Source organism: Schistocerca serialis, chromosome 4, assembly GCF_023864345.2.
Source record: "Schistocerca serialis cubense isolate TAMUIC-IGC-003099 chromosome 4, iqSchSeri2.2, whole genome shotgun sequence".
Lineage (NCBI taxonomy): Eukaryota > Metazoa > Arthropoda > Insecta > Orthoptera > Acrididae > Schistocerca > Schistocerca serialis.
In genome coordinates, this window is record NC_064641.1 from 225,206,087 (window position 1) to 226,308,646 (window position 1,102,560).

At 41.4% G+C, this 1,102,560-nt stretch overlaps 6 protein-coding genes and 1 pseudogene across 7 annotated transcripts; 3 read left to right on the forward strand and 4 right to left on the reverse strand.

Moving 5' to 3' along the window:
• Positions 1-8,809: 8,809 nt before the first annotated feature.
• LOC126474048 (titin homolog) lies at positions 8,810-27,596 on the reverse strand. The gene is made up of 4 exons (XM_050101459.1): positions 27,371-27,596; positions 22,269-22,411; positions 21,970-22,174; positions 8,810-11,939 (listed from the first exon to the last, which is right to left on the reverse strand). The coding sequence occupies exons 1-4, from the start codon at positions 27,553-27,555 to the stop codon at positions 9,167-9,169; spliced, it is 3,306 nt and encodes a 1,101-aa protein (XP_049957416.1). The 5' UTR covers positions 27,556-27,596; the 3' UTR covers positions 8,810-9,166.
• A 36,524-nt stretch (positions 27,597-64,120) lies between these two features.
• Positions 64,121-86,615, reverse strand: LOC126474905 (ADP-ribosylation factor-like protein 1). Its single transcript, XM_050102403.1, has 5 exons — positions 86,452-86,615; positions 86,151-86,250; positions 85,941-86,057; positions 82,276-82,387; positions 64,121-64,920 (listed from the first exon to the last, which is right to left on the reverse strand). The coding sequence occupies exons 1-5, from the start codon at positions 86,453-86,455 to the stop codon at positions 64,711-64,713; spliced, it is 543 nt and encodes a 180-aa protein (XP_049958360.1). The 5' UTR covers positions 86,456-86,615; the 3' UTR covers positions 64,121-64,710.
• A 96,885-nt stretch (positions 86,616-183,500) lies between these two features.
• Positions 183,501-844,867, forward strand: LOC126473368 (ankyrin repeat and BTB/POZ domain-containing protein 2). Of its 2 annotated transcripts, XM_050100375.1 has the most exons (23): positions 183,501-183,869; positions 371,153-371,237; positions 567,964-568,162; positions 591,149-591,260; positions 614,597-614,873; positions 628,308-628,606; positions 670,502-670,653; positions 673,891-673,978; positions 674,066-674,295; positions 701,331-701,589; positions 709,446-709,591; positions 723,423-723,610; positions 745,406-745,620; positions 745,980-746,182; positions 787,749-787,893; positions 794,820-795,116; positions 797,072-797,199; positions 801,400-801,562; positions 807,211-807,346; positions 816,357-816,562; positions 825,907-826,200; positions 826,359-826,541; positions 844,087-844,867. In XM_050100375.1, exons 3-23 carry the CDS (start codon positions 567,978-567,980, stop codon positions 844,297-844,299), a joined length of 4,119 nt encoding a protein of 1,372 aa, XP_049956332.1. In that variant the 5' UTR covers positions 183,501-183,869; positions 371,153-371,237; positions 567,964-567,977; the 3' UTR covers positions 844,300-844,867. The 2 variants fall into 2 exon arrangements, with proteins under 2 accessions (XP_049956332.1, XP_049956333.1); XM_050100376.1 differs by lacking the exon at positions 371,153-371,237.
• On the reverse strand, positions 424,699-445,989 carry LOC126473369 (uncharacterized). Its single transcript, XM_050100377.1, has 2 exons — positions 445,668-445,989; positions 424,699-425,574 (listed from the first exon to the last, which is right to left on the reverse strand). The coding sequence occupies exons 1-2, from the start codon at positions 445,858-445,860 to the stop codon at positions 424,787-424,789; spliced, it is 981 nt and encodes a 326-aa protein (XP_049956334.1). The 5' UTR covers positions 445,861-445,989; the 3' UTR covers positions 424,699-424,786.
• LOC126475801 (5S ribosomal RNA) lies at positions 785,578-785,695 on the forward strand (annotated as a pseudogene).
• Positions 844,868-887,774: 42,907 nt separating the features above from the next.
• On the reverse strand, positions 887,775-976,315 carry LOC126473370 (syntaxin-7). Its single transcript, XM_050100378.1, has 6 exons — positions 976,148-976,315; positions 931,110-931,347; positions 930,823-930,988; positions 930,480-930,741; positions 888,399-888,481; positions 887,775-888,302 (listed from the first exon to the last, which is right to left on the reverse strand). The coding sequence occupies exons 2-6, from the start codon at positions 931,331-931,333 to the stop codon at positions 888,204-888,206; spliced, it is 834 nt and encodes a 277-aa protein (XP_049956335.1). The 5' UTR covers positions 931,334-931,347; positions 976,148-976,315; the 3' UTR covers positions 887,775-888,203.
• Positions 976,316-976,392: 77 nt separating this feature from the next.
• LOC126473372 (uridine diphosphate glucose pyrophosphatase NUDT14-like) lies at positions 976,393-1,067,090 on the forward strand. The gene is made up of 6 exons (XM_050100379.1): positions 976,393-976,577; positions 992,786-992,829; positions 992,907-992,971; positions 1,051,917-1,052,124; positions 1,056,039-1,056,115; positions 1,066,455-1,067,090. The coding sequence occupies exons 1-6, from the start codon at positions 976,497-976,499 to the stop codon at positions 1,066,625-1,066,627; spliced, it is 648 nt and encodes a 215-aa protein (XP_049956336.1). The 5' UTR covers positions 976,393-976,496; the 3' UTR covers positions 1,066,628-1,067,090.
• The last annotated feature ends 35,470 nt before the right edge of the window (positions 1,067,091-1,102,560 follow it).

Here is a 1,102,560-nt window from a genome sequence, read left to right on the forward strand (position 1 = left end):
ACAGAATCCCCTTCACATACCAGAACACTGATGCCATGACCTTTCCCACTGAAGGAATTGTCTTTGCTTCCTTAGGTGGTGAAGAATCAGCATGTTTCCAATGCTTTGACTGTTGTTTTGTCTCTGTGGTGTAGTAGTGCACACAAGTTTCATCTGTGGTCACAAACTGGCGTAAAAAATCTTGTTCGTTTCTCCTGAAATGGGCCAAACATTGTTCTGATATGTCCATTCTCATGCATTTTTGATCCAGCATCAAGAGTCGTAGCACCCATCTTGCAGATAATTTTTTCATTTCTAATTCTTCAGTTACAATGTGATATACCCTTTCAGATGACATCTGGCAAGCATGAGAAATTTCATGTACTTTCAATCAGCGATCCTCCATGACCACTTTTTGCACTTTTGCAATGATTTCTTGATAAGTGACACATCTTGGCCGACCACTGTGCGGATCATCATCTAAGCTCTCCTGACCAAATTTAAATTCATTTGTCCACTTGGCAACAGTTGAATATGAAGGAGCAGAGTCTCCAAGTGTATTCTGGAAATCGGCACTTAATCACTGCTCGAATCTCGATTATTTGCCATCTTCGCAAATCACAAATCACTATGTGAGAACAAGCACAGCTCTCTTTCACCTCTCTCTTTACAAAGTACTTAAACACTGCTCGAATCTCGATTATTTTCCATCTTCGCAAATCACAAATCACTATGTGAGAACAACCACAGCTCTCTTCCAAGAGCACTGATGTGACATGTGTTTATAGGCAACAGTCCAATGAATATCACGTGAACAACTCGTTGCGCTAGCGCTGACCTCTCATGGTAATTACAAGGATTTTTCAAAGCATCCTTGTAAAAGGTCTGATGCACAGAGGGAGTCATCACCTAGAGAGAGAGAGAGAGAGAGAGAGAGAGAAGAGAGAGAGAGAGAGATATGTGAGCCTCAGTATAGGATAAACGATAAAGGTTTTATACTCCTGTATCTTCTTCTCCTTCCTATAAACTGGACAATCTGGTGAGCGTGGAGAGTGATCGTCTTGACAATTAACACACGTGGGCAGCGAACACAGGGGCTTCTGTCATGGAGTGGGTATCCATGTTCACCATGCGGGTTGTCCGTTGTATTGTGGGGAGACATCCCTGAAACGCAAACAACAAAAACACCTCATGGGTGGTGGATGTACGATTTCACATTACACTGATACCACATAACCTTGCCCTTCTCCAGGAGGGTATCCCCCTCCAATGTCAGAATAAAGCCAAGATGGTATCAATCCTATTGTCCTTACAGCCTTTCTGAACACACTGAAAAAAGTGAATTGCCTGCCATTTCAGACTGGCCTTTGGACCCTCATCAGTTTGAAGTCCCTATGAAAAATGACAATCTGAACCATATTCAAAAACTGGTGATGAGTAATAGTCACTGGGAGATCACCAAGATGGTCACAGGCACAAAGGCCCGCAGGCTAGGCAGCAGAGGAAATTCTTATCAAAAGCCACCCTGACCGCACCTTACACAGAGAGTCCACTTTGCCAAATTTGTCTTCAATAATTTCCAAGAAAAATAGCGGCTTGGTGCTAGTGAAAGTGTCTGTCAGCACTGGTGCAGACCAGGTAGCAGGGAAAGGGTTTCACCCCAAGCTGTTGAGCTTTGCACTCCTCCCAGGGTGTAGCCAGGAAGGGAAGGGTTATAGGAAGCAGCATTAATAGGTCCATTGCCAACTAAAGAGATGACAGTAGAGAAACAGCCAGCTTGAAACTTAATGCTTTTCATTTGCAAAATGTCTGCCCGCATGGTGGCCTTTGCCGGGAGTTTTGATGCTCCAGAATGACAAACAACCAGTCTAGGCATGCACAGAGAGGTATCAACTAAGGCAGGGGCGGGCAAACGTTGCACGCGGCTCATGAGTGCATAGCGCTGCACGTGTGCTGCTTGCGTGCAAACGTCGACTGGGGCAGTGGCAACAGCCGGCAGGTTGTGGCAGTGTAGCACCATGCTAAGCTGTGGACGTTGATGTGAAGCGACCACTACGTAATGAACGTTGTATTTCAAGAACTGGAAAATGCAGAGTGAATCAAGGAAACAGAGAAGTGGAGATTTGTTATCATTTAGAAAGGAATGGGAGAATCCTTTTTTCTTTGTGCAAAAACATGAAAATTCGAAACATTTAATATGTAGCAGTATTCTCGCTGGTCAGCAGAAGTTTAATATTGAACGCCATTATAATAAATTTCACAAGGACGGGTACAATTTATTGTCAGATTCTGAACGGATGGGGCAATTGACTGAGCTTAAGAAGAGCGATCTGATGATACTAGATGAATCTGATGTAAGTTGCCGTTGCCATGAGAGATCTGCGACTGTTTCGTCATGTCTCTCATCTAACTGATTTAACATTACATGGAGCACTGTTTTCAATTTTTCAGGATGACAACAATGATAGCCCAGCGGTACGTGCAAGTTATAAGATTGCTCTTAATATAGTGAGAGCTGGAAAACTATTAGCCGAAGGTTAGTTTATAAAGTAGTGCATCAATGATGCTGCTGAGTTACTTTGCCCACTGAATGCAAATCAGTTTCAAGCTATTAGTCATTCTCGACGGACTGTAAGTCGTTGTATAATTGCCATGGCAGGTGACGTTTACCGTCAGTTAAGGAGTGCAGTGCAGGAGTTTTTGCATTTTCCAATGCACTCGATGAGTCCACAGATATTTCAGACACCACGAAATTAGTGGTTTATGTCCACAGCATGGACACTGCTCTGCACATAACAGAGGATTTTTTAGATATGATATCTTTAAAAAGCACAACCACTGGCGAGGACATCCTAAAAGCCGTTGAAAAAGCTGTCGATTCAGCTGGCTTAAACTGGGAACTTTTGGTGTCAGTGACAACAGACGGAGCACCTGCAATGATAGGGGAACAGATGGGATTTGTTGGATTACTAAGAAAAAAGCTACAGTGTGCAGAAGAATCATTGTACAGCATCCACTGCATTTTGCACCAAGAAGTACTCTGTGCAAAAGCAGCAAAACTGGGGAACGTCATGCAAGTGGTTATTCGGGCAGTTAATTATTTGAGATCCCACAGGCTTACACATAGACAGTTTCACACAAATTTATCTGAAACTGGGGAAGAGTACAACAACATACCATACCACAGTGAAGTCCGCTGGCTTAGCCGCGGTAATGTACTCAAAAGATTTTTTGAGCTGAGAATACCAATAAATCAGTTTTTAAAGGACAAAGGAAGGTACGACCCCAAGTTAGAAGAACCAGAGTGGGTTGCCGATCTCGCATTTTTAGTGGACATTACCGGACACATGAATGGATTGAACACAAGTTTGCAAGGAGAAAATGAGCTAATTTGTGAAATGGCTGAAAAGTTGCACGCTTTCACTAGCAAGCTTGAGCTGTGGGAATGACAGCTCTCATTAGGGAACGCAGTGCATTTCCCTATTCTGTCTACTGTGCGAAAACAGAATTGCAAAGAATATGTTTTCATACTTAGTGCAATAAAAGAGGAATTTCTCAAGCGATTTGAGGATATATCATATTTATCCCAAGCTTTTGAATGGTTCTCGAGACCATTCGCTGTTTCTGTAGATGATATTCATCCCAATTTGCAAATGGAATTAATAGATCTACAGTGTAATTCTTGTCTGAGAAACAAATTCCTTTTGGCAAGATGTAAAAAGGACTTTTATCACAACTTTCCACAGCAAGAGTTTCCTCATTTCCATCATGAAGCCGCGAAGATAATGTCAATGTTTGGCTAGACATATGTATGTGAGAGATTTTTTTCTGTTATGAAAATTAATAAGTCTCGGTTAAGAGCAAACATCAGTGATGAAAATTTACGTAACTGTTTGCGTTTGTCTGTATGTAGAAACTTTGTTCCAGACATTAAATGTATTGTAAACTCCACCTGTGATAATGAAATAAAACATATTGTAGGTAACAGGTACTCTTTCAAACCATGATTTATTTCAAACACTCCTACTAACCTTATTCCTTCATTCAATAAAGCAAGCTAGGAAACAAAACGCATTACAGAGGAAGGAGCGGAGGGGCAACATGGGGGGGGAGCGGGTGGCCAGCTTGCCCCTGTGTGCACACAGAACACATTAACTGCACACGTGCAGACATAACAACTCCACCACACGGACTAGCTACTGTGCTGGCTGTAGTGTTAAAAGGGGAACAAAAACCGCAAAAGAATACCAGAAACCAGTAGGATAGCCAAGCTGATGTAAGCAAGTACAATGAGAAAGGGTGCTGCACTAGTATTAGTCTTAGTCGTAGAAAAGAGGATTTTGTTAAAAATTCTGTAAAGGCGATGAAGTCTGGGGCCACTGACAGTGTGTGGTAATAGTCGGCAGCCAGTAGGCCAGGTAGGGTAAACATGGCGTGGAGCTGCAGTGGCGTATTGCACATACGATTTGTTTGGAGTAGAGCAACAGCGAGGCAGGGAACTGCAGCGTTGCTTTAAGTTATTGCGATGTATGAAGAGAGGCAGTAGGCCAGAACCGGGAGTGGCGATGTGTAAGTGGCTGACGTATGGGAATTTATCCCTGCCATAGTTTCCTGGCAACACTTCTGATGCTTAAACTTGGATTTTCATTCTCTTTCAGAAAGAAGAATACAACTGGCAAAAATTCAGATTTCTGTGAAAGTAGTGATGCTGTTAATTACAGAAAACTTTACCTGTCTGAAAATTAGCCCATATTATCTTACCTACTTCAGTGTAATTATTGCTCAGTGTCTCCCTTCCTTCAATCACAAGAATATCATTATTTGTTGTGTCTGAATTTAGTGACTTCTTTGTCCAAGCATTTCCACTTGGAGAAATTTGGCTACGCCTTGAAACAGAATCAACCTATGCATTCGTAAGTCACCAAGAAGGCTGCAGTTCAACAAAATATCCATTTGTTTGTAATGAGACAACCTTTAAGCCCCCTCCCCCACTCAAGTGCCTCAGGTCCTGAGACAGCTTGGCAGTGGGTCTCAGCTGTGTCAGCCTTCGAGCATGACACCACTTTCAGAATGAAGCACATTTGTAAACTACGTATGCATATTGTGTGGCTTGGTTTGGACTGTAGAGACATTGTAACTGTGATTTCAAAGCGACAGTTGTAGTATGTGCATGCGTGTGACTTCGCTTGAAGAAAGCATATATCTTGCAAATTAAGTCCCTCACTTCCTTATGCGGAATGTATCACTTACCACCAACATCAATGATGACAGCTTGCAACAGATGGAACAAAAATTCACTAAACAACTCATTGTGATAACATTTAATGCTTGCATTAGCTACGACATTCACAGTAGAGAGCACAGAATACTACAGAATGCTCACTGGCTGTCGGAGAATGCATGACGTAGGTGTGCAGAACAAGCCTAAGCTCGACCATCATCGTTCGTGACTCCAACTATAGTTTGGTAGAGGTTAAGGGATTTCTAGAGATAGGAGCCAAGTGAGGAGGGGCTGAGTACTACAGAGTGAGGAACAAGAAGTTGTAAAAGGGTGGAGGCTGTTTAAGGTGGGGAGTGGAACTGTCAAATTTAAAAATAGGTAAACACATATCCTAAGACAGTATTATAGGGCTGGAACTGTTAATGGTGCAAATAAATGATTTGGTGGATCTTGGCTGTTTGCGGGTGATAATACACATAGGAAACTACAGCATAATGCAGGAAGACCTGCAGAGGATTAATATCTGGTACAGGAACCAGCTGCTGGTGCCCAGTAAAAATAAATATGAGATTTTGCACATTAATAGTTCAAAAAACCCAGTGTGATTTGAAGATACAATAAACGATCAAACACTGGAAACAGCAACAACCATTATAAAGGAGTATATATCTGGAGTGAAATGTAACAGATGAACTGCATAAACATAGTTGAAGGAAAAGCAGTTATAAGACAGAAATTAAATGGAAGAAGGCTGGCCCCTACTTCCCCTTGTTGCGTACTATCGATGGTCGAACCTGGGACTCCAGTTGGCAGAGCTGAAGCCTGGGACCACCGTGCTGATTCTCGCCAGGAGGCCAAGCACGTTCAATAGCATCAAGGGGCAGTGCAGAGTGATACAGTGGTATTCAGAAGTATTCCTTTATTCAACTAATTTACAGAAGCGTAATGTCAGCATGTCGTCTGCATGCTGTTCTGCGAGTCCGGCCGTTTCAGCACTCCTGGACTGCCGACACCGTTGCTGCGGTCATCAAGGTCGCCCGACGATGAAAGTCAGCTGCGCTCGCCCAGTCGCTGCCCACTGAGGTGTAGTGACAGGTGCCGCTCTACTGCTCACGATTCCGGAGACTGTACAGTCCCTGGTCCCCCCCCCCTCCACCCCGTTTGGCCTACTCTGTCCAAGCATGGGACGAAGTTCGTTGTACTGGTTGACTGTGGCCCTCGGCCGCTGCTGCTCCCAGGACAGGACCAGACTCGAACCTGCGCCCTCCTGGACGCCGTGCCACAACTTGCCGCTAGTGGTGCTTGCCGGTTGGCAACACCCGCCACTGTCCCTAACGCTGTTTCAGTGCTGCTGCGCCTCCTGCAGCGTACGCTTCACCCGGACCCCAGTACACCAGGTGGGAAGCGAACTTGGTCCATCCTGGACACACTGCAGACCGCTGTCACTGCCCTCCTTCAGGCAGACCGTGCAATCTCCAAGTACCCGGCTGCCATTTCGTTCCACCCCGGTGTTGCGTTACTGGAGGCGGAATACAGCCCAAACAAGTACATAGAAATGAAGTACAAGTTTACACAGAATATTTAACACATTGCTGCCAGACTGGCCCCTATAAGCATAGACCAGCACAGGTCCCACCCGAGTCTCGACTGACCTGGCACACTCCTCAAGCTAAAAGTGCCTGACTGTTTATACTGCTTTTCCCCTCGCTTCTGACGTAGTGTCTACCTATTTTTAAATCCCAGTTTAAGCATCAGAAGTGTTGCCAGGAAATACAGACTAAAAAAGGACTTGTTAGTTCCTCTTCTCAAAGATCAAGAAGATGACGAAGCTTTTATGATTTGGTTAAAGACAAAATGGAGTGACTTGCTATAAACGGCACTGCAAAATGTATTTACAATCTTGATGAGACCAGTTCCACCTAGATCCTACTGCAACAACAGAAACATTTGATGACAGCTGAAATGAGGTTTTTAAAGTGGTTATGTTGGGATATGTTTTGGTGACCACTGAAAGAACAAGATTATGATGTTGCAAAATCCTTCTTGTTTTTTGGGCTAATCAAGACAGAGTTAATTGACCTGTTTAATATTAAAGCCATTTATGATGTGAACACAATTCTAATGTCAAAAAGTATCTCAAAGAACTCTTCGGAGTGTGGAAACATTAAATTGTGGTTCTGAAATACTATTTTTCTGTTTTATACTCATTTTATCTTTTTATACTCATTGTTTCACAAGTGCCTGATAAATACCTCAATCTAGTGTTTTGGCTGTACATATTTTGTCTTGCAGTTACTGCAATTGATACTCGAAACGATCCTTTAAAAAATGCAGGAAGTAGCTGTCTGAAAATTACTCCACGAATGGTGTTATTTTCAGACACTTTTTTTTTAGTATCTTGTGTGTTTTAATAGTGTCAAATTTTCTCCTGATAATCATTAAGTCATGTGAGGACATCACACAAAGTATTAGAAAAAAACGATTGGTATCAGAGTTACATTTCAGTCTAAAAATAACCCAAGGCTACCCTACATGAATGAGATCATCTCCTGATTTACTGTTGCTAGGGTTGTTTCACTTGCTAATCAAAACACTATTGTCAGCTAGGGGAGAGAGGGTGAGTGTGGAGTGGCAGAAAGTACACGAGTTTCAATGCTACTCTTTTCAGTACAGCTCCTATTAATCTACTGACATGAACTTGATGGGAGTCATTGCTTTTCTTCCCTTTTATTTTTCACACAACACACTTCCTTTACACACAGAGCTTCACTTTGATGATAATCATTTTGGTGCTTGGTAGAGCACCAATGTGATAATACAGGAAAAAGTAGTGTTTGTACTTACCAGGAACAGTAAAAATGTTTGATATCTATTTCCAATGATATATCAATCTCTATACTGATCTGTATCAAAATATGTAGATACTCAAAACTTTGACAAATTCTCGACTCTGTCCACAGACCCTCATGGACCCATCTGTACTGTCTTGTCTGTCATGTTATCCTCCACCAATGGCATCATTGGATGTGGTATGGAGCAGTGTGGGCAGTTCAGCACACAGCTCTCTCAGCCATTGTCAGTTTTTGTGGCCTCGAGCCACTGTTACTCAGTCAAGTAGGTTCTCAATTGGCATCACGAGGCTTAAATGCATCCCATTTGAGTCCTCCCATGGAAAAATCCCTGGCACTACTGGGAGTAGTGAGAATGAGGGTAGACAAGGATCTATGTCTTATCAGCAGGACTAAACATTTTGCCTCCTGAAGATAAATAAAGGCCAGTAATCTTGTCTCACAATTCATTAGCTTTGTCAACTGAGTTTTCAATAATGGAAATTCTGGGATGCGCGCGCGCGCGCGCGCGCGCGCGCGCGCGCACACACACACACACACACACACACACACACACACACACACACACACACACACACACACAATAAATTCCCATGGCCACGCTAGAGCATATTTGGGTGGGTGGGTGTGCCTCATGTGTGTACTTTTGCTAGGAAAAGAGCAAGAGCTCAAAAGCTACTGTGAAAACTGTTTTCTGCTCCACGTCTCTGTGCTCCACACATTAGTCTGATATATGTGAGTGACTGCCTTTCAACTGAAATACTACAAAAAATACTTTTATTACACAGATCTTCACAGTTACCGAAGTACATAATAATATACATATGTACAAAATGCTGTGTTTCACCAAAACTGATACAAAATAAAATATTGTGTTGGATCTGGCAATCATGAGCACACTACAGCATAGTGCAAGTGGAAGTTAAGTAGAATCTGAACAAATTTTGCCACTTTGAATCACATTACTCTCCACCTCTCATTCTACACAGCAATTATTTGTGTGATTACAGTAAAGGATGCACAATCTGCTATGAGATATACATTCACTACAAATCAGAATTAGTGATGGTTCTCTCATTACATACACAGTCTCACATAATAACAAAGCTTTTATTCATCACAGTGATCTCCTCTTCACAAATTCTTCCAAAAGCCTCTCTGCCATTGCTCCGGGTGATTCTTCTCTTTGGGAATTTCCCCCACTGTTGTCACTTTCAGGAAACGACATAACATTCCTTTTCTTTGGACTGTCCTTTTTCTTGATTTTAACTGGGGTTTTAGTCACTGGTCTGGAGTTGCTTGCTTCAGTCTCTGTAGTACTCTTTCTTCTAGGTGTCTTTCCTGAAATTTTAGCTTGCACTGTAACAGGACTTCCTTCTCCCAAATTATTTCTATTCCTATCAAGTACTTGCTCTCCAGCTTGGGCTGTGGAAATACTAGAGAGTTTTTCAGCAGAAGGTTTGAAGTAAGCTGTAGCATCCAGCTGCTGCATATTATCTACTTCTCTAACAGCACTTTTCATTCCTTTAAGTTTGTTGCTCTCCTTTCTTTTGTGACTCTTCTTGGATTTTGAGCTGTCTAGCTCACTATCTGACACAGTATCCTCCTGTTTACTTTTTCGCCTTGCCTTGACTACTGAAGAACCTAATGGTTTATGACTTTCATCTTTCATGGAAAGATCTTCTTTATTCCCATATTCTAACTTTTTGATCATATCAGCAAGAATTTTCATCCTTTCAGCTTCCAATGAGCCATCTTCTCTTAAAGGTCCTATACTGTCAGTTTCATGTCCCAAAGGTTGAGAAACAGGACTTTCTTTTTCCTTCTTGATCCTATGTTTGACAGTCAGATGACTACCACCTTCCTCAGTATCCACCATTTTCTTTCTTTTAGGTGTCTTTGGTAGGATTTTGGCCTGCTCTTTTACATGTCCTCTATCTTTGGGAAATTCTGCACTGTACATGCGATGAGCATCTCTTTTGCTGTCTCTAATTGTTAAATTAACTGAATCTTTTTCAGCAGATGTTGCTGACAAACTCAAACCACTGTCAGGGCTACATGTTCGATCAGAATTTTTTATAGTCTGGCTGGAGAACTGATTAATTGCAGCTACTCGCTTGTGTTTGGGAGATCTTTCTGATGATGGAGTTCTATTTAATTTGAGAATATTTTTTAACACATTATCCTCATCTGAATTGTTCCCTTCCTCTGATGTATTTTCACTCCGTACCGAGCTAGATGTTAAACTTTTCCTGGTAATGGAAGATTTAATATTTGTCATGTATTCAAATAGTCTATTGGACATTTGTGTTTTTCCAGATTCTCCACACTGAGCAACCATCTGATTATAGCTATTATTTCCATAATCTTGATTATCACAACTGTCATTAATGTTACTATCTGTTTTCATTGTTCTCTTAGGTTCATTTCCAATACTATTTTTCTTCTTTGCAGATAAATGACTCTCCTTCTTGTTGATTTTCACTTTACTTTCTACAGGTGACTCCAAAACACTTTTTGACAGTTGTTTACTAGACTTACCAGCACTCTCTCTCATCTTATTTTTGTGTTCTGTTTCTTGCATATCAGTTACTGATTTGTTACTTGAGTTTAGATGTGTAGTTGCACCTTTCGTCTGATTTTCTATGTCTGAGCAAGGTAAGTTGCTTTCTTGGTGATACGAAACACAATGGCTTCCAGAAAATTGACAATCCTCTGAAATTCTTTTACCTGGACTCTGCTGAGTCGAACTAAGCCTCTTCTCTTTCTTTAATTTTTTTACTTTTACAGGGACATCATCACTTTGAACAGCAGGACTACTTTCTTTCTCCTTCTTTGCGTGTTTTGCTTTCAAAATAGGAGAATGCATGAGTGAAAAAGGGGCCATTGACTCTGATAAATTTGTTGGTTTGAAACCTGAGTGACTTTCTGTGCTACTAGTAAAAGAAAACTTGTTCTCTTTGTTGGTTTTGTGTTCAACAGGAGTTGATGTTATAAGTTCAGTTGTCACAAGTGGTTTCACTTTCTTACATAATTTTTTTAAATGTTCTTGGCTGAATTGCATTTTCGATATCAGATCTTCAGGAGTGTTATTAACATATGGACTAGTAGTTTCTTCACTCAACTCTGCAGATAATTCTCCCGTAACGTCCCTTTTATTTTTCTTCTTTCTCTTCTTGCCCTGATTTGTAATTTCTTTTGATGTATCTATGCTAAAATCATCTTCAACAGGTTCATCAGCATTAGCTATTTCAATGACATGTTTTTCTTTCTTGCTCTTCTTCTTTTTATGTTTTACACCTTCATTTTGTGTACTGACAGTATGATTTTCATCATCATCATCATCATCATGAAATGCTTCACCATATTTTCTCTTTTTCTTCTCCAAATTAACAGTACTATTTAAATGATCAAATTCTGATAAATGACAAGAGCTATCAATTTGTTTTTTACTGAGTAAGATCTTTTCCTCATATTGTTGTTGCTCTTCCTCTTGTTGATTTTGGTACAAAGTGCCCCTATCATTGTCTAGCCTATATGTCTGCTCTTCCTGTTTTATTGGATCAATCTGGTCAGCATTTTTCCTTTTCTTCTTCTTGGGTGTTTTCAGGAGACTGCCAGATTCGTTATGCCCCTCATCATCCTTCTCATGAATACTATCGTATTTTTCATGCTTCACAAATACTGAGTCTTGGACATTTCCTCCACTTTCTAAATCTTCATACTTCTTATGTTTCTTTTTCTTTTTGTGTTCTGTTGTGGGTACAGATGCATGAGTGTCTTCATGCTGCTCCAGAAATCCATTACATTTACTAAAGGGAGCAAAAATTTCTTCCTTTTCTGTGGTCTTTTGCTCATCAAATATCTCACTGGGAGGGCCGGACAATGACCTGTAGTGAGAGAGAGAAGGATCACTATGGAGAGACGACATAAAAATTTTAGACTGCACAAGAGCCAATAACAAATAATGATGTTCCCACTTTCTGACATATGCAATTATAAAATACCAAATTAATGCTATGAAATATTTCATACTGTTAATCTTTGTCTGCTACACCTTGACAAAAATAATTATTGGCCAAATAATAATCTATCATGCGTCAGTAACTACATTGTTCATTAGTTTTTCTGGGCAAAGGAAAAGAAACAAGCAATGTTCTGGTTTTATCAGGCAAAGCATGTGTGCAGAATGCTACACGTACTGTCTGATGTAACCACATGTTTTTCCATAACGGGTATGAATGAAGTCATCTTACAAATTGCACTACTATTTACTTATAACAAGAAAAGAAACACAATCCTACTCCTACTTACAATTTCTAAATTGAATATAGCTGCAAGATAAATAGTAATTACAAAATTTGTGAAACATACATCCATTCTGCCATATAAACGGCCCATACAGAAATAAATCAAGATAAACCTGTAATGGGGGGGGGGGGGGGGGGGGAGGAAGGATTTGGGGAGAGAGAAAAATACTTCACTCTGCTTGACAGTTATATGGGTATGTTAGCATCCATACTGTGTTTAAAGTCTATGTACAACAAGCATATTCATCCAAAGTGACTTGCATGAAAACACAAATGGCAATCACAGACATATATTAACAATAGTCGATAAAGAAGGTGAACGTACAAGCCAAGAACAATATGAGAAAAATAGTTCTGGGAAATGGAAATATAAAAATAAAATACAAGAGTAGCTGTCGCCACAGCGAAAGAAACTACATGTTGACGAAATAGTTCACAGGTGAAGGTCTGCACGGGCACATTGCTTTGGTAAGCGACCACATTACTGTCCACAGCTGCACTGATGAACTGACTGTTTAGGGGTCAGCTTGCTGCTTTTATCTCTTCTCCCCTCCCCCCCCCCCCCCCCCCTCTCCCTCCAACCTGCCGCTCTATCCATTACCTGCTCCCAGTGTCTCCCTCCACCTTCCTCCTGCCAACACATTGTTCTGCCCTTGGCTTGTGCCCAGGGACACATGCTGGTGGCATATATGCTGTTACTCCACCCATGCCCAAACTTAGTTCATTGAGGAATATCTCCTTCCGCTTCTTAATCAGACTAAGTGTGTGTTCCTAGGCCACTATCAAGATTGATCAGAGGTTCCCTTCCTCAAATTTTGACAGATTCTTTAACGAAACAGTCCCAAAAGTTAAATGTCTGTGTCAGAATCTTAGTGTGTTCGTAATCCATTTTGTGTACTTCCGATAAACAATGTTCCATCACTACTGACTTGCTAGGCTGCTGCAGTATGGCATACTGTCAGTGTTCTTGGCAACAATCTTCAGCAGTACATACCATTTGACTGTCACATTACAAGGGTATCTTATAGATCTCAGGTTTTCATAATCAATAATGTCTTTGATACTACGAAGGAGTTTTCATGTTTTAGCTGGTGGGTGGAAGACTATCTTCACTTGATGTTTGCAGAGAATTTGTCCTGTCTTTCCAGATAATGCACCACAAAATGGAATAAACACAATGGCCACATCCTCATGAGTTTCTCTTCTGTTCCTGCCAGTTGTACAGTTTGTGTAGGACGCAGTGCTCTCTGAATTTGCCACTCTGTGTGGCTGCACTTATGGACAATCATCCTCAGATGTTCAAGTTCTTGTTTGAGACTTCTACTGTCATTTTTTGAGCACTGCATTCTTCTGCATTGTACGGTGGCAGCTGTCTGCATTTGGATATATGAAGTGTGGGAGGAAAGTAATACAACTTATTTTTTTATCTATCTAAATTTTTATTTTCTTCAAACAGCAACATCACTCCCTTCAAAGTAGTTCCATTTGGCAGCTATATACTGGTGGAATTGTTTTTCCCCATCTTGGTAGGCTTCTATTGGTAGGACCTTTAACATGTTGGTCACATTCTTTAGAATGTTCTCCTGAGTCCCAAAATGACATCCTTTTAAGGAGTTTTCCAATTTTGGAAAAGAAAAAAGTCACAAGGACTCACATCAGGTGAACAGGGGGAGGGGGGGGGGGGGGGCAGTGGGTCAACAGGAACGCCTTTTGAGGTAAAAAATTCCGTGATGGAACTGACTGTGTGACATGAGGCGTTGTCATGATGCAGCATCAACTTGTCTGCAATATATATCCAGGCTCACGTAATTCATCCTTTTACTGAGCCTTTCAAGGATATCTTTGTAAAACACTTGGTTGATAGTTTGTCTTTGAGGAACAGATTCTTTATGCACAATACCCCTTACTGTCAAAAAAAGAAAATCAGCATTGTTTTGATCTTCGATTTGCTGATCGAGCGTTTTTCGGTTGAGATGTCTCAGTGTGCCACTCCTCACTTGGCCAATCTGTCTTAGGATCATATTAAAAAAATCCAAGATTCATCAACTACAATGCACAAGTTTCTTCAATCATCATTTTGCTCAGCATTTTTGCACAAAACTTTCACATATGCATATCTTTGGTCAAAATTTGAGGTATGGTGAAAGTGTTTAAGTGGTCACCCATCATCCTTACTGTTAAATGTTGGTCTGATCTTACAAGAGCAAAAACACGTTTGGATCTTTTCAAAGTTGAAGGTCTCCCTGAGAGAAGTTCATCTTCAATGTGTTCTCAGCTTTCCAAAAATGAGCTGTTCCAGCAAAAAACACATGCTCTTGATAGGAAATGTTAGTGGAAACTAGGATGAGGAACACACCGGTCTCCACAAGTAGAGCAAAACAGCATTGCCAGATCGCTCACAGTGTTCTCAGGCTCGTTACTTTTCTCACATATCTTATATGTCACTGTATGTTTTCTTCTGGCATATGTTGTGGCGCAATGTGCCATCTGCTCGTCTCTTCACCACAACATCCAGAAAGGGGAGCATCCAATCACTTTGACTTCCATGGCAAAATTGATGTTCTGGTATATAAAACTGAAATTTATGAGAAAGTCATTCAACTTGTCTCTTCCATTTGGACATAAGTTGAAAGTGTTGTCTACATACTGGAAAAACAGGTAGATTTCCATTGGGCCGATTCCAAAACTTATTCCTCAAAATGTTCCATGTACACATTGGCAACAACTAGTGAAAGTGTACTCTCCATGGTTACTCCTTCCATATGCTCAATATAACCACCATCAAAATGAAAGTATGTCAATGTCAAGACAAGCCTAAAAAGGTTGGTCATCTGTATGTTAATTCTGGACAATAAGTTCCAAGGATTCTCGTAAAGGCATTCTGGTGAAAAGAGAAACAATGTTGAAGCTCACCAGGATGTCAACATCTTACGCTTAAGATAAATTTCACACAGTTGCGAATACGATGTGAAAACTTTCCGATGTAAGCTATTTAGTGAGAGAGTATGTTGGGGCATCAATGTTGTGAACAGTAGGACATAAAGGCACCCCACCTTTGTGAACCTTCAGATGCCCAGGAAGTCTTGGCAGAACTGGTACTCTCTGTCACAGTTTCTTAATACTTAGTCTGGCAAGCCAGTTTCTTTGGGATGCGCCATAGTCTTCCTCTACACCCTCTTCTTTGGTTCAGAGTCTTCTAGTAGACTCCACATCTTCACAATGTAATCTTGGTGTGATAGGACAACAGTTGCTTTGCCTTTGTCAGTTGGTGAGAACTCATCATCTGGATCTTCTCTTAGTTTCCATATAGTTGCCATCTACCTGTTAGAGATTTTTTTAAATTTCTTTTTTTTTTTTTTTTGTGTGTCTGAGCATAACAGGTTTCAGAACATACTTCTTCACCTGCTTCAGATGAAAGATGATGATGATGATGATGATCATCATGGTAGATACGGATTTAGGAGTGAAATCAAAATTGAGGCCTTTCTTAAGAATGGAAACCATGTGTCATCCAGCTGCTTGGCCGTAAGATTGATGGCAGTCTTGCTGGGAGCACCAGAAGGTTGTCTCTCTGATATACATTCAAATTTTGCTATTTGACATGCAGAGTTCAGTGTGGGCTATTGGACGCTATCAGTCTATTCCCACAACCAGAGAATGAACTGGCTGGCCTGTTGTAGATGTAATTTGAATAGTTCTCCAATAGTTGAGTCCAGCAACCTATGACTTCAGCATACTGTTTCCCATACCATGGCTAGGCTGGCAGGTTTCTTGATTTTACTGGCAGCTACTGATGAGTGAATGTGATGCATTATCTCTCAACAAAGTTCAGCACCACACGTTCTTCATGGAATCTCATAGGGAATGCAAGGCAATCAGCAAACAACTTCTCAGGTGTTTCAGCTTGTCAAGTTTTATTGTGCTGCGAAACATTTGCCACCTTAGCTGAGTGGTCAGCTTGACTGTATGCCAGCAAGGAGAATGGGTTTGATTACTGGCCGAAGGAGAATGGGTTTGATTCCTCGCCGGATCAGATATTTTCTCTGCCACAGTGGCATAAAATAAGAAGACTTGCACCAGATGGCCAAATTCTCTGAAAGGAGACTCCCAGCAAAATATGCCTTACCCACATTTCATTTTCCCCCCATATAGGTATATTATGTGATTCTGCCACCCACCAGTTACAACACATGTACTGCTTGGTTGTGAGAAAGACAATCACACGCTATGGAAATCTGGGGTCTATCTGATACCCTGTCAATGTGGCAAGACATACGTAAGACAGACGGTGTGCTCTGCTGAAGTTCGTTTCTGAAAACACCAAGAGTGCACCAAACTGCAAAAGCCTAACAAGGCAGCAGTCGTGGAACATTGCCTATTGGAAATATGCAGAATGGATTGCAATCTTACCAAGGTTGACACAGATGTCTAACTTCTGGGCCTGTCTCATTCAAGAATCTATCAAGATTCAAGTAAAGGAACTGCTGATCAATTGTGATAGTGGCTACATCCTTAGTAAGGCCTGAGAACTGCATTTTGTCCGATTAAGAAAGGAAGGAGATTGCCATAATGAATTGACTTCAGAAGCAGGCAGAGCAACAGCAGAGGTGCCACCAGCATACTTCCCTGGCTGCAAATGGAGAATGTGTCAGCGGGAGGAGGGGGAAAGGAGACGTTGGCTGACAGGTCAGAGGTCGGGAGGGAAAGAGATAAAACTTGCCAACTGCTAAGTCATCTGTTCATCAGTGCACCTGATGATGGCAACATGGTCAGTTACTAAACTATTGTGCCCATTAGACCCTGCTATCGGGCTGCTCATTATGAACTATTTTGTTGTGAATTACACTGGAAGGTGGTGATGAATTACAGCTGTCATGCTGATTGCCCATTAAGCTATCAAGTGCATCCAGACAAGGATTAAAGATTAGGGTTTAATGTTCCATTAGCAAATAGATCATCACAGATGAACTGAAGCTCTGATAAAACAGGGAATCAACTGTAGCGTTTGCAATGGAATCATTCCAGCATTTGACAGAGCAGTTTAGCAAAAACACTGAAACCCTAAATCTGGACAGTAGTACAGAGATAGACTGATTTAATTTTTGTTCAATCATCTATTTCTATCATGAAAGTCACGAACACATTTTATCGAAATATGAAACCCTATAATGAAAAGGGCAATGTACTTGAGGACAATATTATGGAAATGGAAGAGGATGTAGATGAAGATGAAATGCGAGATATGATATTGCGTGAAGAGTTCGACAGAGCACTGAAAGGCCTGAGTCGAAACAAGGACCTGGGAGTAGACAACATTCCATTAGAACTACTGACAGCCTTGGGAGAGCCAGTCCTGACAAAACTCTACCATCTGGTGAGCAAAATGTATGAGACAGGCTAAATACCCTCAGACTTCAAGAAGAATATAATAATTCTGATCCCAAAGAACGCAGGTGCTGACAGATGTGAAAATTTCCGAACAATCAGTTTAATAAGTCAAAGATGCAAAATACTAACGCGAATTCTTTACAGATGAATGGAAAAACTGGCAGAAGCTGACCTCGGCGAAGATCAGTTTGGATTCCGTAGAAATATTGGAACATGTGAGGCAATACTGACCCTACGACTTATCTTAGAAGCTAGATTAAGGAAAGGCAAAACTACGTTTCTAGCATTTGTAGACTTAGAGAAAGCTTTTGACAATGTTGACTGGAATACTCTCTTTCAAATTCTGAAGGTGGCAGGGGTAAAATACAGGGAGCAAAAGGCTATTTACAATTTGTGCAGAAACCAGATGGCAGTTATAAGAGTCGAGGGGCATGAAAGGGAAGCAGTGGTTGGGAAGGGAGTGAGACAGGGTTGTAGCCTATCCCCGATGTTATTCAATCTGTATATTGAGCAAGCAGTGAAGGAAACGAAAGAAAAATTCGGAGTAGGTATTAAAATCCATGGAGAAGAAATAAAAACTTCGAGGTTTGCCGATGACATTGTAATTCTGTCAGAGACATCAAAGGACTTGGAAGAGCAGTTGAACGGAATGGACAGTGTCTTGAATGGAGGGTAATAGATGAACATCAACAAAAACAAAACAAGGATAATGGAATGTAGTCAAATTAAGTTGGGTGATGCTGAGGGAATTAGATTAGGAAATGAGACACTTAAAGTAGTAAAGGAGTTTTGCTATTTGGGGAGCAAAATAACTGATGATGGTCGAAGTAGAGAGGATATAAAATGTAGACTGGCAATGGCAAGGAAAGCGTTTCTGAAGAAGAGAAATTTGTTAACAACGAGTATATATTTGAGTGTCGGGAAGTCGTTTCTGAAAGTATTTGTATGGAGCGTAGCCATGTATGGAAGTGAAACATGGACGATAACTAGTTTGGACAAGAAGAGAATAGAAGCTTTCGGAATGTGGTGTTACAGAAGAATGCTGAAGATTAGATGGGTACATCATATATCTAATGAGGAGGTATTGAATAGGATTGGGGAGAAGAGAAGTTTGTGGCACAACTTGACTAGAAGAAGGGATTGGTTGGTAGGACATGTTCTGAGGCATCAAGGGATCACCAATTTAGTATTGGAGGCCAGAGTTCAGGGTAAAAATCATAGAGGGAGACCAAGAGATGAATACACTGAACAGATTCAGAAGGATGTAGGTTGCAGTAGGTACTGGGAGATGATGAAGCTTGCACAGGATAGAGTAGCATGGAGAGCTGCATCAAACCAGTCTCAGGACTGAAGACCACAACAACAACAACATCTGTGAGTACCGGGCGTGAGTCGTGCTTCGGTAGCTCAGATGGTAGAGCACTTGCCCGCGAAAGGCAAAGGTCCCGAGTTTGAGTCTCAGTCGGGCACACAGTTTTAATCTGCCAGGAAGTTTCATATCAGCGCAAACTCCGCTGCAGACTGAAAATCTCATTCTGGAAACATCCCCCCAGGCTGTGGCTAAGCCATGTCTCCGCAATATCCTTTCTTTCAGGAGTGCTAGTTCTGCAAGGTTCGCAGGAGAGCTTCTGTAAAGTTTGGAAGGTAGGAGACGAGGTACTGGCACAAGTAAATCTGTGAGTACCGGGCGTGAGTCGTGCTTCGGTAAATCAGATGGTAGAGCACATGCCCGCGAAAGGCAAAGGTCCCGAGTTCGAGTCAAAAGTCGGGCACACAGTTTTAATCTGCCAGGAAGTTTCATATCAGCGCACACTCCGCTGCAGAGTGAAAATCTCATTCTGGAAACATCCCCCAGGCTGTGGCTAAGCCATGTCTCCGCAATATCCTTTCTTTCAGGAGTGCTAGTTCTGCAAGGTTCGCAGGAGAGCTTCTGTAAAGTTTGGAAGGTAGGAGACGAGGTACTGGCACAAGTAAATCTGTGAGTACCGGGCGTGAGTCATGCTTCGGTAGCTCAGATGGTAGAGCGCATGCCCGCGAAAGGCAAAGGTCCCGAGTTCGAATCTCAGTCGGGCACACAGTTTTAATCTGCCAGGAAGTTTCATATCAGCGCACACTCCGCTGCAGAGTGAAAATCTCATTCTGGAAACATCCCCCAGGCTGTGGCTAAGCCATGTCTCCGCAATATCCTTTCTTTCAGGAGTGCTAGTTCTGCAAGGTTCGCAGGAGAGCTTCTGTAAAGTTTGGAAGGTAGGAGACGAGGTACTGGCACAAGTAAATCTGTGAGTACCGGGCGTGAGTCGTGCTTCGGTAGCTCAGATGGTAGAGCACTTGCCCGCGAAAGGCAAAGGTCCCGAGTTCGAGTCTCAGTCGGGCACACAGTTTTAATCTGCCAGGAAGTTTCATATCAGTGCACACTCCGCTACAGACTGAAAATCTCATTCTGGAAACATCCCCCAGGCTGTGGCTAAGCCATGTCTCCGCAATATCCTTTCTTTCAGGAGTGCTAGTTCTGCAAGGTTCGCAGGGGAGCTTCTGTAAAGTTTGGAAGGTAGGAGACGAGGTACTGGCACAAGTAAATCTGTGAGTACCGGGCGTGAGTCGTGCTTCGGTAGCTCAGATGGTAGAGCACTTGCCCGCGAAAGGCAAAGGTCCCGAGTTCGAGTCTCAGTCGGGCACACAGTTTTAATCTGCCAGGAAGTTTCATATCAGCGCACACTCCGCTGCAGAGTGAAAATCTCATTCTGGAAACATCCCCCAGGCTGTGGCTAAGCCATGTCTCCGCAATATCCTTTCTTTCAGGAGTGCTAGTTCTGCAAGGTTCGCAGGAGAGCTTCTGTAAAGTTTGGAAGGTAGGAGACGAGGTACTGGCAGAAGTAAATCTGTGAGTACTGGGCGTGAGTCGTGCTTCGGTAGCTCAGATGGTAGAGCACTTGCCCGCGAAAGGCAAAGGTCCCGAGTTCGAGTCTCGGTCGGGCACACAGTTTTAATCTGCCAGGAAGTTTCATATCAGCGCACACTCCGCTGCAGAGTGAAAATCTCATTCTGGTTCCTGCCACTTAAATCTATACTCTATGTTAACAAATTTCTCTTCTTCAGAAACGCTTTCCTTGCCATTGCCAGTCTACATTTGATATCCTCTCTACTTCGACCATCATCAGTTATTTTGCTCCCCAAATAGCAAATCTCCTTTACTACTTTAAGTGTCTCATTTCCTAATCTAATTCCCTCAGCATCACCCAACTTAATTTGACTACATTCCATTATCCTTGTTTTGCTTTATCCAGACTGTTATATGAAGCAAAATACAGGATATTGGACAACAATAAAATGGAAATGAAGTAATTGGAAATATCCCATGGGGCAGAAGATGTAAATTGTGATAAAAAAACTACTACATACTATAGATGTTCAGTTGTACTGGAAGGAAAGAGCGAGTGAGGGAGTTGGAGAAGCATACAGTATGATCTCTCTCTCTCTTTCTCTCTTTGCTTTTCTTGGCATGACTGAATACTGGTGTGATTTCAGGTGCTCAGCCGACTTCTTGCCTCCATATTCCAGGAGAAAATGGACTCAGCAGCTCAACTGACCAATCGAAAACACATCATTAATTACACATATGGTAATTACTGTGAGCTGAATATACAACTAACTAGGGTTTATCCTGAAAATGCTCAACACAGATCTCATGTATTGCAGAAATCCTCAAAGTCTTTTCTAAATGTTTACAAATAAATGCTAATACAAAATTAATCATATGACAGCAGGAAAGTCCAATAAACTTGTTTCACAGAATACATACTGAGTTGATGTGCCAAGCTATCATGTCCTATATGAGTACTATATCTGTAAGCTTTTAAATATTTTGGAAAAGTACTGATTTTTACAATGGCTGTATGCCACTTTCTTAAAACTAGCAATTTTCCTCAAACAACAGACCATCGTCACTTACAAAAATTACAGGATGACCTTGTTAAAATAATGTTAAAAATATTTTTACAAATAAGTGTTAATAAAGTGTAGCAGTCGTATCAATTAGGTTACAATGCGTAAAAAATAAAAATAAATATATAAAAACTTTATCAAAAACAAACAGAGAGCGAGTGGGGTGAGAGAGAGAGAGAATAAAACACTACAGCTATGGAACCCACTACCTCTACACCTGAAATAGCATGTTACATGAGCATTCATTTTGTTTGTTTCCTTAATATTTGCAATTACTTACCCCACATCAAGCAAACAGCCTAACATATATGGAAGGCTACCAGTAAGGTCCAACGATTCTACTCTAAAAGTGACTTCCTGTCCAATTTCAACATAATATCCTTGCCAGTCTCCATCTGTTTCACATTCTGGTCTAGGTATAGACACGTTGAATGCCTTGTGCACAAGACATCCAACATGATCTGCACTTCTTTTATTCACAATACCTGCATACAACAAATAATGTAATATTATTCAGCAACAAATAATTTAATAAGCAATATAATAAGCAGCAGGATTACATGAAAACAAAATAATTACCACGTAGAACACATCCTACTTCAGGCCTAAACAGATAAAAATCAGCTTGGATAGTAAGGTAAAGTCGAGAATCATCGTATAACACATTTGCAATATTCTTCACAATTTTTATGTTCTTGTAGCTCAAAAGTATTCCTTTCAACCTGAAAATAAGTACTAATGAGAGCACACATTTCAGTATTTCATAAAGTATCAACACAAATATATTATTTACACCAATCTGCAGTGTGAATGTCAGTAAGTGCTCCTGTACAGAATCAGTAAGGAGACGTGAGGTAACTGGGCGATAATTTCACAACATGAACTTAATTAATCCTTTTTATTTTAAAGACAGACATTTCTTATGTTTTATTTAAAATAGTCTTTAACATAGTGTTTTATTTTAGAACAATTTGTTCACACTGAAATTTTCTCTGAGTGTCTGAGTTAAAGAAAAAATCAAACAAAAAATTTTTTTCAAGTGGGCCTAGTTATTTCAAGATACTCCATATAAGTAGTGTTATTCTGATTTGGGATATCTTTGCCTACTGATGAACATAATTAACTTACACAGAAAGATCACACTTACTTCAATAATTGTGTTATTACCAGTATCAAAGAAATTGCAGACAGACAGTTGTTTATAGCAACATGATGTCGGGGTGGTATAAGACATGTGATGTGATGCAGCAGGTTCAAGATGGTTGCAAATTGGAAATTTGTGGTAAGTACTATGGGACCAAACTGCTGAGGTCATCAGTCACTATGCTTACACACTACTTAAACTAACTAACACTAAGGACAACACACACACCCATGCCCAAGTGTGGACTCGAATCTCCGACACGGTGAGCCCCACGAACCGTGGCAAGGCGTCTCAGAACGCATGGCTACTCCGCGCGGCCGAGATGGTTGCATTGTGTTCCTGAGCTACACAGATCAATTTATTTTATTATCGATTTACTTGAAACGTAGGTTGTGTATCCACCATACATCAATTATGCTGGCTTCTATGAGCCAATATTCTTTGAAAATACAAATTCTTGAAAATCCCAGTTGAAAATCTTCATCCAACTATGTTCATTTTCTGACATTGCAGTCTGTGCAGGTACTCTGTTGATCCAGTTTTCCATTAGCTACATTTCCCTTAGCCAAACAAAACATTTGGCATCATTTCATTATCTGCTGATGAACACAATAAGACTAGTGTTTCCTCATCCAGAAGAACCCATCTTATGTTTGCGCTACGTGCCAAATGCTCCAAAAACTCTGGTTTAAAGGAGTCATGAAAAAAATGAGGTTTAATCGCAGTTATATATGTGTTCTAGCTTTCCCGGCATATTTAGTTCCATCACAGTGGCAGCAAGCTTTTAAAAAGTCATAAATTACCGATAAGTTGGTCTGATCAAAATGAAGATGTTCAATACTGCGAGGTGTCTTTATAAAAAGCAAGTGCCTATTCCTGATGAAAAAAGCATTCCATGCCTAGTCATTGATGTTCGAATTGTGACTGAAGTTTGTTTAGTTTAATATAACACTCAATGGTATTCAATCTTCTGATTCTCAGCCCAAATCCAGTTTTGTCTATTGTTTGATTACATCTGCCAGTTGTCCTTCACCTTTTGAAGATAGATATGATAACATGACCACCGCCATTGCCTCCTTGTGGTGTGTGCCCCTTCCCTTGTTTATCATTAAAGTAATGTTTTAAGGTGGGGTGAGGGATGTTGCAGAAATGTCTTATTTCCATTTTTCACAATATCTAGTGCATGCATCAGGTCTCCAGCACTGTTAGTAAGTTCAGCTCACTTTGAGTTTTTCTCCCGTATATCAACACAATGACCTATGCTGGATAAAAGTTGTGTTAATTTTATTACTAAGGTTATCCTTAAATTAATTTTAATCCACATTTACTAACTGCAGTAGAGCTAAATAAATTACTTTTTTAAATGTGGTAACTAGGCTATGAGGGTCAACTGGTCCCACATAGCCCAGGTGCCCCATTTCATAAATCTATAGATGACAAGTCAGCCATGCATGCTAGCAATATAAAATTATCTGAAGAGTCAGAAACAAACATTCATGTGAAAACTATTCTGTCTAGCCTGTATTGGGGGGATGTGGAGGGGGAAACCTGGGGAAATGTGAATGTGACACACACTACAAGGGTCTCATACAAACTTAATTATTTATAATATAGATAGTTCATCCATCCTACGAATCGAGAATCTTCCCATCCTAGGAATAAAGAATCTTGATGATTTTTGCCATTACTGATATCAGTAGTGGTAAGATATCAGCCTTAGGAATTCCAAGACTTTCCCGAATGTTTTAATTTTAAGTTTTCAGTTTGAAAGTTTGTCTACTTTTACATTCACTATTGTAAATTTTCATTTATTTTATTAATTTTGGTTTTATATTAACACACTATGCTAAATGGCTATCTCAGGCATTAAGTTTGTCTGCTCTTGCCCCTACTGTGGTTACCGGTAAGACCTGACAAAAGTCTCCAGAAACAAAAATGGTACAGTCGGACTATTGGGCTATTGTTACACAAATGTCAAATTGTTCTGTGGAATACTTCAATGGAGTTTTACAGGACGTAAGAACCTCATACCAAACAAGGGAAGTGCAATGCTGCATCAATTACCAGTGTTAGTTTGCTTTGAAACATTGCAGATGCTGCATGTATCATAGGCACAGACTGTCACAGAATGTTTCGGAAGCAGAATGAGTGGTTCATCAAGGTCCTGCAATGCTAGTGCCGGAGATACATAATAGGGCAGCATTATGCCTATCACGACTACATGGCAAAGGCATCGTTTTCACAGCAGCAGGTGACTTCACTTAATTGTAATTCAGCCAATTAGAATGAAATATTTGTAAATCATACACACAAATCTTCCTTATTAACCCTTTAACTTCTCTGAACGTGTTAACGTGCGTGCCTTTGTACTTGTCCGTGTGTGTTCTGAATGTGTTTACACGGGCCATGTGTCTGTTCAGAGTACCAGGTAGAAGGACTGGTTGCACGTGAAAACACGTTCAGAGCACACAGGGACAGGTACAAAGGTGTGCGCATTAACACGTCCAGAGCAGTTAAAGGGTTAATCACCCCATCAATTACTGAAAACCAGATCAATATCTCTCAGTATTTCCCAAGATTTTTAATGGATTACAAACACAATGTAAGTTTGTTATGGCAAAAAAATATGTTTATGTGGTTTAGTTCATATAACGACCATATCTTTTGACTGCACCAAGTTCGAAGCTTAAATTTTTTACGCAGCCAAGGGACCATACACCTTATAAATTTCAACAAGCCTCGACTCGTTCCTGAGAAAACTAGGTCTTCACAGGCAGTCAGACAGACAATGAAGTGATTCTTAGGTTTTATTTTGACCAACTGAGTAATGTAACCCTAAAAATAAAAACAGAGTTAAAATCTTGCACAGAACCATGTTGTTATGGAGTAAAACAATTGAAAACTTTACAGTCTAGATATGCCTGGCAAATGCTTTTGGATGAGATCCTGTGTATTGTTTTAAAGACAAAACACTTAATTCTGCTCTGGCAACACCATCAGAATTAAATATCCATCTCCTCCTTGGGGAAGATACTGTGATCCAGGTACCTTAAACTTCCTATATCTTTCAGACTTCAGAATAACTTTTTGCATGGGTTCACTAACATAAATTGTAACACAGTTTGTAAGGTTCTCTTTCTCTCAATTCTTCTATTCTTTTACTTACAATAGTGTTACCAAATGAAGAATACTAATTTCTTTCCATTTTTCAAATTCTTCCTGATCCAAAACAGATGAATTTCTTCTCCCTTTTTTGCAGTGTTCTCTCACAGTAAATCTTGACTGTAAACCTTCAGTTTCTCAGCTCCAGTTATGTTTTAGCACTTTCTACCCCTCACCATCTAAGTGTTTTTGCAGTGCAAAAAAGACCACCCTGCCCTTATTTCCTAATTACCCATTTATACCACAAAAAATTTGTAATGGCGTCTCCAATGTCCTCAAAATAAAAATCATTATGGTCCTAATTAATTTTCTTCCCACAAATCACCCCTTTAAAAGTACTTTACATAAACAGACTACTGAGAGAAACTATATCTTTCACAAAAAAGCATGCTTAGCTATACAAAATCTCCATCATTAACTAGACAGAAAATGTAATTTTAATAACATAATGCTAGACTTGGTTCTGCAGCATTAGCACTAGTGATAATTTTATCAGTGAATTGTTCACAAACTTGTTAAGTGGTCTTAAGAAGCTGAAATGCAGTCTAAATAACATAAAACGACCCATAACTAATTATTATGAGACTGGTCATAACGTGCCTAAGAGTTGCAAGAGAGAAATATCAGTGTTCAACTTTACATGACCCTACATACCAACAAGGTCTTTTACCAGAAAACTATGCAGTACCAATCTTCTATGAAATAGAACCTAGACAGGTAAAGCAACATTTGCTCCAAGTAGCTGTAATTTCTGATTTTGGAGCAGAAAGTTCCAGTTCTAGCTACACTTATTCCAGTCATTGATGACATAGGAGAGAATATTTTGAGGCACGTCTACTGTTATACAAGATGCTGTTGTGACAAATAAAGACTGTAGACTAATCTGTTACTAAAACCTATATTAGCATTCACCTTCGTGGTTAGCCAATCCATAAAAAATTATCACATTTCAACCTAAACTAACACATCAGCCTGTAATTAAAAACAAGATTTCAGGGAAAGGGGGAGGAAGGGGAAGCGTCCTAATACCACACACTGTCGAAATTTTTATGGGACATGCACACACTGCAACACTAAAAAAGTGGATAGTAACTTGAATACCACATATCAGTTAACAGATAAATAAATACATTAACGTTCGTTCCACATCAGTGATTAACGTAACTACAATATAATAACGGCAGTAATATTTATAACAACGTCAAAAGTCTAGAGAAAAATCATTTCCATTACACACTTCTTAACCTTCCTGGGTACGTACAGGTACGCTTTTATATCGAGGTAAAAGGGCTGAGGAACAATAGCAATATTTTTATAATGAAACTAAAATCTTCCTTCAATTCTACAGCGAAATAATTTCCAAAACAGTACTTACTCGTGGTCAAACTTGGCTAAGTTTGCATCCAAAACCTCGTGTATAGAACCTTGCAAATCACTTAAGCTGTAAGGTTGGAGAGGTAGTTTTCGGATACTCCTTTGCAGCACAACACGGGCCTTTTCATCCTGTATCAAAGCATTCAACTCCTTCAGCGTAAAGCGTAAAACAGATTTTTTCGACATTATGTTGACCACCAAAAACAATAACAAACAACGGTGTTTCCCGATGCAAACATCTCGAATACGAAGAAACGTCACTAACCTTAAATTATATTCCTTGAAATTTCACAGTGGATCAAAGTTTTATTTCCTAAATTATATTGCCACAATACTCAAAAATCGTAGTAAAACTCAAATAAATACAATTGTGTCATTAATAGGATGAGAGAGATGCTGCAACACTCAAGGCGCTAAAATCTTATTTGGGAGGAGCACAGTTCAGCCACCAGGAACTCTATTAAAAAAGAATAATAATACAACCATTATGAAGAGCATAGCAGAGGGTTCTTCCAAATGAACTCAATAGTAGGGTTTTTTCCTGTGGCTGCTTAAATGCCTCTGTGGGCACTGGAACTGATCTGGTCTCTTCTCCACTGTCCCTACAGAAGCGAACCGATTATATTTTTTGATTTCTCACTTAATGCCTGTTCCCGAATCTTTGAAAGCAGGTTTGCACGGGATTGTTGAAAACTTCGTAACAGATTGGTGTGTTCAGCATTTTCGTGACGCTCTTCTTTTTGTCGAACAAGCAAACCAATGACCATGTGTCCTGCTCTTCTGTCTATACCTTCAAATATACCCTGACAGGCATACTTCCTACTGAGCCCACATACTAGAGCTATGTTCTTGGAGGGAATGGACAAGTGTTTTGTAAGCAATCTCTGCTGCAGGCTGAATGCATTTTCTTTACAGTAGAATTGAATTGATGTATTCACCTTTGAGCATTATACCGGCGTTGTCAAAGTTTACATGCAACTATGATTACAGAAATACTTGATGTTTATACATTAGACTTCACACATTTGTAGGTGACGATACTCATTTTACAGTTGAGTATCTCATGAAAAATGAATCGGTAGGACTGGAATATATTGAACAGTGTGAACCATTGGCAACTGCTCATTTCAGTTTGAGGATCACTAGCTTTCACTGTGATACCGGAGGTGAATATTTGTCAAATGAGATGGAAAACTTCTTTAACTCAGGATCGCTCGCACCTATTGTCGCTCACACTCCTGTGTTACATTTTTTTCTAACAAAGATATTTCTTTACGCTTTTGGCTGTAGGTGCCATACAGAGATAAAATTAGCAAGTAAATTACTTCTTTATTATTACCAAAAATTATAATAACATATGAACATTAGATGAAACATATATTTTGCTGTAGTTTTAAAAATTCAGTATGTAGTGGCTACACACAATTTATCATTACATCACAGCACTTCTCCTAACAGCACTTCGAAACAATGACTGAAATTGAACATCCAGTGTCACCATGAGACCCGTTACACTGAACTGAGTCAATTCCAGCTTCATGTGACGAACAAACATGCCAAGTAAAATCACTCGTTTCTGTATGTTCCTTACGAATGGAAGTGGAACAAAAATGGCAGCGATGCCGTGTGTATCTGTTTTTTTTTCTTTTAGAGCAGTAGTGACATCTTGTTTTTTCTCTTGATTCACTTGCTTCTTCTGCTTTTATTTTCTCCTTCAAGTGTTGTGATTTGCTAGGAATTTGCATACGTTTGATCACATGTGCTTTCGTAAGCACCATACTCAGTTCTGTTAGGACTCTTCTCTTGGCATTAAGTCATTCATATTCATTTTGTATATTATTTGAGCATTTATCGCCCCGATGTTCAGCAAGGTGAAAACAGCCTAAGGAGCTAACAATTTGCTTATTCTTGTAACAGAATATTACGATTTCAGACGGTCGGCAACATCAGCGCCTCCTTTTCTAAGATTGTAAAATGTAATCACTTCAGGTTTATTTGATTCGCCACTCTACACATCTATACTATCGTCTCTCTGCATGGTAGATATCATTAGCACAATCTTTTTCTGTTTCTTGTTCGAAACATATGAGCAAAGAAGACAATTGTTACCTGGCTTCTCTCCAAACGCGAAAATGATGCTTTTTATTGACCTATCCTTTAAAGACAGTAGTTCTGGTGAAATTTCTCTCTTATTAGTCCGGAAAGTACCTACTACTGTGAGTCGATGATTGGTGTATAGTTCGTTAGCGACTGGCATAGATGTAACATAACTGTCCAACGCCACATTCCTGTCTGTGTTTTAAATGGGTCGAATTAATTGTAACATCACATTCCTAGCATCATTAAGCACTTGATACGAACCAGCAGGTTGTTTGCCTGCATATATTTCCTTATTCAGCGTGAAAAAAGATCAAGCACCACATAGGGCATATACTTTTATTCCATATTTTGCTGGGTTATTGGGAATATACCGCCTGAATTTGCAGCGTCCACGGAAAGCTCCCAGGATTTCGTCTATTGTTTCAGTGCTCCTACATCGTAATTATCCTTGCAGACGTCAGCAAACGCGTCGAATATTTCCTTAATCGGTGCCAGATTATCTGCTGCCATCGTCCGCACCCTCGTAGACTTGTCACCAAATCGTACAGCTTGTAGAACAGTATAAGATCTTCGTCTGCTCATCTATTCAATAAAAAAAAAAATCTGGGCAGTTCCATCAGCGGCCCATAGTTCATAGGTATTGAGGCGCTGTGACCTTTTAACTCCAGCGAGATATAAAACACCTAGCAAAGCAGATAATTCTTCAAAATCTGTCAGTGGGCAGTTTCTAGCACCCTGCGAATAACATGCTGCCATTCTGTCCAGTTCTTGGTTTGTGTACTTTACAATGCGATCAATTACACACTGCCTGAAAAAAATACTTTCCAGCAGTTGAGAGCAGTTTCCGAATTTTTTGCTTCCCCCTTTATACCTCGAAGTTGTGCCACAATATTCTGACGATCAGTTTTTGATGGAGGGGCTTTATGTTTGAATAATTTTGTTTTCCTATCCCTACTATGATAAATATCACGATAAGCAGATGTTGCGGCCAGTGTAGACGCAGTTCCAGAATTGCTGTCAGACTGCTCTGTTGTTGTTTCTTATCTCTTCATGTTCAGACTGTTCATTGGTATCTGTAGACAGGCCTTCCAAATGGATAGTCTCATCCAGCAGATCCTCTACCCACATCAATATCGTTTCGTCTGATGTGACACCTATCCAGGGATATTTTATGTACACAAATCAAAAAAACTTTTGCATCACCTTGGTTCTGAGACTTCCAGAGCCCGTACAGAAAATAGAAATCAACATAAACATGATTTCTGCCCTTTTTATTGGTCATGAAAACCACACATTGCATGTTGTATCACCATGCAGCGAGACCTTCAGAGGTGGTGGTCCAGACTGAAGTAGAAACTGCTACCTCTATACCCAGTAGCACGTCCTCTTTCATGGATGCATGCCTGTATTCGTCGTGGAATACTATCATCGAGTCAGTGTTGGTCCAGATTGTTCACTCCTCAACAACGGTTCGGCGTAGATCCCTCAGAGTGGTTGGTGGGTCACGTCGTCCATAAACAGCCCTTTTCAACCTATCCCAGGCATGTTCGATAGGGTTTATGTCTGGAGAACATGCTGGCCCCTCTAGTCGGGTATGTCGTTATCCTGGAGGAAGTCATTCACAAGATGTGCACGATGGGGGCGCGAATTGTCGTCCATGAAGACGAATGCCTCGCCAGTATGCTGCCGATATGGTTGCGCTATCGGTCGCAGGATGGCATTCACGTATCGTACAGCCATTACGGCACCTTCTACGACTACCAGCGGCGTACGTCGGCCCCACATAATACCACCCCAAAACAGCAGGGAACCTCCACCTTGCTGCCCTCGCTGGACAGTATGTCTAAGGCGTTTAGCCTGACCAGGTTGCTCCCAAACATGTCTCCAATAATTGTCTGGTTGAAGGCATATGCGACACTCATCGATGAAGAGAACGTGATGCCAATCATGAGCAGTCCATTCGGCATATTGTTGGGCCCATCTGTACTGCGCTGCATGGTGTCATGGACCTCGCCATGGACGTCGACTTGACCATGGACGTCGGGAGTGAAGTTGGGCCTCATGCAGCCTATTGCACACAGTATGAATCGTAACACGACGTCCTGTGGCTGAACGACATGCATTATTCATCATAGTGGCGTTACTGTCAGTGTTCCTCTGAGCCATAATCCGTGGGTAGCGGTCGTGCACTGCAGTAGGAGCCCTTGGGCGGCCTGAGTGGGGCATGTCATCGACAGTTCGTGTCTTTCTGTATCTCCTCCATGTCTGAACAACATTGCTTTGGTTCCCTCTGAGATGCCTTGACACTTCCCTTGTTCAGAGCCCTTCCTTACACACAGCAATAAATGCGAACGCAATCGAACCGCGGTATTGACCGTCTAGGCATGGTTGAACTATAGACAACACAAGCCGTGTACCGCCTTCCTGGTGGAATGACTGGATCTGATCAGCTGTCGCACACCCTCCGTCTAATAGGCGCTGCTCATGCATGGTTGTTTACATCTTTGGTGGGTTTAATGACATTTATGAACAGTCAAAGGGACTGTGTCTGTGATACAGTATCCACAGTCAACATCTACCTTCAGGAGCTCTGGGAGCTGGGGTGATGCAAAATTTTTTGATGTGTGTATTTTCACATCTGACAGAACATGTCATACTCTGTGTACAAAGCTGCTTCATTCAATATACAAAACCAAATAAGCATACTTACCTTTTTTATAAAATATGTAATATCTGCAGAATACGTCCAGGACCAAAAATTAACCCAAGCTCACGTCACTAGCACAGGCAAACAGACTAAAAGAGGAGCGAGAAGATGTTTCACGAATGTACAGGCATTGTTACACGAGAACTTCGATGTGAGAAGTAATCAAACAATGCACACTGCTTCAAACAAAGCTGCTAATAGCAGGCTTTATTTGTAATTAAACAGACAAAAGCCATGTGGACTGAAAGTAGAGATATCAAAGAAAGCATTCCTAGATCAACACTTCAACATCTTTAAAATATATTGTAATATTTCAGTAAAATCATGAATGTTAGATTTTTTCTCACTCGTGAGTAATCCTGGATTAACAAGAAGGGAATTCAATACAAATTGACGATGAGATACACACTGTCTAGGCATGGTTCAACTACAGACAACACGAGCCATGTACCTCCTTCCTGGTGGAATGACTGGAACTGATGGGCTGTCGGACCCCCTCCGTCTAATAAGCGCAGCTCATGCATGGTTGCTTACATCTATGGGTAGGTTTAGTGACATCTCTGAACAGTCAAAGGGACTGTATCTGTGAGACAATATCCACAGTCAAGAGCTGTCTACAGGAGTTCAAGGACCATTATGGAATATGGGGAGTAACTCACAATTGGTTCACCACTTACTTTAGCAACAGACAACAAAAGGTCATTATTCATTATGTTGAGAAAGGCTGAGATGTGGGGTCTGAGTGGGATATGGTCAAGTGGGGGTGCCCCAGGGATCAGTGTTAGGGCCACTTCTGTTCCTTATGTATATAAATGATATGTGCTCTAGTATTACTGGGAACACTAAAATATTTCTGTTTGTAGATGATGCTAGCTTGGTAGTAAAGGATGTTGTGTGCAACATTGGCTCAGTTTCAAATAGTGCACTTCATGACTAGTTCATAGCTAGTAGAAAATAAATTAATGCTAAATCACAGGAAGACTCGGTTTTTACAGTTTCTAACATACACTTCAACAAAACCTGACATTTTAATTTCACAGAATGGGCATATGATTAGTGAAACTGAACAGTTTAAATTTGTAGTTGTTCAGATAGATAGTAAACTGTCGTGGAAAGTCCATGTTCAGGAACTTGTTCAAAGACTTAATGCTCCCATTTTTACTATTCAATCAGTATCTGAAGTGAGTGATTGTTCGACACAAAAATTAGTGTGCTTTGCTTATTTCCATTCGCTTATGTCATTTGGTATTATATTTTGGGGTAACTTCCATTCTAAAAGGATATTTTTGGCTCAAAATGGGCTGTTCTGGCAATAAGTGGTGTAATTCATGAACCTCTTGTCGACCCCTGTTCACGAGTACGGGTACTTTGACATTGGCCCCTCAATATATATATGCCGTACAGTCATTTCTTGTTAACAATGCTAGCTTATTCCGAAGAATAAGCAGCTTTCACTCGGTTAATACTTGTCAGAAACAAAACCTGCATTTGGATCGGACTTCCTTAATTGTTGTGCAGAAAGGTAAGCAGTATACTGCTGCATCCATTTTCAATAATCTACCACTCGAATTCAGAAATCTCAACAGTAATCCACATGCTCTCAAATCGAAGCTGAAGAGTTTCCTCATGGGTCACTCCCATTCTGTCAAGGAGTTTCTTGGAGAAGTAAGATGATTGTTGTTGTATTGTTGATTGTGTTTATTTAAACTTATGAATTGAGTTTTTTTGGATACATAAACATTTTATTTTTATCTGTTTTTAACTTGATGTTTTAATTTCATGTACTGACACATTCCATGACCTTGGAGATTTGCTCCACAATTTGGTCCTACGGAACTTATCGTGTACATAAAAATAAAATAAAACTAAGTGAGTGAACGTATGAATAGGAACACTATAAGCAAGGATCGTTGCATGATGTTGAACAGTAAACTTGAAAAATATTTTTGGTAAGAAGTAGTGAAGACTGCTGTTTACTTGATGAACAGAACACTGACATGTGCATTAAGAATTACAGGTCGTGGTACTTTGCAGTATGGTGAAATGCAAAAGTTGCAGAAACGTAGAGTGTTTGGCTGTGCAGCATATTTACGACTTTACAGCAGATGGGATGGAGAAAAATGGCTTCACGCTGTAAGAGACGAGATGGAAGTAATAAACGAAAACAAGACCTGGACAGCATGTGAAGTACTCGAAAACAGGAGGGCGATTGATACTAACTCGGTCTTTAAAGTGAAACGTGATTATGTAGGCAACATTAGTAGTAATAAAACTGGACTAGTTGGCCGAGGTTGTTCTCAAAGAAGAGAGTGTGACTATAATGAAACGTATACTCCAGTAGCAAGGTTGATAACTCTGAGAACAATATATTGTTGATAAATGGCAGCATCGGTCATAAAGATTTATGTCATTTACTTTACAGATCAATTTCTGTAAATTAAAGGATTTTAATCTTCATGACCAATGCTGCCATTAATCCAAATTATACTGACAACAATACAGCCATGGTGCACGCAGTTCCCAGTGGAATTAGACATCAACTCTGAGAACATTACTTGCTGTTATGAATCAAGAATAATTGGCTGCACATCACTTGGATGTAAAAAGTGCCTTTCTTCATGGAAATGTAGATTAAGAAATTTATCTAAAGATACTAGTGGAATTTAATGTAGAACAAAGTACTGTAAGTAACCTCAACGAAGGAAGTTATGGATTAAATAAGTCTTCAAGATTTAAGAATTTAACATTTGAAAAATTTGGTAAAGATTCAGGTCTTTTTTTCCAAAGCAACACTTATGGGTGTCTGTATACTTGCAGAAACTTAAACACTGACGTATGTTTTGTCATATGAAGGTGACATTATCATTTTAGGTAATGATAACATGAAAACTGAAGAATCCAAATTAGCTTTAAGAAGTAAATTTAGACTGAAAAAAATCGAGTGATTTGAAACTGTTGTTGGGAAGTGAGATAGATAAGAGGGAAAATGGAATAATTTTGGTCCAGAAAACTTATTTGCAAAATCTGTTGAAGAAGTTTGGTATAAATGAATGTAATGCAGTCAACACACCTATGAAACTGAATTACGGAGATGTAGAAGTTAGCAAGAGATTCCCTGAAAAAATGCCATACAGAGAATTAATAATATGTTTGCTGTATGTAACTCAAACAAGACGACCTGGTTTAAGTTATGGTGTTATTTATTTCAGATGTTATTAAAGTGATCCAAAGAAATCATATTGGAACATTTTAAAGAGAATACTGCATTATATATACCGCTCAATTGATTATTGGATGCATTATAAAACTGAAGAGAATAATGAAACTGTAGTAGCTTATGCTGATTGAACCAAATGTTCAAAAATAAAATCAAAATTAAGATATGCTATCAAGTTCCTTGGTAACATTAGAAATTCGAGACCTAAACGACAGATTGTTGTAGCTTTGTCTTCCACAGAAGCAAAATTCGTATCACTTGCAACTTGTATAGTATTTGCAGATAGGGAAGCTGTTCCAAGACTTAAAATTTTTGAAAATTGAAAAACTTATAATTGATGAAGACATTCGGTGTTGTATTGCCTTTTTTTAAAAAACGTAAATATAGAAGACTAAGACACATACATGTTATGTGTGAGTTTGTTAGGCAATGAAACCAGTTGTCAAGTAGGTTCATATTGCTACAGAAAATCAGTTAGCTGATATTATTACAAAATTCTTATGTACACAGAAACTTGATAAATGATCACAATGATTGGAAATATGTAAAGCTGTAAATTAGCGTTATACAGAATTGAGGCAGAATGAAGGAATAATAATTCTAAATCACGTTCCTTGTGAGCTCTTTGATATCTTAAATCTCTGGTCATCAAGAGTCTTTGCTTTTTGCCTTCTTTGTTACAAAGCATACTTGTAAGTATATTGTTGTTATGTATGTCAAGGGCTGCCAACTCTCCCATATTACATGGGAACTCCCATATTCTTCCGAATTTTTATGCCCACTCCTGTCTCCCCTTTTTATTTTATATGGGAGATTAATCCATGTTGTTGTTGTGGTCTTGAGTCCAGAGACTAGTTTGATGCAACTCTCCATGCTACTCTATCCTGTGCAAGCTTCTTCATCCCCAAGGAACTGCTGCAACCTACATCCTTCTGAACCTGATTAGTGTATTCATCTCTTGGTCTTCCTCTACGATTTTTACCCTTCACACTGCCCTCCTATACTAAATTGGTGGTACCTTGACGCCTCAGATATGTCATACCAACCAATCCCTTCTTCGAGTCAAGTTGAGCCATAAATTTCTCTTCTCCCCAATTCTATTCAGTGTTTCCTCATTAGTTATGTGATCTACCCATCTAATCTTCAGCATTCTTCTGTAGCACCACAGTTAGAAAGCTTCTGTTCTCTTCTTGTCTACGCTATTTATCGTCCATGTTTAACATCCGTACATGGCTACACTCCATACAAATACTTTCAGAAACGACTTCCTGACACTTAAATCTATATTCGATGTTAACAAATTTCTCTTATTCAGAAACGCTTTCCTTGCCATTGCCAGTCTACATTTTATATCCTCTCTACTTCGACCATCATCAGTTATTTTACTCCCCAAATAGCAAAACTCCTTTACTACTTTAAATGTCTCATTTCCTAATCTAATTCCCTCAGCATCACCCGACTTAATTCGACTACATTTCATTATCCTCGTTTTGCTTCTGTTGATGTTCATCTTATATCCTCCTTTCAAGACACTATCCATTCCGTTCAACTGCTCTTCCAAGTCCTTTGCTGTCTCTGACAGAATTACAATGTCATCGGCAAACCTCAAAGTTTTTATTACTTCTCCATGGATTTTAATACCTACACCGAATTTTTCTTTTGTTTCTTTCACTGCTTGCTCAATATAAAGATTAAATAACATTGGGGATAGGCTACAACCCTGTCTCACTCCCTTCCCAACCATTGCTTCCCTTTCATGCACCTCGACTCTTATAACTGCCATCTGGTTTCTGTACAAATTGTAAATAGCCTTTCGCTCCCTGTACTTTACCCCTGCCACCTTCAGAAAGAGAGTATTCCACTCAACATTGTCAAACACTTTCTCTAAGTCTACAAATTCTAGAAACGTAGGTTTGCCTTTCCTTAATCTAGCTTCTAAGATAAGTCGTAGGGTCAGTATTGCCTCACGTGTTCCAGTATTTCTACGGAATCCAAACTGATCTTCCCCGAGATCGGCTTCTACTAGTTTTTCCATTCATCTGTAAAGAATTCGCGTTAGCATTTTGCAGCTGTGGCTCATTAAACTGATAGTTCGGTAATTTTCACATCTGTCAACACCTGCTTACTTTGGGATCGGAATTATTATATTCTTCTTGAAGTCTGAAGTTATTTCGCCTGTCTTATACATCGTGCTCACCAGATGGTAGAGTTTCGTCAGGACTGGCTCTCCCAAGGCCGTCAGTATATTAAACTGATAGTTCGGTAATTTTCACATCTGTGAGCACCTGCCTTCTTTTGGATTGGAATTATATTCTTCTTGAAGTTTGAGGGGTTTTTCGACTGTCTCATATGTCTTGCTCATCAGATGGTAGAGTTTTGTCAGGGCTGGCTCTGCCAAGGCTATCACAGTTCTAATGGAATGTTGTCTACTCCCGGGGCCTTATTTCGACTCAGGCCTTTCAGTGCTCTGTCAAACTCTTCACGCGGTATCATATCTGCCATATCCTCTTCATCTACATCCTCTTCCATTTCCATAATATTGTCCTCAAGTACGTCGTCCTTGAATGGACCATCTATATACTCTTTCCACCTTTTTGGTTTCCCTTCTTTGCTTAGGTCTGGGTTTTCATCTGAGCTCTTGATATTCATACATGTGGCTCTCTTTTCTCCAAAAGTCTCTTTAATTTTCCTGTCGGTAGTATCTATCTTAAGCCTAGTGATATGTGCCTCTACATCCTTGTTCTCTAGCCATCCCTGCTTAGCCATTTTGTACTTCCTGTCGATCTCATTTTTGAGATGTTTGTATTCCTTTTTGCCTGCTTCATTTTTATATTTTATTCTTTCATTAGTTAAATTCAATATTTCTTCTGTTACCTACGAATTTCTACTAGCTCTCGTTTTTTTTTACATACTTGATCCTCTGCTGCCTTCACTATTTCATCTCTCAAAGCTACCTATTGTTCTTCTGTATTTCTTTCCCCTGTTCTTGTCAATTGTTCTCTAATGCTGTCTCTGAAACTCTCTACAACCTCTGGTTCTTTCAGTTTATCCAGATTCCATGTCCATAAATTCCCACATTTTCGCAGTTTCTTCAGGTTTACTCTACAGTTCATAACCAATAAATTGTGGTCAGACTCCACATCTGTCCCTGGAAATGTCTTACAATTTAAAACCCTGTTCATAAATCTCTGTCTTACCATTATATAATTTATCTGAAACCATCCAGTGTCTCCACACCTCTTCCATGTATACAACCTCCTTTCATGATTCTTGAACCTAAAGTGTTAGCTATGATTGACTTATGCTGTGTGCAAAATTCTACCAGGCAGCTTCCCCTTTCATTCCTTACCCCCATTCCGTATTCACCTACTACTTTTTCTTCTCTTGCTTTTCCTAATATCGAATTCCACTCACCTATGACTATTACATTTTCGTCTGCCTTCACTATCTGAATAAACTCTTATCTCTTCTTACATTTCATCAAATTAATCGATACGGCATAGTATTATCGATAGTTACTACATCGATATGTAGGAAACAAAACACAACAGGGTGTCGCGAGTCACATTGTGTCTTGTGATTATGTCTTTTGTTTGTCGTTCCCCGTAATCCGAGTTACGCGAAATGGAAGTATCCAAAACTCTACCTAAAAAGAGAGGAAGGTACTGCTGTACGTATCAGCAGAAATGGGAAGAAACTCATTTATGGATTAATCCTGTATTATACTTGACAATCGGACTAAACTATTAATTGGGTCGTTTTACCGACTCCCCGACTCACAAGATATAGTTTCTGAAAAGTTCAAAGAAAACTTGAGTCTCATTTCGAATAGGTACCCCACTCATACAATTATAGTCGGTGGTGACTTTAATCTAACCTCGATATGCTGGAAAACTTATACGTTTAAAGCTGGCGACAGGCATAAAACGTCATCCGAAATTGTACTGAATGCTTCGTCAGAAAATTATTTTGAACAATTAGTTCATGAGCCCACTCAAAGCGTAAATGGTTGCGAAAGCATACTTGAACTCTTAGCAACAAATAATCCTGGACAAACAATGAGTATCGTGACGAATACAGGGATTAGCGACCACAACGCAGTAGCTGCTAGGCTGAATGCCGTAACTCCTACAACCATCAAAAAGAAACGCAAAGTATATCTACTTAAAAAAGCTGATAAAAAAGCTCTTAACGCTCTAAGAGACAGTCTGCACTTCTTCTGATCTGGTCATGTAAGCGTAGAAAAGTTGTGGAATGATTTCAAAGAGATAGTATCGACAGCAATTGAAAGATATATACCACATATATTAATAAGTGCTGGTACTGATCTCACATGGTACACAAAACGTGTCAGATCGCTCTTGCAGAAGCAGCGAAAAAAGCATGCCAAATTAAAACAACGCAAAATCCCCAAGACTGGCAAAGTTTTGCAGAAGTTTGAAATACAGCGCGTACTTCAATGCGAGATACTTTCAATAATTTCCACAACGAAACTCTGTCTCGAAATCTGGCAGAAAACCCAAAGAGATTCTGGTCATACATAAAGCACACCAGTGGCAAGACGCAATCAATACCTTCACTGTGTGATAACAACGTTGAAGTCAGTGATGACAGTGCCACTAAAGCAGAGTTATTAAACACGATTTTCCGAAACTCCTTCACACAAGCAGACGAAGTAAATATTCCTGAATTCAAATCAAGAACGACTGCCACGATGAGAAACATAGAAATAGATATCCTTGGTGTGGCAATTATATTCAACCGCTCGCTCAGAGAAAGATCCGTACCTAAAGACTGGAAAATTGCTCAAGTCACACCAATACTCGAAAATGGAAGTAGGAATAATCCGTTGAATTATGGCCGATATCACTAACGTCGATTTGTAGTAGTGTTTTGGAACATGTACTGCATTCGAACATTATTAAGTACCTCGAAGAAAACAATTTATTGACATGTAGCGAGCACGGATTCAGAAAATATCGTTCTTGTGAAACACAACTAGCTCTTTACACTCGTGAAGTAATGAGTGCTATCGACAGGGGATGTCAAATTGATTCCATGTTTTTAGGTTTCCAGAAGGGTTTCGACACCGGTCCTCACAAGCGTCTTCTAACCAAACTGCGTGGCTTTGGAATATCGCCTCAGTTGTGCGACTGAATTCGTGATTTCCTGTCAGAAAGGTCACAGTTCGTAGTAGTAGTAGTAGTAGTTGTTGTTGTTGTTGTTGTGGTGGTCTTCAGTCCAGAGACTGGTTTGATGCAGCTCTCCATGCTACCTCATGGACTGAAAAACAGAAATAATATCCGGCGTTCCCCAAGTAAGTCCTTTAGGCCTTCTATTGTTCCTGATCTACATTAACGACATAGGAGACAATATCAGTAGCCGTCTTAGATTGTTTGCAGATATGCTGTCATTTACCGTCTTGTAAAGTCACAGATGATGAAAACGACTTGCAAAATGATTTAGATAAGATATCTGTATGGTGCGAACAGTGGCATTTGGCCCTGAATAAAGAAAAGTGTGAAGTTATTCACATAAGTACTAAAAGAAATCCGATACATTTCGATTACGCGATATGTCGCACAAATCTGAAGGCTGTAAATTCAGCTAAATACGCCGGGATTACAATTAAAAATACCCTAAATTGGAACGATCACATAGATAATGTTGTGGGTAGAGCCAACCAAAGACTGCGACTCATTGGCAGAACACTTAGAAGGGCAACAGGTCTGCTAAAGATACCACGCTTGTCCGCCCTATTCTGGAGTACTGCTGCGCGGTGCTGGATCCGCATCAGATGGGACTCACGGATGACATCGAAAAAGTACAAAGAAGGCCAGCTCGTTTTGTATTATCGCGAAGTAGGGGAGATAGTGCGACAGACATGATATGTGAATTGGAGTGGCAATCATTAAAACAAAGACGTTTTTCGTTGCGACGGGATCTTCTCACGAAATTTCAATCACCAATTTTCTCCTCCGATTGCGAAAACATTCCGTTGGCACCCACCTATATAGGGAGAAACGATAAAATAAGCGAAATCAGGGCCCGCACAGAAAAATTTAAGTGCTCGTTTTTCCCGCGCGCCGCTCGAGAGTGGAATGGTCGAGAGACAGCTTGAAGGTGGTTCATTGAACACTCTGCCAGGCACTTTATTGTGAGTAGCAGAGTAATCACGTAGACGTAGACGTATTGCACCCTTTGTAAGCGTGAATTCAGCTTAGCACATGGTGGTAATACAGACTGTCAGCAGCACGCCAACACCGAAGGACACAAAAACAGAGCTAGGGATAGTAACACATCTACAGGGTGTTTCAAAAATGACCGGTATATTTGAAACGGCAATAACAACTAAACGAGCAGCGATAGAAATACACCGTTTCTTGCAATATGCTTGGGACAACAGTATATTTTCAGGCAGACAAACTTTCGAAATTACAGTAGTTACAATTTTCAACAACAGATGGCGCTGCGGTCAGGGAAACTCTATAGTACGATATTTTCCACATATCCACCATGCGTAGCAATAATATGGCGTAGTCTCTGAATGAAATTACCCGAAACCTTTGACAACGTGTCTGGCGGAATGGCTTCACATGCAGATGAGATGTACTGCTTCAGGTGTTCAATTGTTTCTGGATTCTGGCGGTACACCTGGTCTTTCAAGTGTCCCCACAGAAAGAAGTCACAGGGGTTCATGTCTGGCGAATAGGGAGGCCAATCCCCGCCGCCTCCTGTACGTTTCGGATAGCCCAAAGCAATCACACGATCATCGAAATATTCATTCAGGAAATTAAAAACGTTGGCCGTGCGATGTGGCCGGGCACCATCTTGCATAAACCACGAGGTGTTTGCAGTGTCGTCTAAGGCAGTTTGTACCGCCACAAATTCACGAAGAATGTCCAGATAGCGTGATGCAGTAATCGTTTCGGATCTGAAAAATGGGCCAATGATTCCTCTGGAAGAAATGGCGGCCCAGACCAGTACTTTTTGAGGATGCAGGGACGATGGGACTGCAACATGGGGCTTTTCGGTTCCCCATATGCGCCAATTCTGTTTATTGACGAAGCCGTCCAGGTAAAAATAAGCTTCGTCAGTAAACCAAATGCTGCCCACATGCATATCGCCGTCATCAATCCTGTGCACTATATCGTTAGCGAATGTCTCTCGTGCAGCAATGGTAGCGGCGCTGAGGGGTTGCCGCGTTTGAATTTTGTATGGATAGAGGTGTAAACTCTGGCGCATGAGACGATACGTGGACGTTGGCGTCATTTGGACCGCAGCTGCAACACGGCGAACGGAAACCCGAGGCCGCTGTTGGATCACCTGCTGCACTAGCTGCGCGTTGCCCTCTGTGGTTGCCATACGCGGTCGTCCTACCTTTCCAGCACGTTCATCCGTCACGTTCCCAGTCCGTTGAAATTTTTCAAACAGATCCTTTATTGTATCGCTTTTCGGTCCTTTGGTTACATTAAACCTCCGTAGAAAACTTCGTCTTGTTGCAACAACAATGTGTTCTAGGCGGTGGAATTCCAACACCAGAAAAATCCTCTGTTCTAAGGAATAAACCATGTTGTCTACAGCACACTTGCACGTTGTGAACAGCACACGCTTACAGCAGAAAGACGACGTACAGAATGGCGCACCCACAGACTGCGTTGTCTTCTATATCTTTCACATCACTTGCAGCGCCATCTGTTGTTGAAAATTGTAACTACTGTAATTTAGAAAGTTGGTCCGCCTCAAAATGCACTGTTGTCCCAAGCATATTGCAACAAATGGTGTATTTCTATCGCTGCTCGTTTAGTTTTTATTGCCGTTTCAAATATACCGGTCATTTTTGAAACACCCTGTAAGATAACCAGCTATTTTCAGTGCCTAATTGATAGTCCCACTAGTGGTGAATCCGACAAAGTTGCAGTGGGTGAGTTATTGGGTGAGTTATCGTTTGTGTTTCATACAGTGAAACACAACCTATGTTATATAAACGTGGACTGTGCAAATAAACTTGTAAATATCATATTTATGGATTCGGATGTGACCAAAAAAATATATTGTGGTCGGACGAAAGCAGAGTCTATTGTAAGAAACGTATTAGCGCCTAGAAGTGCAAGTGATTTCTTAGATGTGTTTAATGATGCAGAGAAGTGTAGCACCATTTTTTCTGTGGGTTCAGATGCGTCGAATTTCAAAAATATGAAAATGTTTCCTGTAGTAATCAGGTACTTTGAACCTTATGTTGGCATCAGAAATAAACTTAGGTTCTGTGGAACAAGCAGATGAGAGAGGAGGGGAGGCTCACCACCTAGAATAAATTTGAAAAAAATGCAGACTGCACTCATAAGAACATTACCCCCAATGCTATACAATGCTTGCGCTTTATTGTACACATCTGTAAGGGTTAAACTGCCACTGACTAATTAATGTCAGTGTTTCATATTCCACTTTAAAGACATATCTGCAGCTGACAATGTGAGCAAGAGTGAATGAGATTCTTTTGGCCGTAATCCACCCCCACTGCCTCCAAACTACCCCCTGTTAACTTTCCAGAATTTCTTAACCTCGCACCTTGCCTCCGCATCATTCCCCAAATCCCTAAACATGCAAACTAACCTTACATCCACAGAAAGAACCGCAGTCCACCATCTAAAATGTGATCCCCACCTTATAATCCTACCTGTTGACAAAGGCTCCACTACTGTTGTTTTGAACTGCAAGGATTACGTGGCATTAGGACTCTGTGTGCTGTCAGATACTTCCACCTACAAATCATGCCACAGTGATCCCATTCCAGTAGACCAGCAGGATCTCCAGTCACTACTCAAATCCTTAGGCCCATCCCAGAACCTCTCCCCAGAGTCCATCTCTCTACATACCCCTACCACTCCCCGCACTCCCACCTTCTACATTCTTCCTAAAGTCCATAAACCCAACCACCCAGGACGCCCCATTGTGGCCGGTTACTGTGCCCCCACTGAGAGAATCTCTGCTCGCGTAGACCAACACCCTCAACCTATTACCCGGAACCTATCCTCCTACATAAAAGATACCAACCATTTTCTCAACTGACTCTCCACAGTTCCTGTCCCTTTACCATATGGTGCCCTGCTCGTCACTGTTGAAGCCACCTCCCTGTACACTAACATTCCTAATGCCCACGGCCTTACAGCTGTCGAACACTACCTTTCCAGACGCCCTATGGATTCCAAACCAACAACCTCCTCCCTAGTCTCCATGACCAACTATATCCTCACCCACAATTACTTCTCCTTTGAAGGCATTACCTATAAATAAATCCGTGGTATGGCTATTGGCACCCGCATGGCACCATCCTATGCTAACCTATTCATGGGCCATCTAGAGGAATCCTTCCTAAAAACCCAGAATCCTAAACCCCTCACCTGGTTCAGATTCATTGATGACATCTTTGCTATCTGGATTGAAGGTGAGGACACCTTGTTCACATTCTTCCAGAACCTCAACAACTTCTCCCCCATTTGCTACACCTGGTCCTACTCAACCCAAAAAGCCACCTTCTTAGATGTTGATCTTCACCTCAGAAATGGCTACATCAGTACCTCCATCCATTTCAAACTTACTACCCACAAGCAGTACCTCCACTTCGACAGTTGCCACCCATTCCATAATAGGAAGTCCCTTCCGTACAGCCTAGCCACCCGTGCTCGTCGCATCTAGAGTGATGAGCAATCCCTCTCAAAATATACCGAGGGTCTCACTGAAGCCTTCACTGACCGTAATTATCCTCCCATCCTTGTGCAAAAACAAATCTCCTGTGCCTTATCTTTCTGGTCTCCCACTACCTCCTAAAGTCCCACAGTCCGGCCACAGAGGAGCATTCCCCTCGTAACTCAGTACCATCTGGGACTGGAGCATTTGAATTACATTCTCCGCCAGGATTTCAATTACCTCTCATCATGCCCTGAAATGAGAAATGTCCTGCTCACTATCCTTCCCACTTCTCCTACCGTGGTATTCTGCCGTCCACCAAACCTACACAATATACTCATCCATCCTTGGACAACCCCTGCTCCAAATCCCTTACCCCATGGCTCATAGCCCTGTAATAGACCTAGATGCAAGACCTGGCCCATACATCCTCCTTCCGCCACCTACTCCAGTCCGGTCACTAACATCACCTTTCCCATCAAAGTCAAGGCTACCTGTGAAACCAGTCGTGATTTACAAGCTAAGCTGCAACCTCTGTGCTGCATTCTATGTAGGCATGACAAGCAACAAGCTGTCTGTCTGCATGAACGGCCACCGACAAACTGTGGCCAGGAAACAAGTGGACCACCCTGTCGCTGAACACGGTGCCAAACATGATATCTCTCATCTTAATGAGTGCTTCACAGCCTGTGCCATATGGATTCTTCCCACCAACACCAGCTTTTCTGAATTTCACAGGTGGGAACTTTCCCTGCAATACATCCTACGTTCCCGTAACCCTCCTGGCCTCAACCTTTGTTAGTAACTGTCCTCACTCATCCAGCCCCCACCCTGTTCCCATTCCAGCACTACACAGCCATCGTTTCACTGCCACACCCAGTCTTTTCTTTTATTTCTCTCCTTCACTCCCATCATGCACTGGTACTGGTGTTCGCAGTGTGGTCTCAGCTCTCCGAGACTGCAGACGTGTGTGCAAGTTGCTTTGTGTGTGTGTGTGTACTGTTGACAAAGGCCTTAATGGTCAAAAGCTTTAATTGTGTGAATCTTTTTATTGTGCCTATTCCGAGTCAGCATCTCCATCTCCGCTATATAGTGAGTAGCAACTTTCCTTCGTTGGTATTGAAACAGCTATTTAGTTAGGTAAAAAATGTACACCATACTTGATAGTTCCATTCCATTGCAGCTCCATCTACTATTGTGGAAATGATGTGTGCTCATCACTAACTATGCTTTTTCCCTGTAGATGGCCTCAGTGGTTTGATCTAGTTCGATGAAGGGGTAGATTAACTGACTATGTCATTACTGTTTTTCCATTTTCTAATGGTTGACATGTTATCATTATCACCTTACTTGATAGTCTATGGGGGCCTTTATATTTTTCGGTCAAACTTACGTAGCTAATCAATGTTCAAAGAATATTTTGGGCCATTAGAATGTAAGTTTGCTGCATTGAGCAGATGATCTGTGATCACAAGATTGTTTCATATTTGTTCACATTAGAACGATATAATACAGGATGTTGTGTACTTTTCTAGATGATTATTTATGTCACATTACATCGAGTGACGTCTCTTTATTCTACAATTTTAACTGTTGGTTTTATAAATAGTTTTGTATCTCCTTATATGTATTAACTTTTAAAGAAAATATGTATTTTCTAAAATCTGATGCAATTGTCAATTTTCACACCTCAACTGAGCCATTCTTATTCAAAAACGTGGTTGTCAGATGGTAAATGGTTTTCGGAGTTTAGAGTTGGTTTTACATATTTTGAGCGTGCTGCTCTTGTTGTTTAGTGTTTGACTTTTCAGCACCTATTTTATCGCTATGAGGCTATAATTTGCATAGTAGATATAATGTCGTTATCCACATATATGGTTCTTCATATGCGCAACACATTGTTAATAGAATTATTTAAGTAATATGATTGTACAGTAATTATTATCTGAACTCTGTCAACTTTGGATTTGTGCATTCAGTAACATAGCATCATCTATTTATTGGAAGTAACATAAATGTGCCTTTTGATGCACTTGTAGTTCTTATGTAGAACAGCAGAATGGCCATTGATACCACCATTCGGTTTCGTCATTATGACAAATAAGTTTCATTTCCTAAATTTGTGTGAATGTAATCATTTTTAGCACATTTATCTCTCCTTACAATTTTGATGATTGTAGTTTTGACGTATATATTTAATTTGTTATCATCATCTGACAAATAATGTTCAGGCATTTTCATTTGTTGTAATTATTTAAATTGGTATTATCAATTACAATCACTGTATAATTGTTTGTAGTGTGATATATTCCTAATTGCTTGCATTATACATTACTTTTGTATTTTACGTAGAGGGTGCTTATTGCAACGTGGCGCCACTTCATATCTTATTGTGTCACTTCATGATAGAAATTTGTCGAGGACAGTATTTCTACTTACGGCATGTATCAGTTAGAAAAATGGTATGACTTTGAATTTTAATTTCAGACATCTGTATATGTTGTAAGTCACAGAACTACGTTTTATTGTCAGTTTTTTCATTCGTTAAAGCAGTTGTTGTTTATGCCCTGTCTCTTGTATTTGTTTTAGCACCGATGATGACTGATATCAGTCAAAATCTTCTAACCACTTCGGGAAAACTTTTAATAACAATCTAATTTCTCTCTGCTGAACGGAATAAATTCAATAATTATTCTGGTACTCACAACACTTATCTGTTCAGAATATCCGCTCCTTGGCTCTCACCAATCTCACCTCCTTGTCTCTCACCAATCATTAATTTTGGAGAGTTATTACAAGAAAAAAAAACTAAAGATTTATATAATCATACACGAGGAAACAGCTCACACTCAAATTAGTTGTATAGCAGGGTTGGTTGGTTGGTTTAAAAGAGAGGGGAAGAGACCAGACTGCTAGGTCATTGGTCCCTTCTTCCGAATAAAACAATGCCACAAGGGTGAGAGTAAAACAAGCGAGACTGACAACACAAAACGGAGATAAAGGAAAAACCACAAGAACGACAGAAGGGCAACAAACATTTAAATGGACAAAAGGAGAAAAGAAAACCACAGAAAAGCAAGAAACAGGTAGAGGAGATTAAAACGAAAAAACAGATTACCAGGGCTGGCTGACAATGAGAATAAAAGGGAGAAGCCAGCCACTCTGCAACACATTAAAACCTCCACCCTAAAAGCACTAGGGTGGAAGACACAGAGGGACAAAGGACACATGCTAAAACTCTGATCAAATGATAAAACCCACCCTCATGAATAAAATGTAAAACTAAATCAGCCCATGAAGCTTTGTCAGATGAAATTAGTGGCAACGAGTTCGGTAACTGAAGATTTCATCGCAGGGCTGTCAAAGTGGGACAGTGCGTCAGAATATGGGCCACTGTCAACCGGTTACTGCATCGACACTGAGGCGGGTCTTCAGGGTGCAGAAGGTAGCTGTGGGTCACCAAAGCATGGCCAATGTGGAGCCGGTAGAGAACCACAGAGTCCCTGTGAGAGGCCTGCATGAAGGACAGCCACACATTTGTAGTCTCCTTAATGGTGAACAGTTCGTTGTTTGTGCTGAGACTATGCCATTCCACCTCCCAAAGCCGAAAAACCTGGTGGCGTAAAAACGAATGCAGGTCAGTTATTGGAATGCCGATCTCCATAAGTGATTTCCGTGTATCCTGTTTGTCCAGCCTTTCACCAAGTTCATTGCCTGGGATTCCGATGTGTTCTGGGGTCCATACAAACACCACTGAACGACCGGACCGTTCCAGGTCATAGATGGACAGATGTGCTCAAGAGCATGAGATACAGCCACAAGCTCTGCAGTGAAAACACTGCAACCATCGGGTAAGGAATGCTGTTCACTATGTTCTCCATGGACATACGCAAAGCTGACCTGACCCTCGGCCATCAAGCTGTCAGTGTAAACCACTTCATGGCCTCGGTATGTGTGAAGAATCGAGAGGAAGTGACAGCGGAGAGCCATGGGGTGAACCGAGTCCTTTGGGTCATGTGAAAGGTCCAGGCGAAGCCGCGGCCTAGGTGTACACAATGGAGGTGTACGCGAATGGACCTCAAGTATAGGTGGTAAAGGCAAGTACTCCAGTTCAGATAGAAGGGATCTGACACAAACTGCAATTTTAAGCCCCGACCTGGGCCGCCAATGTGGGAGATGAACCGCTGTGGGTGGGAAAAGAGTTCGGATCTCAGGAGAACTACGAACGTGTGCAACATAACTGGCGAGCAATTGCCCACGCCTGACTTGCAATGGAGGGACTCCAGCCTCCGCCAGGACGTTGGTCAACGGACTCATCCTAAAAGCTCCCGTCGCTAGTTGAATGCCACACTGGTGCAGCGGATCAAGTAAATGCAACGCTCAGGATTCCACCGAACCTTAAAGCAGACTCCCATAGTCAAGACGGGATTGAACAAGGGCTCTGTAGAGCTGAAGCTGCATAGAGCAATCTGCACCTCAGTTGGTGTTGCTCAGGCAGCAGAGGGCGTTGAGGTGCTGCCAGCACTTCCACTTAAGCTGACGAAGATGAGGAAGCCAATTCAGTCGGGTATCGAAAACCAGTCGTAAAAATCGATATGTCTCTACTACAGAGAGGAGATCATCAGTAAGGTAAAGTTCTTGTTCTGGATGAATGGTACAATGCCGACAGAAGTGTGTAACACACGATGTTGTAGCTGAAAACTGGAAGCTGTGGGCTACAGCCCATGACTGCACATTGTGGATGGCTCCCTGTAGGCGCCGCTCAGCAACACCAGTACCGGTGGAGCAGTACAAAATGCAGACCGTTAATGGCCACTAAAAGAATAGACACACACTCAATACAGAGCTCTGCAGGACCCCATTGTCCTGGATATGGGGGGAACTATGGGAGGCACCAGCTTGGACATGGAAAGTACGAAGCAACAGGAAATTCTGGATAAAATTCGGGATATGGCAAGGATAATGTATAATGTGGCAAGGATATGATGTCGCCAGGTGATGTCACACGCTTTTCATAAATCAGAAAAGACAGCAACAAAGTGTTGGCATCTGATAAAGGCTGTTCGGATGGCTGACTCAAGGGACACAAGATTATGAGTGGTAGAGTGACCCAAGCAGAAACCGCCCTGGCACGGAGCCAGTAGGCCACATGACTCCAGGACCCACCCCAACTGCCGATACACCATACGTTCCAGCAGCTTACAAAGAACGTTGGTGAGGCTAATGGACTGATAGCTATCCACATCAAGCAGGTTTTTTTCAGGTTTGAGCACTGGTATGATGGTGCTCTCCCGCTAGTGAAAGACACGATCACACCAGATCCAGTAGAAGATCATGCAGAGATGTCGTTTGTAGTCAGACAAGAGATGTTTAATCATCTGACTGTGGATCCGATCTGGCCCAGGAGCTGCATCAGGGAAAATTGCAAGGGCACTGAGGAGCTCCCAGGGGCGTTATAGGGTCCACTGTGACACGTGGTGAACAAGAGGAATTCCCCTTCCATCCGCCGTTTGAGAGTGCAAAAGGCTGGGTGGTAATTCTCCGATCCAGAGGTGTGAGCATAGTGCTTGGCAATTGTGTTTGCGTCGATAGATAACACACCATTTATATTAACACTGGGAACACCTGTTGTGGTCTGGTACCCAAAAACTTGTTTGATCTTTGGCCAGACTTGGGAAGGTGATGTATGGCACACAATGGTCGAGACGTATCTCTCCCAACACTCCTGTTTCCATCTTGTGATAAGCTGGTGAGCGCGGGCACAGAGCCTTTTAAAGGCTATGAGGTGCTCCAGGGAAGGGTGCCGCTTATGCCATTGTAGAGCTAGCCGACGCTCCTTAATTGCCTCAGCGACTTCCGGCAACCACCAAGGGACTGTTTTTCGCTGGGGCACCCTAAAGAATGAGGGATCGCAGAAACGATTGTTGTAGTTACCTGCTCAACCACTACATTGATGTTACCATGTGGGGGAGATTCAATGGTGACAGCACAGGTGAAAGCATCCCAGTCTGCCTTGTTTAAAGCTCATCTGGGCAGGTGTCCGTGGGCCTGACGCCTGGGCAGTGACAGGAAGATGGGGAAGTGGTCACTACCACACAAGTCGTTATGTGCTCTCCAGTGGATAGATGGGAGACAGCTGGAACTGCAAACCAAGAAATAATGGCCGATTATGTGCCATGTGCCACACTAAAATGTGTTGGGGCACCTGTATTAAGAGGCAGAGGTCGAGTTGTGACAGTAAAGTTTCGACATCTCTGCCTCGGCCAGTAAGCAAGGTGCCACCCGAAAAGCGTTATGGGCATTAAAATCTCCCAAAAGTAGAAAAGGTTTAGGGAGTTGATCAATCAGTGAAGCCAGTGTGTTCAGGGGTACTGCACCATCTGGAGGAAGGTATATGTACCAGACAGTTATTTCCTGTGTTGTCCTTATCCTGACAGCCATAGCTTTAAGAGGGGTTTGAAGAGGCACCGGTTCACTGCATACTGAGTTCAGGACATAGACACAAACTCCTCCTGACACTTTATTATAGTCACTATGGTTCTTGTAATATCCCCTATAGCTGCGGAGGACAGGGGTCCATATTTCCAGGAACCAGGTTTCCTGAAGGGCAATGCAGAAAACAGGTGTAAAGCTTACCAGGTGCCGTAGCTCAGCCTGGTGGTGGAAAAAACTGCAGCAATTCCACTGGAGGATGACGTTATTGATAGGCTGGGAAGGCATGAAACATGCAAGGAGGCAGGTTACGCCTCAGGGTCACCTGCTGCCATCAATTGCGTATTTGTAGCCATTTCTATGGTGGATAAGGCATGAGTGAGATCCAGGTCTACAGGGGACACTAAGATCTCCATCACACCCTCAGATGAGGAATTGATAGGGAGTGGTGGTGTTGGGGTCACCAGAGGGTCCTGTTTTTATAGTAGACTACTTCTTAGTTTGCTTGCTCTCTCACTTCTCTTTAGGGTCTTGCTGAAGATTTCTCCGAAGCAGCTTCAGGCCACGGAGGAAGACCGTGAAGCTCTTCGTCCAGCAGCTTTAGGCTCCTTGAGCCACTGGCAAGTGTCCACCAAGGAACCCCTGCCGCACAAGAGGAACCGGAGGAGGCTGTTGCTTCTCCGGCAGGGAGGAGGGGACTGATGTCCCCTGCATTTGGGAGGGGGGGGGGGCACCTCCTCCCGAAGTAGGTGCTTAGGGAGCAATGGAGGAAGATTGTCCCCCCACCACCAAGGGGGCAGATGTATTCTGGTGGCCTGAAGTGTCCACTGTTTGTGGCACAGGGTGAGGAACCGCTGGCTCTTGGGATGGCTATGGTGATGTAAGTGGTGCTGTAAGTGCAGCAGGAAGACATGTTCCCAAACTTCCAGCACTTAAAGCACTGCATAGGGGGGAGGGACATATGGTATAATGTCACAGTGGTAAACCATCACCTTGACCTTTTCAGGCAAGGAATCATTGTCTTTGGGTCCCCTGTAAATGTGCTGCATGAAATGAACACCCCGCCCTTCTAAATTGGCACATAGCTCGTCAGACTGCAAAAGGAGATTGCAATGGAAAATTCCAGCTTGCCACAGACGAGTAACCCTTGGGATTGGGCTGGGGATGCTGTCTGAATCAAGACTGTGTTGTTTAGCATCTTGGACAACGCTGACACTTTTCCAAACTTATCCTCAAGGTGTTCAACGAAAAATTGAGGCTTCATAGGTAGAAAGGAGTCCCCATCAGTTCCGCTACAGACTAAAAACCGAGGCGAATATGGCTCTCTCCATTCTGTAGCCCTACGTTCCTCCCATGGTGTAGCGAGCAAGATAAATGATTTAGGGTCATACCTGTCGGCATTATATTCGATCTTGCCCTTTTTAGAGACTGCTGGTGCTGTATGGTCACCAGCAAGAGATGACTTAGAATAGTTCATTGTAGGTCACCTGCGCTGATGCCATCCACTCCGATCAGGAGCTCTCCCCACGGGCGCTATCCAGCCACACCAAAGGCCACCTGGCTTGATGGCCATTGCCAGGAATCCTGATGCCCCAGGAAGACAGGCATCTACTCCTTGGCATACGTGGGGAGTTTACAGCTCAGACATCAGCAGTGCGATCCCTGTGTTGTCAAGGGGCTACCACCAAATAGGTACACAGTGGCCCCACCACAACCGACTGGCTACCATGCTGGATGTTGTGCACAAATAAATCCAAGAGGACAGGAGACAACGGAAGAAGATGACATACCCTGGAAAGTGTCCTCGCCTAAATAGGTGATTGCAGGTGGAGATTTAAGCAATGACAAGAGGTTCAGGATATCGAATCTAAGGGCACTATGGATGACTCGTGCACCACGTGAGGCGTCCTTCCCCAGATGGCCTGCACTTCTGTAGAAATGGAAAGTGGCAGGTCAAACCATAAAATGGGACCTGAACTTAAAGGGCCGAAAAGTGAAACATTCGTTTTAATCACCTCTTACGACAGGCAGGGATGCCTCAGGCCTATTCTAATGCCTGGACCCGCAGGGGTGTGTATAGCAGAGTGAACATAGTAATGTCAGATAGTGTGTTGTGCAATTAAATATGCTCCTCTCTTGGGTTAATTCTTTGAATTTCAAATGTAAATTGTAACTTTCTTGTGACGACTCTGTGGCCATTTTCCAAAGTCTTTAACTATGTACTCGATTTAGATTACTAAAATGTGGTATCTAGTCTTAAGGGAGAGCAAACAATTACAGTCAATGGAAAAACTATTTGTCCATAATGTCTGATGAAGAGGGGGCTATGTCACCTTTAACAGGTTGACTGCCATGTGGTTGTTGCCAGCCAAAGCAGAACCTCATATCTTAAGCTGTGTGCCTGGGATAGCCTGGTGGTGAAAAATCCCTCATCATCTCCTATTCCCAGTACCAGAAGGTGCATAGATGTTTACAAAAATGCATAATATGCATGGTGCCCGCTATGCATCTGGCGTTGGTTCGTTTCTCTAAATTCTTTACCACGATACCTTCTTTAGTAAGTATCCGTTCCGAGTTCACTACCGTTTCTTGGTTTTATAACTTAGTTATATTCTTTTATAGTGTCCAGTATAGTATGTTATTTTCAAAACAAGCAAACTGTTCAGGTTTAGTAGGCTGTGGATTAATCACGTGATTCTGAAGCTTGCACTGAAGTCGTGATGAGTTATTTAAGTTCATTCTTGCAGTTTGTCATCAATGACCACTCATATTATTAATTTATTATATTTGAACATCTCCTCTTCTCCCAAGGCAATAACATGCCCTTTTTCAGATTTGTGGCGAGACCTGCATATCTGATGAGTCAGTGTGAGGAGTGGCATTCATTCAGCTGGGAGGACGTGTTGCGTGTCCACAGTGATTTCAGTACTCCTCTGTGTTTGGTGTGTGGCGATTTTACGATGGATCCGCCAACAGAACAGTGCATGTGTATCAAACTCTGTGCGAATCTCGGGAAAAGTGCTACAGAGACCCTCGCAATGATTCAACAAGTGTTTGGGGGACAGAGCATGAGCCGTACGCCTGTGTGAGTGGCACGCTAGGCTCAGGGCTGGCCGTACAGACACCAGAGATGATGCTCACACTAGAAGGCCTATTAGCCACACAATACCAGACATTGTTGCCAAAGTGAAGAGCATGATCATCGTTTTCTTTGATACCAAGGGAATTGTGCACAAAGAACTTGTCCCACCCCTCATTACTTATATGATATACCCATCTAATCTTCAGCATTCTTCTGTAGCACCACATTTCAAAAGCTTCTATTCTCTTCCTGTCCAAACTATTTATTGTCCATGTTTCACTTCCATACATGGCTACACTCCACACAAATACTTTCAGAAACGACTTCCTGATACTTAAATCTATATTCGATGTTAACAAATTTCTCTTCTTCAGAAACGCTTTCCTTGCCATTGCCAGTCTACATTCTATATCCTCTCTACTTCGACTATCATCAGTTATTTTGCTCCCCAAATAGCAAAACTCCTTTACTGCTTTAAGTGTCTCATTTCCTAATCTAATTCCCTCAGCATCACCCTACTTATTTCGACTACATTCCATTATCCTCTTTTTGCTTTTGATGATGTTCATCTTATATCCTCCTTTCAAGACACTGTCCATTCCGTTCCACTGTTCTTCTAAGTCCTTTGATGTCTCTGACAGAATTACAATGTCATCGGCAAACCTCAAAGTTTTTATTTCTTCTCCACGGATTTTAATACCTACTCCGAATTTTTCTTTTGTTTCCTTCACTGCTTGCTCAATATACAGATTGAACAACATCGGGGATAGGCTGCAACCCTGTCTCACTCCCTTCCCAACCACTGCTTCCCTTTCATGCCCCTCGACCCTTATTACTGCCATCTGGTTTCTGTACAAATTGTAAATAGCCTTTCGCTCCCTGTATTTTATCCCTGCTCCCTTCAGAATTGGAAAGAGTATTCCAGTCAACATTGTCAAAAGCTTTCTCCAAGTCTACAAATGCTAGAAATGTAGGTTTGCCCTTTCGTAATCTAGCTTCTAAAATAAGTCGTAGGGTCAGTATTGCCTCACGTGTTCCCATATTTCTACGGAATCCAAACTGATCTTCCCTGAGGTCGGCTTCTACCAGTTTTTCCATTCGTCCGTAAAGAATTCGCGTTAGTATTTTGCAGCTGTGACTTATTAAACTGATAGTTCGGTAATTTTCACATCTGTCAACGCCTGCTTTCTTTGGGATTGGAATTATCATATTCTTCTTGAAGTCTGAGGGTATTTCGCCTGTCTCATACATTTTGCTCACCAGATGGTAGAGTTCTGTCAAGACTGGCTCTCCCAAGGCTGTCAGTAGTTCTAATGGAATGTTGTCTACTCCCGGGGCCTCGTTTCGACTCAGGTCTTTCAGTGCTCTGTCAAACTCTTCACGCAGTATCGTATCTCCCATTTCATCATCTATATCTACATCCTCTTCAATTTCCATAATATTGTCCTCAAGTACATCGCCCTTGTACAGACCCTCTATATATTCCTTCCACCTTTCTGCTTTCCCTTCTTTGCTTAGAACTGGGTTTCCATCTGAGCTCTTGATATTCATACAAGTGGTTCTCTTTTCTCCAAAGGTCTCCTTGATTTTCCTGTAGGCAGTATCTATCTTACCCCTAGTGAGATAAGCCTCTACATCCTTACATTTGTCCTCTAGCCATGCCTGCTTAGCCATTTTGCACTTCCTGTCGATTTCATTTTTGAGACGTTTGTATTCCTTTTTGCCTGCTTCATTTACTGCAATTTTGTATTTTCTCCTTTCATCAATTAAATTCAATATTTCTTCTGTCACCCAAGGATTTCTACTAGCCCTCGTCTTTTTACCTACTTGATCATCTGCTGCCATCACTACTTTATCTCTCAAAGCTACCCATTCTTCTTCTACTGCATTTCTTTCCCCCATTCTTGTCAATTGTTCCCTTATGCTCTCCCTGAAACTCTCTACAACCTCTGGTTCTTTCAGTTTATCCAGGTCCCATCTCCTTAAATTCCCACCTTTTTGCAGTGTCTTCAGTTTTAATCTAAAGTTCATAACCAATAGATTGTGGTCAGAGTCCACATCTGCCCTGTGTTATCAAACAACAAAATTGCTGACTTTTGCATGAAAAAAGGATATATTACAAAAGGCATAATTCTACAATTGTGAAGAAATATGGGTATATTTGCAATTTTGCTTTCAAATCTGAAGTATCTTAAAATCTAAATGAAGAAACAGCTACAGCACAAATGAAAATTGACTTTCTATTGTCACTTCATCGATTTTTGATATGACCAGAGGAAAAATTTATGTTGGTATCAAAAAGTGTAGAAGTATGGGCAGGTTTGTGATAACATGATCCACAGCAGGTTCATAATATAGGTAAAAAAAGTTTTGGAATGATATCTGTTACTGCAAATGATACTAGGTTATATTAATACCAATCGGTGATAAAAGGCATTTTCAAAAAGTTAGACTGAGATTTCTATAATGTACAAAGATTGAGTATATTTTAACACTTCACAAAATATTTAGTTACACTATGAAAGTAATAGATGTGAAGACAGGAATGGTACATATAAGAAGTTTATCACCAAAACTTTTATTTGCACTTCAAAAAAGCTTCGGTATTGTCTACTGCCTTTGACTTTTATTATTGTGGAATGTGCTTTTTTCATTCGAAGAGGTTGTGTTTCCTCATGCAAGTTATAGGCAATCCCCTGATCCCTAGGTGAAGATGTTTAGGCAATAAACAAACTAGAAACTATACACACAAAAATCAGAATAAACAACTCTGCACCAAGTACCATCTCTGTTTAGTCCCTGCAATTCTGTTTAAGTTTAGGGGGAAATCCCGAGTGGACTGAGATGAGAATGGGAATTTGGACCAAGGAAGGAGGCATGCTAGGGTAGTCTCTGCAGTTGTGCAAAGTCACTGTGCCTGGGTGTGTAGTGGTTAGCGTATCTGCCTAGTGAGCAGGAGATGCAAATTCGAATCTTGGCCTTGGTACAAATTTTCATAGACCTGACAAGGTCTTTGGAGCCATATAGTTTCATTTGGTCAAATCATTTTAAGTTGGTAATAACAAGGCAAATATTTGACTAATGATGTGCAATATCTATATGGGCAACATGAAAGATGAATAATTACATATATGAGGTGTGATTGGAAAGTTTTGAGAATGGATCCGCTACTGCTTACCGGTTTGATGGGCAGGTACATGGAGGGTGGGGAGTGAGTCATTGCCTTGTCCTTGAATGCCCACTGATGGGAAACTGCATTTTCTTTATTCAGTTTGTTGTGGCAGCTGGTTGAGTGTGGGTCTGTTAGGGCTTGTTGCCAGATTCTCTCCGCGTGAAAATGGACGTGAAAACAGAGCAACGAGTTTGTGTGAAATTTTGTTTTAAAACCGGGAAATCAGCTTCTGAGACTTACGAACTACTAAAAACAGGTTTTGGAGATAATTATATGAGCCGATCAAATGTTTTCGTCTGGTTCAACAGATTTAAAAACTGTTGTGAATTATTTGAAGATGAACCACAGTTCGGCCGTCCTTCCACCTCAAAAATGAATGAAAATGTCATGAAAGTTCGTGACAGTGTGCTCTGAGCATAGACTTACAACTGGGGAGATAGCTGATAAACTAAATTTAAGTTTCTATGTAGTTCAATAAATTTTAACTGAAGAGCTGAACATGTGTCAAGTGTCTGGAAAAAATTCATTTCAAAAGTGTTAAGTGACCAGAGACAATACCAACTTGAAGTGTGCCAAGAACTGATTAATCGACTGAAAATGATCCAGATTTGTTAAATTGGGTAATTAGAAGTGACAAATCGTGTGTACGTGGATACGATTCTGAAACCAAAGTGCAGTCTTCGCAGTGGAAGACTCCAAGTTCACCACGAACGAAAAAAGCAGGGCAAAGTTGGTCGAAGGTGAAGATAATGTTAGTGACTTTTCGATTCTACCGGTATTGTGCATCATGAATTTACCCCTGGAGGACAGACAATTAACCAGGAATACTACAAATGTGCCCTTGAGCATTTGCGCGAAAAGGTGTGGAAGAAAAGACCTGCATTGTGGAAAGACAGGAGTTGTGTGCTACACCATGACAATTCTCCGGTTCATCGTGCCTTCTCTATCGTTGAATTTTTGACCAAATTCAAAATTCCTGTTCTTCCACAACCACCATATTCGACTGATTTGGCCCCTGTGAACTTCTGTTTCCTAAACTGAAATTTGCACTGAAAGGGAAGCGATTTGACTCTAAGACAACCAGGCAATTACAGAAAACGTCCTTAACACACTTCAGGAAAAAAAAATTTCAGTTATGTTTCCAAAAGTAGAAACACTGTTAGAGTCTGTGTGTTCAGTCAGAAGGGGACTATTTTGAAGGAGATGAATCACAATAGCTTGTAAGTACCACCACTGTACAATTACAAGCCACTCTTAAAACTTTCCAATCACATCTCGTACATGTAAAAGGTAGGAATCATAGGCAAAAGTGCCTCATGACATGTATGCGCCTTAGTGATGAGACAATTTATTTGTGGGTCTGGGTCCTTGTGGTTAGTCCATGAAAATAAATTAACTAGCTGAGCAGCAATTTTCGAGTTCTTGTTTATAAGCCTACTCACTTCAATACTTCTGCTGTAAGATCAGTAAAGGTGTTTCCTCATGTTGCATTATATTATTTTAACCATTACTACAGACACATCTTGAGGTCCACAGAATTTTTTGTGCTGTAATAACAACATGAAAAGTCTACATTCATATGCTGTCTGCCAGTTCTCTTACCTTTGTATAATGTAATCTTAAACAAGCACTAAGAAATGCAACTCTACTGTTTTCCAACAAAGTTTATGAATAAATTTATTTTTTTAGCACATTGTCTATCAAATATGTAATCTACATATGAAACATATTTGCTGGACATTCCAGATAATGACTTTATTAGATTTGATTAGATTAGATTACTTGTTCCATACGACACTTCTTAATGATGTGGAACGTGTCAGATTAATAAAAGATGTCTGTACAAGAAATTACATTACACAAAATATTGCATGACACTAACATTTAAGTTGTTGTTTCCCCCCCCCTTCCCCTCCCCCCCTTAATTTATATCTAAAAATTCAGCCAAGGAGTAGAAGGAGTTGTCATTTAGAAATTCTTTTAATTTATTTTTAAATGTTAGTTGGCTATCTGTCAGGCTATTGACGGTGTTTGATAGGTGACCAAAGACTTTTGTGGCAGCGTAATTTACCCCTTTCTGTGCCAAAGTCAGATTTAACCCTGCATAGTGAAGATCATCCTTTCTCCTGTTGTTATAGCTATGCACGCTGCTATTACTTTTGAACTGGGTTGGATTATTAACTACAAATTTCATAAGTGAATATATATACTGTGAGGATCCCTAGATCCTTAAATAGATGTCTGTAGGATGACCGTGGGTGGGCTCCAGCAATTATTATGATTACACGTTTTTGAGCACTGAATACTCTTCTACTCAACTATGAATTACCCCAGAATATGATGCCATACGAAAGCAGTGAATGAAAGTAGGCATAGTAAGCTAATTTACTGAGATTCTTATCACCAAAATTTGCAATAACCCTAATAGCATACGTAGCTGAACTCTGATGTTTCAGCAGACCATCAATGTGTTGCTTCCAGTTTAACCTCTCATCAATGGACACACCTAAAACTTTTGAAAATTCTACCTTAGCTACAGACTTCTGTTTAAATTCTATATTTATCACTGGAGTTGTGCCGTTTACTGTACGGAACTGTATATACTGTGTTTTATCAAAATTGCTGAGAACCACTTAATAATTTTGTGAAAAACATCATTTCCAATTACATAACTTAGTTCTTGATTTTTGGATGTTATTACTATACTTGTATCATCAGCAAAAAGAACTAACTTTGCATCTTCATCAATGTGGAATGCTACGTCATTAATATATATCAAGAACAGTAAAGGACCTAAGACCGAACCCTGTGGGACCCCGTACTTGATAGCCCCTGAGTTTGAGGAATCAGCTGTTGTTTTAACATTACATGAACCATTTATTTCAACTTTCTGCCATCATCCAGTTAAGTATGAAATAAACCATTTGTGCACTGTCCCACTCAAACCATAATGATTTAGCTTATCTAAAAGAATTCCATGATTTACACACTCAAAGGCCTTTGAGAGATCACAAAAAACACCCATGGGTGAAGTCCGGTTATTCAGAGCACTTAATATTTGATCAGTGAAAGCATAAATAGCATTTTCTGTTGAAAAGCCTTTCTGAAAACCAAACTGACATTTTGTTAGTACTTTATTTTTACAAATATGGGAGGCTACTCTTGAATACATTACTTTCTCAAAAATTTTTGATAGAGCTGTCAGAAGAGAGATTGGGTGGTAGTTCTTGACATCCGACATATCCCCCTTTTTATGCAATGGTTTTACAATGGCATATTTCAGTCTATCGGGGAAAACACCTTCTCCAAAGAGCTATTACATATGTGGCTGAGAATCCTTATCTGTGGGAACAAGCTTTAAGTACCTTGCTGGAAATACCATCAATTACGTAAGAGCTTTTACTTTTCAGTGAGTTTATTATTTTACTGATTTCAGAGGGAGAGGTTGGTGGAATTACAGTTGTTTCAAACTGCACATGTATGGCCTCTTCTATTAGTAGTCTTGCCTCTTCTAGTGAAGATCTAGATCCTATTTTCTCCACAACATTTAAAAAATGATTATTGAAAATATTTTCAATTTCTGATTGTTTGTTAGTAGACTTGTCATTCAGTTTTATGGCACTAAAGTCTTCCTGTGCTCTTGGTTGCCCTGTTTCCCTTTCAATAATATTCCAAATTGCTTTAATTTTATTATCAGAGTTACTAATCTCAGACATGATACCCATGCTTCTGGACTTTAATAACTTTTCTTAGTACCGCACAATAGTTTTTATAATATTGAACAATTTCGGGGTCAGTACTCCCTCTTGCTGTTAGATACAGTTCTCTTTTACGGTTGCAAGATATTCTTATTCCTTTAGTTAGCCAAGGTTTTTTATATGTTTTCTTGGAATTATGTTTAACTATTTTCTTGGGAAAACAATTTTCAAATACCCTTAAAAATATATCGTGAAATAAGTTATATTTCAAGTTTGCATCGGGTTCCTTATACACTTCATCCCAGTCTAGCTGCTGTAGGCTTTCCCTAAAGTTTGCAATATTTATATTGTTAACTGAACGCACTGCTTTGAAAGTCTGATTTGATATACTGCATGGAGCTATGTCATGTACTGTAACTAGCTGTGCACCATGATCTGAAAGACCATTCTCAACAGGACAAGCATTTATGTCCTTAAGCTTATCTTGGTCGATAAAAAAGTTGTCTATCAATGTACTGCTGTTCTTTGCTATCCGAGTAGGAAAATCAATGACGGAGCTCAAATTGAAAGAACTGAGTAATATTACAAGGTCATTCTTCCTATTACACTCTTTCAGGGAATCAACATTGAAATCCCCACAAATGTCTGTCTGACAGATAGCACAACAAACCATCCAAGTTTTCTACAAATAGCTGGAAATTCCCTGAGGGGGGCCTATACACTGTTACAATTATGAAAGTGCCATCATTTAGTTTAAGTTCAGTGGCACATGCTTCCATATGTTTATCTACACAAAATTTTTTAGTTTCTAAATTTTTTACACTGTGGAAGCTTTTGACATATATGGCAACTCCTCTTCTCATCGTATTATCTCTACTTACAGGTGCAGCTAATTTATACCCATTGATGCTAACCTTTTGCATATCAGTGACAATGTGATGCTCAGACAGGCATAGTACATCTATTACATTCTCAGTTTCTATATCTTCTAAACAAAGCAGAAGCTTATTAATTTTATTCTTCAATCCCCCAATATTTTGATGAAATATATTAACATTACTTTTCACTTTACTTTTGCAGGTATCTTAACTTTTTTAAGATCATTAGTACTTGCCTGGCTGAGTTTCCCACTGGACACTGATCTTACACTAAAAAAGAGTTTCCACCATGAGATGTAGTTCCTCCCCCCCTTTAAATTTCCTGCTATCAGCCCAGCCAGTTTACCCTTCCCTTTCTTGTTGAGGTGTAGGCCATGTATAGTATAGTCCCACCTACAGAGTGAATCAACAGGAGCCACACCAATGTGTGATCCTGCACCAGATCCAAGTAGTCGTTCCAACTCCAAATTAACTCTCCTGACAGAAGAGCTCAAATGAGGTCGGTCGTGGTGCTCCAGAACCGACACAAACCAAACACTGGTATGACTCGATGTTGATGCAATCTTTGCCAGGTCACACTCTATACTGTACCCCGGATCTCTGTCAATACTGTTGCCCGGCCCACCCACAATAACCACGGTATCTTCCTTAGTGAAGCCTCTACATAGTGAACCTAAATCCTCTGTAACCTGCCCCAGTCCAGCACTAGGTTTGAAAAAAACTTGTGACCTGGTATTCTGACCCTAATTCATCCTGCAGAAGTTGGCCCACGCCCCTAGCATGCGAACTACCTAGCAACAAGCCTTTCTTTCTGTTTGCAGGCTTCCCTACATTCTTATTCAATTTGCTGCTGAAAGCTTGTTGAGCCCTGTCTACATGTACTTTTGTGAGAGGTTATCAGTTTCTGACTGAGGCAACAGGTCAAACCTATTTTGTACATTAATAACAAAGCTGTCAGAAGAATTTCTTGGCCTGTTCCTTATGCCTGTTGCCACTTCCCACCCGTTTACCCTTCTCCCCCCTTAACCTGCCCAGTTCTTGCCTAGCCTCATCTAACTCAGCCTGAAGGGCAGCAATTTTCCCCTCCTATGCCACAATCTTTCTATCTCTACTGCATAGCCTACAGAACCACTGATGCGTCTCGCTCATTTTCCCAATTCCCACGCCACTACAATCGCCCCAATGAAAAAAGTTACTACATCCATCACACCAGACCCCAGAGCTAACGATTCTACGGCACGTCAGGCACTTTACACTCATGGTACAAATCGATTTTAGTGACAGAAAGACAATTAAGTTACCGGAAAACAATGAAAATATGTGTACGAAAAATTAGGCCTACTCGCGAATATGTAAACAGTGGTTCAGAAGTTTTTTTACTGGAAATTACTTGAGAGATGACGATACTCTACAGATATAAAGGGGCAGCAAATGTATTTAGCACACTAAACTATCAGTAAATGCACTTAAAATTGCGGTATGAAGTTTAATCTGAAAGCTCAAAAGTTCGGCCTGGCCGCAATATGTAAACAAAACGAGCTTTACGCGATTACTGTGAAAATACGCTTGAAGAGCACTATAATTAACGTAATAAATTAATTTAAAGTGTTAAAAACAGTTTATTACTACTTAAATTACTTATCTTGTACGAGAGCTGTGACTCAGACATCCGTATAGCAGGCGCAGGGCTACCAACTACTCAACTTTCGAAACAACAGATGTCAAGGTTCTTACTATTTACAAAGGTTATAGCCTGCACCAGAGTTAAGTGGACATGATTTTACATCATGAATATTTATTTCAATACAGAAATTCATTTCTTTACAGGTTTGCCGTTTTACACAGCAATAATGCTATAATTAAAAATACAATCTTGCCAATCACATTGAAGATTTGTGGTAAGTTGTTCTCAAAGTTAACAACTAATGATGCCACAGTACAATCCAACTGATTGTTTTACATGCTTTTAAGCCCATCCATTTCAGTCAGATACCACAGAAAGAGGTACAATAGTATATTTTGTTAAGTGTTTCATAACATTTTGTACAGTAAAAATAATACATAGGCTTGACTCACTGTTGTTGCACTCATACCAGCACACAATGACATGAAAAATGGAAATAAAATATATAATTAATAATAAGTGACTTTGTGATGGATATTAAAAATAAAACGAAGTGGAACTCTTCACTCACCCAATTTCATGAGCTGCTATCATCACAGACATTGTTCACATTCTTACACTTAATTTCACTGTTGTTTCACAAGTTCACTTCATCACAGTCTTTGCTACTCTATCATAGACACACTTTACATCTGATGTGCACATTGACCCATGAGGCAAGAGGAAATTGTCCAAAAGGAACCTTTATTTGCGATTTTGAAGGGCATTTGACAACCAGTCCATCGCCGCATCAAGCCCTTCACCTTTTGTTGCTGAGGTTTTAAATATCTGGAAAGTTCTGTTCTTCAGAGCATCGAGCCCAAGTGCCTGATGGACTTCTGCTACACTCAGTGCTCCTTCAATATCCTGCTTATTAGCAAGAACTACTAAAATTGCTCCCTGTAGTTCATCTTCCTGCATAATAATGCAACATCATCATTTATGGGTATTAAGATACTTAATAAATGAAAAATTTAAAAAGGAAAAGTTTGAGAAGTGTCACAGTGGAATCTACCAATCATAAGTAAAGATTAAGATAATGTACATTAGGAAAATATTAATATAATGAACTGTCTGATGATAGCCTTTTAATCCAAAAACTAGCATTAAAAGCACAGTATTACACACTCAACATCATTCCTAGGGGAAAAAACTGTTAATCTGAAAAATTAATATTTTCTGGAGAGATGGTAATGTGAGTGATATAATTACTGTATATTTTTACAGCAGGCAGCCTTTAGATGTAATATGAAAGCGAAGTACCTTGTACTTTGTTCTCACAAATACAGGTTCATTTCTGCTAGCAACATAAAATTAGTCAAAAACTATTACCAAGCGAGACATAACTGACAACATAGCTGTTATGTTGCTAAGCAAATATTTACAACTAGTTTTAAGAATGGGAACATGTTATTTCATGTAACAGTTACACACACATTTCATAATGAGTTTATGTAACAACTAGCTATTCCTGGCCATGTGTTGTGGATCAGTATGGTTAAATGAAAAAGACGGAAGAGAAAGCACACATTTCTAATATGTATGGGAATTAAATATGTCCTAATCTTCTCCCCCTGTCTCTTTCCATCTCCTCACACTCTCTTTGTCCACCCCCTCCTCCTCCCTCCTCTCTGTCCACCTCCTCTTTTCCACTCTGTGTCCATTTCCTCCCATGCCTTCTCAACTTCAGCTTTGTTTGTTGTTATTGCCAATTCAGATTATGTTGTGGTATTCAAATCACAGGCTGATAAAGCAGAAATACAACTTCCTTGTTTTCTGTGAAAACCATCTGTTAGGAAGAAAAAACAGCTCATTGTTGTAGGTACAAATCATGTTCAAAAATATATATAATGATAAAGAATATATATGGGAGAAACAATTTGTCTAACAGTTTAAATGCCCCATGATCTTGCTTTAAACTGCCTGTGATAAAGGAAACAAAACTGCACATTCCTAAAGCAGAGCATTTTCTTTCTTGAAGCTGGTTTTAGCAGAAAACCTGGACACTGTTGTTGAAAAAATGCATGTACACGGATACTATTCAAATCACATTTAAGTGCCTGACAGGGGGGTTCATGGAACCTGCCTCACAATTCTCTATTATTCCAATCTATTACAGCGTGCAGAAAGAGCAAACACTTATATCTTTCCGGTAGAGCTCCAATTTCCCTTATTTTATCATGGTGATCGTTTCTCCCTATGTACGTCTGTGTCTTCAAAATATTTTCGCATTTGGAGGAAACGTTGGTGATTGGAATTTCGTGAGAAGATTCCATTGCAAAGAAAAATGCCTTTGTTTTAATGGTGTCCACCCCAAATCTTATATCATTTCAGTGACACTTTCCCCCTATTTCGTGATAATACAAAATGTGCTGCCCTTCTTTGAACTTTTTCAATGTACTCCGTCAATCCTATCTGGTAAGGATCCCACACTGCACAGCAGTATTCTAAATGGCCAGACAAGTGTAGTGTAGGCAGTCTCCTTTGCAGATCTGTTACATTTTCAAAGTGTCCTGCCAATAAAAAACAATCTGTGGTTAGCCTTCCCACACCATTTTCTGTGTGTTCCTTCCAATTTAAGTTGTTTGTAATTGTAATTCTGAGGTATTTAGTTGAATTTACGGCCTTTAGATTCGACCGATTTATCGTGTAACCGGGTTTAACGGATTCCTTTTAGCACTGATGTGCATGACGTCACACTTTTTGTTATTTAGGGCACAGCCAATTTTTGCACCATACAGATGTCTTTTCTGAATTGCTATGCAATTTGTTTTGATCTTCTGATGACTTTACTAGTCAATAAATGACAGTATCATCTGCAAAAAACCTAAGATGACTGCTCAGATTGTCTCCTAAATCGTTTATATAGATAACGAACAGCAAAGGGCCTATAACGCTACCTTGGGGAGTACCAGAAATCACTTCTGTTTTACTCCATTTTCTGCCAATTACTAGCAACTGTGACACCTCTGACAGGAAATCATGAATCCAGTCACATAACTGAGACGATATTCCATAAGCACGAAGCCATTTGTATGGTGCGGTGTCGAAAGCCTTCTGGAAACCTAGAAATATGGAATCAATTGCAAATCCCTTCTCAACAGCACTAAACACTTCGTGTAGGTAAAGAGCTAGTTGTGTTTCACAGAACAATATTGTCGAAAATCCATGTCGATTATTTGTCAACAGTTAATGTCTCTTCAAGGTAATTCATAATGTTCAAATACAATATATGTTACAAAATCCTGTTGCATATTAATGTTAATGATTTGGGCCTGTAATTTATTGGATTACTCCTATTAGCTTTCTTGAATATTACTGTGGCCTGTGCAAACTCTCGAGCCTTTGAAATAAATAGGTCAACAACTTTGAGATGTTTGCCAACAACATATTTAAATATGTCTGCTTGTGGATGGATATGTGTGTGTGTGTGTGTGTGTGTGTGTGTGTGTGTGTGTGTGTGTGTGTGTGTGTGTGTGGGCGCGCGCGCGCGAGAGAGAGAGAGTGTATACCCGTCCTTTTTTCCCCCCCTAAGGTAAGTCTTTCCGCTCCCGGGATTGGAATGACTCCTTACCTTCTCCCCTAAAACCCACTTCCTTTCGTCTTTCCCTCTCCTTCCCTCTTTCCTGACGAGGCAACCGCTAGAATTTTGTGTGTATGTTTGTGTGTCTATCGACCTGCTAGCGCTTTCGTTTGGTAAGTCACATCATCTTTGTTTTTAGATATATTTTTCCCCACGTGGAATGTTTCCCTCTAATATATATATATATATATATATATATATAGACACACACACACACACACACACACACACACACACACACACACACACAGTGTGTATCAAAAAGAATCATCCGATTTGGCACGTCTATATTTCTGAAACAAACATATACAATGAATTTGTTTTTTGGTGAATGGGAAACTCAAGAAGTTATTTTTTCATATCTTTTCATAGGTGTCAATGCGGTATTAAAATTGTTCCCACACTGCAGCAAACATGTCTTGAGTTACAACTTCCACAGCTACTGTTCTGCAATGTGTGTGTTGATTCATTGTTGCTGGTAATGGAGGCACATAAATAGTCTTTATAATCCCCCACAAGAAATAATCACATACAGTCAGGTCCAGTGACCTTGGAGGCCAATAATGTGTTGGCTGAATCATTTGGTCCACTGTGACCGATCCATCGTTCAGTAATCCTTTGATTTAAAAATTCCCACACTTCCAAATGTCGGTGTGACGGTACCCCATACTGCTGATTAATGAAGTCATTCAAATCAGTCTCTAACTGTGGGAAAAGAAAGTTCAAGCATATCAAGATATGTGCTTCCTGTAACAGTGTTCTCAGCAAAGAAAAATGGACCATACACCTTTTCCTGTGAAGCTGCACAAAACACATTACATTTTGCAGAGTCCCTCTCAAGTTGTAGAACTTAATGTGGTGGTTCTGTACACCAATTCACACATTAAGACAGTTCACCTTTCCATTTAAATGGAATGTTGCCTCATCACTAAACATGAAAGTAAACTGTCATCCTCAATCCTGCCAAGAACGAAATTACAGAACTTCACACGTTGTTGTTTGTCACCTTCACAAAGAGTTTTCAGCAGGTGAATTTTGTATGGTTTCATGTGTAAACGTTGATGCAACACACGACAGATGGACACTGGGGGCATGTTACCCTACTGAGCTGCACGGCGAACAGATTTCTGCGGATTCCTTGTGAACCTATGGCGGATGTGTTTGAAGTCTATGTCAGACACTTGGGGACAGCCTGGCAATTTGCCTTTACACAAACCACCTCTTTCTCAGAATTGTTCATGCCATAGTCTAATGCTCTGTGCTGTAGGAGGATCCACACCATACATAGTATGAAAGTCACGGTAAATGGTTATTACTGACCTGCACTGCGCAAAACATGGAACATAAAATGCTTTTTACTTATAATCTGTCTTGATTGCAAAGATGTTTAGTCACATGACGGGTTTCGGTTCCTCTACAACCATCTTCAGATCTGAAATGACAATGATACTAATTTACTACTTCACAAATGCAAGCCTATTTCGTCCAACCTGATCAACATCAGATGTATCAGAATGTACCTGCAATTTTGCTTACAGGAGTAACCCGCCCACACTCAGCAACCTTCACATGCTACGCCACATTAAATTGGTTGGCAGAATGCACGTCATTTATATTAATTATAAAACTCTTACCGACAGGTACCCCCCCATGAACCATGGACCTTGCCGTTGGTGGGGAGGCTTGCGTGCCTCAGCGATACAGATAGCCGTACCGTAGGTACAACCACAACGGAGGGGTATCTGTTGAGAGGCCAGACAAACGTGTGGTTCCTGAAGAGGGGCAGCAGCCTTTTCAGTAGTTGCAAGGGCAACAGTCTGGATGATTGACTGATCTGGCCTTGTAACAATAACCAAAACGGCCTTGCTGTGCTGGTACTGCAAACGGCTGAAAGCAAGGGGAAACTACGGCCGTAATTTTTCCCGAGGGCATGCAGCTTTACTGTATGATTAAATGATGATGGCGTCATCTTGGCTAAAATATTCCGGAGGTAAAATAGTCCCCCATTCGGATCTCCGGGCGGGGACTACTCAAGAGGATGTCGTTATCAGGAGAAAGAAAACTGGCGTTCTACGGATCGGAGCGTGGAATGTCAGATCCCTTAATCGGGCAGGTAGGTTAGAAAATTTAAAAAGGGAAATGGATAGGTTAAAGTTAGATATAGTGGGAATTAGTGAAGTTCGGTGGCAGGAGGAACAAGACTTCTGGTCAGGTGACTACAGGGTTATAAACACAAAGTCAAATAGGGGTAATGCAGGAGTAGGTTTAATAATGAATAGGAAAATAGGAATGCGGGTAAGCTACTACAAACAGCATAGTGAACGCATTATTGTGGCCAAGATAGATACGAAGCCCACACCTACTACAGTAGTACAAGTTTATATGCCAACTAGCTCTGCAGATGACGAAGAAATTGAAGAAATGTATGATGAAATAAAAGAAATTATTCAGATAGTGAAGGGAGACGAAAATTTAATAGTCATGGGTGACTGGAATTCGAGTGTAGGAAAAGGGAGAGAAGGAAACGTAGTAGGTGAATATGGATTGGGGCTAAGAAATGAAAGAGGAAGCCGCCTGATAGAATTTTGCACAGAGCACAACTTAATCATAGCTAATACTTGGTTTAAGAATCATGATAGAAGGTTGTATACATGGAAGAACCCTGGAGATACTAAAAGGTATCAGATAGATTATATAATGGTAAGACAGAGATTTAGGAACCAGGTTTTAAATTGTAAGACATTTCCAGGGGCAGATGTGGACTCTGACCACAATCTGTTGGTTATGACCTGTAGATTAAAACTGAAGAAACTGCAAAAAGGTGGGAATTTAAGGAGATGGGACCTGGATAAACTGAAAGAACCAGAGGTTGTACAGAGTTTCAGGGAGAGCATAAGGGAACGGAATGGGGGAAAGAAATTCAGTAGAAGAAGAATGGGTTGCTCTGAGGGATGAAGTAGTGAAGGCAGCAGACAATCAAGTAGGTAAAAAGAAGAGGGTTAGTAGAAATCCTTGGGTAACAGAAGAAATATTGAATTTAATTGATGAAAGGAGAAAATATAAAAATGCAGTAAATGAAGCAGGCAAAAAGGAATACAAACGTCTCAAAAATGAGATCGACAGGAAGTGCAAAATGGCTAAGCAGGGATGGCTAGAGGACAAATGTAAGGATGTAGAGGCTTATCTCACTAGGGGTAAGATAGATACTGCCTACAGGAAAATTAAAGAGACCTTTGGAGATAAGAGAACCACATGTATGAACATCAAGAGCTCAGATGGAAACCCAGTTCTAAGCAAAGAAGGGAAAGCAGAAAGGTGGAAGGAGTATATAGAGGGTCTATACAAGGGCGATGCACTTGAGGACAATATTATGGAAATGGAAGAGGAGGTAGATGAAGATGAAATGGGAGATACAATACTGCGTGAAGAGTTTGACAGAGCACTGAAGGACCTGAGTCGAAACAAGGCCCCCGGAGTAGACAAAATTCCATTGGAACTACTGACGGCCTTGGGAGAGCCAGTCCTGACAAAACTCTACCATCTGGTGAGCAAGATGTACGAAACAGGCGAAATACCCTCAGACTTCAAGAAGAATATAATAATTCCAATCCCAAAGAAAGCAGGTGTTGACAGATGTGAAAATTACCGAACCATCAGTTTAATAAGTCACAGCTGCAAAGTACTAACACGAATTCTTTACAGACGAATGGAAAAACTAGTAGAAGCCGACCTCGGGGAAGATCAGTTTGGATTCCGTAGAAATACTGGAACATGTGAGGCAATACTGACCTTACGACTTATCTTAGAAGAAAGATTAAGGAAAGGCAAACCTACGTTTCTAGCATTTGTAGACTTAGAGAAAGCTTTTGACAATGTTGACTGGAATACTCTCTTTCAAATTCTAAAGGTGGCAGGGGTAAAATACAGGGAGCGAAAGGCTATTTACAACTTGTACAGAAACCAGATGGCAGTTATAAGAGTTGAGGGACATGAAAGGGAAGCAGTGGTTGGGAAGGGAGTAAGACAGGGTTGTAGCCTCTCCCCGATGTTATTCAATCTCTATATTGAGGAAGCAGTAAAGGAAACAAAAGAAAAATTTGGAGTAGGTATTAAAATCCATGGAGAAGAAATAAAAACTTTGAGGTTCGCCGATGACATTGTAATTCTGTCAGAGACAGCAAAGGACTTGGAAGAGCAGTTGAACGGAATGGATGGTGTCTTGAAGGGAGGATATAAGATGAACATCAACAAAAGCAAAACGAGGATAATGGAATGTAGTCGAGTTAAGTCGGGTGATGCTGAGGGTATTAGATTAGGAAATGAGACACTTAAAGTAGTAAAGGAGTTTTGATATTTGGGGAGCAAAATAACTGATGATGGACGAAGTAGAGAGGATATAAAATGTAGACTGGCAATGGCAAGGAAAGCGTTTCTGAAGAAGAGAAATTTTTTAACATCGAGTATAGATTTAAGTGTCAGGAAGTTATTTCTGAAAGTATTTGTATGGAGTGTAGCCATGTATGGAAGTGAAACATGGACGGTAAATAGTTTGGACAAGAAGAGAATAGAAGCTTTTGAAATGTGGTGCTACAGAAGAATGCTGAAGATTAGATGGGTAGATCACATAACTAATGATGAAGTATTGAATAGGATTGGGGAGAAGAGAAGTTTGTGGCACAACTTGACCAGAAGAAGGGATCGGTTGGTAGGACATGTTCTGAGGCATCAAGGGATCACCAATTTAGTATTGGAGGGCAGCGTGGAGGGTAAAAATCATAGGGGGAGACCAAGAGATGAATACACTAAGCAGATTCAGAAGGATGTAGGTTGCAGTAGGTACTGGGAGATGAAGAAGCTTGCACAGGATAGAGTAGCATGGAGAGCTGCATCAAACCAGTCTCAGGACTGAAGACCACAACAACAACAACAACAACAACAACAACAACAACCGACAGGTGGCGTCTGGTACATTTGTTATATTACATATGCACATACTGTATTAAGTAGATTTTTCTAATTTGCTTATATCTCTAAAAATACTTAGTTGAGATCTATAGTTGTCTAGGTTAAAATCTGTACTTGTTAAAATTAAAATACACAATAAAATTATCGTTTTTGTACGATCGCTCGCTGCACAACGCCAAAATAGCGAGAATCACGGAAGCAGACCATGGAGCGAAACAAGTCTGCACCAGTGCCACGGATATAGAAATCGCCCTCTGTTTTCAATCGTTGTTTTCATTTGTGAAATAGTAAATTAGTATCATTGTCATTTCAGACCTGAAGATGGTTCTAGAGGAACCGAAACCAGTCATGTGAATAAACATTTTTGCAATCAAGACGGATTATATGTAACAGGTATAAAAAGTGATTGCGGTATCCCTGCAGACATTATGCCTGTTTTTGCAAACAAAATGCTTTGTTGACCCGACACCATTTTTACTACAACTGGAGTGGGCGTACACTGCTGCTACTTAGCAGGAATCATGGAAAACTCTAGAGCTTGCTCTTTCCAACAGTATGTTGTTTATGCATGTATCTCTAATAACATAAAAGTTACCAAACGAAAGTGCTGGCAGGTCGATAGACACACAAACAAACACAAACATACACACAAAATTCAAGCTTTCGCAACAAACGGTTGCTTCATCAGGAAAGAGGGAAGGAGAGGGAAAGACGAAAGGATGTGGGTTTTAAGGACGAGGGTAAGGAGTCATTCCAATCCCAGGAGAGGAAATGATTTTTTAAAATCTGATGGCACACCCTGTACTTAAAAAATAGGTATATAAAAACGTGCGTATTCACATGCACATTCACACTGTGTCAAAATTTCAAAGCAACTGAGTGACAACTTTTCGAGTTTTGTGAGCACGAACATATGCAAGCTGAATTTTATATTACAAAATCGTACTGATGAACCCATTTCTACGAGTACTTTTGGAAAAGAATTTTATACTTCATTTCTTTCTGAACAATTTTGGATTCACTAAAGCATAGTTCAGATCATTTCTGCTCTTAGTAACTTATCTGTGAACATTACTCAGACTCAAATGAGTTTTCTAAACAAATTAGTATGGGTGATAATTTTTTTCCCGAGATGGTTAATTATCTTTCTTGGATTCTGACTGAAAAATCGAAACATCCATTTATCAAGATACACTTCAAAGGTTGCAGCCAATACAACTAGGTGTATCTGTTACATACAGTTCTAAATATGTTCTCTTGTGTAATGTCCAAAGTTAGAATTTACTGCATAATATAATTTATTCTATATGAGATAACTGAATGAAAATTAGTTAATTTACTAATTTCTACTGTCCCAATCTTGACAGTATAAAAAGTAGATGAAACTAAACCTTTCAGCGAGCTTAATCCATGGTTTCATCAATAAGCATGAAAATGTACCTGCAATTTCTACGTTTATAATTTCTTGTTAAAATGTTACACTAAAGATATCTGATAGAAAACAGCTGAATGAAATGTATTTTTCACATTTTAAAGCAAGTTGATTTCTGCAAAATCTGATTTCCAAAAAAAACTTTTTCCTATTTTTCTTTATTGAGTATTCTTTGCTCAGCTTAATAATAATACTTTTATTGCTTGTAAAATAACTACTCTATACTCCAATTCTAGCAAAGTGATAACACATTGAGAACAAATGATGAAATTATGACAGATTAGTGTCCACCTGTGATTAATAGGGTACAATACACAAAATCAACAGTTGTTGCTCAGTGTGTGCATGCTAAAGAATTACATAAAAAATTGAGTTGATACAATTTACCTAAAAACAAGAGAATTACACCAACAACTCCAAAAATCACTTATATCGATATGATATCGGCCCTCAACTGATCAAAATAAGGTACTCCACTTAATAGTTTGATTGGAGTACAGACAACATATAATTTCTGCGTGTACTTAGTATACGACAACCTTCTGCAAATAACCATCTGAACTACTTAACCCAACTCCTTGTATTATTTTATTTAAAAAAGAACGAAGTAGCCACATGCTCAATCATAACCAACATATTTAACAACCAATGGCATTATGAGGGTTTGACCAAGTACTCTTTTCTGTCAATGCAATTGATACAATGTTTTTGTGTGGAATAATTCATGACTCAAGTTTTATTAACTTAAGGTGTCATGACTGTCAAATGCTATTAATGTAAAAAGTTCCATGGACCTATGAAAATAAACTTTGTTAACTAACAAGTTGGCACAGAGCTGGGAAGGCATGATGCGAGTGATGTTGGGTCAGTGAGAGCGGAGCAAAAATAACAGTGTTCCCACACAGAGCCAAAAGTGAATAGTTCACAGCCATGGTTACTGACAGACTAACATGCTTGGCATGCAATAGCTGTAGCAGCAGTCACAACGCTGAGGCAAACACTGAAATCTTAACAAGACTCACGTTTGACACTCATTTCAACTGAGGACGGAAGTCTCCAGAAATTAGGAAGACCTTCAGTAGCATTAGGTAAAACCAACAGTGCTAGAGTAACTTGGCCAGAAGTCCCTGAAAACAGCATATCAGCAGCTAGCACACAAGACCATGTCAGTTAGTCACAGGCTGCATCAGTACCAGGAAGCAAAAGAAGCAGTATTACAGGACAGCCTCGGAGTCACTACAGCAACACTTCAATGCTGCTGCAGTAAAAACTATGATTAAGTCCATAGATATTTGAGAGCATGTACAGGAACACAATTTCTCTGCAATTCACAGTTGAATGCCTGGCAGAGGGCTCAACAAACCATCTTCAAGTATTCTCTACTGTTCTACTCTCTAAAAGTGTGCGAGAAAGACGAGCACTTAAATCTTTCTGTGCAAGCTCCGATTTCTTCTATTCTATCATCATGATCATTTCCCCCTATGTAGGTGGGTACCAACAGAATATTTTCACAATCGGAGGAGAAAGTTGGCAATTGAAATTTCATACGAAAATCCTGATGCAACGAAAAATGCCTTTGTTTTAATGACTGCCACCCCAATTCATGTATCTTTTCCATGACACACACTCCCTTAGTTCCTGGCAATACAAAACGAGCTGCTCTTATTTGAACTTTTTTGATGTCGTCTATCAGTCCCTTCTGATGTGGATCTCCCACTGCACAGCAATAATCCAGAAGAGGGCAAACAAGTGTTATGTAAGCAGTCTAGTAGACCTGTTACACCTTCTAAGTGTTCAACCAATAAATCACAGTCTTCGGCTTCCTCTACCCGTAACATTACGTGATTATTCCAATTTAAATTATTTGTGATTATAAACATTAAGTATGATGAACTGGATGACTTTGCACTTTTCATTATTTAGAGTTAACTGCCACTTTTTGCACCATAAAGATAGCTTGTCAATCATTTTGAAATTTGTTTTGATGACTTTATGAGATGGTAGATGTATGCATCATCTACAACAACAACAAAAAATAAATAAAAATAAATAATAATAATAATAATAATAATAATCATCATCATCATCATCAAAGAAACACTCAGATTGTCTCCTATGTCATTTATGTATATCAGGAACAGCAAAAGGCCTATAACACTTCCTTGGGGAATGTCCGATATTAATTGTGTTTTACTCAATAACTTTCCATCAATTACTATGAACTGTGTCCTTCCTGCTGGAGAAGCACAAATCCCGTCATGCAACCGAGGCAATACTCGGTAAAAGAAATTTGTGTAGAAGATGCTTGTGAGGAAGAGTATCAAAAGCTTTCTGGAAATCTGAAAATATGGAATCAATTTGGCACATCTGCTGACAGCACTCATTACATCACGACAATAAAGAGCTGTTGTGCTTCACAGGAATGGCATTTTCTGGATCCATGCTGATTATTTGTCAATAAATCATTTTCGAGCTAATTCATAATGTCTGAACATAGTATATGTTCAAAAATCCTACAGCAAAATGACGTTACTGATAGGGGTATGTAATTCCACGGCGACTTGTGTGACTTTCCGGTCTTTAGGTACGGATATTTCGAAGAGTGAGCAGTTGTATATGATTGCTAAATATGGAGTTATTATGTCAGCATATCTGAAAGAAACCTGACTAGTATACAATTTAGACCAGAGAGGCCTTGCCTTTATTAAGTGATTTAAGCTGTTTTGCTGCACCGAGGATATCTACTTCTAAGTTACTCATGTTGGCAACTGTTATAGATTGGAATTCTGAAATACAAACTTCATTTTCTTTGGTGAACCCTATCATCAGTATCACCACACTGTTATCATGCAGAGAAGGTATTGATTGTGTTTTGCCACTGCTGTACTTTAAATATGACCAGAATCTCTGTGTTTTCTGCCAGATTTTGAGATGGAGTTTCACTGTGGAAACTATTAAAAACATCTCACACTGAAGTTCATACTAAATTTTGAGCTTCTGTAAGACTTTGCCAACCTTGGTGATTTTGAATTCTTTTAAATTTGGCATGTTTTTTCGTTGCTTCTGTGAGTTTTCTCACCCTTTTTGTGTATAATGGGGGTCATATAAGAAGAAAACAATAACTACGGTAGTAGGGAAGACAAAAGAAAATGGTAAAGTTAATATTAAACTAGAAGATGATGTTCTAGAGCAGGTTGAGAACTTCTGTTATTTGGAGAGCACAATCACTGACGACAATAAATGTATCACAGATATAAAGAGAAGAATAGCCTTGGCAAAGCAAGCTTTCCAAAATAAAAGGAATTTACTAACAGACAATCATAAGCCTAGAAAGTAGGAAAAGTTTGCCAAAACTTTTGTCTGGAGTGTCTTAACATACGGATGTGAAGCGTGAACTCTGGGAAAAGCAGAGAAAAAGAGATTGGAAGCAATGGAAATGTGGATATGGAGGAGAATGTCGAAAACAAGCTGGGTAGATAGAAAAAGTAATGAACAGGTCTTAAGAGAAGTGAAGGAGAACAGAACACTGCTAAATTATATAGGAAGAAGAAAATCAAAAATGATAGGGCACATATTGAGACAACCAGTTCCTAAAGAATGTATTTGAAGGTAAAGTTTTAGGTAAAAAACCAAGAGACAGGCCATGAGCAATGTATTTTAATAACATCACAGAAGATATGGGGATAAAATCGTATGAAGAATTGAAGAGGATGACACTGGAGAGAGGGACGTGGCTAAATCGACAAGGAATAGCCTTTAGGTTATGATGATGATGGGGATCAGAACCATCTCTTAATAATTTGTACGGTATACATATCTCAACTGCTGTCAATACTATTTCTTTGCATTCAAACCAAAGCTGGCCTATGCTTATGCAGTTAGGCAACTGAGTTTCCAATAAGTATCCAATAACAATTATTATTTTCAATTTTCTAATTGTTAGTAAACAACGAGCTCTGCAGAGTTTGTCCTTAAAAGGGCAACTCCCCATTGCACCACCATTTGTCTGTTTATATTTCACATGAACAAGCTGAAAATCAATGTTTATTGATCCAGACACACAAACATTCCAGTTGTCTGCTAAACGATGTCGAGAGACCACTTTCTGTTAATTGTGGCAATGCTTCACTTTGGTGACCTGTGGCCGTTATGAAGACAGGTTGTTTAAAATTAGAAACACTGTGATAAAGTTTATACAACATTTCACATTGCATTCCATCTATATCAAAAGCCCTCTGTGTAGAAAAACCTACTGTTCAAAGGGCAATTGTGTTTCAAACTATATTGTCCAAACTAAGTGGGTTTGGAATTAAAATGTGCTGTTTGACTGGTTATGGTCTCATTTTATTGTGCACTCAGGCACAACAAAGGAAATTAACTTACACAATTTGCAAGAATAGTGGTTACACAGTGGCAACTCACATAAAGCTGTTTTTGGAATGAGGACAATTTATGTCGACAATTTGTATGGAGCCCGGACCTGGCACTGGCTTCCAATAAATGGAACAACTGCATGCGGCATTAATGTGGCAGTTTTAAGTGGGGAGTGTTTTGAACTATGGTTGCGTAAGATACCGGTACAGGTCGGGCCTGAACTACCACTGCCAACCGCAGCAAACAATTGCACTGTAGCCACTACCAAATGCTTTGTTATTCCAATTTTCCTTGATATGCAGATTGCTTTTTTTTCTTATTCTGAAATGAGTGAAAAAACTAAGCGTGGTGCATAAAGGGATTCGAATAGGACTCACAACAAAATGAATCTGCGATCCTTATGACCATTATGTCAATTGTGTTTTCGTGGAAGCACAGCATGTGGGCCTAGAATGGCAGCCCTTCGAGAGGGAGGTGTAGCTTATTTGCTCACACCACTGCTCCCCCCTTGGGGAGTAAGTTCTCATTTGTTTACGGTCGTGATCAACAGCCACTTAAGCACAAACACTCAAAAGAAAAGTACGCAAATGCATAGATGCACCATTTGTTTGAAACAAAGAAACCAGATATGAATGCGAGGTGTTTTATGTCTTTTTTTAGGCTTATAATAATAAAAACCATTGACCATAGGTCATGTTGGAAGGCATCCACACTGGACACCTCTATTACCCGCAGCAGTAGTAAGTAAACAGTGCACTTGATAACTGGTGGTAAGTTCCTGTGGGATCAAACTGCTGAGGTCCCTAGGCTTACACACTACTTAATCCAACTTCAACTAACTTACACTAAGGACAACACACACACACACACACACACACACACACACACACACACACACACACACACACGAGTGCAGTCTCATGCAACTGAGAAATACCAATATATGAAAAGACAAATAGTCAAATGACATAATATGTTTTGTTCTGAAAACACCCAAAAGTAAACTGTGGATTTTCAAAAAAATTATGTTTTGTATTGTGGGTTGGTAAAGTGGGGAACACAACATCGTTTTTGCCACAGACTACTATAGTCCCTTCACAAAGTACTGGAAATATAATTCTTCGGGGGAAAAATTTTTAAAGGCAGAGTATGTACAAAACGTTATCTCAAGAGAATCACCCTACTCAGAAACTACATGTCTGAATAACTTAAATACATTCTTATTGTTACATACAATCTGTTCTATCAGTGCGAACCATATACTGAGTGATTAACGGAAAGAATCTCCACTTTGCGCTCCAAAAAAATGTTTAGTGCAGGGCCTGGCAGGCCGTGCAGGTAACTCGGCCTGTCTAGGCACTTAGCAAGCAGGTAGCCAGATTAATGATAATGATGCAGCATTCAGTACGGTTAGTAGGAAGTGTATCTGCAACCACCAAAGGTTAAGTCTGGAAAACAAATCTGTGTTCCTGCAATCTGAACTACTCAAATCCCTCATCTTTCCCATTATCTTAGTTCCTGGATAGCTGCATTTCCCTGAAGAAAATATTCTCATGCCACTGGTTTAGCTTTTCCATAGTAACAAGCAAGAGGAATCTCTTTTGGAAAACATTGGTGAAAGCCAGTCTAGCCCATTAAACAGGCTGGCTTCACTACTAAGGACTCCAGCTTCCACCCATTACTTTGACTGTTCCATCTATAATGAGAAGTCCTCAACCCACACCCCATTCACAGTAAAAATTAATGCACCAAATCAGTTTGATTAATTTAAAATGGGCCAAACACTAATGAGCATTTCATTTTCATCACTATTCAATGTATGTGGCACCCATACCTCACAAAAGTTTTTCACAGTTCATCTAAGAGTGCCATATCTGTTGATCTGGCTCATGAGTATGCTACTCACTGTGTCATTCACATTTTGGCAACCACTGCAAATGAAGTGTATTTCTTACAAACTACAACCAAACTTGGACGAATTTCATCACACAGTAAAGTCAAACCACTGCATAGGAGAACAGCAGCTGTTAAGTACATCACTGCTTCAGAAATATTTTGAAATAATATGAGGGGAAATTGTGATAAGATGACTACTTTGGTACAAATATCTCAGACTGTATTATACATGCCATATTTTAACTCTAGAAGATTGCCCTGAATTAACTGTGTATTAAAATTTTGACTACGAATGTACGAAGGCAAAGCATCATGGCAATAACATCCAACATAATGTACTCAGGCTTTCAGCTGTATCAGGTGGCTAAAATGCCAAAAGTTTTCAATCAAGTACTCTTTAGCCATCAGCATGCAGAACAGCCGCTGATACACTGCTGGTACACCATATAAGGGGCTATGCAACTACACATTTGAGTCACTAGACTCAGTCTCTCAACAACTAGATCCCACACCACACTGAGCTGTAAGCTGCTGCTATCGCGAGTTATCTGTGGTTTTTTTTTAATTTTTTTTTTAATTTCAATGGTTTCTTTAATTACACTGTTCCAGAAACCATTAGCATGAGCATGAACTACAACTAATGTCTTAAAATTTGATCTGGTGACCATTTACTACAGCATGTTTAGCTAAAGCAGAGACTTCGGTGTAGTGTAGGTGATAAATCTCTCATGTTCCTTCCTGCGTTGTTCTAGAGAGTGCACTGTACGTATTACTTAAGGTTGGCTGCACTCTCAAGGCATCTGTACACCCCAAGTTTTTTAAGGTCTGCTGGATCTTTAACATGTCTAATTAATTGCCAGAGTTTCGACAGGACGTTTATCTTACTCAACATTGAACTACAGAGTGGCTGATTCTCGTCAGTAATCATACTGTGATCCTTACTTGAGGTCTTAATTTATTTTGTTATTGTTGTAACTACTGTTCCTGAAGACCTTGAATAGACAGCTCAGCTATGGGACAGGTTATCAGTGTGTAATATCATTCTGGCACTGCACTATGTACCAATGTTTGTATCACCGCCACTTTCAAAGAACTTCAATGAGAATCTTTTACAAACAGTGCCTCTACATAAAAAATGACCACATTATCACTATCAGCAAGTCAAAGACTTAATTCAACTGATAAATTTGACCAGATTCTTTATGTGGTGTGCATAGTCACACACATGCAGACAAATATTAGCCAAGCAGTACACCAGTTAGTTCATCAGTGAACCAACAATGGATACAATGAGACTGGCTAGACGGAGACTAGACATAAAATTGGCATTCTTTATATAAATGAATTGGTCATTTTAAAGACATGTCATGCCACAAGAAATATTTTGCAGGAGACAGACAAAATATTTTATCCTAGAGAACTGATGATTATCCACAAACTTCTAGAAGTGTAAGAGTTCTGTAACAAAGATACTGTAGTCCTCATTCCTAGTGGACAGGGGAAAAGTTCCCTCTCAACCCACACACATCACCAAGTGGGTGCCTATGCCAAAAACGTTTAACATTTAATGGTGTCCAAGTCCGAGACTGTTTCTGACTTTGGAAGGAGCAGTGCGAGAAGCAACAAAATTCATGGAATTTGCCATGTATAGATTTACATTTTTCCGACTATTCTAACCAATTACCTCGCCCATTTTTAAAATATAACCATTATAATTGCCACCAGAGAAGAACTGTTGTTCACAATGTTCTCACTTTCTTTAACAGAAATAATTCCTTTCCAGTAACATACCTTAGCTGGATTTCATGTAACACTAATTATCTGTGTTGTCTATTTTGAAAAAAGTTACATACTACTCCTTGACTTTTTTCAGCTATTTGCGGTATGGCTCAACACTAAAAATTTATACAAATTCACCTAATATGCATAAGCCTTTAAACAGAAGTCCATTTAAACCTCACATAAAATTCAGATAATTTTTGTGCAACACTATAAAGATTTTAGTAAAAAAATCTCTTACCCTTAACATATAAAGTAGCTCGTCCTTAGAAATTCCTATTCTGTCTCTATCTGCTGAATCAACTACATAAATAATTGCATCAGTATTGGAGTAGTAGCAACGCCAGTAGGGCCTGAAATAGTCAAAATTAGATTAAAATTAATGCTGGAAATAAGTTTTTAATATCAATGCTTAAACAATGTAGTGCAATATTTTTACTCTATGGAAGGAACATAAGATTTTATTCCAAGATGTGCCTATGGGACACCCACACTTCAACAGTAAGTAAATGCTTGTCTGCCTTTTTTAAGTTATTTCTATTTTTTCATAGAGAGCACCAGGACAAGAGGAATGTTTGATACAAGTCATTGGCTTTTGCCAGTGACGTAATATTAATGGCTGCTGTCATGTCACCTTACAGTGCACATATTCACAGTTTTGTTGTTAGCTGTTGAAGCCAATGTGATACTAAGAAAAACCTGGTTGGGGTGACAGACTGACCTGTAGTTTAGCCCATTGGGAGGGGGGGGGGGGCACGATCAAGTTATAGTCACCATACTGTTTACAGCATTTGTTGCATGTTTCCGATGTCACTGGTCAAAACCTACAACTAGTATCTAACATTCCTCTACATCAGTGTGCATCAAATTCATTAAAACTGAAGAAAAGCTGTGACCCAAAAATACAGCAAATGTCAAATCTTTGTCAAACTACCCTGCCAAATGCTGTAACTGACAACAAAATTTAAATATTTTCAGAAAAACTTATACTAACAGGACATTTCAAGAACAACATTTAGGACTGGAGATGTTCATCACATGATGAAGGCAGTTATTAATCAACACAAACTCACAAATGGAATATCAACAACATAAGGTAAATATTACGAAAAATATAGTTGCTACTCACTATATAGCAAAGACGCTGAGTCACAGACAGGCACAATGAAAAGACTGTCAAAGCTTTCGCCCAAACAGGCATTCATCAGAATTACACACCACACACAGTGAACATTATTAAAGTCAACAAACTGCAGGGACGAATTACTGACTGTACAAGGGAGGAAAAAACAAAAATGACCTATGAACATGAATCTGGAAATGTATCGTTGCCATGGAGGGTGGTGCTGATGGATGAAAGTTCCTCTTAGCATGTACCATGTGTTCCTAGTGTGCTGCAGACTGTGATTGATGCAGCGTACTGAAAGCAGCAGAATGATCTGGTATTCATGTCAGGAACAAGCCAAGATGATGATTATGTATGCCCAAGCAGATGGAAATGGTCAAGAGGAAGCATGGCTATACCAGAACAAGTACTCTCACAGACACCAACAACATCACACAACATTTCAAGCCCTTTCTGGGCTTTTGTATAATGGATGAATGTCCGGGAAGTGACGGACTGTGCATACACCAGATTTAGATGACTGGGTTCTGCCTCTCGTCCATTTCCAGCTGCTTGGCCATACACACACCAGGTCAACGGAAGCGTCCGATTCCATCCATCGGCTTTGAGCCGTGACGTACGGCGGTGGTGGTGTGTGACGTCACGACGGTGCGGAATTTAGTTTGTGAGAGTGGCGTGTTTGGATTCACTTGCGCGGTAGCATTGCACGTGTGTGGTATCGGTAGTGACTGTGCTTTCAGTGGAATATTTTTCAGTGAGTTAACAATTTTGGTTTTGTTACGTCGACATTATTGTAGTTTTTTCTGTACGTTGTGTGTGAATTTTGGTAAATTGCTTTGTTTATGTCTTTGGTAGGTATGGATATGACTGACAAGGTCAACAGTTTTCGGTTGTCGGCGATGATGGGGGACAGTGTGTTGTTTCTAATAAAATTTTTTTCAACTATCCAGATTGTTGGATGAAGTCGTTCAGTGTGTCAGGAAGAAATTGGGCTTTCTAAAGTTTCGTTGCCTCAGATCAGGGACAGCTATATGTGTGGAGATGTCGTAAGCATAGCAGGCCAAGGGAAGTGTTCGATTCCAATTTTGATTTTCTAGGTTTTTTTTTTTGTGGTAGGATTAAGCATGGTGGTGGTGAAATTTTGAGATTTATAGTGTGGTATCGGTTGTTTCTGTTGACCTATATAGGTCAAGGTAAGTGATCGATTCCAGTGCATTTTGTATGTAGTGGAATTTGGGAAGGTTGTGGGGTCTTGTTACTTTAGTGTTTTTTTGTCATTTGGTGTAGTGGCGTGTGTTTATATTTAGTTTGCCCCCACCCAAAAAAACCCCAATTTCCCCCGCTTGTCCCATTAGTTTCATTATATATTTGGATGAATATCTGTTTGGTGGTTTTTCGATCTATTTTCATGTTTCTTGCCAAGTTTACGTGATTATGTCATAGGAACGGTATGGGAGTAGTTGTGAATGGTCGTTTCCGCTATATTGGTGAGATCATTGGTCAAAGCAGAGGGGTGGAATCTGACACTTCCATGAATATCGGACCATTCTGCTGCTTACAGTACGCCGTGTCACTCACACAACCTGCAACACACAAGAAACACTCAGCACATAGTCAGAGGAACTTTAATTTGTCAGTGCTTTCTACTGTGGTACTGACTGATTTCTGGATACATGCTCAGAAGACCTTTTATCTTTCATTTACAGTCAGGAATACTTCCCTGCAGTTTGTAGGTTTTATTAACGTTCACCCTATATTTATTCACACAAGAAAGCACATCTTATGCACACTGGCTGAAAGCTAAATGTGTAGCTGTCTTTTTTTGTGCCTGTCAGCAACTCAACATGTCATCTTTATAGTGAGTAGCACTATCTTTTTCTTATACTACTGAAGGGAGTTGGTAGTAACTGATGAACTGTAAACATATTTAGGCCTATACAATTTAAATATGGTCCTGAAACGAGAAAGCACTGCTATGTAAGCATGACAGAGAGAATATGTGCGATTTGCAAAAGTTGTCATGGCGTTATTTACAGTTCCAGTGATACGTAAGTAATTTCTCATACGGGAGCCCACAAGAATGTCACTATGATCTGAATACTTTTTATAAAAAGCCTTTGCATCTTAATACTGTAAAAGGACTTTCCATAACAAAGACTTCTTCAAATCTAATTTTGATAAATGTAGTTCACATATTCTTTCAAAGCAACCACTGCACGATTTCTGGCATGTAATTATTACCACGTGAAGTGTTTTTTAACTGGAAAGAAAAAAATGTTGCATGATGTAACACAGCAAGCAGAAAAATGCAATGTCCAGCTGTTGAAGTAATGCATCAGATACCAGTATTATAGATATATGAAAACAGTGATTAAGTACATTTAACTCTGAGCATCAGTTTTGAAACGCTTTAGTTACAATGCGGCAACAAAATTTTATTTATGTACAAAGCATCTATACTGTACCCAAATAAAGATAGCCACTCTGATTTGACATCCTCTGAAGTAATAACTTCAAAACAAAAACAAAGGCATGCAAATAAACTGCTTTAATAAATAAACACTCTTGCATGAGAATTGATCATAGTCATTTAAAACTAGTGACCAAATAACAGAGTGTATAGGCCTAAGCAGTTTCTGCTGTCTAGATCACTATGAATCTCTTCTTATTGCCTTTCGAATAGCAGGACACTAATAAGTCGGAGGCAAACATTAAGTCTATCAGAAACCAATCTGCTCAAAGTTCAATCCAATTCTTGAGGAACTTGACATTCTTCTCACCTTATACTCGTCTGTCCACCAAGATCCCACACTTGGAATTTCAAATTCTTGTATGTAACCTGCTCTACATTGAATCCAATGGTAGGAATAGTTGTCACAACTTCGCCTACCTGTAATCTAAAAGGAACATCCTAAATACAAGATGCAGAACATAGTAACCATCAGTTGCTAAATAGAAAGCGTGCAGAAATATTTCAAGCATGTGCTAACCTGTACAGAATGGTGGTTTTGCCGGCACCATCAAGTCCTAATATGAGGATTCTCATTTCACGACTGCCTAACAGGTTTCGAAAGTAGCTAAACAATCCACCTAAACAAAAGGAGAAAACAATTATCAATTTCAGATGCCGGCAAATTCAAAAATTTACTACAGAAATGTGTGTCCACACAATAACACCGCCGCGCTAGTAGTAGACCATATACTTCTTTAACTTTACGGGCTGTACAACACAGATAACATGTAACTATCTTAATCCACAACGCACGCTTAAAATAGTGAAGAAAGACTTACCCATGGCGCAGAAAACTTGTTGCGCCCTTTAATTAGTAGTTTCTTGGGCTAACTCCTTGCTTCACCAACAAAACTGCGGCTCACACCTCCTAGGCGTCAATATATTTATCAAAACCAACACATGCGATTTGACGTGTCTGCAACACTATAACCAACTGTGAACTATGACAGCATGCTTGTCTCAAAGAACTTCCACTTATAAGACATGTATAGTTGGCTACACTGTCTCCGCACAATCTCATTTCTGTCAAGACACACGAAATGTGTCTCCAGAGCAGTGTAGCCGTTCTAGCGACAAAGTCGCTAGAACTAAGAGGATTTTATGAACTTTTAGCGGGCAAAATTGTGGCTTTAGCGGAAAAAAATTATAGCGACTTTTTAGGCAGTCAAGACTAAGTTAACTTTTAAATCTTCTGCATATGAGTCGGTCTTAAAACTCAGTCAATTTCGGCTATGGACCACCGCTACATCCTCAGTGTTGTGCTAATTTTCTCTTCCTAACAAATATCAACATTCCTTTACTTCCTTAATTCCCCTTGTGGGGAGGGAAAATAAAAGATTAATCTATGGAGAAAAACTCAACGCATGCATATTGTACCCCAAAATACTTTTACACCACCAGTATCCGCTAGAGACTTTAATTAACTCTTCGTTTATACTCGCATAATGTAGTCAATTTCGATTCAAAAAGCTTCCTTGTTATCATGAACTTTCTTACAACCTGCTAATTCTAACAATTTTCTTGGAAACTTATACACGGATATCTTAATTATGTACAAAAAGATCCACATATTTCCTTAATCTAGTACCAAAATGCACAGTAGTGTTTACTTTTCTTTTTTAATGAAACTGAAGTATGAAACCAAATACTAGTATATTAATAGGTACAGATCGGAAAAGTTGTCAACTGACAAGCTTATTTGTATCCTCACAGCATTCTTTGGAAATCGAAAAAGTGATAGTTTTGAAAGCTGCTGCAGTTTATAGTGCCATACGAAATACGACCGCATTTTTATTTTGAATGTGCTTTTGCACTTCATTTACAAAACGCACAGTCGTTTCGCAGCGTTTATACAGAACAGCCGCTTGGCGGAACTGCAGTAGCGAACCTGCAGGAAAACTGTCGGAGCTTCGTGACCGAACAATGAGTTAGAACAAGAATACTGCACTGGAACTGGACTGTTTGGAATGACATATTCATTTTAGTTGTATCGGTGTGTTGCGGTGTCGTTAGTTCTTGCAGTTGTTTACAAATTATCGGTTTTTTATTGTGTAACCATAGAAGTTGTGTGGAATTAACGCAGTTATAAAAAAATCATGGAAGTGCCGCCTAAAAGAAAGGTCTACAGCCAGAGTTATAGAAAAGAGTGGGAAAACTGCATGGAGTTCAAACATTGCTTGAAGCCTGTGCCAGGTAACTCAACCAAAGACTATTGTAGCTATTGTCAGTCCGAAATGTATTCAAAATTAACGATTTAAAAAAGCATTTGGAAACGAAAAAGTATAGAGCAAAATATGAACTAATTACTCAAAATAAGCAGCTGACATATTCTGCAGTACCAGTGAAAACATGTAATTCATGTGCAAGAGCTAAGTGTACGTTAGCGTTGTACATTGCTGAACATTGCTCAATTTCCAACATTGATCACTTGACTGAGTGTGTAAAAAATGCTTTAAGGATTCGAAATCAACAAACGACATGAAATTACATAGAACCAAATGTACAGAGCTAATAAATTATATTCTAGCACCTCATTTCAAAAAGGAACTTTTAAGTGACATAGGTGACCAAAAATACAGTTTATTATTAGATGAATCAACAGATGTAAGCATCAGGAAATATCTCGGGATCGTCGTAAGATATTTCAGTTTAAATAAAAAAAAGTAGTGTCTGCGTTTTTAGCTTTGCAGCCGCTGGAGAGTTCTGATGCCATTGAAATGGTATCGGCACTTTTACAGTGTTAAAAAGCTGAGGGCCTCAAACTACAAAATTTAATTGCAATAGGAACCAATAATGCAGCTGTTATGACTGGTTCCAGCCACAGCGTGTTTACAATTCTGAAAACGCAACACAATCTTCCACATCTCATTTTGATACCTTGTGTATGTCACTCATTACAGTTGGCAGTAACGCACGCATCAGAAATCACTTTGCCACGAAACATAGAGTTTCTGGTCTGTGAAACCTACATCTGGTTCTCACACTCATCAAAGCGCCAAACTGAGTATAAAAATATTTTTCAGCTAATTAATTGCGGTGATGCACCGTTAAAAATACTGAAAGCGTGTGACACTCAATGGCTATCTATCGATCCGGCTATAGCAAGAATTTTATCCCAGTGGGATGAATTAAAATTGCATTTTAAGACTACTCAAGATCGATGTTACAAAGTGGAGATGCTTTATAATATGTACTCAGATGAACAGAATCGACTCCATATGTACTTTTTGAAAACAATTCTTGGTGAGGTGCAACAGACAATCAAAATCTTTGAGAGTGAAAAAGCAAACCCCGTAAAACTGTTAAGTTTTCTGATGGCTTTGCTACGTTCAGTCTGCCAAAGAATTCTGTTGCCGACGGCAGCAACAACCAACCAAGACTACATAGATCTCAAAATAAGAGATTACCTTAATCCCATCCCCTACCTTGGATATCTTTTTGAGACACATGTGCAGAAGCTTCCAGTAAATCATAATGTTAGTATTGCAGGAATAAAAAAACGGTGTACTGATTTTAACGAAAAGTTAGGAGAAGAAATCCGAAAAAGACTTCCAGCCAACTACAAAACTTTAGAAAAAATGACACTCTTGAGTGCGGAAGAAACTTTGAAACAATCAAAAGACATGTCATTAACTAATCTTGTAAAGGAAATTGGATAACCTGACGAAAAAATTGACAAAATCTTGCAGGAGTGGCAAACCATTCACTTTGTTGATTGGAATCCGCTAAACGGGGACACTATTAGCTTTTGGGCTAATGTAGCCGAATATAAAAATGCGATTGGAATAAGCACCTTCAAGGATTTAAGTGATTTCGCTATTGCTGTTCTATCTTTACCACATTCAAACGCCGAAGTAGAAAGGGTGTTTAGCTCCATGCATGTTGTGAAAAATAAGCTTTGGAACAGACTTTCTGAACAAACTGTAAATTCTCTTCTTCTCATCAGAAACCAACTCAAGATTAAAAACATGAGTTGCTCGACTTATGATTTCCTAGAAGATATTATTAACCAAGTAAGCAAAGGAAGACCAAGAGAAACTGGAGAGGCTTCAACTTCTTCTTCAGTTAACGCAATTGATGATCCTGGAGACTTCTCACATGATTTTGAAATTTAGGTAAAAGCATTCAGCTAATAATTATATTTTATTTCATGAAAGTGCAGCGTAATACATACATCGTGACATGTTGCATCAAAAGTCGAAACAAAGTTACTCATCATTGCGAACAACTTCTGCTATGGGACCAGCCATGACATCGCAAAAAAATTGGCTATTCCATATATTTTTTGAGTGGCATTGGTCTTTTTATGTGAATCAGCCGATTTTTTTCGCGATTGCAGGGTTTGTCTCATAATAAAAGTTAGAGTTATGAGTAGCTACATTATTTGGGCATTCAATGTAACACGTTTAAAATTTCACAGTGTAAGTATTTTATTTTATTAATAATCTCATGTACATAGTTACAACTACAGAATTTTAATAGCTAAAAACATATTTTTCATTTTGTCTTTTCAGATCGGAAGCTTGAGACACAAATAATTTCGATTGAGTGGAAAATTTAATGGCGTTGCTTACAAATTTAATTTTTTTAAGATTTTTCTAACTGTGGATATGTCAGACTAATTTTGTTGTTGAAAATAATAAACTTTCAGTACCATTTATCAATAAATTAATGTGATTTATAGTGTTTCATACCAAGTTTCTAAAATATCGCTGGAATAAAAACAAAAAGGACCATTAAAAATATGTTGTAGGCGTTGTAGTACATTATTGTCTGGCAATACCCAAAAGCTGAAAATAGATATAATAATCCGCCCGCCGACATTTGTGTGCACTTAAGAAAGTTTAGCGACATCTAGCGGATTTTTAGTGACCGTTATTTTACATATCTAGCGGATTTTTTAACGCCGGCTAGCGACTTTACATATTATGCAATGGCAACACTGCTCCAGAGTGCAGACTGTGTCTCTGAAGTATATCCAAGATGACTTTTTGTAGGAATCAAATTGGTACTACCTCTCTCTTTATTAAGGGTCCCACACACGTTCAAAATATATTGACAATACTAGTTTGTCAAACCATCAATATATTGAAGTTACCTCACACCATCAATAACATTGACAAAAACTGTCAGTTGGAATCACGATTTCAAAAGTTAAGATGTCGAATGCCCAGAAGAAACCGTATTCTGCATTTATCCCTATAGCTTGCAAGCAACACAAGACAACGAAAAAGAGGAAATGGATCCGAAATTGGTTGAAAAAAGGAGCCACTGGTCGCATGTTAATTTACTGACAGAAATCAGATTTACAGACCCCAAAAGATTTTATATATTATTTTCCGATGAGTTCTGTATTGTATGACAAGTTATTAGTGTTGATACAAGATAAACAAAATACGTTAATGAAAGAGGCAATCACATTCTACAAGGAGTAACTTAGAGATATCTGGCGACAGACAGATTCTAATACTCGAAGTTTAGTTGTATAATATCAGCAAGCACAATTAGTGAAACTCTATGGAAACCTATGAAGCAATTCTATCTGCCTGGCAATAACCTGTTCAGGAAACCAACATCAAACTTTTTGCACTTTCTGATAACTCGGTTAAACTGACACGCATTTCCCAGACATCTTACTAGTCGCCGCAGATATAAGGCATATATTTTGAAATGGGTGAGTTATTCAAAACTGCTATGTAACAAAACAATCTATACTATATTTTCAAATTAATGATGTAAGTAATATTATAGAGAATCCTCTGTTTACCATCTGAAAGTGGCTTATACAATAATTACCCCAGCATTATCTATTAAATTTCTATTGTGTTAAAAGACTCCTTAAAAATTGACCCTACAATACGATATACACCAGAGCTATTTGAAAAAATAAACAATGATATACACAACGCCGAGTTGAAAAAATAAACAGTGCACACCAACGCCACGTGGCTGGTTCATGAAGCTCTGGCAACATCTGAATTCAAAATACTGTTAAACAGTCAATATTTGACCTCAGACGTTCAATGTGTATTGACAGTATTGAGAATATTTTGAGGTCCATCAACACTGCTCATCAATATTTCTAGGATTGACAATATGTCAATACACGCCCTCAGGCGGTCAATATATTGACAGTTTGACTATATTATTGAACATGTGAGGGTCCCTATAGGAACTCATTCTGCAGATTTCCGCGGTGAAAGATTTTCCTAAAACCAGCGAATTCCTTTAAAGTGCAGCCCTCAGTATTTCTTCAGATAGAAAGAAACCACAGACATACATTACTTGTCTGTCTGTAAAAGAAACAAACTCGTCTAGAGTAATTTGTCGTTCAAGATATTGTTGGACTATAGAAATTGATGTCGACAGTGATTTGTTACTTATGTTACTCTGTGGTTGTGTGTTCGTGAATATGTATAGACATTGAGGTGTACGCACTGATTTTTCATTTAAGGAAACGTTCCTTCACAAAGCTTTCACTTTAATTAACTAAAAAGTCGTCACAAAATGCTATGGCCCAGGTGTGAAAACAATGTTTTGTAAGTGTTACATATATGTAGAAACAATGGAGCCATGGGCGGAAATCCGGGTTCAGGTTATAACTAAGGAACGTGTGTGCCACCAACTGGTACACACACCCGACTGATCATTCACGATAGCAAGACTGCCTGGTATTTCGCACACACAGACCGAAAAGGGATTGGCACAGTTCATCTGAATTTATGATGGCTGACTGGACGTGAAAATATTCGACGTGGCAATTTGCCATGAAGGATAATCTGTGATGGATGTGAAATGTTATGGAAAATTCTCCTTTAGATTCGACAAGACTCGACGATTCTTGGAAAAAAAGAGACAAGATAATTAATCCCTTATGATAGACACGAATACGACAGTAGAAGCTTGAATGATCCTATAAAAGCATTTGAATACCCTGGACTCTTATGTAGAATGGGCTTGCTTAGAACAATTTTCACAATGAAGTTAAGGCCAATCCACACTGGCCATCATGTTATGTCAAAACATTCCAAAATACGTTTCGAATGGTGGCATTGGTCAGACCTTCAACGTCACGCCAGGGTATCTCAGGGAAAAAGTTTTAACGATTGTGTCGCCTGGTAATATTTGCAGTTAACCCTTTTTCGCCGTGCTCACTCATGTAATAGAGATAGCTTCTGTACTTTTGTGTCTTGTTAATCTATATTTTATTACTGTGCTTTATTTTCGCGACAAATTGTAAATGTTCCATGACGACTTATCTATTTTTTCCACTGAATGACGCCATGTATCTCAAAACGAAAAATTATTTAGGTTTTATATCAACAGAATAGAGCAAACACCCACACTCTATATAAATAAGAACATAAGTTGATGAAGCAACTGTCATTAAATAACATTTTACATGAAAAAGGTCAGCTCTAGTGGAGGATAAAAGTACAGTTGTTTATAACATTATCAGTTATGTGAGAGAAAAAATGCAATGGATAAAACAAACAGGTTATATTTATTTCATTATAAATATTGTTTGATATATTGTGGCAGAAGAAGCTGGTTATGGTACTAAACTGTTGCATGGAGGGTCGTGAGTTCAAAACTCACCTGGACTGAACAATTTTAATTTCTAAATTCGGTTCGAGTACATTCTAGAAGTAACCACAAATGTCAAGAATCATTGTACTGGAATGTTCTGTAGCTGTATACAGGGTGGCCCACTGATCGTGACCTAGCCAAATATCTCACGAAATAAGTATCAAGCAAAAAAACCATAAAGAACGAAACTTGTGTAGCTTGAAAGGGGAAACCAAATGGCGCTATGGTTGGCCCGCTAGATGGCGCTGCCATAAGTCAAACCAATATCAACTGCGTTTTTTAAAATAGGAACCCCTATTTTTTAGCAAATCGTGACCAAAACAGACACCACCCATACGACAACTGTTGGCAGAATAATAGTTACAGAGAAAGATCACATTTCTGTAGTAATGAATATCACAGAGGTAACCATAGAAACAGACAATATGGGAACCAAAACAATTATTATCAAGGGAGACATAATAACTACAGTCACAATGGTCCACCGTGCAGTTACGACTCAGGGAGAAATTCTCCACCACGTGACCGACACGAAAGAAACTATGGAATCTACTGACATGACGACAGACGATATAATCGTAACGATAGACCTGAATTTCATAAGAACTGGCGGGTTTCAAACAAGGCAGAGCCAAGGTGAATTTGTAGAAGTTAGATCTCCAAATCCCAGTAATGACGTGCGACAACAAATATAACAGACAATGACTCGCACTGCAGGCAGCCACGTTCACCGGCCGGGCTTGAGAAAAAAACATAATCTAACCTTGAGAAAAATTCCAGTATTCCTTACCGATGTATACCGCATGATAAATGCGTTCAAGTTCAAACTCTGAGTACTAGGAAGAGTAAAGGATTGCACCACATTTGACATGTAAAACCATTTATTGAAAGATAATCTGCTTTTTAACTTAGTCACGTTACAAGTACTCTTTGTCACACTTAGAAACTGTTAACATGCAACTATGTTTTAAAATTAACTATCCAGTCGAGAACCTAGAGAACTTATTTAGACAAGTAATTACAAATGCATTATTATAGTGAACAGAGGACACAGTGTTATTGTGTGTGTACATTCTTGCTTGTTAGTTGCACTATTATGTAACGACTATAAGGCTTACATACTTAGAACATATACCGGTACTACTAATGAGATTTTAATGCAACATTTTAGTTTACTTGAAAAGATATTCTTTATTTGAAGTACTGACACAATTTACATTGTTTCTTTTGCGGTGTATCTGTTTTATATCTGCACAGTTTTTCTGAATTAGTCTGGAAAGTAAAACATGTTTTATTAGTAACTTTGTGGTATAGCTACAATGAGACAGCCTTTTCCGTAGCACAACAATACGTTACAGTACAGTACTTACTTCATCACGGCAATAAGCGTAATAGCTACGATATCTATACGCAAAGCATTTCACTTTTGTCTATTATGACGTAAGTACATTGACTTCTACATAACTTTGCTTACGGACGACGATAATTACGACACTTGGCACTTTTTTTACCCTTACGTAATGACAGAGATTATCTTACAACAAGACGCACAGTTTAGCTCTACAGTACCCGCATTTGAGTGATTAATTTTGTACTTAAAACATTTATTTTTAAAGATTTTTGAATTACAAAGATACAAAGGTTTTCTGTGATACATTTCATTCCATTGCTGTAATCGGTAACACCTGAGGGTATAATTACATTAATCCTCACGGGGTACTTGCTACTTTGTGTGCTAAGCGTGTTGCGAGCGCTAGGAGCCCTAGCTAATATGGTATTTGCTTATACAACTTTACACATCGGTACCATATTTCTCTAACACCGAATTACACAGCTATCTGTTTATTTAACAGAGAAACAAACATTTTTTTACTACGTCAGTGACACATGTTTACGCAATTACAAAAAAGTGGTTCAAATGGCTCTGAGCACTATGGGACTTAACATCTTAGGTCATCAGTTCAGAACTTTGAACTACTTAAACCTAACTAACCTAAGGACATCGCACACATCCATGCCCGAGGCAGGATTCGAACCTGCTACCGTAGCAGTCCCACATTTCCGGACTGAAGCGCCTAGAACCGCACGGCCACCATGGCTGGCTTACACAATTACACAGTTGGGTAACTTCATACTTATGAAATTGTATTTTGTCTGTACTTTGTGAACTGCTCATATTTTTTTGGAACCATTGTGATACTATGAGAGCTTTGAATGACGTATTTGGTATGGGATCATGATTTTTAAAGTACGTTTGAGGTAGATAACACTATTAAAATGAGCAGAGAATTTTTTTAGGTTTTGAAATTATTGCAGAAAGCTACGACGTTTTTGAGATTTGGCTGAGGCATTATGATGTTATTATTACAACAACGATGTGTATTATGCTGTTGAGGCATGTTTATGGTTCAAATGGCTCTGAGCACTATGGGACTTAGCATCTTAGGTCATCAGTCCCCTAGAACTCAGAACTACTTAAACCTAACTTACCTAAGAACATCACACACATCCATGCCCGAGGCAGGATTCGAACCTGTGACTGTAGCGGTCACACGATTCCAGACTGAAGCACCTAGAACCTCACGGCCACACCGGCCGGCCGTATGTTTATGATCAATAAGCTGATGCTATATGAGGAATTTGATTATACTACGTATTTATAATGATGAAATATTGAAGAAGTGTTGAAGAATATGTATATGTGTAATAAGGTAAGGGATAATGAGTAGTGGTTAGGAACTCTGATTTGTAAAAACGGTTATTGGAAACCAAGAATCGTACTTTAAGAGATATGAGATGTGTATACATGCATGAATGTTTCACAATGCCATGAAAATTTTTTTTACACTTTTATATTTATAGGATTTTGTTTCTACACATTTGTAACGGAAATTCTCAACCTGTGAAATTTTTTTATATCAGACTGTCACTGCTGTCGTAAATATTTCGTCAAGGAAACTAAGTGACCTTGATGTCATGCGTTATGGGCGCACCGAGCGAGGTGGCGCAGTGGTTAGCACACTGGACTCGCATTCGGGAGAATGACAGTTCAATCCCGTCACCGGCCATCCTGATTTAGGTTTTCCGTGATTTCCCTAAATCGCTTCAGGCAAATGCCGGGATTGTTCCTTTGAAAGGGCATGGCCGATTTCCTTACCCATCCTTCCCTCACCCGAGCTTGTGCTCCGTCTCTAATGACCTCGTTGTCGACGGGACGTTAAACACTAATCTCCTCCTCCTCCGTTATGGGCGCCCAGCTGTGCCAGTCGCCTGGAGGAAAAGCCATTAGGTGAAAAAAAGAGGCCATTAACCTCACTATTGACATTTCTTTGTAGAAAGCATTTCAAATAAGACACACTCATACTTGAGACATATGATTACAGTTTTGAGCTCATACTTTCTGATATTTACTGAAATGCCTAATGAAATGATGAGAAATATTTTATGTCTATACACCTGATTATGACTACTGTCTTTCTAGCTGAGAGATTTTTTTACTGCCTTATGAAATGCCATATGGATAGTGAATGATGTTTCATACTTTGCTTTGTATATATATTTGCCTATTTTGTTTAATATCTAATTTCTAGCTGCACTGCAGCACTGGTTAAAATAAAATTTAATAGATGTACTAATGTAAATATTTTCTGTCTACAGATCCATTAAACAATAATTTTATGATCTACTTTCTTAAAAAAGAGCAACACAAATAGACATTTCTCTTCACAGGAATTGCATAAATAATTTTTTAACGATTTGGTAACTTGTCTGCTAGAGTAAGTTATTGTGATGCATCACTCTAGTGTTATGATGTGACATAGGTATTAGACATGGCCATGTTACTGTAATATTTTTTCTGCTTGAGCTCTGTCATGTTTAGGTATAAGTTAGAGCATTTGCTGCTGCTGTTTGCCAGGCATAGTGCTACTGAATTTTACTTTGTATTACTCTGTTAAGCCAGTTTTACTACTGATTTATATTTCTTGTTTCTCCACATTGGCTCATATTAGTTCTAATGATTCATTTGCTCTGCTAATTTAGATTTACTGCTGCTAGCTTTGCCAATTTGCATTTTTTTGTCATTGCTGTGTGTGTTAATTGTTTTGTGCTGCTGCATTGCCTCATCCCTTAGTATATATATCTGAGCTCAGTAGATTTAAGTTAGCTTAAGAGGGGGTAGACTATATAAGAAACTAACTATGAAGAATAGGGATAGAATGCAGTGAGAAGTTATGTGATAAAGATTTGGACAAAACTGAGTATTGTACAATGAGAAATATTTATTTTGAAAGAGGATATGAACCAAACAGTAGGGTTTAGGGATGACAGGTTCAGGTAGGATTTTCTTGGAAATAAATGATGAGGTAAGATAATGGAAAATAAATAATGAGGTAAGAAATAAGCGAACATATAAATACAGAAAGCATGTTTGGATAGGATTTTTTTGGTGGAAACAAATGTTGAAATAAGAGGAAAGATCTATGGAATGAAGTTTTGGATTGGACTGCAGTACTAGATGTCTCACTGAAAACAAACCCTGTCCTTTCCTTTTGTGTTATTCCGCTATGTGTTTGTGTACCCTTGTGTATTTGTGTTCTTCCTGTCTTTATATGTTTAGTGATAAGACTTATGTTGTAGAATTTTTTTAATAATACGTTATTTTCTTTGTAAAGATGTTTAGACACTATTTAACTGCTTTGTTTCAATGCTCATGTGTGAAATTAATGTTTCGAAAACTATTCTCATTATTTTATTTATTTACTTATGTCATAATTCTTGTAACACTGATGTACATGTTTATTTCTATTCTTTTGTAAAGCCTGTATTACTACAAATGTTATCTGAATTATTATGTTTTTAATGATGTTTTCTGTACCTTTGTGATTGTATTCTCATGTTATAAAATTGTAATTGACACCAATTCATCAGATTAAGTAACTTGTAAGCATTCATTTCAGTGGACACATTTCTGTTGGTCATATATATGCACAATATGTGAGAAGTTCGGACTGTTAGTGTTTGCACATGTGTTAATAATTCAGCAAGGGCCTGGTTAACAGCATTGCTGGTTCTAAGGACAATTCCAAAAACTTTGTGAGTGCACAAGTGGTGGTTTATGGACTTGCTATATTGTCTGCAAGACTTGTTAATGGTGATTGTGCACCTGCACAGTCGCAACAGATGGCTGCTGGCCACCTCTACAAGGACTACAGTGGGTCTACACCTTTGATGGCCCACCAATACCATAATTTCTACAAGGACTACAGTGGGTCTACACCTTTGATGACTCACCAGTACCATTATTTCTACAAGGACTGCAATGGGTCTGCACCTCTGGTGGCCCACCATTACCATACTCTCTACCAGGACTACAATGGGTCTGCTCTGTGATGACCTACCTACTAATATTCTTCAAAACTTCCACTGACACTGTTGTGGGTTGCTCTGTTGTGGCCCATTACCTGTCTGCATGTCAAGAGTCAGCATTATCTTTCAGTTGGAAGGACAACACTACTTCTGCAAGACTGCATGGAAATCCACTACTTCCGTTTGAATTTTCTTTTACTGCTCAGATTTTGTGCATAAAATTGTAATTAATACTGTGATGAATGATCAGGACTGTCTTTATGGACTGTGAGAAAATCTTTGCTTTTGACCAACAGTATATCAATCAGTGTGTGTGCATTTGATATCTTTGTTATTGTAATTATGAAAAATTTTATCAAATCATTATTGGCCACTGCCCAAAACAATTTGTAAAATTTTTTGTGGGGAGCATGGGCGCTATGTAAGTAGGCTGTTCAGTTTTTTATGTTGGTAACACCACGTAGCACTCTGTATGAAAATCACTGACTGTGCTGTGTGCAGTCTGTGGCTGGTTGGCATTGTTGAAATATTCGCTATTGTAGTGTTGGGCAGCTGGATGTGAACAGCATGTAGCGTTGTGCAGTTGGAGGTGAGCCGCCAGCAGTGGTGGATGTGGGGAGAGAGATGGCAGAGTTTTGAGAGCGGATGATCTGGACGTGTGTCTATCAGAGAGAGTAAATTTGTAAGACTGGATGCTATGAACTGATATATATATATATATATATATATATATATATATATATATATATATGAACACTATTAAGGTAAATACATTATTTGTTCTCTATCAAAATCTCATTTGCTGACTATGCCTATCAGTAGTTAGTGCCTTCAGTAGCTAGAATCTTTTATTTAGCTGGCAGTAGTGTCGCTCGCTGTATTGCAGTAGTTCGAGTAACGAAGATTTTTGTGAGGTAAGTGATTCATGAAAGGTATAGGTTATTGTCAGTCAGGGCCATTCTTTTGTAGGGATTTTTGAAAGTCAGATTGCGTTGCGCTAAAAATGTTGTGTGTCAGTTTAGTGTTGATCAGAATGAGCAAAGAGAGAGATGTCTGAGTACGTTCAGTTCTGCTCAGCTGTTTGAAAATCAAATAATGTAAGAGCACAGTCATTCTTAAATTTTTCTAAGGGGACGTTTCAAAAGTATTAGAGAAGTGAGAAGCTTCCTCAGATTACGTTCCTATTACTATCGTTTTATCAAAGACTTTGTGTCAAAGCTAGACCACTCCAAGAGTTGTTAAAAGCTGATGCTAAATTTATCTGGGTGGTGCTCAACAAGATTCTATCTACATTTGCATGTACATCTATGTGATTACTTTGCTATTCACAATAAAGTGCCTGGCAGAGGGTTCAATGAACCACCTCCAAGCTATCTCTCTACCGTTCCATTCTCGAACGGCACGCGGGAAAAACGAGCACTTAAATTTTTCTGTGCGAGCCCTGATTTCTCTTATTTTATCGTGATGATCATTTCTCCCTATGTAGCTGGGTGCCAATAGAATGTTTTCGCAATCGGAGGAGAAAACTGGTGATTAAAATTTCGTGAGAAGATCCCGTCGCAACGAAAAACGCCTTTGTTTTAATGATTGCCACTCCAATTCACATATCATGTTTGTAACACTATCTCCCCTATTTCGCGATAATACAAAACGAACTGCCCTTCTTTGTACTTTTTCGATGTCATCCGTCTGTCCTACCTGATGTAAATCCCACACTGCGCAGCAATACTCCAGAATAGAGCGGACAAGCGTGGTATAATCAGTCTTTTTATTAGACCTGTTGCACCTTCTAAGTTTTCTGCCAATGAATCGCGGTCTTTGGTTTGCTCTACCCACAATATTATCTATGTGATCGTTCCAATTTAGGTTATTTGTAATTGTAATCCCTAAGTATTTAGCTGAATTTACAGCCTTCAGATTTGTGTGACTTATCGCGTAATCGAAATTTAGCTGATTTCTTTTAGTACTCATGGGAATAACTTCACACTGTTCCTTATTCAGGGTCAATTGACACTTTTTGCACCATACAGATATCTAAATCATTTTGCAAGTCGTTTTGATCATCTGATGACTTTACAAGACGGTAAATGACAGTATCATCTGCATATAATCTAAGACGGCTACTCAGATTGTCTCATATGTCGTTAACATAGATCAGGAACAATAGAGAGCCTATAACACTTCCTTGGGGAACGCCGGATATTACTTCTGTTTTACTCGATGACTTTCCGTCTATTACTACGAACTGTGACCTTTCTGACAGGAAATCACCGATCCAGTGGCTCAACTGAGGCATTACTCCATAGGCACGCAGTTTGGTGTGAAGACGCTTGTGAGGAACGGTGTCGAAAGCCTTCTGGAAATCTAAAAATATGGAATCAATTTGACATGCCCTGTCAATAGCACTTATTACTTCACGAGTATAAAGAGCCAGTAGTGTTTCACAAGAACAATATTTTCTGGAACCGTGCTGACTACATGTCAATAAATCGTTTTCTTTGAGGTGAATGATGTCTGGAATGATGTCAGCCTGCGAAAAGCTCTGACAGCTGACCCTGTACTTGGTCTGTATGATGAGAGAGCACCTACAGAACTACACACAGATGCCAGTGGGCGTGGGATCGGTGTTGTTCTGGTGCAAATTTCGGATGGAAAAGAGAATGTTATAGCCTATGCTTATAGGACACTTAGAAAATCCGAGAGAAACTACTCAGATACAGAAAAAGAATGTCTTGCTGTGATCTGGGCCATGTGCAAATTTCGACAGTATCTCTATGGAAGGCCATTCATAGTTGTTACAGACCATCATTCACTTTGTTGGTTGACAGGTCTTAACGATCCAACAGGACGACTCGCCATGTGGGCACTACGTCTTCAAGAGTATGACATTACCATAGTGTACAAAAGTGGAAGAAAGCACCAAGATGCCGACTGTCTCTCAAGAAACTCTGTGCAAGATCATCAAGACTTTGATGAAGATAGTGACTGTCTCGCTGCACTCTAGGATCTCTCTGCTGAGCAGAAGAAGGACGCCAAGATATCTCAAATTACGCTTGCCTTAAATCGATCAGAGGATGTGAAAGGACAATTTGAGGTAGTTAATGGATTACTTTGCAAGAAAAAGTTTGATCCGTTTGGAAAGAGGTGGCTACTAATGATTCCTAAACACATGCGCTTAGATGTTCTACAGAAATTCCATGACACACCTGAGGCCGGACATTTAGGATTTACTAAGACCTACAATAGAATCCACAAGAGATTTTTCTGGCCAGGTTTATTTAGGAGCGTCCGTCACTATATGTCGCACTGTAGAGAGTGCCAGAGGAGAAAGGCAGTTCCTCAGAAACCAGCTGGCCGACTCATACCAATTTCACCGGCCGAAACGCCTTTCCAGCATGTTGGGATTGACCTCCTCGGACGATGTCCAACGTCTGCTAGTGGCAATAGATGAATTATTGTCTGCACTGATTATCTGACACGCTACGCCATTACAAAAGCCGTGAAAACAGCCGAAGCATCCGAGGTAGCCAAATTCATCTTGGAAAACATTGTATTAAAACACGGTGCTCCAAGGTCGTTAATTACGGATCGAGGGAAAGTTTTTCAATCGAATCTTGTGACAGAGATAAACCGTTGGTGTAACATTACTCATTACATGACGACTGCCTACGATCCTCAAACTAACGGGCTTATTGAACGCTTTAATAAGACCTTGGCCGACATGCTATCAATGTTGAGCAGAGCAACTGGGATGAGGTGCTACTTTTCGTGACCTTTGCCTACAACACCCTCAAACAAGACACCACAGGATTTATGCCATTTTTCCTGGTGCATGGGCGTGAGGTGACTACGACGATGGACACTGTGTTTCCGTTACACCCTGATGACGCGGACGACGACTACATCGGCCAGGTGTTAACCAGAGCTGAGGAAGCTCGGCAGTTAGCTCGACTCCGCACGTTGCAGGCTCAAGTAAACGATCGGCAAAGGTATGACGCGAGCCACCGCCCCGTTTACCAGCCTGGTGACCTCGTCTGGATCTTCACTCCTGTTCGGAAGGTTGGTCTCTCTGAGAAGCTCTTCAGGCGCTACTTCGGACCTTATAAGGTTATAAGACAGTTGTCTGATGTTACTTATGAAGTTGAAGATTTCGACCCCGACGTAAGACGACGAAAGATCAGAGATACGGTCCATGTCTTTCTAATGAAGCCCTACAAGGATCCTGCAATCCAGGGTAAATTCGTAGCTCCAGCGACAGGCAACAAGCGGAAAGGTGACGAAGAGCGTAGTGTCAAAAGAAGTTATAAGAAGATCACCTCCAGAGCGAGCATCAGCCATCAGGAGTCAAGAGTATGCAGGACCAATGACTCGTTCCCGGACTAGGACGACGTAACACCGAGACGCTGTTCTCTGAAGGAGGGAGCAAGTTCGCAGAAGAAGCTGAGCAACACCGTAGTGTAGTCGTTATGATTCTAAACTGTTGCATGGAGGGTCGTAAGTTCAAAACTGACCTGGACTGTACAATTTCAATTCTATATTCGGTTCGAGTACATTCTAGAAGTAAGAATCATTGTTCAGGAATGTTCTGTAGCTGTATATATACCGTATGTGTTCTGGCCGGAAGCAGTTCGCTCCGCGCTCTTGTATGTGCAAGTGCTGAATAAACCCTCGTTAAGTGAAGTTACTGTTCGTCATTCATCTAATTACACCTTCTTCTATGGGACATTATTTCTATGCATATATTTGCTTATGTAATTATACACATATAAATATAGGCCTATTTTGCTAATGTTTTTATGTAGTATGAACTAATAAAGGTTATATAACAAACAGTTCAAAACAATTCCATTATACTGATTATTGGCTTCTTATCTGGGCCCCACAAGCGAAAATGTGCACTAGCTGCCACTGCGCGATGAAAAAAGTTGGTGTATAGTATCGGAATAGATGTACTAAAAACGACAAAATTTATTAATGGCCAAAACGAACTTCACAGTGTATGTTCTTGATCAGTTTTGTGTAGTAAAGTGCTAGAAATAAAATAACATATCAAAACATCTACATTGATGCAGAAGAGAACTCAACAATTTTTTGTTTCTTTTCGTGTAGTGTATGTAATGTAGTGTATGTAATGTAGTGTATGTGAAACTCAGCTCGCCCTATTTGCCCAAGAAATTCACAGTGCCGTAGACACTGGCGAGCAGATTGATGCCGTATTCCTGGACTTCAGGAAGGCATTTGATACGGTTCCGCACTTACGTTTAGTGAAAAAAATACGAGCTTACGGAATATCGGACCAGGTTTGTGATTGGATTCAGGATTTCCTAGAAGAAAGAACACAACATGTCATTCTTAACGGTTCAAAATCTGCAGATGTAGAGGTAATTTCGGGAGTACCGCAGGGAAGCGTGATAGGACCTTTATTGTTTACAATATACATAAATGACTTAGTTGACAACATCGGTAGCTCCGTGAGGCTATTTGCAGATGACACGGTTGTCTACAAGAAAGTAGCAACATCAGAAGACTCGTACGCACTCCAGGAGGACCTGCAGAGGATTAATGCATGGTGCGACAGCTGGCAGCTTTCCCTAAACGTAGATAAATGTAATATAATGCGCATACATAGGGGCAGAAATCCATTCCAGTACGATTATGCCATAGGTGGTAAATCATTGGAAGCGGTAACGACCGTAAAATACTTAGGAGTTACTATCCGGAGCGATCTGAAGTGGAATGATCACATAAAACAAATAGTGGGAAAAGCAGGCGCCAGGTTGAGATTCATAGGAAGAATTCTAAGAAAATGTGACTCATCGACGAAAGAAGTAGCTTACAAAACGCTTGTTCGTCCGATTCTTGAGTATTGCTCATCAGTATGGGACCCTTACCAGGTTGGATTAATAGAAGAGATAGACATGATCCAGCGAAAAGCAGCGCGATTCGTCATGGGGACATTTAGTCAGCGCGAGAGCGTTACGGAGATGCTGAACAAGCTCCAGTGGCGGACACTTCAAGAAAGGCGTTACGCAATACGGAGAGGTTTATTATCGAAATTACGAGAGAGCACATTCCGGGAAGAGATGGGCAACATATTACTACCGCCCACATATATCTCGCGTAATGATCACAACGAAAAGATCCGAGAAATTAGAGCAAATACGGAGACTTACAAGCAGTCGTTCTTCCCACGCACAATTCGTGAATGGAACAGGGAAGGGGGGATCAGATAGTGGTACAATAAGTACCCTCCGCCACACACCGTAAGGTGGCTCGCGGAGTATAGATGTAGATGTAGATGTAGATGTAATATTATATCTGGTTGATATGCAACTATCTGCTTGGTTTATAGCTTCTCTTCCATATTTAGTAAATAAAAAGGCATTTTTAGCAAACAATCTACTTTATTCATTTTAAAATCAGTGTAAGAATACTTGAGTTTCAACCAAACAGCGCCAAAATATGGAAAGTGATGTGAGTGAAAATTAGGTCTACAGGCGGGGATGTACCAGGGCCATGGCGAGATATGCCCTCCCCCCTCCCCCAGGGGCGCTAACACAGTGAGGACAAAAAAAACTGACAAGTTAAAAAAAAATGAGGACAAGGATTTTAGAATTAACTGGTAAAGGCATGTGAGTTTTCCTACCTCTCATGTTCCTATCTGGGGCTCTAGAGAAGAACTCTTTCCTTAGCAGGTGAATGGAAATGTACACAATGTACACTGTTGTCACTATGTCTTTTCTCGTCCAACAGCACGTAAAGCTCACGCATCACTTGGGTCGTGTGTCAACAGTATGCTTGGTTCATACGGCTGTTGTCCAAGGGTGCCCATACCTGGGGCAAAGGGGTGCTGGCCCTGCCCCCCCCCCCTCCGCCCCCCTCCCAGCTCTCAGCAAAAAAAATAAAAATAATAAAAAAAAAAATGTAATTATTTGCTTTTCGTTCAAGAAAATGATTTAAATGTCGGCAGTTGGTATCAGGTAGGTTTATGACAGTGGTGGAACTAGAACCCAACAAACTACCTTACAGTCACTTTTTCTGTTGGCATCACGTTCAATAATGGAATTTTTGCTGTTACTTTACTACATTATTGTAGGATATCAAAGATTGGCCACTGGGTCTTCAAGCAAATGAAACGTTGTGTAACTGAAGGCTTCCAAGAGTTGCTGATTCCTGCGAGCTGAGGACTGGAGTAAAACTTTTTAAGTTAGATTGCTCAAAAATACTTGATAAAATAATAAGTGAAATGAGAAACAGATATCACATACAACACACCATTTCATCTCATATTAATTTCCTACCAGGAAAGTGTTAAACGAAAGGTCAGTATCTTATTTTTAAAAATATGCAGCAGACTTTGCTGTCAATATAACAGAAATATCAAAACAGCAGATGTAGTTAACGAAATAGCTGCTTTCAGTTTCCAGCAGAAAGAGCTGGTGAAGAACACTACACAGACTTCCATTTGGGTATTTCGAATTTTTTTTCTTTCAAGGTACGGCTTAAGAGGTGTCTATCCAAACATCGAAATAGCTTTCAGGATATTTATGACAATTTCAGTGCAGTTTCAGCAAATTAAAGATGATGTAAAACTAGTTAAGGTCGAGTATAGGTAAAACGAACAGTCAAATTTAGCTATATTGTCGGTAGAATATGATACAGTTGCTAAATTTTACTTCAATAACGTTATCAATGAGTCTGCTGCCCTCAAAGCAAGGAAACTGAAAGAAAAATTATAATAAGAACATATTTCTTGGAAAGGAATGTGTTCTCAACATTTAATAACAGCTTTTTTTCTTTTATTTCTTGTTAATGATTCTTACTTCGTTAATACACTACTGGCCATTAAAATTGGTACACCAAGAAGATATGTAGGTGATAAACGGGTATTCATAGGACTGACATGTGATTACATTTTCATCCAATTTGGGTGCATAGATCCTGAGAAATCAGTACACAGAACAACCACCTCTGGCGGTAATAACGACCTTGATACGCCTGGGCATTGGGTCAAAGAGAGCTTGGATGGCGTGTACAAGTACAGTTGCCCATGCAGCTTCAACACGATACAACAGTTAACCAAGAGTAGTGACTGGCGTATTTCTGACGAGCCAGTTGCTCGGCCACCATTGACCAGACGTTTTCAGTTGGTGAGAGATCTGGAGAATGTGCTGGCCAGGGTAGCAGTCTAACATTTTCTGTATCCAGAAAGGCCCGTACAGGACCTGCAACATGCGGTCGTGCATTATCCTGCTGAAATCGATCGAATGAAGGGTAGAGCCACGGGTCGTAACACATCTGAAGTGTAACGTCGACTGTTAAAAGAGCTGTCAATGCGAACAAGAGGTGACCGAGACGTGTAACCAATGGCACCCCATACCATCACGCTGGGTGATACACCAATATGGATATGACGAATACACGCTTCCAATGTGCGTTCACCGCGATGTCGCCAAACACGGATGCGACCATCATGATGCTGTAAACGGAACATGGATTCATCAGAAAAAATGACGTTTTGCCATTCGTGCGCCCAGGTTCGTCGTTGAGTATACCATCGCAGGCGCTGCTGTCTGTGATGCAGTGTCAAGGGTAACCGCAGCCATGGTCTCCAAGCTGATAGTTCATGCTGCTGCAAACGTCGTCGAACCGTTTGTGCAGATGGTTGTTGTCTTGCAAACGTCCCCATCTGTTGACTCAGGGATCGAGACGTGGCTACAAGATCCGTTACAGCCATGCGGATAAGATGCCTGTCATCTCGACTGCTAATGATACGAGGCCGTTGGGATCCAGCACGGCGTTCCGTATTACCCTCCTGAACCCATCGATTCCATATTCTGCTAACAGTCATTGGATCTCGACCAACGCGAGCAGCAATGTCGCGATACGATAAACCGCAATCGAGATAGACTACAATCCGACCTTTATCAAAGTCGGAAACGTGATGGTTCGCATTTCTCCTCCTAACACGAGGTATTACAACAACGTTTCACCAGGCAACGCCGGTCAACTGCTGTTTGTGTATGAGAAATCGGTTGGAAACTTTGGTTCAAAAATGGTTCAAATGGTTCTGAGCACTATGGGACTCAACTGCTGAGGTCATTAGTCCCCTAGAACTTAGAACTAGTTAAACCTAACTAACCTAAGGACATCACAAACATCCATGCCCGAGGCAGGATTCGAACCTGCGACCGTAGCGGTCTTGCGGTTCCAGACTGCAGCGCCTTTAACCGCACGGCCACTTCGGCCGGCTCGGTTGGAAACTTTCCTCATGTCAGCACTTTCTAGGTGTCGCCACCGGTGCCAGCCTTGTGTGAATGCTCTGAAAAGCTAATCATTTGCATATCACAGCATCTTCTTCCTGTCGGTTAAATTTCACGCCTGTAGCACGTCATCTTCGTGGTGTAGCAATTTTAATGGCCAGTAGTGTAATTTGTTGTGTGCACCTGCCTGGCTGCACTGACGGAACAGGCCAAGCCAAACAGGAAAGTATCCGGTTTTTATACCGTGTAGTAGCCGATCAGTGGGGTTATGTTCGACAATCCCCCCCCCCCCCCCCCGTCCTAGATCGACTCAGTTAGTGCCATATGGTGACAATTTCAACAATATTTCCACCGTCCAGCACGTTACCAAAACAACCTCAGTTCCTGCCAAAACAACCACAAACTTTGTTCGCCATTGTTGAATCTGTGTTTTCCATTCACAACAACAGTGACAACACTGCAAAATATTTTTCAGTACTGTGCCTTATAGGTGAGCGTGCATCCATTATCAGCAATTTAATCCTATAATCACCTGTCTTTTGCAAATTTGAGATAGCTAAGGCACCATTATTACAATGATTATGCAGGTCATTTTAGTAACAAATCTACCAAGTAATTTTCTCATAGTATTTGAACAGACAGACACCTTTGCTATTTTGGCACCATGTATGTACTAGTGAATCATAAACCAATATCAGACAGAACACTGCAGCCATAATGGTATGGAAACTGCTTCACAGAACCCAGTTTCCTTACTAGCTAATGAAGGGCTCATGCAACGGGTGACCACGTTTTCGCACTACAAGATGAACGTCCTTGTTACCCTGCAGCCACTAGTGAACATGCACCTGGCAGCCGCACTGTGCTACGGCATGACAAGCAGCAACCAAGCAGATCCAAATGCTCCAGGTGTTTCATGAAAAACTGACTACAGAGCCACGGCAGCTATCTTGGCCTACACCACGGCTGGTGGTAACCGAGCAGGACCAAACCTGTCCGAAGATTCATGACGCTCCCACCACATAACAACAATTGCTGGCTACCGAGTTGAACCACGATCAGCTGACAATAACGAACTAGCCAGCACCACACACTGCTAGGGGGAATGCTAGCGGCAACTGAGAGATTGCGCGATGATGCTTATTCCATGCCTGTTTCAGTGCATCCACCCCCAAGTTCACATCTCCATGCGAGCACGCAAATGCTACTGGTGATCTTCATTAGGCGTCAGAGGTCACGAAATTATTAAAGTACGCTAAGCCTCCAGACATGTGAATCACGCTAGTTTGCTTCTCGCACCTTAGCATTCTGGCCACCTCTGCGTATTTGACATTAGTACCAACCATTATTTTCTGATCGAGTCGGGTTCGAGATAAGCACGATCCCAAACAACATTGTCTGTCCCCACACTTCAGAATCTTTGCCTCATGTCAAGGTAGCAAATGGTCTAATTATTACGTCGTATGGCTATACTACCTGCACCATTGACTTCGGCCTTGGAAATACATTTACGTGGGCTGTTTGCTGGTAGAAGATAAGGAAACCATTTAGGGACTGACTTTCTGCTCTGTAGTCATCGGCGCCCTGATTTGAAAGATGGAGTCCTTTTCAAGAGGCCTGTGGCTATAGCATTCGGCACCAGTTGTTCTGTGGCACACAGAAGCATTCAAACCTCTTGTTCGAAAACTTCAACTGTTACAGTGCTCAGTGAACAGTCAGGTGATGGCAACAAGTCAGTTGTACACAGACACCAAAAAAGAACGTTTAGCATTGCAAGAGGAGAATTCCTTTTTACGCGAGACCCTTCTAAACGTAAGCTATCATTGTCGAAAAACTCCTCAGTTACCAACACTAATCGTCAACCATCACCTCACTTCCACCACAGGCACTCTGGAAAGTGTAGAGAACTTATAACTGCACAAAAAAACATCTATGAACTTCAGTGGGTCCAAAATGAATACCAGACAAAACACTGCGGGCCTTAAGGATGAGCAAGAAGCTCACAGAATTCAAGTGTCCTTACTAAGTGAACCGAAAGTACTCTACAGTTTTCGATGAGTGAGTTTTCGAGTATCAAAGTATATGACTTAAAGGGTGTTATCTTAAGATTGCGTTGACTTAGAAGTGTCAGTTTTATACACCGCCAAAGGACGATAGACTTTAGTATGTGACCAAAATTTTAAACCTGATACCTCTTCCTATTCCTGAAGGCGTGTTAACTGATAGACGGACAGGCTGACAGTCAGACAACAATGACAAAAGAGATATTTTTTCGTATGACATCATTGTAAATTAGCATTTTTCGTATTTTCTGGCGTATTTTTGCTGTTGAACCATGTTTCTTTCCAAATTTGACAATCCTTGGTAACTGACAGTACCCTATAGGTTTCGATGAGTGAGGAATCGACGATCAAAATATGTGACATAAAAGGCCGTATATTTTGATTGTATCGACTTCGAAGCTTCAGTTTTGTACACCATCAAGGGACCGTAGACTTTAGTATGCGACAACAGTTTCAATTTGATACCTTTTCCGGTTCCAGAGAAGGAGGCGTGTTAAATGATGGACGGACAGACAGACAGGTGAACAACAAATGACAAAAGACTTGCTTTTTTGTTTGATATTTTTGCAAATTAACACTGATCGGATTTTCTCACGTATTTTCTTTGTTACCAAATTTGAAGATCGTAGCTCATCTAACAGTACCCAATAGGTTTCGAAGAGTGAGTTTTAAAGTATCAAAATATGTTACTTAAATGACCGTATCTTTTGATTGCATTGACTTAGAAGATTCAATTTTGTACACCACCTTAGTACGTGCCATAAATTTCAACTCGACACCTCTATCCATTCCTGAGAAGAAACGGTGTTTTTAGTTCACGGGCGGACAGAACGGCAGTCGCGCAATTGACGAAAGAGATATTTTTTCCTGTGATATAATCAAAAATATGCACTTTTCGGATTTTCTCGTGTAGTTTTGCTACCAAATCTTACTTCTTGTCAAATTTGACGATCCTAGGTCAACTGAAGTACACTGCAGTTTTCGATGAGTGAGTTTTCGAGTATGAAATACGAGACGTAAATAGAGGTAACTTTAGATTGCATTGACTTGGAAGCTTCAACTCTGTACACCACCAAGGGACTGTAGATCTCATTATGTGATATAAATTTCAACTGAATATCTCTATTCATTCCTGCGAGCAAGCCGTGTTACCTCATGGACAGTCAGATCGACAGTCGGAGAATAAATGACAAAACAGATTTTTTTCGTATGATGGACCTAGTTGTAGGTGGTGTGGCTTGCGTGCCTCAGCAATACAGATAGCCGTACTGTTGATACAGCCACTATGAAGCGATATCTTTCAACTACATCTACATCTACATTTATACTCCGCAAGCCACCCAACGGTGTGTGGCGGAGGGCACTTTACGTGCCACTGTCATTATCTCCCTTTCCTGTTCCAGTCGCGTATGGTTTGCGGGGAGAAAGACTGCCGGAAAGCCTCCGTGCGCGCTCGAATCTCTCTAATTTTAAATTCGTGATCTCGGGAGATATAAGTAGGAGGGAAGCAATATATTCGATACCTCATCCAGAAACGCACCCTCTCGAGACCTGGACAGCAAGCTACACCGCGATGCAGAGCGACTCTCTAGCAGAGTCTGCCACCTGAGTTAGCTAAACATCTCCGTAACGCTATCACGCTTACCAAATAACCCTGCGACGAAACGCGCCGCTCTTCTTTGGATCTTTTGAAAGGCCAGAGAAACGTATGGTTCCTGAAGAGGATCAGCAGCTTTTTCAATAGTTACATGGGCATCAGTCTGTATGATCGACTGCTCTGGACTGGTAACATAAATCAAAACGGCCTTGCTGTGCTGGTACTGCGAACGGCTGACAGCAGGCGGAAACTACAGCTGTAACTTCCCCAAGGACATGTAACTCTAATCTTTGGTTAAACGATGACGGCTTCTCTTGGGTGAAATATTCTGGAGGTAAAATAGTTCCCCATTCGGATTTCCGGGTGGTGACTACTCAGGAGGATGTCGTCAACAGGAGAAACAAAACTGGCATTCTATGGATCGAAAGTGAAATGTTAGATCCTTTAACAGCGAAAGTAGTTTAAAAATTTAAAAAAGGAAATGGATAGGTTGAAGGTAGATGTAGTAGGAATTAGTGAAGTTCGGTGACAAAGAGGAAGACTTCCGGTCAGATGAATACAGATTCACAAATACAAAATCAGATAGGGGTATTGCTGGAGTACATTTGATAATGAATAAGAAAATAGGAATGCGTATAACCTACTATGAACAGCATAGTGAATACACTATCATAGCCAAGATAGACACAAAGCCCACACCGACCACAGTAGTACAAGTTTACATGCCAACTAGCTCCGCAGATGATGAAGAGGTTGAAGAAATGTTTGATGAGATAAAAGAAATTATTCATATAGTTAAAGGAGGAGAAAATATAATCATGATGGCCGGCCGGTGTGGCCGTGCGGTTCTAGGCGCTTCAGTCTGAACCGCGTGACCGCTATAGTCGCAGATTCGAATCCTGCTTCGGGCATGGATGTTTGTGATGTCCATAGGTTAGTTAGGTTTAAGTAGTTCTAAGTTCTAGGGGACTGATGACCACAGATGTTAAGTCCCATAGTGCTCAGAGCCATTTGAACGATTTTTTAATCATGATGGGGGACTGGAATTCGATAGTACGATAAGGAAGAGAAGGAAGAATAGTAGATGAATATGGAATGGGGAAAAGGAATGAAAGAGGAAGCCATCTGGTATAATTTTGCACAAAGCATAATTTAATCATTGCTAACACTTGGTTTAAGACTCATAAAAGAAGTTTGTTTACGTGGAAGAGACCTGGAGACACCGGAAGGTTTCAGATTAATTATATAATGGTTAGACAGAGATTTAGGAACCAGATTTTAAACAAGAAATTGGAAAAAAGGTAGGAAATTAAGGAGTTGGGATCTGGATTGTGGTGTCACCGCCCGACACCACACTTGCTAGGTGGTAGCCTTTAAATCGGCCGCGGTCCGTTAGTATACGTCGGACCCGCGTGTCGCCACTATCAGTGATTGCAGACCGAGCGCCGCCACACGGCAGGTCTAGTCTAGAGAGACTCCCTAGCACTCGCCCCAGTTGTACAGCCGACTTCGCTAGCGATGGTTCACTGTCTACATACGCTCTCATTTGCAGAGACGACAGTTTAGCGTAGCCTTCAGCTACGTCATTTGCTACGACCTAGCAAGGCGCCATATTCAGTTACTATGAATGTATTCTGAACAGATAATATTGTGAATCATGTACCGTCAAGAGCGACGTTCATCATTAAGGGATTAAAGTTAAGTATGAAACTAATTACGTCCGCTTTCTGAATTCTGATTCCTTGTCATGTTCCAGACCTCATGTCAGTGTAGTTCTTCCTTCCTCACGCCAGCCTGCGTGAGCTAAAACGCGTGCATTTCGGCCTCCACTCGTAACACGGTGTTGGCTCTTCTGCTAACACAAAATGGATAAGCCGAAAGAACCAGAGATTGTTGAGAGCTTCTTGTGGTATCGATAGCTACGATGCCACGGCATAGGTGCAAGTTCGTAGGTTGGCACTACGACACCGACACAGACGACAGCGCCCTCTAGCCGGCGCGGTGCAGCTCTACGAGCGCCGCTCCAGATTCTGCCCATTTGATTCCGAGTAGACGACCAAGCAACATTGTTTCTATTTCATAGTGGGCGAGCCACTACAGATTTTGCCTGTGTAACTTTTGTTAGCGTTGACACCTGTACGGTTTCGAACCTACGTGCTCATCTTAAGTGCCAAGTTACATATGCCATTGACTATATTCTCTATTAAATGTTCTGTTAAGTTAAATGCAGTACCGAAGCATTTCACCTTTTCCAGCTCCTACTCACCTCCCACATTCGGCCTACCCTTCAGTTTACAGCAGCAGACCCGCGCGCCGCCTTCCAGGCGGGATACAAAACTTCTGAAGAGAAATTATACAACACTTGATTAGAACAGGGGACCGGAATACAGTGGGTTGTTTTAAGATATGAAATAGTAAAGGCAGCAGAGGACCAAATAGACAGGAAGACAAGGCCTAGTTGGAATTGAAACTTTCTGGCAGATTAAAACTGTGTGTCGGACCGAGACTCGAACTCGGGACCTTCGCCTTTCGCGGGCAAGTGCTCTACCATTTGAGCTACCCAAGCACGACTCATGCCCCGTCCTCAAAGCTTTACTTCTGCCAGTACCTCGTCTCCTACCTTCCAAACTTTACAGAAGCTCTCCTGCGAATCTTGCAGAACTAGCACTCTTGAAAGAAAGGATATTGCGGGGACAAGGCTTAGCCACAGCCTGGGGGATGTTTTCAGAATGTTTAATCTACCAGGAAGTTTCATATCAGCGCACAATCTCATTTTGTTTTCGTTTATTAGATCATTATGTTGCAGGTGATGTAGGGGATCTGGATAGATGGGTATTCCCCAATTCAGGCGAGAATGAAATGCCACTATGGGTGGAGGAAATGGAGGAAAAACTTGGTTGGCGAGAGAAGATGAGGGAGATGCCAAGGAACCAGAGCGAAAAGGACAATACATACTCACTCTGTTTACAAATAATCATTGTGATTAGCGGCGGAACGAGAGGTCCTTGGTGGGCCTTCCCTCGAGTGAAAAGTTTACTTTATTTATTTTCGCAAAGTTATGATCTGTCCGTTCGTTAATTGACGTCTTCGTTCACTGTAATAAGTTTAGTGTCTGTGTTTCGCGACCGCACCGCGAAACCGTGCGATTAGTAGACGAAAGGACGTGCCTCTCCAATGGGAACCGAAAACATTTGATCGCAAGGTCATAGGTCAACCGATTCCTCCACAGGAAAACGCGTCTGATATATTCTATACGACACTGGTGACGGCATGTGCGTCACATGACAGGAATATGTTGTCGACCCACCAACTTGTGCACTTGGTGAATGGGTAAAAAGATTCTTCTACCTTGCCCGATTTAGGTTTTCTTGTGGATGTGATAATCACTCCCAAAAAAGTGATGAAAACATAAGAGTTTGTCACATAAACTAAAACAAATGAATGCAACAGTTTCACAGTCGCACAGTTTTCCCCGTGCTCTGTAAAAACATATGTTTTTAACGTTTTCAAATTTTTCCGTGTGTAGACCGCCAAATCGTGCATATGTCCAAGCAAATCTGAACATGTCCTGGAATTTTGGAGAGCGAAGTTGATTATGTGTGAGTGCCTGAAGTTTGATGATTGTCTGAAAATAAAAAATTGGATTTTTTCACTCGAGGGAAGACTTGAACCAAGGACCTCTCGCTCCGCAGCTGCTCACGCTAACCACAGGACCACGGCGCTCCTGAGCTCACACTCTCCTTGCTATGGCCTATCTTGCGCATGGACTACTCAGTTTGCATATTTTGCTTATTTTTTTCATAGTTCCACACAACTTCTTCCTGTTTTCTCGATTGATCTGTGTTCAGTTTTTCAAAGCCTATCCACTGTGCCAACTTATAACTAAATCTGAGGGGGGTGCGATGGGGAGGTTCCCTTGTTAGTTTTCTTTCGTTATTCTTTCTCTCTTCTACAGTAACCATGGCAAGGGAACAGTTCACGCAATACACCATGGCTCGGGTACCGTAGGCTAGCGAAGCCTATAACATCGAGGTGGGGCCCAGTGAGACATTCCTTGCTGACAAGGGCACCTCTAGTCTCGGCGCCATTGGTGCCGCCCCGGCACCGCTCTGGCGTCCATGGACCACCCTCCCTCAGGCAAGCAGGTCAGGACTGCAGCAACCAGGCTGCTTGCACTGACCTGATACTGCAGCATCTCCTCCTCGTCCTTAAGCATCTCATCCTCGCGAATCTCGCAAGGTATGATACATACCCCTCAGCACGTCACCGTGACCACCTTCGCCAATGGGTGGATGGAGTCATCGTGTAGAAGTAATATTAGTGATAGTAACGATCCTGTGGCTAGCTGCAGTCCTTTCTCCCGTCCTTATAGTGAAGGACATCAGGTCAGTGGCACCATACTGCAGTTGGAATACTTACTGATTGCAGACACCTTTGAGGAGCGAATCTCGTTCCCAAGGATTGACAATCAGGCAGGAGTGTAATGTGACCCTGTCGGGTTTCTAAGGCATGCCTTCCTGTCTTGCCGTGGTATCCCGCCACTAAATCCCGTGAGGTACTGTGCATCAAACTGTCGCAACCCCCTCCCCCCCCCCCCCCAAAGTTGCCTTGAAGAGACAAAGCTGCATGAAAGAGACAAGTCTTCATTATCTTTGGAGGGGAAAATGGCGTGATAACGCAGAACACGTCAATCGGCGAGTGGTTTCGTGAAGCCCTCTTGAGTGCTAATCTGACTCTGTTTTCCGAGATGGAAGTGAGAGGATCATATAAAGCACTCGGCTGAATACTGCAGCTGGACATATACATGTATATGGATACATGTATATGACCCAGTAAGCGAAGGGTCCAGCTTTATCAAGCTCCCTAAAGATAACAGCTAATAAGATGACATGCATTAATGTCAAAAATGAAAAGTATCAGGCTTGTTTTGCATACGCAATTCTGGCTTGCGAAAGAAATATTGAAGAGAATACAAAGTGCATATATCGATGAGTAGATACCTTGACATTCATACCCCGTCAAGATCCAGAACTTACCTAAATTTGAGGTGCGGAAAATCGGAATAGTTTATGGCCCGGAGAAGAAAAGCAAACCAGATGAGCAGGACAAGTCAGGACAAGTCAGCCCCCTTCATTTCTCAAAAGTTTCTAGTGAGCTTAAGATTTATGTAAACATGATACTCTTCTGTGGAGGTGATAATTATCATTATGTTTGATTAAAAGACATGTCCTGGCTCCTACTATCTCAATTAAATAACGACAGGTGTAAACAATATATTTGCTTAAGGTGCCTGAATTATTTTTCCTCAGACAAGTTATTAGCAGCACATGTATTAGATTGCGCTTCCAAGGACGCGTTACATGTTATTAAACCTACTGAGGGAGACAAATTCATGAAGTTTAAAAATGCTCACCATCAGGAGCGATGTCCGTTTGTAGCGTACGCCTACTTTGAATGCCTCCTCACTCCTGTGATTCGCTGTGAAGGTGACCCTGTGATATAACGTACTACATTTACAGAAAAAGACGAACCCTATGCAGCAGCATGCCAAATTGTATCATCTTATAATTCAAGTCTTAGCTGCTACAAGTCTTATATTGGGGATAATCCTGTGGTTTGGCTGCTCACTGAGCGCGAAAAACTTTCATGGTAGGTTGATAAGCTTTACAATGACAACGTTCCCATGACCAAATCGAAGAAGAATTAACATTTGTACAGTAACGCAGGTGACTGTTATATTTGTGGGCTGCCGTTAGATATAAAAGCGGAAACTCCTTGTAGGGACCGCTGTTGTCTTATGGGGAAGTTCTGTACCGCGGCTCACAACACATGAAATTTGGAGTACCAGCTACCAAGGCACTTACCATTTTCTTCCCTAATTTAAGCGGGTATGACGCTCATTTTCTAGTTGAGGATTTGGCTGATTTCGATTGGGGAGAAAAATCAGGTCAGTGTCCTACCTAATAGCGTTGAGAAATATATTACACTCTCCAAACGAATGACGCCGAGAATTACACTCCACCTCCGTGACACACTATGTTCTATGCAGGCCCCACTCCAGAAACTCATTGAAACTCTACCTCTGGAGGATATGCATATCACTCGAACTGCATTTCCTGACGAGGAAAAATTTCAAATTCTGACTAGGAAGGGGTTTTCCCCATACGAGTATGTGGATAGTATCGCAAAACTCAATGGAATTAGGCTTCTTGACATAACTGCATTCTCCAGCAACCTCACGGATGCAGATAAGGATGCCGGAATGCCTGGCGGGAATTCAAGATCTCCACTTTAGGAGAGTATGCACAGCTTTACATTGACACAGACGTGTTCTTACTTGCAGACATTTTCGAGAAATTCTGGAGTCTATGCATGACCACATAGTCTCTGGTCTCGCCCTTTAGTACACGGCAGCTGGGTTGTCTTGGGTTGCAATGCTCAAGAAAACGATGTGCAGCATTGAATTATTGACCAATGCTGGCATCCTTCTTTTCTTTGAGCAAGCGATCTGTGGGGGACTTTGCTAATGTGTCCATAGGCATGCCAAGGCAAATAATCCATGGATGGGTGAAAGGTTCAACGCATACCTTGATTCGAGTTACATCATTTACCTGGATGTAAATAACTTATACAGGCTCGTCATGCAGTAATCACTGCCGGCCGATGAGTTTCGATGGGTGCCCGAAAATGAATGCAAGGGATTAGGTGGAAAAATCATGCGGGGGTATGATGGCTAATTCTGATGTATGATATGCAGTGGATGCAGAACCCACATATCCTATTATTTTGCATGATGCGCACGCCGATTTGCCACTGCGCGCAGAGCAACTATTTCCTCGAGATGGCTCCAACCAAAAACTGATGACAACACTCGGAAATAAGTGGAGATACATTATTCATTATCATAACCTTCAGTAGTGTCGCAGCTTAAGGATGGAGCTGATTAGAATCACCTGGGCTATCTCCTTGAAGCACTCCCCACAGTTGAAGAAATATATTGATTTGAATACAAGACAGAGAGCTTTTGCGATGTATGACTTTGAGAAAGATTTTTATTGGTTAATTAATAATTCAATTTTCGGCAAACTGACGGAAAATCTGCGGGAACAACGTGAAATATGGATTAGAACCAAATGGGAAAGCGGATCACCTTATTCAACATAATTTTTGTTACTGTGGATACGACGAAAACTGCAGTAGAGATTACGAAGCCTGAAACTTCCTGGAAGATTAAAACTGTGTGCCGGACCGAGACTCGAACTCGGGATCTTTGCCTTTTGTGGGCAAGTGCTCTACCATCTGAGCTACCAAAGCACGACTCGCGACCCACCCTCACAGCTTCAATTCTGCCAGCACCTCGTCTCCTACCTTCCAGAAGTTCTTCTGCGCACCTAGCAGAACTAGCACTCCTGGAAGACAGGATATTGTGGAGACATGGCTTAGCCACAGCCTGGGGAATGTTTCCAGAATGAGAGTTTCACTCTGCAGCGGAATGTGCCCTGATATGAAACGTCCTCGAAAATGAAAACTGGCCCTGAGTTCGAGTCTCCGTCCGGTACTCTCAGCTGCAGAGTGAAAATCTCATTCTGATTACGAAACCTATTTATGTGGGGATGTGCACACGAGACACTATCAAATTTCACATGTACTTCTTTCTTTATGAGTTTGCAAAAACTCATTTTATAGATCCAAAATTACTGTATGTGGATACAGATAGCTTCATGTATTGGGTGAAGAACTGCGATCCATATGAAGTTATGAGGTACCATGGTAATGAATTCGTCACGTCTTCATACACGGCCAATAATCCTCACATTATTGGTTCACAGAACAGAGCCGCTTAGAATGGCCACGCAGTTTGAGGACAGTGCGGCCCCTCCCGCAGAAGGTTGGAGTCCTCCCTCGGGCATGGATGTGTGTGTTGTTCTTAGAATAAGTTAGTTTAAGTAGTGTGTAAGTCTAGGAACCGATGACCTAAGCAGTTTGGCCCCTTAGGACTTCACACACATTTGAACATGTTTTGAACACAGAACAGAAATGTTGTTGGACTTATGATAGACAAGGCAAATGGAGTTTGTAAGTCTGCAATCAAAAATGTACGCATATCGCACATTGGAAGGTGCCACCCAGAGGCGGGCTAAGGGTGAACTCTCTCTGTCGAAGACTATTTGTAGTGCCTGTGCAGCGGTGTTCGCAGTGCTGCACCGCAGCCACCGGATATTGTATGGCAAACTAGTATTCCATGAAGGGGACATGAGGTGTACATTGTGCTGCAGTCTAAAATCAGCCTGTTGCCTCATGATGATAAAAGAGTTATTTGTGATCATGGGATTGGAGTTCTTCCGTTCTCACACTACTCACTTGTAGCAAGAGAAGGTGCAGGGGACTCTGAGCGAGAGGGAGAGAATGGGTGTGAGAGAGAGAGTTCTGCAGAGTAGTACTATGAGCCTTTTATCATAGTGTAAGTAATTTTGTGTGTGTGAAAAAATGTAAAAAAGAGTTAAAAAATTAAAACAACATAAACAAAAAATATATTTATACTTAATTATTCATACAAAACCTGTGTGTATATATACATCACGTGTGTCTTATAAATAAAATGGTTTTTTTAAGTTTTTGACCTGCCATATATATATATATATATATATATATATATATATATATATATATATATATATATACTTAAAAACTAATCTGACATGGATGGCTACTGGCAGGTCAACAACTTAAAAAAACTATTTTATTTACAAGATGCACATGGTATATATATATATATATATATATATATATATATATATATATATATATATATGGGGGCTGTGGAAATTACTTTTAGTGGTAAAAAAAGTGTCTCTGCATTAGTTTTTAATGTAAATTTGTTAAAAAATGCAAAAAACATTCTCATCCAGTGCTATTGGAAAAAAACTGTAAAAACTATTCTCAACCAGTGTTACTGCTGTAGCAGATTCCAGGTCTTGAATAGCAGCAAACTTGAAGATTCGATACATCCATGAGATCTTCTCCTTCACCTTCACGTAAATGATGGTATCCATGTGCTCGAATAATCGAAGCGAGGTCGCCATATCTTTATAAAGAATGCCATTATCCCCGTGAACTCCATGGTAGAAACGTATTAACTACTTTGCAGTCTTCTGTGTGCTGAGGGATCTCAGTGATGCAATGTTTGCTGAGAATGTCTGTATTATTCCATCGTCTTCTGTGTAGGCTACGAATACAACATCTTTACATGTGAACTGTCTACGCTCATTGTTATAGAACCCCTGAGCGTCAACTATGATGTTCACAACCTCGAGATACCACTGTGGAATTCTCCGGGTATGGCACAGCACCTGTTCCTTTATACATCTCGTTGCACAACACAGGTGAGTGGGCAGTAGTTCATCACATGGCCACGTAGAACAAGAACATACGCTGCAGTGTGTTCCGAGAAATTTGCTGAAGATTCATATTCAGTTCTTACTTCTATAGGTCCAGACGTAATTTTTTATGGTGTGAAACCTTATGGGACTAAACTGCTAAGGTCATCAGTCCCTAAGCTTACACATTACTTAACCTAAATTATCCTAAGTACAAACACTCACACCCATGCTCGAGGGAGGACTCGAACCTCCGCCGGGACCAGCCGCACAGTTCCCAGACCGCTCGGTTAATCCCGCGCGGCTCCAGACGTAATTACCTCGTTCTGTTATGAGAAATCTATCACGATGATTGGCGCCAGCTCCTTCCATTTCTGTGGACTAAATAGACATCCCTTCTCTTGATAGTATGAAGCACAGAACCTGAGATACATGTCATATGCTAGATTGTATATAGTTTCATTCTACAGCACGTTTAAATTATCATATAGGTAGAATGCAGAATTCAGGTAGACTTTGGCGTTAGTTAATTTGTAATTATCAAATTTGGTGGAATCATTTGCCATATTCCGTCTCCGATTGGTCTGAAACGCAAGTATGATTACCCTGGGCGTGTCTAGCTGAGAGGAGGTTTCAATAGACCACGTTTGTGTGCTTGCAGCCAGTAGTACCGGGTACTGGCAAGTCTCCCATGAACAGAAAGATAGCAGTAGAAATACATCTGCATTCATAACTTTTAAAAGCTTCAGACGCTGCTCATCTGATACTGTGATGTGTGGCATTTTCCTTTATTGGTGGTGTTCTCGTTCTTCTCTTGAGCTCCTTGAACGTATGAGTTGTTATCCATTGCACTCCATGCTGAATAAGTTCCTGTCAAGCATTCAGAACAATTCGCTGCATTTCTTCATAGTATCCCCATAAAGGTATACACTCAGGAAATCTCTTGTACCCTTCCACTGTTCTATCCGCTAGCTCATCTATGAATCATCCAGCATTTTATAAATTGTTCAGATCTGAAGGAGAAGCAGACACGTACGTTTTAAGAGTTGATGTCATGCTTACATTGAATGTACGGTCCAAATCGTATCTCATGAAACAGGACCGCTAAAACATTACGCTTGAGATTCGATGCTACTTGTAATATTAGTAATTTTCGCCTAACAAATATTAATATACGCTCAATAGTAAACACCTGATGGCCTAAAGTAATCGAACAATTGTAAAGTAAAAGAAATGAACTATCGCACAGCAGCGACAGAATCTATTATTTCTTATCTTTGCCGTTCTTGCGCGGTGCCTGTAAATCTCTATGTACATGTATCGATTAATGATACAAAAAAGAATTCTGTTGTTTCAAGACAAATGAGGCAATTGGCGCCTCACCTTTTACTGTTTGTATTCCATGAAAGGCGGACGCGGACTTGCTGCATTCCGCAACTGTATTTTATATTTTATGTGAAAATATTGAGTGAATATGCTAATTGTTATTTTTTCCAATCAGAAAACATGTAGTTTCTTGTAACTGATTACGAACAGACAGTATCAAGAGGACATTTTGACTGTTATGTATAAAGGATTTAACCACAATGGTCATTTATTGTAATTTAATATGAAATGGTACGTAGCATTAAAAAAACGTGTGTTAAAGATAAGTGTGCTTATTTTAGTAAATTAACCTTGATGATTTCCATCTCCTTGTTTACCTGAAAGATAATTATTTTGTGTTACTTCATCACCAGAAATTACGATCACGCTGATGGGCCGAACGCAGCATGAGGCAGAAGGAACATTATCGTTTTCCTATTATTTCTGAACCAACTCTTTTTTCATTGTGTAGTGTTGCATTCCTTTTAAAGTCTATAAATCTTCTGGTCCCCTACTGTTGATCCGGGTATGACTACATCGCGACTATAAAAATGCACAGAAATGGTAATGTTTCTTCCGAACGATCTCAAATATATCAATATGCTGCTCTTATTCAGGTATTTAATGCTCAACGTATGTTATTATAATAGTGTAATCAATCCCTTATTCTGTTGCCAAGTGGCCCGCCAAAATATTCACTTTTTCGACATTAAAAAAAACATATATATATATATATATATATATATATATATATATATATATATAATAACAATTCTTTTTATCTTCGCCCCCCAAGAGCAACGCTACATACTGTAGCAGTACCATCCCTTTTCATAAATGATCCATCAATATATGGTTCAAATGGCTCTGAGCACTATGGGACTTAACATCTGAGGTCATCAGTCCCCTAGAACTTAGAACTACTTAAACCTAACTAACCTAAGGACATCACACACATCCATGCCCGAGGCAGGATTCGAACCTGCGACCGTAGCAGTCGCGCGGTTCCGGACTGCGCGCCTAGAACCGCTAGACCACCGCGGCCGGCGTGATCCATCAATATACATGTAACTCTTGCGTGGGAGGATTGAAGCGTCCTGGTGCTGTATGACTATCTTAATTTCATCGTTCTTGTTAAATGTGGTTGATGCATAAGGTTTACGCGAGAAGTATTCCTGACGTTTAATACTCTCGTCATATTCCACCGGCTAGTTATATTGAACGAAGTCAATGCGCGGCTTCAGACCGAAACTCGTAGTTTGCTCGTGTTATCAGCTTGCTGTTCTATTGTGAAGTGCCGCGCTACACGTTGTGCAGGTACCTTGGTTTTATACCTTACGCACGTCCTGTCTTCGTTGACAGTACGGGGCTGCTGCGATCCCCTGACTGGTTGAAGCTGGCCGCCCCCGCTTCTGGGTCTCTTCACGTTCAAGGTCACTGCTGGTTACGCTTTAGATGTAGCATTACAATGATTTCCTCGCCGCGAAAATCTATAAGTTGATTATCCCGGTCCACAACTCTTGATCTCATTGACAGGTTAGGCGCCGGTCGCTACTTTTCAAAAATTGATTTGCGCGATGCATATCTTCAAATACCGCTGGATGGAGAATCTCAAACCGTGTGTGTTGTTAACAGTCATCTGGGCTTGTTTAAATATTTGCGTTTGCCTTTTGGCAGTGCTTCTGCTCCCTGCATTTTCCAACGGTATTTGGAACAGCTGACAGCTCAAGTACCAAACTGTTCAAATTATTTGGACGATATTATCGTAGCAGGCCATACCCCCTTAAGAATACATTGCAAATTTGCATGCTTTGTTTCTTGTGTTATCTGATGCAGAACTGAAGTGTAGATTGGACAAGTGTGATTTTTTCAAGCCTGAGGTGCAGTATCTTGGTCTTGTCATAAACAGCCAAGATGTACATTCTCTTCAGTCACATTTGTTAGCCACTCGTGAGCTGCCAGTTCCTCGCAGTGTCTCAGAACTGCAGCCAGTCTTAGAAAAATGAACTGTTATATTCGGGTCATACCGAATGCTGCACAAACCACAGCTCCTTGCATCTCTTGCGTCGCAAGAACGTCCACTTTGTTTGGGAAGATGAGTGCCAAGAAGCTTTTCAAAAAATTAAAAAAGCATTGCTCAGTGATCAATGCTTGGTTAACTTTGATCCTGACAAACCAGTTGTGTTGCAAGTTGACGCTGCTGCTTACGGAATGGATGCAGTGTTTTCGCACAGATTTGGTGATGCAAAACTAGAGTGTAGATTGGATAAGTGCGATCTTTTTAAACCTGAGCTTGTTCTTGTCATAAACAGCCAAGATGTACATCCTCTTCGGTCACAGACCTATTGCTTTCACATCAAAAGAGTTGTCCAAAGCGCAACGTAACTATTCGCAAAGAGAGAAAGAGGCATTCGCTATTGTGTAAGGTGTCACCAAATTTCACCACTATTTGTATGGCAGAAAATTCTGCTTAGTAACGGATCACAAGTCACTGCAGCCCTTGTTTCATCCGATGAAGCCGTTCCTGTACGAACTGCCCAGAAATTGTAAAGCTGGGTTTTGTTGTTGTCTCAACACCAGTACGAGATTCTGTATCGTCCGATAGCTCAACATGGTATTGCGGACGCACTTTCACGTCTTCCGATTTGCCCTGATGCAGATTTTGACGCTTCTGCTGCATCTTGTTACCACACTGATGCTCACGATTCTGAATGGCTTCAGTCCTTTTCTCTGAACTATAGGAAAATTGCTCAGGCAACGGAAGCTGATTCAGATTTGAACATTTTGCTAAAATACATTCGCACATCTTGGCATCGTTCATTGCATGGCATAAGGAACTCTGTAGCGCGCTGATACTTTGCATGTCAGCATAGCCTCGCTGTATGGCAAGGTGTGATTCTTGTTCAAAAATGACAGTGGACAGTCACATGTGTTGATCCCCAAAGCTTTGCAAAAAGAAGTGTTGCAGTTACTTCACCAAGGACACTGGGGAAAACTATACGAAACAGTTAGTGCGTCGATATTGTACTTGGCAAGGTGTGAACACCCAAATAGAACAGATTACGTCACAGTGTCACCCATGCGCGGAAAATCAGTCCGCTCCGTCACTAAAATTCTATGCTTGGCCTAAGTCGCAACCACTATGGCAACATGTGCACACAAACTTTGCGAGTCCTTTTTGAAACATTCGTTGGTTGTTGTGGTAGACTCTTAATAGCAAGTTTGCTGTGCAAGCGAACACGACAACGTCACGTAGCACAGTTCAGGCGTTGTCCTCTACTTTTTGCCTCGAAGGTTTACCTGAAGTCCTAGTGTCGGACAACGGCCTGTAACCTCCCCCTCACTTATCGACCTTAATGACAGTGAAAAATTAAACCGCGTGTACCTAATGGAAATTTGGGAAAAAGCAATCGTCACCGAAGTTAATCTGTCGGTAAAGAGGGAGGAAAGGGTTACATCTAAATGAAAGGAAAAATGCAAATGAAACTGGTGGAAATTAATTTTGAAAAGGGGTAAAGATAATGAAGAAAGTAAATGTGCGGCCGTTACGTTAACAATTAACTAGCGGTAATTAGATATTTGAGATTTGGGGGAAATTACGGTCGCCAGTCCTAAGGGCAATTACTATAATAACTGAAAAAGAAAGGTAATTACACATATAATTAGCACTAGAAGCGTGGCAACTGAAGGTTGACACGTGTAGTGTGAAAACTGAAAGTTGGTCAGAAGTAATAACTTTCGCTGCACTCTGACTTAATTTAGCAAAAGAATTAATAAAACCGGAAAACTGAAAGTTAATTTAGTGACTGAAATTAATATGAAGCTTCCTTTCTTAAGCACATCGAAATTCAGTAAAATACAGTTAGTCTTGGACTACCTCAACAATCATTTCAAAAGCTACTTGAATCTACGCAATTTAGAAATAAGAGATTTAGCTTTGAACTTGAATTAAATGATTCTGAACAATTAACAATAGTAAGATTTAGTACGTACCAAGCTGAGCTGCAGTCACAGGTAAGCTAAAATATGGTAACAAAACTAGCACTCTTAATTTGTGCTTGTGTACTCTAAGTATTGTAGCCAGCTATGAATACTTTGACTGAACTTTGAAATTAAAGCAGTGAAATGGAATTATGCTGGCGTTTGAATTTCAACGACACTCGGGTTCATTTCGGAAAAGGAAGGGACCCTGCTTGGTAATGCAATTGGGACAATGAGCAACAAAGGTTCATGCTAAGTAGCTGTAATTTTGTGATGCAACAATTTTAAAAGTTTGAAAAGCTGAGGTCTGCCATACAGTTCTAAAACTTTACGTGCTTCCAGTCTTCCTTGTTGGTTGATTGAAGGTTTGAAGCCGTCGATCGAGGATGTGGCGACAGTCACTCATTGTCGGCCGTCGCTGTTGCAGAAGCTGGATGTTGGCGCGCCTTCTTCTCAACACGGTCACCAGTCGAAACGGGCTCTTGATGTGCGCCAGCTAATGCTTCCCGTCCGCGACACCATGTCAGAAACTATTATCGCAAGTCGACCGCAATTACATGCTGCCAAACCCCGAAAGCGCGGCAACTCGCGGGAGCTACACACAACACACCTGCTCCACTCGCTACTCCAGCCAGACTCCCTCTGCCCGCGCTCCACGTGGCAGAGTTAACACTACCAAAGATCCTACACACTTTGATTCTTCACACGACCCATCGATGTAATCGTTCGATAGCAGTTTTCCCTAGGCAAGACCCAGCGTAAAAATACAAATAATATTTACGAAACAAACCAATTATACATCGACATAAGTGCATAAATATATATATATATACAAACAGTAAAACAATTACAATATATAAAGAGACAGAAATGTCATATCTTGAGGTAACAAAACAAGGAAAAAAAATAATAGTACAATAGATGGAAATAGGAGGATATGCATTTCCGGCGTTACAGGCCCTCAGTTCACATCAAATGAATTTGTAACATTCTGTGAACGCAATGGCATAGAGCATCTAACCAGTGCACTGTCCCATCCACAGTCAAATGGCGAAGTGGAACGTTTTGTCAGAACCTTCAAGGAGCAGATGGGCAAACTTCGCACTGCGCACACCAGAGATCAAGCACTGCAACTGTTTCCCGCCTCCTATCGTTGGTATCCATGAGATGGGCCATCGCGAGCGGAATTGCTTCACGGCCATCGCCATCGGACACTGCTACATGTGCTCCACCCTCCTCAGCACCCGGCGCCGAAGGAAGGCTGCAAGTATCGTTTTGTGCCGCATGATACTGTGTTTTTCAGGGTTTTTAGCGGCAGCAGACGGTGACTGCGAGGCGAGGTTCTTCGTCGACTTGGCGCACGCATGTATCTCATTTGAGGCGTAGACGGATTGCAGTGCGGACATCAGAATGAAATACTCCACTGTCATGTGCATGCTGATCCTTCTGTATCTCTTCCCTCAGATTCATGGATCCCGAGGACAGTGCGACTGCTGCAGCTGCCAGAGGGTGTCATCACGACATCACAGGATGATCCCATGGACACAGAGCCTTCGCCTCCTCCACCTCCTCTCATCCTACCAATGGACCTGGACCCGCCCATGCCACAGCAGCCGACGCCTTCTACATCTTGGTATGAGCCCCAGGTGGTGGACGCGTACCCTCCTGGGTGTTTTCGAGGGGACGTTTCCACCAGAGCAAATGCTGGATGGCGGGGTACGACCGGAAGTCTGACGTCCTCTGCAGCCACACTTTCCAGTCCCTCACAGCGTCCACGCTCCTGCCTACCCCTCCCCCCCCCCCACATCGTACTCCATACACGATGACGGTCTGTCGCTTTGGGGGGAGGGAGGAATGTTATGGCATGAAGTCAGCGCTGGCATGTCAGTCGGGAATGACAGAGAAGAGAATGCTGTGAGAAAAGGCCAGCCAATTGCACAGTGACCGATCTCCCTCCAGGACGACAACGCGACAGTAGTGGCCTCTAGGTGAAGACGACATAAGCGCTGCGGCCGACTGGTAGCAGCCGATTTCGATAGCAACATCAACAATTGCCATTTCATTAGCTGACGCATCGTTATCTCTTCATTAGTAGTCTCTATGTAGCTCAATCAGAGATCAGCAGTCACTGCAGTTCAGTTGACAGACTGCTGTAGGTATAGTGGGCAGGGGCACTAAAAATGTAGTGTGTGGACAGTAAGTTGGAAATGTGGGTCTCACAGGGAGCGTGCCAGAGATAAGTCCCTGCAGTCGGACTAACCTCTATGTCCTCAATGGCACCTGCCTTGTAAGCAGGAGATACCAGGTTCCAGTCCCAGTTGGAACACACATTTTCAACTGTCCCTGTTGATATTTATCAACGCCTGTAAGCAGCTAATGTTCTGGATTTCGTTGTAATTTCATGTTATTAGTAGCGGTCGCCTGTATTTGTGTATTCTGAAGTTGAGTATTTGTACATGTCTTTTTGTAATAAAACTCATTAATACGAGTTGTTTGCGGACTGAGTATGAAGGATTCCTTTATACTGAGCAATTATTTGCGGGAGGATATCTGTCCATTTGTATGAGCCACAAAGATTAACACTCATCCCCATTTGACCTTTTATTGTCCTGTTCAGAATTTGCACGATATTCAGCTTCAGGTGGGTGAATGTTGAGTAGTTATGTATCCCATACCGATGCGTCACAGTCTTTAAATACGTATTAAAAACTTCCCAGTGTGATCAATTTGGAGGTTGTGTGGGCATCGATTCGTCACTGTCTGCAACAAACACACAAACGCATTAGTAACATTTCTCCCCGTTTTTGTTTTAACAGTAATGCCCAGGCAATAACCATTAACATATATTTGAATCCATTATTCTCATATGAATCTTCTGTGATATCTACGAGATCAGCCTGCAATAAGTTATCCAAACCTTTAATCATAATATGTCAAATAGGATATGTTGTGCGTGCTGGTTTGCGCAGCTCCCCAACTACAGTCTCCATACTTATTCGATGATATCTCTTCTCTAAGCTCTGAGACTATTGAGACAACCTCATTCGCATGAGCCTTATTGCCCACAGCAGCTGATGCCATGAGCAGTCATAGTCTATCTGTTATCTCAATGGGATCGTTGTAGTATATATTTGAGGAGACTGAATGCTGACTCTTTTATGCTGAATATCAATACCATCACCACTGCTATATCGCCCCTCTAATAATAATGGTTTTACAACGTCTCTGTATTTCGCACTGCAATGGTTTCCTGCTATCCGGTGTACACCGCTCGATTGTAGTATTTAACCGTACATCTCCAGATCTTTGGGTGAAAATTTTACAGTTTTTGAGGGTTTGAGGAAAATGAGTTTCAGTAGACCTGGTGTTCTTCGAAATTCCCTTTCCCCTAACTTTATCATCTTTTTATTTAAAGTTATAGGCTTTGTGTCCAACACATATGGTTTTTCGCCAGTGAAACGGAATGTTTTTTCTACCCTAGCACTGCTGTGATGGTTAATGAAACTGGCAATAGCATCATCGTCGTCGATGAGTAATTTCGCAGAAAGTTCATCGAGAGATTCAGTAACTTATTTAAACGTTTCTCGCAGTGTCTGCTCTTGATCGTAATGCCCTGACTTAAGCAACTGTAATGTCTCTCGAATGGCATTCCATGCAGTGATGACCTTATGCTTAGTTGACATCTTGCTATATACTAAGCGGGGTGCTTCACAGGCTGCACCTTATATACATTTTGCTCAACCTTTGCTGTTAAGTCATATACTTTCTTTTCAGTTCCACCAACTTTTACAGCTAAGTCGTCTGCTTTTGTTCTCAGCATGATGCAGGTGCATGTCTCCAGTTCCCTAACCCTAGAATCTAATTCGTTGATCAGTATCAGAAGGGTCTGGGCATATGTCTCTAGGTCCTTAACTTTACGTTTGACAGACTGAAACTTTCTGTCTATGTACAGATGCATTCTCTGTCTATGCACACCTATCCTCTCAGGCTGAGCGCCTGACATACGTGCGAACTTGTCCATCGTGTGATGTATACTGACATGCTTATCACTTCTTTCTTAGCTGTATATACAGAAACGCCTGGAAGTTCCGTCTATACCTACAGTCATTCAGTTTTCTTGACGTATCTATAACAAAAAAATCTATCGGTGTATGATTCCAGCAATCTGCACATATCTTTACAAAATCATTGAATGATATGTCGGTTCCTACATGTACCTGGTAAATGTGTTTTAGATTCAAATTGTTTGTCTGAAAGCTATAATGAAATTTGCACTATCACCAGAACTAACTGTTTTGGGATTCTGAAATATGTCTCACTCAAATAAAGTACGTCAATACCAATATGACGACCAAAACAGAAACATCGTAGAATTTGATCTTGGTTTTTCAAACAACATCATCAAATACAAACACTGTGTTTGGCTTTACTTTTTCTGGTGGGGGTATTTGACTGCTTTGACTGAATGTCGTTTATGTAACACCATCAATACCCTGCAGTAACTGGTAACTGGATTGAAACAGCGTTTTTGAAAATACATACACTCAAAGTGGATTCCATCTGGGTGTGTTTGTAGTGACATGAGAACATTGTCTTGCCACTGTTGGATGGACCTACAATTATTGCTCTTATGTAGGTAGGGGTAGGAGTACCCATTCTTCTTCTTCTTCTGGTCTTCTTCTGCACCATCACAGAACCAGTCGCTTACAACAAAGTCCTGATGCTAGACCCATCCAGCCATGATATGAACTACGTCATGTTTTTGTGTGCAATGTGCTTTTAAAGAAAAAAAAGAATGCTTGTAATAGTAATAATATATTTAGCCACTACAGTGCAGTCATCATGGCTACATCTCACATTATATAATTATGGGGTAGTTAAATAAGAAAAACAACAAAGATTTGATATTATATTTATTTTATTTTCATTTCAGCAATGATATATAGACTGTATTATATCAACAACAACAAAAACAATTGATTCATTTCTTATAGTATTTACTGTATAACTGTTTGTTGTGTACGGTATTCAGCATGTATTTCTCTCAAGCTGATGGGAGTTTCTTTAGCTTCTTCTTTTGACACCGTATTAAAGCACTGTTATAAATCATCTGTATGCACATTATATGTATGGAGATAGTTCACAATGTCTTTATTCACAGTTTGTATACACATCAGCCCACAGTTCAGGCATAGCACAAGACAAGTTTGTAATGGTGGAGTGTTGCAGATAAATGGATCGACCTCCAAATCTCACCTTGAGTGTCATGTCGTCATACAATGATGTTCTAGAAAGCATCAGACCAGCACAGTAAATGTCCAGAAATGAAGAAAACTCGGAGGTCATCTGTTGATTGACATAGTGTTCTGCATGACTCAGTTCATCCCATTCCAGCTCTGTAAACCGTAAAGTGGAGTTTCAATCTCTGAAACAACACGCTAATCACTGTCCACTGGTGCATCTATACCAATATTTAAGCGTTTTGAACCACTAGCTGTTAAATTATCAGTTGAAGCGAAAAGCAATAAAGACGGTGAGGAATCGGCAGCTTCTCATCCACCACATCAACACTCTGTCCTTGCAGCAACACTGGAATGTTCTGGGATGGTGCATATGTCAGAGATCAGTACTGACCAGCATCATACAGTGTGGGACCACCAGCATAGTTCTTCTGAGAGTCAGGGACTTGCTGGGGGTCTAAATCAATGAGTGGGATGGAGAATAGCAGCTCATTGTCCTGCTCCAACATGTTGGTCTGGCGTGCTACAGGATCCCACAGTGCAGCTACTGCTGCTGATCCTGGCAGGTCAGAGTTCACTGCAAGTCCCAAGAAACCGATAGTGGCTGCTGCTAGTCCAGATACCAAAGAGGCTGCCGAACAAAGAAGAAGAAACAATAAGAACCCACAGACAATGGCATGGAGTTGAACAAAGAAAGGGAAATTGACAAATAATGGGAGGAAGAAGAGTAACTGCTACACGCAGTGACAGCAGCAATGGCATGTAATGAGTACTTGCTTTTACCCTTCTTTTGTGATGGAGAGGCAGATGAGAATCTCAACTGCTGGTGACACTTCATGGTTCTTCTTCTTCCAGAGACTGACTGCGACTGGGACTGGTGAGCTACCACACGCACCTTATAACCCCTACATCATGATCATGTAACTGGAAATTAATTACTCAGTCAGTTTATTGACCTCAGAAGTATTTCTGGATTGATTCTCTGTCAGACATTTGCCTTGGCAGGAGTTCTCATGAGCGTCGATATTGTGCAGGGTAAGGCTTGGGAGTTTACCAGATTAATGGTACTTTGTTAGTGGTTTGGTCCAACCGCTATTGACGGCGCGTGCAGGGCCGGGAGTACCACATCCACATGACAGGACGAGACTGCTTCAGAGAGAGACAGAGAGAGAGAGAGAGAGAGAGAGAGAGAGAGAGAGAGAGAGAGAGAGGATGTGTTTCGACAGGAATTTCTTGGTTATCAAGTATCAAAGGGGTCCAGCCACCTGACACATTTGTTCAGGGATTAGCGCAACATCCAATCTGTATGCTGCACGAGGCTGCTGGCAGTGTGATGATAGCAGTCGCAGGGCCCCGAATGGACATAGTGCAGTCTCTTGGACACTCGCACATGGCACGAGCCAGTGCTGTGTGGGCCAGTGGACATTGACAGTGGACGGTGCGTGCTTCACGATCAAAAGCTTTTTAACAGTGTAATTACATGTGATGATTGCTTCATGACTGTATTCCTTGGTGATCAGAAAAAAAAGAGATTACTTCTTTTCAATGTATTTTACAAGGCCTGCATCTTTCCAAACAGCAGAGAGTAATGAGCAATAGAGATTCAAACCCCTGCAAATTGAATTTTTTTTATAAATAAACAATTTGCCCTCTGCTATGTAACTGAATTTCCTGTCATGAGATCCTTCCTTTGCAGCACAGATCCGCCAGTTTCCAGATGTGGGGTGGGAGATGAGGGTCGGATGATTTACCAGAGGGGGAGGGGTTAATTAATTGATCAGATTAATTAATTAGTCAAGCAAGTTGATAGAATAGTAGGAGGCAATTCTAATAAGCCTGAAAATGTACCTGTATCAGGGAGGGTTTGGGGAGAGGCTTGGAGGTTTACAGAGGGTTGGGAGGAGAAGAGGGAGGGAGGAAGGGGTGGGAGGATTTTTCTCAGAAAAACAGATTATCACCAGGGGGTCATAATCCACTTAACAGAACAATAGGTTAAGGACCTGTCAGTCAAAGGAGAACACTAGGTCTGACCCTGAATTGTACACTTGCCTCCGATGTAGTCAAACCACACTAACAAAATGATGTCGTTGTTGCCCTGCTACTCAGGCTGTCACTGGAAGGTGCTGCTCCCACCAAGACTCTCTCTCCATCTCAGACAAGTGATGTCAGTCAATCATTATATGGTAATCAACAGTGTGACAGTGAACAGATGGGATGAAAAAGACACTGTCGATATGGGGTGATGTACTGTAATAAGCACCACAGTTGATAGTGCGATCAGTTTTAGCAATTTTGCCGGTTTTTCCGTAATTTCAGCGCCGACCAATGACACGATAGCATGCTTCCCAATTTCTGTATCATCGCTAAACCAACCGTCTACGACTTTGCGAATACCATATACTATATTGCGAATGTTGATAAATGACTGTACAGCACGTTCATTCATGGTTAATTCTCGATCATGTACATATATTTATAGTTTCACCAGCTGCGACATTGTCGCGAATAAAACAGTGACCCTTACATACAATAAGTTTCCTTTAATTTACGTCTATGGTAACAAACGTTTTGTTAACAGATTACCGGTTCCGATCTATAATGACCATCATCAGATCTGTCTTATAAAAACAAAGTCCTAATGTACTGCAGCCATAGTGGCATCATCAAATGTTAAATGCAAAATCAGCACCAGCATCGTCAAATATATATAAACAACATCATATGCACTAGTCATGTTGCATGTTGTCAGTAACACTACTGTTAAAAAAAAAAAAAAAAAGAGAACAGTAGTGGTACTGACAAAATGTCTCGTGCATATGATGTTATTTATATATATTTGACGACGCTGGTGCTGATTTTGCATTTAACATTTGACGATGCCACTATGGTTGCAGTTTTTATAAAGCAGCTCTGATGATGATCATTATAGACCGAAACCGATAATCTGTTAACATAACGTTTGTGACCATAGACGCAAATTAAAGGAACCTAGAAATCTAGCACTTCGATCATATTGTGTAATCTTCCCTAAGCGGATGGGAGTCACAGAGCATTGTTGCATTCTTAGGATAAAGCTGGAGATTGGAAGATTCCCTCCATTGTCTTTGACCAACCACCCCTACAACACTGTCTTCGATTTAATTTGCAGTTGATCAGAAGTAGGAGGGTACTATATCAGTACCAATCTTACTCACGGCGTCCATCCAGGTGCACAAGATCTCTGCAGATGTACACATGTCGAGGAGATTAGCACCCCTTATCGGCGCATAATATATATGAGAGTGTTGTGATGGTTATGAAGAAGAAACGTGTGGTTTATGCATGATGGAGCTCCAGACAGATGTAGTTTGAAACATTTTATGTAAATCAACTGTGCTGTCAATTCTGAACTATTGTCATAGCGCGTGTGGTCAGTGCCAAGAAGGTATTGGTAAGACAGAAATGATCATGGAACATAAACACATGCAGTCCTAAGACTACACGGTTCTGCACTTACACACGGTATAATGCTAGAGCAGTGCGGTGTCTGATGTTTCAGTCTTGTGGAATACAACGCTTTTAATATTCCAGCGTACGAAATATATTTCCAGCACATGACATACGTTCTCCCTGCTAGTTTCTCTACGTTAAACTACGCTGACAAACTGTAAACTGATAAAACTGCTACCTTGCACGCCAAAGAAAACATCGATTCTTTGTAACACAAACACTACATATGTTTCCAGAGGTATACGACGCCTGCTGTTTACGAAGTTCAAGCCCAATTACGGTTCGGAAACTATGATATGTTCATAACAATCCTATAAAATTATGATCGGCAGCCGAAAATGCATACGAAGAAACAATGACATCATACGAGGAAATAAACACCACGATCAGTAGCCGGAGAAGATGCAACGGTCTTATCGCAGTTTGCCACTGCCCCTAGTAATCTTACTCTCGCACACTGAATTCACGGCCCGATATTAGGGGATAGTATTACCGTTTCACTTTGACGCCACGTCTCTAGAATGTGTCCTCTCTCCGCTATTAAGGTATGTATATGTAGTTTCAGTCTGCTTTCCTCCTCCAGAACACCTAATTTTCTTCATTTTGGTCAGTACTCATTTCATGGTATTTCTCTCTAATTTTATGTATTCTCAGACGATTTCCGTAATTTTGTTATGTTTTCGCGATTTTACATATTTCCTCTGTCTCCCTTAATTTTTACGTATCTCACATCAATTTTTCGTGATTATATCATGTTTTCCTCAAATTTTACCGATTTTGTATCTTTTTCCATATTTTTCCACAGTTTTCCATATGTATATGGTCATATTGCTAACATACCCATGGGATGTTTGATTTTTTACGAGAATATTTGCGCATCTTATACACCAACCTACTAAAAAATCCACTGGGATACATTTTGGATCGGACGAACGTGGAAAGTATAGTAACAGTCTCTTGTACCTGTATGACTCTGAAGACTCGATTTATGTACAAGATGTGACAGAGAAATGCATTACCTCGAATGCATCTTCGTTCGTCTAGAAGAGGGTACTGAAACATGTTTTCCATCGATGGACATGTTTCATCACACATGAGTTAGAAGTCCTCTGATGACTGTGGCATGGAGAGGTTTGCTGTTAACCATCGCAAGTAGATAGTGCTCTAAGTCACACACAGAACACGCAATTGTATACTAGTCGATCGCAAGTTATACCACACAAATGATACACCCCGAGAGAACAACGGCAAAAATGGTTAAATACGTGACCAATGATCGGCAGCAACATCTCCCTCTCTGTAGAATGCATCATCACTCTACCATTAAACCACACCTCGTTACAGTTCCTCTCAACTGATCACTCCACCTACTTTCTATCATCGTTTAACTCAGATTCATGTCAGTTTCGAGACAGATGGTTCTCTTTTTCCAGGAAAGCATCAAAGACAGCAGTCAACTTACATGTATAACTACTACTTCAATAGACATACAGTAGAATGTTGTTGGAAAACTATACAGCAACTGTTTGTAAGGTATTTGTTAGCTGACACCGCATTGTTGTGATTGGTGGAGAGTACAGAGAAGTTCATTGTAAATACTGATCGTTAGAGTTTAAAACACCTAAACATGCCTGCAAACGATCAAACAAGCGGTCCTTACTGTAGTTGTATATTGCAGTCACCCTGGCTGGTAATACAACTCTTTTTAGCTAACGACACTTTATAAAAATTTATAAGGTGTTTGCCGATAGCTTTGGGGTCGCACCTGGGCTTGTGATCCGACACATATAAATTTATTACTCTACATTTGGTGGTCACCCACGTTAAACATTCTATTCCAACAGTCTTATAGCTGTCGACAAAAAAGACTGTTTCCCTGGTACCCGGTGTGTCCATTTCAACTTTTTCTCGTCGCATACACCTCTCTATGTTCAAGAATTTTCCTGCACCAATCAGAAGATATGCAAGTATTTCCTCAGTTGCCCCCGCATTTTGGCAATTTTCCCTCAATTTGTACGTAATTTTCGGCATTTTTCGTAATTTTATAGATTTTATGTCACTTCTCATCCTTGCAGCAAGTGACATCACTTCTCGTGCAAATGTAGTACACTTGTCAACACCTAAAGCAAACGCACTATTTTTCTGGACGGATTGTACAGTACTCGAATGCATCAAGTCACCTCTAACCACATATTCTACAGTTGCAGTTAGTTTGCTCTGTTTTCTGTATGTCTCTGTCTATACATAGGATTTCTTTAGTGCTTCAGAAATCCAATCACGTCGTCATGTCCCCGACTAATAGCGATCTCCGATATCTGGTCACAACTACTACTACCACAAATTGGACCGTGGTTTAAGTGAGTCATTTAGTGCTTCTCAATACATTCCAGTGGACTCCGTCTTGCTGTTGTTGTCTCTATCCCATCACGCAGTAGGCCCTTCCTCCTTCTGAATGTAGCAGACAGAACCAATTTAGGGGATATTTAGTGCTTAAAAAATTCAATCGCAACATGAAATTCCTGACTGATCAATTTATTGTTTCCAGTAGTGGTATTATGAGCACAGAAACGTACAACCCCTCTACTGATTGTTTGACATAGCAAGCAACTAGGCTGAAATTTGAAATTTTTAGCTATCTCCAACATATGGACTTCGTACCAAATGACCTGACTGTGCCACTATCCTCCGGCAGGCTGCAGGGGAAAACAAATCCGGTAGGGTTTGGAAACCAGGTAGCTGCAGGATCGAATCCCGCCAAATACGAGGGTTGTTTTTTAAGTAAGGGCCGTTCGCGCGTATAGTCCCGTAGTTCGCACGGACGCCGCAACAAGCCACCGCGCCACTTGCCGGCATCCTTCCCGTTCACACTGACGGAAGTTGCAGCTCTGTAGCTGACGTGTACGCATCGCTGCGCTACTTTATAATGTTTTCGATTATTGAATCGCCCGCCGCTTGTGAGATACGGTCAGTGATACGTTTTTTGACCGCGAGAAGCCTATCAGCTGCAGAAATTCATCGTCAGTTAACGGAAGTTTATGGCTTGAATGCAATGGGTGAAGGTAAAGTGCGTCAATGGGTTAGAGAGTTTAAAAATGGCCGTCGAAACGTCCATGACGAAGAACGCTCAGGGCGGCCCTCTGTGATCACTGATGATTTGGTGGCTGCAGTCGAAACAAAGATTCGTGAGGACAGAAGATTCACAACTTCCACTCTTTCTTTGGAATTTCCACAAGTTTCAAGATCGGTTTTGTACAAAATTGTGAATGAAAACCTAAACTTTAAGAAACTGTGTTCTCGGTGGGTACCCAGACTCCTCACAGAGAACCACAAAGGGAAGAGATTTGCCACTTCACTGGACTTTTTGATTCGTTACGAGGAAGAAGGGGATGACATGTTGAGTCAAATTGTCAGTGGAGATGAAACATGGGTATCCCATATCCCATATCACTCCCATATCACTCCCGCAAGCGACAATCGATGGAATGGCGACACACAACCTCACCCATCAAGGTCAAAGCCAAACAGATGCTATCAAAGCGCAAGATTATGGCAACTGTGTTTTGGGACCAGCGCGGTGTTTTGCTAGTGGATTTATGCCACAAGAAACGACAATCAACTCAGATGCCTACTGTGCAACTCTAAAGAAGCTCCGCAGAGCAATTCAAAACAAAAGGAGCGGCATGCTGACAAAAGGAGTTTTGCTCCTGCACGATAACGCTAGGCCTCACACCTCTCAAAAGACTCGGGATTTGATTGATTCTTTTGGCTGGGAAGCTTTGGACCATGCACCATACAGCCCCAACCTTGCTCCTAGCGATTTTCACCTTTTCTGGTACCTGAAACACCATCTTGGCGGGCAGCGCTTCAATGATGACGATGAAGTGCAAGCGGCCGTGAACTCTTGGCTGTCAGAGCAGGCGGCCGAATTCTTGAAGAGGGAATTAAAAACTTAGTTGTACGGTATGACAAGTGCTTAAATAAACAAGGCAACTATGTAGAAAAATAGGTAAAAGTGTGTAGAATCAGAAAATAAAAGTTTTTTTTACAAAAGTATTTGTGTCTTTTTTTAAAAATAAAAACGGCCCTTACTTTAAAAAAACAACCCTCGTAGTATTCGATCGCGAGGTCACAAGATGTACACTGTGCTGCAGTCTAAAGTCAGATTGTCACCTGACGACGATAAAAGAGCTATTTGTGATGAAGGGCTCGAAACCCTCCCGTACTCAGACTATTTACTTGAAGCGCGAAAGTGGATGAGGGACTCTGACAATGTGAATGAGAGAGAGAGAGAGAGAGAGAGAGCGAGTTACTGGTTGAGTAAGAGCTTGTGCCAAATAGTATGGTTCTTTTATCATTGTGTAAATATTGTATTTGTGTGATGTGTGGTATGCCTGCATGTGTGATTGCTTATGTGTCTGTATGAATGCTTGTGAGTGCGTTTGAATGTGAGTTCCTATGTATGGCTGTGTGTAAATACATTCTGTTTATTTTTTCTGAATAAGTACCTTACTATGTATGCATGAATATATAAGTACCATGTGCTGGAAAAATTATAAAAAGCTGAAATGTGCAATATACAGGGTGTCCCAGCTATCTTGTCCACCCAAAATATCTCTGGAACAATAACAGCTATTGGAAAACGACTTTCACCTGTATCAATGTAGGGCTGGGGCCCATGAATGTACATATTTGGAAACATTCTAAAACGAAAGCATATGTGTTTTTTAACACAAACTTATGTTTTTTTTAAATGTACTTCCTATATTTTTTCTTCAGCAATCCATAGCATGACAAAGCAGATACACAATGGCGTTGACTGCATCGCAATATTCCCATTACATCCCGAGATATTAAGACGCGAATTTGACTTCTTGGAACACCCGACATGTGCTGCTAGCGCACGTCCTGAGGCTCAGGCGTGAACCCCATGCTGCCCGTAATCGCAGCAGGATGGCAGCAGATCATATTATTCGTTTCAGACCTCTTGATAAGTATGGAAGTGTGATTACGCATGTCAATCACATCGCAGCCTATCAGCTGCAGAAATTCATCGTCAGTTAACAGAAGTTTATGGCTTGAATGCAATGAGTGAAGGTAAAGTGCGTCAATGGGTTAGAGAGTTTAAAAATGGCCGTCAAAACGTCCATGACGAAGAACGCTCAGGCCGGCCCTCTGTGATCACTGATGATTTGGTGGCTGCAGTCGAAACAAAGATTCGTGAGGACAGAAGATTCACAATTTCCACTCTTTCTTTGGAATTTCCACAAGTTTCAAGATCGGGTTTGTACAAAATTGTGTCTGAAAACCTTAACTTTAAGAAACTGCGTTCTCGGTGGGTACCCAGACTCCTCACAGAGGACTACAAAGGGAAGAGATTTGCCACTCCATTGGACTTTTTGATTCGTTACGAGGAAGAAGGGGATGACATGTTGAGTCAAATTGTCAGTGGAGATGAAACATGGGTATCCCATATCACTCCCGAAAGCAAGCGACAATCGATGGAATGGCGACACACAACCTCACCCGTCAAGGTCAAAGCCAAACAGACGCTGTCAAAGCGCAAGATTATGGCAACTGTGTTCTAGGACCGGAGCGGTGTTTTGCTAGTGGACTTCATGCCACGAGGAATGACAATCAGATGCCTACTGCGCAACTCTAAAGAAGCTCCGCAGAGCAATTCAAAACAAAAGGAGTTTTGCTCCTGCACGATAAAGCTAGGCCTCACACCTCTCAAAAGTGTCGGGATTGATTGATTCATGTCACGAGGAATGACAATCAACTTAGATGCCTACTGTGCAACTCTAAAGAAGCTCCGCAGAGCAAATCAAAACAAAAGGAGTTTTGCTCCTGCACGATAACGCTAGGCCTCACACCTCTCAAAGGTGTCGGGATTTGATTGATTCTTTTGGCTGGGAAGATTTGGACCATGCACCATACATCCCCGACCTTGCTCCTAGCGATTTTCACCTTTTCCGGTACCTGAAACACCATCTTGGCGGGCAGCGCTTCAATGACGACGATGAAGTGAAAGCGGCCGTGAACTTTTGGCTGTCGGAACAGGCGGCCGAATTCTTTGAAGAGGGAATTAAAAAGTTAGCTGTACGTTATGACAAGTGCTTAAATAAACAAGGCAAGTATGTAGAAAAATAGGTAAAAGTGTGTAGAATCAGAAAATAAAAGTTTTTTTACGAAAGTATTTTTATCTTTTTTTAAAAATAAAAACGGGCCTTACTTAAAAAACAACCCTCATATTCCAAACCTAGAATGCACCAATAGGAAGCAAGGAGGAACTGTCCCGCACAAATGATATCGATTTAATTAATTAGCCAATCAATCTGATAGAGTGAGGGAATATTTTCAAGACATCCACAGATGGTGGTTTACCAGGTAAACACTGGTTTGTTTGCAGTTCGGTTGGAATGCGACCGACAGCGCATGCAGGCCCTGCAGCGGCACGTGAGACGGCTTGGCCACTTGAGAGGGAAAGCATGTGATTCGACAGGAACTGCTCAGTAACAGTATCAAAGGACTGACACTATCTGATGCTTTTGCTTAGGGATTAGCACGAAATCCGGTCTATCAGTCGAGCTGGCGTAGTGAAGTCTCTTCGACATTGACACATGGTGTGGATGGACGAAGTGGTCGGGCTGGTGCGCAGTGTAGTCGGTGTGAAAGATTTTTTACAGAGGAATTATGTGCGGTGAGTTATGTTGACGATATTGCTTGTGCGATTAGGACAGAAAAAGCGCCGCAATTGTTTAAATATTCCATACTGCCTTGTCGCCCTCAAAATGTTTAAGTAAACAGTATTCCATTCACTGTAATAGATTTCCGCCAAATTGGCAATAAAGTGAGTCTATTTCCCGCCACATTCCAGCTGGGGAGGGGGAGAGGGATGGTTGGTGGTTTCCAAAAGGGCGAGGGTTAATTAACTGATCAATTTAATTACATAGACAATCAATTTGATACCAAATGTGTGCTTGTATCGGTGAAGGGAGTTCCCAGAGTGGTGGGGGAGGAGGAGGGGGAGGGGAGAGGGTTTCTCTGAAGGATCGATTATCCTCAGGGGGTCATAATCCTCTTAGCAGAACGATAGGTTAAGGACCTGTCAGTCAGAAGAGAACAACAGGTTTGCCACTGAATGTATACTTACCCCTCATGTAAGCATCTCACCCTAACAAATTGTCCTGATGTCCTCTTTGCCCTATTACTTACTAGCCTGGTCTTCTGAGATGGAAGTAATAGGGTCAGCTAAAACTCTCAGCCAAATACCACACCTCGACATCCACATTCATGTTATGATCCATTAAATGGAGGGTCTAGTTATACAGGGTGTTACAAAAAGGTACGGCCAAACTTTCAGGAAACATTCCTCACACACAAATAAAGAAAAGATGTTATGTGGACATGTGTCCGGAAACGCTTAATTTTCATGTTAGAGCTCGTTTTAGTTTCGTCCACTTACGCTCAATGGAGCACGTTATCATGATTTCATACGGGATACTCTACCTGTGCTGCTAGAACATGTGCCTTTACAAGTACGACACAACATGTGGTTCATGCGCGGTGGAGCTCCTGCTCATTTCAGTCGAAGTGTTCGTACGCTTCTCAACAACAGATTCGGTGACTGATGGATTGGTAGAGGCGGACCAATTCCATGGCCTCCACGCTCTCCTGACCTCAACCTTTCTTGACTTTTATTTATGGGGGCATTTGAAAGCTCTTGTCTACGGAACCCCGGTACCAAATGTAGAGAACCTTCGTGCTCGTATTGTGGACAGCTGTGATACAATACGCCATTCTCCAGGGCTGCAACAGCGCATCAGGGATTCCATGCGACGGAGGGTGGATGCATGTATCCTCGCTTGAACATTTCCTGTAACAAAGTGTTTGAAGTCACGCTGGTACGTTCTGTTGCTGTGTGTTTCCATTCCATGATTAATGTGATTTGAAGAGAAGTAATAAAATGAGCTGTAACATGGAAAGTAAGCGTTTCCAGACACATGCCCACATAACATATTTTCTTTCTTTGTGTGTGAGGAATGTTTCCTGAAACTTTAGCCGTACCTTTTTGTAACACCCTGTGTAGTTGACAAGAAGGCATGTATTAATGTCCCAAACGAAACGGATAACACATGTTTTGCATGGTCAAAAATTGTTTCAGATGGCTCTGAGCACCATGGGACTTAAAATCTGAGGTCATCAGTCCCCTAGAACTTTGAACTACTTAAATCTAACTAACCTAATGACATCACACACATCCATGCCCGAGGCAGGACTCGAACCTGCGACCGTAGCGGTCCCGAGGTTCCAGACTGAAGCGCCTAGAACCGCTCTGATTTTGCATCGTCAATCCTGGCTTGCGAAAGAAATTACACAAAAGAGCCGCAGCATCTCGATACGGAGTAGGCCTTAACATTTGTGGATGTTATAACTTTGACGGTATCGAATTCCCTGTAAAGATTCAGGACGTACCAAAATTTGAGGCACAAAATTCTGGAATACTGGTTCACGTTTAAGGCCTGAAGAAGAAACAGAAAAGCGTGCCATATGAGCAGGACAAGCATTCTGTAGCTGTACCACTCCATTTTTCGAAATTTGCAGGTGAGCGTGATCTTCATGTAAACATGATGCTCTTCTCTCATAGTGATAATCAGCATTACATATGGACGAAAGTCATGTCCCACCAATTGTCGAAACATGAACATAAAAAGACACATTTGCTTCGGGTGTCTAAATACCTTTTCATAAGAAAGTATTTAAAAAGGTATCTGAAGGGCTGTGAATTCAAGGAACCAGTACGTGTTGCTATGCCTACAGAAGAAAACAGGTTGATTAAATTCGGGACGATGTCCGTTTGTTACATATGCAGACTTCGAGTGTCTCCTTGCCCCTGTCATCAGCTGTGATGGGAACCACTTAGCCTCACATGTAAACTTCACGAAAAAACACGTAGCGTATGCGGCAGTGTGCCAAATTACATGCTCATACGAGTCATGTCTTAACCGCTATGAATCTTATGTCGGACACAATACTGCGGTTTGGTTGTTCACTGAGTTTGAAAAACAGTCGTGGGATGTCCATAGGCCTTACAGCACCAACATCCCCATGACTGAATCGGAGGAGGATAAAAAATTATACAATGATGCGGTTAACTGACATATTTGTGGGCTTCCCTCAGATAGAAAAGCTGAAATTTCTGTAGAGAGCACTGTCATCTTATGGGGAAGTTCCGACTTGTAGCACACAATGCACGCAACATGAAGTATCAGTTACCACGACACATACTCGTCTTCTTCCATAATTTAAGCGGGTGTGACGCTCACCTTCTTGTTGAGCAACTGGCTAATTTCGGTATGAAGAAAGATCAGGTCAGTGTCCTGCCTAAGAGTGTAGAGAAGTATATTTCTTCCTCGGAACCAATGACGCTAAAAATTACACCCCGCTTCCTTGACTGTTTGCGTTTCATTCAGACTTCATTCCAGAAACTTATTGACAGTAAGATATGCACATCATCCGATCTGCATAGCCCAATGAGGAAAAGTTTCAGCTTGTGACCAGGAAAGGAGTTTTCCATTATTAGTATGTGGATAGTAAGGTAAAACTCTACGAAACCAGGCTACCCATCATATCTGCATTGACAGATGATGCCACAATGGATGCAGAGTATGAGCATGCTGTGCATATCTGGCGGAAGTTCGATATTCCCAATTTGGGTGAATACACAAGACTAAACATGTACAACGACGTGCACTTGCTTGTGGATGTTTTTGAAAAGTTGCTGGGGATATGCATGGCCAAATACTCTCTGGACCTTGCCTTTGTTACACGGCGCCTGGGTTGTATTGGGACGCGATGTTCAAGAAAATGAGATGCAGCATCGAACTTTTGACTAATACTGATATGCTTCTTTTCTTTGAGCGCAGGATCCATAGAGCATTTTGCCACTGTGTCAACAGACACACCAACGCAAATAATCCAATCCGTAGAGCATTTTGCCAGTGTGTCAACAGACACGCCAATGCAAATAATCCACATATGGGTGTGGGATTTAATACATTCCTTGATTCAAGTTACATTCTATATTTCGATGTGAATAACTTATACGGGCACGCCATGATACAGTCACAGCACGTTGGTGGGTTTCAATGGGCGCCTGAAAACGAATTAGAAGAATTAGGTGGATAAATAATGGGTCTGGAGGCTGATTGTGATGCAGGGTATGTGGTGGAGGCAACCTCGTATTCCCTGCTACTATTCTTGAAATGACAAGCAACTTGCCGTTATGTCTAGAGCAAAATGTTCCACGAGGAAGCACTATCCCTAAACTGATGACCACAGTTGCATACTAGCAGAGGTACATAATTCACTATCGTAATCTCCAGCAGTGTCTCAGCTTAGGGATGGTGTGGGTAGAATCACCTGGGCTATCTCCTTCAGTCAGTCCTCCTGGTTGAAGGAGTATATTGAATTAAATACCGAAGAAAGGATGGACGCGACTAACAACTTCGAAAAAGATTTTTATAAATTAATGAATAACTCCATTTTAGGTAAAACCATACGCAATGTAAGAAATGAACGTGATACTTTGCTTAGGACTAAACGGGAGAGTTCCCGGGGGCATAAGAAAATGCATCGCTTAAGTGAGTCACTATTTTCAATGACAACTTTGTTGCTGTGGACATGTCGAAGGTTTCAGTAGAGTTTACGAAACCTCTCTATTTTGGTATGTCTATACTGGATATCTCCAAACCCCACATGTACCGCTTACAGTATGAGTTTGGAACCACAGTTACTTTATAGGGATACAGATAGCTTCATCTGTTGGGTAGAGAACTGCGATATATATGAAGTAATTAGGTGTCACAATAATGACTTCGACACATTGCGATACGCAGCCGATAATTCTTACAGTACTGTTCCTCAGAACAAGAAGTTATCGGCTTAATGAAAGATGAGGCAGATGAATTGCCGTTTGTGGCAATCCAAAATGTGTGCATTTCGTAGCATAGATGGAGCCACCCAGAGGTGGGCTACGGGTGTGCGACGTGCGGCATCACTTGTCCTCACGGTCGAAGACTACTTGCAGCGCCCAGTACGTTGGTGTTCGTGGCGCTCTGTCGTAACCTCTGCATATGGTACAGCAAACTACGAGGGTTGTTTTTTTAAGTAAGGGCCGTTCGCGCGTATAGTCCCGTAGTTCGCGCGGACGCCGCAACAAGCCACCGCGCCACTTGCCAGCATCCTTCCCGTTCACACTGAAGCAAGTTGCAGTTCTGTAGCTGACGTGTACGCATCGCTGCGCTACTTTATAATGTTTACGATTATTGAATCGCCCGCCGCGTGTGAGATACGGTCAGTGATACGTTTTTCGACCGCGAGAAGCCTATCAGCTGCAGAAATTCATCGTCAGTTAACAGAAGTTTATGGCTTGAATGCAATGAGTGAAGGTAAAGTGCGTCAATGGGTTAGAGAGTTTAAAAATGGCCGTCAAAACGTCCATGACGAAGAACGCTTAGGCCAGCCCTCTGTGATCACTGATGATTTGGTGGCTGCAGTCGAAACAAAGATTCGTGAGGACAGAAGATTCACAATTTCCACTGTTTCTTTGGAATTTCCACAAGTTTCAAGATCGGTTTTGTACAAAATTGTGTCTGAAAACCTAAACTTTAAGAAACTGTGTTCTCGGTGGGTACCCAGACTCCTCACAGAGGACCACAAAGGGAAGAGATTTGCCACTTCATTGGACTTTTTGATTCGTTACGAGGAAGAAGGGGATGACATGTTGAGTCAAATTGTCACTGGAGATGAAACATGGGTATCCCATATCACTCCCGAAAGCAAGCGACAATCGATGGAATGGCGACACACAACCTCACCCATCAAGGTCAAAGCCAAACAGATGCTGTCAAAGCGCAAGATTATAGCAACTGTGTTCTGGGACCGGCGTGGTGTTTTGCTAGTGGACTTAATGCCACGAGGAACGACAATCAACTCAGATGCCTACTGTGCAACTCTAAAGAAGCTCCGCAGAGCAATTCAAAACAAAAGGCGCGGCATGCTGACAAAAGGATTTTTGCTCCTGCACGATAACGCTAGGCCTCACACCTCTCAAAAGACTCGGGATTTGATTGATTCTTTTGGCTGGGAAGTTTTGGACCATGCACCATACAGCCCCGACCTTGCTCCTAGCGATTTTCACCTTTTCCGGTACCTGAAACACCATCTTGGCGGGCAGCGCTTCAATGATGACGATGAAGTGAAAGCGGCTGTGAACTCTTGGCTGTCGGAGCAGGCGGCCGAATTCTTTGAAGAGGGAATTAAAAACTTAGTTGTACGGTATGACAAGTGCTTAAATAAACAAGGCAACTATGTAGAAAAATAGGTAAAAGTGTGTAGAATCAGAAAATAAAAGTTTTTTTACAAAAGTATTCGTGCCTTTTTTTAAAAATAAAAACTGCCCTTACTTAAAAAACAACCCTCGTAGTATTCGATCGCGAGGTCACAAGATGTACACTGTGCTGCAGTCTAAAGTCGGATTGTCACCTGACGACGATAAAAAAACTATTTGTGATGAAGGGATCGAAACCCTCCCGTACCCACACTATTTACTTGAAGCGCGAAAGTGGATGAGGGACTCTGACAATGTGAATGAGAGATAGAGAGAGAGAGAGAGTTACTGGTTGAGTAAGAGCTTGTGCCAAATAGTATGGTACTTTTATCATTGTGTAAATATCGTATGTGTGTGATGTGTGGTATGCCTGCATGTGTGATTGCTTATGTGTCTGTATGAATGCTTGTCTGGGTGCCTATGTATGGCTGTGTGTAAATACATTCTGTTTATTTTTTCTGAATAAGTAGCATACCATGTATGCATGAATATATAAGTACCACGTGCTGGAAAAATTATAAAAAGCTGAAATGTGCAATATACAGGGTGTCCCAGCTATCTTGTCCACCCAAAATATCTCTGGAACAATAACAGCTATTGGAAAACGACTTTCACCGGTATCAATGTAGGGCTGGGGCCCATGAATGTACATATTTGGAAAATTCTAAAACGAAAGCATATGTGTTTTTTAACACAAACTTATGTTTTTTTAAATGGACCTCCTATATTTTTTCTTCAGCAATCCATAGCATGACAAAGCAGATACTCAATGGCGTTGATTGCATCGAAATATTCCCATTACATCCCGAGATATTGAGACGCGAAGTTGACGCTTGAAACACCCGACATGCGCTGCTAGCGCACGTCCTGAGGCTCAGGCGTGAACCCCATGCTGCACGTAATCGCAGCAGGATGGCAGCAGACCGTATTATTCGTTTCGGACCTCTTGATAAGTATGGAAGTGTGATCACGCATGTCAATCACATCGCGATTATGGGCAGCATGGGGTTCACGCCTGAGCCTCAGGACGTGCGCTAGCAGCGCATGTCGGGTGTTCCAAGCGTCAACTTCACGTCTCAATATCTCGGGATATAATGGGAATATTGCGATGCAATCAACGTCATTGTGTCATGCTATGAATTGCTGAAGAAAAAATATAGGAGGTCCATTTAAAAAAACATAAGTTTGTGTTAAAAAACACATATGCTTTCGTTTTAGAATGTTTCCAAATATGTACATTCATGGGCCCCAGCCCTACATTGATACCGGTGAAAGTCGTTTTCCAATAGCTGTTATTGTTCCAGAGATATTTTGGTGGACAAGATAGCTGGGACACCCTGTATATAAAAAAAGATTAAAAATTGGATTAAATAATCAAAAAAGTTAAAAGATTGTAAATGGAGAAAAAAATAGTTTTACTGCATTTTCTCTCTTTCGCACCTCACGTCCGTCTGAGATTGTGTGAATGCATGTGTAAATAGAATACTTTTTTAAGCTTCACTTACCGCTAGCTGTCCAAGTCATACTAGTTTTAAGTGTGAGTTCCACCCAGTTCATTTTAGTGCTGCTGTTTGGGATGCATATTATAGGGCCATCCACTTCATTATATTATTAACTTATTTCAGCTGCTTGAGGTGGAAAATGTTTTAGAGCCACGCAGTTCAACTCATAAATTAAGTCTCCTGTTTGGATAGCATTTATTTACTAAGTAAGGTGTTATTAGTGTTAAAGAAACTATACCTCTGCAATAGCTGTAATCAGAATTGCAGTGTAAAATAAAATTTTTTTCGACTAGTACTATTATTTGCGAAATCAAGAACAGCGAATAAAAAATTTCAAACAGTAACAAGAACTGTGGATTTAAAAGCAGCATTACTTCGTGTACTGTAAAAACTGTAACAACAACAAGATTTGTGGACGTAAAGCTGTATTACTACTCTGAATATTTATGACTGAATAAAAAAAGTTATTCGCTAGTATACGTCTTTGTTGTTGTTTCACGAATCCCTACTCTTGCTATTGTATATAAAGGTTGTGTAAGATGCACAAGGTATTAGTTTGAAACATGAGGAAGTTGACGTTTAAGATGGAGGAAAACAAAACATATTTAATGATTTCATGTGATTTCGCCTATCGTGGAGCACCCATAGGTTTTTGGGAACAGGTGGTGCGTGATCGTGTCTGCTTCCAAAGACATAAACATGTCTGAAAGTATATCCCCAGTGCTGGAACAAAGCCACAGACGTAGGATCTGCGCAAAGCTACAGATTATCTAAGATGGAGCTAGGTATAAAGAAAGAAAAATATAGAAAGTGAGATAAAAAATTCATTTGAAACTTCCTGGCAGATTAAAACTGTGTGCCCGACCGAGACTCGAACTCGGGACCTTTGCCTTTCGCGGGCTTCCAAAGGAAGGTAGGAGACGAGGTACTGGCAGAAGTAAAGCTGTGAGTACCGGGCGTGAGTCGTGCTTCGGTAGCTCAGTTGGTAGAGCACTTGCCCGCGAAAGGCAAAGGTCCCGAGTTCGAGTCTCGGTCGGGCACACAGTTTTAATCTGCCAGGAAGTTTCATATCAGCGCACACTCCGCTGCAGAGTGAAAATCTCATTCTGGAAACATCCCCCAGGCTGTGGCTAAGCCATGTCTCCGCAATATCCTTTCTTTCAGGAGTGCTAGTTCTGCAAGGTTCGCAGGAGAGCTTCTGTAAGGTTTGGAAGGTAGGAGACGAGGTACTGGCAGAAGTAAAGCTGTGAGTACCGGGCGTGAGTCGTGCTTCGGTAGCTCAGTTGGTAGAGCACTTGCCCGCGAAAGGCAAAGGTCCCGAGTTCGAGTCTCGGTCGGGCACACAGTTTTAATCTGCCAGGAAGTTTCATATCAGCGCACACTCCGCTGCACAGTGAAAATCTCATTCTGAAAAAATTCATTTATTTTCATTATCCCAACTTAAAAGTAAATTTACGTTTTCAGAGGCAGACACAACACTGTTTTCACACATCTTTTTCTTGAACTGATGAAAAGCAGGGCACCTGTTGAATTCCAGGTCTCGAATAGATGCAAGCTTGAAGATTCGCTGCATCCATGTGATCTTCTCCTTGCCCTTGACGTAGATGATGGTATCAGGATGATCGAATATTCTAAATGACGTCATCATATCTTTAAAAGGTATACCAGGATCGTTCCAATGGAGTCCATGGAAGAACCTGTTAATTGCTTTGCACTCCTCCACATCTTAGCACAATTCACATCCTTGAACGGTCTCGGTAATGCAATTCTTGCTGAGAATGTCTCTATTATACCGGCGTCTTCTGTGTATGCTATGAATGCAACATCTTTAAATATGAATTGTCTGCACTCATCGTCATAGAAACCTTGAGTGTCAGCAATGACGTTCACAATCCAAATTATTGTGAAATGCTCTGAGTAAGACAAACCACTAGGTCATTTACACAGCAAGCTGCACAACACCAGTAAATGGGCAATAGTTAATTACACAGTCATGTAGAACTAAAGGTTCAAATGGCTCTGAGCACTATGGGACTCAACTGCTGAGGTCATTAGTCCCCTAGAACTTAGAACTAGTTAAACCTAACTAACCTAATGACATCACAAACATCCATGCCCGAGGCAGGATAGAACTAAAGCATATGCTGTGGTGTGGTCTGGGAAATTTGCCAAAGAATCAAATTAGATTATTGCATCTATTGGTGCTGATTTAATTATCTCGATCTGCTTAGAACAATCTATTATGATGATTGGTGCCAGCCGGCCGGGGTGGCCGTGAAGTTCTAGGCACTACAGTCTGGAACCGCGCAACTGCTACCGTCGCAGATTCGAATCCTGCCTTGGGCATGGATGCGTGTAATGTCCTTAGGTTAGTTAGGTTTAAGTAGTTCTAAGTTCTAGGGGACTGATGACCTCAGAAGTTAAGTGCCATAGTGCTCAGAGCCATTTGAACCATTTTTGAACTGGTGCCCACTCCTTCAATTTCTGTGGACTGAGTAGGCATCCTTCCTCTTGAACATATTCACAGAAGAAGCACGGAACCTTGCATACATGTCAAATGCTAGACTGTATACATTCTGGCCCCACTATCACAGTAAATTTTCATGCGGATAGCATCCTGAATTCAAGTAGACTCTGGCATTAGTTAAATTATAGCTGTCAAATGTGGTGGAATCGTTTGCTAAATTCCCCCTTTGGCAAGTCTGAAATGCAAGTGTGATGAATCACAGTGTTTTCAGCTGCACAGAGATTTAATAGCCCATACTTGTCTCCTCACTGTCGGTAGCACTGGATACTCAGAAACCTCCCACGAGTGGAAAGCTAGTGGTAGGTACGTACTGGTATTCAGAATTTTCAAAAGCTTCAAACATTCCTCGTTGGCCACAGTGATGTGCGACATTTTCCATATAATTTTACTGATCACGATCCGATTCTCCTCTTGAGCTCGGTACTATCCCTTGCACTCTATGCCAGAATAAGTTTCTGCTTAGCATTCATAACACTTCTTTGCATGTCCTCAAAGTACCCCATAAGCATTTTTAGATGCATTTGTGCTGCAAAGCCGGCCGAAGTGGCCGTGCGGTTCTAGGCGTTGCAGTCTGGAACCGCAAGACCGCTACGGTCGCAGGTTCGAATCCTGCCTCGGGCATGGATGTGTGTAATGTCCTTAGGTTAGTTAGGTTTAGGTAATTCTAAGTTATAGGGGACTGATGACCTCAGAAGTTAAGTCCCATAGTGCTCAGAGCCATTTGAACCATTGTTTTGTGCTGCAAATCGGCGGTACTCTTCTGCTGATCTGCCCACAGGCTCGTCTATGAAACATCCTGCATTTTCCAAACCATTCAAATGATGATGAGACATATGTATTTAGAGTTGATACTATTATTGGAGCAAAGGTGATTCTCAGCCGCTCTGCATTGTTGTCAAATGTATCCAAGATGGCAGCGATGACGTCATCCAAAATGGTGGTGCATAGACTTGGCAACAGTGCATGACATAATCCAAGATGGCAGCCATGACGTCATTCAAGATGGCTGATTTTGGGGAGATGTTTGAATTTTGGCGGGAAAATACGTCAATTGGGCTACCTCCACTAACCTAACCCTCTCCCACAGAAAATGGCAGGAAGTTCAAATTCCATCAGGACAATGCAGCCTCTACTAACATAAGAAAAATGGTTGGAAAGAAAGGGCAATTGGGTTTACTCCATTAACCTAAGTCACCTGACCACCACCTCATCCTAGGGATTGGTGGGAAGTCTGTATTTTGGTGGTAAAGAAAGGTCACTCGGCCTATCTGTACTAACCTAAGAAAATGGCAGGAAAATAGGTCACCTCCACTAACCTAAGACACCTGACCACCACCACCTTCTCGTAGGGATTTGCGGTGAAAGGACTCGACCTGTGCTGGACATAAGTCTTTATTATTTTGCATGCACCAGTCTTTATTTAAACAATTTGATGCAGTACAGCCATCCAGTGTGTTCACCACGAGGTCCGGACTCCAGCGGACCTAGTCTTCAGTACAGCCACCTAAGGGCACTGTTGTCCATTCCGTGATATAATCCAAGATGGTGGGGAGAAATGGCAGGAAACAGTGTAGTTGCCATGGGGTCCAGAGTCCAACTAATCTAGTACACAGTACTGCCACCAGAGGGTGCTGTCATTCCTCCTGTGACATAATCTGGAAGGGTGGTCTAGAGTGGCAAAATGGCGTGAAATGACTCAGTCTGTGCCAGGTTGCTGGAGAGAGGAAGGAAGTAGTGTACTTTATTTATTTTGGAACAATTTATTTAGGGATGGAGTATATTTATCACACTGATACAAAACACATGCTTGAGGTCACGCCACACAACCCACAGTCCTGAAAACTACTCCTAAATAACGCTTGCAGATACGCAAACAACTCCTAATTTACCGAAATAATTTCAGTACAGACATGCAGATTCCTCCTAAATAATGCAGTACACTGATGTGTAGACATGCTCAGTGGTCGTAACCTGGCCAAATAACGCAGAGCACAGCCTACAGACCTGCTCACAAAATAATGCAATAGACATGTAATCAACATACGTAGACACTGCCTGATACCCCTTGTCCATTGGACCGCATAGGAGGCTACCGCACATGCTCCCAGAAGTCAGGATGCACCGACACTCCCTGTGAAGTGACACATAGATGCCCATTCACACATGAGATGGCGACATCCCTTTCATATTGCTACCTGAGAAATTCCTCTCGAAATACGTGTTCACCTAGGCAACATTGCTGGTGCGATCAAACGGGAGCGAAGACCCATTTACTGAGTGGAGACTGTCTAAGGTGGGCTGCACACGCGCATGTTCACCACTACTGGTGTTAACCCTGCCTCTACCTGTGGTCTGGCGAAGAGCTAATTACCAAGTGACGCTGCAGAAATACATTCCAGAATAGCACAAGCAGCTTTCTCCCTAGCGATTCTAATGGACCACACATGACTTGTGGCTGACACATTGCCACGCATTGCTACATACCATCGCAAGTGCATCTAGCAACATTCTCAATGTTATACCAAAGGCACATGGCTATCTGAAATAATAACCAAGTCGAACTCTAGTAAATTGCATAGTGCCCCAGAAATACTTAACATGCACGTTTGTAGGAGTTTTCGTGATGTCTCAGCTTGTATGTACAGAAATTCTTGCCCTTACTGAACTGTTAACGAAAATAGCGCATAATAATTTCGAATGCAGTCTTCCTAGGGGTCCTAACATGGCACCCCATCCATCATGTATAAACCCCCCTGCTTTCAACATACACAATCGTTCTCATTGCTACATGGAGACTCTTATATCCCTGACCAAAGGACGTCTTGGGAATGAATGACTGGCTCTTATCAAATTTACCCACTGAATTACTAATGCTGTCAGTGTGGAAGCACCGTTCGCCTTTTCTTTTTCTTTCTGCAGACGAGATTTTCAGCGGCAAAAGACTATTTTACACTGATCGCCATATTGCGCCGACAACTGAACCTCGCAATGTGCCCTAGATATCGTCAAATACAGAAAGACTCTTATTCAGTTATACTGCCCTCCCACTGATGACAGGAGATTGAATATTAGAGCATGAAACCGATCTCCAACCCAGCAATATATCACTGCATACCATGTCGATGTAGTAAACATACAATTCGTATTCTACACCATACAAAAAACGCCGCCTTTACATCATTCATACATATATCGCAAAGACAGGCAGCACTGTAGATATACTCACAGCAATAGATAATTCCCTGTGAGGTTGGCAGTCATCCACTCCCGACATGTGACCAGAGTGCCCTCAGTGGGCTGAAATCACTCTCAGAACTATTCTACAAATTCAGGCTTATTCCCCCTCGACACAAACGCGTCACTGTTTCTGGTCTGGACCTGCTTCCCTGCTTGCTTTTTTCTTCACCCATCATCAGACTCTGAGATTACAAGAACAAATATATTTTTACATGGTTTGCACACAGCAGTATCCTACTGATTGCTCACGCAACATAATTCTGAAGATGCAACTGGGAATTATTTCTCAACAAACCCGAAACTTTAGCTAGGTGGAGCGTCCTGTAGACCACTGAGTAACTAGAAACTTATCCCGTCTGTGAAATCCTTTACATGAGAACTGGAAGCAAATAGAGGAAATAGGAGTAGAAATTTCCACTTGCGAATACTGATGTCGGAGATGTAACAGACTACAAATCATCCCTATAATTTACAAGGTCAACTAAGGTGGTTGTCATGTCTAGAGAACCGGCAAACGTGTCTTCCACATGCTAGACACACACACCACAATCGATATTCTCTCAATTAAATAAAGACGGAAAATATGAGAAGAGAATGAACTGAACAATTTACATGGGAGAACGGTCCAATGGAAAAGCACCTCTGTATTCAATCTTCTCAAATTTCCGTTTGATTACCAAAGCCGTCCAACACATACTAAATAATAGTTTGCTATTTGGTCGTCTAGAGGGCAACACGGTTATGTAATCTACATTCCTTATCGATGTATAGTAACAGATTTCGAAGTGTCGTCATGTAATAGCAGACAATTAAGAAGAACAAGAAATGGATGATTTTTATGCATGATGGAGCTCCAGATGGATGGAGTTCGACGCATCAACCGAGCTATCAATTTTAAAGTATTATTCCGGAGTCTAGAATCAGGACCTGTAAGGTATTGGTAGGAGAGAACATAAACATATGCACCCTAAGGTTACAATGCTCTGCACTTGTAACGGGCTATAATGTTGCATCGCTTGCGTTTTCGACCTGTCAGTCGTATGTTATGTTGCACTGTTAATATTCCAATGTAAGAAATATATTTCAAGCACATGACATACATCCTTCTTCCCGGTTTCTCTACAATAAACTTTGTTATCGAACCGTAAAACGAAAAAACTACTTCCGTAAAACATTTGCTCTGCGTGATACGAGCACAATATAGCTTTCCAGAGACGTATAGTGGCCACTGTTCACATCCGAACAGGGTTCAGAAATTATATGATGCCTGCATCAGGCCTATATAAAATGATCGTTAGTAACGGGGGATACCTCTTACAAAGAAACAGATAAACGCATAGCAGCAGCGTCCAACATGTGAGAATTACAAGTCATTCCGCCACTAACCCTGTAAATAATTTCTGTACCGTGATCGTATGTGAACAGTGGACACTATACGTCTCTGGAAAGCTATATTGTGCTCGTATCACGCAGAGCAAATGTTTTACGGAAGTAGTTTTTTCGTTTTACGTTTCAATAACAAAGTTTATCGTAGAGAAACCGTGAAGAATGATGTATGTCATGTGCTTGAAATATATTTCTTACATTGGAATATTAACAGCGCAATATTCCATACGACTGACAGGTCGAAAACGCAAGCGATGCAACATTGTAGCCCGTTACAAGTGCAGAGCATTGTAGCCTTAGGGTGCATGTGTTTATGTTCTCTCTTGCCAATACCTTACAGGTCCTGATCCTAGACTCCGGAATAATACTTTAAAATTGATAGCTCGGTTGATGCGTCGAACTCCATCCGTCTGGAGCTCCGTCATGCATAAAAATCATCCATTTCTTGTTCTTCTTAATTGTCTGCTATTACATGACGACACTTCGAAATCTGTTACTACACATCGATAAGGAGTGCTAACCTCCTCGACTTGGGTGCATCTAGAGAAATCTTGTGCACTTGGATGGATGAGGACTTAGCAAGCTCCATTCATTCACGAGACGTGGAATGTAGTGGTCTTCTTTTGGTCGGTTAGAGATTAAATTGGTAACGGTGCTGCAGCGCAGGTTGGTAAATTCTGCCCTAAGACAGCAAGAATGCTCTGTGACTCCCAAACACAGAGAGATAGATCGTAAATTAAGCACTATGCTCGAGGTGTTAGAAATATGTAGAGCACTGTCTGATATACTTTGATGTTGTATGTGTTCGAGAATCAGCAATGAATGGATGTACTGCACAGTCATCTATCCATGTTTGCAATGATATTCGCAAAGTGGAGAAGGGGTGGTTTAGCTGTGATACTGAAATTGGGAAACATGGTGTCACATCATTGGTCCGTGTTGAAATTACTCTAAAATTTCTAAAATTCTTCCCATTATCGACTGTGATGCTTATAATTAGAGTACATCGATGGCGTCTTTTCCACCCCACCCATCCATTGGCATGCTGTTGGTTACCACATAATGACTGACTGACATCGCTTGTTTGAGTTGGAGAATGAGTTTTGGTGGATGGACAACACCTTCTGGGGTGGATAGCACCAAAACACTGGTCACGTACATGACTGCAGTATGATGAATCACTCGAAATGGAATGTAGAATCATCAGCTATTCCTTGCCAATGACAGATGAGTTTAAATGTAGAGCTCGTGAATCACTTTCGAACTATATTTTGGAAACCATCCACAACGCTGCAAAACTGCCCCAAATCGCTTATGTTGTAACTCTCTTTTATTTAAAATCACCCAGTGTTTGTGGCATGTTGTGGTAACCACAGTAACAATATGATTTACATTTTGCGATGTCTAGTTTTCTGCGAGAGGCCATGGATCATAGCGTTTTAATGTCAGCTTAGGACCTGACATAAACATCGATGTCTTGGCAGAAAAACAAAATGTATGACAGTGTACAAAGAGTGTTAGAAAACAACGTTTCAAACAATGACACAGGGTCACAGGGACCAGCTCTTGCTACTTACAGTATAGTCTGTGGGATACAGCCGTCCTCCTACAGTATGGCTGATGGAACCTTAAACTGCCCTTGGCAATGGATCAAAAGCTGTATATTCAATAGGATCGTCCTCTATCGGCAGCTGCAGCAGATTGACAGGTAAATTCGATGATGGACGGGGTGTCCCGTTAGGAATGCCATTCTGGGAAGCATCGCAACAACTCCCTCTCTGCACCTGACCCATATCGCAGCTATATGTCATCGCGCTAGCAACCGCGCCTAGGTGACTTCTATTTCAGTTGAAGTTAGTGGAGCTTTTATTGTTCGTAATTTTTCTCTGTTGGATGGTACAGAATAACGATGATAGCATGTTGAGGAGATAGATGTAAATGGACGCAACTCTGCTTCGGATTGTAGTATCTGTATCTTCTTTGGAGACACACCACAATGCGCTCATTTCCACCGAATGGTCAAAACACTGCCTTGTTGCTCTAGCTCAGGTCGTCCTGTTTCTACACGGGTTGCAGAAGGTGCTGGATATGGCTTTCTATGACTTCTGATCAGTTCCGACTTAAATTGGAACGATCACATGCGCAAAGCTGCAGAAATGGGTGTAGTTGCTGGATGCATAGGGACTGACTAAAACCACGATGAAAATTTACTGTAGCAGAGAGGTTCGAAAAAGGTGACTCGTTTCGAGATATGAGAGTGCCAGAAACATGATTCACTTGTCGCTGTGATCCAATGCAGGTATGTGGTTGGATGGAAGGACTTGATTCCAAATCATAAACATCATTTCTAGCTGATAGCGTAACACTAGAGATCTGAAAAGCTAGCGTACATTTCTTACGACCTCAATCAACACATCATCTATTACTACTGTTTGTGAACCTTCTCAATCAGTCATCGCCTATAACTCAGTGGATATATTGCAGAACCTCTGACAAGGTATCGAGACAGGATACGTTAAAAGTACTATAGAAATATCTAGCTGGGGTCGTGAGAGGGAGTCACAAATACTGCTTACATACCACGTTCCTTAGTCGAATCACCCTCAAAATTCAGCGATTTTATCACAAGGTTGCATCGTGGTCTACGTGTAACTGGAGTGCTGGTCTGATAATACACATTCCTATGATCACTGTCTAGGTATTTGTCCGGAATAACCACCTCATTCAGATGTAATGTCATACCTCGATTTATAAACACTGTATAGCTTTTAAAATGGATACTTGTGTGCACCTGTAGAACCAAAACCGCTTGTGAGTAACATACAGTAGTTGTTGCGATCGGGCTTTTTAACATCTGGCCGATTGCGTCTCTCTTTCTATGACATAGTGGTGGCACTCGAAAGAAAAACTTATGAGACATGTCCACCCATGGTTGATTTTCTCTCAGTATTATTTCGTATCTCCAGCGATCAGTTATTGACGAAGTATTATACTTAGTAGTAGTAGGGGATGCGTGATAGGTTCACCCTGAGCATCACGATTATAAAGTATGTGTTTGTGTTCTGATATGTGCAAAGGAGATGACTGTGAAATACTGCGATAGCAAAGGTAAGAGTATGTCAAGTCTAAAGAATGGTACTAATATTTCTATTTCCAGAGCCACAGCCATCAACAGGGTTTATTTCCGATTCTTTGCTCATTGTCGAATGTCGTTCAACTGAGACCGCATAACATTTAGTTGTAAGTACAGAGATAAAATATATATGAAACCGATTTCTTAGGGTGATGATTCTGTGTATGTGTGGCCTGTGGTGGGAGTGATTCACGTCTCCAGATAACAAAAGGAGCCATCCGAATGCAAAGGCCTGTTGGAGTGTAGGAATGTAGATGACTTAACCGTGTTGCTGTCTAGACAACTGAATAGCAAACTATTACTTAAAATGTGTTGGACGGCTTTCGTGGTCAAGTGGAAATTTGAGAAACGATGAGAACGATTGTGTACGTTGAAAGCTGGAGAGGTAATACGTGATGGATGGGGTGCCACGTTAGGACCCCTAGGAAGACTGCATTCGAAGTTATTCTGGGCTATTTTCTAAACAGGTTCTGTTAGGGCAAGAATTTCCGTGCATACAAGCTGAGACATCATGAAAACTCCTACAAAAGTGCACGGTAAGTATTTCCGGGACACTATGCAGTTTACTAGAGTTCGACTTGGTTATTATCTTAGACAGCCATGTGGCTTCAGTATAACATTGAGAGTGTTGCTAGATGCGCTGCGATGGTATGTAGCTGTGCGCGGCGATGCGGCAGCCTCACTTCATGCATGGTCCATTAGAATTGCTAGGGAGAAAGCTGCTTGTGCTATTCTGGAACGGATTTCTGCAGCGGCGCTTGGCAATTAGCTCTTCGCTGGACTGCAAGTAGAGAAAGGTTTTGCACCAGCAGCAGTGAACACACACCCTCTCGGCCTACCTTGGAGCATCTGCGCTCTGTAAATAAGTCTTCGCTCCTGTCCGGTCGTGACAGCAACGGTGCCTGGGTGAACATGAATGCTAGAGGAATTTCTCAGGTAGCAAGTATGAAAGGGATGTCACTGTCTCATGCGCACGGGATGTGAATGGGTATCTGTGCGTCACTTCACGTGGAGTGTGTGTGGCAGCCTCCTATGCGGTCCAATGGACAAGGGGCAGCAGGCAGTGTCTACATACGTTGTTTGTGTGTCTGTTGCATTATTTTGTGAGCAGATCTGTAGGCTACACTATGCATTATTTGGACAGGTTACGAGTACTGAGCATGTCTACACATCAGTGTACGGCATTATTTAGGAGGAGTCTGCATGTCTGCACTGAAATTATTTAGGGAAATTAGGAGTTGTTTGCATGTCTGCAGAGCGTCATTTAGGAGTACTTTACAGGTCTGTGGGCTGTGTGGCATGACCCCAAGTTTGTATTTTGTATCAGCGTGATAAATATACTTGATCCCTAAATAAATTGTTCCAAAATAGATAAAGTACACTCCTTCCTCTCTCCAGCAACCCAGGGCAGGCTGAGTCATTTTCGCGCCATTTTGCCCCTCTAGACCACCCTCTTGGGTTACATCACAGGATGGATGACAGCACCCTCTGGTGGCAGTACTGTGTACTAGGTCAGTTGGAGTCTAGATCTCATGGTGGAGACACTCCCTGCAAAAAAAAGACTTATGTCCAGCCTAGGCATAGTCGTTTTCCCACAAATTTCCTCTACCCCAGACCACCATCTTGGGTTACATCACAGAATGGATGACTGCACCCTCTGGTGGCAGTACTGTATACTAGTTTAGCTGGACTCTGGATCCTATGGCAACCACACTGTTTCCCGCCATTTCTCCCCACCACCATTTATTACATCACAGAATGGACGATAGTGTTCTCTGATGACAGTACTGTGTACTAGGTCCAGACCTTGTAGTGAACACACTGTTTGCAAACATCTTGGATAACAGTACAGCATCACCAGCTGATGTCATGGCTGCCTCTTGGATTATGTGCCACTGGTGGTGGTATTGTGTACTAGGCCAGTTGGTGTCCAGGCCTCGTGGTGAACACACTGGATGGCTGTAATGCATCAAATTTTTTAAATAAAGACGCAAAATGATAAAGACTTATCTCCAGCACTGGTCGAGTCCTTTTACTGTGAATCCCTACCAGGAGGTGGTGGCGGTTGGGTGACTTAGGTTAGTGGAGGTGATCTATTTTCCTGCCATTTTCTTAGGCTAGTGCAGATAGGCTGAGTGACCTTTCTTTACCACCAAAATACAGATTTCCTGCCAATCCCTAGGATGAGGTGGCAGTCAGGTGACAGGTTAGTGGAGTAAACCCATCTGCCCTTTCTTTCCAACCATTTTTCTTGTTAGTAGAGGCTGCATTGTCCTAATGGAATTTGAACTTCCCGCCATTTTCTGGGGGAGGGTGTTTGGTTAGCCCAATTGACCTATTTTCCTGCCAAAATTCAAACTTCTCTTCAAAATCAGCCATCTTGAATGACGTCATGGTCGCCATCTTGGTTGATGTCATGCGCCGTTACCTCGTATATGAAACTCTTGCATGGAAGAGTTAAAGCGTCTTGATGCTGCATCACAATTATAATTTCATCGCTCTTGTTCAATGTCATTGAAGCATAAGTTTTATGGAAGACGTATTCCTGGCGTATGATTCGCTCATCATATTCCACTGTGTGAGATATATTGAGCGATGACGTCATTGCGAGGTTTCAAGCCTACTGGTTTAAAAAACCCATAGTTCGCACGTGTTATCACCTTGCGGTTCTGCAGCGAAGTGCTGCTGTGCTGTGCTGTGTGCTGGTTTTACACTTTACGCCCATCCTATCTTAGATGTAGTCGGAGAATAATTTCCTCATCACGGAAGTCCACAAAGTCGCTGCTCTGGTCCATAATACGCTGCTCCAGGTAGTCCAATGTCTGACTGTCATTGAAAGGTATATAGGGTGGTCCATTGATAGTGACCGGGCCAAATATCTCACGAAATAAGCATCAAACGAAAAACCTATAAAGAACGAAACTCGTTTAGCTTGAAGGGGGAAACAGGATGGGGCTATGGTTGGCCCGCTAGATGGTGCTGCCATAGGTCAAACGGATATCAACTGCATTTTTAAAAAATAGGAACCCCCATTTTTTATTACATATTCGTGTAGTACATAAAGAAATATGAATGTTTTAGTTGGACCATTTTTTTCGCTTTGTGGAAGATGGCGCTGTAATAGTCACAAATGTATAAGTATGTGGTACCACATAACATTCCGCCAGTGCGGACGGTATTTGCTTAGTGACACATTACCTGTGTCAAAATGGACCGTTTACCAATTGCGGAAAAGGTCGATATCGTGTTGATGTATGGCTATTGTGATCAAAATGCCCAATGGGCGTGTGCTACGTATGCTGCTCGTATTCCTGGACAACATCCAAGTGTCCAGACCGTTCGCCGGATAGTTACGTTATTTAAGGAAATAGGAAGTGTTCAGCCACATGTGAAACATCAACCACGACGTGCAACAAATGATGATGCCCAAGTAGGTGTTTTAGCTGCTGTCATGGCTAATCCGCACATCAGTAGCAGACAAATTGCGCGAGAATCGGGAATCTCAAAAACGTCGGTGTTGAGAATGCTACGTCAACATCGATTACACCCGTAAGATATTTCTATGCACCAGGATGCATGGCGACGACTTTGAACGTAGTGTATAGTTCTGCCACTGGGCACAAGAGAAATTACAGGACGATGACAGATTTTTTGCACGCGTTCTATTTAGCGACGAAGCGTCATTCGCCAACATCAGAAAGGTAAACCGGAAAAATATTCACTATTGGGCAACGGAAAATCCACGATGGCTGCGACAAGTGGAACATCAGCGACCTTGTCAGGTTAATGTATGGTGCAGCATTATGGTAGGAAGGATAATTGGCCCTCTTTTTATCGATGGCAGTCTAAATGGTGCAATGTATGCTGATTTCCTACGTAATGTTCTAGCGATGTTACTACAAGATGTTTCACTGCATGACAGAATGGCGATGTACTTCCAACATGATGGATGTCCGGCACATAGCTCGTGTGTGGTTGAAGCGGTATTGAATAGCATATTTCATGACAGGTGGATTGGTCGTCGAAGCACCATACCATGGCCCGCACGTTCACCGGATCTGACGTCTCCGGATTTCTTTCTGTGGGGAAAGTTGAAGGATATTTGCTATCGTGATCCACCGACAATGCGTCAGGGCATTGTAAGTGCATGTGCGAACATTACGGAAATCAAATTACTCGCTGTTGAGAGGAATGTCATTACACGTATTGCCAAATGCATTGAGGTTGACGGACATCATTTTGAGCATTTATTGCAATAATGTGGTATTTACAGGTAATCACGCTATAACAGCATGCGTTCTCAGAAATGATAAGCTCACAATGGTACATGTATCACATTGGAAAAACCGAAATAAAATGTTCAAACGTACCTACGTTCTGTATTTTAATTTAAAAAACCTACCTGTTACCATCTGTTCGTCAAAAATTGCGAGCCATATGTTTGTGACTATTACAGCGCCATCTATCACAAAGCAAAAAAAGTGGTCCAACTAAAACGTACTACACGAATATGTAATAAAAATGGGGGTTCTTATTTTAAAAAACGCAGTTGATATCCGTTTGACCTATGGCAGCGCCATCTAGCGGACCATAGCGCCATCTGGTTTTCCCCTTCAAGCTAGACAAGCTTCGTTCTTTGTAGTTTTTTTGTTTGACGTTTAATCTTGTGAGATATTTGGCCCGGTCACGATCAGTGGACCACACTATATAGTGTTGGTAAGAGTCTCAACAGTCTTTTACCCTGCTCCAGCTGATGGGAAGAATCCGTAAACCGAATGAATCAATATCGTTGGGATATGAGTTTGTTGCAATGTTACATTCGACACGGATTGTACTGAAAGTGAGAATATTACTTGTCGGATTAGATTTGTAAAATTTACTGGGTTCCATCTTCAAAACCTGTCCCTTTGAGGGACGCAGTAGTGGGCCTATTGAACCTTTTTGCTTAAAGTCAGTCCTTATTTCAGATTTAAGTGTACTGATTTTTGCACTGAGCTCATCCGTTTTCCAGGTCATTTTAAAATTTCGTTTAAATTGTCAATATCGTATGTATAAGGTTCTATTTCTATACAATTTCGCTTTTACCGTTAATTTCGATATGTAGTTTATTGTTAGCTCTGTGATATTTGGGATGGTGCTGTATGTCTCCAGTCCGATGAGTCCAACAATCAGCTTCAATCAGTTGGTGGGAAGTAATTCGCACGTAATACAGACGATCGTTCTTTTAAAGTAAGAGTGTACGACATTGCATCTAAGCATCAACTGGTGAATTCATTCTTTATGTTCGCCCTTATATATCATTCACAAAAGTCAGGAGGAACATGATGCATAAATGACCACACAGGAATATATTAAAGTCTTGGTAGCGTCGAAAATTGTAGTCCATGTCTTCTGCCTATGCAGTATCGTCGTAATTCTTCTGGGAGTTGCAGGTCGCCGAATGAGTCGAAATAGTAGACTTTTTTGTATTTCTTTTTTTAACGTGTGCTACCCAGTGAGTTTCATGTTCTCCTGCTACATCTAAAGTCACAATTCCGCGTTCTCCTTATTTCCACATAGTCTTCGGCAATGTATTCCGCATAAACACACATCGAAATCTCGGAATGTTAAATTCCTTCTTAACGAACTTAAGCCGATTTTTATTTGTTAGCGTCCAGTCTGTTAGGGGCCCTTTTTTTTGTTTTTGAAGAGACCTAGTCCCTTCTTCTAAGCCTCAGGTTTCAGTAATAGCCCTTTTCCGATGGCTACTGCTTCCATTATGCGGTTATGTCTTCGTGCCTCCTGCAGTTCATCGTGAGATTTTTGTACATTCTTGACTGTCCTGGCAATAGCCGCAGCATCCCGAGCCATGAACCCACAGCTGAGAGACTGGCTAAGGCAGGAATGAGGAATGGAATAATTCCACCCGACATCTTGGGTAGTGGTAGAACCCTGGGTGGTTTAACCGATCTTCCTTTTCTCGCTCCTTTCTGCTACAGGGCGCTTTTAGCTGCATGTATTGGTGTCAGGATGCAGTTTTTCATGCACCATTTGGTTGTCTTCTTCTTCCTTACCGCCCTATGTGCAGTGCTCATAACTTGGATGAACTTTTTCACACCCAAGCCCAGCTTAGCTTTACCACGCATAATTTTTTCAAAAACAAATGTTGCAATGCGACGGTGTGACCATCTTTATTTGCTGTGCATGCGATGTCCTGTTCCATGCACGCTTCGTCGAGCAGATTTATCCCCTTATCATCGCCTACCGATCGTGTCAGAAGTTTTGTTCCAGGTCCACAGTAGTTATATCCCGGATGTGTAATTCGACTGGTAGCTTGCCGGGAGCACCGCCTCCTCCTCTAATGCGTCTCCTATCACGCATGTTATGCTACTGAGGTAATTATCTTGTTTTTTAAGTAAGGGCCGTTTTTATTTTTAAAAGAAGTTACAAATACTTTTGTAAAAAAACTTTTATTTTCTGATTCTACACACTTTTACCTATTTTTCTACATAGTTGCCTTGTTTATTTAAGCACTTGTCATACCGTACAACTAAGTTTTTAATTCCCTCTTCAAAGAATTCGGCCGCCTGCTCTGACAGCCAAGAGTTCACGGCCGCTTTCACTTCATCGTCGTCATTGAAGCGCTGCCTGCCAAGATGGTGTTTCAGGTAACGGAAAAGGTGAAAATCGCTAGGAGCAAGGTCAGGGCTGTATGGTGCATGGTCCAAAACTTCCCAGCCAAAAAAATCAATCAAATCCCCAGTCTTTTGAGAGGTGTGAGGCCTAGCGTTATCGTGCAGGAGCAAAACTCCTTCTGTCAGCATGCCGCGCCTTTTGTTTTGAATTGCTCTGCGGAGCTTCTTTAGAGTTTCACAGTAGGCATCTGAGTTGATTGTTGTTCCTCGTGGCATGAAGTCCACTAGCAAAACACCGCGCCAGTCCCAGAACACAGTTGCTATAATCTTGCGCTTTGACAGCATCTGTTTGGCTTTGACCCTGATGGGTGAGGTTGTGTGTCGCCATTCCATCGATTGTCGCTTGCTTTCGGGAGTGATATGGGATACCCATGTTTCATCTCCAGTGACAATTTGACTCAACATGTCATCCCCTTCTTCCTCGTAATGAATCAAAAAATCCAATGAAGTGGCAAATCTCTTCCCTCTGTGGTCCCCTGTTGAGGAGTCTGGGTACCCACCGAGAACACAGTTTCTTAAAGTTTAGGTTTTCAGACACAATTTTGTACAAAACCGATCTTGAAACTTGTGGAAATTCCAAAGAAAGAGTGGAAATTGTGAATCTTCTGTCCTCTCGAATCTTTGTTTTGACTGCAGCCACCAAATCATCAGTGATCACAGAGGGCCGGCCTGAGTGTTCTTCGTCATGGACGTTTTGACGGCCATTTTTAAACTCTCTAACCCACTGACGCACTTTACCTTCACTCATTGCATTCAAGCCATAAACTTCTGTTAACTGACGATGCATTTCTGCTGCTGATAGGCTTCTCGCGGTCAAAAAACGTATCACTGGCCGTATGTCACACGTGGTGGGCGATTCAATAATCGTAAACATTATGAAGTAGCACAGCGATGCGTACACGTCAGCTACAGAACTGCAACTTGCATCAGTGTGAACGGGAAGCAGTGTTGCCAATTTAGCGACTCTGTCGCTAGAAATGGCGACTTTTGCTTTCGTCTTAGTGACAAAAAAAACTTTTTAGCGACAAAAATTATTTAGCGACTTATCTGGCGACTTTTGGAGTACTGACGACTTTTGAAGTACAAATCAAAACTATTTTGGGCCGGGTTTTTTAATTAACAAAACTAAGATTTTAACTATAGAATGGGTACTACACTTAACTTTGTTCTAGATTTACTAAGTTAAATTAAGTTCTTAGCAGATCATGTAGCATTGTTCAGCATTTAGCAAACCTGAATGTGGGAATTGCCTACAGAGTAAGAAAACCTTGACTATAGAACAATTCATTATTTATTACCCACTAGCCTGTTATCGTCGATAGCGTATCGATCTATAATTCTTCAACTTTTGAACTTCCTTTATTTTTCGAATTGACAAAAAACATACGTAATATGAAGTATAATAAAATACATTTCTGTCCAGCAACCTCTAATTTTTCGAAATGTTAACTTGCAGTCAAATTATTATCAGATGCACAGTGGTAATGCAAGAACAGTTCGGTGGGGTATCTCAGACATTATTACGTTTTAAACAATGAACAATAGGACTGATATCGAGTTACCAAGTGAGTAGATTGTTTCATGACCTCTAGTTCGCCTGAGTTTTAATGTATTTTCAGTGATTATAAATTGGTGAAACTTATGTTGTGGTGGTGTACATAATCGATTTACCGTAGAAGAAGAAGCAGTACGCTCAAAAATATCGGGATGCGTGAGAAGCAGAACTTGAATTCAATGGGTGGCTGAAACCAGTCGTTGGAGACTTATCCAAGGCAAGATGCCAAGTATGTGCAACAGAATTTTATGCTAAGTTGTGTGATATTAGAAAGTATTCGTAAACTATTAAGCATAAACAAAAAATTGATTAAAAAAACACAAACCACCTTACCTGTGAAAATTGTTCCGAAAACTACAGTTAGAATAGCAAGCAGAGCTGAAGGTGCCCTTTCTTTATTTATAGCTGAACATTGTTCTATTTTAGCTGTAGATCATTTAGGAATACTGTGTAAGAAGGTGTTTTCAGGTGATGAGGGCGCTAAAAACATGCAATTACATCATACGAAGTGCACTAACATTATGACTGAAGTTTTGGCTCCACATTTTACACAATCATTGGTTGAAGATATAGGTAACCAAAAATACAGTGTACTAATAGATGAATCCACAGATCAATACCTAAATCAATATCAATATCTAAAATGCTAGGTATTGTTATACGGTACTATAGTGTAGACAACCAAACCATTAGATCAGCATTTCTCAAACTCGCTGTAGTAGAAACTACAGATGCAAGAAATCTGGCTGCTGTTCTTGTGAATTCTTTGAAAGATCTCAAACTTCCATTCGCTAATATGGTAGGAATTGGCACAGATAATGCTTCTGCAATGGTTGGAATAAACAATGGACTTTTCGAACAACTCAAGAGAGAATATGGTTTGAAGCATTTGGTATTGATCCGTTGCATTTGTCACTCTCTTCAGCTTGCAGTTTTGCACACCTCAGTGAATACCATACCTAGAAACATAGAGTTTCTTGTACGCGAAACCTACAATTGGTTCTCCATTTCACCCAAAAGACAAGGGGGATACAAAAAGGTTTATGAGACAAATTGTGGAAAACAGCCACTAAAAATTTTGAAGGTCTGTGCAACGCGTTGGCTTTCAATTGAACCAGCAATTCTGGAGCAGTGGGAAGAACTAAATCTACATTTTTCACTTGCCATGGTTCAAGACAATTGTTACACTGCCGATCTTTTGTACAAGATGTATTTTGACGACTCAAATCATCTTTACATTTTTTACTTTAAACATGCTATAAAAGACGTACAAATAGCAGTAAAAGCTTTTGAAGGAGAAGACAATGACCCCACTAGATTACTAGATACACTTGTATTTCTCATGCAGTCACTGGGACAAAACATAGTTTTTCCAACTGTTGATTTGTTGACAACACCAGTTCCAAGCGAATGTATGTACGCAAATCCGAACCTTGGCTTTATGTTTGAACAGAAATTGCCTTAGTCAAGTTTGTCTGAGGAAATTAAAGTTTATCTGAAGAAGAGATCCATTCAGTTTAATCTGAAACTCATAAAAGAAATTCAACAAAGGCTGCCAAGTAACGTTACGATCCTGAAAAAAATGTCAATACTGAATGTTGAAAGAACACTTAAAGTGAATAAAAATAATGCTGTAGCGGATGTAGCTAAAGAATTGGATTTTAGTGTCAATTTCATTGACGATATGCTGCAAGAATGGCATAATATCAACTTCATTAGGTGGAACAACACTACTAACACTGTTCGATTTTGGAGTGAGGTTTCGCAGTATAAAAATGCCGCAGGGGCGAATCCTTTTTCTTTGATTTCACAGCTACCAATGACTGTTCTACGCCTACTGCATTCAAATGCAGAAGTGGAAAGAATATTCAGTTCTACGAACATTATAAAAACTAAACAACGTAACAGATTATCGTTAAAGACAATTAATGCTTTGATCATATTGAGAGACCAGCTGAAGAAACAAAATAAAGATTGTGCATCTTTTGACATACTGTCAGACATATTGGAGCTTATTGGAATGAACAAAAGTTACTCTTTTGCGACAAAACCAGTCGAATTGCAACATCATCTTTTGAGCGACATTCAACCCTCTACATTAACTATAGTTCTGTCAGAGCATGAAACAGAAGAGTTATTCGATCTTCTGAGTGACGACGATGAATAGCTCATATACTGGTATGTATATATTTTGGAACCTAATTTGAGTTCTTGCTTTCTTTTGTTACAAATATAGTTGTATATTTCTAGTATATTTGACAACTGTGATTGAAACAACAATTTATGTATTGTGTCAATTATGATAACATGTTTAATTAAACTTTAGCGTATTTTATATGTATGTTGTTGCAAGCGATGCGTCATTTAACTAAGACAATATAGCAATTACATATGAGACAATTTTTATTAATATTTTATTACCCCCCACTGGCTTATTGCACCATTCACAGCACGAAATTTTCAGTATACCCCTAGTAAAATCAGTTTTAGCGACTTTTGATATTGAATCTAGCGAGTCGGGTTTTTTAAAGTTGGCAACACTGACGGGAAGGATGCCGGCAAGTGGCGCGGTGGCTTGTTGCGGCGTCCGAGCGAACTACGGGACTATACGCGCGAACGGCCCTTACTTAAAAAACAACCCTCGTAGTTGCGGTCTGCACATCCTGTTATATAGCAAATCGTCATCTTTGATTCAGCTGCTTTGTGATGTGGGAAAACCAAGTCATTTAACAAATGCCCTATTCCTTCGATGCCGTACGGCCCTCTCTACGAGATACACATATGGTTCCGAGCTCATCTGTAACTCTTCTGTGTAATAGCATCCTGCAATTTCAGCACCTCTGCTGTCCTTGAAACGTCCCCTTAGAAAAATTAATGAATTACTGTGCTGATAAACCTCTTACATTATATGATTTTCAAACAGCTGAGCAAAACTGAACGTACTCAGACATTACTTTCTTTACTTATTCTGATCAACACTAAACTGACACACAATATTTTTAGCGCAACGCAATCTGACTAACAAAAATCCCTACAAAAGAATGGCCCTGACTGACAATAACCTATAGCTTTCATGAATCACTTACCTCACAAAAATCTTCGTTAGTCTAACTATTGCAATAAAGCGAGCGGCACTACTGCCAGCTAAATAAAAGATTCTAACTACTGAAGGCACTTACTACTGATAGGCATAGTCAGCAAATGAAAGATTTTGATAGAGAACAAACAATGTATTTACCTTAATAGTGTTCAAAAGTCATAAATATGTAGCAGTTCATGACATCCAGTCTTACAAATTTCAAAACTCCGCCATTTCTCTCCCCACATCCACCACTGCTGGCGGCTCACCTCCAACTGCGCAACGCTACGCGCTGTTAACATCCAGCTGCCCAACTCTACAATGGCAGACAACAATGCAAACTAGCCAGAGACTGCACACAGCACAGCCAGTGATTTTCATACAGAGCGCTACGTGGCGTTACCAATAAGAAAACCTAAACAGCCTACTTACATCCTTTAAGAGGTGGGTTCTAGGATTCGTTCTCTGCACTTTGGAAACCGTGAATATCTCGGTTAACCAGTTTGGCATGTATGACTTCTCAAATGCTGTCTTGTGTTTCACCTACATTAACCTGCTGTTTTTGTGGATCTAACATTTTAATACGATTGTATACTGTTTCTAGAAGTCTATTATCACGAATGTCGTTTGGTCTCATTTTTATTGTGCGATGTTTGGTTTGATTACACTGTGCGATTATTTGCGACAGGATATCGTTCCATTTGTGGCGAGCCACAGAGATTGTATCGCATCCACGTTTGGGCTTTCATTTTATGTTGAGACGTTCCGCGATACTCGCCTTCAGGTGGGCGAATGTCGAGTAGTGATGCATTCCTTACAGCTCCATCACACTGTTGAAATATCTGTAGTAAAACTCGTCGGCGTGATCTGTTTGAAAGTTGTCTGGGATTCGATTCGTCGTTGTGTGCAGCGATCGCTCAAACACATGCGCGGCACTCTCCCTTGCTTCTGTTTTCATGGGTAATGCCCAGGCAAATTTAGAAAAGTATCAATGACCATTAAAATATATTTGAATCTATTATTCACATGTGAATATTCCCTCAAGTCGACAAGGTCCGCCTGTACAGTACCTCCAAACCTTTAATCATAACATATATTCGACGGTATCTCCGCCGCGATATCTGAATGGTCAGCGTGACAGATTGCCGTTCTAAGGGGCCCGGGTTCGATTCCCGGCTGGGTCGGGGATTTTTCTCCGTTCAGGGACTGGGTGTTGTGTTATCAGGTGCGCAGGTCGCCCAATGTGTCGTCGAATGTAGTAAGACCTGCACCAAGGCGGCCGGACCTGCCCCGTAAGAGGCCTTCCGGCCAATGACACCAAACGCTCATTTCCATTTTCGAGGGTATGCTTTGCGTGCTGGTTTCTGCAGTTCTCGAACTACAGTCTCCATACTTCTTCGACGATACCTCTCTCTGTAAGCTCAAAATTAACTGTATCAGTTTCATTCGAATGAACTGTATTACCAACGGCAGCCGATGCCATGAGCAGTCGTAGCCAATCTACACTCCTGGAAATGGAAAAAAGAACACATTGACACCGGTGTGTCAGACCCACCATACTTGCTCCGGACACTGCAAGAGGGCTGTACAAGCAATGATCACACGCACGGCACAGCGGACACACCAGGAACCGCGGTGTTGGCCGTCGAATGGCGCTAGCTGCGCAGCATTTGTGCACCGCCGCCGTCAGTGTCAGCCAGTTTGCCGTGGCATACGGAGCTCCATCGCAGTCTTTAACACTGGTAGCATGCCGCGACAGCGTGGACGTGAACCGTATGTGCAGTTGACGGACTTTGAGCGAGGGCGTATAGTGGGCATGCGGGAGGCCGGGTGGACGTACCGCCGAATTGCTCAACACGTGGGGCGTGAGGTCTCCACAGTACATCGATGTTGTCGCCAGTGGTCGGCGGAAGGTGCACGTGCCCGTCGACCTGGGACCGGACCGCAGCGACGCACGGATGCACGCCAAGACCGTAGGATCCTACGCAGTGCCGTAGGGGACCGCACCGCCACTTCCCAACAAATTAGGGACACTGTTGCTCCTGGGGTATCGGCGAGGACCATTCGCAACCGTCTCCATGAAGCTGGGCTACGGTCCCGCACACCGTTAGGCCGTCTTCCGCTCACCCCCCAACATCGTGCAGCCCGCCTCCAGTGGTGTCGCGACAGGCGTGAATGGAGGGACGAATGGAGACGTGTCGTCTTCAGCGATGAGAGTCGCTTCTGCCTTGGTGCCAATGATGGTCGTATGCGTGTTTGGCGCCGTGCAGGTGAGCGCCACAATCAGGACTGCATACGACCGAGGCGCACAGGGCCAACACCCGGCATCATGGTGTGGGGAGCGATCTCCTACACTGGCCGTACACCACTGGTGATCGTCGAGGGGACACTGAATAGTGCACGGTACATCCAAACCGTCATGGAACCCATCGTTCTACCATTCCTAGACCGGCAAGGGAACTTGCTGTTCCAACAGGACAATGCACGTCCGCATGTATCCCGTGCCACCCAACGTGCTCTAGAAGGTGTACGTCAACTACCCTGGCCAGCAAGATCTCCGGATCTGTCCCCCATTGAGCATGTTTGTGACTGGATGAAGCGTCGTCTCACGCGGTCTGCACGTCCAGTACGAACGCTGGTCCAACTGAGGCGCCAGGTGGAAATGGCATGGCAAGCCGTTCCACAGGACTACATCCAGCATCTCTACGATCGTCTCCATGGGAGAATAGCAGCCTGCATTGCTGCGAAAGGTGGATATACACTGTACTAGTGGCGACATTGTGCATGCTCTGTTGCCTGTGTCTATGTGCCTGTGGTTCTGTCAGTGTGATCATGTGATGTATCTGACCCCAGGAATGTGTCAATAAAGTTTCCCCTTCCTGGGACAATGAATTCACGGTGTTCTTATTTCAATTTCCAGAAGTGTATTAGCTCATTGCAGTACATACTGCAGGAGTCGATTGCTTTCTCTTTTATGCTGAATGTTAATACCATCACTGCTGCTATTTTTTTCACTATCCAATACAGGTTTTATAATGGATTCGTATTTCCATTGCTTTTGCTTTTTGCATTCTTATGCAGATCAGTCAAAAGCAATATTTCACAATACATTTCCAGATCTTTAGGCGATTAATTTACAGTTTTTGTGGGTCTTAGGAAAATAAAGACAGGGTGTTCTTTGAAACTGTCTATCGCCAATCTTTATTGAGCTCTCAGCTAAAGCTATAGGCTGCATGCCAACATGTATGGTTTTCCACCACTGACACCGAATGTTTTGTCTAGCCTAGCGTCGCTGTGACGGTTTATGAAATCGGTAATAGCGTCATCGTCGTCGTTGTGGAATTTCGCTGAGAGTTCATGGAGAGATTGAGTAGCTGGTTTAAAGGTTTCTTGCAGTGTCTGCTCGAACTTCAAATGCTCTAACCTCAGCAACCGTAACATGTCCCTAACGGCCTTTCGTACCTCGATAACTTTATTCTTAGTTGTCATCTGGTTGTATACTAATCGGACTTCTATGCAGCTTCTTATGCTGCTCCCCCTTCTCGGTAACAGCTATTTCCCCTTCAGTTAAGTCGCGTACTTTGTTTTCAATTGCGATAACCCTTTCTTATAATGTCTCCTTCTCAATAACAACTGTTTTCCACTTCAGTTAAGTCGCTTACTTTATTTTCGATTGTATTAACCCCAACATTCAGTGAATTGTTCAGTCTCAGAAGGTTATGATAACACGTCTCTAGTTCCTTGCGTACGCCTCCAACTTTCCATTCGAGAGCCAGCAAATTTGAATGCCAAAATAGAGATTGTGGTAACCAACTGACCAGTAGCTTAACATAATGTTCACTGTACAAGAGAACGTTTTGTCTATGCACACCCATCCTCTCAGACTGAGCTCCCAGCATTGCATGTGAATTTATCCATGGTGATGCGTATACTGATGTACTCACCTCTTCCCATGGCTATTACATATAGGAACTCCTGAAAGTTCCGCCTTTACCTGCCCTCATACAATTTTCTTGTTTTATCAATAACGAGAAACCCATACTGTGAGTGATTCCAGCAATTTGCACATATCTTTATAAAATCATTGAACAACATTAGGTTCCTACATGAGCCTGGTAAATGTGTTTTAAATTCAGATTTTCCTGGTTAGAGGTATAATTAGATTTGAATTATTCCTCACCAGATGTTTCGCGATTCCGGAATATGTCTGTCTCAGATAAAATGTATCAACAGCAGTATGGCGACCAAAACAGAAATATCGTTGAATTTGATCTTGGTTTTCCACAGCAACATTGTCAAATATGAACACGGTGTTTGGCTTTACTTTTTCTGGTGGAGGGATGTCACTGCTCTAACTGAACGTCGTGTATGTCACACCATCTACACCTCGCAATATCTCCTGTAATAGTTGGCATTTAGACTGAAACAGTGTTTTGAAAGTTTACATACATGCTCAAAGCGGACTCCACTCGCATGTGTTAGCAGCGACATGAGAATATTTGTCTTGCAGTATTTGGATGGACCTACAATTATTGCACGTATGCTGTCACAAAGGAGTACGCCATTCTTCTTCTGGTATTCTTGCACAACATCACAGCTCCAGTCACAACAAAGTCTTGATGCTTCACCCACCCTGCCATGATCCTGCTACGTCAGGTATTAGCGTGTAATGGGTTTTTATCGAAAATAATGAACACTGTAGCCTGTCATGAAACCGTCTATTTCAAATACTGGTGTGCAATGGGCATTTACGGAGGGTTTCAGTTGAATGACATATTTTTCTACTGTTGCCTATTTGCAGTGAAAATTCTGGTAGCTAATGCTTCAGTACTTGAAATATAATGAAAGGTAAGAAATAAAACATATATACACAGTTTTATTCAGTACTTATACACAGAGTCTACTACATCAACAGGTTCTTTCCTTACTACCAGTACAGAATATAGAAAATGAAGCCTTCTTGTAATCACAGAATTCAGCATGTATTACTCTCAAACTTATTGGCAGTATATTGGTTTCCGATGGTACCATATTGACCTACTGTTCGAAGTCGTCCACATGGACACTGTTCATTTGGAGACACTCTGCAATGTCCCTATACACAGCTTTAACACAAGGCAGCCATGTGTTCAGTCTTTCCGACACAATGGCTAGCACCATTGTAGGCCGGGCAACGTTGTAACAGCGGAGTGCTGTAGATGAATGGATATGTCACCTGATTTCACATAGAGTGCAGAATCACCATACACTGTTGTAATGGATAGAGTTAGAGCAGCACAATAAATGTCCAAAGGAGGACGGCCCAGATGATAATCGACGAGCAACTGCTGCTCGATGTAGGCTTTTGCATCTCCGTAAACCACGCTTTAACACTTTCAGCTGCTCTCTGGATCTCTGTCACTACACACCAGTCTCTGTTTGCGAATGCTTCTGTACTAATATGTTTATTTATTTATTTATTTACATTTTCTTTGCGTGGAGCCATCGTAATGAAAGCTTTGAACCACTAGCGGTTAAATTATACACTGAAGTGAACAGTAGTGGTACATAAGGCTTAATTGGTATCTTCTCACCCACTGCATCCTCACTTTGTCTATGCAGTATCACTGGAATATTCTGCGAAGGCGCGTACGATGGGCTAAGACGTGTCATGCTGGTTAGGATCCCCGGTGCACTGCTACACGTCAGGGGGCGGCTGGGTGTCTTCAGCTGACAACAGCAACTCAGTGTCCTGCTCCAACAAGCTGATCAGTTGTGGGACAGGATCCCAGGGTGCTGCCGCTGGTGTGGGCCCCGACAGGTTGGGACACGTCGCAACTGCAGACCCCGACAGGCTGCAGGGCAAAGCATCCACTGATGAGCACAGAAGAAAAACCGCTACAAGCGATAACAGCGGCACAAAGACTTCATCTTTCTCATGTGAGAAGCAAGGGCTACTTACTCTTCTGCAGCTTCTATCTATTCTGCTACTGCTGTGGCTGGGCAGCTTTGGACAATCTCGGCTGGCCCTTCATGCTAACTGACTGACTGACTGCAACTGATGGTGCAGAGCTACTGGGTCCACCTTATATCCCGAATGCGATCGGATGCTGCATTCCTATTGGCTAAAGCCAATTTCAAGCGCCTCTGGTGGTGTAATTGTGCTGGGGTGTGCACTTGGTATTTCCGTCCAGAAAGACCGGGGTTCGCGTCGTGGAAAGGATACCGCCATTTTGAATTCCCTGCCGATTCTCGGATGGAGGTGGTGTGGGAGCTCAGCACAGCCTTGGGACAAAGAAATTCCCACCAATATTCGAAATTCCCTCCAAAATTCGAAATGCACGCCAAAGTTCGACTTTCCTGCCAAAATTCGAAATTCACATCAAAAGGTTAGGTGATGGAGGGGAAGAGGGAGGAGTTGGGAGCGATGAGGGGTGAGTACCCACGTGCCGGGGGTGTGGCAGGGGTGGGGGGAAGTTAATTGATCAATTTAATTAATTTGCATATAAATTTGATATCAAAAGTTCCTCTGGAGTCCTATTATCCCACTACTCGCGTGTCCTTGGGTGGAAGGCGGAAGAGGGAGCAGGTCGCACCTTAGCAACAGGTACGAGGTGCTACCCAGTGTTGATGACAGCTCTGAGCCAGCGCGGGATGCCGCTCCCGTTCGGCCAGCGGCCGATTTTCCTGCTGGGTCCGGACAAGAGCAGAGGGTGGGTGTGATTGTCAATGGGAGCGCCAATGTTAGGCAGGTTGATGCAACCCCTTAGGAAAATAGCAGGTAAGGCGGGAAAGAATGCCAGTGTGCACTCGGTACGTTTGCTGGGGGTCCCGTCCGTGACGTGTATGAGGCCCAGCCGGCGGCTACCGAGCGCACTGGGAGCAACCGACTGCATGTATTTTAGTGGCACATGTCGGCACGAATGACGCCTGCCGCTTGGGGTCTGATGGCATCCACGGTTCGTTTCGGTGGATGGCTCATTTGGTGAAGGCAACTAGCATTGTACGCGGGGTGCAGGCTAAGCTGTCTATTTGTACCATCGTACCCAGGGTTGATCGCGTTCCTCTGGTTTGGAGCAGAATAGAAGGTCTAAATCAGAGGCTCAGACGACTCTGCGACGGAACTGGACGCGAATTTCTTGACCTCCGCTATAGGTTCCCCTTAATAGGCCAGGCGTGCAGTACACACAGGAAGCGTTTACTAGGGTGCGGAGTACGTGTGGCTTACATATGGGGCTTTTTTCAGATAAGAGGAACCCTCCATTGGGGTCAAAGACGATTTGCTTGATGAATTAGCTGTAATGTCCTCAGAGAGTGTTCGTCGTCGCAGATCAGAGATAGAAAAGGTTAATATATTAGTAAACTGCAGGAGCCTCCAAGGGACGGTTTCAGATTTAGTACCCCTTTTGTGTGGCGTCCCCGCACTCCAACCGCGTGCTGATATTGTCGAGGCCGTAGAGCTGCTACTGCCACAGCTCTCGCAGTGGAGTTGAGACACGATGTGCGATGACGTAGGTCCCGGTTGGTGACCGGGATACAGAAATGTGAACTCGTACGATGGATGCTTCTTCTGATTTAAGATTGAATGATTCATTGCCCGCATATGCAGTAGTTGTTAAATCTTATCTCATCCGCATTGTACACACCACCAACTGCGAGGAAACATTGTAATTATCAGTCTTCTCGTACGTTGTTGGCTCGTTGCTATGGAGTTGTTGAACCTGTATGAAGCGAGATCCACAGATACTCTTTGATCACGTCTGAGTGAACCTATGCCGTAATGTTAAAAAAAAAAAAAGTTCAAAAGTTCTCTTTTCAATTAATGAAGTAGGTATTTTGATATTCAGACTAAATTGTCGCTGCTGAGCAGTCGTTGGTTAACTATCATTGATTAAATCACTTAATAATGTAGTCCGCGCTTGATATTGCACTTGGAAGGAACAGTTTATTGTTCCTTGGCCACTAAATACTTTATAACTTTCGCACCACACGCACACGCAGTTGGTTGGTAAAGTCAGTTCTATTAAAATTAAGTTTCTTGACAATTACGACAACTTGACTCTTCAACGTAGTTGTATAATCTTCGTGAAGTCGTGTAATTGTGTCCTACTCGAGACTAATTGAGTGTAGTCCTTTGATATACTATCCACTCTTCTTTTAGTTCCAACTATTTGAAAGTCAAGTCCAATATTCACTAGTTTCGTCAATAAAGTTCAATTAACCCGTTATGCACGGTTAAACGCGTTTATCAGTTCCTGTCTCTGCTTAGAAAATCAGTTTCCGAAGTTCGTGAATCACGTCACGCAGGAAACACTTCTGAACGCAAAACAATCTCGTCGCGTTCCGTACTCTCAATAACTAAGACAAGAATTGTTCTCGCACGTATTTACAGGACGAGAGCTAGCAAGCGAATTCTTCTGTGGAAGAGTATTGTAGGCTCATTGAATTTCTTCGTTGCGCTTACAACTCTCTTCCTCATAAAAGTTATCTCTGACTAACATCACCTTGGACTTAGCTTTCAAGATATTAATTGCAATTATCACTTGGATATTTGTCCATTAATTAAATCTGATGTTTCTTCCTCCTCTTTTCATAACAAAAACTCTCAGTGATGTATAATGTTGTTGTTATCAAAACTTCTTGGTGTTAGCTTAACGGAAAAGATGTTGTATTTGCCAAGATAACTCTCCCCTACTTCATATTATGATATTCTGTCTTAATTGACTTTAAGGGGGTCGTTGGGGTGTTATACTTTGTAACCTCCCAACAGTTTATATCCATAACCTTCCAATAAAAATGGTGATTAACCTCTCAATAAAACTGTGACTCACATATAATCTTTCTATAATTAACTGACTGGATTAAATAAAAGGTTGCGAACGTTAGGTGTTTTCTTTGATTTAACGAAGGCTTTTGACTGTGTTGACCACAAAATATTACTGCAGAAGTTGGAACATTATGGAGTAAGGGGAGTAGCTTACAATTGGTTCGCCTCCTACTTTAAGAACAGAAAGCAGAAGGTAATCCTCCGCAATATTGAGAGTGGTAATGATGTTCATTCCGAATGGGGCACTGTTAAATGGGGCGTTCCCCAAGGGTCGGTGCTGGGGCCACTGCTGTTCCTTATTTATGTAAATGATATGCCTTCTAGTATTACAGGTGATTCAAAAATATTTCTGTTTGCTGATGACACCACCTTGGTAGTGAAGGATCTTGTGTGTAATATTGAAACATTATCAAATAATGTAGTTCATGATATAAGTTCGTGGCTTGTGGAAAATAATTTGATGCTAAATCACAGTAAGACTCAGTTTTTACAGTTTCTAACCCACAATTCAACAAGAACTGACATTTTAATCAGACAGAATGGGCATGTTATAAGCGAGACGGAACAGTTCAAGTTCCTAGGCGTACGGATAGATAGTAAGCTGTTGTGGAAAGCCCATGTTCAGGATCTTGTTCAGAAACTAAATGCCGCTTTATTTACCATTAGAACAGTATCTGAAATAAGTGACATTTCAACACGAAAAGTAGTATACTTCGCATATTTTCATACGCTTATGTCATATGGTATTATTTTTTGGGGTAATTCTTCTGATTCAAAAAGGGTATTTTTGGCTCAAAAACGGGCTGTTCGAGCTATGTATGGTGTAAGTTCGAAAACCTCTTGTCGACCCCTATTCAATAGTCTGGGAATTTTGACATTGCCCTCACAGTATGTATTTTCTTTAATGTCGTTTGTTGTTAGCAATTTAGCTTATTCCCAAGAGTTAGCAGATTTCACTCAGTTAATACTAGGCAGAAATCAAATCTGCATGTGCAATGCACTTCCTTGACTCTTGTGCAGAAAGGAGTGCAGTATTCTGCTGCATCCATTTTCAATAAGCTACCACAAGAACTCAAAAATCTTAGCAGTAGCCCAAACACTTTTAAGTCTAAACTGAAGAGTTTCCTCATGGCTCACTCCTATTCTGTCGAGGAGCTCCTGGAAGAGATAAAAAATTAAGCAAATTCCAGTGTTACATTCTTGATTTTCTTTATTTAAACTAACGACTTGTTTCATTTTATCTGTTTCTACAATCGTGTTATAATTTCATGTATTGACTCGTTCCATGACCATGGAGACTTCTCCTAAATGTGGTCCCACGGAACAATAAATAAATAAATAAATAAATAAATCTAAACTGGTAAATCTGGACGTCATCAGTGCTGCGTCATGGCCCTGAAAAGTCATTCTGAATAAACTGAAAATTCTTACCTCAGTTATGTCGCCGGATAACACGTATATACCTGCTCTTATAAGAAATTTTTCTGGCACATCCCAGTGCAATGCTGGCCACTAGATTTTTCTTTATGATAAGCGGGATGACCACGGATAGGAGAAATTAGTAAAATCTACAAATTCAGATGAATAATTGTCAAAAGTTATCTTTATAACAAAGATGATTATTAAAAGATTTTTAAAAACATTTACATGGGACTTGATATAACAATAGTACAAAATCAGTTGTTACGAATTACATATGCGCACGGCTATAAATAACAATAATTTTTGCTTTTACCTTATACTAGTCTACATCGCTCAGGCATCGCCATCGTTCTCCACGACCGCCCTTGGTAATCCCATACAGGACACAAGTGCTCTCTGTGAGCTATACAACTCGACAACTGCTCTCTAAGAGCGACCTGACCCAACCGCCCGACTGCGAGCTGCTACTACTGCTGCCAACACTTATCTCTGGTATGCGATTCTATTATAGCATACATATCGCAGGCAGCGCGTGAGCAATCCATCGAAGTTACATCTGATCGAGTGCGCTAGCAATAAATTCCCTACTCATGGACCTCTTACAACTTACTGAAGGATATAATGCACAGATAGCATTAGGAACAGAAAGTTGGTTGAAACCGGACGTTAATGACAACGAAATCCTAAGTTCAGATTGAAATATTTATCGTAAGGGTAGGGAAGTCGCCAGTGGTGGCGGCGGCGTGTTTATTGCTGTAAAAAATTCGATAAAATCTACCGACATTATCAGAGTTGTGAATTAATTTGGGTGAAGTTAAGTATCAAAGAATGTAATCGGATGCTTTATAGACCGCGTGGGTCAGGAGATCTAGTGGTAGAGCGCTTCAGACAGAACATGCAGAATATCGGTAATAATTTTCTGATCATGCCGTTGTAATAGAGTGTGACTTCAACTTGCCAGGTATAGAGTGGGGGTGTCATGCTATCAAAACTGGTGCCAGCGACAGGGATTCGTGTGACATCGTTGTGGATGTCTTCACCGCGGAAGATCGTAACACGGTTCCCTCCTTTCAATTGTCGTACGAACATCGAAATGGCAGATACTGAGTAAACCGATCGCCGAATAGAGTAACAACTACAATCGCCTAGTAGTAGAAAGATGAGATACCAATAAGGATCTACAAAAATTATGCGAAAGAACTCACTCCCCTGCTAGCAGCAATTTATCGTTGATCGCTTGAGCAACGAAGGGTAACTAGCGTCATTCCCGTTTTCATGAAGGGCCGTAGGACAGCACACAACTACAGACCTATATCGTTGACGTCAAACTGTTGTAGAATTATGGAACACGTTTTATTGCTCAAGAATTATGACTTTTTGGAGAATAAAAATCTCCTCTATAAAAATCAACATGAATTATGCAAACAGAGATCCTGCGAAACTCAGTTCGCTCCGTTCCTTCATTAGAACCACATCGCCGTAGACTATGGCGCTCAGATTGATGCCGTGTTGCTTGACTACTTTTGCTGTTAAACCTTGGTAACTGCCAAATTTGATGATCCTAGATCAAAAGAGAGTACCCTACACGTTACGGTGAGACAGTTTTCGAGTATCAAGTGCGTAACGAAAGTGGCCGTACCTTTTGATCGCATTGACATGGGAAGTTTCAGTTTTGTATACCACCTAGGGAGCGTAGATCTTAGTACGTGACAATAGTCTCAATTTAATACCTCTACCTGTTGATGAGAAAACGGCGTATTAAGTGATAGACGAAAGGACCGACAGTCGGACAACAAATGACATAGAGATTTTTTTCGTGTGATACAATTACAAATTAACACTTCTCGGATTTTCTCGTGTGTTTTTGTTATTAAATCTTGCTCCTTGCCAAATTGACACTCCTAGAAGAACAGATAGTACCCTGTAGGTTACGGTAAGGGTGTTTTCGAGTATCTAAGTTATGTGACATAAATGGCCGCATGTTTTCATTCCATAGACTTAGAAGCTTCAATTTTGTACACCACCAAGGGATCCTATACATTAGAACATGACATAAATTTCAACTTGATAACTCTAGGCGCGAGAAGAATGCGTTTTAAGTGAAGAATCCATAGTGCGAGCTTATTTATGAACTTGAGTTACAAATTTCGTGATCTTCTGTGGAGAGCTAGAATTTCATAGCCACCTTCGGACTAGTTTTTATTTTGATGATCGATAGACTTGCTTCACAGGTCAAATCCAAACATTCAGATTAAGGCCTACAGTAATTAGAAGGCTTATCCGATGCTAAATGCCGCCAGTTAAGATGGATGTTATTGTCGTTCTGAATACTAACAGTCGGAAACAAAGAATAGTTATCGGTAATTTCGTAGTAATCGTAATTTTATAATAGTGCCTGGTAACGTTTTCCACAGAATACTTTAACACTTAATAAAATAAGTGGGTGATAAGGACAGACAAGCAAGCAGTTGTTCCCATGTACTTCAAATTATATATTGCTGAGTCTGTTAGCCGTCTTTGTCAGATATTTTCAAATTTTCGAAAGTTGTAGGCTTGTATCAGTTTATCAGTTCTGAAATTTGCGTTACATTACAGGTTTTCATAAATATGACATAGTGGCGCACCTATAAAATATGTAGGGAGCAAAAAAAAAAAAAAAATTCGCGCCTTGCCCACTTCGTCCTATCTCGACCAACCGCCTGCTCTCGACACTCGGGAGTTACCGACTAGTGCTGCCATCAGGTGGACGAGGTGGAAACAGTGCTGCCGCCCACCGCGCGAACTAGCAGTGCGTTTGCCGCCTGCTGTCACGAGGACTGTTCAATCGCTTTAGTTGTTTTCATAAATAATTACGTGTTATAGGTGTGGATGAACATTTTGAAAAAAGGAAAACGGTTTTTAGTAGGATACACTTTGATTTCCGTGTTTCGAAGAAGTGTCCGCTGGCTGCTCTTGCAAGAGCACATTGTTTACATCCATCGTTGTCAGTGCCTCCGCAACTGCATAGGGTGACAACCCGACATGGTTGCATGCGATGTATCGCGAAACAAGGTGCCCGTAGTTTCTTCTCACACCAGCGAGCCAGGCAATACGTGTGATACGAAATTGCAGGAAACACCGACGATGGCTTTAGCAGGACGCAGAATATAGACGGTAAGTAATTGTGAAATAATAATTCACTGCGCAAATGGTGTTTGCGGTGCTGCGTTTACTTAACGCACGGTAGTCGTTAACACAAGATAATGTGATTGCATTAGCGTAAGTTGTTCCTCGTAGCAAATAATTACTGCTCGTGCCTTTGGACACCCCTGTGGAATGTCTTGCCTCGGGGCACAATCAACCCAACGGAGGCAGGCTGTCTTGGGGCACGCACACGGAAAATTCCTGTTTCGATTAAAACATATTTCGAGACTGCACTTGGTGTATGCACTGTGTATTGTTATTGCACTGTGTTTTGTATTGTTATTGAGGAGAGCGATGATCTTCCTAAGTGGCATCGCATACTGCAGTTGCTGTGGTGATTATTTAACTTTATTTTCCGTACTCAACAGTCTTCATACGTCGAGTTATTAGGTTGCGTTAAATACTTTGTACAGTGCCTGTGAGCAACATCAGATTTCTGAGAAGAGACAGAGTCGACTCCAATTCGTATAGTCAACCTACAGTGCACACTACGCAAAGGTAGTTTTTAAATATGAGACATGAATATACGTTCGTGGATTATTTGAAAGCGGGAGTTCTGATGTTAAGGAAGATTTCTGTACTACCCTCTCTCGTTACTGCCATTCAGATAACCAGACGCACAAACGTGTACACACGCCTCTCAACAATTTTTATGACAACAGTGTGTATTTTTTCCCGGTAACAGTTTTGTAGCCCTGTGATAATAGATTGTGCAATAGACAGTATGCAGTATGTGAAGTAATTGTTGCAACAAAGAAAATTAAGTTGTGTCAGTCTCAGTACAGAATAGCGCACCCTGATGTCGTGCTCGTTGCTAATAACACTGATTCTAATCGTCATCCAAAACATGGAGCAGACGAGACTGTAGATCATGTATAGCGGTGGATGCAATTTTTCTTAACCTTCGAAGAGCATTAAACTCAGTAATACATGAAATCGCACTTGAAGATTTGCACCAATATGGGACCCCTAGTCAGCTATGAGACTGTCGAAGAATTTGATTAGCAGAACAAAACGCATTATCCCGAGGCAGATTTATTACCAACAGGCACCGACGTAACTATCGGTGCGTTTCAGGAAAGCGTATTTGGACTGTTCCTCCTCATAAATTACATTTATCGTTTAGACAGTAAAATTATTTTTATGTTTAAATAATGAAAAACTGCATCAGTTGCTTATTTTTTCATGTTTAGCATACATAACACGTTTCGAGAGTTAATTCTCATTTTCATGTACATTTGTTTACATGAATATTCTGCTGATGTTTGCAATATTCATGTAAACAAATGCAAATGAGAATAAATTTTCGAAACGTGTTATGTATGCTAAGCATGAAAAACTTAGTATCTGGTGCAGTTTCTCATTATTTAAATCGTGAATGACACAGTTGCAGACTTCCCTAAAATATCGTTTATGATGAACGAAATTAAGAAATTGGATTATTTTAATTGTATATTGGCCACAGTAGAAGTGTAACTCAGAAACATAGGGTATGGTAACATAAAAATATAACAGCATTACAGGATTAGAGAATCACAACTGGATACAGTCCATTTCACCCGTAACTACTTCAGGATATAAAATATGGTGAACAAACAGATTCATTTGTGGGCTGAGCAAATGATGTCATGAATATAGCATTCTGTACGAAGAGGATTGGGGAAAACAAAAGAGAAATCTCCAGTGCAATGTATAACAGAGTCCATAGGTTTGATACTTACAACGTATCTACAGTGGGTGTCGTGTTCATACAAAAAACGGCAATACGGTTGATAACTAGTTTGAGACTCGAGACAGTTTCAAAGATATTTAGAAAAGTTTGAACTGGGGGGGGGGGGGGGGGTTCTAACAGAAGTGTGCTAAATTACACGCAAACGTAATTACAAAATTTCAAGAACCAGTGTCGAACATTTTGCAACCACATCCACATTATACTGATCGTAAAAAAAAGGGATAACTACTGCTCACATCCAAACATTTTCTTGTTATTCTTCAACCTTGAATGCCGAAATAACTGTTAAGAAAACAAGAAATTCTTTGTGGCATGGAAACTCCACATCGTTGGCTCATAGTTGCCAAGTACTGAGCACCTATTGCCCACGTACATTTAGTGGAGATTGGAAGTTGGTGATTTGTAACCTGTCATGCTGGAAAATGCCATGTCCAGTGAGGAAAGGATTAGCTGCGACGCGTCGCAGTTGAGAAGCTAGAGTATAGATGCCAGTAATTTTTTATATATCTTCTGTAATACTGGTACGCTAAGGTCCCAGAAAAACCTAATGCAAAGTTGTGTCCCCTGGCATGTATATGCTCATGGCGCACGCCTCCCAGAAGACAGTGTTGAATTGTAGATACTCTGACACTTCGACTGATGACCATAGATGTTAAGTCCCATAGCGCTCAGAGCCATTTGAACTTCTGACACTTCCATCGAAGTGACTTGACACTAAAAGAGATTCACCTAACAGGGCAACTCGTCTTTGTTGCTCAATAGCCCAATCACAATATTTTTTTCAGTACCGCAGTGGTAACACCGTTCCGCATCAGATCACCCAAGTTAAGCGCTGTCGGGCTTGGCTAGCACGTGGATAGGTCACCATCCAGGTGTGCCGAATGCTGTCGGCAAACGGAGTGCACTCATCCCTTGTGAGGCCAATTGAAGAGCAACGTGAGTGAGAAGTAGTGGCGCCGGTCACGAAAACTGACAACAGTCGGGAGAGCGGTGTGCTGATCACAAGCCCCTCTGTATCTGCATCCAGTGACGCCGAGGATGACATGGCAACCGTCGCTACCATTGGACATTCAAGGCCTGTTCGGGTGGTGTTTGTTTGTTTTTGTCCATTGAACTGACAATTGCCGGTGATGTTTGCTCAACATAAACTAGCTCCATTTGCCCATGGACGCTGAAGCGCCCAAGAAACTGGCATAGGCATGAGTATTCAAATACACAGGTATGCAAACAGGCAGAATACGGCGCTGCATCGGCAATGCCTGTACAAGACAAGTGTCTGGCGCATTTGTTAGATCGGCTACTGCTGCTGCAACGGCAGGTCATCAAGATTTAAGTGAGTTACAACGTGGTGTTATAGTCGGCACAGGAGCGATGGAACACAGCAACTCCGAGGAGCCGGCACGGTAGCTCAGCATGTTCGGTCAGAGGGTTGCTAGCCCTCTGTAATAAAAAACGGATTAAAGGAATCAACTTGAACGGATGTCATCTGACGTCCGCCCAGACCAAACGCAACGATCAGTAACGAAAAAAAAAGAGGTAGTGTCCGCAGCTTGTGGTCTCGCGGTCGCTTTCTCGCTTCTCGAGCACAGGGTCCTGGGTTCGATTCCTAGCGGGGTCAGGGATTTTAACCTGCCTCAAGGTGACTGGATGTTTGCGTTGTCCTCATCATTTCATCATCATTCACGAAAGTGGCGAGATTGGGCTGAGCATAGGCTGGGAATTTGTACGGGCGCTGATAACCGCGCAGTTGAGCGCCCCACAAACCAATCATCATCATCCGAGGTAGCGATCAAGTGGGGATTTTCTCGTACGACTATTTCAGTAGTGTACTGTGAATATCAGGCATCCGGTAAAACATCAGCCCTCCGATATCGCTGCGGCCAGAAAAAGGTCCTGCAAGAACGGGACCAATGACGACTGAAGGCAATCGTTCAACGTGACAGAAGTGCAAACCTTCCGCAAATTACTGCAGATTTCAATGCTGGGCAATCAACAAGTGTCAGCGTGCGAACCATTCAATAAAACATAATTGATATGGGCTTTCGGAGCCGAAGGCCCACTCGTGTACCCTTGATGACTGCACAACAAAAAGCTTTATGCCTCGCCTGGGCCTGTCAACACCGACATTAGACTGTCGATGACTGGAAACATGTTGCCTGGTCGTACGAGTCTCGTTTCAAATTGTATCGAGCAGATGGGCGTGTATGAATATGGAGACAACTTAGTGAATCTATGGACCCTGCATGTCAGCAGGGGACTGTTCAAGCTGGTGGAGGCTCTGTAATGGTGACTGTGACTGTGACAGGTGACACATACGTAAGTATCCTGTCTGATCACCTGTATCCATTCCATGTCCATTGTGCATTCCAATGCACTTGGGCAGTTCCAGCAGTACAATGCGACACCCCACACATCCAGAATTGTTACAGTGTGGCTCAAGGAATACTCTTCTGATTTTAAATACTTCCGATGGCCAGCAAACTCCCCAGATGTGAACATTGTTCGACATATCTGGGATGCCTAGCAACGTACTGTTCAGAAGAGATTTACGGACAACTTGCAGGATTCATGGTGTCAATTCCCTACAGCACTACTTCAGACATTAGTCAGGTCCAGGCCCTGTCGTGTTGCGGCATTTCTGCGTGCTCGCGGGGTCCTACACGATTTTAGTTAGGTGTGCCAGTTTCTTTGGCTCTTCAGTGTAGAAGGTAGCGGTTCAGGCTGTAATCTTTGACGTCTGCAAGGTATTTCATGCAATTCCAGGCTGATGCCAAGTGAACCAAATGCTAGATTACAGAATATCGGAGCAGCATTATTATTTTATTCAGAACTCTCTAGAAGATAGAACTCATCGCGTCATTTGAAAGTTGCGAACATTACTGTTGTAAAAGTAACTTCGGTAATACCCCAAAGGCTGATACATTTCACGAAATATTTAAATGACCTAGTGGATAATAGCGAAAGCTCTATGAGGCTCATAGCTGGTGAATCTGTTGTGGGTAGGAACTATGCCCAATACAGGAAGATTTGCAGACAGTCGAGGCTTTTTGCAGGGACTGACAACTATTGAGCTTCAACACAATTATACAGTACTGTACAAACAGTAAGAATAATAAGTAAGACTCCTTATTGTTATATACACTATTTGCGAGAGGCTCTGCATATAGCAACAATAGTTACTTACTCAGTTGCATGAAAAGTGAATGCCAAACTGAGATTCATTAGCAGATTGTTAAGGGGGTGTAATTCATCCATGAAATTACATAATCGATCGAGTCTTGTTCGTCCGTCTGGGATGTTTACCAAATTGAATTAATTGGGAAGACGCAGAGTGCCCAAAGAAGAGTAACGCTTTTCCTAATGTGTTTGTCTGATAAACGCGAGAACGTCACGGGGAAGAGAAGCATTGTGCATCTTGAAGAAGAAATTTGCATTTAAAATTCAGAGAGCTTATATCCCGAGATTAATCAGGAATCATGTTTCACCCTCCCACGATTATCTAGCGAAATGACCATGACCAGAAAACACCAACTACTTACCGGCCATAAGGTGGCTCCTGGAGTATAGACGTAAATATACATTGCCGCCGGCCGCTGTGCTCGAGCGGTTCTAGGTGCTTCAATCCGGAACCGCGCTGCTGCTACGGTCGCAGGTTCGAATCCTGCCTCGACCAGGGATGTGTGTGATGTCCTTAGGTTAGTTAGGTTTAAGTAGTTCTAAGTTTAGGGGACAGATGACCTCAGATGTTGAGTCCCATAGTGCTTAGAGCCATTTGAACACTGCCTGAAAAGAATTAGTACACACTTTCAGAGGTTTCCTGTTCACTCAGAATTTATTGTTGCAAAAGCGCATATGAAGTCCATGAAATGATTACATTTACAGATCAATAGCAGGAGCGGTTCTGAGGTACCAGGTATCAACCCATGCTGATATACCAGTATTAGTACGGGTGGCAATGCAGGTGCTGGCTCTGATATCCAGTCGATTGTACAAATGGCGAATACTGTCCTGGGATACGTTATGCCTCGCCTGCTCGACTTGTTCACGTAGTTCAGTAACACTTGTTGGTTGACGAGTCGCACAAGTCATTCTCGTCCCATCATATCCCACACGTGCTTGAGTGGGGGCAAGTCCAGAGACCATGCTGGCCAAGGAAGTTGCTGCACGTCATGCAGAAAAAGTTGAGTGTCATGGACAGGGTGTGGGTGAGCATTATCCTGTTGGAACAACACATCGCCTTCCTGGGGCAAAAATGGCAAAAGAACAGGTCTAAGAACATTCTGCATGTACCCGGCGCTGGCTAGCGCTCCCTCCAGAAACATCGAAGGTGAACGAGAGTTGTAGCTCATCGCACTCTAGACCATACAGCCTGGGGCGGGGGCCAGTGTGTCTTGGAAGACGAGACGGCGCGCACCAGGTCCATGTCGTACACGCAAACGACCATCACTTGCGTGCAGGCAGAATATGCGTTCATTGCTGAAAACCAGGGCGTGCCATTCCATCTTCCAAGTGATCCTCCGACAGCGCCAATCGAGCTGTCCAAGTCAATGCCGCGGCGTAAGGGAAGACAGGCTATAATCCGTTCACCATAAGAATAAACCTGATGTAAACGTTGCATTATGTATTCTTGCGCCTTTTCTGGAACCTCATTGGATTTCCGTTTCACGTGGGCTGCAGCCAAGCTGTCTCGAGTACTGTCAAGTACGATAATAAGGGTACGTGTTGTACTCTGCTTTAGTCGCACAGCGATAATACGTGACAACAGCTTTACCGGCGCATCTAACTTGGACAGCTCTGGCCGTTCAGCTGATACAGCTAACCTGCAGCGAGGTGGCCAACTGCAATTCACACGCAAAAAGAGACAAGCAGAGGTGGATGTCATTTAATTTTTAAGCAGAATGAAATAATACACTGCAAATCTCCCACAATGCGCTCCTTAGACGACTAGACCGAAACCGCAACACGTTATCGTTTTAAGCTAACGTACTATTGTAATTAAAAACAAGAATATTTCTGACGTAACCATAGGGTAATTTTTCTACATAAGCTGTGTGTAACGTAGGAGAGTACTGAAGCATTTCACCGTATAGTTAAATATTGAAGCCACTGAAGGTATTACTTACAGTCAGTCGTCTGGTAATCTCTTACCTCCTTCCTTATCCGAAACAGAGAAATACATTTCAGTTCTGGAAGTGTCACCTGCTACGTTGTTAACGAGCCTATCAACAACAGAAACCACGAAGCCAACCAGGCGCAGCTTTTTCTCTTCTTTTATGACGAGCCGTTCTATATCCCGCCAGATTTGGCAGTGACGTGTGAAAAAGCTGCGTGCGTTAGTTCCAGTACGTCTGGCAGCTTAACAGTGTTGTTACTTCTCGGGCCAAATCCCGCAGCTTGGCTCCAGATCATTTCTGTTGGGTTCATATTGTAATGGTACTGCAGCAAATGTAAAAATGCAGCGTTAGTACAATGTGTTCGATGCTGTGAAAATCATTGTCGCTCATGTTTCTACGATACGTATCTACCTCTGTTGTATCAAACGCCGGCCGGTGTGGCTGTGCGGTTCTAGGCGCTTCAGTCTGGACCCGCGTGACCGCTACGGTCGCAGGTTCGAATCCTGCTTCGGGCATGGATGTGTGTGATGTCATTAGGTTAGTTAGATTTAAGTAGTTCTAAGTTCTAGGGGACTGATGACCACAGATGTTAAATCCCATAGTGCTCAGAGCCATTTGAACTTTTTTTTTATCAAACGATGGGCACAGTCCAAATAAAGAGAATTTGGTTTTTCATTTTTGCTTTAAAAATTAAATTGTTATGTTTTCTTAATTTCAACAACTTTTACGAACAGTCTTTCATAAAACATCGATAATTAAGAATTCGTATTGGAAATGGAAACGTGAATTTCGCGTCCAATATGTAATTAGTGGTGCTACAGAAGAATGCTGAAGATAAGGTGGGTAGATCACGTAACTAATGAGGAGCTATTGAATAGGATTGGGGAGAAGAGAAGTTTGTGGCACAACTTGACTAGAAGAAGGGATCGGTTGGTAGGACATGTTTTGAGGCATCAAGGGATCACAAATTTAGCATTGGAGGGCAGCGTGGAGGGTAAAAATCGTAGAGGGAGACCAAGAGATGAATACACTAAGCAGATTCAGAAGGATGTAGGTTGCAGTAGGTACTGGGAGATGAAGAAGCTTGCACAGGATAGAGTAGCATGGAGAGCTGCATCAAACCAGTCTCAGGACTGAAGACCACAACAACAACAACATGTAATTAGAAACAAGAAGTCGTGCATTATTCATAAAAAAGATGACGAGTTTTATAATTACGAGATGTAGGTATTACAAATTGAACGAGGAAAAAAAATGATACCTTGAGGTTTTAAACCACAGTAAGAACATATGTAATTGGATCACGTTCCATAACGCTACCGACTGAGCTAAGTTTCAACAAAAAGCTGTATATTAACTGCCTTATATACAACTGGGGAAACTTCAGAGCCGATTATCTCCGTAAGTTGATGAAAAACTTTAAGAACAGCCTATTTCTCGGCACTTTTTAACCGTGTTCCACGCTCGTGTTCCACTACGGAACAGAAAAGCAGCCTCAGCCATTTTCATACTGCACATTATCAGCACGACAATCAGAGCATAACGCGGCAGAGGCTGTGACTACACGATTTTTGAAGTAAAAACTACGTATCTAAAGCGTGATTAAGAAAAATGTTGATTGCTATTAATACATTTGAATATCTTAAAGTTTCATTTAACGTAACTTAGTAACAAGATACCTAATACAATAGTAGGACCTACTTCCAAGAGCGTAACAACACCAGTGTACGTGTGCTACGGCTTCTGACCAATCCTCGCGATTGTGTTACGGCTTCTGACCAATCATCGCGATTGTGTTTGTTTACATCAGGTTTATTCTTACGTTGAACGGATTATAGAGGTGTGTGTGTCCGTAGTCCCACTCAGTTGGCTGTAGGAAGCCCGAGCACATATGCGTGGTACGGTCGCCTACTTGCTTCACACGTTTGCACGACACTGACAAGGGAACCTCCCCATCGCACCCCCCTCAGATTTAGTTATAAGTTGCAACAGTTGATAGGCCTTGAAAAGCTGAACACAGATCAATCGAGAAAACAGGAAGAAGCTGTGTGGAACTATGAAAAAATAAGCAAACTATACAAACTGAGTAGTCAATGGGCAAAATAGGCCAGATCAAGGATGATGTGATCTCAGGAGCGCCGTGGTCCCGTGGTTAGCGTGAGCAGCTGCGGAATGAGAGGTCCTTGGTTCAAGTCTTCCCTCGAGTGAGAAGTTTAAATTTTTATTTTCAGACAATTGTCAGAGGCACTCACACATAATCAATTTCGCTCTCCAAAATTCCAGGACATGTTCAGATTTGCTTGGACATATGCAGGATTTGACGGTCTACACACGGAAAAAATTGAAAAGTGTGCAAGTTAGGTGGGGCGACAACATATTCCTGTCATGTGACGCACATGCCATCACCAGTGTTGTATAGAATATATCAGACGTGTTTTCCTGGATCAAATGTTTTCGGTTCCCATTGGAGAGGCACGTCCTTCCGTCTAGTAATCGCACGGTTTTGCAGTGCGGTCGCAAAACACAGACACTAAACTTATTACAGTGAACAGAGATGTCAATGAACGAACGGACAGATCATAACTTTGCAAAAATAAAGTAAGAAAACGTTTCGCTCGAGGGAAGACTTGAACCAAGGACCTCTCGTTCCGCAGCTGCTCACGCTAACCACGGGACCACGGCGCTCCTGTGCGCACATCGTCCTTGATGTTGCTTATGTTGCCCATGAACTACTAGGTTTGTATATATTGCTTATTTTTTCATAGTTCCCCACAACTTCTTCCTGTTATCTCGATTGATCTGTGTTCAGTTTTTCAAGACCTATCCACTGTGCCAAATTATAACTAAATCTGAGGGGGGTGCGATGTGGAGGTTCCCTTGTGAGCATTATGGCCGTGAGCATTCCGTATTAAAGGATAGACACAGATGGCGCTCTACGCTATCTGTTGGGGGACGACGCTGAAACAGTTGTCAGTACATCTACTGTCCCTCAGGTGGCATATGCCGTCATCGGATCGAAATATACAGTTTTCCAGGTGTACACAATTTTTTTCCGGCATTGTAGATGCGCACACATTCTGGCAATAAGATGTGGAGATAATACAGTCAAAATTTGCTCTGAGCACTATGGGACGTAACATCTGTGGACATAAGTCCCCTAGAACTCAGAACTACTTAAACCCAACCAACCTAAGGACATCACACACATCCATGCCCGAGGCAGGATTCGAACCTGCGACCGTAGCGGTCAGGCGGTTCCTGACTGAAGCGCCTAGAAACGCATGGCTACACCGGCCGGCTATAGTAAAAAAAGAAAAAAAAGCAGAAGATTCGCATGTATAAAATCGATAGCTGCTGTCTGAAAATGATCGAGATGGGTCGTTTTTGGGCTCCTAGTCGCTGCATCTGTCTGCCGAGATTGGAGGATTCAAGAGGGGCCACCACCAATCTCTGGGTCGACCCGTACCGTTACCTGAGCTCGTCACGTAGAGGTCCCATTTCTTTTACTCTTTACTTTTTTCTGTTTTTTGTTGCAACAAATTTTTGCTTACTTAAAAGAAAATAACCGTTCGTGAAATGGTAGTATAATTAAATTGTGTGATAATTTAGAAGGAGAAAGAGAAGGTAGGCTAGATGACAGATGTTAGAATTGCCAACTTGGTATCTTTGATATCTGAGGGTGAATACCTCGTATTTGTCATCGAGCCGTTGATCCGCAGACACCACACCTGATTGTGTGTTAGTGGAACATAACTTGATTAAGGTCATCTAATTTGCTGGGTGTAATATACTTAGAACTAAGGTTATGTCGTTGTTCTTGTTGTTGCTGTTGTTGTCTTCAGTCCAAAGACTGGTTTAATGCAGCTCTCCATGCTACACTACCCTGTACAAGCCTCTCCATATCCGAGTAACTGCTGCAAGCTACATCCTTCTGAATCTGCTTCGTGTATTCATCTCTTAGCCTCCCTCTACGATTTTTACCCTCAAGCTTCCCTCCAATATTAAGTTGGTGATCCCTTGATGCCTCAGAACGTGTCCTACAAACTGATCATTTCATCTAGTCAAGTTTTGCAACAAATTCCTCTTCTTCTCAGTTCTATTTAGTACCTCCTCATTAGTCACGTGATCTACCCATCTGATCTTCAGCATTTTCTGTAACATCACATTTCAAAAACTTCTATTCTTACGTAACAATGCGCGGGCACTGTTTAAAGTACTACCTTATACTTATGTACTGTTTAAAAGTGACCTTTCAGTAACAATGACCGATCTCTGTTTAGCCTAATATGTAAATATGTAACATATCTGTCGTCCAGAGTTCATAGTCGGTTAATTTTTCGGTGGGTTTTCCTCCTCCTTCTTGTTCTTCTTCTTCCACCCTATGAAGTCCCTCATTTTGTTGCATATTGACGTGCTCTCTGTGTGGCCAATTCCGCAGGTATTCTTTGTAAGTTGTTTTAGAAATTATATCTGCTCGTTTTTTAGATGCTTCCACTGATCAACATTCCTAATGGCTTCATGTATTTCGCGTTCAGTGGTTGTGTTGTGTACCTGTGATGTTCCCCTGGTGTTTTTGTAATACCCGCTGAATAGGACTGTATGTTCTGGGTTCTTAATCCCCCAAAGTGCAATTTTGTGTCTGACCTTGTGGACCTACACGGCTGAGATAAGGTCCGTTTCTAGTTAATAAGTGCAACACGCCGCTGTTAGGGTCGACATGATTCATTCTCAACCGCTCCGAGATGCCGGGGAAAATTGCATCGGCTCTTCGTCCCTTATCGCTGACCTCTCATTCACCTTGCTAGGTCTTCCTGCGCCAGAGTTTAAGTTGGTGCCTGATGTTAAGAGGTACACTGGTTACTGGTCTAACCTGGTCCAGACGACCCATCTTTAACCTGTACGTTGCAGCCCGATATCTGATAGTAATATCAATCGAGTATCTTTCAAGTAGTATCACTGAGTGGTTCCTAATGCCCCTGATAGTCCAAGCAAGTCACTCCTAATTCCTTTGTCTCCTCTAAATGGCCGTTTACACACTCAGGTTTGTCTGAGCAGGCCATGTTCTCAACGACCATCCTCACATCTGGTCTGCAGAACAGTATTCAATTCATAAATACAACTGCAAATCACAATGTAGCTTTCGCACAGTCCTTAATCAGTAGCCCGAGAGTGCAGAGTATTTTCTGACCTTGACCAAATTAATTAAATTTGCTTGTAAGATAATTATTCTGTCGAGGCCTATTATTTCGGAGGTTATGACAAGAAACATATGAGCAAGGAGGATAAGGACAAAAAGTGGCTTCTAAAACGTGTACCACTTTCGCATGTTAATCTTTTGAAGGAATTAAAAAAGAGAACTGCTTTAACTACCTAGGACGTAGAGAGAATCTTTGTTTTGTTGCGGTATGTTACACCATGACATAAGCAGAAATGACACAGAAATGAGAAAATCGATAACTTCTTTTGAAAGAGTTTCAGTAACATTGAGGCAATAACGCTGAGATACTTGGCAGCTGACTGAAGTAACGATTTGTCTCTACAAACACTGTCAGTGCTAATATCTGAACGTGTCAAGGGCCCGTTTAACAACTGTTCTATTCGTGATGAGAGTTAATCGGAGTGTCCATGTACTGGCTGCAAAAGCAAAGTACTGATACGGAGATTGCATAGTTAAACATTCTTGTAACTGATAAAGGTGGTGTTCAGGTATGCTACATACCACTGAAGACACTCGTTGTTAATTCGATCCCACAGAGCTGCCACATTGCGGGGATGTTCATGGCTACATTTCGATATTAAAAAGGAAAACACTTCCTAATGTTCTCCAAAATTACAGGTATTTGGTCACGATCCAGCCTTCGACTTCTCAGGCCATCTTCATGTGACAACTGAAAGTCGGAAACACAGGTAAACATGATGTGTGACTTACACAGATATTATGTGTATAGAAGATACAAAAATGAGAAAGTGCGTACCTAGTAAAATATTACAATATACATTAACTACAAAGGAAAGTAAACAAAGTTTTCATGTGGAGATAGGTATAACAAATGATCAGAAATAAAGTGAATTTACTGTTTGAATCTAGTATTTGTAACGAAAACATAATTTAACAAGGAGGAAAACGGAAATTGGGTCTGCTCATTTAATACTAGACTGGCAGTCTTCATTCTGTTTGTGTCATCTGTTTGTGGATTTCCAATGCACTTTTTCAAACTGCTTGCAAATGATTTTATATACAGCACTCTGCGCCAAGGGCTGCATTTTTCTTTAATATTCAATAAAAAATTTGATATGTTATTGATATTCTAAAATGCAGGTCTGTAGCTAAGAGACTTTAACTTTTTTGCAAAATTGTCTAAAATGTTGCCAAAGTATGGAATTTTGCCCCAGGCTTTGAAACTATCGAGTGATTGTTGTTGGCCAGCGTACAGAAGTGGTGAAATTTTCTTTTTCTGTAGAATATTATCAATCAAGGTAAAGCTATATCCATTGCTGGAAGTGATTTGTTTGATGGTTGGTAGTTCTGTTTGAAAGGCTGATTTGGATAATGGAACAGATGTGAAGCGATACACCATTGAATGGAAAGCTGCCTGTTTGTGGCTGTGTGGACGCTGTGAGCTTGCAGGGATTACTGTTATCATGAGCTTTACAGAAGCTCTCCTGCGAACCTTGCAGAAAGTTTGGAAGGTAGGAGACGAGATACTGGCAGAAGTAAAGCTGTGGGTACCGGCCGTGAGTCGTGCTTCGGTGGCTCAGATGGTAGAGCACTTGCCCGCGAAAGGCAAAGGTCCCGAGTTCGAGTCTCGGTCGGGCACACAGTTTTAATCTGCCAGGAAGTTTCATATCAGCGCACACTCCGCTGCAGAGTGAAAATCTCATTCTGGAAACTTGCCGCGTAATGCCAGCCTAGTTTTAAATGATCAGACTCAATTTCCGTTTTCCCATTTGTTAAATTAAGTTTTCGTTACAAATACTAGATTCAAACTGTGAATTAATTTTATTTCATGTTATTTGTTATATATATCTCCACATAAAAACTTTGTTTACCCCCATTTTAGTTAATGGAATTAATGTAATATTTTCCCTATTTCATGTGGAGATAGGTATAACAAATGATCAGAAATAAAATGAATTTACTGTTTGAATCTAGTAGCAGTAGAAGTCGACTCTTCCTTCTTTAATGGCCAGCGTCCCTCTTGTTTACGTAGCCTTATTGCCACAGCTCTGCCTGACCTACAAATATGCACTTTTTCAAACTGCTTGATTATTGTATCTTCTGTACAAATGATATCTGTGTAAGTAGCACATCATGTTTATCTGTGTTTGTAACATTCAGTTGTCATATGAAGATGGTCTGAGAAGCCAAAAGACGGTTCGTGACCAAATAAATATAATTTTGTTTTTTTTTTTTTTAATATTCTTAACATGTTCTGCCAAGGATCGACGGAAAAAAAATCAGTTAATGTTACGTTTCACCTTCTGTTTCGAATAGTTACAGACATTTTCTATGGTATTAAGATTGCATCATTATTTAGCGAGTCAGTCGAGGTGCAGTAGGATTTCTCAGCGTTCGTCAAACTAGGAACGTATGCGTACAACCCTGTGAACAAGGCTGCTGCTGAAGTGTTCACCGCGGAATCATCAGGTAGGTGTAGAAGAAAGAGCAAAACTCGATCAACCGAGAATGCTGAAATAAATGTCCTTCATGTTCTCGATAACCTGAATAAGTGGACACAAGTCATGGTGACTGCAACCTACATCCCTCTGAATCTGCTTATTGTATTCATCCCTTGGTCTCCCTCTACGATTTTTACCCCCCCCCCCCCTTTTCCCTCCACACTTCCCTCCAGTACTAAACTGTTGATCCCTTGAAGCCTCAGAATGTGTCCTGCCAACCGATCCTTTCTTTTAGTCAGGTTGCACCACGAATTTCTCTTCTCTCCAGTTCTACTCAGTACCTCCTCAGTTACGTGATCTACCCATCTAATCTTCAACATTCTTCTGTAGCACCACATTTCGAGAGCTTCTATTCTCTTCTTGTCTAAACTGTTTATCGTCCATGTTTCACTTCCATACATGGCTACACTCCATACAAATAGTTTCAGATAGGGCTTCCTGACACTTAAATCTATACTCGATGTTAACAAATTTCTCTTCTTCAGAAACGCTTTTCTTGCCATTGTCAGTCTACATTTCATATCCTCCCTACTTCAACCATCATCCGTTATTTTGCATCACAAATATCAAAATTCATGTATTACTTTAAGTGTCTCATTTCCTTATCTAACCCCCCAGTAGCAACTGATTTAATTCGATTACATTCTATTATCCTCGTTTTGCTTCTGTTAATGTTCATCTTATATCGTCCTACGTTAGATGGCAGTGAAACGTCATGGGAAAGTTACTGTCGTCTTTAAGTTTTTCTCACAAGTAGTCAAACATTAGGACCTATTTGCAACAAAATAATATTCTCCACGGAAATCAACTTGGTTTGTGTAAACACTGACCACGCAAAAATCATCTCGCCCTCTTCTAACATAATGTTCTGCAGACAGAGCAAACTAGGTTGATTCGATGTTTCAGAACTTTTGAAAAGCTTTTGATTCAGGACCATATCGATGCATTTTGAAGAAAATACGTAGGTGTGGTAAGTCTAACCTGATTTACGACGGAATCGAAAATTTTCTGACAAGCAAGACGCTGCACGTTATCAAGGACAGACATTATAGTAATACCTGGTGTGCCCCAGCGGATTGTAACAGGACTGTTGTTTTTATACATGACTGATTTAATGCATGGTATTAGTTGCAGTCTCAGCCTTTTCGCAGACGATGGAGCTATTTATGAGAGAATTCTATCCTGCAAAATTTCGTGTAGTATTCCGTTAGACAATATCCTGGTACAAGGACTGGCAACCTACTTTTAATGCAGAGAAACACAAAGTTGAGTTCTTAACGAAACTTAAAAATGTAGTATCAGTTAACTGCTGAATTAGCCCTGTCGATGCCATCGCTTTTCAGGAACGCGTACCACAATGGCTGCGGATATTTTATGACCACCACAAGAATAAATTTAAAACAGTACAAATTTCCACAAAGCATATTTCGCTTTTACTAACAACGAACTGTTTAAAGCAGGCTGTTCCAGCTCGTCGGCTCCGTTGTGAGCCGCGGAGCGCTCCCTGCTCCAGGGAGCCGTGTCGCTCGCTGTGAACATTCAAGTGGGCCGGCACGCGGCACGGCTGGCTGAGGCAGGCGGCAAGGCAAGCGTTTTGATGTGCCAGCTGCGTCTTACAAAATCGACAACCTCATACTCTTAGCCGCTAAGACGTGGAGACATGCTACACCAGAAAATACGATGTTCAGGAAATAAATGAGAAACAACTGTTTCACAAGAAATTGCATACTAAATTTATTGGACCTCTGTAGCTTGACATTTTCTTTTCATCCCAAGATCGGAAATATCAGGCGTCAAAGTGTTCGCAGCTTTAGTGCGGAGGATAGCCTTCATTGTTGCATCCTGAAGAAACGATCGACCCTTACTTTTTACTCTTTTTATTGCTGAGAAAAGCTTCTCACAACAATACGTAGATCCAAACATGCACGTGATCTGAGCGGCATTGCTGTGAAGCTTTGGAAACGTTTTTTGCTGTAATGAACGATACCATCGTGATAAATCCAACGTGTTGTAGTACCTCTCTTTCAACAAAGTTGAATTTTGCAAATCAATAATTTCCAATTGAAGTGACGATGACAAGTCATCATGGGAAACTGAAAAAGGAGTGCTGAACACATTGTCTGCTTCGACAGGCAAACCCCTTCAATTGCCTGCACCTCCCTTGGAAACAAACATTCTGCAACTGCTACCACGCACGATTTTACGAGTGGTCCCACCGAAAACGGCTTGCCACTCGTCGCAATGATGTGAGCGACCCTGTAGCTTGCCTGCATTGCAGATTCTGTAGTGTTTTCTCCGCTCTCATTCCCTTAAAATAATAAACGCATTACAGAACACGAACTATGTTGCATGTTTTGATACCCTCCGTATTACGAAACCGTTTTTAAACTTAAGTCTCCTAGTATGTCGTTCTTAAGCCTGACTACCAGTTCTCTGCGTGCAACACCTTCCACCTGATAGTATTGCGCTGCGAGAAGACGTGTATAAAGTCGTTGTATATTGTACCTCTTCGCAGAATTATATACTTTATGATATACAAGACACTGCGGACGACCATCCCTCTCAATGAATAGAAAGATATCCTCCAATAGAGGTACAGGGCTCCCGCGGCTAGTCATAGCTGTCATTGAACACGGATTATGGCGTCAGTTGCGGCTGCATGCGGCCAGGGGGCAGTGAGTTCGCTTTCCCCCTCCACGCGGGCTCCGAGCTGCAGCAGTGAGCGCTCCGGAGCGGAGCGGTTGGAACAGCCTGGTTTAAAGGGTTTCTGATGTATTATGTACGGTCCAGAATATAAAAATATTTTTCAGCGCTGTCTTAACAATACCAAAGCGTTTTCAACAACGTACCAATGAACAACCCCCTGCCACCTTCCCCCCCCCCCCCCCCCTTTCTACGAACGAACTTCCATTTGTAAAACAGCTTCAAATGCCTGAAGCATGTAAGCAGAAGTAGTTTAGAAAATGTTTGAAATTATGTTCAAGGTTTGTTGGAAGTGTGTAAGTGCTTTCATTATAAAACACTTGATAAGTAGGTAAAGGTAAATTATGAGGGGCGTTCAATAAGTAATGCAATACCTTTCTTTCTCAGCCAGTTTCGGTTGAAAAGACGCTGATTTTGTGGGACATCCTGTAGTATTTCCGCTCCAGCCCCTATAGTTTCGTGAAGTTCCGATAAGTGGCGGCGCTGTACGTAGCCTTCAAAATGGCTTTTGTAACGAAGGTGTGTTCCAAGCAGAGAGCTGTCTGAGTTTCTTTTGGCGGAAAACCAGAGCATCACAGGTCTAACTGGGCGCTTGCAGGATGTATACGGAGACCTGTCAGTCAACAAAAGCACGGTGAGTCGTGGGGTGCGGCTTCTGTCATCATCGCAACAAGGTCGTGCAAAGCTGTTCGATCTCCCGCGTGCCGACCGGCCGCCTACAGCTGTGTTGGAACGTGCGGACACTCTCATTCGATGTGATCGATGGATCACTATCCTACACCTCACAGCAAAACTTGATGTGTCTCTTCGTAGTGCTAACACACTCATCCACCAGTTGGAATACTCAAAGATCTGTGTTGTTTGTCATCCACCCTAAAACCTGGATCTCGCATCTTCCGACTTCCATGTGTTTGGCCCAATGAAGGATGAAAACGGGAAGCAGTATGTGGATGATGGGGAGGTTATAGATGCATCAAGACGTTGGATCCGACGTCGACCAGTAGAGTGGTACCATGCGGGCATACCGACCTTCACAGTAACAAGGCGTAAGGTCGTCGCATTGAACGGACATTATATTGAAAAACAAGGTCTCATAGGTCAAAATTGTGGGGAATAGTGAGATGTATTGGAATCGGAATAAAACCAACCTCCTTTCAGAAAAATATTGTATTGCATTTCTTATTCTGCGCCCCTCTCTGGCGCTAGACGAATCGGTCGGACTGGACCGACCACCGTGCTGTCTTCTGCCAAAGGCGCCGCTGGACGCAGTATGAAGGGACATGTGGTTATTGCGCCGCTTTCCCAGTCGTTGTCAGGTTTCTTGACTTTTGAGCCGCTACCAATCGCTCAGGTAGCTCCTAAGTTGGCCTCCCAACGCTAAGTGCTCCCCCGAACCATTCCTCCCATCAGTTGCAATACCGGGAATTGAACCTGGCTTCCCCGCATGGCAGTCAGCCGCGCTGAACGCTCAGCTACGGAGGCGCATGCTGGCTGAGTGCAGTCTGGGTAATTTGCGATAAACAAAAGTTACATTTCATGCATGTCAATGTTTATTACGTAATATCTCCTAAACTGTGAGGGAGGATCGGAAGGTACACACAGTTATTTTTTTCGTGTGGTTAAAGGCGCTGCAGTCTGGAACCGCCAGACCGCTACGGTCGCAGGTTCGAATCCTGCCTCGGGCATGGATGTATGTGATGTCCTTAGGTTAGTTAGGTTTAACTAGTTCTAAGTTCTATGTGACTAATGACCTCAGAAGTTGAGCCCCATAGTGCTCAGAGCCATTTGAACCATTTTTGAATTATTTTTTCCTCCCCTAGTACTGCAGCTAGAATATTGAAATTTCACGACGATATACACACTGACCATCAAAATTGCTACACCAACAAGAAATGCAGATAATAAACGGGTATTCATTGGACAAATATATTATACTAGAACTGACATGTGATAACATTTTCACGCAATTTGGGTGCATAGATCCTGAGAAATCAGTACCCAGAACAACCACCTCAAGCCGTAATAATGGCCTTGATACGCCTGGGCCATGAGTCAAACAGAGCTTGGATGGCATTGACAGGTACAGCTGCCCATGCAGCTTCAACACGATACTACAGTTCATCAAGAGTAATGACTGGCGCATTGTGACGAGCCAGTTGTTAGACCATCATTGACCAGACGTTTTCAATTGGTGAGAATGTGCTGGCCAGGGCAGCAGTCGAACATTTTCTGTTTCCGGAAAGGTCCGTACAAGACCTGCAACATGCGGTCGTGCATTATCCTGCTGAAATGTAGGGTTTCGCAGGGATCGAATGAAGGGTAGAGCCACGGGTCGTAACACATCTGAAGTGTAACGTCCACTGTTTAAAGTGCCGTCAATGCGACCAAGAGGTGACCGAGACATGTAACCAATGGCACCCCATACCATCACGCCGGTTGATACGCCAGTATGGCGATGCCGAATACACGCTTCCAATGTGCGTTCACCGCGATGTCGCCAGACACGGATTTGACCATCGTGATGCTGTAAACAGAACCTGGATTCATCCGAAAAAATGACGTTTAGCCACTCGTACACCCAGGTTCGTCGTTGAGTACACCATCGCAGGCGTTTCTGTATGATGCAGCGTCAAGGGTAGCCGCAGCCATGGTTTCCGAGCTGATAGTTCATGCTGCTGCAAACGTCGTCGAACTGTTCGTGCAGATGGTTGCTGTCTTGCAAACGTCCCCATCCGTTGACTCAGGGATCGAGACGTGGCTGCACGATCCGTTACAGCCATTCGGATAAGATGCCTGTCATCTCGACAGCTAGTGATACGAGGCCGTTGGGATCCAGCACGGCGCTTCTTATTACCCTCCTGAACCCACCGATCCCATATTCTGCTAACAGTCATTGGATCTCGACCAACGCGAACAACAGTGTCGCGATACGATAAACCGCAATCGCGATAGGCTAGAGTCCGACACTCATCAAAGTCGGAAACGTGATGGTACGCATTTCTCCTCCATACACGAGGCATCACAACAACGTTTCACTAGGCAACGCTGGTCAGCTGCTGTTTGTGTATGAGAAATCGGTTGGAAACTTTCCTCATGTCAGCACGTTGTAGGTGTCGCCAACGGCGCCAACTTTGTGTGAATGCTCTGAAAAGCTAATCATTTGCATATCACAGCATCTTCTTCCTGTCGGTTAAATTTCGCGTCTGCAGCACGTCATCTTCGTGGTGTAGCAATTTTAATGGCCAGTAGTGTAGTTTGATGTTTGCACTACAGAACGTATTTCTTTTTTTTATGTGCGGCTCTAGCGAGAGGATTCTGAACTATGGAACGAAAATGGTGCGCATGTTCCTGTGGTCAGTTTGCGAAGAGCACCGAAATGTATTTCGATACCTAACTCAGTGAAATTTACAAGGACATGCGTGGCGTGTATGAGAACAACTGTATGAACCGTAGCACGGTCTCTAGATGATGTGCATTCTTCCAAGATGGCCGTGTGGACGTTAGTGATTCGCCACGCTCCAGGCGGCCGGTAACACTTGCACCCCCGCATTCTGTCGGTGCTATTGGCGCAGCAATTTTGAACGATCGGCGTGTGCAATTTGCGAACCTTGTCGCAGCAGTTCAACATTTCGTATGGTGCGGCGTACGATTTGTTGTCGGCACGTTGAAATTTCGTAAAGATAATGCTCGCTTGGTGCCTCATAACCTGACAAGACAATCACAAGAGCCAGCAAATGATGACAAGCTTCGATCACTTAGTGCGTTACGCCGCAGAAGGACATGACTTTTTCAAAGGAATCGTCACTGTTGATGAGTTGTGGACGTACCATTACACGCCCGAAACGAAGCAGGCCCCTCTGGAGTGGAAACATGCTGGTTTCCCGGTACGAAAAAAATTCAAAGTGACAGTCTGCTAGGAAAGTGGTTGTGACAGTGTTGTGGGATATGCAGGGTGTGTTATTGGTGGACACTGCTGAACACGGAACCACTGTGAATGCTGCAGTCTACATTAAAACTTTGATTAAATTTCTCTGAGTTATAAACGCCACAACACTGATGCTGACGGTGTCAAACTTTATCACAACAGTACTCGTCCCCATGCAGCTGCTCCTATTCTTGAGAAAATCGCCAAATTTGGGTGGGATGTGCTCCAGTATCCACCACGCAGTCGGATCATGCACCGTCGGACTTTCACCTTTTTAGTCCCAGGAAGAAATTCCTGTCCTGCAACCGCTTTGCGACAAATGCGGAAATGAAGTCAGCAATCCACAGATGACTACACTCCAACCATAGAGACTTCTACGAACAGGTCATATTGAAACTTTTACCACAATGGGAGAATTGTGCTGAGAACGTTGGTGACCATGTACAAAAGGAGGTAAAAGATGTAAGTTAGTTTGTGATTTTTTTTGTTTTGTTACCTATGTAACTTTTTGGTGATAAAATTATCGTGCGTTACTTTCCGACCTTGCATCGAAATGTTATACTGTTGCAAGTATGTTCAGTGGTATACATAGATAGTGTCTGCAAAATGTGTTGCGAATAGAGTTAGAAATAAAGAAGCAATGAACTGACACGTTATGCCTGATGCGGCGTCTTACTGCATTAAAAGTGGAAATGTATTGAGCGATAAACTTTTCTCCTGTCATCACTTTGTGGGGGGCAGGGGGAAAGTTGTCAGCGACAAAATGTTTCGTAAAGGTTTGAAATTATAAGGGCAAACAAGATGAAAAGCGCGAAGAAAAAAGTTCGGAACACAAAAAACATGCTTATATTTCGTAAATAGAGCTGCAATGCGACCTCCAGCATGTGACCAGACGAGAGGAAACGCAGATGCCAACCAAAACCGAGAAGAACTGTAAGTAATCATTTGTTTACATAAAAAACGAAGCATGAACTGTTTTATAATCTGCAAATAACACATATCAAAATAAAATTGTATCATTATAGGTACCGCTGACGATGCCTTAAAGTGAAAAAGGCGAATCGCGTCTGGGAGAAATAAAATACAGTGCAGCAAGGAAAGGCTGTTTTTATTTACAAAACAAATACATTTCTGTGTTTGCTGCACGGCCACGGCAAATAAACTCATTAGGACACGACTAGATTGCGATATTTACAAAACATGGTCATAAGGTTTTCCCACAATCCGTCATCCATTTCCGTAAAATGCAATGCCCTAAAGGTACATTTTCAGGAATGTCCTCCTCAAATTAAGGCTAATGTTTGATACTAATAGACTTTGCCTGTGCCAGTCTGCTTTTTATGTCCTGTTTGCTCCTTCCATCATGGGTTATTTTGGTTCAAATGGCTCTGAGCACTATGGGACTTAACTTCTAAGGTCATCAGTCCCCTAGAACTTAGAGCTACTTAAACCTAACTAACTTAAGGACATCACACACATCCATGCCCGAGGCAGGATTCGAACCTGCGAACGTAGCGGTCGCGCGGGTCCAGACTGTAGCGCCTAGAACCGCTCGGCCACCCCGGCCGGCTGGGTTATTTTGCTGCCTAGGTGGTAGAATTCCTTGACTTCGTCTACTTCTTGGTTCCCAATTTCGACGTTAAGTTGATCGCTGTTCTCATTTGTGCTGCTCCTCATTGCATTTTTCTCTCTTTGTTGTACTCCTAGTCCCTAGGTGTGTGTTCATTAGCCTGTTCATTCCATTCAATAGATCTTCCTCACTTTCACCGAGGATGGCAACGTCATCAGCGGATGTTATCATTGATATTCTTTGACCTTGAGTTTTAATCCCAGTCCTGAACTTTTATTTATTTCTGTCATGGCTTCTTTGACGTATGTAGGGGCGCAAAACTGCCTCACTGTGTCCGGCCATACTGATTTAGGTTTTCCGTGATTTCCCTAAATCGCTTCAGCAAATACCGGGACGGTTCCTTTGAAAGGGCACGGCGGACTTCCTTCCCCATCCTTCCCTAATCCGATGGGACCGATGACCTCGCTGTTTGGTCCCCTCCCACTAATCAACCAATCTGCCTCACTGTCTTACGCACTTTCTAGTCTGAGCATTTCATTCCTGGATTTCAATTCTTATTTTTCCCCATCTTACTTCTTACACATATTGTATATTACGCGCCTCTCCCTACAGTTTACTCCTATTTCCTGACAGTTTCAAGCATCTTGCACCAGCCTTTTTACATTGTCGAACACATTATTTACGATGATAAATCCTATGAACTTTTCTTGATTTTTCTTCAATCTTGCTTTCATTATCAAGCGTGTCGTCAGAACTGCCTGTCTACCTTTCCCTAAGCCAAAAGGATCGTTGTCAGATCCTCACTTTCCTTTTCCGTTCTTCTAAATATTATTCTTGCCAGCAACTTGGATGCATAAGCAGTTAAGCTGGGAATTGCTATCTTCGGGATTGTCTGAACAATGTTTTTTTTTCCGGAAGTCTGATCGAATGTCTCCAGAAAAGAGCAACTTGAATAAATGTGACGGTAAAAATTCCCTAAGGCTATTTTTCGACGCGTGTACTTGTTAGGTTATCAACGTTCCCCCAACATTTTATCCAGATATAAGATCATGAAAGACTGTAAAACATTCACGTACAGCTGTCGTAACATCTTCACTGGACTCAGATTGTTTCCCGACCATACATTTCCTCATGTAGGAGTACGTGGAAGTCAAGAACGCCAAATTTGGTTACGAAAGCCGGTGGGAGGGGGAGGGGGGGGGGTGGAGAGTTTCTGATTGGACTGAGCGAAATTCAGATGCCATTCTTACCACTCCACTTCTTCGGGATCCGTTTAGGCTAATTTCTAGATGTGTCCAGTGGGAAGACAACAGTAGTTCCTTTCAGCCTCCTTGAATGAGCCAACGCTATCTTCTCCATGACACAAACGTTCAATGTCTGTTTAACTCTTCACTTTCCCACTGAAGTAGCAGAGCATTTGGGGCCGACCTCCTAATCGGAATCTTCTATATTGCAGTCCGTGCAGGCTCGGGTATTTTCTTCTGGCTGACGGTGCGACTAAGTTCGGTGTCCCACTCCGTTTTAAGACCGACCTGGATATACTCTATGTTACACTATTCTCTGACAAGTTTTGGGGTCATTAGATTAGGAGCATTGTTCATTATGTAGACGTTGGTGCAATGATCATCGAGGAAGTGAAACAACTCAGGAAAAGACTAATACATAACACGTATTTACAAAACAGCTGGTATGGTCATTTTGCTTCCACAGATCCTAAGTGAAAAAGGAAAGAACAAATATTAGAGCTCAACGTTTCGTTGCTGGCGAGGTCATTAACGACGAAGTGAGATTAGGAGCATTGTTCATTATGTAGACGCTGGTGCAATGATCATCGAGGAAGTGAAACAACTCAGGAAAAGACCAATACATAACACGTATTTACAAAACAGCTAGTATGGTCATTTTGCTTCCACAGATCCTAAGTGAAAAAGGAAAGAACAAATATTAGGGCTCAACGTTTCGTTGCTGGCGAGGTCATTAACGACGAAGTGAGATTAGGAGCATTGTTCATTATGTAGACGCTGGTGCAATGATCATCGAGGAAGTGAAACAACTCAGGAAAAGAACAATACATAACACGTATTTACAAAACAGCTAGTATGGTCATTTTGCTTCCACAGATCCTAAGTGAAAAGGGAAAGAACAGATATTAGGGCTCAACGTTTCGTTGCTGACGAGGTCATTAACGACGAAGTGAAAGTTCGGAGAGGCTGAGAATGGGGAAGAGGACTGTGTCCTTCTCAAAGGAACCGTCCCGGAATTCGCCTTAACCGGTGTAGAGAAACAAAGGAGAACCCAGAACTGACAACATTTCCGAGGTAGTTCTTGGTATTTTCGGATTATTTTGGCACAAGGGACCCATGGTCTGTCTGCGATAGCTCGCTACAGAATAATCAATTTTTGTTTGGTTTGTTGTCCCCATTTATCTTTGTATCTGCATCAACAGAAAATATCTACACAACAGGATAAATGTCGAAGGCATGCCCTATGTATTTTATTTGAAAAGAAAAAGCTTGTCCCATTCACTTGCGGCACTTGCTGTTGACAGCAACAATGACCACTTTACTCTTCGCCCTCAAGCTTGCATTAAGGACTGTGCAGGTCTGTCCCACGTTTGTGTCTCCGGCAGTGTTTTACGTCAACAGTGATACACAATAGTATACATATAGCGGTCAAAATGGATGTTACACATTGCTAAAACTTCAATATGGAACGTTGTGATCCAGAAATACGTTATGATATCAATACATTGATTTGTTTGTAATGTAATTCTAGCAGAAACAGTCCATGTTTCTACTTTTAGGGGGGTAGTATGTGCAGTCTATGGCAACCATGTCACCTGTAAACATTCCAGTACTTGTGCCGTGTTCCATTACTTAAGGATTGTTCGGACAACAATAAAGCTCTGTCAGAGGCTCCATATAGTCATTCTATTGGAGCAGGGAATGAGACATGTGGACGTCCCAGCGAATGGCGCTGTGAGTCAAAGCGTTGTCTCTAGAATGTGGAACGAGTTTCTGGCAACAGGATCAGTTGAGGATCGTCAAAGAAGTGGCCGCGCAAGAAAAACAGGTGTGTTGGAACGATATCTGCTTATAACAGCAAGCAGAAACCGTCAACACATTGGTACACGTCTACGGTGCCAGTTCCAAAACAGCTACAGGAATGCAGGTGTCAACACAAACGATACGAAATAGGCTCCTGTAAACAGGGATTTCGTGCCGGAAGATCTCTCAGGGCTCCTCCCCTAAACCTGGCTCGGAGAAGGGCTCAAGTCGCATGGCCACGAAACGATTCTTTGTGGACTAGGCAATAGAGGGACACAGCCCTGTTTGCTGATGAGATCCGCATCAATCTCCACAGTAACAATATGAATACCCTAACTGTATCGTAGATGGCCACTCTTATCAAGGCAGTTGAGTCATGTTTTGGAGTGAAATCAGGTGTGATCCGGGGACACCACACGTGCCAATACACGGGAAGATGACTGGTGTGTAGTACCGGGACGACATTCTTGCACGTATTGTGGCCCCATTTTGTGAACATACTGGAGCAGGATCCACGCTGATAGACGACAATGCACGCCACCATCGTCACAATATGGTGAACATCTTCCTAGTGAATCGTAGAATCAGTTGGATAGCATGGATATCGTATTCTCCACATCTCAACTGCATCAGGAATGCATGGGTTTGCTATCGTTCTGTGCCACTAGAGACCATACAGGCCATCATAGACACCGCTGTCGAGGAACGGGACAGGCTAATCTGTACAATTTGGTAAGAAGTGCCTAACTGTAGTCAAAAAGGGTCTCCAATGACGAGGAGGACCAATTGTTGAGTAAACTGTGTGTTACGCAAGATTGCGCCGAGGAGAAACTGTAGTGTTTGTAGTGGAATCTTGTGAAAGGTATTGTTTTTGTCTTTTTGGTTGTGTTTATAAAGTGGAAATGGGGTTATCTTCTCTATTTTTGTTTTCTTATGATTGTGTGTGTTACAGAGCAAAACCAGTTTTGTTTCCTGTTATACCCAGTACTGACATTAAAACACTGTGCAACACTTGTTTTGACTACTGCTGAAGGGCTGACCGATATGCATCTCGTGTGAGGGTCGACTGAATCCAGTGGAAGTGAGCCACAACGACGTATCCCGAATTGTCCTCAGAGTAGTGACAACGACATTACAGTAGAGATTTCTCATCCCCATTTTTACTGCCATTGTACATTTTAGAGACTGAATGTTAGAGGGTCCTTCATTGTGATAAAGGTATTTTCACAGAAACATAGGTAACTCAGATAACAAACAGAATAAATCATAATTACATCATTACTCTACAACGATCCATCGGAGACTTGGCGTCAAGTATACGAAAATTCTCGGAAAATATCCCTGAACGATCTCCAAAATTTTGCCAAAGGCGTTCGTCTTCACCCTGTAAACGAATACAAACTGAATTTTTTAAACTAATTCCTGTGATTTCATTCATATTCACATGTCGAGTGTCCTCAGTTTCTTATTTTTGTCCTCAATTTTTGAAAATTCCAAAAATAATTGAATAGGAATGATGTGCTGAACATTTTAAACTAGAGCTCAACTAAATATACCAGTGCAACCAAATTTGGCATCAATAACTTATTTTATTAAATTGCAAGAAAATGGACTAATAAAGTTGTGACACAATATTCTGGTATGAATGACTTTAGAAGATGTGCCATACTGATGCTAGGCATGCCGAAGCATCAAACTTAGGTCATTTGGATAATCGTGGTGTTATTTCATTTAAATGAAATATTTTTAGAACGAGAAGAGAATTACATCTTTTTCAACATCCACTTTCTTGCGATTAAATAAATAAATGACGCCTTGTTTGCATTTTCTATTATGAGTTCTATAACTTTTATTAGCCGCCGCGGTGGAGCAGTGGTCTATTTGATTTTCGTTCCGTACTCAGTAACGGCTGTTTTAGTTTTCAGGTTGGTAGAAGCAATGTGTTTACTTTTGTCAAACTAAATAAAGACTTATTAGGTAACTGTTCCGTATGGTTTTGAAAAAATTCCATGTTTTAATTTTTTCTCTTTGCCATTTCTCTCCTCTTTTGCTAAATTTTATCGATGTATGATTTTAAATTAATTTTTTCCGCCCTTTGCCGCCCCTAAAATTTTACCGTCCTATGCGCCGCCTAATCTTGCCTAATGGCAGAAACGCCCCCGCCATTCTGTGTATGTGTCCATAGAACATCAATCTTCTCTTTCTTATTGATGATGTTATTGTTTCTACGCTTGTGTATAATTCCTCATTAGATGAATCGCAGCTGTCGGTCTACCCACCCCTTTTATCAACCGAGTGACTGCTAGCTTTCTGCTGATACTCGAGGTCTCTTCGTGATCCTTCTGGTTTGACAACCGTATTGTGGCGTCTTGACTTGGTTCCATTGTGATAATTACCTCCTGTTATAGCCAAGGACGAAAAGTTTCCAATGCTTATTTACTCATTACTTACTTGCATATTACTGCATGATTGCGTGCAGGAGCCCAAAACTAGGAAACACAGTATGTGATATAGTTAGTTACATATTTGTCAATTGGTTCTCTTAAGAAGTTCATCAGTGGTGTAGGAGTCGGCTACCAATAAATCAATAAATATTTCAAGTGTTCCTTAACTATGTTATTACCGAGCGAGGTGGCGCAGTGGTTAGCACACTGGACTCGCATTCGGGAGGACGACGGTTCAATCCCGTCTCCAGCCATCCTGATTTAGGTTTTCCGTGATTTCCCTAAATCGTTTCAGGCAAATGCCGGGATGGTTCCTTTGAAAGGGCACGGCCGATTTCCTTCCCCATCCTTCCCTAACCCGAGCTTGCGCTCCGTCTCTAATGACCTCGTTGTCGACGGGACGTTAAACAACACTAACCTAACCTATGTTATTAGTTAAATTTTTAATGGTTTCTGGAGGTTACTTAAAATGTGCATTCCTGAATAATGGGCACCTTTCTAGAGCAAACTGCGTTACTTTGTCTTTATGCAGACTCTTCTTTTTACTGGTATGGATTTCGTGATAGGTACTGTTGATTTGAAAGAGAGACTTGCGACAAATTTCATTACTTAATAAACCAAATGGTTCAAATGGCTCTGAGCACTATGGGACTTAACTGCTGAGGTCATCAGTCTCCTAGAACTTAGAACTATTTAAATCTAAGTAACTGAAGGGCATCACACACATCTATGCCCGAGGCAGGATTCGAACCTGCGACAATTAATAAACAGAGTGATAATCAGTAGCAAGTAGGCCCAGTTATTTAAATAGGTTTCTGGAGGATGTTCTTGAATTCACAACACAGGTAATTAGTGTTACACGCTTTTGGATTCGGGAGACTTTAGTGTGGCGTGATGAGCCACATACCTCGGTCTTCCAACAAACGTTCCAGATAGCCGTGCAGAGATCAGGACACTGCCTCGAATTAGAGAGGAATGAGGTTCAAACACCGCTCAAAAGCCTTTATTATAGACGTTCCGTGACTTCTCTGAATAACTCCGGAACGTATCCTGCAACAAGATCAAGGCTAACTCCTCCTTGAATCCTTAGATCATTCAAGTTCGTGCTTAGTGCTACGTCTCAACTGACTACAGTGTCGACGGCAAGATCGTACCAAGGATATGAACTAGAGGATGGAGGGGGAGGTGGGGGTGGGGGGAAGGACACGACAAGTCATCTAGTTTTACGGTGCGCGACGAAATGGTTGTGGGATTTCACAATAAAGGGCTCTTCGTATATTTAGTGCTATGTAGTCTGTATCCGTTAAGTATTCTGGCTTTCTGGCGGGGCAGGATACGAGTTCAGTTTGAAAGGGGGGGAGGGGAGGGTAGTGACCTCCTCTGCCTCTCGTTGTGTACTGTACGCCCGTGGTCTGCAGATTTCCTTCCTTCGCTTTCCGTATCATTTTATTCTGTTTCCACACCGGCAGCCTGGTACCGAGAGACGCCGGTTCCACAGACGTGTGTGTCTGCTGCGTGTCCCACCGCAGCTGTGGAGCGCGGAACTGGCCGCAGCCTTGAGTCTGCGTCGCGGGGCATTCACCCCTGCCTGGTGCCGCCTCTCCAGTTGCCGGGCCCAAATTTCGCTTCAGAAACAACCGCCTCTTGTAGACCGAGCTCGCAGCTGTGTCTAAACAGTACGGATGTCCTCGTATAAAAACCTCGTTCCGGGAGCTAGCTCCTCTAGGGTAACACTCGTTTCACAACACTCCCCGTACACGTGACGTCATTCAAAAGATACTATGCTGACCAAGACAGGAGACTAGTTTCATGTGATAAAGTATTACCTTCATGGATAACGTCGTGGCTCCTGGAGTTGGAAGATATAGGTTCGCAACATGTAATTATTATTATCACTACTGGCCATTAAAATTGCTGCACCTCGAAGATGACGTGCTACAGACGCGAAATTTAACCGACAGGAAGAAGATGCTGTCATATGCAAATGATAAGCTTTTCAGAGCATTCACACAAGGTTGGCCCCGGTGGCGACACCCACAACGTGCTGACAACAGGAAAGTTTCCAACCGATTTCTGATACACAAACAGCAGCTGACCGGCGTTGCCTGGTGAAACGTTGTTGTGATGCCTCGTGTAAGAAAGAGAAATGCGTATCATCACGTTTCCGACTTTGATAAAGGTCGGATTGTAGCCTATTGCGATTGCGGTTTATCGTAACGCGACATTGCTGCTCGCGTTGGTCGAGATCCAATGCCTGTTAGCAGAATATGGAATCGGTGGGTTCAGGAGGGTAATACGGAACGCCGTGCTGGATCCCAACGGCCTCGTATCACTAGCAGTCAAGGTGACAGGCATCTTATCCGCATGGCTGTAGCGGATCGTGCAGCCACGTCTCGACCCTGAGTCAACAGATGGGGACGTTTGCAAGGCAACAACCATCTGCACGAACAGATCGACGACGTTTGCAGCAGCATGGACTATCAGCTCGGAGACCGTGGCTGCGGTTATCCTTGACGCTGCATCACGGACAGGAGCGCCTGCGATAGTGTACTCAACGACGAACCTGGGTGCACGAATGGCTAAACGTCATTTTTTCGGATTAATCCAGGTTCTGTTTACAGCAACATGATGGTCGCATCCGTGTTTGGAGCCATCGCGGTAAACGCACATTGGAAGCGCATATTCTTCATCGCCATACTGGGGTATCACCCGGCGTGATGGTATGGGGGTGCTATTGGTTACACATCTCGGTCACCTCTTGTTCGCATTGACGGAACTTTGAACAGTGGACTTTACATTTCAGATGTGTTACGACCCGTGGCTCTACCCTTCATTCGATCCCTGCGAAACCCTACATTTCAGCAGGATAATGCACGACCGCATGTTGCAGGTCCTGTGCGGTCCTTTCTGCATACAGAAAATGTTCGACTGCTGCCCTGGCCAGCACATTCTCCAGATCTATCACCAACTGAAAACGTCTTGTCAATGGTGGTCGAACAACTGGCTCGTCACAATACGCCAGTCACTACTCTTGATGAACTGTGATATCGTGTTGATGCTGCATGTGCAGTTGTACCCTTACACGCCATCCAAGCTCTGTTTGACTCAATGCCCAGGCGTATCAAGGGCGTTATTACAGCCAGAGGTGGTTGTTTTGCGTACTGATTTCTCAGGATCTATGCACCCAAATTGCGTGAAAATGTAATCACATGTTAGTTCTAGTATAATATATTTGTCCAATGAATACCCGTTTATCATCTGCATTTCTTGTTGGTGTAGAAATTTTAATGGCGAGTAGTGTATTATTATTATTATTATTTTCATGTTAGCCTTGTTAACACGTGCTGGGACTTTCTTATGAATGTAATACAAGTATGTTCTGCAATATTCGATATTATTTAAATTTCTGTCTGACTAGAGAACAAAAGATAAAATAAATATTTAACGATTTCCAAGTACTGTCTTAGGTCAGGCAGGAACCTAAGAGGAGAGATATGAATTGCTGCGACAGAAACGTGCAGCAATAAAATTCGTATTCTTCCTTCTCACAAACATTTAGCTCTTTATTTCCGAATATGTGGTGACTTCCTAATATGGGGTTAGGGAGGAACGTAAGAGGACTCCTTAAAACGCTGCGAGTGAAACGAATGTGATACGATTTCAGAGTGTGTAGTTAGGCAGGGACATAAGAGGACAGCTTAAATTGCTGCGAGTCAAACGAGGAACAATAATATTCATATTCTTCCTTGTCACAAATATTTCGCTGTTTTTTTTCTGAATTTGCGGCGATTTCCGAGTGTGTGGTTAGGCAGGAAACTAAGAGGACAACTTAAATTGCTGCGAGTAAATCTAAACATTTTTATTCGTGTTATGAAGTTGATATTTTGCATGATGTCAAAATGACGTCACGTTTGCGGGAGGTGTTTTGAAAAAAGTGTAGCCTAACTCTTCTGACTTTACTATAATTCATTAAGCGTTTCTATTGTTTTCCCCTTTCTACTATCTCTGGAAATGTCCGTTGACTAGCAATGTTTATGCAGTCAACGTAGCGTACTGCATATACCACCAGCGTCAAATCGACACTATCATTTGATGTATGTATAACCACAGTCTAACATAAATCACGACACTCCGTGTCGTTTTTGTTTTGTTACTGACAGCAACAGCAGCGCCCCAGACGGCCACCAAGCAACACTTCTGAATACGGTATCGGATGAGTGCGAATACTAACGTTTGTATTGATTTGTAACAATGTTTACGATAGGGAGTATGTAGAGTGTCATAAAAATCAACAATAACAACAAAAAGACACCACATTTGTCGTTATCTAGTTTCCTAAAGACCGTTGGACGTACGAAACGGTACATTACAGGTCAGTGTATTTACGATTCCTTGTAACGTACAAACATTTGCTGAATAATGTCGTTTTCCTTTAATAACAAAAAATTGCTTGTAAATTCCAGAAGACCCGACCTTTTGCAGAAAAATGTCTTATATCTATCTGTCAAACCACGGTTTTGTGCAATGCACTTTCAGCCATATTATTGAATGTGGAATGAAGGAAACCTATATGGAATGTACGATCTACATTATTTAACGCACGAAGTAAGCCACTACTGTCGCTTAAGGACAGACCACACACACGTGATAATAAATCCCCAAAAGCAATAAAGCTGTTCCCCAGCGTAGAAGAAACCAATTCCACAATTGTTGCTAAATCTGAGGCACAAACGGCAAGAATGTTCAACACATTCCTCCAAAGTCACAGTTGCAGATCCTTGTTGTGCGTCTCTAGTTGCATAGTATCCATGACGTCAAAGACGAGATCTATCCTCGTCCACCTGTTGCACAAGAAGGTGGACACGTCATACCTTAACTGCTGTAGAGGATTCTCTTTCCTTTCAGTGACCTGCATTATCTTCCTAAAGGTAACACTCACAACAGTGGAGGGTCAAATATACTCTGGCGTAGGACGGTACGAAAAAAAAAAAAAGTAAATGCAGACCAGCCACTGAACCTCAAAACCATCCTCACATGCAAGAAGAGCCTCTCTTTACGTAGGAATCTTCGTCGACTTCCAAAGGCCTTAAGAATCGTTAGACAGCCATTCCTTCTTTCAGACATTATTCGAACTGGGCCATGGTAACAAGACCTCCAACCTTATAAAAGCAACGCTTGCTAATACGATGTCCAAAGGAAAATTCAGAACAAAGTTGCCAAGCAATTTCGAGTCTAAGAAACGGTCTGCTTCCAGTTCTCTTCCACTGCCTGCTGGAGAAAGTTTTTTTGCGAATCGACAGAGACACAGATAACAAAGGACTGAAAATCGGTTTCTGAAAGGACAAATTATTAGTCAGTTACCTAGCCTTCGTAGATGACCTCACACTTTTATCATTCAGTGTAGAAACAACTAGTTATCAACTCTTCTCCATCAACAAGACAGAGTTAATCACAGCCGGCCGCTGTGGCCGAGCGGTTCTAGGCGCTTCAGTCCGGTCGCAGGTTCGAATCCTGCCTCGGGCGTGAATGTGTGTGGTGCCCTTAGGTTAGTTAGGTTTAAGTAAATCTAAGTCTAGGGGACTGATGGTCTCAGATGTTAAGTCCCATAGTGCTTAGAGCCATTTGAATCATTTGAATTAATCACAAACATCACAGATACATCTGACACGATCCAAACGGATAACACGTTAATACAGAACACTAACTCGGAATGACATTTTCACTCTGCAGCGAAGTGTGCGCTGATATGAAACTTCCTGGCAGATTAAAACTGTGTGCCCGACCGAGACTTGAACTCGGGACCTTTGCCTTTCGCGGGCAAGTGCTCTACCAACTGAGCTACCGAAGCACGACTCACGGCAGGTACTCACAGCTGTACTTCTGCCAGTATCTCGTCTCCTAGCTTCCAAACTTTACAGAAGCTCTCCTGCGAACCTTGCAGAACTAGCACTCCTGAAAGAAAGGATATAGCGGAGACATGGCTTAGCCACAGCCTGGGGGATGTTTCCAGAATGAGATTTTCACTCTGCAGCGGAGTGTGCGCTGATATGAAACTTCCTGGCAGATTAAAACTGTGTGCCCGACCGAGACTCGATCTCGGGACCTTTGCCTTTCGCGGACAAGTGCTCTACCAACTGAGCTACCGAAGCACGGCTCACGCCGGGTACTCACAGCTGTACTTCTGCCAGTATCTCGTCTCCTACCTTCCAAACTTTACAGAAGCTCTCCTGCGAACCTTGCAGAACTAGCACTCCTGAAAGAAAGGATATAGCGGAGACATGGCTTAGCCACAGCCTGGGGGATGCTTCTGTAAAGTTTGGAAGGTAGGAGACGAGATACTGGCAGAAGTAAAGCTGTGAGTACCGGGCGTGAGTCGTGCTTCGGTAGTTCAGTTGGTAGAGCACTTGCCCGCGACAGTCAAAGGTCCCGAGTTCGAGTCTCGGTCGGGCACATAGTTTTAATCTGCCAGGAAGTTTCAGAAGACTAACTCCTTCGACGTTTCAGAGCGTGGTTAACCTCTAAAATCATTAAAGCTCTGGCCATCAACAGCAGGGCACCAAATTGGAGAAAGCCTACCATTTCTATAAAAAATTTACCGATACAATCCCTTTGCTAAACCTAAAATTCTTGCACGTCTGTCAGTCTGCCTAAGGATTTCGTCTTGACCCAGAAGGACTTTGGGCCTCCTGTGGCATGTGTCCAAAACCGAACGCTCCAATGAACCTAAAGTGGCTTGAATCTTAGACAGATGTGGCATTGTCCAGTAGAAATCCCGCGATGCAGCCTCGACGGTCAACAAGTTTGCTGTCCCCTGGAAAGCGCCCGCACGTCCTCGGGAAGTTAGCTCTGCCGCTGCTGATAAAAGTAATTACTTGCACGTTTGCCCTTCGCAGTGCCGGTGGAGACTCTATATCTTCCTCGGCTGCAGACGTCAGAGCCAGGTATTTCAAGGGCATTTACTACACCAGAAGAAGGAAGACGGCCCATACAGATTCGATGTAACCTAATAAATTCCCAGGTTCTTAATTTTTCAGAATGTCTCCATTGAACGCTGAACTAGTACATTCCAATGCTATGTGCGTAGTCAGTAGTGTATAACCTGAACGCTGTTACTAATATTCTACGGATGTACCTTATGTTATGTTTCAAGTGTGCATACGGGAGCAGATTAGTATTTAGCTTGTTTTGTTATGTGTGATTATGGAATTAAGAAAAATTTGATTTAAATTGATTTAGACACGTTTGGTTTGAATACATCAACAACACGATAGCGAAAATATGTTCTGTTAAAAAATTATAATTAGTTGTTGTAACTGTCTGGAAAACAACTAAATAAACTATGGTCATAACTCGGCACGGAAAGATACGTTTCTTGCATTTACTTGTTCCAATAAGTATTTCTTTTTACTATTCAGTAAGTTCACAAAAAAAACACCTTATCTAAAACACCGTTTATACTCCGTAAACCTCTTTAGAATTTCAGTTGCAGTTCCCTAGTATATGTTACTTGCGTAAAGAGCGAGAGAAAAATTACTGTTGGTATGGCTCGGTATGTGTTCTAAACTCTCTCATCTGTGCTGATCCCCGGCGAGATAAACGATGAACGCCGTAGAATTGTTGCAAAATCTTACCTCGACCACTAGTTAACTTTCAGCAGCAAATTGAAAACTAAGAATGTAGGGAAATCAGTAAAGAGAAAGAAAGTGTTGTTGTTAGGTAGTTCCCTTGGAAGAGGTGTTGGCCAACTTTTGCACGATGAACTAGGATCAGAATACCAGGTCACCAATTTTTTTAAACCTATTGCTGGTCTGGAGCAGCTGACAGAGGATTTAGGATCACTTTGCAAGGATTTCACTAAGGAAGACACCGTGGTTTTGGTGGGTGGGGCAGGTAATAGTATTGACAGAGATCCTGGGTACAGTATAGAGTGTGACCTGGCAAAGATTGCATCAGCATCGAAGGATACTAGTGTTGAGTTTGTATCTGTTCTTGGGTGCCATGACCGACCTCATTTCAACTCTTCTGTCAAGAGCCTTAATTTGGAGCTGGAACGGCTGCTTATGTCGGGTGCAGGGTCACACATAGGTGTGGTTCCTTTTGATTCTCTCGATAGGTGGTATTATACTAGGCATGGCCTTCACCTCAACAGGAAAGGAAAGGTTAAAAAAAATGGTTCAAATGGCTCTGAGCACTTGGGACTTAACATCTGAGGTCATCAGTCCCCTAGAACTTAGAACTACTTAAACCTAACTTACCTAAGGACATCACACACATCCATGCCCAAGGCAGGATTCGAACATGCGACCGTAGCAGTCGCGCGGTTCCGGACTGAAGTGCCTAGAACCGCTCGGCTACCGCGGCCGGCAAAGGAAAGGGTAAAATGGCTGGGTAATAGCAGGAAAGTTAAAGGGGGGAGGCACTGTCATGAGTGATAAAATACCAGTGGTTATAGGGTTCAGAAAAGACCTAGTGGGTATGATGAAATATCAACCAAGTTAATTAAAGAACGTGATTCTGAGTTAAGTAACATATTAAGCTCTCTGTGTAACCAGTCGTTTATCAGTGGAATATTTCCTGAGTGGTTGAAATATGCTGAAGTTAAGCCACCGTGTAAGAAGGGAGATAAAGAAATAGCATCTAATTTCCGTCCAATTTCGCTTTTGCCAGCATTCTCAAAAATTTTAGAAAAAGCAATGTACAATCGGCTTTATAACCATCTTATCTCAAATAACATACTGTCAAAGTCACAGTTCGCATTTCTAAATGGTTCTGATATTGAGAAGGCTATCTGCACTTACAGTGAAAATGTGCTTAATTCGTTATACAAAAAATTGCAGGCAACTGGCATATTTTGTGATATGTCAAAGGCATTTGACTGTGTAAATCACAATATCCATTTAAGTAAATTAGAATATTATGGTGTAACAGGAAATGCTGCAAAATGGTTCAAATCTTATATCTCTGGCAGGAAACAAAGGGTGTTATTAGGAAAGAGACATGTATTAAACTATCAGGCATCGTCCAACTGGGAACTAATTACATGTGGGGTCCCACAAGGTTTCATTTTAGGGCCCTTACTTTTTCTTGTGTATATCAATGACGTTTCATCAGTAACATTACCAGATGGCCAATTTCGTCCTGTTTGACGATGATACAAACATTGCAATAAATAGCAAATCAAGTGTAGTCTTAGAAAGATCAGCTAATAAAATATTTGTGGACATTAATCCCTGGTTCCTAGCCAATTCTTTGTCACTAAACTTTAAAAAAAAACACTGCATGCAGTTCAGAACTTGTAAGGGGTGTCCCACGAGTATATGCCTAACATACGATGACAAGCAGATAGAAAAAGTGGACAGTGTTAAATTCTTGGGATTACAGCTTGATAATAAATTCAACTGGGAGGAGCACACCACAGAACTGCTGAAGCGTCTTAACAAATCTCTATTTGCTATGCGAATTGGGTCAGAGATAGGGGATATAAAAATGAAAAAGCTGGCATGCTATGCTTACTTTCATTCAATAATGTCATATGGGATTATTTTTTGGGGTAATTCATCAAGCCAAGCTAAAGTTTTCCGGGCACAGAAACGTGCAGTAAGAATTATATGTGGTGTGAACTAAAGAACATCCTGCAGAAGCCTGTTTAGGAAACTAGTGATACTAACTACTTCTTCCCAATATATTTATTCCTTAATGAACTTTGTCACTAAAAATACACTCCTGGAAATGGAAAAAGAACACATTGACACCGGTGTGTCAGACCCACCATACTTGCTCCGGACACTGCGAGAGGGCTGTACAAGCAATGATCACACTCACGGCACAGCGGACACACCAGGAACCGCGGTGTTGGCCGTCGAATGGCGCTAGCTGCGAAGCATTTGTGCACCGCCGCCGTCAGTGTCAGCCAGTTTGCCGTGGCATACGGAGCTCCATCGCAGTCTTTAACACTGGTAGCATGCTGCGACAGCGTGGACGTGAACCGTATGTGCAGTTGACGGACTTTGAGCGAGGGCGTATAGTGGGCATGCGGGAGGCCGGGTGGACGTACCGCCGAATTGCTCAACACGTGGGGCGTGAGGTCTCCACAGTACATCGATGTTGTCGCCAGTGGTCGACGGAAGGTGCACGTGCCCGTCGACCTGGGACCGAACCGCAGCGACGCACGGATGCACGCCAAGACCGTAGGATCCTACGCAGTGCCGTAGGGGACCGCACCGCCACTTCCCAGCAAATTAGGGACACTGTTGCTCCTGGGGTATCGGCGAGGACCATTCGCAACCGTCTCCATGAAGCTGGGCTACGGTCCCGCACACCGTTAGGCCGTCTTCCGCTCACGCCCCAACATCGTGCAGCCCGCCTCCAGTGGTGTCGCGACAGGCGTGAATGGAGGGACGAATGGAGACGTGTCGTCTTCAGCGATGAGGGTCGCTTCTGCCTTGGTGCCAATGATGGTCGTATGCGTGTTTGGCGCCGTGCAGGTGAGCGCCACAATCAGGACTGCATACGACCGAGGCACACAGGGCCAACACCCGGCATCATGGTGTGGGGAGCGATCTCCTACATTGGCCGTACACCACTGGTGATCGTCGAGGGGACACTGAATAGTGCACGGTACATCCAAACCGTCATCGAACCCATCGTTCTACCATTGCTAGACCGGCAAGGGAACTTGCTGTTCCAACAGGACAATGCACGTCCGCATTTATCCCGTGCCACCCAACGTGCTCTAGAAGGTGTAAGTCAACTACCCTGGCCAGCAAGATCTCCGGATCTGTCCCCCATTGAGCATGTTTGGGACTGGATGAAGCGTCGTCTCACGCGGTCTGCACGTCCAGCACGAACGCTGGTCCAACTGAGGCGCCAGGTGGAAATGGCATGGCAAGCCGTTACACAGGACTACATCCAGCATCTCTACGATCGTCTCCATGGGTGAATAGCAGCCTGCATTGCTGCGAAAGGTGGATATACACTGTACTAGTGCCGACATTGTGCATGCTCTGTTGCCTGTGTCTATGTGCCTGTGGTTCTGTCAGTGTGATCATGTGATGTATCTGACCCCAGGAATGTGTCAATAAAGTTTCCCCTTCCTGGGACAATGAATTCACGGTGTTCTTATTTCAATTTCCAGGAGTGTATATCACTTTTTCAGACCAACAGCTCAATTCATGGAATCAGTACTATAAATAAGAATAATCTTCACAAGGATTTAAAGTTACTTACTCTTGTACAAAAGCGTGTGCATTATTCAGGAACACACATTTTCAATAACTTGCCAGCAGCCATAAGAAACTTAACAACCAATGAAATTCATTTTAAGAGAAGCCTAAAGGATTTATTGGTGGCCAACTCCTTCCACTCCATTGATGAATTTCTCAGTAGAACCAACTGATTTGTGTGTGTGTGTGTGTGTGTGTGTGTGTGTGTGTGTGTGTGTGTGTGTGTATGTGTGTGTGTGTGTGTGTGTGTGTGTGTGTAAGTACAATCAAACTTCTGCACCCTTTCAGTGTAGTAATGTGTTCATTGTAAATAAGTATTTTAGTAGTTCTATTGCTTGTTTATTACCTTATAAATAAAAAACTTTTTTATTTTAAATTCAGTCTATTAGTGTTTGTAAAATGATTCTTTCATATAGTGTACATTCAAAAACTGACGAACATCCCATTTGGGACCTGTGGAATGGTACATTAGCTTATTTGTTTGAGTTGTAAATATTTGTGACGTATTATTGTTTTTCTGAAATGTTCTTCATCCTGGAGGACCTCCTCACTACGGATCAATTGGAATGAAAGTAAATCTAATCTAATCTTATCTACCTTTGGCCGACAGATATCCACGTGAGTGTCGTCTTTCACCTCACTATTCCCACTTAGATTCCCCTACAGTTTCGTACAATTTCGAATGGACTATACCAACCTGTTTGATCCTGACAGCGCCCCTATGAGGACGTTTAACTTCTCCCTTTAAGTTGACAGCGATTTTGAACACAAGTTGATGACATTGCTGTTACAGAATATTGCAAACAAATCAAAGTCTGCCATGCGCCTTCCCTTTCTTCGTCATCTGTTTGCCTTCCCTACAACTGAACTCTCTTCTTTTGATCAGATGGATGTCGGATAGCTGATGGTGGTTGTGGTGGTGATGGCGCTGCTGACATCATTTTTCATTGATCCATTCCCATGTCCGAAGTAAGATGAGAAACTACGACCTCCACTTTTCAAGACTGGGATGCTACATTGAGAATACGTAGGAAACTTACTTTTATAGTCGGCTGCCATCAACACCAACGAGCGTCTCTTCACCAGCGAGTGTCACAGTTTGGGATAAGTTACGTAAATTATCACTGGTTTCATAGACATAAATTGCAGAAGGATGGGATAAACACAACCATATCTCACAAACTGGAAAGAAAGCATCTCAGGAATCGAACCTAACTCGCTATTTCAAGCGAAAAAGTGTTCAGCACATTCTGGGCTTGGCTAATGTCTCGTCCTAGGGAAATCAACACGGCCCTAACAGTCGTAAGAAAGGAATTTTCCACTGTTGGACCAAACGTAATGTCACTCAGGTTCTTGTTCGTCGCCAAAAAACGTGAAGTAACACTTACAGGTGACTCTGTGAAAGAATAAAGTTACGTTGCTTTCTGTGCCTGTTGCATTTTTCGCGTAAATAAATGTGTGCAACGACGCTTGCATTATACCGGCTATCAGGTCAGAGGGGCGTATGGCCAGGCCCTCATTATTCGTCGTCCTCTGAGGCAGTTTTATTACTAGTTACAAAGTGGCACCATGGCATGTATTAACAGTTATCGTGGATAAGCTATGCTGTTGAGAGTCGCGCGGGGTAGCGGCGCTTTCTGAGGCGCTTTGTCACGGTCCGTGCGGCTCACCCCGTCAGAGGTTCGAGTGCTCCCTCGGTCATGTTGTCCATAGCGTAAGTTAGTTAAAGTTAGATTAAGTAGTGTGTAGGCTTAGGGACCGATTACCTCAGTAGTTTGGTCCCATAAGATCTTACCACAAATTTCCTACGCGGTTGGGAATCAGCATAATCAGTGACCCGGCGGCAACCGCCTCTGCCACGGCTATTACGCCTGACAGCAAGTCACCTTCACGGTAGCTTAAAGCAAGTCTCGAAGTCTTCAGCCCAGTCCTGTTTACCATCCCTCTTCTGTTTTCGAAAATGACATTGAGAGACAGTGTATAACACATCGTCAGTTAAGTCCTCAATTGAGATGACGCTGCAACTCTAAAACATATTCCACAGTGTTTCGTGTGATTAGGTATTTACCCATGGCGTAGGGTTGCCAACTTCTGTTACACCACAATACGGGACATCAATGATAACTTTGACAATTTTTACGCCGATCAGCACCTATTTTATTAAGGGGCGGACATACTCGATTTAGTAACTAGAAAACATACGTTAACAACTTTGGTGTAAAATATTATGCAGTGTGAGTCAAAAAGGACTTTGCAACTTTGGAGGATACAGAAATTTATTGAGATAACTTACGGAATCGGTAGATGTGTCAGTTTGTAGCAAACAACTTTAAGTTTCACATGAAAGTCTCAAGTGTCGGTTTGGTTCGGTGTGACTACCATTTGTGATGCGGTAAAATCCCATCGGTAATCAATTTCTTCCCGCACTCGTCTCAGCAAATCGGGCGTAACTTGTGCAACGGCAGCGTAGATTCGATTTTTCAAGTAAATTGTTTGGTAGGGGAGGAACATACACACGGCCTATAATCAAACCCCACAGAAAGAAATCCAACGGTGTCAAGTCTGGGGAACAAGGTGGCCTTGCGATTGCCCCTTCACGGCCAATCCACCGACCTGGGAATCGATTATCGAGAAAACCTCGAACTCTCGTGAGAAAATCAGGTGGAACACAATTTTGCTGGTAGTAAACCATCCCATTTCAGTCTTCTTCATCGATCTATTGAATTAAAAAGTTTTCAGGCATATCCAGGTACACACTACATTGATAGTTTTCTCCATGAAGAAGAAAGGGCTGTACACTTTCAATTTGATAAGAGCACAAGACGCATTAACTTTGGGGCTGTTCGCTTCATGAAATCAAAACACAGCGAGCACGCTCCGCACTAGCGATAGTAGCCATTTTAACTGTGCACTACAGTAGCGCTCATAGTGGGGAATGAGGTACTGATGCACTATGTGAATCTTACTTGAAGTTATTTGCTACAAAATGACGATCCAACAATACTGTAAGTTGTCTCAACAGATTTCAATATCATTTCAATGTTGTAAAGCCCTTTTCGACTCACCATGTATCAACAACTTTGATTGTAAATACCACAGAGCATTTTTAAACACTTGTTCGCCTCCTTAGCTAAGTGGTTAGCGCATGTAACGGCTATGCCAGTTCGATTTCTGTTGCTGCCAGAAATCTTTCTTGATGGGAGGATTGAAATGGGATACAGTCAAGTAAGGGCTCTAACGTAAGGAAAGCCTACAACGGCCAGCAGAGCAGTGTGCTGACCCTCCCAAGCCGCTGTATATCGCATCTGAATTGTGACGTTGGGAGAGGATGACACGGCGGTCGGTCGGTTCCCGCCGCGCGGGTTTAGCCGAGTGGTCTTGGGCGCTGCAGTCATGGACTGTGCGGCTGGTCCCGGCGGAGGCTCGAGTCCTCCCTCGGGCATGGGTGTGTGTGTGTTTATCCTAAGGATAATTTAGGTTAAGTAGTGTGTAAGCTTAGGGACTGATGACCTTAGCAGTTAAATCCCATAAGATTCCACACACATTTGAACATTTTTTGGTCGGTTCCGAGTTGTCCATCAGGGTCAGAACGTGGAACTTTTCTTTGGTTCTAACACTTAACATGACATTCCACATGAGACTAACTGTAACCATATCTTACAACTAACGCATTCCATTAGTTTCTGTGGAAATTTGAGTTTGGTGTTTTTGTGAGCTTATTTTTCATTGTCCTGAAAAGGTTATCTTGTTTTGTTCTTGTGGATATTATCGGCGGAAGGAGGTGGGAGCCAGTTGGAGGCGGTGTCTGAACTGTCAGCGGTGTATCTTTCCAGTCCTGTACTTGGACCTCGGTAGTTTTACCTAAAATAGTTAGATAGTTTCAGGGCTTTAGTTATTGAGTAATTATTAAACTTAACGGATTCTCGCGTGTCAAAGAGAGGCTAGTGACCGTTTCATAATCTGATGTAGCAGAATAGCAACTCAGAAAATTAAAGCGGGTCCGCCAGTAAACATTGCCGAGTATGTAACAGTACATCACGTAATTCGACTCGCGCGCCGCACGCTTCTGACAACGGCCGTGATCGGGACTTCGCGCCACGCCACGTACTGAAGGACGGACGAAAGGGAGGGAGACCTTGAAACTTCCTGGCAGATTAAAGCTGGTGCCGAACCGAGACTCGAACTCGGGATCTTTGCCTCTCGCGGGCAAAGTGCTCTACCGTTGGGTAGCTCAGTCAGTGGAGCACTTGCCCGCGAAAGCAAAGGCCACGAGTTCGAGTCTCGTCCAGCATACAGTTTTAATCTGCATGGAAGTTTCATATCAGCGCGCATTCCGCTGCATAGTGGAAGTCCCATTCATGGGAGACTTGTTTTCAGCCGAATTGCAAGTGGCAGCGACGTCACGCTGGTGTCGAACGTTCTCGATGTGCTACATGAAATGTATTCGCAGTTGCGAATGTGGACAACCATTAGCTGTAGAACGGAATGACGACAAGGAAAATTGTGCCGGATTTCCCGGTTATCGCGAGCGGTCGCCTTACCATTTAGCTATCCGAACACGACTCACGGCCACACCCGAACTTACGTCCGTCGTCAACCATGTGTCTTCAACCTTTACTTGTACACCCATTATGTATATTCCCGTACAGGGGAGATATTTTCTTGAAAGTCGTTTGCCCGGTGTCGACGAATAAATATGATATTGCAGTGCCTGTGTTATTCCGAATTACGATGCATGTCCTAAGGAACATTGTATCGAAATTCGGAATAATACAGGCACTGCAATATAGTACCTGTCGTATTGTTCTCGACGTGTGTTGCCGCGCGGGGTAGCTGCGCGGTCTGGGTGGGCCTTGCCACGGTTCGCGCGGCACCCCCTGTCGCAAGTTCGGGTCCTCCCTCGGGCATGGTTGTGTATGTTGTCCATAGCGTAAGTTAGTTTAAGTTAGATTAAGTACTGTGTAAGCCTATGGACCTTAGCGTTTTGGTTCCATAGGAACTTCCCACAAATTTCCAAACTTGTTGTCGAAAGGCGTCGACGTGTGCCGACTGGCGAATGCAAGTCGAGATAATGTGAAAGTCGCATAGGCGGGCTCCGGACTGTCTGTTGACCAGGCAGTATTAGTTTTCCGTATGTGATAAAGTGCTTAGTCATTATTACATTTACTGTGTTACCATTCACAAATAAAACGAGTGGTTAACACGTGGGCAAATCATAATGCCTCCTCTCGTCGTATTCGTATTAATTAGACTGTGTCTGTTGATTGATCCGTGGTACAATACCCATTCTACATATGTCTTCCAGTTGTAATTACAAAATTCTGCGTGCTCTCCATGCCTGAATAATGAAAATGCTCGTACTCGAGAAACAGTACATATAGAATCCATAAACGTATGCAACTGCTTTGGCACAATGTGACACAAGGCAATTTGTTGCAAAGTATACACTTCAGTCAGATTAAAAAACGAGAGTTGTCACACAATTCAAGTACTTTATATAAAACTGCTCGTGAACATATGAAACTACCTACGTCAGCATGTGATTTATAAGATTTATTGTCACTCTGTCTTCGCAACTTTCGCAGTTAATGTTGGCATGGTTGAGATGACCATTCTTGCATCTTCACAAAATCGAAACCACTCACAGCTGAGGCAGGACGCTCTGATCGTACATCACACCGAATATTACAGAATATATTTCTATTAATAAGATAGTCCCACAATCTGTTAGAAACGCAAAGGTGCATACAATAATATTTGGAAATAGGAGAACGTGAACCATATGCTGATCAGCCAGAGCATTATTACCACCTACCAAATAGCGGGTATGTCCACCTTTGGCCTGGATGACAACGGCGATGCGTCGTGGCATGGAAGCAGTGACGCTCTGCTAAGTCGATGGAGGGAGTTGGCACCACTTGTGCGCACACAAGTCACCTAATTCCCATAAATTTCTTGGAGGGGGCTTTGAGCTCTGACGCCACGTTCAGTCACATCCTAGACTTGTTCGATCAGATTCAGATCTGAACAGTATGGGAGCCAGCACATCAACTGGAACTCGCCACTCTTCGAACCACTCCATCGCGCTCCTAGCGTTGTGACACGGTGCATTATCTTGTTGAAAAATGTCACTGCTTCAGGGAATATCGTGATGAAGGGGTGTATGTGGTCTGCAACCAGTGTACAATACTCCATGGCAGCCATGGTGCCTTGCACGAGCTCTGCTGGACCCATGGATGCCCATGTGAATGTTGCCTAGTGCATAATGGAACTGCCGCCAACTTGTCTCTGTGACACTGTACAGGTGTCGTGGAGCTGTTCTCCTGGAAAACGACAGATTCGCACTCTCCAATTGGCATGATGAAGATATTGGGTTTCATCAGGCCATGCAACACTCTGCCACTGCGCCAACGTCCAGTGCCGATGATCATATGCCCATTTCAGTTGTAGTTGCCGATGTCGTGTCGTTAACATTGGCACATGCACGGGTCGTCGACTGTGGAGGGCCATCGGTAGGAGTGTTCGGCGCTTTGCGTGTTCACACACACTTTTACTCCGCCCAGCATTAAAGTCTGATGTTAGTTTCGCCACAGTTCGCCATCTGCCCTCTTTTACCAGTCTGCCCAGCCTACGGCGTCCGACGTCTATAATGAGGGGTGGCCGCCCAACCCCACGACGTCTGGACGTGGTTTCACCTTGGTTTCGCCACCAGTTGAAGACACTCGCCATAGCACTCCTCGAACACCCGACAAGTCGCGCAGTTTCCGAAATACTCGTGCCGAGCCTTCGGGCCATCGCAATCTGTCCTCGGTCAAACTCTAGAGAGATCGCGCGCCTTCCCCGTTCTACACACGGACAGCATGCTTACTGATACTACATGCACCACGCGTGTTCCTCATTAGTAGTCGTTCCTCGCCAGGTGACGCTGCTATCGCCTGGACGGCTGTATATCGATAGTAGGTCAGTGTTCGTAAATGTTCTGGCTAATCAGTGTAGTCCACGATTATAAGCACTACACTGATGAATTTGAGACCATGTCTTTCATCTTAGGCTAACCTGAAGGCTTTAACTGCAAACATGTCGTCAACTGGTATTTAATTGCAATAAATCGTAACAAGAATGATGTGTTTTTGATAAATCTTCAATGTACCATTGCTATGAAACGGCATACGTTCATACTGCTCAGATTATAATACGAAAACAACCAAATACGAAAATTCTGTAACCACCGACATGGTGTGAAATGCCTGCGCTCGCAGGCCAGAGCGGATTAGGTCGTGGAAAGGGGCCAAAATATGTTGCTGTCAGTCTCACTCAACATAAAAATTTTATTCATCAACACACAATATTACAACAAGGATGCAAAACACTCAAAACTTTAATCGACCTCCTTTGATTAACGTTAGATCGGCTGAAGGCCACACTCAAAATCCAAGGCACAAGGGTCTTCTGGAGGTTTCATCCAAGAATATTTTCTAAATATTCAATCTAAACAGGCTGAAGGCCTTAGCAATTTAATTTTAATGGAATTTGGCTAGAGGCCGCATATTAGGCAATAAGAAGAGTTTCAATCAAAAGGCAAAATGCCTTATCTTAAAACAAAAGCGTAACAATCTTATGCCTTAAGGGCAAGACAAGGACATTAATTTAAGAGACATTAAAACTGGGCTGAAGGCCACACATTAACCAAATAACCAAAATCCAAACAGGGAAATTACTACATAACACACAAGGAACGGCGCTCATAAATTTCCAAGGGTCGGCCTGGGATTGTAACACTAACGCCCGTGTAGGTGAGACAGGCAGCCTGTCCAATGACTTCTTAATCTGAAGGCAACCCAACCGACAGACAGCCGACCGACCAATCAACAAATCAGTTCTGCTCCACGCAACCAGCAAAACGACCACAAGATTTCAATACAACGACACACAGAATACTGGCGCCCACAACGACCAACAACACCTCAGCTGTCGAACTACACGCCTAGGTGGACAGCAACAACACGACGAGGAAAATACACTACCGAAAATTACGTCAACGACCAGGGCAGGTAACCGGAACATCAACGGCCACAAGGCAGAAGATACCGCTGGTCAACTTCAATAACAGGGAATAAATTAAGTTAAACTCCACAGGAAGACGGCTGGAATCTTAGCCGGCTTAAATACACACACGTTGTTGCTGGCGGGAATGTCCCAAAGCGACAAGCAGGATCAAACGAAGAAATGTAAACAGTTGAGACTCGATAGTAGAGACTTTAATGCCCAAGATCAGTGGGCGACGCACTTCGTAGCACTCGCAAGCAGCACCTCACACTCCAACCGCGTGTGCACGCCGCCAGTGGCTCCGGCCCGACTCCGCACGACGGGGACTTCCGTGTTGCTCCACGCCAACTGACCAACTGACCAGCCGCGGAAACGGTGGAAGGACCAAATATACGTCGGCCGATGAGACGACCAACCAACGGGCGTCCCGCTCCAATCTCCCTCCGTCGGGCAGTTCATGCGTGTCGCCGGCGTGGGGCGAGCACTGGCTACCAGTGCCTCACTGGCGCTCTGTCCCCGACTTCACTGCTGCTGCATCCCGACTGCGCTGCTGGTCCGTCTCCAACTTCCAACTCCAACCGCTCCAGGTCCGATCTCCAACGGACGAACGACGTCCCGGAGACACTGGCTCGGACCCATCCATGCAGAGGGAACATAACTGACATTTCTGCACAGGAAGGAAACGACCCAAAAACACGTCGTCGATGAGGCGACCGACCGAACAACCAACCAACGGTCGTCCCCGCTGGTACTAGCCGTGCGGACTTCCCTGGGGCTCCGTCCCCGACTTCACTGTTGCTGCGTCCCAACTGCACTGCTGGTCCGTCTCCAACTGACTGCCAGACACACAACGACCGGGAAATACCATCGGTCGCTCCAGAGATGGTACGACACTGCACCTATTGATACGTGCTGCTGCTGCTGCTGCTCACGGGCAAGTGAGGCAGGAAGTTAGTGACGCCAGTAAACAGAGTAAGAAAACGAGGCGCCAGTGCCGTAATAGAACATGTCAAACAATAAATAGCATGAACACGAGCCGTGCATGGCTCAGCCTCCCCCTCCCCACCCCACCCCCCTCAAACATCAACCCGGGGGTGACATAGCAAAATGAAATTGACTGGCAGCTCCTTAACGAAAGCAAAAGACAATGGGCATGAGAAAACCGCTAGCGAGACGCTCGCTCGGACCCGTCCATACACAGGGAACACGCCCACTGGCTAACGACATCCCTGCACCAGGAACGGCAAAGAAGCTCGTGTTTGATTCACGTAGTGCATCAGTACCCCATTCCACCACCAGGAGTGGTCACATAGTGCACAATTAGAATGGATTCTTTCACTGGTGCAAAGCGTGGTCACTGTGTGGTTTGCCGGCCGGAGTGGCCGAGCGGTTCTAGGCGATACAGTCTGGAACCGGGTGACCGCTACGGTCGCAGGTTCGAATCCTGCCTCGGGCATCGATGTGTGTGATGTCCTTAGGTTAGTTAGGTTTAAGTAGTTCTAAGTTCTAGGAGACTGATGACCTCAGCAGTTGAGTCCCATAGTGCTCACAAGGGAACCTCCCCATCGCACCCCCCTCAGATTTAGTTATAAGTTGGCACAGTGGATAGGCCTTGAAAAACTGAACACAGATCAATTGAGAAAACAGGAAGAAGTTGTGTGGAATTGTGAAAAAATAAGCAAAATATACAAACTGAGTAGTTCAAGGGAAGATAAGCAATAATAAGGACGGTCAGAACGCAGGAGCGCCTTGTTCTCGTGGTAACGTGAGCAGCTGCGGAACGAAAGGTCCTAGGTTCAAATCTTCCATCAAGTGTAAATTTTAATTTTTTATTTTCAGTTTATGTGACAAACTCTTATGTTTTCATCACTTTTTGGGAGTGATTATCACATCCACAAGGAAACCTAAATCGGGCAAGGTAGAAGAATCTTTTTACCCATTCGCCAAGTGTACAAGTTAGGTGGGTCGACAACATATTCCTGTCATGTGACGCACATGCCGTCACCAGTGTCGTTTAGAATATATTAGATGTGTTTTCCTGTGGAGGAATCGGTTGACCTATGACCTTACGATCAAATGTTTTCTGTTCCCATTGGAGAGGCACGTCCTTTCGTCTACTAATCGCACGGTTTTGCAGTGCGGTCGCAAAACACAGACACTAAACTTATTACAGTGAACAGAGATGTCAATGAACGAACGGACAGATAATAACTATGCAAAAATAAAGAAAGTAAAATTTTCAGTCGAGGGAAGACTTGAACCAAGGATCTCTCGTTCAGCACCTGCTCACGCTACCACGGGACCACGGCGCTTCTAAGCACACTTTTTCCATGATGTTGCTTATGTGGCCCATGGACTACTCAGTTTGTATATTTTGCTTATTTTTTCACAGTTCCACACAACTTCTTCCTGTTTTCTCAATTGATCTGCGTTCAGTTTATCAAGGCCTATCCACTGTGCCAACTTATAACTAAATCTGAGGGGGGTGCGATGGGGAGGTTCCCTTGTCAGAGCCATTTGAACCATTTTTTGAACTGTGTGTTTTGGAACGAACTCTGCAACAACTGTTCAATGTTAATGTCGCATCGAATACATTAAAGAATCTCCAGACACCACCTAATTTCCTCTCGGAAGTTCGAGGTTTGCTCGATAATCGCTCCTCAAACTCGACACCGCTGGGTTTCTTTCTCTGGGGTTCCATTAAAGACAATGCGTATGTTCCTCCCCTACCAAACAATTATCCGACCTGACAAATCGAATGCAGGCTGCCGTTGCGCAAAATACGCCCGGTTTGCTGCAACGAGTGTGAGGAGATATTGATTACCGGTTGTATGTTTGCCGCACGCAGATGGTATTCAAAAATGACACATCTACCTAGTCTGTAAGTAGTCTCAATAAATTTCTAAAGCGTTTCAAAATTGTGAAGTCCTTTTTGACGCACCTTGTATAAACATCACCAACTATGAACTTCAGTTATAAACGAAGAAATCCAATATGGCGTCTCCGAACTTCTACAGAGTAATAGATACAATCGTAGTAAAAGTCGAACGTAAAGTGCTACCTTAAATGGCTGTTTTCCGGAGTGCAGGATATGACGCAGGAAATGAGTATTACGTGTGGTTTGGTAGTTGCCGTTTGCTGTGAAGGGAGCGAGGCGTGGCCGTCGGCTGCGTGCGCCGGTGAGCACGTTACGTCAGCGCCTCGCCACGGGCGCGGCGCACCACTTAGCCGGGGCAGCACTCCGCTCGCTGTGTTTCCGGCCCAGAGCGCCGGAAAGTGAATCACTGCTCAGCAGTCATGCTTCCCTTCTCTCAGCAGGCGTGTTTACTGACGCGGTTGTCTGTGAAACCTCCGACACGTAAGCGGAGGAGGGATGCCGTCTTATCATTTTCACAAACTTCTATCGTACGTACCTCATAGTTTCGGAACAAAGTCGCTGGAGTAGACGACATTCCCTCAGAACTGCAACTCTAATCATTTACGTACCCGCCGATGGTCTGTAGATGTAGGAAGTTACATTTTTTTTATATATTTACTCTTTCGGCATTTCCAAAAGCATTCATCTCGTAATAAATTAACTAAAATGGCCTTGCCGCAGTGGATACATCGGTTTCCGTGAGATCACCGGTTAAGCGCTGTCGGGCGTGGTCGGCACTTGGATGGGTGACCATCCAGGCCGCCAGGCGCTGTTGCCATTTTTCTGGGTGCACTCAGCCTCGTGATGTCAATTGAGGAGCTACTCGACCGAATAGTGGCGGCTTCGGTCAAGAATACCATCTTACGACCGGGAGAGCGGTGTGCTGACCACACGCCCCTCCTATCCGCATCCTCCACTGAGAATGAGACGGCGGTCGGATGGTCCCGGTAGGCCATTCCAGGCCTGAAGACGGAGTGCTTTATTGTAGTAGCTCTATACTGACAATATTCTTTACAGATGTTCTTACAATCTATACAATATTACAAATATTCTTGAATCACTGTATGGCTGAGTCAGATAGTCTGTGTATGTCCTTCAGATCACCCTCAGCTACCCACTACACACACAAGTAAATGGTCCATTGCTCGGATTTCCCCGTACTCGCATCCAGTAATGTCGGATAGGACACATTTGATTATTATGTGCTTACGCCTATCAACACTCATCCTGACACGGTTCAAAGTTGTCCACATTTGCCTCGGGAGGTTGAATCCATGTATCTTCTTGCTGGTGTCGTCCACCAAGTTTAGGTTCTTATGACAACTTACTCCAAAGTTCTTTTCAAGCTGTCTTCGAGTTGAAGTCTTAAAGTTCTTCTGCGATTTACCATAACGGTGACCTGGACTTAATTCTGTTTGGAAGTGCTATATCTTGATGTGTAGTAGAGAGTTCTGAGATGTCTAGGATTTTACTGTATGATATTGTGGCTAATTATGATCGCCTAATTTGAGTTTGGCTCTGAGCACTATGGGACTTAACATCTGAGGTCATCAGTCCCCTAGAACTTAGAACTACTTAAACCTAACTAACCTAAGGACACCACACACATCCATGCCCGAGGCAGCATTCGAACCTGGACCGTAGCGGTCGCGCGGTTCCAGACTGTAGCGCCTAGAACCGCTCGGCCACTTTAGCCGGCTTAATTTGAGGGGGCTCTGTGTTTTCTAGGACGGGGAGCCAGGCACATGGGGTGGTCCGGAGTGTTCCAGAGATTATCCGCATTGTCTCCTTCAGTTGGACGCCCACTTTAGCTACATGTGCATCCAGACTGGCGAACAGTATTCAGCCACGCTGTAGACAAGGACTAGTGCTCAAATCCTCAATGTACACGCTCCACAACCTCATGTCTTTCCATATAGTTTCTGTTTTGTGTCTTCTAGATCTGAGCTATACATTAGAGTGCGGTTTAATTTCACTCCCAAGTATATAGGTTTACCCTCATCACTGATGCTTTGGCCATTCATAGAAAGTTGTAGTTTTCCATTTCAGTCTCTTCTGTTAAGGCGCTGTTAAGGTACTGGTCATTTTGTTGGGGTTTGAATGTAGTTGCCACTTGGAGTTGTTCAGTACTTCCAGGTCTTCACTCAATATTTTGTCGAGGTCTTTAAAATTTTTACTTTGGTATGCGACGGCCACGTCATCCGCATACGCAGTTTTACATGATTTTGTGTCTGGCATGCCAGGAGTATATAGAGGGAAAACTGAAAAGAAGGGTGCTAGTGCCGAACTCTGTGGCGGGCCATTATTCAGAACAATGCTCTTGCTGTTCACGACATGAAGTGAAACCTTGATTTTCCTTTGTGTTAGCATGCTTTTGAGTAAGGCGTAAGTCTGTCTACATTTAATTACTCTAGTTAGCTTAAGCAGTAGCCCCTCAATCCATATTGTATCCCACATTGATGTAAGATCCATGAGAAGGAACAGCACTTGATCGCAACAATTTCTACCTGCTCGAAAACCCGCTTACGAGGGGCGTTCGAAAAGTCCGTGCAAAAATAAAAACTGTTTGGAGTAAACATTTTTTATTTTTCGACATAGTCTCCTTTTAGACTTATACACTTCGTCTAATTTGTTGATCCCTTCCGAATAATAGGAAATGCCCAAGTCTGCAAAGTAGCTATTAGTTGCTGCAATCACCTCCCCGTTTGAATAAAATCTATGTCCCCCCATCCATTTCTTCAAATTGGGGAACAAATAGTAGTCCGAGGGAGCCAAGTCTGGAGAATAGGGGAGATGTGAAACGAGTTGGAATCCTATTTCGATTAATTTTGCGACCACAACTGCTGAGGTGTGTGTTGGTGCATTGTCGTGATGGAAAACGACTGTTTTGCGGTCCAATCGCCGACGTTTTTCTTGCAGCTCGGTTTTCAAACGGTCCAATAACGATGAATAATATTCACCTGTAATAGTTTTACCCTTTCCCAGATAGTTGATCGCAGTGGTTAGCACACTGGACTCGCATTCGGGAGGACGACGGTTCAATCCCGTCTCCGGCCATCCTGATTTAGGTTTTCCGTGATTTCCCTAAATCGTTTCAGGCAAATGCCGGGATGGTTCCTTTGAAAGGGCACGGCCGAGTTCCTTCCCAATCCTTCCCTAACCCGAGCTTGCGCTCCGTCTCTAATGACCTCGTTGTCGACGGGACGTTAAACACTAAACACCACCACCACCAGATAGTTGATGAGGATTATCCCTTGCGAATTCCAAAAGACAGTCGTCATAACCTTTCCGGCCTAAGGAATGGTCTTCGCCTTTTTTGGTGAAGATTCTCCCTTGGTAACCCATTGTTTAGATTATTTTTTGGTCTCAGGAGCGCTACGGTCGCAGGTTCGAATCCTGCCTCGGGCATGGATATGTGTGATGTTCTTAGGTTAGTTAGGTTTAAGTAGTTCTAAGTCTAGGGGACTGATGTCCTCAGATGTTAAGACCCACAGTGCTCAGAGCCATTTTTTTGTTCAAACGGTTCAAATGGCTCTGAGAACTATGCGACTCAACTTGTGAGGTCATCAGTCGCCTACAACTTAGAACTAATTAAGCCTAAGTAACCGAAGGACATCACACACATCCATGCCCGAGGCAGGATTCGAACCTGCGACCGTAGCGGTCGCTCGGCTCCAGATTGTAGCGCCTAGCACCGCACGGTCCCTCCGGCCGGACTTTTTTTTCCCTCAGGAGTATGGTAATGTATCCATGTTTCATCCACAGTGAGGAAATGACGCTTAAAGTCCTGCGGATTCTTCCTGAACAGCTGCAAACCATCCTTGCAACACGTCACATGATTCCGTTTTTCGTCAAGCGTGAACAATCGCAGAACCCATCTTGCGGATAGCTTTCTCATGTCCAAATATTTATGCAAAATATCATGTACCCGTTCATTCGAGATGCCCCCAGCACTAGCATTCTCACGCACCTTCTGTCTTCCATCACCATATCATAGATTTTATCAATGATTTCTGGAGTCGTAACCTCCACAGGGCGTCCAGAACGTTCAGCATCACTTGTGCCCATATGGCCACTCCGAAAATTTTGAAACCGCTTATAAAGTGTTCTAATCGAAGGTGCAGAGTCACCGTAATATTTATCAAACTTCTCTTTAGCTCCTGAGACATTTTGCCTTTCCTAAAGTAATGTTCAATCACCACACGAAATTCTTTTTCGTCCTATTTTTGACAATCACTCTACTTCCTTGATTCACACGAATGCCAAACACAAAAAAATAGGCCAATATAGCTGACACTTGGTGTGCGTTCTTTCCAATGATGCTACTAACGAAACATGACCTCGATACGCGATAGTGGTGCCACATCTCGGACTTAGCACGGAATTTTCAAACGCCCCCCGTACATTGACAACCAACGATGTCTTCTGGATGGTGCACTTTTGCGATTCCTACAAAAGAGACTCTTTGTCTCCAAAAGGTCATAATATATGAGCATAAAGCGTGTTCGAAAATTCTATGACAGTTTGACGTCAACGGTATAGACTTACAGTTGTGTGTGTCAGTTAAACAACCGATCTTCGAAACAGGAATGACCTGTACACTTTCCTATTACTTGCACGCTTTGTTCTTCCAACAACCTACGACAAGAAGAGGAGAAAGTTCTTTCTCGTAGTCTGTGTAGAATAGAATAAGTAGCTCACCATGCCACGTTCTTTTTGTTGAGCGTTATATAGACATATATACATGGCCTTTGTTTTAATTTGAGACAGCTAAATGTTTCGAAAACGACGCATCGCACGAAAAATATGTTCTAGGCGAACAGCTAATATTACTAAAGGAGACATCTGTCTATGTTACAACTGGCCACCGGGACCCCCCCCCCCCCCCCAGTTTTTATTACATGTTCGGATCCTACGCCAAACCATTGCTTTCCATTCATGGTAAATGGCGCTGTGGGAGAAGGATATTAAGTGTGGCTGTTTATGCAGTGAAGAATCGCCACATTTCATTCTACATTTCATTTACGATGTAATTGTAAACCTTGTATTCTAACGTTTGATATCTATGTTCGAAATTTACTTCTGTGTCGCATATTTGAATGTACAGTACAATATGGTTAGCCGTTTCAGTGTCTGGTTAGAAACTACGTTTAGCGTGATCCAGGAACAACAACGTGGATGTAATAGTTTTCTGTTGCCGTCGGAATGCTTGATTTCAGTGAGTTCCCTTGCCTCTCACCATTGAGGTGCTTGATTTCAGTGAGTATCCATGGTAGGATCATCATGGACAGTTTAACTCATTACAGAGGTTGTGTTTTGTACTAGGGGCGTTCAGAAAGTAAGCTCCGATCGGTCGCGAAATGGAAACGACTATGAAAATCCGATAAAGCTTTGCACAGATGTGTTGGGTAGTGTCTCTAGTATAACCCCAGTTAGCATCACGTCGCTCTTCTCATTTCTGAGCTCGCAGTGAGTGCGTAAAGATGTCTAGAAAATAGTGTCTGCCGCCAAGTACGAGGGCCTGGTGAGAAATTTCGCCTGAAGCTATGCAGCTAACATTACATAACTGTCGTGCTGTTTCGTCTTCACGACAATTCTCAGCCGCATTCTGCAGGGGCAATGAAGATGCTCCTGCATCGTTTTCAAATGGAAATGTTAGATTACCCACAATACAGTCCGCAATTGTCTCCCCCTGAGTTTCATCTCTGGTCACATGAACCGCTGTCTTTGAAGACAACATTTTGACACAGACAACGAGGTGTAGGCCAGCGTGGAGAATTGGCGGAAAGCACTGGCGGCTGCCTTCTATGATGAGGCTATTGAAAAGTTGGTACAACGCTATGACAAAAGTCTAAGTCAGAACGGCGACTACGTAGAGAAGTAGCTGAAAGGTGTAGCTAATTGTTACAAGTAAAACATTTCTGATGTTCACTGTGGTTTCAATTTGGCAATCAATCGGAGCTTACTTTCTGAACAGGCCTCGTATTCCGCCGGTAGCCACGTAGCGGCTAGCGCGAGAATTACGGCGGCTGGATGGAAACACACACCGAAATCAGTCACGATGATGGCGGGCTTCGAGGGCGGACACCGAAAACAAGCATCCCGATGGCTTAGGGTCTCACCACAATCAGCCCCGTAGGGAAGAGAAAACTACATTACCATACAAGTTGCTTATTTGCCACAAATGTCAATGTCTAGCATATTATCTGTACTGTACATCACATTTGTTACACTAAACTGACGTTTGAATATCAATATCAATCATTAAAACATAAAGGTTTACATTTATGTCGTAAATGAAATGTAGGATCAAATGCGTCGGTTGATAATTGCAAAAACATGCACACTTGATATTTCTCGATTACATCGCCAACTGCCACGAATGGGAAACAATGGTTTGAGCAAACCGTACTTGTTTTTTGGAGTAGAAACCGAATATGCAGTAAAATGGGGGCTTCCCACTTGAAAATTCGAAGTTGACACCGCCCACGAAGAAGAGGTGGTTAGGATGTGGCCAGTTGTAACACAGACAGACGTCCACTTTACTGGCATTAACTTTTCATTTTTTTCGTACGATGTTTTGTTTTCGAGTAGTTTAGTTGGTCAAATTAAAACAGATTTCTTGTGTAGACCTATATACACTACTGGCCATTAAAATTGCTACACCAAGAAATGCAGATGATGGCGTGTACAGGTACAGCTGCCCATACAGCTTCAACACGATACCACAGCTCATCAAGAGTAGTGACCTGCGTATTGTGACGAGCTAGTTGCTCGGCCACTATTGACAAGACGTTTTCAGTTGGTGAGAGATCTGGAGAATGTGCTGGCCAGGGCAACAGTCGAACATTTTCTGTATCCATAAAGGCCCGTGCAGGACCTGCAACATGCGGTCGTGCATTATTCTGCTGAAATACAGGGTTTCGCAGGGATAGAATGAAGGGTAGAGCCACGGGACGTAACATATCTGAAATGTAACGTCCACTGTTCAAAATGCCGCCAATGCCAACAAGAGGTGACCGAGACGTGTAACCAATGGCACCCCATACTATCACGCCAGTTGGTACGCCAGTATGGCGATGACGAATACACGCTTCCAATGTGCATTCACCGCGATGTCGACAAACACGGATGCGACCATCATGATGCTGTAAACGGAACCTGGATTCATCCGAAAAAATGACGTTTTGCCATTCATGCACCCAGGTTCGTCGTCGAGTACACCACCGCAAGCGCTCCTGTCTATGATGCAGCGGAAAGGGTAACCGCAGCCACGGTCTCCGAGCTGATAGTCCATGCTGCTGCAAACGTCGTCCAACTGTTCATGTAGATGGTTGTTGTCTTGCAAACATCCCCATCTGTTGACTCAGGGATCGAGACGTGGCTGCACGATCTGTTACAGCCATGCAGATAAGATGCCCGTCATCTCGACTGCTAGTGATACGAGGCCGTTGGGATCCAGCACGGCGTTCCGTATTACCCTCCTGAACACACCGATTCCATATTCTGATAACAGTCACTGGATCTCGACCAACGCGAGCAGCAATGTCGCGATACGATAAACCGCAATCGCGATAGGCTACAATCCGACTTTTATCAAAGTCGGAAACGTGATGGTACGCACTTCTCCTCCATACACGAGGCATGACAATAACGTTTCACCAGGCAATGCCGGTCAACTGCTGTTTGTGTATGAGAAACCGGTTGGAAACTTTCCTCATGTCAGCACGTTGTAGGTGTCGCCACCGGCGCCAACCCTGTGTGAATGCTGTGAAAAGCTAATCATTTGCATATCACAGCACCTTCTTCCTGTCGGTTAAATTTCGCGTCTGTAGCACGTCATCTTCGTGGTGTAGCAATTTTAATGGACAGTAGTGTAGACAAGTGGATGACTCTTTTACATAAATGTATATCAGACATCCTACACGCCATCGTTTCTGTTACGGTTATAGATTGTGCAGCATCGTGCTAGAGCCGGCGTGGAGGTTGGAAATGGAAACTTCATGCAGTAGACACAGCCGTACTGGGAAAACTTTGCTTGTAGAGAGTGTTCACGACAAGGTCAGTGACAGAATGCAGTCTGGTGCGTAATCTTAATCGAAACAGAGCATAGGGCCCCGGGGTCTAAACCCGCACTCTGCGAGGTCGGGAGCTGGTGCCAGCTGATCGCCCGCGGCATCCTGTCAGCCGGCAGAAAGGATGTGTGCGTGTGTGTGTGTGTGTGTGTGTGTGTGTGAGAGAGAGAGAGAGAGAGAGAGAGAGAGAGAGAGAGAGAGCGCGTGTGTGAGAATTCGTTAGGGAGCAAACTGCTGAGGTGATCGGTCCCTAGACTTACACACTACTTATACTAACTTAAGAACAACACAAACACCCATGCCCGAGGTAGGACCTGAACCTCCGGCGGGAGGGGCCGCGCAGTCCGTGACATGGCGCCTCAAACAGCGCGGCCACTCCACGCGGCCGGCAGAAAGGCGCTGAGTCGTCTCCGGTGTCTTAGCAATTCGACCATAACTATGACCGGAAAGTGACTGGTTGCTGGAAATTTCTTGCTTATTCATGCACCCCCTCTCCCCTCCCTCGTTCGTGACGCATTTGGCCTCGAAAATCGGGAAGGAAACGCTACTGCATGGCATTTATTCCGCGTTAAGGCACGGTCTAACCTGTTACGCGCCGCGTCTCGCTGCTAAGACACACGTCACAGGAGAATATCAAACTGAAACTTTCCGTAACTGTCGTGCTGCCACAACTATTTGTCACCCCTCAGGTTACCTCCCATTCACGTGCTGCCTCTGATAAGGAAGTTTACTTCGTTGTCCTTAATAATAAAACAAGACTTAAAAGAAATAGGATAGGAAACGATATATACCACGTGTGGCAATAAAGAAACAGGACTGGCCGTTGTGTCCATTTCCGGCTTCGTCGATGACAAAGAGAAGGATGGGAGAATAACTTTGGGGCTCTCCCTGACACGAGTACAAAATTTCACGCAGCTGTGGTGTTTAGTCTGGCTGTGAGCTTTCTTATAAACGGGTCGTGTGTCTGAGCTCCATCGGAATTATGCTACGCTCTAAAGTGAAACAACGTGTTAACATCAAATTCCTCACGGAACTTGGAAAATCCACCACAGAAACTTAACGATTTGTTGAAACAAGTTTATGTAGATCAGTGTCTATCTCGTTTCCGAAGTGGGTTAAGTGGTTCAGGGACGGTCGGGAAAACTTCGAAGTCGGTCCGAAATCGGGCTGTCCTCTCACTTCGAAAACTGAAGAGAATGTAGAGAAGGTCAGTGGAATTCCTCGAGAAGACCGCCGCCTGAGCATTCGAGCAATTTCAGAATTTGCCTGCGTAAATAAGGAAACCGTTAGACATTTTTGGAACACAACCTACGACCAGCTTAGAGACCGAAGTGATGACACTTTCTGCATGACCTGACCATCATTTTGCAGGACAATGCTCAAGCGCATACAGTGCAAGCTGTTACTGATTTTTTTGACTGATGGGGCTGCTAAGTTCTATACCACCTACTGCACTCCCCTGACGTAAGCCCTCGTGAGTTCAGCTCGATTTCTAAACTAAAGGAAACACTTCACGGCATTCGCTTCAGAACTGCTACAAATTCGTCGGGCAATAGACCGCTCCGCTCGAACTGTCAACACAACTGGCACTTCTAAGAGTATCCTACAACTTCCACATCGCATACACAATGCTGGTGACTACTTTGAAGCCCAGCAAAACTTTAAACACGTATCTATTTTGTACGAGCTGTAAATAAATAGTTGCCATTATTAAAGTTCCAACCCTCGTATCATCAGACCCGATCAGTTTGCTTTCTAGCCAAAACTGTCCACTGAACTCTAGCATCTACAAGTGACAGGCTTAAGCTCGCGTCTGGAAGGACAAATTATTCGTCAAACTTTACTGCTTGGGAACAGTTGTGGCCTGCTGCTTCCATCTCATTGACAACTTCCCCCAGCATGGGCAACTCTTAGTTAAGCATGAAACATCTCATGGACGGCATCCCCCGGGGATCGATACTGTCACCATTACTATTCATCTGTGAACGATTTCCTAACTCTGCCGCGAGTGGTATTGGCCCAGTTCGCTGATGATACCGCTCTACTGACGATCAGTCGTTGAGTGAATTAGGCGCCTTCATCAACAGCTCATTGGCACTGATCAGTGATCTGCAGACAATGCCGTCACCCTTAACGCTGTCAAGACCCACACTGTAATGTTTACATGCCGGCACTGACTTGACAGGCTCGCCCTTCACCATAGACAACTAGAATTGGCTGACCATGCCAAATATGAGAGGCTCATCGTGGACAGCAAACTACTCTTTAAACAACATTCCCAGGAGAAATGGGCGCAGATCCTCACCTCATCATACAACTGTACCCTCTGCTTTCCAGCACCCATATGCAAGTCCACATGAAACTTCGCCTCTTCCAAGCAATGGTCATCCCAGCGATGTTGTACAGCTGTTCTTCATGGGGAACAGCTTCTCCTTCCAATCTCCGACCCATTCAACTGTTTCAGAACCGGTGCCCGTTTCTCATTCTGAGCACTCTGAGGGCACCGAGATGGGCATGAGCCGTGGATGTACTCGCTGAGCTCAACCAACTGACTGTTCGACAGTTGGTCGTGCGCACCACACGGAAGTTGCTGGATAAGCTCGATCTCCTGCAACACACTCGAGACACCTGCAATACACTGGCTGTGTCAGACCTGAGCGTTGTCACCGCATTAGGGCGCCTCGTTCCATCATTGAAGTTCCTCAATAGCATCAAGCCAGCAACCTAAATGTTATTATAAATTAAGGACCACGAGCCCACTGTCTTTACAAGATATAAATAAAGATGATACCCTTCTACCTGCCACACAGAAGTCCAGCCACTAAGTTGGATGCACTTCAGTTTCACCACACGCACAAAAAATGCCACTCAGTCCGGTCCGCGATCATTGAGCAAGACGACAGCATCGTCTTGTAGTAGGCCAGCTGCATGAACAATATATTGGGCACAACACACGGTGAACGTTACTGTTAAATGTACTCTGAGTCAGGGACTTGTAATTCGTCTGTATCAAGTGAAACGTCAATGTTCAGAAACAGTTGTAAATAACCATGACATCCCTGTGGCAAAGGATTGTGCAAAGTTAAATAATTCTTCTTATCTTTGTTGTAATAAAGTAAACCAATATTTTATGTGTTATAGTATCCGTTCGCTCTCCTCTAGAAATAAACAAAAGAACCCACCGTCGTAGCGATGAGTGCATTATCGTCCGAATCTACACTAGAAGGAAAGAGATTTGTGCCACAACTTGGCTAAAAAGTAGGAATAGTTTAATAGGTCTCATTCTACAGCACAAAAAAACAATAATTTGATACTGAAGGGAAGTGTGGGTTGGGGTAAAATTTGTAAACGGAGGTACGGCCTGAATGCGACAATCGCATTTAACTGGTTGTAGGCTGCTGTAGGTATGCAGATACGAAGTGCTTCAGTGGTTCCCGGGAGTGGCGTTGGATAATGTTGTGAAAGCTGCAGAATATTTCAGCGAGACAGCTGCTCGCCTTCAGGTGCTTAGTGACGTGTTGCTGTTTTTTTTCTTTTTTATTGAGTTTCGATTCCCCCCCGAAGGGGGCGGGCTGGCAGCAGCTTAGTACGCCGCTCTTCAGCCTACAGAATTTGTTTTAAAAAGATGAAGATAATAACTAATAAAAACAGGCGATAAAATCGGAGACTTAAATGGTAACATGGCGGAAAATCGTGGAACTTAAAACATAGAACAAAGGGTTGATGATGCTAATAAAATACCTATGAAGGAGACAGGTAAAAAAATAGAAGACAATTAAAAAAACACGGCGACAGCCTGGTTTCTGTTTGCAAGAGATATAAAATTCACACCCAGCGACAGCATGATTTCTGTTCGCAACACTTTGGAAAGACGAACAACACTGAACATTCACTCGAACACTGAACTGCAAAGTTGGCACAAATATGGCATACCGTAGCCGAGGGAAGACGGGGAGAAACCTGGACAGATGATGGGAAAGAAAAACGTGTTACTACAGTGGCTCGCCAATATATGAGCTGGCTCGCTAGAAAAGCGCAGGCGCCAAGTGGTGGGCCATAACGTCATCGTAGACGAATCATAGAGCACCGCGACATCCAGTGCCCCCTGCCGTACAAACGGGCCACGGTCTTCGCAAGCGCGACCCCGCGAAAGTGCGGCTGCAAATGGCGCCCAGCGCGCTCGCGGGCAGAGTGTTGGCGACCAGCTTTAGCGAGCCGACTCCGATTCCCTGTCTGTGTGGACTCGGATTCGTTCGTCTGCCTTAGCGCCGCCAGTGTCGGTTCCCATGCCTTGCTATGTTGAAATCCCGTGTCTCTAATAATCAGGTAGTTACTCAAACGTACTTCGACTGTTTGATTATGGAGTCCCAGTATGTGGAGGCAGACGAAATTATCTTTGTCTCTCCGTGGTTCATGCTATGTCCCGTGTCAAGACAGTGTTCAGCAACAGCAGACTTTTCTGGCTGACCTATTATGGTGTGACGTCTATGTTCAGCGGTTCTATCTTTAATAGTGTGACTCATCTGGCCATTGTATGATTTCCCACACTGGCACGTGATTTTTATATATCCCTGTTCTCCTTAGACCTTGGTTGTCTTTAACAGAACTAAACATGGTTTGTACTCGCGCTAGAAGACGGAAGACATTTTATTTGATGTTTCTATAGAAGCCTGTCGATCTTAAAGGACATGTCGAAAAACTATCCTCCTAGAGCTCTCCGTTTATTCTGGCTGTTCTTGAGGTTTAGTGCGTGCGGGTTGAAATGCATCTGTTTATCAGTGTGCCCGTTTTGTACAAAAAGCGAAGACGGCTAAGCTCTGCTGATTACCTGCCTGCGTCTGAGGTAACTCTGGCTTTGTGAACGTGAATCCTTAATACGCCACTGCATTGAGACGGGCAGCTATCTCGCTGAAATATTGTACAACCTTCGCAAAACTATCCGACGCGACGCCAGTGAACCAACGAAGAAACATATTACGTCGGGAAAGTCTCATACAGCAGATACGAAGTAGCTCGCGCAGGATAGACTAACGTGGACACCTGCATCAAAGTCATCTTCAGAGTGAAGACTTTAACAGCTCTCTCTCTCTCTGTCTCTCTGTCTGAGGCACTAACGAAAGATTTCTTTAATTTAATCAAGGACACTGGCGGAAGCTCTGATGACTAGGAAACAATTGCTGCTCCCATCGTCGGGTAATAGAGGTATAGAGGTAATAGAGAGCGTCATGACGGATACAGGGATTAGTGAACACAAGGTCATTGTAGCGAGGCTCAAAACCATAACAACCAAAAGGACTAAAAATAAACGCAAAATATATCTATTTAAAACAGCAGATAAAAATTCGCTTGATACCTTCCTAAGAGAGAGTCTCCATTCCTTCCAAGGTAATTATGTAAGTGTAGACCAGATATGGCTCAAATTCAAAGATACAGTATCGACAACAATAGACAGATTCATACCGCATAAGCTAATAAGAGACGGGACTGATCCACCATGGTACACAAAACACGTCAGAACATTGTTGCAGAAGTAACGAAAAAAGCATGCCAAATTCAGAACACAAAATCCCCAAGACTGGCTACGTTTCACGGAGGGTCGAAATTTAGTGCGGACGTCAATGCGAGATGCTTCTAATAGTTTCCACAATGAAACATTGTCTCAAAATATGGTAGAAAACCCAAAGAGATTCTGGTCGTATGTAAAGTATACCAGTGGCAAAAAACAGTCAATACCGTCACTGCGCGAGAGCGATGGAAATGTTATCGATGATGGTGCCACTAAAGCGGAGTTACTAAATACAGTTTTCCGTAATTCCTTCACGAAAGAAGACGAATTAAATATTCCAGAATTCGAAACCAGAACAGCTGTTAGCATGAGTGACATAAAAGTAGATAGATATCTTAAACAACTCAAATCACATAAGAAAGTTAAGTCATTCGGTCCAGTTGGTATACCAGTCAGGTTCCTTTCAGAGTATGCAGACACAATAGCGCCTTTCTTAGCAATCATATTCAACCGCTCACTTGATGAAAGATCTGTTCCTAAAAACTGGAAAGTAGCACAGGTCACACCAATATTCAAGAAAGGAAGTAGGAGTAACCCGTTGAATTACAGACCCATATCACTCACCTCCATTTGCAATAGGATTTTGGAGCATATACTGTACTCCAACATTATGAATCACCTTGAAGAAAATGACTTATTGATACGTAACCAACACGGATTCAGAAAATACCGTTCTTGTGCAACACAGCTAGCTCTTTATTCCCATAAAGTAATGAGTGCTTTCGACAAGGGATCTCAGATCGATTCCGTATTCCTAGATTTCCAGAAGGCTTTTGATACCGTTCCTCACAAGCGACTATTAATCAAATTGCATGCATATGGAGTATCGTCTCAGTTGTGTAAGTGGATTCGTGATTTCCTCTCAGAGAGGTCACAGTTCATAGTGATAGACGGTAAATCATCGAGTAGAACAGAAGTGATATCTGGAGTTCCGCAAGGTAGTGTCATTGGCCCTCTGCTGTTCCTGATTTACATAAATGATCTAGGAGATAATCTGAGCCGCCCCCTTAGATTGTTTGCAGATGACGCTGTAATTTACCGTCTAGTGAAATCATCAGACGATCAATTCCAATTACAAAATGATCTAGAGAGAATTTCTGTATGGTGCGAAAAGTGGTAATTGGCACTAAACAAAGAAAAGTGCGAGGTCATCCACATGAATACTGAAAGAAATCCGATAAATTTTGGGTATACGATAAATCGCACAAATCTAAGGGCTGTCAGTTTGACTAAATACCTAGGAATTACAATTACGAGCAACTTAAATTGGAAACATCACATGGATAATGTTGTGGGATAGACGAAACAAAGACTGCGCTTTGTTGGCAGAACACTTAGAAGATGCGACAAACCCACTAGAGACAGCCTACATTACACTTGTGCGTCCTCTGTTAGAATATTGCTGCGCGGTGTGGGATCCTTACCAGGTAGGATTGACGGAGGACATCGAAAAAGTGCAAAGAAGAGCAACTCGTTTCGTGTTATCACGCAATAGGGGTGAGAGTGTCACTGATATGATACGCGAGTTGGGTGGCAATCACTGAAACAGAGGCGGTTTTCTTTGCAGCGAGATCTATTTACGAAATTTCAATCACCAACTTTCATTTCCGAATGCGAAAATATTTTGTTGACACCCACCGATCATCATAATAAAATAAGAGAAATCAGAGCTCGAACCGAAAGATTTAGATGTTCCTTTTTCCCACGCGCCATTCGAGAGTGGAATGGTAGAGAAGTAGTAAGAAAATGGTTCGATGAACCCTCTGCCAGGCACTTAAGTGTGAATTGAAGAGTAACCATGTAGATGTAAACTCTAGTATCAAACACACTTCAGTCTCCAGCATTCGAGTGGGCTATTTCCGATGAGACCGTCACAGGCTCTAGCATGCCTTAAAGCCGTCGGCATACGGACCGTGCGGGCATCCGAACGTTGAGCGTTGAGCGTGGCGAGTTTATGACGTCATAGCGTGGAATAGCACGTTCGGGAGTCTTTCCGAACGTGCAGAGCAATATCTGGCATGTCAGATATTGTGAGCGTGCATCTGAGCGTTGACCAATGAGATGGCACAATGCCACCTACGTCACACACACGCCGTCTCCCTTCAGTACAGAGTTGTGAGGCGCCATATTGGCATTCATTTCAAGCCGTTTCTGAGCACCAGCAAATCGAGAATTACTGGAAAACCCGTTGTTAACTGTGTGATACGTTCCAATAAAATAATGAGAAACATCATATTCCTGACAAAAGAATTATTTTAACTTGCGTATTATGAGAGTAGGCTATTTGAAGGCAGCGACACACTGAAGATTCACCCAAAACGCATTGTTCTTGGTACAATTTGTTATAGATGATTTTCAACTAGTAACATATCTACGATTAAGGTTTTCAGCAACGCGTAACATACTACGATTAGACGAAAATGGTATGTTGTCGGTGTAGCGTAGTGAAGAAAAAATAAAGTGTCACTGTCTATTAGTTGGTTGTTTGTCCGGGTGCTGGATCGCGGCTTGCCACTTCCAAATTTTTTTCCTAACATTAGCGTTTTTATTAGGTTCTGGTACTTTATTATTAGTTTAATATAAGTATGTACTATAATATTTGATGTTATGTAAATATAAGTTCACTCTTTTTTGAGGGGTGACTTTGTTCGATTGGTTTAATCTACAGGACAGCTACTTGTATAAAGATATTTTGCTCCTTTTTCTTTTACGCTTCGTAATTCACACGTTGCAAAGATTCTGTTACTGGGTAGGAACAGTGATCAAGTAAGACTGACCTTGGGGTTTTACTAAAATGTGGGAATGATGAAATAATGTTTATCTTATGCGGAGAAGTATTCCAAATTTGTACCCCACTGTTTGTAATGAAACTTTTATATGTCTCTTTCCTTATTGATTAGACATGGTACTTTCCTTTTCGTGGACGATGGAGGAAATGTGCGTTTTAATAGAGCTAACGTGGGAATTTTACGAGCGCCCGTTGAGTAAACAGTGTGATTTACGAACTAGAAACATCCCTCAACTGCCGCTGGAGTGCGTTGCGATCGCGTATACCACGTTGGAGACCCACGTACCGTATGCACAAGTCGCATCGTTCCTGAGCGTTCAGCAGCACGTTGAACTTGGCACGCTCAACGTTAACGTTCGACAGCACGGTCCGTGTGCCGACGGTTTTAGTTACCTCCCCTAGGCATGTGCCACAATTTACTCCCTAGCTACCAAAGTCACTAATGAGGTGCTCCTTTCAGCGACGCGAAAAAGTTGCGTGTGCCCAGAGCCGTCGGCAGACGGACCGTGCCGTCGAACGTCGAGGTTGAGCGTGCCGAGTTGAACGTGCTGCTGGACTCTCAGAAACGATGCAGCTTGTGCATACGGTACGTGTGTGTCAGTGTGGTATACGCGACAGCGGCGCGCTCCAGCGGCAGTTGTCGGCTGTACCTGTTTCGCATATTACGCTCTTTACGGAATGGATGGGCGTAAAATTCCTACGTAAGAACATTAAAACGCACATTTGCTCCCTTGCCCATGTCCTTGTTACGTTTTTCTGTCCACAGTATACACAAGTAAAAACTTCAGTATCCATTAACATGTTACAACGCAAAAAAGAAAAGTACTCTGTCTAGTCAGTAAAGACACTGGCTTATAAAAGTCCCATTACAAATAGTGCGAGTCAAATTGTTACTTGATCACTGCTGCTTTTCAGCAGCATAATCTTTACACGTGAAATAAGAAACTTAAAACAAGAAAGTGCAAAATATCTTACTGGAAGTTGTGCAAGCCGTCCTGTAGATTAAGCCAATAGAACAAACTCACTCATTATGATTACATAACACTGAATATTACAGACTATATTTTTATCAAATTAATAAGAAAATATCAGGACCCATAGAAAACGTGAAGGCTATTGATAAAAATTTTTGGATTTAGTGAGGCGCGAACCCTTCGTGTCAACATTCTGCGACGCTGTTCGATATGCTATACAGGCGATCTCTGCTCAGTGACCATACTTTGCATCTTGCTACAGAAAGCTTTAATCGTAGATATGTTATTAACTGACAATTATAAGAAATTGTATCAATGACCTTGCATTTCTTATAGCTCCTCAGTGTGCCGCTGCCTTGAAACGGCATGCGACGTAAAATTTACAATCCTCAAACCAGTCACAAAGGGCAATCACAACAAAACGCAAACACAGGCTTGTAGTTCACACAGACACGTATCCTCAAAAACAGTTTTACAAAATCTTTTACAAAACCAGCCTTCCAATGGCCACCAATAACAAATATAATTTACAAGAGTATATGGAATGAAACAAGTTAAGTAAAGATCCTTCCTTTTAAGTAAATAACAAATAGTCCCAGATAAATATAGATGACAAGCGTAATTGGCCACAAATTTAACAGGAATTTACCGGGACTAAATCCCCATTGGTAAAACAATCAACACTGCAGAATGTTAAATAACAAATTTTAAGTAAAAAGAGCAAATTCCCCAACGGGAACCTTAGACCGACTAAATACCAGGTGTACCGGTATGAAATGAGCATTTTTTGTGAAAATGAAACACTAATTTCGAATTGAAAAGTAAAAATATTTTATTCAAAGTACTGACCATTGCTTTCTATACATTTTAACCACCTTTCTGGCAATTTGTGGACACCACGCCAATAGAAATGTTCGTCTTTTGAAGCAAACCAATCAGACACCCAATTTTCGACTTCTACGTAGGAATCGAAGTGTTCCTCAGCCAATGCGTGTCCCATTGATGAAAACAAATGGTAGTCGGAAGGGGCCAAGTCTGGTGAATACGGCGGGTGGGGTAGCAGCCCCCAGACAAGTGTTTTGATTGTATCCTGAACCAGTTTTGCTTTGTGTGCAGGTGCATTGTAGTGTAAAAGAATTACTTTGCCATGTCTTCTGGCCCATTCTGGTCTTTTTTCGATCAATGCGTAGTTCAAATTGATCATTTGTTGTCTGTAGCGATTAGTATTCACATTTTCACCGGGTTTTAAAAGCTCATGAAACACCACACCTTCCTGATCCCACCAAACACAGAGCATTGTCTTTTTGCCGAATCGATCTGGTTTTGCAGTCGATGTTGATGGTTGTCCCGGATTAACCCATGATTTTTCCCGTTTAGGATTCTTAAAATAAATCCATTTTTCATCACCAGTAACAATTCGATGCAAAATTGATTTTTTTCATGTCATTGAAGCAAAATTTGGCAAATGGTTTTTTGGTTTTCCATCTGTCTTTCATTCAATTCATGTGGCACCCATTTTCGACACTTTTGGATCTTTCCCATAGCTTTCAAATGGTCAGAAATTGTTTGTTGTGCAACATTTAGCATTGCTGCCATTTGTTTCTGACTCAAAGTATCTTCATCCAATATTGCTTGCAATTCGGCGTCTTCGAACTTTTTTGGTGGTCTTCCACGTTCTTTATTTCTTACATCAAAATCATTATTTCTGAACCGTTGAAACCATCTTTTGCATGTTGCTTCTGATAGAGCATGATCACCATACGCCTCGACAAGCATTCGATGCGACTCTGCAGCACTTTTTTTCAAATGAAAACAAAAAAATTAACGCTTTCCGCATATCATCACTTTCTGGTACAAAATTAGACATTGTTAACACGATGAAAACATATGTTGTTTGTTCCATGACTTGATGTATACTAAAAATCTTTGACAGATGTCATACCAACCAAACAAAAAAGAAAATTAAGGCTCGTTCACAACAAATGTTCCCTATCGACACATTTGTATCTTAACGCTCATTTCATACCAGTACACCTGGTAGATCATAGAACAACGGAATTCGACCAATTATATAGTGACTTATTCCGCTGAACTCAATCCTGAAATCCCATTCACGTATAACAAAAATATTTAGGCCGAAAAGACAGTTATGTTAATAGTCAGTTTAAGTTCCACGCAAAAGCGGGCACACCCCAACGGATGACCCACCCTTATACAAGAGTGACCAAACTAGTAGGAGCAGGGGGCGCAGCCCGAACACGTTAACGAGAGGAATCTCCAAATAATTACGAGAGAGAATACTCAACTTCTGTCAACTACTGACAGGCTACAGCCAAGTAGCGCCGAGCGTCACCAAGTCGTAGCTGGCCCAGCTAACGGCGTTCGAACATATTTCAGTCAAGGCGCCGCCCCCCGTATTGGTCAATACGGAACTGACTGTGCCCGCAGCTCGTAGTGCACTGTAACATTTAAAAAAGAAACAAAGGACAGACAACCAAATCAAAGGACACAACACAGACCCTCTTATTTCAGAGTTATGCCCCCCCCCCTTTAAATTTAATACCCTTAATACATCCAAGACCTCTAACAAGTCATTCACTTCTTACAGCTCACAATTCCTTACTCTTACAGGCAGACCCCGATAACAAGCAAGCCTGGAGAAGTTAACAGCCTGCCGATCCAAGATCATAAAAACCCATAACATAAGACAAAAAAGTCACGGCCCCTTCAAACGGAGACCACAGAATAAATCATAAGATACTCAAGTCACAATACAAGTACACTGTTTTAACATTAAACATGGCCAGCGCACTATCCTAGAATGACTCATGCAGCGACATACTACTCACGCTTGGTGCTCCCGTCACTGAGCAGTGTTTTATACTCTTAACACCACTACTCAACATATACCGGAACAAAGAGTGAATTCCTTATTCCCGCCACGGCGGGGGAATCGCTGTTTCCGGCTTTGAAACAGAAAACAAGACTTCAAAGATATAGTAGATGCCTACCATTAGTAGCAGCAAACGACGAGAATCCTCATAGCATACATAGGCATCCAGCATCAGGTAGTACAACATACACACTTGCTAGTGCATTGGTGGCCATCACCGCCAGCCCGTTGCCGACACACTCCTATAATGATAAAACAGCGCCGCGAGCAGCCACGCCTCTCCGTAACGGTCACTCCAAGACTCCCCAACACAACATATGCCCGAGCGACGCGCTAGCACGGCCACTAGGGCCCCGGAGCGGAAAAACAAGAGCGCGTAGCCGGAAGCGCCGCTCTTAAATAGCGGCCAGAAGAGGAAAACCAAAAAGAAAACGCGCAAGCCAGAACGAACGAGATTACTAGATAAGAGAATCACTGGCGCCAGCGACTCCCACACGCCTCACAGCCTACTTTCATAATATGCAAGTTACAATAATTCCTTAACGACCAATATGACGTTACCCATCGTTTTATTACAACAAATCTTGCAATTAACTACGGGTTTTCGAGAGATACTCAGTTTTCTGATGTTTAGAAACGGCATATACACGTATGGGTTTCGACTGAAAGTCAGTATGGTACCCGCGTGTCTGTACTGAAGAAAGATGGCGTGCATGTGGCGTTTTTCCATCTCGCTGATCAACGTTCAAAAGCATGTTCAGAATATTTGTCATGTTAGATATTGCTCTGCACATTCAGAAAGTCTCCCCAACGTGCTTTTTCCGCACTATAACGTTGGAGACACGGCACGCTCAACGCCAACATTCGCTTGCACGGTTCGTGTGGCGACGCACGTTTTAAAGCAGGCGACGCAGGGCAGGCTCGGCGCAGAAAAAGGTGCGACAGTCAAGGAGGAATTCTGATGAGGAAGTCGACTGCCGATGTAGTTATATGACACTTTAGATATAAGAAAGGATAGACAGATACATGTAGTCGAGAAAAGCTCTTGGTTAAAACCACTTTCATGTCTGAGTTTCCTGATAAACGGTTCATTAAATGCTTTCGTTTAGATCGGAGTCAATTCCACGAAGTTCACGAACCTGTGCAGGAATCTGTCTTCTCTGAGGGCTGTAATGCCCAAATACCAGTTGACAGTGAAGAAAAACCGGCTTTGTTCTTCAGATAAGTTTGGCATCAATTTCTTACACGAATCACCTCAATGTGAAATACGGAATGTGGAGATCCGAAATCCCGTCTATCGGCTTCACATCAGCCCGCAGCGTAACGTTCACAGTATCTGGCGACCACGCGCCCCTCGCTTGTTGTCCAGCAGAAGATGGGCTTATAATCGCCCGAAATCTGCCATATTGTTTAACCAATAAAACTGTTTACAACTGGAGCGGTTGAATGTTTGATTCTACTGTGACACTCAGTTGCTGATGTCCTTCCTACCTAATCTTACACATAAATGTGAAAGTTATTTTCACATATCGGTATTTGAAAAAAAATCAGTTGTAGCTTTTAAAAAAACTAATTAGGAAAACTGATGACAGTGTTAAACGTGAAGTCAAGTAGATGAACTCAGGCACGTCTGGGGAGCTGATAATTTAAAAGATGAACAGCTGTGTAAAGTTACAAGGGACTGTAGCGTCGTAAACCAAACGTTTCGATTCTTGAGCAGGAAGACTCTTGAATACCCAGGATGGAGATTTTAGTTTGCGACGTATCATATATATTATTTCTCAAGTCAATATAGCTTTTTCTCAACACGTACTAATCGTACATGGATGAATGAGATATAGTTAGAAAGGTTTTTCAACCGGCTCCTTACATTGCATACCGATTTTGCGCTAAAACTTACTATTTGTGGAAAATTTTAGTATAGAAGAGTCTTAGAACTATCATAGGCAAAAGGTCATCATGGATGCCCTGCTCCATTCCTATATTTACGAAGCTAAGTTATTAATCACGACAAAAGGTCATCGTGGATGCCCTGCTTCATTCCTATATTTACGAAGCTAAGTTATTAATCACGAATAAGAGACTCCCTTTTCATGTCATCTTGTTATAAATACTGTTTTATTTGTTTAAAGTCCGCCTCCGTAGCTGGGTCGTCAACGCCGCTGACTTCCATGTAGGAGCCTCTGGTTCGATTCCCAGTCGGGTAGGAGATTTTATCCGCTTGGGGACTGTGTCTTATGCTGTCGTCATCATAATTTCATCATCATCGACACGGAAGTCATCGAAGTGGAATCAAACAGAAAGACTTGCACTAGGCGGTGAACAACCCCAGACAGGGTTCCCCCGGCCAGTAACGCCTTATGATCATTTAATTTCATTTGTTTTAAAGTACTTATTAACGGATAATTTGCAAACAGAATTATCATAGATAATAACCTTGACCACTGCTATAATCCATTATCTCAGCCCGTCGTATAAGTTGACTTTCCTAAACGATAAACATCTTGTAGAAATCTTACACTCATTACGTACGTCAGGATTACCGTCACACGAACTTGTACTAAAGATAAACATGATAAACATTGTTATTATGTTGCTAAGAAACCCGAACGCTAAACACGGCTTAGACAGTGGAGCACGTATGGTTGTCACAAAACTCAATGAAAATACAATTAATGCTCAGCTGACTGACACCGCCAAAACTCCTGTAATACCACGGATAAACTTAACACCATCTGACCCAAGCATGTGTTTTCAATTGACCGAAAGGCAGGTGCCTATTAAAGCTGCATTCGCGATCACAATGAATAAGTCGCAGGGCAAACGCTTCAAGAGCAGCATTGTGCTTGCCAAATCCCATCTTTGCTCACGGGCAACTGCAGCTTTTTCAAGGGTAACTAAATCAAGTAATATTTTTGTATACTCGAAGAAAATGAAAAACAAAAAGTACACGAAGATTACATTCTTGCGTCAAATGTTGTTTACACCGAGGTACTGTAATGCTCTGTAAAGACGTCTGTTCAAAATTATGTGCATGGAAATGTATGTACAAGGATGTATCATAAATTCATGATTATTGTTTCACGTCGTTCGGTTTTATTTTTCAAGATATGTTCTCTTTATTTCCAGAACTACCCTTATCCCAACGACTACACTTATTTCAAGTAATCTATTATTTAAAAATATAAAACGGCGTAAGTTTCGCACGGGTCCCGTGGTCTTCACATATTTTCCCTAGCACGAAAGTCTACAAGCTACGCACGCGGTGAACTGTGTTGTCTTGCCTGCGCCCCAACTCGCGCTATTGCATCGAAAGAAACCTGCCCCTAGCTCGCGTCCCAAAGTGCGCCTGGCCTTATATGTTGTATGTTAACCGGGGGCCTAGAAACGACGGAGAGGCTCCGTTCCCGCCGCAGCCGCAGTGGTCCGCAACCCCACGACGACTACCGCAGTCCACTTCACCCTTCCGCCGCCCCACACCGAACCCGGGATTATTGTGCGGTTCGGTCCCCGGTGGACCTCCCAGGGAACGTCTCACACCAGACGAGTGTAGCCCCTATGTTTGCGTGGTAGAGTAATGTTGGTGTACGTGTACGTGGAGACAGTGTTTGCGCAGCAATCGCCGACATAGTGTAACGGAGGCGGAATAAGGGGAACCAGCCCGCATTCGCCGTTGGAGACGGAAAACCGCCTAAAAACCATCCACAGACTGGCCGGCCCACCGGACCTCGACACAAGTCCGCCGGGCGGATTCGTGCCGGGGACCAGCGCCTGGCCTTACGGCGACGTGGGCGGCGAACTCTGCGAGCAGTGCGGCCGCAGCTCGCCGGCGAACCGTGGCCTTTGCTGGATGCGCAGCTCGTGACAGGCCGGCCGGAGATATTGGTGCAAGCCGGTAACTTGCTCCGAGCGCGGTTCGGCAACTGGGCGCACGTCGCCCTGGCCAGTTTACTGAGATGCTGCTCCCATATTCTGCTGGAAACCGCGCGGGGCTACTTCTTGCAAGTTTCACTGAACGTCCCTCGTTGTGATCATACATCTAAATGGCTACTCTGCAAATCACACGTAAGTGTGGACGCGTGTGACCCCAGTTGTTTTTTGCGCTCTAAAGCAAAACAAAATGTGTCTGGCAGAGGGTTCTTCAAACCGCCTTCACACTAACTGTCTATTATTCCATTCTCAAAAAGCGCGCAGAAAAAAGAACACCTATACCTTTCTGTGCGAGTTCTGATTTTCCTTGTTGTATTGGTTCAAAATGGCTCTGAGCACTATGGGACTTAACAAATGGTTCAAATGGCTCTGAGCACTATGGGATTTAACTTCTGAGGTCATCAGTCCCCTAGAACTTAGAACTACTTAAACGTAACTAACCTAAGGACATCACACACATCCATGCCCGAGGCAGGATTCGAAACTGCGACCGTAGCGGTCGCGCGGTTCCCGACTGTAGCGCCTAGAACCGCTCGGCCACAGCGGCCGGCCCTTGTTTTATTATGATGATCGTTTCTCACCATGTATGTCGACGTCAACAAAATATTTTCGCATTCGCAGGAAAGAGTTGATGATTGAAATTTCATGAGACGATCTCGCCGCAACGAAAAACGCCTTTGTTTTAATGAGCTCCGCCCGAAATCGTGTATCATATCCTTGACACTCTCTCCCCTGTTTCGCGATAGGACAAAACGTGCTGCTCGTCTTTGAACTTTTTCGATGTACTCCGTTAACCGTTTCTTGTAAGGACCCCACACCGCACAGCAGAACTCCAAGAGAGAACGGAAAAGCATAGTGTAGGCTGTCTCGTTAGTATATCTGTTGCATCTTCTAAGTGGTTTCTCAACAAAACGCAGTCTTTGGTTCACCCTCCCGACAACATTTTCTATCTGTTCTTTTCAGTTTAATTTGTTCGAAATCGGAATTTCTATGTATTGACTTCTTAAGTAATAGAACCCAGTACGTTGTCCTCGATGGTGAGTGTTCATCGGAGGTGAGGGTATCATCTGGAGTGCCCCAGGGAAGTGTGGTAGGTCCGCTGTTGTTTTCTATCTACATAAATGATCTTTTGGATGGGACGGATGGCAGTGTGCGGCTGTTTGCTGATGAAGCTGTGGTGTACGGGAAGGTGTCGTCGTTGAGTGACTGTAGGAGGATACAAGAAGACTTGGACAGGATCTGTGATTGGTGTAAAGAATGGCAGCTAACTCTAAATATAGATAAATGTAAATTAATGCAGATGAATAGGAAAAAGAATCCCGTAATGTTTGAGAACTCCATTAGTAGTGTAGTGCTTGACACAGTCACGTCGATTAAATATTTGGGCGTAACATTGCAGAGCGATATGAAGTGGGACAAGCATGTAATGGCAGTTGTGGGGAAGGCGGATAGTCGTCTTCGGTTCATTGGTAGAATTTTGGGAAGATGTGGTTCATCTGTAAAGAAGACCGCTTATAAAACACTAATACGACCTATTCTTAAGTACTGCTCGAGCGTTTGGGATCCCTATCAGGTCGGATTGAAGGAGGACATAGAAGCAATTCAGAGGCGGGCTGCTAGATTTGTTACTGGTAGGTTTGATCATCACGCGAGTGTTACGGAAATGCTTCAGGAACTCGGGTGGGAGGCTGTAGAGGAAAGGAGGCGTTCTTTTCGTGAATCGCTACTGAGGAAATTTAGAGAACCAGCATTTGAGGCTGACTGCAGTACAATTTTACTGCCGCCAACTTGTATTTCGCGGAAAGACCACAAAGATAAGATAAGAGAGATTAGGGCTCGTACAGAGGCATATAGTCAGTCATTTTTTCCTCGTTCTGTTTGGGAGTGGAACAGGGAGAGAAGATGCTAGTTGTGGTACGAGGTACCCTCCGCCACGCACCGTATGGTGGATTGCGGAGTATGTATGTAGACGTAGATATTTAGTAGCACTCAACACGTTGTGTGAGTATAGAGCTAGTTGTGTTTCACACGGATAGCGTCTTTCAAATGGTTCAAATGGCTCTGAGCACTATGGGACTCAACATCTTAGGTCATCAGTCCCCTAGACTTAGAACTACTTAAACCTAAGGACATCACACACATCCATGCCCGAGGCAGGATTCGAACCTGCGACCGTAGCTGCGTCTTTCACTGAGAGGTCGCACACAGTAAGATGTGCCGACATGAGGACGTGACAGAATGACACAGAATGACAGAAAGGAGCAATGGTGTTTGGACGTGCCCATTCCCACACGGGGAATGAAGTTGTACGACCTGTGGGTGTGTATCAACGTGGAATATCCAACGTGTCTCCAAGGAACAGTATTAACATTCGCAGCCATATAACACGGCGTAAGATAAGTCATCGTTAAAAGATTCTTAACCGACAGGGACCGTAGACGAGTAACACGCCTTGTCAACTATACTCGGTTTCAAACTCGACAGGTATTGCCGCTGTCAGTGAATGCAGGTCTATCTCAATCAGTATCCGAGTAATAACTGCGAGGAGAACTGCATGCAGAGAACATTTGGAGTCGGATACTTCGCAAAAGGCCATCGCTTACATCGTCACATAAGCTGCAGGTCTTCAGAGGGCCAGGCACACAGAAACCGAACAGTAGTTGACGTGTGGTGTGACAAGTCGGGATTTTGCCTCATTTTCAAATGATGTAGGGCGTCGAGGATGCAATATGCGGAGGATGCAATTTTTAGCCTCAAGAGAAATTCCTGACGAGCTAAGCAAGCCGTTTCTCAGTGACCACATTGGAAGCTGAATTAATGACGAACATGAAATACTGATTTCTTAATTTACGTGCCAATAATTTCATCGTTTTCTCGACAGGGAAGAAGCGGAGGTTGCACTAATAAGATTGAAAAGCGAGCAGAAATGTCAATAAGATAATATGCAGTGCATTGCTTCAATTCAGAATTGTTAGAATGTTATCCGTGTCCTCATAATACTTCAAGGATTAAATACTGAAACAATATTTGTATGAAATATATTTTTAGTTATGTATGTGTTAACTGTAATCTGAGAGGCGTCAGTCTCGAAAAAATCTCGGCTTCGTTCAGTTTACAAGTGTTAACACACTTCGTAGTTTTTCGTACCAAATCTTATTGTGTCTTACACTTCTCATAAATTCATATTTCTCGAACCACTAGCTACTGGTTTTTTCACCTTGTGTTAAAAGACTTATCCTTAATGTAGCCAGTGTATTCCCATGTTAACACACTGCTTGCCGTCTTCATTTTCATTTATCCTAATTATACACCATTTTAAGGTCTTTTCAGCGGCGAGTTCGCAGGACCCGAGTAACGATATGGGCAACTTAATGTGATACGAAGCACATATGTTGTTGCTGTTAGCAACAAATTCGGTGGTATTTCAGATAACTTGTTCACTTCTTTTTAACCCGGCGGTCCACTGCCGACCCAAACGTCCACAGGCTCCAGCGCTACCTCATCTTGCACACCGCACACCTTTGACATTTTCGTAATGACGTCAGCAAACCGAGTATTCGGCGGGAGCTGAGTGCCTTTCTCCAAGAGCGACTACTGGTTAAGTAAGCTTTGTAGCACACGGCTGCTTCGTTCATTATTTATAACATGATTCATAAGTCTGAAAGAACTGAACACCTTTAAGAGCACGTCTAAATGATACGATGAGTAAGACATTGGATTCAGGAGTAGTAGAGTTCATATTCTCAACCGCCCATCCTGATGTCGGTTCTCCGTTTCTTTCCTAAACATAATGGTCGTATTCGGTAGAATTTCCACTTAACGCTATGGTTTATTTCCTCGGTAGATGTCTACGAAACTTGCAGCTGACCTTATTCCCTCTATTTGTGTCCCATCGATTACACAGATACAATAATAATGTTTCTTGTGCAGTACTAGAACAGACTAAAGACAACGTCTTGTTTCTGATATATTATACTTTCATTGCCTTGAGCGTATCTGCGTACCAAACGTCATTCCGAAAGGAACCGAGGGAAGGTCGAAATCGAAGTATGTGGATGTGTTTGGCATGATGAGAAATTATTTTGTAGCCTAAGGCAGTCAGAATGTAACTGGAATTAACTTTTCTGTACAGTAAAAAGCAAACAAACTGCCTTTCGCTCCACTAATATTTGTTTATTACGATACTGTTTTCGGGTTGATACGCCATCATTTTTGACAACTGATTAGCGCCGTGCGGTTCTAAGCGCTTCAGTTTGGAACCGCGTGACCACTACGGTCGCAGGTTCGAATCCTGCCTCGAGCATGGATGTGTGCGATGTCCTTAGGTTAGTTAGGTTTAAGTAGTTCTAAGTTCTAGGGGACTGATGACCTCAGATGTTAAGTCCCATAGTGCTCAGAGCCATTTGAACCATTTTGAACTGATTAGCAACCACAAAAACACTAATGTGCAAGCCCAGAGATCACCAGTGTGTGTGTGTGTGTGTGTGTGTGTGTGTGTGTGTGTGTAGTGTGTGGAGTGTTATGAAACAATGTGTGTATAGTGTGTGCAGTGACTGATAGTGAGAGATGAGTGAACAGTGTGGCATTATATTATTTAATAAGTTATTTGTAAAAAAAAAAGTATACCAGGAGTAAATCTAATGATTGTCTGTTACTAGAAGTCTGTAAATATACGTGCAAACCAATTAGCTTATTTTAAATTGATCTAAATTTGTAAATACTTTGACATGTCCTACATCCTTGTAAAAAAAGACCTACGGATGAATAAAGCTACTACTACTACTACTTTTATAAATAGCTTCACAGAGAAGGTATATAACAACGAAGGATTCCTGTACAGTTTCGAAGAGAAGAGTAACATCGATATTTGCACAACATTGTCGACTTTAAGATTTTGTATTCATACCAGCAGACACAGCCAATAAATATGTGGCTGGCGTCTCTTCTGTCAGTCACAAAGTTAGGACACAATCAAGCCACTGAGTGGTAAATTATACTCGCAAGGCCAACGACCCAAGTTACGTTTCGATAGGATGCTGAATTATGGCGCTGAGCTAATGCGAAAACCATTCACCAGCTGATGATTATTCAGCGAGAGATGCTTGATGGGAGTCGTTATATGACAGAGTGGAAAAGAAACAAAAGCATCCGGGAACAACCTGGAATGAAAGGCAGCAGGCAAGATAAGACAGTGGTTGACGTCTTTGCTGCATTACTAAATATAACTAATGGTCGAGACGAAGGTTTAACAGAAGATCGCAGATGCGCAAGCCTTGGTAGCTCAGTGTGTTAGATTTCATACAATAGATACAGATCTGGACATAATCGTTCTGGGTACAATGAAGTGACATAAAGTGCAGTACAACCGGTTATTCAACCGTCTGATCACAATTTCCCAGATCTTCGCAAACCGTTTGAAATATTGTTTCTATTTCAGGCTTCTAGACTTTGTAATAAAAAGTCTAAAAAGTCGACCTTGCCTTGGATAATGGACGGGTCAAAGGTGGTGGATAGTGAACGTCCTGTCAGATATGGTGGACAGCTCCGAATACAGAATAAGCAGTCCCGGACCAAGGCAAGACAAAACCAAATCCATTTGGCGTCTGTCTTGTAGCAAGTGGCAAAGTGATCAGCGTCTGTTCACCAGAATTTACATTCTGGAACTAACACTTCCAGTCTTAACACTCTGAATTCACTCAGTGGATCTACTCAACCCCATCTGATTCCAGGTACAATCTTCATGGAGCGTTTTGATAATCACAATGTTACGTCAGGTGGTGAACCCACCGCCATTGTTACTGGCGAAACTGGTCTTTCGGATTCTGGGGCGGCCAGGTTAAATACAGTGTGATTCAACAGAGGAAATCGGAGTCCTCTGACCAACATAAAACCAAAACAAATACATTTTTTATAAAACTGAACATACAAACACTTTTGCAACCAAGTAAATTTCCTAAATTGGGAGATACATTAAAAGAACAGAAGATTCAGATTTTGGTACTTCAAGAAACACGAATTACGGACAATACCACCATAGATTTCTGCAATTTTTAACATTAAAACTGATAAAAGAATACTTAATAATACACCACATCTGAGAGTTGCTTTTGCAGTCTCAAAAAATATTTTAAATTCAATAACGGAGGTAAAACCCATTAATAGTAGACTAATGACAATTTCTCTTAAATGCGTAAATAAAGCATACACTTCGATTAATACCCATATGCCAGTCAATGTGTATAACCGTAAAAAAACGTGAAGAAGGTAACGAAGCTTGGGAAACGTTAGAAAGTACCATCTTGAAAATTCCTTCAAACAACGTTAAAAATTTTAATGGGTGATTTTAATGTTCGATTATGTAAAGATAAAAAATATAGGAAAACTGTACGTGGATTTCCTGTGCGTAAATATACAAACTAAAATGGCCAAAGACTTGTTGAAACGAGCAAAAATTTTAACCTTAAAATGATGTCAACACATTTCGAAAAGTACTCTTCTAAACAAAAAACGTGGCGGGCACTCGTTACATTTATTGGAGAATTTCAAATCGATCATGTAGCAACTTCATTGTTGTTGTTGTTGTGGTCTTCAGTCCTGAGACTGGTTTGATGCAGCTCTCCGTGCTACTCTATACTGTGCAAGCTTCTTCATCTCCCAGTATTTACTGCAACCTACGTCCTTCTGAATCTGCTTAGTGTATTCATCTCTTGGTCTCCCTCTATTATTTTTACCCTCCACACTGCCCTTCAATGCTAAATTTGTGATCCCTTGATGCCTCAGGACATGTCCTAACAACCGGTCCCTTCTTCTTGTCAAGTTGTGCCACAAACTCCTCCCCAATTCTATTCAATACCTCCTCATTAGTTATGTGATCTACCCATCTAGTCTTCAACATTCTTCTGTAGCACCACATTTCGAAAGCTTCTATTCTCTTCTTGTCCAAACTATTTATCGTCCATGTTTCACTTCCATATATGGCTACACTCCATACAAATACTTTCAGAAACGACTTCCTGACACTGAAATCTATACTCGATGTTAACAAATTTCTCTTCTTCAGAAACGCTTTCCTTGCCATTGCTATTCTACATTTTATATCCTCTCTACTTCGACCATCATCAGTTATTTTGCTCCCCAAATAGCAAAACTCCTTTACCACTTTAAGTGTCTCATTTCCTAATCTAATTCCCTCAGCATCACCCGACAATTCGACTACATTCCATTATCCTCGTTGTGCTTTTGTTGATGTTCATCTTATATCCTCCTTTCAAGACACTATCCATTCCGCTCCACTGCTCTTCCAAGTCCTTTGCTGTCTCTGACTGAATTACAATGTCATCGGCGAACCTCAAAGTTTTTATTTCTTCTCCATGGATTTTAATACCTACTCCAACTTTATCTTTTCTTTCCTTTACTGCTTTCTCAATATACAGATTGAATAACATCGGGGAGAGGCTACAACCCTGTTTCACCTCCTTCCCAACCGCTGCTTCCCTTTCATGTCCCTCAACCCTCATAACTGCCATCTGGTTTCTGTACAAATTGTAAATAGCCTTTCACTCCCTGCCACCTTCAGAATTTGAGAGAGAGTATTCCAGTCAACATTGTCAAAAGTTTTCTCTAAGTCTACAAATGCTAGAAACGTAGGTTTGCCTTTCCTTAATCTTTCTTCTAAGATAAGTCGTAAGGTCAGTATTGCCTCACGTGTTCCAATATTTCTACGGAATCCAAACTGATCTTCCCCAAGGTTGGCTTCTACTAGTTTTTCCATTCGTCTGTAAAGAATTCGAGATAGTATTTTGCAGCTGTGGCTTATTAAACTGATAGTTCAGTAATTTTCACATCTGTCAACACCTGCTTTCTTTGGGATTGGAATTATTATATTCTTCTTGAAGTCTGAGGGTATTTCGCCTGTCTCATGCATCGTGCTCACCAGATGGTAGAGTTTTGTCAGGACTGGCTCTCCCAAGGCTGTCAGTAGTTGTAATGGAATGTTGTCTACTCCCGGGGCCTTGTTTCGACTCAGGTCTTTCAGTGCTCTGTCAAACTCTTCACGCAGTATCGTATCTCTCATTACGTCTTCATCTACATTCTCTTCCATTTCCAGAATATTGTCCTCAAGTACGTCGCCCTTGTATAGACCCTCTATATACTCCTTCCACCTTTCTGCTTTCCCTTCTTTGCTTAGAACTGGGTTTCCATCTGAGTTCTTGATATTCATACAAGTGGTTCTCTTTTCTCCAAAGGTCTCTTTCATTTTCCTGTAGGCAGTATCTATCTTACCCCTGGTGTGACAAGCCTCTACATCCTTACATTTGTCCTCTAGCCATCCCTGCTTAGCCATTTTGCACTTCCTGTCGATCTCATTTTTTGAGACGTTTGTATTCCTTTTTGCCTGTTTTATTTACTGCATTTTTATATTTTCTCCTTTCATCAATTAAATTCAATATTTCTTCTGTTACCCAAGGATTTATACTAGCCCTCGTCTTTTTACCTATTTGATCCTCTGCTGCCTTCACTACTTCATCCCTCAGAGCTACCCATTCTTCTTCTACTGTACTTTTTTCCCCCACTTCTGGCAATTGTTCCCTTATGCTCTCCCTGAAACTCTGTACAACCTCTGGTTCTTTCAGTTTATCCAGTTCCCATCTCCTTAAATTCCCACCTTTTTGCAGTTTCTTCAATTTTAATGTGCAGTTCAGAACCAATAAATTGTGGTCAGAGTCCACATCTGCCCCTGGAAATGTCTTACAATTTAAAACCTGGTTCCTAAATCTCTGTCTTACCATTATATAATCTATCTGATACCTTCTAGTATTTCCAGGATTCTTCCATGTGTACAACCATCTTTTATGGTTCTTGAACCAAGTGTTAGCTATGATTAAGTTATGCTCTGTGCAAAATTCTACCAGACGACTTCCTCTTTCATTTCTTAACCCCAATCCATATTCACCTACTATGTTTTCGTTCTCTCCCTTTTCCTACTCTCGAATTCCAGTCACCCATGACTATTAAATTTTCGTCTCCCTTCACTATCTGAATAATTTCTTTTATCCCATCATACATTTCATCAATTTCTTCATCGTCTGCAGATCTAGTTGGCATATAAACTTGTACTATTGTAGTAGGTGTGGGCTTCGTGTCTATCTTGGCCACAATAATGCTTTCACTATGCTGTTTGTAGTAGCTTACCCGCACTCCTATTTTTTTTATTGATTATTAAACCTACTCCGGCATTACCCCTGTTTGATTTTGTATTTATAACCCTGTATTCACCTGACCAAAAGTCTTGATCCTTCTGCCAGCGAACTTCACTAATTCCCACTATATCTAACTTTAACCTATCCATTTCCCTTTTTAAGTTTTCTAACCTACCTGCCCGATTAAGGGACCCGACATTCCACGCTCCGATCCGCGGAACGCCAGTTTTCTTTCTCCTGATAACGACGTCCTCTTGAGTAGTCCCCGCTCGGAGATCCGAATGGGGGACTATTTTACCTCCGGAATATTTTACCCAAGAGGACGCCATCATCATTTAACCATATAGTAAAGCTGCATGCCCTCGGGAAAAATTACGGCTGTAGTTTCCCCTTGCTTTCAGCCGTTCGCAGTACCAGCACAGCAAGGCCGTTTTGGTTAGTGTTACAAGGCCAGATCAGTCAATCATCCAGACTGTTGCCCCTGCAACTACTGAAAAGGCTGCTGCCCCTCTTCAGGAACCACACGTTTGTCTGGCCTCTCAACAGATACCCCTCCGTTGTGGTTGCACCTACGGTACGGCCATCTGTATCGCTGAGGCACGCAAGCCTCCCCACCAACGGCAAGGTCCATGGTTCATGGTGGGGGGGGGGGGGGGGGAGGCAGCAACTTCATACCCTAACTAAAAACAAATTTTAAATGTCCAATATTTGATTCTGACCATAATTTAACGCGAAATTACCTCAAAAAACTCTTCAAAATAAAATGTTATCCCAAAATTCGACACTGCTAAAATAACCCCTACTCTAACAAGCGAACTGACTAAAAACTATCCAACAATTGCAAAGCGTGAAAGAAAAGTTCATCAAAACAGCACAAAATTTAATTCCACTTCGAAAGAAACAAAAATATCCTTGGTGGAACGCGGATTATGAAATAGCAGTTAAGTCTAGGTATGAGGCATTCAAAAATTGGAATAGTAACAAAACTGAAAATACGTTCAACACCTTTGTAACTGTGCGAAAAGAAATATCTAAATTAATGCTACAGGCCAAAAGAAACTACGAAAATGCCCAATATTTAGAAATCCAAAAAGACTTCCAATTAAATGGTACAAGAAACTTTTATAAAACATTCAAAACAAAACTAACCGGTTACCGATCTCAAAGTCTTTGCTCCAAAAATGAAAATGGCTGTTTGGATCGTAAGAACCAGGAAAATTGTAAGGAACTTGGAAATTAATTTGAAAAAAACTGTTAAACTGTCCAGAACTAGCGAAGAAATTCCACCTTCAGCAAACTTATAACGCAACCCTAACTCTTAAAGAACCTGACCAAATCGAAGTAACTAAACAAATTAAGGAGACTTAAAAACACTAAAGCATCCGGAGAAGACGGTATAAGTGCAGAACTACTAAAATCAGTTGGCCCTAACACTATAAAACAGATCACTCAACTAACAGGACATATCTGGCAAACTAATAAAATACCTGAGTACTGGAAAACTATCCTAATTCATCCATTGCATAAAAAATGGATATAACTGATTTTTACAGTTATCGAGGAATCTCTCTTCTCCCGGTCACATACAAAATCCTCTCGCAATGTTTACTTGATCGAGTCCAAGAACAGTTAGAACCTAAAACTGGTGATTACCAAGCAGGCTTTAGACCAAACAGATCCTGTCCGGAAGAAATTCATAATTTAAAACAAATCCTTCCGCACCAAATTATTTCTAGTCGCAATATTCTAAGTACATTTATGGATTTGAAAAAGGCCTACGACTCAGTTGATCTTGAATCTCTTTTCCAGATTTTAAAGGAACAAGGGCTAGATAATAAAACTCTATCACTGATTAAGGAAATTTTAGCTGACACTAGCTCTACAGTTAAATTCATGGGAAAAATTTCTGAACCATTTGATATAAAGAATGATGTAAGACAGGGAAATGGACTCTCCCCATTACTGCTTGGCTGTGGTTCGGAAAAGGTAATTATAGAATGGCGAGAGCAAAAGTCGAGTCATAATATAGATCAACCAATCAAGTCAGGTAGAAGTAATATTAGAGTAGAATGCCTCGCCTTTGCAGATGATCCGGCAATTTTAATAACGGACATTACCACAGCTCAAAAACAAATTGACTTTCTTAAAGAAGTTATAGAAAAGGTAGGATTACAAATATCATTCGAAAAAAACGGAGTATATGACATGCGACAAACAAACACCAAAGTTTTTGAACACGAAATATGGAAAAATAAAAAGGATTTCTTAATTTAAATACTTGAGAAAATCATACAAGAAAACGGTCTGGAAAAAGCTGCAAACGAAGTTCGCTGTCAAAAAATGGCAACTGCATTCCGATTAACTCAGAATATTTGTAATAAAAAATCACTTTCTAAAATCAGTAAACTTAGGCATTACGGTACATTAATCAAACCTGAATATCTGAATGGAGCAGAAACTTTAATTTTAAATAATTTAATTTATTAATTTTTAATTTAATTTTAAATATTTTTTAAATTTTAAATAGAAAGAGGGTACTGAAAAAATTCAAAAGAAAGAAAGAAAGATTATTAGGAAAATATTGGGCCGCAAAATTACTGATGGAGAAACTTATAGGCTGAGAGGAAATAAGGAAATAGAAGACTACACAGACATGCATGGAGACATGAGAAAACAAAGACTTACATTTTAGTAGAATTCTACGAAAACTGAAGTAAGGTCAAAACTGAGCCAATTAAATGGATCGCTGCGATTGAGGAGGATCTCAAAGCAGCCGGTATAACTCAGGTAGGCGTTACAGATAAAAAAACATTCAGACAAAAGATATTTGACTGGAAAGTTTTTTGGGGGGAAATTAGAAAACTGACTGGATCACCGTAGTCGGATGACAGAAAGAGACTTCATTCGGAAAGGATGAAACAAATTTGGACACAAAGGAAGCCAAACCATCAAAAGCGACATTGATTGATTGTACCTCTGGTGGTCCTGATGGGCCCATACGTGAATAATAATTGTTTCTATTTCATCTTATAAGTCTAACACGTTGTGGCATTATACCCAGCAAGATTTTAAGATTTTATTCAAGTTTACACCTACCCTTGTAAGTTCATGGTCTTAGCAAAGTGTACACTGTTCTGGTGTCATATAAAACAATACGACCCAAGTAATGTTTCATATCTGACTGGGTGAAATTGTCCTCAGTTCAGAGAACACCTTCGCCATGGTGACTACTTTGCATTACTTACATATATAGGTGGTGTCTGTTCTGTCGGACGTGTCCAAAGGAACAGAGACCACTTTTGATCCAGTAGACATTACGAATTAAGACACAAATGAATTACAGACATTGACTGCGAGCGGGCATTGACTGAAATCAATGGGGAAGTTGAAAATTTGGTCGGACCGGGACTCGAAGCCGGGCCTCTTGCTTACTAACCAGATGCTCTGACCACTGAGCCCTTCGGATACAGTGGTCATCACAACTGCATGAACTACCCTAGCACGCCTACCGTCGAACCGGATTCTCAACTTATCCTCACACTGCTGATGTACTGTTCCCTTTCCATTATCCTCATTAAACGCAGCATTTCACCGATTCCCGTAAGATTTCGAGCCTGGTGTGCATCTGCACTGAAGAAATCGTTAACCGTCTCCCGTTAATTACGTACGAGGGCAGTTCAATAAGTAATGCAACACATTTTTTTCTGAAACAGGGGTTGTTTTATTCAGCATTGAAATACACCAGGTCATTCCCCAATCTTTTAGCTACACAACACTATTTTTCAACGTAATCTCCATTCAATGCTACGGCCTTACGCCACCTTGAAATGAGGGCCTGTATGCCTGCACGGTACCATTCCACTGGTCGATGTCGGAGCCAACGTCGTACTGCATCAATAACTTCTTCATCATCCGCGTAGTGCCTCCCACGGATTGCGTCCTTCATTGGGCCAAACATATGGAAATCCGACGGTGCGAGATCGGGGCTGTAGGGTGCATGAGGAAGAACAGTCCACTGAAGTTTAGTGAGCTCCTCTCGGGTGCGAAGACTTGTGTGAGGTCTTGCGTTGTCATGAAGAAGGAGAAGTTCGTTCAGATTTTTGTGCCTACGAACACGCTGAAGTCGTTTCTTCAATTTCTGAAGAGTAGCACAATACACTTCAGAGTTGATCGTTTGACCATGGGGAAGGACATCGAACAGAATAACCCCTTCAGCGTCCCAGAAGACTGTAACCATGACTTTACTGGCTGAGGGTATGGCTTTAAACTTTTTCTTGGTAGGGGAGTGGGTGTGGCGCCACTCCATTGATTGCCGTTTTGTTTCAGGTTCGAAGTGATGAACCCATGTTTCATCGTCTGTAACAATCTTTGACAAGAAATTGTCACCCTCAGCCACATGACGAGCAAGCAATTCCGCACAGATGGTTCTCCTTTGCTCTTTATGGTGTTCGGCTAGACAACGAGGGACCCAGCGGGAACAAACCTTTGAATATCCCAACTGGTGAACAATTGTGACAGCACTACCAACAGAGATGTCAAGTTGAGCACTGAGTTGTTTGATGGTGATCCGTCTATCATCTCGAACGAGTGTGTTCGCACGCTCCGCCATTGCAGGAGTCACAGCTGTGCACGGCCGGCCCGCACGCGGGAGATCAGACAGTCTTGCTTGACCTTGCGGCGATGATGACACACGCTTTGCCCAATGACTCACCGTGATTTTGTCCACTGCCAGATCACCGTAGACATTCTGCAAGCGCCTATGAATATCTGAGATGCCCTGGTTTTCGCCAAAGAAACTCGACCACTGCCCGTTGTTTGCAACGCACATCCGTTACAGACGCCATTTTAACAGCTCCGTACAGCGCTGCCACCTGTCGGAAGTCAATGAAACTATACGAGACGAAGCGGGAATGTTTGAAAATATTCCACAAGAAATTTCCGATTTTTTCAACCAAAATTGGCCGAGAAAAAAAATGTGTTGCATTACTTATTGAACTGACCTCGTATATGTAAAATTTTTAAGGTGGGCAAGGAACGCTACGTTAGTAGTTTGTGGAGAAGCTGATAGGAGGTGTGCTAGGGTATTCCGTGCAGGTGCCATGACCACTGTGTTCGGATGGCTTAGTGGTCAGAGCGTCTGTCTAGTAAGCAGGAGACTCGGTTTCGAATCCCGGTCCGATACCAATTTTCAACTTTCCCCATTCATTTCAACAATGGCCGCTCGTAGCCATTGTATGTAATTCGTTTTGTGTCTTCCACTACTTAATCCGCGCTTCCTGTTGAAAGACATTCTTGCGACTGGCTGATAATAGTATTTTCGTGCGGCTCAGTGGCCGAGAGCAAGTATTTCCAATCGGACGCCACATCGGCGACTTGTGTGTCCCTTGTCCACGTCAGTTACACAACTCAGTTTAACGTGGAGTCTGAACCGCGTGCGCTCCAGGCGACTCCTCACGTCATTGAGAGGTGAAGGCTAGATTAAAAGGCAGGCAGAGAGTTTCCGTAGTCCGACCGGGCTTCGATACCGCGACGTCTCGGTTTCCATGCACACACTTGACCACTTTACGAGCATGCCAGACGATTAGCCGATTAACGCGTGCGTTGGAGGTCTACGTGTTGCCCTTATTTTATGGCCGTTTCGACGGATATAACCGTATTTCGGCCGTCGTACCCTTGGGGGGGGGGTATTTTTTCTGAGTAACCGGTATTTTTCGGTGTTTGTTTGGTCTCTGTTATAACAGGTGTTTTATATTTTTTACTAGTAACCGACTGAAAAAAAATACCAGTGAGCTATAACAGCAGCGTTAAATTTTTTTGTTTTTAAATAAACATTTTTTGAAAAACAATTAATTTTTATTCGTAAAATGTCCACTGATTTGAAATACTGCGTTATTATGGTAAATGGAAAAAGCGATCAGTGCTATTTTAATAACAATGCTGACAGAAACGAGCCAAACGCATAGCATAGCAATGGTTACAGCGTTGCCGCGACAATCATGTACCTGTTACCATCTGGCGTGGCCTCTTGGATGGTATGTGTGTACATGCAGTGTACGAGAGTTGCCCCATCTGGTCTATATGGTAGTTTCAGGCAGTCGCCGTCGGGCTTACAGAAGGGTACCAGCCTTAGTCTGGAAGTATTTTACGAAGTGCTTTACAAATGAAGTACAATGCTCCACTTCGTTTCAAAGGTTAAGTACGGGATGATGATGATGATGATGTTTGGCTTGTGGGGCGCTCAACTGCGCGGTTATCAGCGCCCGTACAAATTCCCAACCGTGCTCAGTTCAATCCCGCCACTTTCATGAATGATGATGACATGATAACACAAACACCCAGTCATCTTGAGGTCATCTTGAGGCAGGTGAAAACCCCGAACCCGGGACCCCGTGCTCGGGAAGCGAGAACGCGACCGCGAGGCCACGAGCTGCGGACAAGACCGGAGGAGCCATAACAGACTTGTGATTTCATGTAAGGAGAAAACTTAACAAGTCATAGTTTACAGTAAAAACTGAAAGTAGCTGATCTGTTACCTGTGTCTACGTAATACGCCTTTATCTGCTTGTAGCCCTCGAAAACGGACAAATTAACACAAAAATTGAGTTATTTAGTCTTAGTTTTCACCCTCTAGCTCTAATAATTCCTAATGCCCAAATAGCGGTATGTTCCTCGATTACAACATGATTTTCCAGCAGAGTTTCAAAAATTAGAATTAGTAGGAGAATACTCGTGATTTTTAGTTATATATACAACCTTTTATTAATTTTCGAGGAAACCAGCGAACGGTGGACGGATTAACTTTTCTTTTATTTGCCTATTTAATTTAGTATCTTAATTCTATGTATCTTGAAACTGATGGAGTCAAAATTTTCAATGTTTATTCGATTTCTACATTTATTTCGGGAAATAATAGTAATAAAAAATCGAAAATCGGTTAATTCAGAATGTTCAAATATGTGTGAATTCCTACGAGACCAAACTGCTGAGGTCATCGGTTCCTAAACTTACACACTACTTACACTAACTTACGCTAAAGACAACACACACACCCATGTCCGAGGGAGGTCTCGAACCTCCGGCGGGAGGGGCGCCCGGTTATTTCAAAAACTGGTTATTCTGAGAGGTTTTAACACTCAGGTTAAATTGGCGACGGGAAAAAAGATATAACCGAGAACTAGTTGTTTCATCGATAATCGCCAACTCTGCAATACCCGACTTCAGTTTTAGGAACATCGTAAAGTGTTTCCACACACCACGTCGGGGCAGTCTGAGCTAATCCATCCACTACATACTGGGTTCCTAGAGGACAGGAACTGTGTTATTATTGTTAATATTATTTCATGGTTGTTGTTGTATCTTCAGTCCGAAGACTGGTTTGATACAGCACTCCAGCTAATCTGCCCTGTGCAAGTCTCTTTAATCTCTACAAACCTGCTATCCCTTTGATCTACTTCCTGTATCGATTGAAACATAAAGTTTACTGTAACCAGTCACGAATTATTTCCACTGCACGTTTCAGAGGATGAAACCACCATCATCAGGTGGATTTATATCATTAATACGACAATGTATTTGCTGTCTTCGCGCCTTTGTGGTAAACTGAAGCTGTGTCTTGTAGAAGAGGATAAAACAAAACACTATTGTAGTACGTGACAAATAGTTTTGTGGATGTATTTAAAGACATGCAAACAATATAACTGTAGAAAGTCGAAATACTTCCTGTGGCCACAGTCTCCTTTTTGTCGTGTTACATCACGTTAAACACAGACGCCTTTTGTAGGGAGTGAAATGAGAAAAGAAGGCGTCTAGAATCTTAAGTGCAAAAACGTACAAAATAGAAGTGTTGCCAACAAGGCTGTCGATGGAAGTTTAAACCAGTGACATGCATAGTGGAGGTAAAATAAACAGTGACTGGTAATAGTAAACTTATTATTTGAACCGATATCAGTAACTGTCACCGCAAAGTTTAACCTCTGTTCCTTGATGTGTTCTATCAAGCGACCCTGTCTGTTAGTCAAGTCGTTCCAGAAATACCTTTTTCCCCCGTATTCGGTTAAATATCTCTTCATTAGTTAGCCGATCTATCCGTCCAATCTTCAACATTCTTCTGCAATACCACAATGTAAAAGCTTCTGTTCTCTTCTTCACTGTACTTCCTACATCTGCTTATATACTCCCAATACATTATACAGCTCATGGTAGCGAGTGCTCCATACCGTTGGTAGCCATTTTCTGTCCTATTCCATTAACGTATAGAACGAGGAAAAATGACTGTGTGTCTCTGTATTCTCAGCAAAATCAGTATCTCATCCTAGTTATTCATATGTAAGATATCCCGTGGAATCCGCAGGATGGACTCACAGTCTATTTCGAATACAGTTTCTCTAATGTTACCTAACTGGCTATTGTAGAACAACGACACCTTTCTCGCAAAGATTCCTATTTAAGTTCCTCCAATAGGCGTCGGACCAGATGAACTGATTGTAAAACGCCTGACTGGAAACCAAGAGGTCACGGGATAACTCTCTGTTGCATGGCGGATCCAGAAACAACGGGACTCGGTTCGGATTCCACGTTAAACTGACGGTCCCCTTTCACCGGTAAGATTACTGAGGTTAGACACACTCAAGTCGCCGAAGTTGCGGCCCGTTTGACGTCCGTTGGCATGCCTTCTTGATACAGGCTGCAAACGCTGAATTAATACTACAGCGCCTTGTATGTTATTTCCTTAACAGACGCAATGCTGTATCCTACCACCCTTCATGCTAATCTTTCTTTTGTTTGTCCTAACACTGGTTTTACGTGTTCGCCTCATCTCGTGGTGCTTTCTTATTATTACCCCTAAATATTTAAACCAAATGGCGTGCTCCAGACCCACTAATCTTGTAATGGGATACTATCTCATTGTTTCTGTTTATTAGGGGTATTACATTAATTTAAATTTAAAGAGAGTTGTCATTCTTCTAACCGAATGGAAACTTTGTCCTAATCTTTTTGTATTTCCGCACTAATTTTTCTGTAAGTAATAGCAATCTTAGCGAACAAAGTGACAGTGCTTCTGATCCTATCTGATAAACTGTTTATGTATGTTGAGAACATTACAGGTTCCTTGCTTACTTGAAGCGCATCGGACGTTACTTTCGATTCTGCTGAATATTCGCCATTCAGTATAACGTTATGAAAAGTCCCATCTGAAGACATGCTATGTATGAAGGCCTTATGTTGTGGCTAGATGATAAGCAAGCCGCGACTGCAGCCTAGACACAATACCTGAGCCGCCTGTCGCAGACAGCTGCGTAGTGAACGTGTCAGAAATTTGCGAGTTAACCGACTTTGGAAGCAGGATGATAATTACAACAAGAGATATGGTTCCTAGCCTATCGGAGGTAACATAATAATTCGGTTTTCCGAGCTGAATACCGTCAAGGGTGGACTTTCAATGTCGCAGAGACAATGTTTTCACAAGCGCATAGCCATATATTTGCTTTCCTATATCTCCCAGGTGCATTTTGCCGGCCGCGGTGGTCTCGCGGTTCTAGGCGCGCAGTCCGGAACCGCGCGACTGCTACGGTCGCAGGTTCGAATCCTGCCTCGGGCATGGATGTGTGTGATGTCCTTAGGTTAGTTAGGTTTAAGTAGTTCTAAGTTCTAGGGGACTGATGACCACAGCAGTTGAGTCCCATAGTGCTCAGAGCCATCTGAACCATTTTTATCTCCCAGGAATTTGCAGCCAGCAGCTATCTATTAGTTGATGAGCCATCCATGTTTGATGGTCATGAGTTAAAACTGTTTATGCGAACTGTTTGTTAACGTTCAGTTTCATACACATTAAGGGCTTCGTTTTGCAGATTTACTCTGTTTACCAACAGCACTCAAGATCAAAAAAAGGGCTCTGAGCACTATGGGACTTAACTTCTGAGGCCATCAGCCCCCTAGAACTTAGAACTACTTAAACCTAACTAACCTAAGGACATCACACACATCCATGCCCGAGGTAGGATTCGAACCTGCGACCGTAGCGGTCGCGCGGTTCCAAACTGTAGCGCCTAGAACCGTTCGACTCAAGGTCAGATTAATCTTCTATTTATTACTTTTTCTATGCATCCAGTGGTAGTAATCACCTGACATCAGCAATAAATTCCAATAGCAGGTATTTTTCTCACATTTGCAAAATTCAGATGGGTTTTAAGTCCAGTTTTAGTGGACGAAGGAGTATTTTCATGTTGTGAAATTCGCGCCATGGTACACTTTCTTGGACATTTCAAAGTCAGTACATTGTAAACATACGACAGAATTGGCATTGTTTTAGCGAACGGCCTATCGTTAGTAGCTGTTATTATTGGAACAGTTCTTAAGAATACTAATTCCATTCGCCACAACTTACAGGTGTGAAAGTAGACTTTCGGCTACAAATAGCAGTGAAAACAGAAGTGAAAAACCAAATGAACTTTGTACATGACTTCCGATGTGCAATGGCGAACACCAAACCAACTATAAAAAATGATTGTTAGAAATAAGCAGAACCAAACATCCCACTGACTCATTGTTTTTTGTTTGGATTAAAAACGTATGAGTTTATTTTCTTTGGCCTTTAATTAAATATTATAAATAACTTGTCACTTTAAGAAATAAGATTTGTATTTTTTTACAGTCTAACCTAATTAGGTCCAAACTGTGTTTAGGGTGTTAGATGGTATCTGGCCTCGTTCAGGGGTAATGGTCGCAGAAAGTTTGGGAAGCATCGTTCTACGGCGAGACTTTCCGCCACTGATTTCATTGGCTGATCATCTCAGATTAGCACTTGTAATCTACGTTCTCAGTTATTTGCTGGATATATTCCAATCTCTGTCTTTCTTTAGAGTGTTTGCCCTCTACATCTGCCTCTTGTACCATGGAAATCATTCCCTGATGTCTTAACGAATGTCCTATCATCCTGTCCCATCTCCTTGTCAGTGTTTTCCCCATATTCCTTTCCCTCCGATTCTGTGCAGAACCTCCTCGTTCGTTACCTTATCAGTCCACCTAATTTTCGACATTCGTCTGTAGCGCCACATCTCAAACGCTTCTATTACGCGTGATGTATGTTGGAGGCAGCGGAATCGTTCTGCTGTCAGCTTCAAATACCGGTTCTCTAAATTTTCTCAGTAGCGTTCCTCGAAAAGAATGTCGCGTTCCCTCCCGGAATTTCCATTTGAGTTCTCGAAGAATCTCCGTAACACTTGCGTGTTGTTCGAGTCTATCAGCACTAGCAGCCTGCCTCTGAATCGCTTGGTGTCTTCCTTCAATCCGACCTGGTAGGGTACACAAGAATAGGTCGTACTTGCGTCATGTATGTGGTCTCCTGTACAGATAAACCACACTTATCCAGCATTCTCCCAATGAAGTCGATCTATCGTCTGGCCTATCACAATCCTCGTATGCTCGTTCCATTTCATGTCGCTTTGCATCGTTACGCCCAGGTATTTGAACGACGTGATTATGTGAAGCAGGATACTACGAATGCTGTATCCGAACGTTACGAGTTTGTTTTTCCTACCCATCCACATTAACTTAAATTTTTCTACATCTAGAGCTAGAAATTTTGTCTAAGTCATGTTGTACCCTCATACAATCACTCAACTTCGATACCTTACTGTACACCGCAGCATCACCAGTCAACAACCGCAGATTGGTGCCAACCCTGTCCCCCAAATTATTTATGTATATAGATAATAATAGCGGGCCTATCACACTTCCCTGGAGCATTCCTGACGATACGCTAGTCTCTGATGAACACTCACCATCGAGGACAACTTACTGAGTTCTATAACTTAAGAAGTCTTCGAGCCACTCGCATATACCAGGTGTACCGGTATGAAACGAGCGTTTTTTTGTGAAAATGAAACACTAATTTTGAATTGAAAAGTAAAAACATTTTATTCAAAGTACTGACCTTTGCTTTCTATACATTTTGACCACCTTTCTGGCAATTTGTGGACACCCCGCCAATAGAAATGTTCGTCTATTGAAGCAAACCAATCAGACACCCAATTTTCGACTTCTTCGTAGGAATCGAAGTGTTCCTTAGCCAATGCGTGTCCCATTGATGAAAACAAATGGTAGTCGAAGGGGCGGGTGGGGTAGCAGCTCCCAGCCAAGTGTTTCGATTGTATCCTAAACCAGTTTTGCTTTGTGTGCAGGTGCATTGTGGTGAAAAAAAAAATTATTTTGCCATGTCTTCTGGCCCATTCTGGTCTTTTTCGATCAATGCATAGTTCAAATTGATCATTTGTTGTCTGTAGCGATTAGTATTCACATTATCACCGGGTTTTAGAAGCTCATGATACACCACAACTTTCTGATACCACCAAACACAGAGCATTATCTTCTTGCCGAATAGATCTAGTTTTGCAGTCGATGTTGATGGTTGTCCCGGATTAACCCATGATTTTTCCCGTTTAGGATTCTTAAAATAAATCCATTTTTCATCGCCAGTAACAATTCGATGCAAAATTGATTTTTTTTCATGTCATTGAAGCAAAATTTGACAAATGGTTTTTCGGTTTTCCATCTGTCTTTCATTCAATTCATGTGGCACCCATTTTCCACACTTTTGGATCCAGAAATTGTTTGTTGTGCAACATTTAGCATTGCTGCTATTTGGTTCTGACTCAAAGTATCATTTTCATCCAATATTGCTTGCAATTCGGCATCTTTGAACTTTTTTGGTGGTCTTCCACGTTCTTCATTTCTTACATCAAAATCATTATTTCTGAAACGTTGAAACCATCTTTTGCATGTTGCTTGTGATAGAGAATGATCGCCATATGCGTCGACAAGCATTTGTTTTTCAAATGAAAACAAAAAATTAATGCTTTCCGCATATCATCACTTTCTGGTTCAAAATTCGACATTGTTCACACGATGGAAACATATGATGTTGTTTGTTCCATGACTTGATGTATACTAAATATCTTTGAAAGATGTCATACGAACCAAACAAAAAAAAAATTAAGGCTCGTTCACAACAAATGTTCCCTATCGACACATTTGTATCAAATGGTTCAAATGGCTCTGAGCACTATGGGACTTAACATCTGTTGTCATCAGTCCCCTAGAACTTAGAACTACTTAAACCTAACTAACCTAAGGAAATCACACACATCCATGCCCGAGGCAGGATTCGAACCTGCGACCGTAGCGGTCGCGCGGTTCCAGACTGTAGCGCCTAGAACCGCTAGACCACCACGGCCGACGACACATTGTACCTTAACGCTCATTTCATACCGGTACACCTGGTATGTGAAACTGTTCCATATGCTCGTACGTTCTTTAATAGTCTGTAATGGGGCACGATGTCAGACACTTTCCAGAAATCTAGACATATGGCAACTGCCTGTACCGTTGTTAGGGATATTGGCCTGTAATTTAGCGGCTCCGTTCTTTTGTCCGTCTTATACACAGGAGTCATCTGCGCTTTTTTCCAGTCGCTTTGGACCTTGCGCTGGGCGAGAAATTCGCGGTAAGTGCAAGCTAAGTATGAGGCCAACACCGTAGAATACTCTTTGAAAAACCGAATTGGGATTCTGTCCGGAGCTAATGACTTATTTGTTATCAACTCCTTCAGTTGTTTCTCTACGCCATATAGACAGTCATTTGTCCGTCTCTCCATATGTGAACAAAATATGGCAGAAAGTAGCTCATAATCGTATGCGAGATACCCTCCACCAAGCTGTGCGCAGTTACTCGTTGTGCGTATGTGTAAACGTCGAACGGAGATGAAGTATAAAACAACGTTTAATTGTGCTCAAAACGAGAAGTTAAAGGCCTGTGAATGTGATATTAAGACGGCACAGAGTCGGCCTTGACTTTAGAGTCGAGGCAGATAAGAAAGGACAGGCGTGCTTTCGCAGAAGCTTCGTGCCGCGGGCCAGCCGCCCTCGTGACAAAATCCCTGGCGAGCGCGTCCCGTCACGGACGGAGCTTCCTCCAAAAAGGCCAGGGTCGCCGCTCACTTCCGCCCCGGTGCATCATCTGGCCAACCCCTCTCTCTCCCTGAATGTTCTGGCTGCAGCAGCACAAGATGGTGCCACTCAGCGTCAACAGTCTCAAGTAGGAGCGGAGGTTTTCCCCGTAGGAAGCACCAACCCTTAAAATTCTTCCAATCCATATCTGGCATACAGCAAACAAGTTTTTACTGAGTTTAACGAAGGCGATGTTGGCCTGATGTATTCGACGATGCCCTTTGGCTACACTGTCTAAAAGATCGTTCTAAGAAATACCAAATTAAGGTACGAGTATTTGCGTTTTCAGTATTTGATCTGTTTATACATGCTTTTAGGTTATCCAAGTCTGCACAAAGCGATCGCGATTCTTAAATAGATGTATTTGTTCTCTGTTTTTTTATGTGGATCAACCTGAAGATGCCTAAATAAGGCGAAACGCGTAGTTGAAAAATAAAAAAAACTAAAATTGCAACCAAGACTGTTTTTAACCCAATTGCCAACCCATAAAGTTTTCGTATTGAACACATTTAAAGGTAGTTTTACGCTTCATCTCCAGTCCACATCTCCATATACGCACAGTGAGTCATTGTGCTTCGCTTGGTGGAGGGTGCTTTGTAAGATTATTAGCTACTTTCTGCCACATTCTGTTCGCATATGGAGAGACGAACAAATCGACATAGATTTGCAATTGGAAACCAACTACCATTTTTTAGATTTCTATAACTATTTTTGTGGTGTGGTTCTTATGGAGGGCAGAACAGAAATATAAAAATTACTTCGGTGTTGAAGACTGCTCTACGGGAACATGCCACCCACCCTTAAAACGATTACTCAAAATTTTTTTATTTCCGGTCTTTCATTCTTACCGAATGACAGTGGCTCCGGTGGTATAGAAAGTGCACTAAAATGCAGTAAAGTTTACATTCCTCAAGAAATTGCGTCACTTTCAAGCAACAAGCCAGGAAAAACACTCTCTTCAAATCCAGTGGGAAATTTTTTGAGTGCTTCACCGTTAGAAAAAACATATAGTCAACAGAAAGCATGCGGTACACAACAACGAAGTTAATTGGCTGGAACTTCGTCAAATAAGAATAACCAAGGAGGAACCTTATTCAATATTCATCAACAAGAACTTTATTGAGAATTTCGTTCATGCAAAATTCAGTACTGCACTGCAGAGCACCCGAAGTCTTCGCCAGACCTAACAGCACTCTTGGTGCCTTTATGTCCGAATAGTAAACCAGTATCACTGCCAAAATCACAGGACATAAAATCGATAATGCATCTCATTCAACGGGATGCCAGACAGTTTTATGAAAACTGAACTTCAGAACCTGACATTGTGGTTGATACTGATGGCATTGATGGTACACTTGATTTCACTTTGGAGTAATTTTTAAGCATGTTACTGTATAAAAGAAGTATATGGGCATAACTTATTTACACAATTAACAATAGTAATAATAAAGTTACCTTAAGTGTTGAAATATCTACTTTCGTAAAACTGTTGGAAAGCAATAAAACAGTAATGAATTTGACATAATGTTTCAACAATTTTTGTATTTACTTCCTCATCTAGCTACTCTTGCATTGACAATGTGAATAAAAAATTGTTCAAACATGAATTCTGAAAATTCCGAAATGTAGTTACCTCTGTTATATAAGTGTTGAAACACGTATGTAACATAGCAGCGATGGTGAGGCACGTTAAAATCTTTGACCAGAGAGCCTATTATCGTGGTTAGTATGCGCTTGACCGCGCGAGTGTTACGAGCAGTCAGTTAGTAGTCGTCGTGCAGTGCACTCTGTCGGTAGCAGTACTCTGTCAGTAGTCGTTGCGTGCTGTACGCTAGTAGTCGTCATGCAGAGCAGTCGGTCAGTAGTAGCAGCCCAGTGCGGTTGTGTGATGTAGTCTGTCGGCAACGCTGGTCAAGATGCTGAATGAGGTATACTGTTACTTAAGATAATCATCGGATAATGTAAAGTTTATTTATTGTAATTAATTTTCAACAAGTGCCCCCAATAATAATTTTGATTCCAAAAGCAATTTTACATAAAAATTTTATTTAATTGAAGTAACTATTTCGTTCCACTTCCCTTAAAGAAAAGTTTCAGTTTTCAGTTAAATAATAAAAAAAAAGAATATTATTATTTGCAATGCAGTTCCTCCAAGCCGTGCGCAAGAATAAGAGCAGAAATTTGACTAGCAGTTACAATGAGGTAAGAATTTAATTCTGATTTTTGCACAGGGCCAAAGACAGATATTTCGGTTTAATTGAATTATCATTTTTCTGAGATTTTCTTATCACTGAATTGACTTTAATTTTTTTGTGAAGAGCTTACACCAGAGTCAGATTGCGAATTTCACATTTTTGTTGCCTTTGTCAGTTCATTTCATTGCAGGGAGGTTATACTTTGCGCAATGTCCATTAGCATTTCTATATAATATCACCTTTTAAAGTTTTTTGTGGGGAGGTTACACGTGGCGACACCCAGTCCAGGATCGTATTTCGTTGAGAGTCTTTTGAACAACAGTCAGATATCTGCTCTTATTTGCTTAGATATAATTAGGATTTGGCGCAACGCTTTTACTAATCTTGTGACTTTCTTTCTACAGGTCAACGGCAATTCGTTGCTTTGTTGTATTTGTGTGTTGTTTTTGCATTTGTGCTTATTGTTTTGTGAATAATTGTGACCACTGTAAAAATGCCGCGAAAGACTGTGAATAGTGTATCGCGAAGTATTATGAATGAAATTACCGACTTAAACAGCGTGACCGATAGTAATTGTGACACGCAGTGTAATGATGACAACCCTGCGTTCACTAACAATCAGTGCATTCCAACCACTAGTGATGACTTTTACCCTGATAATGAACAAACGAACTCAATTGTCTCGTCTGTTAATTTGACGACAATTGATGATGCAGAACGCTCTATTGTAATGAGCGCTGCCGAGCTTAACACACCCGATTTGGAAAATTCAAGTAACGTGCAGACAAATTTGTCTAGTGAAAATGAACAGTGTACTGAAAGTAGGACGGATTTATTTAATTCCGAAATAATGTCTGACAGTGTACATCCGACTGACAAACCTTTTTCTAAATCTCAGAATAACCAAATGGTTACGGTAAGCGAGAAAGTTCCAGATCCACCACTAAACAGCACAGAGAGTATAAACGCTAACTTTGGCTTTGAACAAATTATGGCAAGATTGCTACAACAACAATTTAGTGAACAGAACGAAAATTTTAGACAACTTAGTGACCAGGTCAGACAACAGAGGGAAGATAGCAAACAAGATAACGAAAATCTCAAACAGCACTTAAATGAAAAACTTGATAATAATGACGAAAATTTCAAACAACTTAGTGAACAAATTAGAGCCGTTGCCGCGCAGTGCCATGACACTAAGGAACAGTTGCGCGTGGAAATTGAGGCTTGTTCACGAAAAAATAGCGAAGAAATTAAGTCTGTTGCGCAAGAATTAAGGGAAATGCAAACAGCCGCAACAGAAACACTCAGAGACGAAATTAGCGGAGTCGCTAAACAATGCTCTGAAAAAGCTACACAACTACGGGACGAGTTTAAAGCAATGACGGTAGAACTTTCGCGCACAGTGGACGCAAAGATAGACGCGAAATTCGAACAGCAGAACACTCAGATAAACGAGCGCTTTAATCAGCGCATACAAAACAGTGATACGCGTTTCCGCAGATTTATTCAAGATCAAAACAAAGTAAAACGACAAGTCATGGAAACAATCACTGCACAAAGACAAGAGGACAAACGTAAAATGTTCGCGAAAGCGAAGACGTATGTAGACAATAATATTACTACAAATTAATACCATAGAACAATTGAACGCGGAATTACGGGATGAAATTTCTGATCTTAAATCAAAAACAGATACACACACAGTAAATATTCAAACAGTGACAGACAGATTCGAACAATTAGAACTAACACAGGATTGCGATTTCATCAAAGCTGATGTTAAAAAACTGAGCGAAACTACGCGTAAGTTGCAAAAACAGATTAATGCGTCTGATTCTAAAACCGATGATCAGGTTAAAATACTGACTGAAAAATGTGATGAATTGGCCAGTCGTATTGATGTTATCGAAAATACTAATGACAATAAATCAGACGATACTGCACCGGTTTCATTTAACCAAACACCTGAATTTCAAAATTTACAGCAGACAATTAATGAGATCGATTCATCTAACAACACGTTACGTAGGAAGTTATCAAATTTACAACAAGAAGTAACAGAATTAAAAACTATTTCAGTCACCAATACGTCACAGAATCCGCCACGTTACGAGCATTTGTCAGAGTCACTCAGCGTGTGTAATGTGAACAATTTACAGAGAATACGCGAATTAAAATCCGAAAAGACACGCGACTTAAAATCTGAAAAGCTACGTAACTTGAAGTACGAAATGACACAGACAAACAAATTCTCACACAAACCCGAACGTGTTCTCAAATTCAGTGACGAGAACGTTGATAATAAGCAGTTTGCATTTGTAAGGAAGTGTAAAGAATTTAATAATGACAGCGTACAGGTACACGCTCTGCACTGTGTACGACAATTTATCTTTGTACATTCACCGCTATTACCTGTAATGCAGAAACTAGCTTTGAACCAGAGGCGACAATTTGCTATTGTATTTTCATCAGCATTACGTATTATGCAGAAACTGGAATTAGCAAGAATACAGCGATTTACTTTTGGAATTTTACCGCTATTGCTTGCAACGCAAAAGCTAAAAATTATTTGCAGTGCGTAAAAGACCTAAGGGGATTCATTACGCTTTAATGAATATGTGCCGTAGCGAGCATAGGGCCCCGAGCTGTAGTAGTGCTGTTTCATCTTTAGTTTTCTGCACTGCTGCCTTTTCTTCTACTATCCTTTATATCTATCAAAACTGCTCTTTAACTATTGCTCTACCTAGTATTAAGAAACGAGTAATGAAAACCCGATGTGACAAACTTTTACCGAATTTGACAATTTTCAGTAGGCACTCCAGAACCAGCGTAATTTTAATAACAGATAAAATCGTAATCATCAGTATGTGTAAAATTAACAGCAAACGCATTTTTTGGTAACAATAGACGTTTTCCACCACAATAGCATGAAAGTCATCCGCTTAGCATACGTAACCAACAATGGAATGTACTCGTACAAGGTCAACCAAACTTTACTGTTTCGCCGCGTGCACGTATAGTCCCAGCTCCAACAAATAGTAACGCATGGCAGCAAAGAAATAACTACGTATAGAAAACACAGTATTTGAATTCTTATCGCAATGCGCCGTATAGAAATTACTATCATGACCAACGTAAAAATAATGAGCACAATTTTCAGCGTACATTTAATAACAGTCGATCTTATGAGCAGCAACAACATCAGCAACAACAAATAATCATGAATGAAACAGACAATAGGTGTCATCTATAGCGTAAGACGTCTGGAAGAAGTAATAGGACAGTTCAAATAGTAGAAATGCCACAGAATCCTCCTAATAATAATAACACGTCAGATAGAATCTGACTAAATACTGCACAGGACGCATCTTCCAATAATACAAGCACTACCTTTGACACGCAGAATGTTATTCACGAAAATGTAATTACTTTTGACGACATCAGAGACACTCTTTTACAGGAAAGACCATTTGTTCAGAAAACCATTTCACATCCTGTTATCGAAATTAAAATTGGTTCATCGAAATTTTCAGCAGTAATCGATTCCGGCTCACCTATATCAGTAATAAATGAGGAGACTTTTAACGAGTGTAACAAAGAGAATACCTATCCGACATTACCTTTAGGCAAAACAAAAGTGAAGGGAGCAGTATCGAGTAAAGGAGTAGACGTTAAATTACAGACGCATTTATCATTTTGTATTGGAGGTCATACCTTCCACTCTAATTTTTGGATTGTTCCTTTATTGACAACAGACGTAATTTTAGGTACGAATTTTCTGGTACAACACGTCGCAGTTATTGATTTTCAGAATTCTTATTTAATGTTGAAGGATGAAAATGTACAACTTGCTTTAGAATTTCAGCACTCACTATCTTCGGAGGAGCAAACAATTAACCGCACAAAGGTCATTTCCGCAACACGTGACATAGACTGTAATCCCACATTGTTCACGAATACGTACGTACACAACTATAATACTCCAGACGAAACTGACTACGACGTAATGCAGATGATTTCCGATAAGGTTAAACAAAGCAGTGCAAATACAGACGACGAACGCACGCAACTACGCAAAATTCTTTTACAGCAAGCTACATGGACACGCATGTTACGAGCTAGAAACATTTCTCCGATTTATGTATCCAAGTACCATGCTTCTTCGAACCCCTGTGAAAGATTAATGAAAGAAATTGGTAAGCTGTGCCGAATATACTGCCACAAAAGACATATTGATTGGGATACACACATACTCTCATTCCAAGATGTAATTAATTCCATTCCAAATGAATCCACTATGCTATCTCCGTCTGTTATACTGAAAAACGTTGAACCACCAAACAAAATTAAAGAATTAGTAAACTTCCCTAAATGTCGTCGACTAAGACACCACGAAATAATTGACATTGCGCTGAACAACATCAAACGTGCTGCAGAGCGCCGGAGAAGACAGCAAAAACAGGTTTGTACACGCCGCGACTTTCACGTTGGACAAAAGATATTAGTGCGTACACAGTATTTATCCAGCAAATTAAAAGGTAAGTGCAGTAAATTTGAACTTCTATACGCAGGTCCATATCGGATTCGCAGCATCCCTCACCCCAATGTTGTACACGTCGAAACTTTGAGAACCAGAAAATCGAAAGGCAACCACCATATCTCAAACATTAAACCGTTTATTGAATGAAGACACTTTATGATTCAACACACTATGATGCCATTTACTAATGCAATTATATTCACATGACTAATTACGGATGATTATCGTATTTTTTCTTGGCAAGTGCCCGGCAAGGTAAGGTTAGCAGGTCGCTTTTCTTGTCGTTACACATCAGACCGTGCACATTTTTCCACTTTTTTTGTGTGTATGATTGTTTTCAAATTTTGTTTGTATGCACTGTGAAATAGTTAAGATATAACACACAGCAGTTGACTTTGACATTTTTGTTGCCCTATGACATCTCAAGATCGTGACTGTTTTACATTTTTTGCTGCTGCATTGTGATATTCTCTGTACATTTTGGCCTTGAACTCTGTCAATGTCTTTGACACATTACGTTTTCTGTCATGTTATGCTGTATGGTTAATTGTGTCACCACAAACCAGTCATTATTTAGTGGGTATATGATTTAAATGCAAGACATTAATCTTTGTTCATCAATTTCAGAAAGAAATGATGCGTGTAAGAAATAAATTCAACAGAAATGGGAATTTCACCTATGGAATAAACGAAAGAAGATGCAATAACTTTATGAGGAAGAGTAAATGGATCAGGATTAACAAGAATATACTATACTCATCGTAGAATAGCAGTCTTAACTAATTTTTTCTTTCAGAATACAAGGTGATTGATGCAGGCTGTCAGACAGAACTACACATCTTAGTTTTAGTGATGAAATATGCTAGTGATAAGGAATAGTTGTGTAATGAGTAATGAAGTGATATTTTTGCAGATGATAATGAATGCTGATGAATAATGATGAAGAATATGCTATTATGAATAATGAAGTTTTTCTTTACAGGTGATGATGATATTGGAGTTTTGATGATATGGATAATGAAGTTTTCTTTACAGATGAGGATAATGTTGAAGTTATGTATTTATGCTATGTAGTTATTTAAGTATTTGTTGCAGTTTGTTTTGACAGCAGGTGTTATATTGCATAGTAGGATGACGGAAAGTTTTGGAAAGGACAGCTATGGAACACATTTTTATACACATTTCACTACCTGTTAATTCGAAGTTCACTACTTTTCAGCATAGTATGCGTTTCTTCTTTCAGGTCAATAATCCATTTTGTATTTTTTCCAGGAGAAGCTTTTCGTGATACTTACTAAACCTGTTACTTATTATACCTGTTCTAGTACTTGCATTTTTTTTTTTAACCATTTGTGTTTATCATTTATAAATGTGATCACATATACTACCTTGTTACATAACCTTGCTACAGCTGACTCATGACGAATGACGTTAACTATCCTCATTTGCAGCAATAGGTCAAAAGCAAATAGTGTTATGTCTCAGCAATTAATTATCGATCCCAACGAAATGCATTGCTAACAAAAAAAATGTATTACCAGTCCCAAATAGTGATACCAGTTTGAGAAAGTTCTGAGTAATACTAATTAGCTCTGAATAGTATGTCACTTCAGTAATGACTTCTTAATGATACAAAAAAATATATATATATAAAATAATGCTTTGTAACTATGCATTGCTAACAAAAAAAATGTATTACCAGTCCCAAATAGTGATACCAGTTTGAGAAAGTTCTGAGTAATACTAATTAGCTCTGCATAGTATGTCACTTCAGTAATGACTTCTTAATGATACAAAAAAATATATATATATAAAATAATGCTTTGTAACTGGCTAAGGACTGTCACTGTTTATTGTAATGAGATTACTTAAAATGCCCATGATTGTTAATGCTATGACTATAATTAACTGATTCTTAATAATGACTTCGTAATGATCTGAATAATACTGAATGAGGAACAATGTTTTATTCTATTCAATACTTGCTGGCCACTGAGTGCCAATAATTAATATCACTCAACGAATTATGTTATTAATTATGCCATTAATTAGCTCTTGTTTTCAATGTTGATACTTTGTAACTGGAAAAGAATGTGATTGTTTCATAATGCTTTGTAATTAGGAGAAGGCTAATGATTCTTACTATATTGGAATGACTAATGATTAATTAACTGTAATTAGAAGAAGGCTAATGATTCTTAATTATGCTTTGTAACTGGAAAAGAATATGATTCTTACTATATTGAAATGACAAATGATGCTATGCTTTGTAATTAGAAGAAGGCTAATGATTCTTAATTATGCTTTGTAACTGGAAAAGAATGCGACTGTTTAATAATGCTTTGTAATTAGGAGAAGACTAATAATTCTTACTAGATTGGAATGACACATAATTAATTAACTATGCTATACTTTGTAACTGGAAAAGAATGTGATTGTTTAATAATACTTTGTAATTAGGAAAAAGCTAATGATTCTTACTATATTGAAATGACAAATGATTAATTAACTATGCCATACTTTGTAACTGGAAAGGAATGTGACTGTTTAATAATGCTTTGTAATTAGGAGAAAGCTAATGATTCTTACTATATTGAAATGACAAATGATTAATTAACGATGCCATACTTTGTAACTGGAAAGGAATGTGACTGTTTAATAATGCTTTGTAATTAGGAAAAGGCTAATGATTATTACTATATTGGAATAACAAATGATTAATTAACTATGCTATACTTTGTAACTAGGAAAAGAAGGCTACTGATTCTATGTAAAACAATTAATGAACATTTTTCTGTAATACTGCATACTTGGTACAGAAATGTTCAATAACTGGGCTATGAATGCCGCAAACTACTAATGTCCTTCACCTTATGAGCTAACTACCCTGAATTACTGCAATGTCCATTTGTCCTGTCTATCCTAGTGATCATGGAGCACTATATTTGGTTTTGCACTAATTCTACGTTGGTGTGCCTTGTAAGAGCGTGGTGTTGACACGACATGCTGTCCACCACCGTGAGCGATGAAGACGTTATTATGGTCCCACTGTTTGGTGTACCTAGTGTACTACCAAAATGAGAACATGGAACATTACTACGACAGTTCAGTGTCTTGGCTACACTGATAAATTCTGATGGGAAAAGAACTTCAAGTTGTGTCACTTGGTGTTGTACTTCTGTGGAAAGATATGGACTTTCAAAACAGCTGTGTGCAATCTAAAGTGCTACAACCATGATGCAATCCTTCCCTTTCCTATCCTAATTCTTGTCAAATTGTGAAAATCATTTTTTTGCTAACATTATTTATGTTCATGGGCTATACATTTTTTTCGATTCGCTGAACTCCAGTGCGAGTACACCTTTCTCATTTTTCAATATGATGATTTTTTTGCCATTATGTTTATTTATTGCGAAAATGCTAAAGACATTTTTTCGATTTGTTCTGAAGTACAGTATATGTACACTCTTGTCTTTTATATTGTATATACATTTTTATTTCAATGATATGTTCTGAACTACAGTGCATGTGCACTTATGTTAGGTGTTAATATGTTTTCTACTGAATTTCTGTGCCTGTGCACTTTTCTCATTTTTCAATATAATTTGTACTCATTCTGTATGTTCAATACTTCAGAGTGTATGATTTTTTTGCCATTCTGTTTATGCTAAAGAATTTTTTCAGTGCCTGTGCACTTCGTTTTCTGTCAAATAATTTGTATATACAGTTTTCTGATTTACTACTATGTTTTGTACTCACATTTTGTCTTTGTCTGATATATTTTGTACTCGGTGCGTGTGCACAACATTTAATTTATGTACTAAATTTGAATATTCTGTAGATTGTAAAAATTTCTTGCGATGGCAAGTCCAACTGACTCACCATCGCTGCCAAATTTTTGCCCCCCAGTGGAGGGTTATGAAACACGTATGTAACATAGCAGCGATGGTGAGGCACGTTAAAATCTTTGACCAGAGAGCCTATTATCGTGGTTAGTATGCGCTTGACCGCGCGAGTGTTACGAGCAGTCAGTTAGTAGTCGTCGTGCAGTGCACTCTGTCGGTAGCAGTACTCTGTCAGTAGTCGTTGCGTGCTGTACGCTAGTAGTCGTCATGCAGAGCAGTCGGTCAGTAGTAGCAGCCCAGTGCGGTTTTGTGATGTAGTCTGTCGGCAACGCTGGTCAAGATGCTGAATGAGGTATACTGTTACTTAAGATAATCATCGGATAATGTAAAGTTTATTTATTGTAATTAATTTTCAACAAGTGCCCCCAATAATAATTTTGATTTCAAAAGCAATTTTACATAAAAATTTTATTTAATTGAAGTAACTATTTCGTTCCACTTCCCTTAAAGAAAAGTTTCAGTTTTCAGTTAAATAATAAAAAAAAAGAATATTATTATTTGCAATGCAGTTCCTCCAAGCCGTGCGCAAGAATAAGAGCAGAAATTTGACTAGCAGTTACAATGAGGTAAGAATTTAATTCTGATTTTTGCACAGGGCCAAAGACAGATATTTCGGTTTAATTGAATTATCATTTTTCTGAGATTTTCTTATCACTGAATTGACTTTAATTTTTTTGTGAAGAGCTTACACCAGAGTCAGATTGCGAATTTCACATTTTTGTTGCTTTTGTCAGTTCATTTCATTGCAGGGAGGTTATACTTAGCGCAATGTCCATTAGCATTCGTAAATAATATTGTCATTCTTATAAAATTTTGTGGGGAAGTTACAGTGTTGCTTCGTTTTTCTTCTCTCCAGCTACAAACCACAAGAACCAAATCCAATTTTAGGATAACCAATAAGGAACCAACTCTAGTTTCGGCATCCTATGCTCGGTGGAGCAATAAGTATTGAGATCTATAGTATTAATCTGATAAGAGCATAAGAACGTTTTTATAAACCGACAGTTGCTTTTGGGATAATGACAGATTTGGGTTGGGTTGATTTGGGGGAAGAGACCAAACTGCGAGGTCATCGGTCTCATTGGATTAGGGAAGGATGGGGAAGGAAATCGGCCATGCCCTTTCGAAAGAACCATCCCGACATTTGTCTGGAGAGATTTTGGGAAATCACGGAAAACCTAAATCAGGATGGCCAGACGCGGGATTGAACGTCGTACTCCAGAATGCGAGTCCAGTATGCTAATCACAGCGCCACCTCGCTAGGTGTGTCAGATTTGAATTTTATATGCAAAGTTGTGCTAAAATACCTCTAGCTCGAAATGTAGATTTTGGAGGTGGTTCCATATTGCATAACCATGTCCAAATGATTGTCTATATGCCTTGGTGCACGAACTTATCTCTCGCACGTTATTCCCATGATTCCTGCGCGAGACATGTTGTTACACAGTCTTCCTCGAATACCCAGAATGTTTACCCAAAAGTGTTTACTAACAATGTCTCTTTTCACCCACACATATCTTGCAAAATTAAAATATTATCAGATAGTAGGCACATCACATTCACGCATTTTATCTTACTTGCGTGACTGAAACCAGAATGTAACAGTTCCATATCGATTACATCCCAAGAGGCACACACAATTTGAAGCAATCAGACATCATGTTACAAAGGGTTATACTTTCAGTCCTCTCTTGTTTCTAATATACGAAAGGTGGGCTTGGATAAGAGTACGCAGTCAAGAAAAAATACGGACGTATGCTTAATCTTTTACTGTAATTCAACTGTTATACACTAATCTGTCACTTAGGCTCCCACGCATTAATCATGGTAAAAAATGTACTTTTTACTCAGTACTGACACAACAATAGCGAGAGTTCAAAAACTTTATCTCCATACTCCAACCTGCATACGTGAATAAGTGTACGCACTTAGTCGATCAAGATATGGCACGTGAAATTCTTCAGCAGTGATCACATAAAAAAGTTCTATAGCTTCATGAGGAAGGGATTTTTTGAAATCTCATCCCTAAGTGGGTGAAATTGGTGATAAAAGTTTTTTTGAAAATATGGCGCTATTAAGGCGATTTTGAGCCGTGACCTACGAACACTGACCTTTGGTTTCTTAGAAATAAAAAAATACATGTTTCAGCAGTTTTGGAAATTTATCCTCAATGGGGTGAAATAATGGGTGAAATTTCTTTTTGAAAATAAATCATTACTAAAGAACTACTAAAGTATTTTTAAAGCTACATCTGTGAAAACTTGTATTTGACTTCTCGGTTCCAAAAAAAATTATTTCAGTGTGGAAATTTAACTCTTAAGGGGATGAAATAGAGGATGAAATGATTATGACAATATCTCATTATAAAATCATTTTGAAGCTAAGTCTATTATAATTTGAATTTTGCTCCTCGGTTAGAAATAAAAAATAAGTGTTCAACCACCAAGGGGATGAAAGTTTTTATGGAAATATTTAATTTTTGAAACAAAGTCTATGAAAATTTGTATCTCGCATCTCTGTCGGAAAAAAAATGCATTTCACTATATAAATTCAAACTCTAAAGGGTATCACTATGCACAGATAACGATAGAAACTTGAAATTTGGAGACAGTGTTGATTTTGTACTGTGGGTGTCGTTTAAGAAGGGATTCTTCGAAATTCCACTCCTAAGGAAGAGAAAGAAGGGATGAAAAGTTTTGTGGAATTATTTCATTAGGAAAGCATTTTCAATGCTAAATCTATGCAAATTTGTATTTGGCTTCTTTGTTAGAAACAAAAATAGATGCGTGTTCACTATTTTTGGAAATTCAGCCGCCAAGGGGATGAAATGGGGGATGAAAATTTTTACGAAAATATTTCGTTATATTAAAAAAAGCAAGATCTATGAATATTGGTATTTCACTTCTCGTTTAGATATAAAGAAATGTGTATTGTGTAATGAGATTTCTGTAGGAATATCACCAGAAGAACACAAAAGACATGATTAACGGAAACCTTTTGGACTCCAGCTACCAGAATCGCTTTTTGGTCACAAATATTTTCGGAAAAGACCGTGCTTGTACGACCTTAATTAGCCTGAAAAGCGTAGAAGATTTGTAATTTGTAAACAACATAAAAATTCGATTGAAAAAAAAAGTTGTACGGACTACACAGTCTACGCGAGCGAAGCAGTAGGCGCTAAGCTACCCAGTAAATAAAAATTGCCTTGGTACCGATCGTCCGATGGAATATGAGAACACAGACGTGCTCTTCCAATTATTTGGATTGTGTTATAAAGGAAGCTGTTGATATTAAACTAGCAAGTGACCTTATAAAGAGAGATGGAGGTTTTTGCTTCAGTACTGCCTGAAATCGTGAACTCTACCTGCTCAACAGAGGGACGCAGTTTGCACTACTTGCTCGCACATTGTTAATTAATATTTCAGTATCTGTAACATTCCCGCTCGGTTAGTCGTGCGGCCTAACGCACTGCTTCCCGGATTGGGAAGTAGCGCCTGGTCCCCGGCACGAATCCGCCCTGCGGACTTGTGTCGAGGTCCAGTAAGCCGCCCAGTCTGTGGATGGTTTTTAGGCGGTTTTCCATCTGTGTCGGCGAATGCGGGCTGGTTCCCCCATTCCGCCGCAGCCACACTATGACGACGATTGCTGCGCAAACAAGTTCTTCACGTACGCGTACACCACCACTACTCTAGCACGCAAACATAGGGGTTACACTTGTCTGGTGTGAGACGTTTCCTTGGGGGTCCACCGGGTGCCGAACCGCACAATAACCCTGAAAGAGTGGTTCGGTGGGGGGCGGCGGAGGGGTGAAGTGGACTGCGGTAGTTGTCGTGGGGTTGTGGACCACTGCGGCTGCGGCGGGGACCGAGCCTCTCCGTCGTTTCTAGGCCCCCAGTTAACATACAATACAATACAGTCTGTAACATTTGACATTGGTTTATCTTTGGTTGTGTCGTTGCACCAGCTGTTTACGGCGCGAGTTTCCTTTCTGTATACGCCATCCTTGGACTTAGTGGTAGACGTAACCCCACCTAACGATCTCTCGTTTCATTTGTGTTTTGAAAATAATGGTGTGTTCACCTGTCGAAGTATTATCGGTTGTAGAGGACTTTATGCCCTGCAGTAACCCGAAATTATACCGGATGTTTCAGAAATAAGTACAGAATTTTTGTGGGATGATAGACTGGTTACAGGCAATCATTTTAAGCATGCGAACATGGGATCGCTGACGCATATTTACGACGGTAGGCGACCTCAAAAAGTCATCGGTCTGAGTGGTGGTGCGATAACCGGCGTTACGTATCCGCAAGTTTGGATGTCTAGTGTCATTTGTTTACATTGGCACCCGCACCCTAACGAGGAAATTCTGTACTAGTTCCCTTTGTCCTCATTCGTTGCAGGGTAGCTGAAGTGTGCAGACGTTTGTTCGTTTGTGTACCTCGCTTCAACGTCAACGTAGTTCGTTATCAAGTGTTGCACCAAAGGAAAGATAGTGTGTCATTCAACAATGATATGCACTTCCCAATGTAAAAAGACTGTTTACTCTGTGTTGTTTTGCGTGGGACATGGAACGCCTCACGTGGAATGAATTTGCAGACATACACGTGGCCTTAAGCGCTGCAGGAATCTTGGGATGAGCACGCTGTGTGTATGCAGAATATTATCCAAAGAGACGAATACCAAACCAAAGCGCATTTGCTGCCGTGGATCGTCGTCCCGTGAAAAGGACACATTAGAGGGAGATTTCCATGCTCGAGGTCGATCACGGAGTGTGCGCAATCCTGGTTTCGAGGAACGAGTACTAAAAATGTTCGACAACAATCCTTCGGATAGCGAACGCTCCGTTGCTCATGCTGTAAATGCTAGTTCTAGCAGTGTTTGGAGAACTCTGCGCGATGTTCATCGTCATCCCGACAAGTTGTGTAAGGTACAGGACCTTCTAGCCATTGATTTTCCATTTCGAAACGACTTCGCCATACGGTTTTTGCAGCAAAGAATGCTAACTCCCAGCCTCGCAAACGTTCTTCTGTGGACTTATGAATCGACTTTCTCCCGCCGCAGCTCCCATGTACGGTCTCGTGAAAATCTTCGAGGTACGGCTTTACACTACCTTCAGGAACGATTTTCAGTTAATGTTCGGCCTGGAATTATTCACAACCAAGTAGCGGTGCCTTACATTCTTCCACGCCGTCTAACTGGCAGTGTTTACCGTGTATTTCTCGAACACGTACTTCACGGTCTTCTCGAAGATGTGCAGCTTCAAACCAGAAGTGGAATGTTCTTCAAGCATGATAGGGTACATCCCCATTTCACAAATCGAGTGAGAAGTTCTCGGACAGACAACAGTCTGCACGCTGGATTTGACGTTAAGAACCTGTTCACTGGCATGCAAGATCCCCGGATCTCACACTGCCTGATTTTCACTTTTGCAGCCACGTGAAGGCTCTTGCGTATCAAAGCCCTGTAAACACTGTAGAAGAACTCGTAGCTCGAATTACTGTTGCTGCAGGAGACGTCCGTGATAAAGCCAATGAAACGTTACCCAATGTCCTCCGTTCCGTGGTCCGACGGCATGAGTTACGCCATCAAGTCAGTGGCGCACAGTTCGCGTATTTACAGCAGTAAACACGATGTATAGTGATGTTTCCTCCAGGCAAAGCGAATACGCTTTGGCGGAGTCTACCGCCCTAAATACAAGTCAGAGACCCCGTGTTCGTATGCTTAAAATTATTGCCTGTATCCGACCTATCATCGCACAAAATACTACACATACACTACTGGCCATTAAAATTGCTACACCAAGAAGAAATGCAGATCATAAACGGGTATTCATTGGACAAATATGTTATACTAAAACTGACATGTCATTTCATTTTCACGCACTGTGGGTGCATAGGTCCTGAGAAATCAGTACCCAGAACAACGACCTCTGGCCGCAATAACGGCCTTAATACGCCTGGGCATTGAGTCAAACAGAGCTAGGATGGAGTGTGCAGGTACAGCTGCCCATACAGCTTCAACACGATACCACAGTTCATCAAGAGTAGTGACTGGCGTATTGTGAGGAGCCAGTTGCTCGGCCACCATTGACCAGACATTTTGAATTGGTGAGAAATCTTGAGAATGTGCTGGCCAGGGCAACAGTCGAACATTTTCTGTATCCAGAAAGGCCCGTACAGGACCTGCAACATGCGGTGGTGCACTATCCTGCTGAAATGTAAGGTTTCGCAGGGATCGAATGAAGAGTAGAGCGACGGGTCAAAACACATCTAAAATGTGGCGTCTACTGTTCAATGTGCCGTCAATTCGAACAAGAGGTGACGAGACATGTAACCAATGGCACCCCATACCATCACGCCGGGTGATACGCCAGTATGGCGATGACGAAGACACGCTTCCAATGTGCGTTCACCGCGAAACACGGATGCGACCAGGATAATGCTGTTAACAGAACCTGGATTCATCCGAAAAAATGACGTTTTGCCATTCGTGCACCCAGGTTGGTCGTTGAGTACACCATTGCAGGCGCTCCTCTGTGTGATGCAGCGTCATGGGTAACCGCAGCCACTGTCTCCGAGCTGATAGTCCATGTTGCTGCATACGTCGTCTAACTGTTCGTGCAGATGGTTGTTGTCTTGCAAACGTCCCCATCTGTTGACTCGGGGATCGAGACGTGGCTGCACGATCCGTTACAGGCATGCGGATAATATGCCTGTCATAGTGATACTAGTGATACGAGGCCGTTGGGATCCAGCAGGGCGTTCCGTGTTTCCCTCCTGAACCTACCGATTCCATATTCTGCTAATAGTCATTGGATCTCGACGAACGCGAGCAGCATTGTCGCGATACGATAAACCGCAATCGCGATAGACTAGAATCCGACCTTTATCAAAGTCGGAAACGTGATGGTACGCATTTCTCCTCGTTACACGAGGCATCACAACAACGTTTCACCAGGCAACGCCGGTCGGCTGCTGTTTGTGTATGAGAAATCGGTTGGAAACTTTCCTCATGTCAGCACGTTGTAGGTGTCGCCACCGGCACCAACCTTGTGTGAATGCTCTGAAAATCTAATCATTTGCATATCACAGCATCTTATTCCTGTCGGCTAAATTTCGCGTCTGTAGCACGTCATCTTCGTGGTGTAGCAATTTAAATGGCCGGTAGTGTATTTCTGGAACACCCAATATAAACATCCGACACACCAGGGGACGGTAAAGCGTGACAGACACAGAGTAGACGAGAATTAAAGAACTGTCAGAACAGGTGCACGGTGCCGTCATAGCGAGACGCCGGGCTCGGGAGGTTCGCACTTGGCAGCTGTGCGGTGGACGGACCGCAGTGCTCGCTGCGAGACGGCGCGGTGCCGCAGCCCGGGGCTGGCCGTGCCGCGGCGTTGCCAGAGGACTCGCCGGCCCAGCTGTGCTCTGGGGACGGAGCGGGGCAGGGGGGCGAGGGCCGCCTTTGTCCGTCACCAAAAAACACGCGTTCCCACCTCACCTGCAGCAGCCCCTCTCACACCCACACGTGTACTTCGCGACACACCGCGCACCAAGAGTTCGAGTAGTACTCGTGTTCAGAATGCTCCATATCACTGAGGCAAAGCTAGGGACGTGGCGTTATAGATAAGACACTTTTTTTTTTACATTTAAATATACTTGGTATATATTTTTTCTACAATTTCAGCTGCGGGCATACTTCATACTTGTAAAACTCTCTCTTCACTCGGGGGGAAATCAAGACATAAACAGCTGTCAGTGTGGCAGGCGCCAGTTTGGAAGGCCACAGGGGATGGTCAGCTACACGCTACACTCCTGTAACTTCCCAGAAACAGCGATTAACGGTGCGAGCGCATCCCATTTCTGGGTTCATCCTTCTCCCGCTTCCGCTACGCAAGCTGTTAAAGGCAGTTGATAACCTCTAGTTCTTCTAAAGACACGTGTTTATCGTTCGCGCTGCAGTTCTCGAGGTGTTCAGGTATAAGTTTGGGTACATATTTTAGTGTTTACACTACTGGCCATTAAAATTGCTACACCACGAAGATGACGTGCTACAGACGCGAAATTTAACCGACAGGAAGAAGATGCTGTGATATGCAAATCATTACCTTTTCAGAGCATTCACACAAAGTTGGCGCCAGTGGCGACACTTACAGCGTGCTGACGCGAGCAAAGTTTCCAACCTATTTCTCAAACACAAACAGCAGTTGGCCGGCGTTGCCTGGTGAAACGTTGTTGTGATGCCTCGTATGAGGAGGAGAAATGAGTACCATCACGTTTCCGACTTTGATAAAGGTCGGATTGTAGCCTGTCGCGATTGCGGTTTATCATATCGCGACATTGCTATTCGCGTTGGTCGAGATCCAATGACTGTTAGCAGAATATGGAATCGGTGGGTTCAGGAGGGTAATACGGAACGCCGTGCTGGACCCCAACGGCCTCGTATCCCTAGCACTCGAGATGACAGGCATCTTATCCGCATGGCTGCAACGGATCGTGCAGCCACGTCTCGATCCCTTAGTCAACAGATGGGGACGTTTGCAAGACAACAACCATCTGCACGAACAGTTGGACGACGTTCGCAGCAGCATGGACTATCAGCTCGAAGACCATGGCTGCGGTTACGCTTGACGCTGCATCACAGACAGCAGCGCCTGCGATGGTGTACTCAACGACGAACCTGGGGTACACGAATGGCAAAACGTAATTTCTTCGGATGAATATAGGTTCTGTTTACAGCGTCACGATGGTCGCATCCGTGTTTGGCGACATCGCGGTGAACGCACATTGGAAGCGTGTATTCGTCAGGGTGTATCAGCGTGTATCACCAGGGTGTAGTGTGCCATTGGTTACAGGTCTCGTTCACCTCTTGTTCGCATTGACTGCACTTTGAACAGTGGACGTTTCATTTCAGATGTGTTACGACCCGTGGCTCTACCCTTCATTCGATCCCTGCGAAACCCTGCATTCCAGTAGGAATATGCACGACCGCATGTTGCAGGTCCTGTACGGCCTTTCTGGATACAGAAAATGTTCGACTGCTGCCCTGGCCAGCACATTCTACAGATCTCTCACCAATTGAAAATGTCTGGTCAATGGTGGCCGAGCAACTGGTTCGTCACAATACGCCAGTCATTACTCTTGATGAACTGTGGTATAGTGTTGAAGCTGCATGGGCAGCTGTACCTGTACACACCATCCAAGCTCTGTTTGACTCAATGCCCAGGCGTATCAAGGCCGTTATTATGGCCAGAGGTGGCTGTTCTGAATACTGATTTCTCAGGATCTATGCACCCAAATTGCGTGAAAATGTAATGTCATGTCAGTTCTAGTATAATATATTTGTCCAATGAATACCCGTTTATCATCTGCATTTCTTCTTGGTGTAGCAATTTTAATGGCCAGTAGTGTGTTACTTGGTTATAGTTTTAGTCAAGAGGTGCATTTGTTAATTATTTTAAATTAGTTCCTGCGGAAGTGTGAAGTTGAATTGCTGAATGAATATAGTCGAAGTAGCGGGCACCTCAGAAGATACATGAAAGTCTATGGACACCCATTTGGAGAGCTTAGTTTTAAGGGCGAACTGGGACGGCCTACACAAAATCTTCGACATTTAAATACGAACTACGTCAGACATTTTCAGGAACCTTGGTACTCCTCTAACGAATGGTATGTGGCTGTAAAGAGAGACAAATATTGTACTGTTGGCCTTACGTTTTGTTTTCTTCCGATGTGTTGTGGACAAAAAAAATGGCGTGCTGACAGGAACAATTTCAACAACTTAAGAAAAAGGCACGAAAATTGCAAGGCCCATATTACATTTGTATCGACACTCATTAAATTTGGCTGAACAAGTATAGATTATTTTATTTGAACATTACCTTGATATTAAATGTTTACATACTTCCGAGATGCACAATAACTTTCCTTCAGAGGACACGATGAAACAAAGGACAGTGATAATCAGAGCAATTATGTTGATCTCGTAATGGCACAAAAAGATGAATGTTTGTCAAATCACTTGCTGACTTCAGCTGTTTTTCAGGTATCTCAAGTAATATACAGAATGACCTCATCGAGTCATTCGTCCAGAAATTTCGACAGAACTGAAAGAGACGGCATTTGTTGTGGTTATTATGGATGAATAACACGCCATGTTAGCCGAGAGCGCTAATGCGTTGCTCCCTGGACTCAGTTTAAAGTTCTTATTTTTATTCTCTCGATTATTTAATGAGCGTTTTATTAATGTGATTGCGTATTATTATTAATTGATTTTTTATTTATAGTTTGTGGTTTGATTTAGCGATTCCTTTTCACTGTTTGCTCCTTTTATTTGAGTCCTTTTAATTATGTTTGCGGTGATTATGAAGTCTATATTGCTTACTGTTCTCCGTAAGTTAAAGAATACGGTAATACCAGGTGCGTTTCGCAGCAGCAGATCTCGTTGAGTCTCCTTACTGGAACTTCTCCACCTGAAGTCGCTAAAGATAATTTATCGCTCTACGGTAATCGATCGGTACAGCCAAGTGCTATGCTGTGTCATGTGCATGGAATGTGGCGTCCAACTTTAGTTCGTGAAATTATTTAGGTCTTCGGAGGAATATTCTCGACGAATCCCAAAACCGTGTAAAACTGCAGGTTCGCACCATCAAACCACACAACGCTTCCTAACGACTTGTGTAACTATAATCACTGAATATTTCTTTCGAAATGATTAAGGGTTATGAACTCTACACACCTGATACTCCTTTTGTGCTTTTATATGTATTTACTTTCTTCAATGCCATAAAACATAGATTACTGCCTTAATGACGGCATCCAACAATCTCCTCTCAATCCTCATAGAACATCTCTCTTCCAGTGTCCAACATGGAATAATTATCTCTTTGCCGTTGCTTCATACACTCTGTATATCTTTGTTATCGAGTTCGCACGGATATGCTTCAATTCCACAGAGTATTTATCTCTCGCTCAGGTACTTTACATTTATAGTCGTGTTAATAGTCAGTCGCCCATTACATATAAGTTTTTCCATCACGAAACGCTACATCTGGTAGGCGCGCCGGCCACGGATCGGATTAACGACGTGGTACGGTGTGCTGGCCAGCCTGGATGTCATTTTTGGGCGATTTTCCACACCCCACTAGGTAAATACCGGGCTGGTCCTCACATTCCGCCACAGTTACGCGACTCGCAGACATTTCAAACATGTTCGCGCTGTTTCATGGTTTACACTAGACACCGACAGCTGCGGTACACTCATTCCGTCCCAGGAGGTATGGGGTGGCGGCAGGAAGGGCATCCGGCCACCCCTTTAAATTAACCGTGCCAAATCCGATTGTTACAATGCCGACCATGCGAAAACTGCGGGACAAGGCACAAGGCACAAGCGACAGACAGGATTATGGACGAATAATAATACAACAACCGTACTATTACTTCTATAGTCGTAAACAATAACATAAGAATAACAATGACAATAATAATTACAGTGAAAAACTGTTACTTTCAACAATTTTTTAAAAGTGATTACTGGTACGAATACCACACGCCTCGCCACTGAACAGACACCTCGTATAACATATAAAATATTTCGTAAACAAGAAAATCGTGAATGTTCTGTTACATTATGGCAGAAAAATGTGAAATTTTGACAAGAATTCCTCTGTGCGTCTGATTGTGCGTTCGGGCCCAAAACCCTGGTTACAGAAAAATAAATCATCAGTCCAAAAAGAGTGACTCGTAGCAGGTTTTTCTTCAGTGATATTATGAAACTATTATTATTACTAGAAAATAATTAGTATATTTCATTGTTCTTATTATTAAAATGGTACAGATCTGTGTGCAAGATTTAGTTACCTCCTGAAGTGACTCAGCTTAGGTGGTGAGTCCGTAGAAGACTGTACGAGTGCAAGCACACTAGACTCGCATTCGGGAGGACGACGGCTCAATCCCGTCTCAGGCCATCCTGATTTAGGTTTTCCGTGATTTTCCTAAATCGTTTCAGGCAAATGCCGGGATGGTTCCTTTGAAAGGGCACGGCCGATTTCCTTCCCAATACTTCCCTAACCCGAGCTTGCGCTCCGTCTCTAATGACCTCGTTGTCGACGAGACGTTCAACACTACCCAACACCACCACATGTACGAGTGCAAGAAGCGAACACTACGACCGGCCGTACTTTTCCATCGGAGATTTGCAGGGATTAAGACAGCCTGTCCTTGGATTATCTTAGTGAGTAGACACGTAAGATTTCTCCCTACCAGTTTTGTCGCAAAGCTCTCGTGGCTGATGTCCCTCGCAGAAACAGTGTCAGCGCCATCGGATTCTCTGGAAAGAGCAATTCTGTATCCTGTCCTTTAATTCTAAGTCATGATGCGGGAAGCTATATTACTAGAAATAATGTTCGTGAATTCCCTTATGATGTGTACACCGAAATCTCATAATACTGAGACAAATATCACTTGTTGTTGTTGTTGTTGTGGTCTTCAGTCCTGAGACTGGTTTGATGCAACTCTCCATGCTAATCTATCCTGTGCAAGCTCCTTCACCTCCCAGTACTTACTGCAACCTACATCCTTCTGAATCTGCTTAGTGTATTCATCTCTTGGTCTCCCTCTACGATTTTTACCCTCCACAATGCCCTCCAATGCTAAATTTGAGATCCCCTGATGCCTCAGAACATGTCCTACCAACCGGTCCCTTCTTCTTGTCAAGTTGTGCCACAAACTCCTCTTCTCCCCAATTCTATTCAATACCTCCTCATTAGTTATGTGATCTACCCATCTAATCTTCAGCATTCTTCTGTAGCACCACATTTCGAAAGCTTCTATTCTCTTCTTGTCCAAACTATTTATCGTCCATGTTTCACTTCCATACATGGCTACACTCCATACAAATACTTTTAGAAACGACTTCCTGACACTTAAATCTATACTCGATGTTAACAAATTTCTCTTCTTCAGAAACGCTTTCCTTGCCATTGCTAGTCTACATTTTATATCCTCTCTACTTCGACCATCATCAGTTATTTTGCTCCCCAAATAGCAAAACTCCTTTACTTCTTTAATTGTGTCATTTCCTAATCTAATTCCCTCAGCATCACCCGATTTAATTCGACTACATTCCATTATCCTCGTTTTATTTTTGTTGATGTTCATCTTATATCCTCCTTTCAAGGCACTCTCCATTCCGTTCAACTGCTCTTTCAAGTCCTTTGCTGTCTCTCTGACAGAATTACAATGTCATCGGCTAACCTCAAAGATTTTATTTCTTCTCCATGGGTTTTAAGTGGTTCAAATGGCTCTGAGCACTATGGGACTTAACTGCTGTGGTCATCAGTCCCCTAGAACTTAGAACTACTTAAACCTAACTAACCTAAGGACATCACACACATCCATGCCCAAGGCAGGATTCGAACCTGCGACCGTTGCGGTCTCGCGGTTCCAGACTGACGCGCCTAGAACCGCACGGCCACACCGGCCGGCTCCATGGGTTTTAATACCTACACCAAATTTATCTTTTGTTTCCTTTACTGCTTGCTCAACATACAGATTGAATAACATTGGGGAGAGGCTACAACCCTGTCTCACTCCCTTCGCAACCATTGCTTCCCTTTCATGTCCCTCGACTCTTATAACTGCCACCTGGTTTCTGTGCAAATTGTAAATAGCCTTTCGCTGCCTGTGTTTTACACCTGCCACCTTTAGAATGTGAAAGAGAGTATTCCAGTCAACATTGTCAAAAGCTTTCTCTAAGTCTACAAATGCTAGAAACGTAGGTTTGCCTTTCCTTAATCTTTCTTCTAAGATAAGTCGTAAGGTCAGTACTGCCTCACGTGTTCCAACATTTCTACGGAATCCAAACTGATCTTCCCCGCGGTCGGCTTCTACCAGTTTTTCCATTCGACTGTAAAGAATTCGCGTTAGTATTTTGCAGCTGTGACTTATTAAACTGATAGTTCGGTAATTTTCACATCTCTCAACATCTGCTTTCTTTGGGATTGGAATTATTATATTCTTCTTGAAGTCTGAGGGTATTTCGCCTGTCTCATACATCTTGCACACCAGATGGTAGAGTTTTGTCAGGACTGGCTCTCCCAAGGCCTTCAGTAGTTCTAATGGAATGTTGTCTACTCCCGGGGCCTTGTTTCGACTCAGGTCTACCCCTGGCGAGACAAGCCTCTACATCCTTACATTTGTCCTCTAGCCATCCCTGCTTAGCCATTTTCCACTTTCTGTCGATCTCATGTTTTGAGACGTTTGTATTCCTTTTTGCCTGTTTCATTTACTGCATTTTTATACACTCCTGGAAATTGAAATAAGAACACCGTGTATTCATTGTCCCAGGAAGGGGAAACTTTATTGACACATTCCTGGGGTCAGATACATCACATGATCACACTGACAGAACCACAGGCACATAGACACAGGCAACAGAGCATGCACAATGTCGGCACTAGTACAGTGTATATCCACCTTTCGCAGCAATGCAGGCTGCTATTCTCCCATGGAGACGATCGTAGAGATGCTGGATGTAGTCCTGGGGAACGGCTTGCCATGCCATTTCCAGCTGGCGCCTCAGTTGGACCAGCGTTCGTGCTGGACGTGCAGACCGCGTGAGACGACGCTTCATCCAGTCCCAAACATGCTCAATGGGGGACAGATCCGGAGATCTTGCTGGCCATGGTAGTTGACTTACACCTTCTAGAGCACGTTGGGTGGCACGGGATACATGCGGACGTGCATTGTCCTGTTGGAACAGCAAGTTCCCTTGCCGGTCTAGGAATGGTAGAACGATGGGTTCGATGACGGTTTGGATGTACCGTGCACTATTCAGTGTCCCCTCGACGATCACCAGTGGTGTACGGCCAGTGTAGGAGATCGCTCCCCACACCATGATGCCGGGTGTTGGCCCTGTGTGCCTCGGTCGTATGCAGTCCTGATTGTGGCGCTCACCTGCAAGGCGCCAAACACGCATACGACCATCATTGGCACCAAGGCACTAGCGACTCTCATCGCTGAAGACGACACGTCTCCATTCGTCCCTCCATTCACGCCTGTCGCGACACCACTGGAGGCGGGCTGCACGATGTTGGGGCGTGAGCGGAAGACGGCCTAACGGTGTGCTGGACCGTAGCCCAGCTTCATGGAGACGGTTGCGAATGGTCCTCGCCGATAGCCCAGGAGCAACAGTGTCCCTAATTTGCTGGGAAGTGGCGGTGCGGTCACCTACGGCACTGCGTAGGATCCTACGGTCTTGGCGTGCATCCGTGCGTCGCTGCGGTCCGGTCCCAGGTCGACGGGCACGTGCACCTTCCGCCGACCACTGGCGACAACATCGATGTACTGTGGAGACCTCACGCCCCACGTGTTGAGCAATTCGGCGGTACGTCCACCCGGCCTCCCGCATGCCCACTATACGCCCTCGCTCAAAGTCCGTCAACTGCACATACGGTTCACGTCCACGCTGTCGCGGCATGCTACCAGTGTTAAAGACTGCGATGGAGCTCCGTATGCCACGGCAAACTGGCTGACACTGACGGCGGCGGTGCACAAATGCTGCGCAGCTAGCGCCATTCGACGGCCAACACCGCGGTTCCTGGTGTGTCCGCTGTGCCGTGCGTGTGATCATTGCTTGTACAGCCCTCTCGCAGTGTCCGGAGCAAGTATGGTGGGTCTGACACACCGGTGTCAATGTGTTCTTTTTTCCATTTCCAGGAGTGTATTTTCTCCTTTCATCAATTAAATTCAATATTTCTTCTGTTACCTAAGGATTTCTACGAGCCCTCGTCTTTTTACCTACTTGATCCTCTGCTGCCTTCACTACTTCATCCCTCAGAGCTACCAATTCTTCTTCTACTGTACTTCTTTCCCCCACTGCTGGCAATTGTTCCCTTATGCTCTCCCTGAAACTCTGCACAATCTCTGGTTCTTTCAGATTTTCCAGATCCCATCTCCTTAAATTCCCACCTTTTTGCAGTTTCTTCAGTTTTAATCTACAGTTCATAACCAATAGATTGTGGTCAGAGTCCACATCTGCCCCTGGAAATGTCTTACAATTTAAAACCTGGTTCCTAAATCTCTGTCGTACCATTATATAATCTATCTGATACCTACTAGTATCTCCAGGATTCTTCCATGTATACAATCTTCTTTCATGATTCTTGAACCAAGTGTTAGCTATGATTAAGTTATGCTCTGTGCAAAATTCTACCAGGCGGATTCCTCTTTCATTTCTGAACCCCAATCCATATTCACCTACTATGTTTCGTTCTCCCCCTTTTCCTACTCTCGAATTCCAGTCACCCATGACTATTAAATTTTCATCTCCCTTCACTACCTGAATAATTTCTTTTATCTCATCATACATTTCATCAATTTCTTCATCCTGTGCAGAGCTAGTTGGCATATAAACTTGTACTACTGTAGTAGGTGTGGGTTTCATATCTATCTTGGCCACAATAATGCGTTCACTATGCTGTTTGTAGTAGCTTACCCGCACACCTATCAAATTATGCAGTCATATTAATCAGTTCAGGAGCATTATATTCTGACATAATCCGAACAAAATGAGGTCAAGTAAAGGTAAGAAATATAAAAGTTTGATCAAGGAAATTGCTGAAGAATATATAACAGATATTCAGCGATCACAGGCCCTGTAGAACACGCGCTGCTTCCACAAACTGCCTCCATTCCTTCCTGTTTTGTGGTCGGTTCCTTCAGGAGTCTTCAGTTCCCAGGGCTGCTAGGTCCTTAGCCAGGTCGTCCATCCAGGGCTGCCTTGGTCGTCCAATGGGACGTTTGGTTTTTGGTTTCCCCGCTAGTGCCATCTTCGCCTGTCTTCCATCTGGCATACGAGCTACATGGCCCACTCATTGTATTCTTTTGCTCCTTATCTTCTGTAGGATAGTTCGTTGTCGCATCAGAAGGTAGATTTCCTCGTTTTTCCTCCTCCTCCATTCTCCGTTATCTGAAGAATATGTTCCAAAATTAAGACAACGATTTTAAAGTTCAGATTATTCAGATTAAAAAAAGAAGGTGAAGGCTTCATAAAAAAAATACACAGAAAAACTAACTGAATATGTATGGATGCATGATCTGTGTCATTAATCAATAGATCAGCAGTAATTCATTGTGTAGAATTAGCTGGAAATAAGATCCAAATATATTGCAAAAAACAGCACCAAAACATCACTATAAAGACTCAAACGTATTGTGGGAACGGATACCGAAGTCATCACCTAAATTTCACCTACAATGACCTTGAAAACAATATGCCAACACAGCTACCATGCACCACAAATGGAAACTATAATAACACTTGTATCGTCTGCTAACAGCTGCGAGGTGCTAGAAAACACCGTTACTGCAAAATACTCTCACTGCACTGCACCTGACCATACACAGGTTACCGCAGGTTTGCCGTAGCACCTAAGAATAATACTACCTACCCGCCACATCGGCGGTAACCGCCAGTGGTCTGGAAGTGCAAGAGGCGATTGCCACCGATGTGGCAGGTAGGTAGTATTATTCTTAGGTGCTACATTGCATGGTAAACAGCGCACTGATAGTAGTAATATACATCTAATAATGGTCCTTCCAGTAACCAAACAGATGGGGTCGCAGTGACGTGTCCTCCTTCACAACCCCAGTAGACTGACCAAATTCACAGTACTGCCACCAGAGGGCGCTCGAGATTGTGACGTCTTGGGCTTCTGCCACCTCCACTCCCCCGCATCCCTCCCGGAAAAAAATGGTGGGAAATATCGCTGAGGGTGTGTGCTGAGCTGCAGGACTGGGAGAATCTCATGACATTTATTTATATTAAAAAATCAGTTTAATCAGTTTACGGGAGACAAGGCAGAGGATGGACTGGATGGTCGCGTGCAACGTATAATTGCATATTTATTATCTAATTTTGGAAAAATTCGCGTGTATGTGTGCAATACCGTAACGAAAAGAACAATAAGTAACTACAGTGCTACAAACGCTCAACATAAACATCTAGATCCAAATCTTATTGCAAACAAGCAATGCAAATATATCGCAGAATACTCACATGCAATTACGGTGCTGCAGATTGTCAGCATAAACGTCGGTTACGAAGTGGTACGTTTCACGTTAGTGGAAAATATCTTTAAATTTATCCAGTTTACTCTTTATTCTGCAAACTGACTGTCGTGCGATAAGCCTAAATCTACTGTCTTTTATGTTTTTTCAGACGTATTTCTCTCAATGTTTTTCCAACTTATTTCTCTTGCACGGTGGCCTTGGCTGCCAGGTCTGTTGTGTGAGCTGCAGTAGCAATCCCGCCAAATACCACTCAACCTTTCCACTGCGCACCACTGTCGCAAGACATGAGGGTCTGCAGGAAACACTTGTGCGTGGGCTATATGCCCTGGGGAGTTACCTGCGAAGCGTAAGCTGGAGGTGGTGCGCGGCAGCGATGGGAAAAACCGAGCAGTTAAAACCGATACTAGTATTTCAGTTCTGAATAACCGATATTTTTCAGTATTTCTTTGGTCTAGGTTATAACAGGAGTTTTTTATTTTTTACCAGCAACCGAGTAAAAAACTGAAACGTCAGTTAGCCACAGTAACAGTCCTAAAACGTTTCGTGTTCCAAAAAATCTTTTTTAAATGAGGACTAATCTTTATTCGTAAAATTTGAATTGGTTTAAAATATTGCGTTATTATAGAACATGGGAAAAGCGATGAATGCGATTTTAATAACAGAAATGAGTTACAAATACATTGCGTACGAAATGGAACAGATTTAGTGAGACGGTAATGTCCTTGTTGCCGTGTGTCGTGGCTTAAGGTATGCTTGATACAAGGAGTGTGCAGGACTTGCCCCATCTGGTCTATAGTGCCGTCTCTCGCAGTTGCCGTTGGACATTAGTTGAATTACACAGTGCCACCATCCATAGTCTGGACGTATTTTACTTAGTGCGGTATCAATGGAGTACAAACGGCCCGTATGCATTAAAAGTTTAAGAACGGGAGGGGCCACAACAAACTAGCGGCATCATACAAGGAGAAAACTTAATAATTCCTTCGTAGCATACAATAAAAATAGAAAGTAGCTGCCTGTGTCCACGTAATATGCCTTTATCTGCTTGTAGCTCTTAAAAACTGACAAATGAACATGACAGACATTCTTCAACCTTAGCTTTCACACATTTAGCACTGACTGTTCATAATGACCAAAGAGTGATACGATCCCCGATGACTGGTACAACATGATTTTTGAGCTGAGTTTCAAAAAATTAGAATCAGTAGAAAAAAACTGCCGTTTTTTGTTGTAGTAATATTCGACCACATACCAGTTTGGAGAGAAGCAGCGAACTCTGGACTGAGTAAGTTTTCTTTTATTTTCCTATTTAATTTAGTATTTTGATTCTATGTACCTTGAAACTGATGAGTCAAAATTGTTCAATCTTCGTTCGATTTCCACATTTATTAAAGGAAATAACAGTAGAAACCGGAAAATCGGTTACTTCAAAAACCAATCATTTTGAGCGGTTTTAACATTCAGTGAAATAAAACGATATAACAGAAAACTGGTTGTTTCAGCGATAACCGCCATCCTTAGGCCGCAGCTGTCCGCCAACGAGCACTGCATCTTGTGGGCAGTGCCTAACTGGGGTCAGGGCATCACTAGCCGGTAGCTGCGCCACACGCCTAGTGCAGTCACTTTGCGAGATGTACGTGCGAGGGAATAATATGTTTGCTAACAACTAGAAGAAACAATAAACAGATCACCTCTCAGCCTTTTATCCGAGTGTCGCTAACGCTCATAATCCCACGAATCTTCCAGTCTTCAGTATGTAACGGTATGTATACCCACAGCCAGCTCACAGACCACTGCTAATTCTCTCGAAATTCTATAATGTTGCGACAGCCCTGTTCCATTAATTAGAAAGCTGTTTAGCCCTCTACCCGTCACTGGCTATGAAGAAAACTACACTCCTGGAAATGGAAAAAAGAACACATTGACACCGGTGTGTCAGACCCACCATACTTGCTCCGGACACTGCGAGAGGGCTGTACAAGCAATGATCACACGCACGGCACAGCGGACACACCAGGAACCGCGGTGTTGGCCGTCGAATGGCGCTAGCTGCGCAGCATTTGTGCACCGCCGCCGTCAGTGTCAGCCAGTTTGCCGTGACATACGGAGCTCCATCGCAGTCTTTAACACTGGTAGCATGCCGCGACAGCGTGGACGGGAACCGTATGGGCAGTTGAAGGACTTTGAGCGAGGGCGTATAGTGGGCATGCGGGAGGCCGGGTGGACGTACCGCCGAATTGCTCAACACGTGGGGCGTGAGGTCTCCACAGTACATCGATGTTGTCGCCAGTGGTCGGCGGAAGGTGCACGTGCCCGTCGACCTGGGACCGGACCGCAGCGACGCACGGATGCACGCCAAGACCGTAGGATCCTACGCAGTGCCGTAGGGGACCGCAGCGCCACTTCCCAGCAAATTAGGGACACTGTTGCTCCTGGGGTATCGGCGAGGACCATTCGCAACCGTCTCCATGAAGCTGGGCTACGGTCCCGCACACCGTTAGGCCGTCTTCCGCTCACGCCCCAACATCGTGCAGCCCGCCTCCAGTGGTGTCGCGACAGGCGTGAATGGAGGGACGAATGGAGACGTGTAGTCTTCAGCGATGAGAGTCGCTTCTGCCTTGGTGCCAATTATGGACGTATGCGTGTTTGGCGCCGTGCAGGTGAGCGCCACAATCAGGACTGCATACGACCGAGGCACACAGGGCCAACACCCGGCATCATGGTGTGGGGAGCGATCTCCTACACTGGCCGTACACCACTGGTGGTCGTCGAGGGGACACTGAATAGTGCACGGTACATCCAAACCGTCATCGAACCCATCGTTCTACCATTCCTAGACCGGCAAGGGAACTTGCTGTTCCAACAGGACAATGCACGTCCGCATGTATCCCGTGCCGCCCAACGTGCTCTAGAAGGTGTAAGTCAACTACCCTGGCCAGCAAGATCTCCGGATCTGTCCCCCATTGAGCATGTTTGGGACTGGATGAAGCGTCGTCTCACGCGGTCTGCACGTCCAGCACGAACGCTGGTCCAACTGAGGCGCCAGGTGGAAATGGCATGGCAAGCCGTTCCACAGGACTACATCCAGCATCTCTACGATCGTCTCCATGGGAGAATAGCAGCCTGCATTGCTGCGAAAGGTGGATATACACTGTACTAGTGCCGACATTGTGCATGCTCTGTTGCCTGTGTCTATGTGCCTGTGGTTCTGTCAGTGTGATCATGTGATGTATCTGACCCCAGGAATGTGTCAATAAAGTTTCCCCTTCCTGGGACAATGAATTCATGGTGTTCTTATTTCAATTTCCAGGAGTGTATTACAGATTAATAGGACTAGAAATCCCGTATACTGTCATCAGATGTGTTAATTGCTGTAAAATCTCTAGCAATATCTGGAGTGAGATTCTATCCAAAAATGTAATGCAAATAGATCGCAGAATACTCACACGCAACTACACTGTTATAGATCATCAACATAAACACCTGCTATGAAGAGGTACATTTCACGTCACTCGAAAATATCTTTAAATTTATCCAGTTTATTCCTTACACTGCAAACCCTTACAGTCCAGCCCCTGCCTTGTCTCTCATAAATTGATTAAACAAAGAATGAGCAAATTGAATGTTTATATTAGTTCAGCGTATTACTACTATTGTCGTGTTGTCCATCACACAGTGTAACACCTAAGAATAATATTATCTACCTGCCGAATCGGTGGCAATCGCCTCTCGCACCGCCAGCTGCAGTGCAATAACAGCGCTTCGCTTCAGAGCGGTCAGTGGTCCCGGCACTCGGCGCAGTGCAGTAATAGAGTTTCCGCTCGGAGCTGTTAGTAGACGGTGCCTGCACAGCCCCTAGAGATCATGGAGCGGCATCCAACGGCAATTCAGTCGATACAGCAGCCATGTAAGAACCTGATACAACAAACTGTTGCAAATGTTCCGTCTTTGTACACACGTCCCATCATGCTGAGTGCCTGACACGTGTACGAATTTGTCTATGGTGTTATGTACACTAATGTACTCACTTCTCTTCAAGAAGTGAAGTTTTGTCTGTGCCTACCATCATTCAGTTTTCTCGTTTTATCAATAACGAGAAACCAGTACTGTGTGTGATTCCAGCAATCTCCACATATCTTTATAAATTCATTAAATGACATAAAAGTTCCTAGCTATACTTGGTAAATGTGATTTAAGTTCAAATTGTCTTGTTTGAAGGCTATTATGAGGTTTGCGTTATCCATAACCAATTGTTTTGGGATTCTGGAATATTCTTGACAAAAATAAAATGCGTCGACACAGGGTGACCAAAACAGAAATATCTTAGAATTTGATCCTACTTTTTCACAGCAACACCACTAAATATGAATACTGTGTTTGCCTTTATGTAAGGAGCATTTTATGATCTCTAGGTGAAGTTTAGCCGAGGTTTATCATGATATTTGCAATATGTTAGGATCTGTATCTGTGGACATAGATGTTTATGATTTTTTATGATCTGTATGTAATTAGGGCACCACCCAGCAGGATAATACTTGCACCTTCCACACCAACAGCTGTTTTTTCCAACCAAGTTCCGAAGGTGGAAAACCCGTGACGTTAGAATTTCTAGCGCCCTCTAGTGGCGATATTGTGAAAGATCAATAAACAGTTAAAATCGATTACTACAAGGGAACCTGTGAGTCAGACGCCCTGGCGCCATCAGAGAAAGGTGGGGGTGGTGAGGAGTGGGAGTGGTATTGTGAATCCTTCCATAAGGATAACACTTGCTCCTTCCTCAAATAACGAGAAAGAACTACCCTATATCCTTCCAAAATACAGGCTGAACGTTTTCCACCCATTTCAAAGTAGTGCCGCTGGAAAGTGGTGGCAGGGGGTGGTATTGTGGACTAGGCCAGTCGACCTCTGCTCAAGTCTCTACCAGAATTCGACTCAGTAATATAAATAGCCTGACGTGTTTGAACTGGCAAGTGACCTTTGACAGATGAGGAAAGGGAAAAACCCATGTCTTCACAATTTCCAGCGCCCTCTGGTGGCGGTATTGTGAACTAGACCAGTCAGCCCCTGCACATCATGGTGAACATTTGGGATCAGCAAAAAAGAAGGTTGGGGCAGGAGAAAATGGGTGCAGGTCGGCAGGAAGTGAGCTTGGGGGTTGGTATCGTGAATTCTTGTTCCAACAGCATAACACCTGCACATTCACAAAAATGACGAAATAAAGAAAATACCAATCTAGGTCCTTCCACAGTGGTAGCTCAGCACAGATTGATCTTTTCTTACCAATTCCCAGGTGGGGGAGGACAGCAACCTAGGTCCTTCCACAGTGGTAGCTCAGCACAGATTGATCTTTTCTTACCATTCCCAGGTTGGGGAATGCAGGGGTGGAGGGATGGGGAGGAGAGGGGCATGGCAGAGAAGAGAGGGAGGGAAGGGGGAAATCCATAGCGTCATCCAGTGACGTCATCAGTGCGATGTTCCCATAGCTACTTATGTCATATTCAATAAATTCGGCAACAACGCAGACTGAGTTCGTATCGGCTCTCCACCTCCACTCACGAGGTGGTGGTTTCGACATTGTCCTCCAATCTTAATAGATGTGAAGATTTACAGAACATTCCAAAATAGGATTAGCCATCTATTTCCACAAGGACATGGTCTCCTACTGTTGCAGAACTTCATCACAACGCTAGTTTACTTTTTGCCCATTGTCAAAGGAGATTCGTTACGGCTTTCTGAGTTCATGTGCAGTAAATATAAATGCCGTATGGCGTTATTGGCTGGGATATCACGCTGCGTGGGTTCAGCCGCCTGTAGAAAATGGTTTTCTTCCTCCGTGCACAATGGTGTCTTTGCAAAAACCCTGTGGTGTACAATTTCCCTTAAGGCTCCAAAACTAAGTGTGGGAAAGTCACCTCTTTAAAAGGACAAACCTTTAAATTTTTTGAAAGACATCATCTTTACGCCAGTGACTGTTATAAGTTTTTATTACATTATTGCAATTTCGGCCTTAGGCCATTATCAAGTGATATTATGGCTTTAAGCCATGTCAACGAAATGTAAGCTGACACATTTGTATGTCGTTGTCAATACTATTAAATACACTCGCATTTACAACGACATACAAATGTGTCAGCTTACATTACGTTGACATCACTTGATAATGGCCTAAAGTCGAAATAGCAATAATGTAATAAAAACTTATAACAGTCATTGGCGTAAAGATGATGTCCTTCAAAAAAAAAAAAAAATATGACTGTGAATCCCAGCTACAACAAGTTTATTCTTTAAATTTTTGTGCGCGAAGTTAAATAGATGACGCAAAATTACGGCCCTAGGCACAGCAATTAAACTGCGGAACTTGCACGAAATGTCACTCTAACTGGAGTAGTATGTTGGTTATGAGTTTGACCTCATTGCTAATATCTTCCTGGACACAGGAAGCGAAAGGGTCGAACAGAAACACTGATTAAATTCAATACTCACATTTCTTCAAAAACGCATTTACGGGATCAACATATGAAATGAATAATCAAAAACCTGCGGCAATTAAATGGTTCAAATGGCTGTGAGCACTATGGGACTTAACATCTCAGGTCATCAGTCCCCTAGAACTTGGAACCACCTAAACCTAACTAACCTAAGGACATCACACACATCCATGCCCGAGGCAGAATTCGAACCTGCGACCGTAGCGGTCGCGCGGTTCCAAACTGAAGCGCCTAGAACCACTCGGCCACCGCGGCCGGCTTGTAAGTGCCAAAATGAAAGTTTAGAGATACAAGTATTAAAGTTTGCGTTTGAGCCACAAATGTGAATAATTTTAGTGTACATCCATTTTGTTTTGGATGGCTTTCAGTATCCATGTTCTTCCACTCATACATAAAAAGAACGCGAAAAAGACTGTAGCATATGACATATACAAAAATATTTGCGGCATTGTAGTGGAGGTACCATTATGTTGCCTAAATTAAATGCGCTGACAACAAAACATAATGCTAGATAATAATGTGAGAAAATTTACACACAGTTACTAGAGGCCTTAACTGTATAGTTCGTTGCTTGAAAGTACTTATCACTCTTATCACATATGCGTCCCTTGTCCAGGCGTGTTGGCTTTACTGAGAAGAAAACTCCTTGATGATCAGGAGGGATGTAATCTGAGAGGAAGGGTGAACGTCAGCAACTATGTTTATTTCAGTGAGTCTGGGTTTGTCATATTTTAACGGAAAATTAAATACTGGGTTCTACCTCACATGTTTCCTGAAATTTACTTTGCGCCGGATGTCATGACATAAAGTCTCACTCGAGAATAAGGCTGCAGGGGACTGGAAGTCACCTTCCACCTGCATACATTCCTTAGGCTGGCAGCCAGATGCATTCTGAACATCAAAGTCACCAATTTCCAAGAAGTTTTGAACATTTGCCTGACAATGCTTTCATCACCTTTCTCAAAACATTTAAGAGGACAGTGGCAATAAGGTCCTACAGCCTTTTTATTTACAGTTGTTCCAATACAAGTTACATATTTTCACCTGTATCACACTTGTTTTGCTTAATCTTCCGTTGTGAGGTGCATACCAACCTTTTCTTCTTCGTCTGTTCTTCCGCCCCTTCATGACAGGTATCTGAGACAGTGACAGACTGTCCGATATTAAGGCCAATTCGAAATCCTTCGCAGATTCCCTGAATAGCTATAAAGATTATTATTATTATTATGAAATGAAATGAGCGTCATTGGCCGGGAGGCCCCTTGCGGGGCAGGTCCGGCCGCCTTGGTGCAGGTCTTATTAGATTCGACGCCACATTGGGCGACCTGCGCGCCGGATGGGGATGCAATTGTAATCTCGGAAAACGTACACGGGTCCCTCTTAGCGCCAGCCATTTTACCTGTCGGCTTCCATCATGTCCTGTGGTAGGCAGACACTGGCATTTACCGTGAAGCACAGTTCTGAAAATTGAGGCTTTTAGATCAGAAGGCTATAGCCGGCCTCGGTGGCCGAGCGCTTCTAGGCGCTTCAGTTCGGAACCGCGCTGCTGCTAGGTCGCAGGTTCGAATCGTGCCTCGGGTATGGATGTGTGTGATGTCCTTAGGTTAATTAGGTTTAAGTAGTTCTAAGTTGTAGGGGACTGATGACCTCAGATGTTAAGTCCCATAGTGATCAGAGCCATTTGAACCAACTAGATCAGAAGGGAGCATGTCACTCAACAGTAGTTTTGAGATATATTGAATGAACTGTTTAATCTTGAATAGTATTAGTCCCAAACCTAATAGTTCCTCCCACTTGCTCATCAGGAAGAGTACAATCTTATACAAAAATTTGTAATCATAGAATAATCATAGAATTTTCTATTGAAAATGGTCGTAGAAAGTGACTGAGAGCCCGTTTTTGATTTAAACAACACTCATTTTATTGTAAATATTGTGTACCTAAAAATAGTATAATTTCAAGCAAAGTGTTCTTTTTAATCATTTCAACATGTTCACTCACACTCCTGTTATTTGTGCCATTCATAATTAAACAATACATATCAAGGTAGACAATATAATGGCAGTCAATATCCTTTATAGTGCCTTGGCTTGTAACAATGGAGAGTTAATTCGACTTTTTTGGATTACTAAATAACCCTGTTTATTTTGAAAGACACGCATGTTCATAAACTTGTCACTCTTGATCACTGTACGAAACATCAGCTCTAGGTTCATTGACTTCCTGTTCACCAGTCATTTTATTAATGGCACATTCTTTAGAACATTACACAAATATTCACGAAAATGCAAAGTGGTAACGTCAATCATGCGTGAAACATCCTGTAGTTTCACAGGTTTAAGACGAATGACGTCCATGTATGCTCACGGCACATTATGAAAATGAGGAACTAGCCCAGCTGTAACCAGAGGAACTTCATATTTCACCAGTCCACTGCTACTGTGTGAAACAGAGATGCATTTTGACAGAATAGTGTACTCAAATATTTTGTACTGTGTAATAGCCTAATTTATAGTCATATTTTAGCGCAATGTTTCTACACACGTTCTTCCATTACTACGCTATGTACGCAGAATACAAGCGATAAACATTGCATGACAGTTTGTGTACAGTCTGTATCTGTTCCGCTTTACGAACAGTGTTTCCTTTCCAGTTCATATGCTAAAAACCTATGACCTTTTATTTAATCACACTTCTCCTCCACAATTCAGGGCGTCGTATCTTCTTTCTAAATTCATGTAAACTGCCTCTGGACTCGTACGAATGTTCCATCGGCAAAGCCATTACGAAATCTGACAGCTGTTGACTGCATCCTGCCACAGTGCTCCCATCACGCCACAGGTTCTTTCGTGTAGTATAGGAACTTCTCTCTGTGACAGTTCTCTTTTTGCACGAAACGAAATTTCAACACTGCTTTAGATATGGAAAAAGTCCCGTTTTAGAATCAACAGATGCGGAATCGTGTGAAAATAACAACTACATTAATAACTCATATACCCAGAAAATGATGTCCCGTCTTTTATCTCAACGCCTCAATTGTTGAGTGAAATTAGAACTTTTTCCTGGTGTACTGTATTCTGCTGCTCATAGATAGCGCCGATTGCCCTGTAACTCAAGATACAAGACAGTGGTGCTTACTATTGTTTTCCTCAGAGCCGCTCAAATAATGAGTGGAAACTATCCTATCTCTGCCACAACTCCAGCTCAAAAAGAAAAGGTCTTTGGGAGAGACAGATGTTGCCCGCCTCGACGCCAAAGGCTGTTCATAAATGTGTGGGTCACATACAAGAGCTCTCCTGGCTGTGATGTTTCTCTAGTAGGTAGCCTGACGTAATTTGATCGAAGGATTTCCAAGCGCCCTCTCGTGTTGATGGAGGGAGGCTGCTGCAGGTGTGTTGCCCCTCCATCTTCAGAGGCGGCCGGCCATCAGCTGCGGCTCCCACAGCGGGTCGGGTTACGCGGTGGACGAGCATCGGCGCTGACTCGGCTCCCCACGCTCTACTCAGTTACCCCGCCGGTAAGCCCAGTTTATCAAATTTCTCGCTAAATCACCGTTTTGCCGTGGCTCGTGTGAACTTTCCCCACAGAGGGATATTGGAATACAGCAAGAACATATTTTGTATTATCTACATTCCATTAGAACTACTGACGGCCTTGGGAGAGCCAGTCCTGACAAAACTCTACCATCTGGAGAGCAAGATGTATGAGACAGGTGAAATACCCTCAGACTTCAAGAAGAATATAATAATTCCAATCCCAAAGAAAGCAGATGTTGAGAGATGTGAAAATTACCGAACTATCAGTTTAATAAGTCACAGCTGCAAAATACTAAAGCGAATTCATTACAGTCGAATGGAAAAACTGGTAGAAGCTGACCTCGGGGAAGATCAGTTTGGATTCCGTAGAAATATTGGAACACGTGAGGTAATACTGACCTTACGACTTATCCTAGAAGAAACATTAAGGAAAGACAAACTTACGTTTCTAGCATTTGTGGACTTAGAGAAAGCTTTTGACAATGTTGACTGGAATACTCTCTTTCAAATTCTAAAGGTGGCAGGGGTAAAATACAGGGAGCGAAAGGCTATTTACAATTTGTACAGAAACCAGATGCCAATTATAAGAGTAGAGGGACATGAAAGGGAAGCAGTGGTTGGGAAGGGAGTGAGACAGGGCTGTAGCTTGTATATTGAGCAAGCAGTAAAGGAAACAAAAGAAAAATTCGGAGTAGGTATTAAAATCCATGGAGAAGAAATAAAAACTTTGAGGTTCGCCGATGACATTGTAATTCTATCAGATGCAGCAAAGGACTTGGAAGAGCAGTTGAACGGAATGGACAGTGTCTTGAAAGGAGGATATAAGATGAACATCAACAAAATCAAAACGAGGATAATGGAATGTAGTCGAATTAAGTCGGGTGATGCTGAGGGAATTAGATTAGGAAATGAGACACTTAAAGTAGTAAAGGAGTTTTGCTATTTGGGGAGCAAAATAACTGATGATGGTCGAAGTAGAGAAGATATAAAATGTAGACTGGCGATGGCAAGGAAAGCGTTTCTGACGAAGAGAAATTTGTTAACATCGAGTATAGATTTAAGTGTCAGGAAGTCGTTTCTGAAAGTATTTGTATGGAGTGTAGCCATGTATGGAAGTGAAACATGGACGATAAATAGTTTGGACAAGAAGAGAATAGAAACTTTCGAAATGTGGTGCTACAGAAGAATGCTGAAGGTTAGATGCGTGGCTCACATAACTAATGATGAAGTATTGAATAGAATTGGGGAGAAGAGGAGTATGTGGCACAACTTGACAAAAAGAAGGGACCGGTTAGTAGGACATGTTCTGAGGCATCAAGGGACCACAAATTTAGCACTGGAGGGCAGCGTGGAGGGCAAAAATCGTAGAGGGAGACCAAGAGATGAATACACTAAGCAGATTCAGAAGGATGTAGGTTGCAGTAAGTACTGGGAGATGAAGAAGCTTGCCCAGGATAGGGTAGCATGGAGAGCTGCATCAAACCAGTCTCAGGACTGAAGACCACAACAACAACAACAAATTACACTTAAGTGCCTGGCACAGGGTCCATCGTATCACTTTCACACTAATCTTCTATCATTCTACTCTCGAACAGCTCGCAGAAGAAAGAACACATACTGGGTGATCAAAAAGACAGTATAAATTTGAAAACCTAATAAACCACGGAATAATTTAGATAGAGAGGTAAAAGTTGACACACAGGCTTGGGATGACATGGGGTTTTATTAGAACAAAAAAAAATTCACAAAATGTCCGACAGATGACGCTGGACAGTAAAATGTCAGTGACTGCGCATGACAATCGTGTATAAAAGGAGCTGTAATGAGAGAGAGAATCAGATGCGCCAGCAGTCGCAGCATGTTGACGTTACCTGAAGAGGCGCTTTTAGTGAACCTGTATTATCAGAATGGGGAATGTGCTAGCTCAGCGTTACGATCCTATCGCCATAGGAAGGGGATTTGAACGGGTAAAGGTCCGTTGACAAATGCAGCTGTGGCGAGAATGATTTCGAAGTTCGAAGCCACGGGTTGTTTAGACGATAGACCCCGTAGTGGCTGACAGAGCACAAGGCGTAATGCTACTGAGACAGTTTAGGAAGAACTGGAGACTAGCGGGTTCGTCTATGCACGGGAAAGTAAGCGCTCGTGCAGTCGCACGTCGCACCGGCATTCCATACACTACTGTTTGGTTGGCACTTAGGCGTACCCTCCGATGCTATTCGTACAAAATCCATCGGCATCATGAACTGTTACCTGGCGATTTAGTGAAGCGGAGGGCATTTGCGGTGTGGACATTTCAAAAGATGGCGGAAGATGACGATTGGTTGAGTAACGTGTTGTGGACCAACGAAGCTCATTTCACGCTCCGAGGGTCTGTCAACGCCCACAACTGCAGAATTTGGGCTACCGAATATCCTAAAACTGTCGTGGAAACTCCACTGCATGACGAGAAAGTCACGGTATGTGTTGGATTTACCACATCTACCATTATCGGGCCTTTTTTCTTCGAGGAAATGCATGATTCTGGTTTGTAACTGCTACCGTGACGGGTGAGAGGTACGCCGATATGTTACAGAATCGCATCATTCCCAGCCTGGATGATAAACACCTGCTGGAACTTACGATGTTTATGCAGGATGGCGCTCCACCCCATATTGCTAGACACGTGGAAGATCTATTGCGCGCGTCGTTTGGTGATGATCGTGTGCTCAGCCGCCACTTTCGTCATGCTTGGCCTCCCAGGTCCCCGTACCTCAGTCCGTGCGATTATTGGCTTTGGTGTTACCTGAAGTCGCAAGTGTATCATGATCAACCGACATCTCTAGGGATGCTGAAAGACAACATCCGACGCCAATGCCTCACCATAACTCCGGACATGCTTTACAGTGCTGTTCACAACATTATTCCTCGACTACAGCTATTGTTGAGGAATGATGGTGGACATATTGAGCATTTCGTGCAAAGAACATCATCCTTGCTTTGTCTTACTTTATTATGCTAACTATTGCTATTCTGATCAGATGAAGCGCCATCTGTCAGACATTTTTTGAACTTTTGTATTTTTTGGTTGTAATGAAACCCCATGTCATTCCAAGCATGTGTGTCAATTTGTACCCCTCTATCTACATTATTCCGTGATTTATTCAGTTTTCAAATTTATACTGACTTTCTGATCGCCCGGTATATGAGGAGGTATGCAAGAAAAACCGGAATTATTTTTTAAAAGCTATATATTTTCAAATTGTTCGCAAAACAATCTTATCACCGTCAAAATACTCCTCACTAACTAATACATTTGTCTCACCGGGCCGGTCAGGATGGGCAAGCGGTTCTAAGCCCTTCAGTCCGGAATCGCGCTGCTGCTACGGTCGCATGTTCGAATCCTGCCTCGGGCATGGATGTGTGTGATGTCCTTAGGTTTAAGTAGATCTAAGTTTAGGGGACTGATGACCTTAGATGTTAAGTCCCATAGTTCTCAGAGCCATTTGTCTCACCGGTGCCTCCATTGTTCGAAACTTTTTTTGTAATCATCTTGAGAAATGGCTGGCAGCTCCTCCCTCGCTTTTCGTAACTTCTTCAGTCTTGTCAGCTTGGTATCTTTTCAATGCCCCTTTTCATGCATGGAAATAAGAAAAGTCGCAAGGAGCCAGATCGGGCGAATAAGGTGCGTGGAGCAGCGGAACCGTGCCAATTTTGGCCACAAACAGAGATGGCTGTGTGTGCAAGCGAGTGATCGTGGTGGAACAACCAGTCTCCTATCTGCTATAAATCGGGTCTTTTTTGACGAAAACTTGTGCAATCATCTTAATATTTCGAAATAAAAGGTTTGAATGGGGGTCTGACCTGGGGGAACAAACTGTGAATGAACTATGCTTTTGGCATCAAAAAAGCATCAGCGTTATTTTGATGTTTGATCTGACTTTTTTTGACGGGATGGCGAAGACGTCTTCCATTGGCTTGACTGTTGTTTTGTTTATGGGCCGTAACCATAGTACCGTGACTTATCACCAGTAATGACCTTTGACACAAAATCTGGATCAGTTTCAAGCTGTTGTCTCAAAGCATAACATGTTTCAACTCGACGTTTCTTTTGATTGTCAGTCAGAACCCGAGGAACAAACTTGACAGCAGCCCTTTTCAACCCTAAATCTTCCGTTAAAATTCGCTGAACCGAGCTTCAAGATAACCCACTAATCTCTCACAGTTGATCATTTGCCTGTAGACGGTCTGTGAGCATAAGCTCTCGAATTTTTTCAATATTTTCGTCGATTCTGGCAGTTGATGGACTCCACAACGAGGTTTGTTCAAAAAATGGTTCAGATGGCTCTAAGCACTATGTGACTTAACATCTGAGGTCATCAGTCCCCAAGACTTAGAACTACTTAAACCTAACTAACCTAAGGACGTCACACACATCCATGCCCGAGGCAGGAATCGAACCTGCGACCGTAGCAGCAGCGTGGTGCCTGACTGAAGCGCCTAGAACCGGTCGGCCATAGTGGGTGGCTCGAGGTTTGTTATCAATCGACATGTCGCCATTTTTAAATCGAGCAAACCACTCGTGAACTTGAATTTTTCCCTTAGCGTCATCTTAGTAAGCTGTTTTCGATATTAAAACAGTTTCAGCAGCATTTTCACCGAGTGGAAAAAAATTTCGCAACTGCGCGTTGTTCACTTAAACTTGCTATCATAAAAAACGAAACAAGAAAGAAACAGCGTTAGCAAAAACAATCATTGCAGATGAACAGAACAAGCCAGATCGACAACAAAGGCGGCACTGAAATGGCAATGAGTTGCGCTATACCCGCGTAGCGGCAGCAGAAGTGTGTACTACACAAGCCCCGCCCACGGCAACGTTATTCTCGTTTTTTCTCCCCCCCCCCCCCCCCCCACTATAGCTTCTTGTGCAAACTCTGATTTCCCTTATTTTATTATGATAATCATTTCTCCGTATGTAGGTCGGCGTCAGCAAAATGTTTTCGCATTCGGAGGAGAAAGCTAGTGAATGAAATTTCATGAGAAGATCCCTTCGCAACGAGAAACGCCTTTGTTTTAATGATTTTCATCCCCAATCCTGTATCATGTCCGTGACACTGTTTCCTTTATTTCTCGATAATACCAAACGTGTTGCCTTTATTCGAACTTTCTCGGTGTACTCCGTTAATCGCATCTGACAGGAATCCCACACCACGCAGCAGTACTCCGAAAGAAGTTCGTTGTTCATTGACACTGTTTTGGAAAATAAAAGAAAAAACAGACGGAACAATACAGATAACCATACGACTCTCACGAGGAACTCAGTGAACAGCGTTATCGCTAAGCATGCGACCTCATGCGCGCTACCTAATATGTTCCAAAACGCCGCGCATAGTAACAGGACTTTTCCGGGGCTCATACCTCGGGTTCTGTTGGTGATTACACACTTATTCCTGCTTATGCATCTTGCAAATCAGTTAGTTCTTTTTGCATTATATGTGATCTATGGTACGCCTTAAGTGAGTGAATTACAGTTGGGAAAAGCTTGCGAGAGTGAGATGTGAGTTGCGTGTTAAAAAGAGCGCGAATATGTTCGCATGCCAACATTTTTGGGAAAATTTTTAAAGATGCTGACGAAGGAAGAATGAGGCAGCTAGTACTCCGCTTTCAGTCACATATTTTCTGTGCTGAGATAGGAGCTTCTTCCCGCTGATTCTTAAGTATATCCACAAAATAGTGTACACCGTGAGTGGCTCGAATTTAAAGAACTATAGACAGCAATTGGAATATTTATACGAAATACATTAACTAACGACGGAGCTGATTCCCCGCGGTACACAAGACAAGTCAGACCACTGTTGCAGAAACAAGAAAAAAACATGCGAAATTTAAGCAAACGCAAAATCCCCAAGATTGGCGATCTTTTACAGAAATTCGAAATTAGCAAGACTTCAATGCTAGATATTTATATAATAATCTCCGCAACGATATTTTTTCTCGAAACTTGACAGAAAATCCAAATAGATTCTGGGCGTATGTAAAATATGCTAGTTGCACGACACAATCAATTCCTTCTCTGCGCGATAGCAGAAGAAATACTATATGACAGTGCTGGTAAAGCAGAGTTACTAAACATAGCCCTCCGAAATTCCTTCACCAAAGAAAATGAAGTAAGTATTCAACGATTCGAATCAATAGCAGCTGCCGACTTGAATAACTTAGGTTGGTTGGTTGGTTGTTTGGGGAAGGAGACCAGACAGCGTGGTAATCGGTCTCATCGACATAGGGAAGGATGGGGAAGGGAGTCGGCCGTGCCCTTTCAGAGGAACCATCCCGGCATTTAATAACTTAGGAGTTGGTATGCTCGGAGTAGTGAAGCAACTTAAATCGCTTAATAAAAGCAAGACTTCCGGTCCAGACTGTATACTAATTAGTTTCAGAGTATGCTGATGCAATAGCTCCATACTTAACAATCGTATACAACAGCTCGCTCGACGAAAGATCCTTACCCAAATACTGGAAAGTTGCACAGTTCTGACCAATATTTAAGTAACGCAGTAGGAGTAATCCACTAAATTTCAGGCCCATGTCATTAACGTCGATAGGCAGCGGGTTTCTGGAACATATATTGTGTTCGAATATTATGAATTACCTAGAAGTCAACACGGATTCAGAAAACATCGCTTTTGTGAAACACAACTAGCTCTTTACTTAAACGAGTGTTGAGTGCTGTCGACAAGGGATTACAAATCGATTCCGTTTTTCTAGATTTCCAGAGGGCTTTTGACACCGTACCTCACAAGCAGCTTGTAATCACATTGCGTGATTATGGAATACCGTCTCAGTTGTGCGACTGGATTCGTGATCTTCTGTCAGAGAGGTCACAGTTCGTAGTAACTCGTGGAAAGCCATCGAGTAAAATAGAGGTGATTTCTGGCGTTCCCCAAGGTAGTGTTATAGGCCCCCTGCTGTTCCTTATCCTTATAAACGATATAGGAGACAATCTGAGCAGCGGTCTTAGGTTGTTTAGATGATGCTGTTATTAACCGTCTAGTAAAATCGTCAGAAGATCAAAACCAATTGCAAAACGATTTAGACAATATATCCGTATGTTGCGAAAATTGGCAATTGACCCTAAATAATGAAAAATGTGATGTCAGCCACCTGAATGCTATAGGAATCCGTTGGACTTCGGTTACACGATAAATCAAGCAAAGTTAAAGGCCGTAAATTCAACTATCTATCATGATGAAGCCAACTGATGATCGACGAAATCTTGTTAGTGAAGTAGCAAAACCACTCGAAGCTATAGGTTTTTAATTGGTAGCGATGAAGTTCTTTTTGCTTTAGGAGGACCTGTTGAACAAACACTAAGCCGAATGCCTAGGGAGACTCTTCTCGGGAATTGTGAATTACTTATCTCCCGGACCGGTTATAGTACTGGTTCGGAAATGTCTACATGTTGTGAAGACAGGTTAAAACTATCCCCCTTGATTCAGCGCCGGTTACCATTAGGGGAGACATTTGCATTCAAAAAGGAAGGCACATTGTACGTGGCGCAGATTCTGTTGAATAGCCGCAGAAGGAAATAGGCCTAGGTGACTCAAAGGAATTGGTTTCACGGCAACCAGTAACCGAGGCACAGATGTGCGTAGGTGTAGACAATGGTTGCATCGCTCACGTGTGTCAGTCTTTCACCTGTGTCTGTCATTCACCTGCGAAATAGTTTCGGCAGCTCTTAGCACAATCTGCCCTTCCGTTTGAGGTCAGTTACGTAACTTAGCGTCCTGCAATATGCGGACGGAATCCTTGGACTTCGACTCTTTGTATAGATTTCGCACGATGCTAATGGTTGTGTACGCCTGATTCCCTGCGCAGTGAAAAGTGGTTTTAACACTCGTCACTGTTTGTAACGAGGAAGCTTCAGATGCCCGGTCGATCAACCCGATTAGGTTGTCCACGGCTTTCGTAGGTCTGGAACGGTTTTTCAAACAATTTCCTTTCCCCCAACGTTCTTCAACTGAACTGGTGTTCCGTCCTTACAGGCCATGACGCTATGTTAAATTCTTGTCTCTTCTGCTAATAACGCTATTTTACAACACGCGAAGTGACAATGGTTACACTTCGATTTAGTAGGATAAATAATCTCCGTTGTAGCTGATCGTAAATTATCCTTCTGCCTCCTCGGAGCCTCCGTGACGTCGCGCTAAGTCCCACTTGCCGCGGCAGCGCCCGAGAGAAATTGCTTGACCCTTTGCTCCCCATGTGTTGTAAATGGCTTACTGGCGATCCAGGATTAATCCACTGTTTTGCTATGCTATTAAATCAACAAGGGTCGCCGGCCTCGCTTTGAGCCGCGAAATAGGATTGAAATTGTCAGTGCTCCTACAGCACTAGTAATTGCTAACGAATTTCATAACTCGTTTGTGACTCGAGCTATTCAACTGCCTGTTGACAAAAATCAGATCGGGGTTGTAAAACTTTCTCCACCGGGCGGAAATCACGTAGTCATGGATCAGATTCGTTCCATTATCCTCCGGCCCCCCCCCCCCCCCCCCGCTCGAGTAATTCACCATCCTCATTTGTTTAATTTAATTATATCCCCGTTGTGTACTGTAGTAATTAAAGTCTCCTACAAGCACATTGGGATCGTAGTCAGCCGTATGTGACACGTTTGCGAGACAAGAGTGAATAGGTTCAAAATGGCGCTGAGCACTATGGGACTTGTGAGGTCATCAGTCCCCTCGAACTTTGAACTACTTTAACGTAACTAGCCTAAGGACATCACACACATTCATGCCCGAGGCAGCGGTCGCGCGGTTCCAGACTGTAGCGCCTAGAACCGCTCGGCCACCCCGGCCGGCGTGAATAGGTTCATCTGGGGCTGACAAATCCGGCATTGCCCGGGTATCCACTTCGCCAATTTTTCTATTACAAACGAAAACAAAAAATGAACTGTATTAGTAATGTAATATCAAAAAAAGTTAATTTCCATGTATTCGTCAAAACCCCTTTGAAATTATGAAACAGTCGTACAAAGAAATTTGCGTAATGTACTGATGTATAAGTACAGTATCCAGATTAAGAAACGTAGTATTTTTGTACGTTGGTCGCAGCTGTTCGCGTGTCTAGAACTCGATTTTATAAACGACTCTATGGCAACGCCTATTATAACTCCATAGACAGCTATCGTTTTCTCGTATAGTCGTGTGCGCTTCGCAATTGAAAGTTATCAAAAGCGCTGCCAGGTGTCATGGATTTCCTTAAGTTGACTCGTCTGTACGTGTGTGTTAGTAAAGAATTAACGTATTAAAATTTCATGCCTGATACGACATTTTTTCACACATCTCAGTCTGTATGACGTCATATCTCCAGAAGTATGTGCTTACAGTGATATAGGTACATTCAGCGGCATATGTTCATACTACCTGCGAAATATGTTGGGAATAGAGTTAGTAGCAAAAAAAATTTAAACCTCGTGCATGATGCGGCAGGTTTTCACGCTTCTAAGAGTTTATGACGTCGTATCTCCTGAGCTATTACAATGATATAATTTTGCAAGTATATTCAGCAAAATACATGGGTACTATCTGCAAAAAGTGTTGCGAATAGAATTAGCAGCAAAGAAGAAAAAAAATTTAAACATCATCCACAATGCGGTAGTTTTCATGCATCTCAGTGTTATGACGTCATATCTCCAGAGCCATGTGTGGTACCGTATGATTTTATAGCTGCATTTAGTGGCGTATGTGGATACTGCATCAGAAATTTATTGCGAATAATAGTAGTAGTACAGATGTAATAAATTTAAACGTCATGCAAGATGCGGCAGTTTTCGCCCATCTCATTGTTTGCCATATCTCTTGAACAATGAGAGGTAGGGGGTTCTTAAACCAAAAACATACATTTTTATGATATATATGGATTACAGTGTTAGTCAATTCCACTGCTATCAGTTCATTAATGCTGTTTGAAGGTGTGAATTTTTAATATTTGCAGATTTTGTCTTATAAAAATAACACTTCCGTACTTTTCATGAGCTATCTCATCTACTAGCTGCATAGTAACAATATTGGTCTTAGTCTGCAAGGTGTCCCTAATGATCTCTTGTAGATAAAGGATGTCACATCTGTTATTTCGGCTGACGTTTACAATTAAATCTTGTTTAGTTGCTGACGTTCATTCAGTATCGAGCTAAACAATTGTCAGCGTGGACACTGACAAAAGTCGATTGTTTGCTTAGTTTATTCGGTTAGTCACCGTTATAGTGCAGAATTCCTAGAATGATAGAGCTTAGACTCGGCAGGTGTCGCTAACGGGTTCGCTTCTGCTATGACCTCTATATTTCCCCAGGTGGGGGGACTCTCGGCCACCAATGCCATACGGTCATTCAACTTTTTTGAGAAAACCAAAGCAAAAATTTAAACACGTAATGACATACTAAACGAATAAACAGGAGACGACGCTCCACAGCACTCGCCACCTGTTTCTCGATGGCCGAGTGTGGATGTTCTGTTTCGGAAAGAGCCTAGAAAATTGACATGGTCGTTAATGATACGCGCAGAAAGATAACTGGCTGCCTGAAACCAACTAAAGCGTATCATTTGTATTCATAATCCGGTATTGCTGCGCCACATACCAGAAGATCGTTCCTGCGCTCAAAAGAACGAACAAACTGTAACAATGTCACCCACTGTACCACCATCAACACATGCCCAAATGACTTAAATCTAGGCGAAGATTTATAAATTCATTGCAATCATGCGTCGTTTCCATAAAATTAGTTTGTCAATACGAACGTTCAAATGCCGTTAACAAAGTGGACTTTCTACTATCCGGTTCTCATCCGTACTGGTGGCATTCGAGAACTTTGAACAAAATTCGGACAGGCGTGGGGAGGTCCAAATAACTTATGAGCAAATGGTGTTAAATAGACAGTGATAAATGGGGTTGTGGTGAAGTTCAGACCATGGAGCACCTTCTGAAATACCTGATGGCGTGCACTCAGAAGGACCTTATGAAAAACAGTAAGGCTGCTCAGTATGCACTGAGGTTGGGATGAACGAAATATAGCAGATTTTGTAACGCGTGTACGTATTTTATATATTATGAATTTGATTATTCTTTTCTGTATTGCGGTTACGTTTTACATACACACACAAACTTTGTTTTTACATAATACGAATATTACATTATGTTTCTCTACGTAACAGGTACTTTACAAATGAAATGTGTACGTTTACTTTTATCGTTACAGCGCGAAACAAATATATCTGAAAAGACTGCACGTAGAATAGCGGTATTGGTGCTCGGTTCTTATTTGAGCTAGGAATACGGGTAAAAGTAGAGCTGGGATCAGCGGTCATTTGCATACCAATTAAAAAAAAATTGTTCAAATGGCTCTAAGCACTGTGGGACTTAACATCTGAGGTAATAAGTTCCCTAGACTTAGAACTACTTAAACCTAGCTAACCTAAGGACATCATACACATCCCGCCCGAGGCAGGATTCGAACCTGTGACCGTAGCAGCAGCAGCACGGTTTTGGAATGAAGCTCCTAGAACCGCTCGGTCACAGAGGCCGGCTCATAGCAATTCAAACATCTACCTCACTGTAGCTATTTTATGGTATATTAAGCAAGATTTGAACGACGAACCGGAAATTGCGCCTAGGCAAATTGTACGAACCGATTAATTCCCTTTGCAAACGATTTTAATTGGGCTGAAATTAATGCTCGCTAATGACATCATTTGTATATGCACCGTTGGGATTTTACTTGAAAAGTCAGTGACCCTTAAATATCTTCGGACTGCAGCATGACTGATGGTTCACATTTGGTCCACTGGTGTATCGGATCTTATTCTAGGATAAGTTTTAACCATTTAAAAAAATCTTGCTTCGTTTGCATTTTACGTGCAAAAAACACGTTTTTTCCGGTGAATTTTTGAAACACGCCACTTCTGTGCCACTTATGCAAGTCGATTCAAATTTTGTACGAAATTAGACAAATGAATAAAGGCAAAACATTTTTTGTTAATCCAATAATATTTATCCGTTGTCGAGATCGAAGGTTTAAAGTCGAGCTAAATGTAGCACTTAAAATTCATTCTTACTTGGACTGAATGCACGGAGACTGTTTAAAGTGAATCAGATAAACAAAAAATGCATTTTTACGATAAAATTGAATACTCATTTTCAAAAATCTGGCTTCATTCGGAATGTACGTGCAAAAAACAAGTATTTTGTGAATTTTTTTACGCACGCCACTTCTGTGTTTCAGGTTTGTGCGAATCTGTCCAAATGTTTTAAAAAGATGAACAAGTACATGCAATCAAGGTCGTCTTGTTGTTTTGTGAAAGCTTTATCCGTTATCACGATATAAGCAACATGGTTAGAAAGACAACAAGAAAAGCTGTACCGGATCAGTCGTCGCACGAGACAACAAAAATCTACATCGGCTGCCAAGCTGTGGCGGTCTTATGTAAGAATTGTGGTAGAGTAGAAGTTGAGAACCAGATTGAAAAATGCACCTATCGTTTCACGAAAAAGACGAATATCTCCCGGGCAGAGTTAGGGACGTAAAAGAAGAGAAGCAGCTTTTTGACTCGCCTGGCAGCTTCCGAGACATGTTCTTGCTTTTTACGAGTTAACCCTAGCGGAGTGAACGTTCTTAGACCTACCCCTGTCACACGTATGATGATGGGTATAAGAACAAATAGACACCAATTTGTGCTTCTATATGGCGGATAGCATCTACAGTAGGAAGAATCCGAGAGTGGAGGCGCATTTTTAATAGGAAGTATCCCAGAATAGGGATTCCTGCATATTAAACCTTAATGACACGTTGCGTCATATTGCATGACGTGACAAATGCCATGTTGGATGACGTGACGCCATGTGTCTTGTTATACGACGTGACATCTTGTATCATGTTACTTTACTTTACATGACTTGTGTACTAAGACTGCCGGCCGCGGTGGCCGAGCGGTTCTAGCCGATTCTGTCCGGAACTGCGCTGCTGCTACGGTCGCAGGTTCGAATCCTGCCTCGGGCATGGATGTGTGTGATGTCCTTAGGTTGGTTAGGTTTAAGTAGTTCTAACTTCTAGGGGACTGATGACCTCAGATGTTAAGACCCATAGTGCTCAGAGCCATTTGAACAATTTTTTACTTTCAGACCCGACTGGAACACATACACAGCAAATAGCCATTACACCGCCTCCAACTGGTTTCCAGCAAATCCCGTCAATAAGCTCCTAAAAAACAAAAAAACAGTTCAGTGTTAAAATGGGAAAAAACACCACGCTTCAGGTTTCCATGGCAATCAATAGAATATATTGCTTTCAATTAGAACCTCGCCAACCCCGTCTCATTCAGTAAATAAGATCTCCATCTGGCTACTGGCTCCACACTCTGCCACGAGGCCTCTTCGCACCGAGCACGTCCACGGCACTAAACCGCGAAGAAAACTGGAAGATCAGATAAGATTGCACACTGCGCAGGAGAGCACGCTCGCGAATGCTTTAAGAGCTTTCCGTACTGGCGCGAGCTGTGTCAGGACGCGCATCCGGCACAGAAAATTAAACCACGCAACACAAAGGATCACATTTTTAAACCCCTGCAATTGACTCTGATTGCGGCGCAAACGTTTGAAATTTGGCTTAAAGGTGCCAACAACGATCTTCTGCAACGGTATGAAAACGTGGTGCCCTGCGACGTCACCTCGGGCACGGCGACGCTTCAGACAGTGAGGTGTCGACACGTGCGAAACGAAAAGACCACAGCTCAAAAGTTCACGATGTCACATTAGCGCCAAATTTCATCACCATTCTGTCCAACGCCACCGTGGACGAGTCACACGATGAGGTCATCAGACTCCGTCTTACCCACATTTCACCCCTGCTTTTGGCGCCTCCGCGATGCAGATCAGAGGCGCGACTCCCACCATTGAAATCGTGCGTCTTTCTTACGGGTGGCCAAGGAAAAGATTTCAGACACACCGCCATTCAGAACTGGCACGGAAAGGCGTTAGGACGTGGCATAAAGAGCGTCATTGAAAGCCCCCGTTTCGATGAGGCGTTGACTCCTACACAATTCGCGATCGAGAAAGACACCTGGCAGTCTGATGGGCTGCGGGACGACGTTGTTGACAGCCTGTGACACTGCCGACAGCCCAGACTTTTGAACCTTTATCTAAGGACGTGGCCGGCGGCTGTGGCCGAGCGGTTCTAGGCGCTTTGATATATGCGTGAATAAAACGGGAAAAATGTCGCTCTAAGACGTCCAGATATCCCCCCCCCCCCCCCAGTTCGGCAACACACTTGGTGCCATCTGCCTGCATTTATTGATCACTATAAAAATGTAGAGACAATCTGTGACGCAGCTCTAGCTCCTTGTACGAGGTGCATTCAAGTTCTAAGGCCTCCGATTTTTTTTCTCCGGACTGGAAAGAGATAGAAACATGCGCATTGTTTTAAAATGAGGCCGCGTTCATTGTCAATACGTCCCAGAGATGGCAGCACTGTACGGCAGATGGAATTTTACCGCCAGCGGCGAGAATGAGAACTGTTTTAAATACTTAAAATGGCGACGTTTTCCTTACTTAAACAGCATGCAATCATTCGTTTTCTGAATTGGCGTGGTGTGAAACCAATTGAAATTCATCGACAGTTGAAGGAGACGTGGTGATGGAGTTGTGGATGTGTCGAAAGTGCGTTCGTGGTTGCGACAGTTTAATGAAGGCAGAACATCGTGTGACAACAAACCGAAACAACCTCGGGCTCGCACAAGCCGGTCTGACGACATGATCGAGAAAGTGGAGAAACTTGTTTTGGGGGATCGCCGAATGACTGTTGAACAGATCGCCTCCATAGTTGGCATTTCTGTGGGTTCTGTGCACACAATCCTGCATGACGACCTGAAAATGCGAAAAGTGTCATCCAGGTGGGTGCCACGAATGCTGACGGACGACCACATGGCTGCCGGTGTGGCATGTTGCCGAGCAATGTTGACGCGCAATGACAGCATGAATGGGACTTTCTTTTCATCGGTTGTGACAATGGATGAGACGTGGATTCCATTTTTCAATCCAGAAACAAAGCGCCAGTCAGCTCAATGGAAGCACACAGATTCACCGCCACCAAAAAAATTTCGGGTAACCGCCAGTGCTGAAAAAATGATGGTGTCCATGTTCTGGGACAGCGAGGGCGTAATCCTTACCCATTGCGTTCCAAAGGGCACTACGGTAACAGGTGCATCCTACGAAAATGTTTTGAAGAACAAATTCCTTCCTGCACTGCAACCAAAACGTCTGGGAAGGGCTGCGCGTGTGCTGTTTCACCAAGACAACGCACCCGCACATCGAGCTAACGTTACGCAACAGTTTCTTCGTGATAACAACTTTGAAGCGATTCCTCATGCTCCCTACTCACCTGACCTGGCTCCTAGTGACTTTTGGCTTTTTCCAACAATGAAAGACACTCTCCGTGGCCGCGCATTCACCAGCCGTGCTGCTATTGCCTCAGCGATTTTCCAGTGGTCAAAACAGACTCCTAAAGAAGCCTTCGCCGCTGCCATGGAGTTGTGGATGTGTCGAAAGTGCGTTCGTGGTTGCGACAGTTTAATGAAGGCAGAACATCGTGTGACAACAAACCGAAACAACCTTGGGCTCAGCCTTGTGAAAAATGTGTACGTCTGCAGGGCGATTACTTCGAGAAGTAACGCCAGTTTCATCGATTTCGGGTGAGTAATAATTAAAAAAAAAAAATCGGCCTTAGAACTTGAATGCACCTCGTATACTGGCAACCGATTCTATATCCCCTCCGATTCCGTATGCCTGCTAGCAGGCACAAGAGCAGTAGCGTTGCCTGCCTGCAGGTGCCTAGTAGCATTCTCGTCGTGGGTTTTCCCTCTACATGTACATTTTTAAGGTCCTCTGTAGAGGTGGGTGGGTGGGGCCGAAGACGCTGCCGAACTGCCCCTATGCCATTTCATTCACACATGTGTCAATCTCGCAATCCCCCTCCCTGGGGATCACGTCTCAGGACGGTGACTGGAAGGCTGTAAAAATGTAAACACCGTTTCCTACTTCGGATCGTGTTCAAATTTCGTCGAATGATTTTGAACGGTCCCGGTGCACAAGAGAAAAATTGTGGTCGCACTGTACTCTATAAAGGAGTGCGATCATGTTTGGTGTAGTAGCTGGCCCACGATGTCCGTAGGAAAGGGTTGAATCGTCCGGGGGAAGGGGGTCAGCAATCTCAAACGCTGTTCTATGCCTCATCACATTGCGAACTGTTCTTTTCACCGCAAAATGTGTGGGAATCAATGCACCAAAGGAGGGATGGTCTCATTGACCCCATTTTATGTCATCCGCCGAGGCCTTTTCGTGTCGATTCTGAGCGGCTGTTGTGTCTGAAATCTATTCCTTTGCCACCCGTAAGAAAACAGCGAGATTCAGCGCTGGGCATCGCGCTTCTGACCACCGCGGAGGCGTCAAAAGAAGGAATAAAGTGTGGGTAAGAGGGGGCGCGACGACCTTCACGTCGTGTCACCCGTCCAAGGTGCCTTTGGGAAGAATTGTGGTCAAATTTGGTGCCAATGATGACATCATTAACCCGCCTTATAACCCACACGAACTTCTGAGGTCTGGCCTTTTTTTCGCATGTGTCGACACTTTGCTGCCTGAGGCATCGTCGAATGCCATTGTGACGTCGTAGGGCTTTTTCACCGTTATAGAGAAAGGTTGTAGGCACCTTTGAGCCAAATTTCAAACTTTTGCGTCGCAATGGGAGACAATAATGGGGCTTCGACGCTTATAGGGGCAACAAAAATTTGACTTTCATTATTTCCTATAATTACTGTCCGAATTTAAAAATTTTGAATGCTATCATAATCTACTCCAATAAACATTTTAAAAATTTTGAATGCTGTCATAATCTACTCCAATAAACATTTGTTAAGGTTTAACACAGTAAGACAACTGTTGTAGTATTTTTTTCATTTTTAGCATGTTGGCGTTCATTAGGTAATCTTTGCAGCGAGTAGCTGCCAGAGATATACACACATGAAAAAAAGTTTTGCATCACCTCGGTTCCGAGAGTCCGGAACCTGTACAGAAAATTGGAATAGAGATCAACATAAACATCATTTACGCCCTTTTTATTGCTCATGAAAAACACACATTGCATGCTGTACCACCATACAGCGATACCTTCAGATTGCTGTACACACAGGTACCTCTAATTCCCAGTAGCACGTCCTCTTGCATTGGTGCTTGCCTGTATTCGTCGTGGCACACTATCCACGAGTTCATCAAGGCGCTATTGGTCCAGATTGTTCCACTCCTCAACGGCGATTCGGCGTAGATCTGTCAGAATGGTTGGTCGATCACGTCATCCATAAACAGCCCTTTTCAATCTCTCCCAGGCATGTTCGATAGGAGAACATGCTGGCCACTCTAGTCTAGCGATGTCATTATCCTGAAGGAAGTCATTCACAAGATGTGCACAATAGGGGCGCGAATTGTCGTCCACGAAGACGAATGCCTCGCCAATATGCTGCCAATGTGGTCGCACTATCTGTCGAAGGATGACATTCACGTATCGTACAGCCGTTACGGTGCCTTACATGACCACCAGCGGCATACGTCGGCCCCACATGATGCCACCCCAAAACAGCAGGGAACCTCCACCTTGCTGCACTCAATGGACAATGTGTGTAAGGCGTCCAGCCTGACCGTGTTGCCTCCAAACACGTCTCCGACGATTGTGTGGCTGAAGGCATAAGCGATACTCATCGGTGAAGAGAATGTGATGCCAATCCTGAGCGGTCCATTCGGCATGTTGTTGTGCCCATATGTATCGCGCTGCATGGTGTTGTGGTTGCAAAGATGGACCTTGCCGTGGACGTCGGAAGTGAAGTTACGCATCGTGCAGCCTATTGCGCACAGTTTGAGTCGTAACACGACGTTCTGTGGCTGCACGAAAAGCATTATTCAACATGGTGGAGTTGCTGTGAGGGTTCCTGCGAGCCATAATCCGTAGGTAGCGATCATCGCTTTGCTTCACTCCGGGACACCTGGACACTTCCCTTGTTGAGAGCCGTTCCTGGCACAAAGTAACAATGCGGACGCTATCGAACCGCGGAATTGACCGTCTAGGCACGATTGACCTAAAGACAACACGAGCCGTGTACCTCCTTCCTAGTGGAATGACTGGAACTGATCGGCTGCCGGACCCCATCGTGTAATAGGCGCTGCCCATGCATGGATGTTCACATCTTTGGGCGAGTTTAGTGACATCTCTCAACAGTCAAAGGGACTGTGGCTGTGATACAATATCCACAGTCAACGTCTGCCTTCAGGAGTTCTGGGAACTGGGGTGATGCAAATCTTTTTTTGATGTGTGTATATTCAAGTGTGCACATGGTGCAACTTGTACATACTTCATATTCGGTCTGTATAAAGAAGTGTCAGAGCACTTAGCTTTACAGTTCCTGACGATATTTTTGTTCTCTTGTCATAATTATAAGAAAATGTGGTTTTTCCTTTCTTTTGCTTCTCACCAGACGCATTTCGCTTTGTTGATGTAATAAAGTGTGGTCTGTTCAACGTAGAGAATGCAAAGCAGCGAAACATTACTCTACGTGTGTCTGAGTCTAATGAAGAAGGAAATCAAACACGTGCTAGCAGACGGCATTTCGTGATGTAGGCGTAAAACCAAGCAGAAATAACCGTAAGTAAAAACCAACAAATTGTCAACAGACTGTTTTTCGATCTTAACCAAATCAAATTATAAACATCCTTAATTACAGGCCACTGATGACGCTGTACTCCAGTAAAGCGAAACACGTTCTGGTGTGAAAAAAACACATTTTCTTGTAGTAGTAGTAACGACAGAACGAAAACACTCTCAGGAATAATTTCAGACCTTTCCAAACTTTTTCTCGCTTACACGCTTAACGTCAAATATTTAACACATAAATTAGTGATACGTCTGAAGCTGCGTTATACGTGGGAGTTTCGATTCTTCAAAGAATCGACGGCGGGGGTTTCTAATTCTTCAACCGAACGAATGCGAGTGACATGCAGATTCTGGAGAAAGACTAACATCATGAAAAACAACGATAGAAACAGAAAGCGAAAGGTAATCATTTCTCGCTGACAATAAGTAAGTGATCATTGGATTGATATGAGAGAATCTGATGCTTAATGTGAAACTTGGACAGATTACATATGTTCATGTGGATTCTCCAGTCTTTTCCTCTCCTGGTTGACATTTTTCTTCTCGCCTCATAAAAATCAGGTGGGGACGTTTTTACATCTGTGCCCTTTCCTCGGGGCCATATTTTCCGAGATCTTCCGACATCTGTTCCTCCATCTGACTGGCAACACGTAAGCGGCGCAGTGTGGTGGACATTTATGAGAAGTTTTATTTTTATGCATATACGTATATGTCGCCCTAAAGTGGGAGGTTATTTTATTCTCTTTACGATTGTACATTGCCATAAATGCCAGTTTTAACTCGTGCCTTAGTGCAATAAAATCCATCTGACATCTACACTCGTCTACGTCTTTATTATTATAACCCTACAGCTCTGCTCTGGAATTACAATGTTGCTCTAATCCCGACGTGGTCTGGGATTGTTAGAATCATTGAGCTAATCGCGTTTCTAAAATTCTTTCTTTATGGATGTGAATATAGGCAGTGATTTTAATGAGGCTGAAGGGCGTGTAGAATACTTTGGAAGACAGAGATACAAACTAACGACTTCCGGAGAACTTCGCTCAAATTCCGACGCAGAGAATAAAGATAGCATGGGTACACACAAGAGTGGAAATGTTTTGAATTTTTTATAGCAAAATTGCCGATAAACACATATAATTTTGCATATTCTGAAGAGGATCTCTGAACGATGTCTTTGGTCTCTCACAAAAACTTGAAGCCCTACCGAACTCAGTATCTGAACTCTGCTAAATCTCGTGGAAACTTCGTCAGTACATCAGAGCCTTACTATGTCTCCACAAAAGTAACCCGAAAAATCGCACATGGTCATATTCGCGTGTGGCTTAAGAAAATCTCATGAAATTTGTTAGTTGTTTTGCAGCGCAACCGAACCTATTGCTGGAGCCTTCGCATGTTCAAGTGACCAAGAACATCTTAGATAACTAGCATGCAGAAACTTCCAATCGGAAGACGTTTCAGAATCCTAGGCTATTTGCGGTAGTAGCCGTCGGTGCAACGTGTGCAGGGGACATCTAGCGATGATGACTTCCTCGGCGAACGAAGACCCGTAACTCTGTCGGCCTTACAATGTGGAGAAATTAAGCTTCGGGGAATCGTACTGATGTTCAATTAACGTGGCTGCTTGCCGTCAGTCATGCCTGCCCATTGTGCCATTAAAGTTAAATCTCGCTTCGTCATCAAGTGTTCATAAGCGCATGGTCATCCTCTGCCAGTTCTTGCAGCAGACAACGAGAGACGAAGCGCCCGTGTGCGTCATCGTAATAAGAATGAGGAAGTAGCAGTTTGAACCACTTCGTAATTAGTGCCTTACTCAAACCGCGTTTTTTTCTCTTTATTTCGTGTACGTACTAAGCAGCTAGTAGCCTATCACGTGACCGCTGCATCTGACGATTAAATGAATTTGTACAAGAACACCAAAGAATGATTATGAAGGAAAGTGTGTATATTACTTACCGAAGTACTGTGTATTCGCTGTAGTGGACAGACTGATGGTGATAAGATGATTTATTCATGTTATAAGAGGAATTCAAAAAGTCCCCCACCCATTTCAATTTACTTGTCAGTGCTTTGGAGGGTGTGCTGTGTTACACATAGAACATCAATACAATGGGTCTTAAGGCGGGCAACAGACAGCGTTGGTGATGCGAGCGACATGTTCTGCACGTATACCCACCTTAGTAGCGTACACATCCCCCTTTAACCATCCCCGTAAATAGAGGTCTAATGGTGTTAGACATGTACATCTACATGGTTACTCTGCAATTCACACTTACGTGCCTGGCAGAGGGTTCACCGAACCATTTTCATACTACTTCTCTACCATTCCACTCTCTAATGGCGTGTGGGAAAAAGGAACACATAAATCTTTCCGTTCGAGCTCTGATTTCTCTTATTTTATTATGATGGTCATTTCTTCCTACGTAGGTCGGTGTCAACAAAATATTTTCGCATTCAGAAGAGAAAGTTGGTGATTGAAATATCGTAAATACATCTCGCCGCAAAGAAAACCACCTTTGTTTCAGTGACACTCTCACCCCTATTGCGTCATAACACGAAACAGACTGCCCTTCTTTGCACTATTTCGCTGTCCTCCGTCAATCCTACCTGGCAAGGATCCCACACCGCGCAGCAATATTCCAGCAGAGCACGGACAAGTGTAAAGTAGGCTGTCTCTTTAGTGGGTTTGTCGTATCTTCTAAGTGTTCTGCCAACAAAGCGCAGTCATTGTTTTCGCCTTCTCCGCAATATTATCTATGTGGTCTTTCCAATTTAAGTTGGTCGTAATTGTAATTCCTAGGTGTTTAGTCGAATTGACAGCCATTAGATTTGTGCGATTTATCGTATACCCAAAATTTATCGTATTTCTTTTAACACCCATGTCGATGACCTCTCACTTTTCCTTGTTTAGTGTTAATTGCCACTTTTCGCACTACACAGAAATTCTCTCTAGATCATTTTGTAATTGGAATTGATCGTCTGATGATTTTACTAGACGGTAAATTACAGCATCATCTGCAAACACTCTAAGGGGGCTGCTCAGATTATCACCAAGATCATTTATGTAAATCAGGAACAGCAGAGTGCCTATGACACTACCTTGCGGAACGCCAGATATAACTTCTGTTCTACTCTATGATTTACCGTCTATCACTACGAACTGTGACCTCTCTGAGAGGAAATCACGAATCCACTTACACAACTGAGGCGATATTCCATATGCACGTAATTTGATTAATAGTCTCTTGTGAGGAACTGTATCAAAAGCCTTCTGGAAATCTAGGAATACGGAATCGATCTGAGACCCCTTGTCGAAAGCACTCATTACTTCATGGGAATAAAGAGCTGTGTTGCACAAGAATGATATTTTCTGAATCCGTGTTGGTTACGTATCAATAAGTCATTTTCTTCAAGGTGATTCATGATGTTCGAGTACAGTATATGCTCCAAAATCCTACTGAAAATTGAGGTCAGTGATATGGGTGTGTAATTCAATAGGTCACTCCTATTTCCTTTCTTGAATATTGGTGTGACCTGTGCTACTTTCCAGTCTTTGGGAACAGACCTTTCGTCAAGTGAGTGGTTGTATTTGATTGCTAAGAAAGGCGCTATAGTGTCTGAATACTCTGAAAGGAACCTGATTGGTATACCATCTAGACCGGAAGATTGCCTTTCTTAAGTGATTTGAGGTGTTTCGCAACACCTAAGATATCTACTTTTGTGTCATTCATGCTAACAGCTGTTAGGTCGGGTGATGTTGCAGTCTAGTTAATGGGTTCGCCACGGCGAATCCACCGTTGAGGAAATACGTTATTCAGATCCTGGCATACTTGACTGGTACAGTGAATCAGTGATCCACCATGTTACGGGTACATTTACCGTCGTTGCTCTAATGTTACGTCTTCCAAAACTGCAGGTAAGTCTTCTATCAGGAAATGTGCGTATGCTGCGGCTGTCTTGCGATTTGGCAGGAGCGCAGGACCAGATCAACAATCTTACCACACCAGACGTCCACTGAGAACCTAACTTGGAATCTTGTTTCCCTGGTGTCATGAGAGTTCTCTATGGTCCATGTATGAGACTTGTAAGTGTTCATGATACCATTGCGTGTAAAAGTAGTCTCATCTGTAAATAAAGTCTATTGGACGATGTTTCTTTGTAGAGCTAACCACTCACAAAATTTTTGTCTTATTACTGAGTCATCTGGATGCAGATGTTACAGAGACTGCACATGGATCAGGTACAAATCCTCGGAATGTAAGTACGCCACACTCGCTGTACATTGGGTAGTGATCCGGATTCACGTAATTTTTGAAAACCCTGGGAAATACCTGGCACAGGGGGTTCGTCAATCAGGAAAACGTCTTTGGTATTCTGTCACAGCTGCACGGACAGTCCCGTACACAGACAACGTGTCTGCATATTCTGCATGAGTGAACATATGTGACATGTTGGCATTCACAGACACAGCAGAATTGCTCAACTGAACAACACTCAAGCATGACACGCACACGGCTTCAGGACTGCTCACTGATCCAACCCACGATTACACACAGAGTACACCTGCAGCTGTTGCCTCTGTGCGATGTCACAGTGCTGCCATCTGTTGAAGAACCCCCACACCTCTTGTAGGTTGTTTCAGTCATCTGTATCAACATTATTCTGTCTGCCACAGTGCCTACACAGCATTTTGGTAAGTAATATTCACACGTGTCTTCATAATCATTCCTGGATCTGTGTAGTCTTCAACCCGCTCCAGTTCCGTAACGATCAAAGTTCATAGGATTTTTTCGGTTTATTTCCATATGTAGAATCATCTCACAAGTTACGTGACAGTCCTCCTCAGTCACACTGATAGTGCTGTTGTGCAGCAACGTCAAATGATTAACAAAGTACAAGTTGTGTAGATAATTTTCTCAATCATTTGCTTCAACATATTGTACATGAGTAATTAACTTTACGTGTCCTTTTATTTATACAAGTTTAATGTTTTGAATTTTATGCAAAACATTAACAATGGCAGTTTCCGATGCTGGATGTGAAGACATAATCGATCGTGGGCTTCAATAACGAATACACCAGCAACCTTAGGGCCTTTCATTAAATGCTTATTAAAGTGGCAAGTACAGCACATTAAAAGGAATTATAGTAAATTTTATAAATGATTTATATGACTTTCATTTAACAGTAGATGCGATGCTTCTGTTCGATTTCTCAGTGTTTCAGAAACGTTCCAAGGGAATTTCACAAACTCCGTTTAATTGATTACTACAGAGATTTGTAACTTATGATACCTATAAAGAATGTGACAGGCTATGTTGTGTTAGACTATTGCCATTATTAGCCCTTACTTTATTTGTCTACGGAATGTAATTTACGAGATCCGACGTCGGCAGATGAAAAGTCACGGCCAAGCCTGCTATGAGAGCTCCGGCGTGCCGAACAGATTTAAGTGCTTTACAAATTTTTAATATCCGCGGATGCAGATAAGGAACTTGCTAGTGCGATACGGATAGCATTTCTCTTATCCAGCAGATCATTGCGTATCATCGTAACTGGCGACAAATGCAATTCTTTTAGATTGTTGCGGGTAAAAAGATATACATAGTAAGAATACTCGTACTGATTCTCTATTGAAATTGTTGCATAAGATTCAGATTTTAGGATGGTTTCCCTAATATAAAGATGAATATGCGGAGACGGGTACCTGACTGGAAATTGATCAAAAAAGGTGCTGTGAACATGTGTCCGTAAATGCATCGTTGCCACGGTAAATGACGCTGACGAATGAAATGTCCTCTGACCAAGCGCCTCGTGTTCCTTATGTGTTGCAGGTTTGAGTGATTGACGCAGCGTACTGTAAGCAGCAGAATGATCCGGTATTCATGTCGGGAACAAGCCGAGATGTGTTTGTGTACCGCCAAGCAGACGGAAACGTTTGAGAGGTAATGGAAATGTCGTGTGGCTAGGGCCTCCCGGCGGGTAGACCGTTCGCCTGGTGCAGGTCTTTCGATTTGACGCCACTTCGGCGACCTGCGTGTCGATGGGGATGAAATGATGATGATTAGGACAACACAACACCCAGTCCCTGAGCGGAGAAAATCTCCGACCCAGCCGGGAATCGAACCCGGGCCCTTAGGATTGACAGTCTGGCACGCTGACCACTCAGCTACCGGGGCGGACGTTTGAGAGGTAACACGGCTATACTAAAGCAAGTATCCTCACAGACACTAACCACATCACACAACATTTCAAGCCCTTTTTGGGCGTTTGTGTGATCATTTGACCTTTCAGGCAGACACACGTGCAGGGAAGCGGCGGACTGCGCTTAGTCCAGGTTCGGAAGACAGGGTTCTACAGGATACTGAGACGAACCCTAGTACAAGAACTAGGCAAGTGGTCCACCAACTTGGTGTAAGCCAAAGTACGATTATGTGTATCCTGCATGACAGCTGCAATGGATGCGAGGATTATCAGCAGCAGATTTCCCTCTACGAGGAGGATTTTATCGATGGTTTTTGCACCAGTCCATCACAATGATGGGATCTCTGTCATCAGTCATTTTTACTGATGAAGCAACCTTTGCATAATCAGTTTGCGTAATCTTGATCTGTGGGCTATAGATAATCCTCGCGGATTGGCTGAGACGTCTCATCAGCATCGGTTCAGCATCAGTGTGTGGGCAGGGATTCTTGGCGACCACATACTTGGACTGGTTATTATTCCGCAGCGCGTCGACAAAGGAACATACCTGGACTTCCTGCAGGATACTCCGCGTGGGCTGCCTGACAGTGTGCCTTTGGCAATACGACCGGTTATGTGGTTTCTGCATGACGGAGCACCAGCCTTTTTCCGCATTACAGTTCGCCGACACCTCAACAACATCTTCCCCGGACGTTGGATAGGACGCGGAGGCCCTGTAGCATGGCCTGCTAGATCGCCACACTTAAATCCCATGGATTTTTTCTCTAGAGGCATCTGAAAAGCGTTGTGTATGCTGAACCAGTTCCTGATGTGCAGGCCCTTCAACAGCGTGTACACGACGCCTGTGGCACTATTCGGAGGGAGGCCGGAACGTGCGAAATAGTGCGTTAATCAGTGATGCGAAGTGTGAACGCGTGTATTGCATTCCATGTTGGCCACTTTGAGCATCTGTTGTGACGTAGATGCGATGCAGCTCTTTACTGTGTTCCGAGACGGTTTGTTGTTGCACGTGCATCGTCCATTTCCGGGCACATGTTCATACAGGACCTTTTTTCCTCCATTTCTAGTCAGGAATCCATCCTTGGAGTTTGAACGTTTACCATGTATTAAACATGCACTATACCGTGACAGACGGTCTATGGAAAGGCGTAGAAGCTCTCAGTGGGATTCGACACTCAGTTATACTGTATATACAGGTTACGATTTCTTATAAACTCCGTGTTGATGCTGAAAGTTGTCGTATTTCCAGGTGACACTAGTGCAAAGTTGGTGTTTCAACCTGTTTTTGTCCTTAACTTAAATAAATTAGCGCAATATCGCTTTTTTAAAGAAGAAAACGAAAGACTAAAAGTATTCTGTAAGAGGTACCACAATATATCGATAAGGGAGGATGTATCCCCTGTACAGAAACAATGGTTTGCCTAAAGACTTAACTTTCTGCCAAATGTAAATTAATTATTGTGCCCGAAACTGGGCGTTAAATGAAACTAAAAGCACAACGTTAAGGGAGTAGACAGTTTGTTGTTAAATATTCATATTTACAACAATCTCTAATTTAAAAACGTAGATATAATATTTATTTACGTTCCAGACACGTTTCGCGTTTAATAGAAAAGGCACCTTCAGTGGATTTTTTTTCTGGAGAAATACAGCTTTGTGTTCACGGGTGATACTTGGTGATTCGAAAGAATTCAGACCGTAATTTTACACAAATAAAATTTTTCTTACATTAGCTCGTCTGACCTGCCAGAAACTGCGTTTGTTTCATCTGCTCACAATGAAGTGGAAGTACGCCCTCTAACCTTTGACCAGATGAGAGAAAACACAGATTTTGGCAGCACAAACGAGCAACTGTAAGTAACATTTTATTCATTCAAAAATTATGGTGTGAACCCTCCCGAATCTCCAACTATCACATGCAGAAATGAAAGTGTAATATTCCACAAAAAAGACCTCTGAAGATGTCTTTAATGTAAAATGTGAAACGCATCTGGAACGTAAATGAATATTATGTTGCAGCAAGAAGAGGGATTTGAATTTACACAAGAAATAACTCCATCAAGATTGAAGTTTTCCTTAGTAAGGAGGGGTCTAATGGAGTCGAAGTATACTAAATTTTCTTGAATGATTACACTATTCAGCTTTCAACGATTACAGAAGTTAATTTCTTAAACTTGTAAATGAATATATTGCTTTAAAATAACCAAACAATATTTCTTCACTATAAGCAAAAAAGGGAAAGCTTCTTAATTGGTAAACACAGACGTAATAATTAAACTTTTCTTTAGTAAAAAAAAAGGTTACAAACAGATTTGTAGATTGAGTAATGTTATTAAGAACTTCTTTTCTTTGATATCATCACACAGATGTGTTATTTTTCCATTGTTCCATGACCTTTAAGGAAGCCAAATTGGAACTATCGTTATAATTCATTACTTTGCACCCCTAGCTCTAGACGATTTTTGATACATCTATAAAGAGATTTCCTGACCTAAGAGAACAAAACAATAGGTCTAGACGAGGAAGGCATTTTGGCAGTTTTCCCACATTTCGATATAAACGTATTAATTTCCATCCTCGTCTCCTCCATGAGAGCGGTTTGCTGATCCTATGCACATCCATACCGTATCCGTATGAAGCCACACGGCAGAGGACTGCAGAGCAACCTGTTGACATCACTTAGCCTTCAGGGACTGATCGCGCAGTTTTATTACTCCGTAAGATTTCCCCTTCCTCATATTTCACTGAATATCCAAAGAAGCAGTTCCAAATCTTTCGAGTGTAGGTGTCTTATCGCAGGAATCGAAATTAAATGGCACGAATTTTGCTTCAGCACTACTGATACGCCACGAGGCACGCTCTATGTCCTCTGGAATTTCGTTGGTTTCTGGCTACACCATGTCATCTGCGTAAAAACTATTTCAGTGAGTGGTTTTCTGGCTTCTGGTGGTCGTGTAATTCATAACTATAACGGACAGGAGCGAGTTTAGGGAAACTATGCATAACACAAGGGACGAAGATGGGACATGAATTTGAACTCCGTCCCACCTGCGTCCGAGCTAGGAGACTAATCCACCGCACACCCTCGCTCGTTAGAACTGCTTCCAGTATCAACAACTACTGTGGAATTCTCTGTGGAACTGATCGTGCTGTCTAGTGACTGTGCTCAGATTCAATACAAAAGAGTAATCCACGTGGATGTAAACGTCTCATGTCGTTTCAGAGATATTTTCTGCAAGAAGTGTTCCACAGCTCCCAAATGACTCAGAAGTGATACCTTCAAATCTCCGAAAGTTGATGTATGAATAAATTTCTGTGCGCGACTAGTTTCGATCTTAGATCAGTCATTATCAGATCTACATATTACAGGGTATTAACAAAACTATCCCATTTCATAAGCCTACACTTTCTACAAAAATGAAGTGAGGATCTTGTTGTGAATGTTAAGTTGCACATAGGACCGTACTTTTTATTTTCAAAAGAACCATCTGATTTTCAAGGGTATCTCTTCTACATTCATGCACATGCATTCTTGGGTATTTTTTGCAATTATGTTTATAATCAAAATTTTGATTTATGTTTCACAAGTGTTCAATGTATCTTGAGCAGACATGCGACAAACTTTCAGACGATAGTCAAACTCGTGCCATACTTTAGCGAACATGTCTGGAGTTAATGCATTCACTACTGTTGTTACTCGTTGTCACAGTTCCCCCAAAATGGTCGAAGTTCACTATCCATCAATAAGCCTTATGGACCAGAAGTAGCCGGCTGGTGTGGCAGAGCGGTTCTAGGCGCTTCAGTCCGGAACCACGCGACTGCTACGGTCGCAGGTTCGAATCCTGCCTGGGGCATGGATGTGTGTGATGTCCTTAGGTTAGTTAGGTTTAATTAGTTCTAAGTTCTAGGGGACTGATGACCTCAGATGTTAAGTCCCATAGTGCTCAGAGACATTTGAAACTTTTTTTTTAATTTTTTTTACCAGAAGTAAACAACGCTTTGGTACGACTGACAGATTTCATTATGTAAATTTTTAAAGAAGAATACCGTTTTTATTTTTATCTTATTTTTATTCACCACCATACACTATCAGTTCCTGCTTCAGGTGTATGTCGACATAGTATGAATCTCATGTTATCAAATACTGACCATGAGGATAAAGGCCACCGTGCTTCCGCTCTTCTTCTGCAGAGACAACGAAATTTTTCGTATGCTTCAGCAACAGTGATTCCGCTAGCCAACCTTTTTTTTACGTTCAAATGTGTGTGAATTCGTAACAGACCAAACTGCTGGAGGTTATTGACCCCTATACTTACTACTTAAACTAACGACAACACACACACACACACACACACACACACATTCCCGAGAGAGGACTGTAACCTCCGGCGGGAGGGGCCGCGCGACACGCGACAATGCGCCTCCAACCTGTTTTTCTGACTGCGATCTTTATATTCAGTACTTTCGACGTCGCGTAGCTCTTAGATGAGTCGCATTTATAAAATTCATTGTTCTCTCATTTGTTCACTTCTCAAACTCACGACAGGCTATTATACTTTTGCAGGAACGAGTGTTTTGGGAAGAAAATAATGAAAAGGTATGAATTAAAAATAAATAAAGATAAGAGTGAAGTATTGGTATTGGGAAGAGAGAAAGGGATCAATGGAAATATTTCCTTGAATGGAGAACCCCTCAAAGTGGTAGAAAGTTTCACTTATTTAGGGAGTGAAATATCTAGGGATGGAGGAATAACTAACGAAATTAATAGGAGGTTACAGAAGGGAGGCAATTTCTACCAAACAATAAAACACCTGATTTGGAATAAAGAAGTTTCAAAAAAAGCAAAACTCCTTATGTATAAGAATTATTACTTCCCTATTGTCACCTATGTTGGAGAAACATGGAAAATGACAGAAAGGGACTGGAGCAGACTCCAAGCAGGGGAAATGAAATTTCTCAGAGCATTTGAGGGAAAAACAAGAATGGACAGAGTAAGGAATGTAGAGATTAGAAAGGACCTTAATCAAGAAAGTATGAGAGAAGAAGTTGAAAAAAAGAGATTAAGATGGTATGGGCATGTTAAGAGGATGCATGGGCAGAAACTTCCCAAAATTATGGAAGAACTAAAGATGGGTGGGAGAAGACCTAGAGGACGCCCAAGAACACGGTGGAAAATGGGAGTGAGAATATCTGTGGAAAGGAGAGGTGTGTCCTGGCAGCAAGTGGAGGAAGAAAAGTGGTGGGAGAACCGAGCCAAATGGAGAGGACTCGTCAGCACCCAGACCCGGCAGTAGCTGGAGAGGGATCCGGATATAGATAGATAGATAGTGTTTTGGGTCGTACTGTTCAGCGGACATTGTTCAACATAAGGTTCCGCACCAGACAACCCCCACGTATTCACATGATCAGCCATGACTTCTTCGGTTGCAGTGGACACTTTTGTTGCTACACCGGACTGATGGTCGTGTCCGGATATGCAGTCATCCGGGTGAACAGCTGGTCCAAACATGCACTGAGCCACAGACGCAGGCCGTTGAGGGCAGCATTATGCTGCAGAGAACATTCACCTGGGCTGTATTCGGACCTATGCTAACAACTGTGAGCTGTGTGAAAATTATGCGACCCACTTGCATCCCTTTATACCTGATGTCTTCTCCGACAGCGATGACATCTTCCAAGAGGATAACTGTCCGAGTCAAAAGTCCAGAATCGTGGTGCAGTGGTTTGAAGACCATGGCAGGGATCTCCCATAGAAGTTTTAGTCACCTACTTCGCTTGATCTGAACTCGACGGGCACATCAGGGGCGCTACTGGCGCCAGCCCTGTGCCCAAAAGTCATCGGCTCGTAAATTATGGGAATTGCATGATCTATGGATAGACGTATGGTGCTACATACCCCTGGACCTACCAAGCAGAGTGCAGGCAAAATAACGCGGCAGTAGATGCGCAGTCAGCACGGCGCGCACGCGCTGTGGGGATGCGGGCAGGCGCTGTAGGGAGAAACCCCAAGCCCTGGCAGGGAAGTGCCGTTCTAAACTGAAGCTTACGCTCTTTTTTTAATATTAAGTGTAGCCCCTCCACATCTACACTTGCGTGGTAACCAGTCAAAAGGCTCTACTGTCACGTCTGCTTTGGTTAGTATCTATTAGGAATTCCGCTGAAAATGCAACAAAAGACGCGATTCATTTTCGCCTGACGTATTTACCATTTGTAACTTTCCGAGAAGCATCTCGAGTGACGAATTTTGTGCAAAATCTACGTTTCTCATGTTTCCATATTAAAATTTGTTTCTTTTGCCAAAATACAGCAGAGTTTACACAATGTCACCTCATTAACGTGTTCAGCAGACGCAACTGCAAGAGAATTCTGAGGCAGTGGTTTATTATGTTTATTAAGTGAGGAACTGAGGAAACTTAAGAGTAATAGCTTATGAAAAAGCACATCCTCAGCACAAAAATAAACATGTAATGCCTTCGTTAAGTCGTTCCAAACACCATTTTGCGTTTCACCGGCTGTCGATGGCCCTTAAAAATTACATTCTTTCACTAAAAAGGTCTGTAGTTCGTCGACTAATTATATGGAAAAATATTCTCCTCTTTGCGTCCTATAATTTGCCAAAATCTCATTTCGATGTCTCAAACCATTTATGAAATACGAGAAATATTGTGGATATTTCATTCTGGCTTTATCGCTGACATGCGCGACCACATGTGAGTGTGCTGCATACGATCAATCTACTCGAGAATGGTGACAGATAGAGACCTCCACCCAAATCTGAAGAAAAATTCAATATGTTAGCTAAATTTCGAAAGCAGCAACGTATTGTGTAATATCCACCAAACGCAAAATCGTAGCGACCCCCAATTTTTCATTCTAAATTTTTTCGAACTTCACTTAGTGTCTTACTTAATAATTATGACCATTAACGAAGCGATGGGCACGTCATCATGAAGCTGACGTAAATCTATAAGTAATGCAAAAACGGTTTTTTTTACCGAACAGTTTCTGTAAAATCGTTTGACAAGGATTACAGGGCGTGCGCTTCGATACTGTCAACGTAGCGCGTGGCCCGACGGCCGACAGTAGGCAAATATTATCGTCCTGCCCTTATACTTCCGAACAAACGAATGACCTCGCCCAGAGCTTTGGACGAAAATTGGTCACTACGCATCGGCCACCGAACCTGCGCGGACTGTAGCTAATCCATTTCGCGCAGAATCGCTTTTGTTTTGCATTCCGAAGTAATGTTTTGGCTTATCAGTGTAACATAAACTAAAGCTGTCATAAATCGGAAGATTGGTTCGAACGGCACAGTGCTTCACTAGGCGTGGTTCTGTTGGAGGTGGAATGATGTTGCCTTCCTCCGACCTTTTGAGCTACCTTATGTACCCAGTAGTAGAGGAACACACCGTTTAATGTGGTCTCGGGAAACGTGGCGCAATTTGGCATTTTTCACATTAAGAAACATTGCCAGAAGTGAACGAAGTAATTAATCACAGATAAAACTTCCTACAGTAGCCAGGAATCAAAGACAAGATCGTTATATTGACGAATGAGGTGATAGATAATTCATCATTTTAGGAGTATGTGATAACAAATTCAGACCTATTGAAACACACATGTCACAGTAAAGGCTGTCCAGACATTCGCACGAATGCACTGTGCACTCCCCTGCTACAGCAACGCAGGCGTGTAATCTCGCATGCAAACGATTGTAAAGGTGGTGAACGGCATCCTGCTATAGACTGTCCCAAGAATCTTGTGCCTTTTGTTACAATTCGTCAACGGTTCTTGCAGGCCGTGGAGAACGAGTTAGTTCCAGCTTGATCATGTGCCATACGTGTTCAATTGATCTTGCTGGCGAGAGCAGTTGTTGTGCACCACAAAGAGCACACTCCATCGCAGCAGCCGTATGTGGAGGCGTACTGTCCTGCTGAAAAAGCACGTCACCTTCCTTTCGAAGAAACGGCAGTGGCGCGGGTATAACAGCCTGCGCGTTGTAGCCGGTACTGGTCACTTTCCCCTTCGGAAACATCAGACACGACCGCGCCTGACTGATGGCTCGCCACACCAAGAAGCCTGGGATAGGAGCTGTGTGTCGTTGACAAATGCACTACGGATTAGGCAGCATTCCAGGCGTACCCCGTGTACCTCCACCTGTCCCATTCTGACAGAAAGTCCTGTCATCGCTGAGGATAGCAGAGCGCCACTCCACTCTCCAGTCAACTCTTTCACGACACCAGTGTCGTAGTGTCCGGCCTGGCCTGGCGAGAGGCACACGTGATGTTGGTACTGCTGCAAGGAATGGTCCCTGATGACACGGCAGGTGCAAAATGTGTCCATATTTCGTCCTGGGATGATTTTCGGTTAGCCACAGCTGCTCGCTCAGTGCCTCGAACTTCACGTGCCTGTGCAACCTCTTTGAAATTGCTGAAGCTATGCTTGTACTACAGAATAAATTTGCAAACACTGTTCACCCCTAAACTCAACATTGTTACTGCCTGCAGAATCAAAACAGAGGCTGCATACACAGGTCACCTGGGCGCCATCTGATCGCTGACGGGAATGACAAATGTATCATTAACATTGCCACCCCTCAGTATGCACAATTACACAAGGTGCCACTGAATACAGTTCTTGAAGGTGGTGTTGCATTTTCTTCCCGGAAGTTAGAAAAAAAAGTGTTGTTTTATGTCTTTGTACAGGGTGTCCGCCCCCCAGTAGCTGAGTGGTGAGTGCGAGAGAATGTCAATCCTGAGAGCCCGGGTTCGATCCCGGCTGGGTCGGAGATTTTCTCGGCTCAGGGACTGGGCGTTGTGTTGTCCTAATCGTCATCGTTTCATACCCATCGACGCGCAAGTCGCCGAAGTGGCGTCAAATCGAAAGACTTGCACCCGGCGAACGGTCTACCCGACGGGAGGCCCTAATCACACGACTCAATCAATTTGTACACGGTCCAATCACATTAATGTGACGACCGCCTATGTTTGACGTCACCGTGCACAAGAACCACTCACAATGTGACGACCGCCTGTGTTCGACGTCAACGTGCAATAACCACTCACAGACGGCAGGTGACAGCACTAGTAGTGGGGGTATAAAAGCGTGTCGGGGGAGGGGGGGGGGGGGGGACATGGAAATCAGTGCAGTTGTTGACATAAGGCGGAAACGGAGCGATTTATCTGACGTCCAAAAGAGCATTATCATTGGTTTTCGGACCAAGGGTGGAAGAAATTCCGAAACGACTATATCTGTAAAATGGTGGCCTTTCGCTGTGAGCCGGCCGAAGTGGCCGTGCGGTTAAAGGCGCTGCAGTCTGGAACCGCAAGACCGCTACGGTCGCAGGTTCGAATCCTGCCTCGGGCATGGATGTTTGTGATGTCCTTAGGTTAGTTAGGTTTAACTAGTTCTAAGTTCTAGGGGACTAATGACCTCAGCAGTTGAGTCCCATAGTGCTCAGAGCCATTTTTCGCTATGGTTAAAGCATACCGTGCATAGCAAAATAGCGCTATACAAAACCGGCGCCAAGGGGCCATAGATGACAGGAGTGAACAACGGCTGCGGAGGTGTGCACTAGTGAATAGATGCGCAACTGTTGAACAACTGACTGCCCGGGTGAACCGAGGGGCTAACAACAGTGTCTCCTCAACAACCGTTCAGCGAACGTTGCCGCGGGTGCTGTCTGCTGTTCGCCAGCAACGAGGGCTGGTTCCTGCATGCCTATACTGCAATCTAAAGTCCGCTGAGTGACGACAGGTGGCCTTTTCAGATGAATTACGTTTTATGCTCCATCGGGTACATGGCCTTTGCCTTTGGCGTGTACGGCGTGAAACGTCTGAAAAAAAAAAGAACAAAGAGGGAGCGTTATGATCTGGGGAATGTTTTCGTGACTTTCCCTGGATGATCTTATCATTCTGGAAGGAGCAATGGATTAACACAAGTATGCATCTATCCTCGGGTAACACGTCCACCACTATACGCAGTTTGTTTTTCCTCAAGACTATGGCAGCTATCACCAGGGCAATGCAACGTGTCACACGGCTTTCAGTGTACCCAGCGCCGGAATGAGTTAACCGTACTCCCCCGGCCACTAAGCTCCCAGTATTTAAACCCAATCGAGAATCTGTAGGACCACCTCGGTAGAGTATTCGTGCCACGAATCCTCAGCCGAGATATCTAGCGCAGCTGGCCACCACCCTGTTGTCGGCATGGCTCGACATCCCTTTCGGTACTTGTCTCATTGACTCTCTTCCTGCCCGACTCGTAGCGGTCCGAGCAGCAAAAGGTGTTCTTCAGGTTTTTCTACTGGTGGTAGCATTAATGTAACTGGACAGTGTATTACTGTTTTCATTCCGACGTAATAAGTTTCTTTTTTACTTTGTATTCCAACTACTTGTTGTGTTGTGTTGTCTAAAGCTTCTATGATGATTTAGGGGTGGATAAATCCACAGATAAAATCTCGCTTGTACATCTGATGCCAGAGAACTGATTCTCCACGGTATATTTGTTACACTATGTCGTATTGATGTTGATCGAAGATTGAAACTAGTCTTGAATGAAGATATATTAATACAACAGCGGTTTCAAAGATGTTATTTTTAAATTATTTCAAAGAGTTAAGCATATAAACAGTCTCCTTATGCTGAACAATAGGAGTTGCGAGTCTCTGTTACGAAAGAAACCCCCCTGCTCAAAGAAGTGAGGGGGACACGAGACAACGCAGTAGCTGTGGGAATGCCTGCCAGTTTCCCGAGTGGTTTTCATAAGGGGGCGTCTCTGTCGGAGGTCGTGCGCCGCGCGCTCCACATACTGGGTCGGCAATTTTCTTTATCGCGCCGGTAATTTTAACCGGCCGTGTTTCGCTACCGCGTCATACCGGCCGGAAAGCGGAGCAAACCTGTTCTTACGTGGCCCCTAAGTAGTCGAGTTACGGGCACGGCCTTCCTCCGGTGCATAACAACGGCGTACGCAACAGACTCATCTGAGGCAATATTGCGGACGCTAGCGACTGCAGCATAGCTGTAATATTATGCTCTATATTCCTGCAGCGCCAACCGCTTTTCAGCCATTAACGCGCGAAAGTTGGTGAGGGACTCAGGATTTTCTTTTTGCTCTTAGTAGAGCAAGTTTGAAAATATGCCAGCAGACCAATTATAATAATACTAAAATAAAGTACAACGAATGAAGAAAATTGTAAAATAAAAAAATTTGTCATTGAACTAGTTATTGAGTTTTCGTATTTCTACCAGGAATGTCACAGTTGGTAGTAATTGATAGGTCCTCTTCTGAAACCGAAGTGATATCTGGGGCTTCCCAAGGAAATGCTACAGACTTTTTGCTGTTCTTAATCTATATAAATTATTTACGTGACTATCTGAACAGCCCTGTTAGATTATCTGCAGGTGACGTTGTCATATACCTTCTGGTAAAGGTATCAGAAATCAAAAGGAACTACAAAATGATTAGACAAGATATTTACATGATGCGAAACGTGGCAGTTGACCCTACACAATAAAAATATGATCAATTGCACGATATGCAATACAAATTTAAAGTTTGTAGATTTAACTAAATACTTAGGGATTACAGTTACAAACAACTTAAATTGTAACCATGACACAGAAAATGTTGTGGGAAAGGCGAACTAAATACTACGCTTTATTGGCAGAATACTTAGAAGTTGCAACAGATCTACTAAAGAAACTATCTACACTACGCTTGGCCGCCCTCCTGTATACTGCTGTGCGATGTGGAATGCTTATCACCTAGGATTGACAGATGACATCGAAAAAGATCAAAGAATGGTAACACTGTTTTGTAATATCGCGAAATAAGGGAAAGAGTATCACGAATAGGATAAACAAGCTCGGTTGGCAACCATTAAAACAAAGGAGTTTTTTTGTTCCGGTTTGTTTGCCACGAAATTTCAGTAACCAACTTTCTCCTCCGAATGCCAAAATATTTGTTGACTCTCATCTACACAGGGAGAAATGACCACCGGAATAAAATAAATCGCGCGGGAAGATTTAGGAGTTCAGTTTTCTCACGTGCCAGAGTGAAACCGTCAAAAATTAGTCCGAAAGTGATTCTATGAACTGTCTGCCTAACACTTTTCGGTGCAGGTGTAAGGAAAACAATAATTTCGGTGTAGGTGTAAGGCAACTGAAGACAACGAGTGGATAGTCATGAAAAATACTGAACAGTGGAAGAAAATTGATCTGGACAGATTTTGATAACGTAAATAGGATTTTAGAAACTAAGTGTATGAATTGCTGAAGTTTAGTCATCGTTGTCGGACCCAAATTTCCCACAAAATAAAGTCATTCAGTGGTTAAGGCATCGGACTCGCATCGGGGGAGGCGGGGTTCAAATTCCTGACTGGCAGCGGCAGTCCAAATTTAGGTTTCCCGTAGGTTTTGTAACACGATTAAGGCGACTACCGAGATGATACCTTTGGGGAAAAAAAAGAACACGAAGCCATTTGCTTGTGTTCCGTTTCTGATTACTTCGGCAGCTACTGCCTCAGATTTATTTTATTTTATTTGCGACTTGAGAGTAGCGAATTCCTTTGCAGCGTCAAACCAAATGCGAGTTCCTGCTCTGTTCGAGCATTGAAGTCACCTCCTGTTTCCTTTAGCTTGGTCGCTAGCGGCTTAGGCGATGTACTGTCCTCTGCTGAGAAGACTACGCTCTACAGGAATGGGGCAACGAATCGGATGTGTGATGTGACATACAGGACATTTACACGCTCAGATATTTGCACCGACTTGTCTGTACTGACAGTGCTGCAATGTTTGCACAGACAACACGTTGTGCGTGAAGAATCACCACCTGAAAATTTTGTTTGTGCCAAGTTTGACGGCTCTTGAATTGACTCAAGCTGTATATGCAGACCAGATGAAGTGGTTCAGTACTTCATATATGCCACGACATATTTCCGGCATGATGTGGATCAACGATGAAGGTGATATCACGGCAGAAAATTTCAGATCAGCATAGATTGTGTCAATTGACAAGTACGTCAATTTTACTGCCTCCTTATTGGTTCAAATGGCTCTGAGCACTATGGGACTCAACTGCTGAGGTCATCAGTCCCCTAGAACTTAGAACTACTTAAACCTAACTAACCTAAGGACGTCACACACATCCATGCCCGAGGCAGGATTCGAACCTGCGACCGTAGCGGTCGCGCGGTTCCAGACTGTAGCGCCTAGAACCGCTCGGCCACTTCGGCCGGCGCCTCCTTATTACTATAACTCTTTCACAGGCATTTATCGAGTTTCTCATTTCAGTAGTAATGTACTGCAACAACACAAAGAATGTCTCTTCATCCTAGCTTGTTAAATTAGGCCTCTTTTTTAATTTTTATCTCTTTCAAACGATTAACATGCGGAAGCGATACACGATTTGGAAGCCAATTTTTTGTCCTTCATGTGCTGTTATTTTTTCCTTTTCTAACTTCCGAAATAATAGGACTAGACATAATAATTATCTTACAAGCAAATTTAATTAGTTTGGCCATGATCAGAAAATACCTGCGCTCTCGGACCACCGATTCAGCTGTGTGCGAAAGATGCATTGCGGTTGAAGGGTGTAAAGAAGAACTGAATACTGCAAACCAGATGTGCGGGCGGTTGTTGCGAGCATGTTTGCTCAGACAACATTTTGTAAAAACATTTTCATGAAATTAAAGTCTGTAAAAATTGTAACTGTAGCTTGGTGAGGTATTAAATCATGTCCTCTAACCTCTTCAGCATTTTGTTATTTTTAGAATAATATTAATCAGATTCTTCATTCGTATGTGCACGGTGCTCGTCGCTGTCGTGTACGTAGTTTATAAAGACTGGAATTATGTATGCAATTATTGGAAAGCGCTTTTTCGTCATGAAACACATTCAGTTTCAATCACTTAAAATACGGCTAATGGCAGAATGTTCTCGTCCATTTCTCGTTAAATTGAGATGTGATACATGCATACACGTTTCACTAGATTTCCCCTTTGACACAGAGGCTACGTAAAAAAGAAAAACAACAGCCCTCAACGTAACACAACAGGGCTGACAGAATCTGCTAGTAAGCCATTTTATTCGGACGGGGCAGAAGGTAGCAGGGAGAAGGACTGTTTGTCTGCTCCCCGCCTCACCCTTCTTCTCTGCTGCTTGCTGTAAATACTTACTTTGCGCCTTTTTGACAGAGTGTCACTTTACTTAAATTTCCGATTTCATTCCCAGAGTCCAAGGAAGGTCGCTCAGTAATCAAAGAACGGCATCATGGGAGCACCGAAAGCTGGTGTAATATGTATTTATTAATAGTCAACCACCTCCCTCAGGGAAGGCTTCATGGTGTCAAATACATACATTAGTTGCAGTATCTGCCCCATATTTGCTGGATGTAAACTGATTGCCTACGAATATGTACACATCACAGCAGCTTTTGGAGGTTCCATGACGCAATTCTTTACATACATTGAAGCCGTACAGCACCGGTCATGGTAAATATTTTGTATAGCAAATCAGTGGCCTCATACAGCGAGATATCTATCTTCACATCTTCATGCAGTAATGTTTAAGTACTTAGTTTGCGTAATGAAATACAGAGAACGCGTGACGAACAGTGTAAAAGTGATTTCTTCTCCCTTCATATTGCAATCGACCTACTGCTCAGCAGCTAAGGATCTCTGCACCGATGAGGTGAAACTTTAGTCTAGTTTCTTTCATTGTAAGGCTAAAGATGATCTTACCATTTAAAGAAACGAGTTGTGGCAGCTTCCCCTGCTTTTCGCAATAACTTCATTAAAAAGAACTCATCTTGATCATATGAGGCTTAACAAACATTTCCTTACGAATAGCGGTTGAGTCACCTTTAAAACCTATCGTACGGTATTTAATTATCCATGCTGGATTTCGTCGTGATGATAGAATGTAGATTTAACAAATTTTATAACTTTATATTGACATCATAAGCATGTTATTTCTAATACAAACATCAAAAACAGTTTTCATCACCTCGTTTCCCAGAACTCCTGAAGATAGACTTAGACTGTGGATACTGTATCAGAGACACAGCCCCTTTGACTGTTCAGAGATGTCACTAAACCCGTCCAAAGATGTGAACAACCATGCATGAGCAGCGCCTATTAGACAGCTGATCAGTGCCAGTCATTCCACCAGGAAAGAGGTACACGGCTCGTGTTGTCGGTAGTTCAACCATGCCTAGACAAGGGAAGTGTCCAGGCGTCCCAGAGTGAACCAAAGCGATGTTGTTCGGACATGGAGGAAATACAGAGAGAGACAGGAACTGTCGATGAGATGCCTCGCTCAGACCGCCCAATGGCTACTACTGCAATAGATAACCGCTACCTACGGATTATGACTCGGGTCCTGACAGCAACGTCACCATGTTGAATAACGCTTTTCGTGCAGCCACAGCACGTCGTATTACGACTCAAACTGTGCGCAATAGGCTGCATGATGCGCAACTTCACTCCCGACGTCCATGGCAAGGTCCATCTTTGTAACCACGACACCTTGCAGCGCGGTACAGATGGACCCAACAACATGCCGAATGGACCGCTCAGGACTGTCATCATGTTCTCTTCATCGATGAGAGTCGCTTGTAACTTCAACCAGACAATCGTCGGAGATGTGTTTGGAGCCAACCCGGTCAGACTGAACGCCTTAGACATACTGCCCAGCGAGTGCAGCTAGGCGGAGGTTCCCTGATGTTTTGGGATGGCAATAATGTGGGGCCGACATACGCCGCTGGTGGTGATGTAAGGCGCCGTAACGGCTGTACGATACGTGAATGCCATCCTCCGACCGATAGTGCAACTACATAGGCAGCGTATTGGCGAGGAATTCGTCTTCGTGGACGACAATTAGCGCCCCTATCGTGCACATCTTCCTTCAGGATAACGACATCGCTCGACTAAAGTGGCCAGCATGTTCTGCAGACATGAACCCTATTGGACATGCATGGTATGGATTGAAAAGGGCTGTTTATGGACGACGTGATCCACCAGCCACTCTGAGGGATCTGCGCCGAATCGCCGTTGAGGAGTGGGGCAATCTGGAGCAACAGTACCTTGATGAACTTGTGGATAGTGTGCCACGACGAATACAGTCATGCATCAGTGCAAGAGGACGTGCTACTGGGTGTTAGAGGTACCGGTGCGTAAAGCAATCTGGACCGCCACCTCTGAAGGTCTCACTGTATGGTGGTAAAAAATGCAATGTGTGGTTTTCGTGGTCAATAAAAAGGAAGAAAATGATGTTTATGTTGATCTCTATTCCAGGTTTCTGTACAGGTTCCGGAACTCTCGGAACCGAGGTGATGCAAAACTCTTTTTGATGTGTGTATTAATATATGAAAGTTATAATTATGACACATTTTCGGAAATATTAAAAATTTTTCATGAAGCTACTGTTAGTGTACATCGAGTGTGTCAATTTTTGTCTCTGTTTCTTTCCTTTTATAGTAGTTCTGATATTAAGTAGTGCAAGTGTTTTTTTGTCGCAATGAGGATATTCTTGTTCTGATTTTTACTTTTGGGGCTTCATGATATGTTTAACTTGCGTCAACAAAAAAAAATGGCTCTGAGCACTATGGGACTTAACTTCTGAGGTCATCAGTCTCCTAGAACTTTGAACTACCTAAACCTAACTAACCTAAGGACATCACACACATCCATGTCCGAGGCAGGATTCGAACCTGCGACCGTAGTGGTCGCGCGGTTCCTGACTGTAGCGCCTAGAACCGCTCGGCCACTCCGGCCGGCCAATTTGCGTCAACAGCTCAAGGAAAAATGTATAAATTGTTTAGGAGCTAGCTCCAGTTGCTCATTTAGAATGTATTGGGTTAACTGAGGGTGTGAAATATATAATTTGGAAGTCCCTCCTAATAGTCGCCAGACGCATTTTCGCTGATATATGTGGTTGCAGGCCTTTTGCGCGTATTGTAATCATAAAATCTTGTCGGGTGACCAGGCGATTAATAGTGTCGACTTCTCGCAACGTTTCATGAGTTTCGGCCTGTCTTTTTGAGTCGAAGATGAGGCGCACGAAACTCTCTGAAACGTTGCGACAGGTCGACTTCACCTCTCGGCTTATCAACTGAGAATATTTTACCTTTTCTCTGGTGTCTCGGCAGACATCTGCAACTTCTGTTTTGCAATGTGTAGTTGAAGTCTGCCCAACAAATATTGCTCATCACGTCGTTCATGTGACGCCCAGAGTCGACGGAGGGCGTCGGCTTATTTCCGGTTACAAATAAGATGATTGTTAAAGCGGAATTTTCCGTGCCCAGTCGACAGAACGGTACCAGTGGTCCCAACCTTTCTTAGACCATTACCCACGCGTGCAATCAGACATCAGCTAGTACTCCCGCCCTCTCACCCCTCCCCCGCCCTCCCGCCATTTGCTACACCTACCCGCGCCCCCCCCCCCCCTCCGCCCCGTCCTCCATTTCTCCAACATTATCACCAACTTCAGCACCTAACTAAACTGTAGACTTTTCTTGGAACACTTTTATTTTTAAAATAAAGAAAGATGAATGATATTTAGTTTGTGTGTGTGTGTATGTGTGTGTGTTAGAATGAATGACGCAGGAATTCGTGGCGCATCGCAAGTGCTACCTACAACTCCTTCTCAGAGAAGAAACTAACTATCCACAGTGAGGAAACACAAAGCAGGCTTCCCCTGCATTACTCTTCTCCATTACGGCACTTGCCTGACCTGCACACTACAACCCCACTTAAAATAAAATAGGTTCAGATGTGCGCACTATACTTACTGTTCGTAAATCACTTCACTGCTGCACTCCGTACTTCTGAACTGGCACGAATTGGACGACTTCAGGCTGTTAATGCTTTGTGTCAAACGACTCTAATAATAATAATAATAATAATAATAATAATAAAAGAATAGTCACAGCACTATAATTTACCTGTTTCCAAGCAAGCAATTTGTGAACTACTGCAGGTACTATGTACAACTAGGAGAAGACATGTTATTGAGATATTTAGAATTTGTTACGTATGTGTGTCACTTTTATCATCAGCGACGTATAATGCTACTTATTGAGAAAAAGTAATTACTGATAACGTATATAATCAGTATTAGAGTTGTACAAAATTGTGATAACAGGTATGCTCTTCTGAAGATAATCTAGTTCCGTGACTGAAACAGATTCGAATCATTTAGTTTTTACTCCTCAGGGTGTAAGTATCCCCTTGCTGGGAACCAATGGTCTAGCGCGAAATCCGTTTTATCGACATATGTTACTGACATTAAAACACTAATAATAACCAGTACTCCACCAGCGACTGAGTAGCGATGCTGCATGGCGGTAATAGCTCGGGTCAGGACGGCGCTGTGTCTGCTGTAGTACTAGTTATTCTTGATGTTTCACTGTCCCAGTTAATATACAGTAACGAATATCGCACTAGAGTAATCTGAGACCACTCTATCGACAGGGCGCGTAAAATTCTGTCTCAAAAATCATTTTGTAACTGTCTACACTTTCCGACATTTGGCGTCGCATAAAAGACTGATCGTTGTGGGGTTTGATTTGACTATTAATAAACTCCATAGTTACTGGTTCCTTAATTCTGATACTATATTCCCCCTATTTGTCTCACGCGTAGAGTCTCATAACCTAACTTTTACCGTTCGGTACTTGACTAAGTGAAATTACGTTGTGTCGACTTGTCTTCGAGAATGAACACACCTCCATTTGGCGATGACGTCGCCTTCCGTTCCGTTGACGTCCCTGGCGTGAGTTGACATTTGTAGAATGAAAATCAACAACTATTTAAGTGCCAGACAATTTTTTTTGTTTTTTTTTGTTTAGATAGACGCGAAAAACCAAGCTACGTGCTGTCACCAACATCCTGAAAAGCGGCCTAAGCGCTACGATCATTTCTAGTGGTTCATACACTACTGGCCATTGAAATTGCTACACCACGAAGATGACGTGCTACAGACGCGAAATTTAACCGACAGGAAGAAGATGCTGTGATATGCAAATGATTAGCTTTCCAGAGCATTCACACAAGGTTGGCGCCGGTGGCGACACCTACAACTTACTGACACGAGGAAAGTTTGCAACCGATTTCTCATGCACAAACAGCAGTTGACCGGCGTTGCCTGGTGCAACGTTGTTGTGATGCCTCGTGTAAGGAGGAGAAATGCGTATCACTAGCAGAAGAAATGACAGGCATCTTCTCCGCATGGCTGTAACGGATCGTGCAGCCACGTCTCGATCCCTGAATCAACAGATGGGGACGTTTGCATGACAACAACCATCTGCACGAACAGTTTGACAACGTTTGCAGCAGCATGGACTATCAGCTCGGAGACCATGGTTGCGGTTACCCTTGACGCTGAATCACAGAGAGGAGCGCCTGCGATGGTGTACTCAACGGCGAACCTGTGTGCACGAATGGCAAAACGTCATTTTTTCGGATGAATCCTGGTTCTGTTTACAGCATCATGATGGTCGCATCCGTGTTTGGCGACATCGCGGTGAACGTACATTGGAAGCGCGTATTTGTCATCGCCATACTGGCGTATCACCCGGCGTGATGGTATGGGGTGCCATTGGTTACACGTCTCGATCACCTCTTGTTCGCATTGACGACACTTTGAACAGTGGACGTAACATTTCAGATGTGTTACGACCCGTGGCTCTACCCTTCATTCGATCCCTGCGAAACCCTATATTTCAGCAGGTTAATGCACGACCGCATATTGCAGGTCTTGTACGGGCCTTTCTGGTTACAGAAAATGTTCGACTGCTGTCCTGGCCAGCACATTCTCCAGATCTCCCACTAATTGAAAAAGTCTGGTCAATGGTGGCCGAGCAACTGGCTCGTCACAATACGCCAGTCACTAATCTTGATGAACTGTGGTATCGTGTTGAGGCTGCACGGGCAGCTGTACCTGTACACGCCATCCAAGCTGTGTTTGACTCAATGCCCAGGCGTATCAAGGCCGTTATTACGGCCAGAGGTGGTTGGTCTGGGTACTGATTCCTCAGGATCTGTGCACGCAAATTGCGTGAAAATGTAATCACATGTCAGTTCTTGTATAATATATTTGTCCAATGAATACCCGTTTATCATCTGTATTTCTTCTTGGTGTAGCAATTTTCGTGGCCAGTAGTGTATAAGGCCCGAAATGTAGTAGAGCGGTTTGTGACGGCCCACTAGTGACGCTAAAACGGGCCAAGTGCCACAGAGCCTTATAACAGTTTTCAGCGTGTGGTAGGGATTTGGCCCAGATTGAAAAACGTAAGAGGCTTTAAGAATGTCGAGTACCAAACGACCTCGTAAAAGTTATGGAGAATGCGATACCTAACAATCCATTTGTGGTTACTGTGCTCCACTCTGAGAACTTTTTATTTAAAAAAAAAGCAGCCGATACATATATTAACACGAGGGTAAGAAATATTTCAGAATGGTGTTGGATTCAAGTGAAAAAAAAATGCACCTGATATCGTCAACACGAGAACAATGTTTAACGAACTGGAAGGGTAGAGCACCTATAAGATTTTTAAGAAAAGGTTTACCACTGGCTTAATAAAGAACTTTGTTTTAGCGCCGCAACAGTGTAAAATCAACTTTTCAGCTGAAAAGAAAAAGGATCTGCAACAGATGTTGGCGTATTTAGAATTAGCTAATAAAAAACATTTCTCGGACGTTTAATCTATTAAAATAACTTTGTGCACTATAAAATTAAAAGGAGGATTGAAATATTAAATGAATGCCATGTGCTGCAATACAGCGTCTTTTACTTTCTACTAAAAAGGCGCCAACAGACGCAGCGAAATAAAATGTTTGTTCTTAAAAACCTGATTTTTTTTTTTTTTAGTGCTTGTTCCATAGATCATTAATACGACACTTCGTAATGATGTCGAACGTATCAGGTTAATAAAAGGTGTCTATACAAGATATTACATTACACAAAATATTACATGACACTTAATATTTTTTTGTGGGGAGTGTGGAAATTACCCACTTACTATATCCAAAAATTCATCTAATGAGTAGAAGGAGTTGCCATTCCGAAATTCTTTTAATTTTCTTTTAAATGCTATTTGGCTATCTGTCAGACTTTCGATGGTATTAGGTAAGTGAAAAAAATGGCTATGAGCACTATGGGACTTAACATCTATGGTCATCAGTCCCCTAGAACTTAGACCTACTTAAACCTAACTAACCTAAGGACGGCACACAACACCCAGTCATCACGAGGCAGAGAAAATCCTTGACCCCCCGGGAATCGAACCCGGGTTAGGTAAGTGACCAAAGACTTTTGTGGTAGCATAATTTTCCCCCTTCTGAGCCAAAGTTAGATTTAACTTTGAGTAGTGAAGGTCCTCCTTTCTCCTAGTGTTGTAGCCATGTGTACTACAAGAGATTACTGTCGTTGGGACTTAACTTGTTTTTGGCAACTCTATGGCATTTAGCACGTTCTCCGTTTTACATAATGAAATACTTATAATCATTCATAAAAGGAAGGGAACTTATAAAAAATTGTAATAGTCGTGTGACTCTTATTGTAGACAAGGATTAAAAAATATGCTCAGGTTTTCTCATTAAAATATTTTTGTTAAGACAAAAAAAGTGAATAACACGGAATCCGTTTTTTGGCACTTGGCGCTTTATTGGTTTCCAATCTAATTTACTTTACTTTTCGTCATTGGTGCACTCTACAAATATTGGAGCACAGCAGCAGTCTGCAAGTAACGCATTGTCCACAACATCTATCTGCCGAAGTCGAACATGTTGCTGCTAAACTGGTTTTGTACAAATAGAGTGGCTAACAGTGGCTGCTTGATGTTATTTAAGTAAGAAACCTCTTGTAGTTACGCGCAGCCGCGATTTCGTAATAGCAGTTTTCGACAAGACTGCGTTCATCGATAGCCTCGTAGACACAGTGGCTAGGAAACGCTCCGGTACAACCACAATTAGCCCTGTCCGCACTTGCGTAGCAGTGCTGGGGCGCCGCGTAGGTGCAGTGTAGATCCACTTGCGGTTTGGCAGTGTGCATCGGTGTCGGCGCGGTCGCTGGCCGTTCGACTGTTGTGGCGCTGCGCCTGGCCACCCCTGCGCCTGGGGAACAGGTTATGCCTGGGCCAGCGCGCCCTTCCGGAAAACACGTGTCGCCTGCTAACGCCGCGAGCCGCCGGCCGGGGTCACGCGCGACGGCCGCCGGGCCTTCACTGCTGTCGCAGCCCCTGTCCGCGGGGGTGACCTTTCGCGCAGGTCACTGCCCACTGGGCGCTCCGAAACACTGTCGCTGCTCGACGCGACGCCCCACTCGAAGTTTTCGACTTTCGTTACACTCTTCGCGACTTCTCTTGTCACCGGCTCTGTCATCATTTTTTTCGTTTTCAGAACTTTGCGGTCTCCATACTATTATTACGAGCCCCCGCGTTTAATATCTCTCGAGCATCGACACTAACAGCAATGTCACTTTCTCTCCTATACCTTCTAACAACCCTACCACAACAAACGTCAAAATTTAATAATGATTGTGGTTTGTTTATAAATAAATAAATCATCTGCTATCAGTCACGATTTTTCTTTATTTTACTATTCGCACGACGCGTTTCGAGAAATAATTCCCATTTTCAAGTACGTTTTTTTGGTGTGTATTAAGTCATTTCTTTTGATGTTGTCAGTGTGTGTGAGTTTGCTTCATTTTGTTGACTTTTACTGTAATACATAAGAAACGCAATTTTTAGTTGGGTATCAATTCTTTTTGTGAGGTTAGTGGCTAAAATTTAGAACAATTTGTAATTACAATTTTCTAATGGTCCACTTGTGTAGAGTCTCACACACACTTAACATCACACACAACTTGTTATACACTTTACACATCGAAAATATCTTATATAAACAAAACAGTTATAAAGATCTTCTTACAGGTAGTTCACAGAGATAACATTATCATAACCTATGGAAGACCTATAATGTTATCTCTGTGAACTACCTGTAAGAAGATCTTGCAACTGTTTTGTTTATATAAGACGTTTTCGATGTGTAAAGTGTATAACAAGTTGTGTGTGATGTTAAGTGTGTGTGAGACTCTACACAAATGGACCATTAGAAAACTGTAAATACAAATTGTTCTAAATTTTAGCCACTAACCTCACAAAAAGAATTGATACCCAACTAAAAATTGCGTTTCTTATGTATTACAGTAAAAGTCAACAAAATGAAGCAGACTCACACACACTGACAACATCAAAAGAAATGGCTTAATACACACAAAAAAAAAACGCACTTGAAAATGGGAATTATTTCTCGAAACGCGTCGTGCGAATAGTAAAATAAAGAAAAATCGTGACTGGTAGCAGAAGATTTATTTATTTATAAACAAACCTATTGTATCTACAGTCGCAGGCTTTCAAAAACCATTTATAATGGATCAAATCAAATGATTGTGGTGTTGCTCACGCTGCTAAATACTGCATTTTCGGGCAACAACAAAGTTATTATGTGGCAGGTGTCGTTAGAGCACAGTTAATAAAGTTATTTCATGTAATAACGAATAAACTAGGCACTCATCTTTTCGTGTTTCCCACTCTGGCCTCGTTGTAAAATCATGGCTCAATCGTCGAAAATCTAGGTGGTGATGATTCCAAGCTCGGATGCAAAGAGGCCTAGGTTTTATTCTGCTATATTCAAAAGATTTATAGATGTGTTTCACAAACCATTCTTGAAGATTAAACCTTTGAAAGTTAGCACAGTGGTGATGTAAAAAAGTAATCAGTACTCCGAATTTAAGTTACACTTCCTTTTTTATTACTTTTGCTGCAATATTACGTAACACACAAAACATCACTGTACAATACAAAACATACTTGAAAACATCTTCCTCACTGTTAAAGTTCACATTTTATAAGCTGACTACAATACGCGTCTTTCCAACATGACGTCCAAGACTTGACCTTCTCGAGGTCCGACTCTCTAACAACTAATAACCGCTTACGCGCCCAAAAAATCAAGAGTTACAAGTACGTCAAAGATCATAGTGGCAAAAGAAAGAATACACATAAGAATAATATCATTGCAACATAAACATATCGCCGGCCGTGGTGGCCGAGCGGTTCTAGGCGCTCAGTCCGGAACCGCGCGACTGCTACGGTCGCAGGTTCGAATCCTGCCTCGGGCATGGATGTGTGTGATGTCCTTAGGTTAGTTAGGTTTAAGTAGTTCTAAGTTCTAGGGGACTGATGACCACAGCTGTTAAGTCCCATAGGGCTCAGAGCCATTTGAACCATAAACATAGCGATGTATCAAAGTATTTCTACAATAATGAAATCAAATCTGAATGTTGTCTCAGAAATATGTTAACTACTTTACAGAAACACAGTAGAATATTGCTGGTATCGAAAGGTTCAGTTGAGGTGCCGTAATGGTTACGTAATTCAAGTACCATTACAACCTGAACCAGGATACAAAGCGACTGCCAGCTGGTTGCTTACTGGACAACTACCACAGCAACAACCTATCAGAATGTGAGTTTTTCTAACACTTCGATCTGTTCACAGTTGTCATATCACCAGACCACCCCAGCTGCCGGTCTATGAGTCGTAGTGCCCAACCGTAGGGCCACGTCCATATACGTAGGAACTTTTCGCTCTTTTTTCCAAAATATAAGGACGCAGGCGTGAATTTCCGGTCCCTCTGTAAAACGTTGGGAATTAAACTACTACTACTACTACTACTACTACTACGTGATCAGGCCCAGTGGGCCGCAGGCATCTACAAGTTTCCTCCTCCACTGTATTCTGTCAATTGCTGCTATCTGCCATCCGTTCACATCAATTGACACTTGGTTTAAATCTTCATGGAGTCCATCCCTCCAACGCTTTTTGGGTCTCCCTGGCGGTCTCTTTCCTGTAGGTGTGAAATCCAGGAGCTTCCGGGGCCATCTGTGATCCTCCATCCGGGCCACATGGCCGGCCCACTGCATTCGTTTGGCTTTGACAGTTCTTGCTATGTTGGGCTGCTGGTATAGTTCCTCAAGCTCTTGGTTGTATCTGATCCTCCATTCCCCTGTATCTGCATCCAGAACCGGACCGAAGATCTTCCGAAGCACTTTTCTCTCAAAAACAAGGAGCTTATGGAAGTCCTGTTTCCGGATACTCCACGTCTCACAGCCATATAGAACAATAGGCTGGATCAGGGTTTTGTACAGTCGAATCTTGAACTGTCTGGAGAGATATTTGGACCGAAGCAGCTGTGCTAGGCTGTGGTAAGATCGGTTTCCTGATTGTATGCTGGCATTGATCTCTGCTTCACATGACGAGTTCTCAGTGGAAAGCGCCCCTAGGTATTTGAATTCTTGCACTCTCTTGTAGGACTGGTCCCCAACCTGCAGTGATTGTAGATGATCAGCAGTCTGACAATGACCACGCGTCATAACGAGGTACTCTGTCTTGGCTTCGTTTATGTTTAGCCCAAATTTGCTGGCAGCCTCCTTTAAACTAAGAAAGAAAAATTACAATATAAGAAATTAAAAAGGAAAAAGTCGTCAAACTGTATAAATTTTAAACGCTGTATACGACAGTCACCATTGCCTACGGAAAGTTGACTTATTAGGGCCTTCCTCAGGGACGAAACAAGGTGCAAAGGAAAGTTTCTCAGTCGCTGTCTAGACGGGGTGCTTGACGAGGGAAATGCTTGTTTGTTGCTCTTCGTGCCGATTTGCTGCTGCCTGGTAAAACTAAATATGAGTCTTTTCTTTTCAGGACTACCAATGGAGAATAACTGGAAGTCGTGAGTCATTTCCAAAAGAAAGACTCCATTTCGCTGCGTCTGGTGGCTGCATTAGAAGTAAGTAAAAAACGATGTACTGCAGCACATGGCATGGGGACTAACAGCTGCAAGCTTCCAAAATAACATTAAGAATATTTTGTTTGAAAACAGTGACCATTCAGTGTGCAAATTGTTAATAACGTAGAAATGTTACTATCCAATACGTGGTTAGTTTTTTTTAATGAGTTGGTAGCACTGCTACCAGTTTTGTCTCGCCAATACGAGGCTGTGATTCGTGAGTTCCTCGGCTTGCTCAGAAGTGACGTCAAAATGACGTGTCACTGTATTAGGGATGGCGGTTGACGCTGAAACAACTGGTTTTCGGTTACACTGTATTTTTTTTTCCAACGCCCTTTTAGTGTTAAAACCTCTCAAAATGACCGGTTTCTGAAACAACCGACAATTTTCGGTTTTTTATTCCCATTATTTCCTTTAATAAACATAGAAATCGAACAAAGATTGAAAAATTCTGACTCCCTCTATTTCAAGATACACAGAATCAAAATACTGAATTTATGGATCACATCTCAGTGGTGCCAGTTGGGTCTATCAGTAGATGGGGTTTCACTAGGCATGGCCTGCACCTCAATAGGTATGGGAAGGGGAGGCTGGCTAAGCTTATAGGTGACAGTGTAGTGGGTGGTAGTGGTGGTGGTGGTAGTGGTGTCACTCATGGAAAAATTCCTGTAGTAGTTGGTGTTAGAGCTGCACCTTTTTTAGACTGAAGTCAGTTGATAGGTATCCTGCTTAAAGGAAGTCCCTCTAACTAAGGGCTCACCTTCAGAGGATGTAATGTTTCCAAGTAGAGAAGGAATTATCATGTTTCATCAAAATATGAGGTATTAGAGATAAAGTTAGTAAACTGCTAATAGATGTTAACTCTGAAATTATTGGTATATCTGAGAACCACTCAAATAATTTGATAATTCAGAGGCTTCCTTTACCAGGCTACAGATTAGCTGGCTGCTCCTTGCGGGGTGGGGGAGTGGCTCTGTACGTAAAAAAATAGTATTTCGTTTAAGTCCATAAACCTATCACGACACTGCACTGAACAGATATTTGAATGTTGTGCAGGGGCAGTTGAATTTAATGAAACTAAACTTCTAATTGCTGTTGTTTATAGGTCCCCTAACTCCAACTTTACAGCATTTTTGCTTAAGCTAGAGAGGGTTCTTGATTCACTTTGTAGGAAGTACCAGTTTTGTATATGATTGTGCAAGAAAAACGATGTTGGTAGATATGTGGTGACTTCAATATTAGTTTTGTATATGATTGTGCAAGAAAAACGATGTTGGTAGATCTCCTAAATTCATATGATCTGATGCAAACTGTGTTTTTTCCAACTAGGGTGCAGGGGAATAGTAGCACCGTCATAGACAATATTTTTATTCATTCTTCGTTACTAGATGGGCATTCTGTTAGTAAAAGGGTGAATGGCCTTTCAGACCATGATGCACAAATTTTAACTCTAAAAGGTTTTTGTACTCAAGCCAATGTCATATTTAATTACAAACTATGTAAGAAAGTTAATCCAACAGCAATAGAGAGTTTTTTAAAACTTTTCAAGGAACAAGAATGGCAAGATGTTTATAGTGCCGATAATATAGATGATAAATACAATGCTTTCCATAACACATTTCTCATGCTCTTTGAGAGTCGCTTTCCATTAGAACATTCTAAACGGGTTACTAGCAGTAATGGACAGCCCAGTTGACTGACTAGTGGGATAAGGATATCATGTAAACAAAGCGGGAATTATATCAAAATGTTAGAAGTAGTCACAATCAAGCTACAGTAGCCCATTACAAACAATATTGTAAGGTGCTTAAAATGTTATTAGCAAGGCAAAGAGTATGTGGTATGCAAATAGAATAGCTAATTCACAGGATAAAATTAAAGCCATATGGTCAGTTGTGAAGGAAGTGTCTGGTCAGCAGCACGAGGTCGATGATATAAAATCAGTTCGCAGTAATAATATTTCTGTTACCGATAAATCATATATATGTACAGTATTTAACAATCATTTTCTGAGCATTGCTGGTGAATTAAATAAAAATTTAATATCTACAGGAAAACATATAAATTTCTTAGCAAATGCCTTTCTGAGATTGATGTCTGAAATACTCCTCTGTGATATAGACAAGAGGGAGATTGAGTCAATAATTAAATCACTGAAGACTAAGGACTCTCATGGTTATGATGGAGTGTCTAGCAGAATATTAAAAGTACTGTGCTGCACATGTTAGCCCTGTACTTAGCCATATGTGTAATTTTTCCTTTAGGAATGGTCAGTTTCCTGAGCGATTAAAGTACTCAGTAGTACAGCCGCTTTATACAAAGGGTGAAAGGGATACTGTAGATAATTTTAGACCTATTCGTATGCCACCAGTGTTTGCAAAAGTTATCGAAATGTAAGGTTAATTGATCATTTTATATCACACGATTTGCTATCAAATGTACAGTTAGGCTTTAGAAGTCGTATGACAACTGAAAATGCTATATTCTCTTTTCTCTGTGAGGTACTGGATGTGCTAAACAAAAAGTTTCGAACGCTTGGCATAGTTTTTGATTTAACTAAGGCATTTGACTGTGTTGATCTCACAATATTGCTCCATAAGTTGGACCATTACGGAATAAGGGGAGTAGCTCACAATTGGTTCACCTCTTACTTTTGCAACAGGCAGCAAAAGGTCATTATTCACAATGTTGATAACGGCTGTGATGTGGGATCTGAGTGGGATACTATCAAGTGCGGGGAGCCCCAGGGATCAGTGTTGGGGCCGCTCCTGTTCCGTATTTATATAAATGATATGCCCTCTAGTATTATGGGTAACTCTAAAATAATTCTGTTTGCTGATGACACTAGCTTGGTAGTAAAGGATGTTGTGTGCAACATTGACTCGGTTTCAAATAGTGCAGTACATGACCTCAGTTCATGGCTTGTAGAAAATAAACTAACGTTAAATCACAGTAAGTCTCAGTTTTTACAGTTTCTAACATACAATTCAACAAAACCTGACGTTTTAATCTCACAGAACGGGCTTATGATTTGTGAAACTGAACAGTTCAAATTTCTAGGTGTTCAGATAGATAGTAAGCTGTCGTGGAAAGCCCACGTTCAGAATCTTGTTCAAAGACTTAATACTGCCATTTTTACTATTCTAACGGTATCAAAAGTGTGTGATACTTCGACACGTAAATTAGTCTACTTTGCTTATTTTCATTCACTTATGTCGTATGGTATTATGTTTTGGGGTAACTCTTCCCATTCTAGAAGGATATTTTTGGCTCAGAAACGGGCGGTTCGGGCAATAAGTGGTGTGAGTTCACGAACCTCTTGTCGACCTCTGTTCATGAGTCTGGGTATTTTGACATTGGCTTCTCAATATGTATATTCCTTATTGTCGTTTCTTGTTACCAATATTAGTTTATTCCCAAGAATAAGCAGCTTTCACTCGGTTAATACTCGGCAGAAATCAAACCTCGATTTGGATCGGACTTCATTAACTCTTGTGCAAAAAGGTGTGCAGTATACTGCTGCATCCATTTTCAATAAGCTGCCACTCGAATTCAAAAATCTTAGCAGTAATCCACGCGCTTTCAAATCGAAACTGAAGAGTTTCCTCATGGGTCACTCCTTCTATTCTGTCGAGGAGTTCCTTGAAAAATTAAGCTGATTCTTATTGTATTGCTGATAGCGTTTACTTAAACTTACGGACTGACTTTTTTTCAGGTTCATGAACATTTATATTTATCTGCTATTACTTTTATGTTGTAAGTTCATGTACTGACACATTCCATGACCTTGGAGATTTGCTCCTCAATTTTGTCCTTCGGAACTTGACGTGTAAATAAAAAAAAATATATAAAAGGCAAATAAAAGAAAATTTAGTCCGTCCGCCGTTCGCTGTTCAAAAATCATGTTGTAACCGAGGAACATACCGATATTTGAGCATTACGAATAGTCAGCACAAAAGGGTGAAAACTGAGGTTGAAGAATTCTGTATCTCATGTTAATTTGTCCATTTTCACCAAAGCTACAAGTAGATAATGGCATATTATGCAGACACAGGCAATAGATCAGCTATTTTCTATTTTTATTGTAAACTCTGAATTAATTGTCAAGTTCAAGTTTTTAAGTTTTTTCTTTATATGATGCAGAAAATATGTTTTGGTCGCTCCCCCCCCCCCCCCCCCCCTTGATCTGTTTAATCAAATGGCACTTCGTAAAATACATCCAAACTAGGGATGGTGGCATTGTGTAATACGACTAATGTCCGACGACAACAGCGATGAATTACTATATAGACTAGTTGGGAACAAATCCGCGCACTGCATGTACGCACCTACCATCCAAAAGCCCACACCATATGATAACAGGTACATTATTGTCAGAGCGACGCTGTAATACGCGACCACGGTATCAAATCGTTCACACTGCGATGCGTTTTCCCCAGTAACCAGTGTATTTGTTTACTGTATCGTCACCGCGTGTTTCTGGTAACGGCCACGGGAGGACAAGTGCAATAATATTGTGGTCGATCAGTATCGCACTTGTCCTCCCGTGGCCGTTACCAGAAACACGCGGTGACGATACAGTAAACAAATACACTGGTTACTGAGGAAAACGCATCGCAGTGTGAATAATTTCAAGACAGTTGTGCATACACTATCAAGTGATCCGGCGTATCCTCGTCAAATGTGACTGTAAAAACTCAAGATAGGCCGACCGATGCTCCCTCACTCCCAGGTGCAATACTATTTTGGTCGAATAATACAAATTTTTATGCCATGTGTTTGTCGCTCCTCTCTGTCGACATTTTTATTAAAATATCAATGATCGCTCTTCCCATTTTCTATAAGAACGTAATATTTAAAAGCAGTGGAAATTTTACGTATAAAAATCACATGTTCTATTTTTTTAAAAAAAGCTTTGTTTAAAAACAAAAATATTTAGCAGTGCTGCTACGGATAATTGATATTTCGGCATTTTTACCCATTTATTAGTGAAAAGAAAACAGCCTGTTACAGGCGAGACAAAAGAAATACCGAAAAATACTGGTTATTTAGAACTAGAGTGCCGGCGTCGGTTCTAACCAGTCGGTTTTTCCTATACACTCACTAAAAGCAACCACGGCAGTTGACTACTTTGGAGACGCCATGTTGCTTTCATCGTATTTTCTTCTTTCGGTATTATAAACTGCGTCTTATGGCAGTATGGCGTTTCAAGTCAGCGGCACATCTACATGTACATCCATACTCCGCAAGCCACCTGACGGTGTGTGGCGGAGGGTACCTTGAGTACCTCTATCGGTTCTCTTTTCTATTCCAGTCTCGTATTGTTCTTGGGAAGAAGGATTGTCGGTATGCCTCTGTATGGGCTCTAATCTCTCTGATTTTATCCTCATCGTCTCTTCGCGAGATATACGTAGGAGAGAGTAATATATTGCTTGACTCCTCGGTGAAGGTATGTTCTCGAATCTTCACCAAAAGCCCGTACCGAGCTACTGAGCGTCTCTCCTGCAGAGTCTTCCGCTGGAGTTTATCTATCATCTCCGTAACGCTTTCGCGATTACTAAATGATCCTGTAACGAAGCGCGCAGCTCTCCGATGGATCTTCTCTATCTCTTCTATCAACCCTATCTGGTACGGATACCACACTGCTGAGCAGTATTCAAGCAGTGGGCGAACAAGCGTACTGTAACCTACTTCCTTTGTTTTCGGATTACTTTTCCTTAGGATTCTTCCAATGAATCTCAGTCTGGCATCTGCTTTACCGACGATTAATTTTATATGATCATTCCATTTTAAATCACTCCTAATGCCTACTCCCGGAATTTATGGAATTAACTGCTTCCAGTTGCTGACCTGCTATATTGTAGCTAAATGATAAGGGCTCTTTCTTTCTATGTATTCGCAGCACATTACACTTGTCTACATAGAGATTCAGTTGCCATTCCCTGCACCATGCGTCAATTCGCTGCAGATCCTCCTGCATTTCAATACAATTTTCCACTGTCACAACCTCTCAATATACTACTGCATCGTCCGCAAAAAGCCTCAGTGAACTTCCGATGTTATCTACAAGGTCATTTATGTATATTGTGACTAGCAACGGTCCTACGACACTCCACTGCGGCGCACCTGAAATCACTCTTACTTCGGAAGAGTTCTCTTTTGAGAATGACATGCTGCGTTCTGTTATCTAGGAACTCTTCAATCCAATCACACAATTGGTCTGATAGTCCATATGCTCTTATTTTGTTCATTAAACGACTGTGGGGAACTGTATCGAACGCCTTGCGGAAGTCAAGAAACACGGCATCTACCTGGGAACCCGTGTCTATGGCCCTCTGAGTCTCGTGGACGAATAACGCGAGCTGGGTTTCATACGATCGTCTTTTTCGAAACACATGCTGATTCCTACAGAGTAGATTTCTAGTCTCCAGAAAAGTCATAATACTCGAACATAATACGTGTTCCAAAATTCTACAACTGATCGACGTTAGAGATATAGGTCTATAGTTCTGCACATCTGTTCGACGTCCCTTCTTGAAAACGGGGATGACCTGTGCTCTTTTCCGATCCTTTGGAACGTTACGCTTTTCTAGAGACCTACGGTACACCGCTGCAAGAAGGGGGGGCAAGTTCCTTCGTGTACCCTGTGTAAAATCGAACTGGTATCCCATCAGGTCCAGCGGCCTTTCCTCTTTTGAGCGATTTTAATTGTTTCTCTATCCCTCTGTCGTCTATTTCGATATCTACCATTTTGTCATCTGTGCGACAATCTAGAGAAGGAACTACAGTGCAGTCTTCCTCAGTGAAACAGCGTGGGAAAAAGACATTTAGTATTTCGGCCTTTAGTTTTTCATCCTCTGTTTCAGTACCATTTTGGTCACAGAGTGTCTGGACATTTTGTTTTGATCCACCTACCGCTTTGACATAAGACCAAAATTTCTTAGGATTTTCTGCCAAGTCAGTACATAGAACATTACTTTCTAATTCATTGAACGCCTCTCCCATAGCCCTCGTCACACTATATTTCGCTTCGCGTAATTTTTGTTTGTCTGCTAGTCTTTGGCTATGTTTATGTTTGCTGTGAAGTTCCCTTTGCTTCCGCAGCAGTTTTCTAACTCGGTTGTTGTACCACAGTGGCTCTTTTCCATCTCTTTTCCAACGCATATTGTACGATGGTTTTGAACTTTGTCCACTGATCCTCAACACTATCTGTACTTGAGAAAAAACTTTGTGGTGAGCCGTCAGGTGCTCTGAAATCTGCCTTTTGTCACTTTCGCTAAACAGAAAATCTTCCTACCATTTTTAATATTTCTATTTACGGCTGAAATCACCGATGTAGCAACCGCTTTATGATCGCTGATTCCCTGTTCTGCGTTAACTGTTTCAAATAGTTCGGGTCTGTTTGCCACCAGAAGGTCTAATATGTTATCGCCACGAGTCGGTTCTCTGTTTAACTGCTCAAGGTAGCTTTCAGATAAAGCACTTAAAAAAATTTCACTGGATACTTTATCCCTGCCACCCGTTATGAACGTTTGAGTCTCCCACTCTATATCCGGCAAATTAAAATCTCCACCCAAAACTATAACATGGTGGGGAAATCTACTCGAAATATTTTCCAAATTAGCCTTCAGGTGCTCAGCCACAACAGCTGCTGTGCCAGGGGGCCTATAGAGACATCCAATTACCATGTTTGAGCCTGCTTTAACCGTGACCTTCACCCAAATTATTTCACATTTCAGATTACCGTCAATTTCCTTCGATACTATTGCACTTCTTATCGCTATAAACACGCCTCCCCCTTCACTGTCCAGCCTGTCTCTGCGGTATACATTCCAATCTGAGTTTAGAATTTCATTACTGTTTACATCTGGTTTCAGCCAACTTTCTGTCCCTAGTACTATGTGGGCATTGTGACTGTTTGTTAATGAGAGCAGTTCTGGGACCTTTCTATAGACGCTCCTGCAGTTTACTATTAGCACATTAATATTGTTATTCCCTGTTGCATTTTGCCTACTCCTACCTTGCCGCGTCTCCGGAGGCGTCTTGTCGGGCCTATGGAGGGAATTCTCTAACCTAAAAAACCGACATGTGCACTCCACACGTACTCCGCTACCCTTGTAGCCGCTTCCTGCGTGTAGTGCACGCCTGACCTATTCAGGGGGACCCTACATTTCTCCACCCGATAGCGGAGGTCGAGAAATTTGCACCCCAGATCTCCGCAGAAACGTCTGACCCTCTGGGGTAGTCCTTCCACTCGGCTCCAAACCAGAGGACCGCGATCGGTTCTGGGAACGATACTACAAATAGTCAGCTCAGATTCCACCCCGCGAGCGAGGCTTTCCGCCTTCACCAACTCCGCCAACCGCCTGTACGAACTGAGGATGACCTCTGAACCCAGACGCCAGGAGTCATTGGTGCCGACATGAGCAACAATTTGCAGTCGGGTGCACCCAGTGCTCTCTATTGCCGCCGGCAGGGCCTCCTCCACATCTCGGACGAGACCACCCGGCAAGCAGACAGAGTGAACACTGGCCTTCTACCCCGACCTTTCTGCTATTTCCCTAAGGGGCTCCATCACCCGCCTAACGTTGGAGCTCCCAATAACTAATAAACCCCTCCCCCCGTGTGCCTGCTCGGACCTTGTTGAAGGAGCGGCCACATGTCCACTCCCAGGCAGAGCGGGCGATGCCACACGGCCATCCTTCACATTGACCCTCCGCCTCGTGCGCCGCGAACGCCACTGAACCCGCCACTCCCCTTGGGGAGAGGGTGGCCCAACCGCGCCCGGTACCCGCGAAGATGTCTCGACAGCAGGGACAATGGGTGAAGCATGTAACACCTGGGGTGTACCATGCGACGCACCAGACTCCCCACTGCCGTTACACTCCGAAGCAGCAGCCTGAAGACGGCTGACCGCGGCCATCAACACGTTCAGCTGTTCGCGAACAGTAGCCAGCTCCCCCTGCGTCCGTACACAGCAGTCACACATCCTATCCATCCTAAGAAATCAATTTACTGTAGAGAGTTAATCAACTTTTAACTAGACTGCTAATTCACTAAAGGCGGCTGATAGTTGACTAAACTGTGGTTGCTAGACACTTCTTATAGAAAACAATGAAAATAGCACTACCTGTCTCTGGACTGTATTCAAAACAAACACTAGCACTACTGGCACTATGGATGACTAAAGGGACTCTCTCTGATTGTATTCAAAACAAACACGAAATCTATGGAACACTATTACTAGCACTCGACAATTAAAGCATCCAAAAAGCAAAAACACACGGAAGAAGAAGTGACAAGTAATAAAAATACAGTTAATACTTAAATTAACGTAGCTCGCTGCACAGCAGGCGTGACGCAGACGACAGTTACGATGACACTGACACTACTGGCTGATTTATCACAAACACGTCACCTTGACACGTTTTTTTTTTAATATAATTAATGTCATTTAACGACGCATCGGTGGTAAAAGCCACCAACAGGTCATAATATGAAAGACGATATTGTTTATAGTTGACGCATTAACATCTCGCTGTATGCTAATATTTTTCATCCTCTCGTTACTAACAGATTCTGGGATTTCCGTATTAATGTAATACGAATATGTCCTGCAATATTCGAAGTTCTTTTTATATAAGTGAGCGCTATTTCAGGAATGAGTTTCTTCTACCTTGTGACTTATGTCTGATTAAAAAATGAAGAATGAATTTGCTGCGAGTACAGTTTGGTCGTGTTTTAGTGAAGCGAGCGAAAGTGAATACGTATCTTAAGGCGGCCGCTGTGGCCGAGCGGTTCTAGGCGCTTCAGTCCAGAACCGCGCTGCTGCTACGGTCGCAAGTTCCAATCCTGCCTCGGGCATGGATGTGTGTGATGTCCTTAGGTAGTTAGGTTTTAAGTAGTTCTAAGACTAGGGGACTGATGACCACACATGTTAAGTCTCGTAGTGCTTAGAGCCATTTGATCCATTTTTTACCGTATCTTAATAGTTTGATGATGTTTGGTTTGTGGGGCGCTCGACTGAGCGGTCATCAGCGCCCGTACATAGTCCAAATTTTTACACAGTCCAATTTTTTTTCACAGTCCAAGCTAGCCACTGGCACGAATGATGATGATGAAATAATGAGGACAACACAAACACCCAGTCCCCGGGCAGAGAAAATCCTTAAACCGGCTGGGAATCGAACCGGGGACCCCGTGATCTGGAGGCAGCAGCACTTGGCACTAGACCACGATCTGCGGACGTATCTTCATTGTGGCGGCATACTGGATTGTAGTCTAATCCAGAGCCTAGGTTAGGCTGAAAGGCAGTAGTTTAGTTGTGAATTGCCGAAGCGGTTAATTGGATCATCAGTTAATTTGATTTATATTCTTAATGAAGAAAAGTAATAATTTTGTTCAAAAACATAGATACTGAGTGTATAATTAAAGCATTTATCTAAAGCATACCCGCGCGGGATTAGCCGAGCGGTCTGGGGCGGTGCAGTCATGGACTGTGCGGCTGGTTCCGGCGGAGGTTCGAGTCCTCCCTCGGGCATGGGTGTGTGTGTTTGTCCTTAGGATAATTTAGGTTAAGTAGTGTGTAAGCTTAGGGACTGATGACCTTAGCAGTTAAGTCCCCTAAGATTTCACACACACACTAAAGCATAATAACATAATGCTAAATGAGCATATTCAAGTCACTTATCAGATTCTAAAGTATGTGCACCTAAACAACTATATCTTGATCATAATTAGTCATTTTCTGAGTTCGAAGGAAATGGAGATAATTATAGTGCACTCATCAGTCTTCTAATAAAGCTGACGACTAGACTACAGTGTGTGCTGCGAACCAGTCTGTCATTCGACTAATAATTTGTAGCTTTACCTTCATGGCATTCAGGTTATTACCTTCCAGTCAAATCTATACCTGCAGTGTGGACCAGTCTGTGTCTACATTCGAGATTTGTTACATTCGAATCTTGTTTCTTACCATATTTCAGTTACTCAAAGCAGAAGCTCCATTGATTTTCGATAGGTCTTCTACTGGTTACAAACTGTGGCCGAGAGCTGAGTGACATCACTTGTGTCAAGAGACAAGTTTCGGACGGATTTCACCAGATGGCGTTAATTACAGACTCAAATGCCTTCCGTATGACGTCGTGAACGTCAGCCAATCAGCATCAGATACTAACGCGCAGCCTCGCAACAGCGAGACGACAATGCGGCCTGTAACACAATGTTTTTGATTTGCTCTTGTATGCGTTATTTAGTGCGTTATTTTTCTTTTACAGAATGTGTGAAGCTAACTCTGAAAGTGCTTAGGAAAGTAATAAGACTATTACGATCCTGCAAAGTCTACTAATTACTGCACATTAACGGGGAACGAATGGACGTTCTCTGTACGCAACTGCACAGCTATTGCTGCCGAGCTGTATTTGACTTAACACAATACTTGAAGAAACTGTAAAGTATTTTGAAGCCATATTGACCATTAATTGACCGTGACTGTTTCAAAAATATGAAAAGGTTTTCAAATACCGCTACCAGTCACAAATTTGTTGACTACTAACTTACTTATTTATCGACATGTTTGGAGGTGATATCTCATCATCAGGCTACAGTGGCGTTACAAAAACAATTAAAGTAAGTGTATACAGAAATTAAAGTTTCTTTACATGACCGCTGTGATCATCTTTGTTCTTATGGCGTGGAAATCTTCTTGTGGTGTGCTGAGGTATCGCTGTTTCCATGGATCTCTTGTACTTCTTCAGCATTGTCCACAAACTTCACAAGGGTGACTTTGAAACACCATAACCCAAAACAAACCAACAGTGCGAAAAGTGATTGCCACTCTCAGCTATGTAATTTCCAGTTCTGACATGCTTACTCGGTTCGGTCTCTGGGTTTAATAATTTAAGACGGTCGATATAAGCGGAGTGTCACAGTGTGTGTGTATGTGTGTGTGAGGGCAGGTGAGTGAGTGTATCAGGAAGGGATGAAGGGTCTTAACTTAAATGGTGATGACGTATTTTTCTGTGCCGAAAATACTGAAACGAGCTACTTCTTTCCGGAAATGTTCTCTAAGCTTCAGGTATCTTCTTGAATTTTTTAGTTATTCTGGGAACGTTTTCGAATATTTGTGGAAGTTCTGATAGGTTCTACAATGTTCTCGAGTGTTCTGACTCGGAAATATATTCTTTTAATATAATCTTGAATGATGTCCAACAGCAGCTAATGATTATTATTATCAGCAGGACCGTATTTAGAATCTGAACCTGCAGTGCACTCCATACCTTTGCAAAAACACCCAAAAATGGCGTTTTAGTTTCATACTAAAACCTGTAACGCAGCATTTAAGATTTATTATTTTATTACATAAAATTTTGCTGTGCAATTTGTAATTTAATGAACTGATTAGTTAATATAACGAAAATAAGTTTCATTTGGCACTTCCGATTTTAAATTCCCCTTTCTTTTGATGGCAATTAGTTTGTATTTTACAACGGTCTATAATAATAGGTTACTCTGGGAAATATTTTTAAAAAATTCTTATTCTAATGACAGCCCTACTTTGCTGTTTATTATTGTTATTCGCTTACGATGGCAGAGACAGCCATCACGGCAGTTTTGTGTTTTGCGTTACAGTGTCGGGTAATAGGGAGTTTCAGGAGTTGTTTCCAGACGGTAGTCAGCTTCTGGTGGTCTTGTGCTTAACATTCCTGACTCTGGATCGAGAGGGCTCCGGGTCCGATTCCCGGCCGTATCGTGGATTTTCTCCGCTCGGGACTGCCTGTGTGTGTCGTCCTCATCATCATAGACCCACAAGTCCCGTGCAATAAAAGGACTTGCACCAGGCAGGCGAACATCCCGAATAAAGTCTCCCGACCAGTAATGCTACACGCATATTTCGTTTTTTTCCACAGTTGATACTAGTGTAATTATTGCAACAAAAATAATTTATAAGCATATCTTCATATTCAAAATGCAATAATTTATTTCACTTGTTTTTCCCATAAAAAATAAACGGTGGTCGCATGACGTCACGACTCACTACGCCAGTGATTGTCCTCCCCCCCCCCCCCCCCCCACCACCACCTCATCCCTCTCCAACATCAAATTAGCGCCAAACTAAACTTTAAAATGAAAAAGAATTTTCATTGAACGTTATCGTTTTAAAAATAACTAAAGATATATGATATTTAGCTTATGTAGGTGTTTTATTAAACCACGCACTGTGAATCGACGAGATAGTTCGCACTGCTTGTTTCTAACGACCTTTTTTATACAATGGTGAAGCAGTTATCAGTGCATCGCGAGTGCTATCTACAACTCCTCCTCACAATCAGAAAAGAAAGCTAACTGTCCACATTGAGGATAGACTCTTTTTCCAAAATGCTTCCTCTGTAGCACTCCTATCCCTAGCGTCGAGTGCTTCACACACACCTTCACTTAAAATCAACCAAGTAACGAATGTGTATACTATACCTACAATTCGTAACTAATTTGAGTACTGTGGTGGCAGAAACTGCAACACATAAAGCTGTCAATGCTTTATATGCGGCCATTGACAACAACAGCAACAACAACAACAATAACAATAATAATAATACTGAGTAGGTCTTACAGCAGTGCAGCAGTCATTAGATAGCTACTGTTGTGATGGCAGTTGGTTCGTTTGTTGTGAAGTGAAAAATGAAGCAGTTTCTACTGCAGGAACTAGCTACTCGGAGAAGAAGTTTTCACGAGATATCTAAAAGTATATGACGTATATGTCTCAATTTTAGTGTCGTTGGTGCATGGTACGAAGTACAAATCATGTGTGTAGTGGGTTGACTATGTGAAGAAGATGTTCATTCATTCGTTTCAGAAGCTGTAACTTCTACTACACTGCGTCATCCGTTCATGTTATTATTATTTTTTAAAAAGCAATTGTTGGTAATTTTCACTGAGGTGACAACTGTCATGGGATACATCCTAATATCGTGTCGGACCTCATTTTGCCCGGAGTTGTGAACTAACTCGACGTGGCATGGACTCAAAAAGTCGTTGGAAGTCCCCTGCAGAAATATCAACCCATATTGCCTCTATAGCCGTCAACAATTGCAAAGGTGTTGCCAGTGCACGATTTTGCTCACGAACTGACATCTCGTTTATGTCCCATAAATGTCCGATGCGATTCATGTCGGGCCATCTGAGTGAACAAATCATTCACTCGAACTGCCAAGAATGTTCTTCGAACCAATCGCAGACAACTGTGACACGTTGACATCGCGCATTGTCATCAATAAAAGTACAGCCCATGAATGGCTGCAAATGGTCTCCAAGAAGCCAAACGTAACCATTTCCAGTCAAAGATTGGTTCAGTTGCACCAGAGGACCCAGTCCATTCCATGTAAACACAACCCACACATTATGGAACCACCACCAGCTTTCACAGTGTCTTGATGACAACTTGGTTCCAAGGCCTCGTAGTATCTACGCCACACTCGAACCCTGCCATGATCTCTTACCAACTGAAACTGGGACTGATCTGGCTAGGCCACGGTTTTCCACTCCAACCGATATGAAGAGCACAAGGCAAAAATGATAATAGTCACTTTTTTGTAACTTTTCAGGACGACGAATTTTCTGCTCTAGTCTCTCGTATATCATAAACGTTCACTGTATAATTATCACAACAACATTTTTATTGTTCTATATCTATTTGTTCAGGTAATAAATGTAATACAATAAACACATTTTCAATTTTAAGGTACTTTAGTAATCAAGAACTTAAATAGGTACACAAAAAACTTGGTAAAAACGATGAAAGTCCACTATCTTTCTGTGCTTCTTCAGTGGATCTTGTAATCTGTAAATAGATTGTGTTTACTGTTTATTTTATAAGATTTATAATATTCTAGATTTTAACACATTAGGCCCATGTAGATTTTATACAACTTTTGTTTTGTCAATGAGGAAGTTCTTCAAAGTACTTTTGAGCAGATGGACTGCAAAACTGCTTCAGGTGCTGCAGGTCTTGGTACTTTCCAGATTTTAGTTTAATCAGATCTGGAAATAAGCAAACGTTTGGGCTAAAACAAGGGAACCTGCTGGTGGTTTTTGTCATAAAATAGTAACCTACCTACTTACATAGCGTATTATGAATTTAATTAATAACCTAACTAAATATCTGTTGCAATAACGGCAAAAATATTTCTTGTACTGATAAGTTTTCATTACTTTCAAGGTTGCACTATTGTTATGAGGTATTATTCTATAACTCATTATAGGTCTATAGATTACTGATATGTGAAAGCAAAGGTAAAGTTTTGAGTCATTTTCTCTCGCCTTCATGTAGAATTCGTGGTAAAGAGAAGGACATATTATCACCAGGGTCTTCTGTCCCTGATGAAAGCTTGGTAAGTTGGTGTTGTGTTAGGATCGGTGACATAAGAGAGTACCCAGTAAGATGATCTGTGTTCAACTAACCTACAATGGTCTTTTGAAAATTTTATTTCACAAATTGGTCGTGTAGCAAATGGGCTTTTCTAGTGATAGTGATTTTCCAAAAAAGCAGTCCATTTTCTAAATAGGTTTTGGTCAGCTTCAGTCACAGTGAAATGCGAAGGCTTTACTCTGGCATTCTTTATTTCATTTACGCAATGTTCTGGTATCTCTGCGGGAAATTTTCCGTTTATCAGGGCCATATCTATCATTCTAGGTAAGAGTGGCCGCGAATAGGGAATATGATTGTTATGCAGTCTAGTTTTTTTAGGATTTGTACCACATAATGACAGAAGCGAAACATGGTGTAGTTCTTGTTCTGTCCGCTACAAGAAACACAAAATATGTACAAGTTTTTGACATTGGACTGTAACATGGTGAAGATATAATAGTGCAACATCGATACTACTTCGTCAGCACCTTTACCTCCATCTGTTTCTGGGTAAGCAAAAAAGGTCGCATTTCGCGTAGATAGGCTGTCGACTTTGAACAAATACAATGACAATTGACGGCGGTAGTAAACGTCATTTGTGGTCAAAATAGGCGAGCTTAAATTTTTTTGAAAATCAATAGTAAGTGCCTCAGTATCCTCCCTTTTCCTTGAAATTTTCCTGCATTTTCTCTTTGTGTCATAAAACATGTTAGCTTTCTTCAAGTGTAGTTCATTCTCACATTGTTTTGTCTTAATGCTGCTTAAAATATTTGCATTTTCCTTGTCATCGAGCTGGAGGTTTAGAGCTTTCATTTCTGCTTGGTACCTGTCACATGCAATGCAGGTGTCGCTTCTGGGACATCCGAAAGCTATGTTAAACTTAGATACGAATATCTGTCTATAATATTCATAAGACACAATCTTATCACTAGGCCTACCTGTCTTTTCAAATTTAAAGTATCTGGCAAGTATGATTTTTTTTTAGTTTTATCAAAACTATAATGGCTTGTACGGCCCTTAAACGATGCAATGAGGTTAATGACACTTTGCTTAATTTCTTCTGAGATCCTACAATGTTTGTGGTCATACTTTCCTCTCTTGTCTGTTGGGGGTTCACCTGTTTCTTTCAGACTCATTTGAATAGTTTGAACCCTTCTCCCAGTTACACCAAAAATAGACAAAAATGCTTTATAACACACAGGGGTGTCAATAAAATTATCACCATACTTTATTCTTACTTTGTACGTGTAGCTCTTATCATTAAAACGTGATTCATTTTCAGGCTTTCTTGGTCTGCGATTTTTGACGCCATAAACACTGATAAGCCCAGCCAAGTATGTGGACTGAACATCATTAGCTTCTAAACTATTAAAATGGGACATTAATCTTTTTCTTTCACCTTCACAAACTCTATCAAAACACTGTAGTCTTTTACATCTGCAATTGGGCTCAGTTTCGTGACTACACACTTAAAGTTTTTTCATCACATCTCTTACCCTTCCATGGGATTTTCTCTTCTTTGTGCTAGGTTTACTGACGTTTTCACAACCTTCATCCGCACGTGACTCACTTAATTCACTCAGTTTCACAGAAACTACTATCAAGAAAACAAGCTATAAACTTTGGCGACTTTCTAGCCACAAACACAAAGTAAACAAACGAATGAAGACAGCACGTTGAAGTCCTGATCAAGCAGGTTTTGCTAACCTTATGAAATGACTCTCATCATATGCGCCGTGAACACATATGACATTCATCGGTTTTACCGTGCACAACAAAAATAAAATGACAAATAACTTAGTCTCTGCCAGCATTCTTGCTGTGTACCCCCCCCCCCCCCCCCCCGCACAAATTCGGCCGTATTTGAGCTAGAATTTCCTGTCCTAACCTGAAAATGGAAAAAAATTGACTATCATCATTTTTGCCTAGTGCTCTTCATATGGTCTTAAGCCCAGGAGAAGCGCTGCAGGCGATGTCTTGCTTTAGCTAAGGCACTCGCATCGGTCGTCTTCTACCATAGACCATTCACGCCAAATTTCGCCGCAGTGTCTTGACGGATACGTTCGTCGTACGTCCCACATTGATTTCTGTCGCTATTTCACGCAGTGTTGCTTGTCTGTTAGGACTGATGCGCAACCGGCGCTGCTCTTGGTCGTTAAGAGCAACCCATCGGCCACTGCGTTGCCCGTCGTGAGAGATAATGCGTGAATTTTTTTATTCTCGGCGCCCTCTTGACACTGTGTATCTCAGAACATTAAATTCCCTAACTATTTGCGAAATGGAATGTCCCATGCGTCTAGCTCCAACTACCATTCTGCGTTCAAAGTCTGTTAATAAGTGCGACTATAATCACGGCGGAAACCTTTTCGCATGAATCACTTGAGTACAAATGACAGCCCTGCCAATACACTGCTCTTTTATACCTTGTGTACGTGATACTACCGCCATTTGTTTATGTGCATATTGCTATCCCATGACTTTCGTCACATCAGTGTATTTAATCAATATTACGGACTTACAAAATAGTGTTAATATAATGATCTTTCGAAAATAATGTGGTTTAGTGACCGAAACACAGTTGAACCTTTTGTTTTTACCTCTCAGAAAATTACGTGTTACCCCTCAGCTGGTAGTTGCTCTCGGGCTGTGAAGGACTGCACTAGGCTCTCTTGTCAGACAATGTGGATCTTAAGACATCTAGTACATTTCTCGCAGTATCTCGTTAGCGAGTAAGTTGTCTGAAAATAGTTTTCCCCAGCTTTAAGAGCTCCAGGATCGGTGTCTGGCGACGACAAGTAAAAAAGAAAATTATCAGTCCTGTTGTGAATGAAAGGTATGGAAGAAATTGGATTTCCGCGAAATCGAACTCACTTCAAAGTGACAAACTTTCGTTAACCATTCTTTCTCGAAAATCTTAGCGATTTTTCCAATTGGAATGCCAAACGTTTGACCAGGTGCCACTGGGAATTTGACGAGAGAGGCGCTGGGAAAGAGATGTGGACGCTGACTTAATTCAAATCAGCTGCCCAGTGAAAAATTGAGCCCAATAAGCCTAATTCCAATCCCAAAGAAAGCAGGTGTTGACAGATGTGAAAATTACCGAACCATCAGCTTAATAAGTCACGACTGAAAAATACTAACTCGAATTCTTTACAGATGAATGGAAAAACTGGAAGAAGCCGACCTCGAGGAAGATCAGTTTGTATTCCGCAGAAATATTGGAACACGTGAGACAATACTGACCCTACGACTTATCTTAGAAGATAGATTTAAGGAAAGGCAAACCTACGTTTCTAGCATTTGTAGACTTAGAGAAAGCTTTTGACAATGTTGACTGGAATACTCTAATTCTGAAGGTGGAAGGGAGAGAAAGGCTATTTACAATTTGTACAGAAACCAGATGGCAATTATAAGAGTAGAGGAACATGAAAGGGAAGCAGTGATTGGCAAGGGAGTGAGACAGCGTTGTAGCCTCTCACGATGTTATTCAATCTGTATATTGAGCAAGCAGTAACGGAAAAAAAGAAAAATTCGGAGTAGGTATTAAAATTCATGGAGAAGAAATAAAAACCTTGAGGTTCGCCGATGACATTGTAATTCTGTTAGAGACATCAGAGACAGCAAAGGACTTGGAAGAGCAGTTAAACGGAATGGACAGTGTCTTGAAAGGAGGGTATAAGATGAACATCAACAAAAGCAAAACGAGGATAATGGAATGTAGTCGAATTAAATCGGGTGATGCTGAGGGAATAAGATTAGGAAATGAGACACTTAAAGTAGTAAATAAGTTTTGCTATTTGGGGAGCAAAACAACTGATGATGGTCGAAGTAGAAAGGATATAAAATGTAGACAGGCAATGGCAAGGAAAGCGTTTCTGAAGAAGAGAAATTTGTTAACATCGAGTATAGATTTAAGTGTCAGGAAGTCGTTTCTGAAAGTATTTGTATGGAGTGTAGCCATGTATGGAAGTGAAACATGGGCGATAAACCGTTTAGACGAGAAGAGAACAGCAGCTTTTGAAATGCTGTGGTGCTACAGAAGAATGCTGAAGATTAGATGGGTAGATCACATAACTAATGAGGACGTATTGGATATAATTGGGGAGAAGAGGAGCTTGTGGCACAACTTGACTAGAAGAAGGGATCGGTTAGTAGAACATGTTCTGAGGCATCAAGGGATCACCAGTTTAGTATTGGAGGGCTGCGTGGATGGTAAAAATCGTAGAGGGAGACCAAGAGATAAATACACTAAGGCATTCAGTAGGACGTAGGTTGCAGTAGGTACTGGGAGATGAAGTAGCTTGCACAGGATAGAGTAGCATGGAGAGCTGCATCAAACCAGTCTCAGGACTGAAGACAACAACAACAACAACAAGACCGTACAAAATTATTAAGTCTCCATCTCTTATTATGATAGGAAGGGCGGCATCATAATGTTAAAAAGAGATGATCTTCGAAATTTTTTTTGGCTCAGTGTCGCAGGCTGCAACCTAGACAACCTTGATTGTAAGCTGTATTCAGCCAAACAACAGTTTTGTGCTCACGGTCACGCAAAACAGCAAAATGATTCAACGATGAAGTGCGTGGAGAAGGCTTAATGGACGGAAATTCCAATCATCATTATTAGTTTCACGTGTTTTCATGCTTCAGTTAACATTCCCAGGATATCTTTCAGCATTTTGGGGAGAGTAGCACCCAAGTACGAGGACAATTTATTTATGAAAATAGCATATTTGACACAGCACAGTTTTATGGTGGCAGACTGTACCTTTCTAATGACTCAATCAAATTTTCAACGAAAGGTGTTCTGATATTACCTGCTGCCTTTGCCCTGATTATCCACAATTCTTATCTTATCCTGGTTTCCAGGAAGTAATTTACCTGGACTGAGAGAGCTTCCATCCTATTTAAAAAGAACGTTAGAAGTATTTCTGATATTAACTATGTGTCAAATATAAATTTAATAAATATAGAAGCAGGGGTAAAATACAGGGAGCAAATGGTTATTTACAACTTCTGCAAAAACCAGAGGGTAGTTATAAGATGACGATGTTTGGTTTGTGGGGCGCTCAACTGCGCGGTTATCGGCGCCCGTACAAGTTACCAACCAATCCGCCACTTTCATGAATAATGATGAATTGTATGAGGACAACACGAACACCCAGTCATCTCGAGACAGTAGTTATAAGAGTCGAGGAGCATGAAAGGGAAGCACTGGTTGAGGAGGGAGTGAGACAAGGTTGTAGCCTATCCGCGATGTTATTCAGTCTGTACACAGAGCAAATAGGAAAGGAAACTAAGGAAAATTTTGGGGTAGCAATTCAAGTCCAGGGAGAAGAAATAAAAATTTTGAGGTTTGCCGATGACACTGTGATTCTGCCAGAGACACCAAATGATTAAAAGGGCATTTGAACGGACTGGACAGTGTCTTGGAACGACGATGTAAGACGACCATCAACAAAAGCAAAACGAGGATAAAATGTAGTCGAATTCAATCGGATGATGCTAAATGAATTAGATTAGGAACTGAGAAACTTAAAGTAGTAGATGAGTTTTGCTATTTGGGCAGCAAAATAACTGCTGATGATGGAAATAGAGAGGATATAAAATGTAGACTGGCAAAGGCAAGAAAATCGTTCCTGAACAAGAGAAGTTTGTTAGCTTCATGTTAAGATTTAAGTGTCAGGAAGCATTTGCTGAAAGTATTTCTATGGAGTGTAGCCATGTATGGAAGTGAAACATGGGCGATAAACCGTTTAGACGAGAAGAGAACAGCAGCTTTTGAAATGCTGTGCTACAGAAGAACGCTGTAGATTATATGAGTAGATAACGTAACTAACGAGAAGGTGTTGAATAGAATTGGGCACAAAGATATTTATGGCAGACAACCTGACTAGGGGAAGGGATCGGCTAGTAGGACACATTCTGAAACAACGGATCACCAGTTTAGCATTGGAGGGAAGTGTGTGTGTGGGGGGGGGGGGGGGGGTGTAAAAGTCGTAGAGAGAGACGACAAAAACATGAATACAGTAAGCAAATTCGGAATGATATAGGTTCTAGTGATTACTCGGAGATGAAGAGGCTTGCACAGGGTAGAGTAGCATGGAGAGCCGCATCAAACCAGTCTTCGGACTGAAGACCTCAACAACAATAATGGAAAAATGGAAATGAGCGTTTGGCGTTATTGGCCGGGAGGTCCCTTACGGGTCAAGTCCGGCCGCCTTGGTGCAGGTCTTATTACAGTGGACGCCTCATTGGGCGACCTGCGCGCCGGATGGCGATGAAATGATGATGAAGACAACACAACACCCAGTCCCTGAGCGGAGAAAATCCCCGACCCAGCGGGGAATCGAACCCGGGCCCGTAGGACGGCAATCCGTCACGCTGACCACTTTTTTTTTTTTTTTTTTTTTAACTCTCATTTTGTTCGTTTTCGTTCATTGTATCTGTTCGGGACGGACGTCGCAAGACACCCGTTTCAGTTCGTCGTTGATCCATTAACTGAGTTTTTTTATTACAGAGGGCAGCTAACCCTCTGACCGAACACGCTGAGTTACCATGCGACCATCCACTCAACTATCGGGGCGGACAACAACAATCATGAAAAACAGTAAAATCAGAAAATTGAGTCTGCCTTGATGCAAAACACCAAGGACACAGAACATAAAGCACACACACGCAAAAGAACCACTTCCCCATCACACACAGAGACATAAATAATGAACAGAAGTCGTCGTAATTCGCGCTACAGTTTTTCATAGTCTTTCTCGCCACATGCGATACGCCTCTATCTACACACGCGAACAGCAAGATGGCGTAAAATTATGGATCACAAACAAAATGCGAAAGTTTTGTTTTTCTGTGTATAAAAGCAGCTGCATAACATCTAACGAACGTGAGTACACGAATAGGTAAGTAAAATCTCAGTACACATCAAATAACTAGTTTCCACAACCCCAAGTATATATTGCTGACATATGTTCACCTTTCAGTATTTCGTTTACTAACAGCCGCTCACATGGTTGCAGATGACATGATGTTCGCTAAGTAAAAAACTGCAACAGGAAAAAAAAGAGCTCAGAAAATATGTCGCAAACAGCGACAATAATTGTTTAAAACATTTTGTAACACACAATAAATAAGGTAGTATGAAAGTATCCATAGAAAACTATATTTAAAAAAAAAGAATAGTAAAAATGTAATAATGTGCTACTGTGTTTGTATAACCATGCTATTTTCTCCATGTTTTAGATTAAAAAAAAAAAACCACTGATGATGGTGATATTTGTCGCCGAAACTAGTTCGGGAGAATAAATAAATAAACGAATAACAAGGTGTTTTGCATAAAAGCGGACGCAATTTTCTGATATTATTGTTTTTCTATGCAAACACGGACCAAATGGAAGAGTTCCAAGACAAAACAACAATAATGAAGCTAGGGAAATGATTATTAAAAAATTCTTTCAAAAATTTGAAATGGTGGAAGTGATTTAAACTAAATGAAAGACAAAAAACTAATGGAATTGCAACTACCAAATGATCGCTACCCATCACTTGTTTTATAATAAAAGAAAAAATTGAGATCTTTTCCAATCTTTTCTTTTCCACACTTGCACCTTATCATTATCTCTGGCACACGGAACGTGGAATTCAAGAGACAGGTCAGCCACCTGCAGAGGAACATGTCCTGTATGTGATCCCGCGCCGGCCGCGGTGGTCTAGCGGTTCTAGGCGCTCAGTCCGGAACCTCGCGACCGCTACGGTCGCAGGTTCGAATCCTGCCTCGGGCATGGATGTGTGTGATGTCCTTAGGTTAGTCAGGTTTAAGTAGTTCTAAGTTCTAGGGGACTGATGACCACAGATGTTAAGTCCCATAGTGCTCAGAGCCATTTGTGATCCCGCACGCCAGATCAGAAAAGAAAGAGCGCTCGAGGATATATACACGGATATATGAGAAAACGCACGTAGCATTAATCACGGGGCGGGATGACGACCTGGCGCCTTTTTTTTTTGTTATTTCCAGTCTCCGCCTCGGGTCGGTAACACGGCTGCTATGCTAGTTAGACGCGAGCTGCGGACAGCAGTTTTTGCTGCGTTGCGGTGGTTAGGAAGACCGCACGTCCCAGATTCTGCAGCTCCATTTCTGTTCCCGTTATCCGAAGAGCGCCTGTCGCGTCACTGACATTGAGGTACCGGCTAATCCGCAGCCTTCGCACTTCCTGCACACTGCTGCCCGCCGTGACTCCACAGAAGCCGAGGGTTTTCGGCTAACGTCAACAAAAAGGGCAATTTGTTTTGGAAAGAGGCAATGCATATACCTCCGCAAAATGTTGATTATTAGAATTCTGAAAAACAGAAGAATCAGTTAGCTTATTCCTAGCGCGTCTACAAAATCTCTCCGCTGCAGCAACCCACACATGTCTCGCCTTAGGGGGCGCGTTATGTTGGCAGCACACCCATATCACTGTATAAGCTAGGGGTCGGGATTCGCTGCTAGAGACTGTAGTTATTTTGTGAGAGGGGATTCAGCATTATTACAATTAAAACCATGAAAACAATTAATTATATTAATTACAATTAAATACACTTTACTCACCAATATCACAGTAGGTGCTGAAAATGTTTTCCTCTTTCGTGAAGCCACAGTTCAACACGTTTACATTTATACTAGACATTAAAATTGCTACACCAAGAAGAAATGCAGATGATAAACGGGTATTCATTGGACATATATATTATACTAGAACTGACATGTGATTACATTTTCACGCAATTTGGGTGCAGAGATCCTGAGAAATCAGTACCCAGGACAACCAACTCTGGCCGTAGTAACGGCCTTGATACACCTAGACATTGAGTCAAATAGAGCTTGGATGGCGTGTACAGGTACAGCTGCCCATGCCGCTTCAATACGATACCACAGTTCATCACGACGGATTAACGACGAGGGCCGATGTGCCAGCCAGCCTGGATGTGGTTTTTAGGCGGTTTTCCACATCCCGCTAGGTGAATACGGGGCTGGTTCCCATGTTCCGCCTCAGTTCCACGGCTCACAGACATCTGAACACATTTGCACTATTCCATGGATTACACTCGACGCAGACAGTTGCGGTACACTACTTCCGTCCCGGGGGTACAGGGTGGCGGCAGGAAGGGCATCTGGCCACCCCTTAAACATTAACATGCCAAATCCGACTAACGATGGTTGCCCCTGCGTAACTGCGGGACGAGGCTCAAGCTATAGAATAGTACTGGTCTAGCTGGTTAGAAGGTTTTGTTTGACAATTAGGAACATCAGGAAACATTTACATGGAACATAGTACAACTGTGAGGACACCCTTTAGACACAAACTGCTTCATATACACACATAATGTCATATTAATACCGATAAAGAAATATGCTTATGGTTTTTGTCTCCCTGCCCTCTGAAGTTCTCATTATTAGCACCTTAGGGATCCACCGAAAAACCCGCCAGAGTAGCCGAGAGCGCTAACGCGTTGCTTCCTGGACTGGGTTAGGCGCGCCGGCCCCAGATCGAATCAGCCCGGCGGACTAACGACGATGGCCGGTGTGCTGGCCAGCCTCGATGTGGTTTTTAGGCGGTTTTCCACATCCCAATAGGTGAATACCGGGCCGGTCCCCACATTCCGCCTGTTACACTACTCGTAGACATTTGCAATACGTTCGCACTATTCCAGACAGTTGGGGTACACAGCTGGCCATTGTGGCCGAGCGGTTCTAGGCCCTTCAGTCTGGAACCGCGCGACTGCTACGGTCGCAGGCTCGAATCCTGTCTCGGGCATGGATGTGTGTGATGTCCTTAGGTTAGTTAGGTTTAAGTAGTTCTAAGTTCTAGGGGACTGATGACAGATGGTAAGTCCCATAGTGCTCAGAGCCATTTTTTTGGGGTACACACATTCTGTCCCACGGAGGGGGGGGGGGGGTTACAGGGTGGCGACAGGAGGGGCATCCGGCTATCCCTTCAAAGTAACACGCCAAATCCGGTTAACCATAACAGCAGACCCCGCAAGTCGGGATTAATGCTTGGAAAGAGAGAGAGGGATCCACCGAAAGTCCATCTCCTCATTCTGGTGTATCAATGTGACAAAAACTTGGAGTACTGGGTACTATCGACAGTTCGCTGCCCATCATCTGTTTCACGGAATTCATGTGATTTATACACTGTTTTATTCCAGTGTATGAGAAATGTGAAGTAATATATCTGAAGTGCAGCATCTGAAGTTGCATTGATAGCTCCCTTCGCCGACACTGTGAAGACAGTTATGCGGAAAAGTACGTGTTTGTCAAGAGAACTTTTCGAGATTTTTGAAAACAACGTTTCCCCTTTGCGGTGTCGCCGAGTATCGAGAGCTTTACAAGAATTATCGACCACTACAGAGGTACTGCGCGGCAAAGCGGTATCACGAGTCGCCATTGAGAGGCTAGGAAAAAGCGGTGCCTCCCGGAATTCCGAGACGCCCCGCCGCGCCTCTGCCACGAGGACGGGAGGGCAGCTCTGCTAGAGGTCGGGTCCTGCCCACTTCCAGGAAGTTCCAGTCGGAGTAACATCGTTGTGCTGCCTACTCGGCGCGATACAGCCCGTGTCAATCGGTGGGGAGTGAAGAGACTTCCGTCTCCTGTGAACTGTGCGCTACGCGCCAACGCTCTCAGAACTGTGTCAACAAGTGCCTACCAACTTAAGGTTTCTGGTGACAGTACTGAAGCCACAGTACGGCCATTCTGAACTTTTATCAAGTCGTCGCTCAGTAATCGTGGCTCATTTAGTGTGTTTTGAATCACAAGTGCACCTGTCCGGTTCCATAGCTACAGCCGAGCCTGGCGAGCAAAGAGAAGTTTCATTGTAATTGATAAAGTATTACTTGTTCAGAGTGTTCTAATTAACTGTATTAATACTAGCCACCTCAGTGTTCAAGAAGTCGGACACAACACGTTTATATATTATATGTGTCAAACAAATGATAACCTACGTCCGTTTGAATTTTCATTAGAGTACTGTGACAAAATTTGAAGTAAATCGGTCAATAACTTTTCGAGATTTTTGGTAACAATTTTAAACAACGACCTGAGTGCATAAACCATCACCTTAGTTTTGTTTTTGTTCACGTGTCTGTTATAGCCATCAGACAGCACAGGCTTTCTATAAGCACTCTACTCAATTTATGTTCACATTCACCAGCCACGGCTGCAGGTGTTAGCACACTGCCAAAGTAGTGGATACATTTTAGTCTGTTCCACATTTTCAAAAGCCTTCACCAATTATGCGAATGCAATGCGAGCACACCGAACAAAATATGGACGAACACCGCCTCTGGTCTTGATAATGGCCTCAGTTAGGCGAAGAAGGGGAGTCCACAACTTTCTTCAGGAACGCAGTACCCAGCTGAAGCCGCTCATTGATTATTAAATACCATAGCTCTAACAGTTGTTCGAAATAGTCACAGACAATTTCACAGACCAAGTGATTTAGCGGGTTATTCGATGGTCTAGGGGTGCCGACATGGTAGCTCAGCGTGTTCGGTCTGAGGGCTAGCTGCTCTCTGTAATAAAAAAACTGAGTTAATGGATCAACAACGAACTGAAACGGGTGTCTTTCGACGTCCGCCCCGAGCAGATACAACGAACGAAAACGAACAAAATGAGATATTAAAAATAAATAAATAAATAAATAAATAAAAATAAAAAATAAAATAAAGGGGTAGCGTCATCGACTACTAATCAAAGCGTCCGCGGTCTCGTGTTCGAGCACACCCATTGCTCTAATTTTGAATACTCACGGTACATTCGTGAAATAGTCGCACGGGAAAATCCCCACTTCATGGTTACCTTTGAGTAGCTGTGGCCCAACGCTCTTGCGCCGACTATAACACCACGTTCAGACCCACCTAAATCTTGATAACCTACCGTTGTAGCAGCAGTAACCGATCTAACAATTGCGCCAGACACTTTTTGTCTTATATGGGCGTTGCCGACCGCAGCGCCGTATTCTGCCTGTTTACATATCTCTGTATTTGAATACTCGTACCTATACCAGTTTCTTTGGTGCTTCAGCGTATAATTTAATGATGTCACTGTATTTTCTGTAATGTATGACTAACTGCCATTGCTAGTTGTAATTTTGAAGTTATTTGTTACAGTTTTTAACCGATTTCTCTCCCCCTTCCTCAGCAATATTCCAAATACACACTTTTGAAGATCGTCAACGAAAGGCGCGCACACAGACGAGAAATTTAGTGTTTAACAGTTACCAAATAGCAAATAGCTCTTGTTATGTACCAAGTCTTTGTTACACTGTAATGAATTTGCTCCTGCATTACTAGAGTATTGGAAAAAAAACAGTGCATCATAGTGTGTTGAAAACAAAGACGTTCCTGTAAGATAGCCTTACAGAAGATTATTGTAAATAATCGCGAGAAGTCCTTATAGGAGCGTTACTACAGACAAGTATTTTACGCTAAAAGACCTCACACAAGACAACACTAAACTGCGCTGTAAACAATTTTCCCCACGTCTGGCGTTACCGCCCTCACTGGCACTGTATAGGAATGGTAGAGGTATTCACTTTATTTAAAACAAACAAACAATGTCTTCCGTTATTCAGTCCAGAAGCGCGCGCAGCCTCTGCACTGTCCGTCCGCCTCACAACCACTGCCGAGGTTATGGTCCTCCCTCTGCAATGCTAGTTACACTGCTGTAGTGGAAAGAGGTGCAGAATGGCCGCTCACTTTCGTCTGTCGCACGGACAGAGTCACCCACACACCTGATAGCTGCAGGGTCGTATCTAGGCGAGGGGAGGGGACTGAACCATTGCCCAGCAGGTTTTTGGGGTGGAATAAATCTCTTAAATTTTAATATGGTTCCAAAAGGATGAGTCAAACAAGATAAAGAAATTTTTGCATAAATAAATAACTATAAGAATAAGTTGGAAGTACAAATCATTCATAAAATCTACTGTATTACTAGAAATTTTCTGTGGCAAATGAAGGGCTGAAGTTGGTCACCTTTGGTGAGAATTTCAACATGGCAAACCTTACTAGTGGCGGTTTTGCCAACTCAGTTTCTATCAGGATTCTACACAGCACTTGAAATGTACCTAAGTCAGCTTGAAAGCCCCTAAGAAGCGAAAAACTTTACAATAAAGGAATAAAGATAAGTGTCGGCATATGACGGTCCCACAGTTCCTATATAGCAACCTCAAACACCAAAAGCAGTAGTACTGAGAAAGGCACTTTGTAATAAATAACATATACTAGCCTAAGCACAGTACGCGCTGTCACATTCCATGCCCTTTTGAACGCAGACGTTGTTATTAAGCAGCTTTTACTCGTTTTGAGATGCATGACAACCTTTCCCAACACTCCCTCTCCTTTGGCTCTGCCATTGACACCATTTACATTGCTCTTCTTCTTGCCACGCTCCACTAAATTTGTTTTTTCTGCTTTGTCTTAAATTTATTTTGAGTTTTCCTTCATTCCCGTTTCTTTCTCGGTTTTGAAGCCATAATCCCCCGATATTGATATTAAGAACGTATCCGAGCGGGATAGCGCAGTGGTTAGCACACTGGACTCGCATTCGGGAGGACGACGCTTCAAACCTGCTTCCGGTCATCACGATTTCGGTTTTCCCCAAATCGCTTAAGGTTAATGACGGGATGGTTCCCTCAGAAGGGCACGGCCGCTTTCCTTTTCCATCCTTCCCTAATCCGAGCTTGTGGTCCGTCTCTAATAACCTTGTTGTGGACGGGACGTTGAACACTATTCTTCTCCTTCTCCTATTAAGATTATACGGAAAAACATATCAGACCTTATTTTGCAGCTGAAACTACTAAACTGCACTGCACAATCTGTTTATCCAGTTGCCTCATATGTCATACTATTTACGTTACAACAGTTTTATTTAGATTTTAATTGTTACTTTTCGTTACAGCCTGCTTTCAAAACTGCTTGTTTTGAGCCACAAATTGTGGTCGTGGCATATCGGAAAGCACGCCTTCCGGATATCCAACCATACATATTTTTCCTTTATGTACTATGGACACACTAAGTAAGCACTAGCGATATGTGCACTTTTTTTCAACAAACAAAACATTTATACAGGGTGTTTCTAACATGACAGCTGGTGGAGTGGACGATAACAGGCAACTATTACATAGCAACCCATGTCTGCACCCCTTAAGTCGTCGGCACAGGAGACGAGTTAGCCAACATTGACGTAACGTTCTACGAGTTTAGCGACGTCACTTTCTGCTATTTCTCGTTGAAAGCCATTTCGCCACGTGAAGTACAATATAAGTTCTGCGACATTTCGGCAACGTGCCAAGTAAAGTAGAACCAATAGGAAGCAATCAAATTCCCTACGTCACAAACAGAAAGCAAATGGCTCTGAGCACTACGGGACTTAACATCTGAGGTAATCAGTTCCCTAGAACTTAGAACTACTTAAACCTAACTAACCTAGAGACATCACACACAACCATGCCCGAGGCAGGATTCGAACCTGCGACTGTAGCGGCAGCGCCGTTCCGGACTGAAGCGCCTAGAACCGCTCGGCCACTCCGGCCGGCAAAGCAAGACACCACACTGTGTTTGTCGTGTTCAGCAGAAGCCCATATTCGACGGGTTATATGTTATACATTACACATTATGCGAATAGTCTATGCTGTTTGTAGGCACCAGCACGTTGAATGTCTCGAGAACGAATCGTTATTGGTACGATTTGTTGTAATATTGTGATAATGTGTGTGAAATCTTATGGGACTTAACTGCTACGGTCGTCAGTCCCTAAGCTTACACACTACTTAACCTAAATTATCCTAAGGACAAACACACACACCCATGCCAGAGGGAGGACTCAAAACTCCGCCGGGACCAGCCGCACAGTCCTTGACTGCAGCGCCTAAGACCGCTCGGCTAATCCCGCGCGGCCTGTTGTAATAAAATGACGGCGAACGTTATATTTGTATTTAAAAAGTTTTCGTTTTTAGTTATTTTCGCGTTATAACTCGCATTTTATGAAAGTAAACCGTTTTAAAACAACGACTCATTTAAGATTCACGAAAACGTGTCGTTCTTCTTAAGATTTGTTACAATTAAATGTCAATAACATTTAGACGATGGAAGTATTGAAAGCGAGGTTGGTATAATTTGACTTCCAGCACAGCGTAGTTGGTTGACGCACCGCCATAAGTGCACACTCTGTCAGGAGTGTGTTTGAGTTGATGAACTTTTATAAGCTGATGTCTTTCCTGAGCGAACATGTAGCTTTCGTTTTTGTCTTATTACGCGTTTAAGAGTACGCGTGTATACCACAGACAACAACATGACTAGCATATAGTCAGGAAAGGAAATATTCGTCTTAATAGAGCTAACGTAGGAATTCTACACGCGTTAATTTTTGTAAAGAAACTGTATGGTTTGCGATTATAAAGCCGACAACAGCCGCTGGAGAGCCCTGATAGCGAAAATCACGTCAATCAGCTCGTGCCGTGTGCCGCCGGGACTGTCTCTCGTGACGTGGGATATCCCTTCTGCGTGTAAGTCAACGTTCGCTACCTCATCCCGTGTGACGACGCCTTTAGCATTCAGCGCTAGGCGTCATTTAACAGCATCGCGCGCCGCCGGAGAGGTAGGCATACAACCCACCATCCTAATCGAAATGGTCGCAGGTTTTCTGGGCGTGACAAATCACGGAGTTTGTCCCGACATGGGCAGCGCAAATGGCTGTTTGATACGACGCTGCACGGAGGTCGGCATCTGTGCTCGTGCAGTCTGTTTCGCCCTGCGTCAGTGCGTCCATAAACGGGAACATACCTGTGTTTGGTACTGTGGGGAGCGAGCAGGAAACGTAACGTTTCTCTTCGGAGGAAAGGGCAGAGCACTGTGCTTACGGGGCGGCGGATGGAAATGCTATTGGTGCTCAACATTTGTGTGTTCAGTGGTTTGTGAATCCTAGAGTACAAGGTCTGTGCACTTTCATCGCCATCCACAGGTCGCCAAGAGAGACAGAGGCACATGAGCTGAGATGTCCACTGACATGACATCGTAATGGGGCATGTGCATTTAAAGTATGCATTGATCCGGATGCATCCATTTTGTTATGCAAGTGAGAAAGCCGGAAGAGGCGGTCGTCAACACTCAGTGCATGCACTAGAATTTGGAGGCGTTAGAACTGGTGCAAAACACGGCCTAAACAAGCTCGCGGAGTGTTGCTCGAGAAACGAGTGCAAGACATTCTATGGTATGGAATGTATGGAGTTAAGATTACTTGCAAAAAATGGTTCAAATGGCTTTGAGCACCATGGGACTTAACTTCTGACAGTCCCGTAGAACTTAGAACTACTTAAACCTAACTAACCTAAGGACATCACACACATCCATGCCCGAGGCAGCATTCGAACCTGCGACCGTAGAGGTCGCGCGGTTCCAGACTGTAACGCCTAGAACCGCTCGGCCGCCCCAGCCGGCAGGTTGTTTGCACCTATACCACCTTCAGAAAGTTCAACCCCTTAACCCAGAAGATTTCCTGCCTCGCATCCACTTCCCTGTGGCTTTTGCGGAAGTGTGTCATTCAGTCTGAATTCCCACTTTACTTTTCACGGATGAGGCATCGTTTACAAGGGAAGGTATGCTAAGGGAAGGTATGCTACAGCTGCAGTCAACACTTGTGGATATGGGAAAATCCACACTCCGCCTTTGTTTACGCTCATCGATAGCGCTTCGTCTCAACGTTTGGCCTGATTTGGGAGGTGACTGGTCCATACAAGTTCTCCGACGACTGAACACAAACAGATACTTAATCTTCTTTAAGGGAAATACCGCCAGAGTTATTGGAAGAAATTCCACTCAAAGTACAACAGGACACGTGGTACCGACACGTAGGTGCATCTGCGCACTTCGCTCGTGCGGTGTGAAATCATTTGGATGACACCTTTGGTGAGAACTGGATAGGGCGTGCAGGCCGGTGGCGTGGCCCACTCCTTCCCCCGCCTTGATGCTTCTTTGTTTTTTGCGTGGGAACACATGAAATACACTAGTGGCCATTAAAATTGCTACACCAAGAAGAAATGCAGATGATAAACGGGTATTCATTGGAAAAACATATTATACAAGAACTGACATGTGGTTACATTTTCACGCAGTTTGGGTGCATAGATCCTGAGAAATCAGTATCCAGAACAACCACCTCTGGCCGTACTAACGGCCTTGATACGCCTGGGCATTGAGTCAAACAGAGCTTGGATGGCGTGTACAGGTACAGCTGCCCATGTAGCTTCAACACGATTCCACAATTCATCAAGAGTAGTGACTGGCGTCTTGTGATGAGCCAGTTGCTCGGCCACCATTGACCAGACGTTTTGAATTGGTGGGAGATCTGGAGAATGTGCTGGCCAGGGCAGCAGTCGCACATTTTCTGTATCCAGAAAGGCCCCTACAGGACCTGCAACATGCGGTCGTGCACTATCCTGCTGAAATGTAGGGTTTCGCAGGGATCGAATGAAGGGTAGAGCCATGGGTCGTAACACACCTGAAATGTAACACCCACTGTTCAAAGTGCGGTCAATGCGAACAAGAGGTGACCGAGACGTGTAACCAATGGCACCCCATACCATCACGCCGGTTGATACGCCAGTATGGCGATGACGAATACACGCTTCCAATGTGCGTTCACCGCGATGTGGCCAAACACGGATGCGACCATCACGATGCTGTAAACAGAACCTGGATTCATCCGAAAAAATGACGTTTTGCCATTCATGCACCCAGGTTCGTCGTTGAGTACACCATCGCAGGCGCTCCTGTCTGTGATGCAACGTCAAGGGTAACTGCAGCCACGGTCTCCGAGCTGATAGTCCATGCTGCTGCAAACATCGTCGAACTGTTCGTGCAGATGGTTATTGTCTTGCAAACGTCCCCATCTGTTGACTCAGTGATCTAGACGTGGCTGCACGATCCGTTACAGCCATGCGGATAAGATGCCTGTCATCTCGACTGCTAGTGATACGAGGCCGTTGGGATCCAGCACGGCGTTCCGTATTACCCTCCTGAACCCACCGATTCCATATTCTGCTAACAGGCATTGGATCTTGAACAACGCGAGCAGCAATGCCGCGATACGATAAACCACAATGGCAATAGGCTACAATCCGACCTTTTTCAAAGTCGGAAATGTGATGGTTCGTATTTCTCCTCCTTACACGAGGCATCACAACAATGTTTCACCAGGCAACGCCGGTCAACTGCTGTTTTTGTGTATGAGAAATCGCTTGGAAACTTTCCTCATGTCAGCACGTGTAGGTGTCGCCACCGGCGCCAACCTTGTGTGAATGCTCTGCAAAGCTAATCATTTGCATATCACAGCATCTTCTTCCTGTCGGTTAAATTTCACGTCCGTAGCACGTCATCTTTGTGGTGTAGTAATTTTAATGGCCAGTAGTGTATGTTGTATACGGAACACCTATTGAAGCAGATGTGATGCGTCTCCATCGATGTTGGTGCTGGTGCACTCGACTCCACTGATATCGCCGGTGCGTTAGTGGAGGAAGCGTGCTCCGTGGCGAGACAAGAGGCTCTTAAGCAGAGCACTGGACGAAAGGCGGTGGTCGGACAGAGCGGACAGAGCAGGGTGGCGCGGAGGGCCCTGGTGCCGGCAGTGACTTTGTGTGTGGGGCGGTGACGAGAGGCTGTGATGACTACGTCCGCCACGGAGGATGGAGATGATGCACTGTACCGTGCAGAGGAGGACACAGCGGAGGAATGGGAAGCTATTCGGGACGCCCCGACTATTACTAAGCCGCAGCTGACAACGCCGGAGGAAATTCGGAGGATTATCAAGTATACCAAACACACCTCACCCGGAACAGATAGAATCGGCAATACGGAATTGAAACACCTACCGAGAAAGCCTGTCGTGCTTCTCAGCCGGATAGTGAACAGCTGCCTCAGGACTGGATACTTCCCCGAGGCATGGAAGATTGCCAGAATAGCGCCAATACCAAAACCGGGCACGGATATCTCACACCCTGACAGCTACAGACCCATAAGATTACTGCCGACGCTGGGAAAGGTACTAGAACGTGTCCTCCTGAAACGCATGCTGGACATCCTTGTGGCACACAATCTCATCCGAACGGAGCAGTTTGGTCTCCAGGCGAAGCTATCGGCTGAGTTACAACTACTACGCATCACGGAATCTACCCAAGACAATTTCAACAAGAAAATTACCATTGGAGTCTTTCTCGATGTAGAGAAGGATTACGATAAAGTATGGCGACGCAACGTGATCGTCAAGCTCCGACGTACCACTCCCCTGCCAGACAGCTATTTAAAACTTCTCGACAATTTTCTCCAGGATCGCAGATTATATGTCCGCATTCATGACAAGAATTCAACAACACGGCCTGTCCTTGAAGGACTTCCACAAGGATCAGTCATATCTCCACTGCTGTTTAATTTATACATTAACGACCTCCTGACGGCGCCACATGTTACTGCCAGTTTCTATGCCGACGACACAGCGCTCCTGACTGCAGGCACCGGAATGGACCACCTCGTCACACGGATGCAGCGCCAACTAGATTTAGTGGACCACTGGACCCACAGGAACAAAATAACGGTCATTGTAGAGAAAACCAAAGTTATTTTCTTCACACGTCGGAGATCCATTGTCAATGAACGCCTACGGATATCAGACCAGCCACTCCCCTGGCCAATAACTGTAAAATACCTTGGAGGGCATCTGGACGCCAAACTGCTGTGTAGTCATCACATTATGGAGAAGAAGACGTCTGGCCTCAAAATGCTCTCCTCCCATTTCTGAAGAACTCGTACCTCAGCCAGCTGTACCACGCCACAGTCGAACCATCTATTGTGTATGGATCGACCTCCTGGGGTACTACGTGTGTCACTAACTACAAGAAGTTACAGGTTATACAAAGCAGATGCCTACAATGGATCACTGGAGCCCAATGGTGGATCCGGTATCATGATATTTATCGACCGTTAAGCGAATCTTACTTCTCAGACAAGGTCAAGAGAAGGCACGAACCTTATTTCGGAAGTTGGACATGATACGCGACAGTACACCACAACTCACCACAGTAGGTACGGTAGAACCCTCACGCAACCAGAAATATAAAGGCGATAGTATTTGAGCCCCCGTAAATGTCATCCCTACGTAATTCTACATAATTTACAGACATAAAGTCCCTTAGCACTTCTACACACTTTTCAAACACGCACCAAAATCAACGAGTTAAAGGACCCCTCTGTGTGCCCAAACTGAAGCTGATAGAAGAGCAAATAAATAAAGCGAAAATTTTTACCCTTTCCTTTCCCAATAGAAGAAAATATCAACGAAGATGATCAGACTTCAGCACCACTACACACAACAACAACAACAACAACAAAAAAGTAAAAGAAAAAACGAAACCGTTGTGGACGACGGGAGTGAGCGTGCACCGCGGGCTGCATTAGACGAGTTGTTCTGATGACATCAGTATGCGGGCGTCCTGTGAGGAGTGACACGTTCGGTAGTAAAGTTGAACAGCTGTTTCTATAGTGAGCTGGCATCGTGAGCTTTGGGAGACTGTGTTCGCGTCGCGGCTCATTAGACATGCTATGCATTGCCTTCGCTGCAGGCGCTGGGTTTTCAATTTATGTCCTTGTGTGCATTTGAAGACTGTAAATGCTAGTGCTAGTCTCACCTCACGCTCTGTTTAAGTGGCTGCTTGCATATTTTTTCTTTGCCAGCTGTTGAAATTGAAAAAGAACCTGTTTTGGCAGGGTTGACATATTTCACCGCTAAGTATGATATTTGTGGAATAACTGTTTTAGATGGCTGTGTTTTCCATTGTGCACATTGCACCTGTTAATTAGGTGCACATAGTGAAGTGTGTGTTACTTGATTTACCTAATTTCACTTCTCTGTTTGTTGTAGAAGCACCGGTTTTCCATGCTACCACGGGTTTGTTTTTTAATTCACGTGGCCTGCAGCAGGTTTGCCCGCTCTTGACCAGCGAACGGGATTGTGAATATTCTGGCTCCGATCCTGTAACGTTTAACTGAGCTCGATGTCCTGGTATGGTGGTACACGAATTTTCCGTGGTACACGAATTTTCCGGGCTTGAGATTTCGAGGGTAGTTTACTGCTTCATTCTTACGTGGTGTTATTGTTTTCGTAGATTGGAAGATATGTGATTTTGTTTGTACTAATAGAATGGTGGTTAAAGCTGAGCTTATGCGGTATTTGTCAACGATAACATTTCTGGTGAATACTTTAGAATTTCCTTCAGTAGTAATGTTGTAATGTCTTACATTATTTGATGTACGAGGAGTTCAATGAAATTTTTCTCTTTTAAAACATAACTGTAGGTTAACAGGTGCCGTTTGATGTACGAGTAGGTTTCCGTTTTACATCAGTGTTATTTCTACTGGGACTTGGTTATGTGTGCTTTGGTATTTAAGGAGTAATACATTTTCTGAGTATTTGAGTTGAAGCATTATGAATGTATATGTTTTGAGTAACAAGGAATGAAAGCTTTGATTACAGTAAAGTTTGCGTTAATAACTCTAAGATCTTGTGTGAATGTTCAGCAGCTCGCCACTGAAGGAACCCTGTTTCCCAGCCAACCTGCTCAATTGGTGTAAAATCTTAATAGAGAGCGGATGAAGAGCTGATAGCACAAATTATCACAGCCTCTGCAGAAATCCCCACTTTGCCACGGATGTTTGAAATCACTCAGGCGTCGCTGCACAATGTGCATTCGAGCAGGAATGCGTAATTTCGAGAAGTTCTAGTAACTGTTTGCAAATAAGGGTCATGTAACGTCAACCCCACTTCGCTTACACCTCGATTTCACAAAGGAAGCTATAAACGTTGGCCTGCAGACCTGTTACCGTGTTGACTTGTATGGCGAGTTGTATGCCTACATTCCAGGCGTTGCGCAACGCTGTTAAATGACTGCTAGCGCGTAACGCTAAGGGACGCGGACATGGGTTGCTATACGAAAGTTTCTTGTTATGACCCACTCTCCTAGACCTCTCATTTCTTACATTCATTTTAGAAACGCCCTGTATATAAGTCACAGACCTTCCCATGACCTTCCATTTTCTGCAGCAGAACTGCTGACTCGGGAGCTTTGTGCTGGTTGCTACGACTGTCGCGCCGCAGTAGTTGTCTCCGATATTGCCACTCCATCTTCGCAGCCGTGTTGCAGACTCTCCTCTCCCGGTTGCCAGCAGCCAACTCGAAATGGTGTTGTTTCGCATTTTATTTTAATTTCATGATTAATATACTCTGTTGAATCGAAGACCCATATGCAATTTCTTTCCCGGACGTTAGGTATGAATCCAGATAACTGTTATAAAGGAAGTCAAATGAACAGAAAATAGTGAGTCGACTATTTCAAAGGCAGTCACCATAACTCTTAATACATTTATCGCACTGGGCGACAAGATGATCAATTTCTTCATTGGAAAATCTGTGCAGTTGTTTACAGAACTATGTTGCCCACCCATATGTTGCCAAGACTGTTTCGACATGCGGCATAAGTTTCGTAGGAATGCCCTACACATACTCCACACAGTCCCGATTTCTCACCATGCGATTTCCATATTCTTGGAGCCCTGAAGAAGAACATTTGTAGCCGCCGATTTGCTTCGGGTAAAGAGGTGCACGCATGTGTATAATCATCGCTAAAATTTTTCCATGAAGGCATCAACCGTCTTGTCTCACAGTGGGATAAATGTATTACAAGTAATGGTGCAATACTGGGGGAGTAGGTAGGTGGGGGATCTGTAAGAGATGCACTGATGTGTCTGCACTACATGTAGAGTCCCATAGTGTGCAGTTCTCCTTGCACTTGTCGAAGTCTTCGTGGACACAATTCCACTCAACGAACATTAGAACTGAGGGGTCTCGCACTTGTTTAGTTGGCTTAAGGCTCGGGGGATTTTGGGGCCAATAAAACATTTTATGTTCTTGGTTGTGATCTTCAAGTCAATTTCCAGCCATGTGGCCTGACAGTTCTGTCAAAGACGTCCTACTCTCCATCCACTCTTTATCTGTGAACATCACGTCTGAAGACGTATTCGAAACAGAATTAACGAAGAGTGCCATTTAAACGGCACTAAAACATTTCCCATAGTGTAATGCCGCCCTCACCTTCTTATGTCCTTCCTCAACATCAACCTTTGAATAATACTTCCAGCAATTGTCGCAAAAAGCTTTTCTTCCGATATTTTTGCGAAGCATATTGATGCCATTCCATCCTACGAAACAGAAAACGTGAGTAATCGGAGAATGCCATCTGTCTCAAACCAACAGCAATCCAACAGTCCGACGTCAGTTTCAAGGGTTTTCTGTGCGCGTACCAACACTGACATGTTTATAAACACTGACTGTCCGCTTCACAGCATCGCGATTAGTAGAGTTCTCAGAACTGCTGTGGTAGACACGAGGCTGTTTGACTCCTCATTGATTTGGACAGTGAACAGCTCCGTTATAGCAATGATCAGGCTTCCCACAACATCGTAGCAGATGCTCATATCGGGCGCCGGTGGAACGTGGAGTTCCGCAGTTTGATGGACAATTGTTCAAGTGGCACCGTTGATCTACTCACGATACGTTCCAGCGCAGGGCATACGGGAGAAAATCCTCTTATCCGGGGTAACTTAATAAAGAAACAATGTTAAATCATTCGTTATTTCGTGTTTTTTCTCGTCTTTCATTTGTTCTTCTCGAGAGCAGGCGAAGTGGCGCAGGATTTTGTTATTTACCGGTATGCCAGGTAACAGCAACATTGATTTTCTTGTTCTTTGATCGTCTGCCGCGAGAGATAGAACTAGATATTGAGATGCGGCCCATTGATGGCAAAACTGTGTTATTTTCAGCCAAATCCCGGCGCCCTGAGAGACCAGAAGAATTCCCGATTTGGGGGGATTACAAAAACGGGAAAAACGTCCGAAAATCTTCGCTGGAACTGGAGAAGGGAGCTACTTTTATTTTACTTCCGAGAAATTACGTCTCAGAGGTAAATATGAAGCACTAATGCGTGTAGGTGTACCAGTAAATTCGTGCAACAGAGTGAAATCTGTGGCTTGCTCGATATTTGAGGCAGTATAGCCCCCGTGTATATTAGTAAGATCGATATTCCATGATAGTCTTTTTAAGTACGTTTCATTATCTTCCCCGAAGCATAAGCCAGTTTATGGATGTTGGAACCATTGTAGAGCTTGAATAAAATTAGTGCACAGAGTATTATCAACTTCTACAACAAACAGAGAAGTGAAATTGGGTAACTCACATAAAATACATTTTAATATGTGCGTCTAATTACTAGTTGCAATGTGCACTATTGACAAACATAGCAGTCCAAAACGGTTCCTTCACAAATGTCGTAATTGGCGATGAAATACATCTACCCTGCCAAAATAAGTTCTTTAGTGATTTCAACCTGTAACGAAAAAATATACAAGCAGCCATTTAAACAGAGCATAAGGTGAGACTAACACTAGCAAATGAAGCTTTTAAACGCCCATAAGGACATAAATTCAAAATCCAGTGACTGCAGTGGAAGCGCTGCATAACATGGCTGACCAGCCATGACGCCAACACAGTCTCCCAAAGTTCAAAGTTCCAGCTCACCGTAGACACAGCCGTCCAACTTCGATGTCGAACGTCTCACGCATGATAGGACGTCCGCACACGCCATCTCATCAGAACAAGGCGTCCAATCCAGCCCGTGGTGCTCGCTCACTCCCGTAGTCCGCACCTCGTGACTGCACCGGACAGAGCTACTGCCGGAGAGCTAGTAGTGGACAGATATGAACGGTGCTCCCAGTTATTATTTTCTTCTTTTACTCTCAATCCCGAAGGTTAGAGCGTTCGAAACCATTGTAGAACCCAGATCCTACCAACCAAACTTTAGGTTAGCTGGTATTGGGCCAGAGGGAATCCATGCTGGGAAAATTTGGGAGGAAATTTCGAGTTTCAGCAAAATGTCGCTCAGAACCAAGGGGTGGCAACTGTTTTAATTTGATGCTGGGATAATATGTCAGAAAAAAAAAATTAAAAAAGCCTAATGTATCTGAAACTGTAATTGCTTGTGTGTTTGTGTACACTGTCGTGACAAAGTTATGGCATAGTGATACGCACATACAGGGTGTTACAAAAAGGTATGGCCAAACTTTCAGGAAACATTCCTCACACACAAATAAAGAAAAGATGTTATGTGGATATGTGCCCGGAAACGCTTATTTTCCATGTTACAGCTCATTTTGGTTTCGTCAGTATGTACTGTACTTCCTCGATTCACCGTCAGTTGGCCCAATTGAAGGAAAGTAATGTTGTCTTCGGCGCTTGTGTTGACATGCGACTCATTGCTCTACAGTACTAGCATCAAGCAGGCATTGTTGGTGATGTCTTGATTGGGCCCCATGTTCTTCCACCTACGCTCAATGGAGCACGTTATCATGATTTCATACGGGATACTCTACCTGTGCTGCTAGAACATGTACCTTTACAAGTACGACACAACATGTGGTTCGTGCACGATGGAGCTCCTGCACATTTCAGTCAAAGTGTTCGTACGCTTCTCAACAACAGATTCGGTGACCGATGGATTGGTAGAGGCGGACCAAGTCCATGTCCTCCACGCTCTCCTGACCGCAACCCTCTTGACTTTCATTTATGGGGGCATTTGAAAGCTCTTTTCTACGCAACCCCGGTACCAAATGTAGAGACTCTTCGTGCTCGTATTGTGGACGGCTGTGATACAATACGCCATTCTCCAGGGCTGCATCAGCGCATCAGGGATTCCATGCGACGGAGGGTGGATGCATGTATCCTCGCTAACGGAGGACATTTTGAATATTTCCTGTAGCAAAGTGTTTGAAGTTCGTTGGTACGTTCTGTTGCTGTGTGTTTCCATTCCATGATTAATGTGATTTGAAGAGAAGTAATAAAATGAGCTCTAACATGGAAAGTAAGCGTTTCCGGACACATGTCCACATAACATATTTTCTTTCTTTGTGTTTGAGGAATGTTTCCTGAAAGTTTGGCCTTACCTTTTTGTAAAACCCTGTATACAGATGGCGGTAGAATCGCGTACACAAGGTGTAAAAGGGAACTGCATTGGCGTAGCCGTCATTCATGTGAAAAGGTTTCAGACATTATTATGGTCGCACGACGGGAATTATCAGATTTTGAACACGGAATGGTAGTTGGAACTAGACGCATGGGACATTTAATTTCCGCAATTGTTGAGGAATCCAATATTCCGAAATCCACTGTCAACAGTATATTGAGAATGTCAAGATTTCAGGCATTACCTCTCACCACGGACAACGCAGTGGCTGCCGGCCTTCACTTAACGACCGAGAGTAGCGGCATTTGCGTTGAGTTGTCAGTGCTAACAGACAAGCAACGCTGCGTGAAGTAACCGCAGAAATCAATGTGGAACTTACGACTAACCTATCCGTCAGGACAATGCGCAGAATTAGCGTTAATGGGTTATGGCAGCAGATGACCTTCGCGAGTGTCTTTTCGCTAGCAGCACGACATGGTTTGCGGTTCCTCTCCTGGTCTCGTGACCGTATCAGTTGGGTCCTAACCGACTGTAAAGAGTTGGCACAGTCAAAAAAATGGTTCAAATGGCTCTGAGCACTATGAGACTTAACATCTGAGGCCATCAGTCTCCTAGAACTTAGAACTACTTAAACCTAACTAACCTAAGGAAATCACACACATTCATGCTCGAGGCAGGATTCGAACCTTCGACCGTAGCGGTCGCGCGGTTCCAGACTGAAGCGCCTAGAATTGTGGCATGGTCAGATGAGTCCCGATTTCAGTTGGTAAGAGCGGATGGTAGGGTTCGAGTGTGGCGAAGACCCCACAAAGACATGGACCCAGGTTGTCCACGTACTTTTAAAGCTGGAGGTGGCTCCATAATGGTGTGGGCTGTGTTAACATGGAATGGACTGGGTCTTCTGGTCCAACTGAACCTCTCATCGACTGGAAATGGTTATGTTCGGCTACTTGGAGATAATTTGCAGCCATTCAGCGATGGAGTTTGTATGGATGACAGTGCCCCATGTCACCAGACCACAAGTGTTCGCGATTGATTTGAAGAATATTCTGGACAATTTGAGCGAATGATTTGGCCATCCATATCGCCCAACATGAATCCCAGCGAACATTTATGGAACATAACCGAGCACAAAATCCTGACCAGCAACACTTCTACAATTGTGGATGGCTATAGAGGAAGCATGCCTCCATACTTCTGCAGAGGACATTCAACGACGTGTTGAGTCCATGCCATGTCGAGTCGCTTCACTCATCCGGGAAAAATGACGTATCCCTTGACTTTAGTGACATCAGCGTATATAGAGTAGAGTGCACCTGAGTCGCTGGAAATAACCAGTTGCAGTGTATATGAAAATGTTAAAATTACACACACTTCCTCCAACGCAAGCACGCAAATCCGCAGTTGAGTACTGCTCCATGAAAACACTGTTTAGTGTGTCTGCCAACCTTGTATGTAATTGTAAGTTTTTTTAATTAATTCAGATTATGCTTTCTTATTATTGGGCGAAGCTGTAAAAACTATAGTGGGCAGGCCTACTTTGTCATATGCGGAAAACTTCGAGGGCGCGACATACATCTTTGATCAGGCTAAAAATCTTTTACGGTGCATTAACAGTATGGTGGCGCGCGAAATCATATTTCATCGAATACATTAAAATATTGCTCTACACGCCAGGGATGCAGCATGACGCCAGGGATGCAGCATGAATAAGATAGACTGCTCCTCAGAGAAAAAGAAACAGATGAATTCGATAAGCGAAAGATATTCTGTACAAGCAGGGAGTTAAACTGAATTAATACTGAAGCACCAGATCTAGAATGTTCGCAGTCTCGTAATATAGTTCGTTGACTGAAAATTTATTAGAACAAACAGCAAAACTGACCATTGCAATTATAGTGAATGTCAGTCTAAAGAGTCTCATGTCTAATATTTTCGGTGCAGGAACACAGTATGGAAACCAGTCATCCAGAGCATAACCGCCCGAGTAGCAGCGCGCGTAAGCACGCCACTTCCGGGATTCGGAGAGATTCGATGACCCCGATCGAATTCGCCTGGTGGATTAAGGACGAGGAGGGTCTGGATGTGGTTCTGTGGCTATTACACCGTTCGCACACACGCCCAATCTCTACTACAAACATGCTGACCCTGTGAGGAAACGGGAAAAGGCCAGGGAAAAGGAGGTATTCCAAGCATAGAATAGGAATATTTATGAAGTGATCATCCACAGGCGCAGAACAGCATTTTTGTCGTCAATGTCCATTGATTCATAGGTCATGTGACTTTATGGTACTTGCCTATGAAAATAAACTTTTCTTCCTTTCACGTATTTCAGTTTGCATCCGATGCAACAGTTATTCATCATTGCAGCTGCTAATAATGAATTTGTAAAAGCGATTTATCTAATATTAATGTTTCAGTCTTAATACAAAATGTAAACAAATGGCATTGCACTGAAGTCACCTGAAAATTCCTGTTTGATGGCGACATGCGCACACTACGCCATGCTTCTTACTCCATAGGTATTTCTACTCGTGTTTCACACACACACACACACAGTCGTATATTCGCTTCGTCTGCATCACTGGAAAGGCCTCGATCCAAGGCTGAGTTTGATTTGTCTATATGTATCAAACCCGGAGATTTTTCTTTTTTATCATTTTTTTAAGAAGATGACCCTACTGTCAACCCTCCAGCAATTTTCATTCCGCTCAGTCTTGTGGACACACATAACAACGAACAGCTGCTACCATTCATTTGTTTCACAGGTAAATTTGAATGTGGCACCTCCACGAGAACGTCCTTGATACATTCAATATCAGTTCATAAATATCATTACAAACAGATTGCAATTTTATTCATATTTCACTTTTCCGATTCACAAATACACAATCATCACATTTTACTTATACACATTCACAGTTTAATGAATCTTAGGAATAAATTACAGGAGATGTACACAAATGTGGGGCAATTACTTCTGTGAAAATGAAAACTGTAGCTTTGAAATATCCGAATTCTATTGTACACTACTGGACATTAAAATTGCTACACCACTAAGACGACGTGCTACAGACGCGAAATTTAACCGACACGAAGAAGACGCTGTGATATGCAAATGATTGGGTTTTCAGAGCATTCACACAAGATTGGCGCCGGTAGCGACACCTACAACGTGTTGACACGAGGAAAGTTTCCAACCGATTTCTCATACACAAAAACAGCAGTTGACCGGCGTTGCCTAGCGAAACATTGTTGTGATGCCTCATGTAACGAGGAGAAAGGCGTACCATCACGTGTCCGACTTTGATAGAGGTCGGATTGTAGCCTATCGCGATTGCGGTTTATCGTATCGCGACATTGCTGCTCGCGTTGCTCGAGATCCAATGACTGTTAGCAGAATGTGGAATCGGTGGGTTCAGGAGGGTAATACGGAACGCCGTGCTGGATCAATACGGCCTCGTATCAATAGCAGTCGAGATGACAGGCATCTTATCCGCATGGCTGTAACGGATCGTGCAGCCACGTCTCGATCCCTGAGCCAACAGATGGGGACGTTTGCAAGACAACAACCATCTGCACGAACAGTTCGACGACGTTTGCATCAGCTTGGACTATCAGCTCGGAGGCCATGGCAGCGGTTACCCTTGACGCTGCATCTCAGACAGGAGCGCCTGCGATGTTGTACTCAACAACGAACCTGGGTGCACAAATGGCAAAACGCCATTTTTTCGGATGAATCCAGGTTTTGTTTACAGCATCATGATGGTCGCATCCGTGTTTGGCGTCATCGCGTCATCGCGTCATCGCAGTGAACGCACATTGGAAGCGTGTATTCGTCATCGCCATACTGGCGTATCACCCGGCGTGATGGTATGGGGCGCCATTGGTTATATGTCTCGGTCACATCTTGTTCGCATTGACGGCCCTCTGAACAGTGGACGTTACATTTCAGATGTGTTACGACCGTGGCTCTACCCTTGATTCGATCCCTGCGAAACCCTACATTTCAGCAGGATAATGCACGACCGCATGTTGCAGCTCCTGTACGGGCCTTTCTGGATATAGTAGATTTTCGACTGCTGCCCTGGCCAGCACATTCTCCAGATCTCTCATCAATTGAAAACGCCTGGTCAATGTTGGCCGAGCAACTGGCTCGTCACAATACGCCAGTCACTACTCTTGATGAACTGTGGTGTATCGTGTTGAAGCTGCATGGGTAGCTGTACCTGTACACGCCGTCGAAGCTCTTTTTGACTCAATGCCCAAGCGTATCAAGGCCGTTATTACGGCCAGAGGTGGTTGTTCTGGGACATGTCAGTTCTAGTATAATATATTTGTTCAATGAATACCCGTTTATCATTTTATCATCTGCATTTCTTCTTGGTGTAGCAATTTCAATGGTCAGTAGTGTATTATTCTGCAGTTGTTAGCCCAGTGGTTAGCTATATCTGTAACTTATCCTTTCGGAATGGTCAATTTCCTGACTGTTTAAAGTACTCATTAGTGAAGCCATTTTGTAAAGAAGAAGAAATGGATAATGTAGACAATTTTAGACCTGTTTCTAACCCGTTGGTGTTTGCTAAAATTATTGAAAATGTTGTATATACAAGTTTAATGAACCATTTCAGCTCACGTAATGTGCTGTTAGATGTACAGTTTTGTTTTATGGACGGATTAAATAAGAGGTTGCGAACGCTAGGCGTCTTCTTTGGTTTAACTAAAGCGTTTGAGTGTGTTGATCACAAAAGATTACTGCAGAAGTTGGACCGCTATGCAATAAAGGGAGTAGCTCACAATTGGTTCACCTCTTACTTGAACAACAGACAGTAGAAGATCATTCTCCGCAGTACTGGTAGTGGCTACGACGTGCAGTCCCAGTGGAGCACTTTGAAGTGTGGGGTGACCCACAGGTCGGTGCTGGGGTGCTGCCTTCTAGTATGACAGGTGATTCTCAGATATTTCTGTTTGCAGATAACACCAGCTTGTAGTAAGGGCTGTTGTGTGCAATATTGACTCATTGTCAAACAATGTAGTTCATGGCCTGTAGAAAATAAATTGCTGCTAAATCACAGTAAGACTCAGTTTAAGGTTTATAACACTCAATTCAACGAAAACTGACATTTTGATTACACAGAATGGGTATATGATTAAGGAGACAGAACAGTTCAAATTCCTAGGTATTCAGATACGTAGTAAGCCGTTGTGGAAAGCCCATTTTCAGGATCTTGTTCAAAAACTAAATGCTGCTTTATTTAACATTAGAACAGTATCTGAAATAAGTGCTGGTTTAACACGTAAAGGAGTCTACTCTGCGTAGTTTCATTCGCGTATGACACATGGTATTATTTTTTAGGTAACTCTTCTGATTCAAAAAGGGCATTTTTGGCTTAAAAGTGGGCGGTTTGAGCAATATGTGGTGTAAATTCGCAGATCTCTTGTAAACTCCTCTTTAGTAGTCTGGGAATTCTGACAGTGGCCTCTCAACACATATTTGTTTCAATGGCGTTTGTTGTTAACAATATCAGCTCATTAGCTTTTACTTAAGAGCTTTTACTCAGTTAATACTTGGCAGAAATCCGATCTGCATGTGGAACACACCTCCTTGACTCTTGTGCATAAAGGCATGCAGTATTCTGCTGCATCTACTTTCATTTAGCTGCCACAAGAATTCGAAAATCGTAGCAGTAATCCACGCACTTTCAGGTGTTCACTGAAGAGTTTCCTCGTGGCTCATTCCCTTTATTCTGTAGAGGAACTCCTCTAAAAGTTTAAAAACTTAAGCTAATTCCTGTGTTACATTGTTGATTATGTTTCTTTAAACTTAAGGCTTATCGTCTGCGTTGCAGTCATGTACATTTCATTTTATCTGTTATCATTCTTCTATTATAATTTCACGCACTGACACATTCCGTGACCATGGAGACTTGCTACTCAGTTTGGTCCTAAGGAACGTGACATATAAAATAAATAAAATTGCATGCAAATTGTTCCTGCCTTGTGTGCTGAATGAGGCAAGAAGAGCTGCAAGATTATTCAATATAGCCTCGGATGTGGAAGAATTTTGGCTTATTATTTATGGTATACATTGGTTAGCTCTGAACTACGAAAATCCGACGCTAAGAACAGAATTTTCAGAGCTTGTTATATAACAAGGGCCACGGCGACTTTGCCGCCGTTTTTTAGTTGCCAAAGAAGATAGGCACACACCCCACCTTTGTCTTAAATAATCGTTTGAGTACTGTAAAACTGCAAGGACTAGTTATTTCGTTTCTCATCCAAATAATAATAATGTTTTGTTCAAACTTTATGTTGAGGGATATATTTTATCCTTAGTCATTCACCTAGACAGAGCCCTTTTCCAAGTGCTGCAATGTGTTTGAGAATCATATTTTACTGACCTGAAAAAAATTGAGTTCCATAACAAATTTTAATAACTTCCGAGGGGTAGTGAAGTTCTTAAATATTCAGTTAGATTTGTTTCTCAAGTACTCCAAGCGTTTTTCATAGAATGGTAGTTAAACTATAATTGCCAAGAAAAGGTCTAAAATGCTTTACTTAAATGTTGTCCTTATTGAAATCTCAGTACAGTATTAAAGTTACATAAAATTATAATTATTCAGAACAGTTATTGGCTAGTAAATCTGAAGTATCAGCATGAGGAATAATTAATGTACAGGTTTGAAATAATATTTGTATTCTTCATATGTTTGTAGGTAAAACTGTTTTCATATTGTCTTGTAACAAAAGTAGTCAGCCTTAGTTACTGAAAAAACAGTTTCTGTCGTCCCTCCCCCGTCCCCTCACCCTTGATAATCGTTGAGCCAGCTTTGTATTTTATATTACAACTACAGTACTAATGAAGTGCAACTACCAGTTTTATAACAGTATGAGATACAATAAGCAGCTGGCTACAATGTGTCCACCTGTAACATGTCTAGGGACCACGTGTTTCATTTGTGTTAAACGGCATAGAGAAGTGAATGCTCCTTGAGAAAACAAATAGTAATCAGAACGGAGAATATAACTATCAGAAAATCATTTCAATGACTATTTTTCAATAATGAAAGTGATAGAAGAACCTCATGTCCAAGTTAATAGTACTCTAACATCAGTAATCCAATGCATGTACGACCCTTAGCTTTCCTACCTTAATATGCGAGTAGTAAGTGTTAATGAAAGCCAGTTGTTGCCAAAATGTTTACTATTACTTCTGTGTTGTTCAAGTCAAATCACTGGTACATTGCTAGCTAAAGTGTGCTGCTGTCTGCTATCCCATTTAGAAAATATAAATTCAGTATCAAGTAAAGTAAATACCAATAGTTAACTTTACTTTTGAACAGTGCAAATACTTGAAACAAATTTGTGTAAAGAGCCTGGCGACTGTTTCCTTTTACGTAATTGTAGTTTACTTATAGCTAACAGAACCTAGGTTCGAATCCCGCTTGTTCTGCTCTTGCTTCCTTTCAGTAGAATTCTATCGAGAAAAGAGCCTCTCACAGAAGATAAATTAACAGGTATTGCTAATTTAGTAACAGCCGGTAGCGTTATACTGTCTTAGCTAAAAGTGAAGTACACTACTGGCCATTAAAATTGCTACCCCACGAAGATGACGTTCTACAGACGCGAAATTTAACCGCCAGGAAGAAGATGCTGTGATATGCAAATGATTAGCTTTTCAGAGCATTCACACAACGTTGGCGCCGGTGGTGACACCTACAACGTGCTGATATGAGGAAAGTTTCCAACCGATTTCTCATACACAAACAGCAGTTGACCGGCTTGCCTGGTGAAACGTTGTTGTGATGCCTCGTGTAAGGGGGAGAAACGCGTACCATAGCGATCCCGACTTTGATAAAGATTGGATTGTAGCCTATTGCGATTGCGGTTTATCGTATCGCGACATTGCTGCTCGCGTTGGTCGAGATCCAATGACTGTTAGCAGAATATGGAATCGGTGGGCTCAGGAGGGTAATAAGGAACGTCGTGCTGGATCCCAACAGCCTCGTATCACTAGCAGTCGAGATGACAGGCATCTTATCCGCATGGCTGTAACGGATCGTGCAGAGCGTCTCGATCCCTGAGTCAGCAGATGGGGACGTTTGCAAGACAACAACCATCTGCACGAACAGTTCGACGACGTTTGCAGAAACATGGACTATCAGCTCGAAGACCATGGCTGCGGTTACCCTTGACGCTGCATCACAGACAGGAGCGCCTGCGATGGTGTACTCAACGACGAACCTGGGTGCACGAATGGCAAAACGTCATTTTTTAGGACGAATCCAGGTTCTGTTTACAGCAACATGCTGGTCGCATCCGTGTTTGGCGACATCGCGGTGAACGCCAATTGGAAGCGTGTATTCGTCGTCGCCCTACTGGCGTATCACCTGACGTGATGCTATGGGGTGCCATTGGTTACACGTCTCGGTCACCTCTTTTTCGCATTCACGGCACTTTGAACAGTGGACGCTACATTCCAGATGTGTTACAACCCGTGGCTCTACCCTTCATTCGATGCCTGCGAAACCCTACATTTCAGCAGGATAATGCACGACCGCATGTTGCAGGTCTTGTAGGGCCTTTCTGGGTGCGGAAAATCTTCGATTGCTGCCCTGGCCGGCACATTCTCCAGATCTCTCACCAACTGAAAACGTCTGGTCAATGGTGGCCGAGCAACTGGCTCGCCATCCAAGCTCTGTTTGACTCAATGCCCAGGCGTATCAAGGCCGTTATTACAGCCGGAGTTGGTTATTCTGGGTACTGATTTCTCTGGATCTATGCACCCAAATTGCGGGAATATGCAGTCACATGTCAGTTCTAGTAAAATATATTTGTCCAATGAATACCCGTTTATCATCTGCATTTCTTCTTGGTGTAGCAATTTTAATGGCCAGTAGTGTAATTCCACCACAACTATTACATTTAATAACATATTACAGTCGAAAGGAAAAGGTGTAAGAGGTCGTCCATTAATTACGTGAGCTCACAATGGTGGAGGGTCCTGCAAAATCTTACCAAATTTGATTTAAATGGGGGGGGGGGGGGGGGGGGAGGCTGTGAAAATTTCATGTCAACTATTAAATTCAAAGAATATATGTTATTATAAAAGATAACATCTTGTTTTATACACTGCCCAGTCATATTTATGTGACCACCAGTCAAAAGCCTGAGTAACCATATTTTGCAGCATGAGACAACAGAACGGTAGTTAACGAGGTTCTGGAAGGTACGGATAGGGACGTAGAACGTTCCCGACTCCAATGCTGTGGCCAGCTGCTCTAGGTTTCTCGGTTGACGATCCATGGGACGAAGAGCTCGATCGCCGTGGTCCTACGCAGTTTCGACTGGGTTTAAATCCGTGAAGTATTGTGGCCAGGGCAGTACGGTAAACTCATCGTGGTGCTCTTCGAACCGCGCACGTACACTGTGACATTGTACTGTTCTGTCGGTATACGCCATCGTGGCAAGGAAAACAAGCTTGTAGGGGTGGACATGGTCGCCAGGGATAGAAGCATATTTGGGTTGATCCATTGTGTTTTCCAGAATATCGAGATAATCCAGGGAGTGCCACGAAAACATTCCCCAGACTGTGACGCTCGCTCCTGGTGTCAAGGTGTTTGCTTTTAGATCTTTCAAGACGTAAACGCCATGTGTCCTATGGAGCACAAAACGTGATTCATCTGAAAAGGCCACCTGTCACCACTCAGTGGACGTCCATTGGCGATATTGGAGAGCAGATTCCAGCCTTCGTTGCCGATAAATAGGGAGTCAGGACGAGTGCATGAACATGGCGGCTGCTGCGGAGGCCCATATGCACCAACGTTCACTGAACAGTCGTTGAGGAGACAGTGTTGGTTGCCCCTTGGTTAATTTGACCAGTCAGTTGCTCAACTATTGCACGTGTACTCGCCCGTACACATCTCCAGAGCAGTCGTTGAACTCTGTCATCTATGGCTTGTGGTGAACCACAGTTACCTCTTCGCCAGTTTTGGATAGCGCCATTTTGCCATACACGTTGTACTTTAACCACAGCGGCATGCAAACAGTGTACAAACTTAGCCATTTTGGAAAGCCTTCCACCCTTGACCCAAAACCCAATGATCATGCCTTTTTGGACTTCAGACAAGTCGCTGCGTTCTGCATTACGATGGTGACGGCACTATTTTTCACATCCTCCACGATGGGCTTTACGGGGATTGTCCAGGAAGTAAGTTCCGATCGGTCGCGAAATCGAAACCACAGTAAAAACCAGAAACGTTTTATTTGCAACAGTTAGGTACACCTGCCACCTTCTTGTCTACATAGTCGCCGCTCCAACTTCGAGTTTTGCCGCAGTGTTGTATCAACTTTCCAATATCCTCATAATAGAAAGCAGCCGCCTGTGCTTCCGGCCAGTTATCTGCACTGGTCTGCAGCTCGTTGTCTGTGGAAAATTTTTGTCTTCGTAGCCAGTAGTTCTTGTGGGCAGCGATGAGACTCAGGGGTAGCCAATTACGGACTGTATTGTGGGTGATCAAACACTTCTCATCGGAAACGCAACAGGAGCGTCTTCATTGCCCCTGCAGTGTGCGGCCGAGAATTGGCATGAAGAAGGAACTGCTCGAAAAAAATGGCTCTGAGCACTATGGGACTTAACTTCTAAGGTCATCAGTCCACTAGAACTTAGAACTACTTAAACCTAAATACCCTAAGGACATCACACACACCAATGCCCGAGGCAGGATTCGAACCTGCGACCCTTGCGGTCGCGCGGTTCCAGACTGTAGCGCCTAGAACCGCTCGGCCACCCCGGCCGACGGAACTGCTCGACTGTTGTGTAATGTGAGCTGCATGACTTAAGAGCGACGCGACACGATCGACGGGCATACTAGAGACACTGGCCAACACATCTGTGCAAAGCTTTACCTGGTTTTCTCAGTGGTTTCCATTTCGCGACCGATCGGAACTTACTTTCTGGACAATCCTCGGAAATACCTCCACTGCTATTGCTGCCACTTTCCGTCTCTGAGTGGTTATTGCATGTTGACGTCGAACTTTGACGTTGCTCACATTAATGTTACTGCAGCGTGTATAACTGATAAGAAGCATGGCCAGTATTAAAGTGCCCATCAGTATTTATGGCCTCTCTGAACTGAACTGAAAGCTTTACACGCATGCTTGTCCCGGATTCACCATTTTGAAACAAGTGCCGCACAAGTGTCATTTGGGGAGGTGTCTGAAATCACTCTGCATCAGTTAGTGAGTCTATCGTGATATTCTGCAACGCATATGAAGTCGATGTTAATGTGTTCAACACGAATGTGTGTCAAACCTTTTACAATGCCTCAGTTAAGCGCATGCCAACAAGTCGAAACACACGCCTGAGCAAGAAATTAATCGTTTTTGGAAAGAAGCTAAACTGAAGTTCACCGACAAGAATTCTCTTAGAGTGTATATAAATCAAGAGATTGAAAAGCACCGTAATCATACTGTTCGGAGGAAGGTACAAACATTGTTGTCTTTCCTGTGCAAAGTAATAAGAGAAGTTTAGAGACATTTAATGAATGTAATATACCACTAAGAGGTCAGTTCTTTAAGGAACCGTCAAAACGGATGTATTGTATTCGTAGAGCATTGTCTCTGTCTGACTGTCCAAATTCTACTCAGAGTTGACATGTTTAAAATAAATTGTTTTTAATCACTTGTTAAAAGCACTAACACAGTTTATAAATAAAACATGGTTTTTATTAATGTGTTTTAATTAGTCTTAAAACAAATAAAAAATTAAATTTTACTTACTTTTATCCGACTAGGGTAAGCCTCAAGTGGGATGGAGGGAGGGGAGAGGGTACACCACATCTCACCAAGGGGGCAGGGAGGCCAAAAGAAAAGATGTCACATAGTTAGTGGACTCCCCCTAAGGATAACTGAATTTTCATTCCTTTATTGACATCACAAGAAAGTACATGTGACAGTTTGTTTCTTACAAACGACTTGAAACGAAGTTAAGGAAAAATAATACAAATGCAAGTAGTGAAGGAAATAAACTAACTCATTTCAGCTCAATTGGAATGTTCTGAAAACGCTGATAATTCAGTATCTGTTGGTGATGCAACGCGGTCTTGCGAAACCGCAGCCGACTGTTTGGTTGCGGACGCGCTTCTTTTAGGATGATGCTGTTGAGACGGCATCTGTCCTAACTGAGGAGCTGCAGGTTGGTTGTAAAAATTCCCAAACGTATGTAGCAATGGAAAGTATCCCGGACTTCCTGGATGCACCGCTACATGTTGCAAAGGTGATTGGTAAGGTGCATAAAAACCGTGAATTGTCTGTGATCTTGAGATTCGGATGCGCTGAAGTAGCCGTAAGGCCTCCACACGGAACTCCAGTTTTTGATCCGTATCAAAACTTCGAAGAGTGGGCAACAAGGAATCGAGGAATGATTTGTCTTCGTCCTCAGTAGAGGGGCCACGAGCAGAAGTACTATCCAGAAAGTTCGCATCAGGGTCAGGTTTGATACTTCCGTTTATTTTCCTCCGTGTAGCTGCTAAGCCCACCGAGGGCTGGTCGGGTGTTAATGGGTCATCTGATGCTATTTGATTATCCGTATTGTCTTCTGCCAGGGATAATTCCAAAGCCTGCTCCACGTACTCCATACCGTCTTCCTGCAGACTTGGAACTGGGTCCGGAATTGAATCCCTTGATTCTAAAACTGGATCCAAAAAACCCAGCTGGTCGGCATAAACATATTTAAATCTTTTTAATGCTACCGAACCAGGTTTCCTCACTTTCTTTGTGTATTTGCGGTAGTAGTCCCTGATATTACGCCATTTTTGTTGAGCCTTCTGGCCTGAAAAAGTAAAGAAAAGAGTCGGTAAATTAACATCAAAAATAAAATATTTAACACGACAAAACTTTTAACAGAAAATATTATTGTACCTACAAAATGTCTCAGATTGTTGAGATGTTATACGAGTATTCGCTATAGGGGATCCTTGGTCTCCGATAAGGCGTTAGAGTAATAAAGTAATTCTGATTTATTTCATTTGTTACTTCAGTTGCCATTGCTTTTGTGAAAACATCTTCACCACAATGAAAAAACCTGTAATACGCCATCACCATACCTAACATGAAAGCATCTGTTTTATCGTAGATGCCTTTGCTGTTTGTTGTTTTTATTGTTTTTTTAAGTCTGGAAACTGATTTGATGCAGATTATCACGCTGATTTATCCTCTAAAAGCCTCTTTATCTCTGCGACCTACGTCCATTTGAATTTGCTTTCTGTGATCTCCGCCTCTACAATATTTATCGCCCCCTTTTCCCATCCCCTACCTCCATTACCGCACTTCCATCTGGTACGCGAAAGTACTGGGACGTGGTTGCTCGGTATGTCAAGAGCTCAACATTGCGTCGGTCATCCGTTGCATTTAGTTAATCGATACATTGAGTGCATATCGGTCAGCTCTTCATCAGAACAGCTATCCGTATTGCTGTGTATCACTGTTAACGTACAAGCAACACTACGGTAAAACATTCCCGAACAGAACCTAGCAGTACTTCAGAGCGAGAAGTCAAATAAGCATTACCGTTGTCAACAGCACGCACCGTGAGTGAACGGAACAACTTTTGTTTCCGAATAAGACACACAACGCACACCGTCTACATTTGCCCTGTTGTGCGGAAGTTTTCTTGCAATACAGTTACAAAGATAAATGTGTGCAAAAAAATCAAACAAAATTCAGTTACTCTGCAACAGCCCACCAGAGACCAGTGATCACTTACGGTAACATGGAACGTATCGCTTAAAAATCTCCGAAATTTCGTCGGTGAAGTTTTGATCGGATAGTTACAGACAAAGCACTGTGTCGAGCTATGTGATGCTGCTTGTATGGCAAATTTGGCTTGATTTGACCACCGAGCGAGGTGGCGCAGTGGTTAGCACTCTGGACTCGCATTCGGGAGGACGACGGTTCAATCCCGTCTCCGGCCATCCTGATTTAGGTTTTCCGTGATTTCCCTAAATCGTTTCAGGCAAATGCCGGGATGGTTCCTTTGAAAGGGCACGGCCGATTTCCTTCCCAATCCTTCCCTAACCCGAGCTTGCGCTCCGTCTCTAATGACCTCGTTGTCGACGGGACGTTAAACACTAACCACCACCTTGATTTGACCGACAAGGCGTGGAAGGATGCAGCAAGTGGAATTCGAAACAATATTCAGAGTGGAAATGTCAAATGTTCTAGTAAGTGCCAAATCTCGGATTTATCAGAAGAATAAAAAAATAGTATTTCTTTTTGTGCGTGGCTATTTGTATCCAGAAAAATTGAGAAAATTTAGAATTATTCTACTCACCTCATCATTGCAAAAAACAAGGAGACACATTAGTAAATAAGTACACTGTCATGGCACATTAGTTGACCACCTGTCAAAAGCCTGAATAACAACCTTTTGGAGTGCGGACCGCTGTGAGACAAGCGGGAAAAGAATGAGTAAGGTTCTAGTAGCTATCGACAGGGATGTGGAGCTATGCTGACTGCAGTGCCGTGGTGAGCTGCGCTAGGTTTCTCGGTTGAGGATCGATGACGCGAACAGCTCCATCGAGGTTGTCCCACTGATTCTGGATTAGGTTTAAATCCAGTGAGTTTGGTGGCTAGGGGAGTACGGTAAACACATCCTGGTGCTCTTCGAACGACGCACGTTCACTGCGAACTGTGTGATGTGTCCTCCAGAATAACGAAAACATTCCCCAGACCCGCTCCTTCCTCCGGCCTGGATCCTTGCGACTATTGTTGCAGGGTGTTTGGTTACAGACGTTTCACGGCGTACACACCAACAGCCATCTGTCCGATGGAGTATAAAACTCAATGGACGTCCAGCCGCCGTTCAACTCTGTCACCTATATGAAGATGGTCGGACATGTCCGAAAGAACAGATACCATCTTCATATAATTAAGGCTAACCGGCCATTGACCTTCCTTTTCTGTGCTGGATGCACACGCATTGCCCGAACTCTTACGGGACTCGGTAAGATTGTCTGCCGCGAGTAATTAGTGTAATGGGCAGGGGCACTACGAATGTAGTGTGTGGACATCAAGTTGGGAACGTGGGTCTCAAAGGGAGTGTGCTAGGGATAAATCCCTGCAGTCGGGCTATCCTCAGTGCTCTCGATGGCTCAGATGGATAGAGCGTCTGCCATGTACCCAGGAGATCCCGGGTTCGAGTCCCGGTCGGGGCACACATTTTCAACTGTCCCCGTTGATGTATATCAGCTCCTGTCGACAGCTTAGGGTCTTGATTTAACTATCAGTTCCTATCAGATATGGCCCGTGATGCATCGGCGCAAATTTTGGATAGCCCTTATTGCCATGCACGATATGGTTTAACCACGACGGCACGCGAACAGTTTACAGACTTAGCCATTTCGGAAATGTTTCCTCTCTTGGCCAGAAAGCCAACAATCATGACCTTTTGGACGTCAGATAGTCGCTCCGTTTCCGCATTACAACTATTGTACAGTTTTCCGTTGTCCAGCGACACGCTTTATATTCTCCTCATTGCCAGTGCTTCCAGCTGCCGTCTGTGATCGATTATTGGACGTAGACGTCGAACGTAGGCGGCGCTCATAGTAATGTGACCCGATCGCGTAATTTATTGAGAACGTTCCAGGTGCCGTACCGGGAAAGTGACTGGTTCTGTGTGCCAATAAGGAAGTTTTGTTTCAAGCGGCAGTAATACTGAGGCACAATATTTTATTTGTGATAATACAAGTACACAAATAATGCAATAATGTTTTAACTGGCTGAACTGCTGTCAACAGAACCCACTTCTCACATCTTTTAAATTTTTTACACGAGAATAACAAAACTAATTTCAAGAAAAAGTCTCTCGGTACTGAAATCTTCATCTTTCACAACTCCATCCTTGGGATCGAATATTGCCAAGTGTACTATAGAACTCTCTGTGCTGTTAAGGAAATTGGAAATGAAATGAAATGATCGTATGGCCTTTTTGGCCGGGAGGCCCCATGCGGGGGGAGCCGGCCGCCAATTTGTGGTAAGTTCCTACGGGGCGAAACTGCTGAGGTCATCGATCCTTAGGCTTACACACTACTTAATCTAACTTTAACTTACGCGAAGGACAACACACACACCCATGCCCGAGGGAGGACTCAAACCTCAGATGGGGGGAGCCGCGCGAACCGTCGCAAGGCGCCATAGACCGCACGGGCTATCCCGCGCGGTTCGCTGTTAAGGAAGCAATGGCAAGTCTTTCTGTTTTGCAACCGATACGCATGATTGATCTTTCAGATGAAGCACGGCGTGGCATACATCAGCCGTGATCTTTACTCTGTTGGATATACACAGACATTTTTCCATTCTTCTGTTTCAGTGTAAAGGTTATTAATAGTTGTTTGAGAAGCATGAGTAAGAGACACTGATCATACTACATTTTTATATATTACACGTCTGCATTGACATCAGTGTTCCAGAAGCATCTTTAAAAATCAGAACAATCGTGTGCATGCACTGGAATGAAACGAAATGAGTTCACAGCTGTAAATAACAGTCTTCTGTAAACCATGCGGAAGAAAGACTTGGAATTCCAGAGGAAGGCACTGCTTGGTACAAAGACCGTTTACCGTGTAGGAATGAGTGTCTGAAAAATTTTCTCCGTGATTTGACACTCTGGGGACAAGTCGAGAGACATGCAACTATTACCGAGGACACAATAGCGATGAAAACGCGTTTTGCGAAGAAATGGTACGTAGAATTTTAACACTCCACTATTCATATGAATGTTTTGTATCATGTAAGAACAAACGACGTAAAACTCTTCCGTTTATTTTATCTACTAGCGAATCCGGCAATGCTTCGCAAGTGGTAAATATTTACGGGAACGAGATATACGTCCTAATCTCCTTGGCCCCTCCTCCTCCGCCTCTATTTCCTCTCTCCTCCTCCCCCTTTGTGCCTGTCCATCTCCTCCTTCCCCCTCTCTGTGTCAATTCCTCTGCCCCCCCCCCGCCCCCCTCCCCCGCCACTCATCTTCCCGTCTCTCTCCGACCTTGGACCTTATTCATTGTTATTGCAAATTCAGATTCTGTAGTAGTATTCCAATCTTAAGCCGATCATCAGTAACTACAACTTTCCAATTTTGTGCGAAAACCGACTGTGTGGAAGAAAACAGCACATTCATGTGTATCCAATTTTTGTTTAAAAATATATACAGGGTAGAGCAAGCCTTTAATGTTTATTTGTCCCTGGGCGGCAGGTCAGGTACGCAAGCTTGGACGCAATACGGCTAGTCTGTACTGACAGCCAACATCCACTTAGTGTTGCACTTACGACCGTGCAGAAAACATCAGATAGTAAATGGCTCTCAGCACTATGCGACTTAACTTCTGAGGCCATCAGTCGCCTAGAACTTAGAACTAATTAAACCTAACTAACCTAACGGCATCACACACATCCATGCCCGAGGCAGGATTCGAACCTGCGACCGTAGCGGTCGCTCGGCTCCAGACTGTAGCGCCGAGAACCGCACGGCCACTCCGGCCGGCATCAGATAGTATATTACATGAGTTGTTTGCGGAATACTATTAGACACAGAGAAAAAACAAGTAACACGCTATAGTGAGTACATATTAAGGTACCAAAGACCACAGTATCTGCGCTTAATACCCGTAACACTCTGTATAAGGATAAAGAAAACATATGGGAGAACAGTGGTTTAAATGCCCTGCTATTGTAGTTGAAACTGATTCCGAGAAGGAAAACAAAAACACACATTTTAACAACAGTGCACACCACAGCATTTTATTTCTCACATTCGGTTTTAACAAGAAATCTGTACTTTGTTTAAAAGACGTTTAGAGCATCGTGACAAAATCTTAAGTAAATCGGTCAAGAAGTTTTGGAGCGTTTTGCCAACACCGTTTCCCTATTATTTATTATATACTGTATAATGTATACGAGTATAGCCTATGTTTTGGGTTGGCAGGAGAGCCAACACCGTCTTACTAGAGGAGGCCGAAAGGCAAGCGTTTTAGCTCACGCAGGCTGGCGTGAGATCTGGAACAGGACAAGGAAATTAGAATTTAGAAAAACGGACGTAGCTGGTGGAATACTTAACTTTAATCCAATAATGAAGAACGTCGGTCTTGACGGTACATGATTCATAATATCAATAGTAACTGGTAATGGCGCCTTGGTAGGTCGTAGCAAACGACGTAGCTGAAGGCTATGCTAACTATCGTCTCGGCAAATGAGAGCGTATTTTGTCAGTGAACCATCGCTAGCAAAGTCGGTTGTACAACTGGGGCGACTGCTAGGAAGTCTCTCTAGACCTGCCGTGTGGCGGCGCTCGGTCTGCAATCACTGATAGTGGCGACACGCGGGTCCGACGTATACTAACGGACCGCGGCCGATTTAAAGGCTACCACCTAGCAAGTGTGGTGTCTGGCGGTGACACCACAGCCTATGTCTGTCTAAACGTTTATTAGAGTAATAAATAAAAATTTGAAGTAAATCTATCAATAATTTTTCGAGATTTTTGCTATCAACGTTTCACGGGTATAAAACGCCTTCACGACAGGCGTCCAACCTATCTTTGCGATGTACAGTCGGAGTTCAGAATGTCATTGTTATTAATATATGGTTTCAGTCACCTTTTCTGTCTCTATATTATGTGGACATTGTTGCTTTTAGAAGAGGGATGAGCTCTCGTATCTTCCCATGGATGCTCCTGCACCTAGGTAGCACTACACTCACATTCTTTTTTCCGATGTACGATGACGAATGCTTTTCTGTGTGATTATTGGAGCTGCTGTTCTTCCCTCTCTGAAGTCAGAACATTTATCGGGCCTGTGGATTAATTTCTGTGCCCTAAATCCCCTACATCTGCACGCCACTCATAATGCACACCTAACCTATTAAGAGAGATCCTGCAATTCTGTAACTTAAAGGGGCGGTCATAAAAATCTGCAACCAAGTTCGTCACAGGGAAAACAGGAAACGTTAATGAGCATTTTTAGTAATTTTTTTAATTTCGTTGTCCTTGTTTGCTTACTAGTTGTGATCTGTCTGAAATATTCTTACCGACTACAAGCACTGTAACTATTCGCAAGATATGTCATGGATAGGAGTTGGGGGAATCGCGTGCCTTCCGTGATGGGTCCGTAACGCAATTTCTGTTCGTGTACACTGCAAATGTCTACTGTATTTTTTGTTAGGAAAGTAGAAAAAAGGAAAGTGTGTACGTTGGGGTCACACTCGTCTACAATAAGGATAGGAAAAGTGACGCACAAAACTGCTTCCAGTATCTCTCACATTACCCGAACATCTGATGAAGTATCTTAGAACATATTCTGAGCTCATACGTAATGAGATATTTGTAACAAAAACATGTCAATCAGCATGAATTCATAAAATATTGGTCATGTGAAACCCAACTCGCAGTTTTCTCACATGACTTCCTGAGAAAAAGTCAAGGTAGTCAGATAAAAGCAGTATTTGTCGACTTCAAAAAAGCATTCGACACAACATCACACTAACAATTACCAACGAAATTACGATGATATAGGGTAACAATCGGAATTTGTAACTGTATTGAGGATTTTATGGGAGGGAAGATGCAGCATGTTACATTTGATGGAAAGTCTTTGGACAGATGTAGAAGTAACTAGTAGAAGTAATTTAAAGCGTGCCTCAGGGAATTGTATTGGAGCCTTGCTATACATGTTGTATATTAATGAGCTGGCAGACAATAATAATTTAAGACGTTTTGTAGATTATGCAGTTATCTAGGAGGGATGATCCAGCTCACTGGACAAAAAATTACTCACCCCTAGAGAAACCATTACAAGCGTCATTTAACACCACGTAATTCCGCCCCTGGACTCTATAGCTACCTGGATTCGATTAGGAAATGAGTCAACAACGTTGTACAAATACGTCACATTCAGGCTAACCGATCGCAGAGGATTTAATCGCGCAGTTCCACGAAATTGCGGCGATGCCGATGTCGATGCTTTCACCGCTGTCCCAACATGCCCACAGATTTTCTACGGAGTTCAAATCAAGTGATTTTACATTCCATTCGAGATGTAATAGGGTGGAGGAATGTTCAGAAAACCTGTCTCACATTCTTCCAGCCCGACGGATTTTGCTGTCGTCGTCCGGGAAAGTAGCGGCATCAGTAGCATAGGCCTAATCGTCATGCAAATGTTGACTGAAAGGCAGCACCTGATTATCATTCAGAAGGTTTAAGTAACTATGCTGGTTCATGATAGTGTTCATCTCAGAGCCATATCCGGTTTGCAGCTGACCTTGCACACATTCAGGATGAAATGCTTCGTTTGGTCCTCGGTGCACTCGACGAGTGTCACTTGAATCTAAGTAAAAACGTGATTCATCAGACAACATTACGTTCCGCCAGTCAGCTAACGTCCGCTTCCGACGACATGTGGTCCACAGAAGACGTGCAGCTTTATGTGCCTGTATGAACAATGGCCTGTTGCGAGGCGACCGACTCCAAATCTTCATTGCGTGCAGTTCCCGTCGCAATTTTCTCTTGCTAACAGGCTGGGATGGGCCTCCATTCACTGTCTGCAGCAATCCCTGTCGGGTTGGGAAGCTATTTTGATTCACAAGCCGTGAAACGCATCTCTGGTCCCTCCCAGTCAGCATCTCTTTCCGATAATTCGAACGTCGTACTGCTTATAGACACGTGAACAGTCTGCCGTGCAACATGAACAAATCCAGCAACTTCACGCACCTTATAGCTATGGGACGGCTAAACACAACTGCCTCTTTTTGCTACAGTCACGTCCTTACATTTACCCACGTTGACGTGCAATGTCCGCATGACACATAAATGTCGCACTGGTCGCTACTTTCGTATGCTCACGTAGAGGCGATTGAACACGTGATTCAATCGCTGCGACATCTGTAAAGGGTTAATGATGCAACTGTGCGTACGGACTGGGGTAACTAAAGTTCTCTCCGCTGAGCTTGTGTAGTACTTTGGCTTAACCGTAGATGGCAGGACAATCACTAGAAGTGTTATCCATGGCCAGTACATCCCATTTTCCCAACTAATGTCATTACGTGAGCGAACAACATGGAATGTGGTCATCAAGAATAACGCCTGATGACGTGATTTCTGGGGAAGGAGGCTGTAAACACCGCAGATATCCATAGGCGATTGATGACAGTGTGTGCACCGTCACAAGTGCCCTTGCAACACGACAGCGCTCGTCCCCATACGAGTCCGAAAACCACGGTTTCCATCGCTGTAATGGGATTCCAGGTACCGCCACATGCATTCTATTCTCCTGACTTGGCTCCTTCCAGTTACCACCGATTCAGGGATACGCAGAAACCTCTGTGCAGACACCGTTTCGCAGACTTCCAGGAGCTGTTAGCTGTCCTGCGATGGATGCTAAACTCCAGATATGTTGTTTGAGGAGGGCCTACAGAAGTTAAAGGGGCTGAGGCAGGCGAATATGGTGGGTGTGGCAGTTCCTGAACGCCATTTCAGCGATGGCAGCCGTGGTTTTCCGATTAGTGTGTGGCAGTGCACACTCTCCACACACTGCCACCAATCGTCTGTGAATATCTGCATTGTTTACACTCTCCTTCCACAGAAGCTACATCGTCCAGCAGTGAACCTGATGATCGGACTCCATGTCTGCTCACGTAATGACACCAGTTGAGAAAATGGGCTGTATTGTGCAGGGATATCACTTCTAGTGATTGTCCTGCAATCTGCAGTTAGGCCAAAGTACTACACCAGGGCTTAACAACTGGCCGGTTTTGAGCGCGAGTGCTCGCGTCTGCTCAGGCACGTGCTCGCGAGCAGGTGTAAAGGCTAGGCGCAAATTGAGACGCGTATAGCGCGTGTGGCGCGACGCAGCGCAGCGCGCGTTTTTGTAACATCACAGATTCAAATGGGACCGCGCAAATTGCGACGCAACGCGACTGGGACGCGACACGCGCCTGCGCCAGGTCGCGCGGCGTTGTGGTTGAGGCACAGTTTCTCGCGCCGCGCGTCGCTCTTGCAAAATTTGAGGAGGGGAGCGGAAAAGTAGCCCGGCCATATGCTCACATTGGAAAAGCACATATCAGCATTGGTAGTATTGCCAATACGATAAATTTTGCCTTACTGTGTACTGAATTTTATTGCCTTTGGGTAGTGTTTCGTTTTTCGCCATTTAAACGCTCCAGCTTTCTTCGTTAGCACGTTATACTTTTCTGTTATTTATATCTGCATAGTTTTCTTTTGTTTTTCTTCTGTCAAGAAAAATGTATACTTCAGTAACTGATGAACCATTGGCCGCTGGAATTGCACCATATGCCTCCGCGATGTTTTCAGATCGCAAGAAGGGACAGAGGGTAGTGAATAAGGAAGCAAGGAATATTATAAAATCATGTGATTAAGAATCAAGGCACGAAAGTAAAGCAAGGTTATATTCTCGCTGCCTAGTAAGCTAGCGTATCTGTACGATCTGTTACAAAAATTTAGAAAGGGATAATCTCCACAGTTGTGATCCCTTTGTGCTTGTGGTAAAAAGCGTCCAAGATCTGAAGTATAAAAGTTTCACTGTGATTACTCTAATATGGATGTAATAATGTAATACAACACACTGTACTACATGCATGTGAACAACATATTTCCACTGCAAGCTAGAAACAGACGAAAAGCAGTCACAAATAACAATGTTTTAATTGGTTCACCTTGATGAGAAAGAGCATTTCAGTTGTTGCATGGACATTATCAGCATTAATAAACTAATTATACAACAGGCTACACAAATGAAGAAAATAGTCGGTATTATTACGAAAGTAAGAATATCCTAAAAGAGTGTTACGATTAGATATATTTAATTTGTTGAAATGTGCTGCTGACAAAGGCAGATCTACTTTCATGAGAATGTTTTTCGAACTCCATCTCACAAGGCACACATGGCTAGCTTGTGCATTCCTGTCGCGCGCATTATCCTTCGCTGCTGACAATACACTGACCATTGTGTTGTGCGACAGATCAATTGTTTATTTTTCTCAATAACAACTATTTTATTCGCGATCACGCATTGTCAATTTGGCAAGCCCTAGGTGAGTAAACAGTATCTGGCATGTGCCTATCATTCCGCCTGAAGGAACGCTCGTCATTATTTTAATACTGCTCAGATCAAGAGAAGGAATGAAATCCTTTGGTAAATTTCCATTCCAGTCGCTCAGTGTTAAAAATACGATGGGTTACGGGGATTCCACCAAAATTCCAACAGAATTGCCAATCTGCTTTTGTGTGAGTTGTTAACCTTTTCTCATTCGAAGAAGCATCACCATTTATGAGTAAAGGCCACATTTCTCTTGGTGACTGGTTTAATTGTACTTCCTTTGTCACAGTGTAATTTGCCAAACTCATCTCACAGCAGCTATTGAGACAGAATTCCGAAACGGAGGGCCTCATTAAACAAGTAATTGGCAATCATAGAGCTCAATAGCTTACGAAAAACCTCATAGTATCGGTTTGCAGTAACATAAAAGAAGAAATTTCATGTTTATTTTCATACTAGGAATCTCTTGTTTCGCTAGCTGTCGATAACTCTTAAAAAATTACAGTCACTGGAGTGAAATAAATAAAAAAGTAAGTATAAGTAGTGATATATCGCCATAGATGAGAAAGTTCCGTGTGTTTAATAATTGGCAAAACTCTCTCCTCTTTGAGTGCTATCATTCGCCAAACTTTCGTTTCGATGTCTCGAGCGATTTAGGTGATACGAGAGATGTTGCGAGTATTTCATTCTCGCGGGCGTGAGATCAGAAGTGAGCGCGCTACATGGGATCAATTTTCTCGAGATCGGAGGCAGATTGAGATCTTCTCCCAAGTCTAAACAAAAATTCAGCATGTTAGCTAAATTTCATACCCAGCAACATATGGTTTAATACGCACCAAACCCAAAATCATAGCGACCCCTAATTTTCGTTGCAAACTTTTTGAGTTTTGCGTAGTGTCTTACTAAAATGTGTACATCACAGTAAGAAGGTCATTAGCGAGGTGATCGGCACTTCGTCACGAAGCTGACATATAACGCTACAAGTAAGGCAAAAATCATATATTTTCAGTTTCTGGAAAATCGTTTGAGAAAGATAAGAGGTTGCGCGCGCTTCGGTTCAGTCAGCGCAGAGCGTCGCCAGTCGGCTCGTGCGAAGTATAGTGTACGCGTCGCAATATGCGCTGGACCCGCGCGACCCGTGCGGCACTTGCGTGTCTCGCTGTAGTGTCGTGTCACGTGACACGTGCTATACGCTTCTCAATTTGCGCCTAGCCTAAGGTAGCGGTTTGGGAGGGAGGGGAAATGCGTGCGCACGTTTGAATAGGGCCGCAGCGTGCCTATTGAATTCGCGCCGACTGTGTAACGTTTAAAGTACTACGATCAACTCAAACAGTCACTTCGCTAGTTAAGAATCATGGCAAATCGCCGTTGTGTAACCCCACAGATGATTTCGCAGTTCAACCCCCATTGGGAGGATCTTACAGAAAAAGATGGTGTTGCAAAATGTTTAGTATGTCATAAAACGCTGAATTCTTTTAGAAAATTTAATTTGCAGCGACATTATATGTCGTACCACGCGAAAGACTACGGAAGTGGAAAATGTGATAGACCAGATCGTGCATAGGAAGTTATTAAACTTAAAAGGAAGCTATCCGAAGAAGATCTGGACGACGAAGAAAAATCAACTGAGGCTGCTCTCAGAGTGAGTTACAAAATTGCTTTGCTTTTAGCAAAATCCCTGCGCCCCTTCACTGATGGCGATTTAAAAAAACAATGTTTGGTAGTTGCAGCGGAACATCTGTGTCCATCTCAAGTTGAACAGTTTCGGATTGTGCCATTATCTAACATGACCATTATGCGTCGCATACAGGACATGGTAGACGACGTCCAGAGCCAGCTTCCAAATATCTGTAAAGATTTTATGGCGTATTCTCTAGCTCTGGACGAAAGTGTTGATATCACTGGAACAGCGCAGCTTGCCATATTTATTAGAGGTGTTAATAGAGATCTTCAGGTGAGGGAGGAGCTCCTCGACGTAGTAGCCATGAAGAACACTACAACCGGAGGTGATATTTTAAGTACTGTTGAAATCATAGGACTGTCGTGGAATTCTTTAGTTTCAGTGTCTACAGACGGTGCACCAGCGATGACAGGGAAAAAAATCAGGTTTCGTTGCACTGTTGAAGGAGAAAATGCAAAAACTGACCGTGCCGAATGAAATAAGGGGCGTTCACTGTGTGATCCACCAGGAAAACTTATGTACAAAGAATATCACTCTAAAAAATGTGATGAGTGTTGTTGTTCGTACAACCAATTATATAAGGAAGCTTGGGCTACAACACAGGCAATTTAAAAGCTTTCTTGAGGATGTAGAAAGCCAGTATGGTAGCCTGTCTTATTACAGCGAGGTCCGCTGGCTTAGTCGTGGCGAATTATTAAATCGATTTTTTTGCGTATTAGATGAGATAAATATGTTCCTGAATTGAAAGAGCCTTCATGGAAATGTGATCTCGCGTTCTTAGCAGATTTAACTAGCCATCTGAATGCTTTGAACATTTCACTGCAAGGTAAAGATCTGCTAATTACTCATTTCATAGATCGAGTACGAGCTTTTAAAATGAAATTGACACTTTGGGTGAGTCAGCTGGAAACAGGAAATCTAGCTCATTTCCCTAAATTATCATCCATGCAAGATGTTCACAAAGACTGTGAACGTTATTCACATAGTTTAGATGCCCTTAAGGAAGAATTTGATCAACGCTTTCAAGATCTGACACCACTAGACAGTGATTTTGATCTGTTCTCTCCATATTCAGCGAATATTGAAGAGATTCGTCATGAGCTGCAACTAGAAATTATTTACCTGCAGTGTGTCAGAGAATACAGAGACAAATTTCAGAACAAGAAAAACATTTTGGAATTCTACAGACACTTCCCTCAGGATAGATTTCCTCGTTTGCACAAACTGGCGGCTACAATAATATCTATGTTCGGTTCCACGTATGTTTGTGAACAACTGTTCTCTGCAATGAAATGTAACAAGACGCGCCTGAGAAACGCATTGTCTGATCGAAATTTAAACTGCACGCTGCTCCTACAGTGCACAAGAACAATTACTCCGAACATAGACGCAATTGTAAAGGGCAAAAAGTACAAGATAACCGAGAATCCCACACTTCAGCGACACCTTTTATTGTGTAACAGTTCACAAATTAATACGAATGTAGAGGCATACACTAAGCTAATAAAATTATGTGGCACGTGTACGTTCTCCTTTATTTGTTTCATTTGTCGCAGTAATAATTCGTGAATGATATCCCTGCAGGTGGCCGCGCATTTACATTGACTGGCGGTAGCTGTTGTGTGCCCCACGTGACTCTCCCCACTCTCCGCTCTGGTCCGGTAGTGGGGGCAGCGTGGTCGCACTGCTCCGTGCTCGCGCCTTGCTGCTCACAGCTTGCTCCGCTAGCATGCATGTTGTGAAGCCCTGTACTACACACTTGCAACTGTAATGATGAGTCAAATGGTGTTCTATGAATGTTGGGTAAAGATGAAGTGTAAATGATTAAGGAATGCCCCTTGTACACTGAGGTAAAAAAAAAAAAAAATCAAAGTGGTGCACAATCAGTCATCTCTTGCAAGTAACTGGGAGTAACAATTTGTCGGAATATGAATATGTACAATCCCGTAAGCTGGCAAGGAAACATAATCAACTGGACCTCATATTTTAAGGAGAAAAAAGATATGAGCCCCAGCAATCAGTCCCGCCGGAAAATTTGGGCCATAATTCTGATAATACGCAGTTATGACCTTCTGAAAGTACAGCTTTTGAACTTCCGCGCAGCGTTTGTTTATCACTCGCTTTGCCCCACTACAGTCACCTAACGCCCGAACGCTAAGTGTTACACAGTGTAGTGAGTAAGGAGTTTGCCATTGGTAACACGCATTCTCCATTACGTCAGACTGTCCTGTTCCTAACTTGCTTTGGACATTTTTATGGTTCAAATGGCTTTGAGCACTATGGGACTCAACTGCTGTGGTCATAAGTCCCCTAGAACTTAGAACTACTTAAACCTAACTAACCTAAGGACATCACACACATCCATACCCGAGGCAGGATTCGAACCTGCGACCGTAGCGGTCGTGCGGCTCCAGACTGTAGCGCCTTTAACCGCTCGGCCACTCCGGCCGGCGACATTTTTATGTTGCGATACACATATGGAGTGTAAATGAATCAACCGAATTAGTGTGTCATTAAAGAAGCAGCGCAGCACTATTTAATTATTAAAATTGCTCGTTTGCGCTACTTTCTTTGGATTTTGAAAATGGCACTGTTAAAATTAGGTACATCTGCAGGAGATGCGCTGTTCTTCAAAGTGATTGGTACGATTAAAATGTAATTCGGAAATCGTGAAGTTCTTTTTCTAAAAAATTTTCAGTTACTTAGGTTTACAGATTTTGATTTTGACGCATATATATAGCTACAGAATATGAATACAAGAGTACTGTTAAAATAATATTGAACGTATATGTGCATGAGATTGACATATTACGTACGCAAATTACTTATCATTTTCCGCGTGGAATAAGGTGTTCTCGAACAAGATCTCAAAAGACATCGGCAGACGTGTTCACCTCCCCCCTAATCTTCCTTCGCATTCAACATCTCGAGAATAGGAGCCCTCTTGTTGACACATCACTGTGTGGTACTACGCTCTCAAGTATTACGCGGCCGCAGAGCGGCGGAGAGACAATCGGTGCGCGCGAAAGATTAAAAGGTGTACTTTTAGAAGGTCATAATAACTGCGTACTATCAGAATCGTAGCCCACTTTCTCCCGCGGGATCAATTGCAGGGGCTAATATCTTGCAAGTGTGCTTTTTGCTACTTGAAATGTGGAGTCAAGTTGGTGATTATTATGGCCGAGAACAATCAAGTGCTGGCCGTTGTGACCGAGCGGTTCTAGCCGCTTCAGTCCGGAACCGCGCTGCTGCTACGGTCGCAGGTTCGAATCCTGCCTCGGGCATGGATGTGTGTGATGTCCTTAGGTTAGTTAGGTCTAAGTAGTTCTAAGTCTAACGGACTGATGACCTCAGATGTTAAGTCTCATATTGCTCAGAGCCATTTGAACCATTTTTGAATAATCAAGTTAGTATGTCTCCGTGTGAGTCCCAGGTATCACAAAGACAGACTTCGCTCGTTGGTAAGATACTGGGAAAAGTAAGCAGTCTACAAAGCAGATTGCTAAGACAACACACGTCTTTAGCCTCGTTCAAACAGCAAACGGGCATTGTTGCACGCAGTGGAGTCTTCCCGGAGTAGAAGAAGGCTGTTGCCGCCGCTAGACCGCCATAGGCCGCGGCAGGCAAGTGTGAGAAATGTCGGAAGAACCCCAAAAAGAAATTGGTCTAGTGCGTGCAAACGTGTTTATGTACGGTACAAGCCATACCGAATATAAAATTGTGTCGAAAAAAGGCGATCAGTCTGGTCCACAAACATAGTAATTTATTCTATGTATTTTAAATATATTCTACCCCACGAATATATTGTTGTATAAAATATAGTTCAACTGATATAATAATGAGCTTGCACAAGCTTAGACAACAGTTCTACATTCCAAAGTAGACACTAGACGCGTACAAAGTAATAATGTAGTATCATTCTTGAGGATGACTTAATGAAATACTTGGATGTCTAATTACTTTCGCTTTCTATGTTTTGATTAGACACTTAACGAAGCGCATTTAACTTTTCGAATTGTCTACGAGACATACAAAAATAATTCATAAGGCCGCAGTTCCTCGCAGAGACGGTAGAATTAACCATAGCATTCTAGTTTACTGCGAATATGGTATAACTACATTATTCGTTTCCTCGAAGAGAGTGTAAATAAAATCAGCAGTTGGTCTCTGAGCCGTAAAGCTGCCGAGATTGCGTTTCACAAAGAAAATATTGTTGCGGTTGAGAGAAACGAGTAACAACACAAGGGCATGCCATATCCGTTGAAATATGTTAAGGCAATTTCTGTGGACACTGTGAACATGATTTAAAAATACGTTTTCTGTTCCACAGTTACCTCTACAACTGTGACCAAATCTAATCACACTGATTTGGAACATAATGGAACAAAAATTCAGCAAGACATTGTAATATTTCTGGCTTTTAAAACCATCGTATTCAGCTACAAGGAGCTCTTCTTTGAGCAGTTTTTCGTCAGACAGACCGCTAAATCGTAGTCCTATCCCGCGACTGGCTGCTGTGCTCGGAAATAGCGTGCCAAAATGATAAACTGTGTTATTAATATTAGAAAAATAAACACTAAAATTACTTGCCTTTCGTATAAAAGTATCTCTCAATAGCAGGCATCGTTCCATTATTTCAAGAGAGTTAATTACCCGCAGAATAATAAACAATTGTTAAACGGAAAGGCAGACGAAGCACCTCAGAGATCTTCGGGTCACGCCTAACTTGGATGGCAGGCGAGCTGGTTCTGCTGTTAAGATCAGACCTCTACCGCCAGTCGCCGAGGACAGACATGTTGTCTGCTGCGGTCGGTATTGGTTAAGAACTTAATTGGGAATCTCTGGTTTTTTGAGATGTAACTGAGAACTAGTTTGACGGTAATTACGCTAACACGAAGATCATTATTTTGTTTGTTCTCTACGAAAATATAAAGAATAGAAATTATTTGTGATTCTGGCCGAGCGGTTCTAGGCGCTTCAGTCGGGAACCGTGCTGCTGCTACGATCGCAGGTTCGAATCCTGCCTCGGGCATGGATGTGTGTCGTTAGGTGAGTTAGGTTTAAGTAGTTCTGAGAAGTCTAGGGGACTGATGACCTTAGATGTTAAGTCCCATAGTGCTTTGAGCCATTAGAACCATTTGTGATTCATAAAGTGGACTATAAGTGTGCAGTTTCTCGTATTCTACTAATAAAAACCGAGTGGCATCCCGTAGAAACAAACGAATTCAAAATTTAATTATTCATACAATACCAGTTCTCCGCTAACGGTTTGTTACAGCCTCAAGATAACGGATTCACGACCTACGTGCTGTTTTCTGCCCATGGGACAACAACTGTAGAAGAATGCAGGTTGGTGAACATTATTCAGAACTTTCGCATTCCACTCAGGGCGGTGGAAGCACCAAGGCATCTGACGTGTACTGCAGTCTTAGTACAAATGACATCAATAACACGTCGTCTGTGGTAACACACAGGAAGTAATGAAGGACGAAAGTTTTCGTGGGAAGGATTTTATCATACACACGTAAATCCCTTTCGCTATCTCTCTCTCTCTCTCTCTCTCACTTGCCGTACTATTTCTATTAATCGTGGGTTGAAAATTACTAAGAGAGAGACATAAATTTAAAGAAGCAATCGTAGACGACAGGGTGAAAGCGTGTGCACACGTTGAAAACACTAAATACAAACATTTAACATCTTCGTGCTTTAATGCAACGCGAGCTAGAAAACGCTGTAATACAGTTTGGAGTTGGATGTAGTGACGATGAGAGTTACCCAAACTCTGTCGATGTTTCAGCCCCCAGATGAGAGATGCGATATGGCAGATGGCGCAGAATCTGGCAGTTGAACCGGAACGTAAGTATATGTCGCGTACAGGTTAAGAAATCCAGTACTGTTTTACTGCAACAATTCACTGGAAACAGTGAATTGGTTCAAATGGTTCTGGCACTATGGGACTTAACATGTGAGGTCATCAGTCCCCAAGACTTAGAACTACTTACCTAACTAACCTAAGGACATCAAACACATCGCGGTTCCAGACTGAAGCGCCTAGAACCGCTCGGTCACAGCGGCCGGCGAAACAGTGAAGTATCTAAAAGTAACCATCCGGAGCGACCCATACTCGAAGGACCACTGAAACCAAACTGTAGAAAAAGCTGATGCCAGCCCCAGATTCATTGGGAGAATCTTAAGGAAAAGTAATTAAGGGGAGGTGTTCGACCGATTATTGAGTATTGCTCATCTGTATGCTATCTTCACCAAGTTGGATTAGTAGACGAGATAGAGAAGATCCGACTAAGAGCAGCGCGTTTAGTCACGAAACAGTTTAAAAGTCCCAGAACGTAATGGAGACTCTCAACAAACCTGTGTAAGACGCTACAAGAATAGCGTTGAGCAGCGGGGAGAGGTTTCCTGTTTAAATTTCGAGAACGTACGTGGCTTGAAGAGGTTTGCAATAGACTATCTTCTGCCAAATATGTCTCGTGAAACGACGAAGATGAGAAAACCGGAAAAATTTGGACTCTTACGTAGGTTTTCCTTCTGCCCGCGTGCCATTCGCCAAAGGAAAACGGAAGGAGGGAACAGTAATGCCTAAAGTACCGTCCCCCACGCACGGTATACTCTAGAAGTAAAGGGAGATAGTGATACAGCTCATGAAACTGCAGTTTAACCTTTAAGATACACCATACTTTTACTACTATGTACAGCAATCAGTAAGAAGCAATATGGGTAGCAATAAGTTAGTTAATTCGAATTCCAGGCATGCAATGTGTACTCTTCAGTTTTCCCAACGTCAGTAATCTTTTGTAACGGAGTGTACTTGCAGTTCCACCTCCCTTAGTAGTGACGCAATGTCTGTCAAGACACACACACACACAGGCAGCCTCGCAGCCCAACAACACACACACAGGCAACCTCGCAGCTCATCGCTATGAAGTTATTTGAGGCAATTGTTGCCGGTTCTTGGTGCAGGAACTAAGACTAACATGAACGCAACATATTGTGCATTAACTGGATACACGACCGACACGTAGCCCATGTAAACAGTTTTAGCAGATAAATACGTGGGAATATGGGATCGGGGCGATTTAAAGTACAACGATATAAATGATGTTGCAGCAGAAACAGTTGCTCGAGACCCAGTGGAAGAATTCGAAGGAAATGTGTAATTCAGCTATGAAGGGGGTAGCTCATAACACTCTCGTTCAGCCAATTCTTGAGCATTCCTCGTGAGTCTGGAATCCTAACCAGGCATTTCTTCCTGCATGCTACACCTCGCGAAAAGACGTTATACGAAGCCTTACTGCAGCAGTCCTTCCCACGCACCTTCTGCGAATGGAACAAGAATGGGAATACATCATAAGTGTACACGCAGTACAGTACGTTGCACCATACACCGTAATGTAGCTTGATGAATATACTGCGTGCTAATTATAAACGTGCAGCTACTCACAGAGATCCAGTGTGGGCTGCTATTATCATATGGCAGGAAAACGTGGTAGATATTCTAATGCGTAAATGCGGAACCGATTTATGCTGAAAAACGATTATTTCCAATTTTAGACCCAGGTGTAAATCTGTCCCTATTAGCATCTCATCGGCGTCTCATATTGAACAAATTGTGTAAGCTGCAGTTAATAGTAACATCACTTGGTTGACCTTTCCTGCCCAGGCCCTGTTCCTAATCCTTTACATATATTTCTATACGACTTTCTTGCATTCGCAGCGCCAGATTTGCGCCTAGTGGCTAAAATTGGAACTAATGCTGCACCTGTTAAATCGGTTCCACACTACCACATTAGCATAGCTACAAAGTTTCGCTGCCGTACGATAATTACAGCCAACTCTGGACCTCTGCGAGTAGGTGCATTTTAACTATAACCACTCGGTAGATATTTTCGTACATGTGCCGGATTCGATCGAATCCCAGCGTATTAATTCGACCCTGAGCTGCATTTGCGTTACTTCGTGCTACTAAAGAAACGAGGTAGGTTTCTCAAACTCCCCACTGATGACACTTTCCAGATTAAAAAAAAAAAAAAAAAAAAAAAAGAGGGAATTATCTTTGTCTAGAACGAATGTAGCAACACTGGTTTCGACGAGGCCGTAACGAATAACAAACAGATGACAAACAATACTTACCAACGGATTTCCTTTCAGTCCTCGTATGCTCTTTGAAATCCGGAAACAATTCGCAACAAATGTCGCGCCATGCTGCGTCTTTCTTGTTTCTGTCCTTATAGTCTTCGATCCGTATGTCCCAAATGCAGGGCCTCTTTTCCACCGCCAAAATTAAAATCTCGCCCTCTATTCTCTCAATGTCGAGGGGACACATGGTGTACTTGTACGGTAGTGCCGGCGATAAGAGAGGTTATGTAGCTGACCAGCGCCTGCGCCCAGCCGACCCCTCTCCGCCCAACTGCCGCAGCGGCCGTGGCAGCTGCGCACAGCGCGGCGCTGTTGCCGCGCGTTTTCCGCTCCGCCGTGAGCGCCGCAGCCGGCGGGCGGCGACGTTCCGCAGCCGCAGACTCCCCTTCCCCCTCCGCCCACGACGCCATCCCCTGTGACCGCACTTCCCCACCCTGGCTAACTGCCGCATCGACTCCCAGCGCCCTAGCAGTGCGTCGACTCGCCGCGTAGCTGCAGTTCCGCAGACATTCCGCTCGTGACAACCCAGCGTTCTGAGAAGACGACATGTTTGGGGCTCGTGCCCGTGTAACTTTGAAAATCAGTTACATTCCTTTCCTGCCTTCTGTCCCATCTAGCAGGTTTCGAAGTAAAGGCGCAGGGACTTGTTAACATACCTTGAGGTGAAGAAAGTTATTGCATAGCGATACGCACATACACTACTGGCCATTAAAATTGCTACACCACGAAGATGACGTGCTACAGACGCGAAATTTAACCGACAGGAAGAGGATGCTGTGATATGCAAATGATTAGCTTCTCTGAGCATTCCCACAAGTTTCCAAAATCGATTTCTCATATACAAACAGCAGTTGACCGGCGTTGCCTGGTGAAACGTTGTTGCGATGCCCTGTGTAAGGAGGAGAAATGCGTACCATCACGTTTCCGACTTTGATAAAGGTCGGATTGTGACCTATCGCGATTGCGGTTTATCGTATCGCGACATTGCTGCTCGCGTTGGTCGAGATCCAATGACTGTTAGCAGGATATGGAATCGGTGGGTTCAGGAGGGTAATACGGAACGCCGTGCAGGATCCCTGGATATCAACGGCCTCGTATCACTAGCAGTCCAGATGACAGGCATCTTATCCGCATGGCTGTAACGGATCGTGCAGCCACGTCACGATCCCTGAGCCAACAGATGGGGACGTTTGCAAGACAACAACCATCTGCACGAACAGTTCCACGACGTTTGCAGCAGCATGGACTATCAGCTCGGAGGCCATGACAGCGGTTACCCTTGACGCTGCATCACAGACAGGAGCGCCTGCGATGTTGTACTCAACAACGAACCTGGGTGCACAAATGGCAAAACGTCATTTTTTCGGATGAATCCAGGTTTTGTTTACAGCATCATGATAGTCGCATCCGTGTTTGGCGACATCGCGGTGAACGCACATTGGAAGCGTGTATTTGTCATCGCCATACTGGCGTTATCACACGGCATGATGGTATGGGGTGCCATTGGCTACACGTCTCGGTCACCTCTTGTTCGCATTGACGGCACTTTGAACAGTGGACGTTAAATTTCAGATGTTACGACCCGTGGCTCTACCCTTCATTCGATCCCTGCGAAAGTCTACATTTCAGTAGGATAATGCACGACCGCATGTTGCAGGTCCTGTACGGGCGTTTCTGGATACAGAAAATGTTCGACTGCTGCCCTGGCCAGCACATTCTCCAGATCTCTCACCAATTGAAAACGTCTGGTCAATGGCATCCGAGCAACTGGCTCGTCACAATACGCCAGTCACTACTCTTGATGAACTGTGATATCATGTTGAAGCTGCATGGGCAGCTGTACCTGTACATGCCATCCAAGCTCTGTTTGGCTCAATGCCCAGGCGTATCGAGGCCGTTATTACGGCCAGAGGTGGTTGTTTTGAGTACTGATTTCCCAGCATCTATGCACCTAAACTGCGTGAAAATGTAATCTCATGTCAGTTCTAGTGTAATATATTTGTCCAATGAATACCCGTTTATCATCTGCATCTCTTCTTGGTGTAGCAATTTTAATGGCCAGTAGTGTACATAGAAGGCGGTGGTATCGCGTACACTAGATATAAAAGCCCAGTACAATGGCGCAGCTGTTATTTGTACTGAGGTGATTATGTGAAAAGGTTTCCGACATGGTTATGGCTGCACGACGGGAATAAAGAGACTCAGAACGCGAAATCGTAATTGCAGCTAGATGCACGGGACCCTTCTTTTCGGAAATCCTTAGGAAATTCGACACGGTGTTAAGAGTGTGTTGAGAATAGCATATTTCAGGAATTACCTCTCACCACGAGCAACACATTGGCCGACGGCCTTCATTTAACGACCGAGAGCAGCGGCGTTTGCATGAAGCTGTCAGTGCTAACAGACAAGCAACATCGTGAAATAACCGCAGAAATCAACGATGAACGTATCCGTCAGGACAGTGCGGCGTGAACTGGAGTGAATGAGCTATGGCAACAGACGACCGACGCGATTGCCTTTGCTAACAGCACGATATCGCCTGCAGCACCTCTCCTGGGTTCGTGACCATATCGGTTGGATCCTAAATATCGGTTGGATCCTAGACGACTGGAAAACCGTCGCCTGGTCAGATGAGTTCCGATACCAGCTAGAAAGAGCTGATGATAGGGCTCCAGCGTGGTGCAGAACCCACAATGCCATGGGCCCAAGTTGTCAACAACGCACACTACAAGCTGGTGGTGGCTTCATAATGGTATGGGCTGTGTTTGATGGGAATGGATTAAACCGACCATTGACTGGAAATGGTTATGTTCAACTACTTGGAGATCATTTGCAGCCATTCATGGACTTCATGCTCCCAAGCAACACTGGAATTTTTATAGATGTCAATGCGCCATGGTACTGGGCCAAAATCGTTCGCAGGTTGTTCGAATAACGTTCTCGACAATTCGAGCGAATGATTTGGCCATCGAGATCACCTGACATGAATCCCATCGAACATTTGAGGGGCATAATCGAGAGATCAGTTAATGCATAAATCGTCCACCGGCAACCTTTCGCAATTATGGACGGCTATAGAGACTGCATGGCTCAATATTTCTGCACGGGACTTCCAACGACTTGTTGACTCCATGCCACGTCGAGGGGCTGTACTACACCGGGTTAAAGGAGGTCTGACACGATGGTAGGAGGTATCCCGTGACCTTCGTCCTCAGTGTATTCTCCGCAAGCAACTGTATAACTTAATACCAATATCGTTGAGTTTCTGTCCTATTTCATTTGCATATTGATCTTGGGAAAATTACTCTACAGACGCCATGATTTCTCTTGTGCTGTTTTATGATTCCTAAAGGGACCCTCACACGTTCAATAATATTGTCAAATCGTCAATATTTTGACGTCTGATGACGTATATTGACGTACTGTAAATTCTAGAAATAACGATGAGCAGTATTGATGGTTGCCAAAATATTCTCACTGTGTCAATGTATACTGAACGTGTGAGGTCAAGTACTCACGGTTTGACCGTCTTCTCCGTTCGGATATGCCAGAGCTTCGTGAACCAGCCAAACGGCGTCAGTATGCACTGTTTATGTTTACAATTTCTTTTGTGCAAATCGTTCCTCAGATTCAATTTTTCAAGTAGTCTTCTAATGATTGTATAAACCACTTTAGGACAGTTAACGAAGGGTTCTCTATGGGCCTGCTCACTTTATTAATTTGAAAATAAAGTATAGGATGGTGAATTACATAGCAGTCACAGAAACACTTCCACTTCGAAATATACGTCATACAAGTATATCTACAATGACTTGGAAGAGGTCTGCGAAATGCACGTCAGTTTCACCAAGTTATCACAAAAGGTAAAAAAAAGAAAAAGTTTACATTAACTACTTGAACATGTTCTTGCCAGACAGATATGTTTGCTCCAAAGAATTTTACTAATTTGTTTTGCTGGTATTACAGTACCAAACTTTGAGCGTTAGAATTAACTGCCTGTCGTCAGAAATCTCAAAGTTACCCCTAATATCTCGTCGACTGCGATTGCCTCTCTCATTAACGTATTTTGATCCTCTATTTTATCTCGTATCGACATTAATAACTTGCTATACAATACAGGACTCGTTGGAAAACTATTTGCGGAATCTTCCTGGTCCGTGGTTCTGATTTCAATCAGTGAATTAATATTTGGCCATTCGCTCCATTTTTTCAACCATTCTCGGACTCATTTCCTTATTTTAGTCGTTTTCTGTTGCTTGCTAGCTACATCCAATGTAATTGCAACGCACGCTTTCTTTTGGGTGTTCGACGTCTTAACATAGTAAAACCACGTTGTCAACTGAAGTTTTTGTCAGTATTATTGATACTTGGAGGTCACTTCAATATATTGAAGGTTTGACAACCTAGTATTGCCAGTAAGTATCGAGCGTGGGTAGGCGCCGCAAGCGAGATACGCGATGCCAGCAGCATAACTGTCGCATAGTTTCTCGGAATACAGGTTTTCTAAATCTACGCAAGAATGTACCGCGAGAAGTAAATTACCTTTTTTCCAAGGGTTTTCATTTAATTCCCTGAGCATTTCTGTTACACTTTCGTATAAACTGTACCGACGTGCTACGATCCTAGCAGTGCGCCTCGCAATTCTCGCGATGTCTGTTGTCATGGCTACTTGATAAAGACACCAAACTCTGGGACAATATTCCGGAATTTGTCATACTAGTGTCTCGTATACGATTTCTTTCAAAAATGCACTGCGCTTTCTCGGAACCCTTCGAACACGTATAAGTCGTTCGTCTGCCGTACCCTGACACTGATGTTGTGTGTCTCATTTCATTTCTCTGTATTGCGCCTAAACACTTACACGATTTGACGTGCTCAGCGTGTACACCAACAAAATTCAAATGGTATACTATTGCGTTATTTCTATTTGTTGCAGTCATTACGTGGCATTTGCCCACATTTAAAGAGATCTGCCATTCATTACACCAAACGGAAATTTTGTTAAAGTCCCACTGAAATTCCTTAGCATCGCTCAGTGTATTGCTGTGGACGACAGCATAATCAGCAGACAATTTTAAATACTATTAATCAAATCTGATAAATAGTTTGTGTGTAATGAGAAGATTGGGAGCTCCTATTGTGTTTCTTTGGGACACATCTGATGTTACTTACGTTTTTGTAGACCATTCCCCCTACAGGGTAGTGTACTGGGGTAGAACAAATACATACACATGTTTTTAATGTATCCTGTTAACGCTTACACCAACAATGGAACGTATGTGTCCTACGATATGTTATCAGAGAACCAGTGCGAATTTGCTGTACGTTATTGCTATGTATCAGTGTCCCACCGGCAAAGCGAAGCATGTTAATGATTTGTAGAATTCTTACAGTTACAACTTACACAGCTAGATTGCTCTGTCTTCAACTGTTTCTGTGAACGCTCTGCTCCACGCTGCTCCGTATTGTCGTGTCGAATTAGTTCGCGCCTGCAGGTAGGCAACTCGGTGAACAGATTTGCAAAGCGAGTTGCTGTCGCGTCTTCCCAGACAATTGGTGTCACAGATGCCACGCACGTATTGTCACAAACGTTGCCCATATTGAACACTTGTAGAGTGAGTTAAAAACTTGGACCATTGCTCAATTCACTGATGCATGCCTGTTTTCTTTATGTCTTGTAATATTTGTGCAGTCGCCTGCTGAAACCCTGGATGTACCTATCTATAGCCCTGTGTGTCCCACCTCGCTCCCTGTTAGAAAACGAAAAGACAGGAAATACTTTTTCCGTATTGCTACTTCTGACTAGACATTAATTAAAATCATCATGCATTAATTTCTTGCACTCCGAGCTGTGGCTTGATAATTCAATAAGGAAAAAGAAGAAAAAAGCTGAATAAAAGAGTGTAACTTCTGAAATTTTCCAGGCGTATTTCTGCTTCTAATAATTTTCTGGTGTGTAGCCGGATGCTGTCAACATTCTGTCACGATATTTCAGCCCAGAGACGTCCTTACATCTTCAGGTGAGCATACAACTTATGAAGTATTTATGAGGAATCTCGGGCTTGCGAAGTGTGCTGGTGTCTTTCACCGCATGCGTCAGGTGATGACATGCGCGGGAACAGTCGATTTCTGTGTGATGCCCGCGGTGAAATGACATATGATCTAGTCGTTGAGTATCGAATGACCCCGTCGATTCCACTGTGAATGGATAATTTTAATTATAGGGTTCAAATTTTTATCTAGTTGAAAGCCCATGTCACGATTTATACATTATCGGCAAGACGTGTTTCCACCGATTCTTTGATTACTGAATTCCAAAAACTGGAAATCCGTGCAGTGTCGCATGGAAATACAGTGTTCTGCTACCGCTGATTTTAACGGTTGCCGAAGAGGAGTGTATCTTCCGTGTTCTATACGACGCTCCTGGACAGTTCGTTTGCTCAAGACTTTTTTCAATTCTAAGTCGTCTTTAACAGATACAGCCAGGGCCAAGCTCTTCGCTGATGGGTGGAAGATAACCTTGATTTTGAATAAAATACATATTTGAACCATCAGCTGTTTTTATTTTACACCCAAACATCTGCCGGTTTCGGTCTTGGACCATCTTCCGGGTGAGGGACTAAAATGGTATAAATCACCATATTGCATTAGTCATTACTTACATTCATGGCGTGCACGACACATTCTAAATAATGACTAATGCAATATGGTGGCTTAAACCATTTTAACCCTTCATCCATGAATATGGTCCAAGACCGAAACCGGCTGATCGCTCTACTTATTTTAGAACACACATTCTCGGCATGGAAGGAACGCGGTTGATTTATAGTCGTCATAAATGTCCTGATTGCGTTGCTTCTTGTTATTACAGCTATGCATGGCCTCCCATATTTGGCCCGAAGTGTAGCCATTCTCTTTAACAACCTTCTCCAAGTGTTCTAATTCTGCTTGGAGCTTTTCATCGTCCGATATTACGTGCGCCCGAGGTTTTAAGGTACTAAGAACACCGGCGGTTTCTGTGGAGTGATGGCAGCTAGACGCCTGTAGACACAGATCTGTGTGCGTGGGTTCTCTGTACACAGAATCTCCCAAGGACCCATCAGTCTCAGGGCGTATTAGCACGTCTAGAAAGGACGAAGTCCTACCTTCCTCAGTCTCCAATGTAAACTTGATGTTTTCGTTTAATGACTTTAAGTTACAAAGGCATTTCTCCAGTTCTTGTGTGCCATGAGGCCTTACAACTAAAGTATCATTTACATAACGCGCGAGAAAACCGTGGGCTTTAAAGCAGCAGAGTCAAGTGCTTTCTCCTCAATGTCCTCCATAAAAAAAAAAAAAAAAAAAAAAAAAAAAAAAAAAAAAATGGGCCACCGCAGGGGACGAAGGGCTCTCCATGGCGACACCGTCTGTTTGTTCAAAGAATTCGTTATTTAACAAGAAGTAGCTTGAGGAGAGAGTATGTTCAAATAAGGCCGTGAGGTCAGTGCTGAACAAGTTACCAATAAGATGTAACGAGACCATTAAAGGCACTTTGGGAAAAAGTGAGACCACATCAAAGCTAACTAGTAAATCCGAGCTTCAAGCGGTTGACAAAGTCCACAGAATTACGTATATGGTGGCAACACTTATGCGCATACGGCTTGAGCAGAGAGGCCAGATGTTTTGCAGTAGAATAGGTTGAGGCAACAATATTACTCACTATTAAACGTAGTGGATAACCATCCTTGTGAATCTGGGAAGACCGTATATCTTTAGTGTTACTGCATTATGTGGTCTCAGCCTCTTGATAACTTGTTTACTGTCGTTCAGAAGAGTAGCAGTTTTTCTTGATACTGGAATCCTATAATATTAAAATTATCCACTCACAGCGGAATCGACGGGGTCATTCGATACTCAGTGATCAGATCGTTTCTCACTTCCACCACCGAGGGCAGCACACACATCCCGGGTGCTCCGCCCATGTCATCACGTGACGCACGCGCCGAAAGACGCCAGCACATTTCGCATGCGCGAGATTCGGCATAAATACTGTGAATACACCTGGGCTCTCCAGTAGTTGTCTACTCATCTGAAGACGATCAGATGTCAGTGGGTCGGAATATCGTGGCAAAAATTCGACAGAATACGGCTGTCCACCCGAAAATTATTAGAGGAAGTGCAAGAGTATAAATATAAGGGTTCGGGATTCGATACACAGTCAGTCCAACAGATTTTTTTTCAGTCGCTTGTGTACTGTTAATCTCTAGCAATGACTCGAAGTTCCAGGTAAACTATAGGTCCCCGTATTACTAGCCGGGTAAGTCAGTTCAAAGGTCGCAGGAAAGGAAGGGCTGCCTCTCGCTGGGTACGGCGTTGTGTAGAAGGTGGAGTTTTGAGTGATGAAGTGATGTGGGGAGATGTTCAACTTTTGCCTGATAAGTGCCTTTGGCTTTAGCGAGGAAGCATCTATAATGATTTTGAGAGCCTCGTTTAATTAGTTTTGGAGCGTCACGAGATGTGAATCTCCGGTCTTGAGCTAGACTTCACAGCCGTAAAATATGATTGGAAGAACCGCATCTATTATCGTAACAGTTTCGAACGACTTCAGATAGAGTGGCACAACGTACTTACACGAGCATTATCAAGTTTCTTGCAGGCTGTAACGTTATGCAGGTGTCCTATCTGAATGTGATTTGTTTCCAACAATATAAGTTGAAGGAGTTTGTGGCACAACTTGACTAGAAGAAGGGATCGGTTGGTAGGACATGTTCTGAGGCATCAAGGGATCACCAATTTGGTACTGGAGGGCAGCGTGGAGGGTAAAAATCGTAGAGGGAGACCAAGAGATGAATACACTAAGCAGATTCAGAAGGATGTAGGCTGCAGTAGGTACTGGGAGATGAAGAAACTTGCACAGGATAGAGTATCATGGAGAGCTGCATCAAACCAGTCTCAGGACTGAAGACCACAACAACAACAAACAACAAGTTGAAGCTGTTGATCAAAAGACTGGCTGGCTGGCTCTGAGCACTATGGGACTTAACAGCTATGGTCATCAGTCGCCTAGAACTTAGAACTACTTAAACCTAACTAACCTAAGGACATCAAACAACACCCAGCCATCACGAGGCAGAGAAAATTCCTGACCCCGCCGGGAATCGAACCCGGGAACCCGGGCGTGGTGTTCAAACGAAATGTGCAACATGGAATGTCAGAGTTTTAATTTAAAATCATATTTAAGTTTATCTGTCAAGTGTGAAATATCTCCGTCTTCAGGCCACGAGTGGCCTACCGGGACCATCCGACCGCCGTGTCATCCTCAGTGGAGGATGCGGATAGTAGGGGCATGGGGTCAGCACTCCGCTCTTCCGGTCGTTAGGATGGTATTCTTGACCGAAGCCGCTACTAATCGGTCGAGTAGCTCCTCAATTGGCATCACGAGGCTGAGTGCACCCCGAAAAATGGCAACAGCGCATGGCGGCCTGGATGGTCACCCATCCAAGTGCCGACTACGCCCGACAGCGCTTAACTTCGGTGATCTTACGGGAACCGGTGTAGCCACTGCGGCAAGAAGTGTGAAATATATATAACAACAAATCAAAACAATAGTTCCTCTTGCAATATTTTTCGTCCTTGCTGGAGTAGAGGCATGCTTGGTATATGTCGGTTTTTGTTTTCGTCTTTTGTTTCCCCAAAGTTCTCAATAAGAATAACGGTTCTAATGTCCCAGTAAGGGAGGTCCGTAACTTGTCTAGCAGCTGTAACAGAATTTGAATATTTTGGTTCAGGATTGACACAGGATTCCTCTCATTGCTTTGACTGCTGTTTCGTTCCTGCCGTAAAATGGAGGACACACGTCTGATCTTTAACATCAAATCGCCATAGAAAATTAGCTGGATTCTTAAAAATATATAAGTAAATAACGGTCCACTGGTAAAGAATACTTTTCTGCATTTGCTTTTGGACAGCATTCAACAAATGGACAAAGCCTACTCAAATGTACTTCCTCATGTAAAGCGTTCCGTAAGCTTTCGTCTTGTATGCGTATGGCGTTTGCTGTTTCTAGAAATCACTGGTTGTTTCACACACACCGTTCAGTACCGTTATCTGCATTTTTTCGATGTACTCGACCACTGTTATCTTTTTAGGACGCTCTTCACGTTATGATACAGCCTTCTGTTTTTTAACTGTTGAATAAATTAAGCAAAAGGTAATCAGCTTGGAAAATAAAGATACACGTGCACAGAGAAATGATCTGTTGCAGTGTTACTTATGAAACGATAAAAGACATTGTAGTTATGAAGAAAGCAAAAGAAAAGAAAATCTCATATAGAACAACGCAGCTGTTAAAGGGAAGACGAAAGTGAAAATAGATATAATAGCAATATGAGGAATTAAACAAGACACTTCAGAAATGTCTTCGATAACATTTGAGAAGATATGATAAAAGAAACAACTGAAACGACATGCGACTGAAGGGGAAAAGAGAGTGTGGTAGAAATCGCATTTAATCTTTTAAGATGACGCAGTATCTAATATCAGTCAGGAAATTGTAAAAGAATTCAGAAATTCTTTAAATTTTCGTATACATCAAGAGATGACTTGACGACGCAGATAGCTAATATTGATAATAATGACGTTCCGATAAAACTAGTAAGCGGGTGTATAAAGTTATTGGTTGTAAAAAGGAAGGAAATACACTCCTGGAAATGGAAAAAAGAACACATTGACACCGGTGTGTCAGACCCACCATACTTGCTCCGGACACTGCGAGAGGGCTGTACAAGCAATGATCACACGCACGGCACAGCGGACACACCAGGAACCGCGGTGTTGGCCGTCGAATGGCTCTAGCTGCGCAGCATTTGTGCACCGCCGCCGTCAGTGTCAGCCAGTTTGCCGTGGCATACGGAGCTCCATCGCAGTCTTTAACACTGGTAGCATGCCGCGACAGCGTGGACGTGAACCGTATGTGCAGTTGACGGACTTTGAGCGAGGGCGTATAGTGGGCATGCGGGAGGGCGGGTGGACGTACCACCGAATTGCTCAACACGTGGGGCGTGAGGTCTCCACAGTACATCGATGTTGTCGCCAGTGGTCGGCGGAAGGTGCACGTGCCCGTCGACCTGGGACCGGACCGCAGCGACGCACGGATGCACGCCAAGACCGTAGGATCCTACGCAGTGCCGTAGGGGACCGCACCGCCACTTCACAGCAAATTAGGGACACTGTTGCTCCTGGGGTATCGGCGAGGACCATTCGCAACCGTCTCCATGAAGCTGGGCTACGATCCCGCTCACCGTTAGGCCGTCTTCCGCTCACGCCCCAACATCGTGCAGCCCGCCTCCAGTGGTGTCGCGACAGGCGTGAATGGAGGGACGAATGGAGACGTGTCGTCTTCAGCGATGAGAGTCGCTTCTGCCTTGGTGCCAATGATGGTCGTATGCGTGTTTGGCGCCGTGCAGGTGAGCGCCACAATCAGGACTGCATACGACCGAGGCACACAGGGCCAACACCCGGCATCATGGTGTGGGGAGCGATCTCCTACACTAGTCGTACACCACTGGTGATCGTCGAGGGGACACTGAATAGTGCACGGTACATCCAAACCGTCATCGAACCCATCGTTCTACCATTCCTAGACCGGCAACGGAACTTGCTGTTCCAACAGGACAATGCACGTCCGCATGTATCCCGTGCCACCCAACGTGCTCTAGAAGGTGTAAGTCAACTACCCTGGCCAGCAAGATCTCCGGATCTGTCCCTCATTGAGCATGTTTGGGACTGGATGAAGCGTCGTCTCACGCGGTCTGCACGTCCAGCACGAACGCTGGTCCAACTGAGGCGCCAGGTGGAAATGGCATGGCAAGCCGTTCCACAGGACTACATCCAGCATCTCTACGATCGTCTCCATGGGAGAATAGCAGCCTGCATTGCTGCGAAAGGTGGATATACACTGTACTAGTGCCGACATTGTGCATGCTCTGTTGCCTGTGTCTATGTGCCTGTGGTTCTGTCAGTGTGATCATGTGATGTATCTGACCCCAGGAATGTGTCAATAAAGTTTCCCCTTCCTGGGACAATGAATTCACGGTGTTCTTATTTCAATTTCCAGGAGTGTACGTCCGGAGATGCTAATATTTCAGTAAACATGGTTGAAAGAGGTACCATCAGGAGAGCCCCAGGGAAGTATGATAGGTCCGGTATTATTCTCTTTATACATGTTTTGGCGGACAGGATGAGTAGCAATCTGCGGTAGTTTGCTAATGATGCTGTGGTGTGCGGTAAGGTGTCAAAGCTGGGTGACTAGGAAGATACAAGATAACGTAGACAACATTTTTAGTTGATGTAATGAATGGGAGCTAGCTCTAAATGTAGAAAAACCTAAGTTGATACGGATGAGTACGAAAAAACTAGTAAATGTCCGGGAATAGCATTAGTAGCGTCCTGCTTGATACGGCCACTTAGTTTGAATATCTGGGCGTAACGTTGCAAAGCGATATGAAATGGAAGGAGCATGTGAGGTTTGTGTTAGGGAAGGCAAATGGCCGACATAGGTTTATTGGGAGAACTCTACGAAAGTGTGGTTTATCTGTAAAGGAGACCGTATATAGGATGCTACTCGAGCTATTCTTGAGTACTGCTCGAGTCTTTGGGATCCGTGCTAGTTCGGATTAAAGGAAGACATCGAAGCAATTCAGAGGTAGGCTGCAAGTTTTATGGACATGCGTCGGGAACTCAAATGTCACGGACAAATGGAAATACCTGGAGGGAAGGCGACATTCTTTTCGAGGAGCACTATTGAGAAAATTTAGAAAACCAGCATTTGAAGACCGCAGTACGATTTTACATACGCTGCGTGTATGGATCATGAAGATAAGATTCGGGAAATTGGACTTCATACGGAGGCATATAGATAGTCGTTTTTTATCACTCTATTTGTAACTGGAACAGGAAAGGAAATGACTAATAGAGGTACGGACTACCCTCCGCCACGCTCCGTATGGTGGATTCCGGAATATAGGTAAGCTGATGGTAGACATGGATATGGCATGGCGGATCATTTGAAAGTAGAGGAAGAAGCTATACAACGGAGTTCCGAGGGTGAATTACCGCTTTGTGTAAGTCATATATTTTGCGCTACGCTGTTGGCTCAACTTAAACAAAGCTGCATCGACAGCCGTTCTGAAACACACCATAGATTATAAACACACTTCTTTGATATCACTATGTTTTTCCTTATGAGTCAGTTAATTGCATCCCATCTCCTTTCTCTTTTTCGAATTCGTAACAGGTACGTGCCATTTGCAAATTCATTCATAATAATCCATCTGCATTTCTACTTTAATATATTTCAGTACAATCCACCGTAAATAGAATTTTTGTCATGAGCTGTCATGATTATGTCATCTGCATATTTCAAATACAATCAAATCACGAGGACTGATTTCACACATACATGTTAACTTTGGTCATAGTTCGCTTTATAATTGTGGATAATTCGCCCCTGTCGCACGTACTCCGCCACGAATTAAAGAAATGCTTGCAACAGGCCGGCCGCTGTGGCCAAGCGGTTCTAGCTGCTTCAGTCCGGAACCGCGCTGCTGCTACGGTCGCATGTTCGAATCGTGCCTCGGGCATGGATGTGTGTGATGTCCTTAGGTTTGTTAGGTTTAAGTAGCTCTAAGTCTAGGGGACTGATGACCTGAGATGTTAAGTCCCATAGTGCTAAGAGCCATTTGAACCATTTTGAGCTTGCAACAGTATTTTCACGCCATGCTAACAGCATTTTCCGCCATAGGATACAACTACAAAATGTGACACGACGGCTGAGATATAGTGGTCCACCATGAGGTATGAGTCGATGCAGCCTTATCCGATGACAAGCTGTCGCCGGATTTCACAATAGAGATGGGTCGTTCGCGAACTAACGGGTCCAAAGGAACGGTTCACGAAGATGAACGGAACGATCGAGGAATGAATTCAAAGGAATGGTGTTTCATAGTTCACTTCGGTCGCGGCTTTCTACTTACAGTTCCTGGGAACGGCAAACGGTCGGTCTCGTTCCCGAACGGCACGTCGGCCGGTCTCGTTCCAGCCTCGGTCTCCTTCCCGTCTGTCTCGGTCTCGGTCTCGGTCGGCCGGACTCGTCCTTCGCGTGGCCACTCGTCGCAGTTCCACTGCCGACTACTCATGGTTCAGTATCGAGTTGTTGTTCGTTTCGTTTGATTCGCACTCCCATTCTAGATCTGTATCAAACTTTATTTGAACTGTGAACTTCTGGTTCTTTTCGTATTCTATTCAGCGTCCACGACCGGTAATTAAAATGTATTTTATAATTACGTAAACTACATAAAAATTACATTGTATGTAATACATGCGTCTTCTCAGGTACAAAGCGGCGTATCAGCTTACTTCACTATTTCGATAAACAGCGGAAGAAATACTTGTAAAAAGGCAAGATTCTTTGTTATTACACATGAAAAGGACGTCGGCACGGTACACACGATTGGTCATTTTGCGTCTTTTTCTTGTTCCAAGGTAAAAGAGCATGTTCATTGTTATGGAAGGCAGATCGACTTACAACCGAATGAAACCCGCGATTCGAAATCGGGTGTATGGTGTCACATTTTGTAAAGAGAATATGGTAACTCCTACAATATTATTTCAGTGGCACAGGGTGACGAACGAAAAATCGACCCCGTTTACTAGACTGCTGATTGTCGCTTGCCAATCGTCATCTGTGGTTTCGAAGTTGTTTGCATTAGCTTATTTGTTATTTCTTCACTGCCTAATTATTACTTGTTTATCTATTCTGCTCGTAGCGATCAACAAATCGTGCGTAATTGGCGAGCAGTCTGTACTCGGGGCCGGTTTTTCGTGCGCCACCTTACATTATTTCACTGCGATCAGCCACATAACGCTACAGTTGGCTAAATGAGATGCTCTGCAGACTCACGAAAATTACAAGTGTGTGAGCATTCTGTTATGAATAAAAATTCTGTACTCCAGGGGGGGAGGCAAATCCTCCTCTTGGCGCCTTCCATCTTCAGTCATCTACGCTACTAATCTTCACGGTAGCGTTCTCGCTTCCCGCGCCCGAGTTTCCCGGGTTCGATTCCCGGCGGGGTCAGGGATTTTCTCTGCCTCGTGATGATTGGGTGTTGTGTGATGTCCTTATGTTAGTTAGGTTTAAGTAGTTCTAAGTTCTAGGGGACTGATGACCATAGCTGTTAAGTCCCATAGTGCTCAGAGCCATTTGAACTAATCTTCAATTTTTCGTAAGAACCATGTAACAAGCACAATGAACGGTGAACGAGTAAAAATGAACAGTTCCCAAAAAAGAGCGATCACCAGTGAACTAGTTCCCGAGGATGAACGACTTCGCCCATCTCTATTTCACAGCCCTCGATCCCCCTCCCCCTAAGGTGTTCATCAAGGGGCCGGAAAACTGGCGACATTGACAAAAGCATAAGCAAGTCATAAGAAAAGCTTTTCTTCCACCAAGTATCGCACGCGAAACTGACTGTTAGCGACGTGAGCAAGAAAGAAACAACTGGCCAGCTCAGTTTTTCAACAAATAGACGGTCCAGTCACATTAATGTGGCCACCGCCTATGTTCGGCGTCATCATGCAGCGAAAACAGCGCAGTCGTAATCGTAATGGGGAAACTGAGCGATTTATCGGACGTCAAAAAGGGCCTGAGCATTGGTCCTCGGGACAAGGGTCGGAGCATTTATGAAACTGCTGACTCTGTAAGCTGTTTACGTGCTGCCGTTGTTGAAGTATACCGTGCATGGAGAAATGATGTTATCCAAAACCAGCGGCGAGGTAACTGTGGTGCACCACGGCCCTTAGATGACAGGGGCGAGTGACAGCTGTGGAAGTGTGTACGGGCCGATAGACGTGCAACTGATCACCTAGATGAACCAAGGGACTTCTAACAATGTATCCACATCACCGTTCAGCGTACGTTGCTGCGTATACGCCTCCAGAGTAGGCACCTATTTAATACAACCATGCTGACTGCTGTTCATTGGCGAGAGATGCTCTTTTCAGATGAACCACGTTTGATGCTCCATCGGATAGACGGCAAACACTCAGTAACAATTGTCGGAAGGTTCCTTGTCGGAGGAGGGAGTACTATAGTCCGGGGAATGGTTTCGTGGCATTCTCTGGGTGATTTAAACATTCTGGATGGCCCAATGAATCAACCCAAGTATGCATCATCCTTGGAGATCATGTCCGCCCCTACATGCAGTTTGTTTTTCCTTGGCATGATGGCATCTACCAGCAGGACAACGCAACGAGCCACGCAGCTCGTGGTGTACGACCACGATTTGAAGAGCACAAGGATGATTTTACCGCACTACCCTGACGATTAGACTCCCCGGATTTAAATCCAGTCGAGACTGTGGGGGAGCATCCTGATCGGGCTGTTCGTGCCATGGGTCCTCAACCGCAGCTGACGGTCTTGCTCGGTGCGACCCATGGGTTACTGCGTTATGCATACAGGATGTGACCCTTACCTGTTTACAGTATGCCACTGTGGTGTAATGGAAGTCGAGTTGACCAGTTTCATGTAGAACACTTGTGATCTATCAAGCCAGGAAACAATCTCAAATTGGCCTACAAAAAACTGTCTTAAGCTACAGCGCATGGCGCCACGTGAGTTTTTGAATATCCTCCGCTATCATACGGCATGGGTTAGTCGGACTAAACTGTTCGAAGCTCATTTCTTTTTCTTGCTAAAATCATCTTTGAATAATAAACACGGCTTTTTCAAGCACTTAGAGATTCTAAAACCGACATTTCTATATATTTTACCTAAAATTTTTGTGAATTTTAACACAAGAGACTAAAATCAGGACATTACAATTTCGTTGGGCTGGTGTTCGGAAATCGGTCACGAGACGTCTTTCGCCCGTACCTTGGAGACGCCATATTACATTTCATCGTATTTCGTTGTTTCCGTATTATAACTTGTGTTAGGACAGTATGCCGTTTTAGGATAACGGCACATTGAAGATTTATCAGTAACTCGTACGATTTGTTACAATGAAATGTCAGTTAATAACCCGTCGGCGGTGAAAGCATTTAGGAGATTCTCAGATCAAAAATAATATTGTTCAGGGATGTAAGTGTTCACGTTGGTCTTGTGGCGAGAAACGTGCAGTTATGGAGTCGAAGGAAGTAGCTTCGCTTCCGGCTACATGCTATTTTTTCTTTCTTTTTCATCTTTACGTTTGTAACAGATTCTGGAACTTTCTTACTCATGTAACGGTAGTAAGTTCCGCAATATTAGAGGTTGTTTACATATAAGAGTGTGCTTTGATTTTGGTCGGCCAGAGTGGCCGAGCGGTTCTAGGCGCTACAGACTGGAGCCGCTACGGTCGCAGGTCCGAATGCTGCCTCGGGCATGAATGTGTGTGATGTCCTTAGGTTAGTTAGGTTTAAGTAGTTCTAAGTTCTAGGGGACTGATGACCTCAGAAGTTAAATCCCATAGTGCTCAGAGCCATTTTAACCTTTTTTTTTTTTTTGCTTTGATCTTGTGACTTCAGTGCGATTAGAAAAAAACGAAAGATAAAAACTGCTACAAGTGACGACCAGCAGTGACATTTATACCAAGAATATAACAGGAAGAACAGTTAAAATAAATTTGCCAAATCATGAAAACAATAGCCTCTATACGACGGGGTAAAACTCAACACGCTCGTCTGCATATGTCAACTCACCACTGATTTACGACGGGCTTATCGTCATTAAAGTTTTAACGTTGATCCAAGCAGTTAAATGTAGACAAAACTTGCCACTAAAATAAGGGCAAAAACCTTTGCTTAGAGCCCCTATTATGACGAGTGCCGCAAAAACGAGTTTTGTGATGGCTTGAAATGTAGTGAATGATTACACATTTCAATGGGGAATAGGTCCAAAGTGGTTGCTGATTTTTCAGGAATTGTGATCAACGCAATAGATCCTGTTGAGCAGAGGTTCACTGGAGAACGCTCTGACAAAAGACGAGCCCACGGCAGTGAGAGTAGCAGAGGAAACCTGGACTTATTTTCGTTCTTTCCAGCTTTCTGTGAGATGTGGAAGCAGACGACCGGAGAAACGAATCGAGTTGTTTGGGAGTTGCAGTGAGTTTCACTGCTGTGGTCACGCAACGCAGTCGAGATGCACGTCGAGTGATAAAAGCTGGTACTCAATTACTGCTAGTGATCGTGTCACGTTTTGCCTTCTGTACTAAAGCACCAGTACTCAATTATGGCTACGAACAGACACAATCAGCTATTCAGTCAATTAATTGTATATTTTCTTGTTATTTCATTGCTGAGGCGAGCAAAAGGATTAACATCATAACTGTTAAAGCATCGCTCTGGGCACTGGAGGCTATTTCATTGTAACATAAAATTAGAATACCTTTAGCATAGCGCTTAGATTTACAGTTAAAACGCCAAAATAATCGCACCAACTGCTTTCATGCGCCCTGATCTATTTTTCAACAAAAACGGGTTTCCTAACCATGACCAACAAATTAATTGCTTGATTTTCATCATATGTATATATATTTGTATACAGCGTGCGAACGATACTGTTTACTACGGACCTCAGTGATATAGGGAAGTCGTGACGAACAGTTGGATATAGGACGCTTACGGTCTGTGAAGCCAAGGAAATAACTTAGAATTGGCCTACAAAAGCTGTGCGAGATTTCGAATGTTTTGCGATCTCTTAACGGCATCCGCATAGTCGGTTGGATATTTGAAATTTTTTATTTCGTTCACATTAATAAATGAAAGATTCCCATAAGGGTAATGAACAAAGAGTTTTGTGAGAGTTAAACAAAAACTTTTTACATATATAATTCGATCTAAATTATACCCATACAATCTCAGTAGTCTCGTAGTAAAAAGGCCAGAGAAATAAACTAATATAACTGCAAAATCTTACGCTGTTAAAATGCGAATGGATAAAATGAGAACGCTACAGCGGCGTTCGGATGGCAACGGAATCAGTCACGTGATGTCCTTCAAATGGTTCAAATGGCTCTGAGCACTATGGGACTTAACTTCTGAGGTCATCAGCCCCTAGAACTTAAACTACTTAAACCTAACTCACCTAAGGACATCACACACATCCATGCCCGAGGCAGGATTCGAACCTGCGACCGTAGCGGTCGCGCGGTTCCAGACTGTAGCGCCTAGAAGCGCTCGGCCACCCTGGCCGGCTGATGTCCTTCGCTCGCTGCTTCGGAGATACAAAATTGTATTTCATCGTGTTTAGTCTTTTCCGTATTATTACTTGCTTATTATGACAGTATGCCGTTTCAGGGCAACGGTGCACTGAAGATTTATCACAAACATGTCATTCTTGGTGTAGTTTAGGCCTACATCCGCACTCTGGTTCCGTAACCAAGGAGCGGATTTCTATGGTCGAGGAACTGGATGATTGGTAGAACGTTCTGACTGTTGTTTACAAAGGCTTGGTGACTGTCTTCAAAAAGAGTAGTGTCATATATCTGTATAGTCTTAAGTGTAATGCTGTATTCTATAAAATTACTCATCCTGCCATAATAATGCGTAACTTATTTTTTAAAGTCCCCTCGCACTTTACATTTGGTACTTATTCTACGTCGATCCATCTTCACCTGAGTCACCGGCCGTTGTGGCCGAGCGGTTCTAGGCGCTTCAGTCGGAAACCGCGCAGCTGCTACGGTCGCAGGTTCGAATCCTGCCTCGGTCATTGATGTATGTAATGTCCTTAGGTTAGTTAGGTTTAAGTAGTTCTAAGTCTAGGAGACTGATGACCTCAGATGTTAAATCCCATAGTGCTCAGAGCCATTTGAACCATTTTTCACCTGTGTCACCGTCGTCCGATCTGCTCCCGCTACTGTTGTTGTCTGTCTCTTTAATATTGCCAGTGGAGTCATTCGTAGACTGTGCTCGTTGCCGCCTGTACTCTTGTTTCTGCAAGCGTTCTGTATGTCTAGGTACACTACTGGCCATTAAAATTGTTACACCACGAAGATGACGTGCTACAGACGCGAAATTTAACCGACAGTAAGAAGATGCTGTGATATGCAAATGATTAGCTTTTCAGAGCATTCACACAACGTTGGCACCGGTAGAGACACCTACAACGTGCTGGCATGAGGAAAGTTTCCAACCGATTTCTCATACACAAACAGCAGTTGACCGGCGTTGCCTGGTGAAACGTTGTTGTGATGCCTCGTGTAAGGAGGAGAAATGCGTACCATCACGTTTCCGTCTTTGATAAAGTTCGGATTGTAGCCTATCGTGATTGCGCTTTATAGTATCGCGACATTGTTGCTCGCGTTGGTCGAGATCCAATGACTGTTAGCAGAATATGGAATCGATGGGTTCAAGGAGGGTAATACGGAACGCCGTGCTGGATCCCAACGGCCCCATATCACTAGCAGTCGAGATGACGCGCATGTTATCCGCATGGCTGTAACGGATCGTGCAGCCACGTCTCGATCCCTGAGTCAACAGATGGGGTCGTTTGCAAGACAACAACCATATGCACGAACAGTTCGACGACGTTTGCAGCAGAATGGACTCCGTGTTTGGCGTCATCGCGGTAAACGCACATTGGCAGCGTGCAAAACCCTACATTTCAGCAGGATAATGCACGACCGCATATTGCAGGTCCTGTACGGGCCTTTCTGGATACAGAATATGTTCGACTGCTGCCCTGGCCAGCACATTCTCCAGATCTCTCACCAATTGAAGACGTCTGGTCAATGATGGCCGAGCAACTAGCTCGTCACAGTACGCCAGTCGCTACCCTTGATGAACTGTGGTATCGTGTTGAAGCTGCATGGGCAGCTGTACCTGTACACGCCATCCAAGCTCTGTTTGACTCAATGCCCAGGCGTATCAAGGCCGTTAGTACGGCCAGAGGTGGTTGTTCTGGGTAGTGTTTTCTCAGGATCTATGCACCCAAATTGCGTTAAAATGTAATCACGTGTCAGTTCTAGTATAATATATTTGTCCAATGAATACCCGTTTATCATCTGCATTTGTTCTTACTGTAGCAATTTTAATGGCCAGTAGTGTATTATTGTGTCCTCACTGCAGTTGAGGCTGACGCACAGGGTATGGAATGTAGTCACGGTGGGTACTGTTCGCCGTCTAGACAGGCTAGCGCAGAATGGACGAGATGGCGGCCGAATCGTTGTCGCCCGACGCTCAGTAACCATCCCCAGAGGTTCTGCAGCCACTGGTCGATTCTCGTGCCACCGCGATCGTCTGATTCGACGGGAACGATTGCATCCAGAGTCTACTGCCGAGAGCAACAGATTGTTAATACGGTTCGCCGTCGATTATGGTGAAATGTAACCTTAGAGTAGGAATATCTAATGAGTGCGCAAGTGGTCAACACCACATTAAAATAATCACGTGGTACTGATATGACACTGTCTACGTTTTGCACTAGTACATAAACTTTAATGTTGCTCTTATTTGCTGTGATTTTACACATTTACTCATTAGTAACAGCAATGATGCTGTATTGGTGCTACAACGAATGCATTTCAAAATCCCTCAAAATAGGAAAAGTTTATTTCTAAAGATGCGTATTCCAGAGGCCTAATTATAATTATCATACTAATAAGAGGTGCTTTATATGCCTATTAATATTGAAACACTGTGTAATGAAGGCATAAAATTGTGGGTCCAATTCATTTGACTGTATGACCATATATTTTTGATGTAAGTGCTATATAAATTGTATTAGTTTTGGGCTGTCAGTCAGTAAGTTGAATGAATAAACATTCTGAGCAATTTTCAACTATGAAAAAATTATACATGACAGTCTAAGTCATTATCTCTGGATTATACATCTCTCCAAACTAGTACCGGTATGTTTAAATAAGTATCCTCACAATAGCAACTGTTGCACTAGTACCTATTACATGCAGAATGAGAATGTACGATTAATATTTCTGTTTCGCTGAGGAAGAAGGCAGGTGAAGCACATAAAAACATAGTGAAAATAAAAATGTAAGAATTTGCCGCCCGCCATAATTCTAAATTCGATGTTTTTCGGGACCCTGTCACTTTGCTACACTAGGAACCCAATTCGCGATGCCACCGCAACATAATATATAAAAACAGAGACCCACCAATGTGATAAAGCGTAGCACAAAACCAAAACAATAGCGGTGCCTATCCGTTCTTTTCCTATTATGAAAAAATAAGGACTTCTGAGCTGTGACATATGTCACATAGAAGGGAAATGACGTTGCATCCATTCGACTGAAGGAGTACTAATTATTACGACCTGGTTGATGGCATGTAGAAGTTTGGGTCTGGTGGTGAGTCTGCTCGGATAGTCACTTGGTAAAGCGAGAACTAGCGATAAGCGGGAAATCCGAGTTCGAATTCCGGTCTGGAACAAATTTTCGTTGACGTCATTCCATTACACAGCTGATGGTGTCCGTATTCGCAAATACGAATAAATTTTATGCATGGTAATTGTTAAGATGGCTATGAAACGTAAATGTCCTGGCCGAGCCATCTGTACCAACCGACCACCGTGTCGTCCTCCACCAATGGCATCACTGGATGCGGTATGGAGGGGCTTAGGGTCAGCACACTGCTGTCCCGGTCGTTGTCAGATTTCGTGACAAGGAGCCACTATTACTCGCTCAAATAGATCCACAATTGACAAGAAGCCTATGAAATGCTTGTGCAAAATACACGATACTTATGAATGGTATCTGCCTGTATTAGCAATTCAAAATCTGCTGGGTAGTTGCGAACAGGCCTCATGCCGCTCCATAGTCACATGACAGTTGGAGTCGTCCTGTGCTGCTGAAGGAATTCCGTCCTGCTCATCTGAATGCACGCTCCATAGATATCCTTGCTATGGGGCTGTAAAATCGGATGAAAGGGTCACGCAGAAGCAAATCACTCGAAAATTGAATCCTCGATAACATCTGTTGAGTAGCTTCTTTCCGGTACAGAAGCCACTGTCCACTTTTATAGTTTGCAAACATACAGCACCGCCGTTGTACGCTTGAAATATACAAGAGACGTTGCGAAAGTAAGTTCCTGTTTTTGAAAGAGAAGATAGTACGCCAGGTGACACAAACAAGCGCCATATGAATCCACACCCGTTGCTGGCCAACGACGGAAGAGGCTTCAGCTGAATGACGTATGTGCAGAGCGCCGAAGACGAGACAGTAGCAGCAGACCGGCATACCCGAGGTGATTCGAGTACATGTCACGATGACAGACGGGAGTGTACTGACTTCGTGGTGGTCAGCGGAAGTGCGTGCTATTATCTGGTATGAATGGGCACGTGGTGCTAGTGAATACACCATCCATGAACGCCTACAGACTGTGTATAGTGAAGAGGTCAAGTCAAATGGTAGGTCGCTGGTGTTGTATGTTCAGTGGAAGGAAGGCAGAATGGGGAGGATGAAGGTCGAAGACGGCACCTCTCTACATCCGAGAATGAAAACAACACTGCTAGATTACAGAACATGATGTTAGCCGACAGGTACATAAAGGTGTCAGATGTGGCGTCCACGCTGCATATTGGCCGTGCTCAGCCTACCACAAGCTCTATGATATGTTGGGTTACCAAAAAGTGTCTGCTAGATGGTTGCCGAGAAAGGTGGCAGTAGCACCGGATCACTAGAATGCAAGAACGGGCATCAGCCTCGATCACTAGATGTAGTAAACACGAGAGGGAAATGAGTTCTTGTTCAGAATGGTCATAGCAATTGAGACATGGGTTCAGCGCTTTACCTGAGAATCAAAGCCGCCTCAGTGACGTGAAAGCATCCCAGGTCACCAGTGAGGAAAAAATCGAAGTGTAAAATCCGGGCCGCAGCTCGTGGTCGTGCGGTAGCGTTCTCGCTTCCCGCGCCCGGGTTCGATTCCCGGCGGGGTCAGGGATTTTCTCTGCCTCGTGATGCCTGGGTGTTGTATGATGTCCTTAGGTTAGTTACGTTTAAGTAGTTCTAAGTTCTAGGGGACTGATGACCATAGATGTTAAGTCCCATAGTGCTCAGAGCCATTTGTAAAATCCGCAGGAAAGGTTTTGGCCACAGTGTTCTGGGATGCCAAACGTGTGATTCTCCTTGATTTCCTCCAGCAAGCGACAGTTCCATGCTAATGCTACGCCATCACCGAGCTCGGGTCCGCGATTCGATGAAAGACACCAGGGCTCTTGAGTGAAGGTGTTGAGCTCTTGGAGGACAACGCGAAGCCACACACAGCACGGCTCACACAGGGTCAGATTTGTCACGTCGGACGGGAGAGACTGGATCACCCGACCTACAGCTTCGACCTTGCCCCATCGGACCAGATTTGTCACGTCGGACGGGAGAGACTGGATCACCCGACCTACAGCTCCGATCTTGCCCCATCGGACTTCACAAGTTCCCTTCATTGAAAGCTGCACTCTACAGAAGTCATTTCCACACCAGTGATGAGGTGGAGTAGCCTGTGAGACAATTCCTTCTGTTGCAGGGCACCGAGTTTTCCCAGAGTGGTTTCTTTTAACTGACTGCCCGCTACGACAAATATCTCAATGTCAGTGGCGATTATGTCGAAAGATAGTGTAAGGTATAGTTCATGATGCCACGGTGTATTTGCTTTAGGCAATAAAGCTTCCGTTTGAAAAATAATGAAGATACGTACTTTCGGAACATCCCTCGTAGAAGTTCGCTTGGATAGAGAAGTCGCGTCACGCTGGTACATAGTAGTGCAGAGTAGATAGTATAAGCCACACTAGGCGTTTGCCATCAGGGCACCATTCAGCCAGGTGGTGAAGGCGTTCTCATGTGCGGGATGTCTGCACGGCTCCTTATACGTCTGTTTATCGTATCTTCCTGGCACGATACAGCACCTACTCGCCGATCATGTACACTGCTGGCTATCAAAATTTCAGCTCCGGGAGGTATGGCAAACAGCGTAATGTTGTTTATTGCGCGTGTACAGTATGGTATGAAGAATGCATTATTTGTAGGTGAACGGGATGTATACAGGGTGCAAAATTTAGTACACAGAGCTGTCAGCTGTGGCAGCAACAATGGCTCTAAGCTGGCAGGGCATCGTGTCTAAGCCGGCCGGAGTGGCCGTGCGGTTCTAGGCGCTACAGTCTGGAACCGAGCGACCGCTACGGTCGCAGGTTCGAATCCTGCCTCGGGCATGGATGTGTGTGATGTACTTAGGTTAGTTAGGTTTAATTAGTTCTAAGTTCTAGGCGACTGATAACCTCAGAAGTTAAGTCGCATAGTGCTCAGAGCCATTTGAACCATCGTGTCTAAGCATGGACGACAGATACGTCATTCCATCGTGCTTCAACTCCAAACCTGTGTTCATCAATTGCAGGGGCTTGAGAGTGGTGGCTGCCAGTTTCTCAGCAACCTGTGCCCAGACATTATCTGTGGCTTGGTGGTCTAGCATTAAAGAGCACGCCTGGAGACTGTCATGTTACAGGATCAAATCCCAGTCAGACATAGGATTTTTCTGTCTGCCTTCACGTTAGCATTCACCTTTCAGTGAAGTGCAGATATGCCAGAAACGGCACACGATTCGGTTCCATGTTAAACTGGTGATCCCTTTCTCCAGTAGGATTACTAGGATAGGTTAAGGGCGCGCAAGTCGCCTATGTAGCTTCATATTGGAAGAATTGCAAACAGGTGGCTGAACGTTCCTCTTGAGGATCTCTCAACCAATCATGCCATTTTACTCAACTTCAGTGCCTAAGACTACTGTAGAATGTACTGGCCTGAGAAACAGTTGAGCACACACTGTATTGAGTGAGGTCAGGATGGCATGGGCAACATAGTCTGGCGTTATCTTGTTGAAAGATTTCACAGACTACTAAGATTGGCAACAGTCATAGGCCTTAACTCATCAGAAATGTAAAACCCGCTATCCAAAATAGCAATGTTTATCGCGTTTAGTACCCAACTGCAACCCATATCATCACACCAGGTGCTGCTTAGTTCAGTCCGGCAGCATTCGTTCTCACCAATGCTGTATGCAGGATAGAGACTCATCTGAATAGATTTTGTGGTGTCACTCCTGCGTGTAGCGGTGTCTTTGAGTACATCCTTATAGGCGCGCCTCACGCTGCTGCACCAAGTAAAGCTTCAATACTGGTCGCCTTGCTGTCAGTCCATGGAGCTGCAGACATCATCACACTATCCGTGTGGACTTCTTTCATGTTGAAAACAAGCCCACTTCCTGACCCAAGGTACATGTCAAGGTTGTACGGTCTGCACTGTCAAGTGAACTGTGTGTCTGTCCTCTCGGGCGTTACTCGCGTGGGATCACTGGGATCCCTCCCCCATCCCACTCTTGGACGGAATTCGTCTACCACAATAATCTGCGTATAGTGTTGTTCACGTGAAAGAATGTAAACATTTGCTAAATGTTTGCGAATTGTGTAACTGAGGCGGGGCGTGGGTGGCACATCGGTATTCACTTAATTGGACCTGAGAAATGGCCTAAAAACCACAGCCAAGCTAACCACAACACCAGCCATCGTCGTTAAGCTGCCCAGTGGGTTCGATCCGAGACCAGTACGCCTACCCGAATCCTGAAAGCGGCGTGCTAACACGCCCCACACGACTAACAGGGGATATTGATACCGGTTGGTTATAATCAAAGTGCCAGGTTGTTAGAACTAACAGTGGGTACTGAATTTACTGGGTGGCTATAATTAAAGTGCAGCTACTCATAGGGGTACAGTTTGGGCTGCAATTATCGTTTGGTAGCGAAACAGGGTAGATATTCTAATGTGTTACGCTGGAAAAAATTAGTTCCAAATTTAGCCACCAGATGCGAATCTCGCGCTGTGAATGCGATAATGTCGTGTAGAAATGTTTCCATATGTAATGGGTTACGAATAGGACATGGGCAGAAAAGCAGAAGAGGTCAAACAAGTGGGAAAGGCATAACGCTGATCTTATTATTAACTGCCATTTACACAATTTGGTCAATATGAGCTCTGGAGACGTCGACGAGATGTTGTACAGCGCCAGATTTACACCTGGTGGCCAAAATCGGAACTAATTTTTTTCCTGCCTAAATTGGTTCTACATTAACGCGCGTTAGTATATCTACCGTGTTTCGCTGCTGTACGCTAATCCCGCCCACACTGGATCTCTATGAGTAGGTGCACTTTCATTATAACCACCTGGTGCAACAATTCCTCCTTCCCCGTCGAGAAAACAATGAAACTACTGGCGCGTAAATGAGTAAATCAGTAGTTCATCTTCATCATTAATTCAACTTCCAATGTAGCCATTGACAAACGGGTTCTTTTAGCTCGCCAAGAGTTTCTCTTGAGGCTAAAAATTATTTGCGGAGCAGCATTAGAATGACGCACAGAAAACACGAAATATACCATTTTAAGCAGGTTATCTTATTTTGCATGAAACTGAAAAAATCTCTTCCATTTCTCATCCGATTTCAGCTTAAAAAAGGTCTCATCCTCTCCTTCAGAAACACTGCCAACGACCAGTTGTTTTGATTGGCTACTGAGTTAGTACTGAATGGGTGCAATAAGAATAAGAATGGGAGTGCGAATCGTCACAGATTTGTTGTCACAAGGATGAGCACTGCAGAAATACTAAAAAAACGAACTGGCAGACGCCTGAAGATAGACGTCAACTAATGTGTCAAAGCCTACTTACAAACTCTGAAGGATCAGTGTTGCGTGAAGATTCCAAGAAGATACTACAACCTCATACCTCTCCCTCCTATAGGTGCTGCGGAGACAAGATCAAATTAATTACTGAAGGTGCAGATATTTAGTCAGTTTATCGCCTCCTTACGCGAATGGATCGGGAAGGAAGTCTAAAATGTGATAGACTGGGAAGCACGTCACAGTGATCAGCAGAGTACATGTAGCCCCTCCCCCACTTCTTTAAACAGTCGAACTGCTATGTGTAAAACAGTGTCAAACTTCTGATTACTATACAAATAAATTAAAATCTCATGTCTCATGCGGAAGTGTTACTGCATCCACAGCGAAAATATAGTAATTCACAAACATTTTTCATTTTATCAGGTTTTGGGCGGTGTCACCGAGAAAAAGTTCCTTTAAGGTTCGTAATTTCGTGTAATTTTTGTAATAATCGCGAAGTGCTGCCATTCTCAAATACGGATCAGTATAATCTGAGTGTGGTGAGTTACTGTTTCAAGACATATTAACAGCTTCTAAGGTAATACTGGTCTTGCTGTGCTAAAACTTTAACAAAAGATTACAACTACTAATGAGTAGTTATTCTTAACAGTATCTGAGGAAATAGACGTTGGTGGTGATCTTGCAGCTGTAACAAATTTAAATAATTAGAGGTAAGTATTGGAAGCCTCGACGATCAAAATGATGATTGCGATACGTCTCGTTGAAACTCTATGACGGGAATCCAAGTAAAATTGCGTGCAGTGGGGTTGTGGACAGTACGCCCCAGGCGTGTAAACGTGCTGGAATAGCCTTAGTGGCTAAGGCGTTCGCTCGGACAAGCGAGAAATCCGAGTTCGAATGCGGCACAAAGTTTCGTGTCACCACTAGGTAATATCTTCATTCCTAACGCAGCTAATATCTGAAATATTACGCAGTTGCGAATAAGTTTGGTATATTAATGAGTAGATTGTGACAGCAGTTAAAATTTTTAAATTAGGTCAATAATTACGTGAACTGCTCATAATAAAACTTTTGTTGGCCTTGTAAGCCGTCACATAGGCAGCCTGCAACTGGAAGTGAGTCCATGAACCGTGTTAGCCGTGTATGGATGGAAATGTAGATGAAGAATGGAGAACTGAACTTTTCGGATCGATGGCCACAACAGCAATACTGACAAGGATTTTAACACATCCAAAGTCATTGCTTTAAGTTAATTTTCTCTGGGTTGCCCGGTCTGTTCTTATCACGAAATAACTGGTGCCATCATTCTACATCTACATCAACTTGGATACTCTGCAAATCACACTAAGTGCCTGGCAGACGGTTCATCGAACCACCTTCACAATTCTCCATTATTCCAGTCTCGTATAGTGCGCGAAAAGAACGAACACCTATATCTTTCCGTACGAGCGCTGATTTTCCTTATTTTATCATGGTGATCGTTTGTCCCTATGTAGGTCGGTGTCAACAAAATATTTTCGCATTCAGGGGAAAAATTGGGCCGGCTGCTGTGGCCTAGCGGTTCTAGGCGCTTCAGTCTGGAACCACGCGACCGCTACGGTCGCAGGTTCGAATCCTGCCTCGGGCATGGATGTGTGTGATGTCCTTACGTTAGTTAGGTTTAAGTAGTCCTAAGTTCTAGGGGACTGATTACCTCAGATGTTAAGTCCCATAGTGCTCAGAGCCATTTGATCCTTTTTTTTTTTTTTTTTTTTTTTGTTAAAAATTGGTGATTGGAATTTCGAGAGAAGATTCCGCCGCAACGAATAACACCTTCGTTTTAATAATGTCCAGCCCAAATCCTATATCATTTCAGTGACACTCTCTCCCATATTAGGCTGTTCTTTGAACTTTTTCGATGTACTCAGTCAATCCTATTTGGTAAGGACCCCACACCGCGCAGCAGTATTCAAAAGGAGGACGTACAAGCGTAGTGTAGGCAGTCTTCCTAGTAGCTCTGTTACGTTTTCTAAGCGCCGTGGCGATAAAACGCTGTCTTTGGTTAGCCTTCCCCACAACATTTTCTATATGTTCCTTCCAATTTAAGTTGTTCGTAATTGTAATTCCTAGGTATTTAGTTGAATTTGCGGTCTTTAGAGTTGACTGGTTGATCGTGTAACCGATGTTTAACGGATTTCTTTTAGCACTCATGTGGATGACCTCACACTGTTCATTATTTAAGGTTAATAGCCAATTTTCGCACTACACAGATAACTTTTCTAAATCGTTTTGTAATTTGTTTTGATGTTCTGATGACTTTGTTAGTCGATAAATAACAGCGTCAACCGGCCGGTGTGGCCGTGCGGTTCTAGGCTCTTCAGTCTGGAACCGCGTGACCGCTACGGTCGCGGGTTCGAATCCTGCCTCGGGCATGGATGTGTGTGATGTCCTTAGGTTAGTTAGGTTTAAGTAGTTCTATGTTCTAGGGGACTGATGAGCACGTATGTTAAGTCCCATAGTGCTCAGAGCCATTTGAACCATTTGAAGTAACAGCGTCATCTGCAAACAACATAAGACAGCTGCTCAGATCGTTTATGTAGATAAGGGACAGCAAAGGGCCTATAACACTACCTTGGGGAACGCCAGAAATCACTTCTGTTTTAATCGATGACGTTCCGTCAATTGCTACGAACAAATCTTATCGATGACCTATTGCCTCCATTTAAGTTTTTAACGCCGTAACGACTGGCGTCATGTTGCTTGTCTAAGACGTTACTTCTGTTTCGCTGTCTCTCGGCCTGCCCGTCTTATTTGGGAAAACGCAATGGATGAAAGCGGAAAACGCCGGTTTGGTAGCGGAATGACTGCGCACTTTGGTGTTGCCTGAGGCTGCGAGGGCAGTGCCGCGACCGGCCCACATCGCTGTCGTGGTGGTCGCGCTGTGTGGCATTCCTGCCCCTCATTAGCTGGCGTGGCGTGGCGTGGCGTGCCCTCACGTCCCAACAGCCGACAGCTGCACACCTGGCCTCTGCCACCGCTCGTCACAGCCACTCCGGCTTCCGCTCTGCACTCTCTGTATTGAAAGCGAGCTTCACTTAAGAGTATACAATGATACTCTCCAAACCACCTTACGGGCCACACGCGGTGGCCGAGCGGTTCTAGGCGCTTCAGTCTGGAACTGTGCAACTGCTACGGTTGCAGGTTTGAATCCTGCCTCGGGCATGGATGTGTGTGATATCCTTAGGTTAGTTAGGTTTAAGTAGTTCTAAGTTCTAGGGGACCGATGACCTCAGATGTTAAGTCCCATAGTACTCAGAGCCATTTTTGAACCACCTTACGGTGTGTGACCGAGGTGTCACTTCCTAATTTTATATGTAACTCGCGAATGGTGCGCGGCAAGAACATCTGTTGACAGGCTTGGGCCCAGGTTTCGATTCTGGGCGAGAGGAGAGTCTCAGTTTCTTACTGTCTCTCTGTCTCTTAACTTCTCCCCTCTCCCTCTCAATAGAACTTGTCGCCACTCCCCCAACCCCCACTTTTAAGGCGGCATAAATATACACTACTGGCCATTAAAATTGTTACAACAAGAAGAAATGCAGATGATTAACGGGTATTCATTGGACAAATATATTATACTAGAACTGACATGTGATTACATTTTCACGCAAAAAAAATTGCTCTGAGCACTATGGGACTCAACTTCTGAGGTCATTAGTCCCCTAGAACTTAGAACCAGTTAAACCTAACATTACGTGATTACATTTTCACGCAAAAAAAAAAAAAAATGGCTCTGAGCACTAAGGGGCTCAACTTCTGAGGTCATTAGTCCCCTAGAACTTAGAACTAGTTAAACCTAACTAACCTAAGGACATCACAAACATCCATGCCCGAGGCAGGATTCGAACCTGCGACCGTAGCGGTCTTGCGGTTCCAGACTGCAGCGCCTTTAACCGCACGGCCACTTCGGCCGGCCATTTTCACGCAGTTTGGGTGCACAGATACGGAGAAATCAGTACCCAGAACAACCACCTCTGGCCGTAATAACGGCTTTGATACGCCTGGGCATTGAGTCAAACAGAGCTCGGATAGCGTGTACAGGTACAGCTGTCCATGCAGCTTCAACACGATACCACAGTTCATCAAGAGTAGTAACTGGCGTATTGTGACGAGCCAGTTGCTCGGCCACCATTGACCAGACGTTTTCAATTGTGAGAGATCTGGAGAATGTGCTGGCCAGGGCAGCAGTCGAACATTTTCTGTATCCAGAATGGCCCGTGCAGGACCTGCAACATGCGCTCGTGCATTATCCTGCTGAAATGTAGGGTTTCGCAGGGATCGAATGAAGGGTAGAGCCACGGGTCGTAACACATTTGAAATGTAACGTCCACTGTTCAAAGTGCCGTCAGTGCGAACAAGAGGTGACCGAGACGTGTAACCAATAGTACCCCATACCATCACGCCGGGTGATACGCCAGTACGACGATGACGAATACACACCACCAATGTGCGTTCACCGTGATGTCGCCAAACACGGATGCGACCATCATGATGTCGTAAACGGAACTTGGATTAATCCGCCAAAATGACGTTGTGCCATTCGTGCACCCAGGTTCGTCGTTGAGTACACCATCGTAAGCGCTCCTGACTGTGATGCAGCGTCAAGGGTAACCGCAACCATGGTCTCCGAGCTGACAGTCCATGCTGCTGCAAACGGCGTCGAACTGTTCGTGCGAATGGTTGTTGTCTTGCAAACGTCCCCATCTGTTGACTCAGGGATAGAGACGTGGCAGCCGTGCGGATAACATGCCTGTTATCTCGACTGCTAGTGATACGAGGCCGTTGGGATCCAGCACGGCGTTCCGTATTACCCTCCTCAACCCACCGGTTCCATATTCTGGTAACAGTCATTGGATCTAGACAACGCGAGAAGCAATGTCGCGATACGATAAACCGCAATCGCGATAGGCTTCATCGCGACCTTTATCAAAGTCGGAAACGTGATGGTACGAATTTCTCCTCCTTTCACGAGGCATCAACGTTTCACCGGTGAATTGCTGTTTGTGTATGAGAAATGGGTTGGAAACTTTCCTCATGTGAGCACGTTGTAGGAGTCGCCACCGGCGCCAACCTTGTGTGAATGCTCTGAAAAGCTAATGATTTGCATATCACAGCATCTTCTTCCTGTCGGTTAAATTTCGCGTCTGTAGCACGTCATCTTCGTGGTGTAACAATTTTAATGACCAGTAGTGTATATAATTTTAACAACAACAGTTATGTTTTTCTGGTCTTCAGCCCGAAGACTTGTTTGATGCAGCTCTCCATGCAACTGTATACTGTGCAGGCCTCTTCATTTCCGAATAACTACTGCAACCTACGTCCTTCTGAATCTGCTTAGCGTATTCAACCCTTGGTCTCCCTCTGCGATTTTTACCCTCCATGCTTCGCTCCAGTACTAAATTGGCGATACCTTGATACCTCAGAATGTGTCCTGGCAACCGATCCCTTCTTCTAGTTAACCTGTGCCACAAATTTCTCTTCTCCCCAATTCTGTTCATTACCTCCTCATTAATTACGTGAACTACCCATCTAATCTACAGCATTCTTCTGTAGCACCACATTTCGAAAGCTTCTATTCTCTTCTTGTCCAAACTGTTTATCATCCATGTTTCATTTCCCTACGTGGCTACACTCCATACAAATACTTCCAGGAAAGACTCCCTAATACTCGATGTTAATAAACTTCTCCTCTTGAGAATCGCTTTCCTTGCTGTTGCCAGTCTGTGTTTTATATCCTCTCTACTTCGCCCACTGTCAGTTATTTTGCTGCCCAAATAGCAAAGCGCACCTACTACATTCAGAGTCTCGTTTCCTAATCTAACTTCCTCAGCATCACTTGATTTAATTCGACTACATTCCATTATCATTGTTTTGCTTTTGTTGATGTTCATCTTATGTCCTGCTTTCAAGACACTGTTCATTCCGTTCAACCACCCTTCAAAGTCCTTCGCTGTCTCTGACAGAATTATAATGTCATCGTCAAACTTCAAAGTTTTTATTTATTCTCCTTGTACTTTAATTCAACTCCAAAATTTTCTTTTGTTTCCTTCACTGCTTGCTCAGAGTGATTATTGAATAACATTGGGGATATGCTACAACCCTATCTCACTCTCTTCTGAAAAACTCCTTCTCTTTCATGCCCCTCGAATCTTATACCCGCTGTCTGGTTTCTGTGCAAGTCGTAAACAGGCTATCGCTCCCAGTATTTTACCCCTGTTATCTTCGGAATTTCAAATAGAGTATTACAGTCAACATTGTCAAACGTTTTCTGTAATTCTACAAATGCTATAAACATAGGTTCACCTTTCCTTAACATATCCTCTGAGATAACTTGTAGCATCTGTACTGCCTCGCCTGTTCGTAAATTTCTACGGCATCCAAACTGATCTTCTCCGAGATCGGCATCTACCAGTTTTATCATTTCTCTATAAAGAATTCGTGTTAGTATTTTGCAACCATGACTTATTAAACTAATAGTTCGGTAATATTTACAGCTGTCAGCAGCTGCTTTCTTTCAAATTGAAATTATTACGTTCCTCTTGAAGTCCGAGTCTATTTTGCCCGACTCATACATCTTGTGCACCAAATGGAAAAGTTTTGTCATGGCCGCCCCTCCCAAGGTATCAATAAAAATGTTGAAATGTGTGTGAATTCCTAAGGGACCAAACTGCTGAGGTCATCGGTCCTTGGACTTACACACTACTTATAATAACTTATGCTAAGAACAACACACACCCATGCCCGATGGAGGACTCGAACCTCTGGCGGAGGGGCAGCGCAATCCGTGACATGGTGCCTCAAACCGCACGGCCACTACGCGCGGCAGATATCAATAATTCTGACGGAATGTCCTCTACTCTAGGGGCCTTGTTTCGACTTGAGTCTTTCAGTGCTTTTTCAAATTCCTCTCGCAGGATCACATCTCCCATCTCATCATATATGCCCTCTTCAGTTTCTATGATGCTGTCTCCATCTCCTTTGTATAGCCCCTCCACGTACTCCTTCTATCTTTCAGCTTTTCTTGCTTTGCTTAGGATTGGTTTTCCATCTGAGCTCTTGATATTCCAATCTGCTACTTTTTTTCTCGAAAAGCCTCCTTAATTTCCCTGTAGCCGATATCATTTTTCTCCTAGTTAAATATGCTCCTAAATTCTTACATTTGCCCTCTAGCCATTCCTGCTAAGCCATTTTGCAGTTCCTATCAATTTTGTTTTTAAATGTTTTTTTATTCCCTTTTGCAGTTTTATATTTTCTGCTTTCTTCAGTTAAATTCAGTATCCCCTGTGTTAGCCAAGGATTTCAGTTAGCCCTTATCTTTTTACCTATTTGATACGCTACTGCCTTCAGTATTTCATATCTTAAAGCTACTCATTCGTCTTCCACTGTTTTCCTTTCCCCTGTTCTAGTCAACCGTTGTATAATGCTCTTTCTGAAGCATTTTCCAGTTTATCAGTTTAAAATTTCTGTCTAACCATTATATAATCGATCTGAAACCGTTCAGTGTCTCCATGTCTCTTTCACGTGTAAAAACTCCTTTCATGATTCTTAAACCGAGTGTAATCTATCATTAAATTATGGGCTAAGTAAAATTCTACCACGCAGCGTCGTCTAGTTTTCCGTCTCTTCCTTTTCCTACTGTCAAATTCCATTATTTCATCACAATTAAAATTTCTTCTTCCTTAACTATCTGAATAATTTCTATTATCTCATTGTACATTTCTCCCATCTCTTCATCATCTGCTTAGCTACATGGTATATAAACTTGTACTAATGCTATGGGTGTTGGCTTCTTGCCTATCTTGGCTACAATAATGCGTTCACGGTGCTGTTCATTGTAGCTTAAGCGCATTTCTATTTTCTTATTTACTATTAAACCTACTCATGCAGTACCTCTATTTGATTTTGTATTTATAACCCTGTATTCATCTGTCCAGAAGTCCTGTTCCTCTTGCTACCGAACTTCGCTAACTTCGAATATATCTAATCTCAACCTATCCATTTCCCTTTTAAAATTTTGTAATCTACCTGAGCAGTTAAGGGACCTAACATTCCACGCTCCAATCCGTAGAACGCCAATTTTGTTTCTCCTGATGACGACATCCTCCTAAGTAGTCCCTACCGCAGGTCCGAATAGGGGTTTATTTTATCTTCGGAATATTTTACCCAAGTTGTTGTTGTGGTCTTCAGTCCTGAGACTGGTTTGATGCAGCTCTGCATGCTACACTATCGTGTGCTAGCCTCTTCATCTCCCAGTACCTACCGCAACCTACATCCTTCTGAATCTGCTTAGTGTATTCATCTCTTGGTCTCCCTCTACGATTTTTACCCTCCACGCTGCCCTCCAATACTAAATTGGTGATCCCTTGATGCCTCAGAACATATCCTACCAACCGATCCCTTCTTCTAGTCAAGTTGTGCCGCAAACTTCTCCCCAATACTATTCAATACTTCCTCATTAGTTATGTGATCTACCCATCTAATCTTCGGCATTCTTCTGTAGTACCACATTTCGAAAGCTTCTATTCTCTTCTTGTCCAAACTATTTATCGTCTAAGTTTCACTTCCATACATGGCTACACTCCATACAAATACTTTCAGAAATGACTTCCTGACAGTTAAATCTATACTCGATGTTAACAAATTTCTCTTCCTCAGAAAGGCTTTCCTTGCCATTGCCAGTCTACATTTTATATTCTCTCTACTTTGACCATCATCAGTTATTTTGCTCCCCAAATAGCAAAACTCCTTTACTACTTTAAGTGTCTCATCTCCTAATCTAATTCCCTCAGCATCACCCGACTTGATTCAACTACATTCCAATATCCTCGTTTTGCTTTTGTTGATGTTCATCTTATATCCTCCTTTCAAGACACTGTCCAAATCGTTCAACTGCTCTTCCAAGTCCTTTGCTGTCTCTGACAGAATTACAATGTCATCGGCGAACCTCAAAGTTTTTATTTCTTCTCCATAGATTTTAATACCTACTCCGAATTTTTCTTTTGTTTCCTTCACTGCTTGCTCAATATACAGATTGAATAACATCGGGGATAGGCTACAGTCCTGTCTCACTCCCTTCCCAACCACTGCTTCCCTTTCATGCACCTCGATTCTTATAACTGCCATCTGGTTTCTGTACAAATTGTAAATAGCCTTTCGCTCCCTGTATTTTATCCCTGCCACCTTCAGAATTTGAAAGAGAGTATTCCAGACAACATTGTCAAAAACTTTCTCTAAGTCTACAAATGCTAGAAACGTAGGTTTGCCCTTCCTTTATCTAGCTTCTAAGGTGAGTCGTAGGGTCAGTATTGCCTCACCTTTTTCAACATTCCTACGGAATCCAAACTGATCTTCCCCGAGGTCGGCTTCTACTAGTTTTTCCAATCTTCTGTAAAGAATTCGCGTTAGTATTTTGCAGCTGTGACTTATTAAACTGATAGTTCGGTAATTTTCACATCTGTCAACACCTGCGTTCTTTGGGATTGGAATTATTATATTCTTCTTGAAGTCTGAGGGTATTTCGCCTGTTTCATACATCTTGCTCACCAGATGGTAAAAGTTTTGTCAGGACTGGCTCTCCGGTCGCAGGTTCGAATCCTGCCTCGGGCATGGATTTGTGTGATGTCCTTAGGTTAGTTAGGTTTAAGTAGTTCTAAGTTCTAGGGGACTGATGACCACAGATGTTAAGTCCCATAGTGCTCAGAGCCATTTGACCCATTTGACTGGCTCTCCCAAGGCCGTCAGTAGTTCCAATGGAATGTTGTCTACTCCGGGAGCCTTGTTTCGACTCAGGTCTTTCAGTGCTCTGTCAAACTCTTCACGCAGTATCGTATCTCTCATTTCATATTCATCTATATCTTCTTCCATTTCCTTAATATTGTCCTCAAGTACATCGCCGTTGTATAGACCTTCTATATACTCCTTCCACCTTTCTGCTTTCCCTTCTTTGCTTTGAACTGGGTTTCCATTTGAGCTCTTGATGTTCATGCAAGTGGTGCTCTTATCTCCAATGGTCTCTTTAATTTTCCGGTAGGCAGTATCTATCTTACCCCTAGTGATATAAGCCTCTACATCCTTACATTTGTCTTCTAGCCATCCCTGCTTAGCCATTTTGCACTTCCTGTCGATCTTATTTTTGAGACGTTTGTATTCCTTTTTGCCTGCTTCATTTACTGCATTTTTATATTTTCTCCTTTCATCAATTAAATTCAATATGTCTTCTGTTACCCAAGGATTTCTACTAGCCCTCGTCTTTTTACCTACTTGATCCTCTGCTGCCTTCACTACTTCATCCCTCAGAGCTACCCATTCTTCTTCTACTGTACTTCTTTCCCCCACTGCTGGCAATTGTTCCCTTATGCTGTCCCTGAAACTCTGTACAATCTCTGGTTCTTTCAGTTTATCCAGGTCCCATCTCCTTAAATTCCCACCTTTTTGCAGTTTCTTCAGTTTTAATCTACAGGTCATAACCAATAGATTGTGGTCAGAGTCCACATCTGCCCCTGGAAATGTCTTACAATTTAAAACCTGGTTCCTAAATCTCTGTCTTACCATTAGATAATCTATCTGAAACCTTTCAGTATCTCCAGGCTTCTTCCATGTATACAACCTTCTTTTATGATTCTTTAACCTAGTGTTAGCTATGATTAAGTTGTGCTCTGTGCAAAATTGTACCAGGCGGCTTCCTCTTTCATTTCTTAGCCCCAATCCATATTCACCTACTACGTTTCCTTCTCTCCCTTTTCCTACTACCGAATTCCAGTCACCCATGACTATTAAATTTTCGTCACCCTTCACTATCCGAATAATTTCTTTTATTTCGTAGTAGGTGTGGGCTTCGTGTCTATCTTGGCCACAATAATGCGTTCACTATGCTGTTTGTAGTAGCTTACCCGCATTCCTGTTTTCCTATTCATTATTAAACCTACTCCTGCATTACCCCTATCTGCTTTTGTGTTTATAACCCTGTAGTCACCTGACCAGAAGTCTTGTTCCTCCTGCCACCGAACTTCACTAATTCCCACTATATCTAACTTTAACCTATCCATTTCCCTTTTTAAATTTTCTAACCTACCTGCCCGTTTAAGGGATCTGACATTCCACGCTCCGATCCGTAGAACGCCAGTTTTCTTTCTCCTGATAACGACGTCCTCCTGAGTAGTCCCCGCCCGGAGATCCGAATGGGGGACTATTTTACCTCCAGAATATTTTACCCAAGAGGACGCCATCATCATTTAACCATATAGTAAAGCTGCATGCCCTCGGGAAAAATTACGGCTGTAGTTTCCCCTTGGTTTCAGCCGTTCGCAGTACCACAACAGCAAGGCCGTTTTGGTTAATGTTACAAGGCCAGATCAGTCAATCATTCAGACTGTTGCCCCTGCAACTACTGAAATGGCTGCTGCCCCTCTTCAGGAACCACACGTTTGTCTGGCCTCTCAACAGATACCCCTCCGTTGTGGTTGCACCTACGGTACGGCTATCTGTATCCCTGAGGCACGCAAGCCTCCCCACCAACGGCAAGGTCCATGGTTCATGGGGGGGGGGGGGGGGGGGATTTTACCCAAGAGGACACCATTATTATTTAATCATACAGTACAGTTGCATACCCTTGGAAAAAACTGCGGCTCTAGTTTCACCTTGATTTCAACCTTTCGCGGTACTAGCACAACAATGCCGTTTTGGTTGATATTGCCCCTGCAACTACTGAAAAGGCTGTTACCCCTCTTCAGGGACCAGTCGTAAGCAAAGCCTCTCAACAGATACCCATCCGTTGTGGTTACACCTGCGTTACGGTTATCCGTGTCGCTGAGGGGTACAAGCCACCCCACCAACGGAAAGGACCATGGTTCATGGACAAAACAACTAAAAAATATATGAAATATTTTTATTGATTTGGCCTACTGAGGACAGCATGGAATAATGTATTCTTTCTTTCCTCCTTTGTTTCTTTACAGTAGATGTCGTTGTTTCTCTATGTTGCTTTTTTCCTTCTGTCCATATTGCGTCTGTTTTTTGTTTTCTTCTGTTGCAACATTTTTACTTTTGCTCTGAACTTTTATCTTTTTCCTATTTCTTTCTCCGTCACTTCCCTTACATCTGCTTTTACTTCTTTGATACACGCAATTCATATTTTTTTGAATTTCAGTGAAAACAGTTAAGAATTCTTTTTATTGTTCGTTTCTCCTCCAGCCTTTTAGGTGTCCATGGTATACAACTGTTCTCTTTCTCATTGTGTCTAATATTCGTTCTATTCCTTCATAAACTTATTTATTACTTCTTAAGCCCCATTTCTCACTTTCATGTTTTGGTCTCAAGATTTTCCTAACTGTTTTCCCTTCCTTCTTTTCTATTTCAGCCAATGGTTTGATAGTGTTTACCGACAGGCATTTTGAAGCATAAAGGCATCATGGTCTAATGACAATGTTGCAGTGCTGGAGCTATGTATTTATGGATAAATCATTCTTGATATACAAGTTTTTTGTTTATTGATAAACTGCTTGCATTTTCCTTGCCCTTGGTAAGCTTCTTTGTACAAAACCTTTGGTTGTATTGTTTCACTGAGATATTTCAATTGTGTAGGCTTTTTTTATTCTTTCATGGTCATTTTCTATGCATTTCGGTGCGTCCTCCTTGCATGTCATATACCTTGTTTTTTCCAGATACATAGCCCTTGTTTTGAAGATGTCTCATGTAGGTGATTTATCTGCATTGTTGCATCGTCTAAAAATTCATTTAGTGTTGCAACATCGGTTACAAAAGTTAAACCATCAGCTCATAGATTAGCCCCTTTTCTACCGATATTATGACTTTTTAAAATTCCTTCTTCTTCTGTTCTTTTCCTCCACCCTGGCCGGCCGGTGTGGCCGAGCGGTTAAAGGCGCTTCAGTCTGGAACCGCACGACCGCTACGGTCGCAGGTTCGAATCCTGCCTCGGGCATGGATGTGTGTGATGTCCTTAGGTTAGTTAGGTTTAAGTAGTTCTAAGTTCTAGGGGACTTATGACCACAGCAGTTGAGTCCCATAGTGCTCAGAGCCATTTGAACCTCCACCCTGATTTTCTTTTCTAGCACGGAACTGAACAGCAGTGGGACGATCCATCTCCTTGTCTTACACCAGTTTTTATCTCCAAAACTTCAGAGATGTCATTAAAAATTTAATTTTCCATTTTGCACTTGTTAATGTGTCTTTTACAATAGTAACCGAGAGAGGTGGCGCATCGATTAGCACATTGGACTCGCATACTGCAGGACGACGGTACGCACGCTCTCGGGATTTTAACAGTAAACCACACCGTAATGCACAAAAAATGCTAATCTCTAGAATTTAGATGTTAGCATTTGTCTTCTTTTATAGAAACTACTTTTTGACTTGCGCAGTCCCTACTAAAATTAGTTCTCGACCTGTTCTACTTCCGAGACGCAAAATTCACCAGCGTATTCGGGAATCACCTGTCCAGTCTTGGCGCTGTGTCCATCGGCTTTCTTTTTGTTTACGAGCATATCGCAGCCAACATTAAGCATACTTGCCTTTTCGCTAAGCACCTGGACAATTTCGGCGACCACTGCCCTGTGATCAGCGAACCGCATCGTGCTGATTTTCTGCCTGTGGCAGACAACTCCGGCATCGAGATTGTCCATGACTTATGTAATTTCATCTTAGATACACGAATTAAATATCATTGGTGACAATGAGTGCATCGTATCTTTAACTTTGCTGAGTTTGCCCTCTCGTACCATCCGTCACTGCTGACTTCCTGACAGCGGAAAACTGTGTACTGGACCGGGACACGAACCCTGACACCTGACTTTCTCAAGCAGTGCTCTTATTGACTATGAGGGGGACTGTACACTCAAGGGGTCACTGACTCTGCTCATGTTTCGCACAACTGTAGTACGTACGTAGAATGCTGGCCTAGTACGATGCGCTTCTGGAGCGTTTCCGACAAATCTACGATCAAAGTTTTACCATAATAGACCGCCATCCCTCGAGGAGCAGCGCCAGCGTAGCTGGCTATGCCACCAGACTCTAAGTCTGCTCCTACCGCGTTCGAACCTCGCTATTTTTTTTCCTAATGTTCCACAAAACACTCATTTGACGATTCTACACCTCAGCGTTGAAGATCCTGGTAACGGCTCCATTAAAAAAAAAGAGCAATTAACGTGTCTTTGCAGTGTACAGTAAGGAACGAGTTGTTATGAACAGTCGTGGGAACTGTCTGGATAATGTGACCACCGTGGCTTTGATATTGGACTACTAACACTGTCTAAGTAGTATAAAAATAATTCGAAACTGTTCAGCCGACCGCAGTGGTGGCCACTGTTATGGTCTGCGTAAATAATCCTCAACATCTTGAGAACACACACAAGACCAATGAATTAGCTTTATGTGGTATAATAATTCCCAAATCACGTAAATATTTTTGTTAATTTATCCGCATTTCTTCTTTGTATTTTTCTTGGTGTTACTCATTGTCACCGTATGTCTAGAAGTACTTTCCCTGTTTGAAGAGCAGAGATCCAGAATCGTGATTTTGGTTGTGTGTCAACTATAGAAATGATTTTTTGCAAAACCGTTTCTCATGATTATTTACATCTCTTAATAGTTTGTTTTGAAGGACGCATCACAACGCAGAAAATCCTGCATTACACAAAAATTTCTGTAAAAGTGTCAGTCTTGACACAACAGCCACTCACAATACATCTTTCCCAAGAGTACTGAAAACGCACCAAAAAAGGCAAAGATATCAGTGTTGCACTCAGCTGTACACAGATGTTGTTTGAAATAGTTCTGTACATGCAAAGAAAATTTTTGTGTAATTTATAATTTTGATAATTAAGATTATAAATTTGACTGGAATACTCTCTTTCAAATTCTGAAGGTGGCAGGGGTAAAATACAGGGAGCGAAAGGCTATTTACAATTTGTACAGAAATCAGATGGCAGTTATAAGAGTCGAGGGACATGAAAGGGAAGAAGTGGTTGGGAAGGGAGTGAGAGAGGGCTGTAGCCTCTCCCCGATGTTATTCAATCTGTATATTGAGCAAGCAGTGAAGGAAGCAAAAGAAAAATTCGGAGTAGGAATTAAAATCCATGGAGAAGAAATAAAAACTTTGAGGTTCGCCGATGACATTGTAATTCGGTCAGAGACAGCAAAGGACTTGGAAGAGCAGATGAACGGAATGGACAGTGTTTTGAAAGGAGGGTATAAGATGAACATCAACAAAAGCAAAACGAGGATAATGGAATGTAGTCGAATTAAGTCAGGTGATGCTGCGGGAATTAGATTAGGAAATAAGACACTTAAAGTAGAAAAGAGTATTGCTATTTGGGGAGCAAAAGAACTGATGGTGGTCGAAGAAGAGTGGATATAAAATGTAGACTGGCAATGGCAAGGAAAGCGTTTCTGAAGAAGAAAAATTTGTTAACATCGAGTATAGATTTAAGTGTCAGGAATTCGTTTCTGAAAGTATTTGTATGGAGTATAGCTATGTGTGGAAATGAAACATGGACGATAAATAGTTTGGACAGGAAGAGAACGGAAGCTTTCGAAATATGGTGCTACAGAAGAATGCTGAAGATTAGATGGGTAGATCACATAACTAATGAGGAGATATTGAACAGAATTGGGGAGAAGAGGAGTTTGTGGCACAACGTGACTAGAAGAAGGGATCGGTTGGTAGGACATGTTCCGAGGCATCAAGGGATCACCAATTTAGTATTGGAGGGCAGCATGGAGGGTAAAAATCGTAGAGGGAGACCAAAAGATGAATACACTAAGCAGAAGGATGTAGGTTGCAGTAGGTACTGGAGATGGAGAAGCTTGCACAGGACAGAGTAGCATTGAGAGCTGCATCAAACCAGTCTCAGGATTTAAGACCACAACAACAACAACAACAACAACATTATAAATGTTATAAGGGATCACACAGAATTGGAAGGATAATAATAATAATAATAATAATTACCGATGTTCTTTAAAATTATGAAATATGCTTAACACATTTTTATCATTACAATCTTCTGTCGAAACATATTTCTACATTTGAATATAAAAAAATTATGCATTGTCCAGTCACATTAATATGATCACGTGTCAGAAGTTTGAATAACTACCTGTTGCAATGCGAACGGTGTGAAAAGTTCAATAAGAGAGTCAGTGAGGTTCTGGAAGGTAGTGACAGGGATCTGGAGGCATGCTTACTCCCCTGCCGTGGCCAGCTGCCCTACGTTTCTCGGCTGATGATCGATGGCGCGAACAGCCCGGTCGAGTCGGTCCCACTGATTCACGATTGACTTTAAATGCGAGGAATTTAGTGGCCGTGGGAGTACGGTACCAACGGCCTTGCCGCAGTGTAACACCGGTTCCCGTCAGATAACCGAGGTTAAGCGCGGTCGGGCTGGGCTAGCACTTGGATGGGTGATCATCCGGTCTGTCGAGCGCTGTTGGCAAGCGGGGTGCACTCAGCCCTTGTGAGGCAAACTGAGGAGCTACTTGATCGAAAAGTAGCGGCTCCGGTATCGTAAACTGACGGACGGCCTGGAGAGCGGTGTTCTGACTACAAGTCCCTCTGTATCCACATCCAGTGACGCCTGTGGTCTGAGGATGACATGGCGGCCGGTCGGTACCGTGGGGCCTTCCAAGGCCTGTTCGGACGGAGTACGGTAAACTCATCCAGGTGCTCTTCGAACCACGCACGTACACTGCGAACTGTGTGACACGCTGCATTGTCCTGCGGGTACATTCCGTCGAGCCGGGGAGAAACAAACTGCCTGTTGGGTTGGACATGGTCCCCAAGCATAGACGCATACTTGTGTTGACCCTATGATTGTTGCAGGCGTTTTCCATCTGTCCGGTGGAGAGTAAAACGTGATTCATCTTAAAAGGCCGCTTCTCACCACTGAGTCCATGTCCAGTTGCGGTACTGGCGTACACATTCCATTCGTCGCCGATGAGCAGCAGTCAGCAGGTTGCATGAAGTAGGCGAGTGCTGCCGAGGCCCGTACGCGGCAATATTCGACGAACGGTCGCTGAGGGAGACACTGTTGGTGTGCGCCCTGGTTCCTCTGGGCGGCCGGCCGCTGTGACCGAGCGGTTCTAGGCGCTTCAGTCCGGAACCGCGCTGCTGCTACAGTCGTAGGTTCGAGTCCTGGCTCGGGCATGGATGTGTGTCTGATGTCCTTAGGTTAGTTAGGTTTAAGTAGTTCTAAGTTCTACGAGACTGATGACATCAGATGTTAAGCTGCATTGACAGCCTTTCTGAAACACACTTTTTTGATATCAGTATGTTTTTCCCTATGAGTCTATTAATTGCATCCCATCTCCTTTCTCTTTTTCGAATTCGTAACAGGTACCTGCCGTTTGCAAATTCATTCATAATAATCCATCTGCATTTCTACTTTAATATATTTCAGTACAATCCACCGTAAACAGAATTTTTGTCATAAGCTGTCATGATTATGTCATCTGCATATTTAAAATACAATCAAATCACGAGGACTGATATCACACATACATGTTAACTTTGATCATAGTTCGCTTTATGATGGTGGATAATTCGCCCTTGTCGCACGTAATCGGCCACAAATTAAAGAAACGCTTGCAACAGGCCGGCCGCTGTGGCCGAGCAGTTCTAGGCTTCAGTCCGGAACCACGCTACTGCTACAGTCGTAGGTTCGAATCCTGCCTCGGACATGGATGTGTGTGATGTCCTTAGGTTAGTTAGGTTTAAGTAGTTCTAAGTTCTAGGGGACTGATGACCTGAGATGTTTTTTTTTCTTTCTTTTTTTTTAAGGGGACTGATGACGTCAGATGTTAAGTCCCATAGTGCTTGAAGCCATTTTTTTCGTCTGGATGGTCAGTTGCTCAAACGTTGCACGTATTTTCGCCAGTGCACATTTCCGCTGCCGTCGTTATGTCATTATAAATATTTTGAATGGGGGGGGGGGGGTGGAGAGAGTATTTTAATGTTAATTATGCTGCCTGATGTTTTAGAAGATGTTTTTTAGCCTCATGCGACTACGCCGGATTTCGACATAAGCGCACCTTGTTCCGTGCAATAGCGTGTCGGATACACGAAAGAAGCGATCAGTACTTTTGATATACTTTTCTGGGAAACAAAAACGGAGATTGTAATCAAATTTTCGCCGGATAGCTTCTGATCCTGGATCTCAACAAGATTATCGAAGGGACCTACGTTTGGAAATAAAGTACAGCGAATTACCATTCAGTGACGAATAGTAGTTTGTTGATTACAACAACTTCTTTCAAGTTCCGTCGTCCTGTGGAACCGTCGATGATTTCTGTGAACATTTGTACTAAAATGACAATTAAACATTTATGAACATAGGGCATCAGAAATTGACTGGTGTTGCTATTTAAATAACAAGTCAAATAACTGCATTCAGTTTAGAATTAATTTTTAATAAACTAAAGAGAAACTTACTTTAAACATTTTTTCATACATTATTGTGGCTGACGATGCCACATAAACCAGCTTTTGTGCTAATAATTACAATTCCTCTGAAATGGTAAAATATTCATTTTTTTTATATGTCGTACGTCTTGACATATTGAGACGTTTCACATCGAAACTATTCACATTACATATTTTTAATTATAAATTACAATGAACTGTAATAACGTGCGTCTACACATATAGACAAACAAAACATAAGTGGTATAGGATTTAGTACACATTTTGTTTTCACATTGTATCTCATATTCTGTTTCACCGCGGTCGGGCTTAAAAATGTCTTTGACCGTTTTAGATTATGTCGGATCGGAATAGTAATCTTTGGCGCTCTGCACCAGAACAGGTCACGTCATATCACGCGACTTTTACAATTTCACTCAGTCTTTCATTCTCTTGAGAACTTAGTCAGTTAAATTCGGTCGATGAACACACATAATGTTACATCGTTCATCCTGTCATATATGGCCCATGGTGCACCACAGTTGCCTCCGTGCCGGTTTTGGATAGCGTCATTTTGCCATGCACCACAGCGGCATACAAACAGTTTATAGACAGCCGTTTCGGAAATGCTTCCATCCTTGGCCAAAAAGCCTTTCGGACGTCAGATAAATCGCCCTCTTTACAAGTTACGACAACGAGTACAACGTAGGCGGTGGTGATATTAATGTTACGGGACCATTTTCCAAATATGTTTAGCATACATTGTTTCAAACAAATGTTTAGCTCTTTTCAAACTATTACGTCATTTCCGACTATTGTGTACCTCTCGGTTGTAACTGTCTGCTGTTGGATATTATTTCATCATCCACTTGTGCTGCACCAGTTTTAGATCCGTTAACTTCAAACATTATTTGCAGACAAATTCAGAGTTTTACAAATAAACTACTTTGTTGAGTGGCGAGACAAACACATCTTCGTAATTTCAAATAATTTTTTTCTGTTAAGCCGTTCAATTGTCTGAGTATAGAGCACAATCCTACTGCAAAGTGAAGGTGATTCACGCATGCCCCATTAGTACTCATTTCTTTTTCGTTCGCCTAGTTATGAATTCAAAACTATTAAATATGCTGACCTTTGTTTTTCTGTGGAAGTTACTGCTCTTTCCACATTTTGTAATTTTGCATGAATAAAGGAGCTGATGCTCCTAGGTTCTAATACGTCTAATTACGAAAATAGTTATTTTATAACATGTGACCAGAGCGGTTTGCGAGAATTTCACTTTTACACCACTCTGGTGGATACCTGAGACCGGCGGAAAAAAAGTATGGCACGAAAGCTGGCTCCGTTATTAACTTTCATTCCGTGCGAAAGTAGCGTACTTGTATGTTCCCAGGGGACGGCTCTCAGGGCCGAGCATTGTTGCCGTGGCATCGGTTAGCGGCGCTCTCTCTGCGTGCTGCCGCAGGGAGGGGCGAGTGCTTCAGCGGCTGGCGGCTCCCCAGGGCGATGAGGCGGGATGCGTCGTGACCACTCCGCACACCTACGTAGACGGCTTATGAACTTAGTTGTATCTAGATACATACTCTGCAAATCGCAGTTAACTGCCTGGCAGAAGATTAATCGAACCACCCTCACAATAAATCTCCGTTGTTTCGCTCTCGAACAGAGCAGCGAAGAAACGAACACCTATATCTTTCCATGCGAGCTCTGCTTTACCTTATTTTATAATGATGATCGTCTCTCCCTACGCTGGTCGGCGCAACAAAATATTTTCGCATTTGGAAAAGAAACTTGGTGATTGAAATTTCGTAAATAGAAACGCCTATGTTTTGATGATGTCCGCTGCAAATCTTTTAGCATGTCCGTGTCACGCACTCTCCTATTTCTCGATAATACAAATTGCGCTGCCCTTATTTGAACTTTCTCAATGTACTTCATTAATCCTATCTGGTAATGATCCCACACTGCGCAGCAGTAATCAAAAAGAGGACGGACAAGTGTAGTGTAGGCAGTCTCTTCAGTAGATTTGTTGCATCTTTTAAGTGTTCTGCCAATAAAACGCAGTCTTTGGTTTGCCTTCCCCACAACATTCTTTGTGTGTTTCTTTCAATTTACGGTGTTCGTAATTGTAATTCCTAGGTATCTACTTGAATTTACGGCCTTTAGATTTGATTGGTTGATCGTGTAACCGAAGTTTAACGGATTCCTTTTAGTACTCATGTGGATGACTTCGCATTTTTCATTATTTAGGGTCAGTTGCCAATTTTCGCACCGTGCAGATATCTCATCTAAATCCTTTCACAATTGGTTTTGTATCTTCCGATCAGCTGATCACTTCACTACACGATGATCGACAGCATCATCTCCAAACAACCTAAGACGAGTTCTCAGCTTGTCTCCTAGATTTTTTTTATATAAACAAAAGGAACAACCGAGCGTCTATAACACTACCTTGCGGAACGCCAGAAATCATTTCTATTTTACTCGATGACCTTCCATGAATTACTTCGTACTGTGACCTCTCTAGCAGGAAATCACGAATCCAGTCACATAACCGAGACGATATTGCATAAGCACGCAATTTGATTACAAGCTGGTTGTGAGGTACCGTGTCAAAAGCCTTCTGGAAATCTAGAAATGCGGAATCAATTTGAAATATCTTGTCAATATCACTCAACACTTCGTGTGAGTAAAAAGCTGTGTTTTACAACAACGATGTTTTCTAAATCCGTATTGACAGTGTGTCAATAGACCGTCCTCTTCGAGTTAATTCATAATGTTCGAACGCAATATACACTCCTGGAAATTGAAATAAGAACACCGTGAATTTATTGTCCCAGGAAGGGGAAACTTTATTGACACATTCCTGGGGTCAGATACATCACATGATCACACTGACAGAACCACAGGCACATAGACACAGGCAACAGAGCATGCACAATGTCGGCACTAGTACAGTGTATATCCACCTTTCGCAGCAATGCAGGCTGCTACTCTCCCATGGAGACGATCGTAGAGATGCTGGATGTAGTCCTGTGGAACGGCTTGCCATGCCATTTCCACCTGGCGCCTCAGTTGGACCAGCGTTCGTGCTGGACGTGCAGACCGCGTGAGACGACGCTTCATCCAGTCCCAAACATGCTCAATGGGGGACAGATTCGGAGATCTTGCTGGCCAGGGTAGTTGACGTACACCTTCTAGAGCACGTTGGGTGGCACGGAATACATGCGGACGTGCATTGTCCTGTTGGAACAGCAAGTTCCCTTGCCGGTCTATGAATGGTAGAACGATGGGTTCGATGACGGTTTGGATGTACCGTGCACTATTCAGTGTCCCCTCGACGATCACCAGTGGTGTACGGCCAGTGTAGGAGATCGCTCCCCACTCCATGATGCCGGGTGTTGGCCCTGTGTGCCTCGGTCGTATGCAGTCCTGATTGTGGCGCTCATCTGCACGGTGCCAAACACGCATACGACCATCATTGGCACCAAGGCAGAAGCGACTCTCATCGCTGAAGACGACACATCTCCATTCGTCCCTCCATTCACGCCTGTCGCGACACCACTGGAGGCGGGCTGCACGATGTTGGGGCGTGAGCGGAAGACGGCCTAACCGTGTGCGGGACCGTAGCCCAGCTTCATGGAGACGGTTGCGAATGGTCCTCGCCGATACCCCAGGAGCAACAGTGTCCCTAATTTGCTGGGAAGTGGCGGTGCGGTCCCCTACGGCACTGCGTAGGATCCTACGGTCTTGGCGTGCATCCGTGCGTCGCTGCGGTCCGGTCCCAGGTCGACGGGCACGTGCACCTTCCGCCGACCACTGGCGACAACATCGATGTACTGTGGAGACCTCACGCCCCACGTGTTGAGCAATTCGGCGGTACGTCCACCCGGCCTCCCGCATGCCCACTATACGCCCTCGCTCAAAGTCCGTCAACTGCACATACGGTTCACGTCCACGCTGTCGCGGCATGCTACCAGTGTTAAAACTGCGATGGAGCTCCGTATGCCACGGCAAACTGGCTGACACTGACGGCGGCGGTGCACAAATGCTGCGCAGCTAGCGCCATTCGACGGCCAACACCGCGGTTCCTGGTGTGTCCGCTGTGCCGTGCGTGTGATCATTGCTTGTACATCCCTCTCGCAGTGTCCGGAGCAAGTATGGTGGGTCTGACACACCGGTGTCAATATGTTCTTTTTTCGATTTCCAGGAGTGTATGTTCCAAAATACTGTTGCGCATTGACGTTAATGATATGGGCCTGTAATTTAGTGGATTATTCCTACGGCCTTTCTTGAATATTGATTCGACCCGTGCAACTTTCCAGTCTTTAGGTATAGATGTTTCGTCGCTCGAACGGTTCTACAACTATATGATTGTTAAGTTTGGAGCTATTGCATCAGCACACTCTGAAAGGAAATTAACTGGTATATAGTCCGGACTGGAAGACTTGCTTTTATTAATCAATCACACTTTGAAAACAGCAGCAACATTCAAAAATACGAGGTGCTTCATAAAGATTCATCCGATTTTTCAAAACTACCGGACAATTAAGTTTCCCTTATAGCTGTCGTTTTATGCAATCCTCAATGATATAGGTGGCCTTCATAAATCACGAGCGAGAGTTTCATATTATCTCGGTCGGTGTGCTCAAATCATTAGTCCAACAAAAAATGAGGAGAAACTTTCTGTAGGAAATTTAATGCAGTTACACTTGTACTGGGATACTTTTTCGCTGGAGGTGATGGTTTTCGAGCTATTCAAGAAAAATGTAGAAAAGTGACCTTCAAACGCACCTCCACCCACACTCATCCGTCACCAGTCAGGATTTTTAGTATTCAGTTTGTACCACTCCCTCCTAACACTATACAAAATTTCGGACTACAAAAACTATCCCGGATATTCGACTGTTTCTGATCTCTTTGGATTGGGCTCTTAAACCACCAGCGTAGTCGGCTGCTTCGTTGACATTATTAATTTAAACGTGTCCATAAGGGTAACGAACGAAAAACTACTTTTGTAAACGTTGCACTAAACTTAATTACGTTGAATTTCAGTCTAAACTACCCCTTACAAGCGCAGTAGTTTCGTAATTAGAAGACGTGACGAATACAACAATACAATTGTTTGTTTTATGCTGTTAAAATTCACAAAACTGTCGGGCAAAATTTTCACAAATGTCAATTTTAAGTGCTTGACTAGGCCAGTCACGTAATAAGGCCAGTTAGTGTACACCAAAAAAAGTCGAATGTCGTAAATAATTCGTACAGCCGCAAATACTTGTACAAAGGGAGTGCCGTGAACAAGTACTAGAAAACCTGACTGGCGGGGGCTGAGTATGGGAGTGGGGCTTTTGTACATTTTTCTGGAATAACCGGCGAAGTATGGGCTCTAGCTAAAACATACCCCAGTAAAAAAATTAACCACATTAAATTTTCTACAAAAAGGTCTTGCTCATTTTTTTTTTTTGTATGACTAATAGTTTGCGCGTAGCGAGCAAGAGAATAAGAACATCTCCCGCATGGTTTATGAAGTCCAGATATAACATTTCAGGTTGCATAAAACGTCGGTAGGACCAGCTGAATCACCCCGTATATGTTCTATTTGAATCAAGCTAGAAACACCGCATACATTTTAACAGCACGCTATAGTTTTCGTCTCCGAAACCCCCCTCTTTTTCCACAGGCCCCGGCGGGCCCATAGGTAACGACAGATCGCCGTGTCTTCCTCTGCGAGTGGCGTCACTGGATGCGGTATGCAGAGGTCAGCACACCGCTCTACCGGCCGTTGTCAGTTCTCGTTCCTACTCGGTCAAGTAGCTCCTCGACTGGCATCACGAGGCCGACACCTAATCGTCGTCACCGATTTCGTCCACGTTTATGGCGAATGCAGAGCTTGGCCAGAAATGGAAGCGAGAGATGTGGAAGCTCCAGGCGGTTAGCATAAATAGCATTTTTGGATGGGGTCGAGAGAGGCATTAGTCGTTTCTGTAAAGCCGGTATTAACACTATCAAATTTCTTTGTCAAAGATTTGATCAAAGGTATGATCAAAGTTCAAGATGGCTGACAACAACAACTTGTTATTAACCGCAGTAGTTGCATGTATCACAATTGCACAGTGTGCACATGTGGAAGGGAAGTGGTGAAGAAAACGGAAACGTACCTGGGTGAAGCCGTGAGTTTTACGACGAGACGATAAAAGCTTTCAACAAAACTTGTTACGTGAGCTTATAGTGGAGGACGTCAAGTCGTACATAAATTACTTAAGAATGGATGAGCGTACATTTCAGTATTTGCTCAGTGAAGATGTAGGCGACTTGCCTACAACAAATAATTGCATAGCCGTCCGGTATAATGAGTTAACGAAAAAATATTTATTCGTGAAAACTCACAATGAGAAAAAACTAAAAAAAACAACAGAGAAGTAACAAAAACCAGGAGATTCTATAGTCTTACGGCAAAGATAAAAAACAACACATGACCAAAAAAAACTCTCGCGCACTTTTGATATCACTTTGCACCAGACATGAAAAATATCACTGCCACAAAGTGTATCCTCCTATCACAAAGCACAATACTCACTTAAGAACTGCAATATCTGCAGAAGACAGGCTCACTGTAACACTCCGATTCCTTGCTACATGAGAGAGTTAGGCTAGATTAGATTAGGATAGGTTAGGTTAGGTCTCCAATCTTCTTAATCTATTTTTTATTCAAGGTACCTAGCGTTGTAAAGCGCCTCATCAGCTACATACATCTCTATTAATTTTGTAGTTGTCGCTACACACCAATTGTATTTCCCGGTCATGTTTATAAACACACTACAAATAACAGAACGCTGCAGTGATGCTAGCACTCCACGTGGTAACATTTCATATTGCAGTGAACAGAAGACAAGCGACTTTTATGATGAAATCTACAGCGAGGCCGTAGATTTGATCAAATTTATTTGACGACAGTTGAGATTTGACAAAGTGCTCTATTACACCATCAAACTTCTTTGACATAAATGTTTGACATATCAATTTTGACAAAGAAATTTGATAGTGTAATACCGGCCTAAGCGTAGGTTCCGGGCAGCGGTTGCCGCAGTAGATAAACTACAGAGGAGTAACCAGAGGGACGCGGACTCGAGTGCTCATGCGAAAACATTTTTTTTCTTATTTTTATTGTCAGGTAAACAATTTTATCAAAAAGATTCAAAACCGTTCTTATCTCGTCGAGGGAGGAAATGAATCGCATTCCGAGAAATCTACATCAAAATATGTCCTGTCCTCGCTAGTCTTAGGCAAAATGCTGCGTTATGCGTGGTTTGCTGCCGAACTGTCCGCTCAGGGAGAACCTTTTATGAATGTAAATCAGTGTGTTTTTCTGTCGCAACTTTAAAATAAACATTATGACGTGTGCAAGATGCCGAAAAAATTACTGCCTCCCCCATTTTTACCCCAGCACTTGTAAATCGTCACCTGTTAAATAATAAAAGTATCGAATTTTATATACGAAGTGCTCGTAAGCGCCTTACAGTGCCTACCTGGAAATTTATTTGCAATCCTAAATTTTCTTTCTTTCTTTCTTTTCATGTCTTTTATGAAAGTATTAATAAACAAGATATGTTGCTCATTATTTCTGTTTAATTGCGGTGTAAGGTAAAAGTTGAAGATAATCAAGTCGAAAAGGTTTCACGTAGGAAATCGACCCCACGACCCTCGGATTACCGTTCTGCTCTCTTTCCGGTGCGCCAACCGCTGCCTGGAAACTAGGCATGGGAAAAACGGACCCAACCGATACCGGTGTTTTAATTCTGAATAATAAGCATTTTTCGGTATTTGTTTGGTATCTGTTAGAACAAGTGTTTTTGTTTATTTTTTTCTAATTACCGGGAAAAAACCGAAATATCAACTAGCCATAGTTGCTGTGCTAAAATTTTTCGGTTTTCAAATATTACTTTTTTAATTCGTAAAATTTGCATTGCTTTGAAATACTGCTTTATTATAAAAAAAACAGGAAAAGCGATAAGCCCTATTTTAATAACAGTGCCGACAGAAGTGAATATCAAACACATAGCATAAGAATCGCTAAGCAGTGCTGACACAAATCTGCAGATGTCAGAGTGCCAAATCGGTACAAAACAGTGTACATCGACATAGTATCAACCAAAACTCCGATATAGTTTGTTCTATGTGCTGTCATCCAGGCGAACGTGTATAAACGGTAAATAATAAGTAACAACTGACCTACCGAACACAAGAAAAGCAGAACTGTGAGCGTCTATTGTGTGGAGCTCCGCAGAAAAGTCGGCAGAGCGTTAGTTTCATCTACATCTACATCTACATTGATACTCCGCAAGCCACCCAACGGTGTGTGGCGGAGGGCACTTTACGTGCCACTGTCATTACCTAGCACTCCACGTGGTAACATTTCATATTGCAGTGAACAGAAGACAAGCGACTTTTATGATCAAATCTACAGCGATCCCGGTTCGAGCCCTGGTCATCCCAGTTTTTGTACTGTATTACGTTTGAAACTGTTTTATGGGACAACGTGTTGCTAACATGGAAGAGGACTGTTCGCGGATTACAGTGATGATATATTACCAGTCCACTTTCGCCTCGTTTATTTGAAAGTAGCAAACCTACAGAGTACATTTGTAGTTTTTACAGAATGAACACAAACAATTGAAACAGCCAATGGGATATTGCAACGGAATAATCTTCTTAATATGCAGTCCCTCACATATAGTCAGTTGTGTTCTCCATATTTCTGTAATTTGCACTGTCATGGCTGGATAATGGCTAAACTCGTTAGTGAACCCAGACCCCTTGAAACTTCGACACAGTTCTGTTTCAGATAATAGCTTCCATTCTGCAATCTACATGTTGGATGCGCCAATATGGGATTCATCACTTCTACTTGGTGTATGAGAGTAATTTGCTTCGCACACTTCTTTGTATGCAACTACTATTGTGAAACCCTTCTTCCTGAATGAACGACAATGTGTGTGTGATGGTGTTTGTACTGATTACTGAACACTAACTTATTACACACCGTTTATGGATGTGGAACGAATTACATCGGAATTTTGGTTGATACTCTGTCGATCTGCAACGTTTCTTCCCTATCTGTCAATCTGGCATCTGGAGGTTTGGGTATGAGATAAGAATGTACCTATTACCTTGCGGCGTGGCCTATTAGACGCTATTCGAATACATACAGTTTGCAAGACTTGTCGCCATCTGGTCTATATGGTAATTTCTGTCGTCATCGGACATAATTTGTATTACATAATAGCACCGTCCCTAGTCTGGAAGTATTTTATAAAGTGCTGTATCAATGAAGTACAATGCTCCATTTGCTTTAAAAGATTAAAAACGGAAGAAGCCAGACAACAAAATATAATATAACGAGAAAACTTAAAACTTAACAGTTCATTCATAGTTTATAATAAAAATATAAAGCAGCTGATCTGCTACCTGCGTCTACGTAACGTGGCTTTATCTGCCTGTAGCCTTGAAGACGGACAAATTAACACGAAAAGTAGAGTTCTTCAGCATCAGTTTTCACCTATTACCACCGACTCATTGTAATGTCCGAATAGTGGTATGATCCCCAATTACAATATGATTTGTGAGCAGACTTTCAAAAAATTAGGATGAGTTGGAGAATACTGCTGATTTTTTACAGTAGTCAGCCACTTGGGAATTTTCGAGAAAAGCAGCGCACGGTGGTAGCACTAAGTTTTCTTTTATTTGCGTATTTAATTTAATATTTTGATTCTATGTACCCTGAAACTGAGGGAGTCAAACTGAAATCAATCTTTGTTCGATTTCTACGTTTATTATAAGAAATAATAGGAATAAAAAACCGAAAATCGGTTATTTCAGAAACCGGTTATATTGGTCGGTTTTAACACTCCGATTAAACTGGCCTTGAAAAAATCGATGTAACCGAAAACCGGTTGTTTCTGTGATTACCGATCCCTACTGGAAACTACGCTAACGTAAATGACATTCCTAAACGCCTGGCCATCTGGAGCTGTCACTTTCATTTCTGGCAAAGTCCTGTATATACCATAAATTTAGTTGGAATCGGTGATGAGTAGGAGCGGTCCCCTTGTGAGTGCACCACGTCCCATTGCGCCCGCCGAGGAAAAATCCGTGGCAGTAATCGGTAATCGAACCGGGATCCCGCGCATAGCAGTGAGCTGCACTGACCAAACAGCAACGGAGGCGGACTATGTCTTCAAAATAACTATCCGATTTTACAAGGGCGTATCTTTTTACCTGCAAGCACATAGAACCTTAGGTACTTTTTGTAATTAGGTTTAGGATCGAAGCTTCCATTCAACTCTCACAAACTGTTAATGTGCCCTCCCCAGGAACCACAGCAAACCAGACGATGGTCAAACTCGTCCCATACGTTTGTGAGCATGTCGTGAGTTATTGCCTTTACTGCTGTCGCTTTTCGATGCAGCATTTCACCCAAAGCTGTTAGCAGACGAGACACGTAGAAGCAGTCGTTGACAAACCTTTCCAAAAAAAAAAAAAAAAAAAAAAAAATACTCAGTGTCAGGTACCAGTGGTACGGTGCGGCCAGTCCGTTGCTGAGACAGCTGTTATGAAATGCTCTTACAGATACAAGTGCCAGTGCGGTGGCGCTCCATCCTGCTGCTACCGCCGACCATATGAACTGGTCTTTTGCAACTGGCGCCAACGTAAACTTTTAGTTTCGATGCTTGAGTAAAATTTCATCTCAAGTTTGTATCTTCATTTATGTAGAACATACAGGATGTTAGGGGAATAGGAGGAGGGAATTAGAGTTTAATGCCCCGTCGACAACGACGTCGTTAGAGACGGAGCACAATCTCGGGTTAACGAATGATGGGGAAAGAAATCGACAATGCCTTTTTCAAAGAGACCGTCCCAGAATGTGCCTGGAGTGACATAGGGAAGTCACGAAAACCTAAATCCGGTTGGCCGGACTGGAATTTGAAGTATCGTCCTCCCGAATGAGAATCCAGCATGCTAACCACTGCGCCATCTCGCTCGGTGTTAGGGGAATAGGTACAGATATTGTGATAATTGATACTTAATATGTACCCAATTTAGTGTGTTAATTGTTTTTTCTCTGCGTCTAAGTCCGCAGTTCGTGGTCGTGCGGTAGCGTTCTCGCTTCCCGCGCCCGGATTCCTGGGTTCGATTCCCGGCGGGGTCAGGGATTTTCTATGCCTCGTGATGACTGGGTGTTGTGTGATGTCCTTAGGTTGGTTAGGTTTAAGTAGTTCTAAGTTCTAGGGGACTGATGACCATAGATGTTAAGTCCCATAGTGCTCAGAGCCATTTTTTTTCTGCGTCTAACAGTCTAACGCAAACACATCACATAATCTACCACCTGATGTTTTCCGCGCAGTCGTAAACAGGCCACGAAGTGGACCACGTGTGTCGGTATAGACTACCCGTATTGCGTCCATCCGTTCATTTCAATACCTGACCTGCTGTCCAGTGGAAAATAAACCTTAGTGGCTTGCTTGTGCCGTGCTTACTTCCATTTAATAACCAACGTAAAAGCATTATCAGTAATAGGTATAATCATTAAGTCTGTAAATGAAGTAAATACTGATGTTATGTTGTTCAGTACACTATCCTCAATGATCAGAAGAAATATCTGCACTAATACCACTGACACCATGAAATCGGTGAATCATTTTGAACACATTTTAGAATATAAGAAAGGAAATACCCTACCTCATTGTGCCACGGAGAGCTGTAACGAGCCAAGCTTGCCACATGAGTCGTCGATCGCACTATGTAAGAGGTTTGTTTGAGTTTAGTCTGCAGTACGGCTCCCCTGCGTTGCCGGTTGGTCGGCTAGGTATTTGCAGCTGGCAGTTCAAGTTAGTTTTGCTGTAATGTAGGGGTTCATCAGTATTTGCTTTGTCTGTGAGCTTGTGCAGTCCATGGATGGCTAATTGTCCCTAGTTAGAAGTGTTTTTGGGCAGTTGTGTTTCCACCAGTGGTTGTGGTCGTAATTTCCCAGGTTAAGGATGAATGGATTGTTTAAGTGTTTCGATTTCCTGTACAATCGTGTGGCGAGGTGTTTTTTTTTTTTTACGTCCGTGTGAGTCTCAGGGCGGTATTCTTTGTGAAGGTCACGGTGCGTGTGTATCGTGGAGCATTTCTTATGATACGAAGCACTTTGGATGCGGCCGTGTGGCAGTGAGCTTGCAAGGTAACCAGTCCCGGAGGTTTAGCGGGGAGACAGGTCAGTTACGTTTGGGGCAGTATCGTGTTCGGACGTCCGGTACCTCTCATCGTTGTCGAGTGTAACTTGAGGGCTGTGCCGTATCTGCAGAAGATCATCCAATCTAACATCCGTCTCTCCAACATTTCGGCGGTGGCTTCACTTTCCAAGACGGTACTGCAGGAGCACATGCGACGACGCACTGCGTGTTCTCAAGAGGATCACTGTCATTGAGTGGAACAAGCTTGAGCAACAACATCTCGGTCAGCCTCTAGATAAGTGGTTCACAATCTGGGATAATTACCCCCTGAATGTTATGATGGTAAAAACAGAAGCATTCAAATGAATTTGTCGCGAACCTAAATTATTTTCAAACGGTCGTTACTAGTAGCGTATCACTATTTCGGAAGACTGTAATAATGAGTACATAAGTTAACAATAACACACTTCCTTTCAAATCCTAGCATTAATGCGTAACAAAATGTTGTGGAGCTTACAGCTTTTGAAACGAATGTATAGATGTCTTCTCCACACAGTCCGCCCGTTATACACATACTTTGTATTGGGTGGCGCACGAAAAACCGGCCCCGACAACTAGACTGCTCATTTTTGCCCGCCGATTGGCACCTGTTGTTTCGAAGCCGTTGCGACTACGTTTCATATTGTCAGCACGAAAGCCGTTGCGACTTGGTTAAGACATGCGAAGTAAATATCTCAGCGAGATGTATCCCCTTTAAGAAAGAACCGCAATACTGGGGGTGTATGTGTCTACTGGCTCATTTAAGGAAACGCGGAAATTTTTGCAAAGAAGTTTCCTGGCGTTTTCATATCAGCAAAGAGCAGTTTATAGGGCTTGGCGACAAAGTGGCGTACTAGAGGGTCAGTTGCAAACGCAACAAGGAATCGAGCGCTGTCCGTTCGTACACATGCTGCTATCGCGGATATTCGAGCACGAATGATTCAGAGTCCAAAGAAATCGACACTTAAATTGTCACAACAAGTGAACATTTCGGGGTACGTCTTGTCAACGTGTTTTACACTAATAGGGATGAAACCTTACAAGTCAAAGAACTCAAGGAGAAGATAAGGCAACACGTGTGAATTACTTACGTGGCTATGTCAAACAGGCGCTAATGGAATGTTGGATATGCTGCTGTATTTCATAAGTGATGAAGCCTAGTTCCATCTGAAAGGACATTGGAACTTCCAGAACACTAGATACTGGCCAACAAACAATCCCTATGGGATTAATGAGGAACTTTTTCACGGTGAAAAATGAGAGTGTGGTGTGCCGTGTCATCAAGTCGGATTCTGAATCCCATATTTTTTGAAAGAACAGTAAGCACTGCTGTGTATATGCGAATCTTTGAGGAATGTTACAGGAACAGTAGACCCCAGATGAATGTCCGTATGACGTGTTTCAACAGATGGGCCGACTTTTCACTCTTTGCTCGAGTCAATCTCACGAATTCACCAAAGATTCACAGCAAGGACTGTCAGCAATAGATTGTGACCGTCGCATTCGCCGGACCTAACAATTTGTGACGTCTATATGTGGGGCAGTCGAAAGGGAAAAGTGTAATAACGTTAGAAGACCTGAAGGGCAATATTCGTAATGAAATACTGAGAACTGATGCCGCAGATTGCGGACAGTGTGTATTAACATGTTAGGGCGAGCGCAAAAGCCCATTGAAGGACAAGGTCATTTTCAGCACCTAATGTAACGTAATATAAAAGACAAGATCAATTCAGAAAACATAGATCTTTGCATTAGCTTATTTGTTATTTCTTTATTATCTAATTGTCTCATGTTTATCTATTTGTTAAGGAATCTGCTCGTGGTGAGCGACAATTCGTGCGTGATTGGCGGGTAGTCTGTACGATTGGCGAGTAGTCTATACTCGGGGCCGATTTTTCTTGCGCCACCCTGTACTTTGGACCATGCTTGTATGACAGTAGAGTTGACGTACACATCACATATGCTTCAATATCACACGAAAATGCCTTCACCGTGCTGTAGGTAGTACCTGCAATAGACCACAAATGGTTTCATTATTCACTGCGCAACACTAAGCGAACAAATTGAGAGTATAACACAACAGTAACTGTGTAATTATTACTACACAACTGGCCATTAAAATTGCTACACCAAGAAGAAATGCAGATGATAAACGGGTATTCATTGGACAAACATATTATACAAGAACTAACATGATTACATTTTCATGCAAGTTGGGTGCATAGATCCTGAGAAATCAGTACCCAGGAAAACCAACTCTGGCCGTAATAACAGCCTTGATACGCTTGGGAATTGAGTCAAACAGAGCTTGGACGGCGTGTACAGGTATAGCTGCCCATGTAGCTTCAACACGATACACCACAGTTCATCAAGAGTAGTGACTGGCGTATTGTGACGAGGCAGTTGCTCGGCCACCATTGACCAGACGTTTTCAGTTGGTGAGAGATCTGGAGAATGTGCTGGCTAGGGCAGCAGTCGAACATTTTCTGTATCGAGAAATGCCCGTACAGGACCTGCAACATTCGGTCGTGCATTATCCTGCTGAAATGTGGGGTTTCGCAGGGATCGAATGAAGGGTAGAGCCACGGGTCGTAACACATTTGAAATGTAACGTCCACTGTTCAAAGTGCCGTCAATGCGAACAAGAGGTGGCCGAGACGTGTAACCAATGGCACCCCATACCATCACGCCGGGTGATACACCAGTATGGCGATGACGAATACACGCTTCCAGTGTGCGTTCACCGCGATGTCGCCAAACACGGATGCGATCTTCATGTTGCTGTAAACAGAACCTGGATTCATCCGAAAAAATGACTCTTGCCATTCGTGCACCTAGGTTCGTCGTTGAGTACACCATCGCAGGCGCTCCTCTCTGTGATGCAGCCATGGTCTCCGAGCTGATAGTCCATGCTGCTGCTAACGTCGTCGAACTGTTCGTGCAGATGGTTGATGTCTTGCAAACGTCCCCATCTGTTGACTCAGGGTCGAGACGTGGCTGCACGATCCGTTACAACCATGCGGATAAGATGCCTGTCATCTCGTAGTGATACGAGGCCGTTGGGATCCAGCACGGCGTTCCGTATTACCCTCCTGAACCCACCGATTCCATATTCTGCTAACAGTCATTGGATCTCGAACAACGCGAGCAGCAATGTCGCGATACGATAAACCGCAATCGCGACAGGCTACAATCCGACCTTTATCAAACTCGGAAACGTGATGATACGCATTTCTCCTCCTTACACGAGGCATCACAACAACGTTTCACCAGGCAACGCCAGTCAACTGCTGTTTGTGTATGAGAAATCGGTTGGAAACTTTCCTCATGTCAGCACGTTGTAGGGTTCGCCACCGGCGCCAACCTTGTGTGAATGCTCTGAAAAGCTAATCATTTGCATATCACAGCATCTTCTTCCTATCGGTTAAATTTCGCGTCTGCAGCACGTCGTCTTCGTGCTGTAGCAGTTTTAATGGCCAATAGTGTACAATGCTATTGGGGCTACATGTTATTATTGTTGTTATTATTGTTATTATTATTATTATTAATGGCAGTGGTCATACGCAAAGGATTGGCGCCTGATGTCTTCCAGTTTCTGACATTTCAAAAATATGGAGTCCCAGTCCAGCAGTCAACAAATTTACTAACGGTCACTAAAGTGTACAAATTTAACTTAGCTGGTATTAAAGGACGGTGTAAGGTGTTGGTGAAGCAGTGTCGCTATGGAGAGGAATTGTGCAGAGCATGTATGTTTTGTAACAAGTGTCTACCCTCAATGGTAATAGTTAGTAGCTACCTCTCTTTTCTGAGAAGTAGTTGTAGGTAGCACTCGTGATTCACTGAGAATCGCTTCCTCATTCTATTTAAAAAAAAATTGTTAGAAAGAAACCGTACCAATTGTCGCACGACTCATTACCTTGTGGCTTAATAAACACACACAACAACTAAATATCATTTATCTTTCGTCTTCTATACAAAAAATTGTTACATAGAAACACTGCCAATTGTCCCACTGACTCATTAGGTCGTGGTTTAATAAAACAGACACAACAAGTAAATATCATTTATCTTTCCTCACTTAAAAAAAAGTGTTTGAAGAATATTCTTGTTCATTCTGAAGTATAGTTAGGTGATATCGCTGATCATATTGGGGGGGGGGGGGGGGGGTACTAGCTAATATCTGATTGCCATCAGGGGTAATGGCCTTAGAAAGGTTGTGAAGCAGTGATTTAGAGGAACCATAAGAAATATATATGTGGACCGTGGGCGGGTATTTCAACCTTGGTCCTTCACTTTGCTGGTCCCGAGCTAGTTCTCTACCTCTGAAGACCTCGTCGCCGACGGGCCGTTGAACACCAGGATAAGGAAATCGAAGACCCGAAGTATGAGATCGAAGCTCAGAGTCATTCGGAGAAATTTGCGGTCATTCCCTATTCGTGTCACAGCGAAACACATCGTTGCTGGTAATTTAGCCAATTCAGACGAAAGGAACTGTCGCCGTTCCGGCAGTGAAAGGGAGCAAAGGACGCTGGGTTGGATGTAGTCTCAAATCGACGACGTCACCGAACCTGTCTGAGACTGCAAAGCTGAAGGAGAGAGAGAGAGAGAGAGAGAGAGAGAGAGAGAGAGAGCCTAAAAACACTTGGAAAATCTGTTTGATGACTTTTCAGCGTAATGACACGTTCCACAGGTTAACGATTTGGTGTGTATGCGATCCGTGAAATAAGCAACCACTTACACTGATACGTCATGCTATATAGTTCATGACTGTCGGGATATGAGTCTACAATGTATTACTTCAATATAAATTTCTTTACTCACAGTAGTACGAAACTGAAGTGATGGAAGTTCGCCGGCCGTGGTGGCCATGCGGTTCTAGGCGCTGCAGCCCGGAACCGCGGGACTGCTACGGTCGCAGGTTCGAATCCTGCCTCGGGCATGGATGTGTGTGATGTCCTTAGGTTAGTTAGGTTTAAGCAGTTCTAAGTTCTAGGGGACTGATGACCTAAAATGTTGAGTCCCATAGTGCTCAGAACCATTTGAACCATTTTTTTAATGGAAGTTCGGCAATTAGGCTGATAACACTGTAACAGTATTTGGCTCAAAACCCCTAAAATTTAACGCCTAGAGATTAGTAAGCCCCAAAGAACTTATGAGTAAAGAGAGCCAGAGGCAAAGAAACAGCGGCCAGAGGCAAAGAAACAACGGGCTTGAAGTATGTCACCCAACTTTGAGGCACGTTCGACCATTTCCGGGAAATACCTCAAGAGGTTAGCGTAACGATACGCCAGTCATCTGTCTTCGTTTCGACATCTTACATCTTTTCTCGCAGTACACCTCACTCTGTGTTGCAGGGGATACACTGTGTACCACTGTCCAAGGGCGCCCATGCGTTAGTTGTAGGGCGGCGGGGGCTAGACCTAGGGGTATAGACTATTTTTAATATTTTGGAAGACGAATGGCGACTTATAAGTAACCATAAAAATGTACTTTTCCGATCCTCTAAAAGCCTGCATTATACCGAATTTTTCATCATTTCCCTGAAAGAAAAGCACATGACTACATCCTGTTGTAGTTGTTGTTGTGGTCTTCAGCCCGAAGATTAGTTTGATGCAGCTCTCCATGCTTCTCTATCCTGTGCAGGCCTCTTCATCTCCGAATAACTACTGCTTAGCGTATTCATCCTTGGGCTCCCTCTGCGAGTTTTACCCTTCACGCTTCCCTCCAGTACTAAATTGGTGATCCCTTGATGCCTCAGAACGTGTCCCACCAACCGATCCCTATTTCTAGTTAAGTTGTGCCACAAATTCCTCTTGTCCCCAGATATACTCAGTACCTCTTCTTAATTACGTGATCTACCTATGTAATCTCCAGCATTCTTCTGTAGCACTATATTTAAAGCTTCCTGTCTAAACTGTTTATCGTTCTTCTTTCACTTCCATACATGGCTACATTCCATACAAATAAGTCCAGAAAAGACTTCCTAATATGCGATGTTAATAAATTTCTCTTCCTGAGAAACGCTTTCCTTGCCATCCACAGGCAGGCAAGAGTGTTATGCATTGTGAAGCAAAACACTTCTGACAGACATTGCAAAACAGAGCCAGTTGGGTGTGGTATAGCAACAGCCAATGCTGCAATACGTGACAGAAGGGCAGAAGCTTGCCACCATAGAGGCGTTTAGAGTATGTGCCTTAAGCCATAAACGAACAGTGTCTGGACAGTATAAGTACTCAACCAATCATTGTACTAAAACATTCTTGTCTCAGTACTACAGCCTACATCATGAGCTTGTGGTGACGCCCGGAGTGACATCCCAGAATGCAGTATGGGGTCCACTGTTCCATCACGGTATGGGGCACCCTGCCCTGAGTCATGAGAGCCACCCGCTCGCTGGAGGGAGAGCACAGCCGCCTCCATGGTATTGTCAGCTGTGTTGCCATGTTGTCACCATGATCGCAGCTGGAGACGTCTCTGACAATGGCATTCGAGTGACGCCATGCTCGGCACCGCTCTTTGTGCTGTCAGCAATGCCAGATGTCTATTGTTTCGCCTGAGCGGAAACTGCACGCCTCCGCTAAGCCGTTCCTGATGTACTGAGGCTGAGGGCCAGAATAAAGAAGTTAATTAAACAGATCTAGTGTCTTGACAAGGTAACATTAAATTCTTCATTTGTGCGGCCATAATGTCCGTAGTTGCTTTACAGCTCTTGAGGGTATTTGATAGCATTAAAAATGGACACAAAGAAACAGTGGTAGACAAACTAAAAAAAAAAAAAAATAAAGAGACAAATAGGGAAAAACAACAAAACCACACCAACTCATACAACTTGCATTGCACCAAAAAAAAAAAAAAAAGTATACTATGACCTACCACAACAAATTCACACATAAAATACGTACCATATTCAAAAAACAAGGCATCAACATTGCTTACGAAACAAACAACTCAATACAGAAACACATCCCAAAACTAAAATCGAAACCAGACAGATACCAACAACTTGGTATCTATCAGCTCAGTTGCAGAGATTGTAAAAAAGCTATACATACGAATGACTGGCAGGACATTCGACACAAGATATAAAGAACACATCAGAGCATTTAAATACGGTACAAACCGTTCAACATTTCCAAATCATCTAAAACAAGACCATTATGTTGTTGTTGTTGTTGTTGTTGTGGTCTTCAGTTCAGACACTGGTTTGATGCAGCTCTCCATGCTAATCTATCCTGTGCAAGCTTCTTCATCTCCCAGTACCTACTGCAACCTACATCCATCTGAATCTGCTTAGTGTATTCAACTCTTGGTCTCCCTCTACGATTTTTACCCTCCACGCTGCCCTCCAATACTAAATTGGTGATCCCTTGATGCCTCAGAACATGTCCTACCAACTGATCCCTTCTTCTAGTCAAGTTGTTCCACAAATTCCTCTTCTCCCCAATTCTGTTCAACACCTACTCATTAGTTATGTGATCTACCGATCTAATCTTCAGCATTCTTCTGTAGCACCACATTTCGAAAGCTTCTATTCTCTTCTTGTCTAAACTATTTATCGTCCATGTTTCACTCCCATACATGGCTACACTCCATACAAATACTTTCAGAAACGACTTCCTGACACTTATATCTATACTCGATGTTAACAAATTTTTCTTCTTCAGAAACGCTTTCCTTGCCATTGCCAGTCTACATTTTATATCCTCTCTACTTCGACCATCATCAGTTATTTTACTCCCTAAATAGCAAAACTCCTTTACTACTTTAAGTGTCTCATTTCCTAATCTAATCCCCTCAGCATCACCCGATTTAGTTTGACTACATTCCATTATCCTCGTCTTGCTTTTGTTGATGCTCATCTTATATCCTCCTTTCAAGACACTGTTCATTCCGTTAAACTGCTCTTCCAAGTCCTTTGCTGTCTCTGACAGAACTACAATGTTGTCGGCAAACCTCAAACTTTTTATTTCTTCTCCATGGATATTAATTCCCACTCCAAATTTTTCTTTTGATTCCTTTACTGCTTGCTGAATATGCAGACTGAATAACATCGGCGATAGGCTACAACCTTGTCTCAGTCTTTTCCAAGCACTGCTTCCTTTTCACGCCCCTCGACTCTTATAACTGCCATCTGGTTTCTGTACAAATTGTAAATAGCCGTTCGCTCCCTGTATTTTACCCCTGCCACCTTCAGAGTTTGAAAGAGAGTAATCTAGTCAACATTGTCAAACGCTTTCTCTAAGACTACAAATGCTAGAAACTTAGGCTTGCCTTTCCTAAACCTGTCTTCTAAGATAAGTCTTAGGGTCAGTTTTGCCTCGCGTGTTCGAACGTTTGTACGGAATCCAAACTGATCTTCCCAGAGGTCGGCCTCTACCAGTTTTGCCTTCGTCTGTAAGGAATTCCTGTTAGTATTTTGCAACCGTGACTTATTAAACTGATAGTTCGGAAACTTTCGCAACTGTCAACATCTGCTTTCTTTGGGATTGGAATTATTATATTTTTCTTGAAGTGTTAGGGTATTTCAGCTGTCTCCTACATCTTGCTCACCAGATGGAAGAGTTTTGTTATGGCTGGCTCTCCCGGGATTATCAGTAGTTCTATTGTAGCGTCGTCTATTCTCTGGGCCTTGTTGCGACGTAGGTCTTTCAGTCCTCTGTCAGATTCTTTACGCAGTATCATATCTCTCATTTCATCTTCATCTACGTCCTCTTCCATTTCCATAATATTTCCCTCAAGTACATCACCCTTTATAGACGCTCTATATATTCCTTCCACCTTTCTGCTTTCCCTTCTTTGCTTGGGACGGATTATCCATGTGAGCTCTTGATTTTTATACAGGTGGTTCTCTTTTCTGCAAAGATCTCTTTAATTTTCCTGTAGTCAGTATCTACCTTATCCCTAGTGATGCATGCTTCTACATCTTTACATTTGTCCTCTAACCACCCTTGCTTAGCCATTTTGCACTTTCTATCGATCTCATTTTTGAGACGTTTGTATTCTTTTTCGTCTGCTTTCATTTACTGCATTTTTATATTTTCTCTTTTCATCAATTAAGTTCAATATCTCTTCTGTTACCCAAGGATTTCTACTATCCCTCGTCTTTTTACCTACTTGATCGTCTGTTGCCTTTACTATTCCATCTCGCAAAGCTACCCATTCTTCTTCTACTGTATTTCTTTCCCCCGTTCTTGTCAATCATTCCATAATGCTGTCTCTGACGCTCCCTGCAACCTCTGGTTCTTTCAGTTTATCCAGATCCCATCTCCTTAAATTCCCACCTTTTCGCAGTTCCTTCAGTTTTAATATACAGTTCATAATCAATAGTGTGTGGTCAGAGTCCACATCTGCCCCTGAAAAGTCTTACAATTTCAGACCTAGTTCCTAAATCTCTGTCTTACCATTATATAATCTACCTGAAACCTTCCAGTGTTTCCAGGCATCTTCCACTTATACAACCTTCTTTCATGATTTTTAAACCATGTGTTAACTATGATTAATTTATGCTCTGTGCAAAATTGTACCAGGCGGCTTCTTCTCTCATTCCTTACCCCATTCCATATTCACCTACTAGTTTTCCTTCTCTTTATTTTCCTACTGTCAAATTGCAGTACCCCATGACTATTAAATTTTCATCTCCCTTCAGTATCAGAATAATTTCTTTTATCTCATCATACATTTCTTCAATCTCTTCGTGGTCTGCGGAGCTAGTTGGCAAATAAAATTGTACTACTGGTGTTGGCGTGGCTACAGTAACGCTTTCACTATGCTGTTCGTAGTAGCTTACCCGCGCTCCTATTTTTTTATTCAATACTAAACCTACTCCTGCATTACCGTTGTCTGATTTCGAATTTACAGCCGCGTATTCACGTGACCAGAAATCTTGTTCCTCCTGCCACCGAACTTCACTAATTCCTACTATATCTAACTTTAACCTACCAATTTCCTTGTTTAAGTTTTCTCACGTACCTGTCCGATTGAGGGAGCTGACATTCCACGCTCCGATTCGTAAAACTCCAGTTTTAGTTCCCCTTATGACGATGTCCTTCTGAATAGTGCACTCCCGGAGATCCGAATGGGGGACTATTTTACCTCCGGAACATTTTACCCAAAAGGACGCCATCATCATTTAACCATACAGTAAAGTTGCATGCCCTCGGGAAAAATTACGGCTGTAGTTTCCCCTTGCCTTCAGCCGTTCGCAGTATGAGCACAGCAAGGCCGTTTTGGTTGATGGTACAGGGGCAGATCAGTCAATCATCCCTGCAACTACTGAAAAGGCTGCTGCCCCTCTGCAGGGACAACACTTTTGTCTGGCCTGTCAACAGATACCCCTCCGTTGTGGTTGCACCTACGGTACGGCTATATGTATATGTATCGCCGAGGCTCGCAAGCCTCCCCACCAACGGCTAGGTCCGTAGTTAATTGGGGAGGGGGGGGGGGGGGAGGAATTACATCATATTTTTTACATTTCCTGAGAGCTAGGGTGTCCACTTCCCCCTTTTCGTGTTCCACGCGCGTATGCTTGACCTGAAGAACGATTGCTGGTAAGCCTCCGTGTGGGCTCGAATCTCTCTCTTAATTTTATCTTCATCGTCTTTTCCCGAGATATACGTACGAGGAAGCAGTACATTGATTGACTCTTATAGGAACGTACTTTCTCGTTATTTGAGTAGTAAGCCGTAGATTGATGCAGAACGCCTCTGCAGTCATGGACTGTGCGGCTGGTCCCGGCGGAGGTTCGAGTCCTCCCTTGGACATGGGTGTGTGTGTTTGTCTTTAGGATAATTTAGGTTAAGTAGTGACAAGCTTAGGGACTGATGGCCTTAGCAGTTAAGTCCCATAAGATTTCACACACATTCGAACATTTTTGAGAACGCCTCTCTTGCAGCGTCTGCTTCTTGAGATGCCTGAGCATCTCTGTGACGCTTTCGCGCTTTCTAAATGAACCTATAATGAAATGTGCTGCTCTTCTTTCAGTCTTCTCTTTTCCCTCTGTCAGTCCTGTCTGGTACATATAACTAATGAGCGATACGCAAGTATTGGTGGAAGGAGTGTTGACAGTTCCTCAGAATACTCAGAATGAATCTCATTCTGGCATTTGCCTTATCCGTAGTTAATTTTTTGTGGTCATTCCACTTGATATCGCTCCGTACACATAGTCCCAGGTATTCTATTGATGTACTCTTCACTGCTTCCAGTTACTGTTAAGCAATCGTGTAATCATACAATAAAGCCTCTGAGGTATTTTCACATGTTGGGCTTTATTTGTGTCTGTGTTGAATAGCGCGCCTGCAAGAGAAGAGATGATGGCAGTGTGCCTTCAGCGAGGATCTGACTGAACGCCATTATAGTACTCGTCTGTTAGTTAGCATTGGAGGGCAGCGTGGAGGGTAAAAATCCTAGACGGAGACCAAGAGATCAATACACTAAGCAGATTCAGAAGGATGTAGGTTGCAGGAGGTACTGGGAGATGAAGAAGCTTGCACAGGATAGAGTAGCATGAAGAGCTGCATCAAACCAGTCTCAGGACTGAAGACCACAACAACAACAATGTTAGTTTCATGTCTCCCAGGGCAGAGCCTCATGTGGTGAGGGCGTCAGATGCTAATACACTATGTGGCGGACGGGGCTTGTGTCTTGTTGCTTTGTTCCATTCCACATTCGAACGAGCGAGTGAGGTGGCGCAGGACTCGTATTGTAGAGGATTAGAGCTCAAACGGGTGTCGAGTCAAACTTATTTAGATTTCTCGTACATTACCTTAAAAACGCTTGGGAGAGCGCCAGGGCGGTTCTTTCTGCAAGGCAATGGACGACAGCCGGTATTATCCTTGTTCTCCGTCACTAATGATCCTCGTATCTATGGGACGTCAAAAGATTTCTCCATCTTGTTCTCAACACAAACACGCTTTACTCTGCACAAGCGCTAATCAGTCACCCAGGGTTCTCGCCATGTTTTCCCAAACCAACTGAACAGCAATGGGATAAACAAAACACGAAGAAAAACTTTTGAGAAGCGTTTGGTATGTAAAAGAACTATTCATCCGCGACAAAAAGGCAAAGGGGAATTTCTCAGCCACCATCTGAAAGGTAACGGCGTTCTGCATGTGTGCGACCCTTCCACTTTGATCGTCTTATAAGCAAGGAAATTCGACGTTTCTCGCTGAGCAAAAGGGCAAGAAACGTAACGAAAGAGGGAGAGAGAGAGAGAGAGAGAGAGAGAGAGAGAAAGCATGGAGAGGCTGAGGAGCGTTATCGCGTTATTCAGCACTCCATGTTCTGCCAGACTGTATTATTAGCCGCCATATTTTATGTAGTCACCCTGCAGTTGTTTACAAATTAAGATAGTACGTTTTTGGTTTTGTGAACTGAACAACTTGATGTTCGAAGTCATTCCTGTGTGTGCTCAGCGTGTAGCTGCAAACACAAATCAGGACAGAAGATTGAAGATTGGGCCACATACATTGCCAGAAAAAAAAAGATTGCAACACCGTCAGGGACAGTGTTCTGTGGCACAAGGGTGTCATAAGCGCACACTGTAGTGTTCTCGAGTCATTTGTCACGATGACCGGCGATCGGATGGTGCTCAGGAGGACCAGCTGTGTGCCCTCTGTTTTGACTATGCAGGCAGTAACTGCGCTGAGTTTAGAGTTGAACAGTGTTCGCAACATTCATTCTAGGGTGCAGCTATGCCCCATCGACGAGTATGTACTTCTGTGGAAATAGCTTCAGCCATTCGGTTGGGGTCACATTGTGGGCCTGCGGGAAGACGGGTGGACGTATCGATGGATTGTTACACGTGTAGCTGTTTTCAGCAGTGGTCTGTGGAGCATACCCACACCTGCTGATCTAGTTACGGACGTCTGCATTGCACAGACGCACGTTAAGATGGACGCACTGGGCGAACAGCGTTGGCCGACCGAATTCATCCAGGGACGAAATTCAGACACATGCTTCACCTCCTGTGTCATCAGAGACCATTGGGAGTCATCTGCTTGCAGCAGCGTTAAGATTATAAATACCTCTGCCCACACTACCACTGACACCCTGACACTTCCAAGCATGGCTGCACTGGCATCAGAAAGAGTTGAGCGGAGAGTGAAATGGCGTTCTGTTGTCTTCAGTGATGAGAGTATATTCCGTTTGTATGCGAATGATGGACACCCGCCAGGTTAGCCGAGAGCGCTAATGCGCTGCTTCCTGGACTCGGGTAGGCGCGCCGGCCCCAGATCGAATCCATCCTGCGGCTTAACGACGGAGGCCGGTGTGCCGGCCAGCCTGGATGTGGTTTTTAGGCGGTTTTACACATCCCAATAGGTGAATACCAGGCTGGTCCCCAAGTCCCGCCTCAGTTACACGACTCGCAGACATCTGAACACATTTGCACTATTTCATGGATTACACTAGTCACAGACAGCTGGGGTACACTCATTCCGTCCCAGGGGGTATGGGGTGGCGGCAGGGAGGGCATCCGGCCACCCCTTCAATTAACCTTGCCAAATACGATTAACCATGCCGACCCTGCGTCATTGCGGGAAAAAGGCGCAAGCACAACAAAGAAAGAAAGAAAGTATGCGAATCATGGATGCACACGTATATGGCGGACTTGGTGAGCTGTCTAGTGTAGAGTGCATTAGCCTACAATACATAGGTCCCATCCCTAGCTTGTTGGGGGGGGGGGGGGGGGGGGGAGTTATCAGTTGTTTCTGCGTGGTAAAGCAGTGCCCGCTGCTTTGCACAGGTTTGTCGTGTCTTATTCAGCAGCACAGTGCACGACCACATAAGGCTGCTGCCACGGAACTTACGCTTCAAACGGTACAAATTCCCTGGCCAGTAAGTCACCGTATCTCTCGTCAGTTGAATACTTATGGGACCTGATGAAGCTGGAACTTACTCGTCCTCCAGGGCCTGCAAGAACCATTGCCGAATTGCAACAACAGGAGCCAGATACTTGGGACAATGTATCGCAGGATGCCATTCAGCGCCTTCATGGCCACAATTGTAGAGCCGCCACCAATCGTGTGTAACTTTTTCGTTATTTAACATCTTTGCCTCGACCGACAGGAACAACTTTAGAACTGTGGAAATACAGTGTGTTACGCCACCATACAATAAGATGAATTAACGGATTATACTTACAACGTGATAATTTACATAACGTTGCCGAGGTTGTGTATAGAAAATTGTTCAAATGGCTCTGAGCACTATGGGACTTAACATCTGTGGTCATCAGTCCCCTAGAACTTAGAACTACTTAAACCTAACTAACCTAAGGACATCACACACATCCATGCCCGAGGCAGGATTCGAACCTGCAACCGTAGCAGCATCGCGGTATCGGACTGAAAGGCCTAGAACCTCTCGGTTGTGTATAGCGCCAACATCATACATAAAATGAAGTAAGTTGGTTGTATACAGTTAACGTAATTTCTCTGGTCAGGTGCATCCTAAGATTAAACAACAAGAGATACCATTTCTTGTTGAGCTCGTAAAAGACCTATAGACACGCGCTTTCGTTGGAAGTACCTCATGAAGCCTTATGTAAAGCCATGTAATACAAAAAACACTAATGTCAATAAACTATGGCGAATACCCCCCGCTTTTTCGGGCGTTCATGCATACAAGTCCAAAAACATACACAGATACTAAAATTTTAAAGAGACTTAGTAAAATTACAAATTAACGTCCGAAAAAGCGGCAGATATTTGCCATAGTTTAGTGATATTAGTGTCTTATTGCACTACATAACATTATGTTAGGTTTCATGAGCTGGTTCCAACGAAAGAGCGTATCGATAGGGCTTTGAGTCGCTCAGCAATAAATGGTGTCTCTTGCTGTTTAATCTTAGGATGCACCTGGGCAGAGAGTTTACGTTAACTGTACACAACCAGCTTACTCCATTTTATTTATGACGGCGACGCTATACATAGCCCAACACTTGTAACGAGTGGCCCTCGCCCACGTAATGTAAGTTACATGTTGTAAGTTTCCTCTTTTAATTTATCTTATGCAAGGTGGTGCAACACATTGTATTTCCATAGTCCTGACGATGCTCGCATTGGTCGAGTGAAACATGGAAAATAAAGGAAAAGTTACATGGGACTTGTGGACGACTCTTCAGTATTACCTTCTAACGGCCGCTCATCTCGTTCAGGCAAATGCCTGCGCTCGCTACCTGTATGCTCGTTTGCATGGCAGAATACACTCCTGCGTTGATGCCAGAGATACACTGTGTATTCATGCGAATGTTTGCACTCTCTTTACTGTGACATGTGAGTTTTATTTGGTCTGAATTTGTTATCATATACTCCTAAAACGATGAACTACCTATCACCGCACTTGTCAATAAATTTAACGTGTACTTGAGCGTGTTGCGCCGGCCGTGGTGGCCGAGCGTTCTAGGCGCTTCAGTCTGGAACCGCGCGACCGTTACGGTCGCAGGTTCGAATCCTGCCTTGGACATGGGTGTGTGTGATGTCCTTAGGTTAGTTAGGTTTAAGTAGTTCTAAGTTCTAGGGGACTGATGACCTCAGCTGTTAAGTCCCATAGTGCTCAGAGCCATTTGAACCATTTGAGCGTGTTGCAATTTTCCCGGCAGTGTATTATTTTTACATATGTTCTGTAACTTCAATACTCAGGGAGGCAAAACGTTTTATACCACCTGATTAGAAGCATGCTGGTCCACCCGGGGAACGGCATGCACCAGTTATTCTGTGTGTCATGGATTGCTCGGTAGGTTTCGGGAGGTATGTGGCACCTGATATCTAGACACAGATCACACAGTTCCGTACAGTATGGGCCCGCGTGTTATCATCGCGCAGCTGGCGCCAGATAGCTTCCCAGGTGTGTTCAGTCGAGTTCAGGTAAGGCGAATTTAGTGGCAAAGAGGTTAATGTGCATTCACTGCCTCAAACCATTGTACCACGATTCTGGACTTGTGACATGCACAGTTATCTTGCTGGAACATGCCATCGCCATCGGACAAGACATGACGCATGAAGGGGTGCAGGTCGTGCGCCATATTGATCACGTAGTCCACAACTTTTATTACTGCCACAGGTCCCATGGAAGCTCAGGTGAATGTCCCTCTTGTACACTGAGGTGGTACATGTCATGGAATATCGATGCGAACTTAATACAGACGGTATCGCGTACACCTGGTATAAAAGGGCAGTTCATTGGCGGAGCTGACGTTTGTACTCAAGTGACTCATGTGAAAATGTTTCGGACGTGATTATGGCTGCATTACAGAAATTAACAGACGATGAACCCGGAATGGTAGTTGGAGCTAGACACATTGGACACACCATTTCAGAAATCGTTAGGGAATTCAGTATTCTGAGGTCCACAGTGTCAAAGGTATGCCGAGAATACCAAATTTCAGACATTACCTCTCACCACGGTCAACTCAGTGGCCGACGGTCTTTACTTAAGGACCGAGAGCAGCGGCGTTTGCGTAGAGTTGTCTCTGCTACCAGACAAGCAACACTGCGTGAAATAATCGCAGAAATCAATGTGAGTCGTACGACGAATGTATTCGTTAGGTCGGTGCTGCGAAATTTGGCGTTAATGGTCTATGGCAGCAGACGACCGACGCGAGTGCCTTTGCTAGCAGCACGACATCGCCTGCAGCGCCTCTCCTGCGTTCGTGACCCTATCGGCTGGATCCTAAACAAGTAGAAAACCGTGGTGTGGTCTGATGAGTCGCGATTTCAGCTGCTAACAGCTGATCGTAGGGTTCGAGTGTGGCGCAGACCCTACGCAGCCATGAATCCAAGTTGTCAACAAACCACTGTCCAAGTTGGTGGTGGCTTCATAAAGAGGTGTGGGCTGTGTTTATTACATGGAATGGATTGAGTCTTCCGGTCTAACTGTGCCCGATCACTGGCTGGAAATGGTTGTGTTCGGCAACGTGGAGACCATTTGCAGCCCAATAAGGATGGAATTTTTACGGATGACAATGCGCCATGTCACCGGGGCACAGTTGTTCGCGACTCGTTGGTAGAACATTCTGGACAATTGTAAGCGAATCAGTTGGTCACCCAGGTTGCTCAACATGAATCCCATCGAACGTTTAATAGTACGAGGGCAGTTCAATAAGTAATGCAACACATTTTTTTTCTGAAACAGGGGTTGTTTTATTCAGCATTGAAATACACCAGGTTATTCCCCAATCTTTTAGCTACATAACACTATTTTTCAACGTAATCTCCATTGAATGCTACGGCCCCACGCCACCTTGAAATGAGGGCCTGTATGCCTGCACGGTACCATTCCACTGGTCGATGTCGGAGCCAACGTCGTACTGCATCAATAACTTCTTCATCATCCGCGTAGTGCCTCCCACGGATTGCGTCCTTCATTGGGCCAAACATATGGAAATCTGACGGTGCGAGATCGGGGCTGTAGGGTGCATGAGGAAGAACAGTCCACTGAAGTTTTGTGAGCTCCTCTCGGGTGCGAAGACTTGTGTGAGGTCTTGCGTTGTCATGAAGAAGGAGAAGTTCGTTCAGATTTTTGTGCCTACGAACACCCTGAAGTCGTTTCTTCAATTTCTGAAGAGTGGCACAATACACTTCAGAGTTGATCGTTTGACCATGGGGAAGGACATCGAACAGAATAACCCCTTCAGCGTCCCAGAAGACTGTAACCATGACTTTACCGGCTGAGGGTATGGCTTTAAACTTTTTCTTGGTAGGGGAGTGGGTGTGGCGCCACTCCATTGATTGCCGTTTTGTTTCAGGTTCGAAGTGATGAACCCATGTTTCATCGCCTGTAACAATCTTTGACAAGAAATTGTCACCCTCAGCCACATGACGAGCAAGCAATTCCGCACAGATGGTTCTCCTTTGCTCTTTACAGTGTTCGGTTAGACAACGAGGGACCCAGAGGGAATAAACCTTTGAATATCCCAACTGGTGAACAATTGTGACAGCACTACCAACAGAGATGTCAAGTTGAGCACTGAGTTGTTTGATGGTGATCCGTCGATCATCTCGAACGAGTGTGTTCGCACGCTCCGCCATTGCAGGAGTCACAGCTGTGCACGGCCGGCCCGCACGCGGGAGATCAGTCAATCTTGCTTGACCTTGCGGCGATGATGACACACGCTTTGCCCAACGACTCACCGTGCTTTTGTCCACTGCCAGATCACCGTAGACAACCTGCAAGCGCCTATGAATATCTGAGATGCGCTGGTTTTCCGCCAAAAGAAACTCGATCACTGCCTGTTGTTTGCAACGCACATCCGTTACAGACGCCATTTTAACAGCTCCGTACAGTGCTGCCACCTGTCGGAAGTCAATGAAACTATACGAGACGAAGCGGGAATGTTTGAAAATATTCCACGAGAAATTTCCGGTTTTTTCAACCAAAATTGGCCGAGAAAAAAAATGTGTTGCATTACTTATTGAACTGCCTTCGTACGTAAACGAGAAGTCATTTCGTGCACAAAATCCTGCACCGGCAACACTTTCGCAATTATTGACAACTGTAGAGGCAGCATGGCTCAGTATTTTTGCAGGAGACTTCCAACGACTTGGTGAGTCTATGCTACGTCCAGCTGCAACACTATGCCGGGCAAGAGATCCGACACGATGATAGGAGGTCCCTGCATCCTTGGCGCGTTGCATGTTTCGTGCAGCTGTTCCCGTGAAAGACAGCGTACTCAGAAACGACCATCAGCGTGGTGTATCAAGATACACGCGACATCCTTCCAGTTCGACAAGTTTCCATTGATTCACTGCGATCGCAGTCGACGGTGTCATTGGGTCAACATGTGTCCACGTACAGGTCGTCTGCCGTAGAACCTTATGTTCAAAAATTTGCGCTGAATGGTGTGCTCTCCGATACAGTTGTGCCAGCGTCAGCACTGATTTCATATATGTGATATATATTCGCAGTTGCGCTTATGAACAACCATCAGCTGTTTAACCCTTTCGGGACGGAGCGCGTTTCCCTAAAGCGGAGCAATTCGGCGGTGCTGTGAGGGTTCCATATCCCTTAGGTTTCTTTCATCGCTTATAAAATCTACAGTTTTTGATTTATCGGTGTAAATTTCTTTGTAAATGAAGCTTAAAACACGCTCTTTTCTGGCATAGGATTTTCATTATTCCGTATCACACACTTTTTGACTTGGCGCTGGTGTTAAAATACAAAAAAATGAAAAATTTGATTTTTTTTACTTTTTTTAAGTTGAGAGGTGATGCATTGAATTAGACATATTAAAATTAGTTGCATCTTATTCTTTAAAGTTTTAGCTTTAAAACCACATATAAAATACAATTTTATCTCTAATGGGACGTCCGTGGGAAGAAAAAGTCCATGCTGAGGGATGAAAAATTTAATTTGTGTCAACAAACTAAAGGATTTCATAAAATTTGCTTAAAACATACTTTCCAATTTTGTCATATCGATTTTTCGATAGTCAACCATATTTTACAAGTCCTTTCGGTACTTTGCTACTTTGTGATACCTGCTCAAGCACTCAAGCACATGAGAGAAGGGTCGTACGGACAAGTTTCGCAAAAAAAAGGGGGACCGTTTTCGCCCTCCTGACTTGGAGTGATTACTGCAAACGACACAGTCACCCTGTTCTCCGGTGTATAATCTTCCGATAGCATGCTACAGGCCGTCCATCCTGTGTAGGTCACGATGCTCAGAGCGTGGCCTCTTCCTCGATGGGTTGCTAGAGCCCTGACGTCGCCCAGAAGCTCCTTGATGAGACTCTTCCAAAACTGCAAATGACTCATTGGTGTCTCTGCTCTTTGCTTTGCTATGATGACATATACACTACTGGCCATTAAAATTGCTACACCACAAAGATGATGTGCTACAGACGCGAAATTTAACCGACAGGAAGAAGATGCTGTGATATGCCAATGATTAGGTTTTCAGAGCCTTCACACAAGGTTGGCGCCGGTGGCGACACTTACAACGTGCTGACATGAGGAAAGTTTCCAACCGATTTCTCATACACAAACAGCAGTTGACCTGCGTTGCCTGGTGAAACGTTGTTGTGATGCCTCGTGTAAGGAGGAGAAATGCGTACCATCACGTTTCCGACTTTGATAAAGGTCGGATTGTAACCTATCGCGATTGCGGTTTATCGTATCGCGACATTGCTGCTCGCGTTGGTCGATATACAATGGCTGTTAGCAGAATATGGAATCGCCGGGTTCAGGAGGGTAATACGAAACGCCGTGCTGGATCCCAACGGCCTCGTATCACTAGCAGTCGAGATGACAGGCATCTTATCCGCATGGCTGTAACGGATCGTGCAGCCACGTCTCGATCCCTGAGTCAACAGATGGGGACGTTTGCAGGACAAAAACCATCTGCACGAACAGTTCGACGACGTTTGCAGCAGCATGGACTATCAGCTCGGAGACCGTGGCTGCGGTTACCCTTGACGCTGCATCACAGACAGGAGCACCTGCGATGGTGTACTCAACGACGAACCTGGGTGCACGAATGGCAAAACGTCATTTTTTCGGATGAATCCAGGTTCTGTTTACAGCATCATGATGGTCGCATCCGTGTTTGGCGACATCGCGGTGAACGCACATTGGAAGCGTGTATTCGTCATCGCCATACTGGTGTATCACCCGGCGTGATGGTATGGGGTGCTATTGGTTACACGTCTCGGTCACCTCTAGTTCGCATTGACGGCACCTTGAACAGTGGACGTTACATTTCAGATGTGTTACGACCCGTGGCTCTACCCTTCATTAAATCCCTGCGAAACCCTACATTTCTGCAGGATAATGCACGACCGCATGTTGCAGGTCCTGTACGGATCTTTCTGGATACAGAAAATGTTCGACTTCTGCTCTGGCCACCACAGTCTCCAGATCTCTGACCAATTGAAAACGTCTGGTCAATGGTGGCCGAACAACTGGTTCGTCACAACACGCCAGTTACTACTCTTGATGAACTGTGGTATCGTGTTGAAGCTGCATGGACAGCTGTACCTGTACACGCCATCCAAGCTCTGTTTGACTCAATGCCCAGGCGTATCAAAGCCGTTATTACGGCCAGAGGTGGTTGTTCTGGGTACTGATTTCTCGGGATATGTGCACCCAAATTGCGTGAAAATGTAATCACACGTCAGCTCTAGTGTAATAGATTTGTAGAATGAATACCCGTTTATCATCTGCATTTCTTCCTGGTGTAGCAAATTTAATGGCCTGTGTTGAAGCTTGTTTCATCCCAAGTATTGGCCATATACCTTAAGACTCAGAACTTTGTGACTGTGTATAATCTTGACAAAGGTATGCAATTCTAACGTTTATAAATCTTCTGAATGATAAGATGAGAAGTTTTTATTCTAATAGTTTTCTGGCATCACTTGTCATCATGTCACTCTTCTTTTTGTTGCGACTGAAAACGTCGTTGCTGGATGGAAGGAATGGTTAGTTATTTCATTTCCTTATGAGTATACTACAAAAACTAATTCAGTTTTTGACAATTGCAACAGGCATGGCTTCAGTAATTGTTGTTATAGCATTCTCTTAAATATTAAATGAAGTGTCCGTTCATATTAGAAAATATGGATTGCAGAGTGAGAGGCCTGTAATTTCCTGTGAATACATTGGTACTAGTTTGAAATTATTCCATTCTTAAATGTAGCGCTTTGTATGTCAAGTACAAAGCACAAAATGTAAAATACTCCAACATAGAATCTTCCTATTCAGATGTACGTACATGTGTAGTCAACTTGTAAAAGTTTGGAGCTACATAATTAATGGATGAATAACAGATTGAGGAGAAAGTCTTTTAGCTAGATATATAGCTAGATATATGTACCACATATATCTTCGGACGACATAAAGCATGTAGTTCAATTTACTTCACTATCTTACCGATCTTGCCTCCGTGATTTCTAAACTCTTTGGTCGCAACAGCAATAGTTTTCAATGTACAAATAAAAAAAGTTTTACCAGGCACCTACCAAATTTGTTTATTTGTATACGGGTTTCAGAGCATGTACACTCCAATTTCATTGATTTGTACAAATATTTTGTTGATCACCACAGACCCAAGTTGTTCTGTGTTGCTTGACTGATGTGTGTGAACTACGATGTGGAAAAGTCTCAAGCTATGGTTTTCACGAAACTATTCCATATCCTTCCAACTGGAGCATCCAAGGAATCATTCTACCTGAGCTCCATTTTCGAATGGAATGAGAAAAAATCGTAATTCGTAGTACAGAGGAAAGCACCCCCTACCATGCCCTGTACCGTGGTTTGCAGACTATTGCTGCAGATGTAGAATCACCTCCTTAACAATGCCGAGCGAAATGCCACACTGGAATCTCATCTGTCCGGTCATCCGTGGTTTCCCTTAATTTCTAAAGACAAATTCTAGGTTGGTTATTTGACACACACGCAGCAGATTTTATTCCCAATCCTTCTCAATCTGAGATCGTAATGCATCTCAAATAATCTCATCCTGGACGGGACGCCAAACCCTAACCTTTCTTTTTATCGTGATCTATTGTAGCAAAAAAACTAGAGGTTCCAGAAAATGTTCTTTATTTACATCGTGTCGAGTTTTACATTCATCGTTTTACTATGTACACAAGTTAAAAGGCGTGGTAGGGGAGGAAGACGTAGCACCGACTGAACCATATGATTCTGAATTCGCGGTGACGTTATTTTGGATTTAAGCAGAACCTAAAGTCAAGTGTGCCATACTAGGCCCGATAAAATTATACTTGTATTACCTTTGATAAGTGATGATATCTATATCCTGCTTCCCTAGGCTTCTGTGCCATACTCAAGACAGACAAAAACTTTCTGCCAGACCTCTATTCCTACGAGGCGTGTTTTTTTAAGTAAATACCGTTTTGAAATTAAAAAAAGACGTGCTAAGATATCACAATAACTTTATTTTTACATGAAAACCTGTACCTTAATCTACTTTTCTACACAATTTCCGTCAATATTGAGGCACTTGTCATAACGTTGTTCCAGTTTTTGAATACTCTCCTCACAGAAGTCTGCCGCCTGACTTGTTAACCATTGCATCACCACTGTTTTGACTTCGTCGTCGTCTTGAAGACGCTGACCGCCCAGGTGTTTCTTCAAGTGCAGGAACAGATGGTAGTCACTGGGCGCAAGATCGGGGCTGTACGGAGGATGATCTAGAGTTCCCCATCGAAAATATGTGATGAGATCTTTGGTCTGATTCGCCACATGCGGACGGGCATCGTCTTGCAGCAAAACGATGCCCTTGCTCAACTTGCTTCGATTCTGGTGTAACGTAGGCCACCCATGTTTCATCGCCCGTAACAATTTGGCTTAAGAAATCATCACCGTCGTTGTGGTACCGCTCAAGGAAAGTCAATGCACTGTCTAAACGTTTGGTTTTGTGCACATCCGTCAACATTTTCTGTACCCAACGTGCGCACAATTTTCGCTAATTCAAGTGCTCGGTCACAACGCCATACAAAACACTACGAGAAACATTAGGAAAGTCATCCCGCAAGGAGGAAACCGTAAAGCGTCTGTTTTCTCTCACCTTATTGTCCACTTCCTGCACCAAACTTTCATTAACGACCGAAGGACGCCCACTCCATTGTTTATCATACACATTTGTGCGGCCATCTTTAAATGCTCTCGCCCACTTTCTTACCATTCCATCACTCATAATGTTTTCTCCGTAAACTGCTCAGATCTCACGATGAATATCGATCGCTTTTAGGCCTTTAGCGCTAAGAAATCTTAGCCCGTACTTCACAGTCGGCGGTACTCAAGGATTATCGGAAGCATCTTTAAACACTCAGTACACAACGTAAACAAGGAAGAATCAGACTGTAACAGCGTCAGTGCGTAGATTAAGGTACAGGCTTTCATGTAAAAATAAAATTATTGAGATATCTTAGCAAGTCTATTTTTAAAATTTCAAAACAGTACTTACTTAAAAAACAAGCCTCGTACCTTAGAACTAGAACAGATGAAGAGTTAACTCGACGTTTACAAATGTGATTTGATTTCGGATAAACGCAAGTCTCAGAAGTTAAGAGGCGGAAATCTATGTCAGCGACTTTTGCCAACTGTCCAGTTATGCAGTTCGCCCACGACAGCCGCTAACTGATCTAGGCCAACAAGCTCTTGCACCTTTGGCCTTTCACTTTCTCGGCACTGGTGTTAAATGTAGCGTGTACCACTGCGTACCGCGTATCTGGAGCGGAAACACTGCGTATAAAAAGAAGCACAACACAGGATCATTTGCTGCAGAAGAAATGAATTACTCGTGTTAGAAATATATCGAGCGAAGCGACCGTTAAAACTGCAACAATATGAAGGCTGTATGCGACAAGCGTCAAAGTGGCTTCAAGTGTACTCATGCTGGGATATGCAAATGATTAGTATTTCAACGCAACCGGACAAAGTACGGGGTGGTTATAATTAAACTTTCGCTACTTGAAGCAGCGTAGACGGAAAACTATTTAACGTATGGGTACCCAACTTTGTAGGAATGATGTTCAGACAATGCGCTGCATTGTAAGTAGTATTAGTGTCATTACTGCCGGCCGGGGTGGCCGTGCGGTTCTAGGCGCTACAGTCTGGAACCGAGTGACCGCTACGGTCGCAGGTTCGAATCCTGCCTCGGGCATGGATGGGTGATGTCCTTAGGTTAGTTAAGTTTAATTAGTTCTAAGTTCTAGGCGACTGATGACCTCAGAAGTTAAGTCGCATAGTGCTCAGAGCCATTTGAACCAGTGTCATTACTTGCCATTAGGCGCCGGTTCTGGTACGACGACGTACGACTGAAACACAAGCATCAGTGTGCATTACAGCTGCAGTCAGTCAACATGGGTCTGGACAATGTGATCTAGACTTTACGTATACAGCTTTTTTACCATAACAACAGCGACAGTGCTGCTGTCCTTCGATAGTATCGGCGCATTAAAGGAATACAGAGAGATTCTCTTTCCGCATCGGGGTTGAAGTGCGTGATCGGAAGTTCGAATTAACTGGCGATTTGAGAATTGTTCCTGATAGAGACAGAGGACAAATTGCGCCTCAAATTGTTGTAGAAACTACTGTTGCCATGGCTGAGAATGCTGGATGCAATATGCATTCTTCAAGCGGTGCACGAGCTGTGTCATGACAGCTGAACATTCCATGGCCCACCGTTGGTAAGTGCTGCGAACAATTTCGAAATGGTACCTCTAGTGAGATTCAAAGCTGTCGTAGATGCAAATGGTCGTCACATTGAGCGATGTTTGCAACCTGGAACGTAAACATGGTACGCAATTAACAAATGTGTCCTCTCGTGTGTAAATTAAAATGTGTTTCTTTCAACGGTTCATTCGTTATTTCTCTTCTGCATGTCCTTACAAAAATTTTCGTGAAGTTGTATTCTCCTGCGATCAGTTGTTTTTCATGGGACCTCTCTCAAGTAGGGAAAGTATAATTATAACCTGCCTGTAAGTAGGAGTAATGCCATCTACCTATAGGGCGGGGGTGTTGGGAGGGGGGGGGGGGAGGTAAAGCCACACATTTTCATTTTTCCTAATATTGTGGTCAATGACAGCTAGATTATCCCGCGATTTCATTATGAAGTCGTAGCTTGGGTTGATACTATAACCCATCCACATTCCAGCTCTATCTGACTACTAATTACAGAGAAATTTACAGTTTAGCTGAAACAAAAACCGCAGGGTTTTACCCCACTAAATGGGGTAAAGCCTCACAGTATGTGAGATAAACATGTATAGCTGCGTAATAAAAACACTTTAAACAACCCTTTATAACATTAGTGTGTTGTATCCAAGTGACGCAACAAAATATTGAACTGAAATGTCTCGTAAATTTGAACATAATGCTTAAAAATACTTGTACAAAAATAAGACTTGCTTCTCCACAAAAGGAGGATTCATAGGGTAACCTGAAAGAGCTCAATTGCTGAGGTTAAGCTATCTGGTAGCTAGTAAATACTATGGAGTAGTAGGATAACCTGAAAGAGTTCAGTTACTGAGGCTAAGCTATCTAGTACCTTGTAAATACTGTAGAGTAATTTTGTTAACTATTCTGATTCTTCCTTGAAGTCCCAGGCCCTTGTTCTTCTTCTTCGGATACTTCATCGCCAAATATTAAGTCCATATCTGTATTTGAGCTACTGTCATAATGTGGTAAATCTGACTCTGAAGAATAATCAGGCAGCTGTTTTATCTACTGTCTTCCTTTTTTTGCACTAATGTAGTGAAATCCAGCTGAAGTCGTTTTGTTTGTATAGCACGCTGTTTTCTTTCTTGGGCACTTCATTCCTTCTCGGTAGCAAGCTTTTCTTTTCCCATGCATTATTCTTCTATTCGTTATTTACGGGGTGTCGACGTTAGAAACACAGATTCCAATGCTCTGCCAGAAAGTTTCTCCTACATCTTAATTTTAGTCGGCGAAATTATATTCTCCGTAGAGATAATCCTACGCAGTGTGTGTTGAATGTCATCTTTTGCAGAGATTATTATTGAAGAATTGTCGTCACATTGTTGGAGTTGCTAGGATTTACCACAAAACGCTTGTGGGTATTTGCGCCATTTCGTGTTTTTCTGATGATGCGGCATTGTTGAGTTAGGGGACAAACTTGAACAATATTATTTCCACGCGAAAGTGAACCTTAAATGCAGTAGCATCAATGAGTAATTCGTTGATTCTTCTTTTTGAAATCCTACATTATACAATGTACAAGTAAAACTTCGGAAACATGCAAGTAGTAAAAAACTGACTTACATCATTTTCTCACCTCTGGAGCGCCGTGCTGCGACGCACTTACATGGAACAATAAGTTACCATGAAAACCAGGGTTGTCACGTCCTTCCATTCCTCTGTAGCCAATTGTTGAAAAAAATAGCCAGACCAATATCGTAGAAATAGCCTAACTATCTCCATTTTAATAAATCAATTTAGCTGTACCAATTTCAGATTAAACTGTCATATACACTACTGGCCATTAAAATTGCTACACCATGAAGGAGACGTGCTACAGACGCGAAATTTAATCGACAGGAAGATGATGCAAATGATTAGCTTTTCAGAGCATTCACACGAGGTTGGCGCCGGTGCGACACCTACAATGTGCTGACATGAGGAAAGTTTCCAACCGATTTCTCATACACAAACAGCAGTTGACCGGCGTTGCCTGGTGAAACGTTGTTGTGATGCCTCGTGTAAGGAGGAGAAATGCGTTCCATCACGTTTCCGACTTTGATAAAGGTCGGATTGTAGCCTATCGCTATTGCGGTTTATCGTATCGCGACATTGCGGTTTGCAGGACAACAACCATCTGCACGAACAGTTCGAGGACGTTTGCAGCAGCATGGACTATAGCTCGGAGACCGTGGCTGCGGTTACCCTTGACGCTGCATCACAGACAGGAGCGGCTGCAATGGTGTACTCAACGACGAACCTGGGTGCACGAATGGCAAAACGTCATTTTTTCGGATGAATCCAGGTTCTGTTTACAGCATCATGATGGTCGCATCCGTGTTTGGCGACATCGCGGTGAACGCACATTGGAAGCGTGTATTCGTCATCGCCATACTGACGTGATGGTATGGGGTTCCATTGGTTACAAGTCTCGGTCACCTCTAGTTCGCATTGACGGCACTTTGAACAGTGGACGTTACATTTCAGATGTGTTACGACCCGTGGCTCTAACCTTCATTCGATCCCTGCGAAACCCTACATTTCAGCAGGATAATGCACGACCGCATGTTGTAGGTCCTGTACGGGCCTTTCTGGATACAGAAAATGTTCGACTGCTGCCCTGGCCAGCACATTCTCCAGATCTCTCACCAATTGAAAACGTCTGGTCAATGGTGGCCGAGCAACTAGCTCGTCACAGTACGCCAGACGCTACCCTTGATGAACTGTGGTATCGTGTTGAAGCTGCATGGTCAGCTGTACCTGTACACGCCATCCAAGCTCTGTTTGACTCAATGCCCAGGCGTGTCAAGGCCGTTATTACGGTCGGAGGTGGTTGTTCTGGGTAGTGATTTCTCAGGATCTATGCACCCAAACTGCGTGAAAATGTAATCACATGTCAGTTCTAGTATAATATATTTGTCCAATGAATACCCGGTTATCATCTGCATTTCTTTTTGGTGTAGCAATGTTAATGGCCAGTAGTGTAACTCGACAGCGACAATCCTGAAATAAGTTAAATGAGCTGTCTGCTAACACAACTCCAGCAGGCTCACATTCACACACGCTACGCTGGACACAATGAGGAACCTTCTTCTTAAAAAGAAAAAAAAAAAAAAATCATTTCTCTAATCCACCCGGCAGCTGGATCCAGGCACACTAACAACTGAGCTATGAAGCCAGTAAAAATATATTCACATTACACGAGAATCAGAAGAGACAGTAGTTACTAAATTCAAATATAGTTACATTTAATTATCAAATTTATTACTTTGAGAGCTTAGAACAGTTATAACGTAAAACGGTATATGAAACATTGTACCAAACTTGCGCAAAGGATATTCTCATGCACAGCTTCGATTACCAAAAAAATCTCTTTCATGTTCTTCAATATTGCTGTTTACAGCTGTTGAATACGTTGGGTTATTAAATCTTTCAAACACTTCTTTAGTACACGCACAATTAATACAATACTTAGGGTGGAGATGAAATTGCAGTAAGGATTTCAGTTTTCATTCTGTTTCTGACTTTCGTTTTTGTTGCATCTATAATGCCGAACACTCTTCCTACCACAGCACTAAAAATAGGTAGTAACATCAGTAATAAACGCGGATGCAGCTAACTCTTTGAAAGTTACAGTGCCTCCAACATTTCTGTAGTGTACCCCAGTTGGCCACAATTTGTACGAACTTGTCAAAATTTCGCGTCCATAAAAAGTCAGCCCAGTTAACTTGATCAATGGACTCATACTGATGCTCAATAATATCCGTATCATTTTTATGTTAATATCTGTGAATGGTAAATCTTCTAAATTCACTGAAATTCACTTCTGATGCTTGTGACAGGCATACCTTAGGACTGAAATACTGGAGTTTCTTAAAACCTTTTTAGGAGATGGTAAATTAATATCGTAATATATTGCTTTGCTCTGATCTGCAGTTGAAGCACCTTTACCTCTTTGAGCTTAATTTTTGGTAACACACGATAATATTCTGCACCTAGGTCAATATCTTTATCGTCTAGATCGTTTTCAACAGTACCAATTATTTCTTGTAAACCATCTTGCGCAAAAACAGGTTTGAAAACCATTCTAGCTAGTAACATGATCAACATGTTAACATCCTCATAGGCATGTCCAGTTTCGACATTTGTATGCTGAAAAATTAGATTGACTTAGTTACCTCCAAAAGAATGGGTTTCAAAAATACACAGGGTGTTTGAGAAGTGATGGTCAATATTCAGAGACATGACAGGAATGTTTATTCGAAATAAAAAAAGTCAAGTAAACTTGGGCTCTAAAACGCATACTTTAAGAGCTATAAGCAATTCTTGATCTTCAATTCTATGAAACAAATCTCTTCTACATCTGGCTCTTTGATTTCCATATTTTGGGAAGTAGTTCAGATGGCTCTAAGCACTATGGGACTTAACATCTGAGGTCATCAGTCCCCTAGACTTGGAACTACTTAAACCTAACTAACCTAAGGACATCACACACATCCATGCGCAAGGCAGGATTCGAACCTGCGACCGTAGGAGCAGCGCGGTTCCGGACTGAAGCGCCTAGAACCGCTTGACTGGGAAGTAGTGGTATGTACCAAAACAAGAATAAAATGTCCAGTAAACATATGCTCAAAAATGCATATCTCAAGAGTTATGAGCGCTTGTACATCTTCGCGATTTTGAAACACAACTCTTATAATGAACAGGTGCTCATAACAACACACGGCTCGGATGTCGTAGCGTTTGTGATTTGGAAGGCAATGAAAACCACAGGAGAGAAGAGGAAGAAAGAACACTGCGTAACGTATAGCAAATCTAAACTCAAATGACAGGAATAAAACCACTACGATAATAGTATACAGTGCAACCATAATTCATGTATACAAAAGAAGATATTGCTTGAACGGCTCCACTTACGAATGAAATACGATTCCTTTAAACTTTAGACTACGATTGGATTGATTAGTACATTCCTAAACAACGCAAGCTGATATTTTTTATGAAACAACTACGTCTCCACACAATCAAAGCACCCAACACGGTCGAAACTGGGCACGGGCACATCAGAGTGACGTCAAGGGGGAAGTATCATTGCGGTGAACCACGGAGGTATGAATGCGGTGAATCTAATGTTTTAGGCTACTTCAAATGGCAGAGGTCGGCTGCAAGTTTGTGACGTAATGACAACTCCCTTCTTTTTCTACCTCCATGAGCAAAATTGATCAACCCCCCATATGTAACCTGTCCGCATAGCACGGCTCCTGAAATTTTATTTCGGTCTTACTGAAATTATGCCGCATGTAAACCATACAATTTAAAGATAGAACAATGCTTCAGATTACTGCAAAACCAAGAAGGGCACATGCAGAGGGAATAAATATAGTACGACATGCTGCTGCTATTCTCATTGTTGTCTTCAGTCCGAATACTGGTTTGGTGCAGTTCTCCGCGCTAGTCTATCCTGCTCAGCCCTCTTCGCCTCCAGATATTTACGGCTACGTACATCCTTTTGACTTACTTTCTATAGTCAAGCCTTGGTCTGCCTTTGCACTTTTTATCATCACTGTTCGCTTCTTTACCAAATAAACTATTTATCGACGCCTCAGAATGTGTCCTATCAATCAACCACTTGCTTTCGTCAAGTTATGACATAAATTTCTTTTCTCTCCAATTGCCTTCATACATCTTACCCACTGGATTTATGCATACAATCTTCAGCATTCTTCCGTAGCACCACATTTAAAAGTTTGTATTCTCTTCTTGTTTGAACTGCTTATCGTCCATGTTTCTTTCCGTACAAGTCTATATCCAGACAACTACCATCAAAAACCCCTTCTTAGCAATGAAGTTAATATTAGATGCTAACAAATTTCTCCTAAGATTATGGTTGTAGAAGCATAAAAATCTCTGATTTTAAAGTCAGTATGTTTCGGGAGCCGATTATTGTCGACTTGAAGACAAACACTATGTGATCAAAAGTATGCGAACAACTGGCTGAAAATGACTTTAAAGTTTGTGGCGCCCTCCATCGGTAATGCTGGAATTCAGTATGGTGTTTGCCCACCATTAGCCTTGATGACAGCTTCCACTCTCGCAGGCATGCATTCAGTCAGGTGCGTGAAGGTCTCTTGGGGAATGGCAGCACATTCTTCACGGAGTGCTGCACTGAGGAGAGGTGCTAATGTCGGTCGGTGAGGCCTGGCACGAAGTCGGCGTTCCAAAACATCCCAAAGGTGTTCTGTAGGATTCAGGTCAGGATTCTGTGCAGGGCAGTCCGTTACAGGGATGTTATTGTCGTGTAACCACTCCGCCACAGGCCGTACATTATGAACAGGTGGTCGATCGTGTTGAAAGATGCAATCGCCATCCCCGAATTGCTCTTTAACAGTGGGAAGCAAGAAGGTACTTAAAGCATCAATGTAGGCCTGTGCTGTGATAGTGCCACGCAAAACAACAAGGGGTGCAAGCCCCCTCCATGAAAAATACGACGACACCATGACACCACCGCCTCCGAATTTTACTGTTGGCATTACACACGCTAGCAGATGACGTTCACCGGGCATTCGCCATATCCACACCCTGCCATCGGATCGCCACATTGTGTACCGTGATTCGTCACTCCACACAACGTTTTTCCACTGTTCAGTCGTCCAATGTTTACGCTCCTTACTCCAAGCGATGTGTCGTTTGGCATTTACCAGCTTGATGTGTGGTTTATGAGCAGCCGCCTGATCACGAAATCCAAATTTTCTCACCTTCCGCCTGTCATAGTACTTGCAGTGGATTCTGATGCAGTTTGGAATTCCTTTTTGATGGTCTGGATAGATATCTCGCTATTACATATTAGGAGCCTCTTCAACTGTCGGTGGTATCTTGTCAGTCAACAGAGGAGGTCGGCCAATACGCTTTTGTGCTGCAGGAGTCCCTTCACGTTTCCACGTCACTATCATATCGTAAACAGTGGACCTATGGATGTTTAGGAGTGTGAAAATCTCATGTACAGACATATGACAGCCAATCACCAGACCACGTTCGAAGTCCGTGAGTTCCGCGGAGCGTTCCATTCTGCTCTCTCACGATGACTAATGACTACTGAGGTCGCTGATGTGGAGTACCTGGCAGTATGTGGCAGCACAATTCACCTAATGTGAAAAACGTACGTTTTTGGGGGTGTCCGGATACTTTTGATCACATAGTGTATGAGACTGGCGAAACACCAATTCCAAAATGGGCAGGTGCTGACAGGAGTGAATATTACCGACCATCACCTTAATGAAACGTGGTTAGAAAATATTCACACGAAAGATTTACGGAAGAATTGAAAAACTCGTAGGGGCCGACCTTGGGGAAAATAAGTTCTAGGATGACGACAACGTAATTTTCGACGTGGAACATTTCATGGAGATGCAAAATGCTGTTTTCTACAACGAAAGTCTTCGCCATCTAATACACTCTGGAAAAATGTTTCGCATCGAAGAATAACTACGAGGACTTGCTGAATAGTAATGTCTACGATTGAAAACTCTTAAAGCCTTCTAAATAAAACAAACGTTGTTAACGCTATCTTTATTCTTCATCCCTACATACTTATTTCTCAACGTAGTCACCCTTGCGACGAACACATTTCTCGCAACGAGAACAGTTTGTTGATACCGTGACTGTGGAATGTTTGTTGACGGAGCCACAAGCTCACCTCCGCTTGTACTGCTTCAGCACTATCAAAGTGAGATCCTTGAATGTATTCTTTAAGTGTTGGAAACAGATGATCATTGGGTGGGACTAATTTGGGACTGTTTGGAGGAAAAATGTAAACCAGCGTTTGGCGTCATTGGCTGGGAGGCCCCTTGCGGGGCAGGTCCGGCCGCCTTGGATCAGGTCTTATTACATTCGACGCCACATTGGGCGACCTGCGCGCCGTATGAGGATGAAATGATGATGAAGACAGCACAACACCCAGTCCCTGAGCGGAGAAAATCCCCGACCCAGCCGGGAATCGAACCCGGGCCCGTAGGACGGTAATTCGTCACACTGACCACTTTTTTTTTCATTTTGTTCAGTATTGTTCGTCTCGTTTGCTCTGGGCGGACATCACAAGACATCCGTTCAAGTTGATCGTTGATTCATTTACTCAGTTTTTTTATTACAGAGGGCGAGCAGCTACCATGTCGGCATCACTCAGCTACCGGGGCGGACTGTTTGGAGGAAGAACGATGACAGCGCTCCTGTGTGTTCTGGCATTCTCGTACTGAAGGAGAGGATGCTCCATGTGTGGATGAACTCTTCGAATTCGAAACTCGATTACAGCCCGCTGTTTCTCACGCACCGACATCGTTATGTTACGCACCGTCATGTTACGCGTTACAATTCAGAGTCCTCTAGCGGCAGAGAGCTGCAAGTATGCAGACATGAAGAATAAAGATGTAGAATGAGTTGCAAATACGTAGCCATGAAGAATAAAGATGTAGAATGTTTCTAGAATGAAATTTTCACTCTATAGCGGAGTGTGCGCTGATACGAAACTTCCTGGCAGATTAAAACTGTGTGCCGAACTCTGACTGGAACTCGGGACCTTTGCCTTTTGCAAGAGAGCTTCTGTGAAGTTTGGATGGTAGGAGACGAGTTACTGGCGGAATTAAAGTTGTGAGGACGGAGCGTGAGTCGTGCTTGGGTAGCTCAGTTAGTAGCCTTTGGATATTTCGTGTCAACAGGGGCAATCTTCAAAGTCCGCTACAACACTCTAACACTGCCTCCTGCAAAAGGTGGCCTCGGACTCGTCAACGTGCGGGCACGATCTTCTGCACTCTTTGTCCACACTCTGTTGCGGCACTGGCAGGGGCCGGTCCCGTCCTTAACACGCAGTCTCTTAGATATCCTCCGACCAGCTTCTCTCGCTCCACCGATCAATGTGGCACCTATTTCTCCATTATTGTACCACGTCGCCAATTGTTTCATAGAACTCAGCTACGTTCGGGCCGATCTTCCAGTCACCCGTCCTCCCCATACAAAAGACTGTTATCGTTTGTTTATGCTGTCCAACCCTTGCGACCCCATGGTGCTACAGCATCCTGACATTAACTGGCGAACGGTTTGGGGGTGTGTGCATGCACCCTTTTTACCGTCGTCTGTGTCTGCACTCTGGTATATTTAAGTCTATGGCAAATTCCCGACTAATAGTCGACTTTATCACATAGGACTGGCCACCTCCCCACTCTGCCCTGACTGTCAGCTCGAAGACACCGACGAGCACTGTCTTACGTGCCCCCTCAAACGAAACGTATGGCTCCTCATCCAACGGATCGTGGGCTTTTACCTTCGTGCCTCGTCAACGACGATAACCCCAGATTTCTTGTTGTTGCCCCAGAAATTTCACTACCCTCTTGCTAAGCACCATACACTAATCTGGTTTCGAGGACAGGCTTTAGAATACCTCTTTCAGAGTGGTCCGCATACAGGTCAAATGGTTCAAATGGCTCTGAGCACTATGGGACTTAACAGCTATGGTCATCAGTCCCCTAGAACTTAGAACTACTTAAACCTAACTAACCTAAGGACAGCACATAACATCCAGTTCCGCATACAGTCCTTGGCTTCTGGTACAAGGTTGTGACCGCGCATAGCACCCTCACCCGAAAACCATCTTACCGACAAACTTTTACCGGTTATCTCCTCAGCGTCTTCCTTAACCCCCCTCAAAGTGGGGGTGTGCCAAGCCTACCCGTCACATGATACAACACTCTTATCCACGTTCTCATGCATCGAGAGAGAGGAAAAAAAAGGACAGAATTTGTTATATTTTGTTGTATTTAATGTTATTCTAATATTTTTGTTTAACTAACAATCATTTGTGTATGTTAAATGATGGTACCTTGAAGAACTGTTGCATTGTGTATATATTCATGTACTGTTAGTTCGTTCAATAAAGATTATTGCACAAAAAAAGCTGGTAGAGCACTTGCCGGCGAAGGGCAAAGGTCCCGAGTTCGAGTCTCGGTCCGGCACACAGTTTTAATCTGCAGGAAGTTTCATGTAGAATGTTAATAACGTTCGTTTCATTTGAAAAGCTGTAATAATTTTCACATAAAAAGTAAGGAGGCATTACTTTTGAGCACAGTATTTAGAGATGGACTAGATCAAAAGGTTTCATGGTCGCCAGTCCAGAGTTCACCGTTGTCGCTGGGCGCACCAGTCATCGAACCAGTCTGCTGCCTCCTCAGATGAAGCCAGACGTCACTGCACTATCCATGTGGGTATGTGACTTGCTGTAAACAGTACGAGAGATATATCCGTCTCAAACAATACAACAAATCTGCGGTGGCAGAACACCAGGAACAATGCAGGACGAAGATTGAATCCCGAGAGGCCCGCTTGTTGGCGAAAGAGCCGTTTAGATTGAGGAGGAAGATTAGAGAGGCAATAGAAATAGCCAAGCGACCCGACAACATGAATAGAGAAGACGGGTAGTGACTTCCAGCGTCTTAGCTGCCAGCAGTGACAGCTTTGCGGAAGGACAGCTCTCGCAAAGCAACACGTGCGGGGCAGGCCACAGCGGCGGAGGGTTCAGAGTGCCGACACTAGGCAGCTAGTAAAAAGCGCTACGCTGCAGTCGCCGTTCAATTTCTTATCCGCCGATTTTACCATTGGCAAGCAATAAAGGAAACTCAAATGGAAAACGCCTATTTTCGCCAATGACAAGACGCAACGCAAAGACCAATAGAAGAATACCTACTACCGTTCCTCCTCACCCCCATAACCAATGATAGCACTCCTCCACAGTATGTAAGTAACTAAACTAGCGCCCATTCAGCAGTTAGCAATACACCCTGAGGAAGGCGTCTTGCAATAGTTGTCGAAACGTCGGAATTTTATGGTTGACAATGCGGTCACAAATCCAGAAGAATTTATTGACTGTGACAACGACCGCGGAAGCCTACGTTTACACTCGAAAATGGAATATTTACATGACTAGTCAGAAACAATATTGAAAAACCGACTTCGTGAATATCTCGTAAACGTAGTAACTGACGCCAGTGTCAGTGGCAGATGACTGACGGAACTCGTCCCCACCGCGTCGTTATTAGCGGGGCCAAATCGGCACCCCTAACCACTCGTTGTTTGTGGAAGTGCCTTAAGAGTAAGCACTTCTTGTTCGCTAATCCGAGATGCGTTCATGTTCTTAGGTCTCCCATTTTATTTTTCACAAAATAGCCTCACAGTCTCCGTAAAGCCGCACACACTTTCCATACCGCGAATAATCTGTAGGAGCCCCTTTTGACCAATGGAAAATCGCTTACAAAATAGTGGCACGGCTGGAGAACGTGCAACCACGGACAGTCTTTCACCGTTGAAAACGTCGAAAAATCACTAGGAGCCAGGTCAAGTAAGGAGCATGAGAGATCAAATGGTTCAAATGGCTCTGAGCACTATGGGACTTAACTTCTAAGGTCATCAGTCCCCTAGAACTTAGAACTACTTAAACCTAACTAACCGAAGGACATCACGCACATCCATGCCCGCGGCAGGATTCGAACCTGCGACCGTAGCGGTCACGCGGTTCCAGACTGTACCGCCTTTAACCGCTTGGCCACACCGGCCGGCATGAGAGATCGCTTCAGATGTATTTTCACGAAGAAACTCGTGTGTATGTTTGCCCGATTCGCTGGTACATTGTCTTGAAAGATCACACGTGTAGCCTTTTCGCTCATTTTCCTCTAAATGCTGGGGAAAGCTTATTCCCCAGAACATCTTAATGGCTCGCATGTAAAACTCTATCACACCTGTAACTACAGTGTCTTCTGGCGACATCTACATGGATACTCTGCAAATCACATTTAAGTGCCTGGCAGTGGGTTCATCGAACCACCTTCACAATTCTTTATTATTCCAATCTCGTATAGCGCGCGGAAAGAACAAACACCTACATCTTTCCGTACGAGTTCTGATTCCCCTTATTTTATAGTGGTTATCGTTTGTCTCTATATAGGTCGATGTTAACAAAATATTTTCGCATTCGGAGGAGAAATCGGTGATTGGAATTTCGTGAGAAGATTCCGTCGCAACGAAAAACGCCTTTCTTTTAATGATGTCCATCCCAAATCCTGCATCATTTCAGTGACACACTCTCCCATATTTCGCGATAGTATAAAACGTGCTTACTCTTATTTGAACTTTTCGATTTGACTCCGTCAGTCTTATCTGGCAAGGATCCCACACCACGCAGCAGTATACTAAAAGAGGACGGACAAGTGTAGTGTAGGCAGTCTCTTCAGTAGATTTGCTGAATCTTTTAAGTGTTCTGCGAATAAAACGCAGTCTTTGGTTCTCCCTCTCCACAACATTTTCTGTGTGTTCCTTCCAATTTAAATTGTTCGTAATTGTAATTCCTAGGTATTTAGTTGAATTTACGGCCTTTAGAGTTGACAGGTTGATCGTGTAAACGAAGTTTAACGAATTCCTTTTAGCATTCATGTGGATGACCTCATACTTTTCGTTATTTAGGATCAACTGCCAATTTTTGCACCATTAGATATCTTTTCTTAATCGTTTTGCAATTTGTTGATTTTCTGATGACTTTATCAGCTGATAAACGACAGCGTCATCTGCAAACAACCTAAGACGGCTGCTCAGATTTTTTCCCAAATCGTTTATATAGATAAGGAACAGTAAAGGGCCTATAATAATACCTTGGGGAAGGCCAGAGATCACTTCTGTTCTACTCGATAAATTACTACGAACTGAGACCTCTCTGACAGGAAATCACAAATCCAGTCACATAACTGAGACGATATTCCATAAGCACGAAATTTCACTACAAGCCACTTGTGTGGTACAGTGTCAAAAGCCTTCCAGAAATCCAGAAATACGGAATCGATCTGAAATCCTTTGTCAATAGCACTCTGCACTTAATGCGAATAAAGAGCTAGTTGTGTTTCACAAGAACGATGTTTTCTAAACCCATGTTGATTGTGTGTCAATAGACCGTTTTCTTCGAGGTAATTCATAATGTTCGAACACAATATATGTTCCAAAATCCTACTGCATATCGACGTTAATGATATGGGCCTGTACTCCTACTACCTTTCTTGAATATTGGTGTGACCTGTGCAACTTTCCAGTCTTTGGGTACGGATCTTTCGTCGAGCGAACAGTTTTAAATGATTGTTACGTATAGAGCTAACGCATCAGCATACTCTGAAAGGAACCTAATTAGTTTACTGTCTGGACCAGAAGACTTGCTTTTATTAAGTGATTTAAACTGCTTCACTACTCCGAGATATTTACTTTTACGTTACACATGCTGACAGCCGTTTTTGATTCGAATTCTGGAATATTTACTTCGTCCAGCTGTTCTTGATTCGAATTCTGGAATATTTACTTCGTCATCTTAAGTGAACGCATTTCGGAAGGCTGTGTTTAGTAACTCTGTTTTGGCAGCACTGTCTTCGATAGTATCTCTATTGCTATCGCGCAGAGAAGGCATTGATTGTTTCTTACCGCTAACATACTTCACATACGACCAGAATCTCTTTGGATTTTCTCACAGGTTTCGATACAAAGCTTCGTTGTGGAAACTGTTATAAGTATCTCGCATTGAAGTCCGCGTTAAATTTCAAGCTTCTATAAAAGGTCGCCATCTCGGGGATTTTGCGTCTGTTTAAATTTGGCATGATTGTTTCGTTGTTTCTGCAACAGTGCTCCGACCCGTTTTGTGTACCAAGGAGGATCAGCTCCGTCGTTTGTTAATTTATTTGGTATAAATCTCTCAATCGCTGCCAATACTATTTATTTAATTCAAGCCACATCTGGTCTACACTTATATTATTAACTTATTATTAACTTGGAAGGAGTGAAAATTCTCTCTCAGGAAGGCGACATGTGAATTTTTATCTGCTTTTTTGAGTAGCTATATTTTTCGTTTATTTTTGGAGGATTTGGCGGCTACAGTATTCAGTCTCGCTACTCAGGATTATTTGTTGCTAACAGTTCATCAAGTGTGTTTTCACAACCGTTTACTATTCTCGTGGGCTCAAGAACTGCTCGAAATAATTTTCAGAGAATGCGTTTAGCACTATTTCAAATGATGTTTCATGCGACCCTTCGAAACAACTCCACTCTTGCGCCCGCGATGTCCAACCGGAAGGTGCGAGACCGACTTGGTTTCGGTTCGTTATCATATGACATGTGGTCTTCTTTGAGCTGCCGCACTCATGAAAGCACTTTCTTCACATCTGCGACATCATCTTCTCATTCAGCTTTAGATGAATTTTAATGGGTGTCCCAGCAAACAGGTGGAGAAATGAATGATTATTCTCTGCTCTTGTAATGAAACAGTAGCTATTTCTAGTCTTAAAAACATTCCTTAGTCTCGTCGCAACCGCTAGTCTTGTCGGATGAACAATGCTGCCACTTGTGGCACCTCATGTAACAGGAGTGTCCTCGTATTTTAAGCCAGACTGCCTATTTCTGTCTGCTCTTATTCCTGAGGAAAACACGGAGTCCTTTGAACTTGGACATACTGAGTGCATATAACCAAAGTGCAGCTACTTACGAAGCTCCATTGTGAACTGTATGGCAGCGGAACTTGGTAGGCATGCTACGTGCGCTGTTAGTGAAACTGTTTTGAGTGGCAGCAATTGCAGTACAGCATTGAGAGAGTATCGCCGAGTGTAAGGTCTGAGGAGAGACCGAGTGTCATTAAATGGGTCAAAGAAGATGATAACGAAATTCGAAAACGTGGGTGAGCTCGGTGTGGTACCTGTAAGAAGGGCTTCCTGTCCCCATGGAAGTTATTGCCTAGGTTGCTGTTGTTGAGCCGGCCGTTGTGACCAAGCGGTTCAAGGCGCTTCAGTCCGGCACCACGCGACTGCTACGGTCGCAGGTTCGAATCCTGCCTCGGGCATGGATGTGTGTGATGTCCTTCGGTTAGTTAGGTTTAAATAGTTCTAAGTTCTAGGGCACAGATGACCTCAGATGTTAAGTCCCATAGTGCTCAGAACCATTTTGAACATTTTTTTTGCTGTTGTAACTGACCGTATAGCACGTGTTGCCATTGCTAAAAAAAAAAAAAAATGGTTCAAATGGCTCTGAGCACTATGGGACTTAACTGCTGAGGTCATCAGTCCCCTAGAACTTAGAACTACTTAAACCTAACTAACATAAGGACATCACACACATCCATGACCGAGGCAGGATTCGAACCTGCGACCGTAGCGGTCCCGCGGTTCCAGACTGTAGCGCTTAGAACCGCTCGGCCACTACGGCCGGTTGCCATTGCTCATGCAGTGCCACGAGAATTGTCCGTCCCATGGTCAACAGTATGGGAAGTTTGGCAATCTATTTTACACGGATACAAGATCCAGACGGTGCAGCAACTGAATCTTCACGGTCCGCAGCAACGTTCTGAATTTGCTCTTCGGTTTCGGGCACAGATCGAACTTATGACAAGTGGCACATTTTATGCGTCTGTGCGCAGTGAATATATGAAACTGCAGGATTTGGGTTACCGGTAAAACGCATGTTACGCACTCGTCGTATTTGACCGTGTGGTTTGGATTCACAAGCACCTTCTCTCTCGGTTCGTTCTTCTTTGGAGAGAATATACTCAGAGAGCCTGTCAGGTGCAACGTGACGTCTGCACGCTATCCATACCTCCTTGGACAGCGTGTGACTCCTGCTTTGGAAGAGCGCAACTGTGTGGAAACCATTGTTTTCATGCAAGATGGGGCAACACCTCATGTCGCTCGCCCAGTGAAAGATCTGCTTAATGCAGCGTGTTATCTCTAGATGTTTTCCGGTTGCATGGCCTGTAAAATCCCCTGCTCTGAATCCATGTGTCTTTTGACTTTGGGGATATTTAAAAGAACTCGTTTACTAGGGATACGTTCGGTCTCTACCCGATCTGAAGGCCAGTGTACAAGAACACAATTCTCAGATTCCAGTGAAACTGCTGCAAGCAACTGTTCATCACATCGGCTTACGCAGGCAGCATCTCGTCGAAGTCTCCAGTGCCCATATCGAACAAATTATGTAAGCAGCGGTTAATAATAAAATTAACATTATTTCTTTGTTACTTGTTCTACCTCTTCATTCCACGTGCCGTTCGTAATCCATTACACATGGAAACATTTCTATACATCTTTCTAGCATTCACAGCGCCAGATTTTGCACCTGGTGCCAAAATTTGAACTAACTTTTTTTCTAGCGGAAATCGGTTCCGCATTAACGCATTAGAATATCTACCAAGTTTCACTGCCACACGATACTTACCAGCCCACACTGAACCTTCGTGCGTAGCTGCACTTTAATTATAGCCACTCGGTACGTTACATGGGTATATTTCGCCGCGTGTGGCCCGACGTTGTGCCCTGTTCCTCATTGTTGGTAGCCATAAACCAGTCCGACGGCGGAAGACTGTTGTCCGCTTTCTCTTTTCCTCTCCAGTGGCGCAGAGCCCTCGCCGTAAGACAAAGGTGTACAGGAACCCCCAACTGGCGACGGCGTCACACGCGGACGGGCAGAAAGCCCTGCCCCGGAAGTTGGCGCCGAGCCGGAAGCTGTACCGAGGGATTGTCGACAAGCCCACTGCCTGCCATCGACCCCGAGAGCTCTAGCGGCCGGCCGTCATGGCCGAGCGGTTCTAGACGTTTCAGTCTGGAGCCGCGGCCGGTACGGTCGCAGGTTCGAATCCTGCCTCGGGCATGGATGTGTGTGATGAACTTAGGTTAGTTAGATTTAATTCTAGGGGACTGATGACCTCAGATGTTAGGTCCCGTAGTGCTCAGAGCCATTTTTGAGCTCTGGTGGCACACGGCGACGACGTCATGTGCTGCCGACTGCAAAACCATGCGGAGATCGAACCACATCTACTCTGCATTATAGTTGTTACACCACGTAGATAAGCAAATACAGGGTGATTATAGAGGGACTTTGCAACTTTACTTACATGTTGTTGTTGTTGTGGTCTTCAGTCCTGAGACTGGTTTGATGCAGCTCTCCATGCTACTCTATCCTGTGCAAGCTTCTTCATCTCCCAGTACCTACTGCAGCCTACATCCTTCTGAATCTGCTTAGTGTATTCATCTCTTGGTCTCCCTCTACGATTTTTACCCTCCACACTGCCCTCCAGTACTAAACTGGTGATCCCTTGATGCCTCAGAACATGTCTTACCAACCGATCCCGTCTTCTAGTCAAGTTGTGCCACAAACTCCTCCCCAATTCTGTTCAATACCTCCTCATTAGTTATGTGATCTATCCCATATAATCTTCAGCATTCTTCTGTAACACCACATTTCGAAAGCTTCTATTATTCTTCTTGTCTAAACTATTTATCGTCCATGTTTCACTTCGATACATGGCTACACTCCATACAAATACTTTCAGAAACGACTTCCTGACACTTAAATCAATACTCGATGTTAACAAATTTCTCTTCTACAGAAACGCTTTTCTTGCCATTGCCAGTCTACATTTTATATCCTCTCTACTTCGATCATCATAAGTTATTTTGCTCCCCAAATAGCAAAACTCCTTTACCACTTTAAGTGTCTCATTTCCTAATCTAATTCCCTCAGCATCACCCGACTTAATTCGAATACATTCCATTATCCTTGTTTTGCTTTTGTTGATGTTCATCTTATACCCTCCTTTCAAGACACTGTCCATTCCATTCAACTGCTCTTCCGAGTCCTTTGCTGTTTCTGACAGAATTACAATGTCATCGGCGAACCTCAAAGTTTTTATTTCTTCTCCATGGATTTTAATACCTACTCCGAACTTTTCTTTTGTTTCCTTTACTGCTTGCACAATATACAGATTGAATAGCTTCGGGGAGAGGCTACAACCCTGTCTCACTCCCTTCCCAACCACTGCTTCCCTTTCATGCCCCTCGACTCTTATAACTGCCATCTGGTTTCTGTACAAATTGTAAATAGCCTTTCGCTCCCTGTATTTTACCCCTGCCACCTTCAGAATTTGAAAGAGAGTATTCCAGATAACATTGTCAAAAGCTTTCTCTAAGTCTACAAATGCTAGAAACTTAGGTTTGCCTTTCCTTAATCTATCTTCTAAGATTAGTCGTAGCGTCAGTACTGCCTTACGTGTTCCAACATTTCTACGGAATCCAAACTGATCTTCCCCGAGGTCGGATTCTACCAGTTTTTCCGTTCGTCGTACCTACATACAGAATTTTATGAAGAAGGCGTATACAGGCTGTAGGGGTGTCGTTTTATAGCAAAATTTTTTATCCTATACGTTCGCTTTAACTTTGACTGAATGTGACTGACCTCGGTCACACAGCAATCGTCCCACGTGTAGTCATTTTCTTGTCACACTTCTGCTCAGCATATCTGGAGACACTACTGCAGCTGCGACAATAATTCAACCTCTTAACTTTTGGATTCAAACTGGCTCTCAGCACTATGGGACTTAACATCTGAGGTCATCAGTCCCCTAGAACTTAGAACTACTTAAACCTAACTAACCTAAGGACATCACACACATCCATGCCCGAGGCAGGATTCGAACCTGCGACGGTAGCGGTCGCGCGGTTCTAGACTGAAGCGCCTAGAACCGCTCGGCCACATCGGCCGGCTAGCTTTTGGGGATCCACTGGTAATGGAGGGACATACACTCGGTCTTCAGTGAAATGACAAAGAGAAAACTAGAGACATAGCGTCTTCCTATTGAGCGCCAGCATCATCCGCTAACCTATCGCCATTGTGTGCAATCGAACAAACACCAACTCCCTTGTTATTAGAAATTATACACTGTCATTTTACAGCTAGTCATTTGCGTCACTAACACCTATAACTGAGCATTCTGGAATGTTTGCAAACGCATCAAAGAAATAGTGTGCGTCGACATATTCACCAGTTTCCTTGAACATATAACACGTCAGCCTCAGTTGCAAATAGAAACCAATCTTTACCCAGGTTTCAGCCAAAATAATTTGGCCTCCTTCAGAAGCCAGTGACACTAAACTATTGCATGCCAAAGTTTGTCCATGTCAAGTATAAAACTGTAGACCGTAGTAACCAGTCATAAATCTACATTACTTGGGCTGATGAGAAACAGCAGGCCCCACTGCGCGGACGAGGTCGGTAGGCCGCGAGAGCTGCGCCGGAACACGCAACACAAACTTTGGCATGCAATAGTTTAGTGTCACTGGCTTCTGAAGAAGGCCATATTATTTTGGCTGAAATCTGGGTAAAGATTGGTTTCTATTTTCAACTGAGGCTGACGTGTTACATGTTCAATTATCACAGTTGCTGACAGGGCTGCACAATGTTAAAATTTCACGAGTTTCCCTTTTCTTCGTGCAGACTGCATCCATGGGCTCACAAATATCTCGCCGTGGACATTCCAACACCACATTTAGCAGCAACGTTTTTCGATCTTTTTGCCCATGGTTCTCTTTGGCATCGTTTTACTCTCGCAACAAATGGGGACGATATGGTACTGTACTGCTCAGTGTCAGTGTTTTAAGTGACACTATACCAGGATCCGTATACGACGGTTGGCTAAATTTATTTAGATTTAATAATTATCGTTGCCGATTAAAAAAGAAATAGTCCTGGTTAGTGAGGGTTGGATAATCGGGTTTCCACTGTAAATGACTAGGACGGTGAGCGAAATTGGCTGTGTCATTTTCAACGAAGTCGAAAACTACTACTATTACTTCTACTATTACTATCAAATCCAGGTGATCTGGCAGAGATACTTTGAATGTCCGATTGTTTCGCTTAGAGGCTATCATCATTTATAACAAAAATATAGTACAAGGGTATATCTACAAACGATTTTTACGGGCTGCTCGTTAAAATGTAAAGTAAGCCACTTCTTTTGACAGTATTTTGGAATAAGTTCGTAATATTTAGGCCTCTCAGCACTTAAATCCAGCCGCGCGGGATTACCCGAGAGGTCTTATGCGCTGCAGTCATGGACTGTGCGGCTGGTCCCGGCGGAGGTTCGAGTCCTCCCTCGGGCGTGGGTGTGTGTTTGTCCTTAGGATAATTTAGGTTAAGTAGTGTGTAAGCTTAGGGACTGATGACCTTCGCTGGCCGGGGTGGCCGAGCGGTTCTAGGCGCTACAGTCTGGAACCGCGCGACCGCTACGGACGCAGGTTGGAATCCTGCCTCGGGCATGGGTGTGTGTGATGTCCTTAGGTTAGTTAGGTTTAAGTAGTTCTTAGTTCTAGGGGACTGATGACCTCAGAAGTTAAGTCCCATAGTGCTCAGAGCCATTTGAACCATTTTTGATGACCTTCGCAGTTAAGTCCCATAAGATTTCACACACATTTGAACTTAAATCGATCGGACGAAGTTTTCGAAAACGTCGCACATTGGGTGAAATCGGAGTACTTTTATGAGCACATAGAGCCTGTCGACGATCGCGCCGTGAGGCAGCGCGCTGCATGTTGGCGTCGATTGTCGGTGGCTTCTCATTGTTCTCAGTAAACAAGTATGGAAAATATCACTGCGTTTACTTGCAACACAACTTTCGAAAGGCAAAAACCGAGATTCGGAAGCGTTTATCGCTGACGTGTTTACATGTCAAGGTTTGAAGCGTTTTTGCTAGCCCAGTTAAATAGGGCGTCGGGTAAACAGCTGTTCCAGTTCAGTGGCGGATACATATAGGGGGCGCGCCTTGCGTGGCCGATCGCATTCGCTCGTTTCTTTCGTCAGTCGACTCGACTGGAACGAGTTATCGAGTAGTTGCACTTCTCTATGTAGCATGCGCGACCGCGTCATTGTATTTTATACAGGGTTATTACAAATGATTGAAGCGATTTCACAGCTCTACAATAACTTTATTATTTGAGATATTTTCACAATGCTTTGCACACACATACAAAAACTCAAAAAGTTTTTTTAGGCATTCACAAATGTTCGATATGTGCCCCTTTAGTGATTCGGCAGACATCAAGCCGATAATCGAGTTCCTCCTACACTCGGCGCAGCATGTCCCCGTCAATGAGTTCGAAAGCATCGTTGATGCGAGCTCGCAGTTCTGGCACGTTTCTTGGTAGAGGAAGTTTAAACACTGAATCTTTCACATAACCCCACAGAAAGAAATCGCATGGGGTTAAGTCGGGAGAGCGTGGAGGCCATGACATGAATTGCTGGTCATGATCTCCACCACGACCGATCCATCGGTTTTCCAATCTCCTGTTTAAGAAATGCCGGACATCATGATGGAAGTGCGGTGGAGCACCATCCTGTTGAAAGATGAAGTCGGCGCTGTCGGTCTCCAGTTGTGGCATGAGCCAATTTTCCAGCATGTCCAGATACACGTGTCCTGTAACGCTTTTTTCGCAGAAGAAAAAGGGGCCGTAAACTTTAAACCGTGAGATTGCACAAAACACATTAACTTTTGGTGAATTGCGAATTTGCTGCACGAATGCGTGAGGATTGAGGATTCTCTACCGCCCAGATTCGCACAGTGTGTCTGTTCACTTCACCATTAAGAAAAAATGTTGCTTCATCACTGAAAACAAGTTTCGCACTAAACGCATCCTCTTCCATGAGCTGTTGCAACCGCGCCGAAAATTCAAAGCGTTTGACTTTGTCATCGGGTGTCAGGGCTTGTAGCAATTGTAAACGGTAAGGCTTCTGCTTTAGCCTTTTCCGTAAGATTTTCCAAACCGTCGGCTGTGGTACGTTTAGCTCCCTTCTTGCTGTATTCGTCGACTTCCGCGGGCTACGCGTGAAACTTGCCCCCACGCGTTCAACCGTTTCTTCGCTCACTGCAGGTCGACCCGTTCATTTTCCCTTACAGATGCATCCAGAAGCTTTAAACTGCGCATACCATCGCCGAATGGAGTTAGCAGTTGGTGAATCTTTGTTGAACATCGTCCTGAAGTGTCGTTGCACTGTTATGACTGACTGATGTGAGTGCATTTCAAGCACGACATACGCTTTCTCGGCTCCTGTCGCCATTTTGTCTCACTGCGCTCTTGAGCGATCTGGCGGCAGAAACCTGAAGTGCGGCTTCAGCCGAACAAAACTTAATGAGTTTTTCTAAGTATCTGTAGTGTGTCGTGACCATATGTCAATGAATGGAGCTACAGTGAATTTATGAAATCGCTTCAATCATTTGTAATAGCCCTGTACGTTTCTGTCTGGCACATAGGGATCGACTTTGAGGCTTAGCTCTGTTGAACACTTACCCTGACATTGATTGTCCAATTGACGATGTAATTAACCGATGTGCCAGGAAGCATATGCGCATAGAATTCATCATTTAAGGAAGAGTACCACAATTGTAACTTTTTTACTTCGTAATATGACATTGCCTTGTATAAGTGTATAATTAGTTTAAATGAAACTTTCTTTAACTTTGCATGTGACTGATTATTTTTTACTACGGTAAAAATAAAGGTAGCTCAAGATATCTTATAGCGCCCCCCTCCTTGAGGTTTTTCTGTTTCCGTCACTGTTCCAGTTTCTGATTCAGTCAGCACAATTGCTATATCTCGTCACTTAATTAATAGACGTAGACGGCTTCGTTCGCAGTCTTAATTTCCTGCTTATCCTTCATTGCCCAATGAGTCATCCCGTCCGCATTGGGCGAATATTTTGAAAACAAGATGTAACCTGACAGCCCAAACGTAACCTGAGCCCAAGCACGTTTCAAAAACGGTTGTGCGTTTACACGGGAGCGAAAATGGATTGTGATAGTGGAAAACCGTCAGCTAGTAACGGATTTCCATAATCGCTTTTGAGCTGTTTGCACGACCAACCAGAAACGGTATTGGTACATCGGTTTAAGAAATCCGGTTTTGGGACTGCATGTATACATAGTATACGTGTATAGGAGAGGTTCAAATAGCTCTGAGCACTATGGGACTTAACATCTGAGGTCATCAGTCCCCTAGAACTTAGAACTACTTAAACCTAACTAAACTAAGGACATCACACACATCCATGCCCGAGGCAGGATTCGAACCTGCGACCGTAGCAATGCACGGTTCCGGACTGAACCGCTCGGCCGGCACGTGTAAAGGTGAGCGTCTAAGCGTGCTTGCCGCTGTTTTTTAAAATATAAAACGAATGAAATACCAATGCGCCAGTCCTCAAATGTTCAAATGTATGTGAATTCCTAAGGGACCAAACTGCTTAGGTCCTCGGTCCCTATACTTACAAACTACTTAAACTAACTTACGCTAAGGACAACACACACACCCATGCCCGAGGGAGGACTCGAACCTCCGCTGGGAGGGACCGCGCAATCCGTGACATGGCGCCTTAAACCTCGCGGCAGCCAGTCCTCATTAATTAAATTTTAAATAAGATTTTGTAGTGGAAAATAAAAAAGAAAAAGAGGAGAGAATAAAAGGAAAGATTGGAAATGTGGGAAGAAATGGTGAATAAAAAGGGGGTTTTAAAATCGTAAATGACCGTGAAAAAAGGAAGAATGAAACACAAATCGGATTTTTTGTTACAGAAAAGCTATCGGACTTCGTGATTCGGAAAAGCTATTGTTGGGGTGGTCCTTGTGGCGTTTTTGAGCAAAAGTTAAACCAATTTCCACTACAAAACTTAATGAAAAGAAATAGAGAATAACAAAACGTAACTGACAGGGGTAAGTGGCGTAGATAAATCATCCTTTACCAGGTTAACTTGTCTTCTTTCGTGCGGCGTCCAGGTCTTCAAAAATCTCCTTCATTTCTGCGTGAAAAGTCGGCTCAGAAATCTTTCAATAAGTTTCATTGCCCAGGAATTTCTAATGTACACAAAAACCGTCTTGATATTAAATGCAATTTATTTTAGTTGCTTCTCTCCATCCTCCGAATTTCATAACAACTTCCACAATGTCTACACATTAATAAGTTTTTTCGTCTTAATCAGATCACGTCTGCCTTAAGCTTCGGCTATCAAGAGACAATTGAAACGGATAGAAAACAAAAAAAGAGTTACAATTTTAGTAGTTTCTCTGCCGTCGAGCGCTCATACCGCTGCGACGGGATATTTTTTATCTGAGGGAACGAGTGTAGCGCGGCGAAATTCGAAGTCCCGCTACATCGCCCCCTCGACTGTCACGCTAAAACATTTAGCGTGGCAGGCTAGCAAACAATAGAATAGATATACCTAAATGTCTATTATACATATTTTCCCAGGAAACGCCTCGTGCATACTTAGAGGATTATCTTTGTCAATACTTGGTTTCTAAATCTGTATATTACATACACTAAAGGTGACAGGGGTAAAATACAGGGAGCGAAAGGCTATTTACAATTTGTACAGAAAGCAGATGGCAGTTATAAGAGTCGAGGGACATGAAAGGGAAGCAGTGGTTGGGAAGGGTGTAAGACAGGGTTGCAGCCTCTCCCCGATGTGGTTCAATCTGTATATTGAGCAAGCAGTAAAGGAAACAAAAGAAAAATTCGGAGTAGGTATTAAATACCATGGAGAAGAAGTAAAAACTTTGAGGTTCGCCGATGACATTGTAATTCTGTCAGAGACAGCAAAGGACTTGGAAGAGCAGTTGAACGGAATGGACAGTGTTTTGAAAGGAGGATATAAGATGAACATCAACAAAAGCAAAACAAGGATAATGGAATGTAGTCTAATTAAGTCGGGTGATGCTGAGGGAATTAGATTAGGAAATGAGGCACTTAAAGTAGTAAAGGAGTTTTGCTATTTGGGGAGCAAAATAACTGATGATGGTCAAAGTAGAGAGGATATAAAACGTAGGCTGGCAATGGCAAGGAAAGCGGTTCTGAAGAAGAGAAATTTGTTAACATCCAGTATTGATTTAAGTGTCAGGAAGTCATTTCTGAAAGTATTCGTATGGAGTGTAGCCATGTATGGAAGTGAAACATGGACGATAAATAGTTTGGACAAGAGGAAAATAGAAGCTTTCGAAATGTGGTGCTACAGAAGAATGCTGAAGATTAGATGGGTAGATCACATAACTAATGAGGAAGTATTGAATAGGTTTGGGGAGAAGAGAAGTTTGTGGCACAACTTGACCAGAAGAAGGGATCGGTTGGTAAGACATGTTCTGAGGCATCAAGGGATCACCAATTTAGAATTGGAGGGCAGCGTGGAGGGTAAAAATCGTAGAGGGAGACCAAGAGATTAATACACTAAGCAGATTCAGAAGGATGTAGGTTGCAGTAGGTACTGGGAGATGAAAAAGCTTGCACAGGATAGAGTAGCATGGAGAGCTGCATCAAACCAGTCTCAGGACTGAAGACCACAACAACAACAACAACATACACTTGTTACAGTTTTGATCCTTTTTAGACAATTAATATATATATGTTTACATAGTGTGTGTTGGAGCAAGCTGCTCACCAGCGCAGTTAATGTTGTGCGCTTCCAGCAATCGTTGGCTTCCAGCGTTGGTTTCCCAATGCATCTCTGGCAGCACGTAGTCTTTGCGCATGCGCAATAGCATCACTGAATTTCGCGTGCGGCAGTTTCAAAATCGCTGTGTTATGACAATCTTGCACAGTATTCACTTTCACATAGTGTTCACTACAAGTTGTTATTCCAGCATAAATGGCGTGTTAAGTCCGGTGACACCATAAGATTGAGCGTGTGTGTGATCTGAAGCAACGTCCATGTCTTCTGTTACGACACAACACTCCAGGTCCTTGTGCGTTTTCATGACTATTGTTCCCGGGGCTTATATGGTCGATGTAGTTTTTAGCCTCCACATCGCCTACGACAGGTGCTGAGTTTATTTTCTCCAAAGCATGTGAAGGCCGGCCAGGAACAACGGCGTCGATGTTCGCAAAGGTAGGTGTATCATCACGTTGTTTACACTCGCCAACAAACGTTCAATTGCAGTGTGGAAATCCTCATTATCATCCAAGTAAATTGCAGTTTATATCGGTTTACAAACAGTTATTTGGTTTATGCACCATAAGTTTCACAAATTTCGTCGTTTATAACGTTCACTGTTTAACACAGTTTGCAACACTTTTTGCCACATTTACATTTTAACAAAGTTCACGGTGTCCCAGCATGTTTACATAGTTAATTATGAAAGCTTACATTTCGTGGTCACATTTCAAAATACACTCCTGGAAATGGAAAAAAAAACACATTGACACCGGTGTGTCAGACCCACCATACTTGCTCCGGACACTGCGAGAGGGCTGTACAAGCAATGATCACATGCACGGCACAGCGGACACACCAGGAACCGCGGTGTTGGCCGTCGAATGGCGCTAACTGCGCAGCATTTGTGCACCGCCGCCGTCAGTGTCAGCCAGTTTGCCGTGGCATACGGAGCTCCATCGCAGTCTTTAACACTGGTAGCATGCCGCGACAGCGTGGACGTGAACCGTATGTGCAGTTGACGGACTTTGAGCGAGGGCGTATAGTGGGCATGCGGGAGGCCGGGTGGACGTACCGCCGAATTGCTCAACACGTGGGGCGTGAGGTCTCCACAGTACATCGATGTTGTCGCCAGTGGTCGGCGGAAGGTGCACGTGCCCGTCGACCTGGGACCGGACCGCAGCGACGCACGGATGCACGCCAAGACCGTAGGATCCTACGCAGTGCCGTAGGGGACCGCACCGCCACTTCCCAGCAAATTAGGGACACTGTTGCTCCTGGGGTATCGGCGAGGACCATTCGCAACCGTCTTCATGAAGCTGGGCTACGGTCCCGCACACCGTTAGGCCGTCTTCCGCTCACGCCCCAACATCGTGCAGCCCGCCTCCAGTGGTGTCGCGACAGGCGTGAATGGAGGGACGAATGGAGACGTGTCGTCTTCAGCGATGAGAGTCGCTTCTGCCTTGGTGCCAATGATGGTCGTATGCGTGTTTGGCGCCGTGCAGGTGAGCGCCACAATCAGGACTGCATACGACCGAGGCACACAGGGCCAACACCCGGCATCATGGTGTGGGGAGCGATCTCCTACACTGGCCGTACACCACTGGTGATCGTCGAGGGGACACTGAATAGTGCACGGTACATCCAAACCGTCATCGAACCCATCGTTCTACCATTCCTAGACCGGCAAGGGAACTTGCTGTTCCAACAGGACAAAGCACGTCCGCATGTATCCCGTGCCACCCAACGTGCTCTAGAAGGTGTAAGTCAACTACCCTGGCCAGCAAGATCTCCGGATCTGTCCCCCATTGAGCATGTTTGGGACTGGATGAAGCGTGGTCTCACGCGGTCTGCACGTCCAGCACGAACGCTGGTCCAACTGAGGCGCCAGGTGGAAATGGCATGGCAAGCCGTTCCACAGGACTACATCCAGCATCTCTACGATCGTCTCCATGGGAGAATAGCAGCGTGCATTGCTGCGAAAGGTGGATATACACTGTACTAGTGCCGACATTGTGCATGCTCTGTTGCCTGTGTCTATGTGCCTGTGGGTCTGTCAGTGTGATCATGTGATGTATCTGACCCCAGGAATGTGTCAATAAAGTTTCCCCTTCCTGGGACAATGAATTCACGGTGTTCTTATTTCAATTTCCAGGAGTGTATGTTGACAATATGCAAAGTTTTAACACATATACAAATACATATAAATTTACAAGAATATGCATGTGAAATATTTACACTAAAAAAAATTATACCAAGTCCCATTGGCTTTCTTTTATTGGGGTATTAATTTTTTTTATTTTTATTTATTATTATATTTTTTTTATTCAGGTTTGGGCGTGCCATGGGATATCAGACTTAATACTTAAAGCACGGGCTTTCCTTCATTTATTATTTCTTTCTTTCTTTTGATTCCATATCTTGGCTGGCTAGTGGTTGACCAGGCTTGTAATGCCATCAACATTCAGTTTTCTTCATGTCTTTTTATTCATACCTGAAAGTTTACTGTCACACAATATATTCTTACATTCCATAAACAAACAATACCCAGCTGCAGGAGGTGGTAGGATGATGGAGAAGGAAAGAAAGATAGACTGGAAGAAACTAATCACTACCTAAAAACTGCCAAATCCTACTGCTAATACATAAAAAGAGTACACAATACGTTATAATGTTTGCATCACCTTCAAGGGGTGTGTGAAAGGGGGTGCTTACAATTTACCAAATCATGGGTAAATGTAAGTGTCCTTACGTCAAGTCTGTGTAGGGTAACATCATGACAGATTCTCTGTTTGTGTTGTGATTGTTCATATGACTTAGCGTATTATACCTTAACAAATCCTTGTATGAGTGAATCGTATATCTGCTCAGTACATCCTCAATATCTCCACTTCTTGTGGATACCGTCTGTACAAATGGAAAATGTATCTCAGAGATTGTCTCTCTCATAATGTGTATTATATGATAACATATCAAATTTCCTCTCAAGAGTTCAACCATGAACTTTCTTCTACTTTAGTGAAGGTTAAACATCATGTATGTGGTATATATATATATATATATATATATATATATATATATAATTTCTATCTATACACCATAAATAAAGAACATATTATTATAATTGACAGTAAAATGTCTCTTTCTCACTGTCCGTTGCTCGACGTCGGCTGCACGGATGGTCACTGCTCCTTTGCACTTACCTTGCATAGCCTGAAAAGTCAAATGTCTTCAACGTAGATGTAATTTTGTCATCTGTTCGCTTAAGTGGAGGTGTTGTACGAATCGCAAAACGGCCTTAATAACTCTCCTATCTTTTGCTTCCTCAGGGTTTTCTGTCTTTTGTAAAAAAAATTTTTTCTATACAAATGTATTCACATGAGGGCTGTGTAAAAACTATATTTCAACTTAAGTTCCTTAAAATATCATTCTCCTGGTGAACACAAACTATAAATGTTTTCTTCCACACAGTGGCTTAACAAAACTTAACAAAAGGTTACCAAGTTACAGTTCTGCCATAAATTAAAGCTAATGTGTTTCCAAGCTTCGTTCTTATCACACTTATCTCCACAGCTGTAATCATCATAATGTTCACTCTGCTTTTCTTGCATTCGTTCATTTTCAAGGGCACAGAAAATAGATTCACATTTAGTGTCTTGTACTCACGTGTTCTAACTCATCACAAATGTTTTCTTTCAAATTGAAATTCTTATATAATCTTAAAGATGTAGACTGTTTACTCACTTCTCTATGTAGCACAATATTACCAAAACATTCTCACTCATTCCTTACTCACATATTCATCATAATATATATATCCTTATACATTAAACATATTCCTCATCAAACATTAATATATCACATACGTGGGGCCATTTGGCACTTCCATTCTCATAAAATTCCAATAATATTTTCCTCAAATAATCTGTCTCCATCAACTACTTCACAGTAACTTACCTTCTTATAATAACCTAAATATTAACTCATTCATACTGATCATTCATTCTTACGTCCTCATTCATTCTGCTACATACCTATGTCATTACTGATTTCAACAGCTATTATCTCCTGTCATTGGAGTGCCTTGAAATAACTAACTAATTGTTGATTCACCTTATAATTTACAATTAACAACAAATGTAACCTGTGTAGATCTCATTCCTACATTAATATCTTTTCTCATTTAGTAAGTGTACTCACCTGGGTTTACATTCTCTTCATAATTATGTGTACAAGTGTAACTGCAGTATATAATTTCCATAAATGAATGTTTGTGTTCTTAGGCTGTACAACTTAATGTTCGTGTATTCAATACAAATACACTCCTGGAAATTGAAATAAGAACACCGTGAATACATTGTCCCAGGAAGGGGAAACTTTATTGACACATTCCTGGGGTCAGATACATCACATGATCACACTGACAGAACCACAGGCACATAGACACAGGCAACAGAGCATGCACAATGTCGGCACTAGTACAGTGTATATCCACCTTTCGCAGCAATGCACGCTGCTATTCTCCCATGGAGACGATCGTAGAGATGCTGGATGTAGTCCTGTGGAACGGCTTGCCATGCCATTTCCACCTGGCGCCTCAGTTGGACCAGCGTTCGTGCTGGACGTGCAGACCGCGTGAGACGACGCTTCATCCAGTCCCAAACATGCTCAATGGGGGACAGATCCGGAGATCTTGCTGGCCAGGGTAGTTGACTTACACCTTCTAGAGCACGTTGGGTGGCACGGGATACATGCGGACGTGCATTGTCCTGTTGGAACAGCAAGTTCCCTTGCCGGTCTAGGAATGGTAGAACGATGGGTTCGATGACGGTTTGGATGTACCGTGCACTATTCAGTGTCCCCTCGACGATCACCAGTGGTGTGCGGCCAGTGTAGGAGATCGCTCCCCACACCATGATGCCGGGTGTTGGCCCTGTGTGCCTCGGTCGTATGCAGTCCTGATTGTGGTGCTCACCTGCACGGCGCCAAACACGCATACGACCATCATTGGCACCAAGGCAGAAGCGACTCTCATCGCTGAAGACGACACGTCTCCATTCGTCCCTCCATTCACGCCTGTCGCGACACCACTGGAGGCGGGCTGCACGATGTTGGGGCGTGAGCGGAAGACGGCCTAACGGTGTGCGGGACCGTAGCCCATCTTCATGGAGACGGTTGCGAATGGTCCTCGCCGATACCCCAGGAGCAACAGTGTCCCTAATTTGCTGGGAAGTGGCGGTGCGGTCCCCTACGGCACTGCGTAGGATCCTACGGTCTTGGCGTGCATCCGTGCGTCGCTGCGGTCCGGTCCCAGGTCGACGGGCACGTGCACCTTCCGCCGACCACTGGCGACATCATCGATGTACTGTGGAGACCTCACGCCCCACGTGTTGAGCAATTCGGCGGTACGTCCACCCGGCCTCCCGCATGCCCACTATACGCCCTCGCTCAAAGTTCGTCAACTGCACATACGGTTCACGTCCACGCTGTCGCGGCATGCTACCAGTGTTAAAGACTGCGATGGAGCTCCGTATGCCACGGCAAACTGGCTGACACTGTCGGCGGCGGTGCACAAATGCTGCGCAGCTAGCGCCATTCGACGGCCAACACCGCGGTTCCTGGTGTGTCCGCTGTGCCGTGCGTGTGATCATTGCTTGTACAGCCCTCTCGCAGTGTCAGGAGCAAGTATGGTGGGTCTGACACACCGGTGTCAATGTGTTCTTTTTTCCATTTCCAGGAGTGTATTTATGATCTCGTTTTCACAGCAACGTGCTCATGTTCAACTTAGTCATCATTATATTATGTTGTTTTAGTGCACAAAGGGTTTCAAATGTCTGTGGGGATGCAGCCCCCTCGGCTTGTGAGATAACGGGTATTCTAGGGAGTAACAACCTGGGTGAGGTATGCTTGCTATTCTGAAAGGACCTGAATATAATAGCTGCCATTTTCTGTTCAGTTGTTTTAACTTTGGAGACTTGGGATGTGAACGCAAAAGAACAAGGTCATCAACCTGATAGGTTTGTGTATTTGTAACATGTTTGTCATACTTCTCTTTCCTGATTTTGGCTTTATTGCACAACGTAGTGTATGCCTGTCTTACTTTCTCTTCCAAAGGTGTATGTGTTGTGGATGCGGTTAGCTTTGGAATGGGCATAGCCCACTTGTTCTGTTCAGGTTTGTTTAATAATAATTCCTGTGGTGGGTATCCTGTCGAGGCATGAGGCAAATTGTTTACTATCTGCTCAAAGGGTGCTAAAAATTAAATCCACTTTGTGTGTTTGCGAGGTGAATGTATTCTCACGAATTGACCAAACTCTCTAAAAATTCTTCTACGGGGTTCCCTTCCGGGAGAAATGCTGATGTAAGAATATGTTTGATGTTATGTGTGGCAACAAAAGATTTACATTTTCTTCCCGTAAAATAGGGTGCGTTATCCGTGATAGTGCTGTGGGGTTTGCCAAACCTTGTAAAGTAACTGTTAGTCAAACGTCTAGCAATAGCAGATGCGTTGACAGTGCGGATGGCATACAATTTTAAGTATTTTGAGAAGACATCAAATACAGCAACGATGTATTTCACACCTCCACGAGCTCTGGGATAAGGTCCGGCGATATCCAACGATACTAACTCCAAAGGCCGGTTTGGTATAATAGGATGTAATTCATTCAAAGATGATCGGTTGGAAAATTTTGCTTTTTGGCAGATGATACATTTACGAACAATTTGTAACACTCTCCGACGCAGATTGGGAAAATAACAGTACTGTACTATTTTATCAGTGCATTTGGTGACTCCGTAGTGTCCCCAAGTTTTGTGTGTGAACAGAATAAAATCGTCAACATGCGCGTCGGGTAGACAGACACACCAATGGTGCGAGTCTGGGGTACGCCTATGAAAAAGTACATTTTTGTGTATTGTGTAATATCTTTGTAAATGTGAAGAAGGATCTGTACGTAATTTCTATTTGATATTTGACCACCTGGGGTCGCTGTCCTGAAGTGAAGCAAAGTTCTTGCACATATTGCGGTAGTATGGGGCGTATGTACCATCATACATAAGTAAGATGTTAAAGTCTGATGTTTGCTCGGAAAGTTCCGAAAAATCCTGTATGCCTTGGGGCAAACGGGACAGGGCATCTGCTACTACGTTTGATTTACCTTTAATGTAAATAATTTCGAAGCTGTATTCTTGCAGTGAAGGGCACCACCGGGTGAGCCGTGAATGAAGCAATTTGCATGATAGCAAGAAAGAAAGGGCTTGGTGGTCTGTGTATATGCGAGTATGTTTACCCCAAAGAAAGTAGCGAAACTTACGGAATGCCCAAATAATGGCAAGAGCCTCCCGCTCCGTCACCGAGTACGACCTCTCGCACTCAGTGAGTGTGCGGCTCGCAAAACTTATGGGTTTGATGACAGATTGTCTTAATTCAGATTGAATTTGAAATAGAAAAGCTCCAAGGCCGTATGATGACGAATCCGTGGCTAGGCAAAAATCTGACGTCATGCCAGGGTGGCAGAGGAGGGGTGCGTTCACCAATGCATCTTTAATAGCCTGAAAATCAGCTTGGCAAAACTCTGTCCATCTCCAAATTGCGTTCCTTTTCAATAAAGTTAGCAGGTGAGAGCTGTTCAGAAGCTGTTTTGAAACAAACTTCCGAAAGAAAGAAGATAAACCTAAGAATGCTTTCTACTGTTTGCGGTTTTGTGGAGGAGGGAAATTACGAATAGCATCAATCTTCTTAGAATCGGGACGAATACCTTCCGGCGAGACAATATGGCCTAAAAACTTGATTTCACGCCTTCCTACTTTGGACTTCGAAAGATTTACTGTGACTCCAGCTTGTGAAAATTTAAATAAAATTTGCTGTAACATATCAATATGTTCCTCTCACGTATTTGTTGCCACGACGATGTCATCGACGTACGCCGTGACGCGTGACAACAAACACGGACCGAGAACGGCGTCAAGCGCCTCGATGAACACGCCCGCGCTTTCGCGCAAACCAAAAGGCAACACACAAAACTGATAACTGCGTCCTTCACAAAGGAAAGCAGTGTATTTACGACTGTCATTGTGAAGGGACACCTGCCAGTACGATGAGCGGAGGTCAATATTAGTTAGGTATTGTACATTATAAAATTTTAGCAACTGTTCATCCAAGTTGACGGGTCTTGTGTTAACGGGTATAATAATTTTGTTGATTTCACATCGTCTAGTACCAATCTGACATTTCCATCTTGCTTGCCTACCGCCAGGATAGGACTGCAATAAGGGGAATGTGATTTTTCTATAACACCCCAGGTCAACATACGCTCGATTTCACGTAAAACTGCAGGTTTCTTCGCCCATGGAATATTATAATGTGTCCTACAATAAGTCTTATGTGGCCTAACATCCATTTTGTAGCTATAACTACTGATTACGTCAGGCCTCTCACTGAAAACTTGTGCATAATCACATAATAATTTGTACAGTTCTTCTTGCTGTTGTTTCGTTAAATAGTCAGATTCGACACATTTCTGATACAATAAATCCTGCTCAGTCTCCTGATAGTCTGAATCTTCAGGTGTTAAATTACATGCACTAACTATGGTAGGATATACCAATTGAAATTGACTTACTTCGTAATGTTTTTGTCGTGGTTCAATCGTCTTGTTAAGTTCAACATTAATCCTACGGATAATTGACATATGCCATTACTTAAATCTATGATTGCTTTGTGTTCATTAGCCATGGTTTTAGCTGTTTTGTCGTTTCCTGACGATGCGTTTGCACCTATCGCCAAACACGGCACAACATTGTCTCGTAATTTTGTCACTTCGTCTTATATGTGTTTTGTCTCGTCTTTAACATGTGTCTTTGTTTTTGAAAGTATGTCCTGTGTAATTGTTTCAAGTTTTTTGTCCAGGTAGTCGTCACACAATTTACATTCATGTACAATTCTTTCGGCCATGTTGGTGTCGTTGTTTAGTGACGCGAGGTCCGCTCGATCTTCTAATTTTTCTATCTTTTCTTTGAGGTGGGTTTGTTCAAGAACTACCATTGTGAGCTGTTGGGTAATATTTCCCACTTCTTCAGTCAGCTTTTCTTGGGTGGAGCTAGCTGAAGTTTGAGCCTGAGCTAACTCTTCCACACGAGTATTCACTTCCTGCTGCACAATAACTATTTGAGTTAACTGATTCTCACATCGGGTGATATTGTTTTTTGTTTCATGTGTGAATGTAACCAAAGTTTCTTCCTGTTTAATTACTCGATCGGACAATGTCTCAAATCGCTGGTTGAGCTGTTGAGTGGTGTTATTTAATTCTGTCATCTGTTTTGTCGTTCGTTCAAAATTTTCGTTCATAGTACGGTTTAATACGTCAAATTTTTCGTCGCTTTTATCTAGCCTTTGTTTAAAGTCCTGACCAAGTGCGTCCAGTTTTGCATCAATTTTCTGACTAACGTCTTGTTTCATGTCTGCAAATCACTCTAATAGTCGGTTCAGTTTGTCAGTTTCCTGTGTCCGATTTGTGTCACATTGCTGAATTTGTCTCATATTCGGTTCTGACACTGATGTTAACAATGGCGCTGAGGGTCTAGTCTCGCGTACATTCCACATTTCGTCATTTAAAGTAGCCATCTGTGTATTATCACAAATGTTGCGAGTTTGAGGCAAAATCATTGCATTGATCTGTGAACTCGTCCATGGAGGGAAACGCGGACTTTAGTGTTGGTTGAACGATGAATCTACTTCACTTAACTCATCTGCCGAAACTATCTCTACCTTACCGCGTTCCATTGTAATAGGATGTATAATCATAAGTCAAAAAGGGAATAATATAAGTCTGATTAATAAAGATTTGACTCAAATTTAGGTTGAAATATTTTCTCGTCAATGTAAATGATTGCTCTATTGCAAACAATGATTGAGAAAGCTGCAGCAGGGCGGACAAAATTTTTCGTAACAAATGACTGTTTGGCTGTCAAATTCACGATCTTCATATGCTACAACAATACTATAATTACCACAAACTACAATAGAGATACATAATTTTGAAAAGTCTAGAAGAAAACTACAGGATGTGTGGAAAGGGAAAAATGGATTCTGCAGTTGGCTATTGAATGCTTGAATGAAACATGATTGTGTGACTCACCATTAAATTTTCTGTCCTGCAGCGGCTGGTCAAACACTTCTGCGTAAATCGTATTCGTCAAAATATGGATTTTCTTAATACATCTACATCGGATAATCACCAAAAGTCCTCAAAATAACAGTTTTGCATCAACACATGCCATGCAAAGAAAAACAGATTGAATTAGTTACAAAAATTCTTTACAATATTGTGGTATAATCATTTGCTTAGGTACAATAAAGTTGGTGTTTTAGTTACCCTTTAAAGTTCAGGATTTTTTGATATTCTCTGTTGGGAAAAAATACAAATTAAAGTTTTAAATTTGCTCAAAAACGACACACCCGAAAATTGCGTCCTGTCGGGGGAGCCAGTTGTAGTGGTTAATAAAACAAATAAATGGAGAAGAGAGACCGTAAAAAAGGGAAAGAATGAAATGCAAATCGGACTTCGTATTACAGAAAAGCTATCGGACTTCGTGATTCGGAAAAGCTATTGTTGGGGTGGTCCTTGTGGCGTTTTTGAGCAAAAGTTAAACCAATTTCCACTACAAAACTTAATGAAAAGAAACAGAGAATAATAAAACGTAACTGACAGGGGTAAGTGGCGTAGATAAATCATCCTTTACCAGGTTAACTTGTCTTCTTTCGTGCGGCGTCCAGGTCTTCAAAAATCTCCTTCATTTCTGCGTGAAAAGTCGGCTCCGAAATCTTGCAATAAGTTTCATTGTCCAGGAATTTCTAATGTACACAAAAACCGTCTTGATATTAAATGCAATTCATTTTAGTTGCTTCTCTCCATCCTCCGAATTTCATAACAACTTCCACAATGTCTACACATTAATAAGTTTTTTCGTCTTAATCAGATCACGTCTGCCTTAAGCTTCGGCTATCAAGAGACAATTGAAACGGATAGAAAACAAAAAAAGAGTTACAATGTTAGTAGTTTCTCTGCCGTCGAGCGCTCGTACCGCTGCGACGGGATATGTTTTATCTGAGGGAACGAGTGTAGCGCGGCGAAATTCAAAGTCCCGCTACAATTTATTCAATCTATTTATTTCGAATCGAACGAATTTGTCCGGACACGAAAAAGTCTGAGTTTACCCCGAACAGTTGTACACCCCCAGGACATTGGGACAAATCCGAGGAGACCCGAACGTATGGCAGCCCCAGTAACATTGCCCAATAGAGCATAATGGAAGAGAATTTGCAATTAAAACCCTTGTATCGATTTCTGAAACTTAAAATTTGGTTGTTTAATACAGTGGAATTATGACGGAAGTATTCGTCAAACGTTCGAAAATATGCACAATCTTATGTTAAGGATTTTTTTTTTTTTACTTTCACTGTTTCAAAAATTACGTGCAATAATCGTAAACATTATTATTATATTCTATACAGAACGGCTGGCAGATATTTTTATTTTCCCCGGAAAAATTGGCCAAAAAGGCGAAGGAAGAAGCCTCATGTCACGACTGAGTGACTAACAGAACGAAGACAGCTGAATCGTTTACATGTATATCAATAACATATTCCTGACGTTACCAGAATGGGGGCGATCTGTAGAATAATGAATTCAGGAAAAACTCAAAACAGCTAGTAAAGCATTTTTTGAGATAAATGGTTTTATTTAAATAAAGAATTTACTAGCGATCTTAGCTGTTTGGAGTTTTTCCCGATTTCATGTAGCAATATCAAATAAGCCTAAGTAATTTGTAGAAGAAAACGAAACAGATATCGAAAAAATTTGTGTGTGTCTCGGAACGCCTGTAGATTGGACGTAAACTGGGAAAGAAGTGCTGTTTTAAAAGACCAGAGACTGCAAATAAAGACTAAGGAAAATCAATGACAGACTGTAAACCATTGCTGATAGAATGCAATCGACTACATTAGCGACAGCGAACCAGCCAAAGCCTCGGACGGCGGTGAGTAAGTACTTTAATTGCAAGTGTACTTAATATATTAAATAAGTTCAGTTTCTCGCATGTTATTTACGGAAATTTATGGACAAGATTCTGAAACAAGTGTGTCATGTTGTTGGGTGCCCAGCGCGTGCAATGACGAAACCAGGGCGAAAGGATGTCGTTTCATTAAGAACTTCCTTGCAGCAGTGTCGGGAAACGACCCGAGGAAGCAGGCTTCCGGAACCGGTCCATACGTCCCTGAAAATTCCTGCGTTTATGTCCGTACCGGCGCTGCAAAGGTCGTTGGCTGGGGGGCCAAGGGGTTGATGTGGGTTGCATAACGCCTTGCCATACAATCGGCAGAAATGTTTGGGTCGAGCTACGCCTAATACGTCAAAGAAACGTTTCTGAAACATACAGTAGAAAGGCCATACGTTCTCCGGAGTAATGTGTGTGTGTGTGTGTGTGTAGGTAGCACGTATGGAGACATGCGCAGTAAAACGGGCAAACCCCCAAACGTAAAAGCTTAGAGATAAGTGTTGCCATCTGTTGCTGGATACGGGAACTATCAAAATTGACATTGCTCACACCCCTGGTTTTTACATTTGAGAGTTATCCTGTTTCACACACACACAGATTTCTTGGATGCTGGAACTTGAATATAATAGATGTGCAGCAAGTCATGGAAGTATTTGTTTTTCAGTTAGTTTTTATTACCAACTAAAAAGATTTGAGAGGTGTTCTGTTTTCTTGATACCTAATGGTGTTAGGCATAGTTATAAACGATTCACTGCAGTTTTCTGAAGCATTAACATCTGTAGTTTTCAGTACGCAATGGTTTGATGAAGTACCTTCAGCCACAGAATAACGAATTACGTACCACACATGCAAACCAAAAGAAATTTGTACAGTGTAACAGCAATACTAGCTGTTTTGATCACTAGCTGCTGTGACCAAAGTGAATAAAGTATGATGCATTAACAATATTATTCATCATGTTTTGCATCTGTTATGAGGTTTTAAGGAATTTATATTCCCAGAGTCCAGATTATATGTTAATTTAAAGCTACAGGAAATGTATTAAACACATTTCCAAATTCTTGAACATCTCAGTTTTCTGGTTCATTGGTGTGAGTAATTAAGGGAAAAAAAGTCTTAGTACAGGACTCCATAATGACACTTTGAGTAAAGTACAAAGCCTATGTGGCAATTAAGTTTGCAACTATACAGTCACAAAAAAACAATGTTTGAACTGCCATTCATCTGAAACTGATTCCTTAAAACTGTAAGTATCATTAAGGAGTAAATGTTCTGTCATGTAAGTTTATGCATTCTTAATATCCATGAATAGGTCATAAACACCCCTGATCATCTCAGACTTCCAGCTTTCACAGTTCAGCACAAGCACCCATAATGCTTAAGCTTTCTTTGGTGGTTGCTGACAACTAATGATATCTTTGGCAGTTTGCAGTACAGCTTGTAACCTGATGCTGGGCATTCTATGTTTCAGGCAGAGCAGTAGTCATGTCCACACCTGTGTCGGCTCCCTGCTCCTCTGGAGGACCCACCGCAGCCTCTGGTCCACATTCTCAACCAGTACACAGCCAACCAGTTGCCGAATTTAGGGATGCCGACCACTACCGCAGTGCACTCAGCCCACTGTGCATGACCGAAGGCAGTCATGAGATTGTTAGGCCGAAGCCCAGAAGGTGAGTAACATTTACAGTATAAAGGCCGCTAAAACAGAATACAGTGATAGGAAACATAAGATGCTTAGATCTCAACATCATTTCTATTGATATCATGGCAGTACAAAAGAAGCAAGGAAAAAATAAGTTTCTTTCAATCAATTCATCCAGCGTTTCATATTAAAACCCAAAAGAAAGGGGTTCATGTAGTTTCTAACTCATTAGAGCAGCAGGTTGGCTACAAATGTCATTACAGTAATTTTTTTCAATTTTTTGTATATTTGTAGTATTAAGTCTATAAACTCATGCAACAGAAATTTTTGTAAAACTGTAATGAGTCATATAGGAGAACAGTTCTGGCAAATAATTATTTAAAAATAATTATATTTTCATTATTTTCTTTATTTTGATATAACTACTAGATTTTACTTTTGTTAAACATGCACTGACACTTTTTGATACAATATGCTAAAAAAGGACTATACACAGTTTACTTTTTGCAACTGTATTAGTCTGCACGGTTCCAAAACAGATCACTGATGTACTTCTAAGAAACAATCAACACGTAACACAGAGGCAGAATACCAAGTATAAAACATCTCCACTTACCTGGACAGTGTGAAAAGATAAGATAAAGTTATAAGCTAATGACATGCAAATTTGAATGTGAGCCTCAGACGTAATTTATGTTTTGCCTCTTTGCAGAATTTACAAATCAGATTCATTTGCAGTATGCCATTGTGACCTAGATGAATTATAGTTTTCCTAAAGTAATGTGAGAAAGTGACTTTTGTGAAGTAGTATTGTTATTTATGCAGGTAGTGAGCAACAATTGTTGACATTATGAGATTTACTTGGCAAGTTTCTCTGTTAGAAGTGTAGTGGACTAACTTGCAAATGTGAAGCAGTCAGGCAGCTGATTAGCTGTGAGAACTAGGAGGAGAAACACACTGCTCTGGTTTCTGTGGGAATCTGCCAACACAACATGAAAAGAGAAAGGCATAGCTTTTCCTCTGCAGTATGACCAGCTGAGATGAGTAGAAGTGCCTAGTGTCATGTGACAGGTTGGATGAAAACACTCTTATAGCAGATCTATGCAAAACTGGATATGTTACATGCTGAATGATGATTTTGTGAACTCTAAAAGAAGTCAGTATTTGTTGTTAGCTTCTATAAACTCAACCATTGAAATTGGAGTAAATATTCAGCTACCCATTGGAAATAAACTACAGCTATTTAGTATAACTAAGGAGACACAAGCTTTTTTCAAAGTATTACCTCTCTTTCTCATTTATCGGATTAAATTTAGCTGGCATAATTATGAATAGTGTTCAAGAGGGATAGTGAGGTTTACTGTTAACACAGTAGGCCTACACAGAGTAAGTCTCTGTTATATTTGTCTTTTGTTACTGTATAATCGATTTATTTCATATCCCTGTTGGGATCCACAGAACACAACAAATGAATGAATTAAGTTTATAAATCCGAAAAATCTTCAGCATGTGATCTTTGGACTTGGTATCACATGTTGCAAAACTGAACATTTACTTTCTACTGTTTATCTTCCACTAAAAGGAATGTTTTAAAAGATTATGAAAGCTAGAGATTCAACTTCTGTATTCTTCTTCTCCTTTTTGTTTGTGTACTAGCCACATATTACCAGTCAGTCACTGTTTCAGCAGTTGCTACGTACAAAACATGTATTCTTTCAGATACATGATTCATATCAGTTTGCAATTGGGAGGAGTGTTATTCAAATTTCCCTCCAGTGATGCAGATTTAGTTTATTTTGATTTCCATGAATCATTTAATACATATGCTAGGGTGGTTCCTTCTAAAGTATGTAAACTTTTGAATTCCCATTAATGGATATACTAGGGTGGTTCCTTTGAAAGCGACACAGTCAGTTTCCTTACTTATCCCTCTCCTGCTGTAATTTATCCCCTCCCTCTAACAATACCATTGTTGTCAGAATGTTAAAACCTCCTTTTCCTTCCTTCATATTAATTTTTACTACTATACTTTGAATTAGGATTTTCATTCAATTTACATTCTGTTTAAAACACATTTGTGCATAGCAGTAACGGATTTATAGAATTATGTATAGCTCCGGGAACATATACACTATCTGAATGAAAGTACCCAGACACTGCTATGCAGCATGAAATTGACCACTAGATGGCATGAGAGGTGGACCTGCAAGTGTAAAAGGAGGCAGGGAGTATTGCCTTGTCATGGGTGAGTTATGAGATCTCAGTGATTTTGAATATAGACTGGTCATTTGCCTGAATAACAAATCCATCAGGGACACTACAGCCTTCCGAGAACTGTCCAAGTCAATTGTTGGTGATGTAATTGTGAAGTGGAAAAGTGAAAGAACAACCACAGCTAAACAAAAATCAGACATACCGACAAATATGGACTGTTGTGTACTGAGGAGGACGTTTATAAAAAATCCATGAAACCAGTCAAAGGAAACACGTGAGAGTTTCAAAGTGCTACCAGCATCCATGCAGTACAGTGACTTTACATAGTGAATTAAAAAGAATAGGGTACAATGGTTGAGCAGCTCTTCATAAGCCTAAGTTTGTTTGTTTGGTGCTACATGATGCTTGAGGTGGTGTAAAGAGTGATTCCACTGGTTGGTGGATGACTGGAAAAGAGTTGTTTGGAGTGATGAATCACACTATACACTGTTGGCAGTCTGATGGAAGGGTTTGGGTTTGGTGTATGTCTGAAGAACATTACCTCCCAACATGTGCAGTACCATCTGTGAAACATGGAGGAAATGGTGTTACAGTATGGGGGTGCATTTCCTGGTTAAGGTGTGGTGCCCTTATTGCACTTAAGAAAATGCTAAATGTGGAAGAATGTCAAGACATTTCACAACATTGAATTCTGTGTATGGCAGAGAAACAGTCTGAAGATAATGATTATTTGTATCAGTGTGACTGTGCACCCTATCGTAAAGTAGCATCTATGAGGCAGTGGTTGGTGGTTAGTAACATTCCTGAAACAAGTTACCCTGCCCAGAGTCCTGACCTCAATCCAATGGAATACCTTTGGGTTGAGTTATAGTGTTGATTTTACTACAGATCCCAATGCCCAATATCACTACTTGTATTGATTCTTGAAGAAGAATGGGATGCTGTTCCTTTACAGACATTCAGACATGCCACTGGAAGTGTCCCCAACAGAGTTCAATCAATCATAATGAAGATGGGTGGATACAAGCTATATTATGTTCACTAATAAATGTCTGGATACTTTTGGTCAGATAGAATATAATATTAAATATTTGTAACTTACCCAAAATAGTAGGAAACGTCTGAATAGAAAGTGAAAAACTGATAAAGACACACAGTTTACTTTTTTGTACTCATAAAAGAACCTGAATATATAATGTAATAAGTAAAGTGGTAATTAAAGGCTTGGGAAGAAAAGATGAATACTAATGCAGTGAAATGCGGCTGCATTGTTGATTATTGGGAAATATGCCATATGCGTTCAACAATAGTCGTAGACGAAATATACAAAATATTTCTTGTCTTTCAAGTTTGTTACATCACAGAGAAACATTAAGTAACACATAATGGAATCAAGTAAATAAAGAAAGTGACAATACTGGAAGGTAAATTCTAGAAAGCCAGATAACAGAAAACAATCCAGGCATGGTTATAAGACTATGTATGACAGATTAATCTCAAGTGACAGGCACTCAAAGAAAAACATCTTGCAAATAATTACGTTGATAAATCAAAGAACAACTTTCAGGATGGGTTGCACAAACATTATTCAGACCACTACAGAACACTCATGTAGAAGAATGCTAATTTAAAAATGAGACTGGTAACCTAGTAACATTGTGCATACACTCACAAATGCTATAATTTATCTCATGCCTCATCGAAATAGGAGAGAAAATACAACACATAATAGAATAATAGTATCTTCTGCCACACTCTTTTTAGTGATTAACATAGATGCAGATGGAGAAAAAATAATAGAAACAAAATTCTATGAATTTGTGTTCAAAGTCAAAAAATGAAGAGCATTGAGAAATTCAATATTATCTTGCTACTTACAAGCACTTCTCTGAGAGATAAACTCAATCAATTTAAATGGATGGTTAATCTTTGAAAATCTGAACTGTGCTCTGTGTTTGACAAATAATTAACAACCATTTTTGACTACAGTGCTAGATGTACTCCTTAGCTTATTACAGGGTTTGATACTTTTCCCACAGATGCATGTAACACTGCAAGTGTTGTTCAGAAGGAAGTGTACTTCCTCCTCTGTAATTGCAGTATAAGTGGTCTGGCTTCCTTTCCTGAATGCCCCCAAGGTCTGGGTCTGAGGAGAAACCTTGAGTGAGTGTAGAACTGGAACCAGGGCATCACACCGGGAGAAGCCAGCTGCTGCACAATGGGAGGAAGTTGAGACCTTGAGTAGTCCTGCTTCTGACTTCAGCCAGCAGTGAGCCCTGAGAGCTCAGTGGCAGGAACAGTTGCCAGTGCAGTGCACTCAGTGTGGTGTGACAGTGTCAGTCTCTTGCTGGTGCTAATGGATTGGGAATTTGTGTAAATGGTTTTTCAGTTTTTGGTTCATAATATGAACGAAATAATAACGACATTTGGCTTTCTCAAGATTTATGTTAAATGTGACTATTGTAGGAAATTGTAGTTGCAGTTATAGTGAAGTGAATGTACCATTTGAGTGGAAATGAAAATTTTGATTCAGATCTGTTTTTAAGTATAGCTGGAGCATTTTACAAAAATGAGATTGTTGTTGTTAACCAGAGATGTCTTGTAATCATAATTGCCAGTGTGTATTATGCAAGGAACTCGATGGATTTTATCTTCATGGAGATTTTATGCATTCGCAAGTGTCAAATAGTAATTTCATCCTTAGACGACCTGAAGAAGGCGTACAGCATAAGGATATTATCCATCGAGACAGGCAAACTAGTTCATTTTCGTCTATTTTGGACAAAACATTTTATTTTATAAAACCCCAAAGGAAGTTTTTACCTAAAGTGAAACTGTCAAGGACACCTAAAAAATTTCAACAAAGGCTTGGGGTAGATATGGGCAGTAATATGTGGCATTTGTGTTCAGGCTGGTTTTCTTCGGGTCATGTCGATCATAGAACACGAAATTTTGTAACAGACTTTAAAAATCCACTAATAAGTGGAACTTACAATGCAGACAGTGAGAATACTAGTTGCGTGTCAATGGCAAACTGTGAAAGTGAAATCAATCAAGACTGTGAATCACAGGGTGGGTATTCTTACAATCCAGAGACTTCTCATGAACAGTTGAACATAAATAGTGAAAGTGAGAAAAGTAGTTCAGAAACGGATTCAGCTAGTGTAAGCAGTATCACTTACTGTGAAACAAAACGTGACAATTTCTTTAGTTGTGAGTGCAAATGTAATTTTTTAAATGAAAACATACTTAAAATACCTAGCATTGATCGTATAGAAATTGGGGACAGAGTTATAGTGAATGATTCTCATGACAGAAATATTGATCATTTAATGGAGAAGCTACAAAACATAGAACTGTCAGAATCTCTTGCAGCTACTGAAGATAAATCAGTGGTCAGCAGTCAAATTTCACCAGACATTGGGTAAGTTTTTGAGAAATAAGCAACAAAAAAACTGTAAATTCAAAGAAATTAAGGAGGGCATCTACAGCCTGGCATAACAATTAATTGATATTTCATGATTTGCAAGATTACTGCATGAGGATGCAACTTTTTAAGACTAATGCCTGATGGAAGCTTTCATTTGAGTGTTCATAGTTTTGAATCCCGATTGTGGTGGATTACATATTTTGTAGTTGGTATTATAGAATCTGTAAAAATGAAAATTATTTGAAAAGACATCTTTTGCTGTACAGCTTAGTAGTAGTGGGTATTTTTGAACTACTGTTTTAGAGTTAATTATATTTTTAACTATATGTTACATATAATAAATGTTAGTTCAGCACTAGCTGTAATCACATTTCAACTGAAAAAAAGTGGAGAGAAGGGAGGTAAATATGTAAGAAAGAGAGAAAGCTTAGAATTGGAGGGGTGAATCAGTTAATGGCATTTATTTTTTGTAGGAGAGTGGTAGTATATTCATGTGTATGACTTTTGGAGGATGTCATCTCATCTTAAATTGTGTTCTTTTCAGTGAATATGATGATAAAATGTGTGAAACATTACTGATTTTCGTATATGGAAGAGTCATACACTATGTCAGTGTGAAAACGTGGAACCATTACATCCCTTAGAAACATTTTGGCACTCATATTATATGAAAACTGTTCTCTTATGGACTTTAGGCAGTTTTGAAATGTGTGTAGATGTAGGATATCCAACAAGTGCTCCTCAAAGTCTTCTAGAACATGTCTTGTTTCTGGAATTTTTTGTGTGCAATTGAAATTATTTATCTGCATTTCTTGTAAAGGTAGTCTGCCATTGTTGATGTAGAACTGGGACTAAGCAAATGCCAGCACCCTAACATTTTATTTCCCACACATTTCACTCAGTGAAGGATATTACATGTTAACAGCAGTTACAGGCACGTGATAACTAGTATGGGGGATCCTCAGTATGGTGTCTGTGTAATGTTTTAGAAGATTACAGTATTTCCTGCAGGTTATCACTACATATTCTTTCAGTAAAACATACTGAACAAGTGACAGTCTTCCAGAGACAAAGAGCTTTGGTAAATGATAACAGTTACTCTGAACAGAACTTCGATTACATATGTTCAGTAGTAATGACTCCAAATTAAGTTAGTATAGGCTACCCTTTTGATGAAGAAGAGGTTTTACTAGTGAGTCTCATTTCACTGATGGCACCTATCTCTCTCTCTCTCTCTCTCTCTCTCTCTCTCTCTCTCTGTCTCTCTCTCTCTGTGGTTACTTGACATGTTCTAACCTTAGACCTTAAGCTTTTGAATGCACTGGATGTCAAGAAGCAAGGTGAAATCTGTCATATAATTATAAGGAAGGTGTACCATCACTTATCATACAGATTAAATTACAAGTACGTATGTAAACACAATGAATGAATCAGAGGATTTAGCCTCCACGTTCTGTAGACATTTAATTTTAGAATTAAAGAGATAATATGCATTTTCACTATTGCAATACTTAAGAGTATGAACTTGCATTTATAAGCAGAGCTCAGATTATTCTGCTACCAGCATGATTTCTAAAACACTTTAGGCAAATGCTAGGGTAGATCTGTAAACAAGGCAGAGCCTATTGCTTTCTTCAGCATCTTCGAGTGAGCTAGTGTTCTTTCTCTAATATCTTCAATTCTGGCATGCCACTACATTCTATTGATCCTTTTTTCCTTAAATTTTTAAAGTAGCCGAAGACTGTGGAAACAGATTTCTTCTTCAACTCAATTTGTCTATTTTTATTCACATACTTACTTTCCTTTGCATGGAATAATTGAACCAGTGGCATCTCCTGTTCATGACTGTTTGAGTGTATTATGTAAGTTTTGCTCTGTCACTCTTCTGTATCATAATTGTAATTTACTGTTGAAAACATTGTACAACTGCAATCCAGATGAAAGTGAACATGGATGTCTGATATGTTTAGTAGGGCTTTCTGATGTACCCCTTTGGATGATGTCATTTATATTACAGTATATTATTTTATTGCACTCCATCGTGTTGGTAATGTACTTGAAAGTGCTTAATGCTTGTTTTATTGAGGTTTGAGCCTCATAAATTACTTCTGCAGTAATTCGTCAAGCAGTTTAAGACACTAGAACATTTCAGTGATAGATTGTTTTCATTGAGTTCCAATGTGACAGTTATTCAGTCATCTGCATAGTTAACTGCCTTGCTATTGTACACTGAGATAGATTGTTAATATATAATAAGAACAATAACGATCCTAGTTCAGTAATTTTCACACCTCTCAGCACCTGCTTTCTTTGGGATTGAAATTATTATATTCTTCTTGAAGTCTGAGGGTACTTCACCGGTTTCATACATCTTGCTCATCAGATGTTAGAGTTTTGTCAAGGCTGGCTCTCCCAAGGCTATCAGTAGTTCTAATGGAATGTTGTCTATTCCCAGGGCATTGTTTCAACTTGGTCTTTCAGTGCTTTGTCAAATTCTTCATGCAGTATCATATCTCCCATTTCATCTTTGCCTACATCCTCTTACATTTCCATAATATTACCCTCAAGTGCATCGCCCTTGTGTAGACTCTCTATATACTCCTTTCACCTTTCTGCTTTCCCTTCTTTGCTTAGAACTGGTTTTCCATCTGAGCTCTTGATATTCATACAAGTGGTTCTCTTTTCTCCAAAGGTCTCATTAATTTTCTGTAGGTAGTATCTATCTTACCCTTAGTGATATATGCCTCTACATCCTTACATTTGTCCTCTAGCCATCCCTGCTTCGTCATTTTGCACTTCCTGTTGATTTCATTTTTCAGACATTCCTTTTTGCCTGCTTCATTCACTGCATTTTTATATTTTCTCCTTTCATCAATTAAGTTCAATATCTCTTCTGTAACCCATGTAGCGGAGATGCTTAGTTACATTCCATTCCATACTGGATTTTCCATTGTTTAATTTCTTCTGTTACCCAAAGATTTTTACTATGCCTCATCTTTTTACCTACTTGCTCCTCTGCTGCCTTTACTATTATATCTCAAAGCTACTCATTCTTCTTCTACTGTATTTCTTTCCCCCGTTCTTGTTAATCATTCACTAGTGCTCTCTCTGAAACTCTCTACAACCTCTGGTTCTTTCAGTTTATCCAGAACCCATCTCCTTCAATTTCCATGTTTTCACAGTTTCTTCATTTTTAATCAACAGTTCATAACCCATAGATTGTGGTCAGAGTCCACATCTGCCCCTGGAAATGTCTTACAATTTAAAACCTAGTTCCTACATCTCTGTCTTACCATTATATAATCTATATCTGAAACCTTACAGTGCCTCCAAGTCTTTTCCACATATACAGCCTTCTTTCGTGATTTTTAAACCAAGTGTTAGCTACGATTAATTTATGGTCTGTGCAAAATTCTACCAGGCGGCTTCCTCTTTCATTCCTTACCCTCATTCCATATTTGCCTACAACTTTTCCTTCTCTTCCTTTTCCTACTATCGAATTCCAGTCCCCAATAACTATTAAATTTTCATCTCACTTCACTATCAGAATAATTTCTTTTATCTCATCATACATTTCTTCAATCTCTTCATTGTCTGCGGAGCTAGTTGGCATATAAACTTGTACTACTGTGGTAGGCATGAGCTTCATGTCTGTCTTGCCTACAGTAATGTGTTCACTATGCTGTTCGTAGTGGCTTACCCGGGCTCCTATTTTTTTATTCATTACTAAACTCACTCCTGCATTACCCCTATTTGATTTTGTATTTATAAGGCCACCGAACTTCACTTGTTCCTACCGTATCTAACTTTAACCTATCCATTTCCCTTTTTAAATTTGCTAACCTAACCACCCAATTAAGGGATCTGACATTCCACATTCCGGTCGGTAGAATGCCAGTTTTCTTTCTCCTGATAAGGACGTCGTCCTGAGTTGTCCCTTCCCGGAGATACAAATGGGAGACTATTTTACCTCTGGAATATTTTACCCAAGAGGACACCATCATCATTTAACCCTACAGTAAAGCTGTATGCCCTCAGGAAAAATTACGGCTGTAGTTTCCTCTTGCTTTCAGCCATTCACAGTACCAGCACAACAAGGCCGTTTTGGTTAATGTTACAAGGCCAGATCAGTTAATCATCCAGACTGTTGCCCCTGCAATTACTGAAAAGGCTGCTTCCCCTCTTCAGGAACCATACATTTGTCTGGCCTCTCAATAGATACACCTCCATTGTGGTTGCACCTATGATATGGGTGTCTGTGTCGCTGAGGCACTCATCCTCCACACCAGCAGCGGGGTCCATGGTTCATATGGGGGGCGGGGGGCGGAGGGAGGGTTATAAGATATGCATTAACATACCTCATGACCTCATCTTTTCTTCTGGCAAGTATTTTTCACACAGACTTAGTTCCTCCCTTATTCTTTCTGGGAACTGTTCATATCATGCTTTATCTACCGACATAACTACTAGTATTGTCTGCAATTCCAGGGGCTATTTCGGAGTGGCAAATGATTTACCTTTAACGGAATTTATGTGATTCATTTTCAACGTCTCATTTTGTGCCACATTCTAAACAGTTATTAACTCATTGTTGGAGTAGCTTGTTTTTCCTTGAAAGTATGTACACATTAATGCTGTGATAAATTTACTTGGAATTTTGCTGTATAGTTTGTAAAATGATTTAAGTCAGTCGTCATTAATGTCCCTTGATGTAAAGTAGTTAATCTTCTTTTAGTTTATCATGATATTCTGATGCAGTTTTGTTTTGCTCAACTAGCCTTTCTTTTGGACTGCCTCAGCACTTATGCTTGGAGATTTCACGCTTTGTCTCATTCTTTCTAGAGTTGTCAGTTTCTCTCTTTGTACATGCTCTTAGATCTTTATAGGTGCAAATTTCTACTTGTTCTTCATTGTTACTAGGTATTCTGGGTACGCAGTAGAGCTAGCACAGAAACTAATAAATGACAGCTAAACCCATTATAAAATGATAATGTTAATGTGAAAGTAGAACAAAAACTAAATATTGATTCTTCATTGTGTTACTTTGGGTGTGATAGAGAAATAGTGAAGGTAACACATTAGTAGCAGTGCTGAGAGGAAAATATTTGTCCTTAACTTTGAATTTCAGAAGAAAAAAATGCAAAATGCAGGTGGCAAGCACCAAATAGAGTTAAAAGTTATGTAGGATGTGATTACTTTAAATAAAATTTTCATATAAAGTGATTGTAGGCTAGTAACATGTAAAATAAAAATAAACACGAAGTTAGAAATAAACAAAGTGTACCGGTACCAATCTGGAACATAGTGTATAATTTATTAGGGGACAGAGAGTACAGCAGACGAAATTAAGCAAAAAGGTCAGCATCTTGGAAAATAAAGATTATGCTGACACTGGCAAAAGGCACAATTTTAATTTACTGTAAGTAAGTAGCAAAAAACATTGTAGCTATGGAGAAAGTAAAAGAAACTCTCAAATCGAACAAGGCCGCTGTTAAAAATAAGCTGAGACATTTGAGTAAAAGCTAATTACAGCTTTATAGAACAACCTGAACTAAACTAAACTGTCTGGAAATATCTCTGAGAGCATGTAAGAATGTACAACAAAATATGATTAAAAACACAATTCAAAACAATAAGAAGGCACAAAAAACAAAACAAAAACTTATTGGACACACATTGCGTTTCGTTAGTTATGGTGGCTGTTACAGTAGTTAACAGCAAAGACAAAATTGTCCAATTATTCTAAATATTGTAGAGTTTGTATAGTTAGAGAAATGAATCAGAAATAGAGCTAGGTAATAATAAAAACAATGTCATTCTGAAAGTAATGCTAGTTGGAGTTTATAAAGTCAACACAGATGTGAGTAAAGGAATAGTTCTGGAAGGTTATGATGTTTCAGTAGAAACAATTAAAATTGGAGGCAAAGTAATGTGAAAGAAACATGAGAACTCATTTACAGAAGTTTTGTGAAAGGAGACAGTTCTCTGAAATTAGAAATAATCTGAAATTGTTTGGCTCGCAAGAAAGAGGATAGAAAATTGTAGACTTATTAGTGTCATGTGCACGAGGTTCAACATATCTGTTATAATTGCCATAGACTGTACTTATTTAACTAGTGTTAATTTACCAAAGGATGTATTGTTAATGAAAGTATGATCACATACAATATCAAACAAAATTTGGAACTGGATTGATGATTTCTTGGTAGAGAGGATGCAGCGTAGTATCTTGGACTGAGAGTCACTGACGGGTGTAAAAGTAACTTCAAGTGCACCCCAGAGAAATCTCTTGGGACTCTTGACGTTATGTTGTGAATTAATGAACAGACAGACAATATTAACAGTAACCTCAAAATTTTTGCACATGATGCAGTTATCTATATTGAAATACTGTCTGAAAAGAAACTGTGAAAACATGCAGTCAAATCTTGATATAATTTGAAAGTGATGTATAGAAATGTAAAAATTGTGCACATACAAAAAAGTAGTTGAAACCAGTCAACTATGTGCTTATATAGCGAGTGTAATTAATTGATGTATAAAATGAAATAAACACATAGTTTCAGTTGTAGCTAAAGCAGGTGGTAGACATTGATTCATTGGTAGTATATGGGGAAATTTTATCAGTCTACAAAGAATACTGCATACAAAACACTTGTGGAATCCACACCAAATAGTACTAATGGGGCATATTAAAATTATACAAAGAATGGCAACATGAATGGTCAGATGTTTGTTTGACCCACTAGAAAAATGCCAAAAATTTGAACTGGCCTACTTAAAAAGCTTCAAGAAACAGCGTTAGGTGTGGAATGTAGAAATGTACTGCAATCCCATATGGATTGCTCCCTTATGAACTGCATAGACAAGATTAGACTAATTACAGTGCGGATAGAGGCATTTAAGTAGCCATTCTTCCTGCACTTCATAAGTGAATGGAACAAGAAAAAGTCCTAAAGGTGGTACAATTAAAGTACCCTCTGTCATGCACATCACAATGGTTTTTCAGGGACTGTTGTAGATATAGAATATGTATGTCAGAGTTGAAATTTTTATTAGGCTACATCAGGATGGTGGAAAATTCAAAACTGACAGAAGATCCAGTCAAAGGGATTTCATACTATCGGCACTGCTCTTAGCAGTACTAGTGGAAATTATCAAACTTGTTAAGTGTGATAAGGAAGAAGGAACTCATGTTAAAGGAACATATCTGAAGCACCTTTGAGTTGCTGATGATATTTAGTTGTGGGTCTCTGTAGACATACTTCAGTAACTGATGGAAGAACTTGACAGAGCAAATGTGCTTGTTCTAACATAAATCATTGTTTCATCATTAACATTACTAGATATTAAATATTGTGAAAAATTTAATTTGGTGGCTGATTTTGTTTGCAAATCATCCCAAAATATATCACCACATGCCAGTGATGAAATGGATATTGTTACAACAACAATAAAAATCATACTTAACTTGTATGCTGAATGAACATATTCAAGATCCTTAAATCAAATAACATAACTCAGATGTAGTTCTTTCCATTTTTATTCTAGATATGACAGATAAATTCACAACTTTCCACCAATTCTATTTTACATACAAATTCGAGACCAATCTGTACCTTCATAAAACACTACTAAACTGACCAAATATAATCAACCATAATCTGTTCTGAACTGACCATTGCAAATGTCGCCATGTCACCCTGTGTTAGTTTTTGAAGTGAAAATAAATCTACTTCTTTCTTAAGATGTAATTAATATAATTAAGATAGAATTTTGTAACTCATGTAATTCCACTATAAGAGTCACATTAAAATTTACTCAGTGTTTTAAACTATCATAATTACAATGACTGTTTGTTTGTAATTTTTGTTTTGTCAAAGTTACCAGTACTAAACCTTTCACACTTGTTTGTCACTTCTCTCAGTTTAACATTTTTCTTATTTGCTAACGAGTTTAACATTCACCCACATCAATTTGAACATTAATTAGTGTGTTAACCTTTTCAGTAAATACAGCTTTTACAAAACTGATATCTTTTTATGCAAGTTATATGAATTAAATGATGTTAGCAATGCACTGTTTCACATGTGCTCGTTGTTGAGTGACATTATTAGTTTCTGAAATTACTGAATGACGTATATAAATGAAAGAAAAAGTAGAGAAAAATAGTCATAAAAGGAAAGTACTAAAGTGAAAATTAAAAACAATGCAAGGATTACAAGATGAATCATGAATGGGAATATACATGTGTATTGGATTATATCATGTTTTCCAATACTACACAACATTAGCCATTACATTACAGAGAAAGCCTGAAAATAAGTTATAATAAGGCATTGAAGGAAATTGGTGCACACTAACAATGAACACATAGTATGAGTCGATGAAATTTTTTATTTATAATTTCTTAGGCCTAAAAAGTTCTATAAAAAATAAAAAATAAATGCCAACTGTTTCATACAGCTTTGAAAAATGTTTAAAATCATTTCCTTTTTTTATTGGGAAAAGTGAGAGAGCAGGAACAGTGATGATGACACGAGCTTTTAAAGGAGACATTACCTTGAGCACTGCATGCATAATCTTTCCTGCTATTTAAAGGATTCTCTATTGAAGCATTTTTGAGATTGAAAACTGTTGGAACTTATTTAAACCTTTGGGCATAGATGATAGAAATATATCAAGGCCACAAAACAGCAGACTGCATTATTTACATAATCCACCAGATAAACATCCTCTGGTACTCTTTAAAATTGTGATAATATAATGAAACAATGGAAAATCCAGAATGGAATGTAACAACATCATGAAAAGGAAAGTTGCTAGTCACCATATAGTGGAGATGCTGAATCGCAGATAGGCTCAACAAAAAAAAAAAGAAATAAGACTGTGTGTGTGTGTGTGTGTGTGTGTGTGTGTGTGTTGTTTATTTTTGACAAAGGACTGCCAGAGACTGCAGTCATGTGTGTGTGAGTTGAGTCTGTGTGTGTGTGTGTGTGTGTGTGTGTGTGTGTGTGTGTCTTGTCATCTATTTTCGACAAAGGCTTTGTTGGCTGAAAGCTTATATTGTGACAGTCTTTTTGTAATGTCTATCTGCGACTCACTATAAGATGAGTAGCAACTTTTCTTTTCATAATATTGATATTATAATTTAAACACTGAATATTAATTTTTCAGTTGGCACCTTATTTGATAAACACAATTTGGAGTGTCAAATATTTCTCTAATTTGCGTTATTTCTTTCTTTTAGGCAAATGGTTTGAGAAAACATTATACTATTTTTCCTAACTTTTTATTTTCAACTTTTGTTCAGAAAGCATGAAGCCAAATGAAAAGATGTGAAAACATTGGCAATCACAAACAGGGCAAGACTTGGTAGGGAAAGTGTTAATGTCAGTAAATAATTTTCCCAATATTCTTTCACATAATTCCAAGCTTCTGAACTATATTTTCTGTTATGGTCCGTCTCACAGATTTCTTTGCCTTCAGTGTTGCTGGAAGGTCTTCCATGTTTACCAGGCGTATGGTCAAGATCCCTGACAGCTAGCACCACTTTTGTCAGCTTTTAACTGTGAGTTGTTAATGGCTGCATTAAGAACAGTACTTATATATAGAGCTGCGACTGAGATATTACCATAGAGGCATTTACATAATCACTTTTCTAGCGTCTTCTGTTTTCAGAATGTTCTGAATTTAGTACTTGTTTCATAGGATGTCAATTTGACAGTTAAATACCACACTGATGTAACTTTTTATGTGCAAAATGGCTAGGCCTTGAAGAGATGAACCTTTTTACATTTCATTTGCATAGGTAGCAACAGTGTTCATGAAATGTTTCACTGTTCCCTCAAATAAATATTTAAGTTTTTCTTAATTATCCTGATTTCTTTCAAGCAATTAAATCCTTTTTCGCAAAACTGGTCTATTTGATGTCCCATTCATACAATTCCCACTCCTCGTTTGGTTATGAAAATATGGACAAAAATTTGCTTCAAATTACTAATTACAATTTTCATAATTATCTTGATTACTTATAAGCAATTAAACACTTTTTTTTTTTTTGCAAAACTTGGACTTAGGCTGGTCCATTTCATACCCCATTGTCCATTTTCCACTCTTCTTCGACTATGAAAATTCGGAGAAGAATCCATGCGCAGTTTAGTTATGCAGATTGCTTTTAAGCAAATTTAATACGAGGGCCGTTCAGAAAGTAACCTCCGGTTGATTTAAAAAAATACACCAAGTTAAATAAAAATATTTTAATATATACATCTTACAACTACATCTTTGCACTATTTTTCTACATAGTCTCCATAGCGATTGAGGCACTTATCGTATCTCTTCACAAGCTTTGAAATTCCTTCTGCATAAAAATCACCTGCTTGTGCCTGGAGCCAGCCTGTGACCGCATCTTTGAGCTCTTCGTCGTCATCAAACCGCTGTGACCCGAGCCATTTCTTCAAATGCATGAAGAGGTGATAATCACTTGGCGCCAGGTCTGGGTTGTAAGGTGGATGGTTGATAACGTCCCACTTGAAGGACTCAAGAAGGGCCGTTGTTCTGCGTGCAGAGTGAGGACGGGCGTTATCGTGCAAAAAAACGATACCGGAAGTCAGCATACCACGGCGTTTGTTCTGTATAGCCCGTCGTAACTTTTTTATTGTTTCACAGTACACGTCTTGATTAATGGTCGTACCACGTTCCATGAATTCAACCAGCAACACCCCTTTGGCATCCCAAAACACCGTTGCCATCAGTTTTCTGGCAGAAAAATCTTGCGAGGCTTTTCTTGGTTTGGTAGGCGAATTTGAATGTGCCCACATATTTGATTGTTCTTTTGTCTCAGGGTTCACGTACTTATTCCAGGTTTCGTCACCGGTGACGATTCTGTTTAACGATGGTTCTCCTTCGTCCTCATAACGTGACAGAAAGTCTAATGCAGAGGCCATTCTTTGAGTTTTGTGGTGGTCGGTAAGAATTTTGGGCACCCATCGTGCACAGAACTTACGGTAACCCAATCTTGCTGTCACTATCTCGTACAAGAGAGTCTTAGAAATCTGCGGAAAACCAGTAGACAACTCCGACATTGAGAAACGTCGATTTTCACGAACTTTTGCATCAACTGTCTGAACGTGTTCGTCAGTCACCAATGATGGTCTACCACTCCTCTCTTCATCATGAACGTTTTCTCGTCCACTTTTAAATAAACGTACCCATTCACGGACAACTCCTTCACTCATAACTCTTGGTCCGTACACGGCACAAAGCTCACGATGAATAGCTGCTGCAGAATATCCTTTGGCTGTAAAAAACCTTATGACAGCAAGCACTTCACATTTGGCGGGGTTTTCTATTGCAGCACACATTTCAAACTGCCACAAAAACTAAACTAGCGCAGGTACGACGTTCAATCGACCACGCCTTGATGCCGACTGACCTGTTGAGTGCGTGAACGCACAGATGGCGTCGCTACTCCCCCCCCACAACCCGCACTGTGACCAATCGGAGGTTACTTTCTGAACCGCCCTCGTATTTTGTTTTTGCAAAACTAGATCTCACAATCATCAATTTGTCCATCTCTCATTCTTTCTTTGGCAGTGAAATTTTGGACAAACTTTTTTCCTCAAATTACTGTATAAGTATTTTCTTAAATACGTTTCTCACTTTCAAGAAAATAAACCCTTTTTTATAAAATTAGACTTCACACTGTTCAGTCTTATACCTCAGTTGTCCACCTCCCACTGTTTGTTTGGCTATGAAAATTCAGACAAAAGCCATTTGTAGTGATATGACTTATAGGGAGTCATGTTCTCTTTACATTCAAATGTTAGGTCAAAAATTTTACAAATTTTGTTTCTCATTTCAGTGTGAATAATTGTATTGCTGTGCATAATTCACAATTGGAATAAACTGTCAGTTTACACAGTATATTATTTTCTTTCTTATTGTTGACATTCTCCTGATTATTTGAATTTTTGATTTGCCAGATCAGTACTGAGCAAGGCAGTGCAGTCATTAGGACACTGGACTTGGGAGGATGACAGTTCAAATCTATGACTAGGCATCCAGATGTAGGTTTTGCATGATTTCCTTAAATTGCTTTATGCAAATACTGGAATGGTTCCTTTGAAAGGACATCCTTCCCTAATCCAATTATCAAAGGGAGATAAAACCCTAATCTTGCTTCCTTCTTTTTCAGTAGTCACACATTCTCAGGGTGGAAAAGATTGTATTGTACTCACTGTAAAAGGCTGTTACTTTGAAAAACATTATTGACAAGTTACACCAAACAGGTACACATATTCAGACCAAGTCCACACAACATTATCCCAATGTGATCACTATACTGCTGACTGAAGTGAAGTACAATCCTGTTCGAGTAAACAGCCAGTAGTCAACCTAATAGAACAAGCCGGCATATCTATTGTATATTATTCGCTCAAAGCTATTATAGATTGCTGATTCTGGGGCTGGACTTCTTGTTTTAAACCCAGTCAATGGCAATCAGTTTACATCATGTGGGATAATGTCTTCCCATGGGAAGGGGGGTGAGAAGAGTTACAGTTGCTTTATTGCAGCACTACTCATGGTGGAAACGGGTTGAGGCTGCAGTGGTGCCACCTGTGATGTATGATATGACTGATGGTCAATATCCTCAGAGAGCAGTAACAGATCATTTTCTGCATCTCTGGTGGACAACGAGATGATTACAGCAATCACATTTAAATCTTTAATTTATCATCTATTGACATGACTTCGCTGTCACTATGAATGTTCTGGCAAAGCCACAGACAGTCCCAGCTATTAGTGCGTTTATTACCATGTTACTGATTCTGAGTGAAGTCCTAATAATTAATGGAAAATCTCATATAAGATGTGAAACAAACACTAACAAAGAGATAGAGGGGCTGGCCAGTACTTACCTCAGCTCAGTACAGCCGATAGATACACATAAAACAGAACTGAAAATTTACATTCCTAGCTTTCAGAACTTTGTTCCTTCATCAGGGAGGAGAGAGGGGAAAAAAGGGAAGAAGGGAAAGTGGATTCAGTTACTCACAACCCAGGTTATGAAGCAACAGGGAAAGGTAAACAGGGAGGGTAGCAAGGATGGAGGCATGGTTGTCAGAGGGAAGCCAAAGATATTCTACTGTAAGTACTGTGCCAGCTTCAAACCAAAGAGGATGCATACAGAAGTAAAGAGGTATATAGTATAAAGATAAACACAACTATGTAGGATGAAAAGATGCGTGAATGGCTAAAGAGGAAAGGGAAAGAGGAGAAGACTGAAGAGTGAATGGGAGCGAGGTTGTTTAACGTAGGTTCAGTCCAGGGGGATGGCAGGATGAAAGGATGTGTTGGAGTGCAAGTTCCCATCTCCGCAGTTCAGAGGGACTGGTGCTGGGCGGGAGAAGCCAAATGGCACATACGGTGTAGCAGGTTCCTAGGTCCCTAGAATTATGCTGGAGGGCATGCTCCGCTACTGGGTATTGGGCATCTCCTAGGCGGACAGTTCGTCTGTGTCCGTTCATGCGCTCAGCCAGTTTAGTTGTTGTCATGCCGATGTAAAAGGCTGTGCAGTGCAGGCATGTCAGTTGATAAATGACATGTGTAGTTTCACACGTAGCCCTGCCTTGAATTGTGTATGTTTTACCAGTAGCGGGGCTGGAGTAGGTGGTTGTGGGGGGATGCATGGTGCAGGTTTTGCAGCGGGGTCGGTTACAGGGGTAGGAACCGCTGGGTAGAGAAGGTAGTCTGGGAATATTGTATGGTTTAACAAGGATGTTACGGAGGTTAGGGGGGCGACGAAAGGCAACCAACAGCTGCTTCCCCTGGCCTGGTATAGGTTTATAGATGACATCTTTGTGGTCTGGACTCATGGTGAAGAAACACTCCTTAATTTCCTCCATAACCTCAACTCCTTTTCGAATCTGAATTTCACCTGGTCCTTCTCCAAAACCCAAGCCACCTTCCTGGATGTTGACCTTCATCTTGTTGAAGCTCACATTCACACCTCTGTCCATATCAAACCCACAAACAAACAACAGTACCTCCACTTTGATAGCTGCCATCCTTTCCACATCAAACGCTCCCTTCCCTACAGCCTAGGTATTCGTGGCAAACGTATCTGCTCCAGTGACGAATCCCTCAACAATTACACCAATAACCTGACCAGTGCTTTCCTCTTCCGCAACTATCCTGCAGACCTTGTCCACAAATAGATTTCCCGAGCAATACATTCCTCCCCGTCCAACAACAATGTTCCTACCCCCAGACCACACAGAAGCATCCCCCTTGTCACCCAATATTATCCTGGCCTCGAAAACATCAACAAATTACTCCGCCAGGGATATGACTTTCTCAAGTCAACCCCTGAAATGAGATCATCCCTTGACAAAATTCTCCCCACACCACCCAGAGTTGCCTTTCGTCGCCCCCCTAACCTCCGTAACATCCTTGTTAAACCCTACAATATTCCCAGACTACCTTCTCTACCCAGCGGTTCCTACCCCTGTAACTGACCCCGCTGCAAAACCTGCCCCATGCATCCCCCCACAACCAGCCCCGCTACTGGTAAAACATACACAATTCAAGGTAGGGCTACGTGTGAAACCACACATGTCATTTATCAACTGACATGCCTGCACTGCACAGCCTTTTACATCGGCATGACAACAACTAAACTGGCTGAGCGCATGAACGGACACAGACGAACTGTCCGCCTAGGAGATGCCCAATACCCAGTAGCGGAGCATGCCCTCCAGCATAATTCTAGGGACCTAGGAACCTGCTACACCGTATGTGCCATTTGGCTTCTCCCGCCCAGCACCAGTCCCTCTGAACTGCGGAGATGGGAACTTGCACTCCAACACATCCTTTCATCCCGCCATCCCCCTGGACTGAACCTACGTTAAACAACCTCGCTCCCATTCACTCTTCAGTCTTCTCCTCTTTCCCTTTCCTCTTTAGCCATTCAAGCATCTTTTCATCCTACATAGTTGTGTTTATCTTTATACTATATACCTCTTTACTTCTGTATGCATCCTCTTTGGTTTGAAGCTGGCACAGTACTTACAGTAGAATATCTTTGGCTTCCCTCTGACAACCATGCCTCCATCCTTGCTACCCTCCCTGTTTACCTTTCCCTGTTGCTTCATAACCTGGGTTGTGAGTAACTGAATCCACTTTCCCTTCTTCCCTTTTTTCCCCTCTCTCCTCCCTGATGAAGGAACAAAGTTCCGAAAGCTAGGAATGTAAATTTTCAGTTCTGTTTTATGTGTATCTATCGGCTGTACTGAGCTGCGGTAAGTACTGGCCAGGCCCTCTATCTCTTTGTTTGTATTTGAAGTCCTAATAAATATGATAAGGTGAAATATGAGAAATATTTTTATTGTGTAACGAACTGACACCCACAGCATACTTCATTTTCATTAATTGTAAGGTTTGATAGCAAATGAAGAAGAAAAGTGAAACAGATGTTTTTTAGCTTCTGATGAAATCAGTTATATGAAGCTGAGCAGATTAGAACATAAAGTGAAATACAGTGTTTGCAAATTATGTGTCAGTTGTGTGAACATATTCAATTTGGAGCAAAAACTGCTATAATCAGTGGCACTGATGTATGCTTTTTGCTATGGCACTTAAAAATTCAAGTGCTACTTTTGTCTCACAGGTAATTGCTTCATATTGCATAACAAGATCATCTTACACAGTGAGGACAAGATTAGAATAATAGCGGCACACGCATAAGCATTCAGACTATCATTCTCCCCACACTCCATTTGTGAATGGAACAGTAAGGAACCGTAATAACGGGTGCAATAGGACATACCCTCACCTATGCACTTCCCAGTGGTCTGCAGAGTATAGATGTACGAGGTCCATTAGAAAAGTATCTGATCTTTGGCCAGGAAACACAAACTGGCATATCTGGAGTGTTGGACACCTAATTACCCTCAAAGTAGTTCCCTTGCACCACACAGCATCATGTAGGTGATGGAGGGCATCTCTGTAGTACTCTTTTGTGGTTGTTTGATCCTGTGGTGTATATTCATGGTGCATCACACGAGTCGATGAAAGCAGTCAGTGTCACTTTGACATTTCTGCGCCCTTGGCAGGCCTTCTTTGGTCTTGATGACGAGGAATGCTTTCACTGTGATTACTGGGATTTGGTTTCTGGGTTGTACTTATACACCCAAGACTCTTCAGCAGTGATTATGGCATTCATTAAGTCGGATTCACTGTTTGTTGAGTCCAGCATGGCCTGTGAGACTTCAACATGAGGTTGCTTTTGCTCTGTCATCAGCAGCTTAGGCACGAATTTTGCTGACCCCCTCTTCATGGCCATATCTTTGGACACAACAGAATGTGCTGAAAAAGTGTTGATGACCATCTCTGCCACAATTTCCGTGATAGTCACATGATGGTCCCGCTTCACCACAGCATGCACTTTGGCAATGATCTGGTCGTTTTGGCATGTTGACAGCCAAGCAGAGCATGACTCACTCTCCACTGATGTGGAGCCATCTTTAAACTGGTTGTACCACTCCTTACTCTGTTTAATGCCCATAGCATCAGCACTCAAAGCTGTCTGAATCTTCCAAATGGTTTCCACATGGCTGCAGTTTCTGGCAAAATTTGATGCAGTAACACTTCTCCAGTAATTCCATCATTTTCCTTACAATGAAAAACCAACACAAACACTATACACTACTCCACTGAACTGCTGTTTGCCAGCAACTGATGCTATCAACATGTGGGAAAAATTCACGCAAGTGCATGAAGGTTCAAGGTCAGCTCTTGCAAGTGTGCTAGATTCAAATAATCAGGTGTTTGTGGGAGAAGGGGGGGGGGGAGGGGGGACGGAGCAAAGTTTGATGCTTTTCTAACAGACCTTGTAGATGCAGTATTACAAGATCCAGATGCAGATGTGTTTTCACTGATTACTTTCAGTATTAGAAGATAGGAGTAAGCATTCTGAAATCATTTGAACTATGCTGATGAGATAATATTAAAATTTGCTAAATAATTTTGAATTATTTTTAACAATTGATTAGATGTTCAGTCAGATTACTTTCTGAATGTGTTTTAAATGGAATATTACTTTTATCTGTAGCATCACATAAAAATAAAACAAGATTTTAGTTTTCTTTCTTGAGAATTGAGTGAATGATAAGTTATGAAAGTTAGCTTTGTAACAGGCGTATGGTGGAGGGCAGAAGTAGTTTACAGGTCAGATTTTATTTGGACAAAGGCAAGTGAATTTATTATTCTGTATTAGTGTTAAAACTGATACAAATTCTGGCAAACGAAACGTTTGGAAATTGAGTGAAATAATTGATTGTTCATTGCAGTTCTTTCTTCTTTCAGACCGGGAGGTGGAAGCAGAGAAATCCTTCCAAGTGGAGGATATGCAGTGTATCAGCACCAACAGCAACAGCAGCAGGCCAGCAGTACTGTGGGCCACCACGAATTTTCTCAGGTCCTTATCTTATGAATAACTTTCATCATATTAATCATATTTGTTTCTCTTATGAAATTTTCCATTAGCTTTAGATAGATGTAATTGTCCTTGCTGTAAAATTGGACCTTATTTTTTTTATCTCGTTATGAAGAATTTGAATTATTGTTGAGATCCAGTCGCTGTCAATTTTCTTGAATATCAGATCAGTCAGTGGAGTCAAGTCAAAACTCAAATCCCTGCTGGGATGTATCCACCTATAAAAGGTTTAAAAATTATTATCTGACCACTCTGTGAAGAGAAATAGATTATTTTCCGGTTTATTTATAGTATGTATTCTACAAGTATACTTGTTATCCACTTTCTTGCACTTTTGTCACAGCAATAGATCAAATGATGGGAAATTATGAGAGAAAAAATGAAATTATTGTATTTCGTATTATTATTCTGGATGTAAACTCTTCCAACAGTATTAAGGAAATGAAAACATTTAGCTAACAGAGTAAGACAAGATGACTAAAGTGACCAATGTTGAGAAAGAGCTTTTGAAATGTTCTGGGAAGGAATAGACTGGATACATATAAGCAGCTTTCTACTGATAACCAATAATCATCCATCTCTACAAAGTTTTAAATATCACCCTCAATGTTTGTCTACTTGGAGCTTGCCAATGGAAGAATGTATACTATGTATTATAGATTCTATATGCATAAGAATCTAACTTGCTAATACTATAGCAAAGCATAGAATAGTTTGCTTTCCATACTATAAAATATGAATGAAAATTGTTACATAAAACTGTGAAGTAAATATTCAGTTGAAAAGCTGAAACTTTACACAGCATGAATCTTCCAAACAAATTGGCTTCCATTTCAGAAGAGCCTGATCTACCAAGTGATAGAGTACACAAACTGATCATACGAAGAACAAAACCATTCACTGCGTAGAAACAGCAAGAGAAATAAACAGTAGATTACAGATATAATAGTGACTCTGATAGATGAATCATATTGTCACTTGCAAAGGAGGAGAAACAAAGAGAATATTAGAGAAAAAGATAAAGAAAACAAGGAAAAGTTAAGAATAAAGAAAAGAATACTCAATGACATAGAGAATCAAGTAAAAAAATGGATAATCATAAATGACAGTAGAATAAAACCTCAGTCCATCATAAGTGGTGCCACACACAGATGGCAGAGAATAATGAAGGTGGCTTCCTCATATACATTAGGATATGACAGAAGTCTGGAGAAAATATTGTATAAAACTATACAAAAATGTCACTAGTTATATCACAACCAGAATTACTCTCCACATGAAAACATTGTAGGTTTTATAGGGTATCTACTGCTTGTTATCAGCTTCCTGAATTATAGCTTACCTACATTTTGCATCTTGCATGAAGTCATCCACAGTTTTATGGAGTCCTGCAATTGTAGTTTCAGTGTACAAATACTTTCTGATTGCTTTTTCTAGGTGCTTAATACTTATTCTTTTTTTCACTGGGTTCTTAGTACCACTTTTCAAGCTTATCTACATCAACATCTGCATCTACTTGGATATTCTGAAAATCACACTTAAGTGCCTGGCAGGGGATTCACTGAGCCACTTTCGCAATAAGTCACTATTATTCCAATCGTGAACAGCGCATGGAAGAAATGAATACCTGTATCCTTCTGTGCAAGATCTGGTTTTCCTTATTTTATTATGATGATTATTTTTCCCAATGTGTCAATAAAATGTTTTTGCATTTGGAGGAGAAAGTTGGTGATTGAAATTTCATGAGAAGATTCTGCCACAAGAAAAAATGTGTGTGTTTTAATAATGTACACCCCAAATCTTGTATCATGTCAGCGACACTCTCTCCACTATTTCTCAATAATACAAAATGTGCTTCTCTTCTTTGAACTTTCTTGATGTACTCTGTTAATCCTGTTGGGTAAGAATCTCACACTGTGCAGCAGTACTCCCAAAGAAGATGGACAAGCATAGTATAGGCAGTCTCTTCAGTAGATCTGTTGCATCTTCTAAACATTCTGCTAGTGTTCTTTTCAATTTAAATTCTTCTTAATCTGCAAACGATTTATTTTCACAGTTCCTTTTTGTTCTGAACTTTTATATTTTTTGCTCCCTGATTAATGTTGTTTTAGTTCTCATTTAAACATTTAAAAGACTTCCATCCAAGCACCAAATTGATTGATGCACAATCCTTTGCTCTCCGTAGACAATTGCTTTTTAGAATTAGCTGCTGTGCTTCCTACATGAGTGAATCTGTTACTTTCCATGGAACCTGAATTTGTTAATGAAGTCAGCTTATTCTTGATTTTAACCAGCATTCCCTGCCCCCTCTGTGTGAGCTATTTTTACAGCTATTGTTAATTGTGCACAATAAGAGAGAACTATTCTTAGAGCCACCCAATAACCTAATACCGCTAGTACAATTATTGTTCTTTATTCTCCAGCTCACACTGGAATTATCCAGTGATGCAGCACCACTTATTTACTTACTGAAGTGCTTTATTTTAGAATCACTGTTTTTGGTGCATCAGAAGATTTATGATGTTGTTAGCCCTCATATATGAGAGTAGTAACACCCAGTTATTTGTTTACCCATCCATTAATGAAATTGTCATGGTGCAAGATTTCAGCTGTTCAACCAGAAACCCATTGTGAAAAGAATGAGGGATATGGATTTATTGATGTTGAATTAAATTGTAAGACATCAATTAATTCTCTTTATGTCTATTACATTATGTAAACATTAATTTGACTATGTGGCATTACATGAAAACTATTGTGGCCAGGCCAGTGAACTGGCCACTGTCACCATCGACACATTCACCTGTGGCCATTGGGTTGCCGTACTCCTGGCATTGTCTGCTAGAGTCAATCACATGCAGCTGAAGACACCACATGCTTACTAAACATTGGTGGACCACAACAGCAACCTGCCAATTTGTGTGCACAGCAATACATCATCTGGTACATATGCCAGACTTCAGCGGGCTCCTGTAGAGACATCAGCATCACCCACCATCAGAGCACACATCCAGCCAAGGTTTTGTGAGCACAGCACTATGTTGCATCTGTACGTCACGTATCACCTCATGGAAATCCTTCTTCCTGGATGTTGGGCCAGCTGCATCTTGCAGCCCTTCTGTTGGCAGCATTCCCCAGCAGCAGATCAGCACAGCCCTGGAATCTGACTGGACATCAACCCAGTGCAGCCTAGGGCTCCAACTGGACTCCATCCTAGACACCAGCTGATGCTGTTCGCCTTTAGTCATAAGCTTGCATCAATTGCCATCCTTCCTTCCAAGGGCGGCTCAATGTCACGAACAGGTGACAAGGCTTCTATCAGCATTCCCGAGGCACTTATCTGTTACCGCTAGCTTTGGGCTCGACTGCTTCCATGCCTTCCCTGGGCATTGATGCCCTGACTGAGCCTATTGGCACCATTATGAATCCAGAGGCTGTCATAGATTTGAGTCCTCATCTTCTGTTGAGTGTCAGTGCTCTGCCGACATCCCACTGGCTAGCGTGCTTCCACCCAAGCTGACGGCACCATACACCACACCACTGTTTCTGGTCACCGTTTTCTGTGCCTTCCCAGACTATCCAGTGGCTGCCATCACTCACTCACTCACTCACTCTGTCTTCAGCCCATGAGTGGCCTACCGGGACCATCTGACCGCCGTGTCATCTTCCGAGGAGGATGCAGATAGGAGGGGCAAGCGCTGTTGGGCATGGCCAGCACTTGGATGGGTGACCATCCAGTCGCCAAGCGCTGTTGCCATTTTTCTGGGTGCACTCAGCCTCGTGATGCCAATTGAGGAGCTATTCGACCGAATAGTAGTGGCTTCGGTCAAGAATACCATCATAACGACCACATCAGGAATTTTGGCCCATATTTCTCTCCATCTGGAACTGCTCTTCTGCCACCAGCACAGCCTTCTCTTCTGCCGCCAGTGCCACTCTCCCTATGGCTGCAGGTGCAGCTCATTCTGCTGCTGATGTGGCTCTCCCTTCCACTGCCATTATGGCTTTTCCATTCTGCCACCAGCATGGCTCTCCTTTCTGCTGCTCGCACGGCTTTTCCATTCTGCCTCCAGCACAGCTCTTCCATCCTGCCACTGGTACGGCTTTTCCATTGTGGCACCAGTCTAGCTCATCCATTCTGCTGCCTGCACAGCTTTTCCATTCAGCCATCCACATGCTTTTACATTCCGCCACTAGCATGACGTTGTCCACTCTGCTGCTGGCATGACCTTTTCCAGTCTGCTGCTGGTACTGCTTTTTCATTCTGGATTGCCACACCTTTTTCAATTCTGCCAGTGGTATGGATGCTTCTACTCTGCCACTGGCATAGCTCCTACTCCCACCGGTACAGATCTTTACCTGCTTCAATGTTAACTTTCAGATGAGTCTTCAGATCTCAATTTTTGTGTCTACTCAGTACACATGTTTGCTACTGGTGTGATCCCTTCTGATGCCGGCACATCTTTATTTTGCCACTGGCATGGCCTACTTACCTGATCTGACACTGTCTTCTGGACAAGTCTTTGTGTTCCTGTTGTCTGCCTCATCTGTGCACAGGTGTTCATCTCTAATTTTGGTGCCAATTTCTGTGCAAGTTTCCAATCTGATTCTTCCTTCTGTGTCTCTGGCACTGGCACTGCCACCTCATATGTCTTGTTTCTCTGGCATGTTCACATCACAGACCCATTCTCTTCTGGCATCTGTGATGTGCCCACTGCCTTGGACTGTCTCCACCCACAAGGGCATCTTCTCTTTGGCTGAGCCTATCAGTGTTGTGGCTTTGCCAGCAGTCAAGCCAATCTCCCGAAGGCCATTGATGCTTCGACAAGATCCCAGTGGTCCTTCCACTGTAGCTACACCCATCAGTACCTCAATGATTCTACCATCTTTTTAAGAGGAAAGGAGTATTGTGATCAGGCCAGTCACCTGGCCACTGCCACTGCCAGTGCATACACCTATGGCCAGCAGGTTGCCTTACTCCTGCTGTTGTCTGCTGAAGGAGGCCACACATAGCTGAAAACACCGCACGTTTGCTTAATGTTGGCATACCTCAACAACAACCTGTGGATTTGTAAACATTGTACCACATCGCTCGGTGTACGTATCATACTTCAGTGGGCTCTGCTAGAGGCATAAACATACCCTGCCAACAGCATGAGCATCTGACCACGTCATGTCTGCACATGATATGTCATCCACGGAAATCATTCCTCCAGATTATTTAAGGCACTGCACGACCACTGCCCGATAACGTCTGCTTACACTCTGGGCTCTATGCAGGTACACCCTACAGCCCATCTATCATTAGCATTCACCAGCAGCAGTTCAGTGCAGCCTGGATTCCAACTGTGTGTCAACCCAGTGCAGCCTAGGACTCCAGCTGGACTCCAACCTAGACACCAACTGCACATCACCTAGGATGTTGTCGCTTGGCCGAGCCCATTGGTGCACTGGCATCCCTGTGGCTGCCACTGGTCGGAGCACTGGTTTCCCATCAGCTGCCAGCAGTTAACAAACTAGCAATATTCTGGGCATTTAAAAAAAATTCTTCAGTATCTCATATTAACTAATAGGAAAGAAGGCAAAAATGTAAGAAGAGAATATTATTTCAGGAAAATAAAAATAACATAGCCTTATTTTTTGAAATGTAATATTGACTCTTGCCACGAATCAGAACTTTAAACGCTTAATTGGCTAAACTAGTCTGAAATGTGAGTGATAAAGGATTACTTGAAAAGAAATTCTCAGCTACAACTGAGGGAATAACAGTTTCTGATGAGTAAAAAGGTATTAACCTGGACAGGAGGAAGTTTGGCTCACATTTTTTTGGGAAAAAGCCACACGCGTGCTTGCATCCAGATTGGCTGCAACAATTTTAACAAAACTCAGGTACCATAAGTACCATGTGAATAAGACATCTGTATGTTCTCTATTTGTAGGGGGGGGGGGGGGGGGGTGAGAAAGTGGTGATATATAAGCATGATTTGGTAACAGCTGAAGCAGTTTCAGCCAAACTAGGTACACATATGTTTTAGTATCTATTGAGATAAAATATTGCTTCCACCTTTAGGGGATTGTGTGAAGGTTTGATTTTAAAACGATTGGCTTTAGTGTTTGAGTGCATAGTTTTGGTGATGTTAGTCTGATTGGCCAACATTCCAATGACATTTTACCCCTAGGGGTTTGGTGTGGGATGTTGTTGTTGTGTGGTCTTCAGTCCTGAGACTGGTTTGATGCAGCTCTCCATGCTACTCTATCCTGCGCAAGCTTCTTCATCTCCCAGTACCTACTGCAACCTACATCCTTCTGAATCTGCTTAGTGTATTGATCTCTTGGTCTCCCTCTACGATTTTTACCCTCCACACTGCCCTCCAATGCTAAATTTGTGATCCCTTGATGCCTCAGAACATGTCCTACAAACCGATCCCTTCTTCTAGTCAAGTTGTGCCACAAACTTCTCTTCTCCCCAATCCTATTCAATACCTCCTCATTAGTTACGTGATCTACCCACCTTATCTTCAGCATTCTTCTGTAGCACCACATTTCGAAAGCTTCTATTCTCTTCTTGTCCAAACTATTTATCGTTCATGTTTCACTTCAATACATGGCTACACTCCATACAAATACTTTCAGAAACGACTTCCTGACACTTAAATCTATACTCGATGTTAACAAATTTCTCTTCTTCAGAAACGATTTCCTTGCCATTGCCAGTCTACATTTTATATCCTCTCTACTTCGACCATCATCAGTTATTTTACCCCCTAAATAGCAAAACTCCTTTACTACTTTAAGTGTCTCATTTCCTAATCTAATCCCCTCAGCATCACCCGATTTAATTTGACTACATTCCATTATCCTCGTTTTGCTTTTGTTGATGTTCATCTTATATCCTCCTTTCAAGACACTGTCCATTCCGTTCAACTGCTCTTCCAAGTCCTTTGCTGTCTCTGACAGAATTACAATGTCATCGGCGAACCTCAAACTTTTTACTTCTTCTCCATGAATTTTAATACCTACTCCGAATTTTTCTTTTGTTTCCTTTACTGCTTGCTCAATATACAGATTGAATAACATCGGGGAGAGGCTACAACCCTGTCTCACTCCTTTCCCAACCACTGCTTCCCTTTCATGCCCCTCGACTCTTATAACTGCCATCTGGTTTCTGTACAAATTGTAAATAGCCTTTTGCTCCCTGTATTTTACCCCTGCCACCTTCAGAATTTGAAAGAGAGTATTCCAGTTAACGTTGTCAAAAGCTTTCTCTAAGTCTACAAATGCTAGAAACGTAGGTTTGCCTTTCCTTAATCTTTCTTCTAAGATAAGTCGTAAGGTTAGTATTGCCCCACGTGTTCCAACATTTCTACGGAATCCAAACTGATCTTCCCCAAGGTCCGCTTCTACCAGTTTTTCCATTCTTCTGTAAAGAATTCGCGTTAGTATTTTGCAGCTGTGACTTATTAAACTGATAGTTCGGTAATTTTCACATCTGTCAACACCTGCTTTCTTTGGGATTGGAATTATTATATTCTTCTTGAAGTCTGTGGGTATTTCGCCTGTCTCATACATCTTGCTCACCAGATGGTAGAGTTTTGTCATGACTGGCTCTCCCAAGGCCATCAGTAGTTCTAATGGAATGTTGTCTACTCCTGGGGCCTTGTTTCGACTCAGGTCTTTCAGTGCTCTGTCAAACTTTTCACGCAGTATCTTATCTCCCATTTCATCTTCATCTGCATCCTCTTCTATTTCCATAATATTGTCCTCAAGTACATCGCCCTTGTATAAACCTTCTATATACTCCTTCCACCTTTCTGCCTTCCCTTCTTTGCTTAGAACTGGGTTGCCATCTGAGCTCTTGATATTCATACAAGTGGTTCTCTTCTCTCCAAAGGTCTCTTTAATTTTCCTGTAGGCAGTATCTATCTTACCCCTAGTGAGACAAGCCTCTACATCCTTACATTTGTCCTCTAGCCATCCCTGCTTAGCCATTTTGCACTTCCTGTCGATCTCATTTTTGAGACATTTGTATTCCTTTTTGCCTGCTTCATTTACTGCATTTTTATATTTTCTCCTTTCATCAATTAAATTCAATATTTCTTCTGTTACCCAAGGATTTCTATTAGCCCTCGTCTTTTTACCTACTTGATCCTCTGCTGCCTTCACTACTTCATCCCTCAGAGCTACCCATTCTTCTTCTACTGTATTTCTTTCCCCCAATTGTTCCCTTATGCTCTCCCTGAAACTCTGTACAACCTCTGGTTCTTTCAGTTTATCCACGTCCCATCTCCTTAAATTCCCGCCTTTTTGCAGTTTCTTCAGTTTCAATCTGCAGTTCATAACCAATAGATTGTGGTCAGAATCCACATCTGCCCCTGGAAATGTCTTACAATTTAAAACCTGGTTCCTAAATCTCTGTCTTACCATTATGTAATCTATCTGATACCTTTTAGTATCTCCAGGATTCTTCCAGGTATACAACCTTCTTTCATGATGCTTGAACCAAGTGTTAGCTATGATTAAGTTATGCTCTGTGCAAAATTCTACAAGGCGGCTTCCTCTTTCATTTCTTCCCCCCAATCCATATTCACCTACTATGTTTCCCTCTCTCTCTTTTCCTACTGACGAATTCCAGTCACCCATGACTATTAAATTTTCGTCTCCCTTCACTACCTGAATAATTTCTTTTATCTCGTCATACATTTCATCAATTTCTTCATCATCTGCAGAGCTAGTTGGCATATAAACTTGTACTACTGTAGTAGGCATGGGCTTTGTGTCTATCTTGGCCACAATAATGTGTTCACTATGCTGTTTGTAGTAGCTAACCCGCACTCCTATTTTTTTATTCATTATTAAACCTACTCCTGCATTACCCCTATTTGATTTTGTATTTATAACCCTGTAATCACCTGACCAAAAGTCTTGTTCCTCCTGCCACCGAACTTCACTAATTCCCACTATATCTAACTTTAACCTATCCATTTCCCTTTTTAAATTTTCTAACCTACTTGCCCGATTAAGGGATCTGACATTTCACGCTCCGATCCGTAGAATGCCAGTTTTCTTTCTCCTGATAATGACGTCCTCTTGAGTAGTCCCCGCCCGGAGATCCGAATGAGGGACTATTTTACCTCTGGAATATTTTACCCAAGAGGACGCCATCATCATTTAATCATACAGTAAAGCTGCATGTCCTCGGGAGAAATTACGACTGTAGTTTCCCCTTGCTTTCAGCCGTTCGCAGTACCAGCACAGCAAGGCCGTTTTGGTTAATGTTACAAAGCCAGATCAGTCAATCATCCAGGCTGTTGCCCCTGCAACTACTGAAAAGGCTGCTGCCCCTCTTCAGGAACCACATGTTTGTCTGGCCTCTCAACAGATACCCCTCCGTTGTGGTTGCACCTACGGTACGGCCATCTGTATCGCTGAGGCACGCAAGCCTCCCCACCAATGGCAAGGTCCATGGTTCATGGGGGATATGCTGTGGAAATGGGTGATGCAAAAATAATCAAGAATGGTGAATAAATGGTATTCAGTGTTTCCAGGTCTAAAGCATAGCAGTGCTGATGAAAATTGACCTCTAATGATGGGAATGGTGGTGAGGGTGGGGGTGGAAAGGGGATGACATTTAAAGCATGAATGTGGAACGTGTGGAACAATTTCATCCAGACTTGATACACATATAGATAGCTTGCTGTCTGTAAAAAGCACTGGCACATGACATGCATAATACTCCTATGTAGGAGGATGGATATGGGAACAAGGTGATTTTAGTATCTGACAATGACTTGGATTATCTGCCAAATGTGAATATCAATTTGGAGGACAAATCAGAGACACTCCGGCTTAGCAGCTCTATCATATCTTATTCCTGCAGGGAGTGTTACCACTGAAGACGTGGGATTGGGCTCATCTGCTGAAGCAAGAGTTGTTTTGCTCTTATGGGCAAAACAAACCTATGACCATTTGTGCTGCCCTTTTCTGTATATGTTCAATATCCCCTGTTAGTCCTATTTGGTACAGGTCCCACACACTATAGCAATACTGCAGCCCTGCACTTGTCCAGCTGTTCTCTCATTCTTCTGAAGCCTTTGATTTGAGCCTGTGATAATAGAGTGACTGATCATGCCTGTGTTTACATTTTTTATTTGGATTGTTCCCTGGACTATTTGCGCACGCTTTGACACTTCTATTATGCTCTAGAATTTGCTCTTGGGTAGCTCCGTCATTGTTGGCCACAGGAACTGGCTGACTGTTCCAATGGACTTTGTATGAACGCCAGTGTGAATGATCATACTGAGTAAGGTGGCGCAGTTGTTAGCACCCTGTACTCGCATTCGATAGGATGACGTTTCAACCCACGTCCGGCCATCCTGATTTTCCATGATTTCCCTAAATCGCTTCAGGCCAATGCCAGGATGGCTCCTTTGAAAGGGCATGGCTGATTTCCTTCCCCCTCCTTCCCTAATCTGATGGGACCAATGACCTCGCTGTTTGGTCCCTCCCCCAAATTATCTGACCAACCAATCAACCAATGATCATAAATTGTATTCTTCTTATTCCAAGTAGGACAGAAATGTGGTGATGAGGACACTCTGATCTATATCTATATCCATACTCTGCAAACCACCACAAAGTGCATGATAGAGGGTTCATCCTATTGTACCAGTACACTGTTCAATAATGACCTTGCAGACAATACAGTAATAACCTCAGATAGGTTTCTTTGCTTTCCATTCACATATGTAGCGTAGGAGGAATGGTTATTTGAATTCTTCTGTGCATGCCGTAATTATTCTAATCTTGTCATCACGATTCCTATGTATGGGATACATAAGGGGTTGTAGTATATTCCTAGAGTCATCATTTAAAACTGGTTCTTGAAACTTTATTAGTAGATTTTTTCAGGATAGTATACGTCTATCTTCAAGAATATGCTAGTTCAGCATCTCTGTGACACTCTCTTATGGGCAAAACAAACCTATGACCATTCGTGCTGCCCTTTTCTGTATATGTTCAATATCCCCTGTTAGTCCTATTTGGTACAGGTCCCACACACTATAGCAATATTCTAGAATGGGTGACATGAGTGATCTGTAAGCAATCTCCTTTGTAGACTGATTGCACTTCCCCATTATTCTACCAGTAAACTGAACTCTACCACATCCCTACGAAGTGTTGTACCAAGGTATTTGTACGAGTTGGCCAACTCCAAAAGTGACTCTTTGGTATTATAGTTATAGGATACTACATCTTTTCGTTCCGTGAAATGCACAAGTTTACATTTATGAACATTTAAAGCAAGTTGCCAATGTTTGCACCACTTTGAAATCTTATCAAGACCTGACTGAATATTTATGCAGCTTCTCAGCTTCTTTGAGACAGTACTTCATTATGGATAACTGCATCATCTGTAAAATGTCTGAGGTTATTGCTGTATTGTCTGCAAGGTCATTAATGTACAATGTGAAGAGCAAGGGTCCCAACACACTTCCCTGGGGCACACTCGAAGTTGCTTTTACAACTGACAATGACTCTCCATCCAAGAGACCAAGCTATGTCCTCCCCTCCAAAAAGTTCTCAGTCCTGTCACAAATTTTGCTTGACACCCCATATGATCAAACTTTTGGCAATAAACACAGGTGTGTTACTGAGTCAAATGCTTTTCAGAAATCAAGAAATGCATCTACTTGTCTACCTTGATCCAAAGTTTTCAGAATTTCATGTGAGAAAGGGGTGAGTTGGGTTTCACATGACCGATGTTTTCAGAATCCATGCCAACAGGCATTGAGGAGGTCATTCTGTTCAAGATGCCTCTTTATTTTTGAGCTCAGAATATGTTCTAAGATTCTGCAAAAAATTGATGTCTCATGATGAACCTATTCACTGTAAAGCAGATATCCCAAGTTTCTAAAGTTATGGCAGCAACAGTCACAGTTGCAGCAGCAACAGTTGCAGCAATAGCAAGGAAAAAAGTGAGAATTCTAACAGCAGCAGCAGGAATTACTGAAAAAGCAACAATAGTCTGCAGCTGCATCATTACATCCCCCTCAACCATTTGCTTACTTCGAAAAGGCAAACAAGAATTGGGAGGTCTATTTATGTCATTTTATTCTTCACTGCAAGGCAAGTCACATAACAGACCCTGAATGTCAGAGAGCACTCTTACTTCTAGTAATAAACTGTACAAAGTAATGCAGAAACTATGCCCTATGTCTGACCACAATACAGAGTGTTTCATAAAGGACTTTACAGCATTAAAAATTCATTTAAATTAATTCACAGTACCTACAGAGGTGATTTCAGTGTCAATTTGTAGGGAAATATACCACGTTTTGTCTCACGTAGTTCGCTAGTGTCGAATCACACCATAAGGAGCACTAGCGGCAGTTGCATTAAAAATGGCTGCCTACACTGGACCCCGAGTGAGCTAGCTGTGTGTTTTGGTTTGAAGAATCAAAGTTGGCAACAACAGGTCAGCATAATTTCCACATAAAGTATGCTAAAGATCCTCCTAGTAGGCCTACAATTTATAAGTGGCATAAATGTCTTGTATAAACAAGGTGCTCGATAAGACATGGGAAATCATCAGGTCAACCAAGCACATCTGACAATGTCTTTGAGCAAGTGTGACAACATTTTGTCAACAACCCTACAAAATCAACCCCACGTACATTTTGTGAACTGCAAATCCCACATATGACTGTTTAGCATGTGTTGAGAAACTCTTTGCATTTGAAACCGTGCTGATTGACAATCATACAAGCAATAAAAGACACTGATAAAATTGCTCACAAGAACTTCTGTGCGGATATGTTAAATCTATGGGAAACGGAAATATGGATAACTGTATACGCAACAAACTGTTCCCATAAATGTGTATACATACATATATTTCAGCACAAAGAAAGATACATGTGTACACTGTACAAGGTACAAAGGCTGACTAGCACATTAACGTGGTGGCTCGTCAGAGCAGTTAGAGTTCAAAGATCATGCTTTAGATGGTTGATGTGACCTATTGACGCTACACAGCCCCCCTCCCCCTCCCCCACCTCCCCGCAGTACGGAGACCTGACGGGAGGTCGTGTGGGCATCAGTGTCAGAGTGAGTAGTGCGAGGTGGCAGGCGCATGACTGGAAGCTCCATGTCAGTCAGGCCGGCATGCAAAGGCGCAGTGACGGGTTGCAGGTCCACATCGTAATCAGACAGCCAGCAGGGGCAAACAGTGCGTCAGGCCGGCACGGGAGTAGAGATGTAGGGAGGGGTGCGGCCATCGAGTGTGCCTGCCCCTAATGCAGATCGAGCAGTCCGAGGAGATGAATGCACTATCTTGACATCTAGTTCCTTGTTGAGTGTCGAGTCTGCAGTGTCTGTAAGGAGCACGAGCACACGGTCGTCGAAAGCGACAATTAACATGTTGTCAACGCAGTTAGATGGTACATTGCAGCGCAAGTTGAAAGTCAGGGAGCAAGTCTCTCCAGTTGATGAAACGTCATCAAAACCTGCACATGGGGTTGATGACAACGTGCTTGGGAAACCTGTGAATGCGGTGATGAATCATCAGAAGGAGAAGACCCTACCATGGGATGAGCTAACTCATTATCCGGCTCGGCAGTGGAAAATTTGTCCGGATGGTCCAACTGGGATGGCAGAGGAGTTGTCCTTTTATAAAGGAGGTAGCTTCGACAGATGGCCAGGTGGGGGGGGGGGGGGGCAACGAGGGTGGCCTTGTATAAAGGAGGTAGCTTCGACAGATGGTCGGGGGGGAGGGGGGGGGGGGGCAACGAGGGTGGCTTCAACATATCTTGGAAGGCTTGCTGTCCCATGGTAGGATAGGCTGTCCTGTAACTCGTCACTACTGGTGTGGGCATGTTACTAGCAAACACGTCCCGAACAACAGCCTGTTGCAATGTTCTTGATGAGTCACAGAAGCAAGACGTGGCAGGCACGGTCAATACCGTGGGAACGAACGGTACGTGATGTAGGCCCATAAACTGGACTAGAGGTTAAAGGCACAGTACTTAAATTGTCCACCTCGGGAATGACAGGAAGGCCAGTGTGGCAGGCGCAGACAGTACTGCGGAAGGAGCGAGCGCACAAATCAAAGCTGAAACCTGCTGGCGGTCACATTGTCGTGGTATGACGTTCCTGGATGGCGAAGTGCCGTCGGGTGTGCTCGAACCCATGTGGTAGAGAAATTTGGTGATGGATCTGGTGGTTTAGCCTGGTGAAATTGATGTGTAAAAATTTCCATTATTAAATTGTGAGGAAGACAAAACTGGCATAAATTGATAGCAGTTGACTGCATGTGTGTTTTGGATGAATGGCGGCATTGCACTCAGCACTACTGTAACCGACCTTGCAAAGCACATGTGCAAATTTGGGTCCCTTTGAACGCTACACGAGCGATTGATCGTTACACGATTTTGGAAATTGTCCACTTCATGTGCATGTTGGCATGCACAGTCTGCCGACACAAAACTGGAGTCAATTGTTTGAGGTAATGGCGTAACACTCAGGCGTTGTAGAGCTGCAAAGTTTGAGGTTAACTTTGTTGGAGATTGCGAATGACTGTCCGTTAGCAGTGAAACAACCATTGGCAGGGGATTGGAGTGGCCTGGTAGTAGTAGTTGAGTCTCCAAATCCTCACATAAAACGTCGGGTGAGGCAGCCATGGCATCGAACGTAAAACCTGTTGATTCCACACAGCTGGCGCAGAAGTCGCAGAAGACGTAGAAACTTCAGCATCACCAATATGGGTGATTGGGAATACGGATAACTGTATATGCAACAAACTGTTCCCATAAATGTTTATACATACATATATTTCAGCACAAAGGAAGATACACATGTACGCTCTACAATGTACAAAGGCTGACTAGCACATTAACACGGCGGCTCATCAGAGCAGTTAGAGTTCAAAGATCATGCTTTAGATGGTCGATGTGACTTATCAACGCCACAAATCCATTACATGAAAATGAACATTTCTTGGGCAAAATCATATTTTCTGATGAATAGACTTCTCACTTAAATGGCAAGGTTAACACACATAACTGTAGGATTTGGGGCAGTGAAAGTCCACTTCAAACATTGAAACATGTTTGTGATAGCCCTAAACTGAACGTTTTTTGTGCATTGAGCAAGAACAAAGTGTACAGCCCTATTTTTCGGTTAGAGAATGATAAATGGGGTAGTGTACCTGGATATGTTACAACAATTTTTGATACCACAGATCGATGAGGATGACCAAGAACGAAATGTTGAAATGTTTACTTCATGCAATATGATGCACCACCCCACTACCTGGCTGACATCCTGGATTTTCTCATTGACCACTTTGCAGGTCAATGGATTGGCCGTGATGCACGCATGGCCCCCACATTTCCCTGACCTGACACCGCTTGATTTTTTAAATTTTTTTTTAAATTTATTTCTATTTTTTTATTTATTTTTTTCCCCACAAGGATATCCTGTTTGTACCTCCTGTGCTGGCTTTTCTACCTGAACTTAGAACAAGAATTTATGCTGCCACTGAACAAGTTACACCTGCAATGCTACCGTGAGTTTTGAAAGAAATTGACTTCCAATGGGATGTGTGCAGCATAACCAGCAGAGGCCACATACAACATCTTTAGTTTAAAGTAAAAAAAAAAACTTGATGTGTTTCCCTACAATAAAGTTGTGAAGTCCTTTTTGAAATGCCCTATAGTTTGAGCCTTACTGATGTTTGTAGTCTGCTGTATGATTATTACGGTCACCAGACCCATGTAGTTTGCAGCTAGGCACACATTTAATCAATGTGTTAAGCAGTGTAAGTAAAAACTGTATAACAGCATGGATTGCTGACTTCCAAGGTATAATATGCAATTATGATTTTTCCTGTAAAAAGAGTGGTGCATCATATACAGAATCATTAATCCATGATGTTGTTATACATCTAACTACTGACAGAGAAATTAGTATGTAGACATTAGAGTCATCTGATCCACCCCTGAAAAAATTGCCAAGGCTCATGAAGTAACAGCATGAGTGCAAGCTATGTTTCTCAGTACTTCTGGTGCTATCTTTCATGCTAGTATAGTCACTATCACTGACTGACTGAAGGCAACCAAACAGTATCATCTGATTTACTGAGCACCTGATTTTGCAGTACTCCTGTCCACCACCCTCATCACTGGTAGTCGTGCACAAACGGAAGCTCTTCCTTTGCTGTCCGTATGTCTCAAAATGAGTGGAACCTTGTACAAAAGTTCCCTCCATGTCATTATCAAAGAGTCCCACAAATGTTAGTGCAATGAAATTATCTCCAGGTTGTGGCCCAAGGGATCAAGGATGTCACTGCCCACTCCGTAATGTCACCTGTTTTGCATGCCACAAACTGGGGCATCTAGCAAGTGTCTGTCCTGGCCACTGGGTGATGAAAACAACACAACAAGAGCCACCATCATGCTGCACAATATTTTGCCAGAGCCAATAGCAGCAGCAGCTGGGATGCAGAAGTTCATGCAGGAACTGGAACTTGTTGGAGTGGTGGCGGAATTCCAATTCAACAAAGGCGCGGCAGTCTCTTGCGTTTAAAGTGAACACATACTGGCATATCAGTTCCCCATAGCTGTGGCATCCTCAGCATAATATGTTGACATACACTGAAGTTTCAAAGAAACTGGTATAGGCATGCATATTCAAATGCAGAGATATGTGAACAGGCAGAATACGGCGCTGTGGTCAGCAACACCTATACTAGACAACAAGTGTCTGGCACAGTTGTTAGATCAGTTACTGCTGCTACAATGGCAGGTTATCAAGATTTAAGTGAGTTTGAATGTGATGTTATAGTTGGTGCATGAACGATCGGACACAGCATCTCCAAGGTAGCGATGAAGTGGAGATTTTCCCGTACTACCATTTCATAGGTGTTCCGCAAATATTAGAAATCCAGTAGAACATCAATCTCCAACATCGCTGTGGCCAGAAAAAGGTCCTGCAAGAACAGGACCAATGATGACTGAAGATAATTCTACATCTACATCTACATCCATACTCCGCAAGCCACCTGACAGTGTGTGGCGGAGGGTACCTTGAGTACCTCTATCGGTTCTCCCTTCTATTCCATTCTCGTATTGTTCGTGGAAAGAAGGATTGTCAGTATGCCTCTATGTGAGCTCTAATCTCTCTGATTTTATCCTCATGGTCTCTTCGCGAGATATACGTAGGAGGGAGCAATATACTGCTTGACTCTTCGGTGAAGGTATGTTCTCGAAACTTTGACAAAAGCCCGTATCGAGCTACTGAGCGTCTCTCCTGCAGAGTCTTCCACTGGAGTTTATCTATCATCTCCGTAACGCTTTCGCGATTACTAAATGATCCTGTAATGAAGCGTCCTGCTCTCCGTTGGATCTTCTCTATATCTTCTATCAACCCTATCTGGTACGGATCCCACACTGCTGAGCAGTATTCAAGCAGTGGGCGAACAAGCGTACTGTAACCTACTTCCTTTGTTTTCGGATTGCATTTCCTTAGGATTCTTCCAATGAATCTCAGTCTGGCATCTGCTTTACCGACGATCAACATTATATGATCATTCCATTTTAAATCACTCCTAATGCGTACTCCCAGATAATTTATGGTATTGACTGCTTCCAGTTGCTGACCTGCTATTTTGTAGCTAAATGATAAAGGATCTATCTTTCTGTGTATTCACAGCACATTACACTTGTCTACATTGAGATTCAATTGCCATTCCCTGCACCATGCGTCAATTCGCTGCAGATCCTCCTGCATTTCAGTACAATTTTCCATTGTTACAACCTCTCGATACACCACAGCATCATCTGCAAAAAGCCTCAGTGAACTTCCGATGTCATCCACAAGGTCATTTATGTATATTGTGAATAGCAACGGTCCTATGACACTCCCCTGCGGCACACCTGAAATCATTCTTACTTCGGAAGACTTCTCTCCATTGAGAATGACATGCTGCGTCTTGTTATCTAGGAACTCCTCAATCCAATCACACAATTGGTCTGATAGTCCATATGCTCTTACTTTGTTCATTAAACGACTGTGGGGAACTGTATCGAACGCCTTGCGGAAGTCAAGAAACACGGCATCTACCTGTGAACCCGTATCTATGGCCCTCTGAGTCTCGTGGACGAATAGCGCGAGCTGGGTTTCACATGACCGTCTTTTTCGAAACCCATGCTGATTCCTACAGAGGAGATTTCTAGTCTCCAGAAAAGTCATTATACTCGAACACAATACGTGTTCCAAAATTCTACAACTGATCGACGTTAGAGATATAGGTCTATAGTTCTGCACATCTGCTCGACGTCCCTTCTTGAAAACGGGGATGACCTGTGCCCTTTTCCAATCCTTTGGAACGCTACGCTCTTCTAGAGACCTACGGTACACCGCTGCAAGAAGGGGGGCAAGTTCCTTCGCGTACTCTGTGTAAAATTGAACTGGTATCCCATCAGGTCCAGAGACCTTTCCTCTTTTGAGCGATTTTAATTGTTTCTCTATCCCTCTGTCGTCTATTTCGATATCTACCATTTTGTCATCTGTGCGACAATCTAGAGAAGGAACTACAGTGCAATCTTCCTCTGTGAAACAACTTTGGAAAAGACATTTAGTATTTTGGCCTTTAGTCTGTCATCCTCTGTTTCAGTACCATTTTCTTCAGTACCAATTGTTCAGCATGACAGAAGTGCAGCCCTTCCACAAATTGCTACAGATTTCAATTTCAATCCTGTGCCATCAACAATGTCAGTGTGTGAACCATTCAACGAAACATCATCGATATGGGCTTTCGGAGCCGAAGGCCTATTCGTGTACCCTTGATGACTGCAGGACACAAAGCATTACACCTTGCCTGGGCCCGTTAATATCGACATTGGACTGACGATGACTGGAAACGTGTTGCCTGGTCAGAGGAGTCTCATTTCAAGTTGTATCGAGCAAATGGACATGTACAGATATGGAGATAACCTCATAAATCCATGGACCCTGCATGTCATTATGGGACTGTTCAAGCTGGTGGAGGCTCTGTAAGGGTATGGGACATGTGCAGTTGGAGTGATAAGGGACCCCTGATGTGTCTAGATACGACACTGATAGGTGGTATGTACGTAAGCATCATGTCTGATCACCAGCATCCATTCACATCTATTGTGCATTCTGATTGACTTGGGGAATTTCAGCAGGACAATGCAACTCCCCACACATCCAGAATTGCTACAGAGTGGCTCCAGGAACACTTTCCTGAGTTTAAACACTTTCATTGGCCACCAAATTCCCCAGAAATAAACATTTTTCAGCATATCTGGGATGACTTGCAATGTGCTGTGCAGAAGAGCTCCCCCCCTCCCCTTGTACTCTTACGGATTTATGGACAGCTCTGCAGGATTCATGGTGGCCATTTCCTCCAGCACTATTTCAGACATTAGTCGAGTCCATGCCACATCATGTTGCAGCACTTCTGCGTGCTCGTGGGGGCCCTACACGATATTAGGTGGGTGTACCACTTTTTTGGGTCTTTGGTATACAATGGATAGTCAATGTCACTGTGTGGTCAGATTACATAGCCCAAGCCAAATACAAAAATATTTGTTTGGGAACAAACCCTGCTGGTAGTAAACTCTTGATCTAGGTGCTTCTGCATTTTTTAGTTTTCAAATTCAAGACCAAGTAAATCCAGTTTCAACTGATTTTCATTTAAAAGAACTTGATACATTATGTACACAGTTTAAGCAACTGTTTGAACCTAAATTAGGTTGTGTAACAGACTTTCAAACCCACATACCTGTAGAGCCATGTGTGAATGGATAGATTGTAAAGTATGGGGGTAGTATACCCAGTATCATCTAGCCAATGGGCAACATCCATGATAGTAAAGACATCAAATGCATCACTCATCATTTGTGATCATAACGGAGGAATTGTTGGGTAAATTAATTGGGTGCTACTATTTTTCAAGATAGATCTCAGCAATACCTTTCTTCATTTACCTGTAGATGATCAGACAAAACATTTTTTAATCATTAATAACCCATTTGGCATGTTTCACCTCCCACAGTATTTCATAGATATGTTGAGCAGCTCATCCAAGTATCTCCATTGTGTTATGTATGTAAATGAGTTGCTAGTTACCTGCAAAATCTACAGATGTTGTTTGAGCAGCTTCAGTCCCACAGGCTGCCTTTTTGCCTCACGAAATGTAGTTTCTTTGAACCAAATGTAAAGTATGTGGACATACATTAAGTAAAAAGAACTCACATCCATACAGGATCATGTGGATGCAATCAATAATTTACCAGCTCCCAAGAACCTTAACCCCTTAATACCTGAAAAAGTTTCTTCATGGGAGAACACAATTAAAGTTTGTGTCTCTAGAAGTACCCAAAATTCTCAGGAGATGGCAGCACTTGTCAGAAGTATTGGTAGCTTCATGTAGAATCTGCTCCTGCTGGCACTGGCACTTGAAAACAGTTACCTTTCCACTTGTTAGTGTCGCATTGGTATGACGTGAATTCTTGACATCTGGTGTTAAGGGGTTAAAGAATTACAGTTTTACCTGATCAGAGTTAATTATTATGTGAAATTTATTCCCAAAGCAGCCTAGATTTCCTATCTGCCTGATTAAATGCACAAAAAGTAGTTAAATTTGTGTGGTCAAGGTGAGCCACAGAGCATTCTTACAACTTAAAAAAGAGCCTTAGATTGGTCTCTTGTTTAGCAATGTTCAGTCCAGGAAAATGTTTAACACTGACAACTGATGCCTTAGATTGTGGCACTGGAGCAATACTGTCTCATAAATATGCCTGTGGTACAACAGGCCATTGCATTTGCATAAAAAAAAATTGCAAGTGGCCCAGCAAAATTACTCCCAAATAGAGAAAAAGGCATTGGCTATTACACATGGTGTCAAGAAGTTTCACATAGATCTCTGTGTTACCAAGTGTCTCCTAATCTTCTATGACAAGCCCATCATTTTGCTATTTGACCCTCAGTTGGGGTTACCCAATAAGACAGTACAGTGGCTCCAATGGTAGATAGTGTTCCTTAGTAAATATAACTCTGCTTGTTTGTTCTACTGGTCTCTGGGCCACTGCCAGTGCAAGTATTCATAAGCCATGCTCTACCCACACTGAATAGCATGGAAAAGTGACACAGAAAATAAATGAGAGTGGCTATAAATTTAGCCAGTGTCATATTCTATGCCTTTGTCATTGTTGTACTGATGAGAGTTCTGATAACATTTAATCTCCATTGGTTGGTGGGGTGGAGGTGAGAAGAAGGTGACAATAAAAAGCCTATGCTCAATAAATTGAGTTTAAAATTTAGCTTCCATAGCTGTCAAATGAGGACCTGCTTCAATTTCTTGTACTGCTAGGGATTTTTCAATGGTAGAAGGACTGGAACCACGTGTGTATGGCTTTGTGAGGTCAGTTGAGAAGCTAATTGAATGAGAAGTGGTGGCTTCAAAGAATGAAAAGCTGACATCAGCTGAGTGAGCAGTTGGCTGACCCCATGTCTCTGCTTACTACTTCCAAATGATACTGTAACGTGGAGGATGACATGGCAGTGGCCAGCATTATGTGTTTCTCTGGGTCTGATTGTGGAGTTACCTTTTTTTGGCTATATTGACAGTTCGCCTAATTTTTTTTATGTAAATACACTACTGTTTGTAAAAAGGAAACACTCAGAAGCAGTGGTCTGCAACATGCCATGATACGAGGATGTGTAGAACAGCAAAACCACAATAAGTGATTTAAATGGCAGAGAGGTGGAATGCATGTAGTTCCAGAAGTTTCCTCTTTTGTGTAACTGCACAAGTCAATGTTACACAATGCTCATTCAGTACAGAGCCATCATATGAAGTGGAAATGTCTAACCAAGTGCCACTATGGCCCGCTAATGTCACATGATGGAGTGTCGGCATGTGAGTGCATTCAAACGGGTCAGAATAATTGGTCTCTGGGGGGCAGGTCTGTCGTTCTGTGACATTGTGGCTGATACAGGGCATGCTGCTTGAACAGTGAGGTGTATGTGGAACCAGTGGAGAGAAGAGGGCCGTACACATTGCCGACAGGGTGCTGGATGACACACTGTCACAAAAGCACAAGATTGCCTTCATCTTCTCCACTTGGCCATAATGCTCAGAACAGCTTTGTCTACAATGTTGGCATGACGTTGGACCAGTGCAACAGATGTGGACATGTCTGTGGTAATGCCCTCTTCTGTGGGCTGGATGGGTGGCACGCAAGCCATTGCGTTGGCTTCCATTGACCAGAACCCACCAATGCTGTAGACTGAAATGGGCACATGAACACCATCACTGACATCCTGAGCAGCAAAATGCAGTGTTTTCAGATGAGTTCTGCTGCAACTTGCCCTACAGTGATGGCAGCATGCGCATTCAACACCACCATCGTGAACGCAATATGGCGGACTATTTTGTTGAGCAGCATGGTAGACGAATACCAAGTGTGATGGTTTGGGCAACTGTTTCCTGTAAAATGTGATCTCGCTTCCTATGTCTTGAGGGCAATCTGAACAGTTACCACAATTTTAGGGAGGTTTTTCAGGTTGAGCACTGCCCCTCCTGCAGGCCATTCCACATAACATATTCAGCAGGACAATGCCCTGTTGCATGTGGCGCGTAGTGTGCAAGACTTCTTCGAAGAATGACGGTTACCACTCTTCTCTGGCCTGCCCGTTCATTGACATGTCGCCCGTTGAACATGTCTTGGATGCAATTGGTCAGAAACTCATTTCTTCAGCTCCTCCTGCAACCAAAGCTGATGCTTTCTCAACATGCCTACAAACTGTGCAGCAGAGTATTCCCCAGGAGCATATTCAGGTGTGCTTTGATTCTATGCCATGACATCTTGTGGCTCTGATGGCAGCACGTGGCGGCACTGCCCCGTATTGAGTTTCCACAGTCAGATTGCATGTACAGGTCTGTAATGCCAACTGTTTACATAGTGTCATGTCCCTAATAAGTGGGAATAAGATTCATTGTGATCACATATCTTGGTCTTGGTGTTTCACTTTTCTCAAAGAGTAGTGTATAATTTTTGCTTCAAGTTGGATTACATATCACATATTATGCAATTTTGTAAATGTAGTTTCTTATTAATCTCACTCTCGGGACAACAGCAATGCTGCCTAAAATATCAATTACTGTACAAAACAATGTTCTTTGATTTTCATGAGCTTATTTCTATCAACTTAACATATTTTAATGTACTCACTTTTGTAGCACTATTGTGTAATATTAGAAATGTGGTGTTAATTTTTTTTTTCTGCAGAGGCTCTCAAACAGTCAGCCTCAGAGCCAGTTGACACCACTGCGATCTCAGAGCAGCAAACTGGCAGATGAGAAGAACTTCAGCCTCTGCACAACAGCAAGCCCAGCCCCACCACCAGTGCTGTTGCGGGGATGTCCTACTCCTTCGAAGGCTGTTACTGCACCTACCTCGCAGACACCATTACCGGGAAAGTCAGCAGATACTTCTGTTGAATCTGTTGTTGAGCAGCTGGTACCTGAAAGAGATACAAATACCAGTGCTTCAGGTATAGCCAAAGGTATCATATTTTCTTGCTGCATATAATTTTTGATTGCCTGACTGCTTCGTACCAAACAGTGAATTTCTGTAGTCTGGTTTCAGAGAATGTATTACTGTAAGTTAAGGAGGAAAACACCATCCCTTTGTATAAATAAGGTTATCAGTTTAAATTAGGACTGCGTTATTTTCAGAGTTATGAAGCTGTCAACATATAAAGTCATACAAATAGAGTAGATGTTATACTGTTCTGTGCAACATTCATGCAATATTCACTATTTTGGTGTTACAGACTGAAGCCTTAGTGCTAACTAATAGATACCTTTGTCACTTTTACACAGTGTCATACTAGCAAGCCTCTGTAACATTCATGAGAAATATTAAAGTAATAACTGAGGTGACAAAAAGGCAACACATCTTTTCTTGCATGTTGCTGTTCATGAACCTTTTTGTGTTATTTTTCACTCAAAATTTTGGGTTCAGAATATTTACGATAAAGTGATCCAGAACAAATCTTTTGCTCTGCAGTGGAGAATCCACTGTTCTTCAGACTCTGTCTTTTGTGGGCAACATTCATACCAGCTGACCGTCTAGGCACCATGTAAACACTGTCTTTGTCTGTTGTTACAAGATTGTAAAACTGTACTTCATTCACTTCTCACAAATATGCAACCAAAAATGCTTTGTCAATTTATTCCTTTCCCCAAAGAAGAGTTAGTGACCTTTATATAATACTGACCAGTGTGTATACGACCCGGGACAACCAGGAGATCCAGGAAAAACCCGGGAATTTTTTCATCCAGGAGAAAACCGGGAAAACCGAGGGATTTTTTAGAATTCCAGGAATTTTTCATTGTTTTATTTCTCTGTTAAATTTTTTATTTTGGCTGGTAAGAACCGATATTCTGTATCCTGATATTGTTATAACCTTTAATCACTAATAAATTGCGTGGATATACAAACGTAGAAACAATAGCTGGTTACATGCTACCAATTCCGTATCGGTCATTCGACTTCCGTGCCGTGACATGCGGGTGGCGCCGTTTGTAGCTAGGTGGCGCTCTCGAGCTCAGCCGAGTTGCGGAGCGCCTCTATCGCCGTTTGCACATACTGACGCGGCGGCACTCTTAAATGTCGTGGCACTGTCACAACACTTTTCCCCACTTGAAAAAAAAACACTCACTTCCTGGAAGACACGGACAGTGCAGAGACATCCATGGCCTCTTGGGAGGCCCCGAGAAGATCCCGCGGAGAAACACGAGAGTACGGTCGAAAATGTCCAGGACGGAAGCCCGTGCGTGGAACGTGCCTCCTGGACGAGATGATGGGTGAAAACTCCGGAGCAGCATCCATAGGTGTCGTGGACCTGGGGGTGTGCTCCAGCGAGATGGGTCCCGGAGAAGGCGGCATCATGACTGGGGCCGGTTCCGGCGGACTCGGAAGCGGTAGCGACGTCGGCTGCAGCAACACGCACAGGAGATTGGCAGCAGTGACAGGACTGGCTTCTCGGGCTGGTGGAGGTGAAGGCACGGGCGGTGGCACCGGCGTGGCCACCACTCGTGGGCGCATCTAGTCGTAATGGCAAACAACCATGCTGTCGTCCATACGTATTTCACAAAGCCGGCGGCCGCGAAGAGCCTCGACCACCCCTGGAATCCATTTAGGGCGAGATCCATACCCTCGTGCCCACATGTTGGCGCCCACCGAGTATTTTCCCGCACGAGGGGACACAGTACAAGGCCTGACAGGGTGAAGCAGGTGAAGTAGAGTGCGTGGTTGGCGGCCATGCAAGAGTTCAGCAGGGCTGCGATCACCCAGAGGCGTGAAGCGATAAGAACTCAGAAAATGCAACAGAGCGTCATCTGTGGAAAAATCACTAAGGAATTTTTTCATCTGGCTTTTGAAAGTGCGGTCAAGGCGCTTGACCTCCCCATTCGATTGCGGATGGAAGGGTGGTGCTGTAACATGATGAATCCCGTGTCCAGTACAAGAATCACGGAAGGCCTGCGAAGAGAACTGAGGGCCATTGTCCGTGATGATCGTGGATGGAAGACCTTCTAGCGCAAAGATTTTGGACAAAGCCAGCGTCGTCGCCGCAGTGGTGGGCGACGGACATCGAACAACAAACGGAAACTTCGAGAAGGCGTCAATCAACAGCAGCCAATAAGTGCCGAGGAAGGGGCCGGCAAAGTCAGCGTGCACCCGTTCCTATGGCCGTGCCGGGTCAGGCCATGGAGAGGGCATTGTACGGGGTGCAGCCAGTTGTTGAGCACACTGACCACACGCAGCGACCATGTGGGCGATGTCCAAATCAATACCGGGCCAATAAACATGCCTGTGGGCCAGGGACTTAGTCCGAGAAATCCCCCAATGGCCTTCATGCAACAGTTTGAGAACATCTTTGCGAAGAGAGGCTGGCACCACGACCCGTGGAGATGCGCCATCCGTGGCCAGAAGAACAACACCATCACGAACAGACAGACGAAGGCACAAGGCATGGTAGTTGCGAAGGGGATCCGATGCCCGGCCTTTGGTCCTGTCCGGCCAACCCCGTTGAATAAAACCGATCACCTGACGCAGGACCGGGTCCCACGCAGTAGCCGACGCAACCTGCGAACCTGTAAGTGGAAAACCCTCGACCGCACGACGTTCTGCCTCATCAATGTGGAAACAGAGTAGTTCATCTCGATCGAAAACCGGGTCGGGGCCCATCGGCAAACGCGACAACGCGTCAGCGTTGGCGTGCTGGGCCGTGGGGCGATAGTGAATCTCATAGTGAAAACAAGACAAGTATAAGGCCCAACGTTGCAGGCGGTGAGCTGCCTTATCCGGAAGCGACGCCGATGGGCTGAACAGAGAGACCAGTGGCTTGTGGTCGGTGATGAGGTGAAACTTAGAACCATACAAAAAAACGCTGAACTTTTTTAGAGCATAAATGATAGCGAGCACCTCCTTTTCGATTTGAGAATAACGCCGTTGCACATCATTGAGGGTCTTGGAAGCATAGGCGATGAGTTGTTCCGACCCATCCTCATACCGATGGGTGAGAACAGCCCCTAGGCCATACTGGGACGCGTCAATCACCAGAACCAAGGCGCCGACTGCAAATGAGCCTTCAGGCAGACAAAAGCCTGCTCACACTCGTCGGACCAACAGAAAGGAACGTTTTTGCGTAACAGCTGATGCAGAGGATGAGCTACCGCTACCACGAATGGAATGAATTTGTGATAATAAGCAATCTTGCCTAGAAACGCCTGAAGTTCTTTTACCGTGGACGGCCGGGGTAGAGCGGTAATGGCCGCAACATGCTGACGTAGAGGATGTATACCCTCACGGGACAAGTGGAAACCAAGATACACGATGGAGGGTTGGAAGAACTGTGACTTGTCCAGATTGCACTTCAACCCAGCTGAATGCAAAACCCGAAACAGTGAACGCAAATTGCGAAGGTGCTCCTCAGTGGAGGCCCCCGTGACAACAATGTCATCCAGATAATTTATGCAGCCGGGAACGGAAGCTGTGAGCTGTTCCAAAAACCGCTGAAAAATGGCCGGCGCACTATCAACGCCAAACGGTAACCGCTGGTACTGATACAACCCACAAGAAGTGTTGATGATGAGAAATTCCTTGGAAGACGCATCCAATGGCAACTGATGGTACACCTCCGATAAGTCAAGTTTGGAAAAGAACTGGCCCCCAGCAAGCTTGGTAAATAACTCCTCAGTACGGGGAAGAGGATAAGTGTCAATGAGGCTCTGAGCGTTGACAGTGACTTTAAAATCACCACTCAATCGCAGACTCCCATTTGGTTTAGAAACCACCATGATTGGTGATGCCCATTCGCAGGAGGTAACAGGAAGGAGAATCCGTGAAGCTGTTAACCTGTCTATCTCAGCCTTGACAGGTGCACGCAACGCCACCGGAATAGGGCATGCCCGGAAAAACTTATGGCGAGCTGTAGGTTTAAGAGTAATGTGGGCTTCAAAATCCTTGGCACGACCCAGACCAACAGAGAACACGGACGAGAATTCAGAACACAATCCATCCAGCTGTTGATACGGAATATCCTCTGATATGAGGTGCACATCATCATCAATGGAGAACCCGAACAACTGGAAAGCATTATAACCGAACAGGTTTTCAGTGCCCGCATGATCCACCACATAAAACGTGAGGGGCCGAACAACAGACTTGTAGGCAGTGGAAGCATCAAACTGGCCAACGATAGGAATTTTCTGTTTATTATACATTCTCAGATTTCGCATAACTGGAGACAAGGGAGGGGAGCCCAACTCCAAATACGTGCGAGAATTAATGAGAGTTACTCGGAGCCAGTGTCCACTTGCATGCGAATGTCTTTATCCAGAACACGAACAGTAACAAACAACTTATTTGTTTGAGAAAGCACACAGTTAACATCCATGTCCGATGCCTCGTCCTCGTCGACAGGAACTTTAGGGGACTGACAACACAGAAGCAATGTGGCCTTTTTTCCTACATGAATTACACGTGGCCCAACGTTTTGGACACGCGGCCCTGTCATGCTGTATGAAACAACGTGGACAAGAAGGAAGTGTGGAACGAACCTGCTTCTGTGGTTGTTGTTTTCGCTGCGAGCATTGCGGCCCAACACGACGTTGTTGACGCGAGTGAACCGCCGTCACATCGTCGGTCCCCTGGGAAACAGGCAAATTGTCCGTGTCAGAAGTGATCTGTATAGCGCCTACATCACACCACACATCTATTTGCGCACCAGCAGCGTGAGACACTTCAAAAGATTGAGCGATGTTAGAACTTCCGACAACGACGGGTTTGGCAGTTGTAAGACACGTTGCCGAACTTCTTTATCAGGAGCAAGCCGTAGAATAGCATCCCTAACCATTGAATCAACATAAGACTCATGATGAGCGTCCGTGACAAACTGACATTTCCTACTCAGACCGTGTAGTTCCGCCGCCCAAGCCCGGTAAGATTGATGGGGCTGTTTACGACACCGGTAGAACGCCACGTGGGCGGCAACGACGTGGGTGTTTTTTCGGTAATAGTTAGACAATAAGTCACACATTTCTTGGAAGGACAGAGAGTCAGGTTCCCGCAGCAGGGCTAACTGAGATAGCAGCTGATAGATCCATGGGGAAATCCAAGATAGAAATAACGACTTACACATAGGAGCGTCGACAACGCTGAAAGCCAAGAAGTGTTGCTGCAAACACTTCTCATAATCCTCCCAGTCTTCAGTGGCCTCATCATAAGGAGGGAACGGAGGCGGAGAAGAGGAAGACAGACGATGAGTAAGTGACGTTGACAACGCCTGAATATCAGCTGTCAGCTGTGTTTGCTGTTCAATGAGCGCTTGCATAAGCTGTTCCATGTCTGCCCCGACACGAACACACAAATCCACAACGCAGGAACAAAAATATCCCATCCTCGTCGCCAAAAAGTGTTATAAGCTTTAATCACTAATAAATTGCGTGGATATACAAACGTAGAAACAATAGCTGGTTACATGCTACCAATTCCGTATCGGCCATTTGACTGCCGTGCCGTGACATGCGGCCGGCGCCGTTCATAGATAGGTGGCGCTCCCGCGCTCAGCCGACTTGCGGAGTGCCTCTATCGCCGTTTGCGCGTACTGACGTGGCGGCACTCTTAAATGTCATGGCACTGTCACAACAGATACAGCAGAATAATACTGCAGCAATAAATCATGAACGAGAGAAAAAACCGAAAATAAAACTTCAGTTGCAAAGGAAATGCGCCACAAACAACAAAACACAGTGCTCATACAAAGCATCTGCCAACAGCAAAATGTGCCAAAGACTTTAGGACACTATGCAAATGCTGCTTCATAACTACAAACTGCCACCAATGGGCGTGATGTCATAACTATATACACTCCTGGAAATGGAAAAAAGAACACATTGACACCGGTGTGTCAGACCCACCATACTTGCTCCGGACACTGCGAGAGGGCTGTACAAGCAATGATCACACGCACGGCACAGCGGACACACCAGGAACCGCGGTGTTGGCCGTCGAATGGTGCTAGCTGCGCAGCATTTGTGCACCGCCGCCGTCAGTGTCAGCCAGTTTGCCGTGGCATACGGAGCTCCATCGCAGTCTTTAACACTGGTAGCATGCCGCGACAGTGTGGACGTGAACCGTATGTGCAGTTGACGGACTTTGAGCGAGGGTGTATAGTGGGCATGCAGGAGGCCGGGTGGACGTACCGCCGAATTGCTCAACACGTGGGGCGTGAGGTCTCCACAGTACATCGATGTTGTCGCCAGTGGTCGACGGAAGGTGCACGTGCCCGTCGACCTGGGACCGGACCGCAGCGACGCACGGATGCACGCCAAGACCATAGGATCCTACGCAGTGCCGTAGGGGACCGCACTGCCACTTCCCAGCAAATTAGGGACACTGTTGCTCCTGGGGTATCGGCGAGGACCATTCGCAACCGTCTCCATGAAGCTGGGCTACGGTCCCGCACACCGTTAGGCCGTCTTCCGCTCACGCCCCAACATTGTGCAGCCCGCCTCCAGTGGTGTCGCGACAGGCGTGAATGGAGGGAAGAATGGAGATGTGTCGTCTTCAGCGATGAGAGTCGCTTCTGCCTTGGTGCCAATGATGGTCGTATGCGTGTTTGGCGCCGTGCAGGTGAGCGTCACAATCAGGACTGCATACGACCGAGGCACACAGGGCCAACACCCGGCATCATGGTGTGGGGAGCGATCTCCTACACTGGCCGTACACCACTGGTGATCGTCGAGGGGACACTGAATAGTGCACGGTACATCCAAACCATCATCGAACCCATCGTTCTACCATTCCTAGACCGGCAAGGGAACTTGCTGTTCCAACAGGACAATGCACGTCCGCATGTATCCCGTGCCACCCAACGTGCTCTAGAAGATGTAAGTCAACTACCCTGGCCAGCAAGATGTCCAGATCTGTCCCCCATTGAGCATGTTTGGGACTGGATGAAGCGTCGTCTCACGCGGTCTGCACGTCCAGCACGAACGCTGGTCCAACTGAGGCGCCAGGTGGAAATGGCATGGCAAGCCGTTCCACAGGACTACATCCAGCATCTCTACGATCGTCTCCATGGGAGAATAGCAGCCTGCATTGCTGCGAAAGGTGGATATACACTGTACTAGTGCCGACATTGTGCATGCTCTGTTGCCTGTGTCTATGTGCCTGTGGTTCTGTCAGTGTGATCATGTGATGTATCTGACCCCAGGAATGTGTCAATAAAGTTTCCCCTTCCTGGGACAATGAATTCACGGTGTTCTTATTTCAATTTCCAGGAGTGTACATTAAATTCGTTCGAGTAGTTGTGAGCGGGCTCATGCACATGCGCAATTGAATCACAAATGAGTGGTATCTTCTCTTGCTTGTGGCTACAGATTTATGGCTGTTAGCTGCATAAGCAGTAGCAGCAAGCATTCACGCGTGCACAGCAGACCCGGTTCTAGGGAGTGGGGCAAACCGGGGTGTCTGCCCCAGGCAACAATTTCACGAGGGCGGAGAGGTGCCAAATTCGTATTCTTGAGGAAAAAAACCTTGTTTCACAAAGTGCCTAGCATCCAGCGCACTTTGGTCTAACGATTATTCATATGATTTTGAAGCACATCCATGTTGATTTTTTAACATTTTTAACATATTCATTGTTGATTTCTTAATCAATCATAAGTTGATTTTTGAATAGGTGCATAGTGTATGTGATGTCTCTGCCAGAGGAATCCCGGTCGCATATAGAAATAAACTTTCCTGCAGACAAAAGGGAGAATTAGTCTTGACACTGGCAGGAATAGTTACAGAATTAGTAATGACAAGATTGCTTATTAGAATGAGGAAGGAGAAGAAACGGGGCATTACACAAATTATGGAAGAATGTGACGATTCCAAATGTATACAAAAATTTCGTACTACTACTTTTTGATCTCATGCTTGAGAAGCTGGAGCGTATGAATGAAATCTGAAACTATTTCCTAGCATAAAGTTTTTTGCCTTTATCAAGCATAATAGGCATTTGATATTGGTACTTCATGAATTATACTCTGTCGTGTTGACAAAAAGTGATCGTTTCTGCTAAAACAGTCTGTTTATTTGGTGTGTGTTACAGTTGCTACAATATTGGACAGGCCTATTTCATTTCATCTAGCAAACAGTGACAAAATAGACATAATCAGATCGGAAAATCACACCTGTCTTGGGTACTACCTGTATTAATTTTCAATATTAGACTACGTCATTTCAATTTTTCATGTAGCAAAACATTTGATGAACTTTGATGAGGTAATAGTAGGAAAGCACGCCATGTAAAGCTATAGCAATATTAGAGAGGGAAAAATGCTAGGACCTAAGGATTGAAGAAATGTGTACTACATTGCTTGTCTTTCGTCTTTATGGTTTTATGTATCCCATATTTAATTTTATGTCACACAAAATAGTAAGTTATTAGTGAATAGGCAATAAAGAGTGCAAATTTTCTGAAGAGTTCTTGTTCTCCTGGTTACAAATAATCCCATCCAGTATTAATTGCGAGGTTTTTATTATTATTATTATTATTTAAAAAAAAAAAGAGGGGTAGGATGTCAACGGGCCAACTGGGAAAAGGAGAACCTCCACAGGACATTTCAATTTCCACTGTCGTGAATATAATTTGATGGCATCCATTACAAAATATACACATTTGAATTCCAAGAGCGAAATACAGTGACGTGCGATAGAAGAATGCTGTGTGGAGAGGCGTGGCACTGCAGTTTGGCACACTTAAGACCAAATAACATTTCTTACATTTTCTCAACCATTTTTGCTTTATGTATCAGACTGTTCAGAAAGATGTGCCTACAAAATGATGAACATTTTTTGAGAAGTCAGCTTTTTAAATTTTTGACATCCTATCTCCAACAGTGGGGGGTGGGGTTCGGAAATATTGTAGATCCGTGGCAGATGCACAGTGCAGTCTGAATTGTTGTGGGGAGATGGGTAGTCTCCACGTAACCCGTGTTTACATTTAGTGATTTTGCTGTTTTCTCTTCATTTACTGCTCTCACGTCAAATGAAAACAAAATGAATTTCTGTGGCCGGGAGCTATCAAGTGAATTAAAATACATTCACGTAATTATGAAGGGCTAAAATGTTATTAGTTTCAGATCTTATTTTGTGTCCACCTTTCTGACAGTCAAGCATTAATCGCTTTGCAGAACATTAAGTTATTTTTGTCAGTTTGCTGAAGAAATTTGGCTTTTATTAATCCTTTCCGCTGAGACAGTCAATTTATTTAAAACGAAGTGTTTAATTCCACGCTGTTGGCTAGTTTCAACTGTTCACTGCATTTCAAGTGCACGATTTCATCTTCTAGCATGTATAGCAGAACGCCGTAATAACCAAACATGAGATAATACAGTACTGGTACTCCAAGAAAATTTACATCCCGAAACCCACACTGAAAAGCTCAATGTCAGGTCGAGGCCTACTTCATTGGGAATCTGGACATGCGAATGTGCACTATAAGCCGAATTATGCTTTTTAGTATGGTTCCCAAAATTCCTATGCTCTTGGAATATCCTCTGATGTCTTGTCTTTTTTGGGACATAATGTAAGATCTTTAATGTACAAACATATGGGCTTCCTACGTCATCGTAGCTGCGCAAGCACAGTGATGCCTGTTATCTGGAGCTCTCTGCCTACAGCTGTAACAAACCTATTTCTGACAGGTCGCGGGAAAATATTGCAAATGGTGGTTTGAAAAACGTTAAGCCTAGTCTATAAGATGACATTGGGTTGTGCCATTCGTTGCGTTAAATGAGTTGCACACAAATGGTTTCATATAGGATTGTAGACCCGGCAACACCAATATACATTTTCGTCGTTTTGTCGGTCCATGAGTCGTGTCTGAAATGAAAGTTTTGGCGGCTGCACGTCGCACAAGTAGTGATGGAGTTAAAGCTTATTGCATGGAATCGCTGCATAAGAAAAAAATAAGAAATGTGTTTCGATTCGTGACTGGATGAAGAAAAGATGTCAACTCGGTTGCTCAGCAAACTTGCTACGATAATTTATAATGGAAGATCCAAAAAGTTCTTTTAATTATCTTAGAATGTCAACAGAACTGTTCACTTTTCTTCTAAATAAGAGTTAATTATGCGTTAAGGAAAAAATACTGTAATACACGAAGCACTGTTGCTTGAACTGAAATTACCTATCACATTATGTGCATTAAAATTGAGAACACTCAGCATGCTAGAAGATACAGTTTTAGTTGGTGATGATGCTTTTTCATTAATACCAATAATTATTAACATTAACTAAGCACTATTAACATTAACAGCAATAGTTATGCGAAGCAGGCCGCATTAAGAAAGAATGGTTTGCAAACTACTGTCTTGGAGGTAGATCTGTACAGTCGCATTATTTCAAAATTCAGACGAATGTGAATGAGGAGCACTGCTGTGACATGTTAAATAGATGAATATTAAATAAAGAATGCAGCTTCTTGATTCGTGTACCCTTACCTCCTGTCAACAATACTCCTCAAAAAAAGTCAGCCAACGTGAATGATGGGCGTTTAGTCTTGTAGACGAGAGCATTTCCACAGCCAGAATTGTACTTGCTTGTATTTTGCTTAGTTCAATTGTATATGCGCTCCTAATTCAATAAATTTTGCCCTGCAGCTTAGATATTGTCAAACCATTTTTGTTCCGATCGCACATGACGGTCTAAGGAGCCGCAATATGTTGCTTATTTTTGTAATCAGCATCACTGAAATCCCACAAACACCTATGCAGAGCATAGATATCCAAAAGTGAACATTATTCTCTGTTCCCCACTTGATATTTCAGTCTGTCTACACTCTACAAACACACGTTACCTCAAAACTCTTGTAACTAGTGTTGCCAAAGTTGGAACACACCGAAAGCGTTTAATTTCACCAACGAATTGGGCAAACAAGCGGCGGGCATTCGCAGTGGCCGGTAGCGCAGTTGCCTGTAATCTAGTGTCGTTGTGTAAACTAGGCTTTACTTTCAAAGTAAATTTACTTTTGCGCAAGATGAACTATGTGCAATGTATCTTAAAGTGTAACTCTAGGAAAAAAATCAACATTATATGTGAAAGCTTAGCTTCTCTTGCAGCTTATTAATCTGTAGGTACTGGAGAGCGGGCGTGGTAATTACTTCCGTCAATTACTACGAATACTTTTACTCTTGCAGTGTATACACAATACGTGTAGTATAGAGCCTGTACTGCAGAGAACTGATCTGGCAAAGTTATGATTGTTCTTGCTGCGGTAGGGTAGTGATATTATTGGGGGGTGGGCCAGTGCTTCTACGTCCCCACAAATCTTAGAGATCAATATTATATGTGAAAGCGTTTCCTTTCTTGCAGCGACACTATGTATATTAATTTAAACCATTATCTTTTCCTGTTTGTGTGTTCACACTACTTAACAGTGGTTGCAATTGGCTGACTACATCACGTATCCTATACACTGAATATCCGCTGTCGTCAGCTGGCGAGATCACGTGACATGAGCTGTGATGCTTACAAGAGCGCACCGCAATCTCGATTTCAATGCTTCGGAAAGTAATATGCGGTATTTGGTGGAATTCGCAATTATACCTTCGTAATACGAAAATATGCAGTGTAAATGTTGCTGCACATCAGAGAACCTCCAAACCCCCCCCCCCTCCCCTCCCCCCCCCCCCCCCCCCCCCTGCGAGTTTCACTTTCCATGCATACACCCTGCTGACAAATGTGCAAATGGTTGACTAAAAAAATTAGCATGGGCATTTACTTAATATGATACTGGGAAGACCTGGGTGGATAACATTAGCATGGGCAGTTACTTAATATGATACAGGGCAGTCCTGGGTGGATAACAAATAGTGGATGGAGTCGAGATAACCATTCAACATATATCTGAGGCATTCAGCAGCCAATATGGGCATGTTATTTGTGTGTCTGTAGACAGATCAATTTCTCAGATGTATGGTGAGGGGTTACCTTTACTACTTCCATTATTTATGGGTAATAACTTATCTGCTCTTCTTCTTCAGGCATTTCAATTTTTCATCCATCTCTTCACCATTTCCTGAGTATTGTTTGTCTTCTTTTCGTTCATATTCCAGAACTGCACATACTACTTGCTTGTTTTAACTTTTGACATTACTTAATACAAAATTTTTTATGGTCTGTGCTTTTCATTTTCTTTTAAATCTCTGTGGCTTTCAATCCATTTAAATGGACACACTTTGCAAGTTGGTATAACAGTTCAAAAGTTTGTTAATTTCACTGAGATTAGATGTTCAATTGTAATAGCACTGACAGTAAAAAGAACAATACTATTATCAGAGATCATCACAAATTCATGAATGTATCTCAGTTCATGGTAAAGAACATTACTAATATGCACGGCTCTGGCTTGCACAGAATCAATCACATGTTTTGTGATAGCCCCTTATTAGATGAGAACTTCATAACTTTTTCCATGTTTGCCAGTCATTATATAAGACAACTCATTATTTACACATAATATCATATTTAGTATAGTTCTAGTTTCTTTCATATACATCAGAAAGCAAATAGGAGGGGGGGGGGGGGGGGGTTCAACAAGTATTGCAACACACTTTTTTCTTGGCCAATTTCAGTTGAACAAATGCAGAATTTGTTATAGGATATCATGGAATATTCCCACTTCAGCTGCTATAATTTCGTGAAGTTGCAATAGATGGTGGCATTGTATGCAGCTTTCAAAATGGCTTCTGTAATAGAGTTGCATTCCAAGCAGAGAGCTATCACTGAGTTTTTTCTGGCAGAAAACCAGAGCATCATAAATACTCATAGGAACTTGCAGAATGTCTATGGAGACCTGGCAGTGAAAGAAGCACAGTGAATCATTGGGCAAGGTTTCTATCTATCATCATCATAACAAGGTCGTGTAAACCTGTCTGATCTCCCGCGTGCCTGTTGGCCACGCAGTGTTGGAATGTGCAAACACTATCGTGGAACATGCAGACACTCTCAGCCAGGATGATCAACAGATCACAATCAAACACTTCGCTGCACAGTGCAAGTCTGTGCTCCCGAAAGGAGATGCAAAAATTCATCTGACTTTTATCTGTTTAGCATAATGAAACATTTATTCTATGGGAATCAGTGTGTGGATGATGGAGAGATTATTCATACAGCAAGAAGATGGCCCCGATGTTGACCAGTAGAGGGTATCATGTGTGCATAGAGGCCCTCCCAATATGATGGCACAGGTCGCACTGAACGGAGATTATGTTAAAAAATAAGGTTCTGTTGCCAAAAGAGTTGTGAATAATGTAATGTATTGGGCTCCTGAAGAAAACCAACTACTTTCAGAAAAAAAAGTATTGCATTACTTATTGAACACGCCTCATATTTATATTGTAGTTTAACTTTTAAATTTTACAATTTCATATAGGATTTTCGGCTGCAGACTTATGTGGCTCACCTGGCAACCATGACATGAAACGTGTAGCAGCTACTGAAGATACTGCAATGGTACGGAATTTTAAGCTGCAGCATCATCAGCCTCAACAACAGCAGCAGCACCAACAACATAAACTTGCTGTACAGGGAAACATTTCTAGCTCTGCAATGTGTAGGCAACAGACTATTAGTGGATCAGCTACGGGTACACCTGTTGCAAGAACCATGGGAATGGCAGGAACTAGTCATCTCCATCATCATCTCAGTATAGAAGAGCTTCGCCTGGTGCAGGTACAGTACCCAATACTTTGATTTAAATTTGCAGTACTATAAACATTAATATTAAACTTATCTCATTAATTAATTGTTGCACAAGACTTGTATCTAAATGAAAATGTATCTAGTCAACTTTCTATCAAAGATGTTTACTGCGTAGATCAAACAATGGAAAATCCAGGATGGAATGCAACAATGTTATGAAAAGGAAAGTTGCTACTCACCATATAGCGGAGATGCTGAGTCGCTGATAGACACAACAAAAAGAATGTCACAAACACAAATAAAGTTTTTGGCCAGTAAGGGCTTTGTCAACTATAGACAATAACCACACACACACACACACACACACACACACACACACAGACACACACACATAAACGCAACTCATACAGGTGACTGCAGTCTCAGGCAACTGAAACCACACTGCGAGTAGCAGCACCATGATGGGAATGATGACTGGGTGGGGTAAGGAGGAGCCTGGGGCAGGGAGGGGGAGGGATGGTATAGTATAGGTAACAGACAGTGAAGTGCAGCCACAGAGGAGTATTCCCCTTGTAACTCAGTACTACCCATGACTGGAGCAACTGAATTACATTCTCCACCAGGGTTTTGACAACCTCTCATTGTGCCCTAAAATGAGAAATGTTCTGCCCACTGTCCTTCCCACCCACCCCACAGTGGCATTCCACCGTCCACAGAACCTACACAATATACTCATCCACCCTTACACAACACCTGCTCCCAATCCCTTACCTCATGGCTCATATCCCTATAATAGACCTAGATGCAAGACCTGTCCCATACACCCTCCCACCACCACCTGCTCCAGGCTGGTCAGAAACATCACTTATCCCATCAATGGCAGGGCTACCTGTGAAACCAGTCATGTGATATACAAGCTAAGCTGTAACCATTGTGCTGCATTCTATGTGGGCATGACAAACAACAAGCTGTCTGTCCACATAAATGGCCACTGACAAACTGTGGCCAAGAAACAAATGGACCACTCTGTTGCTGAGCATGCTGCCAAACAAGACATCCTTCATTTCAATGACTGCTTCACAGTCATTGCCATATGCATCCTTCCCACCAACACCAACTTTTCTGAAATGCACAGGTAGGAACTTTCCCTGCAATACATCCTATGTTCCTGTAACCCTCCTGGCCTCAACCTTCATTAGTCAGTGTCGTGACCCATCCAGCCCCTTCCCTGTTCCTATTCCAACACTACACATCCATAACAATGCCATCACACCCAGTCTTCTTACTTCTCTCCTTTTCCGCTACTGCACCCCCTTCCCTCCCCACCTCTCCTCTGCCCTCTGCCTAACCTGCAACTCTTCACTGTCTGCCATCCATACCATACTATCCCTCCGCTTCCCTACCCCCCAGCCTCCTCCTTACCCCCACCTTGTTGCCACTCCCATCATGCACTGGTGCTGCTGCTCGCAGTGTAGTTTCAGTTGCCTGAGACTGCAATCGTGTGTGTGAGTTGCATTTGCGTGTGTGTTTGTGTGTGTGTGTGTGTGTCTAAGCATGCACCTGTCGTCTATTGTTGACAAAGCCCTTACTGGCCGAAGGCTTTATTTGTGACGTTCTTTTTGTTGTGCCTATCTGCGACTCAGCACCTCCGCTATCTGGTGAGTAACAACTTTCCTTTTCATAAAGGCTATGTAGAGGCAGATCAGACACTCTTTGATTTTATGCCATAATGTTTGGAGACTAACATCATACTGAGTTTTAAGAGGCAGAGGCTATGTTCAGTTTGATATGATCTCTGGAGTGAATAAAATTTGTTGTGGCCTATTCATAGAAATCATAATGTCCTTTATTTAATATGGTTAAAGGAACTGATAAAAAAGTAAATCACTGGATAGTGGTTTGAAAGTTTTTCCTCTTTAGTTCGAGTTCAGAGTTTTAACAACTGAGAGTTCTTATTTGGTTCATGGATGTAACATGTTATCTTTCATTTTTCTTTTTCTTTTTTGAGTCCTCAATCTTGTAACCAGTTTTGTGTGGCCCGCCACAAATTCCTCTCCTGTGCCAACCTTTTCACCTCAGAGCAGCACTTGCAACCTATGACCTCAATTATTTGCTGAATGAATTCCAATCTCTGTCTTACTCAACAGTTTATACCTTCTACATTTCCCTCTAGTACAATGGGCATTACTCCCTGATAACTTAACAGATGTCCTATCATCCCCTCCCTTCTTCCTGTCAGTGTTTTCTATGTATTTCTTTCCTCATTCTGTACCTTATCAGTCCATCTAATTCTCAATATTCTTCTGTAGCACCCCATCTCAGGTGCTTCGATTCTCTTATGTTCTGGTTTTCATATCTATATTTCTCATGTAGCCAGTGGAAAGCCCAAGATGGAAAAAAATGATATTATGGAAAAGATAGATTGCTACTCATCACATAGAAGGGGTATTGTGAGTTGCAGCCAGGAACAATGAAAAGACTACTAAACATCTAAACAACCAAAATGCTTTCTTCCTGCGCATGCACCCCCCCCCCCCTCCCCCCACCCACACACACACAAAATTGTGCAACTCACACACATTTAGCCACTGTCTCTGGCCACCATATCCTGACCAATAGTCATTTGTGTATCTGAGTCATTGTGTTGAGGTTTTGTGAATATGTGTGTGCTTTCTATTTCTGAAGAAAGCCTCTTGGCCAAAAACTTAAATGTTTAATAGTCTTTTCATTATGCCTGTATACAGTGAGTAGTTGAATATCCTCCCCCCAGTGGATGTCATAATGGATGCAAATGAGCTGACGTGGGTAGCACAACAGGATAGTGTGGAAACATGCCATGGAGAGAGCACATGATGCATAATATGTGCAGACCTGCTGGCTTAGGTATGTTCGTGCTGGTAACAGCAGGCCAGGAAGGCCAGGGCTAATGCAGAGTTCAACTACCATGGACCTTGCCTTGCACTTTGTAACATGTATTATTGCCAAGTGCTTAGCCATTAGCTGTCCATGCTAGTTGGACGCTGAGTTATTCCTGTGCCCATCTATAATCAGTTCATACTCTCTGCTTCCCATAGATTGACAGTTAGGTAGAGTTTTTTCTCATGGGGTTCTGTTCCCCAGCTTTTATTGAGCCGCCATTGACCTGTGAAGTATCTGTGCCAACTGTGCAGTGTAGCAGCATTTTTGTGCCAGTGCAGATACTAAAAGTAGCAATCTATCCTTCTCGCCATGTGGTGACAGGAGAACACACAAATAAAGGTATTAAAGTTTGCAAGCTTTCAGACTCAGTGCCTACTTTTTCTGGCAGAAGGGTTGAAGGGGAAGGAAGAGGGGTGAAAGGAAAGGACTGAGGAAGTTTAAGAAAAGGGGCAGAATTCAGAAAAGTCACCCAGAAACCTGTGTCAGGAGAGATTTATCAGATAGGATGAGAAGGAAAGACTGAGTGTTGGGGATTGGAATTGATGAGATTTGAAAACCTGAGAGGTAGATAGGATAATACGCAAGGTGGAGATTACTGCCAAAACATACAGCAATAGTTAACACTTACAGTGCCAGTCACTTATTTAAACCTCCTTACACCTGCGCCAGCCTCTTATCCCAGTGTCCTTCCTCCATTGCTGTATATTTTCACTGTACTTTGACTTTCGATTGGAAGCTCAGTTAGATACTTGAAACTATTTTCTATAGTTTGAAAAAAAGTTTATTAATTCCTCTTTAGAAAAATGTCAAATATATTGTTGTTCTCACAAATGTTTCATCATCACCAGGTGAGAAAAATAATGATGTTTCCAGGATTAAAAAAAATTTCTTGTACTGTTTTATTTACAATATGTGAATAAAATTATGCATTTATGAGTCTTTACAAAGTGAAATTGAAAAGTATATCAAACAGAATGACTTATTATTTCAGGTAGTCCTTTTTTGTGTGGTAGAGTTGGAAGCATTGTTGAACACAAAACCCCACTTTACATACACTCCACTGAAAAGATGTATCTATCCTCTTGCTTTCACTCTCTTCTTTCTGCCCCTTTCTGAGCACATTCTTCACATTTTCTGTGCTTTCTTTTTTCTTGTTGGTATTGTTATTCTCTCCAGGAAATGACTCTTATGAAAACAACATGAAATGTTAGCACCATTTGTGGAATATTGGGGGTTAGTACTGCATGCCATACACAGGTTCTTACATACAGCAATAATAAAGTGGCTGGTAGTAATATTCTTTTTTGACATGCATATACAGTATACAAGCATTGTAAATAGCCTTGAGAAATAGATGAAATGAAAGATTTTCTACACCATTTCACCGAGCGATGGTCAAAAATTCCGTGTGATAGTCTCTGGTCACATAGATCAACACCAATCTTGTTTTTATTGTTATGGAAGACTGCTGCTGATTCAATATTTTCTCTTCCTCCCCTTTCAGTATAGGAAATTATGTCTCCTCTCTACCTTGTGATTATCATGAAAACATCTCTTTTGTCTATTCATTGTAAGGCTAAACTGTTTTCCTTGTGACAGAAAATCATTTCATTCCACTGAAGAGATGTAGCATTCAAGTCAGATGGTATTTCTCTTCTGTTCTTTTCGACAGTGCCAGCACTACCAGTGTCTTTTGCTTCGAGATCTGTTGCAAATGAAACACCAGTATAGTACCAGTCAGTGAGCAGCATGTGACTCATACCTGCTAAATTGTCAAGCAGATGTAGGACAATATTGGTTACAGCATTGCCCTGCCCACAGAATACTTTAAAGATCCAAATGTACTTTGACTGTGCCTCTGAAAGCACATATAGGTTTGTTCCATATCAGTGTAGTTCCTGTAGCATATACTGTTTGGAACTAAGACATCCATGGTATACACATCTCTTCATCAAATGTAATGTCATACTTTGGTTGGTACCCACTCCTACACTGCTGATGTATCTTCTCATACACAGGCTGTACTTTAAATAATGGATGGAACACTGGCTTTCCTCCAGCTTTCATTTGGTTACTGTCATTTAGGTGAAATTTTGAAATTATTAGCAGAAACATGTTTCTGCTCATAATGTTTGGACAAAAACTGCAAGACACCACTGTATTTGTGCTCCAGTGATCTTCAGTTGATGGCTGCTCATAACACTCACATGCAAAATGACAGCAATAAATTTTCGTGTGTCATCCAGCTAGTCTGCTGTTTGTCGGAAGTTGACTGAGATGTTGCTTTTTTGTGTTTGCTGCCTAGCATATAAATTTGTTTGCTCCTTCATGTGGCAAATTCACATGTTGTCAAAGAAATTCCCAGATTACAGTTTCTCTTCAAGTTTCTAGACTGGAATAGTATTTGGGATATCGCCGCTCTCATTCCAATTGTCATTTCTCTCCACTCTTGCCTGTTTCCTACCACTGACATTTGCAGTCAGTGAAGTTTCTGAGGGCCTAGGAGCTGCTGGTGTCATATTTTCAGTCCCATCACTGGATTCTGAAATAACACATAAATTATAAGTGAACAAGAGTGCTTATGAAACATGATTATAAAATGTAGTGACACAAAACTTTTGTAATACATCATCTCACTGTACACATTACGCTGAAAATGTATATAACATTATAAAATTTACTGAAATTTTTATACCTGAATCAGGTAAAACATAAGTTGGATCTTCATCCATGTCATCAGCATCAAAAACATCACTAAGATCATCTTCAGAGTCCTTGAGAATGTGAAGAATTTCAGCATTGCCTAGTGAACTACTTCCAGACATACTGCTACAAATTCGTGATGTGCTCATGCTGGTGTCTCACACCCAAATTGCTGTCTTTGTTGTTTTGATTATCAGACTGCATTGTGGCAATCCCAAGTGGCAGAAATGTGAACTAGAAGTGTTTATGCACTTTCCAGTAGCTGACAGACCCATCGTATTACTCCCGCAAGTTAACAGTGAAGTGGGGCAACCTAACAATTGATTGGTGAGGACTGCCCATAATATTTTGGGCCTGGAAATTCTTAAAAGGGATGCTGCCCATAATATTACAGGTAAGGCATTCTTCTGTACTCTGTTACCAACGTAATATTATGGGCATTTCACAAGAGTGAAAGTCAAGTGCATTGTATGTGACAGAGGTGGGAGGAGGATGGTGAAAAATAAACAGTTCAGAAAATGAAAGATATAGAAAACTACAAGGGAGTGCAGAAAGGAATAGTTACTGTGAAGAAATGCTGATGCCGAAGAAATTAACATAAATTAAGCCCATATGGAGGACAAGAACGAAGGAAACTTTTTAGTGCCAGTTCCCACTGGTGGAGTTGTAAGAAAGTGGTGTGTGGGGGAAGAATGCAGATGGCATGTGTGTTGAAACAGGCACCAAGGTCATGACTGTTATGTCGTAGAGCATGTTCTGCAACATGATATCATGTGTTGACAATATAAAACCTTGATTATGTTCATTCATCCAAACTGATAACTTGGTGGTAGTCAAGCTAATGTAAAAGGCTGAGCAGTGTTTACATAACAGCTGGTATACAACATTATCACTTCATCGGTGGCTGTCCCTTTGATAGTATTTTTTGTCAGTTACAGGGCTGGAGTAGATGGCAACTCTTACAGCGAAGATGGTCACAGGGTAGGAGCCTTTGGGTAGGGAGACAGGTACAGAAGGAACACTGGGTGTGACAAGAATATTATGGAGATTGGGAACTGGGAGTGTGACAAAAAGCTATTCTAGGTGTGGTGGGCAAAATGTCGGAAAGAATGTAACTCATTTCAGGGTAAGACCAGTTTCTCAGAACTCTGTCAGTGGGAACTGCTGCTACAAGTCCTTGGTTCTTGCCATCCACCTGGCATTAATTTATGTTAATTTCTTCAGTTTCAGCATTTCTTCACATTATTCATTCCTTTATACACTCCCTTTTAGATTTCTATATTTTTCATTTTCTGACCTGTCTATTTTTCATTGTTCTCTCCCACCTCTATCACATACAATCCACTTAACTTTCCTCTGATATTAACTAGTGTTCATAGTTTTGGCTGTGACCTCTGTCTTGTGTAGTACCCTATCTACCACTTTAAGCTCTCAGGTTTTCAAATCTCATCTGGTGCAATTCCCAAAAATCAGCCTTTCCTTCTCATCCTGTCTGTTAAGTCTCCCCTGACCCAGGGTTCTGGATGACTTTTTGAAATTGCACCCCTTTTCCAAAACCTCACTAGTTGTTCTGCTTCACCTTCTTCCTTCTCCTTCAGCCCTTGTGCCAGAAGAAGGAGCTACTGGCTCCATATGCTGAGTAGATTTTATATCTATTCAATTGCATTATACCAGGTGATCAAAAAGTCAGTATAAATTTGAAAACTGAATAAATCATGGAATAATGTAGATAGAGAGGTACAAATTGGACACACATGCTTGGAATGACATGGGATTTTATTAGAACCAAAAAAATACAAAAGTTAAAAAAATATCCGACAGATGGTGCTTCATCTGATCAGAACAGCAATAATTAACATAACAAAGTAAGACAAAGCAAAGATGATGTTATTTACAGGAAATGGTCAATATGTCCACCAGCATTCCTCAACAATAGCTGTAATTGAGGAATAATGTTGTGAACAGCACTGTAAAGCATGTCCGGTGTTATGGTGAGGCATTGACGTCAGGTGTTGTCTTTCAGCGTCCCTAGAGATGTCAGTCGATCACGATACACTTGCAACTTAAGGCAACCCCAAAGCCAATAATCGCATGGACTGAGGTCTGGGGACCTGGGAGGCAAAGCATGCCGAAAGTGGCTGCTGAGCACACGATCATCACCAAACGACGCGCACCAGAGATCTTTCACACATCTAGCAATATGGGGTGAAGCGCCATCCTGGGTAAACATCGTACGTTCCAGCAGGTGTTTATCAGCCAGGCTGGGGATGATGCGATTATGTAACATATTGGGGTACCTCTCACCCATCATGGTAGCAGTTACAAAACCAGAATCACGCATTTACTCAAAGAAAAAAGGCCCGATAATGGTAGATGTGGTAAATTCAACCCATAACGTTACTTTCTCATCGTGCAATGGAGTTTCCACGACAGTTATAGGATTTTTGGTAACCCAAATTCTGCAGTTTTGGGCATTGACAAACTGAAGAAATGAGCTTTGTCGGTCCACAACACGTTACTCAACCAATCATCATCTTCCGCCATCTTTTGAAATGCCCACACCGCAAATGCCCTCTGCTTCACTAAATCGCCTGGTAACAGTTCATGATGCCGATGGATTTTGTACGGATCACATCGGACGGTACGCCTCAGTGCCAACCAAACAGTAGTGTATGGAATGCCGGTGCAATGTGCGACTGCACAAGCGTTGACTTCCCCATGCATAGACGAACCCGCTACAGTCTCCATTTCTTCCTGAACTGTCTCAGCATCATTATGCCTTGTGCTCGGTCGGCCACCACAGGGTCTATCGCCTAAACAACCTGTGGCTTCGAACTTCGAAATCATTCTCACCACAGCTGCATTTTTCCATGGACCTTTACCCGTTCGAATCCCCTTCCTATGGCGATAGGATCGTAACGCTGAACTAGCACATTCCCCATTCTGATAATACAGCTTCAGTAAACGCGCCTTTTCAGGTAACATCAACATGCTGCGACTACTGGCGCATCTGATTCCCTCTCTCATTACAGCTCCTTTTGTACACGATTGTCATGTGCAGTCACTGACGTTTTGCTGTCCAGCACCATCTGTCAGACATTTTGTGAACTTTTTTTTGTTTTGTTTTTTGTTCTAATAAAACCCCATGTCAATCCAAGCATGTGATGTGTGTCAATTTTTACCTCTCTATCTACATTATTCTGTGGTTTATTAAGTTTTCAAATTTATACTGACTTTTTGATCGCCCGGTATTTTTAAAAATTGGCAATTTTTGTTGATATGATATATCCTTTTCATAATATTGCTGTAAATCTCTTGTGTTTCCTGTGTGTTTCTGTTCTCATGTGTTCATCAATTTTCACATATTGATTCCATAATGGTGTACTTTTATGGATACAGAAGGTTCCTAAGAATAGATTAAGAGAGAGAAATAAGTATCATAAACTGCCACTTTTGAGACTACATTATCAGCATACATTAATTTTTGTAAGCTTATGTCATTTATAAACAATGTTAGTTGTAGTCTATACACACTTAAAATCTTGAGTGCAACTTTTCCACTCTGCAGGCAAATGTTCATTATGGTGATGTGTATTGATAGATTTAATTTGGGCCTAAGGATACAATTTGAAGCAGGGCATTTGACTTTTGCATGCAGGAGACTCTCTGCAGAGTTTGGAAAAGTGCTGGCTGATGAAAGCTTTTAGTTAGCCTGGGGGCTCAGTATGGATCAAACAATTGGCACCTGAAAGGCAAAGATATGAACTCAGGTTCTATTTCTAACCTCCCTCCTATTATATTACGTAAAATTACAATTTAAATAATTTATTTTGCAAACCTAACAAATACACTCCTGGAAATTGAAATAAGAACACCGTGAATTCATTGTCCCAGGAAGGGGAAACTTTATTGACACATTCCTGGGGTCAGATACATCACATGATCACACTGACAGAACCACAGGCACATAGACACAGGCAACAGAGCATGCACAATGTCAGCACTAGTACAGTGTATATCCACCTTTCGCAGCAATGCAGGCTACTATTCTCCCATGGAGACGATCGTAGAGATGCTGGATGTAGTCCTGTGGAACGGCTTGCCATGCCATTTCCACCTGGCGCCTCAGTTGGACCAGCGTTCGTGCTGGACGTGCAGACCGCGTGAGACGACGCTTCATCCAGTCCCAAACATGCTCAATGGGGGACAGATCCGGAGATCTTGCTGGCCAGGGTAGTTGACTTACACCTTCTAGAGTACGTTGGGTGGCACGGGATACATGCGGACGTGCATTGTCCTGTTGGAACAGCAAGTTCCCTTGCCGGTCTAGGAATGGTAGAACGATGGGTTCGATGACGGTTTGGATGTACCGTGCACTATTCAGTGTCCCCTCGATGATCACCAGTGGTGTACAGCCAGTGTAGGAGATCGCTCCCCACACCATGATGCCGGGTGTTAGCCCTGTGTGCCTCGGTCGTATGCAGTCCTGATTGTGGCGCTCACCTGCACGGCGCCAAACACGCATACGACCATCATTGGCACCAAGGCAGAAGCGACTCTCATCGCTGAAGACGACACGTCTCCATTCGTCCCTCCATTCACGCCTGTCGCGACACCACTGGAGGCGGGCTGCACGATGTTGGGGCGTGAGCGGAAGACAGCCTAACGGTGTGCGGGACCGTAGCCCAGCTTCATGGAGACGGTTGCGAATGGTCCTCGCCGATACCCCAGGAGCAACAGTGTCCCTAATTTGCTGGGAAGTGGCAGTGCGGTCCCCTACGGCACTGCATAGGATCCTACGGTCTTGGCGTGCATCCGTGCGTCGCTGCGGTCCGGTCCCAGGTTGACGGGCACGTGCACCTTCCGCCGACCACTGGCGACAACATCGATGTACTGTGGAGACCTCACGCCCCACGTGTTGAGCAATTCGGCGGTACGTCCACCCGGCCTCCCGCATGCCCACTATACGCCCTCGCTCAAAGTCCGTCAACTGCACATACGGTTCACGTCCACGCTGTCACGGCATGCTACCAGTGTTAAAGACTGCGATGGAGCTCCGTATGCCACGGCAAACTGGCTGACACTGACGGCGGCGGTGCACAAAGGTACTACGGAAACAAAGAAAGCTTCATCATAGGTTTAAGAGTAGTCGAATCATAGCTGATAAGGAAAAGCTGAACGAAGCGAAAAAGAGCGTAAAGAGAGCAATGAGAGAAGCATTCAACGAATTCGAACATAAAACATTGGCAAACAATCTAAACAAGAACCCTAAGAAGTTTTGGTCATATGTAAAATCGGTAAGCGGATCTAAATCCCCTATTCAGTCACTCGTTGACCACGATGGCACCGAAAAGGCAGAAATACTGAATTCAGTGTTCCGAAACTGTTTCACTGCGGAAAATCGTAACACGGTCCCTGACTTCAGCCGTCGCACGGACGCCAAAATGGAAAATATTGAAATAAACGATATCGGAATTGAAAAACAACTGCTATCACTTAGTAGCGGAAAAGCATCCGGACCAGACGAGATACCCTTAAGATTCTACAGTGATTATGCTAAAGAACTTGCCCCCTTTCTATCAGCATTTTATCGTAGATCGCTGGAAGAACGTAAAGTACCTAGCGACTGGAAGAAAGCGCAGGTCGTTCCCATTTTCAAGAAGGGTCATAAATCAGATGCGAATAATTATAGGCCTATTTCGCTTACGTCAATCTGTTGTAGAATAATGGAACATGTTTTGTGTTCTCGTATTATGACGTTCTTAGATAATACAAATCTCCTTCATCATAACCAACATGGATTCCGCAAACAGAGATCATGTGAAACTCAGCTCGCCCTATTTGCCCAAGAAATTCACAGTGCCGTAGACACTGGCGAGCAGATTGATGCCGTATTCCTGGACTTCAGGAAGGCATTTGATATGGTTCCGCACTTACGTTTAGTGAAAAAAATACGAGCTTACGGAATATCGGACCAGGTTTGTGATTGGATTCAGGATTTCCTAGAAGAAAGAACACAACGTGTCATTCTTAACGGTTCAAAATCTGCAGATGTAGAGGTAATTTCGGGAGTACCGCAGGGAAGTGTGATAGGACCTTTATTGTTTACAATATACATAAATGACTTAGTTGACAACATCGGTAGCTCCGTGAGGCTATTTGCAGATGACACGGTTGTCTACAAGAAAGTAGCAACATCAGAAGACTCGTACGTACTCCAGGAGGACCTGCAGAGGATTAATGCATGGTGCGACAGCTGGCAGCTTTCCCTAAACGTAGATAAATGTAATATAATGCGCATACATAGGGGCAGAAATCCATTCCAGTACAATTATGCCATAGGTGGTAAATCATTGGAAGCGGTAACGACCGTAAAATACTTAGGAGTTACTATCCGGAGCGATCTGAAGTGGAATGATCACATAAAACAAATAGTGGGAAAAGCAGGCGCCAGGTTGAGATTCATAGGAAGAATTCTAAGAAAATGTGACTCATCGACGAAAGAAGTAGCTTACAAAACGCTTGTTCGTCCGATTCTTGAGTATTGCTCATCAGTATGGGACCCTTACCAGGTTGGATTAATAGAAGAGATAGACATGATCCAGCAAAAAGCAGCGCGATTCGTCATGGGGACATTTAGTCAGCGCGAGAGCGTTACGGAGATGCTGAACAAGCTCCAGTGGCGGACACTTCAAGAAAGGCGTTACGCAATACGGAGAGGTTTATTATCGAAATTACGAGAGAGCACATTCCGGGAAGAGATGGGCAACATATTACTACCGCCCACATATATCTCGCGTAATGATCACAACGAAAAGATCCGAGAAATTAGAGCAAATACGGAGACTTACAAGCAGTCGTTCTTCCCACGCACAATTCGTGAATGGAACAGGGAAGGGGGGATTAGATAGTGGTACAATAAGTACCCTCCGCCACACACCGTAAGGTGGCTCGCGGAGTATAGATGTAGATGTAGATGTAGATGCTGCGCAGCTAGCGCCATTCGACGGCCAACACCGCGGTTCCTGGTGTGTCCGCTGTGCCGTGCGTGTGATCATTGCTTGTACAGCCCTCTCGCAGTGTCCAGAGCAAGTATGGTGGGTCTGACACACCGGTGTCAATGTGTTCTTTTTTCCATTTCCAGGAGTGTATCTTCTGTGACTTAGAGTACATTTTCTCACACCTTGAAAAGAAATAAGAGGTGAAATGAGATTATCTATGTATTGAAATTGACTATAATAGATGAATATTCCTTACACCTACCTCAAGTTAACTGACTGTCAGTAGTCATTCTTATTGTTGACGCAGTAGTCTGGTGATTTCTACTTGCAAAAAAGGACTGAAGAATTCTGATTAATTTCATATACGTTACTAAATGAATTACATAGGCCATTTACTTGAATCTTCCACAATTTATTCATTTCTTTCACTTTATTACATCACTGTATACACACGAATAATCTGTGCCATCAGTTTATGTGCAGCTTTGAATGGCTGATTTATTCACAAGTGTAGTGATTGCAGAATGGGCATTAGGCTTACCAATATTTCTTTCACTATATTTTTGGAATAGTTTTCCTTTAAAATATTACATAAGATGATAACTTTCATCCAACACCAGTACACACATCATTGTACACCTTTGCATCTCATTGCCATCAGTTTGTATCATGACTGTGGATTCCCCTTCTGATCCATGTTACCAGTTTGTGATGATAAATAGGAATGTTCGCAGCACAAATTTACCATTTAGCAATGAAAAGTTGCTTCTTTTTTCTCATAATCGCCTGGAAGGTGTTGAGCAAGGATAGTTTCCTTCAGAAGCCTTATCCATTTTGATTGAAAAATGTTGATAAACAGCTCCAGCTGTCTTCGAAACCGATGGTGTCAAGTTCTTTCGCTAAAACCAGTGCTTAGAGTTGTTGCATTCACAAGTCATCATGCGCCCATATTGCCTCTTCTTATCTACATAATTGCAGAGCATTTTTTCCAGGTGTGGATGCTTCACCTTTTGGCCATGAAGTACCCAATGATTATCATTTGTTTCTTGAAGCCATATTTTGCTTTTTGCCAGTTGTGAATACAACCCTCGCTCACATCTTACTTACTTCCCACTGCACAGTTTACAATGTTCTTTGATTCATCAATAATTTTAAGTTATTCTTTAGCTGTGTATGAGTTATAAGAAAAACTTGTAGCCATAATTAACAAGTTAAAACATGGTTCATACTTCACTTATAGCATGCTACTGACATGTCACAGACTGAGGCCACAACTACACTATAGTATGATGGGATCTATTGTTGGAGGTGGAACAGTACCAACCTTATTGCAATTAATATGTGAATCCCTGTTTTTCGTCCTTAAAGTTGGGAAAAAATATGTGTGGATTATTTGCATGTATATGGTACTTCAGAAACACATCCAAACAACACAAAGTCCAACTCACAATTCCTCCTACAAATAGAGGCTTTTTATTCCAGTAGCTTACATTAAAGATTTTCCAGTAGTTTAAATGCCAGCCTTTTAACAGAAACAATAGAAGTTAATTTACGGGACATGTTTTTGATTTATTATTTTCAAATGTTTCAGTTAATAATAACATTAGTTACAAACATGTTATTATAAAAAAAATTTCCAAAATAATGAAATATATAAAGAAATGACAAAGTATTGTGGATTAACATAATTTGGGTACAGGCACATCCCACAAAAGCATTTCATGTTGATACATAAGTGTACTGAATTAAATGACTAGATTGTAATAAGTAACAAAACACATAAGCCAAAAATTGTGTATGAAATATTAACGTATTTTATAGTTCACTGAAATGGTGTATTGTGTTGTTTACTGAAAAATGAATGTGAGGCAATGAATAGTTTCATAACACAGTCTACCACAAACTTTACCCTTTCAGCAAGCAATATTAAATTTAAACTGGCTATAAACGATAATCTTATCTATCATTAGGAAGGCCATCACATTAAAAAACACTACATGCTTTGTCTGGGTTAAAGTACACCAATACTTGTCTAGTTTTAATACTTACACATGAATGTTTGTGAAAAATTTAAACATCTGTAATAAAAAATATATATGAATCCTATCTTAGAGTATGAGTACAATAGCATTCTATAAAAATCTGAAACAGTAGGATGTAAAACTCAATATATGGATTCTGGTGCCTAAAATCATATGTATCAGTCTTCCACCATGAAGTGTTAGCAACTTTGGATGATAGTAACATCAATTGCACTCAAGTATTCAAAACACGTGATGTCACCCCTGTGCTTGGGAGCATGTGGAAATAGAATTTCACTTCAGTTGGTAGCGAGCCAGGGTGTGCATCAGACCTTCAGAGAAGCTACAAAGCCCCTTTCTCCCTCCTCCATGCACCCTTTGAGTTTGAGATTGTCCTCCACAGGTGAGAATGAAATGTTGGGTGTCAGTCTGAAACTCTACAGCTTAAAATCCTAGAATATTGTATAAGTGTGAGAATAGTATACTGTAATTTATCATTAAGGTTGCAAAGATATTATCACATAGTAACCTGTAATTTATTATTAAGGTTGCAAAGATATTATCACATAGGAACCACAATCAAGTCCATATTCAAAATCAGAGTTGTCAGTGCAGTACAACACTTAACAGTGAAAGTGCATTTATTACAAATATCAAGCTACAGATGGAACAGAATTCCCATATAGAGAGTGCTGCTACTATGTAAACAAAGAATATTCGAGAATCTACAAACATTATGTAGCCCATAGACTTTTTATGGGCAAATACAGCAGGTGGTGAGCCACAAAGACTGCTTTCTCCAGTGCCAAAGACAAAGACAGAGAATGTTATAAAATTAAGTTAAATAAAAATTAACTGATCCATATTGCTGCTGAGATGATGAGTTGATTGATACCAAGCGTGGACCTGTCAGTTGATTAATTTTAAAGTTCATTGATTTAAACATCAATTTGAGCTTGAAAGCCAATTTTCTATGAATATTAAACCACACAGATGCCATACCTTCAATAGGCTGAAAAGGGCTAAATAATACTCCTTTTTCTTGATTAATTAATATTATAATTCTGCAAGATGGCTGGTTGCCTTGAATTTTCTAGCCATTAGCTTCAGCAGGAATGTAGTCATGCAAAAACACCAATTTGATGTTTCCTATGATGAGCTGGCACCCAAACAAGTCCAGCAACCTAATCTTCAGATGACCGAGCCATGCCTTCCGTCTGGAACACAGGAACTGTTAACCTTTCCCCCTCCTGTTAAATTTGCATTGTGCACCTTTTCACATATCATGGAAGTGCATTGTGTGGAGGTGCCTGTGTTGTCAGAAGTCCAGAGAAACCAGCTCTCCCCCTCAGTTGTATGCAATTGTTTGGAGATACAAAGTGTGTAATTTTGTAAGTAGCAGTAATGTGGAAGTGGCCACTATATTAACCCAGACTGTACTTCAACTTGTAGAAGGAGTCTTGTGTATTGTTCAATTGCTATCATGTACTCTTGATACCACCTGGGATATTGCAGTAACTGTGGCAGTCATTCACTCACTGTTACGCAAATTTTCTTTCCCACAGGGGGTGATGGCAGTACTGAAGTCAACTCCAGGGCTATTACAAATGATTGAAGCAATTTCATAAATTCACTGTAGCTCCATTCATTGACATATGGTCATGACACACTACAGATACGTAGAAAAACTCATAAAGTTTTGTTCGGCTGAAGCCGCACTTCAGGTTTCTGCCGCCAGAGCGCTTGAGAGCGCAGTGAGACAAAATGGCGACAGGAGCCGAGAAAGTGTATGTCGTGCTTGAAATGCACTCACATCAGTCAGTGCAACGACACTTCAGGACGAAGTTCAACAAAGATCCACCAACTGCTAACTCCATTCGGCGATGGTATGTGCAGTTTAAAGCTTCTGGATGCCTCTGTAAGGGGAAATCAACGGGCCGGCCTGCAGTGAGCGAAGAAACGGTTGAACGCGTGCGGGAAAGTTTCACGCGTAGCCCGTGGAAGTCGACGAATAAAGCAAGCAGGGAGCTAAACGTACCACAGCCGACAGTTTGGAAAATCTTACGGAAAAGGCTAAAGCAGAAGCCTTACTGTTTACAATTGCTGCAAGCCCTGACACCCGATGACAAAGTCAAACGCTTTGAATTTTCGGCGCGGTTGCAACAGCTCATGGAAGTGGATGCGTTCAGTGCGAAACTTGTTTTCAGTGATGAAGCAACATTTTTTCTTAATGGTGAAGTGAACAGACACAATGTGCGAATCTTGGTGGTAGAGAATCCTCACGCATTCGTGCAGCAAATTCACAATTCACCAAAAGTTAACGTGTTTTGTGCAATCTCACGGTTTAAAGTTTACGGCCCCTTTTTCTTCTGCGAAAAAAACATTACAGGACATGTGTATCTGGACATGCTGGAAAATTGGCTCATGCCACAACTGGAGACCAACAGCGCTGACTTCATCTTTCAACAGGATGGTGCTCCACTGCACTTTCATCATGATGTTCGGCATTCCTTAAACAGGAGATTGGAAAACCAATGGATCGGTCGTGGCGGAGATCATGATCAGCAATTCATGTCATGGCCTCCATGCTCTCCCGACTTAACCCCATGCGATTTCTTTCTGTGGGGTTATGTGAAAGATTCAGTGTTTAAACTTCCTCTACCAAGAAACGTGCCAGAACTGCGAGCTCGCATCAACGATGCTTTCGAACTCATTGATGGGGACATGCTGCGCTGAGTGTGGGAGGAACTTGATTATCGGCTTGATGTCTGCCGAATCACTAAAGGGCCACATATTGAACATTTGTGAATGCCTAAAAAAACTTTTTGAGTTTTTGTATGTGTGTGCAAAGCAGTGTGAAAATATCTCAAATAATAAAGTTATTGTAGAGCTGTGAAATCGCTTCAATCATTTGTAATAACCCTGTACATCTAGCCGCCTCTGCTCTCCTTATGCATATCTCAACTCTCATGTTATACTGTTAATATGATTGAGGTGGAATTCTCACTAGCATTATTTACATTTTCTGTCTAGGGTTCAGCTCTCAGTTGTGCTGCTTCTGTGAGCTTCATATGTCTTTGTCATTAATATATCGTGGCCTACAGCATGATGGAAGCTCATCATTTACTTCAACTTTCATGGCGATATTGTCTTTTTGTTAACAGGTCTGCCTCTATTTGTGTTTTTATGGTTACAATATATTTGCAATTTAGCTTCTAAAAAGGACTCTGACTTTCTGTAGCTTTCTCATATCCACTTTCAATTAAAATCTATCGACATCTAGACAGCTGCACTTCCTGCAAGTGCAAGAAGAAACTGACAGCTTGTGGGTCACCAGCATTCATTTAGCAGGTGAGTGAATATCTCTCTAGTTCTTAGAGAAAGGGTACAAGGTCTTTCAACAAATTTTGATCCAGTTACCACAGATGCATCACTTGTCTTAAACGTGGTAACTCTTCATTACATTCAGGTAATAGAAACAAATTCAATTTGCCACAGAATGATCCAAAGATTGCAGGTTCAAATCCTGTCATGGTTGCCACATTCTGCAGCAATTGGAGTTTGTGCCTATAATTTGATTGTAATGAAGAGTTACCATGATTAACACAAGCACTGCGACTGCTGCAACTGGACCAAAATTTGTTGAAGAGCCACACATTCTTTCATGTCAGCCAGAGAGGCATTTACTCACTTGCTGATATAATGATCATTGACCAGATAGCCTGTCAGATTCTTCACCTGCTTGCTAGATGCTGACAGGTCGTAACCCTTAACGAGGTGTGGTCTCTTAGACCACTTGAAAATTTTCGAACTTGCTCTCCAAGGTCAGTCGAGACAGAATGCTTCTATACTCTGCCTACCCTCCTAAAATTGGTAACCCAACAATGTTTTGTTTTCAGTTGCATTATCACCTTCTTTGTTTGTTTTGACACATGTTATTGACAGGTGTTCGGGTCTCCTAGACCATGGCTTGTGAACTAAGTACCAAGAGTATCATTCAGAGGTAAAAACTGTTCGGCAGGGATGCAGTTGCAGAGGAACACTGTGTGTCCTGTGACGAATTGGCACCCAAACAGCCCCATCAACCTAATCTTCACATGGCTGATGCATGCTTCCAGTCTGTGACACTTTGTTTCTGCTACTGGAGACACATCCTGGATCTGGCCACAAGAAGCCTATGGGTTACAATTGTGAACGTAAGAAGTTTTGTTAACCTTCCAGAAATGATAAATGCTAAATAACAAGTAGTTCCTTCTGGTTGAGTTTGAAATGGTGATGTGCAGTGGGCCAGCCAGCAATGCTAACTGGCATGCCACACGTCTCATGGAATTACTCCCATTATAATGTTTTCTGTCCTTCTTGGCTTACTGGGCCCATGTGCGAGCCTGTTGTTTTCTTCTGTCCTGATGACGAAGCTTTTTGTCTAATGATTCTAAGTATTGTCTGTTTGAAATGGGAACATTGTATCCATTGTTGTTTTGGTTCCGCGGCTGTGGATCAGAAAGAATGGTGTGAAGCCTGTAGTGCCTTGTTTTGTGGTGTTATATGCAAATATGATGATGGGAAGTATTATGTCTCATTCTCTCTGTTCAACATCAGTGTACATAGAGAGCATAACTGCTCAGTGGGGCCATTTGTCTGTTGGTGCTATGCAGTTGCCATCCTCTGGGTGATCTTGCAATGTAAATTATCTTTGATACTAGTCTCCACTGGAAAACTTTCCTGAGATAAGAGATAATCACTCAGGGTGCTTCGTGCTTCAAAATGATGCCTTCTACAAGGAGCTCTCCAATTCCTGGGGTTTGGAAGTCAACACATGTTTTGAGAAAGCATAGTGGGTGAGGTGGGGTAGACTATTATCCACAGATTCCCTTATGTTGACCTCAGGAACCTCCACGAGAGGTGGATTCCAGTTTGGTAGAATGGCACTATTGCAGGCAGAATTGATATCAGATGCCCTGCAGATAATTCCAGCACATGTTTCTTTCGCTGGTAGTCTTTACAGTGGCTCACATAGTATCTAACAGATCAGCAGGGACCTGACTAGAGATATCTGTATTTGATTCTGTTCAGAGAGTTCATGCAGCCCAGGTAACCAGATGTTGGAGCCTAATGGAAAAACTTCTAGATATCTGGCTGTAGATGAGCTGGGATGACGATTAACTATTTCCACCCTATTGGATCATACTTCCTCTTATATAATGCTCCATTAATTAACTGGTATACACTTTTCTGCAGTTCCTTGTTCTTCAAAGTTTCTATGGTTTTCTGTAGTGCTAGATCTTCCCTCTGTTCCATAACAATGTCATTTGATGAAGTGCTGACTGAAATTTAATCCACACTGCTGTTCTCTACCAAGTATTCCTTGAAAGGCAGCCAGCATACTGTGTTGTGTCTGTTTTTATATACTGCTGTGACTTAGTGCTTCTGGAACCTCATTGCCCGCCTCACCAGTCAACCCAATGGATCCTTCAGGCTAGTCATCCAGTATAGTGAATGATAATCTGTCACAACTATGAATGGGTTGCCAAATAAATATGGCCAGAATTTGTTGATAGCCCAGACAATTTAACAACACTCTTTCTTGGTTGTAGAGTAGTTCATCTCAGACTTGGAGAGTACTATGCAAGCATAAGTTATTTCCTTTTGAACATTTTTCTGAATTTGTACTAGAACTGCACACCTATCCATATAAGCACTAGCACTGGTGTGAATTTGTGTGTCAGCATTCTCATCACACAATGCTAGGGCTGGAGAAGATGTTAGTGCTTCCTTAGGGACAAGGGAAGATCTTTACTGTTTTTCATTCCAGGAAAATTTGGCATATCTCTGCAGTAGTTTTGCATGGGGGCATCCCTTGGTATGGAAGCCCTGTATCTTTCACTGGTAGTGTGAGAATATTCTGAGAAAAGTTCTGACATCTCAGATGTGCCAAGAAGTCAGAAAATCTGTGACTGTTCTTATTTTCTCTGGACTGGGATGGTCTCTGTTTCTGTTAACTAGGTGCAAGGGCAAAGGGGAACTGCAACACCCCCCTGACTGTCAGAGAAAGGAAAAAATATAGAGTAATCAGGTGTTTTTCTTTCAAGAAAATAATTTAAAAGCCAGTATAATGCAAGTTTTTAACAGTGTCACAAATGAAACTTTTTATGCCTCACAGTTAGTCTTCCAGAATATTATAAATAGTTCATACAATCCCCGTACAAATTATGGGAGATGATCTTCCCTAGATGCCTCAAGATTTTTATTTCTTGTGTGATGAGGAGGCACTTTTACGGATTCAGGCAGAGGCTAGCATTCTAAACACATTTCAGTGTGATTGTCAGGTGCTTAGATGTTTTTAAAACGTTTTCAGAAAAACAGTAATGTCATCCAGATAACGAAGATACTGTCCATTTAATGTGTTGAAGCTGGTTGTCTGTCATGCATACAAAGGTAACTGGAGCATTATGTAATCCAAACAGCACAACTCCGATGGCATTATGAAGGCAGTCTTTTCCCTGTCAGCCTCTGGGTAGACTGCCTTCATATCCATTGTTGAGAAATACTTTGCTCCTTCCACGCACTCTAGCATGTCCTCAGTGCACAGCAATGGGTAGACATCTTTTTTTGCAATTTTGTTCAGGCACTGGTAGCAGAGGCAGAAGCGCCATGTCCTATCCTTCTGCTTCACAAGAATCACAGGAGCTGAGGTAGAACTCTCTGAAGATTCAGTGATGTCATCTTGCAGTATCATCTTCACTTCAACCAAAATTATCCTATCAGCGCACACTCTGCTGCAGAGTGAAAATCTCATTCTGAAAATTATCCTTTGTTCAGCCATTGACACTCATTAGTAGCTCTGGCAAATTGATAGATGAACCCCAGTGTCAATACATTGTTTTACCATGGGCCATTTGGTCTGTCTTCCCTCCAGTCCAAGTTCTGAAGCAACCTAAAATTGGTACAAAACAGTGAACACTCACTGATGCTGTTCTTCAGTTGGACTAGATCCTATTTTCAATGCCAAACAACTGCTCAGAGCATATTCGTTATGTGTGCATGTTGGAATAGCTTCATTAGTTTGGAGCTATGCCTGCAAGAAGTTCCATCCAAGAACAACATTATAACTAGGTCCTGTTAAACAACAAATTTGGAGGGCTGTGTTCTGTCATTGATGGTTATTCTTGAAATGTATGTTCCTGTCCACTGGACATATCTGTCTCTATGTACATACTCCACAAGTCACCATATGGTGCGTGACGGAGGCTAGCTTGTACCACTAGTAGTCATTTCCTTTCTTGTTGAACTCGCAAATACAGTGAGGGAATAACAACTGACTATATGCTTCCTTATAAATCATACATACATAGTTTGCATTTGCGACTTTCAGCACCATTACTTTCATATTACGGAACATGTTCCATAGTCCTCTTTAGCTGCTGATGATAAGCATCCAACTTTATAAAAAAGGAAGCCTCTGATTTGGCTAGCACACCTGACTGGCTGTCAGTGAGATTTCCTGACCTGATGCCTTAGTGACTGCTGTCCATTGAGGACTTTATCTGTGGTGGCCTCACTTCCAAGGATGGTCATTTCACCTACTTTTCCTGAATTCGGTGGCTAGGCAAGCAGCTGGTACTTCTGTATGGCAATGAGGAGAGGCTGAGGCATGCTGAAGAGTGATCTTCTTGAGGATTCTTCTTTCACCTGTCTCTTTTATGTTGCATTTCCTCTATAAACTGCTTGATAAATTCCTTGGTTGTTATAAAATTTCTTTCTAGAAGAACTCAGTACATCACTTTTATGACTCCTTCCATCAAGTGTGAAATTTTGTAGGCTTCTCCCATGTTAGGATTCACAATGTGGCTTAGGAACAGAACATTCTGTATGAAAGACAACATCATTTCTCCAAGACTTTGGCCCATTCTTCAGTTGTGGTTCTACTACGTGGACTTGCTGCTGATTGTCACCAAATGGTTTCTCCAGTTCAGCCTGGAGTTTGTCCCAACCATCAAGCTTCTTTTCATTGAGGAAAGAAATGGTTGTTCTCAAGTAAAAATATGCACCTGTTGTATTTGATGACTTGGTCCTTTCAGCCATTTCCTTGGCTCCTTACCAACATCTGCGGAAAACACTAATGCATGCCTGATATGCAGTTGACCTTAATAATCCATTGGTTTCCTAAATACACGGACCGTGGGAAAATGTTCAGGTTATTGTACAAGTTGACTTTTACGTTGCAATTGGAAAAACAGTAATGTATTTGTTTTGAAGTAACTGTTGACTCCACAAACAAATCCCAACCCAAAAATGGAATCATCAATGAAGCACAACACTTAGCACTGAAAGCATGTTTATTATGAGCGCCAGTGTACAGACAGTACGGAAATGAACTCTTGGACACATGGTGCTGCTATTTATACAAACATTGAATATTTGAGTATATACAAACATCACAATCATAAGTAATTTTGAGAACCTTCCAGAAATGAAAAATATTAAATAACAAATAATTTCTGATGATCGAATTTAAACTGGTGGCCTGCAGTGCGCCATCCAGCGAAGCTACACCACAAATGCTATTAGCTCAGCTTACTGTACATGTAGGTTTAGCACCACCCTCTCCTGTGTTTTCAGGAAGGCTAGTATTTTGTATAGGTCATCCAGTAAAAAAGTAGCAAACAATGTGGAAACATTCAAGCAGGAGCCAGTGTGACTCATCAGCACAGAAAATAAACAAAAAATGGACACAGACATTAGCAACCTTGTTGATAACATCTCAGAAGAACAACAAAAGACACTGAGAAGTTAAAAATATGACAAAGCTGCACCTCTGGGTAATATGAGAGAGGACCAGATTAGAAAATTTGTTATCAAAGCAAGAAAGTGGGTCAGTGAATTCCTAAGTGATAAGAGAAAATAAATAACTAATTTTTTGGAAACAGTCCTGAGCAATTGCCTTTTGAAATCCAGGCAGATACACACCAGACCATAAGAACTATAAGCTAGTAATGTTACTTTGTCACATGAATAAGATATTCTATAGGATACTCTTTTAGTGACTGGCACTGGAAGTTGAGCAACATCTTATCTTGGTTGATGTTATTTTGGACGTCAGTGAAACTGCATGTCAGCTATAGATCTCACCTAGGACATTTGAGTGTAATTTTGTGAGCCAGAAGATTACTGAAGTGGCACTTCCCAGGCTGTTCAGGAATTTATGACACTTTGTTCAGCACAGAAAATTATGAAGCTCTGTAATATCATGAAAGAATCTAGTTTCTTGACTATTATTGAAATATTTCTACAGTATTGTGAATTCTTTGTTGAATTACAAGGCAAAAAAGTGTATGTAGTGACTACTCCAGTGTACCTCCCTTTTGACCATCCAGATCAATATCAATTTGAAGACCACCTCACACCAAAAGTTTCATTTTTAGGAATGTTCTGGTTTCTGCAATAACTTTCAGACAACAGAAAGACTCCTGGCAACTTTAATTAATGATATGTCAGAACATTACCAGAAGCAGATAGCACCCAGGTGCACGCATTATGTCTCAAAAATGAAGGAGTTAGTAGATAGCTTCACATGGTGTAGAAGGGTAGGCAACAGGATTAGTGCTGTCTTCTAGGGTATTAGGTAATCATGTTAACTCGACTTAAACATATAGTAAATGCTGTGTTGATATCACGCAATTCATCTCACCTTGTCATTCTGTGAAAATACATCTCAAACAAAGTTTAGCCCATCTATATGTGTTAAGGATCTCAGAGCTTGCTTTACATTTCTTGATGACTCTGTGTCATTCAGTTCATCTCATACAAACCTGTTTGATACAGCCTTTAATGAAATCAACAGAGCTATCACTGGGTGTATGTAATCAACACATGTTGATAAAGATTACCATGTGGCTGGTATCACACCTACAAACATATAATGAGAAATGGCTGCAAGGTGTGCGAGAAAAAAAGTAGACCTCAATAAAGCTTCCTGACTGCTTTGACATGCAGTGTGGTTGGAAACAGTCTGGAAAGCTTGTAAGGGTGTTTCAGGGGAGGTTGTGCTGAGAAATAATTGTTGAGAAAAAAATTCAATATGTTGTACCATTTACGAGTTAAAGTTAGCCAATTGGGTGATTACGTTCACAAATTCAAGTATTTGCACACACTAAAATGTGGTAATTCACAAACATCTGTGGGTCATGAGTTTTCACTTGTTCAAATGCTCATTACCAGTTAAAATGTTCCTTTTTTGGAAGTAATAAATTTAAGCTAGGTGAGCAAAACCTATTTTTGTTCGGTTTGAGTAAACCAAATGAAGAATGCATTTGGAGACACTGGCTCTGGCAGACTGCTTGAATTTGCATGCACGCCAATATGATTGGTTAACTTCAATGTGAAATGACATGGAAATGGCCAACATATAAAAAAATTTTTAATAGTTATCTCTCAGCACAGCTTTGGTTGCAACATCCTTACAAGCCCTTTCAGACTTCTTCTAACCATCCTGTGTTTGCAGCTCAGAAGACACAAGTCCAGAAAAAGTTTCTTTAATACCTCCAGTATCATGGAGACAAAATGCTGAAATCAGCATGCTAGTCCTGTGTTGAGCCAAACAAGACACCTTTCCCAGTGAACAGTAGCTAACAGATCTCCTTCTCCAAGACACCAGCTAGTGGACGACTTGGAAGATATTGAGTTGTTTGAGAGGGAATACTTGCTTTATTTCTTGAGATTCTTCTTGGATTTTCTATCTGAAAGTCAATAATACAAAGAAAAATTGCTACTCACCATAAAGATGACACATTGAGTTGCAGATAGATGCAACAAAAAGAATGTTACACATGTAGCTTTCAACCAAAGCCATCTTCAGAAAAGGAAACACACACACACACACACACACACACACACACACACATTCATTCACACAAGCAAGCTCACCTCATGCACACATGACCGCTATCTCCACTGTTACATGCACAACACACAGTTACATGACTGCACAGATTGTTGATGCAGCATCTGATACCCCAAATTCTTCTCACTGATAATTATTATTATTCCAATGATCCCACTTCTTTCCTCATCCTCGGATTTTTTGCATTTTATTTTTTAATCTACCTATGCCACTTGAACATGTGATCCTCAACCTACCCACTCCCCTTCCCCCTCTCTTCCCTTATCCCAACACATGCATACTCCCATATCTCACCAGTTTCTTTTCTCCCTCTTTTTTGTACATTTTAACCCTCCAGCACCTGTTGTCGTCATGTGAGCAGGCGTGCATTATGAAATTTACAACATGGACATTTGTCAATAAAAACAAGTGTTTACTGAACAGTCATATTTATTTTAAAAACAAAGTTAACATTTACTATCTTCAACATGTGTAACAAAAGCTTTTGCTCTTTTAGTGCTTTTAATAACAATTTAGCCAATTATTCTGACATATGTTCACTTTTATAACACCTTGCACAGACAATTTGTTTTTTAGTGTGCTGTTTATAGGCAAATATATTACATCTGTCACATTTAATTGATGTGGGTGGATTTTTTTTGACATCCACAAAGAATACACAACTCGCATTTTTTCACTGGAAGTCAGTGTGCTGATCTTCAGAAGTTGATGCTTCAGCATAAAACTGCACAAAAATATAGTGAGATCGGCTTGCAATGACCTAAATTGAGCTCTAGATATGAGTTATTCTTTCATATGACCTCCTGCTTCTTGAGATAAATATGTCTTCATGAAGTTATCTGTGGTTTTTGAAGGAAAAAAAATTGTGAATTAATTCCTGCAGTGTTCAAGAAAATGAAAAAATAGCCAACAGCCAATGAATGTAATTCTTGAAATGGAGCGACAAGCACACAGTTTATCTACAATGTCAACTCTGCCCTTTGTCACATTGTAGTCAATGATGATTTGAGGTTTGTGTGTTTCTTCATCAACTGTCCCCATGTCATGCATGGTAGACAAAGTATGACAGCATGGTTTCTACGAGCAACAAATGGAACTAAGGCCTTATCCAGCTGGATTCAAACATTGCACTTCCAAATTCTCTTGTTTTGTTTGGGAGAAATTCTGGAGGAATTTCACATCCACTCTTCCTCATTGTACCAATGCATCTTATTTTCTTCTGCAGCAAATATTCAGAAATGAGGTAGCTTGTGTATCGGTTGTCAGTTAGAAGGATCTGTTAGAATGGTCTGTGTATGTGGGGATGGATATGGGTGTGTGTGTGCGAGTGTATACCTGCCCTTTTTTCCCCCTAAGGTAAGTCTTTCCGTTCCCGGGATTGGAATGACTCCTTATCCTCTCCCTTAAAACCCACATCCTTTTGTCTTTCCCTCTCCTTCCCTCTTTGCTGATGAAGCAACCGTTGGTTGCGAAAACTTGAATTTTGTGTGTATGTTTGTGTTTGTTTGTGTGTCTATCGACCTGCCAGTGCTTTCGTTTGGTAAGTCACATCATCTTTGTTTTTAGATATATTTTTTATATATATATTCATATTTGTAAGGTTTACAATTTCGTCATGATGTTCAGATCATTTGTTTTCAGAAAAGCACTAACTTTGTTGGCCATATCTATCACAGTTCTCTTTGCACCTGGTAGAATTTGCTCATTGTTTTTTCTCTTGGTTTGTGATGTTTTAGCAACCTCGCTTTTGTACCAACACTTAACTTTATCTTTTACAGTAAAGAACTCCTGCACATCTGCTACCTCTTTGAGATCGTCACCTTCCTCACCTTCAAGTTCTTATTCACTGCCTTGGTCCTCATATTCAATGTGTTCATCACTCAATCCACTTCACTTCCCTTCAGGTGTGAAAAGTCTGGATGGACTTCATTGTGGCTGTCTTCGAGTGGTTTGCAAATTTCATTCTCTGATACACATTTGAACTGAAACAAAACATCAAAAGAAATGCAATAAATAAGTTAATTCAGATGGCAGTACAACCAAATTATTGTTTAATATGCACCTATGCAGAATAAAAAAACAATAAGCATAGTTAACTTTTTACTACACTTACCTCTGCATATGGACTGTTGCTACAGAGCTTGCTGTCACACCAGCAGGTGTACATTGTACTTTTCACAACATTTGTTACCTCGTTGCTTACAGTTCAGAAAACAAACTGAGAAAGCTAACCAAAGAAACTGAAGCTGCTTTAAGATTGTCAATGAAAAGTCAACAAAAAGAATCCATGGCAGCAGGTATAAAAACTGCTACTGTTGTACTTTTTACAACAGCATGCCCACTCAGTGTTAACATATTTGTGCATAGTTTTGTGAAGCTTCATGTATTTTTGCATATTTTTACATATATGTGTGTGTGTTTGCATGTATTTATGTATTTTTACATGTCTTTTCTCTTATCCAATTCCCTTACAACTACCCAGCACCTTCATTTGCCCATTTCTGCATCATTCCTTTTTCCCCAATGCTACGTTGGACACCTGATCCATCTTTCTGCACCAGTTCAGAAAAGTATCCCTTTCCCTGGCTGAAACCCAGCCCAACATCCTGTTTCTTAAATGCTACCTAAAGCACAGAATCCCTTCCCCAGTGACCCAAGCATAAAAATTTGTTTCTCTGGATCCGACCCCTCCTTTCACAATGATCTTCACCTTTTCAGATTCCACTAGTCCTGTCCCTCACAAACCTGGTAGTGCAAAAACACATTTTCATGGCACAGAGATTCCAGAACCATCTCTGCTCCCTCCAAAAGATGCTGCCCGTATGTAATCCATGGGGCACTACTATCCAGCCACTATCATACACTGGGTGTTGTGTGATGTCCTTATGTTAGTTAGGTTTAAGTAGTTCTAAAGTTCTTGGGGACTGATGACCATAGATGTTAAGTCCCATAGTGCTCAGAGCCACTTGAACCCCTTGAGCCACTATCCTACCCATAGTGTTCTTCCTTGTACAACTGTCATAGCACCCAGACCCTGCCTAGCAGACCTTTTCAAACTGCCACATCCCACAAAACTTCCTAACAATTCTCCAAATCCAAATCCTAAACAATTCTTGAATGCTGTTGTTAACCTTTCCACCAAAATCCTCAGCCCCATAGAAGTTTCAGTCCTTTCCAAAAGCCCCACCTTTAGCCTTACACCCAAATTTAACCATTTGGACTTGTCAAAGACCTACTTTTCTTCTGCTGATCTGTGCAGTGGAAACACTTCTTTGCTACCAGTACCTCCAACCAAAGCCAACCTAATTCCAGCATAAAACTGTGCCTCTCCCATTTCCTACCACCATCCAATTGTGACCCTCTACTCCTTCCACCTAACCACCCCCTGGTCATGGTCCAGGAATTCCTTACCTCCAACTTGACCTCACTATCCTTCCCCAGGTCCCTTTCTGAGAACACTAATCTTTCAGCAGAGGAAAGGACAGCCTTGAAACAGCTCCTAACCTAATCATCCTCCCTGCAGATGAAAGCTCCTCCACTCTCATGATGAGTTGTAGTGACTACCTGGCAGAAGGCATCTACCAATTGTGGCCTAATCAACCATCCTGCAGACAAAGGCCCCTCCTCTGTCGTGATGAGTTGCAGTGACTATCTGGTGGAAGGTGTCTGCCAGTTGTCTGACTTGTCCACCTATAAACTCTGCCAGAGTGATCCCATCCTGGAAGTCTAACATAACCTCCAATCCCTGCTTAAAGCCTTATGCCTTTCCCAGAAACTCTTCCCTCAATCCATTTCACTCCTCACTGTGCACACCCACCTTCTATATGCTCCCCAAAATTTACAAACTCAACAATCTTGGACACCCATTGTAGCTGGTTGTTGTGCTCCACTGAAAGGATTTTGGCCTACACTGGCCAACACCTCCAACCATTTGGCCATAATCTAGCCTCCCACATCAAAGATACCAACCACTTCCTTCCCTGACTCTCCATCATCCCCACCCATTTACATCCTGGTCTCCTACTGGTCATCGCTGACAGCACTTTCCTGTACACCATCGTCTCCCATGTCCATAGTCTTGCATCTGTTGAACACTACTTTTCCCAACATCCTTAAGACTGAACCCATTATGTTATTCCTCATACACCTAATTAACTCTGTCTTAACACATTACTACTCTTTTAGAGGGAAGGTGTACAAAAAATCTATGAACAGCTGTGGGCAACTGCATGCTAACCTGTTTATGGGTCATCTAGAAGAGACCTTCCTAGCTTTCAAAAACACCAAATCACTAGTCTGGTTCGGTTCATTGATTGTATCTTCATGATCTGGACTCAGGGCTAAGACACCCTATCCTCATTTCTTTACAACCTCAACACCTTCTCTCCCATCCACTTCATCTGCTCCTCCTCAACCCAGCCTTCCACCTTCCTGACTTTTACCTCCACAGTTCTGATGGCTCCATTCACACTTCAGAGCATATTAAACCCACCAACCACCATCAGTATATGCATTCCAACACCACAGCTTTCATCCCTTCTACTCCAAAAAATCCCTTCTATATACCTTGGTCACCTGGGCATGGATCTGCAGTAACAAGAACTCTCTTGCCTAGTATGCTGAGGGCCTCACCACGGACTTCACAGGCAGGCATTACTCCTAGACCTAGTCCACAAACAGACCTCTTATGCCATTGCACCACACACCCCCAATCCTCCCACCACCCCTTAGAACCAGCTCTAAGTAAGTGCCCCCTTCGTCACCCAGTGCCACCCCGGACTGGAACAGCTGAACCACATCCTTTGTCAAGCTTTTGATTACATATCATCATGCCCTGAGATGAGGGACATACTACTTAAGATCCTTCCCACCCCTCCTGAAGTGGTGTTCCACTATCCACCCAATCTCCATAACATCCTCCAATCCCTACCCCTTGCCACAGGGATCATATCCCTGTGGAAGGCCCAAGTGCAGGACCTGCCCACTCCATCCTCCAAGCACTTCTTATTCCAGTCTTCTCACAGGCTGATCCTACCTGATTAGAAGCTGGGCTACCTGTGAAAGCAACGATGTTATGTACCAGCTCTGCTGCAATCATTTGCACACTTTTTTATAGTGGTATGACTACCAACCAGCTGTCCACCAAGATGAACAGCCACTGCCAAACTGTGACCAAGAGCAAAATAGACCACGTTGTGGGACGATATGCAGCTGAAAATAATGTGCTTGATTTCAATAGCTGCTTCACAATCTGAGCAGTTTGGATCCTCCCCGCCACCATCATCTTTTCTGAACTGCACAGATAGGAGTTATTCCTACAACACATTCACCGCTCCCAAAAGTATCCCGGCCTCACTCTATGGTAAACTAGTGTCCTCTACAGTTTCTGCCCCCGCTGTCTTAATGCTTCCTCCCATTTCACGACCCCTTACACTCATTGTGTGCCACTCTCTGCCAACACATCCTCCTGCCTTTCCTCTTCCCTATTCCTTTCGTTTTCTGCCCCCTCCCCTCCCCCTCCCCTCCTTCCTCCTCTGTCTTCTGTCCCTTCCCCTTCCCCATCCCCTCCAGATTGCTGCGTCCGATCAATGTGACAGTTGCATTCTGGTTCGAGGTGCCGGGTGTGGTGGTCATGTGCGTGTGAGATGCACTTGCTTGTGTGAATGAATGTGCATGTATTTCCTTTTCTGAGGAAGGTTTTGGCCAAAAGCTAAATGTGTAACAGTCTTTTCATTGTGCCTGTTTGCAACTCAGTGCGTCATTTTTACAGTAAATAGCAATGTATCTTTACCCATATTGTTGATATTGCAACCTGAAGTTTTCATGACCTGAAAGGTTAGTTAGATGGTTGTGACTAGCAGGAATTGAAAACTATACTACATGTGTATCAGAGTCTACTCTTACCAGTCTGGCACACACTTTAAGAAGTAACTCAAACTTCTGAAGAATAAATCATTGCTGCTTACTTCTAGGTAAGCTTCCTCTGAAATACACTTAGAACAATAAACTTAGAACATGAGCTTTATTTTGTCTTTGGAACCTTGTATGTTCTTACAGTTTGTATTGTTCAATATTCTAACAAAATAATAACCACACTGAATTTTGAAAGTCAAGGATTATGTACAGCTCTGTAAGCTGACTCATTTTTGCATCCAAAATGATATTGTGTCCAGGGAAGAATTATGATCACTTTTTATTTCAACATAATCTTTATTAGCCATCAGGACCACAAGTACAGATTATGACGATAGTTTATTATTATTTTACAAACCAACTTCAAATCTGCATTGAAAAATGAATGTTTAAGTAGCTTCATGACCTGTATTGAAGCTCAGAAATAAATATGGTAAAAGTATTAAAATATATATCAGATCATGCATTTCAATAAAACTGTGGCATGTCAGATCAACAGGCTTGTTGTGTGGCATGCTATGTCCCACTGTATCACAGCATACCATATGAAATGCTTGTGGATTAGATGTACTAGTCATAATTGAAGGTATGATTAGTTGTATACAGGATGGCCAAAGTAAAACTGGTCTGGAAAACATTTGCAGTAAGACTGGCCTGGATTTGGCCCTTGTTAATAAACATCACATAAGATACTGGAAATGGCCACCATTGACATCATGCAGTGCTATGTTCAATTTATCAGACTGTGACACACACATAGATGCTCTGCCTGAGGGATCAAAGCAGTAGTTTTTCTATAGATTTTACAGTGTGTGAGGATTATTTGAGTGCCTGAGACCTCTCATGCACCCGTGAAAGCTTGTCAAAGTAGTGTGTACTGTTACTCCAGCTTGGTGAAACTACCCAAACAGCCATTCATCTTCTGTGGTTTAATCCACATAATTATGGATCAGACTGTTTCCGGACAGACCAGTTAGCATTAACAGTTTGATGAAAGAATTGTTTTATGATGCGGACACCAGACTTTGCACATCAAACACTTCTTGAGATTATGCAACAACTCTTCAAAGTTCTGATGGGAGTTTTCTAATAAATAATGGAACGTATTCTGCGAGTTCACATACCCAGACAGGATGAACCAGGACTCACCTGCAGAAATGGAAAACTGAGGATCCAAAAATCCTGACACCACTTCTCTCAGGAATCACTGGAAGAATGAAACATGTGAACATTCATCTGGATGCTTTAACTCGTGCGTAACAGCAAATTTGTAAGGATACAGATGCAGGTCCCCCCCCCCCCCCCCCCCCCCATTTTTTTTTTTTTTTTAGCTCTTTCTTGATAGGTATGGTTTTTATTCACAAGATATCTTATTTTGTTCTATTTTGCAAGCAAGTTTTGCATTGCAGTCTTTGCTGGAGGTTTTACCAAAATACTTTGTCTGAAACTCTTACCCACACAGTTCCCCAAATGTTTTCCACAAATTGTGCTTTGCATAACACTCAACAGTGAACATATGCTGTTTTATCAGGAGCACTATTTTGTGTTGCATTGAACTGGTCACTAAACATGTCTGCTCCTCTCACTCACTCAGACATAATGTCACAGCAAAGGACTCAGAACAGAGCATGCAAGAGACATGCATTTCACTCCGAATATCCACATAATTTGCAGGAGGCATGGCTAGTAAGAAATGTTTTTCAGTTGTTAATGAACTTCAGAGAACTGCCAGTTTCCTGCCTTATGTCTGTCTCTAGTATTTACTGGCATTGTGTATTTGGAACAGATACAGATTCTTAAAGTATGTTGACTGCCAGTAATTATTGGTTCTTCCTAGAGCAAATATTAATGCCAATTTTATAACAAGCTGCTGTTCAGTTTGCAAGTACAACCTGTGTGTTTTGAATGGCATTTATTTATGAAACCACTAGTTAAGGTTCACACAAACTCATAACTGTGTAACTCTATGTCTTACAGAAACTCTTACTATGCATTTCTATAAAAATAAAAATTGTTTACAGTTGTGAGACATAGATGTCGATGGATGCAAATTAAATGAAGCTCTGTATGTAACATTCCTAATCAGGTTGGGTGGTAACATATTTAAATCTCACCATCATATGTTACCCAAAAAGTTCAGATTTTCCAGCTTTCCACTTAAACTTTGACATCAGCGATAAATAAACAGTTTGGTTTCTGAAAAGTATGCCCACAAATGAAGTTGTGTTTTCTTTCTGGAACTCGGTACTAGTCAGTATTTATTTTTATTTATTTGTTTATACGAGATACATATTCCATAGATTTAGTATTAGTATGGCGTGATTACGCAATGTATGTGGAATGAGTCAAAGCAGATACAATATAGATATCATACAATACAATACGTACTGGTATATTACACATGGTAGATGAATGATTAAAAATTGGTACAATACAATAATATAATAGAGGTAATAAACAAAACAGTACAAAAATGCAGTAGTGATAAAAAAACAATACAGATCAATGACAAAGGAAATAATCTGAATTACTACTCAAATTATTTATCTCTGATAAAGAATTCATCTAAAGAGTAGAAACATTTTTCCAGTAGGAATTCCTTTAGATTTTTTTGAATATTTTCTTTTAGACACTTTATATTACTTGGGAGTGAATTAAAATATTTTTGTACTTGTGTACTTTACCCCTTTTTGTACCAGAGACAGATTTTTCCATTCACAGTGCATATCACCTTTCCGTCTTGTGTTATAATGTTGGTATGCCTCATTTGTTTCATATTCGAGGAATTGAGAAGTGTGAAAGCCATGAGTGAGAGGAGATATTGTGAGGTATTGGTTAATATACCTAACTGTTTAAAAAGATTGTAACATAAGGTTCTTGGAGGAACATTACATATAATTCGGACTACTTTTTTCTGGCTTACAAATTTTTTTTTTTAATATGGTGAGTTGCCCCAAAAGATTATTCCATATCACATCACTGAAGGAAAGTAGCCAAAATATGCAGACTTTGATACGTTGATGTCTCCAATTTTGGAGATTATTTGGATGGCAAATGTTGCTGAGCTTAGCTTTTTTAGTGTTTGCTGTTTGTGGAATTCCCAGTTGAGCTCGTTATCTATGTGAACACCTAGGAACTTTGTGCAGTGAACGCTCTGTAACTGTTGGCTCTCGTGTGCAATGTTAATCTCTTCTGGGCTTATGTAACTGGATTGGAACTGCATGTAATTTGTTTTACTGAGGTTTATTGCTAGAGAATTTGCTGTGAATGAGTTCAGAGCATTTGCAAGTGCTTGATTGGCATTTAACTCTACGTCGGTGGAGGTTTTGTTGGCTGTCACTATACTTGTGTCATCTGCAAACATTGTGATATTGCTAGCACTGTTCGAGGTCAGGGGTAGGTCATTAATATATATAATAAATAGGATGGCACCAAGGACTGACCCTTGTGGAACTCCATGATGTACTGTTCCCCCGTCAGACTCTACCTCTCCTACTTGTAGACTGTTAATGCCTAATACTATTTTTTGTTGTCTGTCTTATAGATATGATCTGAGCCAGTTACCCATTTGTCCATGGATTCCTTATTGGGCTGCTTTGCCTAAAAGTATTGTGTGATGAATGCAGTCGAAAGCCTTAGTCAGGTCACAGTATATGCCAATGGGTAATTTTTTCTTGTCAAGACATTCTAAAACGTTATTTGTAAGTGCGTAAATTGCTTTGGTTGTAGATATACCTGATCTGAAAACAAATTGTTGTTCACTAATTGGTGCAAATTTTTCAAGGTGATTGACAATCCTGATGTATATTAATTTTTCAAAGACTTTAGAAAATGCTGTTACAAGAGAGATGGGACGATAGTTGGAAACATCTGTGGGATCACCTTTTTTGTAGAGGGGCTTCACAGTAATATACTTCATTCTGTCAGGGAAGATACCTTGATTTAGAGAGGCATTGAATATATGAGCTAGAACGTTTAGAGAGTTGATTACAGCTGGCTTTTATCAGTTTCCTGGAAATATTGTCTACACCCAATGAATTTTTACTTTTCAGAGAAACTATGGTTTCTCTTACTTCTTGCACAGTTATGGGGGCCATACATATCATGTCCATAGAGTTAGGGAAAAGTTCTTTCAGAGTTTTTATTGCCTTCTCTGAAGAGCCTTTGAATGCTGTTTTCTCCACAACAGTTAAAAAGTGCTCATTAAAGATTTTAGCTACAATATCTTGATTTTGAACTAACTTACCTTCATTGTTAAGAGCAATATTTTGGGTCTTGTTGGGGTAATTTGCACCAGTCTCATTTTGTATCACTTCCCATATAGTTTTGATTTTATTAGTGGAGTTATTAATTTTTAAGCACAGATACATACTTTTTGATTTTTGAACGACTTTGTTCGATAATATAGAGTATTTTTTATAGCTATTTAAAATGTTAGGGTCATCTGATTTTTTTGAGACAATATACAACTTTCTCTTTCTTATTTGTATTTTGTAACTTTCTAAGGCTTTTGACTGTGTGTCTCACAAAAGACTTCTCAATGAAGTACGTCACTACGGCGTTAGAGGAGCAGTGGGAAATTGGCTAAAACATTACATATAAGACAAGAAGGAGAAGGTAGCTTTGGATGAAGTCAGCAAAGCAGGTGAGGGGATAGAGTCCAAGTGAGGCACTATACTCTTTGAAGTTCTTCAGGGATCTGTCCTTCCTTGTTCCACTGCTGCTTCTCGTACATACTATCTGATCGAAACTATGCAGGCACCTATTAGTGGCCATTAAAATGGGATGTATCCACCTTTTTACCATTATGATAGCTTGAACTCTCGTGGGGACACTTCCAATGAAATGTGGAGGAATGACAGCCCTTTTTGCTCAAGAGCCAATGTCAGAGAAGTTGGAGATGCTGGATGAAGGGGTCTGGAGCGAAGTCGACTTTCACACTTATTCCGATGGTGTTCTGGATCCAGGCCAGGCATCTGGACAGGCCTGTCAATTTCAAGAATAGTATTGTCCACCAACCACTGCTACATGAATATGTCTTTATGACAGGGTGCAGTGTCATGTTGATTGATTCAAACGATCGTCATCTCCGAACTGTCCCTTTGCTGTACCCAGTACTCAAAGCTGTGAAATGTGCTCACAAACTTCCATGTTTAGAATTTTCTTCAGTACTGTAAGGGGTCCACACCTCAACCATAAAAAACATGCCCATGCCATAACACCACCTCCTCCTTACTTCTCTGTAGGCAAGTAACATTTTCCAGGCATTCGCCAAATGCAAAGCCTTCCATCAGATTGTCACAAGATATAGCATGATTCATCATTTCAGGTAACTTATTTCCAGGCATCCACTGACGAGTGGCATTACTCTTTACACTTCCTCTACCCTCGTTTAGCGTTTACTACAGAAAAATGTGGCTTAAGAGGGGCAGCTCAACCATTGTATCCCATTCTTTTTAACTCACTATGCTTCATCGTTGCACTGTCTGGACTGCTGGTAGTACTTTATAACTCATAACTGATTCCTTCCATTATTTTCAAGAAATTTTTTATAACAACCCTCCACACTGCTTGATGGTATCTGTCCATCAGAACACGAGGACTGCCAGGTTCTGATTGTTCCTTCACATTTTTATTTCAAAATTGCATCCCTACAGTCAACTCGGGCAGCCTTAGAATGGATTTATTATTTAAGTGACCTTCAATGACTAGTCCATTTTCAAAGTCACTGAACTCTTCTGAGTGACCTATTGTGCTGTTACTGTTTCTCTACTTACTGTCTTCTGTTATTCTGGCGAATCCACCTCTCGTGACATCTAATGGCCAAATCTGTGTTTCATAGGGATATCCTGATACTTTTGATCTTATAAATGATTTGCTCTCATCATAGAGAATATGTAAGTTCACAGTCTTCACTGCTGATATTAGCATTGTGGTATATAACAAACATTCAACAAATCTATAGAATGATGCCAACAAATTACGTTCAGAACTTGTAACTTTGCTCACCTGATATTAAGCTTTTGGTTGCCGCACTGATATCTGTGTTGTTGGGCTACCTGCTGTGAAAGTATCTTACAGATACATGACAAATAATGTATGCCACCCTGCAGTAATGAATTTTTAATTCCTTTATATTTATTTGTAATTTTCGCTATTTGGTCTAAATATACATACTAAACTATGTCTCACACAAACAGATACAATCTGAACTACATCTGTCTCAAAATTTAATTAATTTCTATGACAGAAATGTTGGTTATTGTTATTATTATTGATGTGAGCAGATCTTATTGCACTTAGGGGCAGGGCAAATATCAAAATGCATGCAGAGCCATGCAGCTACTGATTAGCATCAAGCTTCTTTATTTGTTAGTAGCAGAAAACAAATGAAACTAACTCCAAAGATGCAGGCTCCATTACACTTGACCATGAGCTAGCATGTAATACCATACCACACAAGTCATCTTAGTTATCAGAAAGGGGCTTAATATAATGATTAATTAAGTTCAGAAAACCAGTAATTACATGGAACAGTCTCACCACTTTATTTATCTTCAGTCAGCATCAAATACTGGCATGTTAATATTAATTGTGCAGACACAACCAGTAGGTTTGAATAAAATGCCTGATTACAACACTATTCATGTAATGCACCTGTTTTTATCTAAAGACCAAGTCAGAGTGATCTTTTAACATCTTCCTTTTATGGTAAGAGATTGTGGGACAGACAAAGTGTAGCAGCAATAAGAACACACGCATGCACATTACTGCAACTACTCATGCAATAGCTACTCTGACTTACAAACAATGTAAAATCATCCTGGCAGATTAAAACTGTGTGCCAGACCAAGACTCGAACTCGGGACCTTTGCCTTTCGCGGGCAAGTGCTCTACCAACTGAGCTACCCAAGCATGACTCACGCCCCGTCCTCACAGCTTTACTCCTGCCAGTACCTCATCTCCTATATTCCAAACTTAACAGAAGCTCTCCTGCAGACCTTACAGAACTAGCACTCCTGAAAGAATGGATACTGCAGGGACATGGCTTAGCCACAGCCTGGAGGATGCTTCCAGAATGAGATTTTCACTCTGCAGCAGAGTGTGTGCTGATATGAAGCTTCCTGGCAGATTAAAACTGTGCGCTGGACGGAGACTAGAACTCGGGACCTTTGCCATTCGTGGGCAAGTGCTCTACCAACTGAGCTACCGAAGCACGACTCAGATGTATGAGACAGACGAAATTTCCTCAGACTTCAAGAATAATATAATAATTCCAATCCCAAAGATAGCAGGTGTTGACAGATGTGAAAATAACTGAACTATCAGATTAATAAGTCACAGCTGCAAAATATTAACACGAATTCTTAAAGATGAATGGAAAAACTGGTAGAAGCCGACCTTGGGCAAGATAAGTTTGGATTCCGTAGAAATGTTGGAACACATGAGGCAATAATGACCCTACAACTTGTCTTAGAAGAAAGATTAAGGAAAGGCAAACCTACATTTCTAGCATTTGTAGACTTAGAGAAAGCTTTTGACAATGTTGACTGGAATACTCTCTTTCAAATTCTAAAGGTGGCAGGGGTAAAATACAGGGAGCGAAATGCTATTTACAATTTGTACAGAAAGCAGATGGCAGTTATAAGAGTCGAGGGACATGAAAGGGAAGCAGTGGTTGGGAAGGGAATGAGACAGGGCTTTAGCCTCTCCCCGATGTTATTCAATCTGTATATTGAGCAAGCAGTGAAGGAAACAAAAGAAAAATTCGGAGTAGGTATTAAAATCCATCGAGAAGAAATAAAAACTTTGAGGTTTGCCGATGACATTGTAATTCTGTCGGAGACAGCAAAGGACTTGCAAGAGCAGTTGAACGGAATGGACAGTGTCTTGCAAGGAGGGTATAAGATGAACATCAACAAAAGCAAAACGAGGATAATGGAATGTAGTCGAATTAAGTCAGGTGATGCTGAGGGAATTAGATTAGGAAATGAGACACTTAAAGTAGTAAAGGAGTTTTGCTATTTGGGGAGCAAAATAACTGATGATGGTTGAAGTAGAGGGGATATAAAATGTAGACTGGCAATGGCAAGGAAAGTGTTTCTGAAGAAGAGAAATTTGTTAACATTGAGTATAGATTTAAGTGTCAGGAAGTCGTTTCTGAAAGTATTTGTATGGAGTGTAGCCATGTATGGAAGTGAAACATGGACGATAAATAGTTTAGACAAGAAGAGAATAGAAGCTTTCAAATGTGGTGCTACAGAAGAATGCTGGAGATTAGATGGGTAGATCACATAACTAATGAGGAGGTATTGAATAGAATTTGGGAGAAGAGGAGTTTGTGGCACAACTTGACTAGAAGAAGGGATCGGTTGGTAGGACATGTTCTGAGGCATCAAGGGATCACCAATTTAGTACTGGAGGGCAACATTGAGGGTAAAAATCGTAGAGGGAGACCAAGAAATGAATACACTAAGTAGATTCAGAAGGATGTAGGCTGCAGCAGGTACTGGGAGATAAAGAAGCTTGCACAGGATAGAGTAGCATGGAGAGCTGCATCAAACCAGTCTCAGGACTGAAGACCACAACAACAACAACAACTTCCAATCTGTTATGTGCAATGGAGTTACTTTATTCATCCACATCAAAGAAAATGATTGTTCTACAAAAAGAAAAAAAGATTGTCTGAAGTATATGCAGTTTTTCTGAGAACCATGTACAGCAGTGCTTCTAAGAAACTTGGGATACATACCACCACTTTCCAATATGTTTATTCGACTATGAACTTCATGGCTGATAATCCGGTGTACTGAGAAACTAATAACCTCAACAGAAGAAGAAAGATTACTCTCAATTGTGAATTCAAAAATCTAAACCAGTTACAGAAAGGTGTGCAGTATTCCATTTCTCTTCATCATCGTCTTCATATCCTTGCAGCAAGTGAGGTAGTATGTTTATGAACTGTTTACATCCATTTTGCTCCATCTTGATGTACTTCTTGTCTGGATATTGTTTCCCTGTTTTCCCCTCTAGTCTTCCTTAATCTGATTCAGCTATGTTTTTTTGGGTCATCCTATTGGTCATTCTGCCGCACATTTCTATCTTGAGTTTTGTTTTGGGCAAGTTATGATCCGTCATCCTCTTCACATGCCTAAACCACTTGAGCCATCCAGTACTCAGTCTCTCAGGCATTGACAGAGCCACTTGCATCTCTCCTCTGATGTCTTCATTCCTAATTTTATCTCTGCTAGTTTTCTGCAAGGCTTATAGCAGTAATTCCATTTTGCATGCTTGTAACTTGTTCAAATCTGCCTTCAGCTGCATGTTGTGCCACTGGGTGGTGAGCTTTGTTTGGTAGTGTCCATTTATCCTGGTGGACATCTGGTTGGTAATCATACTGACATAAAAAGCTGTGCAGTGTTTGAAGGAAAGTTGGTATATGACATATAAGGCGCCAAAATGCAAGACTGGCACTCTTCATGCAGCCTGCACCACGTAGGTGGATGGTCATGTGTGTGCATGCATGCCTGTGTGTGTGTGTGTGTGTGTGTGTGTGTGTGTGTGTGTGTGTGTGTGTGTGTGTGTGTTTTTGTCTCTAGCTCAAAAAAGGATTACTTTGAAGGTAGCAAGTTTTCTTTCTTTTGGTGTGTGACTGTTGTGACTCAATGCTTTTGCTTTTCAGTGAGTTGTCCCTTTTAATCCAGAAGCATTTGCTTTCCACCAGAACTTTCCTACAACATTCAAAACTTTCCATTCATTAGATAAATTTTTTGACAAAGGCATATGCACTGTTTATGCATATATTTTCATTATTTGTTTATGTATTGTTGCTCAGCATGTGCCAATACTTGAAAGACATCTTTTTTTCCATTGCTTTTGTATTTGTTCTAGTTTTATATTTTTATTTCCCTGAAACTGTCTCTGTAAATTAACTGCACTTTCCTGTATTACAAGTTCTGTGTGATTTACATTTATTTATTTTTTGACTCATTCCACATCTAAGCTTCTCACATGCATGAAAGGATGTACAGAATATGTTTATAAAAAAATAAAAAAATTCCTCCTTCGTGACTGGATTTATATAATGCAGTGAATGAGTGAATGAACAACTGTTCTGCATAGACACATATATGGAACATTTAACTGTATTTGAAAATATTATGAAAGGGTAGTTGTTACTCACCATATAGAGGAGATGCTGAGACACAGATAGAAACAACAAAAAGGCCGTGGTCATGTATGTGTGTGTGTGTGTGTGTGTGTGTGTGTGTGTGTGTGTAAGTGGGTGTGTGTTTTCTATTCTGCTGAAGGCCTGTTTGGTCAAAAGCTTTGTTTGACATTCTTTATTTGTGCCTATCTACAACTCAGCATCTCCACTATATGGTGAGCAGCAACTATCCTTTTCATAATACTGTCATTATTCCATCCTGGATTTCCCATTGTTTGGATTGACTGTATTTTCTTACAGCGGAGACAAGATTCTAATGGGAGCTCATCTGATGATGGTGCACGAAGTTCTGGGCATGCTAGCATGTCGGATGGGCATCTGAGTTCATCACCATCTTCTGAACGTCATCAGCATTATAGGTCACCATTGAACTCTGTACCAGAAGATGAGAGGTGAGGCAGCTGTCTGAATACTTCAACAGCTCTCTTTTCTTTCAAGATGGTTATTATTCTTTGCGGGTATGTAAGTAAGTCAGAATGTCGTGATGATATAATCAGTTTATAAATTACTTTTGGAATATAGTTATTAAAACTGAAGTGAATGTGTAAGTCAGAAGAAGAATGCTCATTTATTAGTCACTGAAACTGGGCATAGCTGGTGGACATTCAATAAAAAATAATGAATTTTAATTGTGGAGGAGATGAAACTGGAAAAGACTGAGAAAGAATGGATTTATTATTATTGTAAGGAAGAGACACTTAGAATTCCAGATTGAGAAAGGTTCTTGAGGTACACATAAGTAGTCACATATTGTGTTTGTCTATCTTGACTTAGGGTTCTGGATGGCTTTACTTTTCTATATTTTATGTCTGTTCGTAACCTTATCTCATTTGCTGTATAAAGTTTTCTCCAGCCAGGGATTCTAAAAGCTCAATTATTTCAGCTGTATTTATTATTAAATAGGTTCCCTCTTGTCAAAATACTGTTGATACTGATTAAAAGAATAATGGTGTGTTTGTGTGTGTTTGTCATCAAAGAATTGAAGATATTAAATCTATGTAATTTTGTACCTGCTGCCTGTGTACCACCACCACCCACTTCGTGTACTAAGAGAGCTCACTGAATGTGAGGCGCTGACACTGTAAAATTAGAACTACAGAAGCTGCCAATCAATTTCAGAGGCAAAACATACAGTTAAGAGACTAAGTTAAGAAACTACGAAGAAAGTAATGTCCACAAAGAACAAGAGCAACAAAGATGAGGTGGAATAACCACACTCTGTCCTTGTATATTACCTGGAAGGAGTCTTAACCAAAGAGGAAAATTCTTCATTGGATGGACATTAAATCAAACTATCAGACAAATAACAAAATTAATGACTTCCTGATAAATCACCAAAGGTTTCATCAGTTCACTGAACATGCTGGGAGTTTTTTCTGAGTGTATAGTAGACTACATTGGGAAGACAGTGCTGCCTATCATACCACAGGTAAAAAAGCATGAGCATTCTATACAGCACGGAGACCATCATAAATTCACAGCGGAAGAACACTGAACTGAGTGTGGGAAAAGTGCACAGTTTGGGGAGACTCACATTTTAAACTGCAGTCATGAAGTTGGTCAACCCAACCCCTTCTCCAGTTCTAACATCCAATCACATGCCAAACTGTATGTACGTACTCTCTAAGAAAATGGTGTCAGTATAATGGAGTTAAAGTTGTGTTGCCTGCTAGTATTAAATGTCCTGATGAAAACCATTAACAACAGTGACTGAATAGGATTTACATCATTTTACAACATGATATGATCTGCCAGAAGAATTTTATGAAAATATAAACTTTATGTTAATTGCTTAGAGGACAGACTATATACATAGCCCACTTTAAACTCAATGTGCATTGTCCAACTTTTTTTTCAGCTAGTGATGTCCGTCCCTGAAGTATGACTTTTGAAGTTCTTTAAAGTTCACATCTACAACAGTCTGATAACTTCTTTGGTGGATTCCAAACATTTTCCAACCATAAATTCCTTTAGATGTAAAAGCTAGAAGGTGTAAAATCTGGTATTTAGGGCAGATGTTCCACTTAATCATATTTTAGATCTCTTAACAATGCATTGTCAAAGTAAACTTGTGGGCAAGTGCATTATTCTGATGAAAGATGATAACATTACACTGTTAAAGCACATTTGTGGGCAGGTGCATTATTCTGATGAAAGATGATTTTCTATTTTCTTTAGCAATCCAGACCTATCTATACTCATGGACTTTTTTGTACAGTTTATCTAGAACAGTTCACTGATTATTTCATCCAATTGGTCCAGAAGACCTCACTAATAGGTAATTAATTAGAAGAATCAGTTTTGCCTCTCAAAAAATACTCTGTATTCTTTTATGAAAACACTGCCTCCTCTCACTCACATGGCCACTGTCTCCCATCCATTGGTATGAAGTGGTGTCATCCACAGTGACAAATCAGCATATGAAATAATTTGTTCTTTTTAAAATGTTGCAACCATTATTGTGTAATTCATCTTTGCATTTCTTTTGGGCAGGATCCAACAAATGCATCACCCACCTTGTCTAAATCTTTCTAATAGTTAATTCTTCATTTGTACTCTACTTTCTCATACAACTGGGGCACCAGCTATTTCACCAATTGTGTATGAATTTATGAATGGACTAAACCTTCCAAAATATAAAGTTCTGTAGTGAAACTATTTTCCAGTTTATACAACTGAACAAAATACACACAACTACATTAAAAAGCTGTGTTAAAAGACTGTTCTGCAGATCATTTTGATATGTACATTGTTGTGAAACATATCCAGAACCAAGAGCAGAACTCTTCCCCTTGTCCTCATCCAAATTATAAAAAGTAAGCTTGCAGTGACACATTTTTTGAGCAAGTACAGATTAGATATGAGAATACGAAACAAAGGAGTACTGCCACTGGAGGTTATTGAAAAGAATTAATGGGGAAAATGGGTCAGAGAGGAACAATAAACAGAAGAGTTATTCACACTCAAGATAAAAAGAAATATACAAGTTCCTAAAAGAGATCTGCATTTTTTCAGATCATTGCTAACTGCTCAGCAGGAAGAATTTTTATTTCATATTATTATTGAGCCTTGTTCTCAGGAACTGTACTTCCACTTCTTAGACTCTAATTTTATTTTGTGTTCTCTCGTGTGACTCCTCTGGCATAGGTTCCAGTAATGTTTGCTTGCCTCCACAATATATGTAACTATCCTCCAGCCTCGTCTCATATTTTCTTTTCTTTTAGTTTCTGATGGAGGAATTTTTGGTCAGTCAAGCATACTCAAGATTCATCTTTTGTTTCTATGGCTGTTAACCTTATTCCGGTTTTGTTAATTTCTATCTGCATGTAGCCCATAGCTCTTATTCTTTTAAATGGTGCTACAGCGATACAGATCAACTTCATGTTAAAATGTTCTCTCCAGATAAATTGTATTCCCAGGGAAATATTTCTTTTGTCAGATAATTAACACAACATGTTTTAGCATCAATTTACATACAGATGATAGCATGATAGTGGCTTCATTAAAGCCCAAAATAGTGAAAGCACTTGAGATGAGGTTGATAGCTACAGTGTTTTAATATTATTCCAAGTATGTCTGTATAATTAAATGAACTTGTTAAATGGAAATTAATGAAGTGTTTGTTATAGGTTGTCTGCTAGTGTGATGCCAAATCAGTCACGAACAAATCGGAAAGCTACCCATAACCGAAGTCGCCACAGAGCTACCCCAGCCAAGGTATTTCTTCTTTATAAAAATTACACATTTTCACTTGGAGCATGCCACAAAATCAGATACTCTGCAAAAACAAATTTCTGATAACAGTTGGTTCCGGCTGGCTCAGGGCTGGAAGACATCAAACTTGCTATCCAGCAGCTGACAATGAGATCACACACGTCTAATACTGGGTATTCCACATCTACGTACTCCAGTCTGAGTGGCAGTGAGTCCAGTGAGCCAGCAGTACGTCGGCTGATGAGGCATTCTTCTCTTGAGACAATAAACACTAACGTTACCAGTGCTGATGAATTTGTTTGGGTGGATTCACACAACAGGTAACTGCTATTGTTCAGTGCTTTTAATCATGTAGTGCACATACATATGATAAGTGTCCTGTCATGTTTTAAAGGCCAAGTCTGATCTTTGTAACCATTGTCTTCTGTCTTCCATTTCAAACATCGTTTCTTGATAGTTTTTGAATCTATTGCACTTCCAAGATCTTTCGTGTAACGTCTCCTGGGTCTACCACTTGTTGTGTCCTCCCCCCCCCCCTCCCCTCCCCTCCCCTTCCCTTCCACCTGCCCCAAAGATGATGTTTGCAAGGAAGACAAGGTGTCTGAGAGCATAGCCTATCATTTTTACTTTGCTTCAATTCATCTCCTTTGTGTGCAGCTCTGTTTGGTTATTTTCCTCCATATCCACATTTCTGTTGATTATACATTTTGTATTTTGTCCAGTTTTCTCTTTCATGCAGGAATATGTTCCAGATGTGTAAGCCTTGGCAAAAGTATTCCTTATCTTGATGTTCACAGGGTTACTTGTTGATAAGCTTCTTTTTTCTGGAAGGTGTTCTTTCCATTTCTGAGTTGCATCTTTTATCTTCCAAAATGGTGCTTCCTGTCCAACAAAAATGTTTCATTTTTATCAATTTTGAGTTAACCAGTTTTACATTTATGGTAGTTGAACAGTGGCACTTACTTATACCAAGACCATTGCCCTTATTTTCAATTAATCTGTGCCCTGTGTTTTCTGAAAGAAGTAGTGCAAGAGGAAAGCAGTGGAATCTCTCTCTCTCTCTCTCACCCTCTCCCTCCCACCCCCACCCCCCTCCCTCCCTACCTCCCTACCTCCCCCTCCCCCTCTCTCTCTTCTATCAAAGTTGCTGTTTTCCGTAAAATACAGGTTGAATACTAATTCCACTGACAACATTTTGGAGGTTGTTCAAGAATATTTTCTTTTTATTTTGGTACAAGGAGCCAGTGTCTCCATGGTTCATTACATTGTAATTGCATTTCATTTGATATCTTAATATCATTTATCTCTGTAGTTCACTGAAAATATATGCACAACATTGAAAATGTTGAGAATACCAGTATGCACTGTGTATCTTGTCTCGAAACATTCTTCTTCCATTCAAATATGGTCCTGCTTTACTTTTCATCATCAAGCCTGCATTCGGTACTACTCATATCTGTTCTGGATTTGTTTTTTCTACAGGGTACCTCTTGTATGGGTTCACTGAATGCAATGGAAGAGTGGCACTGTGATAAAAGTGTACATATTTCATCTGAGGATTGTTGCATTACTCTATGGTTTGGTGATTGCATATTACAGGTCTTTTTCACCATTGTCATTATTCATGGTGTTTATGCAGAAATAATGGTTGGGTTAAAAACTGAGTAAATAATAATTACCCTGATTCCTTAAGCTAAAATGCTCAGAAAATATCCCTGAATAACCTTTGAAATTTTTTCAATGGAGTTTAGGTTCACCCTATATAGGGGGTGAATCAGGAGTGGTTATTACGGTATTAGTGTTTCTGAACGGAATACTTCATATGGACTTATGCCCTCTTCCAAATGATTCTGAGACAGAATGCATTTGCTGTACATTTTTATTTATTTCCTGTATTATTCAACCATTGTCATTGTTTATGACATACCACAGTAGTGCAGAGGAAGCTGGGACAAACAATTTGATACAGGACATTTGTAGTCTATCAAGTCGAGAAATTACCTCAAATTGGCATACAAGAGCTACCTAAGCTACAGCGAATGCACGTCATGCAAGATTTTCAATATTCTCGCACTGTCTTCGTGCAACCTATTAGTCCTACAAAATAAATGAATAGGACCTTTCTTGTAGGAAATTTGATGTACTGTGACACATTGTCGCTGGAAGCTGGTGTTTTCTAGTTACTCAAGAAAAATGTACAAAAGTGATATTAAATGTGTTCTATCTCAGAAAGCATTCAGAATAGGACATATGTCTACACGAATATTTTTATTCAGAATCACTAATACTATCACCGATTAAAGCATGTACCTCTCCTGCTCACTGACTCTTTATCGCTATTAAGTAATCTAGAAGTAATTCTCATGATTATTAATGTGAGTAGATTAGCACTAATTGGAATTGGTTGTTAGTTTACAGAAGTAGCCTGCAGTGGGATGATGGGAATTGTATAATGTGGTGAATGAATGAGTGAAGCATCTAGTACATCCAGCATCCTGTTCATGTCCGTTTTTGAGTCCACAGCTAGTGCAATAACATCATCAAGTTTTATGCAGTGAATTAGCTCTCTACTTATCTTTTTCTTTGATTTTATGTCTTAAGTCGTCAATCCCTTTCTCAATAAACATATTACATGGCTATGATGAAAGGGGACAATCCTGTAAAGAACGTTTTTTTCCTATTTACAATTACTGATGTGAACTGATGCTGATGCAGTTCCAAGTAAGCCATGTATTTTTTCAATGAGTCCATATCTTTGTTGTACATGGGAACAGAAATTTTCAATATGCCAGGTTAACTGTCTTTCCCAGCTCTTTGAAACTGGCAGTGGTATATCTGTTCAAGTGCAATAAATCTTCAAGGGTCATTTGCAAGGATAAAATTGCTTCTCTAGTTCCTCCTCCTAATCCAAATCTAAACTGATCTTCCTGTATGTAACTGTCTATCTTATTTTTTAATCTATAAAATTATGAGATGGAATTACTTTAGGAGACAAAATCTTCAATACTGCCAATAGACATGAAAGTGCATGATACTAGCCTAGCTTTTGTCTAAGAACTGTCTTGCAGCAAGCATGTCTCTCTCATCCTTCAGTCTGAGAGACCGACCTTCCTTTTTAAACTTTCTCAAATGACTGTTCTCTCTTCCTTGAGGAAGGAGCAGAACTGTGTTTCCAGGAAATGCAGAACATGTACTCTCTTCAGGCAATATGCTCTTTTGTTGCACAATGGCCTTAGTGTGGGATGACGTGTGACCTACTTTTTGATGTCACCACGTATTATATATCTCTTTCAAACCAACTGTGAAGTTCCCAGAATCAGTAGTAGAAATAAGTACACTCTTCATAAAGACTTATTCATTCACTTCAGTCTAGAAACTGTTCATTATTCAGGAACACATATTTTCAGGTATGTATCCAGCAACCATAAATTTTTTTGAAAATGCAGTTTGAGAGAAGAGTAAAGGATTTATTGGTGCCCAACTTCTCCTACTTAACTGATGAATTTTTAGAAACATCAATTACTGTAATTATTAGTACTGTAAATTGCATGCAACATAACACCAGAATTTGATTCAACTGCAGTGCAGCAATCTGTCCATGCAAACTGTTTTTGTGAATGGTGCTTTATTAGTCTCAAATGATACACAATCTAAATTGTACGATTCAGGTATAGGACACATGTGAAACATTTGTTGTAAAATTTCACCACAAACAAAGAACTGACACTAAAAACAATATCTTGTAGTTGACATTTGACATCCAGTGGGCTCCCATGAGCCGTACACCTGTGGGAGCTGTACTAGCATTGTCAGCTTCCATTGTGTTTCCTCTTCACTGCGCAAAACATTGTGCCTGCGAGTTTTCAGTCAACTGTTGCAGTAAGAGATTTGTGTAACATATAGTTTCACATACCTTACAGTGTGCAAGGAGAGTAGTCGAAAGAGGAGCACAGGGGAGACAACATGGAGTTTGACACTATAGAGATACAATGTTTAAATTTTGATGTAATTTTTGTAGTAGACAGAGACTTAAAACATTAGGATTATTAAGAGTTAATTGTGGACAAACTTGCAATAAAAGCCCACTTTCTGAAGCTTACACATGTGAAATACAATGTAATACACAACTTTGGATAGATGTGTTACCAAACTAGGTATTTAGATAACCAAAAGGAATACAAAGAAAAATCATTATGTCAAATAGTTTTTGAGATATGATATAATAAGTTTTAAGGTGTTTCACGGACAGGAAGATTTCATGCCCTTCAAAAAATTAATAAAACGTGGCTCTTATTAAAATTAAGAATGATATGCTGTGACGTTTTTCTGCTTGTTTACTGTGATTCTGGTTGGCAATGTAAAATCTGATCCAGAGCTGAGACTTCCCATTCTTCAGTCTTGCTCATCTTATTATAGCCTCACACTTGCCAATATATTGTTGCTGGAAGTTAGGAGTACAATCCAACATCCAATTCTCAAAATAAATACAACGCTTCTCATAAATGACATAATGTATATTGTACTCTCATTTATAATGACTATGCAAAACAAAGTTGCTCCAGTATTCAGAACATCACAAATACATCGATAAGGAATATGTCCAGATATTATCTGTGTTAGTTAACAGTTTCCAACTGAATATCTGGTTGACAAGTTTTTGCTTGTCCCCATGATGTCACAGGCATTGTCACAGCCGCTGTTCCTCCACGGCTCACATCATATCTCTAAGGCAGGACCCAACGACATGGAATAAACCATGCAACCAACAAATATTGTAAATGTGGTAAGTCGTCTATCATTGTCCCAGCTTGCAGATGTGCTGCGTCCATCCATTTCATAAGTATGTGCATAAATAAACATACATCAAACAGTAGATTATATTAATTCATTACGAAAAAACTTTTGATAGTGGTGATCATATTCGTTGTTTCAACAAATGCTTGTGCAACACATCACTTCATCAAAGTGATTTGTTACACTAAAAAACAAAATGATCATATGGCATTAATGGGTGGGAATCCCCACCTCGGAAAGTTTGGCTGCCGAGTTGCAAGTCTTTTCAGTGGACGCCACATTGTGTGAGTTTTATTTTATTGATGATGAAATGATGATGGGCAGCACTCAACACCTAATCCCTGAGTGGAAAAGATCTCTGACCCGCTGGGAATCAAACCCAAGCTCCCTGCATGGCTGTCAGACACCCACACCATGCAGCTAAGTGAGCTGACATTACGCTACAGATTCCTTCCTTTGAGCAAATGATTTCATAACTACTGTGAAATGCCAACAAACAATGAACATTCAAAGTCCAAAACTAGTTTTAACCTTCTTAACTACAAGTATCAATACCTTGTGTCAATTTGATGTATAATCACAGCTGTAATTGCATCTCATTTGTAGTAAATATATTTATTTACATTTATCATATGTGAAATACCCACATTGAATTATTAACCATTAATTATAGACATGTATTTGCTTTAAATGGAAGTTTGTTAACACATCTGCCATTCTCATACTGTGGATATGGAAACTTTGATGACAAATGTTTATTACCAATACAGTCCATTAAACTGTTTTATGAAATTTCTTTGTTGTGTTTCATGAAATATTCATTACTAGGACCTACAGTCCAGTAGCCATTGAATCTAATCACCCATATTTCATTTAATCAACTATATCGCTGCCAGAAGTCAGGTTTTAGTAGCCACACCTGCAGCACTTTTGTAAATCACTGGGGATGTGCTACCCTTTGGGCAAACCTGTGAATACAGGTTTTAATAAGCAGATATTAACCTGTGTAGTTGTTAAAGAGAGCACAGCATCCATTGTCATGAAGCAGGTTCTTCATCAAACACTTTCAGTATTTTAAACAGTCACTGAACCAGAGAAGACACATATTTTGAACAATTAATAAGTCTGTGTTGCTGAACCTTCTGTAACCAATTACCTATCTTTCCAGTCCTGAAGAATAGCATACAAAACTCAGACATGTGCCTCTTTATTATTTCATCTTAAAACTACTACATGGAAAAGGTTTTCAAACTAATGTAAATTTATCTACTTTGCTACTTCGGTGCAATCTCTAAACTAATGAGACCATCTTTTTTAGTAACTAACAAGATACACCTCTTTCTTCAGGAAGATTGTCCTTTCACAATTTCACATTTCTTGTGGTGCATGTCTTTTGATCGTGTCTATATTTTGTTCCATTGTCCTATCCTCTTTCTCCAGCAAATAGATCATCCTTTTCCTCTAGGTTCACCTGTCGTTTCCAACACACCATGCATACATACAGATTACAGTTAATATCATTTACAACTCTGCCTTCACCTCCTACACACAGATGTCAAAGTGATCTACCTCTACCATATCCTGTACCCATACCTTGTTTCTAATCTGTCTTCTTTACTGTATTTATTGTGCTCCTATGTACTTAATTGCTCGCTACGGTAACTCTGAATGCCCTCCTGTTATATGTGTCAACCACTTGACACAGATATTACCCCATCATATTTATACTTTGTGGTAAAGGGTGTATCCCACTGGATTCCTCCAGTCAAGTGTGATGAAGCTAACAGCTAGTACCACTTGTTCTGCAGTTCATTAGCTGACGAAAGTGTGTTAACATCTATTGTTTGCCACATACTACACTATGTCAGTCATTACATATAATTATCTCATTTTGTATCCATTAATTATCTTATCATGTTGCTCATGGAGTACTGAATAGTTAAGAGGAATTACAGTTTTAAAGAACATAGGGAAAGAAGTAAGAGACTGCTATCTGGAAATCTAAAGCCAAAGAAATACAGCAGACAGCTTGATACATAGTGGGCATCAAGCAACTCAAATCACTCAATAGAGGAAAGTCCACTGGACCTGACGGGATACCAATTCGATTCTACACAGAGTACGCGAAAGAACTTGCCCCCCTTCTAACAGCCGTGTACCGCAAGTCTCTAGAGGAACGGAGGGTTCCAAATGATTGGAAAAGAGCACAGATAGTCCCAGTCTTCAAGAAGGGTCGTCGAGCAGATGCGCAAAACTATAGACCTATATCTCTGACGTCGATCTGTTGTAGAATTTTAGAACATGTTTTTTGCTCAAGTATCATGTCGTTTTTGGAAACCCAGAATCTAATATGTAGGAATCAACATGGATTCCGGAAACAGTGATCGTGTGAGACCCAACTCGCTTTATTTGTTCATGAGACCCAGAAAATATTAGATACAGGCTCCCAGGTAGATGCTATTTTTCTTGACTTCCGGAAGGCGTTCGATACAGTTCCGCACTGTCGCCTGATAAACAAAGTAAGAGCCTACGGAATATCAGACCAGCTGTGTGGCTGGATTGAAGAGTTTTTAGCAAACAGAACACAGCATGTTGTTATCAATGGAGAGACGTCTACAGACGTTAAAGTAACCTCTGGCGTGCCACAGGGGAGTGTTATGGGACCATTGCTTTTCACAATATATATAAATGACCTAGTAGATAGTGTCGGAAGTTCCATGCGGCTTTTCGCGGATGATGCTGTAGTATACAGAGAAGTTGCAGCATTAGAAAATTGTAGCGAAATGCAGGAAGATATGCAGCGGATAGGCACTTGGTGCAGGGAGTGGCAACTGACCGTTAACATAGACAAATGTAATGTATTGCGAATACATAGAAAGAAGGATCCTTTATTGTATGATTATATGATAGTGGAACAAACACTGGTAGCAGTTACTTCTGTAAAATACCTGGGAGTATGCATGCGGAACGATTTGAAGTGGAATGATCATATAAAATTAATTGTTGGTAAGGCGGGTACCAGGTTGAGATTCATTGGGAGAGTGCTTAGAAAATGTAGTCCATCAACAAAGGAGGTGGCTTACGAAACACTCGTTCGACCTATACTTGAGTATTGCTCATCAGTGTGGGATCCGTACCAGATCGGTCTGACGGAGGAGATAGAGAAGATCCAAAGAAGAGCGGCGCGTTTCGTCACAGGGTTATTTGGTAACCGTGATAGCGTTACGGAGATGTTTAATAAACTCAAATGGCAGACTCTGCAAGAGAGGCGCTCTGCATCGCTGTGTAGTTTGCTCGCCAGGTTTCGAGAGGGTGCGTTTCTGGATGAGGTATCGAATATATTGCTTCCCCCTACTTATACCTCCCAAGGAGATCACGAATGTAAAATTAGAGAGATTAGAGCGCACACGGAGGCTTTCAGACAGTCGTTCTTCCCGCGAACCATACGCGACTGGAACAGGAAAGGGAGGTAATGACAGTGGCACGTAAAGTGCCCTCCGCCACACACCGTTGGGTGGCTTGCGGAGTATAAATGTAGATGTAGATCAATCCGGTAAATTCAAGCAGAATGTGAATTTATCTGAGGGATGTTTCTTGTGGTGCATGTCTTCTGATCATGTCTATATTTTATTCCATTTTTCTATCATGGACCCAACATTCATGATTTACCAACCACTGATCCCAAATTGAATGGTCTGATAGTGTATAAGTACATGTATTATTTATATTATGTGTAGAAATCGTTGATGACTGATTACTCTGTATATTGCTTTATCTGTGAGTATTATGCTTAAGCAATGTAGAGAAATATAAATTGCTATATACTGTAAAGACAACACATAAAATTGCAGACAGGCACAATTAAAAGGCACTTACACATAAGCTTTTGACCACAGCCTTTGTCAGAAAAAGAATGAGAAACACACACCATTCATTCACACAAGCAACCATTACCTTTGATTATCTCTCAACATGCCCTGAAATAAGGGACGTCCTGTCCAAGATCCTCCTACTCCTCCTAAAATGGTGTTCTGTGTACACCTAACCTCCACAATATCCTAGTCCGTCCCTATGCCACTCCCAATCCCAACCTCATGCCACAAGGATCATATCACTGTGGAGGACCCAGGTGCAATACATGCCCAGTCCGCCCAACCAGCACTTCTTATTCCAGCCCTGTCACAGGTTTATCCTACCCCATCAGGGGCCAGACCACCTGTAAAAGCAACTATGTCATTTACCAGCTTTGCTCTAATCATTGCACAGCTTTCTATATTGGTATGACTACCAACCAGCTGTCCACCAGGATGAGCAGCCGCTGCCAAACTGGCCAAGAGCAAAGTAGACCACCCTATGGCACAACATGCGGCTGAACATAACATGCTTGACTTCAGTGGCTGCTTCACTACCCAAACTATCTGGATCCTCCCCTCCACCATCAGCTTTTCTGAATTGTGCAGACAGGAGTCATCCTTACAACACATTTTCTGCTCCCGTAATCATCCTGGTCCACACCCTCCACTCCACAGTCTCCACCCCATCTGTCACATTACCTCCTCCACATTCTCATCTCCCATCCACTTCGTTTGCCATCTTCTGCCAATGCACCCGCCCATCTTTCCCTCCTCCTCGCCTTGTTTCTTCCGATTTGCCCACCTGCCTGCCCACATCCTTCTGGACTGCGCCTGTTGGCATTCTAGTCCTTGTCTATTCTGTCAGACAGCGCTCCTCTCTCCCCCCACGCGCACACTGCTATCTCCCCCCCCCCCCCCCCAACCCCCCCAGATGGCTGCTTCCATCCCACTTGCCACTTGCTAGTTGCATTCTGGCCTGAGCTGCTGTAGTTGGCAGTCATGTGTGTAAGGTATGCTTGCTTGTGTGAATGAATGGTGTGTGTTTCTCTTTCTTTTTCTGATGAAGGCTGTGGTCAAATGCTTGTATGTAAGTGTTTTTTAATTGTACCTGTCTACAACTTAATGTGTCACCTTATGGTAAGTAGCAATTTATCTTCTCCTACATTGTTGATATTCCTACCTGAAGTTTCCATTGTTTGGTATTATGCTTTCTTACTTTACAATATTTACTTTTGTTTTCTTTTATTGAAATTGTGGTGGATAACTGTTTCTTTCATTGTCATCTGTTGGACTATTATCTCCTGGTGTATAATCCCCATGTTCTTTGACAAATGTCAACAAGTCATTAACTGCTGACCAACCCCTATACCAAATCTCTTTACTTACATGAAAAGGTAATCTACACATCAAAACATTAACTAAATGACTCTCCTCTTGTCTTAAGTATTTAGACCCTGTTAAGTGCCATTCGGCTGTTTATTTCTTGTAAGTTCCCCATATTATGAGAATATTGTGCGTCAAGAAGCTTAAGTGTCAATTTCTCTTGAGTACTAGGAGACCAGTATTTCTTTTTAAACTTTTTCTGAAAATCATCACAGGACATAAATTCTTCAGCATGACCAGTTCCCCCCCTCTACCACATCACACACTGAAGAACTTAGTGTGAAAGCAATCCTCTTCGAATCATCCCATTGCTTGGGTAAAGATTTAGAAAATATTTGTAAAAAGTGTGTGGGGTGGGTCTCCCCATCTGGCTTAAATTTAGGGAATTGTTGGGATAGTCTAATTCCATTTCCAGCTGTAACTCCTATACTTGCTTGGCTGACAGTCCACCATTCCCCCCCTAAGATTTCTCTTGTACAAGGTGAGTCGCTAACTGTTGCCACCAAGAATAACTCCGAAAGTATGATAGGAGCTGAAAGGTTTTTGGGACAAAAGTTGCATGGGACAATGGGGGCCATAATATGACGTTGGTTTTTTGTTGCTAGGTGGGGTCACTTCAGAGATATGAAGGTCAACTTTTTTAATTTTTTTATTATTATTATTTTTTTTTTTTTTTTTATGGGATGCTATAGTTTGGTACTTATTTTCTGATAGCGGCTATTGAGACGAATCCAATGATGTGTAACAGTAAGATCTTTGAAGGTCAATGAAGGTCAAAAAGGTGGCACAAATTTCCATTTACAGAAGGTACTCAGAGTGATGACTATCAGTATCAACGCAGTGCTGCAATCTTCTTGTCATGGATTGAATGGTATTTCTTAACACTTCGGTACTTATCAAAGCACATGCTCTGACAATTCTCTCTCACGTATCATGCAAATAGTAAATATTCACCGAATATGGCAAAGGGACTGAGCATCCCCTTCCAATTACTCTCTGCCCAGTGGCGGTTATATATGGGGGGGGGGGGGGGGGGGAGAGACAAGGGGCACGCACCGCCCCATTGGGGGGCTGCCCACATTGCCACCCACGCCACCCCCGCCAGTCAGCCTGCACACTATTCATTCGTTTCTTTCATCAGTTGACTTGACTGAATTGATTTATCGAGTAGTTGTACTTTCCTACGTATGGAAACGTGTCCGCATCATCGTATTTTATACATTTCTGTCTGGCACAGGGATAGCTAACACATACCTATGAGAAAAGTCGCGGCCATTCTAGTGATCTCTATATGTTATTCTGTCTGTTCTGTTGAACACTCACCCTGACATTGATTGTCCTATTGATGATTAATTAACCAATCTGCCAGGGAGAATAGATCCATAGAATTCATCATTTAAGGAAGATAACCACAACTGTGACTTTTTTATATCATGAGGTGGCATTGTCTTGTATATGTGTATAATCAGTTAAAATAAAACTTTCTTAAACTTTGCATGTGACTTGATTATTTTTTATTACGGTAAAAGTAGAGGTAGCTCAAGATATCTTTAGTGACCCCTCCTTTGATGTTTTTGTGTATCTGCCATTGTCTCTGCCTGAAGTCGTTAGTGATATACGTACTGGCTTGATGATCAAAATGTGCTGGAGCACCCAGACCTCAAAATATTTTCAAGAGGATATGTTTTTGATAAACAGGCGGGAATCAATCACCATTGTGTTGAAACCATGAACAAGTGTGCAATTGCAAGTGAATGTCTTCCAGAAGTTCGGGATTAGATTAATTATTTGTTCCATAGACCCATAAAAGAAGGAATCCTCCTGGGTGTGGAACATGTCAGATAAACACATTACAAAAATGTAATTAGAAAAACTTGAGTTTCATTAATTTTAATGATCCTGTCAATAAACAGTAAAATTATGTACATGAATTAAATTTAAACTTCTAATATTTGCAGGTTTAATACTTACATCTGCTTTCATTAAATCCATCATTCAGACATTTGCTAGTTTCTTGGCTATTACAACCAAGTATTGTCAAAAATTAAAGTAAATTATTCATTTCAGTGATCCTCAGTTAAGAACAGTCAGATTAGGAACATGTCAGATAAACACATTACAAAAATGTAATTAGAAAAACTTGAGTTTCATTAATTTTAATGATCCTGTCAATAAACAGTAAAATTATGTACATGAATTAAATTTAAACTTCTAATATTTGCAGGTTTAATACTTACATCTGCTTTCATTAAATCCATCATTTAGACATTTGCTAGTTTCTTGGCTATTACAACCAAGTATTGTCAAAAATTAAAGTAAATTATTCATTTCAGTGATCCTCAGTTAAGAACAGTCAGATTATGCACAAGATTTAAAAACAAACTTCCACTATTTACAGACTTAAGACTTACATCTGCTTTCCATACATCCATCATTCACGCAGTAGGTAGTTACTTGGCTGTTACAACCAAGTATTGTCAAAAATTAAAATACAATAAATTTTCATTAAAATGGTCTACTGCACTTGTTGAGAAACTCATGGATGGAATAGAAGGAGTTGGCCACCAAAAATTCTTTTAAATTATGTTTTAATTGTGCCTTGTCTGAAACTAAACTCTTAATGGTTGCTGGTAACTTATTGAAAATATGTGTTGCTGGATTGAACTCCTTTCTGGTAAGTGATTTTAAATCTTTGTGTGTATTGTTCTTATTCCTAGTATTGATACTGTGTACTAAGCAGTTAGTTGGAAAAAGAGATGTATTATTTACAACAAACTTCATTAAGGAATAAATATACTGAGAAGCTGTGGTTAATATGCCCAATTCTTTGAATATGTTTCGACATGATGTTCTTCTGTAGTCTAAATATTTTTTCTCTGTTTGTGGAGTTACCCCAAAATATGATACCATATGACATAATGGAGTGAAAATAAGCAAAATATTCCAGTTTTTTTATATCTCCTATGTCTGACATTATTCGCATTGCAAACACAGACTTGTTTAGGCACTTTAGCAGTTTGTTAGTATTGTTGCTCCCAACTGAATTTATTATCAAGTTGTAATCCCCAGAATTTTACACTCTCAACTTCTCCTATTTCCATGTCATCATATTTTATACACACACCAGAAGGAAATCTCTTGGAAGCTCTGAACTGCATATAGTATGTCTTTTCAAAATTTAGTGACAGTAAATTGGCTATGAACCACTTATGAATGTCAGTAAAAATTTGATTAGCTGCCCTTTCTAAATTTATATTTGATTTACTATTTATTGCAATGTTTGTATCATCTGCAAATAAGGCAAACTTGGCATCTGGTAATGTAACAGATAACAGGTCATTAATATACACTAGAAATAGTAGTAGACCTAGTATGGAACCTTGGGGAACACCACATGTAATTTCTTCCCAGTCAGATGATGTCTGATTGCCTACTGCTGAAGTGTTACGTAATGACACCCTTTGTTTTCTATTAGTAAGATATGACTGAAACCACTTTGCAGCACTACCAGTGATGCTATAATATTTTAATTTACTTAAAAGAATGCTGTGATTCGCACAGTCAAATGCCTTTGACAAGTCACTGAATATGCCAGTTGCCTCTAATTTGTTGTCCAACGAATTAAGGACATTTTCGCTGTAAGTGTCAATAGCTTTCTCAATATCAGAACCCTTAAGAAACCCAAACTGTGACTTTGACAGTATGTTATTTTCACTAAGGTGCTTAAGTATATGCTTGAACATAACCTTTTCAAAGATTTTTGAAAAAGCTGTCTTTTTTTGTCCCCTTTCTTGTGGAGAGGTATAACTTCAGCATATTTAAGCCAATCCGGGAATGTTCCTGTGACAAGTGATTGATTACACAAATAACCTAAGATATGACTAAGGTCACATGAACATTCTTTTATTAACTTTGTTGATATGTTATCATAACCACCAGAATGCATTGATTTCAAGGACTTTATGATAGATTCTATTTCTTTGGGTGAAGTAAGTGTCAATTCCATTTTACTGAGATTGTGTGCACTGGTCTCATATATTCCATTGCATTATTTACAGAACCTGACAACCCCATGCTATCAGTAACAGAGACAAAATACTTGTTTAAATGGTTTGCAACACAACATGCATTTGTTACCAGGGTTTCATTTATTTTTAGAGCTATTTGTTCCTCCTCATTTCTGGTCCTACCTGTCTCTGATTTAACTATATCCCATATTGTTTTTATTTTATTGCTGGATGTATTTATCTTATTCTCATAATGCAGGTGTTTAGATTTCTGGATGACCTTCTCAATATTTTGCAGTAATTTTTGCAATGAGCTATAATGCTAGTATCAAAGGTGTCCCTACATATCAGATAGAGTTTCCTTTTTGTCTCACATGATATCTTTATCCCTTGTGTGATCAATGTTTTCTTATTAGACTTCTGCTTAATTTGAGTTACCTTCAGGGCTAAACAATTTTCAAATAAGGTGCTAACTTTATTAATGAATGTTTTGTATTTTCCATTTGTGTCTTGGATGCTGTAAACATCCATCCAATTAATTTCTTTGAGCAATCTCATAAATTTCTCAGTTTTTGACTGTTTTATTGGCCTTCTGTACTCATTTCTGATAGCTGTTTTACCCTGAAAGTTTTCAAAATTTAATGTTAGGTGTTGCATGTCATGGCCAGATAGCCCATTTACTACTTTTATTTATTTATTTATTATTTATTTGTCCCTTAGAACAAATCAGTACAATGGCTTGTACAACTGATATGGGATAAGTCAATACAAATATACAGTTTACAGGAGTCTAAAACAGTAAACAAGAACATAGAAGAATGATTATTTTACATTACCTACAAATTATGTTACTTAAAGTTACAGCTTTACAGAGAATTGTTACATGACGTGACAAAATTGACTTAACAACATTCAGCTTTGATACATTATCGTGCACTAAGACAATATTGATTCCAAATATTCCTGGATGGTATAAAAGCAGTCTTTTATTAAAAGAGATTTCACTGTCTGTTTGAATTTCTTTATTTCTTGGATTTCTTGTATAAAAGTTGGAAGATGGTTATATAATTTTATTCCCATGCACTTGGCACCATCACTGTACAGTTTTGTTGAGTGGGGAAGTATTCTTAGAGAGGTTTTTGATCTTGTGTCGTAATCATGGTAATCCATATTTTTGCTGATTTTGTTGATACTTTTTTTGGTAAAGAATAATAATTCTAGTATATATTGGCATGGGAGGGGCAAAATATTTAGTTTCTAATTGTTTACAAGTGTCTCTTTGTTTTTGAACATAATTGTTCTGAGTATCTTCTTTTGCAGTTTGAATATCTTAATTGATTCAGAATTTTGGCCCCAGAAGATGATTCCATAGTTAAGTACAGAGTGAAAGAGGGCATGGTATATTGTGGTTAGGGTACTTGTGTTAGTGACGTTCCTTATTGATCTAATCATGAAGCATACTTTACTAAGTTTTGTGCTGGTAACGTCAATGTGCCTTTTCCATGTGAGCGTATCGGTAATAATGACCCCCAAAAATTTTATTTCATTTCCAAGTTTAACATTATTTTTTTACAGTGATATAGTTGGTAGTAATGGATTTCTGTTTTGGGCAGTGTGGAAGGTTATTCCAATTGTTTTTTTTTGCATTAAGGAGCAGCCTGTTACTTTGAAGCCATCGACTTATTTGATCTGTGGTCCTACCTATATTAGATTGGAGAATTTGTTCGGGCACAGATATGAGTACAGAGGTATCATCAGCAAACAAAAGGGTTTTTGTGTCGGGTAGGCTGTGAGGAATGTCATGTATGTAAAGTAAGAACAGCAAGGGGCCCAGGACGGAGCCTAGGGGAACTCCTTGCTTTATGGTATGTATGGGGGAATGTACAGTGCTAGCTGTACCTGAGAGCTTAGTTTCATTTAATTCAACATACTGCTGTCGATCTTCCAGATAGCTTTTAAACCAGTCATAGGCATTTCCTCTTATTCCATAGGAATGCATCTTTTGCAAAAGTATACTATTATTAACAATGTCAGAGGCCTTTGTTAGATCTAGGAAGATACCTATGGCTGGGAGTTTTTTGTCCACAAGCTCCAGTGTATGATCTAGAAATTCTTGTATTGCATCAGTTGTAGCTTTCTTACTTTGGAAACCAAACTGAGCAGGTGACAGGATATTTTGTTTGTCTAGAAAGGACATGATTCTGGTGGCCATTATATATTCAAATACTTTACTAAGAGTTGAAAGCAGTGCAATGGGTCGATAATTACTGGGATCCTCTTTGCTTCCTCTTTTGTGGACAGGTATAATTTTTGCAATTTTGAGCATACCAGGAAATGCACCATTCAGGAATGAGAAGTTTATTATGTGGGCTAGGGGTTTACTGATAAAGTTTCTGCAATTATGAAGGAGGAAGCATGGAATTTGATCTTGTCCAGCAGATCATTTTTTTTAAAATTTTGCTATGAAGTGTCTTTTCTATTTCAATTTCAGATGTAGGCCTTAAAAATAGAGTCTCAGAGCATAAGTTTGGTTCTAGTTTTAAGGGACAGCTATTTTTAAGATGGTTAGCCAGGTTTTCTACTATTTCTGTAAAGTAGTTATTGAATTCCTCTGCCGTTTCTTTCCCACTGGAGACTAATTTTCCATTTATTTTTAAGCTAATATCACTTTGTAGTTGTTTTCCTCTATTAGTATTCATATTAATAAGTTGCCATATGCTTTTGCTCTTATTTGATGACAATTTGAGGTAGTTATCATTCTGTAGCTTTTTGGCTGCATTTACTACGTTCCTTAATATCTTTTTATATAGAGTAAAGTATGAATTAAATGCTTCACTATGGACTAGTTTGGATTTGCTAATGTAAAAAAGTTCTCTTTTTCTTTGTGATGACCTAATGATTCCTGGGGTGATCCAGCTGGAGAGTTTTCTATCTTTGTTGATACATTTTGTTTGTAAGGGAAAGTGGCAATTAAAATAATAACAGAAAATATCCAAGAATGCTTCATATTTGCTGTCTACTGTTTGAGCCTCATATACATTTTGCCAGTTTTCATTTTGTATATCAAAGAGGAAAGTATGCATGTGGGTTTTATTGAAGTTTCTCCTCTGTACAGTGATTTTATTGTGTTCGTGACTGTTATTTTGCAACCAGACCTGCATAATTAATGCATTGTGGTCTGAAATCATAGTTTGACAGAGGATACAGTACAATTTATATTATACAGTACAATTTATATTATACTTGATCCAGACAAGTGGTACTGTGATTTGTTATCCTGGTTGGAGTGTTAACCATTAGGTCTAGGTTGTAGCTGTTCATAAAATTTTTAATGCTTAGATGTCTAGAGTTTTCTGAGAGAAAATCTATATTATAGTCATCACATATTAGAACACTATATGATTTTCTTTTACTTAGATTTTCTATTACTGTTTTTTTTTTGTAGAAAGTCCCTATGTTACCAGAGGGTGACCTGTAAAGTGCTATTATATAAACATTTAGATCTATAAGCTCTACACCTGACAGTTCTATATCTTTTTCAATACTATATGAATTGCAAATATCAAGAGGTGTAGCAGTAATGTTGTCTTTTACAAATATGAAACTACCTCCACCTTTGTAAGATGTTCTTGAGAAGTGACCTACGAGTTTAAAATGTGGTATCACAACACTTTCTATTTCAAAAGACCTCATGAAATGTTCATTAATACATAATATCTGTGTATCTGACAGTTCACTTGCACTTGATAACAAAATTTCTAATTCATTACATTTGGTTTTGAGCCCTTGTACATTATGGATGTATACTTTTAGATCAAGAATTTTTTTGTTTAATTTTTTTATACATTGGTGAGGAGGTTCAGACTTTACCTTATTTACTACAATTTGCTGATGGAGTCGTTTGCAAGTTTTATGGTGTATCTTTAACTTGTTTGATGCTATCTTTAATTTGTTCGGTGATGCTAAGTTTTTTCTTTTCTCAGAGGGGGATGGAAAAAATCCTCCTTCTTGGGTGTATTCCGCCTTGATCTCAAATTAACTCTTACAGGTGTAGCTGCTGCAGTCCTTTGTGGATCTTCTGATGTCTCCTCTTTCCTGCTTTCTTCATTCTTGTCGAATTTGCTTTCCTCATTTTTGCCTGTAAGTCTTTCAGGAAGCTGATAGACAGATCTATTTCGTAATAGTCTTTCTTTAATTATTTCACTGATGTGATCGCACATAACACTTTTTCCGTCGTAATTAAGGTGCATTCCGTGTTTGGTGTGTAGGTTTCGATGTAGTTTACTTATGTCCAGTATATCGCACTTTGCGTATTCTGCACACAATTTCTTAATTTTGATGTTAGTTTTCCTAATTTCTTTATTAACACACGATCTGTAAATTCGGTCATGTCTATGAGGCACAGTGGCTACTGTTGTGTTCCTAGATTTATTCACTTCTAGAAAGTTCTGTAGCATTTTAATGCAGGCATCGGCTTCATTTTTAGCTGTGTCATTCAAACCTGCTATACATATTATAAAGTCATTATCCTATATTGTGTTCATCTGAAGATCAGTGTCTACGACATGGTGTGTTCCCGCTCCACGTTTCACTATGCTAGTCACTGCCGTTTCTTGATTTTTCTCTCGGAGCATGCTTGATAGCTTTCTGCCATGGCTGTCAAGCAAGAGAATACCACACTTTTTCCTTAATGATACGTGTTTGCCCTTACCACTGTTTCCAAGTTTACTGTTGGTGTCCGAATTACAGGTTTTTACAATGTCACGATCAGTTGTACACTCGTTATGACCAAGACATCATCTAAGAAAGTAACACTTTTAACAGTTTTCGTGATTTGAGACCGAACTTTTTGCGACACTGCTATCCACTCGGATGATTTATCACGTGTATCTTGTTTCACTTCACACGAATTTTCCACTGTTTGTACTTCGCCGATTTCTTTCTTCAGTGCAGCTATTTCCCTTTTTAAATTATTGACTATGAATTGTAGGCTTGAAATTCGTTCATTTAGGGTTGTAATTTCAGCTTTACAATTTTCACAGGTTTTCTTTTTAACTACATAACTATAACTATTTCTCGTGTTAAAATTTCCGACTTCCACACTTGTGGCCATCTTGCCGACTGGTTTTGTAATGTGGATTAGTTGCCTAGAATTGTCTATAAATATATAAATATATTATCAATGGCAGTCTTAGAACATTTGTATACCCTAGTTGGGAAATTTACAGTAGAAATTAAATTGAATGACAATGTAACTGATTTCAGTAACTGTTCACTGACAGTGTTTTTCAGGACATCTATATTAAAATCACCACCAACCACTAGTTCTTTGTTTTTTAATTTTAGATGAGATAATAAATCTTCAAGACCATTTATAAACAGGTTGAAATTTCCTGAAGGTGCTCTGTATATGGCTACTATTATAAAGGACCTATTAAGAAATTCTATCTCTGTTGCTGCTCTAAGCAAAATTTATTAATGTCAATATTTAAAACTGTTTCTAAGGGATGTGGCAACTCCTCCTTTCTCCATCTTTTGTCTGCAGAAGTAGGAGGCTAACTTAAATTCTGTAAGGTTTAACATATCTATACCAGTGGTCACATGATGTTCAGAGAGGCAGATTATATCAACTGGTTTGCTCAACTCTAATTCTTCAACACAAATAAGCAAATCATTAAGCTTACCCCTTAGTCCTCGGATATTCTAATGCAATAACAATAACTGATTTTGTGCACTGACTGAATTACAACTGAATGAACCTAATTTTCCTGCATATTTTTGAGTATCTCTAGTTTCAATCAGAGGTTGTCTGCATGAATTGTGTACATTAAAATTTGCTTTCTACCCTAAAAAAAAGTGCTGATTTGTCACTTGTAACCACTGGTACTGCTGGTACCACTGGTACCCGCTGATAGAGTCAACAGGAACTACACAGATGTGAGATCCCATATCTGATCCCAGCAGCCGTTCCACTTCTAAATTTACTCTCTTAAAAGAAGAGTTTAAATGAGGCCCGTCATGCCACCTCAGAACAGACACAAGCCCAATACCATTATGTCTCATTGCTGAAGCTTTCTTTACCAGGTCATTCTCAATTGCTTTTGTCTGCCCCTCCCACTATTACCATGTTGTCTCCCTTTGTAAAGTCTTTACATAGTGAACCTACATCCTCTATCACCTGACCCGGACTTGCACTAGGTTTTTGTGACCTGGTAATCTGGCCCTAGTTCATCCTGCAACAGTTAGCCAACACCTCTACCATGTGAACTACCTAATAACAAAACTTTCTTCTTCTTGACAGCTTTTTCTGACTTCTTACTTTTCAAACACTTTTTGAAAGTTAGTTGTGTGCTGTCTACTCCTATATCTATTTGTGGCTCATTAGTTTCCAACTGTGTCAACAGATCAAACCTGTTTTCCACATTCACAACCACACTGCCTGAGAACATCCTATTTCTTCTATAACCTGTTGTCACTTCCCACCTGTCTTTTCCCTTCTCTCCCCTTAACCTTTCCAGATCTTGTTTCACTTTATCTAGTTCCACCTCAAGGGCAGCAATCTTCTACTCCTGTTCCAGTATCTTCCTATCTCTACAGCAAATCCTACACAACAGATGAGACTTGTTTATTTCTCCAATTCCCACACCACTACCATCACCCATATGAGAGAACCTGTAACAACCCTCACACCACATCCCGGAACTAACAATCCTATGGCAAGTGTTTACATCAAAGCACCAGTGGATGACAGGGGTGAACTGAAGGGTGGCAAGCACTAAGTAAACAACTTCCTCCACACAAACTCAGGTAAACTCCTGTAGTTGTGTGTTCACAGTCTTCCATCCACAACAATAATATGGCATCATTGACTGGAAGGGTAGCTACAAAGTGGTAGGAGGCCTAACACCTTCTACTGCAGTAGAAACTTTATTTCACATTTCCAAATGTGGGTTTGTTATTGCAAAATGTTTCAGTTTTCTTCATCTACAATCTCTCAAATTTTTAAAATAGCATTCTGTTACACCCTGTACAAAGATGTAACAATACACACTAGACAATTCAAGAATACTCTGCTTGAATACAATGTATGATACCTGATAAACACTGCAACCAGGGAGACTGAAACATGCCTGTCTGCAATAGATAACATAATCACTGGTATTCGTCTTTACGATCTTACATCTTCTGTTATTATAAGTGCTTTGTCAGACCACCATGCAGTAGAACTAAGTGTGTACATAAAAAAGGTTCGTACACACAGTTGCTATAGATATATTAGGATGAATACAGACCAAAATATAACTCTTTTGAATAATATGCTAAGGAATGTGGATTGGAACAGTGTTCTAACGACACTTCATAGTTACGGCAGATTCTCAAGTGAACTATCCTACATTCTTAACCAAGCCTGCCCATTAATAAAAAAGAGAATTCAGTCACATGTTGTAGCCTGAAACTGGATATCAAGTTCAGTCACTGAGGCTAGAGAAAAACTAAGATGGTATGAGTATGCTATGTTAAATGACTTGAGCAATAAAAAATTAAAAGAAGAGTTCAAAAAGTATCATAAATACTATGTAGACCTCCTAATTTTGGAAAAACAGAAACATTTTGAAAGTGTCATTCAGAGCTCAAATAATATCTCCAAAACATCATGGTCACTAGTAAATAGGGAAATAGGTAAATCTGAGAAACATACAACTGAAAATCACTTACTGATAAACAGCACAATAGAAACTGATTAGAATAAGATAGCAGATCTATTTAGCAATTACTTTGCCTCTGTTGGCTCCAGCATAAACAATCAGCTTAAAAACATAAATACAAATTCAGAGGAACACCAGTGTCAGGAAGTATATTTTTGATGCCAACAAGTAAAGAAGAAATAATTAAAATAGTGAGTAGCTTAAAGAATTCCCATGCAGCAGGATATGATGGTCTTAGTCTGGACACTCTTAAGAAATGTATACATAAAATTGCATCACCTTTATCAACAGTTATCAACTCTCATATGGAAGATGGTCTATTTCCAGATGAGTTGAAAATTGCTCGAGTTGTGAATATTTTTATAAAAGGAAACTAGATTTAGTAAACTCGTATGATGGAAGACCATCTATCTAAAAATATATGTAATCTCAGATCTTAGACTGTAAATATTTGAATGTCAGATATGAATACTATGTCACAAACTGTAGATTCCTTAATCAAAGTATGGCAATAACAATTTTTTATGTATAGTCCATATATGTAACTCTGTTCTCTCAACTAAATTTAGAAAAAGTTGTGTAGATAAAAGTGCCAGCCAATAATATGTAACCCTAGTAAGTAAGGCTCTGACTTATCCAGAAGACTGGAACAAAAAAAAAACCTTTTTTGTAATCAGTTGATGTTGGATCAAAATAAATAAATAAATATTGTAAGAAAAACAGATGCTTTAGTTACCTTATAATGAAATATTACTTATTCACAAATATTTAAGCATAAACTTGTGCTTTAAAAAAAGGAAGAAAATATTTAACATAAACAGAATTTTAACAGGAGTTGATTTTATATGCAAAATTTTGTAAAATATGACACTTAAACCATTAGCTTTAAAAAAACTTGACTGCATAATTATTTCAGTTACTAACATTTACACGAGATATGACTGATTAATTGTATATTTTAGTTTGGTTGGTTTCTTAGTCTGTTATGTTATAAATTATGAAACAGATCTACTATTACTTTGTCATTTCTGTAGAACATTCAAAATGGTAATTTTACAAGAAGGTAGGTGCATTATGAAATTGAGATAATATTCTTTTAAATTTGACAATACTCATTTCGTTAATTATAAACTCATAAAAATGTTATTACAAATCATTAAAAATTGTGCTTTTGCTAATGGCTCTTTGTCTGTATCATCAAAACTCATATAATTCACAGTATTTCCATACAACATTAAATAACAAATAATAAATGTGAAATGTGGTTATAAGATATTACAACAGTCAGTACTGTGTTCGCATAATATGTTAAAAAGTCTGTATTGTGATGATTAGAAATTATGTGCATCATATACTTCAATATGTGAGATTCAGTCTTACATACAGAACCTACATTGATGAAGACTCTTTAGTGATTTTTCCTAGGTGTGTCTGTTGAACCACTTATTCTGTTTATGAACTTGCAGCATGTGCTCTAACTCTTAGTATACACATTTTTGACATGGTTTTAGCATTTTCGGATTTACCATCTTTGACTATGTTACTGTGATTTGTCAAATGGGTCTCGGCCTGTAATTAGTCATCAAATGAATAAAAAAAGTAAAATTTGCGGCTTTGGCTGTTTCTTCATTATACTTATTATGTTGATGAAGTGTTTGTTCATCTGGCAAATCCTGATTCCTGGGTGAATATCTGTTGTAGAATTTGGCACTATCACAATTTTTGGAAGGAAATCACCTATAAGAAATAATTCATATTTTTAAGTATTTTCTTCATTCCTATGACATTTTCTTTCATTTTACTTGTTTTGCTAAACTTGGCTAAAATTACCTTGGAAGTTTCTTATGCTCTTCTGTATGTATACATTTCATGTTAGTGGTAAGATTCTTAATTAATGAGTAAATTAAAAAAGTGTAAATTTTTTTACTTTTTTTTTGTGCCCTTGAGGAAAAACTCACATGGGATTTGAAGAAGGAATATTTGTGTGTCAGCTCTTTGCTTGGATATGTATATTTTTGTGACTTCTTATACTTTCCATATGGATCTGTTGCAAATGCACTTCTTGGGTTTTCCACTGGATCGTATTGTGTAAATGTCACAATATTTCATTGCTGCAACTGTTCGATATAATCAGGTGGTAGTAGTTGCTGCTGTCACTACTGCAAGGCACGACTGATCATAATTGTATGGTGGCATTGAAATTTATCAGACCAGGAGCCAGTAATACATGTGCTTGAGAAGAATCTTGCAGTTGGAAGAAAGCGGTGCTCCTAGTGTCCCCTGCTGGGAGCCGCAAAAAGACCTGTAGCACTGTAGGCAATGACTGTGCTGCCAGATGCTCTTGTGGTTGAAGGCCGTGCAGTCTTTGGGGAACTGCAGCCTGTTGGCGTAGGCTCTTAGTCATTTTAGAAGAAATACAACTCTTCTGGTTCCACAAAGACTGTATGGCCTACCACAGATGCATAAGGATGGGTCTCCTCTTTGCCCAATAGTGAGCAATGCTGGAGCTTCAACATATTTTCTGGCCAAACCTCTTACTATGGGATCTCTCATAGGCAAGTGTAATCACCATATCTAGTATTCAGAGGACTACATAGGACTCCTGAAGACACTTAAGCTACAACTATTGAGCCTTTAGGTTAGCTTTGATGTTGTATCTTTATTTGTGAAAGTACACTAAGTGATCAAAAGAATCCGGACACCTGGCTGAAAATGACTTGCAAGTTCATGGCACCCTCCGTCAATAATTCTGGAACTTAATATGGTGTTGGCCCGCCCTTAGCCTTGATGACAGCTTCCACTCTCACAGACATATGTTCAATCAGGTGCTGGAAGGTTTGTTGGGGACTGGCAGCCCATTCTTCATGGAGTGCTGCACTGAGGAGAGGTATCGATGTCGGACGGTGAGGTCTGGCACAAAGTTGGCCAGTCCATTACAGGGATGTTATTGTCGTGTAACCACTCTGCAACAGGCCATGCATTATGAACAGCTGCTCGATCATGTTGAAAGATGCAGTCGCCTTCCCCGAATTGCTCTTCAACAGTGGGAAGCAAGAAGGTGCTTAAAACATCAATGTAGGCCTATGCTGTGATAGTGCCACGCAAAACAACAAGGAGTGCAAGCTCCCTCCATGAAAAACATCACCTCACCATAACACCACCACCTCCGAATTTTACTGTTGGCACTACACATGATGGCAGATGACGTTCACCAGGCATTTGCCATACCCACCCACACCCTACCATCAGATCGCAACATTGTATACTGTGATGCATCGCTCCACACAGTGTTTTTCCACTGTTCAATCATCCAATGTGTACGCTCCTTACACCAAGTGAGGCATCATTTGGCATTTATCGCCATGATGTGTGCCTTATGAGGAGCTGCTTGACCATGAAATCCAAGTTTTCTTACCTCCCACCTAACTATCATAGTACTTGCAGTGGATCCTGATGCAGTTTGGAATTCCTGTGTGATGGTCTGTATAGATGTCTGCCTATATCACATTACAACCCTCTTAAAACTGTGGCGGTCTCTGTCAGTCAACAGACGAGGTCGGCCTGTATGCTTTTGTGCTGTACGTGCCCTTTTACATTTCCACTTCACTATTACATCAGAAACAGTGGATCTAGGGATGTTTAGGAGTGTGGAAATCTCGCGAACAGATGTATGATGCAAGTGACACCCAATCACCTGACCACATTCGAAGTCCGTGAGTTCTGCGGAGTGCCCCAATCTGCTCTCTCATAATGTCTAATGAATACTGAGGTTGCTGAAATGGAGTACCTGACAGTAGGCAGCAGCACAATGCACCTAATATGAAAAACGTATGTTTTTGGTGGTGTCCAGATACTTTTGATCACGTAGTGTACCTCTACAGGATTCATTAGAGTGTATCAGCAGGCAGTTTGTGGAAGACATTGTGGCATTGTTTAAACAAGTGCTTACCTCAACTTATTTCTTATTCAGTGACCAGTATTTTGAACAAATGGACTGCGTCGCCATGGGAAGTCCTCTGTCTCCCATGGTGGCCAACTACTTTATGGAAGACTTTGAGGAATAAGCACTGCAGTTGGCAAGTTTCAAACCTTTCTGCTTTTGGCAGTATGTTGACGATACATTTAGGGTGTGTCCCCATAGGATAAAGACATTACCTGTGTTTCTCCAGCATCTGAACTCACGATTCCAATATTCTACTCACAACGGAAGTGGTAAAGGATGGTATTTTACTTTCATGGACATCATAGTCAGAAGAAAAGCCAATGGTACACTGGGACACAGCACTATACGGAGCCATATTTGCAGGCCACAAGTTGTTATCAGCCTGCACAATGTGGTAGTGTCTTACGCTTTTTGGTGCATAGAGCACATGTGATCTTAGATGCTGACAGTCTACCTAGTGAGCTACAACACCAAATAACGGTATTCCAACAGCTTGGCCATTCTGATAGACAGCTATGCCATGCATTCAGTTTACAAACCAAATTTGAAGCAGGGATGTAAATGAAGATGTGGAGGCACCCACTGCAATGGCATTTTTGCCCTATTTTTGTGGCTTGTCTTCAGTAATAGAATGAATCCTCAAAAGGCACGATAACAAGTGCATTTTTCAGCCACTGGCAAAATTAAGGAGTTTATTGTGCTCATTCAAACATGATGTTGGCCTTAGGAAATGTGGCGTGTATAATATACCGTGCCAGTGTGGAAAATCTTTTACTGGGCAGACAAGCCGAACTGTGCAAGAATGTTGTGTCGAACACCATCGTCATACATGTTTGGGCAACCTGATAAATTATGAGTAGTGGAACATTGCTTAAAAGTGGGGAATTGAATGTTTTACAAAAAGACTGAAATTTGGTCCCCAGCATCATCTTCCTGTTCTGATAAATTTCAGTGCCATCGCATGATTATCATCAGTCATGCCTTGCAGCAGTGACAGCAGCAACTACCACCACCTGATGATTTTGAGCAGTTGCATTGATGAAATAGTGTACGATTTACACAATACAATCTGGCAGAAAACCCAAGAAGTGTATTTGCATGTATATTTTTTGTTTTTATGATACGTTCCTCACTCTTGAGGATCTCCTCACTATGTGCCTATGTAGCAAACAGTGTATCTACTCTAATTTAATCTAGCAGTATCAGTTTTTCATGATGAAAGTTGTTTTGTTGCTTATTTATACACAGGGTGATTTTATTCTGTATTGACTGTTTGTAAGACAACCTTTTGTGTTTGGTTTGCTTTCTCTATCAGAAATTCTTGTGTTTTATCAATGGTTATTGTATTGTTATCATCCTTAAAAACAATTTGCCTCCATATGTGTGGTGTCTATGAAGTCAACAATATTTACATGTTATTACTTTTCTGTTTACTTGGGAAATGAGGAATGTAGAGGCAGAGGGAACACAATTCAGATGTTTGCAGTTACTTCAAATTTACACCACAAATAATGCTCTGTTATCCAAATGTATACTTACCACTGACATGTATCATGAGGAGTGGAGGGGGGGGGGGGGGCAAGGGAAGAGGAGGAATAGTGTTTAATTAGCTTTATGATGTAGTGAAATAATCAGGAGATTAACTACTCGTGCAATTGTCTTGTACAGACTTGTGGAACTCCAACATCTTCCTTGGTCAAATCATGATGTACTAAAAGTCATACAGAATGGTCGATTAAAAGAGCACATGGAACGTGTCAGCATGGAGACCGTCCCTCGTCTGTCATACCTGTTACAGAGGGCACTAGTGCGCATCGGCCGTGAGGCACAAAGGCTCTCTCGCCCTCTTGGCATGTGCAGCAAACAAGAAGTCAGTTCTGCTCTCCGAATCACCTTATGTCCTGCACTTGCTGATTCCTGTACTAAGGTATTAACTGCAGTTTAAATGGTGCTTTATCATCATTTGATATTTTTGATAAAATATTTGTATTTCATTGTACTTTATTTAATGCATTGAGAGTATTCAAATTAGAGAAAAAAAGGAATAACCATGAGAGAAGTATGAATATTGAAAAGGTTTTATTTAATGTTTTCATTCATTGCAAAGCTTGTGAAGCTTCAGTTGGGCACAGTTGCTTGACTTACTGTGTAATTGTATCAATAAGAGAAAGTATAAGGGTTGGAACTTTAATAGTGGCAAGTATTTATTTACAGCTCATACAAAATAGATACGTGTTTCAAAGTTTTACTGACCTTCAAAGTAGTCACCAGCATTGTGCATAACCCATTGCCAGCGGTGTGGGAATCGTAGGATACTCTTAGCAGTGCCACTTGTGTTGACAGTTCGAGTGGCATGGTCTATTGCCCAACGAATTTGTAGCAGCTCCAAAGCAAATGCCATGAAGTGTTTCCTGCAGTCTAGAAATCAAGTTGAACTCATGAGGGCTTAAGTGAGGGGAGTGCAGTAGGTGGTATAGCACTCAGCAGACCCATCAGCCAAACAAATCAGTAACAGCTTGCACTGTATGTGCTTGAGCACTGTCCTGCAAAATGATGGTCAGGTTCTGCAGAAAGTGTCATCACTTCTGTCTCTATACTGTTCATTTTTGGAACACAACCTCTGACCAGCTTAGAGACAGAAGCGATGACGCTTTATGCAGGACCTGCCCATCATTTTGCAGGACAGTGCTCAAGCACATACAGTGCAAGCTGCTACTGATTTGTTTGACTGATGGGGCTGTTAAATGCTATACCACCTACTGCACTCCCCTGACTTAAGCCCTCATAAGTTCAACTCTATTTCTAAACTGAAGGAAACACTTCACGGCATTCACTTCAGAGCTGCTACAAATTCATCGGGCACTAGACTGCGCCACTCGAACTATCAGCACTTGGCACTGCTAAGAGTATCCTACAACTTCCACATCACTGGCAATGGGTTATACACAATGCTGGTGACTACTTTGAAGGTCAGTAAAAATTTGAAACATGTATTTATTTTGTACGAGATGTAAATAAATAGTTCCCACTATTAAAGTTCCAACCATCATATGAGTAACCATTGAGAGACGCTGCTGGCGCTGATTATCTGTTAGTTTTACAATCGTGTATGACATATGATTTGTCATAATTATCATGATTTCTTGTATTATAAATTAGAAATGTATAAATTCAGAATGCACAGTGCAATTATTCAAATGTAGCATGCTATAAACATGTGCTTGACAGAGAAGATTAGACCTCAAACCGCACTGTACAGAACTACAACATATTGTCACTGGCCGCTGTTTGTAATTGATTTCTGCATCATAACATTGGATGGATTGTGGCATTGACCGCAATTGAATTTACAGTACCCTAACAATAGCAGCATTCAGTAGGTTATTGGGCACAGTGAACACCATGTGTGGAATCACCACCCTTTAGCTAACTTGTGAATTGGAAGAACTTGGTACATTCAACCAACTAAAATAATGATTAAGAATCCAAATTAATTTGTTTTATTTTTTGATTTCAGTGCTAGTAATTCAGTGCGCTCCTAATTGTAATCAGTCCCTTGGAACTAAGACCCTCATCACATCTTCTAGTTCTACAAGTTCGAACAAAACTATACCTATACAAACATTTACGTACCGAAACATTAAATTATTACTGTACTGCTCAATACTATTTATGCTATGCTTGCTAAATTTTATCAATAAACTTTGAGAAAATCTGCTGCCTTCTCAGGTATATTAATTCACTGGTATGTAGTGTGTATTGTTAGCTGCAGATGTATGTGATTATACTGATAGTTTTCAAAGCAATTAACTAGCCACATATGTAAATACTGAATCCTGTTTGCATAACAGTTTCCATAATTGTTCTACATAATGTAATACCTTAAAAAAACCATTTTAGCTGCTGGTGATTTATTGTGGGTTCCATAAAGATTCTGTAGTGATACATATGGCAGAAAAGGTTTGTAACTGGAACAAGAGCTATCAATTTGGTAACACATTGAATCCCATTGTTTCTATGATTTGCTTGGACTGAAGATGAAAGAGTATGCTGAGGACCATGGGGAGCAGCAACCGACCTGACATCTACATTTTGCATTTCCACCATTGAGCACTTTGCCTGCTGGCAATGTCATCAGTCTTGCAGTTATGATCATGATGCGTACACAAAATGCGTACAGCATATTAATAAATTGTGTGACTTGGGCAGCCAATGTCAACTAAAAACTGGAAACTTTTCCTAGGTACTTTCCACACACATGGAGAGGTCCTAGCAACCATTTCATCACATCCTTACAAAAAAAGAGAACCTCATCTTTCAACTGATATAAAATCTAGTTACAGATTCAGATAGAAGGGGAAATGACAAATTCAGTGACCATAATCACTGGTTGATCATCTGCGTATTAAATGATTTGCAAAACTTAATATGCAAATTTCTTATATAAACTCCATTTTGCTCAAGATTGTGTGCCCACTGATGTGTTGCTGATTATAGAACCATTGGATGAGTAGTTTGGATACCTGTGAAGCATATTATTGAAAAAAGTTCATAGATAGTGTGGACAATTAAAGGAAGAAAAGCTGTTTTGTTCAGATTTGGCTCATAGTGCAGAGGAGGACCATTTTTCTATACATCCTTCAGTGGCATCACTTTAAAATAGTCAACTTAAGAACCTGGAAGTCACCTCCACTCCACCGCAAAAAAAGCAGTGGGAGAGGCCAGCACAGTCTTCCTATATTTTAGTGCTGGAGGCATACCAACTAGACAATAAAACTAATGGAGACATACTCTCCAGCCCTACTGTCATGCACTCTGTCATGTCATCCATTTGGTTTTGAATGGTTTGTGAAGATTGATGCAGAATTCTACAGCCATCTCAGATAGCAGCATGTTCTAACCCCTGTCACCTTGGACAGATCTGCAAAGAGTAATCATGGTTTCAATCCAATCATGTTGTGAGAGGATGTGCTCAATTACCACAGTCACTGAAATTCAGTGCATATGCAGCCTGCTTTGTAAGGAGACCACAGACTGTATGCCGATGCTACTTCAGTAAGAATTGCAGAATGCTTTGCATTCAAATCTAGTGGTCAATCAATATCTCCTTTCATTTTCTCAGAGCAGTTTCCCACAATTTTCACCATTTAGAACACCCTAGAGACTGGAAAAACTTTTCATTCATCTTTTGTATCCTTCTTTTATAAATTCAGAATCCTTTGGAGGACAGGCAGTTACTACAGACAAATCTGGCCTTGCAGAGTGGCATTTTTCCACTCTGTAAAGGTTGCCACAAATTTCTTTTGTTTTTATGGTTTTAATAAATTTAAAAATTAATTTACTTTCTGCCGCACTGCTATTTTCTGTGGCCTTTCATCTGTATCTAATTCTCCAAGCACTTTCTGGCTGACATTTGCTGTAGATTCCATTCTCTGAGGCTGCCATGGTCAAGGGTAAGCTATTATTTATGTGGAGACACTGGGAGAAAGTTGCAGTTAGGGAAGCAGGTTCGATAATCACCATCAATACTATTCCACCATTTCATTTTGCTGTCTGTTTAATATGATTCAGTGGAGTCATACAATGCTAACCTTTGTTAAATACTTGCCTCTTCAGTTGCTGACTCACTGGCAAACCACTAATAAGCTAGCCAAGGTTATATAAAACACTGTCATGATCAACTTTTAATGACTCACCTGAAGATGACTGAGCGAGGTGGCGCAGTGGTTAGCACACTGGACTCGCATTCGGGAGGACGACGGTTCAATCCCGTCTCCAACCATCCTGATTTAGGTTTTCCGTGATTTCCCTAAATCGTTTCAGGCAAATGCCGGGATGGTTCCTTTGAAAGGGCACGGCCAATTTCCTTCCCAATCCTTCCCTAACCCGAGCTTGCGCTCCATCTCTAATGACCTTGTTGTCGACGGGACGTTAAACACTAACCACCACCATCACCTGAAGATGACTGGCAGGTGCCCAGATATATGGTAATAGACAATGATCTGCTGCACTTCTGGAACATTGAGCATTCTCTCTCTCTCTCACTCAACAACAGTTACGGGTTGGAACCCACTAACTTGTCTATACATTGTAAATGAAAAATGCAATATTGTGTATGTTTTACAGATTTAATAGCCGGCCGTTGTGGCCGAGTGGTTTAGGCGCTTAAGTCCAGAACCACACTGCTGCTATGGTCACAGGTTCGAATCCTGCCTTGGCCATGGATGTGTGTGCTGTCCTTAGGTTAGTTAGGTTTAAGTAGTTCTAAGTCTAGGGGACTGATGACCTCAGATGTTAAGTCCCATAGTGCTCAGAGCCACTTGAACCATTTTTGAACAGATTTAATTTATTTTATTAACCAGTTTTTGGCTTAGGCTGTGTTCACAGTAACAATGACCAGGATTGGCAGGCATTGTCATCAGTGATCACCCGATTACATTAGCCAACAGACATTGCATCTGATCTCCTTCATCAATTTTTGGAGGGATCAAGGAGGTTAAGTTAGATTAGAGACTATTCTATCAAGGAGGTTAGAATCTATTTTAACCTTCTTAAGTGGGGTGGATGCCACACGCCTCTGCCTGCTTCAAGGAGAGTGCTGCATTTTGCTGTTAAAAAGATGCCATGTGTGTGAATGAGCTATGTCTGTCGCGAAAGAACATGGTAAGTGCTGTACACTCTTCCCCCAGTTATTCAAATAACCAGACAGATTTTATGGTATATATGTATTGAAGATAGAAATGTTGTGTTACATACTCAAGGCAATTTGTGGTGACATTGAAAAGCAAAATTTCAAACACTCTGCACAACTTCGATTAAATTCAGCAAAATAGACAAGGGTGAATTAACCTTCAATGACTCTCCTTCAGCATATGTGTGAGAGACAAACATAAATTTTAGAATAAGTTAGTCTAAATCATTAAAGCACTGAACAGTGGAAACACATAAACCATATTTGCAAACCACCTTATATAACATAATTACCACTCTACTGGCATAAAAACACCAGCAAGCAATAATAATTCTTCTTAGACAGCTAATGCCCACCCATCTCATCCCAAATTAAAAATACTACAGTAACTTCAGGTATCAAAACAGACACATGCCACTTTTCTCCCATGAATCCATCATTTTTTTAGGTCTAGGCCAGAAATTTCTGGTACAGTTTTGTTTGTATTGTAGATGCTGTGCTGCATAAAATATAGTCATAGGCTGAAATGTCAAGACACCCACAGAACATACATAATGTAACATAAGATAACATTCAATAAATTATTATTTAATCTTTAAGTTGTTCAAAGCTTGTGCATTCCAATAAAGTGGCGATTTGGGACCAAAATGTGGAGAAATATCCCTGTTATTATCTTACTTATTCTCAGGAGCCACAGACTCCTATTTCTTTTGGTCTAAACTTAAAAATTTCTCACAATTCGTGCTTTTCATGTAGGACTATAGACCAATTTGACTGAAGAAATCAAATTGGTATAAATTCCACCTACTGCCATCTGATGTCTGTATGTACAGACATTTATTGGTTACAATGATACTGCACACATACTGGTGTATTGATTTGGAAAGATCAGTAGTCTTTGGCCGATGTCACTCATAGGCAGAATCTCCCAATGTCAGAACCACTGTGATCATTGCCTTACAAGGCCTTTATCAGACATTAACTGACCATCGTTGTCAAGGAAAGTACAACATTCAGGAGCAACACTGAAAAAGATAGTATTCTTCAGTGTTGTTCCCAAATATTGTACCTTCTTTGACAACAATAGTCAATTAGTTTGATGATGGTCTAGTAAGCTGAGAAATGGTTAACAAAATAAATTAATTCTGTAGTACACTCACAATTATTGTGTTTTTCATAGATGGTTATGTTGTTCTGCCAAGAAGTGACAAAAGAATTAGTTAACATGGCTGTAGATTATTGAGTCATATTCAAGTATAAAGTAATTAACATAATACTTATACACTAAGGTTTTATAATTAAACATTCTTAATTCTTCCCCATAATAATTATGTTGAATAATCTAGTTCATATGAGGTACACAACATTTGTAACATTAGTTTTAAAACTATGTCCTGATCTCCCATAATTACAGAAGCAGACAGCAAGACACATTGCAATGTGACTCACATAAACAGTGCATCCAAAGTTCTTCTATATCAATAAGAGGTAGTCATATAATGGAAACTCCAGGGAGGAATATCAGCAGTGTAGGAAAAGAGAGATTGCTACTTACTGTAAAGAAGATATGTCAAGTTGCAGACAGACACAATTAAAAGACACTTACATAAAGTTTTCATCCACAGCCTTCATCAGCAAAAGAGAAACACACACCGTTCACACACACACAAGCAAACACACCTCATGCACACACTACTGCCAGCTGCAGCACCTTGGGCTGGGTGTCTGTCCCTCTTTTACTGATGAAGGGCGTAGTTGAAAGCTGTATGTAAGTGTCTTTTAATTGTGCCTATCTGCAACTTGACATGTCTTCTTTACGGTAAACTTCTTTTCCTTCTTTTTCCTACATTGTCAATAAGAGATAGTATTTCCACCTTCAAAGCTACAGGAACTCTGATTTCATGGATAGGACAGAATATTAACAATTCCTGGATTGGATCAACTGAAGTACAGACTGTGCCAGGTCTTTGATTATCTTTCATCTTATCCTGAAATCAGGGACATCCTACCCAAGATCCTTCACACTCCTCATAAAGTGGTGTCCCATTGCCCATCCAAACTGCACAACATCCTGATCCAACTTTATGCCACTCCTGCTCCCAACCATTGCCAAAGGGGTCATAGCTTACCTCCTACTCCAGACCAGTCACAGGCTTGTCCATCCCATCAGAGGGCGGGCCACCTGTGAAACCAACCATGTCATATATCAACTCTGCTGCAAACACTGCACAGCATTTTATGTTGATATGTCTACCAACTAGCTGTTCACTACGATGAATGACCACTGCCAGACTGTTGCCAAGAACATCTTGTAGCACAGTATACAGCTGAGCACAACATGCTCAATTTTAGTGTCTGTTTCGCAACCCGGACCATCTGGATCCTTCCCTCCACTACCAGATTTTCTGGACTACATGCATGGGAGTTATCTTTACAACACATCTCTGCTCTCCTAATAATCCTGGCCTCCGTTCAGGTAACCCACTGTCCCTGTACACTCCACCCAATAGTTTCCCCTCTCTCCATCCCAACAATCCCTCCCAATTTACATCTCCACATCAGTTTAATGTCACCACTCCCCCGCCAGCCCACACAATCGTGCATCATTACATGCCTAGCCCATATACGTGCCACCCCTCCCTCTCACATTCCTAGATAGTAAAATGATTGCCTCCCTCTGAGCCGCTAGCAACACTGGTCTTCCCCAGTCCCTCTCCTTGCCTCACACCTCCGAAAGCTAGAAAGTTTTCTTCTTTTGTGTGTGCCTATTGACAGTGCCTCTTGATATCTCAATGGTTCTGCTTTTCTACAAGTGGTCTCCTTTAATCCAAAGATATTTATAATGCCTATTTCAACTGCAAAATGTGAACCAGTAATAAATTTCAGTTGTAATCAAATATTTGACAAAGCAACTTAATGCAAGCAATCATTGCTAAATTCTTAAGTAACATACTTTTATATTTTAGCTAGATGATAAATGAAAATGGCTAATTAAAGTAATTATAACAAATTCTTCAGTGTTCAAAGATATGAAATACTTCATAATAAATTATTCACAGCATATAAATAACAGGCTGCATGCATTATTGCAGGCTTGTCTGCGTGCTGCTGCTATGTTTGCCGTATCTGGTGATTCACAACTCAAGCAGAGCAAGTCATGCCGAGCTGGTCTGCAGTTATCTGTTGGCAAATTTCAGCGCTGGATGGCTGATGTGAGACTGGGAAAATTTATCCATGAGTAAGTTTCAAACTTATGTGCAAATATTCTGTCTGCCAAAGGTACTGTGAAAATAATTTTTGTGAATGCACGTATGAAGTATGAATCAGCTTCTTAACAAGTATGTTGTCTTTTAATTGAGTGTATTGCATGGATTATGTTGTTGTTAAATTTTTACTTTTATATATGAATGTTCTGCTTCTGTTTCCACTTTCTAATTGTAGTGGTTAATAAAAAAGAAAGGTGAAGAAAAGAAAAGAAAATGTGGGAAGAAATGGTGAATAAAAAGGGGGTTTTAAAATCGTAAATGACCGTGAAAAAGGGAAAGAATGAAAGAAATGCAAATCGGTTTTCGTATTACAGAAAAGTTATCGGACTTAGCGATTCGGAAAAGCTATTGTTGGGGTGGTCCTTGTGGCATTTCTGAACAAAAGTCAAACCAATTTCCACTACAAAAATTATTTGAAAAAAGACAGAGAATAACAAATTTGACTAACTGGGGGAAATGGCGTAGATAAGAGTTCATTCTTTACCATGTTAACATGTCTTCTTTCGTGTGGCGTCCAGGTCTTCAAAAATCTCCTACTTCATTTCTGCGTGAAAAGTCCGCTCCGAAATCTTGCAATAAGTTTCATTGTCCAGGAATTTCTAATGTATACAAAACCATCTTGATATTACATACAATTTATTTTACGTTGCTTCCCTCCTCCAAATGTCATAACTTCCACAATATGTCTACACATTAATAAGTTTTTTTCGTCTTCATCAGATCACGTCTGCATTAAGCTTCCGCTCTTGAGAGACAATAAAGAAACAGATAGAAAACAAAAAAAGAGTTACAATTTTAGTATTTTCTCTGCCGTCGAGTGCTCATACCACTGTGATGGTATAATTTTTATCTGAGGGAACGAGTGTAGCGCGGCAAAATTCAAAGTCCCGCTACATCGCCCCCTTGACTGTCACGCTAAAACATTTAGCGTGGCAGGCTAGCAAACAATATAATAGATATACCTAAATGTCAATATATACATATTTTCATTGGAAAGGCCATGTGCATTCATAGGGGATAATCTTTGTCAATAACTACACTTTCTAAACCTGTATACTAACTACAATTGTTACAGTTTTCATCCTTTTTACAAAATTAATATACATATATTTACATAGTGTGTGTTTGAGCAAGCTGCTTGCCAGCATAGTTAATGTTGTGCGCTTCCAGCATTGGTTTCCCAATGCATCTCTGGCAGCACGTAGTCTTTGCACATGCGCAATAGCATCATTGAATTTCGCGTGCGGCAGTTTCAAAATCACTGTGTTATGACAGTCTTGAACAGTATTGACTTTCACATAGTGTTCATTACAAGTTGTTATTCCAGCATAAATGGCGTGTTAAGTCCGGAGACACCATAAGATTGAGTGTGTGTGTGATCTGAAGCAATGTCCGTGTCTTCTGTTACGACACAACACTCCAGGTCCTTGTGCGTTCTCATGACTGTTGTTCCCGGGGCATATATGGTCGATGTAGTTTTTAGCCTCCACATCGCCTACAACAGGTGCTGAGTTTATTGTCTTCAAAGCATCTGAAGGCTGACCAGGAACAATAGCGTCGATGTTCGCAAAGGTGGGTGTTTCATCAAGTTGTTTACACTTGCCAACAAACGTTCATTTGCAGTGTGAAAATCCTCATTATCATCCAAGTAAATTGCAGTTTATATCGGTTTACAAACAGTTATTTGGTTTATGCACCATAAGTTTCACAAATTTCGTCGTTTATAACGTACACAGTTTAACACAGTTTGCAACACTTTTTTTGCCATATTTACATTTTAACAAAGTTCACTGTGTACCAGCATGTTTACATGTTTAATTATGAAAGCTTACATTTTGTGGCCACATTTCAAAATATGTTGACAATATGCAAAGTTTCAACATATATACAAATACATATAAATTTACAAGAATATGCATGTGAAATATTTACACTGAAAAATTATGTTCACACTGCTTTTCTTGCATTCGTTCATTTTCGAGGGCACTGAAAATAGATTCACATTTAACGTCTTGTACTCACGTGTTCTAACTCATCACAAATGTTTTCTTTCAAACTGAAATTCTTATGTAATCTTAAAGATGTAGACTGTTTACTCACTTCTCTATGTAGCACAATATTACCAAAACATTCTCACTCACTCCTTACTGACATATTTATCATAATATATACATCCTTATACATTAAACATATTCCAACTACGTGGAAAAACACTGTCAAATGATCTAATAAACACAATAGGGTGGACTTTGTGCATGTCCTCACTGGAAAATGTCTGGAAATACCCATGCCTTACAAACATGTCATCGGCCATGCCAGTTGGCATAACTCTATTGACATGGTTTGTGTCACTTGCTACTTTAGGTGTCGTATCATAATATTGCTCGTTTGGTGGAAAAGAAAGCGGCACATTGTTATTTTGACTTGAAATAGGTGATTCCACAATAGGTGTTCTGTCTGTGTCATTAGCCGTGGTTTTAGCTGTTTTGTCGTTCCCTGATGATGCGTTTGTACCAATCGCCAAACACGGCACAACATTGTCTCGTAATCTTGTCACTTCATCTTCTATGTGTTTTGTCTCGTCTTTAACATGTGTCTTTGTTTTTGAAAGTATGTCCTGTGTAACTGTTTCAAGTTTTTTGTCCAGATAGTCGTCACACAATTTACATTCATATACAATTCTCTCGGCCATGTTGGTGTCGTTGTTTAGTGACGCGAGGTCCACTCGATCTTCTAATTTTTCTATCTTTTCTTTGAGATGGGTTTGTTAAAGAACTACCATTGTGAGCTGTTGGGTAATATTTCCCACTTCTTCACTCAGCTTTTCTTGGGTGGAGCTAGCTGAAGTTTGAGCCTGAGCTAACTCTTCCACACGAGTGTTCACTTCCTGCTGCACATTAACTATTTGAGTTAACTGATTCTCACAGCGGGTGATATTGTTTTTTGTTTCATGTGTGAATGTAGCCAAAGTTTCTTCCTGTTTAGTGACTTGGTCGGACAATGTGTCAAATCTCTGGCTGAGCTGTTGAGTGGTGGTATTTAATTCTGTTATCTGTTTTGTCGTTCGTTCAAAATGTTCGGTCATAGTATGGTTTAATATGTCAATTTTCTGACTAACGTCTCGTTTCATGTCTGCAAATAACTCTAATAGTCGGTCCAGTTTGTCAGTTTCATGTGTCCGATTTGTGTCACATTGCTGAATTTGTCTCATATTCGGTTCTGACATTGATGTTAACAATGGTGCTGACAGTCTAGTCCCACGTCCATTCCACATTTCGTCATTTAAAGTCACCATCTGTGTATTATCACAAATGTTGTGAGTTTGAGGCAAAATCATTGCATTGACCTGTGAACTCGTCCATGGAGGGAAACGCGGACTTTCTTGTTGGTTGAACGATGAATCTAGTTCACTTAACTCATATGCCGAAACTATCTCTGCCTTGCCGCGTTCCATTGTAATAGGATGTATAATTGTAAGTCAAAAAGGGAATAATATAAGTCTGATTAATAAAGATTTGACTCAAATTTAGGTTGAAATATTTTCTCGGCAATGTAAATGATTGCTCTATTGCAAACAATGGTTGAGAAAGATGCAGCAGGTGGACAAAATTTTTCGTTAACAAATGACTGTTTGGCGATGAAATTCACGATCTTTATATTCTACAACAATACTATAATTATCACAAACTACAATAGAGATAGATAATTTTGGAAAAATCTAGAAGAAGACTACAGGATGTATGGAAAGGGAAAAATGGATTCTGCAGTTGGCTATTGAATGTTTGAATGAAACATAATTGTGTTGTTGTTGTTGTTGTTGTTGTGGTCTTCAGTCCTGAGACTGGTTTGATGCAGCTCTCCATGCTACTCTATCCTGTGCAAGCTTTTTCATCTCCCAGTACCTACTGCAACCTACATCCTTCTGAATCTGCTTAGTGTATTCATCTCTTGGTCTCCCTCTACGATTTTTACCCTCCACGCTGCCCTCCAATACTAAATTGGTGATCCCTTGATGCCTCAGAACATGTCCTACCAACCGATCCCTTCTTCTGGTCAAGTTGTGCCACAAACTTCTCTTCTCCCCAATCCTATTCAATACTTCCTCATTAGTTATGTGATCTACCCATCTAATCTTCAGCATTCTTCTGTAGCACCACATTTCGAAAGCTTCTATTCTCTTCTTGTCCAAACTATTTATCGTCCATGTTTCACTTCCATACATGGCTACACTCCATACGAATACTTTCAGAAATGACTTCCTGACACTAAAATCTATACTGGATGTTAACAAATTTCTCTGCTTCAGAAACGCTTTCCTTGCCATTGCCAGCCTACATTTTATATCCTCTCTACTTCGACCATCATCAGTTATTTTGCTCCCCAAATAGCAAAACTCCTTTACTACTTTAAGTGCCTCATTTCCTAATCTAATTCCCTCAGCCTCACCCGACTTAATTAGACTACATTCCATTATCCTTGTTTTGCTTTTGTTGATGTTCATCTTATATCCTCCTTTCAAGACACTGTCCATTCCATTCAACTGCTCTTCCAAGTCCTTTGCTGTCTCCGACAGAATTACAATGTCATCGGCGAACCTCAAAGTTTTTATTTCTTCTCCATGAATTTTAATACCTACTCCAAATTTTTCTTTTGTTTCCTTTACTGCTTGCTCAATATACAGATTGAACAACATCGGGGAGAGGCTACAACCCTGTCTTACTCCCTTCCCAACCACTGCTTCCCTTTCATGCCCCTCGACTCTTATAACTGCCATCTGGTTTCTGTACAAATTGTAAATAGCCTTTCGCTCCCTGTATTTTACCCCTGCCACCTTTAGAATTTGAAAGAGAGTATTCCAGTCAACATTGTCAAAAGCTTTCTCTAAGTCTACAAATGCTAGAAACGTAGGTTTGCCTTTCCTTAATCTTTCTTCTAAGATAAGTCGTAAGGTCAGTATTGCCTCACGTGTTTTAGTGTTTCTACGGAATCCAAACTGATCTTCCCCGAGGTTGGCTTCTACTAGTTTTTCCATTCGTCTGTAAAGAATTCATGTTAGTATTTTGCAGCTGTGACTTATTAAGCTGATAGTTCGGTAATTTTCACATCTGTCAACACCTGCTTTCTTTGGGATTGGAATTATTATATTCTTCTTGAAATCTGAGGGTATTTCGCCTGTTTCATACATCTTGCTCACCAGATGATAGAGTTTTGTCAGGACTGGCTCTCCCACGGCCGTCAGTAGTTCCAATGGAATATTGTCTACTCCGGGGGCCTTGTTTCGACTCAGGTCTTTCAGTGCTCTGTCAAACTCTTCACGCAGTATCATATCTCCCATTTCATCTTCATCTACATCCTCTTCCATTTCCATAATATTGTCCTCAAGTGCATCGCCCTTGTATAGACCCTCTATATACTCTTTCCACCTTTCTGCTTTCCCTTCTTTGCTTACAACTGGGTTTCCATCTGAGCTCTTGATATTCATACAAGTCGTTCTCTTATCTCCAAAGGTCTCTTTAATTTTCCTGTAGGCGGTATCTATCTTACCCCTAGTGAGATAGGCCTCTACATCCTTACATTTGTCCTCTAGCCATCCCTGCTTAGCCATTTTGCACTTCCTGTCGATCTCATTTTTGAGACGTTTGTATTCCTTTTTGCCTGTTTCACTTACTGCACTTTTATATTTTCTCCTTTCATCAATTAAATTCAATATTTCTTCTGTTACCCAAGGATTTCTACTAGCCCTCGTCTTTTTACCTACTTGATCCTCTGCTGCCTTCACTACTTCATCCCTCAAAGCTACCCATTCTTCTTCTACTGTATTTATTTCCCCCATTCCTGTCAATTGCTCCCTTATGCTCTCCCTGAATCTCTGTACAACCTCTGGTTCTTTTAGTTTATCCAGGTCCCATCTCCTTAAATTCCCACCTTTTTGCAGTTTCTTCAGTTTTAATCTACAGGTCATAACCAATAGATTGTGGTCAGAGTCCACATCTGCCCCCGGAAATGTCTTACAATTTAAAACCTGGATCCTAAATCTCTGTCTTACCATTATATAATCTATCTGATACCTTTTAGTATCTCCAGGGTTCTTCCATGTATACAACCTTCTTTCATGATTCTTAAACCAAGTGTTAGTTATGATTATGTTGTGCTCTGTGCAAAATTCGACCAGGCGGCTTCCTCTTTCATTTCTGTCCCCCAATCCATATTCACCTACTATGTTTCCTTCTCTCCCTTTTCCTACACTCGAATTCCAGTCACCCATGACTATTAAATTTTCGTCTCCCTTCACAATCTGAATAATTTCTTTTATTTCATCATACATTTCTTCAATTTCTTCGTCATCTGCAGAGCTAGTTGGCATATAAACTTGTACTACTGTAGTAGGCGTGGGCTTCGTATCTATCTTGGCCACAATAATGCGTTGACTATGCTGTTTGTAGTAGCTTACCCGCATTCCTATTTTCCTATTCATTATTAAACCTACTCCTGCATTACCCCTATTTGATTTTGTATTTATAACCCTGTAGTCACCTGACCAAAAGTCTTGTTCCTCCTGCCACCGAACTTCACTAATTCCCACTATATCTAACTTCAACCTATCCATTTCCCTTTTTAAATTTTCTAACCTACCTGCCCGATTAAGGGATCTGACATTCCACGCTCCGATCCGTAGAACGCCAGTTTTCTTTCTCCTGATAACGACATCCTCTTGAGTAGTCCCCGCCCGGAGATCCGAATGGGGGACTATTTTACCTCCGGAATATTTTACCCAAGAGGACGCCATCATCATTTAACCATACAGTAAAGCTGCATGCCCTCGGAAAAAATTACAGCTGTAGTTTCCCCTTGCTTTCAGCCGTTCGCAGTACCAGCACAGCAAGGCCGTTTTGGTTATTGTTACAAGGCCAGATCAGTCAATCATCCAGACTGTTGCCCTTGCAACTACTGAAAAGGCTGCTGCCCCTCTTCAGGAACCACACGTTTGTCTGGCCTCTCAACAGATACCCCTCCGTTGTGGTTGCACCTACGGTACGGCTATCTGTATCGCTGAGGCACGCAAGCCTCCCCACCAACGGCAAGGTCCATGGTTCATGGGGGGGGAGGATAATTGTGTTACTCACCATTAAATTTTCTGTCCTGCAGCGGCTGGTGAATCACTTCTGCATAGATCGTATTCGTCAAAATATGGATTTTCTTAATACATCTCCATCGGATAATCACCAAAAGGTCTCAAAATAACAGTTTTGCATCAGTATATGCCATGAAAAGAAAAACAGATTGAATTAGTTACAAAAATTCTTTACAATATTGTTGTATAATCATTTGCTTAGGTACAATTAAGTTGGTGTTTCAGTTACCATTTAAACTTCAGGATTTTTGGTTATTCTCTGTTGGAAAAAAATACAAATTAAAGTTTCAAATTTGCTCAAAAACGACACATCTGAAAATTGCGTCCTGTCACGGTCGCCAGTTGTAGTGGTTAATAAAAAAGAAAAAGTGAAGAAAAGGTTGAAAATGTGGGAAGAGATGGTGAATAAAAAGGGGGTTTTAAAATCGTAAATGACCGTGAAAAAGGGAAAGAATGAAAGAAATAACAGAAAAGTTATCGGACTTAGTGATTCAGAAAAGCTATTGTTGGGGTGGTCCTTGTGGCGTTTCTGAGCAAAAGTCAAACCAATTTCCACTACAAAAATTATTTGAAAAAAGACAGAGAATAACAAATTTGACTAACTGGGGGAAATGGCGTAGATAAGAGTTCATTCTTTACCATGTTAACATGTCTTCTTTCGTGCGGCGTCCAGGTCTTCAAAAATCTCCTACTTCATTTCTGCGTGAAAAGTCTGCTCCGAAATCTTGCAATAAGTTTCATTGTCCAGGAATTTCTAATGTATACAAAACCATCTTGATATTAAATACAATTTAGTTTACATTGCTTCCCTCCTCCAAATGTCATAACTTCCACAATATGTCTACACATTAATAAGTTTTTTTCATCTTCATCAGATCATACCTGCATTAAGCTTCCGCTCTTGAGAGACAATAAAGAAACGGATAGAAAACAAAAAAGAGTTACAATTTTAGTATTTTCTCTGCCATCGAGCGCTCATACCACTGCGACGGTATAATTTTTATCTGAGGGAACGAGTGTAGCGCGGCGAAATTCAAAGTCCCACTACATAATGTTCACAATGGTAGATTCATCAGTGAAATGCAGATACAGTTATGTTTGCTCTCCATGTTAATGACCTAGTAGGGAATATCAATAGTAACTTGAGACTTTTTGCAGATGATACATTTATCTGTAACAGTTTTCAAAAAGTCATAAGATTTCAAGGAGGTATAAAGGTTGTCAATTTGCAGTGTACAATAATGTAAAGTTGCACATTTTGCAAAGTCGAGAAATGTAGCAACCTCTGACTACATCATCATGGAGTCACAAATGGAATCAATCAACTCAAATGAGTACCTGGATGTGACAATATGTGGGTATATGAAATGGAATGATCACATAGGCTTAATCATAGGTATGGTAGGTAACAGAATTTGGTTCATTGGTAGAATTTTGGAAAAATGCTGTCAGTTTATGAAGGAGACTGCTCAAATGTGTAGGATCCATACCAAACAGGACTAACAGGAAATACTGAATGTGTACAAAGAAGGGTGGCATGAATGATTATAGGTTTGTTTGACCGATGGGAGAGTATGATGGAAATGTTGAAAAAGCTGAACTGGCATACTCCTAAAGACAGATGCAAATTATCTCACAAAACCTTACTAAATTTCAAGAACTATTATTAATTGAAGAATGTAGATATATTCTTCAGCCCCCTAGAAATCACCACTGTAAGGCCTGTGAAAACAAAATTAGATAATTACAGCATGCACAGAGGCATTTAGGCTGTTGTTCTTTCCACACTCTATATACAGTTGTAACATGAAGAAACCCTAACATTTTTACCATTAGTACCCTCTGCCATGCACTCCACAGTGATTTATGGAGTATGCATTTAGATTTAAAAGTAAAGGCAGAATCTGAACCAATCACAGTTGAGTTGTTATAGCACAACCTTAAATTTGGATGCAATGTCAGGAGAGACATCAGATGGTGCTGTTGGCTAGTATTTCCACAGAATAGTACTGAACTGTTGTTTTACATGTGTGTGTGTGTGTGTGTGTGTGTGTGCGCGCACGTTTGTGCGTGCGCAAATGCGTGTGCGTGCACATTGTGTTTGTGTGAGTGCGTGCGCATGTGCTCTACACAAAACACAAAAAAGTTGTATCTTATGACCACAGTAGCAATGCAACGCAAATGAGTCAACTCACACAAATAACTTGATGTAAAAAATTGTGGCAATGTAAATGGAATGATCACATAAACAAAATCATGAGTAAAGCAAGTGGTAGGCTTTGGATCATTAGTGGGATACTCTGGAAATCCAGTCAGTATGCAGAGGGACCTGCATCCCATCTTAGCATTGCTCAAGCGTCTGGTACATATATCAAATATGACGAACAGGAAATACTGAATATATACAAATAAGGTCACGAGTTTGCTTGACTCACATTAGAGTATCACAGAAATTCTGAAAACCTTGAATAGGCAGACACTTGAAGTTAGATGCCTATTATCCCACAAAAGTCTCTTTATAAAGTTTTGAGGATCTTAAGTGAGGAATCTAGGAATATACTAGAGCCCCATATGTGTCATCTCCATAGGGACCACAAGGTTAAACTATTTACAGTTAGCACAGAGGCATTTAAACATCACTCTTCTCACACTCCATGGCCAAATGCAATGGGATGAAACCTTAAAATGTGGCACTATGTCAAGTAGCATCTGTCATGAAATCTGGCATGCCCTTGACTGTGGTTTGCAGGTTATCTACGTAAATGCGGATGTCAATATTGGTGGAAATTATATGAGGATAATAACATAGATGGTATGAAACAAGTCTGACATACAGAGAAGTGGTTGTATAAATAATTAGAAGTATGGAGTGTTGGTAATTGGTACAAGCACGGGCTAAAGAGCACATCCTGAAGAGCAATGTTACATGCATATGCAAGAAGGAATGGTCAGTATATCACAAGGCAACTTAAACTGTCTTTTTTGTAGCAAAGTATGTTCATATGACCATGTACTTTGTTTTTGAAGTGTTTGCGAACTGGAAGGTTGTAAATGTTTATTTATATTATACAATTGGTTTTGTTGTCTTATTTATTTCACTGTATTTGTTATTAATGTTTTTATGTGTCAAATTATAAATTTATAATAGTTTATAAGATATTTTCAGCCATTCACAGTATGACTACCACATATTGAAATCAATCTTAAACAGCTGACAATCAGTTTTCAAAAAGTGGAATATTAAGATCAGAGCATATTTTTCTACCCTCAAGAGGATGTGTTGTGTTTCTTGTCTTTCTGTACTCTGAGATGACAAAAGTCTTGGGATATTGATATGCACATCTACAGATGGTGGTAGGATTGTGATTTCAGTTGGTGAGAGCTGATGGTAGGGTTCGAATGTGGTGCAGACCCCACAAAGCCGTGGGCCCAAGTTGTCAACTAGGTACTGTACAGGCTGGTGGTGACACGATAATTGTGTGGGCTGTGTTTACATGGAATGGACCAGGTCCTCTGGTCCAATTGAAGCATTCATTGACTGGAAGTGGTTTTGTTTGGCTACTTGGAGACCATTTGCAGGTATTCATGAACGTCAAGTTCCCAAACAATGAGGGAATTTTATGGATAACAAGCATCATGTCACTGGTCCTCAATTGTTCACAGTTGGTTTGAAGAACATATTGGACAATTCAAGTGAATGATTTGGCCACCCAGATCTCCCAATATGAAGTCCATCGAACATTTGTGTGACATAATCAAGAGGTCAGTTTGTGCACAAAATCCTGCACCATCAAGAGTTTTGCAATTACAGACAGCAATAGAGGCAGCATGGCTCAGTATCCCTGCAGGCGGCTTCCAGTGACTTGTTGAGTCCATGCCACAGTGAGCTGCTGCACCACACCAGGCAAAAGGTGGTACGACATGATATTAGGAGGTAACCCGTGACATTTATCACCTCAGTTTATATCAGTGTTGCTTAATGGGAGGAGCAGTATTCATGATGCAGCTTATGTTTCATCTGAGACATCTATCTTTTCTCCTGTACACTCTGATCATCATCCAACACCATAAATAAAAAACTAAGTTTTAGGTCTCAGTATTCATGATGCAGCTTAATGTTTCATCTGAGAGATCTATCTTTTCTCATGTTCACTCTGATCATCATCCAGCACCATAAATAAAAGACTAAGTTTTAGGTCTGGAAAACTTAGTCTTCAGACAATGGTACTAGGTTTAGTAATCCACTTATTACTAAAATTGTAGTTGACATGTTGCCTCACATATGGAGTAGAATATGGAAGGCTGTATCATGCTGGAGATACTTTAATTCTATGTGCCAGTTATGTGTCCTGTAGTTGTTCAGTTAAAGTATCTAAAAAGTAAGTGTGTAATGAAAATGTGATATGTACCCAATCCAGCAAATTGGTGCACATACATTCTTCTAGCATCAGAAGAGCTACACATCAGTTAGGCAACTCAAACAATACTCTACACTGCTACTATTACTATTACTGCTGCATTCTGCAGTGTCAAATAACTGAATTTAAAAAGAGTTATAAAATTCATCTACTGACTCCCAAACATACAGCCTATGTATGTTGATAAAGACTTCACTTTGAATTGATAGAGAATTGAATTGTGTACACTGCAGTGAGTGTACCACATAATATCAGTGCCCACAGATAGCCTGTATGGCCATCTTGGCTCACAGATTTATTTCTCTTCCTCTTCTTTCATGGGAACTTTATTTACATGCATAAATTTGTTCATGCATAAATTAGTCATTTCAGTACTTACACCGATGAGCTTAATGTTATGACCACTGCCCACCATGATATTGAATGCTGCCTGGCAGTGTTGCCAGTATGTGATATGGCAAGGAAAACACTTAAAAGAGCAGAGACAAACTGGGAATCATTCTAGCAATAACACAGGTCACAAATAGGGGGTAAAAAGGAAAATGACATTATGGTATTAATGGCCAGGAGATGCCATCTGGGGTTGTCTGACTGCCTGATTCAAGTCATTATATTGGATGCCACTTCAGTGGGGAAAAAAAAACACTAAACTCTGGGTTGACTGGCAATTAAACCCGAGACTTCGCGACCTAGAGGCAGTGGCACTAACCACTGGAACATGAGCTGTGAGTGCAAATAGGGAAATCCACTTAAGTGACTTCAACAAGGGGCTGACTGTTATAATCCAGTGCCTGGGAATGAGCATTTCAAACATAGTGAAGCTAGTCAGCTGTTCACGAGTTACTGTGATGAGCATCTATTGGAAAGTGGTTGAGGGATAGTGAAACCACAAATAGGTTATAAGTTTGTTGGACACTACACCTCGTCACAGGATGTGGAGGTTGCAGGCCTGCCCACCCTGTAACACAGGATAGATGGTGATCTTGTGGCCGATCTGATGACAGACTGCAATGTTGGTGCAGGCACAAATGTTTTGGAACACACTGGTCAGCACATATTGTTGAATGTGGGGGCTCTCAGCAGGTGAACCCTAAATGTTTCCATGTCGACTCAATGACATCAGATCATTGAGATTGAAAGATCAGTGTAAAAGTGTCACCTGGTCAGATGAATCACATTTCTTGTTACACCGAGTCAATGGTTGTATACAGGTAGGCAACATCCAGGCACATCACTCCAAGAAATGTGTACTATGCCATGGACACAGGCCAGTGGAGGCAATGTTATTCTGTAGACGATGTTTACTGGGGCTTCCAAGGGACCTGTGGTAATATTCAAAGGCACCGTGACAGTTGTGGACTATGCAAACATTATTGATGTCTTCCTTGATGGTGATGGCATCTTCCATCAGGATACCTGTCCCTGTCTCAGTTCCACAATTGTGCTGCAGTGTTTTGAGGAGGATGACAGTGAATCCATGTTGATATCTTGGCCATCAAATTCGCCTGATCTTAGAACACCTGGGACTGTTGGGCACCAGTGCTGTACCCACTAACCCCCAAGCCATAATTTGTGGGAAATGACATTTGGTGTCACATACCTCCAGAAAATCTAGGATGGAATAATTACAGTATTATAAAAAGGATAGATTAATACTTACCATATAGCAGAGATGCTCAGTAACAGATAGAGACAACAAAAAGACTGTCAAATAAGTAAGCTTTCCCCCAAAGAGGCCTTTTGTTGAGCCTATCTGCAATTCAGCATCTCTGCTGTATGGTGAGTAGTAATATATCCTTTCCATAATATAGTAATTGTACCTCCAGAAACCTACTTTTCAAATAAGTGTTCATAATGAAACTACCTGGCAGATTAAAACTATATGCCAGGCGGAGACTCATACAACCGTTGCCTTTTGTGGCCAAGTGCTCTACAGACTGAGCTAGCCAACCACAATTCACAACCTGTCATCAGAGCTTTACTTCCACCTGTACCTCACGTCCTACCTTTCAGACTTCACAGAACCTCTTATGTGAAACTTGCAAGTCTACCATTCCTGGAAGAAGGGCTATTGCGGAGACAGTTTTAATCTGCCAGGATGCAGAGACAAAATTTTATGCTGGAAAGTGTTCATAATGTTTTAGCTCATCAATGTATACAGTTAACACGCTTGCCCAACATATCACTTGATATAATAAATTATTTTTTATCCCTGAGAACAGTAAATATTCTGATACCATAAACTATCCACAGATATGCTGCTGTCTACTTGGCTGCTGGTATCGAAAATCTGCTAGAAGAAATAATTTTGCAGTGTCTGCCAAATGAATGTGACACTGTACTTTCTGCAACAATGTTTGAACATGCTATAGCAAATAATGGTGACTTGTGGGGTCTTCTACAGCCATATGCTCATCTTAATGCTGGAAGAATTGCTTCAGGTAAGATAAAACTAGATAACAGAGAGTAATGTATCCCATAGAGTAGCAATGAGGAGCTTATCTAAAATTCTTTACAAAAATAGAATTTAAGTTCTTTGTGATTGACTTGTGACATTTCATTGGACAAACTGCATTTCATGGAGCCCACAAAAAGAAGTTTTTAGAATATGGAAAGGAGTCAGAAATGTCCATTGTTTAAGTGCAATATCAAAGGTCATGAAATATTAGATTGCAATGATAATACAAATTATGTTGTAACCTACTACGTAAGTTTTTAAGAATTCCTACAAAATTTTCCTAATTGAAGTACAATGTGTTGACTGACCATCACAAGGGTTTTTAAGATATTGTTAAAATTCTCTATATTTCAGACACTAAACGGGCTATGGCAGGTTATTCAGTACATGTGCAACTATGTACATGACTCCTTTATACTAATTTTAAGCCTTGGAGTTTATGTATAGCTTAATTATAGTACTATTTCCACAATCATTATTAGTACTATTTTTAGAAAATGGAGAAATATTGATAATGACAAAGGACATTAATCAATATGCTTATTGTAAAACAGTTGTTTATGAAATGACGTTCTCTGTGGTTTAGTGGTTGCCATAGGTGGCTACTGATACAGGGTCAAATAACCCTACCACAACAAAGCTCAAAAATTAATTATGATTTGTAGTGTTGCTCACGCTGCTAAATATTGCATTTTCAGGTAACAACAAAGTTATATTATGTGGCAGTTGTCATTAGAGCACAGTTAATAAAGTCATTTCATGAAATAATGGATAAACTAGGCACTCATCTTTTCATGTTTCCCACGCTGGTCTCGTTGTGAACTCATGGCTCAATCGTCGAAAATCTAGGTGGTGATGATTCCAAGCTCGGATGCAAAGAGGCCTAGGTGTTGTTCTGCGATATTCAAAAGTTTTATAGATGTGTTTCATAAACCATTCTTGAAGATTAAACTTTTGCAAGTTAGCACAATGGTGATGTAAAAAGTTATCAGCACTGCACAATGGTGATGTAAAAAGTTATCAGCACTGCACAATGGTGATGTAAAAAGTTATCAGCACTCCAAATTTAAGTTACACTTCTTTTTTTATTACTTTTGTTGCAATATCATGTAATTCACAAAACATCACTTCACATTATAAAACATACTTGAAAATATCTTCCTCACAGTTAAAGTTGACATTTTATAAACTAACTACAATTTGCGTCTTTCCAACATGACGTCCAAGACTTGACTCTCCAATAACCGCTTACGCGCCCAAAAATCAGAGTTACAAGTACATCAAAGATCATAGTGACAAAAGAAAGAATTCACATTAGAATAATATCATTGCATTATAAACATATTAATGTTGCAAAGTACCTCTACATTAATGAAATCAAATCTATATGTTGTCTTAGAAATATGTTAACTACTTTACAGAAACACAGTAGAATATTGCTGGTATCAAGAGATTGAGGTGAGGTTCCGTAATGATTACATAATTAAAGTACCATTACAACCCCCCCCCCCCCTTCTCTGCCCCCCATTACACACACACACACACACACACACACACACACACACACACACACACATACACACAATTCCATGCGCAATCTGCATGAGATTGGGTGTCCCAAACAGCAAAATAACACAGTAGTAAGTTACAGTAACCATTATATAAAATAATAGTATCTTTGAAACAGTACATAGAGATTATTGATCCTCATGGTATAATAAAGTTGCTCTAACCATATCTTTTCAAACTTGCAAAAATTACTAAATTTTACAACAGGCCTCCCTTCCTCTCTTTACAACAGTACACATAAATGTCAAAATGTAATCTGTTAATCTGTAGCATATTGTATGCAAAGAAAAACTCATAAAATTTTTGAATCTTAGTTACAACTATGTACATGAGCACAAATATTCAGTGTTATATTGTGTCACCAAGAATGATCAAACACTAGTAGAATGACATAAAAGAAACAATATGAAAGATTATAATAGTCTTAGTCTTACAATTATTCATATTCAATAAAAATTCTATATATTACAACAAATATTAAATTTCTCATTTTCTAACATTACTTTTAAAAAAATCTTGTTTGTGACATGTCATAAGCAAGCTTTTATTATCCATAGGCCTTCAACATTCTGATGTGAAAATAATTAGAATTTTTGCTCTACTATAATACGGTATGATAGTGTATAAATAAATCTGGATATTAATTTCAAAGTTATTCAACCAGATACAGTTTACTACATTAACACGGAAATTTGTGACAAAGAAAAGTATTACCAGACAGCATTTAAGAAAAACAATTGCTTGTTGATCTGTATTGAAAAGCATGAGGACATGGTACAATTATAGACACTGCAACAAGGGAGGAGCGATACCTCAAAATATGTGGATGGAAAAGAAAGATAGAAATAGGTACTACTGGAGAGTTCAGCCTAGCCCCCTCTCATCAGCAGAAGAAGAAAAATAGAATAGAATCCGTGATGGGCAGTAGGATAAGAAATAAAAGGGGAGGGCTCAAAAAATATAACTGAGAGCAGAATATCAACAGCCGCCCACCAATACAAAATACAATGCAGACATGGCAGAACGGACGACTGTGATAATCCCCCTACAGTAGTTTAAGAAACCCATCACTGATATATATTGTCTATCCCAATACTCTCCCCCCCCCCTCCCCCCCCCCCTCCCCCCCCCCCCACCCCGCCCCCCCCCAATACAGATCCAATATAACTGTAGCATAAAAACCTACAATATGACATGTACAAAGGAAGAAAAGTGCTCAGGGCTACACTTAGTCTTACAAAAACAGAAGAAATAGTATTGTAACAGTTAAGAATAAGATATGTCATATCAATAGGACAGGATAGAAAAATCAAGACTGCAATGGTATGGACACATGAAGAGAATGGATGAGGGAAGAATTCCAAAGAGGATGTTTGATCTGCAGCTGGAGGGGAAGAGGCCCAGAGGAAGACCAAGAGATAGATGGGTGAAGGGAGTGAAGGAATGTGTGACGAGAAGAGGAGAGAACTGGACGAAGGTGGAAGAGGGGGAATGGTGGAAAGACAGAACACGATGGAGAGGCTTGTGTTCCCGACAGACCCAGCCCGTGGCTGGAAACTGTCCAAGATGATGATGATGATATCAAAATGACAAAAGTAGAGGTTGGATTTTACAACAAGCATCCTCTTAATTTCATCAACATAATATGCAAAATATCAAAAGGTATCACACTAATCCTAAACATGTTACAAAGACAAAACTAAGAAAAATGAAAATTGTTAGTATCTGTGTGTTGCCTCCATAGGCAGACAGAATGGTTCACCAATAATACACAAAAGAATGATTTAATTCCACAGTGTGGGAAGTTCTCAATTTTACACATCCCAACTGTCAAGTGGGCAAATAAGCAGGCATAGCCTGTCCATAATATTCCAATTTCAGTCTTTTCATAACGTGTCCAAGCACAAACTCTGGTGAGTTCCAACATATAGGCTCAGAAAATGTAATAACAACAACAAAGTGTTTTTAGCATAAATGACATCAGCACATGAAGAAAACAGTCACAAATTTAAGCATGTATACATAATAGGCTTATCCATAAACATTATGTTACGAAAATGAGTAATTGTTCATGACTCCACTGCTCACCACACTTACCTACCTTAACAAGTCACACTACTAATATTTCAAGAGTATTTTTAAACAATAGTAAGCACAAAATATGAATGTCAAAATGTTCACCAAAATGTCTAATAACTAACATGAGTAAACTACAACTAAAATAGCACATGTCCTACCACACAAAGAAAATAAAATGCAGAAGCAACCATCAAAATATTTTCTTACATCTAGGCATATATTCAATGAATAGTATGTATGTTACATGTGTACTTGGTTCATAGAGCAAAATCATTTTGCACTTCCTTTCAGCAATAAGTAAGCTTCAGTACCATTTATAGTTTCCACATCACATGATAGGAAACAAACTTCATAAACAATATAAAATGTGAAAAATTTTCCTTGTATTCCAGGTTATTGAGATTTGCAAATTTCATTCTAGGTACCAGACTTATAACGTTTCAATTCAGTTACATTCCTCAAACCAAATAATTTCCTAGACTTTGGATAGATCAATCTGTAAGTATTTGGGAGAGGATTTTCTTTCACCTCAAATGGTCCTATATAAATGTCAAAAAATGTCTTTAATTATGAAGTCATAAGTTTAGATTTTTCTTTCATTTTAACCAAAACCAAATCACCAATATTAAAGTGTGAAAACCTGTCTTTTGCATCGTGTCTTTTCTTTCTGTAATCTGCTTGTTTTTTCATGGTGTCTTTTACAATTTGTTCTCTCTCCTGAGGTGACTAAATTTGACAAACTGGAAAATCTATGTGTTCAGTAATAAAGCTAGTAGGTCTTTTGTTAAACATAATTTCGAATGGTGAAAAGCCAGTGGATGTATGTTGCAAACTGTTCATTATGTCTTCGAAATCATTTACATATTCAGTCCAGTTTACATGGTTCTTACTACAATATGTTCTGCACAACCTCACTATCTCTCTCATGTACCTCTTTGATGGATTACTGGATGGGTGATAAACTGAAATCAAAATATGTTTGATGTTTGCATTTTCAACAAAATCTTTCCATACTTTTGATGTAAATTGTGAGCCATTGTCTGTCAAGATTGCTTGTGGAGTACCTACCTTATTGAAATAATCACTGGTTAATTTAGATGTTAATCTGTTTACTTGTGGAATTTTGAGAATATGTCAACAATCACAAAGATATAACTGTAACCTTCTTTTGACTTGGGGAGGGGTCCGTAAATGTCGCAAGCTGTCAGCTCTCAATTTTTGCTGGGCAAAATATTTTGCATCATCCCTCTGCATGTTTGATTACTCACCTTTACTCTTTGGCATTGGTCACAGGCTGCTAATTTTGTCTTCACTCTTCTGGCAATATTATAAAAGTAGATGTTTTCCTGAATCTTTTATATGCATTTGACAGAACCACAATGTCCAAAGCTCTCATGTATATACTTAACTAATGTGTCTATGTGCTGCTCAGGCCAACATAATTTCCAGTCATCCAAATCAGGTCTTAATCTTCTGAACAGAATCCCATTGTGTACCTTATAATAATCATCTACCTTTTGCTTAACTCCCAAATAACTTTTTACCAATTTCCAATTTTCATCATGATTTTGGTGTCTCCTAATGTCATTACAAATTTTTAAAATTTCTCCTTCCTCTTTTATCCCCTTCAAATACATAATTTTGAAATTTTTGTCATCAATACTTGTTTCATTATCAAAATTTAGCCCAATAGGTGACCTAGAAAGTGCATCAGCAAAAACATTTTCCTTCCCCTTAATATATTTAATTTCATAATCAAATTGTTGTAAGCATAATGCCCATCTGGTGATTCTACTATGATAAAGCCTACACTCCTGTAAGTAACTTAGTGCTTTGTGGTCAGAGTAAACAATCACTTTGTGTCAAAGAAGACAATTTTTAAATTTGTTGAAAGCCCAATGTATAGCCAAAAGTTCTTTTTCAGTCACAGTGTAAGTCTTTTCATACTTTTGTAATACTCTACTAGCAAATGCAATGGAATGGTGTTCAATATGATCTCTTATGATTTTTTCCTGAAATAAGTGTGCTCCTAATCCTGTGTCACTGCTGTCACTCATCAAACAGAAGGGTAAAGACATGTCAGGCCTATACAGAATTCTGCTCTGTGAAAGTTGTTTCTTTATCTCATCAAATGCTTTTTGACAATCAGATGACCAATCCCAGACAGTATTTATCTTTAATAGATCACATAAACAAGAAGCATCCATAGCTTGAGTACTGACATACTTTCTGTAAAATCCAGCAAGACCAAAAAAAGATTTTAATTGTTTTTTATTTTCAGGAACAGGAAAATTCTCTATAGGTTCAATTTTTTCTCTGTCAGGTTCAATCCCCTTTTCCAAAATAATGTGTCCCAAAAATTTTAATTCACTTACTCCAAATTTATATTTTTCTAACTTTAAGGTCATACCCCCTTCTCCTAATTTTGTACACACCTGTGTTAGCAATTCAAAATGTTCTTCCCATGTTTTTCCAGGAATCAAAATATCATCTACATATACAGTAAGTTTAGACAGTAGTTCATCCCCCAAAACAAGATCTAATGCTCTAATAAACTCAGCAACAGAAACAGTTAGTCCAAATGGTACCACACAGTAATGATAACTTTTTCCCCCATACAAAAATGCATTGTATTTTCTAGAATTTATTTCTAAAGAAATTTGGTGAAAGCCTGAAGTTAAGTCTAAGCTTCTCGTGAATTTCACACATTCAAATTTATGTAACAGTTCATCTATGTTTTCTGGATGATCATTTTCTCTTTTAAAAATTTGTTAAGGTGCCTAGAATCAAGTACAAGTCTAACACCCCCTCCACGTTTGGAAACCACCACCAAAGGATTATTATAATCAGTGTTACTTCTTTCGATTATACCCCATGCTTCCATATTTTCATCAAAATCAAAACTTTCCTCATCATGCATCCTATCCACAGTTACATTAAGTTCCATCTCTCTCTCTTAACATAACTTTTCATTTTCATTAAATAACTTATTCAGATCAGAGCTGTAATGTTTGTCAGATACTTCAGAATTACATAGATTTTCATTCTCTACCCAATTATAAAATTCTGGCACAATTGCAATATCCTGATCTGGCTTGTTCTCAGAGGTAGTTACCTTATTGCTTTCAACATGATTATTTTCTCTTATTGTATCCCAAAATTTCTGATCAAAATTTAAAGTATTAATTTGGTGTTGAACATGAGTGTCTGTTATTTGTGGTGTGTATTTGTTTTGTCTTTCAGTGGTTTTATTATAATAATAAGTTACATTTCTCCTTCTTCCTCTGTCTGTAAATTCCCAGTTGTTATTGTAGGTCCTATTGTGATTAAATTTTCTCGCCCCAAAACTGCGGACCCTCACTGAGGCCATCCGGAGTTTTCCTGCCTGCTTTCTCTGTTTGATCTCCAATTTTGTTCTCCCCTGTTTCTGTCATCCCATTTGTTTCTATTTCCAAAATTTCTATCCCTGTCTCTGTCATTACCATCATGATCCCTATTGTTTCCCCTGTGTTGTTCATATCTATTGTCTCTGCAGTCTCTTCTCTCTCCATACCTGTTTGAATACCACCCCCCCTGTTGGTGTTCACCATTGTTAAAATTTTGGATATTCCCTCTTTCTAATGCCCTATCCAATTTATCCACATATTTTAAAAATTCTTCCAAAGAATCATCAGGCCCATGAACTAAATCCCATTGCAATTTTTCAGGTAGCCTTCTTTTCAGCACATCTATTTGTGTCATTTCATCAAAAGGTTTATCTAAATGTATTAATTTTCTCAATTGATGTTTAAAAAATGCTTTCATGGTGCCCACTCTCCTCTGAAAATAGGTCCATTTAAAAATTCAGATTTAATCCTCCCCTGTTCAGATTCTGACCAAAATTTGTTTAAGAAGCTTCTCTCAAAATTTGCAAAGGTTTCCCACTGATCGAAATTTCGGATAGCCCAGGATAGGGCCTCCCCTTCAAGAAATTTTTTGACAAATTTTATTTTTTAAGTATCAGACATTCCTGGCACAAAATTGTCCTTGCAATGGTGCAAAAAATCAACTGGATGCAAATAATCACAAGGACAACTTTTCACTAACAGGTTTGAACATGCTGGTCCATGACTGTACAAATTTTTGTTAACAACATATTCTTCAACTTGATTTATTTTAGTTTTTAATGTGTCTGATTTATTGGTAAGATTTGATTCTAAACTGTCAACCTTTTTCTCAACACTACTGATAGCATTAACATTATTTGCTTTCATGTCATCTAATTTTGCATCTGTTGTTGTTGTTGTTGTTGTTGTTGTGGTCTTCGGTCCTGAGACTGGTTTGATGCAGCTCTCCATGCCACTCTATCCTGTGCAAGCCACTTCATCTCCCAGTACCTACTGCAGCCTACATCCTTCTGAATCTGCTTAGTGTATTCATCTCTTGGACTCCCTCTACGATTTTTACCCTCCACCTTGCCCTCCAGTACTAAATTGGTGATCCCTTGATGCCTCAGAACATGTCCTACCAACCGATCCTTTCTTCTAGTCAAGTTGTGCCACAAACTCCTCTTCTCCCCAATTCTATTCAATACCTCCTCATTAGTTATGTGATCTACCCAACTAAACTTCAGCATTCTTCTGTAGCACCACATTTCGAAAGCTTTTATTCTCTTCTTGTCTAAACTATTTATTGTCCATGTTTCACTTCCATACATGGCTACACTCCATACAAATACTTTCAGAAACGACTTCCTGACATTTAAATCTATACTCGATGTTAACAAATTCCTCTTCTTCAGAAATGCTTTCCTTGCCATTGCCAGTCACCATTTTATATCCTCTCTACTTCGACCATCATCAGTTATTTTCCTCCCCAAATAGCAAAACTCATTTACTACTTTAAGTGTCTCATTTCCTAATCTAATTCCCTCAGCATCACCCAACTTAATTCAACTACATTCCATGATCCTCGTTTTGCTTTTGTTGACGTTCATCTTATATCCTCCTTTCAAGACACTGTCCATTCCGTTCAACTGCTCTTCCAAGTCCTTTGCTGTCTCTGACAGAATTACAATGTCATCGGCGAACCTCAAAGTTTTTATTTCTTCTCCATGGATTTTAATGCCTACTCCGAACTTTTCTTTCATTTCCTTTATTGCTTGCTCAATGTACAGATTGAATAGCATCGGGGAGAGGCTACTACCATGTCTCACTCCCTTCCCAACCACTGCTTCCCTTTCATGTCCCTTGACTCTTATAACTGCCATCTGGTTTCTGTACAAATTGTAAATAGCCTTTCGCTCCCTGTATTTTACCCCTGCCACCTTCAGAATTTGAAAGAGAGTATTCCAGTCAACATTGTCAAAAGAAGTCTACAAATGCTAGAAATGTAGGTTTACCTTACCTTAATCTTTCTTCTAAGATAAGTCGTAGGGTCAGTATTGCCTCACATGTTCCAATATTTCTACGGAATCCAAACTGATCTTCCCCGAGGTCGGCTTCTACCAGTTTTTCCATTCGTCTGTAAAGAATTCGCCTTAGTATTTTGCAACTGTGACTTATTAAACTGATAGTTCGGTAATTTTCACATCTATCAACACCTGCTTTCTTTGGGATTGGAATTATTATATTCTTCTTGAAGTCTGAGGGTATTTCGCCTGTCTCAAACATCTTGCTCACCAGATGTCAGGACTGGCTCTCCCAAGGCTGTCAGTAGTTCTAATGGAATGTTGTCTACTCCCGGGGCCTTGTTTCGACTTAGGTCTTTCAGTGCTCTGTCAAACTCTTTACACAGTATCGTATCTCCCATTTCATCTTCATCTACCTCCTCTTCCATTTCCATAATATTGTCCTCAAGAACATTGCCCATGTATAGACCCTGTATATACTCCTTCCACCTTTCTGCTTTTCCTTCTTTGCTTAGAACTGGGTTTCCATCTGAGCTCTTGATATTCATGCAAGTGGTTCTCTTTTCTCCAAAGGTATCTTTAATTTTCCTGTAGGCAGCATCTATCTTACCCCTCATGAGATAAGCCTCTACATCCTTACATTTGTCCTCTAGCCATCCGTGCTTAACCATTTTGCACTTCCTGTCGATCTCATTTTTGAGACGTTTGTATTCCTTTTTGCGTGCTTCACTTGCTGCATTTTTGTATTTTCTCCTTTCATCAATTAAATTCAGTATCTCTTCTGTTATCCAAGGATTTCTACTAGCCCTCGTCTTTTTACCTACTTGATCCTCTGCTGCTTTCACTATTTCATTCCTCAAAGCTACCCATTCTTCTTCTACTGTATTTCTTTCCCCCATTCCTGTCAATTGTTCCCTTATGCTCTCACTGAAACTCTGTACAACCTCTGGTTTAGTCAGGTTATCCAGGTCCCATCTCCTTAAATTCCCACCTTTTTGTAGTTTCTTAATTTTTAATCTACAGTTCGTAACCAATAGATTGTGGTCAGAGTCCACATTTGCCCCTGGAAATGTCTTACAATTTAAAACCTGGTTCCTAAATCTCTGTCTTACCATTATATAATCTATCTGATACCTTTTAGTATCTCCAGGGTTCTCCCATGTATACAACCTTTTTTCATGATTCTTGAACCAAGTGCTAGCTATGATTAAGTTATGCTCTGCACAAAATTCTACCAGGCGCGTTCCTCTTTCATTTCTTAGCCCCAATCCAAATTCGCCTACTATGTTTCCTTCTCTCCCTTTTCCTGCTCTCGAATTCTTTTATCTCATCATACATTTCATCAACTTCTTCATCATCTGCAGAGCTAGTTGGCATATAAACGTGTACTACTGTAGTAGGCGTGGGTTTCGTGTCTATCTTGGCCACAATAATGCGTTGACTATGCTGTTTGTAGTAGCTTACCTGCACTCCTATTTTTTTATTCATTATTAAACCTACTCCTGCACTACCCCTATTTGATTTTGTATTTATAACCCTGTATTCACCTGACCAAAAGTCTTGTTCCTCCTGCCACCGAACTTCACTAATTCCCACTATATCTAACTTTAACCTATCCATTTCCCTTTTTAAATTTTCTAACCTACCTGCCCGATTAAGGGATCTGACATTCCATGCTCCGATCCGTAGAGTGCCAGTTTTCTTTCTCCTGATAACAATGTCCTCTTGAGTAGTCCCTGCCTGGAGATCCAAATGGGGGACTATTTTACCTCCGGAATATTTTACCCAAGAGGATGCCATCATCATTTAATCATACAGTAAAGCTGCATGTCCTCGGGAAAAATTTTGCATCTAGTGATTCATTTTCATTTTGAAGTTCCTGAATTTCCCTGGCTCTGTTACTATTTTCAGCAACGAATTCATTTTCAATAACAATTACTTTTTTCTCCACATTGTCTACCCCCGAGTCTATCACCTTCAAGTTACCTTCCAGTGTGTTTTTGACCTCAGTTACTCAGTTTTTATGACATTTAATTGCTTATTCAAATTTTCCACTAACTTTTCGTCAATTTCAGCCCTCATTTCAGAGTTTAAATTATTTATGTTTTCATTCTGCTTACTCAGATGCTGCAGAATTAATTCTAACCTATCAAGTTTCTGATCCCCCCCCCCCCCCCTCCACTATTTCATCCCCTTCATTAATTTCGTCCTTTATTAACTATCTGTTTAAAAAAAATGAACCAGTAAAAATGACATTACCAAATTACAAAATTCGTTAGAATTTTTACTTAACTTATAGCTGAAGTCTTCTCCGTCGGAATCCAGTCATAGTGTTTATTTTAAATCCTTTGTCATCCCATTGTTTTTTTGCATCCATTTTTCGTCCTGTGGTTGTGTCTCCTTAATATTTGATTGTCAGGTTTTTGTCGATATTTTTCATAACAGATTCACTATGTACTTTTCCTGAAACACATCTACAGTTAATATTTTAATATTTGGTGCTGCCTATCCTGGCAAGAGCATCCACGTTCTAATAACCCCACCACAACAAAGGTCGAAAATTAATTATGATTTGTAGTGTTGCTCACGCTGCTAAATATTGCATTCTCGGGCAACAACAAAGTTATATTATGTGGCAGTTGTCATTAGAGCACAGTTAATAAAGTCATTTCATGAAATAATGGATAAACTAGGCATTCATCTTTTCGTGTTTCCCATGCTGGTCTCGTTGTGAACTCATGGCTCAGTCGTCGAAAATCTAGGTGGTGATGATTCCAAGCTCGGATGCAAAGAGGCCTAGGTGTTGTTCTGTGATATTCAAAAGTTTTATAGATGTGTTTCATAAACCATTCTTGAAGATTAAACTTCTGCAAGTTAGCACAATGGTGATGTAAAAAGTAATCGGCACTCCGAATTTAAGTTACACCTCTTTTTTTATTACTTTTGTTGCAATATCACGTAATACACAAAACATCACTTCACATTATAAAACATACTTGAAAATATCTTCCTCACAGTTAAAGTTGACATTTTATAAACTGACTACAATTTGCGTCTTTCCAACATGACGTCCAAGACTTGACTCTCCAATAACCACTTAAGCGCCCAAAAATCAGAGTTACAAGTACGTTGAAGATCATAGTGACAAAAGAAAGAATTCACATAAGAATAATATCATTGCAATATATACATATCAATGTATCAAAGTACCTCTACATTAATGAAATCAAATATGAATGTTATCTCAGAAATATGTTAACTACTTTACAGAAACACAGTAGAATATTGCTGGTATCAAGAGGGTGAGGTGAGGTTCCGTAATGGTTACGAAATTGAAGTACCATTACAAGGGACACCAAGATCCAGATCTAAATTTCACAGAACCAATCTGCAATGTTATGTCTTACCCTTGGAGCTGTCATGTAGATGTATAAAATGTGGCATCACCCTTCTTGTAAGATCTGTAGTGTATTCAATTACCACTTTCTGTCCCATGCTGCCATCATGGCCAGGTGTTCAATTCACATTTGCTGGCAACAAATGTGTCTATGTTCTGACAGTGACTCCTTCAATCTTCCATATTCAGTATTTAAACAATGGAAAATCCAGGATGGAATGTAACAGTACCAGAGAAGGAAAGTTGGTACTCACCATATAGCAGAGATGCTGAGTTGCGATAGACACAACAAGAAGATTCACACAATTGTAGCTTTCGGCCATAAAGGCCTTTGTCAGCAGTAGACGCACATACACACACTCATACACACACTCACGTAAATGCAACTTGCACACACATCTGCAGTCTCAGAGAACTGAAAACAAACTGCGAGCAGCAGCACCAGTGCATGTTGGGAGTGGCAACTGGGTGGGGGTAAGGACGAGGCTGGGGCAGGGAAGGGGAGGAATAGTATGGTGGGAGTGGCAGACAGTGAAGTGTTGCAGTTTAGATGGAGGGTAGGAGAGAAGGTGCGGAGGGTGAAGGGGGTAAGTAGCAGAAAAGAGAGAAATAAAAAGAAATTAAAAGACTAGGTGTGGCAGTGAAATGACGGCTGTGTAGTGCTGGAATGGGAACAGGGAGGGGGCTGGATGGGTGAGGACAGTGACTAATGAAGGTTGAGGCTAGGAGAGTTAGGGGAATGTAGGATGTATTGCAGGGAAAGTTCCCACCTGCGCAATTCAGAAAATCTGGTGTTGGTGGGCAGGATCCCTATGGCACAGGCTGTGAAGCAGCCATTGAGATGAGGGATAACATGTTTGGCAGTGTGTTCAGCTACAGGGTGGTCCACTTGTTTTTTGCCACAGTTTTCAGTGGCCATTCATATGGAAAGACAGCTTGATGGTTGTCATGCTTACATAGAATGCAGCATAGTGGTTGCAGCTTAGCTTGTAAATCACAGGACTGGTTTCACAGGTAGCCATGCCTTTGATGGGATAGGTAGAGTAGATGGAGTAGATGGTTGTAGTAGGATGTATGGAACAGGTCTTGCATCTAGGTCTATTACAGGCGTTTGAGCCATGTGGTTAAGGATTGGGAGCAGCTGTTGTGAAAGGATGGACGAGTATACTGTGTAGGTTCAGTGGATGGCGGAATACTACAGTAGGAGGGGTGTGAAGTAGAGTGGGTAGGACATTTCTCATTTCAGGGCACAATGAGAGGTAATTGAAACCCTGGCAGAGACTGTAATTCAGTTGCTCCAGTCCCGGATGGTACTGAGTTACGAGGGGAATCCTCCTCTGTGGCCAGACTGTGGGACTTTGGGAGGTGATGGAAGACTGGAAAGATAAGGCATGGGAGATTTGTTTTTGTACAAGGATGGGAGGATAATTACGGTCAGTGAAGGTTTCAGTGAGACCCTCGATATATTTGAGGGGGACTGCTCATCACTGCAGATGCGATGAGCACTGGTGGCTAGGTTGTACGGAAGGGACTTCTTGGTATGGAATAGGTGGCAGCTGTCGAAGTGGAAGTATTGCTGTTGTTTAGTAGGTTTGATATGAACAGAGATACTGATGTAGCCATCTCTGAGGTGGAGGTCAACATCTAGGAAGGTGGCTTGTTGGTTTGAGTAGGACCAGGTGAAGCAAATGGGGGAGAAGTTATTGAGGTTCTGGAGGAATGTGAATAAGGTGTCCTCACCTTCAGTCCAGATAGCAAAGGCGTCATCAGTGAATCTGAACCAGGTGAGGGGTTTATGATTTTGGGTTTTTAAGAAGGATTCCTCTAGATGGCCCATGAATAGGTTGGCATAGGATGGTGCCATTTGGGTGCCCATAGCCGTACTGCGAATTTGTTTGTAGGTAATACCTTCAAAGGAGAAGTAATTGTGGGTGAGGATATAGTTGGTCATGGAGACTAGGAAGGAGGTACTAGGAAGGAGGTTGTTGGTTTGGAATCCATAGGACGTCTGGAAAGGTAGTGTTTGATAGCAGTAAGGGCATGGGCATTAGGAATGTTAGTGTACAGGGAGGTCGCATCAATAGTGACGAGCAGGGCACTGTGCGGTAAAGGGACAGGAACTGTGGAGAGTCGGTCAAGGAAATGGTGGGTACCTTTTATATAGGAGGATAGGTTCTGGGTAATAGGTTGAAGGTGTTGGTCTACGAGAGTAGAGATTCTCTCAGTGGGGGCACAGAACCTTAACAACTTCTCCCCCATTTCCTTCACCTGGTCCTACTCAGCCCAACAAGCCACCTTCCTAGATGTTGACCTCCACCTCAGAGATGGCTACATCAGTATCTCTGTTCATATCAAACCAACTAACCAACAGCAATACCTCCACTTCGACAGCTGCCACCTATTCCATACCAAGAAGTCCCTTCCGTACAGCCTAGCCACCCGTGCTCATCGCATCTGCAGTGATGAGCAGTCCCTCTCAAAATATACCGAGGGTCTCACTGAAGCCTTCGCTGACCATAATTATCCTCCCATCCTTGTACAAAAACAAATCTCCCATGCCTTATCTTTCCAGTCTCCCACCACCTCCCAAAGCCCCACAGTCTGGCCACAGAGGAGCATTCATCTTGTAACTCAGTACCATCCAGGACTGGAGCAACTGAATTACATTCTCTGCCAGGGTTTCGATTACCTCTGGTCATGCCCTGAAATGAGAAATGTCCTGCCCACTCTCCCTCCCACCCCTCCTACCATGGTATTCCGCCGTCCACTGAACCTACACAATATACTCGTCCGTCCTTTCACAACCCCTGCTCCCAATCTCTTAGCTCATGGCTCATACCCCTGTAATAGACCTAGATACAAGACCTGTCCCATACATCCTTCTACAACTACCTACTCCAGTCCGCTCACTAACATCACCTATCCCTTCAAAGGCAGGGCTACCTCTGAAACCAGTCATGTGACTTACAAGCTAAGCTGCAACCACTACGCTGCATTCTATGTAGGCACAACAAGCAACAAGCTGTCTGTCTGTATGAATGGCCACCGACAAACTGTGACCAAAAAACAAGTGGACCAGCCTGGTGCTGAACACGCTGCCAAACATGATATCCCTCATCTCAATGACTGCTTCACAGCCTGTGCCATATGGATCCTTCCTATCAACACCAGCTTTTCTGAATTGCGCAGGTGGGAACTCTCCCTGCAATACATCCTATGTTCCCGTAACCCTCCTGGACAACCTTTGTTAGTCACTGTCCTCACCCATCCAGCCCCCTCCCTGTTGCCATTCCAGCACTACACAGCCATCATTTCACCACCATACCCAGTCTTTTAATTTCTTTTTATTTGTCTCCTTTCCGCTACTTTCCCGCTCTCCCCCTCTGTATCTTCTCTCCTGCCCTCCATCTAAACTGCACACTTCACTGTCCGCCACTTCTACCATACTATTCCTCTCCCTCCCCTCCCCTGCCTCGTCCTTATCCCCACCGAGTTGCCACTCCCATCATGCACTGGTGCTGCTGCTCACAGTGTGGTTTCAGTTCTCTGAGACTGCAGATGTGTGTGCAAGTTGCATTTGCGAGTGTGTGTGTGTGTGTGTGTGTGTGTGTGTGTGTGTGTGTGTGTGTGTGTATGTGCGTCTACTGCTGACAAAGGCCTTTATGGCTGAAAGCTACAATTGTGTGAATCTTTTTGTTGTGCATTTTCATGACTCAGCATCTCCGCTATATGGTGAGTAGCAGCTTTCCTTCTCTGGTATTGTTATATTCAATATTTATGTACAGGTAGACCCTGTTATGCATGGGTTTATTGTCTGCATTTTTTCATACACACGATTTTAGTTTTGAGTCCAATGCTGCCCTCTTTTAAGAGTGCAAAAATGGTTCAAATGGCTCTGAGCACTATGGGACTGAGGACATCAATCCCCTAGAACTTAGAACTACTTAAACCTAACTAACCTAAGGACATCACATACATCCATGCCCGAGGTAGGGTGCCAACCTGCGAACATAGTGGTCGCGCAGTTCCTGACTGAAGTGCTTAGAACTGCTCGGCCACAGAGTCCGGCATTAACAGTACATGGAGGCAGTAATGTGCTCATCTTCACATGAATGTTTTGTCTATTTGTCCATATGTGCATCATCAGTTCAGGCCAGTAGAGCTGTGAAGTTGCACTTGACAGGGTCTCAATTTAAAACATCACTTAAAGAAAAGAAATTGTGTCCCTCGAGGGAAAGAAATGTACATGAAAGTCATATTCAGTAGAAACATAGTTAAAGTTTTGGATTGCTTTGACATTCAACATGCCTCAGTATTTAGTGAATCCAGTGTGAGAGCTATTCATGACAGTGTGCAATAAATTTGAAAAACTGCTCAATCTTCAACTAACTTAAGTGTGACTGGAGTGATCAGATATTGCTTGGAGGTGATGGAAAGAATGCTAATCCATTGGACTGAGCACCACAAGCAACACCACAGCTCTATGGAGCTGCTATTCAAGCTAAAACCAAAACATTGTATGCAGATTTAATAAAAGAGTATGACAGTCCAGCATCTTTCTCAGCCAGCTCATGTTGCTTTGATCACTTCAAGCATCAGTTTGGTTTTACCGCATTGCAATTGCAGGAGAGGCAGCTGCAGCAGATGAAGTTGGAGCCAATGAATTTAAAAAGACATATAAAGAAATTGTGACAGAAAGTTACTTTACTATGAAGCAGGTTTTCAGTCTTGATGAAATGGGCTTATTTTTTAAATGAATACCCACCCACACATTGATTTCTATTGAAGAAAAAAGAAGTATCTCCATGATTTAACACTACCAAGGACCAATACACCCTTCTTTTTGGAGGAAATGTTGCAGGGGATTGCAGATTAAAGCCCCTTATCACTTGCTACTCTCAAAATCCTAGGTCGCTAAAGGGTTTTGAAAAGAGCAAGCAAGTAGTTCATTGCAGATGGAATAAAAAAGTTTGGATGACTTCTGCTAATTTCAGTAACTATTTTTCAATGAACTATGTAGAGAATTGGAGGCCTGCTGTGAGAATGGAAAAAATCTGTTTCAAAATTTTTCTGCTCCTTGATAATGTTCCCGGTCACTCACTTTCCACTAGCCTGCAATCTATGGACAGGAAGTTATTTCTAAATTCAAGGCATACTATTTAGCATAATTTTTTTTCCGAGCTCATAGAAGAATGTGATTCAAGTGACATAGATTTTCTGTTGACAGTTTAATATTAAAATGGCAATTGTTGTTATTAGAGATGTGAACTGACTAGAGATGGGCAAACTCATTCATCCTCGGGAACTAGTTCACTGCTGATCGTTCTTTTTTGGGAACAGTTCATTTTTACTCGTTCACCGTTCATTTGTGCTTGGTATATGGTTCTTATGAAAAACTGAAAACTAGTAGTGTAGGTGACTGGAGGATGGAGGGCACCAAGAGGGGGCACTTGTCTCTCCCCCTGGAGTATAGAGTTTTTATTCATTACAGAATTCTTACACACTTTTAGAAGTAATTTCTGTGATTCTGCAGAACCTCTCGCTTAGCCAACTGTAACATTGTGTGGCTGATCGCAGGGGAATAATATAGGGTGGCGCACGGAAAACCAGCCCCGAGTACAAACTGCTCGCCAATTATGGACGATGTGTTGCCCGTTACAAGCAGACACAACAAACAGACAAACATGTAACAATTAGGCAGTGAAGAAATAACAAGCTAATGCAAGCAACAATTGCGAAACAATCGATGACGATGTGTAGAGAGCTGGAGAAGAGAACATGAAAATCTCATGCGACGCGCATGGGCAATAGCTCATGTAGTCTTGTAAACCTGTTGGTGGCTGTTTCCCAACTTAATAGACCACAAGCCTCTTGTATAAAATTCTTCGTTTCGATTTCCACTACATAGCTATGCTACGTTGTAAACAATAATCGTTTACACTCTATATATACTTCATGTTGTCTCTGAGTTCGTAGGAAAAGTAGACTTTATGGAAGCATAAAATAAAATGTGGTTTTCTCATCATACTTGCATCACACGCGTAGTAAAAATTAGGTTTTTATGTTGCATTATTAAAGTTAATGCAGCAATAATAATAATAATGAAGTTCGCAGTAATACAGTTTTTGGTTTGAAAGCTCCTTCTGAACAAATGTTTTTGAGATAATAAGTAAATACGATTTTATGGCAATCTACGTCTTTTCAAATGGAGAGGCACTGCTTTTTCCTACTGAGCCAAAATGACCCACAACCCACTTTAAAAAAAAAGGAAAAAAAAAAAAAAAAAAAACTAGCAGGTAATGCAAATTGGAAACAACCAAACTTAAAAATAATTAGAGCCTTCCTAAATGTAATGTTTTGTATATGAAAGATACACGAAAATCGTTTTATATGAATATTCTTACACTAAAAATTAAGCAAATTATTGAAAGTTAGTTGCTAAATCAAGTCGATCAAACCAAAAAATATATGAGTAACAAAAAAACTTGCCTTGTTATAAGTATGTCTTCTGCTGTTCATCGATATAATGAAGTGAGCTGATATGCCCTTTTGTTACCTGAAAAGACGTACCTATTAGATATAACATAATTTTTATGTAATTTAAATAACTATAAAATACTTTTTGATTACCGGTCGTGCACGCTGAATAGCCAGAACCAAGTGCAAGAACAGTTTGGAACACGTAAAATGGGTGAGCACAGTGAACGAAACGAACAACTGGATACTGAACTAACTAGGAGCAGTCGGCAGTGGAACTGAGACAGGTAGTCATGCAAAGAATGACGAGTGCGGCCGAGGGAGACCGAGACAGATAAGCATGCAACTGAGGCTGGAGCGAGAACTGCCGAAGTGACCGCCGCGACCGAAGTGAACTAGTGAACTACGAACTGATCGTTCCTCATTCCCAGGAACTATAAGTAGACCGCCGTGACTGAAGTGAACTATGAACCGATCGTTCCTCGTTCCTGGGAACCATAAGTAGACCGCCGTGACCAAAGTGAACTATGAACCAATCGTTCCTTGGAATTCGTTCCTCAGTCCTGTCGTTCATCTTGGTGAACCGTTCCTTTGCACCCGTTCATTCACAAACTACCCATCTCTAGAACTGACTTCATGCAATGTATGAATGGTACATGGAGGAAAATGTGCCCCAATGGTGTGCCAATGCTAGAAGATGAACTGATCACTGCTGCGATGAGAGAAATTGCAGACATGGCACAGCAGATTGGATTCACTGATGCTTATGAAGAGGATGTGTGTGCCCTTCTAAACTCTCATTCCAAGAGTTTGAGCAACTAAGATTTGATACTTTTCAGTAAGAATAGTAATAAAGAAGAAACGCAAGTCAAGTAAGTTCAGCCTATTAGAAAGCTGACAACAAGGAAAATGGCCAAGTCCTTCAGAATGATAGATGCTGCACTGACAATTTTTGAGGAACGTGATTCTCAAGAAATAAGGAGTACAATAGTGAAGAGAGAATTTGAACATCGTCTTAAATGTTGTATAGAGTTGAGCAATCAGCTGGCAAAGAAGACTGCACAGTTGGGAAAAATATATATATCTTTGAAAGGAGCCTGGCACTTCAAATAAATGTCAAGTGCTGAAAACATTCCAGCTACAGAGGATCTACATATAAGGAAATCTGTCACAGAAACTAAGCTGAGTGTAGCACCATCAAATTCTCAGAATGGGAAATGAAACTTTTGGGGTGCCACAGATATTGATATTGGCCCATTCTTGTTCTTTACCTACGTAAATGAAGATGGTTCAAAAACTGTGATGTTCTCTGATGACACTAGCATACTAATCAAGGATCCAAACTCAACCTTGGCAGATACAGGTTATGTGATAACTGGACGGGCTTACAAGTGGCTAAGCTAACAGTTTGTTGGGTCTTGTAACAAGATATTTATTTCCAACATTTAACAAACATAGCATACAGAAAAATGTGAGTGAGTCTTATCTCATCAACATGAATATTCCCTGCTTAATATAAATCTGTATAATGTTTTCTTTTTTATTGTAAAATTAACAACATATAAAATTCCAAATGTGAGCTATTGTACTGCACTAACATTCATATGATTTATATATACATTGTTATGAGAATATAACCATCTTTATACTGTAATTGAACTTATTGATGAAGCCCATTGTATAAGAAAATACTGAACGGCTAATAAAGATTCTTATTCTTATTCCGGTTCATATAGCAGCCAAGAAAAACCAAAGAATAAACAACAATAGTGGTCACACTAACACAGAATAGCATGCATATCACAGTAATTTTCACTATGTGTACTGTCACTACAGTGTTCTCCCCAGTGTTAATGATATTGTCAACTGAATCTCATGTGGTACCCCGGCCATGAAATAGTGCGCTTGGTTTTGTCCATTTAGGCATCACTGGCATTGTTGCTTGATGGTGATTGTGGTGTGCTTGCAGTAGGATGTGGAATGGGGAGGGGTTTGGTGTGTCTGTGTCGAATTGTCCTGGTGCTTTCTCTCAGGCGGTGTAGGGGTTGCAGTAAATGGGCTTTAACTTGTCATTTGAAACTGTAGTTAGAATTCCTCCAATGTCTAACTTAAACTGCTCCCAGGATTGGAATGACTCCTTACCCTCTCCCTTAAAACCCACATCCTTTCGTCTTTCCCTCTCCTTCCCTCTTTCCTGATGAAGCAACCTTGGGTTGCGAAAGCTTGAAATTTGCATGTGTGTTTGTGTGTTTTTTATTGTGTCTTTCAACCTACCAGCGCTCTCTCATTTGGTAAGTTACAGCATCTTTGTTTTTTATAAGTATTAGGAAATCTTTTCTTAATGTATTTGTGTGGAGCACAGACTTATACCAGAGAAAAACACGGTTGATAAGCAATTCAAACAAGCAGAGAATATAAGCTTTTGAAATGTGGTGCTATAGAAAAATACTGAAAATTAGATGGATCAAATAACAAATGAGGAGGTACTGAATTGAATTAAAGAAAAAGAAAATTATAGAGTAAAAGAAAGGATTGGTTGATAGGACACATTGGGAGGGGATTTCAGTTTGCAATTTGGTAAGGGAAGGATTTTTTTGTTTTTTTTTTTTTTGGGGGGGGGGGGGGGGGAAGTATTGTTGAGGGAGACAATGAACTGAATACAATAGGCATGTTCAGATGGATGGGGATTGCAGAGATTGAGAAGCTTGCAGAGGATTGACTGGTATAGAGAACTGCATTGTACCAGTCTTTGGACTGAAGAGCATGACAACAATATGTTTTAGTATTGCTCCTAGCATCATCAACTTTATTAACTCTGAATGTAAAAGATCTATTACATTGCCTTACTAAAAAATGTGTTTCTGTAGGTGCTCTTGCAATGCCTCGCTGGCCAAGTGTGTCTAGTGTGGGGTCAGATGCCACTCAGGTGAGTGGTAAGTCTGTGGAACAGTCACTGCTGACCACATGTGTTGGATCAGCACAGGAGTTGACAGAGCTGTTGGCACGCACTGCTGGCAGTCGACCACTCACTTGGACACCTGCTGCTATACAAGCTCTTTTCTACTTCATGAGGTGCTCCCAGGTGTGTTCTGTTGGAATATCAAATGCATTTCACTTCATGAAATTAGCCATTTCATTATTTCTGATCACTTTAAGACCAGCAATATTTATGCATGTGCCTGTAATTGTGCTGTTTAAACTATAATTCCATATAGGATGGAAAGTTTCATTTGGAAAACAAAAATGACAGATTGCATGAATAATTATACTTCTTACTCTATAAACTCATGCTAGTCCCATGGGATAAGACAAATAAGTTGTTATTTAAAAATGTGAAGTTATTTTGTACTCCATAAGGAATCCATTCCCCAGCTTGTTATGTATAGCACGACAGAAATTTCATATGTCTGATATGTTGTTTGAAACATGTTGTTGCGATAGCTGGAACATGCTGAATACTCAGCCCCAATCCAGGAGCTTGTTTATGAGCGAGCATATGTTGTGCTACCACCTTTGGTTGAGTGGCTGCGAGTGGCATCTGCTCATGCTGATCATCGTCATGCTCTTCATGTGGATCACGATGATGTATTTCAGGCTGCTCGGCTTTTGCTACCTGGGGTAGACTGCCCTGTACGACAAATTGGGTAAGTCTTTAGGACTTTGTGGTATTATTATTTTGATATTTCATTTTATTATTCTTATTGTTATTATTATTACTGCTGCTGCTACTAATAGTCTTATTATTCAGGAGCAGCATTAATGGTGAAAAATCAGAAGTGATACTGTCAAGTGGAGGAGCAATTTCATGTGTGTGTGTGTGTGTGTGTGTGTGTGTGTGATCATAGAACTGAAATGCCTGTAGTAATTTTATCCAAGCTTGGCATACACACACACACACACACACACACACACACACACACACACACACACACACCCGGCAGAAAGAAATGTGTTTGCATGGTGGTGAACATGGGAAGGTCATGATATAGAAAATAAAAGATTACTGACATTAGTGTCATATCCAAAGAACATGGAATCATTGACAGACGGGTGACAGCAGCTGGATAATGACAGGTAAACCATCAGTTATGATCTCATTGGAGCCAACTACACCATCCTATGTATTGCATAAATGTCAATTTGGAGAGTGATCATGTGATTGCATGGTTTCTTATTTAACTGCCTTGATCACAAAGATCTTGAACAGAATTACTGGTTTTGGCTATATGATAGATGTATTCAGAATCTGAAGTAGAAGTAAAAGAAATCTAATACAATAAGCTACTGACATCCTTGGGATAGACAGCCATGACAGAACTTTTCCATCTGGTGAGCAAGATGTATGAGACAGGTGAAATACCCTCATACTTCCAGAAGAATATAATAATACCAATTCCAAAGAAAGCAGGTGCTGACTGGTGGGAAAATTACCAAACTATCTGTTTAAAAAGTCACAGTTGCAAAATACTAACAGACATTCTTTACAGAAGAATGGAAACCTGATAGAGGCCGATCTCAGGGAAGATCAGTTTGGATTCTAGAGAAATGTAGGAACATGCAATGAAATACTGACCCTACAACTTCTCATAGAAGATAGGCTAAGGAAAGGCAAACCTACCTTTGTAGCATGTATAGACATAGAGAAAGCTTTTGACAATGTTGACTGGAATACTCTCTTTCAAATTCTAAAGGTGGCAGGAGTAAAATACAGGGAGCAAAACACTATTTACAACTTGTACAGAAACCAGATGGCAGTTATAAGAGGAAGGGGTGTGAAAGGGAAGTAGTGGTTGAGAAGGGAATGAGACAGGGTTGTAGTCTATCCCTGATGTTATTCAATCTGTATGTTGAGCAAGCAGTAAAGAAAACAAAAGAAAATTTTGGAGTAGGAATTAAAATCCAGGGAGGAGAAATAAAAATTCTGAGGTTTGCAGACGACATTATAATTCTGTCAGAGACAGCAAAGGACTTGGAAGAGCAGTTGAACAGAATGGACACTGTCTTGAATGGAGGATGTAAGATGAGTATCAACAAAAGCAAAACGAGGATAATGTAATGTGGTCAAATTAAATCAGGTGATGCAGAGGGAATCATATTAGAAAATGAGACACTTAAAGTAGTAGATGAGTTATGCTATTTGGGGAGCAAAATAACTGATGATGGTCAGAGTAGGAAGGCTATAAAATGTAGACTGACAGTGGCAAGAAAAGTGTTTCTGAAGAAGAGAAATTTATTAACATAGAATATAGATTTAAGTATCAGGAAGTCCTTTCTGAAAGAAGTATAGCCATGTATCGAAGTGAAACATGGGTGATAAACAGTTTAGACAAGGAGGGAATAGAAGATTTTGAAATGCGCTGCTACAGGAGAATGCTGAAGATTAGGTGAATAGATCATGTAACTAATGAGGAGATACTGAATAGAATTAGGGAGAAGAGAAATTTCTGATACAACCTGGTTAGAAGAAGGAGCTGGTTGGTGGGACACTTCCTGAGACATCAAAGGATCACCAGTTTAGTGGGCAAAAATCATAGAGAGGAATCAAATAGATGAATACATTGAACAGATTCAGAAGGATGTAGGTTGCGGTAGTTACTCAGAGGTAAAGAGGCTTACACGGGTTAGATTAGCATGGAGAGCTGCACCAAACCAGTTTTGGACTGAAGACCACAACAACAACACAAGAAATAAAAACAAAGGACACAAAATATTATATATACACTATTATCTCTCATTCTGCTGCACTGCAATAAGCTATAACCGTGTAAAATAATGAGTCAAAACTGCCATGCACGCTTCAGCTGGATGTGCAGAGGATGCATAGCTATCCTAGTTAGGTCAATGGTGCATGCATAAAATTTAGATTACTGTCCAAAGTAATTAAAAGAAGATTCATTTAAAAGCACAATTCCCTAAAGTATTCTCAGTTGTACTGAGTAAGCAAAATATTTTTATATTCAACAATCTAAAAAATTGTCTTTTCAGGCTTGCCAGGATTTAACAAAATGCTTAAAAATAAAAACTGATTATTGGAAACATTCTAGAATTGAAAAATAATGTGATGGCTGTAGAATTAGTATTATAAAGGAAGATGGAATAAACTTTGAGGATATGTATATTGGTCAGTCCTCAGAGTCTTTCATGGTGGTGTGTCTGAATAAAATCTTCTTGGTTTTCAAGCCACGTCAATTTGAATAAAATTTTTGAGCTTTGGATGGCTATCTCTATCATCGTCATTGTGAACAGAACTACTGATTGCCAGGGCTGGTACAATTTTCTACTTATATAGCCACAATTACAGCTACTGGCACCAATTAGAGAGGGTGGAAACAACACATGCATGGAAGGTGAGTTGGGCAGCTCACAGTAGCTCTGGCCTGCTGCAGTACCAAATGACATCAGATGGCACAAGGGACCAGCGCCGCATTTGAAACTGGCTTTCATACAGCATTAAGCATCCATCGTTGCTTCCTTTCGACATCCAAAGCCTGCCCCCATGCCCTACTCAGTGTTTTCTCCTGGTTTCTTTTAAAATTGTTGCTGTTCATTCAAATCCCAGCTGCCTCTTTTATAATGGAATCCCAGTATGTTGACGCATGAGCCAAAACTCGTGTTCTCAGACTGTATTTTGTGTCCATTTTCCAGCAGTGATGAACTATGGCTGACTTGTCGAGCTCCCTTTGTTTAATATGTCTCTTGTGCTCGGTACAATTTTCTGCAACTGTGCAAATTGTCTGACCTATATAGATGCTGCTACACTCACAAGGGACACTTTACACACCAGGCAAATGAAGAGCTATGTGATCTTTGACAGGGCGCAGCATATCTCGTACCTTTGGGTGGGCCAAAACACTGGTCTCAATCCATGTCTCTGCAGTAGACATCCTAACTTGCTGCTCATTGCCGCACAGTATGGCAGAAAAGCTGCTGGCTGTGATTCTTCTGCCATTTCACATGACATCCTTCTTTGGTGACACCCAAAAGCATTTGCTATGTCTCTTTTGATATACCCATTCTTTCTGAACCCATGTCTCAGGTGCTACAATTCAGTTAGGTAGTCATCGCCAAAACTAACTTTTACTCTGTGTATTAACATATTGAGGTCCGCTTTCTTGTGTACAGGGTGCTGAAAATTATTGTCATTTAAATATCGATCAATCTGCATCAGTTTTCTATACACTGATTGACTAACCTGGCCTCCTGCCATTTGCTCAATTAAAACATCCAGTAACAGTAACTTCCCATCATTCTCCATCCTGGTGGTAGATTTAATGTTGGGCTGGACACCACTCATGTTATCGATGAACTGTTGCAGTGTATTTTTACTGTGAGGCCGTACAAGGAAGGTGTCATTGATGTACCTTAGGAAGCAAGACAGATGCAACACCACACAGTTCAGACCCTTTCTCCTCACAGTGCTCCATGAAGAAATTCATGATTGCAGGAGACAGTGGTGAGCCCATCACAGTACCATCCTTCATTTCATATCATTCATCACAATACAAGATGTATGTTTTCTGTAGAACACGACAAAACAACTTTACAATTCAATGTGGGAATAGTTGGTCCAAAAGATCCGGCATGTCTTGTACTGGCACTCTGATAATTTTCACCGCCTTGTACACAAGAAAGGGGTCCTGAACACATTAATACACAAAGAAAAAGTTATTTCTGATGATGACCATCTACAGTCTGAATCGTAGCACTTGGGACTCATGTTCAGAGAGAATGATTGTAGCAAGAGGAACAGTGCAAATGCTTTCAGTTGGCTTGGAAGAAGGACACCTTGTGAATCAGTGGAATAAGCTAAGTGGTGGCTGTCCTGCCATGTTTTAGGGCAATGAGCGGCCAATTAGGATATGTACTGCAGAGACGTGGATTGAAACCAGTGTTTTGGCTCACCCCCAAGATACGAGATATGTTGCACCTTGTTAATGATTACATAGCTCTTTGTGTGCCCAGTGTGTATGGTGTCCCTTGTGAGTGTGGCAGCATCTATATAGGTCAGACAATTTGCACAGATGCAGAGCATTATTCTGAGCCCAAGAGACATATTAAACAAAGAGAGCTCGACAAGTCAGCCATAACTGGTCATTGCCTGGAAAATGGACACAAATTATGGTTTGAGAACACTAGAGTCTTGATTCATGCGTCAACACACTGGGATTCCATTATAAAAGAGGTTTGAATGAACAACAACAATTTTAACAGAGACCAGTGGTACACACTGAATAGGTCATGGGGATGGGCTTTGGATGGTGCAAGGAAGCAACATTGGGTGCTTAACACTTGTAGGGAGGCAGAAATGGCAATTTCAAATGTGGCACTTGTCCCTCATGCCACCTGACATCACTCAGTCCCCCCGATGGCCCGGAGTTGCTATGAGCTGCCCAACTCACCTTCCATGCTTGTGTCTTTTCAGTCCTCTCTGACTGGTGCCAATGGCTATAATCATGGCTATATATAAGCAGAAAATCGAGCCAGCCCTGGCAGTCAGTAGTTTTTATTCTTGATGAAAAAGGTGGAGACAGCCATCAAAGGCTCGAGACATTTATTTGCATTGACACAGCTTGGTAACTGAGTAGATTTTATTTACGTACACAGCAATTATAATTAAAGTTAAACTTTCAAACTGCTGTAGAAATAACACCACTGGTCAGAAAAATGTAAACTTGCAGTGGAATATTATTGAAGAAGGGGGAAAATGTATGGCAGAAGAAAAATAAATAGTTACAAAATTTAGCAATAGATGGCACTGTAAGCATCATAATTTAATAGTGGTCAACTGCAGATGACAAATGAATCATACAATAATGCCTAAGGTGTATGTTTGACATTAAACAAATTGTACTCAGTGTGCATGGGTGTGGATGGGAAAAATTGGTTTTTAACTGTCCTGTAGCCAAAAACTGCATAAAAAGCATCACTCACATCAGTTTTTAACTGTCCTGAGGCCAAAAACCACATAAAAAGCATCAATCAAAATCAAATTGGATTATTGATTTCCATGTGACTGTTCAATATGCTGTCCACCATTTTCTGCAGCAAGTTGAAATTGAGAAGCAGTATGTTCTACAACTGATCGAAGTGTTTCCGGGGTCACATTCAGAATGTGTACTGCAGTGCGTGCCTTCAGTCTAGCTAAGTTTGCAGTCGGAACACTGAACACAACATCCTTCAGATAGCCCCACAGCCAGAAGTCACACAGATTAAGATCAGGTGATCAGGATGGCCAGGCCGAAGGGAAATGGTGGCTGATAATTCTAGCATTTCCAAAATGGCACTTCCCCCAACTGCTTAACTGGATTTGCAATGTGCAGAGGTGAACCATCTTGCATAAAAATTATCCCATCCACACATCCATGCTGTTGGAGAGCTGGAATGATGTGGTTGCACAAGAGATACTCATAGCACTTGCGAGTGATGGTACAGGTAACAGGACCAGAAGCACCTGTCTCTTTGAAAAAAAATGTGGCCCTATGATAAATGATGTCATAAACCCACACCACACCACAGTTCACAGTTACCTTTTCGGGTTGAAGTGTTACTGGTTGATTTGTGTGTGGATTATCCATTGCCTATATTTGACAGTTCTGTGTACTGACATATCCTGTCAGATGGAAGTAGGCTTCATATGTTGACAAAATCTTCCATGGCCAATCATTGTCCACTTCCATACAGGCAAGAAATTCTAAAGCAAAGGTCTCCCTTGGTGGCAGGTCAACAGGAAGCAACTCATGCACATGGGTAATTTTGGAAGGATAACAAATAAGGAAGTTTCGTATGATATTATGCACCGTGCTCCTGGGTATGTCCAACATTTGGCCAATTCTCTGTGCACTACATGTTCGCACACCAGCACTCATCCCCTACTACATTGCTGTGGTCACTGCATCCATTGATGTTGAATCAATTCATTTCCTCCCTCTTCCAGGTTGCACGCTAAAAGAACCCGTCTTTTCGAATTTCCATATCATGTTCTCCAGACCCATGGCAGTCATCGGACCAACACCTTTTTTCAAACCCTTCAATGTCCGGAACTTCTGCAGAGCAACTTGTGAACAGTCCTAATTCTTGTAATACAGCTTTACAAGCAGAGCATGATCCTGCATTGAGAAAGTCATGGCGAACATCATAGACGTGAAAGGAGGAAAAGCCGTGTACCCGGCGTGTTTATACCAACTTCAGTGGGTCGTACGCATTATAGGTGTTCTCATTTACATATTCTGACACATACAGTGCCATCTATTGATCAATTTATACACTTTTTTTTTCTTCTGCCATACGTTTTCCCCCTTCTCCAATAATATTCTGTTGCAATTTGATGTCGTTCTGATCAGTGGTGTTATTTCTACAGTTTCTAAAGTTTAAATTTAGTTGTAATCACCCTGTATATTGACCTGTTTCTCATATTCCAGTATATATTGTGATTATAACAATAAGTAGTAAAAACAAAAATAAAACAAAAAAGTGTGAAGTAATACAAAATAAACAAATTGCAACAACATTTCCATAAAATAAATGAGACATAGCATAATTTTGCAGCGGGAAAGCAGTGAAGTGCATCAGTTGTTGCTAAATGGTGCAAGCTATTCGTAGTGTCATGTGCTTATTTTGGCTATAGCCCTTGTTCTGTTATTCGAGGTAACAGATGTTCCTGCAAGGAGCAGCATGCTGCTGCTTGTGCTGTGTGTCCACAAGGATCTGTAGATGACAGTGGCACTGTTGAACTCTTCAAGCCTTTGATGGTGCACAGGAGCACTTCACACTAGGAATTCACTAGTCAGAGATTTTGAAGTAAAAGCTGTGGTTGAAATCACTTTGGTTGTTAAGACGACAATCGGGATGCTGTCTCTTACTGTCAAAAGTTTTGAGCTCCACCAAAATGCTGAGGCATATAAAATTTTCAAATTATATACTGTGTCCATTATTTGTATTTCTGATTTTTTAAGTGATCACCAAAAGCTGTTTTATTGCAAGTATATCTGTGTTCTGTAAATCCTGTTTGAAAAGTACATTGAATCTGCCCAGTGTAAAAGCAATTGCAGTCATCACATGAAATTTTGTAAATGCGTGAATTTGAAAATTTACTGTGTTTCTGGTCATTGTGAGTTTGGGGACGTAATTTTATTGCTCTGGATTTGCAGAAATAATTTTCCATTTTATGGGACATTTGCATTAATGCTCCATCACATCATATTTTGTTTTCTTGCTGTCATTGTTCAGATATTTGTTTCCATTTGCTTGCAGTTGCTTTATAGTCCTGTAATACATGTAAATTACATCTTTACCCTTATACTCCTTAACACATGCTATTTGTTTAAGGATGTTGAGTTACTTATATATTTCTTCTTGTGACAAAGGAAGCTATGTCATATTGTGTGATGGTTCATTGAACTAAAGAAGACTTTTTTTGTATCATTGAAGATAGCATGATTTGGCAGGGATTATGCTGTCTGTAGTGATAGGTTTTCTATAAATGCCAAATGAGTGCTTATTGCTTTTTTTGTTATTTGTGGGTCTAGGAAATTTATACTGTTCTCTTTTTCTGTTGCTACTGTGAAATTAATCTTTGAGTGCATTGAACTCCTCGTCGGGCCAAAAATTATTAATGGCTTTTTTTTTTTTTTTTTTTTTTTTTTTTTTTTTTTTTTTTTTTTTTTTTTTTTTTTTTGTAAGGGAAAATTATGTCATCCACATATCTTTCAAAATAGAGAGTGTTTTGTTTAAAAATAGAGAATTCAAAGAAAAACCAATTTTTCAAATACATAGTTATATTTACAGTGTATGTATATTGGAATATGAGAGACAGACTGATATCCATGTTCTTGAAATTTATTACATCTTCTTCCTTTATAATACTAATTTTAGTACCATCACAATGTGTTCAGTTTTAGAATGACATATGTAGTCCCATCTCTATTTTTAAACATTTTGTTAGATTCTGACTACCTTTAAACTGGCAGAAGACAAACAGATTTTGCAGACAGTTAGATGTATTTCAAATATTTAAAAAACTGAACAACAGAAAGTCCAGGTCGGAATATTAACAGTAGTTCAAAATTATGGCCAGAGATAGTGGTTATGTGTGCTTGTGTGAATGTGTGTGTGTTTTCCTTTCCAAAGAAGGCTTTGGTCAAAATCTCACATATACATGCATGCATGCATGGATGCTCAACAACCTCTAAAATAGCTTTGCAGCCTATATATATCTGGCTGGAGCATGTATGCCAGTTTTGACTCATATTATTTTACATGGTTACAACTTGTTGCAGTGCAGCAGAATGAGAGGTATTTTATGTTTATATTATATTTTCTGTCCTTCGTTTTTAATCTCTTATTGTAGTAAATAGTAATTTTTTTTTTTTTTTTTTTTTACTTTTACTTCTATAGTAGCATCTGAAGATGGTTATTGTTTAGTTGAAAACCAGTGATTCTGTTCAGAAAAATTTGAGATCAAGATAATTACATAAAAATTTATCATCATCTGTATGGTGGTGCTGCCAGATCCCTGCATGCTAGTCATGTTGTTACATCCTCTTCACTGTGATAAGCATTGAAATTAGCCCCTCCCATTGATGCATTGTGGTCCTTGTGTGGGTCTTCTGCTTCCTTGAACCTCCCAGCATTGATCTAGAGCTCTGGACTGTAGTAGGACCTCTGCTTCTTCATGTGGATTAAATGGACAACATCTCTGTGATTTGTCATGTTGATTATGGGTCATAATCATTGACTTCATATTGATGTCTGACAAGCAATGAGAGATATGATACTACCTGAAATAGTACTTTAGTAACTTTTCCAATAGTCCCACTTTCTGCCAGGTGGGAGATCAAACCAAGTCTCCAGTAGTCCCACTTTCTGCCAGATGTAAAGATCAAACCAAGTCTTCAGGGCTATATGTCACTGGTCAGTGCTTAGCTCTATAGTGAACTCAGTTCTAGGGGACATCCAGGGTCTGTTTATGAGCCAGTTGTCTTGCTTCTTTGGTACTAGTGATGAGGTGTTTAACAATGTCATCTGGAGTATCATCTAGTTGAAATAGAAGCAGTATATCTGTTGTCATTTCGCCCTCACAACAGTGGTGTGGAACGAATGGTATCAAGTCTGTAGTGTCTTGCTTTGCTGCATGGTATATGATTGGCACAACAGGTAGTACTGAGCCGCAATCTCTCTGTTCAACCTCAATGTACATTGAGAGCATATCTGCTGTCTTACAAAAGCGTTCTGTGTGGCCGTTCATCTGTGGATGATAGGCAGTTGTCAGTGTAAGGTTGATGTCGCAAGATGAAATTATGTCTGATACAAGTGTCAACTGGAAATTTTTCCACGATCAGAGATGACCACACAGGGTGCTCTGTGCTTCAAAATGATGTGTTCTACAGGAAACTTGCAATTTCTGGAGCTTTGGCAATCAACACAGCATAGTGGGTCAGGCCATCAGTACAGCCTATTATCTATCAATTCCCATTTGTTTAGTTTGCGAACCTCCCCAGAAAGTTGATTCTAGTTCGGGTGGAAAGGCACTACTGCAGGCAGGATTGGTACTGGATACCCTGAGTGTAATTGCAGCATCTGCTTCATCATTGATATTCGTTACCGTGGCTCACATGCTGTCTAATATATCATTAGAGACCTGATGAGTCATAATTGCACCTGATTTTGTCTAGTCTTCATGAATTTCAGGCGACCAGATGTTGAAGCATCTAGGAAAAACTTCAGGATAGCTGGCTGTACATGATATTGAGCAACCGTTTCACGCCATTGGGTCATAGTTGCTCTATACAGTTCCCCATTAATTGATCAGAATTTTCCTTTGGTTCAATCCTCAGTCTTCAGATCTTCCATCATTTTCAGCAGTGCTGGATTTCTGTCTGTTCGTCAGCAATGTCATTTAATGCAGTAATAACTGAGATTTCATCCACGATGCTGTGTGCTGCCAGAGGATTCCTCAAAAGGCAGTCAACGTCCTTAGGTCTGCATCTGTTTTTGTATACCGTTGTGACATAGTGCTCCTGAAACCTCAGTGCCCTCGTTGCGAGCCAACCCGATGGATCAATGAAGCTATTCATCCAGCATAGCAAATGGTGAATTTGTTGCCAAATAAATAGGGCCAGATTTTGTTGAGGTCCGAGACAACTTGAAGGCACTCTTTCTTGATGGTAGAGTAGATCATCTTGGTCTTGGAGGAGAGTACTCTGGAAGCATAAGTTCTTCTTTTCAGCATCTTCCAGAATTTGTACCAGACCTGCACCTATCCCATAACTACTATCTTTGGTGTGAAGTTGTGTCTCAGTATTGTCATCATACAGTGCTAGGACTGTAGAAGATGTTATAAGGACGAGGGAAGTTCTTGCGTGCACCCTGGTTCCAGAGAAATTTGGGGCCCACAGTAGTAGTTCTTGCAAGAGATGCACCTTGATACAGAAGTCACCGGTAGTACAAGCACATTCCAAGAAAACTTCTCACATTACCGAATGTGCTGAGAATGGAGAAAAACTGTGATTGCTGCTATTTTCTTTGGATTGGGACAGGCTCCATTACCATTAACTAGATGCTCCAAGATTTTTATTTTTTGGGCAGTGAAGAGGCTTTCTTTTTTACCAGCGTACTGTCTGAGCGTACTTCAACGTGGTTGCCAGGCAGCTTAGACATTCTTCAAATGTCATTGAAAAAACAATAGTGTCATCCAGATAGCACAGACACATTCTCCATTTAAAGCAGGAAAGTAGGCTGTCTATCACACATTCAAAGTTGGCTGGAGTGTTACAAAGTCCAAATGACACAACTTCACATACATAGAGGCCATCAGGGGTTATGAAGGCAGTCTGTTCCCAGAGAGCATTGTTGGCCTCGATTTGCAAGTAGTCTGTCTGCATGTCCATAGTTGAGAAATACTGTGCTCCTTTCAAGCAATCTAGGGTGTCATCAGTGCATGGCAATGGATGGACATCTTTTTTTGTGATTTTGTTCAGTTGTCAATAGTCAATGGAGAAATGCCACGTGCCATCCTTCTTCTTTACAAGAACCACAGAAGAGGATCAAGGACTCTCGGAAGATTCAGTGACATCATCTTGCAGCATCTTCTCCATACTTCTGGATTATCCAGTATTCAGCTGCCGGCACCCTATACAAGCACTGTCTGAATGGTGTAGATCGCCAGTGCTGATATTGTGTTTTATTATGGGCTGCTTCATCTATTTTTTCTCTGATACTGGGTGTCGTGTGATGTCCTTAGGTTAGTTAGGTTAAGTAGTTGTAAGTTCTAGGGGACTGATGACCATAGATGTTAAGTCCCATAGTGCTCAGAGCCATTTGAACCATTTTTTCTCTGATCTTTATTTGAAAGCAATCAAAAATTGATGCAGAACAGTTGTCCCTTACTGACATTCCTCGGTCAGGCCAGATCTTATTGGTAATTAAATAGTAGCTTACCCCTTTATGTTGTCTGTTTTGGTAGCAGTGCAGGATTCTTCGTTGATGACACTAAGCCACCCTTTCTGGATTGGTCCAGCCGTCCCTACACACATACATTTAGGGATGGGCTTTGGCTGCTTGAACAATTAGTGATCCAAAATTCTCCTTGACCATATACAATGCTTATGATCATCACTGGCATGCAGATCTCCTTTTTTGAGCCTGATTAACTTTTTGCATTAAACAAAAGCATCACAGTTCAACTGAAAATCTCACTGGACAGCTGGAATTTGTGTTATTGATAATGGTGGGATAATAACATCTTCAGTGTCAGACAACTGCCCAGAGGAATTTTCAGTATGTGTACTTCTTGGAATAGCTTTGTCAGTCTGGAGCTCTAACTTGCCATAGTCTATGGCAGCCTGCAGTGCCTGCAGAAAATCTGAACCAAGAATAACATTATAACTATATTCTGCTAAAAGAACAGATTTGAAAGGCTGCATTCTGTCATTAATGGTTATTCTTGCAGTACATAATCCTGACGGCTGCACCTATTTTCCACTTCCGACTTTCAGCATAATTGCTCTTGTACCATGGAATATAGTCTCCTTTAGCCAAGGTTTCTACCCATTCTGCCTCACCTTCATAGATGGTTGCCTCACTTATTTTTCCTCTATTCTGGCATCTCTGTACAGTGATAGGAAGTGCCTATGACCTCATACATAGTACAGTGATAGGCTTTGTCCCCTAGTTCACGAATAATCATGTACAGTTGAGTTACGTGAGTAGGACTGTTGTGACGGTTTACATTGTGCGACATAATAGGTATCGCACACCAGTCTTCTCCCTCTGCAGTAGCATACAACAAGTCCAGGGCACCCAAAGGGGAAACATACTAGTATCTTGTTCTCCATTCTCCAAATGTCTGCTTTTCTGTGGGGGTGTTGTACTTGGTGGAGGAGTTGGTTACAGGTGCTTTGGTCAAATGCTGGGCTGTTGTTTGACAGTTGCGGCATAAGTTTGAGTTGGGTGAGTCCACTCCTCAGGGCATGTTCGACTAGTGGCGGAGATTGGTGCTAAGGATCAATATGGGGTCGACATCCACAGGTGCTATCTCTTGTGTACTCAGTCTGGCGTTTCTGGCTGCTATACACTTCTGTACCTCTTTCCTTACTAAACGACATAGGAAAGAGGTGAGCTCACGGTGGTCTTCCACGACTGCCCTAGGGACAACATTTGGCAGTCTGTCACACCTCTTTCATCCGATACTTTTTCTGTTCTCAATTCACATGCTCCACTTGATGAATTCCTCTGTTGAGACATCCTTTACCAGAAGAGCTTGGTACATGTCTTCTATGACTTGTTTCATGAAGTTTGACATTTTTTCAGTTTTTGGCGTATTTGGATTTTTGAAGGGGCATAGTGTTAAAACGTTCTGCATGTGTGACTGTTTTGTTTCCCTATGACATTGAGTCCTATTATTCAGTTGTCCTGTCGATAATCAGACTTGTTACTTATTGGCACCAAACATTTTCTTCAGTTCAGTGTGCAATTTGTCCCAGCTGTTTGAATGCCTCTTCATTGTTCTTGAACCACTGCTGGACTGTGCCATTGTGTAAAAGTACATATTTGCCAAGCACATCAGTGTCATTCCGTCCTTTGTATCTGGTGTTTCAGTCAAAACTTTTCAGCCGTTTATCAGATCCCAACGAGGGTCTGCAGAAAACACTGATGGATGCCTGATGTCTGTGGATCTATCTGTCTCCTGAATATATGGATCTTAAGAATGTCCATGTAGGTGATAATTTTTATGTTGCATAATTGGAGCCATGGTGATGTAAATGTTGTGAAGTAACTAGTATCTCTACCAAAACAATGTCATGTCAAAATAAGTTTATTAGTGACACCAATGAACAGCCAGAACTTAACCGAACCCATGGGCAGATAGTACAGCTTTGTATACAAACAGACCCATATTAGGACTCCTGACACACCTGGGGGAAAAAAAGGTCTCTGCTGCCCACCTTCCCCCTACCCCTCATAGTTTGAGGTACAGATATTTATTATTTTACTTAACAAGGACATTGATCAGCCAGAACATTATGACCACTGACCTACTATCGATATAAACCCATCCAGGTGATAGCAATGTCACCTGGCAAGGAATGGCTGCTGTTCAGACACACACACACACACACACACACACACACACACAGTGCATGTAGTATCCGTGAGAATGCTGTCCATGTGTAGACTGGGGAAGGAACGTGATCTGTCTGAGTTTGACTTAGGGCGGATTGCAATGACCCAGAGGCTGAGCACAAGTACTTCGGAAATCCACAACTTGTTGGGTGTTTTAGGAGTGCTGTGGTGAGTGTCTTCAACATGTGGTGAAACCACACCCAGACATCATGGGGTTGGGTGGCCAATCCTCGTTACAGATGTCGAATGTTGTATGTTGAGCAGACTAGTAAAACAGGACAGGTGGTTAACAATGTGGAAGTAGCATCAAACTTTAATGCTGCACACATTACAAGTGCGTCTGAACACATGGTGCTCTGAACACTCATAACAATGAGCCTCCACAGTTGACAATCCATGGATGTGCCAATGTTAACACCATGACATCGCCAACTGTGACTGGGCATGTGATCTTCAGAGGTGGACATTGGTGTAGTGGCAGAGCAGATGCATGGTCTGATGAATCCCAATACCTTCTTCATCGTGCTGATGAAAAGGTGCAAATTCGTCATCTTCCAGGGGAACAGCTCCTTGAAAATTGTACTGTGGGATGGAGACAAGCAGCTCCGTTGTGCTCTGGGGAACATTCATGTGGGCAACCATGGGACCAGTGCAAGGCACTGCTGTGGCCAGGGAGTATTGTACACTGGTTGCAAACCATGTACAACTCTTCATGACAGTCATGTTTCCCAAAGGTAGTAGTATTTTTCGATGAGATAAGGTAACATGCCACAAGGCCAGGCATGTGATGGAGTGGTTCAAGGAACACAGTGGTGAGTTCCAATTGATGAGCTGGTGCCCAGTCCACCATATCTGAATCCATTTGAACACATCTGGGATGTAATTGAATGTTGTGTCAGAGCTAAGACTGAAGGAAGTAGTGTAAGATGACAAAAATAATCAAAAGGGATTAGAGTTGAAGATGAAAGCAACAATAAATAAGGAATGAAAAGTAATGTCTTAATGGGAAGAGAGGAGGGGGAGACTGCTGAAGAAATTTAGGTGGGGAAAAGAGAGTGAAGAGTATTGATGACTAACAATTGTTTACAGTTCACCCTGTGTTTGCTTTAAAGTTGTATTTGTTTTTGACAGTTTCTTGCCTGACAAAATTAATTCCATTGAAACAATTGGAGTTTCATATTTTTCAGTTTTAAGACAAGAATTATTAGATATTCATTGGCTTCATTGGCATATCAGGAATTTCACAAGTGCTAAATTATTGATTCATTCATTTATGGATACATACATACACATATCATGTTACAGAGATATCAGTGTGAAGAAGAATCTTCATAGCTGTGGAACAGGTCAAGAGTACTTTATCGGAGGAACTTCTGTATGCTAAAATAACTACCAATTATCCTTTATGGTAATTTGCTTATATGATATTAATTAAGAGTGTGGTTAAAAAGGGACATATAAGTGAATAAATAAATGAAGAGTATTCTGGAAACTATCTCACTTGAGTCGCATCTGCTTATGTGTGTGAGATGCTACACAAAATTTGTATAAAAAGTCATGTAAATCCTAACTTAGGGCAAACTTTTCAAATTAACATCACATCAGTGGATGATGTATCACTTTTACTGTTTCTTTATTTAAGAAACTCCATATTGGACCTCACAAGACTGAAGTGGATCATTACACTTCTTCGCACTGCAGAAAATAAGTTCAGATACTAACATAGAATTGAACATGAGTCCTCCTTGTCCACTGCCAGGTTGTATACGCCCCGGAACAACTGGGAAATGTGGGAAAAACCAGAGAATTTTTTCATCCAGGAAAACCCTGGGTATCTTTTAGATTTCTGCAAAATCTAAAAAGCTAGAATTTTGTGTGTATGTATGTGTTTGTTTGTGTTTCTATCGACCTGCCAGTGCTTTCGTATGGTAAGTCACATCATCTTTGTTTTTAAATATATTTTTCCCACGTGGAATGTTTCCCTATATATATAATAGAGGGAAACATTCCACGTGGGAAAAATATATCTAAAAACAAAGATGATGAGACTTACTAAACAAAAGCGCTGGCAGGTCGATAGGCACACAAACAAACACAAACATACCTACAAGATTCAAGCGTTTGCAACAAACAGTTGCTTCATCAGGAAAGAGGGAAGGAGAGGGAAAGACGAAAGGATGTGGGTTTTAAGGGAGAGGGTAAGGAGTCATTCCAATCCCAGGTGCAGAAAGACTTACCTTAGGGGAAAAAAAGGATAGGTATACACTCGCACACACACACACACACACACACACACACACACACACACACACACACACATCCATCCGCACATACACAGACACAAGCAGACATTTGTAAAGGCAAAGAGTTTGGGCAGAGATGTCAGTCGAGGTGGAAGTGCAGAGGCAAAGATGTTGTTGAATGACAGGTGAGGTATGAGTGGCGGCAACTTGAAATTAGCGGAGGTTGAGGCCTGGCGGATAACGAGAAGAGAGGATATACTGAAGGGCAAGTTCCCATCTCTGGAGTTCTGATAGGTTGGTGTTAGTGGGAAGTATCCAGATAACCCGGACGGTGTAACACTGTGCCAAGATGTGCTGGCCGATCCTCATTACCAACAAACACTGTCTGCCTGTGTCCATTCATGCGAATGGACAGTTTGTTGCTGGTCATTCCCACATAGAAAGCTTCACAGTGTAGGCAGGTCAGTTGGTAAATCACGTGGGTGCTTTCACACGTGGCTCTGCCTTTGATCGTGTACACCTTCCGGGTTACAGGACTGGAGTAGGTGGTGGTGGGAGGGTGCATGGGACAGGTTTTACACTGGGGGCAATTACAAGGGTAGGAGCCAGAGGGTAGGGAAGGTGGTTTGGGGATTTCATAGGGATGAACTAAGAGGTTACGAAGGTTAGGTGGACGGCGGAATGACACTCTTGGTGGAGTGGGGAGGATTTCTTGAAGGATGGATTTGAGGAAGTCATATCCCTGCTGGAGAGCCACATTCAGAGTCTGATCCAGTCCCGGAAAGTAGCCTGTCACAAGTGGGGCACTTTTGTGGTTCTTCTGTGGGAGGTTCTGGGTTTGAAGGGATGAGGAAGTGGCTCTGGTTGTTTGCTTCTGTACCAGGTCGGGAGGGAAGTTGTGGGATGCGAAAGCTGTTTTCAGGTTGTTGGTGTAATGGTTCAGGGATTCCAGACTGGAGCAGATTCGTTTGCCACGAAGACCTAGGCCGTAGGGAAGGGACCGTTTGATGTGGAATGGGTGGCAGCTGTCATAATGGAGGTACTGTTGCTTGTTGGTGGGTTTGATGTGGACGGACGTGTGAAGCTGGCCATTGGACAGATGGAGGTCAACGTCAAGGAAAGTGGCATGGGATTTAGAGTAGGACCAGGTGAATCTGATGGAACCAAAGCAGTTGAGGTTGGAGAGGAAGTTCTGGAGCTCTTCTTCACTGTGAGTCCAGATCATGAAGATGTCATCAATAAATCTGTACCAAACTTTGGGTTTGCAGGCCTGGGTAACCAAGAAGGCTTCCTCTAAGCGACCCATGAATAGGTTGGCGTACGAGGGGGCCAACCTGGTACCCATGGCTGTTCCCTTTAATTGTTGGTATGTCTGGCCTTCAAAAGTGAAGAAGTTGTGGGTCAAGAAGCTGGCTAAGGTAATGAGGAAAGAGGTTTTAGGTAGGGTGGCAGGTGATCGGCGTGAAAGGAAGTGCTCCATCGCAGCGAGGCCCTGGACATGCAGAATATTTGTGTATAAGGAAGTGGCATCAATGGTTACAAGGATGGTTTCCGGGGGTAACAGACTGGGTAAGGATTCCAGGCGTTCGAGAAAGTGGCTGGTGTCTTTGATGAAGGATGGGAGACTGCATGTAATGGGTTGAAGGTGTTGATCTACATAGGCAGAGATACGTTTTGTGGGTGCTTGGTAACCAGCTACAATGGGGCGGCCGGGATGATTGGGTTTGTGAATTTTAGGAAGAAGGTAGAAGGTAGGGGTGCGGGGTGTCGGTGGGGTCAGGAGGTTGATGGAGTCAGGTGAAAGGTTTTGTAGGGGGCCTAAGGTTCTGAGGATTCCTTGAAGCTCCGCCTGGACATCAGGAATGGGATTACCTTGGCAAACTTTGTACGTGGTGTTGTCTGAAAGTTGACGCAGTCCCTCAGCCACATACTCCCGACGATCAAGTACCACTGTCGTGGGACCCTTGTCCGCCGGAAGAATGACGATGGAACGGTCAGCCTTCAGATCACGGATAGCTTGGGCTTCAGCAGTGGTGATGTTGGGAGTAGGATTAAGGTTTTTTATGAAGGATTGAGAGGCAAGGCTGGAAGTCATAAATTCCTGGAAGGTTTGGAGGGGGTGATTTTGAAGAAGAAGAGGTGGATCCCGCTGAGACGGAGGACGGAACTGTTCCAGGCAGGGTTCAATTTGGATAGTGTTTTGGGGAGTTGGATCATAGGAGTAGGATTAGGATCATTTTTCTTCATGGCAAAGTGATATTTCCAGCAGAGAGTATGAGTGTAGGACAGCAAATCTTTGACAAGGGCTGTTTGGTTGAATCTGGGAGTGGGGCTGAAGGTGAGGCCTTTGGATAGGACAGAGGTTTCGGATTGGGAGAGAGGTTTGGAGGAAAGGTTAACTACTGAATTGGGGTGTTGTGGTTCCAGATTGTGTTGATTAGAATTTTGAGGTTTTGGAGGGAGTGGAGCTGGAAGTGGGAGATTGAGTAGATGGGAGAGACTGGGTTTGTGTGCAATGAGAGGAGGTTGAGGTTTGCTGGAAAGGTTGTGAAGGGTGAGTGAGTTGCCTTTCCGGAGGTGGGAAACCAGGAGATTGGATAGTTTTTTAAGGTGGAGGGTGGCATGCTGTTCTAATTTGCGGTTGGCCTGTAGGAGGATGCTCTGAACAGCCAGTGTGGATGTGGGAGAGGGAAGATTGAGGACTTTTATTAAGGATAGGAGTTGATGGGTGTATTCATTGGCTGAGTTGATGTGTAGGTGAAGGATTAGGTGGGTGAGGGCAATGGATTGTTCAGTTTGGAACTGGTATAGGGACTGATGGAAAGAAGGGTTGCAGCCAGAGATGGGAACTTTAAGTGTGAGGCCTTTGGGGGTAATGCCAAATGTCAGACAAGCCTGAGAAAATAAAATATGGGATTGTAATCTGGCTAGGGCGAAGTCATGTTTGCGGAGGGAATGTAAATAAAACTTAATGGGGTTGTTGTGGGGGTGTTGTGAGTGTGACATGGTATTAGAAGGTGGAAAGTGTAACATGAGGCTGAAATGAAAATGAAAATAAAAATATATGGGGAGAGATAAAGGTGAACTAGAAAGCAACTTTAGATCTGGTGTGAAAAAAGGCGAAAAAGCGTTGGTTAGAGCTGGGCTATGTTGATCCTGTGGTGAACTTGTGTAGGTAGACAACAATGTGTATAAAGGTTAGGTGGTTGTGTTGCCGCCAAAACACATTAAACGGTGGAGAAATTCAGGAAAATTTCGAAAAAACTAAGTGTAAATGTATTAAAAGGATTGGTTTTGTGGTGGCAGATTATGAAAATGAGGCTAACAATTGTCTGACGAAGAAATAATGTCCAGGGCCTCGCTGCGATGGAGCACTTCCTTTCACGCTGATCACCTGCCACCCTACCTAAAATCTCTTTCCTCATTACCTTAGCCAGCTTCATCCTGACCGACAACTTCTTCACTTTTGAAGGCCAGACATACCAACAATTAAAGGGAACAGCCATGGGTACCAGGATGGCCCCCTCATATGCCAACCTATTCATGGGTCGCTTAGAGGAAGCCTTCTTGGTTACCCAGGCCTGCAAACCCAAAGTTTGGTACAGATTTATTGATGACATCTTCATGATCTGGATTCACAGTGAAGAAGAACTCCAGAATTTCCTCTCCAACCTCAGCTCCTTTGGTTCCGTCAGATTCACCTGGTCCTACTCCAAATCCCATGCCACTTTCCTTGATGTTGACCTCCACCTGTCCAATGGCCAGCTTCACACGTCCGTCCACATCAAACCCACCAACAAGCAACAGTACCTCCATTACGACAGCTGCCACCCATTCCACATCAAACGGTCCCTTCCCTACAGCCTAGGTCTTCGTGGCAAACGAATCTGCTCCAGTCCGGAATCCATGAAGCATTACACCAACAACCTGACAACAGCTTTCGCATCCCGCAGCTACCCTCCCGACCTGGTACAGAAGCAAATAACCAGAGCCACTTCCTCATCCTCTCAAACCCAGAACCTCCCACAGAAGAACCACAAAAGTGCCCCACTTGTGACAGGATACTTTCCGGGACTGGATCAGATTCTGAATGTGGCTCTCCAGCAGGGATACGACTTCCTCAAATCCTGCCCTGAAATGAGATCCATCCTTCATGAAATCCTCCCCACTCCACCAAGAGTGTCTTTCCGCCATCCACCTAACATTCGTAACCCCTTAGTTCATCCCTATGAAATCCCCAAACCACCTTCCCTACCCTCTGGCTCCTACCCTTGTAACCACCCCTGGTGTAAAACCTGTCCCATGCACCCTCCCACCACCGCCTACTCCAGTCCTGTAACCCGGAAGGTGTACACGATCAAAGGCAGAGCCACGTGTGAAAGCACCCACGTGATCTACCAACTGACCTGCCTACACTGTGACGCATTCTATGTGGGAATGACCATCAACAAACTGTCCATTCGCATGAATGGACACAGGCAGACAGTGTTTGTTGGTAATGAGGATCACCCTGTGGCTAAACATGCCTTGGTGCACGGCCAGCACATCTTGGCACAGTGTTACACCGTCCGGGTTATCTGGATACTTCCCACCAACACCAACCTATCCGAACTCCGGAGATGGGAACTTGCTCTTCAATATATCCTCTCTTCCCGTTATCCACCAGGCCTCAATCTCCGCTAATTTAAAGTTGCCGCCACTCATACCTCACCTGTCATTCAACAACATCTTTGCCCCTGCACTTCTGCCTCGACTGACATCTCTGCCCAAACTCTTTGTCTTTAAATATGTCTGCTTGTGTCTGTATATGTGTGGATGGATATGTGTGTGTGTGCGCGAGTGTATACCCGTCCTTTTTTCCCCCTAAGGTAAGTCTTTCCGCTCCCGGGATTGGAATGACTCCTTACCCTCTCCCTTAAAACCCACATCCTTTCATCTTTCCCTCTCCTTCCTTATTTCCTGATGAGGCAACAGTTTGTTGCGAAAGCTTGAATTTTGTGTGTATGTTTGTGTTTGTTTTTTTCCTTACCTTCGTATACACCCTGACTGATGTTGACTATTAGTCGATGAAGGCAGTTCTTGTTAGAATAATATAGTATCAGGAAAAGTATATTCAGTGTCTCATTGGGCAATGTAAATCTGCATCCATTCATCCATCTTCATTGACGATGTTCTCACACCAAAAATTTAAGACAAACTGATGAATGGCAAGTGGAATATAACAAATTATTCTCATTTAGGATGATACTGGCAAGAGCATTATTTAGGACTATTATAGGTGAAGGATTCTTAGTTAATGAGATAAGTAAAAGACAACCATACTGTTAATGAGAAAATATGAATACTGGAATACTGTTGGTAATAGAAAGACTATCTGTGGTTTGGATTTTTAAATCATCTACATTTACATCTACATCTAGATTTGTACTCTGCAAACCACCTCAAGTACATGGGAGAGAGTATGTCATGTACCAGTTATTAGATTTTCTTCCTGTTCCATTGACATATGGAGCACAGGACAAATGATTGTTTGGCTGCCTCTATGCATGCTGCAACTATTGTAATCTTGTGCTCTTACGTGAGCAATACATAGGGGGTTGTAGTATATTCAAAGCATTGTCATTTAAAAACCAATTCTTGAAACTTTGATAGTAGAGTTTCTTGGGTTAGTTTATACCTAGTTTCAGGAGTCTGCCAGTTCAGTTTCATCTCTGTGACACTCTCCCACGGGTCAAACTAACCTGTGACCATTCATGCTTCTCTGTATACTTTTAACATCCCCTGTTCGTCCTACTTTGTACATGTCCCACACACTTGGGCAATATTCTAGACTAGGTCACATGAGTGATTTGTAAGCAATCTCCTTTGTAGACTGATTGCACTTCCCCACTATTCTACCAATAAACCAAAGTCTACCACCTGCTCTACCCACAACTGAGCCTGTGTTATGCCCATGTGTTTGCCTGAGTTGACTGACTCCAACAGTGACCCATTGATATTATAGACATAGGATATCACATTTTTTCATTTTGTGAAGTGCACAATCTTTCATTTCTGAACATTTAAAGCTAGTTGCTAGTCTTTGCACCATTTTGAAGTCTTATCAAGATCTGAATGAATATTTATGCAGCTTCTTTCAGGTAGTACTTCATTATAGATAATTGCATCACCTGCAGAAAGCCTGAGGTTACTATTAATATTGTCTGCAAGGTCATTAATATACAATAGGAACAGCAATGGTCCCAACACACTTCCCTGTGGCACACTCAAACTTACTTCTACATCTGACAGTGATACTCCATCCAAGACAACATGCTGTGCCTTCCTACCAAAAAGTATCCAGTCCAGTCACAAATTTCAGTAGATTCCCCACATGGTCGAACTTTTGACAATAGCAATAGGTGTGGTACTGAGTCAAATTCTTTTCTGAAATCAAGAAATACTGCATCTATCTGACTGTCTTGTTCCAAAGCTTTCAGTATGTCATGTGAGAAAAGGGCGAGTTGGGTTTCGCATGATCAAAGTCTTCTGCTGGTTGGCATGGTGGAGTTCATTATGTTTAAGATCAGAATGTTTTCTAAGATTCTACAAGAAATTGATGTCAAGGATATTGGATGGTAGTTTTGTGGATCACTTCTACTACCCTTCTTGTAGATGATTATGACCTGTGTTTTCTTGCAATTACTGGGCATGGTTTCTTGTTCAAGGAATCTATGGTAGATTAGGGTTAGAAGATGGGCCAACTTGGTGACAAATTCAGTGCAGAATCTGATAGAGGTTCCTTCAGACCCTGGAACTTCGTTCAGTTTTAACGATTTCAGCTGTTTCTCAATACCACTGACGCTAATACTGATTTCACGTCTCTTTCTGGTGATTTTTCTGTGGGTCTTCAGACTGGTTTGTGAGGCCTGCCATGAATTCCTCTCCTGTGCCAACCTCTTCATCTCAGAGTAGCACTTGCAACCTATGTCCTCAATTATTTGTGGGCTGTATTCCTAACTCTGTCTTCCTTTGTGATTTTTGCCCTCTATAGCTTCCTCTGGTACCATGGAAGTCAGTCCCTCGTGTCTTAACAGACGTCCTATCATCCTGTCCTTTCTCTTTATCAGCATTTTCCACATATTCCTTTCCTCTCCAGTTCTGCACAGAACCTCCTTATTCCTTACCTTATCAGTCCACCTGATTTTCAGCATTTGTCTGTAGCAGCACATCTCAAATGTTTTGATTCTCTTCTGTTCTGGTTTTCCCACAGGCCATGTTTCACTGCGATACAATGCTGTACTCCAGAGGTACATTCCCAGAAATTTCTTCCTCAAATTATGGCCTATGTTTGATACTAGTAGACTTCTCTTGGCCAGGAAAGCCCTTTTTGCCATTGCTAGTATGCTTTTGATGTCCTCCTTGCTCTGTCAGCCATTGGTTATTTTCTGCCTAGGTAGCAGAATTCCTTAACCTCCTCTACTTTGTGACCATCAATCCTGATGTTAAGTTTCTCACTGTTCTCATTTCTGCTACTTCTCATTACTATTGTCTTTCTTTGATTTACTCTCAGTCCACATTCTGTACTCATTAGATTGTTCATTCCATTCAGAAGATCGTGTAATTCTTTTTCACTTTCACTCAGGATAGCAATGTCATCAGCGAATCGTATCACTGATTTCCTCTCACCTTGAGTTTTAATTCCACTCCTGAACATTTCTTTTATTTCAATCATTGCTTCTTTGATATTCAGATTGAATAGTAGGGGTGAAAGACTACATCCCTGCCTTACACCCTTTTTAATCCAAGCACTTCATTCTTGTTGATCTACTCTTATTATTCTCTCCTAGCCCTTGTACATATCAACTATTGCCCGTCTCTCCCTATAGCTTACCCTTTGAACATCTTTCACAATGTTACATTGTCAAATGCTTTTTCTAGTTGGAGATATGCTATGAATGTGTCTTGATTTTTCTTTAGTCTTACTTTCATTGTCAACCGCAATGCCAAAATTGCCTCTTTCATGCCTTAACTTTTTCTAAAACCAAACTCATCTCACATCCACAATTTTCTTTTCCATTCTTCTGTATATTATTCTTGTCAGCAATTTTGGATGCATGAGCTGTTAAGTGGATTGTGTGATAATTCTTGTACTTGTCAGCTCTTCCAGTCTTTGGAATTGCGTGGATGATATTTTCTTGAAAGTCAGATGGTATGTTGCCAAACTCATACATTCTACATACCAACGTGAATAATTGTTTTGTTGCCACTTCCTCCGATGATTTTAGAAATTCTGATGGAATGTTAACTACATCTATCTACATCTACATCTACGTACGTACTCTGCAATCCACCATACGGTTTGTGGAGGAGGGTACCTCGTACCACAAGTAGCATCTTCTCTCCCTGTTCCACTCCCAATCAGAACGAGGGAAAAATGACGGTCTATATGCCTCTGTACGAGCCCTAATCTCTCTTATCTTATCTTTGTGGTCTTTCCGCAAAATGTAAGTTGGCAATTGTAAAATTTTACTGCAGTCAGACTCAAATGCTGGTTCTCTAAATTTCCTCAGTAGTGATTCATGAAAAGAACGCCTCCTTTCCTCTAGAGACTCCCACTTGAGTTCCTGAAGCATTTCTGTAACACTAGCTTAATGATCAAACCTACCAGTAACAAATCTAGCAGCCCTCCTCTGAATTGCTTCTATGTCCTCCCTCAATCCGACCTGATAGGGATCCCAAACGCTCAAGCAGTACTCAAGAATAGGTTGTATTAGTGTTTTATAAGCAGTCTTCTTTACAGATGAACCACATCTTCTCAAAATTCTACCAATGGACTGAAGATGACTATCGGCCTTCCTCACAACTGCCATTACATGCTTGTCCCACTTCATATCGCTCTGCAATGTTACGCCCAAATATTTAATCGACGTGACTGTATCATGAACTACACTACTAATGGATTATTCAAACATTACGGGATTCTTTTTCCTATTCATCTGTATTAATTTACATTTATCTATATTTTGAGTTAGCTGCATTCTTTACACCAATCACAAATCCTGTCCATGTCATCTTGTATCCTCCTACAGTCACTCAACGTCGACACCTTCCCGTACACCACAGCATCATCAGCAAACAGCCACACATTGCTATCCACCCTATCCAAAAGATCATTTATGTAGACAGAAAACAACAGCGGACCTACCACACTTCCCTGGGGCCCTCCAGATGATACCCTCGCCTCCGATGAACACTCACCATTGAGGACAGCGTACTGGGTTCTATTACTTAAGAAGTCTTCGAGCCACTCACGTATTTGGGAGCCAATCTCATATGCTCGTACCTTAGTTAGGAGTCTGCAGTGGGGCACTGAGTCAAACGCTTCCCAGATGTCAAGGAATATGGCATCCGTCTGATACCCTTTATCCATGGTTCGCAAGATATCATGTGAAAAAAGGGTAAGTTGCGTTTCGCAGGAGCTATGCTTTCTAAAGCCGTGCTGATGCATAGACAGCAACTTCTTTGTCTCAAGGAAATTCATCATATTAGAACTGAGAATATGTTCAAGAATCCTGCAACAAACTGACGTTAACGATATTGGTCTGTAATTTTGAGGATCCGTGCTTCTGCCCTTCTTATATACAGGCGTCACCTGCGCTTTTTTCCAGTCGCTTGGGACTTTATGTTGGGCAAGAGATTCGTGATAAATGCAAGCCAAGTAAGGAGCCAATGCAGTAGAGTACTCTCTGTAAAACCGCATTGGAATCCCATCAAGACCTGGCGATTTATTTATTTTCAACCCATTCAGCTGCTTCACAACCCCAGGGATGTCTATCACTATGTCCTCATATGGGAATCTGTACGAGACTCAAACTATACCGTCTGCCTTATTTGATCTTAAATCCTCCAAAGCTCTTGTAGATTCTGATTCTAATACTGGGCCCCCTATCTCTTCTAAATTGACTCCTGTGTCTTCTTCTATCCCACCAGGCAAATCTCCCCCCTCAGAGAGGCTTTCACTGCATTCTCGCCACCTATCCACTCTCTCCTCTGCATTTAACAGTGGAATTGTTACCATCCTTACTTTTAATGTCACCAAAGGTGTTTTTTTTTTTTTTTTTTACCATCTGACAATCACATTCCTTTTTTAGATTTCTTCACATTTTTCATGTAGCCATTTTGTCATAGCTTTCCTGCACTTCATATTTATTTCATTCCTCAGCAACTTGTGTTTCTGTATTCCTGAGTTTCCTGGAAAATTTTTGTACTTCCTCCTTTCATCGATCAACTGAAGTATTTCTTCTGTTACCCATGGTTTCTTCCCAGTTACCTTCTTTGTACCTATGTTTTTCTTTCCAGCATCTGTGATGGCCCTTTTTAGAGATGTCCATTCCTCTCCAACTGTACTGCCTACTGAGCTATTCCTTATTGCTGCATCTATAGCCTTAGAGAACTTCAAGTGTATTTCATCATTCCTTAGTACTTCCATACCCCACTTCTTTGCATATTGATTCTTCCTGACCAATGTCTTAAACTTTAGCCTACTCTTCATCACTATTATATTGTGGTCTGAGTTTATATCCACTCCAGGGTATGCTTTACAATTCAGTTCCTGATTTTGGAATCTCTGTCTGACCTTGATGTAATCTAACTGAAACCTTCACATATCACCTGGCCTTTTCCAAGTATGCCTCCTCGTCTTGTGATTCTTGAACAGAGTATTCGCTATTACTAGCTTAAATTTATTACAGAACTCAATTAGTCTTTCTTTCTCCTCTCTCATTCCTTGTTCAAGCCCGTATTCTCCTGTAACCTTTTCTTCTACTCCTTCCCCTACAACTGCATTCCAGTCCCCCATGACAACCAGATTTTCATCTCCCTTCACATACTGTATTACCCTTTCAGTATTCTCATATACTTTCTCTATCTCTTCATGTTCAGCTTGCAATGTCGGCATGCATACCTGAACTACCATTGTCGGTGTTGGTTTGCTGTCAGTTCTGATAAGAGCAATTCTATTATTGAACTGTTCACAGTAACACACACTCTGCCCTACCATCCTACTCATAATGAATCCTACTCCTGTTATACCATTTTTTGCTGCTGTTGATATTACCCTAAACTCATCTGACCAGAAATCCTTGTCTTCTTTCCATTTGACTTCACTGACGTCTATTATATATAGATGAGTCTTGCATTTCCCTTCTCAAATTTTTTAGTTGTCCCACCATGTTCAGGCTGCTGACATTCCTCACCCCGACTCGTAGAACGTTATCCTTTCGTGGATTATTCAATCTTTTTCTCATGGTCACCTCCCCCTTTTCAGTGATATGGGCATTAACTTGTGGCAATTCTCCTGAGTTTTCCTTTGTAAAGGAACATTTGAAAACAGAATTAAGCATTGATAACATTGATGTTAAGTACCCGTATGCATCTTTATTAGTTAGGGACTGGATACTAACTTTGGTGCCACTAGCAGCCTTTACATATGACCAGAATTTCCTTGGTTTTTGTGAAATAGCATTTGATAATATTCTGCTACGGTAGTCATTGAAGGCTTCGTGCTTTGCTCTCTCAACAGTCAAACACATTGCATTCAGCATCTCTCTATCCACTCCCCTACATTTTGTTTTACACCTATCATGCAGTAATCTCTGTTTCTTTAGAAGATTCTTTACAGTGAGTATATATCATGGATGTTCGCTCCCATTATTAACTGTTCTAGTGGGTACATACCTATCCAGTGCATTGTAAACTAGTCTTTTAAGTGTGAGCCATGGTTCCTCTACATGCTTCTGCCCTATGCTTTAATTTAATTTTATGCTATATATATTATTATGCTATAATTTAATTTTAAATTAAACATTGAGATATGACACTACTGATTGTTTTATCTAGTTTACTGAACATACATATCTTTGTGCTTCTTTTAGTTGCCTTTTGTACTCTGCCACAACCACATCATGGTCACTGACACCAGTTTCATTGTGGACACCCTTGAAGAGGTCAGGTCTGTTTGTTGCCATTGGATCCAATATATTTCCATCATGAGTGGGATTCTGAACTAATTGTTCTAGGTAGTTATCAGAGAAGGCATTTAATAATGTTCCACAGGGTGTCTTATCATGCCCACCACTAACAGAAGTGTAATTTTCCCCATTGATCGTTGGATGATTAAAGTCTCAACTGTTGATTACATCACGACTGGGGAATTTACGTATGAGGAAACAAAGGTTTTCTCTGAAGTTTTCAGTTACATCAGGAGACGAGTCTGATGGACAATAGAATGATCTAATTACCATTTTATGCCCACCCCTGATACTGAGTCTTGCTCAGATAATCTCACATGCAGCATCAATTTCTATCTCAGTGAATTTGTGATTTTTGTCTACTGTAACAAATATACTACCTCCATTTCTCATTAGCCTATCCTTTCAACATGCACTTAAATTTTCCCCAAAAATCTCACTGCTATCAATTTGAGGTTACAACCAGCTGTTTGTAACTAGTATTATGTGAACGTCACTGCTTTTCAGGAACACTTCAAACTCTGGCACTTTTTTGTGAATGCTTCAGCAGTCAGCCAATAGGGTTTCAATACTCTTCCCTGTGGGAGGCATTTCTTTTGATCTTACAGTGATACTTCTGGGTTTCCTATAGCTGTTGTTATCTTGGTTGGGTGGAGAGTCACCCCTTGTGTGCACCCCACACACAGTCAGCTACCTGGTTAGTAACAAGGGAGCCCTACAGTTCTCGACACTGTGGCACAAGTGTAGGAAGTTGCAGCCTAGCTAGTCAAGTACCTTTGAAGTGTCTGGTTTAGTCCTTCCACTCGACTCAGAACCAAGGGGCCACAACCAGGTCTGGGAACAGTGCTACAAATGGTGAGCTTCGTTGAAACACCACATGCAAGGCTGCTCTTCTTAAACTGCTCTGCCAGTCCTCGGAAAGTATGACCTTGGAGCCCAGATGATGCCTGTCATCTGTTGTTCTGTTCTATCATCTGTTTGTTCCAACCTGCACTACAATCTGCAGTTGGTTGCACCCTATCCCCTCAGTGGCTACTGGAATAGCCTCTTCAACCTGTTTAATGAGGCCTACAGGCCTACACACTGAGTCCACCTGTTGTCCTTTCTTGTCTCTTGCTGCCATTTCCTTCAGTGTTACCATCATTCGCTGTATGTTTGAACTGCCAACAATTAATAGACCCTTGCCCTTTTGTGTTTGCCTCCTCTTGACATCAGATGAAACATATTTCCCCAAAACAGGTAAAGTGAGTCCCACTGGCTCAATTTCAGTTTCATTGAAGGTAGCACCTTGAACTTGTTGGTTAGGTGGATCGTTATAACACCCTGAGTCCTCCATGATCCCTTTACACCATGTACAGGATGCCGAGACGTACCATAAAAATGCAACTCATCAGGTGGATGAGTAACGACAGATCCCATACTTTCTGCTGAGAAGGCAGGATCCACATGCAAGGATAGTACTTGAGGTACCATTTATGCCAATACCACAGCTCTCGGGAGCTCTTCCAACATACTGATTTGCAGTGGCTGTCAACGTTTTGACAGGAACTCATCCCGTGTTTGAGAACAGCATTCTCAGTGGGGCTGCATTTTGGTTGGTGCAATATATTACAGGACAGTGAACAAATAACTTTAAACTAAGCATGCTGAATGTTTTTTAATCTGTTGAGCTAAAAAATTACTAATTCCCTCTGAAAATTGAAGCAAATACACAAAACGAGCTTTCTGTTAACGCAACAGAAAAATCTGTGGTAAAAATTACTAGTTTCCTAAAACTTTTTGAGGTTAATTATAGTTGTTAGCAAACTCAAAAATACAATTAATTTATGATAAATATAGATTTATATACACCTCTTTAAGGGAAAACCAGATGTAACACGGTATGTTAGTTACTATACCTGCTACTGTAACTAGATCACAGATGCCAGTTTACTACAAATTAGGTTATGCACAGGACAACAGTAACTTTCAAAATTCTCAAAAATGCACATTTAATTGCATTGAAATTACAACAAAGTTCGGCATGATATTTTTTGGCAGTAACTGTGAATTACAAATGCTGATTTGCTACAAAATAGGTCATTCAAAACATCTTTACCAATAAACTAAAGAAAATACAGGTATGTAAATGTCCAAAAATTCTCAAACATAACATATTTGTCATGTAATTATACGGTTAAATTAGAGTATGAGTGTTTTGAAAGAGGACACGCCTACTGATCTCAAAAATTTTAAAAGAGCACAAATAAGTGTAACCTTACAATTGACGATAACTATACAGGGTGTCCCCATAAGAGCATGCAAAAATGTAACAGAACATAGAGAGTGCTTCACTGAACAATTTGAAGTAGGGAACCTGGGGTTGGAGAAGCCAGCTTAAGAAGATATGGAAGTAAACTTGTCTACCGCTTTGTCTAGCATTGCTGTTTTCCAGCTTATTTACAACTAACATGTACACAAGTTCGCATGTACTGTGCTATTTATTTACATGCACATTCTTTACTTCCTGCAAGGAAACAAGGAGACGAGCCTGATTACTGGGAAGTCATAATGCTGCTTTTGGTTACTTGCTTGTCCATAAGATGGCTCTGTTGTATCGTATTTACATTGTCCCCTTGGCTTTTCATTAGAGGATCTGGATACTACATGATGGTGCATCGCCTCACTTCAGTGTGGATGTCTGCGACCATATCAGTGTTGTATTTCCTGGGCAGTGGATTGGAAAGGGAGGTCCTATTCCATGGCCTGTGAGGTCACTTGACCTGAATCCTGTTGATTATTTCCTACTGTGATATCTAAAGTCTCTTGTGAATGAGACTCCAGTGGATACAGAGATGGAATTAGTCACCAGAAATGAAGCTGTCTGTGATGTGATTTGAAATACACCAGGGATAGGTCAGGGTGCATCAAAATCTTGTTCACTGATGTCATGCTTGCACTGAGGTTGATGAACATCAGTTTCAGCATATTTTGTAAGATACTGTACAAATTTTGTCAGTGATGGTACTTGCAGTTAGCTGAAACTAATGTAAATAAAAAAAGTACAGAGTAAGGTTATTTTATTCCTATTATGTCTTGAAGTTTGCTTCTCTGACCCCAGGTTCCCTACCTCATATTGTTCAGTGGAGCACCCTCTATGCCCTATTAAATTTTTTCACACTCTTACAGAAACACCATGTATATCACAATACAAAAGGGTAGGATAAATCAATGAAAGATTATGCAAAAGTAATGTGAACAGTAAAATATACAATTTCAGATTGATACAGAATCTTGCACATGTGCTCTCACACAGAGGAAAATTATGAAGTCGCCTTGCACATATAAACAAATGTGCAAATTGCTCGAATTTTTTACTTAGCTGTTTCTGTGCCAGAGAAGCTGGTGTTGGCAGGAAGAATCGAGATGGCACAGGCTGTGAAGCAGTCATTGAAGTGAAGGATGTTATGTTTGGACAGCATGCTTAGTAATTGGCTGGTCCAGCTGTTTCTTGGCCACAGTTTGTCAGTGGCCCCTCATACAGACAGATAACTTGTTTGTTATCATGCTCAGTTAGAACATGGCATAGGGATTGCAGCTTAGCTTGTGACTGCTTTAGCTTGTGGCTGCTTTTCTCAGGTAGCCCTTGGTGGAATAGGTAATACTTGTGACCAGACTGGAGTAGGTGATGATGGTGGGAAGATGTGTGGATCAGGTCTTGCATTTATGTCTGTTGTAGGGGTGTGAGCCATGAGGCAAGGGGTTTGGGAGCAGGGGTGGAATAGGAATGGACGAGGATATTGTGTAGGTTTGGTAGTCAGTGGAATACTATTGTGGGAGGAGTGAGAAAGATAGTGGTTAGAACATTCCTCATTTCAGGGTACAACAACAGGTAGTTTAAACCGTGGTGGAAAAAGTGATTCAGTTGCTCCAGTCCTGGATGGTACTGAGTCATGAAGGGAATGCTCCTATTTTGTTGGATGATGGGACTTGGGCCTGTGAAGGCCTCAGTGAGGCCCTTGATATATTTTGAGAAGAACTGCTTGACACTACAAATGTGATGGCCACACATGGTTAGGTTGTGTGGTAGGAACTTCTTGGTATGGAATGGTTGGCAGCTCTCCAAGTGGAGTTATTGCTGGTGGTTGGTGGGTTTAATATGGACAGAGTTACTGAAGTAGCCATTTTTTAGATGGAGGTCAACATTGAGAAGGTTGCTTGTTGGATTGAGGAAGACCAGGTGAAGTGAATGGAGGAGAAGGTGTTGAGGTTCTGCAGGAAGTAGAAACCAACCTCGAGGAAGATCAGTTTGGATTCCGTAGAAATATTGGAACACGTGAGCCAATACTGACCTTATGACTTATCTTAGAAGAAAGGCAAACCTACGTTCTAGCATTTGTATACTTAGAGAAAGCTTTTGACAATGTTGACTGGAATACTGTCTTTCAAATTCTAAAGGTTGCAGGGGTAAAATACAGGGAGCGAAAGGTTATTTACAATTTGTTCAGAAACCAGATGGCAGTTATAAGAGTCGAGGGGCATGAAAGGCTAGTAGTGGTTGGGAAGGGAGTGAGACAGGGTTGTAGCCTATCCCCGATGTTATTCAATCTGTATATTGAGCAAGCAGTAAAGGAAACAAGAGAAAAATTTGGAGTAGGAATTAAAATCCATGGAGAAGAAATAAAAACTTTGAGGTTCGCCGATGACATTGTAATTCTTTCATAGACAGCAAGGGACTTGGAAGAGCAGTTGAACGGAATGGACAGTGTCTTGAAAGGAGGATATAAGATGAACATCAACAAAAGCAAAACGAGGATCATGGAATGTAGTTGAATTAAGTTGGGTGATGCTGAGGGAATTAGATTAGGAAATGAGACGCTTAAAGTAGTAAATGAGTTTTTCTATTTGGGGAGCAAAATAACTGATGATGGTCGAAGTAGAGAGGACATAAAATGTAGACTGGCAATGGCAAGGAAAGCATTTCTGAAGAAGAGGAATTTGTTAACATCGAGTATAGATTTAAATGTCAGGAAGTCGTTTCTGAAAGTATTTGTATGGAGTGTAGCCATGTATGGAAGTGAAACATGGACAATAAATAGTTTGGACAAGAAGAGAATAGAAGCTTTCGAAATGTGGTGCTACAGGAGAATGCTGAAGATTAGATGGGTAGATCACATAACTAATGATGAAGTATTTAATAGAATTGGGGAGAAGAGGAGTTTGTGGCACAACTTGACGAAAAGAAGGGACCGGTTAGTAGGACATTTTCTGAGGCATCAAGGGATCACAAATTTAGCATTGGAGGGCAGCGTGGAGGGTAAAAATCATAGAAGGAGACCAAGAGATGAATACACTAAGCAGATTCAGAAGGATGTAGGTTGCAGTAAGTACTGGGAGATGAAGCAGCTTGCACAGGATAGGGTAGCATGGAGAGCTGCTTCAAACCAGTCTCAGGACTGAAGACCACAACAACAACATCAGTTTTTGGGTGGGAGATTGCAGTTCTTTTTGTGGACATAAGGTTAGCTTGCATGTTGAAGGATTTGAGGAATGATGGTGGGGCAAGGTTCGAGGTTAAGAAATACTGGAAAGTTACCAGGAAGTGATTTGGCGGCAGTGGGGGTGGTTCATAGTTGGCTGAAGGAATGAATTGAGTCAGGCAGGTTTCAGCATTGCTTTTGGGTTGGGTCTAATGGGTAGGGTTGGTGGTGAAACAGTTTGCATTGTAGGGACCAAGAGAATGAGAGAAGGTCTTTAACAAGTCCAACATGATTGAATTTGGAAGTTGCTGATACTTTTGTTGGACTAAGGCTTGTGTAGGAAAGTTTCATGACTGTGTTTTGGGTCTGTTTAGGTTCTGTACTCTGTATGGTGCCTGGAAGGAGTTTTTGAGGGTGTGGTAAATATGGTTGGTCTGCAAGGCAGGGTTTGTCAGCTATGAGGGGATGTAGAGAAAGTTTGGAAGCTGTTGTAGAGGTGGTAGGTACTGGTAGTCCAAGGCAGAAGTAACAGGTGAATAGGTTGGAAAGTTTTTTGAGGTGCGTTGCACATGCTGCTCTAGTTCCTGGAGGGTAAGAGTTACAGTGTGAGAGAAGGGATACAGAAATTTGGAACTGCACAGAAGAAGAATTTTTCAGAGGGTGACGAGGTACTGCGAGCAGGTTTGGGCCTGTTTTACATGGTTTTGAAGGACTAGGTTGGTGAGATTTGAGGATTATCAGAATTTGAACAGATGGAGGTCATTGTGGAAGGAGTTGTTGCAGCTGAGGTGGGTAGTTTCATGGTAAAGCCTTTTGTTGATATTCCATGATTAAAGCAACAACACATGAACAGTATGTGGGACTGAAGAAAGAGGACAACAGATGTGACTACATAAGATGAGGTTGTTGTTGTTATTGTGGTCTTCAGTCCTGAGACTGGTTTGATGCAGCTCTCCATGCTACTCTATCCTGTGCAAGCTTCTTCATCTCCCAGTACTTACTGCAACCTACATCCTTCTGAATCTGCTTAATGTATTCATCTCTTGGTCTCCCTATACGATATTTACCCTCCACACTGCCCTCCAATGCTCGTCCATGTTTCACTTCCATACATGGCTACACTCCATACAAATACTTTCAGAAATGACTTCCTGACACTTAAATCTATACTCGATGTTAACAAATTCCTCTTCTTCAGAAACGCTTTCATTGCCGTTGCCAGTCTACATTTTATATCCTCTCTACTTTGACCATCTAAATGATTAATGGAAAATCTCATATAAGATGTGAAACAAATACTAACAAAGAGATAGAGGGGCTGGCCAGTACTTACCTCAGCTCAGTACAGCCGATAGATACACACAAAACAGAACTGAAAATTTACATTCCTCCCCCTCCAACAACAATGTTCCTACCCCCAGACCACACAGAAGCATCCCCCTTGTCACCCAATATTATCCTGGCCTCGAAAACATCAACAAATTACTCCGCCAGGGATATGACTTTCTCAAGTCAACCCCTGAAATGAGATCATCCCTTGACAAAATTCTCCCCACACCACCCAGAGTTGCCTTTCGTCGCCCCCCTAACCTCCGTAACATCCTTGTTAAACCCTACAATATTCCCAGACTACCTTCTCTACCCAGCGGTTCCTACCCCTGTAACCGACCCCGCTGCAAAACCTGCCCCATGCATCCCCCCACAACCACCTACTCCAGCCCCGCTACTGGTAAAACATACACAATTCAAGGCAGGGCTACGTGTGAAACTACACATGTCATTTATCAGCTGACATGCCTGCACTGCACAGCCTTTTACATCGGCATGACAACAACCAAACTGGCTGAGCGCATGAACGGACACAGACGAACTGTCCGCCTAGGAGATGCCCAATACCCAGTAGCGGAGCATGCCCTCCAGCATAACTCTAGGGACCTAGGAACCTGCTACACCGTATGTGCCATTTGGCTTCTCCCACCCAACACCAGTCCCTCTGAACTGCGGAGATGGGAACTTGCACTCCAACACATCCTTTCATCCCGCCATCCCCCTGGACTGAACCTACGTTAAACAACCTCACTCCCATTCACTCTTCAGTCTTCTCCTCTTTCCCTTTCCTCTTTAGCCATTCACGCATCTTTTTATCCTACATAGTTGTGTTTATCTTTATACTATATACCTCTTTACTTCTGTATGCATCCTCTCTGGTTTGAAGCTGGCACAGTACTTACAGTAGAATATCTTTGGCTTCCCTCTGACAACCATGCCTCCATCCTTGCTACCCTCCCTGTTTACCTTTCCCTGTTGCTTCATAACCTGGGTTGTGAGTAACTGAATCCACTTTCCCTTCTTCCCTTTTTTCCCCTCTCTCCTCCCTGAAGAAGGAACAAAGTTCCGAAAGCTAGGAATGTAAATTTTCAGTTCTGTTTTGTGTGTATCTATCGGCTGTACTGAGCTGAGGTAAGTACTGGCCAGCCCCTCTATCTCTTTGTTAGTATTTGTTTCACTACTTTGACCATCATCAGTTATTTTGCTCCCCAAATAGAAAAACTCCTTTACTACTTTAAGTGTGTCATTCTCGAATCTAATTCCCTCAGAATCACCCGAATTAATTCAACTACATTCCATGATCCACGTTTTGCTTTTGTTGATGTTCATCTTATATCCTCATTTCAAGACACTGTCCATTCCGTTCAACTGCTCTTCCAAGTCCTTTGCTGTCTCTGACAGAATCAGAATGTCGTCGGTGAACCTCAAAGTTTTTATTTCTTCTCCATGAATTTTAAGACCTACTCCAAATTTTTCTTTTGTTTCCTTTACTGCTTTCTCAATATACAGATTGAATAACATTGGGGAGAGGCTACAACCCTGTCTCACTCCCTTCCCAACCACTGCTTCCCTTTCATGCCCCACGACTCTTATAACTGCCATCTGGTTTCTGTACAAATTGTAAATAGCCTTTCACTCCCTGTATTTTACCCCTGCCACCTTTAGAATTGGAAAGAGAGTATTCCAGTCAACATTGTCAAAAGCTTTCTCTAAGTCTACAAATGCTAGTAACATAGGTTTGCCTTTCCTGCAAACTGGAACAAGATAGGAGAAAGAGTAAGGGGTGGTTCGGGTTGGTAGAATGAGGTACAAGTTCATGTAGCACAGGAAGGTGTGAAAAATAACATGCAAAATATGTGAGAGTGATGTAGGAAGAGTGATCAATTTGAAAGTGTAGGATTAATGACATTGGTGGGAGTAATGTTGGACATGAGATGCTGCACCAATAACCAACACAGTCATGTAGCCATGTGTTGTGCATGGATGAGATCGTTGATACAGTGTGGATTATAAGTCAGAGCATGTGGTACACTTTGGTAGGTGACATGTGAAACACAGAAAAGAAGAGAAAGAAAAGGACGGATACTGAGTAAAGTAATTTGTTAGAAAATAATAGCAAAGGAAAACAACACAGGGTTATGGGTTGGAAGAAATACCATTTAGCAAAATCAAACAGTGGAAAATCCAGGATGATATTAGCTGTTCATCTGCACAGGAAATCTGGTACAGGACAAGTCTTCTCCCACAGGGAGAAAATTATTATTTAGTAAATCTGTTCTTGTTGTTCAGTTTTATGTTGGCTCTTGATAAAATTGTTTCAGAATACATACAGATTTCTCAGCATTTCAGTTATTAAATGCTTGTCAGTTGTGAATTGTTAAATGATGACAGTTATCAATCCCACAACATTTATTGTTCCTGTAGACTGAGAAACTGTAGTAAAGATTTAATGTTCCATTGTAGGTCAAGTTATATTCCATGGTACAGTAAAAATTGTCTTAATTGTGCATCTATTGTTCCTTTGCTGTGGATTAACCAAAGTTACATTCAGTGAAGGATCATCTCATGAGTAAAACATATATACAGTAAAAAATCACTTGAGTTACCATATTTTATTGTTCTCAGGTCACACTATTAATTACGTTGGATTTAGTAATTCAATTTACTGTCCTTCAGCTTAACAATAAATAAAACTTGTAAATTATGAAAGACTGAAACAGCTTAATTTTCCTCTTAAATGCATATGTTTTTAATTGTTTGCAACATTTCCATTTACCAAGTGAGAGATAAATTTTTCTCAAAGCATTTTATTATTACTATTATTTAATGTCATGCAGAATTGTTAGATTTGTAGTGATGTCTGTGTTCCATTTACTACACAGAATGTACAGGGTGTCCAGTGAAGGAGTCCTTAATTTCAGAATTAAATATCTCAAAAACTAAGATCAAGAGACAAAAACAACAGATGATACATTTATTATGAACGCTTTAAGAATTTTTTACAGAAGTTTTGAAACAGTCTGAAAAGCTACTGATAGATGGTGCTGTACGCTGTGCAGCTTGTGTAGTATCAGTGTGCATAATTAAACATGTCCTCTGCACGCAGTCTTTGCAATCACATCACAATCTCTTTGAAATGTCCACGACTCGTAGTATGGAGGCAGCACAAACAAACAATGAAATTTGTGATCTCATCCTGTAGTGTCTCAATGGAAATGGATTCAGATGACACAGATTTGCCAATTCAAGTCCATCCGGCATGGTGGGATGGTTCTGGTAGACAGTGTATTTCAATGTGCCCCACAAAAACAAGTCACAAGGAGTCCCATCAGGGGAATATGGAGGCTAATCCAGTCCTGCACCAGTAAAATTGCAATATTCCACTGCAATGACTCTATTTGCAAAGTATTCATCAAAAAAGCGGAACGCCTGTTTGGTGCGATCTGGTCTGCCTCCATTTTGCATGATCCACTCTGTGCCTGTCCAGTCCTTCAATGGTAACTGTGGAGTGACAAATTGTTCCAAAATTGCAACATAATGTTTGCTAGTGATAATTTCTTGTGTGCGAAAAGAGAGAATGATGCCTCTGCTGCATACTGCAGCCCAAACAATAACTTGGAATACAGTGGTTTCACTTCACACAAATGAAATTTTTGGAACCCCAAAATTGTCAATTTTGTTTTTTCACAACTTGATTTAGGTGGAAATGTGTTTCATCTGTGAACTAGATTCAGCCAACATCAAATACTTGATCCTCAATCATGGTGGAAATTTGCTTCAAAAAGTTAGTTCCTTGCTGCCACACAACTCATACAGGTATGGTCTGGTTGTCCTCACCTTCATTTCCCCTTTATCCAGCATCAGACCAGGATGGAGCATTAATGGTAATTCTCCAATTCCTCCTGAATTCCCACCATTCTTCTTTTATAACAGCTTTGTTCCAGTCCAGATTCCTTCTTAAACTAGTCTTTATTGAGTCAATACGTCTTGCTCTAGGTCTCTCTGTTGTTCTCAAATTTGGCCTCTGTCATTTATTTTGGTGTTCTCCATCCTCCATTCTCGTTTCATCTCCAAACCATTTTAATCTGTTCTTTTCAATTCTTTCATTCAGCTTTTCTACTTGAATTTAGTTCCTAATATCTTCATTTTTCACTCTGTCTCTCCTTGTTTTCCATAATGTACTTCTTAAGAATTTCATTTCACTACCTTGAATTCTACTCTCCCCTCTTCTTGTAGCTGTCAAGGTCTCTGATGTTTATGTCAGTATAGGTGTCAAGTACATTTTGTACAGCATTTCCTTACACTTCAGAGGCACTCTCTTCCCCAGACTCATCCCTTCACACACTGGTAAAATGTATTGCTCAATTGTAGATTTTGTGGCAACGGCCTTGCCGCAGTGGATACACTGGTTCCCGTGAGATCACCGAAGTTAAGTGCTGTGGGGCGTGGTCGGCACTTGAATGGGTGACCATCCAGGCCGCCATGCGCTGTTGCCATTTTTCGGGGTGCATTCAGCCTCGTGATGCCAATTGAGGAGCTACTCGACCGAATAGTAGCGGCTTCGGTCAAGAATACCATCTTACGACCAGCAGAGCGGTGTGCTGACCCCATGTCCCTCCTATCCACATCCTCCACCTAGGATGACACGGCAGTCAGATGGTCCTGGTAGGCCACCTGTGGCCTGAAGATGGAGTGCTTTTTTTCAGTTGTAGATTTTTGTTAATTTCTGTTTCCATTCTTGCATTTTCCATTATCAGGTTACCTGGGCATTTAAAGTTAATCACAATTTTAATATCCTGCCCTTTAATGTTAAGTTTGTCCCTTGTCTTTTCTCCTCTGGTTTCTGTTATAGTCTTCCTTTCCTATACATGGTATTTCATTCCATATCTCTTGATTTTTTTTTTTTTTTTTTTCATTTAAGATGTCTGTTTGTTCTTGTACCTCCTTACTGTTGGTTCCATGAACCACAATATCATCAGGAAATAGCAAAAAGGTCTGGCCTGATGGCTTTCGATTTTGAATTTAAACACACGTGGGCTCTATCTCAGTATTTTCTGCAACCTGGAACACTTCAAACCAGTCTCTGTTACAATTGTTCTGATGGATTTCCTTGAATTTTGCTGAATAATTCCAGAAATCTTGGTGACATTTCCAAATAACTACAGTTTGACCAGGGCCAAAATTCCTTGCTAGATCATCAGCAAAGCTGCCTGTCTATTGGAATTTGAAGGAGAGCTTGTGAATTGTTTCTGCATTGGGCCCTTTTAGAACATTAGAACATTAAATCGTATTTGAAAACTGCACCTTGTTGCCACAGGACTGTCTTCTGCCAGAAAAACTCATTATTCAATGGATGATTTCAAGCTCTTCTTTTGATGCACTAAGCTCCTTTCATGTTTCAATGGTCTTTTGATGCACTAAGCTCCTTTCGTGTTTCAATGGTCACTTTAAGCTATGGTGCACCATTTATAGGCACTATGTATTGTGATTGCAGTGTCATCTGTTAGTAGATTTTCAGACTATTTCAAAACTTCTGTATAAAATTCTTACCACTTTAAGAATAAATGTCCTGTTTGTTGCACTCACGTTCTATCAGTCTTATTTTTATAGATATTTAATTTTGAAATCAGAGACTCCTTCACTGGACATCCTGAACCACAAAGACTGAGATGGGAGCTGCAGTTACAAGCCATATTGTTACAGCGACCTTTTAGCAGACTTATATTGAGGCAGGAGTAGTTCAAAAGTAAATGCCAAAATAAAAACTGATTTAGACATTTAGATTTTGTCAGTAGATTCTTAGCTGTATTATCTCCTGTGCTTTTTTACTGGTGAAGAGTATAGCATGTTTATCTCATTTCTTTGTCACAGTTGCAATCAGTATAATTATTATAATCAATTATTGGTGGTATTCCAGTTGGTCTGCCAAGTTTTTGTCTCAATTTTTGCACAATATTTAGATGAGTGACCCAGCCACCTTCTTCAGGTGCTGCAGGTTGTGCTGTTATGGGTAGTCACTGTCAAGGTGAAGTCCAGGCAGTCAGTACACTTAACAGCACAACACACAGCACCTGAAGAATATGACTGGGTTGGTCATCGAAATAACGTGCATAAAATGGAAACAGTGACTCAGTTGAACACCCAAAAGCACACCGTTAATCTATCATGCCAATAAAACCTGAGAGATCACTATTTAGAGACATTGCAGAGTGAACCTTGATACTGCAGTTGATTAAGAATGAACTCATAATTTTCTTATGGCAGATACTTTTAAAAATTGGTTCTTAGTGGTAAATTGGTCAGTCCAAGATCAGAAATAAAGCACAAGTCTCCAGCTGTCAGTGTTTTGATCACTAATACATTTAATTATTTCTTATACATAAAGATTTTTTTTTATTTTGGCTAAAAAAGGCTTTGTTTGTTGTACATATTGAAATACCTAAGCCACAAAAATTATCAGTACATATTTGTTTAATGCCCAGTTATATTTCATCAGTGCAAGGATGTTTCATGTCAAATTACAGTCATTTTTTGTTTTCTTCATTACAGAACAGAGGAAGCTGTATGTTCAAAGAGACACTGTGATGAGCAAGACTGTGTACGGAAGTTGAAAACAGATTTAGCATTTAAAATGTTAAGCAGTGGCCGTTCAGATCTTATTCCTCATGCTTTGCAGCTTTTGCCAGCAAATAAAGTAAGTCTTCACACTGAGAACTAACTGGATATTTATGTCAAGTGTAAATACAATTTATTTGTTCAATATAATGTAAGCAGTGCATTATCAGCAAGGAACATCCATGTACCATTTGTCTGTAGTTCAGAAGCAGTGCAAAGAATCAGAGAGTTCACATTGCACATATAAGATGTAGCAGACAATTCACTGTCCACATCACACCCCTTCAAGTGTCTTCGATATCTGGGGTTGAAACATATGCAATGCCCGAAACAAACTGTGACTTTAGACTTACTTGGTGGCACAGGCTGTGGCAGTGGAAGACTGGGTGTGTCCAGTGTCCTTGTGGAATCACCATAGGTAGCATCTAGGTGTTAGCCGCTGTCTCTGTACTGGTCTAAGTCGCAGTTGGGGTAAAGGCTGGCTTGAGTCTGTTGTGGATATCTTGATAAATGAGCTATTGATATCAATACCAAATGTTTTGTCATGGCATGCCAGTACCATGGATTTCCGGTAACCAAATGATCACTGGGTAGAACGTTCTTTTGAAGCACCAGGACAGAACTTACAGATCTGTAAGTGAAGATGTTGCACCAAGCCAACGGCTTCAATAGTACTATTTGATGTGATGTAAACAACTATAATGATAGTTCAAGTATTTGTCCATGCACTAATTCAATTGTTGTTACATTAAGATCTCCTTTGAAAGTTGCTGTTGGCCTAGTAGGCTGCCAGTCCAATGCTCTGTAGCATGACATTGCTGATAGTGCTTAAAGAGATGTGACACAAATTATTTGCTCTGATGGGTAATGATGCAGAGAGGAGTGCTGAAGCATGTGATCTACTCATGAAAGAAGGTTGTAGCTACAGCTGCTGCCATTGCATCTTTTATAAATTAGATTTCAGATCAATGACAGAAACGGTCATTGTCAGGCAGTGTTAGTACCATTTTGCCAGTGGTAAAGGTCCAGTGATGTCAATGTGGACATGCTCAAAACATTGGCTTGGTGGGATGAAAGTACAAAGTAGAGCTGTATCAAGCCGAATTATTTTGTTGTACTGGCAAGTGTTGCACTGCCAAACAAAGCCTTGCTATCATTCTCAGTGTTTGGCCAAACAAATTCCTTCTTCACATATCATACAGTAGCCCATACTCCTGAGTGAGAGAAACTGTGAAGAGAGGAACATGCTTGTTTGCAAAAATCTACCTTAATGCAAGGTTGCACTTGTGGCATTGATACATTGCAGTATAGCACCATGTTGAAGTTCAATATTTTAATACACCGGAACTGTAAGTTTCAAGGCATGCCTTCAATTTGCTGTCTCCTTCCTAAACATTGGCAAGTGTTATGAAGTCAAGTTCATTCACTGTGGAGTTATTTTGAGATAGAACATCTGCTGGTACAATCTGCTCACCATCAACATGTTAAATATCCATAGAAAATTGCATGATGAAGTCCAAATGCTACAAGTGGTATGGTGGTGCCTTATCTGGCAGAAACCAAGCACAAGGATCTTATGGTCTGTGAGATGCATAAAATGTCTACCTTCAGGCATGTACCTAAACTTTTTGATTGTAGCATATGCCACATAGAGCTCATGATGGTACATTGAGCAGTTTGCCCATGAAAGTGATACTTTTTTCCCAGAGAAAGTTAGAGGTTGCCAGTCATGTTGCACATGGTGTAAAACAGTTCCAGTTGCAGTTGGTGATGTGTCCACCATAACTGCAAGAGGTGTGTCAGGAAGAGGATGAGCTAACAATACAGCCTCTGTAATAGCAGCTTTCTCTCTGGCCAAAGATGCTTTTTCTTCAACAGTCCAACGTAGCATGTCTCCACGTTTATGCGAACTTTTTTGCATTTCAAGAAATGGAAAATACAGGATGAAATGTAACAATATTATAAAAAGGATAGTTGCTACTCATCATATAGCGAAGATGCTGAGTCGCAGATAGACACAGTAGAAAGACTGTCAGAAAGTGATCTTTCGGTCAACAAGGTCACACACACACACACACACACACACACACACATACACACACACACACACACACACATGACCACAGTCTGACTGCTGAGGCATTTCATTGAATGGTGCTAACAACAATGAATGATTGCACACTAAATGTTAATAAAAGTCTGTCAAGCCCAAGAAATGGTGTAATTCTTGTATTGTAGTGGCTGGGGAAACTAAGAAATAACCTCCACTCTGGCTTGTGGGGGCAAGATTTCTCATGCATTGATAAGGTACCTTAAGAATTTTTTCTGAAGATACATTTTTTATGGGTCAGTCACTAAATCATGTTCTTGGTAGGTCATCAGTGTAGACATAAAAGAAAGTCTCTAGTTACTTCAGCCATGAAGTGCTGGAAAATCTGGGAAGTGTAGCACAGCCTGAATGGTATTCAGACAAATTTACGAAGTCTGAAGGGTGTTCAAACAGTGATTTTCACTATGTCTTCCAGTGCAATTGGTATATGATGAAAAGCATGCATAAGGTACATCATGGATAAAACAGTCTTGCCATGAATGTGCTTAGCAAGGTCTTCAATATGTGGCACAGGATAACAATCAGGTATCATTCTGGCATTAAGGTGTCGATGGTCACCACAGGGGTGCCGCCCGTTACTCTTGTTAGGGATAATATGGAGTGGAGAGGCCCAACTACTATTTTAAGGGTGACAGATCCCTCATGCTAGCTTGAGAGAGAACTCTTGCTTTGTGGTCTTTAGTTCTCCTGGGCGCAGACGGCAAGGCCATGTTTATGACCCACGATGTAGGCAGGTGAACTGATGTTTGTTATTACAGCAGAATAGTGCAGACAACTTGGGGGGGAAGACATGCTGATGGAAGTGTTTACCTGTCAGCAGGGCAGTTCTGATGTTGAGTTCAGCCACTGTGGACCTCGCCTTGCACCTTGTTGTTGTATGACGTATCCATGTGATTTATCGTCAGCCACCCACAACTGATATTTGTTATGCTTACCCCTGTGTACATCTCTATACAGTTTCAGACTTTCTGCTTTCCTGGAGACTGTCTTGCATGATGAGTTTTCATTTCCTCTTGCAGGGCTCTGTTTCCTGGCCTGGTGTTGAGCTACCATAAGCCCGTACCATTTATTGTGACAACATTGTTCTTTAGCAGCATTGTCATGCCTGTGCAGACATTAAACTGTCCAGGAAATGGTGGTGTTGGTGAGGTGACAGTATGATGTACCGTTGAGTGTCTTACCAGTATTGGAGTATGTGATGTACAGCTGATTTCAGGTCGTTGTATGATGAATCACCCACCATCACCTTGATGTCAACATGTTTGTCATTGTATAGGTGCCCAAGTCTAGATAACTGTGTGGTAGAATCAGGCACATGTTGATTACAAAAATGTTGGAAGAGGCCGTACAATGATAAGAAATCCTCTCCAACACTCATACAGTACATCAACAACAATGAATCTCCATATGAACCCAAATTGAACATTGAAGTTTAGATGTAAGTTGATGTAGCTGTAAGACATGTCAGAAGATCCATTTGCAGTATGCAGACAACTACCATCAGTATTCTGTTATGGAAGGTGGGGAGAAGGTTTAACTGAGAGATCAGCTCCTGTATCAATGAAAATTTGTAGCTTGGTGGTGTAATCTGTTATAAACAGTCAATAGCTGTCCAGTTTGAAATCAAGATACTATTGCTACCAATTCCCAGCATCATTTCCCTTCTCAAAGATTAGTCAACACTACCAAGCTGCAACGCTAATTTTTTTGTAACATCAGAGATATTCTCGCCTGTGGACAAACACCATTTTCTGCTGGAAAAGCCTCACCATCGCACATGAGGAGTGCAGTGTTCATAGGTCCACGACTTATTTAAGTAGTTCAGTTACTTGAGCTTGCAGTGCTTCCAGAGAAGTCTCTGTTCTGGTGGTCACAGTTGTGATGCTGATCAATTGATATATCTCAACCATTTGGTCAGCAGTTTGAGCAGAAGCATCGAGGTCACCAGTGCAAGCTGAGAGTGTTTCCTGTGCATCCAGAGGCAATCGTGGAAACCATGTATTCTGCAGAATATCATCACTAATTGCATTGCCTGCAAGAGTGCAAAGATGATGAAGTAGTTGAGATGGTTACAGTCACCGATTTCTTCAGTATGAACCAGTTTTTCAAGTTGCTTAGCTTCTGTCTGTGACAAGCACATTACAAGTACATGCTTGACAGAGATGTATCTCTCAGTGCTTGATGGTGAAGCAAGAATGTCTCGTACTTCCGTAGACATTAGCTCATTAAGTGCAGCTACGATGTGACTATACTTAGTTTTGTCTGCGGTGATGTGGGCAAAGACAAACTGACTCTCAAATTGGACAAACCACAATACTGAATTATCAGACTAAGGCTCACATTTGCTAGTGGTAAGTCAGTGCTTGCAAGTTTCTGTACATTTGTCATCATAGGCATTGATTGCAAGATGTGGTTGTTCAGAAGTGGTTCTGTGTGGCAAGGTTGACACAAAAAATTGTGTTTTATCATTCTGGCATGTGATGTGACCATTATGGCACATGATTCGGAAACTTGGGGTCACCAAATATTATGTCTAAATACAAAGGAAAAGGAAGGAAGATTAGGTTTAACATCCCATCGACATTGAGGTCATTAGAGATGAAACACAAGCTCCGATTGTGTGAGGGGTGGGAAAAAAAAAGCGCATGCCCTTTCAAAGGAGCTATCCCAGCATTTGCCTGGAGTGATTTAGGGAAATCACCGAAAACCTAAATCTCGATGGCCGAATGTGGGTGTGAACTGCCATCCTCCAAATGTGAGTCCCGTGTGCTAGCCACTGTGCCACCTATGTGTAAATACAGTTTGTTTGTTCAGAAACATAAATGATTAATTACACTGCATAATCATAAGACTGCAAGGAGTATCTGTTTATCATTTTTTTGTAGTTCAGAGGCAGCATGAAGAATCAGAGCATTTCCAGTACATGCATAAAATGCAGCGGACAGTTCACTTCCAACATTTAATAAGCTAAACTATTCTCCAAAATAATATTCTTCTTCTTGTTTTATCTCGTATTGAGAATATTTGAACAACATAAAAATTAATCATTGAAGTTTATTTGCTTACATGGATTCACTGTTCAATTATCAAGACTGAACCTTGCGGTTAAAAAAAGCCATGATCCTCAATCTCTTAAAATAATATTTGTTGATTTTGTAAAGCACTACTCAAGACGTGTTCAGATTATTTAATTTTAAAGTAATCTGTAGTTAGCACCAACAAAGCACGAACAAATGTGTTACCAGCAAAAGCAATACTTTCATTCTAATTAGAATTTAGTAAAATGCAAAAATTAATTCTAATTAGAATTCAATATTTAGGAAGTCTGTTCAGCTATAATTCCAGGTGCAATAGCACAGCTCAATGTATTATTGCACGAATGATATCTTTGAACTATCAACAGAATCTGCTGAATATTAAACTTGAATTGCTCTGTTATCTAACTATTTGTAACTGAAGTTAATGAGTTAAATGACCCATGTCCTTTTCCTTGTGCTGACAACTGTTTAAAACTCCAGCTGACAGGATAAATCACTTCTTATACAAAAGTGCAATAGAACTAATGTAGGAATCTAAATTAAGCTTGAACTGAAGAAGACTGGCTTTCTGGACAACACTGTGAAATGAATAATTTCACAAATTAATTGAACTGCTGAAAGAGGCATTAGTAACATTACATTGCAGGTCATGAAAAACTCCATCTTACCTGTTAACATCAGGTAGTCTCAAAACAGAGTGCTTCTGTGTTGCTGCTTTGTCATCTTAGTACCAAAAAAGATTTGAATATCACTTATACTACAGGAAAGTTAATCATACAAATTAAATGTTGCATTCTTACATCCATTTGTAGAACTCTGCAATATCCATGACCTCCCAGATGGTGCCAAACAAGTCAAAGACACATGGTGTAGATGTAATGCTTATAGTTTGTGATGAATCAAGCTGGGATATTTTTACTTCTTGTATTGTTCTGTCATCTGCCTCCTTAAAATTCATTTTTTCAGTTTTAACTAATTACCATTAACATACAAGAATATTATCTGCATTTCCATGAAAGTGAAACCTTGGCCCTCAGTTTTAAAGACTATAACACCAGATCTAATTTCATGCTTAGTTTTATGTATGTAATTGATTTTCTAATTTATTTTGAGTATTCCTAGTTATTATCTTTATTATCTTTCAGTATAGGGTGAAATCAGTAATTGTTTGGTAACTTAAAGTCTCTTGTTGACTTACAAACAAATATCAATTCTGTAATAATTATAAACATTTGGAGGAACAACTAATTGTATTCTTGAAGTATCTATTTGGCTCTATTTGAAAACATGTTATCCAAGCCAGTCCTTGATTAATTTCAAAGTAATTAACAGTTTTGTCAAAAGTATTGTTTGCATAACTATATTTGTTAATTACAGAATCTGCACTGTGGATATTCTGTCATATATTTTTGTCGTATGTTAAAGCTTTAGGAGCTGAGTTGTTGCCATTGTTTGTGCCATAGACCTAGTATAAACAGTTATCTTAATAGAGGTGAGTAGCTGAAAAACAGCCAATTTGTACTGCCTCATATGAATGTGACATGAATTATTCCATCAAAAGGTAATATTCGGAAGCAAAGCCCAAAATATTTTTTTTTTTTTTCCCTATGGAGTTGATTGTTTTAATGTTTGGTAAGGAATTTATGGAAATAATTTCTTATTATATTTTAAACTAGGTTTAGTTGTGTATGTTGTTTCCTCTCTGTATTGCCTAGTTGTCTGTTTTAGTACATTCCGTAATCTTCAATTCTGGAATCTTACTGAAGTGCTTCCTAACCTTTTAATGCAAGGCACTTCATTTCAGTAAAGTTGAGGCATTTGAACACATAATAAAATATCATAATTTCTTACTTACAGAAACTGAACAGTGTGAATGAGCATGGAATGACTCCTCTCATGATAGCAGTTATAGCCCATGATGAAACATGTGTACGTAATCTGCTAGATGCAGGAGCAGATCCTGACATTGAGACACCTCCTCATGGTTCCACTAACTGTCCAGCAGTGCACGCAGAGACGCAACACTGGACTGCCCTCACATATGCTGCCCTCCAGGGTGATTGTAATATAGCACGGTTGTTGTTGGAACGTGGTGCTAATGTTGAGGGTGGTGCCCATCTCAGTGAGGATAAGTGCACACTTACTCCTTTACAGGTAGTTACCAACTGTAATATTGCAAGCAAGGTGACAGAATTAATTTTACGGTCAGCCATGGTGACGGAATGCGAGCATTAGGAAAATGTATTAATTACAGAATTACTTATTAATTGTGCCACACAAGTCAAATGAGGTTATCATAACTTAATGTTGTAACAATTTGAAAGTATGATATGTTTTGTGTTTGTTCTTATTATCAGGCATGTGGTGTACAAAATTATTTGATTAATGAAAAGTGATAATTAACCTACTTAATGGTGCAGTATAGCAATTGCTTGGGGGAACAAGGTGGGGTTAGGAGTTCCTTGAATTATGTTGATATCAGGTCGTATTGTTACTGGCTACCACTGTGTGACTTTATCAACCTGTATAGATTGTACAGAGATTGATGGTATTGTATTATGGAAGCCAGGAAGAGACCTGACAGCAAATGTAGAACTCCTAACACACCTTCCTCATCATCATGTAATTCATCAATTCCTTTAGAACAACTAAGTAGACTGAGCTTTAATGTAAGATTATTGTACTAATTGTGTGTGTCACATACTTGGTGATAAATGGAGCCTACTTGAAACTGTTGTATTTTCATGTTCTTGTAATCTACTGTTATCCTAACAAATATTGACTACTGTGCTCCTGTTCATGAATATTGTTGTTTACTGATTTTATCACCCTTAGGAGCCTATTACAGACAATCGGTTCTTTTACATCATTATATCAAACCATTCACTTTATATTTTGTTTATAACCTTTGTTAAACAGGCTACTTTCTTTACCATTAAAGTTAATTTCATTTTAATTTGATATTTGGTTTCAACAAGTTGGAAATAGTTCATGCATTGTTTCACATTTACCAGAAATTAATGATAAGAGTATCTTAACTGTGTCTAGTTGAAATTTGTTGTTGCTCTTTGCTGTCAGTGGAAAACATATTACCTACAACACTTAAGAATTTACCTACATGCAAATTAAATTTTTAAGAGCAGAACTTCCTTGAGCTTATAATGTGTTTTTCTTCCTGACTGTGACAAGAAACACTTACTTTTTGCAAGCTTTTCAACTAAGCTACTACTGTTGAAACTAGTTCCAATTTGGAACCCATTCCTGTAAAAACAATTCATTGGCCTTTATATACAGCTGTATCAGATGAATTTTACATGTCATAAATGTGCACACTGTTCTCACCCCCATTCCAAAGCAGCATTATCAAGATTTTCTGAGGAACTATTACTGAATTATTTGCAGCACCCAGTCACTATTAAAGCTTTTAAAATTTGAGAGTTTCCAGTATGTTAGAACTGTGTATGAGACTGGGTCTCTAACTTTGGACTTGTATCTTTTGTGGGCAAGTGTTCTACCACCTGAGCTATCCAAGCATAATGCATAAGCTGCACTCACAGCTTTACTTCTGCTGGTACTTCCTTCCTCCTTCTGAACTTCACTTGATTTTTATTTCATTACTCTTGATGCTGAAATTTGTAACAATGCTGACCTGTGGCCCATTGTTTTTTCAATCATCCTTATGAAAGAAAAACTGGTGGCAGTGAGTAGAACTTCATGGTATCTGTATGTATGTCAATAAGAAGAAAACCTCTATGATATGCATATAATAGAATGGAACTTGGGCTGCTCAGAAAACTTTTGTAAGGGTCTATTTCTGAAGCAGGCAAGAATACTGTAACAAATCAACAAGATTTTTTTTAAATATGTAATTTGTATTTGTTCATGAACAAAACTTATGTAAGAACAGGATAAATTTTTCAGTACACTGTTAAGGAATAAGTGTAATAAATAATGTTGATAAACTGTATTTTCCTTCTATGATCATTCAGTGAGCTCTTGCACAATTACATGATTAAATATGTTGGCAAACTATCTTCCTTATTGATGATTATATTTTAATAATAAATTTTCCATTCCTAATCACAAGTGAAAATACATTGTTGTTATAGGTGTCAGTAGCTAGTGGTCATGCTGAAATGGTGGCTCTCCTCTTGTCACATGGAGCACATACTTTCTTATCCACATTATTGAAGGATACCCTGTGTTACTCAGGTGCAGCTCATCGTGGATGTTACAGGTAAATAACCTTAATATCATAGAAAATGTGCTACATAAAGAAACTGTTGGCAGTTAACAGTGAAAAAAGTAACACTGAGTACTGAAAAGGAAAAATATGAAGAAGACACTGCCAGCATATTATAAAAAAACAAGTGAAGATTAAAAAGAAAATGCTCTAGAGAACACAACAGAGTCAAAAAAGGGATTGGGAACAGGGTTTATTTAACATAAATAAGGAGAAAACTTCTGGCAGCAATACAGGCAGCAATACAGGCAGCAAAAAATGCTTTTGTGCTGGACATGGTAGGAGAAACATTAACTTATAGGGAAAAGATTAGTGGTCTTTATGATTGGGTAAGATATGTTAAAGGGAACCAACAGAATGAGGAGGTAAAACAAACTTTTTTTAAAACTCATTTATTGACATTTTAAGCACAGACCTTCAACCCCATCAAAGTACTCTCCACTTACACTAATACCCTTGTCTATTATTTTATTCAATTTTTCAATACAATGTTTAAATTTTTTTTTAGAATGACTTTGTTATTTTTCTCTTCACCTCGGCAACATCAGCAAAATGCTTTCCTTACATGTCTTTTTTCATTCTAGGAAACAAATAAAAGTTACACAGGGCATTGTCGGGTGAGGAACATGGGTCATAACCATTTTTGGTCAAGCACTGCCATACAGGCTGGGCTGTGTGAGCAGGGGCATTGTCATATGGAAAAATCAGTCCCTTGACTGCCACAACTCAGTCTTTTCAAAACTTTAAACTAGAAAGCCTGGTTAACTGTCTGACACTACAGAACAAACTATGAATGGACAACTACTCTCACACTGAAAAAACAAATCAGCATTGTCTTAATGTTTGATTTCACCTGACAAGCTTCCTTGGGACAAAGCGAACTTGAAGCCTTCCACTAGCTTGATTGTTGCTTTGATACAGCACCTAGTTTCTTCATCTGTGATAATTTTTGAAAAAGAAAAAGAAAGAAATAGATCATTTTGGAACTCTTCTTTCAAAGTACAACATGCTTCCATGTGACCTTTTTTTTGTTCAACAGTTAGCAGTCATAGCATAAATGTGGCAGCCATCCTTTTCATTCGCAAATCTTCTGTCATAATTTGCTGGCACTGTACTCCAAGTCACTCCCAGCAGCTCCACAATTTCTTTAATGGTCGATCATCGATCTTCTCAATAGCGTCACCCTTGTATGCCATTTTCAGCATTTTAGGAGTTTCTGTTCCAGTTTTTCTGAGCAAGAAGCAGAATTTCATCTCTGCATGCTGTTCATGAAAATCAACCATTGCACAAGTGACAATCACACAAAGCAGTTGTCACTATAAATTCTACTGAAACTAGTCCTGATCTTATTCAGTGATGACACTCAGTTTACTGACTCTGGAAGTTTGCTCTATGTGTTTCTGGTGGCAAAACATGGTACTACTAAAGCTCTGCCCACCAAAAAATTAGTTCAGTTTCTTTTGGGTACCCCCTCATACTTCATATCTGTGGGGGAGGGCGCTGATCCAATCATATACTGTAAGGAGAAAAACAGGCACCTTCACTCAGTTGTTCGGAAATATGGAGGGTAGTCTATGGAGCATAGAACAGACAATGAAAATGAATTAGAAGGGCAAGTAGCAGGAAATGGCCTGAGAATTTCCATGTACCTACTCATATTAAGGGAATAATGAAAATACGGTACTTATAAACAGCAGGACTGGAAAGGCATGTGGGTAGGGCAGTGTGTCTGCTGATGTCCACAAAATAGCTGACCCAGAAGCTCTACCTGAAAGAATTATTTAGCTTAAGCTTGGAGAGAGGTGAGTGTCAAACGATTAGTGGACAGCCATTATGATCCCCATGCACAAGGAGGTGACGCATATGATGCTGGAAATTTCAGGCCTGTCAGTCTAACATCAGTAGCCATCATAATGATGGAAAGGTTAGCAGTTAAGTACTGTATATCTATACAATATGCAACACAAAGCAATGAATTAAAGACACTTGGTATGGATTTATGGAATAATACTCTTGTGAATCATGACAAGTAGGATTCATTCAGGATGTAGTAGACACATTAGATGAGGGGGGGGGGGGGGGGGGGACTAGACTGCTTCAACCTAGACCTCTTAAAAGCCTTTCAGATGCCATCATGGACTCTTGTTACATAAATTATGAACTGCTGAAGTAGAAGAAAGAGTAGCAGCTTGGGTAAAGGTATCTCTGCAGAGCAGAGCCCAGGATAAAATAACTCGAAGAAAGTGGAGGTGCTTTCAGGCGTATCACAGGGAATTGTGGTGGGACTCTGTTGTTTATTATGTAAATGACATATGTACTGAAATCTATCTAATATTAGAATGTTTGCAGATGATTGGCTGGTGTTAGACAAACATGAGATTGTGGCATTCTCAAGGCTGGTGTTGCAACAGTAGAGAAGTGAGTAAACACAAATGGAATGAGCATCAATGTAAGTAATAGCCAGGTGGTGAGTTTCTAACCAAGACAACAGTTGAGTATAAGTTAGGGAAAGATATACTGTCTGTGTCACTTAATTTTAAATGCTTAGGAGTGACATTTGATAGCAAATTGCATTGAGGTATTCCTGTAAGAACAATAGTTGGCAAGGCCAACAGTTTACTGCTCCAAATAATGAGAATGTTGAAGGTCCAGTCAAGGGTAGATCGAGAAAGAGGCATACTGTTCCTTGGTTTGACCTCATCTGGAGTATTGCAGTTCTATATGGAACCCATATCTGATTTCAGACCTGAAGGATGTATAAGAAAAGAGCAATAAGATTTACCCAGGTAAATTTTGAGCAAAACAGTAGAGTGTCTGCTGTGATGAAGGAGCAGAAACGGAACTTGCTGGAAATTTGGAGAAAAGGTCACATATTGGGTAACATACATAGAGCAGCTGCAGTTGCAGCACATGGTATGGTATTAAAATTAGCTGTATGTGGATCAACGGAGGAGAAGCCACAGGTTAAAGCATTGCCATAAAATAAATGTGCTACGCTGTAATAAGTCTGTAAGGTGATTTTCTTTCATATGTAAAGGAGAAAGCAGTTTACTGAAAGAGGTTTTAAGTCCCTGGCCTGAGACACTACAGTGTTTTGAGAAAAGATTGAAATAGAGCATACTGAAACATAAAATGAAAATAAGTCACCCTATAAATATAAGTATAACATACAATGCAGACTTTCACAGCTGATATTGTCTTAAAACTTCTGTGCTGGTAGGACATGGTTGATGTATAAAAATCTCGTGCCCAACTAAAATGTATACTGCTTTAGAAACGAGAAAGCTTGATTGTAATTTAACCTCCTCCTTTTTCCTGGCCTTTATCCTGTATCTTCACATGTTATTTATTGCATCTGGCAATGTTAGTGGTAGAGGGTGGTCAGGTGCCCTACCTGACACCACAGCTTCTCCCTGGAGATGTAATTTGTGTAGCCCATCTGTCTGTATCTTTTGTTATCTCGTGCAAAAGCGTGGGAATGTTTTCTCAATGTTTGAAAATTGTATAACTAAGGTGGCATGTGGGTATCTGCCCAGTATTCACCTAGTCAGATATGAGAAACTGCTTAAACATCACATCAAGGCTGCTTGACACGCTGGCCATGATAGGTAATTGGTGAGATGGATTTGGTCCAGGGCTGGCAAGTGTCTCTGATCCCAGAAGCAGCCTGCTAGCATGCCCAGGTCTTCGCAAATAATATTCATTTGGCTTAACTGCTGCACCATTCCTCATGTTCGTACCTTTATCATGTAGTTTCCAAAAATAAATCGTAAATTAAAAACATCATTTCCGCTTTCATGTTTCTATTCAAACACACCATTTAAAGTTTATGGGACCTTCTGCACCTATGTTGCAACATTATTCTTTTAGTTTTCACCAAATTTTAAAAGAATAGAGAGAAAATGTACTATCAAAATTTACTTATAAGTAATGAGATGAAAAATAAATTATTAGATAACTACCAAATAATTATTTCATGGTAACAAGCATTATGTAATTCCTTTTCAAAGATACAGTGCAAACATCTGTTTTGTAACTGTCGCAGCCTCATTCAGTTTTGTAACAGTGGGCAGTGACTGAGTGCGCTTGTCGTATTTCAAGTAAAGATGCTTCAACATGTTGTGAATTAATAATATAAGGACACAGTGAAGATACAAGAAATGAAATACAGCAAATGTCCTTTATATATTGCAGTGCGATCTCAGTTGCTGCAGCTCATGGGCAACGATCAACTCTCCATAAGTTGCTGTCCCACCCTCTGGATGCCAACAACAAAGAAGTTCTGTCACTCGAAGAGATTTTGGCAGAAGGGGCAAACCAGCTAACTGCTGATCGCCGACAGTGTGGCCGTCTTCAGGTACATTATGCTGTAGTAACGTGTACTGCCTTTGATAGCAAATTATAAGGAGAAGTCACAAGGAGAAAGATAGGCAAATTGTAACTAATTTTAATTGCAGATATCACATTGTAGTTAGAATTTTATTTAAATGGTAAAATTATTTTTTCTGGCTGTTTTGTCTCATCTTACACAGTGGAGGGGAAAAAACACAAAATTGTATTACACGTTTTCCTTAGTGATCCTCAAAGTGCCAGACATTTGTACTGTATTAACATACACAACTTTTATATTTATTTAAACATTACTTTTTTGGAGCCATGAATCATTTACAAGAACAAGAAAAACAGAACCACTCGGACAACCGAGTGTGAAAATTGCTGGTTTCAGGGTTTGGGGTGGCGACCCTGCCCCGGATCGAATTCGCCTTGCAGATTAGCAATGAGGGGGCTGGTGAGTCAGTCAGTCTTGATGTAATTTTTCAGCAGTTTCCCACATCCAGCTAGGTGAATAGTGGTCCAGTAACCATGTCCCACCTCAGAGACACACTATGCAAACATTTAAAAAACATTCTCACACTTGAAAATGAGATTTACTCAATATGCAAACAGATTGAGCACACGAATTCAGTCATGGTGTGAGGGGTGGCATCATGAAGGGCTTCATCAACTACCACTAACATTGCAAAAACCCATCTAAAACAATGCTGACCAACCAGAGAAATGGGAAAAGACTACAAGGAAGAAGAAGAAGAAGAAGAACCAAACAATGGAAAATCCAGGTTGGAATGTAACAGTATTATGAAAAGGATAGTTGCTACTCAACATGTAGTGGAGATGTTGAGGCACAGATAGGCACAACAAAAAGATTCTCAGAAAGTGAGCCAACAAGGCCTTTGTCAGAAACAGACAACATACACACAAACACTCATGCAGACACAAATCGCACATGCACGACCACAGGCTTTGGTTGCTGAGGCCAGACTGTCCCACCTGAGTCTGGTCTCAGCAACCAGAGACTGTGGCCATATGTATATATGTGTGCGTGCATATGTGTGTGTGTGTGTGTGTGTGTTTTTGTTGTCTATTTCCGATGAAGGTCTTGTTGGGCAATAGCTCATGGGCTAATGAATCGACTTAATTTACTTCTGGTACAATGGACGTGGAAGAATTATGGGCAAATTTTAAACACATTGCAAATCACGCATTGGACAAGTATGTGCCGAAAAAGTAGGTTATGGACAGAAAAGACCCACCATGGTTTAACAGCACAATTTGGAGAATGCTCAGGAAGCAAAGGCAGTTGCACTCGCGGTACAAGAAAGATCGGGAGAACGAGGACAGGCAAAAGTTAGTAGAGATTTGTGCTGCTGTGAAAAGAGTGATGCGCAAAGCATTCAACCACTACCACTGTCATGCCTTAGCAAAAGATCTTCCTGAAAACCCAAGGAAATTCTGGTCTTAGGTAAAATCGGTAAGCGGGTCGAAGGCTTCCATCCAGTCACTCACTGATCAGTCTGGCCTGACAACAGAAGGCAGCAAAACGATAGCTGAAATTTTAAATTTAACATTTGAGAAATCTTTCACGCAGGAGGATCGTATAAACATACCGCCATTTGAGTCTCGTACAGATTCCCGTATGGAGGACATAGTGATAGACATCCCTGGGGTTGTGAACCAGCTGAATGGGTTGAAAATAAATAAATCGCCAGGTCCTGATGGGATTCCAATTCGGTTTTACAGAGAGTACTCTACTGCATTGGCTCCTTACTTAGCTTGCATTTATCATGAATCTCTTGCCCAACGTACAGTCCCGAGCAACTGGAGAAAAGGACAGGTGACGCCTGTATATAAGAAGGGTAGAAGGACGGATCCTCAAAATTACAGACCAATATCCTTAACATTGGTTTGTTGCAGGATTCCCCAACATATTCTCAGTTCAAATACAATGAATTTCCTTGAGACAGAGAAGTTACTGTCCATGCAACAGCACAGCTTTAGAAAGCATTGCTCCTGCGAAACGCAACTTGCCCTTTTTTCACATGATATCTTCCGAACCATGGATGAAAGGTATCAGACGGATGCCATATTCCTTGACTTCCAGAAAGCGTTTGACTCGGTGACCCACTGCAGACTCCTAACTAAGGTACGAGCATATGGGATTGGTTCCCAAGTATGTGAATGGCTCGAAGACTTCTTAAGTAATAGAAACCAGTATGTTGTCCTCGATGGTGAGTATTCATCGGAGGTGAGGGTATCATCTGGAGTGCCCCAGGGAAGCATGGTAGGTCCGCTGTTGTTGTCTATCTACATAAATGATCTTTTGGATAGGGTGGATAGCAATGTGCGGCTGTTTGCTGATGATGCTGTGGTGTACGGGAAGGTGTTGCCGTTGAGTGACTGTAGGAGGATACAAGATAACTTGGACAGGATTTGTGATTGGTGTAAAGAATGGCAGCTAATTCTAAATATAGATAAATGTAAATTACTGCAGATGAATAGGAAAAAGAATCCTGTAATGTTTGAATACTCCATTAGTGGTATAGTGCTTGACACAGTCACGTCGATTAACTATTTGGGCGTAGCATTGCAGGGTGATATGAAGTGAGACAAGCATGTAATGGCAGTTGTGGGGAAGGTGGATAGTCGTCTTTGGTTCATTGGTAGAATTTTGCGAAGATGTGGTTCATCTGTAAAGGAGACCACTTATAAAACACTAATACAACCTATTCTTGAGTACTGCTTGAGCATTTGGGATCCCTATCAGGTCGGATTGAGGGAGGGCGTAGAAGCAATTCAGTGGTGGGCTGCTAGATTTGTTACTGGTCGGTTTGATCATCACGCGAGTGTTACGGAAATGCTTCAGGAACTCGGGTGGGAGTCTCTAGAGGAAAGGAGACATTCTTTTCGTGAATTGCTACCGAGGAAATTTAGAGAATGAGCATTTGAGGCTGAGTGCAGTACAATTTTACTGCCGCCAACTTACATTTCGCGGAAAGACCACAAAAATAAGATAAGAGAGATTAGGGCTTGTACAGAGGCATATAGGCAGTCATTTTTCTCTCGTTCTGTTTGGGAGTGGAACAGGGAGAGAAGATGCTAGTTGGGGTATGAGGTACCCTCCGCCACGCACCGTACGGTGGACTGCGGAGTATGTATGTAGATGTAGATGTAGATGTAGATCACTTTCTGACAGACTTTTTGCTGTACCTATCTGCATCTCAACATCTCTGCTATATTGTAATAAGAAGAATCATGTAGAAACAACATAGAGGAGGCACTGAATGGCAAACAGGAACAACGTAAAGCCTGCTAAAAAATTTACTCATAAGCTTTTGGACAAAGTCCTTCTTCTGAAGTAGAAGCACACACACACACACACACACACACATTTACACAAGCATAACTTACAAACACACCCACACACACACCTGGCTGCTGTCTCCGGGCGTTGGTGCCCAACTGTATTATTCCATCCTGGCTTTCCACGGTCTAATCATTTAGAAGCAATAGACAAAGGGAAAGATATTACTTGTAAACTCATTGCTGATGCTCTGGCATCATCATCACCACCACCACCACCACCGCCAACACACCATCAACCAGACCAGTGGAAATTTTGCTCACTCTGCACTTGTACAATGCTGTTTTGCCTCCACTGGATTCAAACAATAAAGAGAAACACATTTACAGTCTAATTTATAATGAATTAGCTGCAATCAGTTGCTCTTATAGGTGTTTATTTTTCGGTGATGACATTTCAGAATGCCCAGCATGCCATCTTCAGCTTTTACGTTTATTTATGTGTTGTGAATGATGTTTCCTTACTAACAGCATTGCAGAACTTTACAACATAAGTTTTTAAGACTGTTGTTGTTGTTGTTGTTGTTGTTGTGGTCTTCAGTCCTGAGACTGGTTTGATGCAGCTCTCCATGCTACTCTATCCTGTGCATGCTTCTTCATCTCCCAGTAACTACTGCAACCTACATCCTTCTGAATCTGCTTAGTGTATTCATCTCTCGGTCTCCCTCTATGATTTTTACCCTCCACGCTGCCCTCTAATGCTAAATTTGTGAACCCTTGATGCCTCAGAACATGTCCTACCAACTGGTCCCTTCTTCTTGTCAAGTTGTGCCACAAACTCCTCTTCTCCCCAATTCTATTCAATACCTCCTCATTAGTTATGTGATCTACCCATCTAATCTTCAGCATTCTTCTGTAGCACCATTCTTCTCCATGGATTTTAATTCCTACTCCAAATTTTTCTTTTGTTTCCTTTACTGCTTGCTCAATATACAGATTGAATAACATCGGGGAGAGGCTACAGCCCTTTCTCACTCCCTTCCCAACCACTGCTTCCCTTTCATGTCCCTCGACTCTTATAACTGCCATCTGGTTTCTGTACAAATTGTAAAAATGCCCTTCGCTCCCTGTATTTTACCCCTGGCACCTTTAGAATTTGAAAGAGAGTATTCCAGTCAACATTGTCGAAAGCTTTCTCTAAGTCTACAAATGCTAGAAACATAGGTTTGCCTTTCCTTAATCTTTCTTCTAAGATAAACTGTAAAGTCAGTATTGCCTCATGTGTTCCAGCATTTCTACAGAATCCATATTGATCTTCCCCGAAGTCAGCTTCCACCAGTTTTTCCATTCGTCTGTAAAGAATTCGCGTTAGTATTTTGCAGCTGTCATAAAACATTGTAAGTAAAGAAAAAAATAAATGTAATCATCTAAAGATGAAGGGAACACAAAATGAATGCACACTCAAAAACATGTGTCTTGAGGGATAATTTGTTGGTGTGGCCTGCTGGAAAAGAGGTTTCTTTCATATCAGTGTATTACCTTATAAGCATTGATATCATGGACCATACAGTTTTGACTTTAAATACTAGGACCTCGGCTGTTGCGTCAAGTGATGAGGCAACGCGTGAGCTAACCAAAGGTTGGCCTTACCTCTTTTATGCCATTGCAGAAGGAGACAGTATTTACTAATTTTGCCTCCCAATCCTTGCTGCATCTGTAAGTTAGAAGTGTACTGTTTCATCAATAATTATTTTCCTACTCTCCTAAACTTTCTCCATCATAAGACTTTGCCCCTTATAAAACTAGTAGTGACTGACACCTCCAAGTGTGGAAACATCTACTCCTATAAAAAATCTGCATGTGTAAGGCATTTGTTGGGACCTATAAAAAATCTGCATGTGTAAGGCATTTGTTGGGACACAATCTGTATCTCCGTATGGGACATGCTTGCTTCATTGAGAGCCCATAGTCATTTGTAAAAGTTGCCACATTTACTGTAAAACTACTACATTTTCATTAGAATGTAACTGATGTAAAATTTATGAGTTAAAGTATCTACCTTTTGAAGTTTATTTACATACAAGAGTTCTGCACTGCAGTTGATCATCATCAATGTTACTTATTTCCAGTTTGTTGTTCTTGTGACTGACTATTCTTTTCAGCACAAGTCTATACTAAACACAGCACTCTGTCTGCAACGCACTGATGTCCTATTTTAAATTAGTCTCGTCTGAGCCATGCTGTATGATATGTTATATGTTTTAATTCTATTTCTAGTGTTATTTTCGTTAGACACTGTTATGCATCTGATAACAAATTTTTTAGTCACTGTTCACTGCAAAACACTCCCACAAAATTTATTTACAGGTTTCTTGTTCCTCCACTCCTGAAGCTAGTGGATGCTCTTCTAACAGTGAAAGTGCACAACCACTGAAATTAAGCAAACCACAGGTTAAATCATTACAGGAAGCAATGTACCACAGTGCAGAGAACAATCATCTTGGTGAGTGCAGAAGTTTATCTCTTCTATCTTTTTAAACTATTTCAATACCATACCAAAGACTGATATAATTATTGACACAATTGGAAGTCCTCCAAGACAAAATGGTGAATGGTGTGTAGGGAAGAAAAATGTAGGTGACCATTTGCTTTGGCTTTGGAAACGTTATTAGAATAGGTATTGTGAGACATCTTATTCTGCAACCTAGATAGAGGAATTATTCTTATGCTGCTGCTTGGATAGGTTATTTATTCTTGGGGCAGCTTCCCTGGAGAGAGTGCCAAGTAATGAATGGACTGGTGCTTGTTGACATCAAAACAGTACAAGCAGTAATAAAGTGAAGGCTGCCAGGACCTTCTATTGTGATGGATTGTTGGTATCACGCATACAAAAGTCATTCGGCAAATAAAGAACATTTTGTTTTGACACATGACTGTATACCCCCACCACCACATTGACCAACCACTGAACTTGGTACTGGTTCAAATGGCTCTGAGCACTATGGGACTCAACATCTGAGGTCATCAGTCCCCTAGACTTAGAATTACTTAAACCTAACTAACCTAAGGACATCACACACATCCATGCCCGAGGCAGGATTAGAACCTGCGACCATAGCAGCAGCACAGTTCCAGACTGAAGCGTCTAGAACCGCTTGGCCACAGCAGCTGGCAAACTTGGTACTCATTTGCTTGGTACGCATTTGCTTCAGTTTGGCAGTACCTACAATCCAATACAGTTGATTACTGCTTAGCTGTGTGTCTTTAAAACATGTGACAAATTGACGATCCCACTAAGTATGAGGTGCACAGTGTTATCTGCTTTTTTAAATATGCAAGTCCAACTTTTCCAAATTTATAGACATATAACTGAGGTTTACAGTAATATGATGAATGAAGCATAAGTTCGAAAGTAGTGTGTGATGTTTAATGGTCGACAGAAGAATGTTTACGATGATATCTCAGACTGATCCTCAATGGTGACTGATAGACTCAAAGCAGCAACTGAAACAAAAATCCAAGGCAATAGGCATTTCACAGTCATTGAAGTGCAGCGGACTACTATCAGATGTTTCAACAACTTTGCTGCACCATTACAAACCAGCACTGCAGAATTCTAACCCATGGAGTCATTCTCCTCCATGATAATCAATGTCTGCATGCAGCGAGAGTGACACAGGACTTGCTTCAGTGGTTTCGGTGGGAAATGTTTCAACATCCACCGTATGGTCTGGACGTAGCCCCAAGTGATCATCACCTATTCCTGAAACTGAAAGGTTTTTTTGAGTAGACAGTGCCACAGAAGTAATAATGAACTTAAAGAAGCCATTAATAAGTGGTTCAACACCTGGTGGCAACTGAGTATGGAGGAGACATATAAAAGCTGGTAAAATGGTGCAACAAGTGCCTAAATTTAAATGGTAACTGACTAGAAGAGTAGCTTGGGTATCAAATTGTATGTAAAATACAGTTTCATTTAATTACATCAAATAATAACTTCCACAGAAAAAAGTTCTTTAATTTCTGAATGACCATTGTAGAGACATAGATATTGTTGTAAGTTGCTAGCACCAATTTATTTTTTGTTGTTGTGGTTGTGACATTCAGTTTGAAGGCAAATCTGAGCAGGTCTTCACACTAGTCTATATTCCACAAATCTTTTCACCTCTGCGTAACTACTGCAACCAACATACACTTGAATCTGCTAGCTTTATTCAAACTTCAGTCTCCTCCTATGCTTTTTGCCCCCACATTTCCCCTCAGCTATCAAATTCCTGATTCTTTGATGCCAAAGGGTGTGTCCTAGCAAGTGATCCCTTCTTTTCTTCAAGTTGTGCCACAAAAATTTATTTTCACTCTGGCTCACTTCAGTATCCCTTCATCAGTTACCAACTTTATCCATACGAGGTGTGATCAACAAGTGACAGGAATTTTTGTTATTCTTAAAGAATCTTTATTATTATTATTATTATTGTTCACGTATGGGCCCAATAGGACCAAGTGAGGTACAATCCATCAATGTCACTTTTGATGGTTGACTTTCCTTTGGGTCCAAATTTGTTTCGTCATTTCAGAATGTAGTCTCTTTCTTTCATCAGACCATGGTGTTTCAGTCCATTTTCTAATTTACCTCTGACCAACTTTTCAAGCAAATATCTTTTGCCTGAATGTTTTTTTTTATCTCTAACATCTGTCTGAATCTTTATTTATTCATCAATATCAACTTTGTCCCCTTCAAAGTAATCCCCCTCAAATATAATTCACTCATGCCAGTGCCTTTTCCACTCTTTTCATGATTCTCTTTAACCTTGGGAATAGAAAAAAGTGAATACAGTGGCTGAGGTGATGTAAAAGTTTTGTTCTTTGTCAAAAAATCACAAGCAAGCAATGAGATGTGAGTGGGAGAACTATTCTGATGCAATTTCCATGAATAGTTTTGCTACAATTCTGGCTCTGTTCTTCAGATTGCTTCAAACAAATGGCACATAACATCCAGGTAGTATTCCTTTTTTACTGTATGGCCATAAGCAGGAACTGATGATGCACTATCCCATTGTCAATGAAAAAAACAGTGAGAAGAACCTTCACATGTTTTCGAAATTGTTGAATTTTTTTGGTGCTGGTTTTTCAGGCAATTTCCATTGGAACGATTGGACCTCAGTTTCAATGTCATACCCACATACTTATGTTTCATCACCTGTTATAACCTTCTTTAGAAGTTCTGAATTATTTTCTACTTCATTCAGCAATTGCTGAGTGATGTCTATGCAACTTCGTTTTTGGTGGAAATTCTCCAGTTTTGGAACAAACATTGCCACTACACATTTCATGCCTAGAACATCTGAAAAAAATACTTGGCATGAGTCAAAGAATATGCTGACATCACCAACAACATCTCTGATCTGATACGGCAATTTTCCAGAACCATTTTTGTTACTTCTTCCACAATGTCATCAGTAAGTGATGTGCTAGGGCATCCAGTGTGGTGGTCATCTTCAACATCTTGTCAGTCCTCTTTGAAATGTTAATACAACTTGTAAACTTTTTTGTTATTCATAGTAGATTCACTAAAAACCACAGTCAACTTTCAGAAAGTGGTGTTGCCCTGTATTCAGTTTTTCAAGCAAAATGTAATGGAAATTCATTGATCTATCTTTTTGAGAGTAAAAATTTGCTGAGCACTCAAAAACACATCCAACCTTTTCGACTGTCAGCAATAAATTAAACACTCAAAACAGCTGAAAATCCAAAAATACATCAGGAACATGTGCACCAACATGATAAAAATGGATGCAAAAAGGGCACGAAATTAAAAAATTCCCATTACTTTTAGATCACACCGTATATAATCTTCAGTGTGCTTCTATAGTACTGTGTTTGAGAAGCCTCTATTATCTTTTGGTTTGTGCTGCTTATCACCCACGTTTCACATCATTATAAGCTGCACTCCAGCAGGTGTACAGGATAGGAATGCGGTGAGTTTGTCTCACACATAGTGGTGATGTTGATGAGGAGGAGGAGGAGGATGAGTGGATTTGCACAAGGTGGCTGAGCAGATGATGGGGAGACTGTGGGGAAGAGGGCATGGGCGCATAATAAGTGAAGTTAGGGTCCTTAAGGTGGGTGTCAGATAGGGGATTACCGGATAGTGGGGACTGAAGTTAGGAGGAGTATGGGGACAAAGTATGTGTTGTAAGGATAACTTCTCATCCATGTAGTTCAGAAAAGTTGGTGCTGAAGTCAAATACTTTGTGCTCAGCAACGTGTTCCACTACTGGGTGGTCAGCTGAGCTCTTGGCCACAGTTTGGCAGTGTCTACTTGAATGAACATTAAAGTATTTACTTCTGCTCCCTGAATTTTAATTCTTTTTCCAAATTTCTTCTTGGTTTCCTGTACTAATTTCTCCGTGTATATATTGAATAACATGGGAGAACACTGCGACAGTGCCTCATTCCCTTCTTTAACTGTTGCCACCTTTTCATTTCTTCTGACTGCTATAACTGCAGTACAGTTTCTGTATAAGTTGTAGGAAACCTGTATTTACCCGAGTGTTTCCTTTTCTGATGAAGGCATTGGCCAAAAGCTAATGTGTAAGTGTCTTTTCACTATGCCTGGCTGGAATCAAGTGAGTCATATTTAAAGTGAGTAGCAGTCTATCCTCTTCCTAATATTGTTGACTTTCCTTATCTTATTGATATTCCAACCTGGAGTTTCCATTGTTTGACAAAAGCTGTAAACATTGATTTGTCTTTACTAACCTACAATCCTTCATATTGAACACTACACATAGTACCAATTTCTAAATTCAACTGTAATTCTTTGGGGAAGTACTACCGTGCAGTACATACAGACCATAATACCATATTTGGCACTTGATTTATCCTACTCTTACCTATCACAGTTCACACAGTTAGTTAGCCTAACTGCCCCTAGCACCATCTGATAAGACATGTTGTATGTTGAAGAGATAGTAACACAGACAATTCTTGTTCTGCATCCAGGAGAGGATGAAAGTAATATTTTAAGAGAAAGGAAAGAGGCAAGTGAAAAGATTACATCTCAGTTTGAAACTACTAACTTGTTTCATAGTGGCAATGGGTAGGAAAAAGAAGGTTGTAAGAGGAAAGAAGTTTATGATGTAGGAAGCAGGAAGAATGTGAAAATAGATAGCAAAATGAAAACCTTCAATATATGCATGGTACATGGTACAGAAACAGACTTGTACAGAAGGAGAAAATAAAATACAGTATATGAGACTCTTGTTTAAAAAAAAAAAAAAAGACAGGAGCTGGGTGGAATTATGAGGCATGTTAGACTTAACTGAGCTGAACCTGAAACAGGAGGCATTACAGATACAGCTGCCTCTCTTTTTACTTTAATAAGTTGGTTTTCTCCTTTGGATCAGAGAAATTAAATCCTATGTTTGAAGGACATAATCATGGATTGTCTTTAGATTTGGAGCATATTGTGTCATAAAACTTTGTAGTATATAGCTTTAGGTTGTTGCATTTAGAATGAGCAGTAAATAACAGTGCTCATTATTTGTTTGTGAGATGTGGTGGATGCCATATCATAATTATTTTGAGGACATTCTATTTGACTAAAATCCTGGGAATGGCTGCTACGTATGTTTTTCAGTTTATTTGTTATTGGCGATATATTTTTTTCCATGAGAATGATAACTAATGTGCAATATGGAAGCAATGAATTACACTTAAGTAGGGAGACACAGAGCCTCCGATTGAATCTGTAAGATGTCTGTTAATGACAGAAGAAAATGTTACACAGTCATCCATTTTCTGCTGTCTCATTAGAATTAATGTAAAATTAAATGAAAGTCAAGAAATGTGTTGCCGATGTAATGCTAAGAACATTAGCAAATGTTTTAGTTTTCATTTACTCAAATTTTATACCTAGTATCCTTGAATAGATATACACCATTTGACCAATTTTGAAGCGAAGAAGTTAGTATCCCTGTTGGTACAAAATTTAATGATTTTATTTATCTGTTCCTTCAGTGATCACCTTTTGGTCTAGGCTACATCTAAACTGTAATTACCAAGCAAATGTGATGACATAATCACAGAGCGCTGCTGATGTTGTTCCACAATAATTTTTAGCACTCCATATAGCAGTGTTTGATCTTTTACATTGCCGTAAAGTAGGATGACTTTGAACGGTGAGGGACTTTGAACAGAAATTTAGCGTCTTTTTAAAATAAATTCTGCAGTCTAGTGTGTAAATATGGAACTAAGGCCAGAGTTATTAAATATTGCCAATAATCGATATTTTCAGATGATGTGACAGTCGATAAAAATAACATTGTATACCAATGCCAAAAAATAAAATAATTTTATGGAAATGTAAGTTTCTTCACAAACACAAAAACATTTGCCTATTATTAGAAGCATTTTTGAATTTTGAATTTGAAATGAGTTTTTATGGGCAAGTTTAACACTTGAATGAACATTTACAGAAAGCATAAAATGTTGAATGTATTCTTTGGTGATGTAAAAGAATTAAAGTATGAAGGCTTGTCTTTCAAGGGGTGACTTTGAACAGTACCTTCCATATTCTTTGACAGCTCTCAGAGTCCCACCATATGGTCACAGAGTAGCATTCTCTTTGTCAATCAGTACCACCCAGGACTGGAGCATCTGAATCACATTCTCCACCAGGGTTTCAACTAGCTCTCATCATGTCCTGAAGTGGGGAATGTCTTACCCACTATCCTTCCTGCCCCTCACACAGTGGTATTCTGCTGACCACCAAATCTACACAATATCCTTGTCCACCCCTACTCAACCCCTCCTCCTAATCCCTTTCCCCGTGGCTCATATCCCTGTAATAGACTGCATGTCCCATGCATCCTCCCACCACCATCTACTCCGGTCCGGTCACAAGTATCACCTGTCCCATCAGTGGGAGGGCTCCCTGTGAAACCATTCATGTGATACACAAGCTAAACTGCAAACACTGTGCTGCATTCTACATGGGCACGACAACCGACAAGCTGTGTGTACGCATGAATGGCTCTGACAAAACTGTGGCCGAGAAACAGCTGGACTACACAGTTGCTGAGCACACTGCCCAACACAACATTCTTCATTTCATTGACTGCTTCACAGCTTTTGCCATCTGGATCCTTCCTATAAACACCAGCTTTTCTCAACTGTGCCTGTGGGAACTCTCCCTGCAACTCTTCCGAAACTTTTCCGTAATCCTCCTGGCCTCAACCTTCGTTAGTCATTGTCCTTCACCCACGTATCCCGTTCCCTGTTCCCACTCCAGCACTACACAGCCTTCTATTGCGTCAACACACTGACAGTCATTTTACTTCTACCTTCCCCCCACCCCCACCCCCACCCCCTACCTCCACGCCACCCCACTCCTCTGCACTACTTCTAACCTTCCAACCTCACCTAGCTGCTCTGACCTCTCCCCATCTTATCAATCTTATCACTGTATGCGCCCACAAGCAACACTTACTGTCCCCTACCCCTACCCTACCCTGCTATTCCTCCCTCTCCCCACCCAAGCTTCCTCCTTTACTCCCACCACCCAGATTGCTTGTCCCATTGTGCATTGTTGCTGCTCACAATCTGGCCTCAGCAGCCGGAGACAGTGGTCATGTAAGTATGTGTTGCATTTGCATGAATACATGTGTGTGTGTGTGTGTGTGTGTGTGTGTGTGTGTGTGTGTGTGTGTGTACGTTGACTAATTCAGAAGAGGGCCTTTTGTCTGAAACATTACTTGTTTAACAGTCTTTTTGTTGTGTCTACCTGTGACTCAACATCTCCATTATACGGCGAGCAGCAGTCTATTCCTTTCATACTTTTTCCTAATTCCATCCTGGATTTTCCATTGTTTGACTGGTATAAATTATCAGCCTATAGTATGAAACACTTAGATACACAAAACAAAAACACAGTGAGGTATTTTTTTTTAATTTTATTTATTTATTTATTTATTTTTTAAACTATACTCAAACATCATACAGGTTTGCAGAAATCAATTAATGTAGTGCTGATGGGCTAGTTAATACTGGAAATCACAATTTATTCATGACCAGAACCTTGTAAATTTTCAGATTCACAGCTTTGACTGTGGGCAACACTTTCAGCTTCATTCTGGCCTTGGGCTGAATTCTTTTCAGGTATGTTTTTAGACCACTGCAGCATCTGAATGTCATGCCGCATTGTTCCATAGTACATGGTCTTGCACAGTTTCTTTTCATGGCTGCATGTAAATATGTCAAATTACTAAAATAAGATACGACTCACAATACAGTGTCTTACAAAGGAAGACATTCTGCCATATTGGATTCAAATTGCAGGGTGGAAACACCAGAGAAGTATTTCTGTCATCGTACTGGATCTTGCTGGAATTGTTCAAATGTGAAACAGAAATATAATGGAGTTACCCATTTTTTTCACAGATCAGGATTTACATTCATTTTAAACACATTTCAGACTATTTTTAAGCGTGAGAGGATTATAATTAGAGTGCTACTGGAATCACTTAACATTCATATTTTGTTAAAAAATGTAATTGTCTGTCTTTGCTAATGTGCTCCTCAAATTATTGAGCTACCAAAAGAGGACATAGGACATGTTACTTAAGATAGAAGTTGGTAAAAACACATTACCAGTACAGTTTTATGGCAAGAATATGCCCCATAGACAATCATTGTAGCAAAACATTCTGGAAGATTAAAACTGTGTGACAGACTGAGACTCAAGCTCGGGACCTTTGGCTTTGGCAGGCAGTTGCTCTACCCACTGAGCTACCCAAGCATGACTCATGCCCCATCCTCACAGCTTCACTTCTGCCAGTACCTCGTCTCCTAGCAGTTGCCCACGAAAGGCAAAGGTCCTGATTTTGAGTCTCGGTCTGGCACACAGTTTTAACTTGCAAGGAAGTTTCACATTAGCGCACACACTGCTGCAGAGTGAAAATCTCATTCTGGAAACATCCTCCACGCTATGGCTAAGCCATCTCTCCGCAGTAGCCTTTCTTCCAGGAGTGCTAGTTCTGCAAGTTTTGCAAAAGAGCTTCTGTGAAGTTTGGAAGGTAGGAGAAGAGGTACTGGCATAAGTGAAGCTGTGAGGACAGGGTGTGAGTTGTGCTTGGGTAGCTCAGATGGTAGAGCACTTGCCTGCGAAAGGCAAAGGTCCCGAGTTCGAATCTCCGTCCGGCACACACAGTTTTAATCTGCCAGGAAGTTTCACATGAGTGCACACTCTGCTGCAGAATGGAAATCTCATTCTGGAATCACTGTAGCATCTGATATTTAAAAATTGTCTCCTGACAGTGTCTTGTTCGTAGTTCAGAAAGGAGGTGAGAACACAGCCACAAACATGGTTGCCCATTCACTAACTGTTTTAAGGTGATGGCTTAGGATATTTTAGATATATTAAACATGTAATGCCACGTACTCATTACCTTGTTATTCACTGACAGTTAATAGTAGCCTTCCAAGCTGTTTTAGATTCCTTATTTTCCCAGCAGATATAACTCTGGATCTACGGAACCTGGGTATCCCATGGACTCTTCACTGTTGGATGCATACATTGGCAACAGCACACGAGCAACGTCTAGACAGTGTTATTGATCAACTGCTGCAAGATTTTCTTCAAGTCTGGCCTGATGATTACTCCACTCAGTTTGTCGATGAGTGTTTGCCTCTGCTGTTTAATATATTTAGGTTTAGTAAGGTAAAATATGCATTTAATTACAGTATCTAGTGAGTTTTTAATACACATGCAGAACAAATATTCCTTGTCAATTAAAAATGTACATTAGCTGGTAAAAAATATGTGTAGCATAAAATTTTGTCAGATTCAACAGAATTACTTCCTTTTATCAAAAAGTAGAACATTCTAGGTTTTTAGCATTACATTCATTATATTGCACTGTGTTTTCAAAGTACTGTTACATACATTCCTGTACATCCCATTTACAGGATGTTGTGGATGGAAATGTTTTATTGGCACATAGCTGGGTTGTTAATTTTTCTTAGTTTAAGTTTCGTTTTTTCAATGACAACAACAGAGTTATGATAAGTTCTAACAGCTGCACCCACATACTATTTAGGCAGCCTCCCTCTCTGTTGAAATTCTTGACACGTTTGCTACTATCATCTTTTTAAGCAAACATATACATGTGTTACAGAAAGGTACGGCCAAACTTTCAGGAAACATTCCTCACACACAAATAAAGAAAAGATGTTATGTGGACATGTGTCCGGAAACGCTTAATTTCCATGTTAGAGCTCATTTTAGTTTCGTCAGTATCCACTGTACTTCCTCGATTCACCGCCAGTTGGCCCAATTGAAGGAAGGTAATGTTGACTTCGGCGCTTGTGTTGACATGCGACTCATTGCTCTACAGTACTAGCATTGTTGGTGATGTCTTGATTGGGCCCCATATTCTTCCACCTACACTCAGTGGAGCACGTTATCATGATTTCATACGGGATTCTCTACCTGTGCTGCTAGAACATGTGCCTTTACAAGTACGACACAACATGTGGTTCATGCACGATGGAGCTCCTGCACATTTCAGTTGAAGTGTTCGTACGCTTCTTAACAACAGATTCGGTGACCGATGGATTGGTAGAGGCGGACCAATTCCATGGCCTCCATGCTCTCCTGACCTCAACCCTCTTGACTTTCATTTATGGGGGCATTTGTAAGCTCTTGTCTACGCAACCCCTGTACCAAATGTAGAGACTCTTTGTACTCGTATTGTGGACGGCTGTGATGCAATACGCCATTCTCCAGGGCTGCATCAGCGCATCAGGGATTCCATGCGACGGAGGGTGGATGCATGTATCCTCGCTAACGGAGGACATTTTGAGCACTTCCTGTAACAAAGTGTTTGAAGTCACGCTGGTACTGCTGTGTGTTTCCATTCCATGATTAATGTGAGTTGAAGAGAAGTAATAAAATGAGCTCTAACATGGAAAGTAAGCATTTCCGGACACATGTCCACATAACATATTTTCTTTCTTTGGCGTGAGGAATGTTTTCTGGAAGTTTGGCCGTACCTTTTTGTAACACCCTGTAGATCATGACCCACACACACAGACCTTTAATTTTTTTAAAGTTAGGTTTCAGCACGTTATTCTTTTTTTATATAATGTAATACTACCACACATAAAAATTCAGTAATAATTTGAACTCTAGATGGCGTAAAAATAAGTTTTTGGTAGCATAGGCTGCAGAAAAGTGTGTGTCATTTAATGATAATAGTGTTTCACCTACTGTGTATTGTTTGGTCAACTGAAATGAGATGAATGCCATGATTCCTAGATCACCATTGATGTTAATCTATGAATGATATAACTCTGAATGTTTCCTTCTCTGCATTGTCTTATGATACTGCATCATCTCAATATACAGCTACAGTCTGTTCATCATAAGATCAATTCTGATGTAAACATTACACTGTGTGTTCTTCCATGTTTGCTATTACCTCATTGCCTCAGCTGTGTATAGTAAGATATAATAATAACCTTACTTTTTTGTGGCAGCATAGCTCGGCCACACTACTTCTCCCATCTCTGCTTCAGTGGAACCGCCATCTTTGACACTGATGAGTAGCTGATCAGCAACACAATGTATGAAACCGTCCAAATGCCACATTTTGTCTTCTTATTGACAGTGACGTGGGATGGAGCTTTATGCATTAATTTAAGCACATATGGTACCTTAAATGTTGTATTATTTATTGCAGTGCATCCTTTAACTTGGTTCAAAATAAGATCTGTGAGGTTAAAATTGCAGTGGTTCGGTAGTAACATAAAGACACTGTGACCTGCAGACTGTGCTGTTTATCAGTAACATGCTGATCTACCATGTAAAGCTTCAAACTGTTTCAATAATTCAAGCTTAACCACTATGTGATCAACATGTGTTCCTGTTCCTATCAGTCAGGTTACAATATCTTTCTTCCTCAAAGATTTTTGTGGCCTACACTCAGCCTGCATTTGAAGGACCCAGGCCATCCACCAAATTTTAGTTTTCAATGTCTTTCTCTGCCATTTTTAACAAATTTTAGGATGCGTCAGTGAAACAGCTGTACGCACTTCCTTCTCTTCCAATAAATAAAACTCGATTTCTAGTTACCTTACCTATCAACTGGACATAAAACTTCCTTCCTTCCTTCCTTGCCTCAGGTATGCGTGTATTGGATAGTTCCTGTTGTACTCCATTATAGCTTTTAACAATTCAACAATGAGAAATTAGCTCTCAGCATTAAAAAGCATTTTTCTCTCTCTAAAATGACATTGTATCCTTAAGTGGACCAGCTAAGATACACAAGCTCACATTTGCAGTTTGGAACATAAATTGTACGTCTTAAAGTTTTCATTTTAATGAATAATTTACTAAGCAACATTAGTGTAAATTTTCTTCGTTCTAGGGTTTCAAATTCAAAATATAAAAAATTATTATTTAATACATATTAAGTATAAAAATCTATTCCTCTTTAGGTACCACTTTCTCAAAAAGTACAAAAGTTATTTTTACAACAATGAAAACAATCAATTATTGATAAAATTATTTAATTGGGTGGATAAAAAATCTGCTCACCAAGTGGCAGCAGAACACACACATAAAAGGCTGTTATGATTGGCAAACTTTCGGAACCAGTGGCTCTTTCTTCAAGCAGAGGGGTTGAAGGGGAAGGAAGAAGAGTGAAGGAAAAGGACTGGAGAGGTCTAGGAAAAGGGGCTGATTTTGGGAAAGCCACCCAGAACTGCATCGGAGGAAATTTTAAAATCTCAAATCTCGTCCGATGCAGTCTCCAACAATCAATCTTTTCTTCTCATCCTGTATGGTAAGTCTCTCTTGACCTGTGGTTCTGCATGACTTTCCCAAAATCTACCCATTTTCCTAGACCTCTCCAGTCCTTTTCCTTCACCCTTCTTCCTTCCCATTCCCTTCTGCCTGAAGAAGGAGCCACTGGCTCCGAAGGCTTTATGTGTGTGTTCTTACACCACTTTGTTAGTAGATCCAGTTAGTAGTATCCAGTTAAATAAACTTATTTTTATGATACATAGCATGTGATTTTCATGATACACTCCTGAGAAGAGAAGAACTGTGTGTTTAGCTGAAATAGTTCATCTGTTTTAATATTTATTATTTGGTAAAGAAATTATTTGAAAAGTTTATACTGTTTTTCTCTCACAGACACCTTATAACATTTAAAGTATTAACTTCGGTATTAGGTGTTACAATACACAGTATAGTGTGTAGGCTAATTTGTATGTGATAAACTTTCTTACCATTCAGTTTAAAGCTTTTAGGCTTACATCTTTCAGACAGAAATCTTTTTTACGGCTTTGCAGATGACTTCATGAATCTGAATAATTTTAGGAAATAAAACATCCTCAAACACAAAGGAAACATTGATTTAAGGCTTTAATCACATAGTACACAAATGTAGACAGACGTAAGTAGTAGGTTCATCTCCAACTCGTACTGTAAGTACTTGAATAGCCGACCAATTACATCAGGGGACAGGGAGGATGCAGAGGTACAATAGCTAAGCAACAAGGGTAGGAGAGAATGTAGAAGCACAAATGATTAGGTGTTTCTTGCTGACCACTGCCAACTAAGAGGCATTTGTTACACATCAAATGCTACAGTACAAATTTCAGTCAGTAACATAGATTTGTAAATTTCCATTGTAGAGCCAATCAAATATGCTTCTCGTTTGTAGCAAAGAATATGAAATGAATTTCAAAGCTGTTGTACAACATAATAAGTAGGAGAAAAATGGCCATAGTGATTGCTGAGGCTGGTAACAATCAGCAACAGAAAATAGCCAACCAGTTCTCCAAATGTGGCTGACATGCACAGCTGGTTTGAAGGAATTTTGTAGCCCCTTGTGATAATTTCTAGCACCCCTTCCCCACTTCTCACACATGCAAACACTACTTTATAGTATTTTATTCACATTGACATTCCTCAAAAATGTCTTACTTTCACATAAACCATTGTCTTACTCAATACAATGAATACGCCTCAATACATGAATGAAAGTAAAATGGTTGTAGTGTAATGCATGTTCAATTATCCAAAATTTTATTATGTGCATCAAGATAAAGTGATATTGCCTGAGAAGTATAAATGGACATGGTATTGAAATAATACATCCAACAATGGATTTGCACAGGGAAGTGGGCGACATTTGGTGGCAGTTTTCATCTTCTCATTTGATTCTTGATAAATTGGAAGAAGAAAGTTCCAAGACAATTGAGAATGCTTTCATTAATTTACTTCACAGAAGTTTTGATTGATACATTAAATAAGGAATTTTGCTTGTTGAAATTTTCAATGGACACAATGGCACGGAGGTGTGACATAAAACCATCATTATAATAATTGTAGCAGATCTTCCAGTTATTTCCAAAGAAATGAACTGAAAACTTATTTGCAGTAGTACCCTTCATAAGAATAATTTGAAGATCTAACTACTGTGTAAAACAGGAAGTTTCAAAAAATTTATTTTAGGTGCTTCAATGTAAAAAGACACCCTGAATTTTATGAAACTGGAATTGCTAATCTGATTCAATTTGGAGCTCTTCAAAATTTCACAACTGCATTAAACATATCTGCCATTGTGATTATTGTAGGCGAAATATTGTGCATTATCAAAATACTAATTGTTCAGTGGGGGAGTGAATGGGTGGGACTTTTGTGAGGAAAAATGCTCTGGCTAATGATTCCCAAAAGCATCAGGCTGTTGCTGAGCGATGGGGGTGATTTGTCCAAGGTTATTATATATGTTTTGTCAGTCTCCCATACAATGCTGCTGTAAGGTGCTGTCAACCAGCAGCTATAGTAGAAATTGCACACAACGTAACAGGGTTTCGTGAAAGCACTATATAGATCTTTGTATTCAGGTGTATTACTTAGAAGCTATTAATTTGTTTCTGTGGTGGCATACAGACAATACAACAAAATTTTGCCATGCTGCTATAATGCCATAACTGTCAGATCTCTGAAGTTATTAGCAGTTGCAAATATAAGACAGTATACTGATTTTTATCAACATGTGCCTATCAGAACTAGGAGGCCAAAGCTCATATTCACCCAGACAAGCAATTAAACTACATGAGTTGCCACAAAGCCATTCTATCGGTTAGTAAATAACTAACCAGTCATACAATATCAATAACGAACTAACAAGTACAATGTAATTTCCGTGTTTTTGATAGTAAAAAAAAGATCTCATCTGTACCATACACATAATAAAACTGTAAATGCCATTGTTTCTATGTTTAATTGAGAAAAATCACACCAGACATGCTTATAACATCAACAGAAGCCAAGTAATTGGTTTTTCAAAATTACCAAAAACAATTCTGATGTAAACATTACACAGTTTGTTCTTCCATGTTTGCTATTACCTTACTGGATTTTATTTCCCAAGGAGCCTCAGTGGTTTATGCTTGCATATAATAATAATCTTACACTTTATGTGGCATAGTATCTCGCCAATACTACTACGCCCATCTCTGCATCAGTGGAACTGCCTTCTTTGACGCTGAAGAGTAGCTGATCAATAACACAATATATGAAACCATCCAAATGCCACATTTTGACTTCTTGTTTTGTTATGTATTGTTCTGCATGACACCATTTCCAAATATTCCATTTCATTAAAAGGCACCAACAGTTTTTTCTAGCCACAGTCAGGGAGGGGGCTCTCTGCAAAGCTCGTATCTGTGTACTGCATCACACACATGGGTGGCACGCCCCTGCCACCTGTTCATAGACAGCTAAAGTGGTTTCAATCAGTTATATGATATGAATGCTTAGTGTAAGTAGTATGTGCAACTAGCAGCTGAGTATTGTAAGGTGAGGAGCAATGCTTCTTCTTTTTCATCTTCTTCTCCTCCTCCTCCTCCTTTTTTGCAATTTTCTCCTAAAGTAATCTGGAATTAATACCGATGATTATCAATTTTGAGTAGTACAATTTATCGTTAGTATTCTCTAAAGTTGCTTCCAGTGGCTGCTTTTGTATGGAAATGTGTATCTTGACTCACTATGAACGAATGAGCATCACAAATGGACAGTGTCTGTTTTCAGTCAGATTTCATTCTTTTTTCTCTTCCGTTTGTAGACAGTTTGTACATAGAGACAGGAAAAAATTGTTTTATTTTATATACAAATTAATTGTTATTTTTTGATAAATTCTGTGTTGTTTTAGGCCAATTTTGATGATATTTTTGTCAAATTTGTTCATATTTTCCCTGTGCTAATTTTTTCCCAATTTTGGTATTTTTTTCCTTTTCTGCATTTTTTATTTTTTTCCCAATTTTGGTGCTGTTTTTGATGTCACATCATAGTTTGTTAAACAAGAAATAAACTGTCATCTTAAGATCATACACAAACCTCAACCTTGGAGAATAAAGAAGTCAGAATTTGCAATTTAAGTATTGAATAGCTATCAGTATATTGTCATCCTCAGATTTGTAACATTTTTTTTAAATGGGAAAATGACAAAATTTCCCAGTATTTTGCAGTAACATCTAATTTAGCATTATTTTGCTAAAAGTTGCCAATTTCATCACTTTATCATTTATGCAAAATTTTTCTGTCCCTATGTATACATAATTTTGTGTAAAAAGCAATTGCTTCTATTTGCTGGCGAAGGAAAATCTTGTCATCAATTACTCTGGGCTTAGTGTAAGCTTTGACATCCTTTTCAATCCCCTCCAAAGAGTGTCTGTTAGACCCCAGAACATATTTCTATTGGTGTTGTTATACTGTGTCTCAAAAGCTAACACTAACCAGATTCAATATGAGAAAGATAGAAGACAGAGGAAGGAGAAGGGGCGATAGTATGCAGGCAAAGTTTAACAACCTACCTTGGCTGGATGCCACAGAAATATAATGTAAACTTTTATTAAGAATGTTATTAAACACCTAAGACTGGCTTAACAGAAGCAAGATCTGTTTGCAGTGTTGAAAGTTATTGCATTCTGTATTCCTGTACAAAAGTATGCATCCAGATGATGCTATAATTTGTAAACAAAAGCTTCAGAAACAGAAAGACAGTGCAAGCAATGGCCTATGAAGAACTCTTGTCACATCTAAAACTCTATCAGAAGAGATGATTATGTCATCCAAGGCAATGACATGTACTTCTTGTTTAATGTTGAGAAGTGCCACTAATTATTCAGTGTAGCAACTGAAACTTATAAACACGACAGAAACTTTTATGTGAAAAAATAAACTTTGTATAATAAATGGTATGTGGAGGCTGCCATTACATCAAAATTGTCTTGTTTCATATAAACCAAACTAAAGCACAATGTATAAAACTACTGTCTTGCCAACGAACACAAGTAAGAAAGATAAGCAAGAAATAGACAAACCGCAGCCAACAGTGCGCTTACCTTATGTGAAAAATGCTACTGGTCGAATGGGCAAACACCTTCGCTGCGTTGGGGTGCAGCCTGTCTTCTATAGTGGTCATAGGAGACAGGATGTGCTAGGCTCCACTAAGGACAAGGTGGATGAATTACACATTGCAGGCGTTTACGAGGTGGAATGCGAATGTGGAGAGGCATACATCGGCAAGACTGGTAGGCGAACAGCAATGCACATTTGGGAACATGAGCACTATAGTCGTCTGGAGCAACACAACAAATCTGCAGTGGCAGAACATCAGCAAGACTGCAGAAAAGAAATAAAATTCAGCGAAACCTGTGTGTTGGCCAAGCAGCCGGTTATGACGAAACGCAAAATCAGAGAGGCCATCAAAATACTTAAACACCCTAATAACATGAATAGGGAGGATGGACTCAGGCTTGACCCACCTTGGCTGCCAGCAATCAGAGCCCAACAGACCACACTGTCAACACGAGGCACGAGCGCTACTGGTGAATAACTACCGCCGCGCGACCAACGTCCAGCTATTGGTAAACAGAAGCTAACTTCTCATTTGACGGTGACCACCAATCGTGGCACATAAACACAAGAGCCAAGAGATGACAGAGGTTACGTTCTCCCTCGATCGCAATAACCTATTAAAATGAAGTTCCCTCTCCTTCTTCCTTAAGTGACCAATGAAACTAACTACCTTTTTAAAATTATGATGTAATGGCATGCGCAGCGAACTGTAACAACAAAATATAAAGGACACTGCATAGCTAGAATGCACGATTAGACCCAGAAGAAGGCTGCTGCAGCTGTGGCCAAAAATTTGGTTTTTCTCCAGAAGCAGTAGTTTTATACATTTTGACGCGGTACCATACCCAGAAAACTTTTATGTCGAATGATATTACTTATCTAATGAAAATTGAAACCTTTGATAGAGCTACCCTTCAATGAAATTACAAAGACAGTAAAGCTGGGCAGTGTTTACATTCAGGAGTTGTGTCTTGAGTACAAACAAAAGAAACACTTAGACTAGAAAATATTACTTCTAGTATCCTTTCTCATACGAGAGGGGCAGCAGGTCACTCACACCCATATGTTGTAAAGAGGGAAGGAAGCAAGGATGGTAGGAGTACTGTTTTCTATTTTAAGTGTTTCTGCCAGCTTTACTGTGAGTTGCACCTCCTGAGGTTTAGTACTGGCCATCCTTTATAATTTCAACAATTGTCTCTACTGATTTTTCCTTATCACAGAATTAACTATCCTCCAATAGAGTTGAAATAAAATATTGTGTGATAACTCTTCATTCAAAAGCTGTGGGTGCTCAAATTATATGATCAGAATTAGATTAATTAATATTAAGACAGTTGTACAGTTGACTAAATACTGACAAAGTTTCAAATTAATTGTACATTGTCAGTGGATGTTCTTTTTTATGCCACACTACACTCAGAATCTTGCATTATAAATACCATAATCCTCTGAATTCTACATATGGAACAATATGCAACTTTCAGTTGTATTGTGATATACTACTTTGTGTAAAGGTAAGCTGAGGCCTAAAATACAATATTTCCTCAATGTTTTTAAGTTTTTGAACAGTGATGGTACTTCAACTTTTGAAATTTTCTAATTGCTAACTTTTCTTGTATTTTTTACAGAATGAAGGCACAATATTATTGTTGGCTGATATATTTTCAACATGCTACGGCTGGGAAGCAATTAAAGCCATTAGAGATACTTCTTTTTCTGGTGGTACAAGAATAGACCCCAAGTTTGTAAATAATCCAGAATTAAGTGACGTGCAGTTCAGAGTGGAAGGACGGGTGTTTTATGGACATAAAATAGTACTTGTCACATGGTCACCAAGATTCAGAGCCATGCTTAGTTCTAAACTCTGTGATGGAAATCCCCCAGTTGTGCATATAAATGATATACGATATCACATATTCCAGGTACAGCAGCAATCACACTAATCAGAAATAATATAGTTCTATTAAAGGCATATGGTAATTTGTTTGCATAAAAATATGGCCTGAAAATGTGCAAAATTAATTAAAACTGGATAGTCATTCCCATTAATATATATTCTTTTTGTCTTTGTATTCTGCAGTTAGTGATGCAGTATTTGTATCACGGAGGCTGTGAAGGTTTACGAGTAGAGCCAGCAGATGTGCTTGAGCTTATGGCTGCTGCAAACTTCTTCCAACTTGATGGCTTGCTGAGATTTTGTGAAGCACAGTGCTCTGGAATGGTTGACCTAGACAACATTGTGTCTATGTATATACATGCCAAGGTAAACTGTTTGTATTTTAATACCTATGTTATAGTTCAAAACATTTGCACGCTTCTTGATTCCTGCCACTGCTGCTTCTAGCTTTCCTGATTTAGCACATTGACTGCTGCATGCATAGTGATGGATGTTTCACTGCCTCACATCAACAGGTGTGAGTTTCTGTTGTGAGTGCCAGTGGGCACACGATGTCAGGCGTAAGGCTTTGCTGTGGCCACCAGGGGCCTTGTGGCGGTCAACATGTTAACAGTGCTTTCATTCAATTATTTATGTCCGTCTAATCCTCTCTCTTGCCACTTGTATGTTGTTGTTAGGTAATTGGTAGCTTAAAAGGTGCTACTATGTTAGATTAAAAGGAAATTAACAGTTTCAAGAATTATTAGTTTAAATTGCAATTGAATGCAGAAAATTTTTCTTGAAAGTTCTCCAGAAAAAAACATTTACTGTAACAGCTCATATTCATCATTAAAGATACTCTGTCATCTTGGGCATTATGAATGAAGACTACATATTTCTTCCAAGAGCTTTATCCTCTTTCTTTTGTTACCATAACATATACTTTGGAGGTTTCCTTCAAGACAAGTACTCATTAAGAACAAGAAAGTGTTAGAAAGAAAACAAATGTTGGAAACATCTTACTACTAAAATTTAAATATTAACAGCATTTCTTGAGGAGACATTGTGATGCCTTTACTTTACCTAACAACTTGAATGGTTTCAGTTTATAGCCACTGAGCCAGTTAGCTTAAGATATACTGGCTGATGGCTTTACATCACATACTGCTATCTTATTAGAGTATGACATATGACTACAGGATCATTACTGCCCCCACCTTTTTTTAAAAAAGTTAGTTGTATATATATCATAAATTTTTGCTGCTTTTATTGGGTAACTTTACTGTCCTTAGCTAGCCATATTTCACACCTTCTGCCTGTAAAATAGCATACACACTATAAATAATTATTTTGTGACATCATATTTGAGTAACATTTAATTACACCTCTGCACTGAAGCACATTTTGCATATTATCTGGCAATTCCGCGTACTACTCTATTATTTATATTTGCTGCATTCAACAGAAGCTGACATCTATGATATTCTTTAATTGTCACCTGTTGAATTCTTTTGCGTTAGTTGTGGTGCTACTACAACTATATTATTACAATTTGTCTAACTTCACACTTGACATAGTAAATATTTTCATTATCCAAATGAAGCCATTTAATTTTCAGAGGTTCAGTTCTCATGGTCACCTTTTAAGATTTTTAATCAAACAATTCCATAACTGATGCAGATACTTCCAAACTCATTGTACTGAAAATCTGAAGCTAACATTTCGTTCTTGTATGAGAGAGGCTGCTAACAAATACCTATCTGTATATTACAGACTGTCAGTCAAATATATGTGTCCGTAATTAAATAAATCCTCTATCGAATATTTTACATACATCCAACCTGTTGAAGGAAGTCTTTTTGGCTTTTTTTTAAAAATCCTATTTTGGCAATAAAAACACAATTGCAGTAATTATTAATTACACAGACTAGGCCTGTAATTCCAGATAGTATAGCTGGCACAATGGGATGTACCCTCTGCCACTTACTTTAAAGTGTAGATGTAGCTTTCTCGAAACCTAAACTGGAATTAGCATGTGCCTTCACTCTTGACATGAGTCCAGCACTACCAACTCCATACTTTGCAAGAAAAACCAAGCCTGCTCATGAAACTTACCTCAGCTCTCAGTGTTCTCATTGGCTCCAAAACTGCACATTTGTCTTCTCCATGTTGTGGAGCTCAGGATACGTTGCAGATGTTTGCCAGAAATAAGAGATCTGTCATCAATTTTAAAGACTCCTGGGTTATTCGGTCAGCAGACTCCACACATATTATTTGAGGTGATGAACATTTCATAATAATTGCCAATATTGCACAATACTTTGAACATAAGTGAACTCTACAAAAATATCTTTACATTCTGTAACATGATTTCAGCCGTAAATAGAAATATTAAAAAAGGTAGGAAGATTTTTCTGTTTGGCAAAAGTGACAAAAAGCAGATTACATAGTACCTGATGGCTCAACACAAAAGTTTTGTCTCAAGTACAGATAGTGTTGAGGGTCAGTGGACAAAGTTCAAAACCATCATACAATATGTGTTAGATGAGTATGTGCCAAGCAAGATCGTAAGAGATGGAAAAGAGCCACCGTGGTACAACAACCAAGTTAGAAAATTGCTGCGGAAGCAAAGGGAACTTCACAGCAAACATAAACATAGCCAAAGCTTTGCAGACAAACAAAAATTACGCGAAACGAAATGTAGTGTGAGGAGGGCTATGCGAGAGGCATTCAATGAATTCAAAAGTAAAGTTCTATGTTCTGACTTGGCAGAAAATCCTAAGAAATTTTGGTCTTATGTCAAAGCGGTAGGTGGATCAAAACAAAATGTCCAGACACTCTGTGACCACAATGGTACTGAAACAGCGGATGACAGACTAAAGGCCAAAATACTAAATGTCTTTTTCCAAAGCTCTTTCACAGAGGAAGACTGCACTGCAGTTCCTTCTCTAGATTGTTGCACAGATGAAAAAATGGTAGATATCAAAATAGTCGACAGAGGGATAGAGAAACAATTAAAATCGCTCAAAAGAGGAAAGGCCGCTGGACCTGATGGGATACCAGTTCGATTTTACACAGAGTCCACGAAGGAACTTGCCCCCCTTCTTGCAGCGGTGTACCGTAGGTCTCTAGAAGAGCGTTGCGTTCCAAAGGATTGGAAAAGGGCACAGGTTATCCCCGTTTTCAGGAAGGGACATTGAACAGATGTGCATAACTATAGACCTATATCTCTAACGTCGATCAGTTGTAGAATTTTGGAACACATATTATGTTCGAGTATAATGACTTTTCTGGAGACTAGAAATCTACTCTGTAGGAATCAGCATGGGTTTCGAAAAAGACGGTCGTGTGAAACCCAGCTCGCACTATTCGTCCACGAGACTCAGAGGGCCATAGACACAGGTTCCCAGGTAGATGCCGTGTTTCTTGACTTCCGCAAGGCATTCGATACAGTTCCCCACAGTTGTTTAATGAACAAAGTAAGAGCATATGGACCATCAGACCAATTGTGTGATTGGATTGAAGAGTTCCTAGATAACAGAACGCAGCATGTCATTCTCAATGGAGAGAAGTCTTCCGAAGTAAGAGTGATTTCAGGTGTGCCGCAGGGGAGTGTCATAGGACCGTTGCTATTCACAATATACATAAATGACCTTGTGGATGACATCGGAAGTTCACTGAGGCTTTTCGCAGATGATGCTGTGGTGTATCGAGAGATTGTAACAATGGAAAATTGTACTGAAATGCAAGAGGATCTGCAGCAAATTGACGCATGGTGCAGGGAATGGCAATTGAATCTCAATGTAGACAAGTGTAATGTGCTGCGAATACATAGAAAGATAGATCCCTTATCATTTAGCTACAAAATAGCAGGTCAGCAACTGGAAGCAGTTAATTCCATAAATTATCTGGGAGTACGCATTAGGAGTGATTTAAAATGGAATGATCATATAAAGTTGGTCGTTGGTAAAGCAGATGCCAGACTGAGATTCATTGGGAGAATCCTAAGGAAATGCAATCCGAAAACAAAGGAAGTATGTTACAGTACACTTGTTCGCTCACTGCTTGAATACTGCTCAGCAGTGTGGGATCCGTACCAGATAGGGTTGATAGAAGAGATAGAGAAGATCCAACGGAGAGCAGCACGCTTCATTACAGGATCATTTAGTAATCGTATAAGCGTTACGGAGATGATAGATAAACTCCAGTGGAAGACTCTGCAGGAGAGATGCTCAGTAGCTCGGTACGGGCTTTTGTTAAAGTTTCGAGAACATACCTTCACCGAAGAGTCAAGCAGTATACTGCTCCCTCCTATGTATATCTCACGAAGAGACCATGAGGATAAAATCAGAGAGATTAGAACCCACACAGAAGCATACCGACAATCCTTCTTTCCACGAACAATACGAGACTGGACTAGAAGGGAGAACCGATAGAGGCACTGAAGGTATCCTCTGCCACACACTGTCACGTGGCTTGCGGAGTATGGATGTAGATGTAGATACAAACTGCTTCTCTCTTTCTGGCTTGTTCATGCAAAACTTAGTTCAGAGTGTTTATATTTTAACCCCCTTACACAGGTGACCACTGAAAGACTAAATTTATGCTAAATACAAAAAAGATGTTGGTGATTTTCACATAATAATTCTACAATTATGTAGTGATCAAAAGCTATAAAAGTACAATTCATCATTCTTGTTTTTAAAAGTACAAAGAATATGAACTTGTGAGTTCTTTTGAAACCTTTGCATAGAAGGTCAGCTTTAATGTCTACTTTTCTCTGAAAGTGATTTCCTATCTTTTATATATTATTTTAGTATTGTAAAAATCCAGATAGGATTCTAGTATCAGTATTTATGAAAATCAAGTGTGTTTTGGAATTTTGATTTACAATGCAGTTTAAATATTTCGTATTTGTATTATAACTTACTGCAATAAATTTGACAAAATTGAAGTGCATTGCAAATACTCCATCCTCTGTGCTTTCTAATAATTTGTGAGTTTTATATCCTGACAGTTTAGTGTGCAAACTTTTAATGATGAACTCGGTCCACAGCATGTGACCATATTCAGTATTGAAGTACCCGACACATGGCGAAAACGTTATAATTGTCACAATGCAGAGATGATCTCTTGGGTCATTTATTCTCTTACTGTTTCTATTTGTTGCTTATTGTTAATTAAATACTGTCAAGGCAAGCTTTTCTGCAAATACAAGCATGTGCAAGCAGTCTGTTCTTCGTAAGCATAGTCCGTCTGTACATCTATATGTGTAACCAAGAACTGGAGATACACAGTATTTTGCCATAAGCATGGTCCATTGACATCCTTATATGTTTTTTGAAACAAAGATGAAAATAAGAGATATTTGCAGTATAATTTTTGTTGCGAAATGACAGATAGTGCTTCAAGACATTTTCCATCAAGCTTTGAGAAGATTATCTGTAACATTCAACCATATTCAGATGATCTGATAACTCTGAGAGTGTAGAGGTTTCTCCCCACTCATACCAGCTACCATCATCACCTGTTAATGAAGAGATTACACACCAAAAGTTAGTGAAAGGGTGTCAGTGGTCATTCTATTGTAACACAGAACGATTCTTCAGGGCCGTCTACGTCTGCTACCATTCTCACCATACTAGAAGACCACATAAAAATGTGCAACTTTCTTTCTGTTGCAGTGGAGCAGTTGGCTTAATTGCTTTAAAAAAGCTAGAGTTTATGAACTGCATTGTTAAGTGTAAAGAATCCTTCCCATATTATTAGTTTCTCTCTGTTTGGAGAGTGCTTCTGCTCTGTGATTGTGTACGGAATTGATGAATAACCAGTTGAGTTGTTAAAGAGTTATCCTTTTTATTATTTTACTCCACAACTAATGTTGGCTTTTGTGTAGAAGCCATTTTGTAGTCTGCTTGTGTCTGTGTATGTGCGGATGGATATGTGTGAGTGTGTGTGCGAGTGTATACCTGTCCTTTTTTCCCCCTAAGGTAAGTCTTTCCGCTCCCGGGATTGGAATGACTCCTTACCCTCTCCCTTAAAACCCACATCCTTTCGTCTTTCCCTCTCCTTCCCTCTTTCCTGACGAAGCAACCATTGGTTGCGAAAGCTAGAATTTTGTGTGTATGTATGTGTTTGTTTGTGTTTCTATCGACCTGCCAGCGCTTTCGTATGGTAAGTCACATCATCTTTGTTTCTAAATATATTTTTCCCGCGTGGAATGTTTCCCTATTATAAACTATACAATTTGATACATTAAAAAACTGGCATGTTTTAGCATTAAAAGGAAATCTATATTTACATGTTTGAAATTTTAAATTGTGTGTTTTACCACAAAAAATTAAAGATAGTTGTTAAATTTAATGAAATTGTAAAATACTTGTAGGGGATTCCGTGTCCAGGTCAATGTTAATTATTGGTCAAACATAATGTATATTTTGCATATTATTCACAACCTTCACTGCTAACTCTTTTAATGCATGTCTCATAACAAAACAGTGGTGCATACAAAATCTACTGCTCTGACTGTAATGCTAGCTACATTGGGCAGATGGGAAGGAATTTTGAAACATGTTGCAAGGAATACACAGTATTAAAAAGGAAAAACACAGGAAGGAAATTCACCTACAGCATTGATCTCATACAAGGTAGTCACATGGTGCCCAGTATTTAAAACTACCTTGTAATTCTTCACACAGTAAAGAAGTGGTACTTTATTGATATATATGAAGAAACAGAAATTTATGGCCACCTGCAAAAATCCAGGGTAAAAGACATTCATCAAGCAGTGCACATTAAGAAACACCAGCTTCCTAGATATATACTGTGTTGTTATTTGCAGCTTTCTTTAAAGGCACTCTGCAATTTCATAGCTGCATCCAGATGTTAGTATACACATTAAAAGCTGAAACTGGTTACGAGTAAAATAAAGAACTTTTTAGCGGCTGGGGTGGTTACTTTTGTGTTGTAACAGACAAAAACAAGGCACAGGTATTTCAAAATGAGGGCACCTGCTGTAGTATGAAAATCATGTTCTGTCTTGCTGACGGTGGTGGCCATTTTCTTTCAGGTATGGGTTTATTCAATTGAAAGTCTGAGAAGTGATGTGTCGATTAGTTCACATTTCCAGTCTCAGAAATGCTTTACACCATCATCTAGGAAGATACTTGTTAGGTGGTTTTTTTGTCATTGTCTCAGCACATTGGAAAATATGTATTTAGCTGTAGTAGGCTTTCAACTTTGTGACACTCAGACCTTGTCCCATGTGATCTTTTCTGTTTTGGTAAGTTGAGAATAGATGAAAAGGAGGGTGATTTCTGATGGACAAAGAGCTTATGTAAGATTTTATTTGGAGGGGGGAGAATTCTTTCAGTGGTGTATGTGGATTCTGTCTGCAGAATGTGTTGCAAACAGGGTTAGTATTAAACTAGCTTAGTATTAAAGAAGTAGTAAATTTAATTGTCTTGCTTGAAGCTGCAGTTTCACTTTATGATCCGTGGTAATGTAGTAAGAGATAAACATTTTCCATTTCGCGCGCGCATGTGTGTGTGTGTGTGTGTGTGTTTGTGTGTGTGTGAGAGAGAGAGAGAGAGAGAGAGAGAGAGAGAGAGAGAGAGAGACAGACAGAGGAGGGGGGTATATTATGTGTAAAGTTTGTTGCAAGTCACTAAGTACTCGCATTCTCAAATAATGGAAAATATAATCTGGATACTTGTATGCGGTGAGTTAGCTGCCTATAAGTATACACAGTTGCTAATTGTAATAATTGTTTTATTGTGTTAAGCCTTTAACATAAGATTGTATCCCTTAATGTGTAATTATGACAGATTTTTAAATTTTTAAACTCAGACAATAATTATGTGAAATTTTTGTTGCCCTTAGAAGCCATTAGATAGGCAAACCAAGACTCATGGACTGGGATAGCTGTTTAGTTGTATAGATGTTCAGTCAACAGTGGGCTCGTTAAAGATGAAACCAAACTCAGATTGGGAAGGATGGGAAGGGAAATTAGCCATTTCCTCTTCAAAAGAAGCATCCTAGTATTTGCTGCAGTGTCTTACCACTGAGCTTAGCTGGCAGAAATTATGGCCAAAATTTTGAATAGACCCTAGTTGCTAAAAATAGAATTTGGTAAAAAATCAGTCAAGCTCAGAAATTTAAATGCCTTGGGGAAGTCATCCAAACTGGAAAATTACCTATAATACCAAATGATGTAGAAATATGTTTCAACAAATAGTACTTACCTTCAGGAGGCAAAATATTTAGTATTGCTCAAAACAGAAAAGGCAACTTATCATTTCACATTACTTTTTAGTTCCATAATGTTTTCCATTCAATGTTGAAGAAAGTATTTGGTTTGAAAACTGGCTTTTTTACATCTGGTAGAGTGCCATCTTAGTTTTACATAATTCATAATAAGCATTGCGAAATGACACTATTTGTCAAGTAAACATACAAATATTGTATTGATAAAAGGTGATAGCAAGTAGCTTACCATCTGCTACCTTCTAGACCACATATTACTGTGAATGAAATGTAGCTGTAAGTACAAAAGACTTTTGAAGCTGATAGTGACATTGATATCAATCTCCATTCACAAGTGAATGAGTTTTATTGAACGGTACTAAAGCCGTATCTCAAACTGATGGGGTTCCATGCAGGTTCAATGCAGTGTCAAACTGTACAGTATAGAAAATGAATTACTATTGATCGTAGCCAGCCTAGCATTGTACCCTCATGCAGTTTTAATCATCTGTGAACACAAACTCCAAATATATATGAATCTTCCCTTAGCGAGCCCTTTAAACCATACAATCATCATCTGCGTTCTTACAAAGGTTCGCACTTTACACTGTAAAAGGCAAGCAATTAATTATTGCAGAATTTACATTAAGTGGAATTTACATTACATTCAAAATTGTTAAGGCTTTCATTGCCACTTGTTGACAAACTGCCTGTTAGCTTCTGTCTCAGTTCGTCGGCCGAAAAACCCGAGACAGAAGCCAGCAGGCAGTTTGTATACATTACATAGCTGTATGTAGAAATGAAAAATATTCCATAAATAAATTAATGTAAAACAAGCTTTTGATGTGGACAGAATATAATATAAGCCTGTGACATTCCACTTATTTACTTTATATGTGGAGATAAAATGCAGCAGATGCCAAAAGTACAAAGATTTTAATAGATGTTTCTACATACAATTGTGGCTGATATGCTAAATGTTATCCAAGGCATTTTACCCAATATGCCTGCATGATACTTTTTGAAATTTTGTTTTTGTAGTTCTAGATCATTGTAGTTCCACAGACTGCAAATAATTACATGTTGTAGATCAAACCTGTCTTCACATCAAAAGAAGTGCGCACAGCTCAAGGGAAATATTAACTTTTAAAAAAGTATAATATGAACCTAAGGACAAGTGGAACTGCATTTCAGAAGACTTTTTTTCTGGATCACCAGGCCTCATCTTGCCTATTTTTAATTGTTCTCTCTTTCTAAGGTGTTTCCATTTAGATTTTACAATGCTAACAGAAAGAATAAAATGGCTCTTTATTTACCTATCGCTACAGGCCAACACAAGTAGATCCACTAAATGTCTGTAAACTAACAAATGCTTTCAATGGAACCATATTTGAGAAGTAAATCAAACAATATTTTTCTCGAGCATTTCTATATTCATATGTTTAACTCTGTAGTAGCAACATCATTCTAAATTGGAGTGTGGACAGTACCATTGCCCACATGGGAATTGCTTGCCCCAGTTCATTTAACTACACCAAAGGTCTCTCAATTTTAAAAAAAAAAAGAAAAGAAAAGAAACTTGCACATTGAGTTAAAAAGGAAGATCTACTACTGCTATTGCCTGGTTTTTCAGTGCATTGCCATCTGGTGAGGTTACCAATACCCATCCACCTCCCACCCCCAAAGGGAGAGACGAGGATATTGCATATGTTTAGTGGATGGTGGAATACCACTGTGGGATGGGTGAGAAAGATAGAGGAGAGGATATTTCTCATTTCAGAGCATGATGACAGGTAGTTGAAATCCTGTCGGAGAATGTGATTCAGCTATTCCAGTACTGGGTGGTACTGAGAGATAAGGCATGAGAGATTTGTTTCTGAACAAGGCTGAGAGGGTAATTTCAGCCTGTGAAGGCCTCAATTAGATCCTGGGCATATTTGGAGAGGCACCACTTATCATTACAGATGCAATGACCAAGGATGGCCAGGCCATATGGAAGGGACTTCTTGGTATGGAATGGGTGGCAGCTGTCAAAGTGGAGTTATTGTTGGTGGTTGGTAGGTTAGATGTGGGTGGAGGTAATGATGTAGCCATCCTTGAGGTGGAGGTCAACCCCCAAAGAGAGTTGCTTGTTGGATTGAGGTGGACAGTGAAACAAAGGGGGAGAAGATGTTGAGGTTCTCGACGAATGTGGATAGTGCATCCTCAGTGTCAGTCCAGATCACAAGGATGTCATCAGTAAATCTGAACCAGATGAGCAGTTTGGGATTCTGAATGGCCAGGAAGGATTTTAAAAAATGATTCAAATGGCTCTGAGCACTATGGGACTTAACATCTGAGGTCATCAGCCCCCTAGAACTTAGAACTACTTAAACCTAACTAACCTAAGGACATCACACACATCCATGCCTGAGGCAGGATTCGATCCTGCGAACGTAGTGGTCTCGCGGTTCCAGACTGAAGCACCTAGAACTGCTCGGCCGCAGCGTCCGGCAGGAAGGATTCCTCTAGAATCATAAACAGGTTGGCGTAGGATAGTACCATGCAGATGCCTGTTTCTGTACCCCAGATTTGTTTGTGGGTGGTGTGCTGCCTTCAAAGGAGAAATAATTGTGGGTGAAGATATAGTTGGTCAGGCGACCAGAAAGGCGTTAGTGGGTTTAGTGTCAGATGTGTGCTGAGAAAGACAGTGTTCAGTAGGGGCAAGTCCATGGGCATTGGGGATGTTAGTCTAGAAGGGGCACTGGATGATAAAGGAATGGGAACTGCGGAGAGTTGGTGGAGGAAGTAATTGGTGTCTTATATAGAGGAGGGCAGGTTACAGAAAATAGGTTGAGGTGCTAGTCCTTGAGAGTGAAGGTTCTCTCTTTGGGAGCACAGTAACCAGCCACAACAAGGCGTTATGGGTGGTTGGATTTATCAGTTTTGGGAAACACATTGGAGGTTGGAGTGGTGGGAGTGAGGAGATGGACAGACTCAGGGGAGGACCTAAGATTTGAGGAGGGACTGCTCAATTTCTGGAATAGCATTACTGTGTCAGCGTTTGTAGGTGTACATTTATGACAGCTGAGGGAGACCATCAGCCAGATAATTGCTGCAATTGATAACCACAATGCTGGAGACTTTGTGGTGAAACAGGCACCAAGGCCACAACTGTCATGTGGCAGAGCATTCTCTACAACATGATAATCATGAATGCAATGCCTGTTTCACTGCATGTGCCATTTGGATTCTTCCCCACACTAGATTCTCAGAAGTCTGCAGGTGGGAAGTGGCATTACAACATATCCTTAGTTCTCACCTACCATCCACCTAGTCTTAATTTATGTTTATTTCTTTGATTTATTCTCAGTAATTGTTCCTTTCTTTGTTCCCTTTTAGTTTCTATACCTTTTATTTTCTGGTCTGTCTACTTTTCCCCATCCTGCACCTCTACCACATACAATGAGCTACAGCTTTCTGCTGTTATTAACTCCTGCACAATGTTTCATCAGTAATCTCTGTCTTGCTTATTACACTGTCTTCCACCTCTAAGCTCTCACCTTAACCTTTATATGTGTGTGTTCTTCTGCCATTGCTTAGCGAGTATATTTTTTTTATCTACCCAGTTACAGTTTATTTTCAAAAACTGAAAATTGTGTTAATATTCTTCACTCTATGGTTATCAAATAAGCTTTTCTTATTTCATAACAGTTCGCTACAGTTAAAAAAAAACACATTGTTATCTATGAAACTTCCTAAATATGTTATCTTAAATTGTTGCAATGCAAATGTTTACTTCCCTAGCTGACCAAACATGGTTTGAAAATCCTGTAGATACTTCAATACCCTAAATTTTGAAATTAAGGTTGCTGTTCATTTGGTAAGGCTATGTCACAAATTTGAAATTACATCTTATCGCTATGTCATGTCTGTAATATCTCTCGTCACTAATTGTGTGTCAGCTGAACAAATGCATGCCTGTGAAAGTGCCTACTGCTCTCCCGGGCCAGAAGGCTGTGAGCCAATGTGGTCCAGAGCCACAATATTACAAAATGCCTCTGGTATTGGTATATAAAAAAAATAATATGTGCAATTATAGCAACCAGATGTGAGATTTTCTATTAAGTTCTCTCTGGTTTGTTGACAATAGTAAATTCAGTCTTGTTGTAATAATGTTTCCTCACGTAGAGTGCGCACATTTTGCCCAAAATGGGAATGATCTAACTGTCTGATACTTCACGTGTAACATAATCAAAGCTTAAGTAAGTAAGTATTAATATTTTCATACTGTGTAGTAATACACTTACTTCTATTATTCATTAATAAGGCACCAGCCTCAAATAGTACTGCAATATCAGTAACATAAGATATCATTAATAGTATCAGGTAATAAAATTTTCATTAGTAATCTTTTAGTAATAGAAGAGCATAACTGTAACAACAGGAAATGATAAATTTCAATAATACTCAGAGGTAGCATATTCTTAGTGACAGCTGATGCTGGTGAAGTCTCTATAGTAACAGTAGCTAGCAATGTTACAGTATTAGCTAGTCATGATGATGATGGGGATGATGATGATGATGATGATGATGACATCAAACCTCAATATTGACGGCAGCTGGCACATTCAGTATTTAAAGATGACGGTAAGTTCTCAGAAGGAACAGAAGGTAAAAATCTGTCAGTAGTAACTGATGATACTAATCTGTCAGCAGTAACTGACAATAGTAACTTATTAGTATTGATAGAGGAAAGTGGCTTTTCATCCATCAGATCTCTATTATCTGTAGCAATTTCACTACCCAAGGGTTCCAAAGTAGCCTCTACTTTCTTTGATTGAGGTTCCATTCCATTTATATGTGCTGTAATACACACATGGAAAAAAAACCACAACACCAAAAAATAATTAATGTTGAGTAATTCAAGTTCAGGAAAACATTTGTATAGGTAACATTCTTAAATGATTAACATTGCAAGATCACAGGTTAATGTAAGGCCAAAATAAGCCATTGCAATGTGAAATGCTGGTATATTAATAACCAATGTAACCGCCACAATGTTGAATGGAAGCATACAAATGTGCATGCATTGTGTTGAACAGATGCCGGATGTCAGTTTTTGCGATAGAGTTCCATTCCTGTTGTGTGGTCAGTTGATACAGGAACAGGTAATGCTGTTTGTGGATGACACTGGAGTTGTCGTCGGATTATGTTCTAAATGTGCTCAATGGAAGGCAGATCTGGTGATTGAGCAGGCCATGGCAAGATGTTGACACTCTGAAGACCACATTTGGTTGCAAAAGCATTATGTGGGCGAATGTTATCCTGTTAAAAACATCCCCTGGAATGCTGTTCATGAAGGGCAGCATGTCGTTGTTGTGGTCTTCAGTCCAGAGACTGGTTTGATGCAGGTCTCCATGCTACTCTATCCTGTGCAAGCTTATTCATCTCTCAGTACCTACTGAAACCTACATCCTTCTGAATCTGCTTAGTGTATTCATCTCTTGGTCTCCCTCTACAATTTTTACCCTCCATGCTGCCCGCCAATACTAAATTGGTGATCCCTTGATGCCCCAGAACATGTCCTACCAACTGATCCCTTCTTCTAGTCAAGTTTTGCGACAAATTTCTCTTCTTGCCAATTCTATTCGGTACCTCCTCATTAGTTATGTGATCTACCCATATGATCTTCAGCATTCTTCCGTAGCACCACATTTTGAAAGATTCTATTCTCTTCCTGTCTAAACTATTTATCGTCCACGTTTCACTTCCATACATGGCTACACTCCATACAAATACTTTCAGAAACGACTTCCTGACACTTAAATCTATACTTGATGTTAACAAATTTCTCTCTTTCAGAAACTCTTTCCTTGCCATTGCCAGTCTACATTTTATATCCTCTCTACTTCAACCATCCTCAGTTATTTTGCTTCCCAAATAGCAAAACTCCTTTACTACTTTAAGCATCTTATTTCCTAATCTAATTCCCACAGCATCACCCAATTTAATTCGACTACATTCCATTATCCTCGTTTTGCTTTTGTTGATGTTCATCTTATATCCTCCATTCAAGCCACTGTCCATTCCATTCAGCTGCACTTCCAGGTCCTCTGCTGTCGCCGACAGAATTACAATGTCATTGGCGAACCTCAAAGTTTTTATTTCTTCTCCATGGATTTTAATTCCTACTCTGAATTTTTCTTTTGTTTCCTTTACTGCTTGCTCAATATACAGATTGAATAACATCGGGGATAGGCTACTACCCTGTCTCACTCCCTTCCCAATCACTGCTTCTCTTTCATATCCCTCGACTCTTATAACTGCCATCTGGTTTCTGTACAAATTGTAAATAGCCTTTTGCTCCCTGCATTTGATCCCTGCCACCTTCAGATTTGAAAGAGAGTATTCCAGTCAACATTGTCAAAACAAGTCTACAAATGCTAGAAACATAGGTTTACCTTTCCTTGATCTGTCTTCTAAGATAAGTCATAGGGTCAGTATTGCCTCACGTGTTCCATCATTTCTATGGAATCCAAACTAATCTTCCCCAAGGTCTGATCTCATTTTTGAGATGTTTGTATTCCTTTTTTCCTATTTTATTTACTGTGTTTTTATATTTTCTCCTTTCATCAATTAAATTCAATATTTCTTCTGTTACCCAAAGATTTTACCTACTTGATCCTCTGCTGCCTTCACTATTTCATCTCTCAAAGCTACCCATTCTTCTTCTACTGTACTTCTTTCCCCTGTTCTTGTCAGTCGTTCCCCAATGCTCTCTCTGAAACTCTCTACAACCTCTGGCTCTTTCAGTTTATCCAGGTCCCATCTCCTTAAATTCCCACCTTTTTGCAGTTTCTTCAGTTTTAATCTATAGTTCATTACCAATAGATTGTGGTCAGAGTCCACATCTACCCCCAGAAATGTCTTACAATTTAAAACGTGGTTCCTAAATCTCTGTCTTACCATTACATAATATATCTGAAACAATCCAGAATCTCCAGGCCTCTTCCATGTATACAGCCTTCTTTCATGATTCTTTAACCATGCGTTAGCTATGATTAAGTTATGCTCTGTGCAAAATTCTACCAGGAGTCTTCCTCCTTCATTCCTTACGCCCTTTCCATATCCACCTACTATGTTTCCTTCTCTTCCTTTTCTTACGATCAAATTCCAGTCACCCATGACTATTAAATTTTCGTTTCCCTTCACTATCTGAATAATTTCTTTTATCATACATTTCATCAATCTCTTCGTCATCTGTGGAGCTGGTTGGCATATAAACTTGTCCTGTGGGGTAGGCATGGGCTTCATGTCTATCTTTGCTGCAATTGTGTATTCACTATGCTGTTTGTAGTAGCTTACCTGCATTCCTATTTTCCTATTCATTATTAAACCTACTCCTGCAGTAGCCCTATTTGATTTTGTACTTATAACCCTGTATTCACATGATGAGAAGTCTTGTTCCTCCTGCCATCGAACTTCATTAATCCCCACTATGTCTAACTTTAAACTATCCATTTCCCTTTTTAAGTTTTCTAATCTACCTGCCTGATTAAGGGATCTGACATTCCACACTCCAATCCATAGAATGCCAATTTTCTTTCTCCTGATAAAGATGTCCTCCTAAGTAGTCCCCACCCAGAGATCCAAATGGGGGACTATTTTACCTCCACAATATTTTACCCAAGAGGACGCCATCATCATTTAACCATATAGTAAAGGTGCATGCCCTTGGGAAAAATTATGGCTGTAGTTCCCCTTGCTTTCAGCCGTTCACAGTACCAGCACAGCAAGGCCATTTTGGTTAATGTTACAAGGCCAGATCAGTCAATTTTCCAGACTGTTGCCCCTGCAACTACTGAAAAGGCTGCTGCCCCTTTTCAGGAACCACATGTTTGTCTGGCCTCTCAAGAGATACCCCTCCATGGTGGTTGCACCTACGGTACGTCTATCTGTATCGCTGAGGAGGCGTGCAGGCCTCCCCACCAATGGCAAGGTCACTGGTTCATTGGGGGGGGAGGGGGGGTTAGCATAGGAGGTCGAATATCATATTGGCATCCAAATATGCAGTCAGGGTTCATGTGATAAACACAAGAGTGCTCGTGCTGCTACACAAAATTACACCTCAGACCGTAATTCCAGGTGTAGGTCCTGTCTGTTTAGGATGCAAACAGGTTGGTTGCAGGCCTTCAATTGGCCTCCTCCTAACCAACACAGGCCTCCAATGAGCTGTCAATTGACACCACTGAAGCAGCAAATGGCGGTGATTTTTGGCCAGTGGAATACACAATACAGGCTGTTTGGCTCAGACCTGCCCTTGAAGTAACTGATCTGTAACACTTCATTGTGTCACTGTGCTGCCAATTGCTGCTCAAACTGCTGTTGCACAGGCAGTGCAATGCACCAGAGCCAAATGCCTAACACGATAGTCCTCCATCTCGGTAGTATCATACGGCTGTCCAAAGCCCAGTCATCATGTGACTGTACATTCTCATCCAACCGCACTAATCACATACAGTGGCTAATTTCCTGACAAGTCTTTGTGCACTATCACAGAAGGAACACTCACCTTCTCACAGCCCTATTATGTGATCTCGTTCAAACTCAGGGAAGCATTGAAAATGGTGTCTTTGTCACCTTGAAGTCATTCTCGACTAAAATTCACCACATTCAATCTCAAAGGTAAGTAATGCTCAGAACTGTTACAGTGTGTAGTTAAAGCAGACCTGATTTGCCTCCTTATAGTGGCACCGCTGTTGCCACTCTCATGCAACTGGCACAAATTTGAATATATATCATCATTCAGGTGTAAAATCTTGTCTACCAACTTCTGATTATGTTGCACAACTCCTTCTTGGTGTTTGAAGATTTTAAACTGTAACAGCAATTGTGAATTCAACAAGGCATTAAAGTGAAAATGGGTGGCAGTATAGCAGGATTAGTTATGTAGAGAAACTACTCAGATAAGATAATTACAAAGTATGATGGAAGACATCAGAAGAGAGGATATGCTAAATGAGCTGGTCACTTCTTGCCCGTTATACCCCCTACAGAATAATATGGAACTTCTCACACTAGTAATATGTTGAGAAGCAAAGTTTCCTTCATTTTCTCCCCACCAACACTGCATTTACCGCAGTAATGTAGATACCAATTCGTCTTCTCACACTATTGGTACCATTACATATGAATATTTAACTTTCCAGCATCTCACACTTTCACAGGTTCAAAATACTTATTATAGTAAGCCATGCAAAAGCTACCTTGTGTGCTATACTAAGATAAAAGATGCAAACTGAATTAAAGTTTTACCACCTCAAAGTATTGGTGTTAGACTAATTTACATCCTTATCACTAGTTTCTAGCACTGCATTGCAGAATTTAAAATTGACATACAAGTTGCCAAACAAAAGCCAAATCACAAAGTTTGCACTCACCTACAGTTACATTGCACATCGATGTTTAATTAAAAGTGCAAAAGTATATTAAAGTTTAAGTGGGGTAAACACTGTATTAATTCTTGACTAACAGCTGCTTCTCTTTATTAATGCATACCCTGACTCATTCCACATTTTTGGAGGATTTTGTTCGTAATATTGATAGTTGAGCAATTATAAAGACAAATAATATATTTATATCTCTTTTGCATCAATTTTGATGAAATCTCCATTCTCACATTAAATTGGCTTTTTACATTTTTCAGGTTTATAATGCCAGTGAACTGCTGGAGTACTGTCAAGGCTTTCTGCTGCAGAATATGGTGGCACTGCTAACATATGACGATTCTGTAAAGAGACTGCTGTTTGGCAAAAAACTTCACAGCCATGATGTGTTAGCTGGACTCTTGCTTACTCTTCAAGCACGCATCAAAGCTCGTAACATGTCTGCAAGCCCACAGCGACCAAAGGCCAAATAGCACCAGTGCTGACACTATGATCCACATACAACTGTGATGTCTTGATGTACTGGAAATAAAAACCATCTCAATAGACGTGGTGCTAATTGTCAGTTAAATTCAGTAGTAAAAGTCTAATACTATGTATACATGTTCAGCCATTCTTTAGGAAGCAAATGTCTCATGGGAACAACAATCATAAGATATAACTGTAACCTCAATCTTGAATCTTAAGCCTGTTTATTGAGAGACTGCTTTGAAAGGAGTCAAAATTATGTGTGTGTGGTCAGTATCATTGTACAGAGCATTAACCAAGGATAGATAAAGAAAGCGGGAATTAAAAACTGGAATGTGTGAATATGTAATAATACCTAAATTGATACATATTTTTAAAATATATTTCTGATAAATGTATATTCATGTATATGTGAGTGTACATAAATGTAACATTTATTATTATTATGTGTTTGAGATGTTTGACCAAGTTCCTATACTTCTGTGTTATTTGTCAACAGAACCAACATAACATAACAAACAATTTTTAGAAATAAAAACAATTATGTACTATAATTATAGCCTTAAATTCATAAAAGAGTATTTGTTGTACAATAAAATCTGAGCATGCCTTTTACTGCCATCATAAAGAAAGAAAATAATATATGATGTGTATTTTTATTTCAAGCTGTTCCTACCTGTCTGCAAGTAATCATTGGACAATAATTACTCTCTTTCTAGTAATTGTTGGGCGAAATAGGTGAGCTTTCCAGAGGGCCCACAGTAAATTTCTGCCTTATTGCCTTCATTTCATCAAAAAGAACCTCAATCCTGAATGTTTAAGAATGTTCCGTGCTTCATTTATGGGATACTAGCTGAGAAAACTGACACTGCCCAGTTATTCATTTTGTCAATTTTCTTTTGGAAACGAAACCTTATATGTACAGTATTCCTGTACACTGGACGCACCTGCCTCACATGTCTACAACACGATTTTATAAACATCTCTATGGCAACACCTCTTCATAACTCTATAGATAGCTATTGTTTCTGCTTACACTCATTTGTGGTTCATAGTTGAAAGCTGTCAAAAGCACTGCCTGGTGTCATGGATTTCCTTAAGCTGACTCGACTGTAGGAGAGACTTAGTAGAAAAGAATAAATCTATTAAAACGTCATTCATGATTTGGCAGTTTTTCATGCATCTCAGTGTTTACCACATATCTCCTGACCTGTGTTTCATAGAATGATATAATTCTGTAGGTACATTAAGCAGCATCTGGGGATACAGTCTGAAAAATGTTTTGCAAATAGGTATTATGGATCCTTGTCCACAACAAGAATTTTCACCAGACCAGCATTTCCACCTGGTGGTAGGAAAACGGGGAATGTTGTCTTCAGAGACAGCAGGCATGCCGGAAGTACTACAGTTGAGCTCTGTGCAAGACAGCGGTAGGATAGATGACACAGATGTTAGCACCTTTGCTGCACTCTATTATTTTTATAAAAAGAAACAGCATTAATGTAGAAAGTGTTGAGTGGATCCAGTGTTGTAAGATCGATTTAAATTTGATGCCTTCAGTATGCCATATGAAAAACTACAACAGGACAACGAAAACATGTTAATTTTTTCAGGGTGTCTAGAACAATGTCTGATGAATTATTGCCAATTTTACAAATTTATCTTCAACTTGAAGACACTAATATGCAGATCTGCGTTTCTCCTCCAGAAATGCTTGCAGTGTCACTGAGGTGAGTACACAATTGAAATTTACTTGCTAGGCAATATTTAATGTCTGTACAGAAATTGTGATGAAGCAAGCTGGGATATTTTTAATTCCCCTCTTGTTTTGCCATCTGCCTACTTAAATTAGTTTTTTTCATTTTTTAACTAATTACCATTAACATATGTGAATTTAACCTGCATTTTCATAATAAAGAAAGGTTGGCCCTTAGTTTTAAAGAATATAACATCAGATCTAATTTTGTGCTTAGTTTTATGTATGTAATTGATTTTTTAATTTATTTTGACTATTCCTAGTTAGTATCTTTTGGTATAGGGTGAAATCAGTAATTGTTTCATAACTTAAATTCTATTGTTGACATATAAACAGATATAAATTCTATCTAAAAACAAGGATGCTGTAACTTACCAAAAAAAAGCGTTGGTATGTTGGTAGATACAATAACACACACACAAAATTCAGGTGCTAGAGATGGCCTTTACATATGTCTGCTTGTGTCTGTATATGTGCGGATGGATATGTGTGTGTGTGCGAGTGTATACCTGTCCCTTTTTCCCCCTAAGGTAAGTCATTCCGCTCCCAGGACTGGAATGACTCCTTAGCCTCTCCCTTAAAACCCACATCCTTTTGTCTTTCCCTCTCCCCTCTTTCCTGATGAAGCAACCTTGGGTTGCGAAAGCTTGAAAGTTGTGTGTGTGTTTGTGTTTGTTATTGTCTCAATCAACATACCAACACTTTCGTTTGGTAAGTTACAGCATCCTTGTTTTTAGATATATTTTTCCCACGGGGAATGTTTCCCTCTATTATACAGATATAAATTCTGTAATAATTGTAAACATTTGGAAGTCGAAATGCTAGTAATCTTAAAGTATCTATTAGGCTATATTCGAAAACACGTTAGCAAAACCAGCCCTTAATTAATTCCAAATTAAGTCAAAAGTATTGTTTATATAACTATATTTGTTAATTTCACAATTTAAACAAATAATTTGGTCTAACTCTTGTAGTAGAAGAAACTGTTAAAAAGAACCGATTTTTTGGTGTATTCAATTAATTCAACGATTTAAGTTTTAATCGTAACTTCTGTAAATTAAACTTCAAACAGTGTGTAGTTTTGGCCCCTATCATTGTGAAGATATATAAGGACCTGATTTTTGGTCACAAGGCAGTCAGTCCACAGCCGAGTTTCAGACAAGGAACCTGTGTTGCTTAAAATGACAACAATGCATCAACTTGACAGTGAAATAAGTGTTATACCAATAGGCTGTGTATTAAAACAATGACAATGACTGTTCAATTTATTTGAAGGACTATGAACTATGTGGTTATGTTGTTACTGCTCATAGATGTTCAGCAGTAAAGTATTGTAGCAGTATGCGGAGGCTCGCCTGCAAACTGTTAATGAGACTTAGGAAAGTTTAAACAATAGTGCACTGGCCAGTGGTCAGTGCCGGAATCCACAACCCATTTTTCAGCCAGTGTAGCAACGCAGTACATTGACTCCGAGGACAACAAATGAAGAAAAATAAAGCAGGTGGAACCACTACATGTGGTGCCCTGGGTGAGGAATATTGTACGTAGCCACAATAAAACAAGGACTCGTGGACTTTGAAAAGTGAAATCAACAGCAGTTTACAATGAAGAGGTGATACAGCCAATTAGTGCTGGGGTTTTGTAATGAAGAAGATTCAGCAGCCATTCAGTGAGCGGGTTCTATCGAAGCAGCCATTGAGTACAAGAACAGCTAATCAGCATGCAGGTGGACATAGCTGACCACAGGTAAACAAGACGCCTTGCTGAGAGAACTACAACTAGCCGCAGCTGTGCAGACAACGGACCAAGAGGACAACCACAACATCAGAGCAGCAGAACAAGAGTGAATGAGAATAAGGTAATTCCATAGCAAAAGCTCTTTTGTATTAAGTGATAAATAATGAGTAGCCTTAATGAACAAGACAGTGTGACTGAGAACAAAGATGTAGAGGTTAAGTTTCTAAGTGAACAGAAAGAACTAAGTGAGACTGGTTTTGTAGACTATTATAAATCAAACATGAATGTAACTTTGAAGGATGGGGATGAAAGTTCTATTGTAAAGAGTGAAATGGACAAAAACAGTACTGAAGTGGATAGGATTGTTAAGGTTAAGGAGGAGGAATCTACTAGCGAAAGTCAGCAAGGACCAAAGTTTATGACATACGGAGAAGTTGAAGCGATGATAAGGCAAATTATAAGTATTTTGAATGATATAAGCAAGACGAAGAGGTTAACAGGGTGGAAAAAACCATGAATATGGTGGAAAATAGTATAAAGAAAGTAGTACATAATACAATTGAAACTTAGTACATAATACTAACGAGAAATTAACTTTGAGTAGTAAATGTGTAGAAGAGAGAGAGAAACTTTGTGATGATAATAGTAGGAAGGCGAAGGTTTCCGAGAAATTTTGTGCTGAAAGTACAGTGAAACTTGAGAACCATATCGATCAGATTAAGAATGGTTCAGAAACTGAGGTAGAAACCAAGTGTGCGGTAGTGGTAGAGGAAGAACCATTAAAAGTAAATGAAAATGTAGATTCAAAATTGACAGAAAAGGAAAAAAACTTGGAAGAGGTACAAAATCAAAAGCATAGTGTAACTGAAAGTGTGTGTCTGATTCTGACTGTAGTTGGAATAATGATAGCAATGATGAATCCAGTAGTGATAAGAATGGGGTATTCAAATCTATAATTAATAATGAGGGCTATGTGTTAAGTAAAGAATGGATTAATGAGGATTTGTTGTATGAAGAAGATCACATGGTAAGCAAAAAGGAGGTGTGTCACCCAGTAATAACAGCAAGTGTACAAGGAATACATGCTAAGTGTTTACTGGACAGTGGTAGTGATGTGAACGGCATTTCACAGGCATTTTTGAATCTATTAAGAACACTGAGGGTATAATAATGATGCATATTTCTGGAATGAAAATTATTGGTGCTACTGTTAAGCTATCAAAGAGTATGAAACAAGAGGTTCTATTAACTGTGAAATTGGCAGGAATGGTGTTGGAGTGCAATTTTTTGGTAATTCAAAATCCCAGCATTGATGTAATATTTGGGACTCATTTCTTGTGCAAATAGAAAGGAGTGGGTTCAACATTCTGTGTTGGATTCATTATGTGGCGATAATGCTTACCCCAGCTGTCTTCTCTCATTTTTCATGTTTCCTGAGAGAGTCAAGCTGTTCCCGTATCCTATCTGTAGTTTATAATGAATCACAAACATTCTATCTTACACTTTCATGTACTTTTGTGCAGTAGGATACTGAAGTATAGAAATATTGTATAAAAGCTTTCTCTGGTGTTAGTTGTGTGTATTTATAGATTCTGTTGTGTTAGTCATAAGAAATGCAATCATAAGAGGATGGAAGAAAGTAAAATGGTACCATGGTTAAGGAATTTCTGTCAAACAAAGAGGTGAGTTAAACTGAAAATGAAAGGTGTCAGCATGTGTGGAGGACAATTAACATCTGAAATAACGAGATTATTGGTGCAACAGTGGAGATAGTGTGCAGTATAAACCATCTCAAACATGAGATCTTAATATTAATTGTCGTATAGTAGAAGTGTTAGTGTTCGGTGCAATCAGTATATGTGGGATATCCATCTATCTGTGTCATGATACAGCCTTTTCTAACATTAAGGAATTCCAACTTTAGACATAGTTGCCCGGAGTAATGCGTGTGGAAAGAGTAAGCAAGATTTGTATGTATATCGCCCTTCAGGCCAGAATACAATGAAATAATTGTTTTTCTAAGTGAAAATTTTGTCTGATCAGGAATGAAAGTTAAGTTTCCCTTAGCGTAAGGATCAGTTACTGTGGAATGTTTTTCAGTAGAGTCAGTTTTGCATTAGATAAGCAGAGCTGGTGTTTATTTATTAGATAATGAAACAATAATGAAATAATAAAACAAAGTATAATGTTAGGGTCTTAATCGTTAGGGAGCCTGTCTCTGCAATAGGGATATTTTTTGAGGATGCTTTCCTCTAGCTAATGAGGTAAGAAATGTAAGTATAATAATGGAGCTGACAGACATGATTGAGTAATGAAAAGGATTACTGTATACAAACAAATGTGATATAACTGTATTGGTGATCTAATTGAGAACTAGACAACACTGGGTACTGTTTATATTGTGCAATTAATGACACTGCAGCTGGAGCGAGAGATTAACAGAAAGACCAATATTTACAAATCATAAAATGCTGCATCATTGGATCTGTATGTTATCTGAAAACTTCTATTTGTGTTCTGAGGAATTATAAGTTTAAAATGGTAATACTGAAACGCTGATTAACTGATAATTATGGTGGTAAACTGATGTGAATATTCTGACAGGTCAACCATTTGGTAACATTTTGTGATTTTGTGAGGATTTAATTTTCTGTTTGAATGAGAATAGTTCTCACAGTTGGGTAGAGAAATATGGCAATGATTTGATAAACTTCCATGTGCTTAATTTTGATTTGAATAGTAATTAAGCTATGTCATGGTGACACTATTAATTTTTCATAATGTAATGATTAGTAAATCTATTCTACTGCACACCTTGAGTTTTTACTAGAGGTACTGTACATATGTTAGACACTAAGGTAATATTTTTCAAATGGGAAAGAAACAAAAGTCTTTCAAGTTTAACCAGTTTCAGACAGTTATGACTTAAAGTAATGATTTGTAGTGTAATGTGTACTCGATTTAAAATTTTTACTAGTCCACACCTTTCGTACTGTAGCCAATTTTAGTGCTAGTTATTGTAATGTTATGATAACTGTGCAATGTATTTATTTATGATGTAATGACTATCATTCGCCATTAGTGTTAAACATATTTTTTCTTAGACTTAAGTTGGAAGAAAAAGTAAGTGTGCTAAAGTAGGATATTTTGTCTTATTTTTTCATGTACTGTGGTGGAGGAGAACAATCTCCAAGGCAACTCGTAGTAGTGCATTTCCTAACTAACTGCCATTTGGACCTGTTGAAGGTGTGGACAACTTTGTGACAAAGTGTGTAAAAGCTCATTAAATGTGAAAGTGCTTGTGGAAAACACTAAAGACTGAGCAAGTGAAATTTTCTGTCTAAAAAGTGAACTGCAAAAGTTAACTGTGATTTAACTATTTGCAACCCATAAGGATTTATTCTTTTAAGCAAGACAGGACTTGTATAAAGTTATATGGATCTTAGAATGTAATCTTCGTTTACCCAAAAAGGACATCACTTATGGGGAAGATACCTATTTATATTAAAATTATAACTTGTGGATATATTGTTCCATTGTACAATACACTGTATGTAAATATTTTGTATGGGGTTTTCTTATGGTCTGTTCATATAAGTATAAATTTGAAAAAAAGTATGTACTGTAGTTTTGATAAGATTACATATGTAATATTTTTTGTGTGTAGATTGTTTAGCCCACTTTCTAAGTCACTTGTAGGCACTGCATTGCCCAGTTAGCTATTTGCAATATCTATCTGGTCAATCCAATGAGGGGGTGATGTGTCAAAGCGAGCTGGGATATTTTTACTTCCCCTCGTGTTTTGCCATCTGCCTCCTTAAATTATTTTTTTCATTTTAACTAATTACCATTAACATACATGAGAATGAATTGCATTTTCATAAAAGAGAAAGGTTGATCCTCAGTTTTAAAGGATATAGCACCAGATCTAATTATGTGCATAGTTTTATGTATGTAATTGATTTTCTAATTTATTTTGACTGTTCCTAGTTAATACTTCCATTATAGGGTGAAATCAGTGTTTGTTTCATAACTTAAATTCTATTGTTGACTTATAAACAAGTATAAATTCTGTACTAACATTTGGAGGAACAACTAATAGCATTCTTTAAGTATTTATTTGGCTCTATTAAAAAACATGTTAGCAAATAAAGCCTTTAATTAATTCCAAAGTAATTACTAGTTTTATCCAAAGTATTGTTTGTGTAACTATATCTGTTAATTTTGTCATTTAAACAAATAATTTGTCCTAACCCTTGTAGTATAAGAAACTGTTAAAAAGAACCAATTTTTCACTGTATTCAATTAATTTAATGAGTTATGTTTTAATTATAATTTCTGTAAATTAAACATCAAACAATGTATAGTTTCAGTGCCTATTATCGTGATGATATATAAGGGCCCAATTTTTGGTCCCGAGACAGTCAGTCCATGGCTGAGTTTCAGATGAGGAACCCATATTGGTTAGATCAACAACAAAGCATCTACTTAACTGTGAAATAAGTGTAATAGGCGATGTGCTAAAACAATGACAGTGTCTGTTCAATACGTACTGTATTATGCAGCAAGAACTGTGCTGTTAGGTTTATACTGCTCAAAGATGTTCAACAGTAAACTATTGTAGCAGTATGTTGATGTTTGCTTGCAAACTATTAATGAGGCTTATCAAAAGTTAACAAATAGTGCACTGGCCATATTAACTGTGTATATTGGGGGGTTGTGAACAGTAAAAGTAAAGAACTGTGAAAGGCAAATGTGCACCTGTTGGCTACATGATGTTGCGAAAAATAAAGCAGATGTCTGCGTAAAAGTGCTTCAGAACTTTATAGAAAAAAATAAATCAAGGAATACAGTTGTTGCTACAGTGCCTCATAGGCACGATCTAATCTATACGCAAATTGTGCTGTGGTCGATATAAGTAAACTGCAGCGTAACCTTCACACCAGACATGGGCACCACCTAAACTATGAAGGGAAAAAGTTTGTGTGCGAACGTGTCAAGGAAATAATTAAAGAAAGACTCACACAGAATAAAACAATCTACGAAAGTAGCGGTTTGAGTAATACCTGGAATGTACGTCATTTTTTAGTATAAAAGTCTGTGAATTGACGGGTAATAAACCTCCTGTACTTGAACTAGGTGCTAAAAGCGACATTCAAATGAGAGAGTGTTCACAGACAATAAACAATAAAGATAAATCTGTTACTGTGATGCAAACAAACATTCGCTGCATTAGGAACAAAGTATTACAATTAGAACATTTTTGCAGTATTGAAAATGTTGATGTTGTTTGTATCTCAGAACATTGGCTGACAGAAGATCAAGTACAATATTTTGTTCCTCAAGGGTATGCTGTTGGAGACATTATGTGTAAAGTGAAAGAAAGAATGGAGGTGTCCTAATATTTGTTAAAGATAGTATAATGTTTACTAAAATAGATGTTAGCTCTTACTGTGCAGAACTAGATGGAGAATTTAGCTGTATAAGACTAAACACAGAGAATACTGTAATTGTTAGCTTATATAGATCACCAGGAGGAGAAGTAAATACATTTTTCGAAAGATTTGAGCTGCTTATGAGGAAAATACTAAATTCTAACATAAAACTAATTATCTGTGGCGATTTCAACATTGAAATGGCCAACAGTGATGAACATGTTACTAGAACGCTTTTTAATATCTTAAGATCACTAAATTTACAATGTACAAATTACACACCAACACAGGATAATACATGCTTAGATAATATTATAGTAAATTTTTCTAGAGATACGTATGACGTCAGACTTGCCAGTGGAGCCCTAGCTGATCATGAACCATTGATTTTAACATTCTCCTGTGATCAGTTGCCTAAATCAGACAAATCAGTCAGAATCAAGTCTAATGCCAAATGGGTAAGAGGGCAGAAAGATGAATATATTAATTTATTTATTGACAGAATATCTGATGTTAACTGGGACTTTGTATACAACACAACCTGAGAAGGGTGCTGGTGAAATGGTGTTTAACAACTTCCTGAAAATACTCATAGAGTTATGGTACTCCTGCTCACCATTAATCAAAAGTAGCCCTAAGCATAAACAGAAAAACAAACGGCTAAAATATTATACAGATGAGCTAGCTCTCACTAGCAAGGAGATGCTCAGACTGTACAGAATATATAAAAATTCTTGTAAACAAGGACCTGAGCTAGATGATACTTCTTATAGAGCTTATCTAAAATGTAAAAAAATCTACAAAGACAAACTGTCCTTGGCCAAAAAACAGGTATGTGAACATTACATTGAAAGTGCTCCCAACAAATGTAAAGCAACATGGGATATCATCAACCAATATAATTCACAAACCCATACACAATATGCAATGCTGGTCCCAGAAGAAGTAAATAATTACTTTCTAACCTCAGTGAGCGAGCTGAAAAACAAAATCAAGCAAAATGGCACTTGTGCACTAGATCATCTTGGTGCTGTGCCCCTTAGGAGGTATACTTTCCATTGGAATGTTGTCACCCCAGAGGATATTGTAAAAGCTGTGGCACGGTTCACCAACTCCAAAAGTATGGACTGTTATTGGTTTTCTAACTATGTAATGAAAAAAATAATACACCTTATCTGTCAACCTCTTTCTTTCATTTTTAATATGTGTTTAGAATCTGGAGTTTTCCCACATGCACTCAAAACTTCTAAAGTGATACCAGTCTTTAAAAAACTATCGACCAGTTTCTATTGTCCCAATTTTCTATAAGGTTTTTGAATATGTAAAGTACAGTCAACTAAATAACTATTTTGATAAGCATGATCTCCTCTCCAACAGACAGTTTGCATATCAACATGGTAAAAATACCACTACTGCTGTCACTGAAGTTGTTAACCAGGTGTTAACTACATTCGAAAATAAGGATCTAGTATCAGTTGTACTTTGTGATCTTAGCAAAGCCTTCGACTGCATACCATCCAACACCCTACTTGCAAAACTGGAATCTTATGGCATACACAAACCATCTTTAGAAGTAATCGAATCATACTTAAGTAACAGGAGACAGTTTGTATCAATTAAAAATAGATGCTCCTCGCTGAAGGAAGTTCGGACTGGAGTGCCTCAGGGCTCGGTCCTAGGTCCTTTTCTGTTCATCATTGCAATTAATGACTTACCTTACCATGTAGGAGCAAATTCAATTGTGTGTTATGCAGATGATACAACATTACTCAACACACACCATGACACAACAGAACTGCATCAGGCAACACAGGAAAAACTAGAACGAGTAATGAATTGGTTTTCTTCTAGTGAACTCCTATGTAATCCTGATAAAACACAAGAACTAATTCTGGGTTTAACTACAGCTGCTGAAAGCAAATCAATAAAATTGTTAGGATTCCACATTGATTCAAAATTAAACTGGGAGGAACACATTAGCCATATCTACAAGAGAATAGCAAGAGTGTGTTATCTCATCTGGAGACTGACAGATGTAGTCATTGATGAGTATCTAAAGGTGGTATATTTTGGCCTCTTTCAGTCACACATTTCCTACAGCATATTGTTATGGAGACATTCTTGCTTTGTCAGTGAAATTCTGAAAATTCAAAAAAAAAGTTATCAGAATAATGAGCATAGTTAAGCCCAAGGAACACTCTTTATCAAGCACATGATATTAACTGTTGTGAATCTATACATCTACACAGCACTGCTTTATGTCAAAAGCAACTTAAATGAGTTCGAGACCAGAGAGAACATACATCCCCACAACACCTGAGGCAAACTGGACTTCGACATACCAAGACACAGACTCACAAAGACTGCAAACTCACACAAAATAATGAGTTTAAAACTCTTCAATAAACTTCCAGCAACTGCTCGGTCACTGACCAGTAATATTTTCACATGTAAGATTCATGACTGGTTACTCAAACGCCCATTTTATAAGGTAACAGAATATTTTGAAATAATCATTGACATTAGTATATAAGAATATTCCTAAAAGAAAAGGAATTAAATTGTAAAAACTTTACTGTAAAGTTGTTGTTAATTGTATATTTAATGTTCAGACCTATTCTGCTGTAAGTGGTCAATGGTGAATAAACTGAATAAATTGAATACATCATTTAAAGTAGTCAGTGTTGAACTTCCACTCCTGCCCCCCATTTTACAGCCAGTATCACAACGCAGTATGTCGACACCAAGGATCATTAAGAAAGAAATAAGTCTGAATTAGGTGTCCGAAATCATAAACAAGACATTTTAGAAATCAAACTTAAGGAAAAATCGGTTGTAAATCCAGCTCAAATATCTGAGTGCTTCAATGAATACTTCATAAATGTAGCAAAATCTTATTTAGACACAGCAAATTACGAGCAGAAAGTAGTTTTGGGTTAAAAGGCAATACCAGTGACTGTCTCAAAAAATTCAACAGTCTCAGCAAAATTTGTTGAAAATGTCATACTCTCTTTAAAAGACAAAAACTCTGCTGGCTTGGATGGGATACCCACCAAAATAATTAAAAAAGTTTACAACATAATAGCTCATCCTCTCTCTCTCATAATAAACAAATCCTTTGAAGAAGGTTACTTCCCTTATCTCTTGAAATATGCAGAAGTAAAACCATTGTTTAAAAAAGGTTCAAAAGATGATACGGGGAATTATCGCCCCATCTCTGTACTCCCAGTCCTATCAAAAATATTTGAAAAAAATTGCTGTTTTACAGGTACAAAGCTTCATCACACAGAATGCTATCATTTCACATAACCAATTCGGCTTCCAATAAGGCAAAAAGACAGTAGATGTGATAAATGTGTTTATCAAAAAAATTACTTCATCACTAGATAGGAAAGCTAAGGTCGCAAGAATATTCTGTGATCTTACAAAAGCATTCAACTCTGTAAACCATGCCCTGATGCTTTTCAAACTCAACAGGTATGGAATAAGGGATGTTGCTTTGAAATGGTTTGATTCATATCTCTTTGAGAGGAAACAAAGGGTAGTAATCACATCAAATGGAGCTGATCACTTCTCCGAGTGGAAAACTGTGTCACAAGGTGTTCCGCAAGGCTCAATCCTTGGACACATTTTATTCCTGTTCTATGTAAATGACTTGCCTATCAATATAAATACTCATTTAACTTTGTTTGCAGATGATATTTCTGCCCTAATTGAAAACAAAAATTCTGACGATATACCACAGAGTGTCATGAATACGTTAAGTAACCTGTAAACATGGCTCAGTCAAAAGGGCTTAAGGCTAAACATTTCAAAAACCCATGTGACGAGTTTTAAAACCAAACATTCAAAAACTGAAGAAATCTGTGTCACTCACAACAATCAAAAAATGGAAGAACTTGACTCGGTCGGGTTCATGGGAATAAACTTAGATGGAACTCTTGAGTTGGAATTCTCATATAGAATATCCAGCAAATAAATTAAACAGACTTGCATTTGCAACGGAAATTTTAGCCTGTGCCATTGATATGGCCACCAGGAAAATAGCCTATTACAGCTACTTTGAATTGGTTATTCGATATGACATAGTTTTTTGGGGAAACTCAGGAAATGTTACACGAATTTTAAAGTTGCAAAAAAGAATCATTCACAACGTGTGCTCCGCACATCCGAGGGCATCATGTCGACCATTATTTAAAGACCTAAAAATATTAACTGTCGTCCCTTTATGCATCTTTGAGGTGGTTCTTTTCCTACACAGGAGAGCTGATCTTTTAAAAAAATCATTTTGAACACTCGTATGACACAAGACATAAAGAGAACTTTATGCTCACCTCTCATCGCTTAAAACTGCGTGCTCATACTCTTCAGTATGTAGCCATGAAAATTCACAACACAATAAAAGGATGTGACATAATAAATATGAAGATAAATACTTTAAAAAGCAAGTTATATGATTTTCTAATTGAACGATGCTACTACTCCGTGGAAGATTTCATGAAATGACGAAGTGATACTTTGAGCTCGGTCCCTAAAATGGAATAAAAATTTATGATTGTTATAGTAGGTGTTAATACTGTAAGTTTGACAAATTTCAAGAAAGTAAACGATCCACAAAGTATTATTGTAAGTGTGACAAAATTTTAAATAAGCAAATTGTAACCTTGACATGTCTCCTGTATATCAGACATATGTTCTGAAATTTTTGACGTTGTGAGATGAATAAAACACATTACATTACAACCTCTTCTCTACTTTCCTAACTCTCCAGCATACCTTGCTGGACAACATTCCTATGGGAACAGTTCCTGCAGAAAATGGTTTATAAACAGGCTATAGTTTTTTTTCTAGAATGAATCATTCATTCCATAGTGTCTGCTAGTAAAAGAGAGGTACAAGCAGGATTTAAATTGTAAAAATGGATTTTGTATCTTGTCTGAACAGTTGCACTTGTAAGAGAAAGCTTGGGTTTAAGGACTGGTGTAGGCCTACTACACAGTTTTAATTGGGAGGAGGGAGGCGGTGTTTCACAACAGTGCACGCAGTGCTGAACAATGAAAGAATTATTCTGCCAATAAATTATGGGTTGTGGACAAGCCTTTAAAAATGTTTCAAGTTCAGGAAAGAGTTGTTAAAACAATCTGAGGTGTTATCTTTGTACAGGCTGGTGTCATATAGTTTTAATGTTGTAGAGTTGAATGCTGTTACTTCATTTGATTGTCTGCCTCAGCAAAATGCAGATGTTATATCTTACAGAGCAGATTAAGTTTTTTGTTTTCATGAAATAGTTTAGTACATTGTTGTTACACCATCTAAGAGTCACCAGAACTCTCTTTCTTGCCTTGTTTTTATTCTATTTAGGTTGTCAATTTTAGTAGAGTGGCTTTGAACTACCTGCAGCACAGTAGTCTTCCATAAGCTCTTTTTGTTGCAATCCCCTTCCAATTTTTCAGTTAGTCTCCAATTTCTTGGGTTAGTACATTCTTTTGTGTCATTATATGAATAGGAAATAGGTAGGGACTGTGCTCGATGCTCACGACCTGGTAAATTCATCATCATTCACGGGTGAATGTTGGATCATAGTGAGTTTATGAATTTTTGGGAAAAGTCACAGCTGTCCCCTTTTAAATTAGCAACAGACGTGAGGTGCTATCCAGTGTTCACGACACACGACACATATGAGCCAGAATGGGATATCTTAGCTTGAGAATAGAAGCCATTGTGCTCTCAACATGTTTGCAAGGGCTCTGTTTCATGACGTGGAAAAGGCAGATACTGAATGCACAAATTCTAACATCCAAGTGAGAACATTGTGCCGTAAGGAGTTCTGTGCTGAATCTATACCAGACTAACTTACTGGTTGTCATATTCTATCAGTGAATGGGCTACTTGATGCATATCTTTTTGTAAAAGGAAGAGATATTGCACAGCTTTTTGTGTTGAAACAAAAAAAATTAATGTTTTTGTTTTCTACAAACAATATATGTGGCTGTGCAGTGTTTGTTTATCACAACATTTTTTTCCTTTCATTGCTGCCATAAGATACCCATCTGGCACGAATGCCAGCATATGGAAAGACACAAGCAGTTTAACAGATTTTCATCTCTCAGGTTGCCACATAATTGTGACTTATTTAATTACATTATCAAAAAATAAAAGCCTTTCATGAACATATGTTGATCAAAACACTGATATCACATTCACGGCCTTATTAGGAAGTAGCAGAAATTCTGCCAGTGGAAATATGACATAACTCCTGGACAGTTTTAACGTAAAAGTATCTCTCTTTCGAATTGGAACTAGACTGCAGATCAGTCAGTTCCATTAGCACCTACACAGGGCTGCTTTCAACTGAAATGGCAAACTGCCTTGAAAACAGCTCAAAAAACATGTGTAAGATAGTCAGTACCCTCAAAACTTTCAGAAAACCATTCCTGTAATTTTTTAAATACCATAAAGAATTCTTCAAAATTCACTATGTGTTGTTTTTAATACCAATAAGTTTAGGTAAATGCACAGAGTTTCTTGTCAGAAATCAGTCCTTCCACAATTAAGTTTTCTTTTTAAATGCACCCATTTCCCTGTCCAATATAGAAATAAGTTGCTTCTAATCTAGTAATGTCTAACTGAGTTAGACCTTGTTTGAGCTTCACTACTAGAAGGTCGTGTCACCCACTGTACAATAAATTTTATTGTAGTATTTTATTGTAAAATCTGTAAGTCATTTATTACTTTTTTTTAATATTTGAATGCATAACCACGTACACCTGTAATAATGAAATCTTTTGTATATTTTTTCAGTGTTTTAAATTATTTGGAAGTGATCAATTTGATGACGTAATAATCGTACACCATAAGACTGCTATTTTATTCACATTTTAACATTCATACATGAAAACTGCAGACTATTTTTTAATGAAGCCCTATTATTACTATTATTATTGTGCAAACTATTTATTTTCATTTATGATTAACAATAAATATACTCGTGTCACCATGTTTACAACCTTCCAACAACGACTTTTGGCACTGTAGCAAAGCTCATAAGAGTAAAGAAATACTGTCTTGCAGAATTATTTTATGCCACAAGATCAATGTAGGTTCAATGCCTTCTTAACCCTATATTTTCTCTTCTTTCCAGCAATGTGACATTTTCATCCTTCATCAACATTCCACTTTCTTATTTAAATTTAAAATAACAGAAAGGAAGGAGATAACATTACGTTGGTGACCATGACAGGACAATCTGACAAATTTAATATCTACAAAATTTTATTGTCATTGCATTATTGCAAATTACTTTTTTTCTGTGTCCATCTCAGTAGCTGAGCAGTTAGCACAGCTGATTGCCATGCAGGTGGCCCGGGTTCAATCACCGGCTGGGTCGGAGATTTTATTCACTCAGGAACTGGTTGGTGTCTTGTGGACATCATCATCATCAATGAACATGTCATCAGAGAGGTATAAAATAAAGAGACTTGGCACTAGGCCATGTTAATGAACAAATAACTAATATAAAATTTCTAAAAAATAATGTTAATGATCTTCATTACAATTCAACATATAAGATAAAGGCAAAATTACTTATTTGCCGTTGTTTGTGTGTATCGTAATGGCCAGACTTCATGGCCCATTTTCATTCAAGATTCCGGTATTTAATTTTTTTGTAATTACCTGGAGTAATTATGAAGTTAAGTTGCAGAAGGTGGCTGACTTTGTGTCACATGTGCACAGCACAGCACAGCACTGCTACATTGTTTTAGCAAATTAATATTGTCCTTCTGTGAAGTTCATATTTAGCATTTATTATTATTTCTGCCCTATTGTTCAACAAAAATATGTGAAGCAACTCAGGTAATTTCAGCCATATCTGTTGTGGTAAAGATAGGAAAGTCGGTAAAAATGGAATCTGAAGCACGTGATGATGCAGAATCATATGCCAAAGCTAAAGAATTCACTGATAAGGGTATCGAAAACACTGATGCTTCAGCACATGAAATGGAATCAGAGGCTGTAAATGAAGATTTTATTGCACCAACTAATCCTATTTAAGACCCACTTACACTATTGGTTAAAAACAGTCTTGGTTGCAATTTTAGTTTTTTTATTTTTCAACAACGTGTTTCGCCTTATTTAGGCGTCTTCAGGTTATCTTTTCGAGATGGACACGAGAGGCACCAAGACCTGCATAACGTGTTCCCGTACGCAGGAGCTTCTGTGAACGAGAACGTGTTATGCAGATCTTGGTGCCTCGCGCGTCCATCTCGAAAAGATAACCTGAAGATGCCTAAATAAGGTAAAACACTTCGTTGAAAAATAAAAAAACTAAAATTCCAACCAAGACTGTTTTTAACCAATACTGTTAAGCACTGGTTTGCTGTATGCCACATATAGATTAGAAGAACCCACTTACACCATTATATCATAGTTCAGTAGAAAATTTTAGTGCTGAAGAAGAGTTTAAGACAAGGGACAAAGAGGACAAGTAAATCATGCAATTTTGCAGAACACCCACTTTAATGAAAAATTAGATTCAGAATATTACAGCTTGTTATACAACAGTCTGCCGTTGAAGTCTTCTCTCATAGATGCACTTCAGAAGAATCAGTTAAAACACAATTACATGAAATGAAAACTACTTTAAGGAAAGATCTGCCTGAATGGTATGACAGCATCACATTTCAGAGTAGTATTATACATCAGGAAATGTCGCTGTCAAACGGTTAATAGTACATGACATTCTACGCTTTGTTATTAGGGCAAGAGGTGACAGTAATAATCCTGCACATTATGAAATATCTTGTTTGTCTGTCACCCAACCAAAATCATATGGAGTGGGAGCAGCCTCTTCTTTGTCATCCATTTTGATAGAAGAAAGTCTATTTACACAATGGCATTATGGACATAAGAGAAAAGTTAGTCCACATTCTAGGGGCAAACTTAGAACACTTCATGTTCATACCAGATTCTATCAATTTACTACATGAAGATTCTAAGGTGAATAATAGCAGTAACAATAATGAAGATGGGGGGGGGGGGGGGGGGGGGGTCCGTCAACTGTCATGCACACAGTTCTACAATCTAGGCAGATTGAGTGATTTGTGTTAACTTTATGATGCAGCCTGCTGACAAGTCCGCCAAATACTAACAAAAGAGGTTTCACCAAGGACTCTATAGTAACAGAGTAGATCAATGGCAATACAACAATAATAATCAGTGGAATTCCAACATGGGAGACTGCAATCAGTCAAATGTAAATGATATTCACCAGCAAAGTGGTCCAGTACAAAACTGTGCTGTTGACACAACCTGGTGCAAACAAAATCCAACAGTAAATGTTACTGCGGTGATGGAAGAACCCTGCCCAAATGTGACCAATTCAACAAACTAGATCCAGCCACATTATGAACTTCAATGATGGTCGTGTGCTGGAGTGGTGGCAGAGAGCATAATTCAGTGAACCTGTTGAGGTATAATGAAGACCTGAACATTAGAGATGAGTTAGGTACTGACCCATATAAATGCCGTGATCAATGTAAAGATATAGTTCAGGTCACTTTTAATGCTATTGTAGCAAAAGTTCCAACTACAGTTATGATTGAAACAGGTGTTACTGTGAAGGCGATGTCAGTGAGTTTATTTAGTAAGGTTAGTGAGGTTGCAAGTGTGTCTACTTAGCCAGTACAAAACAGCAAGATAACTGAAGTGGTCCGAGTCAGATCACAATATATCAAAGCGTAGACACAAGTTAAGGTGGTTACAGAAAATGGAGCCATAGTCTTTTCAGTCATTGGTCTTCTGACTGGTCTGACGCAGCCTGCCACAAATTCCCTTCTTGTGCCAGCCCATCATCTCAGGGAAACCCTTGAAACCTACACCCTCAATTATTTGCTGGATATATTCTAATCTCTGTCTTCATCTACAGTTTTTACCCTCTACAGCTCCCTCTAGCACCATCAAAGTTGTTCTGTGATGTCTTGACAGGTGTCCTACCAACATTTCCCCCCTCCTTGTCAGCATTTTCCATGTATTCCTCCCCTCGCAGATCCTGCAGAGAACAGCATCATTCCTTACCTTATTGTTCCACTTAATTTTCAACATTCTTCTGTAGCACCACATCTCAAATGCTTCAATTGTCTTCTGTTCCAGCTTTCCTGCAGTCCACATTTCACTACAATATAATGCTGTGCTCCAATTGAACATTCTTAGAAATTTCTTCCTCAGATTAAGGCCTATGTTTGATACAAATAGATTTCTCTTAGCCCAGGAATGCCCTTTTCGCCAGTGCTAGTATGCTTTTGATGTCCTCCTTGCTCCATCCGTCATGGGTTATTTTGCTGCCTAGGAAGCACAATTCCTTAACTTCATCTACCTCATGATCACAATTCTGATCTCAAGTTTCTCACTGTTCTCATTTCTGCTACTTTTCATTACTTTCATCTTTCTTTGATATACCATCAATCTGTATTCTGTTTATATAAGACTGTTCATTCCATTCAACATATCCTGCAGTTATTCTCTTTCACTGAGAATAACAATGTTCTCAGCAAATCTTAACACTGATATCCTTGCACCTTGAATTTTAATCTCACTCTTGAACCTTTCTTTTATTTCCGTCATTGTTTCTTCGATGTATAGATCGAACAGTAGGGGCAAAAGATTACATCCCTGTCTCAAAGCTTTTTAATGCGAGCACTTCATTCTTGGTCTTTCAGTCTTACTGTTCCCTCTCGATTCTTGTGCCCACTGAATATTACTGTCTTTCTCTCTAGCTTACCACTATTTTTCTCAGAATTTTGAACATCTTGCGTCATTTAACATTGTCGAAACTTTTTCCAGGCTAACAAATCCTATGAACATGTCTCGACGTTTCTTTAGTCTTGCTTCCATTATCAATCGCAACATCAGAACTGCATCTCTGGTACCTTTACCTCCCTAAAGCCAAACTGATCATCGTTCAACACATTCTCAGTTTTCTTTTACATTCTTCTGCACATTATTGTTATCAGTAACTTGGATGCATGAGCTGTTAAGCTGACTGTGCTGTAATTTTCACTCTTGTCAGCTCTTGCGAACTTCAGAACTCTGTGGATGATGCTTCTTTGAAAGTAAGGTGGTATTTAACCACACACACACATTTTAAACATCAGTGTGAATTGTTGGTTTTGTTGCCACTTCCATGAATGATTTTAGAAATTCTGATGGAATATAATCTATCCCCTCTGCCTTATATGATCTTGAGACTTCTGTTAAATTCTGTTTTGAATACTGGACCACCTGTCTTTTCTATATAGACTCCTGTTTCTTCATCTATCACATCATCAGACAAGTCTTCCCCTTTATGGGGGTCTTCAATCTACTCTCTCTACCTACCTGGTCTCCTCCTGTGTGTTTATCAGTGGATTCCCATTTCATTGTTAATGTTACCACCCTTGCTTTTAATTTCACAGAAGGCTGTTTTGACTTTCCTGTATGCTGAGTCAGTCCTTCTGACAATCTTTTCTTTTTCAATTTCTTTTCATTCAGCCATTATGCCTTAGGATAAAATAAATAGGAAGTGCAGGGAAGGTAAATGTTTCTGTATTCCTGAATTTCCCTGAACATTTTTGTACTTCCTTCTTTCATCAATCAACTGAAGTATTTCTTCTGTTACCCATAGGTTCTTTGAAATTATGTTCCTTGTACCTGTGTTCCTCTTTCCAGCTTCTGTGAGTATCCTTTTTAGATGTGTCTATTCCTCTGCAACTGAACTGCTTATTGAGATATTCCTTATCACATTATCTATAGCCATAGAGAACTTCAAGTCTATCTCTTCATTCCTTAATACTTCCATATCCCACTTCTTTGCAATCTGGTTCTTCCTAACTAGTGTCTAAAATTTCAACCTTTTCTACAGCATTACTAAATTGTGATCTGAGTCTATATCTACTGCTCAGTATGCCTTACAATGCAGTATCTTAATTTGGAATCTCTGTCTGACCATGATGTAACCTAATTGAAATCTCTACATGTCTCCCAGCCTTTTCCAAGTATATCTCCTCCTCTTGTGATTCTTGAACAGAGTATTCACTATTACTAGCTGAAATTTATTGCAGAACTCAGTTTTTCTCCTCTCTAACTCGTAGTACCAACCCCATATTCTCCTGTAACCCTTTCTTCTTCTCCTTCCCCTACAACCACACTCCACTCCCCCATGGCCATTAGATTTTCACCTCCCTTTACGTACCTAATTACATGTTCCTCTTCAGCTTGTGAACTATTATTGTCTGTGTTGGTTTGCTGTTGTTCAACAACCCTACCACTGAATTGTTCACAGGAACTCACTCACTGCCCAACCTTCGTACTCATAATGAATCTTACTCTGCTGTTTATATTACCTCTACTCATCAGACTAGAAATCCTTGTCTTCTTTCCATTTCACTTCACTAATCCCCACTGTATCTAGATTGATCCTTAGCAATCCCCTTTTCAGATTTTCTCACTTCCCTTCCACATTCTAACTTCTGACATTCGATGCCCTGACTCGTAGATGTTATCCTTTCATTGGTTATTCAATCTTTTTCTCATGACCACCTCCCTCTTGGCAGTACCCTCCCAGAGTTCCAAATTTGTGGTATCTCTTGCCAATAGAGAGAAGATCATCACACTTCTTCATTTAGAGGCCAAATGTCCGGTAGATACACATTATATATCTTTAATGCAGAGGTTTCCAATGCCTTCTGCAGCATCATGCCATTGATCACTGCTGATTCTTCTGCCTTTAGGGGCAATTTCCCACACCAAAAGCAAGAGTGTGCCCTGAACTTCTGTCCACTCCACATCCCTCTTTGACAACGCTGTTGGCTATTTGGAAATGGTTTCATAACCAAATGCATGTTAAAAGCAGACCAAACTAAAACATTTGTTATTGAAGTACATGTTGGTATTGTTGTTGTCATTGTCTTCTTCAGTCCACAGGCTAGTTTGATGCAGCTCTTCATGCTACTCTATCCTGTGCAAGTCTCCGAATAACTACCGCAACCTACATCTTTCTGAATCTGCATACTGTATACATCTCTTGGTCTCCCTCTATGATTTATAGCCCCCACACTTCCCTCCAGCACTATATCAGTGATCCATTTATGTCTCAACGTGTCCTATCAACCGATCCCTTCTTTTGCTCAAGTTGTGTCAAAAACTTGATTTTTCCCCAATTCTATTCAGCGCTTCCTCATTAGTTATGTGATCGACCCATCTAATCTTCAAAATTCTTCTGTAGCACCAAATTTTGAAAGCTTCTGTTCTCTTTTTGTCGAAACTGTTTATCATCCATGTTTCATTTCCATACAATGCTACATTCCAAACAAATACCTTCAGAAAATATTTCCTAACACTTAACTCTGTATTCGATGTTAACAAATTTCTCTTCTTCACAAACGCTTTTCTTGCCATTGCCAGTATACATTTTATATCCTCTCTATTTCGGGTATCATCAGTTATTTTTCTGGCCAAATAGCGAAACTCATCTACTACTTTAAGTGCTTTGTTTCCTAATCTGATTCCTTTAGCATCAACTTACTGAATTCGACTACATTCCATTATCCTTGTTTTGCTTTTCACGATTTCCATGTTACATCCTCCTTCACGACATTGTCTATTCTGTCCAACTGCTCTTCCAAGTCCTTTGCTGTACAATAGATTTACAATGTCATCAGCAAACCTCAAAGTTTTTATTTCTTCTCCCTGAACTTTAATTCCTAGTCCAGATTTTTCTTTGATTTCCTTTACTGCTTGTTCAATGTACAGATTGAATAACATCGGGTCTAGGCTACAACCCTGTCTCACTTCCTTTTCAATCACTGCTTCTCTTTCATACCTCTACTCATATAATTGCCATCTGAATTCTGTATAACTTGTAAATAGCCTTTCATTTCCAGTATTCCAGTCAACATCGTCAAAAGTTCTCTCTAAGTCTACAAATGCTATAAATGTAAGTTTGCCTTTCTTTAACCTATATTATAAGTCGTAGGGTCAGTATTGCCTAACACATTCCTACATTTCTCCAGAATTCAAACTGATCTTCCCTGAGGTCAGCTTCTAACAGTTGTTCCATTGTTCTGTAAGGAATGCATCTTAGTATTTTGCAACCATGACTTATTAAATTGACAATTCGGCAATTTTCACCGCTATCGGCAACTGCCTTCTTAGGAACTGGAATTACTACATTCTTCTTGAATTCTGAGAGTATTTTGCCTGTTTTATACATATTGCACACTAAATGCAAGAGCTTTGTTATGGCTAAGGTCATTAGTAGTTCTGACGGAATATCGTCTGCTCTCGGGGCCTGTTTTCGACATCTGTCATGTTCTTCTCATAGTATCACATCTTCCATCTCATCTTCCTCTACGTCCACCTCCATTTTTATAATATTGCTTTTAGGTTCATCTACCTCATATAGACCCTCTATATACTCCTTCCACTTTTCAGTTTTCCTTTCTTTTCTTAGGATTGGCTTTCAATCTGAGCTCTTGATATTCAAAAAACTGTTTCTCTTTTCGGAGACTATGGGACTTAACATCGGAGGTCATCAGTCCCATAGAACTTAGAACTACTTAAACCTAACTAACCTAAGGACATCACACACACCCATGCCCGAGGCAGGATTCGAACCTGTGACCGTAGCAGTCACGCAGTTCTGGACTGAAGCTCCTAGAACTGCTCGGCCACCGCGGCCGGCTCTAAAAAAAGAAAGGAAAACTGAAAGGTGGAAGCAGTATATAGGCGGTCTATACAAGGTAGATGTAGGCAGTACCTCTGTTTCTCCTAGTGAAATATGCTAAAATATCTTTAATTTATCCTCTAGCCCTTTCTGCTTAGCCGTTTTGCACTTCCTGCCAATCTCGTTTTTTAAACTTTTGTATCTCCTTTCATCTGCTTCATTTGTTGCATTTTTAAATGTCTCCTTTCTGCAGTTGAACTTGATATCTGTTGTGTTGTACAGGAATTTCTACTAGGCCTTGTTTTTTTTTACTATTTACCCTCACTCCTTTGTCTCTTAAAGCTACCCATTCACCTTCTACTGTATTCCTTTCCCCTGTTCTAGTCAACTGTTCCCTAATGCTCTCTCTGAAACTCTCTACAACCTCTGGTTCTTTCAGTTTATCCAGGCCCCATCTCCTTAAATTCATGCCTATTTGTAGTTTTTTTTTCTGTTTTAATCTACAGTTCATAACCAATAAATTTTGGTCATAGTCCACTTCTGCCCTCAAAATGCCTTATAATTTAAAATCTGGTACCTAAATCTCTGTCTAACCATTATCTAATCCGAGTTGGCAAGTAAACTTGGCTTTGTATCTATCTTGGTTACAATAATACATTCACTATGCTGTTCATAGTAGCTTAACTGCAATCCTACTTCCTTATTCATTATTAAACCCTTTCCTGTATTACCCTTATTTGACTTTGTATCTATAACACTTTATTCACCTGATCAGAAATCTTGCTCCTCTTACAACAGTAATAATAATAATAATAATAGCTTTATTCAACATCGAATGGTACACTGCACATGTACAAAGAAACCGTAATGATTACAGTTATTTGTATAATACACAAGACACATTCTTCTGAATATGTCATTAATTAACAACAAAATTACAATAAGATGTTTACTGATTTCTATTCACATAATTTCACAACGCATTTGTTGTTCTTCATATAAGTATGGTACTCTTCTAATGTGTAGAAAGGGTGTTTTACTAAAACTTTCTTAAGCTGATGTTTCAGTTTAATCGTAGGAAGAGCCATGACTGCACTAGGCAGTGCATTAGCTAATTTTATACCTGCGTACTGAGGCCCCTTTTCGTAAAGTGCTGCCAATGTAAAAGCTTTCTTTATTTCTAGTATTGTACTGGTGGAAATCTGAATAAGTGTTTGGGTGCAGTCTTTTCACAAGCAATATGGCTTTTAGAATGTATGTGTTTATAACAGTTAAAACCTCTGTTTTTGGAAACGAGTTGCAACAAGATTCCCTATATTTTGCTCCACAGATTATTCTCACAGCCCTTTTTTGAAGAATGAGTAGTTATCTAGATTAGCTTTGGTTGTTGCCCCCCAAATTTCAATACCGTAGTTCAAGTGAGAGGAGAAAAGAGCATGGTATGCAGTCTTTAGGACTACAGTGTCTCTACAGAACTTGCTAATAGTACTGATTGCAAATATATTTTTTGACAACTTAGTTGCTAGGGAGTCAATATGTGTGTCCCATTTCAGGTTGCTTTGGATTGTTATGCCAAGGAATTTTACACTAGACTATTTCTTTACTAATTCGTTGCCAATGTATAATTTAATTTCACTATTCAAACTACTTTTGTTAAACTCCATTAAACATGTTTTGCTGGTGCGTACATTTAAGTGGCTTTCATTAAAAAACTGAACAATTTCTTTTGTCACATCATTACACTGGGCCTCTAGGTCATTACATGATTCATTTTTACACACAATGGATGTGTCATCGGCATACAGAACAATTTTGGAATTTATAATACAATATTTAATATCATTTACATAGATCAAGAACAGAAGGGGGCCCAACACCGAACCCTGGGGCATGCCATATTTTATGCAAGTGATCTCTGATTTGTAGACACCACTTTCCATTTTAAGTAGAACAAACTGTTTTCTATTGCTCATATAACACGTTATTAGGTCATAAGCAGTGCCTCTAATGCCCATGTTCCATAGCTTGTCTAATAGGATGTCAACATTCACACAATCAAAGGCTTTTTCCGGGTCTAGGTATACACCTGCCACGTGTTCCTTGCTTTTGATACCCCTTAACACCTCTTCAATTAGTTGAGCAGCTGCAGTGCTAGTTGATTTACCTTTTAGGAATCCATTTTTATTTTCAAACATCAGGTTGTGTTTGTTAAGAAAGTTTATAAGCCCGTTGCATATAACTTTCTCAACTATTTTGGAAAAGACAGGTAGGATTTAGACTGGTCTGTAGTTTTCTATTTTGTTGTTGTCACCTTTCTTAAAAATGGGTGTCACCTATGCTATTTTTAGTCTGTCTGGAAAGGTGCCTGATTCTATTATATTGTTGACTGCTACAGACAGAGGTACAGAGACATTTTGGCTACAGGCTTTTAAAACATTAATATTTATGCCATCATGTGCAGCTGAATTAGAGGATTTTAGAGAGCTAATGATGCCCATTATTTCTGCGCAGTTTGTGGGGGCTAGATATATACTATGGTCACATGTATTACCTTTAAAACTGTAGTGCATGTTTTTATGTTTGTCATTTATGGCTTCCCCTACAGAAAGAACATATTGATTTATTAGAGAGGATATTACAGAAGTTTTCACATACAAGAATTATGTTTGCACATGAAATCCACACAGACTGGAGGAGGTCTGCATCAGCAGTGTTATTTATACTTAGACACACATTGCTTGTGGATAACTTGCATGATTACTGCATAGATTAACCAGTCTTTGCCATAAGGTTTTCACTCTTCAGATGGACTGAACACCAGACACTGCACACCTACCTGACACGTATGTATGTGAATACCATCTAGTTGAGACACAAGGCAAAGTGACATTCCTGTTAGTATGCATATTGTACAGACTACTATGGCGCAGAATTACCACAAACTGTGCATACAGAGTCATGATCTGAACAAGGGTATAGTTTAGTAGAATTACTGTGATACCTTATTTAAAGTTACTCAAATAGTCCACAAAAATAGAGATATTCATGTATAAAGCTAGATCCTTTAATTTGTAAATAATTTATTCTATCTCCTTTCATAGCACTACGCATTTCCTTGTTAGAAGTAATTGTTTTTCCTTGCACCTCTGCATTCATGCAATACTAATATCTTTTTAAATAAACAAATAATGTCATCCTGGCCAAACTAAATAGTAAAACACAAAGGGATATCAATGTTCAGTAGCTCAGGCCAGAGCTGGAAAAAAATTATTTTTTATTCTGAATTATGGGTACGATTCCATTGAAAAATGAATGTATTTATCTCCAAGTAGTTAGCCTGAATTTTATTTCACCAAAATACAGAGACCTGTGGCAGTGACATTAATGTATGTGTCTGTAAGATGCACATACTGAAAGACTATGGTACAGTGACCTCAAGTTTTAAAAAAAGTTTTTGCATTAGTGAGTGCATAGTGCAACTATAAGACACTGGTAAACAAGTATGGTGCTAGCACATGTTGAAATGAAGAACCAGACTAGTACACCAACAAAAAAACTCTGAAGAATTTTGCAATTACCTGGGCTGAAATCAACTAACTGTTACCCCACTTGAGGTACTGTGTCAGAGGCTGAAGTCCTACTCAAGTAAGATAAGAGTGTTGTATGTACATTAGCACCCAATGAGTGACTCTGATGGATGAATGACAAACACTGTGTTTTAGCTAGAGCAGTTGACAATCCCATCTGCCAAAAGCAAAACTTGATTCTTAACGTGGAGTGCAGTGTGCACTGTCATTAGTGATTTAAGCTGTACAGTACACATAAATGAAAGTTGCCAGACGGAGACACTTTCTCAGTACACATTGTGGACATTGACTATACAAAACTGATATTGACCTCTTCGACTGATTCAAAGTGATAATATAGTGTTTCATTCACAGTATACTGATCCATTCCACATATTTAAATTCATCTCTGTTATTCTTATCAATGTGAAAGATTACTTGTGTGTCACCGAAGTTATTCTTTTCAGCACAACTCTTATCATGCATTATGCAGTTCCAATTCCTTTGTACAACAGTTGTATGTAACCTGACTAGAAGGGGCTACCTGATGGCTCCAAGATGCAGCCAAATTATTCTGGAGCATCCTACCTGCTGTTCCAATCATTGACTTTACTGTCTGGATCCTTGCCATCATTAAGGGTCCTAGTACAGCTGACGATTGTCACCTACATCCTGTCCTTGGGTCCATCAAGTAAAAGAGTCAGTCATTGTATTGCATTTTGTATAAAATTCTGAATGAATATGAATTCACTGGAAATGCACTACAATGTTTTTGATTCGAAATAAATTCATTGAATGAGAATATCTTAAATACAGAACTTAACACTAAGTCACGACACCTAGTTTGAGGTGTGATCAAAAAATATGGTGAATGTATTTTTTCAGCAGCAACTGCTGATGCTACAACCATTTAATGTAATTTGTCCAATAGCTTGAGGTGTCGTGACAGGTAGCGCTATGTTGGAACACGTTCTGAATTGTGAGCTTGGATGCTGACTCACAAGAGTCAGCATCCAGAGTCACTAGAGTGTGATGGTGTTTACTGTGTCTGTTGCACATCATGGTTTTTGAACAACGCATGAACATTAAGATCCATTTCAAGTTGCAAAGAAATGCTAAAGAAACTCATGAAGTGTTGAAACTGGTGTATGCTGATAATGGTATAGATCTGAAGACTATTCACAAGTTGTATGAATGATTTAAAAGTGGAAATGGGTCAGTACAATATGATATTAATGATTTAAAAGTGGAATTGGGTCACTAGAAGATAAGCACTGTTCAAGATGTCCATTAACTTCAAACAGAAGAAAATGTGAAAAAGTGGCATAAATTATTCATTGAAACAGGTAAATCACTATTCAGGAACTTTCTGAAGAACTTAGCATGTTGTATAGGTCTGTGCAAAGCATTTTAACCAATAATTTGCAAATAAGACAAGTGAGTGAAAAATTTGTTCCCAGAATTTTGCGTGAAAAACAGTAGGAACATTGGGTGTCAGTTTTAATGAAGTTGAAGAGTAGTCTTTATTCAGTTCCAGGCTTCATGTCCAAAATTGTAACTGGATATGAAATTTGGGTCTATGAGTACAACCCTGACATGAAAATTCAGAGTTCCCAATGGAAAACCGGCGAATGTCAGTGAAAATGGAATATCAAAGTCATGCTCATTCCCCACCCCCCAATATCAAGGGCATAATGCAATCAGAGCTTGTTCCAAGGGGAACAGCTGTAAACATCAAATTTTGCAAAGGCATACTGCTACATTTGGGAAATGATGTACAAAGGAAGAGGCCAGAAAAATGGGCCAATGGTTTCCTTCTTAATCAAGATAATGAGCAGTGCCACATCTTTCTTCTGATTCGTTAGTTTTTGGCCGGAAAAAGTGTTCCTGTCTTCTCACATCAGCCTTACTCAGCAGATTTACCACTGCACAACTTCCGAATCTTCCTGAAAATTCAAACTGTGCTTTGACACCATTCCTCATACTCAGAGGGCCACAACAGAGCAGTTGAAAACCCTTCCAAAAGCAGCTCTCCAGAAATGCTTCCAATCATGTATTCAATGTTGGAATAAGTGCACTGATATCCAACAACAGTGAAGGAGATTTTTTTTACTTTGTTTCTAATGAAATTATTCACCTTATTTTTTGATCACACCTCACATTACACTGCAAAACTTCAGAAAATCTGTGATCCTCATATCACCTGCATGAATGTCATGACAAAGAGATCAATCCTTGTCATGTTGATTTACTGAACTGTTTCAAGAAACTATTATTAGTCTATAACAAGACAATTGTTTTAATAAAACTACTCCGTGTTCCTTCAATACTGGCTACGCGATTACTGTATGTCGACTGTTTCCAACTCACTGAGTAAAGTGAGTAAAATGATGTTGAATGGTATATCCATGTACTATAACAGACATTGTCTCCGCTATTCAAGGGGGTAGTGTAACCAGTCACTGTGTTTCAATAATATTAGCGATAAGATTATATTTCAAGAGTATGAACTTTATGTCAATATCACAAATATTAATGAAAATTTTGATATTCTTTAGTTAAAAAATAAGAACATACGGTCAGTCTTCCTTCTTGTTCAAGTGTCACTAGCAGCATGGATTCCGAGCAGGGTTTTCATGAGAGACAGCTAGCTAGTTTTTAGCAGGATATATCGCAGGTAATTGACAGGAGAGGGCAAGTTGGCTGTTTAGCAATTGATCTCTCCAAAGCTATTGATAAGGCAAAAATACACAGTACTTCCAACAAAACTTCAAGAGTCTGTTCTTGATGAAAAAGTATTATGTCGCGTGACAAAACATCTAGACCACAGAAAACTGTAGGTGAGTTTGGAGAAACTTCACACACCAGTGGTAGCGATGACAGAGAGATGTGTCACAAGGCAGTACATTAGGGTAATTGCAGTTGATGATTAATGACAACAGTATTAGAGAACAGGTAAACTCACAGATGAGACTGTTTGCCGATGCTGCAGTAGTTTACAAGAAACACAGCAATGGAAAAGAAAGTGTTCTGACTCCCTAGTTGGCCAGTTCCACTGTCAGGTATCAGTTGCTCTGCTTGTGACCCAAGGATGCGCGCATTACTACAGCAATCACAGTGCATGAACTCATTCCTTCATTCATGAACAGAAATTTATGTAATGAAATGAAAAATGTGTGGGTTTAATTAACTTATCTCAGTGAACACTGATTGTCATCTAGTTTAGACAGCTTCTGGACAGATGTCAATATTTTTGAGGACTTCATGTAATGAATAATCAGTTGAGATGCTGTTAACTCACCAACTTCTAATCCTACAGTTTTTCCCCAAAAGAATATTGTGTCATTTGCTGCTGAGTTACTGAAAAACTGCAGAACTAATCTTACATTATTTATTGAACTGACATCTGATCTAAATGATGGGAAGTTAACTTGTGGTGAACTTTCAGTCCTGTGAATTCTTGGGAATTATCCTGTTGACAAACTCGTCAATAAAAATTATAATTAAATTGAAATTTGAAAATGCCCATATTCTTCAAGTTTTTAAATTGTATAGAACGAGTTATTTTTTAAGCCACCATTTCCTAAACATTACAGACCTTTTTAATGAGTTGACTGTCATCGGGACTGTTTGCAATAATACTTTTTTCAGTTTGCTCAAGCTAGACAATCACTTGAATCAGTACCTGCAAGATGGTACCACCAGAAACGGCATTGCAACTTGCATACACTGCAACAGGTTGAATTTACTTATGAAGCAGAGCAACAAACTAGCTCTACAATATGATATGCAAGTTTATTCTTACAACTGTCTGGAGTATACTCCCCAAAATTACAGGAAACAACAAGTTTTACACCAAAGTGTTAGTGAACTGCAGTTCTTCTTGAAATATCAGCACGCCCATGCATTTGTTTCATCTTTAAATAGTCACCAATTGCTTCCACAGCACCTATGTTAATTCTGTGTGTGCATTTTAGCCACATTAGTAAATTTCAGAGATTGTTTCTGAAGGAAATGGCAACTATCCACGCCACAAGGAACATCTGTGTCCTTTGGGCATCTAATTTATAAGAGTACATTGTCCAGATGAAACACATTTTCATACCACATTCCCTTATTATTTTTCAATTGCTTTCACAATAAGATTGATTTTGGCATTCACTACTCTCAGTTTATTATGGGAATTTGAACTTGTTCACCATCAATGATAAACAATTCTGTTTTTATTGTAAGTTCATCTGTGAAACATAAGTCACACACAACACAGCTGTCAGTTAGATCTCTGTAATTTATAGGACTGCTCTCCCTGATTTTAAAAATCCTACTTCATGTTTTAATATAACAACAAAAACAATTAATATTTGACAAAATAATTTAATTAAATAGATAAAAAATTACTCATTGAGCAGTGCATTAGTTAATAAGAGTGAAAAGTCAAGTGCACTGTATGTAACGGAGTTGGGTGGGGCATGGTGAAATAGGTGGGTAAGGCAATGAAAGATGTATAAAACTAAAATGGAGTGAAAAAACGATTAGGTACTATGAAGAAATGCTGAGATGGAAGAAATTGACGTAAATTAAGGCTAGGTGGGTGAAGAGAACCAAGGACAAGTTGTAGCCCAAGTTACCATCTGCGGAAGTCTGAGAAACTGTTGTGTGGGTGAAGAATCCAAAAGGAACATGGGATGAAACAGGCTCCAATGTCGCAAGTGTCATGTTGTAGAGCATGCTCTGCTACAGGATATTGCATGTTGACAGTATACATGCTCTGTCTATGCCCATCCATCCTAATTGATAATTTGGTGGTAGTCATGGTCATGTAAAAGGCTGGAAGTGTTTTCATAACAGCTGATATATGACATGTTGTTTCATAGGTGGCTCTCCCTTTGATAGTATATGTTTTGCTAGTTACAGGGCTGGTATAGATGTTGGTAGGAGGGTGCATAGAGCAAGTCCTGCAGTGGGGACAGCCACTTTCCCTATGCACTCTACCACCACATCCTATATCAACCCTGTAACTGGCAAAACTATACTATCAAAGGGAGAGTGATCTGTGAAACAACACATCATATACCAGCTGTTATGTAAACACTGTTCAGTCTTTTACATCAGCAGACTACCACCAAATTATCAATTAGGGTGAATGGGCATTGGCAGAGCATGTATACTGTCAACATTCAATATCCTGTAGCAGTGCTCTACAACATGACAGTCATCTGAATTCTTCCCCCACACACTAGTTTCTTGATATCTGCAGGGGGGAACTTTGGCTACATGATGTCCTTGGTTCTTGCCATCCACCTGGCCTTAATTTACATTAATTTCTTCTGTATCAGTATTTCTTCACAGTAACTACTCTTCCCTTTAGTTTTATACATCTTTCATTGTCTTACCCGTCTATTTCACCACCACCCTCCCATCTCTGTTACTACAGTGCACTTAGCTTTTCCCTCTCATTAACTCACGCACGATGTTTAAGCAGTAATCTGTCTTGCATATTACCCTGTATTCCACTTTTGAGCTCTCATGTCTTCAAATCTCATTCGATACAGTCCCCAACAATCAGTCTTTCCTTCTCATCCTATCCAATAAGTCTCCCCTGGCCCTTGGTTCTGGGTGACTTTTCCAAAATCTACCCCTCTTCCTAGAACCTTCCAGTCCTTTTCCTTCACCCTTCTTCCATCCCCTTCAACCCTTCTGCCCGAAGGAGGAGGCACTGGCACCAAAATCTTCCCTAATTATAACTTTCTTTTGTGTGTGCGTTCTGCCACCACTTGGGAGTAGATTTTTTATTTATCCAATTAAACTAATTCATATTTTGGAGGTCTAAAAAAATGTTTATCTTTACTGTCTCTATATCTGGATCAGTAGGCTGGAACTTAATAAGTGGACATGTTTTCTGCCACTTCTCATATGAATATTTATTTATTTATTTATTCTTTGCCCATGGACTCCAGCTGAAAAACCAGCTGAGAGTATTGGGTGTGTCATACAATAGGCTATTAACATCAAACTTGATTTCATTATATATAAATGGAACAAATAATTAAACAGAAATAGTCCATAATTATACAAAGGTATTACATGTTTCACATTATATGTACACACAAATCCAAACAACATACAGAAATGATAATTTTTAAAGGTACATTTCAGTAATGATATAACATATTTAAACACCATCTTAGTATTCACTCAAACTGTATATACATTTCTCTGTGAGATATAGTTTCAAATGATTTTTAAAACATTTTAGGTCTGTTTCTTTTTTAATGATTTTGGGGAGTTTATTAAAAAACCTTTTGCCTGCTTCTTCTGGGGCAGTCGTAGACAGTTTTAGATTTCTGTTTATCATGTAGTAATTTTCATTTCCTCTTGTGCCGTGTTTGTGTACATCTTTATTTAGGAGGTGTTTATCACTTGACCTTAGTGCCATTATGCTTTGGTATATGTACAGTGAATATACTGTCATACTATTATAGTGTACAAAAGCTTGTCTACAGGTCTGCCTTGGTGGTATTTTTGCAATGCATCTCACTGCCCTTTTCTGAATTGTGAATATTCTTTTTAGGTAGCCAGCTTGTGCACTTCCCCATATATGAAATGAATAAGACAAATGTGGGAAGACAAATCCGTAATACATTGATCTGAGGACTTTATCATCCACAGTCTTAGGTGTTTTATGCATGATGAAGATCTGTTTGTTTATCTTTTTACACAGTGCATCTACGTGCTTGCCCATGCCAAATGTTTGTCTATTATAGTTCCTAGAATGAATAACTAGAAGCCTTCACACCATTTTAGAATCACACACTTCAACTCCTCAATGTTCACACACAATACTGAATGCAAACACACAAAATAAGGACACAAACCACACCATCCAATAAAGCAGAGTAATGCCAAGGTGTGCCTAAAGTGAAAGGCCTGCTCATACTTCATAGGCACGCTGCCTGTCCTATGCTATGTGCGTTAAAGTGTGAGGAGACAGTGCACTTCTTCTCTCTTATTCACTGTGCAAAGAACTAGAAAACTTCAAAGCCTGTGAGATTCTACAGAAAGACCTACAAGTCATAAAAAACTGGATCCACAGAAATGGGATGTTGACAAAAGCACAGAAGTATAAACACGTTCTCAAATAGCAGGAATGCTATAAGGTGTGATTACATGCTGGGAACTGACATCACAGTACCAACAATGCTGTTACCTACAAGAGTTGTTTGAAAAGTTCTCGGAACAGAATAGAAAAAAAGTACTTACATCACTGAAACTTTTTTTTATTTTTCAACGTAGTCTCCTTGTAGATTATCGCACTTGATCCAACAATGTTCCAGTGCTTTGATCACATCTTGAAAACTGGTTTCCTCCAGGCCTGCAAAATAGTTGTCAACTCCGGCTATCAATTCTTCGTTTGAAGTGAATCTTCATCCACCAAGAAAAATTTTCAGTTTTGGGAGGAGATGGAAGTTTGACAGAGCCATATGAGGTGAATAAGGTGTGTGTGGCAACAACTCATACCTTAGTTCGTGTAATTTTGCCAGTGGCAACAACTCATACCTTAGTTCGTGTAATTTTGCCATGGTGACGGCACATGTGTGTGGGCGCGGGTCAAGAGACGTGGCATCCATCTTGCAGATAATTTTTTTCATTTCTAATTCTTCAGTTAAAATGTGATATACCCTTGCAGATGACATCTGGCAAGCATGAGCAATTTCACACACTTTAATCAGTGATCCTACATGACCATTTTGTGCACTTTTGCATTGATTTCAGGAGTAGTGACACATCTTGGCAGACCACTGTGTGGGTCATCATCGAAGCTCTCCCGACCAAATTTAAATTCATTTGTCCACTTGGCAACAGTTGAATATGAAGGGACAAGAGTCCCCTAGTGTATTCTGGAAATTGACATGAATGTCCTTTGCTTTCATACCTTTCTTTATGAAATATTTAATCACTGTTCGGAACTCAATTTTTTCCATCTTCGCAAATCACTACGTGGGAACAACAACAGAGCCACATCACCACCACAGCTCTCTTCCAAGAGCACTGACATGGCACATGTTTACAGGCAACAGTCCAATGAATATCACATGAACAACTTGTTATGCTAGTGCTGATCTATCGTGATGATTCTGAGAACTTTCCAAACCACCCTCGTATGTGTGACACAGAGTGCAGTGAAATTACACTGGAGACTACATTAGTGAGGCAATATGTGAGGCATGTAAGTCTCGGCACATGTTAATGTGAGTTCTGACCTCTTTGAGGATGTCCACATCGAAACTGTATCAGTGCCCACGACATGGTTGTGGCAACAATAATTACCAAAGTACAAAGGACAACTAGAACAAGCAGAAAGATATGCATGTTCAATAAACTAGATAAAAAAATCAGTAGTGTCATATCACAATGAGGAACTTTAAACTTTCAGCACAAGTCACAAGCAAGTACAGGAACTCTGGTTCAAGTTTAAAAGAATAGTTGACCACACACTGGACAGACATGTACCCAGTAGAACAGCTCATAATTGGAGGGAACCTTGTAATGCCGGAAATGTGTATCATCCTATTTCCATCTATTGTACTATAATTTTTTTCCTTGTTTTGTTACCTCAAGATATTACATTTGTGTGTCTTTATATACTGTAATTGTTTTACTATTTGTATATATATATATTTATGCATTTATGTTGATGTATAATTGGTTTGTTTTGTAAATATTATTTGTATTTTTACACTGGGCCTTGCCTAGGGAAAACTATGCTATCGAACGAACAAATACATCGATAGGTTGTGTGGAGAACCAAAGTGTTTAGGAACTTTGGTAGTGTTTAACTCTGTCGTATGGAGCGTGGGCAGAGCAGAGTCGGGCTGGAGTAGTGCAGTGGAGCAGGTGTGTTGTGTGACACTCCCGTGAGTTGCCGCACTTTCAGGTTTGGTAGCATGTAATTGCGCTCGACTTGCTATGATAGTTTCTGACACGGTGTCGCAGAAGGGAAGTTTTGCCTGGTGACAGTGTCGAGAAGAAGGCGCGCCAACATCCAGCTTCTGCAACAGGGACGGCCGACAATGAGTGAATGTCGCCACCTCCTCGACCGACGACTTCAAAACCTTCAATCAACCAACAAGGAAGGCTGGAAGCACGTAAAGTTTTAGAACTGTATGGCAGACCATAGCTTTTAAGATTGTTGCATCACAAAATTACAGCAACTTAGCATGAACCTTTGTTGCTCATTGTCCCAATTGCATTACCAAGTAGGGTCCCTTCCTTTTTCCAAAATGAACCCGAGTGTCGTTGAAATTCAGACGCCAGCATTAAAGTAATATCATTCCATTTCACTACTTTAATTTCAAAGTTCAGTTAAGGCATTCATAGCTGGCTACAATATTTAGATTACACAAGCACAAATTAAGAGTGTGAGTTTTGTTAGCATATTTTAGCTTACCTGTGACTGCAGCTGAGCTTGGTACGTACTAAATGTTACTATTGTTAATTGTCCAGAATCATTTAATTGAAGTTCAAAGTTAAATCTCTTATTTCTAAATTGCGTAGATTCAAGTAGCTTTTGAAATGATTGTTGAGGTAGCCCAAGACTAACTTTATTTTACTGAATTTCGTAGTGCTTCAGTAACAAATCTCACTATTAATTTCAGTCACTAAATTAACTTTCAATTTTCCGATTTTAGTAATTCTTTTGCTAAATTAAGTCAGAGTGTAGCGAAATTTATTACTTCTGACAAACTTTCAGTTTTCACACAACACATGTCAACCTTCAGTTGCCACACTTTTAGTGTTAATTATATGTGCAATAACCTTTCTTTTTCAGTTATTATAGTAGTTGTCCATAGGACTGGCGGCCGTAATTTTCCCCAAATCTCAAATATCTAATTAACACCAATTAATTGTTAACATGACGACCGCACATTTACTTTCTTTATTAATTTTACCCTTTTCTCAAAATTAATTTCCACCAATTTCATTTGCATTTTTCCTTTCATTTAGATGTAACCCTTTCCTCCCTCTATTACCAACAAATTAGCTTTGGTAACGATTGCTTTTCCCAAATTTCCATTAAGTGCACGCAGTTTAATTTTTCACTGTCATTAAGGTCGATAAGTGAGGGGGAGGTTACAACCTCCATGGTATACAGCCAGTATAAAGAAACAGAGATTACTGCACAATAGATGTAAAACAAAGTGTTGGGCTATACATAGAGAGATGCTGAATGAAATGTGTTTGGCTTTCAAGATAGCAATGCATGATGCCTTCAATGATTAACATAGAAAAATGTTGTCAAATGATGTTTCACAGAACCCGCAGAAATTCTGGTCGCATGTATAGGCTATTAGTGGCACTAAAATTAGTGTCCAATCCCTAGCGAATGTGACAGTAACTGAAATTGAGGGCAGCAAAGCAAAAGTTGAAATGCTAAACTCCACTTTCAAACGTTCCTTTACAAGAGAAAACCCAGGATAATTGTCCCAATTTAATCCTCGTACCACTGAAAAGATGAATGAAATAAATATTACTGTCAGTGCTGTTGAAAAACAGCTGAAGTCATTAAAATTGGACAAATCTCCAGGCCCTGATGAGATCCCTATCAGATTTTATACTGAATTTGCGAGTGAGTTAGCCCCTTCTGTAGTAGATCCCTCGGGAGGGGGGGGGGGGGGGGGGGGGGGGGCATGCCCAGTTCTTGGAAAAAGGCACAGGTCACACCCAACTACAACAAGGGGGTTGTAGAAGTGATCTACAAAACTAGCATCCAGTATCCTTGACATAGGTTTGTTGTAGAATCTTAGATCATCATTTCAGCTCAAACATAATGAGGTGTCTTAAACAGAATGAACTCCTCAACACCAACCAGCGTGGTTTTCGAAAACACTGCTCATGTGAAACACTACACACACTTTTCTCCCATGACATACTGAAAGCTTTGGATCAAGGCAACAAGGTAGATGCAGCGTTTCTTGATTCCCAAAAAGCATACGACTCAGTACTGCACCTACATTTATTGTCAAAAGTTCAATCCTGTGGGGTAGCAAGTGAAATTTGTAATTGGACTGACTTTTTTTGGTAGTGAGGACACAGTATGTTATCTTGGATGGAGAGTAATTGTCAGCTGTAGAAGTAACTTCTGTTGGGACTCTTGCTGTTCATGTTCTATATTAATGACCTTGCAGACAAGCTGCATAAATATTGTCAGATCTTGATAAGATTTCAACATGGTACAGAGATTAGCAACTTGGCCTGAATGTTCAGAAATATAAAATTTTGCACTTCACAAAATGAAAAAACTTAGAATCCTATGATTATAATGTCAACCCGTCATTGTTGGAATTGGTCACCTCATACAAATACTTGGGTGTAACACTTTGTACAGATATGAAATGGAATCATCACATAGGCTCAGAAGTGGGTAAAGCAGGTGGTAGACTTTGGTTTATTGGCAGAATACTAGGGAAGTGCAATCAGTCCCCAAAACAGATTGCTTACAGATCACTCATGCGACCCACCCTAGAATATTATTGATCAAGTGTGTGGGACCAACGCCAGATAGGACTAACAGGGGATACTGAACATATACAGAGAATGGCAGCATGAATGATCACAGGTTTGTTTAATCCATGGAAGAATGTCACAGAGATACTGATGGAACTGAACTGGCCGACTCTTGAAGACAGGTGTAAACTATCCCAGGAAAGTCTGTTAACAAAGTGTCAAAAACTGGCTTTAAATGATTACTCTAGGGATATACAACAACACCCTATGTATCGCTCACACAGGGATCATGAGGATAAGATGAGAATAATTACAGCATGCGCAGATGAATTCAAACAATCATTCTTCCAACGCTCAATCTGTGAATGGAACAAGAAGAATTCCTAATAACGGGGACAATGGGAATACCTCCGCCATAAATACCTATGCCATACACCTCACCGTGGTTCGCAGAGTATATAGGTGTAGATGTAGCAGAGGTACAAAGGAGAAAGCCCACCTGCCATATGCTGTGCACAGATGGGATCCCCAGCAGAGGGACCTGTCAAGTCAGAGGACAGCAAAGTATATAATGGGAGTCTATTGCAGAACAAGTAGTGTCACTGAAATGACTAAGAAATTGAAATGGGAAAAATCTCTCACAAAGAAGAGCAAGATATAATGTAACTGAACAGATAAAAAATTTACTCCAAGCAGGAGCAGGAGAACACACATATGATTGTGTTAAAGTTTGCAAGTTTTTCTCCTCCTAGCAGAAGAGTTGAAGAGGAAGGAAGAGGGATGAAGAAAAAGCACTGTTTAGGTTTAGGGAAAGGGGTAGAGTTCGGAAAAGTTACCCATCATCATGGGTCGAGGAAGACTTACTGGATGGGGTGAGAAGTAAAGACCCATTGTTGCATACTGCACCAGACCAGATTTGAAAACCTGAGAGCTTAAAGGTGAAAGATAGGGTAATAAGCAAGACAGAGATTACTAACAAAAAATCGTGCAAGAGTTGTTAAGAGTGGGAAGCTAAGTGCATTGTACGTGATACAGGTACAAGGGGGGGCTAAAAAATAAAAGATATAGAACACTAACTGGGAGTGCAGAAAGTAATCGATACTGTGAAGAAATAAATGTAATTAAGACCAGGTGGGTGGCAAGAACCAAGGACATGTTGTAGAGCCAGTTCCAATTAGTGGAGTTCTGAGAAATTGCCATCTTCAGAAGAATCCAGATGGCATGTCTGGTGAAACAGGCACCGAAGTCATGACTGTCATGTTGCAGAACATAGTCTGCAACAGGATATTGTGCATTGCCAGAACACACCCTCTGCCAACGCCCATTCATCCTAACTGATAATTTGGTGGTAGTCAAGCCAATGTAAAAGGCTAAACAATGTTATGTAATAGCTGGTATATGACATTTGTCATTTCACAAGAGGCTCTCTCTTTGATATTATATATGCTAGTTGCAGGACTAGTTTAGGTGGTGGCAGACTGGTGCATATTGCAAATCTTACAGCTGTTATGTTTACAGGGGTAGGAGCCATTGGGTAGGGAAATGGATGTAGAAGCATATTGTCTGACAAGGATACGGTTGACATTGAGAGGGTGACAAAAAGCTATTCTAGGTGTGTGCAAAATGTCAGAAAGAATGGGTCTAATTTCAAGGCATGATTTTGAGAACTAACAGCCTTGTTGAAGCAGCTGATAAATTCATTCAAGACCAAGAGAACACTAAGTGACACCTGGTGTACTCCCAAGTTGTTTCTCAGAGGGATCAGCAGTACTAACATTGGATGTGGTCTTCCAGGAAATCTGCTTTTGAACTAGGCTGGTAAGGAAACTACGTCCAGTGAAGGATGAAGTGAGAATGGTTGTGTTTTGTTGTAAAGAGTCTGCTGACTGCATCTGCACAAATACATTTGCCACAAATATCAAGGTTGTATAGGATGGAATGTTTGACATGGAAATGATGGCAACTGTTAAATGTAAGTACTGTTGCTTGTTTAATGTGAGCAGATGTTTGTAGCTGACCTTCGGTGAAGATGAGAAACCTGTCCAGGAAAGTGGCATGGTATTTGGAATAGGACCATGTGAAATTTAATATGGAGAAGGTATTTAGAGATTCCAGGAATTTTAATAGGTCAGGTCAGCCAGGCGCAGGAAGGAGCCACGCTGGTTCCCATGGCTATGCCTCTGATCTGTTTGTATGTCTGCCACTCAAAGGTAGAGTAGTTGTTGATAAGTATAAAGTCGGTTAAGGTGAGCAGGAAGGTTGTCATAGGTTTGGAATCAGGTGGACGTTGACTGAAGAAATGTTCAGCAGCAGACATACCAGGTATACGGGGGATGCTGGTACAGTGAGAGGTAATCAATAGTGACAAGCAAGTTGTGCGGTGGGAGTGGAACAGGCAGAGATTTCAGATGGTCTAGGAAATGCTTGGTGTCTTTAATATAGGAGGGAATTATTTGTACTAAGGATTGCATGTGTTGATCAACTAAGGCATATATATGTTCGGTGGTTGCTTTGAAGCAATGATGAGACAGCCAGGGTGACTGTGTTTGTGAATCTTATGCAGAAGGTTAAAGGTGGAGGTGTAAGAAATTCTTGTAAAGGGCCTACGGTTTTTATGAGGGACTGCAGGTCAGTTTGAATCACAGTGAAGGGATCTTGATGGCACATGCTGTATGTAGAGGTGTCACACAGCTGGTGTAGACTTCCGTTTACATCCTCCAGTTAGTTACGTACCACAGTGCTAGGCCCTTTGTCCGTTGGGATGATAATGATGAAGTCATCAGCTTTCAGGGAACGAAGAGTGTGGAGTTCTGCAGCAGACAGTTTAGGGTCATGTTGTAAGGACCTGAGGAAGATTGTGAAGCAATGATGGATGAGGAAGACTAGCAAGGGATAATTTTGAGGTAGTGGCGGTGGATTAAGTATGGATCACGATCGGAATTGTTCAAGGTAGGATTCAACGACAGGTTATAGAAAGAGACCTATGTGAGAAGTGGAGGGCACTATACTGTTGTGGCTCGTTCTGGTATAATGAGTATTCCTTGGTCTGGGAGGCAGAGGTTAAGGAGGTTGGCCAAGCTTGGTTTGTAGGTGAGGAGCAGTGGTGGATGGAGTGACTGTTCAGTGAACTGCAGATGGGCAGGAAGAGAAACATCATTGTTGAGACAGTTTAGGAGAAGGTGGGGCAGTTTTTTGAAGTGAAGTCTGGCAGACCATATGCTCCTTCTGCACCCATCTTCCTACCATATGGCTCCTGCCTCTGTGACCATTCCTGCTGTAAGACTTGCCCCATGCACTCTCCTACCACCACCCATGCCAGCCCTGTAACTGGCAAACATATGCTATCAAAAGGAGAGCCACTTGTGAACTGACACGTCGCATACCAGCTGTTATGTAAACACTGTTCAGCCTTTTACATCGGCATGGCTACCATCAAGTTATCAGTTAAGATGAATGGGCGTAGGCAGAACCTGTATACTAGAAATACACAATATCCTATTGCATAGCTTGTCCTACAACATGACAGCCATCTTCCCCAGATACCAGTTTCTCAGAGCTCCGCAGACAGGAACTGGCACTACATGGCCTTGGTTCTCGTCACCTATCTGGTCTTAAAATATGTTAATTTCTTCAGTCTCAGCATTTCCTGACAGTAACTATTCCTTTCTTGACTCCCTTTTAGCTTTTTATATCTTTCATTTTCTGGTTTGTTTATTTTTTGCCACCTCTATCAAATACAATGCATTTTGCTTTCTTCTCTTATTAACTAAAGCATAATGTTTTGGCAGTAATCTCTGTCTTGGCAGTAATCTCTGTCTTGTTGGCTACCTTTAAGGTCTCAAGTTCTCAAATCTTGTCCAGTGCAGCCCACAACAATCAGTCTTTTCTTCTCATCCCATCCAGAACATCTCCCCTGACCCAGGGTTCTACATCTACATCTATGTGATTATGCTGTTATTCACAATTAAGTGCCTGGCAGAGGGTTCAATGAACCACCTTCAAGCTGTCTCTCTACCGTTCAACTCTCAAACGGCGCATGGGAAAAACAAGCACTTCTGGGTAACTTTTCTGAATTCAGCCCCTCTTCCTAAAACTCACCAATCCTTTTTCATCACCCCTCTTTCTTCCCCTTCAGCCCTTCTGCCAAAAGAAGAAGCCAATGGATTCGGAAGCTTGCAAACTTTAATACCTCTGTGTGTTCTCTTGCGGCTGCTTCATGAGTATATTTTTTATCTATCCAAGTATGTGGTTTTTTCTATGAATGGTAAAAGCTAGAGTTGAGGGCTTTTACCAAACATACGTGATGAGGATGCATTTGAAGACATAGGACAAATACATGTCACTGTTGAAGTACATAAGGCAACAAAGGACCATCAGGACGAAAGTGTAAAATCATGGAACAATAACAACGTAAATTCTGTTATGTTGGTAATAGAATAAAGGACTGGAACATGTTACCAGGATATATCCTCAGACAATTCCCAGGAAGTATCATTAAATTTAAATACCTTGCCCAACAGCAGCAAAACAGTAAAGATTATGGATGACAGGAAAATGATAAATGTAGTTTTATAGTAAGTTATTTTATACTAAGTGATATAATGGAATTATGTAATATGAAGGTGTTATGTTCACCACCTCGGCAACACCCATATTTGTGGGCAAATAAAACCACCTTATCCTATTATTTGTCTAAGTCCATTTGTCAGTCGAACAAGAGCCCATGCAGCACAATAGACAGTTATAGATTGAAAGTATTCAAATGAAATAAGATGGAATCATAAACAGTATACCAATACTTAATTTATTTTGATAATATTTTCAATATAAAATGTTTTTCATGGAATACATACTTTAATACACTATGCACACTCTCACAGTAAATGGCTTTAGACAAAAACGTACTTTTTCGCGTGTGTGTGTGTGTGTGTGTGTGTGTGTGTGTGTGTGTGTGTGTGTGTGTGTGTGTTTTCTCTATATACAGTCTTTTGGATGCTCAAGCTTGGCACAATCTTTAACAAAGCAGTATGATGCTATATAAACAAAGAACAATATTTAGAATAGAAGTAAAAAGTATTTAAAAACCTTATAATCACTATGTTACAAACTATTCTCATGTTATAAACATACAACTTTCAAAATGCATGCCACTCGCATAACATTATTGTTTCCTAGCAAATTCATTCATTAAAAATACAGTTATCTGAGAGCATTACTTTGACTTGACTTCTACAGCGATAACAACTGCCAATATGATGCTGATAACCAATGCTATAAAGACCAGCACACATATTTTTCTGCGGTATTTTGCCTAGGAAAAAGAAAATTGAATTCTATTAGAGAAATAATTGTAGACAATACAAATTTCAAGCAACAAATTTCTGTTATGACTATAATGATTATCTACCTGATATCCTTCAGCCTTCTGCAGTTCTGTTCGTCCACCCTCTACATTACCATGGACATTTTCTATATTGCCTTCAATTGTATCTGTAAAGAAATTTTAAGTATTGAGTTGACAATTCATAATTTAAAACATTACCCCAAAAAAAGTGTGCACGATAAACAAACAGTAAATCTTAAGATTCTTCTGCAATCTCTCCTGCATTATTTATCCAATTATAACTGCTTGCCATCCTCTTGTGATGGCATCAAAAGATCTTTCTCCTCATGTAAGCTTCAACATGCTTCTACTGGTTTCAATATAATTTCAGATGGTTGTCAAAGAAATGACAAAACTTTTTATGTGAACTGCCATTTTAGTTCCACATGAAAATAACTGCTTTCTATTGAACTGAAGGCAAGATAATTTTCATTACTAGACTGGCATACTGTTCACAGATAACAGAAAGTGGGGAAGTGTTCACATCATATTTGTGACTCCGGTGACTTTGTTAATAAAATGAAATTACTTTGACTCAATGAATCTAACTTATTCATAAGCTTTCATGTCGTCTAGCTTTTCATTAGGGCGTATCTCATCGATTCATTGTTGCTCATTGGCAGCAAGTTCAAAGTTGATGTAACAGCTCTATTTCAGCATGCCCTTTCCTCAACTTTCTTTTCATTCAACACTGAATATTTTGAGCAAATTGGCAGTGTTGCCATGGGTAGTCCTCTACCTACCTGGTATTTTTTTTTTTTTTATTTTACAGAAGACTTTGAGGAGAGGGCACTTGATTCAGCTGACTTAAACCAAATGTCTTCTGGCAATATGTGGATGATACTTTTGCAGTGTGGTCCCACAGTTAAGGAGAACTGTAACCTTTTAGCAACAACTGAATTTATCCATGAGGATATCAAATTTAAAATGAAAATGAAGAAGGATGGCTGCCTCCTGTTTTGGACAACTTGGTCAGTCAGGAAGTGGATGTATCATTGGGGCATTCCATTTACCATAAGCCCACAGATACAGACCTACATTTGCAGGTTTTTAGCTGCCACCACCCATCACACAAACTGTGGTCATCCTTCAAATGTTGGTGCACCAGGCACATGTGTCTGAAACAGGCAGCCTTGCAAAGGAGCTGGAGCACATACAATCAGTGTTCAAACATAATGGATATTCTCCACATCAGATCAGTACAGCTTTGAGGAGGAGGAACCCGACACCGCACAAAATCAAGAGGAGAAGGAGCAGTGCAAGTCCAGGGCATTCCTCTCGTATGTCAGCAATATTTCATTGAAATTAGGCAGAATCTCGAGGAAACTCATGTCAAAGTAATCTTCCACCCACCTACAAAGACCTGTGCTCTTCTCAGTTTGGTAAACTATGATCTGTGATTGTGGAAGACTGGAATCTACAGAATGCCTTGCCAGTGGAGCAAAGCTTACATTGGTCAAACAATGTGCACAGTTTGTGAAAGATGCATTGAATGTGATTGCCCCACTTTTCTTTTGCTGCACAGTAAGTCAACCATTGCTAAGAAGTGCATCTCCACAGGACATTCTATGAATTATTCTGCCATGGACACATTGGCCTTGATAAGAGCCTTCTAGGATTCAATCATTAGGAATTGGTGTAAGTATGTTTAGCCCAAGATATTATTAATCATGATGGTGGCTTTCAACTGGATAAGGTGTGGGACTCAATGGCGTTTTTAATTTCTTCAGAAAGAATACATTTTATGACCAGTGACTCATCTAGTAACAGTTAATTTTATTAATTCTGACATCTGAATTACAACTCAGCAAGTGTGCATTCCAAAAGAGTAAGCATGTAACATTACCCATACACATGCGTCTGCATGCCACAGATGGAGCAATATTTGAAAGAGGGTGCAAAACTCGACAAAGGTCAATCATGTAGTGGCTGACTTTGCGCATGTGTGTCTGCATCAGTTTTTGATATAAAGTAAATGATGTGCACTAGTAATCTCCAGTGCAAAACACTCACCTGAAGATGGCTGAGTGGTTGTGAGCCGAAATATTGTACAAGTTGTGCAAGCTTATGAACAAATCATTCTTACACACACACACACACACACACACACACACACACACACACACACACACACACACACACACCTGAGATTACTGTGCATTAACTAACTGTCACAGTACAAATAGAATACTGTAGCACCAAGGAATTTTGGGACACAGTGATCCATTCACCATGCCGAAGGCACATTTTTCATGAAACAGTTGAACTGACTGACATGTTACACCAACCTATGGCAAGACTCCAGCAACATCGTGCCGATGCAACATTACGTCAATTGATTGTGCACCGCCACCACTGATGAAACATCTGGTCATTTTTAACAGGGCAGTCTTGCACCAAGATGACATGCAGAGTGGTGCTGAGTCAGCATTGCATTTAATTCTCTATGTGACAATATGAGGTCCCTCCTCTCCTTCTGCAATAGACAAATGCTCTCTGGGAGTCATATACATCTGCCAAGCCAGTCATCAGGGATGTTTCAGACAGTGACTGTAACTAGGTGGCTGCCATGCTGCTAGACCCTCCAGAATCTGCCGAACAACCGACGTGATCATCAGCCCATCACTTGTATGCCGAAGTTGGGAGTTCAGGACATCGTGCCACACTGACTCCATGCTGCTGTGGATGACACCGGCCAGTAGCAGGCAAGCAGTGGGAGTCCGCTATCTTAGCCTATACATAGGCTGCACCCACCAGATGAGGGTGCATGTCTGCATTTGCCCTAATGTGATGAGTAACTGAGAAGTCACCTTTAACACTATCAATCTTATGCCAAGCATCTCTGAAACAATGGACAACTACAGGGTGTTTCAAAAATGACCGGTATATTTGAAATGGCAATAAAAACTAAACGAGCAGCGATAGAAATACACCGTTTGCTGCAATATGCTTGGGACAACAGTACATTTTCAGGCGGACAAACTTTCGAAATTGAAATTGACCGGTCATTTTTGAAACACCCTGTATAAACCCTACTGTTATATTTGGTGGCAGAAGTGGGATAAGTGGTGTTATTACCAACATCATCAATGCCATCATGAGCAAGTGGCAGCTTGTACAAACTTAAGATGCTCTTGAGTTTTCTGTTCTATGTTTCAGATTAAGTATCTCTCCACTTTTTCCTTTTCTGGCTAGAAATACACCATAATCCAAGATTAAAGGTATGTGAATATTGTGGAGGTATAAGCAAGTGTAAATAGCAGATAAGTGTCTGCACTGTCATGTAAGTTACATAGTTAACAGTCCTCCAAAGATCTATGCTAGTAGTTATGTAGGTTGAATATCATAGAGTGCCAGAGTGTGTGTGGACCTTTTATATACATTTCTAATTCTGTGCTCTACTCCTTGTGTTTCTCTGCACAGTTGCAAGTGTCTTATGATAAGAATTTTTGTCTTTTCATCATGCAATGTCTGACTCAAAACAGTACAGCTTGGAGCTGAGATACCGCATGCATAAGAGACGGGTCATTGATCACGACACTATTGCTATTGCTGTACCACTCCTCGTCCTTCTATGATAGCAAACAATCTGCACGAGATAATTGTCAGAACCAGTGTAGGGCATTATGGGCAAAAGATCAAGACTATCATTAAGGGAGAACTTAGCACGTTTCAAGGACAAAATGCAATAATGAGAAAGGGATAGGTGTGTAACAGTAGTTGAAATATGGTATCAAAGGTTGGATCTGAAAGAACACAATATGCTGAATGGTCCTCTCTGGAAAGATAGGTGAAGCTTTAACGTTCAGGAGGTAGTTCAAGTGTTATGATCACATTTACATAACCAGTTGTTCCCTTTCCTGTTCCACTCGTAAATCGAGCAAGAAGAAAACAGCTTTATTCAGCTTCATACAAGCTTTTAAGTTTTGTTAGCTTATCTTTGTGATCCTTACACAATACATACGTTTGTGCAAGTAGATTCATTCTGCAGCAGTGGGAGATTAAAGGGGGGGGGGGGGGGGGGGGGACCCCACCCCTGGCCTCTAATCTTGCGACCCAGCAACAGACCATTTTTCATTCAATACCCAAACAAAGCCAGTTTAGAGTTCAAGGCCCCACGCATATGCAAATTACAAACATAAATGACTACCTATTGTTAAGCCGTGGCCTTTGTCAATAAGTGTTCCCAGAATTTTAGAATTCTTGTGAAGCATTGCATGAAATTTAAAAACTGTACAATTATAACAAGTTATCTGCTAGATGCCATTATTCTACATGAAATGTTTTTGACACTTGTTGCACCTAAACAGGTGTACTGTACGTACAGTTTAAGAAGTAGACACACAAGTGCAGTATAGAACTTCATCATGATTTATTAATTTTTCAACTAAAGTATTATAGTTTCAAAATTATTTTTGAGATTAGCAATTGTTATATAATTTATTTTATGAATACGAGAATCGAACCAGAAGAACTAACATACTAGCAGACTCTTCTAGATTTGAGCAACAGTGTTTACCATTACAATCGTTTGGACTTTATAAGCCAGAACTAATTGTATAAAAATGTTTTGTAATTTTTTTCCCACTAAACACACCCTAAATCGCATAAACTTTTATCTAGTTATAGTCAGCCCCTTAAAGGGGTGCACCCCACTTTCTCTGTGGCAGCTTCGCCGCTAAACATAAATAACAGATCTGAACAACTGAGAAATTATGTGATGATTTCTTTAACAAAAGGAAAAACATATCTATTAAAGAATAGCAACAAGTGCAATCAATTTGAACCTTATTGCCATAAAATTATGTTATTTAAAAAATTATGTTGTGACTTGTAATGACACCAAATGAAGATAGTAGCCATTGCTGGATACAACAAAGGCTAAATATTACCAAATAATTTTCGACAGCATTCAATACCAAATAATTTTTGACAGCACTCGTGATGGAAGCAGTACTGACCAAATGAGCCATATAATCAGACAAGTCCATATAGGAGATAACATTGAGGAAATTCAAGAATTCTTCCTAGTTTTTTTCTATGTCAGGAAAGACTGCAGAGGATAAGTCAAAAGATATTCAACAGCAACTGGCAAAAGATGGGCTGGATATTATGTTTGCAAGCCTCAAGGTTAAGAAAATGACATTTCATTTCACTGTCAGCTATAAATGGAGGAATACAATGAAAAATTCAAGAAGTCAATCCAAAAACTCTGTTCAATCCCTGTGCTAATCATTCCCTAAATCTCTATGGAGTTCATGCATTCTCATATATTCCCTCCAGCATTACCTGTTTTAGATGTGTAGAGTAATTATAGTTACGTGGTTGTGGAAAAACCCTAGAGGGAGCTCGGCAGGGGAGCACATGGTCGTGTTTGTGCACTTGGAGGAATTTATATGCCAGAGAAAAATTAATAAAAACAGAACTAAGAGTGACACGGAGGTGTGTATTGGCACCCATGGACAGAAAAATATGTAAAGCTAAATTATATAGACATACCACAAAAATATATAACAGCTTAAAAGTTATTGTTGTCATAAAAATTGTAAATTTATGTAAGTTCAAAAGCTAATATCTCAGCAATGTTTCAGCCGATTAATATGAGCAAAGTGTTTACGGATGCGGCTAGTAGAGCTGACATCGAGCAATCATGGCCAATTTAGCACAATATGTATCATTTTTGAATGAGAGGTCAGAATATGGGACTCGACAGAGAGAAAGTGTGATTTAGTAATAAATAAATTTAAAGAAAACTGTGTTTTCAGTAATAAATAAATTTAAAGACATGAAACTAGCAGCAGCATTCTAAAGTTTAAAGAGGTAGGTGAATAATTATTTATGTATTTTTATTTGTTTATTTATGTTTAGTATAAAAAATCCGGGAAAAGCAAAATCACGGAAGAACATTATTTGTGAAAAAAAAAGTGGCAGATACAAAAGCTTGGACTTTAAATTGTTATTCCAGGAAATTTTCCATATTTTTCATTGTACCGTATTTGTTTTTGTGTTTAGTTTTAGAATATTCATAATTTTTTTTGTCAAACATTGTTTTCAGTTAGGCAATCGTTTGGAGGGTGTATAGGGTGACCATATTTGGGGCAGTAGGGTTCGAGCAACGCTAAGAGCCACATGTGCTGCCCATCTGGGGGTAGTGTTGGGTTGGTAGCCATGATCGGAGACAAGTGTGTAGTGACGTTCAAAAACGATCAAGTTGAGTGCAACACAGTGGTTTAGGACAGCAGACAACATTGTATTTTGTGAATTGTGAACAGACTGCTGACTGCTGTGATCAGACATATGAATTTTATAGTGAAGTTTTGTAGCATCTGTCATTAACGGTTGCTTACGTAAAAGCACCTCAGATTGCATTTTAAGTGTTTAGTCAATATATTGAAGACTATTCGTGGGAAAATAGAAATTAACTACGTGTTCAAAATATAAATGAACAATAGTAACATAATATTTTAAATTTCACTGCAATATGTGCCTGCATTTTTTATTATTTTTTATTCCAGCTAGAAAATCGAGTTTACGACACGTGGGAGCTGGCACACTATGACAAAAAACGTAGCCAAACACTGAGACCAGCCACATCTCTTGAGTCGCTCAATTACGCCGAGTGTTGAGTGTACCAATATATATTTTTTTTGTGCCATAGCATGTGACACTCGAGCTAAGTATTCAATCTAAACCAACTTTTTTTATCAAAAATCGAGGAACAGCACCAACACAAACCACATGAATATTTTCATCATTTTCAGCATATTTTTACAGTGCATAGTGCCCAGTACAGTCGTATTATGGGGGCTCATCCAGGATCTTCTTAACTGAACAGGCTCAGTAAGCAGATAAGGATTGTGTTTGAAAGTGAAGAAGATTGGGAGAAACACGCTGGAGATTGCCAAGCAGTACGCTGAGTCTGACATCGACCAGAAAAGTGGGAGTTGAAGGGCTGCTGGCTGTCAAACATCGATGTGCTGACTTCGCCACTGCACTCCACAGCTGGGACCGCTTCTGCTGCCAACCGCCCCACCCCACCTTGCCTCGCCTCGCGCCAGTCGACAGTGTCAGGCAACAGTCATCACGCACCAGCAGTCTCAACAAAGTTAAGTGTTGGCAGCAGGCGCACTAATTTATCAATCTTCTATCTCACAGGCAGTTTACCTATGGAATCTGAATTTAGTGAGATTGTGATACAGAAGTCAGCTAGTGATGTTGGTCTACAGGGAGTGGGAGTGAGCCTCAGAGCCCACATGGACAGGGAGAAGAAGCAGAAGCTAGTGCAGTGGCTACACTTAGATCATTAATGAGCCAAATGAGGGAATTCAGAACTGAATTAAAAACTTATATAGGGGATATGGAAAGTTCTTTGGGGACAAAAATCATGAAATTAAATGATCAATTCAAGGATATATCAGAAAAAATTTAGGAGGGATAATGATTCAAATAGTATTGACTTGGCAATTATGTTAAGTGATGAGCATCTATCAGCTGTGCAACCTCCGGGAAAACGTGTGCTGTGATGTTGAGAGTGTGTATGTGAATGACAGCAGAAATAGCAATGTGTTAAATGCAATGGAACTTTCACCAGTGGTAAGAGGTATAAATTAAGTGGAGGCCACAGTGCTTGATTCAAATGTTGTTGTAGATGGAGATATACAACTAGGTACATGCTCCAGCAATGTGAATGTATTAAATAGTGAGCAGGCAGTAGACCCTGTATCAGATGACGTCATGGTTCATGTAATGGAACTGAAAAATAGACCTCATTTTGTTATATTAATGCACTAAAGTTCTGTTGAAAAGCATTTGCTTACTATGATATTAGGATAGGTGTTACAATCAATAATTGATACTGAAATTCTATGTTCTTTGTAGCTATGATGGTGATCTTTGCTCATCAACGGGCTTTCGGCCACTTGAGTTTTGGCCGTGGTGGAGTGTATCCGTTTTCAAGCTCTGGCAACAAATATGTGTTTTTGTTTTAAACAAACTGTGGAATACTGTGTCGTGATTTCATTAGTCCACTGATAATTAAAAACCCACACCTTTTCTTGGACCCAGAGCAGCAAAGGAATCATTGCCTAGACAACGAGAAGCCACATGGACAATGAAGACTCAGCAGCATAAACAAAGGAGACATCATGGCCAGCTCTACAAAGTACTACTCAGTCATTGGCCAGACTGTAATGGTGTCCTTATGGAGATAACTTTTCCAGCATAGTAGAGAGGGTTCATTATAGTCATGATGTTGATATGTGGCACAGGGCTGCAGAAAGAATGTGTTGCTAATGTATGATAGGGAAGGTACCAGTGAGCAGGCTATAGTTCCTGTAACTGATGAACAAGCAGTACTTATGGGTGAAGTTTTTAATGTGCAGAATCTCGCTGCAGGTGCTGATACTGTGGTTGAAACTGTGAGGGATTCTCTTGATTCGAGTAAGTTTATGTATGTTGCTAATGGTATGAGTGAAGAAGCTAGGCAGGCACATTTTTTCGAGGAAGCATGGGAGAATAAGGCAGAGTGATTTTGATTCTGAAGGTTGGGTAGCCAGGGCAAAATGGTTTCAGAAGTGGGCAGCTGAGGATTGGGAGATAAGCAAGCACGACTGTGCCAGGCAAATCAGGGATTTATGTAGCGAAAGTGCAGTGTTCAAACACGCTTACAAGGAAATAGTTAATGGGGATAAAGATGTTAAATCACTCTATGAACAATTTATATATGTTGATGGGAAAAGATGGTATAGGTGACAATAATACTGTGAATAATGATAAAATTAGTGAGTAAGGTGAGGATGTTGATGAAATCCAAAATTTCATAGTGTGTAATGATGAACAACAAATAACCATGCATGAAGAGCTAAATACTGAATGGATGGGGAAAGATGAGTGTGATTATGATGCTGATGATGGTTAATTTTGCAAATTTGTACCAGCAGTTGATACCAGAGACCTGGGAGGAATAAAAATATACGGTTGCTAGAAAGCTAGGGTGATTGAGTGTAGGAAACTGTGGAATTAAAGAGGCCTTTGATTTAATATTTTCAGGGGATAAGGATATTGAATCTTTTAGTGAAGAGCAGGTGTGCACAATGACTAAAGATTGTATACATGAGATAGAGGAGGATTTGTTGTCCAAAACAGAATTGAAGCATGGTTTTATTGAAAAGGTGCAGCCAGTAATAACTGTTGGTGTGGCAGGGGTCTGTGAAACTGGTGTGCTGGATACTGGGGTGGCAGAGGGCTTTTATGATCATATTAAGAACAGGGAAGCTGTGGAATTTCCATTCACAGTGGTGAGAATTAAAAATGCTACAGGAACTTTCAGTAAACCAGTGAGAAAGGAGGAAGTTCTAGATGCACACATTAGAGCTGAAGTATTTAGTCACTCATTTTTGGTGATCCCAAATTTAAGTATGAATCTGGTGTTGGAGATTGATTTCCTGAGTAAATATGAGGCATATGTGGATTGTAAGGACCAGATGGTGGAACTAAACACTGTTGAGGGGAGAAAAAGGGTTAAATTCAAAAATGCACTCAATGATGAAGAATTGGTGGTTAGTTTGCATGTAGCACAGTGCTTAATGGATAAGATGGAGGTTGAGAAAAAGAGGAGTAAAGTAAATGGTACGAAGGGGATTTCTGAGGTTGAGAAGGCAGAATTATATCAATTATTGAGTAAAAACAGGGAAGGTGACTGATTTTGAGTATTCACTCAGGGTGAATCCATGTGAACCCATTAAAGTCAGGCCATACCCTAGAGCACTGGCAGAAAGGGGGGCAGAAAGAGGGGCAGAGAGAGAGGAGAGAACTACAATGTAGGTTGGAATGGGGAATCATGGAACAGTGCAAAAGTGAATACTGTAACCAAATAATAGTTATCAAGAAGAAGGACAAATTGGTGCGTTTCATTCTAGATGCTAAGAGGTTGATCAAAATAATTGTAAGGGAAACTGAACACCCTGAGAACATGGATGAATTGATTTTAGGGTTCAAAAATGTAAAACTATTAACAACAATAGATTTGACACATGGGTTTTGGCAGGTGCCCCTTTTGGACTATGCATATGTGTATCTGTATTCATGAGAGCTCTCAGTTATGTGCTGGGAAGTGAGCTCATGAGAAGACTGACAATTTACGTAGACGATATCCTGATTGCTACATCAACTTGGAGAGTGCACTATGGTTTGTTGGCAAGACGTGTTTACAGCTTTGAGAAATTGGGGGGGGGGGGATGACTCTGAAATTGAAAAAGTGTGAGTTTGTGAAGGCAGAAATAAAATATTTAGGACATGTATTGTCATCAGAGGGTCCTGTACCCAATGAAGAAAAGATAAAGGCAATAGCAAAGTGTGCCAAACGAAGAAATCGCAAGCAACTGAAATCATACCTCGGAATGGTAGGGTTCTGCTGAAAGTTTGTAGATGATTTAAGCCTTAATTCACCAAACCTATCATGATTGTTAAAGAAAAATGCACCATGGACGTGGACTGCTGACTGTGATAGGGACTTTAATAAAATCAAGAATAGTTTTAAGTAATGGTAGAGTACTATGTTACTCAGATATGTCACTCCCATTTTACCTTGCCACTGACAGCGCAGATTATGGGATAGGTGCTGCTCTATTTCAAAAGAAGTTGGTTGATGGAAAGATGGAACACCATAATATATCATTTGCACGTAGGATGCTGATTAAGCATGAGTGAGCCTATGGTATATCTGAAAAGGATTGTTGGCTGCAGTGTGGGGGTTCATGAAGTTCCGGGTATACTTGGAAGGGCATGAGACCACTGACCATAAGGTCCTCAGTTATTTGCAGGATTGTAGCATGTTGAATAAGAGGCTCACTAGGTGGGCAATGTTCTTACAAAGGTTCCAGTACCAAATAGAGTATGTTAGGGGCACTGAAAATGTGGTTGTGGATGCTCTCTCACACTTGCCAAGAGGAAGTGAGGGGAACAGTGAAGAGGAGGAAGAGAGTACAGAATTTAAGATGATATATATGCGGCATGTGGAAGGAAAAAAATGGATTAGGAGCACATGCAAGGACATGAGGTGAATACAGAATGCAGAACCAATTTTGAAGCTAGTTAAGACCAGACTGGGTACAAAGGGCCAAGAGGAGTTGGAGAGATTTTACACTATTTAGAGGGGTGTTGTTCCGCACAAAGAACGAAAGCAAAGAGGAGTGGCAACTGTGCTGGCGTGAGGAACATGTCCAGTCACTAATTAATTATGTGCATCTGAGCCATGGACAGTGTGGGGCACAAACATGTATAGGGGTACTACAAGACTATGTGGTGTTCAATAACATGGGCCATAGGGTGAGAAAGCAACTAGGTCCTTGTGACAGGTGCCAGCAAGTAAAACACAGCACAGTTGCCAGTCAAGAGGAAATTCAAAACATCTTGCCCAAAAACTCTAAAGAGCTCCTATAAATTGATGTGTTCAGCCCTTTACCAACTAGTAGGGGTGGGCAAAAGTACATTCTGCTGACAGTTGTATTCTCCAAACATGTGAAGATGTATGGGATGAAAAAGGCCACTAGTGGGACTATGATTACAAAACTAGAGTCCTACTACAATGAAATTGGTAAGCCGAAAGCATTGCTCTCTAACAATGGGTCCCAATTCACCTCCAAGGTATGGGAGAACTTCATGGAGCAGAGAGGTGGGAAACATATAAGGATCTCAGTTTATTACCTGGCAGAAAATACAGCCGAGAGGCACATGGAAGAGGCAGGCATACTGCAGCCACAGACATACCATCTGGGCAGAATATGTGGCCAAGTTTGAGGACATCATGAACAGTGTCAAAAGCAGCGTCACTGGGTTCACGCCTCATGAAGTAATGTGGAATAAAAAGGCAGCCAGCCTGATGGCTGAGGCAGTGAACTTTCCACCAGGCACATCTATTTCTGAACAAGAGAGACAGAAGCTAACTACTGGATAACTGGCAAAAGGGGCCTTACAGGGAAAACATAGGCATGATTTAAGATACAAGCCTACAAAGTACAAGGTGGGTGACCTAGTATTAGTAAACACAAAGGAACGGTCAAAGGATTTAGATGGTGAGATCAAAAAGCTTTTTGAATTGTACCATGGCCCATTTGTTGTGGTAAGCTGCCCTCCCAAATGCTTACAGGTTGGAGTATCCTAAGTCACGTAAACCATTGGGACTCAGGAATGTAGCTGAGATGCGACTGTACAAACAGCCACTATAATGTGGTTGAAACCATTTTTTTTAAATAATAATAATAAGAATAGGTGTTTATTTAATGGTGCTTCTATATTGATATTATCACGTGTATGTTAGCTAAGTTTTTTTCTTCTTCCAAGGGTCTCCTTGCTGCATACTATTTACATATGTGTTTAGTTTTAAGAATTTTCTGGATGGCTTACAGGTTTTCATGTTTATCTTGGTAAAAGTACAGTGGTACTTGAAGTTGTGGAACAGCTGGTTGCCACAGCTAATTCTCTCACAATGACTAGTGATACAGGCAACAACATTTGTAGTCACTGTAGAGCAATTATATGTACATGATAGGATGTTAATGTGAGAGAGGGGCATTGGGTGTCATTTTTATTATTGTTTATAATGATACAAATATTGATTCAATTTTTCTTGAGTGGTGATTGTGATTTGGTCACACACCAAATTTTATTTTGGTGTGTGGGGGTGGAGATAGTTCAGCATGGGATTGACTGATGAGAATATGGAATTGAATGGCACACATATAATATGTTCTTGTACTGACTGACGAAATGTTTGGATTTGTGGGGGATATACAATGTTTTTATTTTTGTTTATATGCTTAAGATTACTTAGTTTCAGGGGAATATAGGCTGATTTGTGGATTAGTTTGTGCCATGGGGTATTTTATATATTTTATTTTATTCAGTTTGCAGTGCTGTAATTTTCATTGATCATTGAGCAGCAGTTAGATTATTGTTTGGGTTAAAACTAGAGACAAGATTGTTGCTAGAACCTACTGCGGAACCCATCATACAAATAAGTTTTTTAGTACTATTCTGGTCATATATTTTCTTAGTTTCACTTTGGTTAGAGAAACCTTGTCTCAATGCTGTACAGTTGCAAAGATTTGGGCTGTTTCTGTTCTTGAATGGAACAATTTGTTGCTATCAAAGAAAAGACTGTAGCCAGCATGTATTTCTTGGTAACACTACCACCTGTATGTTTGTGTCAGGTTTTGTCCTGAAATTTGGCTTTAAACGTGTCGAATCTGGATAGCAGAGGGGGTGGGTTTCAATCTGACTGGTCCTTGGTACCCTCACACCTTTGCTGATAGGAAATTGATCTGGTGAATTTCGTTTATTCCTGGCAGAATCGGGTTAGCTGACAGGCATGAGAACTTGAGAAACAGCACCTGAAGTCTGAGCTGCAGCCACTGATGCAGGTCAGAGGCATGCCACAGAGGACAACAAAAGGTGTAGTGCTTACTGTATGTGCTGCATTATTTCTACTAAGAAATACACTGCATCAAAATAAAATTACAATATTTAGAGGACTTTAAAAAAAAATTGCTGGTCCACCTTCAATTCGTTTACGTTTTGTGTTACTTACAACCTTTGGCCAGTCACATCAGCATCATGGAAATGTTGATGATAAATGTATTTAGTGTAAGTTTAGTTAAGTTGGGGTAGGAAGTTCTGCTGCATAAGATACTATAGGGACTTGTTCATTTCGATTTTTCTGTTATCATATGTAGAGTTTCCTTTTGTGTATTATTTTGTGTCTGAGGCCACAGAATGGGTCTGGTGCTACTTGCAACATCATGCACTGTATTTATGGATTAGCAAGTGGGGGTAACTGTGAGCGTACAAGCTTTGGGGGAGATTAGAACGGCATTTTTCTGCTGCAGAGAATGTGGCTGGCTGTTGCTGCAGGGCCATGGTGAGCAGCTACTAATTACACGGCAGTGGAAAAACCTGAGAGGAAGCTTGGTAGGGGAACACATGGTCGTGTTTGCACACTTGGAGGAATTTATATGCCAGAGGAAAATTAATAAAAACAGAACTAAGAGTGACACAGAGGTGTGAGTTGGCACCCATGGAGAGAAAAATATGTAAAGCTGCACCACAAAAATATATAACAGTTTAAAAGGTATTGTTGTCTTAAAAAAATTAAATTTATGAAAGTTCAAAAGCTAATATCTCGGCAATGCTTTGGCCGATTGATATGAGCAAAATGTTTATGGATGCTGCTAGTAGAACTGCATCGAGCAATCTTAGCTGATTTAGCAGAATATGTACCATTTTTGAATGAGAGGTCGGAATATGGAATTTGACTTAGAGGAACTGTGTTTTCAGTAATAAATAAATTTAAAGAGATGAAACTAGCAGCAGCATTCTAAAGTATATAAGAGGTAGATAATTAAGTATGTATTTTTATTTGTTTGTTTGTGTTTGGTATCAAAAATCTGGGAAAAGCAAAATCATGCAAGAACATTATTTGTGAAAAACTGGTGGCAGATACAAAAAATTGGACTTTAAATTGTTATTGCCTGGAAAATTTACATATTTTTCAATGTATCATATGTGTTTTTGTGTTTAGTTTTAGAATATTCATAATTTTTTCCTCAAACATTGTTTTCAGCTAGACAGTTGTTTTGAGGGTGTATAGGGCGGCCATCTTTGGGGCAGTGGGGTTAGAGCAATGCTAAGAGCCGGATGTGCCACCCATCTGGGAGTAGTGTTGGGTTGGTAGCCATGATCGGAGACGAGTATGTATGTAGCAACATTCGAAAACAATCAAGTTGAATGCAACATAGTGGTTTAGGACAGCACACAATAGTGTATTTTGTGAATTGGAGCAGACTGCCGAGTGCAGAGATCGCGACATATGAATTTTATAGTGAAGTTTTGTAGCATCTGTTATTAATGGCCACACTTACATAAAAGCACCTCAGATTGCATTTTAAATGTTAAGTCAATATACTGAAGACTATTCGTTGAAAAATAGAAATTAACTACTTGTTCAAAATATAACTGAATATGAGTAACTCAATATTTTAAATTTCACCCCAATACCTGCCTGCAATTTATTTTTTTATTTTATTTATTTATTTTTTTTTCCCCAGCTTGAAAATTGAGTTTACGACAGGTGAGAGCTGACACACTGTGACAAAAAATGTAGCCAAACATTGAGACCAGCCACAGCTCTGGGGCCACTCAACTACGCTGAGTGTTGAGTGTAAGAAATAAATATATTTTCGTGCCATAGGATGTGAGGGCTCGAGCTAACTATTCAATCTAAACTAACTTTTTTTTATCTAAAATCAGCAAACAGCACCAACACAAACCATATAAATATTTTCATCATTTTCAGCGATTTTTTAAAGTTCCTAGTGCCCAGTACTGTCACATAGTCATCCTTATTTTCTACATACACTGGAGATAGAAATTACTTGAAAAGAGAAGTTTGAAATGATTATCTAAAACTGGATTGCTCATTACAATTCACTTAAAGTTACAGAACAAAACACAGAAACAACTATTAGTATTTTGGAAGATATGCTAGATAACCCAAGGCAAACACTGACTAGATTTGCAACAACCTGTATTTGGTTTTCCCTTTTTGACCTACATCAACTTTTGGCACATGATACTGGAGGAAGTAAATTTAGTCCAACAGTACCTACAGTCTCCATAATGACTTTGGATAAATGACTTGCCAAATTAAAAACCCTCAATGAGTTTTAGTGATGGAGCGAACTGCAATTATAGACAATGCTGTTACTTTTGGCACTAAAAAATATAATGATCTGGACATAAATACTGACCAACAAGGAAGAAGGGAGGGGAGTAAAACAGTGCTGGGTGAACTAGCTCATGACAGTGGCTTATCAGTTCAAGAAGTAGTTCACAAATCATTTTTTGAATGCATTGTAGGAAGTGCCACAACAATAAAAAAGACAGCCATGAAGGAAATCACCAAAAATTTCCAAATTGTTGAAAGAAAATTTGTGCTTCAACCTTTCTATGACACACTCGCTGTACCATTGAAGAAATTGGTCAGAATTTACAATGAAATTGATAAGGTGGAGGTGCTTCAAGAAATAAAAAGTTATCATAGGCATCTAAGTGCAGCTGATACCAGTGTGGACATTGCTACTAGATGGGACAGCCTTCAATTTATAATTAAATAGAACTTCCAGGCACTGTTGCCCATAAAATCAGTTATAATACAATTACTTCATGACTATTTGTGTCTCAGTTGCATCATGCAAAAGAAGTTTTTCTAATCTGAAAGTAATTAAAAAATTATCTTCGCTCTACGATGAAACAATAACATCTAGTCAGTCTGTCCATTTTATCAACTGAAAGAAAAGTTTGAAATGAAATAGATTTTAATGAAGTTATTGAGAATTTCAGTAAAATAAAAGCATGAAAACATATACTATAATGATAATAACAAGAAGAATAAGAATAATAATACTGATAATAACTGCTATAAGGTTATGAAACTGATATTATTAATGAACAAGCTTTTTTTCCAGACACACAAAATAAAAGCTAATTTTCTTATCACATTCTTTATTAATTCTTTCCTATCTACTTAATGTTTTCTGTGGTAAATGCTGAATCATATTCTAAGTTTCTCAGCTGTATGTTTAAGTATGTATATTACAATTACTAGAGCATAAAGTACGTACTGTTTTTGTCAGCCATTATATCTATATTATTTGTTTTTTTACAAAATGTAGGCAATAAATACATTAATCTCTAAGCAGACCAGGGGCCTCATTAAGTTACACTGCCCTGGGCCTCCAGCAGCTTAATCTACCACTGTTCTGCAGTCAGGTCAGTAACAATGATTGCATTTACATTACCTCTATTTTGCTCTTCTTGGAATGGTACTTTCTTGACAGATGGCCTTCCTTCCTGCAGGTCAAGCAAGTAAATTCTCCTCTTAAATTTTCCTGAATCAGGTTGTTCTTTGTGCCCACATGCTCTTTCCTCCAGCCTTGACACAAAATTGTTGACAGGAAATTGGACACCTCCTCCATGTCACTCAATCATTCTTCTTTGGAGTTGAGCCACTCTTGGAATTTCGGAATCATTTGCTGATCCTTGGGCACAGTGTCCCAGGACATGACCAGGACATGGAACTTCATCAGAAGGCTTCTGAGGATCTCTGCCGTGATCGCTACATCTGATGGTTTCATCCATGCCCTTGAGCGGACTTGAAATGTTCATGATTTTCACAATACGCCACAACACTGGATGACTCAGATTCATTCAGTACTCATGAAAGTTTTTCATAAAAGAGAATTTGTTCACTTCAGAAGTTTGTTCACGATTTACGCACAGTTTTTCCCACATTTCGTGAGCAGTAGTGCATGTCATCAAAAATTCGAGTTGCGAGTACTCGATTGTGGTCAAAATGCAACACACAGCAGGAGCATTATCTTTTACCCTCAGTTTCCCACCAGATCTCATCAAATCCTCAGGTTCTGCTCAGTGGCCACCCACCACATCTCTAATGGTGTAGGCATTCGACAAAGCCCTAATTTGAAATTTCCACAGCTAGAAATTCAGTCTGTAGATTTCACAATGCTTCTTGTGATTCCTTCACCTGAATAGGCATGAAAATGAAGCAAAAGGCAATTCCAATCATGTATCAAACAAAAGATGTAATAAACTTCTGTTCTGAAATTTTGCAATTAAACTGGGCCCATAACCTATTAATATTTATGGAATTCAAATTCAGATATAGGAATATAAGTGAACACCTTCAATAGGTCTTAATACAAAGCAACAACCTTGAAACATCTACAGAAATGTGACTGTGGCATTATCAGTATCTTAGGCAGCGAGATTTTAAAAGTGAAAACAGCATTTCAGTTTCAATAATATCATGTCAGAAAAGGGCAACCTGAGTTTTGTAAGAGAGAGGGTTTCTACATCTGTGCCGATTTGTGGGCAGAAGCATTTCTATTTCAAAAAAATTTATTATATTTTAACTCAGCATATGTTCAAGAATTGTGCAGCAAACCGATGTTAAGGATACTGGTCTGTAATTTTGCTTGTGTGCTCTTTTATCATCTTATATACAGGCGTTACCTGTGCTTTTTTCCAGTCACTCAGGACCTGGTGCTGGGCTAGTGATTCATGATAAATGTAAACCAAGTACAGGGAGCCAAGACCATAGAGTACTCTCTGTAAAACTAAACAGGGGTTCCATACAGATCTGTCAACTTATTTGTTTTCTGCTTCTCTACACCAGGGATGGCTATTAATAAGTCATCTATACAGGAGTTTGTGTGCTGGTAAAATGACGGTACATTTGTATGATCCTCCGGTGTGAAAGATTTCTTGAATGCAAAATTTAAAACTTTAGGTTTCCTTTTGCTGTCTTCTACTGCAACAATAGACTGGTGAATGAGAGACTGGAGAGAAGACTTTGAACCACTTAGCAATTTTATGTACGACCAAAATTTTCTCATGTTCTTCACAAGATCTTTTGCTAAGGTATGATGGTGGAAGTAGTTGTATGCGTTGCACATTGACCTTTTTAAAGACATGAATTTCTGCTCACTTCTGTCTGTCATTTGCACTTTTTTTTTTGAACAGAGTGTGCAACAGCCTTTGCTTTTGCAGCATTTCCTGAATTTTGTGGCGAGTGATGTGCCTGCAGTGATACTCACAGAATATTGTAAATGGCTTATGAGTAAGTTCTGACTGAATTATTCTCCTATTGCCTGAAGTAGCATATTTTACAACCATGATAAGATGTGATCGATTAATAGGATGATATATAATGTGGAAAGGACTGAAAGAGGAAGCTGCCTGGCAGAATTTTATACAAAGCAACAGTTAATCATTGCTACCACTTAGTTTGAGAATCATGAAGGAAGGCTACATATGTGGAAAAGACTTGGAGACATTGGAAGGTTCAGGATTCATTATATAATGATAAGAAAAATTTTGGAACCAGATTTTAAACTGCAAGACATCTCCAGGGGCAGATGTGGACTCTGACCACAATCTATTGGTTAAATACTGTAAATTAAAACTGCATAAATTGCAAAAATGTAGGAAATTAAGGATACGTGATCTGAATAAGCTGAAAGACACAGAGGTTGATTAGAATTTCAGAGGGAGCATTAGGAAACGACTGAGGGAGCGTTAGGAAACGGAAGGTTCAGTATTCATTATATAATGACAAGAAAAATTTTGGAACCAGATTTTAAATTGCAAGACGTCTCCAGGGCAGATGTGGACTCTGACCACAATCTATTGGTTAAATACTGTAAATTAAAACTGCAGAAATTGCAAAAATGTAGGAAATTAAGGATACATGATCTGAATAAGCTGAAAGACACAGAGGCTGATTAGAATTTCAGAGGGAGCGTTAGGAAACGACTGAGGGAGCGTTAGGAAACGACTGAGGGAGCGTTAGGAAACGACTGAGGGAGCGTTAGGAAACGACTGAGGGAGCGTTAGGAAACGACTGAGGGAGCATTAGGAAACGACTGAGGGAGCATTAGGAAACGACTGAGGGAGCATTAGGAAACGACTGAGGGAGCATTAGGAAACGACTGAGGGAGCATTAGGAAACGACTGAGGGAGCATTAGGAAACGACTGAGGGAGCATTAGGAAACGACTGAGGGAGCATTAGGAAACGACTGAGGGAGCATTAGGAAACGACTGAGGGAGCATTAGGAAACGACTGAGGGAGCATTAGGAAACGACTGAGGGAGCATTAGGAAACGACTGACTGAAACGAGGGAAAAAAATACAGAAGCAGTTGAATGGTGTAGCGTACCATATGACTTTGCTAAAATGTTATGTAGTACTATCTCGATAGTACCAACAGGTGATGATTAGCAATCACGAAAATATTTTCTGCTTGGTAAGATTGTATGTGCTTATTGCGCGTGGGAAATCATTTCTGTCCATGCTTGTAACTGGCTGGAGATGGATGCAGTGTTTCTATCAGATGGGGTGATTCTGGCTGTGATGATTTCTCCTTACAGCTGACCCCCACCTTGGTGTTACACCATCCTCCATGGAGTAAGGATGCTCATGATAATTGCTAATTACATCATGAGACAAAGGAAGTCTCATAACACACGTAATACTGATTTATCATATGGCACAAGCATTATATGAGGTGTTTCTAAATTGTAAATGTTGGACAAATATAAGCAGATAAAATAAATATTTTGTTCTATCATTTAGTAGAATATGGAAGATAAGAGCACTTGCGTCCAATTTCCAGCACAAGAGCAACTGCATCAGAAACAAAGTCAACGGAAAGGAGAGAGAGAGAGAGAGAGAGAGAGAGAGAGAGAGAGAGAGAGAGAGAGAGAGAGAGAGAGAGGAAATTTACTAGTGTCAAGTTCATCATCTCAGACCAAGTTATAATGTCTGAACCTGTCCACAACCCCCGAGATAAGCTATGAGAGATGAAATAGTAGAGGCAGCAGAGCATCAAATATGGAAAAAGACAAGGCCTAGTAGAAATCCTTGGATACCAAAGGAGATACTGAATTTAACTATTAAAACAAGAAAATTCACAAATGAAGCAGACAAAAGGGAATACAAACATTGAAAAATTAGACGACTAATAAGGAATGGTTAGAAGACAAATGCAAGGCTAAAAAACCTTGTATAACTAAGGGAAAGTTGCAAGCAGCCTATAGGAAAATTAAAGAGGCTGCTGGACAAAAGAGAAACACATTTATGAATATCATCAGGAGCTCAAACGGGAAAGCAGTACTTAGCAAACAAGGGAAAGCTGAAAGGTGGAAGGACTACACTGAGGAGCTATACAAGGAAAACAAACTTGGAGACAATACTGTAAAACAGAAAGAGGAAGCAGATGCAGATGGAATGAGTGATTTCTCAGAACAGTCAGCCAGGATAAAACCACTGCACCTGGTGTGCAAGTCGCACAAGATGGCAAAATACCCTCAAGACTTCAAGTAGTATATAACAATTCCATTTACAAAGAAAGCAGTGTGTAACCAAAGGTGTGTATCATTTCGCTGCCAATATTGATAATTATAAACGAATCCTTTGAGCAGAGTTATTTTCAAAATATATTGAATATGCTGAGATAAAATCACTATTCAAAAAGAGATCAACAGAAGGGCAGGGTGAATTACTGCCTTATCTATCTTCTGCTGGTCCTCTCCAAAGTGTCTGAAAATATCACAGTCCAACAAATTCAAATATTTCTTACTATAAATGACAATTTTAAGAAAGGTTTGAATTCCAACAACGTAAGGCACTGTAAATACAATCAACGAGTTTACTCAAAAGATATGCTCTAAATTACATAGGGGGAAAAAATATAAAAAAAACATGAAGGAATGTTCCGTGAACAGCTCCTTACTTGTCCAGAAATTACACATATATGGAATCAGGGACACTGCTTTACAATGGTTTAACTCTTACTTAACAGATAAGAAACAATGAGTACACCTAACGTCAAATTCAAGCAATTACTCCTAAAACTCTGAAATTATTTCCCAAGAAGTCCTGCAAGTTTTGATATTTGGTCATTATCTGTTCCTTGTTAACCGTTGTCTAATGCTCCCTCTGAAACTCTCGACAAACTTTGGTTCCTTCAACTTAGCCAGGTCCCATCTCCTTAATTCCCTTCTTTTTCCAATTTCTTCAGCTTTAATTTACATTTCATAGTGGTCAGAGTCCCTGGAAATCTTTGGAAAGCACAAGAGATATTGAATTTAATGGATGAAAGGAGAAAATTTAAAAATACAATAAATGAAGCAGGGGACGGAAATACAAACGTTTAAAGAATGAGATTGAGAGGAAGTGCAAAAACGCTAAGCAGGAATGGCTAGAGGAGAAATGTGAGGATTTAGAAGCATACTGCACTAGAGGAAAGACATACCACCTACAGGAAAATTAAAGAGGCCTTTGAGGAAAAGAGAAGAAACTTTGTGAATATAAAGAGCTCAAATGGAAAACCAATCCTAAGCAAAGAAGGGAAAGCCATAACATGGCAGGAGTATATAGCCGACCTATGCAAGAGAAATTAAATTGAAAGCAATATAATAGAAAAGGAAGTGGATGTAAATGAAGATGGGATGGAACATATGATACTGTGAGAAGAACTTAACAGAGGTCTGAAAGATCCAAGTAGAAACAAGGCCCCAGGGGCAGACGATATTCCATCAGAACTATTGATGACCTTGGGAGAGCCAGCCATGACTAAACTCTTCCATTTGGTGTGCAATATGTATGAGACAGGTAAAATACCCTCATATTTCAAGAAGAATGTAGTAATTCCAATTCCAAAGAAATCAGTTGCCAACAGGTGTGAAAAAAACTGAACTATCAGTGTAATAAGTATTGGTTTCAAAATACTAACATAAATCCTTTACTGAAGAATATAAAACGTGGTAGAAGCCGACCTCAGGAAAGATCAGTTTGGATTCCAGAGAAATGTAGAAACATGGGAAGCAATACTGAAGCCTTCTCTTAGAAGACAGATTAAGGAAAGGCAAACCTGTGTTTAAAGCATTTGTACACTTAGTGAAAGCTTTTGACAATGTTGACTGGAATACTCCCTTTTAAATTCTGGAGGTAGCAGAGGTAAAATGTGGGGAGCAAAAGCTATTTACAACTTGTACAGAAACCAGATGGCAGTTATAACACTCAATGGGCATGAAAGGGAAGCAGTGGTTGAGAAGGAAGTGAGACAGGTTCGTAGCCTATCCCTGATGTTATTCAATCTGTACATTGAACAAGCAGTAAAGGAAATGGAAGAAAAATCTGGAGCAGGAATTAAAGTTCAGGGAGAAGAAATAAAAACTTTGAGGCTTATCAATGACATTGTAATTCTGTTAGAGGCAGTAAATTACTTGAAGAGCAGCTGCATGGAATGGACAGCATCTCCAAAGGAGGCTATGAGATGAACAACAACAAAAGCAAAACAAGCATAATGGAATGCAGCCGAAATAAATCAGGTGATGCTATGGGAATCAGATTAGAAAACAAACACTTACAGTAGTAGATGAGTTTTGCTATTTGGGTAGCAAAATACCTGATCAAGGCCGAAAGAGAGAGGATAGAAAATGTATAGTGACAATGGTAAGAAAACATTTCTGAAGAAGAGAAATTTGTTAACATTGAACATAGATTTAAGTGTTGAGAAGTCTTTTCTGATGGTATTTTTCTGGAGTGTAGCCTTGTATGGAAATGAAACATGGATGATAAACAGTTCCGATACAAAGAAAATACAAACTTCTGAAATGTGGTGCTACAGAAGAATGATGAAGATTAGGTGTTTAGATCATATAACTAATGAGGTGGTACTGAAAAGAATTCAGGAGACAAGAAAGTTGTGGCGAAGCCTGACCAAAAGAAGGGATCGGTTGATAGGACTCTTCCTGAGACGTCAAGGAATCACCAGTTTAGTATTGGAGGGAAGTGTGGGAGGTAAAAATTGTAAAGGGAGACCAAGAGATGGATACAGTAAGCAGATACAGAAAGATGTAGGGTGCAGCAGTTATTCAGAGATAAGTAGCTCGTACAGGATACAGCAGCATGGAGAGCTGCAACAACCCAATCTTCAGACTGACGACCACCACTACCACAACAACAACAACAACAACAATTGTTCCTTTCTGCATAAATGACCTACCACTTGCTACTGATGCTCATTCAGTTTTATTTGCTGATGACACATCTGTTCTAATTGAAAATGAAGTGCCACAATAAAAAATCTTGAAGCTTGGTTTCATCAAAATGGACACAAACTAAATGTCGCTAAAATTAAAATAACACAATTGAGATGGTTGGTTTGTGTGATTGAAGGGACCAGACTACTAGGGCCATCGGTCCCTTTTTCCATGAACTTGAAACTCCCACAAGGAATAAAAACAAACAATGGAGATGACAAGAGATGACACAGGACAAGAAAGACACAGACAGAGACCAGACACAAGGAATTAAAATCACACCGAGTGCGACAGTGGCTGGCAGACCATAAAAACCCCAGTCTAAAATCATTGGCCAAAGGCCAGAATCAACACAAAAAAAAGGACAATCACTTAGATCAAGCGATAAAAACCCCCTGCATGAATAAAACTCTAAACTAAATCTGCCATCGCAACGTCACCTGATAAAAGTGCAGGAGGTATCAGGCAACGCAAACGTCTGCCTGAGCGGAGTTAAAGGCGGGCAGTCCAACAAAATGTGGACCACAGTCAAAGCTGACCTGCAGCGACATAAAGGTTGGTCCTCGTGGCACAATAAACAGCTGTGCGTTATTCAGGTGTGGCCAATGTGCAGCCGGCAGAGGACAACAGAGTCCTTACAAGAAACCCGCAAGGAGGAGCGCCACGCACCGGTAGCCTCCTCGATGGCCCAAAGTTTCTTGGGTGAAGGCAGGGCGCACCATTCTTCACCCCAGGTGCGAAGTACTTTCTGCCACAAAACTGACCTGAGGTCACTCTCCAAAAGGCCAATCTCCAAGGTTGGTGCACCGACAGCCTGTTTGGCCAACATGTCAACAAGTTCATTTCCCGGGATGCCTACATGACCTGGGGTCCGCACAAAGCCCACAGAGCAGCCGCAATGGGCAAGAGTATGGAGGGAATCCTGTATAGTCATCACCAAACGAGAGCGAGGGAAACACTGGTCGATAGCTCGTAAACTGCTCAGGGAGTCACTACAGATAAAGGACTCACCTCAGCAGGAGCAGATGTACCCTAGGGCGTGAGAGATGGCAACCAGCTCAGCAGTGAAAACACTGCAGTCAGCTGGCAATGAGTGTTGTTCATAATGATCCCCTAGTGTAAGAATGTCAGAGACTTGAAACGCGGCAAAGGGGGGGGGGGGGGGGTGTTTCTCCCAAGGCAGCTGGTGCAGGAGCAAGAGAGGGTGGATAGTGCCCCCCATGGGCAAGGGGGCATGTGAAGTTGTACGGCTCGGTGAGCCAACTGGAATTCGCTGAAGTGATGGGGCTATCATGGTTGTCACAGCAGCGGCATATGAGGAAGTCATTCACACAGGATGGAGTCATTCATATTTCCTCTTAGCCTCAGTATAGGTCAGCCGGTCCAGGGTCTTATATTCCATGATTTTCCGCTCTTTCTGTAAGATCCTGCAGTCTGGCAAAAATAATACCCTGGACCATATTTAAACTCTTATGGGGTGTGATGGTAACTGAAACATCCCCCAACTTGTCACAAGCAAGTAACCTTCGTGACTGGGCAGAGGATGCCGTTTTTATCAATACTGACCCAGAGTGCATTTTAAACAAGCCCTCCACCTCTCCAAACTTGTCCTCTAAATGTTTTACAAAGAATTGAGGCTTTGTTGACATGAAAGATACCCCATCAGCTTTTGTACAAACTAGGAACTGGGACAAATAAGTGTCACTGCATCCTGAGCCTTACGCTCCTCCCACGGTGTGGCCAGGGAAGGGAACAATTTGGGATCATATTTCTGAGCATTGAATTATACCCAAGAACACTTAAGAACACTTAGAGACTGCTGGCTACCAGCAAGAGATGATGTACCACGCTTTATTGCAGGTCATCCGCCCTGATGCCACCCACTCCAACCAAGGGCCCTCCCCACGGGTGCCACCCAGCCTCAGCAAGGGCCACCTGGCAGGATGGCCATTGCCGGGAGTCCTGATGCCTCAAGGAGACAGGCATCTACTCATTGGCATATGTGGGGAGTTAACGGTGCGGGCATCAGCAGAGCGATCCCCAAGTTGTCAGGGGGCTACAACCAACAGGGTACATGGCGGCCCCACCACAACGGACTGGTTACCGTGCTGGATATTAGGTGGCAAATGGTCCATGGTCGTCAACAGCGCAGAAAGTGACACTGCAGAGAGCATATGGAGGTCAAACCCAAGAGGAGACCATCACATATAGGCTGAAACGTTTGTGACTCCTTTTAGTCACCTCTTACAACAGGCAGGAATACCGCGGGCCTATTCTAACATCCGAACCCACAGGAGGGTGATGCAATTGAGACTGAACCATTAAACAGAGAGAAATCAAAATAACTTCCAATGACCAGGATATCAGACAAGCAAACCATGTAATATTCTTAGGCCTAGATCTTGATGAAATTTTAAACTGGGAGTACACTTTGACTACTTGGCAAATAAACTGAATGGCTTATCATTTGTAATGTGTATTCTGTCATGTGCCATAAACCCAGACACCAGAAAGACAGTCTATCACTGCTACTTTGATTTGGTTATTCATCACGGTATAATCTTCTGAGGAAGTTCCGCAAATGTCACAAAACTAGCAGTATTACAAAAGAAAACAATTAGAAACATGGGCTGCCAAACAACAGGTAAACTGCTGACCAGTGTTCAAAGCTTTAAAACCATTATCCATTCACTCCCTTCACATATATGAGGTGCCGCCTGTCTTATACGAAAAGACGTATATTCTTGACACTTTCTGTTTTCACCACAACTACAGCACTCACCACAGAAATAATTTTAAACTTTTGACACACCATTTAAAACTATGTCCAAACACTACAGTTTTGGATTAAAATTTTACAATAAAACAAAAGGAAGTAGGCCTAACATATTTAATATGAAGATTGGTTCACTGGAAAAATTTCTCTTTACTCTTCTGGTGAAAAGGTGGTGGTGTTCTATTGAATTCAATGAGGGCAGTTTCACAGTTTGGATGACATATTTTGTGTAATGAAGACTATAGTAAGTATTTGTGTAGGTGTATCTCAGAAAAGTATATAAAATAAACTTTTGTATTTCTCCTAATGAAATATTCTTATTTGTAAAACTGGACATGTTTCCTACACATCCGATCAAATGGTGTGAAAATTGCATGCAATGAGATGAACAAATCACGTTTCACATGAATATACTGATGAGTGATATGTTGTTGAAAACAAGTACAGATTTAAAGAGAATATTTTGTAGGTATGAGTGTATACATAATTCTATACTTTTAGACGTGTAGAAGAGGTATGGTGTAGAGATTACATGACATGACAAAACCTCCTGGAATGCCAAAACTCTACCTCTACGAGCAGAACGAACAACAGAATTCTGCGGAACATCTATGTGTTATGGACTAGCTTTACCTAGACACTCAGGGGTACAACATAAGCAGTAAGCAGATTATGTAAAACATGGACCCACGCAAGAGCAGGTGTACGCAAGTAACCATTGGAGTCCAAGTGCATAAATGAATCAGCTTTTCCTACTGTCTGTTCACAGCACATGTATGTAGTTTTCGGAATCAGCCATGATTAGAATTATACAAACTATAGAGAGACTTGCCATTTCTAAATATCCCAGAGTGTACGTTCTAGCTAGCTTTTATCTGCAACCAAATTCCTCTGATGAGAAGATGTATTGCCGTGGAGCAGTGTGTTGTGATGCTAAGGAATTTCAGGACATAGTGATCCACTTTCTGCTCCAAAAGTTTGCAGCTGATGACAGTCCATCTGGAAATTGCTCCACACATAACATCAGTGTGTTGCAAGACACTGGTAATGCTACATGAACACAGCCTTATGTCAATTGGCTGTGGGTGCCACCATCACCAGAGCAGCTTGCCATCTGTTGCAGCAATGTGATATGGAGGGTGGCGCTGGGGCAGTGATGAGTCAACTCTGCTATGTGACACTACCACTAGCGGCAACTGCCAAACAATCACTGGAAAGCCATCTCCATTATCAGCCCACTACTCATAAGCTGAAGTCCAGAGTCTGGAGCACCTTGCTGTTCCACCTCTACACTGCTTCCTAATGCTGTGGATGATGTCTGCCAGTGGCAGATAAACCACAGTTGTACCACCAGTCCCAATCTTAGCAGTCAGTGTGTCAGCACTGCCAAGCAACCACACTGCCTACCAGCAGTCAAGTTACTCTGGACCACTACATAATGAAACCGTTGACAAAAAAATGCACCATCTTCCAAAAGCAGTTTGCATCAACAGAGAACATTCACAAAAGTTTGAAATTAAAGGTTATTCTGAAACTTTTTTTTTAATGTGAACAAATCAATTAATGTACAATGGTCATTCATAAAATAAAGAACGTTTTTTTTCTATAGTAATTTTTATTTAATAAAAGTAAATGAAACTGTATTCTACATACAACTTTTTGATACACAAGCTACCTTTCTACATAGTCACCATTCAAATTGGCACTCCTTGTACCATTTTACCGGCTTTTCTATGCCATCTGCATACTCAGTTGCCACCAATCTGTTGAACAACCACTTCCACAGTTTTGTCCACTTAAAAAAATCTTTCAAGTTTGGGGAATATTTGATGATCACTTGGGCTAAGTCCGAACTGTGTGGTGGATGTAGAAACATTTCTCACTGAAACCGCTGTAGTAAGTCCTGTGTCACTGACTGCATGCAGGCTTGTATTATCGTGAAGGAGGATGACTCCACTGGTTAGAACTCCATGCTAGCTGTTTCTAATGGCGTGGCAAAGTCATTGAAGAATCTGACAGTAGACTTCTGCATTTATGATCTCACTTCTAGGCACGTAGTCAATGAGCAGGACACCGTTTTGATCCCAGTTGTCACATGTAATTTTATTTAATGGTTCTGTTTTGTGTGTGATGTGTCTTATAGTATTTTAATATTGTTTTCTGTGGAAATATATGACAGCAGTACACTCTATGAAGAAGAAGAAGTTTGTTCCTTTGTGTGAATTTATTTGTCTTGCTCTCAGCCCTACTGTATCTTTTGGACTTGCTTTAGTTATGTTCTGGGCTGGTTATACTAATAAATTGACAACTTTGGCCGTAAAAAGCAGTGGAGCTCAAATTACTAGATACAGAGAGCAGGTTAAAATCCAAAATAACAACAGTGAGATTTTCTGGCAAAATCTTAGCGTGTATAGAGAGGATAGACTAATGATAAGTGAAAATGGTTGTGGTTGCAGTGGTGGTGGTGGTGGTGGTGGTGGTGGTGGTGGTGGCGGCGGCGGCAGCGGCAGCGGCGGTGGTGGTGGTGGTGGTGGTGGTGGTGGCGGTGGCAGTCTGTGGTGTGTGTGTGTGTGTGTGTGTGTGTGTGTGTGTGTGTGTGTGTGTGTGTGTGTGTGTGTGTGTGTCTAAGAAGGTAGAAAACTAAAATCCAGAGAAACTGAAGTTACGTGAGATATTATCTGGGTAAAACTCAGTATCAAAGGTGGGCGCGAACTTACTTTGGATCCTTTTACTGACCATTGCTCAGCTCCAGATATAATGGAAAGCTTTAGAGAAAATATTAGTTCATTATTAAGTATGCTCCTAACATGCTGTCATTAATGAGGGAGATTTAAATCATCGAACAATCAATTGAGATAATTAAAGTTTTGTAAGCGGTGGGAATGACAACCTGCAAAACATTACTAAATGCCTCCTCTGAAAACTACGAGTTTGGAAGTCTACTCTGACAGAAATTTATTAGATCTAATGGAAACAAATAGACTTGATCTCTGAGGATGTTGATGAAGTTGGTATCAATGAACATGAGACAGTTGTAGCAACAGCTATTACCAAAGTACTAGGGGTGACTAAAGAAAGTAGAAAGATTTATATGTTCAACAAAATAGATAAAGAGGCATGAGGAACTTGAAACATTGACAGGAGCCTGTAGAGGAATTGTAACCGACATTTAGAAAAATACACTAAGGAGACAAAAGTCATGGGGTACCTCCTGATATCATGTCCAGCCTCCTTGTTGAGTGCACAATGTGGCGTGGACTTAACAAGTTGTTGGAAGTCCCCTGCAGAAATACTGAGCCATTCTGTCTCTAGAGCTATCCATATTTGTGAAAATGTTGCCAGTGCAGGAGTTTGTGCATGAACTTACATTTAGATTATGTCTCATAAATGTTCAATGGGATTCATGTTGAGCAATGTGGATGGCCAAATCATTTGCTTGAGTTGGCCAGAATGTTCTTCAAACCAATCGTAAACAATTGTGACCCAGTGAAATGGCACACTGTCATCCATAAAAATTCCATTGTTTGGGAACATGATGTCCATGAATGGCTGAAAATGGTCTGCTAAATGAAACATGTTTGGCTATCAAAAGAGCAATGTGTGTAGCCTTCAAAGTCTAATGTAGTAGAATGTTACTGTAAGATCTCTCACATAACCCAAAGAAATTCTAGCCATATGTAATAGTGGTCAGTGGCACCCAAGAAGTGTCCAGACACTCATGGCTGACAAAGGCATTGAAAATTGAGATATCAAAGCAAAAACAGAAACACTAAACTCCATTTCCAAGCACTCCATTACAAAAGAAAATCCAGAAGTGTCATCCAAGCTTAATTCTAGAGCCACTGCAAAGATTAATGGTGTATATATTAGTCAAGTGGCTTTAAGAAGCAGCTTAAATCCCTAAGATAAAGTTCCAGGACCCAATGGAATACTTATCACATTCTGTACAGAATTTGCAGCCATGTTGCCCCCCCCCCCTTTTTTTTTTAAACCATAATACACCCTAGACCCCTCTGACAAAACAAAGAGTCTCTTAAATGGAAGAAAGCACCAGTCTGCAAGAAAAGCATCTGCAATGATCCACAAAACCAGCTGGACAACTTATCTTGTTAACAGTAAATTTGTTGATGGCAACCAAAATTAAAAGTTTTGCATTTTTGGTTTCCGAATTTAAGAGCAAGTAATCTAGTTTCAACTATTATTCCATTCCAGGAACTTGAGACAATATGTGCCCAATACAACAAAATGTTTGAACCTATATTAGTCTGTGCAATAGGTTTTGAAATGCATATATCATTGAAACAATAAACATTACTTAAGTTGCACAGAGAACATCCAGTGCCACACGCCATGCACAAGCAAGTCAAGGTAGAAATAGATAGCTTACCAAGCACGGGAGTAATATCCACATATCTTAATATATATGGGCATTGCCAATGGCAGTTATAAGAAAAGCCCAATGTGTCAATAAGTACACGTAATGAATTAAGTCACCCATTAATGCACAATCAAACATAGATCTGTTTCCATCCCTAGAACAGAGGAGATTCCAGCTAAATTGGCTGGGGGTCATCATTTTTCTAAGACAGATCATGCTCACACTTATTTGCAGTTGCCTATAGATTATGAAATTAAGTAACTTTTAGTGACTATATTTTAGATAAACCATGAACAACTGATTTAGGATATCCCAAATTGCACAAACTATTTATATGATTGCATGAGGGGCCACACAGAAGCAGTAATTGCAAAATCTACAAGCATTATTTCAGGAGCTTCAAACCTATGGCTTGCTTTGCTGCCTCAATAAGTTATTTTTTGAAAGCAGAACTTAAAATACCTGTCACACTTAGATAATAAAGAAGGGGTAACAAACTCACAAGAAGATGTGGATGCAATTAATACCTTTCCACTCCATATGAAATTAAAGAAACTGCAGTTGTTCTTATGTAATAGTCAATTATTATGAAAAGTTCATACAACATTGTGTCTGAATCTGCTATCCACTTAGTCTCATAAAAGAAATGGTGTTAAATTTGTACATCCCAGAAAGCCTTCCTTCAGCTCAGAAATTGCCCTAGAACAGCCCGCTGTCTAGTGGCATTCACCCCAAGCAAATGCCTCCCCATAATGACAGAACCTTCAGATTTTGGCAATGGTTGTCAAATAAATTCACAAACGGTACAGTCTATTTCATTTGCGTTTAAATGTTACTGGAGGCCCATGGATACTATCCAAAAACTGAGAAGGCGACACTAGCAATAATATAGGACAGCAGGAAATTCCATTTTTAGCTGTATGGGACAAAGTTATATTTGATCGCCAATCATAAGCCAATTACACTTAGCGTTTCCCACTCTAAGCTTCCTGATAAGACAGTGGAATGGCTACAACTTATACACTGTTTCTTACTGACAAAATTTACATTAGCAATTATTGGCCCACCACTCAGCATGCAAACACACATTCTGTTCCCCATCTGTCTTGCAGACCAGACATGAAACTTGACAGGCACAAAGTACTGTGTTCTCTCTTTAACTCCAAACAGCCCTTGATGAATTCCCAATCAAGGTGAGAGAAGTAATGACTGAAACAGACCATGACCTGTAATTTTATGGGGTAGTGACTGCTGGTGAGCATGGCCAGCCACAGAATTTATCTCAGAAGATGATGATGATGATGATTGGATTGTGGGGCACTCAACTGCATGGTTATCAGCGCCCATACAAATTCCCAACCTTTGGTCAGTCCAGTCTCGCCACTTGCATGAATGATGATGAAATGATGGGACAAAACAAACCCAGTCATCTCGAGGCAGGTGAAAATCCCTGACCCCACCGGGAAATCGAACCCGGGACTCCATGCTCAGAAAGCGAGAACACGATCTGGTATGGTGTATGTTTTTCTCACTGTGTCACCACAATTAGCTAGAAATGGCTCAATACCAGGTTGTTATTCTGCTCACATACTGTCCCAACACACTTGGGCTGCTTCATACAGCAAATGGGGTATGTACAGATGAACGCACCAGTACAGTTTCATATTTACTAGTCCTCCATTCACGCACATATGGCCCAGAAGTACGAGGGCTGCTCCCAAAACCACATACGCATAGAGTAACACCTCAATGCCTGGTCCCAGTCTGAGCTAAAAAGGCACATCGATTCCAGGGAGCAATGAGGTTCCTAGTAGTTGATGGCCTCTCTTACTTCCCAAACGTAGCACAGATGGTTACAAAACACGACATCAATGACCATCTGTGCAATATTCGCAACAGAGGGGACACTTGCTGCAATAATTTTCAAATAACAATAGTCCTGCATTTACAGCATGCGCACTTCAGGATTTCTGCTATTGTTAACAAGCCAACACCATCTGATGAGCACACTGTACCACGAAGTATCACACTCTGAAGAGAAGTTGCTCATGAGGACATTCCAAATGCAAAAGTGCAAAATTATAGTAATAAGCACTTCTGTGGAAGCACTCACTAACTCCCTCACAATTTAGGATTCCATCAACGTTAATGATCATCTACTAGTCAAAGTATTACATGGGTCCACATCATAACCCTCTTGGACATGCTGCACCCGACCTGATGTGCCCACCACTCACATATACGAGCATATTATTGTGTACACTCTTGTGTATGGACACACACTTTCAGCCAGAATCCTGAGCAGACCAAAGGGAAAAATGTTGACAATAGGCAGAGACAAGAGTTTGAAATCACAGTGAATCAGGTGCAGATGGTCTAAAATGAGTACTAGGTTGGGCCACGGTAAGTCACAATTCAAGTTATGAGGGTAGTGAGGAACTAAGTATTTAAACTTAATCTTATAAAGTACTGTTGTCTAAGCAAAACATGTAACAATGATGCGGAAATTACTTTTATTTCAAAGCAGTATTGTGACATCAATTAACAGAAGATAGAAGTTCATCATCACCTGCCTCAGTTATATCACTGCAGCAAAATGTACAAAGGTATCTGCTCAAAGTACAGAGGATTAGCAAACAATGTTTCTTATCAGTAGATTTAGCAAAAATTAATGGTTGCCCCTCCACTACACTGTCAACAGGCTATCTCTGTAGCAAACAAGATAGTAAAACTTAACACAAAAAATTTCTGGACAGCTAAATCAGGAATAGCCACAGACACTGGCCACATTAAGACAGTGTGCTATGTCTGCAACAGAAAGGAACACCAGAATGCTGTCTTGTCTGGGCTCCCCTCTCCACAGCACGATGCTGGTTAACACGGCAATTGATAAAAATACCAGAATGCTAATGATCACTTTAGATGTTAACATCAAGTACACAATGGGGGTGCTGTGACATTCAGACACAAACATGTACAGATATCTTGACTCCCAGGTGCCACACAGACAATTTTTTAATGCATAGGGAGTGCTTGCAGTACTCAGTATGGAGAGTGTTGTTACTATGGGCCACTGTGACCACATAGACAAACTGATGATAGAGAAACAATACTTTATTAACTTCAGATTCACATTACATAGTTAGCAATATGAGGCAAACTTGCCCCGATCCAGCAACCTAAGCCGGCAAAGGCTTGCATGCGTTTGCTCCTGACCTGGCAAAAAGGAACAGTGTCAGTGCCCTGTGATGCCAATGTTGGGTTGAGTGGCAGCCGAAGGCCTGACAGTGCGCCTTGACACCAGCAAGGCTCAATGTCATGCTGCAACAGTGTACTGCAGTGGCAAATGCATGCACTCAGTTTTAGCAAATGCTTACTTGCATGAAGAAACCCAGCATATCTCAGTCTTAAACACACCTCATGGAATGTACAGGTAAAAAGGCTACCATGTGGAGTCATGATGGTGCATGCCAGGTTCCAAGAATATTTGGAACAACTCATCCAAGAGATCACAAAATATGCAAACTATTTGTATGATACAGCCACAGGGACTACGCAGAAGCAAAATTTGAAAAATGTAACCCTTTTTAATAGATTAATAAATAATGATCTATGCAGCTGACTGAACAAATGCATTTTGTTTGAAGCTAGTACCTAGGGTTTATCATTGGTAAAGTGAGTCTTACCCAGTGAGAAGCATGTCAACGCATTTGATTACCTGATAATTTATAAAAATCTAAAAGAACTGCACTAAGTAGAGTGACATACCATGGAAAATTTATTCCTGGTTTGGCCCTATCAGCCTGCCCAATGAAACACCTACATCTCTGAACTGCCCTCAACCAAGCAGACAATCTTTCCCCAAGTTTCCATTTTTGCTGATGACCACTTTCTGTTTTTATAATTTTGTTCTACTGGATTGACTTCACCTGAAGTGATTTTGTGCCAAGAGCTTATGAACATCTGCTAGAGCAGACCCAGTATTTGGATTTATTTTTATAATCTACATCATCATTTTATCGCTTCTTACAGCACATTAGAGAAACACCACCTTCCCCCAGTAGTGAGCTTGCCTTAGAGGATTTACTGATAAAGTGCCATTACTCGTGTGTAGGATGTGGCCAATTCATCTGTCATACTGAAACACCCTACTTTGTTACAGTGATGTGCTGCACAATGTACAGGGCTATTACAAATGATTGAAGCGATTTTATAAATTCACTGTAGCTCCATTCATTGACATATGGTCACGACACACTACAGATACGTAGAAAAACTCAAAGTTTTGTTCGGCTGAAGCCGCACTTTAGGTTTCTGCCACCAGAGCGCTCGAGAGCGCAGTGAGACAAAATGGCGACAGGAGCCGAGAAAGTGTATGTCGTGCTTGAAATGCACTCACATCAGTCAGTCATAACAGTGCAACGACACTTCAAGACGAAGTTCAACAAAGATCCACCAACTGCTAACTCCATTCAGCGATGGTATGTGCAGTTTAAAGCTTCTGGATGCCTCTGTAAGGGGAAATCAACGGGTCGGCCTGCAGTGAGCGAAGAAACGGTTGAACGCGTGCGGGCAAGTTTCACGCGTAACCCGCGGAAGTCGACGAATAAAGCAAGCAGGGAGCTAAACGTACCACAGCCGACGGTTTGGAAAATCTTACGGAAAAGGCTAAAGCAGAAGCCTTACCGTTTACAATTGCTACAAGCCCTAACACCCGATGACAAAGTCAAACGCTTTAAATTTTTGGCGTGGTTGCAACAGCTCATGGAAGAGGATGCGTTCAGTGCGAAACTTGTTTTCAGTGATGAAGCAACATTTTTTCTTAATGGTGAAGTGAACAGACACAATGTGCGAATCTGGGTGGTAGAGAATCCTCATGCATTCATGCAGCAAATTCGCAATTCACCAAAAGTTAACGTGTTTTGTGCAATCACACGGTTTAAAGTTTACGGCCCCTTTTTCTTCTGCGAAAAAAACGTTACAGGACACGTGTATCTGGACATGCTGGAAAATTGGCTCATGCCACAACTGGAGACCGACAGCGCCGACTTCATCTTTCAACAGGCTGGTGCTCCACCGCACTTCCATCATGATGTTCGGCATTTCTTAAACAGGAGATTGGAAAACCGATGGATCGGTCGTGGTGGAGATCATGATCAGCAATTCATGTCATGGCCTCCACGCTCTCCCGACTTCACCCAACGCGATTTCTTTCTGTGGGGTTATGTGAAAGATTCAGTGTTTAAACCTCCTCTACCAAGAAACGTGCCAGAACTGCGAGCTCACATCAACGATGCTTTCGAACTCATTGATGGGGACATGCTGCGCCGAGTGTGGGAGGAACTTGATTATCGGCTTGACGTCTGCCGAATCACTAAAGGGGCACATATCGAACATTTGTGAATGCCTAAAAAAACTTTTTGAGTTTTTGTATGTGTGTGCAAAGCATTGTGAAAATATCTCAAATAATAAAGTTATTGTAGAGCTGTGAAATCGCTTCAATCATTTGTAATAACCCTGTATTTAGGACTGATAAATGAAGATTTTCGACTGCTGAAGAAACTTAATTTAATGTCGTTTGGAAGTGAGACAAGCACTCTGAGCATGGAGTTTCTCTGATGTCCATTTTAATTGAATGGCAATGGAGAGAGCATTGTTACTGTTTGGGGCAACACTGGCAGTGGCTCACTTTTGGCCACACTTCCTATCTTAATGTTTCCTCTGTGCAGCAGACCCCCACCTCGTAGTTGCTGCAACCTCCACAGAAAAAGATTGCCATGACAATACATGAAAATGTCAAGGAATAACAGAAGTTCAAGTCAGTAGGGTCTGCTATGAATTGGGACTCCAATCGTTGCTAATGTATTTGAGGTACACTTGTCACCCAACTAGAACTGTTTGAAGTTGTTTCCAGAGTATAAAAATTTGACATTAGAAGCCTACCCTCTGGCCCAAAGTATTGCACTACTTAGCAAAACTGTCGCGGAGATACCCAGGAAACATTTCACCATACATGTGATTATTAGTGATGGTGGCTTTTATGTTGTTCATTTGTGCACTTGTCAGAACTGCAACACTATCGATCAGTTACGCAGAAGGTGCAGAGAGTAAAAGTGCTTAAAATCCTCATAACACCGCTAAGTCTAGGGTGAAGAACTTTTCTAATTCATACAACACAGGGAACTGCATTGTTTGCTGTTCTCTGGACATCTCTTGTAGCTGTCCGCCACAAAAGATTGTGTAAATATACCACTGGTTAGTTGGCTATTTGCAAGCACAATGGACCATAATTGCAAATTCTACAAGTGGACAATGATTTTTATAACTGAATATCTCACTCCCTACTGTAAACGTAATGTAATTAGGCAGATGAAAAATCTACTCAACCAAGCAGCAGCAGTAGAATACACAAGTTAAAGGTATTACAGTTTGCAAGCTTCCAGAGCCAGTGGCTCCTTCTTCTGGCAGAAGGGTTGAGGGGGAAGGAAGAAGGGTGAAGGAAAAGGAGTGGTAAGGTTTAGGAAAAGGGGTAGAGTTCAGAAAAGTTACCCAGAACCCCAGTTCAGGTAAGCATGAGAAAGCACGAGGCACATTCCAACTGGTAATCCCACCCGAGGGCAAGCATCAGGAGGTCAATGCAAAAAGAATGGGACACACAAGATGATCAGAGGATTGTCTAATTGTGATTGAATAGCAGTCAAAGAGTTGGTACTGAAGAAGTAAGATACCCACTTCACCAAAAAAGTCTGTCTACAGGACTAGTCAGGAAGGCACCAGTGGACTGATGGACTCCACAATGATGGACTGGGTCTACCAATTTCAAAGTCGAAGAAATCACAGAGCCATAAACATGGCAACCATAGTCCAGTCAGGATGAGACCAGGACCCAGTAAATATGGAAAAGTGCTTGGTCTGCATTCCAAAAAATGTGGGCAAGGAAACGAAGTGCATTATGCTTCTGCAAGCAACTGGTCTTTAGCTGATGAATGTGTGGAAGTGAAGTCAGTTTTTTATCAAAAAGGAGGCCCAAAACAATGGAACTGTGCAACAACTTTAGAGTGCTGGTTACCAAGTAGAGTTCTGGGTCAGGACGGACCTCGGTACAATGACAGAAATGCTTGACCGGTTTTTCCAGGAGAGAATTGGACGCCATGGGACAGGGTCCACACTGAGGCCTTTTGGATGGCACCTTGCAGCTAGTGTTCAGCCAATACTACTGAATGGAAGCTGTACCAAATGCAAAAGTCCTCGACATGCAGTACAGAGGTCGCTAATACATTGATAGTGGTGAGGAAGGACACCTAGGATAAAGCCCTGTGGGATGCCATTCTCGTGTACCCATAGAGAGCTGAGTGAAGTATGAACCCAAAACTCTGTACAACTGGTGGATTGGTGGAATAAAAACTGACGAATAAAAATTGGTAGAGAGCAATGAAAGCCCCAGCCATGAATGGGAAGTAAAATGTGATGGCAGAAAGTGGTTTCAAATATCTTATGCAGGTCAAAAAAAGACTGCAGTGACGTGTTGTCATTTAGAAAAAGCCTATCAGATTGCTGTTTCCCAATGGAACAGGTAGTCAGTTGTGGATCACCCCTCCCAGAAACCACACTGGTAGGAGGACAAAAGTCCCCAAGACTCGAGAACCCAGCATAATCTGTGGGCAACCATCTTTTCAAGCAGTTTTCAGAACATGTTGGTGAGGCTAATCAGTGTGTAGCTGTTGAGAGATGTTGGTTTTTGCATGGCTTGAGGGGGCAACACTACTTGCCAATATGAAGGGAAGTCAGCTTCGAACCAAATAAAACAGAAGCCCCTGACTGGATGTAGTCCGTGAGTAACATTCAGATGTTGGATCATCTGATTATGAATTGAATCAGGGCCTGGAGCAACATAGTGAGATGAGGCAAGAGCCTGAACCACTTCCCAGTCAGTGAAATGTTCATTATATTATTTGGCTTGGTGAGGGTAAAATGGTTCAACTTGTTCTTTCTACAGTATAAAAGTACTTGGATAAGAAGAGGACACTGATGCTGCCCCAAAGTAGGTTGCAATGTGTTCAGCAAGAACTCTCACATTGATGCAAAGACCACCTTGAAGGACAAGACCAGAACAGTTCTTGATCAATCAAACCTGTGGAACTTCGTCCACACCTGGAATGAAGAGAGAAATGTTTCCAAAGAGGAGATGTGGTGCTCCTAGTATTTATTCTTACTGCATTTAATTAGACAGTGAGCCTTAGTATTAAGTCCCTTTTTAAGTAATAACGTTGATCTGTTAAGGATTTTGCTTGAAACATTGCAAGGCTCTTGCCATTCCTGAACAGCTATTTCAATGTCTTTGGTCCATCATGGCATCCATCATGGCACCAGCTGTTGGTATAGGGGACCTGTAAAATGGGAACAACAGTTCCAACGGCATGGGTAATCGCATCAGAAACATATTACACATCCTCATCAATACAATACAACAGAGGGGGCAAAGGTAAAAGCAGAGGCATACAGTTGCCAATTGGCTCTTCAAAACACCCAGTGAGTTGGTTGGCCCATCTGGCAGTGGTAAGGAAGTGACAGGATCATCAGAAAGTGGTCACTCTCACAAAGATCATCATGTTATTACCAATGCAATGAAGTCAAGAGGCTGGGGGAAGGGAGCATTAGAACAATACCTGGAAAGATGCCACAGTTGGCACTGAAGTGGTTAGGAATAGCATCAATGAGAAGACAGATCTTGATTGGTAAGAAGCTGGTGCATACTGAAATCCCCAAGTAGGAAAAAGGGGGGAGGGGATGGGGGGTAGTTGTTGGATTAAGGTGGTCAACTCAAGGTAAATTAGTGGCCTGCTTGGAGGTGTGAAAGCTGAAGTTGCTTGCACTCACACTGCAATTGCTTTCAACATGGTGCAATAGGGAATCCACTCACTGACCAAATCTGTACAAATCAACATGTAAACACCTCCAGATGGCCTATCAAGGCTAGCCCAATAACCAAGTAGCACTGGGGAATGGTCATCAGTGAAGTGTGTTTCTTGTAAAACAGTGGAAATTGCAAAAGCAGAGGAAATAAGATGGTGTAGTTCCAGCAAGTGACAGTAATATACATTACAGTTCCACTGAATGATCACGTTACAGGAGTCCAGGTTAAGTGTGAAGGGGCCAGGCACACTGGTCAGGATTCTTCTCACTTAGATGTTCACATGCCTGAAGAGCAGTAGATTGTCCAGCAGAAAAGGATTTAAATAATAGTGATCATTTCTAATTTTTCCTAATGATTCAACTTCTCCAAATTTATGTTCAACATTTTCCACAAAAGACAATGGTTTTGTCACAGTAAAAGTATGCCCATCACCTTGGGTATGTAAATACTGGATTAACTGTTTCACCCCTGGATGTGTGACTTGTTGCTCTTACCATTGGAGAGCAGTGATATGGAAAGCGGTACGGCTGTAACTGTCCGCACTGAAGTTTTGATACCTACCTGGAAGAGACAACCACATCAGAATGGCTTTTGTTTTACTGTGATTTAATATGTTTCCTGTGCAAAGTGTCTGCCCTGATGTTAGCCACTCTGAACAAAGGCTGTGCCTGTGGACACAACCCAGCTGTAGCAAAGACAATCTGGCACAATGGCCATTACCAGGGGTCCAGATGCTACAGGAAGACGGGCATCTACTCCTTGGCATACATGGGGCTGTGAGCACTAGCAGCTCAGGCATCAGCAGTGTGATCCCTATGCTGTAGGGGGAGATTGGTGAGGACAGCGGGGGGGGGGGGGGGGGGGGATGCTCAACCGAAAGGGTACATGACAACCCCATCGTGTTGGATTGGCAACTGTGTTAGCTTTGAAGTGAAAATAAGGACCTAGAGAGGTATTTGTGCAGATCTTTAACTCTACATGCAGTAGTCATTATTTAAGGTGTTTCCCTAGTCAGTCCACACTATACAAAATTTGGAAAATTAAGGTCAGGTCCAGAAAGCACAGCTATTTTAGCCAAAGGTGGTGAATGAAAGCATGTTTCTAGGGAAAAAAAAGGCAGGGAATAGCTGGGTTGACATCAAAAGCTGCTACCATGAAAAAGAGAGCAAAAGAAGGAAGCAGAGATGAGAGATTGCAGCACAGGAAAGGAAGTAGATGCTGTATTAGCTTGGGACCCTGCACTTAGTGCATACGTAATTGCAAAAGAGTTGTGAACCCCCTGAGGTGTAAACATCTAAGAATTTAGAATAGTCTGTTTCATTTACTGATCTCATGTATTACTTATAATAGTGTAGACAGACATTATGCAGTACACAATATGTTTGATCTATGTTCAGCAACACTCCATTTGCAGAGTAGTTGAAAGCTTTATTTACAATTTCAAGTATAAAAGTTTCTCAATTAGGCTTGGTTATAATACTTGCATTGTTAGCAAATAGAACTATCAGTGCTTTTTGGAGGAATGAAACCCACAATGATAGATATCATCAGTATACAGAAGTTAAAGAATGAGAGTGGACACAAAACTTGTTCCATGTGATGAATGATAATGCCTAACACAAGGCTAGCCTTGTGGATAAGTATTTGCAACATGAAGACAGCATGTATCTAGAATGGACAGATTACTACTCTGGTCTTAAACCCAAAAGAACATGCACTGGATACTAGGCCAGAAGACTGTAGCTCTAGGTCAACTGAATGTAGTGATACAAGAATCAGTTTTGGCCCATAGCACAAAGATGACATGGCATGGTAAGTCATACATGTAAAAACATAAAAAGAACAGAACACTGACAATATTTCTTTTATGTCTATATTAGCTTTTGGAACGTAGTTGGTGGTGACACAAATATTTGCAGTGCAGCCCTATCGGCCAAGCTCTAGGTTAGGTTGGAAGGTGACTGGTTGTAAGTTAGCAAAGCCAATGAATGTGAGAATGAAACCTTAGATGTGTTGATATAATGGTCATTAGTGCAGGCGCAAAGCCAAAATAAATAGAAATACAACAGTTTTGTTCAGCCATAGCACTGCCACCAAGGACCAACGCTGACTTTCATGGTGTGCCTGAAACAAGAAGCCTTTCATAAGGGGATCAAAAGGGGGAGCAGCTATTGGGGATTGAGGATTTGGAGGGGGGAGGGGGGAGGGAGAAACAGGGGAAACAATGGGGAGATACAGGGGAAACAATGGGGAAGGGGGAAGACAGAGCAATGAGGGGAGGGGAACAGGGTGTGAGAGAGAAGAGACAGACAGACATAGAGAAATCACATCACTATCTGAAAATGTGGCACTTACCAATAGTTTCACCTTGTTCATGCACCATTGCACCTAACTCTCTCATTATTTCATTTATATCCAAAACATCTTCTTCTATCTTTCTCATTGTCTGTTCCCTCTCCAAAAGCATTTCTGTTTCAAATTCCAAATTTTTCTGTAAATTCTTCTGGGCTGCCAGTTTTTCTTGTTGCTCAAAAAAGGCTTGTTCTGTGTCCTCATTATAACTGGTTGTTGATGTCTGCCTTGTGAGCAAGTGTATCTTCATCTTTTCTGCAACTTGCTAATACAACACAATTAGAAAGCAAAATAAAATATAAATTACAAAAAGAGAGATCCCTTTTTTCTTACATCATCAGCATACCTTCTGGAATTTACTGTAACATTGTAATGCTTCCTTAAAATCACTTGTTAATTTCTCAACACGAAGCTTACTTTGCTTGTCTCCCTTTCTCACAAGAGATGTAAGTTTATGAAGATCTTTTGTAGTTTGTGCTACTATCTGATTACAACTCAACTGTGTGACATGCCTGGAAGGAAAAGATCAAGCAATTACAACCTAAAGTAATGTTGTCACCTAATTTTTATTTATTTTTAATACAGCTGCTGATGGGATATCTAAACTAATTTAAGTGATCACTATTTTCTTACACTTTGTCCCTGAGGCCTTGACTGTCTCTGTCAGTTCCAATACTTTTGTATGCTTGTTCCAGATTTTTCCAGCCATTGTTAATGGTGTATATATTCGTTGCAACACTCTCTGATAAATGCTTTACTGCTTCTGAATTGAACTGCTGACCTACAATTTCAACATTCGGTACAGTACTTGTTGATCCATAGTTTCTCTGGTAACCAGATGCCAGTGATTCTGACATTTCTGCCACAGATTCTGCAAAACAAAAATACAAGAAGGGCTGTGCAACATACAGCATATTTATGGAAGTCTTTATTCATAATTGGTATTCATCCCTTGGAAAAGTTCTTTACCGTAATGTCTTGCTAACTTCAGTTATTATTGGTTTATAATTAGTATTTCTTGTAAGCTTGTTACTTGTGTGTCAAAGTTTACAGCTCCCACAGAGTGTCAAATTTCCTACTATAAGTAGACCACTTAATGTTTTCTTAACTTTTCCCCTTTAATTTCTGAATTGAAAATATATCATACACAATTTTTTATATACTTATAGAAAGTTTCTGATAATTATGAAGTATAACACTATAATATACCAAATTCTGTATTGAATTTCAGTCATCAGAGTAAAGTGCTTGCATGTTGTCTTCACCAGTGATCTAACATTATTTTCAGAGTAGAAATACTTGCAGACCAAAGCACAGTTGGAGAGATTTTGGTTGGCTGGTGCTCGAGGGCACAAAGCTACTACGGTCATAACCACCCATATCATAATGCAAGAAAAAACAATAAATAAAAAACTAAGATGTGAAAGGCAAAAACCCAACTGAGCAACTTTAAAAGAGGATCAGCTAATGACACGGATGTCCCAATGGAAACTTTCTCTAAACATCAAGGAGATGGCTAAGGACACAGAGGTGGGCATCAAATTTGTGCCACTGTGGCGAATAAAAAGTAAGACACGATCAGCAGAATGCTCATCATCCGCTAAAACATCTGAGTACGTAGACAGTAAATACAGACGTAAACATAAACAGTTAAAAAGTGGGAACTGGATCAGGCAGCGGTGCACTGTCAAGGGTTGAGAGCCTCTCCAGGGAGGGGGGGGGGGGGGGGGGGGGGGGGGGGGGGGGACCACCTTGATGGAGCACTGTTCGTCTGGGTGGAGAGGCTTGCATATCCATGTGAAGCTGAGGCTATGCTGAAGGTAGAGAACCTACTGCCGGAAAGGCCTTAGCTGATGGATCAGACTAAGAGTGTCCCACAACATACTGTCCTCCTTATCTACTCTTAGTCCTTACCCAATTCCCTTCCCCAAACCAAGGTGCGATGCGAACTACGGTGAGGCATGCATGGCACATGGGAAAATGTGTTGCAAATGGAGCCTCAGGGAAACTGGGCGACCTCCCTGAGTAAGTAGCCTTACACCACATGGGGTTTCAGTGGTGTGGACCATGTAGATCCCCGAATCTTATGGGACCAAGATGGACAAAACTGACAAAAATAATTCAAAACAAACTGAGGGGCAAACTGAGACCTCAGACACCCAAACATCAGGGTCAGGACCAATGGAATGCACTCCCACTACTGAATCAGGGTCTAAACCTGAGTAAGAAGTGGGAACTGTAACTGAGAAGTTGGATTAGATCAAGATTAAAGACTTGTCTGGGGCCCAGGGGAGGAAACTCCACAGGGAACAGAAACAAAAGGCAGGAAAAGCATGACTTCCCAAACAAAAGTGGAGGGAATTAAAAGGGCTTGAGCCCAAGACCCCAAGAAAAAATTGTCTCAGGATGAAGGGGATATGCAGACCCTTCAATGTCAAAGATAGGTAACAAGATGATAAGGGTGGAATCTAAGACTCCCTCCTCTCAGGATAAGAGAGTCCAGAAAAAGCCGAGGCAAGAAATTGGGAAACAGATCTATACTATTGCAGTCTCGGTTTTTAAGATGGCAGTTATCCAAGAAGGCTCTCCACTGATAAGAATCACACCATAGTAGGAGGAGCTCGTGCAGATGGCCCTCTTTGAAAAGATTGGGGGGGGGGGGGGGCGGGGGGGAGTGAGGGATGCTGGTCCAGGACTCAAATTCAGGAGGTTCTATCTAGATCACAGTGCCCTCGTTTTTGTCTGTGATAAGATACACACGATGGAATGGCTCAAGGACAAGGTCCTCGTGGGAGGATGCGAAGCTGCTCGTCAAGACAGCAGCTGAGCTGCTTAAAACTACAAAGGAATCAATAAGGGTACCAAAGATCCCCAAGGATGTCTCTCCAAAGATTCTATTTGAGAAAATAGGGGTCCAGACCCCAAAAGTCTCGACAAAGGATTGGAGAGTAGTCAACCAGAAGGCTGTACCGGAAGGATGAACCCTGGTGGTGGAGGTTGGAGAGAAGCCCCTGAAGACAAAGCAAGAGCAAGACCTGAAATTGTTTTTAGGGACCTCACAGATTGCCGTCAGTGTTATCAATTACTTCAAAAGCAATGATGGCAGCAAGATGGAGACTTGAGATGCTGTAGATTAATCTGCAGTACAGTAAAGGAATCACTACTGCCCCGAGCCGTCACCCGGGGTGACAGGAACTGGACATGGCCTTAATACAAGAAACCTATTTATGTAATGGAGGTGTATCGGGCCTCGGTGGTACTGGAGGTAAGTTGATTTATGCTAGAAATTTAAGGAACTCCAGAACATGCATATATGTGAGAAATGGAATTTCTTTCATGCCAATGGTGGATTTCAGTTCCCGGGACCTGGTGACAATCAGGATGCAGCAACATAAGGAAGGTATCATGAGGGAAATTGTTTTGGCCTCAACATACCTTCCTTATGAAGACAGCTGTCCTCCTCCTCCTCTGGAGGTGAGACGACGGATAGAAGCTTGTCATCAGCAAGGTGGCCAACTGTTCGTTGGATATTATACCCTTGCCTACAACCTAGTGAGGAGCAGCAAGGACACCAACAGTAGAGGTGAGTACCTTCTTGAATTTCTCATGTCTAACAACTTGGAGGTCCTGAATAGGGGTGATGACTACATTCAGGAGCAGCAGAAGGGAAGAAGTAATTGACATAACCTTTGGTTCCATTATGATGGGCAGCTATGTCGAACAACGGCACAGGGCATTACAGCTGTCCTCATCGGACCACATGTATATCAAATTGAAGGTTGAAATGTGAATCAGACAGACCATGGCCTATAGGAATCCCAGGAAAACAGACAGACATATAGGAGGGACCTTGACTTAAGTTTATCGGAAATTAAAACCTCTATAAGGAATCCAGCAGAGTTTGAGGAAGTAGCAGAGGCTGTCATCTCTGCCATAGTGACCTGGCATGAGGCCACAAGGACAACTGTGCAATCACCAATAAGTAAACAAATAGGAGTGTGCCTTGGTGGAACAACAACTTGGAAATGCAAAGAAGACTGGTACAAAGACTGTTTAACATTGTGAGACATAAAGAACAATGGGTAAAATATCATGAGGCCCTTGTTAACTACAACCCTAAAATTAGACAAGCAAAGGAGGCATCCTGGAAGGCATTTCTGTTAGGAGGTGGAGGGCACAGCTGCTCAAGCCAGACTTCACAAAACCCTCACTAGAGTACCAACTAATCCAGGAGGTACATTGAGGAAGGAGGATGGATAATATACAAAGACAGCACACAAGACACTGGATTGGTCCTCAAAATTCATTATCCTCAATATGCTCTGGTGGACAACACAGACCAGAATGCGATCCATGAGAGAGAATGGATCTCAGGCATTCGAAGAGAGGACTGGGAATCAGCCAAGGAGTGTATCGACTTCAGTAAAATCCAATGGGCGAAGGGAACATTCCAACCTTTCAAGTCACCTGGCCCATATAGAATCTTTCCAGCTCTTCTGCAACAAGCAGGAGAGAATCTTATGAGTCCTATGCAGGTTATTCAGGGTTAGCCTAGCAGCAGGAATCATTCCCAATGCCTGGTGGGCAGTGAAGGTTGTCTTTATTCCAAAGCCAAGGAGAACTGATCATACCAAGGCCTAGGATATGAGACCAATCAGTTTGTCCTGCTCCATTCTTAAAACATTGGAAATAATGGTTAATGTATATTCTGAGGAGAGAAGGCTAAACAGGGCTCCTCTACATTCTAACCAACATGCATATCAACCAGGTAAATCATGTGAGACAGCTCTCCACCAACTCATTGAGAAGGTGAAGAGAGTACTTCACTTTCAAGAAATAGCCCTCTGCATCGTCCTGGACATCAAGGGGGCCTGTAGGAATACAACCTTTGATTCCATGGTTAGGGCAGCAGATGTACATGACCTCGGGACCACTATATGTAGGTGGATCAGGGCCATGCTTAGTGGAAGGGAGGTAGAGGCCACCATGATGAATAAAAAGATGGTAATTAACACCACTAGAGGTTGTCTACAAGGAGGCATTTTGTCCCCTTTATTGTTGAATCTAGTGGTGAATGAAATCATTGAGGAACTAAATTCCAGACAATGCTTTTCCAATGATACGCAAATTTACTGACACAGTCAGGAATATGGCACAAGGTGCAATGGACATTGTGCAAGACTGGTGCAGGAAACAGGATCTAAGGGTTAATCCTAAGGAGACTGTTGTGGTACCATTCACAAAGAAGCATATCCAAAACTCAAGTTGGAATCTAAAGCTTTTCGATGAAACTCTACCTGTGAAGGGGATAGTGAAATATCTAGGGGTAATCTTATAAGAGAAACTAACATGGAACCCTCACTTTAAGAGCATTTGCTCCAAGGCGAAAGGTACTCTAGTGAGTGCTGGTAGAGCTACTGGAAGAGCTTGTGGCAACAAAACTGGGCCATCAGCCCCAGAGGTATGCACTGGATATACACCACAGTGGTTAGACCTAGGATCTCCTACAGAGCCATAGTGTGGTAGAAGAAGGTAGAATAGCAGGTTACAGCTAAGGATCTCACTAAGGTGCAGAGACTGGCCTGCCTAGCCATAACAGGCGGAATTAGCAACACCCCAATGACTGGGATGGAAACCATGCTGGACATGCCTCCACTACACCTTTGAGCCATCATGGGGGCAGCAGCTGGTGCATACAGACTGAGAACTGTTAAAAACTGGATCTCGTTGGGATATCCAGAACCACACACTAAAATAGTGAGTGAGGTAAATATAGGAATGGTTGCGGAAATGCCGGCCAACTACATAATAACTCCCAACTGCTTCAACAAGCCTTACAATATAATAATTGTAAACAGGGAGCACTGGGGAAAAAACAGTTCAACACTGTACGGGAGACTTTGTCTGGTTCACTGATTGGTCGAAATCAGGCCAAGATGCTGGGACCAGGATGTACGTGGTTCAGCCAAGACTGGATGGCATCATCTCTCTAGGAAAACTGGCCTCATTATTACAAGCTGAAATGCTGCAATCAGGGTGTGTTTGGAGGAGAATATGCATAGGTGCTACAAAGACAGCCTGACATCCAGGCAGCCCTGAAATAATTGGCAGCTCCTGCAACAAGATCTCAGATTGTTGCAGAATGTCACAGGGCTCTGGTGGAGCTAGGAGGAAGCAATAGGGTAAACCTAGTGTGGGTCCCTGGCCACTCAGGGATCGGTGGCAGTGAACAAGCCAACAGATTGGCCAGGATGGAGGCAAAGACTCCATTCATCAGACTGGATCCTGTCCTGACAATCACGAAGGCTATGATCAAATTAGAATTATGATACTGGCTCAGATGACAGCACATAGAATACTGGACCAAGGTCTATAAACAAAAACATGGCAAGGTAATGATGTCAAAGCTGTGTTTTAAAAGAAGCTCTGTAATCCTGGGCTTGAATAGGAAAGAGATTAAATTCACGGCTGGACTGATGACCGGCCATGGGAATTTCAAAAAACACCTACATACAATGGGTATAATGGAAGAAGACCCTAAACATAGGATCTGTGATGACAGTGAAGAAACTGCATCACACCTAATCTTCGAATGCACTGCATTGGAGAGCAAGAGAGAATTTTCGGGACAACTGGACCCGAAGAAATTGTGTCTAACAAAGAATTGATAAAGGGACTCCTTGCAATATTTAAGGGCATTGATTGGCTTTACTAGATATACAGAGAGTGATACTGCACAATAAACTCGGTTTTGGTGCGGGAAGTGGTGGGTCAGACCAAAGCTGTTTAGCTGAAAGCAGAATGAAACAAATCAACTCAGTTGAGAGTAGTAGGCACAAAGTGAGGCAGAGTCGTCACTTAATAAATGGTGGTGACTAAAACGACAGTTTCCTATATGCATCTGGGCTAGAATGACCACCTAACAAAGTGAGGTTTGAGAAGATGATGACCATGCTACTGGGAGAGGTTTAATATTCTGAAGCTTGTTGCCTTGGAGTGAAGACCATTGTCTACTCCAAAGTGATACTGCATGCTGACAGACCGCAAAATGAAGACCATCTGAGGACAAAGAATGACTAGTATTCCGAGGGAGGAGAACAGCAGCTTTTGCAGCAGCATCAGCAGCCTCATTCCTTGACACACCGACATGACCAGGAAACCACAGGAAAACAATGTTGGCTCTCCCCACAATAAGTGAGTGAAGGCATTCTCAGATCCATTGTACTAAAGGGCAGACAGAGTACACAACGCAAAGGCCCTGAAGGGCACAGAGAATCTGAGCAGATGACACAATTTGGAAGCCTATGTTACTGGATGTATTGGGTCGCTTAATAAAGGGTGTACAGCTCCATGGTAAAAGCCTATTACTGGTCAAGATGCTGATACTGAAAAGGATCATCACTACGTACAATGTCACACCTGACACTGTGATCGGCCTTGGAACCATCAGTGTAGACGAAGACACTGTCCCCAAGCCACAGGTGTAGTGTAAGGAACTCACTATACACCAGGCCAGGAGCAGTGTCCTTAGGAAGTGAATTTAGTCTGAAATGAACAAGTACCTCAGCACAAAGCCAGGGTGGTGAAGAGTTCACACCCACAGGGAATGTGGCAAAGAGCGTAAAGCAAAGCTGTTGAAGCAGAAAAAGACAGAAACTCCAGAAGGCAACACAGAAGATGGGTGCAGCCCATACCAGTGGTCAAGGGAATCATCAAAAAAGGGAGCATAGGATGGCTGCTGGGCATAGAAAGTGACTGAAGAGAACATACCACCAGTAGGACAATGGTAAGTCATAGTATAGAAAGCACCAGTGGCTAAATGTATCCTGCAATGGTGGATGGTGTTAAAACGACATAAGATAGACAGATGTGATGGTGAATATACGATACATCTGTAATCCAGTTTTGAATGAACAAAGGACCAGTGGAAACAGAGGAGGATGGTCCGTCCGCTCCCCATGAGGTACCATATAAAACGCGTAGAACATTGAGGGATCAAGTACAATGAGCTGCCAAGTGAGGGATGTGGGAAGACCAGAGTTTCCTATCAGATGTCAGTCCCAAGAATTTTGTTGTGTCATTGAATGGAAGTGGGAATGGGCTGAGACGTAGGGGTGGGGGAAGAAACTTCAGACATCGCAAAAGTTCATACAGTCAGTCTTGTCAAAAGAAAAGCAGAAGACATTGTTGATGTTTCATGAGAAAAGATGATCAAGACATTGCTGAAGACGCTGCTCAAGTAGGCAGGTTCATTGAGAGCTGCAATAGATCACAAAGTCATCAACAAAAAGAGAGCCTGAGATACCTGGTGGAAGGCAATCCATAACAGTGTTAACAGCTATTGCAATTAAGATGGCGCCGAGCACCGAACCCTGAGGCACCCAGTTCTCTCAAATAAAAGCGTATGACAGAGCTGAGCCCACACTTAACTTAAAAACATGATCTTTTAATAATTTCCATATAAAAAGAGGCAGGCAACCCCGGAAGCCCCACTCATACATAATACAAAGGACACCAGTCCTCCAGAAGGTGTCATACACCTTCTCCAAATCAAAAAACATGGCCACATTTTCGCACTTCCAAAAAAAAAAAAAATTGTTCATAACAGGAGTTGACAAGGTGACGAGATAATCAACTGTAGAACAGTGCCTATGGAATCCAGATGTGGCGTTAGTGAGGAGACTCAAACTTGAACCACCACACCAGCTGACCATTAATCATATATTTCATGACATTGTCAATGCTACTGGTGAGAAAAATTGGCGGTAGCTGAAAGGAAGGTGTTTGTCCTTACCAGGCTTAGGTATGGGAACGACAACAGCCTTACTGCGCCAGTGACTGGGAAATGTGTCATCTGTCCAAATGCAATTACATGTATGGAGGAGAAAGTGTAGGCACTCACGAGACATGTGTTGCAACATCAGAATGTGATCTCTGTCCGGTCCTGGAACTAATGACCAGGATGAATAAAGTGCATGTTTAAGCCCACTCATAATAAAAGCAGTACTATAACAGTCATGATTCTGGGACGAGAAAGATATCTTCCTTGCCTCCACCGCCTGTTCCATAGAAAGGAAGGCAGAATGGTAGTGGGTGGAACTCATTGTCTGCAAAATATAGACCCAAGGTGTTGGAAATATCAGAAGGATCTACAATGACTTTGTTCACGCTTTAGTCAGACCAGGAACCCAGAAATAAACCACAGTTCCTGAAAACTGATGGAGATTATCTCAGACAATGGAGGGGGGAGCAAAACTTAAAACTTTGAACAGAAAGCCAACCAGCCTTTTTGCTGTCTCTGAAAATGTGGCGACACTGCACACATAGCTGCTTATAATGGATAAAGTTTGGATTGTGGGATGGCATTTAAAAACATGGAGAGCTCATCTCCATTCGTAAACTGCATCTTGGCATGCTTCATTGTGCCGAGGAAGGGGTGTAAAGTATGGAACATTCAGTGACAGTAAGGACAGCATTTGTAATGTATCCTACCTGGCCATCATTGCACAGGAAATGGTTCGAAAGTGGCCAGTGATGAGTAGAGCTGGCAGTCATCTTTAGAAAGCTGCCTGTTGGTTGGATGCACAGATGGGATAGGCATAGCAAACAAATGACACAGCATAAATGGTCACTTGAATGTGCGTCTGGAGAGAAGAGACCACTTGAGACAACGAGCAAGCTCAGCAGTACAGATTGAAAGGTCCAAGTGGGAAAAGAAATGTGCCAAATTGTAAAGAAATGTGGGTGTACTCATGTTCTAGCAGATTAGACTGGGCTGGTTGAAGATATCTATTAAGAGAGAACCTCTCAGACACAGGTGTGGAGAGCCCCAAAGGGGATAGTGGGGTGGAAGAGATGGGTCAAAATAAGGGGCCAGTCACCGCGGTAGCTGCTGAGTGCCAGAATTCAAATGTACACAACGACCAGGTTCAGAGGCTGGAGGATCCTGGTCCATTAGTTCGACAGAGCAGTTGGTATTCCCCTTCAGTTGGCCAGTGGACTGGTTTTTGGCGGCATGACCCGGTGAATTGGAGATTGGTCAGGTGAGGGTATCTCATTGTGACACCTTTGAAGAATGTTGAGGTGGAGAAGGAGAAGATCTTTTGTCTTTGTTTGACTGCTTAGAGCTTTGTCACAAGTCAGGTGCAGACTCAGATGTTGGCTGGATAGAAGTGCACAGAAAGTCATCATAGGAGTACTCCTTTTCAGATTTCCGAGCTTCTGTTTCTGAAGCACATGATTTCACTAGCACAGGAGAAGGCTTGTTGGCACAGCATGCACCTGTAGCAGGTGCAGATGAGTTTGTGACACTGGAGCTGTATAATTTCATGACCTCGACACTAAACTAGAAGTCACTAGTCTTTGTAGCCATGTCCTCCGTAGGTCCGTAGGTTAGGGTGTACTGAGAACTGTACTGTAATTGCCAGAAGATGGTGTACAAGGTTTGCAGTTAGCCAACATTTTCCGAAAATGTGAGTACGAAATTTTTCCCTTACTTGGATCTCCTGAACAGCTCTCCCATTGAAGTACATTGTCCAACCACAGACAGAAGCAGCTGATATAATAAGGCGTAGGAGGTGGACATCACCCTCATGAGCATCCCTGCCAAAGGTCCCTGCCACATGTTACACATTTGGCTGCATTTTCACAAGATTCACAGGTGTGTTTGTAGTGCTGACATTCACAGAAACATGTGGGCTTTGGAATATATGGTCTGACAGTAATAGCTTTGTAGCCAGCTATAATTATTTTATGAAAGTACCACATGGTCAAAAGTAAGGAACAGCGTGTATGTTGGCACTAATTTTTTATCAACCCTTTTCATGATGCGGTGAACTGCAGTCAGTCCCTGGCTGTTATTTCAGCTTCGGTCAGGCCATCAAGCAGCCGAGTGTATATGACAACATGGGAGGAATTCACAGTGCCGGGAGCTTCTGCTATGTGAACCTATATTGGGCTGGCTGAACACAAAATGTCAGGCCTGCAATTTGGCATGTGGACTGGGGTGGGGATTGTGTTGGAAGTGGTGGGTAGAGGCAGAAAGACAGCAGAGGAAGAAGGACAAGGGCGGGGGGAGGGGGTGTTCAGGGATGGTTAAGTAACAACTTGCAGGGAGACAGGAAGTGTGCATGCTAGGAATTTGGGAGTGTGGGGTGGGTGGGGTGGCAGGTGCATGGGCTAGGAATGTGACAAATGAGTACTAGAGCTGGTGAGGTGCAGCACACAATGAAGGTGACATGGAGGTGTGGATTGGAAGGGGTTGACAGGACAGAGAAAGGGGAAGTAGTTGGGTAGAGGGTATGGTGACAGTGGGTTAGTAGACACTGAAATTAGGATAATTATGGGAGTGAAGAATATGTTGCAAGGATAATTCCCATCTATGTAGTTCAGAAAAACTGGTGCTGGAGGAAAGGATGCAGCCATTGGACTCAAGCATGTTGCAGCACTGGGTGGTCAGCTTCATTCTTGGCCACACTGTGGTGGCAGCCATTTGTTCTGGTAGACAGATGGTTGGTGGTCATGCCCCTATAAAATTCTGTGTAGCGATTGCAGCAGAACTGGTGTATGACATGGCTGCTTCCATGGGTGGCTCTGCCTCTGATGGGATAGGATAAGCTAATGACAAGACTAGAATAGGATGTGCTGGATGGGTAAATCAGGCAAGTCTTGCACCTGGGTCTTCCACAGACATATGACACTTGTGGGAAGAAGTTGGATGTGGCATAAGGATGGACCATGATGTTATGTTATGGGCACTGGTATACAACTTTAGGAGGGGTGGGAACGAACTTGGGCAGAATGTCTCTCATTTCTGCACATAATGATAAAGCCCTGCGAACGACATGGATCAGTTGTCCGAGGTGATATTGGGTGATGACGGGTGCTCCTTTGCAGCTGATTCTTGGAGGTGGTGGGAAGATTATGGCTGTGTGAGGATACAGTTCAGGAAATCAGTTTGCAGACTAGGCTTGAGGGGCGGAGGGATAAAGTGTGTGTGTGATGGCCTTCATGAGACCTTCAGCACATTGGGCAAGCCAGTTCTCGTCACTGCTGAGACACCATCCACGGATGACCAGATAAGATAGTATGGGAGTGACCTTATTTTTTGTGGAATGTGCAACAGTTGTTGAAATGCAGGTCCTGTTGGTGGTTAGTGGGTTTAATATGGACATGGTATGGATGGAGCCACCAGAGGGCTTAGAGATTAATGCACAGCAAGGTTGCACGTTGAATTGCAGAGGATCAAGTGAAGTGGATGGGAAAGAACGCGCTGAGACTGCGGAGGAATGATGATAGGGTTCTTGGCCCTGGGCCCAGGTCATCAAAGTATCATCAATTAACCTGTGTCAGGCAATGGGTTGCGAGTTTTTGGGAGGCTAGGAAGGTTTCCTGTAGATGGCCCATGAACAGGTTGGCAGGGGAAAGTGCCATGCTGGTATCCGTGGCTGTGCCATGGATTTGTTTATATACCTTCCCCTCAAAGAAGAGGTAATTGTGTGTGAGGATATTGTTTGTAAATTGAATGAAGTAGTGGGTTTGGAGTCTGAAGAACATTGGAAAAGGTAGCATTCGAGAACAGCAAGACCGTGGGGATGAAGGGTGTTGGTGTCAAGGGACGAGGCATCAACAATGAAGAATAGGGGTCCAGGTGGTAATGGGATGGGGATAGTCAAGATCCTGTGAAGGATGTGGTTAGAGGTGTTAGCCAACATCAACAAAACTTTCTTCAATGAGAGCACAATAACCAGCTACAATGACGCACCCAGGATTGTTGGGTTCATAGATTTTGGGAAGCATGTAGAAGGCGGGTGTGCAGGGAATCATTGGGTGAGGATGGGGATAGATTCAAGGGAGAGATTCTAGGACAGGCCTAAGGATTTCAGTAGAGACTGGAGATTATGTTAGACTTCTGGGGTGGGATCATTCTGGCAGAGCTGTAGGTGGAGCAGCCAGGCAGTTGTCAGAAGTCTTCGTTAGGTAGTCACTGCAGGTCACCAATCTTCTAAAAGAAAGACAGCAAATGTTTCATTCTCTTTTGTACGTGCCTCTTGACAACTCAATGTTTTTGCTATTTGGTGTGTGTTCTTTCTTACTCATAAATTATTTACATTAGTATAGTACAGGAACTTGAGCTCAACATCAAAGAAAGAAAATTTTAAAGTTTAAGCTAAGGAGGGAAGGGGAGAAAAAAAGAGAGCGAGAGAGGGAGAGGGGGATGGGGAGTGTGGGAGTGTGGGAGTGTGGGAGGTTGGTTGGTTGGTTGGTTTAAAAGAAGGGGGCAGGGACCAAACTATGAACTTCCGAATAAAACAATGCCATAAGTGTGAAAATAAAACGAGATTGACAACACAAAACAGAATGAAAGGAAAAATCACAAGAACGATGAAGGGCAACAAACATGTAAATGGACAAAAGGGGAAAAGAAAACCACAGAAAAACAAGAAACAAGATGAAGATATTAAAACAACAAAGCAGATTACCATGTCTGGCTGACAATGAGAATAAAAAAGGAGAAGCCAGCCACTCTGCAACACATTAAAACCTCCACCGAAGAAGCACTAGGGTGGAGGACACTGAAGGACAAAGGACAGGCGCTAAAACTTAGATCAAATGATAAAACCCACCCTCACAAATAAAATGTGAAACGCTGATGAAGCGTTGTCAGATAAAATTAGCGGCAACGAGTCCGGTAACCCAAGATTCCGTCGCTGGACATTTAAAGTGGGTCAGTGCGCTAGAAGAAGGGGCCACTGTCAACTGGGTACTGCACACACACTGAGGCAGGTCTTCACGGTGCAGCAGGTAACTGTGTGTCGCCCAAGCGTGGCCAATACAGCGTGGCCTGGAAGACTTCCACACATTCGTAGTCTCTTTAATGACATGCAGTTTATGTGCGTACTGTTATGCCATTCCCTCTCCCAAAGCCAAAAAACCCTGCGGCGTAAGTCAGAATGTAGGTCAGGTTGGGAGATGCCCATCTCTGGAAGCGGTTTCTGCATCGCCTGTTTGGCCAGCCTGTAGGCAAGTTCGTTGCCTGGGATTCCGATGTGACCTGGGGCCGAGACAAACACCACTGAACAACTGGACTGTTCCAGGGCATAGATGGGCTCATGGATGGTTGCTACCACAGGATGATGAGGGTAGTATTCGTCAATAACTTGTAGCCTGCTCAAGGAGTCAGTACACAAGAGAAATGACTCACCTGAGCAGGAACGAATGTGCTCAAGAAAACGAAGTACGGTCGCCAGCTCTGCAGTGAAAACACTGGAGCCACAGGGCAAGGATTTCTGTTCTATATGTCCTCCATGAACATAGGCAAAGCCAACGTGACCATCGGCCATCAAGCCATCAGTGGAAATCACTTCACCACCCCCGTAAATGTTGAGAATTGAGAGGAACTGGCAGCAGAGAGTAAGGGTTAACCGAGTCGTTAGGGCCACGTAAAAGGTCCAGGCGAAGCCGCGGTCTACGTGTACACCATGGAGGTCTACATGAATGGACCTCAAGTACAGGTGGTAAAGGGAACGACTCCAGTCTAGATGGAAGGGATTGCATGCAAACCGCAATCATTAGCCCTGACCTGGCCGCCGATATGGGAGACGGGCTGCTGCAGGTGGGAAAAGGAGATGGTAATTCGGATGCGCAGAAGAACTACGAACATATGCAACGTAACTGGCGAGCAGTTGTGCATGGCTAACCTTCAATGGAGGGACTCCAGACTTCGCCAGGACACTGGTCACCGGACTCGTTCTTAAAGTGCCCTGTCGCTACGCAAACGCCACAGTGGTGCACTGGGTCTAGTAAATGCAACGCCGAGGGCACCACCGAACCATAAACCTGACTCCCATAGTCAAGACACGATTGAACAAGGGCTCTGTAGAGCTGCAGCAGCGTAGAGCAATCTGTAACCCCAGCTGGTGTTGCTTAGGCAGCAGAGGGCATTGAGGTGCTGCCAGCATTTCCACTTAAGCTGACGAAGGTGAGGTAGCCAAGTCAATCGGGCATTGAAAACCAGTCCTAAGAATCGATATGCCTCCACTACAGTGAGCGGATCGTCAGTAAGATAAAGCTCTGGTTCCGGATGAATGGTACGATGCTGACAGAAGTGCATGACACACGACTTCGCGGCTGGAAACTGGAAGCCGTGGGCTACAGTCCATGACTCCGCCTTGTGAATGGTTCCATGTAGGCGCAACTCAGCAACACCTGTACTGGAGGAGCAGTAATAAATGCAGAAGTCAGCCGCATACAGAGAAGGGGACACCGACAGCCCTACAGCTGCTATGCCGTTAATGGCCAGTAAAAATAGAGAGAGACTCAATACGGAGTCCTGTGGGACTCCATTCTCCTGGATATAGATGGAACTATGGGAGGCACCTACTTGGACATGGAAAGTACGAAGCGACAGGAAATTTTGGATAACATTTGGGAGCGGTCCTCGGAGGCCCCACTTGTATAATGTGGCAAGGATATGATGTTGCCAGGTCGTGTCATACGCTTTTCGTAAATCAAAAAAGATGGCAAATGACAGACTCAAGGGACACAAGATTATAAGTGGTAGAGCGACCCTGGCGGAAGCCGCCCTGACATGGAGCCAGTAGGCCACATGACTCCAAGACCTGACCCAACCGCTAACACACCAAATGTTCCAGCAGCCTACAAAGAACATCTATGAGGCACCAGAATGATGGTGCTCTCCTGCCATTGCGATGGAAAGACGCCATCGCACCAGATCTGGTTGAAGATGATGAGATGTTGCTTGTAGTCAGATGAGAGATGTTTAATCATTTGGCCGTGGATCCGATATGGCATAGGAGCTGTGTCAGGGCAACATGCCAGGGCACTGAGGAGCTCCCACTCTGTAAATGGGTCGTTATAGGATTCACTGTGGCATGTAATGAACGAAATCACTTTCCCTTCCAGCCGCCGTTTGAGAATGCGAAAGGCTGGGGGGGGAGGGGGGGGGGAATTCTCCAATGCAGAGGCATGAACACAGTGTACAGCAAAGTGCTCAGCAATCGCATTTTAGTCGGTAGATAACACGCCATTTATGTTAACACTGGGAACACCTGTTGGGGTCTGGTACCCAAAAACACGTTTGATCTTTGCCCAGACTTGGGAAGGTGATGGATGGCACCCAATGGTCAAGACATATCTCTCCCAACACTCCTATTTCCATTGTTTGGTAAGATGGCGAATGCAGTCATGGAGCCGTTTAAAGGCTATGAGATGCTCCAGGGAAGGGTGCCGCTTATGCCGCTGTAGAGCTCACCGATGCTCCTTAATTGCTTCAGTCACTGCCTTTCGCCGCAGGCACCCTAAAGAGCGAGGGATCGTGTTTTCTGCCACAGAAATGATACTTGTAATCACCTGCTCAACTATCACATCGATGTTACAGTGTGGGGGACATTCAATGGTGACAGCAGAGGTGAAAGTTCCTCAATCCGCCCTGTTTGAAGCCCATCTGGGCAGGCATCCCAGGGCCTGATGCCGGGGCAGTGACAGGAAGATGGGGAAGTGGTCACTACCACACAGGTCATCAAGTGCTCTCCAGTGGATGGATGGGAAAAGGCCAGGACTGCAAACCGAGGGATCAATGGCCGAATATGTGCCATGTGCCACAATGAAACATGTGAGGGCACCAGTATTTAGGAGGCAGAGGTCGAGTTGAGACAGTAAATTTTCAACGTTTTTGCCTCAGACAGTAAGCACAGTGCCACGAGCCATGAGCATTAATTGCAGACAGTTCTTTCCTGACAGCCACAGCTTCAAGAGGGGTTTGAAGGGGCACAGGTTCACTGCATTCTGAGTTCAGGACATAGACGCAAACTCCACCTGACACTTGATTATAGTCGCTAAGGTTCCTGTAATATCCCTTATAGCCATGGAGGGCAGGGTTCCACAATGCCGGGAACCAGGTTTCCTGGAGGGCAATGCAGAAAGCAGGTGTACAGCTTAACAGTTAGCGTAGCTCAGCCTGGCAGTGCAAAAAACAACCGCAATTCCACTGGAGAATGACGTGATCGTGAGGCTGGGAAGACATGGAACATTCAATGAGGCAATTTACACCTCAGGGTCACCTGCTGCCACCAATTTATTTCCTGAGCAGTTTGTAACCATCGTGTCTTAGGGTCCGGTGAGATCTAGGGCCTCAGCAGAAGCCATAATCTCCACCTGATCCTCAGAAGCAAAGCTTGTAGGTAGCAGAGGTGTGGGTGCCACCATAAGTCCCTTGGTCTTGAGGATCTTTTTTTTGGATTGGTCTCACTGCTCCTTGGGTTTCTCTGGCTGGGAGAGCTTGACTGATTCAGTCTCTGGGACTGAGGATGATCATGAAGCCCAACAAACAGCTACTTTCGGGCACTTCAGCCACTGGCAGGAGTCATCTTTCCCACTAGCAGAAACCTGGGAAGGGAGTGACCTCAATGGACCCCTTCCTAGCGAGAGAATCCGAAGAAGACTTACACTTCTCCGGCTGAGAAGTGGGGACTGGTGTCCCCAATGGTGGAAGGGGAGGCAGTGCTCACGAGGTAGGTGGTGTGGGAGCAACATGGAGGGAAGTGCCCCCCACCATCAAGGGGGCAGGTGTAGTCTTCCAGGTCAGTGAGCCGACCGGAATTCACAGTACAGATGGGGTTACAACTGTTCTTGTAGTGGCGGCGTAAGAGATGGTCACAGCCAAAGGATGTAGACGCTCAAATTTCCTCTTAGCCTCAGTGTAGGTCAGTCGGTCAAGCATCTTGTATTCCATTACTTTCCTTTTGCACTGTAAAATCCTGGAGTCTGTCGAGCAAGGAGAATGATGCTCTCCACAGTTGACACAGATGGGAGGCAGGCACATGGAGTATTGGGATGTGATGGGCATCCACAATCATGGCATGTGATGCTGGAAGTACATACGGCCGAACTTCCAGCACCTAAAGCACCGCAAAGGGGGAGGGATATATGGCTTTCATCACAGCGGTAGACCATCACCTTGACCTTCTAGGGGAATGTGTCACACTCGAAGGCCAAGATGAAGGCACCGGTAGCAACCTGATTATCCCTCGGACCTCGATGGACACCCTCGACAAAACGAACACCTTGTCGCTCTAGTTGGCGTGCAGCTTGTCATCAGACTTAAAAAGAAGGTCCCTGTGGAATATAATACCCTGGACCATATTTAAGCTCTTATGGGGCATGATGGTAACAGAAATATCACCCAGCTCATCACAAGCGAGTTATGTCTGTGACTGGGCAGAGGATGCTGTTTTTATCAAGACTGACCCTGACTGCTTTTTGGACAAGCCCTCCATCTCCCCAAACTTGTCCTCTAAATGGTCTACAAAAAACTGTGGCTTCATCGAAACAAATGAGTCCCCATCAGTTCTCGTACATACAACGTACCGGGGTGAATAAGGTTCGCTGCCATCCTTAGCCCAGTGTTCCTCCCATGGTGTGGCCAGGGAGGGAAATGATTTGGGGTCATACTTCCTTGCACTGTACTGAGACTTAGAACACTTAGAGACTGCTGATATTTGATCACCAGCAAGTGATGGCACGGTGTGCTTCATCCCACGTCATCCGCCCTGATGCCACCCACTCTGACAAGGGGCCCTCTCCATGGGTGCCACCCAGCCACAACAAAGGCCACCTGGTAGGATAGCCGTTGCTGGGTGTCCAGATTCCCCAGGGTGACAGGCATCTACTCCTTGACATGCGTGGGGAGTTAACATTGCAGGCATCAGCAGAGCAATCCCTGTGTTGTCAGGGGGCTACAACCAACAGGGTACACGGCGGCCCCACCACAATGGACTGGCTACGATGCTGGATATCAGGTGCAAACAAGTCCATGGTCATCATCAGCGCAGAAAGTGGCACTGCATAGTGCATGGTGGAAAATGCACTCAGGAAGGTGTCCTTGCCGAGGAGATGGAGAATGAGATGGACTGAAATGTGAAGACGAGAAAGCAGACTACAGATCTCAAGGCATGATGGACACGGATGCACCATGTAAAGCGCCCTTCCCCAATTGGCTCGCTCTTTGGAAAAATTTTGAATAATGGAGGTCAAATCCTATAGTGGACCATAAATAAAGGCCAAAACGTGAGAGACTCCTTTTAGTCGCCTCTTACAACATGCAGTAATACCTCGGGCTTATTCTTACCACAGACCGACAAGGGATGGAGGGAGGGAGGGAGGGGGAGAGAGGGAGGAGGAGGGGGAGAGGGAGGGGGGGAGGGGGAGAGAGAGAGAGAGAGAGAGAGAGAGAGAGAGAGAGAGAGAGAGAGAGAGAGAGAGAGTTTCTCAACCAGCTGTGACTGCAACAGTTCTTTGCCGAAGAGTTCATTTACCCTTCAACTAAACTAACTTGTTACTGACATCTCAGTTAATCTAGAGCTAGAGGCCACTTTGAATGACCTAGTGATACAACAAAAAAAAAGGAACAAAGATTGTTTTGTTAGCCAGGAAGATTTCATTACGCATCAGACTCCCCAACTTCTTTGTATTGACACCTCCAACCCTATTTGGTAGATTTTCCAATGTCTTTATTGCAGTATGCACATTGACTACACTGACCTAGAAACTTCATGTTTGCACCATCATATTTCATGTCATGATTATATTTGAGGCAATGTTCAGCTACCTCTGATTTGCTTGATTGTTTTAGTGGGCTGTGTTGCTAATGTTCTTTGCATCTCTCCTCAACTGTTCTAATAGTCTGCCTCATGTAAGAAATGTCACATTCACATGGAATGTGATACACACACGGCTTATGTAGACCCAGATGTCTTTAACATTGAAAGGAAGACTTTTCATCTTTTTTAATGGGAGAGAAATACACTGGATGCCATGTTTCCAAAAAAGTCTACCAATCTTCTGGATATTGGGTCAGCATAAGACAGACAGCTAGTACTGGCTTCTCTTGCTCCGTCAGTGTCTCAACCTATTTTTCTGGTGTTATTAATTTTGACTCTAACATGTGCTCAGTTTGACAACCTGAATACCCACTCCTTCCTCTCCGGGGGACACCACCTTGACGAAGCACTGTCCGTGCAGGTGGAGAGGCTTACGTATCCGTGGGAAGCTGAGGGCTATGCCGAAGGTAGAGGACCTACTGCCAGAAAGGCCTCAGCCGATGGCTCAGACTAAGAGTGTCCCACAATGGGAGAGTGATTAACCAGAAGGTTGCTCCGGAAGGACAAACCCTGGTGGTGGAGGTCGGTGTGAAGTCCCTGAAGATGATGCAAGAGCAGGACCAGAAACTCTTTTTAGGGATCTCGCAGGTCACCATCAGGGTTCTCAAAGACCTCAAAGATGGCAGTAAGAAAAAAATTTATACAAAGGTGGTGTATCAGACCTCGGGGGCACTGGAGGTAAGCTGATCTATGCTAGGAATTTAAGAAACTCCAGAACATGCACCTATGTTAGAAATGGCATTTCTTTCATGCCAATGATGGACTTCTGCTCTAGGGACTTAGTGACCATCAAAATGCAGCAATGTGAGGAAGGTATCATGAGGGAAATTATTTTGGCCTCAGCAGACCTTCCTTACGAAGACAGTTCTCCCACTCCCTTGGAGGTGAGGAGACTGGTAGAGACTTGCCATCGGCAAGATGACCAACGGCTGGTGGGGTGCGACGCCAATGCCCACAACCTAGTGTGGGGCAAGCAAGGTGAGTACCTTCTTGAATTCCTCTTAGTTAACAACTTAGAGGTCCTGAATAGGGGCAATGAAACTACATTCAGGAATAACAGAAGGGAATAAGTAATTGACATAACATTTGGTTCCATGACAATGGGTAGCTATGTCAAACAATGGCATGTGGTGTTGGAGCCATCCTCATTGGACAACATGTACACTCTTTGACATAAAACTCGAGCGGCAGCCGGCCGCTTCAGAGGCTAAGTCCGCGCCGTTCGCGACATGGGACAAATAAACTGACCAACTCGCTAATTCACTAAGTCTGGCTATCTGCACAATCTGGCAACACTGTAGACTGTGGCTCTTCCTGTAGGAAGTCTTGTCCGATATTAGAGAAAACGTAGCCTGTTTACACCCGTGGTCTAGTGGTAGCATGTTAGCATGTGTTCTTTCTGTGTATGCTGTCTGTGGACCGATACCAGCTGGGGTAAAACATTTTTATAGCCTCTTCTGTCTGAATGGTGAAGACGTGAATTTAATGGTAGCGCAGATTCAATCTATTGTACTTTCTGACACAGCGATAGCAAAATTTTATCCGGTAACCATTTTGCAGCAGATTTCTCGAAGACTGTCCTCCTCTGGACGCTGTATGCGGCAAAGCTCCGGGATCCAGTTGCTGGCTACCGGCAGTGTCTGTGGTGACAGCAGCAGCGCTGCACTCCCCTGTTCTTTATCGAAAGAGCCTGCTACCGCTCATCGCTTTTGATAATTTAAAACGCTTTATTATTACTAAATATTGCTCCACAGAAAATTTCTACGATTTCCATTCACGCTCAATAGCAACGGAGATTACTGTATTACACTAATCGGCAAGAGCTGAGTATGGCCTGAAATTAATTTTATAGACTGGGACGAAATTAAACCAACACACTACATTCGATGAATTTATAAATGCTTCATACCTCGCTTCTTTTTCTTCCAAGGTCAATTATTTGTGCAACTTCTGGCCAATATTCGGATGTTTTCGTCAAGGCAGATTGAGCGTCTGTGGTGTAAAGTGTATTACAGTTTCTGTTTCATTCCTTGTGGTAAGTCTATGCGATAAGCTGTGTGAATACCTTGCAATGCATGCTCTGTAGCAGCGCAGGAACACTGCATATTTCGAGTTCGATGTATGGTTTCATGAAGTATTTAACATTGATTGGAAGTGATAGTTAATGTCATCAGATTTAAACCAGAAAGAGTTATTGTTTTTGAGGTTTCAGAGAACGGAAAGGAGTTGCTAATGCCGGTGTCAGAAAAACTCTACAGTTAAATGCTATTGCAAAAATTTATAGGAGAGGAAGTATGTTAATGAACATGTTCACTTCATAAACAACCTCCTGACATGTTAGACCTATATGACGAAGAAAGCTAAAATTCGTATCTTTGACAGTCGGTTTGAATCTTTTCCGAAACTAGTTTACAGTAAAGCACCTTGGCATTTGTAAAGTAGACATCCGTGATATTAACATACTTTACTAAGTCGAAATTGCACAAAGATTTGTGTGTAAAGGAATTCCTCAGGTTTCGTGTAAGGAATTTTTACTAGCACTTTGCAACTCCATTAATTAAAATGGAATATAAAAAGGTCGTGTACAGCAGCTTTCTCTGAGATTGGAACTGCCATCTTATATAGCACTATCATTGCAACGCGTAAGGTAACCACTGAGCTAACGACACACTGGCCCAAACAGGCGGACTACAGACATTGCGATATTGCCTGAGCCTCAAAGCGCAACATTAAACACACAAACAGGTGTTACGTATGTGAAGTACGCCATTGTTGGAGTCCAGAAATTAAATATACTTTCTAAGTGTCTCGTCTTACAGTGGATTATATCATATGAGTATTCAATGTGAAAAATGAACGCCATGTGAATTCAGCGAGGTAATACCGGGCTACACCCGGAAGTAAATGCACTATCACAGTGTTGACAAATATTTGCTATGACGTTGCCAATCTCAGCTCTCTTACGAGGCAGCTCTTCAGCGAAATGATTGTCGTGATTGTCTGATACGGTTCTTCAGAGGGGAGATGTGCGCGCACGTTCGGTTTTTATGCGGCATTCTCTCCTGATAGTTTATGACGTCACCTTGTGGGCTAAGTATACATTTGAGGCATTTAATCATCATTAATCCAGAATGATACAAGTTTCAGCTTCCGGAGTGGGAGAAGGCTGTTGACAACTGACATTATGTCATTTCAACGTAGGAAATCAAAACGGGTGATTCAGAGTTTCTCATTCAGCATGAAGCATGTAAAATAATTTTCCGTAACGTTCATAATCATCTCAAACTACAGATGAAGTAAAAATACATCTTAAGCTTTTCTGAATTGAATATAATGTAAGATAGCAAACGCTTTGCACCTCGATGTCGAATGTGTCCACGTGCAATCTTTTGCAGCATACATATAGAATGTCACGATTACCACGAGAATGAAGAAATATGTTGGTAGGGTTGGAAGCAAAAAGAGACACAGTCAACAAATATTCGATTCCTCATAGTATTCATTTCATTTGAGATGGATAACGAGGAAGTCTGCGTCATCATACGTTTCCTCCTCGAAATCTGTAGGCTCTATTATATACTAAGTAGATTGACCATTGTTTCCATAATATTACCCTCTTATTTGGCCCCTAAATGATCAATAAATTCCAAATGCATGTCTCTGAATGAAAGTAGTTGTTTGAACCTTTCCTGCGTTGTTTTTTGTGCTTTTTTGCTTGTAATTCATGAAGCACACCACTGTGCCTCAAATCCCCCCCCCCCCCCAGAGGGTTAGGTCTCAAAACTAAACCGTTTATTATCCAATGGAATAATTTACTCAGGCAGCTTCAGCACAAAACAATCAAACAAAGCCTTCCATTTACAGTTGCAACACTCTAACCAGCAGCTGATCCAAGTATGATCCACGTTCATGGTCTAAAATTAGCAGCTCTCTGCTACTGTGGCAAAGTCCATACTACATTTTCGATCCCGCAGCACCAGTTTATCTGGTAACACTTTGTTAAATCAACAGAAATAGTTGCAGAGTTGTGTCAGCATATCTGTCCTCCCATTGTCAACTTTATATATCTGACTACTCCTGTAGCGTTGATCACGAGGTGCCAAAGTAAAGGAGCATATTCTGCATGACGTAACATTCAGTATTCCCATCTTTCATAGCTACTCTTCATGTGCATCGATACCAAATAGGGATGTGAAAACTCTTGCGAGTGAGAAAATAACAATAATAATCGTAATAAGATTGAGCGTATAATGAGTGAAGTTTATTGCAATGCAGAACGAGAATGGATGTGAAAATAAAAATCTATAAAAATAGGTTGATCGTTGAGTTGGCACAATGCAAATATCTTCTTAGCATTTAATTGCTGAATTTAGTTCCGGATGTTTGCAGAGAAAAAGGAAAATTCCGTACTTCTCGCTAGAGTAATATAATGTGAACTAGAAACTACGCTTTCCTTAGAACACGACTCAAGCAGGTCCCCAAGTAGCTACCAAGGTATTGTTGCATTCTGACCCTGACATTGCTCTGATGATGGTTAGTGCAGATAGTTCCAATTATGAAATACAAAACTTGTTGCAGGTTAGTTCCTAGGATCGTAATATTAAATTTGCGATGTGAAGACTTTCCAGATTCCTCGTCAATATAAAAATACAATATTATGGGAATTGAGCATGGTCCCTTGTCCACTTCCTCATTTCCACCCGTTACAGCCCCTTTGCTGGTATTCTTTCCACCAGCGTCTAGTTGTTCTTGCCGATACTCTGTACTTGACACGACCACTCGCAGCATGTGACGTGATGAGCAGTGTGCCCAGTCACGTGGTGTTTGTGTTGACAAAATAGGAACGCTGCGGCAGCCACTGTGATGTAGAAATAGAAGTCGGTCTTGACCATCATATCACATCACTCGACTACCCAAAAACTGACTCCCATTCTCAAATCCAACGAAACTAGTGAAATCTGTGTTACCCAACTTTTTATCATCACAAATCACCCTTCCCATACGTTACCAGACTCGAAAGCATTCATGAAATGAGTTTTTCGAAAAGCATAAATCACTTCTGCATTTTGTGACATAAAACGTGGGCATTGTTACTGCCCACAGTATTGTATTCCAGGACTTGCTGCCAGCAGGCTCTTCTTCAGAAGTGGTACTTTGTATTTTTGAATCGATGCTCAAATGATTTGATGCTCTACATCAAGTCAGAGCTTTATGGTTGTCTAACTTACGGTGTGACAAACACATGATATAACGCTTTAGGAAATCTCTAAGGTTCGAAACCATTTCAGCGCGTCATCAAGGAATGGACTGAAATTAAAATTAGTGATGGCCGCAAGCAAAACGCTACCTAACGTGACCAGGTATTCTATCAATTACACGTTGGAAATAGTTCCCATATGAGTACACTGATGCTTTTGTGTCAAGATCACATTTTGGTCTATCAGGAACTAAATGCGACGGAAACTGGTCTAACTTCACGGCACTACATCAAACCCTCCCCACCCTCGTTATGGTCAACTTGCTCCTCTTAATACTATTTTCTTTCATTCGTTCTGAAGTGTGCTGCAAATTGAAAGGCTCATTCAGTGGTTCTGAGAGCTTTTATAAGCACAGTTTCCTGATTGCATCGCGGTAAACATTACATATAGATGTTATTTCTCTTTCCTTGGTGTATAGCCTTTAATAAAAGGGTAATGAGCAGTAGAAAAATTAAGTAAGGCTAATCAGAGGAAATGAGATGATGGTAGTTGTAGGCATGGTTTCCCATGTGGACAGCAAAATAACTGCTGCAGCAGAAGTAAGAAGGATATGAAACGTTGTCTGGAAATAGAAACAATAGCTTTATTGAAAAAGAAAACCTGCTACATCCGAAAATTAATTCAAATATCAAGGTGTATACTCTGAAAGTATTTCTCTCATTTCCTGCTGTTATTTGATGATGTAGGTAATAGTCGGTAAGCATGAACAATGGTAATAAATGGGCTTTAACCATGATATGAGTCACAGATGTGGGAATATTACTGAGAGGGTTAACAGTTAGATTTTCTGCTCTTTTTAGACATGTAGGCATACAGCCATATCTGTCATTTGGATTGCATTGTATCCCCATCCGTTCGTGAAGAATTCCTGCTAAGAAAACGGAATCTTCTTGCCACTAACATAGTCAAGGACTCATGACGTCGTATGCCTTATTTGGCAACTGTGTTGGTATGAGAATGATTTGCAGCCGTGGGACTGTGTTTTATCTGCTACATCCATTTAATATTTTCTTGTCATATCGATCAAATATTGTGAATAATGACCACAGAAGGAGTGGTTTTGAGTTAGGAAATGTATTTCAGTTCAAAATAGTCGTTTCATGCAAGAGGTGGCCCTACTTTCATGTTTCACGTTGCGAGCTGTATACGTCAGCAACGATTATGGTAAGGGCAGTATTTACTACTGTGAGAACAAGGCACTGCTACAGAAAAGTGCTCAATTTACATAACTATAGCTGTTTTTTTACATTAGATCCAGTTTTTCTGCAAAAGCTATATCTTATCAATTCCTTCCGCTAGAGCTCTTTTTTAAGTTCTAATGCCTAAGGGACCAAACTGCTAGGGTCATCAGTCCCTAGATGTAGAAACTACTTACACCAACTAACTTTTTCTATGGACAACACACATTTCCATGCCCCGGGGAGGACTAGAAGCTCCAGCGGAAGCAGCCATGAAATCTGTGACCTGGCGCCCCAGCCAGCGCGGCCACCCCACGAGGCAACTGCTATTCAAAAGGCCACAACTGAGAGACTATTCCAAACCCTCGGATTCATGTGTGTTCTGGAAACCTCTCTGGATTTGCGACAGTAGTATTCTTCGCGAATACCAATTTACATCAATAACAAAACAAGACTAACCCCCCAGAAGAGACTAGAATTAACTGTTAGTGACACGAATTTGTGTTGTTTACACCGCGCGACCGCTGCGGTCGGAGGTTCGAATCCTGCCTCGGGCATGGATGTGTGTGCTGTCCTTAGGTTGGTTAGGTTTACGTAGTTCTAAGACCTAGGGAACTGATGACCTTAGAAGTTGAGTCCCATAGTGCTCAGAGCCATTTTTTTGTGTTGTTTACATCATCTCGGTGTCAAACAAGAAGGTAACAGTTACTGGAGCAATAAACAAGGTTATTATTGATGTGTTAACTATGGCAGCTATGAACATAAAAATGTATGAAAATTCACATCAGCGCATTTTCCCATTGTTTCCTTTCTTCTTCAATAATCTATTACATTCATTGTGAATCTGCCAAATGAAAAAATGGTTCAAATGGCTCTGAGCAGTATGGACTTAACATCCGTGGTCATCAGTCCCCTAGAACTTATAACTACTTAAACCTAACTAACCTAAGGACATCATACACATACACACCCGAGGCAGTATTCGAACCTGCGACTGTAGCGGTCACGCGGTTCCAGACTGAAGCACCTAGAACCGCACGACCACACCGGCCGGCCCGCCAAATGTTTTCAATGTGTTGGACTATTACCCTTAATAACACCTGACAATCTAGCGATGTATAACAAATTTCACTGAAGCTGATCAGTATAAGTACACAATTCATTCGTACAATTCAGTGGTGTAATGTGCTATCGGGTTGGCGTCTGGCAGCGCAGCACTACTAGGACTGACACAAACAGCTTGTAGATAGCAGTGAGGTCTTTGTGATCTGTCCAATGCTTTCTTCATATTGCTACTGTCTTTGGTACTTGGCAGGCCTTTTGAAAGTGTTGGGCACGCCTGTGGTCATTCACTCTCTTTCAGCACTGGTGGTGTGGAACAATGCTCAATTCCCATAATTTTGTCTTTTTACTTTGACGAGTAATCTGGATAGTCATTACGTTCATGTGCCATCTACATCGCAAATATAATATTACGATAAGTTTTGTATTTCATAATTGGAACCATCCGCATTAACCATCATCAGAGCAATGTCAGGGTCAGAATGCAGCAATGCCTGGGTAGCTACTTGGGGACCTGCTTGAGTCGTGTTCTAAGGAAAGCGTAGTTGCTAGTTCACATTATATTACTCTAGCGAGAAGTACGGAATTTTCCTTTTTCTCTGCAAACATCCAGAACTATATTCAGTAATTAAATGCTAAGAAGATATTTGCATTGTGCCAACTCAACGATCAACCTATTTTTATAGATTTTTATTTTCACATCCATTCTCGTTCTGCATTGCAATAAACTTCACTCATTATACGCTCGATCTTATTACGATTATTGTTGTTATTCTCTCACTCGCAAGAGTTTTCACATCCCTATTTGGTATCGATGCACATGAAGAGTGGCTATGAAAGATGGGAAAACTGAATGTTACGTCATGCAGAATACACTCCTTTACTTCGGCACCACATGGTCAACGCTACAGGAGAAGTGAGATACATAAAGTTGACAATGGGAGGACAGATATGCTGACACAACTCTGCAACTACTCCTGTTGATTTAACAAAGTGTTACCAGATAAACTGGTGCTGCAGGATCGAAAATGTAGTACGGACTTTGCCACAGTAGCAGAGAGCTGCTAATTTTAGACCATGACCGTGGATCATACTTGGGTCAGCTGCTGGTTAGAGTGTTGCAACTGTAAATGGAAGACTTTGTTTGATTGTTTTGTGCTGAAGCTGCCTGAGTAAATTATTCCATTGGATAATAAATGGTTTAGTTTTGAGACCTAACCCTCTGGGGGGGGGGGGATTTGAGGCACAGTGGTGTGCTTCATGAATTACAAGCAAAAAAGCACAAAAAACAACGCAGGAAAGGTTCAAACAACTACTTTCATTCAGAGACATGCATTTGGAATTTATTGATCATTTAGGGGCCAAATAAGAGGGTAACATTATGGAAACAATGGTCAATCTACTTGTATATAATAGAGCATACAGATTTCGAGGAGGAAACGTATGATGACGCAGACTTCCTCGTTATCCATCTCAAATGAAATGAATACCATGAGGAATCTAATATTTGTTGACTGTGTCTCTTTTTGCTTCCAACCCTACCAACATATTTCTTCATTCTCATGGTAATCGTGACATTCTATATGTATGCTGCAAAAGATTGCACGTGGACACATTCGACATTGAGGTGCAAAGCATTTGCTGTCTTACATTATATTCAATTCAGATAAGCTTAAGATGTATTTTTACTTCATCTGTAGTTTGAGATGATCATGAACGTTACGGAAAATTATTTTACATGCTTTATGCTGAATGAGAAACACTGACTCACCCATTTTGATTTCCTATGTTGAAATGATATAATGTCAGTTGTCAACAGCCTTCTCCCACGTCGGAAGCTGAAACTTTTATCGTTCTGGATTAATGATAATTGAATGCCTCAAATGTACACGTAGCCCACAAGGCGACGTCAGAAACTAACAGGAGAGAACGCCACACGTCTCCCCTCTGAAGAATGGTATCGGACAATCACGACTAGCATTTCGCTGAAGAGCTGCCTCGTAAGAGAGCTGAGAATAGGCAACATGGTAGCAAATATTTGTAAACACTGTGATAGTGCATTTACTTCCGGGTGTAGCCCGGTGTTACCTCGCTAAATTCACATGGCATTCGTTTTTCACATCGAATACTCATAGAATATAATCCACTGTAAGACGAGACACTTAAGAACTATATTTAATTTCTGGACTCCAAGAACGGCGTTCTTTACATAAGTAACACCTGTTTGTGTGTATAATGTTGTGCTTTGAGGCACAGGCAATATCACAATGACTATAGTCCGCCTGTTGGGGCCAGTGTGTCATTAGCTCAGTGCCAATTCCCTGTTAGCAGGGGTGGGGCGAGGTCGTCGGACCTGTGTCCCCCTGTTAGCGCACTGCGTGCGCGTTTGTTTACTGTTTACCTTTCTGCTGCGGCGAGTGTCACGCGTCCATGTCTCGGTAGTGCCATGGCGCACTCGTATCGCAAGTCCACAATTAAGATCACATTTCAAGCGGACTACGCAAGACCTCGAGCACTTGACATTGAACGTTTCATCCGGGAAGAACTTCATATTGCACCTCAAGACATCATTGGGATCCACTTTTCTATAACACAAAGTGTCGTCTACATAAAATTGATCAATGAAAAGGCGTGCACTGATGTTGTGTGCCGACACGCTCATGGACTTAAATTTAAGCGTTCTGATGGTCACATAGGAACTGTCACGATCGACCACGCTGGATTAGGCCTTCGCGCTCTGAGGGTCTTCGAGCTGCCATTCGAAGTCCCGCCAGATGTTGTGATGACCGCTTTCAAACCGTACGGCAACGTGCTAAGCCACTTGGCTGAAAATGGCAAACGTTTGAGACGTACCCCGTCTTAAATGGTGTGCGACAAAATAAGATTGAACTGACGAAGCATGTGCCATCCTATTTAGTAATTGACGGCTGCAGAGCCATTGTCATGTACAACGGATAACCGCATACATGCGCCGGCTGTGGCCAGGAAGGACATGTCCGATCAGCCTGCATTCAATGCCGACTGACTTAGACACCAGTTGGTGAAGTTCCATCCCCGGCGACGCCTACTTCACTCCCCATCACATATGCAGCGGCTGCAACCACAACAGCTCCTGCCCAGGATCTTAACACCATATTGCAGTCAGTGGTCGATGACAGTGTAGCGAATGGCATATCCCCCTCTATGACGCCATCGGCAGACTTGCCTCAAGACGGTGATCAATTGTGCCACCAAGACGAGCCTAAAGAGAAGATGGAAGTAGAAACGGAAATTGTCCCGACCTCTGCCTTCCTACCAATGGAGACAGCATCAGATGATTGTCGCCCGCACTCTGACACAGAACAACATGTCCGGAAACTACAGCCCCTCGAAAACGCAAGAAACAGTGCCATACGCCATCCGATGATTGCCTGCTTCAGATGTGTGACCCGGACGAACATCCGGCGTCGGACGACACTCAGGACTCTACCAGCACAACTCACCCTTCCCGTCACGATGCTACGGCGGATACAATTTCTGAGCCTCGGTCTGACAACATCACTTCCGCTACTGAACATGAGCGCAAGCGCTCTACTGACAGCACTAATCAACAGTTACCAATTGCTGCATCTGATTCTTGGGTGGATGATGTCAAGGATGAGTCACTGCACCAGGAGGATGCCGAAGGCAGAGATGCTCCCTCGGCTGTACCCAGCACCAACCAACCACAGTGACTACGGCTATATTGTCAGCCTCTGTGGAGCCGCCCCTGCTGCCCACACCTGGCCTCCTACACAACACAGTTGCTGACCTGGCTGACCAAACATACCATCTAGCGACGATTAACATCAACAACATACATACCCGACATAAACTAGCGATGCTACAGGATCTACTCAACACGGCAGACATCGACATTGCACTCCTTCAAGAGGTGTATGTCGCAGACTTCAAGGAACCCTATGGCTACAAGACTTGGGTCTCACATGTGTCTGCCAATGGCAGTGGTGTGGTGATCCTCCTCCACGAAGGTATATCTGCAGTAGACGTCGAGTATCTCCCTGATGCCAGAGGCATGGCTCTTACTATCCAAGGAGTCAAACTTATTAACATCTATGCACCGTCAGGATCTGGTCGGCGTCGCGAACGATCCAGCTTTTTCGCTCATACAATCACGCCCCTCTTTATGGGCCATCAGGACGTCTTGATAATCGGAGGGGACTTCAACTGTAGCCAAGCACCTAAGGATCAGTTACCACATGATTCTCCCTGCGCAGAATTTACGACAATTATAAATAATCTTCAGTTGGTGGACTCGTGGGAACATGTTTATAGCAATCGGCCTGGATTTACTCACTACACCAGCCATTCCTCCAGCCGCATCGACCGGATTTACATCTCGCGCTCCATAGCTGTGGGGACAAGAGCTGCCGAAGTTTGGCCCACAGCTTTTTCTGACAACGAGGCCTACATCTGCGCCATTACCCTCGGCCGCCAGAAGGTATGGCACAGCCGTGGTCCTTGGAAGTTGAACGTTGCCCACCTAGCTTCTCAGGAATGCCGCCACCTTATAGAGCACACATGGGACTCTTGTAGCCGCCGGCGTGGCACCTACCGGTCTACACTGTCGTGGTGGTTACTCTGCGCCAAACCAGTCCTCCGGAAGACCCTGATAGGGTACGGCCGAGATGTTGCAGCATGGAAGAGACATACCATGGACTTTTACTACAGCATCTTAAGGGAATGTACAACACTGCCGTACTCACCTGCACGGCAGTTGACAGTGAACCGTGCCAAGGCACAGATCATCAGATTAACACGTTGCCACCTTGAGGGTGCGATCGTCAGAGCGCGCACTCAAGACAGAGTGGCCCAGGAGGAACCGTCCATGTACCACGTCATTGCAGAACGACGGCGCCAACGCAGGACACTGATCCAAGCTATCACGATGGAAGACGGACGACGCCTTGATACCCAGCGCGACAAAGGAAATGCCCTTCATGCTCACTACACTAGACAGTACTCGGAACATCGACATCCCCTAGAGGTGATCGCCAAAGTCTCTCAACTCACTTATGGCACGATCTCTCCGACAGCGGCAGCAGATTGACTGCAGATGTATCAGAAGAGGAAATCATTGAAGCAATACACGCTGGGGCTGCTCATAAGTCCCCGGGACCTGATGGTCTACCTCTTGAATTTTATCGGACATATCAACAATTGCTGGCACCAGCATGGACTGATATTTGCCGCGATCATATGTCTCCCACGATGCAGATCCCTGGGGATTTCCTAGAAGGACTGATTGTGTCCATACACAAACCACGAGGCGGATCCAGGATCAGTGACTATCGGCCCTTGACCTTACTCAACAGTGACTTGAAGATTTTCACCCGGCTTCTGGCGGCACACATAAAGTGATCAGTATGATATGGTGTGTCGCAGGACCAAGCATCATTAAGGGGGTGACCACAATATTCGCACTGCATTGTGCCGATATAGAGATATGGTCGCGCTAGCCAAAGCTCGCCAACTGCCAGGAGTTTTGGCTTCACTCAACTTTAGCCAGGCCTTTCACAGAGTCGACCACACATTTTTGATGGAGGTACTGCGACACATGGGGTATCCGGACGTCATAGTTAATGTACTGATGCGTCTCCTACGCGGCGCGACATCCAAGGTGTTATATAATGGCCGTCTCATGACGCCGATACAGATCCAGCGATCGGTGCGACAAGGCTGCCCTCTTTCGGCGATATTGTACGCCCTCATCTTGGAACCACTCCTCTACGGCCTCCGACAACGCCTGACTGGGATGTCCCTTGGTGGACACACTTTTTGCTGCACTGCCTATGCAGATGATCTGGTACTCCTTCTTCGCAATAATGATGATGTTCGTGCAGCACTGGCGTGGGTGGCAACCTACGGCGCGGCATCAGGGAGCCATCTCAATCTCCACAAATCACACGCCCTGTCTATAAGCAGAAGCCTACCCGACGAGAGCGTTGCACCGCTACGAATCAGTGACACAATCCGCTGTCTTGGCACTGATTTCACATCTGACATGAAGCGTTCAACAGCCCTTAACTACAGGCGTTTATTGAATCAGATGAGAGCAGGAATAAGTGACCACCGTCTGAGACATCTAGATCTCCTGCAACGGACACGATATGCTAACGTCTATTTGGCGTCACGTATCCCCCATTTTGCACAGATACTCCCGATACCACCTAGCGTTGCTCACCGCATGTTGGCAGTTTTGGGATCCTTTGTTAATATGGGCATGTTATTAATGATTCGTTACGAGTCCCTAACCCTCCCGAGGAGCAGAGAGGGTTTAGGCCTTTGTCATGTTCAGAACAGAGCGAAGGCCCTGTTCGTCAGCTGTCACCTGCAACTGTGGCGACGAGGTCCGACGTGCCTCACAAGTCTCTTACTGGAAGTCTTACGACCAATCTCACTCGCACCCCCTGTGCTGATATCGGACATCCCAGCACCTTTCTTCTACATTAGCCAATCCTTCCTTGAATTAAGCTACAACCGCACTGCACTACTACCCACTCGCTTGATGATGACGAGGGCGATATATGCTGCCATGCAAATGAACAGGACGCCGAATGTGATTGAAAGCAAACACCCCACTACAAAGTGGCGCGCTGTGTGGCAGGCAGTGAATGCCACCACCCTTGATACTGACGTGCTGTCTGAATGGTACGTCACTGTTAATGGGAAATAGTTGTGCCAGTTCCGCCTACATTACATCCACCTCGCTGATTCACCCTTGTGTGCCATATGCCAAGTGATTGACACGGCTGAACATCGTTTCGAATGCGGGTCGGCAAAGGACGTTTGGTATTTGGTGCGTCAGATATTGGCTTTTCTCACACGCCATACTCCCGACAGGATAACTACCCAATCACTTCTTTTCCCCGATAAGGTTTATTTCCCAAGAGCAAAAACGAACTCTTTGATGTGGATCAGCGGCCACGCTGTTCACTACCTATTAGGTAACGGCAAAAAGACAGTACCCGATTTGTGGCATTACCTCAACGAACGACATTGTGTGATCGTCAAGAACCCTAAATATAGGCAATATTTTTCTAATTTTCTTTGGAGCGCATTCCATAACCCGCCTCGCAGCTGGATTACCGATGACATGAGAAGTTAACCATAACACCTCTTCCCAGTTCCTTTTTTTTTATGAGATTGAACAAACAACGGAAACAACACAGCAACGAGATGACAGTCATCGAAAAATTCGCAGCGGACTATAGTATGGAGCATCCTTTGTCGTAATGGGATTACTTCCTATTATTCTGTTTATTTAGCCAAACAGGAACGGCCTTCCTTTTATCCATTTGTATAAAAATAAGATAAAATAAAAATTAAAAAAGCAGAAAAACAAACCTTCCAAAATCCTTTTTTTCATTTTTGTTAAAAAAAAGTCGTTCCCTTATGCGTTGCGATGATAGTGCTATATAAGATAGCAGTTCCAATCTCGGAGAAAGCCACTGTACATGACCTTTTTATATTCCATTTTAATTAATAGAGTTGCAAACTGCTAGTAAAAAATCCTTACACAAAATCTGAGGAATTCCTTTACACGCAAATCTTCGTGCAATTTCGACTTAGTAAATTACGTTCATATCATGGATGTCTGCTTTGCAAATGCCAAGGTGCTTCACTGTGAACTAGTTTCAGAAAAGATTCAAACCGAATGTCAAAGATACGAATTTTAGCTTTGTTCGTCATATAGGTCTAACATGTCAGGAGATTGTTTATGAAGTGAACATGTTCATTAATATACTTCCTCTCCTATAAATTTTTGCAATAGCATTTAACTGTAGAGTTTTCCTGACACCAGCGATAGCAATTCCTTTCCATTTTCTGAAACATCAAAAACGATATCTTTTCTGGTTTAAATCTGATGAACTTAACTATCACTTTCGTCCCAGTCTATAAAATTAATTTCAGGCCATACTCAGCTCCTGCCGATTAATGTAATACAGTAATTCTCTGTTGCTTTCGAGCGTGAGTGGAAATCGTAGAAATTTTCTGTTTAGCAACATTTAATAATAATAAAGTGTTTTACATTATCAAAAGCGATGAGCGGTAGTAGGCGCATTCGATAAAGAACGGGGCACTGCAGCGCCGCTGCTGTCGCCATGGCCGCTGCCGGTAGCCAGCAAATAGATCCCGGAGCTTTGCCGCATACAGCGTCCAGAGGAGGCCAGTCTTCGAGAAATCTGCCGCAAATGGTTACTGGATAAAATTTTGCTATCGGTGTGTCAAAAAGTAAAATAGATTGAATCTGCGCTACCATTAATTTCATATCTTCACCATTCAGACAGAAGAGGCTATAAAAATGTTTTACCCCAGCTGGTATCGATCCACAGACAGCATACACAGAAAGAACACATGCTACCACTAGACCATGGGCGTAAACAGGCTACGTTTTCTCTAACATCGAACAAGACTTCCTACAGGAAGAGCCGCAGTCTACAGTGTTGCCAGATTGTGCAGATAACCGGACTTAGAGAATTAGCGAGTTGGTCAGTTTATTTGTCCCATGTCGCGATCGGCGCGGACTTAGCCTCTGAAGCGGCCGGCCACCGGTCGAATTTTATGTCAAAGAGTGTTCATTAAATTCAAGGTTGAAATGGGAATCAGACAGACCATGACTTATAGAAATCCCAGGAAAACAGACTGGGAGACATATAGGAGGGAGCTTGACTTAGGCTTATTGGAAATTACAACAACGATAAGGAAGCCAGTAGAATTTGAGGAAGTAGTAGAGGCTGTTACCTCTGCCATAGTGACCTCGTATCAGGACAACTGCACAATCACCAGGAAATGCACAAATAGGAGTGTTCCTTGGTGGAATACCAAATTGGAAACGCAAAGAAAACAGGTATGGAGACTGTTTAATATTGTGAGACATTAAGGACAATGGGCTGAACATCGTGAGGCCCTTGTCGGTTACAATCTTGCAATAAGACGAGCAAAGGAGGCTTCCTGGAAGGCATTCTGTGACGAAGTGGAAGGCACAGCTGCACAAGACTGACTTCACAAGATTCTCACTAGAGTACCAACTAATCCAGGAGGTACGTTGGGGAAGGAGGATGAGGAATATACAAAGACTGCATATGAGATGCTGGAATTGTTCCTCAGAACTCATTTTCCTCAATATGCTTTGCTGGATAACACAGACCAGTATGTACCCCAGAGAGACAACAGTTCTCAGGCACCCAGAGGACTGGGATTTGGCCAAGGAGTGTGTGAACTTCAACAAAATCCAGTGGGCAGTGGGAACATTCTAGCCGTTCAAGTCACCTGGCCCAGATGGAATTTTTCCAGCTCTCCTGCCACAGGCAGGAGGAAAGCTTATAAGAGTCCTATGCAGGCTATTCAGGGTTAGCTTAGCAGTAGGAATCATCTGCTATGTTTGGAGGGCAGAGAAGGTTGTCTTCATTCCAAAGCCAGGGAGAATTGATCACACCAAGGCCAAGAATATGAGACCAATTAGTCTGTCCTCCTCCATTCTCAAAACATTGGAAAAACTGGTTAAAGTATACGTTGGGGAGAGGAGGCTAAGTAGGGTCCCTCTACACCTGAACCAACACGCATACCAACCAGGTAAATCACATGAGACAGCTCTCCACCAACTCGTCGGGAAGGTGGAAAAAGCCCTCTGCATCTTCCTGGATATCGAGGGGGCCTTTAGTAACATATCCTTCGATTCCATGGTAAGGGCAGCAGAGGTGCATGACCTGGGGACCACTATATGTAGGTGGACCAGAGCCATGCTTAGTGGAAGAAAGGTAGAGGCTACCATGATGAATAAAAAGATGGTAATTAACACCACTAGAGGCTGCCCACAAGGAGTAGTTTTGTCTCCTCTATTGTGGAATCTAGTGGTGGACGAACTCACTGAGGAACTAAGTGCCAGACAATGCTTCTGCCAAGGATACACAGATGACTTGTCATAGTAATACTTGGCAAATTCACTGACAGTCAGGGATATGGCACAAGGAGGGTTGGACATTGTGCAAAAATGGTGCATTAAACAGGATCTGAGAGTTAACCCTAAGAAGACTGTTGTGGTGCTATTTACGAAGAGACATATTCAGCAAGCAAGTTGGAATCGAAAGCTCTTCGATGAAACTCTACCTGTGAAGGTGACAGTGAAATATCTAGGGGTATCCTTGGATGAGAAGCTAACTTGGACCCCTCATATTAAGAGTATCTGCTCCAAGGCAAAAAGCACTTTAGTGAGTACTAATACACCACAGTGGTTAGACCTAGGATTTCCTATGGGGCTGTAGTGTGGTGGAAGAACGTAGAACAGCGGGTTGCTGCTAAAGAGCTTGCTAAGGTGCAGAGATTGGCCTGCTAAGCCATAACGGACAGAATTAGCAGGACACCAACTGCTGGAATGGAAGCCATGCTGGATATGCCTCCACTTCACCTTTGGGTTAAGATGGAGGCAGCAGCTGGGGCATACAGACTTAAAACTGGACAAAACTGGGTCTCATTCGGATATCCAGAATCACACACTAACACAGTGAGTGAGGTAAATATAGGTATGGCTGAGGAAATGCCCACCAACTATATAATAACTCCCAACTGCTTCGACAAGCCTTACAACATAATAACTGGAAGTAGAGAGCAGTGGGAGAAAACAGTTCGACACCATACAGGGGTCATCGTTTGGTTCACCGATGGGTCGAAAACAGATCAAGGCGTTGGGGCAGCGTTGTACAGGGTTCAGCCAAGACTGGAGAGCAGCATCTCTCTAGGGAAACTGGCCTCTGTATTCCAAGCCGAAATTAGTTGCAGAATGTCACAGGGCTCTGGTGGAGCTAGGAGGAAGCAATAGGGTAAACCTAGTGTGGGTCCCTGGCCACTCAGGGATCAGTGGCAGTGAACAAGCCAACAGATTGGCCAGGATGGAGGCAAAGACTCCATCAGACTGGATCCTGTCCTGACAATCACCAAGGCTGTGATCAAATTAGAATTATGATACTGGCTCAGAAGACAGCACACAGAATACTGGACCAAGGTCTGTAAACAAAAACATGGTAAGGTAATGATGCCCAAGCCATGTTTTAAAAGAAGCTCTGTAATCCTGGGATTGAACAGGAAAGAGATCAAACTCATGACTGGACTGATGACCGGCCATGGGAACTTAAAAAAACACCTACACACAATGGGTATAATGGAAGAGGACTCTAAATGTAGGATCTGTGATGAGGGTGAAGAAACTGCATCACATCTAATCTTTGAATGCATGGCATTGGAGAGTAAAAGATACAGAATCTTCGGGACAACTAGACCTGAAGAAATTGTGTCTAACAAAAAACTGGTAGAGGGACTCCTTGAACTATTTAAGGGCACTGGTTGGCTTTACTAGATATACAGGGAGTGATACCACACAATAAACCTAGTTTCGGTGCGGGCAGTGTCGGGTCAGACCTAGGCTCTTTTAGTTCTCCTGTTAAAATCAATCGATCAACCCACTACTTTGGAACACAATTATTAGGTACATAAATCTTTGGTGAGGTTCTCCTTGTCTGCAAATGTTCAAGTTCTATGGACTAATCTTTCACACCAAGTATGTTTGTGATGAATGGTGATGGCTTGAGGCATGAACATAAGACATCAGTGTACATCAGTTTTCTATATACACTGTGATCCAGGGACTTGTCTGGCCTTCCCTTAAATAACATGTCAAGGGAAGATAGCTGACCCTCTTTCTCAAGTTGCATCTGTTGGGCTGAAAGAGTTTGAATGTGCCATGAATATTTCAAGTTTTTTCATTCCATGTTTCCAGATCACAAAAGTGCTGTCAACATATCGATAGAAACACATTGGCGTGAACTTGGCAGAAAGGACAGAGAGAGAAGGAATGTTCAAAGTGTCCCACGTATCAGTTTTCCAAGCTGTTGATAATGGACTTCCCATCACCAAGCCCTTGGTTCGTAAGTAAAACCTTCCTTTAAAAATTTCACTACACATAATTTTCTGCACATATATATTACTAGCTTTTTATTCGCAGCTTCGGCTGCAAATGCATGTCATATACATTTGTGAACACTGTAGGTGATCCAGTGGGGTGCAAGTGAGAGTGTACAGATAAGGACAATCTTCACAAACCAAACCTACGTCCTACTCCACCATAGGTATAGATGCTGAGCATTCCTTGCTCCAAATTTTCAGTTGAAAATAAATTTTTTCCACAGCCTTTACTTAGTCCAGATTTTTCCAGTTACATCACTGAAGTGTGATTTTGTAAGGTCTTCACAAGATGCACAAACAACTACTACAATCTCTTCATTAAACTTAAAAAATTGTGTTCCAGGTACAGATTTCTTCAGTTGTGAGAAACAGTTGGAAGACAGAGGCTGACTGCCACTTCTCATATTTCTTTATTCATTCATATGGTGCATTGTCAATTGTTTTACTTATGCATGGTTACATTTAAGAAAAATAGCTTTTGTATAGCAGCAAATGCAGGCCATTATCTTTCCAATAGATGACACCTATTTCACCTGGTTTTCTGCAAAGATACTGGCTAGCCACCACTGCTTTGATAAATTTTTTCTGGTACAGATTGGTTAACTGTCTTGTATACAGTACAAATTTCTGAGAAATTTGTTTCAGTATCAGTTTTCTGTCAGCATTCAACAAATGCAAAGTCCATTTTGCCCAAAGTTTTTTAATAGTTGATTCTTCACATAAAATAAATAATACTCTTTCTCCTGAAGAGTGTGATTTCCACTATTTTAAAGACACTTAATAGCCCATCAGACAACACAATATCGCTGATTGTAGGTCTGGGACATCCTTCTATGTACCATTATCAACAGAACTATGACAACTTGAATTAAGCCACACATTTTTTAACTGCTGGAAATGAAAGCATGCACTCCCTATAAATCTTCTGAAACATTACTGTTGTGTAACAAGTAAGAGATCAAGAATTAACAGTTAGACCTTCCATCAGAATGGGATGGTTGGTTGGTTGTTTTGCGGAAGGAGACCAGACAGCGAGGTCATCGGTCTCATCGGATTAGGGAAGGACGGGGAAGGAAGTTGGCCGTGCCCTTTGAAAGGAACCATCCCGGCATTTGCCTGGAGCGATTTAGGGAAATCACGGAAAACCTAAATCAGGATGGCCGGACGTGGGATTGAACCGTCGTCCTCCTGAATGCGAGTCCAGAGTCTAACCACTGCGCCACCTCGCTCGGTCAGAATGGGAGGCTGTGGGACAAAGAGTGACATGGATGAGACATTTCAAGCCACATCAGGGTTGTAATTGTGAAGTTTATGGCGGCTCATTGAGACAAATGTCATTCTTCCAAGAGTGTAAGGCCACGTAAATATGATATTGCTAGGGTTGTTGGCATGGACTATGGGGAGGATGATAAAGTGTTATTGTTGATGATGTTTATGGTACATATACATGTATGTGCTGACTGTTTGTGCTGCACCTCATGTCCCACACTACTCCAGCCGGTATCATTAATCCTAGACCTTCAGTTGGATCACTCTTACTCTGTCACTTTCATATGTTATTTTCTCTACTTTCTTGTACCACGAGAACTTTTACCTCATCCTACCAACCCCATGCCCAGCCCCCATTCTCATTCTCTCTCTCTCTCTCTATCCCCCCCCCCCCTCCCTCCAGTTTGCACTTACTAACCTAACTAATCTAGTCACTTCTGCTGCCCCCTTTCCTCATTCATAACCACCCACTGACCTGCAATCCACATTATAGTTGTTTCATTTATTTCTATCTTTGATCTCAATATGTTTTCACTTCGATCCCAGTTCATTTTCGCCTTTCACTGTCAGCCCTGCTGCATCAGGTTTCATCTTGTTTTCCCATACTTCAGCTGTTTGTGCTGTCTGAGATTTTTCCCACATATTTTTGGTATATTTGCTTTAAATTTTTTTGTACAGTTTTCTACATTATTTACGCATTTTTATCCTCCACCATGGATCCCTGCTCTTTCCATCTGTGCCAATACAGAAAAGTTTCCTGATCTCTCTGCAGAACCCAGTCCCACATACTATTCCTGCATTGCTGCCCGGCTCATGGAATCCTTCCAAATGGTCTTACCATGAAATTATCCACTTCTGGCAGTAACCCTCCCTTCCACACAACCTCCACCTGATAAGATTCTGCCAGGCCTTAACCCACACCAACCTAGTCCTGCAAAACCATGTAAATCAGGCCCAAACCTCCTTGCAGTACCTCCTCTCCAGCCATATTATCTGCTGCGCAATCCCAAATTCTTGTATCCCATCTCTCACACAAACTCTTGCTCTTCAGGAACCATAGCAGCCTCAAGAAACTCTCCAACCTGTTCACCTCCTGACTGAAAATTTCACTCTGCAGCAGAGAGTGTGCTGAGGTGAAACTTTCTGCCAGATTAAAACTGTGTGCTGGACCAAGACTCGAACTCAGGACCTTGGCCTTTCGCGGGCAAGTGCTCTACTTTCGGCAGTAACTTATCTCCTACCTTCCAAACTTCACAGAAACTCTCCTGTGAAATTTGCACGATTAGCACTCCTAGAAAAAAGAATATTGAAGTGACATGGGTTTGCCATAGCCTGGGGGGTGTTGCCAGAATAATATTTTCACTCTGCAGCAGAATGTGCACTGATTAAAAACTTCCTGGAAGATTAAAACTGTTCACCACCTACTCTCACCTTGGACTTACACTATCCACCATCTCTACAACAGCCTCCAAAGATCCTCCACAGCCCCTCATAGCTGACAAAACTTACCTTGCAGACCTACTGTATGTACAACGCCTTCAAAAACGACTGCCCGCCAACATATAGAATCCAGAACCTGAACAGACTTGAGACATAGTCATGAACCTTTCCTCCAAAAGCCTTAGTCCCACAGAAGTATCTGTCTTTTCCAAAAGTCTTACTTTTTGCCTCACTCCCAAATTAAATCATGCTGGACTTGTCAAAGACGTTCTCTCTTTCTCCCAACCCCTACCATGGAAACTTTTTTGCCACCAATCCTTACCCATCAGAGTCAACCCAAAACCAATGTTGAACCCTGCCTGACTCAGTTAATTCCTCCATCCAACTGTGATCCACCCCACGGCCCCCAATTACCCCTGTTAACCCTCTGGAATTTCTCAATCTTGAACCTTGCCTCACCATCATTCCCCAAATCCTTCAAAATGCAAGCTAACCTTACATCTGCAGAAAGAACTTCAATCCAGCACCTAAAAATTGACCCTGACTTTATAATCCTATTTGCTGATGAAGGCTCCACTACTATTGTTTTGAACCACAAGGATTATGTGGTGGAAGGACTCTGCCAGCTATCAAATTTGTGCATCTAGAAAACCTGTCACAGTGACTCCATTCCTGAAATCCAAGAGGATCTCTAGTCTTTTCTCAAACCCTTATAAGAACTCCACAACCTCCTCCCAATCTCCCTCCTCACCCCTGCCTTCTACATGCTTGTTTAAGTATATAAACCCAACCACCCAGGACACCCCATTGTGGCTGGTTACTTTGCCCCCACATCTCTGCTCTTGTGGACCAACACCTTCAGCCTGTAACATTTAACCTCTCCTCCTCTATAGAATACATCAACATTTCCTCCACCAGCTACCCAAAGTTCCAGTTCCTTTACCACCCAGCTCATCACTGTTGATACCACCTCCCTACACACCCAACGCCCATGGCCTTGCTGCTATCGAACACTACCTTTCCCAATGCCTGATTTACTCCAGACCTACAACCACATTCCCGGTCACTATGGCCAATTATATCCTCAACCACAATTACTTCAGCTTTGAACGTAGCATCTAAAAACAAATTTGCAGTACAGCAATGAGCACCCACCTTGCACCATCCTATTCACTGATCTAAAGAACACCATACCTACATACCCCAGAACCTCAACATCTTCTCCCCCATTTGCTTCACCTGGTCCTCCTCAACGCAACAAGCCACGTAACTCTATGTTGACCTCCATCTCAAAAACAGCTACATCAGCACCTCCAGCCATGTCAAACATACCAACCACCAGCAATACCTCCACTTTGACAAATGCCATCAATTCCACAACAAGAAGTTCTTTCCATACAGCCTTGACACAAGTGACCATCACATCCATAATGATAAGCAGCCTGTCTCATAATATAGCAAGGTTCTCACTGAAGCCTTCACAGAATAAAATTTGCATCCCAATCTTGTACAGAAACAAATTTCCCATGTCTTATCTCTCCAGTCACCCACCGCCTCACAAAGTTCCATCATCTGGTCACAGACGTCATTCCCCAGCATTGCAGCAACTGAGTCACATTCTCCGCCAGGGTTTCAACTACCTCTTGTCATGCCCTGAAATGGGGAATGTCCTACCCACTATACTTTCCACTGCTCCCACAATGGTATTCCACTGCCCATCAATCCTACCCAATATCCTTATTCATCCCTACTCCACCCCAGCTCCCAACCCCTTGCCTCATGGCTCATATCCCTCTAAAACAGCTAGATGCAAGAGCTGTCTCAAACAGTCTCCCACCACCACCACCACCACCACCACCACCACCAATAGTCTGGTCACAAGCATCACCTACCCCATCAATGGCAGGGCTATCTGCGAAACCAGTTACATGATCTACAAGCTAAGCTGCAATCCCTGTGCTGTGTTCTACGTAAGCACGACAACCAACAAGCTGTCTGTCTGCATGAATGGCAACTGACAAATTGTTGCCACGAAACAGCTGGACCACCCAGTTGCTAAGCATGCTGCTCAACATGACGTCCTTCATTTTAATGATTGCTTCGCAGCCTGTTACATTTGGATCCTTCCTAACACCAGCTTTTCTGAACGGTGCAGGTGGGAACTCTCTCTGCAATATATCCTACGTTCCCATAAGCCCCCTGGTCTCAACCTTCGTTGGTCACTGTCCTCCATCCTCTTCCCTGTTTGTACTCCAGCACTACCCAGTACCAAGCCTTCGATTCCGTCAAAGCACCCACAGCCTTTTTACTTCTCTCCTTTACTGCCCCCACCCCCCCTCCCCTTTCTAACGTCCCAACAGCACCTAGCTGTCCTACCCTCTCCCCACCTCATTCATGTATGATCCCACAAGCAGCAGTTTACCGTCCTCCGACCCCTAGACTACTATACGTACCCCTCCCTGCCCCAGCCTTCTCCTTACCCCCACAGTCCAGATTGCTTCTCCCATCATGCACAGTTGCTTGCAGTCTGGCATCAGCAGCCAGAAACAGTGGTCATGTGTGTGAAAGTACTATGAAGATCATGACATGGTTGTCACATTCAAAATAAAAGAAGGAAAACTGAAATTAATGCCTCTCCAACATGTATGTCTCATGAAGTGCACAAAATAGCTAGAACTGAACTGGCAGACACTTGAAGATAGACCAACTATCCTGCGAAAGTCTACTAACAAAGTTTCAAGAACCAGCTTTAAATGGTGACTCCAGGAATATACTACAACCCCCTACTTATCACTCACATAGGGATTGTGAGGAAAGGATCAGAATAATTACAGCACAGATGCATTCAAATGATCTCTTCCTGTGCTCCATATGTGGATGGAACAGGAAGAAATCCTAACAACTGGTACAATGGAACGTACTCTCTCACATACACATCACAGTGGTTTCCATAGTATGGATGTAGATGTAAAAATGAGTGAAGGCATGTGCATGGGTTTTGTTGAAGGAACTATTTCAACATTTACCACAAGCAATTTTGGGCCAACAACAAAAAGGCCTTGCTCAGAACAGTAGAATGCGTATTTCAACTTAATACATATACCAGAATTCAATATTTGAACCATTGCTGCATCTCAATGAATTTGATCAAAGGTGTCAGTAATTTTGGGGTGGCAGCAAAACCTGTGCACTACTTGTTATTCTCGACAATACGATATACTTCTAATAAAACTGGTTTAGATCAAGTTGAATATCTGATGAATTTTTTATGTATCGCTATACTGATGCAATGATTTTCACTTCAAAACGCGTATTTTTGCAGTCTTTATATGCTAAAGGGCATTGTAAGAACTAAACGATAATTCAATAAGATCCGTTATTTTCATGTTCTTCCTTGTGACATAACGCGCGCAATCTACAGGATATACTGGGTACACCATGTGTCAGTCACAAAGGTTTGGATATTCATAAAGTACTTTGAATTACAGTCCATGTGTGTGAAAAATGTGAATAACGCAGCATTAAAACCATTTGGCTGAATATGACGACTAGCAAAATGTCAACGTTTAGCCTATTAATTACATCGCATTTCTCTGGGGGTGGACATTGTTAATAAATTATGGCAGCTACAGTGTCATAGTTCACTCCTTTTTAGTTGCTGGGGAAATGGAAACTACTAAAAGGATACCGTGTCAGGAAAATTTTGAATAAGAATACTCGCTCATGTCTTTTTATTCACATGTCGTTCTGTGTGAATATCTCGTTAACAACCAGCTAATTAATATTACCTTCCCAGACAGGTTAATTTACAGCATCAGATCCTCAACAACACTGTTCTTAAGTACACGCCGACGAAGTCTCTTAAAACATGAACGTTTTGACACCAAAACATTTCCCTCTCCCCTGCTTGTCAACTTGTCTTTGCATCACAACATTCCACTCTACTTCCAATTCCAGTTTGCAGGTCGTACTGACAATCGATGTTTATAATATCGAAATATCGCAGCTGATGTAAATTTTCGATGAGCTGTGTCACGCGGTATTCCATCGAGACTCGAGAGTCGGGAGGAGTTGAGACTATGAGCGAGTTGTGGAGCACTTGAAATTCACGAAGTAGCGCAAGGGAACAAGTGGACAATGCATAACATTAAGGATATAAGTTTCGAACCTCTAGTTCAATCCAACTATGTCAAACCTTTGAGAATGCTCTATACACAGGTATTTTTGACAAAAATATGGAAAGCAAAAAATAATTTGTTTCTCTGAGTAAAACAGAATTGGGTCTGACAAGTATGCTGAGGACTGAATGACAACAAATAACTTTATTTCAGTTTGCGAGTAGACCAATGTAGGTTGACAAATGGCAAGAAATACAACACAGAAATGTGTTGAACAGGCATCGAACTTTCCTTTAGACTGACATAGTTTGTTGCGGATAGGCACCGTTTTGAATATTTTATTACAACTGTAGTTTATTTGGCGGTCGAAACAATAAATCCAAGCAACAAGAAAGAATGATCTAGACAACATTGCACATAGTAACGATTAAAATTCCCACTACAAACTTATATAATTATAGGGAACATGCAACTACTACTACTACGTCGCTTATACAACAAAATAGAACTGTACTCTGCCGAAATACTTGCACATTTATTAGTCATCGGTTCGTTGAACAAAATCGTTCGTCCGTTTCCCATCACATTGTAACTATAACGGTATATAGTCGTGTCACAGTTTTGTACGTAGCATACATATGATTATTATTACAATTTTTGTTGAACTACAAATGCAATAAGAATTGCCTGTCCTTTACAAACATTTTTATAGTTATTTCAGTGATCTTGAGATCCACAATACTATGTGGACAAACAAACCAAGAAACATTTGTTATTACAGGTATGAAACAATCAGTGTATTGGTAAGTCTCAAAAGGAATTTCTGTATGTGCTGTAAATGAGGGCGCAATCCCTTGTTGTGATGTTATGGAGCTGCACATTCCTATTTCATAAAGTATTGCAATTTATTTTCAAAAACATAAGTATCTTATATATGTATTCTACAGATATAATAAATAATCAAGCTCTCTGAACTGATTTCTATAAAACAGCTGTATAGACATTCTTGCAATACATTCATTCACATTTGCTTGTGAATTTCTAAGTGTCAGTAAGCATTTATTTATCTTTATTCATCCAAGGATCATATCACAATATAGGATCTGTCAATATAATACAGTGCCAATCAATACATCAAAATATAGGACACAGTATACATAACATGCTTTAAGAGGGTATAACTGGTAATTAGATGGAGGAGCCATCCATTTGCCTTAGTGATCCAGAAAACCCCAAATCAGGATAATAGGACAGAGTTGCTCCATCCTTCTGAATATGAAGTCAGTGTCCTAGCAACTGCACTACCTCATTCGGTAGTATCTATCGTGTAATGTTCCTTCATTTATACATAAATTGTTTCAGGTAACTTGCAATATAAAACAATTTCTTTCTTCACTGCCAACACACTGATGAAACCTGCTGATGACGTCTGTACTGTTTATGCTCACTTGAAATTAAGGGTAGTTGGAACGCCCTATCCCGACAATGTTAAATTTATATACGAAGACAGTAACTGTTCTCGAAAGAACAGATTACTGTTGTTGACCGTGCAGCTTTTTTCCCTGGAATAAATGATGACTAACTGAAACCCTCAGCTGCCGACAGGTGTTGTTGGTATATCTCGATGTGGACAGCTGAAAATGTGTGCCCCGACCGTGACTCGAACCCGGGATCTCCTGCTTGCATGGCAGATGCTCTATCCATCTGAGCCACCGAGGACACAGATGAATAGCACGACTGCAGGGACTTATCCCTTGCACGCTTCCCGTGAGACTCACATTCCCAACTGTCCACAATTCCACAAATGTAATGTACCTTATAGACATTGGCCCATTCACTCATTACTCACGCACGCTTTGGCGATTCCCGTAAGAGTTTGGACAACCTGTGCGCATTCCCACAGACGAAGGTCAATGGCTGGGTAGCCTTTAACTATATATATATATATATATATGAAGACAGTAACTGTTCTCGAAAGAACTTGGATTCCCTGTATTTCAGGAACCACTGTAGCCGTTGACCTGAAACTTTTACAGGATATTAAACTGTATTTTCTGGAGTCTGCTAAACTGCAATAATTACATGTCAGCCACTGCTTTCAGAAATACAATTTTTTAATCACTTAGTTAAAATTTTGTGTACTTTTTTGTATGTTATCCGTTATCCTAAATAACTTTAATTACATGTAATAATATATTCTTATTTTTAGTTCAGTAGACTCAGGATATGTAAGTTATTACTCCCTAAAAATTTGAATACTCCACTCGAAGTGGTTTCTGAGATTTAGGGAAAAATGCAACAGAAAATTTAAATTTTCTGGAATGGCTTCTAAATTTTCAAAGAGTGTAACTCACTTAATATATGATTAATTTTTTATTTTTATTTTTAGTCACTCAGAAGCACCCTGCACCACACTGCATATCATCCTCCTGATCTTTTTCCAAGTTTTTTCTTCTTTTTGGACTCCTTAGTGGCCAACTGTGCTGCATACTCTGTTTTACCAATGTGTATCTTGTCCGTTGGTTCAAGTTCTCTGATGTAGTTTGCTCCAGGAGTAATTCCTATATGCTGTAGCTCTTTCACCCTACCAATGTTGCCATCATTAAAAGCAATAACAGCATCACTGACACACCACTTTAGTGTCTTCATTCCAACAAAAACATTTTTTGATATGTGAGTCCATATAAGATTATTGAACGACTCATTGGGGGTTTTGAGTCTGACCATGTAGACACTTCTTCAGTAACTCAGGATTTGCCAGGCCTCTGTAAATAGGTTTTACGCCATACATGACTGCTGCTGGGATGGAATGTTTATCACTGTGTGAACTGTTTGAGTACTGGGCATTGTGGTAATTGCACCATGAATCAGGTCCAGGTGGGCAAAGATGGTTGACTGATTTTTAATCAGTGGACAGGCTGTGGAAGAAGGTAGACCATACTGTTGTAGTTCATTAACCATTTTGTCTGTCAGCCTGCCTATTATGGTTTTACCATCAGAAAGTTTTTGTTGTTCAAACTCTGTTTCAACTTCCTCAACCTGGTGCCCATCCTCTTCTGGACATGACCAATACAAACACAAAATTTAACCTTTATAACACAGCAATCCACAATAAAATACTTCCCATTTTTATTTGGAAAACTGCAAATTTTATAATCAGATAAAAATCTATTTTTTTTTTTTCTGTTCTAACTCCCCTTAAATCATAGTTCCACTCTTTATCACTGCCTCTCTCACTAAGACACCCACCAATGACTCTTGGATTGAGAACATGCTGCTATGCCCCCTTGCCTCAATTCCATACTCCAAATTACTGCCCACCTGAAAAACTAAGCCAATGAACATTACTATCATGTGTTAAGACATCTTGGCGCACGATTCTTGTGAAAGCACTAAATCATAACCATGTACTGAAATATGCCAAGGTGCTGTAGTTGTCCCCTTTCATTACTATCCACTTCTCTGAGTCATCTAAGTAATCTTTAATTATGTAATATGCATTACTTGTGAATAACATTTTACCTGCCTATGTAAAGAAATATTTTTAAGTAATCTTTTTCACTTCGTTTGACAATTTATTATACCCCTCTGATATAAAATGCTGTTTTGAGTTTTTATTTCTTTTACATGAGTAAATGTTACTCCAAAACAGCTCTTCTTCCATGATTATGTAAAGAACTATTAGTGCAGTATTTATTAATATTTTCCACCATATGAACCACAGATTGGTGTACATACTCACTTGCCACAAGAAGGATGCCCAATTTCCATGTTTTGTGCTTTTAAACCATACTGCCTAAAGTTCAACACAGAAGGAAAAAAATGTAGGCACATTAGCTGACACTACATTTTTAGTAGTCTGTTGTTAACTGTAATTGACACATTGTACTAGATTTTGTTTCTAAGCCTACATTAACTGCGTGGTGGGCTCATTTTCACCTTAGACCTAGCTGTCTTTACATTTAACATTCCTCCCCGGCATGGCACCAAATAACCAACACTGCAGAGTACTCAACAAATAGGTTTGTGTTTGGATTGTTAAACCTGGATTCCTGAGCTAGTGAGTTGTCAGTACTGTTAAGAAGCCTTTCTGTTACTGTAAAATCTTGCATGCTTTGGATAAGATTAAACAATTGGACTTGGATCATAAGGAAGATACAATCCCCTGTAAAATCTGCTATTAATAACAGGGCGTATATGTGCCAAGTAGTAGTTGGATGTTGACAGTCATTAACCAAAAACTCTAGAACACTATGCCCGGCAACATGTAAGTGAGATTTGCTCAGGGGTTCTATTCAACTTGATCATCATTCTCGTTGCTATATACTGGAGAAGAAATGCAATGATGAGCCAGAATATTAGGATCATTGTCGGAAATACGGAAGCGTCCGATCCCGCCCGTCTGATTTGACCCATGGTGGAAACGACCATAAACCACGATTCCAATATGGCGCATATAAAGTCGTTACGTACACATTATGAGGACGAAAATACATCGAAAAACAAACACACACACTTTCCACAAAAAGCCTAATGACACTAACGGGACAAGTGCGGGAAATGGGGTGTTTTTGGGTAGGGGCAAACTAAATATAAACAAAATTGGCCTTTACAAATGTCTGCTTGTGTCTGTGTATGTGCGATTGGATATGGGTGTGTGTGCGAGTGTATACCTGTCCTTTTTTCTCCCTAAGGTAAGTCTTTCCGCTCCTGGGATTGGAATGACTCTTTGCCCTCTCCCTTAAAACCCACATCCTTTCGTCTTTCCCTCTCCTTCCCTCTTTCCTGATGAAGCAACCGTTGGTTGCAAAAGCTTGAATTTTGTGTGTATGTTTGTGTTTGTTTGTGTGTCTATCGACCTGCCAGCGCTTTCGTTTGGTAAGTCACATCATCTTTGTTTGTAGATATAAATATAAACAAATTTAGACACCCACCCCCATACAAAACCACACAAAACGACGAAAAAAACCGACATCACAAAACTCCCCAAATACCTCTAAACACAATATCATTTGGAATCGGATACTTCCCTTGACCTATATAGCTCAACAGCAGCTCCCGATCCCATAAATTAGGATCAAACACTTCCCTTGGCCTATATAGTTCAAAAACATCTCCCGATACCAATACCAACATACACAGCCGCACATTGGGATCAAACACTTCCCTTGACCTGCGCACTGTTAATTTTACCCGTCATATCCATTCCTGAACAAAAACAACAACCGATTAATTTTACTAAAATTACCGCACGACGTACGGAGAACAACACTAAATTAATCTTCACACAAAATCGTTAACTCACTGAAATGAATTCCACTAGAAACACAGCCAACACTCGAACAATTCTGGGTAGTGAGTAAAAGCAAACTGAGCCCATTACACCACACAAATGAAAACCCTGAACATACCACCAGACAGCGCAACAAACCACAACACGACGACATCTACAAACACACCACACTCACAAACCAAACTCCGCGCCGTCATGACGTCACATACGACAACACCCTTACGTCACGGGTCAAAGCCGACGCGTGGGTCGGACGCTTCTGTCGACCCTCATTGTCGGGCCAACCGAAGCGTCCGATTCCACCCATCTGCTTTGACCCATGACGTAAGGGTATTGTGGTGTGTGACATCATTACAGCGTGCAGTTTATGAACTGGTTGTGTTTGTAGATGTCATCCTGTTATATTTGGTGGCTCTCTCTCTCTCTCTCTCTCTCTCTCTCTCTCTCTCTCTCTCTGTGTGTGTGTGTGTGTGTGTGTGTGTGTGTGTGTGTGTGTGTGTGTGTGTGTGTTTGGAATGGCCGACCTACTTCACAGTGCCGAAATTTGTTGGTGGTAATTAATTGCTTTTTGGGTCTGTTTTTCTCGAGTTGTAATGTTTCATGTATTTATTGTGTATCAAATGTGTTAGTTTGCATAGGGATGTTTGACTGTTGAATTTTTGAGGTGGTGTGGTTTTGGTTCTGTTTTTCGTAGTTGAAGGTGTTGGTGTTTTTGTATCAATAGTTATGATTGACCTATATAGGTCAAGGGCAATGACCGGTTGCAATTTTTGTACAGTTTTATATGCAGATATTGGTGTTTTGGTATCATCAGCTGTGGTCAAGGGAATTGTCTTATTCCAATTTCTGTAGTTTTTGCTGTAAGCAGTGGTGTTTAGGTATTGTCAGCTGCCGTTGACCTATATAGGTCAAGGGGAGTGTCCGATTCCTGTAGATTTTTGTAATTTTTATTTTGTTCATCATTTTGTGTGTTTTACAATTTTTTTTTTTACCTTGCCCCACCCTAAAACCCCCAATTTCTCACAGTCGTCCCGTTAGTTCAATTTTATTTTTGGAGGGAGATGTTATTGTCGTATTTATACGTATTTTTGTGTTTTTTGCCGTGTGTATGTAGTGGCATCATAGGTGCCTTATTGGAGATATTTAGAATAGTCACTTCTGCCATATTGATGACGTCATGGGTCAAAGCAGACGGGTGGTATCGGACACTTCCATAATCCCAGCTCCAGACCCACAAACCACTGACTCATAGTTTATAGGAATTGTGTGACCTATGCATAGCCATCTGGTGAGACATAACTTTGGGAACCCTTTTAGGACTTGTCAACTCCATGCAATGTAGAATCACTGTTATATTGTGTTTGAAATGTGGACCAACATCCTGTTAATTAGGTGATCATAATGGTTTCGCTCATCAGTATATACATTCTCAAGGTTCCCTGGTACTGAAGGCAGCAGTTGCATAATGGTCGCTAGATGCAATCGAGCAGTTATTCCACTCTATCAAGAAAGATATAGAAATAAAATAGACATACCAGTTGTTCTGAAGAATGTGGCCAGTGAACTACAGACAGTGACATATTTCAGATGATGGTGAAATTTTATTGTGATTTCATATCCTCTGATGGCGTGAATCGCATATTTCAACACTATCAGGCATTCTTTGGGAGCTAAAGACATGAGGGAATATCCTCTAACAACTGAAAAGTGTATAAGTGCTCTTGTCTGCTGAGTTCCTTGACTAGACTTGCATCTGTGCTGAACATGTGATTGGCATGTCAAATTGTCTAGAAGTAATCAGCCATCTTTGCCACTTTTCACTAACTGTGATAGTGCTACTCCGTCATCGAGATGTCCTAATGAACATAGTCACCGTATAAACTGTGGTTCTTGGAAAACAGTGTAAGTTGTGAGTCAAAGATGAATTTTGAAAACATGTTGAACCCAGCGAACCCAGTGTTTATATACCCTAATACTCTTCTGCTCAACATACACATAGCTAGCAGCTTTATAATTTCTAAGGAGCTTGGATAGACTGGCATGAATGCCACCTATGCATGTCTTTTAACACTACTCAGTGAGTCTTTGAAGCAGCTGTCAGCAATGATCTTCCTTATTTTTGGACCTATGAACACATTTTCTTCAAATTTTGCATAAACCAACTCTTTAAAATAGATCTACAGGTACCAAAAAGTAGCTGAATCAATACTTGGCACTTTCGTAAAATTCATGTGCCTCAGCTGTATATGAGTGGGGCTTGATATCTTTGTCACACTGAATGAACACTTCATCATGGAATTATTTACTTTCTGGCTGCATCCTGTGTCTGACTTGCCATTTCTTCCTTATGTTCAGGTACCTGTTTGCATTCTCATGAGAGTAGTGATTATTTTCAAATCACCACAGGTACGCAAGCAGTATTTGCAATGGCATGTATTTTCTAGAAGTAATGACATGCTGACGTTCTTCTCTCCCATGTGGGCAAAATATCCAGCCAGTACTGATGACGCATATCAGTTTCTGTTGTGTCAGTACAGCCTTAGATGAGGATAGCCATAAGGAAACTTAAGAGGAGATCCTGATATTGTGATCTTACCAGCCAACAAAGGCAACACAACTGTGGTCCTGTCTCACCAGGATTACATTTAGAAAATGCTGGGCCTGTTAGAAGACAGTGCATACCAGAAGATCGACACTGACTCGACCAAGAGGATGGAGAGGAAGACCGTGCCACTTCTCAAAGAATCTGGCTTGCCAGAAGAGGTTGTTAAAAAACTAAGACAGAGAGAATCAGTTCGACCAGGATTTTATGGTTTCTCAAAGTTCCACAAGGATGGGGTTCCTTTACACCCCATTACCAGCAACATTATTCTTCTGACATACTCACTAAGTATTGAAAGGATTTGCTTAGTCCTTATGACGGGAAGTAGTCGTATCATATTTGCAAGTCTGTAGATTTTGTGGGATTCCATAATAATAAGCTTCCAACATCCTTTAGAGTTCTGACATGATAATTTTTTTTTTTTATTTTTTTTTTTGCCAGAGTTTCTTTACAGGAATCCGTAGAACTTATTGGCAAGAAATTTGACACAGAGACAAGCAACCCTTTTAGGTACATTTTGATGTTGACATACTTTCTTTTTGACGATGGCAACTATGAGCAGACGGAAAGAGTAGCCATAGGGAGCCCATTTTCACCAGTTGTTGTCAATATGTATATGGAATATTTTGAGGAGGATGTTCTGGAATTAGCCCAGTGGAAACCTACTTGTTTCTTCTGGTATGTAGATGACACTTTCACTGTACAGCCACATGAAGAGACAAGCTGAGTGACTTCCTTGTACACCTTAGTTCCATACACCAGAACATCAACTTCACCGTGGAAATGGATGGAGTGCTCTGCTTTCGGGATGTCCTGGTTCAAAGAAAAGCATACAGCACTTTGGGTCACAGCATGTACCAGAAGAAGACATACACTGACCTGTACTTACTTACAGACAGCTGCCACCACTCAGCTCAGAGGAACAGTGTGCTCAGAACTTTGGTGCATAGGACTCACATCCACTCTGACAGCAAAAGTATCAACAAATAACTTGAACACTTGAGAGTAGTTTTCCAGAAGAATGGCTACAAGGAGTGGGAAATTTGGAGAGCCCTGCATCCTATACCTTCTGTACAACTGTTGGAACCAGAAGAGGATTCTCAGGAGGATGCAGCCATTGCATTTATTCCTTTTTGTGGCACATTATCTGGGAAGATAGGATGAAATGCTCTGGAAAAACCAAGTGAAGACTGTCTTCTGCGCACCAGCCAAAACACGGGCACTGCTTGGTAGGGTAAAAGACGATCATAGGCTATGGGAATCTGAGGTCTTATCAGGGACTCTGTCAATGTTGTGAGACATACTTAGTAGCTCAGATGGTGCATACTGTCAAAGATCGTTGCCGGGAACATCAATGGCACTCCAGACTGCAGCAACCTAACAAGTTGGCAGTCACAGAGTATTGGCTGATGGAGTCACATGGAATGGGCTATGACCACACTAAGGTTCTGAAACAGACATGCAGCTTCTGAGACTGCGTTATTAAGGAATCGATTGAGATTTGATTAAGGGAACTGCTGATAAATTGTGATAGCAGGTACATCCCAAGTAAGGTATGGGGCTCCGTTACTAGAGTGATCCAGAAGAGAAATGAGATATCAGACATCGAACTGATGTCGCCAGCACATGCACCTGGGCACGAAACTAGAATGGAGCACTGTGTCAGCAGAAGGATTAGGGGTTGGGATGCTGGGTGCAGATAGCCAATAGAGCGGCTGATCGGAAGGAGATGGGTAGGAGATAAAAGTGAGTACTGGCCCCGTCAGTCAGTTCATCAGCACACCCGATGATGGCATGTGGTTGATTGCCAAAATATATGCCCGTTGGACAATTGCCATCTGGCAGTTCCCCCATGAACTATTTCGACATAAGACTGTAATGTTACATCTGCTGACATAGACTGCTTAGGAGTGTTACTTTCAGTCTGTGAAGGTTCTATGGCAACATCGAATGATTCATCCTGTGTCCCTCTTTGTATCTTCCTGCTCTTTGTCAATGCATCCACATTTTGTTTTTAGAATACATGAAGAGAAAATCACTGTGGTGCTAAGCTCGATAAACAGTAAGATGTAAAGTGTAGTCAAATGTGGCAAAACAAAAATCACTCCAGACAAAGTATCTCAACACAACATAGTGTCTAGAACTGTGAAGAATTACTGAGATAATGGGCAGAAATGCTGCATTGTGCTTTAACTCATCAAAACACTGAGGTGCCGTAATGGTGGCATATCTGTAATCATCAGTAGTACTCAGGGGTTGGCAGGAAGGTCTGAGTTATATCTTCGGTAGCTCAGAAGAAAAGCTTTGAGACCATACTTAAACTCATCATCATGTCCTGGGCGTCAAAGGAGAATGATGAGCTAACTCATCAACAACAGTCAAAAGATTAATAGTGTTTTCTTCTCACAATAGTACCACTGATGTTATTTGCTGTTCAGGATGACTCCATTGTTTTCTATTCTTCCTCCAGCATGAGAATTATGCTTGTCAGTTACAATGACTTAGAATGCTTCAGAAGGGGTGTCATAAGAAAGGTTTTAAGCTCTTTACTGAAAGAAAACTGTTTTTTTATTCATGGTAAATTTTGATAAGATACAGGGTTATTACAAATGATTGAAGTGATTCCACAGCTCTACAATAACTTTATTATTTGAGATATTTTCACAATGCTTTGCACACACATACAAAAACTCAAAAAGTTTTTTTAGGCATTCACAAATGTTCGATATGTGCCCCTTTAGTGATTCGGCAGACATCAAGCCGATAATCAAGTTCCTCCCACAGTCGGCGCAGCATGTCCCCATCAATGAGTTCAAAAGCATCGTTGATGCGAGCTCGCAGTTCTGGCACGTTTCTTGGTAGAGGAGGTTTAAACACTGAATCTTTCACATAACCCCACAGAAAGAAATTGCATGGGGTTAAGTCAGGAGAGCGTGGAGGCCTGACATGAATTGCTGATCATGATCTCCACCACGACCGATCCATCGGTTTTCCAATCTCCTGTTTAAGAAATGCCAAACATCATGACGGAAGTGCGGTGGAGCACCATCCTGTTGAAAGATGAAGTCGGCGCTGTCGGTCTCCAGTTGTGGCATGAGCCAATTTTCCAGCATGTCCAGATACACGTGTTCTGTAACGTTTTTTTCGCAGAAGAAAAAGGGGCCGTAAACTTTAAACCGTGAGATTGCACAAAACACATTAACTTTTGGTGAATTGTGAATTTGCTGCACGAATGCGTGAGGATTCTCTACCGCCCAGATTCGCACATTGTGTCTGTTCACTTCACCATTAAGAACAAATGTTGCTTCATCACTGAAAACAAGTTTCACACTGAACGCATCCTCTTCCATGAGCTGTTGCAAACCGCGCCGAAAATTCAAAGTGTTTGACTTTGTCATCGGGTGTCAGGGCTTGTAGCAATTGTAAATGGTAAGGCTTCTGCTTTAGCCTTTTCCGTAAGATTTTCCAAACAGTCGGCTGTGGTACGTTTAGCTCCCTGCTTGCTTTATTCGTTGACTTTCGCGGGCTACGCGTGAAACTTGCCCGCACGCGTTCAACCGTTTCTTCGCTCACTGCAGGCCGACCCGTTGATTTCCCCTTACAGAGGCATCCAGAAGCTTTAAACTGCGCATACCAACGCCGAATGGAGTTAGCAGTTGGTGGATCTTTGTTGAACTTCGGCCTGAAGTGTCGTTGCACTGTTATGACTGACTGATGTGAGTGCATTTCAAGCACGACATACGTTTTCTCGGCTCCTGTCACCATTTTGTCTCACTGCGCTCTCGAGCGCTCTGGCGGCAGAAACCGGAAGTGCGGCTTCAGCCGAACAAAACTTTATGAGTTTTGCTACGTATCTGTAGTGTGTCGTGACCATATGTCAATGAATGGAGCTACAGTGAATTTATGAAATCGCTTCAATCATTTGTAATAGCCCTGTAACTGTTCAAAGTTTTGGAAATACACTCGTTACTGACACGTATCTGTTCTGTTACAAAAGTTGAGGGCACTAAAATTCTCAAAGTGCAACAGTGATAAGAATTGGGGCGCAGATTGAACCAATTTGTTGCTATTTTACGGAGCATTTATTTGTGTGCAACTTATTTATGACTGAGTAGAGTATAGCACTGCAAGACTTCCTGTTTTATGATCTCCAACACTATCCACCATAATGAGGTCATTATAGTGGCTATAGTGCTTGATGTAGCAGTACTGTAACCAACCTCTGTACTGATACTTTGAAACAGCTATTAATTGTGTGCTGCATATTGGTCAACGTCAGAGTCCTATTTTAGCTATCATTCTACTCCACAAGCTGAGCATCAGGTGTCTTGTTATTACCCTCAAGCAACAAAGCTATTTGCGGTGTTAACAAAGAAACTGAGAGAGACTTAATGCTGCATTTATATCTACCCTTAAGTGTGAATGGAAATAATATCCTCGTAGATGTTTGCGAGGCCCAGTCAGCATTCAATACAGTGCTTATTTGTGTTAGCTCATATGTCAGAAATGGGCCGTAAGTACTGAAAAGTGTTGCATTGGCCTAGTATTGTGGAAAGCAGAAGCAAGTTGTAAGGATAACAATGGTATGGGGTGTTCCCTCCTCCATACTGCCTCTCAAAACAAGAAAGGTCAGTCGCTCAGTAGCCATTTTCAGAAGTGGTAACCCTCAGTAAAAAATATACGAAGGTCCATAAAACACTTAGGGAGGGCTTAACTTTGCCAGCCATTTGTACTTCTCAATGGCAACAGTGAAGGGAGAAGTTGGGGGAGGTAAGAAAGGAGATGAAGAGGGAGTGGATGGCAGAGAACTACAGATTCTTTGAGAATGATGGTAATAGCAGCTGTGTCAGGTTACACTTAGGTAAGAAAACATTAGTCAACCATAAGTAAAAAAAGAAGAAAAAAATCATAGAAGATGGCACAAAAGGAGAGAATGATGTGGCGGGAATTTGTGAGAATGTATAAGTGGATTACGACAAAAGGACAATTAAGTGAGATGGAGCAGGTAGGTTGTAGGTTGTATTGGGTATAAAAGTGGGGAAAGGACAGCAAGATAAGGCGAAGGAGATAAGTAAACAAGTGCAGGGAGAAATACTTTGTGCCCAACGGTAAACTAAAATTAAGTATCTTGAAAATTAAGATTTGATAGACAAGTGCAACAAATGGTGTGTTTATTGTGAAAGGTGTAAGAATTTTATACAGAAGTCATACACAAGTTTTGAAATACGTCAAAAAGCTGCTAACGGATTGTGCTGCAATTACAGTAACTGCTGAAACATGAAAGGAGGTTAGTGTGCTGAAGGTAAAGGTTAAAATTGTATTGCAATGAACAACGTGTTTTTCTGGAACAGGAATATCACAAGTTAGAACACAGTCCTACGGCAACAAGGCACTGTTTTAAAACATGGTTTAATGTTCACAAAGACCTGATGTCAAAACTATTCATAAGCTCTTCGCCACATTTCAGTGGATAGGCAGCATGTCTGATGATCTAGTGGGGAATGTTGACCCAGCAACCTTTAGTTACACCTGACATTGCTGCCACAGCTTCTGGAGTTATTCAACAAAATCTAAAGAAATCTGTTGGAAGCATTGCAGCAGAAGCATTTCAGCATGCAGAAAATACTGAGGAAGAGTCTACACATGTTTCCTTTCAAATTCAAAAGTACCAGGCTGTAACTCTTGGAGCTGTGCCACAGAGGGCTGACTTTGTGAGCTAGATTGTCACAACAGTTGATTATGAAGAATTTGATATTGGCTGCATCTGGTTCACAGATGAAGCACACTTCCACCTGAATAGACTCTTGAATAAATAAAACTGGTGATTTTGGGGTTCCAAAAATCCCCATTTGTGTGAAGCAAAACCACTGTATTCTCCCAAAGCTATTTTTTGGGCTGTAGGGCAGAGTCATTATTGGCTCTTTTTTCATGCAATAATGATCACTAGTGAACATTACATTGCAATTTTGGAACAATTTGGTACCACACAGCTAGCACTGGAGGATTGACTGGGCACCGAGTGGTTCATGCGAGATGGGGCCAGACCACTTGGCACCAAATAGATTATTTTTCTTTTTTGATGAATAGTTCAGGAATAGAGTCATTCCGTTAGATTATTGTGAATTTAAAAATGAACATGTACAGTCACAACTGCAAGAATCTTCTTTTTTTATGAGGTTACTGGTTTCACTGTGCCCTAGACCATCTTTAGACCTCACACCATGGTGGTAGACAGTGGCTGTGAACGGAGCACTGTCACATCATGCTGTATGAGCATGAATCAGTGATCTGTGTGACATCTGAATCTACTTCCATTGGGGCAGTACAAGATGTGATGAAAATTTCATTATTATATATATATTCCATGAGGCCAACCGCTATTTTCTCTATTGACTGTTACAAAGCATTTTTGGTCTCAGAAAGAAAGATGCTTCCACTCTCCATCGTTGTGTACACTGTAATGAGAATGTCTGATAAAACTAAAACTGTGTGCTAGGCAAGGACTCGAATGTAGACCGTGTAGTTGTTTCCAGAAGGAATCATTTATCCATTGGTATTTGTTCAGTAAGATACACTGAAGATAGTGTGTGGGGGTACAGAAAGTAGGAGAGTGGTACTGACAGAGTGAAGCTATAAATCAGGCTGTGAAGTATGCCCAGATAACTTACTCAGTAAGAGCATTGCCCATGCAACAAGGGTTCTTGTTCATGTCTTAATGTACCACACATTTTTGACACATTAGGGAGGGCTGTGTTTTGTTCTCATTTCTGAGGGTGCTCCCAAAAAAAGTCTCCTATTATTTGCAGCTGTAGAGAAACAGTTAATACAGTTGTTGGCCACACTGTTGTGAGTGGTGCTTGGTCCACTCCAAAATAAACACACACAAACTTCACAATTGTGAATTTCCCACAGTTATTAGATTTTTGAATGCAAAGTGCATTAAACCATTTGGAAGCAAAGTAGAAAGTTTGCAACCAGTCTTATTGAGATTCACCACAAAGAAAGGAGCAGTAGGCCGTCAATTTATGATGAGATGGTCATAAAATTAGAGGAAACTGTGCACAAAAATTGAAGGATCACTCTAGGTGCTCTCTACATTTTGGATTCTGAGGTTTCCTGAAGCGCCATCCACAGGATTTTAACTGAAAAGTAGTAATATCAGAAGGTGTGTGCAAGACATATACCATGCATGCTAACAGGAAACCACAAATGATGACGAGTTTATCTTCCCATGAATTTCTTCATCATGTAAGGAAAACTTCTTGGACTCGATTGTTGTGGGTAAAAAAACCTGGACATTTCACTCAACACTAGAGACAAAACAACGGTCACGATAGTGGTGCCATCCCTCTTCACCCAAGCTACAAAAATTCAAACAAGCACAGTCTGCCAGTGAAATAGTGGCAACAGACAACAATAAATGCTGACATGTACTGTGAAACACCCAAAAAACTCAGGACTACTCAGAACCTGAGAAGAGGAATGTTGAGCAATGGTGTAAGCATGCTCCATGAACACACCCCCTCTGCACATCACCCATCAAACCATCAATCTCCTGCAAATGGTGACTGGAATGTCATCATCCTCCCACCGTATTGTCTGGACTTTGCATCCTGGAACTACTACCTGTTCCCTGAGTTGAAGGAACATTTGTATGGGCAGTGGTTCTGCTCTGGTAATGAGCTGAAAGATGAGGTTCATCATTTCCTGAAGGACATGGCAGCGAGTTGGTATGGCATAGGCGTTGTAAAACTGCCACAATGTTTACAAAAATGCATCAACAAAATGACATTTATGTGCAAAAATAAAGAATTCTTCTATTCGTAAAATGATGTAACTATTATAGAAAATAAATGGTTGGTTGTGTACCTAAAAAGAGAACCATTATTTGATGCCAGCATGGACAGTGTTCCCTGTAACTAACTCAGTATATTTAATGGAAAATCCAGGATAGGATAATGTTATGAAAAGGATAGTTGCTATTCACCATAGAGAGGCACAACAAAAAGACTGTCAAATGAAGCTTTCGCCCAAACTGGCCTTCATCAGAATAGACAACACACACAAATGCAATCCACACATAAAGAGCAACAGTCTCTGGCTGTCAAGACCAGACAGAACTATGTTTGACAGTCTTTTTGTTGTACCTATCTGCGACTCAGCATCTCTTCTGTATGGTGAGTAGCAACTATCAGTATATTTAATCATGTTACCGATGAAACATTTTGTAGCTAGCCAACTAATACAGAACTAGTTATAAAATTAATCAGTTGAGTTACTGGGAGCTTGTGTTACTAGCAGGTATTTCTTCTCATGCAATATGAATATAATCTATCTGTAAGATTGTTAGAAGTACTTAGGAAACTTCTCTGACCGAGAACAGTGTGATCACAGAATTCATCTTCATTTACAGAATGGCATTCGCAAAGCTTGGGATTTATTGAGAATTCATGACAGGTACATATGCCCTTCTCTTACTATATGTATTTTGCACTTTTGTTGCTATATTTAATTATATGTTTTCTGATTTTCAGTGTAGCAGTTTTACTATTCAACACGACAAGGAAAGTGTTTGTATTTGTTAGACAGTTTCGACCAGGTAAGTATTCAGTAGTCACAACCAGTAAAAAAAAAAAGAGAGAGAGAGAATGTGAATTAGCTGGTTAGATTTTGCAAGACTGATTTGGTTACATGAATAAAAATGTTGATTTACATCAATGAAAATCCATGGATGGAATTGAAAAAGGAAGATGTGAAGGCAACAGTGCACCCTGTTACTTGTTAAGCAGTCAACAAGCACATAAACAAGATTTTTCAATTTGTGGTGTATCATTTGGACCATATGTCCTTAAGAGGTAACAAACATTGTACTTTTTAGAGAAATTGTCCTTGCTTTCAGTTTAATCAATTCAGGGACACCACCAAAACCTTAAGTCATGCTGGATGTATGTCTGCTAGAGCCCTTAGTAATATAAATTCAGTATACTAACCACTGTTCAGCTCACTTGGAGCAGCATTTTACATTCCCGCGTTCTGAATTTGTATGGTGCGGTCTGTCAGTTCGCTGCTCAGCTTTCTGCTATGAGAGTAAGATTGCATCACTGTAAGAGGGAAACAACTAATACTACAACATTTTAGTTTACCCAAGTATAATATTATGGAATACACAGAGTTACATAAAATACTGACAGGACAGTTTTGATAATGATTAAGCATGTTTTTGTTAGTCTGTTAGCTCCAAGGAAGGACATTGTGTGAAAGCTTCGCTGTGTATTCAGTCTTATAATGCAACTGATTTCAACATTAAGTATACAGCCAGCGGTTACCTTTACCTCATCCATCGTTCGATACTGATTCATAAATATACAAAATTCATTTTTTAATGACAATGAAAAATACTATTTGTGTTACAGTATTTCTACAATATTTTTGTCAGTGATTTACAAATTGTTTTCTATGATCAAGATATTTGGCTTTTTCAGTGCATTTACCTAGAATTCATTCACATTTGACATTCTGCCAGTTTTCTACTAAACTTGGGCTACATGAAGTCAATATTCCTGCAGTCTGGGTACCTCTAACAGCATTAGTAATTTAGAGATTGTGGACGAAAGCATTGAGACATTGCAGCAAATTTAGAAGCAATCTGCCAATATAAAGCAAAAATTGCAAGCTAAGTGTAAAAAAAAAGCCTTAAGAAGAATGGGAGCTCCTTACTGCTACATTGTGTTCATTTAAGGTCAATAGGAAAGCACCTTGGGTGATGGTTTGTAGGTCACTAGTATTTTTAAACCAAGCACTTCATTCAGTTTTGGGGAAAATATTTTAAAGAACTGTAGACAGAAAATAGAGAAGGATTTTTGGAAACAATTAGTAGTGAAACAGAAAATTATGGAAACATTTCTAGAGATGGTAAAAGATTCAATCAAATCTTTACAGACTGGAAGAGCTGCAGAATTGGAGGAACCGTAAATGAAGTGTTGAAATATAGTACGATAAATTATATGAACTTTTAAGAAACCTTTTTGAAACATGTTTAAATAGTGAGTCCACCCCAGAAGATTTTGATGTACGATTTATATCAGCAATTCATAAGAAAGGAAAAAAAAAGGATGAGTTGACAGTTATAGAGGAATAACTGTGACTAATATATTTAGCAGACATTACGCAAAGATTATTAAACATTTTTAGAGAAAGAATACAGGGAAAAGGAGGTCAAAAAACAAGCTAGCATCAGAGCAGCAAGATTTAACTATAGACCATATATTGTTTGCAACAAATGCTGGAACATAAAAGTATTTGATATCACCCCTTCACTTAGTATTTGCAGACACAGGAAGAGCTTTTGATGATATACCATTATGCAGCTTGTGGAAGCCTTTAAAATCATGTAATATTAATACTACCATAAATAAAGCAAATCAGAACCTATATGAAAATGCTACTGCAGCAACAAAAGTACAAAACTCTCTCTCACCTGGATTTAAACTCACAAAGGGATTACATCAGGGATTTAGCCTATCGCTGTCTCTTTATAAAATATATTCAGAAAAAGCATTGGAAAATTGGAAGAAAACATGTAAGAACGTGGAATCCCAATAAATGATGGTACTATATCTTCACTAAAGTTTGATGGTGACCAGCTAATTTTGACACAAAATGAAGAAAACATTGAATATATCACCCAGAAATCAATGGAGTAGTTTAAATATGGTGCCTTGAACCCAACACAGCTAAAACAAAATAAACATTAATAGGAGGAACAAATTGAGATTTGGTACTGGAAGGATGGAGAGGAATAATTGCACATACTGAAGAGTATTAATTCAAGAATAAATGCTGAGAAGTTCACTATTCTAACATTAGATGTTATACACATGTCAAAAAAAATTTTGCATCACCCCGGTTGCTAGAACTCCTGAAGATAGATGTTGACTGTGGATATTGTATCACAGACATAGTCCCTTTGACTGTTCACAGATGTCACTAAACCCGCCCAAAAATGTAAACAACCATGCGTAAGCAGCACCTATTGGGAGGGAGGGGGGGGTGTCAAGCAGCCGATCAGTTCCAGTCATACCACCATGAAGGAGGTACATGGTTCGTGTTGTCTGTAGTTCAACCGTGCCTAGACCGTGAATACCGCAGTTCGATTATGTCTGCATTGTTACTTTGTGCCAGAAAGGGCTCTCAACAAGGGAAGTTTCCAGGTGTCTTGGAGTGAACCGAAGACGTGTTCTTTGGACATGGAGGAGATACAGAGAAACAGGAACTGTCAATGACATACCTCGCTCAGGCCGACCAAGGACTACTACCGCAGTGGATGATGGCTACCTACGGATTATGGCTCGGAGGAACCCTGACAGCAATGCTACCATGTTGAATAATGCTTTTTGTGCAGCCACAGGATGTTGTGTTATGACTCCAACTGCGCGCAATAGGCTGCATAATGCACACCTTCACTCCCAACGTCCATGGCGAGGTCCATCTCTGCAACCACGATACCATGCAGTGCGGTACAGATGGGCCCAACAACATGCCGAATGGACTGCTCAGGATTGACATCACATTCTCTTCACCTATGAGAGTCACATATGCCTTCAACCAGACAGTTGTCAGAGACATGTTTGGAGGCAACCCAGTCAGGCTGAACGCCTTAGTCACACTGTCCAGTAAGTGCAGCAAGCTGAAGGTTCCCTGCTGTTTTGGAGTGGCATTATGTGGGGCCGACGTATGCCGCTGGTGGTCATGGAAGGCGCGTAACGGCTGTACGATACTTGAATACCATCCCCCGACCAATAGTGCAACCATATTGGCAGCATATTGGCGAGGCATTCGTCTTCATGGATGACAATTCGCGCCCCCATCGTGCACATTTTGTGAATGATTTCCTTCAGGATAACGACATCACTAGAACTAGAGTGGCCAGCATGTTCTTGAGGCATGAACTCTATCCAACAAGCCTGGGACAGATTGAAAAGGGCTGTTTGTGGATGATGTGACCCACCGACCACTCTGAGGGATCTATGGCGAGTCGACATTGAGGAATGGGCCAACCTGGCCAAACAGTGCCTTGGTGAACTTGTGGATTAGCGACCACAAGGCAATTGATGCTAGGCTGAATACCATAACACATGCAACCATCAAAAAGAAACAAAAAGTACATACATTTAAAAAAGCTGATAAAAATGCTCTTAACACCTTTTTGAGAGACAGTCTCCACTCCTTCCGATCTGATCACATAAGTGTAGAAAATATGTGGAATGATTTCAAAGAGATAGTATCGATGGCAATTGAGAGATATATACCACATAAATTAATAAGTGATGGTACTGATCCCCCATTGGTACACAAAATGGGTCAGATCGCTGTTGCAGAAGCAACAAAAAAACATGCCAAATTTAAAATAAGGCAAAATCCCCAAGATTGGCAAAGTTTTGCAGAATTTCAAATTATAGTGCATACTTCAATGCAAGATGCTTTTAATAATTTCCATAACGAAATTCTCTTGGAATCTGGCAGAAAACCCAAAGAGATTCTGGTCACACCTAAAGCACACCAATGGCAAGACGCAATCAATAACTCCACTGCGAAATAACAATGGCGAAGTCACTGATGACAGTGCTACTGAAGCAGAGTTATTAAACAAGGTTTTCTGAAACTCCTTCATCAAAGAAGATGAAGTAAATATTCCTGAATTCCAATCAAGAACAATTGCCAAGATAGAAACATAGAAGTAGATATCTTCAATGTAGCAAAGCAGCTTAAATCACTTAATAAAGGCAAGGCCTCCGGTCCAAATTGTATACCAGTCAGGTTCCTTTCAGAGTATGCTGATTCAGTAGCTCCATATTTAGCAATTATATACAACTGCTCGCTCACAGGAAGTTCCGTACCGAAAGACTGGAAAATTGCTCAAGTCTCACCAATATCCAAAAAGGGAAATAGGAGTAATCCGCTGAATTACAGGCCCATATCAGTAATGTCAATTTGCAGTAGGGTTTTGGAATATATACAGTGTTTGAACATTATGAATTACCTTGAAGAAAACAATTTATTGACACATAGTTAGCACGGATTCAGAAAACATCGTTCTTGGGAAACACATCTAGTCACACAAATATTAAGGGTGTAAATTCAAATAAATACTGAGGGATTACAATTACAAATAACCTAAAGTGAAATGATCACGTAGATAATGTCGTCGGTAGAGCAAACCAAAGACTGTGATTCATTGGCAGAACACTTAGAAGGTGCAACAGGTCTACTAAAGAGACTGCTTACACCACGCTTGTGCGCCCTATTCTGGAGTATTGCTGTGTGGTGTGGGATCCACATCAGGTGGGACTGATGGATGATGTCGAAAAAGTTCAAAGAAGGGCGGCTTGTTTTGTGCTATTGTGAAATAGGGGAGATAATGCCACAAACATGATGCATGAATTGGAGTGGCAATCATTAAAACAAAGGCGTTTTCATTGTGACAGGATGTTCTCATGAAATTTCAATCACCAGTTTTCTCCTCTGATTGCGGAAATGTTCTGTTGGCACCCACCTACATGGGGAGAAAGGATCATCATGATAAAATAAAAGAAATCAGGGCTCGCGCAAAAAAATTTAAGTGCTCGTTTTTCCCCTGCACTGTTCGGGAATGGAATGGTAGAGAGACCACTTGAAGGTGGTTCATTGAATCCTCTGCCAGGCACTTTATTGTGAATAGCAGAGTAATCACCTAGATGTAGATGTAAATGCATACACTCACACATTCCCGCAAACACAACTGACACACATATGAGTAATGTCACAGACTGGCCTTGGCAGCCTGAGACAATGATCGTATATGTATGTGTGTGTGTGTGTGTGTGTGTGTGTGTGTGTGTGTGTGTGTGTGTGTGTGTTTGTTTGTTTGTTTGTTTGTTTAATTATTTCAGAAGAAGGCCTTCTCACTGAAAGCTTATGTGTTTAGTAGTCTTTATGTTGTGCCTGTCTGCAACTCAACATCTCCGCTGTATGGGAAGTTGCAATCTATCTTTATCATAATATTCACAGTACCATGGGTCACACAGTTAGAAACCTTACCCAAGTCACAGTATGTTTGCGTGATGATAATTTTTGGTTTATTGACTAGTATACCATTTATCAAAGTACATACAGCCACTTCAGTTGATAGTCCATTTTAAAATCAAGACTGGTTACTGCTGAGAATGATTGTTATGTCCTGTGAGTTTACAAATAATTTTGCACATTTTCTCAAAAATTTTTGTACGCTGGAAATGATGAGATAAAGTAGAAAATCTTTATCTACTTTTGTGTGAAGCGGCCTAGTATCATCATGTCTTAAATCTTTCTAGGAAGATAACAATATGTAAAAGATTCATTACACGAGCCTCTTAAAGCCCAAATGGTGCAACTGTTTGACTCACCATGGGTTATAGTGATAAAGATAGCATCCGGGAACCAATTTTGTGGTATGTTAATGGATGGATCCAGCAATGAATATTTTCTATCACATTCACATTAGCATATTAGTTTTTCTTTGTAAATATTTATTGTTTATTCTTGTTTCTCTGACATGTTCTGTGTTCTGGATGATCTCCTCACTATGATCTATTCAAATGAAAAGTACGTCTAATCTAATCCAATCTAATTTAACGCTGATCAGTGTTTTTTATTTTCTTGCTAGCTTATTACTAACTGTTAAAATTTACAGTTGCTTGTGTGGAATCTCTTACGAGTATAAAACACATCACCTTACACATAAAGTTGTAGGTAAATTCTACAATATTACATGGCCTGAAAAACAGAAAATGCCCCAACGACATCAATCAACACATGGCAGTACAATTAAAAATAAACTGCAGTTAACAATGTAAGAAAAGGCAGATTACTACTTACCATAGAGAAGACACGCCAAGTTGCAGACAGGCACAATTAAAAGTCACTCACTCACACAGCCTTCATCAGTTACTGAACACACACACACACACACACACACACACACACACACACACCACACACACCACACACAAGCAAGCACATCTCACACACACTTGACCGACAACTCCAGCATCTCAGGCCAGAATGCAACATCACGTAGGATGCAAGTGGCAATCTGGAGGCGATGGGGAAGGGGAAGGTATTGTAATGAATGGGTGGGGAGAGAGACGAACACTCTCTGGTGGAGTGTGCAGGGACTAGACTGCCAGCAGGTGGAACATCTGGAGGTTTTGGGGCAAGGAGGTGGGGGAAAAAAGGAGAGGATCGGGGAAAGATGGGCAGTTGCATTGGCAGAGGGCTGAAATAAACAGGATGAGAGATGAGAATAAGGAAGAGATAATAGGACAGAGGGGATGGAAACTGTTGGGTGGAGTATGTGGGGACAGTATGATACTGTAGGTTGAGGCCAGGATAATTACGGGAGAGAAGAATGTGTTGCAACGATAACTGCCATCTATGCAATTCAGAAAGCTGGTGTGGAGGGAAGAATCCACATGGCTTGGGTAGTGAAGCAGCCATTAAAATCAAGTGTTTTATGCTCAGCTGCATGCTGTGCCACATTGGTCGCGTGTGTGTGTGTGTGTGTGTGTGTGTGTGTGTGTGTGTGTGTGTGTGTGTGTGTGTGTGTGTTTTACTTACTGATGGAGGTTGTGGCCGAAAGCTATATGTGAGTCTCTTTTAATTGTGCCTCTCTCTCTCTCTCTCTCTCTCTCTCTCTCTCTCTCTCTCTCTCTATCTGTGTGTGTGTGTGTGTGTGTGTGTGTGTGTGTGTGTGTGTGTGTGTGTGTGTGTTTTTTTTTTACTGACAAAGGCTGTGGCCAAAAGCTATATGGCTGTTGACCAGGTATTATGAAGGCAGATCCAGTACTGCAAACAACCACCTACAGTTAAAATGTAATCTAAGAAATGAACAAAATCATAACAGATTCTGTAACACTGACAATAGTGTTAGTAGGTGGGCAATTGATTAAGGTCTTTATTGTACATAGTGATAGAAAGTAGTTGTATATTGCTTGACAGTTGCTAAGGAACAACAAGCTTGCTAAAGAACAGCTGCCAGTTGCCATGGAACAACCTACATTTGCTAAGTGACACCCTACCGGTGATAGTAAAAGGAAACGTAGAGGGCGGGACATGTTAACTTCAGTGAAGCCTGTGCACAAAAACTCTGTATGCATCAACAGTTCATGCATTACAGTGTCTGACGATCATTGTTGTGGAACTGATTTATGCAACATTCTGTGTGGTACGTCAACATGTCTGAAAGACATCATTTTGAGTGCTTACAATCATGAACGAGCAGTTGAAAGGCTCAGAGCTGGTCAAAGTGTCACTACTGTGGACAACAGTAAAGGATACATCCAAAGTTTCATCTTGGTATTAAAAAAGGCCATTGTATGTGGAAATGCTATGTGAAAGCATGCCAGTAGTTATAGATGGACCACCACCATAAGGGAATTGATACGTAATTCTAGTGACAAAAAGGAACAGACATCTCCCTCCTAGGCAGATCGCAGCGGACCTTTCAACTGCTAATGACACACATTTCTCTGTCAGAACCATTTTGCAGCAATTAAATCTGGCTGGTTTGTGTTCTTGGAATTCTGTTAAATGCATCTGACTTCAACCATACCATTGTCGAGAAAGAGTTCATTGTTGCAGCAAGTGTGTAGCTTGGAGTCAACTATAGTGGTCCAGAGTGATGGTCTCTGATGAATCCCACTTCACTGTGGCAAGTGATTCTGCACACCATTTAGTGTGGGGAGACAGGCGAACAGGTTACACACCACCGAATGTTCAGGAAGTCACTTGTATGGCCTAGATGTTGTGGTTTGGGCAAGCGTTATGCACAGTGGCTGAACACTGCTGCATGTATCTGCGCGGGGTGCCGTTACAGGACAGCGGTATTGCACGGAGATCATTCCAGACCATGTCCATCTGTTTTAGGAGTGTGGTAGGTGTCAACTTCCTGTTTATGGGCAACAATGCCTGCCCACACAGCAACACTGAGGTCTCGGACACACTGGAAAGTGAAGATATTGAACATATAGAATGGTCTACGTACTTCCTGGACCTAAACACTATAAAGCACACCTCAGAGGCTCTTGGCGGACATGTTTCTCAATGAACACACCCTCCCTGAACTATGCAAGAAGTGAAAACTGCCTTGAGAGAGGAATGGGACAATATCCTCCAAAGACTCCTCAATAGTTTGGTAGCTAGTACAAATAACAGCTGCAAAATGTGCATTAGTGGCTGGGGAGGGTATATTCATTGCTGAGAGTCCAATATTGACTTTTATCTCGGGAGTCTGATCTGAGTCAAAGATGAACGTTATATCTGTCTGCTACCCTGTATTTTCCATATGACAAAATGTGTACCTTTTTTTGTTAAATTTACCACTACACCTCATTGCCTCTGATTATTCCTGTCCTACAATGTGTGTGTTCCTTAGCAGTTGTCAAGCAGTATAGTATTAGCATTTTAGTATTACAGTTCTTTTTTAACTACATACCAGGAATAAATAATTAATACATATATTTACTATTTTAGCTTCTCAGGTAACAGACTGCACTGAAGAATAAATAAATCTCTTACCTGTTCTCTCTGGATTCCATTCGAATACCTTATTCTAGATTGCTCTCTCTACTTTCGTAATGTGCGCTCCTGCTGTCTCTAGTTTCTGTCATGTATCAGGTCTTCTAAACATAACTGATTTCTTGTCCTCCAGAGCTCCTCATTACTATTCTATTTGACCACCAGATATCCAGGATGTGACAGAGATATCTATCTTCATGTCTGCTTTCTAACTTTCACTGCAGTACAGAAAGACAGTCTTCACACTTGTATTAAAAATACAAATTTTTGTTTTGCATATGATGATTCTGTTTTGCCATAATGTTCTTCTGGCACCACACTAACCATATCCCCCCAGGGGACTCTCCACTCTTTGGTGGGGTCGTGCTTGGCTACCGTGGGGTCCCAGCCTTTGCAGCATTTTTTCCCTTGCGTGCGGCATGTCTATCCTCTTACTATTCTTTTTCCCCTCCCTCGGGGAACACGTCTGGGGTATAATTGAGAATGTTCTGCATTCTGTCACTGACGTACGAACAGTCTCACCTTTGTTTTTCACTCCCTTTTCCTTTCTTTGCTTCCCTTCCCCTCTCGTTCCTCCACTTCGGTGTGTGAGGGTCCTCTTTTTTTCTTCTTCCTCCACGTGCACTCATGAAGGCTGGCCCATGCGTCTGACACATAACAGGTGACTGGGTAATGTGTAGTTCCCAGCCCCAGGTTGACAGATAGGGTTCGCACATACCCCTGGTACAGGCCAAGCCCAGGGAGGAGTGACTACCTGAGCTGCAACCTTCTTCTGTCAGGTGTTCAGGTGGTGTGACCTGAGGTGTGAATAATCACCTAAGGTGGGTGCGCCCCCTTGTGAAGGGAGCCCCCATTTGGAAGGAGAGCACCATTGGAGACGTTGGCAATCATGGGGGATTTCCTCGCGATGGGTCAATCATCTTCCCATTCGACGTCTACAAAACATAAACATAATGAGGCTAATGATTCAAAGACCCTTCTCGCTCCACCGAGGTTCCTCATGGTTTCCTGTACTGAAGACGGTCAGTCCTTCACCACGGTAAACACGTTTATTATTGAGAAAGGTGTTGATGCAATTGCTGACCCTGTGAAATCCTGCTCTCGTTTATGGAATGGCACTTTGCTTTTGGAGACCACTTCTAATCCTCGAGCACAACAACTGCTCGCTGCGTCACTTCTCCACAGTTACCCTGTTCGTGTCGAGTCCTGTAGAACTTTGAATTCTTCCCATGGTGTAATTTAAGCTAGACTGCTTGACAGTCTAACTGAGGCCGAAATCCAATCTTACCTCTCTGATCAGGGTGTCACTGACGTCCATCATCTAATCAAAAAGGTAGATTCCTCTGTAGTGCCCACCCGCACCCTCTTTCTCCCCTTTGATAGAGTGGTGCTTCCGTCCAAGCTCAAATCAGGCTATGAAATTATGACTGTCCAGCTGTACATTCCGAACCCGATGCACTGCTAGCAGTGTCACCAATTCAACCCCACTAGAATGTCTTGTCGACACCCAGCCAAATGTGTCACCTGTGGTAGGGATATGTATGAGGGCGATTGTCCACCTCCTTCTCCCAGCCGTATCAACTGCAATGGCAGCTTTACCGCCTCCTCTCGGGATTGTCCCATGTATCTCGATGAGTGAGCTGTTCGAGAGACCCGGGTAAAGGAGAAAGTGCCTTGCCCCTGGCAAGTTACTGGCTAGTCACAAACCCTGTGTTCTCCCACCTGGTACCTGTAGTTCTGTTCTCGTTACCCCATCGCATCGTCCCCTTGTACTCTGCCTTCAGGAAACGAAATTGCGCCCACGTGACCACTTTGAGCTTTCAAATTTCTTACCGATTCGTTTTGACCTTCCCCCTGAGGTCAGCATTCCATCTCGTTGGGGTGTCATGCTGCTCGAACGGGATGACATTCATAGTCATCCCATCTCCCTGACTACCCATCTTCAAGCCATTGCAGTTTGCCTTTTCCTTCCCCACCTGACTTTTTCCCCCTCTACTATTTATGTCCCTCTGTAATTCGCTGTCACCAGGGCAGACTTCCTTCAGCTTATTGGGTAGCTACCTCCCCTGTTTTTGCTACTCAGTGACTTTAATGTGCATAATCCTCTTTGGCGTTCTCCCAGGACATGTCAGAGAGGTGCCCTCTTGGCTGATCTTCTTAACCAACTTTACCTCTTCTGCCTGAACAGTGGAGCACCCACTTTCCTTTCCGACTCCTCACACACCTATTCCCATTTGGACCTATCCTTGGGCACTTCCTAGTTTGTCCCTCATATTGAGTGGTCTGTTCTTTCTGACACCTACTCGAGCAACCATTTCCCATGTGCTATCTGTTTGCTGACTCCTACCCCCTTCACGTGCACGCCCAAGTGGCAGCTTCCTAAGGTTGACTGGCAGCTTTACTTCTCCCTGGTGACCTTCAAAGAACAAGATTTCCCCAGTTGTAATGACCAGGTCGACTATCATGCAAACATTGTCCTTACTGCTGCAGAACGTTCCATTCCTCACACTTCCTCTTTACCACATCATATCCCAGTCCATTGGTGGACTGAGGCGTGCCGTGATGCAGTTTGTGCATGGAGATGTGCTCTCCGCATTTTTAACCACCATCCTACGATGGCAAACAGCATTCATTATAAATAGATGTGTGCAAAGTCTCGTCACGTTCTTCAGGATAGCAAAAGAGCTAGCTGGATTTCATTCACTAGTTCTTATAACAGTTCCACACCTTCCTCTGTCATGTGGGCCAACCTCTGACAGCTCTCTGGGCCACGATCCAGTCCCTAATTTCCGGCCTGACAGTAGCAGATGATGTCATCGTGGGCACTATTGTTGTCTCCAACACCTTGGGCCACCATTTCGCAGAAGTTTCGAGCTCTTGCCACTGTCACCCTGCCTTTCTCCATCCGAAACGAGCAGAGGAGGCTTGGGCGATACCCTTCTCTTCTCCAAATCGTGAATTCTACAATGCTGCCTTTATTATGAGGGAGCTAGATCATGCTCTCAGTTCATCCCAATCCTCCGCCCCAGGGCCAGACGCCATCCACATTCACATCTTGCAGCACCTTTCTTTGCGGGCAAGCACTTTCTGTTTAACAGATACAACCACATCTCAGCGGAGGGCACATTTCCCGGATGCTGGCGTGAAGCCGCCGTCATTCCCATACCTAAGCCTGGTAAGGACAAAAACCTTCCTTCTAGCTACCGCCCCATCTCTCTTACTAGCTGCATTTGCAAGGTAATGGAATGTATGCTTCGTGCCTGGCTGGTGTGGTGGCTGGAGTCTCGCAATTTATTGACGAATGCACAGTGTGGTTTCCTTCAGGCGCTTTTAAAAGACTGTGTTTTCAAGGTGCGTGTGGGTTCTGCCTTGTCGGACACCTTTAACCAGGAAAATTGTGTGCCTCAGGGTTCCATCCTGAGTGTCATCCTCTTTGCTATCGCCATTAACCCTATCCCTGTCTCCCGCCGAGCATCTCCGGCTCCCTTTTTGTTGACGATTTTGCCATCTAGTGCAGTTCTCCATGGACCTGCCTCACTGAGTGGTGTCTTCAGCACTGTCTTGATCGTCTTTATTCCTGGAGCATCAACAATGGCTTTCACTTTTCCACTGACAAAAACCATCTGTATGAATTTCTGGCAGCACAAATTGTTTCTCCCACTATCTCTACATCTTGGGCCTGTTGCCTTTTCATTTGTTGAAACTATGAAATTCCTGGGGCTCGTGTTCAATAGGAAACTCTCTTGGTCCTCGTATATGTCTTACATGGCGGCCCGCTGTATTCGGTTCCTCAGTGTCCTACGTGTCCTCAATGGTACTTCCTGGGGTGCTGATTGAACAACCCTCCTCCATTTGTACTGGACCCTTGTCCAGTTGAAACTCAACTATGTGTGCTTTGTTTATGTGTCTGCTCATCCATCCCTCTTACGTTATCTCAACACTGTCCATCGTCGTGGCATCTGTGTGGCCATGGACACCTTTTACAGTAGCACGGTTGAGAGTCTGTATGCTGAAGCTGCTGAACTACTACTGTTCTACCGCCGTGACTTTCTCCTCAGTAGGTATGCGTGCCATTTGTCTGCCATGCATGGCCACCCATCCTATGCCTGCTTCTTCAATGATTCCTTTGGTCACCAGTACGGGGCGCATTCCTCTTCTCTGTTACCTCCTGGAGTCTGCTCTTGGCACTTGCTATGGTGGCTTTACTTCACACTACCTGCAACTTTCCCAGTTGGTGTGAACCTCCACCACCTTTTCTTCATGTAGTGGCCCATGTTAACTTTGGCCTTCATTCACTTCCTAAGGACACTACTGCAGCCTCAGTTTATCACCTTCTGTTTCACAACCTCACATGCAACTTCACAATAGTACCTTTGTATACACTGATGGCTCTCGGACTGACTGTGGGGTCGGATGTGCCTTTGTTTTTGGCACCTGTGTCTTTCGATAACGGCTGGCAAACTGCTCAGTATTTACAGCCGAGATCTTCGCACTTTACATACGGAGTACATATGGCGACACAGCCTTTTCAATTATGTCCTCTGCTCAGACTCACTCAGCACCCTTCAAAGTCTATGTGTGCTGGACACCACCCATCCTCTAGTGCAGCGGGTCCAGGAAAACTGTCATTTGCTCACTCTTGTTGGAGCCAGTGTGATCCTTCTGTGGGCTACTGGTCATTTCGGTCTGCCAGAAAACGAGGCTGCTGACAATGCTGCCAAGGCTGCAGTCCTCATACCTCAGCTCGCGAGTTCCTCTTTTCCCTCCAATGATCTTGTGTGTTGCTGTCTGTCAGGAGATGGTGTCCTTTGGCATTGCCAATGGTTCTCCCTTCATGGTAATAAGCTCAGGACTATTAAACCTCTCCCAGTGGTTTGGACGACCTCCTCTTGGCCTCCCGCCGGGAGGATGTCATTTTAACTAGACTGCGTATTGGTCACTGACTTTTTATCCATTTCATAAGTAGCGTTATCCCACCACTTTGTACACATTGTGCCCAAGTTTTTACTGTCCGCCACTTCCTGATGGGATGCCATTTTTTAACCATTTACATTGTTGCTTAGGTTTGCCATCTGAGTTATCGGCCGTTTTAGCAAATGACCCACAAGCTGCTGACTGCCTTTTACTTTTTATCCACCAAAGCAGTATGGTGACGGCCATTTAATTTTTAGTTTATGACCTCCATTTCAGTATGGTTTTTTTAGCCCTCTTTCCATTTGTCTATTGTTTAGCTGTCTTCTATTATGTCAATCGGGACTGACATATAGTTGAAACTTCCTGGCAGATTAAAACTGTGTGCTGGACCGAGACTCGAACTCGGGACCTTTGCATTTCACAGGCAAGTGCTCTTCCATGTGAGCTACACAAGCACGACTCACGACCCGCCCTCACAGCTTCATTTCTGCCAGTACCTCCTCTCATACCTTCCAAACTTCACAGAAGCTCTTCTGCGAACCTTGCAGAAGTTGCACTCCTGGAAGAAAGGATATTGCAGAGACATGGCTTAGCCACAGCCTGGGGGATGTTCCCAGAATGAGATTTTCACTCTGCAGCAGAGTGTGCACTGATATGAAACTTCCTGGCAGAATTGAAACTGTGATGAAAGATGTCGAGTTCGAGTCTTGGCATGGCACACAGTTTTAATCTGCCAGGAAGTTTCATCTCAGTGCACACTCTGCTGCAGAGTGAAAATCTCATTCTGGAAACATCTCCCAGGCTGTGGCTAAGCCATGTCTCTGCAATATCCTTTCTTCCAGGAGTGCTAGTTCTGCAAGGTTCACGGAAGAGCTTCTGTGAAGTTTGGAAGGTAGGGGACGAGATACTGGCAGAATTGAAGCTGTGAGGACGGGTCACGAGTTGTACTTGGGTAGCTCAGATGGAAGAGCACTTGCCCACGAAAGGCAAACGTCTCGAGTTCGAGTCTCAGTGTGACACACAGTTTTAATCTGCCAGTGAGTTTCATATCAGTGCACACTCTGCTGTAGAGTGATAATCTCATTCTGATGTGTAGTTATTTTTTAACTCCTCTCTGTCTTCATGTTCTGTAATTTTGACATGGGCGTGTGTGACCCCAGTTGTTCCTTGTGCCCTAAAGCAAACCAAAAAACACTGACCATATACAAGAATGAGTTGCCAGTGTCCACTTGCCGCTCCCTTGGAAACAGATGCACTTCCATGATCCCAGAATTTACTAAAAATGGTTCAAATGGCTCTGAGCACTATGGGACTTAACTTCTGAGGTCATCAGTCCCCTAGAACTTAGAACTTCTTAAACCTAACTAAGGACATCACACACCCATGCCCAAGGCAGGATTTGAACTGCGACAGTAGCGGTCGCGCGGTTCCAGACTGAAGCGCGTAGAACCGCTCGGCCACCCCGGCCGGCCCAGAATTTACTCTTATTTCTTTGTTTTACCTATATTTATCTTGAGGCCAGCAATCTCTGCTTTTCCAGAGACCTTAGTTTAGCTTTCCTAACTATCAGCCTTTGAGCTAATAAAACGAAGTCTCTGAAATCCAAATCGTCGAGACATTCACAGATCCCCTGTTGAATTCATCTTCTGCTGCATGCTGTACCTCTTCTCAGATCTGAGGCAAGGACAAGTAGGAAAATGTTGGTGACAAAATACAAGCCTGCTGGACTGTGGCTGTTAACTGTGTTGGCTGTGTGAGTTTTGCTGTGTGTAGCACACAACATTTGTAGACATTATACAGATCTTTGATTATGTTTAGAATCTTCTGTGGAAGTTTCACAGAATTGAAGGTCTTTTCAAAATCAATGAATGAATGCCAGGTAAATGGATGCCTGGAATGCTTTACTGAGTGCTAACAGCAATGTAATACCACACCAGTTGCCAAAATTGGACAAATTTCCCTTTTTTAGGAAGCTCTACCCCCAACCCATTTTTCCACTCCTCAGGGGATGATTTCTTTTTGAGTCAAATATGCTTCATTTTTACAGTAATTTAATATTGGCCTTTAAGATCTCCAGTGCTATATTGCGTAAGCATGGAGCATTTCATTTTTCAGGCATATAAACCAATGCCAATTTAGTCCATTGTGGGGCGCTGCAGATTTATATCTTGATCCGCTTTGATTTTTCTGGAACATCTCTCACATGTAGCTCTCCATTGTCTTCAGGATTTAACAGCTCCTCAAAATACTCTTCCCATCTTTGTAGTTGTGGTGGTTGGTTCATAATTATCACCTTATCCTTATTAACTGGATCTTCATATCGAAAGTTCTTCACTGACAACCAGTTAGTGATATTGTACAGCCCCTTTCTATTTCCTTGTCTTGCTGCCTCCACTGGTAACTGTGCCTGATCATTATATCCATTTCCTTTTCTCTTTCCTTCTCCCTATTTTCACTTTTTCATCTGCCTTAGTGTAATCTTTATGCACTTCAGTTTTCTCATTATCATTTTAAAAAGATTTAACTGTTGTTTTAGTTCATTTCTGTAGTTAATTTCATTTGACATGTCAAGGGAGGTCTATTTTTTCCTTTGATGTGCCTTAAGGGACTAGTTGGATTCATATTGAAAATGACATCTTGAGATTTCAGCATAAAAAAGTTCTCAATTCCTTCTGTGCACTTTGTGTCTATTTGCACAATTAGCACTGAAAAAAATAATTTAAATACGCTGGTATCTCTTTAAACTACTCATTTGCCTCACACCTTTCTTTAAAATGAAGTATCTCCACCAATTTTAAGGTAAATTCAAGGAGGAGATTCTGTTTTACATGTTAGATGTGTGGCTAACCTGTTTTATGCATCATTCACTTGGTGTCTGTACATTTATTTTTAGCTTGTAAACAGAAGTTTGTTGTGTTTGAACCTGTGCTGCGATTTGTGTTTTCTGTGCCAGTGTATTCGGTCTTTCATAATGCCATGGGCTAAGAAAGTGTTTCCTAAAAGAAAATTTTGAGTTAATATGTACACAAAAACAAAAGAATGTGCAGCAACTAGTCAACATAATGAAAATAAGAATACTAATGTGTTACAAGAAACAGTTCCATGTGATCTTGCTTCTCCACCAAGCATGTTGAGGAAGAAGCTTTATAATTCAAATAAAAATGTAAATTGTCATACTGTGGAATCCCAGCCTGCAACTAGGAGTAATGTCATTATTAGTACAGGTATTCTTTTGACATCCTAAATAATAATATTAGTCATAAATATTGTTTAGCCATAGGTTCTTTGTACATAACACATGATAAAAGTTTTAGATTTGGACTGTGAAGCATGTCAGTGATTACGTGTAAAGTTTGCAATGGTTATAATTCAAGAAGGACCTCAGAGCCTGTAAGACCCAAGCCCTGTGATATAAATTTAATAATTATTTACAGTATTAGGTGGATTAGCAAATGATACCATAGTGCAGAATTATTTTGTAGACTAATGGATTTACCATCATTACCACCAAGTTTTCTAATTACTTTGGTATAATTTAAAGAAACTGGAAAGATGTAAATGAAGGGAGTAGGAAAATTGCTGTGCTAGAAGCTATGTCAACAAATGATAACATGAAAGGTATTAGTGAATCTGTCAATGGAACCAGGCTGAAACATGGCCACACGTCTCATTATGGTGTTGTTGTTGCCACATCAGTTGATACCAGTGGAGCTATTGATGTAGAGATCCTAACAGACTATTGTTGAGGGTGTAGTAATGAAATGCCTAATTATTAATGTGACAAAAACTATGTTGGCCCTAGTGGAAGAATGGAGGTCCACGATGCTGTAGAAATTTTCAGACAATCGGTACGTGAAGATTGTGTGTGTTACTTAAGATGCTTCAGTGATGTTTACGGTAAGGCTTGCACCAAGGTTAATGAGTCAAAGCACTATGGTGATCAAGTTCAAAGTGTAAAATTTTAGTATGTAGGGCACATGAAAAAAGATGGGAACAAGACAAAAAAAACTGAAGTCACAACTAAGTGGGCAGAAATTGAGTGATGACAAGGGGCTTGGTGGGGCTGGCCAACTTACAGGAAATATATTGTGGTAATGGCATTAGAAATAATGTAAATGATCTAGAGGCTATGAAAGTTGCGGTATTGGTTTCCTTTTTGCATGAAGCAAATGCAAAACCTCAACATTCGTTGTGCTCTAGAGGAAGTGAATCTTGGTGTGGTTTTTAACAGGCTGCTGTTGCTGGTGAAGAGTACAAGCATAATTACTCATTTTGTTATGCTCTCCTTCTGACAATGAAACCTATGTATAAGGAACTGAGTGATGAGAAGTTTTGAAAAAATGTCATTATGTTCAAACCCAGACTTAAATGAAAGCTTCAACAGCTGTGTATGAGAGTGACCGCCAAAAACTGTGTTTGTTGCACTAAAATCTACACAGATTGTAGTGTTTGATGCAGCTTTGAGCTTCAGTACCAGTGCCATAAGCAGGACAAAAGTTTTCCATGAACGTGCAATGAAGTTTGGAAAGAACACTTCGGAAGCTCTTCACAAGATTGATGAAGAGTGAGTTCTATGCAGAGCAAGGTGCAGGGGCTTCTTCAGAGGACGAAAGAGTGAAGAAAAGACTTTAGAGGAGCCAAGAAGAACAACAGGGTGCAAATCAAAATTATGGAACAGGGATGTTGGGACGTAACAAAAACGATAAGAATACTTCTTTAAATGAGTGTCGCAAGAAACATTCTGTTTATTGAGCAACCGTATTGTCAAAATCTATAAAAGTTACAAGACTGAAGTATGGCAAAATTATTTCAGACAACTCACAGTGTATTTGCCCCAACTTTTACATTTTTAAAGTTAATACCTTAGGCATTATACACTGAAGTGACAGAGTCAACACATACCTCCTAATATCATTTTGGTCTTCCTTTTGCTCGGCGCAGTGCAGCAACTCAACATGGCATGGTCTCAATAAGTCATTGTAAGTCCTTTGCAGAAATATTGAACCATGATGCCTCTGTAGCTGTTCACAGTTTTGAAATTGTTGCTGGTGCAGAATTATGCACACAAACTGAGCTGTTAATTGTTGTTGTTGTTGTGGTCTTCAGTCCTGAGACTGGTTTGATGCAGCTCTCCATGCTAATCTATCCTGTGCAAGCTTTTTCATCTCCCAGTACCTACTGCAACCTACATCCTTCTGAATCTGCTTAGTGTATTCATCTCTTGGTCTCCCTCTACGATTTTTACCCTCCACGCTGCCCTCCAGTACTAAATTGGTGATCCCTTGATGCCTCAGAACATGTCCTACCAACCGATCCCTTCTTCTGGTCAAGTTGTGCCACAAACTTCTCTTCTCCCCAATCCTATTCAATACTTCCTCATTAGTTATGTGATCTACCCATCTAATCTTCAGCATTCTTCTGTAGCACCACATTTCGAAAGCTTCTATTCTCTTCTTGTCCAAACTATTTATCGTCCATGTTTCACTTCCATACATGGCTACACTCCATACGAATACTTTCAGAAATGACTTCCTGACACTTAAATCAATACTGGATGTTAACAAATTTCTCTTCTTCAGAAACGCTTTCCTTGCCATTGCCAGCCTACATTTTATATCCTCTCTACTTCGACCATCATCAGTTATTTTGCTCCCCAAATAGCAAAACTCCTTTACTACTTTAAGTGCCTCATTTCCTAATCTAATTCCCTCAGCATCACCCGACTTAATTAGACTACATTCCATTATCCTTGTTTTGCTTTTGTTGATGTTCATCTTATATCCTCCTTTCAAGACACTGTCCATTCCATTCAACTGCTCTTCCAAGTCCTTTGCTGTCTCTGACAGAATTACAATGTCATCGGCGAACCTCAAAGTTTTTATTTCTTCTCCATGAATTTTAATACCTACTCCGAATTTTTCTTTTGTTTCCTTTACTGCTTGCTCAATATACAGATTGAACAACATCGGGGAGAGGCTACAACCCTGTCTTACTCCCTTCCCAACCACTGCTTCCCTTTCATGTCCCTCGACTCTTATAACTGCCATCTGGTTTCTGTACAAAATGTAAATAGCTTTTCGCTCCCTGTATTTTACCCCTGCCAGCTGTTAATTATGTTAATACATGTTTGAAGGGACTCATATCGAGCAATCTGCTCACTGTTCACTTGAATTGTCCAGAATGTTCTTCAAACCAGTCACAAACAGTTGTGGCTGGGAGACATGGCGCATTGTCACCTATAAAAATTCCATCGCTGTTTGGGAACATGAAGCCCATGAGTGGCTGCAAATGGTTTCTGAGAAGCTGAACATAACCATTTCATCGATATTCAGTTCAGGTGGACCATAGGACACAATTTGTTCCATCTAAACAGAGTCCACAATTTGTGTGGAGCCACCACCTGTTTGCACAGTGCCTTGTTGACAACTTGGGTCCATAGCTTCATTGGATCTGCACCGCATTGAAACCCTGCTGTCAGCTTTTACCAACTGAAATCAGGACTCATCTGACCTGGCCATGGTTTTTCAGTCAACTAGGGTCCAACTGATATGGTCTTGAGCCCAGGAGAAGCGCTGCAACTGATTTAGTGCCAACAAAGGCACTCGTGTCAGTCGTCTGCTGCCATAGGCCATTAATGCCGAAATTCGCTGCATTGTCCTAATGGATATTTTGCTTGAATGTCCCACATTGATTTCTGCAGTTAGTTCATGCAATGTTACTTATCTGTCAGCACTGACGACTCTGCGCAAAAACTGCTGCTGTCGATCATTAAGTGAAGGCATTGGCCACTGCATTATCTGTGGTGTAATGTAATGCCTGAAATCTGGAATTCTCAGCACACACTTGACACCGTGGATCTCAAAATATTGTATTCCATAATGATTTGTGAAACGGAATGTCACATGTGTCTACCTCCAACTATCAGTCCACATTCAAAGTTTGTTAATTCCCTTCATGTGGCCAGAACCATGTCGGAAAATTTTTCACGCGAATGACCTGAGACCTGAGTATAAATGATTGCTTCATCAGTGCCCTGCCCTTCTGTACATTGTGAATATCATACTACCGCCATCTGTATATGTGCTTATCGCTATCCCCTGGCTTCTATCACCTCAGTGTGTGGTGCTTTATGAGAGAGAAGCTATACAAGATATTCAGGTAACTTCCTTATCAAACAAAAAATATTATGACTGGTGAACTATTTGTGCTAAAGACATAATTCTTCCCACACTTCTCAAGAATATACCATACAAACCACAAGTAAAGATTCATAAAACTAGCATGTATACTTTTTGAGAAAATGATGCCTAAAAAGCACTGTATTTTTATGCTTAAAAATTAATATTTATTAACTAATTATTTTTGGCTATTGAATTTAACTGCCTATAACCACAAAGATTTACAGCAATGTTGCTTAAGATATATTATTTGTATAGTCAAATGTCCATTGAAATGCATAAAGAATTTCAAGAGGTATAACAATTTATGTTTGGAACTGCAGGTGCAAGCTCGTGTGTCCTACCCAGTTCCCGTAAATCCAAAGATATTCTCTCCAACATCTAGATAATTTGACTACGAAGTCTTTCACGACGGAGTCCTTGCATAAAAAGTTCTCGGTTTACTTGCCGCGTCAAATTTGGATAAAATCCCAAGCTTTCGATGACTGCCTCCATCATCTTCGTCAGACTGATGAGGATAGGTCCGAATGACATCATGATCTGCCTAGATGTGGTCTCTTTGTTTACAAAGGTTCCAGTGGAAGATACGTTAAAAATGTTGACTGCTCATTTCTCTCCTGAAATACTGAAGTTATTTCGACACACTTTGACGACCCCCTATTTTTTGTATGGTGGAAAATATTATGAAATGATTGACGGAACAGCCATGGGTTCGCCACTGTCACCAGCCATAGCTAACTTCTTCATGGAGGATTTCGAAGAACAAGCATTGAACAGTGCTCCCTTACGTCCATCCTGCTTCTTCAGGTATGTTGACGATACATTTTTAATCTGGCCACATGGCAATGAGGCACTGCAGCAGTTTGTTGAACATTTGAATGGTACATAAGATTTACAGTGGCGGTGGAGGAGGATGGAAAGTTACCCTTCTTAGGTGTACTGGTGGAGCGAAAATCTGATGGACGTCTCGGACATTCTGTGCACAGAAAACCGACGCATACAGATTTATATCTAAACACGCGTAGTTTTCACCACCCAGCTCAGAAGAGAGCTATGCTGAACACCTTGGTACACAGAGCAAACTATTTCGGACAAGGATCATCTCGGCTCCGAGATTAACCATCTGACGACGGTATTCATAAAAAATGGTTATTCTGATCGTGATATCAGATCTACTCTAGTGAAGAAACCAAGAAAGGATGCTGTTCGAACAGATCAAGAGTACCAACACATTGCACGGCTACCATTCTGCAGTGCAACGACCAGCAAGATCGGCAGAGTCCTGAGCCGACAAGGAATCAGACCAGTCTTCCGGCCACCCAGGAAGATTAAGGAAATGCTGCGACCCATGAAAGATAATCTTGGCCTGAGAGTACCGGGAATTTACAGCATTCTTTGCGAGTGTGGCAAAAGTTATGTGAGCCAGTCTATAAGAACTGTCGCCGATCGCAGTGTGGAACATCAGCGTCACCTGAAATACAGGTATCTAGAAAAATCAGCGGTGGCTGAGCACAGTTTGTTAAATAAACATAAGATTTTATTCAATGAAACAAGACTACTTGCTCACGCTTCAAACTATTGGGACTCTGTCATCAGGGAAGCAGTTGAAATTAGACTCTGTGAAAATAATTTCAACAGAGATTCCGGTTATGCACTCAGCAATGCATGGAAGCACACAATTGATATAGAAAGAGTGCAGAGGGAGACTTCTTACATTCCTCGCAGTTCTCCGCCTGTTGCGATGGATGGCGCTGCAAGCAACGCTGGATAAAGTGCGCAAACAAAATCTATGGATATAGAGGCCGCCACCTCAGCACGCATCGATTTCACCGTGACGTCATCCAGCCAATGAGAAGCCGTCCACTGCTTATAAAAGCGGAAGCCTCACCGGTCCATGACAGTCAGTTTTACCCCTGACAAAGATGACGGACGTAGTCATCAAAAGCTTGGGATTTTATCCAAATTTGACGCGGCAAGTAAACCGAGAACTTTTTATGCATCTAGACAATTGTCTCTAAATTTTTGCCAACCTGCTTCAGTTCCTTCTTGCATAAAGTTTTCTTCACAGAGGATCTGGAATCCGTCATAGTTCAAGGGGAAATCTTTCTTTGATTTCCAATGACTGGGCCATGCTCAGTGCACATAACTATCAGCAGTGTTTCTGTTCCCATTGTTGTGAACACCCAAGGTGTGTTCGTGCCCTCCATTATCTGAACCAACTTCTGTGCTCAAGCCTCCCATTAAAATTTTTATGTCCTTACAGTTAGTTTGCCTAGGGACTCCATTTAGCTCTGTATAAAATGCATGTTTTAACTTTCCTTCCGTAAGTTCAGTAGGTTTGTTGCACTGAATTACAGTGATATTTTGCACATTTGTTTTAAAGAGTGCAGCTATTGTCCTTCCTGAGACTGGTTTTCACTCTTCTCTGTCTTACATACAGTAGCACTCCGCCTCATTGTATTTGAGCTTCCCACAATTCTAGCCACCTTATTTCATGTAGCCATAATATAACCTACTGTCAGTTCATCTCTTTTTCAACGTGTCTTAACCTTCGCGTCTTTCTATGTTCTTAGATTTCAAAATATAGGTTTTACTTTTCGGGCAGAAGGTCATATCTTCAAGATCCATCCAGTTATTTCTCCATTTACTTTCCAACAAAGGCTCCTTTCAGACTCTTGTCAGGTACTGATAATGCTGTCTCACACAGGTACGCAACATATCCATGTCCTTCAGAGTGATCACTCAACATCTGATGCTGTCCTGCCTGTTACAGAGGACTGCAGCTCTAATCCTTTACATATTTGTCAATGGTGTACATGTTTAAGAAGTTAATTAACATCTGACAACATATATGGGTGCTTCAGTTTTTTTGTCGGGCATTGTATATTCCCATACCATGTTCTGCAAATATTTTTTAAATTCCTTAATTTATTTTTCATTTGTTAGCTTTTTAGTTTGCCAGTTCTTTTGATTTATGTTGTGAATCCTGATAACAAATATCATCAGCTGAGTATAATGGTGTGAAACACAATGAGCTACAGGACTTATGCTGTGACTTTGCATTCTTGATATATCTTTAAAAATAATATTAATGGCAGTGATGGTGATTCCCATAATCTTGTTGTAAATTGTATGAGAAGAGTTAGACTGTAGTGTCTGGACGGAGTTGAATTTTATTTGATCTTGTAAGATTCAATTGCGTACAGCAAGTGTACGTAATTTATGCAAATTTAATTTCATATATACTCTGTAACACTATAAAATTAGCAAATCAAGTGTTCAAGTGTTCAGAACATTTTAAAGCAAGCAAAGTGAAAACCCTACATGGCCAGGTTGTTTCACATGATGCGTGAGGAAGATCCCAATAGGCACATTGAATTTTGTGAATAGATTTGTGACAAATAACAATTGACTGGTGTCATTGTTTGGTCTGATGAGGTGGCATTCAAATTGTATGGAACCATTAGTCAACATAACTGCATGTACAGGGCAATAGATAATCTCCATTTTATGGAAGAATGAGCTGGTAATCTTCCTAGGTTATCAGCGTGATGTGATATATTTGTCACATGACTTGAAGGGCCATTCTTTTTTTAAGGAACAATGATAGATGCAAAACACCCTACCATGTTGCAGGAACAAACTGTACTGAGATGAGGATATTTTTTTTTTTTTTTTTTTTCCCTCTCAATAAGGCGGTTCACAATCACATTACCATTGTGATGTGTGGCAATTCCTGAATGAAACATCTGTTGAGAGATGGCTAGACCAACAAAGAAGTATTGAGTTTCCACTTAGATCTCCCAATGTAATGCTGTTAGACTTCTTTTTATGGGGAACTCTGAAGGACACTGTCTAACCACAAAGCCATGTACACTGGATGACATGGAATAGGCGACTATGAATGTCTGCAAATCCATTTCAATGGCAACCATAACACATGTTGACCTGTTCCCCGGTGATGGAGACACAATATTGCTGCTGATTGAGGATATTTTGAACGTCTTCAGCAGTAAAACATCAGTAATGTCATGACCCTCCATGCGACTTCAGAATTAATAGTTGTTGTTCGAATTATTAAGGTTCAAATAGTGTAAACCCCTTTGTGGGACACCATGTATACTGCACTCTAAGTATTCCGTGCATGTGTCAAAATCAAGTGGTGAAACCGCCTTTGCTTGGTGGAACTATAGAACTTAGCTGTCCTTAGGGTTGCCACTCGAAGCAGCCATCAGTGCACTCTCTTGTACTTGGTTAGAACCAATCATGGACATGATAGGGTTCCTCACCCTGTGCAACTGGTAGATACTATCATGGTTCGTCAGATTTTCTGCCAGGAGTATTTCCGTGGATTTTTAAATAATGGAGTCTCAAAAAACAATGTTTCTGTACTCAGAATCAGTGTGTTGTGATTCTCCATTGAATGTCAGCATTGAACGTTCAGCAATACCACATTTTCTTAGTTACAAAAGGCAAGTGCAGTGTTGACATTCAGTACTGTATTCTCTCAGAGTGTGTGTGGTCCGACCTATGTAAGCTATATAACAAATTGTCCCCCACTAAGCCCAGAAGTTCTGAAATCTTAAATGTAGATCTCTGAAATATGTAGCAAGTCATGGAATCTACATCAGAAAGACAGATTAGATGTCATAGGAGGATCAAATTTGTGTGACTGTGAAGTTATATGGATGCTTATAACAGGTGTAAATGTAATCAGTTTAATTGTTGGATGTTTTTACCAGCTGCCTGATCCTGCCATGACAGTTTTAGACTCATTCAAAGAAAGACTATGTTCAGTAGTGTGGAAATATCCAAGTCATGCAATATTAGTCGGAGGTCACTTTAACCTTCTAAGTATAGAGTGGGATGTAAATGGATTCATTACAGGGGGTTACGGAGAGACAGTCTTCTGAAGCACTACCTTGAGCAACTAGTTCTAGAGCACAAACACAGTGGAAATATTTCAAACCTTGTAATTAGAAGGGCATACTGAAAAGCAATGTCTCATATTTTATGTAATGTCTCTATTTTTAAATAAAACAAACTTTCTTAACATTCTACATTTTTATTCTGCATGTCTGTATGTTTATTTCTCAACATAGTCACCCTGGTGACAGTCACATTTATCTGGTACAGTCACTGCAGAATGTTTGACTTTGTTGATGCAGTCACAGCCTCACTTCCACTTTCACTGTTTCATCCCTGTAATAGTGGAGTTCTCAAACTGTTCTTTAAGTTTTGGAAACAGTTGAAAATCGGATGGGACCACCACGCAGGGTAGCCGCGCAGCCTGAGGCACCTTGTCATGGTCCGTGCAGCTTCCCCCCATTGGAGGTTCGAGTCCTTCCTTGGGCATGGGTGTGTGTGTTGTCCATAGCATAAGTTAGTTTAAGTTAGATTAAGTAGTGTGTAGGCTTAGGGACCAATGACCTAAGTAGTTTGGTCCCATAAGGCCTTACCACAAAAAATTGTCAGGTGGGACCAAGTTGGGACTGTATGCAGTGACAGTGAACTGAAGGTGTCGAATTGTTGCAGTTGTCACAGTCCTCGTGCGTGGCCTGGCATTGTCATACTGAAGGAGAGGATGCTCCATGTGTGAACAAACTCTTTGTTGTTGTTGTGGTCTTCAGTCCTGAGACTGGTTTGATGCAGCTCTCCATGCCATACAGTAAAGCTGCATGCCCTTGGGAAAAATTACGGCTGTAGTTTCCCTTGCTTTCAACCGTTCGCAGTACCAGAACAGCATTGAAATTGTAAAACTCTTCTACAGTGCGCTGTTTCTGATGCACCGACATACTTAAGCTACACACTGCAATTTGGAGTCCTTTAGTGGCAGAGGGTTGCAATTTGCATCAGCAAAACTAGAAAGTCGACAAAGTAATATGCATGACATCTAATATCTCAGCCAATATTGAGAACAGAATAAAATATTCAGAGCCATTACTCTTCAGCACATCCTTAAACAGGCTGGCCTTATTGATGATGTCAGTATAGACACACAGATTAGTGATCATGATGTCTTAGTGATGATGGTTACTAAAGTTAATAAATCATTCAAGAAGGCTAGGAGAGTAGTTATGCTAGAGAAAACAGGTAAGGAGTTGTTAGCATTCCGCTTAGACATTGGGTGGACATCATTTAGCTCCAGTATGATCAGTATAGAGGAATTAGTGGCAAAGTTTAAACGGATCGTTAATTGTGCTCTGGAGAAGTATGTGCTGAGTAAGTGGATTAAGGATGGAAAAGACCCCACTGTGGTTTAGTAACAAAATTCAGAAAATTCTGAGGAACCGAAGATTGTTGCACTCTCAATTCAAAAGAGAATGCACGAATGACGGCAGGCAAAAGTTAGTAGAGATTCGTGCATCTGTAAAAAGGATCGATGCAGGAAGCATACAACCACCACCATCATACCTTTGCAAAACATCCTGCCGTGAACCTGAGAAAAACCTGGTCCTACATAAAATTGCTAAGCTGGTCGAAAGTTTGTATCCAGTCACTTGTTCACAAGTTTGTTGTGACAGTGAAAGATAGCCAAATGAAAGCTGAAGTTTCAAATTTTACATGTAAGAAATTACTCATGCAGTAGGATTGCACAAACATAACATTTTTTGAGCATAACACAGACTCCAGGATGGAGTACATAGTAACATAGAGCATTCCTGGCTTAGAGAAGCAGCTGAAAAAGTTGTAAACAAATAAGTCACCAGGTACAGATGGAATCCCAATTCAGTTTTTCAAAGAGTGCCTATGGCATTGCCCCCTTATTTAGTTTGCATATTTTACAAATCTCTTAAACAGCACAAATTACCAAGTGACTGAAAAATAGTGGAAGTGGCTCCTGCATATAAGAAGTGTAAGGGAACAGACCCACAAAATCACAGACCAATATCCTTAACACTGTTTTGCTGCTGAATTCTGTAAAGTATTCTCAATTTGAATACAATAAATTTCCTTGAAATCAAACAATGGAAACTCCCGGTGGGAATATCAACAATGTAGGAAAAGAGAGATTGCTACTTACCATGAAGAAGACATGTTACATTGCAGGCAGGCCCAAGATGCTGAAGTTGGCTGTCGTGTGTGCATGTTGCATGTGTATATGAATGGTGTCTCTCTCTCTCTCTTTTGAAATGAAGGCTATAGCTGAAAGTTTATGTAAGTGTCTTTTAATTGTGCCTTTATGAAACTTAACATATCTTCTTCTGTCTCTTTCGACATTGTTGATAAATTTCCTTGAGATGGAAAAGCCTCTGTCCACAAGTCAGCATGATTAAGAAAGCATTGCTTGTAAAAAACTCAGCATTCCCTCTTCTCACATGACATCCTGTGTATCATGGATGAAGGGCAACCAACAGAGACCATATTCCTAGATTTCATAAAAACGTTTCATGCAGTGCCCCACTGCAAACTTACCATCAAAGGTCTGACCATACAGAGTAAGTCTCAGATATGTTAGTGGTTTGAAGACTTCTTGCATAATAGAACACAGTATGTTGTCCTTGACAACAAGTGTTCATCTGAGACAAGGCTATCGTCAGGAGTGCCCCAGAGACGTGTCAGAGGAACACTCTTATTCTTTGTATACATAAATGTTCTGGTAGACAGGTTGAGCAGCAATCTGTGACTATTTGCGATGATGCTGTGGCGTACAGGGAGGTATCATCATGAAGTGACTTTTAAAGGATGCAAGGTGACTTAGACAAAATTTCCAGTTGGTTTCATGAATGGCAGCATGCTCTAAATGTAGAAAAATGTAAGTTAATCCAAATGAGTAGCAAAAACAATCCTGTAATATTTGAATACAGCTGTAGTTGTGTGCTGCTTGACGCAATCAGGTTGATTAAATGTTTAGGCATAACATTACAAAGCAATATGAAATGGAGTGAGCACATCATGGCATTAATAGGGAAGGTGAGTGGTTGACTTCAGTTTATTGTGAGAATTTTAGGAAAGTGTAGCACATCCATAAAGGAGACTGCATGTAGAACACTAGTATGATTCATTCTTGAGTACTTCTAGAGTATTTGGAACTCCCACCAGGTCAGATTATAGCAAGACATCAAAGCAATTCAAAGGCAAGCTTCTAGATATGTTATTGGTAGGTTCTATGAACACACAAGTGTTACGGATATGCTTCTTGCTCCTCAAGGCAAGATGACATTCTTTTCGTGAAAGATAGTTGATAAAAGTTTAGAGACATGGCATTTGCAACTGACTGCAGAATGAAGTTAATGCCACCAAAGTACATTTTGCATAAGGACCACAAAGACAAGATAACAGAAGTTAGGTCTCATTCAGAGTGTATAAAGCCATTTTTTCCCTTGCTTTATTTGAGAGTGGAACAGGAAAGGAAATGTCTAGTAGTGTTACAAGGTGCCCACAGCCACTCGCCTTACGTTGCCTTGTGGAATATCGTACGTGGAGGTGTAGCTGTAGATGTATATGGTGGGCCCAAAGAGCTCACCCAACTAAAGACTGTGTTCAGGGAAAACGGATATTCTACCTGGAAGATTAACATGGCACTATTAGAAAAAATGAAGAACCAGAATGTGCATAAAAAGGAGAACAGGCAGGCAACATCTTCAGCTTTTCTTCCTTCTTTTTGACCACATTTTCTGTAAGATAACAAGACTACTCTGTGAATTTTAAGTGAAACAGTTTTCCACACACCATCTAAGATTGAAGGCCTTCTGGGCTCAGTGAAGGACAGTTTGTTATTGCGGACAGCCAGAATTTACATAATACCATGTCAGTGTGGTATGGATTACATAGAACAGACCACATGCACTGTGAAAGAACGCTGCATTGAACATCAACGTTGCACTCATCTTTCACAACCACGCAAGTCCACTATTTTTAATCATCGTATTTACACCTGACATTCAATAGAGTATGGTAAAACAATTATTCTGACCATGGCAACATCCTTTTGGGATTCCATTGTTAAAGAATCTGCAGAAATACACCCGGTCAAAAATCTGATGAACCATAATAGTGGCTACCATTTTGACGATGTATGGAACCTTACCATCTCCACAATGTGTTCTGCTTGAACACGACAGAGTACACTGATGGCTGCACTGAGCAGCATCCGAAGGACAGATGAGACCCATGGTTCCACCAACAATGACACTGCTGCCAACTAGTGTGGTCTGTCCGTCAACTTGATTTTGATGCTTGCGCAGAGTACTCACTGAACACTACATATTGCAGAACAGAAGATGGCTTACCTGAGGATGTTAGCTGTCCTTATCAAATATTGTGGAATGTGTTGAATGATGACTGGCTATAAGCCCAAAATTTGTTTGAACGTTCAGTTCTCTGGGAAAATTTTAAAATCACAGTGCAACAATATGTTTAATGAATAATTGGAAATTGCCAGCTGGATAGCTGGCAGCACATACAGTCACAAAGTTTTTGGGGAGACAGGAGAGTGCCATAGAAACACTGAAAAACCTGATCTGACAAACACTGAAGATACGAGGGCAGTTCAATAAGTAATGCAACACATTTTTTTTCTGAAACAGGGGTAGTTTTATTCAGCATTGAAATACACCAGGTTATTCCCCAATCTTTTAGCTACACAACACTATTTTTCAATGTAATCTCCATTCAGTGCTACGGCCTTACGCCACCTTGAAATGAGGGCCTGTATGCCTGCACGGTACCATTCCACTGGTCGATGTCGGAGCCAACGTCGTACTGCATCAATAACTTCTTCATCATCCGCGTAGTGCATCCCACGGATTGCGTCCTTCATTGGGCAAACATATGGAAATCCGACGGTGCGAGATCGGGGCTGTAGGGTGCATGAGGAAGAACAGTCCACTGAAGTTTTGTGAGCTCCTCTCGGGTGCGAAGACTTGTTTGAGGTCTTGCGTTGTCATGAAGAAGGAGAAGTTCGTTCTGATTTTTGTGCCTACGAACACGCTGAAGTCGTTTCTTCAATTTCTGAAGAGTAGCACAATACACTTCAGAGTTGATCGTTTGACCATGGGGAAAGACATCGAACAGAATAACCCCTTCAGCGTCCCAGAAGACTGTAACCATGACTTTACTGGCTGAGGGTATGGCTTTAAACTTTTTCTTGGTAGGGGAGTGGGTGTGGCGCCACTCCATTGATTGCCGTCTTGTTTCAGGTTCGAAGTGATGAACCCATGTTTCATCGCCTGTAACAATCTTTGACAAGAAATTGTCACCCTCAGCCACATGACGAGCAAGCAATTCCACACAGATGGTTCTCCTTTGCTCTTTATGGTGTTCGGTTAGACAACGAGGGACCCAGCGGGAACAAACCTTTGAATATCCCAACTGGTGAACAATTGTGACAGCACTACCAACAGAGATGTCAAGTTGAGCACTGAGTTGTTTGATGGTGATCCGTCGATCATCTCGAATGAGTGTGTTCGCACGCTCCGCCATTGCAGGAGTCACAGCTGTGCACGGCCGGCCCGCACGCGGGAGATCAGTCAGTCTTGCTTGACCTTGCGGCGATGATGACACACGCTTTGCCCAACGACTCACCGTGCTTTTGTCCACTGCCAGATCACCGTAGACATTCTGCAAGTGCCTATGAATATCTGAGATGCCCTGGTTTTCCGCCAAAAGAAACTCAATCACTGCCCGTTGTTTGCAATGCACATCCGTTACAGACGCCATTTTAACAGCTCCGTACAGCGCTGCCACCTGTCGGAAGTCAATGAAACTATACGAGATGAAGCGGGAATGTTTGAAAATATTCCACAAGAAATTTCCGGTTTTTTCAACCAAAATTGGCCGAGAAAAAAAATGTGTTGCATTACTTATTGAACTGCCCTCGTAGATGTCAACTTTCTTGTGAAAATTTGTTTACAATGTTTCAAGAACCAGTATTTAGTCAGCACTCAAGGAATAGACTACATCCTCCTGTGCATTACTCACAGGAACTGCAAAGACAACATTAGACTACTAAGAGTGTGCACAGAGGCATTTAGCTGTTATCCTTCCCATGCACCACACGTGGATGAAACAGTAAGAAGTCCTAATACATAGAACAAAGGACGTTACCCTCTGACATGCACTTTATTTGATTTCCAGTGTGCAAACATTGATGATTTATTACTATCAAATTTCCATGAATGTCTGCTTCTGCAACATAAGCTTCAAAATGCTGACATCCAGTAGTGTAACTTTTTATATTTTTTGGTCACGTAGGTAGAAACTCCTTCTTTCTCCATATCTGACCTGCAGTAATTGTATGCTATGTCCATGCACATTCAATACTATTATTCAGTGGTCACATGATGAAAGAAATTCATGTGTATTATATCTCCATAATTTGTGTTCAAGTTTGTCCAAACAAATAAGAAGTTTGTTGACTTTATTTTTTTTAATCCTCTATTTTTCTGGTGCAGTAAGAGTACTAATCTGGCCATGATGGTCAAATGATGACATAAGTCACACTCAGAAAAATAGCATACAACAGAAGTATAGAAATTACTCAATCACTAGATTTAGAGAAAAAGACAATGATACATCTAACTTGTGAATTTATATATCACTTTTTCAAAGAGAAAATTGGAAGTCATTTAGGAAGGGTGGGGAAATATCTACTCAGATCCTTTGTTGATAGGGATTCACCATTAGTGAGGAAGAACAGAGGCTTAGATACAGGAAGCAGCATCAGAGAGAGAGAAGGGGAAGGAGGAATGGAGGGAAGAATGAAAATTGAGAATAAATGATCAAAGGAGTTTGCTGACATTGGGGTGACAGCATGAGTTGATTTGTTGAAGATCAAGTTGCCATCCCTGGGTTTTGGTGAATTTCCTGCTATGTGAGAAAATTGTTGTGGTGTAGCTGGCAGTCATGTTTGTTGATTCATTCTGTAAGTCTACACAGAAACTGGAGGTCTACAAGGTGTGCAGTTTTGCCTTCATTCCTGTGTCCAACTTGTTTGATGGTGGTCAGACTTTGTAGAAAAAGTCAGGCTAGCAGGAGATGAAAACATGGAAAAGGTTGTTGGTATAGGTGTTGAGAAATTTGGAGTAGAGTAGGGCCACAAAAGCCTAAGGTGGTAAGGAAAGGGTGTTTGGTGAGAAAAGGGTGGCAGCTGCTGATATACAAATACTGATGCCTGATGGTTGGTTTGACATGGACCAAAGTTTGGACATGAGGCCAAATGAGATAGAAGTCAACACCCAGGAGCATTGCTTGTGATTTGGATAGGGACCAGTGAGACCAGACAGCAAACATTCTGTCACTGAATCTGTACCAGCTGAGAGCCATGGAATAGCTTCCATGGTCTTGTGAATAGGTTACCTTTATATAGCACCAGCGTGGTTTCCATGACAGGTACATGTGTTTAGCAATCACGTTTCAGGTTTAGCTTATTTCTCTAGACATTGTTTGTGTGTGGAATATACATACCTAGACCTGGCAAATTGTAATTTTACTTTGCTGTATTATTAAATGAACAGTTTAATAATGGTACATGATCACTGTTCATACATATTTTTGTTTACTTCAACTGCACCAGTTCACAGTGTTGTCAGTTCCTTATTGATGTTACGCAATACATATTTGAGTTCAGAGGCTTGTTAAGTGAGTCACAGACTGGTTTTAAATATTGTCTTCCATGTAAGTTGTATTTTGTCTTTTTCTATTCACAATATGAGCCAAAACATGAAAAGTGCGTTAGTAAACTTATTTTGCAATCTAGATAGAAAATATATATTAATGTAAGTAATGATAATGGACTTATCTAAAGAATTTCTTTCCTTCAATAATGAAGTACAGTATACTCCCAATTATTTGGGTTACAGTGGGGGAGAAGATGCACAAATAACAAATCAAAATATTTTCAAATATGTATTCGTTTTTTGAAAGTTTATCCAAATTCTGTCCATTGGTACTGCAGGCCAGTTTATTTTGTAAATTAGTCTGTGAATTTGGTTTGCTTCTGAAAAGAGTTGACTTTTTTTGCATGATACTTCAAATTTTTCTTACAGCAATAATGCCATTGTACTCAAACTCCTCAGGCCTATATTCTCAGTACACCAGCCTGCAGCACCATTTACTGGCACAGTTATATCCTGCTCCATTGGCTGTTTAAAGCAGTCACATTAGAGGTGCATTGGCTGCATAATGGCAGTCACACTAGAAGGTAAAAACTTAGTTAAGATGAGGTCATCATCAGATATGAGAATCCTCCCATTGGGATGTGAAGGGTTGTTATCAAGCAGGGGTGTTATCAGGCATTGTGTTTACATTTCACAGTGTGCAGTTGCAGCTGTAGTGATTCTAAAGCTAAGTACTGACAAAGTTGTTTGTACACTGTGTTCAAATATTGAATTTACTAGTTGTCAGTTGTTCCTCCAAATATTAGGAGTAGTGTTTACCTTTTGCAGTGTGCAGTTGCTGCTGTAAGAGTTCTTAACTAAATTCTGACAAAGTTGTTTGTGCACTGTTATTTGGTTATTAAATTTAGTAGTTTTCAACAGTGTCTCATGCTCTTTCTGGTGAAATAACAGTTTAATAAACTTTTGGAAATATTCACCCACTGTGTTTTATAGAGTTGTCTGTGTGTTGAAGTCATTTATTAAATTTAGTATGGTAGTTTTCGGCTGACATTTATTATTATTTGTAGTGAAATATTTCAGTAAAACTTTCTTTCACTTTGTTTAATTTCATTGCGTGTTACAGTAGTTGCTTGAATTTTTGGTTTTAGATAAGAAATTGTGTGAAGTTTTTGTGGTATTGATATTAGTTGTGGTTTGGTGGCATTAATAAAAGCAGTCGCTTTTCTTAGTAGAAACCAAGAACTAACCATTGTTAGTTCTTTAAATGGTTCTACTGTTGTAATTGAACTTGGGTAACATAGACATTTAGTTTTTTCAGTTACTGTTAACATTTTGCCATGAGTGAGAAGTGTGGGCTTTGTCATAGATTTGTGAATAGTAGGCAATTATTTCCAGTGGAGAAGCCAGTGAACATTCTAGTGAGATCCTCTCCTGGAAACGCAGAATTTTTTAGCTGAAATAAGTTGAAGAGGAGCAGGAGTGTAAGATCTGTGCCCTTCAGGTGCAGTTAGAAAACACAAAGTAGGTACTAGATACGTTGAGGAGGGTGAAGGGCACTGGGGAATGGGATCTGGCAGTTGGTAAGAAGGCAGCTAGGAGAGTTAGTAAGAAGGCAGCTAGGAGGGGAGATGTTTAGACAGTTGTACTTTATGTATAACCAATAGATTTGACCAACTGTCAGAGTTTAGTGGAGAGGAGCCTCTTGTAGCTGCAGTTAGGCAGCCTAAGTCAGTTGCAAATTCTAACAGATAGAAGGTTCTGCTGCTAGGTAGTTTACATGGCAGATGTGTGGGCCAGCAGATGCAGGAAGTGTTGCGGAGTGAGTACCAGGTCACTAGCATTGTGAAGCCTAGTGGAGGATTGGCTCAAGTGACTGTTAATATAGGGGAGTTATGTAGGAATTTTTCAAAAGAGGATCCAGTAGTGATTTTGGGTGGAGCTGGGAGTCTTGATAGGGACAGAGAGTATGATATAGATTGTGACCTGGTAAAGATAGCTACTCAAACTGATGGCACTAATGTGCACTTTGTGCCACTGTTTCAGCATCATGAGGCCTCATCTTAATGCTGCTGTTATGTGTGTTAACTTGGGGCTGGAAAAAGTGCTGATAGCAGAAGGCATGGCTCATATTGCAGTGGTGCCAGTTGAGTCTATCAGTAGATCGTATATCACTAGGCATGGCCTGACCTTGGTAGGTATGGGAAAGGGAGGCTGGCAAAGCTTATAGTGGGCGGTGGTGGGATCACACATGAGAAAATTCCTGTAGTAGTTGGTACTAGAGCCGTACCTTTTTTATATTGAAGTTAACTGATAGGTATCCCTGCTTAAAGAAAGTCCTTCTAACAAAGGAATCGCCCTCAAAGGAGGTCAGGTATCCAGGGAGTGAAGGAATTAGTATATTTTATCAAAATATAAGAGGTATTAGAGATAAAGTTAGTGAACTGCTTATAGATGTTGACTCTGACGTGACTGGTATATTGGAACACCACTTAAATAATTTGACGGTTCAGAGGCTTCCTTTACCAGGATACATATTATCTGGCTGTTTTTCAAAGAGTTGTTTGTGGTTCGGGGGAGTGGTGAATTTTGTGCAGCGGCAGTTGAATTTAGTGAAACCAAACTTCTAGTTGTTGTTATTTATAGGTCCCCTAACTCTGACTTCAGATCATTTCTTCTCAAGCTAGAGAGGGTTCTTGGTTCACTTTATAGGAAGTACCAAAAATTAGTTTATATGGTGACTTCAATATTAATTTTATATGTGATTGTGCAAGGAAAAGGAGGTTGGAAGATCTCCTAGATTCATTTGATGTGATGCAGACTGTTTTTCCCAACCAGGGTGCAGAGGGACAGTAGCACAGCCATAAACAATATTTTTATTCATTTTGCATTAATAGATGGGCCTTCTGTTTGTAAAAGGATGAATGGCCTTTCAGACCATGATGCACAAATTTTAACGCTAAAAGGATTTTGTACTCAAACAAATGTCACATATAATTACAAACTATGTAGAAAAGCTAATCCAATGGCAATACAGAGTTCTTTAAACCTCGTTAAGGAACAAGATTGGCAGGAAGTTTAGAGTGCTGATAACATATATGACAAATATAATGCTTTCCTTAATACATTTCTCATAATCTTTGAAAGTTGTTTTCCATTAGAACATTCCAAACAAGTTACTAGCAGTGAAAGGCAGCCTGGGTGGCTGACTATTGGGATAAGGATATCATGTAGATCAAAGTGGGAATTTTATGAAAATGTTAGAGGTAGTCACAATTGAGCTATAGTAACCCATTACAAACACTATTGTAAGGTGCTTAAAATGTTATTAAGAAGGCAAAGAGTATGTGGTATGCAAACAGAGTAGCTAATTCACAGGATAAAATTAAAACCATATGATCATTTGTGAAGGAAGTGTCTGGTCAGCAGCACAAGGTTGACGATATAAAACCAGTTCATAGTAAAAATATTTCTATTACTGATAAGTCATATATGTTTACTGTATTTAACAATCACTTTCTGAGCATTACTGTTGAATTAAATAAAAAACTTACTTTCTACAGGGAATCGTATAAGTCTCTTGGCAGATGCCTTTCCGAGATTGATGTCTGAAATAATCCTCTGTGATACTGACAAGGGGGAAATTGAGTCAATAATTAAATCACTGATGGCTAAGGACTCTCATGGATATGATTGAATATGTAGCAGAGTTTTAAAGTACTGTGCTGCACATGTTAGCCCTGTACCTAGCCATGTTTGTAATTTCTCCCTTAAGAATTGTCAGTTTCCTGAATGATTAAAGTACTCAGTAAGGATAATGTAGACATTTGTAGACCTACTTCTATGCCATCAGTGTCAGCTAAAGTTATTGAAAAGACTGTGTATGTAAGGATAATTGATCATTTTATTTCACATAAGTTGCTATGAAATGTACAGTTTGGTTTTAGAAGTGGTTTAATTATTGAAAATGCTATATTCTATTTTCTCTGTGAAGTACTGGATGAATTAAAGAAAAGGTTTTGAACACAAGGCAAAATATTGCTCCAGAAGCTGGACAATTACAGAATATGGAGAGTAACTCAGAATTGGTTCACTTCTTACTTTAACAACAGACAGTAAAAGGTAATTATTCACAGTGTTGAGAATGGCTGTGATGTGGGGTCTGAGTGGGGCACGGTCAAATGGGGGGTAGCCCAGGGATCAGTGTTTGGGGCCACTCCTCTTCCTTATTTATTTAAATGATATGCCCTCTAGTATTACAAGTGATTCTAAAATATTTATGTTTGTTGATGACACTATCTTGGTAGTAAAGGATGTTGTGTGCAATATTGGCACTGTTGCAAATAATGCAGTTCTTGACGTAAGTTCATGGCTTGTAGAAAATAAACTAATGCTAAATCACAGTAAGACTTAGTTTTTACACTTTCTAACACACAATTCAACAAAACCCGACATTTTAATTTCAGAGAATAGGCATATAATTAGTGAAACTGAACAATTCAATTTCTAGGGGCTCAGATAGATAGTAAACTCTTGAAAAGCCCATTTTCAGGATCTTGTTCAAAGACTTAATGCTGCCAATTTTACTATTCGAACGGTATCTGAAGTAAGTGATAGTTCAACATGAAAAGTAGTCTACTTTTCTTATTTTCATTCACTTATGACATATTGTATTATATTTTAGGGTAACTCTTCCCATTGCCAAAGGATATTTTTGGCTCAGAAACAGGTGGTTCGGGCAATGAGTGGTGTAAGTTTGCAAACCTCTTGTCACCCTTTGTTCATTAGTCTGGGTATTCTGACATTGGCCCCTCTCTCTCTCTCTCTCTCTCTCTCTCTCTCTCTCTCTCTCTCTCTCTCACACATACACACACACACAAAATTCTAGCTTTCGCAACCAATGGTTGCTTCGTCAGGAAAGAGGGAAAGACGAAAGGATGTGGGTTTTAAGGGAGAGGGTAAGGAGTCATTCCAATCCCGGGAGCGGAAAGACTTACCTTAGGGGGAAAAAAGGACAGGTATACACTCGCGAGCGCGCGCGCGCCCACACACACACACACACACACACACACACACGCACACGCACACGCACACACACAGACAGACACAAGCAGACATTTGGAATGTCTGCTTGTGTCTGTGTATGCGCGGATGGGTATGTGTGTGTGTTTGAGAGGATGAAGAAGTGGCTCTGGTTATTTGCTTCTGTACCAGGTCGGGAGGGTAGTTGCGGGATGCGAAAGATGTTGTCGGGTTGTTGGTGTAATGTGTCTATCGACCTGCCAGTGCTTTCGTTTGGTAAGTCATATCCATCCGCACATACACAGACACAAGCAGACATTTGTAAAGGCAAAGAGTTTGGGCAGACATGTCAGTCGAGGTGGAAGTGCAGAGGCAAAGATGTTGTTGAATGACAGGTGAGGTATGAGTGGCGGCAACTTGAAATTAGCGGAGATTGAGGCCTGGTGGATAACGGGAAGAGAGGACATATTGAAGAGCAATTTCCCATCTCCGGAGTTCGGATAGGTTGGTGTTAGTGGGAAGTATCCAGATAACCCGGACGGTGTAACACTGTGCCAAGATGTGCCGGCCGTGCACCAAGGCATGTTTAGCCACAGGGTGATCCTCATTACCAACAAACACTGTCTGCCTGTGTCCATTCATGCGAATGGACAGTTTGTTGCTGGTCATTCCCACATAGAATGCATCACAGTGTAGGCAGGTCATTTGGTAAATCACGTGGGTGCTTTCACACGTGGCTCTGCCTTTGATCGTGTACACCTTCCGGGTTACAGGACTGGAGTAGGTGGTGGTGGGAGGGTGCATGGGACAGGTTTTACACCGGGGGCGGTTACAAGGGTAGGAGCCAGAGGGTAGGGAAGGTGGTTTGGGGATTTCATAGGGATGAACTAACAGGTTACGAAGATTAGGTGGACGGCGGAAAGACACTCTTGGTGGAGTGGGGAGGATTTCATGAAGGATGGATCTCATTTCAGGGCAGGATTTGAGGAAGTCGTATCCCTGCTGGAGAGCCACATTCAGAGTCTGATCCAGTCCCGGAAAGTATCCTGTCACAAGTGGGGCACTTTTGTGGTTCTTCTGTGGGAGGTTCTGGGTTTGAGAGGATGAGAAAGTGGCTCTGGTTATTTGCTTCTGTACCGGGTCGGGAGGGTAGTTGCGGGATGCGAAAGCTGTTGTCAGGTTGTTGGTGTAATGGTTCAGGGATTCCGGACTGGAGCAGATTCGTTTGCCACGAAGACCTAGGCTGTAGGGAAGGGACCGTTTGATGTGGAATGGGTGGCAGCTGTCATAATGGAGGTACTGTTGCTTGTTGGTGGGTTTGATGTGGACGGACGTGTGAAGCTGGCCATTGGACAGGTGGAGGTCAACATCAAGGAAAGTGGCATGGGATTTGGAGTAGGACCAGGTGAATCTGATGGAACCAAAGGAGTTGAGGTTGGAGAGGAAAATCTGTGGAGTTCTTCTTCACTGTGAGTCCAGATCATGAAGATGTCATCAATAAATCTGTACCAAACTTTGGGTTGGCAGGCTTGGGTAACCAAGAAGGCATCTTCTAAGCGACCCATGAATAGGTTGGCGTACGAGGGGGCCATCCTGGTACCCATGGCTGTTCCCTTTAATTGTTGGTATGTCTGGCCTTCAAAAGTGAAGAAGTTGTGGATCCGGATGAAGCTGGCTCAGGTAATGAGGAAAGAGGTTTTAGGTAGGGTGGCAGGTGATCGGCGTGAAAGGAAGTGCTCCATCGCAGCGAGGCCCTGGATGTGTATAAGGAAGTGGCATCAATGGTTACAAGGATGGTTTCCGGGAGTAACGGATTGGGTAAGGATTCCAGGCGTTCGAGAAAGTGGTTGGTGTCTTTGATGAAGGATGGGAGACTGCATGTAATGGGTTGAAGGTGTTGATCTACGTAGGCAGAGATACGTTCTGTGGGGGCTTGGTAACCAGCTACAATGGGGCGGCCGGGATGAATTTTAGGAAGAAGGTAGAAGGTAGGGGTGCAGGGTGTCGGTGGGGTCAGGAGGTTGATGGAGTCAGGTGAAAGGTTTTGTAGGGGGCCTAAGGTTCTGAGGATTCCTTGAAGCTCCGCCTGGACATCAGGAATGGGATTACCTTGGCAAACTGTATATGTGGTGTTGTCTGAAAGCTGACACAGTCCCTCAGCCACATACTCCCGACGATCAAGTACTACGGTCGTGGAACCCTTGTCCGCCGGAAGGATGACGATGGACCGGTCAGCCTTCAGATCACGGATAGCTTGGGCTTCAGCAGTGGTGATGTTGGGAGTAGGATTAAGGTTTTTTAAGAAGGATTGAGAGGCAAGGCTGGAAGTCAGAAATTCCTGGAAGGTTTGGAGAGGGTGATTTTGAGGAAGAGGAGGTGGGTCCCGCTATGACGGAGGACGGAACTGTTCTAGGCAGGGTTCAATTTGGATAGTGTCTTGGGGAGTTGGATCATTAGGAGTAGGATTAGGATCATTTTTCTTCGTGGCAAAGTGATACTTCCAGCAGAGAGTACGAGTGTAGGACAGTAAATCTTTGACGAGGGCTGTTTGGTTGAATCTGGGAGTGAGGCTGAAGGTGAGGCCTTTGGATAGGACAGAGGTTTCGGATTGGGAGAGAGGTTTGGAGGAAAGGTTAACTACTGAATTAGGGTGTTGTGGTTCCAGATTGTGTTGATTGGAATTTTGAGGTTTTGGAGAGAGTGGAGCTGGAAGTGGGAGGTTGAGTAGATGGGAGAGACTGGGTTTGTGTGCAATGAGAGGAGGTTGAGGTTTGCTGGAAAGGTTGTGAAGGGTGAGTGAGTTGCCTTTCCGGAGGTGGGAAACCAGGAGATTGGATAGTTTTTTGAGGTGAAGGGTGGCATGCTGTTCTAATTTGCGGTTGGCCTGTAGGAGGATGCTCTGAACAGCCGGTGTGGATGTGGGAGAGAAAAGACTGAGGACTTTTATTAAGGATAGGAGTTGACGGGTGTGTTCATTGGCTGAGTTAATGTGTAGGTGAAGGATTAGGTGGGTGAGGGCAATGGATTTTTCAGTTTGGAACTGGTATAGGGAATGATGGAAGGAAGGGTTGCAGCCAGAGACAGGAACTTTAAGTGTGAGGCCTTTGGGGGTAATGCCAAATGTCAGACAAGCCTGAGAAAATAAAATATGCGAGCGTAATCTGGCTAGGGTGAAGGCATGTTTGCAGAGGGAATGTAAATAAAACTTAATGGGGTCGTTGTGGGGGTGTTGTGAGGGTGACATGGTATTAGAAGGTGGAAAGTGTAACATGAGGTTGAAATGGAAATGAAAATAACTGGAGAAAGTAACTGGAAATCTGGTGTGAAAAAAGGCGAAAAAGTGTTGGATAAAGCTGGGCTATGATGATCCTGTGGTGAACTCGGGTTGGTAGACAACGATGTGCACAAAGGTTAGGTGGTTGTGTTGCCGCCAAAACACGTTAAAGGATGGAGAGATTTGGGAAAATTTTGAAAAAACGGCGTGTAAATGTATTAAAAAGAGTGGTTTTGTGGTGGCAGATTATGAAAATGAGGCTAACAATTGTCTGGCGAAGAAATAATGACGTTAAAACCTGTGGGAAGCGGCTAAAAATTATCAGTGATGTAGGAAAAATGGAAATGGAAATAAAGCGAATGTTATCAGAACCAGACGAAATGGTTGTTTAATAGGTGAAAGGAGCTGTCTGTGGACTAGAAACGGTGGATTTTATAGCAGCGGTAGTGTTGAAAGCGGAAAAAAAAAATTTTTTGGTTATGGTTTGGAAGTGGGTGACGTATTATTGAGTATATATAGGGGGGATAAAATTTTATAGTAGATTACGGTAAAAAGGAGAAGGTCAATACAAAGTGAAACTACTGGCAAAAACAAAAACAGAAAATAAGACGACAGAAAAGATTTCGAAATGCAACAGTGACAATAACATACGTAATTGTTGGGTTCAAATTAATGATATTAATTAATAGAGGGAAACATTCCACATGGGAAAAATATACCTAAAAACAAAGATGATGTGACTTACCAAACGAAAGCGCTGGCACGTCGATAGACACACAAACAAATACAAACATACACGCAAAATTCAAGCTTTCACAATAAACTGTTGCCTCATCAGGAAAGAGGGAAGGAGAGGGGAAGACGAAAGGAAGTGGGTTTTAAGGGAGAGGGTAAGGAGTCGTTCCAATCCCTGGAGCGGAAAGACTTACCTTAGGGGGAAAAAAGGACGGGTATACACTCGCACACACACACATATCCATCCACACACATGCAAACACAAGCAGACATATTTAAAGACAAAGAGTTTGGGCAGAGATGTCAGTCGAGGCGAAAGTGCAGAGGCAAAGATGATGTTGAATGACAGGTGAGGTGTGAGTGGCAGCAACTTGAAATTAGCGGAGATTGAGGCCTGGTGGATAACGGGAAGAGAGGATATATTGAAGAGCAAGTTCCCATCTCTGGAGTTCGGATAGGTTGGTGTTGGTGGGAAGTATCCAGATAACCCGGACGGTGTAACACTGTGCCAAGATGTGCTGGCCGTGCACCAAGGCATGTTTAGCCACAGGGTGATCCTCATTACCAACAAACACTGTCTGCCTGTGTCCATTCATGCGAATGGACAGTTTGTTGCTGGTCATTCCCACATAGAATGCATCAGCGTAGGCAGGTCAGTTGGTAAATCATGTGGGTACTTTCACATGTGGCTCTGCCTTTGATCGTGTACACCTTCCGGGTTACAGGACTGGAGTAGGTGGTGGTAGGAGGGTGCATGGGACAGGTTTTACACCGGGGGCGGTTACAAGGAGGGTAGGGAAAGTGGTTTGGGGATTTCATAGGATGAACTAACAGGTTACGAAGGTTAGGTGGACGGCGGAAAGACACTCTTGGTGGAGTGGGGAGGATTTCATGAAGGATGGATCTCATTTCAGGGCAGGATTTGAGAAGTCGTATCCCTGCTGGAGAGCCACATTCAGAGTCTGGTCCAGTCCCGGAAAGTATCCTGTCACAAGTGGGGCACTTTTGTGGTTCTTCTGTGGGGGATTCTGGGTTTGAGGGGATGAGGAAGTGGCTCTGGTTATTTGCTTCTGTACCAGGTCGGAAGGGTAGTTGCGGGATGCGAAAGCTGTTGTCAGATTGTTGGTGTAATGGTTCAGGGATTCCGGACTGCAGCAGATTCGTTTGCCACGAAGACCTTGGCTGTAGGGAAGGGACCATTTGATGTGGAATGGGTGGCAGCTGTCATAATGGAGGTACTGTTGTTTGTTGGTGGGTTTGATGTGGACGGATGTGTGAAGCTGCCCATTGGACAGGTGGAGGTCAACGTCAAGGGAAGTGGCATGGGATTTGGAGTAGGACCAGGTGAATCTGATGGAACCAAAGGAGTTGAGGTTGGAGAGGAAATTCTGGATTTCTTCTTCACTGTGAGTCCAGATCATGAAGATGTCATCAATAAATCTGTACCAAACTTTGGGTTGGCAGGCCTGGGTAACCAAGAAGGCTTACTCTAAGCGACCCATGAATAGGTTGGCTTATGAGGGGGCCATCCTGGTACCCATGGCTGTTCCCTTTAATTGTTGGTATGTCTGGCCTTCAAAAGTGAAGAAGTTGTGGGTCAGGGTGAAGCTGGCTAAGGTAATGAGGAAAGAGGTTTTAGGTAGGGTGGCAGGTGATCGGCGTGAAAGGAAGTGCTCCATCGCAGCTGGACTGACCTACCTACGCTGATGCATTCTATGTGGGAATGACCAGCAACAAACTGTCCATTCGCATGAATGGACACAGGCAGACAGTGTTTGTTGGTAATGAGGATCACCCTGTGGCTAAACATGCCTTGGTGCACGGCCAGCACATCTTGGCACAGTGTTACACCGTCCGGGTTATCTGGATACTTCCCACCAACACCAACCTATCCGAACTCCAGAGATGGGAACTTGCTCTTCAATATATCCTCTCTTCCCGTTATCCACCAGGCCTCAATCTCCGCTAATTTCAAGTTGCTGCCACTCACACCTCACCTGTCATTCAACATCATCTTTGCCTCTGCACTTCCGCCTCGACTGACATCTCTGCCCAAACTCTTTGTCTTTAAATATGTCTGCTTGTGTTTGCATATGTGTGGATGGATATGTGTGTGCGTGCGAGTGTATACCCGTCCTTTTTTCCCCCTAAGGTAAGTCTTTCCGCTCCCGGGATTGGAACGACTCCTTACCCTCTCCCTTAAAACTCACTTCCTTTCGTCTTCCCCTCTCCTTCCCTCTTTCCTGATGAGGCAACAGTTTGTTGCGAAAGCTCGAATTTTGTGTGTATGTATGTGTCTGTTTGTGTTTCTATCGACCTGCCAGCGCTTTCGTATGGTAAGTCACATCATCTTTGTTTTTTATATATATATATATATATATATATATAGAGAGAGAGAGAGAGAGAGAGAGAGAGAGAGAGAGAGAGAGAGAGAGAGTGTGTCTGCTTGTGTCTGTGTATGTGCAGATGGATATGTGTGTGTGTGCGCGAGTGTATACCTGTCCTTTTAACCCCCTAAGGTAAGTCTTTCTGCTCCCGGGATTGGAATGACTCCTTACCCTCTCCCTTAAAACCCACATCCTTTCGTCTTTCCCTCTCCTTCCCTCTTTCCTGAAGAAGCAACCGTTGGTTGCGAAAGCTTGAATTTTTTGTGTATGTTTGTGTGTCTATCAACATGCCAGCGCTTTTGTTTGGTAAGTCACATCATCTTGGAAACATTCCACGTGGGAAAAATATATCTAAAACAAAGATGATGTGACTTACCAAACGAAAGCGCTGGCATGCTGATAGACACATAAACAAACACATACACACAAAATTGAAACTCTTGGCCTTTACAAATGTCTGCATGTGTCTGTGTATGCGCGGATGGATATGTGTGTGTGTGTGTGCGCGAGTGTATACCTGTCCTTTTTTCCCCCTAAGGTAAGTCTTTCTGCTCCCAGGATTGGAATGACTCCTTACCCTCTCCCTTAAAACCCACATCCTTTCGTCTTTTCCTCTCCTTCCCTCTTTCCTGATGAAGCAACCGTTGGTTGCGAAAGTCTGAATTTTGTGTGTATGTTTGTGTTTGTTTGTGTGTCTATCAACATGCCAGCGCTTTCGTTTGGTAAGTCACATCATCTTTGTTTTTTTTATATATTTATATGTATTCGTCTGCATTATAAATTTTGCCTGGTATGACATTCCCTTCTTCCAAAAATTTCTGGAACTCTTCTCAGAAGCAATCAGCTTGTGCAACATTTGAACTAAGCCACTCTGCTTGCACAGAAAGTTTGCAAATCCCATGATGACGTTAAATCTGGTAAACCATCCAGATGAGACATTAAATTCTACATCCAACCCTAAAGCTTCATGAAAAAAATTTAGCTTTTTCGGCACACATCACGTCTGAAAGATTGATATCTTCTGCTCATTTTTGGCTTGAACATTGCAAAAGAACAGCATTAATTCATCAAATGTAGATCTCCTCATGGTTCTTTTGTAGAGATGGTCCAGAACCAGAGTCACATTTCCTGAGAAAATCCTGTATTTTCTGCTTATTCTTTTTAATGCCATGAACTGTCTTCACTTCAGTACCATAGTCAACACTTAGTTTTACAGCAGTTTCCTTCAATTAATTCTAATTTTTATTTTAATGTTAGCACATGTTTTTTAATTTCCCCATCATCTTTTGTACAAATTTCTTTCAGCTTGCTTCATTGACACTTACATGCCAATTAACATCAGAAAACTGAGTTTGTTTTCAATTTGCATGGAACAGACTGGCCAATAAAAATGGAAACGATACTCTGTTGTCACACAGCAGTCATTTAAACCATGTAAATGCCACTTACTGTTTCATTGAGGGTTCTTTAGTGGTTTTTGCTAGACAAAAGTATTGCTTTTTTTTCATGACTAATCTGCATACGAATAATTGGGAGTACACTGTATGTAGAAACTCTTCACATTATTTTAATTAGTTTAACTAATAGTTCCACATAAAACTAAGACAGTATTTCAGCATTTAGTTGTATCACAGCAGTTAATTCTGCAGAAAAAATAGTGCTTAAAGATATAAATTCCCAAGAAGATCATTGAATTCAGCAGATCATTAGGTGTCTCGCTGGATGACAAATAAAACTGGAACTCTGGTTACTTTTGTAGTGCATACAGGAAGCAGCACCTACTAATACTGTGTTCCTTATTCATAAAAGGATGTAACACAGAAAGAAATATGTTCTTCAAACCACCATAAATAAAATTTGTTATTCTGATTCTATCATTGCATTACCTGCATAATATATGCTAGCAGACAAGTCTGTTAGTTGACAGTTTCAGTGATCTACACTTATTCTCAGGTCTCTTGAGTCATACTCTAGAGCAGAGTTGGCCATGGCATACAAAAATTTACTCATGAACAATGTGCTGCATGTGTGTGATCCAAGGCTCAGTCTGTCACAGCTTTGCAGATTTTCAGCTTTTCCTTTTCTGAATTACTCAGGACAGCACAACATTTCATTCAACAGTGCCGTGCAACACTGTTTCTTCCAGCATTTGGTGTGGCATTTTGCAGTTGGCACAACTTCTTTCAGTTCTGCAGAATCATAGTGTAAGAGGTGTTGTCCTTCACTATTTATTTGTGGTATGAAGGACGTTCATCTGTCCATTAATTGCTTACACAAAAACATGCAATCTAGTGATCAACCATTCCATCCTTTAAAAACAAATGGGACTTACAGAAGAAAAGGATGAGAGTTTCCAATATCTATTGTGCAGTTGCATAATCAATGGGTACTACAGATTTACTATGGAACAGCAATGTGACACAATGCTGAAAGAATTTAAGGATTTAGTTGACAGTGAAAAAGCAAAAAAATTACAATGGTTGAGAGATGATTTGTATGCCATTCATTTTTCAGTACATCCGAAAGTAGAAGGCATGGAGCATGTAATGAAATTGATGGTAACAGTAGTAAATTTTATGAAGTCCACATATTACTACACTGTCAGTTGTAATAGTTTTTGATAAAGTTGAGCAAAGTATGGAAACATTAAAATTACTACAAAGAACATTGGATAAGTCAAGACACATACCTGTTTATGTTTCTTTGAGACCCGCTATTGTTGAGTTTCTGAAGAAAAACAGAAAGCAAGACCGAAAATCAGAACATCCAGAATGGATTGCAGACATCTTGATTTAAGTGGACTTGACTGCACACTATCTACAATAAGATGTTGCAGAGTGAGAAATACCTTATTCCTGATTTTACGGGGGTGCTTTTAAAAAGTAAACTGCATTATGGAAGGGGCAACTACTGACTAAAAAAGAAGTCTATTTCCCTGATCTCCCATATGTTACAAGTACACATTAATTTTGAAGAGTTCATTGTGGCATTGGAAGAATCATAGGAATAGTTTTCTAATATTTTGAAGACATTGCCAATCTTACATCTGTTTTCTAGTTGCCATTTCAGTTGCAAGAGCCCCTGTACATGTGCACATGGAACTGATCAATCTATAATGCTATTCCTGTTTAAAAGATAAATTCTTTTACAATAAAATTGTCCAGAAGTTCTACATTGTTTTCACCCTGAAGAGTTTCCACATCTCCACAATGAGACTGCAGACATGATATGTACAATTTTTCAATCAACATATGTGCGTGAAAGGCTTTTTTCAATTATGAAACTAATTGAGTCACGATTATGTGGCAACCTGATTGATAAAAATTTGTGAAATTATCTGTGTCTATCAGTATGCTGATAGTTTGTGCCAAATATAAATTTTATTATGTCTTCAGCATATCCAAAGTAATTAACTCTCTGAAGCCAGCAACCTAGAAGAATTTTGGCCCCAGAAAACCAGCTACCTAAAAAACCAGCTATTTATGCCACTATTTAAAGTGCGACTGGGACATAAGTGTTGATACATCTTAAAGAGTAATACACACTAAACAAGACCAAGCTTCAAGTTTTATTTTTCACATTTACTTTAGTTCTTTGATAGAATCCAAATCTTAAAATAATTATGATGGACTGTGTAATTATCCTTGGAAAAAAGTGTATGCTTTCATATGTAATTTGCATTTGTATGGAAGAATCTGAAGTATTTTAGCAAGCAGAGAGGTTTTCTACAGTCAGAGCAATACTAGTTTGTTTATTTCTTGCTTGTTTTGCCAGTAAATTGTCTTGTCTTTTACAAATAAATCTTGGAAACCTGTGTTGGAACATGTTGTATTGTCATGAGATTCATCTGTAAAAAAGACAAGATTAAGACAAATAAAACAGAACTAAATTGTAATTACATCAGCAGTATATGAACAATAATATTAGTGACAAAAAATTATAATAGACTGCAGTTTATCGGAATATTGATCTTCTTCATTCTGTTTCCACTCAAATATTTGTGCTTCTGATCCAGAATATTGAATTCTCCTTCCTGAGTTTCCAAAATTTCTTGCTCACTCATCAAATGAGACATACATGTATGACTGCAAACCGTGAGACCTAATGCACAAATCTAACAATGCAGTCACACGACTCAGTGGTCAGCCAGTAGCAACAGCAGCTGTTACATTTACCACTGTTTCATACTAAATGATTCTAGAAACTAATAAAAACAAGGCTTCTGGTCCAGATTGTATACCAGTCAGTTTCCTCTCAGAGTATGCTGATACAATAGCTCCATATTTAGCAAATATATACTACTGCTCGCTCACAGAAATATCCATACCTAAAGACTGGAAAATCGCTCAAGTCACACCAATACCCAAAAAAGGAAGTAGGAATAATCAGTTGAATTACAGGCTCATATCACTAACATCAATTTGCAGTAGGGTTTTGGAACATATGCTGTATTTGAACTTTATGAAGTTCCTCGAGGAAAACGATTTATTGACACATAGTCGGTACGGATTCAGAAAATATCGTTCTTGCGAAACACAACTAGCCCTTTATGCTCATGAAGTAATGAGCACTATCGACAGGGAATGTCAAATTGATTCCATATTTTTATATTTCCAGAAGGCTTTCGACACCGTTCCCTACAAGTGTCTTCTAACCAAACTGCGTGCCTATGGAATATCGCCTCAGTTGTGCGACTAGATTCGTGATTTCTTGTCAGAATGTTCACAGTTCATAGTAATAAACAGAAAGGCAGCGAGTAAAACAGAAATAATATCCAGCATTCCCCAAGGAAGTGTTATAGGCCCTCTCTTGTTCCTGATCTATATTAACGACATAGGAGACAATCTCAGTAGCTGTCTTAGATTGTTTGCAGATGGTGCTGTTATTTACTGTCTTGTAAAGTCATCAGATAACCAAAACGAATTTCAAAATGATTTAGATAAGATATCTGTATTGTGCAAAAAGTGGCAATTGACCCTGAATAAAGAAAAGTGTGAAGTTATTCACATGAGTACTAAAAGAAATCCACTAAATTTCGATTACGTGATAAGTCACACAAACCTGAAGGCTGTAAATTCAACTAAATACTTAGGGATTTCAATTACAAATACCCTAAATTGGAACAATCATGTAGATAATGTTGTGGGTAGAGCCAACCAAAGATTGCAATTCATTGGCTGAACAGTTAGAAGATGCAGCAGGTCTACTAAAGAGACTGCTTACACCACACTTGTTCACCCTATTCTGGAGTATTGCTGTGCAGTGTGGGATCTGCATCAGATGGGACTGACGGATGACATCAAAAAAGTACAAAGAAGGGCAGCACGCTTTGTATTATCATGAAGTAGGGGACATAGTGCCACAGATATGATACGTGAATTGGAGTGGCTATCATCAAAACAAAGGTGTTTTTCATTGCGACGGGATCTTCTCATGAAAGTTCAATCACCAATTTTCTCCTCTTATTGTGAAAACATTCTGTTGGCACCCACCTACATAGAGAGAAATGATCATCACAATAAGGTAAGAGAAATCAGGGCTCGCACAGAAAAATTTAAGTGCTCAATTTTTCCCGCACACTGTTCGAGAGTGGAACGGTAGAGAGACAGCTTGAAGGTGGTTCATTGAACCCTCTGCCAGGCATTTTATTGTGAATAGCAGCATAATCATGTAGATGTAGATGTAGAAATTGACAACAGAAGGTAGCATCTATCAAGAGAGAGGTAGCAAGGAGTCTGTACATTGTTTTCATACAAAAGTGTTCAGTTTTTAAGCAATAGGTGGCTCGCACATCAAGAAAATGGCATTCCAGGTTATACTCAGGTGCAGTATTTTGAACACATCATTGTGGCCCGAGCTATGTTTGGGCGTGGTCACTGAAGTGTTAAATAATACTGAATTTGTTTTTGTTTGTGATCTATGTTGTTATTAAATATGAAACCAAACTACATTCAAAACATTCAGTGTTCCTTGTGTGATTGCGTTGCCATTGAAATGTGATGCAATGGCAGTTTCTTCATACAGTGTGGCATGATAGTGGGGGAAGTGTACAGCTAGGCGACAACTTCACACCAGAGTCAGAGCACTGTGCACGTAACCGAGCGAGGTGGCACAATGGTTAGCACACAGGATTCACATTTGGGAGACCATCCTGATTCAGGTTTTCTGTGATTTCCCTGAATCGCCTCAGGTAAATGCCGGAATGGTTCCTTTGAAAGGGTACAGCCAACTTTCTTCCAGATCCTTCCCTATTCCCAAATCAACCAACCAACTGCACACATGCAAAATTCTTGGTTGTCCTTGCTGTAGCACATGATCAGCAATTGTGTACTGCATGTCCCCAAGATGGACAGTCGTTCCATGCTCATTCATGCGTACAAGCCTGTGTAGAGGTGATGTTTGCTATCTAACAGGCTGTACGATGGACAGTGGTTGCGATAAGGTTGCACACTGAAATATTGTGGCTGTTGAGATAGTTGTTCTTAGAAACTGATTCTAGTTTTTGAGACACTTTGCATACTACTATTAACTTCTCAGTTGCTAAGAAATACTGATTTCCATATGAGATTGTGTTCTTCTTTGTGTGGTAAATAAAGTTCTTCCTTTCCTGTGATGTTGGAATGTATGTTTTCTATTACGGCAAAATTTCAAGAACGTGCACAAGTGTTTGTCGAACAGCTAATGTTCTAGAAGTTTTGAAACTTGTGACCTCTAAGTATTTCAGCTGCATTGTACATTGGAAGAAAAGATTTAGCATGACTGAACCACCAAAGGAAACTGTACTTTCACTCTCCTGGCTCGCCGTGCATTTACCGCTCTTCTGGCTGCACAATCCAATACTGTGGTTCATGCAAGTTAAGGAAGGGAAGCTGTCTCTATGCAGAAATTATGGTGGACTCTGTTAAATCTGCAATCATAGCAATCCAGCTAGAACATAAATTTGCTGCCAGAACTGAGGATGTAATCACAGCCTCATTTGCGACTGATGCTTATGAAAAATTGAAGACCGAACTGATCCTTGCAAGAGGAATGAGTTCAGCAAGTTTTGATGTAACAGGATATTGGCGAAAGGAGGCTGTCATAGTACTTGAGGCACTTACAGAGTAAAGTTGATACTGCTACACTGCCTGATAGCCCACTATGTACCTTGTGAAGCAGCTGTCTACAACCTCAAGCGAAAGTCATTTTTGCATCACAAATTGAAATGGTCTTGGGTGCAGTGGCTGAATTAGCAGACAAGATATGTGACGTAATAATGTCTGCACCAATAAGAGCAGTGGCAGTGGAAATGGAAATGCCGTGTGGCTAGGGCCTCCCATCGGGTAGACCGTTCACCTGATGCAAGTCTTTCGAGTTGACGCCACTTCGGCGCCTTTCGTGTCGATGGGAATGAAATGATGATGAAAGACACACAACACCCAGTCATCACGAGGCAGAGAAAATCCCTGGCCCTGCCGGGAATCAAACCCGGGACCCCGTGCTCGGGAAGCGAGAACGCTATCGCAAGACCACGAGCTGCGGTTAGTGGCAGTGTACGGGGTTCAGCCAAGACTGGAGGGCATTATCTCCCTAGGAAAACTGGCCTCAGTATTCCAAGCTGAAATTACTGCAATCAGGGTGTGTGTGGAGGACAATATGCCTAGGCGCTACAAAGACGGTAGCATCTTCATCTATTCAGGCAGCCCTGAAATCATTCACAGCTCCTGCAACAAGATCTACAATTTTTGCGGAATGTCATAGGGCTCTGGTGGAGCTAGGAGAAAGCAATAGGGTAAACCTAGTGTGGGTCCCTGCATTCAGGGATCGGTGGCAATGAACAAGCAGACAGATCGGGGCAAAGACTCCGTTCATCAGACCGGAACCTGCACTGACAATCACCAAGGCTGTGATCAAATTAGAATTATGATAGTGACTCAGAAGACAGTGCACAGAATACTGGACCAAGGTCTATAAACAAAAACATGGATAGATAATGATGCCAAAGCCATGTTTTAAAAGAAACTCTGTAATCCTGGGCTTGAACAGGAAAGAGATTAAACTCATGGTTGGACTGATGGCCGGCCATGGGAATTTCAAAAAACATCTACATTCAGTGGGTATAATGGAAGAAGACCCTAAATGTAGGATCTGTGAAACAGTGAAGAAACTGCATCACACCTAATTTTCCAATGCACAGCGTTGGAGAGCAAGAGAGAGAGAATTTTCGAGACAGCAGATGTGAAGAAATTGTGTCTAACAAAAAACTGGTAAAGGGACTCCGTGAACTATTTAAGGACATTGATTGGCTTTACTAGATATACAGGGAGTGATACCACACAAAAACTTGGTTTCTGTGTGGGCAGTGGCGGGTTGGATCAAAACTGTTTTAGCTTCTCTGCCAAATTCAAATCATATCAGGAAATCTGCCCCTATTATGGATTCCGCTACATCAGTGAATATAAAATCCCATCCCAGGTCACATGGCAGTCTGAGGTGAAGCACGATATGCAGCATGCCCTACATCGTTATTGTTGAATTATTATCTGCAATAAGGCAGAAAGTGGCTGGTGGATGCTTGCTGTGTAGGTTTGTGCATGGAAGAACACATAGGTCTGATCCAGTGTTCACTACGTATTTTTATTCTGCAATGTAATCTGGCAATTGGTCGATATGCCTAGGCATTTGGACGAGCAAACAGTATTTTACATTTATGTGCCTACTTTCTAAACATTCTGTGATACCAACAGACGGTATGTTGGCCAGTCCCAGAGGTTGAAGAAGAAGTAGAAGAGTGGTTTCTCGAGCACCTCCAGAGAAGTTTGTATCCTTGCTATCGCCATGATGGGTCAACAATTCACCAATCTGCTTCATCAACAAATTGAACTTGGCAGCCAGAACATAGTAACCCATATCTGAAACCACTGGTGACAACAAGCTGTTACATGACATACCAAAGACGGCCATATTATCACTTCATTTGGCCTATTTGAGAGTCATTCCATAACATGTGGCCTTCTTAATGCAGCACAAACCATGGCTAAGGTTTATAGACTCTGTGTTACAAAGAGCCTCATATTGTTTTTCATACCTGGCCGAAATTCATATTTTCTCAGCCTTGCCAGATCAGCATCAGCAGCATCTGACAGAGATGTTTCAACAGTTACAGCCATAAAGGGTAGTCGTGAACACCACTAAGTGCATTTTTTGTCAGACAGAGATCAACTTACTGGGCCATAAAATCTCGTTGTCAGGTTCAGTACCATTACCTGCTGTCTCACAACTCCCATGACCAAGCACTTTTAAAGAATTGCATCTGTTCCTCAGTGTTCTTAATTTTTACTGCCGACATCTGCCACATGTCCCAAATTGCAAGAACTATTAATGGCTGCACTCACTGGTCCAAAGAGTATAGGCAATTCAACTGTCTCATGCTCAGATAGTATGATCTCCACTTCTGAGGTGGCCAACAGAGCATAACAGATGCTGCATTACCTGCCCAAATCTTCCCTTGGCATTAGTGGTCAATGCAAGCCAGGCAGAAATTGGTGTTACACTATAACAACATTGTGATGATACATAGCAGCTGCTAGCTTTTTCTTCTCACATAAACGGTCACTGTTACAACAAAAAGGGAGTGCCAAAGATGGAGAGCTTCTAGCAATCTCTGAGGCCACTAAATACTTCAGACCTCAACATGAAGCCAGTGTGTTCACCATTTATACTGACCACAAGCTACTGACGTACGCCTTTCATCAAAAGAACATCAGTTGTTCACATCAACAGCACAATCAGCTGGTCTACTGTAGCACAGTTCTGCACATATGTGAGGCACATTTCTGGGGTCAAAAACATTGTAACTGACTACTTTTCCTATGGTAACAGCACCGCACAGTCACAGTTGATTGACTTCAGTCAACTTGCAGAAGCACAACTGACTGACCAAGAACTACACAGTCTGCTCAAGGATTCATCTTTATCATTAGACCTCCACTTAATTACAGTTCCTGGAGCTGATATTGTGACGTGTCCTGTGATAAACTGTATCCTTTTCTACCTTACTTATTTTGAAGACGGCTCACAAATCCGTGCCACCCTGGAGCCCAGCCAACAACTCGCCTAGTCTCCAGCTATTTTCTGTGGGCGGGCATCCATAAAGACTGCCAGGAATAGGCACAAATGTGCGTCAGGTGTCAATGCAGCAAAGCTCACCACCACATGTATACACCTATAGGTGGCTTTCTGGACATGACTGCTCACATCCAGATTGATATAACAGGCCATTTGCCTCCCTTCAATGGCCAATGCTACATATTGATGGTTAACAATCGCTTCACCAGATGGCCAGAAGCAGCGCTGGTCGGTAACATTTCAGCAGAGATTTTAGCTTCTGCCTTCGTATCCACTTGGATAGCACGTTTCTGTCGCTCTCTGCACATTATGATGGACCACAGACTTGCACAGCTTAACAAATTCTGTGGTATTATACACCATAAACAAATTATCACCTGGTCAGTATTTAGAAGGTAGAATGTTGGCACTGTTCTCTAATGGCCATGCTTGTGTGTCATAATTCAAACTGGACAATAGCAGTACCATTGGTGTTGCTTGGTCTGTGAAGCATGTATTAATTGGACAGGACTCTTTGTTAGCTGAACTGGTTTATGGAGAAACACTGTGACTACTGGATTAATGTATTGATTCACAGGCAGTCCACATAGATGATATCAACCATGCAGATTTTGTTTTTTGCCTCAGAGAATGAATCGTTCAAATCTGACCTCATCAAGCATCAAGCTATGGCAGTTCATCCACCTATGTGCACCATGAGTTGCAATCATGCACATATGTCATGCAATGGGCAGATGGAGTGAAACCAGCAATGACACATCCGTACTCAGTCCTTCATGGCGTAATCAACAGAGGCAAAAGAACCATCAGTGTCCTTGTTGACAACAAGCCCTGTACCATTTTGTTGGACCAAGTGAAGCCTGTATATGCATTCCAAGGAGAACCTACTGTTGTGTCACGGCACCCATCTACTGCAACACTTGCACCAGCACCAGCATTCACCAGCTACACAACCAGCCAGCACAAGCAGCCATACAACAAGATCAGGACATTAGATCCATTTTCCAGCATTATTCTCTCTCTCTCTCTCTCTCTCTCTCTCTCTCTCTCTCTCTCTCTCTCTCTCTCTTCCTCTCTCATTAAAAGTATATGTAGTTGGTCTGAACATTTGTTAAAATATCTTGTAAAAATGTGAAGTAAATTTGTCAAGAATTATTTGAGATTTTTGGTAAAAGCATTAAACTGCAATTTGTCTTAATTTAGAAGTGTTTGTATACCATATATATTTAAACAAATATCCATCTGTCCAAATATTTATTATAGTATTGTGTAAAAATTTGTAGTAAATTGGTCAAAAACTTTTCAAGGTTTTTTGTAACAAAGTTAAACAACAACTTTTCTTTATATATTAGTGTACATATAGATATTTATAAACAACATATATTGAAACATGTGTAGTCTATGTTCATCCAAACATTTTCTAGAATAATTTGTAATAATCTGAAGAAAATAGGTCAGGAACTTTTCGAGATTTTTGTTAGCAACGTTACACACCATATATAATTAAAAAATATGCAACCTATGTCTGTCCAAAAGTTTATTAGAATATTGTGTAAAATTTGAAGTAAATTGGTTAAGAATTTCTCGAAACCTTTCCCCTTTATATATTATGTATACATTTATATACCAGACATATTAGAAAATATGCAGCTTATGTCTGCCCAAACATTTATTAGAGTAATGGGTAAAAATCTGAAGTAATTCAATCAAGAACTTTTCGATATTTTTGGTAACAACATTAAACAACTACTTGTCCTTATATGGTAGTATAGATAAGACTATTGGGTAAACCTCATGTGTAGTGGGGCGGGGGGTAACCCCACTACATCTCACCAAGGGGATCAGAGAAGATAAAAAAACAACCCCACATGTAATTAATAGATGTCCCTTTATGTCACTGAAAACCAGCAACTTATATGATGACTATAAAGGAATTTCAAACCAAGCACTGAAATCTTGAGTGTACTTGATAATGCCTTCTTGAGTTACCTTTATAATTAGTCAGTGAGTAAACTGTATTTCCCGCAAGACTGAAATATGCACTAGTACCACTCATTTATAAACTGAAGAGAAACAAATCACCTCTAATTCTAGACCCATCCACCTCCTTACCATTTTTTGAGAAGGTCATACATAACATGCTTCTGAATTACTTTTCTGATAATAACCATTTAACAACAGCTCAGTTTGGCTTTCATAAGGGAGTATCAAAAAAAGAACTAAACGAGAAAAATTACCCTGTTGGCATTTCCAGTGATGTTGCCATGACCTCTGGATACCTTAAAATCATACTAGACAAACTAAAACATTATAGTATTAAAGGCATTCCTCTTGCATGAGTATAGCCATATCTTAAGTCTCTCAATAAACTTGAAAATTTGAACAAGGGGATGTAAATTTCAGTTAACACTGATGTTGATATTAAAGAAGTTTTAACTTTTATAGTGTATGGAGAGGCTGATAGTATTCTGATAACATGACAGTTGTTCCGAAGGTAATACCTCCTATTCTTATTCGTGGAAACTACAGGAGATACACAAATTACAACAGCACAGCTAAACAGAGCAATATTTCAGTTACAGACTGTCATTTTTCCACTTAGTCACCATCATTATTTATGACTTTTGCCAACGATGAATCAGAGCCTGCATGCTGCGCTTGTAAAAATCAGAACCAGCTGAGGCTAACCACTTCTTTACAGCTTTTACAACAGCATCTAGTTCTTGAAAATGTTCACCACATAGTCCATCTTTCAGAGGTCTGGAGGTGCTAAATTGCGACTGTACGGTGGATATTGTAAGGCAGTCCAGCCGAATTTTGCAGTGAGTTGTGTGGTCACAAAACTGGTGTGGGGCCTGGTGTTATCGTGTTACAGGTGAAATTTGGTCTTTTTCTCTGGCCGTACCCTGGAATTTTGGGCTTTCAGCTTAACCAGTGTTGTCTTGTAGTGTGATGAATTGACAGTTTCTCCAGGACATCCAAAAGAACCACACCATGGCTATCCCAGAAGACTATGCACACTGTCTTGAATTTCTTCTTTGACAGAGAATTCGCATGTTGCCATTCCATGGACAGTCTTTTGGTCTCCAGCTCGTAGTGGTGACACCATGTCTCATATGCGGGGACAATGCTATTCAGAAAATTGTCACCTTCAGCTTCATATTGGTCCAGCAGGTCCCGACAAATTTCCATTTGATGAGTTTTTTGTTCTGTGAGCATCTATGGCACCCATTTCACACAGACTTTGCGATAACCAAGATGTTCCAACACTGTTTCCAAGGCATTCCAGCTGATATTCAGCTTTGCACACAATTCTCTCGTTGTTATCCGCCAATCAGCATGGATGGATGAGTTGATCAAGAAGCTCTTCATTGCGAGGCAAGACAGTTGTGCAGGGCCTACCAGACCATGGCTTGTCGTACACCCTTCTCACCACCTTGAAAATGTATCCATCACCTCACATTGCTCAATGTCTGTTGTATCATCTCCATACACCCTTAGCAAACATTGATAGATATCAATCAGCACAACTTCTGTGGCAGTTTCTGCAAGAATTCAATACACATCGCTGTATTGTACACATGTACAAATTAGCTGTTGTTCTGCTAATATATTAATCTAGAAAGAATTCCTTTAGTTAATGTATAAACTAACTCATTCCACATCCCTAAATTCTCTTATCTATGACTGGATGTACAAAAAATTGTGTGCGAGTTAGATATGTTGTATGCTTATTTATTTGTTTATATATCATGATAACTTAGTGAACTGTTTTTAGCTGTTTACTTTGATGATATTGCGGATTCTGATGTAAACAGCCCAGTTGATACCGATAAGTATCCTGTAGAAAAGGGCTTTACAATTGAACTCTGTGCTGGCATTGTGGACAAGCAAAAAAGCCTTGAAGAGATTGCAAAAGATGAATTACTAGAGGAATGTGGCTATGAAGTACCACTTTCAGTTCTGCACAAGATCAGTACTCACAGGTATGCAAGACAATAACATATAGTCACTTCAGATATTTTCATTCATCCTCAAGGTTCTAATATTTTACTGCTTATGTTACCCAAGATCTGATTTACTCATAGCATTACTTTTACCATTCTAAATCAGGCTCATCACATTTGTTAAATACTAAGTTCATTTAATTAATAATACACACATTATTTTCTCATTTTTTCATTTTATTCTTGCTTCCATATTTATTTCATAGTACCTCATGACAGTAGTTCAATATAAACTACCTGTTTCTCAAGGACTAAGTTCCAGTGTCTGTGTAGACATGGAAGACACATTTCTGAATATGTGTATGTGTGTGTGTGTGTGTGTGTGTGTGTGTGTGTGTGTGTGTGTGTGTGTGTAAGAGGGGGTTTGAACATAGCAAGTATAAATCAATGTAAGCAAAGAAAAAATCTTAATAAGTTGTGTAACCAGTCAGCATGTTGCCATATTTTCCACTGAGAAAGTGTACTCTAATTGTAAAATGAAGTCATTTCACATCATAGTGAGAAGTCACAATTATGATCCATAGCACATAAATAGCTAACTAACTCCCTAACTCCATATTTTACTCAAGAGTTATAGCTTTGTATCAGCTTTTTGCATATCTTCTTGTTCTCTTCGTACACAAGACTTGATAATGACAGTAACTGTGTGAACTTGATTTGAATGGTACACATGAAACAAAACAGTTCCTTCCTCTTTAAATAGCATTACTGCAACTTACATAAATTTTCTTCTGTTGTGTCATACAGTCATCACTGGTGACAACCCATGCATTATTTATTAAATGACCATAACAGTTCAAAATGCCTGTTCACTACACAATAACATACAGCTCCTTCACTCTCCATAGGTGAAAGCTGCGGATATTGTATTCTAGCGGGTCGAGCACTCAACTCCGGCCTTTGAGGACCCGTGTCCAATCCTTGATAGGGGTGGGGATTTTTTCTCGTTCCATTCCCTCCAGAACATTTCCACAAGCACTCGGCCTGCTGTCAAATGAGCATTGAGAATCTTTCTCGGGAGTAAAAGAGTGCTAGGGCAATGGGCCTGCTACCTTCTCTTTCCTACTGCCATAGTGAAGAAAGGATTCACTCTGTGTGCAGTCACGCCAATCATCTGGTCAGGGTCTTGCACCACAGACTTTACTGTAAACTTTCAGGTTTCACCTAAATGGTTCCTTATCCCTGATAAAGCCATACCTGGGGGGACAAGGAGGGCCTGTGCCCCAAATCTAGCTCTTTGGGAAAGGAAAAAATATAGTACAGTCAGGTGTTTTTCTTTCAAGAAAATGAATTAAAAGTTGGTATTATGCAAATTTTTAGCAGGGTCAAAACTGGAACTTTTTATGGCTACTTACAAGTCGCTATTTTTATTAAAAATACACCATACCCACATATATAGGTCCACCCTACAAACTATTGTATGAGCATCCTTGTCCTGATTACCTGTGGAGGACATGTTAGAAGAACACTGATTTCTTGGACCTTGGCTGAAACTATCAGACAAAATACCATAGCAGTCTTTAATGAGAAGACTGTTGACCCAGTTTCACATTTTCTGTATTATTTCACAAGCATCTAAATAATGTTGACTAGGCTGAACATTTTACCAGTTACCACACAATGTGCATTTTAATGGAATGCCACAAGAAATACTTGAATGTACTATTGCAAAATAAACTGTCTTTAATGTTGTGATGGATTCAAAAAGCATAGCACCAACTGCTCAACCTTCCATTATAAGTTATTGGCTGTCCATACACCAAGATATTTTATTTCCTTGCCTTCTTCTGTTGTTTCATCATTTACTAGTATGGGATCCATACAGGTAGGATGATTTTTGGAGCCACTGAGTAGCATATAAGTAGTTTTGCTTTTATTTAATAATAGTCTGTTATTGTAAACCAGGAAATTAGTTTCTTTATGGAGTCAGTTAATTCATCTCTCCATATTTGAAACGACGGATTTTAAAAAGAGGTTTGTATTATCTGCAGACAGTATAGGTAAGGCTTCAGTCATATTCAGAGGTAGATCAGTGGTAAATAAAAACGAGGAAACGAGCCCCCCCCCCCCCCCCCCCCCCCCCCTCCCCCAGGTAAGGCTTCAGGCAGTTTCAGAGGAAGATCACTGATAAATAAAAAGGAGGCCCCCTAGAACAGAGCAGCCATGAGGGATACCATACCTCACCACAGTTTCATCAGACAGAACTTTAGTAGCTACTTTATTAGAATTTTCAACCATCTGTCTTCTGTTTGTGAAATTAAACTGAAACCACTGATTGCAAGTATCTCTAATACCAAATGAATCCATTTTTTGTAGCAGCAATGAGTCACTGACTTATTCAAGGCCTTAGTCTGAGCAATGATCAGATCAAAAATATGATGTTTATTATTAAAAGCACTAAAGAAGTGATCTGTAAATGAAAAAAAGCTCTTTGTTGATGGACTTGTTTCTGCAAAACCCAAACTGATGTTGTGTGAGCAGGATATTAGTATCATGGAACACTGTTACATGGTTGTACACCACCTTTCCCAGTATCTTTGACTTGTCAAGACGAGCAGAGATTGTATATTATTGTTTGAATCATTTGTGTCTCCTTTTTTATACAGTGGAATTACTTTTGCAGTTTTGAATATGACTGGGAAACATCCTGTGATTAGTGAACTGTTAATTACATCACAAAGAGGCTTTTTAATGCTACATCAGACATAGCATCAAGCCTAGATGAAGACGAGTTCTTATTTTCTCTGATTATTCACAGTTCACCTTTTGCTGTCACTAGTGTTAGGAAAAGTGATATGTTTCAACTTGTAAGCTCAATGGGAATAGAGAGTGATGGTTAAGTGATTTGAGATGAGAGCTTAACTTCAATGTTTGAAAACATAAATTAAAAGTGTCACTATCTCCTTTGCTTCTGACATTTTTGTTCCAAAGGTACCATTGACAATCCATATTGCATTATTTATGGTGCTAGAGTATTTCTCTCTCTCTCTCTCTCTCTCTCTCTCTCTCTCTCTCTCTCTCTCTCTCTCTTTTTCACGTACTTGCTAATTTGGATTTTTCTTTGCCTTGCTTATGACTTGACTAAAGATCTTTTTGTAAGTTTTAAAATACAGTACATATTAAAATTGGAATAATTGTTTTCTTTGCTTTCTGCGTATAATTTTCTTTTAATTGCATGGGAGATGATTATCCCCTTTGTAATCCATTCTTTATGAATTGTTCTTCTTATGCTTTCAATTTGCAGTCTTTTGAGGGGACTGGTAAAATCAAAATAATGACTGACATTGTCATCAAATATTTTTGTTTACATATATCATCATTGAACACCTCAATCCAAGATTCTTGCCTCAACATGTATTTTAACACATTTAAATTATGAGGATCTTTAATTTGACACATGTTGCTAATTTCTGGATTGTTGAAGTTGTGGGAATAAGGCAGCTTCAGCTTTAAAAAAATCCCTTGATTGTATGACAACTCATTCAAATATTTTGAACAGTCAGTAGTGTAGTTAAGATGTGGTTACTTACATCAGATGTATTTTGTGATTCAGCAACAAAATTAACATTTGTGCCCCAACACAAACTAATTTTCTAATAGTAATTATTATTATTATTGTTCAGCACCAAATAATCAAAGACAGTCTCTAGAAATAATACAGTTTCCCTTTGAAGTATAATATTCATGACACATTCCAGATTGTCAAGTGACGTACATATACAAATAATGATTAATTTTTGGATATTTAAGTGCAAGTCTCCATTTTCTTACAAGCTTTAAACTTGTGTGTGTGTGGGGGGGGGGGGGGGGGGGGGGGGGGGGGAGATGTGCACATTTTATTTTTTTATAATTCTTAACTGCTTACATTAATGCATATTTTGTTTATATTATAGATCTGGGATAGGTGTTACTGGAGACAGACAAACACTTTTCTATGCTGAGGTTACTGATGACATGCGGAAAGGCCCAGGTGAGATTTTAAATTATGAAATGCTTCATTGTCTTGTTATAAACTTTTCAACAGTCTTCAGTGTATTGTAATGCATTTTTTATCTTAGAAATAAGTACATTGTCTTTGTTCATCACTTATCTGCACTGTGTTTCCTGTGAGCTTCTTAAATCTCAAAAGATTTTTTTTTTTTAATTTTATATTTGGAACATGTGAATTACACAGATACACACTTGTGAGAGATATCAAAGTAAATGTGTTTGATAAACATTTCTGAATAAACCAAGAAAGTCTGTTTTTCATCCAGTTTCAAAGCAATTATGAATTGTGGTTTATTCATCTCATGGTATACATTTGCAATCTGTTTAGTTACATGTCAGTAATTTACATTATAGTTATAATAATATTTACAGTAAGAAATAATAATAGAACACTAAAATGAGATTTGTATGAACTGCTAGTATCAATGTCACATGTAGCTTTCTCTTCAGTGCTGTTAACTTCATCTGCTTGTTCCCTTTTGATTTATCATATTTTTTTTTTATAATTTATTATAAATTTTGATTCCCATATATTGAGCGTCTTGTCAGTGTGGTTTGAGTTGGTGAGTGGGAAACTCAGTCTCCTTTATTTCATGTGTCTTATATGCAAACAAAATTATATTTCTTAAATAATTCCTGTCAGGTGTACAGAATGATGATAAGTCCATAAATCTATATGCTGAGGAGAGTTAATACATAACTGTATGTTCCTACATAATGGGTAACATGCTTCTTTCTGATCTACGGTGCATGTATTGTGAATAATTTTCTCTGTATCTTTAGTTTCTACTCTATGTTAGCTGAGTTTCCCCAAAAAATAATACTGTATGCAGGAATAGATTCAAAATAACTTCTTTGTCTTACTTCTCACGTGTCTGTGTCCGTGTTCATGTCAGTTTTAGCTGATAATATTTTCACTGGAAATACAAAGCTGCTTATTTTGTTTCCTAAGTTCTCAGTGTTTGCAAAGTCTCAGATATTTATATAAATTCTATACTAAGAATTTTAGATTCAGTTTCTTTTATATATTGGTTCTTGTGAACAATCTTAATTTTGAACTTCCTGGCAGATGATAACTGTGAGCTGAACCAAGACTCAAACTCAGGACCTTTGCCTTTCATGAGCAAGTGCTCTACCAACTGAGCTACCCAAGTAAGACTCATGACCTGTCCTCACAGCTTGACTTCTGCCATTACCTTATCTCCTACCTTCCAAACTTCACAGAAGCTCTCCCACAAAATTAGCAGGACTAGCACTTCTGAAAGAAAGGGTATTGTGAGTCACAGCCTGGTGGACATTTCCAGAATGAAATTTTCACTCTGTAGTGGAGTGTGCCCTGATATGAAGCTTCCTGGCTGATTAAAACTTTTGGTAGAGCACTTGCCCGTGAAAGACAAGATGGCGAGTTGGAGTCTCAGCCCAGCACACAATTTTAATCTGCCAAGGAGTTTTATATTAGCACACACCCTCCTGCAGAGTGAAAATTCCAATCTGGAATATTTCTAGTAACATTCAGACTGTTTGGTTCTGAACTCACTGTGAAATTCTTGATGATTTTTGTTATATGGGCATTAGGCCGGGGTCTAAGGAATGTTTCTATGCCTTGATATTGTCTCCTAATGCTGGAGACATCCTTAGAGACTTTACGGATTCAGACATTTGTTTCAAACTCAAACGAGATCAGAAAACTGAACTATTTGTACATATCCTTGCAACAGTCAGCTTGTGGTGTAATAAAGCTGCTTCCTAAGATCACAGATTCAGCACTGTTTGCAGTGTTTAGCACTAAGGCCTACAACTTGTTAATTTCAGTACTCAACAATTTTAACAGAAAAGCAAGAGGATTGAAATTAGACAAGTTGTTGGCCTTACTGCTAAATATAGCAAACAGTGTTGATTCTGTGATCTTAGAAGCAATCTGATGTAATCACATCCTTGACTGTTAAGTGGATATATATAAACAGTGAAGGCTTTTGAGGTTGTTTCAGTCAGAAAATACTATCTGACCTTTTAGAGCATCTGATGATGTCTCCAGCATTAGGAGACAAAATGTTAGACACAGAAACGTGCCTTAGAGACATAATATCCATGCAGGAGGCAGTTAATTGAAAACCTAACACCCACCACATTGGATCCATGGAATGGTTCCATTCAAAAGTAGCCACCACACACATTAAGATATTTATCCCACTGGGAGATGAGATGATCCACCCATTCTTTCACTTCCTCGTCTAACTGAAAACAACACCCACACAACTTTCTTCTGGTTGCCAAAGCTGTGAAAAATCACACAGTGAAAGATCTGAGCTGTAAGGGGGATGTTGCAGTATTTCCCAACCAAATCACTGAAGTGTAACCCTTGTCACATTGGCAGTGTGGTGGTGGGGCATTATCATGCAACAGGATGATTCTCTCCAACAGTAAAGTATAGTGCTGCACACTGATTGTGGTTCCACACTTGAGGAACTTGATGAGCACAGGCCCTCTGCTGTCAAAGGACGAGGTCATCATGACCTTACCAGAACTTGTGCAAGCAGATTCAGATTTATTTGGTGGGGAAGATGTGGGATGTTCTCACTGTTGGCTTTGCCATTTGCTCTTTGGCTGTCAGAATGCTGTCAGATAGAATTATCCTGTTGCATGTTGATGCCCATTCCCCTGTTTGGGAAACACTGCAACATTCTCCGTACAACTCTTATCTTTCACCGTGTGGTTTTGAAATCTTTGGCAACATGAAGAAAGACATGCATGGACATCTGATTCAATTGGATGAAGAAGGGCAAGAGTGGGTGCAGTTATGTAACTATCAGCAGCCAACCGCGTTCTACAGAACAAGAACTGATCATTTCATCTGCCAGTGGGATAAATGTCCTATGTGGCAATTACTTTTGAATGAAACCATTCCATGGTCCACTTGGGGCAGGTGTGTGGTTTGCATTTGACTGCCCCTCATATAACAAAAATCATCGAGGCTGCAAATACTGGTTGTGAAAACCTGTATTGTATGCATCATGTGAGTTTTAGATATGTTCAGATTCAACCTATTTAGCTGAACCTAGTTTTTAAGCTACTGAGAATATTGATTGATAAATCAGGATTTTTTTCTGCGTTGTGCTTTGAAACTAACACACAAACAAGTAAAACTAATGGGGAATTGATATTTACTGGTAAATCATTCACATACAACAGAAAGTCCTATTTTGTTGCATGTGTTTGATTTATCAGCAAATACCAAATATTAATGTGGCAACTTGTGGGACATCCTAAGGTAATATTTACTGATCAGAATAACAATTTGTCCAATTTTAAGTAACATTTACTCTTTGTTTTCTGTTCTGTAAATAGTATTTCAGCTATTGTAGGCTGTTGCCCCAAATGTCATCCTTGTCAATTTTGTAAGTAAGTGAGGAATGGTTTACATAATCAGAAGCCTTTGTGAGGTCACAAGACGTGATTACTTTCCGAACAAGACTGTTTATTGCATCTATTGTACATCTCCCCTGTTGAAAACCAACAGCAGCTTTCTCAGATATATTTGATATGACTGGGAGAATTAAAACAGAACAATAATTTTCCATGAACTGTTGTGATCCCTTTTTAAAAAGTACTCTAGCTCTGTCATATTTCAGTATCTGTAGAAAGTAGCCCTCTCCAAGACATTGGTTAATTATCTGAGCTAATGTATGTGTGCTGCTTTAATAATTTTATATGCTATTTCATCCCAACCCACTGGTACTTTTCAGTGCTAAGATTCCATTTAACGTTCAGTTCAGGTATAATGACTGACCACACAGCCTATATCTTATTTTTGAGGTTTAAAAGTATCCTACTGCTTGTCAATCATTTTACTCTCTTGACAACTCTTTTACATATAATTTTATATGAGAGTAACTTCAAAAGTCCAGGACAAAAGAAAAACAATATTAAAAGGATAGATTTCTACTCACCTCATAGAGGAGGTGTTGAGTCACAAGCAGACTCAATAAAAAGACTGCTAAATCTGTAGTTCTTAGGTGTAAAAGTCCTCCTTCAGATGCAGGAAACACATACCACACTCACACAAGCATGACTGATACACACATGGCTATTGTCTACAGCCAGTCAGACCGAACTGCAGGTTGCATCTGCATTTGGCAAGAGCAGCAACCTGGATTGGGTGCTCTTCAGTCACCTATCACCTCCCTCATGACCTCTGTCTGGCCACAAAAGAGTACTCCTGTAGTGAGTCAGTACCACTAGGACCGGAAGGTTTTGACTATCTCATGTCTTGCTGTGAAATGAGGTTTATCCTACCCACTATTCTCCCCACCCCTTCCATGGTGGTATTCTGCTAGGCACTGAACCAAAGCAATATTCTTGTCTGTTGACACTCCACCCTTGCTCCCAATCCATATTCAAGATCTGTCCCATACATCCTCCCACTACCACCTACTCCACTCCTGTCACAGTCATCCCCTATCCCATCAAAGGCAGAGCTGTCTGGCAGCCATGTGATCTACAAACTAATCTACACGCACTGTGCTGTTTTCTACATGGGCATGAAAACTAACAAGCTGTCAGTTCACAAGAGTGGCCACCACCAAACTGTGGCCAAGAGACAGCTGGACCACACAGTTGTTGAACATGTTGCCCAACACGATGTGCTCCACTTCAGTGACTGTGTCACAGCTTGTGCCATTTGGATCTTTCTTTCTGACTCCAGCTTTTCTGAATTGTGCAGGTGGGAACCCTTCCTACAACATATTCTTCCCTACAACTTATCCGTCACTCTGGCCTCAATCTTCACTAGTCCCTGTCGTCCACCCCCTGATCTGCTAACTTCAGTGCTACATGCACCTTCTAGTCCACCAACACATCTACCAGTCTTTTCCCCTTCTCTACATCTCTCCTCTCTCCATCCCCCTCCCCCTCCCCCCAGCACAACCTTCCGACTCTGCACCTAGCAACCCTGTCCTGTCCGAACCATGTCCCTGCATGCTCCCACAGCAGCACAATATCTTCCCCTACTTCTGTCATGCTATTCCTCCCCCACCTCACTCCATGTCACCTCTGTACCCTCAGCACCCATTGTGTCTATCTGCGAACCACTGCTTCCTCTATGTGGTGAGTAGCAGGCTATCCTTTTTATAGAATGAATTTTCTCATTATGTGAGAGTATTGAAGGGTACTCTGTTTTAATTGTTAAAAACCACTCACAAGCCAAGATCACACAAAATACTTTTCATTCAAGACAACCAGTTTCAACAGCCTTAACTGTCATTTTTTTAGCAAAACATGTTCATTTTACGTTGATCTCATGCATAAGATGCCAAGTGGATAAAACTCAGCACATTATAAATCTTTGTCATCACTAAAATACACTCCTGGAAATTGAAATAAGAACACCGTGAATTCATTGTCCCAGGAAGGGGAAACTTTATTGACACATTCCTGGGGTCAGATACATCACATGATCACACTGACAGAACCACAGGCACATAGACACAGGCAACAGAGCATGCACAATGTCGGCACTAGTACAGTGTATATCCATCTTTCGCAGCAATGCAGGCTGCTATTCTCCCATGGAGACGATCGTAGAGATGCTGGATGTAGTCCTGTGGAACGGCTTGCCATGCCATTTCCACCTGGCGCCTCAGTTGGACCAGCGTTCGTGCTGGACGTGCAGACCGCGTGAGACGACGCTTCATCCAGTCCCAAACATGCTCAATGGGGGACAGATCCGGAGATCTTGCTGGCCAGGGTAGTTGACTTACACCTTCTAGAGCACGTTGGGTGGCACGGGATACATGCGGACGTGCATTGTCCTGTTGGAACAGCAAGCACGGCGCCAAACATGCATACGGCCATCATTGGCACCAAGGCAGAAGCGACTCTCATCGCTGAAGATGACACGTCTCCATTCGTCCCTCCATTCACGCCTGTCACGACACCACTGGAGGCGGGCTGCACGATGTTGGGGCGTGAGCGGAAGACGGCCTAACGGTGTGCGCGACCGTAGCCCAGCTTCATGGAGACGGTTGCGAATGGTCCTTGCCGATACCCCAGGAGCAACAGTGTCCCTAATTTGCTGGGAAGTGGTGGTGCGGTCCCCTACGGCACTGCGTAGGATCCTACGGTCTTGGCGTGCATCCGTGCGTCGCTGCGGTCCGGTCCCAGGTCGACGGGCACGTGCACCTTCCGCCGACCACTGGCGACAACAGCGATGTACTGTGGAGACCTCACGCCCCACGTGTTGAGCAATTCGGCGGTACGTCCACCCGGCCTCCCGCGTGCCCACTATATGCCCTCGCTCAGAGTCCGTCAACTGCACATACGGTTCACGTCCACGCTGTCGCGGCATGCTACCAGTGTTAAAGACTGCGATGGAGCTCCGTATGCCACGGCAAACTGGCTGACACTGACAGCGGCGGTGCACAAATGCTGCGCAGCTAGCGCCATTCGACGGCCAACACCGCAGTTCCTGGTGTGTCCGCTGTGCCGTGCGTGTGATCATTACTTGTACAGCCCTCTCGCAGTGTCCGGAGCAAGTATGGTGGGTCTGACACACCAGTGTCAATGTGTTCTTTTTTCCATTTCCAGGAGTGTATTTAAAAATGCAGTATCTTGGCCAAAAGGCCATGTCCATATACATATTGGTTACAATACGTTTTACATGATGCAAATACGGTACACAACAGCACATCTGTTTACATATGCTGGACACAGCTTTTGTAAACAGATGTGCTATTGTGTACCATATTTGCATCATATAAGAAGCATCTGTAAGCAATATGTTTATGTGTATATAGACTTGGCATCCCCCCCATGAACCATGGACCTTGCTGCTGGTGGAGAGGCTTGCATGCCTCAGCGATACAGATAGCCGTACCATAGGTGCAACCACAACGGAGAGGTATCTGTTGAGAGGCCAGACAAACGTGTGGTTCCTGAAGAGGAGCAGCAGCCTTTTCAGTAGTTGCAGGGGCAACATTCTGGATGATTGACTGATCTGGCCTTGTAACACTAACCAAAACGGCCTTGCTGTTCTGGTACTGCGAAAGGCTGAAAGCAAGGGAAAACTACGGCCTTAATTTTTCCCAAGGGCATGCAGCTTTACTGTATGATTAAATGATGATGGCGTCCTCTTGGGTAAAATATTCCAGAGGTAAAATAGTCTCCCATTCGGATCTCCAGGCAGGCACTACTCAGGAAGACGTTGTTATCAGGAGAAAGAAAACTGGCGTCCTACGGATCGGAGCGGGGAATGCCAGATTCCTTAATCGGGCAGGTAGGTTAGAAAATTTAAAAAGGGAAATGGATAGGTTAAAGTTAGATATAGTAGGAATTAGTGAAGTTCGGTGGCAGGAGGAACAAGACTTTTGGTCAGGTGAATACAGGGTTATAAATACAAAGTCAAATAGGGGTAACTCAGGAGTAGGTTTAATAATGAATAAAAAAATAGGAATGCAGGTAAGCTACTACAAACAGCATAGTGAACGCATTATTGTGGCCAAGTTAGACACGAAGCCCATGCCTACTACAGTAGTACAAGTTTATATGCCAACTAGCTCTGCGGATGACGAAGAAATTGATGAAATGTATGATGTGATAAAAGAAATTATTCAGGTAGTGAAGGGAGACGAAAATTTAATAGTCATGGGTGACTGGAATTTGATAGTAGGAAAAGGGAGAGAAGGAAACATAATAGGTGAATACGGATTGGGGCTAAGAAATGAAAGAGGAAGACGCCTGGTAGAGTTTTGCACAGAGCATAACTTAATCATAGCTAACACTTGGTTCAAGAATCATGAAAGAAGGTTGTATACATGGAAGAGCCCTGGAGATACTAGAAGGTTTCAGATAGATTATATAGTGGTAAGACAGAGATTTAGGAACCATGTTTTAAATTGTAAGACATTTCCAGGGGCAGATGTGGACTCCGACCACAATCTGTTGGTTATGAACTGTAGATTAAAACTGAAGAAACTGCAAAAAGTGGGAATTTAAGGAGATGGGACCTGGATAAACTGAAAGAACCAGAGGCTGACAGAGTTTCAGGGAGAGCATAAGGGAACAATTGACAGGAGTGGGGGAAAGAAAATACAGTAGAAGAAGGATGGGTAGCTTTGAGGGATGAAATAGTGAAGGCAGCTGAGGATCAAGTAGGTAAAAAGACGAGGGCTAGTAGAAATCCTTGGGTAACAGAAGAGATAATGAATTTAATTGATGAAAGGAGAAAATACAAAAATGCTGTAAATGAAGCAGGCAAAAAGGAATACAAACATCTCAAAAATGAGATCAACAGGAAGTGCAAAATGGCTAAGCAGGGATGGCTAGAGGACAAATGTAAGGATGTAGAGGCTTATCTCACAAGGGGTAAGATAGATACTGCCTACAGGAAAATTAGAGAGACCTTTCGAGAAAAGAGAACTACTTGTATGAATATCAAGAGCTCAGATGGAAACTCAGTTCTAAGCAAAGAAGGCAAAGCAGAAAGGTGGAAGGAGTATATAGAGGGTCTATACAAGGGCGATGTACGTGAGGACAATATTATGGAAATGGAAGAGGATGTAGATAAAGATGAAATGGGAGATATGATACTGCGTGAAGAGTTTGACAGAGCACTGAAAGACCTGAGTCGAAACAAGGCCCTGGGACTAGACAACAATCCATTAGAACTACTGACAGCCTTGGGAGAACCAGTCCTGACAAAACTCTACCATCTGGTGAGCAAGATGTATGAGACAGGCGAAATTCCCTCAGACTTCAAGAAGAAGATAATAGTTCCAATCCCAAAGAAAGCAGGTGTTGACAGATGTGAAAATTACCGAACTATCAGTTTAATAAGTCACAGCTGCGAAATACTAACGTGAATTCTTTACAGACAAATGGAAAGACTGGTAGAAGCTGACTTCGGGGAAGATCAGTTTGGATTCCATAGAAATGTTGGAACACGTGAGGCAATACTGACCCTACGACTTTTCTTAGAAAATAGATTAAGGGAAGGCAAACCTACGTTTCTAGCATTTGTAGACTTAGAGTAAGCTTTTGACAATGTTGACTGGAATACTCTTTTTCAAATTCTGAAGGTGGCAGGGGTAAAATACAGGGAGTGAAAGGCTATTTACAATTTGTACAGAAACCAGATAGCAGTTATAAGAGTCGAGGGACATGAAAGGGAAGCAGTGGTTGGGAAGGGAGTGAGACAGAGTAACTGATGATGGTCGAAGTAGAGAGGATATAAAATGTAGACTGACAATGGCAAGGAAAGCATTTCTGTGAAGAGAAATTTGTTAACATCGAGTATAGATTTAAGTGTCAGGAAGTCGTTTCTGAAAGTTTCTGGCGACAACATCGATGTACTGTGGAGACCTCACGCCCCACGTGTTGAGCAATTCGGCGGTACGTCCACCCGGCCTCCCGCATGCCCACTATACGCCCTCGCTCAAAGTCTGTCAACTGCACATATGGTTCACGTCCACGCTGTCGCGGCATGCTACCAGTGTTAAAGACTGCGATGGAGCTCCGTATGCCACGGCAAACTGGCTGACACTGACGGCAGCGGTGCACAAATGCTGCGCAGCTAGCGCCATTCGACGGCCAACACCACGGTTCCTGGTGTGTCCGCTGTGCCGTGCGTGTGATCATTGCTTGTACAGCCCTCTCGCAGTGTCCGGAGCAAGTATGGTGGGTCTGACACACCGGTGTCAATGTGTTCTTTTTTCCATTTCCAGGAGTGTATTTCTTTCTTTGTGTGTGAGGAACGTTTCCTGAAAGTTTGACCATACATTTTTGTAACACCCTGTATATGTCCTGTCTTCTACTTATGCACTTAAGCATATTTTTTCCATGCCTTTTTCATTGCCACACATTTTATCACTCTGTCAATATTTATGAACATATAGATTAGGGTAGTGGGTTGTTTAGTACAATCCTGTGAGTGGATATTAGGCACAGATGTCCCCTGTTAAATATACTGAGAAGCTGCCCATAGCTAAAATCCATTAGTGTAAGTCTAGAAGGAGTTGGCGAGGAATGACAAATCCTTGAGACAGTTAACAGAAAAGAATAAGATAAGAAAACTGACCTACTTTTTTTAGTTTAATGATGCAAGGGAGTTATAAATTGTGGGGGAGTTAGATAAAATAAGTGAGAGAAGTCAAAGAAAGAGAACTGCAAAGCTGATACAGAACTTTGCTGATTATTTTATTAATTATTATGATATGTCTGTACTTAGCCATGTTATTTTTTACAGTAGTATTCTGTTTGTTTTATGTGCAAAAATTTTGTGAAGCTGTAAATAGTACTGTATTTATCATGATACAATTTTAATATAGGTGGTGGAATTATAGAAGAAGGTGAATTCATTGAAGTTATTGAAATGACGGTGGATGAAGTAAAGCAGTATTTGGCCAGTGGAGATGTCAGAAGTCCTGGTGGTTTTATGTTTGCATTAACATGGTATCTTCATAACCGCTTGCCTGCATCACATAAAAAAGATGCAGTATAACATTTATCAATGAGATTTTTTTTTTTTTTACCTTGAGTGAATAATAGGTCGAGTATAACCTTTCAAATGCCGTGAAATGAATAAAAGTCCTGATTTGTACAAGTATTGGATTTGAGTTTTTTATGACAGTGCCATATTTCTGCTGAAAAATGTGAAAGGCAAACTGTGCCTGGTTATAAATCTATTAAACAGATAAAATAGTTAATTACTGATAGCAGAATGCAACATTGTACCACATTAGATGCAGTCTTCATTTCTGTAGTTTTCTATAAGGAAGCAAGTAAACTGTAAACTCATTAAACTACTGAGAAATTCATTGTTTTGGCAAAAGTGGCATGAAAGAGATTATACTAAACATTTTCTTTTCAGGATCTACATTGTAGAAAAAGAAATCTGGAAAAAACTGCTGATTAGCCACTGAATTTGTGAAAACTTCTAATTAAATAAAAACATTCCTTTTTTACTTTGTCCTTTCATTTGTTTTGTGTCATCACTGCTAAAGCTATTATATTACTTGCATTTAAACAATATTTTTGTCTCATAATAATTAGTAATGATCACAGCATATTTCAAAATAGTAAAATGGTATTTGCGATACAGGATATACTGCCCATACTTCATTACTCGAGTGTTCATTGCAAGCAGAAAAAAACTGTCTATAGTGCTTCTGCTGTTCATTCTTTGTCTTTCGTTTCCTTAATATTCCTTTAAGTATAATTATTTGAAAGCTCTAAGTAGAAACCATTATGTTCAATTTTTTAAGTAAATTTTGTACTGTCTGATTACTATTATTGTATTTTCATTATGGCACATGCAGTTCCTGCAGTAGTTTATGAATGAAATAAAATCTTTTTTTTATAAGATATAGAAAATTAATCTTAGTGTAAGTGCTTTGTACACAGTCACTGTAATGCTTTTTTCATTACCGAATCTTTTGCCCTGCTTAAATGTTAATGTGTAGTATGATAAGAGACCTTCAGATATAGTAGAAGACATTCACAGAACATGTTCGCACACCTGCACGTGCATGCCCTCCCCCCCCCCCCCCCCCCACCCACCCTCACACACACACACACACACACACACACACACACACACACACACACGTGTAATAAGAGATCAGTGTTGTATTTAAAGAAAGTTGACCTAAGTGAAGAAGAAATTTTACAGCAGGAACATAACATGAAAATGCAGTTCCCAACAAAAGACTTTATGTTTGCTGGCTTGGACTTGACACTATGGACATGTTGTTGTTGTTGTGGTCTTCAGTCCTGAGACTGGTTTGATGCAGCTCTCCATGCTACTCTATCCTGTGCAAGCTTTTTCATCTCCCAGTACCTACTGCAACCTACATCCTTCTGAATCTGCTTAGTGTATTCATCTCTTGGTCTCCCTCTACGATTTTTACCCTCCACGCTGCCCTCCAATACTAAATTGGTGATCCCTTGATGCCTCAGAACATGTCCCACCAACCGATCCCTTCTTCTGGTCAAGTTGTGCCACAAACTTCTCTTCTCCCCAATCCTATTCAATACTTCCTCATTAGTTATGTGATCTACCCATCTAATCTTCAGCATTCTTCTGTAGCACCACATTTCGAAAGCTTCTATTCTCTTCTTGTCCAAACTATTTATCGTCCATGTTTCACTTCCATACGTGGCTACACTCCATACGAATACTTTCAGAAATGACTTCCTGACACTTAAATCTATACTCGATGTTAACAAATTTCTCTTCTTCAGAAACGCTTTCCTTGCCATTGCCAGCCTACATTTTATATCCTCTCTACTTCGACCATCATCAGTTATTTTGCTCCCCAAATAGCAAAACTCCTTTACTACTTTAAGTGCCTCATTTCCTAATCTAATTCCCTCAGCATCACCTGACTTAATTCGACTACATTCCATTATCCTTGTTTTGCTTTTGTTGATGTTCATCTTATATCCTCCTTTCAAGACACTGTCCATTCCATTCAACTGCTCTTCCAAGTCCTTTGCTGTCTCCGACAGAATTACAATGTCATCGGCGAACCTCAAAGTTTTTATTTCTTCTCCATGAATTTTAATACCTACTCCGAATTTTTCTTTTGTTTCCTTTACTGCTTGCTCAATATACAGATTGAACAACATCGGGGAGAGGCTACAACCCTGTCTTACTCCCTTCCCAACCACTGCTTCCCTTTCATGTCCCTCGACTCTTATAACTGCCATCTGGTTTCTGTACAAATTGTAAATAGCCTTTCGCTCCCTGTATTTTACCCCTGCCACCTTTAGAATTTGAAAGAGAGTATTCCAGTCAACATTGTCAAAAGCTTTCTCTAAGTCTACAAATGCTAGAAACGTAGGTTTGCCTTTCCTTAATCTTTCTTCTAAGATAAGTCGTAAGGTCAGTATTGCCTCACGTGTTCCAGTGTTTCTACGGAATCCAAACTGATCTTCCCCGAGGTTGGCTTCTACTAGTTTTTCCATTCGTCTGTAAATGGACATACAGTGTGATATAAGACAAATAAAATCAATACAGAGTTTGATTACCCTGAGCAGTAACAAGTGATCGTATTAATGATTGTGTAGTGAACTTTGAAGTAAATAATACTATTTTTGATGCAAACTGGCTCTCACAGTCACAGAGATCAGGGAACAGTACTGCAACCAATGACACGCCTCCCTAACCATACTTCATGGCTTTTTGGTCGAGAGGTGAAGCTAATTACTCCGATGAAACCATAGCCCTTGTAAAAAAGAATCTTCTAAAACATAAAAAACTAAGTGAAATTCAGATTGCGGAACTGATTGGTTTGCTTAAGGTCATTTTAAAATACAATTATTTCACGTCCAATGGGAAAATGTATGTGCAACCAGATGGTTTAGCAATGGGTAGCCCCCTCGCTGGTATTTTGGCAGATGTTTTTATCAACGCCCTGGAAATAACGTTCTTCAATTCAAGTTCAGAATTGCGCCACAAAATCCGCTATTATGCACGTTATGTTGATGACATTATCATTGCTTTTGACGGTACTGATCATGAGTTAGAGCTTCTCTTCAATACTTTCAATGGTTTACATGAAAAGATTTCCTTCACAAAAGAACTTCAGAATGAAAAAGGTGAACTTAACTTCCTTGATTTAACAATTTCTATACAGAATAGTTCCTTCAATTTCAATATCTTCCGTAAGGAAACGTATTCAGATAATGTCATCCCTGCTGGCTCAACTCATCCAAAAGCTCATAAACTGGCATTTTTACATTCTGCCATTCACCGTATGGTAACTACTCCTTTATCACCTGCTGATCAACAAAAAGAATTGAAAGTCATCAAAGCGATTGCGGCTAATAATGGGTACAATCAAAATATGATTGATTACTTGTTCAGTAAGAAAACTTCCCAAAACTGTTCGACTTTGAGCAACAACCTCCCCACTGATACCAAAGAAGCTAAAAAATGTATTTCCATTCCTTTCTTGGGTAATATATCGTATAGGATAAAACGTCTTCTAACGAAAAAATATAACTGTAACGTCTCCTTCTCTACAGATAACAGTTTAAAAAGAAATCTTGTACATTTAGTAGAGATTTCCAGCGATTGGTTTTCCAATTCAGGTGTTTACAAACTAACCTGTAATAACTGTCCTTCATATTATATTGGTCGAACAGGCAGAGCTGTGAAAACAAGATATAAAGAACACCTATTAGGTGGAAAAGAAGCGAATATACACAGCTCTACTTTTGCTGAACACCTCTTGATAGCCGGTCATACGCCTAAACAGTTAGAAGACACTGTTATCCTACACAGAGAAGTCAAAGGGCGTAGATTAGATCTGTGGGAAGACTTACAAATTTTTAAACATCTACATCTCAATCTACATCTACATCTACACTCCGCTAGCCACCAAGCGGTGCGTGGCGGAGGGCACAATTCGCGCCAAAGTCATATTTCCCCCCCCCCCCTCCGTTCTACTCGCAGAACGCACGAGGGAAAAACGACTGTCTGAACGCCTCAGTACGAGCTCTTATTTCCCATATCTTTGAATGATGATCATTACGCGATTTGAAAGTTGGTGGTAAAAATATATGCTCTACATCCTCAGTGAAGATTGGATTTTGGAATTTAGTGAGCAGCCCCTTCTGTTTAGCGCGTCTACGAGATTTGTAATGCTCTCACGATGGTTAAATGTACCAGTCACGAATCTTGCCGCTCTTCTTTGGACCTTCTCAATTTCTTGAATCAGACCCAACTGGTAAGGGCCCCAAACAGACGAACAATACTCTAAGATTGGACGAACTAATGTATAACATATTGTAAGCTATTTCCTTAGTTGAAGGATTGCATCGCTTCAGGATTCTACCAATAAACCGCAATCTAGAGTTCGCCTTACCCGTCACTTGTGTAATTTGATCATTCCATTTGAGATCATTTCCAATAGTCACATCCAGATACTTGACTGATGTTACCGCTTCCAAAGACTGATCATTTATTTTGTACTCATACATTAATGGGGATTTTCGCCTTGTTATACGCACTACTGCGTTACACTTACTAATTTCTAGAGCTCAAGGACGGTAATATACTGAACGACCAGTTGAACCTTGCTTGTAGACAATTTTTCGAAGGCTTTAAACCTGAACTGTTTATGGCATAACATTAATGCTGGTAACCTTAGTGGTCTATTTTCTCAGAAGCTATGATGAACCGTCAATGCTTTAAGCTCACTACCCTTTATGTAATGTGGTTTTCTCACGATGTATGGCTGCCACTACATCGGCCCTTATGTGAATTTGTCTGGCTCTAAAACGTTGGTTCCCTGCGAATGTGTATTAACTGGATTGTGTACCAGGGTTCGTAATTCTGTCTTAAGAGCGATTATTGTCAATTTTAAAGTTCTGACATATATATCGTTTGTAATTTTTATACTTTGGCTGTATATGCCACTGTGCGTAACTCTCTCGGCATAAGTGCCACCTGCCTTTTTGATGTATAACTACATTAATTGTACCAAGGCTCCCATACTGTTATAACGGGAGTGTTAATCGCCTTCCTTTTTTTTATTGTTACTTTATCTAAGGATCTTATTAATACTGATAATTTACACGTTGCTTTTGTATGCCAACTGGCACATGGTTCGCGCCATGAGCACCACCTGCCCTGGTCGCAGAGTAACTACGCTGGCCGATTACATTCAGTCGGTTGTGAGCTCTGCAAGATCCATGTACTAATTTATATTTACGTGACAAACCCTAATTCTAGGGCTATATTTTAATTTTGACAAATGGATCTATGCCGACATTTGTAAAAACGGCGATGGTACGTTAGTCCTTACTAATGCAAAATTGTAAGTACCAGTCGTCGTTCTCATATTTCTGTAATGCAAGAGCTCTCTAATTTGTGTTAAAATCTATTCTTGACATAAATTTCATATTTTTCTAATGTAACCTATGATGTTCATTGTCCTTAGGCCACCTTCTGAAGAAGACAAATTTACATTTGTCGAAACCTAGGTAAAGAATTCTTCATCCATTGCAACTGGTCGGCTGTTTATAATTTTATTACTCCATCATGCTTATATTTTTTGTAGAAGATACCTGTCCAAGTGACAAAACCTCTATAATTGAATATTTTTGGTCTTGCAACACAAACTCATCACCTGTTGCATCAGAATCAGTTAATTTCTCTTCAAATCTGAAGTAATAGTCAAATCATTATATAGCTGAGGGAGTAATTCATTGAGAGGTACAATACATATACATCTGCACAACAACATTGCCCCTGTTGGAACAATGTAGCCATCCAGGTGTGTGTGTGTGTGTGTGTGTGTGTGTGTGTGTGTGTGTGTGTGTTTAACATTATGTCAGTTGTTGGGGACAATTTGCAAGTTACATTATTCTTGAAGGATCAAGTTTGCCTTGACCACTAGCTGTTCTTTTAATTATTATCACCAGTTTTCAACAGATCTATGCTGTCATCATCACATCTTATATATGTTGTCAATTGCTGGGCATGATCTAAAAGTTATATTATTCTTGAAGAATTGAGTTTGTAAAAATTGATAGCAATTCTTTTTATTACTAATAATGTTGCAAGATCTGATTATGACAGCATAAATCTGTTGAAATTGGTCATATTAAAAAAAGGAACTGGTAGTGATCTTGGCAAACTTGATTCTTCAATAATAATAATAATAATAATAATGATAATGATAATATAAGTGTATTCCGTTAGCTGTGAAGGATTTGTCTGAAGGCTTAGCGATATCTTAGTCTAGCATATGTGTGTATTGACAACTCAATACATCAACTATACAGTGAGTTGTTAGCTTTACTCGTCCTATTATTTATATTCCAGCAAGGACTTTTCATCACCATGTAACAGCCAATTCAGTCAATACCATAGAACCCCATGCAATGCAAAGGTAATAAGTCAGGGTGGTTGCCTTATATCCCTGAAGCTTTGTTAATGACACATATTCCCATATGCCACACACTCATTGGCATGAATTGCATCACACCTTTGTTGGGTATTTGGGGAAATGGTTGGGCCTATGAGATTGGATATGGGAGTCCCCCATTCTGATCTCCGGGCGGGGACTACTCAAGAGGGCGTCATTATCAGGAAAAAGAAAACTGGCGTTCTACGGATCGGAGCGTGAAATGTCAGATCCCTTAATCGGGCAGGTAGGTAAGAAAATTTAAAAAGGGAAATGGATAGGTTAAAGTTAGATATAGTGGGAATTAGTGAAGTTCAGTGGCAGGAGGAACAAGACTTTAGGTCAGGTGAATACAGGGTCATTAATACAAAATCAAATAGGGGTAATGCAGGAGTAGGTTTAATAATGAATAAAAAAAAAAAAAGGAGTGCGGGTAAGCTGCTACAAACAGCATAGTGAACGCATTATTGTGGCCAAGTTAGACACGAAGCCCAAGCCTACTACAGTAGTACAAGTTTATATGCCAACTAGCTCTGCAGATGATGAAGAAATTGATGAAATGTATGAGATAAAAGAAATTGTTCAGGTAGTGAAGGGAGACGAAAATTTAATAGTCATGGGTGACTGGAATTCGATAGTAGGAAAAGGGAGAGAAGGAAACATAGTAGGCGAATATGGATTGGGCCTAAGAAATGAAAGAGGAAGCCGCCTGGTAGAGTTTTGCGCAGAGCATAACTTAATCGTAGCTAACACTTGGTTCAAGAATCATGAAAGAAGGTTATATACATGGAAGAACCCTGGAGATACTAGAAGGTTTCAGATAGATTATATAATGGTAAGACAGAGATTTAGGAACCAGGTTTTAAATTGTAAGATATTTCCAGGGGCAGATGTGGACTCTGACCACAATCTATTGGTTATGAACTGTAGATTAAAACTGAAGAAACTGCAGAAAGGTGGGAATTGAAGGAGACGGGACGTGGATAAACTGAAAAAACCAGAGGTTGTACAGAGTTTCAGGGAGAGCATAAGGGAACAATTGACAGGAATGGAGGAAAGAAGTACAGTAGAAGAAGAATGGGTAGCTCTGAGAGATGAAGTAGTGAAGGCAGCAGAGGATCAAGTAGGTAAAAAGACGAGGGCTAGTAGACATCCTGGGGTAACAGAAGAAATATTGAATTTAATTGATGAAAGGAGAAAATATAAAAATGCAGCAAATGAATCAGGCAAAAAGGAATACAAACGTCTCAAAAATGAGATCGACGGGAAGTGCAAAATATCTAAGGCGGACAAATGTAAGGATGTAGAGGCTTATCTCACTAGGGGTAAGATAGATACTGCCTACAGGAAAATTAAAGAGACCTTTGGAGAAAAGAGAACCACTTGTATGCATATCAAGAGCTCAGATGGAAACCCAGTTCTAAGCAAAGGAGGGAAAGCAGAAAGGTGGAAGGAGTATATAGAGGGTCTATACAAGGGCGATGTACTTGAGGACAATATTATGGAAATGGAAGAGGATGTAGATGAAGATGAAATGGGAGATACGATACTGCGTGAAGAGTTTGACAGAGCACTGAAAGACCTGAGTCAAAACAAGGCCTCAGGAGTAGACAACATTCCATTAGAACTACTGACGGCGTTGGGAGAGCCAGTCCTGACAAAACTCTACCATCTATAATAATTCCAATCCCCAAAGAAAGCAGGTGTTGACAGATGTGAAAATTACCAAACTATCAGTTTAATAAGTCACAGCTGCAAAATACTTAACACTCACTTAAAGTAGTAAAGGAGTTTTGCTATTTGGGGAGCAAAATAACTGATGATGGTCGAAGCAGAGAAGATATAAAATGTAGACTGGCAATGGCAAGCGTTTCTGAAGAAGAGGAATTTGTTAACATCGAGTATAGATTTAAGTGTCAGGAAGTCGTTTCTGAAAGTATTTGTATGGAGTATAGCCATGTATGGAAGTGAAACATGGACAATAAATAGTTTGGACAAGAAGAGAATAGAAGCTTTCGGAATGTGGTGCTACAGGAGAATGCAGAAGATTAGGTGGGTAGATCACATAACTAATGATGAAGTATTGAATAGAATTGGGGAGAAGAGAAGTTTGTGGCACAACTTGACTAAAAGAAGGAATCGGTTGGTAGGGCATATTCTGAGGCATCAAGGGATCACAAATTTAGCATTGGAGGGCAGTGTGGAGGGTAAAAATCATAGATGGAGACCAAGAGATGAATACACTAAGCAGATTCAGAAGGATGTAGTTGCAGTAAGTACTGGGAGATGAAGAAGCTTGCAGAGGATAGGGTGGCATGGAGAGCTGCATCAAACCAGTCTCAGGACTGAAGACCGCAACAACAAGAATAGGAGAAATGGGACATTATGATACATTCTTCATCTGGTCAGTCCACTGAGGCCTATCCCACATGGGAGACCCTCCCAGTAGTTGTGGTACCACCTGCATAGCCCTCAGCTTTTCGCAAACACACAGGCCTCCCCACCCACACGGTGCTTCTACAAGGCTGTGCTCCAGAAACGACCAGACCTTATTTACACTAATTTCTTCAGTCTCAGCAATTCTTCTATTCCTTTCTTCACTCCATTTTAGTTTTCTATCTTTTTTTTCTGACTTGTCATTTTTCTCCGACACCTCTTCTATGTCTAACTCACTTAATTTTCAGTTCTTATTAACTCTTGCTTGATGTTTTGTCAGTAATCTGTCTTGCTAATCACCCTATTTTCCACCTTCAAGCTCTTAGTTTATTATTATTATATCATAATCTTTATTATGTTCATTCCTGGTACCAGCTACTGTTGGGTACAGATCAAATTCGTGGAGACTATCCAATTCTACGTGATGTCTTTTGGTCTAGTCTGCAAAGAATGTAGTCGTGTTGTATGGTAAATGTGTTTGTTTCAAGGTCTTTGCACTAAACTGTCAGTCTGAAAGGTAAGACACAAAACATTAATTACCCCCAACATTCTACGAATGAATTCATTAATTTTGTACAAAAGATTTAATTTTTTTAGGTTTCCAAAAAGATCTGTTATTTAAGACTTTTCATAAATTGTTTACTACAATTTTTCAGAATCTTTTGCTTTTCCAAGTACATTATCAGTTGTCTTACGTGCTTATGTAGTCAATGAGAGCAACCATGGATCCAGAGGTAAGTCTGATTGCACCTTCTGACTTGACTATAAAAAGAAACTTCTGATTTGATTATAAAAAGGAAAAGTTTTATTTTGAAGGTCTGTAAAGGGGCTTGAAACAACAATTTGACAAAAAGGCTTGTTGTTGTTTTACATAGTATAATATAATTGGATTGATAACAAATGTATCACCAAGCAGCAGCTGGTGAAAACACATATAAAAGTTAAGGAAATGTGCAAGTTTTCAGAGCCAATGGCTGATAACTCTGACAGAAGGTTGAGGGGGAAGAACGAGGGATGAAGGAAAAGGACTAATGAGGTATAGGAAATGGGGAGATTTACGGAAATGTTAGCTAGAAACCCAATCAGGGAAGACTTACCAGATGGGATGAGAAGGAAAGACTGGTTGTCATAGACTGCACTGGACAAGATTTGAAAAACTAAGAGCTTGAAGATGGAAAATAGGGTGATATAATAATTATTATAGAAATTCTGAGTATTCTATTCAAAGTCTGTATTTATCAATGGCATTATGCCATTTACTGCAGAGAAATGTGTATACTGTGTTTTCTCAAAATTTAGCAAGAGTTCACTTGCAGGGAACCATTTAATAATTTTCGGAAAAACATTATTTACAATTTCCTCAGCTAATTCTTGTTTTTTTTGGGTGTGACAATTATACTTGTGTGATCAACAAAAAGGACTAGCTTTGCATCAAAGGACTAGCTTTGCATCTTCATGAACATAGAGTGGCAAGTCATTAATATATTTTAAGAACAATAAGGAACCCAAGACTGAACCCTGTGGGATACCATTCTTGATACCTCCCCAGTCAGAGAACTCTGCTGACTTTTGCAGGGGATGCCACATTGGCCTCCCGCACAGACTGCTGGCGAAACGGCATCATGTCATTAGAAATACGAGAAGCAAGAACACTAAAAGGGGTGGAGTGGGGTACATTGCCTACCTTAGAAGCTTTATCTCTGAAGAAATTATATTGGATCAGTCGATCAGCACAGAGGTAGTTCTGGACCTATATGTTACTGCTGAATACGAAGCAGAGAGATTAAAAACTGAGATACAACTGCGGAGGCGAGAAAACTACGCATTGAAAAGAAGTAACTAGGTCCTACCGACCAAGTATTCCGTGAGTGTTGTGAAAGTAAATAGATTTACTTCTTCTGCACATCCACACGACAACTCTGCATGTCGGAATTAAGTGGCTGGCAGATGGTTCATCAAACCATCTTCAAGCTATTTCTCTACCATTCCACTCTCAAGCAGCTTGGTAGAAAAACAAACACTTCAATCTCTCCATGCGAGCTCTGCTTTTTATTTTATTATGATGATCGTTCCTCCCTATGTAGGTGGATGCCAACAAAATGTTTTCACATTTGGAGAAGAAAGTTGGTGATTGAAATTTCGTGAGAAGATCCTGCCCAATTCACCTATCATATCTGTGACACTCTCTCCCCTATTTTGCAATAATACAAAATGAGCTGTCCATCTTAGAACTTTTTCAATGCCTTCTGTCAATTCTATCTGACACAGATCTTACACTGCACAGCAACACTCCAAAACAGGGTGGACAAGCATAGTGTAAGCCATCTCTCTACCAGATGTGTGGCATTTTCTAAGCACTGTGCCAATAAATTGCAGTCTTTGGTTTGCATTCCATCCAGCATTATCTATCTAGTTGACCCAATTTAAGTTATTTGTCCCCAAAGTATTTAGTTGAACTCACATCCTTTAGACTTGTGTGATTTATCATGCAACCGAAATTTAGCAGATTCCTCTTAATATTCATGTGGATGACCTCACACTTTTCATTATTTAGAGTCAATTGCCAGTTTTCTTCTGCAATAAAACAACAAGTCAGAAAATTTTTCACAGCAGGCCAGATTTTATTTTACATTGATAGTTGCCCAGTCTCAGAGAAAATTCTTCCGGATTCAGATTACACCACCGGTAATGACTAGATCTCCATAGTATCCAGGTGGGGGCTCACTTCTCCTTCAATTGACTGGTTCAATAAAATAAAGGAGTTTTAAGTGATATTTTGCAGTTTTCATGGGCAACTTGTTGGTAGTCGTGATGGATCAATGCAAAAGACAATTTTTACAATAACTTCAAAGTTTCCCAAAATGTATCACAAAGTGGTTTCTCTCTATTTAAGGCCAAGAACCTTCATTAGAATAAGTCATCTGAACACACAAGCTAAAATAGGAAACACAAAACTTGTCCCAAAGAAAAATCTTCAGTGGGCTGCATCATGATTTTCCTGAGCTATGACGAGTATTTACAAGGTGACAATTGTTGAACTACACAAAATAAAATAGTCATAATTTCTAAATGGTTTGCATTAGGATATTCAAACTGCACTGTTTGCCATGGGGAATGATGGGAATTAGTATGTGCCGTATGATTTGGTTAAGTGACAAAGCCCACTTTCATTTGGATGGGTTTGTCAATAAGCAAAATTGGTGCATTTGAGGGACTGAGAATCTGCATTTCATGATCGAAAAGTCTCTTCACGCTCAACAGGTGACTGTGTGGTGTGCTATGTCCAGTCCCAGAATAATCTGTGTGATATGCCTTGATGACATGGTGACTACCGAATGGTACTTGAAAGTTTTGGAAGATGATTTCATCCCCATTATCCACAGTTTCGACAAGATGTGGTTCGTGCATGACAGAGCTCAGCCCCATTGTAGCAGGAGAGTGTCTAATGTCCTGGAGAAGCAGTTGGCGGAGCGCATTCTAGCTCTAGGGTACCCAGAGGCCACAGGCATAGACCTCGATTGCCCGCCATATTCTCTGGATCTGAGCACACATGACTTCTTTTATGTGAGACTATATTTAAAGACAAGCTGTACAGCAATAACCCAAAACTGTTGCTGAACTGCAAACAGCCAGTCTGGAGATCATCAAGAGCATCAATGTTCAGACACTACAGCAGGTCATGCAGAATTTCACTATTCGTCTGTGCCACATCATCGCCAATGACAGCAGGCATATCAAACATGTCATAACCTAAATCCAAATACCTGTAGCGATGTTTACATGTTGAATAAAGCGTGTGCACGCTGTAGTTTGCAACTAATTTACCTTTTTTTTCAAGTAGTTCAGTATTGTTACCCTGTATGAACCCAATAAGATGTTCTAGCTCTTTATATAATGTCTTTGAGGGTGGCATATGAATGTTTATTTATTATAATTTTTTAATTAAGTGAAGCTTAATAATGTGCATAAGCACTTAACAAGTTACAATTTATGATGCTGGTGTTAAAATCCTCGCGCACTACGATAGAACAGTGTTCCCACTGACAACATATGCATTAGCCAATAGCAGTGCGACCTCCCATAATGGCCTACCTGATTGTTTCTAATTGCCTTGCTGTAGTGTTAATTTCAACGTTCTGCATTCTTCCAGTTACACATGAATCAGACCATTTGTGCACTCATACTACAATACCTAAGCTTATCTTGAAGAATTTCATTATTCACGCAGTCAAAAGCCTTTGAGAGATCACAAAAATCCCAATAGGTGATGTTCGGTTATTCAGAGCATTTAATATTTGATCAGTTAAAGTATATATAGTGTTTTCTGTTAAAAAACCTTCCTGGAAACCAAATTAATACTTTGTTAGTACTTCCTTTTTACAAATATGTAAAGCTACTCTTGAATACATCACTTTTTCAACAATTTTGGATAAAGCTGTCAGTAGTGAGATGGGCAGTAGTTTTTAGCATCACACCTGCCCTCTTTTTTATGCAGTGGTTTAACAACAACATATTTCAGTCTGTCATGAAAAAGACTTGTTTCAGTGAACTAGTATGTACACATGTGGCTGAGAATCCTACCCATCTGTTGGGAACAAGCTTTTAGCACTCTGTTGGAAATACCATCAATTCCATGCAAGCTTGTACTTTTGAGTGAAATTATTATTTTTGTAATATCAGAGGAGATGTGAGGTGAATTGCAATTTTATCAAACTGCATAGGTATTGCTTCTTCCATATACAGCCTTGAATTTTCTAATGGACAGCTGGATCATATTTTCTCTCAATACTTAGTAAATGATTATTAAAAATATTTTCTACTTGTGACTTTTTGTTAACGAACTTTTCATTGAGTTTGATAGACGTACAGTTTTCCTGTGTTCTCCATTGCCCTGTTTCCCATTTAACAATATTCTGAATTGTTTTAATTTAATTATGAGATAATAATATTATCAGAGATAATGCACGTACTTCTGGATGTTTAATAACTCCTCTTAATACAGTGCAGTAGTTTTTATAATGTTTAACTGTTTCTGGATTGTTACTACTTCTAGGTATAAGGCACATCTCTCTTTTCTGTTTACAAGATATTTTTATCCCTTTAGTAAGCCATGACTTTTTAGATGGTGTCTTACAGTTATGTTTCACTGTTTTCTTGGGGAAACTGTTTTCAAATATACTCACAATGCTATCATGAAATTGGTTAAATTTTTAAATAGCATCTGATCCCCTGTACACCTCGTCCCAGACCAACTGTTGCATGCTTTCCCTAAAATTTGCAACTGTTAAATCGTTAAATGAATGCACTATTTTGGAGGGCTGTTTTTGTGTTACTATATGGAGCTATGTCATATACTGTAACTAGCTGTGCTTCACGAGCTGAAAGACCATTCTTAATAGGAGAAGTTTTTATTTGATTTGATTTATCTTGGTGTATAAAAGCATTATCTCTCAGTGTGATGCTTTCCTGTACTGCCCAAGTAGGAAAATCAATAACTGATGTCAAATTGAAAGAACCAAGTAATACTTCAAAGTCATGTTTTCTGTCAGACTCTTTCAGAAAATCTACATTGAAGAATAACTGAAAATTTCCCAATGGGGACATATACAAGACTACAATTATCACAACATGATCCTGCTTTGTAAAACACTTGCACAACAATCCTACATCCTCTATCACTTAGCATAGACATGCAATGAGCTTGAAAAGACCATTATTTAATTTAAGCTCACAGGCACATGCTTCTATATGTTGCTCTACACAATTTTTTTTTTAATTTCTAAATTTTTCACACTATGATAAATTTTAACGTAGATAGCAACTCCTCCTCTCTACATAGTGTCTCTACTTACATGTGCTGAAATCTTATATCCACCTACATGTACCGTTTCCACATCTATGACTATATGATGTCAGATAGGTGTACTACATCTGTACCATCCTCAGTTTCTAAGTCTTTTAAACAAGCAAAAAGCTCATCTACTTTGTTTCTTAATACCCTGAAATTCTTATGCAATATGCTAACATTATTTTTCACTGTACTTTTATGAGAACAATGTGATATTTTAACATCTCTAGTACCTGCCTGTCTGAGTTTCTCATTAAGCATAATGTCTAACCTTTGGACATTGATCTTAGCCAGTCCCCTTAAAAATTTTACTACCATCCCAGCCTGTTTACCTTTCCCTTTCCTACTGAGATGCAGGCCATGCGTCATGAAGTCCCACCAACTAATAGCATCAACAGGAACCAAACCTATGCCTGACAAACTAGGCACCAAAGCAGCTGATCCATATTGACCCTCCTAACAGAGCTGTTCAACTGGGGCCGATAATACTGCATGAAAGCAGGAACGAAGCCAACATCTGTATGATCTGTTGCAGATGCTATTTTTAGCTGGTCACACTCAACATTGTAGCCCTGATCCCCATCAGTACTATTTCCTACTCCACCCACTATCACAACAAGATCCTGCTTTGTAAAACACTTGCACAACAATCCTACATCCTCTATCACTTAGCATAGACATGCAATGAGCTTGAAAAGACTGGTGACCATATAACTGTCATCTAATTTTTCTTGTAAGATCTGGTTCGCACCACTTCAAAAATGGTTCAAATGGCTCTGAGCACTATGGGACTTAACATCTGAGGTCATCAGTCCCCTAGAACTTAGAACTACTTAAACCTAGCTAACCTAAGGACATCACACACATCCATGCCTGAGGCAGGATTCGAACCTGCGACTGTAGCGGTCATGTGGTTCCAGCCTGAAGCACCTAGAACCGCTCAGCCTCTCCGGCCGGCCGGCACCACTTCCATGGCTACTACCTAACAACAAAACTTTCCTCCTACTTTCTACTTTTTTTTTTAAACAGTTGGTTTCCTGGTGAGGATCTGTTGAGTATTAACTACACTTACATCTACCGGAGCTCCTTTCTTAGTTAACTGAAGTAGCAAGGCAAATTTATTGTTCGTGCCAATGATGAAACTATCAGATACTGTTCTCTTTCTTTGACCCCTGTCCCTGGCTACAATTTCCCACCTGTCTTCACCTTTCTTCCCTCTTAATCCCCTCATCAGTTTGTCCCTAACACTAACCAGTTCGCCTTAAGGGCTCTAATCTTCCCTTCCTGTTCAGCTATTTTACTACCCTTGAACATGCTTTGTAATACCATGGAAGAGACCCATTTACTTCCCCAATTCCCATGCCACTACATCCCCCCACCCCCCAATGTAACCATCTGTCATAACAGCTGCATAGAACCCCAGAACTAACTTTCCTATGACAGCTCAGACACTTCTGACTCATGGTTGTTTACAATCTTTTTACAAAATTTATCTGGATCCTAACAGTAATATTCTATTAACTATAGATCACAGCAACTGAAGTTACGTGGAACACTAATATATGTGTATACTATTAATATAGAAACATAAGCACTTAAGATATGTTAAAACTCATAACTTGTGTATCGAAAAATTAGGCCTACAATTGCGTGTATACGTGATATGGATTCAACGCATTTTGAAAAGAAATAAAAGACAGAAATTAAAACCTTTAATTTCCCAAATATATATGGGACTACCGAATATATGTGTAATGGAAACAACCTAAATTCTTCACTTAATACTTATGCAAACGTCTTAAATTCGTATGAAAACCTATGTGTAAAGTAAGCGGAAATGGCCCTTAGGACACGTTCCTCCTCCCCCCCCCCCCCCTCCTCGAGAAATACATTGAAACAATTGAAACTTCGGTAGGATGAAATAGGCTCTTATTAACTTTTTTAAAGTATAATATTAAGTTAATTGACAATTATTATAGAATTAACGACTTGTCTCCATGAGCTCAATATTCCCGTCTGAACGTTTAGTTGCACTATATCCAATAGGGTAGGCAAAACATGTGAGGTAGATAGGCCCTATTTGTCTGTTTGGCAGTAGATATGGTCACCAATTATTCTAGTCCACATGGTAATATCCATCCTGTTTTGGTAATTTTAAATCAACTGCAATGCAGATTTTCATCCATCCAAACATGCATGTTATGGAAGTTTAATACGCCAGCTCCAGTAAATGTGTATTTATCCATGAACAGCACCAAGCTCGGGAATTGTGGTTGGAGTATGCACTGTTGTAAGTACCACTGCACAAACTGTACCCTCCCGTAATGCCTGGACTTCTCGCAGATCGTATGGATGGAGCCAGTGTTCAGGGACAACATGCCACATGGCACTTACACCCATGTGCAGAGCCTATGCCGAGTGCTGGTGGCTGGGTCCTCTTGAAATTTTGTCAGCATATCTTCCTCCATCTGTAGTGTTCAAGTGGAGCATGGACGACTCACATCACATTTCAGCACTTACCAGAGGAAAAACGGTAGACTGGGGTTAGCATTCACAATTACCAAGAACAAAGTACTTCTACTTTATTGTACGGTGAACACATCTCAAACAGAAAATACCTATTTGCAACTTTCCAGCTTCTCTGAGGCATCTCTTGAAGGCCACAAATGTGGAATGATGGGGTCGTATATCTGTTTGGAAAGCATTCAGGATGCAATCTTGCAGCAGCTCTCCCAATGCAATCTGCTTGTGGAATGATGGGGTTATGTACTGGTACATGTTGCACTGCTGTCAATGACATTACCGCTTTGGCAGACGACACAAGGTCCGAAGTAAGAAGCACACAAAGGAAGTGTGGAGGAATGCAGCATATGCGCAGGAATGTTATTAGGCTCAGATTGTCTATCCACAGTACACAGATGGCTAAAGTGTTGCATATCTTCCAAAATGAATCAGAACAACCTGAGACAACCATTCACTCTCAGACTTCGACGGTCTCCAGTGCCCAAGCTGTGCGTTTCCGGATATGGGTTCCTTCTTGAAATCTGATCAGTTTGCCTTCAACCACAACATACTAAGCACTATTGGCGTTTTTTGGGGCACTCTACATATAATTATCTTACTTTTAATATGCATCTTGACTCATTTTACGTCCTGAAAGTTCTGCTTGAATGAATGGATAGAATGTGCTTCTATCCCAGGAGAGGTAATAATAAAGAGCCATCGGTATCTGCATGTGGGCAGTCACACCTCAGAAGAAAGAGATATGACGGAGTCACAACAAACAATCAATCACCAAGTTACCATTGGCAATAATATAGTATGCAACCACCACCAAAAAAGTAAAAGAAACAATTTTTCTGTATACCATCAAAATGTGCAGTCAATAACAAACCAAAGTCTGCAGACATTGAACTCTTATTGTCAACACAGTTGAAATATGCAAATGTCATATGCATTACAGATCAATGGCTGAAGTCATACCAAATTCGCTCAGTTAGCATACCTGGCTATACTTTAGAATCTACCTATTGCAGAAAAAGTCAGAAAGGTGGTGCCTTGCATACTTTTACCATTTCCCAACAGGCAATGTAATGTATATATATGTCTTCCTCAAAAATCTTGAAGTACTCCTAAAACCAACTTCTATAAATCAAAAAAATACTAATTTTCTATGGCAACTTTAATGTTGATATCCAGTCTACAAGGCATGTGAGAGAATCTCCACTGAATCTCACAAAGCTACAGTAACCTTCTCCACAAGGTGCAAAAATCATTCCAATACAACTCTGGACCAGATTAACTATCTCCACCTGACCACAGTACCTGTGGATAGAGACTATAGTGACCACAATGTCAAGCTCCTCTACTAATGTCCTCCTTTTGGTCTGCAGCAAAAAATACACAACTAAAGTAAGAAATTACAGCAGTGAAAATAACAGAACTTTCAATTCTCTAGCATACGCACACTTTAATATTGCTTTTCCTCTCAAGCTGACACATATTAAATTAAAAGAACCCAAAAGGAAGTCTTGGATAAAAACCGACATAAAGAAATCCTGCAGAAGGAAGAGAGAGATGTTGAAATACTTAAATAACAATCCTACCACTCCCCCCCCCCCCCCCCCAAGAGAGATATATTAAGCAATATGTCAAAGTCATTAAGAAAGTTACAGTGCACACCAAGTGAACAGAATATAACACTCAGAAAGGAAAGGGAGACATATCATGAAGGAATTATCTGAATGGGATTGAAACTGGTAGATGTGCTGTACAGACGCAGACGCATTGGTCCATTTCTGGCCATTATGCAAACAGTTATTTGGCTTGGCATTGATTGATAGCATTGTTGGATGTCCTGAGGGCTATTGTGCCAGATTCTGTCCAATTGGTACATTAGATCATCAAAATTCCGAAGTGTTTGGAGGGCCCTGCCCATAATGCTCCAAACATTCTCAACTGGGAGATCCAACAACCATGCTGACCAAGGTAGGGCTTGTCAAGCAAGAAGCCAAGCAGTAGAACTCTCACCGTGTGTGGGCGGCATTGTCTTGCTGAAATATCAGCTCAGGATGTCTTGCCATGAAGGGCAACAAAACAGGGTGAAGAGTATTGCCAATGTACCAACGTGCTGTAAGGATGCTGTGGATGACAAACTAAGGGACATAATGAAACAGCACCCCAATTGATCACTCCTGGCTGTCAGACTGCATGGCAGGTGACAATCCGGTTGCCATCCCACTGTGGTCTGGGGTGTCTCCAGGCATGTCTTTGCTCATCATCAGGATTCAGTTTGAAGCCGGATTCAATGAAGACAATTCTGCTCCAGCAAATGAGATTCAGACCAAAGACATGTCTCGAAATGCCCCAGACAGCAGTGGGATATCCACCTGACTGTCACTTGCTGTATAGCCTAACAACCAGGAGTGATGGTCTGGGGTGCTGTTTCATTTAATAACAGGATCCTTTGGTTGTCATCTGCAGTATCGTTACAGCACAGTGATATGTCAACGATTTCTACACCTCATTTTTTTGCCCTTCAAGGCATGCCATCATGGGCGTACATTTCAGCACGATAATCACCATCCACACATGGCAAAAGCTTCTACTGCTTGTGTTCATGCTTGCCAAACTCTACGTTGATCAGCAAGCTCGCCAGATCTCTCCCCAGTTGAGAATGTGTGGAGCATTATGGATAGGGCCTGCCAAACAGGAGCATTATGTATAGGGCCTGCCAAAAAGCTTGGGGATTTTGTCAATCTAATGCGTCAAACGGACAGAATTCGGCACAATATCCCTCAAGAGGACAGCCAACAACTCTGTCAATTAACGCAAAGCCCAATGAATCATTCATTTTTCTCTGAAATTGTAATCATTTGTTTGTCTCTACAAGTATATCACATCTGCCATTTTCCATCCTATTCAGGTAATTCCTTCATTGTGTGTTGTTATTTTTGTCTTAAGAGTGTATGTGACAACATCCTCAAACAAAACAAAGATAGTGTGGAGTATCATAACATATGAAACAAATCAACTGCCTTGTAAGCATGAAAACACTTGTCTCATCCACAACAACTTTACAGACATTATACTTCGTTCATCATAAGAATAAATCCGATGTAAACAAACACAAACACAATGATTTATCAGCAGCCATAGCTGTTGTACACTGGCATTGTTCTGCTCTCGGAAGTAGACCCAACACATTATGGTGTATTAACAGCCAATGTTTTTCTTCATACTTGGGCTACCTAATTCTTATTTAAAAAATCATGTGCAATCACTTTCTCTGTAAACGCTATTTGTGATCCGATTTTCTCGCCGTTCACTGGTATTGTGAAAATAGATGACACTGCTTCCTGCTTCATAGTGAAACACACACACACACAGAACACCGTTAATGGCAAGAAACAAGTTTTTCTTAATGTTTGTCATAAGATTAAATAGAAAAATCAGCTTTTACTTTTTCGAGAAACACTATGTACTAAATATAAGAAGCATCATAATTGTTGTATGTGTCATGTAAATGGTGGCGTCTAGATATGATAATCATGTATGCTAGTGGGCAGCGGTCTGAAACTCATCGTAATAAACTTTTTTTTTTCTTTTTTTGGTTTGAATACCTAAATCACTTAAATGAGAAATTCATCAAATATACATTAATTAACTCATATTTAACCGTCATTTTTCAAGAACATTCGTCTTCTAGTTTCTAATTATGTATCACACACAAAATTCTGATTGTCATTGTAAATGTACAGTCTTAATTATTGATATTTTATAAAAGATTATGTAAGTAAAGGAAACATTACACAATTGAATTTTTTGGAGAAAAATGAAAAATCAAATACTGTCAAACGGGGTCATTATTTTGATTGTAACTTCCGTATATATTGTTAGATTAAATTGATTGTTATGGAAGTGGTAGGGTATATGTGTAACGAATAAAATATCCCAGAACCAGAAAGTGTATGTGTAGGTATATTTATCTAAGGCAGTTAAATAAAGTGTCCGAAGTCACCCCATGGATTGGGGTGATTTTGGACACATGTTTTTTAAATCTCTGTCGTAAGTTACAGTATATAGAGGGCGAATTTGGACAGTTACTGCCTTTTCCGTGCTTTTTATTTGATTCTGGTGACATTTTACACATTTTAAGGTAGCCCTTTTTTACGAATAAGTGATATGGAATGATATAATGAATTTTATATCTGATGTTTGTATACGGGAGCAAATTTTGAAACTAGTCAATCCCTCCCTTCAACAAGTGATGGACATATTGGATAGGCAAGACACACTTGACTTTGCTCAGGAATCGTTTGAAACTTCGCCAGCCGTGTGTCACATTAACCGGCCCGCCGGGCGAGCTGCACGGAACAGTAAACAGCCCTCGCGCCCGTCCGCGCAGCTGCCGCCAAGCTCTCCGCTAAGTGTGCCGCGCAAGCAGGCAAATGCAGTGCTAAAATCATGCCCGCAGTGTGCTACTAGACATTCGCGTGAGAATTGCCCGTCACGCCAAGCTATTTGCTTTTTCTGTAATAAAATAGGACATGTTCAAAGTGTTTGCCAGAAAAAGCTCAGATCAGACACTCACAACCATTCCAGGCCCCTTGCTTCGCACCGGAATCGGAATTGAACCAGGAATACTCAGGCTCGTGAACCTTCGCCCATGGACATTCATGCAGTTCATTCCACTCCGCCCAGTGCCACTTTCTCTATCAGTGACTGTGTTCGTCCCACAAATAATGTGCGTCGTCATCGACGGAAATCCCGTCAAGTCGCAAGTGCTTCTGTACCAGTGTCTGTTCACGTTGCACGAGGCAGTTGCTCTTGTCATCAGCAGGACAATAAACTTTTTGTAGATTTGGACATTCATGGCAACATGATTCCATTCCAGCTCGATACCGGAGCTGCAGTTTCTCTGATCAATCACGACACATACAAACAACTGGGCACACCTCCCTTGCTTGCCGCAAATGTTACGTTAAATAGTTATTCCGGTCAGGATATCCCTGTGTTAGGACAGTGCAGCCTTCTTGCAACATACAAGGGACAAACAAAACTTGTGTCATTTTACGTCCGTTCTTCTTCTGTGGTGAACTTGTTTGGTTTAGATTTATTTCAGTTGTTTAACTTGTCTATAGTAAATCAGGTCCTCTCAGTGAACCAGACTGTGCCTTCAGCCAGTGTTTCTAGTCTATGTGAAGAATTTGCAGACATTTTTGCACCGGGCCTCAGTTGCGCTACGAACTATAAAGCACATTTGGAACTGAAAGTAAACGCGCAACCGAAATTTTTCAGAGCGCGCAATGTTCCCCACGCATTGCGTGATGAGGTCGCAAGAACCTTACACGATTTGGAATCACAAGGTGTGATTGAACGTGTGCAGGCTTCTCTCTGGGCATTGCCCTTAGTAATTTTGCCAAAGCCTTCCAGAAAATTGAGACTTTGTGTGGACTTCAAAGCTACAGTGAATCCACAACTAGTGATTGCAACTTTTCCTTTACCCCGCCCGGAAGATCTTTCTGACAAACTGTGCCCGGGTAAATATTTTTCGAAGTTGGACCTAGCAGATGCGTACTTGCAAATACCAGTGGACGATGAATCCCAGCGCGTTTTGGTGGTTAACACGCATCTTGGTTTGTATCGATTCAAAAGACTGCCATTCGGGTGTGCATCCGCCCCTGCATTGTTTCAGCAATATCTGCAAACTGTTTGTGCCTCGGTCCCTACTGCAGCAAACTGTCTGGACGATATTGTGATCTGCGGAAAGACAGAAGAAGAACATTTAGCCAATCTCAGAACATTATTTCAGGTCTTGCGACAAAATAGTCTTCACTTGCGGAAGGACAAATGTGTGTTTTTTGCTTGTGACTTACCATATCTGGGCCACGTACTCAATGCCCAAGGCATACATCCTAGTCCAGAGCACCTCCGTGCCATACAAGACTTGCCTTCGCCGCAGCATTTGAAGCAGCTACAGAGTGTGCTGGGAAAAATTAACTATTATGACAGATATGTCCCGCATGCCTCTTCCATTTCAGCTCCGCTGCATCGCTTACGCCGTAAAGGTGTTCCGTTCATCTGGACGATGGAATGCGAACGCGCCTTTTGCCATTTGAAATCGGCGTTGCTTTCTACTACTTGCCTTACGCCATTCGATCCCCAGAAACCCCTTTTGTTGATGGTAGATGCATTGGATTTCGGGATCAGTGCTGTGCTTGCGCACAAAGGTGGATCGCATGATCGCCCTATTGCCTTTGTGTCCAAATTGCTCTCATCTGCGCAAAGAAATTATTCCCAGATTGAGAAAGAAGCTTTGGCTCTCGTATTTGGTGTTACAAAGTTTCATGATTTCTTGTATGGTCATCACTTTACCATCATCACAGCCCACAAACCTTTGACATCGTTTTTTCATCCGAACAAGCTGTACCTCCACGTACAGCGCAGAAATTCATTCGCTGGTCTATTTTCCTCTTGCAGTACCGCTACGATATCTTGTATCGGTCCACTGCTAAGCACGGAAACGCCGATGCATTGTCCCGTTTGCCTGTTGCTGAGGATAGAGCATTCGATTCTTCCGAACTTGCTTGCATGTTCATTGGTGCGGAATCCGATGACGTGGTCGAATCGTTTCCGATTGATTTTCGTCGTGTAGCTACAGCCACAGCTGCTGACCCTGTCCTTGCTACAGTTTTGCGTTTTGTTGCTACGCAATGGCCCTTGTCAAAGTCACAGGTCGAGGATCCGTTAGTTCGCCGATTTTTTGCTCACAAGGAGAGACTTTTTGTGCGACGTGGTGTTTTGCTGTTGCGTTCTGATAATGATCAGTCCAGGTTCATGGTCCCACGTTCGTTACAGTCCTCTGTCTTACGGCTTCTCCACCAAGGACATTGGGGTATAGTGAGAAGGAAACAACTTGCTCGTCAGCACTGTACTTGGTTCGGAATCGATGCAGCGATTACGAATGTGTGCTCTTCTTGCATGGCGTGTGCCGAACAACAATCCGCACCACCGCGGAAATTCTTTGCATGGCCAAAAGCCACTTCCCCTTAGCAATGCTTACACATCGATTTTGCTGGTCCATTCTGGAATGCTCGATGGTTGGTTGTGGTAGATTCATTCAGTAATTTTCCTTTTGCTCTCAGGATGTCTTCCACGATGTCATCTGCCACCATCCAAGCGTTATCTGCTATCTTTTGCATAGAAGGTCTTCCACAGACTATTTTTCCGACAATGGCCCACAATTCATGTCTGCAGAATTTCAGTCATTCTGCAAGGCCACTGGTATTCAACATCTGACATCCGCGCCATTTTCGCCTCAATCAAACGGAGCCGCTGAACGATTGGTCTGGACTTTCAAGTCACACATGTTGAAGTTGACAGAGTCGCATTCTCGGGAGGACGTGTTATTGCTCTTTTTGTCCTCGTATCGCTCTCAGCCCCGAGATGGTCGCTCGCCACCTGAGTTGCTCCACAGCCGTCCTCATCGAACCTTGATGTCTTTGTTACATCCGCCGCATCAGGTTCCTGTGCAGCGGCAGCCACCTGCTTTTGCTCCAGGCAACGTTGTATACTATCGCAACTATCGAGGTTCACAGCGTTGGCTCGCAGGGCGCATTCTTCGCTGCCTCGGCCGTGCTATCTATCTGGTTTTGGGGGCCTCTGGTGAGGTGCGTCGGCATCTCAATCAGCTGCGCCTCTGTCGTCGCACGGGTTCTGCCACTCCCCATCTGTTTTCAGCGACGGTGCCGTCATGTCAGCGCCCTGGGGACCCATCTACTGGCTCGCCTCATCCCCAGGTGTTACCGACGATGCCTTCCATTTTGCCCCATGGCGACGCACCGCCACCACTGCCGGTCCTCCCGCCTGCGCCGCCCGCAGTGGACGCTTTGCTGCAGCCGCCAAGAGCCTTCCTGGGTCACGCGCCACCGATCGCTACCCGTGACCAGCTGTCCTCCGACATGGAACTCTTGCCCGCTCCGGACCAGATGTCGTCTTCACCCGTCGGCTGCACCGCCCCGATGGAGGTCAACTCTTCGGCCCCTCCTGTCTCTCTACGGACGCATACACCGCAAGTTGGCGTGCACCCTGGACTAGGTTTTCAGGCGTTTCCTGGCTCCCCTCGGACCGAATGGCAGAGTGCGGGTGGCACAGCCTCGCCTGTTGTTAGGTTCCCCACCTCGTCGCATACATCAACATGGGGTCCTCCCCATGGCGGGTGGAAGCCTTATAACACAACCGTTCGCCGATTTGCGGGGGAGGAATGTGGTGTCACCGCCAGACACCACACTTGCTAGGTGGTAGCCTTTAAATCGGCCGCGGTCCGGTAGTATACGTCGGACCCGCGTGTCGCCATTGTCAGTGATTGCAGACCGAGCGCCGCCACACGGCAGGTCTAGAGAGACTTCCTAGCACTCGCCCCAGTTGTACAGCCAATGTTAATAGCAATGGTTCACTGACAAATACGCTCTCATTTGCCGAGACGATAGTTAGCATAGCCTTCAGCTACGTTATTTGCTACGACCTAGCAAGGCGCCATTACCAGTTTATATTCAGTGTAATAATGTCTAAACATGAGCGATGTTCTCCAATTGTGGATTAAAGTTAAGTATTCCAAGAACTACTTTCTTTTCTTTATAGGATAATTACTTTACCTTGTTCCAGACCCCACGCCAATCTGCGTGAGCTTAACGCGTGCCTTTCGGCTACCTCCGAGTGGCTTGGCTGTCTTGCCACGCCACTACATTATATATTACAGATAAGTTTTTATTTTGCAAGAATTTAAATAAAATTCTTTTTACAGTTATTAACTGAAATATTGGAAACGGACAGAAACAAACAAAGTAATTTAACTAAAGGGTCAAAATAATTTTTCTCACTCATTATTCTAAACTAAGTTGCAAACACTTTAAATAAACCATTATCTTCGAGTCTAAAGCAATTCTTCTTGAATAATAAATATTCCTCTCTTCTCAACTGGTGTGGGAAGTATTCTCGAAATTTGCAATTTTTGTATTGTGTCTTCACTGGGACATTAGGAACAACAAATATGTTTTTACTGTTCTCGTGTGGGTGCAAAAATTTCACACTTACTTCCGTAGCACCAACATTTGTGGCCACTCAAACATACTGCCTTGTTTGCTCCTTGTTTCCACGTTTATATTTGTACTCTGCAACAGGAAAAGCTTCTTTTTTCAGCAGTAAAATTTCATTGGATGATGTGTCGTTTTCACTTTCACTACTGCTAGAAGCACTGTCACTTGTTTCAGCAATGTTTTCGTTTCCTTGAAAATCTCGGCCAGTGATTGATTTTCCAGATTGAACATCTAGTTTGCGGGAGCGGTGGGAGCTACCAAGCTTATTTGGAGGATAACGAATTTATTTGAGCATTTCTTCAAAAGTGGAAGACCATGAATCTGTGTTGCTTTGCTGGCTCTCCTCATTATCAGGCAATTTTCATAAGACTTGATCTGGATCAAAAGGGATTAGGCCTGTGGCACGAAATCCAACCTTTATGTTTTCCTTGGAATTTGCTAAAATCTTAGTCAGTGTCTGCTTCACGAACAGCTTTATCTAAAAGTTCCGGGTCATAATTACACCGTACTGTAGCACCTCTCCTGCTCTTATACGTTCTTGGCATTGTCCAAAATCACCCTACACAGTACACAGTTTTGCAAAAACCGTTGTTATTTTATAACCTAGCACGAGAAACTTGACAAACTTGTACAGCAATTGTCTCAATGCTGTTAGCTACTAAGCACATCGACAATTGCGGTTACAATAACTTCCCACTCGGTGCAACAATAGAAAGTTTCCACTTTACGATAATGCATGGATTTTTAACACTGAGACTGTTCGTCAATTATTCACCTAGGGAAACAATTGACACAAAAGCTGTGGAAAGCGATAAATGCAATCCTGCACTTAAAATAACTGGTGCACAGATGTTAAAATAAGTAACTCTTTGTTTCTATGCAGTGGCAAAGAGCAAATAAGCCATACTGTCCGAATTCGTCCCGGTGTCCAAAATCACCCCGTTTGACGGTACTCTTTATTTGGATATGCCCATTGTTTTGTAGGAGAGATGTGGTTTCACATGAGCCAGAGTGATAAGCGTCATAGAAATATGGGAAACAATTTTCACGGTGTCAAGCACACTGTACAAATGCTGCATTTTTACAGTTCTTATCATAACACAGCAATCTGAACCCAACAGAATTGATCTGGAGCCCAACTAAGGAATTAGTCATGAGAAATAACAAGACATTTAAGCTGCCAAACATACTGGAACTATTGCATGAAGCTTTGTGACACATCTCTGCCGAATGACTGTGAAGTGCAGAACAGCACATCATAAAATAGGAGGTGGAAATGTGGATTGTTTGGTGGCTTGGGTTTCTATTGCTGATTGCCTCGTTATCAATGTAGCAGTACTGAAATGTAATGTATTCCTTGGAGTCTGATATGGAAGGAGTTCAGAGATTACCAGACGACTGACTGTAACACCTTCGGTGGCTTCAATATTTAACTACATAGCAAATCAGCAGTGCGCTTTTACACCACACATAGCTCATGCAGAAAAATCACCCTTGTTAATGTCAATAATTTTCATCACTCTTGTTTTTATTTACAATAAATGTTAGCTAAGATCAAAAGCATGTTATGTTCTCTCTCCGGTCATGTAAGAAGCGTATCGCCTGAGTTTTGCCATAAATCATTTTCTTCCGTTTAAAAATTAAATGACATTGAAAGCTATATTGTTTCTCTGCTCGTTTCTTTTTATGTCTTTACTGCAACTGTTTACATCACTGCATGTTAGCTGAATCACTTGCCTGGCCAGTGCTATCCTAGTTAAATGCACCGGTAAAGCTGTTGACCCATACCATTGTGGAATTGATGCACATGTAACGCACAGCATAAAATGTATCCTCGTTATTGTACTTGACTGTACCCGAGACAGCTCGGCTTCTGCTCCTTGTGAAACAAAATCCAGTGAGGTTTCAGCAAATGTGAGAGAATACATAGTGTAATGTTTACATCAGGTTTATTCTTATGATGAACAGAGTATAATTCACAAAAAGTTGCAAATATATTTAACAACTATGACAGTATTGTAAAGAGACTATTGTATCAACAAACCCACATCCAGTAAACAAAACAAAATAAAACCTTCAGCAGACTCTCTATTCTTCTGGAAAAGTACTGCTGATGAAATTGAATTAGTGAGTGCAGAAACCACTTCAGTCACAAATTGCAAATTTTTAAGGAGAGAGGAAAAAATGTCATAACTCCTCCAAATTATGAAATATTTTAACTTTTTTCCCCTCTGTCAGAACATGCATTTATGTGCTGTCGTGCTAAAATTTCCTAATTTCAACATAAATTAGGCTCAGGAAAATATAAAATTTGATCTGGACTTATGCTGTTTCTGCACTCAACTGGTTTTTACAGACAGCTGAAAACTTGGAAAAAAGTAATCATTCATTTAAAGTTTATATTTTTTCGTATTATATCAAAAATGAAGCTGCAGTACTGCAAAGTTATCAGAAAACAGGAATATAACAAAGTAAAACACACTTAAAATAGATCATTCTTGACCACAGTATCATTGTCATGTGCAGTGGTTGGCTAGGTAAATAGTTCATCATAAAAAACTTTGAAGTTTTCAAGAATATGAATTATCATCTTACATTTTCTTGATGTTGATTGGAACTTTCCTCGATGGGTAGGCTGCAATACTTGAAGGAAAATCAATATGTATGTTCCAGGAAGCAGGTTCCAGCAGCTGACAGCTGTGCTTTTGTAATCCATCAATGGAAGTGTATGCTGCAATTACCCCATTTTCTTTAGAGTTATAGCACAACTCTGAATATCAAGTGGGAGCAAACTTGAATTTTGCTTCGTTTGGCACTTCTCTGGCTAACGGGTTTTTTGTGTGATATTCCTTCGACCAACCATCAACATCTTTTACGTCAGTGCTGAGTAGCTTGGTGATGTGAAAGCTGTTACTGGACTGAGCACACAACTCTTCATGTTGAGCAGGTGCATATATCCGATCATTTTTACATATCCTCCTCCTCTTATTCGTACCAAAATCTTGATAGTTTGGAAGATATGAATGCCCTTGAACCAGAAAGTAATGAAAAATTTGTTCAAAATGTCCTGTGTCCGCAAGAGCAAGGCAGAATCTTATCATGGTGTGATTCCAATTCTGTCTGCAGGTGCCATCGGAAAAGAAATACAGATTTTTAACATTTGATGGAATATTAGTGTCAATGTATTTCAATAGTATGCTGCCTATCTCATTGGCTCCTTTGTGGGCTACTCCTTTGTGGTACAGAATATTTCAGATTTCATGGTTTTTATCCCAAAACAGTTCACCCAGAGTTTTCTCAAGTAAAATATATACTGAACTGGGATCATGGGAAGGGGGAGATTTTGCATAAAATCAAATGAAAGTGCGACTGTGTCTTCACATTCCACACATAACTTGGTGACGCTTCGAAGTTTATTGTAAAATTTCTTGGCTCGTCTTTGTGGATAGTAAGTTCAGCAAGAGCAGCCTTTTTAGCTGCATCACCAAGAGAGGAGCTCTTGATTTTTCATCAAGTTCTTCACATTTTATGTAGGTACTTACCTGCAGACATCCGGACCATAATGAAAAGTTGTCATGAAAATATGTAAGATAAAACTCATATTTTGCACCCAAATGCGGGTACTTTTCTTTAAACAAGGAATGCATTTTTTTGTACATCAAGGCGGGCATCAAGATAACTGATATCTTTGGTGCCATAGTGGGTAGTCTTGGTGGGGAATGATGAAATATGCCCAAATATTTTAGAACAAACTTCGGCAGAAGTCGTGTTCTTCTGGAGATTTTTACCTCATTCATCTTGAGGTGATTTACTCTTTTATTAGGAGATGAGTAAGCCTTCCAACCCTATCCTTAGTAAAGCCATATAATGAAATAAATGCTTTCTTACATTCCCTTTTCCTTTCTCCTCTGTATAGTAAGAAATATTCGAAACTGGCTGCTATTTCTGTAGGCTGTTCAGAATGAGGCCTACGAAGTTTAATGGCATGTTTTTCAATCAGTTGTTGTAAGAAAGAGTGTTGCTTGTCTTTTGATTGCCAAAAAATTCAGTTTTTCATCATCACTAAACTTAGTAAAGCATTGTAATTTACAGTTACAAGCAGCACCTCTTGTTCTAGATGGGATGAGATGCCCTTTCCAGTTGATGTATTCAACCCCACAGACTTTAGAGGTTCTTTGATGGTTTTCTTCATTTATCCTCCTCGTCTTAGGAGCTGTTTGATGATCACTTTCACTGCTTGTGGTACTCACAGACATATTGAAAACAGAACAGGAAACGTTAAGCAGAAACTTGGAACACGTTGAAAACAATCAACAAAACAAATACTTTGATAAGAGCAGCTGTTTAGGCTGGTAAACACATAGCACATGCTCAGTAAAAGGGGCAAGACTGATTATGGGATCTAGCGGTGGGAGCAGAAACCACGTCAGTCACTGACTCATGTTATTTCTGCACTCAGCGTTCAAAAAAGACACCCTGTATCTACAGATCTACTCAGCAGACTGACGTGGTTCTTTCACTGAACACGCATTTTGCCTTTCTAAACATCTTTTCATCGAAAACGATTTTTCACATTTTTGTGACTGAAGTGGTTTCTGCACTCACCAATTCAATTATATTAAGCACAAAGAGCCTTAAAAATATATTATCACCTGTAATTGATGAAATTTTTAATTTTATAGTTAAGAACTTGGTAAATAATACAGATGCCCCTCTCTAATGTGTACAGTTCATCACTGATGTCACTGATGACAGATATGTTTCCTGATTGTATGAAAGTGGCAAAGTCACTCCAGTCATTAAGAAAGGTTAAAAAAAATAATATGGAAAAGTACAGATCCGCATCATTGATCCCTGTATTTGGTAAACTTCCGGACAAATTAATTTATCAAATGTTAACTAATTTTCTGGAAAGGAACCAAATTCTCTGAAGCTCAGTATGGCTTCTGGAAAAATAAATCCACAACAATTTCTATATATGAGTACATACACTCCACCCTAGACGCTCCAGGGGGGGACCACACAGTTGGTTTCTTCCATTGGCAAAGGCACATTTGACATCTTAGACTACAAAATTCTCCTAGATAAACTGCAGTTGTATGGCATCAGAGTATCCCTCTAAACTGTTTCAGCTCATATCTCACAAAAGGGGGAAAAATGCTCAAGGACATATCAAAATGTGTAACAAATAGATTTGGCTTAAAGCGATGTGTTATACCTTGCTCTTTCAATCTGAACATGATGTCCACAGTTTTTACAAAGAATTTTCTATTTCATTTTACTAGACATTTGTGTCCTGCCTTCCATGTACAGAATTTTTGTTTTCTTTGTAGATGTATCCTGAGCTGGAGTGCAGCATATCTGCCAAATGGGGTGATGTTATTACAGTGTGTTGCAGCACTTGCTGCAATGAGCGATTATTCAATGCCACTTCCATCCCATCTAGGTGGTTTGCTCAGGCCTATGGAATCCCGAGTGGGAGACTTTGCTGTTTATGTCTCTAGGAAGAAAAATCAGCTGACAGCCCTGATGTAGAACAGGCGTTGTAAAAGGCTAATATTATATAACTTGGATTTGTAAGCAACTGTAAACTATTTTGTACACAACTGTAAAAATGCAATGTATCAGTTGTAATGGGAGTTAAATACATGCATTGCAAAGAAGAGGAATCCAAAATCATTCAGTAGCAGTTGCTCTTTTAAGTAAATTTGCGGGCTGACACAAGCATCACAACAGAGGAAAAAGAGAGTGAAGCCATGATAGGTGGGCCTCGGTACTTCTGCAACTGCTTCCAAGTTCAAGAGTGTAAAATTTATAATCTATACCAACCGTAAAATATATACTCAAATAAAACATTACAACTGCTTGATACATTCCATATCTGGTGACCACGACAGCATGGACAGATGTGTCTGAGTCAAGAAGTAATGCAATTTGACTGAGGAGATGAGGAGAAGAAGAAGAAGAAGACAAAATTAAATGGATATCATTATCTTAGGAAAATTTGGGTTGTATTACTAGCACAGCAGTTGAAATGGAAAATTTGCATCAAGGAGTCAAATGGTTGAAGAGTTGGTATCAATATCCGAGAATCAGAAGGGCATATTAAGTCTACAGTTCGGGAGATCTGTGATTATGTGTCAATTTTTGGTGACTGATTATGGTCTGGTCAGCTGTTCACTAAGCGACAATAACAGCAGAGTAGCAGTTAACCCATTGTGCTGCACTAGCACCTCCTTGGCAGCGAGTTCTCACAAACCTTTGGTGAGCTGTGTTTGACTCAAATGTCCTTTTTTGTTTGTGTGTGTGTGTGTGTGTGTGTGTGTGTGTGTGTGTGTGTGTGTGTGTGTCATTGCAGTGTTGTGGTGTATTCGTGAGATAATCAGGAGTGCAATTGTCTTATAAAGTTTGTTAGTTTGGTGCCGTGTAATGTCAATTGACAATTGACCACAGTGAAGGTTTGACAGTAAATTTGTTTTTGTTGGGTGTATGCCTATAGTCATCTGAAGTATTTCATAAGCTGTGGAAGAGGTATGAAAGTTTGTTTACAGATATGACTGTGAAATTCTATGAGGCAATTGAAGGGTTAAATACGAACATGGTAGATCTTAGAACAGAACTATCTACTATGGTTGATATGGAAATGGCATATCTTAGAACATAAATTATCTGCAATAAATTTGAGTTTAGAAAAATATATAAAGGAATCTAGACATGGGAAAGAGGAAATGCATAATATGGTTTATAACTTACAAACAACAGCTGAGGAGTTGTGGTCAGAAAAAACTAAGCAATGTGATGTGAGAAATGAAGTTGATACATAATTTTGAGAGGTTAATGATGATATACAATTGAATATGGTTAACAAATGGAAATTTAAAGTGATGGCTAACTTGAAGGGGAGAGTGTGTGAGATAACTGATGAAAAGATAGATCTGACTGTCCATACACCCCATTCCGCAGAAGATTTGGAAAGTGTCTAGGGAATTTCAGAAAAATTGGGAGGAACTCAAAAAGACAAAAAAGAAATTAAACAGAAAGAAAGCTACTGTTGGCAATGGATTGTCAGCAGACTTGCTTGAATAATTAAAAATAGGAAATGTGTCAAATTGATCCAAACGATTTCCAAAGCTACCAACCATGGAGAGCTGCATCCCACTTACTTCCTAAGGGTATCCTCTAGGTTGCTCCCTAAATGGTAGGAGGATTTGATAAAGGTACATTTTGTGCTCAGTTATTTAGAGGGTATTGCAGCTGAAGGTGGGAATAGTACACAGAACAGAGGACATCAGATAATATGTATTCAGAGACAACTACACAGACTGTCCACTGTATAATAACAACATGATTTTTTGCAAATTCACTGAGCAGAAGAAATGGGGATAGAAAACTAGTGAATACTGAGAATCATTTCAATGTAACATGAACCCTTCTAAAATGCAATCTACCATTAAAAACAAGATGTGAGGAAAGTAAAAGACCTACATAATAGTAAACCCCTATTATAAGATAAAATGATAATAGTATATTAAACAATACCAATGCAGCTGTTGTTACCAGAGCTACATGTTAGCACTGTCACATTCACTAGAGGAGTGGGATGTAGACGTCCACCTTGGGAAGTAAGTGATGAACTAAATTCTAGTTATGCTTGTTACCAGGATAATGCATGAGTATAAGTTTCTAACATGCACCCACAGAAGGGGAAAGCATGTGAGCCACAGCTGACAAGTAAGCTAGGCAGTCCAGTAAGTTCTTGCTGTAAAAGGGAATAAGCTGCTGTGAGACTAGAAAAGTGGTCGAAGGTAGAAAAATACTCCATGATGTATGGTACAACGCACCTTGATATGAACTGGCTTTGTGGACTCTGTTAAGGTATGATGCTGTTGGTATTCAAAGGCTTACTCCACGATAGTAAGGCAGAAGAATTTATCTGGATAGGGCAGCTCCTTAAGTTACACAGTATGCGATCCAGCCACATTAATGTGACCACCTTCTACCATCAACATCAATGTGAGATAATCACTCACAGATGGCAGGTAGCAGCCCTAGCAGTGGATGGTATTATAAAGCATATTGGGGGAAGTGGAAAACAGTGCAGTTGTTATTGCAATTTATCCGACATCCGAAAGAGCAAGATATTTGGTTTTTAGGCCAAGAGTGGAAACATTTCCCAAACAGCTAAGTTTGTAAACTGTTCCCATACCACCATGGTTAAAATGGCACAATCCAAAATCAGCACCAAGGCAACTGTGGTGCACCATGTGCCACAGATGACAGGGGTGAGTGATGGCTGAGGAGATATGTACAGGTGAATAGATGTACAGCTGTTGAGCAGCTGATTGCCCAGATAAAGCAAGAGGCTACCCACAGTGTCTCTCCCGTTGCTGCATATGGACCGCCACAGTGGGCACCTGCTCATGCAATCTTGCTAACTGCTGTTCATCAGTGACAAAGTTAGGAATTTGCACACTAGTATCGCAACTGGACACTCACTGAGTGGGGACAGGTTGCCTTTTCAAACGAATCCTGTTTTATGCTCCATTGGACAGATGGCTGTTGGTGTGTACAGCAAGGAACGTCTAAATGCGAATACCTTGCAACAATCTTCAGAGAGTGTCTTGGTCTGAGGAATGTTTTCGTGGCATTCTCTGGGTAATCTCGTCATTCTGGAAGGCACAATGGGCCAACCAAAGTATTTATCTATTTTTGGGGACCGTGTTCGTGGTTCGATGAGCATTCCCCTGGCCACCAAATTCCCTGGATTTAAACCCAATCGAGAATCTGTGAGACCACCGTGTTCAGGCTGTTTGCCCCATTGATCCTGAACTGAGAAACCTAGCGCAGCTGGCCGTGACACTGGAGTTGGCATGGTTCCACGTCCCTCTCAGTACCTCACTGACACTCTTCCTGCAAGTCTTGCAGAGGTTCGTGTTGCAAAAGGTGGTTATTCACGCTTTTTATAGGTTGTTACTTTAATGTCACAGGATAGTGCATTTGGCTAAACAAATGAACAAGCACATGCATGCCTGAGCTTCACTGTCTATATAAGGAGCAGGGAACTTGAGTATTGGATAAGGAACGACAAATGGTTGTGAATTACTTTATGCCTGTAACTCCTCAATTGAAAGATTCACAGTTTTGTAAATAATGTCATGCAAGTAAGAACTGTTCACTTGTGACCATAGCATAATCACAAATAGTAGTTTGATCTATAATGTGTCAAAGAAAGGAACAAATTAATGAATATACTTCCTTGTGATGAAAACATGTAATCTGGCTTAGTAGCTCACTGGAAGATAGATTAAGTGCTAGTAATCGGGAATTTTACACAGTTTTGATAATAGTATTGAATTACACGGGTGGGTTTGTAAATGTTCATATGGGATGGGCTTTACTTTAAACATAATTATTCCTTTTCATATATTATGTGGGCTAGTAACTTTAAACAAGAAGGGTAACAGCAATCGTTTACTGTACTGAAGAATTGCTTAACTGTTTCATGAATAGCCAGCAGCGGTGAAGTCAGTAATTGAACCTGGAATGTACTTGATGGACAATCTTGTGTGTGCATAGCACACACATTCCTGATAATAAACTTAATAAAGAATCATATGGTATAAAGAACAGTAGT

Excerpts from the sequence above, each read along its gene's own strand:
- LOC126473369 (XM_050100377.1), bottom strand. The coding sequence starts at position 445,860 with ATGTGTCCCCTCGACATTGAGAGAATAGAGGGCGAGATTTTAATTTTG. Across the intron at positions 425,575-445,667 it reads GACTGAAAGGAAATCCGTTG|GCCAGAAGGCTCAACAAAAA; the intron begins GTAAGTATTGTT and ends TTACTTTTTCAG.
- LOC126473372 (XM_050100379.1), top strand. The coding sequence starts at position 976,497 with ATGCATAACATTAAGGATATAAGTTTCGAACCTCTAGTTCAATCCAAC. Across the intron at positions 976,578-992,785 it reads TGAGAATGCTCTATACACAG|AATGGCATTCGCAAAGCTTG; the intron begins GTATTTTTGACA and ends CTTCATTTACAG. Across the intron at positions 1,052,125-1,056,038 it reads CACAAGATCAGTACTCACAG|ATCTGGGATAGGTGTTACTG; the intron begins GTATGCAAGACA and ends TTTATATTATAG.
- LOC126473368 (XM_050100375.1), top strand. The coding sequence starts at position 567,978 with ATGTCCACACCTGTGTCGGCTCCCTGCTCCTCTGGAGGACCCACCGCA. Across the intron at positions 670,654-673,890 it reads TCTGTACCAGAAGATGAGAG|GTTGTCTGCTAGTGTGATGC; the intron begins GTGAGGCAGCTG and ends TGTTTGTTATAG. Across the intron at positions 745,621-745,979 it reads ACTTCATGAGGTGCTCCCAG|CTGGAACATGCTGAATACTC; the intron begins GTGTGTTCTGTT and ends TTGTTGCGATAG.
- LOC126474048 (XM_050101459.1), bottom strand. The coding sequence starts at position 27,555 with ATGTCGAAAAAATCTGTTTTACGCTTTACGCTGAAGGAGTTGAATGCT. Across the intron at positions 22,412-27,370 it reads TTAGCCAAGTTTGACCACGA|GTTGAAAGGAATACTTTTGA; the intron begins GTAAGTACTGTT and ends ACTTATTTTCAG. Across the intron at positions 22,175-22,268 it reads AGTAGGATGTGTTCTACGTG|GTATTGTGAATAAAAGAAGT; the intron begins GTAATTATTTTG and ends TGTTGTATGCAG.
- LOC126473370 (XM_050100378.1), bottom strand. The coding sequence starts at position 931,333 with ATGTCAGAATCACTGGCATCTGGTTACCAGAGAAACTATGGATCAACA. Across the intron at positions 930,742-930,822 it reads GTTACAGTAAATTCCAGAAG|CAAGTTGCAGAAAAGATGAA; the intron begins GTATGCTGATGA and ends GTGTTGTATTAG. Across the intron at positions 888,303-888,398 it reads AGAAGGCTGAAGGATATCAG|GCAAAATACCGCAGAAAAAT; the intron begins GTAGATAATCAT and ends TCTTTTTCCTAG.
- LOC126474905 (XM_050102403.1), bottom strand. Across the intron at positions 86,058-86,150 it reads AAAACCACCATTCTGTACAG|ATTACAGGTAGGCGAAGTTG; the intron begins GTTAGCACATGC and ends TGTTCCTTTTAG. Across the intron at positions 64,921-82,275 it reads AGCTACTTTATATGTTAAGG|GAAGATGAACTACAGGGAGC; the intron begins GTAAGAGATTTT and ends ATTATTATGCAG.